Source organism: Falco peregrinus, chromosome 8, assembly GCF_023634155.1.
Source record: "Falco peregrinus isolate bFalPer1 chromosome 8, bFalPer1.pri, whole genome shotgun sequence".
In the NCBI taxonomy this organism is placed as follows: domain Eukaryota; kingdom Metazoa; phylum Chordata; class Aves; order Falconiformes; family Falconidae; genus Falco; species Falco peregrinus.
In genome coordinates, this window is record NC_073728.1 from 48,224,294 (window position 1) to 49,199,468 (window position 975,175).

General features: G+C 38.8%; 6 protein-coding genes across 15 annotated transcripts; 3 read left to right on the forward strand and 3 right to left on the reverse strand.

The window, feature by feature from the left end:
• Positions 1–77,875: 77,875 nt before the first annotated feature.
• Positions 77,876–82,546, reverse strand: FOXI1 (forkhead box I1). Its single transcript, XM_005232368.3, has 2 exons — positions 80,785–82,546; positions 77,876–79,824 (listed from the first exon to the last, which is right to left on the reverse strand). Exons 1-2 carry the CDS (start codon positions 81,356–81,358, stop codon positions 79,271–79,273), a joined length of 1,128 nt encoding a protein of 375 aa, XP_005232425.1. The 5' UTR covers positions 81,359–82,546; the 3' UTR covers positions 77,876–79,270.
• An 11,138-nt stretch (positions 82,547–93,684) lies between these two features.
• DOCK2 (dedicator of cytokinesis 2) lies at positions 93,685–291,582 on the reverse strand. The gene is given in 56 exon segments (XM_055811904.1): positions 93,685–94,493; positions 95,860–96,002; positions 97,008–97,128; positions 98,587–98,767; positions 100,507–100,634; positions 102,830–102,967; positions 106,005–106,088; positions 106,433–106,436; positions 107,463–107,575; positions 107,577–107,636; positions 107,929–108,015; positions 109,545–109,629; positions 113,434–113,515; positions 115,251–115,392; positions 117,552–117,656; positions 118,951–119,040; positions 120,712–120,831; positions 121,939–122,029; positions 123,423–123,463; positions 124,657–124,813; positions 130,768–130,853; positions 139,040–139,188; positions 142,124–142,182; positions 142,278–142,378; positions 152,738–152,816; positions 169,305–169,399; positions 171,211–171,309; positions 217,370–217,465; positions 225,525–225,673; positions 240,790–240,896; positions 241,566–241,636; positions 250,165–250,273; positions 253,865–253,999; positions 256,680–256,780; positions 257,037–257,126; positions 258,434–258,531; positions 258,634–258,817; positions 260,956–261,059; positions 261,138–261,210; positions 262,664–262,762; positions 265,854–265,978; positions 266,838–266,963; positions 267,317–267,393; positions 268,389–268,464; positions 269,043–269,178; positions 269,714–269,767; positions 269,770–269,797; positions 270,432–270,586; positions 271,510–271,645; positions 273,186–273,298; positions 273,300–273,335; positions 274,906–275,002; positions 275,375–275,430; positions 278,099–278,139; positions 281,087–281,170; positions 291,343–291,582. Coding segments are annotated over 56 exon segments (5,514 nt in total). The 5' UTR covers positions 291,386–291,582; the 3' UTR covers positions 93,685–94,418.
• On the forward strand, positions 172,436–217,362 carry INSYN2B (inhibitory synaptic factor family member 2B). Its single transcript, XM_013295214.3, has 4 exons — positions 172,436–172,631; positions 200,479–202,657; positions 205,939–206,013; positions 209,639–217,362. The coding sequence occupies exons 2-4, from the start codon at positions 201,276–201,278 to the stop codon at positions 209,823–209,825; spliced, it is 1,644 nt and encodes a 547-aa protein (XP_013150668.1). The 5' UTR covers positions 172,436–172,631; positions 200,479–201,275; the 3' UTR covers positions 209,826–217,362.
• A 4,530-nt stretch (positions 291,583–296,112) lies between the features above and the next one.
• SPDL1 (spindle apparatus coiled-coil protein 1) lies at positions 296,113–318,442 on the reverse strand. Of its 8 annotated transcripts, XM_013295217.3 has the most exons (13): positions 318,388–318,442; positions 317,110–317,158; positions 315,082–315,265; positions 312,775–312,951; positions 312,265–312,459; positions 311,807–311,956; positions 311,045–311,143; positions 310,045–310,155; positions 307,301–307,441; positions 305,653–305,762; positions 304,215–304,402; positions 302,938–303,283; positions 296,113–296,999 (listed from the first exon to the last, which is right to left on the reverse strand). In XM_013295217.3, the coding sequence occupies exons 3-13, from the start codon at positions 315,238–315,240 to the stop codon at positions 296,852–296,854; spliced, it is 1,824 nt and encodes a 607-aa protein (XP_013150671.1). In that variant the 5' UTR covers positions 315,241–315,265; positions 317,110–317,158; positions 318,388–318,442; the 3' UTR covers positions 296,113–296,851. The 8 variants fall into 8 exon arrangements, with proteins under 8 accessions (XP_013150671.1, XP_027635509.1, XP_027635511.1 ...); XM_027779708.2 differs by lacking the exon at positions 296,113–296,999 and having other exon boundaries at positions 297,006–303,283; XM_027779710.2 differs by lacking the exon at positions 296,113–296,999 and having other exon boundaries at positions 297,006–303,283; positions 315,082–315,268.
• Positions 318,443–395,636: 77,194 nt separating this feature from the next.
• SLIT3 (slit guidance ligand 3) lies at positions 395,637–927,165 on the forward strand. The gene is made up of 37 exons (XM_027779712.2): positions 395,637–396,103; positions 396,192–396,435; positions 418,768–418,839; positions 422,697–422,768; positions 448,716–448,787; positions 666,657–666,728; positions 694,822–694,893; positions 716,233–716,304; positions 721,671–721,834; positions 735,992–736,133; positions 752,962–753,033; positions 759,243–759,314; positions 769,493–769,564; positions 781,253–781,396; positions 784,085–784,248; positions 798,005–798,155; positions 799,431–799,505; positions 808,704–808,847; positions 813,433–813,576; positions 818,378–818,541; positions 820,722–820,854; positions 830,321–830,389; positions 831,510–831,581; positions 831,762–831,833; positions 839,167–839,238; positions 843,826–843,989; positions 848,165–848,289; positions 864,528–864,625; positions 871,396–871,535; positions 884,674–884,767; positions 890,135–890,272; positions 898,090–898,330; positions 900,723–900,853; positions 917,381–917,535; positions 919,961–920,246; positions 922,460–922,668; positions 923,765–927,165. Exons 2-37 carry the CDS (start codon positions 396,260–396,262, stop codon positions 924,001–924,003), a joined length of 4,554 nt encoding a protein of 1,517 aa, XP_027635513.1. The 5' UTR covers positions 395,637–396,103; positions 396,192–396,259; the 3' UTR covers positions 924,004–927,165.
• Positions 927,166–934,741: 7,576 nt separating this feature from the next.
• On the forward strand, positions 934,742–961,089 carry PANK3 (pantothenate kinase 3). 3 transcript variants are annotated; one of them, XM_055812135.1, is made up of 8 exons: positions 934,742–935,461; positions 944,817–945,169; positions 946,608–946,861; positions 947,493–947,669; positions 949,972–950,095; positions 953,112–953,237; positions 954,641–954,692; positions 955,272–961,089. In XM_055812135.1, exons 1-7 carry the CDS (start codon positions 935,434–935,436, stop codon positions 954,689–954,691), a joined length of 1,113 nt encoding a protein of 370 aa, XP_055668110.1. In that variant the 5' UTR covers positions 934,742–935,433; the 3' UTR covers position 954,692; positions 955,272–961,089. The 3 variants fall into 3 exon arrangements, with proteins under 3 accessions (XP_055668110.1, XP_027635516.1, XP_055668111.1); XM_027779715.2 differs by lacking the exon at positions 934,742–935,461 and having other exon boundaries at positions 945,036–945,173; XM_055812136.1 differs by lacking the exon at positions 934,742–935,461 and having other exon boundaries at positions 945,036–945,173; positions 947,498–947,669.
• Positions 961,090–975,175: the final 14,086 nt, after the last annotated feature.

Genomic DNA, 975,175 nt, shown 5'->3' on the forward strand with positions numbered 1-975,175 from the left:
GGCTCTGCTAAAGAGCAGAAGAACTGGAACTAAATCCATGAAAGCACAAAAATGGTGTTCCAACAGAAGTACAAGATTTTTCTTTTTAGCTTTGTGTTAGTGAAGATTTGAATAAACAAGAAGTTTGGCCTTTAAGGGTTAAAGCACTGGGTCATTTCAGCAACTGAACAGTTAAAATCTGTGTGTGTGTCTCTAAAATAAAAGAAGTAGGAAGATAAGTATCACAGCATAAAAGGGCTCTGCTTAGATAATTACATTAGTCTGAACATATCCTTCAGTAATTTACATAGCAGGTTTTATGCTTTATCATATGATCACAAGCTGTGGTTGTAGCTACCTTGGCAGGGCTGATACCAGCAAGTGATCACTGAACTTTAGGATCATTTCAGAGTCACTGCTCTGTACTCATCACTTTTTTATCTCCTTTTACTAGCCACATGCTCTTCTGGCTCCCCCCTATTACTTAAGGGGAGCAAATGGCCTCCACTGAAAGAAAGGAGAGCATTTATTTTCTGGAGAAAAATGACGACAATTTACTGCCTAAGCTTTTTATAACACCTAGGTTATATTGCTTCAGTGACTGCTTTTTATAGCTGTTTCCTTTAACAAGAACTTTCAATGTAAATGTTTAAGAAAAGTATAAGAAACAGTGCAGGGGAATTTAGAAGTGTAAAATTCCACGCTGACTTATTTCAATCATCATCTCTCATCAGAGCAATGTGCATTGTGTACCTATAACAAAACCTATAAATATATATATATAATATATATAAAATAACCTTTAGTGAAGCAAAAACTCATCAGTTCTCTGATATTCAGTGCTTTATTAACCACTTGTTGGTTTTACTCTCAAGAAGTCCATCTTCTAACCATTATACATTTGGGTTTAATAACTGTACCAGTGGAAAAAAAAGACTAAAAGTGCCATAAAAATATTCACAAATACAAGTATGTAGTCCAAAGTAAGGAGGTCGATTTACTCCACAAAGATCAGAGAATCACAGAATGACTGGGGTTGGAAAGGTCCTCTGGAGATCATCTAGTCCAACCCCCTGCTGAAGTAGTGGTGGTCACCCATCCTCATGACACTTGCTTTTAAGATATTTAGATGCATTGATAAGATCCCTCTCAGTCTTCTCCAGGCTAAAGAGGCCCAGCTCCTTCAGCCTGCCCTCACAAGGGAGATGCTCCAGTCCCCTCATCATCTTTGTAGCCCTCAGCTGGACCCAAGATGATTCATGTAAGGTTGGTTTATTGCTTCCTTCGTAAGAGTTCCTCTGACACAAAGGTCTATCAGCAGGTGAACGTTACTGCAATAGCACAGTAGCATGTCCTTGGTCACTTTTCAAAAAAACTGCAAGAAGCAACTTGCATGCTAATGTTACCAAGCATTCATTAACACTTTGATCACATTAGCAAGGATTTGTTGGCAACTGCTATGCAATAAAATATATATCTGTTAGGTCTCTTAAATGCTTTGAATATAGTCTACTGTGCCTAATCAGACTGGCATTGCCCACTGTTGGAAAGTAGTGTGTGATTTACCACTTTGTTCAGGCAGTCTCATCTGATTAAATCCCTTTTTCCTTGCTGCTGGGAAGCAGAATTGGCAGCAATGAAGCATCTTTAATATTCTGTGTAGTGCAGCTCTACAGCTCTTGGAATACATAAGTTCAAATCTTGGTTTACAAAGCTCCCTAAATTTGATTTTACTTGGCTGCAAATAAGCAACCTGAAAATGAGCAAATAAAATATCACAGCTGATGCAGAAAAAATTTAAACTTCCACCTACCAGTGTACTTCAGTCTAAGGTGAAGCTTAGTTGTGAGTAAGAGCACAAGTCACTGATGCATTCACACCTCATTTCTCTGCAGAGCTAGCGAGTCTGCCGCTAATAAGCTAGTAAGTACAGGATATAGTAGTGGACAAGTGACAAACAGTTACTTCAAATAAAACTGTACACCTGTCAGCTGGCTAAAAATTTTTGACAGTGCAAGCAGCTCATGAAGTGAACAGTAACCTAGTTAATACACCTAGTAACAACCCATTTAATTGTTTTCAGAAGGAATCAATCTGAATAACTGCAGTAGTAGTGGTAACCTGCCAGTAAAATGTTACTGGGTATTTGAAGTCAAAGAAAGGCTGAGCTATATTGGAAATAACTGAATAATAAAATGTATTTGAGGGGAAAAATCCATATTTAACTGTGATATGGATTGAATATGGGCAGCAGAACAAGTGAGTCTTAAGGTCTTATTTCAAATGATCTTGCTGGGTTTGAAAAATAAAGAGTTTTCATTGTGTTTGTGGGTGTATATAAAATATGATGCACATTACTCAGGAATACATGTGCCAAGACATATGATGTATTAACAATTAGCAATTCTATTGTTCCTATTCATTTGTCTAAGCCTTAATGGTGTGACCAGTAAATGGAAGCACTTTGGACTGAACTGTTTACATGTTAATTTGACAGCACCTGAAACTATTCCTTCTAATACTACGGTGTGGATAGCTGTGCAAGCAATGAGATTTTGGGCCAGAAACAGTAAGTATGACAGTCTGGCTCACTGTGACACATACAGGAAAGAAAAGGGGTGAATTTGATTTCTGGATCTAAACTTTTCCAAGGATTTCAGGGAAAAAAATTAAGAATTTTCAGGGATTATGTTCCTGTATAAGAAAGGCCATCTATTTATTCCAATATTCTACATTTTTCAAAGCATTCTCACAAAAGAGATAATTCCCTTTGTGTCCTCAGTAAAGAAAGTAAGAAAAATTGAGAGTGAGGTATTGTCTTTTGTGACAGCAGAAGTTAATTATTTATATTTCTCAAACCTCTTTACATCAATGTATCCAAGCTACCCAAGACAAAATTAAACCTCCTTTAAAGCATGGCTGCCATCTGAAATGAACTATATAAAAAGCACACTTCCTCACCCAACAAATTGTTCCTTGCTTAAATTTAGAATTGTCAGACCTTTTCTCATTAACATAGATTTTTTCCTATTTTTTGTTCCCTGAAAAAACAGCATGTAAAGGGCATTCTGTGCCAGTTTATGCGTCACCAATAGGATTAATTAATTTGAGAAAATATTTGTACTGTAGTGTCTTTATTGCTCATGATTTGCAAGCTAAGAACTCACTGTAGCTCTGGACTCTCAAGTTGGCAGGCATAAAACGCTTTTGGGAGCTGGTGAGACAAGCAGGTTGAATTCCTGTGGCATGGTCGGGGCAGCAGCCCATGCTGCCATAAGAGACTCAGTTTTACAGCTGTACACTTTGACAGATCTGACATGTTTGCTTGTGAATGGAGGATATCTAAATGTCACTGGAAACACAATTTCCTTTCATTCCCAATCTTACCCACCTCTTTCTATAGGCAGTACTAACATAATTCAGTGACATAAGCAAGTACGTACTTATTGTTAGCAATAACATGCTTAATATTCACTCCAGTTATGAACTCATTAAAATGAGCAACTGATCTCCACAGGAGCTTTCAAAACCAATGTAATCAGAAACAACACCACAAAATTCCCAGCAAGGGGCACTGTTTCACTGAACATCCCTCACCACCTATTTTACAATAATAAAAAAAAATAAATTACTGCACAACCTATCAATTTAATATGAAAAGTAGAACCGCATACAGCTCACAAATATGTTGAACCTTTTGTTACTTTTAGACAAAGGTAATCACTTTCCTTAAAACATTTCTGTTTATTTTATTCCTCAGTCAACATCTTGTCAGGTACAGGACTTGTGGTTTAATTCAATTAAGATACATTTTTGAAAAATGAGATGGAATTTATTTACAAATGTTTGAATACCTCAGGGACAAATAGAGGTGGATATATAAGGAATGAACTATATAAAGGATGAACTGTCAAGAAATTTGTGGGGGACATTGGAAGGCATTTGGAGACAAGGTTCAATTTAAAGTATAAGTGTGATATGCAAGGAAGTAACAAATGCTTTGTATGTTAAACAAAAACAGAATTAGGAGATATTCAGCAGATCCTGCTTTGGGAGTCTGAAACCAAGAGTAAGCACAAACCTGAAACAGTGCACTACCACAAAAATAACTGCTTGGGAGATTGTGGTCTTTTTCAAGACTAAAAGGGGGAAAAGAAAAACTTCAGTTATTAAAATAACAGACTTCACAAGAAGGCTATTATAAAGATGAAAAGCAAGGCATATTTCAAAATGACTCATTTGCAAACAAAATATCAGTACTGTATTTGGTATGTTTTGTCTCAAAAACACATGACCACTCAAACCTGGCCAGTGTGTAGACATTCTTTCCAAATTAGAGTACATGCTGCAGTACATGCAACACAATTGAACTCAACAAACTTTTAGGGAGAACGATGTTGTTAGCAGGAGCATACCATTCAGATGCTGTTGAGGAGCTGAAGTCTTATCTCACATTTTTCTTACCTTATATTACCTCCAGCAGTGTGGCTAGTACAGTCAGATCTGGCCTACTCTCCCTTACAGCAATGGCTTTCTCCAAACAAACATCCTCCTGGAACTTCAGAATTTTCTGGAAAATGTGGTCACCTTATTTTTATGCTATAATTTCTTGCTTTCCCTATAATGTTTCCTGGATGCTTTTTCATATACTTTTTGTAAAGATATTTGTAAGAAGGCATTGGATAAGGACTTACTTCTTTGTGTGTCTTATTTAATGAATTTTAGAATTTGAAGTTGACTGCAAAGAATAAATGAGTATGTTGAAGTACTGAGTGCTTCTCCACTAGTTAAATGCGGCAGACTTCAGAGGTACTTGCCCAGACATCAGTTGGGAAAGGAACCGTGACCTTACTTCTTCAAGCTTTTAACATATTTTAATCTTTCTAAGCTTTTTGCTTTTGAAACAAAGAAGACACAGTAGTAAATTGACTGTGCTCTTACCTCTGTTAGTCTCAGGAACCAGCCGGTGTCCTGCAGATTGTTTTGTTCTGGATAACAAGGGAAGAATGCAGGCATATAATCCTTTGGAGAGATGGAAAGCAGAAGTAGCGTTAGACAGTTTCTTTGCCACCACTTCTACCTTACCTCACACACGGCTTAGAGCACTCCCTTCCCTACTCGCCTTTTGCTACACTGTAGAGCTGTACTACCAGGAGTTATTCAGCTGCCTGCAGACTTTGCTGCCTCCTCTGAGCGCTTTTTCATACACTTTGACAAGTCAGGCTGGGAGAGGTGGCCATGACTTGGATGGAGATTACTTCTTCTTCAAAGAGGTGTTATGGTTCATTTGGGTCTGTCTGTAACACGGTGGTGTGGCCACGGGTGACATGACAACTCAGCAGCCTGGAAGGGCTGCAGAAGGAAGGGGCTTGGTCGGAATTTGGTTAGGTCTGGGCCTGAAAGACAGATTGGGTGAGAAAGCAGAAGGCTGTGTCTGCTTTACACAGGAGAAAGTTACATTTTTATAAGCTCTTCTCTTTCCTTCTTTCCTCTCCATTTTTAGCATGATGAGAGACTTAGTCTGGATTTCTGACATCCTCACAAGTCGGGATGTTCAGATAAGGAGTTTCTTTCCGTTCTAACCAGAAGCCTCCCTGGTACATAGTCAGGAACTACTTCCGTGGTCGCAGTGGCCCTTGCAGCCCTGTTCCCAAGTGTGCTCTGATTTAGGGTGCGTTGCAAAAGTCCTGTCCCGAACCAGTGTAAGGGCGTGCTGTTAAGGTCATTCAGGCACAGCAAGTGGGTGGCTGTTATCCCAGGTTTTCTTCAGTTATTTCTACTTGAAAGAAAACATAAAAGAGGGTGTTGATTTTTTGTTTACTCTTATAGCTGTCTTACCTACATAAAGTCAAAGGAATGAAAATGTGCTATATACTTTCCTCACGATCAACTGCATCCAGAACCCAGACAACATTTAAAAGAAGACTTCAAAAACTGCAGGAGGAAATCTGTTGTTTCTCAACTATTTCCTCATCTAATATGCTCAGAGACATAACATGATGTGAATTTGTGATGCACTTTTACTCAGCAACTGTTCCTCACCACTGTACCTCAGTTTCTGCATGCACGCCTTAACCTCTTCAGGAAGACTCTAATTTCTTTTTCATTGCAAATGGATTGCCTGGGACAAATACATGACTCTTGTTTTGTAGGCAGAGAAGGGTAATAACAGTCTCTACAGAATCTCTCCATAAAATGTGACGATAAATAACAGTTTAACTGCTAATCTATATTAACAGACTACCTTTATTTATTGTTTGACTTGTGTAAAGTCAAAGACATCCAAAAGCAGCAGTCACAATAGAGGCTAATGACCTTCTTTCACAAGAACGTAGATACCAGTGGGCAAAAACCATTTCAGCTTCAGCATCATGCAAAGGGCTATTTTGCAAAGAAACACTGTGTGTTAGTTGTTGAAACTTTTTTGTGCATTCCCCGAAACAAATTACACTATTCTGAATATTTTCTTTCCTGTGCAGTAAATAAAGTCTGTCATGTTGACAATGCTAATATTATATTTTAAAATATATTTGCATTTGTGTTTTTTGTCATTTTTTATTGCATTGTATAAATCCCAGAGCAGAGATCCACTACGCTCACTTTGAGAAAGCCCCGTTTCTTGGGATAGCATCATGCAGTGACACAGGTGATCATATGGCATTTCAATATGGTTTACTGGCTTAATTTGTGGGAATGCTGTTTCAACAAGAATTGTGGATGAGGTTGGAGTACAAGTCAGGAAGTTTAATTTTCAGTGATTTTTTTAGTTGTATTATTTCATACAAATAACTTTCAAGGGTGAATATTCCTAATGCAAAGTAATCTTAAGATATTTTAGTCCAGTTAGTGCTTCAAATCTACTAGATAACCACAGGAAGGATGGGAAGGGGGAGGCAAGAAAATAATATTATTGCTACTTGTAATTTTGAGATTTAGCAAAGCCACTGGCATCGGGGGGACAGAATAAAAAATTACTAGTAAGCTTTTATCTTTAAGGAAGAATAATGCACATTTTGTGCTCTAGCTAATAAATGTTCTCTAATGCATGAAGATATGTGTCTAATCAAGTTGCTTTTACTTACTTTTACATTTCAGTGATGCATAAAACAGGTAGCTGGAAATTCTCTTCACTCCTAGCCATGTAGCTAGAAATAGGAAGTTAACTTTATTTACAGAAATACTGATCCATATCTGCTGGTTATTTAAGTTGTTCTTAAAAAGATATCCTCCTGTTTAAGAATACCATAAAAGCTCATTCGTTTCATTTTTTGGTCTTAGTTTTCACTAAATGAAAGAATCAATTTCTAGATAATTTTTGAGGGTTTTTTCTTCTTCTTCCTACTTTACAAAACCTATTTTTAACACCAAATGCCAGAAACTTTCTCATACCTGTAAGCAACTGAGATGGCAGTCTCAGAAGGTTTATTAGAGTTGTATTAATGTGAGAGGTGTTTCCTGAAGGTATTGAACATAAGATCTAGCATGGTTCGTCTTTTCTTGGTGTAGAAAATATGAAAAGCAAGCCACAACATTTCTGAGTGGAAGACTAATTTTCTTTTCAATTAGTCAAGGAGTTTGACACCAGTTCTGTATATGCACCGAGCGTGTTTTCAGACTGTCTTATTAGTAAGAAATGACAGATCTTCTTAGTACTGAGGGAACCTTCAGGGGCACTTTTTGAAAAGGAGGCCTTAGAAAGACATTGGTCTTCCAAAATGGAGTCACCCCAATTTGTGAGTCTTTTTTTCCTCCAGTGTTGACATTGCAGTTTAGCTTTCTGTTTCTCACATTTTCATTATGTGCAGTACTGTGTATATCCATCCTAATAAACTTTCACTTGGAATGATGAGGTTGAGTACAGATCAAATCCCGAATTAAATGCAAATCTAGCACCAGAAAAATGGATTAAGTAGTATGACAAGATTTGAAAGTAAACACTGTGGCTTTTCTGAACATAAAGTTTAATTAAACAAAGGAAATGAATAGTAATATAAGGACTGACAAATTCAAGCTAGCACCTGTATTTGTGAGTGACTACTAAAATGTACCATAAGAACAATGTGGAGATTGAACACTAATGCCTTTGGAAATAACATACAACTGTCTTTGGGAATATTTTTACTCATTTTTGGACAAACAGTCAAATGGAGGAACCTTAGGAGAAGGATGTCTTTTTTGCAGAGCCAGCAATGTTTTTTTAATATGACAATGCACAAGTAATTTGTTTGTAACTGAAATAGCGAAGCCTTTCAACCCAGTGGATTTACTGCAAGACTACCGCATTATTGCTCTGAATTCTGAAACAGAAGAAGAAAAGATTTCAAATCATAGCAGCAGCCAGATAAATGCAACCTTAATTGTCATATATATGTGATATCAATATGGAACAACTTTAAAGATTCATGGCTGTGTAGTCCTTTGTGCTAATATGTGGCTCAGAGTAATACACAAAGGAGTTTGGCTATAAATCCAGGACAATATGCCTAGATTTCTGCTCAGTAATTATTCTTAGTTGCAGGGGGGAAAAACGATGGTGTTATTTTCCTATTCTTTGATAGGGAAAGGGCTTTTCTGGGGAAAATACTACTTTGTACATAGACAAGGGAATTCAATTATTTGATGTTTAGAAACATGGAAGACCTTTGTGGCATCATTTCATTGCAAGTGCATAATCCCCATAAATATGAAAATGTTCTCCTGAGCAAAAAGAAAAGTGTCCTGTTTCCATTATGCCAAACAACATTTTTGACAACTTGACACCTTTTGCCAAACAAGATTTGGCAATATTATGCTGCAGATAATAATTATAAGGCTGCAAAATTCAAACTAGTTACTTTTCTTAAATGTACCATTTCTAGCAACTAGGAATTAAGAGAGCATGAGGCAAAATGTTTCTTCTGTATTAATCCATTTGTTTCATTGAAGGTGAAGGGAAATAACTGCAGGCAGACTTTAGTTGGCTGCAATTGCATATGTACAGCACATTCACCCATTTGTCATAGTCTCAAGACAATTGGGAACAAAAATATAATTGCTCAACATATTCTGAATACATAACAACAGGTCATGACTAATTTCTGCTCTCCTCTGGCTTAAAATCAAAAAGAGCCACATGTTTGGATTTAAGTGCAAATTCAACCCTCTGAATTTAGCCAATGGTCCTTCTAAGTAATTTTGGCAAGGCTCTCTTCTGTAACGATTCTTCACAAGCAGAAACAGATACAGAAATCAAATCTGACTCATTAAGTCCCAGGGAAAGTATGATTTTGCTTAGAATATATTAAAGTTTATTTGAAAATTTCATCATTTTCACTGACAATTTCTAAAAGTACTCAGGAGTTCTGCTTTGTGATATAAAAATAGTTGTCTTGTTTTTAGCCCAACTCTCACAGGTATTTATCCAAAATTTTGGTTAAGTTTGCAGCCCCTAAGACAAACAAAGCAAATACTGATAAGTAGCAAAGTTTAGGTAATACAGAATTGGACGGAATCTTAATTTTCTTACGAGGTCATTAGAATTTTTATGCTGCAGATAAATAATATGACCCATTTCTTTACTTGAAATTAATTAAAATATTTGACATATTAAGCATATGTTACTATAAAAGGTCACCTGCTCTCTGTGTAGGTGGGATTCTCTTGTAACAAGAAATACTAATAAAGCTGATCCTAAAAACAAATAGTTTCAAAAATGCTCCAATTGAAATTTGAAAATAAATACGAATATGTGTTCAGGCTTCCACTTATATACTGCAGTATTGCCTATTCATAACAGAATCGCTTCTGCACCTAACAAGCCATTAACTATTTTGACCTGAGCCTTCACAGAGTATTAATTTGCTTTGCTGCATAATGGAACCTGTTCTGCTATTACCGCAGAGAGCTGCTGTGCGTTACATTAGCAGGAGAAATGACATAAGTGTTATTGGAAGCAGTGCTAAATTTAATGTCTAGCCTGTGATTTTGTTCTGTAGCACCTTCGTATATCTGAAATATGTGAAATAATGGTTTTTGCTTCTTAGACAACAAATGACATTTTGTTTTGCTAAGAAAGCTTCCAAGTTATGAAACAAAACCAAGGGAAAGGCACATTGAAAGTACCACTTGTGTTAACGCAGAGGTGCCTGAGATTGTCCCATTAAGGGGGAGTTTTTAGGGACATTTTTCCTCAAATGAAACATATCCTTTTCTGTTCAGCAACTGGAACAACTTTTGCAACATGACTGCTGTTTGATTTTCTCAGTTGTTAGTTTCCACAGACTCACTGTTGGGCCATACAGGCTCGTAACAGCACGATCTGCAGTTACAGTCCCCTGAAAATCCACATGAATATCTGTGGAATATTTTTAATACTTACAATTTTTTACAAACATACCAATAACCAATTCAAGTCACTTCCTTCTGGAAATGCAGGCAAGTGCTCTGACCTAGTTCTGAGCATTTATTTCTCCAGCTTTACAAGACTAAAAGGTATATATTTTGCATTTATCAATGTAATAATAAGATTTCATAAAAAATAGACTAATTTGGAATGTCTTTATCGTTAGCATACTGGTATTTTCCATTATTTGCATTTGCTAGCAACCTTTTTGTCCTTCCAGGAGAGAATGCTTGTGCTTATTTACACAAAATAAAGATAACTTTACTTCGTAAGTTCAATATTGTGGGCAAGCAGTAACATACCAATCTGCTAGCCAGTCTTAGCAGGAAATAGTCCTGGTGCTGGTCTGATCACAATGAGATGACTTGTGGTATCAGCTCATTTTGAGAAGTTTAGCAAACATGTTATCTCTAGCAACAGGTCTGACGTAATGTTTGTAAGTTCAGGCTGTCCTGTTTTGCCATTGTTGGTGATAGGCTTGTTACCAAAACAGCTTAAAAGCCTTTGCTTCATCGTGACCTTCAGAAGGTCACATACAGATGATGGTTCGTCATGATCTAATATTTGAAACATACGTTTAAAGATAAATCCTTCATGCTGTCAAAACATTTTCCTAAATTGAAAACTTTAAATCTTAACTATAATGAAGCTCGAACAACTTCATACTGCAGAAAGCTTTTAACTGATAATTTGGTCTTAACGTAAATAGGTTCCATTTTGTCCAAATAACAAATATGCCAAGTTGTACCATGAATTATCTGTATGACTGCAAATACTTACTTAAAATTATGGTTAGATGGTCATCTATATGGGTTTAGTTAAGGACCACTACATGTCCTCCAGGACACTTAAGCCAAGGCTGACCCAATCACAGAAGGGAAATTGTTTGGAGAGTCATTTGCAAAGAAAGAGAAAAAAATGTGCAGTTTCTATAATGTATTTCTTCAAGATTCTGAAAAGACATCAGGTTTGGTAGTACTGGGTTTACACGCAACACGTTTTCTTTTCCAAACACTGCCTTAAAGTGTTTAAATTGTTACTACGATCATGCCACACACACTTTTTTCCCTTTTAATTTCCAGCCTTGTGGACTGTCAGTTCAAATGAGTTCTTTCTAATCCTGACACTACCAACACCAGAAGTTTGCAGGCTGCAGTGATTCCATCACCTCTGTGCTGGTGAGAGGATCTCTGCTTACATATCATCATCTAGAACCTCGTAAGAAATGCTGCTGATGCAATGGAAAATGAACCCAGGCCCCTAATTGTAGCTGAGTTGGGACTACTGTTCAAAGTAATGCTTCTTTAATCCTTTTTCTTGATCTAAAGTAAGAAGTTATAACTGAATATGCACATCACGAAGATCTTATTGATAAGGAAGTACAATTTGTAGCCATTTCTGGAATAAAGCAACACTTCAAATTTCTCAGTATTACATATGTACAAAATACTTACATGGAAGTTCACAACTACTCCTCCTGTGCCTCAGTGCAGCAATGAGTAAGGAATGAGTAAGAAGCCATAGGGCATGTTCTCTATTCAAGATCTTCTCAGCAACTTCTCCAATTACCTCCATAGACAGAAACTTCTTTCCAGGACAAACGTTTTTGGATTGCGAAAATTCATTTTGGTTCTTTCTATCTTTTGTTTGTGGTTAAGGTCCTCAGGAACATCTGTCATGACTTTACTAGGAAGACGCCTGTGACAGCTTGAGGGAGAACATACAATACTTTCTATTTTCTATGTAAATCGTCTTTTATCATTTTCATCTCAGCTGTCTGAAAAGTAGGGGTTCCAGGTCTACATACAAAACAACAGAAGTTAACTCTGTGTCTGGATGTCTGAAAGGGTTAGAGTTGTGCCACTTTAGAAGCAATGAGTATACAGTAGCAGTATGAAACTAAGTAAAACAAAATGTTCCATTGTCAAGAAACAGAATCTGAGATGACAAATTGTATAACTTACTATAATTACACTTATCTAAGGATGACTACACCAGCGTAAAATATCCTACCTTAAACAAAGCCATAAAAACAGCTGCATAAGAAATTCTAGTAATGTAATAACTGACTGCTTTCAAGCCTATGATACCTATGGGTGCTACTTCTACCAATAAGATCACCAAAACATATGACAAGCCCAGATAATCTGAAGTCACACTACATTTTCTTTTCAGATGCATACATTTTTGCAGATGTGTGCTTTTACAGGAACTTGTGCTGAAAATTAGAATTTTGCTCTCAGAGGATCTCTAGAGAAAATTTCATTAAAAAATATATTTGGCTGCTTCAAGGTCAAATTTCTTTCTGTTTACACTCAAATTCTAAGACAGAAACAACTTGTTACTAGTTAATAATACAATAATACTTTACATATCATTTGTTTAATATTCTGATACATTTCTCTAGTCTGGGTATAAAAACGCAAGGATAGAAAAAGAGATGTTACTTATAATTTAGAACAAGAGTGAATATATAAGTTTTTGATAAAATTGTACTTTCACCAGCATTTTTAATAACAACGCTTTGCCTCGCGCCTTGTCCAGTACCAAGCACGTCCCTCCTGAATGCCCGTGCCCTCTGACCCAGCAGTACACAATGTCACCCAAGGTCATGTTGTATCTTCACAGTCTAGTACCAATCCAGACCAACCTTGTTTAGTCTGAAAACAGACAGCGTCAGAGTTCAGGGTCTGACGGCTTCAGGCAAAATGAACTGAGCCTAGTCACTGAGGTGAACGTTATATATAATTTCAGTTTAAAAAGAAGAGTAATATATCAACCAGCACAGTTTATAGATGTTGAATTCCCAGCTGCTGCTTTTGTTTACTGCTGCATATTTCTCCTGCATACAAAAGCTCAAGCTTTCTTGTGTTAAGGCTGTAGCACACTATTCAGGGAAATAAGATACAAATGGAAGTTAGCAGAATAAAATAGATGAAACGGAGCACACAAATATACAGACACTTTACAGCTCCTACTAAGCATGCACATAGGTTTCACGTCAGACATCTTTCACCAGAATAATAGCAGATACTAAAACTAAGCATGTGTGAGCAATGTCCCTATTTAATGTTAATTTGACAACAATGAAAGGAAAAGTAGGAACTTTACAACAGGACTTTCCATGAGCTTCTGGAAACCAATAAAGCAAGTATGAAAAGTGCACGAATCTCAGCCACAGCTCTACAACAGCTTTTGCATGTGAGATGTCTAAGCAAGTTTTCTCTTTTGGAGCGTCTTGGGTTCACAGAAAATCTGAAAAGCACTGCTTGAGAGGTTACAGGCAAAATGTCATCAAGAGTAGAGCCGGCTCACAAAGTTACACATTTATCTGACTGCATAAACATTGTCTCAAAGTGATTTCTGAAGAACTGAGCTGCCTTTGAGACATCAAATATAGGGCAGGTATTTTTTTAAAAAGTGCCTATTTGTTACCAGTTCTCATCATGCCTCTAGTTCTATTTCTGAGTTTATTCCAGAAATTCCATTTGTAAAGAAGCTCTGCATTCTGGCCATGTTTGCAACAGTATTCTTAAAATTTATCCCAGAACTGTGGATGCGTCACAGTTTATTGTTTCGAAAATAACTTTCATATCTGTATTACAAAGAGCAGTGTGTTGTATCTGGCAAGGTCTCTTGCTCCTGAATATTTACTCCAGATATTAGGTATGCTTGTGCAGTCTGGGATGCTATGGCTATGTACTCGCAGATACCATGTTTGCTTAAGAGGAATGACACTGCTTACTCTGGAGATGTTATGGGCATGGCTGAGTCCTGAACAGACAGAACAAGTTCACCAAAGATTCAGACTGCTTTCCAGCAGCCTGGAGCTGCACTTTTTTTGTCAGAATTGTCAGTTTTTACAGAAATTGTTTCAGATAATAGGTATTATTATATTAAAAGTTCAAGATTCTTTTTTTTGGTTTTTTTTTGACAATTCAGCAGCCCTAAAGGTCACTGTTTGGATAAGCTGTGGTGGTACATTGTCCCTTTTGAGCTTTTCCTCATCTGAAAGTCATTGAAAAAGACCCTCGAATAGTGTTTCAAGAAGTCTAATTTGTGGGACATTATATAACACCAATTTTAGTTTAATGAAATAGGAAACTATATAGCTGTAGATGGTTCCAGACATCCGTGGTCACAGGGACAATGAACAGAGAAGGACCGCTAGAAAAAACTGTCTGATGAGCTGCAAGATCCTTCCTTATTTAACCTAGCAAGCAAAGGTTGAAAGGAAGAGAAGCACACCTACGAATAACAGCAGGCAGGAAGAAAAGGCATGTAAGCCCAAGGAGAACATTAAAAATGATTAGGCAAAATAAGGCTGGAAATTAGAAGAAAGTATGTGAAATTCAAATGAGGGGCTGAGCACTCCAGCAGACATAGCAGGGGTGAAAGCCTTCTTAGCTGTAAAATGGAGCTTGAGCATAACGTGGCTGGCTGCAGCTGGGTGGGACTAGACAGGGTCTGTTACAGTCTCTGTCCCTACTCGAATCTCAGAGGTACACAAGCTGTGCTCTGGGCACTGCAGCACTACGGGAAAGCATTCTAGTGCCTGGGACAACTCCTCTGCCCCCACTCAACACTTTGGGACTTCTTTCAGACTGAAGCCCCTCTTTGCTAAAATCAAATTGCACACTAAAAAATCTGCAGTCTACACTGATGAAGAGGTAGCCCAGATGTGATGGAGAAGGGTAGACTACCCTGTTAGAAATCGTGCAATAGGAGTGGGACTAGCAGCGGGTTCAGAGTGCCTTTTTGTGTCCACTGTGTCCCACCTTCTCTGTCACAGGGATGTCAATGCTATCAGGAAAATGGACTTACAGCTCCAATACCCCCTTAAATTCCTTTCCTCTTTTATCAGAAACAGTGTGGCCAGCAGGGCCAGGGCAGTGCCCGTCCCCCTGTGCTCGGCACTGGTGAGGCCGCCCCGCGAACCCTGGGTTCGGGTTTGGGGCCCTCACGGCCAGAGGGACATGGAGGGGCTGGAGCGTGTCCAGAGCCGGGCACGGGGCTGGGGAAGGGGCTGGGGCACAAGTGCTGGGAGGGGCGGTGGGGGGAACTGGGGGGGGGTTAGCCTGGAGAAGGCTCCGCGGGGACCTTATCGCTCCCCACAGCTGCCTGACAGGGGCTGTAGGCAGGGGGGTCGGTCTCTGCGCCCAGGTAACAAGTGACAGGACAAGAGGAAACGGCCTCAAGTTGCACCAGGGGAGGTTTAGGTTGGAGATTAGGAAAAAATTCTTCACCAAAAGGGTGGTCAGGCACTGGAACAGGCTGCCTAGGGAGGTGGGGAATCACCATCCCTGGAGGTGTTGAAAACACGTGTAGACATAGTACTTAGGGACAGGGTTTAGTAGTGGACTTGGCTGTGCTGGGCTAACAATTGTACTTGATCTTGAAAGTCTTTTCCAACCAATGATTCTATGATTCTTTATATCTATTACTCCCCTGTCCAGTAAACAGAGCTTCAAAAAGGGAACATAGGAGAGTAACACCACAAGAGAGATGGGAGGCAGCTGAACATGTCTTTTCTCTATCTGTTATTCTATAGCATTTATTTTGCTATAATTATGCACCAATATCCTAAGGCATGAGGCCATATGTCAGTATTTTAAGTCTGCAGGTCTCTAAGAAGCTACGAACAATACAAGTGAAAGGACATGCTATATCAGTCAGGAAAGCTGCTTGAAGAGTCTGAGGAACACTGTGTACCTATTCTGCATCAGGGAAAGGAAAGAGATTGTGCTCAGTTAAGCTCTCTCCACATAAAAAAGTTTCGATTGGGAAAAATAACAGTACAAGTAAATAGGATTAGTTTTCAAGAAGAAACTTAGGCGCTTTGTGTCAGCACTCCTTCTTTTCAAATTATTTCTAAATACATTATTCCATACTTGAAATAAAGCTCTGTCAAGCTCTTGGGGTCTTTTGGGTTTGGTTGTTTTGTTGGTTTTTTTGCATGGTTGCTGGCCTTATAAGGTATATTCTAATCTGGAAATAAACATTTGATCATTTGAAAGTAAATGTTTGGCTTTCAACCAGGCAAGCTGTAAAAAAGGAAGGTCTTTTTCATAGTCAGCTATAAACACTTCTAATTCATTATATACTTGTTTTTTTCTTATTTGTAGTGGCGTTTACTCATTATATGTGCCAATCATTACAGACAGAATACAAGAATACTTGAAAATATGTATGAAGAAGGGCAGTACTGGGGCCCTGGAAATTTTGCATACAAGATGACTGGCTAAGGAGTATTTATATCTACTCTTGAAAAGAAATACACAGACCATTGTCTATTTTTCAGGAATTTTAGAAGATACCTGAAAAGAGCATTGGCTTTCCTTTTATATGATATTAAGAAAACATACTTCTATATTTAGTAACACTAATCCCTGTAATGGGATGGTTTTAATGTTCATTGGCATTCATTAGTCATTCCATGGATATTTGCTCAGTGAAGTGCAATTACTACTTTCTAGTCAAGGCAGGCAGACTGGAGAAGCACTGCCCTGTTTGATCAGCTGCAATGGAAATACATAGTGCAAAGGCCGGCATTCATGTTGGTGTTGCCATTACAACTGCCAGCCCTTCCCATCCCCATTGCCAGCAAAGGGTTACCTGCCAAGCATGGCAGCCAGGCTGAAAGAAGCTTCACCAGACACTGCACTGGCTCTCAGTCCCACTCACATTAGCACAACTGAGGCTTGAAAGGAACCCTTAGGCACAGGCAGCAAATATCCTAAAACTAGATGGACAAACGGAAACCTCTGCCTCTAGTCAAGGCAGCAGAAGCTCTGCCAAACTTTCTGCCACTAGAAATCACTCCCAGCATACTTCTGCTTCTAGCTGCTATCATTCATCTTCTCTAGGAACTCCTTGGAATGCCACGGACACTGTGGAGCAGAAGGGGAGAAGACAGATGGCTAAAACATCTTCTTATATCCTATCAAATCCAAGCCTTACAGTGGCACAGAAACACATGGGATCCAACTGGCTCCCTCCTCTTTTGTTCCAGTCTGTTTGTATCTGATGAACACGCTGTACTATAAACTGATTCCCAGAGCAATGAATAAAAAATGAGAAATTAGGCACCCTAGTTCACCTAACCATATTCCCACCACTGTCTATCTGATCTCATGTTAAAACAATTCATTTGAGAGAGACTATTACACAGAATCATGCCAGTAACTTTCCTTTTTTTAATGTTAAAACCCCCCACAAAACTATCAGAGGCAATTTCTGTCGCGCTGTCTTCCTCCATTTTTATACTTTGCCTGTGCTTTACAGCACTTGTTCTAACCACTTGCATTGCTCATTTTGCCAACATAGACACGTTTAGTTCTCTTAAGCCATCCTTTCAAAAGAGACACTGCAGCTGGAAGAAACCATCAGGCAGCCAGATCTCCGCAGTGACGGGTGTTATCAGTCACTGTGTGCCTGACCACTGTGGATAGTACCAGAAGACTGTTGGCCAAAGCCAGAGGACTAGAAACGTGATTTCTCCCATTGCTGCAAATTATTTCTGTGTTCAAATCTAAATGGAACAATGTTTGTAACCAAGCAACCCTATTTCTGCTCCCAGTCATTGGCGCTTCTGCACATGGTCCTCTAGATCTTTTTGAGGAGTTCAGGTGGAGAAATTAAGGACATATGCGAGGACATGCATGCCCAGTTCCTTTTGGAACATCCAAAACACAGACAGGTTTGAAATGGTCATGCCTAATTTACTTATTTCCATAAGATAAGAATTTTTATTAAAACATCTTTTTCTTTCCACTACCTGGCCGAAAAAAAAAACCAAACAGGTATTATCCGACCTCAAGGGGGCAGCGTGGTATTTCAAGAATTGCCTTACAAAAAAGCGATAATGCCTTAGCACAACAGCAGGCTCTAACGACAGCATAGAATTAAGGTTGTTGTAAACATTAATTATTAAAAAAAAAAAAAAAAAAGCAAAATAGAAGGTAAGTCCATGGCAGTACCATTAGCTCACCTGTTTTACTGCTGTCCGTGTGGCGCCACATGACTCACAGTAGCAGATGACACAGGACTGCTGTTTGCAGATAGATGTCCCATATGCCGTAGCAGCTGCATCAGCATAGCCCTCTGCGCCAGTTCTTGCTTAACCACAACCTACTATGAGCACTGTGTTCGGAATTGGGATGGCACTGTGTCTAGGGCCAGGAATAGCCTAGTTCTGTGATAATGAAAGTCTTGCCTGTGAGAGGTAATAATTCTCTTCATGCTTTCAAATGCTACGCAGAAATTATGCGAACACTGACTGCAAGGTTATCTCCTGAGTAACTGAGTATAGGTGTCTTTTATGGCACTGCATTATTTTGTCCTTTCATAAAGTATTCTATGCCATCTTAAACTTAGATTATTTTTACCTCTCACTTCTTCTCTTGGAAGACTAACTCCAGGATTTCTTTGCTCTAACTGACCTTATATAAAAACTCCACTCCAGATTTATTCTTAGTCAACCTATAACTTTTGGTTCTTGTGTCAACATTATCTACTAGCCCTTACACTCCCTCTGCTTTGATTAATTAAATATCTTTGTATCTTTTATGATATGATTAAACCCTCCAATTCCTTGATCATTTTAGTAACAATTCTCTCTGCCTCTTCCCATTTTAATCTCTTCCCTTGAGCCCAGATGATAGATAGTTACTATATTCCAGGTACATAATCCCCAAATCACAGGCCCTAATACTTTTTCAGGTTTATTGGAAATTCATCATGTCACCACCTGTGCCTTTTATAGCACTGATGAGTTAGAGATGGCAACATTAGCGTGTATTCTGAAGACTTGGAGGAGAAATAACTTGAGAGTTAACTCTGGTGCCACCTCCAGTTCTGCCATCACTGTGCAACAGTTCAAGACAAGATTGCATCTCAGGTACCTCATTTTAGAATGGAAATAATATCCACCCATGCTACTATATAACTGATACCACAACTACAAAATTATGTAGAAGTCTGATACATACCATAGGTCTTAATACCATACTTTTAAGCTTACTAAAGTAATGTATCTGCTGTAATTCTCAGTGATCTGTCCAAGGTCAGATAAGAGTTTTGATATTGGTATACCACTTCATAACTCATAGTAGCCTACATATTATGATAATTTCTTTTTTCAATTGACTTTTCTAAAATAAAACTCTCATTCCAGGAGAATGCTTTCTGGTATTATTCTTGAAACCAGTGTGATTATTTTCATCATAAATCCTGTGTACTAAGAAGAAAATTTCTAACATCACTTTTATGATGTCTGCTTCTCAACATCTTTCTTTTCTCTCTCCTAGTTGTAGTACACTGCAAAATAAAAACTAATTTTTTCCTGATTTCTTTGCAGGCTATAGTTTTGTTGGGATTGTTTCTGAGAGAGCATTTGACCTGAAACACAAAGGACTGCTTCTGGCATCAGAAAAGTGTCCAGTGATTGCACAATTATCAGGATTTCATACTTGATATCCATCCCAAATGTATTGATTCTTCCAAAATTGTTTGTTCTTTGCACTTGTGTTTTGATCCTGCAGTAAATTATATATGGTTGGGCTAAGCCAGTCGTAATGGGGCACATTCAGATGACATCAAAACATTGCAGTACTTGTGCTGGCAGGACTTGGGTAAGTGCTAAACCCTCCTAGGGGACAGTGCACTGGTGGTATGTGCATCTTTGGGTGAGATGTATTTAGTGCCTGATCAGTTCAGGATCTTGCTAAAGACAACTTTGTGTATGTGACTTGGGTGGAGATAAGCAGTGCTACAGGGGAAGAAGAACGACCACACTCACTGGCCTTAGGCTCACATGTAGCAATCAATTTTCCCTCTGCCTCCAAACATGAAATAACACAATGTGAAACAACAAAATATCCAGGGCATTAGGCACTGCACCGCATCCTAAACCAGGTTTCATTCAGCCTTTGGCCTAGGAGCTCAGTGAAGCTATGTACCAATTCCAGCCATACTGAAACATAGACCTCCACAAACCACAGAATTTGAAAACGGGTTCGAGTAAGTGGTGGCAGCTATTTTATCTCCTGCATGCTGTGTAGTTCAGCAGCTAGCCAGTTAACACAAAAGAAAATGTAATAGCGAGTTACTCTTGTGTTCTTTGTTCAACAGATGGTTTGCAAGCTCATTTTGTCTATCAGAACATAACACTGCCTCTTCTCTTTCTAAGTAGGAATTTGGCTTGCTCTCCTAAAGTTTATTGGGGGAATCTGTTGTAAGATTTCTGCATTTAAAATAACAATCTGATTTGATGTTCTTGATTTTACAGGGTTTCTACACATTTAATAGGTGATTTGATATTAAATAAAAAAAACACAAAAAAGCTTCCAGACTGAATCACCTTCCATCTGAAAAGATAAAATTTAGCAATGACCGAAAAAAGGATCTATATTTTTATGAATGACCTATACTGCACTCTAATCCAAGTGAGCTCTGCAATGCCAGAACTCCTAGGAATTTAATAACACTTCTACATGCCTGGATCACTGATTCATTCTGGTACTGTTTAACACTACTACTTGTAATGTATGGCCTGTACAGATGCAATCTACAGCCTTGACATTTAACTTACTTGTCTCGGAATTCTGATTCAGAGATCAGTTTTCTTGCAGAGAAGGATGAGTACACTCACATCTATGGCTTAGTCCTGGCAGCTTTTTTTCTAGCTGGGAAAGGAAAAGAGAAAAAGTAACAGGCTGTGACTCTTTAGAATAAATCACTAGCTCACACCTGCAATGCTAGAACAGCTCTTCTGATACGGCTTCATGAAGCTGGGGAAACTTCAGCTGTAAAAGTTTCTGCTATCTTTTATTCTAGCTGATCTCTGTATTTCATTGCTCCAGGTACCTAGCAATATTCAGTTACACAAAGGAAACATATATGATGCCATTCCCACATATGCAATTACATTGTAGTAGTAAAAAATGTGGGTATGGAATTACCTGGTGCTGGATACCATCATCATTTATCCTGTTGAGAAGCCCACATACCATGGGCTTAGTCCTGTGCTTCTTTGATTCTCCAGACTCTTCCTGAGTCAGATTCAAGGTGTAACCATTTTCTGTTGGACAAAGGCAAGGATTAGTGAGGCTGCCAAGAGGCAAGCTATGGCCCCCCATACCTCCTCCCCAAAACCCAAAGCTGGACAAGGTTAAGGGAGATGGAAATCCACTTTGACACTTGCCAGATGGAAAAGCTTAAAACTGTATCCTCTAAAAAGAAATAGCAGAAATACATGCCTGTAGTCATGTTATCTTCCATCCCCAACACACATGCTGTACCAAGGCCAGTGTTTCCTGGGGACTGGATACACATTCAGCCTTCCCAGCTGGAGAATCCAAACTGCTTTCTGGTCACTATGTAGTGTTTCAAACCTGCATTGGAAGCAGAGCAAAGCCAAACCAGCCCTTTGTATTTATGCTTTGTTCCAAGTGCTTGGACTGTACATCCATCCACGTCCCCCCTACCCCCAACCCCAAGCTTTACATAACTGGAGTGTTCACATTGTTAGCAGTTTCTACATTGCATTATTTATTATCCTGAGAAAAATCAAAGGATCATCACTGGGTCTGAGATTCACAGAAAAAAAAAAAAACATTAAGTGAGCAAGCCAACAAAAAAGACACTTTTCATACTTAAGGCAGATATTCAGTGACTTCCTTAATATATATCAATATATTCCAATTTGAGAGTTCAGCTAAGTCATTTAGTGGTGTCTACTGTCTTCTGTTAAAGTCTTAGTGGTATTATTAGGTAAAATTAATTAATAAACAGAAGGTGCTTATATGATGAACAAGATCTTTTGCTGGAGGGTGAAAAAGATTATAAACAGCTTTTTTACCCTGTCCTCCAAAGGCCAAAAGCAGAATGTGAGCCCAAAGCACTCCAAATGTGAAAGCACATTGCAAAAGGAGATGGAGAAAGGTAGGCTCTGAAACAAAGATCATAGGGCAAAATAATTCAGATTAACAAAAATTATGTAGGAGTCCTGTTTCTTAACATGTGTTAAGATTTCTATCATTGCTGATGTTAATAATTTACATGAAGTACAGTGAGAGTTAGATAACAGCAGGAGCGTTCAGGCCAGGAACTCATTTCATTTTCCAGTGGTGTGAGGCACTGGGTAATGGGGGAAATGCAAAACCTAATTTCAGAGATGATCTTGTTTCACTGCATTACATCTTGAGGAATTTTATACTGTCTAGAAAGATTTCTGCTTGTGGCATGTAATAGGAGATGTTCGTCAGAGACTACAAAAAGAACAGGATGTAAATTTTGTGTTCATGAAAGTGAGGAATTAATAGCAAAGCCTGGAGTCAGGTGTAAGCTGCGTGGGTATTGTGCAAGCCTCATCACACAGCACTGCCATCTCACCCCAATTTATGACCTGGAACACAGCAACTTTTACAGCTTTTAGTTGGAACTGCAAGTTGTACCAAAGCGTACAATGATTTTATAAATACAAAGGAAGAAGGTAAGAGTTCCAAGTTTCTTTTGCTCTTTCGTCTAGCTCAAGTATAAGCTGGACAAAGTCTGACGACACACTGCACCTCCTGAGCTGGCAGATGACATTGCCGGCATTTGAATCGAGGGTTTAACTACAGTCACTCTGTATTCCCTAAAATCAGAATGCACATGCAAGCCAAGACTTGTTCTCTAGCACAAACAAGTACAAGTAAATGAGGAGGATCAACTTCAGCATGAGCTGCATGCTCATGAGGGCAGGCCACATTTTAATTTTCACCATCATACCTGATAGGGACAACATTTTTAATGGGCTTGGAGAGTGCCAGAAAATCTCAGCCTGTGCAGAATGCTGAGATCAGGGTCCTCTGCGTGCAGCTTGCCAGCCCTTAGCATTCACCAGAGAGAGGGAATTCTGGCTGTCACTTCTCTTTACGCTGCCAGAGTCCCTGTGTTCTGCTTCATACCACCAAAAGCCAGCTTAAACCAGAGGTGCATCTACTACACGATACAACAAACGACTATTGCTCTCATTTGTCCTGTATGTTCTTATCTTACAGTTTGCAATTAATCACCACCCTGGAAATAAAACACTAAGGTATTTGTGCATTCTCTTTCAAAATACATTTTGATTTCCTTTTACTTGAACTGCCCTGTCCTTTGCCATGCCTGCTTAATGCATCATTCTGCATAGCACACGCTGTACGTACCCGAAGAGTCTGATGACTCACGCTAGACAGGGAACATAATCACCATAGGAAGAGTATAAGATTGAAAAGTGTGATGCAATTAAATATAGAGGGATGTCTGTTCATTAGTAAATAATCACATTTGCATGGTGAGGATAGCTACAGCATGCCATGACTGAGGAAGAAGTTATGCTCTCAGTAACTCAAAATTCTCTTCAGTGTGCGACCACACAAGCTACATAAATACTAAGTTTGTACTGAGCACTAAAGGCATGTACAGGAAAACTGTAAATCTAATCCCACCTATTTGGAATGCACACATTTCTTGATGCATGTTAGCTTAGTCTTTGTGATTGCTGAAACCCAGTTTATTCTCTTCTATCTGGAAATACTTTGCAGAGAAGAGAATTGGGAGAGGCTGATTTTATGGGAACAGCAGTGCAATGAGTTGGTCTCCTGTCTCACATTGATAGGAAAGGTTTTCTTCGTTTCAGCATAGCTCACAGGTACAGGTGAAGGTACAGGTAGCTTCTATGAACTGCCATTTAGCTTAGAATACTCACTGAATTTTAGAACAAATGCCTTAGATTCCCAAAGCCATCCTTGTCCCTCATCATATAATCTGCAGGGATTGCTCTGTCACCTCCCTTAGGTCATGATGGTTTTGCACTTTAGTTTTTAGTACTGAAATATTTTTGCCGTTCTGTGATGTATTTCCACTATGAATTAGTAAGTTGCATTTTGCAAATACATAAACGGATTGCTCTGGAGATTTCTAGGCTTCCATGTGTCTGAAGGACAGACACATTATTGCTGGAAATAGTCTATGCTTATTTGTTTAAAAGAACTTGATTTCTATACAAATAAGCCTGAAACAACCGGAAATGCTGAAAGCAATACTTTTAATTGTTACACAACCTGAGACTGATTCAGTGAAGTTCTTGTCACAGATGCAAAGTCACATTCAGTCTGAGATCTGCTTGGGTGACCACTCTCAAACTTCCACGAAGGAAAGCAGTCTTAGCCGTACCAGAGCTGAGAAAAATCAGCTTCTTAAAATTTCATGGACTCACTTCAGCCAGAAATTGTTGATCAAAACTTGCATAAGGATGGCATACTCAGTGATTCTCTCCTACATGGGTTCTGTGATGTCTATAAGTAGGCACTGCGACCTTCCCCTATGTTGAGACACTGTTGTATATAGACCCTCCTTCCCCTTTTCTTCATGTCAAAGAGGGTGGAACTGGCCAATATGGTTCAGAAGTTAGGAGGATAAAAGGTGGATGAGAGACAACATGATCAAATAAATTTTGTTTCCACAGAAAATAAGGCCAAAAAGAAACATCTATTGTATTTCAGAGAGTCTGCTTTGTTGCAAGGAAGCTAAAACCCCACACATTTACAACCTTACATTTATGCATTACTTGTATTAATGCGTGTGAAATGCTACATCTGTAACATTGCCTCCTGAAAAAGGACTGAGCTCTGAGTCTGCTGAACTGGTATTATGAAGGAAGGAAAATGAACTAAATAATACTTTATTCAAAGTTTTACTGGCAGCTTGTCTGTTCTGATGATTTAACTGTTATTTACACTGAAACCAACACGCAAGAAGATTGTAGCCTATGACTCCCAGGGGAGCAGCTATGGAATTTTTGCATTCTGCAGAATGTTTTGGGTTGGCAACCGCTCTTGTGTGTTACACAGATCACTTCAGTCCCGTGTGTTTAGCCTATAAACAAGAAAGTGCTCCACAATGTTGTGCTAAAAAAAATAGCTGAAATCTAAAGCAGCTCAGTCCTGTTTAAGCTGTCCCCAGACACACTGCCTACCACGTGGATTTGTTTTTCATTTATTTGTTAATGAAAGCTGGCAGCAGATGCTACACTTTTATTGAGCACATTAATCATTGAAAGAAAACAATATTTCTGCTGCTGTGGCAACTCCTGCACTACACATAAATAAGACCTGCTGCTTTCCTGTTAACCCTGTACATAATGTAGAATCCCCTAAAGCACTGGGTTTCTTTGCAATAGTGTATTTCTGCTGTAAGACCGGATGCCTAGTGTAGATTCAAGTGGGATCTGAAACCATCCATCTGGCTTCTGATTCAAAATTCAACTTGTGGCAAGAAGTACAAACAGTACAAACACTGTGCGACAGGTGCTTGGATGCTTTTGAGAAATAAAAATGCAACCTTGATCCAGTTGCTAGTTTTCGCAGAATAGTAGTAAAACAAGAGCTTAACCCTACTGATTCCTATCATTCATAGCTTTATTTCAGCACTCACAACAGTATGTGCTGAATGCCTGTAAGGTGTTAGGGAATTCCTTGTGCATGTGCCATATATACACCCTTCATAAACGTATAGCCACGAGCACATTCACTTGCTCATCTTCTTATAGGGTAACATGAGAGGGTGTAAGTACACAACCTACCAGAGATCTAATTAGCCCTTAAGCAGGCCTAGTCTACAAGTTATGTTATTAACAGCTCCCTTGGGACAACCCCCTGTCTTGAGAGCAAGCTACCCAGCACACACTGTTCTGACAGCTTACAGCTCAATATTATACCTAAGAGCTCCAAGCAACTAGAGTCATTGCACTTCTGCTAGTTTGTGCCATGCAGCACAATTACAGCATTTTTTATACTACACTACCTGTGTAGTGTAAATTACAGGGGATTAAGTTAAATAAAATTACACTACACTACCTGTGGAGACCTCTCCAGAAGGTAGGATGACACTGTTTCAGTGGGGTAACGGGTCTTAAACTCAAACTAGTGCTAACAAATATGACCTACTGTCCTCAGCAAAGCTGCATTACTGCAGGTGATAATCATAACCTCCATATTCCCACATCCCTACATTGAAATCTTGGACCATATTTCCAAGGAAAAAGAGTAAATCAGAGAAATGCAGTTCATGCAGCTGTGGAGGTACCAATCCAAGACTGAAGAGGCCATCAAGTACAGGCTACTTTAAAAACATTTTACTGATCAAATAGCCTGTTATTCATATATAGTTTCTTTACCTCCTGCAACGGAAGAAATCCTTGAGGTCAATTTATTAAACTCAGTGGAGACACCAATGATAAACATAATCCTCTTTGTGTCTCCATTATTGTATACTCTAGGTTACACAGGAGGATGTACCTGCCTGATGACCAAATCATTTGTGCTGCTGAATTATGGAAAATTATTTTAAGAGTTGAGTATAAAAGACGAAATGACAGACAGTCGTTGGGGGAGGTCTGCACATGTTAGTCTACAAAGAACAAATTACCATAGGAATCTATAATACAGAATACTTTACTGTACTGAATTAGGCATTGTTTTTTATGCCCCCCCCCCCCCCCAAGCTTAGCTTCCAAATTGCTTTCTTAAATCAGCCTTAGAGGAAGTTATCTGAATGCATATGTCTTCATCAGTCTCTGTAATGAATTCAGTGGAAATTATAAATATACCAGGTGAATTAGTTTTACCCTGGACTACTTGGGAACAGGTCTCCTAGATATATCAGTTTTATTCACACTTCTTCCCTCTTTGCCCACACGAGTACAGTAGTAGAGAGTAGCCTGGGCTGAAAAAAACAATGGTGGCATGTCAGAGAAACAGAACAGCGCGAGCAGGTACTCTTCAGTTCTCATGGCACTTACAGTAAGCACAAAATTCAGTTTCTCATTTTAGACACCTTGGCAATAGATTTCTTGATAGATGGAAAATGCAGGACTTGTTAATTGTGCCTGCTTGGTAGTTAGGCTCATATCTCTCCAACAGATACTGCATTCTCCAGCCTGAAACAGGTGTTTTCTAGTAAGGACTAGACTAGTCCAGCTTGGTGTTTACATGAATGTGTGTGCAGACTCCAAGTTCATTATTCTTCAAGTTATCTTTTAGTTTTCCTCTGTCCTGCAGGTTCACCCTAAAGGTGTAAGTTTATTGTAAACAGTATTTATTAAATGAAAGGTAGTGACAGCTTCAGCTTCTAGAATGATAAATAATATTTGGTTTTGTTATTTCTTTCTACATAAATGTTTGAAGATCTGTATGACTGCAAACAAAATATCCCAGATGAATACAAATGCTAGAATACCAGTTCTCTTTCTTTTTAGTTCCTATGATCTCTAGCATAGGAAAATAGTTAAGAGAGATTAGAAAGCAATTCCTTGACAATTTTTAAGCTAATTTTGCCACATTTCCCACTGAAACCAAACTGTCTCTGGTTTACTGATGTTAGTGCTAAAGAACTTCTTTCATATCAGATCACAAAAATGCTGTTATTATTTGCCTGAATTGTTACCTAAAAAGCTTAAACGCATTTATGGAAAAGGGTCAGTCAATTAGCTTTTGGACTAATAAAAATGTTTCAAAGACCTAAGGCAATTATGTCACTGTGCCTGCTGTAGCTTCACTTTGCTTGTCTAAAGCAGGTGAATTCATTGTTGCTGATACTAGCTAATACTGGTGTAGCTTTAGTAGCAAGACTTAAAAAATACTTTATTATTCTGCATGTTTAAAGAGTTTGGATGCACAATTTAACATGTTTTATAGGAGTCTGATAATTGGAAAAATCAATCACCATCTAAGCGTCTTAAGCAAGGCAGTCTTCAATACTCAAAGTCCTGGCTTTGGTTTTTTGCTGATCCTCACAACATTAGCTCTACTATTCCTAAAGCTTCTTGGGAGACTTGAGTTTTAAATTTTTATTTCTGTCTTCTAGATATCTGCAAAGATTATGAAATTCAGTCCAGACCTGAAAAACACGTGATGAGTAGGTAAACAATGAGTCTGGCTCTCTTCCACACACTGTTTCTTTGAATATTGTTTTTCTGAAGTAATAACTTTTTTCTTTCTCACGTAAATAGCTATAAACTCTGGACAAAGAAGGCACAGAAGGATGAAATAAGGAGGTACTGCTTTTTACAGGTATTTTTACTTTTTACTAGTGAAACATATGCATTAACCTCCGGATTTCCATCTACCATTTCTGGATACACCCCTAACTGGAAAAACATGATTTGGTACCCATGATTACTGAGAATGACATGAGGTTCTTCAGAAACGCTTCCATTCTATCATAAAAGAAAAATAATTTTTATGCAAAGATGGTGTCATTACTTCTTAACACATAACACTTCAACACAGTGGCTTACATTTCCAATTCTACTTGTGTATTATCAATCATATTTAATATTACTATCTGTTTATATGGGACCAATAGTGTGGCAGTACTTTGCAGTGTAAACGTTTCAGTTCTGATGACTGTGCAAGACATTAAATAAATGGTATAGCAAGAAAGAACAGCAAACTACAAGAAAAGAAGATGGAAAGGAAAAAGGAAAATAAGATGATCTGTGAACAAGAAGTGCTGGGTCCTGCACTTGGGTCACAACTTGGGGAAGAGTGGCTGGAAAGCTGCCTGGCAGAAAAGGACCTGTGGGGGGGCTGGTGGCCAGCTGGGCATGAGCCAGCAGCGTGCCCGGGTGGCCAAGGAGGCCAGCAGCACCCTGGCTCGTAGCCGGGACAGCGTGGCCAGCAGGGCCAGGGCAGTGCCCGTCCCCCTGTGCTCGGCACTGGTGAGGCCGCCCCTCGAACCCTGGGTTCGGGTTTGGGGCCCTCACGGCCAGAGGGACATGGAGGGGCTGGAGCGTGTCCAGAGCCGGGCACGGGGCTGGGGAAGGGGCTGGGGCACAAGTGCTGGGAGGGGCGGCGGGGGGAACTGGGGGGGTTTAGTCTGGAGAAGGCTCCGGGGGGGCCTTATCGCTCCCCACAGCTGCCTGGCAGGGGCTGTAGGCAGGGGGGGTCGGTCTCTGCGCCCAGGTAACAATGAGAAAACATCCTCCAGTTGCACCAGGGGAGGTTTAGGTTGGAAATTAACGAAAAATTTATTAACCGAAAGGGTGGTCAAGCCTTGGGACAGGCTGCCCAGCGAGGTGGGGGAATCACCATCCCTGGAGGTGTTTAAAACACATATGTGTGGCACTTAGGGACAGGGTTTAGTGGTGGACTTTGCAACGTTAGGTTAACGGTTGGATTTTATGATCTTAAAGGTCTTTTCCAATCTGAATGATTCTATGATTCTCTGTTCATGAGCCTGTGAACACAGAAGATACATTTTACATACAGGGTACATTTAAGTCTATTCTAGCCAATAGAATTTATCCTTAGTAGAAACCAGTGAACATTTGGGCTTAAAAGAACTGGGCTATTAATTTCTGTTCATGTTAGACTATAATTGGGAGATAATTTAAGCTTGGTTTCTCTTGAAAAACTTCTATTTCACTTGATTAATAAAATATATTAATCATAAAATTACAAAACAAAAAGCAAGTCTGTCAGTTCCTCTACCATGTTTGGAGTAGGGGAAGAAGAAGAGAGGGCAGGGAAGAGAAGGAGTGAAATTAGGGTATTCATTCGTCTGCCAAACCGAACTAGAATATTAGCTTTCTCTTCCAGGACATAAACCAAATCTAATTGTTTTTAAGTTCTTCTGTATTGTGTCTTTAAGCATTGTGTCTTTAATTACTGCAATGGGCACTTAAAAATTACTGTCTAGCTGAATTGTCTGATCTTTTTATAGTAGATCTGTTGAAAATTTTTTTTCCCTTTCTTTTTTAACTTTTGCTTCAAAGCAGATAGGGAAACTCCATTCTTGGTGGAATTCATTTGTAGCCAAAATACAGGGTAGCTGGATCACTAAATACATAAGAATGTGACTATATGCTTTATGAGTTCCAGCTGCAGAACTGCTAGGTTATCATGATCTCTTAACTACTGATGACTTTTGCAAATAAGATGATCTAGCATATCACCAAATAGATGTCAGCAACAAAACAATAAATACATTAAGAGTAAAGGAATGGCCAGGACAAACGTTACCTAGCTAACTGCCACAAGCATTTGCTTTTACTGCAGATGTCATCCACAAAAGCTGTCAGGGAACAGTGTTCTGTAGCATTTCAGAATGTATGGTTGAATCTAAATGCACAAGCACGCAGCAGGCTGACAGTCCAGAGGAAGACATTTTTCCTGTTGTAATGTCACGTTTTGACATTGCTTCAGCAGTAATATCCAACTTTTGAATGACATTTAACACCAATAATGCCTTGAACTTTTTATACCTTATCCCCAAGACACTACATTAAAGCACCAGTCAATTTGTTATTAGAACATATATTAGAAAAAAAATTATGCATAGCATGATGCCAAAGGCCTGAATTTGCTGCTGTTTACACTCCCAGAAACATATAGTCTCATTCTTTAAGAACCTTTCCCTAAATATGAGTGCTGGCATGCAAATCAGAGGCTGGCTGTGTACACATAGATTAAGAACGAGTCAGCTTCTTTGCTTTAATAAAAAAAGAAACAAACTTGTTAACACACTCAAGTGATTTTTAGTAAATCAGACAAGGTTATACAAATAAAATGTAATAGCCATGTGATTTTACTAAAGCCAATTACATCTAAATAACCACAATACAAAGGTGTGAACTGTTCTTTGCCAGTTACTCATTAACTAATCTTCATTAATCATAAAACATGTTTTTATATGATTCTTGATTCTATAACTGCGATCTCCCAATCAGTTTTTTGCCCAGGTAGTCTTGCTTCAGCTACTACCCCTTCTTTCCTTGCTAAGATATTTTGCAATAGCAGCTGATGAGTGGGAGTTACAGCAAGAGGTTGTAGGCTTACACTACAGATGAAACCTTTTCCAGATTAATCTGGATGTTTCAGGGTTTTTTTAAACCTTAAATTTTATAATTGGAGAAAAGTTTTCACTTACCAATTAATAAAAGATATTTTATATACTTTTCATCAGAACATTTATAGCAAATCATTTCCTGTGGGAATCTATTTTATAATACTTACCGGGGTAAGTATGAAATGAAAACAAATGGAAAAGCAATTAAATAAATTTAATTTGTTGCAAGAACTGACAAACAAAACTGAGTAAAAGGAAAAATCAAACCATACATGAAGCTTTTCCCCCACTTTTCCAATCTAATTCAAAGTCCTGTATATCATACTCAAGAATAAATGGAAAAAATATTAATATTAAAAATGTAGGAATCAAAACTCAGTTAATCCTGTGCCTGCAATACCACTGTATCTGTAGCAGTTTGCATTCCAACTTTGTGCTAGGTTTTATTCCTTTTAGTCACATGATACTGTTCAAACCTCTTTATATACAATGCAATCAATACTTTTAAGGGACACAGAAAAATGGAAGGGAATGTGTACTAATTAAAGTAATTAAAGCAAAACCAGGAGTAAAATCTGCACATGCTAACAGTCTGCGTGCAAATAACAAAAGTGTTCAGTGCTCAAGCTCTGGATGCCATTTTTACTTTTGTCTACATCCTATTCATGGCAATGCCTTTGCAGTTGTATCTGTCTATAAAAATAATGGTTAACAATTACAGAAGCTACATCCTAGCAGGTGACATAACTGGTAATTTCTTAGGTTTCAGGATGAAAAAACTTCAATTTAGCCAGAAAACTTTGTCTTATTTATTACTCATTCTAGACATAAATGTATTAAATTGAGGCAGGTACAATGATATAAGCAGGCCAGGTTATAATCTCTTTGCATAAACATCTAAAAGGAAAAATCAAATGGAAAAAAATATTAGTACTATGTCAGATCTTCCTTCCTTGTCCTCATGCTCCCTGCCTCAGAAAAGGCTTCAGCCCCAGGAAAGCCTAGACCTCAAGACAGCTGCCGAAGACAAGTGGCATCAGAAACTTCACACATCTGAGTTATTTCCTTGCAGCATCTTGGAAAAATCTTTCAAGTCACTAACACCTATGACAGCTTCCCTCTCCCAAAGCATGGGAGGGTTTGCACATTACAGAGAGTGAAATTCTCCAACTAGGACATCCATTTATTACAAGAAACCTGACATCTTGTTTAGAAAAGATGTAGATAAAAATCAAGATCCAAGGCCTAATGAAAACCATTCTGATTGACAGTGGAAATAGCCCTACAATGCTAATATTAATACTGTGCTAAACTGATTAGTGTTTATATCAGTGACTTGTCTATATATGGCGCTTTACAATAAATTCTGTAATAACTAGAGAAAAGATCACGTATTCAAAACTTTGTCCTGTTACGTAAGTGAAAGACCAGACTATATCCATGACAGATAACTAATTTATTAAGATTTTTACCTGTGTGGCTCAGAATAGAACTTGACTCATCAACACCATCAACTTGTATCAATCACTAATCACTTTGCATTAACATTTGCAGTTACATTACATTCAAGTATATTTCCAGTGGTGACTCAATACTGCAAGGCACAGCTTTCCTTAGAGTATTATGGCTACTATAATAGGCAGCTGAAATGTATTCCTCAAATTGAACACGTGATTTCTAAAAGACCTAAAGGTGATCTTTTCCCCCAGACACATTCTTTGTCAAAAGCAGGACTGCCAGAAGCTCAGCCTCAAAGGTTGCTTAAACTATCCTGCCCTTCTGTGACCACAGCTTTTTCCTTGCTGCTCTTAACCTTGCAGATAGACCCAGATAAAATGGTGCTTATCTTACAGGCAGGAGGTTTGGCAAGCTGCTTTTCAGCGTCCAAAACAAACACTTCTCTGTGCACTGGTCAGCAGGACACTGTGGAGTATAAACCTAATATGTCCTTTCGCCATGTCCCAGTATATCAAGGTTTAAGCTTCATTGACTCCAGTATAGTGACCTTAATCAAGATGTTTCATGCCTCAGAGAACAGCACAGCTGCTAAACTTTCTTTAATAAGTGTTTTATAGATGGGGAAGCTGAACAGGAATTAGCTGAAAAGCAATGACTTACTTCTGGCCTTATTAAGCAGCAATTTATTATAACTCAAGCTATAACATTGTTTTGCTCTAACATGAAAGAGGAATGTTGGTTTAAGTGATTTAGCTAAGTCATTGATTCTGTTCCAGTCATTCTCTGCATCTTCTCTTGCAGTATGGGTTTGCTTCAAATTCAGGAAGCCAAATGCACTGTGATAAGTCTCCGGAGAAAATCCTACATGTCTAATTTCCCATCAAGCAAAGCAGACACAGTCATTTTCCCAGGACTTAGTGGCAATACAGTTCTTACAAAGCTCACCTTGAGATTTCACAGCTTTTCTGTTTTAAATTAAATTAATTTCCTATTCCCTTATTGAGCCCATTTTGGCAATGCTAACAGAATATTCTGTAAAGATGACACAGGTATAAGGCAGGTCATGGAAAGTGGGCACACTGGAATTTCAGTGAAGAGGCACTGAAGATCCTTCAACAGAATATATTTTACCTTTGCAGACCAGTTTTATTGTAGTAGTTTATCAAAAATTCTCTTCTTAAAGAGCAAATATTTTTTATTTTGAAGGGGCATGTGACTGGTCTTACTACAAAATGCTTAAAGGAATGGACACATAGTAAACATGACTCAGCATTTAGGTAACAGTACGCACACACTCTGCAATATGTTGGGCTGTGCAATCAGCCTGTCTTCCCACATCCATTTCTATAGTATCATACAACTACTGGTTTTCAAAAAATGCTGGGTTTTTATTCTACCTAAAGCTTTCAGATATGCATACCTAAATTTAACCTACGGTGCTATTGATAGCTGTACTTGCAATTCAGCAGCGGGCATGTTTCTCACTCTGCAATGAACCATTGTCATGGGATGGCTCCATGGGCGCTCTGCTCCTGAAAACACTATTATTATTACTATTGTTAATAACTTTTATTTCCTATGGTATAGAATCCAGGAGTAATACTCATGTAACAGGATGCCACTACACTAGACACTGTAGAAAGACAAGTTTCAAACTGAAACATTTTGAATGAAAATAAATATTTAATCCTAAGCACCTACAGAATATGATGGAAGGTTTGGGCTTTTTGAATGAGCTGAGCACCATCAACTTCTTTAATTACTTTATGCCTCCTTATCTTATCCCCACTCAATATAGAAAAATATAACTTACTTTTTTTTGTTTTGTTTTGTTTTCCTGGGAAAGAGCTTTGTGGGGAGATTCTTACTGTAAAAGAAGCCCCTTCTTTGTAAGAGGTGGTATATAATAAGTAATCATAGACTTCTCAAAGGTTTGAAGAAACAGAATGCCAACCAAAACAGACATGAAAATAATCTTCAGTTTGAAGCTACAGCAATGAACTTGAAGGACAGACATTTATCTAAGAATACCCAAGGAAAATTGCACTTTCTGACAATAACTAATAATACTTTATAACTTCATCCTTTCTGATTTCAACCAATTCTTAGCCAGAGTCCTGGAGAACTAAAAAGCTCTATAGCTTCTTAGATAAAGTACATCTTTGAGTGATGTGAAGCACAACTGCTCCAAATTGGAAGCTGTCAAGTGCTGTACCAGCCCTTGGAGAATCTAATGTGATCCCAGCTCCTGTCCTACCTGTCTCTGCAGATGTTGCATAGCATTTTTCTTATGATAGTCCAAGCAACTCACCTTTGTTATTCCTTCCATTAGCCAGGACAATGAGTAGCCCCTGCTGAGGTAGAACAGGAAAAGTAATTATTTTCCAGGACAGGACATCTTCACTCCATCAAGGGTGAGCCATGTGGTAAGGTTATGCAGAGGGGGCATACCCATATGTTAAATCTTGAGACAGCTATGTAGAAACATCTGATTCCTGATGGAGGAGGACTGCCAAGCATTTATCATGTTAGCTTAAAGTTGCTTGATGTTCTCACCTTTTGTCCTTTGAGATTAGGACCCTATAGGAGGTACACTCCACAACAGCAGCAGTGCATTATCTCCTCTTTACCTTTCCCTTCCTCCTTTTCCTATGCAAAGACAGATTAGCAAACAAACTAAACAGATATTTCCAGCTGACACCCAGAACAAGGTGAAAAATCAAATCATTGTACAGCAAATGTGTGCTTTGCAGACTCCATAGTCTTGGAACTGTGGAACTATGAAGAGGAGTTAGAGCGTGCTGGATATATATCATCTTCATTTACATCTACATTCTGTCTCAATTCAGAAAGGCTGTGGCTCACCTCATCTCATCTCTACTGATCTTACAGGAGGAGAAGGGATCCCTTGAAATGCATGCAAGTGCAAGATGACATGCCATTCAGAAGAAACTCAACACCAGCACCTGGAAGCCAATCACACTTCCATTTCTCTAAAGCATCGTATCTCCTTATGTACCACAGCCAGTCTTACTATTTATCTTTTTTTTTAGTAACTGCCTCAAAGCTTCCATTCAGGCCACAAAGTTAAAAATCTTACAAAATCTGCCTATAATGAAAATATATGAATCTTTATCTTGCAAACTGCTCATTAAGACTATTCCCACTGTTAGCAGAATCTACTTTTGTTGAATACTGGGTCAAAAAGCAAATTCCCTTACGGTCTTTTTACCATACTTAATGATTGCTGAGGGTCTGAAAGTAAGAGCAAAAAATATTTTATTGTCTATTCAACATGAAATCACATTGATTCATATTCCTGTAAAATTAATAAAGTACCTCTGAGGCAGACTATCTCTGCTGCCTGACTTGCATAATGTATCTGCTTTATCTGCTGACCTGTGCAGAAATGTACTAGAGAATAATACCTCTGCTTTCAGTGTTGCATTTACTGTAAATCTGCAGTCTTCCAGGAAAATTTTGGCAGGCATATTTAGCATCTCAGATCTGACTTCAACAAGGACACTTACCTGTTATTAGTTCCACTAATCTTTTGTTGAAAGAAGATCTATCAGTTGAATTTGATGCCAGGGCTGAAGAATCAGATGCAGGATGCTGGAAAAGCAGGGAAAAGATTTCCTTCTCTTAGATCCCTGTAAACCATCCCTGTTTCTAAGCTCACAACAGAGGTAGCACCCAAAACGCTCTTTCCATACCAGTGTTCCTCTTTCCATAAATCACAGTGCCATCACATGCAGGCAACAGCACTTACTCTCTCCTGTACAAAGCTTAATTGGGTGTTGTCAGATTTACCCAATTCTGATCAATATAAAGCACCCCAATTACCCTATGTTTTATTAAGTGCCACAAATATTCGATGAAATCTATCCCAAATTCTTGATTATTTTTAATGACGATGGCACAGGCTTTACTGCTAGTCACAGACTAAATGGCATAGTTGATAGGACCCTTCATAAAGGTGCCAGGGAAAGAAAAAGTACAATATGCTATTTTCAGACTTTAAAACTTTAGCTAGATTTTCTTAGCAACCCATTTATTGCTCTGCTTTATCCTGTTTCCTTTTGATCCTCTTCTTCTCTCTTGTGGAAGTCTATTCTGTCTTGCCAAAGAGGAAGCATTGTAAAGAATGTCTACATCCTGCATTTTAGAAAGTAGATTTACATCCAACGTGCTATTAACACAAATGTGGAAAGTCACTGTGTTTCTAAGATGGCAGGACAGCTGGTAACTTAAAAGCTTTAAGGAGGATTAAAGACAAGCTCTGGGAGACTGGAGCTACAGTTTGAATTGAGAAAGCATCTCCCATCACCATCCTATCCACTCCTATATTACTAATAATTATTTTTAGATTCAGAGAAAAACCTTGTTTGGTGACTTAAAAAAATACTGAATAAGTTAATCAGCAGAAAGTAACAAGTCTTCACCCTTAAAGCTGAAAATGTTAGGGTTTTACTGCTCCGTCATGTAATTGCTGTATTGTCAGTCCGAAACATTTTTGCTTGTATATCACTTGTGTTACGCACTGAAATGCTAAACAGAGCCAAAATAAAAGAACAATTGGAATACAGTTAACGAGATTTTACTTTAATTACTAGTACTCTTACTTTACTACAAAATTCTTGAAAAGTTATCCTTCTACTTGCTCACCAATCTAGATGAATACATATGCACAACGACACAAGTTTAGTCTATGTTTGCATGTTTGCAGAGCAGTTCAATACTACATGATCTTTATCAGTGATATTATGAAATGTCTTTGCAGACTTGTCTGTGACACACTTCAGAAACTGCTGAAATAGGTTTCTGGTTGCCAACAGGCTTATCTTTTACCTCTGAATAACAACAGAGAGTCTATTATCGACATTTTTCACAGTTTGATTTTACAAGTACCATTTTGGACAGAAAAGATATAAAGAAAATTCTGTCTTTTTGACTCCTCTAAAATAACCACACTCTCTCCTTGGAGCTTATCTGTAAGCTTGACATTAAAATAACGCATATATCAGGAGAAAACACAAACTGTACAAAACTATACAAAAGGCTCTGAGCATTCTTACTCTAACACACTATTCAAAGAAACTGGAATGAAAACTCTTTTAACTCTTCCTCACCTACCTGCACTAAATAAATGCTACACATGCATCAATATCAGCATATCATGCAACTTTGCTTCAGGTGCACCGTTGTGAAGAACTGATCTCAGAGAAGGCTGCACACATAGCTTGCTCTTGCACCTTGACCAGGTCTGCAATGAGCAAGCAGCCAGCTGTGTGTCTGAGCACCACCTCAGCGGACTTTACAGTGTTCAATGGATCCTTAGCGTGTCAGAAAAGTTTCAGAACATGTAGTGATCTTTAATGAGCAAACACTGACAAAATATTTAATGTTTCCAATGCCTCATAAAACTTCAAATCATTTCACAAATTGCTTTCAAGTTTTGTCAGAATTTTTCTGTATTTTCATCATTCTACAGCAAGGGCAAACCCTGTGATTCATGCTCCACTTGAATGAGAAACACTGCCATTAAGTGGAGGATAACCTCCTTTCCAGGGAAAGTACCTGTGATTTTGTTTTGAATGAAGAGTCTTCTAACAACCAAATAAACTTCTGAAAAAAACACAGTAAGTCCATACATGCCTCTGAATCTGAATGTAACCAAAAGCCAAACCACAAAAATGGCTTTTTTCATATTTCAGAAATATTAAATTGGATACAAAAAATATAATTTATAATGTATATTTTTTCATTTCCAAGACTTCCTCAGGTATTAGGGGCAAATGATCAATTGCACCAAATCAAAATACCAAATATTGGACCATTTAATCAGTTAATTGATTTTCAGAGGTGTGGGGCAGTTTGTAGCTCTCTTTGCCCAAATGTAAGTTTCTTCTGTCTAAAGATGTAGTTCTGACTCTATCAGTGCATTATTCTGTAAACCAGAGAAAGAAGAAATAGGAGAGACCAACAGAAGAAAACACTACCAAGGTTAACAGAAATGTTAAATGAGTGTTCTCCCAATGTCCTGTTCAAGAGACAATCATTTCAGTAATAGTGGTAAAATAAATTCTAGACTTTTTTTTTTTAAGTGGAAGGTTACCATTTCATTTTTCTAAAGATGTTTCAAACAGAAAGGAAAGAATAGTTGCCAAAAGTTCTTAATTCTGAAAGAGCCCCTAGGGAGAATACAAAAACCTACGCATTCAAGCTCTTGGCATTTTTTATTGTAACTCCTGTCAAGAAAGGAACAAACTGTTCAGCTATCTTGCATAAGTTTCCAATACAGAATGTACAAATAATAATTCATTAAATAAATTTCTTGGCAACTTCTTTCTAGTAAAGTACTACTAGTTTATTTCTAGATCGATGATCTTGTTTTGTAGGTAATTACATTTTAAACATACTTTTTCTCAATATTGTTTCTCAATGTCTCTTTTTTTAACGTAAATGTAAAGTAAATAAATCCAGACTTTTTAGTTTTTCTGATATTAATTATTCTAGTTACTCTCAACTGAAAGTGCCCATATTCTGGAGTTTCATACCAGCTTTCACTGTGGCTGTCATTCAGATTTCTCTGAGCTTTTTGTTAACATCTAGAGCAAATCAAAACAGATTATCAGATTTTTCCTTCAGTCATGCAGAAGGGCAGTGGGTTTTCTTTTCCTTGTTGCCAGAGACATGTCTAAATGCTGTAATAGTCCCTAACTGGGGCAGTTTAGAGCTGAAACCCTGACAAAACACTAGTCTGTATTCACACTGCAGCTCAAGAAACACAACACAGAGAAATAAAGCTGTGCAGGCCACAGCTGAACACATTTTAAGATTTTTCTGGAACATGTATTCTTCCTTGTGCTAAACTGCTGACAAGAAAACAAAATGTTAAGTAGAAAATACGTTGTCTCCTCATTTGTAACCAAAAACATTGGATAGAAAATACAAACACACTACCATATGCAAAAATACCCTGCTACTGCTCAAGGATATTAAAACATCAAACAGGTCTGTAGAGCCAAACAGCCTTGGCAGTGCTCCTGGCTGTTGTCCCTCTTTGTGGCTTCTCACCTCCACTGGAGATCACTGCTCCTAAGCTCTATGTCAAACACTTAAAGAACAAAGAACAAGTTTGTGAACTTCAAAGTTGTGTTGATTACTGAATAAATATATAACTAGAGAGAATAGAGGTGTATTTGTCTTATTTGACTAAAAAGTCAAACAGCTATCATGATCTCTAGTCATGAGTGGAGATAACTGACATTTTTGGACACACAGGAAAACATGTAGAATACAAGATGTGACTTGAAATCTTATCTCGCTTCCACTGACATGCTGGGATACCCGCTGGCTTTAACAGGAGCTCAGTAGGCTCCTAAACATCTCTCTTTTAAAACACGAGTGCTCACCCTACATTTCACAGGCTGAATATAGCCCTATTACAATATTGCTTCAACAGCCCCTTAGAGCTTCAGTGACAAAACCAGGCAAGTAAGGGAGCTGTTACCAAGAAAAAAAAAAAAATAAAATAATCATACAGCCCACTTCTAGTCCCTTCCAGTCCCAGGTAAGAAAAAAAAAGTGGCCAAGTACAGTCAGCGTGACATATGCTGATGATGGGTGCCATTTGGAACATGTCACACTATTAATGGTCTGGTCATGCAGTAAGAAAAAGAAAAAGAATATAGCTTTTCTGACCCCTAGAATAAGACAGGTCACCTGTCAAGATGGATAGGAATGGCTAGATTAGTTCAGAACAAGCTGCAAAGAAATACAGAAACATTTTACTCAAGCAAAGTCCCTAATTATCTTGCCACAATCCTGGCTGTCAGGCAACAGGGACAAAAATGCTGCTGAAGGCAGCACCAGATGGTTTCTAGTTCCCAAAACTTGGTGCATCCTTCCAGAAACTACTCAATATATGGGTCTTAGACATAATTAATCTACAGCAGCAAATACACAGAAGTTATCATTTCCAATGTGCTTTTTCATTAAACATTTGAACATTTCCTAGTACTAAGCACTATGGCAAGATCCAGTTTCTTCTTTTCAGCTTTCCAGTGCCATATGCGAGTAACATCAACCTCATAATTATCCCTTATTATTTGGTTTCGACCCTTTTCATTATTTCTTCTCTGCTTTTTTAGAAATTTCATTTTTAGATTACTGATATCACGGAAAGCCTTTATCTTGCACTGTGTTCTCCTATCCCAAATTTTTCCTTTAGTGCACCAGTTTTCTCTATAACAAAGATTTCAATCATGTTACTGTTTGCTTTATTGCCAACCACTTTGACTAGCTGTAAGCATAATGAACTCTGAACCTCAGAGGAAGCAACTGTAAATCTGTCAGGGTTAATAATGGTCTTACGGGCTGGTGATTTCCCTCCACGCTCTCTCAGAGGCAGTCGAGGAGTCCTGCAGCCCGACCTCCGCAGCCATACTGCCTGCCAGGGAGCGGGAGGGAAAGAGCATGGCTAAGGGAGCCAGGCACGCTCCTGTGTTTTCAGTAAACACTGCCTGGAAAATGGGCCTGCTTTATTGCACAGATTAGCGACTAAGATAGATAGCAGCTGGCTGTGATGGTGAAGCCCTCTGAGGGGAACTGCAGGGTTTGCTTAGAAAAGCATGTGCCAGGGAATCAGGCTGCAGTTGGTGCAGAGAGATGTAAAGCAACATTGGTGTGGTAGCTGAAGGTTGTAGTATGGGTAGAGAATAGAATTAATGACATCCTCTGCTACCATCACAGCTGTGCAGCTACTCAGTCACTGCAAAAACCTTCCTTAATGCTTTCCTGCACAGTTGATCATGCATCTGAGCCTCATTTGTTGTAGCTTCAGCTCCCTCCCTAAAAATTATTTGTGAGCGCATACATGCTATAATAACTGCAGCTCATCTATGTGAGTCCAAATTAACACAGGCACGATTAGTGGTGTATTTGAAAATATTTCCCAGCTGTTTGGTATTTCATGGTGCTGTGGCCACATTGCTAAGAGTGTTGGAAATAGCTAGTTTAAAGAGCTGGAAAAGTCTGCGTAAACTGCAGCACACAATACCTCCTGTCTCCACTGTGGAAAGAGCCCGACCCAAACCAATTTGTCTCAAAGAGCAATGCGAAATACATTTCTAAGCAAAACCCTGGAAAGGCGGTGCAGGTCCCAAAAGCTGCATTTCTACTGAAGAGACGACCCAGCCTAACTGGAAGTGTGGGTGCCAATGGAATGTCCTGCATGGCATGTCCTCCTCGTGGAGCATCATATCAAAGTACCTGATCAATTGCTGACTTAAACCTAGATTTATTTTGTGACTTTGTTCATTTAAGCTACATACTTCTATAGTTCATCATTTGCAAAATTAAGTTGTATTGTATAGGCACAAGAGGATATAGTTACATATATAGATGGGTATACATAGGTGTGTGTATATAAGTATCAAAGGATATAGGTATATATATAATGTATAGGAATTGAGAGGATAAAATCAATTAATGATTCTGAGATATTCAACTGGGGTGGTGGTGTAGTGGGCCATCTAGATAGACAGTGATTAAAAAGTGTATGAATTGGGGTCTTTTGCAGCAATTTCCAATTCATTCCTTTTACTTACTTTACTTACTTTAAACCTTGTAAATGTTACTCTTTCAAACCTGAAAGTAACAAATGCTGTGATCCACACACTCCCTCTTCTTTTTCCTTACCTGATGTTTCTGGCTAATGTACCATAAAATATCAAGGTATCTAGAATGAAGTGCCTGCTTAATTCAGCCACAGATTCAGCTTTCTCATTGTCCTTCTCAAGATGGTAATTAAAAGCATTTGAGAGAATACTGACATACAGTTTTGCCACCTTTTCTGCTTTTTTTTTTCTTTTCCTTTTTAAAAAAAACCTGGACCACCGTTATTTAAATAGCCCAGCACTCACATTTTCCCTGATTTTTAAAAATTCTGAGCGACTTTCTTGGTGCATCTGGCAAGGCTGGATAAGCAAAACTGATTTTCAACTTATTTTCTTTTTGTTTCATATTGCAATGCAGACACAATGCACTCTTTCTTCTAAGGTGAGTATGTATGGCACCCTCACACACACTTGTTATCTCCAGGAATAATGTTTTTGAAAGCAATAGAATCAGTCAGAGTTTAAATTCCTGTACAGCATGAACCCCAAACACGGTGTGGCTCAAAGTAGGAGTGACAAAGGCAATTCAACTTACTTCTGGTTGTTTTTGACATTCCTATAATAAGAAACTCAGTTCATATGCAGAGTGAGATAGAACATACTGGTCAGTCAAGGCATCCAAAAAAGAAACTTAGATCAGTAATCTCTTAGCTGGGCTACTGGTAATTGGATTGCACCTTTCAATAGCCACACAATTCTTTATAGCCCTTGACTTTTGTATTCCTAGCAAGGAATATGTGAGTCAAGGCAGTACCTATCCACTGTGGTATTTTAATAATACACTAACAATTACCATCTTTTAATGTCATATGCAGAAAGTATCTTACATGAAGTTGATGCTTGGAGGAAAGTTGTTTGCCCAGGTGAAAAAAGAAGTAAACTTAAAAAATAAACAACCCTCCTTGAAAAAAAGCAAGCCCATGATGTTTTCAGTGAGCAGCGGAAGTGCAACCATAGTGTAGTTCTCATTCTGTGGAATTAATCATTACATACACAAATAACTGCTTTTGGGGGATTACGGCTACACTTCTTTAAGGGCATTATCACCTATCATAGAATCATAAAATCATTTAGATTGGAAAAGACACTTAAGATCATTGAGTCCAACCGTTACCCCAACACTACCAAGTCTACCACTAAACCATGTCCCTAAAAGATGTGTAGACATGACTCTTAAGTCTATCTTGTAACGGCTGAATAAGGCTGTGTTTTCACTAAGGAAATAAGGATTTCTGAATGGAATCTGCTACGTTTAATCAATCAGGTATCCACTGAGTTTATACATTACAGTTAAACATTGATTATGTTTTGTGCAGGAAAGAAATGTGAATGTGAATATTCTTTTGCTTGTTTCAGAATGAAGTTTTGGAAATCGTGCAAAACTAGCTAAGCAAATAACATTACTATCTATGGAGCAGAAAAACTAATAATTTCCAGGATACTTAGGCACATCTGGGTATACAGAGTCACAGAGGATTATGACTTTCTTCTTTTTGAATTCATAAAGACTTGACATTTCACTGCAAAGAAAGGTCTGTTCATAGATTATTGTTAAAGGAAATAGCCTTGAGGTTACCCTAATCCTGCCAGGGAGCTTCCATACAGTAACCCTCAGATTCACACCACTTGGTAGGATAGCAGCTAACACAACTGGTTCAGAAGGTGGATTCAGCGGAAGACAGAGTCTCCAGTGAACTCACAGGTCAGGTCCCCAGCTACTTGAAACAGATGACGGCTTCAGTGGTTTACCTGCAAATGTGATCCTTCTTCCCTGAGTTAAGACACTGTAGGTTTGTGAAAGAGGTAGACATAAAAGTCAATTTCCACCAACATTCTACTACTTCTTACTGCTGTTTTTCCCAGAAAGCTTTTTATCATTTCTTACATGAAATGCTGGATTTAATCAGTATTGCTGAGGTGCCTCATTTTCCCTACTGCCCATAGGTAACTGAAATAATAAATATATAAAGTGCAAGTCTCTTATTATTTAAAGCCTAAATCAAAATAATTACCATAACTAAGACAACTGATTTTTTCACTTTGTTATGTCTCGGCTTTTCCTGAAGGTGGGGCCCTTCATTATTTGCTGGCCAGTTTTTAGAATTATTGACATTACTATTATTAAAGTTCATCAAGACATGCACATCACCATGTACCTTAATATTACTGATTTCTCCACTGACTGTAATGGTGACCAGTTTTGTGGCTCATTAGAAAGACCAAGTATTAATCAAAACAACTTATCTTAAATATAGTCATCAAAAAATGATGTACAACAAAGGTTGTACGGACAACATTAAAGAAAACTAAAGAGATCTTTAAGACAGATTGAAGATGGCAATGGTCAAAGCCATGGAGTCAAAGATCAATCTCACTGTTTGCAGTTTGGAATTTACTTATACCACAAAAAAGAGGAAGAAAAGAGCACACACAGACATTTTTAAGCTAGCCCAGTGGGATACCATTAAGGGATTTGCAGTACAAGCTTTCTCACTGACTGTATTCAAGCCCACCTTAACATCCAGCATGGCTTTGCCTGCATGGCCATAGGCATGGAGAAACCTTGACCAAGTCTATTTCTAGGCTTCTGAGATAAACATAATTCATTCAAAGCATGAAGTTCTGATGGCTTGCCCTCCAAAGCAGAATAACTATAAAGACACATTGCACATCACTAGTGGAGCTGCAGCTCAATGCCTCTGCACCCACAGCCACTCCTCCAACTTACTCCCAAGCAATCAGCTACCTGGAATACTCTTGCAGCTATCAGTACACAATCTGACAGCTTTTATCCTTCAGAAGAAATAGAATCCAGTTAATCCCTCTTTGTTGGTTGATAACTCGTATTACAGTGTGTACTCATAAAAGTAGTGTTATTTCATTTAAATATCATGCCTTAGTTAGGGTGGCAGCAATATAAACTTTACTGAATGTTTTGTTACATAGCATTCCTTGCAATAAAGGCATCTCAGTCACTCTTTACTCTCCTGGAAAGGATTGCTTTCTTGTAAGAACTGGCAATAAGCATACCTCAGTATGTCATTTTCCTTAATACAAGAAAGTCCTTTTTGTGTTCCATCACAGGTTTTTTTCTTTACAAAAAGCCTGAGGAACTGCTCAGAGGCCAGGCAAATGCAATACCTTGTAGTGCAAAAAGGGGGAGATGGGGACAAAGAAAAAAATATAAGTGTTTCATTGAAGATGTTAAATTATTTTATCATCCAAAGTACAGCATAAACACTAACAGCTCCCTGTCATCACACCTTGGCTCTCCCTTCCAGGAACTCCATAAGAAGGCAACTCATTTCTTAAGACTCTTCTAACACTTGCCTTTCCTGGTGAGAACAGCAGTACAAAGGAACATACTAAATTGAGGAGGACAGATTTGCTGCATTGCCACTGTCCCTCTGCACTTCCATGACTTTCAGGTTTGCTGACAACAAAGGTACACTTCTTGCAAACAACTCATTGGGCTTGCCACCACTAAACCTTTTGAGTCTTCTTTGGCAAACAAAAAAAAAAAAAAGCCTGAGTCCTGGGAATGAGATGCTTAGAGAGGACCAACTGAGGCATGAAGATTAACATTTAGACTTTCAAAAAAATTTCATCACTATGCAAAAATTCAAGGCCTTTATTTGGTGCATTTTGCTGCAAGCTAATACTCAGACTCCACTATCACTGGCTGCCCACTGTCACAGTGGCTGCCCACTCTCAAATTTGTCCTTACAATTAGTTTTTATCAGAAGTTGGACCACAAGCAGAAAGTTCAAGTGGGGTCTTTGGGATTTGCATCTCTGGTTTCCATTTTTAGGAGTAGAAACCATTACAATATTCTATAATTTTCTTTTCCTGTTTGGTGAGTTTGTGCTATGCCAGGAACGCTAGCTGTTCATTTAATACCATTCATTACTGTTTATAAACTATATTCCTTTCCCTTACCACATTACTACTAAAACTCATTGGCAAGCTATTGTTAGTGCAGAGCAGAACCTTTCCATGACAAATGGTGCTATCTGCAGAAATGCTGTTTTTCTGCTACAAATGATCAATTGTGGCAGTCATTTTGCTGGTCCACCTCAAATTATGGTCCAGAGACTGCTCATTTAGGAAACTGAAAGAATTTTTTAAAGTAATATCAAGATCAGCAACTGTCCTGACTGTTCTCCAAGGCAATTTTCTTGTCTTGACTTCTGAAGTAGTCAAAACCCTATCACCTTCTCTGGTAGATCAAAAATGCGCATCTTTAATAAAACTCACTCTAGATGCAAAGCTGAATTTCACAAACTTTATCATTAATTACCTTTTAAGGTTTCTTTTACTCAGGCAGAAAATGATTTGATTTGTTCTTTTCCAATGTGAACAACCAAAACACCAGCTCTCATGCCACCACTTATTTCAACAGGGTCTACTCAGCAAGAGCTGTTCAAACATTTGTTAAATCACTTCACAGCAAATAACAACATGGTGCAGCATGCCTGTTCCTCAGTTCAACTTAACCATAGCGATATTTAATGTGCACTAAAATCCATATGCTGCACGCATAAGCATTCACAAAACAATATTTTATCTTAATCAACAACATCCTGCAAGTATCAAAAGATACTGGAAACTTCCATAGGTAAGTAGTTCTAAAAGGCTGTGAGACATTCACAGATTCAATCATCCTGAAACTTTTGCACACAACCTGACTTTACACTTTGGTGCCCAACAGCTGGGCCTGATTCTGTATCTATTAATTTATTTTTAATATATGGTAGCAGAACACACCAGGATCCTGTTATGACACTCAGCAAACCACGAAAGCAATGCACAGCTCTAACATATTACTGTAAGAAAACAAAGACACAAAGTGACTTGCTTAAAGAAAATAGTCTACGAAGTCAGGGATCAAAATTCACATTTTCTGACTTTTCTGTTAATGCCCAAGCTCCTGGACCCTTCTGCCTTCTCAAATGTGTGCTGACCTCCTAGAATTTCATAGCACTGCACCCTTAAGTTTAAACAAGAACATTTGGAAATTCTGCCTTAATTACTGAGCTCTGAGTAAGAAAATGTTTCTTTCCCTGTGTCTCTGCCTTTCCTACAGGGAGCTTAGCAAGAACTTTATTAATTAAACAAGAAAAGAGATCATAATCTTAATTTGCTGATGCCAATTTCCATGCTCCTGCTCCAGGACTCCAGAGTCATACTATATATACCTCCTGGAATTTGCCAGGATTGATGTAACCAGCAGCCAACCCCACTCAGTGCTGAGACTGCAAACACACATTGTTCTTTCTGGGCACAGCTTTCAGATGTGCTGCTGCTTGGGAAAATGTTAGGAACCACGTTACAATTTTACATGCAAGTGAAAGCTGAAGGCTCCACACAGCCTCTTTTCTTGCAAAGCTGTGTTCACCCTCATTGGTAAAGACCTAATGCAGCCTGCTACCAATATAAGGAAAAAGTATAGATGCCTTCACCCAGCAGCACAGGACTACAGCTCCTTTCTCAGGGCTAATCAGACTACCCACTCAGTGTCTTCAGAGAGTCCATCCCTACTTGTTTACCCTCTTTGCAGAATTCTATCTTCTTACACACTCACTATCAAATGACAGAAATTTCCAAATCTTTCCACCTGTTTGCCTCTCTCAGAAAACACAATGCACTGTATTCATAAATTTTAACACTGCAACAAATACCATATACAAGGGTGTGTTTACTATTTACATCAAATGTATTTGTTTTCACCAGTGGCACTCTTTCAGCTAGTATGGCTTACAACCATAAAACTGCACTGTCAGGCAGTAATGAAATAATAAGCACCACCTCTATAACAAGAACCAAATTCCCATAATTCACCTAAGCCCTCTCCTCTTAAAACATCTTCAACTGGCATAGAATCGGCAGTCAGTTGTTTTATTTTAATATATTGCATAGTGACATAAACCATGTCGTGTTAGTATTGGTGCAGACATGATAATGTGTGTCTTCTGTTCTACACGTTCTCACACGTTAAAAAGACACACAAACCGGAAGTATCAATAAAATATAAGTAATGTTACTATTACTTTTTTTATAAAGCATTTGCAAAAAAGCATATGTCTTATATGACAACTTTTTCTCCAGTATAGTGTTTTGAATCACAGGACCCATCTTACTTTTTTTTGGATTTCCCACTGAACATAGGGAGGTTCCTCTTCTAAGTGAAATAGCTCCATAGAGTAAGACTGGAGGAACAAGCCTCTTGAGGCATCATAAAAATGTACAAAAATTAAGATATAACATTTTAAAAAAGCAATGCCCTGGCATATCTTAAACACTGACTTGGACAATAAAATACCACAATTCTATTAATAAAGGTTGCTATTCTATGAGATCAGACCATAATAAAGGAGATTCTAAAGCTTGTCCTCCCTTAAAAAACCCACACAGAATGAAGAGCTGGAAAATCAGGCCTCACCAGACTGCAAGATTACCCAGGAATTGCTTGCAAAAATATACAGAAAGCCAACTGTAGTTTGATAAAGCTGATCCCCACTCCAAGCAGTTTGAACAAAAAGCTTCATTATGAACTTTTAGGTCTTATGCTACTTAGGCATCAGGCAAACATTGTAAAGAGACTGGAGGAGTATCCCCTTTGGTCAGAATAAAGATTTAGGATTAAGCTTTGACCTTTGGTATTAAATCTCAGGGATATGTTAAATGATGTATAATGACCAGTCCTGCAACAAGTGAGGCCCTATGAAAAAATTTACTGATTTAGTGGGTTTATGATGTTTTAAACATCAAGCTCTCTGTTTCAGTGCTAAATTCAGGTATTAACGGTCTAGGGAAAAAAGGTTAAGATCTTCAAGTAAGAGAATGTATTGAATCCTAACACACTATTAACGCACCAGTCCAATAGCAAAAGTTACATGTGAGATGAGAGTTTTCAGCAGCTTAGTCATGATTTTGAATTCCAGGTAAGGAAAACCAGTTCAAGTGCTAATGGACACATGGATGATAGCAAACCACATTCACATGAAAGTTACTTTCTCAACATTTAATAGCTCTTTAATCTTGCTGATTGGTAAGTCTTCCTCTCAAAATCTACAAGAAAAGTAAATGACAAGAAAAGCAACCAGAGCAGACTTGGCTCAGGGAAGATGAGGAAGCCCAGGACACCCAGCCTAGGTGTTACTGTAAACCTGGATTCATTTTGGCTGCCACAGCTTTAAATAGAATCTATAAACTAACAAAACCCCTCTAATCAAAAGGAGCTCATGACTATGTGTTCTGTATCAGAATTCACTTCTTGTGTGCTTTCTCTCTGGCTGCTTCACCACACCCATCTTGATTGGCAAGGTGCTGATGTTATGAAACCTCAGAGATTTTTTATGCCTTTCTCATAGAAAGATGACTTCCGTAAAATCTGAGGTTGAATCAAGTTTAAAGATAAACAGAAAAAGTCTAAAGGAAACCATCAACCCTACTAAGCCAAGCATCATTCTCACAGATTATCCATACTGTGTTTATAGACATGATATTGGAAAGTTCTTAGCAAAGCTCACCGGCACTTTCGGGGAAAAGCAGCTGTACTCATTCTGCATCCCACAACCACATTTAGTGAGCCGAATGCCACAGGAGTTGCTTTCAGTTTTTTTACTTAGACTAATTAGTCTAATTATACCTGTGCTGGATTTTCATGTCATAATGTTCTATCCTTGAGCTGAAAAATTCAGGACTTTGTTCAGCTCTCCGTGGATAGTATCATTACTGTCTCAACTTGCACAAAACATTACTGCTTTTGCAGAAGTTTTCTGATGAAAGCACAATATTCCTAAAGCATAGGCTCCTCAAAATAGATAGCACAACTACTGTATACAAACCCAGAACTCATATATAAGACAGTGTAACAAGGGGGTTAACAGCCTTTGAAACACACTCATTCCCTGAGAGATGGAGTAGGCAAGTAGAATTACTGGGTTAATTAGAATCTTTCAGGAAGTAGATGTGCTAAACTAGGAGCTCTGTTCAAAGCAAAACAATACAAAATCCCTCAGAGAAACAGGGGCTGTGAAGAGGTTAGCAAAAAGTCAGCATGTCAGCAAAGCGAATCGTTCCCAAGCAGGCCTGTGGGAATAACTTGCTGAGAGTCTGAATGTGTTGAGCTTGTTTTGTGCTCTGAAACAGCAGATATTCAGGTAAGAGTAAGTGAGCATTTCATACTGCATTGAAAGAGGGCTATGCCAATTGCATAATTGCTCCTTTGTTTTGCTGAGCTAATGCTTCACAAACAATCACTCTCCAGCACTTGTTAATCTAGTCTAACAGTTATTAAGAACAGAAGAAGGGAGAGCTTTGTTTTGGTTTGGTGCCCCCCCCTACATGTAGTAGTTCTACCAAGGAGTGGTAAGAGTCCCTTCTCTTGACTACTCTAGAATACCTGCTTATGGGAATGGAATCTGATATAATTTAATTGGCATTAAGAGATGTCTGATATGTCTTAATCTTTTAATTGGCATGTTTCTCAAATGAGCAGTGAATTTATGAATTTATTGTGCTCAGAACTTTAATCTAAAAGCCTGTTTCAAATTTTGTCCACAAAAAATTAGGCTATTTCAATAGGTTATGTACTGGTTTATTTTTCAGTTAAAGTCCAACTAAAGGATTTTAAAGGTACTCTGTTTTCACCAGTTGCTATGGGTTTTAAATGCTTCATGTATCTAAAATCCCAACTGGGCAAATTAGTTACAGCCTTAGTTCAGAAAATGAAGAATGCAGCCATAGGACAGGACTGGCTTGATTTATGCATATAAAAGAGCAGGATTTATTTGGTTATAAGGATAAAGGAATAGTCTTTTTATTGAAATAATTGGATTTGTACCTGTAGTTAATGTTCCTATACAGATGCTAATTAACCTGTTGTGGAGTTTTAATAATTTTGTAATTTCATTGCTTTTGTAACTGCAAATATTTAAGGAAATAAGGGAGATTAAGTTGGCAGCAGGAGGGCAGATTACTTATTAGATTTAAATGCATAGATGGGGACACATTAACAAGCCAAACAAGGCTGCAGACACATAGGTTCAACTTGTTGCTGTATTTTTCCTTTTTTAATTTTCTGTTTATGCTGCTTTCCCTAATAGAAAGCCACAGTATTTTTCAAGTATCAAAATTAATTTTAAAATTCTCTTTCTAAGACTGGATTCCAACATGAACACATGAGACTTCCAATGCAAATGTTACAAACAGCACTGGAGGGAAAAAATGTAACTGTGTGGAATGGGTATTTTTAAGCATTTAGGCTGTTACCTCTCACTGGAATTCACTGTGGGTAAATTCTTTTGAACCATCTTAAAATTATAAATCATGGACTATAGTATTTACCTATTAAAATAAAAAAAGAGCAGACATGACCCCTTTTAAGACCACAGTGCCATCTGTGACCACTTACAGTTTGTTATAGAGCTATTTATTCAGTTTACGGTGTTTATTTTGAGTGTATACATAGCATAAGAACTAGATCTCCTGTGTGATAGAAGTTTTTTTTCTGAGGACTAAGGGAACATGATACTGGAAGTTCTCTATGAACTGTCTAAAATGGTTTTCTGAAGGGATTATGAAAGCTTGGGGAGCGGGGGGAGGAAGCTAAATAGACAAATGCATTAAATGCAGTTTGGATGCCAGCAAAGACCAATTCTATACCACCTTTTATATTTCAAGATCTCTATCTATTTAGAAACTATTTCTCAACCTCTAGTTTGCATGTCCTTGACAATCTTCATTCAAACCGTATGCAAATACTAAATGTGTTACTGTTAGGGGTAACATGAGATGATTTCTTATTCATTTAATCAGATTAATCTGTTAATTCCAGAAGACTGTAGCTTTGAATTATATCTATATTTGCATTACCAGTAACTGGGAGTCAGCTAGGCATGTAGTTAGAGGGGGTTTAGTATTTTGCATATTGAATGTAGGCTCCTTTAGGATCTTTAAGGATACATGACTTTCTACACTTCCCTTGCCACTTACAGCCACTGTTAGAGGCAGGATACCAAGACAGATGGACCACCAGTCTGACTCAGTGTATCTTATTACACATTGTACACGTATTTCCTGTACATGTACACATTGTACATGTATTCCAAGAGCATAATAAGGTATTTACACTCTGTAGCAGCAGGTCTTTGCTTCACACAGAATCCTTCATTCCCTAAAAGAAGACTGGAGTCATACAAGTATTGTTAAGTAGTTAATTGAAAGTATGAGATGAATCATTGCTGTCTCTCCAAGCACAGCACTTTTATGCTGGCTTAGAAGTATCTTCTCCTTATTTGTTTGATAAACTCACAAAACCATGAAGTAGTTCTAGCCAAGATAATCCCATAAAAGTACTCTCAGATCAGCTGGAGAGTGTGTACAAGGAGCTGCACAGCTGTAACAAAGCACAGAGTAATGCTAGTTGCAGCATATCTACAACCTGAGAAGATGGGCTACACCCCTGAATGCGCCACTGAATTTCCATAAACATTCATTGTGTTCTTTCAATTAACAATATATTTTAAAGTTGAAAACCATGAACATGTAGGCTTGGAACATTCAATTTGGAAAATTGGGGAAATGTGTTCATCTCCTGTGGCTCCTTTTTCACTATATTCCTCCTTAATAAGGCCTCAGCATTTCACAGCCACTGAAGAATTCAAAGAATGCCATTAACCAAGATACCACCCTGATAATTAAAACTAAATACTTGTTCTGAAAGAATTCCATAGTAAATCTCAAGTCTTACACACAGAAACTCCTTTTAAAGCCATAATATTAAAGCTTTCTGTTTTTCAGGTGATGTCTCGGCCTTTCCTTTGCCACTGCATTCTTTCCCAATAATTACTCCATCAAAACCATGAGGCTGGAGGCTCCTGTATTATTATTCTTTCATAACTTACAAGCACCAGTTTTCAAGTTTTGGTCTCAAGAGTTTGTTCTCTCTTTGCTGGATTGCTTTTAGAGTGTGACTATATGTGTCTTCATCACAGGGGAGAGAAAAGGAGAAGGCAATAAAGGATTAAAGGGAGCAGGGGATGAAATAAATTGCTGAAACTTAGTTCACTTGGGGGAAAGAAAGATGTGTTAATGACTGAAAAAGAGGAAAAAACATCAAGAGTAACCCCCAAACATTTTACCTTCTTGAAATTTACATATTTTCCATTATTTTCTGTTTCTCTGAACAGACAGATGAAAACTGCAGCTCAGATTTGTTTTCTGTTAGTTGTCATACATAAAGACTGAATTGGAAGCCTGCCTAGTGCCCCAGGACTGGCAGGAAGTCTAAAAAGTCTTTTGGCTACCAACAGTGAAAATGCTGCTGCATTCGCCCTGAGAAACAAATGTGGGCACAACATCTACATCTAAGTATTTCAGGAATCTTGTCTCCTTGCTTCAAAAATCTCAGCCATGCCTCATCATTACCATTAGGAGGGAAAACTTACTATATGTGTCGTAAATCCCCATGCCCTTGAATACAGGAGAACCAAACAGCTCAGAAGTCAAGCACAACCTGCTCAGAAGCAGCTGCTTTTCTCACAGTCTGCTGTCTCTTCCATCACAGACAGGTGTAGCTGTAAGCAGTAAAATTCAAGGTAATCCCTCAAGGAACTTTCTTGCATTGAGTTTTGCCACGTACCTCTGTGCTTTTGGACAGCATTGTCTTATTATCTCCATAATCATTCCTTAAAATATTATTTAATGACTCTTGCTCTTACATCTAAAGGGAGCTCACCACCCAGAGCAGCTGTAACTCAGTTTGTATTTGAAAAAAAACTACTTCCCAGCAGCTGTGAACATGCATAGCCTGCTCTGCCTGTATTCAGCATTACAGCAGCTGCATTATATCCCCAGTCTCTGAACTCAAGGAGGTTCGCAGAAGAGGTAGGTATACTTTACATACGTAAAACATTTTCATGTCACTTCCAATATGTGTGCACATTCCACTTTGCCTCATATCCCCATCCAAATGAGATTAAATCACTATTAAGGTTGACGATCTCTATTTACATGAAACAAATGTATCTTATGTTACTGTTTTGATGCATGTACCACTGCTTTTTTGCACGATAAACAAATTTTATGCCTATCTGAATATAAAGGGTCACTGTAGAGAAAAATAAATGTATAAATACAGCCACATTTGAATTCATTGGTTCTGCGAATTGGCACAGAAGTTCCAGTTCTCAAGGGCTTCTCCAACTTTGTTCATGTTTAAGACTTTGGAGAAGAAAAGTGTTAGTGAAACAACTAATCCTGGAACTCAGAAACTGCATCTCATTTAAAAAATGTCTGAAATATTCTCATTTAACAGTTTCTGAAATGAAATGTAGCAGACTTCCAGGTCAGCAGCATCTTGTCCTAATTTACAATGCAAATTTTTACAAAAACTTAATGGAATTTAAAATGGAATGTAAGGCTTTTTTTTTTTTTTTTTTTTAATTCAGAGATCTATCCTTCCAGAGTCTCAGAGAGTGACCCTGGCAAAAAAAAGGAGGCTGAAGTACTTCATTGATGTTAGATACCATATCTTAGGGCAGTTTATGACACAGATGAACAGACTGTTAGTTGCTGCACATCATCACAATAGAAAATGGTTTGCAGCGCTTCCGTTATACAGATGCTGATATGATCCATCCTATCAGTTTACACTGTGGTAACACAGCATTTCAAAATATGCCAGTTTGGTTTCTTGCATCAAAATGAGAAATGTCTACCGTACTGTACTAAACTTTATGTCTTCTAGTAGTATATTAAGATCTAATCACATATTGGAGATAATGTGCATGCTAGCAATTAATGTTGGAACAGGCACACTACACAATAGAAGGAAATATAGCTTAAGACTCTTTTTCCCCATATAATGAAATACAAAACTCACTCTTCCAACCTTACTCTCACCACAGTGTTGTAGGTGACACTGCTGTAAAATAAGAGGAATTGTGGGGGGGTTAACGTAAATATTTTTGTTCAGGGTTTTGGATTTTTTTTTCAGGTCACCAAACATTCTTTACTAATATCTACAGTCTTTCAGAGTCCTTAGGTGCAGTCAGATTACCAAGTTTTCAAAATGTCTGGCTTGTGCAAACAGAGAGCACCGACATTCCCATAAGACAAGGGTTCCATTATTTCTGGTTTCTCAGCTTTAAGAGCTGTCTCTGTGACCTACAAAGCTGGTTGATAATGTCACAAGGTTTTCAATCTAAATTCAAACCAGGAGCTCCAAAAAGCAGAGATATGCAGTCACTGCGCTTCTGTTTAAGAAGAATTGCACAGCAGCAGCTGCCCCTGAAAAGATCTGCTCAGCTCCACTTAAACCCCATTAAAGCGCAGGGTTTGCTCACAATTGCTCGATGAAAGTGAACAGTGAATAATTCAAATGTTTCACTAATTTTGTAGGAACAGCGGAATGTTGCAAGGGTACAAGGCTACCCCCTGAGGTGCGTGAGGCAGGTGCAGTACGGCCACCCTGGCATTCGCCTCAGTCCCCAGTGGCGGTGTGAGGGGCAGGGTGCCCGCAGCAGGCGTCCGCTCACGTGAGGAAACAGCGGCAGCACTGGCGCCCAGACGCAGCCGAGAGATACTCAGAACAATTTGCCCAGTGTGCTGCCACCCATTACCCTGCCAGCGGCACAAATATCGTTTCCTTTTCCCCTCTCCGACCTGCTCTTTTTCCCCTCCAGGCAGGAACCGCCACATTAAATACCCACGCTATTGTTTGGCGTATGCTGTGCCAAAGGTGGGTTTAGAGGGGGAGGTCTCAGGGACGCTGCAAGGCTGGGGCGCTGTAGCGCAGTCCCAGCAGCCAGGCTCGGGCCGTTACCGCGGGCTCCGTCCCTGCCCCCGGGCCGGCGGCGGGGAGCGCTGAGGGGGCGCGCGCCCGCCGGGGGCGGGAAGGCTGGCGGCGGCGGGGAGCGCCGAGGGGAGGGAGGCGGGAAGGCAGGTGGCGGCGCTGGTGAGGAGGCGGCAGGGGCGCGGCTGGCGCACCGGTGCCGCGGGGCCGTCGGGTTTGCCTGCTCATTGTTCTCAGAAGTCTGTAGGCCTCCGGTGGCTGCAGGGACCATTAGTGCCTGGGGCGGGACCCGAGTCCATCCTCGGGGACACCAGTAAACCCTCAGCTCAGGGTCAAGGCAGGACTGATGGTATCCATGTCACTGCCAGCAGTGCCTGCCCTAACTTTTCTTTGAAACTATAGGGACAGAGATAGCAGAACCTTCCTGGAACTCTATTCTAGGTGTCCGCTACTCTTGTTTATATAGGCATGAGGGGCGACATGGGTTATATGTGTATTTTGAGACTTCAGCATCTCTTAACACTGCAGAATAGGGCCTAAGGATGGACACAGTGTTTCAGGTGAGACCTTACCTCTCTGCCCACGTTTCCATCTGGCCGAGCCTGAAGTGTGTCTCCCACAGCACCTGTAGCCCCCAAGCCTGGCGGGACAGTTCCTGCCGCTTCTGTTACATGGTGATGGTGCCCTGTCAAATAGGAGGCAGACAGACTGGTCTGGCATGACTTTTTTCCTGACAAATCCGGGTCAGCTGTTACACTCACTTTCAAGTTTCGTGGCATTTGAAAGATGTATTTGCTAGCATGGTCAGAGGATTTTTCTTGGAATTCAGTTTAGCTGGCTGACTTATGAAAGACTTCTACCTTCCCTCTCTCTTAAAAAAAAAAAAAAAAAAAAAAAAAGTGTGTACTTGTTTACTTTCCAGCCTTTGCAATGCTTCAGCCTTTTTCTGTCATAACCTAGAATTGTGTCAGATTTTTAAATTTTATTAATTTAATGATTCGTCTTAGTACAACCCAAGTTGCTTTTTCTTCATTTTAGTCAGTTTCTCATATTTGATCTTCATATTTTCAACTGAGAAAAAATTGCTAAGCTTTTGATAACAAAACATATTATGACCAAAGACCAGACTGGTAGGCTTTGAACAAGAAACTCCTGCAAGAAGGTAATTCTTCCTGAGTGTGGGGAAGAGTTTCTCACAGCTGCAAGCTGTGGTAAACCATAGCAGCTCCCATAGCCTTCAGGTCTTAGCCTTTCCACTGCCATAGCCATGCTGTCCATTTCCTAAAGAAACATCCACTAGTTCTGTTGTATCAATGTTCTTTGTCACAACCTCAGCATTTTGGTTTCATGCAAACAAAAGTAACTGACTCAGCAGCTGTAATCCAGGTTGTTGGAAGAGGCTGTAGTCAAAATACTGACCGGAGAACAAACTGATTAAAAATGAATACAGGGATCCTAACAGAAAAGTGACATTTGCAAGGGAGGATACCATGAAGGACATAAAGTGTGATCTAGGCTAGAAAAGAGGCACTGTACTTTCTTCATCACGTAATGTCAGGTACAGAAAAATACGTTATAAGCAAACTTAGGATGTAAAATGGTGTGAGCTGTTCACAGCATTGAAGTAAATCTGAGTTGCTGGAACAAATGGTATTGTGGAGACTCTGAAAGTAGAGGCTGGGTAGGCTGCATCAGTTCCTTGACCAGAGCTCGTTGTAACAGTGGAATAGCTGAAACTTTACTTTTATAGGCATATAGCGATTCGATGTAAAAACATGATTTGTGAGAGCGCTTCAGCATCTACTGCCTTTCTCCAACTGAGTTTTACAGATCCTGTTGAGAATATAAGTAACATTTTGCTCCTGTAAAATAAACACTAAGAAGCAATTTTAATTTAAAGCCATCTAGAGTCTTGCTATTTATAATAGTTAACAATGACTAAGTGTAGTGTCTATGAATGAGAAAATAAAAATAATAATAAAGAAGCAGCATTAATAAAAGGGTTGCTTTTCATTATATCACGTGTTCAGTATGAATGAACCTATCCTTACATAGGTTTTACTGTTTTAACTACCTGTTTGAGTCCCTAAGTGAGCAGCACTTGAAGTGATACCTAAAAATATATTATCTATGTGTTTGTAAAAGCAACTCAGCTTAGATCTTCCACAACTTTGCACATGTTTTGATTTTGAAGTGACTTCAGTGCATAGGAGACTAGCAGGACTGATGAAAAAAGTTACAGGTATCTTTCACAAGAAATACAGCTTAGATCTAGGAAAAACATTTGCACTCTTGGAATTCCAGTGTCTGTGCATATACAAACCAGTTATGATTGACTGGCATTTTGCGGATCTGATTTTCCTCAAAAATAACAAGTGTTTAATTTCCCAGCTGTATCAGTAACACAATTTATGATCTTATGAGATCAGTATCTTACTTTAGTGCATATGCTTGGCGTGGTCCACCTTCCGCCCTGTATCATTGTGCACAAGACCTCTCCTATCCACATCACCCTCCATCCTTTGCTTCCCACCAGTCCACCACCTCATAATTTGAATTTTTTTGTCATTATCTTGCTCCCCTATCATTTCTAGTTTGTTTAATTTTCTTGGTGGTTTTGTGTGTGTTGGTGGTGTTTGTTTGTTGGTTTTTTTTTTTAACTTTGAAGCATAACATACCTATTTTCTACTGAAGACTTGATGAAAACCTATTGCAAGCTTACAGGTTCTTGAATAAGAACCTATTCTTGAAATATTATTATTTCTAACACTTTATTGTCCTTACTCTACTGCTCTCTGCAAATGATCCAAACTCATTACTGAGGCAAAGTCAGTTTGTGAGCTCTCATGAGTTGTTCCCATGCATGGCAGAAAGAATAAAAGCTTATTTTGTAGTAATCTGGCTAAAAGAATATTAAAGGTGACATCTTTTTGTAATAACTCCCTGGATGTGTTTCCCTCAGAGTCATACATAGAAAAGACAGAAAGGAAAGACTCTGTGATTCCTTGGATCTAGCTCACAGTTCCAGTTTTGTGATGCAGAATTGTCTTTTGAGTTTCTGGTTGGCCTCAGTGTGGAAGTGTAGCAATCTGCTTTTAAATCTTCAGAATGGGAAGTGGGAAATCTCCCCTCTTCAGAAGACAATTGCATTTTGTTTGTGGACTGAAAATATCAGTAGTAGAATTGCAAATGCAGAATATAATCTATTTTTTGAAGGCTGGAGAATTGGGAGAAATGAAAGTTGAAATAAAAACAGCAAGATGCTTGGTTTTAAAGCATAACAGTGTGAAGAACCAGGAGGAAGTCACCAACTAGTTTCTGCCTGATCTGCAGCAGCTTCACCATCTATTGTTTAGGTCTAAACAGTTCAAAGAAAGGCTGTCCTTTTCCTGAAATACTTATTTATTTATCATTAAATTAATGTCTTGCTTCAGCATCCCCACACAGAACTCAAACATTTGCAGACAGACCGACCTGTTTCTGCCCTACCTAAACTGAATAACATATTAGAAAAAACCCCAACTATTTCCATTTCAGGAATTGTTGACATGTATGTAATTTCTGTGTTGCAGTAAAATTCATATTGACTTTAGCTTTAGGCTTGCCCCTCTATGCCTTGCCGTAATTGGTGGTGGATGAAAGAGAGTTCAAAAGACCAGATGAGCCAAAACAAATAGAAGAGTCATCAATACTTTGGAAACTTGGACATATATTGGGCCAGTTTTGATTTGCCTTGAAGAAGTCAGCACTTACGGATACACAGTAATTCCACTACAAATCCATGCATGCTAACAAGAACAAAAAAACCAATCCTTCAAAAACCGCAATAAAAAAAGCACCAACCTTTTCACTGAAGACTTAACTGTACGCTTTGGAACTAACATCATGATATCATTTTTAGTAAAGCCAGTGCCTTAGACAGTGGGCCTTGCAACTTGTTTGTAAATGCAGTTCATGACCCATTTCTTCTCTTTAGTCCTAGTTTTGGGTAAAGGTCCCTTCTGCTACTATTAGAAGAAAAGCTTTCAGAGCTAAAGATGGTGTGTCCTTTATGTTGTTACATCTAGGATGTCAAACATACCGGGTAAAAAACGCAAAGCAACCAACCAACAACCACCAAAAAAACCCACCAAAAAATGTCCACATCAAACCCAATCAAAAAAACCTTAAGTTTTACCACACAATGAAATTGTCTCTTGCTTTATAGCAAACCAGTGTACCTTGTTGCATGGACACCACATACCTTAGCCATGTGACTCAAGTGACTCCTTTATAGCAGGGAAGATAGGCTTGGGATGCTTCATACAATGAACTATTATTCTGATTAAGACCTAGGTTACCTTGGACTCTGATAACATGTGCAGTTAATTTTCACAATAAATATGGGCTTTTAATTGGAAGGTTTCTACAAAAGGCCTCCACAAAAACTTCTGATACAAGCTTTACAAGGCTTACTAGCTGCCACTTTGATCTGCACAGGAAGCAAACCCACTCTACAGAATGGTTGCAAATTCATAGTTCTCTATTGTCATCCTGTCCCCTAGTGACAGTCATTTCCTTATGGCTTGCTGTATAGCAACATGGACACCTGACCAACACCAACCTCAAAACACCTAGCAGGAAGGCAGTCTTCTCTCTAGTGAAGACAAACAGACTGCTGAGAGCCTGTCAAGCTTTCACAAACTGGCTTTCCAGGAATGGTAACATTCATTTGACTCTATTTGCTCTGCACCAGATGAGACACATCAAGAAAAACTTTCTGACTGCCAGTAAATCTTTAATTTAAATTTCATTGTCAAACTCACTAGCTGTGACTGGAACAGTTAACCAGAAGGATTATCTATTTATGTTTAAAAATGCAGTTTGAGGATGCTATGTGTAGTATAAATTATGTTCCACTTCTAATGAATGACCTGAAACAACTTTGCAGAAAAGTATGAGAAACACAGAACCATCTATGACCTTCACCTCTTCATATTGTTTGGGATATGCCAGAGAGTAACTCCTAGATGAGAGCAGCATTCCCCAAGAGGCTTACCCTCTCCTCCCTACTGGGAAGTGGCACAAAGAAGTCACTGACAGTAGCGAGACCTCAGAGGAAGGCGTGTGGAGCAAGCATTGTTTTGCACCGACATGGCAACAGGCCATGCAAGTGTCATACAGTTCTCCTGAAACAGAGCTCCCATGTTGGTGATTTAGGCAAGCTCAGATTTCTGCTTTACTCGTTCACTCGGCTCCAGTCGATGCCTAATAAACAGTCTGTTTATATATGTGAACTTTAGCTTTGGCTGGAACTTCACCTTGTGTTGCCTCTAGGTGGTTTAGAAAAATTAACTTTCTCCTGTGCCTGCTGGTTTCCCTAAAACCAATGCTATCTCACTGGAGCTTTGCGTGCTATAACATTACAATGCCCTAAGGCAGGATTAGGCCATTTGTTTACATATAAACATGTGGCACACTCCACCTGTACAAGTGTTTGGTTTTGCATAGCTAGCAGATAACAGGGCTGTAAATTTTATCACTAAATATTATAAACATAGATCTATGATTTTTTTTCCCCCAAGAATTGTGTCTTGGGCCTGATACTGATCTCACTTTTACCAATTTTAGGTGGATATAGCAGGAACCTGGGACTTACACATGCATGAAATCAGGGTAAAACTCTTGGGTTTGCTTTTCAATTGCACTGATATTAATTGTGATTTTTTTTTAACAAAATATAAATATTTTTATAAAAAAATACTAGGTGATTTCTCAACAAGATGCAACCATAAATGATTAGAATAATATATTTCCATATTTTTTCATTCAATGCCTTATTGTATATCCGTGCTGTATAGTGAACATGACTTTTTCCTGATAGAGCTACAAGAATGACTATTTCTGTTTTTCTCTGTTCTGTACATATACTGGGTTGTGTCTTTTCCCTGAAAATGTCTCTATCTAAATGACTATTAACACAGATATTCTTCCCCTTTTTTTTTTTTTTTCTTCTACAGATTCAGAACTCATCACCACAGAGAGCAGCTATTGCTGCATGGGTCCTCCTTCACATTGTCACAAACTGCCCAGGATTTTACAAGGTAATTTCAGTACTGTCGCATCACACATTGAAACAGAATATCTAAAATATGATTGTGTTTTCTTATTCATAGCATTAACATTTTGCACCATTTACATAATTTCGTAAGTTCCATAAAATGAAATGTCATACACTAGAAGCTTTTTTTTGGAAGGATATTCAAAAGACTTGGGGCAAAAATTTGAACTAATTATTTGTAGAAATAAAATGTCTCTTTTAACCTACAATTACTTGATTTAGTTGCTCCAAAAATACCAGTGAAAACTTGAATTTGAATGTCTTTGTGGCCTTCCTACAGGAAAGAAAAAAAGCATATACAGACAAACGGGAAAGGCAAGTTTATGAGACATATTTGTATTTGATTTCAACCTTAGATTTCACAAGAATCAGAATCATTACTGCACTCTTGAGTTTTCTTTCTTTCCTGAGTGGCTTTCACATTTTGCATCCAGTTTACCTGCAAAAGTTAACAACAGTATTGCAGCTGCAGTGGTGTGCAAGGGTTTGTTCTTCTGTTTGTGTCTGGACACTATAAAACCCCTTGTCATAAAGGTTTACTTTTCATTAACAGTACCTATGGGGATGGCATATCACGTGCTTCTTTGCATACTATTACAAATAAAAGGTCAGAGGCTTTCAAGACCTCCAATAATTTCAATTCAAATATGCCTTCCTGAAAAATCCATTTCAAGAAAGGAAACATAAAGTAAAACTGAACAAAACAAATATTAGATTTATAATTGGTTTAGGTTGTACAGTCAATATTAAACTGATAAAAATAATCTATACAGAAGTAAATTATTTCAGAACACAACTGTACAGATTTATAAAGAGATTTTCATGAAAAAAATAATGCATATCTAAGAGTATGTGGTTTTGTATGCTTCACTAATTTTCTACATTCTGAGATCACTAATATGCGTGGTCATATCTTTTTGTGCTTTGATTTTTAGGTTTCATGTGCTGTTTATGTTTGTAGCAGTATAAAAGGTTATTTTATTCAACTGTACAGTGTCTTCACTTGTTATTACTTAAGTGATCTTCTCTTACAGAAGTGCTACAAATTGCACGGTAACAGAATTCATGCAGTCACAAACTACATGCCATAGACGCTGGAAAATTGCAAATGCAGTTGTTTTTGTATCAGCCAGGGGAAAACCTCTTTATAAATGTGCTTCAACATGTGAAGGGTGTCCTAACAGGGTTCTGCTATTCCATAGCTCTTCTGCTTTTATCTTACAACTATTATGTGAAATGTGTTGAATGAAGAACTGTATTTTTTGCAGAGTGCACCTGTTATGCCATGGCAGGTGTAGGTTGCACGTATCGGCACTAATCAGAAATAAGTACCAAATGATCAGTGCTATTTAATTTCTAGTCCACTATAAGAGTGCTTTCTAACTAAATGACAGATGCAGAAGGTTAAAGAGAAAACAGCTCCTGCTGAGTCTAAAAGTGTGTATAATGAGGTCAAAATACATATACACATTTTGTAATTAAAAGTCGGATGTTGTAATTCTTTAAAGAGCCATCACAATTCAGTTTAAGTAGGTCTGTTCACTGGAAATGCATGTTAACTCCTTTCTGCAGAAAGGTAGTGAGGGATTATTGTTTCTTTAGGGGGCTGCACCAAGGAGATAATTACATGCTGTAAGATATAATCACGTAGATAGCATAAAAAGTATAGGGCGAAGCGGGATGATGATGTTTCTTCTAGTACTTTTGACTTCAGTATAGGGAACTGCATTGTGTTACAATTTTTAACCAAGCATAATAACCCAGGTATGCTATATCCTTCTTGTCCCCTCTGTGACTGTCAGCTGTCACGGTAACAACACTGCTGTACAGGCTAAAGGGGAAGGGATATTAGTCTCATAAATGGGAGAAATAAATGGGCAGGTCTTGGGAGATATGTTTTGGGGTAATAGGGTCCCACTATCAGAAGTAGATGTGGCAATTTTGAAATCGCAAGTTTTCTAAAACAGCCTTCATAATTGGAAAAGTCACTGAGAATCAGATTGTTGGTCTGCAAAGCATTTAGATACGGGTTCATAATAAAGTTAAAAGGTTTAAATGAATGAATGGATTTTGAATTTTTCAGAAGAATGGTATTGTATAAGTGAATGTATACCCACTATTAAGCAGAATCCATAGCATTAGTGAATTGCTGTCTGTGAAATCTTTTGAAACTGAGATGATCCTTCAGAGGAGTGTTAGTCAAATCACAACATGTCTGCCTTTCCCGGAAGGAACACTTAGTGTTCAGAATGACTGTTAGCATTACATGTCAAATTTAGACATCTCAGCTGTAAATTTCTTTCAGTCTCATTTCTCTTCAACGTATTTGAGTCAAATCAAAAGTGAAGCAGAAACAGTACTTTAATATTAGCAAGTCCTTCTCTTGCCATCCTGCTAGTCCCAGTGATGCCATGTAAACCCTGAGGTACCACACATATAGACCACATTATTATGTACTGCTAATAGAAAATTAATCCCACCCAGAACTATTCTGTTTCTAATTCTGAGAAATTCAGAACAAAATCTTGCTCCTCTAAGTTCTTTATTATATCTTGTTGAACACTACTATGAAGTACAATGGCTCCTACACTGAGGCTGGGGACTGGAAAACCTTAGTTTTCTGCTGTTGATGATCTTGAATTTTTCTAGACAGTAAGCAGCATAAAAATGATGGATTTCCTTGTACTTTCCCAAGCTGCTTTATTGAATACACAAAAGCAGCCCAGTCTGGACCTTTAAAAAGACACCTATAGCATAAGAAAAAAACCCTGTTACATTAAATTTCAGACTTCATTCATGCAGGCTGTGCCAACTTACTGCCTCACCTCAGATATGTCCCTTCATTCCAAACCTCAGTTTTTGAATCAACAAAATGAAATAAATGCATAATTTGCAGGGATCTGATCTTTTACAGGGAAGCCTAATGACAATTTTTTGAAGTATTTTCCTTCCTTTGGAAGCAAAACAGGCACTGGACAGAAAGGAAAATATCAGACTGCATTTAATACATACAAAATTATTCTCTGACACACAGGAGTAGTGTTGAAATGTAAGTATAAAGCAGACAAAGCACCAAGTTTGTAAGCCCATCCATAATCACTGTGAGAGATTAATTGTTCTCACTGCAGTTTTACCAGGCAAATGGACTTCTGTGCATTCCTTTACCTTAATTGAACTGTGCTTCCAAGTTCAGACCATCTCTCACTTCAGTCCCCTTCAATACAAGCCAAGCAAGTTCCTCTAGAAAAAGAAATACAAATAATTTTGTAAGATATTAATGAAAAGCTCGTGTATCTGAGAAAAGACCAGGCTGTTGGGCTTTATTAAATGGACTTCTTTTTTCACAGTACGGGGAAAACTGATTCAGTCTTCCCCTCAGTTACTGGCCTTTGTTTACTCACTGGTTCAAATTGATTCCATAAGCTTTTAAACTGGGGCAAGACAGGTAGGATGCATAATGCATCTCTTTCTTCTGTTTTAGTCAGGATAGCCAAGTTGGTGTTTTCAATTATATTGAAAGATTTCATAGGAATAGTTGTTCTGCATAGCAACCGGCTACTTGCATGAATGCGGGAGGCTTACTGAACTACCCACATCGCCTTCTGTTTGGGCATTGTGTGAGCATGGTGAACGATTGTAATTTTTTCATGATACTTTCTGCCTACTCTGCTAAAAGCAAAGTACAGACTGACAATAGATTTCAAAAGTGAATAGTTGCTTTCTTAGTGTTTCAAGATGAAAAAGACTCTAAAACCTGGAATTTCTGGCAGATTTCTCAGTAGGTCACTCTCTATAATATCCAGCAAATTATTCCTATGCCTTAAGTGTGCGCAAATTTGGAAAAAGTAGACCAAGACCACTGTGATGGAAAACTGTTTGGTTTTCAGGTGCATTTTCTTTTTAGGGAGTGATTTAAAAGAAGAGGATTTTTTTTTTTCCTTTTCAGCTGTGGAAGTAAAATAACTGTGTCACTGACTGAAGAGGGTGACTTCAATTAGATGCTGTAGTTAGTACTATGGGCTCCATCTGGAGACACATTCTGAGTGCCATTTGAACTGGAATCCATAGAATTCTTGCAGCAGTAGCAGACATACTTCACCTAAATTTAATCTACAACAAATATTAATTAGTGAAATACTACACATTCCCAAGCTCTAGAACACTGCAGAAACTCTAGGCAACAGAAGCTGATGTTGGTGTATTTCACTGTGTGGAATACAAGCAGATGGATTCATTGTAGTTCTCAAGTCTACCTTAAATTTGTAATGCAGCTTCAGCTGCCCTGGAAGATAATAACCAGCAATCAGCAAAAGCCTGCTTCCAGGAGTAACTTCTGGCCCTTTTCACCAACTCTGATGGAGTTTCATAAGCAACCTTTAAACCTGGGCTGTTCCATTATTTATATTTTATTACATATGTATTTAATTTTCATTTTTAATTTGTACATGGCTCATTTTCTCTGTTCTATCAATGTAATTATACCATTCTCTTAAAAATAACTGCCAAATCCAAAGTGCCAGTGACTCCTTTTCAACCCAAGTGTGCATCTACAATACATGGTAAAAGACCCAGAGGACCAAGTGAATCTATAGTATAAGCTGTTCTGAAATCAGGTATGAACCCTGATTCAGTGTAAATCATACTCCTTTGTTCATCAGCTTTGAGAAAAAGTACTGAGCAAGGAGGACCATGTTTGAAAGTTATATAATGCAGCCTGTCTCGCTTCCCTCAAAACAGACCTATTTCTAAAACTTTTGAGAATTTGAAACAGCTTAAAATTTTCTTATATTCTTTTTTTTGAATATGTGACGAAAGCGTACCATAGAGCAGTTTAGCTAAATACAGAATCTACCTGGAATTATTATGCAAGACCATGGGTGAAACTGTGACAGAAGCCATGGTGGCCATGTCAGTTTAAGGAGTTCCTGAGTTGTTACCCAGCCCCTGCCTGTTCAGTCTCACCCTTGCTCCACAAAGTACTGCTCCTGCCATTAAATCCTGCAGCTTATTATAAGGATGTGCGAAGCAGTGAATGGAGACAGGATAAAATGCATATTATCCTTGCTTTTTGTTTTGGGCTCATTTTTTTTTCCTTAACAGGAAAACAATGAGTTCAACAAACACAACCTGGAAACTATACTGGGGCTTAAAAATTAATTTTTACAGAGCTTCAGGAGGACTTGAAGACACACTTGTTTAACTGCTTTACCCGACATTACTAAAATCCAGCCTGTACATATCTGCAGAATTCTTTGCACACCGTACACAGACATCTCTGTTTTGTGCATGCAACTACCCACTGAAATGTAGTGTCAAACCTTTTTGTCATTTTAGATTAAAAATGTCCTTTCCAAATATAATCTGCAAACCCAAACTAGTTAGCAGATGAAAAATCTCAATAAATGCATTTTAAAATGAAGTAATGAAGTGAACAGCTTTATGACACCCCATATATCCCAAGGAACTCTAAAAGTAATGCAGAAACCACTGCATTTATGTGCACAAATGATAGGAGGTAGTTAATATTTCTGCTGTCACTCCTGTGTCTAAAACAAAAACTTGGAAAATTCTCAAGTTGCAGATTTTTTGTTTGCTTGTTGGTGCTCTAAACTCCAGGGTTTAGGTCAGCTCTTTCTCTGTCATGTTTGTTGGTGTTATTCCTCCCCTTTAAGCAGTTACTGGGGAAAACAGGCCACTCCAGCAATCACCTGTCCCACATGGCAACAAGGCAATAACAGCAATACTAAAGGATTCATCTGACTGCAACTAATGGCTTCTGTTTCACTCATGTTCTAGAATTTTTGTGTTTCTATCACTGCATTTCTAACTTTGCTTTTGTTTAAATAGACCTGACCTGTGCTATCCACAGCCTGCTTGACTGCTTCATTTTCATATTATCAGTTATCATCAACAGTTTTTTCCACAGCTATGACCTTATTTTTCCCCTTCTGCACAGGTTAGGAATGTTAAATACACTTTGATAGAGAGGGAAAAAAAAGAGTCCTGATTGACAGTAGTCTGAGGGCTTTCAACCTTTAAGGGCTACCTTACTGGATGCCTGGGGATAAAAGACCATGCCATTTTGCATATTTATTTGCATAAATACTAACATCAAAAATTGCATAAATTTAAAATATTTGCTTTAAATAGCATTCTATATGAAAACCTGAAATAACACATTGCCAGCAAACCTGCAGGTGACTTACATTATCCTAGCCTTTGCTTGTGGGGAGAATATTACAGGTTTTCATGCTCTTTGGCTGCATCCATTTTATACTCAAGTAGTTTAAAACTTAAAAAAAGATACACATGGTATACCACGAGAAGAATGACTGCTCTGCATGCTTGGTTATCACAGATCATCTTAAGGGGTATGGAGATGGGATTAGATAAGTCCAGACTTGAAGAGCATCTTGCTTCATAACTAGTCAGACTTAGTTCATATTTCCCACTTCCAAGCAGAACAGAAAAATGTTCAGGTTTTGTAAGCTTTGCATTTTTCCTTAGAACAAATCTGGGATCAATAAATTTGATGTTTAGACCAAATTAGAAGTGAACATCACCTGTTTATTAATGAGGCCATATGTGAGATGACATATAAATTGAAATAGTCTCAATACATAACATTTTTTAGAGCTCTAACTCTTCATTCTGTCTGCCATGGTCCTGTGAATGGAGATGGCTTTCAGTGCAAAGTGAGATAATTTTTCAGAGAAAAAATTAACTAGATATGCTAGTCCTATCAAAAAAATGGGGTTTCAGAACACATAAGACTAACCCTGTAGCAACCCAGTAAATTTTCTTTAGGTGACAAGAAAAATGTCAGGCAAATTTTGCTCTAAAAATTTCCTGTTATGGAGAGGGGGAGAGATTAAACATTTGATGGAAATTAGTAAGGATCATGTAGCATGCCAAGAATTGGTGATTTTCAATATCTACATTTGCATGCAGGACATGTTTGTTCACCATCTTTCACAAGTGGTACTCAGTCCATATATGGAGACATATGTCTCCTTTGGCATGTGTGTTTATATTGTCAATCTGATAGAATTGCAATGAACCCAATAAAGTTAAATGAAAAATAATGTTCATTTTATTTCTAATTGAAGTAGGTTTATCCAATTTAAGTCAAAGATCTGTGATAAGGCCAGCTTATTAAAATTAATATTAACTCATCCTGTAGAATTTTTTAGTTAAGATATTTTCTATTAAATTATGCAATATCATCTGAACAAAGAAAAGACCCTAAAAACCTCACCTTGTGGAAATGCTACTTATTTCACTGCAGAAGGGAAATCATCATGGGGTTAGAGATTCAGGGGTTAGAGAAGTTTGAGCACCTCAAAGACATCCCCAGTCTGGCCAAGGAACACTTGTTTCCAGTGCCAGAATTAAAGAGCAGCTCCAGGAGGATTCCTTGGACCTGAGCTAAATAGGGCTGTTGACAGCTGTGGCAGGCCTAGGGTAGGGAAGGATCTCACAATACCCTCATTGCAGCTGAAGCCACGCTGTCTACTACAAAGCGACAGGAAGACTGAGTAAATATCAAAGCCCTCATCCTTTCTTCCATGGAAGAATTGTGCTAAACTTATTTTTATTTAAAAAAAAAAAAGAAAAAAAAAAGAAAAAAAAAGACCTAGAAGTAGAGATCTGCCCACTCGTGATACAGGGAAATGCAGGTATGTCTTAGAGGCACAATAGTTTGACAAGTTAGGTGATGGCATTATCAGCATTAAAATAACCGGGTTCCCAGCTGACAAGGAAAAAAAGATATCCCTCCACCTTCTTTGAACTTCTTGCATTCTTAGCATGCTTTCCATAAATCATTTAATAGCTGCCCTATTCATAGGAAAATGTATTGTTGAAGCTGAACAGTGGGGAGTTTTTTTCCCTCCACTCTCATTGGAGGGTAGCATAATAAATTAAACCTGATTTGCATGCAAGTTTGCATACACAAAACTCTTGTCATGAGCTAACAAACAGTAAGCTGCTCATGTCAGAACACATCGTTCAAAAAACTGCATAAAACAGCTACTGAGCTGTAAGGCACATCAGTATTACCCTACTGCTCCATGTTACTGAAACTGCCACAACAAACCTACACCTCCACAAAGGCAACAAAGAGAAATAAACTCAGCAGTACTGTACCTCTCCTTGTGGTGCAGTCCAAATAACCTCCATTGTTTTGTGGGACAGCCTGACAAGAGGGAAATTTTGAGTCCTAGATGAACTTGCCTGCAGAATGTCCAAGTATAAAAAGCTTTTCTGGATGACACAAATGTTACCTCTTTTTTTCAGTGTGCTGCCTGGAAACCTATCAATTCATGTATTGGACAATGCAGAGATAGCTGCTGTCTGTTTAATGTTGCCATGAGACTTTTGGCATTACAATGTTGAGCAGATTGCTGCTGTAGTTAGTGGTTTTGCAGGAGTAAAAGCATGTTACTAATCCAGCTAGACATGCTGGTATCATAGGTCACTTAGACACAGTTTCAGACATGGAGAAAAACTTTCTTGATGTGGCATGTAGTTAAATCACAGCTTCTGACAGTGCTTCACGGAAAGTATCAGCATGCCAAGGTTTAGCTCTGTTTACCTCTCAGAACTACACATGCAGAGCTTGATGCTAACACTTGCTTACTGCCTACTTACCTTAATTGTGTTCTTGAATCTGTCAGAGGAACAGAAGCAAGGGGAACTAGTTACTGTAACTCATCACTAGTAACTATGAGGCAGCAGGAGAGATTTTTGGCTGGAAAGGATCGAATATGAGGAGTAGTAACAGTTTGGAGCAGTTACCTAACCAAAGCATGCCTAACATTTGAAGAATATTGCTGGCAGTCTCTGTCTTGTAGTGAAAGCACATATTAAAAAATGTAAAAATATATTAAGTACAGAAAGCTTCTGTCGTCCTAGGGTTAGGGTGCTTCGTTCAGACTGCCTCTGAAACTTTTAGCAGAAATGAAGGACCACCTCCAACATTAAGAAACTGTGCAGCAGAGAGACTTCACTATTTGTTTTAGCAACCATTACCATTTAAAATGCACTCAGCTTACACTGCATAAGCTATTAATTTCCTATGAGCAAAATGCATGCATACAGAATTTCCTAGCCTCCTGATTCTGTGATTGTATCAGCTGAGGGAGCTGGTTTTGCACCGCCTCCTGTACTTTCCCTTGTGAATTTTGACTCTGGGTGTTGTGTGAATATGCTGCCCTGCTAAGTGCAGGTCCAATCTGTTTCAGTCTACTACAGCAATCCTACATGCCCACAAAAATATTTAAGTCATTCACGTTCCCACTTCGTCTGCCACTGAACTATAGTTGCACCTGGTAGGGAATGGATGTTTAACAGGTGAAAGAAATGTCATGTTACATTTTAAGGACATGATGTTAATAAGCATAACTCCTAAACTCAAATTTGGAAATCCATCCAGGGAGCTAGAATACTGTTAGGTAAAGTAAGGTATGGCAAGGGCAGTGTAGGCAATTCAGTTATATGGATCACAGGTTTTTAACTGGGACCAAAATGATTAGGAGCTCACTTATGTAGTATTCCAGTAGTTTAGGATTGCATCGCTATCTGCCCACACTCATCTTGTTTACTTGGAGAAGAATATATACCTATAATACCTCCTTTTCCATGGTTGTCAAAGAGATGTGATTCCCTGAGATTACAACAAACACGGGCACATCTGTTCTAGCAGAAGTGTTACAATTGTGCAGCACAGAAAGCACTCATTTCCCAAACACCATCTAAGAGCCCATGTACTAGCAACTGCTTTGCTGCTTTGAATTAAGAGCAGCAGGTTAGCAACTGTCACCCATCCTGTGCTAAACCTGAGACTAAAACTCAACAGTAAAAGAACGAGAATTATTAGAGGGACAGATGGGAATGGATACAAATAATTCCAGAAAACAATGTAAGAATCATGGCATGAAACAAAAAGATGCTGGTGTAATTTGGCATGTCCTCAACATTTTTTTTTTCCTGGCATGTTTATGTTTACTCGTGCTAATCTTAAAAACTGACTCAGGCTTATGCTATTCAGTTGTTCTATTGATTTTTCCAGTGATGATAATAGGTTAAAAAAGTTGGGTTTATGATGTTAAAAAGAGGGATAAAAGGTCAGATCAACTCTGGTTTTATTTTTTATTTTTGTGCTACTAATCTGAATCAAAGCAGTGAGATGGCCTGCTTGATTCATGGGCATGCTAAGCATATGAGATGCCTACCGTCAACTGGAGACATAAAATTGTAGACTAAAAAGCTGGTGCCTGTAAAATTGCTAGAGCAAAAAAAAAAAAAAAAAAGATTAAAAGAAGTTGAAAGTAAGTTCTTAATAATGTAAAATAGGATTATGAATGTGCTATGATGCACACACCCTACAAGTACTTTAAGAGACCTGTAAAGGTTCCTCAGCTGTGCATTCATTTAGTTTCTGCTACTACAAATAGAAAATTAAGCGTGTGATTTCCATGTACTATTTTCAACACTAGATTTTAGTAAGGACTTAGAAGGCAACAGGTTCAGTTTTTGCTCATCCAACGGTCATTTCCAACAAAAGACAGCATTTATCTCTCTGAGCAGAGAAAAAAATCGAGGATTGGGGAAGCATTTTATAAGTGGTATATAAAAATACCATTGTAAAAGAAAAATCAGGGAGAACAATCCATCAGATAATCACTGCCTCAGGCCCCAGTCCAGCAAACTACTGTGTACCTGCAGAGGCCTCCAGCGCTAAAGAGTATGAGTGCTTTGCCAGGGCGAGATGCAGCAGTCACCCAGTGTTGCCTTATACAGGCAAGGAGCTGAGCTCTGCAGTTTCAGCTTAGAGGTGAGCTCAGGTTCTTGGTACTTTGCAAGACCACTCCATGAGAGAAGATTTTATCAGGAATCTTTGTCAAAGAAAACTAATAGTTGTTTTTTTGGGTTTTTTTTACCAATTAACTTAAATAGGAAATGAGTAGCATGCAGGTTGGAAATTAGGACTAGCTACTTCTAGAGTTGGCTTGACTTGCCACCTTGCTTCTTAAAGAGCAATGGATATCATATGCTGCAGAAGGCTAAAACCATAGTTTGCCATAAAGAGATTTGGAGATTAATACTTTTAGAATTTAAAAAGAATCCAAACCAAGCTGAGGTAAAGCATAATTTGTATTGCAATATAGCCAACATAAGACATGCAAAAAATTGGGTTTAGAGAAGTATTCTGAAAAATTAATTTGCACAGGATATCAGCAGGCAGTATATTGTGCAAGTCCACTCAGGAAGGGTTGTTTGAGTAGATGAAAGTCCTTTACCACCTTATAACTAGATCTGCAACATAAATAAGAAAACCTTAAGCATCTTTCTGTCCAGGTACTGACAGCCCTGCAGGTTTCTAGCGTGTGACAAGTACCAGCTGAGATGTACTTAATAGCAATACCTCCAGGACTACAGCAATAAAGATTCCTGCAGTTGACAGCACTTAAAGGAGAGAAAGCTAGAGGTCACAAGAAGCTTACAGCATGCTTTTGGTTCATACTTTACAGACCTTGAGGTGTGGGTACTTCGGCAAAAAATCATGTAGGTCTGGGTCAGCTGTGTCCAAGATCCGTTGGAAACAGTCCTAAGGGTTGCTGTAAAGTGCCGTAAAAGGGCAGTGTTATGAACTGGCAAACCTACTGGGAAGAAGCTCTTTATTTTCTTCACCTGGGCATGTTTTCACATGAAGTAACAAAGAAACTATTGACACTACTAAGCAGTGAAGAATTTCATAATGTATCCCGTCATGAGAGAAAAGTTAGTGCATTGTAATTCAGAACGTATCTGGCAAAGTCCCCACTGCTGTTTACTGGAGAAGTAAATACCGACAGGACTGGAATGTGATTTTCCTTTACAAATACCTGCACCACATCTCTTAGTGTCATTTCTGAACAAGAAGTAACATTTGAGCTCTCATCAGTTTATCAACTGGAAGGTCAGGCATTCCAGAATCTTACAGTTAAATACAAATCTTTAAGCCATATGGTCTAGTTTTACTCTTCTTCCACTTTGTAAGAGTAGTACAGTCTTAGGTGTTTCCTTTCTAAGACAGGTATGAATGAAACCTAAGGTATTTGCAAACTCTTTTAATATTTTGCACTGTCCCGCAGTTTCTTTTTTTAATATTTTTTTCATATACGCTCAAAGAATTAAGAAAATTGTACTACATTTCAAAAACTAGGTAAACAATCAGCCACTTTCATCTCTAATTGTTTACTGAGCATTTAGAGTGTTCATCACTGCATGAAGAGGCTGCAGCATTTTAGGGTTTTTTTTGGTGTGTGATTTAGAAGTCTCCTGCTGCTTCCAGAAAGCAACTGTGGTTTGCAATAGCCACACCAAATTTTCCTCTCTTACAAAATGGTTTCACAGGGCAGTGTGTGCTGGCTGTCACTTGCCACTGATGAAATGGTGCTGTCCCCCAGCCCTGCAGCATGTCACAAAGTATGAAGCATCTGCACACTGAAGTCTCTCATCATAATCACCCCAAAACTGATTCAACACAAACTGTTCAAACTGTTCAGGTTAATGTTAGCAAGTCTTAGTAGCATATTTCTTGAGTCTGGTTCACTCTGACTGAATCAAAGAAAGAAATGGTTACTCAAGCATCTGTGCAGGTAGAGTTATCAGGATGCGAAAGGCACTAATCACCTACAGGAAGGGGTGGTGAGTGCTGGAAAAATCATATGCAGGCAGAGCAGTGAAGCAGCAGCTTCAAAGTGAATATTAAACTCTGCATTCATAATCTAGGCAAACCATTACCATTATTAAAGTAAATACCAGCATAGAATGATCATTGACTACTTTGCCTAATCCAGTAAAAATGCTCCCTAACAAGCTTGGCTCTTAAAATGAAGCACAGAGTAAATTGCCATGAAGATTAATTACATTTCCTGCACATTGACTGTAACAAAAGATTTAGCAGATCTTACTGCTAACAGCTCTCATTGTACCCTCATCATTAGTGCAAAATTTGCATCTAATGTTGCTCCTCTGTGCTCTTCTCCTAGGCTGTCTGCAATTATCTGATCAACGAACTGGTTTGGATTTGGCAGGTGAGCGAGTCTAAAATTTATGTTAACTTGTTGTGGCTTCATTTTGCTTAAATTTTGTGGGTTTTTTCTTTTGTGGGGGAAGAGTTTTGCATAAGGATTGTAGATTACAAAACATTTTGTTCACAGCATAACATATTTCGCAAAATTTGTTGAGTTGTAGATGGGGCTGTACCTGGATTGCTGGGGCACAAAGGACCCTGAAAGCTCCATGTTCTCAGCTAAAGGAGCACCTTGTATTGCAGGACTCCAGGGTTTGCAGCTGATCCCATGACTAGGCGGACCAACCCTGAGGCTGTGCCAGATCCCTGGCTGCCCAGATCTCTGCTGTGAAACCCCAAATTGCTAACATGATTTGGGTTTCAACACCCTCCCTAGTACTAGAGCCAGGGCTGAAGAGTCCCAGACTCTGCTGCTGCAGACTCAGGACATGGAACCAGGAAATTGTGGTATACGAACCCAGGGAAGCTGTTTCTAATGAGGTCAATGACAGTGAAGCTGCCCCAGGGATTCTGCAGCAGTGTACCTCAGACATAGGTCGGATCTCAATACTCGTTTATCATTAGTCCAGACTCACTGCCTGCCAGTTTTCGTAATAATATTTAATATTTTCAGTTTTCCTATGTCAGAGGGAAAGCAAGTAATAACCTATTCTAACCACTTCAGGGCTGGATGTGTGTGTGGTAAGATGGGAACAGCCTTTAAGAGTTAACTCAACACTTAAACTAGGAAGACGTGATTGTGGAGTCATGGAACACAGTGCCCACAGTGGTATGTGAAGGTACCTAGCTTTAACACAAAACTCACCCTAAGCATGAAATAATCAGCCAGAAGTCTTTACAGACAAAACTACTTGCAGTTCTTCCAGCCCTTATTATCTTTTCAAGCAGCATCATATGCCTCTAAAGAACAGCAATTTTTAAAGTATATTTTAGTTACAAGTCCTAGTTTAACAGATTCTTTAACAGCACACTTAAAATCAACCAAAAAAGCCAACACAACTTTCCCCCCACCCCCCAAACCAGATCCTTTTCCCTCAAAAGTCATAAGTTTACATATTGGTAAAATACACTAATAGGAGCATTACCTTTGACAGAGCAGTGCTGCTGCTCACCTAAGGATAGTAGTTACGTTTCCCTGCAGGTGCTAGACTGATGTGCAGTAGCTCCAGGAACATATCCATACAGCTGGTTACCAAACCCAATTCTCTCTGAAAAACACAAACATAGCGATGAAGATGAGTGCTTTTAATTTGTTTTGTTATAAAATAGTTCTCTTTTGAGGAGGAATAGGATTACACTGTAAGCAATCCACTCCTTGAATGGCAGTATCATCAACTGAGCTGATGTGTCAAGCCAGCTGGATGGTGGCAGGGGAGCTAGTGAACCTCTGCGGTCAGGGCACCTGCTAGAAAACATACCTTTGTCTGTAAGGAACTGACATTGTGGCAGCACCTCATCATGCATAAGCCAAAAGTGATATTTGGTTGACAGCCTCTGGGAAGCAATGAGGCACAAACTCTTGTCCTTTTGCATACCTATATGGATTTCCTTTTATTATTTAGGACCAGGAACTATGAAAGTCAAACAAAATAGTGAGTGACAAAGAAGATGCTTTTTACTGTCTGCTGTTGTTTAGCAACTTCGTCATTCTTAGCATAATTTGCACCTTCTTTTTCCCCACACTTTAAAAGTCCATAACGGTACATTTTCCATTTCAGCTCCAAAGAAATCAATTTCCTCTCAGTTTGTGAACCATATACTCCACAGGAACTATATTTCTGGGCGATTTGTTGTTATTCCTGGACAATCTGCTGAATGCAAGACATAACAGCACCGACTGAATGCGCTTCTCAGCTGCCGCACAAGCAAGCTCCTCTGTAATAAATGTTGCGAGCTGCTGAGTTGCAGGGCATATAATGGCCCACCTATGGTGCTGAGATTCATGGAAGGGCTGTAAAATTCTGAGGGCAGGAGTTACAGCTCAGGCCTGAGCATGTGCCTGACTTCAGAGAAACTTACAGTCATGGCAAAAGGACACCACCAGAAGGTAATTTTATTTTTTTCTTAAGCAACAATGTTAGCGATGTTGGTCAGTTCTAACTCCCAAGTGAGAACTTACAGTGGGTACAAAACTATGAATAGCCAGGGCAGTCTTGACAGTGGGAAAGCTTAAACATAAAAAATAAAATAATAAATAAGAATGCAGAAAAGATTGCAGTTATATTGGCCAATTGGCTTGTGAAAATATAGCTTGGTTTCTGAAATTTAAAGTGATTGACACCACTTAGCTCCAGCAGGGAAGCTCTAAGAGTGATTTTTATTTAGTGATAGTATTTTAGTAATAACAGCCAATTATATTCCTCAGGCACGCAAATTTTGATTGCCTAGACATACGCTATCTCAGTCTCTGACCTTCTGTGACTATTATACTGCTTGTCCCTCAGGCAAAGGGTTCAAGTCATACTTTGAGACTTTTAAAGACATAAGTAGTATAGTACACACACACACAGGTACACACTCTTCTATACAAATGCTTTATTGAAAATGCTTCTGGGGTGCCCTGTAACAAAACTATAGCAATGTAAAGTTAAAAATAAATTGAGACAAAATGGTATCTATTACAATGCATTATTGTTTTCTATCATTCCAAAGTCTGGTCAGTGTCCAGATGTGAACAGTTAAATTGCTGTCTGTGTATGCTGCAGGCTGTCCAGTTTGAGAAACTACTCTACATAAATGTGGAACTTGATTCAATTCTTGGTTTAAAAAAACTTTGTATGTATTTTAAAATTTCATTTGTGGCTACAGTAGAGTGTAGGAAAAATAAGCATTATTTTTAATATTACAGAAGGACAAAAGCACAGACTTTTACAAAATAAAATAAAATAAAAAAAACCACAAACAAAACCAAACAATACAGTACAGGGACGTTTTACAATGTCTGCAATCGGTACTTTGCAAATCCAGCCTTTGGAACTGAAACTCAGAGAGTGTTAAACTTTCTGCATCCCCTTTCTTCTTCCCTCTCCCCACGTCAATATTCAAATTCTTTACTCAGTAGAAATGATACATGTAGAAAGTTAAAATAGAACAAAAGTGTTTTCTTCTCAGAAAACACATTATTATATATATATATATATTCAGGAGAGATCCTCTTTTCTTTATTTGAATTAATTTACATATGTAAGGCAAAAAAAAAAAAAATGACCCTGTAATTAGAATTGAAAACATTAAGATCCAGCTGCACCATCAGAAGACAATTCCGTTATATTTTGTTATGTTTTCCTTCAGTTTCAAAATAACTGCAGTGTCCATAATGATGCTAGCTTGCTTCACAGCCGTATTCCCGGTGGGGTTGAAAGGGGATCAAAATTTAGGCAATGTATGCACTAGTATGAGAGAAAACCAAAGACAGCACTCACCATTCAAGTGGTGGTTGTTACTCACTATGCAGTAGTTTTTATTATAGATTCTTCAGTGTGTCAGAATAGCTTTGGCCAAATAAGAACTTGCTACGCAGTCTATATCAGCATGAAAGGATATTTAAAGATATAACCACATTTCTATTAGCACTTTAAAAAGCATAGAAATATTGGTATCATGCCATAAAAAGCCTCATGCCTCAGGCAAACAGTAAATTCTTAAGGATGTCTGTAGATGCCCATGGCTGGCAGTACTACAGGCATGGTGGCTCTGAACTCTTCACTACTCTTGCTCTTATGGTCCCTGATTTTTTATGTAGAGCTTCCAAATGTGGAGCATTTGTGATAAGGATAATGGGTAACAAGTTTGTGGCTGTCAGAAGGTAGCATGCAGTGTGGGTCCCAGAGACAACAGGCTAATGCTAATCATTTGCCCACAGATAATTTCCCCATAACCAGCTATACTTGAGTGTCTTAGAATCCTTCATTTAAACCTCTGTTCCTTCCCTGGAATACAGGGTGTTGTTTGTGCTGATACTGCTGTAAAAATGGGTGTTAAACTGGTTGAGCACAGAGTTGCTATGGCCAAAGTGGCTAGAAGGCATGGAATTGGACCACTCTCCCACACCATGACTGGGGATATTGGAGAGTGGAGAGTAGGAATTAAACCCTACCATATTTTGTCCCATTTTGTCAGTGGGTTCAGAGTTGAGTCCCAAAGGCACTGGGCGGCTCCCGGCATTAGAGCTGTTAACATACGCAGTCATACTGGAGAGGAAGTTACTGAGGCAGGGGCTACTGGAAGATGGAGGTGGAGATCCTTTGTCAGGTGAACTGTCAGTCCCAGGTGATGAGTTTTCCAAGATATCCTGATGATCTACGGCTTTGGGGCTGCCACTCAGGGCACTATCCTCTGATTTCTCAGATGCAAGAGTGGCAGCACTAGCCCCAATGTCAGACTTCCTTTTCCTTTTCCTGCGAAAGTTTCCATTGTCAAACATCTTTTCACAGTTTGGGTCCAGGGTCCAGTAGTTCCCTTTTCCTGTCAAAGGGGACAAAAGCACATTTTAAGTTTAAAAATATGCAGAGACAGAAAAGAGTGGTCATCTACAACATTTCTCATTTCTGTCATTTCACAGAAACAAAACAATTGCATGAGCAAAAAACACGTATTTTTTAATCACACGAAAGCAGAATTCTGTGGAATTCAGAAAAAAGTGTAAAGGTTTGGGCTGTATCCTTTAGCCCTGACTCTTCACACAGGTAAAATAACAAGTTGAGCTGCTGGGAGGAGGGTTTGTTCTGTTTTGTTTTTTTGGCGAGAGAAGGAGGTTTTCAGTATAGAACCAGTCCTCTGAATGTGCAGATTCAGTGGGGTAGGATAAAAACAGACTTTTGGCCCTCTTTGGCAGCAGAATTGAATGGCTTCTAAATGTTCCCAATGGTTCTTAACAGCTATTGCTAGAAAACAATAAAGGAACAATCTGACAGCATATCAGCCAAGAGGCTGGGAACAGCAGAGGTGTGATTCCATGCAAAATGCTATTTGAAACAAACAAAAGCAGCCTGCTGTCCTCTTGAGAGAGGAGACTCCTTACAGCCTGCTGGATTTCTTTGACATATCTGAGTTTGTCTTATAGCCTTTCCATTAATTCCCGGTTAAGTTTGACATAAGTCATATGCATTATACCAAATGGGTTTTGAATGTGACTTGCTCAGTTAGCCTACTCCTGTGCTTGCTGAGCCTCGTGCTCAGCACGGTGATCAGTTCTCAGGAGGACCCAGAGCAGCAAAGAACCTCTTTCCTTGCTGGGATTTAATAGCAATGCTGATTCAGACCTCAGTTATGCATAATTGCCTTCTGGGTCAGACGTACAAAAACAGAAGAGCTACTACATGTATGTCCTTATCTAGGGTGTTATTTCTCTTTACAATCTATTAGGCTTTTTAAATTAATCAAGTTTAATTGGGGGTGCTGGGGAAGAGGGGTACAGAGCTATACCTGGATCATCTTCATCTCGGGGCACCTTCTTGAAGCAGTCGTTGAGAGACAGATTGTGCCGAATGGAGTTCTGCCAGCCAGCTTTGCTTTTGTTATAAAACGGGAAGTTGTCAGCCACGTACTGGTAGATCTGGCTGAGAGTCAGCCTCTTCTCAGGTGCTCCGTGGATAGCCATGGCAATAAGTGCAGAGTAGGAGTAAGGTGGTCTAACCAACTTCATAAGCTCTTCTTGGGACGGGAGAGGAAGCCAGCCAAGGTCAGTTCCTCCCAAGCCGTGCATGTTAGGCAAGAGCTGCCTTTGCATCCCATAAGACTGAGGAATGAAGGGACTGGCATTGGATCCTGGGAGATACGGTGGTGGGGTAATGGAAGGTCCATTTAGCCAGAGGTAGGGGTTGGGAGTGGTGTTGTAATCCGTCGTCTCAAAGGTGCTCGGTCGCTGTGGACTAGGGATGTTCTGTGGATGGAAAAAGTTCTCATAGTAGATACTCATCTCTGGAGGTTCTTGGCCAATATTCGGAAACTGTGGGCTGCAGCGTGGCGGAGAGTGTGTTTGTGGATCAAAGGAGCTCATGCTCTAACACAGGCAGCTGATAAGTTATGACACACCTGTGCTAGTGCTTCTTTCCCCAGACAGGTGCATCACCTGTGCCCTTCCCTACCTACTTATGCACCTGTAAATGTTACAGCTTGTGCTGCAGGCTCCACCCCGGAGCCCTGAGTGGCTGCAGATGAGGACGATACCCCTCTCGGAATGCTGGCAGTCCCAGCCAGTCATTGATGTCACATCAACCAAACCTGAAAGTTACAACTGTTTATCTTCTTAAATGAATGAAGGAATTTTCCACTAATGTGATGCACATAAAGAAAGCATAAGGTGCCTTGAAGTTAAAACTCCTCATCAGAGATCCTTCCCTCTCTACCTTTCACAAAGAAGCTTTAGCATTTAGTATTTCTTTTATAAAAGCCATTTTGTGCTGCTGCTAGTAACACCTCAGAATGCAAAAGCCATTGGCACTTATCAATGAAACAGTAGGCATATATATACACACACTTTAAAAAAAAAAAAAGAAAAGAAAAAAAGAAAAGGTCAGACCTCCTTTTCTTTGTGTAATTTTAATTGCAGAGTTGTTTGTACTTCCCCCTAGGCAATCACAGTACTACAGGCAAATTCTGTAACTGGTTACTCACGTGAGTAATCTTACTGATATAAATTAAATTACTCCCTAAAGTAAGGATTAATCTTGTGAGAAAAAAAAAAATTTCAAGCTTAAACATCAAACCTTTCTTTAGAGCTTAAATTGATGAACTGCGATGAGAAATCATTGCTTGCTGCTTCCTCTTTGCTGCAGGATTTGTACAAAGAGTTCTTAAAACCTCTTAAGCAGAATTTCCAAACAGGAAAGAGACAGTGTTCAGCACAGGTCTTTTCAGCTAAATTCCAATAACTTCATTTTTATCTACAGTGGCAGAAGTTGATTCCTTAAAATTAAATAACAAGGAAAAAGCTCTAGCCTTTTTATGACTTGAAAGAACACTTGCTGCCTTGCATGGCACTCTGTACTTTTGAAGGAGGAAAAAGCAGAGCTGCAATCTCATGAGCACCTGTCTCAGAATAAGGAGAGCTCTTCACTGTATGAGAGGCTACACTGTGGTTAAAAGCACAGTTGTGGTTCCTACAGAAGTGATAGTTGTGTATTTTTTTTTAAGGCACATACATTTGGAACTTCTCTCAGCCTTAATAACCCATGCAATTAAAGAAAGGCCTTTAAGATGGCTCTAGTCCTATAATTTCTGCAGTAATAACACGAGTTTTGACCTGTAGATTTGAATTCCTGGCTGTACCAAAGACTTCTTTGCTTTGCCACGCATTCACCAATTCACTTAATCTTTTGTGCTGCAGCACCACTAAGATTTCCCTCTCCCTAAGTATCAGTGACTGACCAATGTCATGCTCATACTGCTGTTGCTTTGAAAGGTATGGAAAAAAATTTCACTGGAAGTACAACTGAAATACTGACCACAGAGTGACAAAGCTAGCCAGTTTGCCAGCACAGAAAAGTGCATCTACAGCTGTTATTGAAAAACTATGATGATTAATAAGCACGCTTGCACCGCACATAAAATCATTTGTACTGCAACTATGGACAAACAAGTTGCTATTTTAATTTGAATGACAGAGTTTGGAGTTTGTAAATGCTAACTAGCCTTAGCATTTACATATTAAACAGACAAAAATTAAGTGGAAAATAGTGGGGCTGGCTTATTTGCAAAGTGACAACCTCTGTGAAAAGGTGACTTGGACAAAAAAAACCTCAAAGAAATAATGAATCATTTTTCAGGAATTAATAATGCAGGTACCTCCCTCCTCAAGAAAGCTATCTGACTTTTTTTTTTTTTCTCCATAAGAATTTGAGTTACAAAAACACAAAAAGCTGTTTGAGCAACATTGCCTACAGCTTCCTACTGAACTAACATATAGACATATATTTTAAATTACATCTGTAGTCCTGCAAATATTAATGTTGCAAATACTGCTAGGAAAAAACCCATTATTTATAGAAGAGTCAACAGAAAAAAACATTTAAGGAATGCTCAAATGAGTAAAAACACTTTTACAATGAACTAAGGCCCAGAATATAGTGTGAAAAGTAAATATAACAAATTTTTGATCCCCTCAACAAATCACATTTTTTGCCAAAAGTTCGCTTGAAAACAAGAAAAACTTGCAAAATTATTACTGCTCAGGGTTTGTTTATTCCAAGAAGTAAAAATTCAGCTCACTGCGTCATGGGCTTTGATGAGTAGCATCTAAATACTTATTCCCTGAGGTGCTGTGCATGCATAGTCACAGTTAAAATACACTGAAGTGGGTGCTGAGTGAATACATGCTTTGAAAATATGCCAGGCTTTACAAAGGAAAAAAAAAAAAAAATACTTCTGCAACCAGAAACTGATTAAAGTTGTAAAACTTCCTCTGCAGATTAAACTTTATGAAGTTTTGGTGCAGTGCATTTTAGCAAGGTCAGCCCCTGGCTGTGGTCTGCAGCTGCCTGGGAACACGTTACTACCAGACCCACCTTGATGTGGCACCTGAGCAAAGTACCACGCAGAACTATGTAAAACCAGGACTGAGGTGAAGAACGGCAAGCAGTGCTTTCAGAGCAGCAGAGTACAAGGACAACTGCAGGCTTCTGCCTATGGAGCACTGGAGTATAAGCAACACCAGTAAAAATGCTACAGTTTGTCAAGTACTGTGGGCACACCTCACTGCTGGAGAATCACTACAACACATGTCCCTGCATAGCATTTCTGGGGCAGATGCTCATAAGCAGGCAAAAGGCCAGCAAGGAAAGAATAAACTTTGTTCCAGCTGTGATTGCTGAGCAGTCAGAACTGGTCAGCACTGGAGTTAATTGAGTCTAGCCAGGAATACTGCCCTGGGGTCCTCACCACTGAGACTCCTGTTCTTGGCAGGGCTGGAAGGAGAAGGTAGCAGTCCTAAAAGGGGAGGAAGGAGAAGGGAAAATGGGAAGGCTTCCGCATAAAGAGGCTGGGAAAAGCTGATATGCTGACGAAGCTATGCTAACAGATTATGTTTAAGTCTGAAAAACTCTAGAAATAAAATGGAGACTAATGCTGGAGTCACAGTTTAGTGATTGTTACTTCCAAATGCAGTGGGTTTGGTGAGGTCTTTCTAGGCAGGATGCATCGTGCTTTTAGCATTTCTTTTTACTACAATACAGCATTGTACAGCCCTGAGCATGCATCTCTACCAGATGGAAACCTGATCAACCACAGATTGTAGTGAAACCAAAAAATGTTGTCAAATCTTGTGTTATATGAATATCCGCTCCCCTCAGTTTCTTAAGTGAAGCTCCAAAATCTGCAAAGTTGAGGCTGAGCCTCTGCAGAACCATTTTTCTCTATACGTTCTTTAGTTCAGGTCCTACATACCCCTCTGCTCCAGCCATCAGTAATATTTCTTCACACTGATTGCCCTTTTACAAAGGAAACCATAATGGTATGAAAACTGGAGTTATTAAAGTTCAAATTAATTCTATTAAAACTGGGCTTCCTCAGCATTTTCACTTACACTCCGAAGTAACCTACACAGTCAGTATTTTTGAAATGCAGTGACTTGGGAGAAGTGTGTACACACCAGCACACAGGAGGAAGCAAAAGCACAGGAGTCAAAAGGTAGAGAATAATACGGGGAGCTCTCTGTACTCTTTTGTAATGTTTTGGCTGAATTACTTGTACCTGCCTCCTTAACTGGATCCTTTGAAATGATAAAGCAAAATAAAGCATGATTACCTGGTAGCCTCACAAACACCTTTAGGTCATCATGCTGTTTCCCAACACGACAATGTTAGAGAACTTAGATCAAAAGCACCATGCCTGCGTAATGCGAAGTACAATATAGTGCAAAGCCATTCAAACAGGTTCAAAATTTTGTTGCAGTAGTAACTTCATCGTGACAGACTTTGTAACATACTGCATATCATTTGTCCCTCACATAGCCAGCATAAATTGGCATAAATTACATAAAGCACTGTGCATCATGTATTTTAGCTAGTTGGTTGGAAATTAAATCGATTGGTTACACTTGATCCAGATCATGATACATATTGCCAGGTAGCCCCACGGTGCAGAGATCTGCTTTTAATGAATATGAAGCCTTAGGCTGCACCATTAACGTTGTGTATAACCCCAATCATGTTGTGTTATCACAGTTCAACACTTTGCTGAAGAGAAGTTCATACAAGCTATTCATGTGGTCAAAAGAAGAGGGGAAAACTGGTTTTAAAAGAAAAGAGTTCATCTACAACTCAGACTACCCAGCAACCCAGCTTGTCTCAAACAATTCACACACTGAATTCAAAAACAGTTCAGTATACATTGATAAGACACATAATGACAAATGATCTATATTCTTGGATGTCTATTAGATTACTTGTAGAAGTCTTTATATCTTATTCCAATAATCATCTGCCCAGCATATGCACAAAATAAACCCCACCATCAGAAGAAACAAGGTGTAGCAGGAAAAACAATGTCATCTCAAGATCATTGTAAAAGCATAGGGAATTTAAAATACAGTATTGCAAAACAAGGGAGCTGAGCTTTATTTCTAGAAATGCAGGTTGAACATTAAATTAATAGAAAAGGCAATATCATTTGGATCTGTGCCATAAATGCTGCAATGCTAGAATGCCCTTAGACTTTTTAAGTCTTTCAGAGCAAAACCATGGTGCATTTTTAAAGCAACTTTATAACTGGCATTTTAGAAAACTGTAAAACATTATGAGGGCTAGTAGCTGCTTTCTGACCATGAGCACTACGATAATAAAAGTAGTCATAACTCCTGCTTCAGCAAAGGCCTTCCACCATCTTCCTGACATATACTACGGTAGAGAGGATTAGGTGTCCCCTGACTTATGTATTAGTCATGACAGGCCATAGGCAGGCAAGAAATCTATAACTTCCATTTGGCTGCCTATGGCTCCCATGGGATCTGCTGCATCTAGGTACACAGACACGTTCAGCCCGGCAGTGGAGGGATACCTCAAGTCTAAACCAGTCATGGAGAGATTCTGCAACATTCATCTGATGTTAGAATCTGAAGCATCTCTCAATGATGGGAAATTTGTACAAATATAGACACTTCAATCAATCATACTGTGACAACCTCACTGCTGCTACCTACTTCCAAGCAGCTGAAATGCCTATTTCAGATGATCTGCTTATTCTTCTCTGCTTGCCACTAACAGTTCATTTATACAAGAGATAAACAGTGCTAAAATCAAACGAGGTGGTGTATGAACACCAATTGTTTTTACCAAGGAAATTAACCTGTACACCTTTCCAAAACCCATTAAGTTTAAATTCTGGTGCATTTCAATGAAATACTTCTTTTTCAGTCAGATTTTGGCATGAAGGTCTTTGCTTTTATGGATAAATCAGCTCCTCTCACTCCACAATTTTACATGGGGATCTCATTGAAAAGACATTGTAGAACAAAGGATTTTTCAGAAAACATAACTTCCCTTTCTTTAATGTTTTGTTCACAGTGTTCTACACCATTTGGTACTTGGCACAACATAAACACTTGGGGAAAATTAATTAGCAACTAAAACTGATAAGCAAATTGGTACAAGCACAGTGAATTACTCTACGGACTCACCCAGCCATAGATAAACTTTAGGTTGCTTTAATGTAACCAGGGTTTAACTGCAGTAAACTAAAATCATCTAGCTTGTGAACAGGATGATTTACAGTGTTAATAATTCTTGCGCTTCCAGTTGCTCCACTTTGGTTTTCCGGGTACCTGGTTGGCGTTCTGGTCTGTGGGCGAAGTATTGCAACTGCCGATCTCCCCCTAGTGACTTTTTTGAAAATGTATCGAATTAGTCGGGATCTGCCCTAGAGGTAAATTCATCAGTAAGAAGTTTTTATACCGGCATGATCACTGTCCCCTTAAAACTATTACATAGATCTAGATTTGTAATTCTGAGATCTGAAAAAGTAACCAATGGTATGTAAACATTTTTAATTTTTCATATTAGAATCCTCCATTTACTTTGAGAAATTCTGTGCAGAAGTTCTCATAAGTTCAGAGACTTATTCTTTTAGGTTTGTTTCCTCGGCTCTTCTGTTTTCCGGTACTTATCTGCAATAGAACTGTTTTTGTGCCTTGCGTTGTTAGAAAGATTGTACCAATAAGGCATCATGCATCAGTACTACTGAGCGTGTCACAGCGCTGCTGAGGCATTGCGGAGCGTGTCAAAGCAACTGCAGCTGTGTAGTGAAGACTTCACATTCCTCGGTATTTGCAGAATCCAGGTACCCAACCCTAACATGCGTTATTATATGATTAAAGACAATATTCCCAGATAAAAGAGCTGCATCTAAAGCAACTCTCTCCGTGGCTGTTTTCTTATGTATATGAATGTATGAACAAACATTCTGGGGAAAATCTTCCCTCAAAATATCTGTCAAACATGGAGCTTTTTAGACTTTGTCTAGTTCCAACAACAGTGCAAGATTCCTACTACTTTACCTAAATAACTCTCTTCTTTTGGCTGCTGGCTGGCCAACCCAGGGCATGGAGAGTTTAAATGACTGTTTTCTGATCCCCATCACCTTTCCTGTGCCTTTTGAATCAGTCACCACTTAAACACATAGTAACACCATCAACAGCCACCTACCATCAGCTGAACTAATTCCAGCTAATGGGAAGGCCTATGAAGTGTTAACCGTGAATGAGTATGTTCAAGCCTCTCACATGAACCTGTTAGTAAATGCAGGTGGAATACCCACATGCTTATTGGGGCATACGGAGCTGCAGCACAAACAAACACTCACGTAAAAATCATTAACACAGAAACTGTATTTGTTACAGCACCGACTCATGGTGGGTGGCTGTCTTAATTCTAGGGTCAGCCACGTGAAAGATGACTGATAGCACAGTGGAGCTTTCTGCTATCCTGGAAGACAAAAAACTACACTGAAAAGGAATTATTCTATCCAAAACCCAATCAGATCAAACTATCCTCACTTTAAAGCCATGATTAAATTTATCTAACCTTTTACAGTTTATGAAAACCATGGCCTACCCGAGGTTTGTTTGCAGAGCCAATCGTTTGTTTACAGTGTTAATCTTTAGCACACACTGCACCATGATAGCAAATCAGCATAGCAGATTGCAGGCTGAGTCAATAAAGAACAGCTACTCTTCTCACCCCATAGCAGTAAATATTGCCAATGCTGATCTCCTTACAATGTTCCCTCTATAAAGGACTGTGAACACTAAGAGCAAGTAGGAGGTCAGTTCTGGGAAGGAAATATAAGTAAATACTAGTGACTGCTCCAAGGCATCCAGGATAGGAAATGGCTGCAAGCTTTTTTCATCGAGGCTTCCATATTTCTCAGGAAAAAAAAAAAGATTTACCTAACAAGATGGAGATACCCACCTCCAAAAATTAATAAGGGAAAGGATCTTTAAGTTCTTTCTTCTTCCTCCCTCCTCAGATTTTTTTTTTTTTTTTTTAAGGGATGATGCACAGCACAATTTGGCTTTAAATTGGCTGAATTTTCTTGAGTTCTACATGAGAAGGATCCTGTGTTTGGCTAAGTTATTCCTTTTATTTTCCTACACTGGAGATTTGACCTGTGCTGTTGTTTTAAACAGAATGCCCTTGGTCTAGATGATTCCCGCTGATGTCAGCATATATGGAACCAGTCTCTGGGATAAATGTTTCATCCATTAAATAGATTACACTGAAGCTGGAACAAAGAAGAGTCTTTTGGTCTTTTCATGGCAGTTAACCTAAAATCTTTCAAAACAGAAAAGCAAGTTAGCGTAGAAAATTATGTGATTAGATGGCTTTAAACACAACTCCTGGACCTCGGCTGACTTAAACAGAAACCAGACAATAAGAAACAAAATCATCATCTTCTGTCCTACCTTGCTATTTTAAAAACATGTTTAACAGCTTTTCTTCTTTAAAAGTGCCCTCATCCAATGACCAAGGTGGAACAGACCCACCTGGGAGCTTGACAAGCTTTTAGTGATTTAAGTTACACCATTATTGCAAAGATACTTCCAGTGCTCTAACTGGGGCTGAAATAAAACCCCCTTGATCATCAGGCAGACATGATATAGCTGCTGCAATACTATGACATTAGTAAGCAAATTTGATTCGGAATCTGTACAAATAAAATACTTATTGTACTTAGGATTTGTGCTAGTCCAAAGCAGAAACTTTGGCTTATTATTGCAAACAATATAAAATCTTACTATGACTCTGGGTATAGATGGTACTAGTGTGATTTACCAGCCATTAGTTATTGAACTGCTGTGAGACTTCATGCTCAAACTAATCCAGTCAATCAGGTAAGTCCACTTTCTCAGCAGTTTCCCATCATCATTCTATTTTATTATTTTTTTTCTTGCAGGATTCCTTGCATGTAATTTCAACTAATTTTGAATGAAAGAATTTGCTCCATCATTGCCACTAGCAACAAAGCAAGCAGCAAAACAGCCAAACAACAAAAGCCATGAATATCAAATGGGTTAAAGAGAGCAACTCAATCTCTGAATGCATTTTGTCATTGAAATTTCAGTAACTGTAGTAACATGACACAAAAGCATTAACCTGTCTACCCGTTCCCTGCTTTCCTAAGAGCTGTGAACAAGCGCTTGGTGCAGGTTTGTTGCTCTTTGCCAGTTCAGGTTAGGCACTGCTCTTCAGCTAGTTTGTACAGTAATACAGCTGCTGCCTGAAAACACTGAGTAGAATATAGTAGCTGGTGGTAAAAAAATTCTCATTACCATTCTAAACACCTGATGTCCTCCACACTGAGGAAAATTTGCCACTGTTACAGCTTCCTTGTATTAGTAATTGTGGGTGCAAACTGCCTCTGTACCTCAAATCTCATATGGAAAGAAAAATAGTCCACCATGTTGATTATATGAGTTCTGTATTTCAGAGGCCAGGATGGCACAAGGTTGCTTTAATTTAAACATAATGAAACTGGACACATTGCAGACTCTCAGTCTTCTACACTACTAAGGCTTCTGTTCATGTGATGCATTAGTAACACATCCAGGAAAATCTACTTGCACAATGTTGTACTGCTTTTAGTTCAACATACTGCTTGGTCTGCATTAATTCTTTGTTGTGACCTTTTATCAGCTATGAAGAAGCCAGAAAAGGGAAAACTGTTAATTTAAAATTCTGCACTTCTGAAATTATAAATAAATCCAGTCTTCTCTCTCTCCCAAACAAGACCGGGGTGTGTCAAGACAGAGTGAAAATCCTGCCTTAGTAGTCTTTAAATAAAGGTCACAGACTTGATGAAACAAATCTAAAAACTAGAGAAAAAGCCAAACACCAGACCAAACAATATCAACAAGGAAAATGAAAACCGAGATCCAATGGTGCCTAATGTGTCTGTGGACTCCATGCACAATAAGCAATATGGCACACATTACCCCCACCGGGGGTTGGAACTAGATGATCTTTAAGGTCCAACCCAACCTTTTAAGATCCAACCCAAACCATTCCATGATTCTACTAAACCACAATTTCCATTGTCTAATAAAAAACATGCTACAGGCAGAAAGTTCAATGTCAAGCAGTACCTGCAACAAATACACAGGTCTATCACACATTAATTCTCAGTTCAAGAAGACAATGCATTCCTAAGGTCTATAAAATCTTTAATAAAACTCTCCTTCCTGCTCAGAAGCTTGATCCGTACTGACTTATATTCTGAACATCTTCCTATAGCTTACAGCAGCTAATTTTTATTGAAATTTTAAAAGCATTGGAATCCCCACAAAAAAATGAATACTAAATCATCATTTCATAACAAGGATTTGGACAGTTTGTGACATGGCACAAAGAAGGGCAGGCAGGATACCCGTTAGTTAATGCTCCAGAACAACCTGATGTAGCAGAACGCTAACGTTTGCCGCCTGGGGCCAGACCTGGGGCTGCACTGGCACAGGGCTCTTCAGGAAGGAGACCACTCTGCACCAACACCCAAGTTGCACTCTATGAGAGAGAAAGCTCTGGTGCCTGTGCCTAAAATTCAGACACCTAGCCAGCTGAACATACATGGCATGCAGCTTAAATGCGTCTTAAATTCTACAGCTCAGCCCGTAAAATCTGAGCTGCACATGCAGTCTTTCCTACCGCATGCAAAACAAATTATTACAGACTCACACTATGCAACCACCGGCTTAGTGCCATGCAATCCCCAAAGCCAGACTGTTATTGCCCAGACTATTTCAAACATCTTGAAAGAGGTGAAACCAACTGTGATACAGAAGGCGCATGAAACTGTTGTACCCAGAAATGCTTTTCTGACCTTGCAGGGTGCGAGGCGGCGGGACTGTTGAGGTGACAGGTGACACCACCCCTGCTTCATGCATTCCCTGGGACAGCAGCCAAAGCCCGACCCTGTCCTGGAGTAAATTTCTCCCCTTTGTGCTTCACCTCAAAGAATGTCAAATACACAGGCTCTGTGCCGCCCGAGTGATGTCCCTCTGCATACTGAACCAAAGGCCTGGTTAGCGTCTGACAGAAATTACAATAATCAGTGCTGATTTACATTTTTAAACAGCTGTTGCCAGATTGCCATACTTGCACTTTATTATCCCAGCACATCACTTGTTCTTCATGCTATGTTGTTTTTTTGAACTAAATGTGAGTATCCACAGTTTTTGGAAACTTGTGAATGGCTGGACCTTGTTGTCCAAACATCCTTAAAATTCCAGATCCACATAGGGCCTGTTTTGGCAGTTATTTTTCTTGGTTAATCTTGCTTTTCTGCACAGAGTTGATTTACATAATTTCAAGCTTGAAACAGATCCAAAACTGGTCTGGCAAGAAAAGGACAATCTGTGATGTGGGATAACTAATAAGATTTTTCCTGGTATTTGGTAAATTGTGTGCAAATCCAAACTCTTCATCAAAAATTATACTAAAATCTGAACAAAACACAAGCCTATATCTTGAGCCACTAGCTAAACACAGCGCCAAACTTCCTTTTGCCAACTTTTGCTATTGTGCTCCTGCCTTCCTGGTATTTGTTTCTGGGTTCTTCCTTCCCTTCCATTCTTTGTACTTTTTTAATTATGATTTTGAATCATGGTAATTGTAATTTATAACAACAGCTTGAGCTAAACCTCTTTTATTCCACTCTTACATGAAAATATATCTGCAAGATACAGTAAGCAAAAGACAACTTTAACAGGTATACAGTAAGCAAAAGACAACTTTAACAGGTATCTTCACAAAGAATAAACAGTTGCTAAGTCAACCTTTTCTTACTTTTTCCCAGTAAACCCAAACATTTTCTTTTAAAATACTTGTGATTTTGTGATGTTTTGATATTTCTTCAGTGTATGGACAAATAACATTGAAGAGCAGCCTGGGTACTCTCCCTTTTCTTCCCCCAGGTTAGTAAGATGTCAAACATGCACCCCTCAACTTTTCACTTTCTCCCACTCACAAATAACCTCCTGTTAAACTGAGGGGGTGGGGGTGGGTCCCAGAAAAGCCTTGTTCTTCTTCAGTGCTTCCACAGAAGCAGCATTAAGTTGCTGTCAAAAGCAAATGAAACAAACAAACAAAATCTATCAGTATCCACGCCAACAAACACTGTACTTCGTGTCAGAACTGGACTGTTTTGCTGTCTATGGTTATTCTAGTGAAAAGTATTTCTTGGTGTGCAGTATTGGTTCCAATACAATTATTTCAAACTTCTCACAAAAAACAATCGCTAATTATTTCTGTAGGAAACATCTTCACACTGACAAGTTGCAAAGAGAGTCTAAATTAATTAAATACATTATTCATGCAGAACGTAGAAATGTTTATAGACATAGTTAGGCTTAGAACAAGCTGAAAGTGTCTTTCCATTGATTCAAACACTCAGCAAGGAACAATTGCTTGTTCCTTTTGAATTCAATAACCTCCTTGTCTTTCCCATATCCACATAAATGGCAACAAGGCCAGTCTCCCATCCACAACACTATACATGGTCATATTTTATTTAATTAATATAAACCTATGTAGGTGTCTGAAACAAAGGGGTGAATGAAGGAAACTGATTACTCACCTTTTAGAAACCTTTATATTTGGATAACATACTTGCCTTTAGAAAGAACTGACAGGTTATAACAAGATCCCAAGATGCAGACTTGCAGTGCTGCCTAGCTGTGTGCTGATAAGGCACTATCTTCCAGCTCTACCTCACAAGTTGGAGAGACAAAGAAAATCAATTTTGAAAGTCTAAGACTTGGACTTTAGAATTCCATCGTATATTTCTAGTTATACAATGATATCTAGAGATTTCAGGGAGAAATGTTCAAGACAAATAAACCAAATTTTAAACATTTTATTGATGAACAGCAGAAAATGCAGCTTTTTTTAAAAATCATACCGCGGGATGTAATATCAATTTAATTTGTACACATGTAAATAAACTTTTGCACATATTTTCAACATAATAGCCGCTGTTCTGAAAATAACTCAGGTGTATGGTGTCACAGTCATGGACATCATCCTGAGAAAGACTGAGGATGCAGAGCAGTGTGGTGGGAGCAGCACAGGGATCTGAGGACTGTAAATCCAGCTACAGCCACAGAGGAAATTGTCAGTGGCTGTTTTGTGCTGAGGCATCTGTTGCCTTAGCTACACTGCCAGCAATAGTTTAAAGACAGCTGCAGCGTGTCTATACAAGCTACACAAAACTATGATTTCTATGCTCTTTGAAAAGAACAGAATGTGACTTACATTATATAGTAAGCATTACAGACGGCCTTTTAATACATCTTTCTTCCTAAGAGCAAGTTTTGTCACCAGGGAACACACGATACCCTTTGACCTGTATAACCAGAGGCTTGATAAACTTCTGTTCCAGGTCCTGGAGTATCTTCTTAAGATGTTATTCCCGTACCTGTATCATGAGTAACTTCGAGCCCATGAGTATTATTGTTCATATTCTCTGTTGGCCATCTATGTTATCAGTGCCTTTCTTCAGAGTTGACAGTCGTCTAAAATATGTATGTGTATATAATTATTTTCAGCTGAGAAGTGGTCTTGTAATAGAACAAATCACAGATCTGTAGAGGAAGATTTGAAATGGTGCTCCACAGACTGTTTTCCATCTTCTAGAACTTTGGAAATGCGCTGGGGGAAAAAAAAACCACAAAAACAAACAGAGTTCCATATGTTAAGATGACATCTGTATTAGATTCAGTAATAAGTATACTAATTACTAGGTTGTGGCCTAAAGCTGTGGCGAGAAAAAAAAAGATGTCCACCAAATCTTGGATATTTGCAATTATTTTGTCTGTCCTGCAAAACCTTAAACCTGCATTTAAACCTGTGCACGATTCCAATCACGCTGTGAAGCACTATACACATGTATTGTTAGATTTATTCAGTCCTTTTTCAGACATGTAAAAAAGGACATTTCATCCTTTGCTCTTTAGGTTGAGGTGAATGCATGAGATGCTGGAGAGCTGTTACTCCTGGGTCTGAACAGAACAAGTATGTGATAAACTGAATATCAGCAAAATCCTACAGACTTCAAATTAACAGGTTATTCTTGTTCCTGCCAGAAAAATCCCAAAATTATGAACACATCTAAATGCAGATTTTCCTAAAGAGTGCCTTTAAGGACCATAGAGCAACATCTATATTTAAAAAAAAAACCTGCAGAAACTAATGGATGAAAATTAAACCTATTCACCAGAGGGGTGAAAAAAAAATTTTTAAAAAAATCAACCTTTGTTTTGAAAGATCAGCAAAAAGTTGACATGTAAAATATTACAAGTGCCACAGAATGCTTATACAGTGTGCATATCAGCAGCTACCAGCACGTGCACTGTCACCCTCCAACTATCTGAAACAACAGAAAGACTTTAAAACTTTTGAATTTTCATATCTGCACTGAATATTAATTGTTTCCTTTCAAATACCAAATTAAATATAATAGTTTTAATTTTGTGAAATTTCTGCAGAAATCCGTGAACGTTTTCCTACATTAAATGAAGATAACCTGCTTTAGGCTGCAGTAACATCTCCAGGGTAAGCCACAATTTCTACTTTCAAATAAGCAACTCTGACCTCAGAACTGCCTCACCCTGTGCGCGCTTTGCTATAGATGCTGTGCTGACCTTGCCCTGATGCTAGGGCTAGCTGCCCCATGTAATTAAACCGAACAAGAAACAATTAATTGCTTTCCTCTTTTGCTAATAAACGTGATCGAAAGCAAATGAGAGCAAAATCAGTCGGTCACACGAGACCTCTCGTGGTGCACGCGCGGAACTGCGTGCCGAGCCTGCCTCAAACGTGCAGCTGTACCTGTGCATTCCACAGAGCACGAGCAGAAGCAAATTTTTGCATCTCTATAGAGCATCCACTCCTCTCTCTGACGAGAGAAGTAATAAAAATTAAAATTGTGATTATTTTTTTAATGACATAATTTTCAGAGCATAGACTTTTTAAAGAGGTAACACTTTCTTCCCCACCCCCATCCCAGAGAACTTACCATTGTTTTAAATAGCTGGTTCACTTTCTTTTTTTTGAAGGTTTTCTTCTCACCATCTGAGGTGGAAGGAAACACTGGTTGACTCAACCTATGTGATGCAATTATTTCATCAGGTGCCACAGGGCAGACAGACAGAGTTAATCCTTTAAAAGAGAAACAGTGGTTGCACAAAACAAACCCACAAAAGGAGAGCCAAAGTGTAAGACAAAGCAGAATTCCACGCAACAAACTACTGCAGTTACTAGAAAGGAGACATTTTAAAACTATATCCTTAGAATACAAAAATAAGTATGGGGAAACACTAAAATTCATTACACTGAAACTGAAGAGTGAAAAAAAAATGAACCAGTCTGGTCAAAGAAGAAAAAACCCAGATGCATGCATGAAAAAGAAGTGAGCTGTGACAGTCTGTTGGGTTGTGCAAAGTGTCCATTACAGGCATCTGGAAAGGCAGGGACAATGAGAGGGACAGATAAAGTAAGAAGCAGGATGTGATATGGAAGAAGTAGCAGGTAAAGAATATTGGAATAGGGCACATTTTCTCTTCACATCCTGGCTCAGAACTGAGTTCCACCTTCAGCTACACTTTCCTTTTCCGTATCACGCAGCTGTCAGTCTCCTCGTGGGCAGTTATGTTGTTTCCCTTCCCTCTTGCCGTGAGAGAGCCTTGTGAGATTCCTCTTGAATGTCAAAAGCAGAAGTTGAAACCCTACTATGGGCAACCTTTGGGGACATGCATCTGCCAAAGCAAAGCTCAGAGCATTTCCTCCTGTTTCAAACGCTGCCCTCAGCTGTGAGGGCAGACTGCAGGAGCCCATGCTTCTTGTAAGTGAGACCCTGCAAAGCCAGGGAGATGAATAAACCCTGCCTCTTTCAAAGCAGGGGGAATGCCCGCACTATGCAAAGGAAGCAAAATTCAGAGCTCCACAAGTAACACTGCCAGAATTTGCACGTTAGCACTAGGCAGCACAGTGTAACCAAGCAGGACCAGCAGTCCAGCTTCACAGGCTCAACACACACTTAAATTCTGATCTTTGGCACAGAGCCACACAGAGAGCTACCTGCCCTGCTTAGAACAGACCCTTTACTGCTGTTTTCTTGTAGTAATAAAGAACTGCAGAGGTCCCAGCTTACTGTAAGCAGCTTACCTGGGATCGTTGGCATAGAACGACTGACAGAACTCATCTGCTTGAGGACAGATGTTTTCTGAGGTGCCACTACATGTTCTGAGAGGTTGGTGTCACTCATGAACTCATATTTCCTTGACAGCTGTTTAATAAAAAAAAATATCATTACTGATGAACTACAACATGAGCAACAGAGATCTAAGCAAAATAATCTTTTGTGAAAAGCATAGAAGAAAATAAATAATAAGCAATCATGCCTAACCAGATTTCTTTATGTTTTTTTTTTTCTGAGCCAACAATAAAAGTAACTTGAAGCAGTAGAATGGGTATCATATATAATACTACATACCCGGTAAAAACATGTAACAATTTTGCAGATGGTTTATAGCTAGATAAATATTTCTCATGCCACATAGAAAAAACCTTACGCTAAAAAATATAGGTAGAAGAGATTCTGTAATCTGGAACTCTAGGATGAGACTCCTACTGTGTCTTTGGAATAGTACCATCAGCCACCTCTGACTGTGATCTAGAAAGTAAAATGAAGTTTTGAAAACATTTTCCCGTATTGAATTAACATAACCAGCTTGGCTGCTGTGAGACTTGTCACTATTTTTCTGAAGCAAAAGAAAATCCTGTAACTCAATATGCAGTGAGATTCCCATAGTTAGGTGTATGTGTTATCTAATCTAACCAAAAGATAAAGGCGTTGCTTATTTTTATACATTAATGCTTCTCAGAGCATGACTGTGCTTTGTATCTCTCTTTTGCTTGAGGACACGTGGTGTAAGACAATCATAGTCCTCCATAAAATTCTCCTTGTTTCCCAAAAGAATCTTAGCTTTCTACTGAATTCACTCGGCCTTTGACAATTCCTCCAAATTTTTTTCATTCTATTATTGCCTCGCATTTTAATTTAGATAGGGCTTGTATATCAAAGGACATCTTTCAATTATTTTTATTATTATTTCTTTTTATACTAAAAGAAGAAAAGTCTCCTGAGAATTTAAGTACCCCCAGAAAAACCTCCCATCAAACCTCAATGTCAGTTATATAAGTCATTCTAATGATCTAGCAGTGCAATAAAAGCACTCAGATGATCTATGGAGCGAGAGATGCCAGTGCTTCCAAACCTCAGTCTGGCACCGTTTAAGGAGCGCTGTTTGCAATCTTGCAATTTCCTAACAGCTGCATGTTCCACAACAAGGTACAAAATGTACAAGGCTCATCACTTTTGAAATAGCCCTGACTGCAAGGAGCTGCCATGGAATGTCAGCACAGTCAATTGCCTCTCCACAGGAAAGCTAGCTTAACCCTCCCAGCACAGTACTCCATTTGAAGCTAACCAAGTTTCAGAATTTGCAGTTTCAGGGCTATATTATCTGTCATCATAAACAAGTGGAGATGTTCTGATTTTGCCACTGATTTGTTTCCTCTTCAGCATCTTGCAGCAGGTTTCATTCATGACAGGGCAGATCATCTCTGCATCCTGCATATTCCCCTTTAGGGCAAGCTGGCATTCTTTATGGTATCTTTTTCCTAAGCAAAGGAGTAATGTCTTTTTTTTTAGGGATTATAAAAGGCTACTTCAGTGACATACACATTTCATGTCAGAGATAGAAATATCAGGTGCTGTCTTCTCATCAGCAAACACCACACTGCTTCTTTTTGTTCTTTTTTTGGACCTTCTCATCTTTACTTCAGGGTGAGGATTAATTTGCGGAGCAGTCTCCTCTGATTCTGCTTTTACTTGCTTTGGTAGCACTACTTCCAGATCAAAGCTGCAGGAGCAAAAGAAGAAAGTACAAGTTGCTGAGTGGGATTTTAAAAGCCACTGGTATTCTGATGTCATTTCCCCATTAAATATAAATGCAGGTCATCTATTCCTTTGACTTTCGATGCAGCCTTGCAAACCATTGCTGGCAACTGTAGATACCTTCAGGTATAAGATGCCTTCAGGAGGTATAATGTCACCTTAAAACATTGCAAAGAATGTAAAATATTAACAGGAGTGAAAAACCCTTTTTAAAGATTTGTGCATTAGCATAAGAACCTAAACTAAACAGTTAGAGCTCTTATGGCAAGTTCATGTGTGGTGCTGGTGCTGGAAGAAAACATGCTATTTTGGTTGTTGAAAAGTAGAACAGAGTATTACTATTTATTGTCGTGTTTTAAATGCATCCTCCTATTTATTTCACCATATTGGACAACAATGTGTATACACAGTGATTAAAAAAAAAAAATAAAATCTCCCTTCTGTCTTCCTCTAGTTTTTACAGTTTAAGAAATGGGCTATTTTTTCATTTAAAACAACAACAACCACCAAACCAAAACAAAAACAACCAAAACCAAACCAAAAACCCCCACCAAATGAAAAATATTAAATAGGTGCTGGCTTTATTCTCTTCTTTGCTGGTGTAATTAGCCTATTGAACATGAGGCTGAACTTATTTTGCAACATAAAAATTGATAAATCAAGTAGTATGGTGAATTTGTTGACCCATGCTTCCTAGAAACAAATGAGCATCATAAGAACTAAAAATAGGTGCATGACTGAGCTGGTTAAATGTTGGCTGGTTCCACAGGAGGTGTCCTGCTTTACTAGAGACGTGGGGCTGGCAGATGTGACACAGCTCATGTTTGTGTGCTACAGCCTTCCTGTCCTGGGTGGAAACTGAGGGGCAGGAAGAGCAGCCTGGGACACCTCATAATGTATGATACTACATATCTTTGTTAGACATCTCAGAAAAATTAAGTAAAAAAACAATGAACTGACAGTCAAGCATGCAATATACAGGGATATCTTCAGAAGAAACACTTCCAAGTTAGTTACACACCTTTGGACTATTTAATTTTTAAAAGTGAACTACTCAAAAAGGAAGATCAGATGTTTAAAGAACAGTGGCCACCAAGATGAATTTTATATGCACCTTGTTTGGGAAGAAGTCCTAAGTGTCCCAAGGATAATTTACAAAGTGACCAAAACCATTTGTGGATGAAAAAGCTAGTCAATATACCTATACATGTTCTCTCAAACTTAAAAGTCTCTATGTTTCCCAGTGCTGCAGTTAAAGCATATTAGGCAAAGTATTTCACATTACAACAGACTTTACTGGTATGTCCCACCTCCTTACTTGTAAGTTTGTAAAGGCTGTCCTCTTCCTTTCCAATTTTTAGAAGCAAAAAGATGCTAATTAAGTTAAAAGAAAAACTTGCAAAACCCCCAGGATCTTTGTATTTTTTGAAATGTCATTTACATTTTAAAATACTTGGTTTATGAAAATGAAATGCCACTTTTTTCAGTGAAAGTCGAGTATATTTTGTCTATTAAGGTTGAAATACTGTAGCTTTAAGCCTGGAGGAAGTAATAGCTACAGTTAAAAATAATGTTGGCATAGTCTGAAGAGACTGCTAGTGGTCTTTGTGCTTGAATGCCTTTTTTTAAATCTTTTAGTTTCATTCCATGAAACTACTAAGAAACCAGGTCTGAAAGAAAATTTGTTTTGTATTCATAACCAACCTTTCTGAAGCAATTTTGTTTGGAGTACTGCAGTCCGAATTCATGGATGTCAGTGAAATAACTGATAGCTGACGGTAGGATCTCAGCATTGATCTTGGCCGTCCCACTCTCTTGTCGTCAAAATCTGGCTATAGGATGGAAAGGAGAAACACGTTCTACCAAACAACTTTGTGTGAACCTAATTCATCCCTTTTCATTAGGTCTTGAAGATGGCACAGGTGTTTTAACATTTGGCATGAAAGCAGTTGTTTACTACCATTAATTACTGTGATTGTATCTTCTGTCGGCATGCACTCTTACTCTAAGGCCTCCCAAACTCAATGATACAGTGAGTAGCTAAATAGACTACAACTGACATAATTAACTGTATGTTTGAAAAAGAAATCAAGAGAAACAGTGTCTGCTGATCTTATTTTGAACAGACCTGAGGCACACCATTGAAGTACTTGCTTGGGCAAATAGATTTAGTTAGTCCTTGCTCCAAGACGCTAATCCTGCTCCATCTTCGATACATCAGCTTCTGCCATCTTTACATGTTAATATATCCTTTTTTAACTATATGTTTGCAACCTTTGGAGAAAATTAATATTTCTTTAATAGCTAGCCAGGAGGAACAGGAGGATTCTCTAGGTCATCGGGTATCCATGTTGCACAATGCCGTATAGGCCGCAGCACCTCTCTCTGCAAAGCCTGAGGTTAACACCTTCTGCAGTGGAAGGAGGAAAAGGACGTGACACTCCAAATCTTCTTGAAGAAGATTTAGCTATCACACTGAAAGTATTCAGCTTAGCGTTGATGGTTATTCAGGCCTTGCAGCCTGGGACAAAGTTAACTGAAACAATCTGACTTATTTTCAAATGCTTTTCTGTTACTCTTGTTAACAAGGTGGCGACAAGGATCACATTTCTTGGATAATTCTAGAACTGTTTTATTTCTTCAGGGGAGACTTCCGGGATCTAAAACCTCTCTTTTTCTGTTCAATTACTTCCTGGGATGGCCATGCCTCCCCCTAGTTAGCTCATCACAGTGTCATGACACGAGGGAGGTTTTTGAGAATCTCCCAGTGTATGCATACCATAAACTACTTTTCCAGCCTACTTCAATTTCTATCCTATAAAAAACACGTGAACAACTTTAAAAAGTATTTCATATTAAAGCACAGGTTTTTGTTATTATCCAGAAAATATTAAACAATTGTGTGTAATTCCATATGCCAAATTCCCAGATACTTTGCTTCTGATGTCATTGCTCACTAAGACTCTGATATCTAGCAGAGAACTTGGAAAAATTTGTAGTTGCAAGAATTATTTTGAAGTGTTTTGCAATGAGTTTACATGCTGCTTATCCTTTGAATGGCCAGAATCTTGTAATAAAGACACAACAGCAGCATAACTTCTTTTTTTTTTTTTTTTCCCTCCTTCTTTGCTGTTAATAAAAAAGCTCAGGCCAGCCACCAGGGAGTCAAACATGGTATAATGGCAGTTTTAAATAGTGGGGGGTTTAAGTGCTGATCTGTAAGAGTGCTGAGGGGTTCAAGTGTTAGGCAAGATTGCTAATTGTGGATTACAGCCTCTTTAGTATTGCAAGGATGGTGGCATGGGACTGAAAGTAAGGAAAACATACTGAAATAAATATATAATATTTTCATGATATAGGTGTGTAACACAACACAATATCCAAAACTGAGGTTCAAAACTAGCTGTTTCTTCTATGGCAAGAGAAATAAATCCATTTATAAAATTATCAATGCTCAAAGCAACAACATAAAAGAATTTCAAAAGCAACTGGTGTTTAATCACAAAACAAAACATCATTGTTGCTAGCCTGCAGAAGCTCAGATAGACTATTTTATTCAAGAATTGTCTGGAGAGTTTGTGTTTAGAAGCTATCCTTCAATTCCCATATATTGCAGTTCGGTCTCAACTAATATTTATGGTATTATACACATGGTAGGTTTTACTTCACAACACAGCTGGAATTGGCTAGCACAGGGAGACATCAATTGCAGATCAAAGCCCTAAGCCACTAAGAAAAATTACAAAGAGAAGAAACATGAGAATTTGCTTTCACTTCCTTAATAAGGCAGAAAAGAATTGCAACTTTTAATAGACATAATAAAACACTACAAATCTTCCAGAATGAGGAATATTTGATAAGTCAGAGAAATGAATCAACTCTTTGACTATAAAACTCAGGTCCTACTACCTTCAGATCACAAGAAAACCCACAGGCAACAAAAGTTTACTATGTGCTTTCGTTTAGAAGAACAAGGTGCGTATTAAGTAAAGAGAAATTGCAGCAGAGGTTAAAAGGAGAGCAGTACCAATTCTCTGGCTCCATACTGTTTTTCCACTTTGACTTTTAAATGCTTGAAACATTCCTCCATACGGTCATGGAAAGGACGAAGATTATCAGAAACTCTTCTTTCATGAATTTTAATTCCAGCCCCAAGGAAAGGTATCTTAAAGAGGGAAAAAAAAGGAAAAAAAAAAGAAAAGAGAGAATATTAAACCGAGTCTGACAACCCCTCTAGCTCCATTTACAGTATCTGCTAAGTCAACTGCAAAACTCCTACTGTGATTTGCAAAAAAAGATTTGTTGGTTGATCTCAGATTTTAGCAGAATCTACAAGATAGAAAGGCTCTTGAAAAATGGGCTTTCTTAGTCCATTTTTGAAGAATGTTGGCTGCCTCATAGTGACCGCTTTCTCTCTTCAATGTATTTTAATGTTAATCCCTTATGAGAATAAACACACCATGTGTGAGTTTAAAAAATTCTTAGACTACTGGCCCACCCGCTTATGAAAGTGCCTGCCCAGTGGACTCCAGGCAGACAGTTTTAACTTCACTTTCAAATGGAAGATTGAGCGACTGGAAAAGGTTCAAATCAATCTACTGGGGGCTTAATCATGTGATCACTTCGACAATTGCTGCAGCAATTTAATATGTTAGTATCTGGTTACTGAAGGTGTCCTTTTCCTTTCTCCTTTATAAATTAATGCTTCAATACGAAAAATGAACAACTCAAGCCATGAACAGAAGCAGCTTGCACTAACCAGGCTGACTTTGCTCAGTTTTACCCCTGCACTTCTCTTTTTTGCCACTCATCCTTTAGGCTGGGATCAGTGACAAGTAGCCAAAGGGGTTAAGACCTCTGATTCTTCCTACTAGAATTAAAAGAAGGTACATAATATAATTTTTTAAACTGGGGCGAGGGATGGAGAAGTACAGTTATGGGTACTTACTTCCTAAAAGGATTAACACCTGATAAAAAGGTTAGGAAAAGGTCTATCTGTTCATTAAATATCTCCCTCTAATTTCTTAAAAATAATAATAATAATAATCTTTCTCCTTTGTCAGAAGAAACGCCTTGCTTACCAAATAAATAAAAAAAAAAAAAAAGAAAAAAAATTATTAAGTGAATATGACGGTAATTACTACTCTTATAATCCCTTCCTTACAATGTTTTCCTTTCCTATTACATTGCTACTATCACGTTTGCTCCTATATTAGTGTAATAATATCCAGTTAAAAGCAAAAAAGACGGATCTTTATCTTTAAGGATTATGGACAGCACACTTAGAAATGCTGTTTAATTAATAATAAATGTATTCACAACAAGAAACTTTTGTACTGCTTCTCTTTACAATATAAAGAGATTGCATTACTTTTCAGTCTTTGAAGATGGTGATTTATGAAACTTACGCAACATACTTTTAGCAACCTTCTGCTTGTGACCTTTTCCAACAGCTCTACCATTGACTTCGAGCGATGTTGCATTAATGTTTGGGGCTTCCTTTTTGTGTTCTGACCCTATGAATACTATAACACTGTATATATCGATCCACGCACTGACTTTATCATATTTTATGGAAGCTCAATTTCAATATAACTTTTAAAAACATGATATTAAAGCCCTTCTAGTACAGACAGATCTGTTTGTCCTCTTTAGAGGGACTTACAGGGATAGATAGCCATAAATTACCATTTTATTTCCTAAGGCCAGATGGTATTATGGTCTGTATAAGTATACCATTATATCCAGAGTACTTCTGATGGTCAGAAAGCAACCATATACAGAGCCTGTGGTGGACAACAATGCAGAGGAAAGTTGTAAAGGTTGGTGACTCAAACTAATAACCAAATTAAGATGAATCAAAATGAAACAGGAAAAATCTTCAAACACATTAAGAAAATAGTATAAAAAATTGCATTAAAACTATTTGGAAGACTCATTTCAAGGCTGAGAGAGGAATAAATGGTTAATTCTTGCTGTCTCTCATCTACAAAACAGAGATAGAATCATGGAGTCATGAAACAGATTGGGTTGGAAGGGACCTTTACAGGTCACCTGGTGCATCCCCCTGCAATGAGCTGGGACACCTGCAACTAGACCAGGTTGCTCAGAGCCCACCCAACCTGGACTTGAATGTTTCCAGGGACGGGGGACAGGGCATCTAATGCAAGAACTGTCCCCCTCCCCCTTGCCCCTCCCCCCCCCGCCCCCACAACAACAGTGAATAGCCACCTCTAGGGAAGAGTTACTTCCCAAGAGAATATCTGATATTTGCAGGTGCTTGTTTTCCCAGAAGTTCATGAAGTCCTTATGACTTCTTGTCACGCTGTCAGTTTTATCTCCAGATACACAACCTGAGTGTGAAATCCTGTCCCTTTTAACCATAAATGTAGCCCCACTACATGTGGGTTCTGATAAACCAAATTATGTGTTCTACAAAGTACTTTTTTGGTCAACTATTTTCCCTGGGACATAAGGAGATATATGGGTAATTCCCCTGATTTGGGTAGTGTTTCATCTAACTCTTAACAGATACTATAATGATGATATATGCCTCAGGAAATACGGTGTTATTTTTGTAATTAAGCAATTTCTCTGGTTTAGGCACAGATTTTAAAAAAACTTGAAGGACAGCATTGCTTAGGTCCCCAAGAACATTTTATCACATACTACATCAGAGGGTAAGGAACTATTGCTGTGCTGTTTTGTCAGTCATCTTAGTGTGTTAGTAATGGAATGCATGCTTCTTTTTAGGCACATTAAAATTGAAAGGGTTGAAGTCCTTTTTCCTACTTAAGGGAAACTATTCATATCTAAATAGGATAATAAATAGATGGTCATTTACAACTATACATACTCTAAAATGGAAGATTTAGCCTGAGAGAATATTTTACTATGAGTCCCATTAAAAAACAAACAAACAAACACACACACACCAAAAAACAAAAAACACCCCGCAAATTCATTCCAGAACTAGACAAGAAGTTTGTAATAAGAATCTTCATAACCTTCTAACCCTCCCTGCTTTGGGGAAACTATAAAAAACCACACCAAAACAAAACACGAAAATCAAACAAAACCCAAAACCAACCAGTAAAAATGACAGTCATCTAAGCGCTATGTTCTCCTGCTCCTGCTAGAAAGGAACAGAAAAAAGGAATAGCTGATGAAGCCTCAGATGACTGTTTTCAGTAAGAAATTACCTGCCAAGCAATTAGATCTTTGAGTCTATTCAGCTTTTCTTGATCCTCTGGATGGTCCCTGATATATTCTTCTGTAAAGAAAGCCTGAGATAAAAAATAAAAAAAAATCAGTCCATCGCTTTGACAGGTAAAGAATGCAGTGATTACTCCACTGACTCTAGGTTGTGACTGTGATATTGGTCATCAAATAAGAGACATACGAATGCTCCTTAACCAAATACTGCTGGTGATAATTCCTTACTATATCAGTTGAGAACTGAGGTGCTCTTTTTTGTTCAAATTTAGTCAGTCTTTATCCAACACTTCTGAGTTCGAGACCCTTACCATGAAACCTGATTACTGTTTTATTAAGCTTGCACTGAAACGAAAAAGGCACGAATTTGGAGTATCATGATTTACACTGATAAATTATCGTTTTATTCAAGTACCTTACTTACTGACATTAGCCAGTGTTACACAATAAGGGAATTCAACTCTGTCGTAGATAAGCAGTCAGAAACTGCACACACACTGCCTTTCACTGCCCAAAGGTTCCCCCCCCCCCCCCCCCCACCCCCGCCTCGGATATGAAAGAAGAATGTAGCTAAATAGTATCTAACAATATCCGTGACTGCCAAATATCTAAAAAATGGTATTTTAGGACTAACATAGCATAAGCCATACTCCTCCAGAATATGCCATGCTTACCACATATAATTTATGCGTGTATGTATATACACACATATATATGGGGTCTTTTCAACACTCTCTGAGTCTACCTGACATGCTGAGCCTACTTGAGCATGGCACGTGTTTTCCATAAGGAAATGGCAGGCAGAAATAATTGAGCTCCACGGCTGTGGGGTACCCCCACATTTATTTTCATCCCCAAAATATAATTAGTAATTTAGAGTTTAAATTTATATAAGCTTTTAACATTCCAGCTTTCTCTCCCACCCCACCTTCACAAGGTAGCCTTAGGGACAAATATTCTACAGTTCAGTTCTTCAAGACATTCCATTTTCCTTGTATTACCAGAACAGTTTTTATTTGTATTGCCATTTTTTAACAACAATGGCATTAATACAGAATGGCTGCAGTTACTGGGAAAACCTGATGACAGCTTAGTTGATAACCCACATCTGAATACTCTAGACCTACTGTAGGATAAACTTGATTCATTTAATTCAGATCAAATTCTTTGATGTGAGAGCACCTATTTCATTACAAAAGGGGTACCATGTCTCACGTGTATATGAAAACCCTTAACACAGTAATTAATTTTGAGCTTCAATTACTCTAGTCTGTAGTTTCTGCTTTCAAAGACAAATGTCACCACAATATGAGGATCTCTTTATCAGTGGAGTTATGTCTTTCATATTCCCAGCCCACATTTCACTGCCAGTTTGAACAAAGGACCTGGGAGGATTATTAAATAATGTATCTGAATATGTTCTTTGCGTTGACTTAAAAGACCACTCATATTTAGCAAAGCCACCCATAACAGCTGGATCAACAATTCCGTTCAGAAGCATAGAAAGTGGATTAATAGGAAGGTTCTCATCATTCTGGTATTGGTTAATCATCATCAAAAATTTTTTCATTTGTCATGGACATCGTTTCAATAGCATTCTCTAAAGGACTAATTGTAGTCTATAAAAGAAAGAAAAGACTTTTAAGGTTTATAAACATATTAAAAGGTATTTTTGGTTTTATAAAATTTCACATATATTAACCAACAGAGATTTGTTAATTTCTCTCAGGACTTTATAAACTAGATGTAAAATATATTGATCCTATTAATACAAAGGTAAAACAGAAGTAATAATAGCTTTGTATACATAAAAATAAGTAAATAACAAGTGTGATAAATTTGAAAACTATTTTGTGCATGGGGATTCATATAGATACAAGTTTTACAGGTTCTTGGCATGGTGATACACACCTGTGACATGGAGACAACCTCAAACCATCGTAAAATTCCAGGAAGTTTGTATGCTGTAACAAACGATGTTCTCTCAATCCACATAGACTATTAAAAAAAACATAGCAGGGAGAAAATTATACTTCAGGATTTAAACTTTAATCTTTTCTGCCTTCTGAAATATCAGAGTGAAAAGAATGTAGATGGAAAACATATGAACACTTTTGCATGAAAGGACACTGCGAAATTAATCTAGCACAGCAATTTGCACAAATAATTTTTCCGATTTCAGATTAGGTCATTTTTTAGGCACAAAGCCTGCACAAAGCAGAGGAAAAAGAAAAATTGCCCTTGAATCTTTTAGTATCTAATCCTATTTTTGCCGTCACAGATTGAATGACTATGACTAAATGACCTGTTCTCACTTCTACCCAATTACTTCCCAAATGTATTTCTGCAATGAAAAGCAGTGATAGCCCAATAATAAGTTGCCAGCATTCTCTCCCCGCCCCCCCCCTTTTTTTTTTCCTCTTTAAACAAGACTAGCTGCTGGGCTTTTAAAATGCCACTAGTTCATTTACACTACTGCTGCTTATTGTACCAGTATCCGTTGACCTAAACTGCCAGGACTGAGAAACATAACAATGATTGCAATGAAGACATAGTCCAACTATCCCCATTTTCCACGTATCTGAAGTAACCATGCGTATTATCTATTGTCATCAGCAATGAAAACATTAACGATTTAATTTTTGTAAAACCATTTAAAGGTTTATTCATAAATGGTTTCAAAACTCTACAGTTTGTAATGGAAGCCAATGTGCAGCATGAGTCTTAATAATGCAGTGCAAACCTGGGATGTCAGAGAAAAGTTTGCATCTGAAGCATTTAGCTGAACAAAAGGTGAGAAGCTCCTTACATGAAACTGTTGATGCTACTAATCAGCACACACATGGCTGAAATTGTAAATTTTTAAAAATAAATGGCTTTTCCCACTAATATCCCAAGAGCACAGCTTTAGCCATAAAGACTGGATGTTTTCATGACAAACTATAAAATATCAGCTATCTGTAAAATGAAAATAAAGTAACTTAGCACATTTTTATGCATGAAACGGAAAAATAATTTATGGTATTGCAGATTTCCTAGAATATTTGAACAATGAAGACTATTTCTTAGCAGTACACCATTAGGCATAGGAATAAATGTGACAAAGGTAGCACTCTAGTCTGTCAAGTTTTTATGGGACTAATGAAAGCAGACAACACACACCTCTCATTGCCAAACTGGCAGCTGACAAAAGTGTTGTAAACTACAAGAGGCAAATCATTTGATATTTATTGAGATGTCATCTTGTTTCATAATGAAAATCTGCGCCAGAAAATGTTACTGCTTAACACGAATGTGTTGAACATACTTAACTAAATAATGTTTACCTGCAACTGGCACAGTGATGTATCACTGAGTGCACAGAAATAGTGCTAAAATAGAGAAATTTTGCTTTTTTTCTTTTTTGGAACCAGACCCTAGAGGTAGGATGTCTGTAACGAGTCTTCCAAGACTAAGAAAGGATCTAGAGCAAATGTCAGTCACAGCTACCAGAACTGCAACCATCACCCTATAGTTCAATTACTTACAGCAAATTCATTTTCAGGGTCAACAGATCCTTTTCTGACTGGTCTTGAGTAGTGGAATCGGTGCACGTTGTTGGACTTATAAAAACTAAAAGATTTAAAAAAAGACTATTGTAAAATACAGAATTCAGAAATTTATGGAACTTGTTATCACAGTGAAATATTTCATTTTGATTCACTTGAGTTTTTAATTAAAAGCAAATTTTCTAGTCAGAAAAAAAGCATTTCACTGAGAACTCAGGAGACAACTACTTTATCTATAAATCAGTGTCATCACACAGTATTTTACAATTATTAAGCTTCAGCTTGTAATGGGGTATAATTTCCAGGCATAAATTTCAGAACTTCCAGATTAATGTTAAAACCTACAGAAGAAGGTCAAGAAAAGATTTTTACTTCCATATATTCTTGCTGTGGCAGGCACACTGCATGCCTGCTTTATAATGGCATACCAAAGGAGTATGTTTTGTTAAAAATAACTGACTGAATAGAGCAGATATATTCACCTGGTGTGTTTTTTCACCCACGGTGCATGCCAAATCAGTTTAATCACATCTAACAATTCTGCTCACAATGCAGAACAATAAGTATTGAATAAACTAAACATTTGAAGCCATTATAATAATAATTTCTTGTGATAGATAAGAAAATGTATATAAATACTTGTAGAGAAGGACATCAATGTAAAGAATATATTGCAAATTCAAGTTATGGTCTATTCCATGTAGCTAATAAATCATTCTCGGTCATTGTGAGCACATATTTTGGTTCAACCAGGCTCAGGGCTAGGTCCTGCACTTGGATCACAACAGCCCCATGCAATGCTGCGGGCTGGGGCAGGGGGCTGGGAACTGCCTGGCGGGGAAGGGGCTGGGAGGACTGGTGGCCAGCTGGGCATGAGCCAGCAGCGTGCCCGGGTGGCCAAGGAGGCCAGCAGCACCCTGGCTCGTAGCCGGGACAGCATGGCCAACAGGGCCAGGGCAGTGCCTGTCCCCCTATGCTCGGCACTGGTGAGGCCGCCCCTCGAACCCTGGCTTCGGGTTTGGGCCCCTCACGGCCAGAGGGACATGGAGGGGCTGGAGCGTGTCCAGAGCCGGGCACGGGGCTGGGGAAGGGGCTGGGGCACAAGTGCTGGGAGGGGCGGCGGGGGGAACTGGGGGGGGTTTAGTCTGGAGAAGGCTCAGGGGGGACCTTATTGCTCCCTGTAGGCATGGGGGGGTTCATCTCTTTTCCCAGAGAACAAGTGACAGGACAAGAGGAAACAGACTCCAGTCACATCAGGGGAGGTTTAGGTTGGGTACTAGGAAAAGTTTCTTCACAGAAAGGGTGGTCAAGCCCTGGAACAGGCTGCCCAGGGAGGTGGAGGAATCACCATCCCTGGAGGTGTTTAAAAGATATATAGATGTGGCACTTAGGGACAGGGTTTAGTGGTGGACTTGGCAGTGCTGGGTTAACGGTTGGACATGATGATCTCAAAGGTCTTTTCCAACCTAAATGATTCTATGATAATTCCACAAAACTCATATCTACTCATCTTTTAGCACTGGCTGACTTGAAAGAACAGAATTTGCACACTTTTGGCTTAGTGTTTTGCTGTCCCTAGAAAATTCTTTCATTTTGATTTTTGGTTTCTTTTTGAAAGATGGATTAAATTTAAAGCCATATTAAGTGAAAGCTAATTTTGCAGAGGAAAAGAAAAATTTCTCAGAAATATCTTACAGTAAAACCAAGCCATGTTTTGGAAGCCTAGGGAAACAAACAAATGGAGAGACACCAAACTGTTGAGCTAAGGAAACTTCTGTTGTATTAGTTCATAGGAACCTATAATTTATGATCCAAGCTACTAAGATTATCTTCATCAATAAAGAAAGTGTTATATACTGCCATACTGAGTCAGATAACTTTATACAGTTCCATCTGAAAGGACAGGTATTTTGAAGCTTGTTGATAGAATAAATGTATTGTCATTGACTAATGTAACTAACAATTAAATGCACAGTAAAGTACACTCATAAAATCTCTAAGACCAGATGAAATCAGCAGTTTGGCGGAATTCTGCAGCTGAGACAAACAATTACATAGCTCCTGTATGACAAGAGATTGTACTTATGTGGAACACTGCTAAATAAAACTTTTACAAGCTCAAAATGTGGCTGGCACTGCACTGAAACTAGTCAAACAGGACCAGATTTATAAGCTGTCTTTCAAGTTACTGGCTTTAAAATGAATTCAAGTTGAAACTGGGACAACAGTTCATAATTTTTTTATTTCACTGGTTTTTTTTTTTTTTGTTTTGTTGGTTGTTGTTTGTTTTTTTTTAATCTTGTAGTACAAGTCCTGTGCTATGTATCTGCTTTATTTATTTTGGGGTACATGGGGAGGTGATTCTTCTTTTTCCACTCAATCAACCACAATTTCAGTAAAAATTGTAGAGAAAAGTCTGCAGACAAAGGTGACATCTGGTTTGAATCCAGCTGTGGAAGAGTTAGAAATGAACCCGGCTGACAAAAAGAAGCCTTCTATCTTCATTCTCTTTTTGGACAGCCAAAGTGTTGTTAAAGGTTTTGGTCTGAGTGTTTGTTTGTTGAAGTGTGGAGGCATTCCAAAGCCTGTCTTGCATTAAAAAGACAGGTGCCTCAGTTTACCTAGAGACATTTTAGCTCGAGATGCCTCTTTTACACCAGTTTCGGTTAGGGAGATACAGTCATACCTGGTGCTTTCACAAGGCACTGACAAGAACAGGGAGAAACCACGGCCTGCCTTAATTGATGGTGCTTGTACCTATGTGCTGTCCTTAAGTTACAAGCTAACAAATACTATCTTGAATTTTTTCATTCAGGTGTTAGTGATAGCAACGGCTTTTACTGACCATGTTTGCAACCATATACATCACAGAATGGTTTGGGTTGGAAGGAACCTTTAAAGATCACCTCGTTCCAATTGCCTTGCCGTGGGCATGGCCACCTTTCACTAGACCAGGTTGCTCAAAGCCCCATCCAACCGGGCCTTGAACCCTTTCAAGGATGGGGCATCCACAGCTCCTTTGGGCAACTTCTTCCAGTATCTCAACACCTTCATAGTAAAGAATGTCTTCCTTACATCCAATCTAAATCTCCCCTCTCTCCATTTAAAAACACTGCCCTCCATCCTGTCAGTACAGACCTTGACAAAAAGTCTCTCTCCATCTTTTTTATAATCTCCCTTTATATATTGATGGATTATGGATTTGGAGCCAAAGATCTCACAAGCCTTAATTCAGCCAATATTCCAGTAGGTACTGTATGCAGTTTGGGCATCAACTATTAGAAGGAACCATCACTTTCCACACTTGTAGTCAGAACAATTAATTAGGAGCGTGTACTAAGTTCTGCCAGTTCTACACTGGGTTACAAGTTTGGAATTGTTCCCCAGTCTGTTCTCAGAATACTTTGGACAATTAATTTCCTTTACTCCTTTACAAAATCTTGACCATAGTACCAATGGAAGCCATTGTGCCACCATATCTTTTGCTCTTGGCAAGTTAAATCGTAACAACATTCTGTTGTACAAGAACCTTCAACTCAACCACTCTCATACTGCTAGTCACCTGTAAGAGCCCTATTTCCATCATTTGCATAAGAAGCTGTATTTAAAACTCAATAACTTGGACCCAAAGCATGGATTCCACCTCCCCTCCCTGTAACCAGGGTTGCTGGTTATGCTGTTCCTTAAGTAGTATATGGGTAGATGTTCTTTCATTAAATTCCTAGGGAATACAGAAGTCAGTAAATAAGACAGTAAAAGCTCTAAGATTCACTGGCAAATGACTGAGTTCAAAAAATAATGGTTGTCTGCCAGTTTAGGAATAAGGACTGATTTTTATTATATTATCTATTTACAGGAATTTACTCACTTTATAATTTGGTCAGGTACTGCCTTATTTTTGAATCTAGGTTGCTCCTCTAGGACTGGTTGCACTGTAAAACACTGGATGTCTGAAATTATGAAAGTTAAGGCCATGGTATTAACTATCAGGATGAAATACTGCAGGCTTATGAGGAAATTAAAATAATAATAATGGTAACAATGATGATGATAATAATAAAACCAATAATTAATAACAACAATAACAATAACATTTTCCTGATGAAAAATCTGCAGGGTTCAGAGTTTCATTTGTGGAGCTTCCTTGGCCAAAAAAGGACAAGTTTTGCCAGTAGTAATTAGTATATATATATATAAATATTAATTTTGAACTGCATATTTTTAGTATTTACTGAATTCGAGTATCTGTAGCTGAATTTATCACACTGAATCATTCACTAAATTTTAAAGCCCAGCCAACTTACAAAAATGACATTAACAACATCTGACATTAACAGTTTCACTATTTCACTTCAGGCATGCATAATGTCATGATGTTTAGCATTTTATCTTTGAAATCTGTAATTGAGCAGTCCTTTTACTTGAGATTTCCTTTTTCTATGGAAGTGTTATTTTTGAAATCCGAGTACTGTATTTCTATGTAAATACATCGTATATATTTCAGTATATTTAAGACTCATGCCCCTGGTTAAGGTTCTGTAGCTTTTTCTTAAGTGCCTCAGTAGTGCATATCTCCTGTTTGTTGCAAATAGACTTAAGCAAACTCTAAGAAAGGACTGAAGCATATGATCTCGAAAACAATAAAATTAGCTAAGACACAAGACAGATTTATGAGGGCTTGGCTCTTAAGCTTAATGCACTTCTTTAGACAAGTCTATAATACTCTCTGCTTCAGTCCCAACAGTGTGAAGAGAAAGCAGTATTCCTTTTCTCCTCCAGCAGCTTCCATCAGAACAGACTCAAGAGACCAAGTGAAGTGTTACAATGTTACCTTGAAAATTGATAAAGGAAAATGATGAAAACGTGAAAAAAATGAAAAAATATGTCTGATACAACAAGGTGATCTCATATCTGCTCAGCCAGTAATAATTTAAAGGAGAACATGAAAATAAAGCGTGTAAGCAACTGTGAAGAGTACTTCTAAAGATAACTTAGAACATTCTAAAAGGTGGCCAACAATCTTTATGAGTTAATTTCCTAGGAAACTTTCTGCGAGTGACATATTTATGTTGCCAAGAAATACAGGTGGTACCCAAGTGCAGTGCCAGTCAGAACAATGTTCAAGGAAGACGTGGATTTGATATCAAGACACAACAGCTAAAAATGTGAGGTAACAGCCAATTTGTTGCTTTAAACAGCACATTTGAATGTTCATCACTCATTTTGCCATTTGAAGAAAATAAAGGTAAAACCACATATGAACTTCGCTGAAATGGGTATCGAGCACTGGAACAGGCTGCCCAGGGAACCACCCCTGGAGGTAATTAAAAGATGTGTTGACATGCCACTTAGGGAAATGGTTTAGTGGTGGGCTACATTTATGGTTGGACTCAGCCTTAATCTTTTCCAACCTAAATGAATCTATGATTCTATGATGACTGAAAGAGACATACTCTGTAGAACTGTGAGAAAAACAGACACAAACATAAACCAGACGCAAACATCTTATGAACAAATTAAAAAAGACATGCAGGGCATATAAGAAAAACTGCAAACTGAGCTGCCACATTAATAAACCTTCATCTTTTTTAGGAAATGACTGCTCCACACAGATAAAACTCTTGCTAAAAACAAGGTTTCCCCCACCCGCCTTCACTCTGTGATTTCCCATGTGTTTGAGGATACATTGACCAGGAGAGTTTTTCACATCCTCTCCAGGGGCTGAGGTGGTGTTCATCTTCTCTGCACTGGGAAATTGAGTCATCAGCTGTGTCTGGAAATCTTCTCTCCTCTCATACTCCTTCCCACGATAGATGAATACTTTATTCTGCAAGGAATAAACAGCTGATTTCTTGGGCTGTATGATGCTGAGGCAGAAGTTATAAATGCATGTTCATCAGTACAAAGACAGCAGCGTCTCCAAATTTTGTAATGAGTGTTACTGGTTTTGGAATATTTATTAGCTATAAAGCAAGACACCATTTTGACCAGGTGCAGGAACGCAGCACTGACTCTCCAGAAACCCTGCTTTGGAATGAATGAAGATAAAGTGGCACCACCACTGAGGATGCTCCTGTACAGCAGAATAAAATCAGAATGGAAGGTAACAAAAGTACTGAAATTCCTTTTCTTCTTGTTTGTCAAGTAAAAGGATTTGCTTTCAAATACATTCTGGATTCAGGTTTCACAGCTTTCCTCTGCCTGCTCCTTCTCCTTGGTATGATGAAATGTCCTCATTCACAATACAGTAACCCCCAATGTGCTCATTTGTGGTTCAGTTTGCCACACTTAACAGGATACTTCTATAATTACCAGAAACAAAAGGTGCATGTTTCCTTTGGTGTAATATTAGCATATCATTTCACTATTTTCCTAATGTTTTCAAGGCAACATTGGCCTTTAAAAGTGGCAGAAAGAGGTCTTTCATTGCTTTTCAAGTATAAGGAAAGCTACCACATTAATTGTAGTATGTAGGAAAGATTATATTTTTCTACAAGAAAACATAAAATATTCAGGTTAGTTTTATGCTCTGAAGACATGCACTACAGTGGTTAAAATAAAGCAATGAACTTTTAAAAAATAAGTAAAAGACAGTTGTGCATCAATTCCTGCATTTGGCAGGTTTCTTGAAGAAACAGACCCTTTGGATTCTTAATTTCTCCCATGCTAGTAAAAAATGGAGAAAAGTAAAGAAAACAGAGTAGATTCAGTGTATAGAGGTCTGTTTAATGAAAACAGTTCAAACTTATCATAATTGTCTTAAGATATTAACTAGCTGTTACCGTTGAGGAAAAAAACTTAGAGTAAGACAAGACAGTTGGTATGAACATGTCAGCTCAATGCATATTAGAGATCAAAAAAGCAATCTGAAATTCAGTCATTATGAGGAAAACAAAGAACAAACATCAGCATTGCACTGAACAAATTCATAGTATATCCACATTTCAAGTACTATGTGCACTTGTCCTACCATCTCATGAACTAGGAAATGGGCAGCAAGGGAACTGGGATGTTAAAAGGTACGGAATGGTTGCTGTGGAAGCAATGTTTGGACAAACCAAGACTTTAAGGAACAATACATCATGAATGGTACAAGGAAGGTGATTAAAGAACAACTGTTCAGTCTCTTTGTAAGAACTAGTGTAGAGAAATGATCAGATGACAAAAAAGGGCAACAGTACATCTCTAACACACACAGTTGTATACTGTGAGGCCACAGTATATTCTGGAGAGCATCAGTTCAGAAAGCAACTGACAAATTCATCCAGCCCAAACCATTCTATGGTTCTATGAAATTCACAATAGAACAATCCATGAAGGGCTAGAAAACAAAACTGTCAACTCCAACCCAGGAACCTGTTTATCAGGTAAGCAGGGAATATCTACCAGGTCAGTATCACTACACACCTGCTCTATATTGCACTCTTCCCTACCATACTTATCCACTATTTCCTACTGTTAAACATACAATATTTGGCTATGGAGTGCATTGGTCTGAAAAATATGCTGTTTCCATATTCATAAAGTATTTCAATTGTAGCTGAGAGGCAATAAAAATCAGAAACTCTTGTCAGTTCATTATAAGGTCCACTAAAAATATCAACCTCATGTGAAACAGAATTTTGGTTCTAATTTGAACACAAGTTAATTAATGACATTCTACTAGTTATCAATAACCTGTGTGGGGACTCATCTGAGAAATACGTACCAATAGAGCTACCCATACCAAATTACATCATATTGATGCACCTAATATTTCTTCTAGTTTCCACCATCAAACTAAGGAAAGAATTGACTTAAACACATCTGAAAACATTTCATGCATATTCTTACAAGTAATAATTCACATTTTGATGACAGTCCTGCATCCAAGCAAAACTAATTTCACGGCAAATATCCCCAGAAACTCACTTGCATTAAAGTACACTCATATTTTTAGAAGCATATGAAAATAGATGAAAAAAGTAAGAATTTAAACATATTTACCCTTAGAAATGTGGGGAATCCTTGGCCATAATAACCAACAGCAAAATAGTCTGGTTTAGGTCTCAGAATTTTCATGATGTTTTCATAGAATTTTGCTTGTTGAATCTGAAAGCAAAACCAACTGCAATTACTTCTCTTCAGGGTTTGTGCCCCCATTTATTTTTAAACTTCTACAGCAGTACTACAGCTATCAGTGGATATGCAAGAGCTATCCATTACTGGTTCATAAGCTATACCGATAATCATTGTGCACATGACACTGCTGTGGTACAATTAAATATTGTTTACATTGATATGCAAATATAATACATAGTTAAATAAATGTTTGTGGCTTCAACTTTAATTGTTTGACCTCTGAATCAGTCTAACCCTTAATTTACTAGCATGAAAAGAAAAAAAGCAAACACCAAAATTGTACTTGACACTCTACACTTTAAACACTCAATTGATAACATTACTGAAATAATACATTTGGAAAAACTCCCTTCCTCAAATGTTTTCTGAGGTATGGATCAACTGAAACTTTCACCCTAGTGCTACACTAAAGACATGCCATGTAAAGGGCTTAGAATAACGTCTTCTGTAAAACGCTAAGTGTAATTTAGCTTTACTGTTTTTATTTGCTTTGTTATGAGACATGCAACACTGCAACTTAAATGAAATTGCCAAAAATATTTTCTTTATCTTTTAGTTCATGATAAAAGCAGAATTTATTGCGAGGAAAAGAAGCTGTCTTTATACACAACACTGTTAAGGAACATAAGGTTTTGATACTTAAGGTTTCTTTCTGGAAGAATCGGGGATATCTATTGAATGAGCCCTAAATGTTTGTTAAAGATCATGCAAGTGTGGAATCTTGGGGGTAGGAAAAAAAGAAAGTATGTGGGTTGGGGATTTTTTCTAATTAATTCAATTATAATGAAAACGAATAACTGAATATTTAGTCTTCCTTCTAGCCTTTGGACCTAGTTCTAATTCCTTGTGCCATATTACTTCCCCAGTCCCTGATAAGGACAGAGTTCTTTAGGCTTGTCGAGATTCGAGTTCCTAAAATTGAAAGAAAAATTTCAAGGAAAAAAATACATCCAGGTGCTTTTTCTACCCCAAAGCAGTAAAAAGGCCTCAAAACCCTGCTATATTTCTTTTATACATGGTATTTAAATTGCACTGAGAATGTTTCTTTCATCTATACAAGTTTCAAAATATCTCAGATGTCCACAACCTTAACAGTTCGTTATCAATCTCTACCACTGGATTGCTACAAGAAAACAGCAACCCTGACAAATGAATTAAAATCAACTGTAGACAATTTCATAAGCAGCTTTATCATTTGATAGCTCAAAAGTAGTAATTTCTGCAACTGAAGTAATTTGAAGACCTGCAGGTCTTCAAATCTTACCAGGTTTTGACTTAGAAGTTCATAGTCAAAAACTTCCTTTTCATATTGCTCTGCAAGTTCTTTGCATAAAGATATGGCTTCTTCCCACATCTGCAATGCAATCACATATTCAAAAAGTAAATCCAGTACCAACAAACAAGTTTTTAATGTGTCACTTTTTAACTACAGTTTTATTGATTATGCTCTCTTTAAATTGCAGTCATTTATTAACAGCACATTTAGAATGGAAGACTCAAGGCAATCATAAACTTCAGGAAAGCAGATTAATGTAAAAAATAAAAGTGTTTTATGGTTCATTATAGGAAGGAATAAGTAAACCTACTTTATTCTTATAGTAAGATAATAAAAAATCACCTGACCTTTCAGATACATAAAAAAGAAGGGTAAACCATGAAGGTGCAAGTATCCAGAATACACCCCAAGCATCGGAGCTGTGTAGGAGGAGATTGACACCTCCCTGTCCTTAAAACCAACACAAGCATACATAACCATAGGTAACCTTGCATATGACAGCTCTCCTAGTCAGCTAAAAACGTACAAGATTTAAATTGCCACTTGCTCAGAGCAGCAGCTTGTTTCTTTCCACACAACTTAATTACAGAGCTGCATAGGAAAGATTAGGACATTTTTTCTCATCTGCTATAGGCACTTAAAGTGTGCAGCACAGAAGTGGTCTTAAAACAGAGAGAAATTCCCTCTCTTGAGGGTATTTCTCAAATTCTGTCAGTCTTCTCTTCTATTCAGAATAAAGAAGACAAAAGGGGTTTTTGAGGCATAATTCCCTACCAGTGGCCACATGCATTATGACCATTTTTACATGGTGCCATGTACCCTCGGCTGGATAGTTCTGAACCCCAGAGCTTTGTCCAGCTGCCTGCGAACTCTCTCTGATGGATCTGAGGGGAACCTGAATGCTAAGTAGGTCAGAAATCAGGAGGATTTTATTTTTCTGAAACAGTGGGTAGGGACTCCTACATTGTAATTCTTTCACATGCCAACAACAAAACCTCTTCTCAGTTGAAGGTGAAGCAAATACTTTCTACCCTCTGAATTATAGCACGGACTTTCATGGGGGAGTTATGCCTTTATTTTGCAAAAAGCAGTAATTAATTGCCTTCCCTGTTCATACTTCTGGCTACAGCTGAACGAGACATAATGACTTAAAGGCATTACTGGGTCATAAGGCTAATTATCCAGCACTGCAGAATTTTCCCCTGCTTTCTAGTCCCTTGCTTTATTTCCAAAAATCTGAGCTCTACTGTCATTTTATTAAGATTTTTTTTTAAAAAAAAAAGCTGAACAAAATGCAGATACTGAGCATCAGACTAACACATTTTAAGTTTGGGATGCAATTCTCAGACTTCTGTGAATGAAATATGTCCATTTTGGACTGTCTGGATTTTTGGGAGATAATGACTGAATGGTTTGGAATGCAGTCTGTGTAGTCCATATTCTTTTCCTAGTAAAGGAAAGTACATTCAACATTTTATATTATTTTATTACTGCCTCACAGAGAAGCTTGTGACCACTATAAACATTAGCCATCTTTCGTTGTGAATACGGTTATTTAAAGAGTATATTCATATAGAACTGATATATGCTGTGAATAAGCATTCAGGACACAATTTTTACTTGACCCACATTTCAAAGAGGATTTCCTACACAAACACTTTATACAGAGCACATTCATTAAATAACTGCCATACAAAGCAACACAGTAAAAAAAGAGATTTGGCAGGGGGAAGAACTCTACAGACCTACCTTTCCTTTGTCAAAGTAGTCTATAATCTTCTCATACAAATTCTCTTTCAAGTGTCGATAGGTCTGTGAACACTGGAACTCTGTTGACATGACTTGGGGTGCACACTGTTCATCTGACCACTGAGAATAAAAACAAGTTAAAAAACAAAATTATTTTAGAGTTCAACATTTCACACGCACATCCCCTCCTCCCCCAAGGCCCGGTCCATTGGGAACTTCGAGGTGGTTTTTTTCCTGTCTTTTTTACCCTTTCACAAAGAAACTGGGTAAGGCACTGGGAATGTTTTCATTACCTCTTCAAACAAGTGCTGTATTTCATGTGATAACCAGGACTACATAAAACATTTTAAAAAGCTGTGCTCCTTCCTGCCCACCACCCAAAAAATTTTAGATAAAAATCTATGTGAGAAAATGAGTTAATTTTATTTCAGTGGTGTCAGCTTGACTGATATGGTTTTGACTTTTTTTTAAATATTGGCATATATTATCAACTTTGTCTATACCATATACCTATACCAATACATACAATATACCTCATATTTTTGTATGATCAGAAAAGTTAAGTTTAAGAAAAATAGCACTGTGAAAAACCAAATTTGTATGGTTCTGCACTAAAACAAATTCCACAAGAAATCTCAAGTTTTTGCTGAAGAATATTTAGACTTTGAATTTTCCTTTGAAATGGAAATGCATCTTACTGACCATTTCTATCAATAATGTAAGTTACAATGAGAATAAGTGTTAATTGTAGCAAAAAATAACTACCAGCTACAAAAGAAAGCGAACATAACTTGGCAGAATGATTCATATTATTTAAAGTAGAAAGTCAGATCTTTCCCTATGGTAGCTGGGAAAAATTGTATTTCATTTTCATCATGGTTATGTTTGGTTTAGTAAAAAATTAGCACAGTGAAAACGACCTGGAAGTTAAATGGCTTCAGAATTCGCACATAATGTTCTCACTATAAATTAAAACTATTTTTGCTACCAATTTGGAAGCAATTTAGTTTTATAAATATGTAGCTTTTAATTACCTATTAAGAACACCACTTCAATAATTAATGTTAATTTTGTATGAACCACAGCAGTATTTTTAACTAGAAACTTGAATATCCCTACGGAAAATAACTAATATGCAGTAAATCAGAGATTAAGACAATCACTTTTTACTTTATAAATTTGAAAATTGCACAAGATGATTTATGTATTGAATTTAGAAAATCTAACCTTCAAGAGCCACGTATGGAGTAGAAGGGTATATGCTGCTTCTGTGTAATTCTCACAATCTAAATGAAGATCTCGCAATTTATACAAATATCTGTTAGAGGAGAGAACAGGAATTACACTAGATATTGACATGATGGGAATACTGTGTCAAAAAAGTTCTAGTTAAACTCTGCAATGGAAACTTCATGGATTTCACTCAGTCACTACCCGAAGAGTCTTCAAGGACACTCTGGGAGGGGTTAAAGCTCTGTGCATTTGTTCAGACGTTTCTGTGCTCTCTTTGTATGCTGAAACGTTGTGCTCAAAAGGAAGAGAAAGAGGTGACCTTCCGCGAACTGCTGTTAGCTCCCCCTCCAGGAGGAAGAGGAAGCCTAAGTCAGAGCTCTGAGTCACTATCTCTAGACTGTTAGTAAATACAGCTGCCTTTCTCTGTAGCACTTCTCAATTGCATGTACACACTTGCGTAGATAGATGCACACGCAACAGGTAACGCAAGGTAAAGGAGAACACGGACAATACCATCCCAGAGAGACGATGCAAGGGCAGAGGAGTTGTTGGAAAGTATGCGTTGCCAGTGTTCTCCTTGATCCCGAGGGCAGCACTGCTGCTACCAGCACAACCATTTACCATCATGTGACTCAAGTCACATCTTTTGCAGCAGCCAAAAAGAAGCAGTGCATCCCATTTTTTTACACACAACAGGAGTTTTGACACGGGAACTCGGACACCTTGCTGTAGCAGTTCAAGGCTTTACCGTTCCCAGTTGTCAACCCAACTGAAAACGTGTCCCCCTCAGCAATGCCCACCGAGGAAGCATTGTTTCTCCCTGGTTACTCCAGCTCATAGCTCCAGTTTTAGCTCTGACCCACCTTCAGTGCTTATTTTAGCTGAGATTCTGGCCTTTGTCCTGCACTGGCTGAGGCACAGGTGGTTCTGCAGATTTTGCAGAATGAGAGGAGAGGCAGGAAATAGTGAACTTTTGAACAGCAAGACTTGCTGCAGCTCATATGCAAAACTCTTGGAGACAATAAGAGGCCATGTCACATCTGAAAGAATTTGCCAGCGTAGCTATAGCTCTTACAGAAAAATGCTTTACTAGTAATTCTGCATTGCACATAGTGTTGCATATTCAAAGAGACTTGGCAGGCTGAACAGTTCTACAAAACTTGAAAGTTTTTTTTCTGCCATTCTAAATGCATGATACACCCCTCCATCAAACCTCAAATCAATCTCAATTTTCTTTATTTCGAACAATAGACAATAAACATTGAATTATTTGATCAACTAAAAGTTGGTTCTTGGGGAAAAAAATGCTGCTGCTGAATATATATGATAGATTCCAAATCACTGAATGCTAAGTAAACAATCGAGTAAGAATATAAATGAGGCCAGGGTTACAACAGACATCAAAGTACAATAAAACAAGAATTTATAACAATATTATTGCCCTCTCCAAAACAGATCCAATAGAACAACTGCCATACCTGATATACATCTCTTCACGGTTAATGTCCTTGTAGAAATTCTAGGGACACAAACATTTAAAAGTTATCTCCCAATGTCTTTTATCAAAACACAAAATAAAAATATATATGCTGAGGTTTTGCTTTTCTTTCTATTTGGGCAGCCTAATAAATGCATTATTTACAGACTTTCTTCACTGTAAACCTAGCACTACTACTACAATTAATATTTTAATTAGTTATTAGTATGTGATATTATTATACATATCTATATATGCTTCTTCTGGTTCACTGATGAGATCATTAGTGAAAGTTTTCCTGCCTTAGAAGAGGAAAATACAGTTATCCAAATGCATTAACATTATAAATACATGCTCTGGTTACACTTGATGGCCAGGAAATCAGCTGGTATTTATTGAAGTTGATCTGTAATACTGTTGTGCAATACCTCTAAAAGGGCTAATTCCAGGAATAAAGCTCATTTTTTTCATCATAACACTTCTGTAGGTATACAAGTTCCTAAGGCTGTGCAGAATGTATGACAAGAATTGTGTCCTGAAGACTTGCAGGAATTGATACCACATTGTCCAGCAATTCTATGATTACTGAGGAACAGAGAGAATGTGAGCACAATGAATATTAACCATGTTCTTTTTCCAGCCTTTAAAGTTGATAAAGGTTCCTCTTCAGCTTAGAGGAATTTCCTGGTGGAGGAATTTCTGTATGTGATATCCTCATTACAAAACAGGAATAAAAAAAACCCCAACAAGGTGGCCTACAACCAGATCAGAGACTCAGATCTTCTTGGCACCTTACTGCCAGTGTAGCTTGCAGGTTTCCATCCCAGATTCAAAGAAAATAATTGTTGAGTTGCTAAAGCAGCAAGTGGCTTAGTTCCTCATGCAAAACTTGCCTCTGGCAAAAGCCTGCTGTTATGTTTAGCCTATCAAAAGGTCAAGGTGCATGAGCAGTAGACTTCCTTACTTATCCACGAAATCGAAGTGGATAAAACATACAAACAAAACCAAAGAACTGAGTGGACATTGCTTTCTTGATTATGCATGCAAATAAATATGAAAATCTCATACAAAAATATCATATGAATTATGTCCATGCAAATAAATACGAAAATCTCATGCCTCAGAGTTTAAATCAGTATTGAGCACTGTCCCCAGGAGGATTTGTCTTCATTGTTAGTAAATGGATTCTAAAGCTCTTCCCTTTTCTCACACAAGAATTACAAAAGAGAACATACCAGTAAGTTCACAGTGCAGCTCATGCGATTGTCCTTGCTTTCGTCATTCATCACCGTTCGGTAATCTAGCAGCTTCTCCAGGAGGCCTTTAACTAGGCTGACAAAACTTTCAACCAATTTAGAAATGCCAGGATACTGACACGCACACTCTGTAAGGCTGCAAACACACAAAAAGGTTTTTACAATACTGTGAAAATTAGTGCCCCATTAGATGAAAAATTGTTTGGACCTGAAGGCAAATACTGAATTAGAGCTAAAGCAACTGCAAAATGCTCTGAAAATTCCCTTTGTGGGTTGGTAATTTAGATATGCAGAAGACAGATGGGATATAAATCAGAGTAAAAAAATGAAAACTTGACTTTTCCTGTTTGAAAATGTCTTCAAATTCAAGGGTATACCTATAATTTCAGAAAGGAGAAACCCGTGTCAGTGGTGCAACTAACTCAAGTCCCTGGAATGCCACACTGTTGCAATGAACATCACACCTCCCTTTCCTCTGTAACTGTGCAACATAAAATGCATGCAACAATTATTTTCTTGTCTTTGTACAGTTACATGTGAGTAGAAAGTTCGAACTAGCATAAACTAGAATTTTAGGTCAAAATTTAGGTCAAAAGATACATTCACTAACAAGATCTCAACATTTGCTCTTAAGAAATAGGCAAATCCAAACAATAAACTTGCTGCAGATTAAAAAAAGCAGGTAGCCCTCTTTTCATAAAAATACAGGAAAATAAGTTTTATACATCATCATCGGATTCCAATTTACATTAACAAGGTATTAGTGTATGCTGTTTCTATAAAGTGCTGAAGTGATTTAGGAGTAGGTATTTCACATTACTATCATAGCCCTGGTTTCAAAGCTTAGCTGTTTAAACATTATCAAATGATTACCAGCACCTCGTTAAGGATTATTTTCTTTCTTTGCTTAAGAGTTTGTTTCCTCTGCTTAGCATTCTGGTTTTCCATTGGGATTCTCTCTGACAAACTGCATTTTTTATATATATACATACGTATATACTCACATATATTGATATTTTCACATATATATATATCCACATGTATTCTTATATATATTCACATGTCTATATATATTCATATATACGCTTATATATGTCCACATATATATGTGTAGGTGCATATATTAGGTCTGGCTGAGTTAGTTCCCCCACAGCAGCCCTCACAGTGCTGTGCTTTGCCTTGGTAGCCAGGAAGGTGTTGGTCCCCCCCGTGTGTTGGCTACCGCTGAGCAGTGCTCCACAGCACCAAGGCTGTCTTCAAACCCCTGTCACCCCCAAAGGCCAGTAGGCTGGGGGTAGACCAGATCTTGGGAAGGGACACAGCCAGGACAGCTGACCCAAACCGTCCAAAGGAATATTCCATACCATATGACATTTGCTCAGAAATAAAAGCTAAGAGAAGGGAGGATGACGAGGGGGATGCATTATTACATTTGTCCCAGAGCAACTGTGACACATAACAAAGCCCTGCTTCCCGGGAAGTGCCTGCACGTCATCTGCTGATGGAAAATAGAGATATTTTTTTTTTCTTTGCTTCCACACACTGATTTTGCTTTTTCAAACTGCCTTTACCTTGACCCATGAGTTCTTTTCCGTCTTATTTTCATCCTCCCCCCTCCCCATCCTACCAAAGATGGGGAGCAATAGAGTAGCTAGGTGAGCACCTGGCATCCAAAGTCAACCCACCACAATGCACAAAGTAATTACACGTAGATTTGGCATATCCTATTAATAACATATCAAAGTCACCATGTATTCTCACAGGAAAATAGTAAAAACAAATGAGCAATTGCAAAATTATCCCTGAAACTATGCTGTGTGCTTAAGCTGAGCAGTTTCAATGATATATCATTCTTAATGTGTGACCTCTTAGTGTTTCATTAACAGCACTCAATTTATATGCAAATACATTTAATAATTTATTATTAATCTTTAAGTACACTATTTTAAACCTTTCATTAAAAAGTATTAAGTTTTAATTAATTTTTCAATTAATTGCAAAAGTAATTTTTCACTCCTCAGAATTATTTAAGCTTTCTTCAGAAAATACATATTCATATTAACTTCAACTGCAAAGAAATCCTCAAAGCTTTGGCCTCAAATGGGACTTCAGCACAGTACCCAGTCTCAAAGTTCTAACTCAAAGTAAAAACAGCTTCTAATGTTTATTCCTTTGATTGCACAGCTCCAACAGAGTTATTTTGCCAAGACAGAGGGAGTGTGTACATGCATGTCTAAAAGATTATTTACATTGTACAAGATGTGACAGGCAGAGGCTAACAGATAAAAAGAGAATAATTTAATTGCTGTTTGACTAGGCTGAAACAATAATTGAAATATTTAAATAAATTATTGAAATGTGGCTTATGACATCAAATATGGCAAATGAAATGATAAATACTAAAGGGTCTGAAGAGCTGACAACTGACAGGAAAGGCTGTAGCACATTATATTTGTGGAAGAGAAAGTAAGAAAGCCTCAGAACCATACAGGAGACTGGAATACTATACAGGAAAATAAGTTATTTTACCTATGTAAGTATCAGAAAGAGGATAAGATGCTAACAAAGGGAATTACAGTCAACTTTTAAATGATATTATGAATTTTTGCCATAGGTTCAACTTGGATTGACAACAAACAAGGCAGAACTATGAACATTACTTGAGTGTGAAATGAGCATGAGTCACCAAGACATCACGGTTCTTTCCAAAGCAACTAGAAAAACACTGACGTAAAACACAAGCTATTGCTAGATTTCACCCAGGATACAGTACATAACTCCAGTCACTAACAAAAGACGAACTGGAATACACACAGAGGAGAAATACAAAACAAACAGGAGAGAGGAATACCTGTCTCGAGAAGGAAGATTTTAAAAGTTGTCTTGCTCAGCTTTATACAATAAAAACTTCATATATACATAAAAATTCAGAAGATTCCACCCCCTAGGAGGGAGCAAGAAACTTCTGAATTTTTAAACAGAGCTTGAAAAAAATAGAAGCTTTAAAATAAAAAATATTTTCAATGAAGCTCAAGAAAAAGCTGCATAACATGGGACACTGCAATTATGGGGAACCGGAAAGCTTCCAAGTGCTTTTTTCTGTTGTTGCGTGTATTAGTAATTGAAACACGCCAGAAATCATTTTCTGAGCTTGAGGACAAGCGGCATAGCACAACTTGTATTCATATAGCTTGATCCTCCTCCAGTTCCCAAAACGGGGTAGCCTTGTCTATTCTGCCTATTGAGAACAGCCTCTCATCTGTTCCATGTTATCGCAGTTTTTCCTTAGTGGGAAACTAAGGAAATTCATCATCCATTCATCAGCACAGGGCACAGCCCTGCACGGCACGTGCTAACGTTGAGGACTATGGACAAACACAAGGCAGTGCTTATACTTCTGCTGAACCTATTTAGTTCAGTCCCAGCAGCCAAGCAGTGCGGGTAAGTGCTGGTTGCAGAGAAGAGCACAAACACATGACAGACACTGACTGCTGCTAACTATCTGGGTACAGGTGGGAATTGGAATTCCGAAGGAGCGCAGTTAGTCACAGAAAATGAGTTAATGAACATATGACCAAATGAATTAATCTGGAGACCAATTTAACTGGGTATCTATCCAGTTGGAAAAAGGAGTTGAGGACAGAGGCTTGAAATCCCTGCTTTGAAAGGTGTGAAGGTAGGAAGGTTAAAACCTAACCAACCAACCAACAGGGTCCTACCCGCAGACAGGTCACCAGCCTCTGCTTCAACTGCCCCTCTACAGGTACCATTAAACATCTTCAAGGATGGAACAAAAAAAAATTATCTGGAGATGATATGAAGTGACATCTTTAGAAATACAGAAACCTTGAAGTCTTGTAGAATGTATCAAGGGAAAAAAAAAACGGGTATTTAAAGAAAGAAAAGTAACTTGGAAAGGCAGAAAGATAAAAGGCTATGGTAGTACATTTGATGGGACTACTTAACTGGACTGCCAAAAGATGGGGTTTAACTGGACAGGTACCAGTTCTCTAGAAAAGTATGTGAATGGAACAGTAAACTGCAAACAAGACCAGCAAGCAATGTTACACAGCTCAGAAAAGGTAAACTTCAAAGAGTCTCAGATGCAAGATCTGAAGGAAGATTTTCTCTTTGCAATGATATAGTTCAAATACTGTTCCCATCTTCAAGACAATGTAGTCTTTTAATATAGATGTAGACGTTGTAGAAATGTCTAGAAATGTCTAGAAAACATTCCATATGATCAACTGAAACACTGGGGTTCAAAGAGAACACTGAAGGAAACCTGACAGCAGCTTTCAAACTTGTTAAAAGCTGCTGAAAAAAAACAAAAAACAAACCAACAACCCAAAAAAACCCCAAACATCAAATTATTCTTTATGTCCCCTGTAGGTAAAACAAGAAATAATTGGCTTAAATTGAGGCAAGGAAGATTTATATGGATATTTTGGGGAAAAAAAACACAGAACAAATGTTAAAAAAAACTCAGAAAAAAACAACTTACTAGCAGCAAGGAAAGTTTAGCACTGCAATAAATGTCCATTGTGTCAGCTGAATGCCCAGTGTGAAAGATGATGAACTGTACCGACAGTTCAGGCAGGCATCAGTGTTTAGGCTCTGCAGCAGTGGGCTCAAGAAAACTATGTATTTGCAGGTCTGGTTTTGGTCGTACCAAGAGCTAATCTGAACATCTCTGGGTCACCTCTTTGCTGTCCTGAGGCTTGAAGCCAAACAGTAAACAATCCAATTTGAAAAATGTCTTTATTGCTCCTAGTTTACATAGTCATTGCATGTTAGGAAGTAAACGAGACATTTTTAAAACTTCATCTGTCCTTGCCAGTGCATCAATTTCAAATAGATTTATAGTGCTTGAAAAGTGTCAGTACTTGCACTTTTATCAAGCCTGCCTCTCTGTATTTTGCCTGCCTCCTCACAGAACAGACACTAAAGAAACAATTAATATTTTAATTACATTTGATGAAAATAATATTTCTTTTAAATTTTACTATTTAATTAGAACATAACCACATAATATTCATCTAAGATAATTAAATAACAATATGTAAAAGTTAAGTAATTCAGTATTTTTTACAAAATTATTTCTTCACTGAAATTAAACTTTTTTCCGTTGTGGCATACGCAAAGATTTCATGCTTCACATGGTAAGGGATGTGACTTTGCAAAGATTTCCACCCCCTACACAAAAATACAACACAGACAAGGTAGCAGGCTTTGAGAAAGTAAAAATGTACCCATTCAATGTCACAAAGACTCTATCGATTTTGTCAGGTAGCCAAAGTGCTATAGAATTTTTATACTTAATAACCATTAGGTTATCAATGCCTGAGTCAGTGTATGCTGAGCAATGTACTTTCTCCCTGTTCCAGTCTAAGGCAGAAAGCTAGGACCAGGTTCACAGAGGGAGGTGCAAGGATTCCACCAATGCCCCAAACCTCACACGCAGCCTGCCATGAGGGAAGACATAGCCATTAAGTCCAAGATTAAAACTGAATGTGGGCGGCCAAGAAGAGAAGGAGATGTTATAGGCTTTGGGATTGTTAGAAATACAGAAATAGAGATGTTTTAATTAAACCATAGCACCCTGCAATATTCTTAATCCAGGATAGTAATTTTATGTAAATTCAGAGAATAATCTCAAAGTTCAATCTAGACTAGAAAAGCAAATAAGACATCTTAAATACCTCCTTCTTAGCAGTGTGAAGTAAAACCAAGAAAGGTTATATAAAGAAAAATGGGAAAGACTAAAAAGTGGGGTGAATTTTTAATTATCATTGCTTGAAAGTTATCCAAGCAGGGATTTCTTGGATAGAGAAATGTAGGTTAGGTATAATTCCTTCATAATTTAGCTGCAGCACAAAATACTCAAAAGCAACCAGGAAAATTATTTCAATGAGCAAAACTACAATTCAGACCAGGTTCACTGAAACAGTAGGTTATTTCCAGTCCCTTCATTAAAATAAGCTGCTGAGATTCTGTTTGATTTTTAAGTGAGATTACCAACATGAGAAGTGGAAACAGTAAGACAAAAACACATCCTGAAGGCCTTTGTTATTCCAACACAGTACTTACATGGATTCAAACAGCTGCATGTAGTGTTCATCACCTCGTCCTCCTTCAACCTCATGGTCCAACTTCAAAATTATTTCATTTTCAAACTAATAAAGAAAGAAAAATCAAAACATGGAGCAGGTATCCAAATGTCAAACATATTTCAATACAGCATCAAAATAATATCTCTGTATAGTTATATCACATATTCCCCAGGGTTAAACACTTGAATAACGCACATCCAACTATCTGTAGACAGCTGTTTCTTAGTACAAACTGATAAAATATCCTGAGGAATTAGGCTTAGAGTTATTTTATTTAATAAAAACCATTAAATATCATGGGTTTTCATAGAGCATCTCTAATTTGAAATGCAGGATTTCAGAGTAAATAGAACCACCTTCGCCCAGATAAAATAGGATCAATCCTACGGTATGCAATACCTCACTTAATTGCTATTTGTTAGGCTGATCTAGACCCTAATTAGAAAACAGTGGCGTATAAACAAAGACAACAAGCTATTTTTGTAGTTAAGCACAATTCTTTCCCCTCTACTGCACTATTTCTTCAATTTTACTTTACAGTTATGACACCAGTTCATTTGGAGCCATCAGCAGCCTTATTTCTCTACTTGTAAGGTCAAAAAGTACCTTTTTCCCTGTCGGAACTGAAAAAGAACCTATACAGCCTGTGTGCATACAAAGAGAGAAAAAATTAAATATTGTTAATATTTCTCCACTGATCACACCTTGTTAGCTATTATTGATCAGCCATGTCTTAAAACTCCAAGGCTTCTAGGTCTCCTTGTATCCCAAACTTGGCTTGCAGAGAAACACTACATCCCAGTTCGCAGCGTCACCCTTGACAACTGGGCTAGGTCATTCCTGTAATGAATTTCTTGAATCTGGGTATCTGAAGATGTTATCTATATTATTTACTTGCTGCTTTTGTTACACCCTGTATCACTCTCTCATGTACGCTTCAGGTAGTTTTACATAATTGGGCAAGGGAACAATATTTACAATATTCAGAAGAAGATAAAGCCAATTTTCAAAGTTTGTCACACAGGTAAGGAAAAAGTTATCTGGGAAAATGACAATAACCTGAAAAATTGTCATTACAAATACACATACAAATTTTCAGTGGCAATAGTTTGACATCTTTAAAGTGTAATAAACTCCCACATCATCTCTGGAGAATTTCTCAGTAATATACCATTAATATACCATAGTAATATACCATTAGCTCTTAAAGAAATTGAAGTACATCCTGGATTATATTTTAACCAAGCACACTTTGCAGGACCATACCTTAATTATATAAATGTTACGGTATTACTTCAATATAAACGTACAACTGGAATTTGTCATTTCAAAGCCTTTGCAATGCATTATGCATGGGAAACTGCTTTATGATCTTGAAAGGGTTAATCCATTCCAACACGTTCAGTTTAGAGTTTGTAATTAGTTTACCTTGTCTTTACCATATATTATGCAGACTGCATTCAGATCTAGGAAATTAAAACTGTAGAAACTGTAATACACATATATAGGTTCTTTGGGGTTGATCCCACACACACACTTCCCAAGAAGCTTCAAGCATTATCATTTCCATGTTTGAAATATATTCTCAAATAGTTGTTATTTATGTATCATAAACATAACAGAAATACAAAAGATTGTGTTTGTTTGTTTGATTTTCCCAATATAAAATGAAAATATCAATGGAAAATTAGGGGAAAAAGATCCTAGTAACTAAAGTCAGTTGGAAATTTTTGGGAGATGGTTCCAAGGAAAAAGGAAAATATATCCCCGTTAATATTGTCCAGTGTAGACCCAGGCATTTTGAACCAAATTACTGGGTGTACTCATTGTTGCCCTTCCGAAACAACAACAAAAAGAAGTGTTCAAAAAATATAGTGTTTTAAAATAATCTATCTGATATATCTATTGTCAATCTTGGAAACCAGAACAATAATTAAAATTAATGTAATTAAAATATTGCATGGTAAAAAATAATTTAATTCAATAAGTTTAGCAGAAATAAATATTAAGATGCTGCAGGTTTTAAAAAGCTAAAAGAAAAAAAATCACTAAAAAACAGCCAGTCCATTAGCATATTTTTTCCCAAGCTTCAAATATTTTGTTGTGAAGAAGCAGGTATCTTTTTGCACCTGCAGTTTGGAAACTCAGCACAAATAAGTACAGCACCAATGGAAAACCCCTTCAAGGCAGAGCCATTATTTATTGGCTGGTTTCTAGCTCTAACTACAGTGGGAATACTTTTAATATTGTCTTGTTCTCTAAACCAGTTTGACTGTGTTCTGTGCTTAGCCTTTACTTTCATTGCTTCTAAGGCTCTTGCCTGATGATTTTCTTTGATATTTCATTCTTGGACATCTCATTTTGTTTTTTTATATGAAAACGTTAGAACTTATCAAAGCATTTCAAGATTCATTGGTTTGATTCATAGTCTGGGCTTTTAGCAATGCCAAAAGCCTGGACATACACTTTCACTAAGCTTCCATTTCATTTGGGTATGTCTTCTGAAAGGAAATGCAATACATGAATTTCAAAGTCTTAATGCAAAGTCATTCTTTGTTTGCATCCAACTAATTGCATCATGTTCAGATATCATCATATGAGAAAAGAATTTGGTATAGACTTGAAAAGAACAGTTACAGAATGACAAGCTTTTAATACCAACGCTTTTTTAAACTTTTCCAATGTGGCTGTCAATGTCATCTTTATGCAGTCACAAAGGACCTCAACCTCCTCACCCCAAGATTTCTACTAAAATCTTTGAGTATCATATGAACACATTACTCAAATATGGCAAAAATTATATTCATATGTTTGCTACCCATTCACTGTAGAATTTCCCAGGTTTCATCTTCTCACAGCAATGACTACTATTCCGTACTGAGACACAAGAACTAGCAGGATTACTCAACCAGTACTCAAAGACAGCAGGAAGCCGTGCATCCAGCCCTGGATCTACTGGGTCATCCCGATGCTGCAAACTGCTCTTTAGGCAGAATGCTGAAGTGGGCCATTAGTTCTTTCAAGGAGCTTTGAAACAGTGTCTTGAGTGGTCTAGCTTCTGCACTTATCGCACACAAAAGGAAAAAAAATAGGTGCAGAAAATTAGGTAACACAGATACATTCCTCGCTTCTCTAGAAGGTGCAATTTCATCCACTTCCTATGTCTCAGACCAAATGAAAACAACAAAACCACAGCTGTAAATGTGTGAAACCAAAATTGTTTGTAGGATTATAATGCAGCACCAGGCAGCTATGCTTCAAATAGAAATATTGAAACACTTCACAAGGGGTCAATATGATACAGAAGAACTTGGATACAATTTGCGTAGACTCTGTACAATGGTGTAGAGAGGCGACTTCTCCAGCTCAGCACCAGGTATAGTGTATTTTAAGACGGCTGAGTAGGAAAGTAATGTTCATGAAAATGTGAATAGCACTGCTTTAAATAGACAGAATAGTTAAAATATTCTGCTGCCTGGATGAAGGGGAAAACTAAGGAAAATATGTTGCAATTATCAGCAAGATGCCTACATATAAAAGGTCATTGCTGAATATGAATTTGAAAACCTGTATAGTACACATATGAGGAACATTAACAGCAGTATAGGACTAACTCCAGCAGAACTGTGGGGCACGTAGTCGAGTATTTCAACAGAAGTTGGCAATAAATGGTGTATTGAATAGGCTCTACACTGCTCCTCAAAATACTTAATGAGTTCAGATCTCAGTCTCTATTTCAGAGAGATTACTTCTCATAACGTTCTCAGAGAAAACTATAAATTGTTCAGTAGAAACAACAATCCCATTTTCTGATTTCAGTAGAAGGAAAAGGCTATTTATTTATTAGTACTATTTCTAAATACTTTTTTTCCAGGAGTGTCAAATAACAGGGAACCTTATTTTTTCTTTAAAGGCCATAAAGAATTTTGGTTTGTTAGGAGTACCAATACTTTGTGATCCAGAACAATTCTGTGTCCTGTTACTTGCAGGTTTTGCTGCTCTATATAATAGCTTTTGTAATTAGAATACAAATTAAAGATTAGTATTCTAATTACAAAATTAAAGATCTGTATTCTAATTACAAACTTAGCCAGTGTAACAGTACATACTATACCAATGATAGAAAATAAAGAGTCACCACTGAAATATAGAGGAAACAGAAAAAAACAAACCGTTCTGGCTGGTCCAGGCTGAAAAAGAAGTTTAAAGGGCTCAGAATCAATTTCTACGTGTGTTAGCATATATATGTGTATTAGTAACATGGGAAACAGCAGTACACAGCAGTTTCAGGACAAGGCAATATTAAGCAAAAACATTCAGTCCGGTCATTTTCTAGAGCTGAAATCCGTGGACTTACTGCAGTAGGACAGAAATCTGTGAATATGGTGCAAGTCAGGCACCTGCAGAAAATCACCCACCTCTTGAAACCTTCCTAGTACTTATTCAGCAGGTAGGGAATTGATTAGTTCTCCGAGGCAATAATTTCACAGATGCTGGATCTGAACAACAAAACCTCTTCCTAAGCATCTTTCCTGCAGTTTCTCAACAAGCTGCATAAAAGCCAGTTGCTTAAACCAAAATAAAGCAGCTGGTAGAAATATAACAAAAAGTTTTGATGTGTCTGTACCAAAATTAAGCCCTGGAAAGAGTATTTCTCCTCTAACTTAAGCAGAGTGTGTCTAATTGTCATTGGCACCAATTTGGCTTTTAAGCCACTTGCTTATCTGTCTAATAGATCCAAGAAACCTCCACATCTCTGAACATTCTTCCATACCAAACCACAAAACGTCTCTGGTTTTTCTACATGGATCTGTCTGGAACACCAAGCCATACAAACTTGGTTTCTGCTAATGGGATGACCTCACATCCTTCTAAAATCCTTATGCTAATAAAATTTCAAGAATGAAGGGTAAGAAATATGTTATGAAAAGAAATATGTAAGAAATAAAGAAATATTTAGAGCAATTATCAGTCACATGCCAGAGGAGCTTCCTAAGAACACCTGTATTCACTTATTTAGTAACCTTTTACAGTTGTTAGCTCAGAAAGATATGAGACTCCAATAGGTTCACTAAGAATAAACATCTAGCTTCTAACTCGAGCAATAACTAGGTAAACCCAAGAACAAACCATCAGTCAGCACTATTTTCTGACATAGTCCGACAACAACCAGAAAAGAAAGCAAATTAAACCTTTCCCAGATAACTTCAGCAACTGGTGGAACCAATGAGAGATACTAAACTGAAAATACCAAACACAATTACTTATTTGAATAAAAATATAAACACAGATGAAATAATATTTCCTAAGCCAAGTTAAATCACAACATAACTTGAATCCATGTTTGTTTAAATGATGTTTCCATTTCTTCTGCACAGAGCTAATTTATTATTATTATTATTATTATTATTTAGGTTTGCTTGTTTGGGGGGTTTTTTGAAGTCCTTCTAGCTTTTGGGCTCAGATTATCAGTTATAAGAAATAGTACTAGGCTGCTTGATGATGTGTCTTGCTTTGGGAAATCTTAATAAAATGCACAACCCTACCTACCTTTCAAGAAAAGATAGATTGTCTACAGTTGGAGGATGGGATGCTTTTAACATCATGTGTCCAACACATAGGCAATAAGCACCCCTTTATACCTGAAGGAGAATGGGATATATTTACAGGAATTTCTATCCAGAGCCACTGAACCTAATTTCAATAAATTGCCTTTCCAAGATTCCTAGCTCTTTGAGCTAATGACAGACGGAGCCTTGACAACTAAAATTACTAGATATTAATTATTTCCTCCCTACATATTCAATTAAACTTAAAATTACAAGCTTATATAACATTAATTCTGTGTGAATGGAAGTTAAATGTGCAAATGAAAAGGAAGGATTGCAAAGAAAATGCCTTAGTATGCCACACACCTCTGTATAAATTCCATTCCATTAAATGTATACATATCTAGTCCATAGCTCTTGAGATAAGCAGCAGTGGAATTTTGTTTTCTCTGGGATTAGTTGATCTCCTAGAAATAGCTAAATAAAATTCAATTCCTACTGGATAAATTCAAATATCTTCATATCCTTATTGCACACATTGTATGCATAAAGCAGGAGACAACCTCTTGAGGTTGCACACATTGTATGCATAAAGCAGGAGACAACCTCTTGAGGTGACACCACGATAACGTGTGTGCACACCCAGGATGGAGCAGTGCCACACAGCAGCCTCAGCACAGTACCACATCAGGTTAACAAAATCAGCTTTTTAGGTAAAGTTTATTAAATCATGTGGGAGGTACCAGACAAGCTCTAGATCCAGTGCCAGTAGAGACTCAACTAATAAAGATGTCTCTGTGCTTTCCCCCCTTCTCTCATTAGAGAAGATTAGATTAGAAATAAATCATTTACTTTTAAAGTTCAGCAAAATTATCGTTTAATTGAATGTCACTCTAGGCTCCTGAGTGCCTAGGGCAGTCTTGAAATAACGTTATCATTCTCAAAATTTTATACTAAAGATTTAATACCCTTTATAACACTAAATGCCAACCTGTATATGAAAATTGTCCACTTGCAAAAAGCTGGAGTTTACATGTTTGTGTATCAAATAATTTTCTCTTCATATTAATTCTTTACCCTTTCTAATTAAGACGGTAATAATTTTAAGTCACAAAACTTAATGTGCCTTTCCTTTAAAATATCTATTTTTAAAAACAAAATTGCCAAACTTACAGGTGCAAGTTTAAGAAATACATGTTAATTACTTCATCCATAGGAAAGGGGAGAACAAACCCTACAAGTCTTGACTAGTAAATGATTGCAGTTGCTGAAGTTGAACGTTAGAATCCAATGAGGCTCAGCTGTTCAGTTATGAAATAGTTTTGGTGCCATCTGATAAAAAATATTTTTTTTGCTCATGCAAAATAATGAACATCTTTGCTTCCCAGCACTGAAAAAATATCACCTGAAACTTATCTATATTAGCATAATAAGTCATTTAAGGGTGACCTAAGTGTCTGGCCCCATCCAGGCTCCTAAGCTGTTGTTGTTAGTCGGCCAGTATGACTGATGAGTTTTCAGGATTTTTGGTCTGTACAGATCGGTGCATCTCTCCCAAGAGATGAAGTATAAGCCAAGAGCAAAAAAACATTTTTAAGGCAGCAAATATAGGACTATTAGGACATAGAACAGATGCACAGAAGCAAAGTGATTTTTAATCTTGAACCAAAAGCTTTGCACTGGGGAACACAGACCAAAATGGAAATTCCATCTGCTCATTTGTTCCACACTTTGTCGACACAGAAATGCCCCACATGATTTCAAGTATTAAACATTGCTTGGTACATGAGCAAGATATTTATATTTACTTTCCTAAGAAAGTCTAAAATTATGACTTTTTGTTTGCCAGTTACCGTGACACAGATTGTTCTGAATTAATTGTTTGTGTAACTACAAAGCCTGAATCTCCAATTTAAAATTTCCTCTGAAAGGCAGCATGCAAACATAGAATAAGGTGAGCCCATGCCCAAAGAGCTTGCAGAGAATGGAAAAGTCAGCTAGGAAAGAAGCTGGCAGATACTCGGTGCCCAGGTGGCCACAGCAAGCCAGATCACATTCCCAAATGTCCTGTCCCACCATCCCCCCACCATCAACAAAAAATATTTAATACTTGTAATTTTAAAACCCTTTTCAAAATGACTGTGGAAAATGTTTTAGGAATATCAGTTCTTCACAGTGGTGTTTTTTCCCACAATAAATATTGACAAAAGTTAGAGTTTCCTAAGAAATCTGGTAATACACAATAAAATTTTCATTGCTACATCTGTCAGATATGTATTAAAAATTGGAAGTTGTGGCTTATCAGTATCTATGTCACAAGGAAGGGATATAATGAAAAATTTAGATTAGAAAGGACCCCTAGAGGTCACTGAATTCTAACTCCTATTTAACCGAGGGCTGAATAATGTCATGTCCTGCTGCTCAGAATCTTTTTCAGTAAAATTTTGAAAGTTTTGATAAAGATCCTGCAAACTCTCAGAGCCCCTGCTCCAGCACTTTATTCTTGTCTTGATGAAAGTTTTACTTAAGTCCAAGTAAATCACTAAGGAGAGCCTACATTCACTTGCAAGAGAACTATTCCTTTGTTCTTAATATTTTGGATTTTACTTTCTTTAGGAAAAAAAGCCCACACCACACATTTACCAGAAATAAACTGAACACATGACATTTTTAATGAATTTTCAGAGTATTTTTAATTACCTTTTTGAATTCTCCTGTCCTTTGATATTCACACAGCATCATGTCAAAGAAAATTGGGATTGTGGCTTTTCGTAGTTCAACTTCTGGAATAAGAGTCATTTCCAAGATGGGTCCGACCATCCCCGGAATAAAGCAAATTTTATTCTGGCCTTAAACAGAAACACAAATCAGGTATTTGAGAGGAGAGAAAAAAAAACCCAATATTTTTAATCGGAAAACATTTAGGACTTGCAATAATTTAAAGCGGTGTTTTAAAGTATCTGTGCTGATGAAGTCTTACGACTTAGTCACTCATCTCTATTCTTTCTCAAAAACGGAAAGCATGTTAATGGATACAGTCTCATTCTAGGATGCCAGAATTCAGTGCCAGAAATAAGCATATGCGCCAGCTGAGTTGACATTTTCAGTGAACATTTCAGTTTCTCAGCTTTTGACATCTTTTAAATACTGAGAGTAGAAGGCAGTAAAAAACCCTAAGAATGTCCCCAATTCTATCAGTAGGACAGCACCACACAACAATGTCACATGGTGTAGCCTTTCTAGCTTATGAAGGAGAAAAATGTTACTTGCTTTCAGATCTGAATAACATAAAATAATGCAACCAATACAACAAACCAACAAAAGCATCAAACATTGGAAGCAATAATAGAAACACTAGCTATTACAACTCAACTCCTAAACCCACACAAAATTATCTTGTAGCACAACTGTTCCATCAGCTGCCAGCGAAAATCCAAATCTGCATAAACAACCAGATCCAAGATGTTCTTCAAATGTTGCTTGTTTCTTGGGGAAGAAAAACATTTGCTATGTGGAGCAGACCACCAGCAAAATCCAATGACCTGTGTAAGAACGTCAATACTGCCCAAAGCTTTTAAGGAGATAAAAAAATATTCTCATAAGTAGGTATGACCACACTTGTTCTGTAATTAAAAAGGATTTTGATTTTCCTTTTATATGGGTGCCATACTAACTCTAAGCATAACTGAACTGACTTCAACAGTTTTATGCAACATTATTTTTTCTTCCACTCATGTTGTTTAAAATCTTTATTAAACCTAGTTAAATCAGTAATGTCAATAAGATTGAAAAGAATCTTACGACTGAGTAACTTCCAATACTTATATGTATTAGGCCTTAGAGGTCTGTAATTTTTGAAAACCATAGAAATTCATGTGTTATGTAGCTATCCATTCACCTCTATAAATCTTGACTTTCCCAAGCAATCCTCTAGTATGAGTAGAAAGAAGAAACTTACAGCTAAATGATAGCAACACTTATTGCTCGACTGAGAGACTAACATTACAGGTATAACCAAAAGACCTTAACACACAACTTTAAATAAATACATAAATAAAAATATTTTTTAAATTAAAAAAATTATAAAGCTTTTTGAAGATTATACTGCCATCAGCAACTGTTATTTCCATGTCAGAAATCATGAGTAACATTTCCTCAAACCTTACAATGACTGAAAAGGACAAAGGAAGATACTCTGCCCTAGAGAACATGGCAATTTTATTTAGAATTTGAAAGGCACTACAGAGGTCACAGTATGAGATTCTTTGACATGCATTTGCCTGTTTCAATCTTGTATGTTTATCCATCAAAAGTGGTTTATACTTCAGATGTCCTACTGCTTTTCAGCAGGCAGATTCCTTTTTATTAAAGCTACAGAGGGAGTCTGAAAATTATAGAAAATAAATGGAAGGGGCATTATTTATTAAGAATTATTGCACATTAGTTTGAAAAAATTCTCTCTGTCTCACTTTTTCCATTTGGTATGTAAGAATATTATTTAAATAAAGTAATAATGCATGTGGATATCAGAAAACAATATTTTGGTCTTCAACATTATGCTAGACAAAACTGTTAAAGGTCCTTACAGTTTTAAAAAGCCATTGTGTTTACTGTCTTTGACATGGACTCTCAGATTCAGCCTGAGTAGGATGCAAACAGGAAAGCTCAAATACACAGATCTCTTGTACTTTGTAGTAAAATGAAAACTTGAACTTTTATTTTAAGAAACAGATGTTAATGGTTCTAGGATCAAAAGTTAAATTGAAAAATTTTAATTCCAGATTTACACCTAGCAGTATTAAAAAGGACAACAATGGTGTTAAATTAGAAAGTGAATGACCATGCTGAAAACATGTTTGAGAGCTCACCATTTCATCAGCAAAAGTATCAAAACCTTTAAAATCCTGACTGCATCTTTTTGATACACCAGAGTATACTGATGCATAATTTTTTTTCTACGAAAAAATAGTAAAAGAAAAAATCTAAGAAAAGAAAGATTGAAAGGGGTATATATGACAAGAAGGAGTATGTACAACGTGATGGAAACATCTGAAATCTCCAGGCAAGCACTGATACACTGGCACACCTAAAAACTAGCAAGTTTAATAGAGATCATAAAGAAATTTCACACATCCTAACATAAGAACTGAAAAAAAAATTCCAGGGTAAAACAAATAGTCTAAATAAGTTTGGATAATAAGAAACCATCCCTTTCAGTGCGTTTTGAAAATCATAGCTGGCTTCTTTGTTTAATAACATAGGGTAATATTATGCCTCTCCATAGCTTAGTTTACCTCGCAACATTGCTGAGTCAGAGGTTCACACTGCAAAACTTACTTGAACGAGGCAGGGTGAGAGGAAAGGTAATTAGTAAAATGTAAACACACTAAGGGGAGAGTCAGGGAATTCCTCTTGCCTCTGCAGCAGGCATTGACACTCCATGAGGGATGGAAATGTCCCTGTTTGGAGACAGTTTCTTAGCAATAGATGTGGTATATTAGGGAGACGGGGAGGTTCGCTGCACTACATTGTATTTATGAATAAACCAGCAAATTACGTGGAAGAAGAAAGCATACAGTGCACCATGCACATTAATTCTGTACGTTGATTTCTATACAGAATAAGCTATATGCTTGTTCCATGCTCGAAGCTGAAGAGCTGTCCTTCAGTGTTAACACTGACACCATCCCACTGGACATTCCATTCCAGTATAAATTTCTGAATTTTTTTTTCAATGAAACAAGCAGTGGATTCAGTTGCAATTAAGCTCCTTTGCCTACTCACCAAGTTTGTACCACATGTCACGGATAGCAAAGCCAATTAAACGTCTCATATCTCCATATCTAGGAAAAAATATAGACGGTATTGTTATCATTATCTTTATCACCATTTTACTACACAATAAGAGACATAAGCTGAAGTACACATTTTTGCTTACTTGTTCTGGATTTTGTTGTATTTTGCATGGGAAAAGTTTTCTAGCTGTAGTGAATCTTGGGTAATAAAAGCCACAGCCAAATGAAAATAGTTGTTCCAAAGCTGTAAATTGAATATAAGGAAATTATAATACTTTTGAGAAAAGCAGGAATAATATTAAGCTACGCATAATGCTGAATAATTTACAAAACCAAATGATGCAAGCAGTATAAGATTTTTGTATTATGCAAAGATGTACATCATTAGTATTATGCAATTAGCAGAAAAGACAGATGAATTTTAATAACCACCACTACACACTTGCTCTTAATAGCACAGCAACTGAATAAATATTGCTAAAAAAAGATTCATATGAAATTCATAGCTAACAACATTAAACCATGAACCATAGCAGGACTAGTGAAATACATTACATGCCAGTGAATCTTAACAACCTGGAGCTAAAGGCACCCAGTGTAATTACACTGTATTTGAGAACTACTTCAAAAGGTATCTACTGTCACTTCTTTGGATTCTAATTCAATCACGATTTGTGTGAAATTCCAATATATGTTGTTAAGAGCTGTCTACATGAAACAAGGGCAAAATACATCCCTAAATAACTACTAATAGTACTGAGTCATGTACTTGAACTAGAAGAAAAACCCATGTATTTCCAGTGCACAGCTCGCTCTTTCTGAAAGCAAATTACTTGTTCTCCAGACAATCAAAATGAAGTACTTCTCTCACATGCTAGAGATGGAAAGGGAAAAAAGAAACCACTACAAAACACAAATTCAAGGAAGTAAACACTATTCTCAGAAGCTTCTAAGCAGTCAGCAATAGCTTTAGACATTTCTTTTAAAAATATAGCTGCATCTAAAAATATGCGTGGTGGGTAACAATGGGACAGTAGAAAGGCAATGGTAAATGTATTCAGGATGGAAAGAAACCATATAGCATCATTACAGAGCTCTTAATTTTTATGTTGAAATACAACCCTAGATTGGGAACCCACACCAAACAGCCTGGAAATAGTGTTTCATCAAAAACTTAACCGACCTCTGGCCTTTATAACCTGGAAGCCCCTCTTGTGCACAAATAACCAGGAAAATAGAGAGTAACACACAGAGACATACACAAAACCCCAGATATTTCCCAGACAACATAAAGTTCTCAAACATCCTCTATATGAATTTAATTTATCCCACCCTTCAAGGCCCAGCTAAAGCTCTCCTTAGCAGGCTTGCTTATTTAAAAGCCCTTAGGAGGGCTGTTTCTGTCTCCAAGTATTTACAGTCCAGGGAGCATAGTTAACCCTGGTGCAGACACACAGATTCCAGTAGCATTTCATTGGAGACAGTTATTAATGTTACATATTACACCATTCAAAGATGCTCTGAGTTCACCCAAACGAATCACAGCCTTATTAAAACCTACATTTTCATATGAGCACTAGTAGGGCAGCACCTTTTTCCCCCTTAATGCAAACATTTAAATTATGTTCATATCTAATTTTTGACAGTATACTAGTAGTAAATACTAATTCCCAGCCTTTTCCCCAGGATAAATGATATTTATGCCCTGAAAGGTCTTATCAATGATTTTAAAAGATTAATTTTACCAATTTAGAGCTTTCAGTCCCTTGAGAAGCTGTATATATTGGTGTGAAGGGAAGATACTTTGCATATGTCAATTACACCAGCAAAATGGATAATTTCTCAAATCATTCTAGCTTATGGGGAGAAAAATGAAGCCTTATTACATCAGTTAACTATCTATTTATTCATTTAATAGCTCCAAGTTCAATGCCACCTTTGTCAGAGTCACACTCTAAGGACTCAATATCCTTATTTATAAAGTAAGTTGCCTTTCATCCTCAGACTACCCTATGACGGCTGAAAAAAATACGATACTTTGCATTTCAATAGCAGATCCAAATTAAAGACTCACAAGCTTTTAAGTACCAAAACTAACTTTAAAACCCTGTGAGGCAAAGTAGTCTCTCAATAGTGAAAAATGGCAGAAGCTGATACAAAAAGATATTAAAAATGCAAAAAAACCCCACCAAAAAACACTTCTGAGGCCTCGTTTGTTTTCTCTTAAGCCCACAATAACATTTACAGAAGCTTTGCATCTGAACATCCAGTTACCTAGCATGTGGCAGGGCCGAAGCACCACAGCAACAGGAGAGGACCAGAACCCTGATGCTCCAATTTGTGCGATACTTAGTGGCTTTGCTGCTTGTTGACATGAACTCCAGTGCTGAGTAGTCAGTTAGGCACAGAGCACTGGAAGAGTGCGCTGGAGCTGCGGTGACTCCTCTCTGTAATGAGTTATCAGTGATTCATCGCAAACTCCTGCTGAGATGCAGCATCTGACAGCAGCAGCACAGGCTGGCCTGGCGTGTGGTAACCCTCCCAAACACAGCGACTCAGCTGGCTGAGCGTGGTGCTCAGCACGCATCGTGAGGAGATCTGTGAACACCCCTCTGTGTAAGGCTACGGTAACTTCAAGAAGAGGATCTCTCAACTCCTTTCTTTTTTTCTTCTTTTTCTTTCTTTTTATTTTTTTTCCTTTTTTCCTTTTTCTCTTCTTTATTTTTCCTTCTTTTTTTTCTTTTTTTTTCTTAATTTTTTTTCTTTTTTTCCCTCCAGAAACAAATGGTGGCTTCCGCCTAGAAAATGTTACAGCCACCATATTAGAAAATGTGGAATTAATTTAGTAAGAAATTTCAAGCCATCTCACAAAGAGGAGATCTGGATGATTGTCCAGAATAACTACCAGAAGTAAACACTGTTGCCTTCTCCCTCGTACACACCACCTCTGAAGCCAATGCCTGTTTTGCACCATTGCCCACCTTTCAGCTAGTGTTTTCTCTACTGACATCTTTGCTCAATTCTCTTTGATAATGTAGGAAAAACATGAAGTCTTTGGAAGACTTTTGAATTTCTGACAAATTACTGCAGATATTAAATGTACCCTAGCATTTCATAAAACAGACAAGATGACAGTTTTGTTGAATTTTTTTCTTTTGATATTATGGTGAAAGCAAGCTCAGCCCCTTGAAACCAGCAGACATAATACATTTCAGATACTGGGTTCATTACTCTGATTTTGTCAAAAAAATGGCACTTACAAACTTTCTGCATATATGCATAATTGCAGACTACATGTAGCTACCACAGCTATTGAGCTAGGTTAGCTAGAAAAAACATTTTTGAACCTTTGAATAACATCTATAAAAAAAATGATCCATTGACTTCTAGGATATATGACGTTCTCCATGTGTGACTTTTAATTCAGTAATGTTCTCTTTCACATATTGGAATGCATTTCTTCATCACTTAAAACTAAATAATTTAAAAGAAACATATTTTTTAAGTATTTTTGTGAGCCTTTTGAGAACAAATAATTTTAAACAAATTAGTAGCAACTTGTGGTTTAAATTCATTAACTGGATCAACCACAGATATTGAAATTCAGTCACTAAGATAGCACACATGGCTGCATCATGCAGTCTTAAAATTCCAAATTCATGAAATTATTCTGGATTTTCTGCTAGAATATCACACTAGAAAAATACAAATTACTAAACAGAATCATAAGCGGAATGTGAAGGCTAAAATTCGGAATAACTCACAAACAGATAAACATTAAAAATTAAGTAAAGCAAGCATTGCATTCTGTTTAAGTGGAGTCTTAACAAATACAATTTTCAGAGTTACAACTCATTCATAAATTCTGGAAGTTATAAGCACAATATTTAGGGCTTATTCCTGTGGTATGAAGCCTGGTTCATGACAGGTGTAGTGTTTCCTTTGGGGTGGAAGACAGAGTATTAAGCATCTCAAAGTAAAAAATTATGAAAATCATTTGGGACCGCTACCAAAATATCTTTGCATGGTTATTTACTTCAAAAGGACAGAACAAAGGTAAACAATTTTCAGGTTAATGAAAAGAAGTTTACAGAAGCTTTGAAGAAACACAGCACATTATATAAACCAACAAAAGTTTGGTTTATATGTTTTTAGCTTGTAAGTATTTTCATGCCATAATCCTATTCCCTCCTTGGTTTTGTCATATGCTTCTTGCTTAATGATGCAATGATTAAGAACAATACTTGCAAATACTTCTACTCCAGACACCTACCATTCCTTCTTGGAAAACATCCCAAACCTCTAAAATAAGACGCTTCCCAAGTCCAGTGAAAATTAGTTTCATGTATGCAAAATTTTCTAGAATTTATGTCGTCTGTTTTTTTTTCATTCTGAGCAAGGAGTTCAAAGTCCAAAGAAATTTGCAGATGAACATCAAAAAAGTCAATTACTTACCATAGGTTACTCTAGGAAGACCCAGGTACATGTTGGTAGAAGGATCGAAGACAAACTTTAAATTCTGAAGTTTGATAATTTTGAAATGCACAATACAATATACAACATATAAAAATATGACAATTCTAATATTGCTAGTACAGTTAATACAGGTGGCACTAAATATGAACTTTTATCAATGATCTCCTGGGGTTTTCTAGAATCTCTATCATTATCATATATATATATATCTTTGCCCAATGTATTGCATATTTTCCCCTGTACATTTATAAAGCAGTGAAGCTTTTCATCTTGGGATTTCTAACCGAAGATTTAAAAATAAAAAATAAGTTGCACAATTCTATTTGTGATGCTAAAATACATCTAATTCCTGCTGAATTATTAATGGTGCATAGTGCATGCAAGAAAGATAGGAAAAACATGAAAAAATAAGCTTTTTTTTTTTTTTTAAAATCAGACCGACTGCAGTTGCATGCAGTCACTGAATGGAAATACTTACTACACAGAGCAAGACTTCTAAAACAGAACCTCATGGAGCCATGAGCTGACAGTGACAACAGAGAAAAGTAACATCTAGCTAATGACATCAGCTGCTAACAGAAGCAAAATATGCCATACGAGGTCTGCATATATTCTATAAAGGTAACATGCACATTGGAAAATTTAACTGAAATTTTGAAGTGAACCATTAAACACCGTTATCTTCATTCTTCTGTTGATGGAAGACTGGCTTATGGTGCATTCAAACAAAATAGAGGAAAAAAATGATGACTTGCAAGTTTAAACAGGATTTCTGCTGGTGAAAAAAAACCCACCAATAAATAACAATAAAAACCAAGAACCAACAAACCCAAAGCCCAAAACCTTCTCTCCTAGCTCTGCATTCATAGAAGTGAGGAAACCATTGACAGTTAAGACATGTCTGGTAAATAAAATGTCGATTAATTATTGCATTTCTATATAACAACCAAAAAATATTAATTCACAGTTGAACGTAATTTTTATTTCATACCTAGATCTCTATATCCACATGTGCAAATAATATTTGGCTTAAAAAATGCACTACTGTCCAATACTTGCTTCCTTAAAAATTCTTGTGAATCAAATGGCAAATCAAATAGCTGGACATTCTTCAGCATAAAATAGAAATGGGTGTACAAAAAACAATATTTATTTTTGGGGGGGGGTGGGGTTAAAGGTATTTAGACTGTTTATGGAAAGTCACGTTATTCCTTCATTATTCACTTTTATTTATCACCCTGAGGGCTATCTTTGAGGTATGCATATAACATATTGTCTTGAAACACAGAAGTTTTCAGTCCAAATAAAGTAACATTTTTTGATTGAATGAGATGGTACAATTACCACAAAAGGTAAAAGAGAAGTGTACTGAAAAGTCCCAGAATTGTCCTATTTACCACAGATGAAATATACTTCTCAGGCATTTATTGAGGATAACATGAATGTATATATTGTATGAACCACACAGTTTTTGTTATAATTAATCCCAAGAAACCAAGGTGACTTTCGGGGAATATTTTTTTCCAAAATATATTTTGCAGCTTTTAATGGGGTTTTGTTGTTGTTGTTGTTTTTTAAGTCTGCAGAAGAACCCATCTCAACTCATACATCCTAAATCCAGAATTTACACGTTACGGTGTGTCTGTTCTACCATGCTGCAAAAGCGCAGCTGCAAAGCAGTTATCTGGATGGGTTGTCTGATCCCCACATTTGAAATTGGCAATGACAATATTGTATTTGAAATATGGCAATGACAATCTGGAATTTAAAGAAGTGTTCTCTGCATAAACGGACTCAGTGAACCAAACTTACTACATACTAAGGCAGAAAATTTAACACATCACTGCTGTGCTGTGCATAGTTTTGGTGTTTGAAGTATATAACAGCTCCATCACTGAACCTATGGCTTGAACTTTATGCATAGCTTTAAAGATTGTAACAACTGTTCATCAGATATTCCACATCCTTTCACAGGTCTTTAAATGATACCACTTCTTTCCTTTCTGCCTGAATCACATAATGAGTGCAAGGGAAAAGAACAAAACAAAAACAAAGTCCAGGAACCTTTTTTTCCTCCATTTAACAAGTCTCAACAGAGTCACAAAAAATGCCTTCATTGTTTTTGTCTAGGTTTAAAATACCCTTTTTTAGCTCCTTAATTACTTCATAGTCTACTTGTTTTGTTTCATTAGTTTGCTATATTTTATCATGTAATCACTCACTCTAGTGAAAAAATCCTTCGATTTACTTCACTGCTTTAAATTGCCTTTTTTATTATTATTTTTAAATTAAGATATTTCTTCAACTATTTGTTAATAATCAGATTTGAAAACACCATCCTACATACAGTATGAATTGTTCACTTGTTTACAAAGAACTTAAAGATGTAACTTTTTTTTTTTTTAATCACTGATATGTAGCTCTATTTTCCCCATACCAATATATTCTATTTCTATAGCTTAAATCAGGAATATTAAAATAGTTGCCTCTGGTTTAGCTTCCCAAGTCTTGAGACATTGTTTTTGCTGCATATGCTCAGTAACGATCTGAACTTTACTCATCCTTTTTTCTTTGAAACCAGAAATCAACAGTGCACATCCTCCTAAGTGGAGACAAGATTGCCTGAAGGCTCTGCATACTAAATCACCGGCCCTTGAATAAACATTTCTTATTTTGGGCTGGATTTTTGTGTGGATTTTTTTGAGTGAAAATCCATTTATTTCACAGAAACTTTATATGCAATAATTTACTGAAGTCTTTAGATCTGTAGTAGTCACTTATAAAACACAGACATACAACATCTTTCCAAAGTCAGATTAAATTTAGATGCACAGCTGCTATTCCTTATACCAGGTGAAACAGCTGGACATTATTTGTAAAACCCATTGGACGAGCTCACCAAAATCTCTGGCAGGCTCAGCAATAGCAGAAGCACATTTCAAGATCCCATTTTTCTGGAGTTCGGAAAAAGAGCTGAGGTGAAGTTACACTCCACAGTACATGGTTGCCTCAGTTCTGATTTTCAGAAGCATACCCCAGCCTTGCTGTAATCAGTATCTGGCCCACTGGTTATAGTCACAAGGGAACCTACTGGTGCTGCGTACCCAGCCTCTCCGGTGGCACTCGGGGACCTGACCAAAACACACCGAGGCTCGGAGTGCCAGGTGGGCTGCCCTGGCTCCATCTGGCCACAGGATTATCAGGTTTAGCTCTGCACAACACTCAAAGTTATGCTACTTCGAAATTGCCTCCTGGATCAAAATAGCAAAGGCAAGATTTTTGTTCCAATTCCTGATATTTCTATATGCATACAAATCGAAATAGAAATATAGCTACACAGTAGCTATAAAGTGAACTATTTCATAAACAGAAGGTTTGCATTCACTTTGAGTTAACCACTGCTCGCGTTTGCTTACAGCCAAGATATATTCATATTAAAAAAATATATACCATGTCTCTCTCTCTCGTTATTTGCTTATTTTCTAATTACGCAGAAAAAATTTCTTGGACTACAGAAAATATTTCAGTACTCGTGCTATTAGAGAACAATCCAAATAAGTGCAATCCACACGAAAAATTACACCACCCAAACCAAACTTTCCTCAGCCAGAAAGGACATAACAAAGAAAAGTGGATTTATACTGCAGAGTAGAAAGACTTCAGCTATGACTTGAAAAGAAATTAGAAAAATTAGTTGAGCCTATTCTTTCTTCTACTCCCCATTTCCACTCTTTGTTCCTGTCCATTATGCCTCAATATGGAGCATTTAGGAAATTTTTGTAACTTTAAGGATAATATGGTCTGTTTAGGAAAGACCCAGACTGTTCTTACCATAAAAGGTTTTACAATACTTAGGCAAAATTCTTGGTAGAAATTATTTGGATAAAGTTGATCCTCAGAAAATGAAGTAAGTGCACTGAAGGACCTTTCAAGTTTCTCATTTCATTAATAACATTTGCAGTTTTAAGTACCTCTCTATATTCAAGTTTTCACAGTCTGAATAGTGTCAAGACACTGATTTATGGATTTTTTTCAAAAAATGTAAATATGAAAAAACCAGTAAAAGAACCATTAGAACATTAAAACATTCACGTATCCATGATCTGAATATGTACAGATAATAATAGGAAACAAAATTTTAATTTTTAATTAAGAAAATTAGGTAATATGCTTTGCATTATTCAGACCTTCAGTCCCATAGCAGCTTTTTAAATAGCTATATTTAGGGTACTGTTAGAAGGTTTTCAGAGCTTTTATTCATTGAAGTAAGGTATCTCCCTGACTTGTACTTTTAAGGCTCTTGTGAAAACTACAAGGGTACTGCAATTCCTTAGAGGGCACAACTTATTTACTATAACATTGTTTAGCTTACTCAGAGCCTCCAGGTATTTGACAAGTCATGAACGAAAGACCAAGCATTAACAAATTCTCTTGAACTACAAGGTTCAGTGCTGAACTGTAACATCCCTGGTTAGCTGGTAACATTCTGGAATGCACAGAACTGTTAGAGGAAACTGAATCTGAAAAAAGTTCCAGGTTTCGACTGCTGCTTTAACGTTTGAAAGAGGCAGTACAAACCCTAATAAAATTGTGGCAGATACAGTCTTCACAGTAGCCTGCATGGGTTTGGTAACCTACACATACTGATGTCCACCAGACATATTTTATTGGCTTTTAAAAACTGCTGAGACATTTTGCAGTAAAAATGATCAAGTATTATAGAAACGATAGGCTACAAATTGGTTGTTAATAAATTGATGTAGCCTAAGAGAGGTTATATCATATGTCAAAGATTTGTGAATTTCCAGCAGAGGTATTGACTAAAACCAAGTTTTAAGTTTGTCAGAAGAAACATCTTTCCCTACAATTCAAAATTCTTAACATTATACATATACACATCTGTAAAGTCACACTTTTTGAAGGTACACAATTTTTAATTAAAAATGAGAAAAAATGTCTAAGTTTCATAACTGGAGGCCACTGTAACTGAATATAAATTGCAAGTTTTACCTTTCTTTTTGCTATCGTCTTTCAAACTCATCCTGTATAACCACTGAAATGACTGCTCTTGCAGCTATCTGTGACCAAGACATGTTATGCAAAGGACCAAGAGACCGATACCCAAACAGTTTTTAGCATAGTAAGCCTAAATATTCACATGCAGGAAAGTAGAATCACTTAAAACAGATCACAAATTGCAAGATTAACTGTAAAATATAAACCCCAAGAAATGAAGAAGGCAGAATTCTGAACTTTCTCTGAACTTCATGGCTAGTTAGAAAGTTATGATCTAATGAACAGATTAGAACTTCATAATCAGGAAGCATTTTTCAAACTAAAAACATTTACTCTTAATCACAGTTAATATAAGCGAAATAAAGTAATTTTTCATATTGTACTTTGCTAGTGTGTTTTCTGCCTATAGCACACACCATAACCAAGCCGCCTTTAGTGACAAATCCTGATTCTAAAACTGCATTTGTTTTAATAACAGTTTAATGAACATGAAAACTACAGACGTTTTCATCTGAAGCAAGCCAAACATATGGTAAAATTAATGACAAAATAGTTATGAAGAATGATATTGAGCAAACCAAAGAAAAAACAACCCTAATATAAAATTATTTCAGAAATAACAACAAAAATAAAAATTAAAAAAAAAAAAAAAAAAAAAAAGAGGGAAAACCACACACACACAAGGGGGAAAATAAATAAAGATAGACCTGCCAGGGAAGACTACAAGTTAAAAATAAATACTAAGTGCTAAATACTCTAGGAATCCAAGTTAATCTCTTTCTGTCCTACATACACAGCAGTGACATTGTAAAGGCTACGTGCATTACGTCAAAGATTGCCTTTCTGAATACACTTGGCTGGCTAAGAAATAAAAAAGAGCTTTCTGCTTGCCAGTTCTGAGAGAATCACGGTACAAAATACTCCATTTGGGTGCCTTATCATAAATAATCAAAGTATGATTTTTATGTCATATCAAAGATGACCTAATCCTGCCACGCTCAAATCAACAGTCATTTTGATACTGATAAAGTACCAGAAGGGGCTGTGACAGACCAGAACAACCACACCTGCATGGACTACCTCAACTTAGCTAAAAGGCCTAAATACTTACTTGGACTTCAAAATTCATATTCTCCAGAAATTTCTGGTTCATTGTCTCTGCAAATTTGTTGATGGCTCTTAAGAACACCCTAGAAAAGAAAAGCAATGATAAAGCAATGATACAGATAGATTAATGTAATCTCTGGAAATCTGTTCCAACCACATATCTTATCAATGGAAACATATTTAAACACTGAACATGCTAGAAGCAGCAACGTTCACATACATGACCACAGCAGAGGACATTCTGTGCAATGGCATGTTATTTATGGTCTGTTATACATAAAAAAAAAAAGTTTAAGCACACAATTGTCAAAAATTGTTGATCTCCGTTGAAAATTTCAGACATAATTTCTTTTCTTCTGCTACATGCCGCATTGCATTCTGGAGAAAACAGACAGCAATTCTTTCAAACACAATTTTACCTTCTATTTGACAAAACCGAATAATTTACGAGAGAGTTATTGCCGCCTCCACATGGTTTGACAGCTGAAAGCGTTCCTGTACTTACATTATTAGTTTGGAGCTGCCACTGCATTTTCCCAATTAAAAGATGCTTTGTGCAGCTTTTTGGTTTTCTCACAGGTGGGGAGGGGAGGATGACACCTCAGCCCATCTTTCTCCTCAGGTTGATTGTAAAAACACATTCAAAGCTGAGTTAATATAGAGTTATTTCTTCCAAGAGGAAGAGTGCAAACATCAGCCCTCTAGCTTGAAAAGCAGCACCTATTTATGATCTTTATTAATGCAGCAAGAGTAAGTCATGTTTCTAAAGCTAATTTCTTTGTCTAACTTTCCAGCACAGTACATTTGTAATACAAAAATCAATTGTATCTCTAAATATTTATAAAGTTTATTTAAATAATTCAGTTTCATTCAATTTACAATTTTGAAAGCAAGTGATCCATTTCCCTCTGCCCCATATATAAAATGTAAAAAAATTTTAAGTTGAAATGTTTCTATGGCAAACACTGTGGGGGCAAACATACTGTAACCCGAAAGAGGTGAAAACAAGAAAAAACAATCCTAACTGTTCAAAGCAATGACTGTCATCTAGCTATCACCTACAGCAACAGGATCTAATAATTATAACAGGTCCACAAAAAAACCCACCATCTCAGTATTCAGTTGCATCAGAAAGAGCAATAACTCAATAATTAGAATTATTGGCAAAAGATTATGAGACGACAGGATATCCCTACGTTACTCTCAATGTTGCATCCTTGTGTTGGATTCTGTGTGATGTCCTGGTCTCCCATTTAAAAAAATAAAACAATTACAAAAACAAAACAAAAAAAAAAAAAGAGAGAGAAAACAAGCAAATGTGACAAAGAAACGATTAGGCACATTAAATGGATTGTGCCTGACATCTGGTTTCTTTAGTCAGGGGACACTATGTGACTGAGGAGGATTATGGCAGAATCTATAAAACTGTAAGTACCATGGAGATGAGAAACTTACTGTTCACTGTTTCTCATACAAACACTGGAAGGCACTGAACAAAAAGAGAATGCACATTCAAAATAAGCAAAAAGAGAGAGGTTTTATGCTAATCTTGCTCAGCTATGCAGTTCATTTCTACAGGATGCTGTGAATGCCTGAATTTTATACTGGCCAGTGTAAAAGTAGCCAGACACATCAAAGACCAAACTGAAGGGAGGAGTACTGAATGTCCTTGGTCACTGCAGCCTGGGAGAGCACAGCAGTGCTCCTTCTTCCCAGCTCTGCTGTTATACTGTTCCCTTGGCAGCCTCTTCCAAACCACTACCAGAAACAGAATAGTCAGTGACATGAATTTTAGTCTGATCACCAAAATAACCCCCAAAATTTCCAAGGGCTAGATTCAGATCCTTAATGAGGGAGGTAAGACAAAAGTTCAGCTTTTGGCAGGCTTATAACAGGGAATCCTATTTAATGACTAAACAACAGTCCAAAGAAGTGTCCTACTTCGTTAGGGCAACAATTGGACTGGCTAGATTGAAATCCTTTGTTACAATTATGGTTTTCCACATGGAACAAATTCTTTGCAATAACCTAAAGAACAACATTTTTTTTCCATCCATGTAACATTCCTCTGTACTGTTGGTGTGATCAAGGAAATAAATAATTTATACATGGTGTTACATCTTGCAAAGTCCCTTTTTTTTTTTTTTAATGTGATCCAAAGGATACCACGTTTTCAGCTACCACAGTAACTGTGGCATTGGAGGGTAACAGACTTCTAAGGATGCTGTGCTACCCTACTGCATCATCCCACACATTTGGATGAGTTTCTTTCCAATAGCCTAGGGCATAGTCTGATCAAATTTTTAAACAATAGCTCAGCTAATCCTGCCAGATGGATTAAGGGTCTGATCTGAGTGTCATCAAATCACCTCAAGTTCAAGAAACCTAGTTATGCTCCATACAGTTCTTGCAGGTTATCACCACTCTCCTAAACCACCTCTGTATAATCATAGAATCACCCTGTGAATCCACTGCAATTGTCACCTCTGTTGGCCTGAACAGGCTGTTGTACTTCCTTTTCAGCCTTTTATGTGATCAGGTCTTATTCTGGAAAATCCTGCCCCACACTACCCACAAGAAAATAAACACATTCTTCCGTAACACTTTACTTGTATGGGTACATTTATCTCTACAAGACTGCCTGATGCTTGACACAAACAGTTTAATATTTGGCAAAAAAAAGGGGATTCTAAAAAGGATGGTCTACATCAGACAGCACACAAAAAAATACACAGCTAGGCAGAATCACGGACACCCACATGTTATTCTGTCTGTCAGCATCCCCATTACTCTTCTGAGTAGGAGTTTTGGGTCAAGGCCTTTTCAACATCATCTTTTCTGAAGAACTACATTGCTGTAGATGCTTCTTTGATTTACCAAGTATATTTCTTGCCAATTCATGTAATCAAGTTTTTCAGGTCTAGCTTTCATATAGTAGCATTTCCCTTCACTCGGAAATTCCTTTCCTGGAGTGGGAGGGGGTGTCCTCCATTTTTGAAGCTTTTTTTATTTTCAAACTTCTGTGTATTTACACACTACTCCAGCACGCAGTGCAACGTGTCACCTAAAAATGATGTTTGGGCAGAATCCGGTATGGTGCTGATAATTCATCTTACATTAAAACACCCTCACGCTTTTAGGTACCTTGTCTTTTAGCACAGTGCAAATCTATTTCATGATATGGACATACTTGTGTATGTCGGTATCGTTGTTTTAAAGTTTTTGTGAAGAGCTTCTAGTTTAACATTAGCTGTACAGAAAAAGCCCCAAGGACACCTGAGAAATAACTGAGGTACATAATGTCCAGTAAAAATCACTGATAAAATTAAAAATATTTACAGGGTTCTATACAATATGGTTATATATAAGCTAACTTATGTGAATATCCTTTTTATTTTTACAGATATTTTTATCTGACATAGTCGAATGATATATTTACAGGTAGCATGCAATACTTCCAGGCTGTCAAGTTCCAAATAGTTTCATGCATTTGTATTTTGCCTAAAGGGTGTATCTATTTCTGTCACTGGAAGTCACTCAGGCAATAGCTTGAATGCTATTCCTGGCTCCTGCCCATGCCATGATGTCCTGACTAAATGATTTCATTCCTATATGCCTCAGTCTCCCCTTTCAGTGAAAAGGGGTATTAATTAACTAGCCACAAGTACAAAGCTGAACAGATATTTATAAAACACTGAGAGATTTTGATGAAAGGAAGAGAAAAATATCATTTTAATGATTACTGACAGCATATTCCCATTTAAAGAGCTAAACATTGATCCAAGAGGAGAGAGTTAAAGTCATTTGACTAGAGAAGTCATCATTCCTTACACAATTATTCAGTTATCAATTCTAACTGAGATAATGGATAAGATGTGGGTAGAAAAAAAGATGGCAAAAGAGTGCCCCAGAACAGCTCAGAGAAACACAATACAAACTGTCTGAATTCTGAAGTTATTGAGAAAAATTACTGAAAGGAGTTATCTTGTCACACTGTAATATAACTTAATTTCCCTTGCTCGTAGAACAGGTCATTGGAGCTTACCTTTCCTCTGCACTTCAGGATTGCTGCTCAGTTTAGACTGATATGGGGTGACCAAAGGACAGGATCCTGATGTTGCATACAGATAATGTAATTTGGTGGTTTTTCTGTTTAACTTTTTTGTCTTGTCACATTTTCCCTTAATTTTCATCATCACATAGGGGTACGAATGTGTTCTTTTAGATAACTTTCCTTTTACTTAATATGGAATTAATTTCTCGTCAGTTTGTGATCTAAAATAGTTGAAATGTTTGTACCTACGATGATTTCCCTTGTATTTCCTCAGTTTATGAGGACGGATGCTTCTAATTTACAGTTCATACTAATCTCTTGGGCTTGAAGATTTATGGATGATCATCAAAGACCAAAGTCTCTGGGCTTAATCCGGGCATAAAAAGGCAAGGGTCTAGCTTAGGACAGCAACAGAATTACCATGGTTCAACTGCTGCTATCTCCTTTACCTTTCCAGATTTCCTGCTGCTTCTGCTTCGATTTATCGTATTGTCAGAGAAATTTCTTTCAAATTTTGGCTTTGAAAGAATGCCTAACTAACAGAATCCTGTGCAACTGTACTTCATTTCAAATACTTGGATGTATGTTCTAAATAGGGATAGAACAATACCCTAAGTAACATAGATAAATAATTTAAAACAGACAGCTGAAAATTTATGTGTCACCTCAAGATAGAAATTTGACTTCAAACTGATTCTCCCTCAAACAAAATACGGGAGAGGGGCTAAGGGAACAAAGAAAAAACTGTAGTCATAAACAACATGCTGTTAATCAAAGTAGGATTTCAAGGCTATTCCTTAGAAGATGATGACTCTATTTAACAGTAAAATAGGTCTCCACATTGTCCTTGCTTTTGAAGTGCAAATAGGTGATAAACCTAAAATATAGATCTGGAACTCCACGTTATTTTTAGTAAAGAAGTTAGAATTAGTGCATCAGCTCCTTGCAGCATAAAACAAAGAGATGATTGCAGTAAAAACAAAAAACAAACAAGGCAAAACAAAACCCCAAAATCCTCAACCCCCCTGAAAAACTTAAATTGGCATTGCCTGTTTTTAGGTGGATTTTGGTCTTTTTCTGTGCCTAGTTTCAGACATAAAACAATTCTGGGTCCACAACTTAATTTTAAGAAAGGTGACTAAATTATAAACCTGCCCAAAATAATGAATTGAGCTTTCCTTAGACTCTTAACACATGGATTCTTTTAAATCAGTGGTACAACAGCAACGAGATGCCCTTCAATGTCTTTTCAAGCTCACAAGGCTCTCAAATCTGGAAGTTCAGTTCTTCAACTTTGAGATGAGTAACCCAGATAGCAACCTAAAGGCTGAATTAATTCACTTGGGTATTTATAAGCATCAACTCAAACTCACATTTGCCATCTGTTCTAACGTTGTGATTACACTGATGTAATGACAGGTGGAAAAAATTAATCAAATACTAAATTCTACTGAAGAATCAGATACAGAAAATAGAGATAAGCTTTAAAATAATATTATTTCCTATGCAGTTGTGAAAGCTCTTACTGAAAGAAACCATTAAAATGCTGGATTATATGTTGTTTTAAAATCACATCTGAAAAACTATGACAGTTTTTAAAACTCAGAACTCCTTCCCACAAACCCTACGTGCTTTTCCTTCGGACAATTTGGTCCACAAATTCAAGTAAGCAGTTACACCAGCTTCCCTTTGGCAGGCTTTTTTTTTTGTTATCCCCAAAGGCTGATCAATCAGCACTTTCCTCAGTGAACCCTCTACTTCAGCAGATGTGAAATGTATGAGGGGAGCTCATTCAAAGCCTAGGAGATGCATTGATTATTATTTTGAAGATATTTTCTGCGTTCCAATAGAGATGATCTTGCCAGTGTGCCAATTATACGAAATCTGGAGCAGGGAATAGCAGAGCCAAAATAATACTCCCACATAATTTATGTTGATTTGATAGTAGCATCCTCATAAAATGCTTTGCAGAAGACTCCTGATAGGTATTTCAATGTGAAGCAAGCACTAAGGAAATGCAGCTGAAGTCAACTGATTCTCTTGTAAGCTTCTGTCATCCTTCCTCTTCCTTCTTGTGTGCAGAGCTAGGAGGCAGCATGTTAAATAAAGAGGAGACTAGCAAAGTGGGTCAGACCCAATCCCAAACGCCAATCACTGTCAATGACTGAAACAGTGATCAGTGATTATAAACTAAACCTGGAAGATATAAAATACCCAGAAGAGAGGACAAGCAATCAGTGTGACAGAAGAGATTAGAAATACACATTTACTAGTTCAGTGACAAAAATAGAACAGCAGGAGAAAGCCTGAGAAAATAAGTGAAAAGATAATAACAAAAATCTTTACAAAGCAATGGCAGAAATTATCTCCTAATAACGTGGCAAGCTATCATTGATTTAAAAATGAAGGGCAATGCAAGATGGAAACCTTGTAGCTATGTGAAACCTAGTTATTAAGAGCACAATAATGGCAACACTTAGGAAGCAATCCACTCCTATGGTAACTGGAAAAATATGGCCAGTGGTACAAAGAAAGTAGTATAATTTAATCATATTTCTGCCTTGTGTCAATTCAGTATCACTACAGACTGAAGAATATTTTTTTGTATCATTCAGATTGAATTCTAATGATAAAGCAATTGTTATTTTCCGGAATTCTTTTTCAGCGTAGAGGCAGAGAGTTTATCCTAACAGCATGGTCAGAAAATAACTGCTAACCAGCTTCTCTTGTCTCAGTTATAAATTGTTTATTATGTACAATTCATTTTCTTTATTAGTATTATTTGAAAATTTGTCTCGAATAGCTATGGCAGGCATACAAAAATAATACATACTGTAATGTATTAGAGCTAATTTGACAGCTGTACAAATGCAACATCTAGAGGAAGACAAGAATGAGCAATTGCTTTGATGCTATACAAGTCAAGTTTCCATTTGAGAGCTTGACTTTGCCAACAGTCTCTTTATATGTAGCTTTTCCTTCAGCATCTACCTAAAACATGTTTTAAAGACTGCTTATCTCCCATTTAAGGAATCAGAATACATTCTCAAAATTGTGTATTTGGTACAGAATTATGCCAAACTTTTGAAAATGGGATGTTTAGCATGCTTTAAGAAACTTCATTGCTTGAAACAAATTGTATAGAAAGCTGTCATAATGGACTGTGATACGAGTAACTTGGTTTGAAAGGTATTTTCAGTAACTTTCCATATGTTGTATCTTCTCTTTTCAGTCTATTCTCCTTCTTTGTGCATTTCAGCTTATTGTTTGCACAGTAGAAATATTATGAATTAAAAAAAAAAAAATTAAAAATCACATTGTGCCTTTAGTGCTAGATCAAGGGAATAAGATACAAAACTGAAACCCAACTGGTGTACATGAATGTAGTGACCTAACATGGCTATATCAGGATGCCGTGTACTAATAAAAACTCTCATGGCCTTCACTTTTGAAGGACGTTTGAACTGATATTGCAAAATTACTTCCCCATTCTTCCACTGATTTTTGGTTTTCATCTGTTGACACTAATTTACCCTTACTGTAATATTTGTACCTATCATTTTGTCTTCATCTGTATATACCTAAGAATGCTGAGGAGCTGATACTTTGGTAAACATATTTTCATGGATGTTTCTAGGATGTATTTCTAGACATACTTTTACTATTTCATATATCAAAGGATTTAAATTGGAGAAGTACATGAAACTAATTGATAACCCTGTGGATAATGCTGTCTCAGGGTTTGTTTCTTTTTTTATTTGTTTTGTGTTTGTTTGTTTGTTTTTGTTTTGGTTTGGTTTTTAAGTGGCTCTGTATTTTATTCAGAATCTCACCATAAAGCTTTAAAGGTAAAATGTAGTATTTGGGCTTGCTTTTTCTTTCCCCCATTACATAAGCTTTCTGTATTTGAAATTCCTTCCCTATATCTGCATTATATTTTAACATACTACATGTACTTTTGATTTTCTAGATATTCTTGTTAAAAATATTTAGCAAGTTAATACCTTTTTTTACATAATACATAATACATAATTACTTTACTTTTAAGGAAGCCTAGATTTTTATGAAGCTTAGAATACTATCTATAATTACAGGTACAGACAAAGATGCATCTGGCTTTTGTCAAATTGCTGCTCATTGGGGTTTATTATGTATGTAGAGCCAAAACTGTATCAACACAGAATAAGTTGCATTGAATCAGCAGATAATGACTTTTAAAAAAGATCATTATACAGCAAATGCATAATATACCAGCAGTGTTATTTTGTGATGTTGCTGTTTAAAAGTATAAAAATAAGTGTTTAAAATACTGTTACATATGATAATACTGTATATATTTAATTCCCTGAAAATCTCTTAAGATATGAAATGTTGGCCAAAGCTACTCATAAGGAAGGAAAACACAGAAAGAATGCTCAATAACATTTATAACATCTGATAAAAAATAATGAATCCTGAATTTATATTTTCAGCCTTTTCTGTAGTGACATATTTAAAGCAATTTATGTGGGTAATCTGCTCTTTTTTTTTTTTTTTATTTGTTTGCATGTATGCTCTACAGAGTGGAAAATACTACTCTTTGTCTTAATCCTCAAATGTTTTACTAAAATTACAATGCCTGAAAACAAACAAAAAATTTTTCATAATGAGCCACATAGCAAAGGTCCTTACAGATTTCTGTATGCAAGTCAAAGCTGTATCTGGAAAAATAACAGTTTATCTGACTGATGTTCTGAAAACATCAAACAAGTTGGTTTGCTGTGTTGAGCTGTTCTCTCCACTGAATACTTTACTTTTAGTTCAGGAGACCTTATACTCTAGAGGTAAAAGCATCCTAGCAGCTGATACCAAGAAAGACAAGATCCTCTGCAGTGGGAGTGGGAAAGGGATACCTCACAGCATGTTTTCTCTCTGCATTTTAGATAAAAGACTAAACGCCTGCAATCAAAACGTAATAGGCATCCATTGTGTACCAAGACCGTGATATGCAACAGCCCATCTTGCTGAGCAGATGACCTGCTGCAGTCACCACATTATTAAGTGTTTAGATTCTTGGTAAGCAGATAATTCCACAACATGGGTAACAACCAGCAACATGCAGAGTTAGTGCAGAATAAACATCTTGCAGTATTTGGTGCTGGAAAGATGCAAGTGATTGGAAAGTGGGGTTACATCAGGCACAACGAGACTCGAACACCTACAGATGGAAGAGATGCCCTCTGCTAGGCTTAGAACTGACAGCAAAGCATTAAATGACTCAGTCAGACATAGCAGCCACAGCTGGAAGCGTTAACTCTCCATGGAAGTAAATTTACAACCCACAGTGAAACAACTGCCTCTTCTCTTTATCTGCCTTATTCCATTTTCCCAGGACGAATCTTATGCCATTTGCCCTATTACAAACACTGACTTCTGTAGGGACTGGAAAAGATGATGAGGAAACAGAGTTACCTAGATTTAATGGAGAGGAGATAAAAATTTGAGAATACTGAGACACTGAATACCAAATACTCCACCAAGAAAATAAATAAATAAAACGTCCTTTGCCTCTGAAAGGGACTTAATATTAACAGGGAAATTGCATTTCAGCAAGGACGCTTTCAGACTCATAGCAAACACAAACTGTCCAAGGACACATCTTTTTATCACACTATTAATGCAATGACTGAACAATACAAACTGTTTGAACTTGTTATAATAGTTCATTTACCCTCTTGTGCACACATGCGTAAAATAATATTTTCATCAGGCATTTATACTTAAATACTTCTCCATATATTAAAATTAAAGTTCCACAATATGCCATAAGCCTAGGTGTAAATGCATTCCGACCCCCTGAAAATTCAAGCCCTTAAGAAAAACAACTGCATTTCTGTCAAGTATGCCAAGGCCAGTCAAAAGTTGCCAGAGGAAAGGGAGATCAAAGGCAGAAGTCAGCTGTATACAACAGATCAGCCATCTAAATTCTCCCTTATTTGTGCCAAATAAACCACAACACCATCATCCAACCTTAGAATCTAAAGTCTCCATACATCTTTGAAAAACAAGAGTAAAACTAACCTAAACTATGTGTATTTTATTTTTTCCCCTCTTTGGAATAAATAAATAAATACACACCTCTTTTTTTTTATTCTCTGCAAGACAAAGAATGAGCCAGGCAATGTTTTATGCAAACTGTTAAAGCATAGCTGGATAGAGTAAAACTGAGTTTTCTTCTACATTTCCTATGACAGCAGAGCCACTTCATATTAATAATCAAAGAATTAAAAGTTAAGGAGGATTTTGTTTCCTATTTTCATAATTAAAATGGTATTCTTGATTTTAACATCACAATTGTTACAAATTGAACACCATATTACTGCACACTCATCAGTTGAATTTGTGCACCTTGAATATAGTCAGATCCGTTAGTGTCTGTGAACAGTCACAATACCTACTGACATCAATACATATACCAAAATATCAAATATTTCTAAAATAAGGAAAATATTGCAAACTTTCATTTCCAGCAACACATAGATGGAACACTGAGCAGCAGTTCTAATATTTTGATTAATTTGGGGTTTTTTCTTCCTTCCAACTTGAGATATTCTGTGATACTATGAAATCTAGCAAGTTGGTAGTAACAATATAGTTTGTAACATCTCTCCCATAAATACTTAAGCTTCTTGCTTGAAAAAGGCACGTTTTCCTACTTGCTGCCAACTGTGTTTTGTTTCGCTTTTCTCTTCCAAACACTATTATAAACACCATTCTTGGAAAACACACTTAAATTGTGACTACCAGCTGTTCAGGTTTTCTCTTCAGAAAGCTTAAAAGAAAAAGCAGTCCAACAGCCACTGAATTTGTTATGTGCGCTTACTAAAAGATTGAGACTACAACTTCCAAAATGCCATCTCCTCAGAATGCACAAAGCAACATTTTGTTGAATTTCACCAGACTAATACTACAAGCAGCCACTTCTGAAAAGACTTTTGGGATTCAAAGGCAGAGTTGTGCAGAAATATGCATATGTGTAGCGTGGAAAACATGTTTTTCAGAAGTCATGTTTAACAGAGTCATTCATGATCTATGAAAAAAACTCAGGTATGGAATCCCTATGGTCCTTCTCTTAAGAAATCCCCAACAGTCCCTTGCTAGGTGACAAACAGGAACTTATTCTGCCTCATTTTGCTGGCTGGCCTAATATTACCAACAGGATCTACAGTTCCTGGCACTCTGAGAGATGGTGAGGTGCTTGGGGGTGCAGGTGGCACTGATTTGAAGCCATAATGAGATTTTGCTGAACTGATAATGCCGTTCTAACACGTGAGCTACATGAGAACCAGGTCTTGAGGGTGTTACAAAGCAGTTCCTCAGCCAATAAGTAGCTATTTCGAGTATGGATAATGAAAGAAAATTGGCAACATTTCCAGCTCTTTTGCCAAATACCTGCAGCGCTAAACCTTTCAAGTTAGGCTTAAAAAGGGCTGGGGAACACTTGACTCCGACAGATGTCTGAAAACACTCAGATATACAGGTAATGAAAACATTTTAGAAAAAGCCTAACCAATGGTGTTAGAAAATACCCTACAGTGTTATCTCACATTAGTTTTTCAGCAAACAGGATCTGACCTTGAAACGTACTGGGAAATACTGTTTCCTTTTGGTTTAAAATGCCTAAATATAATGTCAACAAGATTCAAAAAACAGCTCAGATGGACACCCAAACAATAAAGTGCTTACTAAGCCACTTGAGACCCAACACCAACCAAAACTGATTCCAGCTGCTAATTATGAAAAGATCAAGTAATTTGAAACTCTATCTAAGCAATTACCATTTCAAAGCCCAGAGGAACAGAAGGAAGGGCTGTGAGTACTTTCCCTTTAGTTGCTAACCCCACTAACCATTTCTTCTATTCAGCAAATCTGACTCCCTATGCACTTTATGTTGACAATAATGTACAAAAATTTCCTGGCAGGAATTATGTGCCTCTAAATTAAAATTTTGAACAGCTGAGAAAGAAGCAGACTACATGGTATTACCTAAACCAGCAAAGCATTTCCCCACAAATGCCATGTACCCAGGAATTACTGCTTTTAATAAGATAATAGCCAATAGTCTAAGTCCCGTAAGTGGAATAAAGTGCACATATAAGCAGTAGCAACTAGTAAGAAGTGTGCAGTAAGCAACCTTCATTAGAACAAAAGTTAATTAAATCTACCATGGAGGATCACAAAAATAACTCAGATATTATATGCTCATGATCTCAGTGAGGATTTTACAATTTCCCAAAGCATTCTGCCCCACCTAGCACGCCACAAAAAAGTGTTCTTTGCATCTTACTGTTAATGGAGGGGGCAGGGGCAAAAGTAGTTCATTCCCCCGTTTTGATTCTCAGTCGCTAATAGAATAGTCCCAGTTCAATGGGTCTAGCACACAAAGCTTCTGCCTCCTCCAAATGGGCTTTGGGAATCAGAACATGCTTTGAGAGCAAACAGCATGTTATTTATAATAGTAATTTAAAGTATTTGAGTTAAATAATTTCAGCCTGCTACAGGCAACACTTTACTAAGTTTAGTCAATTCAGCTTCTACCCCCATTCTTTCAACTCACCTACCAGTTTGTCCTGGACATGAATGTGTCTGTTCTCCGTTCCTTTGGACCTTATAAGCAGTCATTCTCTCATTTTTCCCAGACTTCTAACATTTAGTAGAAATATCCCCAATATCCTACATGCACTGTCTGTCTTTATTTATGTATAAGAGCAATTAGAGTGTCCTGCTTATTAGGAATACCTTTTACCCACAAACAGGATTAAACTTGCAGTACTAGTTATGCTCATCCCTTTCCTCTGCCTCTAAGTAAATGTACTCTGATTTTGCATTTCTGTACTGCGGTATATCCTACAGCAATATTCCTCCAATGCCCCCTTTCCTTGCTAGGCACAAAATACAAGAGATTATCTGGGGAAAACTGTCAGGCTTTGTTGAATGCCCGTAGGGAAGAAGTGCCAACTACATTCTGCCATTGGCTAGGTTACACAACAGGCGTGCCTTACAGCCTCTAACCAATATTTTTACAAATTCAGAAGGGGAAGACTTAAGGTAAAATACCTCCTTCAGGGCATAAAAAGGCCTGCATGTAACCTCCTGCTCAGAACAGGTGAATTAAGAATGCAAAACCTTAGCTGCATTAGCAATTTGTGCAGGTTTTGTTTGGTTGTGGGTGGTTTGGTTTTTTTTAATTTTCTTCTCTCATTATTATAAGAGACCCCAGTCTGATCCCTTGTGACTTTTTCTCTGCTACTTCTCTGGTTTGGATTATGGCATGTTAATAAAATAAACCCAGAAATCTAAATCAGTCTTTGATTTATTTCATAGAATGCCAGCCCCCTCAAAAAACCCCAAGCAAACAAAAAAAAAAACCCAACCCAAATTTCTATAAAGACTAATAACCAAAATTTCCCCTCTCAGTTGTTGATATAACATAAAATTAAGACATGAAAGTAAGATCAATAACTCATTTCCTTATGTAAACTTGGGAACAGCAACACAATCAAAGCTTATAAACAGTGCCAAGTCAATTTAGGTAAGCAATGTGTTTACAGAAGCACTGTTAAATAGCTTCTAAACCTTTCCATTTTAGTGCTGACTTTGTTCTTTAAATATTTTCATTTCATTTGTCCCAGGCAGGATAAGGTTTAGAGCACAGAGCCTGCCTGGACCAAATTATCCCACAAAGTTTAGACTCATTAGGAGCCATTATCAACAAATGTACAGTACCACAAAGGGATTTCTGTTGTCAGTAACTGAGGCAACATACATATCACCACCCCCAAGCCCCAAAGGCATATTCTTTGAACAAGGACTGAAATTCCCCTTCCCCCATAGAATAAAAAAAATCCTACACTTGTGCATAACGCAGATGTTAACAGCACTGTCCAGATAAGAGAAACAGTTCTACATATGAAAGGTTTGATAGGCTTACATGCAATAGAAGACTGTTGGGTTACTTCAGTACTAAACTGATATTTTTTGAGAGTATTCCTTGCTACATTAAAAATAATTGCAAACTGCAGCAGCAGCAACGTAAGAATGTGCACTGAATTGGATTTTACCTTTACAGGCTGAAGACTGTCTCAGACAGAGAAACAAGCTGGGCAAAACTACTATAATTTAGAAATTTTTACCTGGAATGAACACATCCACCAGCATATATGTATCTGCCCACCTCAGAAGAGGGGTTAGTGATCTCTCTGCATGAACATGAGTGGACATGAGTGACAGAAAGTGAAGTTTAGGCACTTGTGTCCTCACTGCCACCATCACTACCCACTAAAACCATAATCTTTGCTTTGAATCACGGAACACAGAAAAGAAAACCTTTTTGTTTAACAGCATGCCATTTAAATCCTAGCTAAAAGATGCATTCAATATCAAACTTTGATATCATAATGCTGTAAATCATCTTAGCTCATCTTCTCCTCGGGACCAAACAATTCCAGGCAGTTACCAACTTATCAAGTATCCTCTGTTCTTTCCTTCTCAAAATTATAAAACTGGAAGAGTAAAGTTACATAACTGTGACATTTCAAATAAACACCATCTGTGGACTTCTAAGTTAATTGGAACCTATGCATCTTCGACACTTAGTTCTCAGATTAGTCTCTTTGTGACTTCTAGAAAACTCAATGTTAGTGCCATTTCTATAAAACTAAAATAATGATAGTATAGGTGAACAAGTATAGGTGATCAAAACCCAACTCACCAACAGAAGTCTTGCTCAAAAAAGAAAAAGCATACTCATTCATAATCCAATCCAGCATGTAAACTCAAAGTGTTTCTTTAAGAATATAAAGCAAGAATAAATTCAGCTCCCAAATTCAGAAGGTAACATCCAAATAAATTAAAAAATATAAATGAAATTAATTTTTTCCCAAATTCTGATGTCTTTCAGTGAGGCTTTCAGCCATGAAGTATGTAAGTATACTTCAGTAAGTATGAAGAGGAGGAAACCCAGCAAATAAAAAAACAACAACAACACACACAAGTTAAGGTGGTCACATGCTCATGGCTACTTTTTTGTTCAATTTCTTCTACATATGCAGGTGCCTGTAAAACTTCTACATGTTCAAATACTGAGGAAACTCTTCATTGCCCACAAGTTCCACAAATAAACCAATTGAATCAACTAACTGTTTAGAGCAGCCATGTATTTTACTTTGCATTCTCACTCCAACTCTCCCTTGCTTTCCTCTGTTATAGACTAGACACAAAAAGAAAAAATTAGTACTTCAGAATGGCTGGGAACAGTTATTAGGAAATAAATCCTCTTGCAGCCCATCCTGTACACTATATACTAGCCTTTCCTTGTTGCCAAAAACATTAATTTCTAACTGATACCCATAATAAACAACAGAACTCACACCTTAAGGGAAGAACATCTCCTTCCTTTTGAAAAAAGTAATATTTCAAAGATACTCTGAAGGAATCAGTCTGTGATATGCTTGCCCAAGTGAGCTGTCTAAAGTCATTATCAGTGGTGGAGGTGCACAAAGATCACGTCTTTCTTTCCAATACAGTATCACATGATATGGAAATGACAAAATGAAAAGAGCTCAGGCAGCAGAAAAATCTATATGACGTGGAATTTCACTTAAGCTACTTGCAATCCTAACACCAAAACAAAAGTGGTCCTGTGGCTTAACAGATCAAGCAATACTTTGTTTATCCCACCATTATTTATGGTGACACCAAAACAGACAGATTATAGCTGTGGGTAAAGGTACACAATCTGCGCAGTTTATGTCCACAAGACATTTCCTTCAGTCAATTTCATAATATAAAGATTTCTTATTAATAGCAAGCTCTCATAGAGCAAACAATAGGTAGCACAATAAATTTGATCATTTAAACTTTTGCTTAGGTTCTGTCTTGATCTGCAGAGTCAATATACCTGAGTTTGAAGTAATCACTCATGATGAATCTCCCAAATCATCTGTAGTATAGCAATACATTTCCTCAATTATGCGAGCTAAGGTAAGCACTGTGGATCCAACCTCCTACACTGTGTTGTGCTCAAAGATTTGTCTTTATCATTCAATCTTTTAGTAATCGAAGCTACCATACCAATTCAGAAAGAAATCTGTTTGTAACTTTTGCATTACAATGAACTTGCTGACATATTAGTGAGGACATTCTAACCTTGTGCAGAAACTAAACATTTAAGATTAAACAGGCCTTTTACAGTTGGGCTTCTGTTGACTGTCAACATGAAGACCAACTATGTACTTCTGCTTTACTGTTAAATAGTTCTTTTCTTGCCTTTCTATTGTAAGTGGACTTAAAGCACAGGCAGCTAGCTATTTAATGTGTTGTCACTAAATTATTTCACATAATGATCTGCTCAGCATCCACCAAACTGGAATGATATAATCATCTTAGACTGCATGGTAAAACTTTTTGTACAATATGAAATAAGTCACTTTTCACAAGCACATGGAACATGAATACTGATCCCCCAGACCCATTTTACCTGTTCTGCACCATGCTCATTGCCATCCAGTCTGAAGGGTAAACATTCTTTCCAATGAGATCTTTGAACATTATGAATGTTTCCATCAAGAAGTCCTAGAAGAACAAAATACAGGAAGTCTGTGTCTGTGCAACAGAGTTCAAATGTTTCTGCTGCGACTGAAGAACTGAGATGGAGGGCTCCCCTTTGCTCCCAGTGAAGTCAATGGACAAATTCCTGGTGGCATCAGTAAGCCCAAGTTTGAAACTGAAGTACTGTAAAACAACAGTCTCAGATTCCAAATGAAAGCTAAAGTCATTACATTGGGCTCTTAAGAAAAGATAACCCACAAATGAATGGAAAAAGTTATTGTACTTTGAAGAAAAGCTGTTGAATTTTTTATTAATTAGCAAAATGCTATGCATAAAATGCATATGCTCACTGTGCATAAAAAAATAATAGATTTGAAAAAGAAAGGATTTCTTAATTAGTCCATTTAGTCCAAATTTAGTATTTGAAATTAAAAATTGAAAGCACTGCCAGGAAGTTGTCAAACAAAACAAACGGTACTTATTTTCCTAGAAGTATTTAGAGATGATTGTACAATGAACTTGAAGATTAACACAATTATTTCAGGTCTATTTCATATATAGCACATATAGGCAGTTTTACCCTTACCTTTACCCTTGACTTCTGAGCAAGTCATCTAGAAGTCTGAAAAACTACCACGCTGTCATTATCTATTACCAAAACCTCACAAGCAGGTCTCTGTGAAGTTTGTACTCTTTCTTGTCATGTTACATAGAGCACCAAGTGAAGAATAGATCTCCACAGCACTATTTGAAAACAAATCTTTGTCATCTTCACTGACATATACTTACAGTATGGGGAAAAAAAAAAAAAAAAAAAAAAAAAGAGAAGACAGCAAACCAATGCCTTTAAAAACAGCAAAACCCATTGAATATATTGATGTCTTTTTTTTTTTTTCTTTTCTTTTCTTTCTCCTCTGCAAAACTTAAAGTAATTTAAGGATTACTAAAACTTCTAGGACCAAGTACCAAATCTGCCTGGAAGCTGAAATTATGTTAAAATATTGTTACATTCTCAAGTAAGCTAAAGCACATGAAGAATTGCAAAAGCTACCACTTTGACTTTAGTAAAGAAAGGAAAATGGACAAATCTTGCCAGTTGAAAATATTACCTCCATAGACAAACTGTAGATGGTGCAATCAAAACCTTTGCCAATACCCAGACTTATTTCAGAGTTATATCAGGAATGTAAAAGGACAGACATAGGACTACTGAAACATTCAAGAATATTGGTCTAGAGACCACTGGTACAAGCTAGAATATACCACAAGTATCATAAAATGATGCCAGAAACAACTCTCATAAAAGGATGCACTGAAGCAATAAGGCATTTACTGCATTTAGCATACAACATTATTTGGACCAGGAATAGACTGAATAGTGAAAACGAAAAGTGGAAATTAATCACCATGTACAAAGTGGGGAGGGAAGGTTCAATTAGTTGAGGGTTGGTTTTGTTGTGGGGTTGGTTTTCTTCAGGGGGTATGTGCGGGTTTTTTTGTTTTGGTGGGGTTTTTTGTTGTGGGTTTTTTTCCCTCTCCTCAGAATATTGTAACATAAAGATCCCATTAATTATTATTGATTATTATATTATCACCTCAGCACTAGGGTCAACAACAGAGACATTTATGTCTTTCCAAATTTCTGATTACAGTATTATTGTCGAAAGTCACTATTACAAGACAGAAGCAACACAATGACATAGAGGCAGAAAACATGCAGAAACAAACAGCACTCCAAGAAGAATAAGACAAGACACGCCAGAACAGTACTATGAATTTTCCACAAGAAATAAAATACTGCAAACTACTTATCTCCAGAATTATTTTGTACTCACCACTAGTTCTGAACTTGTCTGAAAAGTTTCAATGTAAACTGAATAATGCTGATTGGTCATCTGGTTTAAGATTGCCGTCATGCATGCCACAAAATGACTCTGAAAGAAAACCAGACAGAAATCAACATGTGTAGATTACTTAAAATATTGGATTGTATTCTTTCTAAAGTTGAAGTGCTCTGAATGACTAATAAATCCTTTTATGTGAATAAACCTGAAATAACATTCAAGCTTTTGCAAGTTCAGATGAAAGAAACATACCAAGGACAATCAAAAACTACCCTTAGCAAGGGGTAGACTCTGGTGAGAACGTTGCACAATTTATGAAACGCTGCGTGGAAACACACGCTGTGATAAGAAAACCATATATAAAGTACAACTCAGTATTACCTTGAGACTTCTAAAAGGCATGTGATGTTGTCTAGAATTCTTCCATTAGGAGTTCTTGGGAAGAAAATATACCAGCATCAAAATTGTCTAATCATTCTAGAAACACAGACCATCCACAGGAAGATATAGTGCAAGAAATTATTTTTTACATTCTGCACACATTTAATTAGCTATACAGAACTCTGTAAAACTTCTCTACAATAGTGTTACTTTCAACTCTCAAAACTTCTTTCGAACTTCCACAAAAGGAGATATTTTATGTTTTTCAATCCCTAAGTAAAAATACTGAAAGTTATATAATTATTTATAATCCTAGGTTTTCACTGTAATTCACTGAAAGTGAAAAAGACATTTATCTCTCGAGTACTAACAGTGAGCTTAATGATTTGCAGTTTCCCTTTAAGACAGCGAAGAATCCTCCTTATTGCTGCTTTTTTATTTTGCTGAAGTTATAATTGTTGTTTTAAACGTGAACCTGTTTTAAATACTTGGATTTTATTAAAATAAGAGACTATTAAGTACAGGAGCATGCAAAATAATTTTCTAGATTTACTTGGATCTTTTCATCCTAGTGGTTTAGATACAAGGGAGTCACCAGCCCCTCCGACCAGAATTTAATTTCCACCTGGTACTGAACAGGTTCTCTGTTTAACTCTGATTCACTTTATACTTCTGTTACATCAGAACGGCAACTAAGGCACACGTTACCGAAGTATCAGCTGCAGTTTGTGGTACCCAACCATTTTGTCTACCCCTTCGAGAAAGGCAGCCGCCTTTAACTTCAGGTTACGACCACTAGAGGTCTTTCACTTTCACATGTTAGCTGCTGTTCAGTTTGTACTGCCTTTTTTTTAATTTATTTATTCCTACGTGAGCAGACCCAGCACACTTCTTGCATATAAACAGTGAAAATTCCAATATAAAGGACCTATTATCCCTTCTTTTGGAGCCACATTAGTGCTAGTGAGAGGCTTGCCTACTTTTTAAGGCTAAGAAGACACATTTTCTGCAGGTAAATCGAAAGCTTTCAGGTAAGGAATCGTGTGTTCTCGGGTACTGATGCTCTTCTAAAAAGAAATGCTGGTTTTCCTGCTGTAGTAGTTTACTTTTACAGTTAGGGATCAGACGAATATTTTCTGTGATATTAAATATATAGCTGAAAGTAATAATGAATTGAAAAGGATTCAGTAATGAAATTGTGTGGGGTTTTCTTCTGATGTCTTGATTTTGAAAAAAGGATTACTGAGAGAAGTTAGAGAATTGTACATGAAAAGCAGCTTGTATTTTTAGTAGTTAAACATTCACTACAGAATGCCTTTCTACACTCATGTTAGATAATCACTTCTTTAAATAAGCAGCATTCCTTCACAAGCACTGAAAAGACGTATTATGTTGCTTAAAGGCATACTTTCAGAAGGTTATCTCTTTTATTGAAACCAACTTCTAAAATGTGTCTAGCTATATCTGTGATTACGGTACAGCATGAATGCCTATTCTTAGTAACTGTGTATGGTGATTTTAAAATGAACAGATGATATGCCTTGATTACCAAAGAGAGCCGTAAGGAAAGAACAGATATTGCTGGTCAGTACCTCGCACCAAACCTGTCAAATTCACATCAGTGGGACTGAATGATACAGAAAAAAGGTGACAGTAAAGCTGGTTTGCGACAAAAACTTCTTGCATCATTTCCATGTAACTGTAAAGCAGAGAAATACACAAATATTGTTTGATCTTTACTAATTTTCTTGCCAGCAGTCTCAACTATTAGAAATTAACTGCTAGCTTCTTTATAGGTTAAAAGCTTGCCCCTCCCTCCTGATCCCCAAATGCCAGCCATAAAGATTCACTTCTCAGATGCAGCCTCAGATCTTTGAAGTACTCATGCACTCTCAGCACTTCCATTCTCACTGGTGGAACTGAAGTGTGATATAGAACTATAAAGAGGTGCGATCAAATCTGCAAATAGCTCTATATATTCACTTAAATTCTCCTGTGCTGTTTAAGTACCTCTTACTAGAACGTGCAAAAAGCACACAAACTGCTTGAAAATACAGTAAGTTCTACAGAGGAGCGATCTACTACATTTTGCAGACTGCATGCTCACTAGATGAACAGAAGAAATTCAGAATCAAGCACTACCTACAAACACAACAGTCTAATGATTATGATTCAAAAATTCATTAAGTCAAGCATTGTATGTAGGGATTGAATAGTAGTATAGAAAAGGTTATGGCACAGAAGGTGAAGTTCTTCAGACAGAATCCTAAAAAGTCATTTAAGCTGTGCTTCAGATTGTTAGGATTTATTCTGTAAATTACAACAGAAAAGGTTGATTAGAACTAGGTCAACTGTATAAAAAAATAAATGTATCAAAGTAAACACGACTGATGAGATAATACTAATAGAAAAATGAACAGAAATAACTCTGAATACACTCACTACCGTGAAAAGATCTAATAAAAATATATATTTTACAACTTAAACACATTAGCTTCCATTTAAATATAAAAGAACCTTGGACAGAAACAGCACTGAGTTCTATTTTTTTAATTAAACAATTGGCTGAAAGACTTTCAAGTGATATGTAAATAAATAAGGAAATTGATAGTATGAACATTAGACATCTATTGGGAGCAGGAATACTAGTAAATAGGTAGTCAAATGAAAATGAGAGAGGGGAGAAAATGTCTCAGGAAACATTCGAACTCCCCGTCCACTTTAAAAAAGGGTAATTAATATGAAAAGAAAATGAACTATAATGTTGACTGCCTTTAGTATAAACTCAGCAAAATAGTGGCAAAGAAATGCTGCTTTGATCGACTACATATGAAATACATCAAAAGGGATCATAGATGTATTCTGTAAAACAAATAGAGTTTTCTGAGGTCAAGCAGAAAGAATGCAGAATCTTTTCCACTGTTGTTAAAGTGCATATTAGCTGTGGGTGCAACATGTACAGGAAAAGAAACATCTGAAAAACATTAGGGTCATATGAGTAAGATGACAAACTTCAACACCTAGCAACTAAATCCCAGCATACTTTATAATAGCAGATGGTGACAGGTTGCCGTAGTAACTTCAGATAATACTAGCACCACAAGAATAAATAAAGCAAATGTGCTGGAAAAACAAACAGCATCAGAAATAACGTAGAATGCAGCTACACTGATTCTAATCTAGTAGAAGTATGTCAGTGGCTGTAGGGTGGGTAATCTTCATGCAAGTGTACTTCTGGAAAGACTAAGGAGGATATTTATTTCACTTAAGTAACATTTATCCTCATTAATAGAGTGCTTTACCAACGTAGAGCCTTGAGTGTAAATACATAACCACATGTACGTCATTAAAAAGCAGAAAAATTAGAAACATGAATAATTCCTAATAATTCAAAGACTTCTGAAGACCAAAGATGATGTAGTTTCTATATCTCCATTTTAGCAGAATATTGGATGTCAGAAATTCTCATTTTACTTACCTTCACAATTAAGGTGACTCCTTTATATACCACCATCCTGACACTCTGTAGCCCTATATCCACTAACGATGGTTTACATTTGGTTAATGCACAGTTTTCTGTGTTGGGCAAAGAATCTTACCCAGAAGATCCAACATTTTTGTGGTGTATGAAGTGATCACACTACATAGATGAGATTTAATTCTGAACTCCCTTTCCTGTTAACCTAGAAGTTTCAAAACTCATCATACATTAGTGACAGTAAATATAAAGATGGTACACATAAAAAGAGTGACCAAGAATTTCTGCAGGCAACACTTTTTTTTTTTTTTCCCCCACCCCCCTGTTCAGAAAGAAGTGCAAAAATCTTTCTGGAGGAAGAAAATCAGAAATACTTTGTCTTTAATGTAACCACAGAAAAGCTAACCCATCAACTCTTTCAATCTAATGTTAAAAATCATCAATATTTATGTTGTAGCACAAGCACACAGTTGACAAAGCCTCCCAAAAAATGCCTTCACAGAATTATGGAGTCATCACACCTGTTTAGTGTCATGAGCTAAAGAGCAACACAATTACCAGAAAAGTATGGAAGGTGCTCAGTGACATCATGAAGAACCACAGTGGTCTGAAGTCAGTTCCTCAGAAAACCACATTAAACCTTGAGAACCATGGCATATGTAGACGTTAGCACAAACATCTTTATCATAATATGCAAACACTAAACAATAGCTATCTGAAATGAAAAAATAAGCAGAATGTGAACTACTAATGTAGTAGTTCTGTTTATTCTCTATAAAGAGATGCCACTGCCAACGCATGTGCTGTTCTGAAATGTACTGTTTCTATAGCTGTAAAAGTGCAAAAATGTAAACATTAGAATAGGCTGCTATGCAACAACCTAGAGTATTCATCGGATGTGTAGAGTGTGTCTGAAATGGAAAGTAGCTTCTAATCCACACAGACTCCTTGTAGCTTGCCAATGAGCACACCTTACTAAATTAATTTATAACAACAGATTCATGTACTCTTGGTAGGTCTGAGTTTTTAATTTTCCGTTTATATATTCATATAGTTCATTGGTTCTGTCATCTTGTCTTTTAGCTGACTGAACAAAAGCTTAGGCATCCTGCTTCTACATCTTACCGACAGCTTTTGATTTCTGACTGAAAACACGCTATACTGTTTTAGCTTGTTCTACTGTTTTGTTTACATTCATATGATTTAGCCAAAAGGATATGCAACTATAAAAACAGCAGACTAGCAGATGGAAAAATATAGGACAATTTTATAACACAATTAAATTGTAATAGCAGCTGCTCTGTAAGATTTAAAGATATGTTACAAGGTAGACAATCAAGGCATTTTCAAAATTATTTCATTTAAGACTTTTTCAGACATAGATAAAAGCAGTAAGACAATGGCTTACAGTATGACATAAAACTAAGATGATTTTTTTGGAATATATCCTTTGCCATCGAATTTTATTTATTTTTACCTTTGTCTTGATTTACCAGCATATTCCAAAAACATTTTTCATTCTCTGCAATGCTTTCCTGCTGTTGGGTTTTGGTTTTTCATTGGTTTTGCGCCATAAATCCAGTCCAGAATTTCTGCTACAGTCTCTAGCTAGGATAAGCACTCTACTGTAATTGATTTAACTTGTGCTTAAGTCTGTGCCCAAACACAGTTGTGTAATTTACTGCTTTTCCCACAATGTTAACATTGTGTTTATCGTCAAGGTGTACGTACAAATAAATCATGGATAACATTAGTTACAATGAAGTGAGAAGGCAATAATTTGGAATGAGCAATCATTGTTTGAAATCTGAACTAGATTGTCCAGAGCACAGTTACAAAAAAGACCACCAAAAAAAAAAAAATATGCAAAAACAACCCAACCACAAAAAACCCCAACTCCTTACTTAACCACTTCTGTCTGCACTATCAATATGAGCTCTGCTGTGTAAGACGAAATCTTCCATCCTTGCCTTCAGGGATGCAGGCAGCTTTGTGCTGCATCTCTTCCCTCCTCTTCTGCAATCCACTAATTGCTTCACCACAATTACTTTAGCTGGTTTCAGACTGGCCTCACAGGCCAGAAGAAACTTCCTGCGCTGGTACACAAGATATCTACTGAGAATCCCAGGTATCCCAGTATCCCAGTGCTTTCAGGCCGCTTATTTCACTAATTTCTTATTCAAAGTGCTATTTCATTTCCCTGTTGCCTCTAAACCAGATGGCTAGTCAAGTTGGCAAAGGATGGGTTATCCTGCCAAGGTCCCACTGCACTTGTTCCCCTGTTAAAGATTATGCCGTCAGTATCCCATGGAAACAATGAAAGCACACATATGAAATACAAGCGAAGAATAAGATTAAAAATATTATCCCTGGTTTATTTACTGTGGTAAAGCTTGGCCAGCTGTTTGCATTTAAAAGGACTGGAAACCAAACTGGGAACTTGAAAGAAGTGATACCATGGCTGGGATGAGCTGGAGCTGTTCCTCTGCCCAGAGGTATAATATTTAACAGCAAAAAAACAACTCAGATGGGATTGCCAACTATATAGGACTACAAAGTAAAACATGCTAGCTGCAAGGGAGCTAGGTGAAAGAGTAAAGCGTAGAACTGAGCGATTTAAGTTCATTAAGGTGCAGCAACATCTCTTATTTCTAAGCTGTATATTTTAAAGTTACACATGTTGTGGAGATGATTGTCTTGGATGCTGATTCACTTTCTTAAAACTGAACAGAGCCACCTCCTGTATTCCCAGAACTAAGCTACTCTAATTGATTTTGTTCCTTTTCAGCTGCACTCAATGAAGACAGAAAAATTAAATTAAACTTCAACTACATGATTAGAGATGGGACTAACACAATATATTTGTGAATGGTTAAAACAAAGCTTTATCATAATAAATCTGCTTAAAACTGCTGAAAGTCATATTGTTTCAGAAACTTTTCTTTTGCTTTTAAATTGATCTTACAAAGAATATAAATAATTTTCCAACAACTCGCATTCATTATACTAACAAATCTACCAGCTGGGTATGTTTAAGATTAATTAATAGCAATCTCTAGGGAATTCACCAATACATTTCATTATAAATGATGTAAGATTTTATCATTTCTTTTTGAACAACAGCACAGCTGCGCTTGAGCTTCCAAAAACACAATGGTTTTTGTTACCAGGCCATCAAAACCTCACCAAATCCAGAAGATATTAATGGAAAAACATTTAACTCTGTTTAGTACCAGACATTCTTGTTGAGGAATAAATACTGGTGTTGTCAAAGTACGTGCAATCCAGCAACGAAACCTTTGCAAATGCCAATATGAAGCCATCTTTTAGGCTAAGATTAAAATCACCAGTGCCTTACCTGGAGATAACCCATATGCTAGGTTGGAGCCTGCCTTTTTACTTAGGCGTAGTTAAGTAAGCCATAAGAGCAAAGTTGCTGAGAAACTAAAATTAAATGTATTTAAAATTACTATTCCTTTTTTAGCAGCTGAAACAACCAGAAAAACTTTTACATGAGGAGTCTGATACTTTTCTTGACATTTGAAATGCGCTAATGCCAAACTGCTTTTAATTTGGCCGTTCCAGTTGTCATTTGTCCCCTTCCATGTTAAGGGCACTGTCTTGGTACTCTGGTAATTAGTTTAAATTTGTAAAAAGAACAATAAAACCAGGCTGGAAATTGTAAGAATTAATAAGCTACTGTAGTATTTGTAGTTTCTTTCAAAGAATAAAAGTTCTTTTTACCTCCATATTTTATTGTTTAAGATTGTTTTACCTACTGTTCTTGCTGGTTGAAAGCTAACTATGGTCTAATTCTGGTCTGTTGAGGTGGTGAAAAGTAAACAAAACCCATACTCAGCATACCCTGGAAATACACAGAGAATAAAGCCAGGAGAACTCTTAATGCTTTCCTCTAAATCAAACTCTCATGCTCAGCCTGTCTTAAAAAACAAGTTATTTTGTAACCAATTCATCAGGAAATTAGACAAAATAGATTTTTCTAGGATCTAAATGATGACTATATGAGGGGGCACCAAAAAATCCCAGAATATCCTGAACCTTTCACATAGATCCTCAAGATTCTGTTAACCCACCGGTTGAAACAAATGGAGATGCAGAGATAACTGCCCTGAAGCTCTCCTATCAACTCCGTTGTTTACCAACACTACCCTGGCAAAGGGACTCTCCCTACAGTAATGTTGCCCTCTGCTTTTTCACAGCTGCAGTAGGGGAAAAGAGAAGAAATGAAATAGATTTAAGCATGTGTGTACACAGAAGCTCCAATATATATAGGAATTTACCCACAGAGTTTAAGAAGAATTCATACTACATCAACAGAAAGTATGTAGAAGGCATCCAGTGTGGATAAATGAGGACTTCACCATCAAGGAAGGAAGGTGTACTGACACAAATCTTGGTTACCATAACACAGCATGCTTATGACCACTTCATATAATTTTCTAACTATGTAAGTCTGATACGGGAAAAAATACTATATGGTTTTTAAAGCCAGCTAGGCTATGGAAAGGTGTTATGTGAACTCCTACATGTTCTGTCCAGTTGCTACTCTGCCGCAGATGAAATCAGGGAGGGACAAAGTGAACAGAAATCATATTTTCATTTTAAAGTAAAACCAAAGGAGTAACCATTGAAAAAGTTTTATATCTGAAATATGAAAAATATTACAGTTATACCCAATTGGAGTTTATATTAGGTTTTTAATAGTTACATAATAGTGGGCTCCACTTTCAAACATGAAAAAAAATCTTGGAGCGTGGTCAGCAGAGTAACTAGCTAAAAAAGCAAGTTCATAAAAAAAATAAAATTCTAAGACAGAGCTTTTCATATTGAATCTTGGGTAAGCTGATCAATATAGAAAGCACAGGGAATACTCAGTAAAAGAAGAAACCCACATGGGGACGCATGTATAAACATGCAGGGATAAAACTTCAAAAATTACAGAATGACCTGCTAGTGGGTATTCTGCAAACTACTGCCAAATAAGCATCCCTCTTAGGTGTGGCTCATTAAGGAGTACCACTTCTCAAATGTCCCAGTTGACAGTTTCAGTTATCACAAGGAATCCAGAAACTGTGATAATATACATCGCCTGCACCAATAGTTTGTGCACATGCTCATCTCTTTCAGGGGGACTGCGTCATACTAATACATTACACCTCAGCTTTGGCAGAATTTGGAATACTTTTAATAATTCTTTGCACCAGCCCAACAAGAGCTGAATTTATTATGTTCTTACTAGGAAACAAGGATGATATAACTAAATCAGGGAATATTTTAGCTATTGGTTTTACTTCCTTTTTTTTTTTTTTTTTTTTTTCTTTAAAATGAGTAAAAGAGAAGCCAGTCATAAGCTTGTAAAAAGCAAGGTCATTAGTACAGGAGATGAACAATCACATTATACAGTTAAGGGTAAATACGTAACCATACATGTACAATACACTTTTGTAGAAACACAGGACAGAAAATATGTAACATTCACTGTGTTTCACAGCTACAAGTTAATAAAGAAAACCGATGAGAATTTGAACAGGTTAGATATATATATTATACACAAACACTTCATTTAACAAATGGTTGGAGTTTATTTTGAAATAGATTACTTGTTTTGACTGCAGTGTTTAGGGAACTAGGTTAGTTTGTATGTGCTCTGAAGAGTTCTGAAACTATCTGCTTGGGAAGCTTCTCAATTTGATGGCTAAAGCTGCTTTCTGAAGCTGGGGCAGCAATCTTGCCAACGAAGAGAAGAACACATGGAATTCTAGAACATCCTGGCTTATGCTCCATCAGTAGTGTGACTGTCCCTTAGTTGCTCAATGACAGCAATCTAGGAGCCTCTGAATCCTAAAACTGCAATAGGGCAAGACTGAACTCCTGTTCCTGTTATTTGTAACACACATATGGATGCTCAAAGGCGACACCTCTGCTTCCTTGGCATTAAATACTTCAGACAACAAATTATATGCCCATTCTAAAATTCATCTCACACACAGAAAACCCCAACCCAAACATAAATCCTCCTGAGAATGGATGGTGAGTATTGATACAACAACACCGTGTTGCAACAGGTCTTCTCAAACACTGACTGATTTTCAAACTTTTTGCACCATTTTAACAAACACAAATATTGATGTATTTTGTGGTGCCGTGTCATGTGACCATATGAAGTCCTTCAGAGGATGACAATTATATAACAAAAAGACACTTCTTTGTGTTGCTTCACTGCCAAAATATTCAGGGCTATTTGAAGTGATTTATTTTTCCTCACTAAACTGGGATTTCATCGAAATAGTTTGTCTTGCTAACAAACCAGAGTGCTAACACCTTGCCCTGAACCTCGCAAACAGAAATAATGAGCATAGGTACATGTTAGGGAGTTGCATTCCTAGCAGAAAACAAAATCAGAATCACAGTCGTATATAAGCAGACTTGATCAATGAGTCAGAGTGCGAGAGAAAGAACATACACAAAACATATGTTGTTCTGTCTCTGATATTTAATGTATGTGTCTCCTAAACAGTTTTATAAGTTTCTTTTTAGTGACAGTAATACAGAATGTGTGGGACCATCAGTATATATTTAATGACACATACAGAAAAAAAGTTTATGATTAGAAATATCGCAATTTACACCTACACTAGTTACACTCCTATACTAATGCTATCAAATTTAAAAGCAGTTTCAGAACTATAGTACTGAAACTGTTCATAAGAGTTTATTAGGGTCATGGTATGTAGAATCACCTTTATTATACCACTCCATTGAAATGATACAAAAGGGTCTGTTTATGAAGCAAATAATTTTTTGTCATTTTACTTTAGTAATGAATATATATATACACAATCACCTCTACAGAACTGGGGGACAGAACAAGCATTCAGTAGATGCTATACCATCACATACTCGAAAGAATTTTCAAGATATTTTAAGAGGACTAACCTCTTGACAACATCATTATGGTATGTTTTATAAACAATTTATTTTCTCATTTAAGTTAGCGTAAACCTATTGAACTGAATGTTACATTACAGCTCCCTAAACCTGTATCTTGTGATCTACTGTGCGATTCCTACTCAACAAAGCCCTCTCAGAATTACGCTTGCAACCTTACAATATTAAGAAAAGAGTTTGAAAAGCTAGAGGTGATTCTCATGATCTTACTTAACTTCAAAGGGGACTGGAATAAAATTTCCCATTTGGATCATTATCAGTTTTCAAGGCATGTTTTATTAAGAAGAAGAAAAAAAAAAAAAGTAGCTTGTTCTGCTTAGCTTTTATTTTAAAGGATACTGATAATATTTTATAGCTTAAGCCAGAACTTACTAGACTGCACAGCTTAGTGCCAGGAATTCAGTAACCTATTTTTTCTTAAAAAACAGAGGAAGATATCAACACAAGGAAACACAAGATGCTATACAGTCTTTCCCACAGAATTTCTTATATTTAGAAAACATGATGCAAAAAAGCATTTACTAGTATACCAAGGCCATTTACCATTTTTTACATGGTACTGTAGTCACATAAGAAAAAAATGACTTATTTAATCTCTCCTTGGTACAATGTCCTGACCTCTGAGATTACTAAATGCAGAAAACATTTAAATATTTATATCATTTTAGTAATAAATACAAATTATTTGTAAAAAATGCAAAGACAAAAAGGAGTTTACAAGAGAAGGAAGAATATCATGTATATATGTCAATGCCAAATGAATAAGGCACTAAGAGAAGAAGCACATCTGAAGTACAGAAATAGTAGTGAAACTCCCTTACCCCTTCCAGATTATCATAAAAATCTAAATGACAGTGCTGCAATTAAAGAGTTCCAGGACATTAGGTCAGACTTAGCAGGTTGCACAGCTCAAGTCACAGATGCTCTGGAAGAACAGAGTAATCAAGCATGGAAACAGGAAACCAATAATATAATTGCCAGAATTGTGGAGGACAGAGAAAAAGAACTTGCGCTCCACTGAATTAAAGACCATTTTATTCAGGATGTCACAGCATTGTGTAGGGAAGAGGTTCTCTGGTGGCAAAGAAACTGAAGAAAATAAATATGTAGGGTATGGACAGTGGGCTGCCAGAGTAGTTTAGACTGAGCACTGCTAGCAGCTGAAATACCCAGCCCTTGTTCAAATACAAGTCTCTGTGTTGGCTCTTCCTCCTTTATCACTGGTGCACCCCTGCCCACAGGTTTGGGGCACATCAGCATTTCAAGGCAAGCTAAAGGAAGAAACAACCTAATGTACAAGCCTATGTAGTGTCATAGGAAAATAAGCCTTTATAGTCTGCTAACAGAAATCTTAATTATTGCACCAGACCTAACTATGTGAATCCTATGATCTTCTGGAAGCTGTTCATGAAACAAGCAATACTAGGAACACAAACATTTCTATCAACACATGAAATTAAAAAAAAAAAAAAAAAGGAGGTGGGGGTGGAGGAGAGAATATTCCCACTGAACTAGGTCATTCCTGTTATAGAAGGATATACATGCCTTTAGGCTGCCAGTTAGATGACCTTATATTCCTGCCTCATAAGGCTTTCTAGACTTATAGTCAGGAAAATAACATATTAATATTGACAGATTACACACTTCAAGATCTTTACGGTTCTATCATTTCATTTTTTTGAAGCGCCATGGGTTTTTCTATTGGTTGGGGTTTTTTCCCCCTAATTTCACAAGACAAAAATCAAACAATAGAAACTGAAAAGCACACCTAATTAGTTTTGCTCCCACAACGTAAGATAACCCAGGCTTCTCTAACAGGCAGGTTTGCCTGCCTTGCTCAAATTTGTGGCAACGTAGCCATTTGGTTTCTTGTTCACCTGTATCTGAAAAACATCGGAAAAATTGCATTTCCACTCTAGTCTTAAAGACAAAGAAACCACGCCTATGTGCTTGATGTTTTATAATAAAGTTGTTAATAGTGCAGGAATACATTTCAAGATTTTCACCAGACTGCTACTTACCCAACTTAAACCTGAAGCTATTCCCAAGGAGACATTTTAACAATGAATTTTTTCTTTAAAATAAAAGCCAGTACAATTTTATGAAAATAACCTCACTGCAGAGCCACTAAGACAACACACTGCTTATATGGCATAATAAGAAAACAGGAATTAACTTCGATAAAATTATAGAATGACAACAACAGCCCCCAAGAGAATATCCCAGTGATACAAAAAAGAAGAAAGCTGTTCTTTACTCCAGAGACTGAAGCAGGGCAGGCCATATTATGCAGCCACTTAAGAGCAGAGATTGCCATTTTCTTCTCCAGCTCACTAAAAATGGTACAATTATGTAAAATTTGCAATTACATGGGCCATTCTGCATTCTTAGGCTTAGAAAAGCACCAAAAAGCACAAGGAAAGTGATTTTAAGGCAATATGCATTTACTTATATGATTAACTTACTACTTTTTAAGGATTTCACATATTGCAAAATATAGGAGGATCAGAACTTTCTATTAATTTGTAGAGCCTACTACAGGCATTCTATCCTCCTGTCTCCTTTGAAGTTTACTGCTTTCACTTGTGGAAAACTAATTTGAGAATACAAATACTTCCATATGGATTTTGAGTTACACTTGTTTCAATTCCCACATATAACTTCCGGACTTCTTCAAAATGCCAGCCTGAGTAAAGACTGAGTAACAAAAAACCTAACACTGAATGACAAGCAAGTGTCACACAGCACAGGACAGTGCAGTTTTATTAAACATGCCTAGCAATTAACTTTTCTGACTATCTAAAAATAACAATGCTAGCTAAAAATAGAATTTCAATCTAAACAAGTATAAATTCAGGTACAAGATTCAGATATTGAGAAATATCTGATATGAGAAAAAGCAAAGAAAAAGGCTTTTGTTTTACCCTTGACATCACTAGGACATCTCATGTTACCCAGAGAAGTGACATGCTGCTAATTTCTTCAGTGAGGTTCAGAGGCCTTTTTACATTCACAGATCTTAATCTTTCCTCTAGTGGCCACATGAGTGGATCATTAAAGGATGACCTGCCATGCCTTTGTGTTCAGTCATCTTAGAAACTCAACAAGGTTAAGCATTGCCTTTCCCAAGACACAGTGAAAGATTTATCTACACTTCGGTGTTTTTTGTTTTTTTTTTGAACCAGATTATTGTGGCTCTGCTTTTTGAATGTATTCCAAGACAGACTAGGCTCAACATCCTGTTGATTCTAAATGACTGCAGCAAGACATACATGCATGCATACATACATACATGCTACTTTAGTATGTTTTAAGATCACACTCTCTCCACCATCTCAACATATACTAAAGTGCAGTCTCATTTTTTTTTTCTGCCATTGTACTGGCTTCCTTTTAAATATCATGATCTTACCGTATTTTATCCTTCTAAGATTATACAATTGCACAGAAATTGCTTCATCCTCTGTTTCTGTATGCAAAGTGATGCAGTGTGCCAGAAGACCCACAGCTACTGAATCTCAGCCCTTAACTCCAGACATTGTGACATCTTGATAATAACATTTATCTGCAGAGTCTCCTTTTCTTTACATAGGCACTCCAAAACTAATATTAAAAGACAGTAAACATTATCAAGATTAGAAGCTGAATATACCAAAGCAATACGTTCACAGAGTTACAAGCTTGATAGAGAAACTGTAAATTCATGCTCCTAGTTTTTAACATGTCACCCTCAGCACTTCAGTCATCAAAGGCATTTGGGTTCCAACTGAGTGAGTGCCCAGTTCCTATGTAACTCAGAATTTTTCATCTTACTGCATTGACAAATAAACAAACTTTAGACAAAGAAGATAAGCACATTTTGTTTCTAAATACCAAGGGACAAAGTTTGGGTGTTTTCTTTAACAGTCCATATTCCTACATACCTCGATACCTGTTAGTACCCAGATGATTTTAAACTCTTGTAACCTGTTCTAAGTCAGCAACAATTATCAAAAAAAGATAAAAAAATAGTATCTGAATGAAGTGTAAATTGAAAATAATCTAGTTTGCCTTACGGCAGTGGGACCAGAATTGATTGATTTTTCATTCTATTACTTTGAAGAGGGAACAATATTTAGCCATACATATATTAAAATAATGCTACACATGGCAATAATGCTGTAACTTAGAATTAGTATCTGTCTAAGAATGGGCTGCAGAGAAGCTTACATTAGATGCCTGCGGCTCCTAAGCGGAGCAAACCTTAGAGAGCAATGGTAAGGCTATGTTATTTTTCAGGCTGCAAATAGTTAACTAAAGTGGGCTTTTTTCAAATCCTCTCCTCACAACAAAAAGGCTTTCAAAAGGAACTTTTCTCTACCTTTAGAAAAAATAGTCAGGCAATAATGATGCTACAGTTCATTTTTAAAGGCATCTGTCCTACATAATAATCTATGCACCTCACAAGAACATTGAACTGAAAAGCATTAAAACATACAGAAGCAGTCTATAAAATGACAGAATAAAGACACAGAGAATTATGGGTAAGTTGTTTTACCAGACTGAAAACATGACTGAAAATAATTGCTTTCAGAATGGTCATGAAACTAAACCTGCAACATTTCTCATGCATTAAGAGAGAAGTACTGCACAACAGATCAGATGCAACCAAAAGAAAATATACCTGTGTTGTCACTTCCCATTATTTATTAGTATCATCAAGCTGTTAGTTTGTTAAACAGCTGGTCAGGATACTAAGTGTTGTGTTTTTAGCAAATTCTTGTAAGTCTTATAAATCTGAACTTTGAGTTTCCCTAATACCTATACTGCGGACAACAAGGAATAGACCTAAAATTCGCAAACGCAAAGGAAGAGAACAAGCATGCCTACAGACTTTTTTGTCACATACTTCTCACGTATTTAATTATAACTCCCTGAAATACGTCACTGAACTCTCCAACATCATCAGGTTGATGTATTTTTAAGTAAAATAATTTATAGCAGGAACTCATAACAAACAGGTTTCCTTCTTGCTCTGCTCTTCTTACCAGCCCCCCTCAAGAATGGATAATTTTGGCTCATGGCACACTGAGGATAAAATGAAGCACAAGTCATACAAGAACCCAAGCTACCAACCTTATTGACAATTACATCATTGCTTCATTTTGCAAACATTCAAAGAAAAAACATGCCAATACGTTAGACTCTCTTAGCAGACTACATGTTAGAATGATAAAACCCAAGAAAAGATTCCTCTGATACGGAAAAGTAGGCATGATCACAATTGATACCAGATTTTCTCAGAGGACTCCCCAGCTCATTTTATCTCAACCTACATTCTTTCTTCACCTGCAGCTTTTCACACCAGAAGTAGGGAGCTTATGGGAAGTGTCATTCTCTGCATATAGCCTGCCAAAGCCAATAAGCATAATTTCAGTCTCTCCAGCAGTTACTGCCAGGCAGTTTCTTGTAACCCAGTCTCTAAACTGCCATAATTCAATTCCCTCACACTGAAAATGTTTTTCAAAACCAGCAGTTGGGAAGAGATACACCAAGGTATATTCAGCTAAGTACACAAAATATTTCTCATGAGGACAAAATATATTGCCACTTGCATTTCTGATGTCATTCACCAACCTGGAGGAATACAGGTAAAAAAGTCTCAAGACACAGATTTTAAATTCTAGCCCTGTTGCCATGATGAGGTCTGGCACAATCTTTCCACACAGGTTTCAATATTTCTGTAGACAACACAGAAACCATGGCAGAACGTGTTTCAGCCAGAACCTGGCATGGCTTCTTTTCTTACCGTCTCCCAATATGCCCAGGTTTCTGATATAAATGAGAGTAACAGTTGACTCCTTACATTTACTGAATACTCCCACGTACTGAAGGGGGAAGAAGGCAAATTATGAAGAACCTGAAGAATCACAACTGAAAACACTATGCTTACAAGGCATTATGTATAGCTGCAGCACAGCAGACTGCTAAATATTTTTGGACTCAGCTTTGCCATGTCATTATTCTTGCTCTGAAGTAATAAATTAATTGAAAAAACAGAATACAGAAACCAACTGAAAGCAAAGGAGCTGCAGCAAATACACTCAAAAATTGTTTTTTTCAAAGTAAATACATACTGTAATGATGAAAGAAACTCAAGTGTACAAGTCAGAGTCTGTAGCAAATGCTTTATTCTGCTTTAAAATGGTTTAGGATAGAAATAGTATTTTTTTTCCTGGAATTCAAATCTCTTAGATACATCCCACATAGCTCTATTTCAAAAGCAAAACAGCTCTTAAAGTACAGAAGCAGTATTACCCCCATAGCCTTCCTTTCACATTCACCAGCAACTCTAGTATGAAGAATGTATCATGCACCCTTTCAAGTAGACGCAAACAGAAGATACAGTCCATCAAATAATAAGAGAAGCATGGATACAAAGTAGCTACAGGTTTTTAAAAAAACCTAATGCATTAACTTCTTTCTTGGGGAATTAAGAACAAATCTGCCCAGAAAAATCAGGTATAGAAGCCTATACATAAGAGACATAATATTCTTTTTTTAAATAGCAGTGTTCACTCTAGGTACAGTTTGCACATCCATTTTAACAAGGAAGACTAATATCAGAGACACAGAACAAAGACAACATTTATTTCCCCCCAGCTGTCCAAACAGGCAGAACACCAGGCTCTTTGCCCCCAGTATCCTCTGGGCTTTCTCATCAGACACAAGACGACAAATCACAGTCATTGTGGTCACATTCTCAACAGGTTCATTGAAAGCCAATACTGACCTATAAATCACACTTTCAGGTCAGCTGGGAACTCTGTGGGAAGAAATAACGCTCTGCCTCTCAGCCACACTTATACCACACCATTAATGCAGTGGCCCACATAAATTGAATCACAGTGCCTGGTATCCTAGACTTTATCCATGATACCTATATTCCCACCTAGACCACACTGCTGTACTAAGCAGCCTACTTAGAAAAAGCAAAATTGCCTTCAGAAATCAAGCAAGACATTGCAATGATCAAACTTTATTCATAAATAGACATAATGAAAAATTACACAGCTTGGGCAGATGGTGTCATGCTACTAGGCATTCCCAACATATATAGTCACTCTAGGAAAATACAAGAATATCATTATGATGTCTTCAAAATCCAGAAGCACAGCAAAGAAGAGTAGTGTTTTGTGAAACTTGAGAACATTGTTAGAGAAGACGGCAGAATTTTTCCTGTTACATACTCAAAGTTTCCCTGCACACTGCATGGATATCTTTCTCAAGGGCATACAGCCACCCTCATAACCTTTCATTAATGACTGAAACAAAGCATGCCATACCATTTTGCTAGTGTTTGAATTTCAGTTTGAGAGGAGTATATACATTCAAATCAGAGTTCTGCAGCTCACAAATGAATACATAAGTATCATTTTCAGTGTATGAATGTCTAGGCAGAAATTATGTTTTTTTTTCCTAAAAGGAGCTTTACTTACAGGAAGATAAAAATAATTCTAGTAAGGAAATAAATGGTTTCTATTTGTCTGAATCACTATGATTGAAACTCAAGATAACTTTTTGCTGTATGTAATGTAATGGAATTCAAATTTGAATAATACATTGCAAAAGTTAAAATAATGGAAATATTTCACAAGTGGAGTCTGGGCCTTTATAGTTTGTCCCTCTCTATGCAGGTAGTGGCTTTAGCTGGATACTTAACTACACCATGATGCATTTTAAAAGGTGAAAGTTATCACTGCATGTTACTGCCAACATAGGAATGTAAAGAATACTACATGTCTGTGCATAACACAAGATGCCCATATTGTGAAAATTCCTGAAAATACTAGTCTGAGCCAAGCACTGAAAAGTGAATTCTGTAATGAAAGTACTTCTGTGCCATAACAACAAAGCCCATCAATTTTTGTTGTTCTGAGGACAGCAAACTAGATCCTGTGGGATGACAGGAAGGGATTATGTTACAGAATCACTATGAGACACTTCAGGTAGTTTTGGCCTCTTCATGCTGTGTTTAGAAAAGACACAGACTACTTGTGTTCAGAAATAAACAGGAGTGGTATACACTGTAAAGGGACAAAGAAATTCAGCATGTATATTATGAAGGTAGGTTAACTTCTAGAAGTCCAGGATAGCAAAACCACACTTTTGAACTTTTACCTCAGCTGCGCTAATGTTTTGAGTAAACAAGTCCAAAAATTCAAACAAACACATGAGATGACCACATATTGCTACTTTTAGTTATTGTTGATACTCTACTGAAAAAAAACAAACATACACACACACACACTATGAAATAGGACTGAAATACCAAGTAGGATAAGGAACTGGAAGGAAAAAAATAAATAAAGCAAATTCCCCCTCCCACCCCTCACCTGTATATGACAAAGAATCTTTTGTTAATATATGAGCAGCCGACATCTGAAGAATAGCAAGAGCTCAGAAGTGTCAGGTAAGGTAGAAGATAGCAGAACAAAGGTGCCAAAGTCCACATATGAAATACATGGCATGCATTTCCTATAGCAGTCTTCTCAACAAAGACACACAGAAGAAAGGTGATGGGGAGTGACAAACTGTCACCACATGTCAGCGTAGGTTTTAAGTTCACTACACAGAAAAAATATTGTTTCATTCTTATAACAGGTGTAGTCATTATAACTAGACAACCAGAGAGAAAGAACAAAAGGTAAGTTGCATGAACATCTAATCAAACTGCTAAGGGCTGCTCACACACACAGATGTGCACACCTGCCTATGCACAGGCTACATATATAACTATACCTACATTTAGATATAGATATGTTAACTTCTTAAGAAGCCTGGATATAAATTTACAGTAATCTAAGGTGTAATATGTATGCATGTTTGTAGGCAAACATCAAGTACTTCCCGGTATTTTTTCAGCTACCACAAAAATAGTACAGTACCAGATTTATACAAGAAAAAGCACTGAAATTTTGCGTTATGAACCAGCTATTTGGACTCTTTCTAGCTCACCAACCTGTCATATTGGATAACTTCCATCTCCCTGTAGGCACTCAAGCATTTCTTCAAAAGAAATTTCCCAGTTTTAAGTACACTTCTCTTTACAAACTAACTGCAAAAAGCGATCTACTCCAGCTTATGTACTATATATATATATGTGACTGAATTTATTCACTTAAAAGTATCTGTTGCATCTTATTTCCTGAAAATAAACCTTGTATAAACAATTTCCAATATATGCTCCAAAAGACATATTAAGAGAGAAACATTTTCTAATCCATGAAGCCTTTTGCTCTGAAACAGCAAGTGGAACGTATCATCTCTTCAACGGAGATGGCTGAACTTCTATTTTTATTAGAGTAGAATAAAGGAATTTTAAGTATCACAGTTCTGAAAATCATATTCACAAATAAGATCATCGTGATTTTATCTTTCAGTGCATCTTCAGCAAATCATGTGGAATGGCATTGCATCATCTCAAAGCATCACCAAAGCACACAATTTTCATTCCTAACACCTGCTTAGCTAAGTCCATTTTTCTGCTGCAGGAAATATCACAGCATCTTGACCAACCTGAAGTAATTTTAAAATCTGGCTGTATAGAGATAGAATCCTACAATCTCTTACATCACTGAAACGTTCCCTTTCTGCAGTCAGAAGCTTATGTCTTACCCTGTATTACTTACCTGTGTTAGACCCTCCTCTCCATTCACCCTGACCCCACCTTGAGGTGGTTCATTCACAAAACCTGCTAGCAGCGTTTGGTTCATACCTCCTTCTTGGGTGTTTGTTTCTTAGTTGCTCAAGAGAGGTTCATTCAGCATTACTAAAACCACTGCAGTAGGGAATGTTTGAGCACATACAGGAACGCACAGAACTCTTCTGTGGCAGCGCACACAATCGGAATGGGATATTTCGTGTACTGGTCAATGAGCATAAATAATAGAATACTACTACACAAGGTCACCTGTGCACTGCAGAAAACTCTAGATACCAAACTGTGCTTCACGAATTGTTCCGTCTCTTATAATAAACACATTTATCTTCATAAATAGCTTTTTGCCTTCTTCTGTGGGACACAAACAAGAAGACTCCTTGTTGTGATCAACAATTGACCCCTGTACACAGAGGCCGTTTAAAAATTCCTCTGCCAGTTTCTTCCTGTGTATCACAGTAAGCTGCAAATTTGCACTTTTGGGGGATTCTTTTTACTTTAAAGGCTCTGCAACTTTCATCCATTTTCATCTGAAAATACCCCCTGCAGAAGCCTCCTTGCAGTCCATCTGTAACTTTCAGTACATTTCTATCCATTTCCTTCTGCAACAAACTATCTAAAAAATATGTTTGCGAAAACTTCTGCCTTCTAGTCTTACAAGGGTGGTTGGCTTTTTTGTTGGGTTTTTTTTGTGGGGTTTTTTTTGGGTTTTGGTTGGTTTTTTTTTCAAAAGAGGAAGCCTTCTTGCTTCAGCACCAATGAGATTCTGGAAGAAAATTTTGTGAAGTCATCAAGATTTGAATAGCAAGCCACTTACTGCATGACAGACTGCCCTTGCTCTGGTTTTACCAGGAACAAATACCTGTGATCACCATGTGCTGCCTCTGACTGTTACCTTCATAAAAAGAACATGAGTCTCATTTGAGTCTGACATCCTTAAGAGGTTTTGGACATTTTCAAGGTGAAGAGAACTCATGATTGGAAAATAATTGGACCTCAGTGTTTTATGCTAAAATTAGCACATAAAGCTGGTGACATCTCTGTTCAGTAGATACTGCTTTCTTTCATATGTTCAAAAGGCAAGGAAAAAACCAGTGTAGTTCAGAGTGTCTAACTAAGCTGTCAGAAAGATATTACATAAGTCTTCCAAACTGTAAAACCTTGCCATTTCAGGATTTTGCCATTTTGAAATCAGGCCTGCAGGTCTAACTGAATAAATATATCCAACTTTTTAAGGATAAAATTAGCTGTGTTATTGTAAGTAAAACCACTACAGAAATACAAAACATCACACTATATTCAAAAAGGCCACATCAAGGGAATTAAAGTTATATTTGGCTGGAATTTGTAGGGGTTTGGAGCATGCACTATTTTTCCTGTAAAGGTAAATGTACTGGCTTTTTATGCAAGATTTTAAAAAACTGAAGCTTTTGTGTAGAACACCACAAAAGGAAGCTAAAAAGTTCTCTCTGATTTTGCTTTTTATTCCTTTTCACACTTAATGTTTATTAAAAGCTCCAAGAAACTCACCCAGTTTCTTCTTACGTTAGAAATACACCTCCTGAGAACAGAGGATTTTTTTTCACCAGTCCCCATCTGTCCTGACCAGAGAGACATTTGAATGAGCAGAAATCTGAGGCTGCATCTGTAGCGCTTGACTGGACCCTCAAGGATCCAGTGGGAGCTCACCACAGCTAACTCTTCTCCCAGTTGCTAGGCATAAAACCAGGGTACACAGATGCAAAAGAGGACTAAGATTGTGCCAAAACACGGGCCAGTAACATAGGAGATATTTGGCAGCACAGATGCAAACACTGAAAAAAACCAAACTAAAAGAATTAAGTTTGAGGACTCTCACAATCTGTTCTTACAGCAACATTATTAATGTGGCAAGCACCACACAAGTCAATTGTAGCTGTTAAATCCAAGAAACAAACCAAAGCGTATCACAGAAACAGCTGTACTTCAGTAACACCATAATGAATAAATGAATACAGGAAAATGTGAAAGTGAAAGGAAACGAGGCATCCATAGAATTTTCAAGATAGTTCTTTGCAGACCCTAATAAAAATCTGTGGGCCAAAGTTCAGTTTGTTACTATTAACAACTATTAAAATAATTCAGCTGCTAATTAAGTCCGCATCCTAAAGAATGTCACTGGTACATAAGGTAACTGCAGAGTGGGATATGTTTTTGTCTGAACTTTGTCACAAACCCTTTTGACAACCAGTTCTCAGATATGACTTAAACTAATAGTGCCATCCCAACAAAATCTGGAATAAAGCTTTCCAACAGAATAGTTACACCAACCTGAACAGTATGGTCTGTACCCCAGTGGCTACTAACATGCATCTGAAGAGAAATTCAGTGGTCTGGGCCCAAGATATCCAGTCAGTACATAATGATGATGATCATAGATCACAATTTCGTTTTTCATGGGCAGTTCAGCACTTGATGGGGCTACTTTAACAACTGACTTGGACTCTTAAAGGACCGCCATGAACATTAATCATTTCAGTTACCTTCGATCTGGAAACTGTTGAAACTAATTGGTGAAAGTGTCAGGTGAAAGGTAGCACCTAATTGCATTGTCCATATTGCAGCTACAGCTGTTGACTGAACATAAATTACATCCACCTTTTTCAAAGGCAGACACAGTACTAACTCCTGGATAGGGTTACAAACTGCATTTAAAAAAATATGTCAGTAATGAATTCAATGGTGAAAATGTGTAATGTTTAAAAAACACTCAATAGACATTTTAGGATGAGAAAATCGGAATACTTTCATGATGCAAAAGGTAGGAAGTTTTCAACAAAGTATGAGCCTTATTTATTCTTTAAAGCTTCTCACATCAAGAAACCACTGAAAGTTACTTTCTTATGTTATTTTCATTCTACTCCAGACTCAAAATCCCCCAAATAACCTGATGCTAATATACAAAAGCCTGCTATAAACATGAAAGTTACCTTACATTATTAACTGTCAAACTATTAAAAACCATTCTGCAGTCCACCGGACCATGATGACTCCCTTTCTGGCCTCACTGAACTTAGAAATTTGCAGTAAATGGGACCTAAGTTCCACTGAGGTTTCCTAGGTTATGAAAATGTGAGATGTTCATTATAATCCATCCTAGAATGACTTACTGTAATTGTTGCTTTACAGGTTACCTTTGAGAGAATAGCGAACAAAGAAAAATTTGGATACTAAGATTAAGAATTTTGAGAGTTACAGAACCACTAAATTATTAAATTGCTTTATATTTCTAGATTTTAAAGATTGCCTCCACAGTGAATACAGTGTTTTTTATTCCAGTTGTAAGTTTACATCTCTGAAGAAAAATACATAGCTATCCATCTCATCGTATTTTTGCCAATATGTTTTCCAAAACTTCCATTGCACTGAAAAGAAGACAAAGCATCTAAACTTGACTCAGGTCTGCAGATGGAGGGAGAACAAAGACAGTCACCTTCAAATTACTGTTTACATTTAGGCTTGGGGACAAGGGGAATCTTGCAATTCAGCTAAGGTTGTATTATTGTGACAAAAGGGCAGGAAAAGGGGAAAAGAGATAACTTTTAACATCATCCAATGCCAGTGGTTTTAAATCTATCTCTAGCTCTTCATGCTATCTGGTGATGTACGCTTCACTTTAGAGTGCAGGGATTTCAGAAGCATATCTAAATATACCCTCAAAATCTCTCATTTTGAGGAAAAAAGCCAACGCAAGTTTTATAAAAAGTAGAGATATAGCTAAATTAAACAGCTTGGCCAACATCTATTGAAGATGTCTGACAGAGACAGAAAATGAACATGAAGAAAACTGATAGAAACCAATGCAATTAAAAGATGAATTTATATTTGTTAATCAAAAAAGTTTCATTTCAGTCACTGATTTTTCTTGTTGAACAGCAGGGTTAAACTTGCATATGGAATGAGTCCTCTCTGCAGCATTTAGTCTGCCATCCAGCCATTAACAAGCACACGGTTCAGAACAGCCGCAACACATGCAGCCTTTTGTCCTGCCAATAGTTTAGAAATATCAGAGAGGTTTGCAACACAATCACACAAATTTATCAGAAACTGAGGATCATGATTCTGATTCTGCCACATACAAAACAACTTCTTATCAAACACAAACCGTAATTAAATAAATCAAGATGACTCTAAAATGAACATGTCCACCTAGCTGCAAATCATAGAAAATTACATTATACAGGATAAAACACAAATCAGACATGACATAAAACTACTCACTGAATATATTAACTTACAGTTATTACAGCTCTGGCAGGTGTCATTGGATCTATAATGCTTGAATTTATCTGCTGTTTAACCTTGGGTAGATAGATCATCAGGAAGCAGCAAAAATTTAGAGTGAATCAGGAAATTTAAAGTGCTGATACTCAAAAGTACTACAAGGTAAATTATAGTAATCGTCTTCCTGGTGAAAGTCCCCACAAAATCCTTTTAGCCTAGTGACTTTATCAAAGAGGGTCTGTCCAAACTTGTTTTTCAAAAAAATACTGGCTTTAACATGCATAAAAGAAAAGCAAAATACTGCAAATATATGGCACAATTTCACGACAAGGAAAAATACTGCTTTCCTTTGAGCAAACTACTAAAACAGAAAATTAAGGTGTCAAACTTCACATGAATGAATTTGAAAACCATGTCTAATATTGTTTTCCAAACACTGTAGAAAAACCCAAAACCACTACAGCCGCACATTCACACTCTTCCAAAATCCCCACTGCCTTTTGCTATATGCTTTTTCAAGTAATTTCTCATAATCTTCAGTTATCCTTACCAGTTGCACTCCCCTACCTACAAGCTTCACTCATTAAACTGAAACATAAACCAAAAATATGTGTTTGACACTCCTCAAGAAATCAAGGCGGCAAAGGAAGGAAAGATGGAAAAAAATTGTTAAAAAATATAACTCTCTCTTGTGCTCAAATTTTCTCTGCCTGGCTTGCTAACTAAATTGTGTGTGCATTTCCAAGAATTAAAAAATGTAATCTTGAGGCTTGAAAACCAGTTTGATCGGTGTTTGAGGCGGAAGGCTTTGCATGTTCGTCTTTTCCAGGCAATTCACTTACTACACCTGGAATACAATTGCACTGGAGCTAAAATAAGTTCACACTGGAGAGTAACTGTCACTGTGAAAAACTGTGCATGCAAAGCATGCGGGGGTGGGGGGTGGTGGTGGTGGTGGATTACAAAATTAAAATCTGCTTTCACAGCATAAGCCAAGAATTAAATGAAAACAAACAAACAAACAAAAAATCCCCACACCCATCAGGCGCCTAATAGGCCACTTGCTTCAAAAACCAGTGAATGAAAAGATTGGGACAAATCCACAGTGTTAATTAAGCAAAACCACCAAAGCAAGAGGTATTTCCTTGGGACTGATGAGGAGCTGCCCGAGGAAGGGATGAGGAAGAGGCTGGATAGTTGGATGTGAGATCATGGAACCCTGACAGACATTAAAGCCCAATAGATTTCTCCTACTAAAACTGTTGTTATTACAAGATATAAATTTAAAAATGACATATGCTTTTTGTTATGAGTGACAGAAGTTAAATTAATATATTGAAAGCATTTCTATGAAATAGATCCTTAGAATGTTTCATACTTCAGTCAAAGTGAAATAATGAGCAAAAAAAGACCTGTAAATTGCTGTGCCAGAAAAGAGGGAGGAATTATATTTGGGCAAGGGATATTATTATTTAAACTTAGTAATGGGCAAGGTTGCACTGATTTGTTAATCTAAACACAGGCACTTGCAGCCCACTGAAATTCATTAGTTTGGGGTTTCAATCTAAATATTTGAGAATTCCTATCTATGTAATTTTTATTTCAGCTCAATCCAATATAAATAACAGCATCAAAACTTTCATTACAACAATTCATATGAACCCCAGACTTGTGGATATCAAGTTAGCTAAAAATTACACAGAATCAAAATAGCAATTTGCAAATTAAGAATGCAAGAATCTAGCTCACATGCCTCTACAGCCAAAGTAGAGAGCCCTCCTAAAACCCTTAAGGGCTTTTGACTTGTATTTGAAACACAGAGTATTAAGTTTCTTTGTGAATTTAATTGGGCAAGTATTACTTTTAAAGTAGCCCATCCGCCTGGAGCACAGCAGCTGTGATGGGAAGTGGAAAAAGCTACTGCAATATTTGGATAAATTGCCAAACAAAACTGTAAAAAGCCTCCATAATTAGTGGATGAAGTGAGAATTCAGAACTTGGCACCGGAACTTTATTTGCAGAAAGTGTTTGACTTGTTTATTGTGCATATTTGTTTCTAGTGAACAAGCAGAACAGTGATTTAAGCTACTTAATGCTAGCATATCATGAAAGTAAAGTTTGGCATTAATGTATGTATTTGTTTCCTCGATATTGTATGCAACATTTCTCTCTGCGGTGAAATCACCCAACCATCATTTTCTTCTAGAACTTAATAATAAAATAATATTGCATTATTACTTTGCTTAAATTATATTACATTGCTTAAATGTTACATGAAGCTACAGAACAGTTTGCTGTATTTCGTAACAAGATTTTTTCCCACTGCACCCATCTCATCAATTCCTGTAAATTTAATATGGTAACATTTGTGCAATGCTTAAATAAAAGGTACACTAAGATAATGAAAGTAATAAGGGTAATGAAACCACCAGTGAATTATCAGGGAACAGGATTAATATTAAATTAACACTATGCTGGAAATCTAGCCCCAGTCTTAAAAATTACTGTAATCCTAAAAGCAAACTAGGTTGCATTATTAAAAATCCCATAGAATATTTCCCACACTTTGCATAAATTTATCCTTTTATCCCTATTCTGTTCTAGCAGCTAGTGTCAGATTTAGCATAATTTATTAAAAATACAGGAAAGTTATTTTACATACAGGTACATCTGATGAGTGGGTTTTGAAATTCAGGACTTAAAGTCTGCTACTAGTCATTGCATATACTGAATTCTGGCGCAAACTATTCTGAAATTACTTGGGTAGGAGAATTAACATTTGTCAGGACTCTATCACACAGATTATTCGGGTAAGAAACAGCAAAACCATTCTTAACACTGTAGACATCTGGAGTTACAAGTCCTAGCTAAAATGCATAGACAATTTGAACAAACTATATACAACAGACTCATCTACATGTTATTTTTTCAGGAAGCCATAACGAATCCAAATTTGTAGCAAAGGCTGCCAAGAAAATTCTATTATGGTAACTTATATTTTGACATATAAATACTGAAGCAATAATATTAGCCTTGGCCTATGTGACTGCTAGTCATGTGTTTAGCTGTCTACTGACATGGAAGTGTAAGACTTCATTTGCATGTTTACTGCCTCTGTATTTTCTTACTGCAGCTCTAGTACATCACATGTTCATTAACAATGTATTGTTTCATGCCTTTCCCATACCCTGCCATGCCACCGGCCAATACATCATAGCACATGGATTCATATTCCAGAAAGAGGACACAATATAGCACAACCCTTCAGTTAGTAAAATGTACCATTAAACAGCCTGGCTATGACTGTCTAGCTTCAGGGAATCATCCATGTGTACACTTGAGCACAAACCTATGAACGACCCATCCTGGTAGTCAATGCAGGCGATGCATCCATAATCAGCATGTGGAGTGACAATTCATTAGCACTTCAAATTTCACCAATAAAACTATTTTTATAGAATAAATATAAAGAACTTGAAAGCAGTCAATGCTCATTACACTTTAACCTATGAATAACCTGTCTCTGTGACAAAAACTGTGATAAACATAATTGAAGTGCCAGCTGTGACAAACTGGTCGAAGACTTATTTTTTGGAGTACAAAAAACAGATCAGTGGTTATACTACATTTGATAAAGACTAAAATACTTACAAGTAAAATTGTGATAACCACTGGCTCCATAAGAAAATATGTTCTCATACTTTCTTTCAATCTTCCTAATGCAATCCATAGTCATTATGACTATATTATTGTCCTAATTGTTTTTCAGAAATCTAAGTTATCATGGTCACTCAAAGTGTCTAATACTTATTTTTTCATTATGAGCTCTGGACAAATGTGACAAATAAGAGCTTTACAGGCCAGTCTCCTGAATGCAAACCAAGTAGAACACTACACATATGAGTAGCCAATTTCAGTCTTGATTCCCAAATAATTGCTATTACAGGGGAAAGAGATTTCATCTCCCCAGAAAAGGTTCTATTTGCATTAATCACATTCCAAAATAAATTTATTTTTCCTTGACCAAGAGTTGTACTCAAATCTGAACACTTAAAAAAATTTTTAGTTTTGTTCGAACCCCAGCTTGCCTCCAATTTAAGAACTTACAATTGTATTGTTCATTTTTTTGACATTACATCCATTACAAGATTTAATAGTCATTTTTAAATATGAATATTTAAGTTTTAAGATCTATATTTTGGGACCAGATTGGGGCCTGCACATGAGTACTGATCACAAAGGGAAAAGTACTCTGAATATTTTATATCCGTATTTGGTGTTCTGTATTTCATATGAAGAAAACATTAGGCACTTCCAAATTGTAAAACATTTTTTCAGTTTCTATACAAGTATCTCACTGCCATGGTTAGAGAACAACTAGAGATGAAAAGTTGCTTAGGAGACAGCAGAAGAAAATGACCTTGTCTGGCAGTTTGTTCATCTACAACTGTTGTCTTTTTACTTGCAGGAAACATTATCCTGTTATTCTGCATTTGCTGGTTATTCAGTCTGGACTACTCTGCTGATGCCAAAGTACTTACAGAACTTCCCCAAAAGAAACAGTCCCTTGGATATGACTGGCCTTGTATTTGCATGAACTAACAGCTACACATCAATCACTTCTCTCACTGAAACCCACTGGATGGTGTTTTTTCACCTGGTCAGAAGTGGTGACATTTTGCTTAACTGTTTGGGAAGATTAGTTTCATTTGCAACATTACAAAGATGGCTGAAGATGAAAAACTGTCTCTAAAGAAAGCAATTCAGTTTGGTAATAATAGATATATTCTACCAGCAAAACTATGCGTCAGAAATGAGAATGCTTCCAAAAGTTATAATGCTTGTTGTTTAGACAACATGCAAGTAAAACATATGTGACTGATCCATTTTAAGAGAACCTGAATCACTAATGAAGAGCTGACTGTCAAATTAAGAGCCATCAGGAAAGCCACAGACTCAGTGTTCCCTTTAAATTAGTTAACTGTAAGCATAACAGCCTGTTGCAGTTTTGTAATACAGGTATCGTGTTACCTTCAAAACACAAGGATTCCTGCATTCCCTAGCTACAAAAAGTCTTTCCTTAAATGTGATATTTTGTTATCTTCGCATTTGGTCTAATCAGCAATTCAATTTGAAGGAGCATCCCTAAAGAGAGTGTGTCTGTTAAAAGTATACATAATAACAATAAGAAGAATGAAAAGCTTTGATTCTTCAGGAGTAAGGTGTTTGTTTGTATCTTAGGAACAATCTTAATATAGAGTTCAAATGACAAATGAAATGGGTCATAAAGAAACATGTTACTTACAGAGTTTAAATGGTGATTCAATGGCCCAGCAAAGCATGAAAATGCGCCCAGTGCTATTGAAAAGGAACAGTTTGGATTCAGCTGATTTTATGAGACAGCCACACCACCGCAGGACCAAATCTCAGCAAGTTCGATTCAAGGATGATGGTGTGAACGCAAAGACAGAACTGGATGCTGATCCTGCCCAAGATATAGCATTCATAACTGGAAAACCCAAAATATTTAGGGATCACAGTGCTTTGCTACATCCATCTCCATCTTTTCCCAGGGCTCAGAAGGGGCTTCGGAATATTGCTGTACAAACATCTCCTAGCCTCAGGAAACACTTCCCCATTTTTAAGAAGAAAAAACTGACTGTAAGCAAATCATTAACAGAAATGCCAAGTGAGCCTGCAAATTCTATCCAAGTAAATGGCAGCCTTTCTGAAAAAGACATTATGTCTTCAGATCTCTGTTACTTAAGAATAACTAATCATTTGGAAGATGGATTTAGGAATAGCGAAGTGGATGGTCAGTTAAGTCAAAGACCATTAAAAGCACAAAACAATGGACCTATCTACTCAGATGATTTCTCAGTCTCAGAGAAGACAACTGTTTCTACACAGGTGCCTGAATACATACACATGAGTTTCCCAAAAGACGGCAACGTTTCCACTGATGCTCCAGACACAACCATGAATTTAAATAATTCACTGCATTCTGCTACTGTCATAAATAGCAATGAAAATAATGAAAACGGCATGCTGTCATCTAATTCTGAAAAAGCATACCCTTGCCTAAGCAATTCTACTAACTGCAGTGAATGTAATCCTCATTCTGACTCTTGTGAAGCAGATAAAAGTGATTCTGAGCCGCTTGTAGCCAGCAAAGATGCTAGCAGTAAGGAAACTACTCCATTATCACCTCCATCAAATCACAGTTCATCTCCTTGTTTCCTCAGAGACTATCAACAGGCAGGAGAGCACAAAACAGATTCCAGCTGTGTAACATTAACAAATGATGATCACACAATAATGTCATTGACCAGCAGTAATGCATCAAAATCTACTCTGTCATGTAATACTGAAATCGAGAGAAATTCTACCCAGTCAGATGTTTCCCAGTGTAACAGCTGTTTAGAAGGATTTCACATAAAGTCTTATCTGCCAAGGAATGAAATAAAACCACAAATCAACAAAGAGATTAGCAAAATAAATCAAATTCATTTGGCACATGATGAACTCTGTGCCCTACAAGGCAGGCTGCAGTCTGTAGAGGAATCCTTGCAATCGAACCAGGAGAAGATTAAAGTCCTTTTGAATGTAATCCAAGACCTGGAAAAATCCCGAGCCCTCAGTGAAGGGTATGGTGCATTTTAATATTAATAATCCATCAGAAGTGTGAATTAGATGTTAGCATTCTTTTAACCTTTGCTACTGAAAGAATCTTTCCTGTGATATTTAAAGATGAGTTTGCAAAAATGGTATCTTATACCCTTTTTCTGGTACTTGGGCCTCAGTAGAGAAGCAAGTCTATCACCTGACTTGAGCTGACACTGCCTTTACTAAACCCAGTGTGACAGTTTATTAACTCCCTTTTTTATTTCGATTTGGTGTGTCAGGTACAAAGTCACTGACACCCAAGAGCTGGCAGTCTCCATCTAGCTAAAGTCTGCATGCATTATTAACAACAAACCCCAACACTTTAATGAACCAACGTAGTGTAATAGCAACCCAACCAGCTCTTACTAGCAAAGTCAGATATGCATTTATTGCCAAAGCAGTCCTACTGCTGAAAGAGTTTGTATCAGCAAAAACGTGCTCCTGTTCAATAAATTATTACTGCCTTCATAAGCAAGTAAAAGGATTAGTGGCTAAAGCACAGTATCTGCAAACATTTGGGGACCACATTGTAAGTTACATTTCATAATGCCACAAACAACATCGCTGCTTAAAGGGAATGCCTGAAGAATATGAAAAGGCGCAACGCCAGGTAGACTTCAAGAGCTTCAATATGTCAGGCAGATTTCACAAGAGCGGAAGATCGGTGCTTAGAAGGGATTGAAAATACGAACATAGAGCCCGTGAATCCTGTTAGCAAGAACTCACTTCAGAATCTCAGATTTTGGAATGACTGCTTTCTGCACTATCATAAGAATGCATGACCTGTCTTTTAGTATTCTTTAATAGTAACTATTTGCCAAGGCCGAAAGCATTATGTAACTTATTTATGCAAATTATTTCTGCATTATTTATAATAAGAATAATACAACAAATGCAACTAATGTTTAAGGATTGCACACCTTTGTAGGACAAGGTTACAATAGAATTTTAAGTATTTCTAAACAGGTTTTAGACTATCCTAATAATAATTTCCAAAAAATTAAGAGCAGCTCCTACTTATACTAAGTGTGGAGACTCCTTCTTGGGTAACATTTAAAACCTCCTTGGATGCCATTCTGCGCAACCTGCTCTAGCAGACCCAGCTTTAGCAGGGGGTTGGACTAGGTGATCTCCAGAGGTCCCTTCCAGTCCTGACCAGTCTGTGGTAACGTAGTAAGTATATCCATCAAATAATTTTTCGTCTTCAAAAAAACCCATAAATAAATCTTTCAAACATATCAAGAGAATACAGGTTCCATTCAACTTGATTTTTTTAAATCTGAAACATCAGAAAGTCTATGTTACAATATATTTACTTTTATACTAAGCACAGGTAGGCAGCTAGAATAATCATTTATGTGCAGCTGGTTTGTGTGTAAAACTACATCCTTAGTTTTAAAATCACATCATGTGTATCAATAGCGTTTACTGACTACAGTTAAGGAATAAATCTGATAATCTGCCACGTTTCCAAAAACTCTGCAAACACCACAGAAAGAGGGCTGCCTTGAGATTTTTGTGCAGGTTCAACCAGCCAGAAATAGCACAGAGCATGACACTGACTTGCTCACACAACGCAGCACTAGGCCTTTGCACTTGTTCCCTTGTGGACAGGAATGGTTTGTGTGGCTGTGCAGAAACTCTCAGGATACAACTGAAGCCACAATTTTACATATCCTAATTTTCTTAAAACTTGAAAATTAAACCTATTTTGAAGAATTCTTTCTTTCTCAAAGTATTTTATGTGGGAATTGAAATTACCTTCTTGCATTACTGATGAATAATTCTCCAACTCGCACTCCAGACATGAATTTAAACTCATTTTAAAAACTAAAATAAGTCAAGTTAACCTGTAATTTCACTCTGTACAGATTGCCTTTTTAATCTGGAAACATTAACCAATAATGTCCATCTGGCTGTTAGCACAAAAAGACTTCTGTTACTTTCCACTGTGCCCACATATAATTTTAGTCCCTGTAAAGTGTTTTCCATATAATTCAGCTCCAACTATCCTCTCTCAGAGGGTTATTCTTAGTAATTTTTCTCTATCCAAAAAGCTCACATGATTTTCTAACACTAACTTTGTAATAGCCTAGACACAGCACAAAAAAAATCCATGTAGACATACTGATAACAAAAATGCAAAAACATTTATGAAACACCGAACCACAAAATTTTGGTTTACAAGCAAGATCCAAGGGGAGGGAGTGGAAATCCAAGTATGTATCAAGTTTTAGCAGTCACTTGTCTATAATATATTTCATACCACTATTACCCCACTATGGTTCTTTACAAAATTACAGAACAAAATACCCACATTTTCTCCCCTGCACGTAGTTATGTATGACAGAGTGGACAAGTTTCAATTATGTTTGCAAACCTGACCATTACAAAGAGTAACTCGCAGTGAAGCACAGTCAGATTATACAGCAATATTTATAGTCCATGTCTGTTCAGTCACCACATGGCTGAAAACAAAAATTTTGCCAAATAAATTTTAAGTTTCACACTGAGATTTAATTATAAGCTTCAATCCATCTTGCTAGAATCATCTAGCAGTAAAACTGAACATTCCAAATACTCGTGGAGGTAGCGCAACACCACATGTGAAGAACCTCCACTTGAATTCCAAAAGCAATCAGAAAATTATATTGGTACAAAATTAACTTCCCTAATTCAAATAAAATGCCTTAAATATTAGTGTTATGCATCCTTCAGATGTAATGAGCCACCAACCTCAAACTGTTTCTAATGCACATCTCTCCTCTGTTATAAAAATAATTCAACTCTAGCTGATGTTAATTAGAAAAGTCACTTTTCTTGTTTTCTCAGCACTCCAAATTTGTAAACTATCAGCAGTAAAAACCTGACTTGTTTATATTCAAGTGAGGAAACATGAAAAGGGGAAAGAATGGAAATCATGGGGTAGAGACCAGATTGATTCACCAAAAGCATGGATATTCACATACTTTAAAATTTAAGTACCAGTCACATGCCTAAATGTTTGCATAACAAATACTCATGCAAGAACCAACACAACCAGAATCTTAACAGCATGAGATGGGAAGGCTGCAAGACAAGATGAAAACATCAATCAACATAGGGTTTGGGTTTTTTAAAGCAATCTTCTAATTTTAAAAAAATTTGACACTAGACTTTGTAGTAAGGATAATAGAAGTGGTGAACAGAATTAGTTTTATTCACGAAAGATTCAGAGATCTGTTAAATAAATACACGTTACATTCACTACTGTCTGTTACAGGCGTAACTTCTATCACACTGGTCAAGACCTCAACAACTGCAGCACCTGTCAGAACACAGCATGTATCATATACAGGTACTTCTTCACACAATTTTGTTTTGTCTGTATCTCTCACAAATGTACAATACAATGTTTTGCTCACAGCTATAAAAGGTCTCAATAATCATAAATCCAGTTTTTAACAAAAGACCAACTGAGACGTGTGAGGTGGTTGGTTTGTTTTCCCACATAGAAAACAACTAATATTGGTGTTATTTGAAAGAGGTACTGTACTTCTGAGATTCAAAATAGAAATTTCCCACTAATCTTTCACAGCATTATTATTGCTAGCATGCTTCAAAAACCTTTGGTGCCATTTCTGATGATGAAGCTCCCTTTGTGTGTTATATTTTAAAAGCTAGGGTTTCTGTAATAGGCGTAGATCTTGGAAAAGATAAACACTTAACTCTCCAAATGCAAGTAAGCTATAGCTACAGTTCATGTTTACATGGAAAACAAACCCAAAACTCCCACACGTCCCACATCAATAAATGTTTATTTGTTACTATTTTGAGAAAGTGCAATTTTTGTGTAAGTTAATCCAAATTTAAACTGCAGTTTATGTTGAACTCTTATGATCGAGAAACTTCATAGTACTGTATTCCAGAAGCTGCACGTTTCAAATGCTATGCCTATGCAAACACAATGTAAGAGTCTGGCTTGCCAGCCATTAACCAAAAAGCTAGCAGGTACAAAGTCTTGGCTACACTGCACATGTAAGTTGTCCACCTGGCAAGGGATTTTGTAGGGCTTGCACCAATTTACAAACACATTATCTAACCTCTGCAGCCTCAGCTATGAGGCAGAAAACACACACCTTCAGTTACTTGATTATATTTACAAAAATATAGGATAACAGAATTTCTCTTGTAGGTTGAAAACTTTTTCTTTATTTCAAAGAATATAGTAGTCCATTAGCTTCAGCTGTTTGTAACCAGTATGTCTTTAATTTTTTTATGGGTATAATGAATAGACTATATCCACATGGAAGTGTTTTTTACTCTGCATTTGCTACATGAGCCAAATTTATTAAAAAGCTTAACAAGGTAGTTAGGTAAAGTCAGGGTTGGTCACAGCATTGGAACCTATTGTTCCACATACAACTCAGCTGAGTACTCATGTCCTAAACCTCTGGTAATGAAACTCAAAGTAATTGACATGTCACAAATTAAACACCACATCTCCTCTGAGACCAAGTTGTTAGTGCTTTCCAGAGTCCATTCAATACCCCCGGAAGTTACATGACCTGTCTAAGAGCATAGACTGCTTCTGTGCAAAAAGGAAGACCCAAGACAAAAAAAATTGTCTTTACTTGGTCATTGTCTCCGGACAAACAGTCTCTGTACGTTTTTATTGGACCATACAAGAACAGAGGTCACTCTCTAGAATTTATGTACAAACAACCCTTTATCACGGGATGCCTCCTCTCTTCAGAAAAATTAACTATGACGCCTACCCTGCATTTTTAGTTTACACAGTTTCAGTATAGGGAAGATCCTGAGCAACAAGCACAAGTATTTGAAAGAAAGAATGAGGAATTAAAAAAACACCAATGTGCCTTTTTGATTTACTAGGTGGTTTATAATGTGCCTGGAACTTACAGTGCAACGATTAGTAGAATACACACAACAGAACACAGTTCCTCTGAAAAGTTTCTACTTTTAAGTGACAAAACAGGAGAGAGCAAGGACACAATAGTTTTCACTTTACAGACACGTTCCACAAATGTGGTTATGAAAAAAAGCATTCTGAGTAACTAATATTTGAAGTTCATAACATATTCGACAATATTCTGAAAGTAATAATTATCAGGTGTTACTCTAGACAAATCCATGCAATTCCTGTGTTTTATGTAGCCTAAAAGGTGCACGTAAGTATCATTTTCCATTAACATAGTATCGCTGTTATTAATTATAGAATCAAGTGATTAATCCTGCTCCCTGCTTTCCTGCGCTTCAAGAAACTAACTTATTAGTGATTCAAACACTGTCCAAGCAGAATGTGAGGTTACTGTCACTGAACCATCTTTATCATGTGCATTTTAAGCAGTGCCTGGGTCAAACAATGTACTAATCTCACATCAATCCCAGTGTGGATTACATTGATTGGTACAGTAATAGAGAGTTTTTCAGTCTAACAGTGACCAGGTCTATAGTAGCTCTAAGTTTAGCTTTACTAACTATCCAGCAGGTTTATGTGAGATGACTTGGGACTTTCAATCTAGATCCTGTAAGACAAATGTTTGTATTATAATAAACAAATGCAAGTAGCAACTGAAAAGTTATCTCCATGTATAAGGGACAGTATTAAACGAAGAATGACTTGAACTCTTGCCTCTAGAGATGATCTCTCCAGCATTAGAAATTTTAAAGATGGGAAGAAAAAAAGGACATGAGTAGATGTTATCCTTACATATAGTATAAAGCAAACATTTCTTTCTCCAACACGTGTGATCTGTGACTACTGAAAAGTATTAAGTTGCTGTTTTAGCAGGCAACTCACGTTTGAGACACACTGGTCAAATGTGTCATTTATATAACTTTTATATTTCTTATGTATTGCTCCTTATCCAGAGATCCCTCTCCAGTTATTCTACATTAGAATAACCCTATTATTTTTTTTTTTTGCCAGCTGAGTAATTTTATTTCATAAAAAAACCCCAAAAATCTATTACATGGAAAAAAAAGCTTCTAGTTAATTTTAAGATATCCTTCAACAATGTTTACAGATTTCTGTATACATACAGATACTCACAGTTAATAGTGTTTAAAAATATACATATTTACTAATTTTACAGATTTCTTCCTCTCAGTGCCCCAATCAGGTTCAGGGTCTTTATGTGCCATCTCAGCACCTCTCTGATGATTCCTTTTTCCTCCCAAAAAGCTTGCATTATGGAAAATACAACCAGTTCCTTTCTACTCTCCCCTCTGCCTGCTAAACCCTCCACAGCAGACATAGCCAATACAACTCCCGAACTCCTGCCCAGAAAAGATGGCTGAAATGAAGAAAAACCATAGAGCATTGCATCCTTGTCAATTTTTTTTTCTTGTTTTTGTTTAACTGTACTGGTTGCATCAGACTACTTAATCACTGTCCACATCAATTCTTTTGAACCTTATTTCTGCACATATCTGCTCTTACCTAATTAATGTCTTGGCTCTTATTTGACATCAATAATAATTATGGGCTTCCATGGAGAAAATGAGTTACATTCTGCTTTCCTGTTAACTAATACCACTTATCTGAAAGACTTACAGACTTGCTTAATTTCATATATTTTTGGTCCTAGCCAGTCTCCTAGCGGGAAGCATTCACATTTAACAAAGTTAAGCACGTGGGAGTTTTGATTTCGTGCCAAGCGTATGACTGAGTATAAAATCTGACCATTGAGTAAGATGCATTGAAAGGTCATCCTAGCACATTTTCATTTTTTCTCCTTAATTTTTGTCCCATTGTTTTGGCCACATTTCTGGAGTTCTTAACTTACATTAAGAAAAAAATTTCCCTCAGAAAAGATTAAAAGGTTAACTTTTTTTCAAAGCAGCAACCTTTGTGTTTTAACCAAGCTCCAATGACAAATTATTCTAATGAGGTAAGCATCCTTTCCACATTAAGAAATTTCTCACTTACTAGCTTAAATCTCTTCGTTTTTCCATAGTGTAGAATACGACTTCAGACAACAAGAAGGAAGATTTCATCAGATTTTGGAAACACTGGATCATGCAGAGCAAAATCCAGCTTCAGCTTCACCTCAGAAGCTACCATCTGATTATCCAGCTCCCGAGAAAAAGGAGTTAAGAAGAAGATCAAAAAAGGTGAAAAGAAAATGCTTCTGGTGGATTTGATTTCCTTCTGGATCCTTTTACATTTCAAAAGACACTGGAACACAAAGAGGTTGGAGACCACACACCTGAAAATGTGGTATTACAAAATCATAAAACTAAAGATTGTTTAATTAGAGTATCTGAAAAATCAAAAGAATTTAATTTACTGAAATCATCTCACTGCATAAAGGCACATGAAGATACTATTTTCAAAAAGAAATTGTTTCCTTCAAAAGGAATCTTTCTCATTTTTTCCAAGGACATTTTCATATGCTTTGAAAAGACTTTTTTTTTTTTTTCCAACTTTCCAAAAATAACAAGGTTTAAATCTCTGCTTTATAAAACAATGGTAGACAAAGCTAAAGTTGTCACACAGTCTTCATTTCCTATTTTAAGCAACATGAAAGAACTTTGGTGATCTTTAAACAACTCACACAATCAAGGACAAATCCAGGGGAATCTACATGGTTCAAACAAATCTCTTCTCAAAGGAGACAATTACACTTATTTCACATCCCCACTGAAATGCTTTTGTTGCTGTCTTTAATATTTAACGAGAAAAAAGGAATGTCAGGTTAAGTTTTCTCTGTCCTTGTACTGGTTCAATTTAAAAAGCAACCATTTAGAAGTTTCAGCCATTTAACAGACTTCTCTGAAATGAATCATAGTACAACAAGAGAGGATCAGTAATTTTAGTCTTAACCCCCTGCTCAAGCAAGGTCCAGTTAGGTGAATGTGAGTTCGGAGTATCTCCAAAGACAAGAATCCATAACTTCTTGGGGCAAGCTGTTACCATTTTTTTTCCTAACATCTAATCTGAATTTTCTGTTTTAACGTGTGTCCATTATATCTTGCCCTACCCAAAAACACCTTCAAGAAGAATTAGACAGATAATAAGACCTTGTTCCTAAGCCTTCACTTCTTAAAGACTGAACAAATCCAATTTTTTCTGCCTCTCTTCACATGTTCTGTGCTGCAGCCCACAGTCATCTTGATGGTCTCCCTCCAGTAAGCCAACGTCTTTCACCTACCCAGAAGCCTAAAACTGGACACAATACCTCAGATGTCAGCACACAGTTGCTGAATAGAGGGCAACAAACACTTTGGCTACTGTCTTGCTAAACTACTTGCCTAATTTGTACATTTAAGAGCTGTATCACTATACAAAAATATCCCAAGATGTGATTTTTTGGCCTTAAGATAAAAGTTGATACACAACAAAAAACTGATAACCAAAACAAATAGTATTTAATGAACTTATCTGTATTATATAAACAGATATATATGCTGAAAAAAATTTATCTGGTGGCAATGCAGCTATTTCTTTCCTTCAAAAATAGTGAGTTCCCAGCTAGCACAGGGTATGCCAATGCACCCTAATTTAGGGTTCATTATACTGCTATTTCACTCATGAAAATGTGGTCAGCTTTCATATGGGGGGTAGAAGGGAAAAGGTTTTCCAAAGTGAGTATAAAGGGCACACTGTAAGGCCCAAATAATGTATTTTATATTTAGTGGAATGTATTGCAGACCTTTTCTTAGAAGTTGCTCTGGTTAATCAGTTGAAATGGTGCCAGAGTATTCTGTAGATCAACCCCTGGATCTTATTTTTCTAAATCATATTGTATTAATTGTGCAATGTTAGTTAAAAATATCTGTACACTTTTTGTACACCTGTGTTCCTTGAATTCTTAGGGTTAATCACACATTTGAAAACACATTAAAAATGTTTTGCACAGAATTTTGTCTGGAAGAATTAAGTTTTTTGATAAAACTAGTCTTCATTTAGAAGAGATTATGCTATGTGACATGGGTTAATTTATCCAAATTCTAAAGGACAGATAGTTTTAAAAAAACATTTCCGTGTTCAGTCAGTATGGAAATGACAGACATGAAATTATCATTATTTTAGAGGCTTGTCAGAAGAAAAGCCTTATATAAATTTTTACTAGCAAAAAGGATGTATTTAGTGAGACAGAAAAGCTCTTCAATAATTATTTGTGGGTATAACAAAGGTAAGACATTATTACATCAGAACACGTCATTATATTAGACTTAAATACTGCTTATGCTGGTATGCCAACAGCATTCCTATCTTGCATTAGTGTCTATAATTGATATTATGAAGGATTTGTTAGTGTGTAAATGTTTCTTGTTTATTAAAGTAACATTTTAATATCCTCTGTGGCAAAGGTATAATAACTATCAACACCAACAGGCTTAACTAGCAAAACCAGGACAGGTTTTTTTCTGTAGTGAAGTGATTTTCAGTAATCTGTTATTATATCAAAACAATATTTTGTGTCTTTCTTTTTGTTAAGAAGCACAAAAAAGCTCATTTTAAGCTGCCTGACTTTGGTTTTGCATACATAATGAATATGGTGCTTTCAATATATTTTTAAAGGATCCAGATTACTCAGTTTAAACAAACCACAGTATTTTGGTTCACAACACAACACCAGTCAATTCCTGGGGTCAGTAAAACTATGCAAGAAGAAATATCTCTACTTAGTTTAAGGAAGTCCAACCAAAGATGGTTGTAAGGCTTTAAGCCTTTCTTATGACCTGAACAAACATCAGTACCTCCGAAAAACTCAAATATACTGATTTAAATAGTTACAGGATCTATATTTTCATGTCTGATCTTGATGGAATTCAGAAGTGTAAACAATTTTTAATCCTTAATCTCCCAGTCAAAATGAGCCTTTGGTCTCCATATTCCTGTTGGTTATTTTTCAGTTGACTCTCAATCGCTAAAGTATATGTTATCCATATATGGATATGAAATTCTCTTTTTAACATATGCACACACAGCAGTAGGGAAACACTTCAGGTACCTAGGCCAGCCAGCCTTCGGCTCCCAATGCTGCAATTTAAGAACATTTGCTTGTCTTTCAGCCTACATTCTGTTCCGTGTTTTCAAATTCACCACTAAGACATCTAATTTTCTTGAAAGAAAATATGAAATTACAGTGCTGCTAAAGCAGTGTCCTTCAGAAAGGTTGCTCCTAGAGTTCCCTGTTTCAGCACAAAAATTTTTTTTTGAGTCAGCAGTAGTGGCAATAGCCAGACAAGTTCTAAAATATGTATTTAGGGTCCAAACAAATGGCTTATCTGAAACACAGAACTCCCTCATTTTTCTTGCAGAGGCTCTGACTACCACAAACAAACCCCATGCAATAGTTTAAGAGAAAATAAAGTAAAAGTATGCCAGAAGTAAATTATTCCTACAAAAGTGTAAGCGTCATAGTTTCACAATAAAAACACATAAAACTGCACCTACTTAATGAGAGAAGACACCCAGTCTTCTCCACGGTAGGTCACACACAACAGACTTGAAAAAAATTAAAGACGACATTAGGGCAAAAGACTATTCGTTACATTATAAGGCAACAGTAGGAAAAGTGTCAGTCATGGTAAGCATCAGCCACAGCAAGAAGGTAAGGCCGCTTAGTTGCTGTATGTTTTGTTTAGATTTAACAGAAATTTGTATATCCTAGCAACACAAAAACCCTACAATTTAATAAACTTGAAACACATAGTTGGAGAATCTAAGCTATGTGAAAATATAATAATCATTTTTTGTTTTATTGTTAAATATTTAAAAATATTTTAGTAATTAATTATTAATTTGTATAGGAAATAAAAATATTATCACACACACACTATGTGATTTATGTCAAGACTGGAAAAGCAATAGAAATTGGTAGACTTCTAGAAGAAAATAGTATTGGCTATAAAAATTTCTCTGATTTAGAAACTCACAGTGTAATGCCTAAAACCAGCTCCCAGAGTAGGAAATAAACATTAGAAATATATACAAGCATGTTCTAAAAAACCAACAAAACCCCCACAAACCAACAACAAAACATCACCAAACCCAAAGCTGCTTGACAGCCCTTGCATACAAATGATTGTAGGCTTCTCTGAAAGACATTTAAATGACAACTGCAGTATGCTATTTATAAAACATTGCACAGAATATGGCATATTCCAAAATTGCTGTATTTGAAATTGCTGTTTTATGGGGTCAACCTAACTTTCTTTGAAAATTCAGAATGTATGCATAAAATTCTGATTTCTCTCTGTCACGTAACAGCAGTTCATGTAGGGCTTTTTATAGTTTGGTGCACTATAGTTCTTTCAAAAAAGCCACAATATTTAGCAATTATGCTAGCTTAGATGCAAAACATCTTCCTAATGGAATGTATTATCTAATGTACATTTTTAAAATTTCTAGGTTCTTTAAATATGATGTTATCTTTTGCAATAAAATGAGATATTTTTCTTAGGTTTCAGGAATCAATAACAACATTTATATTATAAAGGAAGTGAACAATTATTCTTTGGAAAAGGAAAACAAATGGGTAATGAATAAACAGGTCTTTCATGGAATCATTCAGCTTCTTCTCTAGGTAAAGGATCTTAGTTTGAATACTGAATAAAAAACCCTGTAACTTTTAGCTAGACCATGTGTATATTTGAATATATCAGGTTCTCCAACCACAGCAGCTCTGCAAAATGGTTTCTCTGATCATTATTTCCCCAAAGAAATTGTTTTCTACAGAAGTATGCTATCTAGAGTAGGTTTGATTAACAAAGCATGCTTTTTTCTTTTCAGCAAAGTTTTTATTTGTACAACATCTTACATAATTATTGGCTAAAACCTTTTCTGTGTAATATAACTACAGTCTTTTCCTCATGCTAAACTGATACTGTTAACAAAATCAAGTTTGGAAATACCAATGGAAATCTTTAAAATGTGTATGATGGATTTATGATATTTTTGTTTACTTGACCAAGCCAATACTGAAAACAAAGTACTTCTGTATTCTACATGCTTCCATATGTTTTACTTCTAGCTTTACTGTGGTAGGCCTTCACTGCATCACAGCACTGTTTAACTACAAGCCCAGACTTCACAGAAGCTTCAATAGCCAATTTCAGATAATACTTCTCCCTCCTTATTACAAGTTTAGCAGCAGTTCTACAACTACAGACAGTCAAGGCTTTTTTTTTTTTTTTTTTTAATAGTGAAAACAACCAAGCAGCCGTTAAAGCCTTCAACCTCCAAAACACCACAGTGAAGGCAGGATCTGTATTTAAGTCTTCTCTGCAGTAGTTGCAGAGAACCAGATTACTTTTCCATCACTAACGCCTTCTCCTGATGGGATTATGCCCTTCTGAGCCTGCTTCATACCTGTAATTACATGAACAAAGCTCACTGCATGCTGTTACCAGTTGAGCACAAGGCAGCACCTTCCCTTAGATTCAAATGGCACCACAGCAAGATAAGATACAGGCAACTGTAACCCAAAATCCTTTCAAATCCTTATCTGCCAACAAGCTAGACAATTGTGAAGACACCTGAATATGAAAATTAACCTGCTTATCCATGCCAGAAAGCAAAAAAAACTTAGGTAAATAAAATCTAGCACTCTATCAGGTGCAAGGCATTAAACTTGCAAGGAATTACAGGTCTTGTAAATTGTAACCATTTTTTTAATTAGTATAACACAGTATTAGCATTGGTTTTCACACAATTTTCAAATTCTAGAAGATTACACAGCAGAAAATAATAAAAATATTTGCAATTTTCAGAAACATGGTAACAAATTTAAGAGTCTAAAGCGTAACCTTCTGTTCCTCTGGAAGTAAATAACAGATGTAGACCAATTTGAAGTGTCGCTCATATCCATATAATATCAGCTACACAGTCTGTCTGCATCTATTCCATATGTCCCAGCTGTACTTGCAGAGTTCACCATACTTTTAGCAACTTCCGCTCACCTAAGCATACTGCAGAAGGCTGTAATTCCTATCTCCTTTATTTTTAAAAAATTTAGCATTCAGCTTTTCAGTAAGTTTGCCTCTCTCAAGAAGTTTCAAAACAAACCTGCAAATTAACTGAGTGAACTGGAGGTAGTACCCAGAGCACAAAATGAGCACATTTTGCCAGCTCTTTCTGAATGCAAAGGACCATTTTGTTCATTATGAACATGTCACATTTAAAAGACCAGTCTCTTGAAAAATCTTACCTCAGCTCTAGAAAAATCTGTAATTTATTGGAAATCTGCTTTGAAAAACTTCTAAAATGCCCAATATACATATATGCATAGGTGCTTATGAGCATTATTAGCATTCAGACATCTGCATTTTGAAATTACACTGGATTTAATCTTTTTGGGTAAAAAGTTGAACAAATTACAGTAGATGAGAGAAAGGAAAAAAAAAAACACACCAAGAAGAAAAAAACACCCACACTTTCCAGACCATTTTATTTAATTGTAACCACCTTATTTCCTAATGTTTTCTAATGATAACGATTTTTTTTTGCAGAATTACTAGTGTTGCACTTTGCTTCTTCCTTTACTTTTTATAGTGTCCAAAAATACTCCTTAATATATTAATTACATCATCCATGACATTCATATGATGTTTTCTTTGCAAGTAAAAAAACATTTCCAACCATTCTAGAGAACTGAAAGGTAAATGGGTCTTCATTCAAAACCTTCTCCAGTTGCGGCCATGCCAGAGGGTTACACACAGAAGAATAACACACTGGAGTTCTGATAAAAATTATATGATTTCTGAAACTTGCTGATCTACCACCAGTCTGAAGCAACTATTGGCAACTATCTCCACTGAAAAACTCAATTAGGAGATCGATCATTAGGAGACACGCATTCTCTAACTGGCAATGATCTAAAACATATTTTGGTTTACCAACAGAAATGAACAAGGAAACATGGTACATTTTAAAAGACTCACGATGTACCTTTTGTAGCAGAAACAATCAAGTACCTGCTGCTCGTGATTTTGCAGAATAATGTAAATCTCTAAAGACTAACAACAAATATGCATCTTCTTTAAGCGCACAGTCTGCAGGGTGACTTCCATAATTCCCACTGAACACAACTGGCTGACATTCTCACAAATAGTCTAAATCAAGAGGTACTTCATGAAATGTACTTAAATCCAAATAAATTGAGGCATTGGTACTTAAACATAACTCTCAATCATGACATCTCATGACATCTCAACAAAAATCTTAGGTGAGTGCACCACGCCAGGACATCCCCAGACATTTTCCCTGTGCACACAGGGCATTATCTTGCCCCTCCAGAAACAGAACCAGGAATGGCAGCTGTTCCATAGCAACTATAACCCAGCAAAAAGTAAAGCATGGAGAAAATGTTTTGGTTGTTTGTTTAGTTTTACTCAGACACTTCTACTTCAGATTAGTAGAAACACTATTTTCAATGTGTTAAACTATGGCCTTTAAGCAGGTTTGTAAAACTTTCTTTGTTTTGCAAACAGCAATTAACTTTATATTTAGTGTTTGTATTTTTAAGGTATGCACAAATCTCACAGTATTCAATTACACTTCAGAAGACACTACAGTGGCACAGCTGAAAGCAAAAAGAATAAAGCTTTAGATCTCTTATTTTAGATCTAAAAAAAGTCCACAAGCAAGGACTCCACCAATACCATATCTGCATTTTTTCCAGTATAACTGTAAAATTACTTTCAAAGCATTAAAAATACATTAAAATAGTACTCACAATTAAGGGATCATCTCGCCCCATTGTAATAACAGTTCTGTTCACTGTGCGTAATAACAGTACCATTATTTCTTGAATATGGTGATAAGTTGATGCCTGAAAATGAAAAAAATAAAATGTTTTAGTAATAAACCCATACTCTTGTAAAAGAAAGAAGAAACCAAGTAATTCCATGTTGACAGTTCAAGTTGTATAACATAACCACCTTATTAAAGAACAACTCTAATTCTTCTTGCTCACACTGCTCCTTAGTTCCTGCAATTTTAGTAGAATACTCATTTCAAGTGGCACAGTCAAACTTTCACCCTACCTATCACAAACCTTTTTTTTTTTTTTTCTTTCAGATATTTACTTCCCATCCCTCGCTCAACAGACTTGTGTTTTCCCAGTAACTGTGTCGCCTGTAGCTTAACAGCAATACCCTGGTGACAGACAGCTAAGGCAAACTGTATCATAGTTCTCCACATCTGTCAATGGCCCTCAGGGCAGTCTGGACCTCAGTAATATTCTTAATTGCAGTCACAAGGTATATGATTTTTAGAAGACAAAGTTGTCTTGATTCCACTTTGCAGCTCTGTGAGGGTACAAATTAAAGACTGTCTGTTCTTTGGTCCCATTGCTAAGGTACTGGTCATGTTGCCTGCAAAAGGATGCCTGATTATTTATTTTAAAATGCTGAGCAGAGGGGTATAACCTTCTATTCACCAATGTCATTGACCTTATTCTGATTCCTAGACAACTTTGGAAACTAGCACGCAACAATCAAAGAAAAAGTCTAAACAAATTTCTAATAGAAAAAAAGAAATTAGTTTACACCAAACAAGGAGTCTCTTTAATGTCACATGTGGTATGGAAAGAACACAATTATAAAAGCCATGGTGATCTCTTAACAGTATTTTAGGTGTTGAGCTCCAATACCACCCCAAGAGAAACTTCTGACTTTCTTTTCCTGCCCCACCCCGAGGCATACAACATTGTCTCCTTCCTTTCCGCTGTTTTGATTAACCTGGATCAGGCCAGAATCCCCCACAAGAGAGACCTTCCTCGTGTCTAGCCATTTAGCCTTATTGCGTCCTTTGACTATGACACATGTAAGCTTAAATGATCTTCTTGCCTGTCACAGTATTTCAAAAGTTACTATATTATATGAATGAACAACGTATTCACAGAATATTTTGCTTGCTGGTGTTGTTTTGTTTTTTTTTTAATTTACATTTCTCTGGTACACTCCCATATTTATAAAAAGACTACACCTGACAGCTGCAGCATAGAAGACACATTTGTTCTCACAAAGCTGCTTTCTCCTCCATCTCCTTTGCTTCCCAATATGCATACTGTGAGCTTTAAGGTTTATGCCAGTCAAATAACATGAAAACCATACAGTGCATTGGCTCTTTGTATTTTAAATGCACTGGAAGCAACAGTGAAATTAAAAATAAAAACCTACAGTGCATCTCTCCCCACACCAACTTTAATAACTAACCAAATATTCTTCTGTCTGTTGGGGTTTTTCCCCTATTTTTTTCAAATCACCTGAAAAATCTGAGATAAAACTGCACTTTCTTCCAGTAAAACATAACCACACTTTGTCACACAGCAAAGCAAATTCTTCAGGTTTATGCAGAATTCTAATCAGAAAGACACTTTTCATTTGAAGAGCAACAAGCAGAATCTTTTGGCCTCTTTGTTGCAGAAGCAGCTTTCCATACTCATTAGCATTACAGTAATGTCAAAGTAACTTTCAAGTAATAATTACCTTCAGATAAAATACACTCTGGGCACATTTTTGATACATCTTCAGTGTATGCTGTTAATGAATGTTGTTTTATTTACAGAGGTCTACACAAATTTTCTGTTTTGTTTTCAAATCTTTTTCATATATCTTTCTTGAACTTTGAATAGAGTAATATATTTTTATGATTGTGCACATCTGTCCAAAAGCAGTTTGCCAGCTCTTATTCTTGAGTATTTAATTTTTTTAAGAATTTCAAAGATTGCTTTAAAGTGTAGAACATTTGTTAGCCTGTGCATTGAGATATCCATCAAAATTTAGCATTCTATTTCAAACAAGCAAACAGCTGTTGAAAGAATGCAGAGGACCTGTGGCAAGCCACCTGACAAAATATGTAATTTTAGCAAGTTACCAGTTAACAAAGCAGTAAAGGAAAAGTGAAGCAACTTAAAGTCCAACCCTGTCCCCGAATTTTTCATTTCTTATTTTCATCAATTTGAAAATACAAACATGAAATTGAGAAGCTTCAATATTTAACTTCCCCATAACTACAGCAATTATGCATACCTTTATCTCAACCATAAAACAAGCCTCTTTAAAGTTATACGGCTACACCTATATCAGCAATATGGTTCAGAACAAGTTTTGAGGCAAATCCCTTGATCGCTTCCATTTACCATGTACTGCTTCTGAGTGGTTTTGTTGCATACAAACTAGATTATTTCCAGACTGAGATAAACTAGAAGCTCCTTGACAGTGCCAGAAATGAAGACATGAAGTTCTTCATCAACGTTTGGGCCACACTAGCATAAGGTCCCCTGACATATTACGATTCAAAATATATTCATTTATCATAGCTTTCTTATAATATTGATTACCACTATATTGAAAAAAAAATAATCAACAGCCAACAACTGTAAACTACATAGTAGCACTTTACACACTGTCCCTGGGCACAGGGAAGTCACTTGTTCATTAGTTTGTGTATTGCCCCCCCAGTCCAAAGATGAGGGCTCTATCTAACTTTGCTTCCTGACACATTTCAGTACATGCTGTGCCATTATTAGTAACCGTTCAAAACATTACATAGTTGTTTTAACAGTTAGCCGTGACTCCATTATTAAATATGAGCTCTATTCTGAATTCAAAAGTAGCGCACAACACGCCTTTCCTGGAAAAAGCATAACATGTGCTCAAGCATGCAAAAGTTATTTTCTGCTAATCATTTGATTTTTCCGAGAAATGTTAGCAAATGAATTTAAGCAGTTTCTTTATGAAACTGAAACTACCTTTCTCCTTGATAATCTAGGAAACAATTAAGCATTCAATACTGACATTACTAACAAGAAAAATAGTGTTTTCACACCTTGCCTATACACAGGGGTTCAGCTTTTAACTAACAGCTTCTAGTTTCAGAAGGCAGTCTAGCAACCAACTGTAACCTGTATTTTCTTAAATCATGTTTCACTTCACAAGGACAACATATGTTTTTAGTGAAATCTGGAAACCCCACCATTTGGCTGCAGTCCATTTGGTTAAACATAAGACTTTTCAGAAGCTAAATTAACAAATTGTACCATATAAAAATGTTCTCTTGGAAAACATGAACTTGATTATTCCATTCAATAAAATATGGTCATCTAAAATGTATGCTTGTCTTCACTCTTCAGAAGGACTTGCTAGGTGACCAAGGCATGAAACAGAATTCATACATGGTATGCAGGTCAGCAATAGGAATTCTCTCTCCAAACTCAAATACTTTCAGATTCATTGATGGATGGATGGCACGCACTGGACCACAAATTACTTAACAAAAAATCCGAACCAAACAAAAAATCACTCTCTTTAAAAATATCTGTGCAGGGTAATAGTGTTTGATTTAGCTTTCACATTCTACTTAAACTTTTACGGGGTGGGGACAAAAATTAGAGTAATTCCATTATCTCTGAGTCAACCACGCACTTCAGAACATGACAGAGTGCTCATTTATTTGGACAGTGACAAACACGGACTAAAGTGAATGGCCCCTTCAAAATTCTATTACACAGCCTGTACTTGGCAGAGTCACCTCTTTGGTCAAAACATTTCAACTGTCCCAGCTGTGTCCCTTCCCAAACTTTTGCCCAACTCCAGCCTACTCCCTGGCATGGGGCAGAGTAAGAAACAGAGAAGGCCTGGACACTGTGCCAGCACTATTCAGCGATAGCTAAAATTTCTATTCGTGTGTTATCAACACTGATTTGGTCACAAATCTAAACCACAACACCATATGGGCTCCGTGAATAAGATGAACTCTATACTAACCAGATCCAGCATGCTTGCTTTCTTATGTATCCAGTTCTGTAACTTTTTGTTCCCTCTCTGACATACACACACAAAAAAGAGCACACATAAAAGGATAAAGATATTTAAAAAAAAAACCACAACAAAACCTAGTTCATAATCATGCATTGTTTTGACTGAAAATTGTCTGCAGAAGACTTTAAGGTAACTGGCCCTAAAAGAACATGCAGGTTCCCTGACTAAATTCCTTTGAAATTCTCTTTTACTAAAGTCTTAAAATCTGTCATAAATTAGGCAAATGCTTTACAAATTTCTGTACAATTCTAAAACACTTCCAGACTTGTTCGTTAATATAATCAGTTTAAAATGCAGCTGCTGCCAATTACTGACTTTGCACACAGAATAGGAAAAGATTATACATCTCACTTCCACTTTTATTCTCAGCCAAGGTGATATTTTAGATGCAAAGAGAAAGTTTACTATTATTCATGTAAAAACTATAAATAAAAACTTGTTCTAATACAGTAAATATTAAACTATAGGATATATGTTATTAAAGTCATCTTATGGAGGGCTATCAGATTTCATGCAGTGAGGTTGTAAAGGGGAACAAAGGAAGTGTTTTCAGGTAAAACAGAAACAAAAATCAGGTATTTCACCATGGCCTTTTTCAACAACTTACATGTCTGAGGTTTACTATATTTTACAGGTACTGAAAGCACACAGACTCAAGCTATGAAGCTAATTTTAGGCATGATTCAATCAAAACAATGTCATCTATGTCCAAAACTTATTTGCTGTAGAGGCAATTTGAAATCAAATATAAGCATCTCACCCAGATGCCTAGCAATGAATGCCTATCCATAAAAAAAAATGTCCTTAACATAAACCTGTATTCTTAAAGATGTACTTCCTACCTGCAGCACCCAGCAGCTAGACAGCAGCTGACAAATAGTGTTTGAACACAAGGATGTGATGACTCTCTCATGTTCCCAGTCGCTAAACAATGTAGAGCAAAACAGTAGAGCAGAGCTGGTAATGTCACAGTACCTTCTTTAACAAAGAAAATACTTTCTTCAAAAAATCTGTAATAATTTCAAAGATCACCTTCACAATATAAATTTTGACCACACAAAACACAGAACAACTACTGCTGCTTATTTTTTGTTCTTTGTGTATATACTACTTCTGGTGGTTTTGACAGAACAAATCCAATACAAAAATAACAAATTTAAGTTCATAAAAAGTTTTAAATATTAACACAAACCCAAATTTCTTTATTGAGATGGAAAAAACCAGAAGAAATATAGACAACATGTTGGTGTTTTCAAGACAGAGTTAAGCTTACAATTAATGTTGTAATGTGAGTCTGCCACTAATGCCTGAATTTTTCTCCTCCAGTGGGTCAAATCATTCATTTCCTTAGATGCTAAAAGATAAGGCGATGAAACGTTCAACAGAAAATTACATTAATCTTAAGGTTCAAGGGCAGTCCCATAAGAAATAATTTGGTTAATTACCAAAACAATTCTCTATATCAGACTGAAAAGATACTCTGAAGGAGACCACCCAAACACTACTACGATAAAATTCTGGACATACAGTGAACCTTTTCCATTTGCCTGTATGAGTATGGAAATACAAAATGTTTCCTATTGCAAGTCAGAACTTTGAAACAAGATTTTTCACTTCAGCTGGAAAGTCAACATCTATGTTGCACCCAAGAGACATCTGCACTGTCTGAAAGACAAATTACTGTTTGATGCCTTAGATACTTCTGTATGGAAGGTGTTACATTCCTTTGGTCTTTTTTCCTCCTTCAGGTAAGTCACCTCAAAAACAGATTTTTAGTGCTGAAGCAGGACCAGTCTTTAGCATAGCTAAAAAAATGAGACTGTGACCCACAGATTCTTGTTGCAGCACTTATCAAAACTAGCCGACTGCAACTAGGCCTTTACCATCCCATACCAAGTTAATTTCAATAAGTAGCTCCTGCACCTTGCCCCAGCACAGCCACCAATCCCCACAAGGTTTCAAAAGTTCATCTACTGTCCGTGCTGTTTCTTCATCCTCTTCAAGCCAGTCCACCCTGATTCTTGCCTCTGCTGTGTCCCTTCTCCAGGCTCCTCTTCCAGTCAGCCTCTCCTCATCTGGGCCCCCTTCTTCTCTCTGCTTCTCCCAGGGCCTCTCCTTGTCTCTCTTCCATACCCCTTAGAGCAGGGGTCCTCAAGCTGGCCCCCACTATTTACAGAACGCCCCCGCCCCCCCACTGGGGGTTGGGGGGGGGAAACCAAGTAGCCGCAGAAGAATTCCTGCCACTTCATCCACACACCAGCCCCCTGGTTAAAAGGTTTGAGGACCCCTGCCTTAGAGCTATTTAACTCCTTCACAGGAACCAGCCACAGCTGCACCTTATCCATGTCAACCAACCCACTGCCCCTGAAACCAGCCCACAGCTATATATTATCAATGTTAATTAACCCAGCTTCATTCCTCTCTAATTCCTCTACAGATTCTCTGTCAAGGGAAGAAAAAACTACTAGTAAGTCATGCATTTGCTGTTGTAGCTAAAAAAAGAAAGTCTTATATTTAATGCCATATACCTTGTCCCTGTTCAGCAATTGCATTGCCAGAAGGTGTGCCAGGGTATGTATTTTTTCCTCAACAGAAGCACCTTCTTCTTTTGTTGATGTCCCAACTATTCTACAATGTTTCTTATGAATATGATGCCTCCAGAGGGATCGTCGTGCTGATAACCACTACTGGATTTAAACATAGTCCAAGGGACTTTTCTCCTCATATTAGAAATTCATCAGTATTTATTGCAAACACAATCTGTAGATAATGGCCAAAAACTTCTCACAGAGAATCTCCAGTTTACAGGTTACACCTTCCTTAAGAGAAACTATTTTTAAAAAATGCCACTTTTGTTTTAAACAAATGTGAATGTGTGGTTGTTTTGTTGTTTTTTTAATGTATGTGTTTTAAATTCTCAGCAATTTTCATGACAATGTGTTACATGTTGCCTAAAAAGCCATTGTTTATCGTAGTACAAAAAGGTTTGTCTTGTTACCTCCTCCAATAGCAGTAAAAGCACAGAATGCATTACATGCTTTTAAACATCACCATTTATACAAATTACATAATTTTCATTGGATTGTTACAAGACTGACGTCCAAACCTGTGAAGAGTACAATCACCCATTAAACCTCCATTCTCCAGCTGTTTAAACATACACATCACACTGATCAGTGAAAAAAAAACCCCAAAAACCCCTATTATTAAAGACAATGCTCTCCTCATTGATAGAATGCATTTGATTTTAAATACAGCTGAGTATTTGCCTAATGTTGCCTACTCCAACAGGTCCATGTTCTTCCTGTGCTGAGGACCCCAGAGCTGGACACAGTATTCCACAGAGGACCTCACAAGACCGAAGAAGCAGAATTGCCTCCCTTGACCTTCTGGCCACACCTGTTTTGAAGCGGCCCAGGACACTGCTGGCTTCCTGGGTGCGAGCACACATTGCCAGGTCACATCCAGCTTTTCACCCACCAGTAGCCCCAAGTCCTTCTCCACAAGGCTGCTCTCAATCTCTTCATACCCCAGCCTGAACCCAGGTGCATGACTTTGCACTTGGCCCTGTTGAACTTCAAGAAGTTTACATGGGTACACTTCCTGAGCTTGTCCAGGTCCCTCCGAATAGCATACTGTCAGGCATGTCAACTGCACCACTCAGCTTGGTATCATCAATACCATTGAAACCAAGCTTGCAGTCATAATATTCTAATTAATTTCAGTGTGTATTCCATTGAACTTTACCAGTCAAAAATAAAAATGCCCAAACCTTTGCTAGGAGAAAACAAAGAAATCTTACTGCTTTTAATAATACTATGGTGATTTACAGCAGCTGACTATTTAAAGTTATGAAATAAAAAAAGATAGCATAGATTTCAGTACTTCACCTTTCATACCTCAACTGCCCTTTAACATAAATTTATGAAAAATGGGAGAAAAGTTCAATTTGCCACTGACTTGTATTAAAAATTTATATGAGATTCATCAGCATCAATAATTTACTACCTAATCAGCTCAGGCTTACTACACACTTGGACCATCTACATCATCATCAATACTTACAGGGTCTTGACAGCTCAGAACCTCCAGGATGCTATTGAGTAATTCAACACAGTACTTCTTCTCTTGGAGCTGGAGCTGCTGATCACCCTTCTGTTCCAGTAATTCTCTCAGCTCTTTTGTAATCACAGGAAGCAGAATGTCCCTGCATTCTAAAATAAATGATATTATCTTAACAAATATAAATAAAATGCTATTTGCAAATAAACCTTCCTCCAAACAGTGAAACTCAATACGCCTTAACAGCTGCAGTCCCTTCCAAGGTAGAATTTTTGATTTTCCAATCATGCCTAAGGGATACTCTTAAACTTGCGTGGTATTTTTGTGAGTCAACAGTATTCTCATATATGAAAAACACAGCTTCCTGACAAAAATAATCTGTTTCAGTTAAATCCTGAAGACTTTTTTGCTTGTCCCAAACACTTAAGGACAAACTATCCACTTTAGATACAAAGTAGCTGGAAATAAGCTATGTTTGAGTAGTGACAAGTTTTTAATGCAAGAAAAATACTATACTTATTATTTTTTTCTGAAAGTAAGACACAAACAGCAACAGAATTGTTCTATGTGCATCATTTTGAAACATACTTTCTAAGAACATATAAAAGGATACAGACAAGGAAAAGACTCTAATGAAAGGCCTATGAAGCCTATGAGAGTGAGAGCTATGCATACTTTCATCCTTGTGTAAATATAATGAAGCTGACATAAATAGTAAGCTAGATTTTAATCTCACGTGTACATTGACTTTTTAAGACAGAGGTGCTTATAGGAAATATTGGGAGGACGAGATGCACAAATTTGAAATAACTTTAAGGAAAGCACTGTCTACCTAGGAAAAAAGATATAGAAGATTTTTTTTTTTTCTGATTTGACACATGCCACTGAGTGATTTAAGTAGCAACTTACTTGTAAAGTGCTATGTAATTAAAGAGTACAGCACAACAGAGTGAATAACTGAGCAGATGCTTCAAAGATTTGTTGTATTTATGAAAATAACCTGGGAACAGAGCTAAATGTAGCTTCAAAGATTCCATCACAGAATAAAATTTGTATAGAACTCCAGAAGCATTCTAGTCTCAAACAGCGAGATGAAGTTCTTACTCATTTCCTCTCAACTGATTTCTTATTGATTAAAATTCTTGTCTGTTTTAACTCTTTGGAAAAATATCAGTATCACCATTTGGATATTATTTTCTATCAATAACACATATCACAGTTTCTGAAAAAATAATAGAAAAACACTAAAAAACTTTATACTGCAAACAAAAAAGAAAAAGTGGCTTATTATTTTTTCTTTTAGGAATGATTTACAACACCTTTACCCAGACATACAGCACATTCACTGATAAACAAGTGGAGGGTGAGGTGGTGAAACTGTATCCAATGTGTTTTAAAACAACCCAGGGGCTCAGAATTCCCCCAAAGTAAGGGTGCTAGAACAGGAAGACAGGAGGGTAAGAAAGAAAGAGGAACAGAACGGGAGGGAAGTAGATAATGTATTTCTGAATTTTGCAGATCAAGCAACACAGGCTATCCATGCAGATCATTCTTATTTTAAGTAACAGCTCCAAGTGATATAAAGCCAGGAGCTTTTAATCACATCTAAAGGGCAGAATAATTTCTTGCCTCAAAAAGTGTCTCTACTTTTAGTAATGCCACAACATGAATAAAAACATATTTATCCAATTTTCTGTAACCCTTGTTTCAAGCTACAAGAGCAATCTTACTCAATGACTAAATCACAAACTCACTAGGGAAACATGAGTTAAAAGAACACATCTCAACACAAGCCTGTTTAAAGAGCAGCATGAAAAGAAATTTCACTCAGCTCACAGTTCATGCATGTGACAAATTCTGCACACAGATAAGCTTCCTGCACTTAATGCAAGCCCCAGACTAGCTCTCCGATGCAGAAGCCGAATAGCTTCATTTAAAAAGCACTTAGTAAAACATGCTAGCAGGGGGTAGTAACACTTCTAAAGCACTGTGGGGATTTGTGCCCATGGAGACAAACTCCCCTCCAAAAGTCATCAATACTGATAGATTACTTGTCTACAGCTGTAGAAATCAAACACCAATACAGTTTTCTGAAACTGAGATGTGATTTGTTAGCAAATTCTTTCTTGACTTGCTTACATGAAGTACCCCTAGTAACTAATTATAAATGCAAAAAAGCAGTGCCATTAGCTTCTTGACCAAAAACTAAACCTAAGAAATATCATTAGCAACATTAGAAGTTATGTGCAATACCTTTCATACTTGCTGAAATGTGATAGTATTTATTTTTTTTAATGAAGTAAGGTTTATAGATTCAGTCAGCAACGAAGTACAAGTTGTAAATTGGATTTTTACCTACCTACATTTGAAAAAGCTAGAAAACAAACTTTAGTTCATTTTCATTGCAGTCTCTGAAAACTGTCCTTGATAGTTTAGGGTAATTTGGTAGGAATTAGTTCATAGTATGATCAGTTCAGGATTCATTCATCAAGATTCTGACCACTCCAAAAATATCTAGGATATTTTTTCCTTTGGACATAACATGTATTGCTAACCAAGTTCTATTTCACAATGTTTATGATAAAACCAATAAACATATTAGTGTAAACACCTGCTAAACCTACTGGTATAAACACCCACTTCTCTAAAACAGCAATGACTGTTTCTTTCCCACTGCAGGGTTGAACTGAAAGAGTTATTTTGCCAGACTTTTAAATTCTCCACACAGTCCATATGCTGCTGAGATAGAAGCTGCACATCACCTCAGTGAGATACATGCAAGGAACTTGCTTATGAAATTACAAAAGAGAAATTAAGATGGAACTGCAGTGGATTTCCAGCCTGTTAGAGAAAGATGACATGAATTTAATAAATTTTAAAATGGGCCAAACAAAATTAAGAAATGGACTCACAACTGAAACAAGTACTTCGGACTGGACATAAGGAAAAACTTCTTCCTCATGAAGACGGGTCAATCAGTGAAACAAAGAGGTTGTCCAGTCTCTACCCTTGGAGTTTTTCAAGACCCAGTTGGAGCAAGCCCAGAGCAGCCTGGTCTCACTTCATAGCTGACCCCATTTTGAGTGGGAGTTTGGACTCGACACATTCTCAGGTTCCTTCCAACTTGAAAGGCTCTATGATCCTTCATTGCAAACATTGCTAATTAAGGGTAGCATAGCAGTACTTTGGTGCACTGCACTGCTAATCCTCAAAACCAGAAGATAGTAGCCAACTACTGATAATTAAGTGCCAGCACAGAGCAATAAATTTACAGGAGACTGCTGGATCTTGAATCTTTGGAAAATGGAGGGTCTTAGAAAGCTAGGAACAAAGGTACCTCTCTCCATATATACCTATATACGTAAATCAACATTTTTAGGGCTTGTCATTTTTTCAATCCATAGACTCAAACAACATGGTTTCCTATAGCAGAAGAGATAACATCAAAATCATGACTTTACAGATAGTTGGAAGAAACCTATTTATTATCAGTGCAGTCTGTATCACTTAGGCAGCATCAGTAGAGGGGGGGAAAAATGCTTCACATACATTTAACCTGTATGGAAATACACATGCAGCAAGCACTGAGGGACGTGAAAAAAATCATTTTCTCTTTTCTGATACCCACTCTGCCTCATCCTTGTCTTCCTTTTCAGTTTCTCTCACTGCATGAAAGATATGCTGAAGAGATCATACATCACAAGCTAAACCCCTCAGTCTTTCCTATAGCATTGTGGATGCAATGCCCTAACCCAAATGACAGGCAATAAAGCTCATCTACCTGCGGTGTCACTGCACTTACTTGTCTACAGTTATATCTGCGTCTATACATGGCAACATTTTGTGTCGGAAGTTCTCTACTTTAAACCTGCTGTGTAAAAACTCCACTATTTATAATTATGCATAACTTTTACTCTAACATTCTGCAATAAACACAATAACTGCTATAATTAATACAAGGTGAAGCTGGGCATATTTTGACAAACACATACAACCTGTAAGTAATCTACAATTACATGTCATAGGAATACAGATTCCTAATCAACAGCACGTAAAAAATTTAGCTGGCAATTGTTTTCTCATAAAAAAAAATTATTCTTCAAAATAGTGCCTTAAAACATTTCCACTTAAAAAAAAATCAGGAGGGACTGCTGTGCTGACAAGCCTGTTCCTAACAGGAAAGTTCAAAGCCATATCAAATTACACAACATCTCAGCCACTTCTTACCGCTCACAAAGAGGATGGAACGTTTCATGCATGTACCAGTTTCACATCTGCCAGGATAAACATATTTATTGCCCTGACTCTTCCAAAATAATACCCAGCTCAGTATTTAAGCCATTAACATCTCCTGTGAAATGTCTGACAGCTAGCAAGTACAAAAGCTCTCTTTGGGTAGGTTTTAAAGTTACAGGAAGCAACTGGATAGTAAATCATAATAAAAATCTATACTTAACAAGCTTTATTTCAGAAGTGAAGAACAGTCATTGATCAAGGGGGATCCCCCAAATCAGCTAAATTAAATTTGAAAATTGTACTAAAAAAAAAAAAAGTAGTATTTCAAGGTAGGTATTATGTATATATTAATCACTAAATTCCATCTGACTTCACATGCCAGTGATACCCATTTAACCAATGACCGAGAAGTGTAGAGGAGGTCATGAGTTACAAGTTGCACTGGACACCTTAAATAGGAATGGAAGTAAACTTCACTGAATTTAAAACTCCTCTATACCATGGTTTCAGAATTATCCTACCAGAATGTAGTATTTTCACTGTTGTCTGTAATTCATTTAAAAACCACACACATGTATTTTGGTAAAAAGAATAGGTCTTTGACATATTTCTTCTTCTGCATAAACCCATTCCATACTTCTTAAAGATTAAAAAAGCACAGCTTTTTGTGTAGACAAAATTTTTCTGTTGTACTGAGGACAGCTGAGACAGAATGTACAATTGATCTCCAGTTTTAAGAGCTAATTACTCTGCAAGCCTCATTACTCCCAGTTGTACTTTCCATTATAAATTAAAATTTGATCCATATTTGATACATACAGAATCTATTACAAGGACTTAACATATGCAGCTGATCAATTATTTACAATGCATTTTCAGATGTGAACAATGTTGAAGTGAAAAGCTACATGGAAATTCAAAGGTAGTTTAACTAGGCTTTGCTATATTATTTGCTTTTCTAAATAACCAAACCAGCAATTCTAATTAATGGAAAAGTTGATCAATATATATTTTTATAAGCAAACTGTATTTTTTTGTGCTAATTACTTTGGTTTAGAGAAAGGCTGTATTTTGTGACTGGCTGCTAGATAAATGTAGCTTGTTAGTTAAGGCAATACAGGATAATTACTTTATTCTGTGTGTAGTGAACAACTCAGATAATGTAATTCTAGGACATTATTCATAAACAAAAGACAAAAGGCTTAGAAAAGGAACATGAATTAGGTTTTATAAGATCCCTATCACTTAAAGCCACCCCATATGAGGATGCAATTCATATATGTTTTGATGAATGCATGCAATCAAAGTAACCGGAAAAGACTAGCATTGGTAGTGAACAAGTCCTGGTCTCAGCCTGAGCCTACAGGTGGACTCATATTAACATAAAACTGTCTCATGCCTTCCTATCTCAAAAAATCCTGGTAAAACCATTTCACTAGAACATCCTACAAAATATGAAATTCCTCTATTATCTTGGGACAAGGAAAAGTTTTCTGAATGGGTTTATAAATTCCAGATTATAATATTAATGTATCATTGCACAAGTTAAGCAAGCAAAATGAGCAAAGTGCTCATTTGAGCATGAACAACTCCTTGTCTAGGGAAAAGGGGTGAAAAAAAAATAAGACTATCTGGAAGACAGTGATCAAGAAAATAAAGAGCCAAAGTGAAATTTTCTGTTGTAGTATTTGATGATCCAGACTCCTTACTGAGTGCACCCTCAAGTCTGCAGAGGACACCAAGTCAGGCAGGAGTGCTGATATGCTGGGGGGCAGGAGGCTCTGCAGAGGGGTCTGGAGAGGCTGCATCAAACGGCTGGAGCCACTTGTATGAGGTTCAACAAGGCTTAGCGCTGGGTCCTGCACTTCAACTTGATAAATGATGTGATAACATTGTCAGAGACATATATTTTTTCTTAACTTTCAGACCCATGAAAAAAACAAATGTTCTGACTGGCTTTTGTTTCTAGAAGCCAGAATAAAACATATGCTTCGCCAAATGGTATTTGAACACATAAAACATCAACATACAGTTCTGAGCATCTTGCTTTTATTTCGTCAAGGTCTGTTAAAAGTACATATCAACCCCAAATTCCAACCCACTTCTCAGAGAGAAGTTCCCTGGTAGCACCTTCATGAATAAGGACAGGTAGATTCATTCTCATAAGATTAATCAGTTTTCTGTTTTCAGTTTGGGGTTTGGCTGGGTTTTTCTAACCCCTCTATTCACTTTATTCTCCAGAAAATATCTCATTATTTCTTCTGTAACAGGTAAGTGAAATTCAAAGTCTGTCATTAATGCAATAACGTCATTAAAAAAGACATTTGGGTCTCCTTCAGCAAAAATCACAGACGGGCTTCATTCCTGACTGCTGCCTATGTGCAGCCAAAATGGTAATAAAGATTTAACACCACTTTTCTCTCCCTTAGGAAACAAGACTCTCTATTCCCTGGCATGCCTGTAGTCATATCCATCTGTTAGGATGGCTTCATGCCCACTCAAAAACTGGCATACCAATTTAATAAGGACATAGGTGTCATCTGAATACAGATTTAGAGCAAATCCTTAAAAATAAAATCACTGAACAACACTTTTCAATGAGGAGAGACTTCTGACGGTCGTCAGTGCTCAATTAAAGTGCCGGGCTTCTTCGCAGAGGACATCTGTTCACAACTGTAGGCATCTTTCTTTTAAAAATCTTCCCTCTTAGATATTTGTTTTTTAACTCTTTGCTGGAAGCCTAGAAGTAATGAATTTTAAATGGTATATATTTTATTCATTGCTAAATCTGAATTTAAATTTCACAGATTAGGTAAGAGCCACAGAAAGGGGAGATACTACAGGTCACCTACACAGCCTGACAGCATTGTGAGAGGAAAATACTTTTTGTCTAGTAATAACATAGGATGGAGAAACACAATGGTGGAACCTTTGAAGACCGCACGCAATGCTTCTGCTGACCATGCAAAGCAAGCATCAGCAAGTAAGGTTAGATACACAATAGCTACAGCATTGACGGTCACAGCACACCACGGCCACCAAGCATAACACTGCAGAATACAGCCAGTTCCCAACTTCAAGGCAGATCTTGAAGTTTCTCCACTCCTCACGGGAGCTGAATAATGCCATGTATTTGAAGGCAGCCAGAGCAACATGTAACACTGTAGCTGCTGTAGCCAAAACAACACTTGAAGCATTCAGTGCCTTTTCCAGCTTGCAATCATAATAGTCTGCCAGCCTGCCATGAATGCCTGTCAGCGTATCTTCTCTGCAGAGTCAAACATTTGTCTTGTGTTTGGATTATGGAATATTGTGCATATTTCCACATTTCATTTGATTACCAAAATTTTGCTCAAGTAACAGCTTCATATCAACTTCTGTAATATGTTTTTGCTCTCTCTTTTCCACTTGAAGCAGCTGTAAACAGAGTTTTTACGCATATATTTAGAAGTTCATTGTTAAAACTAGTTCACCTAACTTGATTGAAATTTCCCTCAATATATCAAGATTTTAAACTAATATAACTAAAAACCTGCCATAATGGGTCAAGTCTATGGAAAAGTTACCAGCAGCTATATCAAGCATGTCACCTACTCCTCCATAAACAGAAGAAATGGCTTTAAACTACATGCATCCATCAGAAAAGTGTGCAGATAAATACCTAGAGATATGCACATGCCATCCTTATCCATATCAAAATACCACAGGAAGAGAACTGGCAAAAAAAGAATACAGAATTTGAAGTGATGCTTTAAAGGTAACGTACCCCTAAAGGCACTACCACATACCACAAACTGAGGAAGCAAAAAAAAACACCCTACTCTCCGAATGTATTTCTGAAATGAATATTTTCAAAGCTAAGTAAAAAAATCAAGACTGAATCCACAGGAAAGATTTTGTGTTTCAATAGAGAACTGTTTAAAAGGAATTTATGAACAATGAGTATTTTCAATTTTTTTCCCAGCAGCAAAAAATGGGAGGGTCAAATGCGGTAACAATTTCTTACATTCAAACATTTTAAAATGTTGAAAAGCTGTGTTGAAAACAGTGCAGGAAAACAATCACAGAAAACAAAAAAAAAAAAAAAAAAGAAACTTTGGCTTAAATACTCGTATCAGTAGGAGTAAAACATAAGATTACAAGAACAGGTAAAACAAATATCTATAACTCAATTCCAGTAATAATAAACAAATAAACAAACTGGAAAATGTTTAATCAGAAATTAGTGTTTCTTATACTTTTTTTAAACAAAACTTTTTTCTTACAGTCCTGAAAGTAAAAACAATGCACTTAATTCTAAATCTTTATTTGGGTTACTTAGAAAGACTACAGACTTGATGCTGATTATATGCCGACACTTCAAAATCTTTCTTTGTTGACCCTGACTTGCAAATACTGAAACCACACCCTGAACATACAGCTGGATCTTTCAAAGAAAAAAAAATGAAACAAAACACCTAAATTCACAAAACCCTAAACATTATATTCCTTGTAAAAGATAGGCATTATACAACACCAACTTGCATTTGCTGACATATCATAGCCTGTGTAACAAATTCAGGCCTTTAAAAAGAAGAATTCTGAAGAACATGAAGGCACTAGTCACTATCTTCCCGTTTTTTTCAGACAAAGTTCATTAAAGAGTCTGGCAGGACAATCTTAAATTGCTGAGGCTCCACTGTACAAAAAAATAACATTACCCAACCCATCTGCATTCACTTCATGCTATGTTACACATGCTACATTACAGTTCACTTATTTCACTGGGTCTGCTTAAATTTAATATTACAGTATTTAAGATTATAATCTCCTTGAAAAGATGCCATAGTTTAACCTGTATATAATTAATAACACACACACACAATATTCATAGCACAGGACCAATCTATTAACAGTTTTCCTCAGCTGCACCACAGAAATTTAGAAATGCAAGTAATACATGCATTACTTGATGAATAAATATCAGATCTGACTTAAATCTTTGCTCTTCTAGATCACCAACAGATGAACTGCCAACAGTTTTCAAGCAGTGAAATGAAAGAATCCAAGTATTTCACAGGTAAAACTCAGTAATGTACACATAAATGTTAGGAAACTAGTCTAATGATGGTTGTGTGTAAGTATTGTACTGTTGTTTAAACAAGACAGGTAGAGAGAGTTCTTCAGTTAGGAAAAAAAAATAATTACTACAGTCTCAGCATTTCTCCTGGCATCTGGCAAATTAACCCCTACTGCTAACATATGTCTCTTGCTGCTGTTCTTCCAAAATCAGCAAGTGGTTTGCATATGCTGAACATGCAGTAGCTATGTCTACAGCCACAGTGAGTAGGGGACCTGGATTTCAAGCCAGGAGACTGCAACTCTATTCCCACTCCTGCCAGAGACCATCTGTGTGACCTACTTAGAGTTTATATTCTTCGGAGTAGATCTCACAGTATTCTGCTACAGCACAAACTCCTAATCAGGAGTGGACCTCTAGAGAATACGAAGTCAAAAGCAGCAGTGTAAATACATAGACATTTTATTATATGTTCAAGTACTTTTTATTCATTTCACACCAATAAAAAAAACCCCAAGCCTATTATCCCCAGGCTAACTGATTTACAAATTACAGCATAATGTTGGCAAATAACCCATGGTCATTTTAGAATAAAAATCTAGCTCCAAACACTATAAGCTCAGGAACACTAACTACAATAAAAATTGCATGTAATTTGTTAAGAGCTATGTCTAAATTTGGTGGTCTCTCAAAAATGGAGAGATGGTCAGGGAATTTTAGCAATAGGTTTTCTAAAAATCAAAAACTAAAAAAAAAAAAAAAAAAGTTATGCATCAAAAGTAGTTTTACATAGAAATGAATCAATTTTAACATATCTTTTCTTTGGTATTTCCAGTACAGAATTTCACATGAGGGAGAGAATAATCCATTACATCCCACTATACAAAGGGAAAGATATGTGACAGGAGACAGCTTCTTACATCGTAAATGAGACTTTAAAATCCCATTAGGGGTGCTTATACAGGACAAGACAATCATTTCTTTCCCTCTGATATCTTTAAATAATGAATTATTGAGTGATATAGAATGAAAGTGCCAAAAATTAGGGTTAAGATTTCTTGTCCTTTGATCAAGAAGGACATAATATTGTCTGAAGACAAAACCTGATAAATGTCTGTGCATTTGCTCACACATCCTGTTAGAATATTCTTAAACGTTATGGTGAAAGTGCACAAGCAGTTGAAAGCATCAGCCTTCCACCATTCAGCCCCTCAAACACCTGAACCACCATAATTCCTCTAAGCTGTATTATATTTACAGAGTGGGAACAAGAAATTGGTGCCTCAACAAAAAAATCTGTCAATGTAATTTAAAGGCTTCTAAAAGCGCTGTAGCACTGTGGGGCATTTGAAGACCAATTACAGTAGCAGTCAACAGGACCATGCATCCTATCTGACAAAAGCACTCTTTCCCGTGACAGTCTACAGTGAAAACTTTTGAATGTCTAATTATATGTATCTGTAAATTCAGTTTAACCTCAAGGCTTCCAACTTCAGGTTCATTTGTAACTTACTTAATAAAAACAAATTTCACAAATTTTTCAAATCTTTCATGTTTTTCCAAGTCTGCTTCCTTAGAAAATGCTGTGAACATCAATGGGTAAAGGAAAAGAAATACTAATATATGATATCCAATTGAATTATAAAGACAATGCAATCAGGAATGGAAATAAGTGAATTGAAACTGGAACTGTAATGAACTATGTGGAAAGAGACTAAATACTAAAGCCTGGAAGAAAAATGGATAATTTGAAACACATGCAAATTAATAGACTTCATTGTAATTAGCAATTTGGTTAAATATATTCTATATTCATGACAGAAAAAAATACTACCTGCTCTAGATAAATGTGAACTTTAGTTAATGATACTGTTGGCAATCTTAGCTTAATTATCATGATGCATCCTATTATGTGAAACACTACATATGCTTTCATTCTTGTAAATTACCTTCCACCTCATTGCTTGGAGTAATGAATCAGGCATTGTCTACACCCTGCAAACACAGTTGGTTTGCTACACAATTCATTTTAAAACAATATTATTTAATGTAGAGAAAAAAAAACCACCTTTGGAATTTTGTATTTTACACCACATCAATGTACAAGAAAAAGGACTTGTTTGCTTTGTACCGTGCATAATATTTCAATAGCACAGTACAGAAACTTTTTTATAGTACTATAGTGTCGGAGATAATTAATCGTGTATTGGTCTTTTCACATTCTCAGTGCATATACTCAAACATGTTGTGGACTTTCCTCTATGGTAATTACAACTTGAAGGTTAAATCCAAGCAATATGAAAACAAAACATAAATGCAAATAATCATAAAATATCAGTTAGATAAAAGACACACTGTGATTATCCCAAGGTTGATTTTCTGCCATTAGTAATATAAGGGCAGGTTGAGTGAAAGGAAAGTTATAAAGATCATCACCCAAAAGAGAAACTCTTTGACTAAACACCCCAACAACTACTCAGGTAACACCACTGAGGCAAAAGTAACATAGTTGGCCATACAAAGCGGTGGAGGAATGGCAACTTCATCATAACACCATTCCATGAAAGGAAAATATGCTTGCTAGACTCTATTTGACCCTGAGCTGCACTGAGGATGGTGAAAAGGTATGCCTGCCTCCCGCCCTGCCCAACCCAGGAAGGCGGGGAGGAGCGGGAAGGGAAATTGACAGGTTCAGTTATGTATAACATTTAAACTCTACAGTAACAACAAGAAGCAGTGTTATTGTGCTATTCCATCAAAATACTGAAGTACAAAATCTTTAAATGAATATTCTCTAGTTAGCAATATCATGACATAAGTCAGATATTGCTAAAATAATACGTCATGATAAAGCTAACACAGACTGGGCATGTTTTAGATTTATATTAAAATTAAATGAACTTGATTTCTATATTCTGGGCAACTCCTTCTTCAGAGGGCCATCCTTTGTTTTAAAGGAATAATTTAAAAATGATCAATCTATTTCCCCAGGTTCCTCTAAAAACAACAGCATCAAAGTATTATTATATAATTATATACCAAGTATTACTATAAGAAGTACTACAGTAAAAACACTTTAACATATATCTTGCATATATAATCACAATAAGCATATAAACAAGCTGTTAATTTCTACATATTATCAAATGCATACACTTTAACTGTCAACGACTAATGCAAGTTTGGATCACAATGATCTATTCAGTAACACAGGATCCAGTGCAAAGCAACTAGGCTGGCAAACTGGTTTGGGTATTATAGGCTGCCTTTATGGTCTCAGTTGCTTGGTTTTGCTGTCAAGTGTTTGATAGCACAGAGGGATTTTGGACATTTTTATTTTTTTTTCAGTTCATAAATCTAAGAATCTAAGACTAAATCAATCCACTAACTGTGTGTCTGGGAAAAATTACAATGTATTGATTATCTGGTCAGCAGTATACAAAAAGCACCATTTATTGTTTTAATAAAAGCTCCTCAAAATTAGAAATCCTCTTAGCAAAATTTCCTATTCATTACTACCTTTAAAAATACAGAAACTGAAAACATATATTCTTTTCATAATTCACAGCATATTCCAAGGCAGACATTTCCAATGACATACCAGCTATATATTTCAAGACATCAGACAAGCTGCATTTACAAACAAACAGCAATCTATTATTATTTATCTGCAAACAGCAAATTCTTTACAGAACATTTTGCATTAACAGACCACAGCTAAAGCAAAAGCCTGTTTAACACATGAAATGAGCACCACACTAAGATGACTATAATAGTAGCTCCCTTGGAATCCAAAACCCTACTCTTTTCTCTTCTGGAGCATACACAGATATGGAAGAAAGGAGCTGTCACTGAACAGAGTAAGATGCAAGTCAGCAGAACTGTGAAGCACACAGGATATTGTGTGCTCAACTGTTTTCCTTCTGAATCTTTATTAGGGCTTTATTCTTTAAAGTAAGAGCATGGGATCTGTTGCCCTGACCAACACTCCTGATATACAAACCAATACCCAATGTATTTCAATGTGACGAGTATCTTCAAAGAAAAATTATCAAACCATTATTATTCCACAGCAGTGTCTGCTTTTGCTCTATCTTCTAAAATTCTGAGACAGAACAAGAAAAAGTTGAGATTTTCTTCCAGAAAAATGGTATTTGACTGGAGTCTAATGTGTCACACTGAAAGTGTAAAATTTAACAAAAGTCAGATTAAAACAAGTAATATCCTTAGTATCAAAATTAGAATTACCCAGCTGCTTTAAGTCTTTAACTGTTCTTGCAGATAGCAAAGCAGTGGATTTCCAGAGATGAATCAACGCTTTCATAACCTGAGAGTTTAGGCCGGTACCTTATGTACCTATAGATTGCACAGAAGATTGTATGCATACATGCACCCCAAAAAACCTTCATATCTTACACTTAATTTCTTCAGTATTAAACATAGTCAATGTAACTGATAGAATTCTATTAGCAACAAGTGCTCAAAAGAGAGCATTATTTTAACCCAAAAGCCTTTCAGCTTTGTGAGAGGATATTTTTTCATCTGGTCTAAATGCTACTCACCACAAGAAACAGAGATAAAGCTAAGACAGGCGCTTCTGATCTTAGAAGCAGCACTAAAACCAACTGGTAGTGCAATAACAGACTTTACTTGTAAAATAGAAATAGTGTAAACTACTGGAAACAATTGTGAAAACAGAATTGCATCTGTTTGAAAATTAACTAGTTGGATCTCCTCTTACTAGCTTGGACTAGTGCCTGCAGATACCCAAGTTGTAACTACTTAAGTTCCACTGATTCAAGCAACCTTGAGTCTTACACATAGTTAAAAAAGAAATCACTGCTGATAACCATGAAATTAATAACATAAATATAGGATAAAATACTACTTAGCTTATTCTAAACAATAAAACCAACTACGTTATTTTCTTGATTTTGTCCAGTAAATCTACAATGGTCTCAAAACACAACAGACACAGCTAATTATTGTTATAGCTTACAATACACATTTCAGTCTCAATAGAATGCAACACAGGTCTTAAAATAAAGCTGAATTTTTATCTGTCCTAGCTAATCAGAACTGCATCTCTCTTCTGGCAACACAGAAGAATGAGATGAGTAGAGCAATCCTCTCACTCTACTCATGCTCAGTACTATTTGCTACCTATTATTGTACTGTCAAGTTCCTAAAATCATTGCGTATAAATTTTCAGAAACTGAAATTCTGATAAAAGGGACACTATCCGAGTAGCTCGTGTGCCTTTCAGTTCTGGAGGCCTTCTACACAACACTGAAATGCTAAGAGAGAACCAAACCACTCAGTTCACAAGAAAGGAGATCGAACACCTAATAACGAAGATGAATTCAACCACCTAGAACTGGGCTTCTCTGTCAGGATTCCTTTAGCAAAAATTCCCTTTCTGTAATAATATGAAGGAAAATTAAGCATAAGGCCGATAAAGACAGTTCAATATCACGTATCACTCCTGACTGTGGAGAAAGACACCAGGCTCTGATAAAGGTTAAGAAACTTCGTAATTCCCATAAACGGAGATGCTGCATTGCAGCGGAGCCATATTACAGCACAATCAGACTTTTTCCTCTGCCCAGACAGAGGCCTTATATAACATAAGCTGTGTTCACAAGGTTTCATTTCACATTCATATTTCACTATTGAGCTTACAAATGGGTTGAAAGGATATATGTATCTCCACCCATCTAATCATTACATCATAAGAAAAACACAGAAAACTGTTCCACTGAGACTCACCTGTTCCTTGCTCTAGGCTAGCAGTCACCCCTTGCACAACAGCCATCTTGTAGAAAGAGGTGAATCCTCTCCAGAGGTTAGACTTCTGGCATTCACACTCTCTCAGTATTAGTTTTACTCAATTTCAAACATGAATTGCACAAAACATATCAGTCAACATTTTCACACCTATTTTAAGCCTTAAAGGCATTTTATTTTATTTACCTTGTTTTTTAAAAAGGTTGCTGCATACTATTTCCTTCATGGACTGCACTTTCTGCTTCTGTAGTTTCACTGGTGGAATGCAAGTGTAAAATTCATAGAGCAGCTGGCTGTATGTAAAGGAAAAGTGTCATAAATACTGTACAGATTAATTCATCATGTGTTAATAAACAGAGAAAGAACACATGATCACGTATTTCTAAACATCTATTTTGTTTTAAGACTTAGATTTATTTACCATATCACAAATATTGACAAGAGATCAGTAGCAGGTTAGAAAAAAAAACTTTCAAGAGAAACAAGATGAGGATGAACTAGATTTTGGTCATGTTTACAAGTGTTTATTGTTTTCCATTGTTTTCAATGGAATAACAATATTTTTGCACGTGGTGGAGGCAATTTATCTTTGTCTGTCAAATAAAGATAGATAATTATTTCAAACTGCTAAAATCAGGTTTGGTTTTCTGGAATAGGGCTTATTCAAGGGAGGGGCAGGGAGAGAGGAAGAGGGAAAAAAACACAGATTGTTCCACTTGCTCACTTTATTCACCTAGTTATTACTTAAGTATCAGGACACAATAATGAATTCTGTCACGATGTAAGACAGATGAGAACTCCCGGTTAAAAACATACGCCCAGAGTTCCACCCCTGTCTTGATCAGTACAAGCTGTCATAGCTTTGTTGACTTCAAACTGCTCTATAAGAATTTCTTGTTGACAGCAACGATAAATTTTATACACCATGTGATACATCTACTATACGCTCAAAAGCAGCTCACCTCAGTAACCTGGCATCAAAGACCATTTCAACATCATGAAGAACTGATGGTATGTACTTCAAGGCAGCAACCTGCATTGATATATAGATTGTGTTAATTCTGTATGTTTATCTGCATATACAGCATATAAAGAATACAGAGCACACCACTGAAACAGATGCACACAAAACAAATTATAAATTTGGACTTCTTTCCTCAGACTGAAATTTTACAACAGATTTTAATATTCATTTCACCATAGAGTACTAGGCACACAAGGGCTCTTACGGTAAGGATATGCAGAAGAACTTAAATAGAATAGTACCAAGCAGATCATATTCTCTTTGTATACCCCTGAAAGGTGTAAGATCCCCTTTGTAGATCATAGTCTTTGCACACCACTAAGACTATAATTATGATGCAAATGTATAAACCAAGCACTGACTAAAGCAGAAGCTCTTTGATTATACTTTGTATGAATCCCATCCCAGAAATGTGCCACACAGGAGGCAGAAGTCAGGACAACTGTCATATATCCACCCCAAAGCTACACATTCTGGAACAGACAAAATAGCATCATCTCCCTAACCAACCACCTGAAGCTAAGCTATCTAATGGTTTGTCTTATCCTAACAATTTCTGAAGTGTATTTTGACAGTGTAGTTGAATAATCAAAAGATGGCAAGGGTAAGAAAGAGACACGTGTTACTATTCTTACATGGAGAAGGATACTTAAGCAGGTAATTTTCAGGCTCAAAATAATCACTAACATTTAAGGCTAACACCCTTAAAGACTAACTTGCAGTACTCTGTCATAAAGTTCCTTTGCAGGTTGAAAGTATTTAGCCTCTATAGTATCTTTTGAAAGCACACATAGTAAAATATTTGCAATAAAAAGCAAAAATGTTAAACATATTTAACATTTGCTGGGCCACTGTCCTCTCATTTCTCTACTTATGCTTTAGATACTAAAAGCTGCCTACAATGATTTTTACATTCACAAAATGACCTGTGACTTACCTTCCCACTAACAAGCTTGTACTTCTCAAATACTTTACATACAAAAAGATAAGCCATACTTCTTGGCTGAGAGCTGTAATAAATTTCAAGGAAAAACGGACTTTGTGATTTTAAAAGTATTTTTGGTAAAATGCTACATAATTTGTCAGAAAGGAGAACTTGGCCAAATTGATATAGGTCTGAAGCAGGTCATCAGTCTCTTCCTTCCCTCCCACCTTCCAATTTCAGTAGGTCACTTGCATCCTTTTCATGGAAGTTCAAATGTGCATAAAAATGCTGTGTAATCACTGATTGCCAGAAGAAGCAACATCTAGGGATAGTTATTTACCTAAAAGAAATTAGCTGTTTTTCTCTGATCTTATTTCAGATGAAAACCAGAATGTCTTTGTGCCAAAAACATTTTTGCCTGTCTAAAAATCTGACCACAGCATCAATTTTTGATTGTGCAAAAATTCTTAGTAAAAAGCTACAGTTAAGCTCTTCTGCTATTACAAACTTACAGCTGAAGAAAATATATTTAATTACGTCAATTACATTTGCATGCTGCCATAAATCCAACCATAGTAAAGAGAATCAGTTTACAAAGTTTTAGATTGACTACCCTCTTCTTGGTCCAGGTTATGAAAATAAAAAAAAAACAATAACAGCTTTACTTCATTGTGCAGTTTTAGTGTGTAATCTACTATTTTGCTGAAAACTAAGTTACAGTAATGTGAAATCCCGTATTACTAATATAGCTCAATTTCCCATAACAGGCCTGTTCTACCCAGGATACATCCTGGGTTAGTAAAACAGCGAGAACAAATTCTAAAACTATGCATTACGTAGATTCTTACTGTCTTTTCTTCAAGGTAACAGGGTGGGGTGTATGCTACAGGACTGAATAAACAAGTCATCCAATAAATACATGCTGAAATTGCACAATTTCCTTTCACTCAGAACAGTGGAGTTTACTGCCCACCTTGAAAACCATAGTAACTCCTGCTTTATGTCCTTTGCTTATAGGGACTGTAACTATTAGAATTTGTGTTTCCTGAGATTTTATAACTTGGTTTCAAACAACAGGAAAATCATTTGAACCACCATACAAAGATTAGTCTAAACAAAAACTTTATGAGAGAGCATTGCAAATGCACAAGTTGAACATTTGAAATACACACTAGCTGCCCCAGAACATCAATATTTCAGCTTGCTCAGGCCAAAAAAATGTATGTACACAGATGGTAAGACAACAGTTATGATAGAGTGCATAAACACATACAAAAATAGAGCCTAGTCAAATATTTCTAGTGAGGAGTGTAATGAACATGGCAAGACCAACAGGAAACTGAGAAGCACATCAAAACCACAACCAGCAGGGAGAGAATGTTAGTATGAATACACAATCAAAACTACAAAGAACAAGGAAGAAGAATTTTTCTTTCCAGTTACCAATCAGAAATTTTAATGTGCCGATGGTTTGACAAGCTTTTGGTTTTGGCACTAAATGAAAAGCAATCCTACTGTTTTCCTCAATAGTTATCAAGATCACACCATCTCTATATTGAAACTTTCAATGAAGTTGAAACAGCCACTCAGGAAGTGGCTTAGAATAGAACTTATCTAGATGCAATACATCTCTATCTCTACACGGCAAAGCTCTTGTTAAAAACTTAGTTTCTTCTTTATTGGGAGTAACAAGGTTAGAATAAGGCCAATCAGAGCACAGCATTTTTTTGGCTTTCATTCAGGTTTTTTAAACACCATAAAGCTATCATTTTAGTTCTACGAGCTTCCACTGTAAAAAGAAGAAAAACAAACAACTGTTCAGTTCTTGATCCAAACAGCAGGAATTTAGTCTGCAACAAGGGTGTATGCAGTATTTCAAACTGGCTCAATGCTGACTTAAAGTGCCCTCAGATAAAGTCATTCCTCTGCAGATCTCATCCCCACATTCATACACAAACCTGGGAGGCCCAAAGGAGTGTTTTAAAAGCTATTACTGCTTCAAGGAAAACATTTTATCTCATAGTGATCTTAGCCATTATTAGCCCCTTGAAACAGGTTGGGGAAAAAAGTTTGGGTGGGGATTTTTTTTGGGTGTGTGTGTGTGGGGGGGGGGGGGGTGGGGGGGGTGGGTGTGTGTGGGGGTGTGTGTGTGGGGTGGGTGTGGGTGTGGGGTGTGTGTGTGGGGGGGGGGAGGGGGGTGGGGGTGTGTGTGGGTGTGGGGGTGTGTGTGGGGGGGGTGTGGGGGGGGGGGGGGGGGTTTGTTTGTTTTTTAAACAAGACTGTGAAACACAGAGTATTTATAACATCTGCACAAATACCTGTGGTGGCCTAGAAACTCGTCCTAGTCCCAGTTTTATTTCAGCAATGTCTTGTTTCTTGTTTTTTAACACAAATACTATATGAAGATAATTTACAATAGCAGCATCTGAATTTTGTTTTACACCAATTCATAGTTACTGTGAAAGATAATTGAAGGAAAGGGCTGCCAGTGGCCACAAAAATATCTCAAGCAGTACTCCAATAATACTTGGTCTATTGTGCTGTCTGCCTCCCCACATATTCCCTATTCTGCACTTGTATGAGGAAGGAAATGGGAAGGATATAGTTACCATTTCTCTGCAGATCTGTAGGACCAAATGAAGTACAATAACAAGAATAACTCCTGAATTCTTTTAAACTCCCAGGTTTCATTTGCAATAATTGCTTCAAATGATGCACTATGGATGCAGTTGAGCACTGCCCTTAATGAAGTCATAAAAATCTCCTAGTAAGCAGTACAAGATGTTCTGCATTCTTCAGACCTTAGAGATTAATTTTTTAAGCAGGATACAGATAAGCCCACAGCATTTCAGAAAGTTATTTCTTACATACACAATATACCATTAAATTTATTTTAACCTTTATTCCTGACCAAACTTATTTTTTGTTGCCTTCTTTTGCAACATTACATTATACATATTCATGAAATTCAAGTACCCCTGAGATGAAAAGAACATTCACAGAAATCATCCGCGCTCTGCAGCTTAGTCTAATTTTATTTGCTATCAAGGCAACTTTAAGAAGCTGCTATGCCATCCCCTATTGTACACCACAAAGCATCACTGTCAGTAACTTTCCTAGCCTTATTCTCTTCTAAGTAGTCCGTGCACCTCTTACAGTTTTAAGTTTTTAGAATCTACTGCAGCAGTATGAATGGGTCTAAAATGTGTGGGAAAGAATGAGAGGAGAAATGTAACATCTTCATGCTTTTCAATACCGCAGATAATTTATTCTTCCTTTGTTTCCATGACCTTGAGAATATGTCATAGAATGTTTCTGAAAGCATGTATAGACTTGGAAGTACTACTTTCTGAAACCAGTGCCTAGGATCAAGCTGAGTATAGCTGACATTTACAACAGACAAGACTACCTGTAGTTCAAATGTAACGTGTCAGCTGGGGGACAGAACAGTTATTGGAAAAGAATATGGGGCTTGGTTGGTAATGTAAGGTTGAGACCACAAGCTTGTCAATGAAAGGGCATGCTCACAGACTAATGAGACATCAATAGTATGACCTTATGAAAAAAAATATCTGAAAATTTAGAATAATTCATCAAATCTTATTCCCCAGAAACATAGGTTGCTTTACACAGACACAAAACATATCTGCAGAAAAATGATGCTTTTTCCTTTGAGGTCTAAGAGAAAAGAAAGAAGGTGCTAACACTTCCCTGCTCTGCCTCAACCCCAGAATCTGCCTTGACCAAACTATTTGCACGTCCTGGAAATTTCCAAGTTTCCAGATTTCAGTAAGTCTATCCTCAGAAGTAGAGACTTTAGGAAAAAACACCTCTAAAAATGACAAAATTCATCTGAAATGGCTACAGAGAAGCACCTTATAAATGAAAGGGAGCTGTAACATCATCCCTGCCAAAGTAAATTTTATAGAGGTTTAAGTCTAGTATATAGGAAGATCGGTGCCAGCACCAGTAAGTCAGTATAAATTCTGACATTATCGTTTTACAGAATTACAAGAAAAATCTGTGAAAAATCTCTTCGGAAGAATCCTTAGTCTGCATATGCACACTGATACTTGTACTAGTGAATTTTTAACATTCCCAATCTCAACTACAAGGTGCAATCTCTTTACAAAGTAACATCCCAGGACCTGAAAACAGGTCACTCGCCAGTTCATATGGTTGCTTTCAAACATCAGCAAAGTTAGGATATTGAAATTATAATCATAACTGTAGTAAAATTACTTCCTTCAATGGTTGAAGTTGAGAAGCATTCTGTCTGTATCTTTAAACAAAAGAGGTAACCTTCATCAATTCCAGAAGGGAGGGGGGGGGGGGAAGCCTAATTTGTTTTGGCATGTAAATTTCCAGTTTACCAACAATACATTAACAAGTCAGTCTTCAGCTGTTCAAAGTTTATATAAACACTACTGCAAAACAGAACCAGATATCTACCCTTCTCAAAGCTCAGGCAGAGAAGTCATTCAGAGCACCTATCCACTTCAGCCAGCTTTAGAACAAGAGATTGAACAGCTAAATTTTTTAATTTTTGTAAACTTATACAGCATGTAACAGATCAGGAAGTAAGATACCACTTAGAAGATAAAATTAAATTGAAACAATAAAGGGCTCCTGGCTCTGACTAGGTTGTTTCATATGACATGTAATTTTATAAACAATATTTTCCTGACTGTATTAATATTCAACACAAGTCTGAGTATGACTGCTATCAGTAAAAAACGACTGGGAAATTACTACTGACTAAAATACCGAGTTCAAACTTTTAAAAAAAAAAAAAAAAATCATTACCAGAGAACAGACATACCAGTTTCAAAAAGAATTCTTTAAATCTTCTTAAGCTAAATCTCACAGATATCTGAACAACTAAGGGTGAAATAACGGTTAAAAATGCACATTCCAAGGCTCTGCAAACTAGTTCATTTCAAGTTTTAATATCCTGAGAAACCAAATTACTTCAGTTTTCTTCAGGGCTCCTAAAACATTCTGCTCCAAAGTGTCTTCCACTTGGATTCATTCCACATTCCACAGTTCCACATTCAGAGTGTAATCCACTTGGATTCATTCAACTGACCCTACCAAAGTTCCACTTTAATTCACATTAATGATATTTTCCAATGTGACAGATTTAAGGCTGTTTTGATAGTTCGATTATCTATTTTTCCAACAGACTCTGTGAACTTTCCTCTCTGGGTATGTGAAGTATAACACCTATGGAGTCCTGTGTGTTTGTAATATCTCTGAATAACCACCTGTCCCTTACCCTTCAAAGCTAACTTTGTACTACTACAGCATCTATCATTGTCATCCCACAATTTAATATGGGGGCTGGAGGGGGGGGGAAATCTGTGTTGATTTCAGGTAAAGAAATACTTATGAACCTATTTCCACTCACTTCTGCTCCATCTTACCCAATGCGGGAATTATGTCCATTTTTCTGGCCTGTTATGAACAACTCATATCCAACTACCAGACCAGGAGTCTCAAATATTGTAACTGAAGTCTCCTCCAATAGGCACAGAAAAACATATTGTCCATTGGGAAAGCTGCTATGACTGACATGCCTATGGAGTTTGTGATGGAGTAGGGTGATTTCTTTTAGTAGGTTTTTTTTCCTCCAATAAACTTATTTCCAACACCAGGAACTAAACTTACTCTGGGACATTTCTCATTCCATGCCTCTTCTACTAGAATTTCATAGCATGAATGCAGTAGGTTTTATTTACTGTATGTAAAGCAACCTCTTCACAGGTTCTTGCAGAAACATGTCTGTATTCTGTTATCAGTACTGGGGACAACAGCAAAGTTATGATATAAACCAGTATCTCAGATCGCACATAAAATGTTTCCACTAAAAAGAAAACTTAGAATAGCTGGTGCAGAGTGATACTTAGAAGCCCACCAGTGCTTCATGGTTATGCATAAATATTGTCTTTTTTCACAACTGAGAGTACTCATTAGAAATCCAAAATATTCATGTTTAAGATGGTACTGGGCAAAGCATAACAGCTATGTGCTTTAAAGAGTTTGTATTAACATACGTTCAATAGCTAGTCTGTCTTCCCAACATGTTTACATGCTCATTAAAATAAGCATAGATTTCTTTGTTTATTCCTGCAGAGAGATGTTCTGTTGTATTTTCAAGGCTCTGCTATTCTTAAGAGCATCAGCAAAGATCTACAATATTTTTGCTAAACAGGAGTAATATTAAGAACTACCATTAAATATGGAAATACGGGAATCACAGTAAGCACAATCAATGTTCACCAGCGCATCCAATGCCATACTGCCATTAGTGCTATATCACCTGCTTTTAGACACACCCATCAGCCATTTCAGAGTCAGCATCACTGCTTGCAAACACATTCATGTGTCCCAGCAACAGTTAAGCAAAACAGTCTTCTACAACTGTCTCTTGTCACTCTCAAGGAGATACTGCCCTGCTTATTAGAGGAAACACAGGTGGACAATCACAACCATTTTGAAATTAAGGCTGGGAGGCATGCAGTGACATGACATGCCTCGCCTGATAAGCATAAAAGCCTCTGAGATCTATTTATTACTTAACTTATTAGTACAGTACAAGTACCACAAGAACAAACATCATTATATGTAGTATCTATCTCTCCTGTTTCTCATGCAGTGTCTTTCAAATGTGTGAACTATTCCCAGGAAGGCCTCTACAGAATTGCCAATGTCAGAGAGTATCTGAATGATTTTCAAATGTATTTAGAACATAGTACTATAATTGTGGTATTATTCAGTTAAAGCAGTCTTTACTTTTTTAGCTCTTTGGCAGTTGCACGTAAACACTCCATGGAAAGTGTCAGATAATACAAACATCAAGATCAGCCACCTGAGGATTTTTTCAAGACAGAGACTTTTTCACTGGCTTCCACTCCTAGTATGTCATAGCAAAAGGAATCAAAACATAAAAGCTGAGGAAAAGTCAAGCCCAATAAATAGGAAGAGTTCTTAATAAAGTATGTATGAAGCATCAGTATTGTAGCTGTCCAATAAAATCTTCTGCCTCCTACTTTATAGGAAGCCTTGATATTTTTCTTTAATGTAATACAGAACTACATACCAATTATTTGATATTAATAGCCCCTTTCCTATTTTCCTTAAAACATCAGAGTCCAAAGTGTTATAATAACTATGATTGACATGAATGGGAAACCTCAATCCTATTTTCAGTTGTTTAAACAACACACTGCCAAAAGGCTAATACTATGAAGTTTACTTCTCACACTAAGATGGTGGAATCTCAGTTTTGCATTTTCTAAAGAAACTCAAGAATTAAACATTCAGCCCCTGCTGGAGGCTTCACTTCATTAGATTCCTTGAAAGGTTCCAGCATCTGTGTTTCGGTTCTTTCACTCACTACATTCATAAAACTATATAAATAGCTTGTCCTAACCTTTTCGGTCTAGGTTTCAAACTTTATTAGACACCTTTGTCTCCCAATGAAGGGGAATTACAAGAGAGGCACGAAGTATAAATTTCCTAAGAATGTATTTTCTTCAATTTAAAAAGAAACCGATAAACCAAAACCATAAAAAAACCAAAACAAACTTGCTTCCAAGCACACACCAACCTGCAGCAAAATGGCAGTTTTATGTTGGCTTTTCATCAAGTTGTTGATGGATTCAAAGAGTCTCCTCATAGATTCTTCAAATTCTGTTTGTTCTTTACCTTCATATAGTCTGTTGAGAGATGCATCGAGTTATCCTTTCAGAATCAGAAAGTTTCATAGTCCTAAATGTACCAGATTTAACATTACCTTAAAAGTGTATTTTATAAATTGATCCAATGTTATGTACATAGATATTTCACCAATGGGCTGTATCAGCTATTCACCATATTGTGTAGAAATTCTTCAGCTTGAACACAATGTAAGTATTTTCAATTTTTTAAAAAGCCTCTAAAGAATGACACCTCCCAGGTTTGAGCTTATAAAAAAAAAAAGTCATTTCACTTTCAAAGTGACTTATATGCAAAAAAACTTTATTTTCCACTGCAACTGAGCTACTGTAGGATATCTTTCACATATTACCACTGTTTCTTTTTTCTGCTGTTATGGACACTTTTTCAAACAGCAATTTTTACTGTTCCCATTAACTAGTCTCCTTTCTGAAAAAAGCCTACTTCATGCTTAAAAGTCAAAAAGTGCATTTAAATTAAGCTCGCTCCATTATTTCTTCATGCCCCGTCCTAAAGCTTATATCTTGCAGATTATCTCTCCTATATTCTTCATACTATTAATACTACATACTGCTTACATAAACAGTAAAAACACACTCATCACATGTTAAATTAGTTACCCAAAACGGCTGCCAAGAGTTCAAGAAGAATAAGACAAGCAAAAAGCCAAGGTGACAAAAGAAGCCTGAAGTGTGTGTAGAATCCTGTTAAATAAATGCTGCACCTCTGGTGTACTGCATTCTCCATCAGAGGAGAAAAATTCCTCTTTTTAAAGTCATGTATTCCAGGGTCATATGCTTTTCTTTTCAGCTTGAAGCTTCAGTCCTTAGGAAAACTAAAGGTAAATTATTATGAGCTTTTGCCTACATCATGGACAAACTGCAACTGCTACTCATCCAGTGACTGACAAGAAACCCTGAGTGAAGGAAAACACCGAAAGAGACACTATTCAGGCCATGGCCTCTGCACTGCTTAGGTCAATATTTGTCAATGAGATACAAGTCAGTTATTAGAAAGGAACCCCAATATCCAAAACATTATCTAGAGAGGAAAAAAATTACATATACACATGGATACAGCATACATTATGTGCACTACTTGAGGTAAATCCCTCCTATGGTGATGGCTGTACAAAGAATGCATACCAGGAAACCTTATATGTGAAAGGCATCTTAAAGTAAGTTCTATACAAGCACATTACATAGAAAAGTCATCTTATTTATTATCAAGTGCTAGTTTAGGAGCTTAGTTTTTGATTAATTTTTTTTTTAACATACTGGAGATTGTGTCATGTGGGGGGTAATTAAATTTATTTTTCAATGGGCATGAAGTATCTGTATGTTGTAACAACGTGCCTGTATCAGTCTCAGAGTTTATTAAAGTTACTCGGCTAATGCACTGATACAGCTTCTATTGACTACACAATATTGCTCCAAAGATAAATGAAGTTTTATAAACCTATTTTATTGCAGGTGGAAATTTGAAGCTTTCTTGACTAAACCCATGGGGCAAGGAGGCAGAAGCGTCACACAACATGTATTAAACATGCTTTTTAAGTTTACAACAGAACTAAATTAAGATCGGTAGAATTAAAATTCTACTACCTGACTCATCATGTAGCTTCCATTTCGACACAATTTTCTGTGTTAACTTCCAGTAAAATCACTCGTTCTGAAAGTAAGTTCTAAAGGATGACTAATTATTTGCTTGGAAACAACTTCACACAAGAGTGTACCTGAATTTCACCACCAAAAACAAACTTAGGCCAATGAAAAGAGGAAAGCAAACATTTAATGTTTTCAGAGTCTGTATTATGTAAACCTTTGGCTAATATACATGACCTTTCTGCAACACATACTCACTGAACAAACAGCTGCAAGACATAACCTTGGTTCAGCAGACTGGAATGAAAAAAAACCTTTTGCTTTCATTACGTCTCTATAGCTTCAACAGGATCAACAAGGCATTTTAGTTTCTTAAGCAGCCCATAAAATTAATGAAAGAATGATCTAAAGATCGCTCTCAGTATTAATTCAAAATATTTGTCTCCAAGAAGACTAATCTCAACCCTTGAAAGTTAAGTACTTCAATTGTAAATCCTAACTGTTCTCATGCGAATAAAAATACACGAATCCTTTTTTTTCTGTATTTTCTTCTTCTTCATGACCAGCCTGACAATAGGAAATTCATTGCAAAAAGTTAGATCACAACAGCTCTAGATGGATATATCACATCAGATGATACTGTTCACTGGTTATTTTTGCCAGAGGCTGCTATTTGCAAGAGCTATTACTGCCTATAATAATTGTCCAACTGAATTTAGAGTTTCAGACCTCCAATTAAGACATTTATGGGGAAAACTAAAATGAATAGATATGGCTACCTAATCACTTGAATATTCAACATACTGCAATAACCTAGTTTACCACAGGTGGTCCAATGTATCCTTTTTTCTACCAGCTAATACTAGGAATTAAAACGGAGACCAAAGTTCTACATGCAACAAAACCCTGCCTTCTGACCTTCATCCATGCAAGAAATTTTCCATAATCCTCTACACATGTCCCTCTTTTGCCATGACATCTATTAAAAAAAATTAAAACAAAGCTTTGGAACTATCAGCTATATTCTGTTATCATGAGCACCATCTCCTTTCCTATATAGCTTTACACCTAGCTTATCTATACGCACCTATAAATAGTAAATTCCTGTAGACAAGAATATTTCTAAGCCAGCAGCATTGTTGCACTGACCACCAACCACAAACATAACATCCAACTACTCAGTCTACTTATAGTCCTGAATTTCCCACTGCATATCTTCTGCAATGGCATTCCTTCAGCCATCTAGCAGAGGGACAACAGAACAAGTACTAGGGGGAGATCAGCCTTGGATAAATGGAAAAAGATGAAGCACACGAAACAGAGGATGTGGATGAAGTCTGTGGGATATAGTGAGAATCCTGAAAGACTAGGAGAGAAAGCAGGGGACACAGTTACTGCAGTATAGTTTTTCTCCTTCCAGATTTCATCTCCCTCATTCTCTCCATCTTCCTTTTCCCTAAAATTGAATACCACTTTTAAGTGCTACGCCTCATCTGTTTGGCTGAGCTATACAGAACTAGTCCATTTAGTCTTCCCTATAAATTCCTTAACTGGAGATCTGAAACTCTTAAATTCAGTTGGACAATGATTACTGAAGATTACATTGTTCTATGCACAGTCTGAGCTGCTGGACACCTTGATCTCAAGGACAGGGATCCAGCTTCAAGCCATCTGTCACAGTGTTTGGCTATCCATTGGCATTAGTCCAAGCCACCTGACACAAAGAATAGGCACCCTTTGAAATTTGCTCTTATTTACTAAATACATCTCTGGAACTTACACTGTGAATCAGAAAGCAGATTTTTGAACATTCCCTCTCAAAAAAACATCTCCACAGTATCTGTTTTAGGCCAGTTGCCAGCTTTTATGCTTTATTCGTGAAAACAAAAACACAGTTCTGTTCTGGAATCTGTTTTTTTCTGTTTCTCTGGTCTACTTCCATTTCTGATATCGGACTGCTAGTTAAATGGCAATACCCTGGGTACTTACTGTGAAAATAATGTCCTTGATCTAACAATGAACTTGAAAATATATTCCAGTGCTTTCAGAGTTCTTAGGATAGGTTCACATTGCTCCCCTCGGCTGGAGGTATCCAAGTAAGTCTTCAGAACAGTCATTAACTTCCTGAAGTTAAAAAACATTTTTTAAATAATTTCTTTCTTTTTTTTTTTCTTTTTTTTAATTAACTTCTCTAACTTGTTTGGCTACACCAAATAATTGTTTATGCTTAGCCAAGCACACACACCAAAATGTACTGCATGTATTTTTGCATTTATGTTACACAAATCACATCAGTATAAACAAATGAGGAGCAAATTCTCAACTGCACAAGCAAGAAAGCAATCTCAAAGGAGCAGCATGACTTGACACAACCCTGAAAGCACTTTTGCAGAAACTTACAATGTACTTACACAAGTTAACACAAAATGTTACTTCTGCCTACCTACATTAAACAGTGATTAAACACTACTACACAGCATAAATTAACTGCATATAAATAGTACAATATTCTGCTATACAGTATTATTTGCTTAAAATATTTATTTTATTTAAACACTTCCCTGCTTTGTGTCCAAATGCATTTTTTTGCTGAAGACACAACCCGCTAAAAAGTGCAAAAGCTCATCTAAAAATAAGTCCCTTAATTTACAGTTATGGTTTCATCTTAAGCAATGAAACTAATATGATGACATAAACTTGAACCTAAATGTAGCCATAAGACAAACTGAAATAAGGGTGGCTAGGTTTTGCTTCTTACATCACTACAAAAATGGAAACCAACTATACCTTACCCTAAACAAATAAAGCCAACCAACAAAAACCAAACTAGCACTTGCCTCTTGATGAAACTTAACAGTTCACCACATGGACTGACAAAACATTAGTAAGTGATCACTATGATATTTCAAATATACTTGCACGCAAATAATAGCTCTAACAACTGCTTGCTACTGCACAGAATATATAAAGAGCGCTCTCTCACTCCGATACATCCTCAGCTCCCTGCACTAACCTAACTCACATTTCAGGACCAAAATATCATGCTTCCAGCCTCTCAGCCTTCTGGGCACTACATCCATTGTATTTGCATTTACTCCTTTTTATCGCTTCTCTGAATTCACATCTTTGTACTGAGATAGAACAAAAATCATCCAATTTTATGCAGAAGTCCATTCAAGGTCCCTCAACTTTGAATGTTAAGTCCTCTCAGAACTCTATGAAAGGTAGGTACAAATGGATGACTAAATCATAACTGAATAAATACCTAATGGTTTGGCAAAAATACCATATAACATGGTCACACTACTTCTGGGACACGTCTCCTAACTGTGAGTTTGGCCACAGACAGCTATTTATTTATTTCATAAATGATTCCTGAAACACAGTACATCTTCCATGATGTGCATGGAACCAATGATGACAAGAAAACTCAAGACCTGGGGAATGATCATAAACATTATTTTGCCTCTGCCACTTTGATTAAATCATCAGAAACTCTCAGTCAAGTAAATCTTAGAAATATTTTAAGCAACTAAGGCTGCCATGAGAGGTTCTGTACTCAACCTTCTCCCACAATAATATAAAGAATGAAATTACATGTGCTTATCACATATGGAGTGAAGGAGGGTTAAAGGAGGGTTAAAGAAGGGCATTGTAGCTTGTACTTGAGCTTTCTGAGCCCAATAATGTTAACTTCAGCTTCCCTAGAACGTGAGAAAGGATTGATTGTGCACTACTGCCTTTCAGTTCTACCAAGCTTATATTTTAATGTATGACCCGTGTGACATTTCCTGTTGAGTTGGAACTGATTCAGTTTCAGCACAGGACATGACAAGGTATCCTCAACTACTCCAAACCTTCAGCTAAGGTCTTTCATTAATTATTCATATCCCAAATTAAAGTTCTTCAATCTGCCACCCCATAAAGCTGCCAGAACAACACTTCAGTTAAACGACAAAAATACATCTATTCTGTTATAGCACTTCCCCGAGATCAGCACTAACTGAAGATGTTATCTTTCTTCATATTCAAAGCAATTTTATCCTACAATCATACACCAAAACCCGTTTTAAATAAAGTAGGAATCCAGTATTAAATTTACTGTAAAACATGTCTCCACATTTTTTATTCTCTTCTGTGAATCCATGTCTTCCCATCTGGACATTATCTGGAAGCTCCAAAAATAATTTGAAAAACACCACCACCAAAAGTCTGTCCACCTGACCGGTGGCATGACCATGTAGCAAATACTAAGACTCCAGTTCACAGCAGACCACGTAAACAAATATCAAAATTCCAGTTCACTTCACTGATTCCCTCCTGGTGCAAAATCAGACTGTGAACTGCATATGAAGACTTGAAAGTTCCTTTTTTTTTCCCCCCCATGAGTTTATTTGCTGTAAAAAGAATATGTGGAAACCTATATAAATGGGTGAAGGACATCCTCAAGTTCTCAATGCAGTTCAGGTTAAGGCCAAGAATATAAAGGGAGAGGCTTTACAGCAAAGTATATTTTGATAAATTTGACAAAATACAGGTGAAATGCTCAGACACAGCAAAATCCAGGTGAGAAAATGAATTCCAAAGAATCATTTAACCCCAAATCAATTACTTTTTGTCAATTAACTCTACTTATAATCATGTGTGTGTCTCACAGGCAGGTTTGTTTCTACTTAAGCAAACAGCAGCAGCAAAGCAACAGTAATCATTGATTACATCAGAAAATTCACAAGCAGGATTTACTTCCTTTAATGCAATGGTAGAAGTTTAGAAAAAAAAAAGAGAAAAGATAAAACAAACGTACTTGTATGCTAATGTTGCACTAAAATGCTGTTGGATATATGCTTCCAAAACAGTGTTAAAATGTTGAAACTTACGGTCTGCAATAAGTCCTATGATATATATCTGAAAAGAAATGGACATGATTAGCATTTTTCATAAAGTTGCGTTTTGAATTTAAATATTAGTCAGCTGAAATATTTCTTTATAATTCACTCTTTAGGAGTATTTAATGAAATTTGCTTTTCAGTCAAATAGTAATATTCCATCTGTTATGTAGAGATTTTAAGACTAATTCCCTGAACTAAACGACTTGATAGCTCATTGAAAATTATAGTGTTCTTCACTTTGACAAATAAAATCCTTCTGTGCTGATTCTTACCAGTGCATCAAAGACAAGGATGTCATACTCATTACTGTGGGAATGTTCCATCATGATGTTAAACAGGGCATCCAGCGTATCTTGGAGAAACTATAGAACATGAAACAACAAATTGACAACCAATTCAACTTGAAAACCTCTCAAGTCAATTTTCAGATAGTAGACTTGGTATCTCTGAAGTTAGAAATGTAAGGCCTTCACTGAAACATCACTTAAAACTCAAAAAACATTTCTCTTTTCTTTAGTTTCTTTAATTTTAGGAATCTACATCTTCAGACATGAGCAATACTTAATATATATTTAGCTCAAAGCTTATGGAAAAGCTAAAAATATTGTATAAATGACATAACTAAAACTGCATTCCTAGTTCCTTAGTGATACAGATTAGTAGTTGCTATTTTCACATATATATGATCATTAAAAACATATATCACACCTCTGTGGTCTGATTCAAAGCCCACTTTAAATCAAAGTACCCCACTGACTTCAGACCCAAATCTTTCTTTGGTTAAAAATGAATAAGATAAATAAATAAAATTATTATGATCTCTTTCCTCCCTCTCTCCAGACAGGCGTCTAATGCTTATATTTGATGTGTGACACAAATGTAATAGTGTCTGCCATTTTCAAAAATATTAACAGGTTTTTAATCCATATTATACTCATTACATTAAGAAAGCACTTCACTGTGTACATACTACACTTTAAAAAAAAAACAACCTATCAACGTGTAATATAATATTAAGAACTCTAAAGAAAGCAGTAGGAATTGTAAATTTTCAGATGGGCAAAAGCAAACAGCTGAACAGTGATTGTGGAAAATATTACAATTACTGCCTCCATACCCCATCAAGTTTTTAAACAAAATTTTCTGTGCATGCTCAAAATTAAAGTTTATCTGTGACTTAAGCACCTGACCAAAGCAGCAATGACTCCAAATACTATTCTCTGTATCAAATTCTCCATTCATGCACAAAATTTCCAGCCAAATAAAACAACAGAAAGCAGAAAAAAAAAATATAAATTTATTACAGGCAGGTTTGACTAGTAATCCTGCAAACCTGCACAGCCTAAAAGCAGCCAATAACAGAGATGTTTGGGAGCAACAAGCAGAAGATGGCTGAGACTATGTAGAACCCTATCCAGATGTCTGCTTCCTTGCTCCCTCCAATGAGGGCCTTTGCTCATGTCTTTTGCAAACTATCCTTAATAAAAGCATTAGACCAAATGACTCTCATTGAAGAAAATATAATTGACAGGTTTCCTTAAGTTCCTATGTTTACTGTAACTGACACTCCCATTTCTTTTTCTTAGTGAAACTATATAGCATTTTCTCTGCCATGGTATGAAGAGACATGAAGAATGACTATTATCAGAATAAATATATAAAGATATACCTTCACAACTTCTTCTCCATCCACAATCTTTAGTTTTTCCAGGTTCTCCTGAAGCAGCTCTGGCTTCATACGCCATTTCAAGAGACCTAGTAATCCCACTAAAAGAAAATAAATGGACAGAAATTAAAACTTAAAATGTGATTTATTGTTTTAGAAAACAGACATTTGCACAAACTTCTACCTGTTTAGAAGATACATACCATTCTGAGTTAACTTTGTAGAACAAACAAGAGTTGAAATATAAAATGCATCTCGTGAGCTTACTGAAAGCCCGGCTACAATACTTGAGTTCCTGACAGTGGTTGCTCCTTTATTTTCTGTGTGTTGACGTGTAGAAGGTAATGTCAAATAAGCACTAGCATCCTCCATTTTTTTACTGTCCCCCTGAAAAACAATAACTATTTATTACGTATTTCACACAGCAGGATTTAAAATTAGACTTACTTTGCCCTTTCTCCAAGAGTAAGCAAACCCCTACATTTCTACAGACGTTAGCGCATACACCAAAGCATAAAGGATACTCCCAGCGTGGCTTGTACAACTAAACCAAGAGTCAATCAGCAAAAAAGGCTGCAATGAACATGCAGGGAAAGTACTGCACTGAAATTATAAAGGTATGTGTTTTAAGGTGCAGTAAGGAAATACGAGTTGTGACATCACTGGCAGAGTAACAAAAGTGGATTTCTCATTAAAATGTCAATACACACAGAACACAATAGACTAATGAGCATCACCTTTAAGTCTATACACAGGATATAAACAACATTGTCACGATGTCTGCACACAATTTAAGAATAGAAAATGGGACCGAACAGGGAAAGAATAGCAGCAGTGTTGTGATATACCCATTATAACTTAATACCTCTGGACCTGGACCTCTAACATAAAAGTTCAGGGCATGGTAAGATTATATTTTAAATTAGACAATATGCTGCAGTAACTAAGTGACACAGATATCACAGAATTTATGCTTTTCAGTAGAATGACCAGTACAGAAACAGAGAGCAAACAGGCATTTCTCCCTCCTCTATTTCATCAAGCTTCATGTCACAACCCTCACAGATACTATTTTTGTGCCTCAATTTTTGATTCATTCCCTAAACAAGAAAGCAGTTTGTAGACAAAGACAATAAAAATCATACCGTTTGCTGTTTAGCGAATATGAATTTTCTTTAACAAAACTACTCAAGAAAATTTCCCCAATCATTTTATAAGCTCTGTCACTTAAAGCTACAACACCACAACAGATCTGACTCAATTAATGACCTACAATGAGTCTACAATTGTGCATAAACAAGGAATTACAAAATCCATAATGTAGAATGATTTTCTAACTGGCAGGGTTTGTATCTGATTCAGTGACCATAGGTGCACAGTCTCTACTTTCTCTCAAACAAGGAGTAAGGTTAAAAATTTACTGTAAAGAGACATAGACAAACAAAAGGCAAAACCCTTACACCACAAAACAGCATTACTAACTTTTACGACTGTATTAAGTTGCTTAACAAGTACTTTTCAGAATTTCTGGAACCAGAACAGAAACTTGACTTCTTCCTTTTGAGACAAGTTAGACAGACACCTGGGAAAACACTTGACATTTTGATCAAAAATCTCTCAAAAAAAAAAAAAATCAATGCCTGAAGGCAGTGAAAATAAAGTACACTATATAAACTTTGCAGTTTTCAAATTAATTATTTTTAGAGGCCAGATGTATGACTGTTTAAAACATGTACTGCTTACAATTACTGCTTTTAATATTAGAGTAGGCAAACATATGTCTGAAAATCTATTTCTTCCAAATATAAACTAGGTCAACTCCATTTAGCATTTCTCATCTATGCTGTCACTTAAGGAAAAATTACCAGATTGATGTAGGAATGAATTAGATGGTATTTCATAACCATCATTAACCAAAGTGTCATACAACGCGATCTTTATTTTCCTTCCAGTCTAAATGTTCGTCAATATTCATATCAATGAAGAGAAGATAAATAACTATATGCTGCCATTAATCTTTGTTGGACTACCTAAACAACTTCATTTAGTTCTATGCATCTCGTTAGCCATTAATGTTACAGCAAACTAATTTACTGAAAAGTGAACTAAGAGATACCTAAAATAAAATTTCTTCTATATTAGAAATTATTTCTGGTTCTTAGTTCCTGCTAGACACTAATCTCCAAAGAGGGGCGGGGGTGTGTGTGTGGTGGTGGTGTCGTGGGTGAGAGAGAGAAAGAGAGAGAGAGAAACAAACCCCAAACACAAACTGCAGTAAAAATAATAGGAAGAATAATCATTTTTTATTGTGCTTACATAATGTGTCTCTAGCAAAAGTTTAGGGCAATGTTCATTGACTGGAACAGGTTACATATTTTTTTCATTCAGATGATAAATATACTATTTACCTTTGGTAGAATAGTAAGATTAATCTATCACCAAGATAATAAACAATGCAGTCAAAGACAACAGTGTGAAAAAAAGGGACCTCATGGGAGAATAAAGGAAAAAAAATGATCCAATACCTTTAGGATTAACAAATCATGGATACCATCTTGAAGAGTTGTTCCATCCTCCTTCAGCAGTCTTATGTAGGCCATTGCAAAATTCTTTTCTCCTTTATCTTTAGCTGCAAAGCATAATACGTTCAGATGAGACTGTCTATCAATGAATTAAAATTCACAATTGGCACAAGTTCCCTACTTACACTCTTGAGATGACCTGTGTCTGAACATGAAGCGCAGATGTATCCTTTGCATGTCTTCAATAGGGACAGCTACCTTTTGTAAAATCAGAAAATAATCAGTAGAGTTATGGAAGACAGAGGTGGAAGGTGGTTTCACATGTAATGAACTCCTATTTTAGAATAAATAAGCACCATTTCTGCTGGCTCTGTAGTGCCTTTCACAGACCACTTAAAACTATTGAGCCTGAACCCAGTAGCAGACATGGTGGCTGGTAAGCAACTGTTTGTTAGAATTTGCTCAAAATCTAGCACCACCAAAAAAACAAAGCACCGATCCCAGTAAGTTAAAGCACACAGGTGTTTGTACACTAGAAAATAAACATACTGCAGTCTTACCCTTTTAAACCATATAGAATTATGCAACACCTCTGGACTACAAAGCTTCCACATTACTAAATTGGTTGTTGACTTATGTGTATGCAAACAGGTGGAAAAGGTATGAGAAGTCTAAAATTTTGTGATTAAATTACTTGTAAAGCCTTGAGTAGAATCCCAGGAACCCATGAGTGCTTTCTTCTTAAAGTAGCATGCCTACTTATAACAAATAGGCAACAAAAAAGACCAACTGCATAAGAAAAAATCCACATTTTTACATGATCAAATTTATATTTCTGAAACTTCAAAGATCTGTACTCTTTTGTGTTCATTCACAACTTCCCTTTACAAACCTTACCGCATAACACTCCTTCACATAAACTACACTTTTCAAATTGATCTATTGTTAATGATTCTGTATAAAAGTCTGAATTACAGAATAATTCAAAAAAGAAACTAGTACAGTAAAGAATAAACAGAATGTGTCAATGTTTTCAAAACAACAAATAAGCTTCTGTTTCAAATTTCCATTCCATTCCTGTCCTGCTCAGTCTCGGCAACACAGGCTTGTCATACACAGCAACACCGCCTTCAGTAGTCATCTTAAATAAAAACCACCCTGCTTGCTAACAAGCATGAGATATGCTTTGTATAAACTACTCTGGGGAGCTTTTCCAATCAAAACCATTAGAGCTAGATTAAATATTGGCATGTCCTAAAGAAATCCAAGACTTTTTTTCTCTCTAAAATCACAGTATGGGGGGTAGGGTTTTGGTTTAGTTTGGGGTGGTTTTTTGGATGGAGGTTTTTTTGGGGGGGGCGAGAGTTCTTCTTTTAAAATGACGCAGTTGAAGTTCCTCGTCTCCACCATTTCACCAGAATAGAATAAATGCAATACTTAATTTTTTTATGAGCCATGTTAGGGCATAAGGTTATCTCAGATAACCTCATTTGTTTGGCTAAACAAAATCTTAATATAATTTTCTAGGCTAAATTATAAGCCTCAGTGATCGTATCTCTGTAATTACTGATGTATGAGTAAGGCTCTATCCTTCTAGCTGTATTCAGGACCAAAGTATTTTTTTGAAAAAGCTGATGCTGTGCAACTTTTCTGTGTAAGGTACCAAGAAACTAAGAGAAAAAAAAGCAAGTAAAAAGTATCTATGCCATACCTTTAATGTTTCCATCCAACGTGGCTGTTTGACCTGATAGTAAAGGACTGATCTATATTCACTCACAGGCTTGTCCCCCGCTCCCAAGCAAACAGCATTCTTACAAAAAAGAAGGAAAGAAACAGTGCTTAGTGGTTCATTGACCTCTGTAAATTTTTATGACTTCATCAAAACCAAAGAAAGAAGCAAGCCATCGAAGCAGAGTCTCCTCCGGGAATGCTGGCCTGGCTGCAGGCAGCAGCTTTACCTCAGCGGTTTTACCTCAGTGCAGCCCCGCCCTCACTTCCAGCTACACACACTGCTCCGCTCTCTTTGCCCTCAGAAACCCGCCATGGCAGCCAGGAGCAGTGCAGAAGGCACAGCTCCCACCTGTAAGGCACCCAGGCCTTGGCGCTAAGGCGAACCTTTCCCCAGCTAACAAGCTCCACGGCTTGGGCTGGGTGGCGCAGCTCCAGCTTGGAGCCCTTGGAGGCACCACACGAAAGCTTCAGGTCGAAAGCCAGCACATAACATGGAGCATGAAGGCCTGTCTCTAACAAACAGGTTTGAATTTGTATATGGCGTCATTCAAAATAAATAATTAAAGCACCAACAGAGAGGAAGCAATAATATTAAGATACAGCATTTTCCATGCTTCTGAAAGCAATGAAAATAAAATTCCCCCATAATTATACTGGACCTACCCACAAACTGTATTTTACAGGAGTTACACAGTGGGTTGTAAGAAGAGCTGAGTGATGAACATCTATAAAAATCATAGAATGGTTTGGGTTGGAAGGGACCTTAAAGACCATCTAAGTTCCACCTCCCCTGCCACAGGCAGGGACACCCTCCACCAGGGCAGGTTGCTCCCAGCCCCGTCCAGCCTGGCCTTGAGCATCCACGGGATGGGGCACCCACAGCTGCTCTGGGCAGCCTGGGCCAGCACCTCACCGTCCTCACAATTATTTCTTCCTTACATCTATTCTCAATCTACCCTCTTTCAGTTTAGACTTGATTTCTCTCCTCAAATTGATGAACTTTGGTAACCAAGGCGCCATCTCAATTAGTAGAAGAAACACAAAGCAAAAATAAATCTACCTTATTCTATTTACTTCTCCATTTACTTGAAAATACTCTATTCCAGCAGAATGTCACAAGTGTTTGGCTGCATACCAGAGATGACTAAACATTGTAGTGACTAAATGTTCCAAACTGAATGTTGTAGAGGCACTGACGTTATGCCCTCCTGCATTTTGTCTGCATCTAGAATGTCCCATTCTCTAATGGCTATCAGAACTAGTAAAGAACCAACTTAAATAACTTGTTCTAACCACGGAATTCCATTTGTTTAGCAAGCTTGTGAGGAGACTTGGCCTAGATCTGTCTTCCCTAAGCTCACTGTGGTGGAAAATTGTACATGTAGAATAAGTGCTAATGTTGATAATCGAAGGGGCAAGATCACTGACACCTCACCAGGCGTCAGACATGAAACTTAAGTGCATGAGAAAAGCGAACACTAAATTATCTACTGAAGAAACAGATGAAACTAACCCTATATAAGGTTACACTAGCTACTGCAAATGTGCAATTTTCCTGCTGAAAATCCAGTGAATCTTGGAAATCTGCTTCAACCATCAGAATGCCTTGTGACACCATGGGTATGATGCTGATACCTGAGGATGATTTGTAAGGTCTGTTCAGGATGATTTAACTGCGGAAATGTATGTCTCACCTGCCTGAATGGAGTTTTTTCAAGGTTTATGCAGCAACTTGTTTGAAAGTATTCTGTGACTCTAACTTGCAACAAAAGGCCTTGTACTTGCTACAGTAAATCTAGTGCTAGCTCTTCAAATGAAACTAGTTTGACACCTAAACTGAGCCAACCACTTTCCTGTTTAGTGAACATATACGTGTTTCAACCCATGGATAACTAGAAACATTTAATATAAATTCAATGGGTTTGAAACTTTATTGGTATTCATTAATTTTTGGGGGGCTACAGGGAAAATCCAGTTACTTTTGTTACTACTTGCACTTAACAGCATTTCAATTAACTCCTTACAATTGTTGTTTAAATAGGCTTATTACCCACAGAAAGCAAGCATGAATGGAACATATATTTGAGGTCATAGACAAAGTGACAAATCTGCTTTCTCCTAGTATTTGGAGAAACTGTGTCTGCAGAACTGAACATACATCATATTGGAATGCAAGGTTTAATGCATTGCAAGAGGTTAATTTCTTAAGGAATACTCTGGTATATGTATTTTAAGCGTAATATCTGTGAATAGACAGAGGCTGCTGAAGCTGATTTCACAACACAGTTAACTTCTATACATGCAAATCATGTGGTTAGGTATTGCCACAGGTATTAGGTAGTGTTTTGTAGCCAGGGTTACAATTTGTTGTGTGGACTCTAAGTATTACATGGTTTTAGAATTTTCTTCAATCAAGCTTTAAATTTACATTTTAGGTTAAGCATTTAATTGTAGATCATAAACATATTTCAGCAAGTCATGAACTACAATGAGTCACTCCATCTTTATTTTATCTCAAGAAGTATCTTTATGATTTCACCCTGATGATCACAGTACTGATTTTACAAACAGGGTAATGCTTAGAAAAGAAACGGCCAAAAATCCCAAAAAATTTCCCTAAGGAAAAGACAAAAATTGCTCACAATGGAAACAGACAAGCAAAAAGACACTGTAAATATTTATGTTGCATATGTACTGTCCCCCCACTCCTTTGTTGTCACTATTTTTTTGCTTTTTTGCCATGTACTTCATTCAAGGGACAGTGACAGTGTCTTCCTGGCACAATTCATGGGTTTGTTATGTAACAGAAATGGTACTTCTCACATTTTAATGTGCAAATTGCATTCTTCTGGGGATTTCCACAAGAAAAACCCAAGAGTAAAAATGCAGTAATTGTCAGAAGCAGCATTTGTTCCTTGGCACAGCTAAAATAGGTCATTCAATGTTTTTTCTCGTTACAGTTTTATACAAGATATTTGTAGGACTTATAGATACGTCACTTCAAACATCATAAAAATTATCACCCACAAGATGTCAGAAGATGACACAAGTGAGGAAACTGCAAGTTTTTGTGCAATGATATTTTATAAATATCTGTAAGAAGCTTAAAGCTTACTTCGAAAATGCAACTAGTATTTCTATGTCCATCATGCAGGAAAAAGAAAACTTACTGGCATCACTTTTCCTTCTTCATCACAGACACACATTATCACTTCCACATTTCTCTGAGTAGTTTTATTGTATTTATCAAAATCTCCATACAGTAATGTAATATAAATGTCATTTCTTATATCTCCTGAAAGAGAAATTGAAAGGTTAAAAATTAATGAAAATGTTGTGAGAGCATAGGGTCAACTGAACTTCACAAGAGTATCTCATTTTCTGCAGTGAAACAGATAAAAATGTGGGGGTTTTCCATCTTAATTTAAATTTTCAGCTCTGTTATTCTTAGCTGAGATACTGCAATGTGATGTGACACGAACCAAATGTCCTCAAAGTGACTGGAAACAATTCTCGTCCTGCACTGACACCTGCTGGTGAGGTGACAATGAGGCCATTACTGAATTTTCCCTAAATACACAGCTCTCTAGAGGCAGCTTCATATTTTAGTTTTGTCCAGCAAACAAAATTACTTTTAAAAGTATCAAGATTTTAAATGCGGAAGGGGAGGAATGGTTTTTGGTTTTTTTTGTTTGTTTGTTTGTTTTTTGTTTTTTTTTTAAAGAAGGAGCACTCCAGACAGTGAGTAACTTTAATTGGTAAATATCATCAATAAAAACGTCAAGCAATTGTTAACGCAGATGTTTTATTATTAAAGGACAGTGATGAGTTACAATAAAAATAAGGTTAATTTAAAATTCAAGTAGGCATCCACCATAATCTACTTACAAGACAAGAAAGCTATGTATAAAGAGCTGGGATTATCCCTCACTCTGTTGCTTTTATTTTTTCTGTTTAGGTACTAGAAAATACTTTCCAAGGATTTCACTATTTTATGTAAGCCTCTAATACTGGAACAAAACTTACCATGAAGAGTGAATTCTAAAGAGCCTCTGAGTTACCCATTACAGAAGTAAGTAAGGCTGCTGCTCATGCTCATTAACCTAGAGAATGAAAACAGATCCATTCCTATTACAGAACAAAGTACCTCCTACCTGGCATGATTATTTCAGGAAATCCTAGCTTTCTAGCAACAACTGTGGTTCTGTCTACAAGATGTGGGTAGTCCTTTCTAGTTTGAATGACATCTCCAACAAGCATTTTCACAGTTACCCAGAGACCTTTTAAAAGAAAAAAAATAGATTATATTGCTGGTAAAAAAAAAATTAAAATAAAAAATTGTCTTCAGATGATTGCATCTTCTAGCCACCACTAGTAATAAGAATTCACTTCCACCACTTCCTTTAGGTAAAAGCTCTATAATCTAAAACTGTAGCTGCTAATTTAAATAGCCTCTAAGAATCTGCAACAGACTCATGATTTTCCACTTCCAGTTACAAAGTTGATCCACCTCCATGGTGGTGCTCTGTCTCTAACATGAAAGCCTTTCTCTAAAACGTAAACAATATAAAATTATGTTGCAAACCCCCCCCCCCCCCAATTACTTTAAATAAATAAATAAATATATTTTTACCTTGTCCACCACTGTCTCCTTTTGATGCAGTGACTTTGCTTAGGAGACTGTGCAAAAAGTCATTCTCTGCCACTACCCTGCAGGAGAAACAATGTCTACTAGGAATTAAGTGCTAAATAATCAAACACCACTCAGAACACAGATGACCAACAGCCTCAGAGTCCTTTTTGCACTACTTGACCTTATTATATGTTATGTAATTTCATTGTCTTTCACCCAGAGTTACAGATCACTCACGTTAAGCTTATGTGTACACTGAAGTGAAAAACGTTCAATCAACATCTTTAGGAACCTCATTTTGTGACAGTGACAATATGAAAGTTTTTTTTGTAGGAAGGCACAATGTGAATGCACTCAACAACATGCCAGTCCACTCTGCTTTCCCTGATAAACAGCCTGACAAATGAATGAATTTATTTTTTCTTTGAATACTTTTGAAACTAGAAACAAATTCTCACACAAGTATGTTGGATCCAATTGTAAATGAATGAAATAATAAACCAGTGTGTCATACTTGGGTCTTTCGGAATTATGTTTATTCTTCATAGTATATAGCAGCAGCACTATGTAGAATGCATAAATATGTTTCCAGTGAATATTGGTATTTCTGCATTTGATCTGAAAGTGTCACATTTTTAGGCAGCTGAACTGGCATTTCTTTTGAAAATAGTTTATGTGTGACAAATCAACTAATTTTTAAGTGAAACCAAATTTTTTATCAGATTTTTCTCAAATTCAAAACAGAATCAAGTACACAAGTTACTAGTTATCCATACTTCTAAAGCTTATTTCTGAGAGTGTATAACCATTTAACTTGGGTTTTACTAATTAGGATTTGGTACCAGCTATCTGAAGGAGCACATTCATAGAAACGTACATTAACATGCTATGTAATCCCTGGCAAGTCTTAAATGCTTTTAAAGTGATACTTAAATACTTATTACTATTAAAACATAAAATTATTGAAAGGAAAAACTGGTTTTTTCTTAAAACATACAACAGATTGTTACAGCCAAAGGCACATAGAAATATTTTTGTGCATATAAAAAACCCATATATATGACTATCTTACGGGTGAAAGGGAATGAAGTGCTGCTTTTCTTCATCACTTTCAGCTTTTCCTTTTATGATATCTGTAATATCCATAACTAGAAGAGTAAAAGAAAAATCATCAAAACATATAATAGCATTGCAAAATAACTCCTCTTACCTATGAATGATGGACACTAATGTTCTTGTGCCTCAAGATAACTATAAATTTTTCACTAGCAAGCAGTGTAGCCCAACAGGGCTAGATTTGTGGGGCAGAACATCAGTGCAAAGTCCACACTACAAACACGACATGTAAAGAGAGAATTACTTCAGACTAGTTTTAGTGTAATCCTGTGAATACAAGTTTGAGTGCATTGGTGGTGCTCTCAGGACATGGTTTTATTCCATCTGCAAGGAATTCTATTAATATACTCTAGTATTGTGCTTTGGTTTGCACTGTGTAGCAGTAAGTAGGAATTATTTGGAAATTAAATTCTAAACCACATTTCTGATCTAAACTAAAATGTTAAGGTAGGTGCAGTCTTTATGGACTTTAAAAAAAAAAATCAAATATGGAAAATAGTTGATATAGCTGTTTGGTATTCTGACATGTCTTGGTAGAGATTCTTTGTTCCAGGGTTGGCCAGTATCACTTGGATCCTGCTTCAGATATAGCACAGGAGACATCAGTTACCTGCCACTCCAAAAGGCCGCCTTAGTCCTTGCGTGTATTTCTTTGAGTTACTGTCTTTGAGATCCATCCTTCCAACTCTGACTATTTGACAAACTAAGTAAATTTTGTCTCTGCTAAGGTCTTTATTTCCAAGATCCTAAGATACAAACAAAAAAGAATAGAAATATTACTTGGGTAAGAACCAAGTTGTGAAATTTAAACAAGACCTCCAGTAACTAGTTGAGCCTTGGTAATCAAGGTGGTATTAAGGGGGGGGGGGGGGGGGGGGGGAGGGGGGGGGGCGGGCAGGGGGGAGAAAATGCCAAAAACCACAGCAAAACAAAAGAAACTGAGACAACATAAAGGATTACAAACCTGGCAGTTTAAAGTTTGTAAGATAAAACTAAGAAAGCAGTAGCAATCAAGAGGTACAGGAGATTTAAAAAAAAATAATAAATCAAGTCATCAGTATATTTATGGGGCAGCAAATTGATTTGAAAAAAGGACACTGAAGCATTGTCACTGCCTTAAGGCACTCGATTTTAGTTGGACTGGTCATCTTACTCTTTTTCTAAGATTACTTCTGCTTTCCTCCTTTGTCTTGCTCAGTCTTCAGGAGTCCTGATTCTGACCACAGAGAAGAGACAATCCGATTTGTAAATATGAAGTAAGTTTAACTGGAAAACACTTACTGTGAATACTACTTTAAGATTGTTGAGCATGTCAATTTCCCTTTGGAAATCCTTTACTCCCCCCATCTCACCAAGTAGTTCTCACTGTTTTGAAGACAAATACCTTATTGTCATGTGATTTAAAAAGTTCTTCCCTTTCACAATACATTAAAAACCACAGTACATAACAAAGGTTGCATAACAGACAATGGTCTGTAGTGATAGTTTAAATACCACACTAAAAAGACAAGAACAATGTTATACAAAAATACCATTGTTAAGTTATTGAAAAATAACTTGCACCCTAAGACATAATGGCACCTTTTTTGGAGGAAATATTACCATCATCATAGTCTGTTTGATAGGAATACTCAACAGAATCTTAATCTACCTTTGCATTTATAAATTACTCCTAATTTGTCCCCTTCCCCTGCTTCAGCACTTTACTCCAGACAACATACCCTATCAAGGATAATCTCCTAACTTGAAGTGGTCTCAGGCTTCTTTAAAATCCTGAAATGTTCAGTCCAGGAATTACCTATAAACATATTTGGGATCCTTTACCCTAGAATTCTTTAGTAGCCACCAAACAGCTAGATCTGTACACACTTCCCTTTCCTTTTGGTTTTTCTTCCTTTTACTTAATATATTATGTGCATTACTAGCATGTTAGCAACTATTTTACTTCACTTTGGCTAGCTCCTTTTGCTGCTATTTGCAGCTTAAAAAAAAAGTTTACCTTATAATTGTTGATTTCTGTGGATCATATAGTGACATAAAGAGTTCTGCATCCTCTCCAATTCGGCAAACAAAATTCCGCACAAAGACGTATAGACTGTGGGTGGGGGATGAAGACATTCGGGAGTACGATGCATAATCTGGTTGATCCTTTGACTACTCAGAAGAAGAAAAATCATTAGCCAGATCCTTGAGCTAAAATGGTGGAATACTACAAGCAGTTTCAATTTTTATCATGTGCAACAGTTAATCTTGAAAAATCACAGAAAATCTGGATAAAGATACTTGTTTCCAGGAAATAGCATTGCCCTGTATACTCCTCTGAAAGGCATTATTTAATACCACAAACATGACTAGCAGATAAGTTTCTGGCCCTCACTCACATCATTGAAGTGTCACAACAGCCCAACTTTTGTCAAGTGATTTACTTGCTTTATTACAGTTTACTTCTCATGGGTGAAAAACCCAAGTAACTTACAAACCCAAAAAGGTCAAGAAAGTGTAGTCACCTGCTCTGCATTGTAAAAGATGAAATTTATGCACTCATCAGCTTTGCTTAGGCATACTAATACTCGTGTTCACAAAATTATGCAGAGTTCATGGAGCTTCTCTTTAGTGAGCTTAAATTCTTCAACTCCATCAGACTAACTAACAAGCAGCAACATACGGCAAGCAGTGTTGTCACAAGATCCTCTAAAAAAAGAGCCTTGGTTAGTCATAGCTTGCAGCCTGAACTCAAAGTATGTAACTATTCGCTACATGAATCAGCCTACTGAGTAGCCCACAAATGGAACGAAGAGATGTATTTCTATTTAGGAATCCAAGAATGGATTTAGAATTGGCTTTAGGACACAGGCTTTCAGCCTAGCCCGCAGCCTGAATCCAGTGCACAAATGCAATTCACTCAACTTGAGGCTTAGCCATATTTATAACATATGAAAGTGACTTTACTTTTAATTAAGTCAGAAGCAAAAATTTCCACCAACTTCTCCAGTAGAAGGTTACATCTTCAACCCTTGTATTGTTTTTTCATTTTCATTTTAGCAAAGGAAGCATTAAGTTTGGCCAGTCATTCCTACCATTTCCTCCTTAATTCGCTCAGTGATTTTATTAGTCGCTTCTTCGTGTGCATGAAATAGGCTGATGACACTGGTTTTATCTGGATCTAAGATATTTCCATCTTCGTCTCTAACTATGAGATCTAGCTCAAGTATTCTGTGAAAATACAAAGGGCATGATGGCAGGGTTAATTCCTTCTGTAAAATAAAGCTTAGAAATATAACGTACAAGGAGATGCTTCAAGTTTTAAAGCAATAAAGTAAGTTTTAAATACAGGCAACAATATTTAATTGAAGAAAAATTTAACTAAACCCCACCATGTTCTTTTCGAGCTGTTGTACAGTATTTACCTGTTTTAGGAATTTATAGTAATGTCACCAAAACATTTCAATGCTTATCACATAAAATAGATTCACCATGTTCAATGACTTCAAGAAGTCTTCATCTCTTTTGCTTTTAACATATGACCTTTGTAACCAAGATGCCTACGGTTTTTTCTGTCACCTTCTGCTTTTATGCTGCTCTTACCCTCCCTGTCCCGTTCTTCGACTACTATGCTCTGCTGTCCTTTTAAACATCCCCTCCACCCCTACTCCTCTAAAGGAAGAAGCTTGCTGTCTCATGATTTGGAAAGAAGAGAAGAACGTGAAAAGAAAAGCCTGAGTGCAAAGAAATATTAGTGTTGTCTTAATCAGAGCTAGGCTTCTTTGACTGGAATATTTCAAAATAGTATCTGTCTTGCAGTGACCATGCAGCTCCATATAGCATGGTGTGTTCTGTAAGAATACAGTTTATCTGTGCATCCAAATCACAATGAACATGTTGAGTTTCTTAACACTCACAGTCATTGTTTGTGTCTAGCCACAGGTAACTGAAGCCTTTCAGCCGTATATAGGTGTTCAGGCCACAGTAACCACAGTCACTTGCAATAGCTAAATACAGTTTATAAGTAGATTCCAATGCCTATAAAACCAATACTATGAAGGCTTGTTTACCAAACTCTCTCTTCCCCTTTATCAGATGGTGGAACACCACTCAATCCCACATAACCTCATTTTTGCCAAACATGTTGTGTTGCAGTGACTTTTCATTAGCAAGAAGCAGACAGACAAGGATTCTACCCTTGCTTGTTTCACTTCTATTACCAGAACCAGAGTTCTGCCAGAAAATTCCCTAGTAAAACAGCAGGGTTGGGGAGGCGGGACACAGGACACAACACAAAGGTAGAGGGGTGGTGTGACGCCTTTAGAAAAGGCTCTGTACGCTTCAGACATTTGCAATTCGTCCTCCACACTAAGGTCTCTCAGCACCACTTGTGAAATAGTAGCATAATACTAGTAGAGGTAGGCTATGTTAGTGAAGGATGGACAAGTTTTGGGTCCCGAGCATGCTGATGCTATATGTAGATAAAAGCCAACTATCTGACTGAAATCTTTACAATGACAAGCTCATATACCTATAAGTAACAAGTATATCTATATTTTGAAAAAGCAATTTGCTATGAGAAACTTCAACATGGTATCTACTGTTATCACAGGAATAGCAGGGAGAAGTTTGAAAAGGAAGATTTAATATGTCTACATCTCACATTAAAGAGTTACAAAACTGCAAAAAAGGAAACTTTTATCATCATCTCTGTTCTAGCTGGGTGCTTTACAAGAAATCGTGTTTCCCTTAAGCAACGTAGGCCACTTACTTGTTACCATAGTCAATTTTGGAAGTGACTTTCTGTTTGAGTTCTTTGAGCTCATCTTTTGGCAAAGTCCCAGACAGAAGCTGTGACCCGCCACTCATTAAGTCATACATCATAGGACTGCACCTGCTGGAACTGCTCACTCTTATTTGCCTAAAATATAAAAGAAAAAAAAAAAAAAAAGATTTAATGTTAAATGATTGCAGGAGCAAGAATTAAGCAAATTCTTGAGTCTGACTTTCTTCCTCCACTCATGCCACAAATTGTAAGGACAGGCTCTCCCATGCAACCGTAAAGAAATTACAAGAAATTTCAGCAGTGAGTATGGGGATAGGGAATGACAATATTTGTTTTATTAAATTGTGCTGGTTTAAAGTTCTTTAATTAAGTCTTATCAAGAGAAAACATTACAGAAGCAATTTACTTCTGTATGAGATACTGTTAAAAGCATTCTGGAAAAAAAATTGATTATGGTATTAACACATTTAAGAGATAGGTAAATAATACATAGAAGTCACTAAAGTAGTTCAGTGTCATTCACTGAAACAGAAAAAGTTTTAATTGTTGACTTTAATATGAGAAAGGCTAACAAGTGATGTGTTTCATAAAAGATATTGTTCAGGGAAAACTACACCGTATTTACGAATTTTTTTGCTCCAAGTGAAAAGCAAAATGCAATGGCTGGGATCCTGGAGCAGTCAGAGTGCAACCTGTTGAAACAGGTTATCCATTAGGAAAGGCTACTCAAGTACTAGAGAATTCACCATCATTTGGTGTTTTTTCTAGTCAACACTTTATGACTTTGGCCATCAGACTTAGGGTTAAACATGTTACTAGAATCAGTGGGGATTAATGTAGGATTACAACATGCAAAATATCTACTATTATGCAAATGTAAAAATTAGCTTTCTATCCTTTTATTTCAAATTTTGTCTCTCAGAGTCTTGTAGTCCAAGGACAGGTATTGTTATGTATAAAGGATAGTTGAGGTCTAAAAAAATATTTCTGGTCCAATTAAAATAACAAGATATATTTTAAAAAATCATTAATCACAGCTACAGTTCTGTACTACGCTGTGGGCACTACAAGCATTTGCGAAAGGCCACCATAACTATAGGTTGCTTGCTTACAAGGAACACAGATGCTGATACAACGGCCATTTTGACTAATACCTCCAAATTCATTGCACTTCTATGTACTGGTAAAAGTGCTCACAGGAAAAAAATGGTTTTCTCCAAGTTGAAGAAAAGAAAATGTTTTTCTTGAAGAAATGTAAAATGAAGATATTGAAACTAAAAAGTCTGACTTCCTGAAATTGCCAATTGTTAATAGCTACACAGTCCCAGTAACCCCTGAACAACTTTTGTTCTAGCATCCCAAGAACATGGTAAATCTTTTTCAAATGCATCTTAGTTATGTTTGATACTCCTATCTTGAAACTTGTCAGCTCTGCAAAGAACAATTATGAAAAAATTATCGTGTACAAGATACTCAAGGTTGAAACTAAAGACATGATATTACACCACTCAGCAGTAATTCAGCCTTTTAATTTAAAGCCATTGAAGGAAATAGTAGCCATCTAAGCAGTAATGAAAAAGTAATTTCTTAAATCCCCCCCATATCCTGCCCTGCATCTAAGAATAGAGACTCATTTAAACAAGAACTCAATATGCATAAGTAGGACTAATTAACAGGCCATACATGGCATGCAAAAATGTCATACCACATAGAGCTGTTTCCAGATGCTTCCCCATTCCCAAAGAGTAGTGGTAACTTCTTGAACTAAAGGAATTTCAGCGGGTATTGTATTTTCCATATGTCTAGGAAAGAAGCAGAAAATTTAACACAGTGAAATGAGAAAAGCTAACTGCTTTTCATGGGTTTAAATTATAGTTACTGTGTTTAAGGCAGGGGGCCCTCAAACTTTTTAACCAGGGGGCCGGTGCGCAGATGAAGTGGCAGGAATTCATCTACAACTGCTTGGTTTCCCCCCCCAACCCCCTTGGTGTGTGTGTTTATGTGTGTGTGTGCGTTCTGTAAATACCGGGGGGGCGGATTGAGGACCCTGGGGGGCCGTATCTGGCCTGCGGGCCGTAGTTTGAGGACCCCTGGTTTAAGGCATATAAATGCCTTAAAACTTATTTTTTTAGCAGACAAGATCCTTAATGTAACAAAACAGTTAAATTCAATACCTTTTCTTTTCAACAGTAACTTCCTTGATGTGGATGAAAGATTTAGGAAATATTCCCTGTTGAAGGAGGAAAAAAGAATTCCACACTTACTCTCCAAAAACTTGTAGGTAACAACCATGAATATGAACATAAACTGTAATCTCCAAATTAACTGCTATCTAGTTTTCTGTCTAGATAGATGCATTTCTGTTTGACAAATATTAGAAGTATTGTTGTATCCTTTCCTGCAAACATAGAACGCATAGAATTACATTTATTCATAAGAAACACCATCTTCTACTCCCCTCCCCTCATCTACTCCCCCAGAAAACAGCACATACAGTTTGAATACAGTAAAGAAACATTTTCTCTGTGCATCAGCCCATACCTTTCATATTCTAGGAAAACCAATGTAGTCTAATTTAGAGATCAGCTTGATTACCAAACGAGGTATTATCAGGGACACTGATATAGGATCATTGCCTCTACTAAAAGAAATACTGATAGGGAAAATCACTCAGGATGAATTAGAAAAATGGCCACTGACATGCAGGATAGTAAACTGAAAGTTTACTTTGAGGTATGATAGTCAAGAACACTGTGCATAAGATTAAAATTGGTTTGAGAAAAAAAGAACGGCCTTTCATTTGCAACACACAAGGAAGGGAGATGCTTAGTAAAGCCATAAACTCTCAGTCCTCCCTAGGTATATGGGGCACCACTGCAATTGAGATTATGGTCTTATTCTGAACTACCTAGGGCCATGCAGGAAGATGCCCCGGAAGATGTAGCAAAGGAGGCAGCGGATTTCATGACATTCTCAACATTTATTTTAATTGACCTGTGTAGAAAAAAATAGTCACCTGACAAAATGTTCTAACGTGATATGTCCTTGCTCTACAGGAACTGAAATGTTTTAAGTCATGCTAAAGGAATGTTTGACCACAACCTATCCATGACAATACCCACATTAACTTGCAAATCTAGTCTTGGTAATTAAACTAGGTTCTTCTTGGATTCTTCCCTATTTAATAACCGACAACCATATGCGGTACTTTACAAAGCCTTTCTCTGAATTAGATTTCAGCTTTTATAGCTTTATATAGTTTCTTCTTTTAGCACTGGACCTTAATCAAAATACAGTCATGTCTTATCACTCTCACAGTTTTTCATTAAGATTTAAGTTCAAAAGAGTCTGTGAAGAAGCCAAGTATAAGAAGAAGGTCCCATTAATAGGAAATGTAGTGAAATCTCAGTATGTGAAATTACTAATACTTCTTAAAACACTTCATACATGTTGACCTTGAAGCCTTTAACAATTTTAAGAATTAGTTAAAAGAAAGTGGTTACTTCTGGTAACTATTTTCCTTTTTTAGTTTTGGACTAAATTTTAATCAATTAAAATAAAATTTTCATTAGAATAACCAGCAATAACATTTTGAGTTTAAAGAAATGTCAAGGTAGTATTTAAAACACAGTTGGGAGTATTGGACAGGCTGGAAGGACGGTTAGCCATTCTCTTATATCCACCCTCAAGTATTGCAGGCCAACCAGCTGATCAACTGTTTTGAGTAGCTTCCACTGAAATATTATGCTGTATCAAGAACTTATGGTGAACCAACTTATCACTAGCCTGGCTTCCATCTCATATGTGATGAGCTACAAATGGAAGCAAGCAAATAAGGTGTACCATGCAGTCGTATTGGAGCTCACAGAGACACCAGGTAGAAGTCTGGAGAAAACAATTATGCATAATTATCACAAACAATTACTCATTTATCTGTCTTTTGGGATGTCCACTCATTGAGCAACAAAATGAAACAGTAAATCAAGCATCTAATACTTACACAATGAAACCAAAATATTTTGCTATCACATACAGTTTGAGAATGCACACAAATTAATTAATCTAAGTTAATGCAAGTTATTGTGAATACCTACAAGCCACTGAATACAAAATTCTAATAAAGTAAAAATAGACAACTTAAGACTGTTCTGATTTTTTTCTGACGGCATATTCTCTGCCAAAAACTGTCCCTCTGCTCCCCAGATATCCCTTTTTAAGTGGCTATAAAGGTTTTGCACATCCTTTTTCCAGGCTACAGAGAAGCAACTTTCACAAAACATTTTCACTGTAATACAGGCATTAGTTTGTAATTTCAAATGCCTTTGCATTGCTGCTCCCTAAAAAAATCTGATACTCAGAGCAGGTTTCAAAAAACACCTTTCTTCTAGAAAAGTGCATTTTAATATAAAAAGTAATTTTCTTGCTACTTAACTCAGAAGTTGTCATACCCAGGATGAAAAGTATTCATTTGTAGCTTTCCATCTTTAGGTATAAGAATATTGACCTATTTTTTATTAACATGATCTTTTTGTACATTAGAGAGATAGTTAAGAAATTAAGTCTCATGGAGCTGTTTATATTGAATGTAGCCTAAAGACTGCTTAGAAAAAAGTGCAGAAACAGACACATCTAGCAGCAAATTAACTCAAGAAGTTATTTCAAATGATGTCTTCATCACCTGAAGACTTTTTTTTTTCATTGATCTGCTTCTCCCAGTCATCACCAACATTGTCCAGGACAAATGCTGATCATTTTATTCATCTTGAAAGGAAAGAGAATGGAGATTGCTGACTTCAGATGTCAGAATAGAACTAACGGGTAAGGGATATGAAAAAAACCCAGCTTCATGGGTTGATTCCTTAAAAATAGACTCACAGGAATGAAGAACATGACCTTACCTCTGATCCTTTAAGTCTTACTAGATAGCCCTTGTACCAATCTAAAAGAAAGAAATGTTACACTTAGCATGACAGAACACATGCATAAAAAAACCCAAAGTCCTAGTTTGTATTTCATTTAAGAACTATCTAGCACAGGATGTCTAAAAATTAATAGTTCCTTCAAAAATGCATAGAGGAAAGTGAAGTGAATATCAGGAAGCATATTTATCATGACTCACACATTAGCAAGTATGATTGTATGGTCTATTGTCAAGTCTTGCACAGTAAGTACAGATAATCTTACACAAAGTTTAACACACACACACACGACATAAAAAAGGTAGGATAAGCTGTTTTGTAATTAATATGTAACACAAGCATATATATCTGTCCATCAACCAAGATCACTCATGATACTGGATAGTGCATGAAGCTCTTTGGTTGTGTTCTAGGTGTAGTATTAATCCAATGCAGTATGTGGCTGTTACGTACCCAACCTCCTTGAATGTAAGAAGAGTAAGCTGTCGCTGCCATGGGGAATTATAGCTTTTGGACCCAACACAAATAACCAGCTTCCTAGTGTAAAGTTCAATTTGGAACCTCAAGAAAATGAAGAGCTATTACGGGACTTCTTAACAAGAAACCCTTTCTGAATGAAAAGGGTGCAGTATTGCAGTAGTGGGAATTAAAATTCTAATTCAGATTTTGTTCCATCTATGCCCCAGTTAAGTCACAATAAATTTCTACCAAAAACATAAAATGGAGAGTTCAGCCTTACTAAATTACAGCAGAAGCTGTGTCCACTGTGCACAAATTCCATCATGAAACACTACCTGCACAGCAACAGTATCCAACTCTGTTTAATACTTCTATTTCACCCCAAAGAAAGCATTTTATGACTTAAAGCATAAGTTTTCTGATGATAATTTCAGTAACAGATATTATGTCTTCCCTACCACTTTTTCTCTCACCATTTGTAATGCAGCACAGGTATTTCAGCCATGCAACCAAAGCAGAATAACAATAATCCCAAACCCCAAACAATAGTGAGAAAGGCCAAGTTAAAAGGACAATGACCTCAAAGATAGACTTGGGACAGATAGTTTTTTCAGGTTTTTCAGCACTGGGATATTTTTTTTCCCCCAGTATCTTCTCAACAATAAAATTCCAATTTACTTCTAAAACTGAATTATTTGCACATAGTCTCCAATTTACAACCAAGTGTGTAAAATCTATTTAATCCCATTTACTGTGACTGCACATGTATATTCTGTGCATGCCAAACAAACTGAAAGAGCACGTAAAATGAGCACAGGAAAAAAAACCAACTGTTACTGTTGGTTACCCTTCAGCTGCAGCTGGCAGCACGTTTTTTAAAATAGCTGATAAAAGGTGGGCTTCACCTGCACAATACAAAACGTTCCATTCCCTCATTGACAGACTTATACCATAAAGCAACTATGACACAGCATGTTAAGGGCAGAGGATTCAGAAAAGACTTTTAGAGAAAAAATAACCTTATAAGATCACCACTCAACTTGCTAAGCTGACAACCTGACAACAAAGGTAATACTGCAGGAGTCAGAAACCTGAAATGCTGTTTCTGCAATTAAAAGGGATAATATAGGGTGAGGGGTTTTCTGGTTTGCCAACGCATTTTTTCATAGCAGATATATTTAGAATGGAGGCTTAAAGAATTATGCAGACCTTTCATTTTTTAGGATAGGGCATAGATCAGTTACTCATAACTTAGAGAAACACATCTCTTAACTAATAGTCTAACAAGTGACATCAAAATTTTGATGCTTAGAGATACTGAATTTCTCTTAGAAACAAAAGAAAAAAAAAAAAAATATGCTTCTGTGCTCCAAAACATTGGAGGAATGGTTTCTGAGATGCTCTTCTCTCAAACACTTGGTTGTTTGCATGCAAAACGACCTAGAACTGTAAGTGGAATGGGCTGGGCTCAAACAGCCTCAGATTCTTTGCAGCCCTATGACCACAACGTACAGTGGGTCTTTCAACACGGAACTGTCTCTATAACTGCCTAATGCAGCAGTTGGCTTCTCTTTTTATTATAACTACAGTTAGTAAGATGTAACTGGCAGACGGTGGAAGTAGGTTGAAGAAGATAATTTTACAATACATTTTGCAAAGCTTGAAGGATTTTTTTTTAAGCTCTTACCTTGTCAAGAACATCACTGCAGATTGAAACTAAATTACTACTACAATGACACTTGCAGATACCTAACTGTTGAGTTAGCAATAATAATTGCATCCTCGTTGCTTTATACTAATAAAAACTTCAGCAGCTTCAGCAGACTTGGGAGAGAATTCAGTAAGATTGTGACAGTACAGTTCAAATTAATATGGAGAAATACAGTATCACTACAGTTTCGACTATGAATTCAGCTTCACAAATGCATGCTGCTTGTATTTATTTTACAGTTATGTCAGTTGGTCAGATACCTCCACATACCAACTATGGCCAGTTTGGATCGGCATATTGACTGTCTATTGTACGTGACTTGCCTCGGACTGTTGCTGCTTAGGATGTTCAGCAAGTCAGATGGTTTTCAAAAATGTTTCTGTTATGCTGACCTACAGACTACTTCAACATACTAGATTTCCATATTATATTATTCGATGACTAGGGTGCTGAATATTTTCTAGCAAGAAATATTTAGTTTAGAAGCAAAAATGGACTCCATTAAAACCTCAATCAAATCTAATGCAAGTTCCACCAGGTATATTACAAGCTGGCATGAACTTCACAAACTCAACGTTCACCTCAATGACTTCCTTATTTGATAATGGCTTCCCAAAAAACCACATGAACCATAAAATTTCTCATTTTTCCTCTCCCAAAATGAATAGGTTCTTCCGCAAAATAGAGCGCCACCACTAATACAAATAAGAATTCTGGACATTAATGTAACACAGGGAATTGCTGGGAAGTAGAAGGATTAAGTTATTCACACAGAGAAACCAATACAACTGACTTACCTTCACAGGACTCCAAGATATGGACCACATCACCAATCTGTAGAGGCAGTTGGGATGCTCCTGTGCCTTTGAAATTGTACATAGCTGAAAAATTAAAGGTTGAAAATACTGTTTTTCAATACAGCCATATACCGCAGTTAAACTGAAAACCAGGCATGGTTATTAAGATCCTGATACTATGATAAATACACTAGAATAAACAAATAGAAACATAATTCCATCAAGAAGCTTCATCTATTACCATTAATTAATTGCTTTTCTGGTGATAATACAAAGGTGTTGAAAATGGCCAATGCTGAAAACAAACTGAAAAAAACCCAGCATACACATGAAAACAAGCTATTCATCATAACTGCTCTGCACAGGATTTAAAAGCAACTATTTAGATGCAGGTCTTCAATATATACACATTCATTGTGCTTCAGAATTGTTAGTATACTGGTCTAAGAATTTAAGTGGCCTGTTTACAGAAATTTATGGCTACACTTGTGAGAAGGGGCGCAGAGACACATATGAAAACTGAACTTAACTGAATTCTTTCCTGGGTTTAGAAGTTTCACCTTAACGTGAAACTCTGTATCACATGGAAACAGTAGAAAGTTTCATCATTTTCTGTACTTCATCATTCTGAAAAGAACACAGGAACAGCAAGATTTTAGAAGTGTTCTAATCAGAAGTATATCTACATGTGGTTAGGAAACAGCTAAGTTCCAAACAGCATTGAAGAAATTAGGGTTCTTAACTAGTTCTTACATTCTAGGGCTGCAGGATGTGGGCTGCTACGGTAAGCATTTGGTTCTGTATATTTTGTTTCTTCATAGGCTTAGTTATAGACTTTTACAATAGCATTACAGTTGAAGTGGTTATAAAAGCTAGTATCACACAGGGAAACCAATTAAAATATGTAAGGCTGAACACACAATTACATTGTAGAAGCAGGAACAGTACACCAGCTATTAAACATGACCTCTGTTGTGCAGTAAAGATATCAGCTGGCAGAGTTTTCTCTTTTTTCTCATGGCAGCGTCCCAACCCATCCACATATACAAAGCATCAAAACTTGTAGTATTATGGACTAGGGGAAAACCAATCTAGAAAGCTGAGCCTGTCTTCAGTATATTCCTGCATTACTTTTGCTCCCTCCTCCAGGCTTCTAAAGCAGGATATTAATCTCTGCTAGGCCAAAATGTACACTAATGACATATTTTACTTAAACAGTTAAAATTATGTTTAAAGTCTCAAATTAAATTGCCTTTCATGACAATGCCTAAGGTAGGAGTGTAGAGCTAAACAGATTCATCCTCTTCACTTTTTCAGGCATTCCATGCATTGTGTTTCTTCTTTCTTTTGCCATCATTACATTAATTATATTACTGGAAAAAAATTGGAAGGAAATTCAGATTTAATTAAGAGGCTTATAGGACAAAAATAAGTTCTTATTTTTCTTGATGTGAAGAAGCCTTCTCCACCAGTTCCTCCTCCTGATTAGTTAGAGCAGGGCTTGAACCATTAAACATAAAATGGGAGGGAAAAAAAAAATAAAAGAGGAAAAAAACAAACACTAAAAACTTTCAAGTAAGGCTCTGCTGTCCAGATTCAGCCATTTTTTTCAAAAGAATCTTGAAAACACTGCCACGCCGATCCTCAGAGAACTGCCCTAGCTCAACACAAAATTCAATTTAAGTAGTAGGTGTGTGTAGTACATGTGTACTTATGTTCTGATTGGCTTCCTCTCATTAGTCTTGAAACAGATTTCAAGAAAAGGAAGATAGCAAACAGCCCTCCTAAGTTATCACAACCTTTAAAGAGGTATTTCCAGTAGACTCTGTGTGTGCTCTTACTCTTTACCTGAAATGTACAGATTAAGATTACTGTTGACTATAAACTGCTCTACTTAAAGTTGTATTTGTCTCAAAATACAGATGCAAATTACTGAGTCATATATTCACCTTGCAGCTTGCTTTTGCTCTCTCAGAAACTTAATTCAAGAATAATTCATATATTGAAAAGTGCAGTAACAAACTGACAAAGGAAGTGGCTGTATCAGCTAAGACTTTTCTAAATGAGTAAGTGGAAACGTCATGAAAAGATTTTGCTGTAGAATTCTGATTGTTTGGTAGGATGAGTTTAACAAATTCCTTTACAAAGTTTTAAGCTATAGACCTACCCAGATATTTTGTGATAAGAAATTTTCTCCCATATACCATTGCAAAAACCTCTATGGTCAAACAACCTACCATCAGCTACATCCAGATGTATTATCTACAGCACCAGACAGCTTAACTATCACATCTGCTCATTTTTGAATAAAAATTTGACTATTATACCAAATTATGTCTTCAGTCAACTGTGACCGATATAGTTTCCCTTACAAACTCTGACCGTCTTATATTGAGAGCATAACCTCAGAGTTCACCAGCCTAGAAGAGGGTTCCCTTTCCCTCCACCCTCTGTTGATATCTTTGGTGTTGTGTGTGTGCAGTTTTGTGCGTACAAACACATATTTCATTTATTTTGCTCTTCAAAAATACTATATAAGCTGTGCTTATTTAAAGGTTTGGGTTTTTTTGAAAGATACTTAAAATAAGGGGGGTTGGGTTTTGTGGTTTTTTTTTAAATAAACTCTCCAGCCATTAGAAATAATAGCCCCTTCAAATCAGTCTGAATAACTTTCTACCACACTACTCCCTGGCATTCACTGTCACAGGTATAAATACAAAATGAGACAGTATCCTCAGGGCACAGAAGGTGGCCTGCTTAAAGACCCCGGCATTCACTCTAAACCCCGTAGCAATTACTGACCTCAGGAGCAACTGACATCATGGCAATAAGATTAGTGGGAGAGACTGGGACAGCATATGCCCCTCCACAGCAACCAGCATCAAGCTAAGGTGTTCCCGTCAGTGGTGTGTCTGTACACAGATGTTGTCATATTCTCCCAGAACAGCACAGAGAATGCGCAAGAACTCGAGCCTTAAGGCAGTGTTCCTAAATACGGACTTTACAGTTCATTAAGAATACAGTTAGCAAATTTCCCCCTGGATAAGCAAAGAATAAGACTTATCTTTCTAGAGATCACCATAACCTCAGTCATAATTTTATAGCAGGACACAACCACACACACAGAGGGGACACAGAAAACAAACAAAAACAGCAATGCAAAATGCCCTTAGATTCCAGGAGTTTGGTTTAGCTCCTCTGGGAGACAAGCTGAAAGCCAGTACACTGCAACAGAAATACTGCTTCAGAAAGCAAGCCTAAAATGTACCAGGTCAAACTGCTAACGTAAAAAAAAATTTCCAAACTGAACTCTGCCCAAGCAAAAGTGGGCTTTGAATTGTACCTCAGGAAGATGGAAGCGATTCCCATCATTCCCACAAAGCTATGCCCAAAGAACCCTTTCTTGTTCAGCAAAAAAAATACACCCTGTAAAGACAACTACTCTAAGAAGCTTCCATGTCTGACTCTACTACCACACTCACATTCAGGCACCCAGAGCAGCAGTGAAGACATCTACCAGCATCGATCAGAGTAGCAAAAAGTGAGCATGAAGGCTGAAGGGAACGGCTATGACTCCATTTAATTCCTACCTATCTGTTATAGCCAGAGCTGTCGGTGCGATATGCACATTCCCCCAGTAGATATATACGTGTGCATGCTGTTGAATATAGGCATGGCTATGAAGCCTGTTTCATTAAACTTGTTTTCCAAAGTTGAGTAATGTCGGGAGAGGACATTTCTCTTGACATTCCAAGATACAAGGTAAATGAATAGTCAAACTTTGTTCAGAGTAGAATTCCTATTAAAATATAAATTCAAACAACCACAGATTGAGACAGTTAACACTTCATAATTTAAATTGTATGTCCTCAATTTAGAAGATGACACACAGAAAAAATATTTTAAAATACCACACTTTGTACCTTGTTTGGGAACATTCACACACAAAACACTAGAAAACTCACAGTAATCCAGGTTAACAGAATCCTTTCCTTGGAAAGCTAGATGTCCTCAGTATTCATGCACTTTAACAACATCAGACTGCTGCTATTCACATGCTCAGGCTGTAAGCTAACAAAAGATGGGATCGGCAAGCAAGGAGAATCCCACAGACCTGCAACACTGAAACCATTTTTTACCCTAATCTTCCTACTTGTCTTTTCTGCCTGTTTTCTTGCATGTGAAGCCTCTGCCCCATTCTTTATAATAAATGCAAGCATTACATCGTTTCATATTAAGGCACATTTTTAGTAATAAGCTAACTTTCAAGTTGGTTTCCTTGGCTATTTTCCACACTCCCATTTAAACTAAATTTGAAAAAAAAATTTCCAAGGTCTATCTTTGCTGCTCTTAATGTGACTTTACCATAATAGCAGGACTATTTGGAATGATTTTTATGTACTAACTCTTGAAGTGTTTTGCATATTCAAACAATTTCTAATTAATAGCCTCAGCAAGAATCCTGTTCCATTTTATTTTTTAATTATTACAGCTCTACTTTCATGAATATTAATGTAAAAATAGTACTTTCTTTCCTTACAGATCAACTTTTTGTGTTCAGTTACCATTTTCCTCTCATGAAAAAAGGGTTAAATTACTTAGCAAGCACACAGACTCATGTGAAAGTATTATGAAGTCGTAACAGGACTTCTTGACTTCTGGAAAGAAACCTATAAAATTTGCGTTCTAGTATTCTGAGTAATGAACTCCCCTAAAATCTCATAGAGCAAGTGTGCTTATAACAAACATGACATGGCAGCAGTTCTAATGAATATTTCACAGGTCAGAGATGTACCAAAGCTCAGCGTGGCTTAGAGGCCAATTTAATTTATTGCAAACCATGCTCAGCAAAGGGTAACTCTTCAGCTCTCAGATAGCAAGCCATTCTTTCAGGTAACAATTGAATAAAGATTTCTTCACATGCTTAACCTTGGGGCCAGATAGAGCTTTTAGCCGACTTGAGCTACTTATTTTCCTTCTTAAACACAAAAAAGCCCATATGGATTATAAGAACCAGGAAGTTCTAACATACCCAACTAGTTCTATGAAGATGTTGTTTCTGACTCTTTACCTTTTCAATAGAAAATAGTAGCAAGGTCATTTTTCTCAAAAGTATTTATAAAGAACAGAGTATTTACGTGGGCTTTTTCCTTTTCATGAAGATCATGGATAAAGAGATTCCTTTCCCAGCTTTGCCTTCATCTTCCTGCAGTTTACCTTTTGTTGTTTCCCAAGCAGCTAGAACAGTTTGTTGGGTTCAGGGGTTGCAACCTACTCTTAACACAGCTCTGCCTCCCTTACAGCTCAATCTATTTAGATTTCAAAGATGTAAAATAATTTTCCGAGGTCCTCAGCAGATGAAATCAGACAAGCCAGTCACAGCCCTTCACACTCAAGCTGACCATATTCTTTTCTACAGTTTCAAAGAAGTTACTCACTCCTCTTCCTCCCCCAGCTTACACTTCAAATCAACAACTACCCATTTTCAGATTCAGAAGTACAGGAGTAAGTCTGACACTTGAACTTTGCATGCCAGCACAGTATTTTTCCAGCTTGTAACTTTTTCCTCAAGGTGAGTTTCCTCAAGGTCTGAACAGATTCCAAACACTTCATCTTGCACATTATTAGGAAACTGTCATCCCAAACCACAAGCCTGCCACAACTTTTCTTTCTTATACCATCCATAAAAGCAGCATACATTTATGCTGGGAAAACTTCAAGACTAAAAACAAGCTTCATGTGTAAAATCAGGATTATGGTTTCCAAGTGCAAAGCTCAATTTCAGCTATCTTGGAGTATCCTGCTTAATTAAGTAAAATACTAATGTGGGCACATAGCCTGCATTCTACAATAACCAAGGGATTGTGTGGTTTTCCAAATCTACTCAGCATACTACTGCTCAATGAAGCAGGCTGGGCCCAGCACTCTCAAGCTAAAACTCTGCTCATCAGTGGAAACTGAAGGCATCAGGCACATTTCTAATAGAAGACAGAAATTCAACATGAGATTCGTTCATCAGAGACTTAAAACCAAAGATTTCTGAAAACACAAAAAACAAAATAGCTCTATATGGTCAAAAAGCTGTCTCAACTATTCCAAAAGCTTGTCAACTTTCACACTTTGTCTCAGGAGCCTCAGTTTGCCTATATTTATTTTCCTAGACACAAGAGCCATCCTTACAATAATTAAAAAACATTTCATTTCTGACTATAGTTGTCAATACCCCATATTCCAAAGCCTTATTACCCCATGAGTTTCCTACAGTTAAAATTTAGCAATTGCACTACTTTCCCTACAAGTTCTAAGAGCATAAACTTACTTAATTTCCAAAAGCCTCTTTGAACACCCTTCCAAAATTAAATCCTCGGTGTGACTATTTCCCTGATTGATTTAGTTTTGGGTTGAGTTGTGGGTTGGGTGTTGCTTTTTTTGTTGTTGTTTGGCGGGGTTTTTTTATTTGGTTGGTTTGGGGGTTTGTGGGGGGGGCAGGGGACAGGTCAGGACAACTGGTGCTCATATGTGTACATGTGTGTTTGAGGGTTTTGTTTTTGTTTTTGTAAATTATTCTGATTGAAAGATTCTCCCACTATTCTCACCAAATTATATGATGAAACTAATGCATTTAGTTTCCAAGATAAAGGAAAATAAACCAGACTGTGAGCCAACAGCTTGGCTATGAAAAGGAACTCCTGGGTATAAGCTAGAGCTTATTGAATTTGTAGTTATTTATTAACTTAAAGCAATTGTGCAGAAGCAGAAATGGAACGCTCCCTACTGAACACAACCCACAAGAAAAGGTTACATGTAGGAGTACTTACATAACTAGCATTCTGTTACTGTTGGAAAGTCCATTTGATTATTGTTCTAATTTTCCCTGTTCTGCTTTGTGACAGACTAGACCGCAGCATTACAATTGTGATTTTTTTACATACAAGTATAAAAATACTTATAATACTATAGTTAACAGGAAAAACCTTTTTTAACCCAGGAAATGGACTTACTGAGGGTGAGGGGAGAAACAGCAAGCGGTAGTAGTATTACCACACACACACTGACACGGCTTGCACAGATTCTTTTTACGTCAAACTGACACATAGGCTTGTGGCCTAGAATGCAGGGGAGCAAGCACAGGTTAAAGGAAATACCACCAGGGCTGCAGTGCCTGTTCTCCCCTGTGACCTACTCTAGATATTAAGTGATTTTCTGTTTTAGACTTCCCATTGGAAAGCACAGTCATACCTACCCTTCTTTAAGGAGAAATTCAATAGGCATGGAGGACACAACTAAAAAAATGTGTAGAGCAACAAAAACAATCTGTTATGGCTACGGTAACTCCAGTAGAGGGAATGTATAGTCAAAGTAAAGGTAACAATATTGAAGACCTACTGTTATCTTCCAGCTTTGAAATGCCTCATGTCGTGGATTCCTTGAGATCTGATACCTGCCAGCTACAAATTTTACAAACTCAATATATTTACCCTAAGCCTCACAGCCATAAAAACTTTAGGGATTATTTCTGTCAAAAGTAGGCTTAATCTTATCTGGCCCGTTATTCATCCTGCACAGGCAAGGATGTACAGTCTTTGCTCTGGAGCAACTTACTTCGTGGCTAACCAGGTTTACTTCACTTCTTTTATGCATACAAAGGAAAAGGCATCATCTTTGAGACTTGTCAGAGTGTAAAGCAGAAGTCCATCTGCTGCTTCACAAACTGGATATATCACTTCTACCTGTTTATAGGAAATGTATCAAAGCTTTGATAAATTTGCGGTCTGCTTTTAAACACTAGCAAAGTTCTTTAAAGATACAGATAATCAATTGCATCATATCCTACTTGGTGCACTCGATAGTCTCTTTTCATTATTCACACTCTGCCAATTTATTTTAGTCAAACAGTGGCTGTTTGCTGCTTTAAGTTTATCTCAACAGATAGTCAAGTGCTAACCGACTTCTTAATTTGCAGCAGGAAATTAATTTTAAAAACTTGCAAATGGAAAAAACCAACCAACCAACCTGACATTTTATTTTACCTTTGTCTTCACTCTTCCTGATACAGAACTATCCTTTGTGCCCTAAATGCTTATGTGACAGCAGCTTAGTCTTTCAGTTAGTTCTAACCCCTAGTCCACAAGTTACAGGTCACTGTGTTGGCACCAGGAAGCTTCCCAAGTCTCAGGACTCCTCATCCACACGATACAACAGATTTCTAGAGTATTCAGTGAAGTGGGTAACATGAGTAACCCAAATGTGTCTGTAGCACACGAGCAGTTGTAACAATCAGACTTCTTATGATTCTGGTCTCTGCTGTAAACTCAAATAACCAGAGTGAAGGAGACAAGTCTTATCAGAGAGATGGGTGAGAGGAGAAGCAATATTTGTAGCAGACCACATTTCAGAAAGTGGTACCTGCACATAGTTGTTATTGCACTGGTACCACCCTACAAGCCACACTCCAAAATGAGTGCCATAGTTGTTAGAGCTGACAATATTTGAAGAGCCACAGCACTGGTCTGCTACCAAATCAAATAAAACCTAGTCCTCCTGAGTTTCTAAGAGCTCCTGAATTTGTCTCTATCCCAGTTTAAACTTAACAGTAACAACATATAGCCATTAAATGTTATTTTCTAATACTTGATTTATTTTTAGCCACTGAAAGTGTTCACAATAAGTGATTCAGTTAAAAGTTTACTAATTTGAAATAAACGTTCTTAGATCAGAGGTAGAAAAGACTACTGCTATACAAACCTGCATGTTCTGAATGTTGTATTTTAAGTCAAATAGTGCAGCGAACTGTTCAATCGAAATCAACTGCAGTATTCATGAAAACACCCCACTGGATTGTAATTCTTGTATAGCCAGTGACCATATCAGCTATGAAGTTAGAGTCAAAACTTCCCTGTAAACAAAGCACGTCAGACCAACTGCTGAGCAGGTGAGAGAGATCACAACCAAGGGCCTTTTCAGAGGACATGCACTGGTCAAACTCGGTGGGCTGGTCCACTGCAGAGGTACATGCAAGAAAATCACTAGCCTGTATCACATTTATCAACAAGTCAGGTTATTTGGCTCCCATAATGTTAAAAATCATGGCGCAAGATGACCAAGCCTTTTTTGTACTCACGTGAAATCACCCTGACGCAAAATGTTCCTTGTAAAAGCTGCTAGAAGTGAAGCTTGTTTTATATTGTTCCTGTGAATAACCGATTAGTATCTAGCACTTTTATCCATGAGATTTTATCCATCACTAATATAAGTATACCAAGACCACATCCAACGAATCCTGTCATCTTCTCCTGAACGAATAGGTTTCACAAAAATAAGTGCAAAAATTAAGTACTCTGTACTATTCGTAAAAATGAAACGGAAAATATTTACGCCATTTATTTTGTAATATAAACTGCCACCAGAGTAGGCTACTTCCACTTCAAAATTCTGCCACTGCTGCACGTGAAAGTTGGACAGGAAGACATTCTTCTCCTCTTATCAATTCCTTGATGATTTATTTCATTTGATCAAGTCAGTTGGGTAGGTTTTTTGGTTTTAATGCATATCACAAAATACTATGGCCTTTTTAAAATAAAAAATGTCTTTTAGAAGAATTGGGGGATTCCAGACTAATAACTACATGCTAGTAGATAATATAAAACTTTAGCACAAGATTAACTGTCTTCTGTACTGAGAACCTGCAGTTAACTTCAGCAGAACATTTCTTTCAAGTGCTTTAGCTTTGATTCCTAATTTTAAGGCGGGGGGGGGGGGGTTGGTGGTTTGTTTGGTTTTTTTGTAAACAGCAATTCAGTCCTTTATGCAAGTTAACATCGATCATTAAGAAAAATCAATGCTGGAAGATAACTTTCCTTCCACAAAGCATTACTTACCAACTCATATACAAGCTTTTCTGTAATGCTAACCTCAACTGACAGCCTCTCAGAAGCAACTGTAGGATTCCCCTTCCCCTCCATTTCTTCCCCATAACTTCTAGCTGCTGTGTATTATACAACACGCTACTTACTCAGCCTGTTTCTGAAATATCAACATGGGAAAAGCCACATTACTGTGAGAGTAAAAGAACCGACACTCATGTACTTGTCATTCTGTTTGACAGATTAAAACCTTGTACAAAATTGATCGTTTCAATTAAGCCAAGATGGTAAAGTGGAGGGTGTTAGCTCATCACACTAGAGAAAACACCTGCCCACATCCTGTTCATAAGTTATGAAGACAAAAGTCAAACGGCAGTTTACCAAGTTACATACCCACGCCAATCTTCTTGTCTGTCTTCTGCCATCTTGCCATCATACATGAATCCGTGAGGCTCCAAAGGATGCCCACCACCAAGGACACCAAGATCGATAGGATGTAGACTTCCAGATGGGTAACAAATAAAAACACTGGAAGCAAAATCCGTTTGCCAGCTGCCCTCACTGAGGACCAGCAGGCGGGCAGAGGCAGCTGTGAGGGTTCTGCGAGATTTGCTGCTGTTCGGAGCTTCCTTCCTCTTTTCTCAACTCAAGATATTCTGCCCCAGCCTCATGGGGGAGGGGAATCCCAAGCTGGGTGTTTCTGTTGCATGATACTGGCTGTAACACACAAGCAAGCAAAAATGAGCAACACCACCCAAGTCCTCCGCTGCACCACCATCCCTAAACTTAACATCTAAGCTGGAAGGCTGTTGTGTTTAAAGTCCAGCTAGAGTAACAAGCTCTAAACATTGGTTAGTTCAGGTCAAAACACAAAGGGGGCCTTACTTCTTAAAGGACACCAAAACCCAGATTTTAAAGATTTGACTCTATGAGACACTACATCTTAGAACCTACTTTCTTCTAACCTGTCCTGGCATGGGGATTTGTTTTTCTAGCAAGCTACTTTTTCATGAGATAAAGAAGAGGCGAAGATAAAGCCACATTCAAATTGCACACATTCCTCTATTTCTGTAATTTTACCTTTAGAGGAAAAAGTAGTTTCTCTTTATTCTCTAAACAAAGCAGCATTTGCTTCAAGACTTGTTGTAAAAGGCATAACTTCAAAAAGCAATTTATTATATGTTTACAGCCTTCTATTTTCACACAGGCTGCTGCGTGAGCTAACTTAAATAATGACATTTTGGATGTGCAAAGATCAAGCCAAGTTGTTTGAAATTTGGATTAAGGACAACATACCAAATTGAAGACAAGTATGTCACCTTCATTCAGGTTCTTTACTTATAGTTTGGAGTTGGGGGGGGGGGGGGGCGTGAGAAACCCACCACCCCACCCCACCCCAAACACCAAAAAATAAGAGAAAATGCTTTTAACAAATTTACTGTTTCTTTACCTCCTGCTCAGTACAATAAATTCATGAGATAATCCTGTCCTCTGGATATTACATGTCAACTTGGCAATCATTGTTTACCAGAACTACTTAACAGTGCTGTGCTACAGCCCTCAGGATATTTTTGGTAACACATGACATGTCAGTTCTTGATTCTTACCAGCAGTCATGAGAAGCAGAGAATGCCAGTCTGTCTTGTTGCACATGGAATTCTGGTAATTTCTGGAGGAATACTACCTTAAAATTTACCACCAATTTGCTTGAATTGCCCTAATCTTGATCATGTCTAGTTTAGCAAAAAGATTTAGGTAGTTATTTTTTTAGATAGTTGTTTCCCCCCTAAAATAACACTGCAATTCATGTTGTTTCTTAAAGTGAGCTAGATTCCGAGCATCTCAGAGTATCTCCATCTACAACCAGCTTCATCTGAAAATCCTAAACCTTTCTTTTCCATGGAGCAGCCACTTTATATTGTTTAGGTATCAAAAAAAGATTTTGAGGCTGAACAGTTTCACCTTTTAGTTTCCTATATATTTTGACTAAGAACTTCCTAACCAGCAACAACCAATTCCTTACCCCTCCAAACCCCTACTGCAGCGCATCACCCCTCCCTACACACTGTTGGACCTAAAGGTGATGACTTCCATTTGTTTTCTTGTTCTATATTGCTCTTCCTCGTTATGACTCTCTGTAATACAAAACTCCAGAGAAAAACTGTTCTTTCCTAGCACTCACTTAAAAACATCCTTCATCATATGGGTCTAATAAATTTAATACAACTGTATATTTTGAGAAGAAATTATCTAAATAAATGATACATGGAAATTTCACCTCCAAACTGGACCCAATTTGCAATTGATGCCCCGAATCTTTTCCATCTAAGAGCTGATTGTGCAGAGCACAGACATCTAAATGCCACCGTACACAAGAAGATTAGAGCCCTGTCCCCACCTCAGAGCTCACGCCTCCCTTCCCACCGTCCCAACTCCCCACCAACGCTGTGACTTGAGAACCAAAGCTTCTGAGGCCACCGCTGCTTCCCACCTGCCAGCCCCTTCCCCCACACCCCGCTCAGCATCGCACACATCTGCTGTTGTTTCCCCCTCTCGTTCTTTCATGATGTTGCTTTTACAACTCATCAGCTACGAGCACCTACGGCCGCTTTCCTGTAAGCTCACCAAGACGATCTCCTCACCCGTGTCTGAATTAAGTCTTAGCTAAACCTTCTAACAAATAGACTGAGCAACAAAAACTTTTTTCAGCTTTAGGAGGAAAATGCATTCACAGAGTAAAGCATGCATGGTAACCCTACAACCCCATGTTCCTACAGCAGAGGACAAAGCCCAACACAGGTCTAAAGAATTAAGGCAGATAATAGTTACCTTTGTCAGTGGAGGTTTTCATTCCAGGTATTCGTAGGTTTATTTGTATAACCTCCATTCCACATTACAATTCCACAGGAAAGAGCAGACAGGTAATGATTCATCACACTCATGTACCTTCCAGTCTTTTTTAAGTCTTTTTCAAGGCACAAATTTTACAGGCAAGTAGAAAATTCCCCACTTCCCCAAAAGAAAAATCTTGCTGCCTCAGGCATTTACAGGTGTAACTTACCTTTTTGGGGGGCCAGGCAGAAGAAGGGAGAAAATTGTTGCTTCAATATCGCTATCAATTCCAGAAAAGAGTTTCTTGTAAAATGCTGACTACCTAATTACAGATTTTTAGCTATGCCCGTTTCCCTTGTACATAAAAAATTACACAGAATACAGCGGTTGCGTAGAACTGGCTCTACATTCTATTATCTACCAAGATCTGTGACCACAGTTGCAGGAAAGCAATTGATAGGGAAAAGTAGAAAAAAAATATGGAGAGTATTTTCATACGCTTTGAGTACAATACCTTAACTATGTTATAGCACAACGAAAGCCTTAATTCCAGGCATCTTCCCACACCTAATAGTTGTAATCCTGCAAAAGATTTGTAAGCACGTGTGTATTATTTAAGATGATAAAGGCTACCTATGCAAAGTAAACTACACCAGCACAGGTAAAACTGTAGTTTTGGGGGGCAAGTAGATACTCCTAATCATTTTTATTTGAAATTATATCGCTGGTTTTATTTGTAGCATTAACAAGTTGATTCAATTTTTTAGAGAAAAAAAAAAAACCAGAAATATGATACGCCAAGTAGCTCAATGTATTACTGTAGTAATTGTCTTAGTAGACAATCTATAGTTTGGTACTCCCATTTAAAGTACATGCATCCAATGTCAAGTTACTGAAGGTTTTCCTCTAATTAAACAAGGTACTTTAGTTGTTTTACGCTATTTGCATCTCACTGTACAGTGACAGCAAGCACAGTTAACTTTGACCATCTGCATAAAAAAAAAAAAAAGGTTTCCTTCAACATTTTATAGCATGAAAAGCATGATTTCTTCAATGCAGTATTATTTCAAAGTCAAGAAAAATAAGAACTATTCAATGGATATACATCAGTTCCTGTAATATCATGGAATATCTTAATAAAAGTTAACAAGACATAAGATATCCTCAGTTTATAGAGACCTCATTAATAAGAGACTCAATATTTGGATAGATAGTAAATTTCTTAGATTGATGAAGTGATGCAATTAGATTCTACAATGCATGGATTTACAATTACTTTGTTCAACAGCAACAGCCAACAGGCCGTGCCTAAATTTAGGTGGAAATGGACTGATAACAAGTTCAAACTGCACTGGAAAACAACAAGCCACATAAGCTCATTTAAGTTCACTTTACCACATCTTTAGTCACCTCTGCCGTGACTCAGAATGTTGCAGTTCAGCATGTTGAGATAAATGACTGACAAGGTAATGTCACCCACGTGCATAGTCATAGGTAAAACTCCAGTCATCACTTCTGAACTGGCACAACTCTAAACAACATGTCCAAAAAGTGGAGACAAGTACATTAAACAGATTCATAAAGAGACATGTAGTTCATAATTCCTCCAAAAGCTACCGACAAAATTGTATGGAAGAGATTGCCTTGCCCACCACCACAAACCTCTAACATTCAGCATCATGTTCCTACAACAGATGCTTTAACTCAAAACTCTATTTGTAAGGTACATTTGTATACAATCTAGAAGTGTTCTGGTGGCGGTGGAGAGAAAAAAAATTAATAAAATCAGTCAGCACCACTAGTACAGCGCAAGCTACCAAATGAAACTGCAATTTGACCAAAGCTGTGACAAATAATTTTAAAAAAATCTTTATATAGCATTTTTACCTTTACTATCTCAGTGCTGACTAGCAGTATCTGACCTGAGTTTGAAGTTTACCTGTTTAAATACAAAGATATGTTGGGAGTCTTGGATTCCAAAGCACCAATGGAAGTTAACATAGAGTGTATCAAGCTGTCAAACCTAAAACCCACCGGGTTGTAAGATTCTTCCTCAAGATTTTTTTTCCTTAATGGATTTGAAAGGAGAAGCCTTAAAAAGCTTTCATCTTAACTACTGAGTTTTTTACTCAGAAAGCGGCTAACCCATTCACTAGAGGGAGCTTAAACTGTAATATAATGAATCAAACGAAGTAACCTTAAACTTCCATATAAATGCCAGTGTGGGAGAGATATCAATGGAACTAGCTTAAATGCTCTCTATTATTCAGCAGGAAGCACCATCAAGTTAATTTTTATCTCCTAAGAACACAACACCACACAGCACACGCATTACAATTTCTTAGCTTTTATTGAATAGTAATATTTTTCTAAACATAACTTTTTACAAAATACCTTACCTCTCAATCAAAAAATGGACAGCTTTAAATAAATATTTTCTCTTAAATGTTATAGAGACTACATTTTAGAAAGGAAGAGAAAGAAAGGTTTATTTTAAATATTAGTAAAAATACAAGAATTTATGGAGTTTCAAAAGAACAGTCCCACAAAATGCATAAAAAAATTCACATGCACCTTTGCAATCAGGTCAGTCTGAAAGTTGAACAATTACACATTGGGGGAAAAGCGTCAAGAACTCTGAATCCTGGAACTGGAAGAAGGATCACATGATTTAGCAGACTTCTCCATAAACACTGTCTAGTCTGTCTTGCTCAGGGTTGACCCCTATCCCTATCTTAGCATATAATGAAACTTCTGTAACAAATTCTTATATTTTAGGATAGCACTGTGCTTCAAACAAATAACAATTAACACATGGCTAGAGACTTGGCCAAGGTTCAAGACAAGGCAACACTTCAGGTCATTCTGCCAGGGAACCTAACAGGTGCCCTGTGGGAAGTTACAGTATCACAAGAGCAACACTCATTAATGCAATCATACTCTTCATAAAACAAGGCAGATCAGTATCTAAGTGAGGAATCTGTACATCTATGTGTGATACAAGTTTACTCAGTACTTCCTACTGAAGCAGGACTCCAAGTTGTTCAGGTTGCTTCCAGAAACGTACTTTCTATTGCTGAGCGCATTGTACTTCAGAAGTTGGCTTAGGACATACATAATATGTTGTGTATTTTTTCTTTATTTTCTTCTCAGGCGTGACATTATTTTCTTTCGTATCTTCTTTTTCCGTAGTTTCAAAGCTGGATTCAGCTGTTAACCTACAGGCAAAGCAACCATTCTAAATACATATTTAGTTAATAAAAAAACAGTGCTAAAGTAAGAGCTTTAAGCAAAATCAACAAGCCAAGTGGCATACAAGACCATCCACACACAAAGACAGAGGAAACAGCATTTAAGGGTAAAACAAGACGACAATGAAGTGTTTTTACATCAGTCCTATTCACATGTCATCACTTAAAAGTATAGGCTTCCCCCCACCCCCTGCCACATGCCGAAATGTTTGGTAAAAAGATTACTGGAAGCATTAGCTGGTTGGAACAGCCTTTGAAATAACTAAGAAAAACAGTGGTTGTGCCATGCACATAAAGGAGATCAAGTCCACAAAAGCACAACTCCAAGTGAAAAGTCCATCGCATTTGTATTATGTTGCTAGAAGTCAAGAATTTTGCTTTAACACCAAGAAAAGGACTACAGCTTGATGCAACTACACTGGTTTCCAACATAGTTCTGCACTGCTACTGCCTTTATCTTAATGCCTGAATATCTGAAAAGAAGTTGTTTGAAAGAAATGTTCAGGTTCCGCATCATTTGTCCACTGACAGGTTTTAGTTCTGCTAAGAACGTAAATGGGAATACAACTGCCACATTGCTGTAAAAAGGGAAGTTAAAAACCAGTACCGAGACACCTAAGCACCATCAGATGCTTTGATTATTTAAGAATTACTTAAAAAACTACAAATGTGTCATTAGAACTAATTGATAAATAATGGCATTTACTCAACCAAATCACCCACAGCCATTTGACTAGTACAATTATTTCCACAGCAAAACAAGTTATGGGAAAATGGAGTTCCCAATTAAACATCACTCTACATACCAGCAGAAATTATATGCCAATTGCTCACCATACCTGTCGAAAGCAATTCTCTCTAGTGACCATGTGGATTTCTAGTGCTGTCAAGAGCCTCCAGAGAGCAGCCCAAAACAATCTACAGCTGCTTTCAGTGGCAGTTTTTCCAAACAAGAATAGCTCCTACCCAGTTATTAGAGATCTATTTGCGATACTGAGAGATGCAGATGAAATGAGGACTACAAAAGGAGCTGTAACAAAAATGTTTGGGGAACATAGCTACAGATTCACACACACACCCCCACTCCTCAGTTCATCTTTACGCACAGATTATCAAATAAACTATTCTTATCCACTGCAAGCAACCTGCATATTATTTCCTATAAGCACTGTCTCAGGCTAAAGAGCAGTATGCTTTGCTGAGCATCTCCTCCAGGTCAGCGGTGTTTACTCCACCTTTTACTCTGCATTAAATCCACACATATAATTCCGAAGACTAACCATTTTTTGTCCATAGTCAGCTTTCCCCCAGCTCACTCCATTTTCGATGTGCTGCTACTTGCAAGTAGCCATTTGTTGGTGGTTACAACAAGAACCCATTACTCAAGGAAGGAGGAAAAGCATATTCTTAGTAATTGTCTTCTGGTCTACAGCTCAGCCTGTGCTCCCCTGGCAGCTGTAACTAGGGATGGAGAGCTTGTGTATGCGCATCTGTTCCTAGGGTAGAGTCTCTCCATTTGACCCTCTGCTCTTCTGCCTTAGAACAACCTCTGTTCAAGGCCACCAAAACCAGTACTCTAGTGGCCAAAATTTCCAACAAGAATTCCCTATAAAAACACAGAACAAAGCAAGAACTCAAACCGAAAGGCCAAATAAACATTGAATTGACAAATTATGTTCCAAAGCAGCAGAACGAGGTTTATACAAAATACTCCCCTTTTACAGTATTGGGTAATTCTGTTAGCATATAGTGTAACAACACTGGAAACCAAATTCACATCAGAAACATCACATTCTTTTTATGAAACTAAGCAGCTATTAGAATTAATTATTTGAAGAAAGAAAACAATAATCTTTTTATGCTTTGAATACACACCAAAATGTTTATGCAAGTCAGCATAACATAAGCTAACTTCCTAAGACTAGAACTATACTAATAAATACCTAATTTATCAGGGGTGTGACTGACCTGTGTAGATAAAACAAATAAGCCATTCCATGTATGCAAGCTACACTTCAGTTAATTACAGCTTTCATCTGGATCAGCAATAGATTGCCATAATTTGCTTCACTTATAAAAACCTTAGTTTATGGCAGTGAGTTTATGGCATTTCAGAAATGCCTGAAAATTCAAATAATGGAGCTTTAATGCGACAACGAACAGACAATCCAAGAAAATCTACTCTTTCATTCTGAGTATCCTGTAGTTGGTCTGCAAATGCTTCAGGACCAATTATTCTACAGCCTACAAGTTGCTAAACCGTGTTTTCATTGCCATACTGAATTATTATATTTTTTTTTTTATAAAATACAAGTTTTACTAATGTGTAATAGATCATGTCTACAGGCTGGTACATATAACAAGGGACAAATGAATGAGTTCATTTAACAGACTCCCAAGTTAAAAGCTGAGCATCTTGTTCTGAAATCAAGTCTCATGGAGTTAAAAAAAATCAGCCAGTCCATATCGTAATCCTTTTCTACTAACCTTTGCTATAACACAGGAGCAGAGTGCTATGAACCAACTGCAAACCTTATTCCGCCTGTGTCACTCAGGGAGGAGGCAGCAGAAACTGGGAATGAGGGACCGAAGTGGAGCCCGAGAAGGGGGGCTGGTGTTAGGGGGAAGTTGTGGTGGGGTTTTTTTTTTTTCCTTTCTCACTGTCCCATTAGTTTTAAATGGCTATGAACTAATCTTCCCCAAATCAAGTCTGTGTTGCCCATGACCAATTGATACCTCATCCTGTTCAAGTGGGGGAGTGAGAGCAGCTGGGTGGGCATCTGACAGCAAGCCAAAGTTAACCCACCACAGTCCTCATACCAAGCCAGCTCACAGACCACCCCTTACAGCATCATCACATTTCATGAAGAGTTGCACAGGGAAATGGATGGCTCAGAAAGATGACAGTTAAAACACTTCCACTTAAAAAAAAAGAAAAACAACACCACAACAAAAACAAATGCTCGTGAAACTACAACATGATTCTATCAAGTTTTGACTCTGTAGACTCCCAAAGTGAGATGTAATGGAGGTTCTTTCTACTCATTTGAGGAAGATCAACTAGTCTCATCAGATGGAGCTTTACTTCCTGAGGATGAATGGCATGACTAAAACGCCAGAGAGAATACTAGTTACCCAGACCTCCTGCTGAGCCAAATGGCTCTAGGCATTTGAACAAAGTCCAAATGAGGCAGATTTGGTCTATGTAATCCAACTCAATAAAAGAGCAAATAAGGTCTTAGGCACACAAGCCTTTCTTCAGATCAAACTAAAGCAAACAACCTCAAAGGTGAATGCAAACTAAGTTGGGCAGCAAGGGTCAGAATTTGCTGTTTCAGCAGTTAAGAAAAGCATTTCAATACAGGAGTGTATCTTTTTATTGACCAGTTGGCCTAACAAGAGCTATCACTACCTATAACCTTCGCATTACCTGAATTACAATAGCAATTGATAATTAATAATACTCACTTAAATATTTAATATTTAGTTCTTTAGTCTCAACTAGTACATGAGTGTTGAGAACATACCATAACCTAATCAGTACCATCACCTAATGAAGTATTCCAAAGTTTACTGCCTTTACACTTTTGTAAGTATACACACATGCACTACAGATACATACTTATGGTGTTAGTTCAGTTGCCTAGTTCTGCCTTGCTTAAATCACATTAGCAAGCAAGACCTCAAACAAGTGAATCTGTCACCCAAACAAGTACATACAGATCACTTCTGACTACTACTACATCATCTCTTAAGCTGACAAAGCTTTTCAAACATCATTTTCTAGAAATGAAGTTTGCAATCCTTTCACAGTTATTTCAGCTCTTTCCGTTGTCACATTTCATGGACTGATAATGAAAGAGCTACACTAATTATTGCACAAAAACTACTCAAGTTCAAAAAAACCCCACAATGACCACAATAGCCTTTTCAGCCACAGCATCACATTTTACTTAACCCAAGGTGAAACACTGACAACTACCCATCATGCATATGCCAATTTTTTTTCCTCTCCCAAATTCTCAATTTTCAGGCGCACATTCCTGCTCAAGTTGCCAGTATTTTTTGCGCCTTTGCATTTAACTGTATTCCTACACAGGGTCTGGCCACATCCATCACAAAAATCCAGAGGTGCCTGCAGTGTTTAGAAACCCAATCTCTCAAACACTCAGATTTTATCGTGACTTCTTATTTCACAATAAATCACAACAGATGAGGGTGTTAAGTAAATCCTCACCATTATCCTAACATCATTAACTGGGGATTTAGTAGTTCCTAACACAATCAGAAACATGAACAGAACCTTGTGCCTGGATTTGCCTTTCACAGGTTCATACCACCATTGCTTAAAAGCTTTTATATGGAGTTTTGTGGAGGTTTTTTGTCCTTGTGTTGGTGGGGTGTTTGTTTTAAAATCTACTGATTTATGTCTTGTTCCTTATTTCAACCAACAGCAACAGATGGAAGATTAGAACCCCCCTCTGAACTACAACTCCATCTTCCTCTTCCACTTTTTCCACTCCTTTTGCTTTCAAACATCAAAGTGATTTCTCCTCCTCACCCACTCTCCAGTAGGTTTACCCCTTCATCAGTTCACATAAACTATTTTCAACAACTTCCTACTGGCAGACACTGTATCTTCCTTTCCAAAAGAAATATGAGGAAATAAGTTAAAACTTTTCACACCCAGGTCACATGCTATCTGTTCTTCCGTGTTGTGACAATGTTCTGTACACGTATCGTCACTAAATTTTCCAGTCCTCCCTCTCAACTTGCACCACCCACATCTGACCTCCCTGATCCTTCCTCCTCGGTAACACTCCCGGCATATTTTGACATAGGTACTGAAATAGCTATTTCTGCTATATTCCATCCAGACTCTTTCAGAAGATTGTACTATTTAAAACTGTTAATTGTATCTAATGCAACCTTAACTGATCTACTGATCTGGGAGTCAAAATATCAATCCAATTACCTTTGAATGCCATTAATTTTTGATATACTGTACAGATTTCCATGTGTTACGCCTTAATCTTTGAAGCTACTGTCATTCTAGATTAAATAAACTATTTTTACTAGCAGACATTAGCAAGTCATAAGATCAAAAACATCTAGACTATCCCAGATTCTTTCTCCTCCATAACACCTGTTTATGAAGATTACGAATATGAACAGAATACAAAAGCATCAGCTGAAAAAAAATAATCCGCATTCCTTTTACCAAGATAAAGAGGTTGGAGCTAATTACTTGTCTAAGTTAATTTAACATCTATCAAAAAGTAACTTAATTTCTCAGTTCGGGGGGAAAAATGATCTTAATTTAGTAGTTGTTTTGCTAATTATCAGGCATTCAGCTTACAGAAGTCAGTTGTCTGCCAACATAAATAGCATCATTGTCTATTATCCTGTACAATGCAAATTCTGTCAACTCAAGTTAAGAATTACTTAATTTAAATAACTTTCAGGCTTTTAGCTGAGTCTGAAAGTTGATGAGAGCTGAAATTAGGTAGCGAACTGAAGCATGGTACCTATTGCCTTTGTTACTTTGATATGTAACACCAGTGTGTGGCAGCTTTGAAGGGACCAAGAATGCAGCATTCCTATTTCTGAAGTCAGAGCAAACCAAGCAAGCCGTCATGCTATCTGCACACCTTAAACATTTGCAAGTAATGGGTAAATTATTTCAGATATTTTACAGTTTCAAGAGTCTTTTTCATTAGTCATCATTTTAGTCTTTCTAAAAGGTATTGAGATGTTCAGCGTAGGTAGCCGTAACTGAGGAATTACACTGCATGCAACACTGAGGAAACAGATAAAGAATTGGATAGCATAGTTCAGGCAGCGAAAGAAAAGAGATGCAGGTCTCTGCTGATTGCCTTGACCATAGACAGAAGCTGACACTGACCTGGGGGCAGCTGAAGTCAAGGAATTACTTCCACTCCCGCTACATGAAGTAGAGGCATCATGGTTGTCATCTTCACTTTTAACTCTCTTTCTTCCTCTTTCAGGTACAACTACTTTTTGCAGTGCTTGAAAGGCGATATTTATTTGTGGTGCTTCAAGAATACGTGTTTTTGGAAAAGGATCACTTTTCTCCAAGTTCTTGGAAGTTATCTTTGTTTCTTCCTTAAGTGGTGACTGAGTGAGAGCAGCTTCGCTTGCTGAAGTATTTTTGCTGTCCAAGTATTCAGAAGTAGCATCCACTGGAATGTTCTCTATCTCCTTTTTAATTTCAGTGTCTTTAAAAATTTCTAAGAAAAAATGAATATATTTTTTGTACACAAGCAAAGCTGGAGTTAGCTTGTCCACCAACATGTTCATAATAAAACTAATGAAGAACATTTCCCATGACTAAAGATTTTTGAATAGACAACTTAGATCCCTTAAAGGATGTCCCTTCATATAATCTGTTCTCAGTAAGAAAGCACCCCAATAGAAGTTAGCTTGAAGAAAAAGAAAAAAAAAAAAAAGAAATAAAAATCTCTTTCTCCCCCACCCACTCTACCTTTAAGGCTTTCAGATAGATGCTCTGACCTACATGAATATGCTTAAGTATTTTATTTCCATTTAGAGCCTGCTGAGTTAAGCTCCCACAACTAAGATTTTAAAATTAAATCCTTTAGGTATGGACAAGTACCAAAACCAATTCACCCATCTGGTTCCCCATTTATCTTCCTCCATAGCTGCAACTCCCTTGTTTCTGCAGATAGCCAGGCATCAGCTGTTCTTCAGGATATTAACCAAAGCCATCAAACAGTTTTTCTTCTAAATGCTTCGCACTTATGACAAAGCTCCTATCAGCTGCCTACATGCACAAAGCTGGTAGTTCTCATCAGCTGTGAGATACTGCTACTATTAGGAAAATCACCTCCTGAGAACTTGTTCCCACCTATTCAAATGGTCACCTAGCTAGCCTATAAAGCCTCTGAACACTAATTCGTACTCTTTCAGTCTTCTAAAATTAGTATTAGTATACATATTGAAGTAAGGTCCTTGAGCAAGGTAGGGCTTTTACTACTTCAGCAGGTTTTGGACCAGGTTATTATCAAAAAGGGAGCCATTTAAAAATTAGTTTATATCTGGAACGAACTCAATGTCCTCCTGTCTAATGTTATTCAACTTGAAAGCTGAGAAGATCAGATTTTTACTTTTTTTCCCCCCATATGGAAAAGTAGCATTTACCTCCAGGTTCATATTTCATTTGTAGCTCATCCAGCTTAACTCGCAAGTTCATATTATCACTCTGACAAGCTTGCAAATGCCTCTCAATTGCAAAGAGTTTCCTTTCAACTTCCAGAACCCTTTGGCTTTCATACAGCGCTTTCATCCTCTGCAAGGATAGTTCATTTTTCAAGGTTTCTGTTTCCTTCCTGGGGTAGGAAGAAAATACAGTCACTCAGACATGGTTTCTTTTAATGGTTTTTGTTGTTGGGTTTTGGGTTTGTTGTTTTGTTTTTTTTTTTTTGGGGGGGGGGTGCGGTGGCAGGGTATTTATTTGGTTTGGCTGGTTTGTTGTTGGGGGTTTTTTTAAGTAAAGCAGCAGATACAGAATCAACTAAGCACTCAGTGACTTTACATAAAAGTCTTTTTATATTTACACACTAGTAGGAAATTAAAGAGACCTATTCCAGTACAAGGCAAGTTTTCTCTTGAACTTGACCTAGAGCAGTGAGTTTAGTTACCAGAGACAGAATGCTTGTTAAAAACAAAGCTGTATGCTGAACAATGCACACATGCATACATAACTGGTTTTTATACATAACTGGTTTGAGGAACCATTCCTAACCTAAAAATTCACTGTTTCATTGGGTTTTTTCTACCCTGTGTATAAATTAATATAACTACTTCTATAACTGACAATGCAAGCTTTACAGTGTTACTCTAAGCAACCAACACAAAAATAATTCTCTTAATACTCAGTGCATGTCCTTGCCTCTGTTTCAGAGGCCATTGACTTCCACATCATAAGCACTGAATCACCATTCCTCAATGCTCTTTAATTAAGGTACCCAGATCACACCAGTTTCTCCTAACAGCAACAGCAGCTAGTGACAGACAGGAATTCCCATAGCAGACCATTACCTCCTGCTTCGAGTGCGATATTTGCATCTGAGGACTTAAATACAGTCCTGAGGCCAAAACACTATGGACTTGCTAATTAATAGATATGGAATCCACTAGCCAAAGAATACATCTAAACTAAGTGGTCCCAATAAAACATTTCAAATGTTATTATCTGGCTATTTTTACAAAAGAAATACATTCAAGCCTATAGACTTTAAGAAGCTTCAAACAATTCCCTTAGAGGTTAATTTTTTAAAAAAATTTTAAGTTCTCATTTATCTTGTATCTAGTATTAACAATGTTTCTAGAAGAAACAGCAGTATGAAATAGTTCTGCTGCTATCTTTAGCAAGAACAAGAAAAATGACAAACAGGTCTCAGTCCTGAATGAAGGTAAGACAGTTCCACAGCATTACAAACTGAGACAAGGAGCACATTTGCACATGCAGTCAGTGGACTACACACAAACAATGACTAAAAAGGAAGAATAAGAAGAAGTGGCTGGAAGATAACCAGACTACAATGAACATCCAGGCCTCAGACCATTAAGTACGTACTTTGACTTGTCAAGTTTCAGCAGCAGTAAATCTGTATAGTAACCATCTTCTGACTCTCCTTCCTTTGAGCTACTCCTAGGTCTGGATTCTTCCATATTCTCATATAAAGTCTGACACACAAAAAAAAAAAAGTCATGTTGTCAAATAGTGGCCTTTCAGATGTACATTAGCTTAGTCCTTAGTTTTCCACACACTTCTATGGAGAAGACTCATCACAGAAACATTTAAACATACAAGAGAGCTCAGATCCTCTGAGTACTTCCTCATTTGTTACACATGTCAAATAACACTGAAACTTGACAGTTCTCCCATTGTCTGAAAGAGAATGAAATTTTAAAAGCAAGTTCTCAACCCCAGAAGGTTTCCAAATAGCATTGCAGAACAGTTATCTTCCTCTTTACTTGAAAATACAGGATATTTAGTTAACCCACAAGGAATTGGTTACAGCCTTTATTTCCAAGCATCAGCAGCTAGACCCCGAAGAAATACAAGCCTTGTTACCCAGTAGCCAGAATCTCAAAGCAAGTTACATCTTCTAGATGAGAAAACTGGTTAATAGTAAAGGTGCCATAAATGCAATAAACTCTCCATACAATACATCAGTACCATGTGACATTCTAGGGGTTTTGGTTTGTGTTTTTTTCTGAAAAGGCAGTACTCAGATTTAGTACTGTCCCACAGATCTCATAGGCTTCTGTCAGTCATTTGAGTACAGATACTTTTGATGGTGGAATCAATCATTTTATTTCCTGACACTACTTATTTATAGCAGAGAGAAAAATAAATGCAGATCAAGCTTATACACAAGCAAGTTAGGAAAGCAATCAAATGTCTCAGTTGCTTACTAAAACAGGTTAAGCCTAGTTTTATGCCACTTCAGTTAAGTGCAGAATAGAGGACACTATCCTGGAAAGCATAATGCTAATGCATAAGCTTATACACCTCAGTTTACATTCCAAAGCCATTTAAGAAAGGTCCAAATGAGTCCAGTCCGTAAGAAAGGCTACATTTTTTCATTCTGTATGCACACAAACATCAGTAACATTACAATAGTGCATACAAGTGTTTTCATGTATTTCACACCTTCCAAAACTTTGACAAGATACTATCAAGTTGCATAAGAGGATTGAAAAGATTGTTTTACAAGGATGATTAAGCAATTCAGTTTTTCTAGGAAAGAGCATGCTTCAACTGCAAAGATACGACACATTAAGGAAACAAATATCCAAGAAATCCAATATAGTTGAGAGACTAAAAAGTGATAAAGCTTAAGTACACACAGTAGAAGTATGAAACCATTACGTCCTTCAAGAGAAAAAAATAAAACAAAATCAGGTGTCATAGCAGAGTGGACTTTTACCAAGTGACTGAATTTAAACACTACCGGTAACTATATAAAAGAAGAAGGTGAAGTGAGAATTGTTTCTCCAAACTGGGGGTTGGGTCATACAGCATTTTCTGCTTCTCTGAACCTCAGAAGCATATGTTCTCCAGCTGTAAAATGGAACTTGGGTCTAATTAAGGTACGAGTAGCCTTCGAAACCCTTCTCAAACCTGAACATGGCCTTCAGATAGCTTTCATAATTGCTTTTGTTCTCATGTTTTAGCTTCCGATTATGACTTTTCCACTGAATTACAGACTACATACCTTAAATTTTTCTAGCTGTCTCACTTTGAAAAGAAGATCTTCTACCTCACCGTTCTTCTGTTCCACCATTGACTGTAAGCGTTCCAGCTGCTCATATTCTGCCTGAGAGACTTTCATCTGTAGCAGTGTAGCCATTTGCATCTGGAAAAAAAGGCAAAAATAATATCTTTACAATAAATACTGGGTTAAGTGACTGAAAATCTCAGTCTCTTACCCAGAACAGTTAGGGTACTTAAGCCTTGTCATTCTAATCCTGAATACAGAAGCACACTGGATGCTTAAACTCAGTAATCTTCACAGTTATCATCATAGGTTGACACTAAAAATCTTTAGGACAGCTGAAAACTTACTGAACAGTAGTACTGAGGTGTCATCGCTTTCTCCGTGTTGACTAAGGAACCTATAAAACGTACTGTCAACGACACACACAAGATTTCACATTCAAACTGTAAACACAGAGTCACCTAGAACCAAACTACAGTTCAGGCTTGCTTATCAGAGCTAAAATCATCTATCAAGAACTCACTGGGGGAAAAACAATGAGTTTTAAAGCTTTTTTGTTGTTGTTGTTACAGTTCAGGTTCTAAGGTACAGGTAACACTGAGTTTGCCATCTGTAATATTAATCCAAGAATTTCAGCTTCTACTCCTTCAGTGTAACACATCCTTTCAAGGAAAGGAACACCACCTGACATTACAAAAGGAGACGTTTATCAAAGAAGTCTTGATTTATAGCCAATTTTTCTGATGCTGTTACTGTAATAGTATCATAGCAGAAGGGCCTTAACACATTCAGTTAGAAGTGATACATCAGACATTTCAACAACTGGAGAAACAATATGCAATGCAGTAACGGAAAGACTTAGCAGGGTGTTAGTGGTAACTTTTTACCAGTCTTGCCAGTATGAATAAGGTAACACTGTAGGAGTCACAGAGAAGGGATCAACTGAAAAAAATTAGACTACAGATGAACAGAGAAAGCGAGAGAAGAGCATTTACCCTACAGAATCTCCTGTGAAGTAAAATATGTTGATTATTCTGTACACAGAGAAGAGCTAAAAAAATATTCAATCACCTCCTCCTCATAGCTTCTGTAAGACATAAGGGAGGTAACATTTTAAACCCTACTGGCTGACTAAAACTATTCTTACATTTCCCAAGCCTGCGGACACCTAACCTTTTCCCCTTTCATTTAAAAGCCCACTTGTTTAGTGTCAGAACTGCAAGTCACAGTTGATCTACATAAAAAACAAAGAACAGAAACGTTAAAAAAAAAAAAAAAGAAGGGATACTGTGGGCAATACACTAGACATGGTAAAACTTTCACAGTACTGTTTACATTCTGTTCAGCAGTCAGATCTTAAGAAGTCATCAGCAAATACCACATTCAGACATTCCAACAACTAAAGCTGCAACAACAGTTAGCTATAATGTGGGAATCAGCTCCTAACTGAAAAGATCAGTTAACTATAAATTGAGCTTTCACACACAGCATTGCAATGCAACACAAAGCAGAGAGGGTCCTAGGAGACATCTAAGATGGCAGCTTCAGCAACATGTCCCAACAAACTACCCATCTCCAATATCTATACTGAAAGAAATGTTAAGGGAGAAAATGAGTAAAAACTGAAATTCAAATAAAAACATTGAATAGAAGAACAGGGATACCAATTTGCCTTGGTTCCTGGTGAATGTCTTCAGTATTAGGAATGTTTCTATGACTATTCAATCAGTACAACTGACTTACCCTCACATTACAAGAAAGTTTCTGAAGAGTCTATTTAATCATTTTACTCACTCAAATCTCATGTATTTAGCTCCATCTTTAGCTCTCAAGGTCAGATTTTAGTAAAAGAGAATTAATTTGCTGGATAGGTAGTTTTCCCATCCTTTAAGAATGTCGTTTCGATTATTTTCAAACTACTTCTCCACAAAAGCTAGGTAACACAAACCTGTATCTTAAGTATTACTCATTATCATCACTCTTGATGTTTAAGCACGCCTCTCAGACTGCAAAATGAAAGCATCTAATCTTGTGTTGGAAAACCAGAAGACCAACATAAAAAGAGTTGGCACTTTTGCAGCATCCCCTTTACGTTATCTTGTAAATCAGTCTCTGCTATTAGTTCTCAACACTGCTATTAGTTCTCAACAGTATTACCCAACAGGCTCCCATCCTATAGAAATGCAGTCTAAATTAAATAGTTCTGACAGAAGGTAGGACTTCTTCTCACACTAAAGATAGGGGAAAGCCAGAAATGTATGGACAAATATAAAAACAAGAAAGCAAAATTGGGGGGTGGGCCGAAACGGAACAATGATCAGAGGACCAAGTACAAGCCTGCCCTTTCCTTTACATTCTTTCCTGACAACCACTGTTAATACACAAGTAAATGATTCATGTAGTACAAGGATTAGGTAAGAAGAGAATCACTGAGACAAATCGAATGCTAGTTTGACTGACAAGAGTTGCATTTTACTTTTATCCATTTAAAAACAGTAAGCAAACACAGTGCCTTCAGATAACTTGGACTTCTAGGATAAGGTAGAAGCACTAATAGCAACAGAAAAACACCGAGGTACTGTTGAAGTCAAATAGCACAACAGTCTCACTTGTTTTTTCTCCCATTTCCCTCCCACCAGGCTACTACATCATAACAATCATCAAATCCTCTTGCCTGTGTACTAAAGCATTGCCTCACCAGACCCCAAGGAAACCCTGGAGTATTACAGTAATGGTCATACCTTCATTCTTTGCAATTGTTCTCTAGTGAATGCATGCTGTTTTTGTAGTGACTGATATTTTATTTTCACACTGATCAGCTGTCGTTCCATTTCTGCCCTACGGTCCTCCACCTACAGAACATTGTTAACAATTATTACTACAAAAATTATAACACTTGTCACTTGGATGATGAGTTTTACAAGGAGATGTTGCCAAACAACTGATGTTCATTCTACAAATACTGCTTTTCCAGCAACAATATTTGCAAATATAAGCTATTACCATAACCTCCAAGATAAAAGTTGAAGACTGCTGTAGCAGCTGAAGCCCAATCAGTAAGGCACAACGGGGTTTTTTATTCTTTTGATATCAAAATAAAGTAAAAGAACATTTCATATGCTTCAGTGTAGCTGCAAATAGTTTTTTCCACAGGCATCAGAACAAATAGGGTTTTTTAAAAAAAAAAAAAAAAACAACAAAAAAACCCCAAAAAACCCTGTGTACCAATTCAACCCATTTCCTGGGTTTTGTCAGGAAACAGAGTAACTTCTTACGCATTTAACAGCAGCTAAACTCTTATTCTAAAACCCTCCCAAATGCTCACACATCCAGACATTTTCAGCATGTTTTTAAAAGACAGCTTTTATCAACATTTTTTATTATTTCACATACTATCTTCTGCATTAAAGAAGGCTTACCAGCTCAACAAAACTACTTGGAGCTAAGAGCGGCAACAGAACTGTCACGAACCCTCACTCCCAACTTCTATATTGATAGCCAGGTAACTTAAAGTGATTCCATTAAGTTTCTAAGTCCTCAAACTCAGAGTGCACATAAAAACTGTTTTCCATAGCTCAGTTCCTAGATAGTTCAACACTGAAGTAGTATTTGAGGAATAAAGATTCATGCTGACCAGATTAGGTACAGATACTCTACTATTTTCAATGCAATATAAGAAATAAAAAGTCAAGGAATTATTTCTTCTCTGTATATTCTCAGTTATCTGTGACATAATTGTACCTCAGCAAAGAGAGAATTGCCTTTACTTGCAGGGTCCAAAGATTGTTGCACTGCCTGATCCAGCTGAACCTGAAGCTCTTGATTAGCTTCGTGAGCTTTCTGGATTAAAGCAAAGAGAATCTTAGTCACTTAAGCATCTGATGTACTGCATATATGAATGAATCAAATAGCTTTACCTCTTTTTCATTTCCTATACCTTCAGCACAGATTATATTGTACTGCAGTACTTAAACCACGCATACAGCTCTACACAGAGACAATCGATTTTGTTTCACTAAAAGGCTTAACATTCCATTTGTCCTTCAGGACAAAAGCACAACTCAAATCTTTAAAGGGAAACTTTGATATTTATCAATGGATCAGTGGTATTGAGACTATTAGCCTTGCTGTGTTTTTTTGCCACATATCCTCTACTCCCCAGTACAAAGCTTTCCAAGGCATTCAGTAGGAACTTAAAATAAAAAATGAGAATTGTACCAGTGACCTGTGAGAAGGTCCTGCTGTGAGGCAGAACACTGCCATGCAAAGGGTGTCCATACCCAGCCTTCCACAAAAGAAAGGCCAATATAGACAGTATTTAGCAACAGGCAATACCAAACATTACTAGCCGATGTCCTTCCCCCACCCACCCTCCCAACTTCTTTTTCCCCTCCCTCCTTCAGAACTCCTCTCACAAAACTCCTGGTGTTTCACTGACAAGTTAACCACAACTTGTGGAAGTCAAAGATTATCTACCACTGTTGAATAAAATTAAGACAATACCTCTAACTCATTACAGTAATAAACAATTTCTTTTTCCCTTTCTTCTTTTTCTCCTTGTACACGCTCCAGCTGATTATGTAAGTTACTGTTTAGGAGTTCTAATTGTTCTTTACTGTACTGCAGCTCATTCAGCTTTTCTTCAATATTGGCCTAAACAACAACAAAAAAATCACGTACATAATAAAAAGATTTTAAAACAATTTTTAGAAAAGCAGGCCCAAGTGAACCAAACAGGTCTGTTAGTAGTAATTACTTTCAATACAAATTATTATCTTGAAGTTATATTAAAATCTAGTTAAGGCTATTATTTGGTCTGTGCATATTGTCTTACTAGTAAGCCAATCATAAAGGAGCAATATACACAAAGCATCTAAAAATGAAATAATGAAATGAGCAAAAGCACAGAATGTTATCTTTAACTAGCCTATATTCTAAATAATTAGGTATTAGTCACACACCTTCACACTTTCTAGTTCAGTGAGTTCTATCTGAAGACTGAGCATTTCTGAAGACATGGTCTCATGTACACGTTCAGACATCATATGTAGTTCTTCTGATTTGGCAGCAATTATTTCCTTCTGATGATCCACTTTGTGTCTCAATTGTTTCTCCGAGAGTCGGGTTTCATCTAGTTCTGCTTTCAGGTTTTCCAACTTAAAGACAGTTGACAACTAAGTTGTACGATTTTATAATAAGTTCTTGAAAAGCACAATACTTTTGACACTGTTCTAACTACAGAAAATGTCTTAGAAATACACCTTACCAGTAAACTTTTAAAAACGTCTTTTGAAGTGTGATGTAATTCACAACATAACTATGCAGATGTTTGTTAAAAAACAGCTAAACAAGCCCCTCTATATTATAACTATTTATTAGATTTCATTGGTATTAAGTGTGCAATTATGAGTTAAATACATAGTCTTTAAAATCCTATAAGCAACCTTTTAACTGTTTATTAGTTGCCAAACCTTGTTTTTAAGGTCACTGATTTCTCGTCCATAGACTCTAGCAAGCTGTTCTTTCTGTTTATCCAGTTGCACATTTTGCTGTTGCTTAAGGGACTCGCATTCAAAATTCAAGCTTTCCAACATTCGATTCTTGAGATCAATTTCTCTTTGAAGAGAGTATTTGTCTTGCTCAAATTTCTGAAAGAAATAACATACTAATAAACCTAGAGGTAATATTCCTAAATGCTTAGGGAACAACGTACTAAATACAGGGTCAGAACCAACACAATAAAAGCCTGAAACTTGTAGCTCATTCAACCTCTTTTTGTAGTCCGAATTGGGGAATTGTCATACTCATGTTCCAAAAAAACCCCAAAAAACTGCTCTCAAGTTTTACAATTCATTTGGTTGGGTAATATTGCCTTCCTTAGGGAAATCGTATATTTCTTTGCACCCAACATGAAGGGTGCAGGCACCTGTTTTGCAAGTGTGACAAAGAAATTTAGCAAGAGCTTACATGTCCTTTCTACCACCATTGGACACAATTATATTAAAAACTGTTACAGCCCATCCAGTGTTCTCCTACTGCAGAACAGCTGGGTTCAGTGTTTGGTAGGAACATCTGAATTGTTTACTGTTTTTAATAAACCCCATCAACCCTTCCAGACTGCAGGATTCCTTTTTAATCAGCTTTTCTCTATGCCCAATTGTATATGTTTGCTAATTATAAAGGGCAGCTTCATTTTACTCTTCCATTCAGCTAACAGTTAATAAGAAAAAGTAAGAAGAGTCTTGAAAGTAGAAGAGGTAAATACCAAAACCAAATCAATTTAAAGATGCAGGATTTTTTTTTAATAAAATAATATTAAAACACAAGCCAGAATTAAAAAAAAAGGCACGTAACAAAACTAAAAGCTGCCAGGTATGAAATTGACCTCTGTGGCCTGAACACCAGCGTATCAAAGACATGCTTTAGCTCTCACATATATAGGACAAGAATTTTAACTCAAAGACAGTGCACAGAAAAGGGTTGGGAGAGCAGTGCTGGCCAGATCCAGGAAAGGCAGAAACATCTACAGACTTCTACAAAAAAGTAGATTTTTCTGAAAGTTTCTTGTGCCTGCTGTTAAAACTTACACTTGTGTTCACAGTAATTGCTTTGGCTCTCAGATTCCAAAGAGGAGAGCCACAGCTTAAAAAGCTCAAAACAATCTGTTGAATAACCATAGTTCCCACACAAGATGTTATTCTACTGTATGTAACCACATAATTCCTTCCTTTTCCCCTTGTAATCAGTTACTAACGGATCTGATTCACAGTAGCTTAGCTCATAACTTTGTTCTAGCCTATAACATAGGATTACAACCTACGGATGCAGCTTCACAACACAGTAGCTACCATCTCAGGCAGTCAGCAGAAAAATATGATCCTGCCCTGCCTTCCTTACGACTTGTGCTTTCCAGCTGCCTATCTTGCACTAACCTTACCAACAGCAAAACTGATCGAAATAAGTTAGTGTTCATTCAAAACAGCAGGGTACTCTCAACTCTCCAGCTGTTTAAAAACAAGAAACAAACACCAAACTAAAAACTACAACAAAACCTCAAACATTTTAGCTGTATCACAAGGGAAAGAATGGATACACATCCAGAAACAGGCTAAATTAAGAGAAACAGTATTTCTGAAGCACGGGCCGACTGAAACCAAACAAGTATCAAAATTAAAATGTTCATGACAAATGGAAGAGACTTTTCCAATTAGAATTTTCTTGAACAATTACGAAGAAGAAAACCAGCTGACTAAATAATAACTCTATATTTCAACACTACACTACTCTTTTCTGAGCTGTTAAGAAATGTACTAATAAATTCAGAATCCCTCAGTATTTAGAAAATTGAAAAACTTCACTACAGAAGACAGTAATTTTACACTCTTGCTGCTAGCATTCCTTTTACCGCTTCACATGATAACAAATCTTACAGGGCAAGCATGACATGAGTTAATTGCTAAACATGCCCAAAACACATGCTCTAAAACAAATTTACTTTAGCACTTACTATTTGTTTTACGTTAAGGGTAATTAATTCTACATGGTACTGAATACTTGATGCATAATTAGCTATCAAATCCTGTCCCAGTTAGATAAAGTTATGCTCAATACCTCAGAGCAGAAATAAAAAGGCCTCCCTACAAGTACTTACACTAAAAGGGTTTATTAAAATTATACTAAACTCTAAAAGAGATTTCAAACACCTGTGATATTCAGAAAATAGTTAAAATAAAACAAAGTTCTTGACTGCTTTTTCTACTTCAAGTTTAAAACATCACCTCAGTTTTCTCAGTCAATTCACGGCGTGCTTGATCCAACTGATTTTGAACTTCACTATGGGACTCCAACAAATGCAAGCCATATTGTGCTGCCTTTCTTTGCTCATTCTCTGCTTCCCTCAGTTGTTTTTTCAGATTTAAAATGGTCTCTGTCTCCATGTTTCTTCCTTTTGTTGCTTCAATACTGCTAACACAAAATGATGAAAAAAATATATTGAAGTTACAGCAGTTAATCTGGAAGAAGTTATTGATTTCCTTCCTTGATCAGGATTCAAGGATATATTTTTGCATTACTACAAGACAAAAAAGATAGCTCATGAACAAACAGTTCTGTGACCAGTAAAATAATAACTATTTCTCCATAAACTTGGTTAACATCTGACTATGTCATAACTAATAGCATGCAGCAAAACAACTCCTGCGTACCCAACCTGGTTTCCTAGCACGCTAGGACCAGAGTTAATCTAGTATATAGCTATCTTGCCATATACAAGAGAAGGCTAGGAAAGAGCTTTGTAAAAATACTTATGCTTATCACCAACTATTTCCTCCAGTATTATAAATAAAGCCACACTAAGTATAGCATTTCTCATGTACACAAATAACACTTAGGATTCATGTAGGCAGCTATGTTAGCAGGATAGTTTACCCCTAATAAGATTATTTGGGATACAGAAACAGATAAAGGTAGTTGAAGGCAAGAGTCAGAAATAGAAGCCCTGTTAAAATATATGGAATTTTAAATCAGGTATTTTTATTCATTTATATTAAGTGTTTAATGGAGTCTTTCATGACTGTTTTCCACTTTAAACATCAGTTGCTACAGGTAACCTAAATAACCATCTCTTTGTCACATGTTTCAGAAAATTCACACATTTCTTTGAATCGGAACAAAAGACACAGGTAAAGATAAATGTTGCAAAAAGTTAAGGCAAAATAAATCCAAACAAACAAAATACTTTTAAAAATAAAAGGCAAGTCAAATTAAAACCATAAGCTTGTATGACTGCTTGCTCCCAAATCTACTAAACCAGCACACTGCAAAAAATCCTATTAAGACAGAAAATGCTAAGCTACTCAGGCTTCTGAACAACATAAGCCAAGAGTTCTTTCAGAAGGTATGCAGTAACAAGGATATACATATATATATATATATCTGCAGCTGATTTTTCCAAGCCAGGGTGGTTCATAACTTCTATATAACTTCAAGATTAAAGTAGTTCTTCACTGAAGACCTGCTGTGTTTTTTCTTTTTACATAAGCAATTTAGTTATTGCCATTCCTTACTGGCACATACATTATTTTTATGAAAATTAGCAAGATGTTGGTTTTAATCAAGAGCAACTTTCACAGCTCAATACAGGAAAGTTTATTTTTAAGAGTCATTTTTGTAACATACAGCCTTTGGTTTTTTTGATTATTTTTTTTGGCTAACTTTTATTCAATATGGGTAACTCCACTAGGACTTTTTACAGGAGTTTCCTGTAAAAGAAAAATAAATTTAACATGCAGAAGTACATCATGCCAAAACTGTGCTAATTCCTTTCAGAAGTACAAGATAGAAATTATCATATTCTGGTTTTTGCATTGTTCGTCACTTGCTGTTGTTATCCAGGTTTAATGCATACAAAGAGACTTTACCCAGCCAGGCTCCAAACCATCACTTTTTTCAACATTAACCACTGCAACACTTCAAATACTGGTTTTGCACACTTATGTTAACATATGCCAGTGAAAGACAGGAATTTTGCAAACCTAAAACTAAGAGTCAACAATTACCCATCCAAGGACGGTTACAATGTATACCATTTAACCATCAAATTTTAACAGTAGGATGTAGCAATACAAATATATAGGCAACCACTCCTGGTGTGCATTATAAAGATTAATCCATCCTAATTTCACTTCATAAACAGTATTTTAAAAATAGCTTGATTTTCTTATCAAACGGTATAGAGGCAACAGAGCAATATGATTGCTCCTAGCTTACTAAGTTACATTGAGTAACATTTTTAACTAACGTTTTACCTCAGAAGTCCATTTAAGTCTTTCTTGACCTTCTTCTTCTACTCCACCTCTAAAAGAAAGAAAAAAAACGCAGTAGTTGTCTAGTCCAGATGAGCATAAACTGCCATTATAGCACAGTCCTTCATAGCATTTCTTTTTGCAGAAATGGCTTAAGGCCTGTGGCTGTCTCATGAAAATGCAGATCACAAGCTAAAACCCCATAGAAATGCAAATCTTATTCAAATCTTAGTTGAGGCAGCTGTCAGATAGTTTACAAACAGCCAGACCAGGCAATATTGCCAAAGGATAGATACTCTGCAACTGGCCTGGGGGAAAGTAAACTGGCAACACCCAGGGTCACCTTCTCCTAGCATACATAATTTTTAAGGGCTGTTCAGGGATTTTTATCTTGCTCCCTACTAGCCCCATCCATATCTTTTCTATGTTCTCCTCCAGTTTCACATACAATATCTTTGAACTCCTAATAAATCATTTGCTGGATGACATAAAAAAAAAAAAAGACCTTAGGCTTTTCTTTAGTTTTATAGCAGAAGTATGAAGCAAAAGAGAAATAGCTTTCCTATTCACACATTCCTTGCCAACTACTAGGGGAAACAGCAAGTGTGCCTTTCGGAGCACAGACATCCTCCATTTTTTATTTGTCAGTTTTGAATTAAATCGATCGGACAAGTCCAGGTAGCTCTGCCCACAAAGCCGTATGTATTGTTATACAGGGAAGTAATTGCCTGCAATTTAGTTACACTTTAGGTCAAGTAAACCATACTGAAAATAATGTTTTAAGATAAAATAAACTGGTAGTAAGGTGAGCAGGTGGGGGTGGAAATAATAGAAATCAGTCTCCATTTGGTCTACCAAGAGTTACAAGAGTTACTCACTTTTGACCAGCTACCTTCAAACATTTCATGATGCATTATTCTGTGCTGAGGGGTCCAGACCTTGAGTATTCAACCATTTAAGTACTCACTAATAAAATTAATAGGGTAGGATACCAAAAGGCGCTCTCCTGGCATGCAAACTTTTCTCTCCCGCTCTACAACTGTTCTTCTAGTTAAACTGCTATTCCTGAGGGTGGTTTACAGTATGTAAATAATAATTTAAAAAATTTAAAAACTAATAAAGAGCTATTCCTAACGGCCACCTACTTTCTGATTTATTCAGAAGCACCTGCACAGTCTTCTGATCACTACCATCGTTAGCAAGATCGTTTCCTTCCCTTAAGGCAGGTATTCCCATCACAATTCAATGCAGTTCCTTAAACAAGTCCATTTCTTCACCTACCGTGTTCCACGCTCAAGCTGAAACACTGCAGGGCTATACAACTTCCACAAAACACCTTGGGTGGGCAAATATTAGAAAAAGAAGAAGAAAAAAAAAAACAAAAAAAAAAGAAAATCAGATTACAAGCTGACCTTTCAGTCGGGAGCCGGTAAACCCGCGGCTGGCTCCGCCGGCGCTTGGCTCGCACGGCGCGGCGCCCTGCTCGCTGCGTAACCCCCGCGGGCCGTTACCGCGGGCCGTTACCGCGGGTCCCCCCACCGGCGGCCGCCGCGCCCCCGCCAGGCCCTGCCGAGGCAGCCAGGCGATGACTCACCCTCGGGCTCGGCTTCGCAGGACATCGTCCCCTGCCCATACTGCCACCCCAGCGGGCGAAGGGGGCGCAGGGCGGGTGCACTCCCCCGCCGCGGCACCTCAGGGGCCACAGGAGAGGCGGCACGGGCAGGCACTGGCTGAAGGAGGCCACGGATTCCCAGACGCCGCAGCACGAAAGGTGGGGAGGGGGACAGGAGCCCTCCTGCACGCACACCCCCACACCCCCCCCAAAACACGGAGCCCCGCCGCTGCAGAGAAGCGGCCACGAAGCCAGCTCCAGCCCCCCGGAGAGAAGACCCGCCCCCCCTTACCGGAGAGGAGAACCCCTCGCAGCGCCCACGCCGCGCACCGCTATCCCCGCCCGCCGGCCGGCGCCGCTCCCACAGTTCAAACGCGCCTCCACGACGCCACCGCGCCAGATCTCGCGAGAGCAGCTGTACCCGCCCCGCCTTTTCCGTTGGGCTCCGGCGCGCGTGCGCGTCTGAGGGGCGGGGTGGGGATCGGCGCAGCCGCGGGGATCTTACTCCTGTGATACGCGTTAAAAAGCGGTTCCTCCTTTACGCTGGGTATGGTATGGAGTATGTATGCAGGTAGTGGCAGTGTGGAAGGGTGTCTGAGCAGAGACAACGGGAAGTTTTGCGATAAGAAAAGGAAGGCGGCTGTTACCGGCTCTCCAGCCATACCTAGCCAGAGCGCAGGAGGCTGGGGGTTTAAGGGGCATGCTTGGCTCCGGAGGCGCCGACTATGGCACCTCATTCAAAAAAAGTGCACAAAGTCATGAGAGTCAAAGTATATGGAGTCCTACATATTACCAAGGAAACCTGTAAAGCAGAGGGGTCATCTCCCACACGGTATTCTGCAGGAGAGTTTTTGGGTTTTGCAGCAGAATTCCATAAAGAGTCTTGTTTTTTCCCACTACCCACTTTCCTCCTCGTGGAAATCCCCATTTCAGCAGGGACTGCTGGGGCTGCCTGCCCCTGAGGAAATGTTACTATCGTCTTATTCAGCCAAACCTTTCCTTAGATTCTGTGGAGCTCGATTACCATGCTTGCAGCATAGCTGTCAACTAAACTTGTCACTTCATATTTTTCTCCTTATTTTTCTCTAGCTTCTACTCATCTTCACTTCCTACACCAGGGAGTCATCCCAGGGCAGGATTTCATAGTGTTAGATTCTCCAGGACTCACAGTTTTCCTAAGCCAGTGGAGATCTGAATAATATCCACAAACAAAAAGCACAATACATCAGCTGGAGTCTTTCACTGTGCGGTTCTGATGCTTATTTGAGAGTCCAAGCACAGCTGTCTGTGTACCATTTTCTCTTCCCCAGAAGAAAACCTGAATAATTTTAACCTTTTAAGCAGCGGTTAAGTTTTTAACCTATTCTGCAAGATTTGTATCTTTTTGCACTTTCTCTAACAAGATCAATGAGTGTGGAAGGCTTATTCTCACATTTCATGTGACATACCTAGCAAAAACCACTACAGAAAAACATGCAAAAGTGAATTCTGCCTTTAAAGAAACATGCTTCAAGTAATGCAAGGTTAAATTCAAGCAACAGGCTGTAAGTAGATGCAAGGATAACAACCTTATTTGGAGCAACCAGGACAGAAATAGATGTCTTAGGATAAAAGGGGCTTTGAAAATAAGCACATAGTGTGAAATTCTAAAGAGAAACCCAATAAAACTACTGTTTCGTCTGCCAAAATGATACTACTTCTACTCTTCTATCAAAATATGAGTCTAACTTGTCAATAGTAATGGGATTAAAAATTAAATACAGAATGGTCTAGACAGGCAAGAAGGCCAAGTTGATTAAAACCGGGACAGGAAAGAAGAAAATCCTGCTCTAATCCTGATTCTGCTGCCTTCACTGTGTGATTAACCACTGCAAATACTCACAGCTAAACCCCCTTGTTTTAAAACAAGGATAATGGTGATTTTAGAAATCCATATAATTCTCCTGACAGTGAGTACATCTTGGAAAAATGTAAGATACATTGTAAATGTAACCCGATTACTCCAGCAGATCAGTTATTTGTTGTCCTGGCATATTAAAACATAAAACAGTTAAAATAGCTGCTGCTGCTTCCCCCACCCTTCAGTTCCACAGTCATGTGTAACAGCTGATGTTTAATACATGAAATATGTTAGCAAAGTCCATAATATTTTCCTCAGCTTAGAATTTCCAATTATGCCTTTAGAACAGGGTTAGGAGTTTAGACACAAGGTAACCGATTCATTATTTAAAACATGCCATATCTTCAGAACTGTTCTCTTTTCCTAGCTGAACTGGCACTCCCTAGGGTAGTGTTTTACAGATGACATCTACTTCGCTTGTGATTATTAGCAGTACAGATTTGTCAAGTGGTGTGACCATCTCGTCAGAATGCTGTAAGATCATTCACCAGTGTTGTAATATCTAATAGTTACATAATACCACTATTTACAGCTTGTCTGTTAACCAGGATTCCTTGAGTTGTACTCAGCCTTGAAGCTAGATTTTGCTTTAAGAGGTTGTAGAAGAATATAGCATGATGAGGTCATTAAGTCCATCATTTGCAGTAAATTTTTCTTTATGGAGACAAACACTTTCGTCCCACTTAGTTATGAGAACACTCACTTTTCATGTTTCTTTTCAGCTTAGGTTGTATTTAGTCCCTAGCTTGCCACTGTAACTGTATTTGCTCTTAGAAACATTGCTCCTGTTTGTGACCTCAATAACAACTATTTTCCTATAGAGATTCTACAATCCAGCAGTTACTGAAGCATAAATGTTTCCTAAGCGTGTAGTTTGTGTACTTCTGTTTATTGACATTTTAGATCACTAAACTTAATTAAATCTGTGCACTGCTGACCCTGTATAAAATGTAAATGCATGTTTTTCGAGGCTTATCTATGCTAGAAGGCAAGAATTCCATATAAGTAATGGAGTAATTACAGCAAATAGATGTGTTGGGTTCCCTGCCCCGAAGAGGAGGTTTGTAGCCCTTATCTACATAAAACCAAATGACATTGAAAAGCCCTCTTACTCTTTCCCTGCTTATTGCTCAGTGTAAGATATGAGCTGACAATTGTTTTACTAGCTGTGCTTAAGATCCCAAATGCTATACAAAGCAAGTGAGTTACAGCAGCCTATTGAGAGGCTAGGAAAGTCATTTTGGCACAACTCCTCCAGGTTTCAGTACAGTCAACACTTGGAGCACCAGTTACTTTGTTTTTTGGGTGGGTTTTTTTTTTTTTTGATTGGTTGGGTAGGGGGTTGGCATATTCTTCATTATTTAGGAACGCTACATGTTGCACAATTTAAAGCCACATTACTTTCTTTGCTAGTGTAACTTCACAAAAGCCCAGATTTAATTCAGCCACATTTTTCAGTTTGTAAACATGAAAATATTCTGGCGTTTTGGGTTTTTTTTTGAGATGAAATACTTTCACCTTCAACTAAACAGAATTCACAAGTCTGTATGTTTTAATTTATTCCTGTGAATTCCAAGAGCAGTAATACTAAAACCTACATTCTTTTTCAAGGAACTCAAGTAGCTCAATAATGACAGCAACAGATTGAGAGCCAGTAACATACTGTTTCTAATCCTCTCTAAACTATTAAGAGACTGACCTCATCCAAATCACCTCATCTCACCATTTCAGTCATCTTAGCTAAAGAAAGATACAGTTTGCGTTTTTCTCTACCAATCTAGCCTTAACTATCTGGCTTTCTGTGGCTTCACATGATTACTTGGTAAAAAGCTATCAGGTAGGCTTGAAAGCCTTTTTCAAATGCAAACTTCCAGGTAGGGCCTTATGAAAACTGTTACTTTTATTTAGCTCTGTTACATTTTTTACTACTTTCTTGAAAGGGTCAGAAGCTTCACAATAAGATTCCTGGATCTATGTAATCAATGGGTCCAATTATGAAAATATACATTCTTCAGTATAAAAATTTACAGCCAAGACATAGTAGAAACTTACTTTATGACTCTACGAGCATCTTGTAGGCTATACTTTCCTTTTTCCCGATTTTTTTTTTTTTTTAAATATCAGGTCAAATTGGATGTGTCTTTCAAATTTTCCAAATATCCATGGTTAAAGTCACAATTACAAAATTTTGCTAAAAACAACAAGGTAATGATAGAAGCTTTATTATATTAATTTCAATGAGTTGGGTTTTTTTATTTTTTTATACCTGAGAGCTCGAGAGCTGAGTCAATCCAATAACAGGTTGACCAAATCAACATGTATTAGAACCTGGAAGCATGCTGTAACTCAAATAAATTGTGATTTTTCCTTCTTTAAGAGGTAGCTAGACACATAGCTAACTTCACACCCAGTATAAATTCAGATATCTATTCACCAATCTGTAGTTTAACAGCGGTTCAGAACCCCCACTGCTTTTTTACACACGGTATGAATTTATGTAGTTGACACAGGTTTTCATTCAACCTACTTCAACTAATATATGGTTAATTCAGTATTTAAACGGTACATTCCTCTTCAATAGGAAAGCATTTTGCTAACAGCATCAAATAAGTATTTAGAAGTCACATTTTGTGATATAGAAAGGTATGTATAGACATTATCATTAATACTCCTAATTGTACAATTATTAACTCAGTTTACTCTTCTCTAAAACTTCTTATAAATTATGATAACTTCAGGATTTTTAAGTACTCGCTAACAGCACAACTTCCCTGATGCAGTTACTTCCTTTTTAAGATCCCTGGTATTAGGGTAATTAACATAGCCAGTGTGCTTCTAGCGATACAGCTTTTGCAATTCTGATTCTCTTTCCTTCAAAATTAATGAGAGACGGGGAAGGGCTACAAAAGACTATGCTATAATGGCCGCTTATACTCACTTGAACTGGGCAACTGCTGTCCTTTTTTTATTTTTTCCTGTTTTCCTTTGAACGTGGAGTAGAAGAATATTAGACTTCCAGTAAAGGATGCTTGCCTGTGTGAAACCCAATGGAGCCAGGCCGATTTAAAATATTGTTCTTACTCCATCCAGTGGCTTATTATTATAACAGAGAGAGATTCTGCAGAGGTAGAAATGACTACAACAAATATCAAAACAAGAAATTAAGAACACTACCTTAGTCTTCCTCAAACACCTCGGAGAACAAACCTCTTAAGGGTGACTTCTCCTTCAAAGCATAGTATGACATTGTTGTGGGGTGCTTATCTTCACTCATTAAAAGGAATAGTTGTTTTTTTTTTTTATTTATTTAAGTTTTCCTGCAAGCACAATTAGTCTTAAAGCGAGCGCTAATAGCGGTTTACTTGCCGTAAATGTACCTTTTGTAAGACCCAGCTGTTGCAAATCACCAGCGCCACCTGGCGGGCCGCCCGCTTCATTACGGGTTCCTGGCCGGCCCAGCGGGTGGGCAGGCGTGCTTCCACTGCCACGGGAGTCTCTTCGTGCGGATCAAACCCAAGTATTACCAAAGCAGGGAACAGTTATTCGATATTAATGAGAAAATATTATTTCATTAAGTATTATAGCTTCAATTTGATAAAAGATATGTTTCAAGTTAATTTACATGCTTGTATTTTTTTTCAAAGAACAGTTGGACAGGGTAGTTATTTTTAATTTGGATTAAATTTAATTGTATATGGCTCATCAGCTACATTCTGGACAATAATTTTAGCACTGTTGCTGTGTGTTTCCAGTCAAATGGAGTAAAAAGTTTAGTCAGCTTGCAAGCCGGAGGTCATTAGCTTTTTCACTAATAAAACCAATTTAGCTTTCACCTGCACCCTATTTCAGGCCTGCCACAAAATATCTTCACTTTCCTTAAGGATATGGAAGCTTAGGTGTTCTGTGTAAGTGTTTATGAAAACTCTAGGAAGGTCTTTTTCTTTGGGTTTTATTTAACCTTTTTTGTTAATGGTATGTCATGTTTGTTTATGTAAAGTACATTATGTTCCAGCCTTTTTTTATCTTAGCTATTCTTACACAATGTTTCAAGACGTTGGATGCTATGCTTATATTGGATTTCTTGTTAGTTTATGTTTCATCAATTTATTATCTACTAAGTAGTCTTGAAAATGCTAACTAGGGATTATGTAGTTCTAGTACTTATGATAACCAAAAAGCAACAGAAACAAAAGGAAATATGAAATAATTAGTTATAAGAGTTGTATTTCAGTTCATAAATAGTTGATGGTTCAAGAAATGTTTTTTACTTTTAAGAGCTGTTATTACTTACACATACTGTTATGAAATCTTCAGGCTAAAATTGTTCCTAAAGGGTGTAAATGAAGCTCTAAATGTGTTCCCTTATTAGGTGTAAAACTACTGTTACAAATTATATGATACATGGGTAACATAGCAACTTTATGTGGGAATGCAACAAACATAATCAGTCAGTTTTTATTGATTGATGTCTATTGCTTTATTACTAATGGAAATAATGGAAATATTAAACTGTACAATAGCTAGCTGGAACCAGGACTGTGGAGTGTCACTCTACTTTTTTTAAGTTTGAGTATAGCTATTCTAGTTTGTAATAGGAAAGAGTATTGAATTGAGCTGTAGCTATTTAGTTTTGCTTCAGTTCTAGGTTTTCCATTTTTAAGACTGCTTTTAACCAGTTCTTTTACTGGTTAAACAGTATATACTTGTGATTTTATTTTTAATGCTAATCTGTTTTACTTCATCCTCCTTAAAAGGCAAACAAACACTTTATTAGGTAAAACTAATGGATGCTTTTTTTTTTTTTTTTTAAGAAAACTTACATTATATTGTTTAAAATTAAGTGGTCCTGTTCTGATTGTAGAGCTGCATAACATACATGAGACTGCATGAATCAGAAAATGATGTTTTTGAAGTTAATGGTATGTGATATTTGCCTGTTCATATAGAGAATTAGGAGACTAAAAGTTGTTGGATTTGAGGGGGTTTTTGGTACTTTATGCACTAACTAATTTTATTTTCAGCTGCCTGCTTGCCTACCAGTTTACAAGCATTATCAGCAACCACAGGAACTGAATAGCTTCATTCTGGGACTGGGAGGGTGAAAATGACTTGACCTGTTGAGCCCAACCTTTTTGTGATATTTTGTTTTTTTCTAGTGTAATTGTTTTCCCTTTATACTTACTTTTGTAAACAAAATGAGAACTAAAAGCAATGAAGTGAGCAGTACTACCTAAGATGGTACAACTTGGAAAGATGAAATGAAGGGTCTAATCATTTGAATATGTTGTCTGTGTATTTGCCTAGCCTGATAAAATATTCTGATGCTTTTAGTCCAAACTTCACTTGCTACATAGTTACAGTAATTAATAGATTTCCTGGCAGATCAACAGCTTAGAGCCTAGGTTTAATTATAAAATTCTAAACACAATTGATTTTTTTATTTCATTGTTAAATGTTCACGCTCTTTCTCAAAATACAGAACCATTTAATCTTGAGTGCAAGATCTCACAACGTGCCTCGGTGAAGATGGCCTGTAACCATATTTGCTGCTTTGTGTTTATGATGCAAACAAATTACGTTACTGAATGGCCTGAAATGTGTGGTGCACAAAGCTTTCTGACCATGGAACTTAAACTGCTTCACAGTGAGTGACATAACATCAGCCTTTACAAAGTCCTACCTTAACTGAATTTAGTCTAGAATCTACTCAGACTTAGGTGGATTCATCTTGGTTTTTAGATTCAAATGTACCTCTTCAGAAAACCAGTATCATCACACTCTATACAAATTGTGATGTCATACTAAGATATGAAGTTACATATATTTTCTTGCCTACATGTTAACTTGGGCAACGTTTACTAGAAAATGTCAGTGTGAATTTGGACAAACTGCCATAAAATATCTCAGCAGCGATTGCACGTAAATGCTTCCTTCAGTTCAAGTAGAAATGCAAGCAGTTCTCAGCACTGAAATGTTGTTCTTTAAATATACAGGCTTCCTTCTAGGGATTAGTTCAGTATTAGGAAAGCAGCAAAACAGTTATATTGCTCAGTACTTGGGATGAGTTTTTGGTGGACTGAGTCTGCCCATTGCAGAATGTCTTGAGACATATATCTGCTAACAGAAACTACCAGGGTGTTCTCTTCTGCTAGTTAGTTCAGTGTGAAGGGAAGCAGTAGTTCCACTTCAAAGATTTTCACTAATGAAGAATAAGGTGAAAGAGAAATTAAAATATGGGGGGAAAAGCAACAAACTGATGAAAGTTAAAATTGAGTGCTTTACCTAAATTCTCATATACTCCTTAACATGATAGTGTGCTTTGTGTACCCAGGAAATAGTACTATCAAAAGGTTGATTTCAACATTATTTCCTTGAGTTTTTATTGCTTTTGTAGTATTTGCTTATGGCTTTGCTTGTATTTTCATTTCAGGTAGTACTGTATTCATAAAATACATGTAAATATGTATTTTGAAGCTACTTGTTCAACTTTTTGGTCTTCGTAAACCCTACCAACATGGTAACGGTCTTGTGACAGAGTATCACACCCTTCCTCATGTGGTCAAAAATACGGCACTGAAGTTGTCTTTTTCAGTATTATTAAGCAGCACAGTGAAAAGCTTTTGGTTATTTGGTCTCTTCCTTTAGTGACAATTGATATATTATTAAATTATTCCTATAATATATACACGTATAAAACCTGAACTACAAATTGAAGAAACTTTCATGCATATGTTAATTAAATAACAATTTATTCCTGATCATAGCAAGGGGAACGTAGTTAACTTCTGTTAGACATTTGAGGTCAAATGCTCTGTATTTGAAGTGGTAACAGATATTTTTTTTCACACTGATCATATTGAAGAATAGAAATATTAAGATTGCAATAAGCTTGTTTTTTCCTCAGGTATGCAGAATGTCTTTGTAATGTCTCAGATCTGTTTTAAATCAAGTGTGCTGATTTGAGCAGCTGGGATCTGGCTAAGGTTTAAATGATCCTATTTAGATGAGTAATAGGACTTGAGAAATATTCCTGAAAATAGCTATTTTAAAACACATCACTGACTAAGTAATGAACCACTGGATGTCACTGTCTTTCTCCAAGTGCAAAGCTGAATTTCTTTTTTTATTTTTTTTTTTTAATATACTGTGATAAAGTATTAAGGTAGGCAATTAGTGGCTTTGACTTTCTGACAGGCATGGCTTTACATGCAAAGGGCTTATGAAAAAGGCAATATGGTTACAGACAAGACATTTCAACTGGCAAAACAGTGAAGAACCATTCATGCCATCTGACCTGAAGTCCCCCATATAGGGCACCTGGTGAAGAAAACAGAGACTGTATAGGAAATAGTGGGGCAGATTTCTGTGGAGAGGCTGATTCCTGAACTGGACCTTAGCTTTCCCCATTTCTTTTATGAGTAATCTAAAACTAGAATACAAGTACTGCTCTATTTCAGCCTCTCCTGAAAACTTGTTTGTGTTTTATCATGAACATAGTTTTGTATATCTTCTGTTCATGAGGTTTGCACTCATACTGTTTAGTTACAACTGTAGTGTCTTTTAATATCTTGGTATTTATTGTATGTTGGGTACCTTTTAAATGAACTGGTTTTGTAACAGGTTTGTGCTTTACCTTTCTTTCTTTCTCTTTTATTACTCAGAGTTGGATGGGGAAAGCATGTTCTGCTTGTGTAGTTCTGTGCTACTCAGTTTTCAGTAATTTCAAAGGGAAGCTTCTCTTAATAAGTCTTTGTAGATAGCCCACTGATGCTAATGAAGTTAAATCTTGTTTCTTTGTGTTGATTTATATGACTAACTACTACTAGGCTACATTTTCAACAAACTGCCACCTGAAGTCTTACTACAGTTTAAATTCCATAGAAACAGGTGTAATTGTGAAAGAAGCATCAAAGGCGCCATTATTTTGCTGCAGAGTGTATTATCTATGTGAGATGGTGGAGCAGATGTGCTTTCCACAAATTACAATGAAGTTCAGCATGCTTTGGACCTCATGTTGAAGATATTGTTTAACCCCCCTTGTGCCTCTGCTATGAAAATTTGAGAGGGTGGATTAGTAGAACTGGTAGCATTTCTTCTTGAATAAATTTAATTCCATTTAACTTTTTAATAGTTTCCATATTACTTCTAGTTGCAGTTTCTCTTCTGTGTAGCTCCTTGAAACTTGTATGTGTTCTTGATACACTCCTCCACTTTGTTAGCCTAACCAGCTTTTAACCTGTGTTATATATGTATATTCTTGTATTAACTTCAGAAGAAATGCTTGATGAAGACAATTCAAATATTGTGTTCATATTCTCTGGCCTGCAGGCAAGATGCTTCAGCTGCCCACAGGCCTCTTTTTCTCTTGGGATTTTTCTGGGTGCCTTTAAATGCTGACAGCTACAAATACAAGCAATGTTATTTGCAGAGTAACAAAACTCCTGAACCTCCATTTCCTGAATATTTATGTTTTGATGGCTTATAAGCTTTTTTGTCTATGTTTGGGACATACTCTTGTACAGATCTAGAGCTGGTTTTCCCCAGCAATGGCAGGTGTTTTCTCTTTCAGCTGGATGCTTGTTTCCATGGAACTTGCAGACTTGGTTTTCTTACTGGTCTGTCAGCTGAGGTTATAGTCAGTAGCTGAGGCGAGGGAAGTAAAGATGCTAGTGCTTTGGTTCTGAACAATTTAAACCAGCATAAACCTGAGCCGCAACTGAAGGACTTGGTCATTTCTCTCTCCTGTTCCTGCTTCCTTGCTTCTTCAACAATATTAGAAAAAGACTTCTGTAGTTCCTCATTACCACTTCAGGCTGGATTAGTTTTAATCATAATACAGTGTCAGGTTCTGTGTAACTGTAATGACTCCTTTCTGAGTGAATGACTGATTGCAAAGATAATGGTTTTTCTGGATCATGCCTTTTTGAGCTGTACCTTCACTGCTATATCATTTAGACTTAATTAAATTACTTGCAGGAAATCGGAATACAGTGCAGGTGATGTTTTCACATTAATTACATACCATATAAACCTATTAGAAATTTTTCCTTTGACTTTTATATTCTAATGATGTTTCAAGTGAATTTGAGCTTCAACAATGGAGGATCAAAGCTCTTGCATACAGGATCTTTACCCTCTCTAAATCCAAGATACATAGAATAGTAACTTTCCTGAGCAGTATGCTGTGGGGGGGGTTGAGTTGTGGTATGTAAGTATTTTGTGCAAGCTGAGTAATATTTGATCAGTGTGGCACAGCAGAAAATCGCTACATGCTGTGAAGTTAAAGCTTTTATATGAAAACAAACTATGTCTTATCAGTTGAAGAGGCTTGTTTACGTTTAAGTTTTTGACATGCTAATATACTTGCTCACTCCTTCAAAGAGCAAACAGATGTGGAAAAGAGTTTCACTAAACCAAAGTTGAACCAGATGCTTGTGTGAGCAAAGTTCTCCCTCCGTAGGTCAGACCCTCCGAGTTAAATTTGTTGAGCTGCATACAACTGCAGGTAATCCAGGGTTCTGGAAAGATAAGTCCTTCACTCGTTTCCTATTAAGGCAGGAACCTACAGAGCCAAAAAATAAGACTTAACCATGTTTTCACAGAATGTTTGAAAACTGCTTATTAATTAGTAGATACATCTCTAGTTAAGCTACTTGCATTACAACTAAATTCCATTTCAGACTTAATGGGTCCACACAATCAAATCGGGTATAGTATTATTGTAATATAGACTGGCATCACTGCTCTACCTTGCCTGTTTGTTTCAGGTGATCAATATAATGTTATCCAGTGAGGTTTTCTTCTTCTCTACTGGAAGTAGAAGAGTGTTAAACATCCAGTAAAGGATGCCTGTCTGTGTGAAACCCACTGGAACCAGGCTGATTTAAAATATTGTACTTGCTCCATCCAGCAGTTTATTATAATAATAGAGATAGATTCTGCAGAGGTAGAGGTGACTTATACAAATACTGTCAAAACAGAAATGAGGCATGCTATCTTAGTCTTCCTCAAACACCTTGGAGGATAAGCTCCTTTAGGGTGATTTCTTCTTTAAAGCATAGTATTACATTGCCTTGGGCCATTTACTTTCCCTTATTAAAGGTGGTAGTATATTTTTTTTCCCTTTATATTTTCCTGCAAGTGTGATTAGCCTTAGAGTGAGTACTGAAGTATATGACAGCTTACTTGCTGTAAATACACCTTTATTACTGTGACTAAATTATACTTACTTGCAGCATACAGTAGGGCTGGTTGCACCTTTCACCTTGCCGAGCGCAGCATCCTTCAAGGTGTCAAACTTTGGTTTTACCACACTGGAGTGAAATTCAACAGCTTCTTTATGTTTATTTAGGACATTGAATTGTTTACTTGGGTAAGAAGCAAAATTACATTGCTAAGCTAACACTTGCATGCTATAAAATATTGTCATGTTGTTCCCATATACCCAGGATAGTAATTATTCCAAGTGAAGACAATGGATCAACTAGGATGTTTTACCCAAGTCTTAATTTCATAAAAGTTTTTCATCCCCAAATGTTTCTATAAAGCCTTTTTGAATAAAGGCCCTTTTGGATGTTACCAGTTGCATTAACATTGCTAATCTCAAATTTTTCTGTAGTTACCTTCAGCATTTTCAGATCTCAGCAAAACGTATGTTCTTATCAGTAACTGATCATTTTTGAAATCTTAATCTACTTTCTTAGTTAAGAATTAAATAATTCTGATAAGTTATTGTACATAATCAAACTTGACCCTTGCTTATTCTCTATCTATAGATTTCTGATTTCCTGAATTACATGTTGACTGAGGAGACTGCTAAAACCTTAAATCTAGGAAACCTGTTACTCAGCCATAAAGCATTATGCATACACAGACACGCACACATGCTTTTCACAGTTTAAGTGGGTAATCTGACAATAATGTAGTTGCCACTGACTTGTTCCAACATAAGATCTTTACATATCTACAGATGCCAACTGCTGCACTTAGGGGGTTATGTCTTGCTTCTTTGGGTTTCAGTGACATTGAATGCTATGCTGTATGCCAACTTTGAAAGCAAAAACTAATTCAAGCCAGCTGTAAATGAAGAATCATAATCGATTACCAGGTTTAGATGAAGAGATGATTCATTTGGCTGCTTGAACTACCCGACCTGGAAGCCGCTGATTGAAAAGCTCATATCACTTCTTGGGGGGGGGGGGGGAGAAGTGTGTGAGTCATGTAGTTAATTAGGGCAGGCATCCATTACCTAATGCCTTCTGCTGAGATTGTTTATTTTACACACTTAGCAGATTTAACATTAAGATATTAACATAACTGTTAAGGCACAGAGTCCTTACCTTGACAACATTCATTTCCTTAAGCAATTCACTAGCAAGACAGTGTGACCTTAAGAGTACTGCATTCTGTTATCTAGTTATGTTAGTCACTATTTTTCTACCTTTGACTACAAGACTTTTAAAACCTGTATTGGAGCACAAAAGCTCTTTTGAAACCCTGCGTGTTTTATATCTGAATTTATGCTCCGGCTGTCTTGTTCACTCTCTGTACCATATCAATGTTCAGTGATTGCAAGAAAGTTGAGGCTTGAAGAAACAGATGTGTTTAAGAAGTTCTTCATACTTCAATTTCTAACAGGAAAATGCAGTTCAGGGGTTTTACCTATGACTTTGATTACTTTTGTACTGTATTTTGAGCTACATCTCCCTGCTACTGTCTCACTTGTCATTAGTTTTCTTGCTCAGCTCCCTAGCCATATTTCTGGAAGACTGACAACCTAATCTGATCTTTCTGAATTTAACCATATCACTATATATGATCCTAAAATTAAATTATTGGCTATCTTCTGCTTATTCTCAATTTGTTATACTCTTATGATTACAAGGTTTTCTAATGCTGCTCAGTAGCTGGACAATTAATGAAAAGTATAATGAAGCTTGAACTTCAATTCATAAATTTCTCAGCACAAAATGTGAAACTCTAATAGAAGAACAGCTATGAATATTCCACTGTACCTATGACATTACTGATTTATTTATTTATTTTTTAGCTCGTGTTCAGTGTATTAGAAACCTGAACTGGAAGAGTTACTATGCTTAGAGTTGGCTTGAATTCTAAAGGATTCATGCCTCTGGAAATACAGCACATAAAGTGAAGCAATTGCTCTGCTGACTGTTGCTTTGTTTCCTATAGTGACAGAATAGGATAAGTCTCTAGGGCCAGCTACACTTTCACTGTAAAACTCTCACAGAGTTGGTATTGGATATATTATTTCCACTTCTGTCCTCTTGTGTTACACAAATACAGTATGCTACCAACTAGAATAACATAAATTGCCTAACTGAAGTAATACTTAGGCTGTACCTTAAATTAAACAGCTTCCCTGATCTCAAATTACTTACACAAGGTACTGCCAACATTTCTTTTTTCTTTTTTTTTTTTTTTTTTTTTTTTTTTTTTTAATTTTTAGCACAAACTGTTTTGGCAGTTGCTTCCCAGTTTGAAAGCAAGCTCCAGTTAAGGCTTTTCCTTAGGCAAACTTTAAATGTGATGGGAGGAGTAGGAAGAATCATCCATTGAGTCAGTTGTTTACCACAGGTTTTATTTTCTTTGAGAGTGCTTATGCTGACTCCTTATACACCTTTGTAATGACAGAGCTACTGTATTCCTATTTTTCCTTCAGGGGAATAAATCAAATATGCTTGATTTTTATGCGGAAAACTGGCAAAAGTTTATTTAATTAATACTTCTTCCAACTGAATATGAATTAAAATGAATTGGAGCACATTGGGTTTAATTTCTTTGGCTGGCATCTTCAAAGAAGTGAAGTGTTTGAAATAGTTACATGTTGAGCACCTGCCTCTCCTCAGGAGTCCCGAAGATACTACCCTTTAGTATAGTCATGTAGATCCTAACATATTTGGGCTGCCAGAAAATTTGTTTGTTTCTGATATTTTTTATTATCATTTTTTTCTAGCTCATTATGTGCAACTGATCTCCTGCATAGAACTTGCATTAGGTCTTAGAGCTGCCTCCTCCTTTGTCCTTGCATATAGTCACCTTGCTTCTGGAATTACAGGTGAGTGAAGCAAGCTTTAAAAATACAATGCAGAAGGCAGACATTAATAGCTGATAGACTTTAGCTCCATTAGAAACATATTTTTCTTGGGGATAGAACTGCTGAAAATATGGACCTAAAACATGACTAATAAGGCAGACATATCAGTGAAAGGCATTCAGATTAATAGCAATTAATTTACAGTGGAGAATGAATAAGAGGAGAATTTGTATTTAAATTACCATTCATAATTTGCTATGCCGTTTTTTTCAGGTACAGAACGGTCTGTTGCTTTAACACAGGTTTCAACAGACCTCTATTTGAAATAAATCAAGATGTACTTCAGATTGTAGGCATTTGGGATATGACTTGAATGACCAGAATGCATGTATAGGTTGGGTGTAACTTCAATACTGAGCTGGGAAATACTGTGCTTACACTGCGTATAAGGCCTGTATTGATAGTCCTAGTTCTTGCTAATATTTTTAATACTTGCTCTTAAATATTTTTCCTCAAGCATGTTGTGTTACCAAAAGTTTAATGGATAGCTGCAGTTACATAGGGAAGCATAGCTATATGCATGTGCTAAAGCTGTCTTTTTGAAATTTTTCTGGAGTCCTACGACAACAGGACAAGAGGAAACAGCCTTGAGTTGCACCAGGGAAGGTTTAGATTTGATATTAGAAAAACTTCTGCACCAAAAGGGTCATCAAGCATTGGAACAGGCTGCCTGAGGAAGTGCTTTGGTCACCATCCCTGGAGGTACTTTAAAAGACACGTAGATGTGGCACTTCAGGACATGGTTTAGTGGTGGACTTGGCAGTGCTGGGTTAATGGTCGGACTCAGTGATTGTAAAGGTCTCTGCCAACATAAACAATTCTGTGATTCTATGATGTTTATATTTATACAAGTACTGAAGCATTAGGGATCAGTTCATAATGACAGTCTATGTGCAGTCTAGATTTCGGTTGGTTGGTTGAATGTAAACACTACAGATGGGAAATTAAACTTCTAGTTTTCAACTACTGTAAAATAGAGGATTCTGAATGAAAGCCGATATTTGTGTCCTAGTCTATTTGAAGGATTTACTTGGAATGGGTGATGAATTTTCAGAATAGGAAGTGAAGTGCCTGTGTTCCCCAGTGAACATAGAAATAGTTACCACCTGAAGCAGCAGCTCAGCTGTCTGCAGTGTCTGTAATTGATTGTCTATCCTACAGGACATGGTATAGCTCTAGTTAACTAATGTTAAAATAAAACTCTTGTGGAATTTGATGATTTTTTGATCAAGCATTCACAAATACCGGGTTTTAAAATAAATTGGTTCTCAACATTAAATGTGCAAACAAGGCAGAAGAAACCATATTAAATATCCAGTATCTTTGTGCTGCTGTTTTCTGGGGGTTTGTTTGGGGAGCAGGGAGATGTTGTTTTTATTCTCTACCTCCAGTTGAAGTGTATCTTCATCAGGAATTTGTGTGCTGTGCTTTTCCTTACCTTTATAGTTTAGTTATGGAAAATGGAAGTCCAAGCCTGAAGTGAATATTAAATATTCTGTGATATGTGATCACATATTTACTTATCACATACTGAATGTATAGATTGCATTAAAATATTGTGGTATCACACATCTCATTTTTTCAGCAAATAAGCTGAATAAAACTGAAATTAAACTGCTCGAAGACAACTTTTCCTTTGAGCTACGTGCTATAAGCAGAAATGATAGCTGTCCATCAAATGCAATCTTACTGTCATGTCATGAAGACCCTTCTTGATCTTAAAACATCACTGTGACCTCATATCTCTGTATACTGCACGTGCAAGCAAGGAATGGGAATACAGTTGCCATGGAAAAAACAAGTTAAATTTGGAAACAAACAAAGCAAGACTAATCTGAGTACCACTCTGTTTAGCTTTTTCAAATGTAATAGGTTTCAGAGGGAAGAATCTAGGTAAAACATTAAGGGGCACATAGCAGTTAAATTTGTAGCAGAGAAAATGTGTTACTCCCTAATGTATACTGTACTAAGGGATATCATCTTCCCTAGCACTGTCAAATGCAGTTTAATGAATGCTTTGAGCTGACCTGCGGGTTTATTTCTGGGCCTGGGCCTTTTAAACTACAAAAGTGATGTAAACCAAGCTCGGTTTTGTAAACAGGCTTTAAACCGCCATCAGAGGACCTTAGCTTTCAGGCACACAGCAGAGCTGCCTGTGATGCTGTTCCTTGTGCTGCTCTGCAGGGAAGGGGTGCCAGCCGGGCTGGGGGCTGGCTCCCTGCAGTGCTGGGGGCCCAGGAAGCCATTGCCCCCAGCCACCTTCCCCTGCTGTGAGGGGGCTGCAGGCTTTCACCGTGCCCCTGACCTTTCCCACCATGGACGCTGAGACACCTTTGCCGATTGTTAAATCTTTCTGGAATTGCTTCCTCTTCTACCATTGTTTCACAATACATTCAACTAACTTGCAGATAATGTGTGGCCCCACAAGCATTAAACCCACAAAACTGCAAGCATTTGCTTTCTGAAGAATTGATGCAGATTAGGGAACTATCCCATAAAGTTGCTGTTTGATATCTTTTTAGTTCAATCTTTTCAGAAATAAGTAGGAATACAATGTTTCAGTATTAAACATTCCAAGAATTGATACAAATCAATGTGGGATGTGCATAGAAGGCAGTTGTTCATTTAATCAGCTTTGTCAAAAGAAAGCTCGATGCAAGAGCAGGAGCATCATAAGGGATGTTAGTCTATTCAGTTTCCATCCAAAAACAATGGGCTCCTACAGAGACTGATTTAGACAATTTTTTATTAACAGTTTAAGTTACACTTGTTCCCTAAATCAGTCTCTGGAGGAGCCTTTCTGCCCATTAGTTACAGAAAGACAAGTATGGCGACTGTTTTGTGGACTATTGTGATTCAGGACTTCTTAACACAACTTTGAGTTGAAGATGACTTTTATTTTCCCGAATGTAATGGTATCAAGTTATCTGACTGCCATTTAGAAAAAAAGGACTCTGTTGAGTGTAACTTGTTTGATTCTTAACTTATTGCTTAAGCCTTCAGCAATCCACTTCCACTTTTCTATGTACCAGCTTACTATCAGTGATCTCCTGACATTCTTCCACTATTAATTGCCAATAGATAAGGTCAGATGTTCATCTCTTCAGTGGTTATATATTGGGACATGCCATTGGTTGAAGTTAAGGCAATTGATGGATTCCTATTTTTGTGTGAAGAAATCTAAACATTAAAAGACAAATAAAATGCCCTAGTTGGCTCATTAAGGTGATAGGGGGGTTAACTACTGTGGTGTGGATGGAAGTGCTGCCATTATGGATAAATTACTTGAAAGGGATGGTTTTGTTTTAATAGAAGGCCACAGGAACAATGAAGAGCTGAAAATGGATGACATAAGGCTGACAGTAGTCAGCCACTCAATCCATACAGCCTGCTTATTAATTGTAGAGGAATGCAGGCAGTGGGTTGATGGACATGGATGATGTGCAGCTGAGACCTGGCCTCAGAGGCAGTGGGTTGATGGACATGGATGATGTGCAGCTTTAGCTTATTCCCACTAAGTGGTTAAATAGCCCTGAGTTTTGGGAGAATTGGGGTCAGTTGAAGGAGGAGCAGCAGTGTGGTCTGGCCTCTGGAGGAAGGAGATACAGCACAGACAGTAGAATCTGACCAACAGTATAAGCCTTGTTGCAGCCTACTAGTTTGTTTGTGCTGCAACAATTGGTGCCCTGTGTGAGACTGACTGAGTTGGACTCCAACTACAACAATTTAGTTAACTTACTTTTAATATTCAGTATCTGTACTATATATCAAATGGTGACTTGTTTAGAACTCTGTGAGGAGTAGGAGGCTTTGCTGGGATATCCCAACCTTCTCATCCATACAGGGCTCATCTGCAGCTCGTTAGGTTTGGACTGATTTCCACAGTTCCAAGTGTCTCCAAATGTAGTGATCAAGTCTGCTTACTTCAGGTTCATGTTCTGCCTTAGCCTTTGTGACCAAGTTAAGCTGAAAACCGAAAACAGTTTGTTCATACCAGTTACAGCATTGGAGTTCATCAAGGATTTATTAATGATAAATTCAGCTAGGAGGGCATCAGTTTCCACAGAACTCCTGCAGCTGTCAGTAATGCAAGCTTGATTTTGTATAGCCACCCACTCTATAAATCGCTTCTTATTTGTGCGGTTCGTGTCCCAGTAGACTTTTGCCTTGCCCAGTTCATGTTTTTCCTCATTAGCTACTTGATGCAGCAGAGCATAGTATTAGAAGTGGACACTGTTAAAAGTTTGCTATGGTAGGTAATTGAGGTTATCAATTTATGTTATAAATGAATGCACATCATGGCATGTACCCAAGATCTCTGAAGTCAGTAATCTCAACAAATTAGTCTTAGAATCCATTGGAATTTTTGCCTATGCTTTGATCCTGGCAACAAATGAAAGAAATCAGTCTTGGGGAAGCTGAAAAGGACAAGTTTAATACAATGACAGTGCAAAAATACTCTGAGCACAAGTTTTTGGTTTTATCACTTTGAAATTTATTAATGATGTATTAACCCTTCATACAGGATGTGGTTTAATAGTTAGCTTATGTATTCATAGGATAAAAATGAAAAACTTCCTTACTTTTCATGAGTGAAAGAACATAATAACTAAGATTTCTTGTAACTGTACTTGAAACAAGTTCATGGGAGCATCCAGAAATACATGAAAAAGTAGTCAGAGTCATTTTGCTTCGAGTCTTGATACTATGTCAGTAGTGTTGATGCTATCTAGACAAGCCTTGATTTTCTTCAGCAAGTGGCAGGAGCAAGAAGCTGTATATTAACTGGCCCAGAGCATCTGAGTAGGAAAGAAATGGGAAGTAACATAGGGTCAGACTGCTCATGAAGTAAATAGGTCGCATGTGATTTTGACTGAATAAATGTAGTTATTACTTAGCAACTCAGGAATATTTGGATGTAATTGCAGAACATTTTTGTTGTATGTTATTCAGTGAAGGTATATTGTCAGGCAAGGAGGTGAAGAACCCAAGGTTTGTTAATATCTGAACTTGCCTACTGTCGCACAGCAGGCTAGCCTGCACTGAGCTTTGTTCTGCGGCTACTTTAAATGAACCAATTTAAAGATGGTTTTGAAATATCTACACTACTGTAACTACATGAATAGTCTCATTGGACACACTTCAGGCATCTGATATTTGCTACTGTTAGAAACAAGATATGAGCTTAGCTATCCTTTGGTTTGGTATGGCACAGCTGTAAGCTACTGCCAGGCATAAGTGAGGCACCTTAAGTTTAAAAAGAAACAAAGAAAGACCACCTGTGATTAAATTCTAATTTTTCATGAAACTACCTGCAAAACTTGTGCTCTACAACACTGCAGGACTACTAGAACTGACTGACAAGGAAGGTAGTGTTGTTCATAGATTCTGTATAGTGGGCAACATTGGGGGACTAATCAACCCCCAAAAGTTTCATTTTTAGCTTTCTAAGTTTTAAAAAAGTCGGAAAACTTTCTCTGTAGAACAACACAAGTGAGTCTGTTCTTGGAGTGGGAGCAGCAAATGCTGTCAGGTTTTTCTGTTGTCCTCACAAATCTGGGCATTTAGTGGTGGCTTTTTGTGCAACTGTAACCTATGTGCAGCCTTTGATACCTCTTCAAGAGCTGCTGTACAGTGAAGTATAGCCCTATATTTATCAAAATCAGGAGAACTCGGACATTGTTGTCAAGTCATTGCACTTAAGTGGCTTGGCATGTTAAGTCAGGTATTCAGGGAGTGGTTATTTGTGGCCACCAGTGGCTGCTTTTACAGAAAAACTGACAGCTCAACATCAATAAAGTGACTTTTCTGACCCTCTAACAGTACGGGACCCAGAAAACACCTTGTGATTCTTTCATTTGTGAGAATATACATGCATAATAGTAGCAGATGGTGGTTCAGTGCCCAAAATAATGTAATGCTTATTATGGATAACTGAGCTATCACCTCTTCTACATTTTTTTTTAAGCAAAAAAACACACCACCACTCAAACCTGTTGTGTGCACATGGCAAGTTATCTTTCAAACACATGTGCTACTTTTTTTTCAAGTGGCTACATAATGCCACCAACAAGGTGTTCAATATGTTGCAGAGAAACATTTAGCTAGCAGTTTGCTTGCTCTGAATGTCTAATAAAACCATGTTAAGATCATTAGCTGAAACTTTTGTTAATGTTTTGTGCTTTTGTCTGGAGGCTAATCTGGAGGAAGGAAAGCAAGAGGAAAAATTAAAGCTTTTGACATACTGCAGTTATGGTAGACATATGATTTGTAGCTTAGCAGCTGTTTGCCACAGGAGAACATGTAACTATTGAAGCATTTCCAGAAAAATGCTTCTTTTAACAGATTTTTTTTTTTATATTTTTTTTTGGCCATAAAATCACCTTTGGATCAAAATCTCTACAGCTTGGAAGAACTTTGGCTTTATTAAATCAGGATGCTGCTTCACATTCTACTTGGATCTAATTTTCCTTTGGAGCAGGTGTAACTGAAAGCCAAGTCTGATTGTCACATGTGGTTTGGTTTGGGGTTTTGGTGGGGGGTTTTGTAACATGATATTGTAAATCCTGCCAAAAGATTCTGTGGGTCAAGAATCCTGGTTACCAGCATCTGCAGTGTAAGCTAATCTGCACGTGGGATGGGGCAATGGAGGCTTAGCACCTTTACTTGAATGGTTTGTTATTATCATAGTCATTAATTTTAATTCCCTACAACAGATCTTTTTACTTCCAGCTAGTAGATAGCTTTGTTTGAATTATTTATTCAGATGGATTCTAAGTCAAAAGGAATTTTTCACAAATTCTCTTCAGTGTGAGTAGCCTTCGTCAAGACTGCTTTTAACAGGTCATTGACCAGTGCTCCCTTGAAAAATTTGTTGTCATTTGACTGTGGTATTTTTCTATATGAAGTGACTGTGCTTTATCTAACAAATTCCAATGCAAACCTTTTTTTTTCTTTCTTGCTGAAAAGGTGCATGTAACATTGATATTTTTGGAATAAAATTTTATGTAGGACATTTATGTAAGGTATGCTGTGTCTGTAATTTTCTTCTAAGGAGAGGATATGCAAGCAAATATGCAGGATGGCTTTGGGTTATGCTTGTTTGCTATCAAGTTGATGATGGGGTAAAACCTGAAGTCTCACATCACAAACTATTCTTTCTCAGCCTGCTCCTGCATTAGAGACATTTCTGAGAAACTTCACCCTCTATTTGACTAACAGTGTCTAATGTGTACAAGAAACTACTCCAGTATGCTTATTTTCAAGAAATGCAACACCGGATGACTAAAAGTGCAAGTTAGGCAGAAAGAGTTGGCTGTGCTTATGTTTAGATGTAGGTGACGCTTATATTCATGGGTGGTTATGTACCAGGAATATGAAGGAGCACATTGTATTTTATCAAATCTTATGTTTTCTTAAAATAATTGGCTGTTAAAAGAGTTAATCAAATGATGGGGGGAGATGTCAAACTGAGACGACGGGCCCTTTTCCGTGTTGTCAGTATGTCCACTGCAGCAATAAAACATCGTGTATTCACTGAAGGGCAGAAACTGATCAGCTGACTTCAGGAAACTGAAAATGTCCAGGTTGAGTTTTCAGCTGTATCCTATTGAAGGTGGTATCAACCTGCATAAGTCTGTGATGGGGTTCTTTAAGCATCTGTGAGACAGGTGTGAAAAGGTATACAGGATGACCTGAAGGCTGAATGAGAACTAAAACATCAAGTTTCAGCACAGTTCTTGTCGAGATAAGTTCTTTCTAGCCCTTAGGCACTTGTAACTGCTGCTATTTTATGTTTCATGTCATCTGTAGCAATATCAGTTCACTGGCCATATCTATACTTATAATGGAATGAGTTGCTGTGGTATTAGGTAGTAAGACTTCAGCATATACATTTAATTCTGTATGTTCATCATTGATATACTTGTGAAGCCTTGACCAAGTAATTTAATTTGTGCGTTTCCTGTTACTGGGGCAAAACTCTTTTTCCCAAAGTTGTCAGTATCTTCTGAAGACATATTCAAACATTAGTGTTTCTTTTTTTGGTGATCTCAGACTTGGCTATCTCCAGCAAAAGGCCAAAAGCCAGGGAGTTGTCTGGCATTGATAAATACATGACGCACCTAAATGGTGTCACCCAAGTTCCCACCTCTGAAGTAATCTTGAATGATAAGCAGCAATTGTGTCCTAAATACAACACTTCAGAGTATTTAGTCACAGGAGGCAAGTTATCATTGTCTTTGTGCATCTGATAGTATTTTTGACCATAAACCAAATGGGAAGAGAGCGTGGATCAAATGGGAAGAAAAGATCTAGGATCATTTCTGAGAATATTCTGCTAAAAGTGACAGCTGAGACATGTGTGACTATCACCTATCATGGGGGAATATGGAAAAAAAATGGTGAAGCCATAGATATATTCTGTCACAATTGGAGACAAAAGTATAACTGGGAGAAGCTAGTGTTTTGCATTACCCCATGATGTGATTTCTCCTTGATCCCGTGAATTGTTGTAGTTTCTAAGTAAAATGTAATTAGAAAGCATGTGGACCTCCATGTGGTATAATTGAAAAATATGTTTAGAAAAATAAATCACTAACAGCTAGCTTTTTTAGCTGTTGCTTTGAAATTCTCTAATTGGATTATTAGCAGATGGTGCCATTTCTATTGTCTTGCCTCACAGCAGTCTTTTCTGAAAAAGGAAGAAAAAAGTACTTTTTATTTCTAATTAGAGGACTGTTTCATCTGGAAAATGTTGCCTTTAGTACTCTGCCTGATACCTCATCTACCACTATTTGACAATAGCTAATTTCACCAATTCGTTGCTAAAGAATATGGATTGTAACTTGTTCCAGAGAAAAGTAAAACTTATCTTGCTGGGTTTCTCTCTGGTAAGTAGAAGGCACCACTGCGAAATGTTGCCTCTCCAACATGTGTCTGTGCTGAAGACCCTTTGTTGTTCCTTTAGAAGTTGAAATGTCATATTAGTTTTCTTTGGGTTTGGCGAGAATATATTGTCTGTGAAGGTAAAAGTTCTGCTTGTAACTAATCAATTATCTAGTTGTTGATTTTCCCTGAATGATACATAGCCAAACAACAAATGATTAGGTATAAATAATTAATCCTAGCAAGTGGACCATAATTTCGCAACAAGACTTGGGACATATCTTCCGGTGGAGAAGAAATCAGTTGTAGTATGATGGGAGCAAACAAGCAAAAACTTAGTCCTGAAATAGTTAATTTTAAGGGGTGTGTGGTTCTACTATTTACTGACCAACTGCAACTTACTTTGCCCTGTAGAGCTTGGTTTTCTGTTTGGGTTTTTTTGTTTTGTTTGGTTAGTTTTGGTTGTTTTGTTTGTGTTGTGGTTTGGTTTTTTTTTTGTTAAAGTGGGTGTATTAAGTCCATTTTTACTATAAATGTTTAGGATCAAAGATTCCTGTTACAGATAATGAGTTTACCTGTCAACTTTGGGAGGAAAATTGTCCCATCCTTGGATAAACTTGTGTTGTAGAATGGCACATTTATGAAAAACTACTTTAAAGCTTCCTCAGTAAAGCAGAAAACTCCTACTGTAACTTAAGATTTACAAGAGTAGAGAGGACACATAGTAGCCACTTAAGTGGCACATGAAGAGCAGACTTTTGAGTTTCCACAGATCCAGAACTGCGAACCTAAATTTCTAAATATCAAGGTCTCTAACAGTAAAAATTACTAGCGAAGTGTTTGTTAGTGTACATGGATGGAACCTTTGGAGTCTTGACAGCATTTAGCAATTTACTATCCATCATGCCTGAACCATAGCAGGTTTTATACATTTTGTTTGCCTCTACCAGCATTGATGCACCTGCAGTGTGCCCTTACTATACTGCAAAGGTCGTGGGAACTCCTCTTGACAATCACAAAGTATCTTGGAAAACAAATGCAGCTTTCAGACAATTCTGCTACAGTTGTTTATTAATCTGGGAAAATATTTGACGCACTTATTCCCAAAAGGGAATAAGGTTTTGACCTGTTTTGATTCTATTTGCTCACCAAATTTGGCCACCAAAACTGTTAGTAAATGCAAATATTTGCACAAATTTACGTTTCTAAACTAAATCTAAAAACTTGTACCAATTGCCAAATGGATACAGTGTGTACAATGGGTTATTAAGTGTTATACACTTAATCAGATGCATGTAGAACCTCATATGATTGATATGTTTGAGTTTTCTATAATGGACAGGAAAGACATCTTCAAATCCACTATTTATTTTTCATGTCTCTACATAGATGTATTTTGCAATAAAAGAGTCAACATTTCAAATTGCCGTTGTATACTGAAGTAGTAAGAACATTTGCGATAAAAGCTGGAGAGGAAGAGTTGTAGTAAAGTTAATCTTAATCAAAACATCAAGCAGTTTGCTGTTTGTGGTATTGACCAATAATCTCTTTTAGGCTTTGTTACAACATTCTAACCTCTGTGTCTGGGAATAGTCTCAAAAGGAAATATAATGGTCCCTTTTCCTTTAATGGCTCTCCTGTGGACTATGAACTATGGAGTTCCAATGTTGGTGATTAAACAGTAATCACTATCTATATGCTGTTTCTTACTGTAGGAAGATACTGCTGTCATCTAACTCTTCTGTTTTGCTTTCTACAGTGAGACCTTGCAGCAAGAGGTGTACCTACTCGTAAGTTTTCATGTGTCCTGTCTTCAGAAGTGGTGGATTAGTGGGTCTGATCTGTGCAGGATATTCACTGTCCTGAATGCTCTTGAGTAACAGTTTCTTAGCAACAATGGTGAATGTGGGACAAAATAGAGTTCTGAGTGATTGAGGTTAGGTAACGAAATGCCTTGTGAATTTACCTAAACAAAGTAGTTGGACTTAAGGGTTGGAAACCAAAGATTTATAACTTGGATAAAAATGTAATTCACATTGTTGTATGCTTGTGAGTTTTTATTGTTTGGATTTAAGAGTTACCTTAGTTTATTGTGTCATCTTGTGAAGGTTATGTTTATATTTCTGGTTTGGACAGCTGTAGTAGTGACATCACTGTTGCAGCACGTGTTTATAGAAATTATCAGGCTTGAAATCTATTAGGAGGTTTTTATTCCTTGGTTAACTATGTCTGGTTTTAGATTTCAAGGTATGTGGTGGGTTCTCTAGGGCTGCTGCTGCCTGAAGCTACAAAACTGGCTGTATCTATAATGCAGATACTGATGGTATGGAATGTTCCTTGTTGTAATAAGCTAAGTAAAAGAAATTGTGAAGTTGTGTTGAATTTCTCTGTATATACTGGAGTTGCTTACTGTCTGTCTTCGAAAAGGATGCAAAGAAGAGCCTGCATAAAAGCCAAAATTGTACTAGTAGGCATTAAACTGTGAATGCCACTCCAGCTGTGCTCGTATAACCCTGCCCAACAAAGCTGTGTACACGGACATCCAATTGACTAACTTTTTGCAGTCCTCAAGAAGCCACTCCAGGCAACAGAAGTAAAATGAAAATTTACAGAACATACTCAAGCCCAAAAGAGAAAAGCAGCCTTTTTTTTTTAGGTAGATCCAGGGGATGGGTGGCAGAAGGAAGGGATACGAACCTCTGGTGGGAAGATAGGCTAGGAAGGGAAGAGAGCAAAGGGCAGGCTCACAGCGCAGGTAATTCACATCTGCCCTGTCATGCATGAGGCAGTGGTTGGGACTCAAGCAGTTGTCTGTGAGATTGAAAAGAAATCTGAGAATTGTAAACAGAGGGGGTAAATGATTTTTTTTTTAAATCATGTTTGGGTTTGCCTTGGTATTTCCCTTTTTGATGATGTGCTGTTCATTAAATCAATTAACTTATCAATTGCAGTTAGGGGAAATCAGTCCACTCAGAATCATGTATTTTGCATTAACTTTCCCATGCTTCAAGGTGAGGGCTTTGCTGATGTTTCATAGCCTGTAAACTTTGAAAACCAGACCTTCTTGCTCTCAAATTTAGACTGAAGTTTGGGTTGGAATAATACTTCTGTAATGATAATACAATTAGAATCTTAGTAAATCCTGTCTTGCATGTACATCTGGAACTTTGGCTGTTAGTGGTAGAAAAGTAAGCATCTTCTACAGCCTGATTCTTTTACTGAAGCTGTATTTCAGTAAATAATTAAACTGGGTTCACCAAGAACTACTCAAGAAAGCCAGGGCCCTCAGGGCATCAACAGACTTCGACATTTCAGACCAGCCTCACCTTGGACCCCCACATAATGCTGGCATCTTGTGTCACTCTAACATTAACTTGAACAGGAGAACAATGTTAAATTGATATAAAGGTATCATTACATTTTTTTTGTAAGGGTTTGCCAGGGTGTCTGTCAGACCTTAGCTAGTGGTTGTCTAGTCTCAGCTGTTTCCTTTTGTTACTAGAATAAAATTTTCAAGTGCTGCTTTTCTTTCTTATTACTGGATTAAAACGTAAATTCTGAGTTTAAAAAACATCCTTGATCCTTTATAGTATCTGTCACGGTTCTCATCCTAAATCTCCTGAAGTTGTTCTTTTGACTCTGCTTTCTATAGTGGTGTCTGTGCTGATTCAGAACCAGCTTAGTTTTCTGGACTAGAGCAAGTACAGCTAAATCATAAGATTATTACCCAGACTGGTCCTAGTACTGCTATGAAGGGTAGCCAAATAGTGCACAAGGATGCCTTAAGCTATTATTTCTGCATAGCTCTTCCTGAGCCATCTAGAAGCACCAGTTCATTTGAATCTTCATTCAAGAATCATTAAACGTGTTTTCTAAGGATACAGCAATCCTTATTTTTCCCAAGAGGACTAGCTGTCTATTCTTAACAGTTCACTACATTATTTCCAGTCTCCTTTGCTGAATCTGATACAGATCTGGTATAGATCTTAAAGGGTTGGAGTCTTTTCACCTAGGAGCTTTCAATTATTTGAGTCCTTAATGGGGTGAGTTTTTCTCAAACGAACTAAACTATAGGAGCTGAAAGGTGAATCATAGATGAACTGCTGTTTCTAAAACAAAGACAGGTAAAAATATGGATATGTGCCTGAATGGAAAATTCTGCTGAAAGCTTATCTTCTGCATTTTCTTCTATGAAATTCTGCCAGTAACTTAAACAATGAAAGCTTTTCTTCCAGCAATGAAGTCATATTACTATCCTCTGGCAAAAATTGCTTCTTCCAGATTCTGAAAGCAATACTCAATGCTATGCTGCTGAGTTACTGAAAACCTGGCATTGCAAAATTGAGGTATAATAACTGATCAAGCAGTTTACCACATCCTGAACTGAACAAAAAGTTTACGTCAGCTGTTTCTGTCCTGGCTTATTTACAAGCATGTGCGATCATGGAGAAGGGATTAGAGTAGAAAAATATGAAGACAATATCACTAGCACCTACCTTGCTTATAACTGTTTATCTGCTATATTTCTATGGGATACAAAATAAGTAGCTGTATTTTAAAGGAAAACTTACATTGCATTCATATTTCCGAAGTAATTTGTGGTGTTGCACCACCAATATCTCTGTGCTTGCCCTGCATTCTGTGCTTCTGTGCTAATTTTCACAGCCAGATCTCTCTTTCATTGAAGTGAAATTCAGGGGAAATGGCAGAATAGCTTAACAACTCTGATATTGTGCTGCTGTTACATTTAACAACCCTTATTTGCCAGTTCCCCAAACTAAAAAGCTAGAGCATGTGTAACTGTTGAAATAGGAGATCTTTGGTATTTCTGGCAAGTTCTATTTTTATTTTTTCAGACTGTATCCTTCTTGATTACTTTTTAATGTGATCAGCTCCCATGGAACTGGAACAATTCTTGCATAGTAGGTGAAAGCCAGTCTGGAGACAACAGTGTCTCGTGCATGTGAACTTTTAAGCTTTTGAACCTTTATCTTGTTTAATCAAAATCAGGCAAGATCAAAATATTTTTTTTCACGGCCAGAGATCCACTGACTGACCGATGTCTTTTGATCCTCTAGGGGCCTGGGTGGGATTTTTCTTTTTCTTTTTTTCCTCTGTTGTTGTGTTTCTTGTTGTTGTTTGTTTTTTCTTTCACAGACTCTTTAATCATAGCAAGTGTGACTGGGGTCTTAAACATATCATACAGAAGTGTTCCAATGCTTATGAATTTTTAAGATCTTATCCATATTATAAAAAATCTAATTAAGTCTGCCAGCTCCTGAATTTTCCTCCCTTCAAGTTTCCTTTGCTGTTAGTGGGGGGTCAAAAGCCTTTTAGCTTTGTCTGTGGAAAGATCTTTCCATCAGAGTTGGTAGGTACTGATCGTTATGTTTCGTGAAACTGAAGCCTTGACCATGTGCAAAATTAATGCCATCCTTATGGGCAGGACAGCGATAGAAAGCAGAGATTATAAGCAGCAATATGGAGCCTGCAGACACAGCCTAGAGACAGTAGGGTGGGGAAAAATTTGGGATAGAAATAACAAGATCATATAAAAGGATAGCATGAATTGTATTAACTTCAGAACAGGTACCTCACTCTAGAGCTGTACTAAGAATTTATCATTGGTTCTTCAATTTCTCTCCCAAACTGGACACACCCAACACATAGCGTCAAAAACACTGCATGTACCACAATGCAATTACTAAAAAAAGTTAACATCTTCTAATCATGCTTGTTCACAGCAAGCTTTTTGGTTTGTTCCGTGTTTCAGGAGTGGATTTGTGCATGGAGAAAGTATTTACAAATAGGAAACAGGATGAGAAAATAATTCTGTACATTATACCTGTCTAAGTCTGGAAAGTTTTGCTAGCATCACCTGAACTTTACAGACAGATTTTTCAGCAAAATTTGAAGAATAACATAGTCCCTCTAAGACTTGTTTTTTCTGCAGATCCTCTTTTTCAGGCTATGCAGTGGATAACCTGTAGTTCTTTTGCAAATATTAAACCCTGTGGAGGAACTATAATATCTCTTCATCTGTTTTGGTTTTTTTTTTAATTTAATCTTGCTAGTATCTAACCTTGCAGTCTTGAAAAGGTTAGGGTGCTCTGCTGCTGTGTATAGCTGTCATAACACACGCAGTTCAGTATCGTGATGGCTGGATGAATTCTGCAGAGAAAGAGGTTAAAGCAAATTGCGATTGTTAAGACTTACTGTTAAGGCATTCAGCTACAATCTTGTCATGTTAAGAGTCAATGATCTGAACACTGTAAGAAACAGACGATTATTCAGAAATGAGGGAAAGAAAATGAGGACATAACTTTTATTTCACTGGATATCATCAAACAGGATTTTTTGATATAATATATTGCACTGTTATGATTATACTCTTAAATTTCCTTGCAAATCAAAAGGAAAAAAATTGTCCCTTTGTTAGGATTAATGAGAGAACCACCAATATTTGTGGGACTTAAGCAAAGTTAAGAAAATGTTAATATTATTCTCTTTTAAATACATGATGACACTGTGGAAGTCCTCTATTTCTTTCAACTGGACACATTTTGTGTTCCCTGTGTAGTTCACCAATTTTCCTTGGTTTATTTGTATTGATAAAATTGGTGGTGGGGAGAAGCTAACTTTTTTCCTTGAAAGAGGATGGAAATGCTACAGCTGTTTGGTTTGATTAATGTCTAGCTTCCTTTCAAAAATCTCTCCAGCTTCAAACCATCTTCTTTTGCCCTCCCCCGCTGTGTCCCACAGGCAAGGTAAACCCATTGCCACAGAAGCTTGTTAGGGGTTTTTAAGGAGACTAAACTGAAGCTTGAAGAGTGAGGGTGAAGGCTGCTGCCTACAGGTATTTGAGGGGGAAAGAAGAGGTGTATAAATTCTACATCACATGGATATAAACTATCCATAGATTAATTTTGGCTTAAAATTATGTGAAGATTTTGACTAGACCATTCTCTGACCATTTTCCTGTAAGACTGTCGTGAGGCCCAAGGGGATGGATCTGTTTATGAAATGTAGCTACATGATCTGCTGGTCATCTGCGATCTCAGGAGAATGAGTCATTCCATAAAGAAAAAGGACTGCATTTCATTTAAACTCAGTTTTGTGGTTAGTTACTTCACAATGTTGGTTTTACATAACCTTCCTTCAGCTAGGTGGGTCGCTTTCTGAGCTTGCTATGATCTTTCTAAAGGTTTTTCTCCTAATTCTGCTAACTTCTCCTGCGTTGGATATACATATAAAGGGGGGTTGTGGCTTAAATACTGCCAAGTCATGACAAGAACTTGGCTTGTGTTAGGCTGCAAGAAGAGTGCAATGCATCTGTCTATGCTGTATCCTCAGCACTGAGGAGAAACAGGGTGAGGCAGTGGCTCTGTGTGGAGTCTTCTGTATCAGCCAAATGATTTTACTTGAATTGCTTTATTACAATTAGTAGGATCACTTTGATCTGAAACTAAGCCATATTTATATGGCTTATATAATTCATATTCCTAAATGAACCTACTTAATTCAGACATTTTGTCAAACACAGGCTGATGCATCATCTTGATTCTTTGTCTTACAAAGATAGACTTCTCTTTTAAAGGAGAAAGGTCAGTGTCATGGGTGGTAAGGAACAGTGCTTATAGCCTTTTGCCTTACATCTTGCTGATATTGATAATCTGAGCTTTCCTCTTACTCTGGCACACTGGTGTGACCATCATTCAAATGTCATTTTTGTCTAAAACCGGAAAGTTGCCAAGAAATCTTTGGAAGCATTAATGTTGTCCATCTGTAGCTTCTGAAGGTAGAGGGGCTTTGTAAATAACAATGAAGTTGATTGACTGGAACGTGATCAATACATAAAGACGTCCAGTTGGACTTTGTAGATTGTCATAGGTTTAGGTTTAAAGAAGGAGGGATGTGGGGGATACTATCAATATTCTTTAGTGATATCCAAGCAAATAGTCCTGCACACACTTGAATGATCAAGACAAACATTTATCTAAAGAAGCGGAGAGTAAATTCTTTGATGTGTTTGGGTTTTTTAATCTTGGAGGTAGGTAAGCTAGCCAAATTCATCCCAACATTTGGTACCTGTATCACTGACTTTCCTCACTTTACGTTACTGGATGTCTTTGCTTTCAAGATCTCATTGACATGACACTTGTTTGGTTTCATTGTGTTTTTTTTAATTTAAGTTCAGTAATAATAAGAACCTGAAACCAACCTCCACGCTGGTCAAGCACTTGTCAAGTTCTGCTTAACAAGTTCTAATATAAACAAGGGGGGGGGGGGGGGGGGGGATGGCGAGATACCCATCTGCAAACATCCGGCTAACTCATATGTAAATTCATAAACTTATCACTTAGCAAAAGAAAGCAAACCTTTCAGTTGTTTTTAAGCAGCCCACAGGTCAGCTTTCCTGTCAATGCAACATCCCTTTGTTTTCCTGATCCCCTTTTTGTCCTGCTATGTCTGGAAAATGTGCTCCCATTGCAGTGAAAGGCATGCTACACGTGTTTGACAGACAGCCGTGAAATGCTAATGCTATGATGTGAATGATATTGTGGCTTCTCTTCAAAATGTCCTGTCCTTAAAGGATAGTACTGGTGATATGAGATTAGTAAATATCAATGTTGTAAAAATTATTAATAACGTACAAGCTACTTATGTTGCAAGGTAAACTTGCCACATAGAAACTGCCTGCTTCTCCATAGCCTATTTGATATGCACTGGCTAATCGTTCACAGTGGATGCCTTTGGAATGGTAGAACATGTAGGCAAATATGTTTGAGGGCAGTTCCTATCTGCTTGGGTATAGGTTAACCTTGTGTGACAACACTGATTTCATAATGTGTCAGCTTATTTGACATGGCAATTACTACTTACTAAGGAGTACATCTTCCAAAATAATCTAGGTGACATGAAGCCTGTCGTCTTTACTGTGCAGCACTTGTTGACAATAAACAGAATTTAAAATAGAGTGGACTATCTTAGATCAGGATCTGAAAGAAAATGTTTTTGACAGTTACCCTTTACCAAAGATTTTTTTGCCAAATACCAATTAAATGGTCCAATAGAGATTACGTAATATATTGTATTAGATCTCAATTTTGAATGTGAAGTGCCAAGCTCATTTTGTTGTTTATTCTAGTTAACATCTGTAAATCTGTATCTGGAAAAATAATCATAGAAGTTAATGTGCACATTTAACTGAACTCTGTGGAGGGTTTTGACCTGGATCAATGTTATTTAATATACCAAAGTACATTTGCTTAAGCTGCCATATGTTTTACTTCCCAGTTCATAGGCAAACTTCAGACAGTTAACAGCTAATTGCTTTAGTTCTACTCTTCTAATAACTTTAATTTTCAGCCGCGTGCTCCCTACACTGTCTCCCTCCCTTGCCAAAAAGAGAAAGTGTTTTGCTTTAAAATTCTTGTTGATTGTTTCCCCAGGAGAGGAGGATTGGTCCCACATTATTTGTAAATATCGTTTAATCAAGGGTTGAAGGTTGAACTTGTCTAAGGACAGAACAAAACTTAGGGTGTAGTTTCAACTGCACTGCTAAGAGGGTTTTAATTCAGAGAAATGTTTTGCTTTAATCTTTCTTGTCTCAACATGTGTCCCATTCTTCCTCCCATAATTTTTTTTTAACCTTGATATACACTTATATGCAGTATACCAAGTTGTTAATATGTTGAAGTTCTGATGAAAGGAAATTGTGCATAAACCAATTTGTTTTGGCAAGAGTGTGTGCCAAAAGTAGGCCCTCCCTTGATGTGTCAATGCAGAAATAAACACAGGAGGGAGGAAAAATGCTGGAGAAACAAATACAAATAGAGATCGGACATGGCAATGCTCTAAGTTTACAAATAGTATCTATTAAACAAACATTAAGACTGGAAACTTAAACAAACTGAAGTTCTCCAGACACATGAAAGCCCTCACTAGTAAACCTTCAAAGAAAACAGAAGATATGAAACTGAAGTGATGAGGTGATTGTTTCTCTTCGCAATTTGCTTTCTTGAAAGGGGTTAATACCCGAGAGTTCTTCACATTGCAGTGGCAACTTCAGGGATTCTATTTGGCCTGTGATCATAATCTTCTTGTCTTGACCAGCCACAAAGAAGCCTTTTGCTTTGTGGAATACTTGGAGGATGTATGTTTTTGTTTGCTATTTCATATCACATGAGTGTGCTTGCAGATCAGGCTTTGTGACCTGTTACGTACATGGCTTCCTGGGACTTTTACATATGTACTAGGAGTGTCTGGACATATAAAGAGAAATCACTTCCAGAAAAGATGATGTCTTTGGTCACATCAAGCTCTTAGTCACCAGAACAATCAATACACTTGCAGAAATCTTGGAGCAAGAGGTTAGCAGTGCTGATTGCTTATTAATCTGCAGTGATCCAGAGTGAACCATAGTCTGAAAGGGCTTGTCTACTTTGTGCTTCCCAGTTTTCAGGTATATGGAGAATTATTTTCATAACTATAGAGCGTGGTTCATGTACAGACTACAGCACAAACCAATGTTTCTTACCATCACTTATCTCGGGTTATAATGCACTAAATACAAGATATCAGGGCAGCTGACCAGGTGAACTCCTAATAAACGCCTGTGCTTTGAATCTTAAATAAACATGAATACCAGTTCTAGTCCTTGAAGTGCTTGCTAATTCTCTATCCATTAATATAAACGATGTGAAAAACACAGAAATGACCCATAATTTAAGTACTACAGGTATATAGATTATACCAAAACTATAAGGCAGATAATAAGATCAACAGGTTTATTTCCCCGTTTACTGGATTAACTGTCTTTCAGAAATTAGAAAATTCTATCAGTGAAGCAGTGTTGAAATTAGTTGTTCTACAGTAGGGAAAGCTTGTACAATCCTAGTTCTGTGAGGGCGCACTCTTATATACCATAAGAAAATGTATTTTTTTGTTTGAAGTACAGTAACTTGATGCTTCATAAAGATTAGCAAATCTGGCTGAAAAAAATGGTCATAAAATGCATGTGATAGTATTGAGCTGGGTGATCCCAATATTCCATTAATTGATTTGTAATGAAAGCTGGTCAAATATTCTTATATTTAATTAATAAATAAATAAAGAAATAAAAAAATCTGTTAATCTTACTTTAACCCTTCTGACTGGGACTGCTTGAATTTTGATCGGTAGCTTTCCTGGAGCTGCTGGGATTAAAAGACTAAGAATCAGATCTCAGGGAAAACTGCTGGCCTTTGTGGTTGGGGTTAAAAACTTGAATGTGAAACTAGTTTAGTCTGAAGATACAGAATGAAGGCAAATTAAAAGAAACCTGTTAAAAAAAAGTTATGAAAAACACAATAGTGTCAAATCAGAATCACTTTGTAAATTGACCACTGAAATTAAGCTTGCACTTAATGAAGCAGTTAGGGCTAGTGATGCTCCTGGTTTTTTTGTTATGTGGGTAACAGAGTTTGACATAACGTGGCAATGCTGGGTTTTTATGGAGTGGTGTGCTATGTTTTAGTTTAATCTAGACCATCAGAAGACTTGGTCATGCAGTGATGACAGTGCTCTGGGATGTGCTCAACGTTTGAATTCTTTGCTACTTTCTTTACAGCTCTCCATTCAGTGGGGAGGCAGAACTCTTACCTTCTGTGTTATTGCCAATGAAAACAATGGAAAGAACGTTGCTAAATAAATCAAAGGATAGATAGGCAGTTTCACCATGATGTCTTTTCTCCACAGAAAGATGTAGTGCTGTGACTTGGTGCCAGAGAGATGTAGTAAACCTTAGTTTGCCAAATTAATATCCTGATATGTATCATGTTGTGTCCTATAGAATGTCTATTTCAGGTGACGCCAACTTTTCCAATTTTGAACACCAAATGATTGTAAACAATTGAATCTTAGAAGAGAAAGTGCTAATAGCAAATGTTAAGACCAAAAAATAAATTGCAAGCCTGGTTTCTGTCTGTGCACTGCTTGTGCAGTGATATAACATGACTGATTTAGGTTTAGCTAGCTCAAATTAGAAAGGAGTTCACTTATTTCTTAAATGCTTTGAACAGTTCTTTAACTTGTATTCCAACAAGTGTGGCTGCAGCGTGTTAGCCTCTTTGGACAGTCAAGTAGTCATGGGTAAGTAGCATGTGACTACTACATGACCATCATCCATGACAGCTTGGCTCAGTTCTCTTGCGGATCATTTTTTACTAAGTGATTGCAGATGTCTGGTAGGGATTTCTTCACCTCGGTGGTTTGAGGAATTTATAGGATTGAAACTGTTTCTTCCCTGGGGCCAGCACTCTTGGGGGAGGGGGGTGGTGGAAAAGAGTTTTGCCTCTTGTCCTACATATCTGTTACTAAGATAGTATTTAAGCCACCATTCATTTATGCTTTTGAGAGGAATGTCTAAGATGTTCTCACCTGTATCGCTTCTAGGGTAATTACATGTTTAGGAAATGAAACAGGCTGTTTGGCCAAGGTAGATGCATGGCTCCTTGCGTTACTTCTCTTTGAAAGCAACTGCTGTCTTAAGAGCACTCTTACCTGGAAAACATTGGTCACATTCTTGTCTTGTTTTCCGTGGTGTCTGTACAACATGCTAGGTACTAAACCAGGAAATTCATCTATGTAAAGAGTCCTGCACATACCCCAAAAAAATTTTAATGGAGCTGTTTTTTATCCTGCACAAGAGGGAAAATGTGATACTCCATGGCTTTATAGAGGTTCATATACGATGCACCAAAAGCTGTTAGCATGCCTCTCTCTGAAGAAAAAAAGAATTCAAATGCTTCAATTAGAAGACTGTAACTCCAAGAGTAGAGCCCTCAAGGAACTGAAGGGAGGGAGACTTGCCTTCTGGGAGGTACTGTATCAACAGGAGGGATGTGAGATCAACAGGAAGAACTGCTGCAGAAAAGGGCCCCAAGGATGGATCAAGCAATCCGTAGATGTACCTTAAGCAAAGCTTTTCAGTGTGACATTCCATTCCCACCCTCCCCACCACTTCTAACTGCCAAAAATAAAAGAGCTTTCTGGTTCAAGGTCTTATTAGAAGTGGTTTGGAACTATAAACAAAGATTGCCCTTTTTGGTTTCTGCTGTGTTGAGGGAAATACAATGGTGTGCTATAATTATAAAGAAGAAGATGGCATCAAAGATGCCAGATTCCATTATCTTCCTAGCTGGAACAATATGTAGGCCCCACAGTTTTTGGCTCACTGGGTTGAAAGTGAGATGACTCATATAAAATCTTAGCCTTAGGAGTCTTGTTCATTCTGATAATTGGTAATTTAATTAACTCGAATCTCTGAAAACTAATGAAAAGCAAACAGAAATGTATTTCATTTACCACTCCTGTAACTGACTCTAATTGAGTGGGAGCAAGCTTAGTCAGTTCCATTGCAGGATGAAACAAGTTGCCTTGTGCTTTCAGAGAAGGTGGCCATTTACAGTCATAAGGAGACTCCATTAGCATCATAACAGTCTTATCCAGGGATGATAGTGAGAGAAAGAAGTAATACACCTGTTAGAGCATCTGCTTTCATTTTTTTTAATCTAGGTATATCTTACGGCTATAATGGGGCTATTACAGCAGTTAAAGTAGCTATTGACCAAAAAACAGTCAACAACTGACCACACGGATTTACCAGCTATGGTAAAGGGATATTCCCATAAATGAAATATTCAACATAAGTGTTGACTTACTCAATTCCCAGGCATTTTCAGTTTCTGATAAGACTAATAGTGGTAGAGGGAGGTAAGAGTTTGTTGATATAGAAGAATGTGTTTGAATTACTGCAATCCCCAAATTAAATGAAAGTTAGATAGAAATCTTCCTTACTTTTTGTTTTATTTTGAAAGCTGCTGTATTGAAAGTTATTCATGCTGCACTACAACATAGATTTCAACTGTGGAAAGAAAGAGCTATGAACTTTCTACCTTAGGTTTGATGGGCTGATTTAAAATACTCAAGAATCATTGCTTGGAAGACAGAAGTGCGTGCTTTTCCATAACTATCAGGCATAATAAAATCTAGACAGATGATGTCACTGGCAGATAGTAGTTGGATAATCAAAATCATCATACTGGCTCCAGTAGTTGCTTTTTGCCTGAGAATTGGCTGTTGCCTGGTCTTTACCATGAGATTTATTTTTTTTTTTTAAACTGACACCTTTTTTTAACCTCTAGTAAGCATTTTAGTTTATCAAATGCACAGCAAGTCTGTGCATATATCCAGGTGTTAAAATGTAGTTTGTGGCAAGTCTTCTTCCTGCCCTCCACCCCACCCCCACCAAAACAAACCCAAAACAAAATAACACACCAAAAAACAAACCCTGTATAATGTGTAGGAAAGGAGCGGTGAAAGCTGTTTATCCTCACAGGAGTAACAAAGTATCATCTATTCTAATACCCTTTGCTGCTAATTCTGTCACTTAGTTTGCACCAATATAAAAACAAAAGTTAGGTGCACTGGGCTTGAAATGTAGGAAACTACCTTTCATCTTCACTTGTTTCACTTGCAAACTCTTGCTCTGCACTTGAGGGATGTACGTATGACAGTAGGTAAAACAGTACATCTTTTAAATGAGTTATACTTTAATTCCATTATGTCTTCTTTAGCTATTAATGTAAGATAACAAGTATACCAGCTTTGATGCTGAGTCAGAGAACTGTACAAATAATGTGGAATTTTAAAGAATTACTTGCAGTTGTTTCTTATGAGGCCTTAGTTCCCTGCACACTGTACAACAGTCATCATTTACGTTAGTTTTTCAAATACCAAAATGTTATCTCTTGTATGGATCCATCAACTACAGCATTGCTAGAATGCTGATGTTGAAAATTCATTTGTAGAAGTGTTAGAAACAACCCATGGCTTTATTGTCCCATGTTGTAGCAAGCTATTCTTCAACATAAACAGCTCCTGTCTTTCATTTTTACTGTTTATCTGGTTTGGATACACAGTAAGCTAGGGCTTGGACTGTGCTATTAAATTTCTGTACTAGACACTGAGCAAAATTTTCTCCTTTTGTTTTCTGTGCCCCTAGTTGCACCATTATGAAGTTTGATTTGTATTTACTGAGCCTCTGTGTGAGTACTGATAGAGACTTTTTTCCTCCGAGTATCAGTTGCACTGCAATAGATGCTGCAGGTAGGAATATGAGCTGGTGAAAAAATGAACTACAAGGTAATGCAAAAATTCTTTCTGTGTTTACCAGCGAGACTTCATGACTGTTTTGCACGTTATTATCAGTGCTCATCACTTCCCATGCTAAGAAGCTGAGGTTTTTCAGATAATTAAAGTGACAGTAGAGGTTATTTTCTTTGGCTTTGGTACATTGGCTTCAGAGGTTGTGTGTAGTTTTCAGAGTGCTGAAATGGAAATATGTTGCATTGTCAGAAAAGTGTTTTCTGAGCTCACAAACTTTTTTGGGGGAAAGTCAAAGTGGATAAAAATGTATGTAAATACTTGAAAAATATATCCCTTACGATTTAGTTGGAATTAGGGTGCGTTGTAATACATCTCCTTACTGTCTGCCCACCCCCCAAGTTATACTTAGGCAAAGTATGTGGAGTGTTTGCTTTGTTCTCAGTTTCTGTGAACTACAAGAATGGCAGTAAAATACTAAAATTCTTCTTATGGTAGTTGATAGTCATTTATAGCTTGATCAGGAATGTCACAGGAGAAGAGTGCGTTTGTGTAACAGTAAAACTTCAGCAGCACTAAAGATGGAGTTTTTAACTGCTAGAATTTGAGCATCGGCTGAATACATTTAATACACATAAGTCAAATCGACAGAAAAATACATAGGCGCTAGTAGCTCTGTGGAACTTACTGACGGTAGCATTCTCTGATATTGCTCCCCTCCTCCTGCTCTTAGTAAGAGAGTCTAAAAATAATTTGTACCAAGACTTGGGCATGATATGCTTTATAACGCTAGTAGATCATTGGACTTACTGCAGTTAACTCGTACCTATATAGAGAATTCATTTAAAATAGTTTAACATTGAAAAGTTCAGCTGTGAAGCCTTATTTCCAGAAGTCTGAAATTCCTTCAGTGATTCTTGGAGTACTGTTGGTGAAATCAGTCCAAATTAAATCCAAAAATAGAGACATAGATCCAATTGGCCACAGTGCTCTGAATGCTGAGCACTTAATTACCAGTCTTTACGGCTGTTTAGAGTAGCTGAATATTGCAGTTCATCTCAAGAAACTTGGGTTGACTTATTTGCTCTCAGAAAATCAAAATATTTACGTGATTTATCGCATGCACTCGATAGGCTCCTAAATGTCTTTCTCAGGTCTGAGAATGTGCCATTGCACTGGGTGCCTTTGCATTACAATGCAGAGATGCATCTTCTTTTCACTATTATAAAATGAACTTATGTACAGAATTATATTGTAATTATATTGCAGTTAAATTCTGATGTTAACTGCCAATAAAACGGAGCTTTATTGACTGCTTCCATTGTTTACACATAACTGAAACTTCTTTTGGGAGGGACCAGGGAAAGACAGTTGAGTTCTTTCATAACCTCCCTTCTCGCCACGTGTGCTGACAGATGGTCCTTCCCCTTCCCTCCTCCCAGCCGAGGCACCATCTCTACATGCCCTTGTACTTTTAGGCTTCCACACAACGTTTAACAACGGAACGTTCTGTTTAGCCGTTTCAATGTATGTTTTTATGCCTAAACCAAATACATACATTTTCTTTCTGTGAAAAATGTTGTTGATCTAGAAGCATTTTAGGTTTAGTCGATGTGAATTGGAGCTTAAAAATGTTATCACAGGAAGTTCTTCTCTGTAACTAGCAGTGCAATTTATGAACTGCTAAGCTTAGTTTTTCATATTGAAAGGAATGAGAAACTCGTTCCACACTCTCAACAGCTGCTGAGTTCAAGCAATTGGGTAAAATATAAAAGATTTTCTTAAGATATGTTCTGTGGGCAAATTATCCCCACATATCCCCCACATATTTTTTTTTTCTGAAATTGATTTTCTCAGTCACTGACCGAAACCCAGTGCACACTGGTCAGTTGTCAAGGAGGTATTTCAGAACTGCCTGCCACATGCACTGTAACGATGATTGCGGTGTCGGTAACTCCCATTCAGAAGAAATATCTGATCAAGTGATCCTCCAAGGAGTCTGCTGCTGATGGCTCTGGGTAATATCCTTGGATTTCAGCACTGAGCTATGGCTGTGCTTCTCTGCAGAAGAGTCATTTGCAATCCCCTCTTCCTTCATCACCTCCAACAAACTAGTCAGTGTTCCAGAATTTTGGCTGTGCTTCACCTTTGTGTCTATTTGTTTTCTTGCAGTCTGCTGCTTTAATGCATAGCAGTTAATAAAATAACAAAACCGTCAGAAAGAAAAATACTGTATGAGAGTGCTAGGTGGGCTTCCTAGCAAAAGTTGAAAAATTAAGCAGATTCTAAACCAAACATACATAACTGTCAGCAGTGAACTGAACGAATACAAGGGAATTGGGCTGCGTTACTGAAAGCTGAACTTTCTCTTTGCTCATTTCTTAGAAAGCGTATCTGAAGCACAATCACATTAGATGCAACCAGATATGTTCTTTCTTACCTGCTCAGAGAACTGATGAGATGCGGGTGTTGTTGAAACTCATGAAGGCACTTGGATTTATGGAAGTTGGGAAGACCCTAATTTTCACTGAAGTCTGTACGTGCTGTGGTCCCTTACAAGTGATGGAAGAACTGTGTCTTTGCAGATTTGAGCACTCAGCAAATACTTAAATCAAAATTTGCTACATCTTAGAGCATAAGAACAAAATGAAGAAATGTTTTAAGCAATTTAAATCAAGTATATAATAAAAATTCCAGGTAAATTGACCACTGAAATTCACAAATTTTGTAGGTTTTTTTGTGTGTCGTGTTTGTTTTTTCTTTGGTTGGTTTTTGGTTTTGGGTGTGTTTTTTTTCAAGCAGAGATGGAAAATAACAGAGAAATGGTGATCTTGCTTATTTCAGGTTCTTGTAGATTAGTCTTATTCCGCCTCACTTGGCAAATCCATCAAAAAAAGCGAAATTGACCATTTGCTCCTCCTTTGTAGCTTCAGTGATCTCATGGGGTTTTATTCCAAAGACCTATGGAGTGGAGTTAAACCTTTCTATATAACATAAAGACGACAGAAGAACTTTCAGATATTTGATGGGGGGGTTTTTTGTGTTTGAAAGCATCTGCAAAATACCACTACAGTTAGGCAATGAAAAAGTTATTTTCTGCAGTTATGCCATACTGCCATACTCAGAGGTTTTAATAGCATCCTAACTGTAATTTTACAGGGTTTTTTTTAAGCTGTTTATGATCTTGAGGTTTCCACCTTTAGAGTGAATGGATTGCTTCTGATTTACAGCTCAGTTCTCAACTTTTGTGTCTATTATGTATATCAAGTGAGATGATGTCAAAACCACTCAAGAGAAATCAACTTTTTCATTTGCTTTTCTGATCATCATAGTCTTTGAAATAGATGCTTACAATGTAAACATAAGGAATTTTAAGAAAAACCTAAGACTATATCAAATCTATTCCAAACCAGAATGCACTCTATCATACTAATACTATGTTTAATGGTTGCCAGGCTAAGCTAGTAGGCTTTCTACAGTGATCCGTATTCTCTGGTGGTACATTAGTTTACAGTAGATTTTATACAAGGGTTATACTTCTGATGAAGTTGTGTTAATTTGTATCATTTCAATTACAAATGTTTTTGCAACTCACTTGGAGGTGCAAGTCATTTGGATGTTCTTCATGCTGTTTTCATGCAAAAAAAGAAAATCTCCCTCTGTTGAAGAATAACTTTTCCACACTAACTCCTGCTTTTTTATAGTGTTTTGTACTGACCTCTCAAGTGGCCTTTGTAGCCTCTGAGGGAGCAACTCTGTTGCCTCTGGGCTGTTCATGTTATTGCACTGTGTTCTGCAAGGGTAACCAAATATTTGGGTTTAAAAATTTGGGAAGTATCATATGAACTGAATGCTTTATGATTTCATGGTAAATGGGGGGAAATTGCTTTTAATAACAAATATTAAATTAAAAGTTAGAAGAGGATCTATTGATTGATGATCACTATTGAGGATAGGTTGAATCAAATATAAATTTAGCCATCCCTATATTAAATGTGCATCAAGAAAACAGCTCTCAGAACGCTTTCTCTGGTAGTTAAGCTCCTATTCCCAAGCAGCACTTTTGTCATGAGTATTTCTTTCAGGGAAGGGTATTCTTAGATTTCTCCCCCAACTCTGTAATTACTTGGATAGAAATCTCCGGATATTATTATTTTTTAATGATTCCAGCTTTATCAGCATCTTTTTCATATTTATTTATTCCAGTCTGCATCAGACCTCTTACTCTTAATTGCTTACCCTCATCTGGGCATTGGAACTACTGTAAAGTGAGGTAAAGGCTCGGTGGTTATTCTTCCTTTCACTCTTCAAGATATAATATTGCCAGTAAACATTGAGGCACATAAATTATGAATTAAATGCAACAGAGAATGATAGGTAGGTAGGTTAAGCCCACTGTTTAAGACATTAGCAGAGCTGAGATCAGTCTTCTGCGTCATGCTATGATTGCAATCTGCTCAAGGCAGATGGAACTCTTAAATCCCGGGGTGTCCATTTTCACCACCAGGAGTAGTTGGAAAGCGGCTTTGCTGCGCAGTGGTGCTGTCGCAGCTCTCCTTGCAACGGTGTCACACGATCTGACACACTGAGCAAAGGACTTCGGGTCACCGTGTGTACCGCCGGCTGCTCATACACCTCCGACTCGTGGTGCTCGGTTGTTACTGAGATAGCGCCATCTAGTGGTGACAGCCTGGTACTACCAGTTAACAGCTGCCTCTTACAAACTTGTGGATAGGTTTGCAAAGACCTACTTAGTTTTCAGTTCTATTCTAGTTTGCTTTAACTTTCACTTCAAATATTGATTCAGCAACGATTCTTCAAATTCTGTATTGTTGGCTCTCTAAAATTAGTGTGAAGCTAGGAATGGGACGAATCAGTCAGAGCCTACAGTGCAAACAGAATTTAAAGCAGACTGCCTTAGAATTAAACAACCTCTTCTATAAGTCCTTTGTCATTTCCTCTGTATATCACAGAATGTTTGGGTTGGAAGGGACCTTAAAGATCATCTAGTTCCAATCCCCCTTCCCTGGGCAGGGACACCCTCCACCAGCCCAGGCTGCTCCCAGCCCCATCCAGCCTGGCCTTGAGCATCCCAGGGATGGGGCATCCACACCTGCTCTGGGCAGCCTGGGCCAGTGTCTCACCACGCTCATGGGAAAGAATTTCTTCCTTATATCTAGTCTAAATCTCCCCTCTTTCAGCTTAAAGCCATTCCCCCTTGTCCTGTCCCTACAGGCCCTTGTAAAAAGCCCCTCTCCAGCTTCCTTGTAGCCCCCTTTAGGTACTGGGAAGCCACTATAAGGTCTCCCCAGAGCCTTCTCTTTTCCAGGATGTCTTCACAGGAGAGGTGCTCCAACCCTCTGAGCACCTTTGTGGCCCTCTTCTGGACTCATTCCAACAGGTCCATGTCCTTCTTGTGTTGGGGCCCCAGAAGTGGATGACTCCAGGTGGGGTCTCACGAGATCAGAGTAGAGGGGGAAGAGTTCCCTCCCTTGACCTGCTGGCTGCGCTTCTTTTGATGCAGCCCAGGATCCAGTTGGCTTTCTGGGCTGCCAGGCACATGGCTGGGTCATGTTGAGCTTCTGGTCCACCAACAGCTCCCAGTCCTTCTCCTCAGGGCTGCTCTCACTGTCTGCCCAGCCTGTACTTGTGCTTGGGACCGCCCCAACTGATGTAGGGTTATGTTTCCCCTTTTCCAGTCAGTGGGAACTTTACCGAACTGCCATGGTTTCTCAGATATGATAGATAGTAGCTTAGCAACCTCTGTCTTCCAGTTCCCTCAGGACCTGTGGATGCATTTCATCAGGTCCCATGGTTTGTGCACCTTCAGGTTCCTTAGGTAGTCTTGAACCTGATCTTCTCCCAGAAGAACTCTGGGCAGTTCTTCATTCTCCAAGTCCCTGCCTTTGCCTTCTGCAACTTGGACAGTGTGGCTGGAGTTGTTGAGTACCTTCTGGGTCCTGGGTAACCAGGTCTCCTGTTTCCTTCTGGAGAGGGCTCGCATTTTTCCTAGTCTTTCTTTTATCACTGCTGTACCTATAGAAGCTTTTCTTGTCGCTCTTGCAAATAATGTCAATAAATACAACTAGTTTATGGTTTATGTGTTCATCTGTTGCTTTTGAAACCCTGTTTTCTTACTTTATTTCTGCCTGTTCAGCAAGGGCCCCACCTGTAGCCAGGCATATGTTTTAGCGATATATTCCCTTCATTTTTTCCTGTGCATTAGTGTTATCTATATGTGTGATCTTCTGGTTCAGCTGAATGATGGCTTAGTCTATCCTGTGGCTTTCAAGAGGACCCAAAATGGGAGAAACACAATGACAGTTACAGGAAGCACAACTCTCAAGCTTTATTAGAGGTGTTAATTTTCTGTTTGCTGCTCAAAGCTGCTATTGACTTAAACGGATGTTTTGTACGGGCTGGAGCATCTGGGCCTGCCTGAAGATAGATGCAGCCACTGATGGCATTTTTAATAAAACCTAGCATCCACATTTTCTATTTAAATACTTTTCTGGGAGATGCTTAATGCTGCTGTTTAAATCTTTTCTTAGAGAAAAGATACATTTACAAGAGACACATGTAATGCTATGACAATTCCTTGAAGAAAGACAGTGTGTTTTTTCCTTAGCTCCCAGCCCTATGTAGTACGCTTGTAAAAGACTGACTTAAATGTCTCTAAATCTGGAAAACTCCATAGATAATGGAAATGGCTTAACAGAAATAACACCTGGTCTATCAATATAAGCTGTTCCTTTAAAAAAAAAAAACAAACCAACAACAACAAAAAAACCCCAAAACAATAAAACCCCAAACCAAATCAAAGACACACACACAAAAACCCAACCAAAACACAACAAGCCAACCAAAAAAATCCTCACACATCTAGAGAAGTCTTTGGCTTCTTAGATTTCTCTGAGAGTAGTAGTGGGAAGTAAACTGCATCCTCTGAACCTCTCTGGTGGTCCTTCTTTTAGATGTTTTAACTTTTTAGTTTTGGACTGGGGAGTGACAATTGCTAAGTAAAAAAATACACATTCTGCCGTCACAGAATCTGCTGCTTTCCCACTAAACTGACTAATAAGGTACCTTATCTCCTACATTTTCCATTTCTCCATTTTGGTGTGGTATAGTCATGCTCAGTGCAAATACTGCTAAACTTAAAGATATTTGATGCTATTTTCAGTACTAAAAGTTCACCATATACTTTGACATTTTTGCTTCATGGTTTTGTAGAATTTGATCTCTATCCCTAAATCCAAGCTTGCTAAATAGTTAACAAAATGAAGAGATTATCTGAGAAACTCAGTGAGGGTTTTATATACATTTATGTATTGTGGTCTTCAGCTGGCAGAGGCAACCTTATGTTTGGTTCTTGCACAGTACCTGGTTTTAAGCATGGGTACTTAGGCACAATTCAGAAGATGTGAAGTGTGAGTTATATAGTAAATGGATAGAGGCACTTCCATAGGGTGAGCCAGAACTAAGAAATCAGTTTGAAAATGGTTGTGCATACATCCATTGGCTTGCTTTCTGAGCAGATGTGTATGAACTCTGGTGTGCTGGATGCAAGCTGTGTAGCTGTGGTTACTACAGAGCTGAATTCAGATCGATTCTGCGGAGAGTTTGGGCATGTTCGCTGGGCTCGGTGTTGTACTAACTGTGGTTACACAGCTTTGGGTTGGCTCCACGTATAAGCCAAACGCAGCAGAAGACTAGATATACACTGAAATATTTGGCTCAATTGGGAGGGAAATTTCTTTGAGGAAATTCTTTGAGGACCTGGGACTAGTTAAAGAGATCAGCGAAGGTCTATAGGTGTCCAGAGGGAGTCAGGTTTCTAAATAACTTCACGAATACAGAATTTCCTATATAGAAAGTTAAATGCTTAGCAGTTTGCAAAAGAACTGTACGGGCACAGTGTCTGACAACTCAGCTGCAGCACGGTGTGATTGCCTTGTATGACAGCTGACACACGCTCATACGATGCTACATAGGAACCAAATATATTTTAGTAAAATAGCTGTATGTGAATGATATCCAGCCCTGTTTTTTCTGTGGAAGACTCAGTGACTTAATAGATGGAACATAACAGCAAACAAAGAACAGTGAATTATGAGCTTTTAAGTTTTTTTGTAAATATGTGAGCAATATTTTGAAAAGCCAATTTAGTACTCCACTGATTATTGATAGTAGCATTACTTTAGATCATTGGCTTTACTGAAGTAGTGGCAAAACATGTAATCTGTTGATATTACCCTAGAAGAAAAAGCATTATTAACTAATCTTTGTTTCATCTTTTAAATTATCCGTAAGTCAAACAGTTCAGTGCTGCTGCGCTTACACCAGTTCAGTCTTATAATTAGTTTAAGATACATAGAAAGCAAAAATGCTCTTATGAGACTTAGTTGTAACGACTGGAAGGCTCTGAACTATGGCCCATTTAAATGGCACTAACTGAAGCCTGACAGTGTGAAACGGCTGAGGCAGTATTTGATCAAATTTCATTTAACATAGACACACACAGATGAAAACATGTGTACTTCCAGCAAAGATGTAAATATGATACTTGATATCTGGAAGATTATTGCCATTTGGCAGATTAGTTATTAGCATATTAGAATAAATCATAAAGTAGTACAGGTGAAATTTCAAAAGATTACCAAAATTCTTTATCTTGGGATTTGATAGACCATGTCAATAAGTAGCTAGCAATTTCACTGTCAAGCCCAATGCAGTGCTAAATAAAAAAGTATTTAGGTTATTAAAAACGACATCAAAACCTTTGTGTTCTTTATCCAAAGGTTTTAATCATTCTACTATTTTGCTCGTGCAAAAAAAAGGAAGACTTGCTTCTGGGCAGTGACAAAGCATTATGGCAATATTCTCTGGAAGTTCTAAGCCTTGAAACTTTGAACAAATGGTGAGCCAAACTTCGACTCAATCGTTCTGTTTCAGAAAATATTTTATTGCGATCATAATTGATGTCAATGGTGCACTAAGAAACTTTGTGGAATGAACATTGCAATATAGAAGTAAAATATTCATACAGAATAACCAAATTAAACCGTTTCTGATGGCAAAACCAGGCTCTGCTTAAGGGACAACAGATGGTTTTTCATCTACCATAATTTCAGTGTTTAGTATTACCCCAGGAGGAACGAACTACAAGTCTAAGGTTTTGTTATCTGCCACAGATGAAAAATTGCTTTGAAACTGTGCCAGGAAAATACAAAATTAGTTTGTGTAACACAGATTCCATAGGTAAAAACTACATGGGGCAGCTGCAGATTTGGCGTTTATTTTATTATATTCAACTTCAATTCACTTTTTCAGCTGGGCGTAAATGTACACAGTTCCACTTGGGAGGTCTGCTCCCACCTTTTATCTCTGAAAGTTCAGGTAGGTTTTTCTAAACTTAAAATGCAAACACCAAAAATTTTCATAAAAAATACATGGCCATTTCAAATGCTAGCCAATCTTTCTCATTTTGTCTTTGATAGTATACTCTGGATGTTAGATAAAGAGACAGACTAAGAATGAATTATTGAACATTTATTACCACATTAATAATAAATAAAAATGAGTTATCAAGAGAGGCAAATCAGTATTTTAAACAGATAGTTTGAGTTGAAAAAAATATATGTAAGAGTTTTTCTACTAAATTCATACCAGTATCAGTATGAAATCTTTGAGCTTGTGGTCTTTAACTTCCAAAGTGCTTTTAGTGACATAATCTAGAAAAAAAAACCTTAATTAAATGAACCTGCCCTTATGCAGTAGTGTTTTTAAAAAAATAATTGACTGTTGTAGTTGTACAAATATAATAGCTACAAGTTAGGATGCTGTCACATCATATTCTGAAAACTAATAATAATTTCAATAATAAAGAATAAATTTTAATCTTAATATATTCCATTCCTTATGGAATATTCACCATTAGCACTGTTAAATTTTAACATTAATTTAATATTAAAATATTGTCAGTAATTTGTTTCACAGTGAATCTCTAAAAATTAGATAGACCATCCATTTGACATGTTACCATTGACAACGGTGGCAAAAAATATTATTTAATTCCTTCATTCTGCTTAGAGCACGCGCTTGCTTCCCATTTTCTACCTTGCTATGTTTACTGTGACTGCAGATTTTCATTAGCCTTAGCAGCTACGTATTCAAGACGGGGGAAAGACACATACTGGGTCTGCATAATAGGGAATTTGGTCAATCCTAAGTACTTCAAGCTTTTCTGCAAGCCAGTACAGAAAGAATCTTTGCTTTCCTACTGGGTCTTTTGGCTGTTATCTGCCAACTGAATGCCATGAGTTGTCCAGCTAAGGTGCCGTAATGTTCTTTCATTTTTGTTCCAGTTGAGCTAACAAATCGTTTTGACTAAAAGGATAACACTTTGGATTTAGCTTTATTAAGCTGCCTGCTGTGACTAGAGAATTGCCATGTGACACACAAATACTGCAACTGTAAATCTGATGGGGGGCGGGGGGGGGCAGGCTAACAAAAAAAAAATAATTCCTAAAAGCTTTTGGACAGCTACAGTTCAGAACCAGTCTGTGCTTTATGGCCAGTTTACATCATCTGCTCTACCAGGCATCAAACTACTTTTCACGTGGGCGTCAGCTTGACTTGTTGAACTCCTTTCTGTGGAGCTGCTGCCAGTTTTTCTTTTTGTTTGTACTTTTGTTGGTTGTTTGGTTGTTGGGGTTTTTTTCTCAGAAGCACTCTAGTAAACAGGAGGGCATTAAGTGACTTTCCTTGATGACAGGCTACTGTAATATTTAAACTCATCAGGAGATCCATTGCTGGAATGTTTATCTAAAATAGGTTCTGTGTGAAGTCGGCAATAGCAAGCCTCTACTAATAAAATCTTATGTAGATTTGGCGGATATTTGAACTTTCAAAAGCTCCTTAGATAAATGCAGATTTCTATTTCTAAACCATTCCAAAGTGAGCTATTGTTCCCTTACTTTGCCTGAATTCCTGATTAATGGTCTGCAGGAATCTGGACTCATCATTTCTGAATAGCCATTATAGTCTGGAAGAATATCTGATTAATTTTGAATTTTGGTACTGTTCTTCCGCGTTCTTTTACTTAATCCCAGGTGTTGTCAGCTGCACGTTTATGAAGTGTATTTGTGTACATAAATGGTTGATGAAAATAAAAATAATTACTATATTGAATAATCTTGGAACTATCTAGAGTTCTAAAAAACAGAAATAAAGAAATTACAATGTTAGTGGAGCAATATGTAGCTAGGTGAGTTCTAGGGGCTGTAGGCGTAATTGTACAAGGTCAAAATCCTTGAACTAGGAGAAGAATCTATAGGAATTACTGTCCAAGGTAAGTTTCTCAAGGATAGTTTGTGCCTTAGTGGTTTTGCAGTCCGATGCCCAGGCTGAATCTTAATAAATACTCCCCTATCTTCATGCAATTTCTTTATCTCTAAAAATATGTTCTCTAGGAATGAAATGGTATTGCAAGAATGTTAATTTCTTTTACAGTTTACAAAGCTTTATGGTTTTCAAGGTCTATCCCACATAGTCTTACTAAAGGATGTAAAGTTAGGTGTTCCCCAGTAGCACGTAATTTAACTACAATCCATGAAAAGTGAATTGTCACCATAAAATGTGATAGTGGGAGAGCAAATGGATGGGTTTAACAGGCTTGGATCCTTGAAATCTAAGGGAATTTGGAGAGTTCTAGAAAAGCATACATGTTTGCTTTCTTGTGACCTGTACAGCTGTTTGTGATGGTTTTTTTTTTATATATACTTCAAGCTAATGAGTTAATTAGATTTGAAAAAAAAATAAATTTCAGCTTGGATCAGTTCATGTCCTGAGGCCAGAGGAAGAAGTGCTTAAGAATCAATTTATTGGTTGCTGATTAGCCTACACCCTCAAGTGTAGGCAAAGTTTACCTATTTACATATGTCAGTTATTCAACTGATTGTAGGATAACTTGCTATTCCTCTGATTCATTTTTTGTTGCTATTTGAGGATTTAGATGAGTTTTCTTGTGTTACCTTCCTGGTTGTTAAGTTCTCAGAATGGAATATTGTGCTTGTACTTGTGATCCTATTAAGGTGCTCTTTGAAACAATGGCCATTTCCTTATCTTTGTTGGTCAAGATTTGAGGTTTAGAATAATGGTCAGGGTTTTTTTTTTGTCTTGTTAGGTCCCTGTTAAGGTTTACATTTGAAATGCTGTCAACCCTCACTATATATTGGTGGCTGGCCCTTAAAACATTTGCTACCAACCATGTGTTACTGTCTAGTTTTGGTAGTTAGTGACACAGCTGGTAACGTAGTCCACGTTTCTGTGAAGTACCTGGAATTTATTCTATATGGACAAAATACCTTTTAAAAAAAAAAAACAAACAACCACACACACACAATGTTTTGAAGCCTTAAACTCTCCCTGATGAATTTACTTTAATGTTCTAATATCTAAAACATCCTACAAGTTTAAACATAATCCTGTCAGTACTGAGTCCCTGGGATTTTGATGAGCCTGTATTGAGTAGAAGAGAATTGATTACTGAGTCAACTGAAAATGGGTAAATTAAGATCAGCTGAGAAAAAAAATTAATATAGTTCTCACTGTCTTGAGCAGACTGTAAGAGACAGCTATCTAGGCATACCTTCAGTTATTTAAAAAACACATTCAAACAAACCCCACAAATCTCTTAATCTTGTTTTATATGGTTCCTTAGTTGATAGAAATCCTAAATCACAAGAGAGCAATAAAGGGGAAGTTAACTCAATAAGGTCCATTCTATTTTTACTTGGAATTGTTTTAAAGTAGCAATATAGTAATACAAATGAAAGGAAAGTTTTCATATTTTCAGATATCTTTATTTCATTTATTAGAATATTTCCAGATGAACTTGTGACACTGTAAGGATGATATTGCTGCATGCAGTTGGAATACATCTAGTGTTGCCCTATATATCAAAACCAAGTAATTTTCAGGGTGAATAGAAGAGGAAGACATGACTAACAGCTGTAAACATGAAATGCATGAAAGAAAAAATTTACTACAGAAAAAGTGGTTAAATAGTTTTGCTATGGAGCAAGAATATAAGCATATATATGTATATACAGTGTCTTTATATCCCAAAGCAAGCCCTAAACTGAAAAGGTAAGGAAGTTAAGAAAAGAGGAGGTGCTGGAAGCCCAAGGAAATTGTTGCAGCAAGCTGGCATGTATCAGGGGGAAAAGGAAGCAATTGGCAAGGGATCAAAGTTTCTCAGAACTGTTAGCCTTAAACTGTCAGAAAGCTACAGAAGAAACAGTGAGTGTGAATAGTTCAGGGTTTAATATTTTGGAGTACTTATGTTTTTATTGACTTCGAAAATTTATTATCTTGAAATATATATAAAATCAGACTGTTTGGCAGCTACTTTTGGATGTAGGCTTACTCTTTCTGGTACAGGGAAAGTCTGTCAGAGCTGGGAAAATGGATTGCAGTGTATGTGTATATCAGTTATAAGATATGATATTTAAGCTGGGTATACCTTAGTAGAATCTATTCTTTGTTAGTGTCTTACACTCAAAAAGTCCTTTTTTTCTTTTCCCTCTCTTTTTTTCCCCATCTCCATGGAACATAAGTTCCTATAGCTGGCTTGGAGTAGCAGCTAATGAGCTTAAAGATGGCTAAGAGAAGGTTCTCAAAATTAGACTCCCAATTATAGTAACGGACAGGACATTAGAAATCTTTGCAACAATAGGTGAAAATTATTGCTTCATGACTAGTAAGAAAAACAAAAAAGCCTACATCTATTAGAGTGAGTAGATTGATTGATTGTTCACAACATAATGTTAGAAGGAAAAAAAATACCACACTGACCTCTGAAACAGCACTGAGTGTTATTTAGCTGCAATACAGTAGTAAAATTGTCAAGTAGTTAATTAACAGAAACTTCATTTTTCTGTTCAGTGAAATTTAGCACGATACCTAAGGAAAAATTAAATCAGAACTCAATTCTAGACTGACTTTCTTGTTTTAGCTGATAACTTAGTGTCTCAAAATTGGTTCTTGATTGTTTTAATCAAGGTTACTTTTTTGATTTCTACAGGAAATTGCTTTTGGTCCTGGTATTAAACTGTCACTGATGTGCTACTTTAACACTCCATAAAGGAAGTAAACATTTGTCTTGAAATAACTAGTGAGAGTTTGTGAGTGCCAGCTGGCTTTTCTGGGAGTTCCTCAGAAAGGAAAGGGAGCTTGAAAGAAACAAGATGATCTTGAGGGGCTTTTTATATTATTATTTTTAACCAAGATGTACCATTAACAAGTTCATCAGTAATCAGAGAAATTTAATGATTGGAGAACTTTACTACTTCCCCTCACCACTGAAGCTGACAGGAATGCTAGGTATCTTAAAGTTATTCCCTGTTTATGGAAGAGTGTATTAGCCAGTTATATTGAAATGTAAATGCTAAAACAATTACAAAGAACGCTTACAAATAACACACACATAAAGTGGGAGTCCAAGAGATGCTTCAGATGTTTGACTGTTTTGGGGTATTGCCCAAAATATGTTACCAAATGAATGGTTTCATCAATTAGTGCCAAATGGATAGCAGAGGGGTTGGAGGAGCTATAAATACCTCATGCCACCTATAGTTTCTGAATTTCTATGACTTTCCATGTTCATTTCCACTATTAAACTAAAAGCAGTTCATGCTTCCCCACCCCCTGTGTGCAGTCTTGTTCCACAGCAAAAATGATGGAATTTGCACCCACCATAAACACAGCAAAGCTGATAGGTCACAAAAAGCAGGTAAGAGCACAAAGCAGGTAATGGCTGCATCATGAACGATGAGCTAAAATCATGCATTAGTCTGCCTTCTGAAACCTCCATGGGTACTGTTGTTACAGAAGGTGCTTCAAGTTTCTCCAACAGAATGTGCATGGATGGGAGACTGAGATGCAGCCCCCCACCCCCACCCCACCCCCGTATCACTCTATGGTTGTTGGGGAAGACGTAGGGGAAACCCAAACAGTGATCTAGCAGGTACATCTTGGTCTCTGTTGCAGTAGGATTTAAAAGGCATGTTCATTCCATAGTAGTAAGGCTTGGGGAATAAAAATTCCAATTTTTACCGGAATTCCTTTTAGGAAATTCAGATACAGTTATGTTTCAACTGCAATAGAGAAAGGGGAGGAGTAGGCAGTGATTGCTTCTCCTTGTTGCTCACTGTTAACAGGTGTGAAATGTTAGATTAAGATGTAAGTGCAGCCACCTATATGGCCATTGCTTCTAATTCAGGACCCATCTTGGAAAGCTAGTGCTGGTTCTGGGAAGTTAACCAGCTGGTGAAGCTATCTGCAGATCTGTCAGACGTGATGTGAGGCAGGAGGAGCCTGTCCCTCAGGCAGCTGCACAGGCTTAGTCTGAAAATAAAACAGTTTGAGCCAAGTGACGAGTGGAGACGTATCTGTGGAGGGATTGTGCCAGTCAACAAACCAACTTTGCATGCAGTAGGTTGTATGGATGTATCGCGTTAGCCGAAAGTTTAGTTTCTTCTGAATAAGAGTCAAATTTCATTTCTTGCTACAAAGTGGAGACTGCCAGATGCGTGCACAAAAGTGGGATCTCATTGTGGAGCAGGTTGTCAAGCATCTGGATTAGGTACAGACACTAAACTATATTCACAGTATGCAGAACACATCAACACCTCTAACTGTCATATTTTGGACCACTGTCACCACCTGTTGTATTCCCCCATTGTTAGTTCCAGCAGGTGTGGAACCAAAGGAATTTTAGGTCCAGCATTTCTGGAGGTGCTTTCATTCCTTACTTTGATTAGAAGCACATAATTCAGATGGAATACTTACTGACGGAAGAGACACTCATTTATAATGTTACTAGTAGGAGTTGGATGACTATTCACAAGCTTGAAGCAATAGCTCTTGCTGTCACTTTCCTCTACAACCTTTTGGTAGAATTTTTCTTACCCAGACTACTGTATGAACCTTTTTGATGGAAACATCCATCAATCATTACTTATTTAGGTGTTACTAGACATTTTTAAAAGCCAAAACTAAGCTATTTTCCCTAGTAATTAATTAGAATCTATTTAAATCTTAAAGCATTGGAAGTTTATGAGGGTTGGTGCACATCCTGCAATGTCACATGATAGTATTGACTTCAAAAGCATTTTCCAGTCTATAGTAACCCAACTGGTTTTAATTTTAAGCTGAAATTCCACTGTATTTGAACCTTTAAAATATAATGGACTCCTAAGGATATACTTCAGAATTAATGTAGATGTAATTCCATATGCAGAATATCTCTCTCCATAAATGACACCAATGATCCTATTAAATATTTACATTGCATAATTTGGCCCTAGATTTTATAAGCACACCGAGTATGGTTTTTCAGTGCAGGAAGGGACAAATATTTTTAAGGAACACCAAGCACAATTTTATTTTAAGAGTAGTCTCCAATAGCATCAATAACAAATGATCACATAATTTTTCAGTAAAACAAGAACTACCATGGGTTAACAAGAAAATAGTGTGGGGTCTGTGGTTTTTATTGTTGTTGTTCTTGGGGATCTTTGTTGTTGTTGTTAGGTTTTTTTTGTCCAAAATGAGAATTTTGGATTGCCTTTTAAGTGTATGATGCTTAGAATTTCAGTTAGTTATTTTGACTTGGTGTGATGTGTAGAAGTAGTTTAAGGCTAAGACATTTGCAAGATAAGAAACATTTCCTATCTTTAGTTCTTTTTAACAAACAAAACTGAAGACAATGCAAACACGCTTCATATTTAAACATACTTCTTGATGACTGGTTTTGAATTAGCTGTTTTAGGGGGTGAAGTCTGATACCTTAGTGGCTTAATAACTGGCTTCAAAAGGAAAGTCAAAATATTCTGACAAGTTTGTCCTCTCTATAGCAAATGTGTGTACCTCGTTCATCCTTCTAATGTATATTTTTTGTCTACTTCATAAGGATGTTTCTGGAGTGTTTCCCAGTCTTGTCTTTCTGATATGTCTATGGGTTGTCAGTAACAATTGTTTTAGATTTCATGTATATATTTAAGTCTTGTCAGAAATACAAGTTACGTTTTTGATTATGCCAAACATTCATTTATGTCTACAAAAGAATTCACATCTGAAATGGGAGAAAAATATGTCAAGTCTGGAAACCCATGAAGACAGAATGACAGAATTCATTTTTCATAGCCAGCTGTTGGCCAAATCCTGGAATATGACAGTGAATCAGCAGATCAAATTTCTGGTGGCCAAAATCAGTATGAAAGAGTCCTATATATTTCAGCTCTGACTAGTTCTTTGGTTTAAGAGTCAAAACCAGAATGAGTATTTCTCCTAATATTTGCTGCTTTAATGGCATGGTTATTTTCTCTTAGGAAGGTGACAGGTTGCCATAAAGTGTTTTGAGAATACAAAGTACTTTCCTGTAAAAATACACATGCTTACAGCTCGCTGAAAAAAAAATGTCTCTTCTCCTAGGCTTATCAGAGCTGCAAGCCTTCCTTCTGCTTGCACAGTATCAGTCATAATTTTGTAGAGTTGTTAGTATGGCATCCAGGAACTTTGCCATAATTGGAACTACTGAGATAACTAAGGTCAAACAATGGAATAATTTAAAGAACCAGAGGAGCTTTCAGAGATCTCCTTGATTAAATGAACTTGGCTTTAAATGAATTAGATAAAAGAAGAAATCAAACCAAACAACCAAAAAAACCCAACCAACCAACCAACCAAACAACCATAAATAAATAAATAAATAAACAAACCAAAACTACCCATCTTTGTTAGTTTTTTAGCTTTTCTTCCCTGGTGGAAATCAGAGCTTTTTTTTTTTTTTTTTTTTTTTTTTCAGGTACCAGTGAATACTCAGGGCATTTTACACGTTGCTGATAGCTCTGTGGCATAAGGTTCCTGATGGTCTAGCATGTAACTTCTGGTAGAACACTCAGCTGTGTTGTAACTATAACTTCAGCTCATTGTGCTACAACTTGCACTTCATGGACTATGAGATATTACAGTGTGAACTTTTACAACTGCTCTGAAGGATTGCTCGCATCGAACAATTGGATTGTATACCTAACAAGTGAAGAAAGATGGGGCAGACGGAAAGGCATGGCCCAATTTTTAATGTCAATAGCCCAGTGACCGAGCTGGAGGCCAGCTAATGCCATTGCCCCAGAACAACAGCAAAGCATTCAAGGGCAAGCAAAAGCTTTCATTGGAATGTAAGTAGAAGTGGTGTAGTTGCTGATGCCAAACCGTGAACAGTACACAGATGAAGCTAGCATGGTAAAAAGTAGTATTTAATTATTATTTTTTTATGTGAAGTATTTGTTCCAAAATTACCTGGTTTTAGATTATATTGGGTATACCAACTTCTGACAGTAAGGTGAAAGGCATAGAAGAACCTGGGGCCTTGGAGAGCTCTGGAAGAACTTGTCACTTCACCAATAAGTCTGTGATTTCAGGATATTTCTAGAGGAACATTTGAGAAGTGGTTTTAAGAAACAGTGTAGGAGGAGCTCAGGAAAAGTTATGGCATGTGACTGTTTCACTGAGAAATGTGGTTTTGTCTTAAACCCAACATTTAAGTTGAGGTAAAACACAACATGCACCTGGAAAACACGTTCAGCGCTGTGTGACTCGGACATCTTTCTGTCCTTCCTTTAGTCTACTGGAGAGTAAGCAGATAAGCAATTTCTCATATATCTCTTAGCATTACACTTTGGAATCCAACACATAAGGATGTGCTTCAGGATACCCCGGTTCCAATGCATATCACACGGCAGCAAATTAAAACAATGACAGACACTGAGCTGTTATGATAGGTCATTCGGGTGTATTAATCATTAATAAATGGCTTGTTAAATACAGCTGGATAAATTCCATGCCTGATATCCTTTCATGCTAGTTAGCTACCTCAAGATTTCTCATGTCTTCCTTGGAATTCAACATTAATCTTAGTGTCTTTATTTTCAGTTAAACTCATGGTGGCGAGGCCAGTTGTAAATGAAGAAGATGTCACCACCTGAATGCCTCCAGAGGGTTCATTGCATATATTCTGAATAACAGGATAATGTATTCAAACATGTATTCAAGCAAATAAGTCTTCATTTCACAGGCATACAAATGAACTACTAATAATCACAAGAAAAAGTGCTTTTGTTACCTTATAATTTCCAACGCCTACTCTACCAAGTTTAATATCATTAGGTGAAGGCCTACTGAATAGATAGCTCCTTCTCCTGGTCAGTTTTTCGTACAAGGATAAGTAAATACATCTAAAGACATCAGAGCCTAGGCTGAAAGATGTGTGTGAATAATGAATGTGTAGCATGTATCTAATCTATTTTGACTTGAGTGTTTTGAAAGAAAACACCTTACCACAACATTTTTTCCCCCAAGAGCAGTTACCTCACGGCAATATTTAGCCAGTACAAATGTTCGCTTTCAGAACGTCATCATCATGATTTGTTTTTGGTGGAGCTGTTATTACAGAAGATGTGGCCTTCATTAATATATTCAGTTAATTTAATCCTGGGCCTGGATTTAGCACCAAATCTGAACCTTTGAGTAACTGTTTTCTGTTACTTAGTTCTGATCCTCAGTTGTAAGAATCGTGTCATTCTGAAGGTCTCTCCTTGTACGATAGATTTCCTTCCAGTGTTAGTTGCTACAGAGAATGAATGTGCAAAACTCCTGCTGTGTGATGCTTGAATTTGTCATCCTGCATGTTATTATTCCACTTTCTTTCTTTGAGGCACTTCCAACTTTTATAAGTCTCTAACCTTATTGGTGTACTACCTAGGTAAGAAGTGAAAAGGCTCTTGACTGTTGTGCAGCTTTGATCGGGACAGATTATTTTGGTTTAAACAGCATTTACACACTAAAGCAGTTTAGCATCAGGGTTTTTTTATACCAGTTGTTCCCTGAACATGATGAAATCATATAAGGCTGTATAAAAGAGCTCTGTGTTATTGTAACATGTGTTGCTCTTCAATACGAAGCTGGAGTGGTGTAAGAAGACATCAGTCAAACCAGCTTGTGCTCATGGAGCCATGACATTCTTCTGACTGCAGGCTAGAGCTTTATAGATGGGATGCACACAGTTGCACAAATCATAATCTTTACTTGTGATAGGAAGATATTGAGAGCTAAACTTTGAGAAATTTCCTGTTCCAAAAAAAGGATTAGTAGAATCTGAATTCATGACACATAAAATCTGAATTCCTGATACACAGTCTAAGTACTTTGGGACTGAACTGTGTTAGTATTTGTGCAGATGTAAAGGAGCTGCAAAGGCATAGTGATTCCAAAGCTCTGAGAGACAGATGGGCATGTATGTGCACACTCGCACTCTATGAGCAATAGCTGCATAATGTGTCATAATAACAGAAATTTTATAACAGTACCTTAGTGGGTGATTGACTAACCTTGTAATTTCTAAAATCAGAATGGAGAGTTATGTCTGGTGAACTGAGTCTCAAAAAGGTTTGCGGCAGTAAGACTAAGGAATTAGCAAACGTAAGCAGAGAAGAGAAACACGCTGTTGGCAGCATATCAAACGCTGCATTCATTCCTGGAGTTTGTGCTTATCAAAATGCTAGCAAGGGAATGGGCTTGAGCTGGGAGGGACCTCTGCTGTGGTGAGAGTAGCTGTTGGTCTCAGGTCTGAAATGGACTTTGAACAACTATTTTTAAGTTCAGTGAGCATTGTTGGTAACCAGATGGATTGCTAAAAATCTGTGAAGGGTGGTAGTTGTTGACTACTGTTAGTGTCTTGTCATTCCTTTCCATAAGCCTTTAAAAGCCAGCTGCCATGTGCTTTTAGTCTATATATATAGTTTTGGGTCTTATAGCATGAAGAAAAATAATCTTAAATTTCTTGTATTGTATCACTGTGGTTAGCACTGACCATAAACAGTCTGTACTGAGCATAATAAAATAGATCAGAATTATCTTTATCAGGGTAGTGGGTGCATAAATTCAGAAAACAAGTTGATCTAATTAAGGTATTGACTTCTGTTCTCACAGGTGATACTTTTTTCCCCTTATTTTACACTGATTATGGGCTTTGGTTTTTACAGTGAATAAATAGAACAGTAAATATTTAAAAGCTAGTTTAGCAATAGGTAGTGAAAATTACATTAGACTTTTTCCATCCATAGAGGCTTTGAAAGCTAATCTTGATGGGTGCTTAAATAACTGTACAGATTTATATTGGTTAGTGTTATTGTATTGAATGGGCTGATAGCTTTCTCTGCAATTCAGTAGACATCATAAGTGGTTGTTACCCAATTTTGGAAAGCATAGGGAGGAATTCATTAGTTTAAGCCTAACGTTGTCAAACCCAACATACTTATGAAGCAAGTAATTTAGATGCAATGAACTTTTAATATATTAAGGAATAATTTTGGTATTCATTATCTGAATAGAAATTTGTAAGAATGCATTTAATTTGACAAATGAACAGTGAACTGGTAACTAAATTAAGCTAAAGAAACTAATGAAGTAGAATAGGACTTCAGTAGCTAAAAAACAAAGCTAAAAACTACCACCAAAAATAACTCCCACAATGCCATGAAAACCCTCACAACTTTTAAAAACTGTTCGTTTGCTTCTTAAAAGTATTTACATTCTGGATAAAGGCAATCTTGTGGATGTAAGAGTTCTTGATAATTTTAAAGATGTTTAATGAAAATGTGTCTCCAAGAGTTGAAAAAAAAGTCAAGTAGTCTGTAACTACAACCAAAATGTTTGTATTAAGTAGATCCAGAATACTTAAGAGAGATTTTGGCAATAATTCCATGTAAAGGGTCAGAAGGCCTACTACAAAATCTGGGATTTTCTGTATCTGTATACACAAGTAATAAAGTATACAGCTTAACTTATTTGATGATGGTTAAATTCTTCTTAGGCTACATCTCATAACTGTGCTGCTCTCTTAAAACATTCTTTGTGACTTCTTGGAGCAGTTTTATTATTGCCAGGGTGCCTGAGAATTTTAAATGAGACTTTAATATGTAATAAATTTCAACAAGAACAAGTCTTGTACTTGATTATAACACCAGACACTTTAGGGTTAGGAAAAAATCTCTACAGCTCTAATGCATATTTAATTGGAGGAATGATTTCAGAAGTTTATTTTACACAATTAAAGTTCTCCTTTCTACAAAGCTTTTTGAGGTGGGGCTAAACAAGCATTAATAAATAAGATAGTTGAACAATGTTTCCAAACATTATTGATTGTAATTTTATTGTTGATTATAAATTTAGCCTTCATCCAGTTGCCCAGATTTGAGGGGAGGATTCATCTGTTCCTTCTTTATTGGGAGATGATGGTTAGAATAGTAAAAAGAAATCTCTGAATCTATGAGTTTGGCTATGATGTCTTGTGCACTTGCTGTCTAGATGATTCCTCTTTAATATTTGTGTACATACAGAATATACTGTGCAATTTTCATTTATCTTTCTGAGTTTTCTCCAAAGGCTATCAAGGCTCTTACAGTAACAAAATAGTGTAGGTGGTGAGGGATCCATCGATGTCAACACATCCAACCCCTGTCCAGAGGGGGCAAATTAAATCACAGTATCCAGGTTATTATGGAACACTGTAGCACTATGGGCCAGTGGAACAATTCCCATAGTCCTGTTCAGGTGCCAGGAGATCTCAGGAAAGATCATTAGGGAGAGAGCTGTGGACTATGGGAATGTTGCGCGTTGATGACTGGCTGTGCGTGTTCTGCAGCTTATTGCTCTCTAAAGTCTTCTATGAATATTCACCAATTACCTATTACTGTTTCTTGGTTATCTGGCTACTAGCTTTTGTGTACCAAGTACTTTGCATGCTTTGAGCACGATTTGTTAAGACATGAGTGTCTGCTCTCAGTATGCAAACAAATTCACCAGGTCCTTGTGCTCATGTATTATACTGGGAGGAAAAGCTGTAACGTTCATTTCACCACTGAAGTGAACTCACCGTGCCACCACGAGGGTTTTCTGGCGTTCACTGGAAACAAACATATCATAGGAATTCAATTAGGTTTTAATATAAAACATTTTGCAGTGGAAAAAAAAAAGCAAGCAGAAGTAAAAATATATGTAGACCCTTTCTTGGCGGAAGAGATGTGTTGTCACAGCTCACTGACTGCTTTGCCTGCCTTGTTACGGGGAAGTGGTCTCACTAGATTGGGTGATGCCACTTGTACTAATCGTACCATTTTCTGCAGGCTTTTATTCAACGCTGTTCTCGTGTTACTGTGTGCATGTGTGTATGCAAGTTTTTTGCTCTTGTCCTTGGATGGGGAAGAAGAAGATGCTCTTCTCAGTATAACTGGTAAAAATTGTTTGTTTGGTTGGGTTTTTTTTCTGTGGCTGTTCTGTGCCTCTTAAAATTTGCCAGTTGAAGCACATGAGCAGTAATTTGACTTTTCTTTAGGGAAGTGTTTTGGAGGTTTTGTTGTGCTCTAAGCCTTTGAAAACATTAGTGTTTGTGCCTGTTTGTGAAAACTCAAAAATCTGATGGTTCTTTAATCCCCCACTGGTAACTGGATTTGGTGCAAGGATAGTACTCCTACCCTTGTAATTTTTTTTGTTATTTTCTACTTGCCCTTAATATTTCATGCACATTATGATTATCTTACATATGGAAAATCAGTGCTGTATGTACAATGTTTCAGGTTTAAATAGATGATTAATTTACTATTTAAAAAAGGATGTACATGAAAGAGTACAGCGCTCTGCCATGGAAATAAACAAAACTGGAGTGTTTCCTCTAGCATAAAAAAAAAAAAAGCATCTGTACTGTGTAAGACCTGTCTAACAGTCTTACAGTTGCTACAGCTTCAACTTCAGTAACTTTTCTTGTTTTGCATTGCTAGCAAAAGGGTTCTGTAATGTTAAACAGTTGCTCTATTACAATGCTAAATTTGGACAAATGAGATTTAACAGATGAGTAAGTTTGCATACACTAAGTCAACCATGAAGCAACCATTTCTGAAGATCTGGACAAGCATATGATAAAGAAATATTTTTTTTAAAAAAAGATAGTCTTTTCTTCTGTTGCCTAGATCTAACTTATTAAGATATCATTGTCACGGCACTGATTTGTTCCCCAGTCTGTTGTTTGACCTTAACATTACTTGAATAATTTGTACTTTATTTCATGGGGGAGTTTATGCTGACAAATGGTCCGTATAGTCAGAGGATTATGATCTACTTGGTATTTAGTTTTGCCACAGCATAGAGTAAGACACTAAAGTTATCTTCAGAGCTGAAAGTTCCAACACTAATTGCATTGAATTCAACCTTACTCATTTCTTGGAGCCTATCAGCATCCTGATAGCTGCCATGGAGCTGTTAAAAAACCCATACAGATTGGTTCAGAGCTGCAACTCATTGATGCTGAAAATTCATGGTGGCCCATTGTTCTGTTGTGTCTTTATTTTCTGTAACTTCTTCATCTAGATTGCAGCCTGCAAAATGTGAGACTGGGCCAGATGTTACAACACCTAAAGCCTGTTCTGGAGGTCAGATTTAAAAAAAAAAAAAACACCTACCAACTGTACGATGCTGAATAGCTTAGGGAAAACGGACTTTAAAATCTGAAAATACACCTTTGAGGAAGCAATGCATGGTATCATCATGGTTAACTTAATGAAAACTTTTTTAAAATACAGTAGCTTTAGTTCAATGAGAAGCACATTCTGCTGTGAGCTTTCCCTTACTTTTACCTGGTTTTCTGTAACTTTGGTACAGTAAAACTTTGCTCTCTGAGAGAGATTTCACGTGTTCTAAAATAAAAACATGAAGTACAGCAGGGCATTATAGTAGTCATATATCTCTCCAAAATGGTTTAATGGTTTCCCTTTTATTTCAGTTTTCAGAAGCGCCCCCCCCCCCCCCCTTTTTTTCCCCCTGCATCTCGTTTCAGTCTTCAATAACTTCTTTTCATAAAATGCATCAAGTCACAGATGTTACAGGACAAAACAATACACTGACAACAGCTCAGAATTAAAGACCAACTTATTTTAGTCAGACACTAATAGATGTCAACTAAGGAAAACTTGCAGGGGTAAGTGAGCCCCTGACTACCTGGTTTGAGTCTTTACTTGATAATGGCTTTAAATACACAGCTTATAAAGTAGGTAATAGCAGTGATTGTGCTGGTTGACCTATCTACAGGAGATAAATTACCAAATGATTGGTGAGTGAGAATGCAGAGACACACTAGCATTGCTCAGAATGTCCTAAAATGGCAGAATAGCAAGCACCTTAGAGCAACAGTGAGGATAAAGGTGAACACACAGCAAGGGAAAACTTACTGTGCAACTTGCCTGAGTGCTGTCTCAAAACATACATGCCTACAAAAGGTACGTTTTCTGTTGTCTTTATGCAACATAGTAAATTTGACACCACAAAAACCTGATGGTATTAAAATATGATGGTGGATGCTAGGCTCTGCAGAAAAGTTTGTCATCTTAACATAGAAAGTTTGCTTGGCTATAAAAGCATGCTTAAGAGAAAGCCATTGCCATAATAGCAACCAGATTGTATAGTTGTGTAATTCAAATGTGTCTAACATAAAGTGTAATTTTGACATTAGTATGTACTTTTCACATATTTTAAGAGTTGATGTTAGCTGAAAACTGGAAAAGTGACGTGGGACAGGTAAGCAAAGATAATGTTTTAGTTTTAAGAATGGAGGCCAATAACACAGCATTGAAAAGTAACAGCCAGAGTTCTTGCCCTTTTATACTTGGGCAGTAACAACCTATGTTCTAAGGAATGGACTTAAGGTGTAAATAAGCAGAAATGGCAGTCATAGCTATAGTCAAGATAAATATTCCAGCTGTCTATGTTGTTCTGATATTAAAAAAAAAACAAACAAAACCACCACCCTCTTCTGTTCCATGAATTAGCCTTTTCCCCTGCATGTTTGTTCAAAGATTTCAAATTCAAAATGCTATGTAAAAAAATTAATGTATTTGTGTGAAACTGAGAAGGGAATAGTTTAGACTTCCAACTGGAACTTAAAAGCTTTTGTCTGCCAATTTGCTAAATCTGTCTCTTGGCTGGTTTTGCTTCTAGAAATGCTACTTGTCATAAAATAGCTTGTCATACAATTTCACACTAGCCAGGTAAATTTGCACCTGATGGCCTGGGCTTGAACCCAGTCAACGTTGCATATTTACAAAAGACAAATGCTGTCCTAATTCCTGAAATCACTTACATTTTGGCACAAGGAAGCAGTTGTATCACAACTAAATAGTGGAGAAGTCTTAATCGTAAACTCAAGCTGATAAAGAGCGAGCAGGAATCCAAGCTTCCTACAGCAAATACTTTCCACCTGCTTAGTTCATCTTATAATCCAGTAACACAATAACTTCATTTGCTTTTTTTTTTTTGGTCATATATTTTATATGTTCTCCCCAGATGAAAAACTAACTTGCTATTGCTCCCTCAAACCTTCAACTGGTTAATGCTTGTTTAGTCACTTGTCTTGATTATGGTTTCCTGTTCAATCTACTTCAGATAGTTAAATATCAAGAACAAGTGGACCAGCTGGTATTTTGTACTCACCACCTGGTGCAAAATAAAGGCAAAGCTGTTATGGCACAAGTAACCGTAATCCTGGAGCTGTGTAGTATCCTAGCTTGGCTGTTTATCAGTGAACTCACTAAAACACATAATAGTATGGGAGGCATGTGCAATGAATCCTGCAGCATGTTACCAAAATTTCCATTGGCAGAGATAAAATGAGAGAGAAGAATAACTAAAAATCAGACTAACAATGCAAATGAAAATCATGATTGGTAAAGTTGCAAATATTTGTTTGTTTGACAGTGATTGTGGAGGAATAAGGTTTTTGCCAGACATTCAGCAATTCTAATCATACTGAAACTTAAAATTCAATAATTGATTAACCAGCACAAGACAGACAGATAGATGTTTTTGGGTTATGGTTTTTTAGGATAACAATCATTTTATGATGAAATGATTCTATAATAGCAAAGTTGCCTTGAGTCCAGATTTACTCTCCAGTTTTCAGAGTGCTAAACAATCTTTTAATGAACCCAGAAAATCACTGGGAAATTACTTGGATTCACTGGGAAATTACTTGGATTAATAAAATGAAAAACCCAAACCAGAAGAAAAAAGTATATTAAGTCACTCTCAAATAATTTGCATAAATCCAATGAAAGAGACTACTGTTATTAAAAAGTGAGTTTAAGATTGACAGTATAAAAGTAATGGGAAAAAGGTCGCTTTATAATAAAACTATGGCTTGGTAAAATGATCTTGATAAAGTGCCTGCTGAGTCCGTACAAACAGCATTGTTTTCAGTATTAGTATCAGCAGTTTTGCATGTGTATGGTTTGGGTTTGGGTTTTTGTTTGGATTATGTCTTCATTTGTGGTATTCTGTTGTGTGCATGTATATTGCTTTTAAGGTAACCAGCAAATACTAATTCTAATCTACTGGACTGTATTAATTAACTTATATTTCTTTATACTTTTTTAGACAAAATTTTAATTTTTATTTTTAAACATACATGGAAACTGAAGTATGACCTTTACTAACATAATTTCCTATCTTAGCCCTTAATTGTGAGGATGATGTTCTGGCAAAGGACAAATACACTTTCTGCACAGCATCTTGGACAAGCATACCATCTGTGATGTGAATTTTGCTTTTCCTCATGCTTAAAGGCGTATGATTATATATGACAGTCAGTAAAGAAGGCACAAGGTCCAGTAAAAGACATTTTAAAGAAAGGGGATGATAAAGTCAATTTATTAGATTATTTCTATTGAAAGGGTAACCTACAATAGCACTAGACTTCTTTTAAATTATATATAGTGGGTATTTATTCTAAGGCATAAAACCTCAAGCTTAGATATCATCCTGGATATGAAGCCAGGTTTTAGAGTGACTGTAGGTTAAATTGGTATTTTGGCATTCATTGATAAATTTTTTCCTAATAATGTGAAGAATCAAAAGGTTAACTGCCTAAGGCCTTTTTTTGTCATTTGTATTCTATTTGTGAAGGGGATTGTTGAAGATGAATCATAAAATGGTTCAGTACCTCTTGAAGAGAAAATGATAGAAAAGGGAAATAGATTATGAAATCCTGAGACAATTCGTATATGAAGTTATATGATTTCAGGATTTATCTGCAATTTCTTCCATCATGACAGTGAATGAGGTCAGTTGTGCATGAATACAAATGTGTTTGAAATCAGGCCTACTAGACACATGATAGATGCACACTATCTTTCGCAGTTCTCTGAAAGTGTTGCAGAGGTAGGATCATGGCATATGGTAATTTGAAAGGTGTTCTACCCTCTTTGCATCCCGCACTACTGCAGGATTTGGAGATCAATCGTAACACTCCTGGATTAGTGGATGAGTTGAACGTGAGGTATTGGTTCGCTTTGACAGTGATCAGTGACTATGTCTTTTGTAGTGTCACCGACGTGCTAGGCCTTTGTTGGGATATGATATTTAGATTCCTAACGTTGCTACTTCATTCTGTCATTTTCTCCCCCCCTGTCCTATGTTGTACTTGTATACATTCTCCATTTCTTTGATGTAAGAAAAGTATGGCTGTGACACCCAGGACTGCTTCCGTGGAACATAGCTAGGAGCTTCTGACCCCGGAATGCACTCAAGCCATGTTTGCAATAATTGCAAGTCTGACATATCTGAGAGGGGCTGGCAGGAGGACATAAGGTTCTTTTTTTTTTCCGCCACTACCGAGGTGAATTGTAAGACTTGCCACCAAAGAAAGAAGCTTTATTTTCTAGATTTGTTCTTTTGATTGAGAGAAACAAGTTGCACTTCAACACCAATGTTCCTCAACAATTTCAAGTGACTTCTCTTGAGAAAAGACAATTATAACCAACAGAAAGATTGGCAAATAATGTGTTCAGCTTAGAAATAACCATCTTTTTTAGAACAAGAAATGTTGTTAAAATTCAAGGCTTTCATTTGTGCTTTTAAAATGTTTTAACTTTTCTAAAATTCTGAAAGTCTGAGCAGATCGTTCATTGTGTCTGAAAGCACAAACAAGTGTCAAGTAACTTTTGAGTCTGTTGTAGCCACCGAGTTCATGAAATTAACAGCGTTTGGCTTTCCAGTTAGTAAGCACGTTGGATAAAGACTGCTTTCATTCCAATGAGTCCAGTAATCTAGAGCACGTGAAAGATCAGGCTTGAAAACGTCAACACAAAGTACCTTGTAATAAGCCATCAGGAAGTTTTGCAGTTTTCTTTCCAAGAGCTGGCTTGAAAGAAGCTCTGTGAGACAGACCTCTGCGACTGAGGAAATCAGACACATCCTTTTTGCTCTCTGTCTGGTGTGGCTAGTCAGCTCATTGCTGGTCAGCTCATTGTCCTGACATTTACAGTTTTATTGTGAAATTTCTGCAACTGTTTTTTTTCGTTTGTTTGGGTTTTGGGTTTTTTTGGTTTTTTTTTTTTGGGGGGGGGGGGGGCAAACAACCAAACAACCCACACAACTTATGAACTAATATTAAATTTTTCACTTCAAAACTTGGCATACGACACTTTCAGACCTCTCCTTGTTCGGCTTTCCATCCCTTTTACACAATATGCAGAGTAGCTATTGAAGAGTACTGGTAACAATACTATTCTACAGCAATCCAGATCAACATACATACATACGTGAACACAGGGGAAATTTGGAATTTTCTCTAGTACTTTGCTTTCAATTACCATATTTATTAAAGACATCCATAATGGGGGGGGGGGGAAATTCTACTGTCAAAGACCACAAAATGTTCATGTTAATAAAAATATTGCATATTTACAAAATACTTCTAGTTTTCAATATTTAATGTAGACTTTAACTTAGACTTAAAATAATACTTGAAACATGTTTTGTAAAGCTCAGACTGCTATATAACCTTGTGTGTATTATAAATCTTTATTAACTAGTAAATGGGGGCCAGAAGGCTGACTTGCCAAGGTCAGGGCCTGTAAGTAACAGAAACAAAATCCAGGTTTTCTGGTTCCTGCTTTAAGCACTAGATATTTCCTTTCTGTAGTCAAAAGAATTTTTTAATGTTAGTGTGTTGACATAATGGGAATCTAGCTGCCTAAGCTTTACGTTGAACATACTTTTAAATTTCTGATATGTTATTAAAAACTTTTGAGTGTCGGGGTTTGGGAAGCACTATATTGTGAATAGATGAAGACATGAACCTCTGAGGCCAGCACATGGTAAATGATATTATACTTCTGTTGCTGCATCTTTGAAGGCAAAATTCTAGGAAGCTACTTATGCTTCAAAACAAGACTGTTCTCTTTGGACACACTGAGCAATGTGAACCATCCACAGTGGAGATAATGAAATATTTCACATTCTGACAATGGCATTGCTCAGTCTATGTGCAAGTGTAAATAATACTCAATGAAAATATCAAAATACAGAAGTTATTAGCAGCAGCCTTGAATGCTTTATTTTCTCCAAAGCTGCCAAGACTTTCAGGTTAGCTTCATCCTCCAAGACAGTGTAAGGTAATTAAATATTTTTTTTCAGTGTGAAAAGGCCTGATTTAGGGTTATAGGTATATATTGCCCCATCCTTCTCATCTGGGCTCCAAGCTGAGGAACTAGTCAAATCTTGAAAATGTTAAATATTTATTTATGAAGATGATAGCCTTTATCTAAAGGATTGCTTTGGTCTCAAAGTATGGAGTTAGCTCTTTTCAAGAGGAGTATTCACCTCTGAGCCTACTGCTTTGAAAACTTTTGCATTTAATACACTTCAGTGGCTGAGCTAGAAGCCTGTATTTGAATTTGGTTTTCTGGGTACCTTCCCTGTTTACCTCTCAAATATCTTTCTGGGGTGATAAAATGGATATGACTTCTTTCTGAATTTATTTGTGGTGAGTTTTTGTTTTGGAACTATGTGCAAGTAGCCTCTAAATGTAAGAAACTATTATGATTTATTGTGCTGCAAGTTTGTGTTATTACGAACAGTACATCTTCAGCATATTGATCCACTAATCTTGCTCCTAAATTGTAGTACTTTTAATCATTTTCCACCACTGAAACTACTGTACATTGTTGCTTATGTGTAAAGACTGTTAGTATTCTGTATGTTGAAGTCCAAAGAGAGAAAGCATTTTTACACCAGAAACTGGTAATGCCTTGTATATGAAAACAGCATTTCTAGACTGTCTTAATATTGATGGTAAAGTGTAGCTATGATCGTGCCCCTTTAACTGTGTTGGGTTGTTGGGTTTTTTTTTTTAACAATTGCCAGTGTAGACAGCTATGAATTATGAATTATTATGCCTTGAATAATAAAAAAGGAAACCCTAAATTTCCTCTTACGCAGAATCTCTCAAAACTGCTTAATGTCAGATTTTGGCTGAAACGAAGCAATATAAAGCTAAGGAAATACTATTTCATACAGTGGTGAAGGTCACAGATTATACATTTTGACTCTCCAGACTCTCCTGTAACCATTGCCAAAATCTGCTATCCATGCATCAGAAGTAACACCCTCAGCCTGAAAGGATGCTGTGTTGTGTCCTCCTTAGTCTTTCATATATTCCACAAATATTTAAATTATTTGGATTTTCCAACCAATTTGGTACTTTCTTACAGAAGCCATATGCCCTTGAAACAGAATGAAATGGATTGCATGTTGCCTGCTATGTGCAAGCTGTGTTCTTACTGATTACAGACCTTATTTTGAGAACAAAATGCTCATATATATTAGGTAGGTTTTGTGCGCTAAAAGCATGTAATGATAGGTCTAGTTTTGGGTTTTTTTCTCCTTTTCTCTAGTATTTAATTAAATGCTGAGTATGAAGTAGAAAAAGCTACAGAAAGTTCTGTGTGGCTGTAAACTGCATAAGACAAAGGTAACACAACAGTTAATACTCTGTAGTTGATGGAATATGTGGCACCATAAGTAACAGAGGGAACATAATATGGAAGGCTTTCTAGGTTGTTTCTGTTGTATGATACAAATCTAATACAAAAGAACCTAATTTAATTTGCTAAGCTTTTAGTGGAACTACTTTCCCGTCTTCTTCATAAGCTACAATTTAAAATTCTTTAACACATTTAAAATGTTTTCAGCCATGGTGAAGGTGGGTGATCCCTCCTTGATGTTAGTCAGTTGGCTTTCTGGTAATTCCCAGTTTGACTTGAAGCACCTGAGCAATAGGATATTAGGAACTAGAATAAGGAGCAGGTAAATTCCGTACCATCCATTATTAGAATTAAACTGACCAAATAAACTAATTTCAAGGACAATTACAATTCTGTCCCTGAATCTAAGCAAAAGATAAAAAAGATGGTTTATTAAGTTTTATTCATGATCTTCTATGTAATTACTATGTATGGGAGCCCCAATCTAAGTGGAAGACATTCTGTTTCAGTTCTTTGCCACTCAGAGTTACTGCCCTTTTTGCATAATGTGCGGTGAATGGTGGTATGCCAGGTGATGCTGTGACATTAGTTTTCTTGCATGGAATCATCATCTTTATTATCACATCTCAAAATGGGAATGATTCGTGAGTAAAGATGTACAGATTGCTAACATTCATGGGTTTATTATGATTGCGGGGAATATAAAACTAGCTTCCATTGCCAGATTTTCTAATCCCTCTCATGTTTCATCCCAAGTAGTAGCCTGTAGTAATGTCTTAGACTTGATGGTTGTTTTCATTTTATAGTTTGACTATTTTAAGAGCAGCTAATGCTTATTTCATTAAGAATACTATTTAAAAGCAAAGACACAGGTGAAAACATTGTTTGCTCAGCCTAGCAAATACAAATAAAACACGTTATAGATAAAACCAAAAATAATTGATATGAAAATATCTTTATACCAGCCAATATTCACCGTTTAATTGATAATTGATTTTCCTCTTGAAACTGGAGTAGAAAATACTAGTTTATGAGAGTTGTGCCATTAAGCTTCTGAGGGCCCGGGTAAGCTTCTAGTGAAAAAGTCTGATTCAACATCAGCTGACACTATTTTTCTTCTCTGTGGCGCTATCATCTTCCTGCTGTTTATTTTGACTGTAGTTTTGGTAATATCTGCGGATGCATCTTCAAATTCCCCATGTACAAAGCACGTCTTACCCCTGCAAAAGCCTGGTGGGCCCGGGATGGTGAGCCCCAGGGTGGGAGCACCTGGTGGGCTGCCGGGAAGGGGGCAGCCCTGCTGCTGCCTCCGCCATGGGGCCGTGGCTCCAGCCGTGCTTCTGCAGGGCTGGACTACACGCGCTAGGACAGCGTAGCAATATTGACACCGGTCAGATTAAACCTACAGTCTATTTCGAGCTTCCAGTAAAAATCAAGTTCAAATTCCTTAGCATTGACAGGGTGCTCAAGTGTCAGCTTTATGTCCTTTTTAGGTAATGTACTGAGATACTTTATTTAACTTGGTATATGTCATTGCTTCCCAAATGATTGCATCAGTGGCTTTAAAATTAGGCGGAGTTTGAACTTAGCATGTTTAAAATGCACACATCAGATTGACCATGTGACTACCCATTAAGTGATGTGGTGGATATGCTTGAGAGCTCCTCTTAGAGCTGTTCGGGAGCCTTGTGACTCAAATGGTAAGATTCAGGGCATGATGCCTTTGAAGCAATCAAAATTACTTATGTCCTCTCCACCCTCCTAGTTACTGCTGGCGACGGTGGAGGCTTTGTTCTGTTGTGCAGGAAGTCCTGCAGCATAAGGTTCTGTGAGGGTCTGTCATTGCCTGAACCAGAGTACCATCTGTTGAGATTCCTTAAATTAGTCTTATTTTTTGCCCATAAACTTTCAGATTTCAGGACTTCAGCCATCTGACCAGGCCTTGCTACAGTTCCCATCAAGTCTCTAGACAACCGACTATTGTGCATGCAGAAAGTATGAGCATTTGGGAGCCATCAGATTTACTGCACATGTGTAGGCCACATGGACAACACAAGTGCAGTGAGTCCTATGTTTCTTAGGCATGTCACACTTGCCACACAGTGTGTGTGCATGCGTAACTGCCCAGGAAGACACTGACAAGAAATATGGTGACGTTACACATACCACACAATGTAATTTATCTTGAAATTAACTCTAAAACATTTGTGCTTGCATGTTTTGTGAAGGTGTTGGAAGTTCAAAGTTTTCTAGAGAAGTGATTTTCTTTCACTTAACTCTTCCCAAGCAGCTGCCATGATCCGTTTTTGTCCATCCTGCCTTTCCACTGCTGCCAGAACTCAGCTCTCTTCTAGACTGTAAGTGGTATCAAGGGTGCTACTGCAAGGTGGAGGTGGTGGAGGAGTCGGTGGGGATATTGATGACAGGTTCAAGAGAGAAGGCAGCTACAGAACTGCTTAGGTGACAGCACTGCTTGAATGTAAATATACTCTGAGCATCTGTTTAGCAAATGTTCTTCTTTTACTTGAAAACAAATAGATTAAATAAAAATATTTATGTATTAGTTTTCAAATTGATGCAAAGATGTTCTAAATACACTGTAGTACTCATTTTCAAAAAGAAGCTACTATATTTCTTATTGCAGAAGCAGCAGGCAAGATTTAAATCCCTGTGAGTAGACCGCACACCTTTGATAGTAATCTTGTTTGTAAGGAGTTTTACATATATGGAAATGTTGGTAGCTTCTGACACTTCAGAAAATAGTATGGATAAAAACTGTCCAGCTTTACATAGCTTAAAAAGCCCCTTGTTCAAATCAGTATAAATAAAAAATAAGAAACACTTCATAGATTCCAATTATTCCATAATCTGTTGTTTTGTGCAGTTTTGTGTAACACATGCTGCACTGACCTCTGCCAGCTCCATGCTAAGAGATGAACAGTGACTTGCTTGCCAGCTTCTAGCAATTGCCAGGAGCCAGAAGCCATGGTTGATGTGTGAAGGAAACACAGCAGAGTCAACACTGCTTCACTGTGGCATGTCTTGAGAATATGTGACCATCTCCTTTTAAGAGCTATTTTAACTGGAGCATAGGAAAACATGTCTTTTAGTTTTTACAATAATTAAACGTAATTCAAGGATAAGCTTGGCTTTTGGCTCATCTATTTTTCTGCCATTTTGTCTGGTTTACTTGCCCTTTCCAGGGAAATTTTGTTGTGAGGGATTAGCAGTGAAGCATGGAATATGTTGACTGCCATGGATGACAGTGTTGAAGAGGTTTTGGGGAGTGAGTTCAGCATTTCTTAGAATTTGAAGTTCATCACAGCTAAACATTTGTAATTAAAAAAAAAAAAAAAAGCCACCATTAGGCTACAATGTTTGCATTACCTGCAATCATATTTACTTACCATCCAACAGCTTCTGTACTGCCATCCTGAGGCAAGGTGTGCCTCTCCATATGGCTATCTTTGTAGCTGGGAAGCTGCTTGCTACTAAACTAGAACAGGAAAAAATGTCTCTCTTTGGAATGATGTTGTCTGGCTGCCAAGGAAAGTTAGGTTCCAACAAAAGTATTTTCACTGCTTGAATGAGCTAAGGATGGATACCTTCAGTCTGTGTGGAGGAGACTTCAGAGCTTTCAGAGTACTTTGTCTTCCGAAGCAGTGTAATTTCTGTCTTGTCTGGTCTGAACCAGCTGTTCCTTGTTCAAGAGCTGATGTCTTGTAGGCTAACACTTGATGGAGGGTGCTTGCCTCAAAATAGATAGCGATGAGTGTCAATGACATGCCTGGAGCTGTCCGTGCTTTTGCCCTCTCAAGAGGGTTAAAGGAGAGGGACACGGTTCAAGCTTCTACAGTTATCATTGCTGCTTTGGGTACCTAAGGCTGGAGAGGGGTTAGTTGTGGCTTTTGTGCCTTACTTCGTCTGTTAATGCTGGAGGTTGAAGTGATCTTCCTCTGCCTTTTGCTCTGGGAAAGGAGGGGTTCCTTTGGGGATCCAGGCAGAATGACACCTTCCCAAACTTTTGGTTTCTGTAGATTTAGGAGAGGTGGGAGAATAGTATTTTCTAATCTTTCCTGAAGCAGCATAAGCAGCCACTTAAAGGGGTGACGGCCAAGTCCCTCTGTGCATTTTCAAACCTTGTGTCATTTGTCACTGAGCATTCTCGCATTGGATACTGCTATACAAGGACCAGTTAACTGCGCCTGGGGTCTAGTCATGTAAGTGGTTCAATCTCAAGGCTTGATCAAAATGGTCTCTCTATAAAAATGAAATTTTTCATCTAAATAATTCACTATAAAATGAGAAAATCACTGTTGCTTTTTCAGACAAAGACCAGGAGAGGTGAAGTTTAACTTGTGTTCTTGAATGTGCTCTTTGGCAAATTTCTCTCTGCAGGGAAATGCTCTGGAACATTGAGTCTGCTTGTTAGGGAGGGCAGTGGGCAGGTGGCTGCTTTGCTGGCCTTACAGGGGGACATTTCACTGGTTTGGGCAAAACCAGCTACAAGGTGGGCAGGAATGCCTCAGAAAATTACAAATTTCTGTAATCAAAACACGATGAACAGGTATTTACAATGTGCTACTGCACACTGGAATGTACATCTGTATCATAAGGTGAGCATCTTACAGGGGGGATTTTTTTTGTACAAGCCCTTCACTTAAGATACCAAATTTTTAGCGTTCTCAGCTATTTTCTGTGAACAATTTTGAGCACAACCCAAGCAGCTGAACCCTAATGTAACGCAGCCTTGTCAAATCTTTTGGAGGGGTTTTGAGAGTTTCATGGTAATGCTGGCCATGATCATTGTGGAACCGTGAAAAGGAAAACTATTCACTGCCTGCAGGAGCAGAGCCTAGACTCCATAGCCATGAACCAAGGGTCTGTGATGCAGATGAAGGACAGATTATCAGTGTCCTGAAGTATGCGATGCATAGATGTGCCTTTCCGTCTGTTTTTAAGTCTGCAAAATAAGGGACTAGGTATTTTGAAACAGGTTCTCGTGACATGCATACACCGGCTTTGTTTTGGGTCAGGCCCTCTCTATCCCTGTGTGTGCTACTGCAGGGAGAACCTGCCTGCTCCTGGGCTACCACGTACCTTACCCATGTGTTTCCCAGAACTCAACACCAGCAAGTTTTCAGGCTGTGCTGCATTTTTGTGTGCTGTCTTTAGTAGGCTTTAGGTACAACGTTCTGCGCCTCAAACTGAACCGAGTCAGGCTGGAACAGCCACGGGAAGGCAGCCCCCTTTACTTAGTCCCTAAAATTTTTGCCGGAGTTCAAGCAGGGGCCGAGTTCCCGGGCTGGGAGCGCAGCAGCGGCCGCAGCGAGGGGCCCGGCCGGTGCGGGGGGCGAGCGGGGCCGGTGCGGACCGGGCTGCCCGCGGCGCGTCCCCGGCGGGCGCTGAGCGTCCTCCTGCCGCCGCCAGGGGGTACTCGGGGAGTGGGAACGCGGGGAACAAAAGGAGCCGAGTCCCCTCCGCGGGGGAACGTGCGAGCGCCGGTCCCCGCGCTGCGCCCCGCACATTCCTGGCCGAAACCCGAACCGGGGAAGGGGGCGGGCTCGCCCCGACAATGGAGCCGCGGCGCCAGGCGGGGTGGGGGCTGCGGGGCGCAACCGGGGCACGGGGGGCCGCTGGGTGCCGCTCCGCCCGGCCCCCGCGGCCGCGCTGCGTTACCGCGCGGCACCCCGGCCCCACTGCCTCGCTGGGCCGCGCCCCGGCCCGGCTGCCTCGCCCCGGTCCCTCGCTGCGCTGCGCCCCGGCCCCGCTGCCCCAGCCCGCTGCCTCGCTGCGCTCGGCGGGGCCGGCGCGGCCCCGAACTTTCACCCTCCCTCCGCTCCAAAAGTTCAGCAGTTTGGTGACGTCAGGGCGCCCGCAGCCAATGGGCGCTGCGGGTGATATTTTGGGAGGGGGGAGGGGTGGCACCGCGCCGCGGGCGCTCGCCCGGCTGCCATGCCCAGTGAATGGGGAGCGGGCGGGCAGCGCAGCAGCGGCTGGGAGCGCCGCCGCCTCCGCCGCCTCCGCTCGCCGCCTCCCGGTCCCGGCTCCGCCGGCCGCCAGCGCGGGGGCGCGGGCCCGCGGCGGCAGCAGCCGAGCGGTGGCAGGGAGCGCCCGGGGAGACCGCGGCCGCCAGCCCCCGGCGGGTTACCTGCCCGGCCCAGGTGGGGCCATGCGGAGCGGGGGAGGCTGCCTGGGAGGCTGTCGCCGCCGCTGATGGATGTTTTGTGTGCGTTCGCCTCCGCTCGCGGCTTCGCTTTCATCTGAGGACGCGTCTGGCTCAAGCTCTGTTGAACTCTCTGCCTTCTGGTACCGTTTGCAGATAAGAGAGAGAAAGCCGAGCCCGAGAGGCAATTCCCCACCTTCTCCCACCTAACGTGACCCTTTCAGGCGCTTTGAAGGTTTGCTGGAGCTCCGGCGAGGATGGCAGCGGTGGGCTCCCTTGGGCTGTGCTAAAAGCCTCTTGTTTTCTTTTCCTTTTCTTCTTAGAGGCGTTTCATCTTTAAGGGCCGGCCGCTTGCACACACTTTTATACCCGCTGAAGCCATCAAGAAACCATGTCGCCTGGTGGAAGAAGTGCTTTTTTGTGCCTTGGAACGATCTTGAGCTTTGGGAGCTGGATGCCTGTGGGAGGATGCCCGCATAAATGTACATGTATCGCTTCCAACGTGGATTGTCACGGACTAGGACTCAAAACTGTACCGAGGGATATTCCCAGGAACGCAGAGAGACTGTAAGTACAAACCCTTAAGAGCTCCTCAAGTACTTGTAGAAGCACCTGGGATGAGTTTGGCAACACCTGCCTATGAGTGCAGGGCACATACAGCAGCACTTTCAGTGATCAGACACGGATTAATGTTTTCAGGAGGGAAGGGGAGGAGCTTTTCAGCAGTTACAGCTGCCCTGCTGCTGTTACTGCTTTTAAAAAAATAGTCAGGTTCATGGTTTTTTTCAGTTTCAGTTACTGTCTGATCGGGTTTTGTAGTGACTTGTTTGTAATGGAGTTTACGGCTCTACCCGGAGTGCTCCCAGCAATAATCGTTGTCAATGCAAATGCCAGTTTAATATGCAATTAGAAACCTGGATGTTTTCACCTGGTGGCTGGTAGCAGTTTCTCCTTACTTTCTCAACACGGTGACTTCAACACCGTGGAAAAATCAACTACTGCCGTAAACTAATTGAAATGGCTAAGAAGTCACATTAAAGCATCCTCTAATTTCTGTCTTCAACTGCTGCAGGGAAGCTGGCTGTTCAATTTTTCATTTACTTCATGGTTTATGATAGTAGTGCAATGTTGCAGAGTGTTTCCAACGTCAGCACGGGAGAATGTAATGCGTTTGTTCAGAGTAAATCTTCTGTATCATAAGTTCTCATGAGGTTTTACTTTACTTTTCACTCACGAAGGCAAACTTCAGGCCTCTGATACAGTTCTGGCCCTCGTGTGGTGCAGCGGACGGCATCTCCGACATTGCTTAATACATGGCATGTGGCACACTTCAGGGAATGCCCGGTGCTAGATATGAAGATGTCCAGACTGGAATGTTAAGCAGAGCTTCAGCACAGCTCTGCAGATGACCCCAGGGCAGTGCAGTCAGTTGTGCCTGATGTGGACTGGCTGATAACTGAAAACGGTTTTGAACTTGTAAGCAAATGCCATAGCTTGTATGGCCAGACTTCCTATTTTATTTCCTTCTGGGTCATAGACTTGGGGAAACTGCAAACTCTTAAGCAGTTTTTCTTCTAGTAAATCAGGCTAGATGGAGTTACTAAGCTAACAAAGTTTTTGTGCATAGAGCACTCTTAAAATCTGAGTTCTGTCCCCAAATGAAATTTTATAGCATCCTTGAATGTTTCTAAATGTGTTTTATAGTGCTGAGAGCTCTTAAATGATAGCGCTGTGCAGATTTCTTGCTTCCTTGTTCTAATGTCTTTAATGTTTTGTGGCCATATCAGCCTTCCTTGTAACCCTAGCTGTGTGAGCAACACTTCTCACATGTGAGTGTTATGGGAAGGTTAAGTTCTGCGTGAAACTGTGTATCTCTAAAATTGATGGGTAGCAACCTGGCAATTTAGAGACATAAAAACCCCCCAACAACCCAACCCCAAAACAACAAGTACCACAACAAACCGCTACCGAAGTAGTATTCCTAGCCAGCCAGAGTAAGTACGTGTGGTAATGCAGTGTTTTGTATGCCTCCTTGGTGGGGTGTGTTTGCATGGTTTTAAGAGTCAAAGGCTAGAACTAAACTTACAAATTTCAGGCTAAAACGATTCGCAAATGTAAGGTTAGTTGGCCACCTGAGAAGAACTTAAAAATGGTAATTTATTACTGCCTAAGCTTTAGGGGGCCTGAATTAGTTCTGTTACTGGGTTTCATTTGTGAGAGTTTACTTAATAGAGATGTTAACTTCCCTTGCCTTCCGTAAGCAGTTAAACCAAAAGAGTAAGTTGCTTGGCATTGGTATGTTAAGTGATAAACAGAATGAAGGAGAGTGTAATCAGTGTGCTCTGGGTCCTGATAATTTTTGCTGTTATTTACAGATTTAAATTTGAGATTAATGGCTGTGTGAAGAACAATAGTAGCTATTTCACAATATTCGGTGTGAATACTTAACCTCAGAGATACACTACTGATACATATGAAATGTAGCCCTGTTGGATGGTTTGTTTGTTTGGTTTGGTGTTTAAATCCTTGTATTGGAGTACTCGGTGGCTGAAACATTCTGGAAGTAGTATACAAAGGATCACATAGTAACACATCATTCCATATTTTTAAATACTGTCTTCACTTTTCATTCTGTTAGTCCACGTGAGCCTTTCACTGTGTTTATAGTGTTTGCTATTGTCCTTATTACAAGTGTGTTTTAAAGCTTGTATCAGTTCTTTCAAATCTACATTTCTAATTGCACTAACTGGAATTTTCTAATGTGAGCAGCAGAGAGAAAAAGACTTCGTATTCCTCAGAGTCTAAATTCTGCTCGTAAGTGAAACATCAGTCAGCACTGGATATATCAGAGTACCTAATTTTTGTCTGTGGTCCATGGCAACCTGTGACTATGACCCAACACCGGGTTGATGCGTAGTCTTTAACTAGTTTAACGTGTAAATAAAACCAAATAGATTGTATCTGAAATGACAAAGATGTGTTTAATCTTGGATAAATATTTATATTTGGGAGATATAATTTTAACAGGTTTCTTGATGGCCACACACCAAGTGACTTTTTAGAGTCTTGTGCTATGAAAAGGTCTTCGCTTCTTTATGCATTCTCTTGAGCTAAAAATTCTGCATACCTGTTCAAGTTGGAAACTTTTTGCTTTAATTAATAAGAGATCTAATGGCACCACTTAAAATATTTTGCCATTAAGGTTTTTGAGTTATGTTTGTATAAATGTTAGAGATTGTTTGGGCTAGTGGAGCCAAGTTAAATATTATTTAAATTCATGTTAATATGAAACCCCAGGAAAACTGGAAGTGTAACACTAAGGAAAAAAAAAATGGGAAAGCTCTTTGGGGAGGGAGTATTGAGCAGTTTTAATAAATGAACTACTGATCATCTCCTGACACCTGAAGAAATGGGCATCACCAGAGCTTTGATTACTGGTCCTTCATGAGAAATGTGACGCTTGCTTTCTTTACTTTCTTGCTGCATTTTTTTTTTTTTTTTTTTTTTTAGTGCTTTGAAGGTGTAGTTTTTTGTAAAGAGTTGTACCTGTGATTTCTGTTTTGAGGGGAATCCACAGGTTAACCAGTGGTCACAGAAACAGAATTGTAAATCTATCCTAAACTTTTTTTTACACATTCATCTGTAATAGTAGCTTTACAAATATAGCAAGTAGTATTAGGTTTGTGTTGCAGTCTACCTTGTTATTACATTCTATGATAGTCTTCTAATTGTGTGGTATAGATGGAAGCTTTTGCTCGGTTAGGTTTTGTGAAGATCTAAAAAGAGGTGAATGCTGTATACTACTACACAAAGAAATTATGCAGTCTGGAGAAAATAAGGGGTGAAACAAATATTTGTCGCTTCCAGGAGCGACTTCTATTTGCCTTAGTTCTAGAGAAGGAACCCTCAGAATAGCCATCATGTCATACGAAAGGAGGTCTGAGACTTTTCCTCAAATTGCAAGATGGATGTTCCACAGAGGACCTTGTGTGTGAGCAGAATGATATAGCTGACCTTGTGGATTGTCATTAGTATTTACTGATCCATTCCGTGATTGCTAAGTAGCTTAACATCCTACCAGAAAAAGTTTATAGTCCTTTTATGGAGAAAAATAATAATGGAATAGTTAACTTTTGAGGGTGGGCACAGTGATTTCTTTTTGTAAGCTATGCAACTGATAAGATGTTTTGTGCTGATAAAGGAAGCAGAAGTTACGGGTTGAGAAATTCAGAATATGTAAATACATCCATAAAAATCTTGAATCTTTAACCTTTCTGAAAAGTTCCTTAGGATTGCTTCATCAAGCTCCTTTAATCAGACTTTGCTTAGCAGTGCCTCAGTTCTTATATGTGATTATTTATGTAATTGTCTTCAGTGGAAATGTTTTCTATAAATGTAAAATATTACACACATGGATTTTTGTAACACTTACTAAAGCTGATAGTCAAATTTAGTTTGAGATGGTGTGTAAATGCAGTGAGCAGATCAAAGCCACCTGCTTGGCCATTGTGGTGTTTGGCTCTGAAAGCAATAAGTGTTACGGAGAAACTGCTCAGAAGTCTTCTGGGTCAGTACCTGCTTTCTGTTTTAATATATGAGCCTTTGTGGTGTTCTTCCGTTCGTGTCTAGCTATCTCCCTGTCTGTGTATATGTATAAATGTTTCTTTGGAGAATTTAGCTATGTTGGAGTTCTTGATGACCTTATACTTGTTGGCTTTGAATCTTGTCAATTATGATAGCTCTCCAGTGTTATTTGTTGTTTTGTTTTGTCTTTAACTTTGAAGAGTTCTTTACCTTGCTAAATCGATAACGTTTGCAAGACTAATCCGTTCCGTGCTTTGTCTGAGTAGCTAAATTGAGTGTGTCCACATTTAGGTGCAATTTAGAAGCTTAGTCATCTGCTTACTCTGGAGTTTTCATGTGGTCTGGGGTTTCTGTTATACAAATATATTATTATGGTGTTTTTGGCCTAGGTGCATGTAGCTGCTGAAGTTGCACTGGCTTGTAATAAGTCTTCAACTTCCTCAATTTTGTCTCCAAATTAAATCTAAGCTCCTGTCTTGAATGCTTCCATATTACGGCAGAACGCAATGTTAAACACATGCAAATATAATTATACTGACTCTTACGTTGACATTCTGTTTTTCTAGAGTTCTTCCCACTAGGGATTACCACTCATTTGTTTGTGTAGTAATAGTCTCCAAAACCTTGCATGGAGATTTTTAATTTATTCCCTTCCCCCCTTTCCCTAGGTCATGTGTCAGAAAGTAGACATACATGGCTTTGGCTTTGAAGAGCTTGCTCTTAGAGCTACTGATACTAGGAAAACTTGACTGAGCTGCTTAATTTAATATGGATATGCCCCTTTACTAATTTAAAGCTGAGTACTTGTGCTTGACATGCACTTGTATAAGGTCAGTCTTGCACTATTAAATTTGTTATCTTGTTTTGAAGTGATGGAAACAGGACGGAGGATGAAATTAGCTACTGTAATTTGGAAGCTACAGAAATAAATAGTGGCCGTTGTCCTGTTGTCTGTATTTGTTTGCACAAATTTGTATCGAAGTCTGAGATCAAAGAGACCAGGCTACTTATTGCAGAATTTTTTAATTAGTTGCTCTGAGACTATTTACTTTCATATTCTTACTTTGGCAGCTGAGTATTGATTCATGCAAAAGAATTAAGTGAAAAGAAAGTTAGCCCTCTAAAGAACAGCCGTTGTCTTTTGGGAAGTCCTAAAATATAGATTACAAGTGTTGCTTTTGTCCCTCAGAATTTGTGTGGGCATGAGTTTGGGGAAGTGTGTATCAAAGTTGGTATAGCGTACCTGTATAGGTGGATTGCAAGGCCAAAAATAAGTAAATCCTGATACTTTTTTATTTGTACAGTAATCTGTATAAAAATTCTTCTTGTACACTATGTTGATTGTTCTGAAGTTGTTTGACCTTTGTAGTAGAGTAGTATGGGTAATGTTTTGGGATGTCACTGCCAAGCATTTCTTTGTTTGTTTTTTAGTTCAACCATTCACAGTTATGTTGGAAACAAAAATAACCTGTCCTGCATGGGCGTTAACATCTGATACGATTTGTTTTGTGCATTTCATTAGTATCTAAGTTACTCCTCGGTTTCCACAGAGCAGAAAGAAAATGGTTTTCCCCCCGAAATCTCCCAAGATGCTTGGGGAGTTATAAGGATGGTGGGGAAAAGAACTTGGCTCTGATAAGGATATTCAAGGAGTAAGTTTCAGCCATTGCCTGTTAAGAATTGAGCCTGTTTACTGGAGAGGCTGCTCACAAGCCTTAAATGAGGATGTGTCCCTCCCAGGAACTAATAGCTCAAATGACTTGAAGATTAACACTTCTAGAACTCTTGCTATAGTTCTTTTGGTGCCCACGGTGCTCATTTCCATGTGCTGCCTGTTGCTGCAGCTGATCTTTTAAAATGAATAACGTTTTGTCTGATGATGGTCTAGTGGAATCAATTTTTCCTTGATTAGAAGATTTAATTATTCCTGGACAAAGATGGAGAATAGAAGCCATGGATTAATATTGTAGTTATGTTGGTTTACACTTGATTCACTACAAATTAATGGAAAATGTTTTTTCTTTGAGTTCAGGTTGAAATATGTCAGGATCCTTTCCTAGTCATAACTGTGTTGCTCTTTGTTTCCCACATAGTACACCTGCTAAAGATGGTGTAATGTTCAGATAAATCTTCCGAAGTTTGAACTTGAGTTGAGCTTTCTTTCACCTTTGGCTGAGGGCTGTAGTTGGCCACTCAAGTAATTTTTCAAGCAATTGAAATAAATAGATACATTTAAAAAAAATAATCTACAGATTAAGTTAAGAAGTAAATCACCTCCCCCCAACACCCCACCCCCCCCCACCCCCCCCCGTAATTCCTGATTTTTCAGTATTTTTCTTTTTGCCTTACTTGCCTCTCTTTCTCTAAATTTGAACCTACAAAATATAAGTTATCTTGCTACTGAGGTAACATAACTACCTATTTCCAATTTGGAATGATTATGAATTTGCAAGTTTTGGAGCCTCTTGTCTTGTGAGGTGAGCACCCTGAGGTGCTGTGCTGTAGCAAACGTGGCTGAAGGGCTGATTTTTTTTCTTTCCAAGTTAACCTGGAACACTTGGGTGCTTTATATGAAGTGCTGGTCTGCTGCTCGACCTTGCTCTTGATGTAAGCCTCACTGTCTTGTAATACTACAGCCATGAATTATCTCAAATGTTGTGTTAACCTCAGGAAGACGTTATGGATGTTTTTCATGAGTAACGTAGTACCTCTTGGTTCTTTCACCTGTTTGCTCTCTACGACTATGGATAGACACTGGATCAGGTAAAGAATTTCCATGGCTTGGTATTGAAACACCCTTCAACAGTGGCTGATCTTCTGTAGCTGGGGAAAAAGTGTGACTCTGAGCAAGTATGCTTCTCCAGGGCTAGCAGATCATATGTTAGTTTTAACATATGAACATTTAGCTTTCTGGTGGAGTTTTGATGAAGGCAGTGGTAGGACTCAACATTCACACCCATTGTCTTACAGTCCCACAGTTCCCTAACGTTTCTTTTCCTGTTTGGTTTATTTTTTGCTCCTGCAAGACAAAGCAGTGCCATTTGTCCTCTTCAAGTTGAGACAAAGCAAGTTTCTAACTTCAGGTGAGGAAGGAATCAAGATAATTTGGGGGAGAAAACTAAAGCGAACTTCAAATGGCAAAGCTTTTTGAAGAAAAATGATGTTGACGACATCATGGAGAATGGTGGGGAGTAATGTGTGGCTATGGTTTCTTCAGGTGATTGTCTATCCATATGCTTCTATTACAGAATATATAGATGTATATATCTGTAGATGAGCAGTGGTGTTCAGAGAGCATTATCATGATAGAGGTTAATTTTGTGCCCCATCTTGTGAAGTCTTTGAGATAGGCTGGTGGAGTGTGCGCCCTGTCCTTGGCTTTTTTTTGCTTCTTGGGTGACAGGGAGTTTCTCTTATTTTTTGTTGATTCAAGTGCATTGCTGTTGTATGGATTTTGGCTTGGGGTTGCTGTTGTCACTTCCATCCCTTGTAAGTTCATTAATGGGTTTTGTTTGCTAGAGTGAGGCTATATCAATTTGACTTTTTTGTTTGTTTTTAAGTAATTTTCAGTGTAAGAAAGGGCTGGGTTCTAGTAATATTTGGGCTGCAACATGGCCCAAGCTCTTCTGTTGTCAGTATTTTTGAAGTCTTTCCTCAGAGATCCATAATGCTCTGCTTCTTTTCAAATCTGTTTTCAATGCTGTCCAGTCAGACATATCATTTAAGACCGTGTATGGCTCTCATGAACAGCAAGAACTTATTCTTCCCCATCGAGAAATGGCCTTGAAAGCACCTGACGGTCTTTTCTAAGGGTACTAAATGCATAAAAGATCTACCTACCTATTTATGTGAGGGGAACAGGTTTGTGGTCTTGTACTCGGAGTAAATTTAGCATGGCTTGAGGGCCATCTCTGTAGAAAAGAGACTTCAAGAGACTGATTTTTACCTCTCTGCCAGTTATTTTCAGCTTTTTCCTTTTCTTTTCTTTTCTTTTCTTTTTTTTTTTTTTTCACCCCAACTGAATCTGGTCTGTCAGTTGTCTCTCAGAATAAATTTGTCTTGTATTTCGGTTTTACACCATCTGTTTGATGGCTGCAATATATGTTTTTAATCTTATGATTGATAGATTTCTGGAGCTTTTAATTAGATTTTTACCTTTCTATATGTGAGTTGCTGCTTTTTCTGAGACCTTAATTTAATTTTGTTCTCAGGTGGAAATCATTTTAACTGACGGCGATATTCTTTTCTGCCACTGATGAAGGGAGCATTTTCAATAAACATCAGTTTGGCTGAAATGAGGAAGGAAACTCAGTGTTGTAAAGCTGGTCTTGTCTTGACTTCCCATCAAGCAACCTGCAAAACCTATCTGTAATGTCTTTCTAAATTGGTTTCAGAATTTGTGTACTGTTGCAAAAATTATTCGTAACTTCTTATGTCAAAGGGATGGCCTAAGGAGAGGCCTCTGTTCTTCCTGCAGGTGGGTCCATGTAACCACATTCCTGCTTTCAGCTGTGGTGAGGAAACCACCTTTTGGAATTACATCAGGTTACTAATGAAGACCCTCAAATGCCTATGAAATGCGTTTTGAGTCCAAGCAACATCGAGAATTTTGGGAGACAACGTTCTTACTGTTGATGCCTCACTAGCTGCTAGGTGGACCTGTGCTCGTTCCAGTTTGAGCAGCAAGGCTTTTAGCAGCGATGCTATATTTAGGAGTTTTATTGGAGAGACTTTAACCCTCCTTCTGTTGTGTGGGGATACTGTAGTGACATTATGCTGTGACTGTACATTCAGGCAATCACCCAAAAGAACAAGACAAATCAGTTGCCTGTAATTTTTCAGCATGTTTTCTCTGTGTACCTTCGCAGTTGTTCTTGTCCACGTAGACAGAAGTTCGGTGGTTCTTTTTCAACCAGGACTCGATGTAAGTGGAGGGATAAACTACTCTGGAGTTAATGATTTGGAGATCAGTAACCGATTTTAACAGCCTGTGAACGTCCTTGTAGAAGGTGGTGGGGGATGGTGATGAACTGCATTTCTGATTTTTTTTTTTTTTTTTTTTTTCTTTTCCTTCCATTTTAATGCCCTTGCTTTGGAGGAGCTGTCCTCATTTAAAAATAAAAAGAAAGGTTGCTTTGCAAAATTTTAAATTTACTCTCATCTTCATTGTATCAGTTAAAAACATGTAATGCAAGTCAAGGTACATCAGAGCTGAGAGCAGTGCCTGCTGTACCCATCAGTGCTGTTTCATCTGCTTGTCTTCAGCCCTTTTCTCTTGTGTTTGCTGAAAGCTTGTTGGGATCTTTTTGTGCAATGTTTAATATAAAGAAATCTTGATCTAAGGGTGCTCCTAGGCATGATAAAAGAAATGGTGATACATTTCATATTGGTGAATCTGAGGTCCTGATCTCCAAAATCACAGCACTATAAACCACACTTTTTAATGTCTGGCTCCAAACACTTTTTTTTCCAAGAGCTAGATTCCGTCAAGGTTGGCTGCTTGACGGGGGGTGGTGGGGGGTGGTGGCATGGAGGGGAAGCGTATGTGAATGAACATTCTCATGAAATGTTTTGAAAGATAAGCATTTAACTGTTATGGAAATAACATGCCGAAAGCAGAGGCACAGGTGCATTGTTGTGCATACTAATAGTTCGGAGGACTGTTTCTTAATCCCTGTTTTTTCAGTTGGTCTTTTTCCTTTATTCCTGCGGCAAGAAAGGAATGTGTTAGTTAACTTGTACAAAATAAATGAATTAGTAGCTTGTAAGGTATTACTGGTGTATGTTGTTCTGGGACTCTAATAAATGACCTTTACAAGTTTTAAAAGATGCAGACGACGAGTTGAGCCTTTTGCACTTTCTCAGGTTATAGTCAAAACTAAGTCAGTTAAGCCAAACTGTCCTGCTGTATTGTTTTCACTGACGTTTTCTCTGGGTATGTGCTGGTGAATAATGAGCACTTACATATTTCAGTAGGTTTTAAAATTGAGGAAGCACTCGGTTGTCTGTCTGGCAAAAATGGTTATTAGCGTTAGCAGTAGATAGTCTCATATATTGCATAATACTGACTTAATACAAAAACTTGTTTGTGGAAAAAGCTTTTCCAAGTCAATGTGCACCAAAATAGAAAAGACTTAAATGCCTGACTTCAGGTTTTCTTTAGAGATTCCAAAAAGCTCATCCTGAAGTGGAAGACATTTCCTTAGAATTTTGTAGTTATGTTCCTTGGGACATACTCTCTTGTAAGAGGTGGATGACCAAAGAAATTTTTAATTGTTACTCAGAGCTGTATGTAAGAATATAATTTAGTTTTGCATTAATGATTGTTTTCCCCCCTTTACAATAAGAAAATAGCAAACAGCACAGAATCCTCATCTACCAAAGACTTGATTGTCCGTTCTCTCTGTTTTAGTATTTATGTAGCATATAAAGCTCATATAACAAATATGATGACATGATATCAAGCCCATTAAAATGAATCACTGCACATATATGTACTGGTCATCCACACTTATGGAAACACTAATGTTTAATTAAAACACTTGTATTCTTTTTATATGACTGAGGAATTTTAGCAAGAAAAAGCTGTAGCCCAAAAGCAGTTTAAATGTCTTGTACCTTCCTGTTAGTTGTAAAGCATGTTTTGCCTGGCCTTTAGTGGGACCTTAACTTACCCATTTTCCCCAAATGTATTTTTTGTCTGTGTGGTAGTTTTGGGCAGACTAGGGAGGCATTATATTAAGTAGTTGTTTCATCCAGATTTTTCCAAAATTAGCATTTAAAAAGAAAAAACGAAAAAAACCCAAACACGTTTTTTTCTTGGTGAGGGTGGCAGTAGTTGCAGCATTACCTAGTGAGGTGGGAAGTTCTGGGTCACAAGCTTCTCTGAAGCAGTTGTAGCATGATGAGAAGAGGCTGGCAGCCTCATCCTCTTGAAGTGGTAGAGCTGGTTAGGGATGGTGTATTAGAAATATAGCTGGGGAGTGCAAAAGAGAACTCATTGTAAGGAAATAGTACAGGGAAGCAATTCTGTATTTCCAAAATGCCTAAATAAATACAGTAGGGAGGTAAGCTGGAGACAAGAATAAAGTGGTGACACAAATCATGGAAGAAAACTTCTTGAGCAAAAAAAAGTAATTTTCCAGAAGTGGAAATAGATATTGAGAAATAAAGCCCGAAGGCAAAGGCCGGCTCTTTACAGTGAGACAAAAAGACACATCTGGATATAAGTTTCTCAGATAAGAATGTGAAAGAATAAGAAACAGCCCAATGCTCCTTTGGAGTTGTGTTTTAATAGATAACACATGAAAAAGCAGCAAAAGATAAGGAGCAATCAAAAATGTTTTATGGATTTTTTTTTTTTTTGGGTGGGGTGGGTGGTTTTCCAGTTTTTTTTTTTTTTTTGTCCTAGGGGGTTCTTAGCTAATTGCTTATGATTTTGTTTTTTTAGAAGTTGAAAATGAATTATTCTCAGTTGATGTTAACTTTCCAGGGTTGTTCTTTGACAGTTCTTAAGTATGCAGTAAGCTTAGTGCAAAGTGGTTTTATAAGCATAAGTAGTGTCAGTAACTTGAAACACCAAATATGTGTCCCAAGTCATGTTTAGAAAAACTTATGTTTTGTGTTCATTTTACAAATATTGTGAGATCAATTCCAGCAAGTGACCTGTTGAAAACCAAAAGTTGGAGGTGGAGGGGTTGGGGGTGGCGGAACAGGGAAGGCAGGAATCTACTTCAGAGTATAGAAAACTGCTTGTGGTTGTAACATGTGGATACTAACTTGGTCAAGTCAAATACACAAATTTCTTCAAGATTTCATATTGCTTTTAAATCTATTCTGCATCTTTTACTGCACTTCTTGGCTTAATCTGCTCCTTAGTAGCTACAATACACGCTCAGTGTGGTACTTCTGGAAGGGATGGAGTTGGTGAAAGCGAATGCTTTTTAAATTAAAAAAAAAAAAAAAACCTAACAAAAAACTTGAACAACAACAAAAAGAAACCCAGAAGAAAAAACATAAGGACCTCCATTACATTTCCAGGAAAAGATCTGGGAAGAATTTCTAGTCTGTGCATGTCTGAAGGTGAGCAAGGAGATGAAATCAAGGCTTGATTTTCATGTAGGGCTTCACTAAAACAATTTGTTGCTAGAACTTTTCCCTAAGTCATCAAGAATGACAGCAGTCAGAGGCAGGTAGGAAATATTTCAAGTCTGAAGCATCAAATTGTCTGTGTTAATAAAGAGCACTTAAACAAGTAGCAGTTTTTTCACTGCATTATATTCAGTCATATACCACATAGTTAAGTGAAATGCAGACTTAAATGCAAACATCAGGTATCGTCTCTGTGGAATAAAGTAATATGAATTTTGCTGAAGTTTATATGCAGTTCTTCCCCCCCCGAGCCTCTTGTGATTGATAGTGTATAGAATTAAAAAATAAAAACCAATAAAAAAAGGCAAGTGTGTAGAAGAGTCAGGGTAAAAAACAAAAAGAAAAATAGTAAATTTTGTCAGTCCTTGTTTCCCAATTCATTTATTGCATTCTAGAAGTCCTTTGTTGACACTAGTGTTAAGCACACTGGAGAAATTACTAAAATTTTGGGAAAGTGCGTTTGCCATAAATTGTACTAATGATGTTAACTCTTAAGAATGGTCATTGTTCTTGGAAGATTTTTGTGAAGTCCACAGGTTGTGTTTTACTCTGATTTACAAGGTATTACTAATTGAAATAATGAATGTAAATTCATTTGGGTAACCTTTAAAGTCCAAAAGCGATGAAGATTGAAGTGCAGGCACATATCTGTTCATATCCTGATGAGATTGTCCATTTGATAGTTGAATAAAAATATGGCCCAAAGCATGTTTGACATTGTCTGATTTTTACCTGTGTGACTGCTTGGTCTTTGGCATATCACTGAACTGATGGAGCTACAAATATCCATACGGCCAGCTGGTGCATGCTGGTTATGAAAGATTTGGTACAGTTAGAGGAATTAAGTAGGAATGGTTAAATAAAATGCAGAATTGAAAAGAAGCAAAAAAATGAAGTTTTTGTATATGCGGCTGTTAACCCTGGCTGGGTTTTTTTATATGAATAGAACGATGCTTGGGCTAATATGACACAGTACTGTACTTTTTATAATATGCACATCCTGGCTTCTTCATACTAAATCATGTTTCTGTAGCAACTGTGTTTTAAAGTATTTGCTGTAGTTTTCTTTGTGCTTCAGATTTTAAAGCTTCATATGAACCCCTCGCCTCCCCCCAGAACAGAAACCAACAAATGTTCTACCTTTTTCTTTGTATAAAATGTAGAATCCTAAAATCTTTAAGGTTGGAAGGGACTTCAGGAGGTCTTGTAGTCTACCCTTGGCTCAAAGCAGGGCCAACGTGGAATTCAGACCAGGTTACATAGGGATTTGTCCAGCTGGGTCTTGAAAACGACTACATCTTTATGCAACCTGTTCCACAGCTTGATTCTGCTGGTAATAACAGGTTTGTTGGGGTTTTTTATAAACGGCCACAATCTCCCCTGTTTCATTTTGTGGTCATTTTATCTCTTCTGCTGCATACCTCAGTGAAGAGCCTTGCTCCATGGTCAGAGTAGCCCCTCGGTACGTATTGGAAGACTGCTCATCCATCACCCAAAGCCTGCCCTTTTGCAGATGAAACAAGCCAAGCTTCCTCAGGCTCAGCTGATGTGGACAAGTCCCTTGATCATTTCAGTAGTATTTTACTGGACTTGCTCAAGTTTATTGGCATCTTTCTTGGATGGAGGGGCCCAAAACTGGACAGTGTTCCTTGTGTAGAGAAAGACATCGTTCTCCCTTAATCCGCAATGTTTCAGCATAGAAGGCAGTCAAGCTGGTCAAATGTGGTTGATCGTTGGTCAATCCGTTGGCTATTTTCAGTCATCTCCTCTTCAGTGTGCCCAGAAATCGCTTCCAGTAGTGTTTGCACTGACTTTTCCAGGGACCAGAATGAGGCTGGCCAGCCTGCACTTTGCCATATCATTCTTTTCGATGTTTTTAAAGACAAATATAATAGTTACCTGTATCAGAGATGTCACAGCAGGGTGCACCTTATCAGCCAGGTCTCTGCACCAACGGATCCATCCTGCCCGTTCGCTCAGGCATGAACGGGTCAGTATTTCTTAAGAGATGACTTGATCTTCTGCCACCGCTGGCTGTTTCTCTCCTTCTTGAACCTTGTCTGTAGACACAAAGATTTGGGGTATTGTGTCACTGAAGGCTTCATGCAAAGAAGGCATTGAGCACCTCCGTCTGTCACTAAACCATCCTATCTTGCTTTTATAGCTAATATACTGCTAGAAGTTTTTCTTGATGACCGTTGCCAGTTTGAATGCGAAAATGCACAAACAGTGTAATGGCAAAACAATAAAAGCTTTGTTTCCCAAGAATGTGTGCTGCTTGAGTTATTGGGAGGAATTGGGCTAATGAAAAATATCAGTAACTCTTTAGTTTCAGGAATCAATATTCAATTGTTATCACTTGAATTTTAGCTCCACATTTTGAATGTACTGCCAAGTTGATTTAACATATAAAATAAATCCTTTGGAATGTATTACAAATTAATCTTAACAAAGAATGTGTGCTATATCCTCAAAACAGTTGCTCTTAAATTTGTGGGGAAATTATTTTTCTTCTGTTCTTCATGGACTTCTGGACATCTCATGAATTGAGTCCTAGCTTTTGATGTAAATTCTAAATGGTGTATTGGATCCTGACCTGTTTGGTTCTTAGGGGACAAGAGAATTTTTGTTAGTTTGTAATTGCATTGTTCTGTGTGACATAAAAATGTTATGCATCCCTTGTTGGAAAATACCAAAAAATGAGGTTAAGAGAAACGCACCTTCCCTGTAGATTACATGGGGTATTGGTTTAATTAAGATTCTTTTCAGAGTATTGGGTTTTATGCTGATTTGTTTGTCCCACATGTGACACAAATGTGTACAGTTTTGAGCTGGTATGTGGTGGCCACTTTGAAGACTTAGCAGGAACAGAAACTAAATTTTGTTTGAGGTTCTATGACTAGAAATACATACTTACCTTACAAAGCAGTTGGACAGGAACAAATCCTAGTGCTGTCTAACGTGGGTAACAGCTGTCTTTTGAAGTGCATGGCAGTTAATTTTTCCTAAATACAGTATGCAGTTTCTCTACTGCTCTTATTGAATTCTCTATTAATATAAATGAACAAACATCTGATGACTTGAATGAAGTTGCAACTGGTGCTCTAGATTTCCTTCTACGTAGATTGCAGTTTATTTTCACTTTGTACATCTTTTCATTTTGTGTTCATGTCTTCCTGCACTAAAGACGAATGGATCAATAAATATTTTCCCAAATACTGCCCGTCTAGGACCTGTGTTTGTCATTGACCTGCAAAATTGGCTACTGCTATAAAAGTTTTGGACATCAGAGGCGATCTTCAGTTTTGTGGTTAGGAATGCCGCTGTGTGTGCCAGGTTGGCACCTGAGGGTTCTCTGAAAGGGGGGAAATGTTGTTGCTCTGGAACTCTTACTGACAGTAACTAGCTTTAACCAAACGAAATAATTGTTTCTTCTAGAAGGAGAACCAACTTGAAGTGACTTCTTTTCTGACCAAAAGCTTTACAGGGTTAGGCCTGGAGTCTGGTGGTTTTCCAGATCAGAAAACAGCGTAACTTAAAAAAATGCATTAAGTAGAAGCTTGTCTTAAGGCAAACACACCACCTGCAGTAAGACCATCAGGCCGAGAGTCTTTTTGTATACCTGTGAACTCATACAGTGCCCATACCTCACCTGCTCAAAACCCGAACAAAACCGTTAGTGAGCTGTACTGGGAGTGAACTGGTCCTTGTGCTGCTGGCTTTGGCTTCGATGTGCCTGGAAAAGCATAACGAGGCAAGCAGAGCTGGCTGCAAAATGGGCAGCTGATTTAAAACCAACCCCAACAAACTATAGTCTTGGAAGCATTAAGGAATTAAGTTAGGGATTCACCTGGGTACGTTCAAAACTCACAACTCTGATGAGGGCCCAAGCTTTGAATTATCTTGGAGACTATAATGCATAGGGGGTTCAGCAGGCAGCAAAATGACATCTGAGTAGTAGGAACTTGCTGCAATCTAGTAGTGTTGTTTGGAATTTTTGCATCATTTTATATGAAAGGATTTGAATTTTGCATAAGGATTTTTTTTATTTATATGTAAGTATTGAATTATTGATTTGAAGATTGTTGCAAGACTTCAGCATTGCCTTTGTTACTGGCTCTTTTGTAAGAGTTGTGTTTTACTGTGGTGGTGATGTGTTGTCAAACCCAGTTCTGATCTTCTGTATTAGAGAAATACAGGCTCAGAGCTGCCTAAGATGAGTGTGTATATTTTGCAAGGTGTGTGAGTCTAGAAGACAGAAGCCTGTAGTGCGAAGTGGCAAGTGGGTGCACTTCCGAAGTCATAAACATGATACAGTCTGAGAAAGAAGGGGGAGATTGAGAATGATGTCTGGATGCTTTGGAAGAGTTGAGTGGCTAAGGAGAGTAATTATCAACTGAAATCTAAGTAATGTAAGGAGGAAACATGCACTCCTAATGCTCTTTGAAGCTACGTACTGGAACGCTACAGAGAATGTTGATGCTTGAAAATATTTTAAAGTCTGTCTTAAATTTACTAGGTTGTCTTTAAGGAAGAATGAAAGAGGAAGCAATTCAGAGGAATTCTTGCAATGAAGCAGGATTTGCTCCAGTTGCTCCAAGCATCACTGTTTGTAACAAGTGTGTATGTACTCTGTGTGACTTAATCTTCAACATCTAACAAAATATGTATTGAATTAAATTGTTATTAGAACATGGCAGGACATGTTTATGAGTAAAGGTCTCTTTAATGATGTCTTGTACCATTCTAATCCAAATCATATTTCTATTCCCACTGAAACAATTATTTCCATGTCTGTTTGCTTGAAGGTGCCACTACACCTGCATTGTCATGTGGGTGTAGTGGCATGTTTTAGGCTAAAAATAAAAATAGATTGACAAGAGAGACCTAATACCAAAAGCTTCACCAAAGCTGGTGTAGATGACAGTTTCAGTGTCTTTTTAAGTGAGTGGTATCAACTTTGCTGCTGACACACCAGGAGAGACCTTTATTTCTTAATGTAGTTTTCATAGTTGCTTTTGGACGATGGGGCACTATTATCTGAACATAAAAAATGACAAAGGATAGTAGCTGGGCTTGTGTGCACGTGGGGTGAGAGAGATGCACTGTGTAAGGTCTAAGATCTGCTTGGCCCGACATACTATGCAAAATGCAGGAATTCTGCTCAGCGAGAACTTATGTAGAATGAATGTATCTGCATGTAAGTATTTGAAGTTAAATATAAATTAAATTCATCTTTACAGTATAATTTTCCTCATGCAATTGACCCAGATGATTTCTTTTCAGAGCTGCGTTTGCTTCCAACAGTTCTTCTGAACGCTGATGTGTTTGAAAGCCAACCAAGACTAGATGTTAAGGTTTAGCTTTTTGTAGTTGAAACCCACTAGTGAGCCCATAATCAGCTGCCAAACTTTATAAAGGAAACATAAAATATTATGCTGCCCACAAATACCAGCTGTAAACCACTAATGTCTGCATATTAGTTCAGTAACTTCGCAGTCACAAAGTTTAATTGACTAATGGGGTAACCTGTGGCCATCTGCAGCTTTGCAGCAGTGTTAGACCTGCTGCGAACAGGAGGAGGAAGTTTTACATAGGGGTTCATCAAGGTTCCAGTCTGGTTTTCTTCAAATGGCAGATAAGCTTCGAGGGAGAGCATGCTGGAGCACGCCAGTGTTTGGAAGGTAAATACTGCTTTCTAAAACAGAGGCAGAGATGGCAGTTACCAGTCTGGAATCGTTTGAGGAAAGCGAACTTCATCAAGAACGGTTTTTGTAGAGCATTGTCCAAGCAGTTTTACTTACAGAGATGGAAACCTTTGACTAGATACTAACCTTCGGAAGGGATTTAATAGGATGATGGATGTTATGTATACAATGGAGGCTGTGCCCATCTGCAGGAGCAGGGGAGAAAGCTGTCTCAAGATATGTATTAGTTAAGGAATGGGGAGCTGCACATTTCACCAGGGGAAGAATGTTGAACAGCAGGAGTGTTCTTGGGGCTGGAAGGAGAGAGGAATGGAGCTGGTGTATGTGGGACTGGTCTTACGGACTGGGTAGGAGCGGTGGTGTGGTAGAGAGTTTGTTATGTATGGGATAGGAATGCAGCTCTACATACAGTTGTTCAAGCTGAGTAAAGTTGTGCGGAGAATTAAGTCTTATCAAAACAGATGAAAAACAGGACACTGTGCTGTCCCATATACCTCAGCTGATTCTTACCAGCGTGGGAGAATTCTGACCTGCGTAGTGCGTGGTGTGTTGCTAGACTTCTTCTGAGGTACAGGCAAGGGGACACTTCTGAAGGACTGACATCAAAAGTAAATGGGAAACAACATGCAGTAAAATGCAAGCTACTTATGTGTTGCTTACTTCAGAGTCAGTGCTTTCCAATGCCTCTTGCAATCAGGTCACGCTGATGCACCAGTGAGTAGTTAATGATGCACCAGAGTGGAAGAACTGAACTGAGAACGGAAGAGGAAGTTAAGCTGGAAAATCTGAAAAATGTAGGCAGTGATTGAAAGGTATTCTTGGAGAAAAGCATGATTCGATCAACACGATAAAGGCCGATGGAAAAGAATGGCTGGTACATGGGATGAAAGTGCCCTGTAGTTGTTTTGTGGGTTTTTCCTTTAATGGACCTCTTTTAAATATGGCATAAGTCAAGGAAGAATACCCTCTGCCTTGTTCGTAAATTGAAATGAACAGATTTCCCACCCCCCTCATCTCCTTATCACTATCCTTATCCTTAGTTCTCATCTGTGCTAAAGAAAAAGGTTTCCTGACAGGAGAATATGTTCCTTCTATTATTTATGTCCTGTGCTAAGATGCTTAAACTAACTCTTAAAAGTTTATTTGTTTTTAAACCATTTTATGATTGAAGAATTCTTTTAGTATTATTTTTGCATTTATCAATAACTATCAGAATTAAATTTCAATATTATAAACATCTTACTCCTGCTGCATCTCTCATACTGCTTGGCTCCTGCTGATGTCTTGCTTATAGCTTAAAAATATTCACTATAAGATTGATGCAAATGCTTGGAAAAGGTAATGCAAAAATATTATGTATTCTGTGCCTATATGGCTTCTATTTTTAATGGCAGAATTCAGTGAAAAATTCTCATTATGGACAATGTATAGAATTATTGGTCCAAATTGTAAAGTTTGGGTTGTTGGGTGTGGGGTTTTTTTTCGTTTTTTGGGTTTTTTTTTTTTTGTTTTCTTTTTTTTTGTTTTTTTTTACGTAGTCCTTAATGTGTTTGTTCTTCCTGTTGTCTGTGGAAAAGATGGAGATCTTAAACTGTAGCTGGTTTGTCCCTGGTGCAAAACCTGTAGAAATTCAGGCTGGGGTTTTTGTCAGTAAGAACCATGAGCATAATCGTTGTCATTGCAGACAGACTAGCCTCAGTTATGAAGAAGCCTTATACTGTACTGAATTTAGTTCTTTGTGTGGTTAGTTGTGTAGGGTTTTTGTTTTGGTTTGATTTTTTTTTCCCCCCAGTTTTTCAATTCCAGTAAGTGAATGCACCAACATGTTAAAATGACATTAAAAGGAGCTTAATTCCACATCTGTTTGCATCTGAGATCTTGGGCATGCACATGAGAAAACAATTATATATATTTCGGAATATGAAGAATTATTTCCTCAGTTAATTGAATACAATTACCTGTAGTCATCTAAATGCTTATAATTTTGATAAGTGAAGGATAGTGTTCTCATTAGGAAAAAAATCTTTTGTTTTCATTGTTAGAAGCATTTGGAGAAGTTGGTAGATACACTAAAAAAATCAGTCTTGTGTCTTCTCTGAATATTGAAAAGGTACCTTTTAACAAGCTTAAACTTCAAAATACATAACTGCCTTTATTTGGCAATGTGGTTCATACTAGAAAAATTAAATTTGTTACCATGACAATTTTTTTCATTCGATGCCTTAGGAAAATATTACTTCATGTCAGCAGAAAAAAATAATATCTTGATTGAAAAGAAATAATCATTTATGCCTGAACACTCATGTGTTTCTTAGTAGTTCTATCCTACTGATAGGACCCCATGTAAGGTGAAAAAAGTCAGGCTTAAGTAGCAGCCATACTGAAAGGCTTGTATGGGAGTGCGTGTTTGATAAAAAAATTCTGGAAACTGTGCCAGCCAGAAGCACTTTTTCACTCTGTAGGATGGTATATGAATGATTACAAGTGATTAAACTGCTCTCAGCACTTTAAGAACTTCCACATTTTGTTTGCAGTATTCCTTGCTAGCCAAATGTAATTAAAAATAATACTGTATTCTTGCTTTTTGTTACTGAATTTTATTAGAAATGGGAGAGAACACGAACCTTCTAAATACAAGAGGTTATCCCAGTGCACTTTTATACAAGAACTATGGGAAGAATCAATTGCATAGGAAAAACTGGATTTGTGATCTCACGTTCTCTTTTTCTATAAAATATGTCTAGCCTCATGGCTATTTTTTCATATTAGATTGTTTTCATTTGATGGCAGTAGACAACAAAACTTGTCAGAATGTATCGTTTGCAATCTCATGATATGTAGAAAAATACTAAATGCTTTTTGGGGTAACAGTTTGTATGCCAAAAGGCTTGTATTTTTTATGTTTAGCAGCTTTTGGTAGACATAAAATGTTTACTTCAATATTAGAAAATGTATTTTTTATAAAAGGCTTCTTGTATCTGGGAAACTGATACTCAGAAAAGAAATTTGTGGTGACATGATGGAGAGTGTATCTGTTTTTGTTAATTCTAAGTTTGCGGCATGTTGCTTATGTTAAAATAAGCATGGCAGAAGATAAGGAAGAAAGATTAGCTATTTGCCTTGTCCCTGTTGGACAGCACTAGGCAAGGCAGAACAATCTGGACAGAAAAAATCCCCCCAAAACCCAACCCCCAAACAATGGCACATGCCCAGCTGGGACAGCTGGAGGGATGCCTACCGAAGGCAAGCCTAGAGGAGAGAAAACAGCAACCCAGGACCTATAGCATCAGCAGGTATTCGGTATGACCTTGCGAAATGACAGAATCTCTTTACATTGGGAAACAAAAGGAGTTTTTCTTGGTTTGCTGTGACTCTGCAGGCACCACAGTTAGTGTACGGAGAGCTCTCTGTAAGTATAAGATCAGTCTTGCAAGAAGGATTGGTTTATAAATTCCTTTATTTGTGATTAGACCCGACTTTGAATTACATAGATTTTTGTCTCCAAGTGGAGTGATTTATTTTGATGTCTGTTCTATTAAGATGTAAGTTTAGACTTAGATGAAATTCTTCTGTATTTTTGGTGCACCGACTGCAAAGACAAGCTGCAGAAAAGTGGGCAGCTCAAGGTCTGGTTACAGTGGGTTTTCCCTGTCATGGAAAGGCTGGCAGTTCTTATTAATTTTGAATTTAGAGCATAAATTAGCACAGACTGCAAGAGTGTGCAGGAGGTAATACTTGGTATGTGACCACATGATGAAAATGTGTTGGCGCATAACAGAGGTGTTAGGAAATTGAGAGTTTAAAGACAGAAGGTAGGAATTGGCAAAGGGTGAACACACATGGGAAACAGGTCAGTGTGATTAACAGTATCTTCTTAAAACGATCATTTCCGAAAAGCTGGGATTGGGAGGCTGCCCAATTAGGATCTTTGAAAAAAAACACCTCTTAACTGCTCTATAACTTTACAAGTCTTGTAATCATCTGGGTAGGACCACGCTTAAGAGACTAAAGTTAAGTCATTCTCTGCTTAAGGTTTGTGTAGCTGAGGTGTTTCTGTGACAGGGTAGACTCACTTGGGGTTAGTATTGTGATCTTCAGAGTGTGATCTTCATTTATGGGCCAAGTACTCTGTTTCAGCTGTATTACGCCAATTGTGTCTTGAATATATTTAGCCTCTTACAAGATTGTGGTCTTGAGGGAGCAAGAAGCATATAATGACCACCACTACTAGAAATAAAAATGGAAGAAGCTGCTTGTATGAGAGCAGTGTGCTCAGAGGAAGAGGAAAAATGCGTCAGGATTGATGACTTGCTTTGTGAGATTTTAATGGAAGCATTAGTTTGTGCAATTTGCGCAGCTGATAGATAGATGCTCTGGGTGGTAAAGATACTTTTTGCGAACAGAATTTTGGATGTCAGTTACAGTGTCTGAATGCTGGTTTCTTTTTCCTCTGCAGTGATCTAGAAAAAAACAATATCACAAGAATCACAAAGACGGACTTTACAGGACTGAAGAATCTCCGCGTCTTGTGAGTATAACACAAAACTTACCTTTCTTTAAAAGACTATTTTGGGGTGCTAGTACTAAGAATGTCCATAATTCTAGAGATCAAATGCTAGTAATTTCTGCATGTTATTCAGTTATTAGTAGTATCTTAAACCAGGCAACTGGAACTGTTTGTGATGTGAGTCAGTTAATTTTATTTTCATGCTAAAGTCTGAATGTCGTTTCAGAGCTATTTGATTGTTTGTGTTTCTCACTGGCTTTTAATAAACACTGTGGTGAAAATTCTGCTGCACTTTACAATCACTTGTGCATAAATCAATTATTCTGAAACACTAGCAAACAAGACTTTCAGAATTTGGTTGCTTTAAGGTACAGTCCCATTAATAGCACTTTTGCAGAAGATGAAGCAGAACTTGATTAAGGATACCCGTGGAAGTTGGACACAAGGACACCTGTGATGTTTTTTTAGTCTAATTTGAAGTAGTAAAAAAATTCTAGATGGTGCTGTCTCTTGATTTGGAAGGATCAATCAGGTGCTTAACTGTACTTCTAAATGAGCCTTGAACATCAAAAGGGGAAACAGTCTATAGCACTAGTCATTCCCTTTTTCTTGTTTTCTCTTCTATGAACCTCAAATGACACCATTAATTTAGTGATGAAAATTAGGATTACTTCACAGATATTTATTGTAGTCATACATAGAGGTTTTTTTTTTTTTTTTTCTTAAGAAAATAATCTTGGGTTAAAAGACCAAGATACAGATTTCTGAAACTGTTTCATTCCTTTCAGGAAAAGTTGGAGATTCTGTTTAAAGTGATTTCATTTTTCCTCTTGAAATTGCTCTAATGCTGTCTAAATTACATCAGGTAGTTTAGATCCCTTTCACATCAACATAGAAGCAGACCTAGATATCGAGGCCTCTTGCAGAAATACTGTGAGGATCTGGTATTTGCCTTGTGGAAATTAAGTTAATTGCATTCATTTTATATGTAAAATCAAATATATAGCTTTAAATTGGGTGTATATGGGGGGTGGGGGGGCAAAAAAAAAAGCCAGACAAGAGAACCAAATAGCTTTGAATGTACTGTACTGAGCTAGTTGAGGTTGTGCTCCTGGGTTCTTAAGTGTTTCTGGAGCTCTTGTTTCAAGTTCACTGTTGGTTTCTGTTTCCCTGGCCCTGTATTTGGGCACTGAGCGCTACGGTAGCGATGCGAGGTTCTCCGTGAGAAACATTGCCATGTCAGTGGGGAAATTGTACCTATGTGTAGAGCTGTATGTTTAAAAGCAGTGGCCAAGATGTTTTTATTGAAAATGTTTCTGAAATGTGAAAAAAGGTATTTATTGATGTTAACAGTAACCAATGGTAAAGTTCAGTTTCTAATTTTACTTTGGAAAAAAAAATTATCTAGTTCTGTTTCTCAAGTGCCATTTATGCAATAGTGACGGCATTCTGTGTGTGCCATCTAGTTCATAGCAGTATTTTACTAAACTGTTGCACTTAATTCCAAGTTTTAGTGACTAAAATAAAAAACTGACCTTGAGTTGGTCCCAGCACTGACGGAGGCAGGTTGGTTTTCTCACTCCGTTCACCCCTTTTTCTGAAACAAGCAGCTGTCAGAAGTTAAGGAACACGCAAGTATTGTCACCAGCACTCCCCTGAAAATTCCTTTCTGTAATTCTTAAGGCTGCCCTCTGCAGTCAGTGTTTTCCTTGGAGAATCTTCTAAGATAAGTCTTTAAAACTGCAACTGTTGAAGTTACAACCGTTTAGTTGATAATTCAATCAGTATATTTATTGAATCCTGCTGATGAAAGGGCAAGTCTTTTCTCCTACTACCTTAATACTTTCAAACAAGTGGTCATACACGAAGAAAACATTCCAAATCTATTGGAAGACTTTCATTGCTCTGGTTTCTCTCATCTCTAGTAGTGGAGTCATTTAGATTTCCTTGGCTCCCATCCCAACTGTCAATACCATTTTAGAAATCTATTAAAATACATGTACTATACTATCATTAATGTCAGCAGTTGGTTTGCTTTGGTTGGGTTTTTATGGTGTCAGACATTGCCTAATGCCGCTGCAGTCATTTACACTGAATGCACTTAACAATAAGCAAAATATGCAACTGCTGTCTTTATGTAATTTTTTTTGTTCTGTGTTCAGTACAGGTTTATGTAACTTGTTTGTTCAGCCTTTGAGTAGTGAGGAGAAGTAGTCAGGATTAAAACCAGAATACATCTATTCAAAAAAATAAAAATTCTATTGGTTTTGTCTTCCAACTTAGGAAGACCGTCTGAAACTCAAGACATGCCATTTCATTGTTTAACATACTAATTTTTGTTGATTGTTGCATATTTCCCTGTTCTACATGTTCCCCTTCTGGTGATGTTTGAAGTTTTCCTTGTTTTACTTGATGCAGCTTTTTTTACTTTGTGCACTTCTGCTCTCTAGAAGTCCTTCAGATTTTTCTTTGCTTACTTTTATGGTCTCTTCATGATTCTGGCTATTCTACATTGCTGACACCCTATTCTTTCCACTTTTTTTCCCTCCATGGGTGAGGGGGGCATAGTGGGAAGCACAGAAGTGTGAAGCCTGTCCCAAAGTTCCTAGAAAGGTGGTGTATTCCTGTTTTCAGACATCAGAGTGAAGACAACAAGCAAGTGATAGAACAGTACAACAGAAGAAAACTTCCAGTATCAAACTGACACCACACTTTGTGCACCTTATCCTTTTAACTTATCCCTTATAACCACCTTTTTTCCTTTTCCTCATGCAGTTTTTCCTCCCCCTGCTTTTAGGAATGTGCCTCTCTGGTTCACGTTCGGGTTTTTCAAATTTATTTCTTTTAAATCTTCAGATGTGGTCTTAGCTGTGGAATACTCTCTTGCTGTCTGTTTTCTCAACCACTGTCCAACTGAACAGCTCTGAGCATCCTCATAGGATGGAGCGTGAGGAGTGGCTGTTAAGAACAGGCAATACTAGTGCTTTTTCACTAGTTAGTCTTGGCTGAGCCCAAACTTACCGTCTGTTAAGTTCTTCCTTTCCATGTTTTAGCTAAAGCCACATAAAATGTTCAGAGAGCCTGGAGATTTAGTCCACATGTCTAAGTGCTCTTACAGAAGCAGAGCATGGGTGTGTGCTGGAGCACAGCACTGAGAGAGGGAAAAGGCCTGCTTAGGCTGGGCTATTGGTGTCTCTGTTCCTTCGCTTCTACTTTACCTACAGAGAGCATTTCTGCCATGTAAATGAATAGTTGTTTCCTGCACAGGGTAAATCAAAGAGAAGTCATTCTCCATTGCTTATAACTTCTCCTAGTCTCGGTCTCAGGGGGTGAATAAAAGCAGGGTTGGACACAGCAGAAGCCTGGGACTTCTCCCTTGTGTTCCCGCACTGTTGTACAGCGGGACTCTATACAGTTGTCGCAGCTGCCGTAGCTGTATTTCTGGAGGGATTCAACTCCTTTGGATTCCTTACAAATGGTTTACTCTGGGACAAGTCTGAAATCTTTGCAGAAAGTCAAGGCTGGACAAAAAAATATGTTGACATTGAGTGGGTTCTTGCTATGGGCTGTAGGAGTCAGTTATCTCAATTAGATTACAAAAAGCGAGAGTAATATACTAAGAGTGTAACCTCTCAGCATGTTTATGATTATAAAAGTTCAGGTACCAAAATGTTTACTAAATCTGGTGGTCAGGAAGCAATTTTTGAATCATTTTCCAGTTAGTGACCGATTCTGTCCAGATTTTTTAATAATAATCTCTTAATTATAACTGTTACTGGTACTTCTGTGAAAAGCAATTTTGTAGCCTATGTGAAGAAAAGCAGGGAAGCTCTTTTATTCTTTTGTCTTAAAATTAACTGATATTTTTGGAATTGCAGACACTTGGAAGAAAATCAGATTAGTGTGATAGAACGTGGAGCATTTCAGGACCTAAAACAACTTGAACGGCTGTAAGTATCTCTATTTATATACTGATGGAAAATCTACATTTTTTTTCTACCTCGCTGTTAATGGTAATTCATAATATTTCATGTGTATAAAATTAACTTCCTTTAAGAAAGAGTGGTGGGTATCTACCTAAATTAAAGTATACTTTTAAACACAGTTGAATTTATATTTCATGATAGCTAATGCTCGAAATAAAATGTACAGTTGCTTGCCAAGAAAATAGAACTGTCAGTGACACCAGAATCCTCATAACATTATCAAAAGGATGTTATCTGGGCAACTCTTAAAACTGATTTGTAGGTGAAAAAAAATTTGCTTATAATAGTCTTACATTATAATATATTTTTTTACATATTTGGTTATATATATATGTATAAATACACACACACACACACATATATATATATAAATCCATGCTAGTGGAAGTTGCCGGTGTCTCCTTTGAGAACCACAGTATTTCTACAACTGCCTTTAGACTTAATTTTCTGATTAGCTTAATTTCCTTTAAAGTTGTGTAATGCCACTGATAGCAGTGGATTCCAGGATATCACGCAAGACTTAGTGGAAAAAAGGCTGTGGATTTCCTTTGCTTTTGATAGCATTAAAGTCATTGTTTTTTGAAAAGGGTGAATATAAGATATCTCTTAATCCAAAATCCAATTTATAGAAAATTACTGGCCCTCCATGAGTATAGGCTTATATATCAAAAAGTACAAAAGTAATCCTATATCCAATTGCTCCTCCTTAGTTGGGTGTACTGGTTAGCATTATCATAAAGCTAGGTTAATTCTATCTACTTATGGTGGGAGCAGAACAAAATCTCTGTAATACTGAAATACTTCTGGGAATTATTCTTTCTTAGAGGTAGGTGACTAGAACAAAATTGCAAGCTGGTTTGGAATGCCTGGTTGTTAAATGGAGAAGCAGGGGTTTTATGTTTGAATGTTAACTTGGTTATCTGCAAGGCATTAGTTGTAGGACTTGATGCTTTCTAATTGATATTTTCTAAAGCCGTTTCAAGAGTTAAGTTCCCGCTAGCAATTGTTCAAGGGAAGTTTGGAGTATTGAGCATATGCCGTACTAAAACTGTTTCAGATGATCTCAGGATCAGATTTGCATTGAAGTTGTTTAACTAGTGCGTTGAACTTTTAAAATCAGTTTACTGAGGATTTTTGTCTTGAATTACAAAGCTCCATTTATGGCAATAAGGGAGATGAGTTAAATTCTGCTTATAACCCATTTTTACCTATATTCAATTAGAAAACACATTCAGGAAAGAGTTTTGCCATATCTGATTGATTTCACACTTCTTGGGCAGTAAAAAAATATAATCAGATTAATTTTCCAAAATTAACCATAGCTTAATACTGTAGAAGAGTTTGTTCATGTTACAGCTCACCTTTGAGAGTCATTATCCTAGCTGCTAAGTCCTTGTTTTAAGCTCATTTTATGTGTGTGCATGTGTGTGTACAGATAAATCTTTCTCATCTATTTAGATAAAGATAGATTTAGTTGGACTATGAAATGAGTTTTGAAAACAATCTGGGAGAAGGGCAAGCTATTAGTAACCAGAAAGCGTCACCTCGGTTTGCTGTTTTTCTGTACAGCCTGCTCTGTTAGCAAATGACCATAATGTATTTTGTGAAACCCAAAGTTAGGAAATATGATACCTTTAATAGTGTCTCTTTAAGTGTGTGATGTTTGAAAGCCTTTTTATTCTTCTCCCCCCTCCCTCTCCGTGCAAACTTTTAACTTGGCCTGTTAAACGTACTGCATCTCTGCTTCTCTTTTAGGATTGCCTGTCATTAAAATATTTCCTAAATTAATGTAGTATGAAAGGGAGGCCTGGAAACTTGCAACTTTTTGGTATTTTAGCTTAAATCATTTTTAGAACAAAACTATAAATCTGGTTGGTTTAGGGTTTTTTTTTTTTGGGGGGGGGGGGGGTTTGCTATGAGTCAGTAGGCTTTGGAGAATGAACTGTGGAAAGTTTGGCATAACTTATAAAGGCTAAATTGCAACATTTTAGGTAATATTAAAGTTATTTTATTAAGTATTGTCAAACATAGCAAAATGTTAATGAAGAAAGCATGCTGGCTGGATTTTAAAAAACTGGCTTTTTTCCATTTAATTTCTTTCAAATAACAAATAAAAATTGCTTATATTGCTTCAATTTTGGAATAATGTTCTTTTTTGATCTATTGAAGTGAATGCAAAAGCAATCATTTACTTCTTTTTAAACAAAGCAGCTGCATTGGTTCAGACTTTAAAAAACAGGAGTAATTTCTCTTTCTGGCAAAATACCATATAGAAAGGTCTTTCATTCAAAGTAACTGTGGAAGTATATTGTTCCACTCCCCACCCCATGGTAATCATTCAAAGGGCATAACCTGAAGTGAATATTATTTTAGCTCAATGTATTTTCACTTGTTTGGCTATTTGAAGCAAGTCCATTGTTATTAACTGAGTAAATCAGTGGAACTTTGTTTGAAATGTCCTGGATAACCATCTAATAAATTTTAAATAAAATATCTGTGAAGATGTTAGACACTGCTGCCGAAAGCACCATGATGATGGCTCTCTAGTTGCTTGGATTATTCTCTTTTTTAAGATTTTTTTATATATATATTAGTGTGTGTATGTGTGAGATTGATGCTCACAATTCCAATGGAGCATCTACAGGCATTATTTAGATATAGAGCAGGATATTGTAAAAATTGTATATTAAATTAATAAAAGTTGGGCAATATCAGTTGAAGGAAGCACGTAATGCAAAGTACGTTAAAATGGCAGACAGTACAAAGCTGAGAAATGAAGTGATGGTAGATGGTAGAAGCCACTTACTACTTTGGCCTATTTGTACTCAACTTTCCCAAATATACAGGAGTTGTAACCATTGGCTTTTAATAAAATTCAGTGTGTTTTAGTGTAAGTTGTCCAGCTGAATCCTAAGATTTGGAATTCTTGAGAATGTCTAGTGGTGCTTGCCATAGTGGAAAACCAGAAATTATTCTAGTGGGTTTATTCCAATAAGTTTCCATAGTTTTATCCCAAAACATAAAGATTAGTTGTGAGGTAGCTGACCGTAAAAGGTCAAGCAGTTAAGAGACAACATTAATATATATCTATGTATCTAATTGGTCACAGAGCGTACTGCCTTCTACTTGTTGCACTGTTGTTGAGTGTCAGGCAAATCAGCAGTGCTCATATGCAGTGTAACAGGCTGTAGAGCCTGTGTGACAGTGTGACTTGTATGTCTGAGGTGCTAGCACCACCTCGGTGTGTCGCCTGTCAGGCTTGTTAGCTTCTCCCGGGCTTCTCTAGCTATCACCTTTCCTCTAGCTCTGAAGTGCTTCTTTCCAAAAAATACTACTAATTGATGTTGAGTGATAGGATTTGCAGGGCAGCATGCATCTGTTCAATAAGCATGTAAAAAGCTATGGAAAAGTTCTGCTACAACTTGAAAGTGCCAGTTGTAAATTTTGATAGGTCTGCCCTTCTTGCCAGTAGCAGGGTAACAGTTTCAGATCAACACCTGTGCTTGTTGATGTACGGAAGGTTTCAGAAACCGAAGTTCTTTTTTTCTAGTTGCTTTCTGCAGTTTTTTCCTGATAGTTAACTGCAAAAGGTCTGACCTTCATCCTCTTTCCTCATGGGTTTTTTTTTCTCTCTTTTTTCCGCTGTGGTTTGAAGTAGCGTGCGTATGGCCATACAAACACAAAGCTCTACTGGCACGATGTATTATACCCAAATTTATTTTGGATTTTAGCATTTCACCTGTATGCTTTGCTATTAACACAGCATATGATTTTAAGAGAAAATTATTATGAAATTTCATGTGCAAAGAGGATCAAAACCAAAGAAGCATAGTAGTGGGCCTAAAAGATGAACCAAAATTTCTTCTAGAGACAGATATACATTACACATTTATGTGAAAAATGAAGCAGGATATCAGACACCAACCAATCCTGACTTTTTCCACAGCCATCTGCCAGAAATTGTCACGTAACTGTATTATCTTCAAAAGAATGGACTTTGGCTGATGGCTTGTTCTTTCTACTCAAATTAGCGTCTTTAGCTAGCATAAAAGATCTCAACATCTGAAAACACTAAAAATGTGTTTTTGTTGTTTAGAGGAGGGGGGGGGGAAATGTGTAAGCATGGCCAAATCAAATCTTTTCAAAGTCAGGAAAAAGAATTAGTTTTTGGGGAAAAAAAACAAAACACAAAACACCCCAAAACAAAACCAACGAAAAATCTACGATCCAGATTTTAACCCTAGCGTATACATGTATGAGTTTGGTCTTGTGGGTGCTAGGACAGAGGTCAAAATAGAATATTTTTTTTTTTTACCTTTAACTGCAGAGATGCTACTGTGCATTGAGTCTTTGTAAGTAGCTTCCTAAATGCTTCATTAAGGTATTAAAGTATGCTTATTTGGCATAGTGTACTGTAAAATTGCTATAAGTGACCAAAGATGCTATGGAGAAGAATAAATTTTTATGTGATGCTTCACAATCTGGATTTCATAAATGGAGATTGAACAGGCTTTAAATAAATCATGTAATACAAAAAGCATCTTCCATAATTAACATGCTGAGTGGAAAGATTGCTAAGTGCTTCAGAGTAGTGGGCAAAATAATAAAAGCGTTGGACAGTTCTTTGCTGTTGTAAACAAAAGCTTATTGCAAATCTTTGGCAGCATGGACAAATCTATAGTGTTTAGGCAAGGCTTGCAGTGCGTGCAGTTTAGATGTTTTTCTGGAACTGCAAACACTAAACGTTTATGAAGCCATGTAGATTTGTAAGTATGCAAGACAGTTTGAATATAAACTTCCAGAAAAAAAGCTTTATTGTTTTGTGTCTCCATTTCCCTATGACATTATGAATAACGTATCTAATCTAATTGGAAATCGGCAATCATAAAACGCTTATCTGGAAATGCTGGAGATCAAAGACACACTAAAATGGATTTAGACCTGTGATCTGACGTGTAATCACTTTCATTACTTGCATACTTCCTTCTTCCTTTTCAAGCTACCACGCCCGAGTTGGTGGAGTACCAGGTTTGCTACCAAACTCCCCAAGAACAGGCGCTGCTTTAGGACAGAGAAACGATAACCTTTTGCCTGTATTCTGCTACCAAGCCAGCTCTTCACAGTTGGCCTTCCCCATCTGCGGAGGGTGGGAATGGTCAGTTGTGGCTGCTAGAGTCACCCTGAGGCTATGGTGTCTTTGCATTTCAGAGGGGTGCATTTCTTTGCATTCAAACCAAAGGTGGTAGCATCCCCGGTTCACTCCTGAGAAACTGGGTGTAGCATCTGCCAAGTCTTCAGTTACTGTTTCACACTGGGCAAAAATACTGCTGCAGCAACCCCCCATCGGCAGGGCCAGATGAACCTGTGCTGCCTAATCCCAGACCACAGCCTGTGTTGGTGACGTGATCTTTTGTAAATGGGGGAAACCAGTTTCTAACAGAGACCAGCTACTCTCTGTGAGAGCTGGCAAAGAATATAAAACAAATGAAATTCAGTTCGTGACACTTTCAGGTGTGTTCTTGTTCTCCTGATTTGAAGAATAGTTCTGGTGCTGCCTGCACCTGTGAACTAGCAATATGAAGTTCCTTACTGCATTGGCTGATGACTGAAAGTTCAAGTAATATTTTTTCATGTTGGGTTAACATTTAATTAATATTATTAATAATGTTTGTCCCATATCTTCTGAGAAATTATTCTAGTTAAAAAAAAAAAAAAAAGGAATTCTATAACCAATGTCTGAAAAAGTAGTCTTTTTTTTTTTTTTACCTTGCATTTTCAAGCTTAGCATTGCCTTTCCAATGAGTGTCCGTGTGACTGTTTACATTGTGAGAAGTCCAATGTGATGAGCTAGAATGTTTTTGGTGTGCATACCTGAAGGAGTGCTTTTGGTTTTACTCCCGTGTGTCAATGGGGCAGTCATGGAGAATGGAGCATGCCGTACCGCAGAATCTTCCAAGTATTATTTGAGTCACTTCCATTCCTTTTTACTCTCTAGTTTGGGGTTTGGCCAAGGCTTCCTTTTCGGAAGGAATCTCTCGTAAAGTATGTAGGAAAATTATGCATTTATTTGGAGTGACTATTTGGGTCAACTTGCATGGGTACATCATTACTCCTTTCTTCAAGAATTGTGTTGTTTTGGAGTGTGGGTCTTTCCTTTCACACAGCCATAATGTCATTTTTACTGCTTAAGTGAGGACGACATTATTAGAAGTCCTTCATCTGTGTAGTTTTCTCAACCCGATAGCAGTAGAGGAGCAGCAACACCCTCAAAGAGCAGCTGAGTTGACGAGTTCCTTCATCAACTTATTGCACAAAAAGAGTTCCACAGTTTGATCCTGCTTCAGACTCAGAGCCAGAAGTCTGGAGGAAGACTAAATCTTCTTGGAGTCGTATGTGCTCTGGAGAACTCTCTCTTTTGTCTTAGTCTCAGAGAATGGCTGGCCCAAAGCAACATCATGAGAGCCATCTTTGAGTTCTAGTTCATCCTGTGTGGCAAAAGCCAAACAAAAGCTCTTGGTTTCTGATGTCCATGTGAAGGATAAAGTTGAGTCTCTAAGTGTTCATGTGTTGAGGTGGTGTACAAATTCATTGCAGGGATATGTTGCATCTTCCTGTGGTGTGCGGTTCTTTGGCCATCAACATGAGAGGTGCCGCCTTGGGTTGCTTTTCTGAGAGTGGATTACTACAGGTTTACTAGTCTTTGTCATTACTTCTACTTGCTCATTGTTCCACCACGCTTATTGCACCATGCAGTGCTAGTCTTGAGTGCCATGATCTCCTGCCTTGTGTCATCTTTCCATGTACTGTAAAAACGGGGTGACTTGCTGTTCCCCGCACAGCCGTGTCTTGCCAGAGAACTGTTCGTCTTTGGTGTGTAGCCAAAGCAGAGCTAGTCTGCAGCAATGTGCTTCCTTTCTTCCAAGGGGAAAGAGTCTTCTCTGCTTGTGGACTGGGTAACACCTTCACTTGAAACCTGGGATGTTTATGACTCATTCTTGGAGCTGACGTTCTTTTCCCTGGATATAATCTTGGAGCTCTCCATGAAATCTTTCCACTTACTGGTACCTAGATTCACCAGTCCTTCAAAGCATTGGTATCATTTCCAGCCAGATGAAACTTTTTGGAGCTGCCGTGAGTTATTTAACTGACTAAACTATGAGCCAAGACCTCAGGCTTTGTCCTTTCCTTTTGAAAGGGCAACTTGTATGAATTTGCCTCTCGTGCTGTTGGAATTAACTGTAAAATAACCTGCATAATAAAATTAACTCTGTTAGCAGAGTGACTTAGACCCAGGCCACTCCATCTCTCGTCATATTTATACAGCCTTCCAGAAAACTGCTTCATGGGCAGTTTTAATCCAAATGCCCACTCTGAAGATTTGTAGAAGCACCTTATGAGATTGAGTGACTGTGAAATAATACAGTACAGGCGGTTCAGCATTGAAGAATAGGGAAATGGCAGCGCATGTGTGTGTGGGGAAATCCTGAAATGTTGGAGCTCATAAAAGACTAAAATAGAAGTTCACAGGTGGTCATCAGGAGGTTGGCTGTGTTCTTGAAAGAGGTATCTATTGAGTGCAACTAAATATGCAAAAACCTCATCCAGCTAAGGAGTCTAGCTGAAAAACATTGAAAGCTAGCAAAGCTGGTAGAGGAGTGTCATACATTCTTGCCCTGTTCTTATGTCTCTGTATGCATCTGCATATTGGCACTGTGGGAAACAAGATACTGATTTAGGCAGATTTTAAATCAGTTGTAGGCCTGGATGCTTTCTGGTTTTCATCTGTTGCAAGAAACTAAACTGCTTATCATCTTTTCCAAATCTTACTTTGCTTCTACTGATTTATCTGTCTGCAGTTTAGGTACTACGGGTATGTTGTCCTTTTCATGGCGAGGGGACTGAGACACTTTGGACAGTTCTGCTGCTTTTTCCTGTCTAGAACAGAGGTATTTAATGGGCTTCCAGCTGCCCTTCACTGCAGGAAGCTCACGCTGGGTATCTGACTTCAAAGGAGTGCTGCCAACTCACCCATAAGGAATCCTTGTTTCCTATAAGACTTGCTTAACAAAACCCCAGGCAAAATCAGTAGCCTCCCTAAGGAATGTAACGATAGAGAGAAGATAAAATAATGGGTACAAATTTTATTAATGAGATATGGTGGAAACTGCTATATAAGATGCAAATGGTGGATTACATAACTGTGTGGTCGATACCTCAGTTTACCTTTAGAATCACACAGGACAAAGCCAGTAGCAAGAATTTGGTAATTCTTGGTATATATATGGGGGAATGTGTGTCTACAAATTAAAAAATGAAATAGTAAAATAGATATTGACAGCTTGAGTGTGAATAGTAAATTTCAGTAAATCATTGGGGAGGAATGTAAGTACTATGTCTTATCAAGTCCCACCTTGGCTCAAGCTGACAGCTCACCTTTTAATTCTTGGAAGGAAAGAAGGAAGCTCATTAATTTTGTATTGCTTTTGATTCAGCTTTATGTGCTGCTCTTGGCTCAAACAGCCAAAATAATTGTTCCCAAGATAAGGCTTACATACTTCACTTATCTGTCAGTAGTGTGCACTGGTTATTCTGGAAGATTTCACTGATTATTTTTTTTTTCTTACACTACTGCCAGTAATTTAGAGATATGTTAGTTGTTCGTGTAAATGACACACTAGATGTGGTTGCGAAAGACTTGGTTTTAATTTTTTTTTAAATCTAAAAGAACTCCTTGCTGTTTCCAGAATCCAAACATACAGTCAATATAAAATTGTTGTGGGGGGAGGGGGATTTGGAACTATTAGTCCAAAAAGTTACTTTTGTTGGAAAGGAATGTTGTAAGATCTCCAAAACATACATTTCCATATAGAGTCAAGCTTCTTGCAGCAGTTAAGGACTGAAGAAAATACTCAAGTATGGCCTATTTCATGCACATACTCAGTTCATATAGTGAATAATGTATTCTGTCACTCGTATTAAATTTTCAAGAAAATGTTACTTTGTTTTGGCTACAGTAGCATGACACTGTCCAGTAATGATAAATCAACTTTCATATGTAGTGTGACCAGTAAATGCATAACCCAAAGTGAAATGTACTTAAAACTTTAAGATCATTTTAACATTTTTTGGAGTCCAAAATACATGAATTTCCTTTAGAATTTTGTCAATTTCTTCTCTAGTGCAACTTTTCAGTTTTGGCCTTTCCTTGAAAATATTTTGTTGTTAACTTTTGCAGCATAGTCCAGCTGTGTGTGCTACTGATTGCTGTGGCCCCGCTCCATCGAGGCGTTTAGACAACTAGGTATCGGCCACCTTAGATACCAGTGTGATTTCTCACAACTCTGAAAAATGTCTGGTCCCAAGCACAAGAAAGGACAACGTGTGTTCAAAAAAACCTGTAGCCACAAGTTTGGTCAATAGTTACTCATAAGAATTTACTGAATTTTCTTTGAAAGGCGTACAACAGGGCTGGGATAGCAGTATAACTTTGAAACTAAATAATTCACGCTATTTTTCACAAAGGCAAAATAGAAAGTGTTTTTGGGGTAAGCTACGAAAATCCTCAGAACATATATTATACACAAGGTTAAACTTGATAGTATGTAACACATACATAGTATGTAACACATAGTGAGCATGCAATATATATATATACACACATACTTCTGTAATGTCCATGTGTCAGTATCTCAAGATTAATTAGTGTTCATCTTCTCATGTCAGTCGGGGCTTGCACATAGAACTTGTGTTTTTTGAGGAGAGACAGTGCTTCAAGTGTAAGTAGAATACTGGTGTAGGAAGACTTGGGTGGAAAAAGTAATAAGCATGAAACAACTTCTAGAAGCAAAACCTGCTAATTCTGAGAGGTACCCAGTCTACATTTTGCCTATGCAAAAAGTCAGTCTCCTCTTTAATGTCTTAATAAAGCTGACTGCATTTCTATTTCAAGTAGTTTAAACCACATTTTGAAAAGGTCAGATAATTTTTAGAAACATCATTGGAAACATTACTCTTACAGAAGAGTAGGAAAAGTCTTTAATATGAAAAAATACGTTTGGGCTTTTTTTGGAGGCATACTTTGTCATTCTGTGGGCATTGCATACTTGAAAAACAGTAGTGCTTATCCATGTAATGTACCCTGATCATGGTATTACCTCGGATGAGAAGCATTTGCAATTCAGACCTTGATGTTGGTTTTTTTCCCCCAGTTTTAAAGCACGTAAATTTAGCTTTTATTGAAATTAGTCAAGCATTATTTCAGGTATTGAAATATGTGAAATTTTCTTGGTACACAGATGAGCTATTGTTTGACACACATATAGGTTATATGCTTGGGAATAGTTCATATTTTTTATGATCATTCAAGAAAAAAGTAAAAATTGCCTTGTCCTTTTCTATTACCGTATTAAAATCATGGCACCTGTCTGCCACAAAGTTCTGTGTTTGCTGTGCTTGAAGGTGCAGGATTGAAAAAGTAGCTGCAGATTGATTCAGGAAATAAATCCATGGTCAGCTTGGTAAAACTTGCTCCATATCTATCAACAGTAGGTTCAGTAATGTGTGTGTCCTTGCACATCGGAAAGACACTTTTTTTTTGGAACAGTAGTTGATGTGAGTGGCAGAAACATAAACGATAGAAATTTCATCCTTTGCCTTTTACTGTTAATAAGCACCTTGCATGAGCTAGATCTTTTGTGCACAATCTGGAGATAAAATGGAAGGAACAGGTAAAAAGGAACAAGTGTATGCCTTGATCAACTGACAGTTTGTGAGTCCCCTGTGCTACCTGCTGCTCTGTGTTTCTACTGGACCATCTTTATTTAGCAAAAAAATTCTTAAGCCTGTAGTAGCGATAAACTAGTTCAAAGATTAATCCCTCCTTCTCTCTCGTCCATCAGTCAAATGTTTATTTTTATGGGACTGTTGTTGGAATAAATTTTTAAATGATACAGTAGCTGTCACTTTCTTAGCTATTGGGGACTATTCAGTGAATAAAGTAGTTATGGGAAACCATTTACAATGATTCTTTGAAGGTGTGTAGGTTTGAGGATGTATAGTGGTTATGCCTCCTAATTGGGTATATGCATTTTGGAAAATGATAGTTCCCAATAACTGTGTTTATGTACTGTGGACTCCCAGAGGGCACTAATATCCTCAAATTTTATAGTTTACTATGTCTGTCTGTAGCATGTAATCATATAGGTACGTATTACTCAGCCATTGTTGGACAGCCAGACATCTTTTGTTATTGCTGATGCAAGAGTGAACCTTTTTTTTTTTTTTTTCTTTTGTAAGTATTAAAAAAACCCCAAACATTGGCACCCCTCTTTTGAAGGAAGCCATTAGCAGCTCTGTCAATAGGTCTGCACAGGAGGAATCCAAACACAGGAGAAGTGCAAGAGAGGCAAAGGGCAGCTAGCAAGAAAGCAGGATGCATGCTTCAGTGAATTGGTTTTGGTTTGCATTAGTACTTCTGACCAGGGCTACAAAACAAAGAGGTTTATTTTAACAACATGAAAATAAACGAGCCTGGCTTCATCAAAAACATTTTCATAGTAGGTCACTGACCCATAAGAGCTCATGGAAAAACAAATTTGGGTCTCATTTATGTAGACAAGAGGTTCTGTAACCACAGGATTCTTAAGCTTCTGAAAGCAATGGTTACAAAGCGAGTGGAATAACGACACTTCCACTACAATGTAACCATAATTCAGCTGGAATAGCTGATCAGCACTAACATTACATCCGAGTTTTTAAACATTATTCTTTCCTGTGTCTTGTTTGATTTTAGCTGTTTTTTATACTTGATGAAGATTTATGGGAGTATTTGCTTAAGCAAAACACTTAAGGATTAAGCAGTCATCTGCTCCAGGATCTGTAGGAAATACTTAAAGGCCTGTGTTACTGTTGGGTAAGAACTGCTGCATCACTGGTCTGGAATAGTTTGGATAAACTTGGTTTAGCTTTAATAATTCTATCAAAAAGGTTTGGCTTCTTTGAGCTTCCTCATATTAGAAGGATTATACTGCTTGCCATCTTAGAAATACTGTAAGTGTTATTGGCTGAATTTCATGCTGTGGAGCACAGCAATCCTTAAATAATCTTGTTCCTGAGTGAAATGATGATGAATTCAAAGTACTTAACATCTTTCGATTCTCAGACAGTATATGAATATGTAGGTTTTGAAGCTTTTCTGTCATTGGTCAGACCAGTGCAGTCTTGATCTTGCTTTTCCTCTGGCACAATTGCATTTTAACTCTGTCCATTGAACTGGATCTCACCTGAAGCTGCAGCTTTTCATCTAGAACAGAGCAAATTCCTGTTGGCTTGTTAACTTTGTTAGCATTATGTTTTCATTTGCTTGGAGATGATCTCTTATCTAGATCTTCCCCTTGGTCTCAGGGTGTTACAGCATGAAGATCACAGGAAGAAGAGAGAAGATTCTTGGGTTCATGCAGATGTTATGGATATTACATATGAATTTTATTTTTTGTTTTTGAGAGTTCTGAGCAGGATAGGTGTGAGGCAGTATATTAGGAATACAAGAGAGATATGGGAACTGCACTTCAGAAAAACTGATGCCTGGCATTTGAAAACTTGCTGGGAAAGTGGAGATGGATCAGAGGTAATTATCACAGAAATTGGGTGTGCCTAGTTTTTAGATAAGAGCTGCTTTAATGACAGTGGATTTTTGTGGCTGTTTACCCCTTGTAGCTTCCTAGTAAGAAAATGTCTTTTGAATGAGTTGTTACAGGTAATTCCCACAGGCTTGTGACAAAGCAGTCACAAGAGCTGCATTTTTGTTCTCAAATTTAAGTCAAATGTATAGTGTGCTTTTTGTTCCACTTAATTATTTTCTTATATTCATTCTGTTGGCTTTGGAGGATTTACCCTTTGTTAGGCATCCAGTTTGATTTCAGGCAAGAGATGATTCCACTAGTCTTCCTTTTTTAATAGTTCTGCTTGGCACATGCCCTGGGGAGGAAGCAGCACCGCATCACCACAGAAGCATTCTTTACTGTATATGGAGAGGCGTGGTGAGCCAGGCTGGTATCGAGTTATTAAAACAGATCAAATAGGAAGAGCATTCTATTTCTTCGGGTAAAAATTGCAATAATAGTTACACTTGCAAGTTTTCTTGCTAATTATTCACAGCTATTTCTGACTTCTGGAAATGGTTAGTTTGATTCACATAAACTTTGAACACTAATCAGCAGGGGCAACATGGCATGGAGATGTGAATGTTAAAATTTCCTTTGTGATTTCTTCTTAGGGTTTCAGCCTTGACCTGGAGAGATTACTCTCTGGTGTAAGAAAATGGTTTTACCATGTCTATTTTACTCTTACTGCCTGTATGAAAACTGATGAACTATTAAAAATGGTGGATGTTTTAGGGATACTGCAATAGATTTTATTCCTTGGGTAAAAGTCTATTGTTTTCATGTAGTCTGTGGGGAAATAATGAGAAAGTTACTATTTTTTTTTTTCTCATTCTGTATTATGGTTTAGAATATATAAAAAATAGGAAGATTTTATGTGAATTCCTGATTTTTTAAATATATATATTTGAAAAAAGAGAGCAGAAACAGATGACTTCTGCAGAGACCTTCTCTATGTTTGACGGTTTACTGATTAAGCTTTTTTTTTAGTTTTGAATGATAGTTAAGAAAAAATTAAATTCTTGTACACTAAAGGCTGATAAAGGCAGATATAAACTACTATCCTGCATGAATGTCACTGATAAGTTTTATAAGTATGCTACTGGGTTAAGAGATTGTCCATATACTTTTGCTTGCTATGTCTGGTTTTACAGGATTTACTTGCTGTTGACATTGTCATTAATAAATGCTCTCTGATACTTAAGATTTTCTATTCCTTTCTTCAATTAAGTTGGTACCAAGACTTCTGTCCATTTCTGTCTGATGTAAGGTGTTGATGTCAGTCTTTAATGCATACATTTTATGCATTAAATTATTAGGCCTCTTTTGTTTCTTCATGTTGGTTTTGGGAAAATGTTGACACTTAGATCTGTTCCTCATACTTCTTTTTTTTGTGCCTATGTTATTAGCTTCTTCCTAGCCTGAGGACATCTGTGTGTAATGGTTACATACTGGCTTTACCCTCCATCTTAATGTCTGGGTTTTTTGTATGAAGAGATTCTAACAAAAAAAAGGAAAAAAAAGGAAAAGAAAAAAAAAGGTATTATAGAGCTGCCAGTTTGTATGCTGCTTCTTTGTACAAAGCAATGTAGTCCTGCTTCTGATAGAGGGTAGATAATCTTTTTAAGTCTAATGAAAGGTTACTAATAAAGGTTATTACTTCTGACAGCTTTGAAAACGTGAACCAGGACCACCCAGTCTGCTATGTTTGTAATAAAGGATCTCAAGCTTTTGTAAACAGTTTTCCTTCAAAAAACAGCCCCTTAGTGACATGGAGTAGTATCTCTCACAGGTTTTGGAAAAGCTTCTGTACTATCATGTCACGTAAATAAAGTAGTTCATGTATTCGACACCGTAATCCTGTAATATGGTTGTATTGGACTTCCTTCTAGCAACCTTATTGAAATTCCATTATATATTGTCTGGCTTTATTTCCTAGTGTAGTAATATAAAGAGGTGCTGACAGAAAGTAATGGATGAGTTTGACTTTTTTTAATGGCTGCTGCATCTTGAATGTTTTCCCTTATAGAAAGGAAGTGATACAAAGCAAAGGAAGAAGTTACATTAATGACCACAACATATTTCTTGATACTAATAGGATTTACTGGTGAAACCATTGAATGAAATTGGCTGTGCTTCTGCTTTACTGCTTCCCAAGCCAGTGCTGTTTGAAAGAGTAAACTTAGTAACTCCTTAGAGTTCAGTAATTCCTGTCTTTCTGAGTGTCCTGTTGTGCATTAATTAATTTTTTTTGCTTCTTAGTTATACCCAAGCTTGTGATGTAACCGCTTCTCCCTTAAAGTAGCTCTCAGTAACTACTTCAACTACATCATATTCCCTGAGGCTGTTCTCCGAGGACAATGCTATAGAGCTCTTAATAACAAAGGAGAAAAAGCTATCTTGTTTGTTGCCAAAAATGAGAACCAGATGTTCTTAGTGTGAAATAAAATAAATGACCAAATTGGAGAGTGAACCCAAAGTTACTTGGATAATTTCTGGATATTAAAGGCTGCATACCAGGACTGCTCCCTTAAACCTACCTGGTTTAAAAATTTAGGAACACTGTAATTTTGATATTTTTTTTGGTTTGTTTTTTTTGTTGGAGAATGAGTTGTATAATAGGTAGTAATGTGAATATAGATGTTAAATCAAACTTGAAAGTTGTTGAACTTCTGTGGAAACGAACAGAGTGCTATTTATTTCATGACAAATATGCCGTACTTTGATTTGGTAGTAAAGCTGTCGATGCTCAGTAGAAAAGCAGACACAGAATGTGGAGGCCAATGGGTATCACACATTCATGGGGCTAAAACTAGGTAATTGCTACATTCAGAGAGACAGTAATAAAACTGACAGTTTATATCATAGCCTGTGTATCAACTTAAATTTCTGGGTGGTGGTGTGTGTTCAGTAATATGCAAGAATACTGTTAGTAAATATAATACTGCAAGACATTTTCAATTGAAAGTGAAGATGCGTGTAAGAGCTTTTTGTTGTGAGATCTTCTAGTAGAAGCCAGGTCCCTTCCTTTTTCCTCCATAGCTATGTAAATCTGGTGATTTCTGCTCATGCCTTGAATATTTGCCATTTGCATGAAGCATGTTTTACTGATGTTATGGCATTCAAAATTTTCAAACCAAGTCAGTAGCATAATGAGAAATCAAATTGCCTTGGAAAATTGCACAATTTCCCAAGTTTGAATAAATAAAACTTGCATTGCTTTTACATGGGGCTTTTATATGGATTAATAGTCTGTGGGTAGGAGGTGAGTGACTCTCAGAGGCTTTGAAAAGAGCATGGAGGAAATTTCTCATGTAGTTAGTGGCTGTGTCCTCACTGTAGCTTTGCAGAAAAGGAGGCTCTTTTCCAACTATACTGATCGTGCCTTTAATATAGATTAGATTTAGCTCCTGTTTGCTTTTCTTGCGAGTGGAACTTCATGAGACAACAGTACCCAAGCTGGATGCAACCCTTCCAATTGTGTAAACATGAGGGATGCAGCTGAAGCCAGCACCCCAAAGAAAGTTTTCTGTCCAGGAAAACATGATCTCTGTCTTGAAAACAACTTGAACGTTTTCCTGTAAAAATCAAGGTTCTTTACTTATCCAGCAGTTATTCATAAGCCAAGAAAAGGAATAAAGCGAAAATATAATAAAGGAAAAAATAACTTGTGTGAAGTGTAGGTCTTTTCCTCCATTTATTTCATAGAACGATCCTGGTAAGTCTTCAGCCTACCTTTAGGCTGGTAGTGTTGTCTCTTTCCAAGCTCCAGTGGTTGTTTCTTACTCTGTTTTTTAATAGTCAGGGGAATCTTATTAGCTAAGTTTCTCCTATCCCAGCTTCAGAGAGAGGAAGAAATACTGTTAGTCTGGTTGGAGCCAGGAAGGTAGGAATTTCACAGTTAATAACTTCATTGTTTTTTTAGGGGCCCTTGATAGTCTGTGATTGACATTGAGGTTGTTTCCCTCTATCCTTTTGCCTTCAGGACATAGGAACCCTCAAATGGGAAGTAGGCTGAGGGAGGAAAGGGAGAAACTGGCACTTGTTATATATATGGGCAAAATATTTTTGGGAGGTGAAAGGGAGTGTTTCTCCTTTGTTGAAACAGTGTGTTTGATGCTATATGTGGCTGCTGTAAAGAAAACAATAATAAACTGGAGGACAATGTTGCATGTATACTTCTCATGACTTGTAAAGGTCAGAAATTCTTGATGTCTTCATTTTAGGCCATCAGAATACTAAAGCAAGAAAATACAGTTTGTAAGATGATAAAGCTGTGAAGTATAGACATGTATCTGTTTATATTATATGAGAATCGAAGTCAGCATCCGATATAACTGGGAGGAGCAAAAGAGCTTACTTGGAGACATGAGGGTATCAGCTGGGGCACAAGAGCTTTGGCTGAAACAAAATGAGAAGGAAGTAATGTTCATAGAAATGTATGCATAGGTATGTGGAAAAGCATGCATTGCCCATATACATATGTCTTTATATACCTATCTCTTGATTGCAACTGTAATTGTGAATCTTTTACTTTGCTCCTTGATGTACAAATAGGCTTTTTAAGCCTTACATTGGGAACCCGTTGAATTTGTGCAGCAGGCAAACCTCACAGTCTAAAGAGGTGCTGCAGGAATGCTTTGAACAGAAGCTTAAAATCTACATTTGTATTGTTTAGTATAAAATAAATTTTCTAGTATTGAATTTAAATTGTTTCCTGGTGAAACTGAACAGAAAAAAGAGCTGTACCAAAAGCCAGAAGATAGTGGCCATATTAGCTTGGACCCGAAATGTGAGTAAGCCAGTATCATGTCTCCAGTTGACACTCTCTAAGGAAGAGCAGAGGAAGAAAAAGCAAATACATAAATTGCATTGTGGCAGAGATCACTTCAATCATTAATTGGGCCTTTGTAATGAATATTACTTAATATTTTTTCTTAATTATTGTTCTTCTATACCCACATAAACTAGCAACTAATGATACACGGCCAGTTGTTACACAATTTAACTGCATGTTGTTTGGGGAAATTAAGTCCATTTGTTTTTTGAAGGTACCACCACCAACATTCGTTATTTCCAAGTTGGGTTTTTTTTTCTGGTATTACAAAAGATGAGAACAACTATTTCTTATCACCTTCCCTTGATTCATAATTATACAGACCTTTACTGTATTCTCCCTCTGCGCTTTTCCTCGTGAGGAGTCTCTGTCTACTAAGTTGTTCCAGTATGGAAGCTACTTTTTAGCTTTGATCATCCTTGCCATCTTTCTCTGAACCTTATGGGATCCTTTTTGAGGTGGAAATTCCAAAAGTTTTCAGTCCTCCACATGTGCATACACCATGGATTTACACAAATAGTCATCTTATCCGTTACTCTTCTAATAATTTGTAACACTTGCTTTATGAACTGCTACAGAGCAGTAAGTTGATATTTTCATGGGTCTGCTTCCTGGGAAGTGATTTTCAGGTTGGAGATTGCTGTTATATGCATGAACTTAAAAATCTGTTTCCTTGAATATATGTTAAGTTTTACCTGTAATGAATTACATATGTCAGTTTGCCATTTGGGCACTAAATACAATTAGTTCTTTCTGGAGTTTGTCATCAGCCTTCGTATCACCAACAAATTGTGTCATCCCTTACACCTCCAGCTTTTCAGGTCACCTATGAGTATGCTGAACAGTTTGGGCCCTCATAGGAGTACCTTTTTTTTTTTTTTTTTCTTCTGATGGTAAGCTTCTTAGTCTTTCCGGTTCCAACTGTAGTTGATACCTGTAATAACAGCATCTGGCAGATCTAAGTATTAGCTGAGTAACCGATTCCGATTGCTCCTGTGAAGTACAGTTAACAGGTTAGAAAGCAGAGGAAGGGTCAAAAATACTTGCTTTTGTGTGCCTGAATCCAGCTTGCAGCCCAGCACCTGTAAAAATCTTGAGTGACTTTAGCTGCAACATACAGTCCCTGATGATGCTGTGGAAGACTCTGGTCATCTTTGGGCAGGAATAGGCAAGTCTCTTGGATTTGAAGGTTGTTTTTTGTTTGTTTTTTTCTTTTTTTTTTTTTGTTTTGTGATTTCTTGGTCTTTTTTGCAGCTTTTTCTCTCCATCCAAGTTCTCTTTTTTTTTTTTTTCCCCTGTCCATTTTTTAGTAGTTTAGTACTGTTTCAGAAAAGTAGCCCTTTTAACCAGACTGTTAACAGCAGGTAAGTCTCAGTGTGTAGCTCACCAGTTTCATTCAAAGAAATATTTAGTTATCTTCTTGGAGGCAGTCTATCATTGTATTTGTTTTGTTTCATGTCTATTTTATGTCTGCCTTGAAAATAATGTCATGCAATATCCAGAATAATAGTCAAGAAGTAGCCTGAGAAATATATCTTAGCAAGACATCAGCATTATTTCATTTCTGCAGCATTAAAGGGAGGAGTTACTCTTCTTTTATGAAAAAGCCATGGGCACATTTAGCAGGTATGAAGTTTTCTTACCTAAAGCTGTAATCCGTAACTATTGTAGTGGGCAGAGAGATTATGTATATATATGATGTTACAGGCATTATTATATATCATGTTAAAAGTTTTATAGAAGTTCTTCTGCAATACCCCAGCACTTCATACACTGAAGTGTGTATTCCTGTGTAAGAGCATTAGAAGAGCTGAAGCACTTACATGCCTGGTTCAGTATGAGGGATTTTAAGGCCATGAAATCATATTGTATTCAGACATAATTAAATTCTAGATAAGCTTATACCCTGGACTGAATTTTTCACTTTACTAAGCAATCTAAGTTACTAAAAGTGTACCAACGAGGGAGCTTGGTGGAGGAGCTCACCAAGCCACCCCATCATTTACCAGCAGCCCTGGCAGACTGGGGAGGTGCCAGCAGACTGGAGGTTAGCCAACGTGATGTCCATGTACAAGAGGGGCAGGAAGGAGGATCCAGGGAACCAGAGCCCTGTCAGCCCGACCTCGGTGCCAGGAAGGTGATGGAGCAGATCATCCCCAGCACCATCACACGGCACGTGCCGGACACCCAGGGGATCAGGCCCTGCCTGACAGCCCCGATCTCCTGCTACGAGCAGCTGCCCGGCCTGGTGGGCGAGGGAGAGGCTGTGGCTGGTGTGTCCTGGGCCTTAGTGAAGCCTCTGACACCGTCTCCCACAGCCTCTCCTGCAGCCACCGGCTGCTCATGGCTGCCCGGGGGGCTCTGCGCTGGGGTCAAAGCTGGCTGGGCGGCCGGGCCGGAGAGCGGTGGGGAATGGAGTCACATCCCGCTGGCGCCGGGCACTCGGGGGGTTCCCAGGGCTCAGGGCCGGGCCCGTCCCTTTAACATCTTTACCGAGGGGCTGGGCGAGGGGACGGGGCGCACCCCCAGGCGGGTTGCAGGGACACCAGGCTGGGGGACAGCTGATGTGCCGGGGGCAGCAGGCTCTGCAGAGGGACCTGGGCAGGCCGGGCCGAGGGGCCCAGCCCAGCTGGAGGAGGTTCAACAAGGCCGAGTGCCGGGTCCTGCCCCGGGGGCACGACAGCCCCCCCAGCGCTGCGGGCTGGGGCAGGGGGCTGGGAGCTGCCCGGCGGGGAAGGGGCTGGGGGGGCTGGTGGCCAGCTGGGCAGGAGCCAGCAGCGTGCCCGGGTGGCCAAGGAGGCCAGCAGCACCCTGGCTCGTAGCCGGGACAGCGTGGCCAGCAGGGCCAGGGCAGTGCCCGTCCCCCTGTGCTCGGCACTGGTGAGGCCGCCCCTCGAACCCTGGGTTCGGGTTTGGGCCCCTCACGGCCAGAGGGACATGGAGGGGCTGGAGCGTGTCCAGAGCCGGGCACGGGGCTGGGGAAGGGGCTGGGGCACAAGTGCTGGGAGGGGCGGCGGGGGGAACTGGGGGGGTTTAGTCTGGAGAAGGCTCTGGGGGGACCTTATCGCTCCCCACAGCTGCCTGACAGGGGCTGTAGGCGGGGGGGGTCGGTCTCTGTGCCAGGTAACAAGTGACAGGACAAGAGGAAACGGCCTCAAGTTGCACCAGGGGAGGTTTAGGTTGCAGATTAGGAACAAATTCTTCACAGAAAGGGTGGTCAAGCCTTGGACCAGTCTTGTCCAGGGAGGTGGTGGAATCACCATCTCTGGAGGTGTTTAAAGAAGACATATATGTGGCACTTAGGGACAGGGTTTAGTGGTGGCCTTGGCAGTGCTGGGTTAATGGTCGGACCTGATGATCTCAAAGGTCTTTTCCAACCTAAATGATTCTTTGAATGTTTTATAATAATTTCAGAAGAAATAGTAGTTCACTTCTGTAGTGAATTCCTGCATACAGAAATAGTTTTTTAGCCTTTACCATTTACTGCTCCCTAAACTTTCTCCAACAGAAGCATAGGTGAATATGCATTTGAGTCTAGCGAGAGGACATTGTGCTTGTGTGGATGCCTTGGAGGTGACTGATGTACGGACTCCTGGAAGCCCATTGCTTACATGTTGAGAACTATCGTGTGCGGTTGGCGGGTTGGTCAGCTTTTATGCATCACTTAGGGGGACTTGAGGAACAGACTAAGAAAACAGAATCTGCAAAGTTTAATTTCCCCTGCATAGTCGTGGTTAAAGTAATCTGGAAGATGGAGGGAGTTGAAGTGTGTGGAGGTTGTTGACTGTAGAGTCAGCATGTGTCTAATCAGACTTAATAAGTTTTACTCAATGCAGGTATTGCCAGAACTGATATGACTCCTGGAGAGCCTCTCTGCACAGTTCTTCAGCTTCCAGGAGGTTTTATTGGTCTGGACTCCATGCTGTGCACATCCAGGGTTGCTTCTTTCTGATCCAGCGCTGGAGCTCATTTGTTCTGTGGCATTAGATGATTATGCATCATTCCGCCCAGTGCTCTGAATTCCTGGAATACTTTGCAGGTCTTATTAGCTGTAAAACATCCAGTTCAAAATACTTCAGAGACTGAACAGCTGCTTTCTCATCCAGCAGTCCCAGGTCAAATAACCTGGACCAGATCTTGTCTGGCTCTGTGCTCCAGATTACTTCCTTCCTCTGGGTGTACCTCAGTACATACCTTGGTATGGTGGTGGTTGGTGCTGTGTGTGCAGACATGTGCTGATTGTATGGTGGATGTGTTTCTAACACAAAAGAAGAGGATCAGAGTTTTTAGTTGTAGTGTGCTATGAGTCCCAGGTGGCATTCCTAGTTTGAACAGTGCAAAGGATTTGGTGTGACAATCAAAATCTGACTGATTTTGCTCATGAGAAAACATAAATTATGTTTTCTTTATTTTTAGTCTGCTGTTCAGGTTCACAAAACTAATGTGTCATTCCATCACGACGTAGCTAGTTGTAGTTGCAAAAATGGCTTGGCTTTTATATCCAATTTCCAGATATCACATCTTGATGTTATTTCTATTTCAAATCACTAATTTTAAATCCGGTTTTGTTAATATAGTGCAGTCATAAGAACAGTGTCCACAAAATCATTTTACAAGATTTTTGGCTCACTTTGTTTATGAACTTTTTGCAGACCATTTTTGTTTTATTGTAATAATATATGGCCTTACCTTTTCCAAGGTATTTGTTAAGAAATCAGAAATACAGTTCTAATTAGAATTAAACACCTGGCAGGATTAAGATTTAGGCAGTAACATGATAGTGAAAGGCTCTTACAGGTAACAGGCTTAGGCAAGCATAGGGTATTTCTATACTGCCTTTTGGGTCCTTTCCTGTGTGAAGGGGCTGCTGCACAACAGATTTCTTAAAGTGTGCTCAGCCTGTGCTTTGAAGTTCCCCTTAGCAACAGCTACGTTAGAGCTTGCCCTGCCTTGTGGTGGCATTTCTAATGTTTGCTTCACCTTGCACTTGAAGTTTCCTGATCTGTCCTAGAGTTTACCGATAGATGAGGATAAACAGAAGTTCTTGTCAAATGGTGTGGTGGAACTATTCCACTACATCTCATTTGTGTTTGGTACTTCTCTGTCAAACTGGAGGAAGCAGTGCTCATAAATGGCCATTCAGAACATTTGCTCTTTTCAATAAATAATTTTTAATTACTTCTATGTCTTTTTTACAAAACTTACACACATCCAGTCCTGTACTTCTGTATTGAGACTTTTCTTAACAGCCTTTCTCTCAAGTCCAAGTAAGAGAAATTAGAAGTAATTGGGATTTTTTCCTAGGCTGTTGGTGGCTTTCTTGCACAAAATAAATATAAGCATATTAAATGTATCCTATATCAAGTATGTCTAAGTTTATATGAGGTGATCTAGTCTTATGTTTAGGTAAGTATTGCAGTAGAAGTTATTTAAATACAGTAGATGATGTTCAAGAGAAGCAAACCCCTGTTCATTCCCTGAGTTTCCCTGTGAGTCAAATTATGTATAAATTACTTTTGGCAGATTCCAATTTGAAGTAGATCTTAGGAAGTGATAGAAGGGGTGTTGGGAGAGTCCCATAGCTTGAACCAAGACATCAGTAGTCATGGGCTCTTCAAATGCTTCTTGATACCTCAGATTTGCTTAGTTATAAATTACTAACATAGCCTTCCTTTACTAGCAGCAGCCTTTGTTTGTGGCACATGTATTGTGCACTAATAACGTTTTGAGACAGTATCAGATGCAGTGCAGTGCAGGAGCACTAACCTCTATTGATGGGTTATTTTGAAAATCAAGCTTACATGAGTTAAGGCAAAGGAAGAATGTCATTATGTTACTGGTCTTGTTAGATGGATTTTGCTTGCTTACTGCTGCGGTATAAAAACATCAACATGTCATTTGTAACAATATAACATTAAAAATATTCGTTTAGACCAATATGAAATACTTAGTGCTAGTGAACAGTAGGTCTCAATGTGAGCTTTTCAAAAGCATCCTTGTGTGAACTTGACTTCATATGATATTTGAAAGAAAAACAGTACTATGGTAGTGTCAGGAGAAAATCTTAAAATGCTTAGGAATGTTTAAAAGGGCAACTGAGAACTCGGTTCTTTATGCATCACAGGTAGGGCAATGTTAACCCATACAAATAATAGGAAATAATTTATAATATTTGATCATCTGGATTATTTTGATAATAATTTAGGGATTTTTTTTTATATTAGCTTTTTTCCTCAATGAAGTTGTTTGTTTCACTGCAAATTGTAAATGTTAGACCTCTGAAGTTACAAACTGTAACACTGAAAATACAACTTTCTGTTAATACATAGGCTGTCTTGTCTGCTTGTTGGTGTGGAACCTCTTATTCTAGAAGCATTCTGATTTTGCTTAGTTTCTGTGGCTTAAAACAATGAGGATGAAGTCAACATTTGTGGAAGCCTTGCAAGTAGACATAAGAATATTCTTAAAATATATTCCTTGGATGTTGCTTTGAGATAAGTCAGATAACTTTAGGATTGACAGTGGATAATTGCATGTACACTGTGAGAGCTTAAATGATTATCGGATGTGGTAATAAATGTTAGGCAACTGTGGAAGAGATGCATTTCACTGGCAGTTTTTTCATTCCAATTGATAAACAAGTTCAACATGTTTATTGTTTCTCAAGAATTAGTGGTACTCTTGTTGAATGAGGATGGAACTGAAGAATGCTAAGCCCTGTATTTTCATAAGAATTTTTTTTGTTGTATTTCATCCTGCTCAGTAGATAACTATTCTAGAATATAAACATACTTACCTGAAAAAGTGAATTTGAGGATTAAGTAGCACATTACTATAAACCTTTAAATTAAACAAGGTGAAGATTAAGTTTAATTAGTTATAAAAGTGTGAAATTTCACATGGGTAAGGGAATCAGGTTAAAAATCTTCCCATGCATTTTCCCAAATGTAAGCCAGTGCTTAATATCTCTCATGTTGTTGTTGAGTGTTTCATGTACTGGTTTGTTCGTTTATCTCAGAAATGTGACTGGGTAGTTGGTAAAAGCACTGTAGAATAACCATTTTTTGTAGCTGTTTAAGTGAGCATGTGGCGTGTGGCATAACATTTAGGCTCTCTAAGCAAGCTTGCAAAAGCAGCCTTTGATCTGTTCTAGGTGTCAGAAAGAGAAGTTAATACTCCCCTCTCACCGTCAGCCCTTTATCTTGCAAGACATGTTCATATGATGAAAAGTCTGCTGTATGAAAACCCCACAACATTAGTTTGTTGTCTGAGGAAGGCCTTGAATTTAAAAAAGTAATCTTGAATTCTGATAGTCAAGTTACTCTGTATGGAAGAAGACTGGAAACTGGATATTGGGTGCTAAGTGTCAGTAGATTTCCAAAAGTTCTAGGTGTATTCTGAGATCAAAATCTTAACAAAAATAGATCTGTTATCAAAGTGAACTTTAAAGGTAGATTGGGAACATAGGGGGCATAAATACAGGTATGTATATGAACGTATATGTGAAGTCAGCTTCCTATTTAGAATAGTGGAGGTGTATGTAATTAATTAGGTCAACTTTATGATGTAAATTACATTCATTAGGACTGTGAAAGGAAGCAACTATTTATTGTCAGACAACAGGAAAAGGATTGTAGAAAAATTTTTTCTTTGCAGAATCTAAAAGCAGTTCTATTTATGAGTTGTGCATTTTACGAAGAGAAAGCTTAGGCTAGGCTGAAGTAACTTGTTACAGCCTATTTCTTACTATTGGCCAGTTGTGTTCATCAGTTTAAAACTTTACACAGTAATTGGGTAAAATGGGCTAATGTAAAAACATTAAAATGTTCTCTAAAATGTTTCTGGAAGAATCTTAAACTTTATGTTTCTGTTCCAAATCACCATGTAGATGTCTGGTTACCTGTGCATATGTTTTATAATAGTGCTTATATTTTCAAAGTGAAGTTTTAAGAAAACTCTAAAAATGAACAACCGAACAAATTACTGTGTATATCCTGTAGAAATAATAGCTAATCTGGAAATAATCTCAGTTGGTCAAGAAAACCCAGGTACTTCCCGGTAACTGTTCCTCAGAGCTGTGAAAGCTGACCATGGGGCCATATGATTCAGTATTATTAGTACGCATCCAGAGGAATATTTTAAAAATATATTTGTATACTAATGCATATTAAAATATTCAAAGTTTGTGGTGACTGTTCACCTGACTCCCTACCTCAAGAATGTAGACAGGTGGTCTACAGATGGCATGGTCTGTTTGGCTTGTGTATGGATTATGTACACAATGCATTCTATGCTTAGTTCACAGCATGAGGTTTAATACAAAGGGACCTTCATGTGTTTATGCGTAATAGAATAAGCTGCTTAAACTGGAAGATAATCTATTTTTTTTTTTTAATTCTAATTGTAACCGTTTAGGCGTCTGAACAAGAATAAATTGCAAGTTCTTCCAGAGCTGCTTTTTCAGAACACACAGAAGTTAACTAGATTGTAAGTATAATCTGATTTGTATTTCTATTGTATGCCTTATTACATGGATTTGCATGTCTGTGTTTTGACTGCGATGAGAGTTTTAATTTTTGTGATATTAGAATTGCTAGATAGTAAGTATTCTTAAGATGATGTGTTAAATTTACATGTGTGTAGTTGTAATTCAGTAGAGCATAAATATCAGAGGGAAAAAGAAACAACAATTTTTTTCTGTTTCTTATATATTCACTATGATGACTTAAAGGTGAATTATTTCAGCTTTGTATGTAGAGTTATAGAAACCGTGAAAAGTGGCAACTTCTCATATCCAGTGTAGTCTAGATGTCTACGAAGAGAGATTGCATACTCTTATCTAAAAATGAGCATGTTGACATAATATAGATTGTTATCAAGTTTTTTTTTTAGTTTTAAAAATTATTTTGTTAAGGCAAGGCATTGCCAGGCAGACTAGCAAAGTATGGCAGCTGCCTCGACAGTCAGGAAGATGAGGAAATAAGGAGAGGTGAAGAATTTTTCATCTTGAAATTTTTAAAAGTGTGTTATAGGATGTTTAGATGGCATCAAGACCCGCTTGAACAGCAAGAGAAGACTAACATGAGCTTGGCTTTTTTGGGGGAAGGCATGGGGGCGGTGATGGGGTGGAGAGGGTGGTGTTAGCACAATAACTGGATGATTTATAAAATACATTTTTAAAAAAGAATAGAAATAAAATGGATGAGCAGGTGCCTGCACAGTTATTACCAAGTAAAGAATGGTCTGCCTCTCTAAAGGAGTAGTGAAAAGCTGTTTGGAATTGCTTCCTAGATCCTGCTCAAGTTAAACTCCTGATCCAGACAGTGTTTTTGAAAGATGTTGTATATGGTAAAACTGTTTTGTTTTGGTTTTTTTAATATACTTGAGTTTGTTTATGGAAGACCAGATAGTAAGACTTATGAAATAGCTAGTGAGATTGTAAAGTTACTACAGGATGGCTGAAACGTTGCTACATCCATGTAAAGTGTTTGTAATTGTTTTAATACCTCTATATGCAACACAAAAAACCCCAACCCCAACATTTGGGCAGTGCAGTAAATTTTTCTTTCTGTGGAAATACAATGATTTTTGAATCAGTTGACACTTTAAGAAGGTAGCCTCTTTATATATGTTTTAAAAGCAGGGAAATTGAACAGTGTTGTGCAGTGAGTGATACTGATTCAGTTTTGGAGAATTTCTGTAATAAACTTTGTTGTTCAAATTTGCTCATGAAAAACTGTACAAGTAAGGGAATGACATTGTTCTGGAGATTAAAAAAAATAATTACAATTATAGTTGTCTTTTCATCTTAAAATCTGCTTGAGAAATCTTTGTTGGACTTGTTTTTACAAGCTTTGTTGCAGCTTTTGCATGCACTAGAAAATATTTGCTCAGTGGATTTGCTAGGGCTGAGCGATTTGGCTGTATTTCCTAATGTTCTTTGCATGTTTTTGAAATTGTGTATTTTGAAACTCCTCTTGAGTATAAAGCATAAGCCAGTACTTGCAGATACCCTAATATAGTCTCCAGAAGACACCACATGTGTTTATTTCATGGAAGAGTTGCTTCATGTAGGTTGGTTGTCTAAGGAGATGGTGGTGTTTTCAAGATAAAAATTTTAATACAGTTTACATTATCCACTAATACAAAATCCACTTGAACACGTTGAAACTTCCCCTGTGACTGGTCACACTGTATATGGCTATCACTAGGCTGAAAGGAGCTTTCTGGTGCTTTGTGGTTTTGAGGGAAGGCTGTGTGTTGATAACTTGTGTGCATCTGTCTTAAAGAACCTTGCACAAAGAAACTGAGTGAAAGTAATTGATGCTTTTCAATACCTGAGTGTGTATTTTTTAGTACATGATATAATCAAGATACATTATAGTCCTTAACAGCAAGAGTAACAATTTTGCTTTTAGAATATAAAAATTGTAATAAAAACACATAAAATAGAATGATTAATATGAATACTGTATTCTGTGATGCCTCCCAATGGATGCTGTCGAAACATGTCTTTATTCACTGACATTCATTCAGAGTCTTGCTTACTGCTTAATAGTGCTTTAGATAGATCACTTTAGCACAGTTTGACTGTAGTGACTTTCTTTTTTCTTTTGAAGATACAAATATTATATAAATATATTGCATATTTTAAGTAAATATATCTTAGTTAATTGAACTGTTATACAACTGAACTGTACTTGGAACCATGTTTTCCAGTGACGGGGTAAGAACAAGAAATTTGCTACCTAGTAGAATTTGTAAAAATCACACATTTTTATTTTTATATGTACTTTGAGGAAAAATTAAAATATGTGTCTAAGGTGGTTACTTTCTATTTTTTGGGGGTGTTAATGTCTTGGTCCTACTGCTAGTAGATTTGAGTTGAGCTTTCTCACTTCTGTTATGACTTGTCTTAAATCCAGCCATGCCAGTCTACTGTGTTCGCAACTGGCTTTCTGGGTAAAACGCTTCAGTGCAGAGGCATGATGCTTGCATTCCTCTCCCACAACTGCTTTGACCTCGCCTTTCAAGAAGAAAGCATAGCTGAGAAAGTGATGAAAGGGAATAAAAAAAGTGAAGCAAAAATTGATAAAGAGGGATGGATGTATGGATGATGTGGATTTTGTGGAATTTATGAGTGAATTAAAATGAATATTGAAAAGTGTAGATAATACTGATCTTAATTTTCCATAGAATAAGTGTGTTATTTCTGCTGCCGTATTTTCAAACTGTTGACTCTGGGCTACTAAGCTATTAGTCAATTATATTATTTTTTAATAGTTACAATCCTGATGAGATCTACAAAGTCCAAAACAGAGTATTTCAATTGTATAAGCTTGCTACAGCTCAAATGATGCAATATCTTAACTACTAAATACTGCCATGCAGCACGCCCATAATGTACATTTTTGTTTTATTTGTTGAAACGAAGAGCTCATAATCTTGTCCACATAGCAAATGCAGATGAATTCAGCAGTGATTCCTACCACTGCTCTCTTGGGCAGGGATGCAGTGAACCGTAACAGCTTACAACTTGGTTAATGAAGATCCAAACTCATTTTTTTTTAAACTGTTAAACTAAGCACGACGGTGACATTTTAAGTTTGATAATGTGAAAGTTGGGCATATTTATTAGCATTAATATAATTTGGTGGAGATGGACTGACCTGCTTAAGCATGCAGGAATTTGTGTGCTGGCCAGTTTCAGGGAAAACCTGTTAATGTTTGAGGAATAGTTAAAGGTTGCAAAACAGACGTGAGGATTTTTCTCTTTGTTCCGTCAGCTGGGCTGGAATCTGCCAGTGACTTTACTGGAGAAACAAACTTTTAAATGTATTTCAGTGCAGAATCTTTTCAGTCTTCTTGCTGCTGGAAAATAATATTGTGGAACATTAAATTTTCCTGTCAGTGGTGTGCTTGAAAAGCTAGAGAACAAACCTGTTTGGGGATGTTGGGTTCTTTTGTTTCCTGTGCACGCTCTTTGCACAGTTGGGGACAGCCATGCTGTTGTGTCCCTGATGGTTTCCTTGTTTGCCACCATAGCATACTTATGTCAGAGCAGTGTGTATTTTCACTGAAATGAGGTTTTTCTGATAACTAATAAAATTTGATTTAGAATTCTTCTCAGATTATAACTACTTCCTCAGTCAATTGCTTAATTTCCAGGTACCTTTTGCCTTTTTCCTCCAAGCCTCTCTCGAAATGCTGAACTACAGGATATCCTTGTATCTTTTACAGTGTTACTTAGACTTCGTTGTCACATCTGGTTGATATTAGAAGCAGGAATATATATATAGGGGAATAAACCTTAGATGGAATGTGAAATGTCCCACAAAACTAGTTTCTTGTAAGGTTTTGAGCCTTTTCTTCTAGAAAGAGTGGCTTTGAGCCTCATGGATTTTGTTTGCTTTTAGTTTAAATAGAGTTTCAGATGGGGAATGAACTCTTGATTGGATTCTCTATTGGAAATATTTGCCATCGTTCTGTTGCCTTGATTTCCTAGGTTTTAAAGCTCCTTAAATGTTTTATCTGGGATAAATGATTAAGTAACTAATAATTCAAACTGCAGGCACTTGAAGTGAGAAAACTGAACCAAGGAAAAGGCACTTTTGATAAATTGAGAAATGGAAACAAGAAAGGTATTTTTTTGTGGTTTCAGATACAGTTTACTAATATCTAGCCATAAAGGAAAAGGTAAATTAATCTTAATACAAGTGATTAAATGCACAGAAAAAGTAGAGAAAACAAAAGCATGTCATTTAATAACTATAAACCCAGGTTTTGATTCCAAGTTAATTATTTTATAATATCCAAAACAACTGTGAAATTTATCAGCAACATTTGTAAATATAGCTTTGTGCATGCTGGAATCATGAGTTTCATTTGTGTGCAGAGCTGATGTACAAAATGATCATAGTGCATCTGCTTTTCAGTAAAAGCCAAGTATGCTAGTGGTCCATGGGATCCTAAAATATATATAAAAACAAAACAGAAGAGGGACGCCCCAACCCACCCCCAACACCCCAACATGTAAGAATATATTTGTTTCATTGTTGAAACTTCCATACCTAAAGCCAGCTGCTAAGTAGTCAAGATAAAGTTCCTTTGGCGGATAGAAAAATTAAAAGTGCTCTGAACTCAAGTCTTGCAGCAAGAATTAATGCCTCCACTGAATTTATAGCCATGGAACATTTGTTGGGTGTATTTACTTCTAATGAACTGTCTTAGTTGTCACTTGACAAAACAAAGCAGGTTCTGGAAACTTAAAGATACTGCAATCTGATACCAAAAGTATCAGATTAGTGGACGTATCCATTAGACTCTGAAATTGAGTAATTTACTTTTTAGCGTAATGTATCAGAATCTAGAATTCAGCCTAAAACTGAGTATTGTAGTGAGAGCAGAGCCCTGGGATCCTGAACTGAGGCAGAGCCAGTTCGTGGCTGTGCATGCATAATGCCTGTTGAATCTCAAGGTGTTAAAACTTTGTAGTTATGGGTGTCCTAATGTTATTGTATATATCTATGGTTATTTTCAAAGCAGACTAAAGTAGCAAAATCAAAGAATGGAGATATTGTAGATGAATTATTTGTTTTATTAAAATGGGTCAGCCTCTTATATCAGCAATAGCCACTTTATAACAAGTTGCTTGTTAATGTGGTGTAAGTATTTGTAGCACAGTGAGATTTGTCAATAAAGCTGCACTAGCGGGACTGCTTTTTCTTGTATAGGGGAATATTTTGAATGGTGGTTATGACAGATGGGGGGAAATGGTGAGTAAGTACTCGTAGCGTACAATACAAATTCTGTGGGTAGCCTTAAAAAGGGGCAATATTCAATTCTAACAGAACGACAGAATGCTTGAGGTTGTGTGGTAGGTTGACCCTGGCTGGGCTCTGGGTGCCCACCAGAGCTGCTCTATCGCTCCCCTCCTCAGCTGGGCAGAGGAGAGAAAATGCAGCAAAAGGCTCATGGATTGAGATAAGGGCAGGGAGATCTCTCAGCAGCTTCCGTGACAGGCAAAACAGACTCAACTAGGGGAAAATTATTTTAATTTGTGGCCAATCAAATCAGAGTAAGATAATGAGAAATAAAAAAATCTTTAAAACACCTTCCCCCCACCCCTCCCTTCTTCCCAAGTTCAACATCACTCCTGATTTCCTCTACCCCCACCAGCAGTGCAGGGGGACGGGGAATGGGGCTGGGGTCAGTCCCTCACACACTGCCCCTGCTGCTCCTTCCCCCTTAGGGGAAGGGTCCTCACACTGCCCAGCCCCAGGGGGGTCCCAAGCCCTGCCCCAGCCTGGGTTTCTCCCCACAGGGCCACAGGCCCTGCCCGGAGCTTCCCCAGCGTGGGCTGCCCACAGGTCACGGCTCCTTTGGGCACCCCCTGCTATGGCATAGGGTCCTCCACATGCTCCTGCAGTGCTTGCAGCACCTCCTCACCCTCCTTTTTCATTGACCTGGGTGTATGCAGAGTTGTTGCTCTCATGTATTCTCACTCCTCTCTTCCACTGCAATTGTTGCACAGATATTTATTTCCTTTCGTCTTAAACAGGTTATCCCAGAATGCTGGGATAATGATGGACTCAGCCTTGGCCAGCAGCAGGTCTCTCTTGGAGCTGGCTGGCATTGGCTCTATCAGATACAGGGGAGTTTCTAGCACCTTCTCACAGAAACCACCCATGTAGCTCCCCCACTGCTTGCCACGCAAACCCAGTGCCAGTTGGAAGGCACCTCTGGAAGTCACTCTGTCCAGCCAACCCCCTGCTCAAGCAGTGTCAGCTGGAGCAGGCTTGTGCTGATGTCTGATGGCTTTCAAATATCTCCAAGAATAGTGGTTCCACAACCTCCTGGGGCAACCCGCACCAGTGGTCAGTCACCTTCACAGTAAAAGTGTTTCTTTATGTTCAGGAAACTGTTTTGTGGTATACGTTTACAATATGTCATACCATATAACTCAGGTGATTTGAAGCAAACTGAGTTTTAGATGGAGAAAAACATTTTGCAGTAAATACATTAGGAACGAAGCTTGGGTGCTGTTATTTGATTTCTAAGCTGGAGGTCATACAGCTTCAGTCCTGAAAACATAGGATACTTATTATAAGTATTATAGTTTCCTAATGATGTATGTATCTCTTAATTGCAAATTGATGTTTCCCAGGGACATGTCAGTAACTATCAGTAATTATGCTTTGCTTTTTAAAGTGCTAATGAAACATTAATTAGGTAATACTTCACTGAAAGAAATTGAAAAGGGAGATGTATCGCTTTTCCTTTAGGTTAATGGTTGTCAGGGATTATCTGGCATCTGCCTCCATATACAACTGCTTTTGGAAGGATGAAAGAAGAGAGTGTGAAATTTTGTTAATTTGCACTGATCCACTGTCATTTGTAATGACATTTAAATTGTGTTTTATCTGTTTGTATTTAATTTATTCCGTAAAAGACTCACATAAGTAAATGTAAGTACAGTACCTGGAGGAGTACCAGGAGGAATTGAGTATCTGTTTGACCTTTGTTGTTATTTTTTAAAGGGTAGATTAGAAACAAGAAAGGATGCTTACACAAGCATACACAAAATGTGCTGAATGTTTCTGAAGACTTTTCAGGCAAGCTTTTATTATTTTTGCTGGCTTTAGTACCTTCATTGATCAATTCTTTTCCTTGAGTTAGGTGTCAAAACCACACTAAAACTGTTTAGAAACAGTGTTTTACCCTGTAATTCATATACTTTGAAGGTACTAGTGGGAGGTATGTATTATTGTGTCGATGTGCACGCTTAAATGTGGCTTTAATGATAAATTTATTAGACACTGAAAACCTATGTAGTCTGTTTGTTTACCATATTGTCTTTTAGTTTTATTTTTACATGTTACTGTTTGCTCTCTCTTTTCTTGATATGTCTGCTTCCTTACGATTTTAGTGTTTGTGCAGTGTGTATATTTAATTTTGTGTAAGTACATGCATTAGGTATTTCCTAGCAGGAGTAGCTGGAACTGTTCGGTTACTGCTTTACTGATGAAGCTGACCTTGTTAAACATAAATATGAAGGTTTACTTCTAGATTCACTGTGCGATACCATGTCGTTTTATTGCACTGTGCCTGCAGTCAGAAGTTGGCTCAGGTAAGTCAGTGTCTCCTGGTTTGTATTTGACAAGTGTAGTGTGTATTAGATTTTACCAAGTCTGCTTTCCTTTGAATGCATTTATAGCTAAAATGTTTATTGTACCTAGGAGGTTGTTTCACATGTGTATGATGTGCCAAGAATTTTCTGCTGAAAGCCTTACTAGAACTGTCACTTGTAAACGTGCCTTTCCAGCCTGATCCTTAGCAAGCTACGTATCATATCATGACTCCTGATCAAATTCAGAGCCTTTTATCTCGTGGATGTCAGCAGAAGCTGTCTTTGGAAAAGCAACCAGTTCATAAATTTCCTTAGTGTCCTTTTTATTTTCTGTTTGTTCTCTTTCTAGAAAGAAAGATCTCACAGACTGCTGACTTAGAGCACCATTATCATTTTACATTAAAGCAGGATCCTGACAATTCAATTGTTACATGAGTCTGAGTTATGGCGTTGCCATGACAAAATAGCATGGGCTCGTAACAGTGTGTTTTTGTGGTTTTATCCACATCCAATAATTGTAGTTTTACTGTGTATAGATCACAGCAGGTCTTTTTAGAAGACAGTAAATAATTACAGTAAGTGTTTGCTGGTCTCTAGGGTGCACTTCTGGATTGAGAAAGATGTGCATTAGGTCAGAGGCTTATGCTGCAGATAGCTGGATGACATTTACACCATTTATCAAGCTGGAGTAATTTTATATCTTCTTTTTGGCTCTAGTTGTAAATAATGTGTATAGCAAATTTAATACAAATACACCAGATTTGTTTGGAGAGTCCAAGGTTTTTTCCTGTCTAAATTAGTGCGGAAGATTAATTTAAAACAAATATGAATAGACGGGTTTTTTTAATTATTGTGAGAGTAGAAAACAAATGAAGACATGTCAAGAAGCCAGAAAGCTCCCTCCTCAATGCTACTTTTTCCCCTGTGTGAAATCAGTTATGTAAAATTATACTGTGCAGATGTCTTCTTTCCCCTCTTAGGGGAAATAGGCATGATTGGAGAAGAAAGGATGCTCCTTGCAAATATTAAACCTGGGTTTTAGTGGCATCTGTCTTCTAAGGAGACAGCTATTGCCAACTTTTGTGATCAGGTCATCTTATCACGAAGCTAGTTAAGGTAGTTTGTGGAAAAGGATTATCCATTTCCAGAAGAAATACCGCACATGCAGATTAAGGATAAGTCTGCTTTGGAGATGAGTTGTTTTACTCTATTAGCTGAGTAACTGCCGACTTTAATTTTCACTGTTTTTTCCAATGCTTTTAGAAAGGTAACATGCTCTTTTGGTTGGTGTTTAGCTCAAGAAGTCAGGAGGCTCCTAATTTGTTAGACTGATTTGCTACTAAGTGGTTTGGTAGTCTTACAGTGTTGCTGAGTGTCAGTTTTTCTGAATGTAGGATTTTTTAAAGCACTCAAACATATTCAAGTTTCAAATCACGTGTCTGGTAGATAACATTAAAAATGATTATATTGTTATTTCCTGCTTAAAACAATCTTGAACTGGAAAATGCTTCGTTTATTTTACTAACACCAGTAGCAGCCTGTCCAGCTTGGGACTTTACATCAACAGGGCTGTTGTACATAGTTCCTGATGCTTCTTAAGATTCTTCTTACTCTTAGTATCAAAAAAGAAATACTGATAAAATTCAGTATGTTGTCAGTCCATCCAATTAGATGTTAATTCCAATGAGAGTTTTTTCTTTTCTCTACAACCAATATTTGAGAACATGCTGGGGATGTTCAGAAAAATTAGTTTTTCTGAGTTTCCACAGGCTGTTTTGCTGCTTCAGCTGAGTTATAGCAAAGACAATTTGATCGGGACTCCATGGTTAGTCATCACCTAGATAGCTGGAAGCACAGTTTCTGAGGGTGGTCATGAGTGCTGTGCCAATTCTGAAGTGCATCCTTTTTAACAGGCTTCAACTTCTGTGTTTAGAGTGACAAGTTAAAACTGGGGGGAAAAACACAGTGACTCAGCTTCTTGTTATGATGGCTTTCACATGACTGAGAGCTATTACAGAGTTCTCAGAATACAATAATTGTGGGTGGGCGTTACTGGCTTACCATTTTCTGACATTACCCTTTAGAACTTTGTTCCTTTGCTTCTGTTAGCACCAGCTGAAGTATTGTAGCTCCCTACAGCATTGTATTCTGGTTCCTCTGGCTTGGTTTGTGGGGATGGCGAGGCTGGGAGGCATTGTTGCTGGTGGCCTCTGCAGAGTGGGAAAGTCACAGGGCTGCTTTTACTAAACGTGACAGTGGATTGAATAGCTGTGTAGATGGCACTCAGAAAATACTTAGGTTTTATCGGCAAGTCTGTTAGTACTGCAGGTATTCTGACCTGATAGTTTATAAGCAGTTTCTTTTCTGGAAACTCAATAGCCCTGTTAGTCTGACTGTGTGTGCTCGAAGTTTGTCAAGAGTCGGATTTACTGCATTTGCTATGTTAACGTGGCTTTTTGGCCTTGCTTACTAGAGCTAGTCTGCAAATGTCCACACGTCATGGTGTACTTGCCCATAATTTATTGCTATAAGGATATTGCTTTTCTTGTTTATAAACTTACTTTTAATTGATTAATTCATATGTGAGTATTTTTTGTACTTTCCCCATTGGCTGGTTGTTGAAAGGAGCTGAAAAGGGGTTTGCTGAAAGCTCAGTTTTGTAAATGGCCCAGAGCTGCTAGAGTCCTGCCTACAGTTTAGAACGAGCAATGGAAACTCACTTATAAATTTTCATTACTGCAACTAGGATAAAATGCAGAACAAATATAACTTTTTTTATTTCCCCTCTTTTTTTTTAACAGAGGATTAGAGTAGGAGTGTTGAGCATTGTTTTCACATTTGAGGGCATTTCCTTACACAAGGTGAATGTAGGATCAGATTTAATTGGTGACCTGAAGCACAGACTTATCTGCATAACAGGAAAAATATAATAATGATAATGTAAATACTTCCATTGTATTCTATAATAGGCTGTCATCCTGAGGTTAAAGATCAATTTGCATTTCATTGTCTTGTAAAAGTCCTTTCAGATACTTTGGAAATAAGTTGCGAATAAGAATTGCTTTTGGTGTGCGAGTGCATAACAGAAATAGGGCACACGATTATAATTCTAGAGGTACTAACAAGGGTTAAATTAGAAGTGCTGCACATGAAGTCTTGATTTTGATCAGTGACTTTAAAAATGAAAGGCCATTTCCCATCACCCGTTTTTTGGCATCTAGCTCTGCTGCCTGCTTTTTCACAGCAGCAGAACTCTTTTACCTGCAGAGATTTATTGTGCATTCAAAGTACCTCCTGAGTTAAGGTTATTGTGGGTAAAATGATGCAAAACCAAATATTTCCTAGTTTCAGTTCTCATTTGGTTTCCTTCTTGAGGTCTGTAATGTGTACAATGGGAAGCTTAAGTTAGGCTTGCTTGAACTTTTCAATATGTTTCACAGGGGTAATAGGGCATGCCTGTTTAAAGTACTTCAGACACTTAAAGGTCACCAAAATGAATACTGGTATTACTTTTAAATGCACTAGGTTTGCTTTTGAAATACAGTCATAAATGATCCAGGGTTTAATTATGATTCAAATCTCCGTCAGTTGAGAGAAGCCATGGGATTGTAGCCTGAGGCATATGTGTGCCTGTCAAAAGGGTCAATGTGGAGCTGAAGCAGGAGGTATTTGATCTAGAGCCTGATGCAGTTTCATGTCCCAAGCACAGTACATTGTAAAACTTACAGGAGTAGAAACTATTTGTGCAACAAAATTAAAATAACTCTTGCAAGTCATTAAATGTTATGGTGCTACAAGAATATATTGGCAAGGGCCATTTATTATCATCTCAGTCTTATGAGTAAGATGAGGATGTCATACAAGGTGTGCCTTTAAGATGCTTTTATTTTCGAATTCAGTGAAACACACTGAAAACAAAGGTGTTTAGCACCTTGTGTTATAAAAAGTCCATGAGTTGATTTTTAATGTTTCCCTTACCTAATACTTTGGAACTTAGTGAGATTATTCAGTGATTGCTGCTGTTGAGATTTTCTACAAGGAAAATGCAAATACTATTGAGAAAATTTAACAAAGCATATTTTGAAATAAGTACCTGTCTTTTGCTTTGCTTTGTTAAACTCCCTGATGGGCTCTTACTAGAGATGTATTTATGAAAGATTTTCTTCAGGAAACAGCTGATACGGGTTTACTCCATCCCTATTGATATATGAAGGAATGTTAAGTTTAATGTTTTGAGTGGTTTACATGCAAGGTACAACGTCAACGCTTAGTGAATTGTGAGGGGGAAATGTTGAAAAAGAAGGCATCCAATACGAGACCAAATGTTATGATTATACAGTTGGTTTCTTTTGTTGAGAGAATAATCTTGTGTCCTGCCATGCAATCACATGAATAGAACTCCCTGTTGTGTTAGTTCTGATAATCATCACTGGGTCAGTCCTGCCTCAACATCTGTTTTTTTGTACTGCTGGAAGTGGAGAATTTTACTGAATGCACTAGAATGTTACCAGTCTCCAAGCCCTAAACTAATTTTTCTATAACTAGCTTATGCACATATTACTTGTATCTTTGAAAACATTAGAACAGGATTTCTGCTTTTTTTCTTGACTCACTTGTGCTCATACCATCCTATTCTACTTTTTCCCAAGAATTGCTCAGATAACCCCGTACCTTATATTCCCTTACTGGGAGCAGATCTGATGGGATATTGTGTGAGGCTTTTTTTAGCACTTAGGCTTTTTCTCCAGAAGTGGCAGCTGTTCCAGTGGCTGATCTTGACGTTATTTGAACCGGGTACTTGTTGGTCAGTTGGAGGTACTTCATTTAACTTCCCTTCCTTTACTCTAGAGGCCTCATATTTCTTCTGCTATATTAAATACTTCTGTGACTGCCAACAACTACACTTGACATACCAGTCCCAGGATTTTTTCATTGCAATAAGATTGGCTGTGATAAAACATGTAAATCTAGCAATGTCATTTTACTGGGTTTATTGAGAGGACATAGTGGCACATCGGTGTCCAAGGGAGAGTATTGCTCCAGAAGACAGTGCCTCACCTGAAGCAATTGTTATCCACTAGATCTCCATCGTTCTTTTTTGTCATGACTTCTGTGACTGGGAAATGCGTGTGGTACAGCGTTCCCATTTATACTAACCCTTCCTATAATAAGAACAGAACTGCACTAACATTGCTCAGGTAGACGGTTTAGTTTTGACTTTCAAGGCAACGTTTATCAAGTGTTTTGATAAAGTGTAATTTATATGCATCAGTAATTACAGGCTCCAGAGGGACCATAGCAATAATGTTGGGTTTTTGTTTTTTTTTTTTTTCCTGACACGACAGGAAACAAATTTCCCATAAGCCTGGGGAATGCAACAAGCCACTTGCCCCTGTTGGTGGTGGACTTCAAAGGCGAACAATGTTTCTTTTTACTGGCCTCAGGTTTTTCACTATTTTATCTTCAAAACTGGTATTTCAATTGCTGGAAGGGCATTATTCACTGCTTATTACTCTTTTTCCCAAATGTCATTGCTAGTTTTTAAAAATGAGGACCACCTCACTCTCTTGCAGCTGCAGCTTATTCCAGCTCCTATTTAATGAGGCAAACCAATTTCATTGTGTTTAAGTAAGTGCATGAACACAGACGTGATCGCTAGATTGTCTGGCCTGTGGATAGCAGTGGCTTACAACAGGCCTTGTGTCTCACATCAAACTTTCCAAAAATACGAGCTAGGTTATTTTAAACTTTGGAGTTAAAAGCTTGGAAATTGGGTATGTAAATTAATACAATTTTATGGAAAGTGTAAATAATATACCTTTAAAATTTGAGACTTACTTGTAACCAGTTTGGTTTTTAATATCTCTTCATTCACTTCATAGAGTCCTTTCCTTCAAAATAATGAAATTAAAAGGGGAGAAGGATATCTGTCTTCCTTTAAGGCACATTGAGCATACCAAGATGTATGGAAAAGTGAGGATTTATGACTCTAACATGACACTGTAGCCTTGTCACAAAAATGAGAAAGCAGCTCAGTTAGCAGAGAATTTCTATAGTGTTATTTCTGTGTGTGTATACCAGTGGTTGAATGTCAGTTTGGAAGGAAGAACGCCAAAGCAAGCTGTCCTTTAGGCTTTCAGCCTGCCATGTCCCTTACATAAGGTGACCTGAAAGGAAAACACAGTTAAAAACTGTGGGGAAGCAATTTTTATTGATGAAAATTTCAGATATTTGTACTAAAACAAGCGCTTTCACTTACCAGTGAGTATTCAGATGCTAGAGACATTGGTGACTACACTGAAAATTTCTGCTGAGTTGCATAGCCATTGTCTTATTAGTTCTGTATAACTTTAAATTGCACTTTTAAAATTATGCAACAGTTAGATACTTGACTGTTTTTTTTCAAGTAACTTTCCATGGAACACAATGGACTTTATCTGTACAGGTTGTGGAGATTGGTTGTAGAAATAGAGACAGTGGCTTGGTTTGAGTCAGCAGTCCCTAGGTTGTTAAGAGTTGGGTTTTTTTCCCCACTAATGTGCCTAACTTTTAAGGATTTCATATTTAGTATTATATTGGCAAGCTCATTTGTTTCTTTTTACTGTAGAAGGAGATATTTCTGGTTTTCTTGCTGTCATTTAAGAAAGAACGGAGCATATTAACCTCATCTAACTTTGAGGCTGGCTGTGCTTTGAGTGGGAAGTTGAATCATATGACCTCCAGAGGTCCCCTACAACCTGAAATAATATGTGGTTAAATATATTTACAGTATTTAATGCTAGGGTTTGGAAGCTTTTAGCTGTTTCAAGGTTTGGTAGTTACTGTGATGGGAAACTAGATTGTGGTGGGTTTCTTCTTTTTTCTCTCTGTCTTTTCTCAGTCTTTTTTCCATCTTTTCTCGTTCCCCCATTCTATTCTGAATTTAAGATTAAATGTAGTAGACAGGATTTTTGTGGGTGCTGGAAGATACTGTGCTTAAGAGGTGCAAGATTGCACTCATCACCAGGATCTTGCGGGAGTGTGAGATGAGGGTTTTCAACTCCCACAAAATTTGAAAGTCAGCAGGAGCCAGAATTGATGAACTGCTGCTAAAGAAAGTAATTTTTAGCTATCTTCTACCCTAAATTGTGCTGTTTGGATCTGCTTGTAATATTGGCTTTGGTATCCTTTTCAGAGGTAGGGTGTACCTTGGTGTTCAGTATTTTTACATTTTATTCCGCAACAGCTCACAGTGGGAGAAGGTGATTTGCTAGGTCCTTTTGCTGAATGTGACCCCATTCTGCTGTGCTTAAAGCCACCTTATAAAAACAGAATGACTTAGGTAGTAGGCTCTTTTAGGATTATTATGTAATATATGCACATATAAGCGCTTCCCAGTTTTTCCTAGAAAATTTTTTAAAAAAGCGGGGGGAAAAAAAAGGGGGGGGGGGGAGGGGCGGGTATAGATCTTATATCATGTCCTCAGAGTTTTCCTTCCTGAGAGCCTTTTCGGAGTGGATGTGGCATGGTAGCTTGAAATGTTCCTATGAGAGCAGACATTTCCAGGATTTTTTTCTGGAGGACCTGTGTCTTCCTGCTTTGTGCAAGAGGAAAAGTCATGAGATCCCCAGAAAGATGTAGTTTGGGATTGGTACTGCTCATAAAATTTGTAGCCAGTCTTGTGGGTCTTGCAGTAAAGATGGCAGCTGCAAGTTGGCCACTAGCCCGTTTTCGTTCCTGGCCGCAGTCTGGGCACTTCTGGCTATATCAAAAATGTGGGTATCCATTTTTTTTCAGAACACACATTACTGATTCTGCCAAGTTTTACAGTTCTGCTCTGTGGCATTTTTGTGTGTGTATCTGATGGTAAAATTTGTAAGAAGGGCAAATTGGTCTCAACCTTATGATACCTAAGAACATAGCCTTTGAATTTAAATGATATTAACTTAGTTTCAGTTTGCAACTACAGAAATAGGATTGTTCTCTCTCTGATCTTAATCTGATGATTTAATTTTCAAATTTATTTCCAAACAGCCTCTAAGGTAATGTTACTACCATGTCAGCAGTCTATTTAAATTACATAAAAATCCCAACTATTTTAAAAGCATGGTTAAAGGGAGATGTTATCTTAATGTCCACTGGGTTATGTTGAATTTCAGACACGTTTTAATCGACTACAAAATTATGCCTATGTCACAAGTGCGACTGGTAAGTGAAGCAAAATGAATAGATTCAAATAGGCCCAAACAATATGTAAAATGAGATGGTGAAGCATCAGAGCTGGGATGACCCTGTGAAGACAAATGTCTCCAAATGAGTCTGTAATCTTTACTATCATGTGTGCTTATTTAAAAATACGAAGTGTATTCCATGGTGTTTTGGAGATAAACATGTTACAGCGTGCATGTTTTGAAACTTGTGGTAAAGCTCCAGCTAAGGAAAATGTAATACTATTTCTCGCATGATTATCAATTCATCTGATACTGAAGGGAATGACTCCTTGGTGGTGCCTCCAGAAAGGCTCAAGTTATGTTAGTTACTTAATTCAGTTACTAAATTACATCCTTTTAATTAAATGTCTAACTCAAAAGATTTTTTTTTCTTTGCAAGTAGTGTTTTTTTTTAAATAATTCTTTTAAAAAATAATTAAATAATTTTAAAAATAATTAAAAAATAAGGTACGGAGTTTGTGTGGGAGCCATGTGTGTACAGAATCATAAGAAATACTCCAAAATCCTAACATTTTTGTCATGCAGATTAACTAATTACTTTAGCGTTCTCAGCTGGTCAGCAAAAGAAATGCTGTTTAGACTGGTATGTCAGTGACAGGTAATATGTGAATTAATTGTTAACTGAATGAGACAAGTACTTGAATTTTAGGAAGGTTTATTCTAGAAGAAAAAATATCTTAAATGGTTTTCTCTTTTAATATTTATTTTTTTTTAAATAAAAGAGAAAGTCAGATTGTGAGTTGACTAAAGCCATTTAATATTATTTAGTGGCTCGTCATTTTACATATTTATAGTCTGAAGCTAGGCATCGTTTCAGAGCCGTGTAGCTCTCCTGCCCACAAAGAGAAGTGGGTAATTGTCAAGATGGTTGAAAGCTATGCTACTCTACTTTTCTTCAGGGCATGTATGTGAACTGTCATGTTTGGGTTTTTGTTGTTGTTTTCTTGTGGGTTTTGGGTTTTTTTTTTTTGTTTTTAAACAAGAAACCAAACAAAAATAGAGGTTTGAACTATTCTGCTCTATTTACAAAAATTTTGTTTTGTGCTTACATTTCCCTCTAACAGAATTCAATATCTCTGTTACAGACCTGGGTTAGATCTTAGACAAGTTGTGTTTGTGTCAGCATATGAATGACTAGGTATTGAAAAATGAGTGTTGATAATTCAGAAACTCTAATTAATGTTGATTTTATCGTCAATAATTCCAGATAGCATAATTAGCCTAAATTATTTAATTCTTAAATTATTATTTACTTGGTTACTTTTAAGGGGCTGCAGATCATTTTGTGAGTCCTTATTTTTACCAAGTAACTTCTCATGATTCCATGCATCCCAGTTTTTAGCATGCAACTATGATGCTTTTTGAAAATAGTGCATTTATGTATTTCTTAACATTTCATAGGGTCATACGTTTTATAGTTCAGAAGAGAAAATGTAGAAATGGCATTTGAGGCGCAGTGCTTTTATTTCCTTTGATTATCCCTATTGTACTTCGGTATTTGAATAAAAAGATGGGTAATGTCTTTTTTACTTATCATCGACTCTAACTGCTTACTGAAAAATATATTTAGAGACTTCTTATGGGAATTGGGGCTGGGTTTTTTTCAGGATTTTATGGAAGTATGGAAAATTAGTAGCTTTATTTCACTTGTGCCTGGACATAAAATATTAGAGGACAAAAGAGCGATCCATTCCCCGAAGACAGTAGGCAGAACCAGGGTGTGACAGCCTGGACAAGTCAGTCACAGGAGGATCTTGTGGCAGTCGTTTTATTCTAGTATTGCAATTCTGGTGTCTTCAGACTGACTAATAGCCGACAGAAGCCTGGTCAGGGGCCTGCTGGATTTCTGAGCAGGAGGCTCCATGTAGTGCGGATTTCCATTACTACTAGTCTGGGATAGCGCCTGCTGGTTTACTGCAGCTCCACATTTGTGGGTCACACTGTAAACTAATATGAAAACATGCATTTCTTAACTACCTGAAATAAAAAATAGCAATAAATGGTATCATTATAAAAGTTTGAGAAGACACGTAGTCCTTTTGAAGCTCTTACCAAGAGACTGTTAAAAAAACCCATCCAACCACACAAAATCCCCTCAACCCAGACAATTAAAAAAAAAAAATAAATGTCTTTTATTATGATGTTTTTACAGAGCTTAGACTCCATGTTCTAAATATACCTAGTTGCAAACAGTCAGAAGAGCAGCTGGGGCTTAAATGCTTCTGCTGTGCAGAGGTGCCTTTATACTTGCATATTTGATCGCGTGTCATAGCATGGGATTTGTTTGAGGTGTCTGCGGAGTCCATCTCCTGTAAATCTACATGATTTTCTGCTTAGCGTTTCTAACTGTTAGGTAATAACTTGGGAAAACAAAAATCTTGCATGGAAAAACTCTTTCTTCAGAAGCTACCAGTCGAGTGCTTGGACTGATTTTTAAAGTAATGTTGGCAAATATTAATTATTGGGTAATAAGGCAAAGAATTTTGGAATGTGGTGAGCAAGACTCAGTATCCTGATTGGAATTTTCACGTGAATTATTTCAATGGCTTGTGTTGTAAATAATTGGATGATATTTTTGATTGGGTAACTTTGTGTGGATCAGTTTACCGTTAGACACTACTGGTGTTAAGAGTTGGTGATTTTTTTTGTTTGGTTTGGTTTTAGGTAGCCAAACATCTTTATGTAATGGTTGTTTCATGTATGCATATATTTTACTGACTCTCTTAGGAGTTACTTTTTTCCATCACTGATGTTGTATGTTGTGCTAATGCTGAGTTGCTCTTGGAAACCTTTTTTTAATATGGACGTTCAGACTTATTCAAGAAAAAGTAATGCTTGATGAAAACAGTGTGTAGTGCAACAGCCAAAACACATTATAAATATGCACACTATTGTAGATTTCATTAAAGTGTTACAATAACGCTACTATTTGCCGTGGGATTGTCATATTACTGGGCTATTATATAAACAGCTAACTCTTGAGATTCTCGGGAGTTTTTGAATGAAAGCTTTCGTAGGCTTAAAGATTGCTTCTTCTGGTTTTCCATAGGAACATTAGGAAAATCAGACACTACTCAATTTGTCTTAAATTGTTGAAGAATAAGAAGATTTTAAAAATACTGATTTGTGATCATACTGTTCCTGAAGTACTGATGATTTTTCAGCAGTTATAAAACTTAATTTTATACAGTGCTTAAATACTCTCTGAGTGTATAGGCAGGAAACAAAGGGTTTAGCTGTCCTTTGCCTTGAAAAGTCATGGATTTTCTTGTTTAAATATTATGAACTTAAAATGGTAAAACCTGAATGAGTGATCTAACCACCTTCAATTTTTGTTGTAATTTTCTTCAAAGCTACTAATACTGTCCACTTTTTATGCCATAAATGACATGGATTGTATCTTTCCCATGGTTTCTTATATTAATACAAAAGAAGAAAATAAATCGGAGCTATTTTTGTGCACCACTGAAGAGAATGTGTGATAGGTTATTAGGTGAGCCTGGAATGGCAGCCAGGCTGTTGTTTTAACTTGAGAGAGAAATGTTAAGATTTCACTTACCTGTGTGCACAAAGTATATATATATACATATATTTATTTATTTATTACATTTCAAAATCAAATGTTTTAAAGTGTGTATCAGGTAAAGGCACCTGCTACTTTTGCTGTAATTTTGCAGTTTGAAATGCAGGTCTGCAGAAGAAACTGCTTCCCCGAGGGAGTTTTTACTCTGATTGTGGGTCAGTAGTAAGTGTGGAAGGTTTCCAGCCCTGACACTGTGGGCTATAGGAGGCTGTGCTGTTGCAGCAGAGTCCGGGGAATGGGTGTTATGATTGACAGCCTAAGGATACAGCAAATAGTTTCAGTATGGTGTGGCTAGTGAAGTCGAAAGGGCAAGTTTTGGAGAATTTCAGCTATGTCATGGGAAATGGCCACAGCCAGACTTCTGATTAGCAGTAGAGTGCAAATCCTTTGGGTCATTGCCAGGGTTCAGGAGGGCAGAACACTGCTGGGCTATCAAATTGTTGCCATACTTTGTTTAAAAGAGAAGGGGGGGGGGGGGGAAGGAAAAACCCAAGAAAAAAGCAGATTTCTCTTTTGGTGTCAAGCGTGCCATCATTTTAATGCTGCTGCCATGTACATCCTAAGCAATGCATGGGGAAAAATGGGCTGGAACAAGTGCATTTAAATCATGAAGATATTGGGGGAATCTGAGGAGTTAATAGCTACTCAGCTGCTTTTTCTTTGGACTAAAAGATTTCTCTCATGAAACAACACTGATTTTTGTCTTACAAAATTTACCTACAGCAAGGGTAGTTTTCACGTATTAGCGATTCCAAAATGGTTTTGAAGTGATTTTTCTGAATCCTAAATTGAAAGAAATTGTGTGGCATATTGAGGGAATAGGGGGAAATATTTTAAAGATTCTTTTTTCTTTTTTTTTTTTTTCTTTACAAATATAAAAATATTCTGCAAGGACACTAATTACGACTGTAGGCTAAAAGCCAAGCAGAAAACTGAACCTACTCTCAATACACTAGCATGCATTAAATTTTTCTTGTGTGAGGCAAGCTGTCATAAATACCTGCTATATTGGTTAGACCTGCTGTGGGTGTGATTTGTGAGCGTACTCAAGTAGAAGTTTCCTGGTTCTGGGACATTGCAGTTTTCCAAGTCAAACCTCTTTATTCATTCACCTCAGTTAAATAAACAGAGGCATTTTGTTTTGCACTTCTGTGGTTGCTTCCCAAACCACAGTGTTACGGATCTTGGAACAGCTCTTTTGTGAAGGTATAAATAGAATGAGGTTGGGCCATGGGTCTCTGAGACAGGTGGTGGCTGACCATGCTTCTTGCCACAGTCAAAACCATTAATTTACCCCTCACCCCATTTCTCTATTGCTTCTGAATTACTCCAGGAACAGGCTGTACATTGGGTTGATTGTGCCAGCTTGTTTCACCATAGGAACCCACAGCGTAAGGAGTTAGGCAGGCCCTTCCTGGATCACTTCCCTGAAAAACAATGAAATGCGTGGGTGCTTTCTGTTAAGCATCCCAAATTGCTGCCAGAGCTCTAGACTCACTGGCATTCTTCCTATCTGAAGTTTTAGTCTAAATGGCTGCGTTCCTGCTGCCCTTGCCCTGAGTCAGCCCGCTGTGCCCTGCGGTAACTCTTAGTGGCTGCGTTTGCTGAGCATCAGGGTGCTGGGAGCTGCTGGTGGAACTTGCTCCTCTGCCTGATTACCAGAATTGACTGGGGTGGGGGGGAAATAATAGCCCTTTACCTGGGTTAACTCTTAAGTTACCCAGCCTTGTTTCCCCATCACATGCATAGGCACTTCTGGCAGGGCAGCTGAAATGGGGAAGGCTGGTTACGCCAGAACCGCAGCTGAAAGAAATGCTGACCAAACTGTTTCCAAAGAGCCTCTGCGTCAGGCCTTACCTAATACTGTGATTTATTTCCTGATGACTGGGCTTCTTTTATTTATTTCTTGTTCCTCCTCGCACAATACTAATGACATTTCCAGTTGATCTTTCTGATTTTTCATTTCCTTACATGTTTCAACTTTCAGTAAATACAGTTCTATTCTTTACTCATATGGAAGTTACAGAAAACTTTCCCTAAAAGTGAGGCCTTGCAATTTACATGTCAGTGATTATTTTTTGTTGTATTACTCTGATTGTTTGAATTAATCTGTCCAGCCTATTTCTTTAGTAATTGCATGGCATCTACTGGTTAATGTTTCAAGAATAATACTGTCAATGAGGAGAGGTTTGCAGACTTCTCTGCCAAATGCTGCCTAGATCTTGGAATTCTTTCCCACGTGGAACTTTCCTTCTCCCACTTCTCTGCGCAGAACAAGGGGAGGGAGCAGTATCGGCCATGACTCACGACACAGAGCTTAGTATCTGCTGTGGAAGCTCAGAATTGTGTTTGCCGCAGCCCGAGTTTTAAATAAGGGAGTATTTGCTGACCAGCTGAGAGCTTACATGAAGCGCTTGGCTGGAGGAGACACTTTAGGTCTTCACAGTGCTAATACTGATGCATGTATGCTGTTTAAACCCCCCAAACCTGTGAAAGTGTAAGTAATATATAAAAAGTGTTCAGAATGAATCTGTGTTGGTTTTCATATATTTTTATAAGGTTAGGTTTAAGTAACATCTGCAGTCTTGTAAGCTGTTGTTACTGCCTGAAATTCATGTGTTGTCTCATGAAAAATGTGAATTTCTTAAATGAGATTTTTTTTCACTAAAGAAGTAGCGAAACTAGAAGTGATAGCCAGAAGCTGCAGTGAAATAAGATTGTTCACCTGTGGTGACATCTGAGTCTCTGGTTTGGTTGGAAACAGGATTTTGGTCATGTCTCATTCCTGAAGGATGAACAGAATAGATGAGCATGAAATGCAGGTGTGTTCTATATTGTCACCAGTGTCCTCCATTGTGGACTCTGTTTGCATAGAACGATATGCAGGATCTGAAAGGTATTTCAGAAGAAATCTTAATGCAGGGATTAAGAGGCCACCACAAGAACTCCTAGCCACTTAATACTGCAGTCAGAGGATGAGGCAGTGCTATGCTGTGGAGATGAATGTGTTCCAGTGTAACCAATGACTAAAAATACTGGTGGTTGAGGCAAATTTTGGGGTGTGAAGTGAAGGGAAGAACAGGTAGGAATTGCTGGACAGCCTTCAAAGGATGGAGACGTAACAGAGCCACCTGGCAGTATATATTAATAGGTCTAAGTTTTCTGCGTTATTAAGATGAAAACTTAAAAATGCCCAGATGTGTAAAAAAGATTTGTAGTTTAAATGTATGAATACTGTAACAATTGGCGCACACAATGACATTGAAGTATGGTTTTAATTACATTGTTTTCATGTAGTACTGTGTGTGAAATATTTTGATCTCACATAGGAGGAAGAGTTAGGTCTGTAACAACTGCGTGAATGGTGTGAGAGAGCTTTTCAGTGTATTTCTGTGCCTGGAAAAACTGGCATGTTGTTCCCTGTCATCAACTCAGATGCGAAAAGGAAATGTACAACTGCTGAAAGTTGTGCAAAGAATATGGTAAGAAATCTTCTGTCTTTGAAGATCTCCATATGTAATGTACTCACGCATGTTTTGAAGATGACTTGGTTCTTGGGATCCCTGAAGGTATTAAGGAGGAATGCGAGGATGTATCTAGCAGGCTTGTCTTTGGCAACAGTTTAACAGCACACAACAAATCATAAAGCAAATGCATAAATAACTTACTGTCTGTCAAAATTTAGCATAGTTATAAAACTGTCCAGCTGCGTTTTGTGACCTGTGTGGTCTGTCTTCTGGCAATTAACATGCCGGAAGTGTAACAGCTAATGTTCTAGAAATCTATGTGTAAAGAACTGTCTGAACTGATGGGTAAGGCTTGTGTTGTCAGAGATCGGATCATGTTGTTTTAATAGCAAAACATACATGTTTTTCCTATTGGCTGACTTATTAAAGTGAGGCTAAAATTCCAGACTAATGTGTCTTCAAAGTAGCAAGACTACTAAAGTTCAGCTGCTGGAGGGAGAGGTGTGCTTGAGGAACTATTTGATGTGAAAATACGTGGCTTGAAATGAATGAAAAGTTTCAAAAGGAAGAATGGGAAGGAGTGACTGTAGTTCACAGAGAGATAGGCTAGAAATTGCACCTTTAATGAAATTGCATGCTGGGCTCAGAACTAGACCTATAGCAAACAGATAGCATACCAGTTAAAAATAAGAAAAATCTGCTTTTGTTTAAGTACAGTCTGACTCCACTGTAGCCACCCTGCTGTCACTGTCGCTGCAGCACGCAGTACTTCCCAGCCCGGCTGCTCAGCAGGCTTGTTGTCAGTGTCCATCAGCTGCCTCGTGGAAACCCTGCCGTTTTATGGCATAGTCATTTCAAATACTCACTCTTTCTAATCACTTCTGAAAACATATACAGCTTGTTGTTGCAGTTCATGACCTACTTCCATATTAAGCCTCATAAAGATAATTAATTTTCAATGGCAGTTGCTGCAAATCATGAGAACTGTTTTGCTTGTGTGGCTTTGAGGAACCGCTCTTCAGCACAGAGCACTGTATGAGGAAGAGATTCCGTCCCTGCTCCTCCAAGATGACAATATTAAAGAAGGACCTTAAAATGAAAGGCTAGAGCCAGATTCCGTTCTGAGATTGATGGAACAGGACTGCTGAATGAGCATGGAGTAGAAGACTCGTAATGGTGAGAGAGTTTGTGATTTGCACCTGGATGATGTTCTTAAGTGCTGGGAAAATCAACTTGTTATGGAATTGTGTTTCTGTAAAGAGGATGCACTAGATATATATTTTTGGACATTTAGGTTTTTTTCATACTTTTACTTGTTTTCTAACCTTGTCTTGATTTTTCTGGGACTGATTTGTTGCTGGTTTTTGCTTTGCACCTTGCCCTTTAGCACACAGTTACTTGGATTGCTATGTATGGTTTTTGTATTGCCACCTATACAAGGTAGCTAAGGCTGCCAGATCAGGGCTGCTATCCAACAGCCAGCAGAAAGAGGACAGCCAGGGGTAAAGAGAGAAGCTGGTGAGGTTTTGGTATCTAAGTGCATTTGCCTCCACTTTTCTGTAGTGACCTGCCAGGTATTCAGGTGGGTTTTCAGTGGCCTTATTCTAAACTAAGGTGAGCTGTGAGACATGCAGATTAAAGCCAAAATAGTACTTGGCTAAAGTGCTTCTGGTGAAGTTCTGCCGTTTTGCCACAAAATGGATGGAACTTTACTAAGGTGTTCGTAAAAGCTATGGGGATGGCTTTGACAGACAGGATCAGGAGGAGAATTTAGCACTCGGATGACTCTTAGCTGTCTCATGGAATTCCATGCAGAATTTTCTCTCTGCTGATTAAAAGATCTCCTGAGTGTGGGGACTGTGAGGTTGAATTCAGAGAAAAGTCTGCTGCTTTTATAGTAACAACACATAATCAAACATGGTATTTAATTTATGTGAATATTTTCTGAGTGATACGTGAGTTATAGGAGGAGAAACAGACTGTAGCAATCCAGTAGAATTTTTTTAGTGGAGTAAATTTTGATTTTCCTTTGATGTAGAACGTGGCCTAGGATTAGCGGTGAAGTGTGCTTCAGGTTTTAGTCTTTTATTCAGGCAATCAGAAAATTTAGTAAGTAGAGTAATATTTTGCAAAGGATTGAACCGATTGATATTTAATCCCACTAAGTGATCCTGATTTTGTAGTAAAGGTTTGAAATATGTTTCTAATAAAATCAGTGACTGAGTTTTGGGAAATAATGAAGCTTCTTTATTAATTCTAGATTTGATTTTATCTATCTACTCTACTAACTTTTATATCGATTAGTCTTAACTGTTATGTTTTGAAAATCTCTTCACACGAGCATTTGGGCAGGAGTTCAGTCATACCTGCCTTTATGCAGTGCGTTTCTTGCACTAGGAGCATATACAGTACAAGTACAATAGAGCATAGGCTTAACAGCAGTAACAAAAAATAGCATGCCTGCTTTAAAACCAGTTCATTTTAAAATCACATTTTCCATGTTTATATGTAGATATGATATTAGAGCTTAAACTTGCTTTCCTGTTTATGTTCGCGATGCTTTCAACTGTACCGTACAGACCATTGATGTTAAACTCACCTGTGCATTATACACTGGATTTGTATAAGTGTTTTTTGTAATTTGTATAAGTGGATTTATATAAGTGCTACCATTTGTGCCTGCAGGTAACATGCCCAGTTCCAAACCTTAGCTATAGCCTCTGATGTTTTTTCTGAGAGAAGCTGAGCTGAGTCAAGAGACTCATTTAAAGCTTTGGAAAAAATTTGGCTACCTTTGAATAAAATGCATGTGTTTGTCAATTCCTTGTCACTTCGGGTATTTTTTTTTTCTTCTCAGTTGGCTTCTTGCTAGCAAAGCTAGGCTTGTGAGCCTGTGTCCTATGTCTCAGTAAATGTTCTGTGAAATTAGAGTTTAGTAAGCTCATAGTTTTCTTTGTCTGTTTCGATGTGTTCGGGTAATGAGAATGTGATGCTATTCATCAGTCTACATTGAGAAAATCTTGTGAAGCAGAACTGTTGTGGCAGAGGAGAAATAGTTGTCAGTAGATGTAAAATCAGAGATAAACCGACTGGCAGTTTTGGTTAAGTGTGGGAAAATTCTTTGGAAATACATCAGGAGTTTGGATGATAAATGACATTGAGCAGGAGAGGTGGCTTTTGTGTAGAACTTCCCTTGCCTGGGTTTGGTTTGTAGGGCTGACTGCCTGCAGGCGATTAGGAGTTCCTGTGGAGCATTTTTTCGTAGTTATGGTTCATGTCTGTGGTTGCAACATTTAGGACCAGGACTGTAGTCTCAAATGGTGCGTGGTACTCCCTCAAGCTCCGGACCTCAAGTCAGGAGCAAGGTGGTGACTTCTCAGAGGATATTGACTGGATGTGTATAAAGAAGTTATGGAGTCCTAAGTATGTTTGTGAAGAGAGCTTTAAAACATTGAACTTTGCAAAATCATAAACAGATAAATGTGCATTTGTTGCAACAGACTGATTAAAGAATTAGCCTATTACTTTGGAAATTTAAAATAACTTTAGCTTGTTTTGTTTTTAAATGCAAAACTGAAATGAAGAAATATGTAGTGTCAAAAGTGTTAGAATTTTGGTTATTAACAGCTTAGAGCTAACCTGTTTTTATAAATGTTCTCAAATATATATGTGAGAATGGGAAAATATTTATATTGGTGATAAAAAAAGCGCTGTTCTATACTGGAGCCAGCTCTCACAGTTAAGATGCAAGCTTGTAAGACTATATCTTGCAGAAGTAAGAAATAAGTCTATTCTTTCAGCTGGGTGTATGAGTTTTATCTCTGCTATTTCCGTTGTAAGTGTTCTTTATCCTAACTTTGACTTGGTTGGTAATATTTATTTGTTGTTTTTTTTCTACTGTTTAGTTTGGATTCTGAGATAAAGTATGCATCGATTGTACCATAGAAATGCTAAGTCGAAGGTGCGGTTACCGTAGTCTCTCACTTCTGGATTGAGGAGTGCACAACATTTATTTTGACTGCATAATTTTTATGTAATTTGTGACCAGATAAATTTACCATTTTACTTTACGTAATTTGGTGTAAAGTTATTGTCATGTGTCTATTATATGAATTTTACAGAATATATATAGATCTGCATCAATCAACATTCTTTATACAATCTGTTACTTGATTTGTCTGATATTGTTTTTTCCCCAAAAATGTGTGTTGTGTTTTTTTTTTTTTTTAAATTGTAATTTCATCTGATAGAAGAATGCATTGGTAATCACTGCATTTTTGGATACTGACTGTATGATAAAAAAGCCTCTTAGCTTGCTGCAAAAAGAGATTATGCAGAGAAATAGAAAAGTAAATATAAATTTATACAGGAGATGAGATTAAATCTCAGAATTATGTTTAGTCATTTTAGGAAGAGGACTTCTCATCAGCTTTACTTCAGAATGGATTTATGCTGTTAGCGAACTTGTGATGCAGAAGGCTTCAGTCAGTCTTTAAATAGAAAAGAGCGTACAGCTGTTTGGTGGGGTTTTTTTGTTATCCTAAAAAGGCAGACAGGATTTAAAGCCCAGTCCTGCAGCTTCTCCCTTGTTTGCAGAAGTATGAGAGGGACAGACAAGAATGGGTTTTGTCTGTGCCGCTTACCAGTGACCCACACTTCTGTGACCCACACCTAGCCTATATGCCCTTTTGAAATAGCTGACAGATGGCATTTCCTCTGAAATTACAATAGGAAGTATTTGGATACAATTGTACAAGTTATGCACAGTTACAGAACATTTCTGTGAGTGCCTGTGGGCCGTGAAATCTTGCCTCTGCTGGCTGAACAATGAGGATAAATGAGCTTGTCCTAGTAAGTGTTAAGCAAATGCTTGCAGTTGTGTAGAATAATGACTCTTGTTCAACGCTAGCAAAGAACTGCAGAGATGGGTGTAAAATAGTGGCATCCAGGGGTAGTTAAAGTGGGGAATGGTAAGTTAATGACTGCTCCTTAGAGGTGAGTCGGGATGTTGCGCTATGTAATATAAATATTCTGAATACTTGCTGTTGGAAACCAATGTATGTTTTCCTTCCGGGGTTTTTAAAATCCCGTTAGCCAAATAACCCAAACAATTTTCTTCTACTTATTTAGGCAGGATGCCAGCTGTTAAAGTTGTCTATATTAACTATCTGAGAATTTGGAAGAATACATTTTCTAGGTACTTTTCATTCTTGTGAAGTACCAAGTATGTTAAAAACTAATTCCCTCTAAGTGTTAAGTTAGACTTACTTTTGTGTATAGATCAATAATTTCTAATTGAAAATTGTCTCATTACAGGGCGATTAATTTTGCGGCTCAGAGAAAATCAATGATAATTGTAACCTTCGGACAAAAGTGTCTGATTAAATGTAATTATTTTGACTGTAAAGATGCACAAACTTTTGCTGATTATGGAGAGCAGGAAAAAAAAAAGTATTTTTCCTAGACTGTTTTTCAAAGCTCTTAGTTCAGTGCATCTTCCTTTCTTGTACAAAAGCTGCTACTTCTGTCACCTTTTGACTTAATAAAAATCTTTCCCAAATAAAAGGGTAGAGTTATTAGTTATTTATTTGGACGGTAAGTATGGTGCTCAAGCTGTTTATTTTGGTGTGCTCCAGAAGGTGCAGAAGGCCAGGATGCGTCTGCCTCCTCTTCGTGCCTGCAAGGGGAAGGGGTGAAAAGCAGTCCTGGAGCCTGAGCGGGGGGCATTTGGGAAGTTGTCATTATGTTTCAATCCTAACAGAATTGCTAGAACAGGGGTGGCTGATCCCCTGAAGTGGAACTTGTTACTTTTGGCTGCCTAATGACAGGTAATAACTACAGCTACTTGCTTAATACAGGGCAGCTGTGTAACCTACATGTAAAATTCTAGCCACAAATACACTGCAATTTATAAGCTGTGGAATACTGCCATATCACAAATCCTGCTTCAAATATAAGAAATAACAGAATGTAGAACAGATAAACTACAGGTATAATAGATGTTCATTCTCAATGATTTGTTAGGTGAACAGGTAAATAGTTGAAAAAGGTTTGTAAAGTGACAGCTATTAAGCTTCTTGATTTAGGTACAAGTAATTTCTACAAATACACAGCTAGTTTTCTTGTTAGCATGAGGTGCTGTCATTTAAATAGTTAAATCTCTTTTTTTGCTATGGAAGATTGCTCCTGCTGCTTGTTTGATACTCTTACAGGTGTACCACGGCAGTGAGGGGATTGGGTGTACCACGGCAGTGAGGGAATTGCCACGTTCTTCCTCAGCAGCAATGGCAGGATGTGCACTGGCCTGCTGCTGGCAGTTCTCTGCCACATCAGCAGGAAGAGTTGCCGGACATGGCTTAACAGTGTTCAAGGTTTGAGAAGATTACAAATCCCCTAACAAACAAAATGAATGCATGGAGAGGATGGGCACAGGTCACATGGAGAGGAAATGGTGTTTTGCTTGTTTCTTTTCTAATATTGGAGTTATAAATGCATGTGGGTATATTTAACTACTTTATGTTTGGGGGTTCTTTTGATCCTTCAAAACTTGCCTTAGTGGGAGGCATATAGGCAAGCACAATTTTATGAGTGATTTTTGCAGCAGTAATAGTATTTGGGAGATCAATATTCAGTATATAATTTGCTGTAATAAGCAGCTAGTTCCTCTGGGCTTTTCTTTTTTCCTGTTTCTGTTTTTATTCTTTGGGGTTATTTGGGGTTGGTTTTGTTTGTGTGGGGTTTTTTTTGTTTTGTTTTGTTTTGGGTTTTTTTGTGTGTAAGAGAAATTCACTTTTTGGTTTGCTGTCATACGAGCTTCTGCCCAGAGATTCAGCTGCTGGTGTGCTGAGCTATGCAGACCAGTCCCATTAAGAAGATTTGGACTTTTCTTTATAACCTCACACAAGCTGAAAAGCAGCTACTTCAGCTGATTGTATTCAATTTACTTTAGTTGTTGGGTTATATGACATGTGAAATATTGATATATAAAACCTGCTTGTCCTTGGATAAAGCACGAAGAACAATTTATACTGTGTAATGGCTTCAGCAAACTTTGTTTACTTTTATCAGGCAACAAGGATGTGTTTTAGTTGATTGAGTTTGCATTTTACTGAAAATTATTTTTTTTCTTGGTTAGGGTGTTGTGAATATTTCAAAAGCAGTGTCTGTAATATCTGACAGATCTGAATTGTGAATTCAGATATATGTCACGAATAGCACATAACAAATTTTTACATTTCTAAATATTTCTACTTGTCTTTTTCTATGAACACAATTATTATATAATTCAAATAATTCAATAATAAGATTAATTTTCAGATAATCCATAAGATTTTGCAGCGTCAGTTCAACCACAAAGAAAAGTCTTCATTTTGTCCAAGTTATTAGTGAAATTCAAAACCTGACACTTATTTAAAGATAAACTAATGTATAGGATAGAGTTAAGAGAAAGTCTCCTTGAAAATTAGATAATGAGAATCTGGCTCTGAATGAGAAATGAAAGCTTGCATTTAGGAAATAGGTAGGACTGATATCTGGGCCATTATGCAAATTCAGTACTTGTTTGTAATCTGAATTTTTATTCCATTGAAGACTAATTTTTGTTTATTTTTTGTTTATCATATAGAACCATTTGATTACATGATCCAACTTTTTGTTGTTTTATGGAATTTTTATGTAAATGTTTTGTAAATGAATAACTTCCTTTTCTAGTTCCTCTTATTTGCAGACAAACCAAATCTCTTTTTTTTTTCTTCCCTCCCCCCCCTCCCCTTTTTTTTTTCTTCTTCAAAATATCAGTCATCACTTAATATTTTAGGTCTGTAAGGTGTACCCTGACTTTCTTCAGGTAGTGAGAACCAGAAATACAGTATAGGGTTTAGGAAGTTGGGGGTATGCAGAAGGTGGTGCTTTCCTGTGACCGCAGGTTGCACAGTGACACTTGTTCCCATGTAGTGGAAGTTCTGGCTGCCTGACATGCAGAACAGGACTTGTATTTAAGTCATCTCTATGTGTTGAACTGTTGCTTGGCTGCTTGCTGAGTTACTTGTTGAGCTCTATACTCTGTGTGAATAGTTTCAATAACTGCCTTTTCTTTCCTCAGAAGACTGTGAATGTAATACTGTCATTTGCCACCTATAAAATTTAAATACTAATTGAATGAACCAAAATTTAGAAGTACTTTGAGATTTTTTCACTTCACTGCAGGTTGTATGTGAAAGAATAGAAGGGAGCAAAAGGTAAAGGAGAAAATGATACATGAATGAGTTTTATTAGGTTTATTCCCATTGTTTTTGAAACGACAGCTAGCAATTTGCAGAAGGCTGTTCTGAAATAATCCTTAGAAATAATGCAAGGGGAACAGGAGTGACTAGTGACTTTGCTTACCCAGTATTGTGTTTACAACTGTTGTCTCAAATTAAAAAAAAAAAAAACACCAAAAAACCAACAAACCGAAAACTACAGAAAACACCACAAATCAAAACAAAACCCCTCACCAACCCCCAAATCCCACAATGGAAAATGATCTCTGCATGATTATCTCTCATTCAAGCCCCATGCTGTGTGTGTATATCTTCCTAATGTTTTGGTTTGGTTGGTTTGTTTTGTTGTTGTTTTTTTGTTTTGTTTTGTTTTAAAATACCTTGCAGTTATAGTTACAGATGCTGCAGTGTGCATTGGTTGATATTTAAATAGCCAGTACAAATTTTTGGAAATTAACTAATAGCTGTTAGAGAGTACCTATGGATTGCAAAGTTTCATCTTTCTTTATTCTCTCCCTTTTCAAAGAATCATACAATTAACTCCATGAAGGTTCTGAATCTTGAGCAAGTTTTACAATTAATGAAAATTCAGTGTTCATGACGGCTTGCAAAAAAATCTTGAAAACACGGTGAAACTTCTGCATGTGGATTTTGCCAGCTGCACATCCCCATCATTTTAGTAGGACTCAACTACCCACAGCTTTACAAACCTGTTCAAATGGAGCTGACAGTTAACTGCTGGCCGGAGATCTCACTTGGTCTCTCTTAGACTTTGTATTATATGGTACATGATGGCTTGGCTTTCTTGCCAGGTGGTACATATGCTCATAGAAAGGTACTGTCCAAAGAGAAAAGATAAATATTGAGTAATTAAAATGAACTCAAATGAACGGTGTTGGCTCTGTATCATAGAGACATGGCAGAACTGGATGGAAGAGTTTGTCTCCCATCCAGAGTTTAGTGTCTGCTCTTCAAGACTCTGCTTATTCATAATGATTGTCATAGGAACTGCTTCTGACATATCTTTGTCAACCAATTTTAATAACAAAAAACAGAGTATAAGGATATTTGAAATGCATGATATTACAAATTGCCTTTAAAGAAATAGCAGTAGAGTCCTCAACAGCTAATTAATTAAGAAATTTAGGAATGAGCTATTCTTTTGTGCTGTATTCTGAAGGAAAAATTGTTATTCACTTTTAGACTTTTTAATGTTAATGTGTAATAAAAGCTACTGAAGAAAAATGGTCCTTCAAGGCTTTACTAACAGCTGTTGTGATTGCCTTGGCATCACCATGAATTGCTTGTAGCCATGATCTCTTTAATTTTCTTTGCTGATGCATTGTTAGGATGTCACCTCAGATGAGCCGTGATTGTATTTGCATGTTTTCTTAGCTGAATCATTGGAGATTAAATGGTTGCATCAACATCACTGTTTGCACACAGTTAGTGAAGCTGACATACTCTTGTTCATGCAAAAAGCTCTATTTAAAAAAAACTGAAACCCCACAAACAGGTAATGGATCTTTATATTATAATATATATGTAGTTAGGTGACTCAGGTCTTATTTATAATAAGTTTTCAAGGGAAGTGCTCAAGTTGAGAAGTAAAAGGCTAGAAGGAGTCCCATGGACTATCTGTATATGAAGTATATGAACCACAGAGGTTGTACGTAGTATTGATATATAGTTTCATAATGTGCAGAAAACAAATCATTTCCCACAGTGTTGTAAAATCAGTGGTATGATGCATTTCACTCACTGTAGCATGATGAAACAACTATCTGACAAGATCTTCTTGGTAGCTCTGCAGAGATGAAATTCTGAATTAAAAGTCAAGTAAAAATAATACTTTAAAAAATAGCTGGAGATGAGAATTAATTGTACTAAAAGAAGTTCAAATGTTTACTTTTTAAAGGAATATTTGCTGTGTATAGTTCAATAAGTTAATGCTTTCCATATTCTATGTTCAAAAAAAGAAAAAACAGAATGTGTGTTCTTAAGCAGTTTCTTGACAAGGGCTAGTCCCATTTCTGCCATTAACGAAGGATAATGTCTGGAGTGGCAAATGTCCAGAAAAAGCAATCCACTATAAAGGCATATTTACTTCAGTCAGAGAATTTGAGCTGTGGTTAAAATATCAATATTAGCTTAAGAAAGTATTTGGCAGAGAGAGAATCCAAAACACAACTGGTTACCTTACTTTGTGCGTGTGTGTTTAGGTGCTTTTCACTGGTCATCACCAAGTCACTTTTAAGCATATGGATATACCTTAATCTCTTCAGCTTGCCAGGACTATATGTAGCTCTAAAGAAGAGGTTTCTTCACAATTATTTTTTGCGAAGCCGTGGTGTTTAGTGTCTCCATTACATGCAGTTAGAATGAAGATTGTTGTGCTGCTGCTGGAACTGGTTCATAGGTGAAGCTGGGTGAGGAGGAGGAAGCAGACTTGCATGCATTTAACAGTATGTGGTTTACCAGTTCCTTCCTGTAATATGAAATCACCTGAGTGCGCTGTATCACTCGTGATATACCATTGCACATTCTGACCATTGGTGGCTCTCTGTAACACTCCGGTGATTGTAGGTTTCCTGTAAATGCAAGGCTATGGCATTTGTGCATAAACCGTTTTCTGGAAGAATTCCTTTCTTTTTATTAACATGCTTGTGTAACCAGTTTGAAGCTCTCAACTCTCCTTTGCACCCTTCCCCCATGTAGATGTTTAAAAATAAAAATTACCTCAGTCTTGAAGTGGGAAGCTTAAGAATCTTTGTGGGTTATTAAAAAATATATGAATATATGTGGGGCATAAGTATTGGTCAGATAGGAAGCCTAAATTCAGATGACTCCTTTAGGAATATCATTCTGGAGGGGAACAGTACTCTTCTTGATTCAGCTAAGTCATGTTCACTCTCCACACTGCTCATTTGCTATACATGTATTTTAAATTATTTTAATATTGTAGCCAGGTTTAACCTTAGTTCCTCAGCTAAAGGAGTGTTTATGCTTCTTCCCTTACTGTAGAGTTGAAGTAATTAGTTTGTGTTTGGCAATCAAAACGTTTTCTGTTTTGTACAGAAACTGACTGTTCTGACACATCCTTTGGTATTTTCTAATTAGAATTGCATGAAATACAGAAATTTTCTCTTGTAAATAGTTTATGTAGTCTGATACAGGCGATATAAGAGTAATTGGAAACGTGCTTTAATGGCACAGGATGCTTGAGTGTCATGTGTCCGTTCTCACGTGGTAATTCTCAAGAGCTGGTTATGTGGTGAAAAGCCAAGAAAGGTTAATCTTTTCTTAAATGAGATTAAGATAGGTAGCAACATGACTCAGATTCTGAATATAATTAGAGATAAATGCATAAAATGCAGGGCTACTTGCTTCAACTGCAATGAAGAATAAGATTATTTTTTTAGAGTAGGGTCAGTGCAAATTTTGGAATATGTTCTGGTGCAGAAATGCTTTGAGTGAAGCTAAGAACAATTAATGGTAACTTGATCACATTTTGCAACAGTTAACAACATTTTCAGTTTTGTAGGAGTGGATCTTGCAGCTTGGGTTACAGAGTTTTTTTTCCTTGGCTGAATCCTTGCCTCTGAAGACTCAAGGGTTTTTTCTTCTGGATTTCAGATAGTAACTCATTAGTACATTGTGCATCTTCTGTGAACATAAGGATGCTTACAGAAGTATTTACTAATAATTACAAGTACTGATAAGAAATACTTTGGGCTTAAATGTTAAGAAGTTCAGTTCTTGAGTAGCTTGAAGGAAAGGATGTTTTAATAATGCAAGAAGGAAGGTAAAGCTATCAAGACCAGCAGATTTCCCATATATTTTCCACCTCCATATAGAGAAACACCGAAATCTCTTTTCAGTGCAGAAAATTTTGAATTAATTCTTAATCAATTAAGAATGATTGATTCATTAAGTTCAGAATTTATTTGCCTTTTTTTGATATAGTGTTACCTCTCTTTAGGTGATCCTAATAAGTGGATACATATTATTGTAGTGTTACCTTGACCTGATGGTTTTGTGATAAATGGCTGTGGCATTTTCTAGATTCATCCTTCCCAAAGTATTTTGAATTATTTTGTATTCGTAATAAACATCCTAACTCAGAAACTGATAATAAAGGTCTGTTATAAGTAGGAATTAAAAATGTCAATTTGTTTGAACAGCTTGTGTTGTTTTAGTACAAATTGTTTGGTGAGTACACAAGGCTCCAGTTCCATCTGAATGGCACTAAATTATGCTGAACTAATTATATTCTTGCTTTATGCAACCTGACATTTAATTACAGAAATTAAATTCTACGTGCACACCTCACCTCCTGAGTGCATGACATGTAGCTCTCTTTCCATTAGCTATTTTTCACCTGCTTTATCTTCCTGTCAACTTCTCATTTGCAATAAAAATGTATTTCCATGACAGCTTTTACCTGAGATGTTCCCGTCAAGTTGCAGATGATAAGCAATGTAAACAGTTGACATAGGCACCAGGTTTTTTATTATTTTTCAGTGTGTGTGTGTGTAGTAGTTGTAACTGATAGTGTTGAATTCTTTCCAATAAATTATGATTTGACCTTTTTTGTTCTCCATGGAAACAATCTTTTTATTAATGCTACCGTTATTAATGTTACCATTCGCCAGCAGCTATTATGATGTGCCTGAATCCATAAGCAGATATTAAACAAAAAATAATCCCACAAAAGCATCGCACACCACCACCACCACCACCACCCACCCATCCCCCCACCCCCCCACCCCCCCCAAGAATACCATTTATATACTGTGTTCTAAATTGTATTTTCAGGTTTGGAAATTTGGACGAAGCATTAGATTGAATGGTAGAAACATCAGCTGAAACCTCTGTTTAAAGCACAGACTGGTATGATTGAGCAGAGCAGTTACCTAGTGAAGGTTTGCTGCGACTGTAAAACTTGGTCACTTTGGCATCCAACCCTGTGAGAGACAGGGCTTTATATCGCGTGAAGGGCTATCACGGGATGCTCACAGGAAAAGCTGTAATGCATGACCCTTTGCAGCTTGTCACTGGTAGCTCTAGAACCGCTTGCTGGACCTTGCCCTTGCATGGGGTTTGCACGTGGATGGTGGCGACGCGCCTGGTGTGCACAGCAAGGGGCAGTGAGAGGACGGGCGCTCCAGGGCACACCTGTGGGAGAGTTAGGGCACAACTGAGTAAAATGCACGTGCGAGAAACACTGGTTTGGTTATGGATTTTTCTTCAGGCTAAAACAGAAGGTACCGCTGAGACATTTTTCATTTTCCCGGACAGCTGCTGTGTTCAAGCATCTCTCTGTTTAGTGTGTGCGTGGGGCTGGCTCCTGACATGCTGCTGGGGTTTCCTGCCTGTGCGGAGAGCAGCGTACCTGGGACTGCCACGGGGTGCGGGCATGGGGTCTGCTGAAAGGCACTTTTATGCAATTCTATAAAGTGGGTGGGAATTACTTCTCCGTACCTTTTCCTAGAGTCAAAATATTTCTAAAGCCATAAAGTGTCACAGCATAGAGAAAAATAGTCTGTTTACTAAATTTAAGACCTAACACACTGAAGCGTGTTAAAATACAAACGGATCATCAGAAGACAAGTTTAAACATTTAAAACATGACACGTTGTGTACAGTTTTAAACTGTGGTAATCTCTGGGGTGAAGAAGCTCTCAGAAAATGAAAGCTTTTAATCTTTGTTATTATGTTGCATTTTCCCTTGCAGTATTGAATTTCAGATTAAATACTCTAGCTGAAGAAAAGCTGTAAAGTGTATCTGGAGATCTGTGTGGCACATGATGATGTCCTCTGTTTCTACATGGAGTCATTTTACAAGTTGATCATAATCTCAGATAAGTTTTTCCTGACCTCACTGATTAGCTATTTTGCTTTTGTTTTTCTGGGTGCTGTTGAGTGCTTTTGGAGATGTCTCAGACTCTTTGTAGTCTTTGAACTACTCTCGTGTAATTGTGCGAAGAGATGATGTGTTGTTAGACTCAAGCTAGTCAGGATAAATTTAGGCTATTTTGTTAGATACTGGTTCTTAAAAAGGTGCTGATGTTCTCCAGCTTTGTACTACAGTTGAAGTTGTGGATGACATAATGGATGAGAGGATATATATTGGCATTTATTCAAGTTTGTGTGGAACGTACAACTTTTCCAGTGTAACTCTCCATAATGGCTATATAGAATCGAACCTATGAAGTCTGACATTCAAGTGCCATGCAAGATAAAACAAGTGTCTGATTTTCACTGAGCCTTTTACTCTGCTGTCGGAGGAATGTATTTTTCTCTTTTGTTTGTGATCACTTTGGATCAGTGTCAAAGGCAGTCTAAATCTGATGTTCATGAGAAAATAGCTCTACTTCAGGTTTCTGCTGTTTGAGGCTATAGGGAGACAAGTTCTTTTCCAAGCGGCAGTCATTTCCGAGTGAAAAACATGAGTGAGGACTGAGCTGTTGGTCTGATCAACTGGCCTGTTATTTTGTCAATGAAGAAGTAGTAAAATTGTCCAGGATCGTGAGGTTTGTTTGGTTGTCAGTCAACATATTAACACACCATTATTTACCAGATGCTGTCCTAAAGTAGAGCTATAGGCATTACAGCTGGTGCTGTAGGACATTTTGGTTGCAAAGAAATGAAAACAGTACCCGCAGTCTGGATAAAAGCTGAAGCATTTTAGTCTTTTTTAAGTGTCCTTTTAGTTCAGAGAAAAGGTTTTGACATGGAAGCCCGAGCTGTTCTATTCAAAATCACTGTAATTATGGTTGTTCTGAGCCTAAACACCAGAAGATTTTTTAAGTGCTGCAGTAGAATTAACAGCTTTTCCTTTTTGTCTGTGGACTTTGAAGAAAATGAAGTATTCTGTGAGCTAACATATTATATTGCCTATTAAAAAAAAAATAATCCATATTATGTCACTGAATACTTTGGCCAAGCATAGTTTTAAAAGACTGTACTGTATTACATCAGAATGCTGCTTTTTGGAGTGTATAAAATAACTGAATGTTCCTCAAGCCTTTTATTTTTGTAGATTCAAGATATTTTATGTTTTGGAAGGAGTATTGCACTGTCAAACATGAGAAGCCTGGAAAGCGCTCATGTAAAAATTCTGTTGTCATTAGGCTTTAGCTAGTTGGAGAATAACCTGAAATGTAGAGTGACAGTAAAAACCCAGCAAAGTAATTAAGGGCATGATGGGTTTAATTTGTAACGTGCATTGATTACACCGCCTCAGCCTGACGCACAGCCATCTTTTCATTGAGTTGCTCTCCGTGTTTACCATTGTCCTGACATAGTTGTAAAAGACCATGAAGCCTTTTTGGACATCGCTGATTGAAGTTCATTTGACAATTACATATTATGCAACACAAAATTTGCAACTCAAAACATCAAGAGGTCCTTGAGGTGTTGGCATGTGAGTGAGCAAATGTTGGAAGGCAATGGTGTTTGAGTAGTTGCGTTTGCCTTGTGTATTGAACGTGCTGAGAAAGGCAGCTGCAGCAAGAGAAACGGTTTGCTAAGGGGAACCTCGAATGCCGCTAACTCCCCAGCCAAGTGATCCGATGGCTGGAGGGCACGTGGGGGGTGGTACACTTGCATAGCTCTGTACATTTATCTAGTTAAATTGTGGGAAAAGCAGAAAAGTGAAGGTGGTGATTCATGTTCCTGAAGAGCTGGGTTGTAAATTGAAGTATAACTTCTGAGAAGGTGCACGTTTGGCTGTTGATGAATTTGTGAAGTCAGGAAGGTGCTTGCAGGCGTGAAACCTGACTTCATAGCTCCATTTCTTTTAGATGTTACAAGGCTGTGTTTCATCTGGCTGCTGAAATTCCACACAACAAAAATGTGCTAAGACCAAGGAAAAAGGTATAAATTTAGGTCATATTTTGCAGGCAGGTATGAAATTGAGCCGCCTATGGTCTGAGCATGGCATCTTGATTGTCCTGAGCATTGCACTGACTACAAGTTTTGTAACGTACTTGTGTAAGTAGTGACTATTAGTGACTTAGTAGCTGTAGTTGCATCTGCAAATATCACATGTATGTGCCTTCATGATGTGCTCTACTAGTACTATGTACTAGCTGATTATTCCCTGTTATAGCAACAGATTGTAACATATTTAAGTTGAAGTGTATTGTCTTTTGTGATCATATTGCTAGGAAGACCTTAGTGACATCTTCAGTTTCTTTTCTTCTCATACATGACTTTAAATGTGCCTCTTGCTTGGGGATCAAAGTGTGGATGATCTTTTTAAATCAAAGAAACTTGTAGATCATGAGAGAAATACTGAATAGCAGAGAAATAGCATGTGTTTAACAAACTGTTACGAATTTCCTTTAAGGGATTTATAAATTCCTGCAATCTATTAAAAAAAATAAACAAACCCCAAACCTGCAGCGGTTGAAAATCAATAGTATGCTATAACTGTAATCAAATTCAGCATACGTTGTCCTTTTCTGTTGTGTGGTCTACCTTTTAATAGGAGGCTTTTCCTTTTTTTTTTGGTGGCTCCAATTAGAAGGGTTTCTTGTGCTAAAGGTTGGTTAGGGGGAATTTAGATGACTAGAGCTCTTCAGTTCAAGTTACAAAACATACAAGGCTGTTCGGTAATTACATTTCCGGTAGCTGCTGCCTGTAGTAGATGAAGAGGTTAGTATAGAGTGGGAAAGACTCTTGGAAACCAGTATCTTGAAAATGTTACAATTCAGTGCCTTATATTGAGAGGGGACTAGGGAAGAATTAAGTCTATTGTAGAGATATGATAATTATACTTCACTGTTTCTAAGGAAAAAGTATCCACACAGTTACAAAATCTCACTCTTGACATGGAAGGATCATAACCTTCTTATGTCGGAAACTTCAGCTAATGCTGCAAAAATGAATGAAAGATGTTAAAAACTTCTCAGAAAGATGCTGTGGTACTCGAGAGATAGTGATGTTATAGCAGAGCACTAAGTTGACATAGTGCAGTAGGGTTTCTGTGCTTAATAAAATGTAGGACATTACTTTTGTGTACAGAATATCCCAGTTCTGGAGTTAATATTGAAGGAGGGTTCTGTCAGAAAGCCTTATTTAAAATATTTTCAGTAATATGAGAAGAAACTAGAGTTATGAAATATGTAGTGTTTTATTTTGTTTGTGACAAGTTTTTAAAGGAATTTGATAAAACTTACAAAAATATTATTGATAACTGTTTTGGCAGTGAAGCTTCCTTAATTTTAAACCAAAATCAGGTTGTTTAGGTACGTTCAAGTTGATAGAAATTGTAGTATAATTCCAACAGTAGTTAAAAATCCCAAGTATAGTTGGTTTAACTAAAAGAAAAATGTTCTTTGCCTTTCCGCAGAAGGATTTTAATGAAGTATCTGTATGCATTGTTATAACATCAAGACTTTGTAGGTTAAACATTTTAGTGATAGAGCCTCGCTTGGTGCTTAAGTTCAAAAGTGTATGGTATGATATAGTAGTAAGCATAAAATCCTACTTTGAGCAGCAGGTGGGAGCAGGGTAGAGGCAGGGATTAAAGGCACAAAGTTCTTAATACTGAAGTCTAGAGAGAAAAGTTGGTCAGAAAGCCAGAAAACATGAAGGTTGCCTAGGTAAAAGTTAAGTGGTGAGGAAAATGGCAAAGTGTGCAGGGACAAAGAAATGAAGCCATTGTTAAAGAGCTCTAGCTAGAGCAGAGTATCTCCTTCCCCCCTCCCCCCCCCCCCCCCTTTTATTTTTTTAATTAGCTTGGAGATTGGCTATGTAATTTTTTTTTAATGTTTTTGTTAGGAAGTAATTTTTGTGAACGAAATAATGTTTGTTTTTGTTATTTGGGTTTGCAAATTACATGTGAATAGACCTCAAGTTGGTTCAGAAAATAAATAGACCGCAGGGCGCTCTCTCACTTTGCTTGCCACCACTTCAAAAATTCTACAGCTTTTTCTTTAGATCACTGAGACCGTTAACTAATTAAATTTGGTGTCTTTCAAATATCCTATTTCCAAAGTGTGTTTATTAAATACAACATATAATTTTCTTCTTATTATACATTTTTATGGTTCCTTAAGTTTCAGAAATTTAAGAATACTGCACTGAGTGAGAAAACCTGTTTAAATGACGTTGTAAAGAAAAACAGTGATACTTTGTGCTCAAGTAGTTTGTACTTTGGATGTTTAAGATTATCCTATTGAAGTGTCAAGGTTTTAGCCTGCAAATGTTTGAAGTATTTGATAACTGAAGGGAGCAGTATCGAAATACGGGAGCAGGATCCAGAGGACATCTTTAGTTGGTGTCCCTGCCCACTGCAGGGGAGTTGGATCTAGCTGAGCTCTTAGGTCCCTTCCAACCCAAACCGTTCTGTGATTCTATGTGAAGACAGCACTTTGTAAAGAAGGGAATACATGTTTCAGGCTGACTTTTAAAAGCTGAGATGATGCTGAGTTAGGAAATGTAACAGAATAATGTTCTATGAGGATGACCCTCTCCCAGGAGACACTGTTCCCTGTCTGAATGCTTTGTAGTTTTATGGTGCCTGAAACCGTGAGGTATACTATTTAACCATCTTTATTTAAGTTTTTATTTTTATATATATATATATATATATATATATGCCATGCTGTTACAACTCACCTAAATCCCACTTAATTAAACCCCAAGCTGCTGCAGCTAAATGTTTTATTGATCAAGAGAAGCAAGTCACATGCCACAGGCAGAGAACACTGCCGCACCAGTTTGTGAGACCTCAGAGACCTGCACAAAAAGTGCTGCATCGTCCTTGAACTAGTTATGTCTTTAGTTGCAGTAAGAGGTAGAATGAAGAATAGTCCAATTCTTATTTTACAGGCAGGAGAAATGATTCAGAAATGGTGCCCGCTCTTTATGGCTGTCAGTTCACTCTGATCATCTATGGAAAAACATTGTCAGACATGATCTCAAAGCAGTGATGTACACACACCCCTGCTGTTATCCTGCCACTAGTTCTGGCTAATCTGTAATAACTGAGGAGAAGTAAAAACCTAACCCCCAAAGAATTAAGTAAATTCAATTAATAAAATCAATAAACTAAAAAGAAAAATAAAAAAGTCGGGTCTAATTGGGGTTCAAAGATACCGCTTACCTTCCAGATGACCAACTGAAGCCTCAGAGTGTGAGATTTGATTTTAGCCGTTGTGTGAGTGCAGGCGAGCCAGTGCTGACAGCTATTTGTTATGTTGAACATTTAGCTGTATCATGCTTCCATATAGACTGCTATATGTTAAACAGTTGTCTCTGGGTGCTACAAACAAGTTTCTGTACAAAGTTATGTAGCATTTTTTTAGTATACAAGAAGATTATTTACTTTTTTTTTTCCTGGTCAAATGGGAAAATCAGCTGATTGATGTGGTTGGAGAAATCCATGATGTAAAGAACTCCTCTTTGGTGTAATCTGTTTATATGAACACATCGCAAAGTGCCTTTTCTTTTTCTTGAAAAAGCAAGTATTTCTATTGAAATAGCTAACTCTAGATAGCAGTCCCACTGCAAGTGTTAAGGAAAATTATAAAAAAAATAAATAATCCAGTTTCTGTGATAAGTTCTTTCATGCTTTTGAGAGGCTCTTCCTGCCAGAAATACTGGTGTGCTGATATACTCTGAGGAACCCTGCTGCAGGCTTACAGCTCAAATGATGAACATTGAAGTCTATTATAGTGTTTAAGGTCATAAGGGTTTTCTCCTGTGGCTGCTGTTTAATCTGAATGTTCCTTTGAGGCTTTTGAGTGTGAAGTGGTGGATGAAAACGTACAAATCCAAATTTCAGGTTGTAGGAGGACAAATAGCATGCTGCAGGAAAATTCCTTTAATAAATGTTCCCTGCCATGGATTGAACTGTGACATTTTTGGGGACTATTTTATCCTTTGAAGCTGTATGTGTCTCTCTCTGCTCCCACTCCCCCTTTTTTTTAAAAAAAAAACATGATATATACCAGTCATCAGATTGCATTCTAGATTCTGGTTTTACTTTCATTACATGGCAACATGCTTTCTCCATTTATCTTGCTAAGCACTGCTCCAGACTGTGAAGAAAGGTTGCTCATGCAAAAACTATGCTGAAGTGCAAATGTGGACATTTTCAGAAAGCTGCTGTATTCATTTTGCTCAAGCTTTCAATTGAGTTTAAGGTATGAAAACCTGGGCTTTTATCCAGCTGGCCAGACCTCTTATACCATCTGCTTTTGCAGATATTACACCTTCCTTTGGATCTGCTATATATAAGGTATTCACAGACACTGTGGTGATAGGCACCGTTTCGGATGTCATCAGTGATGAGGCAGTGGGATAGCTGCCTTCAGTCAGGTCGGACCTGGTGAGGTGAGATGTGGCTGCGATTTTTTGTAAAGCCAATCCCCCAAGAAAAGGATGCTTTAGTTCCTGTTTAGGATAAATACGTCATTAACACAGAGACCTAAGTAGAAAAATGAATTCAAATGTTTCTGTTACGTTAGGTAAACTGATGCTGTTTTACAGAAAACGAGCAATGTTTACAAATGAATATATAAGAATAAAATGTTTCTCATGATAAACCCCAGAAAGTTAGCCTTAGATAGATATTCAGTTCTTTATTTGGGCTTTTTGATGGGTCCTTAGGTGAAAAATTTGAACTCTGATTTTGGGCATGTAGGTTTCTTCTGGTTGGGCTCGCCACCTAAAAGCGTTGGATGCGGTGGCCTGAGAGGATCCAGTGTTGGATCCGTGCTCACAGGTGTGGTATGTGTGATTTGACAAGGAAGTTATGGTGAATATAATTCTCCCTCTCTTCTTTTCACTCACCTTACAATCTCTGCACCAAAGTGGTGTCTGCCGACAAATGTTTTTACATTTCAAGGAAAGCACATTTGGGCTGATTTCTCCATACATGGATGTGTGGTTCACACGGTTACATAATTATATATTTTTTTTTTTTCCCCAAGGCATTTTACATATGTTAATATAAAGCTACCTTCAAAACATAGCTCTGATTTATTTGTGTGCAAAATCCTTGTGGAATCAGGCTGCGCGTAGCACAGATGGGAAATGCGTGCGCCATAGAGGGGAAGTTCACAAATCAGATCCTTGAAAGTCGTTCAGTGAGCAGCAGGAGGAGGAGTACTAATTTCCTGCAGGTTTATTTGGGGACTGATCAACTCATGTCTAAGGATGCAGTTTCTTGAGATGTTGGCTTGAGAGCAAGTAAGCTGCTTGCATACATCATCATCCCCCTTCCTTTTGATTTCCCATTTCTGCTGGGTTGGAGCTCTCCAGGTTTTGTTGATACACTTGATTGTGGGCCTTGCTAAAGTCATCTGTGTTACCGATAGACTTTTTTTTCCCTTCTGGAAAACAGATTCTTCTATCAATCTGATTATGTGAATTAAAGCTGAATACCACCCACCCCACACCCCCCCCGCCCCCCCGCAGTCATACTGGCGCAGCTGAGGGAGTGCTAAACCACCAGGCATGGGCAGGAGAAGGCAGGAGTGTCTCTGAGCTGGGCACTTAGGAAAGCTGGTTCTGACTACGGGGCCACTACCTCCACTGTTCCCCTGTGATATTTACTGGGGTACACAATGAGCTGCAGTGGGGAACTGACTTTCATGTCCTCCTAGTAAAATAACCATGAAGCCTACACCTGGTGTAGTTTGCAGCACAGTTCTCCAGACGGCAGCGCTGGTACAAGCGCAGGGCATCGTACCGCGCTCCAAGGGCTGAAGCAAACAGTGCAAGATGATGAGGAAGCCCAGTAGAATTTGCCTTGTGTAATGGTAGTGATTTATCTTGATTTGTTTGAACAGTGACTTGGTCAGATGGAGCCCTTAAGGGGCATGAGAAATTTGTCCATCTGTAAGAGCAACTAAGAATGGTGAGAGAAAAAAAAAAAAAAAAGCTGCTTGTAGTAATTCTTGCCAATTGAATAAAATGTTTTTAAAGGAATGAAATCATAAGCAGATTCTTATGAAAAAACTCAACATGTTGTCTGTTTGAATTAATATTTAGCAAAATATCAAATTATTTCTTTTTTCTAAAGCTGTTAGATAGCCTTCACTAGGCCAATATGAAGCAAGCACTTCATCAATTAACAATATGGGATGATTATGTAGAAACAAACGTGATATATGACAGTTTAAAAGATGGACGCAAGAGTGATAGGTTTATTAACTGTGGTTTATCAGGCAAACTAAAACTCATATTCTCCGGAGTTGAATTTGTACTATCTAAGTAGCAGCCAGTATTAAATACAGACTTACCAGGAGAGGCCTGGGGGGGCAATACTTTGTTCATTTACAGACTTTAAGCCCAAACGAGTGAATTAGTTGGCTTGTGTGTCTGCAACACCACCACACATTTTTGTACGTATACAATTAAGTACGATTTGTAGTATTCCTTAAGTACACACAGACATCTTTGGAAAAGGGGAGTCATAGCATCAGGCCATGCATATGCACATGAATCACTCCCAGGTATGATGAGCTGCTTTTGAGTTGGTTTATTATTATTAATTTATTTATTTATTGAGAAGAGAGCATTTAGTAAAATGGAAAACACCTAAGCTCAGGTTACAAATAGTTTTGAAAATGACTGCTATGAATGGATGGACAATAATTGTGATAAACCACTTTTGTCAGATTTGGCAAAATTAAATACTCTGTGAAACGGCCTTGATTTCACCAGCATTTTTTTGCTTCTGAAAGGAATGTTGATGGATACTTCGGTATCACCACTTGCCCATGTTTTGACATTCTTATCAGTTATGTGCTCTTTGGAGGGTTGTTTGCTTTCAAATGGTGTTGCTTTTTGGAGTTTTGGGGTACTAGTATTTTAAAATTATGATTTATAGGGATTTTGGAGGATCTCAAAATATATATAGAAGTTTCACTTACTTTTAAACAGAAGTTAATTTCAAGATACTGAAGTCCTTTTCTAAATGGACTTTCCCTCTTCCACTAAACTTTACAATATATTTTCCTGTGTGTAGTATGGTTCCCCACCATGCTTTTCCTCTGCGATTGACAGAAGCATACTGTGTGTGCATTTGGGTAAAATGTAATGTTCCAGAACTCAAATTCCTGTCTTTGAGATGAGTTTTATTTGTGCACGTTTATTCTTTTCCAGCTAAACAACTATGAACCATTTAACAGTTAATGACTTCTGAAAAGAAGTTCCTTTAGTATTATGCATGTGAAATGAGTGTATTTTAGCATCTACAAAAGTTTAAGAAATACTTTTAAAATAGGAAGATGTTAAAACCTTTTTGGGGTGTGACTGATTAATTAGGAACATCTATTGTTTTTCACATGTGAAGATTTCTTTGAATTTTAATGTATTCTCTCCAGTTTGGGAAAAGCAGGTCTGTTAAATGAGTTTCAGAAACTGATTCCAGGCCTGATTTCTTCAGGCCAGGGTTTGGTATGGGAGGAATGCGGTTATCCTGCATTCTGTGGCCTGGAAGCCTCCTGAGGATTATACAGTCAGAGGATGCTTCCCCCCCCCCCCCCCCCCCCCCCCTTTTTAAATGTTTGTGCACTTCTCATTTGACTTTATGACTAATATCGGGAAAACTTATTTGCTTGCAGATATCAATTTATTCTGTTTTGGCACAATGGCAATGTTAGTTGATCCCTGACGTTTGTGGCTTGCTATGTTAATGGCATGTTTGTGTAAATTCTCATAGCCTTAGATTTCTCTAAGATTTGTCTTGTTCATCCAAAGCTATGATGGTGAGAAGAATCTCACTGGAACAACCAGAATCTAAGAGGACTGTCTAGGAGCTCTAGTTTATTTGCAAAAGTGGATAGTAAAACATTACCCAGGTTGTGCTATCGCATTTTGCAAAGATTACTCACCAAAGAAAGGAAGACATGCATGTGTGTGTGAGAGATTTGAGTCTGAAGAAAGGAAGCTCCTGAAAATACTATACTGAATGCTAAGGCAGGCTTGTTTTAATTTCAGTGCCTGCAATAATAACCACGTAAAGAGCATAAAATAGGCAGTCTGAGTTGAGCTGGGAAAATTGTGGGGTAAGACCTCTGTTTCTGCAATGAAAGCATGTAATAGAACTCGATTGTACACAAATTTATACTTATGACAGCCTTCATTTTACGTTCTATTTAAGAGGATCTCTGTATCTGAAAATGAGTAACAGGCTAGCCCAAAATAAAACAAACATCAGATGTGATGCTCTTTGGTAATGCATTCCACAACCAGCCTAATCAGAAGCTATAAATCAATAAGAAAATAGGACGTGCCACTAATTAGTTAGTAGAAAATTCTACCAATCGCCTTTCAGCACAGACCCATTCCGAAAGATCCCCCACTTGTTGAAGGCATCTTTTCAACTTCAATGTGTAAAAGACAGATCTGTTTTTAAGAAGAAAATTTATGTAAATGGTATGAAATTTGTTTCTAACTTGAGTAAACCAACGTATCACTAACTGAAATCAAATGTTTGTAAAGTGTCTCTGGGATAAATCTAATCCTGTCTGATTTCTATTAACTGATTTGTTTTGCAATTTAATGGCTGTCAAATTTGGCCCTGAATGTCAAAATCATGTTTAGCCAGTGTCATTGCCAAGGCAATCAAACAAGCAGTGTTCTTGGTAAATAAAACTTGGCAGAAGGCTCACTAGTGCATGTCGTGGCTTAAACCAGCTTTAGTCTGTGTATTTCACACATCTGTGTGATTTTTTTTTTAATGCCTATTACCTTTTATAAAATAAGCACAGTTTTGTTTGTGATTACTAGGTTTTACACAAAATGAAATGTTTGCCTAGAGTTCAGCTCTGTGGTACGTAGGATGGAGCCCTTAATACCTGTGCTAGTTTTATGCTTGAACACATACCTATGCTTTGTAGATGCCAAATATAAATCTAATATTGAAGAAGCTACAAAGTAAACATTCCTTTTATTTCACAACTGTTATTTGATTTAAGTCTTGTTATTCTGTGGTATTTTATTATCTGTGTCCAGCTGTTAATTAGGACTTTTGACATACAGAGCCGCAGGGGTGATCCCTGAAGAAAATATTTTGAAGTCTTTCACTTTCTAAACACAATTTATGTTTTTCCAGTTTAGGTATTTGCATATAAACTGCTATTCTGATGTACATTCTTGCTGAGTTGCTTCATAAGTCTTTTAGATTGTTCCATCAGAATTAATACGTGCAATCTACATGAGAAAACTGATGCAAATGATGAAAAAAATCTGTTGAATGAATGATTTTTTCTGGAAAGAGCAAGCATTAGGAGAAGCAGCAAGTTCTGTGAGATGTGAGTGAATTTTAGAGTATAATTCTCCCATTTTTTTTTAATTTTTCCCCTCTCCCCCCCTTTATTTACATTTAGTTACAAACATCTCAAATATTCTTCTTTTAGCTCTGTGATGGAGGATTTCTGGTTTTGGGAGGAAGAATGGGCATTGCATCCATACTTAAGTAATGTTTTTGTGAGAGGACAGCATCATGTAATATACGAGAGTATCTGTGAAACAGATGGGTCCCTGAGGTTTGTCTTTATTGGTGCTGAATATCAGGCATATCCCAAAGGATAATGCATAGGGCACTTAAGTCTTCCAAGAATTCAGTTGTGTCACAAAAAGCACAATTCTGAAGGCTCAATGTAGCCTGAAAACCTGTAAGTCACATAGTTTGGTCAATAGAAATCCAAGTTTACAAATACATGGAGACAGTGCTCAAAATGCATAGAATCCTCTTAAGCTTGCCATTCAGGCTTTAAAGGGTTGTGAAAGTTGTCTCTTCATGTAATTTCAGGACTATGGATTAAAAACGAACAGCACCATTCTCTCTGCCCTTCACTGCCTCCCCCTCACCGCAAAATAAGAATAAATAAACAAATAAAATTAAAAACCCACCCAAAACCAACCAAACAAGACCCCAAAATAAATCAAAACCCAACCCAAACCTCCAATCCATGCTGCTTGACTGAGTAGTTCCTCACTCTCCAGTGAACAAAGATGTCATTCCATAAAGCAGAGATAATAGCTTGATTCTGTAGTAAATAATGTGGATATTGTATGCTACTTGCATAAAATCACTTCTGCCTGGATGCAACAGAAGATCTGCAGGTAGATGTTAGTGCAGCACTCCGAAAATCTGTGATGTGTTAAAATAATGATTTTTATTTTTTTTTTTTTTAATGGGCAAAGTGGGGGTTCTTCAACTCCGGGAAGGAAACAAATTGATTCAGCAAAAGCATCATGCATTTCATTTTTTTCCCCCATTTGTTCCTCCTTGGTCCACCTCTGCTGTTTTCCCTGGCACTAGAAGTTGGAGATACTTTCTCCTCCCATGACTTGGCCGTGTGACTATGTGACTTGTGGACTAGGTCATTGGGTAGCTTTGGATTGCTCGTTCCTTTTAGAAATTCTGTTTAAAAGATGTAAAATACCTTAAAGTAGGCACTGACATAGAACGTAGTGTCAGTATGTGTTGGTCAGTGCGTGCTAGTAGGTGCGTGGAGTCAGGTGTGCCAGCTAAAATGCCTTAGTGGCATAAATCCAAGAGGACGTCCCCACGGAGTGCAACCTTACTTGTACTGCTCAAATCACTGTCAGCTTCAGTAAACGGCTTGTGCAGGATATGTAAAAAACAAAAAAGGGGGAATTTCCATGCTTGTTCTTTGAGTGTTTTGTTCTTCTGCTTTTGATAAAATGATTCTTCAGTTTGTGTAATCATTATGCAACCCAGGCTTTTCTAAATGGATTTTGTTTGTTTTAAGCGAGGAGACAGATGTTTCTTGTAAGAACTTTTTCAGTGCTATATAACATAAAAATACAAAATATTTTACTTGGTGCTGAAATCCATGAACAGTCATTCTGTTTATAATTTTGTGCTCTGGTTTCTTCACCGGTTGCTTGGACTCTTCATTGAGAAAATAAAGAAACAGATACTCTCATTACCCACAGCGGTACTCGGGAGTTAGCATAGTGCTTGTAGGAACATCTATAATGAATCCTGGAAAACATCCTGAAGGATTTTGAAGTGTCACCTTGGCTACACTGTAGAATATTAATTACTCCCCACACACAGCTCCACCCTTGTTGGTTGCATGATCCTTGAAAACATAGGAAGAGTGAATCTTGAGTTGCAAAAGTGAGAAAGGATAAATCATGCAGCTGGTTTTAGGAAAAAGAAAAAAATAGTGATTTTTCATAAACTGCTCTTGCAGTATTTGACACCATTGTCTCTGAGAACGATGAGGGTGTTTGCAACGCACCCCTGAAGTGCTGTTAGAGGCCTCCTGCCCCCTCCCCATTGTGCCTGTTCTGCCATCGCCGTGCCTGGTGCTCAGGGTGAGCGCTCAGCTGATGTTATATACATATATATAATGCTAAATGTGCCCTTGGAGCTGCTACAGTTGCTTTGGACAGGACACAGATGCTGCTAATCTAGTAAAATAAACCTCTCCACCTATTCCAGCACTTGAGATTTTGAGGTGGACGAAGTTCTCCAAACTCCTTAATTGGGAGAATTTGGCTGTAAAATTGCTATATTGCTCTTTTAAAGAGTGCCGGGAGCAGTGGTTGCCAGTTGTCGTGTCAGTGGCTTAATTGGAGCTTTGCATCTCTGTACTCTGGGAGATGTTTGTTTGGTTTTAGTCTCCCTTCCAGGTGGTTAGGCAAGGAACCAAGCTCCCTGTGATCACAAACCACACAGGCAAAAAAGGCTGCGAGCACTGATAGCTTGTTCCCTTGATTGTTCGGTCACCAAGCAAGGGTAGTTAGAGGCAAAGACTATTTCTGGCATAACAGGGGTATAATTTGGAGGAATAAACTCTTGCCGTATGTTCTAGCCATTTTTTTAACTGCAGTTTGCGTTTCCCTTAAATATGACATGAGATCTTAAGCTCTGGCAGCAGATGAATACTACATTCTCCTAAACAACATCAGATAGATATGCATCCCGGGATGTGGTAGCACTCAGATTTCCTCCCAAAAATTCCTTCTTAGCAAGCAAATGTACAGAGTAGGAAGTGAAAAACGTCTTCTAGTGAAAGATTCCTGACATCGTTCTTGCTACTAGTGCAAAAGAGGAATGATCTTCAGTCGCTGCATTTCATGCTCATACTGTAGCGAACACTGAAGGCAGTGATGCTTTAAGTAACTTCTAGGGGATAAAGAATTAAAAAGATCTCATGTTACTGTAAACCCCCCCCCCCCCCCCCAAACAAAACAAAACAAAACCAAACAAACCCCCACCCCCCACCCCCACCCCACCCCCCCCAAAAAAAAACCAACACCAAAACCAAACCCACAAACAAATCCAAAACAACTAAACCCACCAAAAAAACAGTCCTCTGTCATAAGATCATAGCATTCCACATTGCAAGGTATGGAGGGGTATATTTGGGACTGTGAATATAAATGTAAGCTATAAAAATAAAAAAACAGAATACTTAAAACTGAGGTGGGAATGTGAATGATTGAACCAGATTATCAGTCTTCTTTTTAATTGCTCAGAATATGATTAATATATTGAAAGTATGTTGCAGAATGGGCAGATAGTGTGCTTCATAGTGGTACCTATTTCTAGTTTCATAGTATTAATTTTAAGCAGATTAGTGTGTCTATACATTTTGCTTCTTTTGTGGTTTTATCACTTTTGTTAATTCTGTGCAGCAGCAAATCAGCAAAAGACTCAGAGCAAAGAAAAAAAATTGCCACTTTGTGTAGAACTGTATAAATTACCCTGTGATAATTACCTGCTGAACTGTGTTTGACATACTGTAGTTGGATTAAGAAGCATATTTGATACAGCTGACAGTTCTGTTCCAATATTTTTGGGAAGGGGAAGATAAATTCTTGGCTAATGCAGGCACATATACATAACGTAAAAACAAGCTTGGTCAAGATTGTCAGGATATGAAAGTTTAATATATTTGCTTCAGGCTGCAATGCCATCAGCTTTAGAGAGAGAGTGCAACAGTGAGGCAGAAATGTTCTGTGTAGCACCCCAACCCAGATAGTCACGTTCCAATGCTTTTAGCATGAAATACATTGAAATGTGTTGCTGTTTATTATATTCTGAAGGCTGAGCCTGACTTGTAATTCTAAGCAAGTTATTATGGACAAAATGGGTGCTTCGTAGAAGGTGCACATTCATTCTTTTGTTCATGTTACACTTTCCTTCCAAACTACTGCTGGTTTTCTAGAAGAATTACTAGCTGGCCTGTTAGTCAGCTTTACAGAGCAGTCCTGCTGCAGCGGGTTGGTAGCTGTAGCTAGCTTGGTTTGCAAGGATCCAGAAGCTAACGAAGGACAGAGCCTACATGCCTCTCTTCAGACCGCCTCTGTCAAGCTACTCTAAATGCATCTCGACAGATTGCTAGGGTCCGCGTTCATTTTCCACGTATACTATTTTGCTTCACTTGAATCTAGAGCCAAAGTTGTCCAGCTAGCATTCAGCACTCCTTTTTTGCCTCCTGAAGTGTAATAAAAAGGAAATTTATCATTCAGCTGAGTATTCAGTTATGGAATTTCCTACGCTCAGTTACTCATTTTTAATAAAAGTTTTAAGAAATGTTTGAACTGAAATCCTCTTGGAATGAAGGAACAGTTTATTGGCTCATAGGTTCTGAAGTCAAGTTGAAGGGCCAAACTTCTGAAATAAATTAAATCTGTGAAGTGTCTTTTAATTCATAGACATGTAAAGAACTTTACTGAAATAAATTAAAGGGCAAGTCTGAGCTGAACTGCCAGTCTTGAAGAGCTTTCCCACTGCTTATCTTCCCATTTTATTGAGAAAACAGGATGAGACTTTGAATTGTTGTTTTGCCAACATCTGTCTTGAAACAGTCTAGCACAGGTGTTTGTGAGGAATATTTTAAACAACTAAATCCTGTATGTTAGCAATAGTGTGCATTGTATTGGGCAGTGATTGCAGTTCAGCGTTCATCCTGAGTTTGTTTCATGGTCGGGGATCCTGCTCTCAGTCTGAATCAGAGAGCTCCGCTGTGTTACAGTAGAAAATACATTGACTACGGGCTTCGCTTTGGATTACATGTAGACTTTAAAGATCCACAGGATTATTGTAGAGCTTTTTGAAAGTCAGGACCAAGATTCTGAGCTTCACTCCCAGTTCTCTGTGGAGGGAATTATTGACTGTAGGACATTGCAAATTTTTTCCCCTCTTTTCAAACAACCCAGTGGTAGGAGCAGTGAGATACGATATTGTTTGTTTGAGCCTTAGGTTGCACTTAATACGCTAAGAGCAAGCAAAGACGACAAAATGTTTTCTCATTGTCCTACTGGAGAGTTTATTGTGTGGGTTTGTGTTTTGTGGAATGATGCAAGACATTATCTGGACACATACAGCGTGGCTCTACTTAACTAAAAAGAAGAAAAGTCTTCTGAGGGACGTATTGTTCATGGTGGTCCAGAGAGCTTTCCCTGAAGGAACAGAAGAGGAATGATTGAGAATATCATATCTCTCTGAGACTTGTGCTAGCACAAATTTCTGAGATATGTCATGTTTCATAGCAGCTGGAGTAGTTGGTTTTATTTTTTTCAGAACATTTCTCTGCCTTTTCCATGTCTTTTCTGTATTTTCTTAATGTTCTGTTGATTCCCCTTTGCAGAATGCAAGTACAGTGAAAGAATTTAATTTTCAAAACTACTATATTCAATCGAGTATAAAATTAGAAAAAAGAAATACCTCTTTTTTCCATGTCACACAATGTTTTTGTGAGGGTTGTGGAAATAATATTGTTACATGGGAAGATGGGAAGACTATTAGAATATGAGGAAATTCAGCAGTTCAGAATCACGAAATAGCTGCAGTTGGCAGCCCCCCCAGAGATCTGGTCCCACCTGGCTGCAGAAGGTGGCATCAGCTAGAGCAGGGCATTTATGGCTATGTCCAGCTGGGGTCTGAGCATCTCCAAGGAAGGAGACTCTCTAACCTCTGCGGGCAACCCGGTCGATGTTTGTGGGGTGGGGAGGGGGAAAGGGGTGTGTGTGGAGGACACAGGATGGCTGCTTCTGTGCATTAGATCAAACAAGTGGCCTTCTAGAACCAGAAATGGCATAGTTAGGAAAAAAGAGGGGGTGGGGAAGGTGGGGTGGGGTGTGGGGGGGGAGGGAGACGTTCCAATGGGCAAATTTTCTTTGCTTATAGAACACTTACCACATCTTGTTATCATTGCAGACAGCAGCTAGCTTACTTTATTGCTGGTTTATTTAGGAGAGTACAGAGTTTGTTTGTAGACCAGACTTTTTAGCAACTTTATGATGAAGTAAGTAGAGTACAGATTCTGTCCCTTTTAAATGAACTAAGTACAATTGGAAATTTAACCAGATATTTTTAATTATCCATATTTATCCAAGATGAAATCGCGGTGCAAGACATTTTTAGTTCAACATCAATTGATGTAATAAATGTTTGAAGCTTAATGAAAGTGTAGTTGCTTATAGCTTTAAAAGAGATTTTTAAAAAAATTAGAAATTGTGCAAAGGATGAATAAATATAGTTTAGCAGTATTTAAGTATTTTTAAAATTGATAAGCATGTTAATATATTGAATTATTTCTTTTATCTGTTACTTTCCTTTCAGAAATGAAAATAATTACAAAAAGCTCTTATTTATTATGTATTTTTCCCCTCATATTGTGTTTAGTCTTGCAGCAAACCCCTTATGTACAGAACAGTAATTCAACAAATCGGATGTTAAAGGCTGCAAAATGAATGATGGGAATTCAAAGCATCATGTGTAATAGCTGAATTAAGCACAATGCAGGGTTATATGGTAAGACGTGTTATTTTTGGAAGAGGATCTTGGAGAAACAGGATATGTGACAAGTTATGAAAGTCTGTCATTTCATAATTCAGACTAGTCTCTAGAATACCATAAAAACACTGAAGTGGCAGTTGTATCCTGTTCTGAAGACTGTGTACACAGGGTCACAGAAGAAAACTCTGCTTTTTCCCTCATCTTTCTTCCGCTGTTTATACCTGTCAGAATGAAACCGGTTCAGCAAAAAAATATACGGGATGTCTTTTATTGGTGTAACTGAGCACTCCCTTCCAAAATAAATCTGAAGTCATGTCTCCCGCAGAAAAGGAGGTACTATGTATGCAGCTGGGTCGTCCTTGGCTTGCACAGTTGGCTATCAAGCCTTCTGGCTGAAGAGGAAAACAAAATCCAACAGCCATGCTACCCTGCCCAAGTGGCTTCCTAGTTGTAGAAGGAAGCATTGTTAGAAGTGAGATGAGTACGAGTATGGATTTTCTCCCTGGAAAAACAGGCATTACAAAGGTACCAAACACCTAAGCCCGCTGCAGCAATCCTCCCCGCAGTCGGTGGGTTCGTGGGACAGCGAGAGAGGAACAATGCTTCGAGAAATTACGTCCATATTTCAGACGTATTTATATATTTTTATTTTCACAGCTGTGGACTCTAGGAAGATTTGCTACAAAACTGGGGAATCATAGTCTTAAAAAATTAACAGTTCTTTGGCAGTGTACTCTAGTAATGAACCAGGAATGCAAGAGACTGGGAGCGTGCTTCTGGTTTGTGAGGCTCTACATAGAGGTTTCTATGGGATTCCTAAGGAAGGATTATGAACTTCCTGCTGTCAGAAGCCTGTAGTTTTCTGTTGGAACCAAACCAAGGCCCCACCCCAAATTTCCTGTTTTTTGAACAAAATGGGAAGATACTGGTAGGCAGTGGAGTCTAGGATCTTTTCTAAAGCTGGTGAATTCGGGTTTGTACTGTGCAGGTAGCTGATTATCACCCAGATGTTTGCCTGTTGTATCAATATGCTGGTATATTTATTCAATTACTAATAGAGATGATGGCCTGCTCTAGAGAATTTTTGCTCCTTGAATTTTTTTTTCTTTTTAACATTGCTCTGTAATGCAGATCCTCCTTTTGCAATTTCACAATTTCTTAAGCTGCTTGAAAGTATACCAGAGTTGTGTTCCAGCTTGGCAAGGTTTAAATTGTAGCACTGCCGCAGAAGTTTTTGATAGCTGGATTAAATAAAGTGGCGCTGGAAAATACTTCTCTCCTTCCAAAACAGCAATGAAAAGTTAGCCATACATTGAATGGCTGTTCCTTTGCAAAGTAGTTAATCTTTATAGCATGTTGCTCAAAAATATGTAAATGTACTCATAAATTGCCAAGTGTAAATTTAGTGGTGATTAAGTGAAATCATAAGTTATAATTTGTAATGTCTTTCAATCTGTTTTTCTGCTTTTCCTGGGCAGTATCAGGTTTTTTTCCGAAGGTGCTAAGTTTAGTTTATAAATTGGAAATCTGTAGGGAAAGAATGCTATCTGCACTGACTCACTCTGGTGTCTGGTCTTTATTCCAGGCCTTATTGATGACTAAGTATGCTATGAATTTAGAAAATCTACAACCCAGTGGAGGTGGCAAATTGCCTTCTGGTTTACCTCCAGTGTTTGTGTGGTGCCTCTTGACCTTTTCTACACTAAGTTTCTTTTGCACAGCAGAGCAGTGACACAGGTGTGGTCTTTCAGACAGGAATGCAGCCTTTCTGGGATATCATTTGTAAAACTCTCTTGTTTTCCTCCCTTGGCATTCAGAAGTACGTTATCTCTATTTTGATTTTTTTTTTCCCATTAGCCCTGAGAGCTTACATAGGTGATAAACCTTTAAGATGCTGTCTACAGACTCAAAAAATATTTGTACGTTTGTGGGGTTTTTATGTTCTTGTTTAATGCAAAAACTCTGCTGGCTAATCAGAAATCCCATGGGTTAAAATGTGAATAAATGCATACTAGCTTCATTTCAGCTTGCGTGTTATCAGTGCAATTTAACAGGTGGTAAAGCAGGACTTAAACTGAGCCTGGTGCGTATTTCCAGCGCGTTGTTCGCTAGGACTGCCACACATTATGCCCTATGGCCAGTGCAATGGCTGTTGAATAATTACAGTTCAGGTACCCCAGGCTCGTCTCCAGTTATCAAACCTATGAGGTGTTATGCATCTGCAAGTTGGGAAAAAGTTGATACACCAATGGACTGATTTAGAGTTGATTAAAAATAACTAAAACATGAAGTAAAGTAATGGTCCTTAGTTTAAAAATGGAAAGCCACTGGAAAGGGAAATTGGAGGAAAAGCCATGTGTGTGCTGTTGCATCTGACCTAATGCCTTGTTCCCTTCTTTTCCTTGGGAACTAATCCATTCAATTCTGTGGGATGTACGCCAGTGCTCCGTGGTACTAGCTTCAGTCACATCTTAAGGTTATTTGATGTGATGGCAAAAAATGTTTTGTGTATGTAAATGACAATATAAGTTGAGGATACAAGGGGGAAAAAAGCCAGGGACTGCACATAAATTTTAAAACTGTATTTTTCTTTTCTGTAGTGATTGTTGGTCTTTAGTAAGTGGATGGGTGAAGCCCTGTTACCCTTAGCACTGTGGTGCAGCTGAGACTGTGTGTAACTTCACTGTGTGTTACTACATTTGTGCTCTTTTGTGGTCACCATATTTATGATTTCATCCCATGGGAGTCAGTACTCGCTGAACTTTTGATTATTCAGTTACCTTTTCTTGTGTGTGCTACAGGTACCTCCAACTAATTTGGCTTTAGTTGCTTTTTGTGTTTCTTTCCATTAGCAAGCTCATGGACGTAATGCTAACTCTGAGGATTGATGCAGCTCCCTGCCCTCACATAGGGCATCCCAAAACCTGATACCAGGTTGTGGGAGGACAAGACCTTCTGGATCTGTTGCTTGATAAGTACACAGGCAGTCTAGTAAGAAAGTTTCCTTCCCTACTCTAAAGTTTTACTTTTCTTATTTCTGCAAGGAATTGAGTTAGCTCCCAAAATAGGTGACTTTAACTCCCAAAATAGGTGACTTGAGTGTTAGACTACAAGTAGGTCTTTGAAAAAATAGGACTTTTGTCATGCACAATGATGTGCATAAGTGCTCTATATATGGGATGCAGTTATGCCAGATGGTGCATCAATGCCTCTAAGAGCTATGTAATTATTTTGTTTTGCTTCCTTCATCTCTCTTGACTAGGGCAACTAGACAGCAATCTCTTCGCTGTCAGTAGTGAGCTTCAGTACTAAATGAAACACTTTTGTGAGACACCTAGGTTAGCAAATTATTTCCACAGCCCTCTGCTAGTGTTTTTTTTCTTTTCAGAAGCCAGGTAATGAGTGTAGGAGGTAGAAATATCTCTGCAGAGAAGCTGCTAACAGCCTTGGTGTCCCTTTTGCAGCTTAAGAATTAATAAACTCAGGGCAATAATTCTGTTAATCTTGACCTGGAAATGTGTTGTTACATAAATATGGGCTTGATTTGGAGTTGTCCTTATCTTTGCTCGGGGTACTTGTCCACAGATCTGTTGAAATCCTAAAAATAGCAGCAGATAAGATACAGGACATGCTGTTCGTTTTTTATTTATCTGAGGTGATGCCATCAAAATAGTAGTTAATTTTTTCTAATTCTATGGAACTTGAGTCTGTAGATTTTGCTGCTCTTTCACCCTCGCCGTTGGCATACAGGAAATTTTTCAAAACTGTTAGTAAATTTGTTTTGCTGCTACTTTTAAGATTAATTTCTCTGTAGTTTTGAAAACATTTCTCATCTGTAACATGCAAATAAATTGTATGACTTTCCAGACACTTTGAAAAAACTTTTAGGATTTTACTTGGTTTTTTTTCAAAAGTTTTGTATGTTTTAATCCACTGAAATAAATTTGTGTTATTGGAGTATTGTCTACCACCAAATTAATCTGTACCAGTACAACTATTTTCAGCTCAATTTCTCTTAGTGATATGAAATTGTTTTTTACTTTATCAGCTAATTTCTGAACTTAATATCTCTTTCCACTGCTGAGAAGGCATCAGAGCTGCTGCTTTGCAAAATCTTCCAGGGCAACGGAGACAGAAGCTTAAATACCTGGCAATTAGTATATTAGAGCTCTTAGGTTAGTAAAATTTATGGTTGCATAAAATACTCTTTTCCCTTGGTTCCATTTGTTGCATAAGCAGTTGGCATTCTAATTGTAATGGATATGATGGATTTAAGATGAGGAGCGTGGTGGCTAGGTTGGAAGAGTTTGTAGGTATCTGTGGAATAGCTGAGGAATGTGGGCTGACTCCATCCAACAGGCTTTGTGTTCTCCAGCAGCCTGGGACAGTTCAATGCAATCCTGACAGTGTTTTGTCTTCCCTGCTGTGCACAGATTGAGTGCGCATAGATGGGTAATTAAGCTTTGAACCAATAAACAGATTTGAGAGACTGGTGCTTTGAAGAGGAAGAGATCATAAGAACAATTTCCTGTTAGTTGCTTTGCTTCAGCTACAGCTTAGTGTGGAGGCTCGACTGTGTTAACTTACGCTAAGCCCCCTCCTGGCATCCAGCAGCAGCTTGTTTGCAGTGCGATGGGCAAATATGACACATAAGCGCACATTATCATCCTTCTGTAACGGCTCAAATTCATGAAGGATTTTTCCTAAATCAAATGGGGTGATTTGTACTACAATGTAATATACTGCCTTTTCCAGTGTTCTTTTTTTTTTTATGCTTTGCAAAGATTATAAAATTAAATTTGCCATCATTAGGATTAACACCTCTAAATTCATAGTTAGTAGAAGCCATACCCTTTCACTGTTTTATCTTTGGACAAAATCAGGAGCAAATCAGACTAAAAAATATTAGAATGCAGTCTTACTTTTTGATACTAATGGAACTACTTTCATCATACAAATGAAGCTTCATATGTGAAAATGTTGCCCAACAGTCACTTAGCAAGTAACATCATCATCTCTGTCAAAGTAGACTATCTACAATCCAGAACTCATTACCTCTAATATTTCTCTCATACTGTCATGGTAACAGAGTCATTGCATAGAAGTGATTCTCTGTAGAGACAGTAAATTGCACCTTCAGATACACATATACACTATGTGTATATTTGTATTTACATACATGCATGCACACACACACACTCTTCATGTAACATCTCTGAACTGAAAGTATTAGTACTGAAGGGTACTCCACTCAGCGCAAATACACTATAGATTGTTTTTGGATCCAAGTGGAGAATTTTTGTTTACTATTTGGAACTTTGAGGTTATACCAAAGTTTTGTGTTATCGAACGTCAGGAAGATCATTCTCCAAGTAATAAATGGAACTGTCAGAAATTCTTTTACCTCCTTTAGAAATATGCTGTAGAAAGAAGTGTCTTTATAGATGAACACATGCTTCCTGCTGACTCTGTAAAGGAATTTCAGGGTACACAGTAAACTTTATTTAAGAATTTATAGTTTCCTGGCTCACATTTATGGTGTATAGATAAGAATAATCTCTTTGTTTTAACACTGCTCTGTTGGTTCATATTCTTTTCTCGTCTCCTGTCTCCCTTCCATGGGTGGTTTGGGTTTTGTTTGGTTTTTGTTTTTGTTTTGTTTTGTTTTGTTTTGTTTTTTTAATAATGAATCAAAAAGAAACAATATCCCTGGGGAGGACTTGAGAGCACAAGATAAAGTTCAGAACCAGAAGATTGTTTTCTTGTATGGGACAACACCTGGCTGACCCTTTGTTGTTTGAATGTGGCCTGAAATTCTTTGTGGCTTCAGTGTAAAACCTGTGCCTGCCCTTGCCCTCTGGCAATTAGCAAGTCAGCGCGGAGGGAGCTTGAGATGTTTTGTTTCAGAAAATGAGCAGGTGGGTGGTGGTGGCTGGAAATGTCTTTAGTGTTACCACTCTGAGAAAGGAGGCAGGCAGCATGAGAGTGACAATGCTAACAGGCTTGAGATTGTACCATGTGAAATGTCTTGGGCTCAAAATGAGCTTGCAGCAGTGCCCACTTGCCATACTGCACCTTCAGTATGTTTCATTTTAAGGGTTGATTTAAGTATCTGGTTTTTTACTACACGGCTGAGATAATTGTCTGCTATCTGGGGTGGAAGGAGAGAATTTCATACCCCAGCTGAGTGGGGCTCGCTCTTTTGTTTCTTCCTTTTTGACTTCAAGGCAAGATGTGACCTCCTAATGCCTAAAGACTCTTTAACCTCTGAGCGCCTTTTTGGCTAAAAAGCAATTTACTGGCAGATACTAATTGACCTGAAGAGAAATGCATCCCTAGGTTTTACTTTGTGACACTCAGTATATGGGTCAAATTGTGAATACTGCAGAGGTATCTATCATCCATGACATTCGAAAATACCAGTAGGAAAAAAAATATATCCAGACACTTAATTTAAAATTAATATTTTCAAAGATCAAAGTAAGAAACCTCACTTAATAGAGCAGTGGTGTCTTGGATAATTAAAGTTTTTGAAGTTTTTTTAAATACAACTTCATTCTTTTGAGATGATGACGGACACTCAGATGAAGGTTTGGAGTTCTTTAGATTTTTGTTTCTTTGGTCAGTATGTGATTTCTGTTAAAGTTCCTTTGCAATTTTTCAGAGACAGGTTCTTAGTGTAATATAAATTTCTTACTTTGTCTGTATGAATGGGGGATAAACATGCTGTTACGTAGCAAGGATCAGAACCCCCCAAAAAGTGAACCACTTAACATATAAACCCTAAGGTTTTCAAAGTCTGTTATTATTAAGTCCTCAGAGGACCTAACACACTGTCCTCTACCTTGCTTTGGGCATAAGATTGTCTTAGAAGGAAGAATAATTTGTGAATCAGAATGTAGAAATTTAGTGAAACATCTTCTTAGATGTTAAAATATCAGCTGTTCAACCGCTTGAATTTGAGCACAGGATTTGTATAAAAGGCACCTCTTTCTGAGTGTGTGTCTAATGTATCTGCTCTGTTCTTGGGGTTTGTTCTTAAAGGTATTTTGAAATCACGTCTCATGCACAAGCGGGGTGTCTGAAGACCATAATGAAACAACAGATTTTTAAATCACTGATCACCCTTCTAACAGAGAGAGCAAGAAGAAAATGGTGGTGAAAGGGAAGGAAGAAATGTAATTTTCACTGAGTGGATTTTTGCTACCTGACAACCCTCTCCCAAGCTCTTTATAAAATATTAGGTTTGCCTTACACAGCTGATGGAATTCACAAAATATTAAAGCTGTGATTAAAACCAGCCAGTTAAGAGTTTTTCCCTTTGGTGCTCAGGAGAAATAGGAGTTGAGGGAATTGACAATGAAACAGTGCAAGTTTTCTGTAGGGACGTGGCTAAGAATTGGTATTTTAAATGAGGTGGAGGGGAATTAAACCCAAATGCAAACTACAGTGCCATTACCCAAATAAAATGAATGGAATGCATTACTCTGGGAGAACACCTTCCTTCTTTCCCCCCACCCCATCCTCAAGTCCTGCAGCTCTGCAAAGGTGAACTCGGAAAAGCTGGGAAAGATGGTAGGAAAAAGTCAGAGCTGGAAACTCTGAAGAAAGGCCTTTGAAAGGGGATCATATTAGTTCTCAGGGCCACACAGCAGTAGGAATTTCCATACCAGCAAAAGAATTTACAATGTGCAGCCTATACATAACTAGCTTTTGCAGCCTGTAAAACTGCGTATTTTTCCAGTAGTAGGGCTGGTACACTCTCCGGCAGGTATCCCTACTTGCCTTCATCCAGCGCCTGGGACGCTGCTCTACTGTAATGCTGGCAGTCCAATGCAGTGTTAGATCTTGGAGTGCCTTAGCCTGGTAGGAGTCCCTGTGTTGGAACGCAAATTTGCAGACTTTCTGTTTTGAGCTGTAATCTAGTATTACAAGGTTAGCAAAGATGGTATGATACTCTGAGTAAATTACTTGCACATGCACACACATCACTATGCTTCGCCATAACATAAGCCGCCTTTTGGAGCTGAGCATAGCAATATTGTCCAAGTTCACTGTGAAAAAGATATTTTTTTTCTTTTGTTTTAATGCATGGTTACTTTTTGATAACTGAGGAATGTGTTTAGTAGGAAAAAAATATATTTTTAAATGTTATTGAGACATCTAAGTAATTGTAGTAGACATGATAATTTATTATCCTTTACTGCAGTGGTGTTTCCAAGATTGAGTTAAAGGCAGAAAATGAGGTGAATGTGTGTCTTTCCGTTTATAGAACTGAAGAAATGGTGGTCCTGATTTCAGATCTGTGTGCCCCTCTGGTTGCTGCTGCTGCTAGTAATGCCAGCTGCTCAGGAGACCTGAACGTTTGGCCTGGAATGTTGTGAAGGTCACACTAAGGTTCACTGACATAACCAGTAATATACCCTGGCATCGTATTTCCAGAGCTCCGTTTCACATTCAGACCAAGGTATTTTCCTTCTGCCACTTCTTATTCCCAGCCGAGTGGATCCTTTTCCTCAGAAGTTCTGTCAGAGAACTGCCTTTCCACAAATGTCGTGGAACTTGTTATCCTTTGGAAAAGTTTCCTTCTCTTCGTCAGCGTTAACAGTAGATTTGCAGTTTACTTTTTGTGTTAGACAGGGGGGTTAGCGAGGATTTAGATGGTCCTTTCAGGACTGTTTTAACGTGCATTTGTGCTCCAGATTTGTGCTGTCTTGCCGTGCCTTTCTTTGTCTACGGGAGGCCGAGCACCTTCCCTGGAAGGTTCCAGCTGAACCAGAATATGGCAGCCAAGACAAGATACACAAGAGAGAGTGTTTTCTGCTGGCCAGACCCAATCCTCCCCTCTCCACTTTAGCAAAACCACTGCAAGTCAAAAAACAACAGGGCATAGCCCCTTGTCATACACTTACTGTTTGAGGATGGCAGAAGAAAGAGAGATCCTTTGTTAGCACATGGCGGAGGTGGTAACGTACTGCATTACCCATCTGTGCCTTTTCTTGGGTGGCGATAGGAGAGATTACAGACACAAGCAACTTACCGCTCACCTATTGAGTAAGTAGACCAAAGCATTGTCCTTTCAAAGACACTGTGTAACGTGGATAGGTCCAAAAGAAAAGCACTAATTATTCAAGTCGAGAAAATGCAAAGGTCAGAATATTTTTGAGTTCGTTCAGTTGCTTAAATGCTTTGTAGTGAACTGTAACTCTGGGGTTTCAGAATAGAGCAGTTTTTCAGGTTTAGTAACATGAAAAGAGTTTTATGAGGTTGAGTATAAAGTGTTTCCAAATTATGCTAGGAAAGTATATGTAATTACTTTTTGAGACTGTTCTCAGAAAAAAAACCAAAATCGTTTGGAATACCAGATTGATAGATGGATATTTATTTTTTTTTAACTCCACCCTAAATAACACCCTTCAGAAATAAAAGTGCAGTTGGTTGTTTCAGTGATTAAATCTTTGAAACTGCTTAAAGGCTCTGGAATTACTTTGTATTAGGAAAAATAGCAGTCATGCATGGGTAAGTTCCTACCTGTTCACAACGCTTGTTTTGCATTGCTCATATCGATAGCTTCATTAGCTTTACCGTTTATAGTAATTTGACTACAGTACATGCCAAATTGAATGATGTTGAAACTCAAGACTGTAGAGGATACAGACTGCTGAAAGCATTGAGTCAGTTTGCAGCATTGAGGTGCAGGTTGTTCAGAATGTGGAAAACTTTGCTATGTTTAAGAGCATTTCAAAAACTGGAGGATCCTAGTATGATGGCTATTGTGAATATGTGATCACATGAGCTTTAATTCAGAGATGATATTAATGTTTTCAAAATGTGATTATTAATTCTGTAGTCTCTGGGGGTTTTCTTATTGCAGAAGGACATCTTGCAAATGTTTTTATTCCCCGGTATTTTTAAAGAGAGAATATTTCTTTGTCCACAGGAAACTTGATCTCAGATACATGACTTCTTTAGTAAAATTAATTAAGAACACAGTAATTTTGTGTTTCCCCATCCTCTAATGAAATTTTCAATGGAACTAAAAGTGAATGATGTCTTGACGCATTTCCATTTGGTGCATAGGAGAACTAAGAAATTCTAGGACATGTAAAGATGATATGTATATATATATATAATGCCATTTCAGGTTTGGGAATGTAGTTATCTAAGAGTAATTAAAAACATTGCCTTGCAGTTATCAGACTGTCTGATCTGAATCATAGTCATCGTATATGCAGTTAAAAGTATGGTGGAAAGAAAAAGGGAGATAAATCTGTTAAGAAAAAAATTGATACCTGATCCTGCCTTTAGATGTGCTTAAGTGATATATTCATGTTGCGCATGGTTTTGCTTCTGATATTTTTTTGTTCTGTGGTTTGTGTTTTTTTCTTTCAATTGCCAAAGCTAGTCCAGATGCTAGAAGTGTCAGACAAAGCAGCGATTCCAGTCAACTTAAATTCAGATTATTGATTTAAAGTGTCAGTAGCAGCATCAAAATACATTATATATTTAATGTGTGAACTGACATGTAAAGTCTTTGAGTGGCATTATTTTGGCGATGGGCAAATATTTGGCATGGTTTGAATTAAAAATCCATCGTTTTTTAAGCTAAGGTAGGTGGAAGTGTTTGTGAATATTAGTTTAAAAAAGAAAAATCTGAAGGGAATATTGATTGTCAGGTTTTGTTACAGGTATTTGGACCCTACGAACCAGTGTGTTCCCCAGAAATTCCTCTTTCCAAATCAGTTGTTTGGATTGATGTTCAAGAGAAAGTAAAACATGAATTAGAGGATGATTGGTAGGAAACCAGGCCATGACTGTAGTACAGGCATCACTGGTGGTGAAATCTTCTGTGGAAAAAGTTTTTCACCATTACATAAATTCCTTTTCTTCCCAGGTACATTTAGCTGAAGATTATTTTCTTTCACTTGCCTTTGCTGTAGGGTTTTTTGCTCAGTTTGTTGCCAGAATTAAGGCCATTAGCATTGCTACCCAGTGTAACACCGAGTTAAGGCCTTTGGGGTATAAAAATAAAGTCCAAAATGACTGCAGTATTTACTTGGAAAAAAAATATCTAATATTGATCATTGTTCCATCCTGCAAATCTATAATAAATGAATATATTTTGTATGAGTGGTCTGTAAATTGAAAACTACCACATGTAGGTTGGTAACCTGAAGGTCTGTTGTTATTAGATGAGTTGTAGGCATTGAAGTGAAGGCCTTTGCGCAAGGAATCAACTAGCATGGCCATTGCAAAGTACAGTTTATACTGCGAGTATCTCTAGTTGTATGTGAAAGATTGTTGAAAATCTGCTTCAGCGTGAGCAGTGGAAATATTTTAACATTACCACTACTGAGAACTTGGTCTTTCAATTCTATCCCCTTCTTCCCTGCCTCCAAAAGCTTCAGTTAGGTTAAAACAAATGTCTTCAGCTTTAAAATATAAAACCATAAAACGATGAGTGTAAAGGTTGAAGACCCCCACCACCACACACACTTTTGATTAAGCCACTGTGTTGTTTCCAGGTAAGAGAAAAGATGTCTCATTTGATGACTTAGAATGATCTGTTTTTTCTATTCAAAAAGTAAAAACTAAATTCAAAAGAATCACTTAAAGTTGCACGTTAGCACCTGCTTTGTAATTGCACGTACTATGTCAGCTCTCAAACTGAAATGTTTCAGTCTGAATTTTTTTGGTAAAGCTTAATTTCTGGAGTCTGAACCTACCCTTTCAGGGTTAATGGAGTTCTAACCTTCTAAAAGCCGGGGTTTATTATGGAAAATGCCTGGCTTCCACCAGGAAGGTGTACTTACCTTCCAGTACCAATGTAAAAGGTATTAGGAGTTACGAGTCTTAGAATATGAAGTAGGAAGCAACTTGAATCAACACAAGGCACTGTACTGGGATTCAGAAAACTTGTTGTATTTATGGATTTGCTGGTATTTAGCTGTGTGGACACAGGCAAATATTTGTTACTGATTGTCTTTGCATCATTTTTTTACTATCAAATACATCAATGTACAGCATTTCTTTAGTGGATACAATTTTTAATTGGAATCTCTACTGTGATAATAAAATGTGACTGCTGGCAACAAATGCTGAGTGTGAAACACTGCAAATTGCTGCAAAGCTACAGCTTTTCTGCTAGAATACAGCAAAATACCTGGAAGCAAATCCTTGCTTCTGTGAATAGCACAAAATTGACTGTATACTGCTGCACAGATTTATATTTTTAAATAAAAAATTGATGTTTTTATTGCATTGATGATGCAGTAGTTACTCAATTCTTTACTTATTGGAAACTAAAGAAAAGATTAAATCAGCTTTTGCTTTACAGCCTTTAGCCTTTGTCTTTAACCTTTGAGGCTGGTTAAGCACCTACACCTAGTTTGTTGGTTTATCTGACAACTGCGTATTTGTCAAGGGCAGTAGAATGGCAAAACATTAAACATCCCCATTAGATATTAGGACTTTGGTATGTGCAGGAAGATGTATCTGTTAAACCCAGTTTAAAGGAGAGGTGTGTAAAGTGTTTATTGCACCCTGAAACAGAATTTTTGCGTTAGTGATGGTACACTGAACTTACTTTTCATGCTGTGACTACAGTTATAATAAAAGCTCTAAATAAAACCTTTCAATAAGCATGTGTTTTTGTATGTGTAGCAGAGTTTGATTCTTTGACTCCTTGAGTGTTTTGCAGCTAAAGGAGTGGGGTGGGGGGTTGTGTTTGTGGGATTTTGGAAAATGATTAATATTTCCTGAGAAAAATGAGATGTTGTTGGGAATGTATAGAAAGACAGACTAAATCTCTCCTGTTTCCAGCATACTGTCAACTGGCTTGAGTAGTAAATTTTTTAGTCAACAGTAGTTCTACATACGCTGGGAACAGAAATGTTCAAGTCTTGTACAGAGAGTAAGGAGCTGAGAGTTGTAAGTGAGCTGAAAAGACCAGGATTCGTTAACATCTGAGTGAAGTAGAGGTCCACAGGTGAGAACAATATCCTCTTGTCATGTGCCCTTTCAGCACAGCACAGTCATTCATCATTCTGCTTGGTGCTGTAACCCGTGTGTTAGGAGTTATGTTTTCCTTCTAGGCATCTTTTTTCTTTTTTCTTCCCCCCACCAGAATAGCAATGCTATTTTTCTCAGGTATTTGCTTCTACTTTTCTTTCTGAATCTTCCATAAATCTTTATCTGTTGGGCTAATTACAAGTCATTACTAAAATAATTAATTATAGGCTTCAGTAAAGTTAGTATTGTTAAACTGTGAACAATTGTACATTGTTTTCTTTCTTGAGGTTTTCCTTCTGGCTGGCAAAGAGGTATGAACGGGCCACTGGGGCTGGAGGAAGAGCATCGCTGAAGTAACGGTGGAAGGGTTGGCCAACTTCTCACTTACCCAGTTGTTTGGCATTTAGCTTCATTGCTAGTGCAGCACAGATGTTCAGCCAGTGAGCATGAGTGCCGTGTGTGTCTAGATACTCTTATTTACACCTCTCCTATTTTCATTCTATTCATACATAAAATAGAACAAAATCTTTTCTTGTCCCTTGGTGAAGTAGAAGGTTCCCTTAAAGCAAAACGTACTGTGGTTTTACGGGCACAAGGGGAGTGATGCTTCCCAGCCTTGCTGGCAGAAATATTCCAAGTGCATGTTCACTAGTTTGTGTGACCTGATAGGGAGAAAAAACTCCATGACTCTTCTTATAGATTGTCTTTTAATTAGCTTTATAATGGATTCCCATTGACTTCCTCTGTGTGAGTACTACTCCATTAGCTCATTACTATGATTTTAAAGCAGCTAATTACAATCATAGCTGAATAGTTACATGCAGGTATTTCAGCACATTTTGATTCTCATTTTAGCAGTTTTCTCGACAATGCATCTTACTTGTGTCTCGTTTATAGCCTTTTTACAAATGAAGTGATAGTAACTGAAATGCCTTCCTCTCCATAAAAGTGAAAATCAATAGTCATCTGTAAAGAATATAAGTGTACCACCATTGAAAATGGTGTAATGACTATGAAATTTGTTCTTGTCCATTTCTGAATGAGAATGTAATACTATTCTGTAGCAGTTGATCCCTTCAGGTTTACTGGAATGAAACCCAAGAAACAACAATAATTGGTAGAATTAAATGTCAATCTCAGAACTCCCAAAGTCTGTATGGTACACAATGGCAAACAAAGGCAGAGATTAAATGATTCAAATTTCATACAGTGGACCATAGGAAAATCAAAAGTATTTAAAAAGTGGGGATGACAATGTTTTTTTTCTTGATGTGATCGTTACAAAGAGTTCAGTAATAGATTGTCATGTTTGTAAAAGAAACATGTGAACTGAGCAAGAACTGATTTCTTGTCCAGTGGGAAGACAAGTCTGAGGTTGCAAGGAAGGCATTTGTTGATAGGGGGATGAAACTGATACTTCATGGATAACTAGTGAGAGCAGGAAAAGGGTGGAATCTTAGTCATGGAAGAGCTGTTGCTAGTTTCCCCACCTTGCTGATACTGGGTTTTTCTGTCTGTGTGTATGTGTGTGTGCAGACTTGCCACCTGAAGGTTGAGGACATGGCTCGTTAACACGTTGGTACCACATTTGTGTAGTCTGCATATTTTCTGAGAATAATTTCCTTGTGAGATTTTGTAGTTTTAAGATCTGGTTGTAAAGCTGGTGCTGCTTACTTGAGGTTAATAAACCTCTCCCTGTTCCAGCTTCCCTGATGTGCTTAAAGATAGTGTTATTAGGTGGATATGGAGTGCTGGTGTTAACATATTTTAAGTGTGTAGTTCTTTATGATAGTAGATGTAACAGTGATTTAAAATAGACTCATGTCTATTTTGTATTCTCCGTAATTTTGGTACGGGTGGTTTTCCAGCGTGAGTATACAGTGGAAACTTAGAAATCTTAACTTGGAAAAACGCAAACTGGCTAAGTTAGTATCAAACCCATAATATTAAATACACATTTATAGCACAATTTTTTTGACCTATTCAGATTTTGAGACTTTGTGCTCCTGGAAAGCTTTATACATGTGAATGCAGTAGTGTTTTGGAGTAGTGTAAGGGAGGTTCATAATCTAAAGCAAACCACCACTTGGTTGCAGGTGTGTCATCATCTTCCATTTATGCAGAAATAACAGCTGCTGTGACCAGGATGCAGTGTGTATCCTAACACTGAACTGAAAATCACTTAGGCTTTTGTACAAATTTTACAGATGACAGAGTGAGAGCAAAGGTTTATAAAACGACGTGCCTCCCGAGCCTCTAGAATTAGGCAGCACCTGCAGCCCCTGGCCCTGCCATCACCCCAAACTACCCAGGAATGTTTTGCTGCTCCAGTGGGAGGGTTGCAATCTCCACCCCTCTCACCCCAGCCTCCTAAATTGTGATTTACGTGGTTTACTCTGTTCAGAAGCTCTCCCTAAAACACTGAAAGAATGGGCCAGGGGGTTGTATTTTTGATAAAGACATTGTGTGCTATCATCAGCTGCAAAGTCTCCCTGAGTTCAAGTATTTAGCGTGATGATTTCAGGTAAGGGCTGGGTGGTTTATGTTCTCTGCTTGGCAGTCTTTCTAAAAGACTTTCAGCAGAGAATGATTTTGTGTGGTGGTGTTATTCCCACCTCCACCTGAAACCATGCTTCAACAAATTTGGTAAATAAGGAAAGAAATCCTACAGAGAAAAGGAATCCAGGTATTCTCCTGGAAGTGCTCTGCATTATGGAAGAGTGACTCTGACTAGTGTGACAAAGAACAAGCATATAGCTGGTATTAGAACTCAAACTTCCATACTCATTTAAGTAAAATCTTTATGAGTAGAAGCAGAACTGTTTGTGGTGCGTGCACATGAGTTTTCACCACAATAGAGGAGGCGTGCAAGTTTGTGACTGCTTCGTGTGAGACACATGCTGCAGTTTATTTTCACTGTGGTTTATACAGGACTATTTTTCAAAACACCAAATTGTGATGTTATAGAATACACCACATGTTTTTGTATTACGATTGCAGTACAAACGTGCACAACTTTCATTTTTAGTGTGTCCGTCTTCGTATGGTTGATGTTGTAAAGTGTCTTCATTTTGTGAAAAACTCCTTCGCCCTTTGCAATGTCAACATGAAGGATAATGTCATCTTGAAAACCGTTCATTTGTTTTTTTAAAAAATGAAGGTAATTTTTAAAATGAAACTTGAATAAATCATGTTGAACTTAATTAATAGTTTTTACTTTTAGAGTAATACTTTGTTTTAATGTTTTTCTTTTCACTGTAGCTTATTAGAAAACCTTACCAGCTTATTAAAACATTGTCTATATATTCATATAGTTAAATCCTTGAACACCTTTTCTGATTTTACAGAACAAGTTGGAGTTAAAGCATGATTTCTTATTACTGTACATCTTTATAGTACTTCTTCTCACTCTGTAATCCCAGTGGGATTTATTTTTCTGTGCCCCTTCAGTGGCATCTGTGATAGGCACTAAATGAATGAACGCATTGCCTTTTGGTGGTAGATAATAATTAAGAAGGTGCCTCAGATTATTTCTGGATGTGAATTTCAAGAGACTTTCTTAATTTTAGCACGCAGGTTTCTATCTTTTGATGAGCTATACAGCCCTCTTCTAGTTACAACACTTAAAGAATGTGGTCTGCTAAGAACAGATGGTGTCATTTAAGTTTTATACTGATTCTACTTAAACTTTTAAATGAAGTCCTTATGCTTTTAAATGTTTAGTTAAGAATTACTGATTGTTAGCAAATTGAGAAAAGTTGGTCACAACTGATTACCTGTTTAGAGACTGAAAGAGGTAATTGTCTCAATTTTAAAAACTTTGTAGTCATTAACATCATTAGTGGATTCCTGTCATCTTCCAAAGGAAACAGTGAAGCTGGTTCATGAGCTGGGAATCGTAGGTGGACTTGGGCTTTTCCAAAAGGCAGGAAGTGGTAAAACACGCATGTGGTTTTCTTTAGATAGGAAATTAACTCTGATTCTCCACCAGTGAAGCTGATACAAATGAGAAATCACTAATGTATGTGTTCTACTGTGACATTGTCAAAACAGATTATTTGAAAGAACAAAAGTGATACGGTTCTGTCAGCTGTTTCACTCCCTTTATGCAGCTACAGAAGCTGTTGTTTGTATAAACTGCCTTTCATATATTTCCTGGGTTTCAAAGTTACTGAAGAATATTGTTCGTTGTTTACACTTGACTTCGCTTAACAACTGCAATAATTCTGTTACTTTAACTTGCACTTAGATATCTGGGGAAATTCTTTAAGAACAAACAAACAAACAAAAACCCACACCAAACTGAACCCTCAGAAATCCTGAATATGGAATGCTAGGTGAAAAACTGTCTACAAAGAGGTAAATAGATAATCACAGTATAATACTCCGCGGCATCTACATGTTCCCAAATGCAATGCAGTGTCCACCTGATGGCTGTCCCTGGGAGGTTACTAATAGCAGAGCCTGTGATGAGAGGGAAAGAGGCCGGCCGGCCTGCCTGCCCGCCTGCCCGCCTGCCTGCGGGAGCTCCTGCGCTTCCTGTGCAGCGTGGGGAGGCAGCTTTGCTGTGCTGCCACGCACCCCGCCCTCAGCATTCAGCCATCCTGATTAAGGCATCACAATTTCTGTTTGCCGTGCCAGGCTCAGCAGAGGCAGGACTTCCAGTGTGTTCCCTACCGTGCTTCAGTGGAAAGTCAGCCCATACGGAGAACCTGAGCAAACCCGGTTGTTTGTGCAGTGGAAGGAATTCTGGGGTGCTCCCACGATAATTTTTGCTGTCAGGGCTCTAATCTCTGGCAGAAGCAAAAGACAGTAGGTCTAACTGCTGCAAATGATTTCCAAAGGGATCAGGTGCTCAGTCCCTCTCATCATTGTGAATTTGTATTTAAACTTCTTTCCTAACTCACGGAACTGCAGAGGAATTTAGGGGTAGCCCAAAAGTTTCCTTGGTCAATGAAACATATCTTTCAGCACGGTTCTGTGTGCCCCTAAGTGTAAAGCTGCTGCCTAAAGTCTTTCTGGCTGCAAAATATGTCAGCCTTTTTTTGGGGTGTGGTTTTTTTTTTTATTATTTATATTTGTTAACTTTTTGCCAGTACACACTGAGCATTAGTAAGGAATGCTGCTGTCAGGGTTGTTCTCCACTATTTGTGATAGTTTTGCTAATTTCAGATTTGGATGAAAAATGCATTAGCATGAACACCCGTGTGTTTACACTGTGTTATAAATATAAACCTGTGTGGTTTGGTGTGTTTGTTATCTGAAAGGCTTGCAAATTTATGTGCTACTTGGTATTACCAAAGACTTTATGACTATGGAAGTTTGCAGAGTTTATTTCAGTAAGGGGTAGAGAATATTATTTGGGGTGTCAGAATATGGACCGTTTTATTACCATGGCTATTGTGTGGTTTTTTCAATTAAATGGGCTTTGGTTATACGAGTGTACTTAAGTACCCACCAGTACGGTGTGATTACTTGTGGATTATATGTGGCTCAGCCTATTAGATGGGAACTGAAGGCTATGCTGCTAATGAAGAAGTGATTCCACTAAGGAGATGCAGATGTGCCATGAAGTCTCTGTGAAGCAGCATGTTCTGTGTTTTCTGTTTGTTTAAACAGAATATGGTCTCGTTTTGAAATATCTGAATAAACTTAATCAGCCTCAGGAAATTAATGAACTGACACTACCAAAGGGGCAGAAATATTGATTCAATCACTAATAAGAAAAACTTAATAATGAAATGTTGCTTTCTATTAATGTGTAAATTAAAAGCAGATGCTAAAGATGAATGAATGCATGGATTAATATTGGGTTTTGTTGTCAGAATTTATGCTGATGGGAAATGGAGGAAATGTAACCTTACAGAAATATTTTGTAGTGGTTGTTAACACCTTATATTCTTTCTAGTGCTTTACTGTTTCATGTACTGTAGTATAAATGTGTAAGCTGTTAACAGCAGGATGAACATTCAGCAAGTTGAACAACCACCTGCTTCCATAACTGAATCATTATTTAAATTCCCTCTGCATTTCACAGGTTTAAACACTGTCAGGGATTCAGATTTACAATGCAAGACATCACACAAAACTTTCATTGCAATACTCTCCCTAGTTCTTGCATGCCATATGTATCCAGTTTGGCTGCAAGTGGATTGTACTGTAAAACAAGAAGTCCAAGGCAATATCTAATAGGGCTGGGCATCAAATGGAGAGGGAAGTAACAATTTCCTGAAGTTTACAATACTGAAGTACTTATCGCATGAGAAATTCCACCCCCTGCTTGCCCCAGGAAAGTGTTTGGAGGAGTAAGAAAACTATTTAAAGAACTTCAATTAGTAGTAAGGCTGAACCCTTCCAGTTTTCACTGTATCTCAATCTTTGCGGTTGATAGTGGTGATCTTTCCAAAATAAAGTGCTTGTTACTCTTAGGCAAATATATTGTAAATACAAGTAGTTTTACCTTTAAATAATAATAAATATATAAAGTACTTGAATAAAAATAAATTGTAGGCTGATTAAAATTAAAATAAAGCAACAAAAAACCAAAATATCCCAGCCTTCTGCCAAAAAAACACCAACACTCATCTGATTTATAATATTTCAGTTTGATATAAAAGTTATTCAAAGCTTCAAAGCCCTGGAGTTAACAGCTGCCTTTGTCAGTAGGCTCCTAGATTCAGCAGCGGTTTAATGTCATTTACAGCACCTGCCCACCTTTGTGGCAGGTGCAACTCTTTCCGGAGTTTAGCTGTTTGGGACTTCTATGAATACAGCTGTTGAGCACTACTCCTATTTAGGAGGCCCAAATTTGCTAGTCGTTTGCAAGAGGGCATGTGTTCCGTATTTGTCAAATTTGTAAGCTTTAAGAACCACGATCTGACTCAAAGAAATAAAATAGCTTTTTGGGCTGTTCTAATGACACTTACCTAGTTTAGCCATTTTCCTCTGTTACAGGTTCAAAGTGTTGTAGATGGTTGTTTCGTGTCCAGCTCAGCCTGCTGTGTCTTGCTTCTTAACTAACTTGTCGTTGTTAAATTGGTGGGAGCAGAGTACAGAAATGAAAGCAGGCAGAGAGTAAAATCTAATCGTTAGTTGCACGTTGTCATGAATAGCCAGGTAGAGACATGAACAGTTAATGTTGTGGTTGAGCTGTAGCTAATAAAATAATGATGTGCATGCAAGAATTCTGTGACTACTTAAGCCACACTGAAAACTTTTTTTGTTTTTTTAACCTTCTTTCAGGCCTTTGCATCTAGGTAAGGAGGAGGCATCTGGTTTTGACTGGATGATGAGTGCATCAGTAATTTGATAGCATCATTTTTCTCTTTTAGTTCCTTCTTTAAACACAATGCGTAATTATTGTGGTTTTGGCCAAGCAGCTCCTACAAGACATTCATGTCTTGACTGTAAGGGATCCTAATCCTGGTATTGGAGTTAAACACTTTTCAGATGTAGTCCTAGGATGCTCTGGATCAATTTTTGCCATCAATCAATCTTTCACAGAGAAAATGTGCATGTTAAAGGGAACACAACCCTAATATGTGTTATTTCAGGCTGGCTGGACTTGGAGAATATTTAGAGATAACAAAACTAGATCTCATTGTCACAGGGTGAGCATTTGTCTGATTCACTAATCCACAGGAGATGAAACAGTGTCTAAGCTAGGATTTGTCAGACCCAAAGCATGTAGAAACTGGGTCTGTCACATGCGCATGGTTCTTTTTTGCCTGACAGTTCTCCAGTCTGTGTTTCCAGCCGTTGGCTTCACTCTTTTGTACCAGGTATTGAACCCCCCAGCCCTCGTGGTGTTGGCAGGAAAATTTCTGAATTTGGTGGGAGACAGCTGCTCCATCCTCTTTGTGTTGCCCCCACATCCCTGCAGGGGCTGAAGCTCCGGTGCATGCGCTGGAGCCCCGGCGTGTGCGTGCGCTGGAGCCCCACTGTCCTGCAGCATGAAGGAGCCAGCCTGAGAGATCTTCAGGGTGCAGGAAGGGGACTGACTGCTGTCTGTTATTATCTTGCAGACACATTGTTCTCAATTTTCCTGTTCTTAATAAAGAATTGTTAACAGAGGTTAGGACTGGTGTTCTAACTGCTGATGTCCTGCATTTGTGGATTCATTGACTAGACAAGCTTGAGGAGCTGCTGCTACTTTTCTTCTGTCTCTGTCCTACCAGCTCACAGTGCAGGCACAATTAGCTTTTTACATGGAATATTGCTAGTCCTCATCACTTCTTCCTGCTGCATTCCCTGTTTGAGAAATGTGTTCAGCTTTTTACTTTGAGGTACCTTACCCTTCCCTGAAGGCTGTTTTGTCTAACTCATACGACCTACCTGACGGAGGAGAAGCCTGTATGTCTTTTTTTTTTTTTTTTTTAGGCCACTATCCCTTGCAGTTTCCTCTCTGTAAAACTTGGTTTGTCATCTTGACAGAAGAGAAAGAGGGTGTAGGACACCTGATACTGGTGTGGAGTGGCTGAGTCTGTTGTATTCTGGACCATCAGTTGATGTTGTTTGTGTTTAGCTTCTCTTAATATGGGGTAAGGCAAAAATAATTGAAACTTCATAATCCCAAAAGAAGAGCTAAGGATGGGATTTAATGAAGACAACAGACAAGCCCTGAAATCCTGACAATACTTTACTGTTGATTGATTTACTTTGTTACTAAAATATATAGCTGACATTAATGCTGAGATAAAAAGAAATTCAGGGCATGTGATCTTTGTAATGCTGATGCACTGTAATCTGTAAGATTGCGAATGGTGTGTGCTTGAATCTCAGGTAATCCTGTACTTTGCAGCTTTCATACTTGAGCTGCTTTCTCACGTATTTCAGAGAACTACAAAAACCATATTTGGGTTTAGCTGTATTGCTTTTGTTACAATAACATTTAGAGGTTCTAATGAAGAGTGGAGAACCATATGTATTCAATAAAAGTATGGTTTGTGTCTCAAGGAAATAAATTAGGAAAAAAACCCAAAGTCCTCAAGTAAGCCCTCCCATCAACTGCTTCAATGAGAAGGCTCTTGTGCCTTTCAGTTTTAGACCTCAATCCTGTGTTCATTTTGTTGAGTAAAAAAAAAGGAACATCACGATTTTTCAGCTTCCTTAGTTTGAATTAAATGTAGTCTTCTGTTATATGGAACCTCTGAAGAAACACTGCCTGGTTATAGCGTTTTGCAGCAGCAACGCTAAGTTGTGTTTGGTAGTTTACTCACATGGTGCCAGAATCAGCCCTTTTAATGTTCTAGGAGATATCAGGATCAAGTGTGCTCTTGTTAGGGGACTCTGCCCCTGTTCACCTTTGCAGTCTTTTGACTGTGTGAAATGACTTAAAATAACTTTGTCAATTTTTAGTTAAATACTTAACGTACTTTACATTAGTGACGGCTCATACTGTATGGATTCACTTCATAAGAAACATTGCTTATTTCATCAGGTGCTTTTCAAGTGGTTGGTTTTGCGAGTAGGAATTTTTCAGTTAAATGCTTTTGTGTGATTCCTAATGTCAGTACCAGGCTCAGTTCCTGCAGAATGAAACATCAATGCAATTATAGGCCAGAGGTGCAAATGCCCCTAGCCTTGGGAGAAACAGGCTTCATCCATCAATTAGAGGCATTTAACAGTTCCCAAGGTAATTTAAATGTTTGCAGTCAGTAATGACAGCTAATTCTCACTCTTCCAGTCCCAAGGAGCCATGTTACTGCTTACCCCATGAGTCTCTTCACATCTCTCCAGGTGGTCGAGAGCTGTAACGCTGACCTAGGCAAACTCGGTCTGTGCAGTTGGGGTTAAACTGTACTTTGTTGGAACCAGCTTGTCTTCGTTGAGCATAAAACATTCATACTTGGGCTTGCTGTAATAATAAAATGCTTTGTATTAATGGAAAGCAACTATAGAAATAGTTCTAAGGTTTAGATACAAAACATAGAGGTATGATACAGCTAATATAAGAATGCATATGCTGTCAAAACAAGACACAAGTGATGGAAACCATTTGTGATTGTGAAACCAGAATCCTTACCATTTTTTGTTAAGTTGACAATTATCCCTTAAGTTCAAATAGAAATGAATTGCGATAAAAGGATGAAAATAATACAAAAAAACATGCTATACTCAAAATATACAAATGTTATGTTTCATGTTTTCTTTCATCCAAGTATTCCAAGTTGAGGAGTAAAATGCCAGAACGTTCCCTTAGTCTTGATTTGTTTTAAAAGAGCATTGCTTCAGAAGCTATCTGAAATTCCAATTATGTCTCTAATTTGTTATTTCTGAAGCTATTAAATTTGACAGTATATCATATTCAACTCATCTGTACTGCTGTGCTGTGTCAAGACTACGTCCTTGTTCTCTGTTTCTAGCTGAACTGATATTGTTTGGAACTATTAATGTAAAACCATTGGAAAAAAAGGGTCTTTTCTATTTTTTTCTGTTAATTTGATGCTTGAATTGGCATGGGTCTAAGGACTTCAGTGGAGGTTTAACCCTCATTCGTACAAATATTCTTGAGTTACTCAGTTTATATCAAGTTCGTTTGACTTGTATTGGCAGTGACTGCCCTTTCAGAAAATAACATGGGAGGGACAGGGGGCCTACGTTTGGGCACAGAAGTATGTAAATGGATATTCAGTGGGTTCTGCAGCTTGAAAATGTGTGGCCACCAGTAGTTAGCACAGGAGCAGACAGATGTTTTCAAGTGAAGGCGTTTGATTCTTTTACCAGCCTATAGAGTACCAATTGCATCCAGGATTATATCTGGCCAGCATAACTGCTGTAGGGATTTCAACATGTTCACCATAGAGCACACTACTTCAGTTTTCATACTGCACTTCATTGTCGTCCTTTGCTTTGCCTGTTCCTGGGATAAAGAAAAAGGGTACAGGATGTAATGTAGTGTTTTGCATGTGGTCTTACTAGAGTGAAATGCCTGAAAGTATTTTTTTTCCCTGAAGGATCTGGGGAGCTACAGGCCTGTCAGCTTGACTTTGGTGCCATGAAAAGTTACAGGGCAGATCATCCTGAGTGCCATCTTAAAGGTCTTTTCCAACCTAAATGATTTAATGATTCTAAGATATTAAGATTTTAAATTAGGCAAATACAAGAAAATAAATTAACTTTCTACAGGAAGAAAGGATACTTTTTTTGTTGTTACTGTTCTTTTTACCCGAAGGAGTGCTAACAGCATCAGCCAGGCTACTTTAACTTACCAGATCACTTCTACTAGTTGATGAGGGCAGTTATTAAACTGAAAGGATGGAGTAAGTAGTGTGAATATTGAGACTCTCCCATATGAATTTTGTGCGAAAATGGATGATTTGCTGAAGCCAATATTTCTTCATTTGTATTTCATTTAACTAGGGAAAAAGTCATACCAGCAATGCCAGTAACTTAACAGCAATCTTGAGAAGTATCCAACTATCTGCTTTGTTTGCTGGAATTTTAGGACTGTAGTGAGGTGATGAAATCAAGTCAGCGTTGGTATATTATACCCTGTACATTCAGCGCTATTATATAGCCTGTATAGGCACGTCTCTTGGTTTGACATCTGAGTCTTCCCTTGGCAAGTGATGAGTGTGTCTGTTGTTGAGGTACTTGTTGTGGGAATGTGAATAAAATTAAGCTAGATGCTCAAAGAAAGACAGTGCTGTAATGTCTGGTTTGCGTTCAGATATTACTGTTGTGTGGACAGACCTTTTTTGGTAAGATATGTATTAAGTACATTTCTTTTGAAGATCATAAACTTTAAAAAAATATTCAGTCGGGTGTGGTAGTTTTAGTGTTTTTGTAGACAAAGAAACTGAAAGTCAAGAGAGTATGGGCTTTCACTAGATCGTGTAGTGGGTTATTCTGTCCAGAGCACTTGGTGTAACGTAGGAATGGAAACCCTTTTCTGAGGAAGTCCTCATGGGTGCTGAGCCGGCGCATTTGTGTTCACATTCTTACTGAAGATAGAGCCATTTTCAGAAAAACACACTGGCACCAAAAATTAAAGAAATATTATAATTTTAAAAAAACAAACCCCAAAAACCTCAACAATAGATCTGATGCTTTTCATAAAGTGGTGAAGGAAGTTTAATTCCAAAGAATAGGCTTGAGAACCTTCAGTTGGTTGGAATGGCTTTCACATGCGCTGGGTTTATCTCCGAAGGCTACTTATTCTGATAGGTAGTTTTAGAGAAAGAGGAGACAATTGATGCCTAACCCCAGTGAACTGGGAGATGATGCTTTTAGAGTTCTCAGGCTGCAGAGTGAGATCAGTAATCTCTTTGTAATTAATTTAAAACAAGGTTTCATTGCAGCATGCACACAGCTTTGAGCCTGGTAGCTTGAGAAAGCCGCTTTCTCTGCATTAGCAAACTGAATGTCTATCCTTCCCTTGATATCCTAGGGAGCTTGTGGTGGATGGCGTGATACTGTCGTCCACAGTGGCAGGAGTGACCCGCTGCATGGCAGGGTTGATATTTTAGCACTGACAGACAGCAGAAACCCAGAAGGCAGAGCTGAGATTTTAAAGGGGAAATAGTTGATTTTCTTGACTTCAGAGTTCTTTTAACAACTTTGGACTCTAAAACATGTTTATTTGCGGAGGGGATGACCAGTTGATAGCGACAGTGAAGTATAGGATGCCTTTATTTCCTTTCCTTTTGTTACACTGTATAATGGCTAAGGAGGCTAACAGAAAACCTCCCACCTTGAAGCGCTTAACCAGATTTCACAAAGACTTTGTGTAGGTCCAAGGAGGAAAAAACCTGTGATCTTAATCTGTGCACCTAATTCGTTAGGCTAGGTTAAGTTTAATGGGAAGGATGATGGAATGTAGATGGCTACAGATTTTATATAAATCTGTTAAATATGATTTGATGCCTTTGTAATAACAAATAAAATACCCTGATCCTGCCTTGGAGATATTTGCTGTAGTTAGAGTATGAAGACATTGCAATAAAACATCTGGCATTCATTTCACTCCCTAAAGGACTAGAGGCAAGATACAAAAGCCTTTGGCCAAAGGTTAATTTGCTCCTTTTTGTATTGCATTGTGTTTAAAGGGCTAATAAAAAATTGTCCTGTGAAGCTGAAATTCAGTGGTATTTTGTGTTCTAAAATAAATGACAATACATTTTCTTACAGGTGGATTATTTGTCTTACTATTGTATTGAAACAGACTTCTCAACGTCAACATGTGCAGCAGGGGTTGAGATTGGGTGTTTCATACCTGTGTGCCAGTACCAGACCCCAGACCTTGTGGCAAGGAAGGTTAACTCATGGTGCTCCAGGCAGGACTGTATTTTTCTTCAGGAATGTTTGGTGACATCCATCCGAGAAGTTTTTCTGTGTATGGCGTACCACTTAAGATGTGTCTTGTTCCAACAACCCGTGTGTCAGACTTAAGTCTTGGCCTTGCAGATCAGGATAGCGTGCTGGATTGCGGAGTGGGAGGAAGGCATGGTGCTAGACTGTAGATGGAACAGAGAAGGAGATGCTTAGGATGTGGCTGTTCTAAATGGGTGTCCCTAGTGATTTCTCATATACAGAGTAGAAAATCTTTGGGGTTTTTATTCCCTTTTCTTCTTGTGATGTGTTACCACTTTTGAAACTGCATTGACTTTCAGCTTTAGGTGTACAATGAAGTTGCAGCCAGGCATAATTAAAATTACCTATGACAGGATTTGAAGACCTCGGCTTCCATTTTTATTCTGTGTAAAAGCTGGACCAAAGATTTCCTATAAGTGTTTCTGGGAGCCTAATTTTTCATTTTACTACTTTGATCAATTTAACATTGATTTAATTCATAATGACTGTTTCCTTTATTACTAGATTGTAAGCTAAGTGTTGCCAAATTATCTTTATTTGTGTGTTAAATTGGAATTTTGGAGATGCTTTGCATTCCTTTGGAGGGAAGGTTTGTCACATGCCACTGTAAGTCGTTAACAGATAGCTTATTTTAAGAACTGATGGGCCTGTCCCTGCCCTGCCTGATTATCGCTGTGCCCCCTTAACTGCTGTGTATTGATTCCAATTAACATGACTGACATCCACCACTGAGGGTGAAGTTAATCAACTAGAGGATCTCCTGTTGTGAATTCATTTCCTCCTCTGAGCTTGTCCTGCTTAGTGGAGCATTTAAAGAGACTAATGCAGACACTGCACAGACATGTCCAATCTGTGCAACAAGTCTAAGCGTTGGAAACCAAAATAGCTTTTTAAAAGCTGACCTGGCCAAACAGAGTTGATACACTTTTGAAAGGTCAAACAAGCCACCTTTTCCTTCTACCTTGATTATTGATTGCTGGAAGAGGTCATCAGACTTGGTCAAATTTCAGCAGATATGTTTTTCAGCTAAATAGTAGCTGCAATGAAATAATGGGAGATTTTGTCACAGATGGTGGCATCGGTTCTTATATTTGCGCATTCGATGTGAAACATTGAATGTCTTAGAAAATTATTTTGGGGATAGTAGAAACATGAAGGTTACTGAAGCAGAAACTTTTCCAAGTCATTAGTATGTATGATGGACAAAACGTTTACATTCATAGGCTGAATTGGTGACTGTAGTTGAAATGACAGAGTATCCTATGGGGTACAAACCAGTTACAAGTGGCAGCAGTACGTGTTCAGCACGTTTTCGGATTGTCTGAAACAGCCGTCCTTACGTAGATCACTGCATTTGGCCCTAGCTTGAGCTGTGAAAGTTGGCAGCCATGGGCTAAGATGTTGGTCTAGGTTGGCTTAAATAGTTAAGACAGAAATAGAGAAGGAATTGGAAACCTGGAATAGGAGTAGTGAATTGATAACTATCTTGATTTCCTATGCCAATGTAGCAATTTGTAGCTGTTAGAATGTGAGCTGCCATCTGGCTTCACAGATCTGTATCTGGTACTAAATTACCACGAGTGGTCCAGTTCCTTACTGAAAGTTTGTAATTGTGACAAGCAGCAAATAAAAAGAAAACACTGCTGAACCCACAGATAAGGCTGATACTCCCCTCTGGAGGTAAAAATTGCTGGGGCTTAATAATTTCCTAGTGATACACAAAGCTCAGCTCCTTGTACAAGCTACAAATATGCGCTGTTTGTTTTTCTAACCACATAGCTTGGGTGTACTCATGTAAGAATGATGCTCGCTACTGTAGGACTGCTCTGTCAATGAAAATGCTTTTTTTCCAAGTGATTTTTTCCTTTACTTTACTTACACAGTTTCATAAATCTTAAGCCAAGTGCAACTGTGTGAGAAACAAATCCAGGATGTACTAACAACCTAGTTGCCATTGGTCTGGTTTTATACATTTTAGTTTGCTGTGTCTGCTATGTTTTTGTCTTCCCATCACATCATGACATCCACAACAGCAACAAGCATAGTAATTTTACTTGGCTTGTTTTTCCTTCTTGGCCATACTTAGTATGTGTAACAGGTGTGTAATAAACTATTGTGCAAGTATGATGAGGACTGCGTTATACAATCTGTCTCCAAACCGAGTCTTGCTAACTAAGTCGTCTGCTCTGTCTTCCACTTTCTTGCAAAGTTGTTATAAATTGTGAAAGATTTATTAGCCTCAAGCCCGATTGTCTCCAACTTCCATGTGAAAACTCCTGGCTGCAAAAAATAGGTTATGGAATGGTCTTTGTGTTTCAAGAGCTGGTGAAATTCAAGGTGAGTTGTTTACTTGGGCTACGTGTGGTCTTGCATAAATTTTAAGTTTTGTGATTCCCGGTTGAATACTGAGGTTAAATTGAACAAAGACATCATTTATCTTGAAACCAGATTTATGCATAACCTTGAATGGTTGTTGCATCAGCCTTCATAAATTAAATGCTGAGATGGGAGATGAAAGGCTTTCCTCTTCCTGAATGTAAAGCTGGATATTCACAGCCAACCCTGCAGAAAATATCACTGGCCCTTTGGTTGCAATTGCTACTCTTAGTCACTGAGCAGTGAAGGAGTGAATCTGAAGCATTCAAGCACTCTCTGTGCTTAACTGGAAATCTTTATAGTCCAGCTGTTTATTTAAGTTTCTAGTTTACGCCATAGTATTTCACGACAGAAGGTACTGCACTGTCTGTAGTGGCTTATCCAAGCAATGTATTTCATAGTAGTAGCACAGTGAAGATGGGGAGTTAGCCTTACATTTTTCCTTGTTATTTTTGGAGCATGACTGCAATTATTATGGCTAGCAAAATTGGATAACAGATGTTGAAATCAAGGCAGCCTTTATTGGAACTTTCCAATTCAGAGAGTAGCTACCAGGGAACCAGGAGAAACAGACTGGTAGTATTTGGAGAAGATGCAGGTGTTCAGTACAAACTTAGGTGGATTTTTTTTTTATAAATGACTAGATATTAACACACTTGTCATTTCCATGTTTAGATCTGCATACTTATTTGAGAGCCTATATTGCAATTAAAACCACATTCTGTAAAAACTTTGCTGTCTCCTGTCATTGTTGCATTCCTAGCATTTTGGTGGTAGCTAATTATTAAGAAATGGAAATACCAAAATAAAGAGATTTGTGCACACGTTTCCAAATTAATAACCTTAAATTTATCAAACATTTCAGGTATATACCTTTTCTATTTTAAAACCAGATTATTGCACATTGTATTGTATTGGAAACTTCATCTTAATAGTTACTCCCCGTTAAACAACATATATAGCAGGGCTTGTTGTGGCAAACGCTTGTTACTCCATTTCAGCAATGCTGATGTTTCCTAAATGGAAGGAGAAAGAGACTTCTTTTTTATTGTCATTATTGGGCAGCTGTTTTTTTTTCTTCTTGTTTTTGGCTTGCTATCAGCAGGTGTAATAAATGATCTAACGTTGTAAAAGGGGGAAATGACATTTTGTTTACCAAGCACATTAGATACTACAAGCACAATCTCTCTAACTGAGAGGAGGAGTATCTTCTGTGTTTTGATGAATGAGTTCAGATTTCATCTGGTTTCCCATAGTTACTGGGAAGCGATAGCGCAGTTAGCAAAGCAGCAAGGGGAGGTCTTCTGCTATTTATAGGTCCAAAACCTCATTGTAAAGATTTATATCAAAGTATTTCACAAATAGTAGACTCTCAGTCTTTTCAGCAAAGGCAAATGCAGACGGTGGGATATTAAAGGCGCTGGGCAGGCCATTGTCGAGTGCCTTAGTAGCTGGATGTGCTTTTAAAAGACAGAAAACTGGGGAGACATAAATCATATTGAGTGGTGACTATTTTTAAGCAGAGTCAGAAAACATGGTAGATACTGTAAGGCAGTATGGTCTTACAAAATAAGATTGCATTTCTTGGTCATGTAGGTTACATATAAGCAGGATCCATAGGACAAATATCTACATTAATCTTCTTATGGTCGAGTCAAGGAGGGGGAAAAAAAATAGTATTTCCTTTAGTGGTACATTTATTTCTTCCTCCAGTTGGGCATAGTTGTTTAAATTTGGCTCTTTCCCCCTCTTTCTCTTTTTTTTTTTTTTTTTTCCTTTTTTCTTTTTCTTTTTTGAATTTGACCTTTTATCAGCAGGACATGAAAAGTGAGGGGGGAAAGCAGTGTGGTACTGAGAAGCAAAGCACTTACACCTTCTGATTCTTTGATTTTCTGTATGCTTTCTGAGAAGAGGTGTAGGAATCGGCTTCAGTCTTAATTATTCTCATTCTTGCACAAGGATTGTGCAGAACGTATGGCATATGTATCATAGGCTTCTTCCGATGTGGGGGAGAAATTGTTGCTGGTAAGGGGAGGAGTGATATTTCACTTTCAGATCTACCTTCATGTTTGGTCTTAGTCTTCTGGAACCTACCTGAATCCGCTGAAGAGTGTATTTTGGTTAAAGCTGTTAGGTATGTACAGTTTATTTTGTGTGCTTCATGTTACAGTTTTTGGCTTAGAACGGGGACTAAATGGAATCTAATGGTTTGTATCAAAAGTTTAAAGAAATATGAACATGATTACAGTTAGGCAAGTCGCTCATTGGTATTATCAGTCCTGTCATTTTCTGTCTTTAACAGGCTTTGCAGCCATCTTATGTCTACATTTAGATAAAAATAAAACCACAAATACATAAAATGATCATAAGTGTTGCAATTATAACACAGTTGCGGTTATATCAGACAGGTACTGTGCTTGATAAAGACTCCTTTTAGGTCATGTGTCTTTGATAACTTCTAATGCAGGGAGCCAACCCTTTGAAATAAATTGATCTTTTAAGCAATGATTTTAATAATGCAGCTGAGAACTTTTTTGTTATGTAGAACAGTTCTTCCTAGACTCAGCTTTGACGATTAAATTCATTTTTCATGAATTCACAGTGCTTCAGGCTCCTGTGAAACCTCGCTTAGCTTCTGAGGATTTTTTTTTTTTCAAATGTGTGATGTGAATTGTGTAAAGCTTTTCCATAATCAGAAAGGTAATTTAGGCCTTTTCTGACCCCCTTCCCCCCCCCCCCCCCCCCCCCCCCCCCCTTTCCTCTGAAGAGGGAAGTTTCAATAGAGTTGGAAATTCTCCAAAGGCTCTTATACAACGGGTGCATTCTGCTTTAACATAATGCAATCTTTCCACATTTTCTGTTTTTCCTTAATTAACGGGTGGATGGAAGGGGTGTTAGATTCAGTTTCACAGAAGGATTTTATGCAACCACACAAGGCAGTGTGAAAAAAAGAGAAGAAACTTTGTAGGCAATAGTGGTTTTGAAAAGTTGACTGCATTCTAGCACAGTAGCTTACTCCTGCTGCAAGTTCTACAGTATTGCTGGAAACACTTGTGATTTGGTGATCCTGCTGTCTGTTATGGGTTGCCTAAATGAGAAATTTTTCTCTGGCTTATTAAATAGGACTTTCTGCTATGGAGTGGGATTTGGGCTGCCCCAGTGTCCATTTAGGTTGTGTTGCAATGTTGCTGTACCGCAGCTTTGGGTATATGCTTGTACAAGGAGGAAAACCTCCAGCTTGGTAAGTGTAGACCCTTTAGCAGATGGGTGCAAATGTGGAAACTTTTTTGCAAGACATCCATGCATAAACTGATAGCTTAAAAAGTAAGGCCTGAACATGTGTAGCAATGCATGGCTGCAAATGTAAGGGAAGTAGCTGGAGATTACAGACAGTAGGAGTTTGTGAAGTTGGGAAGCATCAGGAAAGGAAATATTTGACCACTTTAGCAGATACTAGCAATAGGGCAGGAGTGAGGGGGAGGGAAAATCAAGACTGGATGGGTGAAATTTTAAGTTGTCTGTTTTTTAAAGGAGTAGTTCATAGAGCTTAATTGAGGAACAAGAACGCGTGTCTGATAGTCTGTGTTCTGCATAGAGAATGCTGTAGACAGTCATAAAGTAAATATTGATTGCCACTAACCTCTTTCCCTGCAAAGCAGAAGTCTGTTAGTTGAATAACTGGGTGTTGCTAGATGTATGTCGTGTTTGTGTATAACAGATATTCCTTCTGCAGACAACTGGAAAATGAAAATCAAAAATCCCAGATGGAAGCTAGACCTGAAGGGATACTTCTCAGCATAATCTTATGCTAGTGATTACACTCTAGTTGGGTGGTTATACAAGTGAATTTAACCTTAAGGAAATCTTCCGTTTCTGTGAAAGACATTCTGGTAGTGTGGAAGGGAAATATGTTGAGATACAAACTACAGATTTACGTTTCTTTAAGAGAATGTCCCTCTAGTTTGTGCATCTAATTTTTCTTTAGCTTCCAAATTCAGAAGGTGAAAGCTGTGAGATACAGATCTGAGAGAAGGGGTTGGTACACCAGATGGTTTTGCTACCATTCAGAGGGACCTCACCAGCCTAGAGAAACAGGCCAGCATATTTATGGCGCTTGGCAGCATTCTGCATCTGGGGAGGAGTAACCCCCTGCCCCAGTACCTGCTGGGGGCTGGCCAGGTGGAGAGCAGCTGTGCAGAAAAGCGCCTGAGGGTCCTGGGGGACAAGACAACTGTAAACCAGCAACATGCCCTTGTGGCAAAGGCAGTCACCGGTATCGCCAGAGGGCTGAGGGAGGTGAGCCTTACCCACTCTTGTGCAGCGGTGAGACTTATCCTGCAGGGCTTTGTCCAATGCTGAGGTGCCCAGTACAGGAGACACATGAACTTAGTGGAATGAGTCCAGCAAAGGGCTGTGGTGTTGGTTAAAGGATTGGAGTGTCTGATGCATGGGGAGAGGCTCCAAGAGATGAGACCGTCCCATCTGGAGCAGAGAAGGCTCCAAGGATCTTACCAGTGTGTATAAATACCTCACAAATGGGACTAAAGAAGGCAGAGCCAGTGGTGCCCAGGGACAGAACAAGAGGCAATGGGCACAAAATAGAACACAAGGAAATCCATTTAAATGCGAAAGAAAGACCTGTTTATCTACAAGGGTTATAGAACGCTGGGACGGGTTGTCAGGGAGGTGATGGAGATTACCTTGGCAGTATTCCAAACCTGACTGTACGCAGTCCTGAGCAACACACTGCAGCTGCCCTGGCTTGAGCAGGGTGCTGGGCTACAGATCCAGGGGTCCCTTCCAATGCCACCCATCCCATGACTCTGTGGAAATTGGCAAGGATGCCAAACCAGCAGGAGAAAAGAGAGTGTGTGACAGGCACAACTGTTAGAAGAAAACCATTTGAAGTTGAGAATGTGCAGCTACTTGAGAGATTTTTGAGAAGGGACTTCAAGTTTTGCTGGACACACAGAGATAGCAGAGACACTTTGCTCTTGGGTACCCTTTGTCCTCAGTGTAGACAGCTGGGTAGGTGGTTGATATTTGGGCAGCACAGGTTAAAAAACATGCAGCTTTTGAAAACTGATGTTTCAGTGCAATTTGTAATCCACTTGTGTGAGACTGTAAAAGGCTTGTAATTCAGGGAGACGGGATGATGAGCTAATTTCTGGTTGAGAACTTGAACCGGGACTTGTAACTGGGACTTGTTTCTCCTGTGCTTCTTGAAATAATTAAATAGGTCCACCCTGCCTTTAATACTCCTTACTGCCACCCTGTGATGAGTGCACGGGAGAGTTGAGCGCTACCAGTTGTTTGTAAAAGTTGTTCTGTTTGTGGTGTGGTAGGGTAAATACTGGCATGAAAAGAAACAGAGCTTCCTTGTGCTTTGCTGAGTTTTGCATGAGGGAATGTAGCTGTGGCGCCTGTTTCAGAGGATTTTAGTGAGAGGCGGTAAAAGTGTAAGTATTTGTTTTCATCTTTATAAAACCATATTTCACTGGTTTGTAAAGTTCAGAGAAGCAGTTTGGTCAACTATGAAATAAATATCAAAACATAACGAACAAGTAAAGCTCAATTTCCTTTAATGCTTTTTTTCTGTAAAAGACAATTGCTGAGATTGGGCAGAGTCACATCACTATTCACTTTTTATCCCTTAAGGGGCAGCACACAGAGATCCTCAGTTTCGTAGGGTCTTTTGAGCTTTTTAATCCAACGCCTTTCTGCAAAACTCTAAACATCTAGAGACTTCTTCCTCAGAGCAGAGAGGAGCAGTGGAGATGTTCTACCAGCTGGACTACAGATGAAGAATGCACTGAAAGCTTAATCACGGTCATGCTTTACAATAAACATTCATCTTCTGTCTCAAAGTGTGCAGGAAATTATGGTGTCGAGGGAAAGGAGGTTTTGCATGGAGGGGATGTGTGTACCTGCCAAAACACAGACTGGAGCTCTGTGAGGAAGATGAAACAGCTCTAGTTGCAAAGTATTCCCACCCACCCCCGCCCAGTTTAATTTATTTTGAAACTTGTAAATATTTGTGTCATTCATCATCCATATAGGTTCTAAAATTAAGCATTCCCGAAACTTGGGTATAATATTTTGAGACAGAAAGCTAACATTCTTATTCAGATTAACTGCTGTTTTATTAAACCAGTATACAGAGATGCTGGAGGTATACACAAGCTAAAAGAAACATGCATTTTGTTGAACCAAGTTGACAGGCCATGATTACAGATCATCTATTTTTGTGATGCAAACTGGAAATTAATATAAACAGTGTGGACCAAAGCAGGCTTATGTTTTGGTTGGTTTTGATAGGTGCTGTGTGGAAGGGATGTCTCTGTAAATCAGCTCCAAGATTTATGCAGTGATGTCCTGTGAAAATAGTCCAAGTCAAGTCAGTATTCATTTCTGAATGTGTAACGTTTTGCTCTTTAAACTTTGAAATAGGCCATACTATAGCAGCTTGCATTGTTAAGTGTGATGCAGTGTACACTGTGTATAAAATCCAGTGTTGCCTGAACATCATATCAGAGAGCAGATAAAATTCCAAATATGTAAAGAGTGGGCAAACTTTCTGACGACAGTATGATAAATCCTGTGGTAGTTACAGCTAAAACAGGCTGCTAATATGCATCTGAGCTCAGGAGATATTAAACTATATATAGATTCTGCTATTCCTAACAGATTGTTGTTGAACTACCTGACACATTTTTGATGTTACATGCATTCGGAAGAGCTGAGCTTTACATAATTTCTAGTTAGTGTTAGTTATGTGAAAACATATTAAAATGAGTGGCCTAGTTAGAGAACTGTCACATACACTAAAAGGCAGGTTTGAAGATTTCTGCTGAAGATGCAGAAACACTCTCGATACACAAGGCGTTCTTTCCTTTACTTTTCTTTTGAATTCCATATGGCTGCCAACTACAGTAAGAGTTAATCTGTCACAGCGGCGAACCCTGGAACAAGAGCAACTGAAGTGTGTTCGCTGTCTGCAAATGTTACCTGTCCTGCCGATGCTGCCGCAGCGCTCTCAGGCACTGGAGAGTAGAAGGACCAGGGTCCTGGTAACTAAACATCAGTCACAGGAGAAATCCCATTCATTTTAGCATCCTTTGGCTAAAGACTGCCCAATGCAAACAGCCTTCAGAGCATTCCTCAGACAAACTCCAAACAGATGTGTGAACACGTGTACGCCGAGAGCTTTTTGAGGCTCAGTTCTGTCTTGTATTTGCTAAGTTTAAAGGTAAAGAGAAAAGCTGGTGCTTAGGCAGAGATTCTCTCGTATTTTATGCTCTGGATTCTAGTGTGAGAATAAACTTGGATGGGGTGAGGGGGACGTGACAGGACGTAAATGTGTTGTTAATGTGACTGATGGAGTATGTGCTCTTTCTTCATATGGTTCTGTTACTGCTGGAGGTGCACAGGTCTTTTGGCTGCACAGGTCCAACTGGTTCACATCAAAAGAGTTGAAGAAGAATGCATCACATGGGCAAATTATTTCTGTCTAACAACTTGCTGGGAAATCGTCAAATAACTTTTTCTGAAGTTTTTAGCTTGTTTTTCAAAAAAGAAAAGCAACTGAAAATAGGATCGTCTTATTCAAAATTTTGGGTGTTGTTTTCCACCTGTGTTACTTTGTCTGTAATTTCCAGTATTTCACAAAATGTGGCAAGTAAAGCTGAAGATTATTTTTAGTATTGTCCTTAGAACAGCGTATTAGAACTGTGCTTACAGCCAAAGGATTACTCTGGATTTTCAACACCTGAAATGTGTCTAAGTTGACCTTCCTTTTCTCTTTGGATATTTAGTTGCATGTCTTTGATAGGTGATGTAATAGGTCATATGCTGTTCAACTATTTCTGGGTCTCTATGTGTATTTATTACCTTCTAAATACTAGCTTGGTGATTCTGTTCTCTTTGTCAGGGGCTAGTAATTATAGTAGTTTAGATCTAACCTCTAGCATAGAGATGAGAATGTTCCATGTTTTTCTTACTTGCAGGGAAATACTCAAGGCAAGTGCTCCTGACCATTAGAAGAGACATGTTACTGATGCGAGGGGAGCTTTGGTTTTCCTCCTGGCTATCTATGTCTTTCAAAGAACTATTGCGAGCTATTTTTTGTTTTCTTTGTACACACATTTACAATTTTGGGATGTATGGGTTTTCCGGTTCCTTACTGAGGCTTTACTCAGATTGACTACTCCACTGTCCTTTTGACATCTCCTATCTTTCACTCAATAGAGTGGAATAATAAAAGTCGTTTAACTCTTGAGAACCACCTGAATTCTGATCACAAAATTGTGTGTTCATAATGACGCACCTGTGACAGCAATTTCCTATTGAACATTTTCACTGTTAGTGTAGTTAAAGATTAATTTTCAGAGAAAAGTATCTGCAAATAATGCGGTGTAATCATGAAGCCACCAAGTAGCTGCCTACTCTGCTAAACAGCTCCAATCCTTTGTAGGACATATACAGGAGTTTTGTTTGATTTTAGCCACTTCAGCAATAACTGAAGTACCAGAAAGTGGTAGTCACAGAAGGTATTTTTGCCTGCAAATGCCTTCAGTTCACTAACAGGATTTCTGAGCCCAAAGGTAGTAACTATGAGGCTTGACTTTTGGAAACCATTGAATTTGGGAATTGTTCACAAATGTGCCAGGTTTGGGAGTGGATGATGCTGAGGTTGGAACTTTTCAAGATTTAAGTTGAACATAGCTGCTTACTGAAGCCAATGACAAGAAACAGTCTTTAACAGTAACTGTTAAAGCTCCTAGAAAGCTGCTGTGTCCAGGGGCAGGCGACTGTGGTGGGAAGCGCAGGGCTGGGGCTCCGCGCTGGCTCCCAGTGCAGGGCTGGGGCTCCGCGCTGGCTCCCAGTGCAGGGCTGGGGCTCCGCGCTGGCTCATGGTGGCTTATGGTGCAGGGCTGGGGCTCCATGGTGGCTCCTGGCACAGGGCTGTCCCAGCAAGGCTGCTGCCTGGCATGGGCTCAGCAAAGAGAGGCTTAAATTTTCTTGCAGCATCTCTCTACCCCTCTTCTGTAGGTGCAGCCAGACCAGGGTTAGCAGTGTCCTGCTGTGCTTCTGTCTCCTTAAAGCTGGTGGGTGGGTATCGGAGGCAGGGGGGACCCATGGTGGTCGGCGTGAGAGGTCCTGGGGGTCTCTTCACCTGCCTGATAAGTACATCCCTCTGAGGAAGCACCGCATGGTGCTCCTGAGAGTCTCTTTGCAGAGGGAATTATGCTGGCAGGTGTTTGTCGGATGACATTAAAGGTCCTGAACCTTTCTTGTGTACCTGACGGGGCAGTTCTGTGCAGATGACATTCTTAACAGGAGCGGTGTTTGGCTGCATACCTGTTGTATGTCCCACCAGGGACTGGGGGGAGGTTGATCTGAGGCACAAATACTCAGCCTTGTGTTCATTTACTCTGGATCGCCATCTGAAACCGAAAACCTTTCTCTAATCTTCATTTCCCATTGGAACGGCAAGGTTGGAGTGCGAGTTGCAGTTCCGTTTTCAGGGTTGGACAATTCCCTCATGGAAAGTTTTTCCAGGAGCCAGTTTACAGGGTTGTGGATGAAGCTGTAAAATAAAACCAGCCCTACGCAGAGACCTGGACAGACACACTCACCCACCACTGCACCAGTCTGTGATGGAGGCCAGCGGGAGCCGGTGCTGGATCCCGGGCTGGAGCAGCTGGGGTGAGCACGGGAACATCTCCCCCTGCTCATGTGGAGCCCAGATGAAGTTGCCGGGTGATCTGTGGGGTCTGTGCGCGCCTGGTGCTGCCAAAGTGAAAACAAAACCCAAAAAACTGGAAGGTGGCTTGTTTAATCACAGCCCCCCATTCTGTGGGAGCACGTTGGCTTGCTGCGTTGGGAGCTTGAGAGAGGGACTGCACCCACTGAGTCTCGGAGCAACAGCCCTTCTCCTCTTACTGCGACAAGTTAATTAAAGTCTCCATATTCAATCCCTGCCCCCATCTTTTGTCTGGCCTGGATGTGCTCATGAAATATTGCAAAGTGTGTTTTGCATGACCATTTTAACAGGAAAAAAAAATGATTTGCTGTGACAGGTCGATGTTTGCAGCAAGCGGGCGATTTGTTTGATGTTCTGCGGTACCAGCAAACTCGCTGGAGCTATTTTCTACTTCGTTTGTTGATGTGTTTACTTGGGTTGGAGGCACACAAATGGTTGGCGGTACCATTTGTCAGGACCAGCCAGACAAGCAATACAAACTCAGTGCAGGCCTGAAATCCTGCTCAGATACACAGGTTTTTACAGAAAAGGCTCGTATTATGTCTGATGTTGCATTAGGGTATAACTTTGCCTCTGAGAATATTTTCTCAGAGAAAGAAAACTAAGCTCTATAAAGACTCATATGACTAAGATGCCTATCTTTAATATTAGGACTTTGAATATGTGGCCTCTGGCACCCTTGGATCTTTTGTGAGAACATGTCATTTAGCAATTCAGAGCTGTGATTTTCACTATTTCTGAGTATTGTTCAACTGTACTTCAAGTCGCATTAAAAAGACAGTAATAAACTGAATTTACTTTGAGTGACAAAAACTGTGTATGATTAAAGGAACCTGATTTTGAGGAGGTAACCGAGAAAAAAAAATGCTCATGCCAAACTATCCCATGACGCTTCAAGAAAATCAGACATAACTAAGGATTGAGTTATAACCTATTGTATCTTTAATCCCTGCTTAACATTTCAATAAAAAGAACATGTCTCTATTCAGAAATTAAATTCTCTATATTTACATTTTCTTTATGAAATGGGAAGGAATGAAGTAATGCCACTGCATCATTCTCTTTTGCTTGACTGACATTTGATTTCACACTCTTTAGTCAACTCATGAGTTTTATTTTCCATAATAAAAAGAGATTGTTTTCTCTTGCATGTTTAAAATCCATTGCTTCCCTTGGATCTTCAGCCAAGGGTTGACTGGGGTTTTTTTTGGGCCCCCCCCTTTTTTTTTCTTTTTAATCTCTGATTTGGTTATTTTCCTGTTACAGACTCTTCAGTCAAGATTTTTTATTTTTGTAGGGTTTTACTTACGTGCACTTTAAAGTTGTGTCAAACTGTACACTAAATAGAGGCTTTGAGAGCGATTTAGACCAGCATCTTTGAATTGGAGCACAAAGGGAGCGTAAGCAGATGTTGTAAAGCACTTTGATCTCTGTTATGCCAAGAAATTTGGTAGCGGTGTCTAGGCAAGGTCTCTGAGAGGCCTGGGATGCATAGTTTTGAAATAGTTGGGAGCCCAGACCAGCAGTTACAGCGTCAGAACCTGGGAAGCAACTGCATTTCAGGCTGGGAAAGCCCCCCCCCCCCGATTCCTTCTTTAGCTCCCCCCTCCGTGGGAAGTGTTTTCCATTGGTCCTTATGTTGGGGAGGATATGTTTTTGCATTAAAAAATATGTTTGCACCTATTGTTTTAGATCAGGACTGTCAGAAGGGGGGCGAGCATGACAGTGCAGAGCCCCACTTTTCTACATCGGAAGGCTTGTGGTTTTTTTTAAGGACGCAAGCGCTGCAGTGTTGGATAGCAGAGCTGTTCTGCTTCCCCGGGGATGAACATGGTGTTCCTCCAGGTGTGCCCACAGCCCAGTCCGTAGCACCCTGCAATTGGGTTGGAATGGTGGGGGCCAGAAGTGAAAGCACTTAATCCTGCCTGAGAGCCGTTAATGCCTGTTGACATAAACGAGTGTTGAGGGTTCTCAGCAGTACTAAGCTGACACCACCACAGCTAGAGGCCGACTTTAAACAACTTTATTGTATTCCTACTTACGTCCCAAGCCTGGAATTTGGGTAGAAGCTCTTGTTATTTTGTAAACCATATTTTAAAGGGGAGGCTTTCTTGTTTCTGATATATTTAATCTTCATGTCTGCTGTCTTCACAGGGCCTTCGGCAAACCTTACTCATAAATGATTGCAGATGATTTCAGAATATTTTATTGTCATTTCCTCTGGTGAACCGGGAGCACAATATTCTTAGCCTCTTTGGAGGAACTTTATGCAGAGTAAATAATTCATCTATGTGCAGAATCATTTTATTATTGTTTCTATTGCAGAAACCTACAGTTTTTGAAATCACATAAAGAAATTAAATCTGAAGAGGTTTACATAGAAGCATAAAAAAAGAAAAAATAGATGAAAATCAATATTCACACACTAGAAGGGTTTTATCTTTTTTCTTTTCTACAATTAGATGCTGCAAAATAGGATGAGAAATAAGTACAAACTTTCTTCTGCTGTATTCACATATTTTGGTTAGACTGTAGTAATATATCCCTGTCTAATCCTATCCCTCCGTACGTACTTGGAGAAAGTTAAAATGAATTGGTACCATTGTAGAACACAATGATTTGCTTCGATGCATCAATATTTGTAAAAATAGACGGAAGAAGGGACTCTGCGACATGGGTCCTGTTTTCATGGAGGAGGTTTGTGTGGCCACACGTTATAGAGCTCTCTTGCAGAAATACAAGAACAGAAAAATGAAATATTAGTGCTAGTTTTTGGACAGAGTCCTCAGTGCAACGGAGTGGGAAATGTGTAACATAACAGGAGTGTTGGAAGAAGCAGCTGAAATGTTTCTGACTCTGCTGGAGAATCTAGGAGCATTGGGAAGAGATGCCCGAAGTACAATCAACACAAAACCAGCTGTAAGCTGCTTGTGTTTACAGCAGTTAAACAGCAGCTGAAAAAAACACCTGGTTTTTGGATTTGGATCTCTCTGCTTATTTTTGTAGCATCTGGCCAGATCAGAGGCTTTCTGTCAAAAAAGGTTGAATGAAAAATATCCAAGGATCTAACTGAATAACAGTGCTAGCTGCCTTTGTGCAGATAGTAATATTTGCACAGCACAGAAGTGCTTCTGTTGGAAATGGTGATAAAAGTATAACAAAACTTTTATATGTATCTCTTCTGATCCCTTCTTGGTATCGTAGTTTGAACAGAAGGAGAAGGAAATATATATGAAGGAAGTCTTACGGTGAAATTGGTTTTTCTGTTGAAGTAGTCTGGAGTACTGTCTTGGACTGCTTATTTCCTGCGGTATTTGAGGAAATTTTAGTGCTCGTTAGGATTTCACGAATTGTGGTGATTTCCATGAGATGCTTATAATTCCTTTCCTATTTAACAGAGCCATGAGACAGTGTTATTTAGATTATCATTTCCTGTCTATTATAATTATATAAGAATGTGTATATAAAACTAATCATATATATTCGAATATCTTAATTGCATATATCTACACATGTATTTAAATATGTGGATTTATATAAGAATTGAATAATTGTGTTGGAACATGTTTTAGAATAGAAAGCACAACTTTTTTATTTGATCAATAAAGGCCAGAAGGCTGCAAAAAATTAACTGATAATATTGGAGGATATTTTAGGAAATTCTGGATATTTCTGGGAAATAGGGTAGAATGGGCTCCTAGCTTTCATTTCTTAACTGTAGAAAGAGTGTGTTTAATTTAGAAGTTATGTGTATTTCCAATACTCGTAAAAGTGCTAGTGAACAACCAGCGATGCCTGCACAAGTGTAGCTGTGTTTTTTTACCATGGAATATAGAGGAACAAAGACAACTAAATAGAAAGGTACCTATGTCAGAGTATACAACAAAACTAATGAGAACTAAAGGGTAATGGTTTGCTTTTCTCTTTGTCTTTTCCTTCTGTAGCACGTGGCAGATAAAAATTTCTATTGTTACCAATATTAAGAATCCTCAGCTGTGTATCGACAAATGCTTAAATGGTGACTCCAGGTTTTTTGAAGTGCCTATACATCCATATGTTAGCAGTCATCAAAATGTTATGCATGCAAATGCCGAAATGTGGGGTTTTTTTTCATAGAAGGACCAGTTTAACTCTTCCTCCTGCACTTTGAGTCAGGAGTCCACCATGCTGCAGTACATGGTTGCAATGGCACTCTCTTCCTCTTGAAAGTAACATTTACAGATTTTCTGTTACATGCACGTTAAAAAATATTTTTAGGTTGTTATTTTTTGATTGTGTTCCTCCTGTTGAGAGGTGGTGAGTGCTCTCCTTTCCTGTTCCTGTTCCAGTTTTGCTTCTCATAGCCAGCATAGCCAGGGGCTTCCCTGAGGTCAGCTAGAATTGTTTCCTGGGGAGCCCTCACTCTGGCTCCAGGCTATCCATAAGTTATCAGAAATCACAGAATACAGTGCATAGCTGCTGTTTATTAAGCTTTTATAGATACTTCATAAAATGCACTTAAAAAGTGATGTTTCAGATTGATCAAAAAATACCTTCTTGAAATGCCTGATGAGCTGGGAACTCCCAGGTCCTGGCAGGGTCAGTGAGCATCATTCTCAGCAGGTGGGTGCTGCAGGATCCCAGGGCCTGCTGTGACCTAAGCAGGTTTCCAAGCCTTTGGGACTCTTCCTGGGGCTTCAGAAACATATCCTGAACTCAGGGTTTCTAACCAAGTTGCTTGTAACTCAACCCACTGTGCTTTTCTTTAACAAAGGCTTGCTTTATATGGAAGTTTCTGATAAGCTCCGATCAAATGGGGTGTGTGTTGGACAGCTGGTTGGACAAATCATTTTCCAGATGATGTTGAAGTCCTACTTCCCCAGCTGATTCTCTCTAGCCTGCTGCAGGGGCTTTCTTTGGAGTACTTTGCTTTCTTAGCCAACTGGCGTAGAGAGCTTCTAGTCCCATAAAGCAATTGCCTGCATCTCCTTCTTCCAAATATCACTTGTGAATGATACATTAGAATATGTAATTTTATATGCTTTTGACTGAAAAATGCAAGAAGCAAGTGTTGAGTCTGAGTGAAGAGATGTAAATGAGTGGAAGATGCTCAAAGTTTCCGATTTGATTGCCTGGAAGTGTAACAGGGTAAGAAGATCTAGTTCTCTGTGAGAAATTTTCTCATCATTCAGATGATGCTGCGGATTATTGCATCACTCTAAAAACATGGCAGGAGACTTGAAATACAGGTGTTGAGAGCAAGGTAAAATTGCAAGAGGTCAGGGACCACAAGGTGATGGAGCGTTTGGCAGGACTGGTGTGGTTGCAGATTGCAAAGCAGCAGCATTAGGGAGTGCTCACTCCTTCAGTAAGCTTAGAATGTAATCTTGCCTCTTCTGTCCTCTTCCTTTTTTCCTTCAATCATTCCACCAAATTTAGGATAAACGTTCTGATCTCTTAACAGAAACCCTCTGCTGTTTTGGCGTTGAGTGTGAGATGGCTGTGCAACTCATGTAGCCCCTGTTACTCAGGCCAGCCACGTTAAGTTTTCCCTTACACAATACCCTGTTCCCCAGCTTTCTGTAGTGGCCCATAGCTGCTCTTTCCCGAGCAGTGTGGTGACAAGAACTGGAAGCAGTGTTCTGTAAGAAGTCTCATCGGTGTCTTTGACAACAGCACTCTTGTGCTCACGCGAGGGATCAACACAGAAGCTGCAATCGTTTGCTTCAGAGAATGGCGTGAGGTCACCCAGTTTCTGTGGTGGGATGCAGACATATGAACAACCACATTTCGGCTGAAGCCTCTGTTTAAGTGTAGAAACAAACCTAAACCCAAATTATGCAGCTTATTAGTGAGAATCTGTAAACAGCTGATCTGTAAACTGCTTTTCTTCTTAAGCAGTCTTAACATTGTAGGTCCCAGATATATACAAGCCCCTGAGTATCCTGAATCATATTCTCAATTATGAATACTGGATTTTTATATTAATTTTATCTTTAAGAAAGCACAATATTTTTTTTTAAAAGAAAAATAGTTAAGTAGCATCTTGTATCCATTTATTTCAAAGGAAGAACTAGACTTCTGAAACTAAATCCAACCCGAACACCTCTATGTTCAGCAAGCAAAGGAAACCCAACCCTGTTTCATTCCGCCTCTGAGAGCGGTTGTAATGCCACAAAGATACATTATTCATCTGGAGCCCTTGTTTGAGGGGGATGTGATAACATTTCATGGTAGCACACATTCAGAAACGGATCTTCTGAACGTGCCTGACTCTGGCGGTGCTCCCCAGGCAGGCAGGGACCAGCGGCAGCAGGCAGGGGAGCAGGCAGGCTGCTGGGGTTTGTCAGTGCCTTTGAGAGCTGGGACCTGCTAAGGACAGAGGCTGTTTGTGCCTTGGCCCATCAGAGCTGTGTTGTACCAGTGCAGCAGGGAGAGCAGCTGGAAGACCCTACAGCACCTGCCCGGGCGATCTGTATCACCAAAGATCCGTGGGGAACAGCCCCAGTGAGCTGGCAGCCTCCCAGTTGAGGGGCTCTCCCAGGGTGGGATAACTGAGCCAGGATTTTGCAAGGCAACAGTTTGGGATGTATTCCACAGCTGGATATTTTTTAAGCTTTATATATTCTCTTTACAGTCACAAATACTATCTTGACTTCAGCATTCACTCGGATTCATGTAGCTTAGGAAAGATGTTCCATTTCTAGAGATACTCAGTGGGGCGAGTGGGGGTTTGCAGGCACCAGAGATGAGAGGGTTTGTTTCTGGGAGGGGCTTTTTAATGTTTTTAGCTTTGGGCTATGAAGTGCTGGAAGTGCTGCAGAATTCTTACTTTTATTTTTATCTGTGCACCAGGCAGCCGTCCATGCTCTCTGCCCTGCCAAAAAGACTTCAGCATTAATGTGACAGACCACCCTGCCCGTGGGTGAGGGGTGTAATTCTTTCTCAGAGCAGAGATCTTGAGCAAAGGCTGCTTATTATGTCGAAGCGCATGTGGTTTTCTGACACGAGTTACTTGGCAGTCCAGAGAAAATATTAAACTTCACTTTACTTGGAAAGACCAGGAGGACTGAAATGCATAGTAAAAAAAAAAAAAGTCTGCATTTCATTTCTTCCCCTCTGTCTCTGTCTTGGAAAGTCTCGGCGGTGCTGAAGAGACATCTTCCCTTGCTCCAAAGTACATCCCCGTGTTTGAGCGCACTAACCTATCTCTGTCAGGAACAACTGCTGGCGTTTGTGCAAGGATTTTTTTAATTATTTTTTTTCATGGTTGCCTGTTGAATTTATACATGGAGATTAAAATGACTGGTATTAAAAAGGAAGTAAAACCTCAAATGCAACTATTAAAGAGCTGGGAATTGCTGTGATCCATGCTCTGTTTTGCCAATGGCTCTTTGGCTTTGCTTGTGCCACACAGCTTTTAAAACCATATTTTTAATTTTAGAAATATGGGGTTTTTTTAGCATCAGTATTAGTATTTGTTGTTATGAGGGGGCTGTTTTTTCATGTAGTAAATTCCATTTAAGGTCATAAATTAAGAGTTTTAAAAGTCTCTCTCCCGCTAAAACAAACAACTTTTGCATTTTAAAATACACTTAATTATTGGAAATAATTAAAATTGTGTCTTCTAAGGATTTGATTCCTTTAATCAAGTTTCCTACTGACAGTAATGGAAAATTTTCTTCATGTGAGGATAGACATTTAACGTGAAACAAATGTTGAGTATTTACTTTTTTACTTTTTGTTTTTATAATAACATTGATATTGGAACCTATTTTGAAAAAGGGTTCAATTTAGCAGGTTTTTTTAGACAGAATGATGCCATTGTGCTCTGAATACTCGTGAGAGAGACCAACGACTGTTTACATTCCCGTTTCTGCCCATCATCGTGCTGCAACCTGATAAGAAAGGAATTGGGGTCTGCACCTGTGTACACGCCTGCGCAGCCCCGGGGGTGCCGCAGTCGTGTGACGGATGCGGGGCAGCCTGGGACGGAGGTGAGAGAAGTTCACTTCACATAGGTGTAACAAAACATGAAAGGTCCAGGGGAGGGGGTCAGGCAGGTCTTCTGACTCTTCAGTACCCCAGCAGCTTCCACAACTGCTGACTTAAGCACAAAATAATCACAGGAGCAATTCTGGCACATTCTTGCTGGCATTACATTCATAGCCTTTTATTTAGCAACTGTTTTCTGTTCCCTTTTCCCAGTGTGCCTCAGAAACAGTCCTAACATCTCCAAATGTTTAGAACAAAATTGCTATTTGCTGTATACACAAAACAAAGAAACAAATAAACCCCTCTTTGACTTACTGGCTATCAGTAAAGCTTCTCAGTAACCAGGCTGCCACTGGGATTGTCTTGAAATTAAGTACTTCATGCCTTGATTAGTTTTTTGAACTTTTGTAGAATCACAGAATGGTTTGGGTTGGAAGGGACTTTAAAGATCACCTAGTTCCTAAGCTCAACCTGCTGGCTGCGCTTCTTTTGATGCAGCCCAGGATGCAGTTGGCTTTCTGGGCTGCCAGGCACATGGCTGGGTCATGCTGAGCTTCTGGTCCACCAACAGCTCCCAGTCCTTCTCCTCAGGGCTGCTCTCACTGTCTGCCCAGCCTGTACTTGTGCTTGAGGTTGACCCCCCCACGTGCAGGACCTTGTACTTGGCCTTAACTCTGTGAGGTTCACACGGACCCACCTCTCAAGCCTGTCAAGGCCCCTCTGGATGGCATCCCTTCCCTCCAGCGCATCAACTGCACCACGCAGCCTGTGGGCATCAGCAAACCTGCTGAGGGTGCGCTGTCCGATCCCACTGTCGATCCCCCTGTCCCTGTTGCTGACAAAGATATTAATTGGCACCGGTCCCAGTATTGACCCCTGAGGAATGCCACTTGTTAACATTTGTTTAGCAAGCTCTCCTCTCGCCAGCCCAGCCTTGCAGCGTTCTTCGCTCTCAGAGCCATCGGTCACAGGTAGGACTGAAACCGGCTTCTGGGGCTCGGCGTTTACAGCCTCACTGCTGATCATCGTAGCAGCTGCCTTCCTAAAAACGATGGTTACGCTACACGGAAGGCTTAAGACGAGAGAGCTCGTGATCGAAGTGCTGTTGGATTTCAAAGCCCTTTAGAGGCAAAGTTAGCAGGGAACCGAATTCTGAATTTGAAGGAGAATGATAGGAAAAACAGCTGCAGAATTTCCTAGCACATTGTGTATAAGCAGTCTTTTATAAAATGAAAAATTACCATTTCATTGAACTGACATAAAATTGGCTTGTCAAACACTGAAAATAAAATGTGTTTTTCCTTTATTTCTCATTCCTTTTATTTTTTTTTTCATGATTTAGTTCAATTTTCAGCTTTTCCATGTAAAACCCAACCACTCCTGGAATCTTTCTTGAAATGACAGCCAAGAATTTCATGTGAATTCATGACTCCTGAAACGGAAGGTTTAAGCCATCAAATGCTGTGGGACTTGCAGTAGAATTGCTGTCTGTAACCAGCAGGTCTCGGTGCATGCAGTCTAGCTGGGGGTTCTTCCTACTCCTGATGAATCAGTCCTAATTCTTTTAAACTGCTAAATAGCAAACAGCTTCAAGATGCATTATGAAGCCAACACTACATAGCACAGGAATTCAAATGAGTAAATAGCAAAGCAATTCAGCTTTGATGTACCTAGATGTGCCTCTAGGAATCTAAAACTGCCTCTGAATTCAGTGCTTAATCTACGCACTGTGTTTGAACTTATACAACAGCCTAAATATTTGGGTGTTGTGTTTTAACCATGCTGGTTTCACTGGGGTTTGGAATATGTGTTTTCCTATAAAGTATATGAGTGTAAAGTGCAGTCATGTTCTTGCTGCATCGATTGGAAAATGAATTTATCATCTGACATAGGGATAATGATGTGTCCAGATGCGGGTATCAAATAGCGTTGAACTCTCGCTGCATTGAACGAGCTTGAAACTAAAGTGCAGCTATGGAAATTAAAAGCATCATGTTTGTGAACAAGTTATTCCTCCCCCTTTACACGCTCGGTTTGTGCAGCCAGCACACACACCCTGCCACATCCTCATCCACTGCTGCCCTGCAATGCACCAAGGTCACAAGATGCCCACTAGAGGGGTCACCAGGCTGCTTGCAGGAGGCTGGACTGTGGCAAGTCGCAGATCCCTGTTTATTTGTGCACCTGAATTCACGTCTTGGGCCAGCACTTAATTTCTGACCTCCTCCTCCGAGCAAACAAAGCCCTGTATTTGTCTTTGGAGTATCACATGTGGAAAAATCCCTAATAAAATACATCCCATGACAGGGAGCTTAAGTAGGTCCTGTGTCAGGGTGGCTTTATGCTTTTTAGGGAGGAGTTGAGCTATTCTGTGGTTGTTGAAGATTTCTTGAGCAAACTGATAATGTTGTAAAGGAGCACGGTTCACTCAATGGGGAGAGCGTTAACCTGAGTGCATCCTCCATGGCCCTCACCAGTTGTCTGCTGGAGTGTCCTCACCTTGATGCAAGCCTGGGAAAATCAGTCCTAATCTGTTGCCATCAAAATTAATTCATAAAGACTTGGGTTTTACCTTCTTTGTATTAGCATTGATGGGATTTTAGGCAAGCATTTCCCGAAAAAGGCGTTGTTTAACACTGGGTGGTCTAACATCGCATATGATTTTTAACTCTTCGTGGGTTTATTGCAGTTGAAAATGGTGCTATTTGCTTTCAAGCAATTTTGCTTAGGTTTGGCAAAGGCATTGAATTTGTTATGATTATACTGCTAAACAGCATTAAAGAATTCCAGCCAACTGCCGCATTTGCAGAGGTGGGATTTTTGTTGGAGTAGGTTTTTATTAAATTTACAGAATAAATTTAATTAAAAGCCAGTAAGTTCTAACATCTTATTTACAGTGAGTGTACAGATTTCATGCATTGATAGCTTTGCATATTTACTTGGCAATTTGTTAAAGTAATTTACTTTGTAATTATTTCATGATTACTAATGCTTTGGTGCCTCGCCACTTTTCTCTTAAGTTAAAAATCCGTTGTTGACTTTGCGGCTCTCTGATCTTTGCAATCTTTGTACCACTTTGTATAGGATAGTTCTTTGTACCGATCCTCTAATCTTTGACTTTGTTCTAACTTCCTTTGCTCTGCTTTTGTCTCTTCCTGATTCAGCTGCGTGTGGCCAGCATAAGAGAAAAGATGGTGGTTAAGATGTGCTTTGGTCCAGCAAGATAGATCAGCGTATGTTATTTTTGATGTTACTAGGTGGATGTTATTTCTATGTGGTTTTTGCATAGAAATAGTATTTCTTATGCCATAGGTACTTTCTGACCACATATAAAGAACAGGCTTTTGTCCCCAGAGTGTTCCTAGCCTATAGGATTAACAGAAGCAGAAAGGATGCCCACAGAGCAAGTCACTCAAGTGATTCAAGGTATGCGTTACGTCTGTGTTATGTTGCTTTTCCCTATATCAAATGGTGTTCTTCAGCTCTTAAGAATTAATTCCCTTCACCTTAATTCCGTGTGGATTTTTACCTTCAGTTCTGGGCTGCTTTATATAGGAGCAGTTTATGACTTCACTGCAGTTGGTACTGAATTAGGCTTTTTTTGTGTGTGCCTGAAGAGAGAGAAGCGGTGGAAAGGCTGACACGTGTACTCTTCGGGTGAAATGAAACCTAGATGAAAAGTGAAGTAAGGCCAGATGGAAGTGCTGTTAAATATCCCTAGTAGCCCAGGTCTTAAAGGCCTTTGTAAGGCTTTCCTGCTGTTCAGCGGGGAATGTATCCCACCGTGTTATTTGGTGCAGTCATAAGTAACAGATGATGTGTTGCAGGGAGAGCCTGGTATGGCCCACGAGGTTGTGTTCTGGTCCTCGGCAGTGAAATGTTTGTACATGCATTTGATGAAGATGTGTCTTCCTGTGTTAGACAAATGAAGAGTGTCATTTGGGCAACCCTGGGACTTCTCAGTGCTTCTCACCTCAGATAGCATCCGTGCTCCAAACCTGGGCTGGATTATGTTTATCTGTTAGCTCGCAGGGTGCTTTTTACTACTGTGCCTGCTGCTTGTCTTGAAAAGAAAACTTGAAGTGGTGTTGCTTGGTTTCCTTTGGCTCTCACTCCATTCTCAGCCTTGTTATTCTTAAACATACTTCAGCAAACTGCTAGAAGACTTCTACAAATCTGAAATGGTTTGTGGGATTATCTGGGATGTATACTTTAGTTAAGTATGTGAGATTTCTTCTTGCCCATTCTCGGTTAGATTTAAAAGTTATAGCTTGAAAAGCAACTGTTGGTAATGGTAATTTATAACAGCCTGTGTCCTGGAGCGTAATTTATGATGAAAAAAGCCGAGGATTTAGCAAGTCTAAAGCCTCCCTGTCTGTTGCTCTGTTTTAAGCATTGTGGGATAATCTAGCATATGCTTAGTTAGTCACTGCTTCAAATGTAGAAGTATTTTAACTTTGATACCTAATGTTTTTTGCAGACAGCTTAGATAATATTGCGTGTGAGAGGTGTGGTGTGTTGTTACATTTGCCATGGCTGTAGAAGAAGAGACAGATACCTGATGGTAACCTTTTTTTTTTTTTTTTTTTTTTTTTTTTTCCTTTTTTCTGTGGAGCATAGACTAATTTGGCTGGTTTTGCTTGGAAACGTGTATGCAAATCAGGTTAATGATGTCTCCTGTATGCTTTTTTGGTCACTGTGGGGTGGCAGGGTGTACGTAACATCGTGGGGCTCACTCGTTATGCCACAGTGAGCTGTGCTCTCTTTTGCTCTGGCAAAACGCAGTCTGGGCTCGGTTTGATGCGCAGCCTGGATCCTACCTGGCCACCCTGGGGACCTGCCTTCTTGCTGTACTGCTGCATTTTGGCCCTGCACCGGGAGGAGCCTATGGCTAAAGGTCAGGTACTGGCATTGCTGTGTGTGACTGCAGCTTTCTCTTGCCTTGCATGTCCTTGTATTTCTTGTCTGCCCGTAGGTGCTCCGTGTCCCTCCCCAGTAACGCCGGGTTTTGCTTTGCCAGCACCTTCACAGGGCTGGCGGGGTCAGCCTCTCCTGTTCCTGACTGTGGGCAGGGAACTGCTTTTGCACAAGTTATTCCTTTGATACAATCTGAGAGGAAAGCAAATAGATTTGCATCTCTTTAGTGATGACTGCTGCTGAGAACTGTTGACCTCTGTATTAGCCCAGTTCACAATACTGAAATCTCATCCCATGGGTTACTTCTTTCCTTTCAATATTGTTATAATATATTAAACACAGAGCGTTCGTGTGGTGATTTATGCCAAGATAAATTGCTAGTTAGATACATGGGAATTTAATCTCACAGTTTTAGAATCTGGTTTTTTGCTGCACACTAAACTGATGCTTCCTCTGCATGGAAGCATCTGAAATTCCGTGTGTTTTATTATTTCTTGCACCATTTTGACAGACTTAATGTAGTTCAGAGGGTGATGTTTTTATTTAAATAATGCAGGTGTGTTTGTTCAACTTTATATTTAGTGGTCCTGGCTTCTTTCAAATTTGTGACCAGCTTTGCCTCACATTTACATATTTTGTTTTCCAGACACAGGGAGAGTGAGAGAAAGCATAAGGGTTTCTGCATTTAGAGATGTCGTAGGACAGTGAGCTGCCAGGAGCAGAAGCCTTGCTAGGGCTTGCAGAGCAGCTCCCTGTACCAGATTCCCCATGGTTTAAGAAATTCTGGGAGGCCAATTTTTCTCAATGCCCGTGCTTGCTTATCCACCTAGCAGCCTGATAATGAGAGAACTAGAAGTTCAAGAAATAGTATAACTAGAAAAATGGTAGGTAAATGTTTTCCTCCTACTCATTTTGAGGTGGAGAAACCCTTTTATTCAGTTTGGATAATTTTGGTAATAGAACTAGGATTGAGCTGAAGTCTGGATTATAAAGATGCTCTGATATAGTGGCTGCTTCCAAATGACTTATAATTCTGTGAATTAAATCTGTTTTGTTTATTAGAATTGTCAGTGTCTTTAATTTTTCCTCTTCTGGTATAAGCTTTTTAGCATCTGCACTTCTGTGTAATGATTCCAAGATTTTTCCTCTTGTCCATGTTTTACTGAACTTCTTGTTAGCTTGATTTACTGTGTTCCTAATCTTATTTCAGAATTCATGTAGCATATAACTTTCTTCAAAAGTTAAATGTTGGGTAAATGGCATTGCTTTGTTAATTTAAATTTAATCAATGGGAAATGTGCAAGCACATTGAAGATCTCAGCAGGTCTGTGACTGGAGCTGTGAATTTCCTTACAGAATTTTGGGACGCTGTGTACCAAATGGATGCTTAATATTTCGCTGGGAGGGGCTGTCATATGAATTCTCTGAAGTCAGTGATCCATTTTCTGTTAAAATTAACTTAGTTGGCGTGCGTGTAGTCTGTTTTATTATCTTCTTGTAGCATTTTCTGTTCTGTGTTTTTGCCATGACTTACAAGTCAGTGTTATAAATAAAGCTACTGACGAGTGCAAGCTAGCTTGGAATGTGATTTGGAGAAAGGAACTAAGCATGTTGACTCGGGTAACAACTGCAAGTATGGCTTTCGTCCTCGTGAGTATGAAATGCTCACAAACCAAAGGACAGAACAGTTATTGCATTTGGTCTGAGGGTATAAAATTGGGTAGAACCATGGCTTTTATCTGAGAATAGCCGTTGGCCTATACAGAGAATAAAGGACGTAATACACGGCAGCATGTAGCTTGTCGTTAACTGCCAGAGTAGATGCATGTGGTCTGAGATTTTGGTCCGCCTCTGTAATATCACATTACTTCTTGCCTATTTTTTATGTAGCTACTGGTTCTTTTTTAATGGCAGTGGAGGAATGGATAAGGGTATGGTAGGATGACGTATTTGCACTTGAAACAAGTGCCAGTCTGGGGAAAAAAAATGAGTGGAGTAACATATTTCAATTGAGAATGTAAAGAGTAAAGAAATAGGACATTATTACGTGCATAAAACAATACATGAAGAATGAAACAAAAAATTTTATCGTGGTACAGGTTTAGAGGTGTGATATAGATGGGCACTGTCTGACCTTAAGCAATAAGGTTTGCCAAAGCACGTAGCTTTGTGAGGGACTTCGTGTTCCCTGGCGTTTAACGGGGAGCAGCCAAGGGCAGCTGAAGGGTGGCCCAGCCCTTCCCGAATGCAGCACCTCGCTGGGGATCTTACAGACAGCAAAATGAATCCAAACAGAAGGAAGCTCTCCTGATTTGAGTTTTTCTATGTGATGAACACATTGTAGGAGCATACAACATGAAAGTAACTCTTTGGATTACTCTTGTCTTCTTGATTCAGCGTATTGGGAGGGAAGTGTGTCTGAGATCATCTCTGAAGTTTGCTGTTTAAGCGTGTAGATGTAGATGAAATGAACAAATTTTAGCTGGTGTGCTCAAGAATCACAAGGTCACGAGGCTGGTATTTCTACATTTTAAAGGTTAAAACAAAAGCAGAAAAGCTGAGGCAGAGGTCTTGAGCCTTAATTGCATGAATAACTGTATAAATGACTGGGACCTGAACTTTTAACAGGAGCAGGCTACGTAAAGATGCTGATATGTTCTTGAAGGTTTGGTATTGAAGTTACAGGCATTTCTGTGCTGAAGAGTGCTAACATAAAGTCAAAAGGACAAAGCATAGCAATGTGGTAGTTAAATACATTCTAAGTAAATCTGTTGAAGTATTTTCTCCTCTGGTTGTTCTGCCATGAATTTGGCACATTGTTTTGTATTTCTTGCAACGACACTGCCTGTTGATGTAAAGAAAACTGCATTCCTTATTTGCTGGTCACCATCCACATCCTTCATAGCATAAGGCTCATAACTGGCATAGGTTTCCACCCTGAGTCATGTATTTAGTAAACATTTAATTCAATTTGGGTATTCACCTAGGGAGGAGACTAAATGAGAGAGGTCAAGCAGCTGCTGAGTGTTGAGTAATTCAATACTTTGGACATGTTGAGATTTTAATAAACATCAAGGTAAATGGTTTGAAATTGGAGCTGGGAGTTGAGACTCCAGAAAGAAAGGGTTCGTCTTTCAGTTTTAATTACGAAACCAGAGAGACCTCTGTCCTTTGGTTTTGTAAGCTGTAGGAAGGTATAATAAGCTGTGTTCAGCTTTGATTCTGGATGTGAGAATATCCTTCAGGTACCGATTAAAAAGGCAAAGATCTAAAAATATTTTTAAAACCGTTGTTTTGGAGGCTACTGACCTACTTCTTTAAAGAGTCCGCAGTGTAAGTAGTACATGCTCAGGATTTAGGCTGTCTATGTTACAAAGTCAAAAGAAAAGTGCAAAGAAGACTTGGGTGCTGTGCCTGCAGTATTCTTAAGCCTGGTTATGTGCGTGTATTATTACTAAATTCAACTTTTTATTTAGGTTCATATTCATAAATACTGATTTGGACTGAGATTTCCATGTATGTTAATGCATCATTAATTTTTCTAGCGTTGAAGAATGCAGTTTTGCTTTCTGGTGTCAATCCAGGATGATGCTGCAAAGGACATTTTCAAAGTCTGTTGCTTCACACGTGTCACTTTGCTGTGTCAGGGAGGCGGAATCCCTGGACGTGTGTGATACAGAAGCTATTTGTCTTCAGAGTTGCAGAACTCGTCCTCAAAACTGAGGGTGCGATCCATCATTCACTTTGCTTCCAGTGCAAGACTTTGTCTCCTTCAGTTTTGAACGTTTTTTCCCCCCTCTACACTGTCTTTATACTGGGAGGGAATTGGATTCCCTGTAAACACCTACTGAGCTTTTAATTTTTTCTCCCCCACATCTGCCCTTTAAATTCTTTCTTGTCATGTTTCTTGATAAAAACGTGTCTGCAGATGTCCAATAATATGCCAAAAATACTTGCTGTCACACTAACCTGTGTAAATCTGTTGTTTCCTTAGAAGTCCCTCAACTGTTGTGCTTGTATGCATTTGATCCGTCTTCTTTTTCACTTGTGGTATGGCATGTCTTTTGCTATCTGAGTATCATCTTTGTCCCCCTTTTTATCTTTAGCTGCTTGAAGTCTTGGTGTATAATTTACAATTTTTAAGCTACAGTGGCGATGAATAGCTTTGCACCTCAGATCCAAGAGATCAGAATGGTGCCGTAATAAAAACTGATAGGAAAATCATTTATTCTCATTTTCTCCCACATCATGAGATTTATGTGCAGTTCTAAGGTGTAACAACATCTGTCCCATGTGACCTTCAGCTGGAAAGTGAGTCTCCTTTGATTCACGGTTCAACCTTGAATCTACCTTTTATTCATTTCTAGAATATGTAGAATAATTCATCCCATCATGAAAAAACAAATTTTTAATGTGATCTTCCCTCTGCTGTGCATTGCTTTTGCTTGTAAATCCACCGTGGAGGTGATTTGCAAGTAAGAAAAATCCTAGAGATTTTTCCTTTGTTTTGTGTTACATACAAACTATAAGCAGAAAAGGTGTTAGCTTGGTTAAATCTTCATGTATTTTGGTTTGTTATCAAAACTGTAATGGTGTCTCAAGAATAGCTGCTTCAAGAATAAAGCATTCAAAACACACAGCTGAAACTTAGAAAATCTTTTTCAAGTGCTGACTTTGAAATATTAACCTTAATTATATTTCAAAGTATGCAGTAATCAGCCAGTGATTTGAACTTTATTTTGTTTTGCTGAATTGATCCTGTTGAAATACTGCTATCAGGGATGATTTGTGTGGCTAAGGCTTTACTGAGCAAACAAAACTGTAAGCATTGTCCAACTGGTCAGACCAGAGATCGTTCTGGTCCAGCAAGCTGAGCACCATGTGTTTAGCATGTCAGAATGGGCACGTGAGCACTGTGCTTACCCGGCTCATCGCTTCACCGGTGTCCACAAGCACGATACTGAAGATATTCTGTACTCACAAATAGTAGCTGCAAGTTTCATTGGTTTCGTTTGGGTTTGTTTTTTAATTGTCATTGGTATACCTTTCCCCCCACAAATATTTTCATTCCTGGTTTTGAAAACAATTATTATTTTTTAATTTTATCTTCACAAGGTGTTCCAGCAAGAAGCACCATGCTACTGTATGCTGTATCGAAACATACATTTTTGGCTTCAGATGCACTTCTTGGTGATTTTATTTGACATACTTTTAATTCTTCTCATGCAAGAAACGGTAAAAATTGTTCTTGTTTTCTGCTTAATATTTCGTGCAATTCCAATATATCCACTCCTGAATTATTTTCTGAGCCAGAAGTCCACAGCTGTCTGTCCTTGTTCAGGGAACGTTCCATCTTTCTGAGTTTTCTCATCATTATCTTGGGTTTGGATGTGGTTACATTACCCTGCTCAACTTTGATAAATATCTTCCACTTTATCCTTCATTCAAGGAGGGTTCCTGCTGCCCTTTGCAATTAACTTGTTTTTACAACATTGAAAAAATCTGAATCATCTGCAAACTTTGCTGCCTCACATACTCTCGGTTTCATGAATACATTGACCAGCATCAGTGCCTTTGGAACCATACTGCGAACTAGCTGTCATTGCAAAAACTGCCTAGGTATTCCCATCTTCTGTGCCTTGCCTTTTTAATTTTATTAATGCACACAGGTTCTTTCCTTTTATCCTGTGACTACATAGTCTTTGTAGGTGCCTTTGGTAAAGGACTTTGCAAAAAGCTTTTTAGAAATTAAAATATGCTGTAACAACAAGGTCACCCTGAATAATACACTTGCTAGCTACTTCAAATAATTTTTTTAGTTTGAGGTAAGACAACTCGATAGAAGCTGTGCTAACAGGTCTGCACTGTATTAAGTCAATATCTAAGTCCATTAATTCCTATTCATATTAATCCCAATTAAATATGAAGATTTCAGGACTCCATTTTATTTTCTTTAAACTGCTTCCGAATACTGTCTTTGCCTTTGACGCCCTCGGTTTGTTTTCTGCTGAAGTCAGTCTTGTTCTGTACTTGTTAATGGAGAAATTTTACGCTAAAGACCTGATAGCAGCTGGGTGGAGTAACATCTGAAGCTTATAATGAGCATAAAAGAAAAGAAAATATATTTGTCACTGTGTCAGAAGTGCTGTTTGAATGACACCTATTGCAGGTGATTTTTCTGTGAATTCTGTCAGTTGTTGTAAAGCCTCTTCCCCTGCCTCTTTCATTTCTGACAGTTCCTCTGACTCTCACCTCATTTAAGGAAAAGCTCCAGAGTGGGAACTCACTGAGCTCCAGTGTAATTATTTATAACTAACTTTTCTGCTGTGGCCTTAAGTATCAGAGGGGCATATCTATTGTATCTTTATCATCTTTTTGCCCTTAATTCTCTATGGCAGTTTTCTTGCTTTTGAGCGCTATGAAAATGAATGTAATTGTACATTTTATACCTTTAGCAAGTTGTTTCTCAGAATCTGGCTGGGCTTGTCTCATTAATTTTTATTTATTATTGGAAAGATGGTATTTCTCTTCTTGGAGATCCTTATATGTCTTTAATCAATCTTTATGCTACTTGAAACATCTGTTGTTGTTTTTTTTTTTTTTTCAATTTATGATATCTAAAAACGTATAGTGTCTAAAAATTACTTCCCATCACAAAATGTACCTGATCTATATTGGGATAATTTCTACTGCCAGTACACATATGAACATGCTTTTGATATTGGTCTGGTTGCTTGTGGTAATTTTGCTCTTCTTAAAGGAGCGATGAACTAGTACTTGCCTCCAGTTTCTGCTGCTTATTCCTTTTGATACGCATTAGATTAGGATTCTGCAGGATTACTAGCCGAGATGTGCGTTGGTCAAAGAAATTGTTGCAGTGGTTTGAAATTTCAGGACCTATTAATTTAGGATGCTTAACATTTAAAATAAATTGAAGAGTGTATAATTATTTATTTAGATAATTTCACGATCATATCTTTGTTATTTCATTAAACAAAATTATCTTTAAAATATCTGTGCAGTCTAGCAGTGTATGTAAAATAATACTTATATGGGCTCTATCAACATAGAACATGCAGATTTGAGGATCATATGCACATAAGTGCCTAGACCATGCCACCCGTGAGCTGCAAAGCTTCTGGAAAATGTCTGTGAGGGTCAGCTTTATGCTATTCTGCTGCTGATGTCTAGTACCAAGAGAAAATATTTTAAAGTAAATTTGAATCAAGTGCCGCTGCTTGGTTCAGTGCATCCTGTAGATATTTCTGGTTTAAAAATAAATTGTGAAAAAGATTTTTCAGCTGGTTTTACCTTTCTTTTGATGTAGCTGATGTAAAATTTAATGAAACTCTTAACAAAACCCGAGTATTTTTTTAGTAATAGCTCTTCATTTAAAAGTTACCCATTGCTGCCTTGGCTTCTAGCTACAGCTTGTCTCAATCTTGTGCTACGTTACTACCTGTTGACCTTTGCTAAGTTCAGATTAGTTTGATCTTTATATCTCCTATGCTGGAGGTTATGTTTGTGTAATATACAGGTAAAATTTCATTGCTGTGTCAACATTTATTTTTAACTGTGCAAAAAGTAGTTGTTTGCCTGTCAAATAAATGAGGTCAGCAGCTGAGTTTCATAAGCAGTGTTGTTACAATTTTCCTCTTTATTTACTGAGCTCAGTGGGTTCTTCCACCTGATGCTCAAACCAGCTCCAAGCAACATTTAAAAATAGCAGGTTTGTGCTTTCCTGTATTTTCGCATTCGTTTTGACCAGTAACTGAAGTACCAGCAACTGGGGATGTCGAAGAACAATAGTCATTTCCCTTTAATTTCAGGTGGGCGACTGGCTGTAATGAGACACGAAGCTGTGGTGTTGGTTTTGCCATCGCCATCCCCTGCACAGACCACATGAAATGGCCTTAAGACAGATTTCAGTGTTTTCATTACAGATGCAAAAAGGTGTTTTCTGCTTCCTATAGGGTTAAAATTTCTCCGTGTGATCCCCTGGTGTCCATATGGCAATATCTGTGGTGATTACTAAAACAGTTCTATCAAGATTATTAATTGCATAAATAGAATGTATAAATAAAAAATTGTCATATGACTTTGATCCTCTTGCTGAAATTTTAACGTATGATGATGTGCTGTGGTAACATGCTGTAGTAAAAGCAATAACTGAACCATCAGACCACAGTTTCCTACTAACATATATTCCTCATAATTGTATTTTTCCATGGCTTAACAGAAAATTCACAAGGGGATGGTCTCACTCTTTGCACGGCTTGCTGCTTCATAAATCAGTGTCAGCGTTTTAACTTAGGGGCTTGTCAACCAGCTGAGCTTGTTGTTTCTTAGTGGGTGTCCATGGTACAGAAAAAATGATGAAGAAGGAAAAAAAAAAAAAAAAAAAAAAGTAGTGCAACATGTGATGCTTTTTCCAGAAATGAGGAATGAAGATATTCTAGGGATCTAAAGGCTTTGAGGTTTATTTGTGGTTCTGGTTCACCCACTAGGCCTGCAGAGTACACCACCAGCAGAACACTAAGCTGGGTGTACCATCCCCAGATCTCAGGTTTCTTAACTTACGGATGTACTGGGTTTGAGCTTATATGTGCAGCTGGTGTTAGAGGTATCAAATGGAGATAAGGACTCAATTCCTTTGGCCTACGTGAGGTGTAAGGTTGGCACTGCTTTCTTTTGTGAAACAAAGTCTGCCAGGGGAGGTAGAACTAGGATGGCATGGCATAAATAAGAGGGAGGGTAGCTTGTGTGTTTGATGGTGGGTGGGTAGAGGGTTCCCGTATATAGACAGGCAGGGAGGAGGACAGTCTGCAACGTCTGGAGCTTGTGTGACTGGGTGGGAGGCTCACTGTGAGCTGCACAGGTCTGGATCAGAGGAGCCGTCATTCTCCTTCAAGCATTTCTAGGCATGTGGAAGAGGAAAATGTGTTTGGGAGAGTGGCCACCACAGATCCTCCAAAAGTAAATCACGCTTGCCCACCCTGCCTGCCTTCTGTGCTGAACTTACTGGGTCTGTGGATGAGCGGTGAGCAGTAGACATTGTCCACCTTGATTTTGGTGAGTTCTGCACCGGGGATGGTGTAATGCCCAGCACAGGCTGGGGACCAGCCTGGGGAGCAGTTCTGCTGGAGAACTGCTGCAGAATCGGGGTGCCCCGTGGGGCAGAAGGCTGTAAGAGCAACATAATCAGTAAATTGAGGTGATTCTTGGCTTGTATTGGGCACTTAGACCAAGTGTAATACTACAACAGTCATAAATTGAGGTGGGGGAAGATGTGAACTAAATACAGGGACAGAAAATGTCACTATGAGGATAATTAAGGTGGAACAGCCTGGGGGGGGGGAGGCAGCAGAATCCCCCAGCTTAGAGGGTTTCCGTACCAGGCTGAACTGTGGAGCTGACCTTGTTCTGAGCATCAGCTTGGACTAGAGACCTCCTGAGCATCTGTGTCCAGCCGCACTGATGCTCCAGTATACTCTGATGTAGTTGTGATGTTGTGTGAGGGTTAGGTTGTAGTGCTGGTCCAGCATTCAGTAACTGTCACGCAGTTGGGTATAAATATGGAGGCAAGGGGCACTGCAGAGCAAAATACAAAACAGAAACCCTGAAGCAAAAAAAAATCAACACATACACAAAAAAAAGCAAAACACAGGAAAGCAAAGCAAAACAGAAACAGGAAAAAAAAAAAAGAAAAAACCAACAAAACCTGTATAACTTGTAAAAAAGACAACACCAAAGTACAAAGGAGAAAAAAAAACCACAAATAAAACACCACATCACAACGAACCAACAGGAGAGGCCATTTTTAAATTGCAACAGATATCTAATGGCAAGTATTGGATCTGTCAATGAAAATATTTCATTGTCTGGTCAGTAATAAAAATACTTTCCTCTGCAATTCAGCTTGCAAGCCTCTTAGAATACCAATAGTAAATATTTAATATTAAAGGAGTGTTATTTCTCTAAGTGGCAAATGTTTATGTTCCCCTTCTTCCATTTACAGGAGTAGGTGAGCTGTATTGATCTCACACCAACTTTAAAGATGAGCACTCTTTTGGATTAAAATCAATTTTGAGTTTTTCAGTATGTAAAAGTACATTGGGGGAGATTGGGAGAAAGAAACATTGAGTGGAGATGGAATTAGTGAGAGAAATCTGTGTACATTCTTACCTAAAACAATCCTCACATTTTGATGGAAAATGATTATTTCAGTTACAAATATATCCTGTAAATTGCTGTACATTTTCTGGATGATTCAGCATTTGATACTTAAATCTGAAAAGATGTATTTGTTTATTTGTTTTCCTTTGTCAAATTGACAGAAAAAAACACGGCGAATGAAGTTTTGTTTTTTGTGGCTTTGTATTTATTAAATATTTATACTGAAGCCCTTTGTTTTGGTCATTTGCACCTCTGCCTTCAGGGAAATATTTTTCTAAATATCTTCTTAAACTTTGTTGCCACAGCCAGATGAGTTTGGGCGCTTTAATGGATACACATATAGAACAAGTACAGGGAATGGTAATTACTCAGGGAGCAATGCATTTTTTTACTGATGTTTTTTTTTTCTAAGTAATCTCAGAGCATTTCTGCTGAGGGGAAAAAGATGATAATTTTCAGAATTTTTCTGCAGAAGTTCTGGCAAAATAAATTAACCTTTCAGGATTAAATGAAAATGCGTGCAGTCAAGTGGCTAGAAGTGAGTTTGTACGCTGCCTTAAATTCAGAGCGGGATGTCTGAAATTGCAGTAATAGCAAGCAACATCTTCACTCTTTTCCGTTTGCTCATCTCCCATCGAAACATGTAAATACCAGAATATTACCTCTGAGTCAATGGGCAGGTTGTGATTGATGGAGCTGCTTTGGCGCTCTGTGGCTGACAAGCAGTAAGGCCCACTTGGGTCTGGCTGCGTGGTTTGGCCCCACAGCCGCAGGCTGAGCATCTGCCTGAGGAGAGGCAGCAGCCACGCTGCAGCAGGGCCGGCGGGGGCTGCCCTGGCTCCTCCTGGCAGCTTTCGCAGCCCTTTTGAGAAAGCAGCGTCATCTATAGCAGTGCCTCAAGCAGATTTCATCAGCTAGTTTACTCTTCTTTAATTTTTAAGCATCAAACTGTCACTGCAGGTATTGTGCCTTTTAAATTTTCTAATTACTTTCCACCTCCTTTGAGCAGTGCATCTTACCTCGCTCGGCTGTGATGGCAGCGCCTTCATCAGCCCCTGGGAAAGGTTTCAGTATTAATGCCAGTGCAGTCACGCATGGTCAAATACCTGCCTAGGTACCAGTGTGGGATTTGCAAACTGCTGCTCATCTCTTTGCATGCTTCTAGACCTTTTTTCCTTTATATGAGTCTTGAAGACCGAAAGCTTATAGGTGATGGTAGGTTAGGTTTGGATGATCCTGTAAGTGCTGTGCAGTGGCCTGTGTTTGTTGTTTGTACAGCGTTAGTCTCTTCAGTGATCAGATGCAAACACATTTGGATGAAGAAATTTTTTACATTCGTTAGTGCTTTCATTGACAGTAGTTACCACGATGAAGACTTCAGTTGTCTTAGCAAAAGACACTAAACCTGAAACCACAGGTTCATGAACAAAAATAAAAGGTTTACATAGGAACGTAGAGAGAGAAAAGTGATTTGCAAGTACATTTCCTCTTCCCTTCCTGCTTCCAACAGGTCCTTTGCCTTATTAAAGGGATCAGTGATTCATTGAGCATATGGCAACAAATCTGTTGAGTCGATAATCCGTGCTAAAGCAGTGGCAATTTCAAAAAGTTAGGTTCGGTGATTTATGGGGAAAAAAAGTGTTGCTTTCTCCCTTTCTCCAGATACTTACATTAAACTCTGTACAAGAATGCTGCTTTTCATCTTGCACATTTTAAGCCTGTCTCTTGCGGGGCTTGAGCAGTGCGGCTCCCGAGAGTTACCTGTGGCGACACGTGCTTTGCAGGGAGCCCAGTAACACACTCAGGGTTCAGACAGTTGTTGCAGTGAAAACGTGCTATCAGTCACCCGCAGCAGACAAAGGTCAGAAATCGGTCTGAGCCCTTCTGGCACCTGCTACCCTCACGGTCCCAGGCTTTTTCCCCTCCTGTTTCTGAGCAGGTTGCTCAGTTTGGTGGCGGGAAAGATGAGCAGCCTCTCCTCTTCAGATAAAAGGGAATCTGTTTATGATTTCCTTTTGAAGTCAGCCCACCCAAATTGTTTAGCAACTTGGACTGATGAACATGGGTGAGCAGTGGCCGTGATACAGCTACTTAATCATTGCATTTTCAGCCCAGTGAATACACATCGCTCAATAGCTTCATTACACTCTCTCAGCTGACGCAGAGGTGTCTTCCAGCTGCCGAGCTGCTGCATTCACTGGGTTTTCATAGCAGAATAGCAGCCTCAGCATCTCCTGTGCAGCCTGCTCTTGAGATCTTCATCTGGCAAATGCTATTTATATAACTAGTTTAGGTTTGTTTCTGGACTATGTTTTTTTAGATAATAATGGAAAAACACTGGGTGAACTATTTGAATTTAAGGATTATTAGCACTACGTGGTCCCTCAGAACTGACGTGCTCTGAGGTGGGTTTTTTCCTTCTTTTATAAACACTTATTGCAGTCTTGTAATGGTAACCCATAAGTGCTAAGTGGCAAGACATAGCTTGCACTCTGGTAAATCACATTAATGAGGCTTTAGAAATGCAGGATCCTATGTTAACATCATATGTTTGTGTGCAGTTGAAACGGTCTTGTAGTTAAGAGTTATAAAGTTGCAATTATTTCCAAGTAAAAATAGAGAAAAGTGTTTGTGATACCAAGTAATGAAGCCAGAGTCAGAGTTCTTAATGTGATGACTCCCACAATACAGGTGTATGTGACCGTGTTATCGCAGTCCCATGCCCTTGATTTCAGAACTAATCCCCGCTATCTTGCCAGGAATGCAGCTCGAAGGCAGTCATTTTCCACTCGTGGCCACAGAAGGAAGAAAGAAATGGCAAAAGCCAGCCAGGAGTTTAGGAGTGTTGGAGCAGGATCTCCTCGGGTCTGATGTCCATCCTGCTGCAGCCTGGCTGGGTGACATACGTTAGTTCCGTAAGATATAGACACAACTGTCTCTGCATTTGAGTAGAAAAGGTTAGCTATTGCTAAAAGCCATTTGGTACTCTTAATTCTAATCTAACAGAAGGAGGTTTCATAAAATTCTTGTTACAAGATTCAAATCATTACTTATGAATAAAGCTTTCATTTGGAAGAAAAAATGAAGCTTTAAAGCTCTAATGGATATAAGAAGGTTGAAAGCCTGAATGCTTACATGTGCCAAAGTTGAAAAAATGATTTGGTGAAAAAGATGGTAATAAAATCAATACTAAGACTTTTTCTGAGAGGTCTGTCTCATATATATTCAGCCCTGCGTTTGATACTGTTGAACTATTAGGTGCCTGTTATTATCTTTGATAAACAGTACACGAAGCCAAGTCCCCATTTGTGGGACTTTGGAGATTCCTAAACCAGGATTTCACATTGATTGCAAAACGGGATTTGGAAGAGTATCTAGGAGAAATGTTTGCTAACCATGAATACGCAATTACAAGAACTTTGAAATGTAATTTTAATGCAGTATTGGAATCTGTTTTGCACTTTATTTCTTCCCTGCATCATTCATAAAGCTTTATCTAAAATATTGATTGCTTGGCTCGCTGTACTAATTTTGGCTTTATTTTTCATGCGTGGGATAAAGAGTAAAAGTGACTTAATCCTCAAAGGCTGCAAGGAATGTTGGATCTGGCACTGAGAAAGAAAATAGTTGGTTTGCAGTGGGAATGGTATGGAAACTAAATACTTCTAATGCTTCCTAAAACAAGAAAATTGAGCAGCTGATGTTGATGACTCGCAACTTTCAAACTTCTTTCACAAATAACTTAATAAAATTGCTAATGTATTTTGTCAGCTATTTTTGCAATAGTTTTGTGCTATTACTGAAATAATACATCATCAGATTAGTTCACTTTTACACAGAGAAAATGCAATTTGGCAGATAGTGAAAGCACAGGTAAAATTTAGTAGTATGTGGCCTCACAATCGTGAGTGTGTAAGTGGGTGTAATGACACCAACATGTCTGTATGTAAACCTGAGATACTGCTTTAGGTCTGGATTGATAGCTGCTGCTCTTCCTATATGGTAGTGCCTGGCTGTAAAGTGCACATACACGCATCAGTGCAAAAAAACTACAAACACCAGTGCACCAGAACACACGGGTTCTGTCTGAGAAAACATGTGGATTTTTAAAGTTCCTCTGTGGAGAGGGACTTGAGAGTTGGGATTGTGGGAATTTGCTTTCTATAAAATGTAGATGTTCCTTTACAAAGCTCCTGCAGACAGCAACGCAAGTCATGTGAATTAAGTTTTATATAAAATTGCACTGGTTTGCTCCCAAGTTTTTATACAGTTATGATAGGATTTGGCTTGGTTTAAACATATGTTTGACATTTGTGGTAAATCTAATTGATGGTTACTGCTTTTATGGTAGATATCCCAGCATATTTTAGACCAAAATTTAACGCTAGTCTGTGTACATCCCTTCTAATGTCACTTTTGTACTCCTGCAGTATTATATGGATTATGATTAGGGCGCTTCCTGAAACTGGAATGCTTAAAGTTTGCATGGAAAGAGATTGATCCCTGCTGGTTTTGTGTTATTGTCGGGTTTCTGCACCACTGACTGCATAATATAGTAAATCTTTTTCTCCCATAGTTGTGTATGTTTGTATTCCTACTAGAAAAGTAATGAAAAAAAAATGTATGAAAACAAATGATTAATGTTATCCTAGTGAACTATTACTGTGCTATAACTGTGATAGTTTAAAAATACAAGCCTGGGAGGTAGTACAGCTGGGAAAAACACAAGCTTGGAACTTCAGATACTTTGGAGGATAAAAGTTGTTTCGGTTTTTTTCCTCAGTTGTTTCAGTTAGTAAAATACTGTATTTTTCTATAAACATGACTTCAATGAAGTATTATCATAGGCCATAATTAGGGCTAAGATGTAATGAGCTGGAGCTTTCGAGGTGGTCACTCCTTTGCTTGTCATTGTAACTTGTGATATGTAGGAGGCCTTGAGACAGATGGCAGGCAGAAGCTTGGGTAGCTCGTTCCTAGCTAGGGAAGGTTCGTTTGGAAGCAGGGATAGAGATGGATACTTTCTGAATTACAGATATGACTGAGCAATCAAAAGAAATCTTTGTAGTATCTGGTTGGTTTGATTTTTTTTGTTGAGAAGACTCAGTACTTATATATGTGGCTGAACTAGGCTGTACCTTCACAAAAGTAACTGTGAAATTGTTTATTTGAAACAGGTAAGACTGCAGGTTTTGTGTATCTCAGTGGTAAGGAGGGATATGCTAGTTAACGGCAAACTCTGAGGGAGGCATAGAGCCTGTTAGATCTGCCCAGGAGACCTCTGGGGTCACTAGCCCCTGGAGGTGGTAGCCCCATGCAGTTTAATCCCCTCAGGCTCCTCAAGACCCTGTTTTGTGTTACTGCAGCTGTAACAGGCACATAAGCTTTTTTGTTGTGATATTAGAAGACAGTGCCTGCATTTCATCTCACTGGGCTCCCAGGTAATAGATCTCGGAGAGGACTGCCAGCACCTTCGAATTCCACTCCCTGTTCTCTGAGATCATCCTCTGTAAGACTTCCAAAGACCAAGATTAAAGAATGTATTAAGAATGTATTAAAAATGTATTTTGTCTCTTTAAAAATGCATATGTCATTAATTGCTGTCATTTCTGCCTCCCTTTCTCCTCTTGTATGCATTCAGTGATGACATACCCTCTGCCCTAGCAAGTAGTACCCAATGCTGCTATCCATTCCTTAACTGAAGACTGGCGGAGGTGCTGGGAGTAGGTTGTGGACTGATTGTACGTCAGTTGAGATTGAAGGGTGACTGGCTTCACTGTTAAGAAAATCTTCCTATTTCCTTGATGTAAAGTGATGGAAATCTTTATAGAACTTCTGCTTACTCTAAGGTCTTTATCTGGGGCTTGAGTATTTGAATGAGACTGTAATTCAGATTAAATTAAGAGAATTACAGATTTTAGCTTAGAAGAACAGGCCATGAACAAGGAAAGCCACTTTCACAGCTGGTCCAGCGCACAGTAATTCCATCAGTGGGCTGCTAGCATCCTGCTTTCCCATTAGCCTCTGGCAGCTCTGGGTCCCTTTGGGTTTTGTCCAGAGCTACATCAGTTAAATCAGTGGTATCTTTCTCCAAGCTATGCTTTTCTTTAAAGCTTTGGTTTGTTTCTTTCTCATAATATTTTTCTTTTTAGAGTTGTCACACTTAGAACACTACTTAGGGCAACAGCTTAAAAGTGAAGAAGATTTTCTATGAAGCCTACTGAAGGTGTTGCTTTGTTACAGGTCTTACCTGTTCCTGTTCTGTGGCAATGATTTATGGTAGTGGCAGTGAGGTGGGTCTGGACTGATGTGGGACCAGCCAAAATATAGCTGTTAAAGGCAGGGTGAGCCCAGGCTCTGAAGGACAGCTGAAAGGTAATCAATTTGTTAACTGCAATAAGATCACGAAATCAGGATGTGGCTATCAGAAGTAAAGGGATCGCACAGAGCTGTTCAGCCTGGAAGGGGCTGTGGGGCTGCCATCGGGTCCAACCCCTTTTCTCCTTTCTTCCTCATGTTGGTGACAGTCTCCATGCCAGCACTATGCCTGGAGGAACACCAGAGCTACAGCGTGACAGAAAGGAACAAATAAAGAAATGGGATTTTGGGGTGCAAAAAGGAGTCAGTCCTTGTTATGTTTGTGGCCCCACAGTTTCGTTAAAGCAGGGACTCGTTACAGGCTCCTGTGGCTGTATGGATGCTGATGATGTATGATGATGGAGACGTCTCTCCTGGGAGCACAATGTGCTGCCTGCCGTGGAGGCAGCCTCCAGGGAGGGGGCAGTAGCCCTGGGGCTGGCAAGGTATTGGGTATTTACTGGTTGCAAACTTTAACCTAGTTCATTCCTGGAATATTAAACTTTTCATATTTACTCTTGTTATGTCTGGCGAGTGGCCTTTAGAAGTCCCCCGCTGGTGCTGCTCAACTCCGGTATCTTTACGGTTCCTTTGACTGATCTGACAGATCTGGGCAGGCCCGGGTTAGACAGGGCTAACGCCAGACCGAGCTGTTTTCTCAGCAGCAAAACATGTCGCTAGGAAAAAAGACAGTCAGCCTCCCAGTTGCTCGCTTTATTTTCTCATCGCTGTATGTTGTTAATGTGCAAATGAGCGTGTGCTGTGTACACATGTTACACAATGGTGGTGTAAGTCCCCGCTGAATGTAAAACAAACAAATGTTCTTTCTCAAAATTTCCTAAATTCTAAGTGGAAGAAAAATTACACCTTTGCTTTGGAATGATGAAATGGTTTCAAGATGATCTGTAGAAAATACTGGATTATGGTTTGGACTTTTAATCATTTCTGTAGAAAAATATGTGTGTGTTATCATTATTTTTCCATCTCCCTTGCCTAAGAGGCGCGTAAGGTTTCTGGCACTTCCTCTCATGCATCTCATACAGTCTAGGAAATTAAATTGCAAAAGAAAGGAGGAATGAAAACTAAATGACACACATGGTTCTCATGTACCTTACGGCCCAGTTCATTTGGCAGTTCTGTATTTTCCTGTGTGCTTCACTGTGCTTAGCTTTTTGTAAATATTGATTTGTAAGATGAGTTTCTGATCGATTTGCACCTGAATCACTGGCTGCAAGGATGTTTACGGAGAAGTAGTATCACCTCCATTGCATATATGGTGTGAGAGAAACTAGTTGCAGGAAAAAGTGAACACCCGAGGTTGGTTTCTGCAGGAGAAGAAATATTTCCAAAACTCACAATACTCATTCATGTTAGGAAGATATTTTTGTGTCATCGTTTTACTCTTCCATTGATTTTGGGCAGTGAAACTCAAGTAGTTAGCAGTGTTGATTTGGAAGTATAATAATTCGGTAATCCTGGGTTACAAAACCTGCAGGAAGATGTCATTCAAATGATATTATCAGTCAAAACCCAGCTGGATTGGGTTGACTGAGGTCAACTTCTCTGTGTAAAAAGGAAGTTCTTTTTTGTGTGTGTGGTTTGTTTGTTTTGTGGTGTTTTTGATTTTTTATTTTAAGTATGGTGAAATATCTGTTGAGTGAGCTTTTAACTCATCTCTTTTTAATATTTTTAGAACTTTTTTTCTTTTTGAAGTCAAATGTAAAATTCAACAAATGCTTTTCAGTTAATTCTCATCTAAAGTGCCAGTTCTTTTAAGTATCTCAAGTGTAGTCAAGCTGAATCTCCTTCACTTTGAACTTAAAATCTGCTTTACTTGGCTGAACCTGTTATCACAACAATTTTTGGTTTCTTCTTCCCAGAATCTTCCAACTTTATCTCTGTTCCTGTATTTCATGGGTTTTTCATATACAACTGAGGAACACAGATGGCATTAAAAATCAATGGAACTTAGTTACCAAATCGTACAAGGTGCTTTGCCAGTCCTGCTGTCTTCACTGCATTTGATGTATTCTCCTCTGAAATACTGCCCTTCGTTCTGACTTGGTCAATCTGTCTTGTCTTACAACCACTTTGAGTGGACTTCCCTCCTCCCACTTGCCTTTCATTGTGGTGTGAAGACACTACTGAGAGCATCAGAGGGACTGCAAATGCAAGCACCTTTTGTCCTTGAAGACCTTAGCTGTCCTGAGGTTTCATATAGTGCATATTATCCGTATGAACTCGGACTTGTACTACTGTGTCTAAACCTATAGTCATAGTCAGGATACAATGGGGTTACACCTAGAATCCTGAGCAAGTGAGAATTGATTTTTGGGTCATGTATTTATTTGAATCTCCTCTCAATATTTGGTTAGCCCTGTTGGGTTTTTTCTGTGGTGTTATGGGTGTTTTTCCTTTTTTTAAGAACTATGGAAGGAAGTATGTGGTGTGTCTGTGTAACCATAGATTTAAAGTTGTGCTAAATTACTTGGCTTGGGATAAAGATTAAGTTTCTCTGTACAGATTTTGCTATTCATTGTGATGCAACAAGATCACAGGAACATTGAAGTGACAGTTCTGTCCAACTTTGATGGAGTAGGTAATGTAGGGCAGTCTTTGTCACTACTTCTTTGCTAACTAAGCCTCCGGTGTGAAATGTTTCAGAGCAGAGAGGTAAGGCCTTGGATGCTTTTAAGATATTTTTTTTTTGTCCTTTTCAGAGGTTTCCCAGTAAAGTATGTAAAGCAGCAGCAGCCACTCCACTCTAACTTAATGACTGTTCTGTAAAAATAGATCAGAATAGATCCGTGGTTGGTCAGGCTCATCATCATGTTTCTGCCTGTGGTCACGGTAGGAGCTTGGGGACACGTGGAAGGGGTGTGCAGCAGTGTAGTGCCTACAGTCCCTGCGTATGCTGCCAGCCTCCAGCCCTTCTGTGTCCCAGGTTCCTGGAGGCAGCAGGTGTCTTGATGGTTAATAATAATCCCAGGAGAATTTTTTCCATTAGTTTGACCAGTGTCTGTCTGAATTCGTGTTAACTTTTGCATCTAGATCTAGTTTGGGAAGAAGGTGTCACAGCTTCACCGTGTTTGAAGCACCATCGCCACTGTGGTTTTGCCCTGCTGCTTTGATGGCAGCTAGCTCGTTGGGTAAGGAGCAGTGAGTGCCTGCAGCCTGGCAGGCTGTGTCACACGGGAATTCATACGCCTCTGTGGCAGCCCCTCTCAGTTGCTTCTCTTAACAGTCCTGGCTCGCTTCGGCGTTCTGATGTGGCAGCTGTTTCTTCCCTGCTGCCCTTCTCTGAACCTTTCCCAGTTCTACCAGTAGGAACTTGCCCAGCTGTTTTTCAGCTCTTTCTGTAGCGAGTGTAACAATGCTAAACGTTACATCGAAGGTGGAAAGCACACCTGGGATTTAAAGATTGATAAAATGACTTATGCTGTGTTTTGCTTTACTCCCGATAATATGTTTTTTTTTTTTTCCTTTTTTCTAAATAAAACGCTATTGACCTGTTTGCGTGGCTTTGACTTATTTAGTCCTAGAAACCCTTTCAAATTTTAGGTGGATAACCTCTCACCCTGACAGTATCCTATGGTTCACTTCACTGGTATCTTCCATAGTCTAATGATGCTTCTGAGGCATTCCCCAAACTGAGGTGCCTGCAAGGAGAACTTCCCTCAGCAGGAGCATGGATACAAAGAAAAATTTTTCTGTCTTGTACTGGCATTATCTCTGAATGTTACTTGTATACTTTGATAATCTCATGGTCCTTTAGGCCTTCTGGCAGGGTTCTGGCTTTTGATAAAAGAGTATATTACTGGTTTTAAGGACTTCTGTGGGTTCTTTTGTGAGTGTTGGTTTTGTGTTTGTTTTTCTTTTTTTTAACCCCACCTAACTGTGTTTTCATACTTAACCTGTTGGAGTTCATGATCCCTCTTGTGTTATTTGGACCTTTTGATGCTTCTTGAAAAAAATATTTCCTTTTTTTGTGTGGTATCCACTACTATATTTTCCAGCTGCGATGGCTTTCTCTTGGTCTTTCTAAAGTTCTTTTTGATAAATGATATTTTCTCCGAATCTTCAGTGTGGTGTCTTTAAATAGTTTGTGCTGCCCACCACGGGCTTAGTGTGTCAGCAGCCTCTTTTAACTCCTTTTTAAGAATTTAAGAAACTTCTTTTCTTACTTTCCTGTAGTTTATGCTTTTCAAATTAAACAAAAAATCCACTAAGCTACATCCTTGCTGTTCCAACAGGGATATTGCATTTGAATGTGCCGTGGTCAGTACTGTATGATGCTGACACTTACCCAGGTACCGCGGACTGCTCAGGGTTAAGTGAACTCTTGCTTTTCTCTTTGTGGGTTTCCTGCCTAGTTGCTCGGTGAAGCTGCTCTAATCATATCCTTGGATGTAGGCTTTGCGATGCCTCCTGATGTGACGTTATCTAGTTTCCATGGAGGTAATGGAAGGCTCCCATTACTGTTGTGTTTTCATCCTTTGCAACATTTCTGCCTTCTTCCTGTATTTACTTACACGCTTCTATTTCTGTGCTTGCTGTTGCTACCGCTGGCACAGCGATGTCAGATGTTTTTAAAACATATCCAGAAAAAGCCGTATGTGACTTGAACCTCTGGTGCAACCTCTGCTCGCATTTCAAGGAGCTTTCAAAAGATTTAAGTTTAAGTAAGATAGGGTGCACATTAGCTAAAGCTAAATTACAGGACACATTCACACATTCTCCCTAACATAGGAAACAGCAGAATTATCTGATAACTCATGTCTAAAGAGTGATTGCTGCTGTGCTTCCCCAATCACATTCTACTGTTGTTGCATGTCCATGTGCACCAGACTCTGAAAAGAGCTGTCACTGCTTGTCAATCAGCATTATCGAACACTGCGACTGCCAGCAAGTGTTTCCTGTAATAGTACCCTGCAGCGGTGCCGGGTGCACGGGTGGGTTTGGGGAAGCAGAGCCTCCTTCCCTTTCAGTCTTGTCTTGTGAGCTGTGGGTGATGTGACAGCAGGCTGCGTACCAGCCACTAAATAAGACACGTTAGAGATGTACAGAGAAGTTAATAGAAGTGTGCTGCAGGAGAGATGAGGATGGGGAGGGAGATGAATGGAGGAGGAGGAGAATTTCCCTGAACGTGGGGGAGCATGGAGCACGGTGTAGAGCCACCTCCTGTCTGTGCTGTGCACCCATGGGTGCACGTGTGCAGTTTGTACTGCATAGGATATTTTTAATTGTCACATTATTTTTTTTTAAAAATGACATTTCTACTACCTATTTGTGAAAATATTGCATACGTGTAATACTGTGGCTGGATTTTGATTTACCTTTGGTAACCTGGCTTTCTGTGGAAGCCAAGCTTACACTGCTATACCCTCACTCATGTGGGGGGACAGGAGTTGATGCTGATCATCTCCCGGAGGGACTGACACCTCTGATAGAGAATAGCCTGAGAACATGGAAATAGCTGGAAGACAGGCTTCAGGGCTGGCCAGAATAAGGACAGGGCTTTATCATGAGCTTGATTTTCTTAACCAATGAGGGATCTACTGTTTAACTGCTACAACGCAATGAAGTTTGGGTCTGGCTTGCTAACACAGCACGGTCAGTCAGGAGGGGCACAGGCATGGCCAAGAGAAGAGGTGGTTTTACGTCTGTTACTCACAGAAATGCACTGCCTTTGCTTCTGCTTTGCCTTGTATTCCTGCATAAAAGATAGGAGTGGTAATTTACTTGGCTTATTTTTCTCTGCTGTTTGCAACTCTTTCTGAAGTTAGACAAACTTCAAGAGGGACAGGCTAGAAAACACAGAAACTGAGCACAGGTTTTCTTCCATGGGCAGATGAAGGAACTGAAGAATGTAATTTGCAATTAAAACCAGAACAAATTTACACTTTCTGTTCCTGATGAGCTCAGCTTTGTATTTCCTTTTGAAAGCTTTCCTTAAAAAGAAGACAAAATCTAAAATCATATTTTCCTGTAGAGCATAATTACTGCTAAGTGATTGTGCAGAGGCAGGTCTGCTGGTCACTGCCAGGACACTTGCCTGCCTTGCCTAACAGCATCAACGGGAGCAAGCAACAGCCATAGAATGCTTTGCTGGTTAATAAAATCCATATCATGAATCTGAAGTACCAGATCAAAGTTTTGTAAGGGAAAAAACCCAACCCATAAGCAAGAAAAGAAGCTGACAGATGAGGCTTATGCTGAAGATGTCTGTACATCTCGTTAGTTTTTACGTTTGTTTTATACTTGTCAGTTTTCCTTGCATCAATTTTTTTGCAAAAATGATTTTCCTTTACCCCACTAATATGCTAAGGTGTTCTCTAAATATAAAATGTATTTCTTTATAACATGTTTTTTCATGCTTTTTGTTTGTTGAGTAACTTCATAATGCTGTTAATGTAGTTTGTTTGATCTGTTGAGGTAAAAGCAAGATGGAAGAATGTGAAAGAAGGGTTGGTATTTTAATCTTCTTTGCTACTGAATGTAATTTGCCCTTACTGTGCTTTTATTAAGAAAAGCTATGCCTGAAAAAAATTGCTAGTAACACATTTTCTGGCAGCTCCTCTACCTCTTTTAGCTTCTTTATTCTCACTACTTAAAAAAAAAAATATATATATATGAATGATGTATAAACATCAGCAGCTTTTGTTCTACTTGTCTAGAGCTTTGGTTTTATATTTTTTCACATACATCTGTAATAGCCTGTTCTTCCTCAGTCTGAGGTCTTATTCTGAAAGTATATTAGTAAATTTGGAGAGAAGAGCTATTTCTAAAATAGCCAATATCCCCTTGTTTTATTTTTGATGTCTTTTGGAAATGAGAGTAAATTGTTCGTCAGGGCTTTCAGGAGCAGTTGCCTGGAAGGAAAGGTATTAGAGGAGGAAAAAAGAAGGAAAAATAAAACTGAACTTTTTTTTTTTTTTATTGAGCTTTATAAAGCTTTTCCTTGGAAATTATTTGTGTGTTCATTCCTTTGTATTTGAATGTCTAGCTGATTTAACTGTAGAGAAATATTTACTTAGGGATTAATGAAAGACCCTTTTATATTACCAATTAATGTGCCTTCAAGATAATTTTCTCTGTTTAAAATCCCACAATGCTGAACTTTTAATCAAAAGTTTGAAAAATATAAGTAAATTTTCTATGAACAAATGCATATCTAAATATTAAGTAGTACACCTCTCTGCATCCTTACCATCCCAGGTTAGCAGGGGTGGTACAGTAGTTCGTCAGGGAATTGGCACTACATCTAGCTTTTCTTGCAACTCCCTGGAGTCAAAGTAAGGGACCTCTTGCTGTTGAAACGATTCTTTTGTTTTATAAAGTTATTTCCATCACTCTAGTTCCCAGTTTAGAAGTCAAATTGTAATTTTGCTCCACGCTGGCCTCATCGGCCATGCTTATCCCAAATGGCTGTTTGAGGAGGGGACCACAAATGGCAGCTCTCCCCTCAACCCCTTGCACTTCTTTGAACCGAGAAGGCGCAGCCCAAGAATCGAAGCAGCCGCAGTGACTAACCATGCCTTGATTTCCCTTTGGCCAACCTTTACCTGAGGTGAGAAAAGTGATGGGCAAGGGCTGCGTCCTTTACTTCGCTGGCAGGCCTGCCAAAAGTCAGATGTTCTATCGCACAAATCTTCTCTTGTTTTCCCCCACATATCTTTTTCTTTGACATTGAACAACGATGGGAATTTGAGTTCCAATGAATCCTGTATCACTGAGAAGGAATTTCAAAAGAATTTTTTTATAGTTGAAAGAGCATTCCACAGCATGTGAGCTGTGATTGTACGTATGCGCAAGCACCGTTCACAGCCTTGGTCTTCATAGGTCTCCGGAGGGATGTAAGTAAGCCTCAGCAAGCTCATTAGTTAATTCTCTCCATACAAGCATTTATTTTTCCTGCCCCCTCTTCTCTTTCTTTTTGATTGGTAGGGAAACCCTAGGATCTGTCAGTGAACTTTTGGTCTCAATAAAGCAGTTATACAGGGTTTGGTTGGAATTTCTCTGAACTTCACTAAGAGGGAGAAAATGTGGAAAATGCTTCCTCCAAGCAAAATATGAACAAAATGTTGTGATTCATTAAACTCCTTCCTATTTGCCTGCAAGTGAGAACCTTACAGTTATTCAGCTGAGTAGTGCATGGCCCTGAGGGGGCAGAGCCAACAGAAAAAGAGATGGCATTAGTCCAAAGAGCAAAATGCATGTTTTCAGGAAAATTAGGAAATTTTGCTCCAGGCACATCCCTACTTGCACAGTGACTTTGTTATATTGGGATTTTTATACTGCTGTTTACTTTGGTTTTAAATAAGAAATGAAGCTGCTTTTTGGTGTCACATGATATTTGGAGGGTGCTCCACAGAGCAGACCATCTGCTGCAACGGTTTTGTATGCGTTTAACTTCCCTAGTTGAAGTGGTTTAAGTTATACTGACTGGTCTGAGGGCCAGGTACCTTGGCTGGTTTTGGAGAAGGTTCGCAAGTACTTGATCTTTGTTTCTGAAATACAAAATGCTGCTTACGATAACCTATAAATAACTGCATTGTTATCACTTTTCAGTATTAGTCTAGTATCCCATTTGTACGCTGTTGCTTGGAAAATTCAAGTCTTTACCAATTTCAGAAGGCATTAATTAGCTCCTTGTTCTTCAGTTTCCCTTCGTGCCAGTGCACATGCAAGCGAGGTGTCTCAGAGCAGAGCTGTGGCACCTCTGTCTCCAGACCCCCCAGATGCATCAGCTGTGGCAGGTCCCCTCTGCTGGACACCAATGATAGGTGATCACTGTCTGCTAACAGGGCACAGGATTATATGGGAGTAGGGCAAAAAACAACAAAACTCCAACCCAATAACCAAGACAGACCTGATCTTTATCTGATCAAAGGCTGTTTCTTGAGACTATCCTGTGTTTGGTTTATATAAATTTCTCAACTGTTTAAAAAATTAAGCTGCCTGCCTACAGATGAACGTGGTAAATTTCAAGAGACACATGCAGCAAAACTCCTGCAGGTATCACCACATAGAGATTTTACGTGAAAAGTTAGAAAACCAAGGCTAGCGGCTGCCTAGAGGACATGGGAAAAAGAAATACTGATGCCACATGGATCAACTTTGCATTGTGGGGAAAAAACGTTGACTTAGCTCCAAATGGTGAGGAGAAAAAGCCATGAGCGCTCCAGGAGCTGCGGCGCCAAAGGAAAGAGCTTACAGCAACTCCCAGGGAGGGAGGCAGGGGAAATCTGAGCATCACATGGCCTGGGAAAAGCTGATCTGCAGTTGCACTCATGGCTGTTAGGTATGTGACAGTAATTTCAACCCCCGTGAGCCTGCTAGTGGCATGAAGGAGAAACTTGGCCAACCTATAGCTACCCACAGTGAGCGATGGAATTTCTGTTGTCTCTCTTCGCTGGGATGCTGGTGGATGTGTGATGCAGGCTGTTTGCTTCTTTCAGAAGCAAAGAAAAAAAATTACTCGTTTGCTTTATCACGCCTGTGTCCACAGATGCTGTCAATGAAAGCATCTTTGAGGAGCGTCCATAGCCAGGTCATCAGATCGCTCGTAGTCCCAGGCAGATGGGAGCTCTTAGTTTATTTTAAGCTTTTGTTTTCCTAGATGAAAATAATTGTTCAGCAAGTTGGGCTCAGAGTTTTAAAATGACTTGTCTTGAGTACATTACAGCACCCACATCCTATTGAATCACACTGTGTGTAGGCTCTTGGCAGGAGTGACTTCACATCTGGTTTAAAATTTTTGAATCTCTCTTAATATAATAAAGATAATGTTTATGAGCCTTTAAAACTGTGGTGTGGGAAAGGGTCGGCTGACTGCTGAAAAGCTGGTGTGATGATGAAAATGAAATAACAAGAATAGACATGGTCTATATTATAAAAACATGTCTGACATGAAAACAATGGCTTCTTCTAATCCTTTAAGGCTGTGACTATGGTTTGTCCTGTAGATGCTGCCTTCAACTTCATTTAACTTTGGCTTGGAAAGAGAAAGACTATATAAATACAATAAGCTGATCTTTGGTGGGATAACTTGTGGTGCCATGCTGCTATCAAAGGGAACAAGCCACTGAGAGCATAGCTGTAGGGCAGCTTCTCAGCACTGCAACTGCTGTGTGTGTCTAGACTTTGCTGATTTAGCTGTTAATCAGGTAGAGGAGATGAAGACACTAACCTAGGCATTCAGTGAGGGGTGAAATGGAAGTTGATGAATAATGTCCATATGGGTTTTTGAATGTAAGCTCTGATTTTTGTGGGTGAAGTATTATGAATCATCTATGGCCTGCTCAGCTGATGTGCATGAAGAAAATGTTAACTGGGTAATGCAAAACAGACAGGTATAATTAACATGCAATTAGAATTTGTTAAAATGTAAGTGCAGTAGTTATTTAGCTTAGGAAATGCAAACAGTTGATTGTTCAGTAACTGTTTCAGCAATCCTCCACCTTAATAACATCTTTCTCCCCTCCTCTGTTACACTTTCAATAAAATATTGGGAAAACTTCATTTATATTGATCATCCTCTACTGAGGAGCAGGAGCCTATTTGCTGTATTTCACTTGTCAAGCTCTGCAAGGCGTCAGTAATGCTTGCTTTCTAGTGAGACAATTAACAATGTTAGTTAAACTTAAACAAAAGGGAAGACTTCTGATTAAAGTCTGCATTTGGCAAAATACATGCTCTGAACTGATGAGACAACTTTTCTAAAAAGAGGGAAATTGTGTGTTTTTATTGGGTAGAAACATTCAGTAAAATTGTTTTAACATCCTAATACTTTATTCCAGAGTCCATGTAGTTTTCCCAAGGATTTTTCAATAGCAATTAAAGTGAGTACTGGCTGTAGCACACTTGGCTGTTGAAAATCACTGCCAGACCTTGTTTTAAAATTTAGAACTTTTGCTCTCAGTCACTATCAGTTACCAGGCTGCTGAGGCAACTAAAAATTGGATCCCAGAGAGGGTTCAGGGACAGTTCTTTACCTTCCTGTGTTTAAGAAGTGGTAAAAAAAATTCTAAAATGTGCAGATTAATCTAATAAAATGTTTTTCTCCGCACCTGTTGAAGGTTTCGATCTCCTTCTTGTGCAAGTAGATCGACAGATGTGTTGGAAGGGTGTTCCCTGAGAGAAGTGGATCTGTGTTCACAAACAACTCTTTTATTCTTTTATTGCATTTTTCTATCTGTCTCGCTGTCTGAAAAAGGTGTAACATCAGTGCTTTGGTTTTAAGAAAACTGAGTCAGGAAAGCTGTGGTTTGCCAGAATAGTTTCTTTGAGGAATATGTTTTTAAAATTACATGTTTTTTTTCCTAAAGGAAACATAAAATGTGGTTCTGAATATAAAAAATCGGATCATATGAACCATGAAAGTAATTTTGACACTGTGATTTCACCTTCTGTGGCACTGCTGCCAGTGAAGCATTTTGCTCAGTGTTGCACGGGCTTGGCTGTTTGTGCAACCATATGCGAGTGTGTATCAGGAGCAGATCTGGCATGCAGAACCCCCAGGGTTCTCTCAAAAAAACCCTTGCAGAACCAGAGCTGAACATGTTTTATATCAGGTGTTTTCTACAAATGTGGTCTGCACTTGGCTGATATTTTTTTACCCATTTGAGAAGTTAAGATGGAGTATGGTAATTATTGTAGTTCTGTAATTATTAGTACTGTAATTATTATAGGCTATAAGGGGTCAACATTTTGTTGTAAACATAATGCAATTGGAAAACTTATTTGTTTATAGCAAAGTATCATGAGAAGGATCTTAGATGCATTTAAGGTAAACAAACAAAACCAAATCTCTAGTTAGCCTGAGGCTCAGAGTCATCATTTTTCCTTGAGATTGCCCCAGTTGTTTGGTAAATTCAATGTTCTTTCATGTTATTGCCTCAATTGAAAAGCAGAGAAATGTGAAACTAGCAAGATGTTGATGTTCTTGACATAATAAATGATGTAACTCAAAGGCCAAGCCAAGCTTAGATAGCAAGTCTGCTCATGTAATTACCGATGGTTTTCTGTTGGACTTGCAGGCAGTTACTTGGTCGTTTTACAGGTCAGCATCAAGCGCCGTGTTCTGTTGCATGTCTTCTTACTTATATGTGAGCATAAATGCCTCACGACTACTGTTTCAAGATTTTTTGGAGCAAAATCTGTTTAAATCATTCTCTTGGAACATGTACATTTGCTACAGCCACAGTGTAAGCACCTGAATTGGGCATCTTCAGGTCCTAACAGTGGGTTAGCAGGTCCAGTGTTCGACATGCTGAATAAGCAGAACTAAACAGTCACCGGCCTCTGATTCTGATCGAAAAGACGCCATCTGTCTTTTCCATGCAAAACACTGCAGTTTGCTCCTTCCAGAGGGGCTCCAGTAGAGAGAGATCGGTAGCTGTGAAGTGATAAATGTTACTAATTAACAGGTGGCCTCCAACATTTGTAGTCGTTGCTGATCAGATGGTGTATTGCCCACGTTGTGTCATGGACCGCTGTGTGACAGAACAAGGAGGTAAACCCCATGTATCATTTTTCGCTTTCAGCAATGGCAATAGCCTCACTAGATAAATATTGAAAGAAACTAGACACCAGCACTGCTCTGCATGGAGACCAAAACCTCATGTTTTGTTGGTTCAATTCACTTAATAATTCTCAGCCAGTTGAGAAAGGTAATTCCTTCATGTGGTTGTGAGAGAAGTTTTCTGAAGAGCTGTATTCTGGTCACTGACCAGAAATTTCCATTCTTCGTGAACGTTACTCATGTTGAGGCTCAGGACAGGAAATATGTCCTTCAGACCATGACAAACGGTGGCGGGGGATGATGACGACTGAGTGTTACCCTTGGGAGAGCAGGGCAGCTCCACTCAGCAGGACCGGGGAGCAGGGCAGCACGGCTGGCAGGTGGGTGCGGGGTGCTGGTTTGCAAGGGCTGAACACAGGAACCGACTGCTTCAGCGGTTTATTAACTGGTCATGGACACTCGGCTGCTGTAGAGTTGGGTAACCATGAAGGCTACCCCAGCTTCTCATGCAAAAATCCTCGTAAGACATCAACAATGCTACAATCTTTTGGCTCTTCTTGGAAGAGAGATAAAATGGATGGAGGGTTGTATTATGCACGCCTGCATTAGTAAGGAAAATCGTCTCTTGAAACCTAAAAGAGTACATAACCTGAAAGCACGCTGAGCCCATCCACTACCTGATTAGTACTGCCTACTGATGCTCTCTTAAATTCTAGTGAGGCAAGAGTGACATTAAAATTAAAATAGATTATTTGGCACTGTTTTCCTACTGTACTTAAATAATTCCCACTCTATTTGAATAATTTCCCTGTGGTTAAAATATCACTACGGGAAGATTGTGTGTTATTTTCAGTTAAACCGAAAAATTACTATAGGGCTATTTGTAAATTGTAGTAGTGGCAGAAAAATCAATTAGATACTTACTGCAAAAAAACATTACATCGATTGCTTTTTTTTCTTTCTTTTGCTTAATGCAGAATGAATGGGGATGACAAGAAAATCAAGTTACCACTCTAATAGTTTTCTCTAGAATTAGCAATTGTATTTGTTAGGAAATTCATGATAAAATTCATGCTTTAATTGTTTCACATCACAGTACATGCAGCCAAATGCAATAGCTATAAGGATTGTGAAATTATGGTCATGGCTTTCTAGTATCTTGCTGTATTTTAATAATTTTATTTATTAATTCAAAAATGGTAAATGCTTCCAGGTGTTGGTAGGTACTAAGGCGAAGAAGGGAGAGCTGCTTCATAATTCATTTGGCTATCAAATATTTTAGTATCTTGAAAAAGTTTGAAAGGAAACGGGAACCCTATTTAATCACATTTATTATATATACAACTATATATGACATAGATTTATAAACATATGTATAATGTTGCAGCAATAACCACATACTCCTGAATTTCCTTCCGCTTCCTTCTCCTTAGTGCTAGTTCAGAATTGTCTGTGTTTCTGAATGACTGAGAAGGATATGATATTCCTCAGGGAACTCTGCTATTCCTAATGGCACTGAAATCTCTTGGGTACTTGGGAATGGACAGATGTAGCAGATCTGGGGTTTACACTCATCTATTAAGCCATGTGAAGAAGTCAAGTAGACCCAAATCAGTGCTAATTCAGCTCTTTTTACTACACCAACTGTTTTCAGTCCCAAATTGTTTTACTTAGATCTGGCACCCACAGACTCATGTGAGCAGCTTTTCTTGCTGTTACCTACAAAAGATGGCAAACAATAACTGTCTGTAAGCAACGTAGCATAAATACTGTTAGATGCTAAGTGAAGTCTTGAGTTTAAAAATAAACTTCTGAATTTTGCTACAAAAATAGGCTCATCTTCAGGATGCTTTGTTGTCCTGTATGCTACACGCTGTGTCTGGATGTAAGGAGGAACTTGTTTTCCAAGGAGACATCAGTGGTCCTCAGGCTGCCCAGACGGATGGTGCAGTCTCCGTTCTTGGAGGTTTTGCAGACCAGACAGGACAAAATCATGAGCAACCACATCTGAGCTGAGATCTGGCCCTGGTTTAGAGGAGGAACAATGCAGGCTTCCCGTCCAAAACGAATTATCCCATGACTCTAGGGTCTTGGGTGAAGAGTGGGAGGGACAGCAGCCCTATGTCTACTCTTGCTAGTTGGGAGTACGCAGAAGAAGATGCTGCTCTGAAAACCTAGACATTTGTTCTGGCATAACTTTTTTTACTGGTCCAAAATTATTTTCCCATCTATTCCTTGTGATTTAGTGTTATTTCTGTCCTTGTGAATACGCTTAGTAGAAAGTCATGCAATTAACTGAGTCATCCACATTAGTCACTCCATTTTTATTGTATGAAGAGATTTCCTTATACTTCCCTTTGCTTTTTTTGTTGTGACCCTTCTGAAATTACACATTTTCTTTCTGAGAGAATCAGAGAAGTGGCCAGTGAATCTGGATTTATAATGCAGTGTATTTTAAATTAGTTTCTGAATTCAGAACCTGATTTCTAAAGCAATCCTCACTAAGGATTTCTCTCTTGCCTTCTCAGTATGCTTGGCTTTCATTATGAAACCAGAACTCTTAATTTTTTAATCCAAACCTAGTAGGATGATAGCTTCTTTTTTGGAGTATACTTCCAAAATAAACTTCACTTTTTCCGTAAGTTGTCTACATCTGTTTTGTGAAATTTTGTTTAAAGAATTACTCAAATACGTGATGATTATCTGTTCTGACTGATTGAGTCAGAGTATCAAATGCACAGGCACACGATTAGAAGGAACACTCGCGCTGGGGGTTACACCGTTAGAACGGCATGTTTGAGCACTCACACGTAGCATGCAAACGTCGTACTTTATAAAGTGATCATTTTATCGGGGCAGTGCGGTATGTATCATTTAGAATATATCAGTAATTTGGAATTCAAATGAGTATCTAATTCAGTGATTGATTGCATTTAAAGTAGAGAACAATAAATAATTCCAAGCATTGCAATTCTGATTAATTTCTTTACTTGTTTGTATGTTCAGAAAATCCAGTGGGATTAAATGGAGAGATGTGTGACTGTTGTATTTGGGCCAGATTCACGTGTGTTAATTTGTCACCTTAAAACCTATTTGCACTCACTTGTAAAACATTGCTGTTATTCTGGTATGATAGGTAAAGATCAAGAGGAGGCTTTAAAATCAAGTTTTGTCTAATGAAAAGGGTAGAAGAAGTGATTTAAAAATCCGGTTTCATTGGAGTGGCAGTTTGGTTTGATTGTTGGGGGAGTATTTTGGTTTTTTTCCTTTTTGTTTTTGCTTGAGGTGATGGAGACAGTTCCACAGAAAATCCCATTTCAGTTTCAGTAATGTGCAGGTGGCATCAAGACCCTGGCTTTATTTCAGGCACCTAAGTTGTATGATAGCGTGATGCTACTGGCACCAGTATCACCTTTGAAAGCAGCCAGTCCCATGAGCGAGACCTTTCAACCTGGCTGGACTAAAGCTTTCAGTAGTTTAGCTGTTTAGTATTTCTGGCCGCCTCTGAGCCATGGGGCAGTGCTCATTTGAGGGTACAGTTTAATACAGTGTAAAAGTATCAGTGATCATACACTGTTTGTCCTGCATGTGCAAATGATCGTTTAGTGTTTAATATAGAATGTATATCCTTTTAAAAGGCTCAGAATAGGTAGGTTGTAGTATTAATAGTTCATCTAAATTAGCAGTAGATTAGCGTGTGTTATACAACAGATCAGACATGAACACAGGTCTGAAATCTATGGAGAGACTCACATTCGGTTTCTGGGGCTTTGGCTCATACCGTGCATCTGAATTTTGACTTAAGTAGTGTTAATGTGTGTTCTCCTTTCTCCCGCCCTTGTAATCTGAGAATTCTTGCAATAAATGATCAGTTTAGCCAAATATTTATAATAGAAGGGAAAAATAGTTTAATTTGCTTGTGTTTAATGGAAATTATGATTCTTTTCACAGATTCTGCCCATGAAATAGGACTGAGGGACTTGGTTCTGGGAGGTCCCGAGGAAGTCAGGCAGGCCCTAGGACTGCTGGCCTCATTTGTCTTTTCCTGTTACATAATGTAGATGATTCTTAGTATTCCTGTTTTAACTGACAAGAAGAAATATTTCAGCCTTTTTGTAGTTTAGTTGGAACTGTGTGGTGCTGCTGGAGACATCTGGGTAGGGATAGACCCTGTTTATAGTATACTTCCCCCAAAAGGCCCAGTTGGGTAGCTTGCTTTAGATTTGTATTAATGTCATCTTATTTACATTAACAGTAGATGTGTTCAGTTCTTCCTGTGCTGTGAATACCCGTTAATTTTTCTGGATAGAGCCTATGTGGGTTGTTCCACTGAGCGTTAGGCTTATTGGAGGAGATCAGCAATGTGCTAAGAAGATCCTGACAAAGTTGCTCAGCTGAGCACCCCAGCAGCGCTGGAGCTTGCCCAGGGTGTGCGCGTGCCTTTTTTGTATGTCCCCATAAATATTTCTGTGCAGATGTAAGCGTCTCCTGTATATTGCATTGGGAGTAATTTACAGATGTCTGGTAGATCAGTTTACTTTGTAGCCCCATATACTCTTTCACCAGATGACTTGGAGCCTCTTTTCAAAGTGATGCTTGAGTACACAAAACACAGGGAAGCTGCTTGCTGTGTGGCTTATATCAATAGAAACAAATTTATTTTTGGTTACTTACAAACATGTAACTGTTTGAGGAATGAATTTCCAAAGAAAGGGAAGTTGAATAGATGTATAATGGGTTATGCAGGCTTCTGGCTGGAGACCTTTAGGCTTTGCGGTATGTGTGTTGTCTTATTTTCATTCAGGTGCAATGAGAAAAATACAGAGCTTTCTTTTTCTGGGGAGCAGTGCTAAGAGTTCATTGTCTGTCATTGAGATAACATTAAATCTATCAAGGATCAGTAGAAACATTAAAAAGAAGTTGCGGATTAAAGCAAAACCAGACCTATACAGAAAATAGCACAGGATTCTTTCCTTGAATGATTTTTTTTTTTTTCTTTTTAGCCTGAATTTGTTCCAAAGTGGCTGTTTTAGAAATAAATTTCAATAATAAAAAATAGTGTGTTGTACGCTGTGAAAATATAGTGAACTGAAATGGTAGGGTGCAAGTCGAGGCCGTAACCATCTTAGAGTTAGTCAATATGAGGAAAAAGTAGTCTAAGCAAGGATACTTTTATACCTAGGAATGGTTATCTTAACCATTGGTAATGTGAAGACTTGACAAACCTGTGTTTGTGATTCCCATGCCTTCTGTACGCAGAGTCTAAAAAGAAACAGAAACCCCCCAAAGTTAGTAAGAGAAGGGTTTGCAAAGACACGCTTGTGCAGCTCGGGACTGTGCAGCACCAGCAATGCAAGACGTAGGCCAGAATGGCATTTTGCAGCAGATGCTGTAAAAAAATCAGCTGTTTTAAAGCTATTTAGACTTCTTATTATAGAACTGTGAGTTTGCAACAGATCTCCAGATAAAACAATTAAAATTGTCTCTCTTAATGGTGTTGCCCTCAGTTTAATAATGAACTGACAGCACACTCTGTTGGCGAAAGCAAGCTCTTTGCAATTCTTTCTATGCATAAAGATGGTACGTTGCAGCTCTTCTACATGAAAACATGCGAAGGGCTGAGGTTAAGTACCTGACAGGAGTCTTTCTGTAATTTACTGTTAAAGGAAGAAAACATGAGCAATCTTACAGATTGAATCAGTCCGTGATGTTAGGGCTATTGCATATTGTACTTGTGATATTTGTGAAATATCTGTCCTCCTTGGTGCTAGGACCATCTGAGAGCCCATATGGAAATATTTCTCGCTGAACCTCTCTGGAAGTGCATTCTCTTCTTGTTATTTTGGTTTTGTCATAGTGTCTCTCTTTCATGCAATTAAATCATACAATTAAATTTCATGCAATTAAAGGGAGGGAAAGGGAGGATGGGGGCGAGACTGCCTTTTTCTACTGGAATTTTTTTGGGAATCCCTGTCTTTGCGAATAATTTCATGGAGTCTAAAGTTAGACTAAACAGTGTATTAGAAATGTATCATTGTATGGAAGATTGCTTTTGCCTTGGTAAACAAAAGGGGGATAGAGTTGCTCTGTGTTTGATGTGCCTTCTAGCTTTGCATAGTACATTTAATTCTTCCCAGAAAGTCCTCATACTAATAAAGCTCTTTTGAAGGTTTTCATCAATGTCTGTGTCCAAATTACAAAGTGGTTACTAGGCACACACACAAATACACTAAACCAGCTCACCACCAGGCTTTCTGCTGTTGTTTAAAGCAAGCATAACATTTATCCAGCTTTTCTCTTCTGCCTAACAATTCAGAGCACAGCATGGTTTTATTAGTTGGTAGATTGCAGTTGTAAGTCCTTTCCCTTCTGCTGCCATCAATTCTTGTTTTTCTATGAGGTTCATGCACCATCGAAGTCCTAGTGGGAATGAGGCCAGAGGGCAATGTTGGGGAGCTTTGGGGTTGTCGCGCTGTAGAGGGAAGAGGGAAGGAAAGGGAATTTAATACTGATAGAGAAGAGGATCTTGTGCCACAGTTTGCAGGGAGAGTTAAAAGATTAGACAATAAATTTACTTAACAGAGACTAATCTACTGGGACTGAACTTCATATCCTGTTTTGGGATAATATATTTCCTTCTGTGCTCTGGAATGAATCTGTCATCTCAAGTCTAATAATGAGAGGCAGAGGATTTTTAATCTCTGACCCCCTTCCATATAATTTAATAAAGGGCTGGTTTCTTTATTTTATTTGGAAGCTAACTTATTAAACTTTTTCTTACCGCTCTTCTGAAAAACACCATTCAGGATTTTGCATTTGAAGGTTTTTAAAAATGGAATTAGGGTTTTATTTAATTGGGGACATTGTACTTGCAAAATATTTTCATAGTCCTGGTTTCAGAGCACAGTTGTTTATCTCTTAGCATCTCTGTTGAAATGCAGAGATGAGAAGCAGAGTCAGGCAAGCTGTTTGCACATTCTTGGCTCCGCACCGTCACCGGATTCCATCCGACTGGGGTAGACAGAGGCGGGAGACCTAAAGCTGGCGTGTGACTTTCTGTAGCAGGGAATGATCGTTATGTGGGAAGCTGAGTGGGGTTTCAAATGTGGTAACCACATGCATAATTAGCTATAAAATCACAAAACTTGTCCTCCTTCCTCCAACTGACTGCCTCTCCTGTGGCAGTGATTGCAGCTGCTGTGGAAGTGCTGCGCCACTGCCCTGACCCATGGATTTTGCCAAGCCACTGAGTCCGGTGCCATTTGTTGGAAAAAGCGCTCCTCAGCTCTTGGGGAGCTCTGAAACAGGCTTTGATTATAAATCACTCAGTGGGCCCGTGAAAAGTTGTTACTGCCAAGGAACATGTTGGCAGGTCACGCTGAGATCTCTCTTCTTGCTGTACCTGATTCAGGAAGAAATGGTGTAATATAGCCAAGTGCAAGGCTGGCCTCCCAGCTGCAGATTTAGAAACAAAATACAAAAGGAACAGAACCCGCGTCCTTTCCATAAAAGTCTGCCTGAAATTTAGGTCTGTGTTAAATCAGTGTGAGGGACTGGCATCTCCTAAGGACCTCTCTCCAGTGGATGTCTCCAGGAGCAGTCAAGCTCCTTCAGTGCAAAAGCCCAGTCCCTGCTCATCACAGATACTCAAAGCACTTCTGAGATTCTGCTTCCTACATAAGCCTGTTTACCGTACTCTTTCTAGAAAAAGCTTTTTCATATAACTTATTTTTAGCTTCAGAGTTTTTACTTTTTTTTTTTTTTTTTTTTTTTTTACATATTACAAAAGGACTGAACGTGGCAGGAGATGAATTTCAAGTTGATCACGGTGAATTTTAGAGACTGAATTTGAGAGAGTAATGCAGGCTTTGCAAGTAGCCATGCAGCCAAATTTTTACATTTCTGTCAAAAATAAAAGTATGGTCTTGACAGTGATTGAGAACTCATTTTCATCCCTCTCAGAAGCTCAAGTCTAAGCAGGCATCTCTTGAAACTATTAAGTATTGAAGTGGTGACTTTCTTTTTAATTTTCCAGGTTGCTGTATCCTGTGTCCAGTTCATGTTCTGGACACTGAAGTTTGCCATGTCGATAACGCTGAGGTGTGGGAGGTGAAGTCTGCACAGTTCATGCAGTATGTTGTTCAGTCCTTTTCAAAAAGGCATTTTAGAAAACCTGGGCATAGGTAATACAGCACATTATTTGGAGAGTTAAAAGTACTAGTAATAACATAGCAGACGGTCCTTTCTTTTTTGAAAAACTGGAACTCAAAATTCAACATACTGGTATGCTGGAGTCCAGCTGCTCGGTGAAGCTGGTGAATGGTTTGCAGTAACTGAAGTGGAACTGTGCTACTTGATACTGGGCTGCTCAGCGTTGTGTATCGAGCATGCAGGAGCAAGCATGGCTCTTCTCTGACTTCCTAGGTGACTTTTTTTGTGGTTGATATTAGATTAGTAAATTAACAAAATCTTGGATTTAAAACCAGAATTAATTTAGGAATGTCAGTCCTCTAGGGAACATGATTAAAATGTGAATATTTTGTCATAATAACCAATTTCCATAGTAACAGCAAGTCATAGACTCATCAGATTCCCCAGTTTCTTTTATATCCCACTGTTAACTTGTTTTTGAACAGCTTTCCTCTTCAGAGCAAACCCCAGTAACTCTTATTTTCCATTAGCTGTAACAGGTCCGGTAATTAGAACAGTAAATTTTGTCCAGTAAATAGAGCATGTACTTAGCTGTGATACTGCTGTTTTCATAGCAGAAGAAAAATGGGTGACAATGGCAGTTTTAGAACTGATACTATTATTTTCGTATAATTTAAACAGCAATTATGTAAAAAACCACACCTGTTTTGCTTCATCTTGATAAACTACATATTATGGATGCCTCCACTATATAGTATTTTGTTTTCAGACAGACTTATTAAAATGTCTTATGCACAAACTACCTTTGCTCCTTCATTTTGATTGTATAAGTGGAAGACAAAGCAGATAGATGAGAAATGATTATTTGTGAGCGGTAATGGGAACAAAAGCACAGGTTGAAAGAAAGATGGTGTTTTTTTCACTGGGAAAGGTGATTTTCTGTAGCATAGAGACAAGAACACTGGATTGGAACATCTGGAATGTTTGGCTTATCCCCATTAATCTTGAAAGTCAATCTTGTGACTTCTGTGGATTTATTTCCCCCTGCTTTTTTAGCACTCTGAGTCATTAGATTGTCTGCTTCATTATATGCATTAGCACATCACACTCCATAAATCTAAATAGTAACTGCTATTCTCATGAATGTAGCTATTATTTTTGGGTTGGTTGTCTCTCTGTGAATTCATATTCTATTTTTTTCCCCTGATTTTTTTTAAGGTTCTAAAGTTATCTGTTTGCTTAGTAACAAAGACCTAAAGCCACATCAGTCACCTCAAGGAGGTCTGGTGCTTCATTCAAAGTAGGCAGACTTTCCAGTCACGTTTCTGAAGAATTCTTTGAACTGTTGCTAGATGGTAAACTTACTTTAAACACAGTCTCTCTCTTTCTTAAAAAAAAAAAAAAAAAAAAAAAAAAAAAAAAGAAGAAGAAAAAAAGAAAAGTCACATGTGGAATGGGAAGCAAGGGACCCTGTTTCACCTCTGAGTTGTCTCTCCAGGTCAGGTCCAAGGGGCTTTTAATGGGCTCCTGGGGCAGGTGCCTGTATAGTTTGTGCTTGTTCTATCAGTAAATAAATGACTTCAGTCTCCAGGGGCTTCCAGCAACATTATAAATTCTTATTATCCAAACAAAATCAAAACCAATCTCTTAACAGAAAAAGCAGGTCTTTTGTTTCCTTTTTTTCTTAAATTCTTTTTAAGGCAAAAGAAGTCAGGCAAACTTGCTAAAATATTAAAACCTTCAGGCAGATTTTGTTCTGCTCCTGTGCTTGGTCTTCTGTAATTTACTAGTTAACGCACTGAAGCACGTGGGGTTTTTGAAGAGGAATAGAAATGCAAGGGATTCAGCATTCCTAATGTACCCTACGAATACTATGAATACTATGCAGTGTATTTTCTTTAGCTAGGGTGTCCTTTCAGCATTAAGAAGGTTTATTTGACTGATTCTGCAGCAGGAGGGGAGAGCAAAGTGGTTTATGCTTTACATTCTTCCCCTTACTAGGGAGCAGAACAAGCAGAGTAGGCTGATGTCTTCCTGATGCTAGATGTCGCTTTGCTAAGATTTTCTCTGTAAGACACAGTTTTGGGCTACGCTATTCTAAATTTTTAAGTTAGTGGAACTGTTTAAATAGTGATAAATCATTCTTCAGGCTGGCCAGAATTAAGAGGTCATGGGCTAAACTGCAGAACTGGAATGGTAAACTGTTTTGAATATCTTTGCAAACATTTTCTTCCAAAGTGTTTATTTGTTGTATTCTGGGTGTGTTAACAGCTGAAGAGGTTTTAATGTTTTGATGTCTAAGGCTAGAATTTTAAATAAATCTGAAAGTCTAAGAAAGATTGTTACTCACTTCCAAGTGCCACTTGGAAAGAGTTTTTCTGGCAGTAGTTAAGGTCCTCACCCTGTTAAATAATACTTGCGGATTAGATGACCTGGGTGCTCCTCTTTCACTTTGATTTTTGTCCTGTTTTGTCCCTGACAAAGTTACCCATAAGAAGGAGTTTTCTCACAGAACTCTATGGCAATGTGGAGGGATCCTAGTCTGATAGTAAATTAAGCCCCCAAATGTGGGAGTTTTTTCTGTGCCGTGTGAAATGACCACATTTGAAGAGACAGCTGCTGAATATTCACTTTCTAGGAATAAAAAAAATAAATAAATTGCCTACCTCCAGCAATGTTGCAAAGGTAAAGGTGGTCGCTCGCTGTCACAGAGTAGCTGGTCTCCTTTACAGGGTCTTTCAGCTTCGACAAGGTAATGTCGAGAGCCCTGTAAGATGCGTGTCCGATTTGCTTTGTGTTAGTTCACATGTGTTTGTGACAATATTTGCAGTGCCTGCCACATCTTAAGCACTGTAAACGTGGTTGAAATCAAAGCATAATATTCAGAGTGTGACTTCTTATTTGAATTATAGAATAAATGGTTTGTGGTTTTGTTCAGTAGATAAACAGGGACCATTAGGTTTGTGAGCAGTAACTGTTGCATGCAACAGGCTCTTTAATTCTCATGTTCTCTTTCTTGAGCTTCTTATCACAAGCTGAAGAGCTGTCTTCAGATGGATGGAAGAAGGTATCTGCAAGTTTGGAAAGTACATAGAAGCGACCGACCTTATTTTTGCTGATACTCTTAGCCATCCAGCCAGTCTCAACTTTCTTCATTGAATTTGTCTTTCCAGTCTTTTGCGGGCCATGGACTGCAATCTGCATGGACTTAATTTAAATTATTTTTGTTAAAACACGATTCTACGTTTATAATAATAATGGGAAACATAGTGCAGGATATGTAATAACTTAGGGAGGGGAAGGAAAAAGATGAAGCTATAGTCAACAGTGCAAGGCAGGCAGAGAATAAATGCTTTCTTGGTGCCAAAAAAATCTGAATTAGGAAAAAAAAGAGAAGTCAACACAAATAGCATGTAACTTCATATAGTTGCTGTAGATGATAGATCATTTCTGCAGTGAGTTGTGAAGCTCTCTGTGAGAACTGCCTGAAAAAAAAATAATCAGTTTTAACTGTGTATCGCAGTCACTAGCATGAAAAAGATGCTTTTAGCTGCTTTAACGTGGGAAAAATATGTTTGCTTCATACCTTCACAACTACAGGAGTCAATAAATTTCCTAGAAACAACACAGCTGAAAAAGGTGATATAAAGTTTCCCATTGTGGTTCACCTTCAAGTCTATAAAATATAACCGAAGTAGTACTTTTCAGCAAGTTTGGAGGATGTGATATCTGTGCATTATAGGAAAAGTTGCAATATGTCTATCTCTGTCACTCAGACCTCTCCGTGCAGCTTTACATGGTTAGAGTTGATCTATTAGAAGCTATAGTTGCTGGAAAAGTTATGAAAACATTGGCTAATATTTTACAGACTTGAGTTTATTTTTCCAAGGATTTTACCCTTCATTTATCTCAGAGCCTTTCTTTAACAAACTGGGTGGTGAAAATATCATGTTTCATTTGAATGATGGTACATTGGACCGAGCTTTCTCCAAAATGTGTGATGTACGACATGGAAGTGTGTGGGCACCGACTCATATAGCAAGTACAGAGTGTCCAGCGTGACCTAAGCTCAGTTGCTTCTCAGTGTGCTGGTGTCCCAGCAGGTGTGTGGCTGAGCCTCTGTCACTGCTGGAGAGGGAGGGGGTGCCCTTCTCCTTACAAAAAAACCCGAATAAACCAATGATGTAAATTGTATTGTGATGGTTTGGTACAGCAGTGTCTGTAGCTAGGTCTGAATCAGACATCAGCTATGAGCTTTGTTTGGTGGGATAAACAGTGTCTCATGGTTGGGAGCTGAAACGGGTGAGGTGAGACCTGGGTATGAGCTTTCTCTGACAGAACAAGGCTGCTTCCTTCACTGGCAGAACCTGAAATAATAGAAGATGAATCTAAGTACCGTTTTGGATACACATGGTTTTAAATGAAACTCATATAGTTATTTGCAAGAAGCGTGGGTTCTTTCCTTGGTGTGACAAGGCAAATAATTCTCTGTGAAGTTCCACATACTGTAAATTTTTTCAGGCAATGTAGGTAGATAAACATTGTGTTTTGTTCAGAGTGAGATTGCGTATAACCAAGTTCTGTATTTATTACGATACAGACAAATAGTTATACAATAATCTCACATATTTAAGTGTTCTAGTTAGAGAAGCAAACCCAAAATATATTAGAAACCTATTTTGAACTATACCAATGGTCAAGACAGTGTATGACAGTCTTTTTCTTAAAATGGCTGTGACAGAGGATACATGTGGAATACCTCTCTTAACCGCAACCAAGATGTTGTAGAAGCCTTAATATGAAAATTAGAAAAAGAGGTGTTCGCTTTACAGAAGTATTCTTAGACTGAAATTCATACTGTGAATATTTGTGTGAAGAACAGATGTTAATCCAAATTAGAAAATGCCTAAAGACAAATACTGAAGAATTTATAAATGGGATTATTTGTTCCGAGAACCTAATTTTAAAGGAGATACTCCAGTTTTCAACCATGGAGCCATTCACGGGCTCCAGCCAGAATGATGTATGGATCAATTTTTTAATAGTTCAAGTGCACTTGATGAAATGCTTTCAGCATTTAACAGCGTCAGTGTCAAAACTTTAGGTTCTTTAGGGAATGTGGCTGGCAAATTCTTTTCTGTTTCATAATCTGGGCATATATAAATGAAATAGATCAGAAAAATTATTTGTTGTCAGGGCCAATAGGAACCTTTATAACCTACTGTAATGGAACAGTTTGCTCTGGAAAATGGGAGTCAGGTCATTGTAGGTCACAAGGTCTGAAGAAGTTGCCGGTTTGATACCGTAAATGTGGTCATTTGCATTTTGGTTGTTTAGCCTCAGGAAGCAGAATTATCTGCAGGGTAGAGAAAGAGCTTAAAAGAATGTTGGTTCACGGCTTTCAGCTTTTGATATCTTTAATTCACACCCTGGGTGCCAGTAGTGGCTGTGACCAGTGTGTCTGTCCAAATTTCAGGAGCGGAACATAACTACGAGGTTGGCATTTGATAAGTTGTCCTTAGCAGTCTGCAGGGCTGTAATGCAATGAGACTTCATCCCAGTTCATTACTGGGGAAGGAGCCCCAGCATTTTGCTGGCAGACAAGAAGTGGCGATACACCAGCAAGTCGGGGACGTTCTTTCTCTGAATAGCTGCAGGAGGCCAGCGCTGCTCCAAAAATAGGCAGCTCTGTCCTGGTAGCTGGAACTGGGCTGATTTAATCTGCTTTCGCTCAGCAGCCTCTGAAAGTGAGGAGGACTGGTGGGGAGTCCTGGAGGATTGCTGCTGCTGTCTCCATCCTTCTCACCATGCAAGCAGCACGGCGCGCAGCAACCCAGCGATGCGGGGGCATTCGTCTGGGCCCTTAAACCCGGGTTTATAAGGACAGCAATCCATGGGCTGCTTGAAGCAACTAGAAAAGCAATTAATGGAGTGGATGCTGTTAGGCTGGGAGGCTCGGCCATCAGCAGAGGGCACCATATCCCGCCGGCACGGCTCCTACCTGGGCGGCACACGGGCCCCTGCAGGTTTGCCTTGCTGCCTTTGAGGAGCTGCATCAGGACTTTGATCCTCAGCAGAGATCGAAGTTCAGTGTACATGCTTTCTTTTAAGGCCGTGGGACTGTAAACATCATTGGAATCTTGCCGTCTAGTGTTAAAAAGAAGATTTTGGGTAACCAGCCCCAGCATCGAGCTCTGTCTTCGCAGCATGCGGGAGCTCGGCCGATCTGTGCTGTCATTTCACAGGGCTCGGAATTCTAACACCAACAAAAAACGTCTGGTTGGTTGGTTGGTTTATGGTTTTTGTTTGCTTGCTTGTTTGTTTTTTGATGGAGGAATGTCACCGCAGACCAACAGGGGATGCTTGTTTGGAGACAGATGTTATTGATTCCATATTGCTGAGGAAAGGTATCCGAAAATGAATGAGCAAAGCTGTTCTAAAAATCACACCAGCTTCTGGCTTGCTTTTCCATGAGACTTGCAGTTCAGTTTATTGACACTAACCCCTGAAAGAGCAGGAAGAAAGACTGATGAAAATGAATGGCTTGGTTAGCAAAACAAGTATTTAATTAGTGAAATGCTCACAGGTTTTATTGGAAGGCACGTGGTGCCTGCAGTGGCACGATGCTTCCTTCCCTCTCACAGTATGGCAAAATGTCCTCAGCTCCTTACTATTCCTAAAGACCATGCAAGCGTTTAACTGACATAAATTACTATTTTGGTGAAACAAAATGTTGGGGTTTTTCTAATACAAGAAAGGAAAGGAAGAGTAGGCAGTGAAGCTACAGAATATCAACTGTTTTTCAAACTATACGTTAGCTTTAATGTTTTCACCGGAGTGCATCACCCCACATAATTCTTCAAGCTTTTTATAGCTTTGCTAATGATGTTCTCATTTCTTGTATAATCTGTTGCAGTCTTACACATTAGATTCAGTGATGACTTTGCAGAAAACGTAGAATATGATGTTGGCCAGGATTCCCTTCCCTGGAGGTACGAGCTGCTCTAGTTAGGTGAGAGAGGGCAAAGGGTTTCTAGTTTTTCCTGGCAGTGGTTCAGGGCGTTTCTGTCTTTGTTGTGACTCTGCAAAAAGCCTTTTATTTAGTCTTTGCATGAAATCTTCTTGCCTTTCTTTTTGGAATTAGCGAAAGCATTTTGTATCCTTAGAGATTTTACATTTTTTTTTAGTAGTGTATGTCAATGTGGCAGAAACCTGAAAATAATGCCATGTATGGCAGGGAGAATACAGAGTCTGGGAGATTTGCGGTTTATTCAGAGAGAACGAGATTAGGGTATCAGTTGCTAATCAGGCTACTGCTACAAGAATAATCTGATTTACTTTTTCTGATGATATTGAAAGGAAAAAATCATTTTATATGCCAGAAAAATGTGAGTATTGTTGTTTTGATACGTTGTCATGGAAATGTTTTAAGACACCAAACTCAGTTAATAATACATAATGTTGTAGATAATGCATTAGTTAAATCAATGAGTTATACAGGTCAATGAACTGAAACTGATGTTAGAAGGAACTGAACAGAAAATTAATAATTTAAGCTGTACTGTATGTATTTTCTAAAGCTGAAGACAGCCAGAAGAGATGGATAAATACAGTCTGATGGATAGAAGGAAATGGATAGAGACAGATGATTTGTGTAATTCATCCAGCTGTCAATTATAGTAAATATGAAAATATGGTTTTGTCCTGGATCAGCCTTCTTTGCTTATAGGTTAGCTTCTACTCTGCCTTTTGTTGCTCTCAAAAGATTTTTCAAAAGGTTAAGGCCTCAGGAATTTAAAAATCCCCATGTAAACTAGGTGTTTTTCAAGAACTTTTCTGTTCAGTTGTGGGAAGCACACGTTGTCAGCTTCCCTTCCTTCACTGCTGTCAATTGAGGAGATATTTTTTTAGTAGACTGGCATGGATTGATAAAGGATTTATGGAGCATCATGTTTCATGATGTGGAAGCGTGGGCTGAGTCCTGGCACAGGAGAGCATCCCTAATGCGTGTGGCGTTGGCACTGGGGGATTATGGCAAGCTGAAGCCTACAAAATCTTACCGTGTAACACTGGCCATTAAGCAATCAAGTGTGCTGTATCTGCAGAACTTCTAGATAGATCCTAAAATGATTTTATTTGTTTTTCCCTGACTGCTTTAAACCAAGTCAGTGACTGAAATATGTAAGCTGCCTAAGATACCTGTGCCATTATCCCCACCTCCCTTATATAAATAATGCTTAAAAATTAATATTTGCCTACCTACAGCAGCCAGACCATTGAAGTCTTGCCCAGTGAAATTAAACAATGATTAAAGTAACTGGGGGACCATATCCTTTGGGGTTTCTTGTGAAACATCAGTAGAGCCACATGGAGCAGATCAGGTGCTAAATTTTACTCTTCAAAAGGGTTCTGTGGAGCAGCTATGGAGTGTTAAGACTCGCAGACCTTTTGTGTTTTATGAACTACTTGTTTAGGTAAGCACTGAGCTATTTTCTGCTGTAGTCTGCACACCAGCTCTGAATGCCAGAGATCAAATTAAAAACTATTTCCTGCCTTCCCAAAGGAACTACGTTACCTATAAACCTTGTTTACCTTTGGGCCATGATTAACAGTCCCCCAGAAGAAAGGATTTCAGATAGCCTGAAAAGCAAATGCAGCGCAGTCATGCATGTGCTTACAGTATCAGCATGAGAAGAGGAAAACAAGGAAAAGATATTTTAAATTCTGTGATTTCTTGATTGGTTTGTTTTCTTTCTTTTTTGTTTGCCACTTATCTAGCAATGGATGGCATGAGAAAATAGTCACACTGTGATTTTCAGTGGAGAATAACAGTTAGGTTTGTTCATATTTCCAGGGTATTTTTACTTTTTTGGTAACTCATGTCCTGGTTCATGTGCCAGCAGAGAATATCTATGTAGAAGTCAGTTGGGTTTTGAATATCAGAACATCCATATTATATGTTTCCTAGAGGACATTCCCCCCACCCCCTGGGGTACAGTTTCCTATCCCGGACTGTCAGTTCCATGTATGGTACTACTGAGATTTTGTAGGGGGTGGTGATGTAGAAGAAAAAATCAAGTTGGTGAGTAAGATGAATAAAAATACCTGTTTGTTCAAAGCGAGTGTCACGTACTGTAGGTGTGTATGTCCTAGACTTCAGGAGAAGGCAACTAAACTTCAAACTTACTCTATCCAACGCTAGAGTAATTCGCAGCACAGCTGCCTGTGTGGACAGGTTTTAACGAAAATCACCCTCTCCACATGTTCAGCTGCTGTGCATTTTTTTTTTTTTTTTTATCTTAGTAACGTGCGACATGAGCAGCTTTTGAGGACAGAGCCTTTCCATGACATTTCAGCTTCACTGGGCATCTCAAGTTTGGTATAGTGAGGCCAGGATCTTCTCTTTCTTTGTTAAAAGTATTAAGATCTTTACAGACCTGGACTCTCAAAACCAGCAAGTACCTCAGTGTGATGTTAAAGAAGTTATTCAAAATTGAGAGGTTTATTGTTTTGTTTAGGATCCCCAAAATCGGTATTATTTCCTAAGTGCCCACCATTTACATAGTTCAGATGAGATGAATCGTGTCTCTCTGTACTGGATTCTAATGACTCATTAGAAAGGAATTACATTGAGAGCTCATAAGCTTGAGCACACAGTTTAGGTTCCATTCTTGCTCCTGGCTTCCCAATAAACAGTGAAAAATCTACCAGCATTCCAGTTTCAAGGTTAAAGCATGAGCAGTGAAAAAATCTTTGCTAAAGACAAATATTTTAGATTTTGCCAACAAGCTTATGCAAGTGGCATAAATTATTAAAGAGCATGACTTCTGTGTCCTGTGGCATTTTATGAAATTGAAGGGTATTAGACAAGGCACGTAATTATTTCTACCCTTCATTCTCTTATGGCTAGTCCATATAATATGAAAAAAAACCCAAACATGTGAATAAGATACAAATTAGCACAGAATAACAAATGGGATGGTGCAGTCTTTCCCATAACCAGGTGCCAGAAAATGGAAGAGACTTGATTATTTGGCAAGTGTAATTTAACACAGTGCTTACAATTTAGATATAAATTCTAGACTCTACAGGTGTTGCTTTGAAGTTTTGTAAATAGAAATACAAGTAGTTCTGCTAAATGTTTTGGGGTTTTTTTTTCTGTCATTGGCGGTTTGTGTGCATTTGAATAATTTAAAAATAGCTCATGTATACCGGTAGGGCAGTGGTATCAGAACACTGGCACTTGGAATCCAAAGTCGACAGACAAGCAGATCAGTTTCTGCATGTGTTTTTGGAAAGGTTTAAGGAATTTGGTAGTTAGTGGAAACAGCATCTGTCAACTATTATGGTAGTGTTGCTCTTCCTCCTTTAGCAAGCTGTCAACCAGAAAATTGTCAGAAAATCAGGCAAGTGTATTTTTTGTATACAGGCCTTGTCAAGTGGTAGAGGCTCATTTGTATCTTTGCTTGGTAATGACATTGTAGATTCGTTTTAAAAATCCAAGCAACCTATTACTTCACTGAAAGACATTGAGTTAGGACAACTGAAAATACTTGCCTTCTGCTATAATAAATATTTAATAACTCTACTGTAAATAAGAACCAGTTGGAAAACAGAATTTAGTAGCAGGATACTTCAGATTTCTCTGAAGTGAGCTAAATGCTCCTTTTAGCAGTCAAGCCTTTACAGATGTCAGCTGAGGAGAACAAACATCTTCATAATTTATTTATCACAAGTGAAAGCTGATTTGCTACTTGTTCATGTATATGTTACTTTCATTTAACTGCCTTCATCATGTCCATTTCAAAAAAACCAGTAAGCTGAGATTCTAAAATAAAAAAAGTTTCTGCAGGTGCTCAAGGTGGACCTTATGCAAGAGAATCTAATAAAGGAAAGGCACTGTACATCTGAAAGAATTTTCCAGGCAATGCTCTTTTCTCATGCATTTGCATATAATTTTGTTGATGTTAAAGTCACCATAAATACAGCAGGCAGTTTGTCTATGTGTCTCCTTCAGAGATTTCAAAAGGCCAATTTTAGAACTAGGTGTTTGCAAGAAATGTATTCAGACCTATTGAAGATGAGGAGCTTGGCCCCAGTCTTTTGGATTGATGGTTATACTACGTCTTTGAAAACCTTTCTTGCCATGTGTGACCAAGAAGTATTTTTAAATTCTAGGATTTTAAGACTGAGTGAAGATTTTACGCTAACTGCAGTAAGGATCATAGGAATGATCACTTAAGAATGGAAGGGGTGGGGAGGGGCCAAGCCCCAGACTGTTCCATACCCTTTTGTTCCCTGCTAACATTCAGAGTTGACACTGCTGTGAAATTTTTCTTCTGAATCTAATGTTTACTTCAGGAAGATGGTATTTAAGAAAAAAAATCCCCCCCTTTATTTTAGCTTTAACCTTCTTAGGATCACTCAGCTGCTAAATTGTGCTGTGCGCTGTTTGAAAAGAAGCAGAAATTGCAAGATAAGATCAACTGCTCACCTGGGGAGACTTACAAAAGTTTCATATTTGAAGCACATGTTCCAAATGCTAGTCAGGGATGGATAGCATTAAATTCTTACATCTGGCACAGAACTGCTTGCTTTTATGTTGGTTTCTTTTCTTGTTTTATTGTTTAAAAGGATAATAAAACCTCACAATAATATCTCATAATCAGTATAGCATATCTCCAGGCACCTTTTGCATGTTGTATTTGCCAAGAAGAACATACGTCGTAGTTTATTTTGCCTACAGAAATGTTGAAGGTTTGCATCTGGATCCCTTTGGAAATAAATTTATTATTTGCACCAGTGCAAAAAGGAAAAGGAAGATATTCTGCTGCACTGGAAGAATATATGGTAATTCATTTTGGCTGGGTGGTAAACAGAATTAATTATCCAAGCCAAAGATACACCTTTTGGCATGGCTTCAGCTGCTGCATATTGCCATAAATTTTTCAAAGCCAAGGTTCCAGCCATTTTCATTTGGCATAGGGATTATCTCACTGACATAAGTTAGGTCTGAGTAAACTGAAGATGGTATAGGGAATAAACTCAAAATCCACCTTAAAATGAACAACCAACTCCCAGATATTTGGTGTATTTTAAAGCAAATTTTAGCTGTGCTTTGCAGATACTGATTTTCACTTCTTGTTTTTAGGATTGTAGGAAACACACTAAGAGCAGGGAGTGCTCTAGTGTCTTCAAGAGAGCTTCTGAATTCTGTCCAAATAATCTGCTTTGTTTCCACTAATCCCTTTTCATTCTTACGTCTAATTAAATGAAGTGTTGATGTCACTGGACTATTTATCTTATATGTTTCTTACTGGCAACTGTGTGTTAGCTGGATAAGCACCACTGCACGTGTGCCAGGCTTGTACGTTCCTCTCTAGAGATGTGCCATGGGCCACAGTAAGAGGCAGATGTTTCAGGTCACTAAAGCTTTTTCTGACTCCATACATCCAAACTGTTCTTATATTTCTGCTTATATGGCTTCTGCTCGAGATTTTTTTTCACCTGTTCAAATTCCTGTATAATTTTTTAAAAGCAGCTGTTTCTGTAGGAATCTGAGGGAATCAATATCCATCTGCCTTTGGAAAATTCAAGTCAGAATGCTTCCAGCTGGTGATTCTAGGGTCTTTGCTTCTCTCCAGTTATGTTAAGATGGCTGAGGTTAGTCTTTTCTACAGATATTCTTTAATCCTACTATTAGTCTGGTGCAGCTACTTTTAGGTCTCTAAGGGAAAAGTTCTTGTAAAGGTGTCAAAATGTTGTCCCATGAATGTGTAGATAGTATTTCCCATAGGAGGGAAGCCATGCTTTGAGTAGTGATATTTGGTCATGTTTACACAGTCTGGTAGCCTTCTTTACTGGAGCCAGAAACTGGACAGTGATTATGTGGACTTCTGCATCTCCTGGAGCCTGCGTCTTTTCAGGCCCACTCAGTATATGACTAACATAGGTGATTTTAAGTGACTTGTTTTGTCCAGACTTACAGCTCCATCACCTTGACTTAATCTTAGATGTTTTAGTCTAACCACCTGGAATAGTTGTGCACTGTTTTATTTTTATTAATGCATTGTAAATGTGTTGATATTACTAGGGTTGGGATTTTTTAACTCTTTTCTGAATTATCTGAAAGCATTCAATGAATATGCTGCTTTTCCTAACAGAGTTCTGATTACTAACTCTTTTTTTTTGCCATGCACTTACTAATGTAATGAACTATTTTAAGTGAGTTTGTCTTCTGCTAATGTTTGTTCTTATCAGTTGTCTGAATGAGTCTCATAACTCCATGCAAATTGTTCCCATCAAATTATATTTTTAAATTATGACAATGCTAAATCCAGTTAATAATTTATGGCATGTTCTATAGCATAATTATAGAGACAATTTTGATAAATCAGGTAGCTATAACTAAATCATCCAGGTATATCACTGCATCACTATAAAATATTTTAAAAATCAGTGTCGCTTTGAGAAGTGCTAGTGTCAGTTAAAAATGTCAACAAATTTAAGGGGAATGCAGGAAAAAAAATCTCATTTAAAAATTTTGGTTTAATTTAAAAGTTAATGCTGAAAAGTGTACAATTGAAATACAGTTTTCCTTATATTACACCCACTGATGACTGTCATGAGAGCAATAGGCTAGACATGGGATTAAAATTGTGTTATTTAAGTAATTTACCAACTACTATACTGCAGTTCTACTCTTTCTTTAGACTGCTGGCTCGAACTACAGACTTGAGAATTCTTACACCTTAAAGACATTTTGCTAAACAAATATTAATTTAATATTAGGAGTTACAGAATGGAAACTATAGCCTATACAGTACTTATAGTATTTCAAGGACTGAATTTAATATAAAATGCAATCTTTCATAGAAACATATAAATTGAATCTTTAAAGAAATACTTTCTTCCTAAATCTTTTGATATAGACAGGCATTTTCATCAGACATGCTGTGAATAGATAATGTGAATGTCAAGGTGTGAACACGTCTTGAAACAGTGCTTTAATTTGCCATGGGAAGTTATTATGCTGACTATAAATTATGGGATTTCCCTGTGCTAAATAAATCCAAGATGAAATCTAGACAAGGCATTAAGGAAACGAAGCATTGGTTTAATTCCTTTGTATTCCAGCGTTATGGAAAAACATGTCTTGGAATTGGAATTGATTGAAACATTTTAGACCAAATACGTTGACAGTGAAATCCTGTTGTTTTTCTGTATATGCTCAGGTATAACAACGCACACTCAGCTGCCAGCAGGATCCTGGGAGGGATGTTTGCATATTCAGCCGGCCTTTGCTAGATCCTGGTCTTGAATTCCTCTGGTATTATGGATCAGAAGCTCATGATTATGAAGCCTTGTCTGTGTCTAAATTGTTTTTAATCACAGCAATAAGTGTTGCTTTTCCATGGTGTGGTCCCCTCAAGATCCCTGCAGAACCACATTCGGTCCCATTTGCCTTTGCTAGAGATCTCTGCTAGTTCCTGAAGTGCTTGGTTTGTGAGGAGGTCAGACTTTACAAGGGCTCACGTCACCCATCTCGTGTTTGTACGTTCACTTGGTGTGCGTACATTCACAATGTGTAGAAGGTTTCATTTAACGTAAGGGTGTCTAATGTATTTTTTTTTTTTAAAAAAAACTTTGGTTGTATTTCCTTATTTGATATGTGACTTTTTCACCTACTTTTTAATTATGCTGGATCAAACAAATAAATAAATATGGATGATTTTAAAACTTGAGGTTGAGATTTAAAAAAAAAAAACCAAAACACCACCAACCTCTACTCACATTAGAACTGTTGGGAGGAAAACAATTTGGAGATGTCATTTATATCTTTTCAATTCTGCATAGTCTTGTTCATCACTTAGTTTCCTTAAAATTTGCAATTTATGATCTGTCAGTGTGAGAAGCCGTCGTGAAGCAGAAGCTATATTTCCATCCCACAACATACATTTGTCTTCCCAATCTCTTCAGTAACAAGAGCAAACTGCAGTCTTGATATAGGGGAACCTGATCCTTGGGAGTTCAAATCCCTGCATGCGAGCCTCTCACTTAAGAATCACATATGAGAAAGGGAAAATCTTTCGTTTTTGATAAGATACTTTTGTTCTAAATATTTTTCAGGTGGGATTTTGTTGGTTATTCACTAGGTAACTTAAAATCATTTATAAAGTCAGGAAAAATCCCTTGCCTTGGGATTCACGGGGTTTTGTCTCTAAAGAACCGAAAGGAAACCCTCACACCAGGTAAAACGGAGCTTTCTAGAATGCTTCCACGCTGGTACTAATCTGTTAAAATGACGTGGAAGTTTTGATAAATAGTTGTTATATATAAAAAAGGAGGCTTTTCAAACGCTTTGTTGATCAGTCGTTAACCAGGGCTCTGCCATCTGTCATAAAGAAATTTTAAAGAGAAATTGAGCAGATCTTATGCCTCTGTCCATTAGGAACCAGTATCAATCGGTTCAGGAAGAGTATCGAGGGTCATTAGCTGCTGTTATGGCTGAAGCACTAATGTGTGCCTCATGCATCAGAGTTAATGGTGCCTACAGTTTTGCCTTTGCATCCAAAGGGTCTTCAAAAGTCGGATTTCCTTTTTTCTTCTGTGAAACTGTTAAAAGGGGAAACTTTGTGGGCTTTTTTTCTTTCTTATGTATTTAGGAACTAAAGAATGATCTCGGTCTTTCTCATTTAATAAAAAAATAATTCTCAAAACTACCTCATCTTACAAAGCTCAGCTGAGGAACAGGAAATTTTTCTGACTTGGTATTTTTATTTTCCTGTTAGAGATTTTTTTTTTTTATGACTGTAGTATGTTTTTTAATCAATTTCTATGACTACTCAAAGCAGAAAGCCCTGAGGCATGTTTTATTTGTCAGATATGACCAACCAAAGCAAGGGTTAAAGAGAGTCTCTGAAAAATGTCAGGTTACGTAAAACCACATGGCAAGTGTTTCTAAAGTGAAAGGCATGTGAGAAAACAGGTCATAAATCACTACATCTCTAGAAGATGAAGTCTGCAGTATTTATTATCTAGGCACCATTTTGATTTGCCAGTAAAGAAGCTCCTTGTCGGGATAAATACTGCAATTATAGTGATAACGGCTTGGAGCTGCAGCATCCACCAGTGGGGCACACTAAGAGAACGAGCATCCTGGTAACATGTTTCCAGATACAAAGGTGAGCATTTGTCTCATAGTGATTTCTTTCTTATGGGAAACTATACATAAACCATTGAAGAAAAAAACTGAAGGAAAAGAGAGGAAAGGGAAAGGAAAAAGGAGTTGTTCAAGTTCCACAAGGAGGGATACATACTTTTTTGTTCTCCTGTATTTTCTTGATATTAGCAAGGAAGAGCAGAGAGATACGTATTTTTTATTAAAACAGAGCTTTTGGAAAAAGGTTTTAGATTTCTTTTCTAAAGGCATAATTTCATATGCATCTATATAAAAGCATACTTTTTTTTTAATGTACATATATACATATAAATTTAGATCTAAATATCTTTAAAGCTCTGGCTAGAGCCAAGCAATTGAAGGCAGACACAATGTGAGCTTTCCCGCTCTGCCTCTGTCTGGACCCACACATGCTTTCCCAGTCCTCCAAAGCCTTTGAGCAGAGGCTGCCAGATGGAGCAAAGTGACGCCAAAAATATACATCTCAATATGAAAAAATACACGTTTGGTTCATATCTTAAAGGTTTCTGAGCAATCTGAGAACGTTTTCAAGGTTTTCAGGAGATCACAAATTTTAATTTGTGGCAGATAGCAACTTTTTCATTGCAATCTGCTGACGCTGCAGATTAGCTCTGTGCTGGTTAGTTCTGGTTTGGTTCTCTCTTGTGCTGTATCTGTCAGGCATCAAAAATTTTTTTTGCTCTTCAGGATCATTAATTGTCCCTGAAGAAGAGGCCATTGTTTAGTGACATCTGCAAAGCATGTTCAGTACTCAGGAAATACTGGCTGTGTTCTCAGCACATCTGGACCTGTAGAAGGTGACATATGTCAAGCTGAAATTGTATGACACATTTTTTTAAATGATAGTGACGATTCTGAGATACATTGGCTGTGTGATTTTTCTGGTTTTGACTTTCATTTGGGTTACAAATTTTTAAGAATCAAGTGAGCTTTTATTTAGAATGACACAGTATGATACTTCACAGGAGAACAGTGTATATACTAACCAATTGCAGTTAAATTTCAAGTGAAACTTTTTTCAACTAATTCTTTTTTCTATGTTAAAGAAAGGTGTGGAAAGTTGGGGCTTGCTTCTTGTTTTTTCAATGGTGTTTATTCCTTTCTTGTAAATTGTAAGATGTTGGTATATTCCCTGGGGTCAGCACACTGAACATTGGTTCATGTGATCATCATGGTGATGGCTTGGGTTTTATCCCTAGTTTATTCTTTTCTGGTTTTCTCCTGAGTAAGTCACTTTATCTGTCCGCATTTTTGTTCATCTCCTGTATAAAGTGGGAATAACGATACCGTTACTTCCATTGAAATAAAGTAGAAATTGCTTCCTCAAAATCAAAAAGTAAAATTCATATGTTGGTGAACTAAGGTGCATTCCCCCCCCCCCCCCCCCCTTTTGTTTCTTTAATTATTTAAATAAGTGGGTTTTTATTTAAATAAGTTGTCTTGAGGATTTTCTTCTCAACTTGACTAAGATGCCTGTGGAAGTATCAGATATCTTGTTGTCAAAATAGTGAAAAATGCTGTCTGAAGATATTTTTTATATTTCAGAGACAAAAAAAAAAAGCTTGAAAGTTTCCTGAGTGATGTGTGATTTCTCTCAGCAGGAAGCGAAGAGAGAATTTTATTATCTGACCACATTGATGGAAGCTGTTTTCATATGTTGCAGCCAGCAAACCTTTTTGCTGCCAGCAAACACTTTTACTCCCCCTTACTCTATAATTCTACATCATAGACATGGCTGGCTTTCTTTGAATAAGCTTTTCCAAAACACAATGTAGCAACTTGGAATAAAAAGATCGGTGTTAGGGATTCATTCTCTGCCATTTCAGATATGTCTCCATCTCCATCTAGTGTGGCTCCCTATGACAGCACAATTCCCATTAATTCTGTCAAAGACGAATGTGAAATCATACAAAGTGCAGCAAGTATGAGTAGCAGAAGACACGATAAATAGCTCTTGGGGGTGTACAACACACAGGAAGACAAAGGAGATAGCGCTTCAGCTCACAAGGAAGAGGCATCATTTCTCAGCATGATTAAGTGCTTCCATGGAGCTGTAGCAGCTACAATAGCTCTTACATCTGGTAACTTAGCTTTTATACAGTTCTTTTGCCAGATTTTTCAGTATTTCAATGAACATATGTATGTTTATATTGGAGAAAGCAGTTTGCTTTAATGTCATCCCTTCTGAGACATACTTGGTAATAAACAACTCCAGATCACGCCTTACCTTTTCGCATGGGGAGTGAACTCAAAATGTTATGCTGAATTTCAGACTTAACGCTATTCATCAGTTGAGATTACACCTGGGTTTTTGAAAAAATGTGTATCCCAGTGCAGGATTAGTGTGTGAAATTCAGGCGCCCCAAGTTTGTTATTTTCTTAATTTTAGGTCCTGATGTCTTTTGATTTTTGTCACGGAAGTGATCAGAGTTGAATGAAGCTTCATGCGTACAGGTTAGGGAATGTGAGGAATTGGTGCCATGTGTTTCCCATTGCGGGAACCTTTATGATATCATCGTCAAAGAACATGTTCAATATGCCTTCCAGACTTGGCATGCTCTTTAGATTGCATGATCGGTTGGGACTGTGTCAGTAAAACATTCATATTCCCCTGGGTGCACAATTACTAAGATATTGAAAACATTTCATCTATAAGAGGAAAGACTCCCCCCACCCCCAAAAAAACCCCAAACCAAACAAAACAACAAAAACAAAAAAACCCCAAACAACAAACCACCCCAACCAACCAAAAAAACCCCACCCTTTATATTCCTGATGAAATTGTATACAGTATCTCATTGAACATCTTGACCTCATTTTGCCGTGAGGGCTTTAAAGAAACTTCCTATTCAGTGGACCACTAATTCTTACCTCTCCATCCTTAGGTACTCACAGAAAAACACCTTTTTTGGCCCCAGCTGCTAGAAACAAAGTCATCCTTCTGTTAGCATATGGATAGCAGCTGTCATTACCACTAGCCAGTTATATTGTCTGCTGTCCCAGTCCTTTATCTGTCCAACTCTAGACACTAATTCAGAAAATAAGAATAAATAATCAAGGCATGTGGAACTGTGGCCAAGCTTTTTTTATTTACAACACCTGTTGCCTTTTATAGGGTTGGCACAGTTAGTCTAACCCACAGTGGTCTTCTAGATTTCTTGATAACTGGACTTTCTGAAATGTGTCTGCAGTTTTTGGGGAAACTTAATTTTTATTTTCATTAAAAGGTTAAAAGTAAAACAGAAAATTTCACTGCATATCTGCTGCAAAGCAAGGGGAGGAGGGGCATTTGAAGGAGTCAGAACTGTGCACATTTTTACATTGCAAGATGAATGACTGTGTTCAGCTGTAGTGCTGTGGTTCCCCCACCTCTGTTGACACCTGTGCCGAGGCAGGAGACATGAAACACCTCATAGAGAAAACAGTCCCAGCTGCCCTCCTCCTCTCTGTTCTTTTTCCTCTCCTCTTTTACTGATTTGGATACTCACTGCATAATAATAACTAGATAGCCCTGGATTTTCTTTTCTAAATTTTCTAAATGTTGTGTATTTGGGGGGGGGGGGGGGGGGGGGGGGGAAGAGGGGAAAAAATGTGCCTCCCTATTTCCTTGGTAGTTTCAAAAGTTTCACTGGATTTGTTTCTTAATTTCTGCCTTATGAAACCATGTCAATTTAAACTGAGATTTTTTTGATGCTTCAAACTAAGTGGAGCTTGCACATTCAGTATTTTAATGCAAGGTCAGGTGAGTCCGGGCTGACTCGTAACAGGGCTAGTGGCTCTGTCACTGTGCTTTGAGGCACCTGGTCTGTGGTGTTTTGAGATTGTACTGACCCAGAGCTGCTCAACACAGCCATGTACATCTGTGCTTCTTTAGGTGTGATCTTGGAAATAAATCCTTTATGTGAGTTTTTTAAGGCACGTCTAGGTTTGTTATTTTCAGATTAACTGGTAAAGCTAGAAGTAGATAGGTTTTGGAGAATGCAGACCCTTCTTCAGGTCAGAAAAAATTTCTTGTTTTCCTGACTGTGATAATTGGTTTAATGAATGATATTTTATCTGTCTAGAAACCTTGTTTTACCTTTGTTCTTATACTGCCACAAACATTAAAACTGTTTTATTTTAGGTTAGAATTTACAGCAGTTGTCTGTGTTGAAATTTAGAAAGCTGGAAAAAGGACAAAGATGTCTAACAATCTTAATTAGAACTATAGAATAATTTAGGATGGAATGGACCTCTGGGGGTCATGAAGTCCAATGCCCACTCTAAAACACAGTAAATTATAAAATATACAAAAAATACTGTCTCTCTTTTGTCACAGGAAACCCATAAACTTGAACCTTGAAAAATGGAACACATTTCTTGCAATTGTATTTATCTTGGTCTTAGCATCCATTTCCATCTTCTGGGCTACACAGTGTCCCCTGTATGGTATGGCTGGCTTTGCTACCTGTAACAGCAGAGGTGGAAAATTATGTACTTGTTCCCAGTATTGGTGATTTTATGTTCTATCTAATAATAATTAATCGTTTTCTTGAGAACTGATTGGTCTCTAGGTATCCAGGTAATTAATGCAGGATAGAAAGGAGAAATGGAAATATATCCTCTTAATCAGCTATATGCGTATTTTTATCTTAATTTGAAATAATTACTTTCTTGTAGACTTGCCAATGATTTTTCATATCCCTGTGTAAATAAAGCATTATAGAGTTAGAGAAGAGAAAACACATTTTGGATAAAAAGGCAGTAAAGAAAATTTTAATCAAAAATGATTTCTCTTAGTTCTACATAGAACCACCTTTTCTCCACTGAAAATTCTTGGAGGCTGTGTGAAATAGATAATTATGCAGGGTTTCTACTTGCTTGGGTTTTTTCTTAATCATATTAGCAAGGGTAATATACAGCTTGTATTATATGTAGTTTACATATAATATCTATCTGTAAACATACATATTTTACTCAAAACCAAAATCTATAGAACAGACCTCTGAATGTTCAATTTTCTGGTGAAACTCCTCAGTTGAAAATGAGCACTGACATAGTTAAAAGTGACTTCAGTGCAGTGCAAGAGTGATAGCCTGAGCTCTCCCCCATTTCAGTACTGCTAGGGTGAAAGGTGCGCAGGTACAAGGAAGCAAATAGGTAGCTGAAGATGTTGTAGGAGTCTACAAACATTTGTTGTTCCGGCAGGAAAAGCTGAAAGTCCTGTTCCAGTGCAAAACCTTTGGATAGGGGCACAGCTGCCATTTTCTTAAAATGTAATTTTTTTAAACCTTGGCACTGGAAAGTGAAGTGACCACTATGCTTTTTGCACCTTCTTGTTCAATATATTGTGCCCAAAAGAATGTTTCTTCATAAATATTAGACAGACATAATTGTAGGGAGAACAGAAAATGCTTGGGGCTGAGTTCTCACCAAATATCATAATTAGGTTGTATGTAAAGAAGAAAAAGCATCATTCTTTGAAATCTGGGGGTTTTTTGGCAGCACATGTCCAACTTTAGTAACCATACGTACCAGCAGAGACAATGTCATTCCCATGATTTCTTTTTCTTAAAGCCTGCATGTCAAAATGAAATTAAAAACCTGCCTGTTCTGACACGTCTTTTCAAAGACCGTGAGTGCCTCTAAGTGGCAGGAGTAAATAGAATGTCAGAGTTAAAACTTCATGTAGCGCACTCCCAGTGGGATTAAATGTCAACAAATCTGTGCTGAAAAGACCTCTCCATCTGTAATTTCCTGCGTTGGAATTACCTACCACCCTTTGGAGGAGAAAACCCAAAATGTAGGCATTGATTGTTATGTGAATGCTAAGAGATACTGCAGCTTCCCCAGGTGGAGTCCTCTCCACCTTTCAAGACATCCTCAAACAAACCCATTTTTAGTAAATCTGTGTAAGGAACCACACCTGTGTTTTTCAGTGACCCTAAAAATATTCCTATTATTTGACCTTTAAACACTCTGATAGACTAGAACCAAATGTATTATCAAAACCATTAGACTTTCAGTTGTGGGTTGTTTTTTTTTTCTTAATTTATGGCCCTACTCTCCACTCAGTAAATTATCTGTAATGGGCAGCTGATGGGGGAGGTTGGCATTGTAGTCAAGTCCTTGTAAAACTCTGTGGGCTCAGCAACTGTTACCTTGACAGGGTACCTCTTCGTATGAAATGTCTTTGGAACAGGGTCCTTCTGCTCGGTGCTTAAGGCACAGTGGAGTCCTTTTCCTTTACTGTAGCTCCAAACTGCCACTGTGATATCCATACTTAGTTTTAGGCTGGGATGACTGATTTCACATGCCGATGCTATGATTTCTTCCATCAGCCAGCAAATTCAACCTGCTGCAACAGTTACAAGTGCACCCCAAAGTGACAGTTCTCTTTAGGCAGTGCCACAACCATTCCAGAAGAAAGCATTCCATTTTCTTTAGTCTTGCTAGAAAGCATTAGAAGATTTTATTTTCCTACACAGTGGCTTTAACTAGATCCCTTTTTCCTTAATGGAATAAGTGTCTATTAGATGCCTAAAAGGACAGTGGAAGAATAATTTTTTCCAAACTTAATTTGTTTCCTACTTGACAGTAACATTCCCCACGCTCTGTCCCTGACAGTTCCTTTGGCAGTTCTGTAAGTGTCCTTTTGCTCTGTAAGATTTAATTTCATTTTCCTATATAAATGCTAGTGTGAAACAAATATTTTATGATTAACTGAGACAGTTTAAACCATTTATTTTATTATTATTTTTTAGCCTGTAAGTAAACTTTATTTTGTTATCATGACAAACTTGATTCCTCCAACCCCCCAAAAATCCAGAACTTTGTTTTTCAATAATAGCAGGAGTGGAAGATTTCCTCAGGTTTTAAAACTGCACTGAAGATAAACATTTGGTTTGTATGTTCTCAATTAGTGTGAAAATGTGCAAATGTCACAGATTGTTAATTACTTGAAACTAGAAATGTGGAAGAAGAAAAGGAGGCGCTGCAGGTTTTTTTTGATGTGGACATGCTTCAGAGGATTGCAGTTTCCCCATAACTCAGGGCTGAGTGAAGGTGGGGGGTGTCTCCCAGGTGGTAAATTTGTACTCTCTAGCCTGAAATTTATTTTAAGCTGTGGAAGCTGAGATATTGGCTGTAGGGTCAGTTTAGGAAAACGCTGCCAGCAAAAGAGTTATCTGGGCCTGGTACTACCAGCATGATATAATTAAATATGTTGTTTGGCTAGCAGATCAGAGTGGGAGTTGGAATTAGGATTATAAGAGTGGAGCTAGCACAGCCAAACAGTCAGGCTGTCAAATCAGCCCTTGTATTTACATTCTTCCTTATTTAAGAAAGAAAAAAAAAATGTTCATGTTGTCATTACCTCTTGAAAGAAGGTCTTAAAAAGTACGACACTTGGAGGAGAAGGTAGGAGGGCAAGATGGGGTGGAATGGCAAGGCAAGATTGATCCTTGAGAGGCTCAGGGAGTGAAGGGAAACATGTTACAAATGGTAATAAGGCAAGTTAAGAAAAATGATACCAGATGTGGCTGTAATGCCAACAATCAGCAAAAAATGTAAACATATATAAAGCTATAGTAATAAAGCTGTTACAGCTGTAATGTTCAGGATGGAAAGAAAAATGAGGTCTCTTTTTAACTTCAGCTATATCAGGCTCTGGCCTCTACTTATATTTATTTTTCCCCTTGTCCATTTCATCCTTTTAGAATAGTGATCCATCTTCACTAAAATTTGTTAGAGACCACTTCTAACATTTTTTTATAAAAGTAGAATACAATACTGCCTACGTTTTTCACATTAAGCAACTATTTGTGTCAAAGAACACTTCTGAACTCTTCAGCATATTTCACAACCAATTAAATTTCTAAGTGCGTGGAAACATTTGAAAATTCATCCCATTCAATTAAGGAAAACTTAAGGCTTAAGACTGGATCTGTGCACCCCTGCAAACACATGTGCATGCATGTGCTGTCTTTCCTTCTCTACAATGTCACAGTTGCTTGATCTGCAGTGTCCACAAATGCTGGCAAAGTAGATGTAGGCCACCCAGGAGGCCACGAGCCTGCCCGTGAATCTTGCTCCAGTGGATTTGTGGCTCCCATGGTCTACCTGGCTAAGACTTTAAATCGCTTGTCTTCTATTCAAAATATGCAGTACTCTGCCCTGACAACACTGTAAAACTTGTTGACAACAGGGTGAGCATATTAAGGGCAAACCGTATTTTCTTATTGACTGTAGGAACAAGGAGTCCTTTCTTTTTCTAGTCTGTTTTTTATATGCAGCTCTACCTCACAAAGATAATTTTCCAAAACACCATTGAATTTGTGTATTCCTAGGGTGTATGGAGTGATCCATGCCTTTGTTTTTCACTACTTATGAGTTTAGTGATTCAGTATTGGATAATTAGGATTTGTTTTCTGTTGATCCCATGACTCTTCCTAGCTTTAATAATGCAATAGTGTTTGGATCATTTGTTATTAATGATGAAAGTTTTCAGGACTTTCAGTTGTACCCTGACCAGTAGTTTTTTGGGACTCCCTAATGTTTACAACACATCAGTCTCGTGAGTTAGTGCAGCCCTAATACACCCTGAGTGTGAATGGCTAGTAAATCATCTGGCTGTTGTAAGAACTGTAAATTTTGCATGTAAATGTGCAAAAAAGTATGACCTTTTGTGGTTTGTGGTGTTGACTCGCTAAGTTTGCACCACGCTTCTCGCACTTTATGGGCTCACATATATATATATATATATATGATTAAAGGGAAATACTTTTTAATAAGCTGTTTTGTAGAACTATTCTCTGAACTTACAGGGGGAGTGGATGCATCGTAATAGTGCTTGGAATTTCCAGTCCTGATTATTATACAGTCTTGTTCAGTCTTTTCCTTATTTAGTAAGGAAGCTTGTAAGATTGTTATCTGACAGATGTTGTTCCACTCAGCTTCAGCATTTCATTCACGTATTCTTCCAGTCATTATCATGGCATAAATCTTCCTGTCTTCTTCTCTTCTGATTTGTTGACTACATCATTTATTTGCATTCAAGTGGGAAATATCCTAATGTAAAGGCAAAATATTATGATTGTTTCCATCAGGAAGGATTCAGCTTTGCTTTTGGCTGTATTAGCTGAGATGACTGTGTACCGCAAGCATGACTGCAGCAGGATTTCCTTCTTGCAGTACGTGAGAAGCGTTGCTGACAAGAAGAGATGTAGAGAGCAGCAAGATTATATCTGCTTGCTTGTCTGTGTGTGTGTGTGTGTGTTAGGTGTTGGTTTTGCCTGTGACAGTTTGATTTGCTGCTACAAGTAACCATGCGGTCACTGTTTCTGAGATATACTTTTTCCTAAGAATGAAACAAGATCTGAAATTTGTGATTTCTACAGGTATATCAATACATCAGCTCAAATAGATTTCCTTATTCTCTCTCCTCTACACTGATTACATGAAGTGTTCAGTAATTCAAATTTCTGAGTCATGCTTCAGAAACAGCCAATTTTCTTATTAGTGATTTGAGATTCCTTGCTATTACTACTTCATGCAAAATAAAATCACTAATTCTGTCTGGGAAACTTTGCAACCTGCGTCGGTTTCTGCTTCCTAACCTTAAGTATATAGAAGAGGCAGTCTTAAAACAGGAAAATTATCTTCAGAAAGAGCAAAAGCTTTTGCATGTTGCTGCTACAGCAATAAGAAGCACAACCCAGCAGGTACTTCCTACAGTATGTAAGCATCGATATTTCAGTAGCTTCATACTCGCACTTATCTTGCTCGTACTTGATCATGTGCCATGGCCTCCTCCTTTCACTAAGCCCTGTGTGTCAGAAGCACCCGTGGTCAGGCTCACCTCCTCTGTGTCCAACTCACATGGCTGTGAAGGGGCAGAGCTGCAACACTGTCTCCTAGCTGTGGTTGTTGCTCTTGGAGGGGTGCTCTGCTTAAATCCCATCTGATGTCACGTAATGCAGCTTGAGCAGCACCATAAACCTTCCCTGAAGTATTGATCTCATGAGTTCGTCTAGAAAGAGTCAATGGTTTGAAGCTGCAGAATAAAGTGTATTTCATCAGAGAGGGAATTGCAGAATAGTCATATAAGGGAGAGGAAATAGGTGTTGGAAGGGGGTGTGTGGAAATTGTTACAGGATTATAATGAACCACTTCTCTCAAGTGCTTGTACAAATATATTCTCCAGAAGAGTTTGAGCTGAAAAAAGTAATGGCTCCTGAAAGCCATTTGGTATCGACGTGAAAATAGGAAAAGAAAATGAAGTGCTTTATGCCAAACCTCTGAAAAAAACATAGCTTTGAGCTATGGACAACAAATGCAGTCGGAGGGAAGGAAACTGCTGTTGTCAAGTGAACTTACTCCTGAGCAATTTGCTATGATTTTTGTTAATCAGATCTATAGGAATGCAAGATAAACATTTGAGGTGACAGTGTGCTATCACAAGTATCTCTGCAATTCATTGGTATGCTGAAATAGTTGTTCAAGATCTACAGTTTATTTTCAGGTCTTATCGGTAGGGCCACCCACAGAGCAAAGCAGCTCCAGTAACTAACGGGGATTGCTCATTCATTGTCTTATTTCTAATGTGTGTGAGGCCACAGAAGCTGCTGCTGCCCCACCAAGCCGCCCAGCCTGCACCAACCTCAACAGCACCGTGGAGATTCCCATCGCCAAATGAATCGTCCGCTGAAGCAGCTTCGCTTCGTCTGTCACAGTGGAGGAGAGTGGGGGCGATAATTCAGTGCAGGCAGGAACCCTCTCCAGCCCTTTGCCCTTAAGATAAGAATGAATAAATAAATAGTGACACTGTGGTCAGGGAGGCAGGTTGTTCAGAAGGGAGGCAAGAAGTCAAGCGTGGGAGTTGAGAAGCTGGTGTACACTGGGAGGAGGGAAGACGAACGTGTGGGAGGCTGTTATTTCTTTGTTGAGTGCACCATTAAGTTTGCATTTTCGCTCTGTAGTTAACACAAACTGCAGAGTTTTTCACAAGGAGGTTTAAATCCCCAAAAAGCCTTTTAAAAGTCTCATTTTTTTTCTTTGTAAAATCTTATTATTTTAGTCCAAAATGACATGATAATTCCTCTCCTGGCTCCTTATTTCCTTTTAAGGAAATATAAATGTTTTTGTGAGAAGAATCTTACACCTGTAGTAAGCAAAGTTTAAAATCGGCATTAACAAATGCAAATGTGTGCTTTTCTTATTTTGGCTGTGAAACAGTTCTGGGTGACCTCCCAGCAGCTCACGGCAAGCCAGCACCACCCCGCAGCGGAACGCAAGGTGCCCAGACCCGCTGGCAGGGAATGGCCAGCCAGAGCTTAGCGTGTAGAGGTGCCAGTTGATTTTCAGACACGTTAGGGGTTGGTGGAGGTGTGACAGGCCGGGTGTGTAGGTGAGCGGTCGGTTAGGGATGGTGGGCTCAGCTGCTCCTGGTCCCTGAGGAGAGGGGGGAGGCTCTGCTCCTCCCGCCATGCTCTCCCCAAGGTGTCACTGTTGGGCCATGGGAGGAGGATCATCACTTCGGCCAGACCTTGGGCTGGACCTTGGGCACAGGGGCAGCTGTGGCCATGTGGCTGCTTTGCCTGTTGACATCGTGGTCAGTGTTAGGTGATAGCCAAGGAAATACCACAGGCTTGTTTACTATGCATTTGAAACAACACTCCTCTCCTGCTCAATAGAAGTGTTGTTTGCCATTCGTAAACACTCTTGCTGTCCATCTGCCCCAGAACTGAACTCCTGACAAAGCTGGTAGGAGGATCAAGGAGCCATAGGAAAGTGTGTGAGTCTAAGGTGGGACCTCACATACCAGGCTGTGCCCAGGCCATCTTTACTCTCCTGTATCGATGTCCTCACGAGGCTAAGCGGCTGCGGGGCAGCACTACACAGGGCAGTGCGCTCACCTTTGTCCTCAGAGACTGGGTGGTGTGGAGCGGGGCCCAAAGCTGCTCAGCCACTGCCATGGCTGCTGTGTCCCTGTGCAGAGCTGCTCCTCTCCGGGGAGGCTGCGCCACCACCCCGCTCCCCTCAGGTGCCTGACCGTGGCAGCGTGCTGGCTCCCAGCCCATCTGGCACTGCGGCCAGGGTGTTCCTCACCTCTTTGTTGAGGGAACACAGCTGAGAGCAAGGGGACAAAAAGGATGGAAGATGGACTGGGCAGTCCCAGGGCTGCTGAGGAACCAGAGCTGGAAGAGACTGTCAAATATGAAGGGAAAGACAGGTCTGTCGGGATACTGTGTGGTATCCCAAGTAGGTGAGCTACTTGGCTTGCAGTTAACAAAAACATAACACAAATTAAATTTGTCCTAAATATGGTTTTAATTTCTGTGAGGCCTCTGGTGTCGTTATGCCAGTCGCCCTCGGGAGTGCGGGCAGGGAGCGGCCAAGGGCTGCTGCGGCCCATTGGTGCTGGTAGGCGTCCCCCGCGTCAAACAGTCTCTGCTGCCATAATGAAATAATTACAGAATCTCAGGCTGTTATCCAATTACTCTGACATTTCACCATTCTTTGTCGTTAACTGGATTAAGTTCATTGTAAAAAGATTAGCTGTGGAACAGAACGGAGCGTAACGGAGCGAGGTGCCTGGATGGCACGGGCCTGGCGGTGGGGACGCAAGGGGCTTGGGCGGTGGGGTGGCTGCTTGCAGCTCCCAGCCGTGCCCCGGGGGTGAAGTAACTCATTACACGGAGTAACACAAAGTATTTTAAATCTGTGACAGTGTTGTGGAAATCTTGTGCATCCTTGAGACAGATTTTTCTAATAAATAATTCAGAGTAGTGGAAAAGAGAAGTGTTTCTGTGCCCATTTTCTCTTTGTAATTGCTGCCTATTGCTGTCTACGTTGCCACAGTAGTTAATGTCCGTTTTCTAGAGTAACAAAACATCCTAAATCTTTTTGTATTTGAGATGTTGGAATTGATGTAATGTATAATAGTTGGTGCAATGCTATGCCTTCTCTCTGAAAGATGGGTTCTTAAAAATTAGTAATTATTTCAGTTATTTCCTTCACAGCAGGTTTGTTACTTTCACAACACAGTTTTTCAATTGCATTTTTTTCTTGTCTTCTCTCTTCTTGCTTTCCCATTTGGATCGGCATAAACATTATGAGTGATGGTCGTTATTAACCAGTCAGACTGCAGATTTCCATTTCCAATCTTACACTTCACTCACATTAACCACACTGTCACTAAATACATTTTTACTTTGATTATTATGATCTTCCATGCATGATGGGCCTTGATGCGTTTTCTCCACACAAACTCCAGCATTTCAGAGGCTGCTGGAGAACCACTTTCTGTATTGCAGTACAGGAGCTGCAACAACAATAATAAAAAAAGGAAATGGAGCTTGTCAGAGTTGAGAAAGGAAAACAGTGTATTAACATTTTTTTCAAACTATTTCATTCTGCTTGTTTCTTTCCTGTCAAATCATACTCTCATTGAAGTCAATGGGATCTTTGCTACAGAATTAAATAAGGACATAATGGAACATTGCTAACATCACTACCCTGGATTTTCCCTTCCACTTGCTAAAATGGTTTTCTTCCCTTCTTTCATTTTTATTTTTTTCTTTCAAGGAAAGACAGCATAATAATTATCTGGAGCCATATTTAGTGAGCGTAATTATTGTATATTTTTTCATATATATTTACTATAAAATGATAAATCTGATTTATTTTAGTTGTGGATAAGATTTACTATTCTATAGGCAACAGTAGTTATTTTTTAAAAAAATACATTAACTGTTTCAGCATTTTATAAAGTAAGTATTATACTTTGTAAAAAAAAGTTAATACCTGTGCACGAGATTTTCGTGCACTTACCACAGCCAGAATTGCGAGCTCACAGTCTTCCTTCGCAGACCTATGCTGGAATTGGCTTTAGTTCAACAAGAAGTCACTTGAATGTGAAGTCTGGATGGGAAAAAAAGTAATAGTCTTAGAAAATTTCCTTGGTGGTAGTGTTTGGATTTGATTCACTAGGGAAAAGAGCTCGTAAGGTTTCTTTTCTGTGAAATTTAGATATTTCAATATCTTTCTTTCCTTATACTTTTGGGGAAATTTCTAAGTAAGATTTAAAAGTGCTTCAACACTTATTTTGTTATTTAATTAACAGGTTTGCCAAAACAAAGCCATTCTTGTTGTATCTGTTTTTTGAAATGAGAAGCTTATTAGGAAGATTGCGGTTCTATTACATTGCAGTTTTCCAATTTCTGCTATGGAGCCAGGTTTCAAGCTTAACTAAGCGTAACCTTTTAGTCTTTCTAAATGGGGCTATAGTTGAGTAGTTCAAATTTTGGAATTTATAAAATTTACTGTGAAAACTGCAGCTCTTGCTTATGCTTTAGTAAGGCAAGTTCATTTCCCAATCAGAACCAATCAGCACTGAATTTATACTTATTTCTTCTGTTTACTAGATGAATTGCTGAAGGACTGAAACTACTTCCTTTTCACTGCTGTAATAGAATAGGTGTAGGAAATAAGACATACAGAAAGCTTTCAGTTTAAGTTTTCCCAGATTCAGCACCTAATTTTCCTTTAAAGTATACAGCTTAAGCTGCTGCATTTTTCCACTTCGTGCAAAATAACCCTGAAGTAAAGCAGATTTTGACAAATTCCTCCTTGAAGTGCCAACCAATGGCCAATAATTGTAGCCTTTCCCAGCAGGTTAGACTTGACGCTTTCTTAACTTTCTTCCTACCTTTCTTCTACCATCATCCCATGATTTTACAGGTCCTGTCTTCCCTGTTTCCTAATTATGTCCGTGGAACTTGATCATTATATGAGTAATTGGAGTTCTGATACAGGCTTACAGCATGCATTACAATGTAATATGAAATGTAGACACTTCTGCTCTAAGTGGAAGTGACAGATCAGAGCTTACAAATTGCATTCATTCACTTAAGAATCGCCTGGGACCTCTAAATTGATCACATGTGTTGTATGGATTATGTAATATTAATTAGAGTGGTATCCAATAGTGCAGCTGTGGTCCTTTGATGGTTCTATTAAGTCTCTGTTTTCAGGGGGTAGTAATTCAGTTCTGCAGGTCTTCTATTTCAAGGGAGGAAAACTTGAAGTTTAATCCTTTTTTCATTGAAACTGAGAAGGGTTAGCATAAGTATACGTAAATTTAAGAGTGTATGAAAGAAAACACAGTGTTTGGGAGGTCTCAGAATTCCAGGTACTTTTGCACCTATTCTCAAATTTATGTCTTTACAATGAACACTTTTCATCTCAAAAATGAATATTTTCTGGTTTAATTAAAAATCATAATGTACTTTATTCCCTGCTCCTCTAGCATTATTTTTTTATACATGGGGTGATGATACTTTTGTGTTTCTTGAAATACGTTGACACTTCTTACCCTGTATTTTTGGCTTAGATGTATAACATACAGCATTTGTGATTGACGTATGTGATCATTATTAGAGAAGGATTAAATAAGGCATAGGTGATACATTGTTTGTCCAAGGCAACATAAAAAGAAGTTACATCTTTAAGAGTAAGGCCACATCTTCCTGATTTCTATGCTCAGTCTACAATTTTTCAGCAATATTGACTTGATGTTAAAATATTTTTATGAGGGTATGAACATGATGTAGTTATTTTATGCAGGATTTTTAGTTGCTCCTGGATTGGATGCTTATACTGAACCATATATGATGTTAATGTTTTAAAGATAATTAGAATTAATCACAAACTTTGCTCTAAAAGTTAATGTCTGCTAAAATTCAGAAGCAGCATTCTAGGGCTGATTTAATTTGCAGTATGAGTAATATACCTTTTATTGCACACCTCTAAGCTCCAGTCTTTCTAAAATAAACTAATACTGAATAGTCATAAACCAAAGAAATTAAAGGACTGTATTCACTTCCTACAAATTATATAAAGAATTAAAATACTGTATTAGAGCTCTGTAGGCTAATGAGCCTGGCTAGGTGTTGGTGATTTCATCTGCAGTATGACTGATACTAGTAAATTCATATATGTGATACTTTTTTTTCCTTTGTGTAATTTTCAGTTCAAAACAGCAACTAAGTGGTGCTCACAGCACTTCCCAGGCTATTGGAGCATTAATACTTAGGCAGTATAAGTCTTACAACATGATCGATTTGCACTGTTTTCCGTAGACACGATGTGCAAACCCTATTATTTAAGGACTGCATGAATGCTTTTTATATATTAAGAAGTTTCCTGGTTTATTACGTAGTGATAGAAATCTGTCATTGTGGAGCTATTTGGGATTCCTTTTTTTTTTCTTTTTTCTTTTTTTCTCCAAAACTTATATTAATATTCATGTTGAAATTACAGGCTACAAGTAGCATGTCTGCTTTTGTATCCTGTTTTAAATGTGCCCCACATTTTCTTTCTTGTCCTTTTGCATTTTTACTTAATGCTATGTTTGCTCTGAAGTTTGCAGCAACTTTTCATAAAGCAGTTATTTTCCTTCTTGTTACTTTCAGTATCCTGCAAGCCTGAAAAGCTGCACTGCAGAGTCCAACTCCACGTGCACATTGCAGTTCTCCCACGTGCAGTGCTAGTTATTTCCTCAAAACAGTGGTGCTTTTTAAGTTTACAAAACCATTGCAAAGCAAAGTCCAAACCTATCTGTGTCAACCTTCCTCTAGTGACATGAAAATCAGATTTCCTTTTTTTCCCTGTTTGTATGCCACTTTAGTTTTCAGTATATACAGTGCAATTACATATGTACGATATAATGACCAATGGTATTTATTTTTTTCTTTTGAAAATACAGAAAAAAAATTTGGAATGACCCACTAGAGTGGGAGAAAGGTAAAAGTTCTCCACTGGGATCACTTAATTGTTGTCAAGTTCAGAGATATTTGATCACAGGATGTCAGAGATATTACATAACGTTATAGTTGGTTAACAACCAGGTTCTTGTTAGTTGCAGAATAAACAATACACATGAATACATATACCTTTTTATAGGGGATTTTTGTTGTTGTGAGAACTGGATTTATTCATTGATGCAAAGATTGTCAATCTTTGTACTTGGTACAGAAAACTAATTTATTTTTTTAAAAATCTTTTGCTGAATGCAAAAGATTATCCTTGTGTTAAAGGAGCTCCTTGATTCTGAAGTGCGAATGGTATCACCTGCTGGGTTAAATTTTAGCTGTATCACAAAAAGTAACTAGAATTAGAAAGAGTTCTTGCCATCTTTTCCCTAATTTATTTTGGCTTAGTTATATTTTAAATATGAACAGATACTACCTTTGACTTTTAGAAAATAACTTTTTAAAAAAAAAAAAAACAAAACAACTTTGGAAATGCTTTAAAAAAAAATAAAAATTTGAAATTCTACAGTAGTATTGTTGCCAGTAGGAAAATATCACTTCTACATGCAAACACAAAGTATTACCTTATGCTTATTCAAGAGAGCAGTGTTTCCAGGAGTGTTTTTGTTCAAGGATGTACTTAATGGATTTTATTTAATGGAGTTGCTACAGCTCGCTGCTTGCCCAGCCAGCTGAAAGTCTGAATTCTATTTGTTATGTCCTGACTATAAAATGTTATTTTTTGTAAAACGTTTTTTTTTAACTTTTTTTTTTTTTTTTGAGTAATCCCATCTTCTGAAAAACACATAGTGGCTTTTATTATTCCTAAAATATATTATAAAATGCCGCCTTGGATAACACTATTTGGATGTCTCCAGTGTGTGGATTACAAAGCATTCAGAGCAGGATCTTTCCACCTTATTAGTAGCACATGGATTTGTGCTTGTTTAAAACCCAGGCTGTTGTCAGGAGCAGCTGCAGGTTGACTGTCACTCCTGCTGCTGGGCTGGGTGTGTGGGGCAGGCCTCCTCCATCCCCTCCACACCTCATGTTATCTTCTGGCTGTCTTGCGCCATGTAATCTTACTGCTATCCTCTTGTGACTGTGTTACAGAATAGCCGGGGGAATGCAGAAGCCCCTGCTGCCTGAGGCGTTGAGTGAAGATGGAAGCCCTGAGGGAGACTCCTGGGCTTCTCACTGCCTCCTCTGGCACTCAGGGCTCTGTGGGGAAGGGGTGGGCATCCTTAGTAGAATCTGGAGTAGCATTTCGACTCTTATGTATCAGTTAATTTTCTCTCTACTAGCTATAAATTTTCCATCTCCGTGAAGAATTTTCATTTCTATGATAAAACAAGCCTTTTTTTTTTTTTTTTTTTTTTTTTTTTTTTTTTTTTTTTTGTAATAGCTATTAGATGGACAAACTGGATGCAGTATTTTGCAGCTGTTGGTATGCTCTATGATCTGTAAATGTGTGGAGAAGACTTTTTCCATCCATGAAGAAAGGCTTTAGCGAGCAGGTCCTCCTATCTAATGTGTCCTACTTGACCTCACAGGTTCCCAGCACAACATTACTGCAGTATTCTGTGGTACAATATTATCTGCTATTTCTCTGTAACTTTTTCCTCAACTTAGATGTTTCTGGAGCAGGTATAATTTTATGCATTTGAAATCCTTCTTCATCTCCCTGCCCTCCCCCCCCCCCCCCCCCTTCTTTAGTAATGAAGTGATTTAATATTCATCTCTTCCCTAAATTTCAAAGTAATGAATGAGGAGGGAATATGCCTGTTTCCAGAACAGGCGTTGCTGTCTTTTCTTTCGCTGTTGGCCAGCGCCAGAGCCCTGCCAGCAGGCATCCTCTCAGGCTGCCCGGCCTCAGCCAGCTGTACGGAGAAGGTTGCTTTCTTGGGGAGTCATTAAAGCATGTTCTAAAACTGCTCTGTCTCACTCCATTGCTGGTTTTGCTGCAGGTCTTAAAGCAGCTTTGCCATAAAATCTAGTGGATATGTACATGTTTTAATCATCTGGCTTAATAGGGTGGCTCTTGTATTAAATACGCTGCATGGCTGAATGTTTGAACCATATTGTACTACTGGAAAATCCATCTCTAATGAGATTTTTCTGGAAGTTAACCGAGTGATACAAAGAAATGAAGTTAAAGGGACAATTTAACAGTCTGCTGTTTATACAAAAGCAAAACTTTTTGGAAGAGTAAAGACTTTTAACTTGAAATGCTTAAATCAAAGAAATGAATCAAGTAACTTTTTATTACTGAGAATTTTGCTTAATTCTTTTTTGTATCTCAGCAGTTTCATTTTCATAAAACCTTTCTTGTATGGCTAAGCACTGAATTAAGACATTCCATATTTTTTCTATGTGAGGGACTTCTGGGGTATTTTTGGAAGAGGAAGTAGGCTGATTGTGAGGTGTCAATGGGATTTGCCGTCTATTTACCTGGCTTGTAGAGATTTTCCTTCAAAATCAAAAATATTGAAGGATCCCCAAAGCATCCAACTACTTTAGGATGTTTTTATATTACTTTTTTAATGCTATTATATGGACAAACTGGATGCAGTATTTTGCAGCTGTTGGTATGCTCTATGATCTGTAAATGTATGGAAAAGACTTTTTCCACCCATGAAGAAAGGCTTTAGTGAACAGGTCCTCCTATCTAACGTGTGGTACTCGACCTCACAGTTTCCCAGCACAACATCACTGTAGTATTTTGCATCTTTATTTTACTTAAAATAACAAATAAAACTTGATAGATTTGATCAAGACTAAGACTTACTTCTGTGAGACAGTAGTTTGTATTTTTCCTACCAACAGCTTTCATTCAATATTGCTTTAAACTTTGTGCATATTGAGAGTAATGTTCCATCATCCAGCATAGATTTAATACCGTGATTTTAGTTCTCAAGATATACACAATTTTTAGAGAATGACATAAACTATTAAGTAATTGTTTGTGTCCCTTCCTAAGGGCGCTAAAGAGGAAATGAAACAGAAGAAATGCTGTTATGCATGACAAATGGGCAAGGCAACACTATTAAATAACTAGACCACTGATAGTTAATGAGCAAGCTAAGTGTATTTTAATACAATAAAGCAAACTATCTTATTAATATTTATTTGGTTTTCTCACTCTAAGTGTTTGAGGTTTTAATCCAGGAGTTCACAGGCTGCAGATCATGTTTTACTATGTGTAATAATGCCATTTATTTTGCTGTCTCTTGTTCAGGGTCAATTCAAATGTTTGCAAGTTTACCAACTCATTCCTGTACCTCCAGCTAAATGTCTGACACTGTCATTATTTATTACTGTTCTCTTGTTAAGCATGCTGGAAATGTGGTACAGGTTGTTTGGTAGTGTAGCTCCTGGTGAATATCAAGTTGGTTCCATTACAGTAATAAAGCCTTTTTTGTGATTTTTATAAGTCAGTTGCGTTGATTTGGTGAAAGCCTCATATCTTCAGCCTTTTCCTGTGACCAGTCTCTTGGTTTCCTGTAGCTCATACACAGTGTTTGCATTAGTCAGCTGGGACAGTCAGTGCTGTATTGACAGCTTCACTGTTGATGCTGTGTCTAAACCCCTTGCTCATACTAATGTTTCTCAGGTTAATAATATGCAGATGAATACTAAAAAAAGAGACCAATGTTGATGATTTTCAATGTTGTTACTTGGCTTCCTGATAGAATTTATAATTTTCTTTACCATGCTTCTCATGGCACTTAGTAGCATGCTCTGTCTTTTAATTTCCTTGAACTGAGAGGACCTAAGCCCAGCATTGCTCCAAGGTGAGGTGGATTCCCTTATCGACAAACCCTACCCATTCCAAACTGTACTAAGTTCTATTTACCTGATGGATTCTTAGTATCCAGACAGCTAAAAAAATATCTGAGATGCTGGGAAGTCTTAAATGTAATGTGTCTTCTGCTAGACCAGCATCCTTGTTTTGTTAGCATTGTGTAAATTATTTCTTCAGATACTGTACATGGAAACCAAATACATTGCAGAATCTTGCAGCAGAACAGCTTAATCATATAGCTGCTAAATAATAAAACTACAATTATATTATTTTATAATTTGAATTTCATATTAAATATGTCAATCACATATAGACACATTACACTGTCAACGGCTCTATGGGGAAACATCTTTGTAAGCTGAGTGAGGCTCACCTCCCAGACCTGATACCTGATCAATGACACATGACTCCCTCAGAATGGCTCCAGCGGTTTCTTGTGTACAGTTGTGTCAACAAATGTCAACTCACCATAACGGTGCCTTTTAAGTCACCAGCTTTATTGAGGCATTTGAAACTGCTTAAGAATTCAACTTCATTTTAGCACAATTTTTCAGACTAGTTCTTCCTTTTAAGCAAAAGTCAAGTGGCTAGGGCACTAATGACTAATGTAGGGAGTAGGACATGCACATCAGACCTCCCTTTGAGCAAGTTTTAAAGTATACCTCCTACCACCATGGAAAGTGCCCCACTTTGAAATGACCTGCAGTCATTCTGCTTGGAGGGACTGGTCCACCCTCTGTGAATATGCAAATACAGTTTAGTGATTTCTCATCAAATAATGCTTCCTAAATGATACATCCCAATCAAACTCTTCATTTTCTTTGTCCCAGGAGTAATAGGGAGAAAAAGACCTTAAATGTTTATGTACCAGCATAAGTGGAAATGAAGTAAACTTTTTTGCCCACGTGCACTTGTGTCATGTAAAAGCACTTAAAATTGTGAACGAAGCCTGTGGTAATGGATGGGTTTGCTCTTTTAATCTTTAACATTAGGCAGAATCAGGTTGTGAGTGGTAATGCTGAAGAATTATGTGGCAGTTGCAAAATGATGTCTCGTGTCCTCTTCTACCCTTTGCAATATTGCTAAATACTAGGAAAATTCTTAAGCTGTGGATATTGGGAAGACAGACTGTTTATTGGAACTCTGCAGAAATACATTTTCCACCAGACTTTAGTTAAGCTGCATTTTTTTAATGATTAATCTAACAAATAGCATTTATTAACTTGGCTACTAATTCTAGTATTTATATTAAATAATACAAATAGTATTTGTACTATAATAACAGTGTAAGTGGAAATCTTCAACTTGGAAGGTGTTCTTAGTAGCGGGGATCTCCATATTTCTTGAAGTAAAGGAATACTGCAGACTCTTGGTAGGATGAAATCCAGGCTTCTCGGGTGTCTGAAAACTCAGACTAAAAGTGAACTCCCCAAATCCTTCCTTCTTTTTAAAACTCAAGGATAGCATTACAGTATGGGACTGCTGAAACATTTGAGATTTCACTCAATAATCTACACTTTAGCTTTAAACATCATCAGTTACAGTAATTAAGATTAATAGAATTCAATTCTGAGTAGGACAAGGCGTGCAGACTCTGAACTCTTGCTTGTATCTCCAGTTGTCCAGTTTAAGGAGTATGAAGAGCACTACATGGATTCCCATGAAGTTGTACTAACTACTCCTTTGCTTCTTTTTGGGAGATTTTCTGAGCAGCACAGACTGTGCTAACAGAAATTACTGTGAAGGGCAAGATATTAATGAATGTATTAAAACTGAAAGAATTGTTTTTGCCAACTGATTATTTTGCAGGACAACTTTAATGTATTTTAAAATTATATCTTTTTCTCTTTAGCAAATTATCAAATGCCTCTTAACATCAGCATGTTGTAGTGTTAAGGTGAAATTTGGGCAGGTGGAAGGTTTATTTGTTGCTTGTTAGCTAAAATGTATCCCTTGACATGCATGGCAAAGTACAGGTGGTGACAAATTTCTAGAAAATGTCAGGAGTGGAGAGATGACAGAAAAGTGTGGTGGCATTAAACAAAAGTTTTACTAGATAAGTGAGAATTTATTTATTAAACACTGTGATTTTTTGGAAACATTGTTATGTGTAAACTGTATGTGTACATTAATGCTAATGTTAAAATTGCTGTAGTGTGATTTTTAGCCAATTGTTGATGCTGCTCATGGGAAGTGATTTGTATGCATGGCACATTGTAACGTGTTATACAGGGGATGTTAGAGAGAGCCCAGCGCTTTCACGTGAGTAAAAATAGTAGCCAGCATGTTTTCTGGCTCCCGTAGGATTCAAAAATCCATTGGATTTTTGAAGGTATGCCTCCTTTCAAGTGGGAAAATGAGCAGAAGAGAACGACAAATATGATCCTTTTTTATTAGGGACCACACAGAGCAGTTTTTGTGTTTTTAAGAGAGACAGATTAAGGTTCTCACTGAAGAGTTTGGGAGTGTTTTCACAGATACGTTATGCAAAGCATGTTCTGCCATGTAAGATTTATAATAATCATCCAAGGGTTTTGTATGATTTGGGTCTGTTGGATTTCAACAGCAAATCCCGGCTATAGCAGTGACAGGCAGAGTGCTTCTCTGCTCCAAGGATTATGTTATCATATCCAGAAGGCAGGAGATGACACTCAGTGTGTAGAACTGGTCAAAGAGCTCTTGGGATCAGAACATCCACAAAATACATACATTCATGGTATTTGTTGTATCTCCCAGGCAACACCCAGGCATGCCCCACGTGGGAGCCCTGCCTGCCATGTGTTTCAGAGACCCCTGGGGAACTGCTTGTCATCTCTCAAAGTGAGCGCAAATATGGAACGCCTCCAGTTTCACCCTCTTCACCAAGCTCAGAAAGCAGAGCCCCTCTTCTATTATAACTAAGCATTCATGCTTTTTTGAACTCTGAGAAAACAGCTTTTGTTCCAGAGTGGAGCTGTAGTTTTTTGCAAAATCTTCTCCATTATATGAGGTACTGAAGGAAAGAAATTAAGAGAAGTAGTAAAGTGATGATGATTGAACAAATTGGTGGGCCGTGTGCTTGCTTTCCTCTCTTCAGGCTATTACAAACTGAATTTAAATGGAAAAGTAAGCACATAGCCAACTGTTATGTATGTTAAGAGAAAATTGTGTGTATACACATCACATCAACAATATTTTCAAATTTATAGTGCTTTCAGGAGTGTGATGAATCTATATCTTTGCCTGTGTTTCCAGTGAGTACTGCAGGAGCACATGTCCTTGGTCAAAGAACAACCTTGTAACTGTGCTTCTGTGTGTTGGTATTGCCTGCACACTGTTTTCATTCTCCCCTTTGCCATGATACAATGGTATTGTAGGGTGGGAGGTTCTTTCAAGGCTCTGGTGGGTGTTTGACATAAACTACTTTTCCAGTGTTCAGCTCACTCCTTGTATTACATAGGGACTTAAGATGTTCTGTCCTGTTGTCATACTTTATTGTAAGACTGTACCGATTCATAAGGAAAACCTGTCTTATAATACAAAGGGGTATTAAATGCATTTAATATATGGCAGTGATTTTTTGCCTGGTGTTCCTGTCTTGTGGGACTAAGTCACCACAAAATGTGTTCTTGGCAACTCAGAAAATTAAGATGTGCGTACTGATGTGGACTCCTGAACTGAGACCTTTCAGTGTAGGCAGCATTTTTTAATTAATGCAACGGGGAGAAAAAAATTGAGAAAATTGGTGTCGGATCTTTGGGAGCCAAGACTCCAATGTACTTTTCCTACCTCTGCCAGTGGTTTGGTGTGCTGTCACTGATAATTCAGCATCTGTATCCATGATATGTGAAAAGCAATTCCCATGAATATCATAGAGCTTATTTTAATATTATTACAATATTTGAATGCTTTAAATTAGTTGCCTAGGAAGGCAAGATATTATAATGATGATATTTAACTCTGGCATGGCTGTACACTGGACAAATCCCTATTAGCAGGCGCAGTCTTGTAGTAAATAGCACTGGAGAATTGCAGAGAAAGTAGATGTCCAATAGCAGGAGTGCCAATGTAATTATATTTTGTTCTTCTGTATGGTTACTCCTAGGGGAGAAGGAAGTCGGTAATTGAAATGATTAGGTACCAATATTATTGTGGTATTAGCTGGCACACAGGCAGCACTTGAACCTTTGTCACTTTATAGTGGAGCTTTCTATATGATTTACTTAAGGTAGAAGTATTTAGAGTAATTAAGGAGAATAAGGGCTTAGCTGTTTAGGGGTAATAATAACTATAGTAGAAACAGCAATAGTAACGGTAATTTGAGACACCTGGTGACAATCTGGCCCTCTTTATTTCTGCAAGGGTACAGTTAGAACCCTTGTAGTTTTCAAAGCAACTGTATTATTTCTCCAACTGACAGTTTTTATGCAATCAAGCGCTTTATGCTTAACCTCTGTTAGTATTTGCCCTTATTTTTTCCTGACCTTCAGTGTGTGATTGTCATTTTATGTTCTAGCCAAAGTCCTTGAAATGTGCCTCTCCAGAAAAGGATTCAATATTGCTGTTCTGTTCCCAGAAGATTGCTGGGTACTGTGAGGGTGGAAACCATTTGCTATTACTTAATGAAAAAATGTCCTCCATAAATCACCTCTTCAAGTGGAGCCCACAGTGAAACAGCATGAGTCTTTAGCACTGCCAGCACTCTAATAGACTTATATATCCTGGGTACTCATTATTTGCTGGTTGTTAATTATAGAGTGTATTTAAGACAGGAAATCTGGTGTGCTTCTTAAGGAAAAAGCAGCATGCCCTATCCTACTCTTTAAAGGGAGAGGGAACAGGAAAGGAGGGGAAGAAAATACCTTTTGTTTTCATTTAAAGGAATGGATTATCTATTTCACCTACAATGAAACACATTCGATGTTTTAATACATGTAACTGGCTGGGGGATTTACTTTTTAATCGTGAATATTGATGCCAAAGGGTTTTAAGACCTCTACAGAGGTATTGCCAAGGTGATTTGTGTGCATCTTTGAGAGAATTTATTTGTCATTATGGGTGCGGGTGTGAAGAATGTCCCTGGGGGAGGAAAACCGGAACTTTAAGATCTTTATGCAGCTCCCTGCTTATTAGATCAGTTAATCTAATTAAGTGGTTTACTCTGACTTCACGAAGGCATGAATCAGAAGCAATTCATCTTGAAAGTCAGTTGTATGAAATCATTATAGTGGTAGTGGGGAGATGAGGGCTAAAGCCAGCGCCTGTGAAACCAGCCACTCCTACTCTGCTCCAAGAGAGCACTTTCACATTTTACTTTTGCATGTATGTCGCTGGATAAAGTATATAAATAGCTTTACAGCAAGGATTGGCAAGCCAGCTTTTACTTCCATCAGGCAACCCTTTTAACTGCTGTTCTCTAGTCCTGCTTCTCTCTGTTTTTGCCTTTCTGGAAAGTTTGTTTTTCTTTCTGTCAATGGCACAACTGTAAGAGGGAGGCTTGAGAGACTGCTGTCCCTGGCACAGCCACTAATGACTCCCTCTTCTGACCGAGAAAGGCAGGTTTTCTCAAACAGAAGAGGATGTCTGATGCTAGTTGCCTGCTGTCTAAGCTATCTGACAAAAAAGGAAGGGTGGAAAGCTGAATTTTTCTTCTCCTTTGGCTGAAAGAGTGCTTGCTCCTGTTTGAAAGGAAAGACATGGAGGGTAAATGTAAAAGAAAGAAAACGTGGTGCACAGCTGGAATTTCTAACCAGGCTTTGTTATTCACCTCTTTCTGTTGGCATGTTATCAATAATGGTAAAAAGCCACTGGTTCGTTATAAACTAGCTCACAGGTGATCTTTGAAATAGTGCTACATTTAGATACTGGGGAATGGAAAACTGCTGTATTTGAGATGTTCTGTGTGAGGCTGCCACACCCAAGGGAGCACAGAGAATAATTGTAAGAGCAGAGGTTTCTCTTGATTTCTTGCTGGCTAATGATCCTCATTTGTCAAAACGCTGGAGGGAGAGGCAGCATTCCTTTCCTCATGAAAAATCTTTTTGTATCTTAATTTCTAATAATGTATACACACGTTGTTCAGTGCATATGAACTCTGGAAATTTTATTCTGTATGTTTATTCTTGACTCCTCTCAAACATCATTGAGTATGGAAGGTGCTTAAAAACTGACTATTCTGCTGGAGTAGTTTTTCAATCCTGTTCAATACATGTGTTTTGCCTTGCAGCAGAAAGGATTTGATATAAAACTGGTGACAGACTGTCTCAGTGGGCAGATTCTTGTCTTCCTGCAAAACAAGGACTGCGCATACTCAAATTGTTGTATCAGACCAGGATATCTTCTGCAAAAGTATGGGTTATGACTTAAGAGTGCTAAAGACAGTTAACGTAATGAGTTCCTTCATGTAACTGCTTTAGTGTACCTATTATTATTAATTTAATTAAATGAATTTAATTAATTATTATTACTAAAATCTGTAGGTTTTAATAAGGCTAATTACATGCAATTTGTAGAATAATCTGTCAGGCTTTAAGAGCAACAGTATTAGAGAACCTGTATTAAAAGCCTCTATTTCCTTAAAAATACTTGGGGCCTTTGAAGACACTCTTGTTTTGAGTTAATCAATGTAACTTAACCATTATAACATTTTAACTGATGTTTAATAGTATATTTACATCAATGTGATATAAACTTTATTAACAGTTTTGTAGGAGGTGAGCAGCTTTCCAGAGTGGTTTTGGTAGTGGCACTGGCATACTTGGGGATTAAATTTGATATTTGCCTCCACCAGAACTTGTGGAAGAAGAACTTTTCAAATGACTAAGACAAAATCTAACTAAAATTAAAATCTGACCTGGCATGTTGCCTGGAATATGCATCAACATCTCTGTATTACAACACATTTTGTTGAGTACAGACTTGAGTAAGTTTAGGAACACAAGTACTATACACGTACTGTGCTTGTGTACTATGTTGAGTTCTGCTTGAGGCTTTAAGAGAGTATGTTTCCTAAGGCCATACAAACTGGAAAATTGTGTGAAATTTATCTGGCTTTTAGAGAAGGCAATTCCCAAGATCAGCAGGGTCACTGACAGAACATGTGCAATAAATTTTTGAGCATTAGCACTCTGTTGCTGTCTTGATCGATAGAGTTGGATGCCTACATGGAGATCTATACATGCAGAAAACGTATGATTAGAGGACAGCAAAGATATCTTGGTCTTTAGTTGTTGAGAGAAACCGGGACCTCTGGTTCCGGTTAAAAACACACACCTGTGTTCAGCATCAGCTCAGAGGGCTGGCCCTTGCTCTTACTGTAGCTTATGAAACTTTGCCCCAAGTTCAAAGGTCCTGGCATAGGAAAATTAAGGGACATTCCTACCAGTAACAGAATACTGTCTTCCATAACAACCTCACAGACAAACCAGTGAAGTATGGGCTAGAGAACTGGAAGTTAAGTACATGAAAGCTGGCTGAACTGCCAGGCTCTCAAAGGGTTGTGACCAGCAGCATAAAATCTGTCTGGCAGTGGTCAGCTGATGGTGGTACCCCAGGAGTTATTACTGGATCCAGTACTGTGTAACATCTCCATTAATGACCTGGAAGGTGGGACACAGTGCACCCTCAGTGAGCTTGCAGGTGATGCAAGGAGTGGTGTGATAGAGTGCTGGGTCGGGTTCTGGGTGACCTTATACAAGAGAGACACAAACTTCCTGGAGACAGTCCAGCAGAAGGCCACGAAGATGATGGACTGGAGCATGTGACTTAAGAGAAAAGGCTGAGAGCTGGGATTGTTCAGCCTGGAGAACAGAAGGCTCAGAGGGGGGTTTTATCATTGTGTATAATTACCTGGTGCAAGGGAGTAATGACAGGGGAGCCAGGCTCTTCTCCGTGGTGCCCGGTGCAATGGGTCCAAACTGAAATACAGAAAATGTAGCTACTTGGAAACAGAGCGACCTGTTCAAGTTGACCGTACTTTGAGATGGGAGTTTGAACGAGATGGTCTCCAGAGGTTCCTTCCAAACTCACCTGTGACTGAGATGATTCTCTGTTCTGTGATTTGTATGCAGCCCTTTGTAATGAATGTGAGGGTACTTGGTAAGATTGTTATGTTCCCTTTACACCTAGTCTGTTTCTTCACCTTTCAGTGCTATTTTTAGATAGAAAAATGGGTTGAGATCATATTCTTGCCTAAGTCTGTAGTAACATGCTGCTAATCAGAGTTCATCCATATCTCCTGCCTCAAAGGCTTGTTTTGCTAAGGAGTCATCCTCTAAATATTTTTATTGCTTTGTGGTCTTGATGAAGAGTGGGAAGCTTGGCCTGCGAGTTCAAGAACGGTGTTCAGACAGCCACCAGCTGTATAAGCGTGGCTGATTGCCTAAGATTTCTGTAAAAATATAAATCCTAATTTTGTAGCAATTTTATGACCCTTGCTTAGTCTTCACCTCAAGGTCTGTTTCCAGATGCCCATTAGGGTGCATCTGAGTCCACTGGGTTAAGCTGTTCATGGAATTTGTCTATTGCCTGATTCAGCACTGTTAGCTTAACCTGTATAAATAACTGCAGTGCTAACTTGGCTCGTTTCAATGGGCACAGGTCTGGGTGAGTTTACCTGAACCACCCCAGTGGCATTCCAGTAGGGACAATAATCTCTGATGGGACAGCAATGGCGAGCAGCACTGCTGCTGTTGGAAAAACCAACCTCGCCCTGTGTCCATCTTCACCACAACAGTAATTGCTGCAGAAAAACATCTGCTTACCTGTCTCATAACTAGGTGCAGTCATCATGGCAAATTTACAGAGGTCAGAACCGTCATAAAGCAAGTTGGAAATTTTGACAAAACACAAAGGAGAGATTCTTAATGCTGAGATTGGCAGTAGCCTGTGCATTTGTGTGCTATTAATTAGTACCTCTGCATTTGTTAAGTTTCAGTGGGAGTTATTCAGACCTATGCCTTTGCAATGATTTTTCATAGTATTAAAAGCATTGCTCTAAAAAAATACATCACTACAGTTACTGTGGGACATCATTATGTTGTGCAAAGGAGCCTGCTTAAACCTGTGAACTCCAGCTGTGACTTCAGCACATTAGTTACTGCCAGGAGGTGGTGACAGCCTGCAAGGTTGTTGTGTGGCCAGGGCTATGAGGGTCAGGGGCCACCCCTGTTTGGAAAACTACATCTAATAGTTGGCAATCCATAATAGTCTCGTAAAGCAATCCTTCTTGCGGTGTTTGTGAAGGGACTGTTATGTGCAGCCTGATTTCCTGAAGGCATGCTGAAGATACGGGGACTTGAATAATCAGGTAGCATAGGGAGCAGCAAAGAATAAACTCTCCCCTGCAGTGAGTGCAAAATATGGAAAGGACACACCAAGTCAGGACTTGAAAATCCACTGCAGGGAGAGAAGATGGAAAGGATCCCCATGGCCTGCAAACCCTGCTGGAAGAAAATCTGCTGATTTACACAATGGCTTTGCTCCGTTTCCATCCTACCAACCAGACAGGAGCTTGCTTACCGTCCCAAAGCAGTATGTTAGTAAGTTAAATAGTTTAGATGAAAATTATTTGGTTTTCAACCTATTTTCTGTCTACAAAAATAGCATCTATGTTAATACAATCCATCTTCTTCCCATGTTCCCCTCAAAAAAAAGATGAAAGAGGAGGTGTCTGAAATGTCTGGGAACCGGGCAATGAAGTACTTTGCTATCACCACAAGGAGGCTGAGGGTCTTTCCATTTTCCTGTGTGCTTAGTATTTGTTACAGCCTTTGGATAAGGAGTGAATACTGGTGTATCTGGCGTGACATATACTACCTCTCTACAAACTCTTTATTTAGAAAATAAATAATATGTCATGTCAAGCCTGTCCTGGCAAACTCACAACAATCCAACATATATGAAATGTATATTGTCTAACTAAAAACACCAGCTAAAGTCCAGCAGGCTCAAGTACTGATGCGCCTTTTCAAAGTTTCCTCAGAACAAAAAGGTATCATGAATAATACCTTTTTCTGTCTCTCAGTGAAACCAAGATTAGAAAGAAAGCCCTATCTATCTTTTCCCATAAACTCTTCCTGAAACACGCTTGAAGTGTTAGAAAAATTAGTAGGCATATGATAAATTGGCCACAAGCCACAGATGCAGTAATCTGTGTGCCTTTCTAAAATAACTGTCTTAAGGGGAACTTTTATGTCATTTCTTAGCTACTCTTGTTATCAGAATAGCTTTGCACAGTGGCATATATCATGCTTTTATTTTAATTAAACGTGCCTGGAAGAAGAGCTTGTAAAAATGTAGCTAAAGGTATTTTATAGAATTTGAACTTGAGGTCATTTTCTTCTATTCATCTCATTTGCATTCAGTAGCTTCCTCACATTCCCTGTGAGCAAAGGGTGCTAGGGCAGAGGATGTTGGCGTGGGTAAAGATCATGGCTTTTGCAAGGCAGCAGTTTCTACTTCAGCAGACTTCTTGGTGGCTTCTATATAATAGTCTTTTACAGAGGAAGAGTGGCCATTTATTTTAGGAACTTTACCTCTTTTCAAAAAACAGGTGAATGTACTTTCTCACACATCTTTGGTCTACAAAGTGTGTCTTTATTTTCCTTCATGACATCCCCAGGCAGCCTTCTCAAACACTAAAGAGTACAGATTGGATTATGCCTAAACCTTAATATTTCTGGAATCACCTTTTAAAAATGTTTTATTTTTTATTCTTTAGTAGCAAAGAGGCAGATGACCAAAGTGCCCAGTTCCTAAGAATTATCTGGAAGACAGAAGCGAGGGCAGTAGTTTCAGTACAAGGTAATATTGAAGTAGAGGTAGATCGGCACAATGGAGTTTTAGTGGAAAGAGCAGGTATAGAGAGGGAATATTAAATGGACTTGTGTCAGGACTCATTTTTTATATTTACTAGGGACTTGCCTGCTTGCTACACAAGTACCCTTTATTACTGTATTGAATTTAAAAATAATCTGCTCCTTGGGAAGATACCATTTTTCCTTTCGTGTGCTGCAATTTACTTTTTATTATCTTCCGTCTAATATCAAAACCATAAATGATATACTTCATTATCAGTGTTGCGGTATTGCAGATTAAGAAAGTATTTCAGTGCAGTGACTTCTGCATGGAGCATTAGTAATTTGGCTGCCTCCCTTGAAGAAAACCAGGTAGGTTTACAGTAGGTTTGTTAGCTGACATTTGTGGTATGGATTTGCTAGGATGGAAAAGAGTGATTCCATTGGAATTTTCAAATTAATCTTCTAAACCATCTATATTGTGCTGTCATGTAGGACAAAGCCATTTCTCTTGCCAAGTCATGTAATCTTTAACAGAGAAATTTCATACAGACCTTGTATTAGCTTTTAAAATAATTCTTGCAAGACACACCACTTTGTTAATGCTGAGGCGTGAGCAAGCTGTTTTCCATGAGATATTTCTAAGTTCACTTAAATACAGAGAAGAGGTTGTTTCTTCAAATACAGCACTGTGCAACCACTGCTTAACTTCATAGGGCTTTTATGGTAACATTGAAAGCTGGGAGATCAGTCACTCTGTGGAAAAGAAGCCTCATTCTGGCAAGTATATTTTAGTTGATTTCTAAGTTTGCAAGGTACAAAATACATACATATTTTAAAAGCGTATTGGGCATAGTTTTACAGTACATGAGCCAAACTGATACACATTTTCGTCCCACTACAACTGCAGATATCCTTCCTACCCATGTTATTTTAATCACTTAGTATAAAATATGAACAAAATCTGAAAAAGCCTGAATGATTCATATGCATGAAATCTGATTACAAAGGGGATGGTTCAGGAATCAAAATTCTGAATAACCCAGTGGTTCCAGTATAGCAGAGCTGAATTTTTACATAGACATAGTCATAGCTATTCTGAACTTAAAATACCACATAATGTGGTATGATTATTTTTGATTTTTAAAATTTTTATCTGATGATAGTAATAATTTGAACATAGAATCTTTAGGTTTAAACCTGCAAAGTTAGTAAGGAGCTGTTAGTTTTTCTAAATAATGGTTGCTTCTTCATGAAATGTAGCTGTTCCATGTTTATTTTGAATATGTTATAGGTGTCTTTTAGAGCCTCTGCAACTGATTAATCAAATATGGTCTGTGCTTTAATGATAGCATTTGAAATATATAGTTTATATATGCAATCTAATAGTTAGTGCTCCATTTATGTGTACTTACACATGCATCTATGTTACAATTAAAGAGGGAAGATAGGGGAGTTAGTGTTACTGAGCTGCTCCAATCCTTCCTGAATTTTAACCATCTTGTCACCATTTAATAACATTATAACATACAGTGGAAAGTTCAGATTATTGAGTTTGGGGACACTTTAAGTTCTGCTTGCATCTTGTAAAGCAGGAGGGAGTTATATGTTGGTGTCATCGTTCATCCTGCTGCTGAGTTTCATTTGAAGCATTGCTTACTGCGGTGGCAATGAAGGTCCCTTTTAGTGTTGCCACACTAGCAGCGGGGCTGTTGAGTCAAGAAAGCCCATACTGGATCAACCCCAGCTGGCAGAATACGTCAGTGTAACATTCGGCAGAGCCACCTCTGTAACAAGCAGCATGGCCGTGCAGTCAATGTTTGAAAAAAAATATATTGCTCCTTGCAATATATATGGTATATCTTGTTTCATTGGCTAGTTTCTTTCAGATACTTACCCACTTCTAACTAATCTCTAGGAACAGGGATTGAAAACACAAATAATTTCAGATAGCTCAGGCTGAAAGAGTAGTAAGTTTTTCTGAAGCGTTAATACTTGTCTTGATAGAGACTTGTCTTGCACTGGGTTAACAATTCACATCACGACACTTCTATCGTTTTGTGGTTCGTTTAGCTTCTGTTAGCAATGTGGTTGAACTGATACATCACTTTTACCTGGTTAAAAAAAAAAAAAAATATATATATAATTGGCCATTAAACTGTATTGGCTTCTGTAATAAGCCCAGGTATCCCTTTTCTGCTCTTTTCTTGCCTGTATTGAAGAAACCTCTGCAGGCCTGTTTGATGCGAGCATTAATCACATGGCAATGCAGTTAAATGCAAAATTTTGTTCTAAGAAAAGGTATGATAAAATTTTAATTAATATTGTCAATGAAACCTTTTTCTGGAATATTTACTGCTGTATGGATTTGCTTAAAGCTCCAGTGCTTCCATGTTAAAATGAATAATTTTTTACTTTCTAAAGCAAAATTTATAGGCATGATAAAGGCAGCGTTATATCAGTCCTCATGTTTAGAATCTCTCTACAACTGGAATGTTGGACATTTTTACTTATTTTAATATATCTTAATTTTTGTTTCCTGTTATTACCTGATGTCATGTGAAAATTTCTTCATGTGGTTCTCTTCTTCTCTAATTCATTAGATTTGGCATGGCTGTTTATTGTATCAGCTTGGCATCTGGCTATTATAGCTCATTTGAAACAAACACTATGCTTGAACAAACACCTACAAAATTAACCCTTATGGTGTAGACAGACTGGTACAAATACAGTATGACTGTAGTTCTTGCTTTGTAAGAATTACTTCACCAAATGAAAACTTTTCTGTATTCTCTTGTTAACCTGCTCCCGTTCAGTGGATGAAATGTTTAACAACATTTTCAAAACATTTTTAAATTCAGAATTTTTACATCTTCCGGTACATTCTGCTATCAAATGAAGCTTCTGTCTTACACTGAAGGGGAAAAAACAACCTAACCCCCCCCCCCCCCCCCCCACCCTCCCAGCCTAAAAAAACCTTTGCAGATTGCAATATAAATAAAGCAGTTTCAGTCTTGTTTGGAAAAGTTGTAAATCCCTATGTTATAACTAATGTTCAAGGGGAAGTTATAAATCCTTATGCAACTGCTGATAGTCTCACCCAAACTGGTCAGACTTCTGAATGTATTGTAGAGGAATATAGTACGTTTATGCAGAAGTAACTAGTGTTATATGAAATTAGGTATTTATACCTGTGATTAAAAGCCAAGTAGCACAAATGTGCTAGGGCCTTTAATTCCCAGTTGTTACATGATCTGGAATTGGACCTTCGTTATTTTCTCTGAAGTAACGTAACCGACCTTGGGGTAAAGATTTATAATCAGTGAAGATGATAGAAAGAGGTTATTTTGTTTAGTTAAAGCTTCTTCAGAACAGCTGGAAATTGACAAATGAGCATTCAGGAACAATTCAAGATTACATTCAATTCAGTGTCCATTAACAGCTTTCCTTTCCCATGTTGTCAGCTAGGATCCCTGTACCCAGCCATTCCACAACCAGTGTTGCAACCTCTGCTAGCAGATTGCTCTTTGGCCTTCAAATGGGCTAAAAGAACTATACCAGAAGTATCTTTATCCTATTGTCAGAGCATAGAAAGTTCTACATGTGTGATCTCATGGACTTTTATAAATACATAAAGTAATGTGTCAGCATAACAATGGCTTACAGCTGGGCTGGCCTTCCCTTCAGAAGTGCAGATAGCATTGGGAGTTTTCCCATGTAACTCTAGGATGTGCCTCTTAATTGGATGAGTTTGTTTTGTTTTGTGTTTGGTTTTTTGTAAACCTGTCTTTTTTCCTAATCTTGTGATTGCTGTTGGTAAGATATCCCTTCTTCATTTGTTCTTTAAACTGGCTGTTTGCTGTAATGGCCTCACATGCTCCATCATCTGGTGCTTTCCCACTCCTCTGCTTCCCTTCTTCAGAGTTTAAAACCAACTTGTTATTAAAAGTTCCTTTCTTATGAAGGGAAGATCTAATAGCTATTCAAGATCACTTTCTATTGGGTACAAAAATTTATGTTCATATTACTTATTTTCAGTGAAGTGGAGAAAACCAACATATAGTTCTGTCCTGGCAACCTGTAACTTTGTTCGGTTCCTTCTACTTCTCCCTCTTTTGGAAAACCAGCTCCTCTCTATGATAACAGAAAGTTATGAAATATTTGAGTTAGCAGTTCATTTTGAATGTCATCAAAATCAGTGCTTGCTAGGACCTCGGGCTGAGTTTCCGTGTTGCCTAGTGCAGAGGACACATTGCTGCATCACTGCTCGTGCTCTGAGTCTACCCAGTGTGGCAGCTTTCTGAGCAGAAGAGTTTGGGGACAGAAATCTTTTTGTTTGTTTGTTGGGGGTTTTTTTGGTTGGGTTTTTACTTTCTCTACAAAAGTAAAAAAACCTTTACTTAATCTATGAATTCGAGCATTCAAACATGAATTCATCCTGCCCAATGAGGATTTTGGGGTTATTCTTAATGATTTACAGCTGTACTGTGTGAGAAGGGAGAGACATGCAAACTAAACATAGAAAAGATATCTTTTTTTAATAACAACATGCTAAAGCACTGTTATAATACCAGTACTCCCACCAGAGGCCTCATACATATGCATGATAGGGGACCACCACGTGGGAGAAATACTATAAGCATGGGGGAGAGAAGTGAATATTGATAAAACATGTCACAAACTGTGAATAGCCCACAGGACATATATATAATCTCAGTGGGTACACTTAATTGAAACAGATTAAAATCTAAATCCATGCACTTTATAGTGTTTTTTATCTTGAAAGGTCAACTGGTTTTTGACACTCCTATTCTCACCAGAAACCTATGTAAAAGACATTGGGCAGGGTGTCTTCAATACATTTTATTTAGAATGGACATTTATGACTGGTCATTGACCTTGAGATTCCATTAGCAGTAATGAAGGGCAGCCAGTATTGCTTTGTGCAGAGTACAGTAAATGATGCATATACATAGATGAGAACACGTCGCCTGTCCCATGCTGTGTTGGGATATACCACTGCACTGGCACTGCATTCGTAGTTCCAGAACGATAAAAGGAAGCAGTGATACTAACAGCAGCAAGACTGCTTTGGAAATACTTTTAGTTTACAGTGTGTTGGAATTCCACTTTTTCCATTACCCTTCTTCCCTTCTCTCCCTCTTCTCACTCTTCTCGTTAGTAAGTTCATAAGGCAAAAGTTCTAATTTTCTACAGAAAAAAGGACAAACACTCTTTGCCTAGTCACATGAGTTTAGTTGACTGCTGTCATAAAGAGATATTAACAAGAAATAAAACACAATAAAATGTTTCTAGAGCACCCTTACATGAAAATGTTTTAAACTCCAGTTAATCAAAAAGTTTCAGATGGCTCCGAGGGACGTTTAGTGTATCAGAAGCACAATGTATTGATTCAAGGATCATCTTCTCCATGTTCAACTAGTCCACCCCAATGAGCAGAAGCTCAAGCAAAAGTGACAAGAAGGAAAAAGGAGTTCCTGACAAAACTCAAATCTAAAAAAGACATATACAAGAGATGGAAGCAGGGGAAGTTGACTGGAGAGGAATACACACATGCTGTCCAAGTGTGTGGCATGGGACTAAGAGAGCCATCCTGGTGTCTCTTGGTTATTTCTCTGTGATGGGGTGTGAAGGCTGGTTACAACCCGGAGAACTTTAGAAACAAATGAAATCTGCTTCCTCCTCCTATGACTTCTTCAGCCCCTTTATATTGTTTGGTTTCTTATAACGAGAAGTCCCAGTGTCTTAAGTTAAAAGTGATACTGGCAATAATTGGGCTGGTTCATATGTGACAAAAGCACAGGAGAGGGGAAAAAAAAAAGTATATTCAAGGCTGCAGACATTCAATCTATGGTAATGTTCACTGAGAGTAAAATCCTTGTTGGTCGTCATAGTTGGATTCAACCTGATACAATGTTTAATTCTCTTGGTTTTCTTCCTTACTCCCATTACTTTCTTATTAACATGGCAGTGAGAGTTTGTATGTGTGTGTGATGTTTTTGTTGTTTTCTCATATAATGAAATATTTCTCTTTACTGTGTCCCAGAACATGAAATTTCACTTATTTAATTTCGGTTTATTAAAAATGGTGTATGTATAGCTACATGTACTTCAAAGAAAATTGACTAGATAACATCTCAGTCTAATCTTCTTTGAAATGATACAAGAACCTGATTTAAGCATGAGAATGTAAGCTGCTCTTAAATTATGGAGAACAAATGAAGTTATAAGTTTCATATCTGAGTAACTTCTATTCATTGTTTGTGTCTCCTGCCTGCACTTGGATAATATTTGCCTAGAGAAAATAGCTTCAGCAAAAATTTGTTTAGCCTAAAATAATAGATAAATCCATAGTCCTGGTAAATTCACCTAAGAAAATAGATTATTCTTGCCCTCCTTTCCATCCTTGCTATGCAATAGTCATTTAGAATTAAACCATAGGTTTTTGTTAAATCACTAGAAGACTCAAACAACTGGCATTGCCAGCAAATTAAAACCATAAAGATGATTGGCATTGTGACTTTAGAAAGTACGTTGTTTTCTTAAGATAATATGTTGCAAATAAAACCAATAAAAGTTGACAGCTGAGATTTCATTGAGCCGTGGCAGTATTGGCTAAAGTATGGAGGTTTTATAGGTCATTTTGGATAAGTCTTATTTTTAAATGTAAAGTCACCTGAAAATCATCTGTTTCCTTGAGAAAAGAAAGTTTGCTTTTGGAAATGAGGCTTGCCAACCTTTGTCATTATACCAAGCTGAAAAAGCAATTGTGAACCCCCTACAGACTCATATTTTTCCCTTTCCAAACAGAAGGGGGAGAGAAACGTTGCCGCCACCCAAGCAGCAAACTATACCCATGTTCTGTTCTCCAGCAGCCACCTCCAAAAATCTTTTTTTCCTGAGACATGGGGATCTTTTCCTCTTACTTTTCAAGTCTTTGCGGCATTCCTGATGTGACGTGCTTTTGCTGAAAGCGGACTGCTGGTGTGTAGGGGAGCTGGATGAAACTGCCTAAGCCTAAGCTGCCCATAAGACAACAAAGCTCAGGACCTTAAAGGACACTATTTTTAAACTAGGCCTGGAGCGTATGGAGGTTTCTGGTGTTAGGATCACAGTGCGGTAGACAGCCTTGCCCTTCAAAAATGTTCGGTCTGCTTTAGCGTTGGTTGGTTTGTAAGCACAGTGGAAGAAAGGCTGAGGAGGCAGAAAGAAGGGCAAATGCTGACCTCTCCTTCCCCAGCAAAGCGGAACATGGCAGGTCAACTTGCTATAAAGACCTCTTTTTTTAATTAGGTGCACTTTTTTATGCCTTCTCTCACAGGAGGAGCTGAACTTCTTTAAATTTAGACCTGCTGGAAGGATCTAAGGAAATCTTTTCTGCTTATAACCAGGAGCTCATGAAGAAAAGGACTCTGATAACTACTAGATGTATCTTAGTATTTTGTAACTTCTGTATTGCACATTGAAAAAATGACATGTTGAATTTTAAGGTACCCTGACATATACTGCTCTAATGCAGGTTGAGTAGTACTGGCCTCGGCCTTGTACTTCTGACTCTGGTTTAAATGCTAAAGGTTCCCATTTGAAGTGGAAAGCAAGAGATGCTATCCGAGTTCTCGATGTGCTGTGCTGCTGTTGTGATGGTAAGGCAGAATACACTTTGGCACAGGTAGGCAAGAGTTATTACACACAGAGAAACTCTTCTACATGTAGTGCCTGTGACCAGACACACCAGAGGGGTGGCACTCGGTGGGTAATCTTCTTTTTGACATTTGTAAGCATTAAGTCAATCCCTTATCCAATAGACATCGACTGTATGCATCCTTGGCTCATTTAATCTTAGCTGATTTGATTAAAAATAAAGTATTTATTATTACTATTACACATAAAAAATATTTTCTTAGTTTTAGACAATATTTGTGATAGGTTTTCTCTTTTAGCCTACAGAATACTAGGTAAATGAAAGAATAATAGAGCATTATATGCTAACAACCTGTATGTTACTGCGACTTTCTTTTCTGTATAATAGCACACTTAGATTTGAAGAAACATCTTTATTATTTTAAATATAAGTGTATTCACAAGATATGTATTCTCTAATTATTCTCCCTTGGCAAGTATATTTTTAATAATAATTCGGCATTTAAGTAAGATACACCTCTTTACCTTGTAAAACTGAAAGTAAGAACTAATTAAAGTAGTAGTTCTGTTTTATTTGAAGAACAGTTATTTCTTTTGGAATGTGTTGTAAGCCTATTTTTAAAGTAAATTAACCGTGTTCTGTGTTTATAAAATTGAATTGTTCATTCTGAGGTCTTAATTTCAAGTTTACTGCAGCAAAGTTATGGAGTGGTATGAGCAGTGGTGCATGGGGAAGCCAGGGAGGCCAGTGAGAGCAGCTTGCAAATGGAGTATCATTTTCTTTTTGAAGATATGTTTTCACAGAGGTGTATTAGTATTTTTTAATATATTGCTGATGCTGGCAATTGCAAGTTAGAGTACTGTGAAGCATCAAAGGCCTGGAAGAACTTACCCAGAAAATATTTTCTGACGCTTCTGAACCAAGGTATTTTGGACTTAACAGCAAAACCAGGTTTCCTGCAATCTGTCTTTTTCAGAGAATACTGCCTTTGAGATACTGGTATAAAATATTGTAACAGCTAAGTAGGTGAGTTTCATGCAGTCGTGTCTGCCATTCAAATTGTCAAAAAAACCCCTGTAACTTCTTTTTTCACTTAAAAAAAAAAAAACAAAACACCAAAACAAACCAAAGAAAAAGCCTGAACAACTTCTCTAGTAATGAGAAAATATGCTCATTAGGGTATTTCAGCTTTGATTCTGTCATTTCTGTGATTTGCAGTCAGCTACCAAATCTTTGGTCTCGTTACACTGAGGAAAAAACAATCTTTCTCTCAAATGATTAGGTATAATCAGTCAGACATTTAAATAGTCTAATATGACTTTCCTGTTAAGGATGACTGATGGTTTGGTTCTGCATTAGCTCTTTTGATTAGGTGTTTCTCTTTTCTTTGAATACATGTACCTCTCTGTGAATCCTTTTCCAAGCAGAACACAGCATATTTTATAACAAACCTGTATAAATAAATGAAAGAAAATGAAGAAAAATTAAATTTACTCTCTCATAACTAATCAAATCCCCCCCATAATTCATAAATGTGGAACACTTTGGTAATTACCAGGGGTTTCAGCTTTGCTTCATGGTATTGCTTAAGCTGAAACTAGTGCTGCCTTTCATTTTTAGTGGATGAAGAACTTGGGAAACAAATGCTTGTTTAAAAGCTGCATACAACCTGTCAATTTGTTGTATCGTGTTTCGTTGTTTCTTGGGTTTGACATTCCCCTAGGAAAGCTAGAAATTAAAGTAAGTTCTGATAATCACATAGATACTGCTGCCTCCTAATAGCAATATATTGAGATGTCACGTCTGTCAGCCATGTTTGCATGAAATGAAGTTTAGTCTTAAATGATGTATTTAAGTTAAAAATAGTACCCATGTATCTGCAGTTTCACGAATGACCATGAGAATTAAATTTAGGAATAAATCAAAGAGGGACAGATAAAAGTGAGTATGTACCATGAGATAACAAACCAATTTAATGTCATCAGTGCAGACAAAAGAAAAAAAAATGCAATTCTGAATATTGAGAAAAAAGCGTGTTCATCATGGTCAGAGAATTGGAAGCAGTTTATAATATTACTATTATAAAATAGTATATTAGGGCTTAAAGTCAACCATTAAAGAAAAGAATGAACTTTTTTTCCGTTATAAAGCATGAATTGCATTATATACAAATAGTGAGTGTTGTAATTTTTTTTCATTCCCTAGCCAAAAGCCTCCAGCAATAGCATAGCACATAGACTGTTGCTGCTATTGACAAATCTAATGACACGTTGCTCATCTGTCAAATTTTGCATTTAACTAGGCAAGTAGAATATCACAAAGCTGCTCTTCATTTGCAGAGAAATGGCCTTGAAAGTAAGCAACAGTGTAAGACACCAATTCTAACACAGTGGTCCCTCGTTTCTGGTTAGCTGTGCAATGGTGGCAGCTGTGGACACGTGCACACGTATTGTAACGAAGTGACTCTGCTTATGGAGAGATCACAGCAGATCAATCAGGTGGAAAAGCTCTGGCTTTTTTTGTATTATAACATCTTACTTAGGCCATCAGCTGGCTGGAATGTTGTTTGGTTTTTTTCTCCTGAAATGTGGTTTATTAGATAGAAATTTAGAAACGTATGATGAATTAGCATTTGATATTCCCTTAGCCTTACCTGTTGACTACCACAGTATGGGGATAAGAAGCTACACAGAAATGATTAGCTGTGATGTTCAGAGTGTAATTGAATGCTCTAAGTGGAATAATGCCATTTCAACAGAAAACAATTGATTGTAGTTCAACTACATGAAGAAAACAGTGGGTAGGTGCCCTGATGAAATAAGAAATTATTTTTTACTTTATTTAAATGACGGTATTTCAGTATGTGAGAAACATTTCTATAAAGACAGCAAATTCTGCTTGTGTTAGCCAACTGAAAATCAGTTCAGATCTTATATATTTATAAGAATAGTGGACAGAGGTAAGATGAGGTTTATATAAATTATTCCTTTTTTCCTGACATATCAGCCATTACTCTTAAGATATTTTTTTTATTTATTTAACATAACAAACTGATTTATATCAAGTCTATCCTTCACTGTCACAGAAGATGCTGCCATGGAATTCAGCTAAAGAAATTGAATTAGTGTTTCAACAAAGGAGAAAAATTAGATTGGCATTACAGAGAAGCATTTAATAAGGATAAGAAATGAAGTCAAAGCACAATGCATGTCTCTTACTGTTGTTCCAGTGTATTTTTTAAAATACTATCGGCAACTTGGGAGTGGGGAGAGTCTGGGGAAGCTGACCAGACATTAAGATGTTGCTTGACATGAAAAAGTGTATAGCTGCTACTTTTCTTAGTTCTGAATGACCACTGTCAAGTCATACTTGGCTTTTAATTACAGTTTAGTAAGGGTTTTTACAAAACCCATCACAGATCATAGAATGACTGTAAAATAGGCAAAATCTCCCAGCTGGAGTGTAAAATACAGAAACCTGAAATTTAAATTATGCAAAGGCTTGAGCTGGACATTCTTTTTCTAATAAAATTCAGTAAATTGTTCATCTGAAAGGAAAGATGAAGAGTAGTAAATGCTTTTATTTTACTTAGGGTCTTTGTATATGAAACTCCCCTGGGATGATTTTTATCTTCAGTTTTTCCTGTATTTGTTACTAGGCAATGACAGAGAGAATCGCATCTGAACAGAACTTTTTCCTTAGTCTGTTTTTGGCACAGGAAGAGGCGTTTTGTGTTGTCTGATCACCTGCAGACCTGCTGGGGGAGTCTGCTAGCAATTACAAGGAAGGCACTTTTGTAACACCTCTCACTTCAGAATATTTATACATTTTTACATGAGTCAGGCATTTCTCACCTATAAAGGCACATGTTCCTTGTCATGTACTAAGGAACTGAGTCACTGACACAGATGATGAACCTTTGTCAAGATTGCAAAAACATATTTAGGATGGAGCCAGGAATTATGCCAAGAAACGGGGCATCCGGTGTTTTTGTTTAACCCCTAGATGAGGATTGTCCATCCTTCTGACTGCAAGAGACACTTGTTTCTGTTTTTTTCTAAGGCTGTGTTGTGTATTTTGGTACTTCTGAGCTGGCAACATGCAAAATTGGGATTGATTATTCTAGAATTTCCAGTACAGCAGGTATTTCTGGTCAATGTTACTTAGATTTGCCTTTCACTGGGAAGCTAGTGAGGCCAGCTTGGGTGGCAGCTTGCAAACTAAATATAATTGTCTTTTTGGAGATATGTTTTAGTAGTAGTGGGCTAGGTTTTGGGGTTTTTTTCTTTTACTATTAGTTTTATTGCTGCTTGCAATATCGAGTCAGAGCACTGTGAAGCATCAAAGGACTGGAAGAGCTTCTTCTCCAAAATATATTTCTGACAATTCTGCACAACTTCTTCAGGTGTGGTCTAGATTTTGGAAAGTTATGTTTGGCCTGAGGTGGTGGATACAAAATTGAAGCAAGTCCAGGATGGGAGTAGAAGTCCCCATTGCTGGTGAGGAAAGAACCATGCAATTGAAGGGGTTATGCTACCGTAGTCTGGTAGTTTTTATAGTAACTGCATGTCTGGACAGAAAAGTTTTGCTTCATTTTTATTTGGAGGAAAAGGCATAATAGTGAGCCTCAAAGGGGAAAAAGGCCTATAATCATTTAGGTTGAAGTGCTTCTTAATTCAAATGGTGTGCTACTTAGAGAATTTGATAAGAAGGATTAGAACTGGAAAAGAAAGACATTTTTAAAAGCAGAGCTATTACAGGGTTCATTACTTTATTTATATGTTCTCCAAAATCACATGAATGGAGGAAAAAAATGAGAGAAAAAAATACTGGCAGCAGTTCAGAATGTCAATTACTACTTTTTTAATCCTCTTTTCACAATTTATTTGACATCTTGAACAGTAGCCAAAAAAGCTATTATAACTATAAAACATATTCATTGGTATAAATCTCATTAAGTTGAGCAATTTAATTAAGGTATTGACATGCTTAATTGATACGTGCAAGGAGAGACCATTTTCATATCTAATTTCCATATGCTTTCTGCTTTTAAAAAAACTAGCTCCGTAAAAATGTTATAGATTCAGCTAAGCCCTGTCATCCCAAAGGAGCACTTGCTACCATTTACCTTGATTTAGAGCCAACTACTCTTCTAAGTGGAGCTCCATTAAATGGATCTGATGTATGCCTGACTCAAACATGCGTCAGCTTCTCTTATGATCAATAGTGGAATATTTATATTAATAAAGCACCCAGTTAATTAAATAAAATAATCTTCTGGGTAAACTGAAGATACTAGGGGATGGGCAGAGAATCAATATATGCTGCCATTTGAACATTAACTATGTGCTTTGAAATTTTATGTTATCTTAGCAAAGACGGTTGCGGTGCGGAAGTCTCAGATGCACAGAAACTCCCAGTGCAGAAAGCCCCTAAGCGTCCCGTGCAGGATTTGCTTATCGAGTCAGAGAAAAACAATTATACAGAAAAACTTGAATCTCTTTGGCTTCTGTGACTTCATTCCTACAAACACATTGGAAATCCTTCCTTTTGGATTGGGGCTGGACCCAGTCAAGTAGGTATTTTCGCAGTCACCTGACCCATTCCAGCCTTGCCAGAGAAGGAGCGCATGTAACTTACCAAGTAAGGGTTTCTCAGTGATAGTGAGGGGTCATTGGTCACCTGTTTTGGTTTTGAAGAAAATACCCTGAAGAAATTCTCAAAATTACCTTTGAAGGCAGTTGGCTACTCGTGAACACATCTACTTCTAGTGTATTACATGTTTCAGCCAAAAGGACAACTGTTCCTCAGCCTTTCCCAGCAGGGTGGCCTGCAGCTGCCACCATGAATGCTGGGGCGAGTGGTGGAGCACGCAGGGGTCGTGCTGCCCGGCCTTTGCCAAAACCCTCGCAGACAGAGCCAGGAGAGGGGTTTCTACAAGAGTGTGTGACTTGTTAGAAATGTAACCATAGATCTCAGTCACGGATTCACATCGTTATTTACCTCTGATAAGCAAACTGCTGACCTCGTGGCATGGATGTTATTTCTGTAACATGCAGGTGGCCTTTGAAGGAAGGAAGTTCCCTCAGGTATTGCTGCAGTGCGCTGTTCCTGCTTCATCCTACCTTTTATCTACATTTTAAGGCTTCCGTGCAATAAAGCGAGAAATGTTTCTGTAAATAGTATTGCAGCTTTAAAAGAATTCCTGACTTTGATAACCAAAGGAGATGCGTGCAAGGTGAAGAAAATCTTAATATTAATAGGTTATTCAGTCAGCTTAGAACTAGTTCTGTGTAAATATGCTACCATCTGCTTAGCCAGGGGCACCACGGCATTGCTAAAAATGCTGCCACCTCTAGTCCAGAGGCGAGCAGTTGTGCGCCAAAGCCCTCAGTGCAGGTAGAGCATGGAGCGTTCCCGCTCGTGGGCTTTGCTGGCCGGGACTGGGCACCTTCCTGCTCCCTTCTCGCACTTCTCGGGGTGGGTATAAAGGTGATGACTTAAAACTGAGGGAATTAGAGCATGTTCATTTGGGCCTTCTCAGTTTTAAGAATTCAGATGTGCTGGGCTGATCAGCAGTCGTTGCTGAGCGTGCAGTGATTATTGAATGTCTCACGGCCATAACCTTGGGGTCAGCATCTGAATGATTTCAGTGAGGCCATTCTTTGCTGACTTCTCTGTGAGAGGTGCTGTCTACCATACAAACAGAACAAAAATCATCATGTAAACCCACAGGGACGTAGCATATGGATTAATGTATAGAACTTATTAAAATATAAATCAGGAATAGTTTTGGGCTATTGCAGGAAAATGGCACTGATGTTTTCCTGTAATGTATGGTTTTCACATGGTTAAATTATTTCTAATTACCAGGCTCAGTGGAATAGCTGAAGGAATAGTCTCCTCTGTCTTACAATGATTTTTGTCTTCTACTAGCTAATTTTAGCATGTCAGCATTTACTGAAGATTCTTGGTTTTGTTTGTATTTTTGTATTAATATAGAACCTTCTGAATAAGACATATGTTTGGTGTGCTTAATACTTCCAAAATATGCTTCATATACGGAGAAATATACTTGGGCTCCTGTGTAATATTGCTAATCAAATCATGTATGTTACGTGTGAAAACTCAAAATATTTAATGGATATAAAACTATGCTTCTGCTGTATTATTGCCTTTGGTATAGTGCTGGTAATGCATCCCAACCCTACCATTTAGTATTTGTTTTGCCTTTCTTCTTTTATGTCACTCTTCTGTTCTATGATTTAGGAAGACTGAGCAAAGAGTGCAAGCTAGAAACAACATTGGAACCATATGTGTTATAGTTGTATGTAATCTATATCATAATCATATGAATTTACCAGGGTGGGATAGGTGTAGTTAGAAAACCACTTTCTGAGTTAGACATAGTTCCCCAGTATTTAGAGTTCTCTTCCCAGAAATTAACTGTTCAAAGAAAGGGAAAGTGATTGCATCTGAGCTGGGATAAAATCAGATTCCACCACAAATTCCTTTCTGGAACCAAACAAAAACCTTTGTGTCTGGAACTGTGATGTAGAAATCATTGTATTTTTTTTTTTGACTGACTCTTAGTTTCTGCCTCTTGATCACTGGTTTTGTGTATGTACATCTGGAAGTAATGATGTGCATAAATAATATCAGGATGTACACTTTTCAAGTTTTATAATGAAATTAATTATATTTTTTTATCAGATAGGTCTATTTGTGTCATATGAGGCAAAACCCCCTTACTAATGTTTTTTCAACTACTTTAGCAAGCTTTTGAACAGAGGTGTCATACATTGAAGAAAATTTTGGGATAATTGCAAGACAAGTATTACTGTATAGTTTCTCCTGGAGATTTGCATGGCTGTAGTGGACTTCAGAGAATCATCATCATTCCCAGCACTGATGAAATTAAATCACTGTGGAATTTGATATTATTTGATTTGAGAGTGCTTCAACAATGAACCAGCAATGTGTAGACTTCTTGTTGCTTCCCTTTGAAGTCTGTCGAGCAGGAGGGCCTCCTCCCTCTCCCTGGTCAGCTTTTTTACATTTAATTTAATTTTCTGAGCTGACATTGTCAATCTGAAATTCAGCAACGTGCTTGACAGTGAGTTGGAGGAAAGCTGAATTCATTTTTGGAAGTGGCTTTATGCAAATAGATCCTGGTGCAGATCGCTGAAGCAAGGCATTTGCTGATGAATCGGTGGTGCCCTTGATTCCTTGTTGTCTTCAGGAGTAAAGCTCAAAATGTACCACAAGAATCTTTGATTTGCTGTAAACAATTCATACATGCCCACATCTCCCTATGAGTATTTTTGGTGTTTGGGGATAAAAAAAATGAACTTGTTTTCAAAGTAGAGCCTGTAGATTTTCATAATATAGTGTTAGGTTGACTTCAAGGAACTTAACTCAGCTTGTAACTTAGTGAGGCCAGGCTTGTTTATAAGTGCAGTGAAGTCGTAGGGAGACTTGTTACTTCTTGTGAATTGTCTTGATTTTAGCTTAGACTTCGGTAGGATTTTAGCTCCTTCTAGGTGATCTACTAAAGTATTAAAATAACAAAACACTCAATAGGCTGAGTGACATGATTAGAAGTTTAACATATTTTTTTGAGGAATTTATGCTTTTGTGGGCACATTAGCTGAAAGGTTGTTTGTGTTTCTATCTGTTACATTAGTTAGCATGTATATTCTAGTAGTATATTGTCGCTCTCTCTGCTTCTTCCAGGTCTCTCTCCATTTGGCTGCTCCTCTTCCATACCCCTTAGAGCTATTTAACTACATAGCAGGAACCACCCACAGCTACACCTTATCCACATCAGCCAACCCACCGCCCCTGAAGCCAGCCCACAGCTGTATATTGTTAATTAACCCAGCTTCATTCCTCTACAGTATACTTTATTTTCTGTATTTTAAATACCTTTATGCTACTCTTATGCCTTTTTCTATAGCATAGCACTGCTGAATGACGAAATTTCATCATTTGATGGAGTTGGAGGCTTGAAGGTGCTTCGACTACCTGGATAACAGTCACTGAAAAAAAGAAATGATCTGGTTATGCTTCAGTGAATCTTTCCTTGTATGTGTGTATAAGGTAGCAGAATGAGGGTTGTAGATATCATTCAGCTGTGTTGGTCAGGGTGGACCTGCTCTGAAATAATTGAATAGCATGTGGGTTTGTGGAGCCTACCATAAAAAGAAACTAGTATTACTTAAACAGTTGCATCTTGCATGAATATCCCCAATAGAGTTAACCACTTTGTGGTATTACGTCTTGGTCTAATAAATCTAGATGTCATATCCACACTGAAAAACGAATTAAGGCAACAAACCAGTCTGTAGTGTGTGTCCTTACATCTGCAGTGTTTCACAGGGGCTTTCAGTGACTAAACGATTCATAGCAGGAAAGATACATAAAGGTGACGTTGTGGTAAGAAAAATAGAAGCCAAAATATTATGAAAGAAAGAAGGGACAAGATGTATAAAAATCTTTGGTCCTTTGTCTGGGGCTTTAGTACCTATTAATGAGTACAGACTGCTGAATATCACTGCAATAGATATCACTGGTCTAATATTATAATTTATTTTTAAAACTTCTACTACAGCTAAAGCAATAGTGTGCCTCTCTTACACCAATACACTTTTTACCACAGAATAATAGCCTCTTGTTAACCAGGGCTTAGCTATAAACAGAATGTTGTTTTTCTCACTGCAGTGCATTCAAATAATTTGCAATTCATTTCTACCTCACTGGAAGAAATGGAATGTCACTGTGGCTGTTTTTACTATCCATGGATTCTGTGTAATTTTTATTACTTTTATGTAGCCAGAGAAATGCCTACAGTGATCATGCAAACAAATCAAATAATTGGCCTCTTTCAGGAGAAATTTGTAAAAAATAAAGCCTAGATCTTTACACATGCAATTGCTACTTACTGCTATGAAAGTAATCTATTTTCATAGCTGAAGTAGAGGATCACAGCCTCAATTAAATAAATACTACTATAACCATCGTTTTCATTCTGCTATGTGATGGTTAAGTGCACAAGAATATAACTGGTCAAGAAGGTATTTTTCTGAATAGATCAGTCAATTACAAAAAATTGTTCACTGTAAAAATACTTATCATTAACAAAGGCAGAATAAGGTCAAGAAAGATCATTAAAGAGCAAGTCTTCCTCCAGATGTTGGTCTGTTATCCAGTGATGGTGCAGATTATGAGCTCATGTTTCAAACTGTATGATTTCACATGTTTATCTCCTAAAATAAAAACTCATCATATTTTTTAAAAGATACAGCCAATAAACTACAAATATCTTTTTGCTTAGTGATCAGGCTGGGATTAAACAGGGGCTTAGTTTTTGTCCGTGGAGATCAGAGGAGGGTAATATTGCTTACTGATGTTTAGAATTTGCAAATGCATAGATTTTCTTTCCATTACGGTTCAACAGAAAAAAATGTAAAACAGAAAATGGGTCAACAGTATGAAACTTGGGGTTTTTTTTTAAATTAACTTAAATTGAAGGAGCCTCCATATAGCTGGATGTCTGCTTTGGAAAGTATTAAAGTTAGTAATTTTTGAATTCATACTGTCTTAGCGGCAAGCAATATTTACAAAACCCCAAAATCACAGGGTGAATCATTTCTTTCCACTGATGTCAGACTTTGCTCTAACCTGTTTGAGGTGTATGTTGTTCCTACAAAATCATATTAGTGCCTCTGTATTGTAATCTCAGTTGGAGAGAAGTGTAATAGAAATGAATGCATAGAAGTTGGTATTGTGTAGGGACAACATCACGTTGGGATCGCTTTGTTTTGTCAGTGATCCAGTGGCACATGTGTAGTAGTACTGGATAATTCCACAGTAAAAGATTTTTCTATCCAAATGAATCTCTCTCAAACACACAGTCAGAATTGTGCATGCTGTTTCTCTGCTGGCAGGCCAGTCTCACCACACGCGGTAGGACTCAGTGTATAAATTGCATAAAGTGGAATACCTAAGGTATATATATGACTTTCAAGGTTGGGGGTTTTTTTGTCTCTTCCTGCACTCTGCTCGAGTAACTTGCTGTAGCCACATACTGCCTCTCATTGTGTCTCATTGTCCCCTTGATAAAAAAGGAAGGATTAATTATATTGCCATTTTGTAAAGGACTAAAAACCTACATAAAATCTACAAATAAAGAAGCCTTATTGTCATTTATTAGTCAGAAGCTTGACCTTACTTCTAGAGGAGTGCTTGTCTTCAAGTGTTTCTTCTGAGTCCACTGTCAGTCACTTTCTAGTTCCTGCTCATGGATGTATCCAAAGTTGAGTATAAAGATATTGAGGTAAAATTTAATTTTTATGCATATGTTCCAATAGACAAAACAGATGCAGCTTTCCAAAATGAAAACTCTGATCTCTCTGAAGATGGGTGGGTTTAAAATAAGTCTCGTAAATGCTGTCTGATTGCTATTTGCTTGGCATTTTGGAAATGGCAGGAGGCGGGAGGAAGAATTGTTGAAGTCATAAATGCAAATGTTGCTTTTAATTGGGCATTGACACACAGATTATTTTTACAGTTCATTTAAAATAATGCAAAAATATTTACAAATTTTAAAAGAGATATCCTGGTAGATTTATTTTTTACTGGTTTTGTGTTTGGTGCGTTGACAGCCAAATGTAGTAGCACTGTGTCTAATTTAGTGAAACAGGGTGGGACTTTTTTTTGTTTGAAGTGACTAAGAAAATTTTAAAAACCTCTTATGAAGCCTGCACAAATGTGTGTGCTCTGTACTTTTAAACATTTAGAAAGACTTCATCAGATACTGAGTGATCCCTGTAGTTGTGTCAGGACAGAAGTCATGAATCTGTAAAAGTCAATGCAGGTCGGATCCCTTGAAGGGTCTTAATTAACAGATGGCTTTTAATTTGGCTTTGGAGAAGGGTACAAGATGGTGCTAAAATAATTATCTGCTTCTGAGATCTTTTCCCTTCTTGATTGCTTGGTGAACACCCTTCCCGAATCTTTAAGCTCAGGCTCTGTTCAGTGTCCTGTTCTTCAGAATGAAGGTACATGTGTGTGACTTGGGTTAATTAGACTACGTGAAGCTTTGAGTGAATGGTGAAGTATAAAGTTACCATCTATCACCTCACAGTAAAACCAGATCAGCAAAGAAATCAAGGTGCTTATCTTCGGGAAGTTTGGCAGTCATACTTGCACAGTAGTGTGTGACAGCAGTAAGGACTGGTTTAATTGGAAATTTTGAGCTAAATTCCCTCACTTAAAACAAACAAGAGTTTCTCAGTGGCTTCCCAGAGCATTAATTGATAGCCAGACAGACAGCTGTATTATATTTAGCAAAAAACCACTCACCTTGCATTGTTCAGTGTACAAAACATCTGTAGGACCTGCTCATTTTGCAGAACTCTGGTGCTGTCAACATCATACTTTCATTGCAGGAGTATCAGGGAGGAGTTTTTTTTCCTTTTAGAAAATCAGCAGCTATGCCAAGTTCCACAGAGTAATGCTATGCAGCGCAATTGTTCTCAAGCTCTTGCCTTGTAGCCCGTCGGCAACAAAGACGTACCCATTTTTCCTTTTAGACAGAGCTATAGCTACAGCTTTATGGTAAATACCATATTTTACTTAACAGAAAAGGAGAAGCCATTGCTTCACCGAGTGCCTAAGGCCCCTCCTGAGTATAGAGGTGCTGATGTGAGTGTCAGACTTGCCACAGCGTGTTCTTATTACTGTTGTAGTGGGCTGATTTGGTCAATGCTTTTCCGATCTGGAAAATGATAAATATCTTGAATTTATCTCGCATTCCTCAACAGCTCACTCAGTTATTTGTTAATTCACCTATAGAACAGGAAAAACTCGTAATATTGAACAGTTCTGGAAATATTAGGACAATAGCTCCTAGACAAGAATAGCTTTTAGCATTTGAAAATGTCAAATATTAATTTTAACCATTAAAAAACTGCCACAATTTTGACAGAGCAGGAAAAATTCTTCTTCTGTTCTTTGTTGTAAATGGTAGCTTAATGTGATACAAAGACATTTAGAAAAATGTGGTTGAATATATTCAGAGTCTGTGTTGATCTGATTTCAATGTCTGCATCCTTGAGCTTGTGTGTACTGGCACTTATACCTCCAGATACATTTACCATGCAAGTAATTCGGTTCCATTTCTTGCATACCTCAAGCATGGTGATTACTCATTTGGCTCAGTCTTCTTAACACATTTTTAAGGCACAGCAGCCTCTGCAAGTGCACGCTTACTGCAGAGGAGACATCTGCATCCTTCTGTACTGCTTACTGAGAGTAAGTGGCTGGAGCTGCATAGGAGGATGTGAGCAGATTAGCTGTAATGTTGTTGCTCACTTTGAAGGGGAATTGTATTGATGGGCAAGAAGAAATGGTAGCAATTGGAAGGGAATCTGTGCTGCAGCCATTCTGCTGCTGGTTCGATGGTCCCAGTTATGCCGTGCTTGAGGTTAAGCAGGGTTTGAGGCATTGCAACCTGTGGATTGTAATAGAAACTGTGGGAGACAGCAATGCTTCCTGGGGAATGTCAAGCCTTTAGTTCAAAGAAAAAGACACTGTGAATGTGCTGGAATATTCTGTGCTGGAATTGTTACAGATATAATTAAGTAAACTTTTTTTCCTTATGGATTTTCTTGGTCTTTCTACCTCTTTGCATGTTATCTGTTTTGTCTTGCAGTCTTCCCATAGTGAGTATTGGTCCCTTTGCACTCTCTCTTCACTGGCTGTAGAAGTTACCTTCTCTCCAGCTCTTGCTCTATAAAAAAGCTGACTTGTATCATTCCCCACTTCACTGACTTGCTTATCTTTTATTATGTGTTACTTAGAGATACCTATTCTCTTTGATTTATACTCTCTAATTTCCCCCATCTGTTACTCTTTAATTTTTTAACTGTGGTATTTAATTCAGTAAAACATTGTAAGATAGAGTTTATGTGTAACATGCTGTACAAATGAAAACTCATTCTAATGAGACAAATTGCACTGACCAGTTTGTGTTAAGTATGTGACCTTTTGCAGAGTAGTTCAGTCTGGTTTTAGTCCAGTTGTAAAGTAATCTTGGTTTGAAGAATAGTCACTGAACTTCAGTAATGCACAAAACCTCAAGAACTTCTTTTTTATTATTATTTTATTTTGGTAAATGCATGAGTGAAATGTTTTTAACCCAGAAATCCTATTTGGTGAAAGAATGTGAACAAGGCTACCGAGATGGATTAACTAATTCTCATTTTTCTTGGCTGGGCGTTCTGTAGCTGGAGTGAAGATAGTGAGCAAAGTATTTATTTCTTAACATTGGTGGCAGCTGGCTCTTAAAATCAGTGTTCATACCTTTCTGTTAGTTTTATTTTGCAAAGTAAGCAAAACAAGCTTGTGTCAGGAAGAGGTGATGGAAAACAATTGCTTATTTTGCACTTTCAAGCCCCACATACACTTGAATCAACCACTTATTGTCTTATGGTTTTGTATCAGCTGCTACAGAGAGAGTTGTGTGTGAGCTCTACATTATTATTCCAAGAAGCAACTGAATTGTGAATAAGCTAGAAGGTACTTGAAGGAATCAGGTTAGTTATTCTGGAGTTTCCTTCATTTCAGTTGAACATTGGTCCCATGTGTTAATGGTTAACTCTGTGAATTTACAGTTTTATTATGGGATCAACATACAATAACATACTGGGAAAGATACATGTTTGGCTGTGAAGCATCTGCTCTTGATAACTAGTTCTTTAAGTCTTTGCGTTAAACTTTTTAGAGATCAAAGGCAAGTCTAGTTCTTTGTAGGCTAACACTGAATGGCAATCTCTCTTTTAGCCCATTTGAGCGGGAGAAATAATAAAAAAGTAGTGTTCAACCACAATAAATACTTCTTAATAAAGCACTTTTGAGGAAGTTCTTTGTTAAAAAATAGTCTTTTTAAATTTTAGAGTCTGTATGCCAAAAAAGATCTGGGAAACAACTGGTAAATGCTCAAAGGGCTTTTTTGTTTCTGAAAAGGGAGACAACCTAAGCATAATGCTCTCAGTGTTGATTTTGGGGGGTTTCATATAATACATCTTATTTTCAGTACCATTGTAACTTTGCAAGTTGTATTAAGGTAGCTATTTTAATGTTTTAGATCTGTAGTTCAAATGAAGACTTGATTTATGAATGTTCATAGGGTCTGTGTTCCAATTAACTGATTTATGTTCTGTCACGGGGAAAAAAAATAGTCTTAATGTATTTTATTGCTATCTTAGATAGCTGAAATTTCACTTAGGATGCAAAAACCAGCGTTAGAGCAGGAAGCTAAAACCAGCATTATAGCAAAGACTGCAGAGGCACTTAGAAAACGTCAGCAGTTTTGGGTGGGTTTTTTTCCTTTCCAATCCTTTTATCAGTAAGACTCTTGCAATTCACATTTGAAGATCAAGAAAACAATATTAGACTTTCAGAGGGAGTTAATCTGTGTCCAAAGCACTTTAGCTAAATTAAAATAAAAACTAAAAAATCTATCTACTTGTGCCAGCTCTTGTTTGAATCTGGGTTAGACTAATGTGTGGTCTGCTGTGCTGTGAGGGCATGTGAGCCACAGCTGCTGGATTTTGTTAGCTCCTGTGTCTCTCATCTATGCAAACTTGAAGTCAAAGTTCTTTAATATTTCTGTGGCTCTGTTTCCCCATCTCCGGAATGAGAGTGCTGTTTCCTTAGGGACATTCACTGCACGCTGCTGGCTGTGGAAGCTGTTGGTCAAACGGACCCAGTACCGTCACCTGCTGTGCTTTTCACCTAGTTGTTCCTCTGTGATCTACTGCCGAGGGCTTTTCAAGTGTGTTTCTATCAAACAGGACCCCTGTATGAAGGAGGCAGGGGTACACTTCCAGAAGAGACTGCATTTTACCAAGGCTGTGGCTGGTTGCAGAATCTCGGTGACATTTACATTGCATGAAAGCTGTGTGGCCCATTGAACTGGATGAAACTTGCCTATATTTATCAAAATAAGAGGAAGAATAATTTAATTTAAAAATATTAGTTTAGCTCAACATGTCTGTTTTATCAGATGCAAATGAACGTGTTTCCATTGTTGGGCTTCCTGTTTTCTATCCAGAGGAAGCTTTGTGAAGGAGGGTGCTGCTGACATATTAGCACATTTTACTTTGTCCTTAGGTCAAGTGTTTTTGTCAGCTCTCTAACATGTCTATTAGGGTGAGGATTTTTGAAATTGTATGTTTCGCTAAAGCTGGAATTTTTTAGACTTCCTCCTTAGGATCCATCATGCACCCATGCATTGGACTTGTCTTTCATTACATAAATAGGTGGCTTGAAACCTCTGTCTAAGAAATAGGAAATGTGTTAGTAATTATAATTTATTTTTCTTCAGATTTATTGTTTATTTTTTCTTGAATACCAAAATTCTTCTGTCTGTTTTTTTTTTTAGGATTTTGTTTTGGCCTCACATTAATTTAATCTGGTTTTCTGCAGTTACTAGTAATAACTAATATTTATTTTACATACTGTCAATGAGAGATTCCCATTATGTCCGGTATGAGAAGCAGGGAACAAAAAGCTTAAACTTTTAAGATAAACTACGTGGACAAGTTGCTTGTTACAGCCTTCTACTCCCTCAGAGCAAATTTTGTGAAGTGCCCGGGCTGAGCCTGGTTGGTGGGTGCTTCCTTACAAAAGGCACCTAATGAAAGTTTGGCACAGTGTTAGGAAGCAGAGAGGAACACTATACCTAACCATCTCAGAAAGGGACAATTATAATTGTGAGAAAGCAGTTCCGGAAAATGAAGCATGCATTTGTGAATTTTCTTCCATGCTGCATCACTAATGCCATGCAGGCCATCAGTTCTTCAGACCACTAGGGATATTTATGAAATCAGTCCACGATCCTGGAGATTTAGAAAGGCAGTATTGCTAGCTGGAGGAGAGTGCCTAAATGGAAAATAATAGTAATAGTATTTATAAAAAGATTGTCATAGAAAATGGATGAATTTCCTAAAGTCGTCTGGTTTTGCCTGACTGCAACTGAGAGCTGAGCGTAAAGACAAAGTAGAAAGCAAAAATATAAATTAGCCATTTAGACCACAATGATATTAGGAAAAAAAAAAAAAGCTTAATAACCTAATTTATTTTGAAACCTGATTTGAAATAGTGCACAATAGAATGCTAGACAAATGCAGCTTGAGGTGTTGGTGGGTGTAGTGTGGTTTTATTTGATCACACAATTTACTTTTTCAAGCCCATTTTGTTCTGCTTTGTGTGGCTTTCATATCTTACTAATTTTTGCCTTCCTAAGCCATTTTGTCATGGTTTTTACCGTTGTCCGTAGCTCTGCTGTGCCTCACTGTCACACCAAAGTGACTCCCTGTCATGAAGTCGGTCTTCAGGATAAGACTTTCTTTTTATAGGTCTGAAATACACTTTACTTTCGACTCTTCTCCATCCGGGTTGCCTGATCATTTGTCTGGGTTGAAGGTCTGTCTTTAAAGAACTAATATTTTGTTGCCGGCAAAAGAAAGGGGAGGTGAAGGAAGGGTCAGGGTGTGGATCAGTGTTAAACAAATTGTGAAGGTCACAAAGAATTTTAATCTGGCTTGAAAGAAAGACTTGTATCCAGCAGCACATTTTTGTTTGCGATAGTCTGAATGGACAATTGTGGCTACTTTGAGAATTTGGTGTAGACTGCATGACTGGTATAAATTGAATTAGTCTCATGACAAGGACATAGTCCCCTCTTTTTTCTATCTGTCTGATGGAAAGCAGAAGAAAGCCCTGCGTGACACGTCTTGACCCACAATGTCAATGTGGGCTTTTGTGACAGGCTCTGATTTCTGGCCTGTCATTTGATAAAGCCAATTTGGTGGAGACTAGGAAGAAGGCTTGCTGCAACACAAAATGTACTTACAGAAAAGAGTATCTGGTGGTGAGTACAGATGACTGCCGTTCCGTCTTAATAGCCATTAGAAAGCCACAGTTTCTTCCTGAAAATGGGGCAAAGTCTTGGCCTTGTATAACACAGGGACACAGACACACCAAACCATGCACTGTGTAATATCCTGCACTGTGGCATCACCTTTCTTTGTCCTTTTGTCCAGCCATCCCTGTGCCTTCCATTTCCTCCATTTGCTTATTTCTTATGTTTTTCTTTCTCAATCTTCTGCCTGCCTTTTGTCATCTTACACTTTTCTCTTCCCCCCACTTTATACCCTGCACTGGAGTGAAATCAGTCCCTCTCTTCCATGCTAACAGGGTACCAGCAAAGAAAGCATTGTGAGTCCTGCTTTTCCTAAGACCAAGAACATCCCAACTTTCTGATTTTGTGTCTGTTTCCCTCCCATTCCTGATGCCCTCCTTCCTGCCTCCATTGGCACTGGCTGAGGTGGAAACATTTATAGGACATCAAAGGAAAAAGCAACTGAATGCAGTTTGTGTAAGATAAAAGTGCAACTTGCAGTGCTTATTGCTCTACTGCACTCACAATGCAGATCTAATGATTTAAATTGAAAGATTTTGTAATGTTTTAAGTACTAGGAAGACAGTATGAATTGCTGCTGGTTTTGTTTATTTTAAATGACATTAGAAATGCTCTCCTTCCCATTGATACGCAATGCAGTGGTCTTTTTTAATGCAGTGCATCAAGATATTTTCACTGTAAATTTGCAAAACTCACAAGAAAATGATTGTCATGTTTTTCCTGAATACTAATTTTAAATAAGAGGCTGTAATCTGAGCAGGGGTAGCCAAGTATTTTTGCAGTCATTAAACAAACAGGAACATGGTAAGAAAATTATATTTACGCTACAGGGTTGCAATTTCAAGGGATAAGATTTGGCTGCAGATGCTCTGACAGTGAATCATGGCATTGTTGCCAGTGTCATGACCACATCTGAGTGATGTTTTCTGGAAGTTCCATCATTTGTATCACAAATTCTGGTGGGTTTTGTTGGAGAGTCGTTTCAGCTTATGCCACAGAGGAGATGAAGAAAATTGAAACCATTGTATGGCGTAACAAATCCAGAAACATTTACTTTTCTGAGCATGTGTATGTTCCGTTATCTCATGTAGATTTGGGAAATGTGCTCTCTTTGTTAATATGATGTATTTTTTTTCTCTTCCCTTATTCAGAGACCTGAGTGAAAATCAGATAAAAGGAATCCCTAGAAAAGCCTTTCGAGGAATCATTGATGTGAAGAACTTGTAAGTGACAACTTCATTAATATTAGTGGTGAAAAACATTCTCCCTGGGTTACATCTGCCTGTTACTATTGGTTTGAGTGCCATGTAGTTAGCTCGGTGCAGCACAAAAAGGGAGCTGTGGACCCTGCTGTGTGCCTCACATGCTGCTTTGGTCTTGTGTCTTGTGTGCACACTTTGCAACGTACCTGGGCAAAGAAAAATGTATACGTAGGGGTTTTACCCCACCCTTCACTGTAGTCCTGCAAAGTCATGGTCCAAGCCTTGAAGCAAGATATGCATAGGAAAAGAACTGGTAGAGTTTGGGGATGAAATTGAAATATTTCACTTTGATTAAATTCTCTGTCCCACAGCTAGGGTGGGAAGTAAATAGGGCAAAACGTGGCATACAGGCACAGTAGTTGGGCACGATTATCAGAAAATGAAAAGATAATGTGAGAAATTAACTGTGCATGCTTTGACAGTTTGTATTAAAAATGAAAATAACTTTTAAAAGCCATTAAAGAAAATCAGGTTTTGCTGTTTGTACTAATGAAGCTAGTCTGTCTTAGCCGTTTTCTATAACATATAGCCTGAAATACATGTAAATGAAGACTTTCAGCTCTGTATTTCCAGAGCTGCTAAAGGCTCTTATATGTTACAAACCAGAAATATATTTCTGTGCACGCCCACACGCTAACGCACCGTTGGCATTGTTAGAGTCAACACAAGGTGAATTGAAAAAGGAAATAACAGCCAACAAGTTGGCAGAGAGTCAGGATTTCCTGAGAAGACTTGCAGCCACTCTCAGAACCATTTCAGAGCCATTAGTATTAGCACTGTGTTACCACACCAGTAGCTGGAATCTGATACCCCACCATGGTAAATATTGTCAGCATAGTGTAAATAGTGTGGATTTATCCTTTGTGTGTTTATGTTGTAGAAGAATTAGCTAGAGGAGGTCTAAAAAGAAGCACTTTTCTACAAAGCGTCTTGCAACATACACGTGTTTTCATTTCTTGCCCCAATGAACAACCTATTTAGTGTCCAGACTATTTTTTTTTTTCTACAAGCAGCATGGAAACTGTTAAGGGCAGTCAGTCAACATGTATCAAAGCACGGCCACATCTGCATTCAAGGGCAAAGCACAATTCTTGTACTTTCTCTGGTGATACTGCATTGCAGGGACTATCACATCACTGGGGTTTGTGCTAGGGAGACAGTACTGCAAAAGACCAAAGGAGGACTTCCCCCAAACTGGAAAAGATAGGCACAGGAGCAACCCTGTGAAATGCCCCCTGCTTTCGAAGCACTGTGCAAGGTGCTTTTGGAGATTTTGGGATAGACAGAATGTGAAGACTTCTACACATTGTCTAACGTTTGCAGCTGTTTCTGCAGGCAATCAGCATGCTAACCTTGTGTTCTTCAATGGTTTGCTGCTTCCTTCCTTCATATTCAACAGTGACTTTAGCTTTTCAGGTGTGAAGGCTTTTTTACCTCAACATCAGCCTGAGAAAACATGAGAAAAATTGAGGAGCCAATTAAACTCATCTAAGTCTGTACGGTAATGTTGTTCTTCAGTGGAGGAGAATCAGAGGACCTGTGTGAGCAGGCCTAGCTTTTAAGACACAGGAAAAAATGTAGAATATAGATTATAATGGGAAGATGTTTGTGGATTTTAGACAGAAACAGCGCTCTTTTGTCATGTTAGCACGAACTTTACTTACGTTATGTAATCTAGAGCAACAGTAGATGGTGTTTTGTTTCAGAAAATCTAGCTTTCCCTACTGTAATTCACCATTAGTTGTCTAACGTAATTTAAAATAGCAAAGTTTACATTCAGAGATGCATTTGCTTCTGGCAAGCTGTCACAAAAATCACAGGTATTCTTTGATTTATACACCCAATCTCAGTGCAGAAGGAACCAGAGTCTCACTTTTGCATGAGCCAGTATCAAGGCATGGCTGGCTGGAGTGCTTACAGGAACTCCAGGAATGCTGGGACCTAAAACTTTAACCAAAAAATGTGACTGCTAAGTTAGGCAGTATCTATTATTTTGATGTAAAAGATACAGTGTGAGAAGTGCTTCCTTGCAGCCCCCTTTTCTGTCTTTCAGGAATACTGTAGTTATCACAGCATCATAGAATAATTCTGGTTGGAATTGACCTCTGGAGGTCATCTAGACCAACCTCTGGCTCAGCAGGAGCACAAAGCTTACTAGTCTAATGAATAGTTTTGCTGATGTAAGCCACAAGTACTGATTGTTCAGATAAATACCAGAAGAAGCAAACTTTTCACTCAGATCTGTAGTAATTTTTTCTTGATAAGGAATGGATGAATTGTGCCCAGAGTGGTTCATTAGATCAGATGACTGTTGCTTCCAGACACAGAGTAGTGGCCTATGAGTTGCTGAGAAAAATGGGACAAAATCTTGAGCCAACTTGCTGCTGGCATCTAAATTTCTGCAGCAGTAACTGTAAGGGTGTGATGCAAGTTGAACCAAGTTAATATTTAAAGCTCTTAAAGCTTTAAGCAGTAAGCTTAAGCATGCCAATTCCCATTCTCAGTCTAGATTTGGCAGCCAAATTGCTCCCTTCTGAGTCACAGAAATGACCATGCCAATGAGCACAAGTGTTCGAGCAGCTAGAGGAAAAGAATGAGTCTTTGCCTGTCGGTGCCATTCAGCTGTTCAAACACCTGCACTGCTGATCGCCTGGTGACTCTCCGACACATGTGCCAATGTGATAGCGACAGAGTTGGCCATTTCTATGGTTATCCCTTTGCAGGTTTATTGTACTCTCTCGGAGTTCTTCTTCCTTACAAAGTATGTTTTTGAGGGATCTTGGAGACTTTTAGACTTAAGAATAAAGTTACATGTTCTCCTACCCTCCCCAAGGCTTTCCAATTTATCTTTTAAATTCACATAGGGAAGGGCTGGCATGGAATTGTCTCTTTCTGTCACTTGACATCTAACATGGCCTCGAATTCTTCCAGTTTCTACATAGTTTCTAAATGCCATGGCAAAAAGTAATAGCTCTGTAGATATTGTAATAGGGACACAGCAAGTGCTAGACCACATGAAAGTCTCCAGATTAATGCTGTCTTTAACAGCAGCTTGGAAAGCTTCCCTCAGGAAAAAATGTGGAGACGTTGATGCAATAGCCTAAGCCAGGGCATGAATTCCTTTTGGACACAAACTCTGAAATATGCCATCTCTGGGCTTAACATAAATTACTGTGGGTGCCATTTGGAAACCCTGTGAGAACTACCCTATCTCAGCGTGGCCACAGCAGCAAGCAACACCAAGTGGCAGATTGCAGCCAGTTGGAGCATAATGGTGTAAAAAGAGTTCCTGAATTTAAGGGCAGAGGTGCTGCTGCGTTTGCTAAGTGATGAGAGTCTTTGGTGACGTCCCTTGAGCACCAGGGCTGCAGAACTGGCTTGCTACTGGTATGATTTTGGGCATTTAAAAAAAAAAAAAAAAAAAGGTTAAGATAATAGGAAAGAAAAAAGAAAGGTGTTACAGAAAGTAGTGTTTTGGGATAGTTTTCACCATACCTTTCCTTTTAAATGGTAAAAGCTTTAGTAATTCCTTAGCAAAGCAGTGATCCCTGGAAAATGGGCTTGTGTAAGGGCTGTGCTAAAGAAGAGCTTTTCAACCTCAGGGAGGCCAACATTTTTGCATGAGACAAAGCCAAAGCAGAGACTGCCAAGATGAGGTTTTAAAACTCCCGAGTGGGGGAAATGTAGCTGTGTGAATTATTTTCATATGAAGTGTTTTCTGCTGTTTGACTATAAAATCAAAGGAAGAATCTGCACATAAAGAATATGTTAGTAAGTCTATTTCTAATTAAAATATATATATAATTATACAGCTTTTAGAAAGTTTCATGAACACATAATGTCCATTACCAATAGTGAACTTGTAAAGAAATTTGGTGTAAACTAGCACTTTGAACATTCTGTGGAATAGACACATAAATGCTGCTCCGTGGCCCTAAAATAATTGAACAAGAAAGGGCGAGAGAGGGCCAGCTTGCGGCACGCACCTGTATTCAATTTCTGTTACTTACTACTTAGAGAACAGGAAATGTTTTTTGCAGGAATCTAGCCCCAAGTAAGCACACTTATTTTAAGAATTAAAGTACATGTTTTGGGGTCTTGTTGAGCTTTTGGCTAACTCAGCACTGTCAGCCACGGCCTTCCGTCAAAAAAATATATAGAGCCGCTTCTTGGATTGCTGCACATTTACCCTGCTTGTATCACATCTTGGCATTCAGACGGGAGTTCTCTGGTGAGGCATTCCTGCAGTTTCTCTTGTATTAGCCTGGCCAGCCCACCTTGTCAAGGGCAGCCAGATTCCCAGAATAGGAATATGCAGAGGCTGACTCAAGTAAAGATCCTGTAACTGTAGCAACCATTCTTTTGAGGTGTTTCTTGTGGTTATTGGCAGGATGCTCCCAGCTCTTCCTCTTGCTGTGCCTCTCTTCAGGACTGTGAAGCTGAGCATAACCAATTGAGCTGCGTGGGGATTGCAAAGCAGCGTAGGAATGGGATTCTTGGAGGCATGATGATATCCAAGCTTGTGTTGCAGGGATCGTTCCTCCATAAGAAATGCACAGGACAAATTTCAAAAAATTACTCTTTCTGGCAAGCTGCTGTCCTGTGTTCTTTTGCCATCTCTTGACAGAAGTTTATTCCTTTGTTTTGTAGCATTGCAGTGAGGAAAAACAATAGCCCAAGACTTAACAGCAAGCAGAGATCTCTCTGCAAGTAAAATGGCAAGACTCTGGCTGTGTATTTCCCTAAGCTTTTGCCCCTTTGTCACCCATCCCTACCTTGCACCGTTCAGACAGAAGGAAAAGCCTCTTGTGTAAGCAGTGAGAGTGCAAACATACATCTTGCATATATACAGAGTGCACAGTCTTGGTGTCAGTGTCTATAGAATCATAGAGTCATTTAGGTTGGAAAAGACCTTTGAGATCATCAAGTCCAACCTGGGTTACTGGGTCTTTCAAGTCCACCACTAAACCCCAACTTCGCATCATCAACAAATACACTGAGTGCGCACCCCATCCCCTTGTCTAGCCCCTTTGGTAAAGATGTTAAAGGGACGGGCCCGGCCCTGAGCCCTGGGAACCCCCCGAGTGCCCGGCGCCAGCGGGATGTGACTCCATTCCCCACCGCTCTCTGGCCCGGCCGCCCAGCCAGCTTTGACCCCAGCGCAGAGCCCCCCGGGCAGCCATGAGCAGCCGGTGGCTGCAGGAGATGCTGTGGGAGACGGTGTCAGAGGCTTCACTAAGGCCCAGGACACACCAGCCACAGCCTCTCCCTCACCCACCAGGCCGGGCAGCTGCTCGCAGAAGGAAATGTCTGTGCATCCTCTGTGATCACATCAAGGAGCAAGTGCTGGTGGCAGGGCTGGGGGGTAGGAACTGTCCTGTCTCCATACTATCTATAAGGTTCAAGCTCTTTCACATCAACATCTCCCAGCCCAGGAAACTGCATGATTCATGGAAAGGAAAATGAATACATATGCAGTGGGGATGTGTGGGGACACAGCAGCAGAGCAGAGGGGGAGCCAACCCGACAGTGCAGATACCCCGCTGGAACACCACACAGAGCTAGTGCCACATGAAATTACACAGTTACTGTTTTTTGTGTGAGGAGTTGCTGCCGTTTCTTCTTCATTCACTGGAACTCAGTTCTGTGCATATTCAGCTTCTGCCTTTTACCATTTGTAGGCTTTGACTGTAAAATAGAATTTTGTAGCATTGGGATTCAGAAAAACACAAGCTAACAGGTTCATCTGTCATGATAATACAGGCTCATTGCATTTCTGTCTAAATATTTCTTAGCCACACGTAAGATAATAGCTCTTATTACTAGAACAATTACTGCAAGCCGCTTTTCTTGCATCCTGGAGCCACTTAGGAAATTGTGGGTAATATCCTTCTTTATAGCCCTAAAAGTTACTTTGGAGGAAGAAATTGAGCATTTAGATTTTTTAAAAAAATGTAGAAATACGTCAGCACATATGTAACTTTTAACACTTCTGTAAGTTAGTACACATCTAATTTCTTAGTGGTTGCATTACCTGTGCAACATAAAAAATCAGAGCTATGTGAGTACTGTAAAATATTTTTGTGACTATTAATTTCAGTTTCTTATTTCTTAAATGGCTTTTCCTGGAAGATACTCTTACTTTTTTCTGCATGAATCTACTATTAGCATTGATCCATGTGACTTTTACAAAAATTAAACATCTAGATTGCACATTCAGGTTTTGGAAAAAGCTGAACTTGCTCTTTACGCTGAGGGGTATTTTGCATTCACTTAAAAAAATGACGCAGGCACATTTTTATGTTTTGTGTATCTATCACAAACAGCAGTGCAGAGGATATTTGTAATTTTTGCCATTCAGCCGTAGAATAAAAATAATTAAACGTACCTGTCAAGTTAAAATAATGAAGAAACCCAAGGAAATAATGATTGATTTGTGTGTAGCCATTTCACTAGCAGAAATCAAGCAAGTGATTGTGAGTTATTTGCTGTACATAAATATGCAGTATATCTCAATGAAATGTTGCACTAGAAAACTTAACTCCTTTAGTCTGGTTTCTCAAGGGAAGCTATTATCCAGAGCCCTCTGAAATTCCTGGCCGTAGTTTCTTGATATTCATGTACAGTACTCTATGTTACTATTGCAGTTTGCAGTAAAATAAAACAAAAGGAGGAAGGCAAACTGTTGGCCAGATTTTCTACTCATTTGGTGTAAAATCTGGAATAAGTCTACTGAAGCCAGTGGTTGGCCTCAAATAAAAGCAATGAAATGGCTGAAGGAGAATTGATTATCATATGTTGGCTTGTGTATTTGCTTATGTATCTTTCAATGGGCTGAACAATATGTGTCTGCATTTGATGTTGTGCATGAAAGGCACAGTATATTTCAAATATGAATACATGAAAATTTGAAGAAAGGATGAACTTCTATTATGGAACAGGTTTCAGGTTGCTTTGATCTCAGCTGGTATTTTTGAGTGTTTTCAGAGCTGGCAAAACAGGTCAGAGGTAATGAAACAGTTATTTGAAGACACTCATTAGAAACAAGCCTTTTGTACTCTCTAGGGGTGAAAAGATTGTACTACTTCAATCTTAAAAATTTGTAAATAATTTTCCTCCTCCTTATCTGTAAATTCATACTGCACTCAGTGTATTCCAATAGTATATTCCTTTATATCTCCTGTAATTGATATTCATTGTGATAGCGACCATAACGAATTCAAGAGAGATCTCTGTGACCATCGCATTTGCCTTCTTAGAAATTCCGTTGTAGTGCAGCATTATTATACGATTAAAATAACACGTTACCATCTTCCCACCTTCTACGGAGAAATATCACCTGCAGCATGAGTTAGTTTTATTAGTTTGAGCTTTTGCCGTCTGTTCTAGCCCATATAAAAAATGCAAAAAGCATACAGTATTATAGAATCATAGAATCATTTAAGTTGGAAAAGCCCTTTAAGATCACAGAGTCCAATCATTAACCCAGCACAGCCAAGTCCACCACTACACCATGTCCCTGAGCACCACATCTATATGTCTTTTAAACACCTCTGGGGATAGTGATTCTACCACCACCCTGGGCAGCCTGTTCCAGGCCTTGACCACCCTTTTGGTGAGGAAATCTTTCCTAATACCCAACCTAAACCTCCCCTGGTGCAACTTGAGGCTGCTTCCTCTTGTCCTATTGCATGTTACTGGGGAGAAGACACTGACACACACACACACACACACACACACACACCCCTGCCCACAGCCCCTGTCAGGTAGGCACAGAGAGCAGCGAGATCCCAGAGTCTCCTCTTCTCCAGGCTAAACAGCCCCGGTTCCCTCAGCTGCTCTTCATAAGACTTGTGCTCCAGCTCCATCACCTTTCTCTGGACATGCTCCAGTGCCTTAATGTCCCTCTTGAAGTGAGTGGCTCAGAAATGAGCACACATTTGAGGGGCGGCCTCACCAGTGCCGAGCACAGGGGGACGGGCACTGCCCTGGCCCTGCTGGCCACGCTGTCCCGGCTACGAGCCAGGGTGCTGCTGGCCTCCTTGGCCACCCGGGCACGCTGCTGGCTCCTGCCCAGCTGGCCACCAGCCCCCCCAGCCCCTTCCCCGCCGGGCAGCTCCCAGCCCCCTGCCCCAGCCCGCAGCGCTGGGGGGGCTGTCGTGCCCCCGGGGCAGGACCCGGCACTCGGCCTTGTTGAACCTCCTCCAGCTGGGCTGGGCCCCTCGGCCCGGCCTGCCCAGGTCCCTCTGCAGAGCCTGCTGCCCCCGGCACATCAGCTGTCCCCCAGCCTGGTGTCCCTGCAACCCGCCTGGGGGTGCGCCCCGTCCCCTCGCCCAGCCCCTCGGTAAAGATGTTAAAGGGACGGGCCCGGCCCTGAGCCCTGGGAACCCCCCGAGTGCCCAGCGCCAGCGGGATGTGACTCCATTCCCCACCGCTCTCCAGCCCGGCCGCCCAGCCAGCTTTGACCCCAGCGCAGAGCCCCCCGGGCAGCCATGAGCAGCCAATATATTTCACAGTTAATCATTAAAAATACATGCTTGATTAAAATGCACGTGCATGTTCCCTACACAATGCAGAATGCATTTAAGGTGAGATATGTAAAACCAACCAAGCAGAGTGTAAGTCTCAGCAGTGGACATTTTGTAATAGAGTAATCTTTATGTTTTCACTTCTTCAGCTGGCCTCACGCGAAGGTGGCAGAGAAGTTGGTTACTTCGTTTGCCCCTTGAGAGCTGTGCCCCTCCTTTGCAGGACTGACTGGCTGTGTCACAGTTTTGCTTGGGGAGCTGCTGCTGGCTGTACTGCCTGAGCACAGTTTGGCATGTTACCCTTTTGCTTTTCTGTCTTCTAGTTTATCCACTTCTGAATTACTAACCCTTAAAATCTACCTGCCCTGATCTTTCTAAGTAACTTCTCTTGTCTATCTTACAGTAAAAATCAGAGGGAAAAAAAGCAAGAAAGTTGAAATGCTGTGCAGCCTGGCTTCTGGCAGGCAGGCAGGTGTAGGGAGGAATTGTGTTTTCGTTAGTCCCCAGCTGCCCTGTCTTTGTCCATCAGGACCATCGTAGCTGCTGCAGCCATAGCTAAAAGTAAACCTATTAGGAACGTAAAGGTTAAAACTTTACATTTAATTCAGAAATTGCATGCTTTTAATCACAGTTTCTTCTCTGCCTATGGTGAATAGGCGTAGCATTTTCTCTTTGTATTGTAGGAAGGGTAGGCAGCGCGTTCACCAGCTGCACTTCCTGGCAGCCTGAAGTACGGCATCTTGGGGGCAAGGGTGTGTGCCCTGTCCCGAGGGAAGGCTGCCCTTAAACCCCTTCCCTTGCCGAAGAGCCTTGTGCTGGATCTGAGGGTGAGAAAACTGTCTTGAATATAGAGTTAAATCTGCATTTTTCTAGAATACGGTGCATGTGTGTACTGCCTCCTGACTAGCTGTCCTCTCTACCATTTTATCATGATTGTCAGGAAAATTTTTGCAAGTGTTTTGCAAGTGTCATTACAATCCTGAAACTTTTGCATATATCTCTCTTAACATCGTGAGGAGTAGTCATTATTCAAAATTACCTTCTTGGGAAAGTTTTGTGGGTTTTTTGCATTGTCCACTGATGCTAAAAGATGCTGCTTCAGCAGTAACCTTGCTAGCTGGTGAGCTAATTTCAGCCTTGCATAGTGCATTATTGCAAATGCTCGGCAGTAGTGTTATGTCAGCCCTTCACATGGTGAACTGCAGGGTTTGGTCCCAACCTGCAGGATATTCCTGTATTTTATGAGAAGAGCTGATAAGAGGAATGCTGCTTCCTTGCTTTATTCCTGAGCAACCTGGGACGGTTACAAATGCATCGGGGAGCAATGGCAGAAACATGTGCAGACTAATAACCTGCAAATTCTGCAACACACGTGATAAATACTGGAAAACTCCAGAACCATTTCGTGAAGTATTTGAACGTATGTCATATTCCGTAATGTGATTAAACTATACTTGCATTTTTTAAATACATTTCAGATTTGTAATCCCCTTTCCCATGTCTCTCGCTAATAAATAAAACTCCAGGTGGACTAAGCAGCATAGAATGATCTTAAATCTGTTGAATGTGCTAAACTACCACTTGTACTTTACTTGAGATTGATTTCACAGATTGAAAATGCACCACTGATTATTTTTTTTATTATTTTATTTTAAATGAAAACATCTGAATTAAGCACAGTGGATGTCAGCTCTATTTTTCTGTCCAGTTGCATTTCAGGAAGTATTTGTTTCATGGATGCCCATAGTTGTGGGCTCAACTAGCCACAAGGGATCTGTCACTGACAACTCATTAAAAGCCAAACTGTCACTTCTGAGAAACAGATTTCCTCACTGTAAAGGTTGCTTTCCCTCCAGTAAAATGTCAGATAAATAAAAGCTGAAATAGCTCTTAAGTGTGCTCTACCTATAAAATAGAAGTACATAAGCCAGCAGTATTTAGTAGTAGAGAATATATGTTTGGTGGCATTTAATATTTTTTTAAATTTTCCTTTTTCTGATGTGAATCAGAGCTGTCTACCTCCATAGTTTTGATTTACCTTGTTTCTGTGTTTGGTATATTCACTGCAATATATCTTGTATTTAATACTAATTTTGGGGCAAACCATAGATTTTTAGATATTGCAAATTAAGACAAATTTAAACACCAATATTATTTTTTTTTCCTTTTCTGGAAATATATTTCAAACACCATTTAAAAGATGCACCTTCCTTGTGAAAAAAATAAAATCCTTGTAAAAAATCCTAATGCTGATAGCAAGAAAGATGAAGTGTACCACACAACCCCAAGTCGTCCTTTCCATCTACTTCAAATTCTGTTCTGATCTTCTTTATGCTTTGTATTTTGCATAATTTATTGCCTTCTCCTGCCTAAGAGGGCTTCTTCTGTAGCCATTAGTAATGCAGCTCTGCAGGTTGGCCATCAGTGAGGGTTTTGAACAGTGACATGGATGTGCTGTGTCCCGTGAGGGAAGCAGCATAGCTGACACAGCGATGCAAACTGTTTGCACAGGAGACTGAAAAAGTCCAATATTTGGGTGGGAGAGCCCCGGTCTTGATGGTCACTTTTAAAATTTGTAGTGATTTTTCTGTTTGATTGGGTGAAAAATGGTTGAAAAATCAGTTTGGGGAATCTAGAGATTTAAGTTGTATATAATTCACTTGCCTAAATGTGATATTGGTGCAAATTTTTAAGTGAGGCTACAAGCTCCATGTCCAGAGCTTGGCAAAGGAATGGGATCCGTTACATGGGGTTTGAAATCTGCTACAAAAAATCTGGGTGACTATTGATATTCCCAGAGATTACTTGTCTGCTCACTCATTTCAGCTTTCTGGGTTTATTATTCTTTTATCCTAACAAAGCATAGATAAATTTTGATGTGGCACCCATGCTGCAGCACTGCTTTTGTACAGAGAGTAATGAATAGCAGATTTGGCCCTTTTTCTGTTTTAATAGTCTTACAAAAGTCTCTTTGACAGAAACAAACTCCAGAAAATACCATGATTTAAAAACAGGCTATGTGGTATTCTTACTGTCCTTTTGATATAAAACTTGATTAAAATGGGATGTGACATCAGTTGAAAAAGTATGAAAATCAAATTTTCTTTATTTTATATTTTTTAGGCTCTCCTCTGCCTATAGTTTATCTTTGTGTAATTTATGCTGTCTTTGTGCCATACCTTAATTTTGAATACATTTGTTGAAAATTTCCTGTAGCATTAATCTATGATTGTCAAAAGGAACTTTTATTCTGACAAAAAAAAGATACCACTGGTTTTAATTATAATTCTAAATAGCTTCATAACCACTGTGAACTCTGAATTTACATCATTTTTATGATAGCCACACCATTCCAGGTTTATTGATTTTGTCATTTGCTTCATTACATTTAATGCAAACCTTTTGTATAGAATTATTCCGGTGCTGCGCTGGGCACGGAGGGGTCAGCGTATGCAGTCTCTAGCCAAAACAGCACTGCAATATCATTTTAGTACAGACTTCATGAATAAATGGGGGTTGTAAATACTGTCCACCAGCAGAACAAAGTTTGTTTTCTCCTCTTGACCTTTACAGCTGGACAAAGTTAAAATCATAGCTTGAGTAGGGGGTTTTTTGTTGTTTTTTTGTTTGGTTTTTTTTTTAATAATTTCTCCCCCCTGTGTTGCAGCCTGGCTCTTCAGTCAGTGCAGCTCATGACTTCCAGCTAGAGAGAAAAGGGGTCTTTTGGCAGGAGTTGGGCAGTGCCTCTCGTTCCATGGCAGTGCCACCCTTTGCTGCCAGACTTGCCTGGCCAGGCCAGTTCCGTGCAAAATGGAGATCTTGCCTACAGTGAAGGGATCTGCGGGAGTGGTGACCTGCTGCTCAGAATCGGTTCTGAGGAGCCAATGTGCTTTTTGGCTTTCAAGGGAGAGATGCTGTGGGTCTCTGGAGTCTCCAGTTGTTTTACCATTTCACTGGGATTGAGTTTTGATATTTCATTTTGTAAATAGGCACCAGTATTCCTGGATTTGTTATACTTTTTAAAGTTAAAAAAACTCCCTCAGTTCTTAATTAATACTGCATCACTTTTTCTGGATAACACAATTACAATTTTTAATCTAACTTCATTTAAAGAAAAGTGATGAGAACCTGGTGCAAATCAGGTAAGTAACTGGATTCTTGTTTTCTCCAGGAGGCACGGAGTTAGGCTCAAAAATTAATTTCAGTAATTGATTGGGGGACTGGATTTCCTGCACCGCTCTTCCTTGACCACAAAATAAGATGGATGTCCCCCCTCCCTGACCCCACCTCAGCAAGGCTGCAGCTTGGCTATTGTCACTCCTCAACTCAGCTGCAGCTTTCTGTGCGAGAGCCGAACTGGGTATTTAAAATGACGATGACGACAACAAAGCCTGTATAGTTTCTTGCCACATTTAGAGCACAGAAGGGAATGATTATGTTTCTCATTCAGTGATTCAGTCTGTTACATGGCTTTGCTATCTTGCAGTTGGGTGGCTCCAGGAGATAAAGTGGCCATAGGAAAATGAAGCCACCTGCAATTCAGTTCAATCCAAAATTGTTATGCCTTGAAAGGAAAACATTTTTGGAGGAAAAAAAATAAAACTGTAATGGTATCATTGTATTTTTAGCCTTTTCATCATAAATTGGTTTTATATGAACATATGTTCACGGTGTATGTACAGCAAGGGATTTTATACAGTTCCTTTTACACAGCTAAATCACTGCCTCATTTGAAAGTGTCCTCAAAAGAAGCTCAGGCCATCTAAATCCTACATGGATGTGAACAAGATCCTGTGGAGTATCCTCATTTTATTTTTAAAAAAATCATGTTTGTGTCTGGATCTGCAGCGTTGTCTTCCAATGTAAAATAAGGATCTAACTCTTACGTGAAGCACGGAGGGAATCCTCCGGCACTCAAATGTCTGTTATGAGATGAACAGGAGTAGTGTAAAGTTGATTACCTAGGTACAAATCTGAGAATGTCTTTAGTAAAATAGCTTTGAGGTAGGCAAGAATGAAACCCCTTTTGTTTAAGAGCAGACGACATGGGGTGAATATGAGACAGCAGCATTGGAAAGGGCTGTTAGATGATGGTCTCATTTGTACAACTGATTTCTACTACCAGATATAATTTTCCTCCACTTTTTTTTCCTACGAAAAGCCTGTGGGATCTAATTTTGCTTTTGTTTAGCCTTTGGTAGTCCCATAAATGTCAAAGAAACAAATGAAAGAATTCTATCTTCGTGTGGAAGTAACCTCTGCTCCAGTCTTTTGTGGTTTTTTTTAAAGCTCTTTTTGGAGTTATTTTTCCAAATCATTGAACAGTAGTACAGTAATGCTATGATAATATGCATACACAGCTTGTCCAAGGTGCTGTTTTCACATTTAGAATTCTTCTTCCTCTTGTTTTACTAGAAAAAGTGACAATTTCTTAATTGTTCTTTTGAAGGAGCATGAGACTTTCAGGAATGATCAAGATTATTTCCCTATATAATTCTGCCTCCATATCCAGTCTATCAGAAATTGTTTATAAGGCAGTCATGATATGTCAATACTGGAATATAGAATGATGCTTTTCAACACCCTCCCCCCCCCCCCCCCCCCAAAAAAAAAAAACAAAAAACCACCAAAAAAACCCAAACAAACATCAAATGACCAAACCACTAAACCCTAGAATTTAACTCATGTAAATGAATAAGCTAACGGGTTATATGAAACAGTGACGTGGTGCACAGGTTTTCTTACAGCAAACATTTTGTGTTAGGATCCCCAGAAGCAATTCCTGCTGCATGTTCAGGTGCACAACACACGAGTCACCGCATCCAGTCTACTTCTGAATGCAGTGACACGGTGTACTTTCCACACACATTAAAAATTACTTGTCACGATGTGTGGTGGGAAATGGATCTTTCTGGTATGAAAAATTAGCTTTAGAAATGAGATTGATCCCCCCCCCCCCTTCTTTTTTTCATCTTCTTTCCATTTTCTTTTGTGACCCCTCAGTAGCCCTGTACATGAGTTTCACCCCTGAACCTGCTTTATTTTGTATTTAATTTATATGCTCAAGCTCAGGTCATACGCAGCATCAGCTATTGATTAGGTCCTGCTTTTAAAAACAGTCTTATAAGGAAGATGACTGTTACAAGGAGGTCAAGTGGTTTGCCTGGAATTATTCACGGAATAAAGGGACTCGCAGTTATCTGAAGCATTTTGGTGGAGGGGTTGTTTGGATTTTTGCTCTCTTCCTTGAGCTCACGTTGCTTTTCAAAGGTGCAGTGCTCTCACTTCTTGTGGAGCAGCTGGAAGGCATAATTAAGGGTTAATGTTCAGGCGGGGGCATAAGCAGTAAAGTCTTGCCAATAAGTTAGACAAGCAGCACTCTCAGGAGAATGACGGAAGGATGGGAGAAATGTCCTGTGAAGCCAGTTGTGCAGGTATCCGCTTTACCTACTTACAAAAGAGTTGTTGCTTTCATTGTGAGGAGGAAAACTTTGGGGTAGGGCTTTTCTCTGGCCTCTTTATTGAAGTGCTGTCACATTTTAGTATGAGTTAGATGTCTGAAATTTTGTTTAAAGGCTCAGGTAAGGTTACTGGTATGCTCTTTTGATCCAAACTTGCTGCCTAATCCTACTAGGGAGTAGAAGTTTTCTTGCACATGACTGCCTTTTTGTTATGACAGTCCTGGCAGAGGAAGTAGCTGTCTCCTCTAGGAATATATTTATCAACTAATGTCAGAAAAAAAATACTAATAAAAAAATACCACCTAGCAAGAAAATTTCATGGATTAAGTTAACTTTTAAGATTCTTTGTTAATGGCTTCAGTTTTGTAAGGCTTGTGGAATCATTCTTCAGTGGCTACTGAGAAAACTAAACTCTGAGAAGAGTTTAGACATGTAGCCATTTATATTTAAGAATCTACAATATCTAAGGTCATCTGCAGGTTGCTGTTATTAATTTCAAAATGAAATATTTTTCTTTTAAAAAATTAAAACATAGTAATTTGATGAGAAAAATATAACTGTAATAATAACTATTTGTCTATCCATGAAATTCTCTAGATAAGCCTGCCTCTCAATATTCCTGCTGATGTTAGATGTCAGGTGTAAAAATTAGTGAATAATGCTAATCATATATCTTCTAATAAGCCATCCTCTATATCTTTTTTTTCTTTTTAAATTGGGAATGCAGTTGTTTCATGATGCTGTTTTTTACCAGTTTTAAATGGACTAATTCTTTTACACTGCTGTTCATTAGAAGTCCTTCTTTTACACATAAAGGCAGACTTCCAAGTTCCCTCACTCAAGTCTCCTGCAAGGTGGAATAAAGCCCTTTGGAGGTGACCTGTTGTCCTGGTTTTGCAATGCGTGTTGTCTTGGAGATCATGGCTGTCCCTTGGTACTAGGATTTCTAAACTGTGACGTTTCAGATCCAGGGTCAAGTTATTCCTTGTCCAGCAGTTAATCTCTCTGAGCAAATAGTGATCCAGAAGGAAAGCTGAAAGACTTCAGCACCTGTTATGCTGCTTGCAAGTTCTACCAAAGAACTAAGCTTATGTGAAGATATCGGTTACCGATACAGGTTTTGACAATATTTTTACTTTCAAGTACTGCGGTAAAAATTTAGTGCTGTTATGCATGTTTTACCTATATCTTTATAAGTTTACTTCATAAGAACAATAACATTGTCAGTAAGTATCTATTGCAGTGGGGGGTGTTCAGCAGTTCTGATATAAACTCTCCCTGTTCTGTGGTTACGTTGATACTGTATGTGTCCTGAGGCCAGGGAGGCATATTTTAATTTAGAAATGATGTAGGTTAGTGGGACTGGAAGTGTTGTGTTCGGTTCCTGAAATTTTGTAAGACCTCATTATGCTGCTGACAGCTGTGCATCTGCAGGGCGGATGCATAAATAAGTTAAAGGGTGAGGGACTCGAATACTACAGCAATCGCACAAATGCCAAAAATAGATTGATGCCATTTGCTTTTATGAATTAAAAGAAATAGACCTATGGTTTCATGTAGGTGGAAAAAAACACTCCCTGGTGAATATGCAGAAGAGTAGTCACGTATGCTCTGTTCCCTGTTCCTGCAGGATATATAGTAGTGCCACAATGATTTGGTAAAACATTGTTCAGAAAATTAAAGATCTTCTAACATAACTGAATGTAGTGATCCAAATATATTGGATGCTTATGGTTCATATGGGTGTTCAAATAGGAACATTTGTTCCAAAATGCTTGTAAACGTAGATCTGCAGGATGTATTGCTGTCCTTACCCTGGGTGATAAACACTTCACAGATGACGTGAATTTGGCTGGCTTGAAAACAATAAAACAAAATGGCATTTTTGTCAACTGCAATCCAGTTTACTGTGTATTTTCATAGCACTTTTCAAAGTATTTAAAAATTGATCTAATTACCAAGTCCCCAGATAACTAAGCACATCATTCTTTTTGGTTCCCATTTACTATATCAGGTCATTTATTTGCTTTCCTTTCCTGCAATCTTTTCTGGGTTTTCTTGTGATTTACTTTTCTTTAAAATTCTTTTTTTTCTGTCTAGAAACATGTTATTATTTCCTAACCCTTCTTGTTCTGTACATGCCCTGTTAAGTGTTTTGGGTTTTCATTTCTTATGTGCAGGCATTTCATTGCCAGCACAGGTGAGTTTTGCTAGTGGTCCAGGCCTGGTGTAGACTTGGGCAAAGGAGTGGGTGGCGGAGGAAAACACGAGTCACAGAGACATAACTTGTGTGACATCGTCTTTATGAAATATGTCATGAGGTTATTAAATTGAATATAGACAACTACTGGAGAAAGAAGGGCGGTCTTCAAAGTCATGTGTAACTGCCCAACAGATATTCCATGTCTATGAGTGGTCTTCAACAGTGTTGATAATGAGAAGTCACCTTTAGGCTGGCGTGCTCTGGACTCTTGCATGAGGCTCTGAATGCACACAGAAATGAGGTTCCTCCCCCATGGACCTTACCATATAGCACGACAAGGCTAGACAACACTACACACATATGTGAAATGAAAGGCAGTCAGTGTGGAGCAGGCTGTTTGGTGAAAGTCCAGCGGTTAAACCTAAGTGCACACAAGCGTATGGCCCAGAGCAGCTTCTAGTCAAAGGTCTTGCATTCTGCAGTTTCTCCCAGCTTATCCCCTTCCATACAGAAATTATTTCCTTGTTTTGGGGTCTCTGTGACAAAGGTGCTTTCACATCACTAGTCTCCTTGACCCAGCACCCTCCCAGTCCTGAAGCCACTCTCGGGGCTGCTTTTTAACTGAAGGATCTTCTTTGATCTGGAAAGGATGGTTTCTTTTTTACACAGCATTTGCTGAGGATATCCCACTTTGTAACAGTAGGAAAATAACAGATTTTAGTACTTATTTGAAGCCTTTACCAGTCTTCTCAGGAAAACAGGAATGTTATTTGCTTACTCATATATAAGGACATATCTAAGTACTTATATACGAGTAAGCAAATGTACTTACGTACCTACAGGAGTTACATATATAAACACACAGAGTGCCCAGAGAAGTGCAGAGTACTATATTTATGAACATAGTACAAATATAAATAAACGTATAAAAATGCACAGCAAGAACCCACCTTTTTGTAGGGTAAGTGGATAATTCAGAAATCCAAAGCACTTATTATGTTAACGTATTTTTTTGAAATCACATGGGAGAACAAGCAAATTTGGAGCGTTGAAGTATAGAGTCAGACCATAAGAAGTCATTCCAGTGGGAATTTGGATGTGGAACTTGAATTCATTGCCTTGAGTAGTGAGAATGAAGTTTGATGTAAATGCCTTAAAAGCTCAGAAACCCCAGGCGGAATTCTAATGTCTGTCTCCCAGCCCCAGCACCGACTCATCTAAACTGGCTGGTGTGCTTAGCTGGTATTGATTACCAGTCAGCCACAGATCTGACTTGCAAAATGAGATATGATACTAAAAAATGACAGCTATAAAGACTGTTAAAAGCAGATGATGATGACATTGCGTGTGCATTGAAGCAACCACTGGAAAACAGCTTTCAAATATTTGTATAGTATCTGTTGCTGGCCTTGTTTTATATCAGTAAGAGAGGAACAGCCTTAGGAGCATAGTTACATGATGTACTTGGCTCTGCTGCTCTTTTTCAGTAGGCATGAGAAGTCACATACCTGCAAAGCAGAGAAACGTGTAGTCAGAGGGAGGAGTCAGAATTTGCAGCTGCCTGTGGACCTCAGCCATTTAGGACCATTTGTGCGTTATAAACAAAATCCCTGGCTTTGACAATGCCCAGAGATGTAGGCTAACACTCTTGTTCACTCACAAGGCAGACCTGTAGCTAAGCTAAGTGGCTTCTCATCTTAAAGGAATTGAAAACACTTATTCTTCATTGGTTATTCTTCAGTGGCCAGTTTAGAGTGGAAATTACTATAATAATTTAAATTTCATGTCTCAAAGGTGAGTTGCTGTTGCCTGATCAGTATAAGAGAAAAGAGGTAAAAACAAACAAAAAAAAATGAAAGCAGCACCCCCCCACACCTTTTATCATTTGGAGTGGCATGTATCCTAAAAGTGGAGCCCACAGCTGTATTGAAGATGAAATAGCCTGCTCTTTGGAATACTGTATAAAAGTTTCTGAGCCTGTGCTAAGCAGGATCAGTACTGGAAACCCATATCAAAGTGTTTTAAAATGAATGCATCGTCTTGAAATATGTAGTGTTCCTTGACTATACTCCAGTGACTGTGGGTTTTAGTTATTATTTTGGCATTTCTTGGATGTTGAGGAAATGGATACAACCAAACTAAAAAAAAAAAAAAATTCCCCCAAACCAAAATGGGGGACTGAGATATTCTAAACTTTACTTCTCTCTCCAGCTTTAACTGGCCATTTTTAGTTTTTTAAAACAGCAGGATAAACCTGACTCAAAAAAATTATTGGTGTGTTATCCTAAGATACTACAGTTCATGAGTGCAAGACATTAATTGCTTGGGTATGCATCCACTAGGTATTAATATTAATTTTGTAATTAATAAAAAAGTCACTAAAACAAAATAACTCTATTTTTTTGCCCAAAATTACCAGCCCTGTAACAAGGTTGACACTCTGCTGTGACTATACTCACAGCATTTACTCTTTTGGGATTATTTCCTCCTAATTTTTGTTTTAAGAGCTAGAAAACATCTCTCAAATCATTGTATAACTGCGGGTGATAGAATTAATCTAATGTAATATGTGATTTCAAAGGGGACAGATGTCTGGAGATTGAATGTCAAGATTCCTTTTTGCTCTGTCATCTTCCTAACTCTGTAAAAGAGGTGCTTCTGGTGTCTGGCCCTTGGGCGCATTTACCTTCGCTTAGTTGCCGAGGTCTATTACATTTGCTCTCTGCTACAGCCTCTATCTCTTCATGTAATTTTCATGTTTGCTGAAAAAGTCTAAGCCTCTTAAAGGCATGAGAGCCCTAGTTTTCCTCTCAAAGCTGAATTTAGTAAATTATTAATAATAAAAATGTGTAAACAAAGAGACACCAGAATTAATATGATTTCCCCTCAGCAGCCCTGTTAAATAACCACCTTGCTTTGCTACATCCCACCCTTCACCCTGGCAGCACACACGAGCATCTGTAGCCCCTTCCCTCGCCAAGCCACGCGCTGGCTGAGCTCCTGCTGGCAGCGCAGGGCCAGCTCCAGGGCAGCCCTTTGGTGGTGGCCTCGGGGCAGCAGTAGTTATTGGTGTCCAGAACGTCTCCTGTCCTGCACTGTGGGTAAGAACCAGCAGAGCAATAACCCTGCCTTATGCTGTCACTCTATAGTTTCTTGCAGTCCCCTGTCCTGCTGAAGCCATGGTTTGGAAATGCTGGGCGCTCCAAACAAAGGTGTCATCTGTCTTTGACAACGGACCCTGATAGAAATTTTAATATTAAGGGATGAAGCATTCTGTGTCTTTATTTGCTAAGTTTTGGCTCTGTAATGAATTTGTTGCTACATGGACCATACGGACATAATCATTTTCAGGGGGAAAAAAAAAAAACAAACCCCAGTTGCATGCTGCTGTATGGGTCTGCTGTAACAGCAAGCCTCTGGGGGCTTGTTTGGTTTTCCTCCAAAATGAGCATGATTTATGTGCTATTAGTTCCATGTCAGTATGGTACACCATGGTATGACATACCGTGATGGTACATGAGCTTATGGCACACATCTTGACATGCGTCTCAGGCAGCAGGACCACAGGGGGCTGCCCATGGCATGGGTTCAGCAGTGCTGCGGTCCTCAAGGAGGGATGCGGGCACAGGGAGCCTGGTCCCTGCGGACCCGCTGTACCAGTGTCTCCCCTAGAGCACCCCACAGGCACGCTGAAGGGTAGGACAGGGGTTAAGATTTGATGGAAATGGTGGCCGCAGATGTGTGGACAGAGGTAACTTCCAGCCATCCTTGAAGATCAAAGGTGGAAAGCAGCAGTTACTTAGCGATCCGATTCTACCTGCAGCAGCTAGGTGGATGCTGACCTGCACCTTCTCTGCCCCGTGCTCTGTGTGCATTACAAATTTCTACGGATTAACTAGATTAAATATCTGCATATATATAAGTGCCTTAGTTTCAGATTTTCCACAGTTTCCTAGTAACATCCCTAATGATATGATTTGCTATTAATATTATTAATATGATTCCCTAGCATGAGCTCCTATTAATAAGGTGAATGTTTAGTAACATTTTGGAATTAGAACTTTTCTTTACATGTGGTATTTGATACTTGTCGACTGAAAATAACAACAAATAAACCAAAGATTTTTAACTAAGTGCAACCCTGCTGAAAATGTAAAAACCACTGTAGTAAATAACTTTCATATTCTCTAACACCTACTTTATCTTCCTTATTTCTTCCCCTTTTCCCCTTTGGGGCTATGGCAGAGGAGAACAACAGATGGTTATCAGTCAGGAGTAACTAGGGAAACCGCAAAACCTGCCCCAATTGCTATGGAGACAGCCATTTCTGTGCTTGGTATGCACTATTTGTTACACCAGCAACCAGAGTTAAAAAAAAAGAAAAAAAAAAGAAAAAAAGAAAAAAAATTGTTCTAAACCCCCCGACATTGAAAGGAAATCTTGGATTTGTGTGTATTTATCCTTGTGGGAAGAGACAGGAGCAGTCTACATGTTCATTTGCCACTTAAGTTTTGCATTATGCTAATGTGATGTCTGTTTTTTGACAGCAAGATTTTGAATTGTGAGTTAATGTAATAAAAGAACTTAAGAGTAAATACTGAATACTTTTGAATAGTTTGCGGAGTAATTATTTATAAGCAGCTCTTCCCCTCCAAATCAGACATTGCTCCCTCCTTATTTGACAAACTGGCAACATAGGTCGGGTATGAAAACTGAAGGCAGAGAATATGACTGTGCACAATTATTTCATGCAGATGTTCAACCGTAGCTGTTGGCAATACCATTTCTTTTGGAAGAAAAAGAAAAAGGAAAATTGGAACACCTGTAAAAATCCCGGAGGGAGATCTCGGCTTGATCACAGCAGCTCTGTCATTTGTGTTTTGCACCACCGATTTACTCCACTTGAGAATTATTTTAATGGTGAATGTAATGGACCAATTCTTTAAATTTTCTAATACAAACAAGATTTTATGGAAAAATTTTAGTAAACCAGCAATAAAGAGTAAAAATTAAACATGAAAAATGCATTAAACGCATCTTTGAAAAAACTTTTTATTATTTCAATATAATTGAATTTAGTGTAACTTCAAAGGACCATCTTACACCATTTATGGTGCCTATCCATTCAATTTAAGGATAAGGTCTTCAGTTTGGTATGTGAGAAATTTTACATAGGTGTATGGATGTCACTGTCCTTTGAAATGTTAACTTTCTCAAAGTTATGAGGACTGGATCGGAGGCTGGACAATAAATGTTATAGAGTGTGTCTCTAATTCTTACAGGTTATTGAAAAGCTTCAGTGCCGGGGTGTAAACAGTACCAGAAAGTGGTGGCATAGACCCAGCAGTTTGTATTAAGAAAAAAAAATGGAAAGAGTTTGGGAAAAATATTGTCCAAACAGGTTCTTTTAGAGATGTAATTAACAAGATTCATTTTTTTTCTAACAACAATTCTAAGCTACAGCAAATTTACCTTCCCATGAAACAGTTATTGAAAATTCCTTTAAACACTTTAATAATATAACACCTTTAATACGGATACTTCTGGTTAAATATGCAAGTCTTTTCTTAACAAGGAAAAGGCTTTTGCTTAATCTCGGGTCTATAACAGTAGATATCTTTAAGAGAGTAATTTTGTATCTGTAACAGTAGAACTTCCTTAAATATGTAACTATTCTAACACTTCTTATGCTAAACAAGTAAAATATGAGAAACAGAAATCTGAGAAGTATTTATTACAGCACTTGTTAATACAGGCTTTTATTCAAATATTTAACTAGTTCCTGGCCAAAATATAGAATGAGGTTATAGTAATTAAACTACTGACGCAGTCTAATTAAAACCCAGATTAACACTTGAGTTCTACAGTGGCCTCAGTAGGGTTTGTAAATGGAAAAAAAAAATAAAATCCCTCACTGAAACAAATAAAGTACAAAATGCTGATTATACAGCTCATTATTGTGAAAAGTTGATTCTTGAAGGACCTCTTCTTCATGAATGTGAGTATGGGTAATTGCAGAAAAAATATTGAAAGCTTTTATGTACAGCATGAGGTTGCTTGGTGTACTATGAAGAAACATTGTTAGTACTGTAAACATAGGGTTTTAAACATGACTTAACTTCTACTGTTAGTAAAGGGTTAGATTATTTTGGTTTTGGAAAATTTCACCCTGGAAGAATTCAATTATTTAATATTTTAGAACAGTTTGAGGTATATTTTTTTTTTAAGAAAAGAATCTTAAATCTAGTAGCATGATAAAAATTTTATCAGCTCTGTTGCTGGAATTTTTTATCTCTCAAATGTATTTGAAAACTAAATATTCCCTATTTTTGTGAGCAAAACCTCAAAACCTTAGTGTTTAAAAGATCATTTCAAATGGCAAAAGAATATCAATGTTGTAAAATCCTATTCCTTTCAAATGTTATTTGAAATTTAACTCTCATGTATGATAGATAATGTATAAATCTAAGTGGATAAACGAGAGTTATATACTACCAGGGGAACTGTGTTTTAAACAGTTAAAAGTGGTGTCTTAGCCAAGCCATAGCCTGTCCAGTGATATAAATCTATTAAGATGCAGTGTTACTTCTCTTTTCATAGAGAAGTGATTTATGTCTCAGGTTGTTTTTTTTTAGAACACCAATTTTAAAGATAGACAATGATCAATCAAATGTAATTTAGTCATATAATTTTCCTGCCTTTTAGTAAAAACTGAGACGATCTATTGAGTCATGGTTAGAGTCAGATTATAATAATACATAAAGCATTATGTATCATAGCTCTACCATATGAAAGATGCCTTTTTCTCCGAATAGTTTTATAAATTCTTGCATCGTTTATAAGCATTCTTCTGTGTCACGCTTGACCTAAATCCCATACACCCATACAACATTTTCCTTGCTCGAGTATTTTGCTCTGTACTCTGAGACCTTCTGGTATTGCTCTTTGTACCTGTTTGTATTGTCTGGTTGCCAGTTGCCTGCTGTGGAGATCTCAGATCCCTGGAGCCTCTTAGGTGAGGTCAGAGGAGGTAATTCAATCACGGGCGAGCTGCTGGGTTTCCCAGGCTGGGATCTCAGCTCACTGACATAACGGTGAGAGCCCTGCTGACAATGTCACCCAGCCCAAGTCCAGTGCTTTGTGTCTCATGCATGAGAGAGGTGGCATTTAACCCAAACTCCTTAACACAGATAAAAGTTAGGGGTCTAACTTTTATCTAACAACAAAAATGTGGAAGTTCAAAGTTTGGTGATGTCTGTTCATTCCTTGGCTTGTAGCTCTTACAATGTGCCATATGTATTGTGTTCACACAGTTCAGTTATTGTGGCTTCATTCATCCTGCAGCCCCTCTCAGATGCAGAGGCTCACTTTTGCTGCCTGAGAACCCTTATTTTCTTCCAAGGCAGTTAAATCATGTGGTAGTTATAGAAAAAGTCTGAGCTTAGTGCTGTATTCCTTCAAAAGGCAGGAGTGAGCAGGGATATTAAAAGTGACTTTGCCCATTTTAAAATTGTGTCTAAAATCAGAGTTTGTGTTGTCTGACCTTTCCCCACCGTTATGTTAGGCCATTACATGCATAACATCCTTTTCGTAATATTGAGGAGAAAAATATCTTCTAGAAAGGGTATGAATGCTGAAGAATAGAGATGGCATTTGGATCTGAATAAATGCTTTTGCTGGCTGAGACCATTGTTTAAATTTACCAGTAAGCCCGGCGCAGCTGATCCCTGTCTCTGGCGGCGGTGCCCGGGGTGTGCGTGCATGCCTCATCCAGAGGGCAGGGGTGAAGCAATGAGAGCAGCATCACATGCTCCTCAAGGAAATTTATGTGTCACCTCTGCTGAAATAGTAATGTGTTTTTTTTTCCTCTTTCTTTTTAAATTTGAATTTTGACTTTCTTTTCATATGATTAGTTTTATGCAAGTAAGATGTTCTTCCCGACAAATGTTAGGCCTCTCTGTTCTGTGTGTTAAAGAGTTGCATGCACAGCTCATCCACCTTGAGTATGTGATGTGGCTGCTAGCCCACATCCCAGGAATTTTATTTTGTCTTCACAGGTATAGAAATATGTGTTGAACACCTGTCTTTGCCTCTCTGTAAGGCTTTACATGAAGTTTTCTCAAGACTTCAAACTAACACGTTCACTTGGCAGGAAGATGTTGTTTAGACTTCGAGCGCAGATCTCACATCTTTGCTTAGCCGCTCGCCGCAGTGCTGTACGGATGCAACGAAACAGATTTTCTGTCTTTACACACAGAGAAATAAATGGGGAGGTGAAGGGTCTTAAAAACACTCACGCCTAATTTTAGGACAACTAACAGTTATATTCTTTTTGAGAAGAAATTCTCATGCTTAGGGTTAAACACAGATGTGAGTGCTTCGGCGTGGGAGACATGAGCTCTGTTACAGAGAAGCGTTAAACGTGTGGATGGCTCCCAGAGGCCGTACAGGTTTAGTTTATGGGGCACACAGAATCGGGGTGTAGCTTTAAAGAATATTCTCCTTATTTACGGACTGTCCTTCTAAGTGCATGCCTTCTGGGCGTCCAGAGGTTTCCCTTGCTGTGAGCCTGTGGATTAATCACACAGGCTAAAGCAGGTTGTTAGCGCTAGCATGACTGGACCTATGGAAATATGATTAAGATTGTCGTGATGCTTTTTCAACAAAAATCAATCTATAAGAGTAGCGTTTTTTAAAAAAGCCAATACATTGCCTATGAAGCCCTTTAATCAGAAGGCTTTGTGACTGGCACGCTGGGTTTATTTGGTTATTTTAGTGTATTTGGCAGAAAAATCGATATTATAGTATAACTAAAATAAAAATAGGGAATATAGTACTTCCCATAGAAGAGAGGCGATTCTCAAGTTGCATCTGCTTTCTCTTCATCATGCTAGCACATGCCAACTTTATGTTTAATAAAGCCAAGTGTAAAGTACGTAGTTGTGCAACCAGTGTTATATTTAACTCATTTTAAGTTTATTCCTCCTGAAATGCAGCATTCTTTCTGTTGCAGCAACAAGTTTTTAACAACCCACACAATTAAACAGGGATCTCAGGAGAAGCTACCCAGCACCCACTGGTCCTCCCAGCAGTCAAAAATACAGTTTTTAGCATCTTTGCTAGGTGATGGGAGAAATAGAGAGAACATAAATAAATACATATGAATATAGTTATATATGTAGGTGTATCTACTGTACCTAAACTCTTATGGTAGAGAAAAATCCATTTTGGATAATTTGCATCCCTGTATCTGTCAGTATAGGAGACATCACTGAAGTTTTGACAAATTCAGCATGTTCTCCAAAGTCATGAGAACTATGAGAAAACATTGCCGGGCTTTATACTTGCTAAGCTTCTTAGGAGTCCTTATAGTGTATCTGGGTTTTCATGTACTTTAAATGATAGGGAAAAAAAAAAAAAAGTTATGTTCATGGAGACTGGACTACATTGCAAAGGGTAGGTTTCCCATAGTTGTCAAATAGATATATTTTCAGTATGTTCAAAATTAGTAGATTTAACTCAATTTTTAAAGAGGGTGCATAAAGATTATATTTGCTTTGTCTGTACTTTATTATTGTATAACAAGAAATCTGTGACTAATGTCTATTCAGACCAAGAATGAGGTACAGCAAATAATTGGAAAGTTGGTAAAACTGTACAAGTACATGGGTGTAATATGTTTGCTATCTCTGCTTATGTATTATTTTTTAATACCAACCAGAAACTACAATGCAACCTTGGTATCTTTGTTCGTGATACTTTACACACACTGGTCAAATAGTCCTTGCCTCACCAAATCTAAAGTTTATGCTGTGCAAAGGACAGTATAATATAGAGTCAGGAGCCTGCATCTCTTTTTTTGTGAAATGCAGCTATTTTACTTATCCATGGGTAGGCACATAGTTTTATTTCCCTATGTGTAAAATCTAAGGGATCAGATGTCAGAAAATATAATCACTGAATTTTAAATTACAACTTACAACTTTAATTTTCTAAGCAAAAGAAACAGTGTAGCTGTAGTGGTGTATCCACATATATTGTAAAATATGTTTAAATTGTGCGTATGCAGGGAGACAAATGAGAGAACTCCACCATCCAAATATTAAATTACACGTTTTGAAACAAAATAGTGTTTTAAGTGTATGTGTGCATAATGCTTTCTGTCACTGGTTTGCCCTCCCTGATGCAGTTAGGCAGAATCTGTATTTAGTCAGAAATCTTTCAATAGAATGGGCTACCAGATGGGGCCAGTAACAATGCAGAGAGGCATCGAACCACCACAGACATTTGGTGCTTAGAATAATAAAAAGACTATAAAATTAGATTAGTGGAGTCTAATTTGGAATTGGTGTATTCCCTATGCACTCTCACAGCTCTTGGGCAGATAAAGCCTGGAGATTTAGTACTGTCAGGACAGAGGACTCCAACTTCCAGTAAAAGAAAAAGAGGCATTCTGGGAGGTCACGGAGGGCAGCACAGTGACCTCCAATGATTTACAGGCCTTTAGCTTAATGAAATTGTTTCAGTGACATGACGGTAAAAGCTCATAATGGATTGGATGCCCTAATGTAATGAAATTACTCCCTTCTGCCTTTAAAAAAAAAAAAAAAAAAAAAAAAAAAAGACGCAATTAATATTTACTGAGACCTGACAGGCTTCAGTGTGCGGTAGCGTGCAGCGCTGTCAGACAGCAGCGAGCGGAGCCGGAGCAGCGTGGCAGCCAGCAGCCCTGCGCCGGGTGGCGAGCAGGCGCTGCGAGGGGGTGGAGGGACACCTCGGGGACAGGGAAGCCCCCAACCTGGCACTCCGAGGCAGCTCTGCCCGTACCGGCCAGCCTTCATCCTCTCCCTTCCTTTCTGCAGGCAACTGGACAACAACCAGATCAGCTGCATTGAAGATGGAGCCTTCCGAGCCCTGCGCGACCTGGAGATCCTGTGAGTTGACTTGGTGCTGTGCTGGGGCGGCGGGGGGCGGCTCTCCCTGTGCTGCAGTGCTGGGTGAAGCCAGGGGCTTGGCACCCTCCCTTCCCACCTCAGACCCGTGGTGTAGGGAGCAAAGTGAAATTTCGCACTTCCCCCAGGCTGGGGTTACTGCTAATTAAACCACAATAGACGACTTCTCTGCTGCCGCTCCTGAGGAGCGGGGATATTGCCGTGCTCGCTGCTGCGCGGAACAGATGGGGTTCAGCAGCATGCAAAGTGCATCCGATGTGTGCTCTGCAGCCAGAAAGCTGGCCAGGTCTGCATAACGTTGAGTTGTGGATGGGTAACAGGTTTGTGGGGAGCAATATTACAAGATATCTGACCATCGCCCTAGACAAAAAGCTGTTTAAAAGGTGTTTGGTATGTAAGAGGGAGGAGAGACGGGCGTTTGGCAGGCTTGTTCAGTGCAGTCATTGGCTTTTGGGGAGGATCCTTCTCGGAGGGCTGAAATAACACCACGTTGTGCTCTTCATGTACCACAAACTTTACACATCGGCTGTTAAAGCTGCAGCGCAAACCAGAAAAAGAGGAAAAAAGGGTTTGACAGTGAAAACAGACTCTAACAGAGAAAAAGCACATTAGATTTAGAGCACCATCATTGTAATGTAAAATCCAATATTACCCAGAACTCCGCATCTGAGCAGATAATTTTCTTATTGCTAATAGTTACTTGGTCACTTAGACACCCTCTCTGGCATAGGTTTTGACCATATGTATTGATACAAAGCTTTCCCTGTTACTTGAAAGTTAATATTGCAAAGCAGAGTGTGTTAATACATCTGAAAGCACACGGTCCTGAACCAAAATGGAGAGGGAGCTGGTGGGGGGGGGCACCAGCCAGCAACATCTGACCTGGAGTTAATGCTGGTCCAGCACAGAAATAGTATACGCTTAAATCCAGCAGGGAAGGCCTGCTCAGAGTGCTGGAAAGCCTGCCCTTAAATTTCTGGGTAGGAAACAGCAAATGGTAGATGGTTAAAGCAAGTACCTGCCTCACACAGTCCGGGCACCTGAAATGCAGCAGAAGCAAGACATGGCTTTTGGCTTCTGAGAGCCGGCGAAGCAGTGGGCTTTGCGAACAGCGCTGTGCCGCGCGCCACGGTGGTTTTGAGTACACATGTGATAATACAGGGAATTCTTCCCCAGGGGATCTACCCACTATACGCTGATGCTCAAAGGAGCTTTGCCATCGGTTTCAGCAGAAGCGACTTCAGGTTTCTGAGGGACCTGGGGGGGTGGCGCTGCGTGTTTGCCTGTCACAGCCTGCTGCGCTACCTTTGGCCCCTCTCTCTCCCAGGCTGGGACGTTGATATTAATCAGATGGTGTGTGTTGTTCATATTGAGCTAACAGTAAGTATCTGCAGGGTTTCTTATCTAGGAATTTACGTTATCAAGAGTATTGCTTGAATCCTATATTAATAGCACTTTTCAGAAAAATTAATGTGTTGCCACTACAAAGTTTTACTTCTGTTTCAGATTGGAAAGTCTACTGTGTGGTGAAAGAAAGGAAGGAAAGAAAAAAATCATTAACTCCTATAAAAGTGACTTTTTTTTCTTTTTTTGGATGGACTGATTTTCCATATCCACAGAGAGTGAATCAGTCCTCCACGGACAGTAGTTTGTGCTATAACTTTCCCTAAAATAGGCTGGACAGTAAATGGAGCCTTTTTTGTAATATACTGAGTTCTGCAGGCTTTGAAAAAGTTCGTGGGAATGTATTCCTTCTCCCCAGGTTGTAGTAAAAGTTGAATTTACTTTATTTACCTCTTTGCTTTTAATTGGTTAATTCTATGCCAGTTATAGAGAAGATGGTAGGAGAAGAGGGGCATATATAAAATGCACCATGATCAGTTCTTTAATGCATTTTTAATTTTCAACACAGAAATACTGCTGCAAGAAAAATCAATCTTAAGTCTAAAAGATAAGAAAATACATTGATAGTATCTATTTCTAAAGGTATTTTTCTTGCAGTCACACAATGTGTTATATATACTTCCAGCCTAATCGGAATTTTTTCTAAGTTTTTCTTAAAAGAAAGTTTAAGCATTTACTTGCTCTATCAAAATAAATTTGCTTAACGCCCCAGAGAATATCATATCTTCAGCTGTAAAACAGTCTTAAATGTTAAAAAATAGAGTGATTTGAAACATCAAAGAATATTAAGTGAAATCAAATCTCATAGTTTCAAACCCACTATGTATTTTATGCAGATATATTTTAACCTGCAATGCAATATGTAGAAAATATTTAATTATTCTGGCAAAAATTAATCTAATGATCAGTGTGAACAGTTTGCAAGGATATCAAAAATGTATTTCTTCTTTATCTTACTGAAATCTTGCGAACTTTCTGGTATGAAACATTTACATTTCTGCATCTTTGCGCACCCGCCTGTCTACAGAATTCTAAATTCTGTAGATAACTCTGAGCAGAGACAAAATGCTTAGCATTACTCAAAAACAAAAGAAAAAAGAAAAAAGATAAAAAAAAGCATTTTCTTTAAAAGCACTTTGATTTCTGGATTGCACTTCATTCACCTGGAATTCAAAAAACCATGAGTGCAAGGAGCTTGGGGCTTTGGTAGATGTAGGAAGAGAAAGAAGTTGTGCGGTTATCCTTCAAAATGAAGAGCACTCCCTGGTCCACCTCACTTATTTCTCCTCCTTAATAAGCTGTTTTCATTCACTACTTTTCTTTTTCTGAGTTAGGAATACATTCCTGTACTAACAAATAGCACAGAGACAGAGGTGAAAACAAGACTGAAGTTTGTGACTGATTTCAGTACTTGACTTGGTGCAATGAGGTGCTGACTTCAGCTGAAGCTTGGATCAGACCAAGGCACTAGCTTTGGCTCCCAACACAAACGCTGTCTTTTGATCACTTTGTTTACGAGCTTCCATCTTTTGAATGTCCTCAAAAGTGTTCCTGGTCCTATGATCTGACCTGTGTAGACCATAATGCAGGTGTCAGGTGCTACTGATGACTGAGTTTTGGGTTAAAAAGCTGCAAAATTGTTGAGTATGAACTGCTTTGATGTGCCTTTTGTTGATTGTCTTTGCCCCTGCAGCAAGGTGAAAATAATGTCTGAGAAATGGCATGCAGAACTGACATGCTTGCTTACACATCCTTTCCTGGTAGTTTTGCACTGGGGCCGGTTTAGTTCATTTTTGTGTCAGATTTTCTGTATGGCTTCCCATAAAGGTTTTGGTTCTAACCTGTTGTTAAAATAGGGATTTTTCTTGTTGGCATACTTCCTTTCCCCCTTTTTGTAACATGATAAAGTATATTTCAGTTGGTTTGTTCTTGCATTCCAAGACACAAAAACGTATGTGCAGCCGCTGAAACAAAATGTAAAAGGGACATGTATTTGTAAAGTGGTGACAAAGGTTACTAAGTTACTTATGACCTGTTGGAACAGAAACGCACAGAAAAGTTGAAGGAAATTGGTGTGAAACTTTCATTAAGTGTCATTTTTAGTAGGAGAAGGTTTTCTGCTCTGCTTAATTTTTAGTTATGTCCTGTGGCCATAACTGGCGATAACAGTATTATTGAGAATATGTTAGTGTAGCTGTAAGCACACTGAAAGATTATTAAAAAAAAAAAAACTTCACAAAACAAAAGAAAAAAAAAAAAAAACCAACACCAAAGAAGTCTCCAAAATAATAATCCAGGATTCTTTATGATTTGTGGCAATATGATGCTCATATTCTTTGTAGCTTAGAAATGAGTCCATACCTTTATTTCCAAATGTCCAAAACTATGCAGTATAGGAGAAAAACTCTTTCAGAGCTCAGAATTTCACCTTCAGTCTCTTAGGATACACGAATAAAAGGAATTAATTTCAACAAGCTCAGTCAAACTGGATGAACTGGTAATACTGTGTGAATGAACGTGCGGTTGTCATTAGACTGGAAGTGCTGTACAATACTTGTGTCTTTAGGATCCATTTCTCAGTAAGATACAGAATTTAATTTAGCAAAACCCCCTATTAATTTATTTATTATTGTTTTGCCTCACTGGGGTGGCTCAAACTGTGCAGTGACATGGCAGTTGTGCCATGTGGACAGGATGGAAAGAATCACGAGGCACCGTTGGCAACTTACGTGTAGTGTTTTCCTTGTTCTATATTGTAAAAGCTGGGTTTCATCCTGCTTTGTAATGATAGCCAGAGGGAATGGAGCTTGAACACATTTTGTTCATTGCAGATTTTCTGTTAAAAAATATTCCCAAACCCAAATGATTTTATCCTACCGAGAGCTACATTTAGGAGGTCTGTGGATAGTATTCTATTAAAGAAGGCAAACGAGTTCTTACTGTACAGTGCTAAGATGGAATGAGTTTGGGTTTTGTTTGTTGTTAGTCTTGTTCATTGTGGCAGGTGTTTCACATAGTAATTCTGAGCCTGAAAATCCTATTTGCTGAGTTTCACCTGCTTTTTGAAATGAATGAGCACTGACTCTGCCATTGAGCCTGTAGCAACAAACGACACACGCAGGAACCCACCATTCAACTCTGGGTGCTTTAGTGTGAAAAATCATGGTAATTCACTCACAAGCAATACTGAAGAAGTGCAGGTATCGTCATGCAAATATTCACAGCAATTTTAAGTTGCAACTTCAATTCCAAATGAACCCTAAGACTGAATCTTCAAAAAAACAAAACAAAAAAAAAGTTGGTTTTTTTCAAATTGTAAAACATAAATGAAAACACACCACCCTTTCATCCCCGAAAACTTAAAATGAAAACAATAGGAGTCTTAGAAATTAAAATTGTTCTATCAGCATTTGTATATATAACCTTTTCTGTCCATACGTTTGTGCCTCACTCTTCCTGCTCCAAGACAAAAGCCCAGAGAATCAGAGAGCTGCCAGTGCCACGTGCTGGCTTCTCTCGAACTGGGATTTGGCACCGAGCTGTGTTCAGCAGGACACGGCATGGTCAGTTTGACCAGTTGCGGTCTGCACCCCCCAGCTCTTTGTACGTTATCTGAGACATCAAGTCATTGCAAGCATTTTACAAATGGAATACTGTTATTCATGCTTTCCTTTTTTCAATCCAGTATATTCCTGTTATAAAGGATTCAGTTTCACAAAAAAAAAAAAAAAAAAAAAAAAGAGTAATCTGCGCAATTTCTGATAGAGATGTCATGGATGAGTGTGCTTATAATACACTACCTTTTGTCCTAGCAAACTTTTAACAACTTTTCTCAACATGATTTTTTTATTATTATTATTTTTTGGTGCTGCAGCCAGGATTTAATTGTTCCTAGAGTTGTCTTCTGTATGCTGAACACTCAGTTATATAGTCAGTTTTACTTATTTGCAAAATGCTATTCTGGGCATGTCTTAACTAGATAGAAGATTTTTATTTGCATTCCCAACCTGGAGAGTCAGGGAGCGAAAGTCATGACATAATTCTAAATATATGAGATGTCATTTCTTAATGAAAGCCTGAAAATGCCACACGAATGTGATTTCCTTCTCTATTTTGCTGGAAATTATGATCAGTTGAGGCAATCAGGATCAAATTTGAACTCTGTAAATTGTGTTCCTATAACTGATACCAAAATACCTAAACACAATAATGAAAATTAGATTTCTATTTAAAATGTTGTGCATAGCTGGTTTACTTAGTCATACTTGAGTATGGTAACATTAAAATGATTGGGGTTTTTGGGGGTTTTTTGTTGGTTTTTTTTAACTCAAGGTTATATTTTAGCTCAAATGTATATAAAAATAAAATTAATTTAAAGCCTTTAGTTACTGTATCAGTCAGCATGTACATAATACGTGTTGTAGAAACAAAACTGAAGAGAGTAAGCAGTATATGAGTAATTGAAGTATCTACTAATTACATGAAATTAGGTGGAAAACAAGGAGTATGGCTTTACTAAAGAGTATCCTCAGTTTTCTGTGTCAGCCTTGCATCACAGACAATCAAGTTATGCTGGAGGAAGACCAAAAGTCAGGTTGGCAATTGAGAAATGGTGCACCCAGAGCACCGAGGTATCAGTGGACAAATGTTCATCTCGATTTTTCTTTACTCCATGACTTATTAGACTGTCCTGTAGTTTATAACCTTCCCATTCTTCCTGCCTCCTGTATTGCTGTAGGTCTTCAAGGGAAAGAGAAATGCTCCTGAAGACCTGGCTGGTTTTATTACAAGGTTTCTGTTATATACATTAGTTGGACATAAAATTACCTACAGCAATGCCTTTTTCTGGAGAACTTTTAGAAAGGTACTGCATCCTCAATGGACCCTAGTGAAATGAGATGCGTAATTAGCATAAAGGATTGATGGAGGAAAGATGAGGTGCTTTCATGGTTGCTTGATAAGAAATGGTTTTTGTTGCTGATACATGTCGGTGGGAGATCTGGTGTCATTGCTCAAGATATGGAAATGAAATCTGAGATAACCTCTGTTCTGTAACATTACAAAATGTGAGGTTTGAAGTACAGCAGAGTGAAAGGAACACTATCCAGATGGCACCGTGGTGACAGGCTTTATATCAAAGACCAGCTGAGATAAAATAAGAGCGGGCAAGAGAGGGCCTCTGAAAATCACTGATGCCTGTTACAGATGTAATGTAACTCTCTCTTTATGGGGAGAATATATTTGCATAAATTCATTGATCAATGATTTTGCTAATCCTGCAATATTTCAGGCATGTCCCAGCAAATTGATGAACGTTTCTATCAGTCCTCGGTGCGGATGCCTAATTATATTACATATTTAGAAAAGATGGATTTTTCCCTTCCTGGAGCATATGTAGCAGTTGAATGCTGTGCTCTTTCTCCTTTCCTGCTCCCATTAGGTTGAAGGGTTTTTTTTCCCTTTAAGAATAGCCTGGAGCCGTGCAGGCTGCAGAACTTGTCAAGATAAGAACAGTGCCAGGTTAGAATTATTAGTTTCATGAATCACTGACCAATATGCCTTTTGAGGAAGCCCACGTTTATGGCTTGTGTAGGTTAGTGCTGCAGTCACTGCTCTGAGAGACTCCAAAGTCAAAACTCCAGGAGACACAGATATCTGGCAAACCTTCTCTCCCATGATATTAATTGTTTCATTTGCATGCTCTGCTCATCTTGTGACCTGCCCTGCCTCTCCTTTGACTAATATAGTTTCTTTGTCAGTAATATAAAAGATGTAGAACAAGCATTTTGACTGTTGAAAGTCAAATGAATGTGAATGACTTAATCCAGAGGACACTCAACTGTATATTTAATGCAGACATGCGGCTCAACACCTTAGTCTTCATCTCAGCTTCTGGTTATGATTGGAAAAAAAACTCTTTGCAGATAAAGCTGAGGTGATGGCAGAGTTCTGAGGGGAAGTACCAAGTTCAAGGTAGATGAATAGTCATTTTATGCCATAATTTGCAATTTGCTGTTCTCCAGAGGAGCTGATGACAATACTACGGTAGCTGGATGTAATCCCCTTGGCATTAATAAGGCCTGTTTGGCTGGGGGAGGAAGCTGCATGCCTGTGTGGCACAGGTTTCCGTGATATCAATATCAAATACACCAGGACCTCCTCAGCCCTTCTGTGACACCAGCTGGGGCCCAAAACTGGTGGCGAGTGCGGGAACTCCTGCTTGTTCTGGGGTCAGTCATCACAACAAATGGATGATTTTAAAAGATGTTTCAAAACACATAACGGTTACCTTCTTTTTTTCTGTGTGCAATTAAAGGTATTGTTTATGACCTACAGGGGTATAAGCTGTCTTTTTCAGAGGCTGCTTTTGTCCTTCTGCTGTACTGGTAGGACAACACAGAGAAAAACTCTGTGTTGTAGCCAGGTTTTGTACAAGAGAAGACTGAAAAGCCTGTTTTCTCTGGAAAGAGAGAGTAAAATTATGATGGGAGCTTTGTGTACCAGAATTGTTGGTCCACTACTTCAAGCCTTGTGTCAGATATTTAGCCTTAAACTGCAGCTGCTGGGATCAGGGTACTGTGCATTACTTATTACTAGCATTATCCAATATTTTTAACTGGGGCAATAATATTGTATCTATAATAACCTAGAAATCAAAATAGTAATATGTAGATAGCTTGCGAGTGAAGTAGGTAATTACATCTGCACCTGAAAAAAATGCATAGGTAGAAGCTTCCTCTGACCTGCTGTTCACAAGGTTATGCATGTAATGTAAGTATGTATGTGTGTAAGTATATATGATGAAAAGAGCATGTATGTTATGGTTAAATCAGGGAAGACAATTTTTAAAAAAGTTAAAAAGAAAGGCATATGATTAGCATAAATTAGGCTTTCTTTGCATAGCGTATCCAGTTCTATGTTTAAGAAAAAAGAAAATTTAAAAGCTGCATTAAGGGTAGAAGTATGAAACAATTTTAAAGTTATTTGAAGCCAAACAACCACAATTTCTATGTTAATTTCATTATCATAAGTGAACCAATTTCATGTTAACTAGTTCAATGCTTTTGAAGCAGAATTACATTTCTTAAGTTTCTGTTTTGGGATGAATAATCTGAATGCCTTGTTTTAGTGTGTATGGGTGATGGATGGCCACGCTTAGGACATCTGCAGATCCTTAGAAACAAATTTTAAATGGCTGTAAGGTCATCCAGAAACCTCTGTTGTGATATACCATGTTGAGTATGTTAGAGATACCTCAGCAAACAGCTTGGTCAGTTGAAAGAGCATCAAATGAGGTGGCTACATGAAGCCATTGAAGCAAACAATGAACAGTAGTGGCATTAACTTTCAAAAATTGTGTGAATCCTTCTTCCTTTCCACAGTACTAGAGGACGTGAGATATCTATGGTTTGCAAGTGCCAGACTGTGGCTGAGATTGGGGTTTATTGAGGGTAGAATAGAAGAGAACATTGTGGAAAACCAGTTGATGGCTGTGATAAAGGGATGTAGGGGCATGCACTGAACAATTTGGGGTTTTTTTGTTCACCAGGTTGGTAGTTTAGGTTTGTTTTTGCGTGTTTTGCCATTAGAATCTGAGGTTGTATCCGTCACGGAAAGCGCTTTGTTGGGAGAAGGGACGGTGGGAAAGCAGCTCTTGTTCATGGCTTTCGGCTTTGGACTTGGCTAGTGATCGATAAATTGCCGCAATGCAGCATCTCTGCGACGACACTTGAAGGCCGCTGAGAAGCCCCCTTTGGTGCAAGAGGAGGCTGCGGGCTGGGCGGGCTCTGGGGAGGGGGTAGTCCACTCCGCAAGCACCCAAGCTTCTTACTGGCTCCTTGGGCAATTTCAGTGATGTCTTAAAAGGGTTGGGTCCATTTTATCTGCGAGACACCCTGTCTTCCCATCCACGGCTAGGGCGTTAGAAATCAGGTGAGGCACTTCAGCTAATACTTAGGCTGAAATAGTTAGGACAGACCGTCCACAATGGCAGTTACATTTTATTTTGTGTGCATGCAGATGTAACAGAGAAACAGCCATGTATGGAGAACGATTGACTCCTTTTATTTAGCTACTTCTTGCGCTTGTAGAATATTCCTGAACAGATCGTGAGTGCTTCGAATTTTTTTCTGTGTGTATTTTATTTTGCAATTTTTCACTCTGTGGACTGAACGCGAGTGAAACACTGTGAGTATTTGCTATTCCAATTGTTATGGTTTCTTAGCTGTATTGCATACGCATGCATCAATATAAGCAGGTATTGCTGCTTCTCATGGGCAGGTGGTGTTCGGGAGAAATTTAAAAATGGGAAAGGTAGGTGTTTTTAAACATGTTGACCTTTTCTTGTGTGATGTACACAAATGCTGTCTAATGTATTATTAAAAAAAAATCCTGATGGAAAGCAGGTCCCTTTCCAGCTTCACCAAGAAACATGTAATTGCCCTTGTCGAGGAACTAGGTGTTGTCTTTGTTCTTTCAAAACGTTTCTTTCCTCTGTAAATGTAACTTTTCCTTAACAACTGTTCATACATGCAAGTCTAAATTACAGAATGTGTTTATCACCCATTCTCTGTTTCATTAATATGGATTTATATTAGCCTATGTATTAGCCTTAATTTTCAGCATGTATGAATTGCAGGTAGGGGCATCACGTACTGTTAGAATATAAAGTCATTCCACAGGTATGGTCTGCGTCTCTTGCATTTTGGGGAGGTACTTCTGGCAGTAAAGGTGAAGTTCCCTCTTTAAAAGATTTGCTTCTATTCCTTCCTCTGCTGTCAAAAGCTGAGAATTGCCTTTGCGGTTCCGTGCCACACCAAGCCCGTTGTCATGTTGCTGGAGCTATGCAAGGTCTCTTCCCGCTGCCCTCTCCCAGTGGGAATGCCAGTGGCCTTGGGAGCTGAGGCGCAGCTGAGACACTGGGCGCCTGAAATCAGGGGAGGTCCTCTGGCAAGAGGAATAAGGGACATTATTTTGCCTGCACAGGACCTGGTAGCTCTGCTATTGGAGGGAAATGGAAACCAGGGGTTCTGGCAGCCCGATCTCCTTCGATGCCAATTGCCTGCCTCCTAAAAGGCTTTTGTAAAACCTTTTGTGCTGACACCTAGACGCTCAGGCTAAACTGCTGCCGGTGCCATTGCTATTCGTCATTATATTTCTACTTCTTAAGCAGCGGTCTGCAGCAGGCGTGGGGTTTGCCAGCTTGTCCCTCCTTTGGTCCCAGTGGCCAGCATGGGACTTGCAGGAATCCGCAGCCCTGCAGGCAGTGCCGCATTGCGGCAGTTGATGAAGTGGCACAATGACCGTCCCAAAGAGACTGAATATTGTCACATAGCCCCTTAACAATGGATGCACAAGTCCATTTTTTGTTACTTTCTCTAGCTCCGAAAAGACAACTTCTGTCTGCCATTTGGAATGACTTTTCTGTTCCTGGGTGTGTTACACTGACAAGTATGAAAAGGGTATGTTCCTTACGGTAGGGAAGTCTATCAAAATAGAGGCTTGAACCATATGGTTATAGCATTAAGCTTGTAGTGTATTCCTCAGTTTTGAGGAATGATACTTTTCCTTTATGATCCAAGTTTAATCTTTTTTTAGAATTTCTTTTGGTGGAGTTCTATAAGAAAACCACAGCACTCAGCTGACTGAGTGTTGAAACCTTTTACCTTGGAAATCTCCATCATGAAATGCCTTCAGCCTGAATAAATGGCAAAATTTGCTTGCTCCTTTCAAATTATAGAGTTGGACTGTGTTATTTGAATTGGATTATTTTTATAAGACTGCTTTACCGTCAGAAAGTACTAAGCAGAAACAACTGTTCGGGCAAGAACCTGGAAAACCGTTTTATTTTGCTGAAATACAGATGCATCAAACTTAAGGTTTGTATGATCTGACTCTGTCTTGTTGATTCTTTTTCATCCTTTCCATAAATACACTCCTGAAGGCTTTCAGGCCTCTGTATGCATCAAGAACCCAATCCAGTTTCCATTGATTTTGCAGGAGTAGCACAGAATCCATAAACTACAGTACGTGACACGCATGCATGCACTTGGGTAACACCAAAGCCATATTTAGTAAGAGACATCTCTGTATCACCTAAAAAAACCTCCAACCAAACAACAATAAAGTGTATCTATCTAAAAATTAATTTATAATAAAGTAATAATTATTAATTCAATTATATTAATTCGTAGAAGAAGAGATTTTCAAATGAATCTCCAAAACAAAATTTTGATTAGCTGAAACTGAATACAATTATATTTCTGATTGCTGTGGCTCCTGTGAAAATCTGCACCTAAATAAATAGATTGCAGGGGCTAGATTCACTCCCTGCTGAAGTCAGCAAGGGGATTTGCACAGACTTCAGTGGACATTACTCTAAGTATCATGATAACTGGACTTATTCCCAACGGTTCTATGCAATAATACCAGCCTTAGAAATTGGGTACCATAGAGAAACATCAAAACCACCCTGATGATGTAAAACATTTATTCAGTGTTTTCAGAAACACTCTTCTTTCTCTGAGTTCAAATACTTACAGATAATTATGGATGTAATTGGGACTTAGAGCCACAGCAGTCATTCCCAATACAGTGTACTGAAAATGTGTAGCCTTTGGGCAAAGACTTGAGAAAATTACTTGATTCAGAAAAAAGTAAAGGCAGTGTTTCTTGTGCCGTTCTTAAGTTTAGAAAAATAACTCAGTGGAGAATCCTTAATTTAAAAATAAAGCGGTAGCAGAATAATTTCAGCCTGCGTTCTTTTGTCATCGTGCCAATGCTTTTATAACTAAAATTTCCATTCAGGCTGAATTGAATTTGTATTTTCTGCCTAGAATTAAAATGTCATGTAAAAGATTTAAAAGCTGATTGAAATTTCTCTAAAAAGCTTTTCCAGCTCTCACTGAGCATAGGTGTTAGAAAGAATTGGAGGATGCAACTGGTACCTGTATTATGTACACCTAATAAAGGTGATTTGATTGTTTCACAAAATAGATATCTCTTTTTGTATATAAGAAGAGCAGCCTTTGTTAAAGGGGAAGCGGTAAGATGTTTCATGTAAGATCATGTGGATGACGTTCTTGACTTAATATCTAACAAAGTTCACACCGTAGATTAATTATGTACCCTTATTCACTGTATAAACTTTATTGTATTTTATTTTACCTTATCTTGGCTTAGCGCACCTTGTTTTATTTTATTCTATTATGTTATACTGTTTTCTACTTTATCTTGGTTTAGCATATTTTATTAATTTGCATGTTGGTGTAAGTAAATAGATTCAGGCATAATGATACGTATGTGCGCATACAACATAAATGCAGGGCTAAAGATAACACAAGAGAGCTTTGAGCATCAGTCACCAGACATAAAAGTCACCGGAGTCCCTAATTTTGCTCTCACTTGTGTACATATGACAATACAATCTTTGATTGTACAAGCCCCTACGATTTTTTTTTCTGGCCTCTTTTACTCATTTGCACTGATTCCTAGTCCCAATCTCTTTACCCAAACAGCTTGCCCAACCATTTTTTTAGCTGCGGGTCCTGTCTTTCCCTCTCCTGAGCTCCTGACCTCACCAGTCCCAGATGCCAGCCAAGGCACAGCCAGTCTCTAGGGAGAGCTAATGCAGCAATTACAGGATTTAAGTTAATATGCCCTAAAGTTATCACTATAGGGAAATGTGACAAAACAGCCTTTTTAAACAAAGAACTTGTTATTATAATAACCCAGTTTCCCCAAAGCCTGATGTTCTTGAAAGTAATCTCAGTCCTTGAAGGGAAAAAAAACCCTGTCATAAACATCTGGCCTTTATAATAAGCTTAAATAGTTAAAATCTGAATCTGACAGTTATGTGCAAATTAAAATCAGCCACAGAATGGGAAGAATCAGGCAATTGAAGGAGTAAACACTGCTGACAGTTCTGTGCATAATTCCATGCTAAGCTTATTTGTGGTTTTTTTTCGTACATTTCGAAGAAGAACATTTTCTTTCCTCTGTATCCTTGCAACTAGTCATATTTCTGATGTCAGCTTCCCAAGTTAACAGCACTAGAGCCTCTCATGTTGCTGTGGTGAGAACATTTGCAAACGACTAATACTAGAACAGAAACCACAAATTGGCAACTAGTTATTTTTATTTATTTCAGTGGATTTTACGTGTCACCTGGAGACTATTTAGAAGGTTATTTGCCTGGGCTAACATTGTGTTTAAAAATAGCGCTTGTATAGTGCCAACTCATTTTAGAGTTGGGTACAAATATTGAGACAAAAACCCAGCTGTTATTGCTTTTGCTGCTAATTTGAGGTGTCAGATCAGAGCTCTACTGCTGTATGTCAGTGAATAAGGCCCCTTGTGAGATCATTATGTTTTCTAACAGTTGAGAGTAATGGATTAATCAGTGCAGCATCAGTTGCTTTCATTATATGCCCACATGGTAGTTGTGGGCTTTAACTTAAACAGTCTGTGGGGAGATCAAAGAATTGAGTACAAGAGGCACTCAGGGCTCACCAGAACTCTGAAGAGATCCAGTTGAGTGTTGGACCTTGCCAAATGAGCAAATCTTGGATGCCTTGAAAGCCAAGGGTGAGGACAGTGCTCAGTGCTGAGGGATGGAGTGCCGAAGCCATTTTGTTTTTCCATCAGAGGCCATGAGAAGCAGTAAATATTTAATTTAATGCAAATTCTTTCTGACCTGTGTGAAAAATAGCTCGTAACAGCTATTGAAAATATAGCTTCTTTCACCCTACAATTTCAAAGTTAATTGCAAACATTAATTATGGCACTGTAAAACGTTCAAGTCTTGGTTTTATTACTAAAGATAGATGTAGATTCACTTTTTGGAATTGATGAAACGCCCCTTCTGTTAGTCATATTAGGTGGTACATAAGGGCTGGAAGGGGTCTGAAGTTGTCACCTACTTTCGTACCCAAGGGCAAGACCATCAAGTCCCATGCCACTCTTGCCAGGGATTCATTTAGTCTTTTTACTACAGGCTTCCGCTGCTGATGGCTGCACACCCCATAAAAGCTCTTTTTTGTATTTTTCCTGTTGTTATTTTAAGAAACATTTCCCCTATATCTAATCAAATTCCTCTTTCTGAAATTTAAACTGTTACTGCTTTGCTTAACCCTTGTGGAATACAAGAAACATAGAATTTGTTTTCCTTTTGCAATGGCATTTTATGTAGTTGGAGAGTGGTTTAAGAGTAAGTGATACAGATCTGCTAACACAGAGGCCTAAGGTTCTGCCTCTCTTAGTGTTAAATTTTGCTGCTAATGCAGACACCCAAATTCATGTTTCACTTCTAGTATTTCAGACAGATCCCAAGGTCCTCTTCTTCATGTGCATAAACTCTGATGGAGAGATGTCTAATCCTGCATGGATTGAACGGCTTCAGTCCATATGTACACTGTGAAAAGATTCCTTCAGGTATTTTTAGTTACCGACACTCCACTCTCCTCACAAAGCTTTGGGGTCTTGGAGAAGTTGTCGTTCTGTCAGGGCCAGACTGTTGTGTTCCCTTCTGAGCTCCACTGGCAAGTTGGGGTGAGCTGCTCATCTTTTCTTGCATCAGTTCACCCACTTCTGAACAGAAATAACATTATCAAGTAGACTATTTACATGAGAGGCTTAATGATGCTTGGAGATGCCTTGGTTAAGTCTTAATAAATTTTCCAGTCTCATTTACTGGATGTATAGTTGCACTGCGGATAGGAAGCCTGGAAACCATGGCAGTTGTAGGAGAAGCAGTAATCAGGGAGTATGACAGTAATTCACTCTTGGGAATGTTACAAGCCTGCAGATGCACCATTTGTAGCTATCCATTGCATGCACATAGATAATAATCTTGCATTAGGCCCAATTACATGGTGGTGTGGACACACAACACACGGATTACATACAGAGCCAACGAGCACACTGTGATGAAGCGGCAGCGTAATTGAAGGAGACAGAGGAAATGTTAGACTTGTTAGTGCTACCCGTGCTGCAGTGCCTGATGTGGCTGCTCCCCACCAGCCTGGCCTGTTTGCTTTTCTGCTCGGTTTCAAAGTCTCACTTCACAAAACTCACTCTCACAGAGTCAGGTAACTTGGCACCTTCTTTCTGCAGTGCGTTGAGCAAGTTTTGAGCAGGAAAAGGAAACGAACATCCTTGTTTAACTTGCAGTGAAGCCCATAGACTCATCAAAGTACGTGCTGCCGAATGAGGACTGTTGTTTGCAGGATTTCTGCTATCAGACTGGGTTCTGTCAGAAGCCTGTAATGCATCTCCATTGCCCAAAAGCAAAAGGTATTAAAACCCAGAAATAAAATAAATGAGCTGTTGCCTTTTCAGATCTTATTCTCCATTTACCTGTCAGTAAACATGTCTGAATATTTCTTTCTAACTGAGAATTTTGCAAATGCTGGAGTGTCCCATGATCAGACAAATGTGACACAAAAGCAGCCTGGTGTGCCTCAGAAAGCTGAATGGCTAGCACAGCAGACCTCTAGTAACTATGGTAGGTACTTACTAAGACTTGGGGAAAAGTGTTAATCCAAAAAAATATTGTACCATATTATTTCTCAATTTGATTAGCTGTTTGTGCTAATCAGCTGCAGAAATGGCATGTGAAAGAAAATCAGTCTCTGTTACCATCAAAAAACAAAGGGCATCTTCAGCATACGACATGTTCTCCCCTTCCCCTTTCATTTTAATCCATTCAGACTGTAAACAAGAAGCATCGCTGTGGGTATTGTGCTGATGCACAACTAGTAATGTATGCACATTATGAAAGTGCCTTGTACTTAGAAAAATGGACATTTGCATAGTGGTTTTCCTTTCACCATTGATAAAATAGGAAACTAACTTCTTTTAGGCTGGGATGTAGAAGGTGGTATTGCCATCAATTTTATGTGTTTAACAAAACCCTCAAAATTTCTATGTGTTTTTCCACTTGAAATGTGACTGGAAAACATTAAGACAGCTACTGTTTTACAATGTACTTCTTGAAGTACTATTTGAAGACATGAAATAGTTAATATTTCAGATAATTCTGTTGGGTTGTATAACTTTTTCTAACATCATTGCCAGAAGATCCTTTTGGTTCATGTCTAGCACTTAACTGGAACAGAGCAGGGAGATAAATTGTAATGAAAGTGTTATTATTTCAGATTAATAAGTCACCAGGCATTCTGATATTCATTATATGCTCTTAATTGTATCATTAATTGAATTCCAAGTAAGAGAAACAAAATCTCTGTGTACTCTGTAATTTACAGAACCGAGAGTGTTTCACTACTGATCTGACAGCCTGGGATTTCTGCTTTCTGAATTACTCCAAGGAACATGAAAGGCTGCTTAGAGTTCCTGAGTTTTTAAAATAAAATACTCGTATTCTTAGTAGTGTTCAAAATTTAAATCCTTTCCTTTTTTCCCCAAAGTGTCTTCCATAACAGTTGCATGATTTCTTCTAGCATTAGGAATATAATGGTGTTTTTTCTGCCTCTCATCTAGTCCTGAATACCTGTATTCCTATTTGAGAGGGTGGAGAAGGGGGTAAAGAATAGTGCATAGGTATTATTTAAAAACACACACACAACAGTAACTTCTACAGGTTAATGATTTTAATGTAGTTGCATTGAGTCTGGAATAACAACTCTCTGTCGGAGAACTACAGTGGTGAACATGAATTTGGAGCAAGTCAGAAGAGAATAGAAATGCAACTGCATGTAGTTAAATTTGCACAAGAAGTTTGAGGAAGGAGAAAAGTAACTGCTTTCAAATCGTGACAGGATTGCAGAACGAGCATTCTTTCCTTTAAAAAAAATATCAGATTAGTAGTGGCTATAAATCGGCTTTATTCTTCAGAAGGAAGAAAGCAGCTCCATGCGTGCCTCTAACCAGTTTGGGCAACCGGCAGAGCTGTGAGTTAGTAGAGCAGTTCCTCTGGGGTTGTAAATTGAAGGCAGTAGAACTATGACAGTTCATTCCAGTGGAGGATGTACCACCTCGAAGATTGCTGATCCCACGTTATGCATCTTCCAAGTAGTCCTTGGAGGATCCTTAGACCTGCTGCAGTCTGCTTCTGCTTAGCTTGCAAGATCTGATAAGGATCACAGCCCAAGGTGGGAAGTTTGCTGGTATAAATAATATTGTCTGTAACCTCAGTTTCCTGATTCAGCATTTTGGATGTGAATAGCTTGCAAGGAGAGGACTTCTAAATGAGAGGACAGTGCCTTTTCACAGGGGAAGGGTATATTGGGTTCTGGAAGAGGTGGGAGGTATAAGGCTGAGGAGAACCCAGCAGAATACAAGCTTCCCCATATGATGTTGGAGAGTCAGAATATTCTGGAAGTTTTCTGTTTCTCACAGTTTCATGGTGTTTCTGCATCTGTTTCTATGGATTTGGATCTTAGTTGGATCAAAATGAGTCTATGGCCTTGGAGCAGCTAGCAGACCACTGGAGCAGGATTTATTTAACACACTCTTTGTGTGTTAAAAATGCCACTGTATCATGTGCTTACCCCTTTCAGGACACATACTCTTAAAAAATCATTGCTGGGAAAGCTTCATACCTGTGACAGAAGGCTTTGCAGAATGCCTCTAGCACACAGCTCTACCTGAAAGTGTCCCCATTTGAAAACCAAAAAGTTCCTACTGTGGGAGCTGTGTGCTCTGCCCAGCCAGAGCAGCAGGGTTACATCCCTGCAGCTTCAACCGGGCTGTAAGACTGTCAATCAGTGCCCTTTGCAGTGTTTGCCCTTTTTTGTTCCAAAATAATTGCTGTTATCTTAGATGCTTTATTGCCTTCATGTCATGATGGTTAACATTTAAATATCAATGAAATAGTATGTTACTAAGTCATCTGCGCAACAGCCATCTGCTAGTTATCCCTGAAATTTGTGTTTAAGGAGTATATTAATTCAGCACCGATTCTTAGAAGGAGGGTTATATATTTTTGATGAATTATGGGAAACGTTTGCTTATTAGGGGCAAAACCTGAGCCGCACTCATCTGATACTTTGTGAGTAGAAATACTGTGCAATTGGAGTAATGCTTTGTCTGTTAAACAGAAATATTTTAAGAAGTTTAAAAATATTTTTGATTCATCAAATCAGACAGTTTTCCTCATCCAGGTGAAAAATTGCACTCTACCCTCAGTTAATGCAGAAGGAAGCTCCTTGTCACATCCTGTTCTGCCTGAATCCAATCCACATCCTTTTGAAATCAGTTGAAAGTCTCCCTGGAACTCCTATGGCTTCGTTTGGCTCCTGTAGTGCCATGTGTGACCTATACAGGCATCAGCTATTTTTGTCAGCTGGCTTTACATGTGGCTTTTATTCATCAGTGTATACCTAAAATCTTCCAACCAAGTGCATAGCTCATTTTTAGGTAACAGGCAATTGAGGTAGAGGGTGAATTATATTTTTACATTTACAGAAAAAAAAATGATGGTGCAATTAGAAATTCTATTTGTGAGCCTTGTTGGAACTTCCCAACATGCATGTGCAAATGCAGATAGCAAATAAATATAGATATTGAGGGCTGGGTGTGTTGATGTATGTATATGTATGCACCCTTGCAGGAGGTTTTGTTCACTTTCTGAAACTGTTGTGCATGCGTGTTTTTGCTAACTGTCCACAAAAGACTTCAGTGTGCATCACTGGCTAAATAAGGTGATCCAGCAGTAGCAGTTGTAGGACAGAGAGGTTCATTTTGCACCGTATAAACTACCACAGTGGGGCATTTGTGTTGTCATCATGACATCGGCAGGAATGCAAAGGTAGAGCTTTCCAGGCCTGCAGCTGTACAGCGATACTAATTGCGTTCACCTCCAGCGCAGAAGCCGCAGTAAGGCAGTGGCACGTGCAGGCTGTGATACACAGCTGATGAAATGACTGGGCTGATAGCTGTAAGACCTTGCCTTCAGGTTTACTTCTCAAGTTGACAGGATTTCCTTCTTCTTCTTAGCCAGTGAATTTATAATAGAATGTGTTTGAGTCTTTGTATATTGAGAAATTAAATACACAAATCTGTAATTTTGTACACCCATTGATTCCAATACTTAGCAATGTATTTCTTGTGCAATTTTTGGCAGCGTCAAATTTTCCAGAGGATGTGGAATGAACACTGTATTTTATACTATAAGCCATAAGGCACTGAGGCCTATAGCTCTTACCAGCCTGGTGTGTGAACATGTGACTTAACTGACATAGATCTCTGGCAACAGATCTCACATGCAGATTCCAGATTTCCAAAACTTTGCTTTTACTGACACAACTTGCTCTGCTGGCAGATTTGGAAAGGAAGAGTAATTTTGCTCTGTTGGTGTAGTTTGCTGCTATGGGTATGTCAGCTCCCAAGCTGGCTCCAGATCAAGAGTGCATCCGTCTGGTAGAGCACTGTGCTGAAATACCAGCTACCATCCTGCTAACGAAGTGGTCACGTTCCGTCTTGCTGGGATGCAGTGCAGCAGCAACAGCAACACGCTGCTGCCAGCATCAGAGCCTGCTCACACACCTCTCTGCAGCGTGGCTGTGTGCAGCCACGTTACTCTGCAAACTCCTGGCTTTGCCAGTATGCGTGTGTGTCTTCCTGCATGCCAGAAAAACAGTCTTAATAGGGTATAATCTAATTTAGCTTTAATCTGCTCATGTTGTAAATGATGGTTTTGCCAAGGGATTTCTAGGCAGAATTGTAAAAATGTTTTTAAACTGGCAGATGACCAAGAGGGCTGGTTAACTTCTGTAAAACTCTTTGAGAGCTTTTGATTAAAAGTTCTATGTAAATATGTAACATCGGAACAACTAAATAGTTTGGAGAAATGTAATGCGCCTTTAGCTTGCTTCAGCAGGTATTTTCTTCAACACATACACAAACATACAAAAGCACTGTCTCCTGCCAAAGTGGCCCTGTGGAGCGCTGGGCTCCTTGTATAAAGCAGCAGTTGCTCCATGCCATGGTGCTGTGGCCACCACGGGTTTCAAATGGCAGCTGCAGCCAGTGGTGGGACCGGCCACACCAGGACATGGAGTCATCACTGGCACCATCAATTCTCATGACAAACTGGGCTACTGTATTTGCAGGTTTGATGCACTTGGAGCACAGCAGTTATGCTCTGTCGGAGTGTTTTCCATTTCCTGTGCCATCTTGGTAAACTTTTTAGCTTCTAATTTGCTAGAGAGTCATTGATATAATTAGGAGCTACATAAATGGGAGCAGCACGCTCAGCTGATGATAATCGAGTCAGTTCATTTTTCATAAGAAGTGCTAAGGGGGTCCCTACCAGTAGCTAAGATCATATTCCCTTTAAGCTGTGCTTTGATGGAGCAGCAGAAATCCTTACATGCCTGGGTCATGACATGTTGTGTTATGGGCTGTTCCACTACCCATAAATTTTTTTCGTAAGGAAACCAAAGAAAGGGTACCCATCCATCCATGTGTTTTCAAAAGGGCAATTTGAGCTGTCTGTCTGTGTAAGCTGGCTGCACTAACAAGCCTGTGAAAGTCAACTCCTTTTGTGTGAGAGTGAGCACTTCAAGTGCAAAGCTTTCATGCTGCAGTGTGCAAGTTTGATGTTCCTCCACTTGAGTTGCACCAGGTTTTCAAGCAACGTGGCAGCTTAACCAAAAAGTATGACCCATTCCAGTAGCCGATAAAAACTCACCTCCTGTACCCCTTGGTACTCAGACATGGCAAATAGTAACCTTCATCCATTCTTACACAGCTTGGTTGATTTGCCCTAGCAGTATCTTCCTTGATACGACACAAATTGTATCAGGTGTTGGTCAGCATGTCTTATTGCTCGCAGCCTGGCAGATTTATTATCAAGAGTTTTAGCAGTTTCTTTCTGTAAACAGTGTGTTCCTGAAGACATGTAAATAATTGATCAATCTATTATTCTCTTTTTTCTTTTTTTTTCTCTCCTAACAGTACTCTCAACAACAACAACATCACGCGCATTCCCGTTACCAGTTTCAATCACATGCCCAAGATCAGGACTCTGTGAGTAATATCTTTGTATATTATAATAACAACAACAATAATAACTATAATAGGAATTATTACAATAATGATACTGATACTAATAACAACAATGATAATAATGGTGTAAGCCAACTCTTTGGATATCTGTTTTCTTGTGATACTCTTATTTCAGTCTCTTCCCGATGTGAGCAGTCCACCCTGCTCTCCTGAGGAGCCGGTGGCTGGAGCAGCCTGACCCTGGGAGGGCCATGGCGGGCAGGGCAGGATCTCCTGTCCCTCAGGGACACCCGACAGCAGGGGAAGCCTCAGACACCTCTGTGGGGACGGGGACAGCCGAGGCCAGGCTGGGACAGCGGGCAGCAGCTCAGACGGGCCCCCAGCCACGTGGGGACCCCACGGCTTTGGGGGGCTGGGGCGGGGGCTGGGCTGCAAGCCCCGTCAGGGCTCTGTGGAAGTCCTGGGCCACCGCAGGGCTGGGACAGCCCGGGGAGCCCCTGGTGAGGCCAGGCAAGGTGGGGAAGACGGCTGGGGCCCCCAGGGCCCTGGCAGTGGTTGCACGGGGATTACCCAGGGTTAAGTATGACACAGTTTTATCAAGCTCTTGAAATTACCTGGAAACAAAACTGGCATTATTTTTTTTCCTGTGGAAAAATCCATAATGTGAAACGTGATCCAAGCTGGAATATCTTCAAAACTGTGAAAACTGCTCAGATGGATCAAGTTATTTAATTTTGTTAATATCCTGTATTTAAATCCAGTTTCTTCTTTTCAAATTCAGAATACTAATTTCTGAAATAAGAAATTTTTTTAAGAACTTGAAAAAAGCTTCTTTTCCAGATACTTTCTGAAACAAAATGTCACTGATATTGATGTATTTTTTATAAAAGCTTCTCTTATGTCAAATCCATTTTTCTATAGCTGGGCATCATTACACTGGAAAAGCTCTGATCAACTTTGGTAGACCAAAAACAAAGACTGTGAAATTAGACTGTGTGCATTTGTATAATTTAGGCATAGCCTACCAAATACATTTTATTTAAATAAATTATTCCTTTGAATTCTTTTAGGGAGTATGCAACTTCAGGAGAAGTCATGTTTAAACAAAGTATCTCTGGGGTTTTTTTCCTCAAAAATTTCAAACCCAAACAAGATGTATTTAGTCCTAAAAGCAAAGAAAGTGAAAGAGTAGCTAGCCTGAAAATTTTCTGTGACACTGAAAAAATAAAATGCTTCAAGGACGCCACATACGTCTGTGTAAAATCATATTAAATAAGTTAGCAGAACTGAAGAAAAATGGCTCTTACTCATGTCAATCTATGTAAGATAACCTGTGATTTAGATTTACATTCTTCATTAATGGTGACATTCATGGATCTTAATGTAAGTAATTAAATGGATATTAGATGTTTGTCTTTTACAAGAGAAGGGATAAAGAAGATAAAGTGTGTAGGGTTAAGGTTCCTGGAGATTTGTCTTTTCTCATTCAGTCACAGTGGTCTAGAACATTTGCCTGGCTTCTTCAGATTAGTCAGTCTTGTCTGTTACCAGAGCTCAATGCCTTCTGTCATTTTCTTTTTAGTTTAATTTCAGAGATGGCTTTGTATATAGCTCCCTGGAGACTTACGCTGACTAATCCCCCTCTGCTGTAATTAAGGGGGGGGCAGGGGGGAAAAGGGAAGGAAGTCATAAATAGGATTTATAAAGGGAAGCTTTTATATTGAATTCTGAGAGCCACATTTTATAGAACATGAATGCTGAACCACTCTAAAAGGATTTGCTGGAAATTTAATTTAGGGTCTATGGCTAAAAGGGCACCTTTGCAAACTTGCGTTCGTATTCATTCACCTCATGTTCTGTAAAGGCAGTTTCATCAATATCAAGTGGCATGTTTCAGTCTCCAAAGACTGCCAAATAACATGCAGTACCCTTCTTAGCAGTTCAATATAAGAATAAAAAAAATTTACATAGACAGGTGGAAATACAGTAAAATGGTTTAGTTTTCTGTATTTCCTTCCATCTGTTTCAACAGATGCAGAAAAGTCATGAAAACAGCAATTAATATAAATACAGGAATCAAATAGCATTTCATAATTTCTTTTGCTGATTCTTCATATTAAAAATTCTTCCTCTATCTCCAAGTCATCCTAGCACTATTCACAATAAATAATTTATTAATTATAATTATTAACAAAAAAATTTGCATAGCTACATATTACACAGAATTTTCTGATTATCTTCTGTTCAGAATTTAGGCTAATACTGTTTTGATTTAACCAAGTTTTGCGTAAATGCATAGTAATACCCTAACAACTAACGTACATCTGAGCACATGTAAAACTGATCAGTGATTGTTCACCTGTGTAAATATTTATATAAAGGTATTATTTGGAGGAAAATGTTAATATTCTCTCTAGTTTCCTGAGCTTTGTTGCCCTTGATAACCTTTTCTCCTGCATTAATATACAACCTCAGTGAATAGTTTGCAAAAAGGGAGAAAGCTGTCTGAGGCGTGATGGCTGAGTAAGACCTACTATCTAATCTCTAGGTTGTTAATGCAAATTTAGTCCAAGTGGACCATGTTCATTATAGTTTGGTGACTCTGCTGTTTTCTTTAAAAATCATCATTAGTTTGTACACCTTCTCAAATAGCTTCATACTTGGACATGCTGGGGGTTTTTTTTGAGAAGCTCTTGTAGGGAATCTTTGGTCTGAATGTTACTCAAGCAGGGCCAAGCCCTTTTTCCCATCCAGCTGAGGCTCAGTGCAGTGTGGATAGTGTTTTCCCTATGTGTCCCTTTTACACACTAGCAAGATCCATTAGCAGGACATTTGGGGCTGCCTGTGCCACAGCTGCATCTGCTGTGATAGTTCTGTGGATAATAAGCTTTTTCTTCATGGCTTTCAAAACAATCTTCTCATTTAAGAAGAAGAGAGAAGGAAAAATAAAGGAAAAATGAAAGAACAGAGAAGGAAAAATAAAAAGCATATTCAACTTGAACATGACATCTCAGGGGAAGGAAAGAAAAACAAAACAAAACAAACAAAACAAACAAACAAAAAAACCAACAAAAAAAAAAGACCAAAAAAACCCAAAACAACCCAAAACCAAAAAACCAAACAGGAAAAAAAGAAGTGCTACTAAGGTTTGAAGCACTTGAAGAATTCTTTAAAGAAATCAGTTCTGTGGTAACCTTTTTTATTTAACTGTCTTTTCTGTTGCTAAGTTTCATTGATCTTTTAGCCGTGATTGGAAGTGACAGGAATTAGTTTTTATTGATCTGCTTTCCTTTGCTTGAAACAGCTTTATTTATGTTAAAGCATGTCTCCCATACCTATTTACTTAATGGTAAGTGTCCTGTTGTCTCTACATGTATGAGTGACTGCTGAGAGAGGTAATTGCATAATTTCTTTTAATTTTTTTTTTTTTATTTAAGGGTAAACTGAAAGTGTACCAAGTCACTTCAGTGCTTTTCATGTTCATAGGGAATTGGTGTATGAAGTACTGTGAAAAGTCTTTTTGTGGCTATATTCACTGATATAATTATCAAAAATATATTCTAATAAGCTGCTTTGTTAAGCTTGATAGGCTCTCTAAAAAGAGTCTCCTCTCAAAAGCAAACTTAGAATATCCACGCAAAAAAACTTGAAGAAATGACAAGGTAGGGCTCTGCTGAGGCGGACGAGCTGACAGGGGGGTGACAGTTTGCACTAGCAAAATGGGAAGACCCAGAAACCAGCTATATGAACCTAATGAGGAAATAACCCCAACTCACAGAACTGGAAAGTTGCCCCCTTTTGTGAAATTACTCCTGCTTGCCTACATCCATATGGGGGATGCAAGGAATGGCATGGGATGAGCTCCACTTCAGTTCCTGGAGAAAGATGATTTTGAGTGTCGTTGTTGACTGTTGTGGTGGAAAGGGATAATACATTGGGGATTTAAATGAAATGCTTACTCTCTGAGTTAGAACAGTCTTATTTAGTGTGATTTCTGACTGGACATTTGTTCTCTTTTTGTTGTAAATGTATTTATTTGTTTTTTTCAAACAAAAAGTGTTACAGGCAGATTAATGGTTCATAATAACAAAACGTTTTACTAGCAATCTAACTTACTGCAGTGTCAGTTAAATAGTTTCATAATCCCTAAACACAAGATCTTCTCACCATTCTTCTAAAACAATTACGTTTTACAGTGCTCCCAGGAGACTAGCATCTTCCATCTCTACAGGATAAACTCCTAGTTCCAGATTTGTGGTCTTTTACTGTGACTGCCCACCCTAGACGTACAAATCTGGGGACTGTCAGCCCAGGCGCCACTGGTGACCTGCACTACTGCTGTGCAATATGAAGATCTCACAGATAGAAAGTTAATTTCTACGGTGAATGGACAAGGCTAAGTCTGTGCACACCAATTGTGTAGGGTTTTTAAAATGTAATGCCTGTAATATTAGTGAGTAATGCTTTTTCTAACCATTTCTGACAGGATTTTCAATCTGGTTTATCATTTCAGCTTCGTTAGAACACTGCAAATATATGACTTGTTACAAGGAATGAAATAATTAATATCCTGGGCTTTTGTTTTGACCTAAAGTTTGGTAGCTATTAAAATCACCACATTGCTTCCTGAACGCATCATCATTTTGCAGACTTCCCCCCGTGATGTGATAATGCTGCAGATCTCTAGTGCCAGGCATGAAGCAGGCTGGGAAGGGAGCTGTGTGGCTACATCTTCCATTACAAAGAATGGCCCTGGCATTGCTGTGAGGCATGACACTGTTGTAGACCCCTTCTTTGTTATGAGTTGAAAATTCCTGTCTAGAACCTGTGTACTTGCATTAAATTGCCACAGTAAAAAAGGCATTGATGAATTTGTACAGGCAACACAGGAACGTACAAGGTATCAATAGCCTCTGGTGTGTGAGGTCTCTTCCCCCACCCCCTAAGGAAAGAAAAGAGGGAAGAATCACCTATTACCTTGTGTTTCAGCCTAGTCCTTGTGCTTATACAAACCATCCTCTGAATTCCCTCAAAGATATCACATTTATGCAGTTATTTCTGATATGAAATCACAGGCAAAGTGATTACTGGGAGGGACCTTAAATTCTGCATGCTCTTTTCTGTAGAATGGCCAGCTCATGATTACCTGTAGGCAGGTCATTATTTAACTTTGTTCTTCCAAGACATTATAAATAATAGCACTAATTTATATGTGGACATTTGTATATTACATGGCAATATAGACAGTTAAGACCTGACTCAGCTGTAACCAATAACCTGCAGTGATCCTACTGGAATGGCAGCGAAGAGCCAGGCAGACTTGTACTTCATTGTGTCTTACGTTTAAAACCCTACCGCTGACTTCAGGGTTGTTCTGCCTTTTGTAGGCGGCTTCACTCCAACTTCCTGCACTGCGACTGCCACCTGGCCTGGCTGTCTGACTGGCTGCGGCAGAGGCGTACCATCGGGCAGTTCACCTTCTGCTTGGCACCTGTGAACCTGCGGGGCTTTCTGGTGTCAGAGGTTCAGAAAAAGGACTTTGTCTGCTCTGGTAAGGATGCCAATTATTCATTTATTTATCAGTCAATATCTACCTATATTGATATTCACATAGAAACTATGGGTGGAAAATCACTATGTTGTGTTTAAGTGCCATTCTCTAGCAGTCCTGTTTGTTTTTATCATTGCTAAGCTGTATGGGAGTAGATCAAATAGTTAATTTTTTCAGCTTTATAAGAATTATTGGATTCCAGTTAACATATCAGTTCTCCAATTATTTTTTCTACTTTAGCATTGCCAATGATACCAGCATAAGAAATCAATTAAGTGTGGATAATTTGGTATTTCTCAAGGGAAGAGATCTATAGCTGACTGGAATACCAAAGAAAGGAAATAGAAAATGCTAATCTGACTCTGTTGAAAAATGATTGGGCTATAGAACATGAGGAGCAGATTTCATCCCAGGGACTGAAGCAGGATTCTTAAGGAGCCAGTGCACTTCGCTGTTCTACAGGTTTCCGCACTGATAAATGAGGCTGATGATACACGGCCAACTCACAAACTACGTGCCTATATATTGGGCCTATTCATCACGTCTCTGGAACTGCACTTTTGTGATAGAAATGCATTGCCTTAAAAGAAGAAGAAAGAAAGACTAAAAGAGAGAGAGAAAAATGGAAAAATTGGGGAAGGAAATCTCTGAAATAAAGGAAGAGATATGACATGGCAGGGTGCATGGTGTGGAAAAAAATAAGGATGAAATCAGACAGAAGTCTGGAGATAGTTTTGCAGGCCAAGTGCTAAGTAACACAGGGAGCTTGTTACGAAGCCGATGAGAGTTCTAATCTTGATAGACTGTGAGTCTTGTGGTGTTGTGTCCTTATCTCTCACAGCCTGTGAGCCCTAAAGCTTTATCCTCATGGTACATGGGCTGACTGATGGAAACACAGTACAAGTGCTCATGGTAGAAATGTTTTTAGGAATGCCTTTTTTTCTGCAGTTTCACTTATATGTGTCAAAGAAAGAAAAAAAAAAATGGAGTTAGAGAAGAAGGGTATGATCCCCTTAACTATACCATGGATGGTAAATTAATGCCCAGCCAGCCCTGCGTGTGTGCAGAAAATGTTATGGGCACATGGAAAATGAAGTTGTGCAGCAGTGATTTTTGTGACGTGATTTTCAGGAGTGCTGAGCAGCTTTTACGCAGTAGTGGAGATTTGATGATGCCCAGAATATCTGATAATTACATCAGAAGTTCAACTAAAAGTTTAGAAATCTGACAGTCTTGGGAGGGGAAAGATAAAATAAATGGATGAATGAATGAAGCTATTAGCAGAATCTAATTTTACCAAAGAGGCAACCGCAGTATTTTTTTCTCATGAAATGAAGTTTCAGATGGGGCATGAGTTCAGCTATTTGGATTCATGATACAGTGAAGTGAGGGAAAAAGAGTTGTTTAAATCAGGACAGGAGATAATAATTGTTAAATGAGAAACATAATGTGGACAGTACTTATCTAATCAGAATTTTCTGTGCAGACTATGACTTCCAAAAAAGAAAAGGGTTTTAAACACTTGCCTGTTGTACCAAGAACATAGAACTCTCAAGTTTTTCCTGCATTTTTTTTTTAAATAATAAAAATTAAAGGAAGGAAACTTTCAGTGAGACAGTCCCATCAACTGTATCTCCTAACCATCATTTTGGAAATGAAATACACTGAAAAAGAAATGTATTGAAGAGCTCATTTTAGTGTAGAATATAGCAGAGAACTCAGTGAGTGCTAGTTTGACAAAAAGCTACATGGACAGCTAGTTTAAAGAGGATATAGATCTTCTGTGCTCCTTATTACAGTTCTTGTTCCTGATTTTACAGCATAATTTGTTCATGTTTGACTATGAAGTCAAACCAGGACAGGAGGTGAATAGTGAACTGAACTTGTCCCTCTGCACAGGAATTTTATACGATTTAAGCTTAAATGAATCACTGTAACCAACCTCAAGCTGGCAGTGAAAGCTGCCTTTGCATTGTATTTATGAAGAGCTGAAATACAATGTAGTGAACTACTCAGTTTAAGTATAGGCTCAGCATTTCAAGCACTTGTGTTTTTATGGCAGTGGTAATATCATCACAGCAAAAGAAAACGCAGCTTTTCCTCCACTGTAAAATGGGCTTCTTTAGAACATTCCAGTTCAAAACTTGTGCTGTTGCATGCTTCAAAGGAGAAAGAATAGAATCAAATATTTTGGAGAAAGAAAAAAAATAAAATAATTTGGAGAAAGAAGAAAAACATCCTTGAAAAACTGACTTCTGGTTATTTTTTGAACCCTATGCAAGAATAGGGTTTTTTTCCTAATTTTATGACAAATGTTCCTTTCAAAACAAATTTCGAATGCTATATACCAAGGAATACCCTAAGTTGAAAAAGAAGAAGTGAAACACTGCTAGAGAGGTGCCATAACTGGACCCAAATTGCTTGATTCCTTGTGGACACTATGCTACCAGTTTTGCACAGTGTTGTTTATCTCTTTTTAGGTGCAGAGTCTCTCAAGATAATGTTGCTGAAGTCAGACTTATGTGCAGATATATCTGTGTAAACTGAGTCATACTTAATGTCAACTGAGAGTCAGTCTTTCAAAAATGTTGTTCAGCTTGTGCACATAAATTATAAAAATGTTAATTGAAATGGCACTTGTGTGCAAATTGTGAGCAGTGGAAAAGCAATTCCAGGTTTCACTTGTTCATGCCCATGAGCATTTGGCTCAGAACTGTAGGTGAACTTGTAGGGTTAAATAGTGTGTAGTTGCCTGGAGAGAGGTTTTCAAATATCGTCTAGTTGCATTTGTGCATTTGTGGAAAGGCATTAATAGAACTGAGCCGAGTTGGGACTAGAGGGCCCCTCACCGCTGGGGGAGAGTGCTGAGAACTGCTGGCAGTCCTGTCACCCACCAGAGCCTTCTGGACAGCTTCTTCAGGAAGCTGTCCTCTCCTCATAGGAGAGTCTCTCCTCCAGAGCCACCCCTGACAGGGCAGCCTTCCTGGACCTTTGCCTTGAAGCCACCTGTTCCCAAAGAAATCTCCAAACAGACATTTATTTCCTCCTGCACAGCTGCTTATTGAGCTCTGGGATGTTTGGTGAGATAGTCTCCTACAAGACAGTATGTTGCAGAAGGGGAAATTGTGTGGCACCAGAGGATGAGTGCCCCTGTTGATGTGCTGCACATAGGTGCGTTTCTCCTCTCTCCACTATGACCTTACAATTCACTGCTACATTGCTGTGACAAGAGAAAACAGTATACTAAGCAAAGAGTTCTTGTCAGTTGAAACACTGTGCACTCTGATCCTTGGGAACTGTTTTATATTCCCGTAGCTAGCAGGGAAGCATCTGGGGGTGCTGACTAACGCTCGGTACCTCTTAGAGCCTTCCAGTCTTTGCTTGGATCAGACCCAGATTCCTTCCATGTTCAGATGTTTCACTGTTGAACTGGCTTCTCTAACTCTGTCTGTCTCAAACATGTAGACTCTCTCTCTCTCTGCCTATTTGTCTCTCTTGGCCTCCTCTGACCTCCTTAGGAGAGTAATTTTATTTCATTTTCCTCTCATGTAAGTTTTATTATGGCTCTTTGATTTTTCTTCTACTTTTTCTTATTGAAGTTGAAATTAATTTACATATTGATCAGTTATGTCAAGTCATAATGTGTTTTCTCACCTGTGTTAGTGTGGCTGTAAACCTTTGCAAACTGATGCAGTGGGTTCATGAAGTTATACCATCAGTAGCACATTGGTCTTTTCAGTGTTCTGTGCAGGGCCCACCGAGTGACCCTATTTGGATTTTTTTACGATTATATGAATCATTCTGGGTTTCCTAAGGATATACATGAGAAAATATATATGCATCTGAACTGCGTGTTAGAATAAAGCAGAAGCATTCAGGAGCATTGTGTCTTGTAGTGTGATGTGTAGCATACTTCAGCCGCTGCTGTTCTCTGCTAGCTGCTGTCAGAACAGCTCAAACGTCATCAGTTCTCAACTGGCTGCTTGCAGAGGAGATGATCTGGTAGGTAAGCAGGCAGAGACAGTGAGTTGATTGCACCAGGTGGTGGAAGGAAGTTGATTTTTCTCTTTTTCTGTTGCTGCCCATTTAAAGGTGCGGGTTGATACAGATTTGTTACAGTTTTGGCCAGTAGCTTGAGGTATTCTTCAGTGGACAGCATTTACAATGGAGTATAAAGATTGAATGAAATTTCTTAGAACAGACCAGACACTTACAGAGCAGATAGTTAATGAATTCATGGTTTTTTTCATGTAAGTCGCACCAGATTCTAAAACCTGACATTAATTTGGAGCTGATTTGTCCTGTATGCCTTGCAATATGAAATTTAGCAAAGTTTAAATGTAAAATATGTGATTTTTAATTACCTTCCTAAGATAGTTTTCTTAAATAATTAAACAAGCATTGTAGAGAGAGAAGCTGGATCCATAAATCATTCTTTTTTTCATTAGAAAGCATTTTCTCTGATTCTTGATCTTTCATTCCCATTTGGAGAATCTACAAGAATCTCATGAAAATCAAGATATATAATTTGGATAAAATAAGTTAAAATTCAGTCTGAAATTGATGTAAGAAATCACTAGCAGAGCCAAGTGTCTAGTGATTTCTGGCTAAATAAACTGATACTGATTTTAAGAAAATAGTTCATCGTCTCAAATCTCGGTTGAAGACCTAGAGTTTCTGATTCATACACTGCTACTGCAGCTGAGGTATAATAAAGAGGAATATATGCTAGCTTCCTGCTGCTTAATGCAGACTGGAAGCCGTAATGAGGAAGCAGATTTGTTTGTTTAGGTGAGGTCAAATGATCTTAAAACATAGCTGTTACTCTGTCCCAGACCACAAAACTCAGTGAATTGTCTTGTTCCATTTTTTTCCTAATAACTTCATAGCATATTATTGAGGAGACAACCAACAATGAGTAATGAATAAAATAGCACTCCTCAAGCTCAGTTTCTTAATGAGAACATTCAGAAGATACCAAAGGAAAAGTGTGCGGGGAGAGGAACTCCCCCCAGTCTGCTGCTATTTAAAAGACTGTGCAATAGTGTATTTGCATAACTAGCAGCAGGTCTGCTGCTTTCAACATGGGACAAGGAGGTGCTGCCAGCACAGAAGATTGGTGCTCCCTGGAAACTAAAGAGCAGGGATGACTATTTGCTAATGATGCAGATTTTGATAGTGCTGGGGGGTAGCAATTGCTCCTGAGGGAGCAGGGCAGTTTCTCTCCATGCAGTCCATTCCTGTTCATGCAGAGAAGGGCTGCTACTGGCCCTCAGTTTTAATGGTCACAGGAAGCTGGGTAACTGAAGTGGGAGGAGCAGACGGAGGAGGAGGCCTTTTTCTCTGTGTGGGTGAATGGTCACTTTCTGCTGTGCGGGATACCCTCATTCTGCAGCTGTGTTATTGCTTTTAGAAGTGAGCTTAACCATTTCATCTAACTTTGACCTCTTTCCAAAAGAGTGACCTGTGAGTCATTCTAGACAAATAATATTTTCTCACTGTTAAGTAGGTTCATGCTTTTTGTAGCTGTCAAGAGACCCAACAACTCCTCTTACAATGGAGTCTGTGCAGGACATTCAGTGTTGTATGACTTAAAAGCCTTTTGGTAAAAATTGTGCTTTCAGTTTGGTCTTAGAAATTTTTTGTTGAACTCTGATAGAATTTTTACTTCCTGTTATAATTTGCTACCACAAATTTAATACTGACATCTCATGTAAAGAAACATTTAAATACTGTGTATTTGTTACTTGCTCCTCAAATGACTCCTCCTATAGGACATTTGGAGAGACAGTAATCGCTGTTTATCGGAGTTTAGTTTTCTGTTTCTATTAAGTGTCTTAATACAAATGTAAATTTACTCCAGCACTAGCAGTTATGTTGTTTTCTCCTGTAAGAATGTACTTGAATTGCTTCATATGTAAGTTGCCACATAAGGTGTTTTCATTTGGGGGACCATCTTGCAAATCCGAGGGATAAATATGTATTTACTCAAGCACCGCCAAAGCTGAAAATTGGCTTTAAATTACAACAAACTTAGTTTTAATGTCCAAAAATGATGTCTTACCTTTTTCAGTATAATTACCTTTTTTCTGGAATTCGCTTTTCCCCAGAGCAGTATGTGTAGCTCTTTAATGCTTATTTAATGATGGCAGGTTGGGGTATAATTATCCAGCCACTGAGCTTTTGAACTTTTGCTGTAAGAAAAATAACATAATTGGGGTTTATGTTAATGTCCAAAACCAGTGGCTTGTTTTATTACTAGTAGGTTGGTAGTATTTTGGTATGCAGTGGATGCGCGTCATGGTGGTCTGTGCTGCCACAGATGGGTACCACAGCCTGGTTCTGAGCTAGTGCGCCCAGAGCAGCGGTGTTCAACACGAAGAAACAGGGCTGACTCAGAGTATGTGGCTGACCCTTTGTATGGAATCTGCAGACTTTTTCTGTTTGATTCGTGTATGTAACTGGCAACACGTTTATGGATCCTTGTACCAGCTACTAGGAAGAAAATTAACTCTATCCCAGATGCAACTAGGACAACACTCAATAAGAGTAATTAAAAAAAAGCATAGAGCTGCTTATAAAATGACTGCAGAATTCCATAAATGAATAGGAGGCAAATACAAAGTTGCGTACAGTCAATATCAGATTCATATAAATGTTTACTGCCAGTGAAATTTAGTGATGTAGGTGCATTACAGCCATGGTGGGCTGCCCATGACTGCCAGACACCCAGCTGCTCTCACTCACCCTCCTCAACAGGACTAGGGAGAAGGTCAGGCCTGTTCCAGAGCCTCTCCCCGCTCCTTGGTCTCTGACTTTGCTGCTCCCAGGGCTGTTCCTCACACTTTTTTCTTCACTCCTCACTGCTTGGCACCGCTTCACCCTTTCTGAAACACACTTTCACAGAGGCAGCACCAGCTTCACTGAGGGCCGCAGGGCTGCTGTGGAACTGGCCAGAATTGGCGGGAACTGGCTGTGGCCTGCAGCAGGGCCGCTGTGGAACCGGTGGGAACCAGCTTTGCCCTGCAGCAGGGCCGCTGTGGAACCGGTGGGAACCGGCTGTGCCTGGCACGGGGCAGGACCTGCCTCTCCTCACAGAGGCCCCTGTTGCCCCTCTGCACCAGCAGTCCGTACCCAAACTGAAAGTATCTCCTGACTTGTTGAATTAATTCCTTGTATTTGTAGGCAAATGTGATTAGATCAGAAGAGCCATAAGAATTTTATTCTGTAAGTTCCAGATACCATAAAGAGCTTGGATATACCAGAGGTCTCTTGCAAAAGACCAAAGGCAGCAACCTCAGGCTGTCCCAGGAGAAAGACAAGGAAGGTCACTATTGCCTTGCATTCCTTAGCGTGTTCCAAATGCCAAAGAATTTGGTCCAAGGAACTCTGTGGAAGCTCTGGGAAGGGTGCAGCGCCTCACATTAGTCCTTGCCTGCTCATCTGGACAAAAGTGCTTCCTCACTGCAGATCTGGCCATTGAGTGAGCTCCTGACCAGGCCGGAGCCCATGGGGGTCCTTATCAGTAGAAATGTCGCATTCTGACAGGCGTCACCTGCGTAGCTGTGTCAGTCTGTGATGCTGCTGACCGCAGTGAATCCCATCTTCCTCCTCCTCCTAAGGACACCAGCTTTTGTACTGAGGCAGGTCAAGTCCTGTGTTGGCTGCAGCAGGAGGCAGGCACACTTTAAAAACAACAAAGTGAATTGTGTTTAAAAAGCCCTTTTCCAATACCAGCAAATCAATCCCCAGGGACTCAAAGCATAATCTTAAACTATTTTTATCCCTTTTGTAACTTTATTAAACTTCATCATAAAACAGGTGAGGTTCCTTAATGGATAATTTGTTTAGACGGCCATTCCACAACTATACTTCTTTCATAGGCTTACAATTGATCATGGCCATGATCTATCATTTAACCTTGTACAGGTGGCATCCTTTCACTTAAATAATTTATCTTCCTCTTCATTTTTAAGCTTGAATATATTTATAAGTCACTATTATTTCTGGACCTATTTTTAAACGTCACTTCATATGGCACCTTCTAGACTGCTGATACCAATTGTGGAATTGGTGTTAACAAGATGCCATTTGAACTGCAGAAGAACATCTTTCAAGACTTATCTAGCAACATTATATTTTTTTTAGTCTTTAGCCTGTTTTGGAAGAACAAATAGTATACAAACCCCAAGAACCAAATACATGCTGACAGCCTTCCTTGTGGTGCAGTGGTCAGAAAGTTAAATTCTGGCTGCTTTTAGGAAGTAATCCATGTGTTGACAAGGCTGGAGAAAGACCTTCAAAGAAAGGCTCAGACTGGGCCCAGGCCATAGGAGACATTCAAACTCTTAACTTTTCAATCCCTCCTATGGAAGACGTAGCTGGAATACATTTCCTGAGAGGAAACCAACTTTGTCATAGTTTTGAAAGGACTTAAGTTGTATCAAAGATTCTGTTTTATTAATCCTTCAGAAGAACAAATCTACCTATCAAGCCTCAGTTGTTATAGGTGAGCCTGCTTCTTTGTTCTGTTTGCTTCCATTTTGTTTAGAAGTATCCCATACAATTTTTGTACTATTATTGTTAATTAAATAATTCTAATTTTAGTGCTTTAGGATAAGACAATGTGAAGTAAGGTCTGATTTTCAATGGTGTTACTTTACTGATATTTTTTGACACATGTAACATATTTTTTTGTAGAATATAGTAGGCTTCATTCATTATGCCAGACCTTCCTTTCACTGCAGTTGGCTATTTCCTTTTTTATTCCTCAATATTTGTTTGTAAGCCCATTGGTGTTGGCTTTGCCTACAGAGCAGTTGTGCTCGTATGCCATGAATTTTTATCAGATAAATTTACTGTTTGGGAATGTTCAGCAAAACAGTGAACTTGAACCAAATAATGAATATTCATGACTAGCTAATTTTTTTGTACCATGAACTTGATGGTATTAACTTCATCAGCCAGGGGCTGAAGTCACCAATCATAAATACTTACTGCTGTGTTCAGCAAAAAGCTGTTGAACAACTATAGATGGAAATATTTACAAAAAACATTTGCTGCACATTCCTGTAGAATAAACATATTTGTACAAATTTTTCTCCATCAATGGAATATTTGCCATCAACAAGGGATGCTAACTTTGCAGATAGTTGTGATTGACTTGCCCGTACATACCTCTCTGCAGGACTGTACACACTCAAGTGTATTCTAATACTGGGATGCAAACACCATTCAAGAGCAATGTATCTGCTTTTGGTGTCTTTTTGAGACTGAGTTTAGTGGAAACTGTAGTTCATGTAGTAGTAATTGGTTTCATGTGTCCCAGCGTTGTAAGAAGTTCCAATGGGTTATTTAATTGAACCACAAAAGCTCATAATATATCCACAGATATGCAATACTTGTAGTGTTTTGTTTATTGATCAATAATTTCATGTCTGCTACACTTAAAATGGTTCAAAGCCACCACAGATTTTGAACTGGTAAATTCTGTCAGATTTATCTTAAAAACCATTAATAATTTGCACAAATAACTAACATTTTCCTGGTGGAAAAGGCCTGTAAAGCAATTGGAAATTGGATAGGTAAGGAGGTAATAAAGCACACTACTTAGTATGCTGTAATTGGGTGTCAATGCAAATGAGATTATTTAGTTTATTTAGTCATTGCAAAATTTATTTTAAATGCCTGTGAGATTTGAACTGTTCAATTATACACCATAACCATTCTATCCTAATTGTAATATCAGCCTATTTGCTGTTCTTAAAAGGCTAGAGGCCAATGAGATGCTTATTTGAAAAAAATGCTTAATTTCTCTTTAAACTGCTGGGTCCTAAGTATCTCCCCAGTCTCCTCTGTCACTCTAACCCATAGTCTGACACTGTAAAATAAAGTGGTGCAGGCCAATGTCAGGCCATATATTAACTACCATAATCACTGAGGCTGTCATTCCATCACATCAGGAACAAAAAGTGTAGTAATTTTGGTTAATCGTATTCCTATCCTAGCTTCCATGTTTTGTTAGTGTTGGTTTTTTAATAGCCAAATGTGTAATTGATTTGATGATTTTTTCTCTTAGAGAAAAATATAATTAACACGGTGAACTAGTGCTGCTGTGTAACAGAAAGTCTGAAATGACAAGATGACAGATAGTAAGAACTTCAGAAGAGAAAGAATATAAATGCAGCTGGCTTGTCTATGGCCATTTCCTTTTGTTGCATCCACGCTGAGGAGTTTACTGCACTTGTGAAAGATACAAATGGGAATCTGAAATATTTTTGCTTTTCCTGTGTCTTTTCTTTTGAAGAAGTATTGGCAGTAAAAGGAAAATTAATTTTTAGATGTCAGATATTCTTCTTTAGAGGCTGTATAGCCTTGGGGTCTTTGATCTATCTGTATGCTTATACTCTGCATACCTACAAAAATCATACCCAAATTTTAGGTTTAAAGACCTTTAAATTCCATAGCCTCCTTAGTCTTGTCTTCTTGACCAGTCCTTTCTTCACCAGCTCTCCACAACTATACAAACAATAAACTGATTAAGTGCTTTTGGATTTTTTTGTGCTTATAACACTATAGATCTGCTATGGAGCTAACAGTGGATCCTCATTTAATTGAAGCAGTTAAATCAAAATCAGATTTGAAATTCTGTTTATAGCATTATTCAAGAAAACTTTACCTTAACAGATGACTGTTTGTGTAAAAGATGATGGAATATATGCTAGATGCCTGTTGAGTGTCCATGTGTAATACAGTATTTTGTTCTTTGCAAAGGCAAAACATAACCAAAAACATTTGTTAATAATGACAGCAATTTATGGACAGCGTTTTTATTTCATTAAATTTGTCAGAAATCCACAGGACAGATCTGCTTTTGCTCATTAAGAGGAAAGAATTGCACCAAATATAGATGCCTGTATTCAGCATGGAATCAGAAGTATTATTACTCTTAAGCACAAAATGTCAGTCAAAAGTGGCAGAAACTATTACTAGAGTGCTCTGCAACACTGCATCGTACAAAATGTGGAGGTGATGAACTGGGTTCCACTGAATCACCTACTGCTGATTTAGATGCAGTAGAGTCAGGAACAGCCTCTTAAAACTCCAACTGGCAATATGTTTTTTGATGCTGTGCCCTAATGAAAAGGGAGTGTACTACTGCTTCTCTAACCCACAGTGATATGTTGTAGTGTTACAACTGTGCAAAATGGAATTTCCCCTCATACAAAGCTTTCTCAGAAAGCACATCAGACATGTGATGATAAAGGGTGCGTGGAAGATTTGACCTTGCTGCCAACTTTCTTTTTGCCTCCCAGGGAGCAAGGATTGCTCTGAAGTGTTTCTTCCCAGTTTGATGGTTTCTCCTTATCCCTAAGAGCTTGCAATAGCCTGTTTGCACTTCCCTCATTCTTCATTTTGTTTTGGGACTTGGGACTGCCACAGGGTGGGCAGACAAAGAGAAAATTTAAAACACTTGTGATCAGGTTGTAAGAACAAACCTCTTGTTCTTATGCAAACAGAGGCCTGTCTCATTTTGAGGAAATATAAACTACTTTTGGAAGTAATAAAGTTAAAATCTTACAGAAACTCTGTGAAAGGCAGAGCTGGCAATGCTGTTGGTGGTATGCAGCAGAGTTCCATTAGTTTTGAAGGAATTCTATTAATTCGCAATGATGGTATGTCTGCCCTGCATTTCTGTAGTCAGAAGACAGACCCAAGAGAGCTGCTTGTCCTACCTGTTACACATGTACATGTTTAAACAGTGAAGTTGTGGTGGTGTTGTTCAAATAGCTGCAACTTAAATACTGTATTACACACCTGGGTTTATATGTAAACTATGTCAAGACAATGTCTAATAAGATTTTGAAACTGGAACAAGTCAAAGTTCAAGTTGCCTGTTAAATATGGGTTTGATTTTTTGGGCCATATGTGTTAGGATTTAGAAGTTAAATACATTATTGGACTATCTTTTACAGTAGATTTTTACCAATTTGATTCCATGTAGGGTGAAGCTGCTCTAATACTGAAACCAGCTCTGTGTTGAGATAAAAGTCTGTTGCTGGTAAACTCCTTATCTGCAGCTGCCATAGAAGTTGGAAAGTGGGCTATAAATAAGTGTATTTTAGCAATGAGAAAGGATCATTAAGATCATCTCATGATGAAAGCAGCTTCCCACTCTCATAAAGAATGAATTTGACTTCTACCCATGCCATAGATGTCCTGTGAGATCCATTTTTTTCCAAGATGGTCACTACCTCAGAAAATACTAATTTTGGATGCCTGAATGGGGGTTGCAAGGTCTAGTCTACCAAAATACAGTCACTTACAGCTCTGATTGTCATCAAAAAAAGCTATATTTAAAACATACAGTGCTATGAAAGCCATATTTTTCTCCTGCTGTCCTGACAGAAAGTCAGGTGGTGACCCAATAAAAAAAAATAAAATTCAAACCCAATACTTTAATTTGGCAACATTTTGTACCCAGTTGAAATGGTGTTCTTATACTGAAACTCAACAGCATACTTTAATATTAGGCAGCTCTGTCATCCCTGGCTACAAAATAATATTTCAAAGGGATGACCACCTGTATGAACTAAGGGAAAATCAGACAAACAGAAGCAAATTCACATTAGAATTCAATACCTTTCTAATGAAAGGCATGATTTTGTACTAATTGTCTTTTGCTTTCCAGGAGGGTGCCTTTGCAAGTGTAAAGTCAGCCTGTAGAAGTTTTCAGCTGACATCTTTTCAAACTGTATCTGCCTTTCAAAATAATGATAGAGGTGCCACTGAATGTCTTTCTGATGTTGACTTTTCATTGCTGTTTACAAGTCCTTAAAAATGTGTAGGCTTGCCATACAAGTTGAAGTTGTGCAAAGTTAAGGGTTACACCAGGGATATGTAGACATAGATCAAGAGAGAAAATTCATAAGAATGTTGCATTTTTATAAAATTTTAATTTCCATAATGATACTGGATTGCAAATTCGTGCAAGCAAATATTTTTGAACTTTTGTTCACCTGCAGTTATAATTTATGGAAGTATGAATCATGGGTCTTTTTCCAAGACAAACCCCAAGAATGCACAGATTTGTGTATAGGTTTCCATGTTTTCACGTGTATTTGTGATTTGGCAATTAGGATGTTTTAATTTTTCCAACAAAAAAACCAAATATGTTTTGGAATTATAATCTACTGAAGTCTAGAAAGACACCAGTTCTTCCTGTTTCTATTAAGATTTTGTCGCTTCTTACCAACACAAGCCTTCACATTCAGCCTTGTGTATCTGGTCAGAAAGATACTTGAGGTTTCTTGTGTTATATGTACTTTAGAAATATGACTCACCATAAATAAGTCAGTAACTGCTACATCTTGATAACCTCAATTAGTGTAGCAAAACCATTTTTCCTGTGTCTAAGTGTATGTATATATCAAAATTTTAAACGTAAGAATCATAACCATTTGAGCAAAATTGACATAATTGCTACATTTTCAAAAAAACTTAATGACAATTAAACTTAAATTTAATGGATTGACTAGAACATATATAGAGCAATGTCATCATTGTAAACCATTGTAAACCATTGCTCTGTAAGTAGTTTATTGTCTTTCACAGGAATTATTAGATTAAGCAAGGATTTGGAGGTTTGAATTCACATTTTTCTGAATTCTTCATGTGTTTCCATTAACATTGTCTTATATTGAAAAAAACTAGCTTTATATTTCAAGTCTTTATGCCATAACAGGTTACCTCATTTCAAAAACATAAGTCATCACTAATGACAGTCTTCTCTCAGTATGGAAGAATACTCAAGGAATGTTTGTGTTAAAGATAAGTTTTGGAAATTCTATTTGATCTTAAGGCTTATTTTTAAAACTTTGAATAAATTGATATGGTTGATCATGGAGGGGACCAAAGAAGCATTCACAAGAGAAAGAGATTGATAGAGTCGAGACTGAGCAAGAATAAGAACACAATAATCTTTTGCACTTTTTCTCTGCAGTTGATTTGTAGCACATTAGATTCACTGAATCCAAATAAATTATTACTTAATATAGTAAAAGGATCTGTAAAACTCAGAGGCTGATGTATTTTGTTGTTAAAATCTCAGGTGCTCATTTTTCAAAACTAACACTTAATGTTTTCATTATGTCTCAGGTTCCCAGTCTGAACCTCCATCATGCAGTGCCAGTTCCATCACTTGCCCATCTGCCTGCACCTGCAGCAACAATGTAGTGGATTGTCGAGGAAGGGGCTTAACAGAAATTCCAGCTAACCTACCAGAGGACATCTGGGAAATGTAAGTGCCAATGTTATGCACCATTCTTTTCCATGTGTGTCCATTTTTACTCCATGTCATAGCCTCCTGTATGGAAGAAAGGCACATTTTGAAAACTGTTCTGAGCAATTGTCAGGTATATTGTAGTCCTCCACTTTAGTTCTTTTGATTTAAGGGTTCAAAGGTTCAAACCATTCTTTAATGTAAATTAAGATGTTGTTTGAAGTCCCTACCGCAAAGCAAGATGACGTTCTTGGTGTATTATGTTCAGATTGTGTTTACATGTCACAAAACTGGGATTACAGTTCCACAGCCAGAAAAAGGAAATACACAGGTTTGGGTTTTGGCGTTTATTTTGTTGTTGTTGTTGTTTAGTTGAATTGTTTAGGTTTTAGTTGGTGAATTCCCCAAGAGATGGAGGGATTTCTTGTTAGCTTGGTAGGATGCATTTGTAATGAACGGAAGTACGACATCAGGACACATTGTCCCTGCTGATTTTACCTTCTGTCTCTTGCACATTTTATTATATTCTTTAAAACTTTTTAAGTTTTTTGTGTTGTGAGATCAGATGGTGATTTTATAGACTGGTTTGTAATTCCTTTAGGAACTGAATCTATTTTTGTGGTCATGACTTCATACTACTGTAGTCCTGAAATAATGTTACATTAAAAAAAAGTTGCTTTTGGTTAGTCCATAGGGAATGACGATCACTTCTTTCCCTGTTTAGGTGCTTGTCATACAGAGGTTACTGAGATCCAGCCAGCTATTATAGTCTACATAGTGTGGATTCAAGTATCTGTATAGCAACTGGACTCATTCAGCTTCTTGTTGCTATAGAAATACGGCTACATAGCAAAATTGAGTAGGATAAAGCTTGAGTTGAATTGCTCATATGTAGCCTGGCCCACTGTGATGTGCCAGGAGTGTGACGATTACGGCCAGTGAAGATGATGTGCAATGTTGTTTGCTGATGATCTGATCTACACCGCCATTCTTATAAGTCACTTTATCAGTTGCTTTTATAATTTAAGAATCAACTCAAATTTGTTTGGATTGCTACCTCAGCACAACAGTTTAGGGGTGGCTTGCACTTGATTGTGCATCTTCACAGAAAAAAAATTATTAGAAATGAAAAAAAACAAAGAATAAACAACGTCTTGAAATTAACATTATTTAGAATGTATGTAGAGCATGTAAAAATGTTTACAGGAAATACAAACTCTTATGCAAGCTGTTCTGAATGCCCATTACCTGCTTGCTTACTTTCTGACAAAGTTCAGAATGTATCGCTTGGGTTCATTTCTGGTATATTGTGGCACACAAAATATGCATGTCATACTTGTTTTTCTGTGCCTGAAAGTCAGTTAAAGTTATCCTGAAAATATAGATTGTGTTTGGCATACTATGAATATTCAGTGTTTAGTTCTGTGTCAGATTCTGTCAGATGGAGTACAAGTTTTCAAGAGTGGCTGAAATGGTTCAATAATAAGATGCAGAAGATAAAATTGTGCCAGACCTGCTCAGAAATTAGAGTTGGGCTAGGAGAATTGTAAAATTTTATTTTGTAGCATTGAAGATGCTAGCAGAAATCAAATTATCTTTGTGGCTCCATGCCAGAGTCACACAGAGAGCAGTATCTGCAGGAAGACTGAGATTGGTGTGCTACAGCATCCCCCTGGCAGCTGTGCACCTCAGTGTGAGAAAGCAAGTGAAACTGTTCACCTTTAGTGTGGTTATAATAGCATCGAGTATCCAAGTCCTGTCTCCTTTTTGGTTGCTGTAGCCCACAAATCTAGTCCCTGTAACTTGTGGTAAAAGCAACTTAGAACTCTCCTTAGGAGAGCAAAAAGTGAAGGAAGGCTTGGAGAACCTTTAAGTTAGATAATGACGTAGCGAATCCAGATGCATCTAATGTTTTAAGAAACTTTCATAACCTGGAGGTTATAAACCTTCTAGATCCATAGAACACATACAAAGCTCTTAGCTCACTATTTAATGATTTAGATCTGTCAGACGTCTTGCATTTTAGGCAGTACTTATTTGAGTCTTTGTCTGTAGATAAACCTCTTACATCACTCTAATCCTACACATATGCTTTGCAATTCAGAGGCACCTCACATGGAAGTAGTTCTGCAGAACTTCAGAGTGTAACCCTCATCAAAATATTTATCGCTCACTTTCTGTGGATCAATCCTGTGAAGACTTCATTTTTATGGAATAGATATATATATAAAAATAAATAGAAGAACTTCTATCAATTTACGATGAGGGTGGTGAAACACTGGCACAGGATGCCCAGACAGGTTGTGGATGCCCCATCCCTGGAAACATTCCAGGTCAGATTGGATGTGGCTTTGAGCAACCTGCTTTAGTTGATGATATCCCTGCTCATTGCAGGGTGGTTGGCCTAGATGACCTTTAAGGTCCCTTCTAACCCAAACTTTCCAATGATTCCATGATTCTATCAGATTAAGTCTTAGCAAGTGACATCACTTACATACATTTTTTCCTACTGGTAAAATGGTATTTACATTTGGTAAAAGTACTAGTAAAAAAGAACAGTTAACCTTATACACAAGGGTGAAGTAATACATATTCTCATATAAAGTAAAGGATATAGTCACATAGCAAATTGTTTCTGGAAAGATGGAAGAAGCTGCCACAGTGTTTTCCTGGAAAATTCCGGGCATAAATTCTTTTGACCAAAATAGCCGTTCTGGTTTATGCAGAAGTCTGTCATACTGCTCAGAAATTCAGTTTGTTTGAGGCTGCTCTCAGCTTATTCAATATAAAAGCCATCCAGAGGTCTGGTTCCATCTACACATCGAATGACTGTCTTTTGATTTTATATGATAGGCAGAGTAATACTCTTTTGCTGTAGTGTTATAGCAATGGGACCAAGTAAATTCTCTTTCCGTGCTGCAACCCATATCCCTTGCTCTCACACAGCAGTACTGTTGGGGTTTTTCCCTTGGGATTTATCCCCCATGACTGACGTTTATTCAGACCCCTGATACAAAATGTGGCTATGTATTGGTGCTGCCTGAACACTTCTTTCTGGACTCTGTAATCCTATGATATGATCCTTGTAATCTTTCGGAGGTCTGACTCTTACTAGAAATGATGTTCCTCCTATGGAATATAGGGTACCGACAAACTATGTGACTAGGTTGCTATGACATAGAATCCTGAAGGATATTACTTGAAATGGTGTATTTTTCATTCAGCTGTTTCTGTCTAGCATTGTAAATAATCATTCTGCTATAATACATTTCCCCCATAGGCTATAGTCCATTCATAATATTTATATGATAGTATTAAAATGCTGTGCCTTCCTCAGTTCCTTTTGGGGCACTTCCAAATTCCTTTGCTTGGTTATTAGTTGCATTCAGATACAGCTTTCTAGTTCTTGTCTTTCCCCTTAACTCAGTATTTCTTTGTAAGCCAAATTGTATCTAGTAAGAACCCTTGACTGACAAACTGTTCAACAAAAATGAAACACACAGCTGTTACTCTAACACGGTTATTAAAGGTGACCTACATTTCACTCTGTGTTTTGGTATTAATTAAAGATCTTTTACCCAGCCTTCCTGCATTTCTTCATTAACATGGGTAGGCAGAACCTTCTCTGACAAAGCTGCCAACAAGTCCTAAATTTGTTTTTGATGATAAAAACCTATCACAAAACAGGCAACTCGCTTGTCATGGAACATAAACCAAGTATCATATGATGCTAATTTTCCCTTTCTGCTGACCTCCTCCACATGTGAGTTAGAAGTCTGTTGTGTTACTTTATGACACCTCTCCCTGAGGTGCATCATCCTGAAGGCCCTCACTGCAAGAATGTTTTATTATTAAATAAAGAAATTTAGGAAAACTTGAAATCCATATCTCAGCCTTGCTTTTTCATAATTTCATAAAATAGGTAGCTAGAATTTACACATGCAATTCATGTTTTTTTATAAAGCCTCTTGTTCAGGGGGAAGCTGACATCAGCAGCCAAATTGAGGAAAAACGAGTTACAAGAAATTGAAGCTGAGGAATACAGACTGTGTATTGAATATTATAAAAGATTCTCTGCTTGTAAAGTGGTTCTCTTGTGTTTTTCAGAGGAGGAATGATAGTGTTTGTTATAGAGAAACACATGAGAATAAGCACAGAAAAGTTTTGCATGAATACTTGAATGAAAACAAAACTCATTAAGCACCTGGAGGCATTTGCTGAAAAAGAAATGCCAAAACAAATATGGCTTGATGGTTTACTGGTAAATGAACAATATAGTCATTTCACTACATTGGAATGGTATCTACAGTAAAAGGAGAAGTTTGCATTTATTTAGAAACGGTGAGAGAAAATGCATGCAAGGTAAAGAGGGAACATAGTGTGAATGCAGAATGGACTTGACCTTGGAGGAATATAGGGAGGGAGGGATGACGTACAAACTAGTAGGAGACAAAGTCTCCAAAGAATCTGTTTTTCTGATCAGACTTGATTGCAAGCTTGCAACCAGTGCCTGCCAGACTGATGACAGCCCAGCTTGTAAAGACAGCAAAGCCAGGACAGACCTGTTAAATCTAAAAGCTACCAGCTGTGTCTCTGAGAGTCACTACCCTGCAGCTTGTGGGAGCCTGGAAGGGTGTTGTGAGAAACAGGCTTGCCACAACAGCGGATTTCACTCAGCATGTGGTTTGGGCTGTTGTTGGCTCAGGACATTGGGCTGGGTGGATCTGAGCTCTGGCACGCTCTGCCCTTGCTCAGTCATTAGTGTTTGGCTGGTTTTACGCCAGGGAAAGGACAGCTTTCCTGCACTTGCAGATGTGGGGCACTAGGAGTAATGGCATTGCTAGCCCTGTCTGTATTGTTTCAAACACTATTTGCTTCAACATGCTGCCTGCCAGGTTCTTTTGATGCCTCCCAGTGCTGGAGAGTGATCAGTAACTCCCCGTTACTCATTTCTCCACCTTACTATGCTTTTCCTCTGTCCCTTCTCTAGAATGAAGTTTTCATGCTGTTTGTCTATCTCAGACTGATCTACTTATTTTATTTTATTTTTTATGGATTGCCACGAACAAGGCTGTATGTTAGGATATTAATTCTGGGCAGCTTTTATCTGAGAATTCTGTACACCTTAAAAAAGTGGAGCAGGCACTACTATTTCTGTTCTACTGAAACTACTGGTTTGTAACGTGTGCAGGACCTTCCTGAGCAAAGACAAGGAAGAGCACACCAAAGGCTGGCCCTCCTCCTGCTGTCTGTCCTGGGGTGCGTGGTGGAGGGTGCTCAGGCTGGGATGCCCAGAGCCAGGCAGGCTCCTGAGCTGCCTGAGCAGCAACCAGCACTGGCACTAGGCACTGCTTTTCTGAAGGATCTTCAGGTTGTGTAAAAGAAGGATTTGATTAATTGCTGATGCTGAGGGCTGGATTGTGGGTTGGGACAGAAACTTGTGGGAATAAAGACTAGCTGGGCCCAGTACAGAAACTGTCTAGAAAAGAAAGCTGAACTCAAATGAGGAAACAACAAAAAGTATGATGAGATTGGGAACAAAGGAAATCTAGTCAGGTTGGTAGAAGTTCTGCAAGTCTGAGAAATTGAGGAATAATTGGTGATAAGGCTCGAGATTTCTGGTAGTGAGCCCGGGACACAAGCCATGCAGGGTGGGCTTTGGGGATGTGGCAGGAGGGCTGGGAATACTGGGTGGCATGGAGCAGGGCTGGGCAGGCTGTCAGGCCAGGACACGGGGGTGCAAGTAAAGATAGAGCTGAGGAATCTCTTCCCACCAGAAACCACACATATCTTCCAGAGCCTTTTTGCCTTGTCACTGTGTACTGGAGAAATCCAACAACAATTTGCTTATCTTTGTCCCTGTGAACTAGTGACCATCTATGCAGAGATTAATAAACTAGACAGGGATTTACTGTTTTAACTCCTGCTGTTCCAGTTAGACGTCAATATACTTTTGTTACATGAGTTTCCTTGTGATGGAATCAGTTATTTCAGCTTTTGTTTTTAAATCCACCATAAAAAAATTTAAAAAAAAATTTGAAAATGCCAATGGTCATGTTTGTAGCTGCAGTGTTCATTCAGTGCTTTTGTATATATTTGCTGTGGTATGCACTTTATTTACAGCATAGTCTCATGTTGCTGTTAAAAGAGTGAGTTTGTTTCTTGTTGTCTAGGGATGCATCAAGGTTGTGTAGTGGTGGAGTCTATGTATATAGGATCTGTTTTATTTGTTGCAGAAACAGGAAAATTCTGAAGTGGGGACTGTGGGGAAGATAATCTTGTGAATGCTGTTCAGAGAATTGGGTTGTATCTCTTCTTGCCAGTGGTTTTATTAATTGATTCTGGGCAAGTGACTTGCACAAACTTTTCATGGGTGGTCAGTCACTAGTGATGTAATCCTCGGTTTCTGGCTGACTCAGCTGAGATATGCAGAAAAGCTGAGAACTCACAGCTGCAGCAAAAGTCAATAGCAGCTATGCTTTGAACACGTTGTGCTGTGCAACGCTAATTACTTTGAAAAGCCAAGTCTCAGTCATCTGCAGACTTGTAAATCAAACTCCAGAATCTAAAGTATATCCTTAGACCTTTAAACTGATCTTAGATTTCAAACCTGTGCTTTTTCATATCAAGCTTCCTTTATCACTGTTACTTCACAATACTCTCTGTCTAGTGAGATTAAGAGAAATATAATTGTATAAACCCAGAGTAATGCTGGATAGGATGTATCTAAATCAGAAATTAGGACCTTTTGTTTAAATGCTGATGTAATTCCTCCAGACAGTGTAAAGAGGCTGATAGTCCCTCAAGGAAAAATGCTTAGGCACCCGTATCTGGTGATATAATAAGCACAACTTCCCGTCTGGCTTCTGAGCAAAGTAAAATAGGATGGCAGCCCTTCTACCAGCATCTAGGTTTGGTTTGAGGTCAGTTTTGAGTCACTTGTTCTATGTTGGTTTGTCATTCTCAGTATTGACAGCTGAATTGGTAACTGATATTTTTCTAGGTATGAGTAGTGCTTGATTTTGGTGCACAATTTCTACTCACAGGAAAAATGCTAGAGTCTGAGCACTAAGGAAAAATCTAGTGCACTCAACTGTTGGTTTCTCATGGTTCTGTCAAAATGGAAACAAACATACTTTTCTGCAAGAGAATCACTTTGAGAACTGCTGACATGAGGGTACCACTATGTTGGGCAGTGTTGCAGACAGACCTGTAGACAGACAAGTTGTTGCTTTTGTTGCTTCCATGATTCTTTTTGGAAGAAATTACTTTCTCTGTTCTTCAGTACTTGTAGGAGTGTGTATTATAGGAGAGCTGGGAATTCAGCTCTGAATCTTGATGAAGCTTTTGCGATTTGAGGAAGGTGCTCAACAAATTCTGGGCATTTAAATTGCCAGTATATTGAATTTTCCGCTGATTAAAATAAAGTCAGAAAAGCTATTATAAAAAGATTGAGCATTGGTAATCGATTTATTGTAATAAAATTATTTAGTTCTTATATCTTTCGGCAATGAAGCTGGTGAAGGGTCTAGAGCACAAGTCTTATGAGAACTTTGGAACTGGGATTGTTTAGTCTGGAGGAAACTTAGGGGGAACCTTGTTGCTACAACTACCTGAAAGGAGTTGTAGCAAGGTGGGGGTTGGTCTGTTCTCCCAGGTGTCAAGTGACAGGACAAGAGGAAATGGCCTCAAGTTACAGCAGGGGAGGTTTAGATTGGATATTAAGAAAGATTTCTTCATGGAAAGGGTGGTCAAGCCTGGGGACAGGCTGCCCAGGGAGGTGGGGGAATCACCATACCTGGAGGTGTTTAAAAAGACATAGATGCAGTGCTTAGGGACAGGGTTTAGTGGCAGACTTCTCAGTGCTGGGTTAATGGTTGGACCTGATGATCTTAAAGGTCTTTTCAAACCTAAATGATTCTATGATTCTATGATATAAATTATAAATTAACTGCCCCATAACAATTTCATGTATATTAACGATTTGTTTTGAGGTTCTCAGCTTCTTAAAGGCTTAACTTAAAAACTTAAAAGTTTTCTTTTTTCAGGAATATAAGTGTGTAGAAACTAAAATTTGGTGATAGAGGAATGACAGTTCTGCATTTAACTTTGTTCTTACTCCTAGAAGAAAATTATAATCATTTTCCCAGGCTTCCAGTAAATACTTTAGCCGAACCCAGCACAGTATTTTTGAACACTGTAATAAATGTTCCGTAATTGCCTCTGGTGGCAAGTTCTCTGGCTAGGGAATCAGGTTGGCTCCTGTAGTTTAATCATATAATATGATTTTCATTCACTGTTGTAGATTGGCTCTGGACAGCTTCACATGTCAAATCTGACTGCTATTTTCTGGATCTCACTAGGGAAACTGTGTCATTCAATATAAAAAAGTTTCTATTATCAGCCCAAAAATATGTAGAAATTCTTCTATTCTATGCGGGTGACACAAACATAATGAAGAAATAATAAAAATATTTTAGTTAGTAGAGAAAATATAAGGTAAATGTTAAGAATAAAAGTTTTTTTGTGTGCTAAGACACATTAAGGAAAACAGGAACTTATGTTTCAGGGTTTTAAAACAAGCTATAACTGCAGGGTGTTTCTACTGTAAGATCAAGGCAAGGTTTATTTCTTACATCTTTACTTTTATTTGTAAAATTGAGTGTAACTAATGTCATCTATAAACCTATGATGGTTTTGGTTTTATAAACCTAGATTTCATACACATGATAAATTTCATTTTGGCTGTATAATTTTTTACCTCCTTCTCTCCTCTCTATAATTGTGAGATTTTATTTTTTTTAAAAAAAAAAAAAAAAAGAAAAGTTGTGTGCAGGTTAAATTTTACTCAGGCAAGTTGTGTAGGAGTTAGTAACCTTAAAAGGTTTGTAGGTTTTGAGTTGTTAGGTTTTTTGGTTTGGGGTTTTATGTGGGTGTTCTTTTTTTTCCAGAGACATCAAATCAGTCCAGCAGGAACATAAGTTTAGCCTTATTAATAAAAATGGTTGTTGTTAACAAAAAGGCATATATCTTTTTTTTTTTATCTAATACAAATGTCATGCAGAAGCTCCTATTTTGGCAAGAAAAATGAGGACATTGTAATGTATAATGAGTATATACATCCTGAAGGCCAATTCTGAAAGTGTAGAAGGAATCACAGAAAATAAAATACAGAGCATAAATTCATAACTTATAAAATAGAAATAAAATAGACTAATCAGATTTTTTACTGAATCACTATTTGTCTTTTGGCTTACGTATGGTGTTCTGTTTATTTTGCTAAAAAAAAATAGGTAAAGAACAAAGGATTTGAGAAATATTTATATTAAAATGACGGAATCTGTTTTGTTGACAAATATTACAGGCAGAATTTCAGCTACCAGAAAGCTATTTAATTTTCCTACTTATTTCTTGTGTTTTACCTTTTCCTTGTCAGTATTTGTAAATGTATGTTAAAAATTGATGTTACAGGATGTATGGAGCTCTTCACAATAGATTATAGATTAAAAAATGAATTTCCTTCCTTTTCTGCTTCCATTTCCACTAAGTCTAAAAATACAATTTTGTGTTGCAACTTGATAAATATAATGCAAACCAACTTGACATCCTCAGATCCCTGAGCTAGTTGTTTTGCATTGTTGGAAAATGTGGAGAGTGATCTGGGCTTGAGGTTTCTTGAAGTAAATGGAAGTCAATAGAGAGTGGGCAGGACTGACCTACTGAAGTAATAAATAGCAATGTGACTTGTTAAGGGGTTAGTCTTTCTGGGATCTAATGGAACAAAAACTTACTCTCAGTAAAGCAAATATCCAGAGTCTTGTTTGTTAAAAAACATTCCTACTTGTTTACATTTATGAAATATAACTATGGGCCAACTATTGCTTTCCAATAGACATTGTAGAAACTGTGTGTCTCTGGAGGAGACTTCAAGGTTCAGATTAAAAAAAACAAAACCAAAAAACAACAAAAAAAACATCCACAACCAAAACCCAAAACAACCCCCCCAAAAACAATCAAAAAGATAAGAAAAAGTGCTCAGCAGAGGTCTAAGGTTGAGTGAGGCTCAGAGCAGATGCTGCATTGTTGAAGTAAATACAAGAACCTTATCCTTTATGCAGCACCCTGTGGAATTGTCTCCTTAGAGCCTTCTGAACTGGAATCACTGGATGTCTAAAAAATCCAAGAGTGCAATCCATGTTTCCACTGGTTTTGGTACACCACATCATCTTGGAAGAGCAAATGCGCCTGAACACGTGCATACTGATTGAATGAAGGATGCAATTAGGCTGCATTTCAGCAGTATGGAGTTGGAAATTGCCAAATCACTCCAACCTAATGATTCTCTCTTTTTCTTGCATTTATGTTCACAGCCACATGCCTGTATACAGGTGGAATTCTTTCTGCAAACTCTGATCCCATGTCCACGTGACCCAATGCAGTCTGCTGAGATGGAAAATTGTCTGATCTAGAATAAAAGCTGGGAGACATTGTTTTGTATTCTGCCCTAGAACAGCTTCTGTTTAACCTTTAACATCCTCACCGCTTGTACCCACTGGTGGTGGCTCACAGCGGAGCTCACCTGAAGTCCCCACTTTTACATCTGGGCACAACCCACAAACAGTTCATGCAGTTGTGGCATTGCAGTGAGAGGGAGCTCAAGCACTGGCAGCATGCTCAGTGATGCCTGCATGCTCACTCCAAGAGTGAAGCAAGGAAAGAAATGAATGAGACTGGCTGGAGAAATAGCAGTGAAAGGTGATGAGAAGGGCCAAAAATTCCAGCTGGGAATGTAGAGTATTGAGTGGTAGATGGAGAAACCTCGAGGTCTGGCAGTATATGACTGCGTTCTGGCTGTTTATGTTAATATAGAAATTGATGTTATGCTAAAAGCTGTTTTGCAAAATGCCAGTCTATAGATTTTTCTGATGTCTTCCTGTTTGTCTGTACCACATTTGATTCAAAATTAACATACAACAACAGAGCTGGTAGATTTATAATGTGACTGCCATTACAAATTCAGCATTTACCAGCAGATACCTGACCAACTGCTCAAATACAGAGTTGTGGCAGCTTAAACTAAATTCACTGTGGGATTCAGTATCACTAGCACAACTTTTAGATGAACGCCGTTTTGTCAGGGAACATATCAAAACATCTGGTTTCATTCTCAAAGATGTCTTTTGGTGGGCAGAATTACCTCTGTAGCTTCCTAGGTATATTTATGTTGAAAAGTCACTTCATTATTGATAGAATTTTGTCTACTGAAGATCTGACCTTAAGTGAATAATTAATAAGCAGTCCTTTTCAAAACTACAGCAGGAGCTTGACAGCTAGACCCTGAAAATCAACAGCAAACATTGGAATATGAAGGGAGACTCTAGTTGTCACCTCGTATTAATATAGGCAGACAGTTTACTGGCTCTCAGCTCTCGAGTTCCTGAGGCAAACTCAATGAGTGGGATTTATAATACATATTATTAATTTTGTTTGGAAATCATTCAGGTACTACGATGAAAGGCAGCCATATAAAAGTTTTGGAGAACCATATGTGTGTCCAGTTTTTATAGTGGCAGTAGAGTCTTTGGCTGATGTAAAGATTGAAGGCTTTAACTGTCTGTTAAAACAAGCAGTTTGCACAGATATTCAAAATGCTGAACGTCCTGCCATTCCAAAACACTTTGTTTTCTACTTGTCAGAGAACTGAGGGGTGAGAGGCAGAGCAGCAAGAAGGCCATTCCTCGGTCATGTAGGTCCGTAAACACTTTCTGAAGCAACAGGACTGCAGGTTTTTTGCTTTGCATTGCGCAGAGAAGTGCCCTACGTGGTGCTGCAGTGCTGTGGTGTAAAGGGTGATACTGTGGCTTCTGCATTTTTCACTGCAGAATCAGCCACAGCAGGGCAGGATTCCTTCCTTTCCACCAAGGGTGCCTCCTGTCCAGGGCTGCCATTGGGTAAATACTTCAGTGCAGTTACCCAAAGCTGTTGTGCATAGTAAAAGTAAAGAGTAAAGCTTATCTATCAAATGAAGAGGCAAGACTTGGGTCAGGACAGGGATCAAATCTAGCCTATATTTGTAGTAAGAAGACCAGATTTTAAGTATGGTTTATTCGTCTTAAATACTGAAAATACATCTGTGGACTTTTCTCCATCAGAGTCCAAAATGTACAATAAGAGGTGTAAGTCCAAAAATATGAGATAAATCATAGAAGCATAGAATGGTTTGGGTTGGAAGTGACCTTAAAGATCATCTAGTTAAGATCATCTACAACCCTGCCTTGGGCAGGGACACCTTCCACTAGACCAGGCGGAATGTCAGATAATGGTCCAAGCAGCTTTTATAATCCAGTTGTTCTCACTCCTTGGCAGGGAGGAACAGTCTCTCTCTGGATTGGTATGTGCTATAGAAATTTTCCTCCTTCCTATTATAAATGGCTCTCCCAAGCCCTGGCTTTGTCACTGTGGGGAATGTGCATGCTGTTTATTTCCTGCAAACAATCCTTAACCAGCTCCCTGCAAATCCCTGCTTATGGGACAGGAGAAAAGTGAGGATTTTGCCCTTCCCAAAAACCTTCACACAGGTTGTGTACATCTTGCCAGCCATGAATGTGCTACAGGTTACTGCTACACTAATCTAATCTAATGCTTTCTCTCTCTCGATTTATTTTGGTTACTGGCTGCCTGAGTGATACAAGCCTGAAAGATCCTCAGCCCTGGGAACAGAGTGACACAATCCAGGGAGCAATCTGGCTCATTCACTTCTTTCGCTGTCTCCCAGCAGGGAAGTTCATGGCTGCCCAATGCAAAGGGATGTTTCTGACATGTCTCAGGCAAGAGCTCAGTGGCACTGTTAGTAGAGCATGGCTGTCTCATTTGTAGGCTCTGTTCATCTGACAGCTAAGAATTACCAGTACTGATGCTTCACTCCCTCTCTTTTTCTCCAAGCTAGTGATTTGTCTATGTTATGGGTAGGTAAGCTTGACAAAACATTACACATTAGCAGCTGAGACGGTGTTTCAAATGGGAAAATTGCTAGCAAACTGCTCCATTAGAGACGCAAATAACAAATTCTTTCTTTCCCTCAATGAAAGAGAGATATAGTTAAGGCCTAAATTAATACGTCTGTCTGCCCCACTCTGCAGGAGGAATCACTCTTCAAGACAAATGGCTTCGTCACTCGTGAGAGCGTGGGCTGGTTCTGCTAAGGCTGCATTAGGCAGAGTTTTTTTATCCTTTGTGTTTTGCCATCCTGGGTGTGAGCAGTACAGGCACCAGATGAGGAGGTGATGAAAGGATTTGCACCTCAGTGAACTTTGAGATGGATTAGTATGGGAATTCAAGTGCTTACTCTTTACTCTGGGATAGTTTCTCATATTTGATGGCAGTTTCCCCCTGTTTGTTTTTTTTTTTCTCTTTTTTCCTCCAATATGTTTACTTTTTACTCTAATTGCTGCAAAGTCATTCAAAGAGAGTGGGAAGAAGGAGGGCTTTATCCTGTCCTACATCATGTTATTACAAGAAAAATGCATCTGAATCCATTAGGCCCCTCATACTTTCCGATGTCTGATAATATATTAGAGGAGAGAAAGGAAATTGTTCTTGTCCTTTGATGCTGATGTCAAAGACTCTAAAATAAAGCTTTGAGAGGCAGACAGAGCATTGCCATGTGTCAGAAGTGGGGAGATATGCTTCAGCTCATCTAAGTGATACAGCTGGCAGCAGGTGACATGGTACAGTGAAATGGGTAACTGAAAGGAGGAACAAAAGCCCCTGAGAGGTTTGAATGTGGCCAAGTTATCAGTTTTCTGAATTGTACTTGTGGAGTCTTTTAAATAGATGTTATTATGAAATACCAGAGGGAAATCGAGGAAAATTTTACTGAGATAGGAGAAATCTTAAACATGGGGTATACACAAAAAAACCGAACTCGCTGAGATTGCTTTGCACTAGCACAGGTAGTTTTATAGTGTATGACAGCACTTCACAGCATGCAGGGATAGACCATGAAAAATACAGTTTTCCAGGGGTCATGTTCTAGGTAAACCAGGTAATTTTCTCTGAAATAAAATGTGGCTGTAAAATTTAGATTAGCTTTTCACTTTTTTGAGAAAAAAATTACAACACTAGATAAGAACTCCGTTTGTCACTCTATTTGGAAGATGGCACCTCTAGCAGCAGTTTCCTATTATATCATGAATAACACTGGTTTATAATTAAGCTTTCATCACCTAGAAATTGCCAGCACCCCTTCTGGCAAAACCTAGTGTTTCCTAGAGATTTTTAATGCTATACTGCCCTTCACGTGTCATTTATGAGCTCAGAGGAGGTGAACGCACAAAGTATTAGTACAAATAATTTGTTTTCTGTTATTTATTTCATATAACTGCATTGTGTTTTTCAGCCTATGTCTGCCAATCTGTAACATGCATTTGTGAAAAAATAAATGAAAGTCAAATGAGTACTTTGTATTTTTAAAATACCTGCTTATTTAATGCTGCACTTTATTTAATGTTCCAAGACCAGCTGCATTTTGTGCCCAAGTTGCAATCCACCTACAAACACACCCTGATGAGAGCACGCAGTACTGCTTTGTTGCTTCTCTGGTAGCATCTGCACAATGTAGTACAATGAGCATAGTGTGGTATGTGTAGCCTTTAGTCCTTCATTTACAAAGAGCTTCATACAATAAAAAAATGTAAGGTGTTAAGGTGAAAATATAGCAGCAGATGACAACAGCCTTGTCCATCTATTTCTGTACAGGCCATCTGCTGCAAATTTAGTAGGAAAAGGTGAAGAATTCAGTACTGCTTCAGAAGGTAGCTCTCTGAATCAACTCTTTCTACATTCCTCTCCACATTTTCTAGAAATTTCATTTTTTCTTATCAGTCAGGTTCTGTGGCTATTCTGATTTTGGCTTTTTTTGCCCTTTGAGGGCAAAATTTCTGTGTACGTATTTCCACTCTTGAGCCACTAAAATTTCCATGGAATTTTAAGTGCTAATAAAACGGAGTCATGTTCTTCCCACCCCCCACTGTATTTGAGGTTCCCTGTGAGGACTGCTATGCTATGCTTACGTGCAGCATGTGTGAACCCCCAATTTGCATCCATAATGCAAAGAAATTGAACAGGCATGGCCCTTTTGTTCCTAGAAGTGTCTGCACAGAAATACTTGGGAGGAATTAAACACCAAACTGGCAAGCTGACAAAAAGCCTTTATGGGAAGAGTATGTGTACTGCTAATTCTGGTGACAAACACCCAACAATAGTAGCGTGCTGAAGCTTACAGCAATTTACATTTCGCTGTGGACTTGCCAGAAATGAAGCACGTTATATTTAGACCAACTGGAAAGGAAACCTCAGACACTAATTCAAATCACAAAACTAGGGATAGAATTAACTCTGATCACAACCTTTAAAATAGACTGCTAGAGAAATAAGAGTGCATGCACATAGACTGTTCAAGTTGACTATGCAAGTTTTACAATATTCATTACGTAGAGTATAACTGAGCTGGCAAAATATCTTATTTTCAAGGGGGCGGTTTGGGGTTTTTTTTGTGGATTGAAAGCACAATTGAAAGATCAACAGAGGAATACACTGTACAACAGAGGGTTGATGGACCTTACACATTTACTCTGCATTATTCCCAAATCCTTTAAAAATCATGATTTAGTTTTCTCTGCATCTCATTTTATCTCCATTCCTGGTTTTAACATTTTTTCTCCCCTCTGCATTGCTGCAGCAGCTCTAAATGACTAGACTGAATTATTCCATCATTCCAGTATGGTTTTGTATTTCAATTCTAAACCATTTCCAACCACAGATTTTTGCTATTGAAACTGTTTCTTTTTATGACATTTTTGGAAAAAATACACAACATTTGAATAACAAGTAAAAGCTAGGTAAAGTTGGATTTTGCTTTTAGTTCCAATTCTGATTGTAGGAATTTAGCTGCCATAGTAATTTTAATTAGTTGTATGAAGATCCACTTTTACATTTCTAATTGAGATTAATATTTAGGGTTCATCTGAGGAGAAGACAGTCATTTTAGCAGGAATTTGGGGAACTTGCTGACAAAGACTTGAAAATACTTCTGGGAAGGAACGGAAATTAATCTTAGTGGATACTGTATGCAGTATCTTAAAGCTGCTTACGGTTTATGTTAGTGATACATGCATTTATGATACTTCATAAAGAATATTTCTTTCAAACCAAACCTAGAAATGAAAACAGCAGCATTTACATGTAGTTTGGACCATATTTTAGAACACCTTCAGTATTTTGTATTTAAAATGGAAAGATACAGGGATCTTTTTGCTTTGCTTTAACATAGACACTCCCCCTCACTTAAAAATCTGGATTCATATTACAGTTAATTCAAGTTTGGTTTTTAGCATGTTCCTACAGATTTTTGCTCCTGAGTCACCCTGATAGTACTATTAATCTGCTTATTAAAATTTCACAACTTTAGCTTTTAGTTTGGATAGCTATGTTCCATTTACAACAGCTAGTCAAGAAAAGCATCTGATTTTTCTACCTTAACCTCGATTAAGTAGTAAGAAAAATATGTCTACTAATTTTATTAATTCCATGAGCTTTAAAGATGAAATTTCTATAGCCTGAGACTTTTTTCTGTACAGATTTAGTGTAATCAGTGAGATGATTTTATTTTCTAAGTTTCTAAGTTTATTTTCTAAATTTTCTCCATTTACTGGCTTTCAAAAGAAAAATCTGTTTCACATAAAAACTCTTTTGTTTTATATTTATATAAAATATTGCTATCATGTTTAATGTTATTCCTGTCCTATAATTGTGTAGTTAACACATATATTACTTTGTTTGTTTTCAGACGTTTGGAACAAAACCTCATCAAAATCATTCCCCCTGGAGCTTTTACTCAGTACAAGAAGCTTAAGAGAATGTAAGTTTTAATAAGACCAATGTGCAAGAGCAATCATGATCTTCTAGCTTCAAGTTCAGTGTCTTTATTTTAGAAACATATTGGCAATTTCTATGTTGAAATCACTGGGGATTGCACAAATAATCTCTTCAAAGTGTAAGCAATAGTGGAATTTGGTTCAGGATGCCTAACAGTGCATGAAATCCTTAATAATGCGTAATTTCACTTCCTTTTATAAACAATGTGAACTAATTAGTTGCTAGTCTATTCAAACTTCAAATCTACTTCCTCAGAAAAGATTTTAAGTCATATTTTTTTCTCATTCATTCTGGTATCTGTTTGTATCATTTCAGTTTAGTTGCCCCAGCCACAGCAGGAGTGTGTATTCTTGCGAAGTAGTTAGGATTTTTCTGTAGTGCATTCAATGTCCTGATGTTGGAATGGTTTGATTGTTTACAAGAAAACAAAGAAACCTGCTGGAGCTTATTTTCTCTGTTTCTTAATCACCAGTAGACACCCAGATAATTCTTTTCTTAATAGTTCTTGTGTTTTCTCTTTGGATTTTAAAAAAATAATCCTAATTTGTAGCAGCATTCTCATGCAGATAACCTGGGCATAATCCCTGGTCAGTGTTTCTTTTCATTTTTAAGTGATATATGAGACAAGTTGTGACAGTAGTACAACAATAAAATGGTAAAACAAGTTACTCCTCCTTCACTGTAGTATCATGATGTTGATGGGTACCACTGGACCAGTAACCTCCAGAAGTCATTCAGGCTTTGTGCCTTTACAGTTCTTGTTTTCTGATGTGAATAATACTTACTGGAAATAAGAAACTGTCAGCTCATTTCACAGAAGACACTGGATTATCAGATAGCTAATTTTTGGGGGGACTGAAATGAGCTTGTGCTACACCTTTGTATTTAAGGGTAAAATTATGTGTTTGCCAGTTCAAATTTACCAACTTCCTAGAGCTGGAGAGCTGTAAATATGGATGTTAATATTTAACAGGTCAAATCATCAATCTTACAGAGTCTCTGTTCTTCTGTCTCACTTTCAATATAGCTGTATGTATTTTTAAAGAAGTACTGTATTAGATAGCAAGACGGTAATTTCAGTGAAAAATGATAGATCCCTTTTCAGTGATCTAACTTGTAACTTTTTCATTATTAAAGTCACTCTTATTTCTTTCTGAGGTATGACTAATTTTAGATTTTGGCAATGTTTTACTGTCTTTTCATTTTTCATGATTGGTGAACTCTAGTTTTATGGGAGTTGACCAAAAAAAAATGTTCTTTAACTTGACTAGCTGCTCAACCCAATGCAGCACTTACTATGTGAAATGGTTAATGTTAGAATTTCACAGCAGAATTCCATTAGCAAGTTGTGTTAACAGCTTTCTGGAGTATAATTGGCATACTCATTGAGACCTGAACTCATAGTTAAATAGTAAGTTATTGTGCCAGATGATCTGTATCAAAGCTTAGTTAATGTGACAGCATTTTGTGGAAAAACTTGGGATAGGCAGTTAGGCTGCAGAATGTCCCGTAAGAAACATGATGCTTTGCCATTTGGTTATTGACCTGTCTCCTTGTTAAAGTTTTATTCCTGCTGGACAGTGAGGCTTTAAATTGGGTATCACTATTGTTACATAAAGTTTAATTGAGAACATTTGTTCCACTGTTTGAAGAGATTATTGACATCATCTTTTCAATGTGCAAGATTGACAGTATTGTTAACACAAAACTATACTTTGGCCAAGGACAACCTCTTAAAACAAAAAAATTATCCATCCTTTTCCTTATAGAGGAAAGACATGTTTGAAGTCACGGAAGTCATGAGCCTTTCTTAATTTCTTTCACTTTGATTTCAGTGAGCAGTGCAATAGCATGAAGATTATTGATTTAATTAAATTATGCCCTACCCAGGGTACAAATTAAGAACAACAGCAGCAACAGCAGCAGAAGCAACAACAACAATAATAATAATGATAATAATAAAATTCAGAGGATAGTACTAGCATAACATTGTTAATTGTATTGTATTTTTCTCCTTCTTGTAAATAAATATTCAAGAATGTTAGGAATAATAGACTGCTCACTTGGAGCACTCTCAGTATTTTGATTGTTTACTGATTATTTCCTGCAAGATTATGCAGTTTCGTTTTCTTAAATAAATGGATAACTGAGATTAATTTTTAAGTAAGAGCCAGTTGTCCAAGATAATCTTTATATGCCTTGATATTAATAGGTCAAGATGGTAGCAGAAAATGTATGTATATTAATCCAAGAGTCATATTTGCATCTAGCTCAAGTTTGCTATTTAGAATGTCTTTTTAATAGCTTCCAGGATGGGACAGTAATTTTGGTGATTGAGTTTTACCAAAAGAGCTGAAGTCCTTTATGTCTTGGACTTCATCATAATTGCCCACGTCTTCTCACACAATTAATTATGTAAAGCTGAATCTATCTGTCTCGGAAAATTTGGCACCTGTAGACTTCAAATATGCAGTTGAATTATACAATCTGGGATGATGGTTCCCCTGATTTTGGGGCAAATGTAACAGGACCTAGCTCTGTGCTCAATTATTCAAGGGCTTTAGAAGAGGTTTGAGGGGCTTGAAGGAGATATGTCTCATCTCCAGAGATAGAAGTTGTCATTATTGCATGAAGAGTCCAAGCCCAGACATGCCATTTTGAATCCATTTACATAGCAGTTGTGCTTGTACCATAGTTCTTTAACTTCTAGCCTGTGAGTTCCAAAGCTTATGGCATTACCTCTCATTTTGTCTTTGCTTTTCTGAGGCTCTTAACTAATAAGTTTGTAGCACAAGACCAAGAGCCAAGTACATGGAGCCACTTTGAAAGATGTGGTTGTGCCTCTCTAGCTCTGATGCTTGTAGTGACATTTCATGTTGTCAAATTAATTTACCATATGTTAGAAGAAAACACATTGAGATTTCACAGCCTTCCCAGTAGCTCTGTAGCACTGCTACTTTTGTTAAGCAACTTCTGAAAACGAAACCATATATGACATGGATTTTTGCTGAGTACGCTTGTCAAGTGAGAATGGTCCATTTTACATGTTTAAGATAATCAAGTAATCTGTTTCTAATAATGTTAGTCAACAGAGGATATTCATCTAATACTATTAATAGTTTTGCATTTGGCTGTATCTAAAAATAAGTCTCTTTTGTTTCAAAACCTTTTACAGTAAAGACATTTAAGCCATACAGTTATATGTTCTACAGTGACTCACAGGGTATCCTTGCTCCCCTGATGCAAAGTCAGAAACAGTTTATGTCCCTAACTGGTAACAGCACAGCCACTCTCCAAAGTGTGTTCAACAGCCTTTGGAGAAAGATCTCTACTGTGCTGTCAAAGGTGCAGGGAGACTAGTATGAGCTGACTAATGTATTCCCTGCCTGGGTGGAATCCTGATAGGTTTTTTACATTTTCAGCTAAAGAGCCACATTTCCACTGAGTGATTCAGAGATGCCCTAAACTATGAACATGAGCCTTATGTGATGTAAATCGAATTAGTTGTGCAGGTTAGAAAAAACCATATCTCTTTGTCTTGCTGTAAATCAAGCACAGAATAAGATGATCTTACCAAAGCAGACCAAATGAAGGGAACAAAAGTACAAGGACATAATTGAATGCCATTGCCTCAGTCAAGTCAGAAGGAGATGGAGCCTCCTTATCCAACAGCAGTGGAGCTTGGGCTCTAATGGAAAGGAAATAACGTGTCTAATTATCTTCTAATGCTGATTGTAGTGCATCTGCATGAAGTGAGTGAGTGTCATCACCCAGCATGGCATTTATGCACGTTCAGGCACCATTAGTTATACACTCATTAGCGTCCGGACATGGGGAGAGAGAAAGGGTGGAAAAGTGGAAATGCAGCAAATCAATAAAATAGTGCTGAAATACTTGTTTCAAAAACTAGATGCCCCTTTACAGATGCTTGTCATTGTTCATCAAACTGATGATTTCATGGGCTGTAACAGTTTTTAGTATGTTCCTCAATAAATAGATAGCACAGATTCACATCAGACTTCTGCTTAGATAAGAATTAGTAGATAAAAAACAGCAAATGCTGCCAGGCAGTCTAAATAGGTTTCACAAAACCCAGTATAAAAATAAATATTCCTGCTTTCGTTGTCACAAATTTGGCTGCCGTGAGTTGAACTGAAGAACCAGAAACCTTTACTGAATGCTCTCCTTGTAGGCAGGATATTGTAATAGAAAACATCAGTAGATTGCAGAGCAGTTGTTTCATGAGCCTTATAAAAGAACCAAAGAAAATCCCACTTTATGTGGCTAGATTTGAAAACAGTTAGAGGACTTCATTAAAATTTTAACCAGCAGAATTTGTAGCTCAAAACATGTATAGAATGGGAAACCTTCTTACTTTCCAATTCCTACGTTATTGTTCATGTGTCGTTTATTTAGAGTCTGACTGGGATCCTCAGCATGTGCTCCAGGAGAAGGAACAGTGAAGATGTACCTGACATTTTACTCCAGCTTCAGCTATCAGTGAAAAGATTTGATACTACTGATACAAGCTGATACCAACTGTCAGTGAATGCAACGAGGTGGCTTAAAGTTACGCCTGTAGCTAAGCACCTGATTGAACTGACTGACAGAAAGATTACTTTGCAGTGACAGTCATGATAGGGCACCCAGTTCTGAGCATCTGGGTCCCAAGTGTAGTAAATGTGGCTCTATGTATAAAGAAATAGTGGCATAGTCTATATTTATTTTTGTGTACTTGATTGGTTATGATTAAAATTGAAGGGTGTTTTCCAATCCAGGAGCACACTTTGCCTTGAAAATGACAGCAGGCTGTAGCTGAATTCCACTCACGTCGTGGCTGAAAAGGGTGGAATCTTGCTGGGGTTCCCTGACAGAGTCCACGATGCGCTCAGTGTTCCCCACAGTCCTGCTGGCTTCAAAGAAAGGTCCATGATTTCCATTCAGATGCTTGAAGGCTTTCCCTAGTGTCTGAAAGCTCTAGGCCAGGGGTCCTCAAACTTTTTAACCAGGGGGCCGGCGCGCGGATGAAGTAAGTGGCAGGCAGTCATCTGCAGCTGCTCGGTTCCCCCCCAACCCCCGGGGGGGGGGCGGGGGGGGAGATTCTGTAAATACCGGGGGGCGGATTGAGGACCCTGGGGGTCTGTATATGGCCCACGGGCCGTAGTTTGAGGACCCCTGGTGTAGGCAGACCTGCCAGTGCTGTGTCAATCTTCCTCTTGCCTGCCTCACCAGAGCAAGGTCCTGGTAGAATTTGATGCTGCTTCTTTCCTCTAGGCCACTAAAACCCAGCCACCACTGGTACAGTGCCAAACTCCTCGGTGACACTGGTGCCTGCGTTAGGATTGGGAGCTGAGTAGTCTGTTTCCCATCCCTTTCCCACTGGTATTAAAAAGAGATAGTGTGGGAAAATGTAGCGGAATGAAGCTGGGTTAATTATAATTGATAATATACAACTGTGGGTTGGCGCCAGGGGCGGCACATTGGCCAATGTAGATAAGGTGCAGCTGTGGCTGGTTCTGTTAAGTGGTTGAGAGCCGATGAAGAGAGAGCAGCTGAGGAAGAAGAGAGAGAGGAAGAAGCAGAGAGAAGAGAGAGCAGGCCCTGGATGAGGCAAGATGATGTGAAGGCAGCAGAGGGACTGTATGTAGTGTATGCTGGTATGAGATGGTAAAAGACCTTGTCGCAGCTTGATAGTTTGGAGAGCGCTGCGACGGGAAGTCTTACGTCAGAAGAATGTCATCATCATAAGAATGATAGAGGTTCTTCCAAAGAACCTTTATGCTTTGTCACAGGCTGCTCCTCGTGCTCGATGGCCACCCCACAGAGTTACAATGTGATCTCCATTCTTAATAGCACTTATTAACACATAGTTTTATCAACTGTGTTTATTCGATAGGCTGCCTCACTGTAGTTATTCAAAGCTATTCATAAAACTCTTTGTTTCAATGTCCATAAAATGAAAGACCTTATTAACAGGGGAGCTGCTGAATTACTGAGGCTATGGCCTGTTGTGCTGACCGATGTTTTTCTGCTCATTCCTGGAATTTGTCCTTACATAGCTCATAATTTCTCTGAGGTAATATGATCTTTTAATTCTGTTTTTGTACCCAGTATATTCTTCTAATACAGCTAAAATCTTTTCTTCAGATTCCTGTTTACAAATACTTTTTTAATCTTCCCTTCTCTTTACAGAGACATCAGCAAGAATCAAATATCTGACATTGCGCCTGATGCATTCAAAGGCTTGAAATCTCTCATTTCATTGTAAGTAGAAAATAGAACTGAATGGGCATTTGGGGAGAGCTTTCATGTAAGAGAAATAAAAATGATAATGTGCTGTCTGGGAGAACTTAGGTTTGTGTGCAATTGCCAGCGTGCGTGAAGCATCTGGTCTTTTGTAAATGAAAAATTGGTCATGAAGGTTAGGAGGAGGAACTATTTACACATCTCTAGTATATTATTTTATATATGGATACCCCCAAGGTTATGGACTTGTTCACTTCTTCAGATCAGTGCATTTGTTGTTCTACTGTACCTGTGCACCTGCAGGCTAATCCATGCCCCTCAACTCATGGCACACAAAATCCTCATCATAGCTCAGGCAGTATTTGGTGGTGTTAATCAGGGAAGGGTTAGGGAAAATACTTCTATACTGAATTTTTCTTCTTTATTAAAGAACTGAAATTGCATTCTCTTGTGAGTTTTTTGGCTTATTTGTTTTTTGGACTTTTTTTTCAAACTAGTTCGGGAAGAACTTAAGCTCTTAAGAAAATGTTTATATTTCTGTAATGTGTATAATTCTGTAATTACTACTTTATTAAGCTGGAAGGGGACTAAAATGTGACTTCATACAGGAGATAAAAGGAAGGTAGGATCTCTTCACAACCATTTGTTTATCTTTATAGAACACAGAAACTGTTTTAGCACCAAGTTGAATTTAAATGCAGCTATATTTCAACCTAGCTACCCACAGCACTATTAAAACGATGGAGCTTTTAATATGGGTAAAAGGAGCGATACAAGGTCAGAAGCTGCATATGGAGCATGAACTAGAACAGAGTGTTAGAAAGAGCCCCAGGTTGAGAGGAGAGGGTAGCTCAACTGGAATGATATTTACCTGTGTTAATTTTACAGTTTTAAAACATTTAGCTCATTAATATTCATATAAAGCAGCTTGATTTTTTTTAAAGTGTAGTTTATTTCTAAAAGATGCCATAATTTTATTCTCTGAATACCAGATAATTCTAACATCTGTATAACTTGTTGACTAGTGCTAATATTAGAAGATTATTCAGTACTAGACTTATATGTTGCAGTGAACTTCTGAGCCAAAATGCAGAAGGATGGGCCTTTTTTTGTGCCCTGAATCCAGCTGGGAGAATGCCAGAAATATATATTAAGTGTTGCTAGCCTTTGTTGAATAGTTAGGGTGGTGTTACTCAACATGCTGTGGAAATGGTCAAATCCCTCAATGCTGCCTGGAAACGATTCAGTAAGAGAATGACATTTACTGAACACTATAGGTTTTGGCTTAGTATGAAACTGCTGCTGATGCTGCAATGCTACAGCTTTCTGTTCTTGGCAAACCTTCTGGCTAGGAGCAAGCTGGACAGGCAAGACATTTCTACTGGAGTTGACTTCCTAATGCAGAAGTTATTCAGCTTTAGCTATAGCTAATTCAGATACCCCCAGGTGGCCTCAAAAGTGGGACAGAACCTATCAGAGTGGACAGACAGGAAATGAGAGTATAAACTGAGCAGGAATTTAGTGTTTTGACTTGCACACAGAAGCAAGTGAAATGACTGTATTCTCTGCCCAGTCATCCAAAATTATATTGTAAGTGATGTTTAAATATGTTTATATTCAAGTGGGTAAAAGAGTGCTGAAGTTAAAGCTAGGACGTTATAGGGGGGAAGAGAGATGGCTGAGAGAGAGGTGAGTTGCAGCACAGAAAGGCCACATTAAGGGAGCTGCCTCTGAGGAGTCTTTCTTTTGTTCAGTGTTTGTCTCTACCTCAGTTTCTTTCTGCCACAGCCACACAAAGCTGTTGAACACACAGTCTGTTTCTCCTCTCTTTGACATGATGGTTTCTTGGACAGTATCAGCTTCAGCCTTGAAACTGTCAGCCGCCTCCTCTAGGTTCAGTTGTCCATTGTACTTGCCATTGGCTTTTACTTTCTTTTTTTTTTTTTTTTTTTTTGCTCTTGCTCTTCTGTTTTGCTCTTGCTGTTCATTGCAGGTGGGTCTGTTAGGCAAGAGTTAGTTCCCAGATGTTTCATGACCTGTCACCCAGACCTCTGGCAGGTTCTTCCCTGCTGGTCGCTTCTGTAGTTGTTCAAGTTTCTGAATATTTATAGACCAAGGTTCTCTGCTGTTCTGTGGAATCTGGGTTTCTCTGAAGAACTGTCCCTCAGGCTTCTACTTCTGAGAAGTAGAGGATCTTTTGTGTGATCTCTGCTGTAGCCACCAGTCCAGTTCTGTCAACTACAGAAGGACGAGTAAGTGCAACAGAAGATTACTCCTTTGAAGTGCCAGCCCTCCCAATGAAACCATCAAAGGGGAACAAGGAGGTAGAAATGAAGTAAGACAGTTCTTTTACTAGTGTTTTCTCTTCTAAGCAGCTCAGTCTTTTTGGTGCCTGAGGCCCCAGTAACTTTAGTCAGCTGCATGCCCTGAAGGAACACCGCTCTGCATAGAATGCTTCAGCTCAGCAGAGAGTAACTTTTACTTTTCATGTATGTAAGTCAAATGTGATTGGTGGTGTACATTTTAATGAGACACCATTGGGGTTTAATCTGTGCACAGAGCAGCTGGACTTTTCAGCTGAGTTAAAACAAGAATAAAGCACGGGAATATATTAATGCACAAGTGAAAGTAAGCAACTTTGTTTCCATTAAAAATGAAGTACTGCTGTACTGCCTAAAATAGTTGCTTTTTTTCCCCCCTCTGCATTATTCCCATTTTCTGCTCCTCCCTTTACTCCCTGCTTGCATGCAATTGCAGTGCTCCCTATGGGTCTAAGAGAGCGAGAGTGCTTATCTGGAAGACAGCCAACTTTGTTAGTATAGCTGGCTAATGGAGACCTATATATAGTGGGTTGCTACTCTACTTTCTTCTGAAGTTAACTTAGGTTAGTGTTTCCAGGCAGAACTGTTTCTCAGAGTGCTCTGCCTATTGTACCTATGTAGAGATGGAAGGAAAAAATGGTTTATTATAGTTTTTGAAGCACAGAAATATTTATTACAGGAGCAGTTTCCTCTTAAATGTATAAAACGTAAATCTTTTAAAAGTGCTAAAGTTATCCATACGCTAGCAGGTTCTAAGCTTATGTTTTAAATCTATATATTTTCTCTAACAAGAAATCCACCTTTGGGAGTCAAACAGATCACAAAATCTTAACACTTGAAATAAACCTTTTCTACCTTAGGTTTTTTCTGCATTTAGCAAAAGAAAGGCAAGCGATTTCCTTGTAGGGACTTAAGAGTTTTCCATTTACACAAACACAGGGGGGGAAAAAAATGTTGTTTTCTCCATGCCCATTTTTCAGTGGGATTTTGTTCCCAATGCTTACAATGACTGTGTGGAACAAAGAATTGCTACTCCTTTTTCCTCAAGAAATATTTGGGCATGTATGTAATTTCCCCCCACCCCTGCTTGTGACAACAGTTAAGGAACCAGAATCATTCATCTTCAAGAAAACTTTTTTCTTCTTCCTAGAGGTTTCTGGCTTTTTCTTTTCCCCTTGTTGTGTCAGATGCAGGTGGCACTGTGAGTCACTGGTCAGCTCTGGGTCTGTATGTTCTGTGGATTTAATTCTGTTATAGTGTCTGAAGTTGCCTTTCAATATTTAGGCACTAGGTCTTAGATCCTCTAGCATATTTTTAGTATGAACCAAACTTCAAACATATTTATGGATAAAACTGAAGATACAGTAAGATCCAGCCTCTGGTCTTGAGCGAGCGCAGTCGTGGAGAGCTTGCTATAAAGCTGTTGTGGAGAACGGAGGGTGTTGTGGATCAAGGCCTGAGGTAAAGGGTCTTTAGTTTTAAAGATGCTGCTGTGGGATTTGGGAGGAAGAAGTTATGATGCATAATTTCAGTGACAGCTATGGGGCAAGTAAACTGCTTATCTATACCGAAGTCTCCCCTCTTGAAAAATGTGGAAGTTTTTCTCTGTCTCAAAGAGATGATACAAGGGTGTATACTTTGAAGGCTGTGAGATGTAGTGACACTGCAGTACTCGGGACCATATGAAATATCCAAGATGAGAAACAAACAGAATTATTTGAATCGAAAAACCAGTAAGCAGTACAGGTGTACGTAAGCTGTGGTAATGTAGCTGTGGCTTTTGTGTTGGAGGGATTAGTCTTGCCATCCAATACTTATTTCCGTATAAACATGGGAACAAATAGTACCCTTGCATTGAGAAGTGTTGCAAATTTGGTTGATTGCAAAAGAATGCGTTATCTTAATTTTAAACAAAAATTTGAGAAATGTTCTTTGTAGTATGTGGTGTTTACTTTACAGAGCTAGAATTGCACTTTGGTGTTGGAGTGGTTAATAACTCAGTGCATAACATGGGGGCTAAGTTATGAGCAGTTTCACGTTTCAAGGTTGCTGTGTGCACTTTCTGAATTAAATTAATTTTTCACTTAAGCAACTCAAAATCTGTCTAATATCAGTGAGAGGATTGTATCAGCATTTGATTATTGTTAATAGTATCAAAGATAAATGTTATTTTTAGGGTCAGTAAACTTTCCACAAATGTAGGTTTGGAAGGCCATATCCAGACTGTCTGGGGATATTTTATGAGATATGACAAAACAGTCTAAGCCTTCAGTGTATTAAACTGAATGAATAAATTTCAGACCACTGCAGAGGGAGAATTCCTTTGCTTTTGTTCATATACTGAATTAAGCTAGTGAACAATTTAAAAGCTTAGATCAGCCTGGGCACAAAGACAAGAGACAGATTTTGACACAGCAGTCCCATTTAGACCATCATCTCCTGGGTGATGATGTATGTGGTGTCATTCATGGTGATTTGAAATCTACAATAAAACACTGTCTATTGCAATAACTGCCAAACTTATTTTAAGGTAACAAATTACTTTAGATAGTTTTACTGTGATTTATTTAACCTAACTTGTTCTGAAGAAATATGAAATAGTGCAGGGGAAAAAGATTACATGTCTAAGTTTCTTTCAGATATTAGAAATTTATTGCTGTTTTTACCCCTATCAATTCCTCGTCTTTTGAAAACTTGAATACTTACTGAGCCTGTGCCATTGTACATAGCTTGGGAAACATAATTCTTCCTAGCAAGAATTGTTTTCACAGTCTGAAGGAAAGCTAAAACCATCCTGAGGACTGAAAAAGACATTGCACAAAGTCAAATTTTGACATTTCAGTAAAAAGGTTTCAGTCAAGCCAAAATAAGGGAACACTTAGCTCAAAACCATATGGTCTAGGGCAAGAGATTCTGTGCTAGACTTCCATACCCCCAAAAAGGTCTGTGTCACCTTCCAGGGAAAAATATCTTTATTCTGACTTAACGAAGCGGCTAAATTGCAGCTACATTTGCATGTAAGGTGGGCCGATGAACTGTAAAATGAAGACAAGATCCCAATTATTGTTTCACGTCCTTAGAAGGTGGTATGCTCAACTTCAGTGCATATGAAAGGCCATGTGTTAGTAAAGTCTTTGCAAATTCCTTAATTTTAAAATTATGCAAGAAGTCATTGTGTATAGAGACGGTGAAGAATCTGTGAGACTTTGATGTTTCAAGACCCTGCCACTGAAGGTTTGTGACATGCTTAATTACATTCTCACCCAAGATGACATACTTGTTGCTATGTGTGCTTCCAGTGCTTTCTTTGTCTGGTATGTCCCAAGCTTCTAGATGAATCTATGCAGTGACTATTTTCACTGTTTAATCTTTTAACTATTTAGAACATCAGGTGGGTTGATCTGCAAAACTTGAAGTTTAGTATTTTTTGATTGGTGGTTTACTATTTAATTGTGTCTTGGAATAGATACATTTGGGGGGGAATATTAAAATATCATGCCAGAATCGGGCTGAAGAAACATAACCGCTCATTATGACTCTATATATTTGTATAATTTCTTATTGCAGATCCATAATAACCCTTAGCTGAATAGGGTGCTTCTTCCAGGGGTCTCCTCCAATGCTTGCAGTGCAGCCGGGGGTCTGTGCTTTACGTGTGTTGCCCTTCCCATTGTTTGGAAAGTTGATGGCAGCCTGAAAACTGCTCCAAGTATGAGTCAGTTTGCCAAGTACTTCTGAAGAACTGCAGCTTGTGTTTTGTGGCCATGCTGAAAGCATTTAGCTGTGAACTAGCAAGCTGATGGCTCTATGTGCTGCTAGGAATATAGCCTTCAGACGGCTCAGCTGCACCTGTGCTGTAACAGCATCTTGCTGATGTTAGAAAGCCACCTGCAAAACATTTGAGAAAAGTTTGCTTGAGTTAAAAATGCAGTACGTGATTCTTCACACTGGTCATTCTGGTATTAGATATACCTGCCTTGTAAAAAGACAAGAATAAAATTAATGTGCGATAAAGTCTTATGTGTTTGCACATCTTTACAACTGTTACCATCTTTCTAAAAGAGACTCCCATGTCTGATGAGAAGAGAAAGAAAGGAACAGTAAGCAAAAGGACACCAATTGGTGTCTCAGCCAGTTTTGGCTTAGTCTCTGGTTGCTACTTTTAAGATCAACATTGTGAATATAGGATTAAGCTGTAGCTCTCTCTTCTCTTTCTCCAATAATGTACAGCATATGTATGGTAATATCATCCTCATCTGACAGTAAATGGTATCTATCAGACCTGTGCTAACTTGATGTCCCAGCAAAGCTGAGAAGCAAATGAAAAAGCAGGAGCACACAATGAGAATTACAGTAATTACTTTTGTTATGTTCTAATAAATATCATTCTAATTCACTGATTCACTATCTATTTGCAACAATTAATGAGCTGATCTCATTTTTATTACATACTAACCTTGTTAGTGTATTTTTAAGAAAAAATATTTTGGGCCTAAAATTTTAGGGAGGGTTGTATGCCTGTGCCAAGCTTGCACAGTAGCCAGGACACCTGCATGTCCTGCAACATACATGAGGGATGCAAGTGAACATACGTTTTTAGAACTTGTAATGCCATAGGCAAATCTCCTGAAATTTATCTCTGTTGGTAAAAGCAGTGGAGATTTAGATTAAGTTCATTAATTGACTTGGCTGAGTTTCCTGTTATAAGGCCTTTTAAAGTTATTCTTTTGTTTGGGGGTTTTGTTTGGTTTCTTTTTTCCTCAAAGCCACTATCCTGGAAACATTGTGGTGCACACTAGTGAGATGGGCTGAACGACAGGATGTAGAGGAAAGTGGCTGCGGTAATGGGGTGGACCTAACCTGGGCAGCCTTTTCTGCAGGCTGACTCGTGTTTAGTACTGTTAGGAGTGCAGCAGGTGGTACATTCAGAACAAAAGCATCTTAGACTGAGAACCTGGCCAATATTCATGTTTGTTGGTGGGGTATCCTTTCCTGACTTAAACAGGAAAAGTGAGACCTCTGAGGAAAGCAAAAGTTTCTGTGCTTTTTATTGGAGTAAATGGAAATAAGGAACTGAAGAAATGAGATGAAATGCATTATGTATCTCCCCTCCCCTCCTCTTTGCTTCTTTCTGGAGGACCATTTGACTCCAGCTCTGGTGTGGCAGGCAGACAATGGCATTAGCTAATTTGGCTCAGTGTAGTGCTGAACATGAATATGAATTAGAGACAAGTGCCTGAGCTCTCATACTGACTTTTGTTTAGCTGTTAATTTGTTCGAATGTTAATGTGCCACATGCACATAAGCCCAATTAGGTTTGAAAATGCTTATTTTCTTTTCATGGCTTCTAAAAATTGGAAGCTTTGTTTTATTTTATAAGCTCTTTTAATCTGGTTTATTTCACTCAAAATAATAAAGAGTATGTATAAACACATCCAAGGCTTAAAATTCAGTGGAATGCTGCACTATGACCTTCTGACTCTTAAAAGAAAACGAAAAATTAATGTCTTATTTTGATATTTGCATTTAGTGGTACCATAACTAACAGTACTGGGTGTGTGTTGAACTCTTCAAAGTTTTACTTTACATAAGTGTTTTTACCTCTACAACCAGAACAACCCCTTAGTCTGGAGTGGGGATTTTTTACTTCTTTCCATAGGCATTTTGTAAAGCTTATCTTCTGAACTCTTTCTTACATGCTATAGTATTATGCATTATCGATCAGCATTGATGATCCTGCTACTCCACAAAACTAAGGAAAATGTTCATCTAACATCACAGAGCTTATAATTAAACTTTGTATACAAATGATGCACTTGCCAAAGAAATGTTGTTAAGAAAGAGTGGAAATTGAAATGGAAATATACGGGATTCTGTGGGCATCAACTTACTATTTTAACCTTTTATAAATACTTTGTTTGCAGAGCTTTTGCTTCCTGATACAGGTGCTCACATCAGTTTCTTTGCTCAGAAAGAAGTCTGTGAGTCAGCCATTTTATGCTGTTTTAGATGCTGGTTTAGAGCCCAGTGAAATTCAGTGACTTGAATATTAGCTCATATTTGAAACAGTTATCTAAATGGACCTGCTAGGCCTTTCAAAGTTCAGCCATCATTTCTGTGTAGTTTTTGGTAAAGTATAAAAATCTATGTATGTTGCATGAAAATTTCTTGAAGTAGGAAATTGTGGGTGCTTTCTGAAGCTGGAAGTAGGAAACAATTAGAAAAAATCAGTGGTACTAGCATTCAATACTCACAGAAAACATTGACTGTAACAGCAGATTAAAAGCCAACCTTCTGACTCTGCAGTAGATAAAGAGAAATTATGTTACATTTGTTTAGAGAAAATATAATGCTAGATATCATTAGTTTCTTGGGTAGCAGTTCAGTTCCTGCTAAACTATAAAAGTAGTGAAAAATGAAGCTTCAAGTTTATATTTTCATATCTATGTGCTGTTATTTTATTTAGATTAATTTTATTTAGGCTCAGAAATGAGCTGATCTGGGAACTCTCCCACAGAGGTGATATACTTCCAATGACTGATGAAGAGTGAACTGAAGTAGCGATACTCTGGGAAGGCCAGAGGGTATTGTAAATGGTCCATCATGCTAAGTGTTTGTTTTTCAGTATGTTCAATTCACCATAATATTTTAAATGTTGAAAGACAGGGTAAGCCAGAATTTCAGCCGGCATCCAAGCCTCATACAGCTATTTGATTCATTGCTAGCATATTATTCCACATTAAAAATTTAGGGAATTAACCAGTTTAGTGACACATAAGCAACAAAGTTTTGGCATGAGCTGGTTTATAACCATTTACCGTGTCCTATGTAGAGCATAGAATTTACATATATACTGTTCTTCCCAGTTTGATGTCTATCAAAATGTTTAGGTAAGGCATAAAATTTTCAGAGAGAGCCTAATCTTCTTCCCTTTTACCAGGACCCATATAAGGTCCTAACTCACTTTCTGGTTTTGACAAATTTCATCAGCTTGCAGAAATGACATGAGTAAATAGTTTAGCCATGATTGAAATTCATGTATTCCTGTCATATATGGTTTTGCTCTGATCCCTAGGTAACACATCTTAGCATAATGGTGGTTTTATCTGTTTTTCCCTTTAGTTCAACTTCTGAGGATACTATATGTGCATTTTTCCATTAAAAAAGGAAGCATTTTTAATCTAAAAACTGAATCATGGATACCAGGTCATATATATTTATGCTTGAATAAATATATGCAGTGAATCTTGTTAGTGTTACTAAATGTTTACTGATTTTTATGACTAAACTATATGTAAATTATTTTTGAGCTTCTGAAATATATCTCTATTTCCAGTTAAGGCTGACTTTCTTTATATTACCTAGTTGAAATGGTAACAGCAGCTGGTGAAGCCATAATATTTTATCCAATGATGCCTGTGTCACATTCATGCCAGTTATTATATCTTAAGAGATTCAGTTATATGAAAGTTAATCTACAGCCAGCTTATGCTCCCTGGCTTTTAAATTCACTATCAATGAGCAGAATTCTAGGTTTGTGCATCATATAATATGCCATTCAATGGTTAAAATATCTCTAAAAAAGGATAGAAAAAAAATCCCTCAACAGAATGAAAAATATTTCAGATACAGTTTTTGGATGATGTCCAGTTTCTACATTAAAAATGCTTTCCAACACCAGACGAAGCCTGAATCATAACGACTCATTTAATACCATGTGCTCTCTGAGAAGAAAATGAGATCAGTAGTTAAATGAAATGCCCACAGATCCTGGGCATGGTGCACAGGATCAATAAAGATGATAATGCAGAGATGTGGGAGGACACTAAACTGGTCTGTTATTTAAGATTTATTTTGTCTTCCTGAATCTTTCAGAGTGCTCTATGGAAACAAGATCACAGAGATTCCCCAGGGCCTTTTTGATGATCTTGTGTCTCTGCAGCTGCTGTGAGTATGATCCCTTCCTCTTCTTTATTTTACAGACTAGCTAGATTTACTGTTTTTTCAGCTTCTGACATTAATATAATCACCTCTTCCACTGAAAACTCACAGGGATGTGCTAGTCTGTTGTTTCTGTGTCAGGCAAGAGGGAGGCAAAGGGCTGGGGGGAAAAAAATAAAAAAGAAGGTGCCAACAGTTTTATAACACAGTGTGTATAATGGATAATAGACACAGAGGATTTAGGTGTGGGGAGGAAATGAGAGGCTCGGTGAAGTCCAAGAAAGGAAATTTGGTCACCGGCTGATGTGCGGGTGGAGATGCCATCTGATTGTTTTTACACATTTAGCATTTGTGGTTGAATACGTAGATCCTTGAGGGCTACTGTGTTGCAAGTACATGCACATGCAAGCAAAATGCAGTATGAAAGATCTTACTGTTGTGAGCCATGCTTAATTCCATATTCTTATTATGCCAAATGTGGCTTAGCTGCAAGAGAAATGACTTCACAATATATTGTGCATTTGAGTATTTTACGCTGTGTGTGATTTAACAGACAGTCAGTCATGATCGGGGGGAAGGTAGATATTGTACACTCATCAGTATTTGTTAATGTAGCATAAAAAATTTCTGAAGCCAAATGTGAAATTGCAAATTTCACTCACTCTTATCTCCATAATCACATTGGGAACCAGTAACTCCTTCAAAGAGAAGCAAATAAGCTATTTCAGCCAGTCAGTAGAGGGACCAGAAGAGAAGTGAGTTTAGTATGTATTCCTAGTGTTCTGAGTACCACCATAGATGATGCACTCAGAAAGTAAAGCTGATATATGATAAATTCAGCAGTTCTGGTTTGTACCACACACAACCCTCCACCTCCAAACAATAAATTAGATAAGATATAATATTTAAAAATGGCTTTTAGACATGTTATTTTAGGCCTTTCTGACTGTCTTGACGTAACCAGAAATGGGTACAGTCTTTGCTGCAGTTGTGTGCTACATAAAAATAAGCATGGATTTGGATTAGAAATCCATGAGCACAGCCAAGGAACTAAAATATGAAATAGTTGAAATTGTTCTGTATGTTAAGTGAAGGACTACTCAGATGTGTAATTTATCCATAAGACCTTAACTTCAAACATGGACCACAGTATTCTAGAGAAGGACAAGCAAGAGTACAGTCTTTGAGCTGCAATGGTGGGAAGCTGTTCATCTCCTGCACACAGCCAATTATTTTGTCGTCACCTTTTGCACATATTTGTTCTGGCAGCTCCCTTCCTCTCTCCTGTCTTATAACTCACAAGATTGTTAGTACTTCAGTGTCTTCACAGCCAACCTATGCAGTACGAGAACTGTGTATTTAGGGGGAAGGCAGTTTGCCATATGTGAGAAAAATAAGCATGAAAGTACTTTGAAGCTGGGACTCAGTACACAGTGATGTGACTGGCATGTTAGTAGTCAGGCTCAGGTTGTGTTCAGTACAATGAAGATGCTGCAAGCAAAAGGAGAGCTAAAACTTAACTTGTCACTTTGACCTCTGAGAAAGAAACTATATGAAAGAAATCTGAGCCTTATCATAATCCGTCCCCCCCAAAAAATTTATGGGTACACATTCAAAGTGATACACAGTTGTTCCGTCTAACCAGGACACTTTACAGAAAGGATCTTTTCCAGTAGGAAAAAAAAAAAAATCACTCAACACATGGCTCACTGTGTCCTATAAAAATGTGGGTCTAGAACATTTTGCATAAAGCTTTAAGCAGGTTTCAACACCTTTATACTATAGTCCTTGTGTGCATGTACTGCAGGCTTTCAATAAATGGCATATTTAAGGTGAGATGCAGTTGTTTTCCAGTCTGATTTAGGTCAAGTGATGCCTTTTTGTTAAAGGGGAAAAATCTATATGCCAAAGAACCATTAAAAGGTATTGTACTCAACAATTTAAACATTCTCAAGCTGAGAAGATGTAAGAAGGTTATCCCCTGTTATGGGATTCGCAGAGTACTGTTTGAATGTAAAGTGGCTTTATCAAGGAGAGTGTTGAATGATCATGTTTTAAATGCAAACAAATGTCTGCACACTTTTCTGATTGTGGCTTTGAAACAGCTATTAGGGGATTGCTTGTAGTATTTTAATGGATACCAAAAAAATAAATGGCATTCGTTGGTTTTAGACCTGCTGTTGAACGTTTGGAAGAGCGCCCTATGATTAGATCTAATTTAGTGTTCAGTGGGCACTAGATTGGATTTCTTCTTATTAGTCTGGAGACACACTGATAAGAACGCTCTGATTAAGGTATCCTGGTAGCCAGTATAATTTCCTAAGCTTGAGCTGGAGCATTTTTGAAAATGCACTGGCATTATGGTAAAGCAGGACATGGTCAGAAAAAGGGAGTCATTGTGGGTCCTGTATAAAATCGCTGAGATTGTATTTAGAAGGAAAAAAATATTACTGTTTAATTGCAGAGTAGATAATATTATTTACTGGTTTGGATAAGACTCATCAGAGTTTCTCAGAAATGTCATTATCCTTCTCTCTAAATATACTGTCATAGTATAGGCCCAGATTATTCTGCTTTTATTCTGGCAGAATTGTTTTGTGGAAGTGCTTTATATCTGCAGACAGTACCACTGCTGTCAGAAGCACTGTAGAGTAAGCTCAGCCCAGGCATGACAGCATCTTCAACTGCCCCATTTGACTTTGGTCTATGGGAAGTGAAGAAATCGGAACAAATTTTAGATAACCTGGCTAGCACTAGAATTCTGTATTTCTGTCATATAAGACAGAGATATGTAAGCCAATATTATGTTGTATCTGGCAAGAAAATAATCAGGCAGGCTTAGATAACAAGGGGGGTTTTGTTGGAGTGTGTGTGTTGTGGTTTTTTCTGACCTCTATGGCTTTAATTTAAAATGTTGCATCTGAAGACTTTGTTTCAATTAGCTATCGTAAGTAGTAAACATTCTTCATATAAATAATCACAATTGAATTTCTAAATTGCTGATTTCACAAATCTTATATCTTCCTAAATATGCAACTGTAACCAACACAGCAGCAAACAATATTATAGAAGCCCAACTACACATCTGTTCTGTGGAGAAGAAGCTTTTGTTGGACCATGTTATTTTCTTTATCCTATTTGAAGTTGCCAGGAGAGAGGATGCTAGAAAGCTACTGTACGCTATCCTCATACATTCTTCTTTTAAGGAGGCTGGATCAAGTGTCTTCTGAGAATTTTAGGTCAGTTTGGATTTTTAGAGCTGTATGGTTTACAGTTTTCCAGAAAGGGATAACTGAAGTCTGATATTTTTATTTTTTTTTACCAGTTAACTGAAACTTTTACTTCATTGGGGCAACAGTCCATCCAAGCTGTAAAACAGTGTTTCATTATCACTGTTTGTGTAACTTGCATTTGAATATCGAAAGAATAGAAGGAGTTTCAATTTAAGGTGGAAGTTTTCAAGTAACCATTAGCTGTGGCAAGTTTGAACTCAGGTCCAGGAGCCCTTCGACTAACCCTGGTCCATCTAGACGTTGGAATATATTTAAATGTCCTTCTCACCTGTCTTTCAGTTTTCCTGGAATGTGGACAAGCTCGCTCAGGAACACTTGATTTTGCCAAACTGTCTGCCAGTCACTGCACAGGGGGCAAAACATAACAGTGTGAAGCTCCCTCTTTTTTAGCAGCCTTGTGGCAGGTGAACCGAATGGTTGCTCTGCTTGCTCCCGAATGGGCAAATGTGCAGAGCCAGTCTGCAGTGAAACAGTGAGTCAGGTGGCTCAAGACGTGAGCTGTGGATAAGGGGCACCAAGTTTGTTAACTAGTATTTTTGATGTCTAAGTAATACACTATCCTCTCTGTGACGGTGTTAAAACAAACGTTGTGGGGGGCTTTTTGTTACAGTTATACACTGTGTGCTTCACAGTGCTCTACTTCCTGGAACAAGAAGGTATCATAAAATCTCTACTATTTAAAGAGATTGTATAGCAAAATAATATAGGGCGATGAAATCTCATTTCTTAAGTGCCTGGCAAGTATCAGTTTTCAATAAATCCTTTTCCTTGAGGAAAATTACTTTGGAAAGTTACTGATCATACAGGTGCTCAGGCGTGTTGATCCTATATCTTATGACTGAGATCCCCATGGCCTGCTGGGCAAGAAAGTACCCCTATGGTAGACTCTGTTTGGATGTTCTGAGTAGATACACTCCTGGGGTGCATATATATATTGAAATCAGAGGTTTGTTGTATTCCACTCTCGTAAAATGAAGCCAAAAGCTTACAGCTTTGTTGTCCTCCTCCTAATGTGTGATCATTAGGGAAAACTCAGCATTGGAGTTGGAAAAGACCAATAATCATATTGGTGCCTGGAGTCTGACATATGGACAGATAAAGTAACCTCAAAAGTGGTGAAAAATTATACTTCCAGATCCAATCACCTAACCCACATTAAAATTAGAACTAGATCTAGTATTTACAACTTCAACTGACCTTTATTTAAAATAGACCTGTATGAAGTGACAAATCGTGTGTTTACTTTCAGAAACTGCTATTATCAGTCTTCCCAAAATGCAACCAGTCAAATTTTCCTTTGAGAGTTTTTCCTTTTTAACTGCTTTGTATGCTGTTTCTCCTTGGATGAATAGTGAGATACTCCCATAGTTCTTTGGTGAGGTTGTTGGAAAATATCTCCGTGGCAAATTTGCCAAGTTTGAAGTGCTTTTGTTGACTGGTAATTGAAAATTGACTCCAGGTGCTTAAGACCTTAAAATAGGATCTACCAATTATTTATTATATACTTTTTGAGCTTGTTAGAAGCTCAAAGAAAATCCAGTGAAGCACAAACCCTTACAAAGTATTAAAAAAATACAAAATTATTACAAAGAATGTACATTAGCTCAAATATTTTTGTACTGTATATATTACATAGTTATATGCATAAGTATCATTAAACAGTGATGCAAACATTATATCAGTGTCAGAATAAAGAAATTAGTTTTCCATTTCCAGGTCATTTATAGCACAGTAGTCTCTCCTCCCCCCTGCCCCAGCAATCTTCTGAGCTTTGAGTGATGTAGAAAATCTTCTTGATTTTTCTCATGGAGAAGAGACAACAGATACTAAAAAAAGAGACCTTCTGACTAAATGTGAAGGGAAACATTTTCACAATGACAAGTCAAGCAGTGAAGCAGGCTGTCCAGAAAGTTGTGCGTTCTCTCTCCTTGAAGATTTTAAAGACTGGACTGAACAGAACTCTAAGCAACCTGATCTGACCTTATAGCTCACCCTGTTTTGAGTAGTCTAACAGGACAAGAAACTGCTCAAGCTTCCTGCCATTCTGAATTATCCTGTGATCTGATTAAGTAATTATTTTTCAGATAAAGCAAATATCTGCATTAAATATCTATAAATTGGTCATGCTTTGAGTAGGGTTTAGACCAGATGACTTCTGGAGCTCCTTTGCAACCTATGTCATTTCTGGGTTCTGTGATTCTGAATTCTTAGCAAAATAACATATGAATTTTTCCCTTGGGTTACTCAAAATATTTCTGGCTACAGCAGACGTACTACACAACCCTCATCCTTCTAGTTCGGGACACAATACACTCTGCACAGACCTGTTTAATAGCCTTATAATTGTTTTCAAGCCATTTGCCTCAAGCTTTTTTTCCTTCAGATTTCTCCATTTAGGCTGCTATTGTGATAATACTACTAAACTCAATAACTGCTGTTAAAGTGAGGGATCAGCATCTGCCAGACACAGAAACACAATTACAGTCAAGCACTAATGAAAGACTGCAACAGCATCTGCCTTTTCTGTGTCACTTCTGTAGCCTGTCTGCATGCAACTTGCCACAACAACTGCCAGTTCATACGTCAGCGTGTGATTTATTAGCTCGTCTGACGCCAGTGCTCCAAGCTGAACTCACCTGATAGAAACCCTCCTAGTTGTTGTTACACGAGGAGCTAACTTCCTGGTAGCACAGGAAGTTGAGAAACTGTGTTTATTCTCTTGTGCATCTGACTTATCACGCGGTTATCTAAAATTAGCTGTAACCTTATCTGCAGCCATTAAGTTGGACAATATTGAATTTTGAATAACAGATGCCCAGATGCTATGGCAACATGTACTTATAATTCTACAGGCAGTAACACTAGTACCACAGGATTGTTTTGTGGAGGGTGTTCAACTGGAGTTGCAGTCTTTTGGATCAGAAATGAAAGGAGGCCTTTAACACCTCCAAAACAGGACCATCAGACTGTGCTCTGTGCTTCCTTCTTGACTCATTATCAGCTTGTGAATTTTCCATTTTAATTTACATTGAATAAATTTGTCATCACCATCATCCATTTTCTTGAACATGGGGAAACATTAGAAGCTGGTTCAAGCAAGCATGATGATGATTTCATGCTGGTTATTATCAATTGAAGCACTGACAGACTCCTCAGTGGTCAGTCATCACATTAGAAAATGTAAATTTTAGTAGATGTCTAAATATCTTGACACAGTGAGAGGCAATCAGATTGCTTCCCTACACTCCAGGCCATTTTAAAGCATTCCTGGAACCTAATATAATTATTTTGCCAATAAGTAAGCAGAGGCATACACAATTCTGTCGTTAGATGTTCCTTGTCTTTGACTGCTGGGATGATGGAGTACTTGACTGGATACTTCCATACTGGCACTTCAGCTGTTCTCATGTGATAAGTTGTGTTAAATCAAAGATGATGCTTGGTTCCCTATATGTTTCAAGAGAAAATGCTACAAAAAGCATGCCAAAAAGTGTTTTGACTTTTTCTTAAGAGGTATTGTCTATCCTAAGGAATGTTTTCTGCCAAGAGTCTTTTCTTTGCTTCCCTATAGTGCCTTTGAATGTGGGTGAAGTCTTTGAGTATTGATATTCTATAAGAGTCATGTATATTGAGTTTGTATTCTGCTGTTACTTATACAAAACTGTTACCCAGTTCTCCTCTTCCATGTAAGTCTCCTATGCATTTTATATCTTTCTTTTTCTGATGAGTTCTCGTTTTTCCCCAGTGGAGTCTGGCATGTGGGATGTGCCAGCCAGTTCATGGGATGCCAGACGTTTTTATTCTCATCATGTTGTCGTCACTGTCAAAACACAAAGCTAGTGAAAAAGAAAGAGAATTTTTCCAGTGGCTCTGTGCAGCTTTTCTCCCTGACACTTTCCTTTTGGCTCATTAATGTACCTAGAATGATTTCTGGACCATCCTGTCACAACAGAAATCAACCTGCAGTCTCCAGCCTCTCTTAAGGTTGTGAGGCTGCTGTTTCATTCTCTGAGTTGTGTAGTTATTTGCTGATAGTTTGGTTACTTGACCTCACTGAGCTGAAAATACAAACATTTCTAAGGGTAAAAGCCATATAAACATCCCCATTTGCCCTTAAAAACCAATTTTTTCAATCATTTTGGTTTTGGAGTTCAAAATGTTATTTAAATGTTAATCACTTGAAATTATGTTCGGGCATATAATTCAATTATGGGACCATCTTAATTATGCAGACGGTGCTTAAGAGCATCTGATACAATTACAGTGCCAATTCAGTACACACTCATTCAAAGGGCTTAGCTGAAAAACACATTATTATTTCGATGTGTGTGGACACATTCACTTTTTCGGGAAATGGGTTCATGGAATTGTAATACTGCTCTGCTCATTACTCTCGATGGCGTGTAAACCACAAGGTCTTTAACCATTCTCCTGTATTCTGTGGTGGTCCTGGACTTGCAAGAGATTTCTTCATGTTTATAACATATCCAGAGGGATGAAAATGGAGACTTGAGTTAATAATCCATCATTCCTCTGGGTAGTAGGAGGTTTTATTTCTACTTGAATTTTTAACCTCTTTTTGAATGCTGCACTACATCTGGAGGTCATGTGTAAATCTCATCCAATCAAGCTGATAACAAAATAGGAAAAATAGCGGAATTTACCTTCACCATAAATTGGAGGAGAATAAATACCATGTAATTCTTGCTAAAATAGGACTCAGCTTTTAATATTGTCTCTTCCTTTGGTGTGGGTCCAATAAAAGGAACCCTTAGTATGTTTTACAGCCTGGTTCAGTGTTTAAGGAAGATCAGTGTTTCTTCTTCCTAGTTTTTAAAAAGAACCCTCTTGTAACCACTTTTAACTCTATGTGAGGCCAGCCTTGTATACCTAATTAATAATTAGATGTCATTAGGTTGGCTGTGATAGTGAGAAAAGATTATGCAAAAAATTAGAATTTATGTTGGAGAATATCCATAGAGTGGATAGTTTAAAATAACTGAGAGTTTTGAAAGGAATATAGACCTTAATGCTTCTGGCAGGAATCATCCTGTAACTCACAGGAAGTAGGAGGAAAAAATTTTAGGGATGATTTATTCTGCTTTCTCAAATTTTTTCACTCCTCCCCCCTTCCCCTCTTCTCACTGATTCTGATCAGAAATAGGACATTAGTCTATCTCATGGTCCCCTGAGTATGGCTACACCTATGTTAGTATTGAGCACGCTATTTGTCCTCTTTAGATGTAGGTGCTGCACATATATGCATAGATGACGTACAGAATAGGTGTTGTCACCTCAGAAAAGCTGTGTAGAACCTGAATTCCCACTTCTAAACAGTCTGCACAAGCACTTTCTTTTTCCAAATTACTTTCTCTAATATGTAAGGGAGAGAGTGTGCCTCTGTATTTGTGACTATGTATAGGATCATTTTCTCTCATTTTTGGTATTTGGCTCTCACAGAAATGTCACAGATTATATCACCATGAATCTAGTCATTGAAAATTCATGCCAGGAAGACTTGTCACGTTCTAAGTTCGAATTTCCAGCATTGGGTTTATTCATGTTTTGTTGAAACTAATCAGAGAATGAATTTGAAACCTGTGTTCATGGCAGTTCTAGCTCAGCTTTGCTCTGAGGGTTTGTTAAGCGGGATCAATGATGGTTAAACTTCAAGCCCACTCTTTGCACAGGAGTGAACGGCATCTGTGCAACACAGCTCTGTTGTGTGTGCTCTTCTAAGCATCACAAAAAGACATGCTGGTTGTCTGCATATACAAATACAACTGTAGTTGAGTTGTAATTCTCTTACTATGGAGATTGTTTTGCTTTATACTTTGTTACAAGTACTGCTTGCAACATAAAGTACTACTATAAGGTTAGAAAAAAATTAGAACCTAGCCAAATAAATCAAAGTACATAATTGCTTTCTGTTTTCTTCCTGTGTAACTCCAGGTACCAAGTCTCTGTCATGGAACAACCAGTCTAAGCTAATGTGCGTTACCTAAAAATAATGTTGGGACCAGTGCACAAGGACAGGGAGTAGAAACCCAAGGATTTTTAATGCCTAAGTGCATGTCTGGGGATTTTGTTCAAAAGTCAGTGGCTAATTCTGCCTTCTGATAACTTGTTAACCTATTCTTTATGGAAAATATAATGTACAAGCTTGAAAAGAAATGCATAATTCATGAGAATTGAGAAAGGATGAAGATTGCTTTGGTTTGGACATACAAATGGCTGTAAGAAGCAAGTAGAAAGGGATAACATTGATGTTTACTGTTGAGACAAAAATCTCCTAAGTCAAATTCATGGGAGGAACTGTTCCTGTTAGCCTAATATGAAAATTACCCTGTTACTTCTAGTGGAGTCAACAGCAGTGTGGAATAGGTGTCACATAAAGAAATACAGATTCCAGAGGGGTCATAGTAGTGCTGCTTATGATTTCATAAAATTATTTTAGCTATTAGTTAATTAAAAAATGTGACCTCATTTATCCATCATTGCCTTCCATAGGACTTCCTCTTATCTAATGTCAAACTTTGTTTTCCAAAACATATAAAGAAAAAAGGTAAAATGATAGTTTACTTTTCTATAGGCTAGAAAGGTGAGTTCTGCTCTGACACACTCCCAATCCAAAGCACTGCATTCCTGTTCTTCTTGAGAAAAGGGCTCTACTCAAGTATGCATCCATCTTTTATGTATCACAATTACTGTAGCCATTTACTGCAGTAATGAGGCTCTGCCAAAATGGCAGTAGGAGCAGAGAGCTGTGATTAGTGCCCAGTGTTCCAAAGGCTTCAGGAATGCAAATGCAGGGTGCTATGCAGGGGAAGCACCTTCTGAAGTTATTTTTTGGAGCAAAAGAAGAGCATCATGTGCAGTTACTATGCATGCATTTCTTCCCTGATAGGTTGCCCTGATGTCTGTAGTAGTGTATGTGCAGCTTTTTGAAAATGGAAGCTCCCTGTGCTGTTAGAGGTGTGTTAAGATGGTACATTTGCTTGCTATGAGGGTGTCTTTTCTTTTTACCTATAAACACACTTGTTTTCTGATTTAGTATTAGTGTGGTGCCTCTCGGAGAGCCACAATATTGCAATATTAAGCCCTTCAAATTCATTGACAAGTAGCAAGAATTTTGTGACTAAGAGAACTGAGTTAACAGCATGTATTTTTTGCAATGTACCCTTTTTCTCAGGCAGATAGTAGTCAAAAGATATGGATTTTGGCATTTGTAAGAATAGGTCATTTCCTGCCTGTTTTCCTTCTAAGTGTTAAATACCACATATGTAGATGACAATGACAGTTTTAAGTGTTCTCTGGTTTGATTGTCTCAGAGGGAGATCCAGCTTGTTGTTGGGATTGTATATACTTGTTATACATGACAGAACTCTGGCTGGGTAATCTAAGAGAATTTACAGAAGTACTGTCCAAGATTTTCTGGCTGAACTGATTAGCCAACTGGTTGCTGTGTTGATGTGCAAAATGTATTAAAAAAAAAAAAAAAAAAAAAAAAAAAAAAAAGGATGTAAATTGTCTTTGTACTGCTTTTCCACAACTGCACAGGAGCCTGGTGTAACTGGAATGGTGTGGGTTGGTAGAGTTGTAGGACAGTGCAGTGGAAGGGACCGCTGGTGATCAGTAGCCGTGAGACTGGAGAATCCTAGTTCAAAGCAGAGTCCCCTTGTTAGGTCAGAGCAGGATGCTCATGGCTTTGTTCAATATCATCTTCAAAACCTCCAATGATGGAGACTGCACAACTCCTCTGAGCAACCTGGCCCACTGCTTGACTATCCTTAGGTATGCAGTGAGCTTGCCTTTCCGCATGTTTTAGTCCAAACCCTACACTTCTTTCTTCTTATCTCTGAGGAGAATCATGTTTTCTTTCTTTCCTTGATCAAATTAACCCTGCACTACTTATCAAAAGATGTCAAACTTCCAGGTATTTCAGTTAGACTTAAGACAGCTGCTGGCAGAGAAAATTGGGAAAAAAAAAAAAAACCCACAAAACCGAATGTGCTTCTCATTGTGGACTTTGTGTGAGTGTGTGCATGGAATAGCAAGGTGGGGTAATATTTGCTATTTCTATGTATATTGAGGTAGGCTTCTTTAAACATTTGTGTAGAATTCTGAAAAAATGGGAGGGCTGGGCATAAAAATAATCTCTCTTAACTATTTTAAGATAGTTGGCACTGTTATATGTTTGTATATTCCACAGCTATGAGAGTACTAGTGTTGACTGTGGGTTTTTCACCTTTTTAATGTAACAGGCAAATGGAGACCTTTAAACGTGAGTTGGCTTTGCTGACTGGGTTAATATTTTTTTTAGTTTTAACCCCAAAGTTCAGTCTATCTTTATTTGATTATTACAAGATTAATGAATTATAAACCTTTCCTCTGTTTTCAGGCTTCTCAATGCCAATAAGATCAACTGTCTGAGAGTAAACACGTTCCAAGGTCTACATAATCTCAAACTGCTATCTCTTTATGACAACAAACTGCAGACCATCAGCAAGGGGCTCTTTGCACCTCTCCGATCGATCCAGACCCTGTGAGTATGCAGGCATATCATAAATGACAGCTCTCTCTTTTTCCTCCAGAGATGTTGCCTGTCTTTGCAAAGGCTTTGCATCTGACGTTAAGACAATTTGGAAGAGACCTCAAGGTGGTAGCCCCTCCTTTTCTGACAGAAATAAAAGGAGCAAAAAAAAAAAAAGAAATATTGTGTAAATTCAGCACAGCCAGGTATTGATACAGCCTGCCCACAGTGACATAAATGTCATGTGTATTAAGCTCCCAGAACAATTAATTAATACTGTTTCTTGGGAAGATTATATGTAAATTTAACTCTTAAGAATACATGAATACAGCAGAATTCTATTAAAACTATTGCCTAGCAATTTATAATGAGCTAGTGAGTTGGTATCTCTCCTTACTGGTTCTGAGTCCTGCTGTATAGTTCATAACTTCTGAAACCATATTTCAGCTGACATTCCACTTAAGGAGAATGATATATTGTATTATTTGATCCATTAAGAAAACCCACTAAATATTTTTCTGAGAGTCTTTGAATTGGAGGCATTAAAAAGGGATCAGAAGCAAAGTTGGAAGCAAAAGTATGGAAATTACTCAACATTTTAGAGAAGAAGGTTTCATCCTAAAGCTGTGAATGGTAAGATAATAAAGTAAATACTTCAGAGCTGGAGCTGGCAGCCTGATAAAATGAAAAACAAGGAAGAACCCCTCACCCAATATTGTGTATGTGTGTTTATATATATTTGTTCGTGCATATATAGATTTAAGGCTCTGGGTTTATGTAGTATGTAAATACATGCATTTTCCCTATTAAAACGTGTATGCATATATACACACACTGCAATATATATGCACATTATGTATATATATACACATATACATACTGTAGTCATGGAAATGTGTATATATATACACATGCACATATATATATTTTAATAGTAGAAATGCATTGGCCAAATTAGTTTTTAAATGTTCTAGTTCATATAAAGATGAAGTAATAAGGATGCTTTCTAGCAGCAGGGTACCTGCTACCTCCTCAGGCAACCTTAGGCCAGTAGGTATTGCTACAGACCGTTAAGGCGTTGGAATAATCATGTATAACTGCTCTTCACAGTCCTGCCCCCCCACACCTCTACCATGCTTTCTTCTGCTGCAGCATGCTTTATATGTACAGATATATATATATGTGTGTGTGTGTAAACAAGGGTGACACAGAGGTTCATTTACAGAGGTATAGAAGGTTTGTCAAGTTAAACAATAGGCAACACCCTTACGTTATAAATATTTCTCCTTGGTTTCCATGGGGTTTTGTTGGCACTCCTGGTGGCCATTACTTAGAATGGAATTGTTGCTTCACATCAAGACAGTTTTTCATTAAATGTTTTGAATCATTCTCCCATTTTTAGTATTGCAAGTGAGTGCTATTTTCTGCTTTTTTTTTTTTTTTCTAGAGCTACAAAAACAGTCCCATATCCTATCTCTATAATGCTTGCTTGTTCTTTGGACCTTTCACACCAGGAATGGCTCTACTGCAATAGTAATATCTAGTTTCTTCAGGCACTTGCTGCTATGGATGCTTTCACTTCCCAGTCCTTGACAACCATTGCCCTGTATTATTTTATACTTATTCTGTTAAGTGGCCGTTCATAAATATAACCACAAACAGAAAAGAAAAGAAGTTTCTACAGGTGGAAATAACACACTAACAGTAACAGAGCACAGTTCTTGTGAGACTATAATTTTACACCTCTGTTCAAACCAAATTTAAACATCTGTCTTTTTTTTAAATGGTCTTTGCAGTTACAGGAGAGCCGTGTCCTACTCCCTTGGAAACAAGAGGGATTGGAAGTTAGAGGGACTGTTGCAAGTAAACTTAACTAAGATCAGAATCAGGCTCTGAGAAAGACCTGACAAATTCTCTTGATAATAGTGCTCAACTTTGTCAAGCAGAATTAATCATAACAGCAGCAGAGAAATGCTGTTTCTCTCGAAGATACTCCAGCAGATTTCTATCAACAAGTCTAAATACCCAGTTAAAATCATGCTATAATACTTCTTTCCAATTGTGTGGGAAATAAGTTGTGCAAATTTTGGTGAAGGATAAAGTCAAGTTCTACCTTGCATGAACGGTTCAGTCTCAGTAGTAAAAGTTTTTGCTCCAGGAAAAAATGCATAGAAGGGTACTACTATTAGGCATGATGAGTATATGCAGATATCAATTTCACTCTTGAGAAAAGACCTCTAGATCACTTCTGGCTTTGCCCACAGATCCAAGGCATCTTACTAATTCACATTTTAATCCCTAGGAATCTGAGCTTGCCAAGAAAATATATTTTAGGGTACAAAATGATCTTCAGGTCAGGTGCATCTAAAAAGGTGCATTTCTTTCAAAAGGCAACATGTCAAGCTTTCAGGAGAAAACACTGGACTTTGTAGACAGGAGGTCTGTGTCCTTTAACAGAGGCTTTGCTATCTTAATTTTTGTTTCCTCTGTGAAAGGACTTGCAGCAGGCTTAATGAGCTACGAAATGTGATCACTCACAGAATTCTCCCATTCATGTGCAGCTCTGTGTGGTTTCCGCCAGGCCTGGGTTTTTGGAAGCTTATTCAATTACTCTACTCTTCAGTTTTGCGTTTGTGAAAAACAGTGATGGAGTACAGTGTCACAGGTCACTTCTGATTAAACATCCCATCCTTCTCGCAGACATTTAGCTCAGAATCCATTTGTGTGCGACTGCCATTTGAAGTGGCTGGCTGATTACCTGCAGGATAATCCGATAGAAACCAGCGGCGCTCGATGCAGCAATCCGCGTCGCCTTGCCAACAAACGAATCAGCCAGATCAAGAGCAAGAAGTTCCGCTGCTCAGGTAATTCATTTATCCAGGCTGTACTGCACTTTCAATTCAGAAATAAGCAGGTCCAGAGAGCCTACTAATTGAATCTGCAGGACAGTGTTTGCTATAATGGATATTATAGAGCATCTTTTAAAATTAAATTTGGAAAATTCAGTTAGTTCTCCAGAAAGCCAATTACATTATGGATAAAAAAAAAAAAAAAAAAAAAGAAAAAAGAAAAAAAAAAGAGGGAGGGGTGGCAGTCTGTAGCTGTCTTCTGTGTGTCTTAAAAACAAAGAAAAGAAAAAGAGAAAGCCTTGTGACATTTAATTTTAAAAAATTACTAGGTTATAAATGTCAAAGGAAGACAGTGAAAAAGTATATGAAGCCATATAGCAAATCACATAGTTTGAAGGGGTAGAAGGTGGATGGATCTTCATTTGTATTCAGGCAGAACTCTTACTGACCTTAATGAGAGCTGAGTTTCAGGTAAGTTCTCAGACCTAAAAGGCTGAGAACAGTATGAGTGAGATTTTTATACAACTAGCAATGGGTATTTCTGACCTAGGATGTGAATGCAGCTGGGGTAAGGGGATGGCATCGAATCACATACTGTCATAGATCATTGTTTTTTATATATATCCACATGTAGCATGCACTAATTTAAGTAAAACTACCATCGAAGTTGGTAAGATATTTGTTTTTAGTAAGTTTTGATTCAAAACTTGTATCATAGTTTAGACAAAGATCTTGTGTTATGGGCTAGGTGGAAAAATATTTCCACCTAATAATAACCTCCGCAGTAATGTAAACACTTTTTTCTCAACCCTATCCATTCTTTCTTTATTGTCCAGCTATCAGTAAAAGGACATTCATTGCCTTACACAGCACCACTAAGCAGACTGCTTCTTCAAGTGTTTTTTTCTATTGTTTGTATGTATTTTAGATTACTGCATGTTTGTATACTGTAAAGACAAGCAGGTTTCGGTGAGCAAATCTATTGGTGTGTACTGAGAAGAAAAATTGCTGTTATTGATGGAGTACCTTGCAGTGTTTTCTATAAAAATTACTATGATTTTTGTCTTTTTCCTCTGAAAAAAAAAAAACCTCAACCGTGATTAATTGTGTTCCTGGTGGTAAAAGATTAATGACTCTGGATGGGGATGCAGCATGAAACTGAATGGCAGCAACCCAAAACAAGCCGTTGTGCTTTGTGTATCTCTGCAAGCAATATGCTGAGCTAAACCTTCTCTTTCTGGGGAAAATAAAATAAAGATAACTTCATTTGCAGTGAGGTTTTCTTGGGCATGCTTGTTAAGGTCTTCAATCACTTGTGATTCAAGCCACAAAATTTATAACCAGAACTGAAATTATGACATACTTTTATCTAGGTTTTTGGATTGTGTCCATCATAGTAACAAGATAATTAGTCAGTAATATTTGTATTTAAAGAAACTGGAAATGAAAATGCATAAATATAATTTAGAAAGGAAAGTAGACTGAAAAAACAGATCAGTATAAATCTGTACCCAATTTGCCATTGTTATTTTCTTCTGCTTTTATTAATAGGCTAGAGAAATTAATGTTATGTATGTGCATGCATGCCTTGAACAATGGTACAGGCTATTGGATAACGCAAACACCATCTGATATCATTTATGAAAGGTCATAGCTAAGAAGGGCAACAATGCAGAACACAGTACCTGGTGATATTGAGAATAATATTTTGTGTGAGTTCTTATCTTGGGGGTCCTTTCCTTGAGGCATTAGGCTGTTCTTCCCTTGGTCTCCTGTTCTACGAGTATATCAAAACCACATGGAAAAGGAATAAACCTGACTTATGAAGGAGAGCAGGGATTGCACAGCTTCAGAACAATGATTTCAGCTGGATGAAAACTAATTCTATTCAAAAGCTCAATAGAGAAGATATCCTTGCCTGTAGAGTTTCCAGATGGCAATGAGATACATTGAACTCGACTCACTGTCTGCTCACATGAGACAGGGGAAACGTCTAATGGTTTAGAAGACTCTTAGTTTGTAAATCAATCAAGAGAACAGACATCCTTGGCACCTGTTCTACTCAAGTTGTCCCTTTGAATCATGGCTGCTTCAGACATGGCATTTAGCAGGAATTTTCCATGTTTTCATCTTGAAGAAGATGTTTCATCCCAGGATTTAACACAGCACGTCTCTTTGCAGAAAAGTCCGCGAGGTATGAATCTTCATCATTCAAAGTCAGACAGTTGAGCAGTGCTTTGTGTTATCCAGGGATGAGCCTGCACAATCCCACTGGGATGGCAGAGCTTAGTAACTTGTCAGTGTCCTTGTTAGCTGTGGGATTCTTCCTGTCTATTTTTTCATCTTTTGCTCAGTGTATGAGAAAAGAATTTTTATTTTTAATCCTTTTGTAAATATGCATCTTTTTTCTTAAAGGGTTCTTGTTTCAGGATCCTGATGTTTTCATGTAGTCATATTTTCATTTCATTTTAATACGTATAGTACATGTCAGTGGTCAGAAAGATGATTTTGTGGGGGAAAGCACACTGAATGTGAGGGGTTGGTTAAGGAAGCAATGTGAGGCGTTTTATCATGACCTGATCTTTGACCTTTGGCAAGTGATGAGGATGCATGGAAAGGGTGAGCTCTGTGGGAGCAGAGGTACACAGCCAGTATCAGGATCACACCCATGAGTAGTTAAACTCAGGTGAGCTTAATACTTCAATGTCAGGGAAATGACCAGTTTGGAAGTTGTAAAATCCTGAGGTCATCCTGAAGTGATGTGTGTTTTCCACTCTGATTTGAAGTCTACAAAGTATCATAAAGAGGACTTGTCAGGAAGGACCTGGCATGAAAAGAAATGTGATTCAGTAAAATTAAGAGAGAGGAAAGGGAAGTGCTTTTTGTGCAAGGATAGGAGAGAGTAGTGGTTATCAGGAATGGGGAAGAAAAGCTGAGATATTTGAAGTTTCATCAGTCTGAAATGGTACAGGAACATCAGGAAGGTAATGTCACATTCAGACATGTGGATGGGCCAGATAGAACTGTATTTGATAAAGTGAAATTGTGAAGACAGAAATATGCAGCATAATTAAAAAAAAAAAATCAAATCTAGAAAACTTTGTTCTGCATATTGTTTCCTCCAGTTTTTATTCCAGCTCCCCACCACCCTTTTAGATAGTTATTTAGCAAGAACAACTTGCCGCCGCCTTTTTGATTATTGAGGCACTTTTCCTAGATGCTATTTCCTCCCTGAACCAAATGAGTCAGGCTTTTACTGATAATGATGGAGACACATCTGCAAAGGTTATGAGTGGCCATAAGAAAGAGATTCTGTGCAACAGGTAGATAATGTACATAATTCTTTTTAAAAGGAGAATTGGAAGCATTATAGCATGAAATGAAGGAACAGCAGGGAAAGGGGCATGTTTTTGCCCGGGGCTGTGAGACAAGCAAAGCTGTTGAATATACGCTATCAAATATGTTTCAGCCTCAGATTGCAATAGATACAATTTCCAGTGTTTTTCTGCCTTTCATGTAATGTGATGCACCAAAATAATAAAAAACCTCCCTCTTGCTCAGCTCTCTCCCCACAGCTATAGAATCTGAGACTAAAAAAGTTTTTTTCTTGAAAAAGAAATTGGTGGAATAGGCTGTGACTAATTACCTCTCTCTTCTGTTTAGAAAAGTGAAATACTGTCATTTTCAGTGACAACAGTGATATTCTGTTGATCATTTTTGGTTTTGGCTGCATCTCTCCATTATGAACACCAAAGTAAGGATCCAATGGTATTTGCCAGTCTTAGGTCACTGGAGGCTCCCACTCTTAGTAGGAATAGGGGAAAAAAAGAACAACAAAAATCTTCTGCCCCGTAGCATTTGATTAAGTTCACTACACAGCAGTTTTGTTTTCTAAAGGAGCACTGGGCTTCAGGAGGAAGGGAAATGACTCTATGAGCAGATTGTGTTGTCTCTGTGGTAGCGTATTGTCACTTCAAGAGTTGGCAGGATCCTTGATTGCTGTGTGACACTGTGTATGAAATAGCTTTTGCAGAGAGCTGCCCTTGTATTCAGCTGTGTATCTTTTTATTTTCCCTGTGATATGTTTGTGTTTTTCAGTATATTGTGTTTTTCAAAAGCAATGAAAGTTCTACCTGCTGTACTGACACAAACCATTTCTGCTAATGATCGAAGAGTGTCTATATCTACAAGCAACACATCACAAAAGCTTTTTATCTCCTGATTCTTAGAAATAAGGTTGCTATTTGAAATATCATGAAGTAACCCTTTCTTCCTGCTTCATCTTGCATTGGGGCATGCATTGTATCTAACTGACTTTAGTTACTTCAGTTCCAGACAGTACTGTACAAATCAAAAGCACAGGGAATAACAGGAGGAGGACAATGAACCATCTGCCAGTACAATTCTGTCCTTTTTGGACGCTGCTGCTTGTTAACCCAACTCAAATCAAAGCCAGCTTCTGTAGTACATATGGATCCAGAACTTGGATATTTAGGGCTAGTGTCAGGTCTCCTGTGTTATCCCCTCTTATTAGATAGCAATGTAGTTGCTCTTTGTTCACTCATCATTTTCTAAGGCATTTAATAAAAACTCTTCTTACTAATTGCGGTTTTCCTTCTAATCCTTTATGTGTCTTTTCCAGTCTCTGTCTTCATACATATTCACCTTTCTTGGGTTACCTGTCTACTTCAGAACAGAGTTCCTACTGCTTGTCATCAATTGAAGTTTCCTTCTCTCTTCTCTGCGTTGTTTCAGTTGTAGAAGCACAGAACTGCAGTGGACAGAGCGTTCCTAGACAGGAGAACACAGGCTGCACGTCGGGGCTTTTTGCCAGGTGCCTACAGTTTACACGTTCCCTGTCCATTGGTCCCCCTAGGTTATCCCCTTCTCTGCTCTTAGTGGCATGTAAACACTACTTAAGCTCTTTGTGCTCTCAAAATGAAACATGTAATGTCTTGTTACTCCTCAGCTAGTGTTTAAATGTCATGAAAGGCAAGTGAATTTAATTCAGATCTTACATAATTTTATCTGATTGAAACACTTTTCAGTTGTTTCCATAATTTGCCAGTCACTGATGACAACTTTGCAAATTCCTTCCATTTTCAGTGAACAGTTATTTAGTTATGTATTCATATTCTTGCCCTTAGCATTTTCTGTTTGATGAAAAGCACTGATATCCACCTGCTACTTTCTGGTTCATACAGAGCTGCAGTGACACATGTGCTCCGGGATTTGCGATTATGCCTGCCCTTAGCGTGCTGGTCTCCAGCACCTCCTGCCTGAGCAGGCACCAAGCCCTGACAGCTTGTGGGTTTGTCCACACTGGAGGTGACAGTGGTGGGGATTGGCAGACCTGCACAGGCTGCTATAGGCCTGGTCAGGTTTGCAGGAAATACTGTCTGAGGCCAAGCTCCACCACTTCTGCTCACCAGGGCTTTTGCTTGAGTAGAGGGAGGGAAAGGACTATGAAACACTGCCTATGATCTGGACAACTGGAAAGTTTAACTGTATTCAGATTTATTTCTGCGGGTGTTTTGAGGGGATTGTTTTTTGGTTTGTTTTTTTTGGTTGGTTGGTTGGTTTTTTGCATGTTTTGTTTTGGTTTTATTCAGTTAAATGCTGTTTGCTTTACTTCCCCCACCCCCCCCACCTGCAAAAGACAGACTCAGCAAAAGTACCTTCAGAAACTCTCTGAATATAGAGAAACTAAGGATATGCATATGCATTTGCTGTGTGTAAGAATAATTCTGTCTGAATGGAAGGTTGTCTAACAGCCTCAAATCACCTGCAGATTAAGTCCTAGACTGAAGTCATAATTACGAACCTGAAGTTTTCACCATACACTATAACGGAATATATTTGAGCTTGAGTTTGCATTATTTTTTTCTGAAGTTGAAGTCATTAGAGAACACAACACAACTGCTATGACTAATATTAATGGAGCTGAATTCTCTTGTACTGTAGAAATGTTCTTGTTGAAAAGTAATTTGGCTGTACTGTATACTGATTGTAGCCCTCCCTTTTCTGTAAATCTTTGATAGCAATTCAGATCTTTATGTTAATATTTGTGTCAGTGACCCTAACCCTTCACTAGCTCTTGATGAACACTATGATGACGGTTTCTTGCGCTGCAGTAGGGGAAACGTAGGCAGTATGGAAGTCATTTTACTCAAGGAAGCATAAGCTTAACATAAAGCAGGTGGGTCTGTTTGGCAGAGTATGGCTCTTAATAAGAAAGTAAATTGTCATGTTCCAGTTAAAAAGTTTATTTTAAGGCTGTGTCTCAATTTACTTTTAAGTTGAAGCAGTCTTCAAAAAAAATAAACATCTGAACTGCTTTGTTACCAGCCAACATACTTATTTGCAATTACAGTAGAGGCAATGAAAAGAGGGGGAATGAATGTTGAGTCAAAGATGCACTCATATCACTTATGCATCCAAGTAACACAGTTGTCCTAGATTCCCCATGTAGGCAGAGTAGGGAGATGGATAGATTCCTCACTTGAGATCTGAGCTGTCCTGTGGAGGTGTCTTCATTAGCTATGGCAGAAAGCTGAGTGATTACTCTTGTAACGAAGATACCTCAAAAGTTAAGGTATGACAGTTTGTTTTCTCTCACATTGCTATCACGTCTGTTGAGATTAAGCTGAGCAATGCTTATCAGACATGCAAAGTTAGTACTTTTTTGTGTGTGTAGTGATCACTTGAATAGAATAAAGAAAATAATTGGAAAGGCATTGGCATGAAGAGAGCTAGTCAGCTAAAACCAGTGCAAGAAGGTTTGAGTTGGCAATTGGATGAGAAATTGTCATTGACTGTTCTGAGACTGCGGCAGTCACCTGAGGTGTTACAGCTTGATGGGACAGTTAAAAATAGGGTCCTATATACAAACTCTTAGCAAACTGCAGATTCAGTGAGTGATAAACAAACAGATTTTGGATTACCAGAGGTGAAATAATACTAAGAGCAAAGCGTACAATGCTGCTTGGATGTACAGGATATCTAAAGGGTGGGGTTCTTTGTGAAAACTGGCAAATACCTGGAGATATAATAATTCCTTTTTCAACTTTTTCATTTTTTGCAAACATTTGTGCAGAATGATTTATGTACCTCCAAAGGCTTATGGAATATTTTTTTTAATATAATTTACAAAATACCTTGCTTCCCTGTTTTTTCCTATTCAACTTGAGGGGAAAAAAAAACCACACAAAAAAAACCAAAGCAGAAGGCTATATCCCTGCACATTTTTTGTAATAGTCTGCAACAAGCAGAAAGGCCCTAGAATGTGCCTGTGGAGTATTTTGCTTCTCATGTATTCTGGGGACATAAATTAGGGTTTTGCCAGACTTTTCTTTGTGTACTGGTACCTCTTGTTCATTGTAGTTGATGATTAGCTTAGGCAGTTATTGTGAGCGGTGTTTAATTAGTGCAGCAGAGGAATAGAGACTTGCTCAAAATATTCTCCAAGGGTTTCTCAGGAAGACGTTTGCAGGGCTCTGACTGCGTTTGTTTCTACTAGGTCTGAAAGAGTTCATTGACAGTGAAACTACTGAGTTTATGACAGATAGTCCACTTAATACTGTAAATCAGTATATAATATAAAAGTCTTTGGAAGATATGAACTACTACTTCTCATTGCTTAACAGAGTACTGTGGATGAATTTATTTGAAGAGCCCATGCCAGAATTGCCGCATTATTAAACCAGTGTAGGAATAAGGATACGGAACTCTGCATCCTTCTTCACTAGAGCCATCCAAAATTATTGGCAGGAATGCTAGTTATAGGTATAATTTCTAAATAAATGAGGTGTGGATTGCAGCATTATGCATATTTTGAATGAATCATGGAAGAAAATTAATGCCTTTTTGTGTCATGATGCATGAGTCACAGAAGAAAATTAATAATCTAAATTTTGTATCAGTTAGGACTCTGGCTAGTTTGGCAGCTTGTGGGGATTGAAGGTTTATTGTGTTAGGTTCCCTAAAAAGCTGTTTTCAGTTCTTTATTATATTGTAAAAATAGACAGTAAATCAAATTGTCTTACTTTTGTTGCTGTACGTAAACCCACAGTATGAGGTGACTAAGTTAATACTGTACTTATTTTCTGGAGTTACTTTCCCGAGTAATTGTGTGTTGACTTTCTGCATAATAATGCTGGTTCATAGCAAAATGGTGAAGCAGAGCCCCTTGTGTATTATCTGTCATCTCTGCTCAAATACTTGCATTGTTCTCCATGTAGACAATGAATAATCTGCTTGATGCTGACTTCGTTCTTTGGGCAATGCAAACCCCTTACTAAGGAAAGTGGTTTATTTATTTATTTTTATCAAAGCACAAGCATTGACCTTCACTAAGCCCAGCAAAATGTTCTGAGCAGTTGCAGAGGACAGCCACTTCCTCTCTTGTTCATGAAGCCTGCAAGAACATTTGGGATGTGACTTTCAAAAACACACTCCACTGGCATAGCTCTGCAGACGTTAAAGTCAATGGAAGTTTTATTTCAGAGGGACCAGTCAAACCAAAACTGAATGCCCTACTTTATACGTCAAAGTTGCAGGAATGAGTTACAAGAAGTAAAGCTGTTTGAAATAATGCAGAGTGTTGGAAATAGAGAATGCTTCCATCAGCAAATTATATACAAAACCCAACAAATATTGTGCGAAGAAACAGAATAACAAAATACTCCTGTTTGCCTTAATATGTCTGTAGTAGCACGTGTGCTACCTTGCTGTAAAGTGCGGTTGAAACAAAAAAACCCAAACAAACAAAAAAAAAAAAAAAAGAAAAACAGACTGTCAGTGTAAGTGCCACCAGCATGAAAAGCCTCTGGGAACTGAAATCAGGCTCAAAGGGGGCTTGGGGAGCATTTAATGCCAGATCTTGGCCCTCAGCTCAGAATCTACTATTGTTAATATAAGCTGCGGTATTTCTAAGATTGCATTTAAATAAATGGAGGAAAGCAAAATGTCATTCATACTGAAAGGAGACACCAGGAGAGAGTAAGTACCTAACAAAGAGTAGCGTAGACTGGGCATGCAATACGTGGTGGAAGTTGCACATCCTTCCTGGAAGGAGCTGGTTGCAGTCCTTTGGTAGTGTTTTCTATCATATTGGTTCTGTCTCTGAATTCGCCTGGGCTCTGTTCTTGTACACTAACCCCAATTGTGCTCCAGGGTGTTCCTGCAGTTGTAGCGTAAAGGATGACCTCTTGTATCCAGCACCTTTTTGCATGGGTGGAGTGGAGAGCAGCTCTCCGTGAATCTTCAGCTTGTGCTTCTCCATGCTGCTTCCTCTCAACGCTCTTCTCTCTTTGGCGCTGCCTAACTCTGACTCTGGCTGTTCATGGGGTTTTCCTTTGTGCTTGATCTAACCATGTGGTAGAACAATACAAATTGAACATGGTTCTGTCAAGCACCATGGAAGGCTGCATACTCCCTGCCGCATGGCATGCTGGGATACTTCTGCTGTTTTCAGAAGCATCAAAAGGTGAGAGACTCCCATTTCCTCACAGGAAAAATGGAAAAGGTGAAGTGTTGCTTAACCAGATTCCTGGTCACTGCAGGGGGCAGCCCTAGTGATGTTTGCGACAGACTTTCCAGAGGGCTTGCATGCAGAATAACCATTTCGAAGTAATTAATCTGTTTAATTGCTCTTAGAATGAAGATGTTAGGCATCCTGTTGATTTAATATGATTCAAGGGTGATTCCAGCCATACCTACAGAGATGAAAAGTCATTTTTTGTCATCTTACCTTATAAATAATCTAAGCTACATCTTTCTGTATGAGCTGTCCAGTGAGTCCTCCTACCTGAGGTACACTTTGGATGCTGTTTCTATAACAAGGTGCCTGCTACTTAACGTAACTCTGGACCTGGTCTGAGCAATCTGAACGTGCTGGCATTTCATTATGAAGAAGTATCCTACAAAAGAACTTCAGAAGAATCTGCAAAGCATTATCTTTTGTCTCTTGAAATGACATGGGTAACATGGCCTGTATGAAAATAGTATTATCAGATAGTTACATAGCACAAAGCTGAGTCAGTGTACCCAAACGGGCCGTTTTAGCTATGACAGCTTAATAAGAACTTTGACATACTTTTGCCTAACTTCCCCCCTATGTAAAGTAGAGATAATTACACCTATTCGTGAATGACTTTGAGAGCCTCATACAGAAGTTTTCTTGTATGGAAATAGTACCTCATCTTGTAAATTTGTTATATATCTGTTGTGGAGCCATCAGAAGAAGAACATCTAAGATACTTAGATTTTTATCTGTAATTACTGATGAGAGTTAATACAAGCAATGTGAAGTTATGACAAACAATGTACCTCTTTTTTTTTCCTGAAAACCTATGAGAATTGTGATCTAGTGGTTACTTGAAATGTTGGGATTTCTGGGGTTTTGTCCAAGTTTTAGATTAAGTGATCTCTGTGATCATGTTTTTGGTCCCAAATTTGAGGCAGCTGCATCCATCTTTTCTAGAATTAATATATCAGGTCAGTATTCAAGCCCCTGTTGAGACAAATTGTTTTTTTTGTCCAGAACAGCACTCCTTTTAAGTCCTTCAGGCAAAGCCAAGTTTTAAAAACTGAAATCCAGTTTGCTAAACAGTGCTTGAAAAGAAGAATAGGACAAAAAGGTATTTGTCTCGGGTGCTTAATTTTTCCATGTGGGTATTAGAAAGGCACCTAAAATTTTTGAGGAAATGTGGTCTCAATACTGCTGTTTTGTAGAATGGTGTGTGTTTGTTTTATGATACTGAGGAACTGCAATGCCCTGGTACCTGATAGTGGTGTCACATAGGTTATGAAATGAAAATGCTATCAAGAGTAATGAGCAATTCAGATAAACACAGTTGCCTCAGTTAAACACAGGCTTTGCTGTTGCCTTGGCTACTCATTTTACAGCAAACTTAATTCTTCCTAACTTTGGAAATTACTAGAAACTCCCAGGTCATGTTTTACATTCAGCCAAGCTTGACAAAGTTCTCAGCTACAGTGCACACATGCTTTCAGGTATAAGAAAACGACCAAATGGTTGGTCTGGAATAGTAAAATGAAGCCAAGCGTTTCTTCTGTGCCTGTCCTCCATCTCTTTTCAATAACTGTCCACAGGTGATTTTACAGTGTGCAAGAAGTACTACATGCATGTGATGGCTAGTTGTATGTCCTGAATCCTGTCATGTTCCCTCAGAGCCCTGCAGCAGCACACTGATAAAGCCCTGTGTGTAGGAATGGATATGCGCACTTAAATGGTTCTGTAAGCAGATGGCTGAATTTCACATCAATATCCCAGATGGGAATATCTTAATAGAGCAGCCACCTGCCCAAGTGATCTCAAGGCTCAGGTCAAATAGTAAATCCTATCCAGTCTTTGGCAGGTGACTCCTGCTGTCTCACAGTCTAATGGATAACCAAGTACTTGCTGAGCATGTAGATGCTATTGGAGTAACTCTTACTGAAACTCACTTTAGAAGAAATAAAAAAAGGAAGGGGAAGACGAGAGAGAGAAAGAAAAGTACAAAGGTGATGCTTGCTCCCTTCCTCTCCTGCTGAACTGACAGGGCTTAACGCTGTTGCAAGTGTGGTGTCAGTGTGCTGATGCCCAGGCAAGATCAACTTCTTATAGCTGATGCAATGTGGGAAGTTGTATGCCATCAAGAGTGAGACTGCTGTCATAATGTGGTAAATAATCTTTATTTACTTTGCCAGAAAGCTTAAGAGAAAACCAAAACCTGATTTCCACCCTCTAATGTTACATACTCCCTCTTCTCCTTCATAAAGCATTTTACTTGCTTTCCCATCTTTTTTTCCCCATAGGAAGATAAATCTTGTATCCATCATTAGACTAAAAATTATACTTCATTTTTTCCCCTGTGTAACTTCACGATGTTTGTGATTGTTCTTTCAAAGAAAGCTTTTACAATGAAGATTAGAAGTACTTCTTCAAGGGTTAATTTGGGGATTTCTGAGACATTTTCTGATAACTGAAAAATTTTGGTGGTTTTTTCAAGGTGTACTGTAATTATAGCAGTTTTAATAAACTCTAGTCCTGATAACTGTTCATCTCTGGCATTATTTCCAAGGAATCATAAACAACCAAAGGTAATGTCTCATAGACCTAAGAAAGAATAGCTGTATGTTCTTATGGTCAAGCTAGAACATGATCATCACTTGATGTTTTAGCCTGACTACCAACACTGGAATTTTTAGGACTGGAAATATTCTGTGTATTTTTTAAAGGATAAGATTTTAAATGATGGCTGTGTGGGGAAAGTCTTAAATTGTATTTTTATAATACTTTAAAATGCCCAGTGGTCCTAATATTTTAAGTGATGTGCTGTCAAGCTAAAAACCAGTAGCAAAGTCTCACTTTAGATGTATAATTTACAATAAACATGATAACCTGCAAAGTATTTAGCACCACAGAAGTGGTAATGTACAAAGCTGTATGTGATGTTTCTCATAATCTAGTTCGGAATTACCAAACTAAACCGAAGTGTGTCTGTGGAATCAAAATGTTAGATTGCCTGCAGAACTGCTTGCTTTCACTGCATCACCCTGTGGAGGTAATGTGTAACATAAATTAAAATAATAGTGGGTTTAGGTGACTTTTTTTTTCTTGCAGAAAATCGTATGCAGTCATAAAATGAGCAGTAGTGTATTTATCAGTCTGGGAAGGGGAAGCAGGTGATGAATGTCATCGAGTCTCTAAAAATAAATCTCAGCTCAGGTTTAAGTTTTTATTGATGTTTTCAGGTTCTGAAAAACTAAACTTTTTTTCAGATCATTCCTGAGAAAGCTTTTCAATCAACTTTTAAAACTCTGGAAACATTAAAAAATACTTGTTGGTAGTTATGATCACTGGGCACTGGACAAAGTTCCTGAGACAATTCTGGTGCTTCCATTATGAAATATGAAGTGTGTGGGCAGGTATTGCATGGCGGGGTCTTGGCAACACTTTGCTTGCATACACAGTTATTAATACTCCTGGTTCCTTGAAGCACAGAGATCAAGTTTCCAACCTGCTGTTATTAAAAGAGAAAAACCAAACCTGAAAAGGACATATTAGTTCACTGAGCCTAATTGGAAAAGCATTTCATTAGAACGGGTCAAAAAACTAGTCAGAGAGGTCTGGCAGTCATGGTATAATGGTACGTTAGGGAGTGCTTCTCACTAAGTATGGTCTACCCGTTCCTTAATTAAAATGAAAATGATTTAAACTGCTATTACTTTCCTTTGGTGTTTGTTTAACATAGCTAATAAAGGTATCTAATTGTTGGATATTTGACAAGGTTCTATCGTAAAAGGTTGCTTTCAAAAATAACTCTTATGTCCGAGGCCTGAAAATTCTGGCCTTTTTAATGACACCTTTAAAAATCCTTTGTCATTTGAATGCACCAAGATAGCTCCTGCTTTCATAAGATCCCTTTTCCTTGTTGCTGGACTAAGTTCCAAAGGGGAAAAAGTGACTATGCTGGAGCTCATTTGAAGCAGACTCCAGCAGCTAATTAGATGTGCTTCCAAAAATACCTCAACAGGTAGGCTTGTTAGACAAGGAATTAATCTATGAAGGGAAGAGTGAAAAAACAGAGGCTAGTCTTGGGGGTAATTTGAGAAATTGCTGAACAGCAATCTTTGGCAAGTATTAAAATTGTGTTTAGGGGTGGGAAGCTGACAGAAGGCAATGTTGAGTATAGATTCCATAAAATCTCCGATTGCCACAGTTATCAGGAACTGTTTGCTGGAATACATTTTCCTTTTGTTGCAGGGTCAGAGGATTACAGAAGTAAATTCACCGGGAAGTGTTTCATGGACCTTGTCTGTCCTGAGAAGTGTCGCTGCGAGGGAACAATTGTAGACTGCTCTAACCAAAAACTCACCCGACTACCCAGTCACCTTCCTGAATATACTACTGATCTGTAAGTGCTGGCTCTCCCAAGATGTGCTTGGCAAGGCATGTTGCGTTTCCGAGTTTTTAAAGGCTGTAAGAGGGACTCAAACCAATTCAAGCCACCTTCTACTTTAATCCCTGTTTGAAAAGGGGGAAGTTAATTTTATTTCAAAGGAGCACCACAACTCCCTTATTTACTTAGCATTCATGCCAACTGTGGGAATGAGAAAGGAGCCATGGCCCTGTGCATCAGCTGCCTCTGTGTGTCTTCTTGAAGTGTTGACCTGTTATGTGGTCCAGGCTGTGTGGTTCCTTTCCATTCTCCCTTTGAGTCCTTTGTCTTTGCATCTGGTCATTTTTAAGAGCTGGATTAACCCTTTAGAGTTAAATCTGTGACCAGGAACTCATTCCATCTCAGCAGTGCCTGCTACTTGGGTGAAATGGCTCTCACTAAAACTAATGTATGGTTAAGCTGATTTTCTGAATGTATGGTAAGTGATTTTATGAAATTTGCTTGCTTTTAGAGATTCTTACAAATTATAAACATATACTGCTAAAGAGAGTAGGAGAAAGCATGTTTATTACTTGGTAACTGAAAAATCTGGTTCTTTTGTTATATCAGCAGCCCCTTCAAACACAGTTCTCCTTTTGTGTTAGCATTCTGTTTATTATACTTAAAGTGTTCTCTTTAAACCATAAAAATTGATGATCTGAAGTTAAGATAGAAAAATATGAGTGTCATCCAGAAACACTGCAAAGTCTCTACACAGGAAAATGGAGCTACATGTAATCAGAGAAAGAATTCTGCATTCCAAGCCTGCCAAGGCAGTGGCCATTGCATTAATTTTGAAGACCAGTAGACTTTTATGGGAAAGTCTACTTTATGTAATCATTTATCATAATCAGTTATGAAATCAGATCCCTTCTGCTTACATGGACCACATCTCAAATTGCATGTCTTCCGTAACAGAATGTGTGAGGGAGGTTTAGTCACGCAAACGAGGCTGTGTAATGGTCAAATTTAATATTCCCTTATCCTGTGCGTTGGAAGAAAGAGGAGTTCTGACCTTGTCCCTTGGCATTACACTGTTAAAGGCATCCTAAGCTTTTACTATAGATACTTTTCTATGTTCCCTTTCCTTCAAAGCTAAACTCTTTTCACTCTAGGAGTCTGAGAGGGATGGCAGATAATGTCTTGTTTAACAAAGGTCATAGTTCTCTGTGTGGCAGCCCTGTATGTCACAGAGGTATATCTATAGACATCTGTGAAGTATTAAAAATCTTTTTGTTTGTTCCTATTCAGGCGTTTGAATGACAACGATATTTCTGTTTTGGAAGCTATCGGACTTTTCAAGAAATTGCCCAACCTCAGAAAAATGTAAGTTTGAGTCACTTGCTTGTTAGAATACATGCTGCCTTGGATTATGAAGAAGGATGGAGGTTTTGTAGTTTAGTACTGTAATAGCTGAAATCACTTTTTTAATGTGAATTGAAGGAAACAGAATGAGTTGTCTGTTAGATGGACAGGCCCAGGTAAACCACAGAGACAGATGAAGATCCCTAGGCTGACATTTCGGTGTTCTTTAGGCTGTATTTCTTAAAGTCTTTGACTTATGAAGACTGAAGGGAATTCTGTCCCAGAATTCATTCAGATGTATGCTTATTGCTAGAGATGGCTACAGATTTTAGCATATTGATTTTGTCTTCTGAATGTGTTGTGTGACTCCAACTAGTGTGATTGTTTCAAATAGTCAAAGGAAAATAGTATAAGATATAGATGATGGCAGCTTCTTTTGATCATTATTGTTTTAAAGATGAGAATCAATTAGTTAATTTAGAGATCAGTCATTCAATTATATCTGTATAATTCTGTTGAACAGCCTGTCGTGGTTGTGCCACAGCCTGACTCCTGGCACTGTACAATGTATGTATTTAATAAGAGCTGTGTTTTGGAAAGTGAGTAATCTGTTAGATACCTCCTAATAGTCTTCTAAATGGATCTTTCTGAAGTTATTTAAAGTTTTAACCCTCTGGCCCTATTGCTAATGTCTCATCTAACTGTTTACTTTTAGTAAGAATTTATTGCTAGAGTCAAGGTAATTTACGAAAACCAACCAACCAGGCATTTTGTTCTGCATTCATTTCACATGGCTTCTGCCATCTGGAGCTTCCTGGCCATTTGTACCCATGTAAAATCCCAGGGGCTTTGGAGACAACTGTAGTGGGATTCTTATGTCAGTTTTATTTCTGCAAGACTTTCAGGTGCAGCGTTGCAGGTTTGGGAGTGGGGGTTGTATGTGCAAGCACAGGCCACCAGACTTGGGGAATTAATTATGTACATTGGTATTGGCCTAGTATTTTGTGAATGAACCATAAGTTGTAGCTATGGTGCACTTAGAAAAAGTTGTTGAGATTGTTGAAGCACTCCGTTTTCTATGTAAGTAGACAGCAAATGAGAATGAAAAATGCATGGTATATTAAAAATGTACACAAATTGCAAGCATCTGTCCTCATCAAACCTTCAGGGTTTATGTTTTGAAAATTGGAGAGGTGTGATAGCTGAAATAATTTCTTTCATTTTATTTAATACTTACTGTAGTCAAGTTATGGTGCTGTCCTTCCTGTTCCCATCAATCACTCAGGTGCGAGGGATGCCTCGACAGGCTGCATTGTTAGGCATAAATGCAGCATGAAACAGAGTTTTGGGGATTTTTTAGGCATTTGTTTCCTGTGAAACAAAAAAAAAAATCTTTCTGCTTTGTTCTTGGTAGGTGAGGAGAACTGAACTGCACAGGTTGAGTTCAAACAGATGGCAAAAAGAAGTTGTGCCCTATACCTCATAAAATGTGTGTCTCATGGATTTTTAGTGACAGCCTCCAAGCAGAGGCTCTTTAGGTAAACTTTGTATTTGAGCTAATTCTTTTGTTCTACCTAAGGTTGTGAAGACATTTCTGAATTTGAATAAAGGGATTTTCTGAAAAGGAAGTTTTTTTGTGGAACAACATTTTAACCATAACCTTGCCCAGTAGCTTGATCCTTAAGAAGCCAGATGAGACTTCTTTTTTCCTAGTCCCATTTTGTGAAGGGAAGGAGTTACTATGAAAAATAAAATGAGCAAACAAACATCCCTTTCCTTCTATGTTATTATTTGGCCTTTACTAAGTGTCCTTCTGCTAATAATAGGCACCTCTCCATCACGCAAGAAGGAAAATGAAGGGAAATGCCAGCGGATGGGATTGCTGCTGCTAATGGCCCTAATGCAGCAGCTCTGTGTGTGTGGCAGGAATGATGCATGTGGTCTTCATTAAGTCTTACTGCTGCTATTAAATTAAGGAGGAAGAATGCTGATCAAACCCCCATTTTTCAGTGTGTATAAGGGACAAGAAATTTTACTGTTATTTGATTGGCAATATTGACTCTCTCTCATCATATTCCTTGTCTGTTCAAATGTTAAAGGAAAACAGCAGGTGGAGGAACCTTTCTGGAAATTTCATTACTTCCTAGGCTTGAGAAAACAGTTCAGAGCTTCAAGTAGTGGACTGTTAGCCTAAATCACCTTTTTTGTTGGTTTGGTTTTTTGATTTTTTTGGTTTTTGTTTATTTAATCTCTGTAATTCTCTTTCTTCTGAAATTAATCTGAATATCTGAAATCTGGATATCTTAATAGGCATTTGAATGATTGCTCTCTGAATGTCCTTTAGTTTAAGACTAGTGACAGATCCTTGTCAAGGAAATTTGCAAAGAAACTACTTGCAGAGTATTGTGGTTCCAGTGGCTAGTAAAGCTCCAGCATAATTCCAGAGATAGAGGGATTAGTTCCTCCTTCCTCTTGATGAGTGTTTCATATTAGTACCTCCTCATCTTACATTATGCTTAAGTGTAGCTTTGATTTATAACATAAACACTGTGAGGAGGTCTGCAAATTGGACCTTAAGGAGAATTTACTTGCATTCTAGATGTATGCTCACATTTGTTCTTTTGTCACTCAAGCTCCGTCAATTGTCTGTGTCTGTATGTGTGTTGTGGCGTATCACAGTCTCGGGTTTTCTAATAAGATTCCAAAGGGAAGTAGTCATAGATTTGGCATGGACATATTAGGGTTGCTTCAGTGTGTATATGTGTAAATAGTCTTTAATTATATATTCACATAATAGCTTTCAGTTGGACCCTTGCTCCAGCCCCTTGCTAGGTTCCTCATCTCCTGATTCGGTGCAGTTCCTATGCTCACCATGCTTTGCCTCACCAGAAGGCCAGTGTCCTGTCCCTCTTCTCTGTACTTCTCTCTAGCCACTGACAAAACTACTCTTCTTATTGAGGTTCCCTTCCTAGCCCTCACACACAATTACTCCACGGCCTTGCCTTGAGCTGTTTGTTTATAGCCTTCACAGATGTCTCTGGGGCCCCTTCTCCATCCAGCCAAGGACGTTACTTCCGAATACTGCCTGGGACTGGTAGAGTAAGTACTTTAGAGAAATGTGCCCAGCCCCAAACTTGGCACAGACACTGTAGCTTGGTGTCATGCACTCATGTTTTATGAGACAATGGAAGATGTCATTCAAAGAAGAATCCAAATTAAAAAATCTCTGTAAAATTAGTGTCTAAAATTCAAATCTTCCAAAAAATATGTCTTGCAGTCTCCTTGGATTGTGGTAGGAAACATAAATATCTCTGTTAAAGACTAAGAATTCAGCTAAATCCCAACATTTTGTCAGGGAAGATGTATCCTTTGAATGGAACACCTACATGGTAGTTACCAATTAACAAATTTGAATTCAGAATTTATTTGAGTGCTTCAGGCTTTTCATAAAAAAATATTAGAGTTTTGAGATATGAGGAAAATGGTATTTTGGTTAGCTTTATTTCCTGGAATAGAAGCACTTCCTTCTTTTGTTTAAAAAAAAAAAAGAAAAACAAAACTAAAAAGTATCTACTTCTAAACATGAAAAGGACACCTGACAGTTCTTTTAAATTTTTTATTCTTTTATTTTTTAAAATTCTTCTAAATCTTGCCAATTTTATAAAGTAAATATATAAAAAAGAAAGGGGTACTGTCAGACCACCTTTGCAACAGGTTGTACTGCCAACCCCACCTCTAATATGTAATTATCTTTTGAGTGTCATTTGTAAATATTCCTCCTAAGCTGTATCTTATTGTACTATGTGTCAGCCCAGGATTTAACCCATTTTACTGCAAAACAAAATTAAGTCTTGATATAGAAATTTGAAGGTCACAGATCCATAATGTAAAGTTATGCCATATTTTACTTAGGAATTAAATTGCTAAGATTGCCCTGCTGGTTTGTATGGTTAACATGTCTGCATGTGCCTTTAAAATAAAAAATTCGACTTCAGTAATTAGCTGCAGAATCCCATATACATAATGCTATTTTCATAACTTAAATTTTAATCCATCTTTATGTTTAGTGCTTTTACAGTGGAATAAAGAGGTTGATGTAGATTCCTGTAGACAGATCTAACCCGGTCGAGAAGTAATTTACTGGGATCTCTAGTGGGTTTTGCAAAGTGCCCTGACCTCTGTGTTGCTTTCATTGCATTCTTACCGTACTACCTCACCTGATCTTGCAAGTGTAAAGGGATGACTTGTTTCTGAAAGCTAAAGTCACATTACAGTGGCTTCCACGCTCCCAAGACCTATGTTGCTAGTATTTTTCAGGGTGGTTAGAAAAGAGTATTTTGAATCTGCTTGAAGTGCAAAAGAAATACAAGGATGTGTTTCTGAGCTCCATTAGAGTGGGAGCAGCTCCATGACTTGGTTTTTTTGGGGTATCCTATCCCTGTCAGGTGGAAAGGCTCCAGGACCTGCTGCTCCCTAGCACTGGGAGCTGGAGGTTTCTGCCTTTGTGCAGAGGAAGTGGAAGTTGCTAGTGGAAGTTCTTCTCACTCAACACAGCAAGATCTTGCATAAGGCAGGGATGAGGGGTGACATTACTGTTGGCAGAGGTAAGGTTTTGACACTTTTGTGGAAGGGAACAGTTCTTTGCTCCCAACAACTAACAAATTCAGCATGAAGCAAACACTGGGACTACCTCAAGTTGTTAATCAGTGAAAATACCCTCCAGTGCTTGGGGACTTCCATGGCAGTGGGAGCCTGGAGGGGTCTTCTGGCCATGGCAGACAGGTTTAAGCTCCAAAACCCCCTGGGTACCTATCTCGGTGGGAGCACAGAGATGCACTTGCCTGCTGAAGTGGGATGCTGACACATAAGGAGAGCCTGCAGCTCCCAGATGTCAGCTCCAGAGCCTGCCCACTCCCCAGCGCCTACATGAAATCAGTGGGACTCACAGTTCCCACTCAGGTCCCAGCAGCTGTTTCTGCGAGGAAAAATTGGCAATGAGCTCACATTCAAAATAAAAGGTGAACTGCCATACTACATGCACTGCTGGGGAGAAAGGGGACTGAACTCTTTTCTCAGAGAACAAGAACAATAAAAAAAAAATTACTTCAAAACCTGAAAGGGACATCTAACAGTTCATTATGTTAAGTCTTGCCAAAGTTACAAAGTGAACGTAAAATATGGACTTGTAATAGGAAGCGTCAGGCTGTCTTGGCAATAGCTGGTACTGCCAACCCCACCTCTAGTATATAATTGCCTTTGGAGGCTTAATTTGTCTGTAAATATTTCTCCAATGTTGAATTGTATAGAGTGTCAGCCCAAGATTTAACACATTTTACATGCAAAATAAAATTGAATCATGATGAAATTTGCAGACTAGAAGTCAGTTTCAAATAGAGAATGTCAAGTTTCTTGGGGAGGTAAAAGTAGTTTGTGTCCTTGGAAACAGCTGTTACCTGCTGTTCTTTCCCCTAAGCATAAATTTTGCGATGGCAATTGAGGTTGCAGTCATGTGTCACTTGTTATATAGAAACAGACTTTGGTTTTGGAAATTAAATTGTAAAGAGTGTTGTGGTACATAGCATTTGGGCTTATTGTGTGCCTCTCCCTTTTTTACCAGTAAGGCCATCATTCTGCTCTCCTGAATGCATGTAGGAGTGTCACTGGGCATACCTGTCTGTCTGTAATATTTAAGACTTTCAGTGCCATCCTGCTGCTGAGAACAACTCACCCTACATAAGCCAGCTAGACTGTTGGTAAAAGCTGTAAAACCTTCTCAGCATCCTGCAGAAGAATGCAACAGCACTGGGGTTTTCCTCCTAACATACACTTAAAAATTCCAAACGTTTCACCAACAGATGGAAATATTCTAGAGAAACTCCCACTCAGGCTGTTTGTATGATAAAACTACAAAGTTCAAGGTGAGACCAAGCAGAGCCTTTGCACTCCGACTGCACACTGGTGGTCATTCTTGTGGGAAGGTGTGTTGGTAACGCAGTGATGAATTAATTGCATGCTGGAATGTTAAAATTGACCCAGCAGGTACAGCAGGATGAATGGTTCTGTTAAACCTGAATAGAGTCCAGCTTGTTCTGTGCTCAGAAATAATATTATTATAAACTTTAGCCATAAAGTAAATAAAATCTGACTGAAAAGTGAGCTGTGTGAACAGTGTCACCTTGATAACTTCTTAGATCTGTTAATTTCCTATTCACTGCCCCACATAAAGTAGACCTAGGCTTGCTGAAAATTTCTTTTGACCTCTTACCTAAAATAAAAGTCTGGAAATAGGATTAAATGTTATTACCAAGACAAATCAGGAAGTATTTACAGAAACAATACCCTTTCTTGAATGACCAGGTTGACTATAGGCTCCCATTAGGGTCCTGCCAGAGGGCACAGATAACTTGGGAGATCCTCAAGACTCGTTTTATTTTCCACTGTCTTCCAGTATTTCAAGAAGAATTCCTTATAGAAGCTTAGTGTTGCAAGAGGATGAGGCTTTTCTATAATGGGAGTTTGCTATAAAGTCTGTCAGAAATTTTTTTTCTGATTTAAAAAAAAATCCTTCTCAAGTTCTATGATCATGTATGAAAGAATCTTTTAGTACTGGAAGGATGGAGTAGAGCTCTCTGAGCTGCAGAACAGGCAAAAGTTTCACTGCTTTCATTTTTCAAGGTTTGTATCAGTTGATTATCTTTGCTGGGAATTCTAGACCGAAAAGTATGTTATTTCTTGTGTTTATTATTCTAGTAGGTCAGACTTTAAGGAGGATAGTTTTTTTTTTTTTTTTAGTGAATGTCATCTACCTTTTTTTATTGTTGTTGTTGCATTCTGGTATGGGAAGCTTTCATTAAGGAAGACAAATAAAGAAATCCAGGCTTGCAAAACATCTGCTTTGATAATACCCCAAGAGGGGATTGCAGGGCAGTGTCATCTTTACCTATATTATTGTAAAGCTTGTCTTTTCTCTGCCTTGCAACTTTGATTTCATCATAGCATTTAATCTTGGATTTTCAGATCTTTTGCATGGGAAATATATATATAATTGGCTTCTTCTGAAACTGCTGGCATATTTTTGGATAATTGAAATTGTTGAAATGATCAGGCATTATTAACTCAAATGAGTGAAGCTCCCTATCTACAGAAGTTCTTTGGCAGCAATTAAAATTCAGATGGTTTGGATTGTATAAAGGTGCCAATTTCTTTGCAAATTACAGCCAGCCTTTTTCTCCAATATTTGCTCTCTTCTTCCTTGAGTATCTAATCATCTGTAAGTTGTACAGATGTTTTAATATATGTGACTAAATATCTTCTAGATGGTAAAAACTAACTAATAAAGCTTTGTAACTACAAATATAGGTCAGTTTGCAATCTGTGAATTGAAAGTCAAAGACTTCGTTTATTATAGTAACCTACCCTCCCTTCCCACCACAAACATTAACTCATTTTTTCATTTATTTTTGTGCAAATATGCATCATGGCATGATCTTTACCGGGAAAGGGGTCACTGGGAGCATTTATTTATGCCAACATTCAAAAGAGATGCTGAGCTCTAAACATTTCCACTAGAGCAATAGCTCAGCCCCAAAATTAAATGCATATGTCAGAATATCCTTCCTTGACTTGCTTTGACACTGAACATAAACTCTTCTTGTGAGTGTTAGCACAAAGTACTAAACTTCTGGAAAGCAAAATCTGCATGTAAGTATTTCTATATGTTTTCATGTTATTTTTGGCTGATTGCTGGCATACTCCTATTCTTTCTGATCACAGAATGCACAAGAGGTGATGGGCCACATGCTTTAGGGCCCACTATCTGACAGTTGTTCTGCAGACATAAACCAGCGTACTCAAGTTTCCCACATGAAACATATCTCCATGACTCAACTTTTTTTTTATTAAGTGATGACTTCTGCAAAGAGCAAGACCCACATTATTTCTATCTAAGGCCAAGCTGTCCTGTTGCCATGTCTTCTGTCAACTTTTATCCCAACAAGATCGCCTGTTCTTCTCAGCAGAGTAGCCCGGGTGTTAATCTGATACCTTGTCATTTGTTTTATATCACCTGGAATTGGATTTTGAAACTATTACTCATGCTGCGTGTGGACTGGGATCATTTCTGGAATAATGTGCTATTCAGTATGAGTAATAGTGTTGGAACTTGGCATCTTCTTGGGAGCAAGAGCATATATTTTACTTTCTCTTTTTTTGTTGTAGACAGTAAAACAAAGAATAGTGTTTCCTGTTAAAAACTTAAATAAATAAGATTATTCATCATAAACTATACAGGTCATCATAGGAGATGCTTGAAGGACTGAGGCCCAAGGTTTTCACGTGCTTAAGGCCTTTTATAAAAATGTTTTAAATAATTCAATGCCATTTATTTTTATGCATCTCTAATGGCATTTTATCATTCAGAAATTGTCTGTTCACTGGGTTTTTCACAAATATGAAATATTCAAAAGGTTAATTTTGCATTTCATCAGAATTTCATTTGACTTTGTAGATTGACGTTTTCCAGTGTTGATCTATAAGCAAACATCTTGAGACTGTATAGGCAGAGTAAATATTTAGAAAATAATGCTGTATATTGCAGTAGCTGTGAATTGGGAATTAAGTGATACTCATTTCATTTTGAGTGGTGGTGTTAAATTTAAGTGCCTGGGAGGTCATGAATGCACATATTAAAATTTATATTAGGTACATGCAGTCACATAGTTTTGGCTGTTACTCCAGTGTTGAGTTTAAAAAGAGTAAATGTCCTGGTACACTAAATAAAAGTGGTCTGCATTTCAGTGTGTGGTACCTGTTTCACTGGTAGTAGCATTAACCAATTCTTGCCAGATGAGCACTGAGTCCCAAGCATGGTCCATAACTTCATGGACATAAATCAGATTTTAGAAACCCCCCACTTATTTTATCCCTGAGACCCTTACAAGCAAGAATGACATGATTTGTTAAAGACCTCGTAGTTCTATTAATTTCAATGCTCTTGATATATCTGATATAGTTGTGGTTTTGATGAGTGAAGAGGAGCTGTTTGTAAGTTCAGTAGGTGTACTTTTGAACTTCTGTGTGCTCTCCTTGCTGAAGGGATGTCTCTCTAGATAAGCACTAAAAGGCACATATTCTTCCCATCCTCCTCCTCCCAGTGTGATGACGTATGTTTGGAATAAAATGCTAATAATTTTATTATTGTGACTGGTTGTGTCCTTCCAGAAACCTAAGCAACAATAAGATCAAGGAAATCCGAGAAGGCACGTTTGATGGAGCTTCAGGAGTGCAGGAACTGATTCTGACAGAGAATCAACTGGAATCAGTGCATGGACGAATGTTCAGAGGCCTCACAGGGCTAAAGACATTGTAAGTGCCCACACTTGTCTTTCTCTGTTCCTCTCTAAGTTGAGTGGCAGTGCTCAAGTTCAGCAATGCCTGCTAAAATATCTGTTACTACACAACGAGCTCTAAGGCGGAGTCTTGTATCACTATCATGATGTTTTCAATGTATTTCTAGTCCTGGGTAGGTTTGAGATTTATCTGCTAGTTCTGTGAAAAAAACAAATTTTAAAGAATTTCGGGAGTAACATGATGGTGAACCTGTCATGGGTCAAATTTAGACACTTTCAATCATTTAATACTTTTAATATTTTGTTATTTTCTATGGAAAGAAGGTATGTAGGAACATGTTTACTATCTATTAGTCCATCATCCCACTCCATCTCCACCCAAACTGGAATTGTTGGTCTACTTAAACCAAACCTCAGCCTAGGCTAGGAGCCTAAAAGCTTTTTAATACCCTACAACTTTATGAAATCATTAGGTAGGGAGTGAAGAAACACTCAAGTTACTGCTGCCAACAAAACAGGCATAGCTAAGCAACTTTAAGGCAGGTATAACCAAACTGTGATAGGTCCTGCTGACAGAAGGTAACTGGCCACTCACTATGCACCAGGTGTAGTGGCCCATGAGCACAGGCATCACTTTGGACTAGCCACAGCATGCTCTTTCTTGCCCACACCAAGTACCATAAAAGTTATGTCTGGGCATAGTATTAATGGGGTTGTGGTTGGGGAGAGTGTGAAAGAGACATAGAGCCCACATGCATAAGAAATCAGTTTGGTATTACTTTTGTGCTTAGCCAACCTTTGTAATTTATTTCTGAGAACTAACACTTGTACATAAACTCATAGTACCTAATACTAGTTTATTTTCATGTTAAAAGTTATATTGGAAGAAGGATCTCAGACAAGACTTCAAGATGGTGTCCAATCCACCATCCTGAGAAGCAGTCAGGGACTAGGCTTCTGGTTACAACAGACTTGTGCCAGGCAATACGTATGATTTGTACATGAAAAATCTCTCTTGCAGTCCTCCCTAATACAGAAAGCAAGCACTTGACTGTGTGGATGCTGTTAGTACACAGACCCTAGGAATCAAAATGTGATTCAAAATCTGCAATTTAGTCATTAGCAGCAAATACTTCTTATGTTACAATGTATCATGGCACAATTACTTCAGTCCTTACTCAAGTGTAAAAATAAGTTTCACTTCAAGAATTTTGGCCTGTAATGGTGAATACAGACCTTTTCTTTTGCTGTTCCTTTAACAATTTTTTTCTGTAGCCATCTGTTCTTTAATTTAATGTACGCACTTTACTAAGGGGTTTGAAAATACCGTCTATAGATACTAAATTAATTTTTATACTGTAAAGCAGCCTGTGGCAATGCTCCTAAACAAAAATCAGCATTTTTTAATAAAAAGATGCTTAACATTCAAGCTATCCTGCTGACCTGATTTACATTTCCCCCTAGCTGATAAAGCAGTCTAAATATACACAGCATGATATGAGGATCTGTAAGGATAAGTATTCCTTCAGGAAGGGCACACGTTGCATGGTGAACCATGATACAAACCCAAAGGTTTTGGCTTGAGGGACATGTATTTCTGTCCATTAATTGACTTTGAACATGAGAATTGTGATCTTTTACAAAGATGCCACATTGGACAAGGTCATGGTCCAGTTTTTAAAAGACCGTATGTTTCCTGAAATGTAATAAATTTCTGTGCAAGACATACTGACATCCAAATTCAGTCACCACATCTTGAAGTATGACTGCCTGATACTTTACATACAGAACTGAGAAAATGTTTCCAACTGCAACTAAGCCAGTAAGGGCCTTACTTCTCTTATTTACTACTCTATTCATTTTAGAGCTTGTGGTCTTGACCTGGCTTTCAGGCAACTTCGTACTCCATGTGTAAGTCTCTGTGCCCTGTGACTCTTTTATGACATAGTTTCACCCCAGTTGCAACACCAAAACTCTGAAGACTGAAGTGCCTGTGACAGTAACTTTACGTAGCAAACAGTAATGCAAAAGCAATGTAACATTCAGGTGTCCAACACTGTGTTTGTGATTACACTGTGAATTTCTTCCCAGCCATATCTAATCTCTCTTTGGTGTTTTTCGAGCGTCTATCGATGTAGCATCTAAACACCCAACTGGTGGATACCAATCTGAGATTTAAATCCAGACTTCTAAGGGAGTCTGAATTTTCGTTGCTCACTGCATGAATTTGATACCAAGGAATTAACCCTCCTCTATTTGGAGGATCAGTTCACTGGAACAGCAGCATGAGCTGCATATATTTGGTGGATTTTTGGTAGTATGCTTTAATTACTGAATAATTTTTCGCCTAAGTAGGAATATCGCAGCTGTGTAGTGATTTTACAGACCCAGATGTTGATTGGCATGCAGCGTAACAAATACACATGAGCCTTTTTTTTGCTATGAAGTGAAACAAGATACTAGTCTTTCAGTTTAATTGGGCTTTATCGTCGAGTTCATTGTTACCATAACAACTCAGAGATGTATCTTCAAAAACACAGCACTGATTCATCTGGTACAAACACTGAGCAAAGACCATTTTATAGGATAGTTACTGATTTCTGTCTTGTCAATTAATGATTATAATAACATTTCAGAGCTTGTGATAGGTCTGGAAATCTTTCCTAAAGTATTCCTTGATTTCTGCTGAGGATGCTGTTTCCTTCCGTACTTATGCAGTGCGGATTACAAAAACATCCATGACAGGACTAGAGGTAATGCAGCTAGTATCGGACCGGATGCATCCATGGGTCCTGAGGGAACCAGAAGATGAAGTTGCGCAGACACTATCCATCATGTTAGAGAAGTCATGGCAGTTTGGTGAAGTTCCCACTGACTGGAAAAGGGGAAAAATAACCCCCATTTTTAAAAAGGGAAATAAGGAAGACCTGGGGAACTATAGGCCAGTCAGCCTCACCTCTTGGAGCAGATCCTCCTGGAAACTATGCTGAGGCATATGGAAAATAAGGAAGTGATTGGTGACAGCCAGGATGGCCTCAGTAAGGGCAAATCATGCCTGACAAATTTGGTGGCCTTCTACAACGACATTACAGCATTGATGGATAAGGGAAGAGCAAGTGATATCATCTACCTGCACTTGAGCAAAGCATGTGACACTGTCCTGCATGACATCCCTTTCTTTAAATTAGAAAGACATGGATTTGATGGGTGAACCACTTAGTGGATAAGGAATTGGCTGGGTGGTTGCACTCAAAGAGTTGTGGCCAATGGCTCGATGTCCAAATGGACACCACTGACGAGTGGCATTCCTCAGGGGTCCTTACTGGGACCAGCACTGTTCAACATCTTTGTCAGTGAGATGGACAGTGGGATCGAGTGCACTCCCAGCAAGTTTGCTGATGACCCCAAGCTGTGTGGTGCAGTCAACACACTGGAGGGAAGGGATGCCATCCAGAGGGACCTTGACAGGCTTGAGAGGTGGGCCCGTGCAAACCTTATGTAGTTCAACAAGGCCAAGTGCAAGGTCCCAAGCACAAATACAGGCTGGGTGGAGAATGAATCGAGAGCAGCCCTGAGGAGAAGGACTTGGGGCTGTTGGTGGACCAGAAACTCAGCATGACCCAGCTATGTGAGCTGGCAGCCCAGAAAGCCAACCGTATTCAGGGCTGCATCAAAAGAAAAATGGCCAGCAGGTCGAGCTTACCTACTCTGCTCTTATGACACCCCACCTGGAGTACTGCATCCAGCTCTGGGGCCCCCAACATAAGAAGGACATGGGCCTGTTGGAGCAAGGCCAGAGAAGGGCCATGAAGATGCTCAGAGGGCTGGAGCACCTCTCCTATGCAGACAGGCTGAGAGAGTTGGGGTTGTTCAGCCTGGAGAAGAGAAGGATCCAGGGAGACCTTACAGCGGCCTGCCAGTGCCTGAAGGGGCTACAAGGAAGCTGGAGAGGGGCTTTGTACAAGGGCCTGTAGGGACAGGACAAGGTGAATGGCTCTAAGCTGAAAGAGGGGAGATTTAGATCAGTATTAGGAAGAAATTCCTCACTGTGAGGGCAGCGAGGCGCTGGCCCAGGCTGCCCAGAGCAGCTGTGGGTGCCCCATCCCTGGGATGCTCAAGGCCAGGCTGGACGGGGCTGGGAGCAACCTGCCCTGGTGGAGGGTGTCCCTGCCCATGACAGGAGGGGTGGAACTAGATCTCTTTAAGGTCCCTCCCAACTGAAACCATCCTATGATTGTCACACATTTCTGGCAGTCTTTCTCAATTGGCCTCTGAAATAAGTCTTCATTTACTCTCATATTTACTAAATTAAGACTACTTTTTATTTCAAGTTTGCCACTACTCACTTTTGATTGCATGCTACTTTCAGATGTGGAGCTCCCATCAGCCTCTAACATTCTGTGGAAGAAATGAGTTTTAAATTCATGAAACAATGTTTATACAAATCTAGCCCTCCTATAGCCATGTTGTACTTCAGCAATCAATAAAAACAGAGTACAGTGCTTGCCAAAACATCTGTTGATGCCCTAGATAAAGGACCTCCTATCTGGAAATTATACCTTCTCCCAGTAGTTCCTAATTCCCTGTTTTAATCTTTGCAGGATGCTGAGGAGCAATTCTATCAGCTGTATAAACAATGACACCTTTGCCGGACTGAGCTCAGTGAGGCTTCTTTCTCTGTATGATAATCACATCAGCACTATCACCCCTGGAGCCTTCAGCACATTGGTCTCTTTGTCTACAATGTAAGTTATCTTTTTATGATATGAACATGTTATGATGCTGTTCTTCCATGCTTTTGTTTTAAGAACACAGTGTATGGGTTTCAAAATCAAACTACTTACTGCTCATATATGGAAAATATCATTTAGGGAAAGAAAAATTCATCCTACTGAAATCGCAGGTTTGGAGGATTCAAGGTGTGCTTTAAAGAAATATTTGAATTGCTTCAGCTGAGTGGCTGAAAAAACTTTGAGGTTGCCAGCCTCAGACAGGGGGACTGTATGTTTTGCCGTGTCGTAACCTAGTGCAATGCACAGCAGAAGTTCATGTAAAACAATCTCTGTGGATTCACAAATGCATAGCCTATTACACTTTAGCTCCCTGAAGTTGCTTTAGTTTCAGTATAGTCTTAATTTTGTTAAGAATGGCTTCTTGGATTTCAGTCAATATCTGAATTTCAGTTGGATTTCAGTTAGTTAAATATCAGAAGAAATCTAGTAGCTAATGCTTAGATTTTCAGAGGAGCCTAAGAGGAGAAAATACTCAAGTCCTGCTGAATGTGAATGTGAAAATCCTGACATAAGCTTTTCTGATAATTCTCTTATATTTCTCAATCTTTCTTTGAAGTTTTTCCCTTGCTTCTTAAATATGTTTACATGCTTTTTGTAGCGTGTCCATTGTAATAAAGTACAGAATGATAGATATGGAAGGTCTGCTCTTTGTTTCCATCTGTGAATGGGACCCTGATGTTGCTGTTAATGGAAATTGCCCTGAAAATGCACCCTAACTGTCCAATCAAAATAAACCACTGGTGCTATTGCATTTCAGGTTTTGAAAGCATTCTCCATCATGTTTGGGAAAGAAAGAAGTGTTGCATCTCAGCTGGTTTGTTGCTCACACTTTCATTTTGTTGTTACAACTTTTCACCAGCAAATCAGTCACTATTTTGGCATTAGCTCCATGCAGCATAAAGAACCCAGATTTTTCTTCCATTTACTTTCTGTAGTCCCAAAAGCCTCCTTGAAATTGATGGACGAAGAGATAAAAATTACAAGATTATTTTTATTGACTGTTTTCAAGTCACTGGTCAAAGAGAGTGGTAGTCGCTGAAAGCTTGTTCTTATTGTGCTGCAAGCAATGCCTGCCTGCTTCTCACACATTTGTCTCCTTCCATGGATCCCTTAAAAGCTGTGACTCTCTGAATCAGTCTGTAAAGTCCCTACCTTGTTTGCATAGAAGCATCTTTGTCACATTTTGTCAGAAGGCCCATTTTCCTTTTTTTTTTCTGCTGTGGATCTAACAACAGCAGTTAAAGCTGCTGCTAATTAAAATGCATTGCTTTGGCACTGCCTTATAATCATGTTGGTCATGGCAGGTTCCTAGCTGTGTCTTGATGAAAAAGTTTGTGATGTGACACATTTTCATTCTGTGCTTGACCTGCAGACAGGAGAAGGTGTGCTTTTGACTTCCTTAGACATTGGTTTAAGGCCATAGTGGTATTTTGCATATAAATGCAAAATTCAGATGTGTTAATTTCCTAGCAGTACTCCATTGTAGGTGGATATATTATATGACAACACTACTGAAGATAGATAGTATGACTGCTTTTCCTGTTCAGCCCACACTTTGTGAGTTAATCGGGTATTGTAATTACTTATTTTTACATCTATTAATATGAGCCAGAAATTCATACAAAGTTTAAGGTTTCAGTTTTCATCTTGGCATATTTACGGCATTAAAAAATATTGCTGCTTTTGTTATTACTCTGAGTCAGCCTCATTGATATTATCGAAACACAGACAGCTCTGAAAATAATGCCCTAATGGTTTTCAGAAGGGGAAGAACATCTAGTTTGTAAGTTATTGGTAAAAAAATAGCAGTTTCTTATTTGTTACTAGTCAAACTAGGTACTGTAGCATCCTAATTTGAAGTGCACTTCTGCATACAGAGAATTCAGTCATGTGTTGCAGTCCTTACACAGTCAAGTGGGTGTATTTGCAAGCAGAACTGATTTCCCATGAATTATTACTACAATAGCTGCATGGAGCTAATGCCAGAATGATAACTGGTTCATCAGAATGACATGGAGCTATTCTAGTATAGCTTTAACCTGAATTCCAGGATATATTTTCAACCTAATTTCAACAATATCCAGATGTGTTTCAGCATGTTTTTCCAACAGGCCACTAGAATCCATTCTAATAGTTAATATTCTATGGCTTCTTTGCAATTTTTAAGAAGCGTTTGTAGTAGGATATACATACTTCATTCCTCAAAACTTCTATTCCCTTTTGATTTTGAAAACATGTCTATGTCCTTGAGTAAACACTTCTGAGTTTAATGTTAATACGACATCTTTGCTAAAAGCTTGATTCCTTTGTTTCTGTTTGAGTGGTTAAATCACAATCTTATGTGTGAGAACTCTGATTACTAATTATGAATTTTTATTTGGCTGCCCAACATTGCTGTTTGTGATTTGAGAACTCCACTTGAATAGCCAGATTCCAGAATGAAGCTTTTTCAAATAATTTGCCTTCCCAGACCTACAGTTGCTTTTCAAGTAAAGTAGGGAATTTCTTGTCTGATGTGATACTTTATAGAGAGCCTTGATCTCACATTTTTTCCCAAAAGCTGTATCACAGTCTTGCTGTGGAAAGAACACATATGTAGGGACATGTATGAACTTCATACTACATTAAAGCAAAAAATCACTGCTCTGAAGTTGGAGAAAGGATAAAATTTAGGTGTTGATACAGTGTCAGGAGCAGGTGTATAATGTGTGACAAGGTAAATTTGTCCTTTTTTACACAGAGTTATTTGAACAAACAGTAGATTTTTTTTCTCTCTATTAATTTTGTATGTAACAACTTATTTCTTTTTTAGTTCTTAAGAAAAAAATCATAATCCAGGGATTTAATACATTTTAGGCCATATGTTAACCTGTTTGCCCAGAAGTAAATGGGCGTTTGTGGATAGTTACTGCTGCTCAGCTAGTGAGCAGTAGCACATTAAGTCAAAGCAACCTCTCCCCTGTAGGAAGGGATAATTACTATTTTGATGGGAGCATTTTGTAGACTGAACGTTTAAATGTTTCTGAAAGTTCTTTTTATATGTCCCAGTAAGATGCTTTCTAGATGTGCAAAATGTTCTTTATATTCAGAGCCACTTTTTTTCCAGAAACCTGATTATATACACCTGCTGTTTGTTTCCAATTGTGGATTATTTCATTCTAAGGATTTGTGTCACGGAAGTTGTTCTGTGAATATGATCTCACCCTCTTCCGTCAGTGGAACAAATGGCCTTTGAAGCATTGGTTCACTTAGCGTTGGAGGTTTAAACATTTGGTTTAAACACTATGTTCATGCCAAAGTATGTCAGTATGGAAAATATACAAGGCATCCTGCATGTGGTCTCATTATGGATTAAAGAAAATGGAAAACGCTTCAGAAGGATATTAACTAGAATTAGAATAATGCTGTCAGTGCTTTTCTGCACGTTCTGTCTGAAAGCTCCTATGTAACCTGTTTGTTTACTCACCTTTATACAGCAAGTTAGCCTTGCCTTTGAGTCCTAGACAACATGAAATAGGTTGTTTTTATTATTGAACGTTATACTGAGTTTTCTCCTCCTACAGAATGTACAACAGCCTGTGCTAGATCTACATGTAATTACACACTCAGAGCTCCAGGGTAGTGCAGTGATTGAAGTATGGGGTTTTTTTACAATGCAGAGAGCAGCTGTAAATCATATTGTGGGTATGTGATGTTGACCTAGAACCTATATAATTGAGGAATTGGTTTGGGTTTGTTTTCCTGCTGCAACACCTCAACTGTGCCATATGTTTTAGTCTTCAGTAGTGTTTTCTGGAGGAGTTGCTTGGCTGAAAACCTAAGGTGATTTTGACTACTTCTTTAGGTTTGTAAAAGCGCGTTGCAAGTGAAGACTTACAAGGACTTCAGCAACTATACCTACATTTGAAGTGCCTGATTCTTTAAGGCCTGAATTTTTTTGTCTTTAAGATACACTATGCTTTCAAGAAATCTCATTATCTTTTTTTCTGTGCTACCAGACTCTCAGACATACTCACATATGATGTGAGAATTCCATCAGTGTTAGTTTAGATACTTCATTTTCCATACGGGGGGCCCTGACAGCTCGTTTTTCTTCAGTGAGGGAACCTCAGACTGAAGCTATTGATTCTCCCTGTCTTTGTACATAGGATAGTCAGCCTTGGTTTTTACCAGGGATATCAGCCTCTTTCCTTCATCTGAAGTTTAGTCATAAGGTTTCACACAAATTATGGATAGGCATTTCAGTACAGGACTCCAGAAAAAAGCTTTGGGTTTTTTCGTGCTAAGCCAGCTTGGCTACACGTAGTGGGTGTTACACGGAGGTCTGTGCGAAGGGCTAGCAGTGCGAAACTTTTCCATGGCATTGCCTGAAGTAATCACGTTGAAGATCGTGCATATGTGAGTGCAGTGTGTGAGGTGAGTTTAGACTTGGGTGTGAGCTGTAGCTTGGGTTGAAATCCACTACAAATACAGCCCTGGTAGTCATGTAAGTATGTTTAAATAATAGCTGTAGCAGTAAGTACTTTGGTTTATAATCTTATACATATATACATGTGCATATATATATTTTAATTGCAACCCTAGTCCTAGTACAAAACCTGCATAGAACTTCCCTGATCTGTATAACAGAGGAGGATCATGCCGAAACAGATGGTAGGAAAGGGCTTGGACTTGGAACCCAGCATATTTCTGTAGTTATTTAAGTATTTCTTTATGTTCATGTTTGATGCGATTATGTCTTGTTTTGTTTCAGCAATTTGCTGGCTAACTCCTTTAATTGTAACTGCCATTTGGCCTGGTTGGGAAAATGGTTGAGGAAGAAAAGAATTGTCAGTGGAAATCCACGCTGCTTGAAACCCTTTTTCTTAAAGGATATTCCAATCCAAGATGTAGATATCCAGGACTTCACCTGTGATGGTAAGACAATCCAATTCAGTTTGGGATTTATGATGATGTTGGCACCTCTGTGAGAGCCTCCCTTCCTATCAAGCAATACTCCATGTAAATGTTTCAGCTTAGTGATGAGGAAGAGCCATCTAGAGTTGAACATCATTGTTCCCTAACAGGAGTTTATTTTTATTCTTGATTTCCAGTTTCTGAATTTCTACTGTCTTCACCTAAATATAAGAATGAATTTATTACAGACAAATGCTCTGCTTTGTATAATCCTAGTATAATCCCGGCCCTTCCTCCCACTTCCTTATTTATACACTTAGGTATCACTCTGAAGCCAGTGGGAATGGTGCTTGCTCGGCAGGTCTTTTAGTTTTGGATACTGTCTAGTTTCACCAATAACAGGTGTGAATACAGGGGAATAAAAAAACCTTAGATATTATTTGAAACGTCTCAGTGATGCTTAATGCTTTGCTGGGTCCATATAGGTTTAAAAAATATAATCCTGACATCTCTTTTATTCTTCAGGTAGTTCTTTGTCTTCTGATCAAGCACATTTTAGAGAAAATAGTAAGGATAAAAATTGACTGATGAATCCACTGCTAACTTGACTTGTAGGCTGTGATTGCCTGTTAAGACCAGATATGCTGGAGCTGCAGTTAGTCATAGCTCTAAAGAGACCTTAAGAGTGATAGAAGTTTCCTACTTGGAGTAGAAATTTGTTCCTATTCTAGTCAAGCAATCTGGCAAAAGGCCCAGGTGCTTGGGCTCAGAGCTCAAGAGACCCAAGTTTAGTCATTAAAGAATAATTCGCTTTTAGTTTGGGAGGAAAAAATAAATTCCTGGTCCACAAAATGACATTCCATGCTTGGGAGCTTTCTCTATCATAGTCACTGAGACAACTGTGGTGAATGGAAGGTAGATGGTGGCAGGGTGTAAAACACAGCACAGGAAAATTGAATATGCTGAAGAAACGTGCTTTTCTGGAGGATTATGAAATTTTTTGAATTTTATTTCCAGTCATTAAGGTCAGCTGGAGAGGAAAAAAAAAAAGAACAACCCCCTTCGGTGTTCTTCTGTTGGCTGGTTGTGCTTCTCCATCCCTTTGAATATAAATTATTCCCTACCCATACATTTATGGGTACTTTTGTTATCTTGTACCAGGATTTCCAGTCTTATTCTTTAGTCTCAATGCTCATGGGTACATCCAGCAGAGAGAAGAAAGCAACAGATCTGTCTCAATTAGTCCTTGCATCAGTTCAGAAAAAATAAAAATGAGGCACATAATGACAGCTGACTGTGTGCTCTTGGATTGCAGCACTGTGTCTCCGTGCTGGTGAACTCAGGCTGCCTGCACTCACAAACACTTGCGTGGTTCCTCTCACTGTCATCTAGAGAATGTGCCATTAAGTATCTCCTTTCATATGCATCATGAGACTATAGCATGCATTTGCCTGATGTTTTACAAAGCCTGTTGCTTTTGGGGAAAATACATGCTTTAATGTTCTTAACTTCAAAGAGTTTGGTTCCTTGCGCAGAAACCCTATTGTTCTTCAATTACAGTATTTAATCTGCTGTTTATGGACTTTTGAAACCGTTTTTGGAGAAAGTAGATATTTTTATGTGTGCACAGATGGATCATCAGCAGTTAAAAGTATGCTGTTCTCTTTGTTGTATGCCTGGTTATCCTTGTCAAAAACAATGAGGTTTTACAATTGAGATGATAAATGAAGTGCCAGGCTGACTTAAAAAAAGTAAAAAAATAACATCTAAAAACTGAATAATAAAAAAAAAAAATCTTCCTAAAGCAGAGTGGATAGTGAATATCATCTGTCTAGGTGAATTTAAGGGCAGTATTCTGGTCAAGTTCTCTGTTTCAGCTGGTACAGTAGGGGTGGGGGAGTGTTTGGGATTCACATAACTAATTTTACTGTAATTTGCAAAATTACAGAGAAGTAGATACTCCTAAGAAAAAATATTTATTTAAAAATATTGCTCTTCAGGTTTTGAACTGTTGTTCATATTGCCTAAAGAACCTGTATGAAGGCAGGTTGATCTAGAACACTGGATCTACTTTAGAATATTTTGGTGGTTACCATGGATTCAGGGATGTCTCTCCTTAGTCCTTGTAAGCAGTTATCTTCAAAGTGTGTGACTTTGGGCTGTAAAGCTGACTTCCTTACTCCATTCCTCTCCCTCTGCAGGTAATGATGAAAGCAGCTGCTTGCTTTCACCTCCTTGTCCTTCCCAGTGTACCTGTGTGGACTCGGTGGTACGTTGCAGCAACAAAGGGCTGCGGATATTGCCCAAAGGAATTCCCAAAGACGTGACTGAGCTGTGAGTTACCTTTTACATAGCTCCTTTCATGAGAAGTTCATGAAATTACATCATAGTGGAGCTTTGTAGGTCCTTGGGGGTTTTGCTTTTGAGTTTAGTGACTGGTGTTTTGTGCTTTGGTGCTTTCCATATGTTTTGACTGTTATTTTTATATTTATTTTTCCCTTGACTGAATACATTGTTCTGTAATGGGAACAGAGTTTATCTATCCTTGTACCCATTAATTCTGTGTGTAGGGAACAAATGCATATATTAGTATCAAATAATCCTATAGTGCTTCTGAGAAGCCTAAGCTCACAACAGGCAGTTTGAAAGGATGATGAAAATATGTTCCTGACTTACACAGCTGTGAGCTAATTATCCTCGGAGGAGATTAAAAAAAAAGAAAAAGAAAGCCAGTGGTGGAAGCAAACAGTGAATTCTTTTCTCCAAACCTCATGAAATGGCTAAAATAACAGATAATTAGATTAAATTGTAAAGTAAATTCATCCTACTTGAGAACCATCTTTCTAGTTGTCTTTCCATCTACCCCTCGCTATGACTTTATACTGGATTTTGGTTCTTTCCAAGGAAATAAAATACACTGGTGGAACTGTTTGGCTTAAACAGTTGGCAGTAGAAATACTGAGCTTTTCCCCTTTAGGTCTTTATTCAAATCTATCCCAGGTGAGTTGTTACTGAAACTTATTACAATCTCATCAACATCTCTATGTGAAAGTAATTGGTTGAGTTAGTTGGTATGTTCAGTGAATTTTGTAATGAACTAAAATCTGATTCTGCTATTTTTTAGTATCTAGTACTATTTTTACTGTTTAGTAACAAGGCAGCTAATGAATGAGATACACACCTGTCCTGGTTTTAGCTGTGCTTTACACCCTTCACAGGGGGAGAAAGGAGTTTTCACTGTTTTTACCAGTGTTGTAGTCAAAACCAAGACTTTGTTGCTGAATGAGGAGTGTACTGAAAGCACATGTGGTAACTTAAATTAACATGGAAATTTTGCATTAGTGAATGCATCCTTGAAACGCTGTTGACCAGAGCATGGATAATAGTGGTTTGAATTAAAAGCCGAGTCCTGGCCTTTACTCCCTTATATATTGCTATCAGTGATAAAAAGTCTGCAAGGTGATTTCTGCTCTGTTCTTGTTCAGGTTTCATTGCATTCAAATGTGTCTTGCTGACAATAAGATATCACAGATGTTACTTTGATTTCCACTGCCACACTAAGGAATTCTTATGTTTGAATTTTGCATATTGAGTTTTACTGATACTATCTGATACACTGACGACATAACTTTCACAAAAAGAGTGAAACTAATCTCACATTCTTGAAAACTGCTATATTTCTTAAGCTATTTCTTGGCAAATGAGGCAATAGCCTGGAATTGAGCAGTTTGAGTTCATAGGAGTTTACGTGACTGTCTTCTTCAGTAGGAGCCTCTTGGCTGTGCAAGCCTCTACTTCGGCTTTCTGCTTTCAATCCAGAAATGTGTCAGCAGAACAGAGTCAGCCATGGGCTGGCTGGCTCTGAATATTTCATGTTCTGCAAATATAACCTTGAATCTGTCCCAGCTGTCTCAAAATTCAATCCTGATCTCACTCTCCTCTTAACCAACATATACTGAGCTCCTTATTTTAATCGATACCAAAAGATGAGCTGCAGGTACTGAAGCTAAAAATTTCACTTTTGTGGAAACTGTGTCAATAAATAAATACATACATAAATCTTATCAATCATACTTGTTTTCCTTCTGCTTCCCAATTAAGATAAAGATGTTGCCTGTAATCTAGAAAGGACTATATCATCTGGGTCCCAAGCTGCTCATGTGAACTTAAGTATTTTTATTGTTCTGGATTTGAGAATTGTCCTTGCTGCTGTGGTAAACAGCATCTCCTGTGGAACCCTACCTCATGCCTCATTTTGAGGACAGGTGAAACTTGGCAGGGAGAACCCCGTAGCTTTCTGGGCACAGGGTGAAAAAGATTTATCTTGTTCAATCTGTTTGTACTCCTCACACCAAAATACCCCCATTTTCCTTGGACGATCCTGGATCCCTTGAACTATGTCCTAAGGCTGGAGTATCTTCCTAAAGCTGTTTTCTTTCTGTGGCAGGAGTTGATACCTGTGTAGCACTTGAAACCAGAGAGTGCGTAAGTTATCTGCTGCAGAAGATACCACGGCTTTTGCTTGGCTAGAGAGGGCTGCAGCACTTGCCAGGGCAGGGGTGCCTTCACCTTCCTCACTGCTACCACAGTCACAGGAGCTCAAATACATTAAAAACCCTTTCCCTGTGTTACCGCAACCCATGCTGCCTTTCTCTCCTTCCACACTCATGTCAGAGACCTCTCGGCAGCATGCGGGGGTGTCCGTGCTCCTGCCAGGCACTTGCACAAAGCCACAGTCGCCAAGGACGGAGGTCATGCCAAGGAGAGGACAAGGGCATAAAGAGCCCCTTGTCCTGGCAGCCCACAGCTCCCTCCCTCAGGGATGCCTGAACGGTGATATGATACGGGGGAGCATTTTAGTGGCGTTTTTAAAAATGCACCGGTCTGACATTTATAAACTTCTATTATTGATATATTAATTTACAAGGCATGTTAGCTGCAGTGCTTTTTATTGAACTGCAGTGTGTTTTTATACAATATGGTTTAAGAAAAATAACTGCCATGTATCTAGATAAACCAATATGTTACAGCTGAATATAACCTTCGCAGAAGTTCTTTTAAATTCTTTTAGAGGTCTTAAAGTAGTCTTAAACCAGGAATTCTTTCATTGTAACAGGTATTAAATAGCAATGTGCAAAAATGAACATACATCTTGCACAGGCACATAGGGAAAATGTTACCCTTTGCTGGGTCGAATTTCACTGTACCTGAGGTCAGCAAAAAAAGATCACCAGCAATGTTTTATTGCATGGTGGACTGGAGACATAAGCTCGCTCCTTCCAACTTTCTTCATGAGTTTCTGTTTTGGATGTGTATATACACAAAACATGTGAAAGCCATTATCTCCTTCTTATTTAGAGGCTGGAATGACAGGAGACATCCTTGTGTTTGGTTTGTACCACCCCTGGGAGGAGGGATTACCTTGGCAGGGAAGGCTTCCATCTAAAATAGAGTTGAAAAGATCACTAAGTCTCCTGGCTTTTTAAGAAGGATGATGATGCAACAAATTTCTGTTTCTCAGCTATTCCTTCACAAAACCCCATCATCATGGGCAAGCCTTCTTTCAGCTTCTTGGGAACACGGAAATATTATGCTGTTTCTTGCAAATTCCTTTGCTGTATATTTACGTACTCCCTACATTTTTTCCTACTGTTTGCTTGTTCCAAAGAGAAGCCTTGGGTTTTTTGAACGTACACAATTTTCTCATCCAGATGTTCAGAAGTAAAATGTTCATGCAGTGAGCTAGTTTGGAACTTAGCCTTGCTGCTGTTTAGTGTTTTAGGCTTTCCTTTTCTTCTTCTTTCCCCCCACCCACCCCCAAATCTGTTTGAACTAAGTTTCCCATGCTCTTTTTCCTTTTGCATATTATCTCAGTGTGTGAACACTAGTTTTTTTCTTTTTTTTCACAAAACCAGAGTCTATTTCTAATAAAGTCTTATCTGACAGCATCCAGCTGCTTTTATGGACCTACAGCAAATAATATTTTGCACTGGGGAAAAACACTGGAGGCAATTATGTGGATGGCGTGTGCATAAGCTGTAACATAATGAGCATGGTGTATTTTAGAATAAATATGTACTAATCATGTCATCTCTAGACTCCAAATGTCATGACACTGAGCTATATGATAGCACTGATGGGAAAACCTGCATCCATACATCACTGTTAGTGATTATTTTCTTCCATTTATATTAATATATATTAATATTTGCATTACTTTTGCCATTTCTCTTTCTCTCCTCACAGACTTTCTCTCTCCCATTTGTGTTTTTTGTTCTGAGTGTTAGGTTCGTTTAGCCTGCAAGCTCATTCAGAACTTGGCACAATGGTTTCCACAAGCAGCTGACCTGCTTACTAGCAGAGGGATCCCACTGAACTTGTAGCTCTTTGTTCCCCCCCCCTAGCTTGCTGCCTGTTTCTTCCTCAGCCTTAGCATGGCACCTTCATTCAGCTGAATGTCCAGTTGCCGAGATGATTTTGACAGTTGCCTCCCATACGTTTGCTGCCACATTTGCTTGGAGGTATTTACCACCAATCTCAACCCTCCTATCCGTCTTCAAAGGCACTTTTGATTTCTCTTGACTTGTGACAAAAAATGGTGGCTCATACCTGGGCCGTGCAAATTGTTGCGATAAATATGCTCTAAGCAGTTAGTTATGATACATGTAGAATACTGTAAGAATTTAGTTGCATTTTTCAGTATGCCTGTATTGCTGTTGATCAAAGGGATAACTGAAGTGAGGTATCTGATGGAAATCATCTGGTTGAGTATGGAAGTGCTTTGGCTTCTCTGGCAATCTGCGCTATTTTACACATTGACCGTTAACACAGACGTCAGTGAATTTATGTTTCATAATAAAGGAGAGAAACAGTTTGGATCAAAGCTTAGGCTTACACGGTCCTATATCATAAAAGGTTTTACAGCCTGCTTAATTCACCGCAGAGAATTCTCCCATTGAGAAAATAGATCCTCCCGTTGAGAGAATGGGTAGTTCTGTAGAAGGCTATTTTAGTTACAGCTGATCTGTGTTTCAAATCTGATGGTTTAGAAAAAGTAAATGGTATCAATACTATCAAAGAATGTGTTCTGTGACTGATGACGTTTGAGTACATATTGGAAAGGCGACTTCAGCACTAATAGAGACTAAAGGTAAGTTTAACTTTAGGGCCTTCACTTTTCTCTCAAACACAGCCATGGTCCTGTGCATCAAACCTGCAGGTTGTTGTCGTGCATACAAATGCAGCAAAATCCAGAGTCCAAATCTGCCAAAACTTAAGAAAGTTCAAGAACCAGATTTGTATCTAGATACATAGTTGAATATTGTTTCTTCTCAAGAAACTGTAATTGAAGCTCTTAAAATTCACATTTTGTGGATGTTTCATCTGTCACTGTTCAGTTCTCTTCTAGACCACCATTTTTAGGAAATGAAACTTGCCTCAAAATTTTAGGATGTTGGGTATCTGCATTAAGAAGTTTAGACTATAACTTAATTTAGACCTGCATAAAATTGTAAAGTATATTCTATTTTTTTTTTTTTTTTTTTTGTAATGTAACATTCTAGATGAAGTATTTAAAGAAATAAAGGAAGGGCTTTGTGCCTTTTCAATTACTGCCTAAGAACTGATTTCTCTCTCCAATTTCTTCTCTTAGCACAGATTGCTGCTGTGAGCTTGACTTTATGGCTGAATAGACATTTCAGTACAAAAAAGGTTCCAAGTGATTCAAATCGTTACATGATGCTTTGGCACCTTGTGCTGGTTATATCACTTCCAATCCAAGTGGTTTCAGTATAAAAATAGACAAGTTGGAAAAGGAACAGCTGTCATCTTTTATGCATAGTTTTAAATTTTTTATGTGTGATGTTAGTGTGTGTGGAAGGTGCTGGATGAGCCCCAGGGCTGCTGCAGGCACTGGGCTCCAAGAGCGGGCGTGGTTGGTGCAGGCATGGAGCAAGGCATGGCCATGGCCCGCAGCGCCAGCCATCCTGGCCAAACAGCTACCTGTCTGCAGCATTCAGTCATGTTCTAGAAGAAGCCTTTCCTGGTAGGCATTTGGTGGCATTTTATGAGAACATGAACACATGGGTTTGGGGTTTTTGTTCAGTTTTGGCTCTGGTGATTGCTTGTTGCTTACAAGTCATTGTTGAGACTTCAGGATTCCCAGCAGTGTTCATGGAGCAAAAACCAATTTCAAATTTGATACTTAAAATACAGAGTCTAGAGATTTTAGGAAGCAAATGTGGTTGTTTTGGATACTAGTCAGTGTATCTATGTTAAGGCAGCTGACACCCACTCTTGACTCTGTCTGTATATTAATAACTTGACTCTGAACATTAAAATTAGACATACATTTTTTTCATTCATGCCAGAATTTCTTTGCATACCAGATGCCATGTACATCATCTTCCTTTGGCTAAGGTTTGAAAAGAATTAAAAGTACAATATTCCCTCCACATCATTCTGTTTATGGCTTGTTTTGTTTGGGCAGGGGGTCTGTAGCTTCACCCATGTTTTTTTATTTATGTATGCTTATACATAAATACACAGAGTTTTGTAATTGGGCTCTGCCCCTTCACCCTCATGAATTCTTTCATTCACTCTGTCTGGTTTCCAGCCCTCTTGCAGCCCCCATATGTCATCTTCAGCCCAGCAAGGTGCAGAGCTGCTGTCCCCGCGTCCCCTCCTTGCTCTGACAGAGGCCTGGCCCGCAGTGGGCAACAGTTCACCTGCAGCAACTGGTTTCTCCAAATATTGCACCTCAGTTCCTCCTGATTCTTGGCATGCTCTTACACCCTAAAAGCTCTAGTTATTTCAAAATCATTGCAGCTAAATGTGCTTTTGAAATGAATGCCTTTTGCTTAGAAAATACTGCTGTTCTTTGTATAATGTGGTGAAAGGTTTAACAGTGGTGAATTATTCTTAGGCATGGATGAAAAGTATGTAATCAGTAATTTTTCAGTGTAATATTCTGTTTGTTCAGAAGTTATACCACTGGTGTAAGTACTGCAGCTTTCTGCTAGCACATTTATATAACCATCAAATAGCTTGCAGTACAAATCCAAAGCTATTTAAAGCGGATCTTCTGTAGGAGTTTAACCCCAGGGGTCTGCATGTCTATGTTAGGCTGAATAATGAAGCACTGGATTAAAATGTGCACCTTTGACTTTTGATTGCACCAGAAAGCAAAACAGGGGAGAAAAACCTTGGCTAGCCATCATCAGTTTGTTCAAATTTCAGGCTGCTTCATACTGAGATCAACAAGAGAATACCCTCAAAATGTATTTCTGAAGATTTCAACACATTGCAAGAGTTGAGTCTCCTTTCCTAAAGGAAAATCATATATAGCTTCCAAATGCATAATACATGACCTGAATTTGATTTCCTTTGAAAATCCTTTGGATTTTACATTTGGAATAAAGACTGGAACCTTAACCTACCCTTATGCACGGGTTTAAGATTTGTGACTTTCTGGGATGAAAAAGAAGGTGCAGGCTCCCAGTGGCCTGTTGCACCCATAGCAGACCATGTCTGGGGAAATGAGACATGATTTGCCCTGTTTAAATAGTAACATATGTGGTTGAATTCTGAGGGTCTTCTGCGTAACAATTTATGGTGTGAATTTGCTAAGGACCTCCATTTTCAAAATAATTTATAACAAATTTAGTCAAAATGAAGCAAGTGACTTTACACTTGCTGAGTATGAATATCCATGGGAGGTGTAAATGCAGTGTAACTAACCTGTACTCTGGTTTGTGATAATCTGCATCAGCAGAGCAGCTGCCACTACTTTGCAAGGGCTGACTGTTTACTGTGCAACACTGGCACTCGATGCTTGTGATCTTTGTGAATGGAGAGATTAATTTGTTCAATAGTTTGGGTTTTTTTCATTAGGGAAGGATTTTTCTTTTGGTTAAAAATTCAAAAGCCTGTAGTCCCACTTGTCCAACCTTATCCTAGCAGCAGCTGGGTCAGCTCCAACGCATGCTAAGTAACTCTGCCTTGATGGGATCCTGTGCACAGGCAGAATGGGTTACCATGAGGCTGGGGTAGTTTAGTTGGAGTAATCTAGTTGAAAAGAGAGCTGAAGCAGCAGAAAATGGTGAGAGGGCATTGTGCTGAAATAGAAGAGGGGGAAAAAAAATGTGTTGGTTTTAAAATGTATTATGTAAGAAATTCTGTTAGTGTTTACAGATTTTATTTTTAAATAATGTAAAAATAAAGTTTGTGTGAAAATTTTCTTGGATTTAGTTTACACAAGTATCTCTGTGTTGTTACAGTTAATGCAGAGGGGGAACATGCAACACAGTAACAGTCTATTATTGCTGTTTGCTATAGTAAATGCAGAATAAGGAGGTCTGTTGCCAAAGAAAAGGCAATTGTATGTGTGGAATAAAAATTCTTAAAATTATTATCAGATTATATTTTCAGTAGTAGAGGCAGCGCATTAAGTGTTCTGGTGTCTGTGGGCTGCATTTTCTGGATGTGCTTGATTATCTTCCAAAACACACCACGTCGATTGCATTTGCCCATGTCTACCTTAGGAAAAATCCCCCAAAATATCTTGTAAGGAAGGGAAATACCATTTCACACTTTATCCTCACCTGTGGAGGGAGGAGTGCCTTCCTCCTACACAGTACTTTCTGAGGAGGTTGGATTTGTGTCCTAGGTGGATATGGTTTCTGGCAGAGGTCTGGAGGATTACTTTGACAGTGTTGTGGCACCACAGTGGTCAGATTCCATTGCAGACTTGTATCTTCCAGGGATGCAGTTTCACTCAAAACCCAAGGTTAAGGGAAAGAATTCCAGCTCTGTCTCTGTCATTTTATAGTAAGCGGGAAAATCACCATATCCCATTGCTACCACAGATAGCTGTGGAGTCTTGAGTACCCAAGCTCTCTTCTAGGCAAACTTTGGGAAGGTATTATATTCGTTCAGGATTTTTCACTTGGTTTACTGAATGTTCATGTCCCTTAGTGGACAAAAACTGAAAAATACAGGTACTATATGCCTGTGTGAGGACACAGGATTACCCCAAAAGACTTTAGCCCTACTGTACATCTGTCTGAATAGAGACATATTCAGTGGTGTCTCAAACTTCCACCCTGGAAACATAAGCTATTTTATTAAATACACTTAGTGCTTGTAGGAGGAGCCTGTATTCAAAGAGAACTTGGTCTTTGGTCTTTGATTTGTACCTAATTTTCCTCCTGTACCAGCATAATTTGAAAAGGAAAGGTAAGGAGGGTATATATGCCACGGTAGGAATTGCTGTAATGGATGTGGCATCAAAGTCATGGGTGTCTGTGTTGACACTGGAGTAAGTGAGACTTTTTGCAACACAGAGACCTGGTGGTGCAGCTCCTCTTCCAGTTCTGTCTCTATGAGGAACTTACATGCACAAGACAAAAACTGTTCAAACAGGTCAGTCTGCACTCAGCATTCTTATAGAAACTTGTTACAGGTAACTTTACGTTCAGGGCACAAGCCATACAATTTTTCTCCCCTTCTTCAGTTACTGTCATAGAAGAACCAAATGGCCATTTCCGTTTGCTGTAGGCCAGAAATCCTTTATTTGCTCCCAAGCCTTCAAAAAAAAAAAAAAAAAAAAAAAAAGCTACTGTTATGCTTTGCATCTGGGATATTTCACTTATAAAGGACAAACTGTTATAGTTTCAAAGCAATAAATCAAAAATAATTTCCTTAGTGACTGCCTTTATATTTTCCTCATTCATGGTGCAGATTGAATGACAGGAGTTCTTGTTAACATGTTTGTGTAACTGTCAAATCTGACTTTTTTCAGATACCTGGAAGGAAACCATCTGACTGCTGTGCCGAAAGGGCTGTCCACCTTCAGACACCTGACACTGATGTAAGACACACGTGGTTTCATATCAAGAAAATCACATGACTTTCTGCACTGTGTTGTAGGCGGAACATAAATAATTACTATTTGGGGGGGTGTGGAACCCACAAAACAGAAAAACCTGATGTAATTTGAATTTGGAAAGAATTTCACAGTGGCCACTGCTGCCAGTAAGTGTTCATAAAGAGTGGAGAAAGAGCGAGGTGACTGAGAGCACCAGAGACCCTTCCTCTGCAGGAGCCTCCAGCCTCTGCAAAAGGACTAAACTCTTGCAGGCTGCTACAGTTTCGCTTGGCAGATTTATCTGTGTGAACCTGTAAAGGTCATTAACAGAGGAGGCTGCATTAATTTGTTCTAGGTGAGGCAGTATTTATAATGCTAAGGCAATGAAAATTTGCATAGCTGTTTTTCTGCTATGAACAGTCATACAGATCGGGACACAACTAGACTGTTCAGCAAGTTGCTCCCTGAAGTATGCAGGAGCAAAATTTCTTGGCTGAACTATTTATCAGAAATTTTCAAATGCTGTTTGAGTCAGCTGTGTAGATACTCAAGTCAAATAGGCAGAACAACCACAGACAAAACCAACATGGACCAGGAGACTGGAATCCTCTGTTTTAAGAGACTGTTTTATTTGGAAATATCCCTAATTTTATTTTTTTTTTCAAGGGAGGGCAACAACAAAAACAAATGTTCTGTTTGAGCCTAAAAAACTTTTTTAAAATGAAAAATTACATAATTTTTTTCTAGTAGCTGTCAATGTGAAGGGCACATGGAAATGGTATGCCTATAATATATTGCAAAGCAAGCTGGTACAGTAAATATTCAGCTGTGCTTGTATTATTTAATAATTTACTCTTCAAAAATTTTGCTTGTATTCACTGATTATTTTTTTTAATGCTGTATGCTGGAAATATGCCTTAGTATTTCTGAGTCTGAAGCTTTTTAGGGGAGTCTGATGTGCTTTGCTTTTAGAGCTTTTTCAAAGTTGATTAGAAAATATATCAGTTGATCATATGTGACTTTTGAATTGATTCAAGTATTTTGCAGATATTATTTATTTTTTTAAAAAACACATTTCTCAATTCCTACATATAAATTATATTTTATCTGTGTGTTTCTTCAGTGATTTGAGCAACAACAGCATAAGCGTATTGGCCAATTACACCTTCAGCAACATGACTCAGTTATCGACACTGTAAGTAGTCCAACATTTTGGTAACAGTTTTGATTGCTTTCCAGGCACCATCTTTGGTGTTGAACAATTAGTATATGTCTTGTTACTTAAGAATGTGGCTTACCATGCTTCTGTGTGGTTGAAATAGTAGTGAAATAATCAAAGAAAATACAATGTTGTAACTGTTCTCTCTTCTCCCAGCATTTTGAGTTACAATAGACTCCGGTGTATTCCAGTCCACGCGTTCAATGGGCTCAGGTCTCTTCGAGTGCTGTAAGTACCACTTCAGTGCAGCTGAGTTGCAGCTTATTAGAATGCTGTTGGTGGCAGGGAGGTTTTTAATGAGCAGATGGCTTTCACTTGATCCAGTAGTCATAAATATTTTCACACAATTAGCTTCAATGTACTTGTATTTAGGTGCAATATGTCCAGTAATGACTAGAGCAGGTGAACGCTAAACTTTGAAAAGAACCAATTACATACTTGCAGGATGAATGACTTTTCTGATAGTTCAGGGACAAGAACTATCAGGAAAACAGGCCTCCGAGCGACTGCATAGAGTCTGCTTGTCTCTTCTATTTGAACAATGTTTGGGTGCCCCACAATAAAGGACTTTTCTCTTGGTCTGTAAAAACTTGATAATATTTTACAGTGCAAGTTCCCACTGGATGCTTCAGCAAGAGCGTCTTTACTGAAAACTTGTGTATTTTTATAATATTTTCTATTAATTTAGATTTGTGAGCAAATTTTTACAGGAAAGAATGCAATCTGGAGAGAAGTTAGAAGTCCCCACACTAAAACAATGAGGAAGTCAAGCCAGAGGCTGGGCGCCAGAAACGCTGAGATGGTGGCACACTGAGAGATGTCCATGTGTGATTTCTTTCTGTGGAAATTCTTTTCTGCACTCTTTATTTCCAGTGTAGCTGCTTTCAGCAGCATTCTGGACTGAACAATTTGTTTACAAACTCTTCTGAAAGTCATCTTCTTTACATTGCCACAGAGTGTGGGCTGTGGGCCTGTTCCTTGCAGTAAGCAGTGCCCACCCCCACCCCAGCTTTTCCTAAGCACCTTCTGCTTCCTGCTTCAGTCTTGTGTTTACTGTCCCTCACTCCCCATCTGTCCCATCAGAACCAAACCTTGAGTTGAGTTTGCTCAGTTGTTTGTGTGGACATGTGACACCATGTGCAGCTGTCAGGGCAAGGTGGAGAAACCATCTTCCTCCCCATGGCCCAGCAACACAAGTGGGTCATCCTTACTGGCACAGTAAACAGGAAGCAGATAAATTAAATAGCTTATCTGTGATGCAATTGTTCAGTCCACTGAAGGAGAAAGAGCTTTGAACACTAAAAGATCAGGACAGAGGAGCTGAATAATATGTCCTGAGTGCTTTGAAACTTCTTATGAGTAATTTCTATTTTTTTTAAAAACTTAGGTGTCATTCACATGCAGAAGTTTCTGTATGTGAAGTGGTTGCTGTGTGTTGACTCCCCAAGTGTGGCATTAAGGTGTTGACATGGGCAGTATTGCAACTGCAGAAGCAATAAGGCAATGCTGTTTCTCTGAGCTCTTCCGCAGTTGTTTAATGGTAAAATACATATCTAGGTTTCAACCTCCTTACAAGACAGCTTTAGGTTCCCAGTTTTCATTAGTAAACCCAAGGAAGGTACATGAGTTGAATTTGGTGTTCTAAGTTTGGCTTGAGACTGTGATTTCTAGTGCACTAGGATGGTCACATTTGAGCTGTTACATGGGTCCTGAAATTCTGCCACGGATTAATATATTCTGTTTCATGGCCAATTAAATTATTCCATATGGAGCTGTCTTCTGGCCTGCTTCTGATACTCAAGCTAGTTTGGGACTCTCTACCCTGAATTGCAGTGTAGATATACCATGCCTCACTCTTTCCAACAGCTACAATTTGTCTTCTCACTTCTGTTCTCGCAGGCCATGTATAGACAGAAACAAAGAGCAGTATTTTAATAACAGCTATTATCTTTTGGCTTTTTAAAATATGTGCTAATCAAATAAAAAAAAAAAACCTTTCTCCTTCAAGGGAGAAGCCTTTCCTGTCTTGCACAGAGTAGCACAAGTGACATGAAGCCTAAATGGGAATTTCTGCCTCTGCTTCATGCATTTGGAAGCCTCCAAATAGATTTGATTTATGACGACCCACAAAACTCTGGTATCAGCTACAACTTTTGCCACGTGTCATCTATGTTGTTATTAAAAATCAATTCTCCAGAGAGAAAATGGCTTCCAAGTGACAGTGTGCAATCTGTTATTGTCAGTTATTTATTATCCATATTCTTTGGGGAGTTTAAAAGAGAAAACATCAGCAAAACAATTTCCTTGTGGGTTGGGGTTTTTTTTTTCTAAATAGGAAGAATATAAAGGTCTCATTACCTTTGGCTGTGCATGCCTTTGAAGGTAGCAGACCCTTCTCATACAGGCTTTTGTGTCTGCCAAATTCCTTATGTTTTCTTTACTTTTTACCTCTATAGTAAATAAAATACATATTTGAAAATCAGAATAATCATAGATGTATGATGAAGTTGATCCTTGACAGATACTTGGTTCTGTCCTCCCTCTCTTACATTTTTCAGCACAAGCCCAACTGAAAACTGCACAGTCAACATGTTTATGTTTACGCCTGAATATATATCAGTGTTTACATAATCAGGCTTTTAATCCTCAGTCTTCACGTGGCTTATTCATAACGGCAGCCAAAGTGTGCTGGGGAGCAATTTCAATGTAGAGCCTTAGGATTTTTTTTAATAAGCAAAAGTCAATATCAGAAGTTTTTTGCACCAAAATTATTGCAGTGAAAAATTGTAGGTTTGTTGGGGTTTTTTTGGTTTGGGGGTTTATTTGTCCAAAGCTTGGTTTTTTTAGAAGATAAATGTAAACAAGTTAAAAAGCTGAGATTGACACAAATTAATTATAAATATTAGAACTCTCTGGTATGCCTGAACTGATTATTTTTAACATTATTTTTATTGGTGACGATATTGTAACTACTGATATTTTGTCCTGATTTAATTAAGAAGCAAAGTCCAGAAAGAAAAATACTTTCTTAGATCACTAAACAAATTTTCCGTGTTATGTTTATGAAAAAAAAAAGTTAAAATGAGCTACAGAATGTTCTACTAACATGAGATAGTCTAGTTTTACTAAAAGCTGATTGCTATTTACTACAGTTCAAAGCTCACACAGACATAGTCATATGTGTGATGATAAAACTCACACTAATACTCTTCAGGCACAACCTTGGAACCAAGTTGTGCAATATACTTTCATTGTTGGATGCTGGACTGATTTGACCTGACAGAAATATTCTTTGGCTTTTTTTTTTTTTTTTTTTTTTTTTTGGTGGGGTTTTGATTTTGTTTTTTTTCGTTGCAGAACAACTACTTGTATTTGCCCAGTCAATCTGTAAAAGGTGCTATTCGTAGGAGCACTGAGCAGTGACACGGTGTCTTCCTGTGACACCTGGGTTGTATTGGTTCCTGCAGGGTTTGGCATCCTTTGGGGGGTTCATTGTAGGTGGTTTTGCTTGATGGGAGGTGGCTCTAAGCTCAGCCAAGCTCTTAGCCACATTTCTGCCTTTACAGAGTAGATCATTGTTGACTGAAAAAGCATCCCCTTTGTATCTGTAGTAACATAATGTTATAAAACAGTAGGCTAGGAGGCTGGACTTGGGAACAGCTAGTAAAAGAAAAACCAACCCAAAAAGCCCAGCCCAAAAGGGTATGTTTTATTCATTTCCTTACCTGAAAACGAAGTAAAAAGTTAGTGACATTACACGTAGAAGAATTTTTTTTTGTTCCAAGAATTCAAGTGTTTTGTTACTCTGTGCTCTGAGAGGAGACCCATGTCACCTTAAATTCATATCTCTGCTGTTTAACAGCATTTAGACAAGAAGATACCTAGAAGTTGTGCTTTCGAGGGAGATCACACACAAACCCAATCTCCTGCTACGAGCAGCTGCCCGGCCTGGTGGGCGAGGGAGAGGCTGTGGCTGGTGTGTCCTGGGCCTTAGTGAAGCCTCTGACACCGTCTCCCACAGCCTCTCCTGCAGCCACCGGCTGCTCATGGCTGCCCGGGGGGCTCTGCGCTGGGGTCAAAGCTGGCTGGGCGGCCGGGCCGGAGAGCGGTGGGGAATGGAGTCACATCCCGCTGGCCCCTCGAACCCTGGGTTCGGGTTTGGGCCCCTCACGGCCAGAGGGACATGGAGGGGCTGGAGCGTGTCCAGAGCCGGGCACGGGGCTGGGGAAGGGGCTGGGGCACAAGTGCCGGGAGGGGCGGCGGGGGGAACTGGGGGGTTTAGTCTGGAGAAGGCTCCGGGGGGACCTTATCGCTCCCCACAGCTGCCTGACAGGGGCTGTAGGCAGGGGGGTCGGTCTCTGCGCCCAGGTAACAAGTGACAGGACAAGAGGAAACGGCCTCAAGTTGCACCAGGGGAGGTTTAGATGGGATATTAGGAACAAATTTTTCATGGAAAGGGTGGTCAGGCACTGGACCAGGCTGCTCAGAGAGGTCGTGGAACAGCCATCTCTGGAAGTGTTTATAAAAGACATGTATGTGGCACTTAGGGACATGGTTTAGTGATGGACTTGGCAGTCCTGGGTTGACGGCTGGACTTGATGATCTCAAAGGTCTTTTCCAACCTAAATGATTCTATGATCAATGTGTGTACTTTAACTGCCCAAATGTTTAGGATTTTATTTGACCATTTGCTTGTAAGGATTGTTGGTATAAAAATGTGTTCCTGTTGTTGATCCAAGAGGAGAAACATTTTTATTGCACTGTTGAATTCTCTTGCCACTATTTATTATCATGGATTTTGAGTTTTTTAGCATTCATCATTTCATTTTAGCTGCATGGGTGATGATGTTGCTGACATGATTTTTTTATTAAGGTGCAGGCATTTGTGTCCAGGAAACATACCTCAGTGTTTGAGATATGTAGTCAAGCCATTAATTCCAAATGCTTTTTTATTTTTGATGGTTTTACCTTCTTACAAACAAATGACATTTTCATTCTCCAGCTTCTCTTAGAAGTTTCCAAGACTTCTAGAAAGGAAATGCATCTCTTCAAAGTGTAAACACAACTGATATGACATAAAGATAAATACAAGTTCTGCTGTCAGTTCAGAGAGAATAGTCTTGCATGTCTTTAAGTAATTTAAAAGATCAGAATCTAAGGTCATTATGAGTGGCTGCTAATTTAAATATGCTCATTGCATTGAAGGAGGGAACGTTTGATGGCAAGTTATTGACCAGGTCTGATCTTGCATCCTCATACCAACAAAAATACTTATTTAATAGCTGTGGGGTATGTCTCAGTCATTTGGTCATTCTGTATAGAATTAGTGAGTGCTTTATCTGGAGTTACTGTGTGGGAGCTCATATCCTTCCTGTTCCTGTTTGGATTAATTGCTTGGAGATCCATCCTTACATATGCCAAGTATTATTACTAATAGCCAAAATCTAGGTATGATTAAAAGAAAATTTCAGAATCAGGATGTTGGAAGAGGAAGTTTTTAATATACTGGCATCAGGAACTGGAGACAGATGCCAGCAGGATAACTCTGCTGTAGCTTTTGTGATTTCATGCTCTGCAGAAAAACTTTGCAGTACAATAAGATAGAAATTGCAGCTGCAGTGAGCAGCTGTGAAATGTGATCGTAGTAACATTGCTTATGCTCAGATAGTTCACAGCCCACGGTAGGGCCAGCCTCATAGGAGGCAGCACAAAGGTGTATCTTCCCCTGGCAAGTTAGGCTTTCCTTGCTGTGTGTATGCTGGTGTAAGGGTGTGTAAAGGTAGAATTGTTAGGAATTATAAGGCGTCATGTAGATCCTGGTGAAGCTTATAGTGGTGTTAGGGAAGAAAGGGTGCAAAAAGAGATGCTTTCATTTTCCTCTGGAGCTGTTGTGTATTTCTGTGGCCCCAGATGTTTGGTTTGTTTTAAATAAACTCAGTGTGCACCATTTTGAGAATCTGTACAGTCACAGAAATGAAAAATAAGATGTGATTGCTGTGTTCTGCAAACCACCAGGTAAATTGGAAAATAAATGACTCGAGGGAAGGAGCTGCTACAAAACTGACACACAGCAGGTTTCTGTTTTCCACCCTCCTCTGCCACATCTGGAGCACTGACAATAATTCCTGGACCTGGGAAAGAGGATATAAAGAATACAGCAGTTTTCTATAACTTAACCAGCTCATGGGAGAAGTGCAAAAGAAAATGTAATTTTAAAATATTGATGTCTTTTTCCTTTGCACATTTTCTACCAACTTTTGTTGAAGAAACGGCTAGTAAGATGCAGTGGAATCAACTCCTGTTGGCTCTTACAAATTCTTTCTGTCTGTTACTATGTGAAGTAGCAAACTAGTATTCAGTGACACGCAAACAAGAAAAGTTAGAATAAACTATAAATATTTTTATCTGTGCTTTTTTTTGCCACATGATTTTCTAGTGAGGCAGAGGATGCAGAAGCTGAATAGCTGATTTTATTTATGAAATAAAACTTTACACAGTGGTGTGTCTTCTCTGGTACATTTTCTGGATAGTTTTTATACAGTTGTCACCTGTAGCATCCTGTGCCCTCCCGCACACTCATTTGCTGCTGCATATTCTCCTGTCTGATCATAGCCTTGGTGCTGCAAGAAGTGATCTTCCTCTCTATTTGTCTGTCACAACCTCCAGTGCTGGTGCCTTGCTTTGTAGCAGGGCCTTCAGTTGCAATTGCAATGAAAACCACAGGTAATCAGAAATAATGATCTTTTACTCTTCTGCCTGCCACTTTGAATACAAGTATTGTGCTCTACAAGGTGCAAGAAAAATCTTTCCATTTATGCTTGCCTATGTAACACATACCTAATACACAATAGATAAATGTATTTCTTAGAGAAGAGAGAAAGTGGCTGCTTAAATTGTCCTGGAAACAGTGAAGAACCCTTTCACAAGGATCCTGAAAACCCTGCTAGAAGAACATTAGTTTCTTTGTGCCAGGTGAATAATGCCCTATACCAGCTATTTTCAAGCATTTTCCCTGGTAGCATAAATGTATTTCTGAAACAGATTTTAAAAATACCACACGAATAGGTGTTTCCTACTGTAAAGGGAATTTCCTACTGAATGGGAAGCTAGAATGTGAAAGTGCAGCTATATATGCCCTCATGGACCTTTGTTCTCTCCTAGGATCTCTGTAAAGTCAATATTTAATTTAACTTTCACGGTTCCTATTTTCCCTGTTCTGTTTTTTTCTGTGTTTCCAGCTAATGGAATTCTATAAAGGAATATACATCTATATGTGCAAGTCTGCTTGTCATCAATACACTTTTAACAGCATAAATAGTATGTCACCTTTTTAATTTAAAACATTAGTCACCAACAATTCTGATTGTATCATTATTTTAAATGCCAACATCTAGAAGTAGAAGTAATAAAGCATGGAAGCTCATGAGTTGTGAAGCATGCAGAAACTCCCAAAGAAGCAAAATTAAATGTCTGTCTTAAGCACCAATTCTTTCACTTGTGGAAAGAAGATAAACTGCTGTGGTTTGATGTTTGATGATACTGTGCTTCTCTCTTCTTCTAGGACACTCCATGGAAATGATATTTCCAGTGTTCCTGAAGGTTCTTTCAGTGACCTGGTGTCCCTGTCCCACCTGTAAGTACTTCTGTCTGAGCTCATCTGTTTGATTGATGGCTTCAGATTTATAAGACAGTAAATATTATCACAAATTTAAGTTTGTATGGCTTTTCTGGTTTTCCTGCTCACTTTCCATATTATGCTCTGGATATTCATAGTGCATCTCTTCAAAGGAAATAAAAAAATACTAGAACCTGTTGTTACTAGTTACCAAAATATTTTCTTAAGGAAAACCAAATGAGCAACTGTGACAGTTTCCTCTTCTGTGGACTTTGTGCTTGAGGCTTTTTTTCAGCATTGTCTATGTGAAATGCAGAGTGTGTTATGGTCTGAGAGTGAGACAGGAAACCTCCCACAAAAAGCAAATATTAAGCAAATGTGAATTCTTTGCCTAATAAGTGTCATATGTTTTGCATACTGAAATGTTGTCAGTATATGAACTTGTTGATGAATCACTACTTCAGACATATATATTTAATCATATGGAAATTGGTCATTTCACAGCATTAATACTTCATTCCATAATTTGCAAAAATTATTACACATTTCAGACATTTCAGGAAATTATTGTTGTATTGGTGTAGATCCAGGATATTTTTAAATGCAATTAAGTTGATGAAAGAACTGTGAAGACAAATAACTGCAGTTGTTATAATATAAACCTGAAGTGAAACACTTGATGCCAAAAGAGTGAACAGAAAATGTTTTTTCACTGAGATAATGTGTGATACTTCACATTATTAGACAATGAATGTAAAGAAAAAGTGATTTTGTGTAGCATGTTTCTTGATTATTGTCCTCAAGTAATAAGAAGATTGTGCGTCTTGGTCATTTTGTGAAGTGACTAGTTTCACAAGCTGATATGGATATTTTCTGCTCTGATGCTGCCCTTGTGCATGTGAGTTGATGTATACACACATTGAGACATACAGACAGATATGTGTGCATTTAACCTAAGGTTTATACCTAACTTTCTCTCTTTACAACCTTACACATGCCCTCCAGAATACTTACCTGAACACAAGGTTCAGTTCATATTTTACATATTTTCTGGACAGCAAATATGTCCTCGGACTGCTTATTTCTGTGTAACAGCTTTCTGTCCCCGTTTCTGTCTGGGCAATAAAAAAGAAAGATATCTCAGGTGGGTAGGGACAGAAATCATATGTGAGCGACTTAGGCAATTTCAACTTCAGCTGAGGAATAACCTTCTCTCTTTCAAGCTTACATCTTGGTATCTAAGTCAGAGAAAATATTCGTTTTGCACAAAATTTATTTCTTCTTCATTTTCCCAGTATAGTCATTTTGTGTGTTGTTTTGGAATAAAAGTCTAACTGAGCTGAAGTCCCATACCTCCTTTTGGAAGTGCTGTGGCACCTTCCATACTGGCAATCTGGCTTCTGAGGGTATTTTTAGAACTCAAGAGATAAACATATCATGCCCCATTTGTTTGGATTTTCCTCGGGGTTTACTTTAAATGAAGTGCAGATACAATTTTCCTGGGTAAACTGTTCACCTTAGGGAGTGATAAAAACCCCTTTGGCCCAATACAATCACTGCAGTCTATCTGTTTAGATATATGTGCTGCCAGAAATGTAAAATACACAAAGCTCAAATGAACAGTAATAAATAGGATCCATAAAATAAATAAGACCTGTCTGGGGTGTAATTTGCACAGTTGAACAATTGAATTTTACAGTACAATTGTGCTTTCCAGTTTCTTAGAGAGGATTCTGGAACTTTTAGCAACAACAGTGATTTTGCTCTTCACATTCCAGAAAAAGCTATGCTTATTCAAACAAAGTCATACATAATGAAAAATTCATTTTGAGCTCTTCCTGATATATAGATCTTCAAGGAGAAAGCATGCTCTTGGAATAATTTTGAAAATGATACAAGGCTTGCTACTTATCAAACTTCTAATGTATGGGAGAACAAACTTTTATGATAAATTTACAAGCTGTGTGGCTAAGGGTAGGATAGGTATTAGGTCTGGAGAAAGCTGATACTACCAAGGTGTTGAGCAGGATGATCAGCCTGAGCCTTCTGCAGCAGTAGAGTTTGGCAGGGGGTGGGGGGAGAGGAAGAGGGAGCGTATCAAATTAACCTCTAGAATGGCAAAGAAATATTTGTGTAGCATTGACAAAACTATTGATTTTAGTTGAGTCTTTTGCAATAGCTTTAAATTGGTCTGTAATAAGAAGAACAAAACTGAGATCTAGCTACTTCAATCACTTTTTCCATAACTGTTTAAAGCCTACAAGAAAATGTTCACCAAATTTCCTTCGCATTGTAAACATCAGATTGTTGTAATGTAACTATGATGACAAACTGTGTAGCTGGTATACCTCACTAAAGACAGCGGAAGGTTTGTATGTGGTATACACACACTAGTTTTGCTTACTATGTATTGCTTTATTTACTTCCGTCATACAGTCATCTATTTAAGCCATGACTCTACTAACTCGTTTAGTCCAGGGCAATGATAAAAATGTTACAGCACTACTGAAGGATCACATATATCAATACTTCAAAAGAACCCCAAATCCATTGGAGTAGAACCGAGACTGCTCAAGTCAGTTCCTGAATTTGCTGCCCTCTCCGTTCACTGCTACACACAACTCTGTAACTGACTCAGTTTCCCAGACACTGCCCACACATAAACTGACTCCTCAGCCCTCCAGGGACTCCCTAGAGTATTGCTGGGCACAACAGGTATTTCTGTCAAATATATTTTCGATCAACAGCTCAGATTCCTAATCCTGTTAAATCATCTCATCTTTACTCAGATTTATGTTAGTTACCTATAAAAATAAGCTGTCCCCTCCTCTGTTTATCCACGTTATCATGGCTAGCGTTATTTTAATTCACTTTATTCTAAGTTGCCTCAAAAAAAAAAAATGGTCTGAACAGAAATATCTGCACAACATTTTGAAAATGCTTGTGGTGGTATTTTATTACAGCACAAGATATTTTTACCTTCTGGAAATACTTTGCTATAATGGGCAAAAAAGTAGAGACAGTATGTTAGAACTCATGAATGAAAACACAAGAATTCACTGTAGTTCCTAGAAATGAAGAAAAAAACGAAAACAAAACCACAAACAAAAGAACGGAAAGATACATGTGATAATTTCTGCAGTTGTACAATAATGGTATTGGTAATCATTTCTAGTGCCTATACAGCAGCTAATGTAGTTTACAAAAATTCATTAACATGGTTACTAGCTTTCCATTGTCCTCCCACTCCCTTTTTATATATGGTAGTTACTCAACGCTAAAGTTAATTTCTCGGTCCAACTTTCACTGCTGGATTATGTTTGACCTTGGACAAGTGAGCCAGTTGATCACAGTTACAGGGTCAAAAAGTCAACCCAGTAGTTTTTTTCCATTGTAAGCAATGGATTTACAGAAGGAATGGATGGCTTTTTTTTAATACTGTGCTGTACCACACATTTAATTTTGATGAATGAGCCCTAGACAGGGTTTGAACCTATGAACTCTCATTATGAATCTGTCTAGGGCACAGTGGGTTCATTAGTCACTCCAATAGAAATCTATCAACAAATTTACTGGGGTTTCTATCTTAATATCCTGTCTAATATGTTTTTATTTGAAAGAAGCTTGAGTTTAAAATGCCATCTTAAAATAGTTTATAACATATGCAGAAATAGTAAAGTCTAAAACCAAATTTGAATTACTGGTTTCTTTAGTATCTCTTCCGTATGCTAATATTTATTTAGTTAATTTTCTTCCCATGGCAATTCAGGTGTTTTACAGCTAAAGCTTTACATTTACTTTCAGCAAAATAAATTTAGACTTCCAACCTGCATTTCTTCACACCTTCAAAAATCATTTTAAAACAGAGTTTTCTGAAGTCTGGACTTTGTAATTGGCTGATTGCCTGTAAAGACACTTTCTTTAACAGAAAAAATAGTATAAATGAGCCAAGGTAGCACCTAAATTTAAGGTAATAAGTTTTGTTTTCTTTTGGATAGATCTCCTTGAATAATGAAAATTTCTGTGAATTATAATTACACTATGTGAATGCATCTAATTCTACCATATGACCTAACTCAAGTGATGGGTTAACCAGCAAATGTGTTTTCAAAGCCATAAACAAGCTGCTCAGACACCAGGTTGCAGTTTCAAAATTAGGGGTATCCTCTGTGTATGTTTCATGGTGAGGAGGCATTAACATGATCATCAGATCCAAACTAAATTACACAATTCACTGTTAGATTATGCTCCTGAAGGCCAAAGACTTAAATAAAAGAAACCAGCGTGATAAATTTTTAGAAAGCAATATGTCCGGTGACATTGCTCAAGCACAATTGTTTGGAAAAGTGATTTATTGTTTGAAAAAGTGATTGGTTGTTCGGTATTTATACAACCTCCCTAACTAATGATGGGAAGAAAGGAGAAGAGTGGGAAAAGTGGAGGAGATAAATCTAAAAAACTTCCTAAATACTCAGAAGATCTTTCCAACATTTTCAAGTAAAGCATTCTTGTAAAAACGTAGAATAATATGTGCCTGAATGACATCAGGGATATTGTCTTGCTTGCAAGTCAAAATAACTGCTGTTAATTGTTTTACACTACTAGGGCTCTAGGTACCAACCCTTTGCACTGTGACTGCAACCTCCGCTGGCTTTCCGAGTGGGTGAAGGCAGGGTACAAAGAGCCAGGGATAGCCCGCTGCAGCGGGCCGGACACCATGGTGGACAGGCTGCTGCTTACAACACCAACTCACCACTTCCAGTGCAAAGGTAGGAGCGAGCTGGGAGGCTCTTGGGTCTGTCCTCTTGCTTTGCCACATATACAGTGCTTCATTCTCATATTCTTGAAAGCTGTTTTGTTTTAAAGTGAGTATGCGGAGGGAGTTGGGTTTGGCTTTGGATTTCATTCTCCGAACCATCACATTACAATGTGATGATGACAATTCAAGTTGCATTTTCAAGTGTTCTTTCACAAAGTGCAGTTAACTGCACCACTGGAAGGAAAACCAGCAAACCTCAAAAGCATTAGTATTCCTGTAGCTCGCACCAGATTATGTAATGGCAAGTTAGCATATAGGATGTTTTTAGAACTTATTTGAGCAAATAAATTGGTCTTGGCCGTCTACCTACCCAAGAAAACTCTGGTAAAATAAGAGTTATTTTGAAAATATAGAGCACCCTAGTTATTACGTACATTTACTTGAAAACTGAGAAACTGAGAATTCTTCTGGAAAGCAAGTATTTACCAAAAGTACAGTTTTATTTGAATATCTCCAAACTCTCCTCATCAGCTCTGTATCAGAAACTGTACATTATGGAAAATGTTTAATGTCTGAATACAGTGTACATTCCTTCAGGAAGGGGTTGAGGTGTAGCTGTTAACGATGAAGCATAGTCAATGACAGAAGTATGCTGCATTAGAGAGCAGTTAGACAAGTGATAAGGAGCACACTTTTTTGTGGATAAAGTTGCTTATTACTGAATGTAGGTTAGGATATACCTGTATGTTCTCATTGTAAAAAAAGTTTTGGAGGTTCACTGAGGTTACCAGCAAATATGTGATGATGGAGCTATATTTAAGGTGGAAAAGGTGGGTCAGTAGCCTCTCTTAGAAATGGAAATGAGGGCATAAAGCCTGTTTTTATGTGTCTCAGAGTGCCGTGCACATTTACAGTACTGCTTGGCAGCATGATTTTATAGAGGCTGGGATTAAACTGCTGAACAAACAAATGATGGTGTTGAGGTGTGTTTAGAACAGAGGTTCCCAAGCCTGAGCTGAATTTTATGTCTTTTCAAATACATCTTTAATAACTGTAACCTTATAATTTAATTACTTTGAAATGTCAGTCTCAAAACTAACAGAACTCTATAATTATCAAAACTACAGACTTCCTAATAGTCTCTCAAATGTGAAGTACAAATATACCCTAAATACTAAAAATACAGAATAATGTACTTGTTCACACAAAGTGAAACAAAGAAAATAATCACATTTACATATTAAACAGGGTCTGAAAATTAATCCAAAAAGGGAAGCTAGATGACTTCTTCATTCTGAAACTGTGATTCTTTTTCTCAAAACTAAGCAAGCAACTCTTAGGCTTGAGATAAGTAAACCTATGATCCAGACTATTAAAACCAGCTGTATTGTTTGTTATGTAAATATTAGTTTGGTCCACTAGAAAGCTGGTGGTGGGTTTTCTACTATCCCAGCTGTCTCCATGGCTTGCCTTATCTGAATAGGAAAGGAGAAAAAAGTGTTGATTTGGAGGTGGCCTTTGGACAAGCAGAAGCTTTTAACGGTCTGGATGAGTGGCAGTATACTGCGAAAAGCTCCAGGCCCTAGAAAAATTCACCTTTTCTCATCAGAACACCCACATTTTGAAAAAACAGTGCATGATTTGGTAGTGTAACTGAATCCTTTTCCCATGTGCATCTTTAAGATCCAGTGCCTTGTACTGTTACGTCTGTGTATCAGTGATGCTTTTTTATGGTAAAGCAAAAGGATTTATGATGATTTCAAGTGCGGGTTTCCCCTGGGCTGGAGCTATGTGCATGGCTGTGACAGGGCACGGTGCAGCCTGGGTTTGTCCTGCACCTGTTTGCCCTCTCACCGCTGAGCTGTAGCTGTGACATGTGCCTGTCAGCAGAATGAGACTGTCTGTGGGGTGACACGGAGTGTCCAAGGGTATGTCTGTACTCTGCCTGTGTAGATTCAGTCTTAGCTCAAGTACTGCTAGTGTGGAGCTCAGGGTGGGCTGAACCCCCCATCTCCCTGAAAGCCTGAGACATTGCTGCAGAAGTGAGCCCATGCTGGGCTTGGTACCTTGACATCCTTCTATAAGTGTAGTCCATAGATGTCCTCTGTGACCTCCAGTAACTTTTACATAAAAAACCAGAGTCGAGTTTCACTTATTTTTGTTAAAATTATGTTCTTAGCCTGTGACTGCGCAGAAAGTTGTGTCTCAGCAGAGCCAAGAAAATAAAAGTATGTAATGTGCAAGTCATGCACACTCAGCTCTGCTTTTTATTAAATTGTCCTCCTAGTTATGCAGTAGAGGAAAGGAATGTGCTGGGCTGAGGGCATTTTGCTATATGGATTTATAAATCAAATCCACAAGGGCAAACTAATGAACTACTTAACTGCTAGGAACTAACACCGTTCTTATTAGCTCCTACATTGATTAGCTTTGATCTACGCCATAAGAATAAATGGAAAATGTACGTGAGTATTATGGAATAAATAAATAATAGAACAAAATCTGGCGTAGTGACGTCTAAATCTAGAAAAGCAGCACTGCTGCCTGTCTCATGAGCTCTCTGAGGAGCTACCTTCATATATTCTTCATGTATTCTACCTTCAAGACAAAAGTAGCTCAGAGATGTCACATTCCACCCAGTCAGTGCCAGAAATTCAGATGTTATTTTGTCTTGCTGTCCTAACTCCAAGTTAAAAACATGCATGGCATTTAGACAGACATAAATGCAAAGATAGAAGAGAACCACAACAGTCTCTCATTTCATTTCTTGGATTTGGTATTTCTTGTGTGTTTTTCACTCTTTATAGCATGTCACACTGCAATCAGTGGCCCTGATAACACCACCATCAGTAAAGGGTAAGGGTATAACATTCACATTACAGGTGCTTTACAGCTAAGACTCCTTGGTAACCATTTCTGTCATATTCTTACCCCCTGTTGGTGCTGTTCAGACATTCAAAGTTAATAATGAAGGTTTATATCTCGTACAGGATGATCCAAAGCAAATCCTTGACTGAAAGGGATTTTTTTAATCCCTAGTTTTGGTAACCTTCTAGAGCTCCACCTTCTCTCTAACATCAAGTATAAGTTTCTTTTCTTCACTTTCAGGATGTTTCACAATTTACTCCATCTCATAATTTATCATGCAATAATGGAAGCTGTGTGCCCACTTCTGATTAGCACAGGACCTGTTTTAAGTTATTTTAAAATGTATTTCCTTAAAAATGAAATAAAATTGTATTAGGATCTTTACTGCCTGATATAATTTAAGCCCTTTGAAAATGTTAGGGTTTATTTTTTTACATGTAAGAGCTGTTGACTCATTAATATGCAAAATGTAGCCATTTCAAAATCCCCATTTCTCTAACTGTAAATATAACTGTCTAAGTTAGCTTTCTGTAAAATCTCAACAATATAATACTGATTGACTTGGTACTCCAAATGTACTTAATATTCTTTGGTCTGTGTTCTTTTTCCTGCTCGCCCACAAATATCACTATTTCTCTGGAAGAGTTCTGTTAAAAAACATGGATTATTCAATAGTTTAAATATGGTAACATGTATTTACTTTAAATCTTTGCATATTTATCTTTGTTGCATTTTCCTGAGATAGGTGAATGTTGATAGTCATTTTTCTGGGCAGAACAGGAAGAAAATAAGTTTTGAACTCTGTTAAAATAAAGGATGGTAGAACACTTTGCACCTAAATATTCCCATAAGCCTCTGACTAAATCTTTCTTAGGCATGTTTTTTATTTCTCCTGTTGCATCTGCACTTTCATTCTTGTTACCAGCCATAGAAACATAGAAATGTCATTTTATAGTTCCCTGGGGGTTGCTATTGCAGAATTTCCAGCACTGAGAGAAGGAAAAATTGCAGAAAGCCATATATATATATCCAGAAAGCCCACTCTCTGGAGATTCCCAACATGTTTGTTCAGAGCTGATGTTTGCATGTCCAGGAGAATATAAGCATCATCAGACTTGCCTAGCACTTGATTTAAGTACTTAAAACTTCTCTGATCCCTGGGAATCCCATGCTGTTGTGTAAAGTCGCACCCACAGCATGTGCGTTTGTGCCAATACAGGACGAATGCTGCATTAGGAAAAAATGTACGTGTGAGTGTGGGAAGTATTAATTTTGTAATCCAGGTCTCTATTAATAAACTGTGTTTTGCCTTTCCAGAGCTGGTAGATATCAGTGTCATGTCCAAGTGTAACCCCTGCCTCTCCAACCCGTGTAAGAACAATGGGACATGCAACAATGATCCAGTGGAGTTTTATCAATGTACTTGCCCTTTTGGCTTCAAGGTATGACTACAAATTAACTACATGAAAAGCAATAGCGTTCCCCATCCCTTCTGTTTTCTTAATTGTTGTACCATGAGAAGTCGATTTTACAGGGAATGGAGCTCAAAAGATCCCTTACTCAAGCACGTTGTATGTGACCTTTCAGCTGTGCCCTGCTACAGATTTTATCCTGTGCAGTTGGAAAGGCATTTCTTTCTCTCTCTGTGCTGTGACTATACAGATTTTTTGAGCAACTTGCTCTAGTTGACCTTGCTTTGAGCAGGGTGGTTGGACTAGGTGATCTCCAGAGGTCACTTCCAACCTTGGCATTCTCTGATTCTGTGATGTAGAGATCCATACAAAATGGCAAGTTGATTTTATCTTCCTTTTAATTTATTTTCTTTTGCCAGCAACAAGATAACTGTTTCATAGGCTGCCAAGCCAAAGAGGAGGCGGTTTCGATGAGAGTTAAGGGCCGATTTAGTGCCAGAATGTTGATACCTGCTGGTTTACATACATCTTACAGACTGATCAGCAGAAAGGTGATCACTGATCAAACACAACCACTAGCTCAGCTGTCTCCAACTTCTGAGCACTCATGTCCATGGAGTGATCTGCAAATGTGAAATCCTGTAGATGCCAAGCATTGTGAGCATGCAGTGTCAGTTTCTTGATAACACATTTGAAAATTGGAAACTCATGTCATTGAGTAATGCAGTTTCTTCGGTTATGATGTATAACTCCTATTGTTAACACTGCCTCATGAGAGCTTAAGGCTACCAAGGCTTTTTTTCAGAGTTGATATAACTGGAAACCTAGCTCAATACTCAGTAGCTGAAGGATTAAGTATAAGTAATAAATGAGGCATATGATCTGTTCATAGCCTGGGGGGGATCGGATGTTACAGCCAAAGAAGTAGGTTGCATCCTGTAGACTGTGATTTTATTTGCCTCATTGGATATTTGTTACAGAGTCTTGGTCAGTTGAAGCAGATGCTTATAAAAGACAGAGTAATAAGAGCTACTGGGGGGGGGAAAAAAAAAAAAAAAAAAAGGGGCAAAACCAGACATACATGTGGGAAGTCAGTACAATTATCCATGTCTTACATTTCAGGTAGGATTTAGGAATTATGTTGGTTCTGATAATATCACCATTTCCCCTCTCTGTTTGCCTAGGATACATCCCAGATGGTAACAGAGTAATTGTAGATCCCTGAAACACTGGAAAAGGGAAGATGTAGAGCTTATTTCTTCTATTTCACCTCAGTGCCCACACACCTAGTACTCAAGAATAACAAAACTCTCCTAAGTAATCAAATAAGCTATTGGAAATTTCCTCTCATTAAAAATCCTTCTACCATTGGCATATCAACCAGCAACTTTTCTAGGATCTTAAAAGAACACATTGTCAAAAATTCATTTAACTGAAACTGAGTACTTGGTAACAATTGATTTGTCTTTGCAAAGAGGGAAACTGTGGCTGTTTATCTTCTGAGGTTAATAGAAGAACAGTCATTTTAATTTGATGTTTAACAGACTAGATTAAATTCTTCAGATGGTACTAGGGGCTGTTAAGATAACTTGAAAAGTAAATGCTTTCAAAACTAGCAGAAAAATACACAACTCCATGTGTATGTCTTACTCTATAAGGCAGGTATCATGGAATAGCTATCCAGGTTATTCAAAGTAGAAATTTGTTGGTTATGAGCATATCTTTTTTTCTGCCTTTAGGTTCTTTGGGTTTTGTTAATTTGTTTGGGTTTTACAGTATTTCTGTATTAGCAAATGCACTAGTATAGATGCATTTATACTGCTGGAAGACATGTTTACAAAGGGGGGATTTATTAACAAGAATAATCAAGAATAATCCTTTAGTTATACTAGCAATCACTTTCTAGTGTGCATTACACCTCTATGCATGGTTTTACTTAGAAAGGTGTGATAAACTCTTCAAGTGACTCAGTTTATGCATCTCATAGAGCATCCAGCTTTTCTCCTCCCTCACGCACTTTCTCAGTTAATTTCACTGTGTCAATGTAAAACCTAAAACCACTTGTGAGTTTGTAAGCACCAAGCTGTCATCCAAGCATGGCAAAGAGCAAACAGACCCAAGCATGCCACTTAGAGCAGAGTTTAGAAATACTGACTGGATAACAGCACAGGGAGAATTGGTGGAAATTTAATAAGCAAAAAAGAACTGTGTGTCTTTACCACAGGTTTTTGAGTAAAAATGAAATATGACAGGTCCAAATGCAAACCATATGAAAGGAGCACTCTATCTACCATGCAGTTCTCCACCAGAGATTCATGCTAATTCAATAACAATACCTTGCTTCCTTCTCACCAGCCAGCACCAAACAGCTCTATCCATCTGGAAGCTATTTCCTAGACCTTGATAAATTGCCCTAAATCTGCCCTCTCAGCATTTGTTTTTCCTTGTTTGATGTAGATTTTGAAAAAAATCCTGTGTGGAAGAGTGCATCAATAAAGTGAAAAACCCACCCTTTTTTCAAATGGAAGTTCATTCAAATGAGCTGACGGCTTTATCATGTTCCCTGGAAAGGGACAGACAGTTACACACTGCTTTCTTGGTTTCCTATGCTCACGCTAGTCTTCCAGGAAAAAAAAAAAAGTAGGCCAAGTAGCAGAAAGCCACCTAAGTTACCAGTTGCCATACTGGTACCTGATGGAATCAGGAACTTCTACCAGTTAACTGTAGTCACAAAAGCCTGTAGTCTTATTTTTCACTATCACATTGATGATGACTCAGTCTCTTATTTTTCATGATCACAAAAATGTTTTTCCTGCTGAACTTACACCTTATGAGGCTTTTAGCAATTTGTAATGTTGCCCGTGATGGCTCTGAGTAAACTTAAAAGTGAGATAACTCATGGACCACCTGAGCTGAGAGGCCAGTGGGCCGAGCAGTTGTGTTTGATGAGGACAGAGATACAGATTACTCACTTAGGAACAGGGAAGGCTGTGTGCTGATAGCTATCTTTGCTGCTGCTCTTTCCTTAAAATGGGTGATGAATGTGTTTGCTATAGATAAGCCATGGTTGAAACAGTGCTTTTGCAGATGTTCTTTGGGGACAAAGCCCCAGAGACGGCAGGAGGCGGTGTGAGAGTGCCACCTACGGCGGCTGCAGGCTGCACTAGCTTGAGCTCCAGGGTGTCACCAGTGCTGGCAGGAAACGTCTCTTAATGCTATGAAACTTGTGTTTTCATATTAAACACAGACATAGGTGTAATTATCCAGCGGCTTTTTTCCTCTCTTCTCCATAGCATTCTTTGAAAGATTATTTAAATAATATGTGTGGTTTAGATTGTGAAGTATGATTACAGGCAGAGAAATGAAGCTTTCTTCTGCTTTAAATGCTGCTGGCCACCTGCAGTGCAAGTGTGTGAGAGTGCAGCTGTTGGCTGGTAAATAGATAACGGTACCGTACTAATTCATTTATCCTGCAGAGTGTGTGGCTTTTATGCATTCCCATTGATATTGTAAAATCGAGTCTATGGCTGTTAGAATTCAAGAGAATAATCAAACTTGCAATCAATAAGCCATTGAGAAAGAATTTACTGAAATAGCTGAAGTAAAAACTAAAGTGAGGGAAACCAACACTTCGTGTATTTTGCCATTGCTGTATTCTGAAAATGCCCTTTGGGATTTTTTGGCTGATTTTTGTCTTTCATACATTTTTTTTCCTTAAAACCAAGGTAACAACAAATGAAGGAGAATAATTTTCTTTCTTCCAAATAGTTGTAGAACTGGGGAAAGAGAATTTCAAATACATCTGTGTTTTATCTGAAATGAAAGACCATTGCCAACCTGGAATATGAAATGTGGTACCTGCCTAGGCAGCGCCGCAGCCTCTTTGCTTGCTCAGATAAATGGGAGCCTGAGCTGTTGGGCTGCAGGGTGTTTGTCAGCTCTGCATTCTGCTGCTACCGAAAGCTGTCTGAAGTGGCAAGTGAAGAGAGGTATAATTAGTGTAGCACATATCCCACACTTCAGCAACAGGTACCGGTGCATGTCTGTGGTAGAGTTACTCTGTAAATTTTATCCATCTCTATTCACCTCCCTGTTGAGTTCAGCCAGTGTCCTGACTTTTCTAGCAGCACTGCAGTATCTTGAGGGTTCAAGCAGGTTCACCAGTCACCCAGAATGACAGATAGAATCGCAAAAATCCTGGGTAAAGCTCTTGGGCTTTGGAGAGACGGTATTCTTTGCAGCCAGACTCTTGTGGTGGGAGGCATTATCATGAAGCCAGAATGATATTTAGTGAGGAAGCTGGCTCCAAAGTTCTGCTACGAGTTTGGCTCTTCCTCCTCCTTGCCCCCCGCACCAGGTTCTGAGCCCTGGGAACAGGAAACAGCGTTAGAATTTGAGAATCTCAGAGCAGAGTGTCTCTGGGACACATGGGTTTTGTGTCTGTCTCATCTTGTACACAGATAAAACCGATGTGCCAGCACTTGAGTGGATGGATGCAGCTAAGCAGAAGCTGTGACTGCTCATAAGGGCTCATAAGCAGGTTATATCGGTATGGGCCCTATACCATTAGCATGACTCGGGGCTCTGCTGACTGGGTCATTTGTTCGTGAGGGTGCACAGGGGCTTGCATTTGCTTGGAGCACAGGGAAATGAAAGTTGCTGGACACAGCAACTGTAGCATCACATGTAGCGTCACATGAAGCAACATGTAGCGTCACATGAATAATCTGTCAGAGTCCTAGAACGATGGTTGTGTGATGAATATTCAGCACAGAACTGGTCTTAAAACATAGATAGGGTAGTGTTTGCTCATGTACAAATATTCTGGGCAGCTCTTACAGCTCAAGGCCAAGAACGTCAAGTTTACTCCAATGGGCCAGTTTCTCAGTTATGCTGCTTTGGGTGGGGTTGTATGAATGCAACCGAGTGTAGAGTTTGGCTGCCGCTGCATGCAAGCTGTGTGAGAGTCCATGCCTAGACTGTTAGGCTAATAGTGTTTGGAAATGTGACTCCATGCTTTTGTTTCTTTGGATCTATTAACATACGCATGTAAGTCCCCATATACACCATTCAGTGCACAAAATAAATCCCTGAGCTGGAAGTGCAAAAGGAGGAGAAACTGGAAGGAGCCCTCGAAACCAGCCTGCCCTCATCCACGTGAGAAAGGAAAGCAAACATCTCTGCCTTCATGTGTTACTTTGTCTTGGCCTCTTTCCTCCCCCAGTGTCAGGGTTGGGGGGACAGGCAGTGGAATGTAAGCTCAATGCCAAGTTTTCCTATGAAGAAATCAGCGCAGAAAAAAAATAGTTTGTGTGAGGTGATTCTGCCTTGTGCTTTCATTCTAATAAATTCTGCTGGAGCATGTGTTTATGCATACTGGGGTGTTTTGGTTTTTGTTTGTTCTAACCATCTTAAAATACTTATTAATGAATGTTGAAGAAGCATTTTCCACTCCTAGTAAAATAAAGCAGAAAGCCTTTAGGGATGAGAGGTAAATGGGTGGCCATGTAAAATGAGTAGACCTATATTTATGTATGGATTTTTAGGACAAACACCAGTGTCAGCAGTAGGTGGTTGTAATTTCATATAATGCTCCTAGGGCAGAAAAAACCTGCAGAAATCACAATATTTTCCTGCATATGCTTATTCTACAAAACTTGCCATGCATCAGTCAGACTTGCGTTTCTTTCTTTTTGCTTTTTCTGTTATAGTAGGTCTAAAGAAAATGGAGATTTACATCTAGAAGAGCATAAAAATGAAAGGCTTAAGGAGGGATTACTGCCACAGTTGCTGGCTGAAGGTGGTGAGGCATGCGTGCACCCACCACAAGTCCTATAAAAAACATAGTAATGTATTGTGGCATGCCCTAATGAGGACTCTTAACAATAAAGAACTCTGAAGGAGTTTTTCCATCTTTGTTAGGCCAACAAGAAAGCAGATGTTGAGCAGCTTCAGGCATGTGCTGTGTTTGTTCAGTGCTGCGTCAGAAGAAGTAGATGAGCAGTTAAGGTGAACAGTAAGCCATACCCACAGGTGGGCACTGTCATACTCATTCTTTTGTCAGTGTAGATTATTCCCCTTTTGTCTTTACTACTGGGTTTTTGGTTTAGTTCTAAATGCCTTAAGAGACAAGACTCCCAATCTTTCTTTTCCCAGGCTAAAGGAGAACTTTTTATTAGTGTTTAGTCTGAATTTCAGGCTCTTGTTCTTATATTTGCCTGGTCCTGTTACGCTAAATAGGAATTTTTCTTCCTCTGTGGTTTGTCTGTCTTTCAGGTGATTGCTGGTTGCTATAACTCTGCTTAATCAAGTTCTGTTTAACCAGCTCTTAATTTTCTGCATCCCACCATTTCCACATAATTGAATCAGTTGAAGTAGTTGGTTACAGCTGAAAGTCATTGTTAGATTTTCTTGTGATTGTCTGTCATCTATTATCCTTGAGGCTTTCTTGGCATTGACTATACTTGATGATACAGCTTTGGAGTTTCTTTTGTTGTTCAGGAACATGAACAGTGGTTGTCCTAGGAGGTTAATTGCCTTATTTTCCCCTTTCCTTTGGGGGGTGATGGAGCTGGTGAAGTTTCTGTAAGCAGGCTGAGCTGAAAAGAAAACCTTATCATGTGAGACTAAACCCTTGCCTGTTAATAGAAATGATATAATACCAGACCAGCTTGAGAATTAGTAGGTTACTGTGTAGGGGTAAGTGCATGTACACTGTAGGTAAAGTTGTAGCAAAGCTTTTGGCACTCCCTTGCTGACGGTGTCGGGCTCCAGCACTGAGCTGGTGCAGGGCAGGCACCTGCCTCCACAGCCCCCTGGGGGTCCCCTCGTTGTACTGAACATCTCTGGAGTATGTGTTGTGCTCTTGCTCATTATCGTAGCGGGCATGTGTGCATGTTTGATTTCTTCACTAGTCTGAACAATTCATTTGCATGCTTGATTCTGAAAACGTTGCTCCCTGTCTGGATTACCTGTCACACACGGTTCAACCCACTGTCAAATTATGGTTTTGGTATATGCTGGAAAGGATTGCTGGTATCTCTGAGCTGGCCAGCCTTGTAGGGAAGCTTTACAGAGCTTCCACAAGCAAAACAGATGATCCAGGCACTGTTGTTGATACAACACGTACTTCGGTGTGAGACCTGTTACCAGTACAGAACTCTTCCAAACCAAAAGCCTGCATCCTTAACAGACAGGAATGCACCAGCAAAAGTTTATTCAAATGGACTGTGACTCTTCCAGAATCTTTAGCTCTATTTCAGAAATCTAGTGAGTTCTTTGGAGAGATAATCACGTAAGTCCTGTCTCATGTTAGGGTTCGTTGGGTTCCTGCATGTAATGTGTCCCTCCTCTCTCGTGTAGGCTGCATTCAATAGCTTAAGTAATAGGCATAGGTTAATTGTCTTGAGCAATAAGTTTAAAATACAACAATTATATTTTCTTTATTTCTTATTAATAAGAATTGTGTTCTCTATACAAATGTCCAGTCTTCATAGCTTTCTCTACAGTGTTCATGTTAAAAATAAAGAGGCACCGGCTTTTGATAGCTTAAGAGGGAAAGTTTCGTTGTCAGGGCAACATGTTTTCTGAAATAAATAGGCCCATTAAGTGTTTTGAAGTTACTGTAAACGTTTTACTCATTCATGAATATTGGTTGAATTAGCAACTACATACAAACTATTCAATGTCCTTTTTACATCAAATGTTTTGGGTTGGATTTAATGTACAGAGGCAAGATTGGGCAAAATCAACTATTTTCAGTGTCACTAATTTTCTTCTACATCTCCCAAAACACTCACACCATGGTCTGCATCAGCCAGTTCATCGAGTAACCTTGGAAGCTCTAGAGCACCTGCCCCATCAAGCTTGGCACTCTTGGCTCAGTTCAGATATGTGCTGTGTGAATTGACTCTGTGATAGATTAATGACATATCTTCTGCCATTGATTAAAAGCCCAAAATACCATTGAAACCCAAAGTGCATATGTAAGGAGAGGTTTAGAAGGACAATCAGGATTTACATGGTAATTAATATAATTACAAAATAAACCTCAGATGTCCACTGAGAATTAAATTTTCATACTCATAGGAGAACTAGTTTTTAAAAAATAATATGATGAATCCTTGCACTATGACTTTGACAGGCATATTCTTGATTACTAGCTACAGAGGTAATGGAAGGTGTATTATACCCTGGAGGATCATAAATCTTTCTGATTTAAATAAAATGAGGCTTAAGAGAGCAGAGTTTGCCTAATTTGGTATAAATTGACAATTGTGATTTATTAACAAGGACAAGGAAGTCACTAAGAAGTGCTGCTGCCATACCCAATTATTGTTTAATCAGGTGCCAGATGAAGCTAGACTGGCATAGAAGATAACTGTGCAGTGCTGAAGATGCCGGGGTATAAATAACCATTATCTGTATTTTTACTTCAGAGACTAACACTGCAAGTTTTCAGAGGGAGTTAAATCAACTAAATGGCTGGGGGTGGGGGGCTGGGCAGCAGCAAAAACAATATCAATGTATCTTCTTTTCATAATCTAGCTTCTATGCCATTGAGCAAATAGTATTTGTCATGACACCTGTGAGCAGCAGGCAACTTTGTCAATGTAAGTACAGCTGTGCAATCAATACTGTACTAAAAAAAGAAATCCGAATTGTCTAGGTAGGTTCAAATTTATTTTAAAACTTTTATTCACAACTGGAAATGGATGACATTAATAACTTTTTCATGTTAAGTTAATTGGCTTGTGAACAGCAATCCTCAGACAGTACATTTTTATTACCCCATTGGGGCAGATGACTAAAGAGAAATAGTTAATTCATCATCACTGTGAGTGCCCTGACCTAGAGGCATCCAAGGCATGGATGTCTGCAGCAAGGTCTGCATTCAGAAGGAGGAGTCACAACATTTTTGTGAACAACAGATGATCAAAATCTTTTAACTTCCACCTGGCAATCTAAAAGCAATCTGATCCAAAATTACTGTGGTATTATCCATGCCTTGCCAAATAATTTGTATATATGCCTAAACAGATGGATCTAACATACACCCTGCCAGCTCTTGTAGTTGTTTGACCTTGCCAATGAACGTCATCTACATCTTTTCCAGATTGAGGCTTAGCCATTATGTCCATGGCCAGAAAGAGCATAAACAAGGGAACAGTATCACTTGGATCTACTAAAGAGTTTCAGACTGCTGTATATAGATATCAGTGTGTAAGCTGTCTACGTATCTCTTAATATCAGTGCAATCAATTAGGAAATGAGTTTAAAATGGTTCCATTGTAAATTCCAAGTGCTGTATTTTTTAGCCCTTCTTGCAAAAGGATTTTAGATTAATTTTATATTTTAAGGTTAGTTTCATTCTTCACTCAGTTTGCAGCATCTCTAATTGTTTGAAGTATCCCTTTCACAAAGTTGTCTGTGTTTGCAGTTATCACCGAGGTATCCATCAAGTCCTTCATGCCGCAATTAGCATAAAATGGCGTCCTAACATTTGTAACTTGCTTTAAGTTTTGCAGTACACATAAATGTTTTACTTTTCGCAATGTCATTATAGCAAATGCTGGGTTTCTTTGCAATGAAAGGCTCTGAAATACACTTGAGAGAATTTTTCCTAATGAACTTTTAACTTGGTGTATGGGCTGTGTAACTGAATTCGTGGCGAGTGTTTCCTTGGTCAGTTATGCAAAATTATTCTTGTTTCTCCTTTGTATTTATGGCTGCTAAATATATTTATTATAGACGAGTTGCTGAATACCTCGTGCTTACTTCCTAGCTTAATTTTCTAGTGGAATTGAGGCTTATGTGATAAAACTTTGTTCATGAGACATCTCTTTCCCTTCCTGCCCTGGAAATATTTCAGTTTACTCTCCAATTTTCACTATTTATGACAAAGAGATAAAGGTTTGAAATGGTGAAGGAAGACACTGGTAAAGATGCCACTAGGTAAAAGACTGTAGCATCAGTTTATACCTTATTGGATAGCTGTATGCCATAACTTTAGGAAAACCTTTGATCATAGTTCTCACTTCACTAAGCGTGAAAGAAGCAAAACTAAAGTGAAAAAATCTATTCAGGACTTTTTCTGTGCTGAGTGTCTGTCTTCTATTATTTCTGTATGTTTTTTCTTCCCCTCTTCTCATCTCATTCTTTTATAACAAGTATCAGGAATCACAACTTGTTTACACACATTTAGCCCTTCACTCTGCTATTAGTCCTTTGCAGGTCTGAATATAAGAACGAGTCCCACTGGCATGCACAGATGTACTTTTAATACTCAAGAAATCAGCATACGCCAGAATTTTTCAGAAGACTGTGTTTAATAAAATACTTCCCAAGCTCTGTGGAAGCAGAGTGGCTGTAAATGTCAATTTTTCTTAATTTCTTAACATTAGGAGGTTAAAATTTTAAAGCTGGCAGATACTTGTAGGTTTGAATATCATTCCTGAATACACACTTATGGAACACAGTGTACTTCTCTGTTTCTCTTTCTGTGAATTTTCCTTCAAGCCTAGCATGAAGTGGAAGATTTACCTAGCCTTTTCCCTTAATGACCGCTTATTAATACCTAAGCAGGACACCCATAAGACAAGTGTATAAATGTTTGTGAGACTGAGAGTTGGATGCAGATACATTCCTTCCACGATTAGGAAGGTAAAGGACTAGGTTTGCAATATAGTATCTTTGTAGCTGGTAATTCTGATTTCCCGAAAAGCTTTAGCTGTTATTTAGAGCTTGATAATTAAGTTGTTTATGAAAATTTCCTAGTTCTTAATTTAAAGTCTTTATCAACTACATTTGTCTTCATCTAGTATTTTTACTAAACACATGAATGCTACCATCTGTTCTCTACATATACCATCTAAATAAATCTTACTATGAATGTATCGTATATTGTTTTCAACAGGAATAAACTTCAGTATTTCTTTTGTATAGCTCATTTTTCCAGCATGCTTTAAAACATTGTAGTCATTGAACAAGGCTGGAAAGAGGTCTCCTTATTCACAAACCATGAAACTTGGATAGAATTCTGCGTGTCTGCAGGTGCCTTCATCATGGGCTGGATCATGTTTCTGCTGCAGTCAGCAGGGATAGTTTTATACACCAGGGAGTTTATACCTTGTGCTTGTGGCAAGCTCCATGCTGCCACCTCTAATAGGTGCCCACTCCTATTAGAAACAGGTGAAAGAACACATTAAAATGGTCAGAGGTCAAATATGTGCCATGTGATCTTGAATGAAGCTTTCAGTCTCCACAGACAATACTGATTTGTGAAAATTAATTAAAAAAAAAATCATTGCAGTGGTTGAAATGGTGTCAAAACAGATGAGTGCTTTTTTTATCATATTGTCCTTTGTTCTTCCTGCTGAGGGTCTTACTAGTTTTTGCTACTTGTTCTTGGGTGTTTTACTAATGATGATGTAATGTTTTCCAGTATTGGATACTTGTAAAGGCTGGAATTTGGCACAGCGGTACCAAGGAACAGCTTGTATATACACTAATGCCCAGTACGGTTAATTACTGTTGAGTATGAAATGAAGAACTGACACTTTCTAAGCATGGTGGATAGTTTCTGTTCTCATTCACTGAAATATGGAGCTGGAGCAGCCCAAATAAAATCTGGACCAGCTGAGGTACTTCAGATTTAAAAAGGCAGCTGGACTCTGAACGTACATGTCGTCTGATTAGTTGCAGAAATTTTGTTTCAGCACCTAAACCTTTCTTCTTCTACAGAAGATGAGAGAAAATGTATAAAAGTGTTTTGGATCTGATGCTTTCCTATTGAACTAGAGAAAATTTTATTGCAGCTTAAAAAAGCTCTAGAAATAAAATATCGCACACAAAGGGACCTTCATCCTCGTTCTGTGAATTGCTGAGACAGTCGTGTCTTCTCGCCTGTCCTTGAAACAAAGTCTGCACCTCCTTTTCTGATTCAGCCTTCATTAAAAGGCTCTTTAGTCTTGAAGCAAATGTACAATATTCTCCTTTGTAACAATAGTTATTTCCAGGGAATGTAATTCAAAGAGTTTTTCCCAACTCACAGATAAATTAATGTTAGTGATGCTTGACAGCAATTCCATTTTTCCAGTAAGAACAGTCTTACTGTAAATTGAGACTAGAGAATTGCATTATTCATTTGAAAGATGTTTCTGGAATGTCTTTAGGCTCTTCTGGGTAGTGACAGTCTTATACAGAAATAAAATGGCCTTGCTTTGCTGTAGATTTATTAGTACCAATGTTTTATGCAGCTTCTCTCCTTTCACAATTCTTTGTTTTTCACAGTCTTCTGTGTTCAAGAAATTGTACTTGTTTTGTTGGCTCTCAGTGTGTTACCGATAAAGTCAACTCAGAGAAGATAATCCTCAGAGAAGGATTAAGTGCTGTTTGCCCATTTATTACAATGAGTAAACTGAGTCAGAGACTCTCATTTTCCTAAAGCCACATAGCAACTTAGTGTTGTAATTAAGTCTGATTCAGCAACACATACTAATTGGTTTCCATGGTGCCTAAGGCCCAAGAAGCCAATAATTCAGCCATGTTCAGTACAAAAATGAGAGCTGTGTCTAAGTCATGAGAAATTTCATGTGCCATGAGAGAGACTGAAAATGCCTTGCTCTTATTTTAACATTTATCTTTATTAAATTTTTACAAGAACATTCAAAATTATCCAAGTAACAACAGTAGAAGTGATGTGACTGTTTTAAACAGTGTTCAACTGTGACAAAAACCTTCAGAAAAACAGATGCTGTGGTTTCTGCTTTGCTTATCTGCAGAGGGTTTAATATTTTAGTGATACAGGGATGAGGAGTTCATGTGAAACAGAAGTAACTGATGTTAGTGAAGTATCTATAAAATAGTCAATACTACAGGAACACAGGAAAAGTATTTGTGATCTTGGAAATACAAAAAATTACGTCTTCCAGCTTCACTAGGATAACATGGTAAACACACAGGCTTCACAACACAGATGGACAGAACACAGGCAATGTTGCAGAAGGGTGGCAGCGGATTAGTGTTAATGCTGCATGGCTCGTATCCGTGAAGTGCTGCGGACCACATGGTGCCAAAATAAAACCTGCATGAGCTTCCCTTCGGCGCTTTCCCAATTCTTCCCAGAGACATTTGGGGGCTCAGGATTTCAAATGGAGAAGGACAGGCTGCTTGGCAAATGCCGCGGGGATGAAGCAGAAACCCTCTCTGCCAGGTCTTGGGTGAGGTCTTTGCATGCTGCCTGAACTGCTGTTGGGGGAATGAACTCACAGTGAGGCAGGGGGCCAGGTATTTCTGTTGCTTTTTGAAAATGTTTCTCTTCTGATTCAACCAAGGAAAAGGATGTCCCTGTTTCCTTGTATTTGCACAGATTTTAAAATGCAAAGCTGGTGCTCCTCTCTTAGGGGAGGGCTGGGGACAGAGCCTCAAGAAATACAGCTTTCCCATTTCTGTAACAAAGCTCCTCTGTGGTGTTGGACAGAAATATAATTACTGTGTGTCTCAGTTCTTCTCACAGTACGATGGCAATATGTCCTACCTGACAAAATACTGAAGCTTTCAGTGGTATTTGGAGGACTGAACTGTATGGTGTGAATGGACGAGCCTAGCACCGTGAGCAGACAGACCAGATTGAATGAACTCTATAGCAAAGTTCACACTTAGAAGCTGGCCTGGGTTTTTTAATGCCTTGATTAGGCTTAATTGAGGTTGCACCAGTTCAAGATAAGCACTCCAGAGACAAATTAAGTTTGTTTCTAGTTTTTATACAGTACTTAAATCATGAATGTAGCTTGAGCTGTCACAGAACCCACACACTCCTTGTCCTGCTGGCTTGTCACCTCCAGGCTGGGCACATTGCTGGAAATGAGCACACTAGTCAAGAGCTGAGCATGCACTTCTGATCAATGTGGGAGGTAAGAGAGAGGCGGGCAATGATTAACAAGGGTTAGATAGAGGTCACCAGCCTATGTGTCCTTCGCTCAAGAGCAGGATTTCCCAAACAGGTATGCAGCCATAGACAGACTGATCAAGCCCATCCTGGTGTGGGTTTTCTGAGAGATCTGTTCCCTTCTAATGCACAAAGCTGTGCAGTCTTGGTTCAGGGAGCAGCTAGGTTCTTTTGAAAAACAGGTAGGGAATGTTTTTCCTTCTTGAGAGCCTAATAAGCTTTTCAGACAACTTGACATAACACCATGAGAAATGCCATAATTGGCTGTAGTGAATTTACTGCAGCATTCTGTCTCTCAAAGGAGCAGCAGCAAATCCTTGCTGTTTGAGGAGAGTACACAAGCCTGGCCACCGCTCCTCTCCAGTTCTCCCAATGCCCACCAATCATCCAACTAGAGATGTCAATGTCTGCCTATTGCCTTTCATACCTGATTTGGATCTGTTGTACATGAATTTGTCTAATGGCTTTTATACTGTCTGACTTTGCAACCTCTTGTGGCAAAAACATCCCAGAAGTTCATGCTTTGGAAGAAGGATTTTCTTTTAGCAGTATTAAGCTTGTCTTGTAACATCACTAAGTGTCCCTCTATGCTGAGGGATTTAGCGTGTGACCAATTCTGCATTCACCACCTCCATGATTTTGTAAGCCTCAATCATATCACCCCCATCAGTTTTCTTTTCTCCAGACTACAGAGTCCTAGCCTTTGTAGTATCATCTTCTAAAGTAGTTGCTCCATCCCCTTGAACATTTTGGTAGTCCTTTTCTATGCCTTTTCTAACCCCACTGCATTCATCCTGCTGCAACTAAATTGTTGTCAGGTATCTGCCAGGTACAGTGTTAGGCCTCTCAAAGTCCACTCTTAATTCAAATGTAATAGTATATCTGAAGTGGGAACAACAAAGTCTCAAAGCTAGGTGGAAAAACAACTAGCAATAGATGCTGCCATGTGCAGCATATGGCTGAGGCATCAAGATGCTTCATTTTGGCAACATGGCCATCATAAAAAAATGAGACTATAGAATCTGTCTGAGTGCCACTGCTCCAGTACATCACACTGAGTAGGTTCAGTCTGAAAAGGGTTGGAAGCTGTTGAAAATTCAGTGGAGAAAGGAATGACTTCTGATGAGTGTTGTCAGCAAGGAAAGTTGGCAGTGGTAGGGTAGTGTTCAATATCGACGCACAAAAGTTACAGCTGTTAGGAAGCGATGTCATGGGTTGGCATCTGCCCTCTTTTTTAGAAACGTACAAGTAGTTTGCCATTGTTATTCCTCTAAAGTACAATGTAAATAATGTTTTTTAAGCCAAGGCAAAATAACCCAGAGACCTTGATTAAATTAATGTATCTCCTGAGATATTTTTCTCATCCTGATTGCAGTCATATATCAGCTTTCCAGTAGGTGAGCTGGCAGAGGGCCACTGCTAACGGGATCCTCTGTAGGAAGAGTAGAGCGATCTCTTGAACTTCTTGTGATTGCACAGATCCCTTGAGTATTGAGGCTTTCAGGTGTCTTTACTCCACCCTACTGTGTGAGTAACTGAAAAGCAAGACCAAGCTCTTTGATGTATTTGCTGATTTTGCAAATAGCTTGTTATAATCAGCAGCATATAATGACCAGAGAAATATCTCTATGCCTTGAAGAGCCAATAAAAACTCAGTTTGTAACAGTGGAGGTTGTTCAAGCTCATGAAGGTCAGCTGGGACTGATGTATATTTTAGGGCAACCTTTAAGAAGGGGACTGACTCAATGATGACATCTCAAGCAGGATTCGGTGTGTTCTGTACAGAAATTCAAACTCAGTTCCCACAATAAAAACGAATTTTCCCCTTTAGGTTTGGACGAAGCGTAGTAATGAGTATGGTGATGGTGTACTGTTGCAGTGTTTAACTGAGCACCTGGTAAATGCGGTTGAATGAGTGCTGACTGTGGTCTTGTCCTGACTGTGTGTGGCCTTCTACTTACCTTTGGTCATGATTAATTCTTTTCATTATAACTAACATTAGAGATTAAAGTGTGTTAGAGTAATGATGAAACCAGGTGTTTCTTTAAAACAGCCAAATGAAAGAGGCAACTAAAATCTTGAAAATGGAATGATACCAAGGTACCCACCAGTCCCGTTGGTCAGAACAGTTTCTCACCCAGATTCTCACCTAAATGATAAAAATGTCTGACCATCAATAAAGAACATAAGGTGATGCAAAGGGTCTGAAGACCACAGACCTCCTGTAAATGGTGCCACCAGTAGGGAGAGGGAGCAAGAGAAGTTGATTCAGACGATGTGAGTCTTACTAACATTGTTTCTTTTGAATTTTCCCAAATAGGGCCGAGACTGCAGTGTGCCCATTAATGCGTGCATTCAAAATCCATGTCAGAATGGAGGGACCTGCCACCTCACCGAGGCAAATAAAGATGGATTCAGGTAGTAACCCAAAGCTCATTTTAAATGAGATAGTAAAATTAAATGTTTCTACTTTGCATTAATGAACTGTAATAGCTACTTTATAGAAGCTGCTGCATGTGACACTTCTATTTGCCATACAAACTTATTAATCTGGTTTCATTCGTGTGACATGTTGTTTCCTCTGAAACAGGCCTCCTTATTTTCTCATAATGGAATATACCCTTAAGAACTATTTTGAGTGGTCTCCCTGATCTGCACTGTGTTATCTGTATGCTAATTTTCCTTGGGGCATTTCAAACTCACATAGACCCTTTCTTGTATTAGTAAAGTAAGCAACTGTTGCTTGACAACCAGATGCAAAATGTTTTTTATACTGAAGAATCTTGTAGACAAGCAGGCTTTAAAGAAACAATTAAAAGACATGAAGAGATTGCCACATCTTGAGCATTGTGCCTGCAAGAGAATAACTTTTGCAGCTGGACATTAAGGATTTCAGTTTTCCTATATAAGAAAGACACAGTATAGGTGGGGATACTCCAAGAGAAGCCCAGAAATTTTCGTGCGGTAACTGGGAGATTTGTGCTGCCACAGACACTGTTCTACAGCTAAGAAAATACAAGTTTGAGGCTTTGGCCACTAGTTGTCATTAAAATTGATAGAAAATTTAAAAAAAAAAAAAAAAAAAGAGTTGCTGAAACCTTCATAGATTTGCTCCTTAGTATTTATGCTGTTTCTTGAACAAAATACGTACAAAAGTACACCATGCTGTTGTTTCAATTGCATATATGAAAGCCTCACTTTTAAAAGCTTTTACACATTACTGAGTCTTCTGTTTTGTCTTCTCTGATATATATAGCTTCTTATCAATGACAGCTGGATGGAGACGCAGAATTGCAAGGTTTATAAATGGTGTAAGCTGGGAGTCAAACCAGTACATTCTTTCAGTTTGATTCCAGTTTGGTTTCAGCTGTGATTAGGACCGTTCCAACTGAGGTTAACTGTTTGTTAACCAAGTCAGCAAACCCATATCATCTGATGTCAGAAAATAGGATTTTTTCAAAATAGAAAGGACCAGGTGAAAGTCTGGGTGACTGACAGGACTTCAGGTGCAGTGGGAGGTTAGCACCCTTCTCCTGTTCCCCGACCAGTGGTAGGATGCCTTTGATATTTCCAGAAAAACACTGTGGCTTCCTTTTGACTCCCCAAATACCTCGTGTAGGAATGAAGCACAGAAGAGCTTCCATTTTGCCCTGTTGGTAGGATGACTGGGGAAGCAAACAATGGAAGAAATGCCCCAAAGCTTCTCTCTGGCTCTGTGCCCACCCACCCCCAAGAATCTCCCCCTTACAGAAAGAGAAATAGCACATGCTGGATACAGGACACTGATGATATTGCAATGGAGAAATGGAGGTTGATGGGGATGAAGGGACACTGTCAGGCTCTGTTATGAGTAACAATCTGAAGCTTTCCAGCTAGGGAGAACAGGAGTAAACCACATAGCCATGTCTCCATGAGGTACAGTTTAGAGCTCAGCTTGAGCACCTTTGCCAAGGCTGTGAGCAGAGTAGAAGAGCGCATCTGAGTAGAGATGTGTTTGTAGGGTCATGCTGGTGCATGGTGGTGGGAGAGGATGAGGAGGCTCTGCAGATCTCAGCATGCACAACTGGTCTTGCTGCTTGACAGAACTCCTAGGTTTTGCTCCAACCACTGACATGCCTCTTCTTGATTCGTGTTTTAGCAGGCCCAGCAATTTCTGGAGTAAAAGTTCAGGTTCAGTTTCTGTTTGAGAGAAATAAAGGTTTAGTGGTCTTCAGTTCAGGTTCCCTTCTGGTCACCCTCATGTAATACTGTTTAGATAACTTTTCCCAGCTTATGCCAAAGCAAAATTGTACCACATTAGAATATCTGAGTTTTGTCACTCAGTACTCATTTTTCAAAAATCTAGCTGATACTAAAAATGTGCTAGTAAATCATTTAATATCCATAATAATAGAATGAAAGGCTTCAGCTTATATTTTAGATCAGGTTTTTCTTTAGCATTTTTGTTTTCTTCTATAGTAGAAAGTAAAAAGTTCTGAATGACCTAAAATGAAAGCTACTTCTGCATTGTTCTCATGAAGTCTCAATTACAAATTCAGAGGCTTTGCTTCAGTTCCAAATTAACGTCATTTTTGAGATCCTTTATTAAACTGCAGGGGTGGTTTTGTTGCTTAACAACATTTGAGGCTTTTTAGGGAGGGTTTCTGCCTTTATAGTTATTTATATAGTTTCAGTTGGTCTAATAAAAGACCCGAAAACCCATATCTCGTCAAAATCTTGCTTTATAAAGTTGAATGTTCAGCTTGTGCATTGCTCTGTTTTCTCTCTGTGTTTTTAATTCAGTCAGACCATAGACCCAGCTGCTGTGGAGAAGCAGGGCGTGGAGCTTTAGCACGTTGTAGAGAAATGTGGTGTGGGGATGGAACAGTCAGAAACAGGAAAGAAAAAGAAACATTTTGAGATTGAAGTTGGTTGGTTGGTTGGTTGGCTTGAGGTTTTTTGGTGAGATATCTCCTCTCCGTTGGATGGCAGCAGTCAGAGTTACGTGCATATAAATTATGTTCATCAAGATGGGAAAACGTTGCCTTAGATTATATGCTGTGAGGAAGCGGATGTCAAAAACCTTTTCATCAGAGGCCTCCTTGGATTTTTCTGTTGTGTGGCCTGTAAAAGAAATTATATCTTCTGTATATTCTCTTCCCTAGGGAAATAAATTCATACACAAGCTCTGCTGCCAAACTTGTCAAATCTTTACTCTTGTAAAAAGGAAACTTAAGCCAAAGCTCTCTCCCTATGAAATGCCAAGCAGTTTAACTCTCAAGTTTCTGTAGCCTTAGACAAGAAAATTACCTTTTAAATAATGCTAAGAGGGTGATGTCCCGAGGCAAAGACAGGAAATTCATAGTTATGACTGAGATTCCAGCCTGACTCGCCTGCTGTGCCTGGTACCCACTAGGGCTTGCAGCAGCAGGGGATTGAGGCACACGGATTTCTTGTAATAGCAGGTCCTGGTGGGACAGCAAAGGGCAAAGGTTCAGCTGGAGTTCTTCAGTCCTTCGTGGTATCCTTTATCCTTGCACCTTTTTCAATTCAGAGTAATATTCACATTCTCTTTTTTCAGGTAGGGGCAACTTCTGTATTAAAGAACAGTTAAGTGACATCATGAGGCTCAGAGGATTAGAAACATTAAGTTCTTCCTCCCTTTGAATTGCTTATTCTAATCTGATCTGTCTTCGTTGACAAAAGGTTGCCAAAAAAAGTGCTTATTGAGACTGATAAAAAAAAAAAATATAGTCAATCAGGCATGTCCTGGACATTTAGCATGTCTGTGAGTGAGACTTTGACGAAGGAGGCAGAGCTGTCAGCTCTGCTTCACTTAGCCACAGGCAACCAGCTGATCTTTGAGAACCTACAGTGTTGGGAAACGAAGTCTCTGGATTATTTTAACTTTTCTCCATATAAAACCCCCTCCATTTTCCAGAGCATTTTCTTTAGCATTTTGCACAAACTTTAAGTTCCCTATAAATGTAAAATCCTGGAACTGATTAACTCCCTGGTGTTAATTCTGCCTAGTTCAAGGAAAAACATTGCACTTCCAGACTTACAGGCTACTCCATAGGGATGTATATGTAAAAAGCTCCTTTACAGAGAAACTGTAATATTCCTGAAAGAATTTACTATCTCTATTTAAAAGTTGATTTTTTTGAAATGTGATACACTGTATGTATGCCTATTTTAATAAACAGATGCTAAACTTTTTCATTAGTTTATGAAAAAAAATATTAATATAGTAAACATACAAAACTGTTAGTATACTTCAGCTCCAAAAGTTTACCCCCAAAATTTTGTCATTAATTTCTGTGTTCCCTTATGCCTTCATGGGCATAGTGAGGAGTTATTTATTTCTTTATTTTTAGGAAAACACAACACTTAACAGAAAATCCCTAAACTGGAGGAACAGGGAATTTGGACCTTTATGTGATCACAGCATTTTAGAAAATAGCTCTTTCCTGCACGGCTCCATTGTTTCTGAGGTCCAAATGAAATGCTGTCTCACACTGCTTCACTATTTAGTCAATACAAAGTTTTCATCATTGTCTCTGGAATTAATTTTCTCTCTCGGTCAGCTGGAACCCAAGTTTGATGACCTTCCAGTCACTCTGCAAACTTCATTTTTCTTCTAAGCTTTTTCTGGGAAAATACATACAAACAGTCCCAAACTGCAACTCTTTCAACATACAGTTCAATCCGGGTCCCAAATTGTATGTTTTATCTTTTAATTTCAGTACTCATATTTGGCACTTTTGAATGCAAATCAAAATCAAGAATCATATGTAAGCAATAATGTAAAGACTCCCTATAATACATAGGGACCAGTAGCCAAATGTCATCAATTATGCTGACATTTCCTTCAGTATGGAATGTGTCCTAATACTGAGCAATTGTATGTTAACAATCCCATATGTATTGTTACTGATGGTAACTCTACTGAGTTGAACCATTTCTGTGATAGTATTTAATAATGTCATTTTTAATTGCATACATCCAAGCTGTCCCAATCCTTTTGTGGAAGGAAAATGGTGTTATATTCACATAAAAATAACCAGCACAAAGCCACTCTTGTTGCTTTTCTTTAAATGGAGAGAAAAATTTGTGCTCCCAAACCAAGACCTTGGATGCCAAGTTGCAGCCTGGAGCATATTTTTATGGCTGAGTTATAAACCCCTGAAAATGGGGGTTTGTAATCAAAAGGGGAGACATGATGAATGTGTCACTGTATTTAATTAGATGTCTTTAACCCCCTCCCCGACAGTTGCATTGCCACAAAAGATAGTGTGCCAGCTTTTCTTTCTTATCTGCCTCCTGTGATCCTCTGGATCATTGCAGGGTCAGCAAGAGGACATATTTTATTAGCAATAATGAGATTGAGACAGGAAAATAAGATCTTTCTTATTGATTTATTGTGTCCTAAATTGGATTTATTTGGGCAGTTTGGTCTTGGTTATTCATGGTGAAGGTTTTCTAACTCTCATGACCTGTTTTTGTGGTGCCTGCAGAGCTCAGTGAAGATGACTGTTAGCATGTGACCTGTATGCCTGTTCTGTACCCATCTAGAAGATCTTACTGTTGTGGTGGCTCAAGACACATTGCCTACCCTTTTTTGTTCCTAGTTGTTATTCCCTTAGTTTCTGAGGTTGCACATGTCATGAAGAATCTAACCTTATCCTCAGGGTCCAACCTAGGATCTGCTGAGGGTAGATGCAGAGCTCTGTGCTGTACCTCACTTGGGAGCCCTGGTGCTCTGCTCAGTCTATGGACACAGGAGGAAGAAAAGCAAATGTCACGCTGAGAGCAACCAGCCCAGAAGTGCTGCAGTTTTCTTCACAGATTCTGAAGTTCTCCTATTTCTCCAGAGCATTCCCAACCTCATCTCCATGACACCTACATAAAGGAGGATAACGAACCCATGTTCACTTTGTCCATCTGACCTGAAAAAAGTACCCTGCAGCTATCTCTGCATTGAAATTCTCCTGGTTCCAGAAATCAATGGATGGCAATTAGTGTGACTGCTGTGGTGCTTTCTGGTTTTCATCCTCATCAATCAGTAGTGCTTTATATTTGTTCAGTTCCTTTTCTGCCATCAGAACTTGTATGGGAAAGGAAATGAACAGCTGAGTGAATGTGTAGTTTGGACTGGGACTTGAAACAACCCTTCCCTTCCGTGCACACACTTTCTGTGACTAGTGAACAGCAATACTGATAGTTCAAAACTGACACTTCAAATATCATTGCTGGCTTCTTAGAAGCCACTGAAATGACTGGAGCACTTAACACATGTTTTTAGACTCTCTTTAAGAAAATTGTGTCCTCCACCTCTTCATCACTTACAGCTAGTTTAAAATATAAAGGTTCTCTTAGCAACCATAACTTCTAGATCTGGAAAGGAAATGGAGATTGAAAAAAAATTGAAGTCATTCTTCAACCACTTAGTTTCTTACACTCCCTCTAGGGACCATACATCAGAGTCTTGTGAGATAAAATATTTAGTGCAATTATTCTTCACTAGTGTCCACATCATCACAGAACCATTACTAGCTCTGCCATTGTTTGTTTGTGTTTTAGTTGAATTATCTAGACATCATCAGCTCTTCTACAAATAGATGTTGGAGGAGCTGCAGAAGTACTGAAACCTTACTGCACTTGTAAAAGCAATCATTCCCAAACATTTCTTGTTTGGACAAGTGACAAAGTGGTAATGAGAAGAAAATGTTCATGTCTGTAAATTCAATTCAAGCCGTTGTTCTTTAAAGAGAGCGAACTATCTAAAAGCTGCCAAGTTGCCCTGTGATTGTGCAGCCCTCAGTAGGCAAGTATCCACATACTCACAAAGTCATTAAGAGAGAAGCCAAGAATTTGAATATTGTGATGAGTGTTTACTCTCCTGCCCTGGAGTTGCTCACTTCAGTTCAAGGCGAGGGTTCTTGACAAAGAAAGCAAAGGGAAGCACGACAGAGGCTGTCTCCTGCTGATGCTTTTATGTCTCATGTAAATAATTACATGACCCCATGAACCATCAGGCTGCATCCTTTACCAAACACATAGGATTAAAGCGCTCTGTATTTCACAGCAGCAGTGAATTGGGCTCCAGCAACGCGCTTTCATATTTTTTAATTTCAGTTTTATACCTCAAACCTCCTGCCCTTTCAGATCCATGCTAACTTTTTATTAATTCTTTTCTTTCTCCAAAGCTGTTCTTGTCTCCTTGGGTATGAGGGGGAGAGGTGTGAAATAAACCCAGATGACTGTGAAGACAATGACTGCGAGAATAACTCGACGTGTGTGGATGGGATCAACAACTACGTCTGTCTCTGCCCTCCTAATTACACAGGTAAGAAAGGGCCACAACCAAAGAACAGGAATCCATGAGGAGTTCCTTCAGTGCCTGAAGGGAAGGATCCAAATGCATGTTTACTTTATCCATGAGCATATAATTAACCAGGAAACTAGTCCCATTTTAAAGCAACCTGGATGTCTTACTGGCAAGATGTTAGTTCTACCAATATTGCCATACATGTCACAAAAATGGCCACTTCTCTGAGTCAAAATACTGATGCTTCATTTTAGAATGCATTAAAACATAGGTCTGAGGTGTCAGAGAAATCTGTACTTCTGCACGCGCATTCTCAAAATGTATTGCAGAAATATTCCCAGTCATGAGCTGAGTTTGATATACATCAGTTCTGAATCCTGGAAAATAAAGAAAAGTTTCTGTTCAAATGGTTGGAAAATAGCTTTTTGAGTGTGGCTTTCACCTGAGATCTCAGAGGTCTGCGTTTATTAAAGAAAATTAGCTTGACAATGCGCTTTTTAAATTCATTATCTCCATTTCACAAGCGAAGAAGCAAAGGCTGTACAATAAACCGTGAGCTCAGTTGTAGCCTTCAGTGTGCACCCATGGCAGTGAGCCCAGCCCAGCAGATGTGCAGTCACCTGCTAAGTCCACAGTGACAGAAGTTGGTAACTGAGTTAGAAACGGAATTAGTATCTCCAGCACCCATCCTGCATTTCAGATAAATTCCTTCCTAAGCCTTCTGCGAGAGCAGAAACCCTCCTAACTGGAACCTAAAAGTGCCATTTCCCAAGCCGTTACTGGAGCGTACCGTTGGCTTATTCAAACTGTGTTAGCACAGCCTTCCTGGCCCAGCGTGGAGTGGTAAGGAAACACCTGCAACAGTTCCTGCTCCCATCCTTTGAAATGGGTTTATTACCTTCTAAGCATGGAGAAGTAATGAAGGGCTTCTTGTACACTGGAATATATTACATGTCGGGGGATTTAATGAGGATCAAGCTTGAGTGGCTGAGTAAGGCAGGAGGAAAGCTTCTAGAATTTCCAAACTCTTAAAATACTTTTGTGGCTGATACAAAGGAGGCCCATGTAAATCTTTAGCTGAGAAAAGCCTTATGGCTTGAATGTACATTTATTGGAGTCCTAAAATGATCTTTCTGCCAAAAACTGAAAAACTGCAGCTTAGCAGAGTAAAGAGTTTTGCTTATAGGATGTTGAGCCCATTGTGCTTACTTGTGCACTATTTATGTCAGCTGTTCTTGGGTGGTTTCAAACAAAACTCTATACAAGGAGGCAGAGCCTTTGCATTTACAAGAGGAAATATATTTGCCCAGCCAAGAAAAGACATGTCTAGTAGGGAACTGAATCCAGTATATATGCAAATGTGCTTTCCTCTTCTCAGGCATATTGCAGTTTTATTTTTTTTCCAGACCAAAAAGGCAGGAAAGATTGGGATTTCTTCTCAAATGGCAGTCTGCCTAGGGGCCAGAGAACTCATATGATACTTTAGAATCAGTTTTGAAATATTTGTAATCGACTTCCAGCGCTTTTTTTTTCCTAACCTGAATATTGTTCATGCTGTGCTTATGGTTATGAGCAGGAGTTTGTTGAATACTAGACCCCAGTCTTGCAATGTGAGATACACACCGTTGTATATACCATACAGTAAGCGTTTGCTATCACAGTGCAGGCAATAGCTTTGACTACAGTTGAAACAAACTGCATTTTTGAAGAAGAGCAGGAAGTACTTCTGGAAAATAGAATATGAATTATAAGTGAAAAAGGTTTGAAAAATAGGGGTGTTGCTTAAATTAGAAATCTAAAGGGTTGCAATAGTTTGTGTTGCTTAAAAATGGGAAGAGTTTAGTGAACTGTGATAAAAGAATTGCTATAACCTGCTTTGCCTCCATTTTGGAGAGGGATATTTCATCAAACCTGATCGGTCACCTGGAAGGATGACTGCAGTGCAGCTGGCTGGGCTGAAATACCCCTGAGAGGTACACCTGGCCTTCTCAGAGCAGAAAGGCAGGGAACAGCAGAAAATGGCTGGAAGAACTGAAGTCATCAGCAAACCAAAAGTTACATATAAGCTAAGAAAATCTGAGCCATGGTTTTGAGGGTCTTCTAAGAGTTGAATCCAAACACAAGAAATTGGACATGAGCTGAAATTGCTTGATTGAATGAACAGCAGCTAAGGAAATGCCATGGAAGCAAACAGGCAAGTCATGAAGGAGCACTTTGAAAAGATATGCGTGCCTGACCTGAAAAGAGGGAGATCTATTGACCAAAGAGTTTGACTGAAGTCTCCTGTGATGTCCAAGGCATCTCTGTGTATATTGTCTTCAAATAAACCTTTTTATACTGAAGCAATACTGAAATTACTACGGCAGTATCTATTAAAAAAAAAAAAAAAAAGTAGATTAGTATGGTGTTGAATGTACTAAGAATAGTGAATGTTAATATTTCAGAGAGAAAGCGGGTCACTGGAGGAGTTGGGAATACTTATTCCTGTACTCAGACTTGTGCACTGAGGTGCCTGCCCCCCTGTCAGGTGCTGGCTGTGCTGAACGTTGTGTTAGCAAACTGTGTTTGCTTCATGGATTTTATCTGTATTTATATGAACAAAGAATGGATCGTGGAGGGTACTTTCCAGGGTAACCTTTTTCCTGTGAAGTAGTCTGGGGGACAATGAGCTCACAGCATGGTGTTTTGCCTAAAAGGGCTGTGCTATCCGTAGGCAGGGTGTATCTAGCAGGACAGAAAGTGTAGGTAATATATCTTCTTCTTGTGCCCAAATATTATACTTAGTTCTGTTGTTCAGAATTCAAGGACCAAGTTGAGAGGTGAGAAAGAGGATTAGAGGTGAAACATAAAAAAAAAACCATTGTGGAATTGAGAATACATCTTGAAGATCTCAAGAAAAACCTTAATTGGCTTAACAAAGAGTAGGCAGACAGAGCAAGCTTTTTCTTTTTTTTTTTCAACTTTTGTTTGTTTGTTTTCCACAAATGCTTGTATGGAGAATAGAAATTTCTTTAAAAGGTTCGTTGGCTGACCTTAGTGGCTGAACAAATCCAGACCATACATTTTTATCATTGTAATTATACAAGAGTTGTTTCTAGATACAAATGTGGTTTCTTGGCAGATGCTTTTTTAAAACACAAGTTACTTCTAGAGTGGTCTGTGTTACACTGAAGATCAGACTAGATGTTTCTGTACTGATAATCTGTGATGTCTTGAGCAACATTCAGGCTGTTAGTTAAAGGTGCCCAGCACAGCTCTTGCAGATTCCTTCTTTTCCTGACTGTAGAGGCAGGCAGGCTCTGGTAGCACTGTGAAGTAGGTAATCTGAATCCCTCATCAATCTTTTGGTCTTGGATGCCATAATACTTGTAAGAATGCAATGATATTACAGTAAGCACTGCATGTATGAAATAAATGCTCTTGTGTATTACAACACACATTTATGTGTGTTGTCCTGTAAGAAATATTTAGAATCCCCCTTGGTTTAGTTGACTAATAGTTAAATCATGACAGTAAATCTTATGTTCCTAAATGAAATGCAAATTAAAAATGCATGTGTTGGAAATGTTGGCTATTGACAGAGTTGCAGTATCCAGGGTTTGGGTTTTTTCCGTACCTTGGTATTTTCCTGCTTTATCTTCTGTCTGTCTAGCTTTACTTGTTGTAGCCTTTTTAGGAAACAATATCCCCAATAATGATGCATAAATTTTGCTTTCATTGGTTGGAATAGTGAAAGCCAAAGATCTTTCTTCAATTAATAAGTTTTTGTAGTGTTTTCCTTTAAAATTCTTTGACAGTTTTTTCCCCTACTCAAAGTAGATAAAAAATGGCCGATTTGTTAAGTGACTGCTGAGGCAACGAATTTCCCACACTCCAGCTCCATTTCACTCTCATATAAAAAAACCCACAAAAACAACACACCAAAAAATGACCCACAGTCACAGTAACATCCTTCCTAGTTCCTTTCCATGTAATAACTTTAAAACATTGTGGAAATACAAATGGATTCTATGAAGCATAAGTTAAAGAAGGTGAAACTGGGAAGGGGGGATAGGCAGATGGCTGATTGCTGTAAAAAAGATTCAAGCCCTTACCTGCACCACCAGGTTTCTTCAGCATTCTTAAAAGTCAGTATTTTCAATGTTTGTTGGTTGTATTTACATAACCAAACCAATACTTACACTGTGTAGCAGAGTCCTGATGGCTTTTATTGTCAGCTGTTGTCTTATTTTTTTCCTCTCCCTGACTGGTTATTTTAATCCTGAAGCTAAATTATAAACATGTATTTCCTCCAGGAAAATTGTGTACCCAAAGTCCAGCCAGCTGTAAAGCCTGAGCAGTCTGTGGGCTGGTTTACAGCCTGGTGGGACCCCTTCATAGATTACAGCTGCTTCTTACTGCTTTGAAGGTTTTCCTTCTCTTAAAAAAGAAACATACATAAGAACCTCGAAAGAGAAAGCTATGAGTTAGGTCAGTCACCCCAATTCATTTCCTTTTTTGTATTTTTTCTAGTTTTTCTCTTGTTGGCTTTAACATGTTCTATCTCCAGCTATCAATATAAACATTCCACTGTCTCCCTAGCTTTGTGGCTTAGAAATGTAGGACAAAATTCATACCATTTCTCCCTTTCGTTCGTTTTTTTCTGTTCACTACTGTCATAGGTGTTCTCGAGAGCCATCACTGCTTTGCTTATAGTTCTAGATTCAAATACAGGATTCTGTACCTCCAAAAAGAGATCCTTCCCTCCATCCCGCTGTCCTCTGTGCTTTCACTTGAAGAGGTGTCCAAACATAGCTAAAGGACCAAACAGGCTGTACCAAACATATACTACACACTTTAAAGGGGTTTATGCTTTACTTGCTGGTGTATTTTGTTTTGTTTGCTGTAATTTTTCCTTTTCTCCCATCTGTTTGATTTTAGGCAGAAGCAGGACTATGTAGTGCTTACACACAACAAAACTGGTAAATATTTCAGGTTTTGCTAAGGATCCTAAAAAGCCTCAGCAAATAGCCAGACCTCTTTGTTCTGAAACAATAAAAAATTAGTGGCTTCTACTACTGAAAATAGGTCTTTTCTAAAATACATTGCATCCCATGGCAGGGAGAGAGGAGAGCAAGTGTTTAAAATAGTTTGTTTCCCTGGGAAAAAGCTGCAAGCATTTTGTATCACAAGGGGGAAAAAAAATATCTCTCTCAATCAAAAAAAAAGCTTGAAACTATTTCTGGTTTTATGTGTTTGGAAGAGAAGGCTAAGCTCTATTTTACCTAAGGGGACCTTGTGGTGTCCTGTGGTAGATGGTATCTGAGATTTTTTGCAGTTTTGCTACTTTTAGACAGAACACTATTCACTGTTAGTGATTATGGTCTCTTTTTCTGGCATATCTGATTGTGGTAATGTTGCATGGCAAAAGCCAAGCACTTAGTCAAGCCAAACGAACTCTGGAAGAAAGAAGTTGTGTGGTGACTTGTGGCTGACACTCTTCTGCTGGAGCTCTCCCACCCGTTTCCCATCGCTAACCATTGTGAGACTGTTTTGCAGCAGTCCCTGAGGTGGGCACCAGTGACAGCTGAATGACGCTGCAGTTGATCATTGCACTGTAGGTTGTTTTTTCCCCCTTGTGATTTTTTAATTACATGTTTGATATAGGAACAGGAAGGTTCTAGGTAGTGTGGTTCAGCCTTGTGGTTCCACAAGGCTATTAGCTGCCTAATAAACACTGAAAGCTTAGCTATCTGCCTCTTCTAAAATTCTGGAACTTTAGCCATAACTTCCTCAAGATAAGCAGAGAAAATTGTGGTCAAAGTCTGGATATTTTCTTCCTTTTATTTGAAGGAGTTCTGCCTTACATGGAAGTTTCTCAGTTTTAGTTACTCGACAAATGTGAAGTATGTTTGCTTTCAGTGCAAAAAATAAAAAGGCACCCACATTTCCCACTTGCCTAACTATGAATGAGAAGTGCTGGAAGAGCTGGAAGTTTTAGCTATGTTTAGGAGCCTAAGCCCATTTCCAGCCCTGTTTTATTAAGAGAGAACCACATGTCATTGCTATCAGATTGGACTCTCTTATCTCATTGTACTGGGACTGAAGAAGGAAATAGCACAGTAACTGGCAGCGCTGCAGCCTGTCTTTAGTCTCAGTATGGGTGTCCTGTCATGTTGGAGCTCTCAGCTCCAGGATTTCCTTTGGTCATATTTCCATTTGCAAAATGTAATGTGTCATGTTTGGGGAACCAGATCGACTGGAGAATTTCTCTTTGTTCACCAGGACCACAGTGTATCTCTAAGAAAATGGATCAGCTACTATTGTCTTAAAGGATGAGTGGAGTGAATATCATCCTCAATTGGATCATTAAATGCAATCTGTGAAGAAAAGCCTCAGGGGATGAGACGTTAACCACAAGCCTGTTACTCACCTGCTTATGGGCAGGTGGTGTGTACTGCACAGTTAATCAGGCTGGGAGGAGCTGAGTCCACCGATGGGCAATTGGTGTATTCAGCACTCCGACAGCACGGTGGTGGCCACGGCACAACTGTCAGTAGGAAATAAGTAAATCTTTCTGCATATAAAGTATTCTTTGGAGCCCTCTATTGGTTCAAGGACTGTACGGGTTCATGCGTGCAGGTTTTGGTAGAAGGGGAGGAGGGCGGCTGTAGGGGGGGCTTCTGTGAGAAGAGGTGAGGAGCTGCTCCTGTCAGCCCTGCCGCTGCACGAAGTTGAGCCTGTCAGCAGCACTGATGGCAAAACATGAGAGAAGCAACTATGCAAACACCAAGGTCAGTGAAGAAGAAGAGGGAAGAGGTTCTTGAGGTGCTGGAGAAGAAATGTCCACGCAGCCCATGGGGAAGACCACACTGAAGCAGGTTGTTCCCCTGCAGCCCATGAAGGACCATGTCAGAGCCAATACCCATACTGCAGCCTGCAGAGCACCTCATGCCAGAGCAGGTAGATATGCCCTACAAGAAGCTGCAGCCAATGGAAAGCCCAAGCAAGGGGCAGGCTTCTGGCAGGAGCTGCAGCCCATGGAGAGGAGGTGCCCCTGTAGGAGCAGCTTTTCTGGCAGGAACAGTGTCCCTTCAGTCTGTTCCTGAAGAACTGTATCCCATGGAAAGGACCCACGCTGGAGCAGTTCTTGAAGAACGGCAGCCCATGGGAATGACCCACATTGGAGAAGTTCATGAAGGACTGTATCCCATGGGAGGGAGCCCACACTGGAGCAGGGGACCAACATGAGGAGGAAGGAGTGGCAGAGATAAAGTGTTATGAATGGACCACAACCCCCATTCCCCATCTCTCCGTTCAGACCGTGAGAGTTCAGATTCAGACACGTGAGTCTACAGCGTGTCCAGTGTCCTACTGCCAGCCCTGAAAGGACGTCTCAGAAAATGTATAGCATCTCAGATGTGACTGGATGCACTAGATTGTGTAAATAAATAAATCGATCCCTAATAGATTCCAGACAAATCACATAACTGGAAAACATCCATATGAAGTAATATGGCTCAAAAATGTAGGGGGTCCAGCAAAATTAGGTTCTATTCCAGACACAGTGGTTCTGAGGGATGATGCTATATGCAGGTGAGCACTGGAAGCTGGTTTAGCTCACGTTTTACACACTGTGGTGGTGTGGTGTTTGTGATGTTGAATACTATTTTTTGTACTTTGGCAGTGCACAGATCTGAAACTTACTCCTCCTTCAAGATTCAGAAATAGTGAAAGGATCGTTACTACTCTACCCAGATGTTGTTTAATCCATTATCCCTTTGTTTAATCTCAAGATTAGAGGTAATTGCTCCTTCATTCTGAAAAACAAGCCACTTTGGGAATCTCAGTGTGGAGTGTAGCTTCAGGTTCCCACTTAATAGGCAAAAACCTAATACATGAAGACTTAAATGTGAGGGTTTTAAGCATTAACAATAATGCTTAAAATTAGAATAAAGAAAAAAGAAAAATAAAGAATAAAAAGTAACTTTTAGGTTTTTGCCTAGTAAGTATTGTGGGCAGTGTTTGTCAAACAACAGCAAAGTTCATTAATAATGCAGAAAGAGTTCTGCTATTGTGTATTCCAGGTAATTTATTATGGTTTGGTATCTAACATGGCAGCTGAGTGCATTTGCTTCTGAAGGATTTTCACATTTCTCTTTTCTTCATTGCAAGTTGAAACAGTTTAGAAGTAAAAAAAATCATTTTTTTTATTTTCTAAGATGAGCCTCAAATCTTTTTCATCAAACATCAACAACATTCCTAACTGAATTATTTTCTTGGAGGAACATGCTATGTCTGTTCCACCCAACCATTTTTAGGTTCAGTGTTCTCCTGAAATTTCCAACTGGCACTGACTTCTTTTTAATAACTGAAAGGAGAGAAGAGGAAAACAAAATACAAAAAACCTTTTCTTCTGATACAAGTTATTTGATACAGAGTAATCTTTTATGAGAAAAACAGTACGGTATTTTTTTTTATTAGGAATAAAGAGAAGAGTTCTATTCTGACTTACCTGGCAATGTTCAGAAAATTGCAACATACTGTTTAACTACTCAAATATATATATCTTCTCCCTGCACAGCCTGTAAAAGTTTTCTCCGTGGGTAAAGGCCAGGCTTCCTTCATCCTTTCTTCATTGTAAGCACTTTCCTTTTCTCAAGTAATATTGTGAAATTCCTGACAGCATTTTTGCTTTTAGCCCTCCTGGACCCACGGAAGTTCTCTCGCATTAAGGATGATATTATGTTCTCTGTTTCATTATCAATTATTTCATGAGTACTCTGAATGAGAGAACAAAGTGTCACCCAACGGATGTACAAACAAAAGAAAAATCATCAAACTTACTGGTTGTAAATTGGTGATCTAGACTGTCTTTTCAGAACTACTGTTTTCCTTACAGATAAATAGGTTAAATACTGTTACTGCATGCAATCTCTTTTACTGATTCAGGAGAAATAGTGTAACTTGGGTCCTGGTTTTAAAAGTCTAATGTGGCATGAAATAAATAGCTCTCATGACAGCACAGAACGGAAAAAAAGGAAGATGGTTATTAAACGGTGTGTAAAAGTCATCTTTATTGCTCCTATTATTGTTTTGGCTTCATTCTGAGATGTGTGGAAGGCTACAGAAAAGCCTAAGCAAGTTTCTTGGCAGCTCTTCATAAGCAGTGAGCCCTGTGAAAAGTGAATGTGGAAAACCCCATGAAATTAATGATTTTGCTGAAAAAATAAGACCAGGAAAATGTTGCATGAGACAAAAAAAAAAAAAAAAAAAAAAAAGTTGTGCTTTCAGTGCTGGTGAAGGGGACAAGGGAAGCCATTTCAAAGGGGCAGGATAGCTTTTCTAGCGTTTGGAGAAATTTTTTTAATTATTTAATTTTTTTTAGGCTTGGAGTTATTTTTTAACGCATGGGACAGCAGCAATGGGAGATCCACCTGTTACTGTTCCACCTGTCAGTATAACTTGATTCTAATCTGAAAGTTGCATTTTTTGCAGCAGATCAGACCACTTCCTTCATCTGTCTAATGCTTCCCTCTCCTAAACAAGCACTAATTACTAGCACATTACCACCAGCCTTAAGAAGTTTGAAATGCTGAGGATGTGCCTACCTTTATGAAGGTACCCTCTCCATATCATACCTCAGTTCTACAGACCGCTCACTGGACGTTGTAGACCTAATACCTCTGGCTACTATGAAAAGTAGGATCTGTTGGCACAAGTGGTTTTTCTCTTGTAAATCTGACACAGTCTTAACCTGTTCTTCATTGCATGTCGATCTGTTCTCTTCATCTTTGATGAAAGAGAATACATGTGCCTTGATGAAAGCAAAATATCATTTGGGATTAAAAAAAAAATGATGGGAAAGGAAATATAGTTGTTATTTTCCTGTCTTTTATATAAGCACTTCAGAAACCCCTGTGTACCCACATTGGAGCTCTGATTTGAGAATATATAGGAGAGAGGAAAATGGGGAGGTTGGATTGTTTTCTACAATTGGGAAAGCACTACCCTGAAGTTTTCTGTTGTTTTAGCATGATCAAATACCTTCCACAAAGAGATCAGTGCTGCTAAAAGTTGGCCTAACATTAATGTCCAGTTTGGTTTTAGGTTCACATAGCTATTCAATGAGAAATTTGGACTAGACCTTTAATTGCTGCACAGAGAAGTAGCCCTGTGTCACTCTAAGAAAAGAGGATCAGATTTTTCCTCTGATACTGACATTAAAGCGTCCAATGAATATTGCACACTCAGGTCTGAGGGCAGATTTTTTGGCCCAGATACTTTCTGAGTGAATAAAATATGAGAAAGTCTTTGTGTAGCTGGTGCCTTGGGTTTTGCTTTTCAGAAAGTGTTTTATTTCCCTGGCATGCTTTCTGCAACGTCTACTGAACATTGGTGGGGCCTGAAATAATGTATCAAGAAGAATTTTCTTCCTGAGATGAGGCTGCTCTAGTTCCAAGGCATTCCCAAATGAGCTCCCTAATGAGTGATAGATGGGAAAAATAACAGGAAGGATCCTTAAATGTTCCAAGTTTTGCATGAAAAAATGATAAATTTTTTTGGATGCTATGTTTGGTACTTAGCCTAGAATTCTCCTACCTTTTGATAGTGGTGCCTTCAGAGTGACACAGTGAGTCATAATATTTGACATTTGGGGAGATTTTTACTGGATGTCTAAGCACTTGTCAAGACTGTGGAGAAGAATGATGGTTTCCTTTGAGAGTTAATGAAACTGTTCTTATTTTTTTAAGCCTGTTTCCTTTTCTTCAAAACAAAACAAACAAAAAAAAAGAAATAGAAACTTCAAAAGTAATTATTGACCATTTTTAGTGAAAGAGTAGTTGAAGGCATCTATCTACACTGTATTCAGTTATGAAATGGTCTTCCAAAAATATTTCCAGCTTTAGATCATTGAGTTCTTTTAATGTCACCAGCCAGTTACTTTTTTCCATGCTTATTCTCACATAAGATTTGTAGCACACAAGGGACATGAGGAATACCAAGATGATGAACTGGCAGTTGTCCAGGCGTCATGGCAAGTTCTGACCTGCTCACGTTCATGTCTGCCCAAAGGCCGAGGGAATCACTTTGTTAGTATTTGGGAGGGTTGGTGGGCTGTGGATTTGCGGATTGCTTAGTAAGCAGACCTATCTCCAGTTCTGCCACCTCAAAAATGCGTTAATAGCCGTCCCCAATGACAACTGTGTTCATATTTGTAAGACTTGAGCGTCTCTAGTTGCTTTTGAGAACTAACAAAGTACAATGGCAAACCTCAAGTCCAGTGAATGATCTGTTTCCCTGGTTCCCATGGATTTGCGGCATTCAATTTCCTTGGCATGCCCCCCTTCCTGAGCTGGATACACTCCTTGCATTTGCCCAAGATTTGTGCAGGGCTATATAAAGACTTGGTAGTATTTAATAGTGGTGGCTTCCTGGGATTCCTTGGCTCTAGATGGAATTGGTTGTCTTATAACTGACACTATGAACAATAAAGTGTCCACTGCTGATGGCCATGCCAGACTTGTCCGGTATTGCCAAACCCAGCCCCTAAAAGCCATGAGGATGTGTATGGCACGTGAATACACGGTTTATGCTGGTAGTACCCTCTCTCATGCCTCTAGGGCTTTTATTCTTGCTTCACTTTCTCACGTGTGCTTGACAGCTCTCAAAAGCAGATATGTTAGATATTCTGTGTTTGAAACAAACAAAAAAATTGAGTGATTTTTGCAATCACATATTATGCTTCTATTCTAATGTGAAGAGTCAAATAAAGAGCTGTTTAGCTTGTACTGCCAGGAGGCTGGAGATGTGGGAGAAATAACCTGAAGGAGTGAGCTGGGGGTGTTAACAACTTAAACCATACCTGTCACCACCAGGGTCATCCTCAAAATTGTGCTCTGTCATCCCTGCCAGATCACAAGCTGGTAAAAGACGGAGAGTTCTGATTTGCATTTTCCATCTGAATTTTGATCTTTGTAATTTGCTTGGTTTCTGTTTTCAAGTGTTTCTCTGTAGCCACTAGAGTCAGAAATGTAAGGATGTTTGAAAATGGAGTTTCTTCCAAGACAGGTGGAGCTGCAGCTTCATAAAAATACTGCTAAAACAGTGCCAGCCCACCCATGCCTCCCACATTATCTCTTTTCTCACACTATCCACTGGCTTGGTACTCATGTGATGGTATATATCACGTACAGGCACACAAAATATGTATAACCTTGAAACCCTGTAGATGCAGTCTTATGATAAAGCTGCATAGGGGACTTTGTGACTGTAGCTTTTGGGGGTTTCCATGTTGAGAGCAGCTGACCTTTGCTTTTCCTGCAAGGCTTTGGGAGGTGTGGGGTAGGTTTCTTCTGGTTTCTTGGGAAGGCAAAGATTTCTGTGGTCTTTGGCTGCATCTCAAATCCTGGGGTACTGAAGTGTGACCTAATAATTTAGGACTCAGAGAAGGGTGGTATTTTAATAAACTATCTGGGTTTGAACATTCTCAAACTATTAATTATTAAAATTTATACAAATCCAGGGAGGTGCGTGGCACGTAACGCACCATACCTAGAAACAGCTGAGCTGAGCTTACGTGTGATGGATTATTTTCTGAAAAGACATCATCTCCTGTGAGCACAATAGAGCTAGTACATTTCTTATAAATAGTGAATGTTTTATAATTGCATGCAGTCCTAAAGCTGGTTCCTATTATTGAGAGTCACAGAGGTTTTGGGGGGAAGGGTTTGTGGGTTGTTGTTCTTTTCCAGAATGATGTCCAATCAGCTGCTTTGGCAGAGTATTAACTATGGCTAAAATATCTTTCAGTGTGAAAATGTTATGGTCTAATGAGCCACTTTGATTTTGTGTCACTTCCTTGCTTTGATAGAAGAGGTTCTGGGTCAGGAACTGCCCATTTGATCCTTAGCCTGTCTCCAAGTGGAGTCTATATGTCAGTACATTTTATACCAGCCTTTCAAATTCATGTAACAGAAACAGTACAGTCACTATAGGGCAAAGGAGCCCGATTTAATGAAGTCTCATGTGGCCTCACAAGCAATTTTGTCGCTTCCTTCTGAACTACCGAGCGCTCTCCATTTAGGGAGATTTGCCGTCCCTGAACATCGTGGTTGAAGCTGCATCAGGATTGTCCAAGAAGTGTTATAGCTTCATTGCTTTTCTTTTGCCTCAGGTGAACTGTGCGATGAGGTGATTAACCACTGTGTTCCTGATCTGAATCCATGCCAACATGAGTCCAAATGTCTTCCCCTTGACAAAGGAACCAGGTAAGCATGTGTGTATGTTGGTCTCCACACACAGGCCAGATCCATCCATTGCCTTGACTAGGGTTGAACTGGCAGTGAGTTTGGGGTAAAAGTCATCGAAATTAACACAAATAGTGCAAGACTAAATTACTTCAGACCATGTCACAGTTTGATTTTAATACAACCATACATACTTTTCTGGCTTTCTGTGGTTTACTTGAAAATAATGCACGTACGCCCAGAGCAAAGAAATTATTCTGGGATAGAGCATGGCAAAAGGAGTACTTCTGGAGCAGTTACTGCAAAGTATGTGATCCTGCATCGGAAACTAAGGACAGGTTCCTTATGCATTCCTTAGGACATCCATCAATTCAGGCAGCATAACGGGGACATTAACAGATGTAACTCGGCTCTCCTCAGCCCATGCTGGCTCAGTGTTTAAAATCCAGTCCCCATTCTAACTGCTGAGTAGGAAGGATAAATCTGTGGCCTGCGCATAAAGCTGTAGGGCAGGAGTTTTCTGTTGTACTCCCACTGTAGCTGTTGTCTTCTGGGATGGCTGGCAGCCTTGGGGTGCGCTGGCAGAGGCCAGCCTTGGCTGCAGTGGGACCACTCTCCCCATGCTTCCTCTCCTGGGCAGCAGCAGCAGCCAGCTGAACTGGATGGCTCTCACACGGGAGCTGCAGTCTTCTGCTGGCCACAGAGGCACGTCTCGCTTGGCTTCTGTTAGGTTTTGTGAAGTCTGTGTTTGCGTTTGCATCCTGGGAATGACGCTGACTGTTCGCGGGGGCAAAATAAAGCCTCGTGTTTTAAATGGCAGTGAAACATCTGGATATTTGGAGGTTGGGGTGTTTTGAGAGGTGCACAGTAGCACTGTTCATCACTTGTCTGAAGAGAGAATTTCAGAGCAATTTAGCAAATAGAGACAGGCAGTTGGAAAGTCAAGCTCTATGAAAAGCCTGTCGAGAAAAGATCTTTGAATCAAAGAAGTAAGAAAGCAAGACAAATTCAAGAGAGTTCAGTGCAGGGTGAGCTGTGTTCTGCACTTTCCCCTAAGGTTGTTTTCACAGCCCCAGTGCAATCCTGGATGCTCATCGATTCCCTCCTGGGAGGGAGGGCTGTGGTTTTGGCAAGGGACACCCTCACCCAGCACACCCAGCATGTCACAGGGGAGAGATGGCAGCAGTCTTTGGTCTTCTTGGTAACTTGCAGGTGGGGTCAGGTTGTGTCCTGCGAAGCAATGGCATGTAAGGATAGTGCAAAATAATATACAGAACATTTCAGGATAGTTAAAAGGAAGTGACCCAAAATTTTAGAGCTGCTAGATATCTTAAGGAGAGCAGAATCTGTGTTAGACAGTCAGTCTGTACAACTCAAGCCTGCCTTTTGGGTGAAAAACCTCCAGACAGAAATGTTTCCAACTATAGAGGAAGAGGAAACTTCTACATGATTCAGACAGTTACTGAAACGATGCACAGGGACTGGATAAGGAGGTGTGTACCAGTACATAAATAGTCCCTGATGTTCTTTCCAGCTTTCATTCCTAGTTAATCCATCATTCGGCTAATCCAGTAGCTATGAGGCACCGTGTTATGAGGCAAAGGCTTGTAACTCAAATTACCGTATGTTGCTAGATGTATGAAGGAATGGAGACAGCTGTGGTCCTGAATGGTTTTACCCTTGCTGGAAGCATTTTCATACCTGCTACCCAAATAATTTGAGTAAATAAGATGCTTGCTTGCTAGAAAAGTGTTCTTCACAGCGGGGCCATTAACCCTTGAGGGGGAGCCTAAATAACTACTTGTAAGTATTTTCTGCTACTGTTTGTTGCATTATTCTTCCCAGTATTCACAGAGTGCTACACAAAAATCTAGAATTTCTTTACTACTTCTGTCCCATTTTGCTTTCTAGCAGGCCAGACTTCATAGGTGAAGGAGCCTGCCCAGCCCTGTACGTAGTTTTGTCGAAATACTGCTTTTTTCTTTCATACTTCAGTTGCACCAAGCCATTCAGAAATGGGCTGGAAGCCCTTGGCAACTTTTGCAGTCATGTGTGGTTGCTGATGGGTCTCAGTAAAAACAGCAGCTTCTGGTCCTCTGCTGTTGCTGATCCCTGGAGCAGTGTGATCTCCTGACCTGTGATGCACCATGCATTTAGCAGGTAATTGTGCAGCCTGACGCCACGCGCAGAATGAGTCAGGCTTTCGCACTAGCCCTCCGCTCCACTTGCAGAGGCGGGGAGTGGTAACGGCAGGATTCAGGCTTGTTCCTGAACTGACCATCCGCTTGTTGGGTTTGTGCCCTGGGTATGTGCATAGGACACACCAGTGAAGAACATCACGTCAGCATGGACGCCAGTCAGTCTGTCCTGCCGTCAGCAATAGTCAGTCTGAAACTCTGCAGAGGGAGGAAGAGATGACAAGGACGGGAAAAAAAGTAGGAAGCCAAGTTATTTATTGATACGGGGAGGACTCCATTCTGGCCCTGCAGTAGAAGCTATGATTCACAGCTTTAATACAATAGACATTGAGTGCATGCAGATGCAAATCCCCTTGGATAAGGCAGCATTTTAAATATTAGTAGACATGTTTTTAGGCTCTCTCTGATACCAGGAATGTTGCCATCACTACAAGGCTGTAGCAGAAAACAAGATTTCAACTGTACTGATGTCAGATGGTCACTGGGAAAAGGGATAACTGCTCTAATATAAATTACTCTTTACCGCAATTTGAATAGGAAAGTTTCTTTGCCACCTTCTTTACTGCACCATATTTTTACTGATACTCAGTCACTTGCTGGCAGTATGGGGGGATGGGGTGGAGCTAACATGCCATCATTCCCTGGTTGGGGACACCTTGGGTTTCTAGGAGGAGGCTGGATGAGGCACTCACGTGGCTGGTTTCTCACCTGCTATACTCCACGCATGTGTTTTTAGGTAGCTTCAGCCTACATGTGACACACGAAGAGCTCAGAGATGACTGACGCAAAAGGAATTCCATGTTTCTAAAGGAAAAGCCAAGCTTGGAAGCAAACTGGACTATTTCAGTGTGTGTTTGGCTGCAGAGAACTCTTTGCTTTCTAAGCTAAAATTGCAGGTGGCTTTCCTCACTTCCAGCCTCCACATCTTTATTGTGCAGTTACTATAGAAGAAGAGTAGTTTTCTGTATGCCAGAAAACAAAACAAAACAAAAAACAACAAAAAAAAATACCATTTAACACAATGAAATGAGTTCTAAAAAAAATAATTTCAGGAAAGGAGCATGTTTTTCCATTCACTGTATTGATGTTGGAGCATGGTATAAAATATACTTTATTATTCTAAACCTTGGAATTATTACCTGACAGCTTAAAATGCTGATTTAATGCAGCCCTGCAGAGAAAAGTGGTGGTTCTGTCATTACTGAGATAGCCAATGCACATCATAAAATTGATGCATGGCAGCCCTGAATAAGGAACTGCACATCGTTCATTATTACATCACTTTATATTGGGACTGCAGGGATCAATAAAAAGCAACAGGATTAAATGCTGCCAATTCCCTCCACAAAGTCTTTTGATTGACATTATTTGCTTGCAGGTGTGACTAAAATGTTGCCAGAAAATGTTGCCCGCTTCTTATGGTTTGGGGAAGGAGCACTTTTGGCTTTTTGCTCTGTTTTGCAATCTCCGTTATGTTAATCACGGTATTCCCTGAGCCACCAAGGTGTAAAAAAGCAATTCAGGCATGCAGAGCTGGAACATCAACCATCCTGTGGCTGCAGAGGGTCATGATGGGGGCCTCTCCTGTAGGGAGGATGGAGAGAGAAATTATATGCATCTACATAATGTTATCCATCCTGCGCCCTGCAGGTTAATAGACTTTGCCCCATTTCCTCCTTTTTTAGCCAGTCACAAGCCATGTTTTGAAAAAGAGATTGAAGGTCATATTCTTCTCATTGCTTGAGCTAGGTGGTTGCTGCAGCCCTGGTGCTGTGGCACCATTCACTGCTTGTTAGCACACACAGGACCTGCTGCTGCACTCAGGCAACTTTCACCCAGCTCGCTGGGGAGCGGCCAGGAGCTGAAATACACTGTCACTCGGAACCAAATTCAGCACAGTGACTGCTGCCTGGAAAGTGGAAATACCTCTTCTCATCGGCTTCTATGTGTCCAGTTCCTCTGAAGACGCTTTCCACAAGGAGCCTCCTCCTGCACTTACCCCACCAGGCTGCTGGCAGGGAGGAGGTAGTGGCAGCCAGGCTGGTGGAGTAGTAGTTTCTCTCCTGATGCTGCCTGCCTCAGCTTTGTAACGTCTCTCCTCTTTCAGCCCTCAGTAGCAAGCATGCTGGGTCCAAACTAGAGTCTCTTAGCAAGAGCACAAACCTCTTTTTTTATTGCTGAAGTTAACTGTAGCTCTTCCCTTGTTTTGGTTGAAGTGATATGCCTTTTGTTTTCCAGATGTGCACTAACATCCAGCTGGGAGGAGTAAAACGTGTTTTATGGACTAAAGCATGTTCATGACTAAACATAGTCTACACTATAGATTCAAAAAGAGGGCTGTTGAGCAATCCCAGAAGATCTGTTCCAAGTCAGAGACTTCGGGATGTATTTTCTATTGTCAGGTTATAAACTTCTGCGAGGCTTATAATAGAAATGCTGATGCAGCCTTCGTACAACAAACTTGAGAATTGTATAAAACACAATAAAAAGCCAATGTCTGCAGGTTCGGATGCATCCTATTGTGTTGCTCCTGCGAATAGTGTTACCCCATAGCAGCAGGTACACGCTTCGCCTTTGTCACCGTAGGAAAGGACGGGCTTCAAAGGCAGCTTTCTGTAGCCGCAGCAAGGTTTGCTGTGCCTTGCAAATGAATGGCAAACAGGTGGTGGTCTCAAAACTGATGGTATTTTTCTTTAGATTTGCTGAGTTTTATAGCTTGCTTGCAGATTGCTTCCATTTGGAAGGTGGAACCTTGCTGTGCTCTGTGTAGCTGCGCAGGGCCAACCTCAGACACTCAGCAGTGTTCAGACACTGGCAAAATCATCGTCTGAGGCATCAGAGCAACTGCTCTTGCAGAATGTTGCCCTTTGAGTCTGTAAGGTTAGGGACGATGTCGTCATCTTTAGCATAATTGGTAGACCACTACATGATGACTCTTCTCCACAGACTTGGCTGAGGAAAAGCAGTAGTATGGTGTTGGTTTGCGTGAATTTAAGCACACTGCAGAACCTCAGCTGCAGACAGACAGGAGCGACTTGAGTTTTTCTGATGGCAGGAACTGTGCTTGATGTTTCCAGGAATAATTGCTAACACCTTTCCATCTCAAAACAGATCGGTGCAAGGCTGCCTGTGTGTGCTATTGTTGTGAATGTTGAAACAAGCTATTAACAGCGATCTTCTTGTATTTCAGATGTGAGTGCTTGCCAGGTTACAGTGGAAAACACTGTGAAATAGATGACGATGACTGTGTGGGCCATAAGTGTCGCCATGGAGCTGTGTGCGTAGATGCAGTCAATGGCTACACCTGCATCTGTCCTCAGGGGTTCAGGTACGTGAGAGTCAGCTCCTCCCCCAGACCGTCTTCTGTACGTAGTGTTGGGGCACTTCTTTAACTGCTTTCGTCCGCAGAGCTAATCAGCCTCTGGATATGGTATCGATCTGTCAGTCCTGCCTGAACAGATGGCTCAGTGCTTCAAATCTTGTACCTGAAGTAGGTCTTAGCAAATGAACTGAATACAGGGGGTTGACAGTTCTTGCTTTGAAAACAGCAGTTTGCCTTATGTGCAGTGCTGCATTCGTTTGCCAGTATGTGTGCCTCAGCCATTCCTGGTAAAACACTAGGTAATACACCCAATTAATTATATGGAGATAAGCTCTGCGTGCACAAGCGTGGGCAAAGGATAATGGAAATGCATATATGAACCCTCAGACCCGGCTTCAAGAAAACACGAGTTTGAAGACTTTGTGCCAATATCTCTGTGCCTGTTGGTGGATGGTCTCAGTATGATTCGGGCTGTACATGTCCAGTCTCTCATTCTGACAGCTGCCAATATGTCTGACTCCTGGAAATCTCTCTGTCTGTCAAAGATAAGTGTGCTGTTCCAAATGGATTCACTAATCATTGCCTGAGGCTGGACACTGGCTTCCTTCCAGCTAAACCTTTCTGTGTTTGAAATACACACGAGACAAAGAAGGAATACCTAAAAAGATCAGTCTTGACAAAGCAGAAATTGCATGAACACTTAGAAATCATTTTCTCTGCTTTGTATCTGCAACTGTTTTCATTCTTCTTGCTTTCATCCTTGCTGGTTTTGGGGTTTTTTTTCCCTCTCAACATAGATTTTTGTTGCAAAGCAGACGGCCTTCCCTGAATAGGCATTGATACATAACAAGATGTCAGCCCGTGGTTTCAGAGAATCAGACGTGTTATTTACAGGCTATCAAATATCGCTGAATTTCAAAGTCGTACCCTTTTCTCCACGTTTCATTCTCTGCTTCAATCCCTTTGATGGCCTTAGGGATCTTACAAATTCATGACCAGTAAGGACAACAAGTGGCTGTCCCACAGTGGAATTGTAAATGCTCAATGTTTTCTAAATGTTAGAGGTGAGAAATGGGATTGCAAAGCCATATCTGGGGTCTAAGGTTAACTTGAGCTTGTCATCAGGTGGTAGTGACTGGGAGACTTCTGCTGCAGGTCCTCTGATTTTTAAGGCGTGCCAGTATTAGGTAGTGATGAATGTGAGGGTTTTCTCCAGGAAGGCAGGGTCATAGTGTTTGGCAGAGGTGATCAGAGTTGTGACACAGTTGAGCAGAGCAGCAGGGGTAGGTGGGAAACTGCTCTGGGTCTCTTCCTGTGTACCAAGCAGCCTTGCTGGCAATGTAGGCAGTATCCCTAGTTGGCCAATCTCACACCAGGGACTTCAAGAGTAGAACCTGGAACAGCTCAGCCTGCTCCCTTGCTCAGATGGGGGGGGTTCATCCCACTAAATGTCCTCCAAGAAGAGGAAACATCTTTCTACACAAGGCTCCAAAACTCAACTACTTGCTAGTTATTCATAGTGCCAGGTGGACTTGGGCAAGCAAAGTAATCCCACTGCCTGACAACAGCAGAGCAGGATTAACCATTTTCTTTCTGGTTTTTTGCACTAGTCTATGCCACCTCCCTAAATTTCCTGTTCAAGATGCAAGGGAGCAAGGACTGTTTAGGAGAAAAACACCACAGTGAGCACTAACAGGCTCCCTCTGCTAAGGTGGAGAGCAAGCTGGAGCCCCTTGTGTTCTCCGTGCAGAATAGTCCCTGATCTTGTTTGATTTCAGAATTTGAATTCTGCTAACAAAATATGATCTGCTCATCATTCTTTCCATGACTCCAGCCTTTAGTATTTTAAAGGCCTGCTGCTCTGAAGGGGGTTCTGATATATTTTTTTCCCCCCTTTTTAACATTGCAACTGCAAAGATGGTGATTGACAGAGTTCAGCCTTCTGATGTTCAGGGTTATAGACTCAGCTGTTCACGAAGCGTGCCTCAGGCACTGGGCTGTGTGGCAGGGAGGTAACTTTTCAAGTGTTTGAAGACTGCAAGTGTTGATGAACAGGAGAGAGCACAAGGGGTGGTCTGACAAAGGTAACTAGGAGACCTAATATGTTGATTAATAAAATTTTTTGGCTAAGTATCAGGAATCGTTTCCCAGCAGTGAGTGTGCAGAGTGACCTGCCAGTTATCTGGAGCTTATGCTGTTGTAATAAATGCAAAGACCTATAACAATTTTGTGGTTGTCACTATGCTGTATGTCAAAGCCACGTGTTAAAACTTACATCCTTGCACGGTTGAACAAATGGCACTCTGGTAATAATAATGTAGGGCCTCATATGCACAACAGGGTTGTGCACCCTAACAGTGCACCTCTGATGTCAGCTCCTAAAAGCAATAGTACTAACGTGCACTGTACCCATTTTCCTATCTTAGCATTTCCTAGTCCCTGTTCGTGTGTAGTTTTGCCCCACATAGCACCTTTCGTTATCACTCAGCAACCTTTCCAATTCCATAATGTGCTTTCATTCTGGAAAGTTTTCAGTGTATTTTTCCCAAAATAACATTCGTTTACCCCATGCAGATGAAAACATTATTGAGAATTTGTGAGCCCCATTGGATAAAACCTAACTTCTCAAACCTTCCCTCTAGCCATCAGCCTCACAGTAGTGTTGTCCTGATAAATGTTGCTCTAGGGGGGAAGCACACATTAAGGCTGCTGAGCCTGACAGAAAGCACTGTTCCTTCATTGTGTGGATGCTTCAGTGTTCTCCACTGGGGTAGTTTCTGCAAGAAACTCTGCAGTGATTATTAAAATAAATGAGATTGTACCACGCAGAATGGACCTGGCCAAATTATGCAAGTCAGGCTGTGGTCCACACTCCACTGCCAGGGATCTAAATAGTATTAATTATTTCTAATTAAAAAAGAAATGTTTAAATTAAAAAAGAAAAGGCCTTGACAGACAGTGTTGCTCATATGACTTCTAGATGGCAGTAGCAGGACAGCTGCATTTGTAAAGCCACCCACTGAAGGGGTTCCACAAGGCAGGGTGGTGCACAAGCTCTGCTGGGAGCGTAGGGAATCTTTGAGAGCAGCACCAAGCACAGACACACTGGCTTCTTGCAACATTTGCTTTCTGTTAGTGGAGGCTGTTGCGGGTCGCATGGATTTTTTTATTATTATTATTTTTAACTTCCATGAAATTAGAATTATATACACTGATTTTCCTCCTGCTTTCTACTTGTTGCTCACAGACAAAACAAAATGATTTGCATTAGGTAGAACAAAGCTAACAGGCTGGGTCAGCAGTGCTCCTTTCTGCTGGTCACCTCTGGAAAACGATTACACCTGACATTAGGCCAGGGGTGACAGTCATCTGTGGCCTCAACCCTAGTTTGATCCCATTGCTGGCTCTCCTGACGTGTTTGCTAGCCAGCTGCGAAGCCCTGCACTGGAGAGAGAGATGACACGCTTAATGAAAGCAGCTTTGAACAGGAGAGTGCTCCAGTCGGACAGTCCACTTAGTGCCTGGCTGGCAGTTGAGGACGTGGTGCTGCTGTGTCCTCATCTGCCTGGGTCTGACTGCTGTGCTGATCTGCAGTAACCACCTTAAACTGGCAAGAATTTCCTTCTGTGATCTATCTTCCTATGAGGTTGTTGCTATTTTTATTAATATTCCCTTGTTTTCTTGGAAAGGGGGATCCAGACCATTGCTTGCTGAGTGGTGTTATCCCTCCAAAGTGTGCGCTCACCCTCCAGAACGGGCTGGCCTGTGGGTGTTTGCCAAGAAGCTGCAGCAAAGGGTCTCGCTCTGGAAGGGAAGGTCTCTCAGTCTGTAACCAGTGGTTCAGGTGTGCTCACGAAGAAATGTTCCCAAGAACAAATTTACTTCGAGAAATACAGACTGAGCAAAGATAACCATTTCCCTCTGTGATGGGGTGGCCCTGGCTGGGTGCCCACCAGAGCCGCTCTGGCACTGCCCTCCTCAGCTGGGCAGGGGAGAGACAAAATGCCGTGAAAGGCTCGTGGGCTGAGATAGGGACAGGGAGATCACTCAGCAGTCACCATCATGAGCAAAACAGACTCGTCTTGGGGAAATTCACTTAATTTCTCACCAGGTGCAGGGGGATGGGGAATGGGGCTGGGGTCAGTCCCTCACACGCTGTCTCTGCTGCTCCTTCTCCCTCAGGGGAGGGTCCTCACCCTCTGCTTGGCCCCAGCATGGGGCCACCCCATGGGAGACAGTTCTCCACAAACTTCTCCAACATGAGTCCTTCCCACAGGCACAGTTCTTCACGCACTGCCCCAGAGTGGGTCCCCCCACGGGGTGCAGCCCCCCAGGCCCAGCTGGCCCCAGGGGGTCCCCAGCCCTGCCCCAGCCCGTCCCCAGCCCGGGCTCCTCCCCGCGGGGCCACAGGCCCGGCCCAGAGCTGCCCCAGCGCTGCTGCCCGTGGGTCACAGCCCCCTGCGGGCACCCCCTGCCCCGGGGGGGCCCTGCCCGGGCTGCGGGGTGAGCTGCTCCCCCATGGAGCTCCATGGGCTGGGGGCACAGCCTGCCTGGCCAGAGGCTCCACACGGGCTGCCAGGAGGTCTCTGCTCCGTGCCTGGGGCCCCCTGCCCTCCTGCACTGACCTGGGGGCTGCAGAGTTGTTGCTCTCTCATACTCTTGCTCCTCTCTCTGGCTGCTGTTGCTCTTTTCCCCCGTCATAAACACGTTTTCCCAGAGGCACTACCACCATTGCCGATGATGGCCTTGGCCAGCAGTGGGTCCATCTTGGAGCCAGTGGCATCGGCTCCATCGGCCATGGGGGAAGCTTCTGTCAGCTTCTCACGGAAGCCACCCCTGTAGCCCCTCACTACCAAAACCTTGCGATGCAAATCCAATAGACCCATATGCTGTTATTCCCCCTCACTGTACTGCTGCTGTCTGTGCTCCCATTTCCAGTGCTGCCTGCTATGCTAACCCTGTGCAACTCCTCCAAATACTCCTTGGAGCAAAGTAAATGGGGTTTATTGATTGCCAGCAGTATTGCCTGCCAGATTACACTTTTGAGATACATTTGTCTAAATGAACAGATTGGCTTGTCCCAATGCAAGATTATGTTTTTCTGGTAGAGGGTATTTACCACCTGGCTGACAGGCAGTAGTTTGCTCTCCACTCCCCGAACCCTTTGCTGATAGTCTTAGCAGCCTACAACTGTGTCCACTTACAGCACTAAGTGTCACCTGGGCAATAAGGGGTCCCAGTTAACCACAGCTCCCTGCCCTCCGAGCAGCAAGGTAGTGATGGAATGGGCGTGGGGAGCCTGGCTGTGAAATGCCATCCTTGCAGTGAATAAAGGAAGTTTAGGGCAATGCAATGAGAGAAGTGTTGAAACGCAATTTATGCTGGAAAGTACCAAAGGGTGGTTCTGGCTGAGAAGGAAACATCAGTTTGGTTGTGTATGTGAGCACAGCTGACCCCAAGTGCTGCGGGACTGGAGCGGGACAGTGCTTTAGGCCCTGGAAATTCCCAGCAGCAATTATCACCCTCCTCGTGCTTATTCCTCCAGAACAGATTTTTGTTTGCAATACCCACATCACCATGTGCAAGGCCCACAAACAGATTTTTGCAAAGTTAGGAAGCTGGTTAAGGTGTTCCATGCTGCATGGTGGCTGTGAGGAAAGGAGAGCTTTTCTGACCTGCTCCCAGGCACAAATCCCAAACATTTGCATCTTTCAAGGCATTCTTCAAGTTTTCCTTTTATAAAAGTAATAATGTAAAGCCCTGTGTGTGTCTTCACAGACATGACTGAAAAACAGAGCAACTCCATTGCTTTTGATGCAGTTCAGGATTTAGCCCATCCATATTTTGTTACGTATTTCTCTCTCTCTCCGTGTGTCCCAGAGGCAGACCAGAGAGTGGTGCGTGTTGGGAGAACAGGGACAGGGAGAGGTTTCAGTTCATTCCACACAGTGCTGAAGGTAGAGCTGTGGTACACTGTGCAAAATTGCACATGAGAAAATGTGGAAAGGAAACCCATCATCTCCATTGCCTTCTGTTACAGACGCAGCAGGTTCTGGTCGCTGTGGCTAAGCAAGATATTGGTCTTGAGGATGTTGTGGCTGTTTTATTTGCTGTTCTTGCACATGTGGTATCGTGTAGGGTCATGGCTTGGGTTTCTATTCTAATTGTATCTAAGAAGGCTGCCTAGAAATTTACTGAGCTTCCAAGCCTCACCTGCTTTACTAGAGAGGAGTGAGGGTTTTAGCATTATTTTTTTTTGCTTTGTTTTTATAAGAGTGCTATTATTCCACAAAGTGCACCCTGAATGGCAGGAAATTCCTAGCAGGACAAGTGGGGTTTCACTGTTCTAGGACTGGGCTGGCGGGTTATTCAATGCACGACTGGGTCTGCCACAATCCTCTCCCAGACAGCCCCCTGCCCCTGTGCTGACAAGCACTGTGTAACCGAGCGGTGGTGCAGGAGCCTGAGCCCGCAGCCCTTCCCGCAGCACAGCCTGGTGCATGCTCCCTACTCACCAACTACCAATTTTTCATCATTTTACTGTCTACGCGTTTTCAAGCTGTCACAGAACTTGATGCGAAGAGAGTTTATCTTCTTGCATCAGTACAAAAAAAAAGTTTTGTTGGGTTTGGACAGTGGCTGTAATAAGAAATTTGGGGTATAGGTGCAGGGTCGTACCGTGCACATCCAGCCAGAGAGCCTGGCCCGGTCCCTTTGCAGTACCCATTGTTTGCACAGGCCCAGTGGGTGCACTGGGCAAAGATTTTTCATTTACTTTTTACAGTTTAGTCTGACACATGACATCGCTGTGGAAGGTGACTGCAGCTTTTTGCACTTTCTCCCTTTTCCCTGTTCCTTCTGTGCTGATGTCGTTATTTCCGTGTAGCTGAGTCATTCTAGCAAATAACCTGTGAAGCGTGCAGCCCTGCTGAACCCAGGACAGCCTGGGCACTGAGCCTTCGCTGCTCCTGGGTGACATGGCCCAAGCCTCAGGAGTCAGAGCTTCTTCCTACATGTGCCTTTTGCTAAGCCTCTCCTATTGTTAAGATTAAACCACAGCACTTTCCTCTAGATCTGAATGCGATTTCAGTTTGCAAGAACTCAGATCTGGCACTTGGTTTTCAGCTACCTCTGACTGCAGGAGAGCTTCCTTTCCTTTGCATTCTTCTCATCCAGGACATTACCAACCACAAACACAGCTAAAATAAAGTTAACGATCCTGATGCTGTTAGAAACAACCAGTTCAGGGAAACTGCCCGGCAACTAGTGTGGTACCAGTGCACTGCTTCTGAGACTTTTTAGCGGTGCCCATCTGTTGATGATACATTCTCTGATGGACAGTAAAGCAAGTGAGGTGGCTGTAAAAAACACTAAAAATACAGAATTTTCCCCTTGCTTGCCAATTACAACAGCAGAGGTAGGCTCAAATCACGAAGCCTAGGATGGGGTATCTCAGGTTAGGGCTTAAATGGCTCCAGGTTTTTGCTGGGAACCTCTGCATGGCACAGGGAGGGACAGAAGCTATTTTAGACAGACTGCTGTACTTTCCAGAGCTAAATAATCTGGATTTATCCCTTTTTATCACAGTGCAAAGTGCAGTACAAATTGCTTTCAGTATTCAAACTGGCTCGTTCAGACCCAGCATGGGGACTTCTGTACAGCACGGCGCTGTATAGCTTTCACACAGTAAAGCAGGCACGTGGTAGCTGAATCTCACAGTTGCCATACCACAGCAGCAGTATAATGTCAGCATCTGAAAATGTTTGCTTGCTTAAAAAATAGTGATAATTAAGACCGCTTTTTCTTTCCTTTACCTTCTACAGTGGGCTTTTCTGTGAAACTCCTCCACCAATGGTTCTTCTCCAGACGAGCCCATGTGATAACTACGAGTGCCAGAATGGAGCCCAGTGCATTGTTGTGCACCATGAGCCTGTCTGCCGCTGCCTCGCTGGCTTTGCTGGGCAGAAGTGCGAGAAGCTCATCACAGTCAACTTTGTTGGGAAGGATTCCTATGTGGAGCTGCCATCAGCCAAAATTCGCCCCCAGGCAAACATCTCCCTCCAGGTATGTCATGCAGAACATCAGTTGCCAGCCTAGTGCTCTTCTAAGCAATAACACATATACAGGTATATATATCTTTTCATTCTGAAGGAACAGGACCTATTGGCCAAGATGCTGACAAAGATAGAGTCAACTTGTGAGCCAGTTGTCTGCTCTAACATTATTGAAACGCTGAGGAGCAACTAAGGCACCACTGTGCCTTTGTTGACACATATCCTGCCTCCAGAATCTCACCACTGTCTTATTCGCAGGCTGGCAATGTAACTAGAGATGATTCAGGAAACCTGTCTTCTTACTGATTTACAGCATTGTGTTTCATCCTGTAGAAAGTAGTGCTTAATAGTAGGACTTAGTGAAAGGGCTGGTCTAAATGGCCTTTCCAGACAGTATTTTGCTTACTCTTTTACTGTGCATAGTCACTGCATAAAAGGCCTGGGACTTTGTTACAGCCCTGTAGGTACCCCTAAATTTGGTTTGAGGTCTAATGTTCAGAAGGCAATGGAAAAAAGGTATCAAAGGTGCCATGCCCCTACTGTCATCTTGTGGCTGTGGATCTAAGGTATTTTGGATACTTAGTCATGTTTTTTAAGTGATGATTTTTAAGTGATTTGGAAGTTATTTGCATTCGCAATCACAAAATAAGCATTAAACTGATCATAATTTTTTTCCCCTAATATTTCAAAGGAAATGAGGAAATAATTTCTAGCTTTGTATGTCTTCTAATAGAGATATGTGTGGAGCACATATATGACATGATACATCTCTTTCTTAGGCCACTAATTGTTAATCTGGACTATTTCTATGCTAGATTCACCCTGCAAATGAAGCATAACATTTCAAAAGTTGTGAGAAGATAAATCATCCTTGTATGTTTATTTTATTGCATTTATTTTCTCAGTTTGAAAAGATTGTATTCCACAGTTGGAAATCATATCCTAGACTTACTCGATGGAGTTTGGTTGTAATTAAAATACCGATGTCAAGACATGGGAAAGAGGACCAAATTTCCACATTAGGAATAGATTTTTAAAGGGTAGTTCCTGCAAAGTTCATTCTAATGAAAAAAAAAATCCTTAATTACTATGTCTTTTCTTTAATAGCTTGAGTATACAGTTCACATGAAAATGAAGCTGGTTCATGTATATTCAAAGCTCTGGTTTGTCTTCAAAATCCCCTTTTATTTAATATCGCAAAAGAGATTTCTTAAATATGGGCACTCTAAAATACGGCTCCCCAAAGGCTCCAAATGCTATAGGTCAACTTTAAAGCTGAAAATGTGGACATTGTCTTCTTAAGTATACAAAACACATTACATCAGCCATAGCTTGTATAATAAAACTGATTATTACAGAAAGCACATGCAGATGATGTTCTCACTTCTTGTTTCCCAGGCTGAATATCATTCTTGCATCCAGTAATTAATCGCTAGTGAATTAAAATTAGAATACATTGATTATTGAGAACAGAGAGAGGAAATCTTATTAAAAAGTGTTCAAGAAAAAAAACTTTTAAGGGCAAAAGGATAGCATTTAAATACATATAAATGCAAACAGATTTTTAAATTAACTGTTTAGTTTGGCATTTAATAGCCACTATAAAAGAATAACCAAGAAATCTCAATAAATACAAATGTAAACAGCAAGGTTGTATCCAAAAATCCCATTTTGTCCCTTCTTTTTTGTTGTTTTTCTTTTCTTCTTTTGTACTATAGGGATATTTGAGACCTGGAGACTGGGAAAGCAGAGTCCTTGTTTTTTGATTTAGTGTTCCAAGATTATTTTTCCCTGAGGTACATCAAAGCTAGAGGGACAAGGGCTACTCTGTTCTGCCTGACTCTCTAAATGTCCCATTTGAAACCAGCGTGACTTGCTAATAACTTGGATTGAGTGCATAACTCATGATTATGCTGGATGTGGGGACAGGTCCTTCTTTCCTTCATTGTGTTCACAGAGTCTGTGAACAGATCAGAGCCTGCTGAAATTTGTTTGCTTATAATTGTGACACACACTCTTCCCACTGCCAGAGCTGGTTTTCTAAACCTCAACTTCAAGCTGGTGTAGTAGCTGAAAAATATATTCATGTGTCACCAAAAATACAGCAACAGTCTATTGACAGGGATCATATAAATTGCAGCTTTCACCTCCTGGAAACTAGTTCTCATTTGAAACAAGGGAGGCAGCCCTTAGTGGGAGGCCAACTGGTTTGTATAAGAGCCCACTCAATGTCACCAAGACCTTTTTGTGTCTCATAGCTCTTGCTCTCGTTGTTACTCATATATATGATTTATTAAATCATATTTGAATTGCATGCATTATTTTGGTTTGATTTTTAATATAGGTTTATTTCTTTTTCAATCATTCTCAAGCAACTTCACCTGGTTATTAATGTTTCACAGGTAGCAACAGACAAGGACAATGGCATCTTATTATACAAAGGAGACAATGATCCTTTGGCTCTGGAGTTGTACCAAGGACACGTGAGGCTCATCTATGACACGCTGAATTCTCCACCTACCACAGTATACAGGTAAAGAGCTAAGCTGTACCAAGCTTAGCTTGATTTCCAAAAAAGATGGAGAGGTAGGATTTTTCTAAGAAACGTGCATGGGAGAAGAATGTTTTATTTTACTTCAAGGTATCTCTTGTAATTAGGTAAGAAAATCAGAATAAAGACTTAGCTAGAGGCTGCATGGTTAAAAATTGGCATTTCTTGGCAATGCCAGTGATACTGTGTCCTACTGTGATACTGTTGTCCTTTCTTATTTACTGTAAAGATTTAGTTTCTGGTGAATGTCGTCCTTCAAATAGTTCCAAATAATCACTTTCTTTGATGTTGATATTTAGCATTAATTTACTGAATCAAGATAGAACAGGGACTGTGCAACTGCAGGATTAAACTGTGTCAAATAGGAGGAGAAGGGCTGAATTCCTCTACAGGGTGACTGCTTTTGGAAGAACTCTTACCTATATCAGTAGTAACTACACAACCATGAAAAAGCACAGATTACAAAGGTAAGTTGTAGGGCAATTTGACCTTCAGACACCTGACTTCTTGGAAATGCCAGACCCACAGGTTTTATTCATTAGTCACAAGAAAGAAAAGCAAATGTAAAAGTGAAACCCATGCACAGAGGTATTTCCCTAGGAAAGAGAGAATTGCTGCTCGTGTCTTCCGCTGCCCCTTTAGCAGCCCTCTCCCTGGGTTAACTCCCTTCTGATTAAAGCCCTGTTACTCCAGTTCTTTTTGTGTAAACATGCAGTTGTGACCACCATGAGCCCTTTTGGATTCAGTGTAGTTTCACGGCAATTGTGGATGCAGAAGAGGTGGATTTCCCAGCCCACCTTGCTCTTTAAGGAGGAGCATCCTATTAGAGCAAGTGAAAAGATGCCACCAAGTATCACCAGCCAGGATGGGCCTTGTACTTTTTATGGAAAGTTTTCTCAGTACTTGGTAAAACTTGAGTTTTCTTTAAGGGGAATGGTGACTTGTTTAAGAAAATGAAAAAATTCTTTCTGTATAAAAGCAAATTAGATAATACCAATGCAGTCTTGATACCAGGAGAAGCAATGGCTTGTCCACTGTAGGAATGATGAAAGTAGTTTGTTAGTGATTTTCACCAGCTGGATAGGTGTGAAAAATTTCTCTGTGTGTGGCTGCTAATCCTAATTGATTTCATGGTTGAGCAAAGCTGAAGTTGTTAAACAGTTTTATGCCAATAATTAGAACATAGGCAAAAGCTCGTTACGTGTGGGCAGCGCAAGGGGTGACAGGTCGGTGTGGATGCTTGCTCTGCATTGTCAAGGGCAGAGTGGTGGGGTGATGAGAGCTGTTGCCATCATCACAACACTTTATGGATCTGCTGCCGTCTGGCAAAGTTGCCAGAGATGGCAAGCAGCAGTGTCCTCATTATTCCTGCGCCCTTCATATTGATCAAGGAGGAGGTCTCCATTCAGACTGACACCTCATTACCATAAGATTAATGGCGTGTTCTCTACATTTTGTACTGTGTGATCTGTTGAGATGGGAAAGAAGCTGCTTAATACGATGCCCTTTCTGAAATGTCACTCTAGTCTTTTATTGGTTTAAGGAGTGGAGCAAAATGGGATTAGCATGGAGCTTGATGGGAAGAGATTAGGTTGATTGAGAAAAACTGCAGCTAAAGAATGTCAAAAAGGGCCTCTAAATAGATTAAAAGACTTGTTTTCCTTAAGGGCTGAGGAAGGGGGAGGGAACCTGCTTCTCTCCTTACAGTCGCGGGATTTAAGGGTAGAAGGTGTGAGTGGATCTGGTTTGACCTCCCTGTATATCCTGTTTGACTTTTAGCTAAAGCATAAACTCTGTTTGGCTAAGGCATGACTTCCAGTTTGGCACCGAGTTTTGACAGGAAAACACCAAATAATGGAAAATACCCCATTTCCTTTAGTCGCTTGGACAGTGGTCAATCATTTCCGTTATTCAGGCACTGGCCATAATTTCCTAGTTGTGTCACTAATACCTTTTGGATGCTTTAGAGGCTTCCTCCAGGGAAATGAAGGTCCTTTTACACCTGGTACTGGCTCCCATGAGTTTTATCTGTCCTTTTAATTGCATTGTCTCCTAACTTGCACTTTGATGAAATGAACAGCCGATTCATGTGATGCATTTTCCCTAAACCTTAAGAATTTGGGGAACCCTTTTCTGCAACTTCTACGATTTTCCATTAAAATAGGATTACTTGGAGAACCTGTAACATTCAAATCTTAGCCTCGCCGTTGGTAAAAAGTTTGCTTTCCCTGTTGCCTACTCCTTGTTGTCTTGTTTAGATGCCTCACTTAAATCTCAGTCTCAGCAAAAGTGGACTGTTTGCCTTTGAGAAGCTCTGTTGAAAGACTATTAGATTAATTTTCACAGGCAATATCAGGTGCTGCTATCCTCCAAAGGGGTCCACTTCTCGGAAGAGATGAGCACTGCTTTGGCTCTTGTTTTTCCTCAGAAGAGTCTGCCAAAAGAGGAGGAGGCCTTAAAATTCTGCCTGGTGGGAGCTTTGCCAGCTACAGCTGCAGGAAATCTGTAACTGACCTGGTCCTGTGTTGTAACTGAGATGTTTTGCTGGCTATGAAATATGGGTACTCCCATGGTGGGATGTGGGAAGTCATTGGCAAGCCACATTATCTGTAATCCTTTGTCAGAGTCTCTGTAAGATTTATTAACAGTACTTCAGAACAGTAAAATTAGCAAAGTACTTGGCTAATACAGGTAATATCCTGTAGGGATAAGATAAAACCTGTTGTCAGGCAGGTTGGGAAGCCAGCAGTGAGCAAGGCGTACTTGGTGGTAGTTTTCAATAGTGTTTAGCGGAAGGGTGCTGGAAGGACGAAGTACACAGTGTGTTACACTGCACAACTCGCCCTCAGCATACAGCCGGGGTGAAGGTTTGCACCAGCCCTGTGATGTGTGTGCTCTGAACTCGCTATTGTAGTGTATTGTGCGGGTGGCCTTGCTTCGCAAAACTGTTGTAGGAGACAGAGGGCAAGGATGTGGCATAATACCCGACTGCTGGCGTGCCGGGCAAAAGCATTTTGTGTACTCTGGGAAAGTAGGTCATCTCTGGCTATTGGAGTGGACCTCTTGTTATATCTTAGTTGCTCCTTTGAGTAGATTGAAGTAGAGCTGCAGACTCCTGGAAAAGCCCAAGATTAACTCACTGTACATTCAGATTTATGTCACATGTATTCATTCCTGTGGTATGTTTGGATAGAAAGGTTAAAGTTGACATAGAACTTTTCTTTCATCCTAGTCAGGTAAAGGTCAGCAAATGTCCAATGGAAGACTACCTAAATTACGTTGCCATTTATTGTTAAGTTAGAAAGAAATACAAGTTAATGCATGAATATGCAATGATTGAACTCACCTTTTTAAAAGAAAAGCTGACTGGTCTGTTATTGGAACTCCTCACCTGTAAGCTGCAGAGTAACAGTTTCTTGGATGTCATAGTAAACACCTTACAGAAGATCCATTTGTGAAGTAGGATTCCTATTCGTTGCTTCTTTTATTCTATTTAATTGCTCTGTAGATGCACAAATGAGAACAGAAATCTGTTTCCGAGTGCTTTATTGACCTCCTGGTTTCTGCACTGTTGAGAGTTACTCTTCAATGCCATGACAGCCCTTAGTACAGAGCCATCGGCGAGTTCTTGAAATAAAGTAAATCATTTACACAGATACCTTACTTTAATTTAAATATGCCAGCTGAAGAGGAATGTGCTGGTTTTAGTTATCACCATGCTCTAATCACTGAAAGTTTTGAATTAATAAATTTTAAAAATTCTGCAGTTTCAGCATTCAGCCATTGATACTGGTATCTGTGTAACTGTACTCTATAGGGAGACTTCCTATTTTCAGCCTTTTTTCCTACATCTGTTCCTTGAACTAGAGATAAGAACTTACTTGTAATTATTTTTTTTTCTGGTAAGTTTTATGCTACTATGCAGTCATATTGATCTGGATGCTAAATTAATCCTTCCTAATAGAAATGGAAAATAGAAATTTGACATGTACTACTGATGTAATTCCCTCCAGAGTTCCCAGATTGCCATGTTGCATACAGACTGTCATACCTTGTAAAGGGCAAGATGCAGGCGTCATTGGTGTAAAATCATGTTTTCACGCAGGCTTCCTGACAGCAGTGAAAAAGGATGCAGTTAGGAAAAGATAAGAATTAATTGTATTTGTCTTTCTGGAGAGCCTACACCCAGATTACGTTATAATTCCTTTTAAAAGTATCATTTCAGAATCTGTTTTCAAAAATGCTACATTATTAGAGGTATTTCTCATAGATTGTATCATGCAGTTCTCATGGTTTGGCTTATTCCTGCATAGCATAGATGGATGTTCTTGTGGTTAAAGCAAAAGGCCTGAAATCAGGGAGCTTAAATTCTTACTGTATCTGCCTCTTATGTGATGACTGTGGGATGACAAATTAAATCTGGTTGTCTGTGCACACAAAGTACAGAAATGCACAAAAAAAAACCAGAAAAATGTGTTTCAGAAATGTGCTGCGGGTCACCAAAGGGTGAGCTTCCTTCTCCCTCCAGGCTGTGGAGCAGCACAAGGCTTGTACCCCAGCAGCATCTGCAGACTGCCTGTGCCATTCCACCAACACAGCCTCTGCCCGTGGCGGGGCCTGGGGAGCAGCCCGGGTGGCTACTGGCTCCCATCGTCCAAAAACAGGTTCCTGGCCATGGCGCTCCCAAATTGAACTTAGTAGTGCTCAAGGACTTTGGTCCTCTACTGACATTTCATAGACTTCTCTCCACTCTTCTGGTGCTGAGGTTGAACAGTTGCTTTGGTGATGGAAGAATTTCCACATCTTCCAAAGATATGGGAGATGGGATTTTTGTGTAACTGATTCTCTTTAGCTGCAATTGCTTATCTGCAAAAAAGCCGATGAGGCTTCACCATTAATTCACTGCCTTCTAGGGAGGAATGTGCTGGAGGAGTGAAAGCATTAATTATTCTTAGGAACATTATTAGAGCTTGTCAAACTCAGTTTTTACCAAAAGTCTCTTTGCAGAGCTCACTACATGACTGGTCCTTTTCTTCCTAACACCTGCCAAGTCTGCAGCCTGTGCTGTGCCTGTCCTTGGTGGGATTGCTGTTTGATACTTCTGGATGGGCTCTGCACAAACTGTTTTTCAGAGATTCCTGTGAGACATCACTGAGCTCCTAACAATTCTGCATATTTGCAATTCATTTTATTCTCTCTGTCACACACACTTATTTTTTCAGGTACTCCTTAGGGATTTTGCATCAAATATAATGAAGGGACCCAGTATTAATCTCTGACCTGCACAGTAAAAGTTGTAAAATTTGAATGTACTTATACATCTTGCATGAGGCAAGGTGAAGGACAGATGAATTAGTTTTTGCCTTATAAAAGGCTCTGGTGTATTTAAATAGGACAAAAAAGACAAGTGTGTGAGTTCTTGTCAAACTACAGACATTGCATTTCCCTAGTTTTTCTTGGATTTTTGTGTGAAAATGTAAGGCCAAGACCTTAAAATATCATCTAACTTTTGTCATTATTTTTCGGAATCAAGTATGTGTTTTCATGAAATTTAGAAACTTCCTTCTGTTGAGATGAAGTTTAAGAAGGGTAAAGGTTTGTCTTTTAGGCTGCCTGAGGACTTAGCAGGCAAAACTTTGTTAAGCTGAATTAAAGTTTTTTCTTTGTAAATCTCTTCAGTATCTCTTGCAAGAATGATAGTTCCTCATCTCTCCCCTCTCTCCTCACCTCTGCCCTGCTCATTCTCTTTAGCGTAATAGCTGAGTACCCAGAAACACTGCGCTGCGAACCCACAGCCTTATTTCTAACCTTATACCTATGTGTAGGGTGCTTCAGGGTAAGATGTTTTATCAGAAGGTGGCAAAACCTTTCACAAAGCAAGTCAGCATCGGTGTGTCTGTGTTCCAGGTAGGGGAACACAGGTTATCTAAACAGGTTATCTAAAGCCACTTGCCCGGTAGTAGTGACAGCAATAGAAGTTACATTTGCGGACTCCCAGGTCACCACCTTCAGGGCCCAAAATCTGGGGCTATCAGTCTGAGTGACACTCATATGTCCCCTGTCAACTGAGGTCAGGCTGCACCAGTACGTACAGGTGCTGCCAGTGTGCCCAGGCTGCTGGCTTGCCCGCAAACCCATGACTGGGGCAGGCGCATGCTTGGCTTTGGCTCCCCCTGAGCATGCACCACTGAAGTTTAAAGAACTTATGCCACAGTCTGTGAAAGCAATAAACACAGTAGCTGCTCCCCTGCCATAAAGGGTTTCTGCCATTTTAACTCATTCTTCGAATTAACTTGTATTGTGACCCCTCGAAGTTAAAGCAGAGATGTTATTTGTATCCTTTTCATCGGGAATGTGGCCATCCACACCATCACTGTCACCTTTATCATTGTTGTTTGAAAAAATCACAATACTACTGCAGACCCAAATCAACTTCAAGCAGGTGGCAGAAGACAGTCCTCCTCCTCCTCCCAAATCACTTTTTAAGCAGACTGTGCTGGCTTTAATGCACGGACAGCATACGAGTGAATTGTCACTAGTCTATGTATTTTGTTAAGCAATTTGATTTGTTATTTTCTAAAACAGACACCCATTAGCTGGTCTGTACCCTGTTACTTTAGTCACTGTGTACTTCTCTGCACAGCTCCACCTCTACCTCCTGGCAGCTCTTTCCCATCTGAAGGGGATAGGAGGGAAGCCAGAGTGGATATGCTGTGTCCAACCCCACTGGTTGCTTTGTTGATCAGCAGCCTTTTAGGAAGACTTACGCAAAGCAGAGGAGTGCAGGACACATATGTACATGGAACTTTAGTGCAATAACACTATAATGCTGATTTCTTTCAGCACAGAATAATAATAAAAATGTAATAAAGTCAGCAAGATGCAAGCATTAATCCCAAGAAGAAATGAGAGGTGATGAGATAGGGATAGTGCATAACTAAACAAAAGCAGGTGGGAACACAAAATAAATCAATGTGTTAAAATACTCTGAGGTCAGCCTCTACTTAGAGTCTTAACTTCACGACATATTGGCCCCATGCAGCTCCTCTCTCTCCTGACTGTATCAGACATGTCAGAGGATTACACCTAAAGATAGAAAGCAAATCCTTCACAGTTACAACATTTTACAGTAGAAAGTGCTAACCATTCAGTTAATACCATTAAGGATTTTCAAGAGCATCAAGAAGGAAGATGTTTGCGCTTAGAAGTTTGCTGAGCTCTAGAAGTAGTTCAGCACCTTGCAGATATTATTGGTTTTCATGTTCAAAGTAGTCTTGGGTTTATGTAAAAATTAATGGTGAAACTAAAAGTTGTTCTCTACAGTGATTTGACTGTGACTAATACAGCTCTACCATCAAAAGAAAGTTGCTGCTGGAAAAAAAGAAACTGACATTATAAATTAAGGTTTTCACCTGTTTGTTAAATTTAGTAGTTGCGTTGAGATTTAGCCAGTTCGGTTCAAACCTTAAAAATGCCCAGCCAAACCAAAAGTAATTCTGAAATAACTATTTCTTCCACCCCAGCAGATAACCTGATTTAGTCATTTGGCTGTCCATAACATGGTCTTACTGTTTCTTCTAGTGAGAGCATCAGTGAAACCATGGGAGTGGTCCTGGCAGCTCCCAAGCCCTCATAAATTAGTGCTAAAGTTAGTCCACCTTCTGAGCAATCAGTTTGGTGTATGTTGGAAACACACTCTTGTTCTGCACTCTGTTTCCAGCGAGTAACTGGAAGAAAGGTGTGCAGATGGATTTTAAATGGTATTTTCAGGTCATTGGTCCAGCAGTATATTGCCAGAGTTGGTTAATACTGATTACACCAGAGGAAGGTTGAAATATGCTCATAATAGACAATGCTGCAATAAATCTAATCGTAGTCAAAATGACTTTATAAACTTCCTATGTGCTAATGACTGGCTCATGTCTTGAACTGTGAGGGTTTTGCATGTTGTAAGGCAAAGCTAATATAACATAGTGGGGGTTTTTTCTGCCTGTAAATTTCTTGTAAACATGATGACTAACACAAAGTTTAGATGTGTACCATGTGTGATGGATTTATATCCCATTTATACCAAGCGCCAGGCTCTGGATTCAATAGATACAGCCTCTGTTAGAAGTGCATGCAGAGCTGGCACCGAGGGCAATCACAGAGGTGCGGCATGGTTCTGTGCACAATTATTTCACTGCTTCTTCCCAGCAGAGAAACGTGACCCACAGCTCTGCGTTCGCCAGCATGCCCCAGCACTGCTGGAAAAGGTGGGTATGGCAGCTGCTATTCTGGTTGTCAGAGCAGTGGATTTTGTTTATTTTTGTGGAAGAAGAGGCATACAACTGGAGGTGTGTTGCCACAAATGAGGTGGAAACAATTTCATTTCCTGGCCATGTATCAGGTTTCTAAATAGACACAGCTCTTTTTTTTTTCTTGGGGCTTAGCCTGCAGTTTCAGATACAACCCATCATTCTCTGTCATTCTAATTGGAAGCCTTTTAATTGCATTCTGTAGTGGCTGTGCTCCCTGCTGCTAAATAGCAGATACCTTCATATTTTCCAGAGCTGAAAAGGGGATAGATGGTGTAAAGTATTCCCCCTGATGAAATGACTCTGTGAAGACACTTGATGGATTTCCTCATCAGAACGTGAGATTTGATACCCAGTTAAATGGCAGAGCTGCATTCAATAGTGTTTGATGCTCATGCTAAAAAGAGAACTCCAGAACCCTGTTCTGTTCCTAGCCCTGGTGGGGCAGGGGGCTGTGCTGCAGCACGTGCTGGTGTGTGCCACCCAGCCGTACACCAGCACCACCCCTGTGCTGGGCAGGACATGGCACTCGCTGCTCTGCCAGCAACTGCCTTCCTCTGGGCTGTTTGCAGTGCCATTTTCTTTAAGGCTATCTGATTTAATGAGTCCTGCCAGCATTGCAGAATCTATATGTGATTGGTTTTATACTCTGTATTTACTGGTTTTTTTATTTTATGTGATGCATGTTACAGTAAAGACACTGAGATGCAATAGCTCATTGCACGGCAATACACTGTGTGCCGTGATGTGCAAAATTGTTCTGGTGGAGTAAGATGGGGAGGCAGGAACACTGTGATCCGTCACTCAGGAGAGGCCTTGGACTTGAAGAGTTCATTCAGGCTGGTTTTACTGCCATTACGCTTGCATTTAACAAGTTCTCAGCAGAATGAAGTATTCAGCTCTGCAGAGACATGATGATACTGCAGGAGAGCAGCGCAGCTTCACTCCTGGACAGTGGGGTCGGAGGGAGGTGTCAGACCTCTTGCCCATGTCAGGGGCACTGTGAGAATCTGCTGCAAACAAGGGGTGTTTACCCCGGCCGTGAATCTGACCCTTTTATGAATAATATAGGGAAAGAGGTCAGCATTGTGTTAATTGCATGTTGTAGTGGTGTAAAAAAGGTTCTTGCTTTTCCTTTAGAAGGTCTGTAATACAATAACTTTCACTGTTGGCAGGGGTGCTGCAGGAATTGAATTATGACTGGAAATTAGATATGCATAGCCTGGCCAAACGATCATTAAGGGAGATATGGTAATCAGCTGCCAGTGTTTAAGGGCTGTAAACACCAAGAAGAGAAAGATGGTTTATTTGGGTGGTCTACAGAGTTGTAAGTAGGAGAAAAGGTATAAAACCAAGCAAATGAAAATGGAGGTATCAAGGAAAAAAATCCTACTGTCAGTGCTCTCAGCCTAGGAGACCTAATGCTCGAGTCATGTAAAACAGGATTGAACACAACAAAGGAGAGTATATTTTAAGCTGAAAGTGAACTTGAGTGTTTTAATATCTCTTTCACCTCTTATTTCCCTAGTCTTGTGTTTCATTAGCATTTTTCATACTTTTTTTCTCAACATGTGGTTTTTATTTGGCTTCTGAAGATAGAGTGCTTGAAGTGATGTATTATTGTAGAGGTAGCACAAACACTACTCCAATTATGATTTTGCCTTTGTTGCCATGGAGAAGTTTAAATCTATTTTAGGCCAAGGACTGATTACAACTGGAACTAAGGGCAGGAGGTAACTGTAACTTGGAAAGGTGAAAAACCATTAGCACTGATACCTGAAGTCAGCCTGGCACAGAATGGGTTTCACCCCTCCCAAATTGCTAACATCTTGGTGCGGTTCCCTGCAGGTCTCACCTTGTGTTTCTTGATTTTGGTACCTTTTCTCCGGTGCCTGCTCTTCCCATGTCTTGTAAGCTCTTTAGGCTTTCTTGGACATGTACTTCCACTTATTCCCTTCTACTTTGAATGTTTTCAGAGATTATCCAAGTTCAGTATCCCCCATGGCCTTCACTCCCCCGTCGCTTACCATCCTTGTGTTTGCTTTGTTCTGTGCTTCAAATGAGGCATGTCCCCATTAAGACAGAGGTCAGGAAAGTCTGGAGACTGTAGCTAATGAATTGATGTCCTCATTTGCATAATTGATGGTTATACATTTCCTCAGTGACATGGTTTGCTGTGATACTTAAAGCTATTTTGGTTTTTGAGTTATCTGTCCTGCTGTTCTCTGCTGTCTACACCAAAGGTATATTATATGTCAGTGAAAAAAACTAACCCCAAAGCCCAAATTTTACAAGTTCAAATTGAATGCTTTAATCCTTTAATGCATTTCTGTTCACTGGCATATTTATAGTGGCTCAGCTCTAAATCTCTCATGGATATTAGAGCAAGGGGAGTCAGTGTTTATAACATCTGTGTGTGCTTGGGGCTGGAGTAGTGGGGAAAGAAAATACAGCAGGGAGAAGAGAAATAGATCAAAAATGAGAGTGGAAATCAGTTATTTTATATATTCCCTCGGGTTTTATGTTTAATACACATCCTTTTCCCTTCATTTCTTTGTGTTCTGGAGTCTAAGCCCTCAGGGGAGGCCATGCCCATGGTGTGTGCACAGTGCCCTGTGCAATGGGTCTGTTGGCTCATCTTGCTGGAATTGCTCTGACAGATGAGGCCAGCTCCCTGCAATATGAAATTTTAATGACTTTTATAGAGCCCTCTCTAGTTGCCTCCCTTCCCTGTGAGGGCAGCTCTGAGCTTCCCACCCGCGCACAGGGGGAACAGAAGGTGCCGGACCCCAGGCCTTGTCACGAGCTTTGGAAGCTGGGCTCTCCTCACACACATACTATTTTCCTCTTTGGTTTCTTGGCTAAATGGGATGAGACGCCACGGCCAGCTAGCTCTCAGTGAGGGTAACCTTGATGAGAGTGATGATCATGCAAGGCACGTAACCTGGGCTGTGAAAAAATGAGTGCAAAGGAGAAAGGCGAGGGGTGCTGCTGGGTGAGGAGCAGCAAGCGCATGCCCTTTGCCGGGGAGGCAGAGGCCGGGTACCGCGGGCTGGTGGCTGTCCCTGCCCAGTGCCCAGGGGCTCGGAGCAGCCGATGGGTCTGCCACTGCGACGCTGCCTGCAGCAGTGCCCCCGCCACCCATGGCACCCGGCTCTGCCCTGCTGCCTCTCCCTCAGGAAGCGTGCTTTGAGGTGGGAGATCCTTCTCTCGGAAGGGGACCGAGCTGGTGCCCCAGCACGCAGGCTGTAACCGGACGGGAGTGAGGGTCCTGCGGGGGCTGTGAGCACCGGCCATCGAGTGTCTGGTGAGATGGGCCCTCAGCAGGCGACGAGCAGCCGTTCCTGGGTCCTGAAGGGGATTTTGATTCCTTTTACTGCTTACTTTTTCACAAGTTTAATTAGTAAATTCCTGAAAATCCTTGCTTGCACTCCCAATATTTACACTTCAAACAATTCCTCCCTTTCTTCAATAAGAATATATTGTAAACTATGTAGTACGCAGTAGTGGTGGCCCAAAGCACTGCAGTTGGAAGTTGGCTAAAAATTCATGACTGCCTTTTTTAATAGCTTGGAAAAAATCTCCGGAGCGGGGCGGCGGTTTGTTGGTGCCCCTGAGACAAGCGGCTGGCTCAGGCCGAGCAGCCCTGCGGCCCCTTCCTTCCTGCCGGCCCCTCCGCCCGCTCTGGGCAGACGTACGGCTTGATTTAACCGCAAAGCATGAAAATCTTCGCGGAAACGAAGGAGTTGGTCAGGTCAGATGGCAGGTGTGTGACATGCCGAGATCTGTTTCAGTAAATAAATTCTGAGCAGCGAGCCAAAATCAACCTGCTGTATGGGCGCGCGGGGTTCTCTCACTCGGTATGCCGGGGCCTGGGGCCAGGGTGCCCGCCGAGGACCAGAGCCAGGGTGCCCGCCGAGGACCAGAGCCAGGGTGCCCGCTGGAGCCAGGGTGCCCGCTGGAGCCGGGGTGCCCGCCGGCCCCGCAGCCGGGGTGCCCGCGGGGCGAGGAGCCGGGCGGGGCCGCGCGGAGGGATCCGTGCCCGCTGCGGGCCGGCCCGCTGGGCTCGGCGGTGCTGCACCGCCCCCTGCTGCCCGCCCGCCGCCCCCGCCGTGGCTCGGCGCTGCCCTGCCCCGCCCTGCCCCGCCCGCACGGTGCGGGGCCGCTGCCTGGCGGGCCGGTGTCCCCGCCGCAGCGCTGCGCACAGGGTGCGGGGCGCGGGTGCGGGGCGCGGCCCGGGGCACCGCGCAGGGCCCCGGTGAAGCGCAGTAAATCCCTGACTCCGGGGCAGGTATTTACGTACCGCAGGCTGTTTCAGAAGGAAGAGCTCGGTAAGGCCACCTGATCCCCAATAAGAATTCAATTAAGATTTTAATAAAACCCTTGCAGAGAGCTGGGTCAAGAAGAGGCCCCTTGAAAAAAAGCCGAGCGCAGCAAGTTTGTGCTGCGAGCTGCGTTGTGATGCGCTGCTCAGCGCCTGTGGCTTGCTTCCCTTCATCTCCAGCCAAGCCACTGTCTCCAGCTGTCTCAGACGATTGCTGAGTCTCCTAAAGGCCCGGCTGCGTAAGAGGCTCTGAGGAGAGTTCATGAGCATTTCTCTCACTGCTGGTTTCTCCCCCAGTGCTGTCTCCATCTCTCCCAGTATCCAAAGGCATCTTAACGTCTTTCTGTCAGCAGCAGCAATAAGTACTTTAACACAAGTACCTCCTGGCCAGGGATTTTCTGCCATCCCAGCTGTCCACAGTCAGCTTTTCTATCATATGTTTGTGTCTTCTGTAAAAGAAAATGAGTGCTTTCCCTCTTTTGACTTTATCTGCTTTTACAAAACTGCAGTGTTGGGTGATGACTGTACATTACTTTGTTTCTCAAAGCCCAGGCATGGAGCATTTTAATTCCAAGTTTAAAAGTGAAAGAGTTAGAACTGAGGATTACTCATCCACACATACCTACAATAAGGGACCTCTCACTCCCTTTCCAGAAAAAAACCCAGCCCTGGGTATGCTGAAAGGTGTGAGCACCATCTGGGGTGGCTGCTTCAATCGCCAGGACACACTGACTTTGCCTGCTAGTCAAGGCGCTGTCTGGAAGGAGCACACGCAGTGGAGGAGTAGGTGATTAATGCCTGCGAAATCCTGGCCCAGGGAAGAGCCAGCCCTGCCAGATGCGATAATGTTGTCCTCTGACAAATGGTCATAGCTTGGCCTTCTTCAGATAACGATTTAGTTTTGTGTGTGAGCTTCAGATATTGATCCCACCAGGGAAGGGTTCCCTGTCACACAGCCATCCATCCCACCTCAATACTCAGCTCTCAGAGCCGACGGGGTTTGGCTATACTTCTTCTTTTCATTGGCACTTCTGCACCCGCTAACAATTACAAATATGCATTTCTATTTATCTTGCACCTTTCAGCTGGAAGTCTAAGCACTTTACCCATACAAATTAAGCATTGCAACACAACAGCTAGATATGCAGGGAGTACAGAGGGATCACCCAGACGGCACATTGCTGTAACACAGCTGTTTCTTGTAATGTGGCAGATACTTAGCAGAAATCAAGAATATCTGAACAGAAAGTTTAAACCAGCTGTTTTCAAACTTATTTTTGGTAATCCGTAAAGGAGTCTGCTAGAGGTGTGGGCCCCAATACAGCGGACTCGGGTACCGTGGTGATAGGCTTGCTTTTCTGAGATGCACATACTGCATCACCTTCAGCAGTGAGTGTAGCGTAAGCCCTCAGCCTCTTACCCCAGACACGCCGCTCGCTGCCCTTGCAATGGCCCTGACGTAACAGTATTTTGAGCCAGAACATCTACTGGATCAGCTGGATCTGGATTTTTGGACAATGTCAAGCCTTTATGGTTTTTTTCTTAAAACCATTTCAAACAGTGTCATCAGCTCCAGGTTCTTGAGACCTGGCTCCCCGGGGTGCTCTCGCCAACCTGAGGATGGGCACAAACTGGAACCCAGCCACTTTCATGCAGGTCCAGAATGAGCGGTTCAGCCAGCAGAGCTTTCCCAGGAGCCATTCTGTGGCAGAACTAACTTACCTCATCTTTATGTAAAGCCACGCAGTAAAGGTGCTCATATACTGCTGTCATTTTAAGGTCCATGTAATCTTACATGAACTTCTAAAGGCATATGTGTTCGTGATCAATCCCCAAAACCTGTGGGGACAGCACCACGGCAGAGGCACGTTAGCTCAGTTTGGAAACAGCGGTGTGCTCTTCTTAAACAAGCACATCCTCAGAAACGCCTGCAGTGCTGACTTTCTGCCTGACATTGTTCATGTATAATTGGTTATGTCAGCTCTACTGTAAAACACTATAAAAATGAAACTTCTTCCAGGAACAACTGAATTCTGGTAATTTCCAAGTCAAGTAATTTATGTCTGAAGTTGGGGTCCAATTTCTATGCTACAAGGGCCTTACACATCAGTTATGCAGGACTGGCTGCTAAAGATGGGCAGCACGTCATCCAGGTTGAGAGGTGGACACATCTAAAAGGTGATTCATCCTTAGAGATGAGTCACTTCTTAAGTGTGCCTCTTCCTCTCCACTGATGATAAAGAAAACCTGGCTAAATAGCTCAGACATCTACATTGTGGCTTTACAAAACACCTGAAAGGAATCTGACCTGTGACTTTGTAACTTGCTGAGAGAGGATGCTGAGCTTATGGGCCATTTGAATGAGCAGAAACCCATTCTTAAAACTAACCTTTTACATTTTAATACGGTATTTACCACTTGTGTAGCAATCGCAGATCCAGGTTGTTGGCTAAGCAGTATCTCAAGATGCCTAAATCCCACAGTTGATGTTTCCTGTCTTTATCCGTACGTAACAGAACCACTACCCAGCCAGCAATCCTGCCAGCAGGAATTTGGAAAAGAGTGCTTGCAGGCCAAGCTTAAGATGTGTTGGCAACACTGTGCATGTGGGCAGTTTACACAGCCCGCAGTCTAATTTCAGCTGTAACCGCTACTGCTATTAGATTCTCATTATGCACAGGTGTTTGCATGCATGTGGAACAGAGGCTGTACCATTTAATTACATCTACAGCCGTGGAAAGGTCTCATCACGTCTATAACTACCAGCCTAATTTGAAACCCTCTTTGCTCGAGAGCAGGTAATCCCACCCTTGTCCCTCCTTGCTTTTAGGAGTGCATGAAGGTATTGGGCCATTTTAGAGAATTTCGACATGCAGCATAAAGCCTTGAGAACTGAAGCTGCCCTGAAAATAAAAAATGATGGTGTGATCCAAATTGAATTGTATGACTGCACCTTTTTATTTTTGGGAGACTGAGCTGAAGGTGAAGATTGTGTGTGGTGCAGACTAGCAAAGAGCTGTTAAGTTATCTGGCTTCATGCATTTGAAAAATCAGTGTTAAAAACACATGAGCAATAAATACATGGTGCATTTAATATCTTGACTGCTCAGATAGCTACCTGCTCCCTGTCCACCCCCAAAATTCCTGCTGCCTTATTCTCAAGCCTCAATCAACACGTAAGTGCTTCTCAAAGAGGAGTAGCAATGTGTCAGTTTTCCTTGCGTTCAGGTAGGACTGTATTGTGTCGAGCAAAGTACCCCAGTCGTTTGTAAGCCAAAAACTCCTGAACTTATTCTCTGGCTTTGAGAAACTCAGCCTGTCCTCATGCCTCAGCATGTAGCTACAAGATACTTCTGCTGTGAGGAAATGCTGGTTTCAGAGGCCCCTGCTGTCTCTTACCCCAAACTGCAGTCCCTCCCTGCCCTGTGAAATAATTCGAGTTTAAACTAACCATACAAGAAGAAATCATTTCGGTGATCTGGCTTGCAACGTAAGCATCAAGCAGTGTGACAGAGGGGCTGCAAGCTGCAGAGAGCACGGAATGGGGGATTTAAAATTTTTGTCACCAAAGCAAATCTATCATGTAACTACGCCCTTGCTTTTCTGCCCTGGGAAACACAACTACAGTAGCACTACCCTGCTTAGCTGTCTTGTCGAGTGTCATATATGTGTAGGTACTGCCTGCACAGGCATCAGCAGTGTTTAAATTTGTGCCTTGGAGGCTGACGCTGGAGGAAATGTTGAGAACACAGTGACCATAAAGGAGCATGGAATGGGAACTGTGCCTCACAAGGTGTGACACCGGGACATAGGATGTCACAGCAGCAGAGACTGTTCATTGTTAACATCACCTTCTAATTCTCTTTTTTTTTTAAATTTTATTTTTAGTGTGGAAACAGTAAATGATGGGCAGTTTCATAGTGTGGAACTCATGATGCTGAACCAAACTCTGAACCTGGTGGTGGACAAGGGGACTCCCAAGAGTCTAGGAAAACTCCAGAAACAGTCCTCTGTCAGCCTCAATACACCCCTCTACATTGGAGGTACAGTGAGTTGCGCTGGACTTTGAGATTTTGACATGTGTTCTCAGAAGCAAATCATCTTCCATCCTACAGAGAGAACTCTCAGGGCCGGGGGGGCAATGACTAGCAGTTTGCCTTCCCCCTCTGCCAGAGGTTGCTTTGCTCAACAGAGAGCCGGGAAACCACACCTCTGCTCTTCTGCTTCGTGCGCCTCAGCCCACTAGCACCCCACTGCACGGCCAGCACTGCCGCGCACGCCAGAGTGAGGAAGCTAACCTCAGCACAGCACAGGCTGCTTCTGTGTTTGTTACACAGCCACGGCAAGAACAATCAGTTTGTAATTTCTAAAGCTTTCAGAACTGGCTGGCACCAAAATGTCATGGTTGAAGAATACAATGGAAGTGTCACAGTCACAGCAAAAAAGCAAATCAATAGTCAGTAGGTTTAAATGTACCATAAATGAGCAGTATTTCTGCTGGAAATGCTAAAAATGGGGGGGAGAGGGGGAGGGGTATGGGGTCTGGGACAGAGATTAAAACATCCAAACCATATTAACACACAAGCTGACTTAGAACTTCTTGGCTAATAGTTTTCTTATTGGAAACTGAAGCCAGAGCTTCAGTATTAGAAAGATATTAAAATTGACCAAACTTCAGTTAAGAAGTTTTTTCACATTCAGTAGTGAATTTGGGGAGAAGGAGGGGATAAGTGGTGTGGGGTACAGATGCCCAGAATAATGAGTATCCTGCTAATTAGGTGTCTGGATATGAGAGACAGAATGAAGGCTGTACTCTACCCAACAGATTTGTTTTTGCCAGAACCGCCCTCAGCTCTGTTCTGGACTGAATGTTGAAATCTGTCCCTTTCAGTGACACAGAGTTCTTGAATTTTTAGTCAGCCTATTCTAAATACAAAAGTCAGCAGAACAATAATAGACTTTGAAAGTCTTTGAGCTTTTTCTAACAAGATCATTGAAGCCAATAGTAGAAACTCTTAACTTCACTTGGTGCTGGTCAAGCCTTTTGTAAATAATTCCCTTTGATAACACTTTTCTAAAAGAACCCTGAATATTGCCCTTGTAAATCAGAAAACTGGCTAATCTTGCTTTGTACAGAGCTGAACTTTTATAATTGGCTCCTATTAAGAATGTCACAGACTATTAAAGAGCATTACACATCAAAGATAATCTGCTGGTGAGGACATCACAATTTCTCCCTCTAGCACAGCATAAAAGATACCAACCCCACAGCAATTTATACACAGGGAGCTTGGGAAGTAATCACATGGAAAAGTTGTTAATGGATGAGCATTGTGGATCAATACTAATTCTCAAAAGGTACCTACAAAACAGCATTCACAGGACAAACCTGAGACCTGAACGAAGGACTATTGAATACCAGAAGGCATGGGCTCAGAGGAGACTTTTTTTATTGCCCATTAAAATTCTTCTTGCTTCTTTCTAAACCTTCACTGTTCTGCACATCCCGTGTCTCTGCACATAGCATTCCCATGGATGCCAGTTGCCCTTCCACTGCAGACTGTTTAGTTAGAGTAATTGATTAAATCGTCCCAGAGCAATTGTTCCTAACCTGCACTAAGCTTTAAGATAGACCTGAGCCTTCATGTGCCCACAATTTTTGTCCATCTCTCCAACTACATCACCTGGTCTAGCAACTTTCCTCCTAATGCACCGTTAAACAAAGATGCTGGTTTTAAGACCATCTTTAACGGTGGAGTTACTTATGGATAGCAAATTCAGAGGCCTTACACAGCTGAAAATGGAAGCACTTGCCTATGCTACCAGCTGTACAGCCCAAGCAGATGTCAGTGGGGAGGGCATAACACAACATCCAAAAGAATCTGCTGGCCATCTGAGCGTATGAACTCTTCCGAGCGCTTGAACAAGGTGGAAGGTACTCGCCACAAAGACTTGGCCTGGCCTCCTGAACTGCTGTTCCCTGTCTCTAGAGTTCTTCTGCATTGGTTTTGATGGAGTGCACTGCTACCACTCCCTGTCCTAACACTGTGATCTAGTAGCGCCTAACTATCTTGCTGGATCCCAGAGGTGGTAGCTACCTGCTGGCAAGTAAAGATATTCTTAAACCTCTCAGAAGGATAATTGCTATTAGACTATAGACAGGAGGAGCATCATCTGAGGTCATCAAAAATACATGGTCATCAGCCAAAAAGAAAAAACACTGGTTGGGTTTTGGTGGGGTTATTTTTGTCATATACCTCTTACGTAAGCTTGAGCAAGTGATTTTATTTTTGTTTCTTTCCATTTCCAGAATGAGGACAATGAGACTGTGCTGCCTCACAAAGGTCCTATGTAAATTAATTCTTTAAAGATTATAAGGGGCTGTGACAAAAGAAACATTAGCAATTATAATTTATGTATTATCATTGTAACTGTGAGTAAACCTTCCCTTTTTGGTTTTATCTGAAGGGATCCCGACCTCTACTGGATTATCTTCACTGCGCCAGGGTGCAGATAAGACACCAAACGGTTTTCATGGATGTATTCACGACGTCCGCATCAATAACGAGCTGCAGGATTTCAAGGATTTACCACAGCAGTCACTAGGAGTCCTTCCTGGCTGCAAATCCTGTAACATCTGCAAGCACGGTATTTGCCGGTCCCTGGAGAAAACAAGTGTGATTTGTGAATGTCACCCAGGCTGGACGGGCCCCCTGTGTGACCAGGAAATGGGAGACCCATGTCTTAACCACAAGTAAGCTCAAACGAATGCTGGTGGGAGGGTGGAAGCTTTAGAGCTAATGCATATTTCACATTTCATCTTGTAAAACCACATCTGACTATTTTTGGAGGTGCTGGGCTCCCACACAAAATTATTGACAGTCATGAGTCAGCATCCATGGCAACTCTCAAATTCCACTCCTTGTTCTGATGTTGCTCGCTCTCCAAATGAGGTCTTTGTTCTGGAGGAGCTATGGTGTTGATACTGCAGGTCATACTTTCAGCTGTGACTCTACACATTAAAATATGAAAACTCCTGTTAACGGGTATGGCTTACCTCTGAGGTGGTGAGTGCCTGCACTTACCCAGAGCAAAGCAGAGCTGCCTGTGAGCAGGACGTACGCATTTTAGGGATATGCCCACAGCAGCATTGGACCCAGTATTCAAACTGACTCCCTGAAGACCGTTATGCACACCGATGTGAACAGTTTTAAATTTCCCCAATAGATGACTTAAATATTACATTCCGAAACACCCCTTTAAAGTGCAAGTTTAAAGGATAGCATAAAGTTGCACGCGAAGGGAGCATGAGTGTAAAGCACTCACAGTTCAAAGGCTCAATAACCACATCTCTATCAGAAACAGTGGATAAATAGCTTGCTGATGGCAAGTACACAAGGAAACAGTCCAACGCAGACCAGCAGTCTGCATAATTTGGTGCTGTTTCATGAGCAGATGGAAGTACTTTTGTTTTAGAAGCTACTTTGGTTTTTCTGTCTGTGGAAGGGGCTTTCCACAAGCACATACTTTTGACAGGTAAATTGACACAGTGAATAATCACTCTCTGAAGGGCAGAAATTTAACTTGGCAGAGGTACCATTTTAAACTTGCTTCTGGGTCTAATTCTGCAAAGTACTGAACGCTGGAAGGTGTTGAGAAGCACCTGAGAGTTTACAGACCAAAGGTATGAAGACCCAAGTGAAGAAACACTCAGAGACCCAAATGTTTCCTTGAATTTCCAACTTCAACATGAAGCTGTTATGGTTGGACAGAGAAAAATAAGGGAGTTCCAGATGTTTACATGATGAGGGATTGTTTCTCTCATAGTCTAAGGAGGGTGATGCAATCTTGAGCGCAGCCCGCTTGCTAAGGAAGGTAGCTAAGCATATTTTTGATGCTGGCATACTGTCCCACCTTTCATTAATTCACTTTTGGAGTTGCCTCCTTAAAGCCAGGCCCTTTGTGTCCAGGGGATTATGGTGGCCTTCTGGCAGGTGTCTGCTTCAACACGCACAGATGAATCTCAGCGAGGAAAAGCATAAAGAGCAGGTAGTTGATGATAACAGGAGTTACCAAGCACAGCTGTAGTTAGTGGGGCAGAAAATACTGCTTCATCTAGACTGTAACTCCCTTTCTTACAGTATTTTGCATATCTTGACCTGACTGAAACTGCTTTTATTATTTATGGGTTTTAGTTCAAAGCTTAAAAATAAAATTACAAGGATTCAACATAAGCAGGGAACAACTTTAAAGTACCAGAAAGAAAATGAATAAAAATAAGAGAAAGACGTGGGTTTATGCCAGGTAGGACCTGATATAGCAAAGGTTTATAATCCCTAAGCAGTTTTTCCTTGGCTGGACAGTGTTGCTTTCTTGCCTGTCATCAGTCTATTTCAACCCTGTCCCTGTCCCAGCAGTAGGGATAGTGTCAGAGAACTTGCTAAGGATCAACACCACTCCCTGTGGTACTCCTCAGAAAATACCAAAGCTCACTGCAGGCCACGAGCCAGTGAACCCAACTACAGCTGCCTGTCAATAAGTCTGTGCATAACTTTTCCACAAACACCTTCATTTATCACACAAGTTTTCATCACCTGGTATTATTTGTAGAGTAATTCTGCTAAGGAAGCCTGGGCGTGCAGCTTGATTGTTGGCACTTAGTTCCATGTGCTGATGCTGTAAATGTGAGCTGTCTTGTGTGGATGCCAAGTGTTGGTCCATGCTCAGGGAGGAGCCTAATGTTTTCCAAAGAGATCACTTAGGATCGCAAATTCTAAATGTATTCTCTGAACATTATCCAGCACTCACCAAAAACTCAGTTTCTTCAGAGCATTTGACACTGAACTGCTGGGTTTAGTGTTAGTATCCTGGAAATAATGGGCAGAAGTGCCAAAACGAAATGTGCCTGGGGAAAGGGAACTTTCACGTCGAACACAGTCCAGCTCTAAATGCTTCGTTTTTCTCCAGGTGTCTGCATGGCAAGTGCATGGTGGCCAATGTGGCTTACACCTGTAAGTGCATGGAGGGCTACACCGGCATGTACTGTGACAAGAAGAACAATTCCTCAAATCCCTGCAGGATTTTGAAATGCAACCATGGGCAGTGTAAAATCTCCGAGCATGGGGAACCCTACTGCGAATGCGATCCTAACTATAGCGGAGAACATTGTGACAGAGGTACGCTTGGCTGGGGCCCAGGATGCTGGTCTGCTAGTTTACACCTTTGTTTTGATGTCCTTTCCATGTGACCTGTATTTGGGGGTAAATGGCAAATAGTAGAAGATAAAGCTAAGTCAGCCTCTACAGAGCAATACAGGGAGGAGAAACAAACCACACGACAGCTAGCTAGCTATTATCCAAACATACAGAAAAGGGGACACGTGCAGCAGAGTTTTCTCTGTCTCCTGAATCCGTAAGGTTTGCTGCTCCCAGGCTTGTGATGGGATGCTTAAAGGAGAAGCTGTTGCAAGGTTTACCGTGAGCAAGCCATAATCTGTTAATTGCAGTGCTGGGAAAGGAGGTCCCACCCTGCAAACCAAGGAGGTACTGCTCATCTGAAGTGGCAGTAAAGATTCTCAGCTTGCTCCCTCTGATGCAGCTGGGCAGGTTTCCTGGGGAATCCCACAGATCATGCTGGACTTGCCTGCTAGGGCAGGGGCCCAATCCTTCCGCCCTGACCTCAAAAGACTGGCTGGAAACTCAGTGAGGTCTAATTTCATCCCTTCTGCCTTTTTTTGTTGCTGTACAGAAGGAAGGAGCTGGCTTGTATGATTTTTATTTAGGTTGTGCCTTTCCTGTGAATGAATCACAGACTTTCCAAATTACACACATATACAGCCTCACCAGAGTGTATCTGGCTGCTTCAGAGTGACTGCAGAACAGCACAGACACGTGCAGGTATCCCAGATTGCTAATGCCATGCAGAGCAGCCTGACCTTTGATCCTGGGAAGCAGACACAGTAAAAGTAATTCATATTTTGCAGGAGTGTTGCAGGATTCAACACTCAGCATTCATTAAAGCACTTCCAGAACTGCTGATCAAAGCCAGCAGGCCTGCTTGGCCTCTGCCTTGTGGCGGATATTACACATTTGTGTAACACAAGCTCTGTTTTGATGGCAGGTACAAAGCAGTAAAAGATTAAGGTCCTTCTCATGCCATCTGTTTGCCTTGAATATCATACAAGTACAGGGCTGATCACTGGCATTTGGGGAATATCTGGCAAAATAGTTACCACATTTTTTTTTTTCCTTTACGTCTCTGTTGTCTTACCAGAGAACCTCTGCCAAGGAGACATAATTCGAGAAGTAGTCCGTAAGCAGCAGGGCTACACGTCGTGTGCCACTGCCTCCAAAGTACCCCGCCTGGAATGCCGCGGCAGCTGTGGCAACGGGCAGTGCTGCGTTCCTCTCCGGAGCAAAAGGCGGAAATACTTCTTCCAATGCGTGGATGGCTCCACCTTCACGGAAGAACTGGAGAGACACGTGGAATGCGGCTGCTCGAAATGCTTATAAGCCATTCTCCAGTCTCTTGCCACTTTAATCGACTCAGAAGCGCTATCAAAATGGGACCTATTTACTTTCAGAGTGAAGAAGAAGAAAATTATTAAGTATATTGTAAAATAAGCAAAAAATAGAACTTATTTTTATTATGGAAAGTGACTATTTTCATCTTTTATTATATAAAGTATCGCACCACTTTGGGTATATGTATCATATAGTGAGTTATTTTTACCATGAAACTTTTTTAACAGTTGTAAGAAAAAAAAAATCAAAAGTTAAAAGTTAAAAAAAAATATATAAAGAAAACATAGCCTAACGGGAGAAGTGTGGGGGTGACTTTATGTGTATGCACAATGAACAAATGTAAAGGTGTTCCAAGGACCCGCCACAGAACCGATACAGGCTGAAGAAATCTCTGAAGCTCTGGGTGGGTCTCCTAAGAGAGCGGATCCCCCCGGCTGACAGCCATCTCGCCTGCTCGGGCACCCTGAGAAAGCCTCCCCCTCGGTCCCTTGCTCTGCCTAACACTGCCGACGCCGTTTTGTTCCTGTACAGTGGCTCCGCTTGCTGTTCTTGAACTGGTTCCCTATAGCACGTAGACACTGCCGTAGCTTGAGGCTAACTACATTATTTGACTATTGTAATACTATAATACATTTTCTGCTGTGTATGTTGTGTTTATCTGTGTTCACATTATATTCTGCAGCAACTGTACCTATAGAGCACAGGCAGCTTTATCCAAAAGAAGGGGACAAAGGGAAAGGAAGTGGGGAAATATATGTCGCTTTGGGAAATTTGGGGGCAAAATGTGAAATAAGTGCTAAGTAATGCCTAATAAATGACGTAGTACCTTTGTGTAAACTCCTCAGCTATGTTATTTCCCAAGTTTGTGCCTTCTTGCTCCCAGCCTTGATCCCTTTTTTGTATATGAAATATAAGGAATGCACTGCTACATAGTTTGTCACGCCTTGACACTTTAACTTGCAAAGGTTGTAAAGCGCACGAAAATATTGCAGGTGCCAGAACGTACCTGCAGCGTAACGGCTTTGACTCCCACTGTCACTTGAGCCATGGGTGTAAGCTGGGCTGTAGCTGCCTGTTCATCCACACGCTGGTGCCGAGCAGTCGGCTACTTTTCCACAGCTTTTTAAATGAGCAGAAGTTGCACTATATCCATGTGAAGGTGTTCAGCCGACATTTGTCCACCTTAGCAGCACTCTTTTCTCTGCACAAGGAGAGCCATCACAGCTCCATCCTGTCCTGTTCTGACGTTCGGTGCAGATTGACCAAATCAGCCAAAGCTTTTCCCTCTGCACTGCTTTGTATCCTACACTTGTGTCTCCCAAAGGACTCCCGTTAACTTGAGCTGTGTTCAGAGCAAGCGCTGAACAGGAAATGGAAATCAATGCAGGGATAAATTCTCACTGTGAATGTGAGGCAAAAATTGACTCTGGGAGTGAGTTTGATTTTTGGAGGGTTTTTGGCAGGGCTGCCTTTCAGGGTCAGTAAGTACATGCAAAAAGCACCGTGGATACCTTGAATTTTCTCTTACTGTTCTATTCCAAACATCCCCATCAAGCGTTCCATTATCAGCATAACTTCTTTCTTTCCCTACAATAGCAAGTACTATGGTCCTTTCTTCAATTCCTCTTTCTTTAAGAGAGGTAGCCAGAGATGATTCCTAGCAGCTGTAAGCTCCTTTTGAGAATGCTCATTGGTCTCACAAAAAAGATTCCGGATCAGGCGCTTCGGCAAAGGGTGAGTAGGAAAGCGGAATCAAGCAAACAGGGCTGTTGACTGGGGCTTGGGAAAGCTACACAGAACGCAGCCCTGCCATGACAAGCATAAATGTTTGCTTCCCGTTAAAGATAAGTGACCATCTAGCCATCGTGCAACCGGGAGGCTCCAACATGCTTAGCATTCTGCTACATCAATCTCTCCTTAACTGCAGCAGTTCATTCGTATTTCTTTGTTACTTCCAGAGCAACTTGAGCAGAAGGGACATTGCCAATATAATGCTGTCCCACAAAATAAGTATCAGTTTGTGGAGCCTGCGATCAGTGAAACATAAAACAATTGCTAGTTAAATGTACCAAACTGATTGAAACTGTACAGCTCAAGAGCCAGGGAAAAACTAATGCTAGTTGCAAGTACTGTGAACTGCTCTTTATTTTGGATATCACATCAGAAGCTCGGAGCAGCTGGTGTTTGCAGTGTGCAACCAAAATCACCCAAATCCACAACCTACAGGTTTTAAAAATCCACGCAACTAACTGCACAAAGAGACTTGTGCAAATATGCGCCTGGCACACCACTATCGTTAATATTTCATTCCTGCTTAAAACACTTTAATTTCTGAAGAAGCAGCTGCTATGGTGCCAGGCGGAAGAGATCCAGACCAAGCAGTGGCTTGCAAGCCCTCTGTGTGCTCTACTGCACAATTTGTACCAGTGAACTGTCAAGGCCTGCAGAAACACGGCCGCTCTTGAACAACACCCAAAGCAGTGTTCACGTTGTCCCTTGAGCAGCAACGTGTGTGAGAGAGAAGGTGACATTTACTCGTAGCCTCGCACCTGCTGGAGGGTGCTTTAAAAGGAATGATTTTGACTGGCCGGGCAAAGCCATCAACATCTTATTAACACATCACTCTGGGATTTATTTAAGCAAAGCCTTGCAGCAAAGTGACCAGCAACAGCTCAGCGAGGCTGGCCCTGTTCCTGGCCCTTTTCTGTCATGGCACTTCATTGTTAAGCGCTGGGATAAAGAACTAAGAATATCTATTTTGTAACCAAATGATGCAATTTTTGTACGCTTTTAGGCAGCACTTGCCATTGGATAGTGATGCTTTATGTCAATGATTCTCTGACTTGCTATAGAATTATTTTATGTTAAGAAGAAAATAAAAAGCATTCAGATGTGCCAAAAATGTGAGGTAAACTGAAGTGTAATTAGCTCTGAAAGTTCCTCTGTAACCTGCCTAATGTTACAATAAATTTCAAGAACCGCGGGTACAATGCAGTAGTTTTTACCTCTATAAAGTTTTAATATAAAGTGAAGAAAGATGCCTACCCTTAAAAAATGGCAATGCAGACTGGTGTGAACTGATGTATTTTATTAATAGATTCTCATTGTGATGTAAGTTTAAATAAATTGTTGGGTTATGGAAGATTGTAACATACCTTGTGATGCAGATTATTTCTACGTGTATTTGAGGTGTTGAGTCTGACCTTTTAGAGTATGTCAGGTAGCTCATGGGAAACGATGGGGGAAACCACACGCGATCCTCTTGGACAAATCTAGTCAGAGAATGGCTGTAGTTAAACACAGTATGAACAGCAATTACGTATTTTTATGGCATCACAACCTAATCTTTTAGGAGTATTACACACACAGATGAACTAAGCTACATAGGTTTTGAGCCTGGGCATTTTTTTCAATCAAATACTTTATTTGCAGCTTTTTTTTTTTTTTTTATAAACTGTTTGAGGAAGGCCTGCAGCAAAAGTACACTACTTAATTAATAATAGAAATAAAGAAGAAATGAAATTTCTTCAATAAATGAAGAAGTATTGGGAATTGGGGTCAGAGGAGGTCTGGCTGAGGAAATGGAAGTCACCTAGCCAACAGTGGATGACAGTGTGATCTCCTGACATGCATTCCAAATTTGCTGCCACGCCTCTGTAGCTGGTTATTATTAGTGACCCAGGTGCAACAGGCCTTTTCTGCTCATTACATTCCAGCCTTAGCACAGAGTAAACCAAAGCTCCCACCTACTCCTTAGCCTTCCCTCACCCATGCCCCTGCAAAGCGCTCACATAGCGCTAATTATGCTTCGAACTACAGCCCTTAGAGTTGCCTTTGCCATTCCATGCAAAACTAGCGACAGCACCCAGCCAATAGAAACACTCAACCTTAATGAGCATCGTTAAGCCTGAACTATGAAGGTTAATTATATAATTGTAGCAGATGGTAGCATTTTCACCTAAAGCAAACTGAGCTGAGCCTACTAAAAAAGCCAGCGGGAACTGGTCAAAATTTTCTAGGTACTGGCTGAAGTAATGGCTTTGCACAACAGTTGTTTGTATTGCTCGTGGCTTCGCAGCACGCAGGCTCCTCGGCCACCGCTCAAGCAACCGCAGCCCAGGGATGAAAGGCTCTTGCCCGTGCTCCAGCGCGCAGCGCTGCAGGGATCGCTTCTTCGCCATCGCTCTGAGGCAAACAGTGCGGAGCGCTGCCGACCCCACGTTGCTCTACGGTTTTCCTAGTCAGCAGGGAACGGCTGGCTGGTGGTGCTGTTTGCAGGGTGTTGGCTGTGGGGTTTATGTTGTTCTCTGGGGGTCCTGTCTCCTCTGGTCTCTGTGACCTCCCTTAGGAGTTACTGCCCAGCTGCTCCTGCAGCTGACACAAGCCAGCCCCACAGCTCAGCGGGCCAGACTCCCAGAAGTGCCTTCGTTTCCCCAGCCCAAGGTACTTATGAGTAATAATCCCTTCGGCTTAAGGCTCAGTGAGATGTCAGACTGGATCCACTGGGTGGTGGGCACCGTGTGACCTGGGCCAGAATCTCTTTTGCCTCCCAGGACGTGCCCTGCAGCCTTCACCGACGGCCGGGTGACCTCACATGGCGTCCTGCTGGCAGCGGCCTTCGGCTCCGCGGCGCCCACTGCACCCCCAGCCCTGCCGGCGCTGAGCCGCCCGCCCGCCCCTGCCCCGCGCCGGGGCCAGACCCGCCCTGGCACGGCCACAGTCGCCGCTGGGGTGGCCGCCACCACCCGTGCCGGGGTCCCCGGAGGAGGCCGCTCTTGTCCCCTCGGGCCGCCGCCACAGTGGCGGGCGGAGGCAGCGGCGCGGATGCCGCCAGCAGGTGGCGCCGCAGGGCGCGGCCCGGCCCGCTCCGCTCGGCGGTGCTGTAACAGCACGGCGGGGCACGGCGGGGCACGGCACGGGAGGGCGGGCAGGGGGGCAGGGCGCAGGAACGGCACGGCACGGGATAGCATGGCTCAGGGCAGGGCACACCGCACGGCACGGGCTGCTCCCATCGGAGGGCCCTACAGCAACGGCCGAGCCCCCTGCCTGGGCAGGGCAGGGCTGGCCGGGCCCGAGGCCGCTGCTGAGGGCTCTGTCCAGGTGCCTCAGGCCCTGGCAGGCGTGGGGCATCGGCCGGCTCCTGAGGGCACCTGCGCCAGCGTCTGACCCCCCTCTCGGTACAGAAATGCTTCCCCACATCCCGTCTAAACCTCCCTGGCGCAGCTTTGAACCATCCCCACGCGTCCTGTCACTGGATCCCAGGGAGAAAAGCTCAGCACCTCCCTCTCCACGTCCCCTCCTCAGCGAGCTGCAGCGAGCAATGGGGTCGCCCCTCAGCCTCCTTTTCTCCAAACCAGGCAAGCCCAAATTCCTCAGCTGCTCCACAGGAGCATCTGTGTATGTGATAGATGGATTTTCTGGAGAGTTTTAAATGACAGTTTCTCAGGTTTTATTATCCTACGCCATCAGCTTCCTAGTGTTGTTCACATTGGCCCTGTGAGGAAAGGAGCCCCTGCCATCCCCATGAGCTTGGCACGGGGTCACTGTGGTCAGGAGCCTACAGCTTATCCCAGGAATCCGCAGGAACCAGCAGCAGAAAGATGACCCTGGCGAGCCCCGGAAGGACACGTGTGAGACCCAAGGGTGTCCGACACTTCCCCAGTACCAACCCTCCGCATCATGGCTGCGATGGCTCCGCATGCTGGCATAGGGACAGCTTGTGCCTGTGCCCTGCGGTGGTCTCAGGACAGTGTCATGACGGCAGCGTCACAAGGCCGCTGTTAATGGTACCACTGTTACTTTGGCGCTAGCACCTTTTGGAATAACAAATGATTCTGCTATTTCTACCTTAATTCTGCTGCTTACAGAGTTTATTACCCAACAGGGCTCTACTCCGAGCTGGTAGGTGCACACCCCTTGCAGCCCACAATACCTCTTGTCTATGCAAGAAAGCACAGCTGTTCCTCCGAGCACCTCCAGCCCTCAGAGAGCCCTGCAGACAGCAAGAACCTCCTTGGGCACGTAACAGAGGGCACACCCCGTACAAGCAGTGCTTATTAGTATGAGGAAGCTTAAACTTACACCATGATGCACAGGGGCATCCCACAGTCTCACAAGGAGGAACACAAGTCAGTGTGAGACTTGCATAGCTTCGCATCTTGTTTGTACGTGATCTTTTGACCTTCTCCTTTCTCAGGGTTTCTGTGCTTTCAAAGTGATGCTCAGGGTAGTCTTGGGATGGCACTGCCTTCTCTTACTGTCTATGACGCTTGTCCCGATGGCACCAGGATCACCCCTTTTCTGTAAAAATAATCTTTTACAACTGTTTTGTTTTACCTGGGGAGGAAGAGTACACATCCTACCTCAGAGATGTGTGGAAGTGAGGAAAGAGGGTTATGTGAGTCTCATAGGGTCAACGGCTTTTGTGCTCAGGGGACAGCTCAAAACTCACGGGGGATCCGTCCATTACATTTTCAGTCATCCAGTCTTCCAGCTAATCTTCCACCAGCAACATTTAACCAGGCAGCTCCTCTGTCATGCATCACCTGCAGAGAGGTGAACGTGGGCCCTGCACCACTCCAGGCTGCTGGCCATGAGCTGCTCTCCCGTCCTCCTGCATTAGCACCTTTATCCTGCCCCACCGCCTTGTCTCCAATGCTCAGACCCAGATCCTGCACTACCACAGTGGATGAATTTCTGCAAAGACAGAAAAAGCCAGAAATTAGTCACAGATTTCACCACCCTGGCAAAATGGCAAGAGGCTTTGATCTAGCACAGGGCTATTCCCTAGCCTCACCCTTGGAAACATCTGGAACTTAAAAATAAGGCAGAAGAAATTGCACAAGGCAGACAATAAACATGACATTTTCACTTGAGGAAACTGAATTTTTGTGAAGTGACAAGCCACTGAAGCCATGGCCATCCACTGGGAGGGTTGTTAATGACAGGCAAATGACTTAGCCCTGCCTTAGACATACTTTGCATGCAGAACAAGGTTACAGCAACCAAATACCACAAAGTAATTTACATTGGGATTTTACAACACATGAGATACTATCATGCTTTCACCTAGCATGTGGTAAGAGCATGCGCAACAGACAGTTACTATAGAGGACCTTAAACTTCCTTAGTTATATGCCAGCACATTTTGCATCTCTTGAACTGCCCTAGCTTCTTCTGGGTAAAGCAGTCATTGAATTTTTGGGATGGTGTTTTTTTTTTAATTTTTCTTTTTTTTTTTCATTTTTACTATAAGGTAAATACCAGAATATGGTTTAAGGCACTAAGACCCAGAGAAATCAAGTTGGTCATACCAATAAATAAATGAGATTCTAATATAGCAATAAACCAATGTTTGTCATGCCCCAAAACATCTTTGTAAGTAATACTGGTTTAAAAAAAGTTCTTGCCTTCAAGTATATTATTCATATAGAATCCTCTCACATGGTTTCATCCCACACAAGCACTGTATATAGTATTTTAGAGAATTTGTTAACAACTGTCACTTGGAATTGGTTATATAAATATATATATACGCACATTTATATAGCAAGTCATACATTCACCTTCAGATATGTTTATTTTTAGTTACCGGATTACTTATAATGAAAAGGAGCTAGAAGGGGAGAGGAACACAATCCAAAGGGAAGGGAGAAAAGAAACTAAGTGATGCACGATACCAGCGCTCAGCCCCCGCTGACTGATGCCCAGCCGGTCCCCGAGCAGCGGTCGGCAGCCCCGGCCAACTCCCCCTGGTTTATACACCGAGCACCACGTCCCACAGTGTGGAACATCCCTTTGGCCAGTTGGGGCCAGCTGTCCCAGCCGTGTCCCCTCCCAGTTCCTTGTGCCCCCCAGCCCTCTCGCTGGCAGGGCCCGAGAAACGGCAAAGCCCTTGACTTAGTATAAACATCACCCAGCACCAACTGAACCCATCAGTGTGTCACCAGCGTTGTTCTCACACCAAACCCAAAGCACAGCACCGCACCAGCCGCTGAGAAGAAAATTAACTCTATCCCAGCTGAAAGCAGGACGGCTATTCAAAGCAGTGTGCTGGCTGAAATACAAATAACTCCAATCTAAAAGCGCGCACAACCTGTAAATCAACTTGACCTGCATACTAAGGAATGTTTTGAGACTCTCACAGGTCTGTGTTAAACTTCTGCTAAGTTGAAGCTTGAGCTAAACCTCTACTCAGAATGGACTAAAGATATCTAGGAGTTGAGCTTGGCTTGTTTTTTCGTATATTCTGTTTTAGCTGATGATGTTCAGCTAAGGCATTTCACCTTCCTGTGAAGCAGTATCTAACAACTTTCAGATTTGCTGATCTTGATTTTAAATGAACAGCCCTCAGTTCATTAGTTATCACAGAGCCTTTTATTTATTCCCATTTTTTTACACTGGGGAGATGAATTAAGAGGGTTTGCTAGATTGAATAGCTTAAAGTGGGCATCCAGTGTATTCAAATCCAGAACTTGTCACTTTTTGTCCCTGACTGAAAGAGGCTAGGAACGCAATCACCAAATCTGTATTGCTGGGAAGACGGAATTATAATTTCCTCAGTGAAAGGCTGGGTCAGGCAGTTTTGTCCCCGTTTCAAGGCAGCAGGCATTGGGCGGCTGTCAGACCGTAGACTATATTTTTCCTGTTTTTCTGGGTTGCATGTGTATGTTTATTGCTGGCACTTCCCAGGGATGGTATTTCATTTCCTCTAGAGTCAGAAGGTGTGTGGGAAACGTATCAGAATGCAGGCGCTGGAAAAAATGCCTCAGGATTAAGGTACTGAAAAATCTCACTGCAGATCTGTTTTCCCCAGCCCCATCTGAGATGGCTGCTTGACACCGATAGCTCATTTTACACGAAACATTCCACACTGCATAGTCTGGTGAGGGGCAGGAAATTAAAGACTCTATTTTATGATCACAGTGCATACTTATGAATGGGCACAAGTTAACTTTCAGGCAGCAGCTAAATTCTTGTATTGCCTAACATGTATGTAAATACTTGTGTTTAAAATTTCAGTAGTGAACTACGTTGCAGTGAAAACCTGCAAATCCACACCAACGTTTCCTCTCTTTTAAGAATATCACATGGGAATTTCCACAATCACATGTAACTTACAGGAAGAGAGAAGTTCTGCAGCCTTGTTAATACACTCTGAGCTTCCTTTAAAGGGCAAGAAGTAAATATTGAGAAGACTTCGGAGTAAGTTTTCTAAATACAGACATTTCAGAAGGGAACCATGATAAATGGGAGCTGGCATCCACGTAAGAATTTTGGCTTTTTAAATGTAAGATTCTGGATAAAAATGAAGAAGAAATTCTTTTATGACAGGTTTTAGAATGACACCCGAAACAAATACCAGTGCTCAGGGCAGCCGCAAAACCCCAAAATGAGGCAGCTGCGCTCCTCATCATGCACAAAGATGGCCAGCACGGGCAGCAAAGTTCTGCTGGACCTACTGAGCAGGGACTGAGGACAGGTCTACGTCTGAAATCTTTCCTTGTAGTAGGGCTGTAAGTGAACGCTGTCCTTTCCTGGGCTCCGACATTTGAAATCCTTTACTGAAGGAAGGTAGTGACCAGGACTAAGCAAAGGTCGGTTGGTATGAGGTAAAAAGTTTTTTTGGTACGTGTTTAGGGGCTGCAGGGGAATGGAGGGTGAAGAGACAGTGGTTCCTGTTTCTACACAACTGGTTCGTGAGTAAACCGCTTGCCCAGGAAGTTGAGGGTTTAGTCTGTGTGCTTTGTGAAGGGTGGCTTCAACAGACTTTTGCCACAGCAAAACTCCAGACACATCAGGGGCTTTCAGTTCCAAGACAGATGATGCCCAAATCCTCCTTCTGCACCATAGCTTTTGGATCCATCCTAGATCACAGCAATCGATCTAGAATTACCTGGTACTTTATCACAAAGGTGCGGGGCACGGGGTGTGGGTGGCTGTGTGCTCCATTAGGACTTCTTGCAGGAAAATGGGAGTTGTGAGCAGTATGAGACCAGGCCTTGCCCTGTCGTGCCCCCAGCAGGCTTGCCCCTCGCTGCCCCCAGCGCGGAGGGACTCGCCACAGCCCTCGCAGCCGGGCATTGAGTGTTGCCTGTCTGCACGGGGTGAGGGAACAACCTGCCGAGGACTGAAGTTATCCGTACACTTACTGGGAGTCCAAGCAGCAGCGAATAAAAAGAGCCATTTCCTAAACCGCTTCATGTGTGTGATTGCATGAGTGCTTCCAGTCACAGAATGGTGAAAAAAAACCCAACCAAACCAAACTTTTTTATTTGACGAATAATCTGCTGACATCGAGCATTCAGGCGGTACATGTACTCCCCTCATGAGCCAGGCAGCGGCCGCACTCGGGGGCGGCACAGGCTTAGTGCAACCCCCCAGTCCCACAGCAGCAGCGCAGGCGCCTCCCGCCCCGACCCTCTGTGGGGGCCGCTCTGGCGGGTCCCGCTTCCACGCGCGGCTGGGTGGCGGCAGCGGGCCGGGCAGGGCGGCACCTGAAGCCGGGCCGGCGCGGTCCCCTCAGCCCGCCGCCGCCCCCCTCAGCCCGGCGCGGCCCCCGCCCCCGCCCGGCGGTGGCGGGCGCCGATTGGCGGGGGAGCCGTGGGGTGAGCGGCGGGCGGCGCGGCACGCCGGGAGCCGTAGGCAGAGCGCGGCGGTGCGGGCCGGGCGGGACTGCGGCTCCCGGCGGGCTCCGCGCCGCCCCGTGACGGGGCGGGGGGCAGCGCTGCGGCAGCGGCGGAGCGGGCGCGCAGGAGCCGCTGCGCCGCCTCGGCCCCATTGTGTGGCGCGGCCGCGGCTCCCCGGTGCCGGCCGCCATCTTGTGCAGGAGGGGGTCCAGCGCCCGGCCGGCGTGTCCGTCTCGGCTGGGGCCTCCGCGGGGGGCCCGGGGTCGCCCTCCTGCCGAGAGGGGCCGCGGCGGCGGCGGCGGCGGGCAGCCCCTGCGCCCTCGGCCGCACCCGAGCGGGGCCTCCTCCCCGCGCCTCCGCCCCCGGGGGCCGTCCCGGGCCGCTCTCCCCGGCTGCTGCCGTGCCCCGAGGCGGCGGGAAGGGCTGCCCTCCGCGGCGCTACGCGGCGCCCCCGGGGCTGATGCTCGGCACCTCGCGGCGGGCCGCAGCCGCCGCGCCGGGCCAGGCGTGAAGGCCGCCGCCCCCGTCCCCGTCCCCCCGCCCCGGCGCGAAAGCCGATGCCGCCGCTGGACGAGCCCCTGCCCGGGCCGCGGGCATAGCGGTGGGCGCTGCCAGCGCCGCTCCCGAGGAGGCGGGCGCCCACCAGCCGCGGATCAGGAGACCGAGGCCCAGCCCCGCGGAGCCGCCGCCGCTTCCCGCCCCATCAGGCGAGGGGCAGGAGACGCACCCCGAGCGCGGCGCCGCGCCCCGCCCGCCCCAGCCGGCTGGAGAACCGGGCCGCCGCCGCACCATGAAGATCAAGGATGCCAAGAAGCCGTGTAAGGCCGGGGGGCGGCGGGGCCGGGGGGCGGCGGGCGGGTCTGAGCCCTGAGTTCGGCCGCTGCCTGCCGGGGCTCTGCTCGCTCCTTGGCGGCCCCTCCTCAGTGAGGGTCGGGGCTCGGGCGACCCTCGGTGTTGGCGTTGGAAGGGCTTCTCTTTGAACAGAGAGTAACGGAACCCGTGTTTTGGGGCTGGGTGCTGTTTTTGACGAAGATGGCACTTAAGTGGTGTGCTGAGCACCTGCGCAGGCGGCTGCAGTTGCTACAGTTTTATTTTTTAAGGGCTAATTAACTTCCAATTTTTTTTAGAGACAGTAGTTCATAATACTTGGGTGTATGTCTTTCATTTAAATGTGCTGAATTCTCCCTGTTAGTAAGCACAGTTGTAATAATATTTCGTACTATTTTATTATGCGGACTGCCATATTTGTTTCGGAGAGAGCAAATGTTTGTATTCACCTGGGTCTGAACCAGATGTCTGAGGCTACCACTGCTTTTCTGTGGGAAGAGAGAATTGGATCATATACAGCCAGTTCCATACGAGTGGTGTTTCCCCAGTGTAACAGATCCAGCTGTGCAAGTCAGCACACCTGTTGGGCTGCGTGGGTGTACCTGAGCTGGCAGGGATGCAGGGGTTACTCTGCTGAGTTAGGCTGGTTTTTGTCATCATACTTGAAGACTTATTTCAGGGTGGGTTACTGCGTGGAAAAGATGGCTAGTCCTAAAGAGCTAGGCCTGCTGTTAGTCATATGACATGCCTGTCTCATGAAGAGCATACAACTAAGAGTATATTGGAAGTGTGTGTTTTTAATATATTGTTTGAGCAGCCCAACAAGATCATCATCAGCAAAGGTGTATTTAACACAGGAGGAACTAGCGCAGCTCTTGAAATAGCTATAGACATGGAACTGAGTTTGGCTGTGGAGATACTTTGTTTCTTGTGCTGTGTGCTAAGAAAACCCTAAATACGCATCTTGGAGCACACTATAGCTGTCACCTCTTATTAGTGCCACGGTGTGGAAATTGCTGAATTGACTGTAATCATGTTTATGAAGAATACAGTTCAGACAGCATTTTTTTCCCCCTGGTATAGCATTAGAGGAATGATACCAAGACTGGAGCAGCAGTTGGTTGTAAGATGTTCTAGTGGTTTGGCAACTTAAAATGGTGACAGTATGGCTGCTTCTGCTGCAAGAAACCTGCTGATTTCAGGAGTGTCTCTGCTGGGCCTTGAAGACTTGTTTTCTGTAGTCGTGGGTTTAAACCTCATGTTCTAATAATAATGCCAAGTGTTATCAAGAAGTTTTAACTGATTAAATATGTTAAATTTGTAGTTGGACTTCTCCAGTTCTTGAACCTGAACTTTGATGTTGGTTTTATGATGGGAGTCAGTTGGTAACAATTGGAACTGCACAAGCAGTGGAAGGGAAGAATACAGTGTCAAACTACATTGTTTATTTCATCTTGACTTTTTAACCTATTTTGAAGCTAGTGGATTTTTTAAAAATAATAGCACTTAGGCAATGAACTTCAGACCCATTGTGCAGATGTCTGTCTTGGTTAGTCGCACGCACTGCAGTGGGAGAGCAGCTGAATATTTGAAGAGGAGCAGACCCACAAAAGCACTGAGGATGGAAAAGGCCACTGATGTTCAGGGGCTTTGATGCCCTGTACTGCTGTGATTTGGCTTATTATGCTCAGCGTGAAAGCTGAATTGGACTTAAAGTACCACTTTGAGACAGTCTAGTTAAAAATTATTTAGATAAGGCAGTCGTAGACACTTTTCAGTACAATTGCAGAGTGGGTATACGTTTCTTAGGCAAAATGAGTATTTTATTGTTGTGCTTGAGCCAGATTTGATGAAAGGGGAAAATGGTTGATCATTGTTTAACAAGAGTTTGTTACACTGTTGTAAGAGCCTGCAAACTGGAATTGAGAAGATTGCTTTAGCCTACCGGTACTTTTTATCTGTGATGTTTAGCATCATGACAGAAAGCACAATTGCACTAAGCGCCATATCCGTCATAAGAGAAATGACAGTAACAATAAGGGTAAGACACTTAACAAGTTCAGAATTTCTAATGTGGATAAACTGTCTAGACATGCTTTGCGCAGGCCTCCCTTTCAAAAATCTTTACCTGACTAGTGCTGTTGCTACTTTGTTGTTGTAAAACCTGAGAAATGCAGCTGAACTTACGGAACATGGCTTCTGAGATGGACTGTTCTGAAAGAGGCTAGTAAGGGGCTATTTAAATTTCTGGTGCAGGTGGTGGGACGTGATAGGCATTTTAAATGAGGATAACAAATTTGAATTAGGCAAACCTTCTACTAAGTAGTTAGTGTTGCAGTAGAAGCTGAAGAGGTTGTGGAGTCACCATCCTTGGAGGATTCTTGAAAAACTTGAGAGATCTTCAGGTCTTACCTGGAAAAAACCGTAGTTGACCTCATCTAGAGTTGGCAATTTTCCTGCTAGTATGACTAGATGACCTCTGGAGGACCCTTCCAATGAGTAGTTGCGTGGTGGCTCTTCTGAGGAAATGTCTGTAGGAAGAATGGCTGGCAATTTCAAGAGAAACTTGCAAAGGTTATTTTGGGTGTGGAGATTATGATAAATGTGAGAGCAGAGTCTCACAGAACTGCTGCTGCGAGAGAGGAACAGGCTGTCTTCCTCTAAACGAAAGAGGAGCTGCTCATTCAGAGAGCTCTTGGTGTTGGTGGGGAAGGCAAGGCACCAAGAGGAGGGAAGTGCCAGCATGCTGTGCTCTTCAGGGGAGGTGGAGTCCTTCATCTTGGCTCTGGAGTGTAACGGACCGCTGAAGGAAAGGCAAAGAAATCTAGTATTTAGTATGCAGTATATGTTACTTGTTACAGTTTGCCACTTTAAATTGTTTATTAAAAATAGTTTGAGAACAAATGTCTGCATTTCCCTTGAGGTGAATTGAGACGCATTAATGCGTGAAAGTACATAGTAGAGATTTTCAAAATGCTGTACCAGTATAAAGAAAAGATGAAAATCTTAAGTTTATTTTCTCTCTACAGACTTGTAGTCATTGTGGACACAGTGATCCCATGCAAGATTTGTGTAGTAAACTGATGAAAAATCCATTTAGGTTGCTGAGGACTCTCTTAAACTGATTTTTCTGTTCATAGAACTTGCTGCTTTGTCTTATGTATGCTAGTATTTTCTTATTAGTCCTTGAAAGCTGATTATTAGCCTATAGCAGATGTTACAGGCTCTCATTCCAGTGCACTTGGAAAAATGTATTTCTAATAATGGGTTAATACTGCCAGGCAGAGTTTATACTGTGTTTGCATCTGTCAGTGTTAGGTTATGCCTCTGCATGCTGTATCTTCCTATAACAAAAACAGCTATCCCCAAAGAGATTGCTGCTGAAATGTCAACAAAATTAACAGGATGAGCAAGGAGGGAGAAGATGAAAGCAGTGATATTTGTCTTGTATTAGCTTTAGATGGTATCCACTTGTAGATGTGATAAACCTAATGAAGAGCAGTTACAGTAATTGCCAATTACTACCTGTCCTCCCACTGGTAAACGTAGTGTGATTAGAGATGACCGAGTGGGAAAGTGTGGTGAGTTTGGATGGAGAAGTTTTCCCATGAGGGAAGTGAGAGAATGAGACAGATGTGTCAGATGACATTTAATTCAGGTGTTAATTCTGTCCAGCCCAAATCTATGTTGAGCTGAACTCCAGATATTTTAACCAAAAACCTGTTACAAAACTAGTTAGAGGAACTCGCCTGTGTCTCCAGGGCTAAGGGCACTTGATGTGCGGTTTTGCTCTGTAGAGGCTTGTTGACACATCAGCAAAGGCACATTGCTGCCTAGCTATCGGGTTAATCCCACTTGATTTAGCAGTTCAGCAGCCTTTGGTGTGTTTTCTCTTAATTTGACCCATTAGATGTTAGCTACCTTAGACTGCTAGCTGATTTAGGTGTTAGTTTACCATTAATTTTTACTCTGCTGTATGCAGATGCTTTAGGGAAATAATGGAAACATAACGATGTATGCATGTACATAGAGGAAAATGCATTTGGAGAAACCACAAGATACATTTAGTTTAAGTTGCTGTGTTTACAAATGCAGTGTAATAGTTCAGTATAACTTTTGTATAGTTAACTTGTTTGTTTGTCAGTAATCAGATAACAGAACTAACTTTGATCCTATTCTTACCGAAGACTACGTACCAAGCTAAATTAGATAAGTTTTGTGCATCAGAACAGATAACACTGCATACACTCATAAAGAATTTTTGCTGTGCTGGCAGAAGTGAACTTCTTAAGTTTTCACGTGATTTCATGATCATTTTCCTTGTATTTTAAGCCAGTATAGAATCACAAACTGCAGCACGCTTTGGCTGTTGTTCCCCAAGATGTGTTTATACTCAAAGTGCGACGTTCTTATGTCTTAATAATACGTAAGCTTTCTTCCAAGGATGACACAAAATCTGGCAGCCTATTGTCTGCTTCACTGACAGCTGTGAATTTATTGGGATATTTTATGGTGCAAAGCTCCCTGCTTGAGTTAGGAGTTAGGTACTTTTCCTCAAAGGTTAGTTCTTGTTAATTTAATGCAGGGTTGATTCAGACTGTTATTTTATTTTACGGTGAGAAAGAGATATTTTAAAGGTATTTGTTTCAAATGTGTCATTATGTTGATAGGAAAGAGGTTACCAGTAATCTGTTTTTCAGTAAAATTACTAGTATGTGGTCCAGGTGGAGAACTTTGAAGGTCCTCTGCTGTGCTGCAGCAGAACCCATAGAAAAGGAAAATACTTCAACCTTTGTGCTTGTATTGGCACAGGAGAGACTTTTTACTGTAATTATTTCCTTTTGGCATATAAAGACCTTATATGATAAGATACAAGTAACCTTAAGATTGCTGTCAGAAACTAAGTACGCCACTAACTTGAGCAGTGCCAACACAAGAGAATAAGGCCTCCCTGTGTAGCTCTAAATAATTTAAAAAAGCAACCAACAGCCGTCAGCGTGGGTTTTCTTACTAGGCAGAACTGCTATATCATTCCTTGACCACAGCATCTTGTGACAGCACTCCTCCCATGCAGGAAATGCTTTTCTACATTGCAGGAAGCAATTTCTATGGAATCCTCTTAAAACATCATGGAGTTTTTTAGCTCCGAGTAGGTGATTCCTCAAAGCTGTCTTCGTGGCATGTTCCTGGTTGCTGTGTCTACATAGGGACCACGGTGGCTCCTGGCAGTGCTGGGAGGTGCAAGAAAATCTGGATTGGGAGTTCAGGAGGTTGGACGTTGTGATGCTGCTCTTCTCCGGTTGGAGACAGTTCAGTGTGGTGCAGAGTGTCACATTAAACCGTACGGGATTTGACTTCCCATTTGTGTTCTACTTTGCATATTTGTTTCTTCTGAGATAGTGAAAATACATGTTTTATGTACTCTTAAACAGGGCCTGGCTTGACTTCCTAAAAGCAGAATGCATGTTTTTGAAGCAGTTTTACGTGGTCTATCCAAGGCAGTTGGGCTCGTTGAGTAAAAAGCTCAGTTCCTGCTTCTCTTTTTTTCAAATTGGAGCTGACCTCTGCATAGAGGAGCTAAACTTTGAAAAGATGGGGCACTGGATTTTTTTTCTGTGAACAGCAGTTAAATTCTCAGCCAGGAATACACCTGAGCTGTGCATCACTTAGTAGAGTATTCCTAGGAATAAGAACACTTACAAAGAGGAACAGCCAATAAAAGTCATCTAATGACCAAATCCCCATAAAGAACAGAAAAAGGCCCATTTTAGTGCAGGTGCATTCAATTCCTTAGGAATTGAAGCTGCAGAATGGTGCTTATAGTTGCACAAGTCCTCAAACCTGGTATCTGCAGAGCTAGAAGCTTGGAATGAAGGTTGTGCAGTTGGTATTGATCTTATCCAGGCATGTTTCTTTAACTATGACTGCTGTAAGGATCAAGCTAATGTCTGGGGATTTTTTTTTTTTTTTTCAAAAGATTGTGCTGCCGTCATTCTGCTCCTAAATCTCTCACTCAAAGAAGCAGGACCCACAGATAAGACTATAAAAATAATTTTTATAGAATCATTTATATATTTATTTTGTATATTTTCAGCCCAAGGTACATACCATGCTATTTTTGTCTTGTTCCAAGCCAGCTTTCAAATACAAGAGTACCTCAGAATTAAATTTTTCATGGATTTGAGAGACTATAGAGGTGCTGGTATATGCTGCAGATTGCATATGTAAGATTGAAAACTAATGCTGTGAACATGCCTCAAAGGGTAGTAACATTGCTTTAAGCAGAGTGCTCGTGTGGTGTAAAGTGATGCACAGGTTCCATGGATGTATGGCTTGACTTAAAGGAGAAGTGGTGTTTTCAGCCATTGCCACAAATAGCCTGGCTGCCCTCTGGAGGGGAAGCCTTGTAGGAAACTTGAGCGCATTGTGCATTTTCTAAGTAGTTCTCCATCCTGAAATCTCAACCCTGCAAATGAAATCACTTTTCAGTAATTGGAAGAGGAACTGGTGCTTTCACGTGGGTTGCTGTTTTCATCATTCCCCCTGCATCCAGGATAGGATGGATCCTGAGCCAAGATCCACCCAAAACAGGTTTGAAGGCTGCAGCAATACGAGGGGAGTTCACAAGGTTTCCATGCTGCATCCATGTACAATTATGTTCTAACTTGTCAGGGTATTTCTAATGTTTAGAGGTAGCTTATGCATGGGTAAATCTTGTATCCTTGCAGTCCCAAAATCATAACTACAGTTCAACTGATTATGCACTTGCCAGATATATACATATGTGTATCCCCTTCTGTGTTTGGAAAACAAAATGGCTTTAATTTTCCTGGTTTAACCTGTATATAAATCAATCAAGAGTGGCTTATGTACACAAGAATCCTTGTGTAATATCTTTTTCAGGGTTGCTGGTATGAGGAGTAAGTCAACAGTACGTGGGCCCGGTTGCTTGTCAGTACTGCTCCACCTTGTAAACTAAATCCGAGCAACGTACATACCAGCCAAATCTTGACAAATTTTCAATAGAAAAATATGAAATTTCTTGGGGTTTGTTACAGAGGTGAAAACTGTGACCTATTTCCTCAGTCTCAAAATCCTTGAATTGCTGTTAAGATCACTCAGTTAATCCAGAAAACTGATGTTCTACAGCATGATCCTATTTTTCAACATAAAATATGTTCTAATTTTGATTATGGAATAAACTCCCTTAACAGTTCAACTGCTGCTGGTTTTTACTTGGTGTACGAGATATATAAACCTTGAGATTTTAAGAGGTGTGGCTAATGCTATATTTGCGAAAGCCTTTTGGGTCATTTAACATGGGATGCAGTGGATCTTCTGACAAACAGGCATTACTTGCGCCAGTCTTCCTTAAGGTCATCAGTTGAACTTTCAGAGGTTTCCCCCTCTTTCTTGTTATGGAAAATGAGATCCTAGGTATTCAGTAGGTCCACTGAGCAGGAAAAATCCCAAGTATTTTAGGTAGTTCTTGGCTTGCTGTGTCCTAGTTAAGTGCTTAATGGGTTGGACTGACTCCCACAGACACTTTCTGGCCTGTTGGGTGAATCAACCACCCTTCTTTGGTTTTGGTCTTGTTACTTTGTTGATGACAAGAGGCTGAAACTTAGTGAGCTTGCTTAATAGAACATCAGTTATTTGTGGTCAAACAGTAACATGACAGATTTTCTGATGTCCAGAGTCACAGTGCAAAGAAGTCAGGTATGCAGTTGTGAAGTCAGTTAGTGTGTGACTTTATGCTTAGTCTTATGCTTAGATCTCAGCTTTATTGAACAGACATGAGGTTTATAGAATATCTTTATTCCTGCTTGGGGCTAGAGTCTACTCCCAGAATTTATCCTTGTATTTAATTTTTTTTTTTTTATTTTTTTTTTTCAAAATGAGTAAGGTTACTGAGTCAATCGTTTTTTGTCAATATCTGACAATATTCTCTGGACAACTTTTCCTGGGAGTTGAGGCAACATTGTAAGTTTCTTCTGATGTGGTTTGATTTTTTTTGGGGGGGTGGGGGTGTGTGTTGTGTTGTTTTGTTTTGTTTTTAAGCTTCTATACTCATGTCATAAATGAACTGGCACATAGCCAACCTTGGCTAAATACATTGAAGTGTTTTGGTAGGCCATTCTTCTCAAGGCTAGATCCCACTGGTAATGTAAATCCAACATAACTGCATCCTACTCATGATGAACATGTTAACGTGTTCTCGGTTTTGTCCCTAAGTTTCATGCTTCTATAGTATATGAATTGCATCTGAAGAAATAAATTGGAACTCTACAGAATATATATATATATAAAAAAATAATAATAATCAACCTAACAAGTTATACTGTCAGGTAGGACATAAAAATATGAGCTTCCCAGCTGGCTGTTCAGGTTTTTCTTAAACTTACAAATTGTTTTAAACACTGATTCTGAGAGATGAGTGGTGAAACTCTGATGAAGATGTTGCCTTTGCCGTAGGGTTGCTGGGTTTCTGTTTCACAACACAGTTAGGAAGATTTATTGATAAAGGCATATCCAAGTCATGGTTCTAGATGACATAAACCGTAGAATCCCTGTTAGGAATTGCAGTCATCCTACAAAAGTGACAAAGACGAAATACTTGCGGTTTAGTATTGTTCTATATTACAGAAATCCTTTCCTTTCCAAGGTACAAAGGAAGAAAAACAGAACCTAGATTCAGTAATATTTTTTATCTTATGTGTACTTATTAATAGTACTTTTTATGAGCCCTTTGTAACTTCAGAGGTTATATGAAGAGCTCTCTTCAGCTCCATAATTTGGGCATCTTAACACTCTGTCAGTTTTTAAAATACATGCAAATAAATTAATGCTTCCCTCTCAAATGAAGCAAGTTATGTGAGCAAAAGATAACTGAGGAGGAATACCTGTCCTGCTGCTGTCAGCTGTAATGTGTCACCTGCTTTCTCATGAGTTTGCATTGCAGTCTTTGTGCTAAACTATGTCAAAACTATTATTTTAGGAGTGAAGGTTACTTCAATCCTTTGTTATCAAAAAAAAAAAAAGTGGGTGAATCTTTAGTTGGTATGAAAAATACAGTATGATTTGGGGAGTTCTTAGATGGACTTCCTGAGCACATGTGACAGCATTTAAATATGTAAATAGAGCTGCTCATTTTTGCATTTTTACCTGTGGCAAGAGGGGTATTTAAGATCATGCCATGGAGATAAGCACTAATTCTTTGTTCCTGTGAGGACTTTTTGTTAATGGCTTTCTTGTTAAAAAGTATAGCATTGGTTTAGTCTTAAGTTACATGTGTTGCTTTTGCACTTTAACAAAGCTAATCAATTAATTCTTGTATCTTCACAGCTTTTCCATGGTTTGGCATGGACATTGGGGGAACTTTGGTGAAACTTGCATACTTTGAACCTATTGATATCACTGCGGAGGAGGAGCAGGAGGAAGTTGAAAGCTTGAAGAGCATCCGCAAATACCTGACTTCCAATGTAGCCTATGGATCCACTGGCATTCGAGATGTCCACCTTGAGCTGAAAGACTTAACAATTTTTGCTCGAAGAGGAAACTTGCACTTTATTCGGTTCCCAACTCATGATTTGCCTACTTTTATCCAAATGGGAAGAAATAAAAACTTCTCAACACTACATACGGTGCTCTGTGCCACTGGTGGTGGCGCTTACAAGTTTGAAGAAGACTTTCGCACAGTAGGTAGCCTGTCTTTCCTTGTACTGAAGCCAATGCTAAAAGCATTGCTGATGATGAGTTAAAATAAGCAGTATTTTGAAAAACAGGGGCATGCTCAAAAATTATTATTTATTCATTGGTTTTTCAATCTTAAGTATGATAATGTAAAAATACACTTTCTGACATCATCATAAACACAAAGATCTATTGCTAACAGCTAATTAAAAGCTTCCATTAATGCAGCGAAATGCAGGACACCTTTGTGGAAGTTAACTATTTTCTGATCTGTTTTCTGTGATGGGAGATGTGCTTAAACCAGTGAGGTGCTTGAGTCACTTCGGATTTTCTTTCCTAAGCTGCCTTTAATGATAGGTTTTCAATGTTTGTGGGTAGGATTATCCTCATTAATTTAGTCCAGTGCATTGTTTAGAGATATGTGCTTAACAGTGAAGCTTCACAGTTGTGCCACGGCCAGAAAAGCTGAAGGGTCCTGGGGGAAGAGGAGGGGACTGGTGGTGCTGTAATCTGTGCCGATGTCAGTCAGTAGTGTGCAGTCTGGTCTGATTGTGCAACTTCATAATCTAACTGTGGGTTGCTTTCTAAATGTGAGCACCTCTGATTCAGAGATAGACTTCAGGGGTGTTTTTTCTTGGGTTAGCTGCCTGTTTGGACTCTAATGGAACCCCCTGCTGCAGTAAGGGAGAGAGCATGATCACTTTTTTTGTGAAAGCCCAGAGTTAAATTGGATTAACTATGCTGTGAAATTACAGCCTTCCTGCAATCCACGGCACCTGTTAAACTGTATTTCTGCTATATGAGAGAATGGCAGCTTAAATGTCTTGTGCAAAACTGAGAAAGACCCTGAAGTCCTGTAGAATTTCTGACCTGTATTCTTCTTATGACCTTTAGAGCATTAATAAAGTTGCAAGGAGAGTTAGTATGATGCCATTGAGGTTTTTACCTTAGGCTTTTATCTGCTGACATCTTAGAAATGACTGTTGGACTTCTAAGGTGGGGAAGGAAACCCACAAACCTTGAAAAGATGTGCAGATATGTAAGTTTCACTGAGATGATGCTCAGTGGGGCCTCTAGGGTGTTTGGTGACCTTTTTTTTTTTTTTTTTTTACTTAGATTGATGAAAAATGTTGCTAATTTTTGATGGATTAATGTCTGAGTATCTCAGAAGTTATCTTTGGAGTTACCACAGCAGATATTTATATCACCTGCCTATTCCTGATTCAAGTCTGAGATCTAGATTTATAGTCAGAGTAACTTGCTAATTGTTGTATTCAGAATTTAATCCTGAATTCTTTGTTGGCTTTATAGTGGGATTGAAGTTCCTGAATTAGTCACCTGAGATAGCTTCTTCAAGTTAGGCAGTACGAGTATAGTCATAAATTTGTAGCATATTTAAGCAATGTTAGAACACATTGACACTGTCTTTCTTTTTGAACACAGATTGGAAACCTCCAGCTGCACAAACTGGATGAGCTTGACTGCCTTGTCAAAGGCTTATTGTATATAGACTCTGTCAGCTTCAATGGCCAGGCAGAGTGCTATTATTTTGAAAATGCCTCAGATCCTGAGAGATGCCAAAAGATGCCTTTTAACCTGGATGATCCATACCCGTTGCTGGTTGTTAACATTGGTTCAGGAGTCAGTATTTTATCAGTCCATTCCAAAGACAACTATAAAAGAGTAACTGGAACAAGGTAACTTAAAGACCCATGTTGGAGTTGTTAGTCTATGGAACAATGAGCCTTCTTTTTCCAAAGGGGTTCCTCTCCCTGACTCCCCGCACCTATCCCTTCCCTCACTCTATGGTATGGAAGAGTATTTTACTTTATTACAACTGCATTCATTGAAGTCCATTCCTGTAGTTCTGTTAATGAGGAGATTTAACTAGTATGTTATTTATCAACCGAGGAGTGCTAGAAGTGCTCTGTAGTGAGTTTTATAGGTTGTATCTGAAGTTTTGATAATGTGTCCAGCAAACTTGTATTTCTCTTGCTCCATAAGAATAAACGTGTCCACACAACTTGAAGTAAATGATCAAGGATCAGAGTCAGTAACATGATGTGGGTGTTCAGGGAGTTTCTTTCTGATTAAGTTTTCCAGCTTACATTGTGAGAGTGTGTAACTATTTGTTAGCTCTTCCTGTAAGTGACTTATATAAATGTTAAATTGATTGACAGCTGTTTGTGTAGTGAAACTTGAGCAAGAAGGCAGACAGCTTGGTAGCTAAGCTGGAGGGCTTTATTTGTTTTATTTTGTTAATCAGATGTAAGAATCTTTGATGTGAGGAAATCCTATGAAAAAGCAACTAGTTTTCTTTCTTCTTAGTCTAGGTGGAGGGACCTTTCTTGGTTTATGCAGTTTGTTGACGGGCTGTGAAAGTTTTGAAGAAGCTCTGGAAATGGCATCCAAAGGAGACAGCACACATGCTGACAAACTGGTTCGAGATATTTATGGAGGAGACTATGAAAGATTTGGCTTGCCAGGATGGGCTGTAGCATCCAGGTAAGCAAGAGATCTTTTAGTTGGTTCTTTTGCTGGTTTGGGAGGCTTCAAAAACAAGACTTGAACTATTAATGCAGATAAAACTGCTTTTTGCAAACTATTGTAGTCAAGTTCTTATCCTAAAAGTGTATGTACTCTGTTATCCTTAAGATTCAAAGCCACATGCAGCTGCAGGTGCCTGCTTGCTAGATAACACACAAGACTTCTTTTTTATGTCGTGTACAGCTTTCATGGGTCAGAGAGAATGTGAGGTCATCGTAGGAGTGGCAAGAACAAAGTGCAGAGGTGTTGTGGTTTAACCTGGCAGCAACTAAACACCACACAGCTGCTCGCTCATTCCCCGACCTGTTTAATAGGACAGAAGTGGAAGGGGGAAATATAATAACAATAAAAAAATTAGAATATACAAAACAAGTGATGCACAACACGGTTGCTTACCACCTGCCAACTGATGTCCAGCCAGTTCCCAGGCAGTGGCTGCCTTTCCCCCTCGTTTATACGCTGAGCGTGATGTCATGTGGTGTGGGATGTCCCTTGGGTCAGTTGGAGTCAGCTGTCCCAGCTGTGTCACCTCCCGGCCTCTTGTGCCCCACAGCCTCCTTGCTGGTGGGGTGGGGTGAGGAGATGAAAACTTCTTGACTTAGTCTAAACACTGCTTAGCAACACCTAAAACATCAGTGTGTTTTCGACATTGTTCTCATCCTAAATCCAAAATGCAGCACTGTACCAGCTACTAGGAAGAACACTGACCCTATCCCAGCCGGATCCAGGACAAGAGAAAAGACGAAGCAGATTACTTTTTGACTTCCTAGAATCTTTTTAGTAGGACTGTTGTCCAGAGGGAAGGTGAATGGAAGATGACATTTGTATTGCTCTTACGTAGTATCTCTTCATATTTTTGGAAAGACTGCTTTTTTTTGGTACATAGTTGTCAGTACACACACCTGGCATAATGTTTTATCTACTTTTCTCACTTATGAAGGCTGTCAAACACAAACAGTTTGTGCCATGAGAATGAATGTAATTTTCTGCCAGTGACAGAGGGGTTTTGTCATAGCTGCAACTTTTATTTCCGTTGGGGAAGATTATTGGTGATATTACAGCTTCTTAGCCTTAAGAAATGTAAGAAGAATAAACTCTGGGAGTGAAACTAATATGTGCGTAAGAGTTCATTAAATCTTTATTCTTATTCAGTAGTAAGAGGTCTTAATTCACAGTAACTTAATTCTTCTCCCTTTCTGGCCAGCTGAGTTCAAGCCTCTTGAGAGAGCATATACTGAGAGGTTTTAATACGTGCAAACTTTACACTTTCGGTCAATACATCTTAACTCGCTCTGTATATAGGTACTTTTTATTCTCGTTTACTTTTTAAGACTGTTAGGATCTTTAAGGACTACTTGAGTTTTAGAATAATCAGGATTCTGGCTCTCTGAACTGACTTACATATGGCAGAGTCCTTAGTGGTAAAATATCATGCATAGCTATGGATTCTTGTTTTGCTTTTTCTTCTTCTGTAACTTGTAATAAATTATCTACTGTGTATAGTAATGGAAATGTCCTTCTCATGTAGAACTCTTCATTTATATAACCTACACCAGGGGTCCTCAAACTATGGTCCGCGGGCTGGATACAGCCCCCCCAGGGTCCTCAATCCACTCCCCAGTATTTACAGACCCCCCCTGGCCACCCCCCACCCCCCCGGGGGTTGGGGGGGGAACTGAGCAGCCGCAGATGACTGCCTGCCACTTCATCCGCGCGCCAGCCCCCTGGTTAAAAAGTTTGAGGACCCCTGGCCTACACCGCAGGCTGTCAGCTGTTTATTTTCTGCCTGAGGATTGCGTTCCATCCTAAAACCTTTCATCTCATCTCTGGTTTACTTCTGGTTCGAGAATTGAGGATTGGATAGATATGATGATTGAGGAAGGAAGCACGACAAGTTGGAAGATTCACCAGTCAGACTTATGCATCGATTTAATTTACAGTGACTAGATTTGCAGTGTAGCCTTGCATAAGAATAAGACTACTTTTTGCTGTAGATGGTTTTTCATGGAAGTCAGTCTAAAGAAAAATATTTGATTGGGGGTCATTATTGTAACAAGATTGACTGCTTCCTGTGAAGGAATAAATAGGCACGTTGTAGTGTTAGTAGTCAAATTGCTGTATTTAATACAGATCTAAAACGGGAGCTCCGTAAGAACAAATGTGAGACTTAAGTTCTGTTACAGCATAAAAATTACATTCTGAAATTACTTCAAATGCATATGAATCACTTTGTACTTAATGGAAGTTTTTCTTGTTCTAGTTTTGGGAATATGATCTACAAAGAGAAGAGAGAGTCTGTTAGCAAAGAAGATCTTGCAAGAGCCATATTGGTCACCATCACCAATAACATTGGATCTATTGCCCGGATGTGTGCAGTAAATGAGGTAAAAGCTTCTGATCTAGCTATAGGTTTATTATTTGGTTTCCAGTTAAACGTCTGCTAAAATGATGTATCATTTTAAACCTTCTAGTACATTCCCAAATGAAATGAAGAAGTTGGTTCAGAATATTTTGACTGCCTTTGGAAAAGTGGGACAAAGATATCTTTGCCAATGGGGAGGGTAATCTAGTGAGAAGGGCTTCAAACTAGCTTTGTTAGGGAATGGAACCTAAAGCCTGCAGGCAGGTGAGGGAGAGGGGAGTGCAGGATGTTGAGATGTAAGGACTTGAAGTCCCCTTGCAGGAACAGGATGACTGTGGGCTTGACTTAAGTCTCTACACAAACACATGCAGCATGGGATACAAGAGGACTTGTAAGTCCTGGGTCTCATGAGGAACTATCCTGACCTCCATTGGAAGGGTAATGTGGCAGGCACAAGCAATTCATACTGCTCAGTGTGCTGGGGACAGTTTTCTGACACAAGTGCTAGGCAGGCTGACCAAGCAAGCATGGTGCTGGACCTGCAGTTCATGAGTGAAGAACTGGTCAGGGATTTCAGTGACAGCCTTGAAACAATAGAGTTTGAGATTCCGAGGAAAGTGAAGGCAAGTAGCAGAATAGAGACTTTAGATAGGTTTGAGTAGAACAGGACTCTGATTTGGGGGGAATTTAGGAAGCAGGATCTTGTGGAAGGCTGTCCCAACGGCATAAGGAGTCCAGAATACCTTGTTGATCTTCCAGGATAGCATCCTGACAGCAAAAGCAAAAGGTGGGGTACAGTCTGGCTAGGGAGCAGCATTGTAGAAGAGAGGAGGGTGCGTGCAGTTGAGCTGAACGTGAGCCAGCAGTGTACATGTGCCGTCGAGATGGCTGGCCTTGTGCTGAGATGCACTAGCAAGAACATGGGCAGCAGGTCAGAGGAGGTGATACTTTAGGCTTCACTTTTCCCCCTCTTTCCCAGCCACCACCATCACCAAAAGAGAAGCACTAGCAAACTAGAACAAGTCTAACAGGTTACCAAGGCAGGGTGCTGCCCTGGAGTACCTAATGTATGAGCAGACACTGAGGGATCCAAGTTAATCCTGAGGAAGAAGCTGTAGCCTGGAACGGTTGTCACTTACCTAGAGAGGGTTACAGGGAAGACGCTGCCTGGTACAGCTGTGCACAGCAGAAGGGTGGGAAGCCATGGATGTAACTTGTAACAGAGAGAATTCTGATTGGTATAAGGCGAAAAAGATGCTCACAATGAGAGCGGTTAAGCCCTGATGTTTCAAAATGTGTGACTTGAACAACTTCAACACTTAAGTTGCTGAAAGATGTGCTTTGCGCAGTATGTAGCACCTGATGGCCTCCAGCAGTTTCTTCAAGCTGAAATTATTCTCTGATCAAAGCTTGTAGAAAGCCTTGCTTGTAGTTAAGCATTTTTAATTTTTACCAGCTCTTGAGACTTCAGATTGTTTTGACACCTGTCATCTTACTGGTTGATACAGAGGTGGTTTCCTGTCATCCTCTGTTTCTCAAAGCCCTGCTAAACAGAACCAGTATGCGTTCAGTTTTGATACGATTAGCATGGACAGTCAAGAACCTATGGAAGAATACTGAATTTAGGTGTAGAAGATACGGGTGTTTAAGCAGCAGGGATTTCCTCATTCATTATCAAAAAACTTTGGATAAGGTGAGGTTTAGTAACAGCTTTCTTGGAGAAGGCTAAGGGTAACTACTTAGAGCTGTGCTTAAAATCTATGAATGTGATAGTCTCAGAAATACCAACAGCCTTGTGAGCTGCAGTTACCCTTCTTTTGCTTAGGAGCCAGATTAATATATTTTTCTGAATTCAATATTGCAAGTTCTCCCTCAGTTTCCTTCTCTTTCTCTCATGTTTGTCTTGGAGGAGAAAGTTAATTTTGGCTATTGCTTTATGGCAAAGCTTGGTGACAAAAGAGTTAAATTGAGGGTGAAATGCAAAGTACATGTTAATAGTCTGAGCCAAATATATGCAATTTGTATTTAAGGGTGGAGTAAGTGAGTACAAATTGGGACTCATAAACTGTGCAAGTTAGCTTTATTCCAAGTTTTTTTGGTCTGATTCCAACTATGTCACAGAACTACAAATCATAAGAAATGGTTAATAGGCATACACAAACTAATATCTAACTGATGTATAAAGATAAAATGGAATTAATTATTTTGGCTTTCTGCTATAGAGCAGAGTTACGTTTGGATGCCTTAACAGTGTGTTTACTTGTCTTCACTGTGGACTAATCAAGATGGTGAAAAACAGTTGCATGTTAATCATTTGACTACAGGTTGAATTGTCATACTAGCTTTTTTAACAACTTGATATGAATATTCATCTAACATAATTAGGCATTTATTTAAGCACTAACACAATTAAATTGTCTTTGGTTCTTGCTTTCATTATCATTAAACCAGTATTTACTGTTGCTTCTACTTAATGTTGGTTTTTTTTCAGTGAATAGGGAAAATTACACAGTTCTCACTTTTTTACACGTGACGATTAAAATTCACAGCTCACATCTAGTATTTAAGTCTTAGTTTAATGTTACGCTGAGGTGTGTTGAGGTCTGAAGATGAAAAGAACATTGTTATGTCTTACTGTCTTCGGCTTCTTTACAGTGCTGCCTTGTTGCATATGGATCAAGCAGCATTGTACAGGGCTATGAAGGCATTGAGTCTTCTCTACCAAATATAAGTATTTTTCATTTAATTTCACTTTTAGCTGGGCTGTTTCTTTGGCTTAATTGCTGAAAATGCTCACTTAATTTGAAACACAAATGCTGCTTCTCTGTAAATTAAGTCCCTTAGTTGTTGAGGGTTGCACGGTTTTTCCTTTTCCCCAAGCATGCTGCGTTTTAAATTTTGGAACTATGTTTTAATTGTGGGTTGTTTGTTGTTTTTTTCTTGCTCAAGACAGTCTTTTCTTTCATAGCTTAATTTTTCAAAGCTGTGTTAAACAGTGAAAAAGACTTAATCCTTTGCTGGTTTTCTCTTCTTTTTAGAAAATAAACAGAGTTGTGTTTGTTGGCAATTTCTTACGTGTGAATACTTTGTCAATGAAGCTTCTTGCATATGCACTGGATTATTGGTCAAAAGGGCAGCTGAAGGCCTTGTTCCTAGAACATGAGGTATGCTATGGTTCATTTATTGTATATATTGTTTTACCACAAATCAGAACCACAGGTATTGAGTAACTCTTGCATGTGTGATACTGTGAGACACCAAGTACTCAGTAAACATTAAAGTGAGAGGTTTGTTTTACTGTATTGGTTCTCTGGTGCCAGGTTTCTCTGCCAGGGAAATACTTAGGTTGCTTTGGGGTATCTCAGTTCACGTTATAGGTATTTGGAGAGGGACAAGAAAATCTTAAGCTCTGTGCTAAGGTTCAACAGTCTTTCCTTGGGTTTGGGTGGAAACAATAGTAAGTATTGTATTTCAAAAGATTACAGAGAAATCTAAAGCATGGCCCTTTGAAATACTTAAATTGTTCTCAACTGAGTTTGAGCAACATCCTGGAAGTGGAGACTGCTTTTAACAAGGACGGCTTTCATACCACCACAGATACACCTTGAAGTTGTTGTAGTGATTTTATGATCTGAGATTAACCTGCTTTTGGGCAGCTGCTGCGATCTAGATCAGTATGTTATGCCGAGAGAGTTGACCTGCTCTGGTTAAAATACGGGGAATTGTATTAATTACAGGTTGCAGCAGCTGGGAAGCTTGTAGCTTCTTGGCAGTGAGCTGGCAATTTTTGTTCTCTGTTGGTTTGTAAGTACTACGGATAACAATGTTACATCTATTCCCTTTCAGTTGATTCTCACAACTTTTTTCCTTGCTTGCTTATCCTGAGACTGACAGTAGCCTGTCTTGGTGCTAGTTTCTGCGGTAACAGCAGAACGGTTCCTTGTTAGTTCTCCTCCCTTGTGATTTTTCTTGGATTAATTTTAAAATCTTGCATTTGGTCAAGTGTAGTGTCCAAATGCTTCTCTATTTCATAGTTATAGGGAGGGGGAACATCTCCCCCAGAGGGGAAATATAATCCAAAAGGAGAGCGTGGTTCTTTGTATGCAGGTAAGTATACAGTCCAGGAAATGGTGTTGAAACTTGAACATAATTCTTTGAAAATATGAGGGGAAGTCAGTGTAAGAAATTTTTTACTTACACCTTAGGAATAGCGTTGCTATGGATATTGAAGATCCTTTGACAACCAAAATATGCAGTTCTTCTAGGAAAAACAAATCAAGCCAAACCTGATTTCAGTGTTTTAAGGAGCCACTGATATGTGTCTTAAAAGTCCTGCAGTGTATGGGGAGGCTTGGGGTGAAATGTCCTAAAGTTAAGCTGGATAAGAAGGATAAAATGTTTGTTTCAGGAAGGTTAAAAAATTACTGTGAAAGATTATGTATTAAGCGTATGGTGTTCTTCCTGTAGCATTGCTCCACCAGATGCTTTGTCGTCACTGAAATGTGATTAGTGCAGAATGCAATACCCTACTTGAACCTGAAATACTCTTTTTATTTGTTTTGAACAGGGATACTTTGGAGCTGTTGGTGCTCTTCTTGGTCTGCCAAATTTCAGTTGAGGTACCAGATGTCACTGTACTGAACTATTTTCCACCTGAATGACACTTGTTTACGGCAATGGGAACTAAATCTAGGTCGAGGAGATGAAAATAGCACATTTTCTGTAACTGTTTTTAAGAAGTGATTAGCTACTGAATATTGCCATTTTAAGGGAGGGGTTTTCACTCTGGGCATTGGAAAGCGAACCACTTGGGATACTGGTTATGTTCTTTGGTACATGTGGCCAGTATTGAACTTGGAATATGCGATACAACCTCTGAAAACAAGCTTCCAGAAGAAGGAATGCTGAACCTTTAAGTGCTTGGCATGAAAATGTTGCAGGTTTACTCCTTTTTTTTTTTTTTTTTTTTTGGTTTTAAGCCTATCAGTTTTGTATATAACTAGTGAATGAAAAATTACGTTCATTAGTTATACTATATTATAAGCACAATTTCCCATGTGTACTTACAGAAAACAACTTCAAAAACAGGAAGGTACTGTCTACAAGATGAAGAAACTGTAGGCATTTGCTTCCCACAATGAGAATAATGGTTTCATTTTTATGTGTAATGGAAATAATATTAATGCTTTAATTTTCAGTGGGAAGATTTGAAACACAAAAGATCAGCCAAAGCAGCAGATAAAGCAGGTGATGTTTTGAAGGTTTTGTGAAGATACTCACCTGCCCTCTTCATGTGTTTGAAGATGCAGCTGGTATTTTGGGAAGATCACCTCCATCTTTGGATTTGGAAAAGAACTTAGTGATTAATGAAGGCGGATTTTGGGGTTGATTTGTGGTGGTGTTTTTTTGTTTGAGGACATGACTTCCAAAATGCCTTCTGTTTTGGGGGGGGGGGTGGGGGGGGGAGGTATTTGTCTCTTAAATTCTGACATCATAAGTCATTATTTGTAGAGGTACCATAAAGTCTGAGAGAACTGAAGAAATCCTTATCAAATAGACTAAATACGGGACCTCATAATTCTGATGCTTTGGCTCATTTCTGTGGAAGTTTAGAAAAATTCTGCCCCATCATACGAATTTGAAAATGTGATTTCTCCTTAATTTTATAAGAGTTGATCAGAGCCTAATTAGGTGTTGAAAATGGAAGGTTGTTAGCTTGCTTTTGGGTTTGGAAGTTTGTTTTTCAAAGTTGAGGACAGCATCAGAGTTTGTATTGCAGCACTAAATGGACCAATATTGAGTGTACTTGCAATATGGAACCATTCATCAAATTGTGGCCTTGGGATAACATCCATACTCTGGAACTGATCTTTGAGGTTTTCTGTATACTTTAAAAATTTACAGTTGTGATTATTGTAGGAAGTTTAGTCCTGAAGCCAGGGCATGAGATCTTAAACCTGTAAAAATATTATACAGTCATTAGCTGTATGACTGTGGACTAAAGAGCTACCCAATTTTATGATATCATTTTAATGTTAAATATTTCCTATAAGTGCATGAGGAACAACCAGACTAGAACACATTCATATCCTCGGGTTTAAGGCATTTTTAAAACTGATTGCTCAAGTACTCCACAGCATGGCTGTGTTGTATTCACAGACACATCCACCCAGTGTGTTAGAAACCTCTATGTGCTATTTTCAGTCTTCTCTTTGTTTTCTTAAAATTCAAAGCCCCATATTAATGTGGTTTTTTTTTAATATTCTGTGATCTTTTAAGAGTACAGTAACTTAAGAGTAGCCAGTTCATTAAGCCCAATGCCAATCGCAAATGCAGTTCCATTTATTGTTGCTTTTCCTGGTACTCATACTACGTTTCCATTGTGCTTGATTTGATGTTTCATCTTAGACATAAAGAACCAAACAAGAGTAACACTCACAGTTCAACTGATCTAATGCTAAATCAGAGCACTTCAGAAAATAAGTGAATATGGCTTTTAGAGAATGTCTTTATAAATGCTGTATACTGTTCCTTTTAAGGTACTAGGGAAAGTAACCTTTATTTGGTTATAAAACTTCATAAAAGCTTTCTGAATGGTTTGACAGCCTCCTGAAAATTTTGCAAACCAACTGCATATTTTTCTTGCAAAGTGAGGTACTTCAAGACAATGTACTACAGTTTGATTAGAAACAGTTCCTTTAGACTGTATTTATTGCTACTTCACTTCTCTTTTTGTGATATGGAAAGAGAGCTGCTCTTGAAGCAGTAGTTAGAAGTTACTTGTATATTTAACCAGAAGCGCATGTAGAAGATGATTGCCTTATGACCATGGTTCACTTAAACCATTTGAAGTTGATATGACCTAGGATGTGTTTTAAGTAAATTGTACAGAGTTACAGAAGAAATTAATGGAGTAATTCTTGAGCAGCTGTGCTGTATAGAAACTACTGTGAGAATCAAAACGTGTGCCCTACCTCTTCCCTTGAGATTCTAAAACAATTGGCTTCCTTTTGCTAGTTTTATCAGCATAATTGTTACTTCATTACAAGAGCAGCCAGAGAAGTTGTCAAACCCTACTTTAAATCCCAGGGGTCCTGTATTTAAGCCTCATTTTTGGGTTTCATCTCACTTTCTCTCAACATAGAGCTAGAGTCTATAAAGATTGACTCTACCACAAATAGACATCCTAGGCATAATAAGCAGTTACAAGATAAGCCTTAAAGTCTTTTCATCTAAATAGGTTGAAAAGGCTTGTTTCCTTTATGCAGATCACTTAAGTAACTTGCTTTTTCCTGATTTTCTCTTTTAATGTTCACCCTTGCCGTTTTTTTTCCTCAAAGCTAACTGGTTGAAGCAGCTTTAGGGTGAATTGATTCAATGTAATATGCTACAGTAGGGAAAATCTGAGGTTTTCTCAGGGCTACTGTTGTCTTCTCAAGTGGAACCACTTCTCTAGAGGCAAGTTGTTTTGTGGTCTTCTAAAGTAAAATGTAAAGTTCATTTTGAATGTGTAATTGTTTTCAGCTCAATCAGCCATGTGAGTGCCTTTTTAATTTTTTCATATAATGCCAGTTTTGCTGGTACTGGGACTTCATCCATGAGGTTTCCTAACCAGTGTTGCTTACCAGAGAAATGGCAGGTAATTTTATTGGCCATGGAGATGATCCCTTCAATCCAGTGTAGCTAGAGCCGCCAGGAAAACAACATCAGGTTTCTGGCTTCCTATCCCTGTAGCCCTTATCTAGGTGTAATGCTTTTGCATTTCTTGATCTTATCCCTCCAGCTTGGTCTCTTTCTAAGTAATACGCACAGTTTTGTTGTAGAAGTATCTCCTGAAAGATCACACAGGTTCTTAGTCAGGTAAGTACAGGTTATTTCTGGCTGAAGAAGTCCCATTTTTACATGAAGCTGTTCCAAGTTGGTATGGCTATTAACTGCTTCCACCTTTCTAGTCCTGCTTAGGATAACTGCAATTTGAATGAGAAGGGAACTTCTACAATACATTTTGAATATTTAGCAAGCTGGAATGAACATGTTTTCAGCATTCTTCACTGAAGCCAGCAGATGTTCAAGTAGAAACACCTTTTCATTCTTTTTAGTAAACCCTCAGTAAGTTTAACAGTTCTGAAGGAAGCGGCACTGATACACTTTCTTTGTCTTCTTGTAGTTCTGTCAGGATTTTCAAAGGGTGTTCAGTTATCTGACCTGCCTCTTGAAGATCTTTCCCCCTCTGTAGTGTTTGTTCTACGAGCCAGCACCTGTGATTCTACCAGCACCTCTGTCCATAATTTGAGTTATGACATGGAAACAATACAGGACCACGCTATCCCACTTGCTCTCAGCCTGTGTATTAAGAACAGAAGTTCCGTTCTGGCTTATAATGGATTAAATACTCCTTCAGTAGTACTGTGAGATTCCTACTCTCATTTGAGTTGTTGGTAGTATACGTGTAAGGTAATTATATTGCCTTGAAGTGTTGTAATACTAAGCCTTTGTCTCTATCCAATATAGGTCTTCAGGAAATACCTACTTCCAGATAAGTTGCAATAACTTCTCATTCCTAAATGTTTCAGCGTAACAGTGGGATTTTAACATTTGAAACTAATTGAAATGTCTTATTTAGAGCAAATCTGTGCTTCTTGAAGACTAGATGGTGTCTTGTGCATTCAGTCATTAACTTACATTAATACCTAAATTTGCATTCAATCTATTTTCAACATTACTTTCACTATTCACAGTCTTGGATACTAGATGGCTATAGTCCTAAGGAAACAGTTTAGTTCAGAACAGAGATGAAGGTCAGTGCAATTCTGTTGATCTAGTTATGGTCAGCTTTTTATCCTGAGTCCATTTGCGCACCTAACAAGACTAGTTCTTTCCCTTATCAGTGTTTTCCTAGCGACAGGGCTTTCTACACCCTTGTTTTGGATTATGTAGTCTTAAAGAATGTAATACAGAGCAGAGCTTTCCTGAGGTTGAAAAGTGAACAGAAATCTGTGGGTCACATTAAAAGTATTTGACCAAGGTCTGTAGGTCACAGTGCAGAGCTAGGAACACACTTGACGTATACAGTTAATGTTTTGTTTGTACTGATTTTTCCATTTCCCTTTAACGCACAGTGAGAAGAGGCAGACTTAACAGTCATTGTGGATAAAGTGGGTGAATTAAATCCTCAGACGTGACCATGGAAGATAAAGAAAAAAAAAAAAGCCTTATCACAGTATAGAGGGATAATTCACTGCTTACATTCTTTAAGTTTTACTGATACATTCTAAAGTACGTTACCAGTATTGTCATCTGTGATAAAATTCTTTAAAGAAGCCTGTTCTATTCGTTTTGTTTACTTCACACATGTAAACCATATTAAGTATTCTTAAAAACAAACTTTCTGAAAACATCTCAAAAGATGCTGTAATATATGTGTAATTGTTAATGTGCTAAAGGAATATGCTTGAGCAGTCTAGGTTTGCATAACTGAATGCCACATCCTGCCCACTTCAGTTACATCAGTGGACGATTCTCTTAAATGGGGGACTTTTAAACTAATGAGCAAGATTTGGCTTCAAGATCTTCTGCTTGGGGAACACAGTAGTGCCACTTTGCATATTCCTGCTAATGCTAAATTGTTTGTTAAAAATAGATTCTAAATACAATATTTATGGCCTGGTCCTTTTCACAGACTTAAAATCTAACATTTGCAAATATTTTATGGCCTTATTTCAAGCATCCCTTTTGGTTTTTTGAGTATGTGGACTTTGTTCATGTGGCAAGTTGTTGGCAGGTTTGGCTTCCTGTGCTGCTTTGTGTAAGGCCCATAACATTCCTGTTGTGCATTATGATATGGATGACTTTTCCTTTCTGGATTTCAGGGTTATCCTTAATCTTGTTTAGTTATTGTGGCTGTTTAAACAAATAGTATCAACTAAAACACAATTGGCATTTGTCCTCTGCTAAAACTTAAAGAAAATCAGCCATTACTGTAAACATTTGGGGAAGTTGTTGAAAATGCAAAAATATCCATTTAAAAGAATTTTAAAAGCTAAATTGGGTGAGTCTTGCCTATAAGATAAACTGGACTATGGTGTGTCAGTTGCTAATCTTTCCTGTAAATGCTAGCATTTCACAATTCTTCTAGCATCAATTTAAGAACATTGTAAATACAAGCTTTGGGAGGAGGTATGATAGTTCAGATGGTGCATTACAAAAGAATTATAAGACTAGTGAATTAGTATTTTGAGACATTAAATTGACATCTAGAAGATGAAAATTAGTGTGTTGATGTTATAGGATATAGAGGGCTTTCGATAATCTGCACTTTTTTACATTCCTGAGTTTTGGCATTAACAAATGAGTATCTAATTTTCCATCTGCTGTCTCATCATATGCAGGCCTTGTAATCACCAATTGCTGTCTTCAAATATTTGTTCTACTTATTTAGCAAAATGGATGGGCAAATTTATAAATTGTAAACCTTGTGGGATGGAAGTTCTCCGAAGAGCCATTTGGTTAAGTTGCCTTATTCTATTGCATTGCACTCATGTTATGTCTCCACTTTCTTGTTTACTGTCAGACACTGAAGATGTGATGTAAAAATACGTGCTACAAATTTTTATTCATAAATTACTGATTAATACCTTTGTGTCACCTGTTACTACAGCTCTTGTAAATGATACCTTTATGCCATCTGTAATACAGCTCTTGTAAATTGTTTAAATTATTTTTCTTTTTATAGATTCTCGTTACTGAATGTACAGATTAGATCCCTTTAATATGTCATGGAGTAATTTGGTTGGGGCCCAAAAATGGCCAATGATGTCATTCATCCCATCAAAACTGTAAATAATTCTTTACTGCTTGTTTGCATGAAGTTTGGATTTCATTTACTTTGTCATAACCCAACTCCTCTGTGATGGGCCTACTTTCTACGGTTTGTTTTCCTGGTTTTATTACCATTTGTTCTGTATGAATGTTGAAACAGTACTTTGTCTTTCCTAATAAATAATTTGAGATTGTTCATTGTTCGCCTACATTTCTGGGTTTGGGGTAGGGATTTCTGGGTGTGGTGTTCTGCTGCAGTATCATAAATTGCTGTGATACTTGATACTGGGTGGGTTGTTGCATAATACTTCATACTAGGATAACATGACGGGTGTGGTTTTCATGCTCTTTTCTTCCTCTCCTTTAATAAAAGCCTACGCTTCACAGTTCTTAGATTCAGGTCCTGTTTTTAAAAACATTTGATACCCTAAAGAGGGTTAGTTTTGTAGTCTTGAAGAAGAAAGCATGCAGTGAAGCTACTGTAAGCTTTTGCCTTCCAGATTAACTTCAGAACACATGCCGATTCATGCACACAGGTGACTCAGAGTGGAAGTATTTTATTCAACAGGAAAATACCATGTATAAACTGCATGTTACATGTAAACTGCAATGACTTCTCTGTTGGAATTGATCTTTGCTTACGTTTTGGAAGAACCAAATTACATTGATCTGATGCCTAATGGGCAAGAGGTCGTCAGGAATGAGGTCTGTGCCACAGCAGCATGTTGGTGGTGCCTCTTGTGACAAGCTTGCTGTGTTAGAGGCTGTTCTTCAGGGTTCACTGTACAAATTTTTTAGCCATCCAACCTACAGATCTTTGCTTTAAACTGTCAAAAATGAAACCCTGAAAACTCCATTCTGTGTTGCATCTGTCAAGTCTGGCAAAGAGGAGCTTTGCCCCGCAGTGTTCTTTTTATGTAGGGGAAATGAGCTCATAGCAGACACAAGTTCCTTTACAAGTTTATGGAGGGTGTATTTGTTTGTCACTCTCTTTTAATGCAGAAATTCCTTCTTTCTTTGAGTGAACTGTAGTAGCCTTTTGCAGAAGCTGGTTTGCATTTCAGCTGGGTCACTCGCTGCTTCCTGGTGCAACCTGTGCGCAAGCTCAGGGGGCAGGGTAAGCTGTGTGAGCTTCGTTTAGTTGTATCTTATCTGTGGATCTTTTTTTTTAAAAAAAAAAAAGTTTGTATGAAGCAATTGACATCCTTTTACTGTAAGACTATACAGCCAGATATATTTGAATTTTTATTGGACTCAGAAATGCAGATCTCTAATAATCTTTGTAACCTGCCTCTTCTTAGAACTATGGGTTAAAAATGAAATTTTCCTTTTGTTCCAGAGTGAAACCTCCCTGCTCTGAAGGCGTTTTGGTCCATCAGCAGGTGTTCAGTAAGCATATCCACTTTCTGCCTTTGCAGCTGTAGCATGAAAAAGTAGTAGCAGTCACCTTGTTCGCAGCAAGCGGGAGGTACCAGCGCGGCTGATCAGGTTCTCCTCTTCCCGGTCTGATGGAGCAAACAGAGCACGGCTGCCTGGGGGCTCAGGACTGCGTCTGCTGCACCACGAGCATCTCTGCCGTGGGACGGTGCATCACTGGGGCTACAGGGCCACTGGTGCTGCTCCGTGTCTGCGGGCAGGAGGGGGAGACAGTTTTTATACAACCTGTAAGTATGTAGTTGAGTCCACTTGGCAACGTGGCTGCTTCTTAATCTTACGGGGTCATGGGGCAAATTGTCTGCGGGCGGCTGCAGTAGCTCCTGGACTGGCCCAGCTCCTCACGTGGTCCCTGGGAGCTGGATGCAGAAAGGGCAATAACCGAGGGCAGCTCCGTTATGGCAGGGTCATAAGCAGTTACGGGTTCTGTAGGTGCAAGTTTCTCTTCCAAGGATGCAACAAAGCTCTTCTGTTCCTGAAGGTGCCTTTCTTGGGAACAGCATAAAGCTATGCCATGCAGAAAGGAAACGTGCACTGAGCGTGTTTAAGGTCTCAGAAACGTGCCTGAGTTGATGAGCAACTCGGCAAATTTTTAACGTGGGGACAGATACCTCTGTGGTGTACGAACATCTGATCCTCTCAACCCTTTAGATTCTGGCTGAGCAGTGTTGATTGAGAGAAGCTTTTGGCCATGGTTTATTGCAGTGTTCTGCAGTGTTTTTCTTTATGTAGTTATAAAGGAGATTTACATATTTTTTTTCTCCTCCAAAACTGCTTACACAGTGAGTAATGAATAGGGGAAGTGTTCTAGCAGATGTTTGTATGATGAGATCCAAATGGAGGAGACATCAAAAGCGACAGCATATTTCAAGCAGATGATGAAATACATTCCATCAACTGAGGTGGAGGATATACAGAGGAAAGATTCATAGCCAGACTGTAGAATCCACAAGTCCTGGAAGGTAAAGGGCCTGCAGCCTGTGTGATGTTAAGGTAGAGCAAGCCTTAAACCAAGGAAATTACTTGCAAATTAAATTTTGAGTTGTTTCTGTGCTGCTTGTCATAGTGCGCGTGAGTATGGTTCATGGGTTTATAGCCAATTTTCCATCTATTACTCTGTATTTCATCAGTTTGGCTCTAAAGTTAACTGTGGGAGATGATGCCAAAGGCCTTGCGAAACTCAGGATGAACAATACCCAATGCTCGTCCGTTAGCTACAGAGCCAGGTATCACCGAAAGCCATCAGGTCAGTCGGGCAGAATTTGCCATGCTGTTCCTAGTCACTGCCTTGTGCTTTGTGCGCTGGGATGTGTCTTCCAGTAAGACTCGCTCCGGAGCCTTTCTGGGCACTGGGGTGAAGCTGACCAGCCTGTTGTACCCCACATAGACCTTCCTGAGGGTGAGTGTGACATCTGCCTTTTCTTCTGTCATCAGGAACCATCCTTGGTAGCCATGACCTGCCAGTGGTCAGCTCCACCCTTGCCTTTGGCCAGCCTGTTGGGTCCTATGGCATCATGTGTGCCCAGCCAGCTCCAGGGTTCCTCAACTGTTTTCCTCTCCAGTGGGGAATGCCTCGCTCCCACCACTTCTCCTGAGGGCAACCCTTAGAACTGAGAAACTGAGGCAAAGAAGGTGCCGACTTCTGTAGCCTTTTCCGTGTCTCTTGTTACTGGGGTTCACGAGGCTTAACCAACAGAACAGGGTGGTTCTGTTGAAGGAGACCATTGTATCAGGGTGAGGGGTGTCAAGGTGAACGGCCCTGAGTTTTGGTCAGAGGCTGGTGGCAGCAAGGGAATGCAAGGAGAGGGGCTTTGCCCAGTAGATGCAAAGAGCTAATACCCAGATCAGTGGCATTAGAGATGTAGGAGAGGGGTGTCACGGGAGGAACTGGATGCCACAAATTCAGTTTGCTGCTTGATAAAGTACTCTGAGTGTCACTGACCTGGAAGCAGCACTAGCTGTTAACTCCAGAACTGATGTCATCTGCAGTATTTGACTTTGGCTTGAGTTTATAGCCCTTTATCGCTTTTCTGTTGTGATCAATTTATTACAGCTATTCACTTCACCTGAATTCTGTGGCAAGGTCCTGCCAGAGGCCATGTGTCCTTAACAGTCAGCTCAGGACAACAGGAACCAGAGCATCCTGCATTTTCGCATTTTGGGTAGATATACCTCTTTCCAGGACAATCCCTAGCAGTCCCTGTCTGTCACTTTCCTTACTAGAAAGAACTTTTTGTTTCAGCATCTCAGGCTGGTGGGTACACTGGAGAAGTGTAACCTCTTCTAGGGGAAGCTGAGAGGCTTTGCTCAGGTCTGTCTTTAGTTTCTGTGGAATTCTGTTTCACTTGAGGAACACTCTGCAATGGATGAATCTGATTTAAAACCTTCATGAAGATCTGTGGCTGCTTATTAGCTTGGAGGTCAGCCTGCGATCTGTGCGTAACACGGTGTTCTCGCTTTTCGGCAGGGGCTGTATTAAATGTAGGAAAGGTTGTGAGTCTTTTGGAACCCAGGTGTGTCCAGATATGCAAATTATCAAGTTGCCTCAGATGTAATCTGTGCAGGTACTTTTTATATCGCAGGTTTTTGTCTGGCTTTCTATCTGTGGAGAGTTTTTGATGCAATTTGATAGCAGACGGTACCATTTCCCAGGGGACATGTTGGAGGTACAAAGGTTTACATCGGTAATGTAAAACGAAGAGGACTTTTCAGGTCACTGTTGGAGAGCTGCACCCAGGTATGGGGAATGCTGAACTGCTGTTTTGAAGCCAGCTGTAGGACTTAGCTGGGGCTGGACAGCACAATCCTGCTCATGGATGCTGCTTTTCCTTCTTTCCATCGAGTATGTTGCTGTTACTTATTTGCCCCCTGGTTAAGCAAGACTTTAGTAAAGGATTTACCTTTCATGAAGGGCATGTTGCTGAGCTAATGATGTGCGCAAATACTCCAAGAGTAGAGCCCACCTGTACTCACTGGAGAGGATAAGGGAGGAAAAAGCCACAACCCAAACAAAACAAGCCCCGTGGTCAGCCAGACTCTGTGCTTTGCCAGTCGGTACCAGGGGAATTGCAGTTGTTCAACATGTAATAAGCCAATCACTTTTCTGGCCGTTAAATCTATTTATTTTAAAATGGCAATTCATTCATCTTTCAGTATCATGGGGTATTTAGTAGCAGCCAGTTTTTGGGACAGTCACCGTTCATTCACTGTCCCCTGGAAAGCAGTCTGCTCCCCCTTCCCCAGTGCGTCCCCTCCAGGTGTCAGTGGGGGTGCCACAGGCAGGGCCTGCTGGCCAGGGGTCCTGCCCTGCGCCGGAGGCTCGACAGCAGCTTCTGATCAGCTGGGAAAGGTGATGGATTTCAACAGCACGAGACATCTTGCTTATAAACTTATATGTGGGGTTAGTTCAGAAGCTTGCCAGGCTCTTTAGCCATCATTTGCACGAGACTGGCAGCTACATTTGTAGAGCTGGCAGCTGGAGGCCGTAGCTGTTTTGGCTTTTCTCAGTTAATCCATGACTACCTGGGAGTTAAACCCCCAGCTGTCTCTGGCATCTTGCAGGTGTTTATCAACTCAAACTGAGACCTACACGAGATAGGAAAACACTTCAGTCCTGCAGTTCCCACATGGATTAGGGTTTGATTCTGCTACCACAGGAAAACCGATGACATGGAGAAGGATGGAGTAAAAAAAATCAGACAAGTAGATACTAAGTTCTGCTATGAGACAGTTTTAAAAAAATCAGTTCCAGCTTCTGCTATGAGTGTATTGCAACAGTTATAAGTGTCTTTCACACCGAATGCTGCCGCTCTCTGCGGTGATGGGTGAGAACGGGATCTCAGGGCATCTCAAAAAAGGTGTGTGAGCTCAGCTGCTCTCCTTCCTTGGACTGGGATCTTCCATGGGGAAGGAGGGAGGAGACTTGCCAATACAAACAGCTTCTCCGCCAGACTGAGCTAGGAGCTTTAGGCAAACATCGCAGCGTGCGGGAGGCTCTGCTTGCACAGATACAAGTACAAAGCACTCCGCAGCGTCTCAGCCTGGGAAATTAGTGTAGGATTAATCTTAAGCTGTTTGGGGACAGTTCCTGAGCTGTGATTGCATTGTGGCTCTGTGTCCATTTCCTCTGCATCAACTAATAAACCCCAAATTAACCTTGACACACAAGTTAAGGGCTCGTTTCCCACCGATGGCTCTGCGGGCGCTGCCTCGGTGTGGTGATCCCCCCCTCCTGCAACTGGGTACGGTTAGTCAGGGTGGGTAGAGTCCCCTCTTGCCTGTAGCCCGTGACAGTGATGCTAGATGCTCATCCCATGTGGTTTTCTATCAGGTAGAATTGGCACTTCGTGGTGGACTTGGCAGCGTTAGGGTAACAGTTGGACTTGATGATCTTAAAGGTCTTTTCCAGCCTAAATGATTCCATGATTCTATGTTTTCCTTTAAGTTCTTCCTTGTGAAATCTGGAAGCGAAGTCTTTTCTGTTGAGTTTCCCCTGTGTTCTCAGTGTGTACCTCCTGCTTCTCCAGAGGTGGCAGCACTTTGGATGGCAAGAGAAGACTTTCTGCATCTTCATCAAAAATAAAATATTTTTTTCGAACCTTTTCCTGTTGGAGATGTATCTTAACTCAGGCTCTGACGTGCTGCTTCTGTGGAAATGGATGCGATGCAGCAGCATGTCTTGCATACATAAGTGTGATCTCCTGGCTTGCTTTGATACCAACAGGGCAGTGATTTTGGGCTTAGGCTGCTGCAATAAGTATTGGAGCTGAGCTTATATGTTCTTTCAAGTGAATATTGTATAGACATATTATGCATATATATATATGTGTGCATGTGTGTTTTTAAAGCAAATATTGAAGCCCGAGCTTGGCCCTGACACGGGATGCTTTGTGGTGAGCGCTCTTTCAGCTGAAATAGCGCAGACGGTCTCAGCGCTCAGCTGGGATGGTGTGAGCAGAGCTTGCACGCCTGAGAGGGGCCAAGGCAGGGCAAGTAGTCACTACCCTGCTATTTCGAGCAGTCCCGTGTGACTCCAAATAGCTCCAAGAGGTTCTTCTAAGAAAAATATATTAAAAAAAACCCCACATGGCTTCAGTAGCTTAGCTGCCTGCTGCAAAACATAGGTGGCTGCCTCTGCTTTGAGCACAAACCCTGGTCTGTGGCACGCTGGCTTCTGGCAGCTGCAGCAGGTGCTACTGCAGGCCCAATGCTGATGGTTGTTCCAAGCTGGATCCTGGGCATACAGCCTTGGTACGAGAGCCGTGGCCTCTGCTGGGAAGCCCAGGCAGCGCTGTACAGGAAACCTGTGGTGCCAGCCTGAAGGAGCATGGCACGGACCTTGGCAGGCTCCTGGTGCCAGGCCCAGTGGGTACCACGGAAGGTTGATAGTGCCGGGCTGTGTGTTTGGTGGCTGCCAGCCTCACATGCCTGAGCTAATCCCACTGCCTCTTCCCGGGTTTTCATCACCTTTGCAGGTGATGACTAATAGTGGTACATGGGACTGAAAATGCAAGATTAAATGTCTTGTACAGAAAGAATACTTACATTTAAGTTTCTTGATGAGCAAGAGTCTGTTTGATTGATTGTTTTACTCCAAGCCATACGTTTGCAATAGGAGTCACCGCTATAACCCCAGTTCTAAGAGCTTCTCCCTCCAAATGTGCGTGTCCTTCACCTATGTATACTTGCAGAGGGTGATCTTGCTCTTCTGAAGCAGGGAAATCCAAGCCTGCTTTGGTCACTGTTAATGATCACCTGTTAGTCTTTGCTTGCTTCTGCAGGCAGCTCTTTCTCCTAGAAGTGGTGGTTGGTTCCTGGGCGGCTGAAGCCACTAAAGACATGAACCTATCTCGGCTTAGTTCTAAGGTAATTTTTAAATATATTTGCTAAGTTTTGTTAAACTAGGTTTTATCCAACTGAGACAGTACTCTGGGACACCTGCTCAATCTGGGAGCGTTTCCATGGGCCCTGGCTTTGGGGCTTGGCTGTGCCCCCAACCCACCGCCGCTGGCACAGGGCAAAGGAGCGGCAGCGGTCGACAGCAGCGTGTGCTCAGTAATGATCCTGCTAGGGCGCGTGTGATCAGAAACCTGAAGTGACTTAAAAAAATGCATTTATTTTTTCTTCAGAGAAGGCTCGTGCAGCTGCGGCAGGCCGTGCAGGCCAGCGCGGTGTGTGGTGCTGTTCGTCTTCCTGCTGTCAGCAAGTTCTACGTGGCATGAGTATAAACCCAGGGGGCAGCTCTGGAGGAGAGGTTAAGCCTTCGCTTCTTGAAAGGGGACGCACTGGCACCGGGGTTACCTTTCATGAGCAGATGCAACGTTGAAGGTTAAAGTTGGGTTTCACACTTTGCGGGCTCTCGTGTTTAGGTCTTGCCATTTCACATAAAAACCCACGGGACAATGCGATTTGATGGCACAGTGAGGCTTTTGGCTGCTCCTGGCAATGTTTGATTAACACATCACTGGTCTCTAGTCACTTTAGTTACTGGATCGTTGGATTTGTAACAGATTTTTCTGAGTCGGAGGGTGTCAACAAAATACTAAAAGAAATGTAGCTCTTAAAAGCCTCCTGCCCAGTCACAGCTTGCGCTGGTGGGAAGTGTTGTTGGAACAAAAGCATCCCAGCACTCTGAGAGAGGCTTCTTAACAGCTCTTTCAACAGATACGAAACTAGACATTTTAAAATAACACTTTTCACTTACATATTTATTTGAACTACGATTACAGTATCATTCATGATATCATTGAAATGAGTGTGTTCTCTGAAGAAACACGAGACTGCTGTCCTACCATCTCCTACTCACACGCATACAGCAGCATTTTTCTCAAAGAGAATATCTTTTTCAGGCGCTAATAACTTCTTGGCTTTTCGTTCTCTGTCTTCAGAGACGTGGTGATCCTCTTGAGCTGTCAATTTTTATCCTGATATAGGCTTATAAATGGGTCGTTCTGAGACTATGAGAACTAAAGCTGGAGGTTTTGGCACTATGTTGTCCTTTCAGAGAATCTCCTGGGAAACTGAGAGCATCTTATTTTAAAAATAAATTAATCATTCCTTCAGCGCTGGACTCTGCTTCCCCTGCTATTTGGCTATGGATAATCTTTGGTAAACTGCTAGAAAACATACCTTCATCTTTTAAACATTATTTTCCAATCCCTATTTTTTGAAAAAGGTGGTGTTTGTTGGTTTGTTTTGTGGGGTTTTTTTATCAACCAACTCCCTTGCACCCCCATGGAGTGGCTCTGCAGGACACAGCCTCCCCCCAGCATGTCACTAGTCATTCCTCAGCATGCAGAATTGCTGGTGTGGGTCGGGCGAGCACCACGTATGTTCCACTTTCTTATCTCTATCTGTAGACACTCCTTGAAAGCCTGAGCGTCTGCAGCGCTGCCTTTTTCAGCGTGGCCCTGACAGCGCACACAACTTGGTGCTCCTCAGGCCCATACGCATTTTATTGGCTTCAGATCTGGCCCAGCTGGAGCTCGGAGCTTCTCACAGCACCTGCAGTGGTGCCTGCGGAGCCGGGCTGCGGCCGAGCCTGGGGGTGGGCTGAGATGGGCTGAGCGTCGTTTGCAGGTGGGTGAGCTGGTCTAGCCAGGACTAAATGCCCTTTGATGCCCCATGTGCTTGGTATGTCTGTGTTTCTATCACGCACAAATGAATTATCCATCCAGTGGTGTCAGTAAAAGCACTTGTGAGCCTGATGTGATGCACATAAAAAGGCTAGAAGAGCAGCAGGAGGTATCGCAGATATCTGATGGGCTCTTCTGTACTTACCTCTCCTCCCAAACCCTGCCCTTGGCAAGGTGGTGACGTGAAACTGCCCAAAGAACTTTTCTTTAATGATTTAGGCTTAACAAAATCTTCCTTAAGCCTCTACATTGTTTCCGCCAAACCTGCCGTTGGTCCTTTTAAGTCATCTGTTGTCACCTTCAGCCCTGGTGCTATTATTAAAGCGGATCTGTGTTCCTTCCCCGTAACGGCACCCTGGCTCTAGCTAATACCTTTCCTTCTAGGGCAGCTGCTCCTGGGTCTCGCCTTCGCGTGCATCCAGCAGTTCTGGTTAACACCCAGTTAATGCCTTGCGGCAGCAGCTGAAGAAAATGCCTCCAGCTGGTGCTTACATTTAAATGTTTGCACTAGCGTGTTCCCACTAGGCTAGCTGAATAGCAAAATATTGAGTTCAGTGCACTCTCACTACTTGATGTTTTTATCGTTTAAGGCTTGAGACAACTTGTAAATGCTTAAAATAGCGTGAAAATCCCTGTGCTGGCACAGACTCCTAGCCTTATTGGAAGGCTGTCTGCTGTTCTCCTGGTGCAGAAGTTTCATATGTTCCACAGGACAATTATGGTAAAGCAAAATTTTAAATAACCAAACCTTTGTGACAGTTATCACTTTAAAGGAAATCCATAACTTCAGGGTGTCAGAATAACAAGCTGATTGAAAAAAAAATAAATTGATAAGTACTACCTGTCCATCAGGTGAGTACCCTGTCTTCAATGGGCTCCACTGTAGAAGCTCCATTGATCTCCACAATTTTTCCACAAAGGTATTAAAACTTTGTTCATATGAACTGCAAATAACTATGCTATTTCCAGGTTCTGTATGTTGGGAATGTAACATGTAACAAACTTTTCTGAGCAGAGGAAGTGGGGAGAGGCGTTACGGGCAGCAGCTCATCCTGGGGCAGGGAGACAAACCTTTGCAAGCTCCCAGTGCTGGCAGGTCTTTCATGTGGATGGGCTGAGCCTGCTCCTCATTTAGCAGATCTTGCCTTAGGCCTTTTCAGGACTCCATTTTTCCAGCCATCAGTGCTCCAGGCTGTGTGTTCCCTGGAATAAAGCGAATGCAGGTCTGCCCTTGCCCTGCTGTGAAACATCTGGTCCCTGCAGAGGTACCACAACTGGGAGGGCTGTGACCGCTGTGGTCAGTAGCTTGGTTCTTGCTTGTTGCTCCCTGAAGGTCTCTTGCCTTTGCCAGCAAGTGTTTGCTTGGGAAGAAATGGGAAAGATAGCCTCTGTGTGACTGCCTCTGTGACTCTGCCGTTAGGTCCTGCAGCTCTCCACAGGCTCTCTGCTGATGCCTGCCATCCCCCCTACTTTGGGATACAGCTGACAGCATGTGCTGGCTTGTATTTTTTTGGAAGCAATGAATCTGAAATAGGAGATACCGACATGAGCAATCAGATGGGTGTAGAACCCCAGCCCCTGCCACCACACCAGGTCTGTCCGGAGGGTGGCAAGCACCAGTGTCCCAGAGGTGGCTGGCTGATGGGGGTTGCAGCCACAGCACAGGAGGACATGTATTCGTTTCGGTGTAATAGGCTTACAACAGGTGACCAAAACCTTCCTATGGATGTTTCAGACTGGTTTAAAACATAATTGCTACTTTAATTTCTCTGTAAAGGGAGCCCTCGGAAGGGACATCCGACCTACCCAAGAAAACACAACTGCCAATATATCTGTCCCCATTCTGTAACACAGCGCTGTTTGCTCCTGCCTTAGATACTTAAGCCTAAAATCTTGGTTAAACACTTCTCTTGAGGAAGAAAGAAGCCACCTCCAGGCGGGTAAGAGATATGGGCTGCTTTTACCATCATGGTATTTGTATATAATATTGCGGATGACAGAGCAGGTTTGCTCCTTGCCCTGAGCGTGAGCGGTAACTGGGGATTTCTGGTCTGGTTATAGCCTGCCCCTGCTAGTGGAACCTCGCCCTTGGCGCGGGCTGTTCTGGGAAACGACAGCTTTAGCTGTTAAGTTGGAGATGGGAGGGAAAGCCTTTACATTGCTATCTAGCAGTTGAAACAGCTAGATTTTGCATGGAAAGAAAAATCAGACATCCTTCTTCCTCGAGGCTGTTGGCACATCTTGATGCTGATGCCAATGCCCAGCGCTGCCTGCTGCAGGCAGGCGCAGGGTGTTTCTTGGCTTGCTCTGACAGTGTGTCTTGAATGCTCTAAGAGGCCTTTTGGCTACGTGATAAGCCACTTATCTTCAAACTGTATATTTTTTACTTGACTACAAATAAATACTCCTCCGTGCTGGCTCATAAAGCTGTCTCTTTGGGCAAAAGAATGACTCAAGTTTAACCTTAGCTGTTAAATCATTATTTATCTTTTATACCAATATGCACGTGCTCGCACATCCATGTACGTGTTTCTGGGAGAGAGTGGCAGTATCCAAACACATGGTTACCAGCTGCAGCCAGCTGAGGCTAAAATATCACACCCATGGTCTTATTTGGGTGCAGATGAAATCCAGATGCCCAAATGCTCAATTTCTTCACAAGGGAGATGCTAAATGGTATATAAAAACAGTTGTATCTTGGCCTTCAATACTATGGACAGGTTCAGATTATTTTTGCTGGGGCTTTAATGGCTAGTCGTTGGCTTTATTTGTTCAAATATGTTGTTTTACCATTCTGGGCAATTTTAAAATGCCAACATTACCTAAATGCATCTGCTGAATGAGGATATTTGCTTCATCTTGAAATGGCCTGATGTTCTGGCCCTTGCAGGAGTCCCAAGGCAGAGATGTGAATTGGGAAGCTTCTAGGAATATGGAACAATTTTTCTGCTTTTTCCTAGCCACAGCTTTATTTTTAGCATGCCTCATTTTAAGGGCCATGTCTGGGAGACAACGGGAGGTACTTGAGTTCCTTTATGTGGATAGCCTGACTGTTCATTCTTGATATTATTTTTTTTTTGGCTTTATGACACAGATTTTCTTTTTTTACAGCTGCGATATCTCCGTGAAATTGTAGGTGGCTGCCAGATACTCATTAGGTGTCAAATTAAAAATGAAACAAAGCAAAATGAGCTTGTGCAGTGTGCCAGGAGCATGCCAGCGCTGCCGTGGCTGGGACTGCGTTCTGGGGAGCACCACGTGCTGCCTCCACCCAGGGAGGTGGCAGGTGCCCACGGGAGCATGCAAGGGCACACAGCCCTGGGAGCAGGCAGCAGCCATGGCTGGCACTGCCCGCAGCGGAGGGGCTGCACAGAGCTGCTGCTGGCAGCTCGTGCCACGTTATGGGTCTGGGAGCAAAGCTGCTGCGGGGACCAGGCACGTCGGCGATGATCAGTAGTCTTCTGATGGCTTGTTCCTGCTCTTTTCAAACTCTCATGACCTTTTCTCATCAGCAGAAGGAGAACTATGCTTCCCCAGACCTGGCTCAAAGCAGAGCTCTGCAGGTGGCACAAAATGCATTTAACAGCCTTTTAATATTAAGAAGTCCTGGGTTTGGTCAGCAGCATCGCCAGCGTAGCTACAGGGAGAGGTGACATTAGACGTCTCAAGCAAACCAAATTGGATATAATTTGGTTACTTTGCTGTCTCTGTCCCAACTGCTCGTGATGCTTTTTCCTTCCTCTGAGCAGTAGCATGTCCTAGGGCTGTGTGATGCCCAGGGGCGGTGGGCCCGGTGGTGAGGAGCTCCACTTCACCCTTGGAGGACTCAGGGGTGTCTCTGTGTCCCCCCATGCAGCTCACCAGGCACTCAGATGGAAACCAGCCTCTTGCACAAGTTGTGCTATGTGTGTCTGCCGTCACTCTACAGGTGGCTGCTTACATCAGTTTTAAACCTAAATGCCTTTCATCAGGTGAAGTCTCATCTTCAAGGAAAAGTCATTCACGCATCCTGAATGTGGCCAGGGAGGTGTCTGCAAGCCATCCTGTGCAGGATGAGCTCACTGCTCCGGGCCTTTCCCTGGCAGGGGGGACTGGGGAACAGCTACTCGTGTGACCCAAATACTCCTGCAATTATACCCAGGGATTGCACTTGGCTAAACCCAAAACACTTCTAGAAAGGGAAGCCTACTCACCATTTTCTCTTCATCACAATACTAACTTCAAGTGTCTTAGAGGCCAAAACCATCAGCTATGCATATCAGTTTGTTGTGTGAAGTGCACTACTGTGGCTCTGCAGGTCTGAATCAGGCGGCGGCTCTGATGGGGGGATGCTGGATGCTGCAGCTCACCGCCTCAGAGCAGCCGCTGTGCCTGTCGTCAGCTGCGTCTCCACTCCTTGGATTTCCTTCCACTGGGGGACGTTAATTAAGTTGTCTTAATCGGGATGCAGGCTTGTAGCATCAGTCTACAACATAAGGAATCAGCTTTAAAGAGTCCCCGGGTGCTCCCAGACCTCCCCAGGATGCAGCTGTGTGCTCGGTGAGAAGCATCCATCTGTGGGGTTGGGTGATGTATCAGCTGAGGTACCGGTGAGTGCATGCGTCGCTGATGTCTGTGCTGGAGCCTGGAAAATGTTGCTCTGTGCTGAGAAAACTTCTACAAATACCATCAAAGCTTGTTCCTGTCAGATATCAGACCCAAACCTGCTGCCAGAAATAGAAATGGTGAGTGTGTGAAGCCTGTATGTAATGCCAGCAGTCGTCCGTAATAAACTTCCATTCAGGTTACCTCCCCATTAATTTATTTTCTTTTCCAGGACTGATTTTCCCAAGGAGCGTCATCAGGACCGACCTATCTGTTGGGTGTTTGCTTTTTGCACGTATGCAGTGGCTTCCACGGTGAAGCTGTTTCATTCTTATGGGGAGGAAACCCCTACTTCTTCCAGCATACTCTGGTAAGAGCATACTTATGGGGACACTTTCCAGGCACGTGGCTGAATGGGGGCATGGCAGAGGGTTTTCATGTGTCCCTCTCACTGCTTAGAGAGTGGTTAGCATGGAAGAGAAGCACCTTTGAAGCAGGGTTTCTCTGGGGATAGTCCTCAGGTGATTGATTAATCCAAGTCCTGGAGACCTTTTCTGTTTGAGTGGTCTCTGCACAAAACCTTCCTGCAGGTTAATCCCATAACACAGGAGAAACGCCCCATTCCACTCCTA

What these genes read in the sequence shown, in the direction of transcription:
- FOXI1 (XM_005232368.3), bottom strand. Translation starts at nt 81,358, where the DNA reads ATGAGCTCCTTTGATCCACAAACACACTCTCCGCCACGCTGCAGCCCA. An exon ending in CCGAGATGAAGATGATCCAG is followed by an intron (nt 79,825 to 80,784) that starts GTATAGCTCTGT and finishes CCCCTTTGACAG; the next exon opens with GAAAAGGGAACTACTGGACC.
- INSYN2B (XM_013295214.3), top strand. Translation starts at nt 201,276, where the DNA reads ATGACAAATGAAATGGGTCATAAAGAAACATGTTACTTACAGAGTTTA. An exon ending in TCCCGAGCCCTCAGTGAAGG is followed by an intron (nt 202,658 to 205,938) that starts GTATGGTGCATT and finishes TGTCTGTTACAG; the next exon opens with GCGTAACTTCTATCACACTG. An exon ending in ACAGCATGTATCATATACAG is followed by an intron (nt 206,014 to 209,638) that starts GTACTTCTTCAC and finishes GTTTTTCCATAG; the next exon opens with TGTAGAATACGACTTCAGAC.
- SPDL1 (XM_027779708.2), bottom strand. Translation starts at nt 315,240, where the DNA reads ATGGAGACAGAGACCATTTTAAATCTGAAAAAACAACTGAGGGAAGCA. An exon ending in TCAGTGACCTTAAAAACAAG is followed by an intron (nt 312,460 to 312,774) that starts GTTTGGCAACTA and finishes ACTGTCTTTAAG; the next exon opens with TTGGAAAACCTGAAAGCAGA. An exon ending in CTGAACTAGAAAGTGTGAAG is followed by an intron (nt 311,957 to 312,264) that starts GTGTGTGACTAA and finishes GTTGTTGTTTAG; the next exon opens with GCCAATATTGAAGAAAAGCT.
- SLIT3 (XM_027779712.2), top strand. Translation starts at nt 396,260, where the DNA reads ATGTCGCCTGGTGGAAGAAGTGCTTTTTTGTGCCTTGGAACGATCTTG. An exon ending in AAAGGACTTTGTCTGCTCTG is followed by an intron (nt 721,835 to 735,991) that starts GTAAGGATGCCA and finishes ATTATGTCTCAG; the next exon opens with GTTCCCAGTCTGAACCTCCA. An exon ending in CTGCCCTCCTAATTACACAG is followed by an intron (nt 871,536 to 884,673) that starts GTAAGAAAGGGC and finishes CTTTTGCCTCAG; the next exon opens with GTGAACTGTGCGATGAGGTG.
- PANK3 (XM_055812135.1), top strand. Translation starts at nt 935,434, where the DNA reads ATGAAGATCAAGGATGCCAAGAAGCCGT. An exon ending in CAAGGATGCCAAGAAGCCGT is followed by an intron (nt 935,462 to 944,816) that starts GTAAGGCCGGGG and finishes GTATCTTCACAG; the next exon opens with CTTTTCCATGGTTTGGCATG. An exon ending in GGATGGGCTGTAGCATCCAG is followed by an intron (nt 947,670 to 949,971) that starts GTAAGCAAGAGA and finishes TTCTTGTTCTAG; the next exon opens with TTTTGGGAATATGATCTACA.